The following is a 1,153,433-nucleotide window of genomic DNA, read 5'->3' on the forward strand; positions in this document are numbered from 1 at the left end:
TAGCCCAAGTAGTGAATCCCCCGCAAGACTGTTCGGACTATATTGACTTAGTCGTTCAAATTGACCACAGACTGCAGAACAGGAAGGCCGATCATTCCAAGTTTGATGCTTGAGTATTTTCCAAACCACCAACTCCTACCAAAGGAGTAGACTCCGGGGAACCCATGCAAATAGGGGGCCTGAAAGGACCACTAACACAAAAGGAGCGGGAAAGGAGAAAACAGCTGCAATTATGCCTCTATTGCGGAAACTCGGGGCACTTTCTTCGAGACTGTCCGGTGAAACCAGCCAAGAAGGCAGTAGGAGCTGCAGTTACCAGGGTCACAAACTCTGAGCAGGGAAACGACCTCGCCCGACAAGAATAGAGGTCCTCTTGCCGAGCGTTAAAACCAGTTCAGTGACCTCGCATTTCGTGATACCTATGGTCCTCATTAGCCCTGAACATCCGAATCGATTACATGCGATTGAAGCTTACATCGACAGCGGTGCCATCGGCAATTATGTGGATCATGAAATGGTTTTGAGGATGAATCTGACTCTTTGTCCAAAGGCTGTAAAGGACGTCATTACTACGGTGGATGGTACGGAGATAGTCTCCGGACCTGTAACGCATACCACCCAAGAAGTGACGCTAGTAAGTCAAGATGGACACCATGAGAAGATCGTGTTCGATGTGATCAAGGCCCCTCAGTTCCAGATTATTCTAGGAATTCCTTGGTTAGAGAAGCACAATCCTCAGATCGATTGGCGAGCAAGAACGGTTCAGTTTCCAGAATGTGTCTCTACTTGTCACCCTCGACCTGGTGTTGCACTGGCAGCAATTTCCTCGGAGGCTCCCCAGTTACCTCCTGAATACCTAGAATTCCAAGATGTTTTCCGGAAGGATCAGGCTAACTCTCTACCTCCTCATAGGTCTTATGACTGCCAGATAGACCTGATACCTGGATCTACTCCTCCTTGTAGTAGAATTTATGCCCTCACAGAGCCTGAGAATCTTCACCTCCGACAATACCTGGATCAATACCTAGCGAATGGGTTTATTCGTCCTGCCAAGTCCCCTGCTTCCTCAGCTTTGTTCTTCGTTCCAAAAAAAGAAGGGGACCTTAGAACTTGTATAGATTATCGCGCCCTGAACCAGATCACCGTTAAGAATAGATATCCGTTACCTTTGATCCCTGAACTCCTGGACCAAGTCAGAAAAGCATGCATATATACAAAGCTGGATCTTAGAGGAGCCTACCACTTGGTACGAGTAAAAGAGGGCGATGAATGGAACCCGGCCTTCCGCACCAAGTATGGGCTATTTGAATATCAGGTCATGCCCTTCGGACTTTGCAATGCCCCGGCCGCCTTTCAATATTTTATGAACGATGTCCTCAGAGAGCTCATAGATGTGTGTGTTGTTGTTTACATTGACGACATCCTCGTTTATTCTTCATCGGAAATTGAACATCGGAAACACGTGAAAATGGTCCTCGAGAGATTGCGTCAACACAAACTTTTCGCTAAGTTGGAAAAATGTGTTTTCAACGTGACTGAAGTTGAATTCTTGGGATTCATATTATCACCTAGCGGAGTGCGTATGGATTCAAAGAAGGTCGATGCAATTCTCAAATGGCCATCGCCATCCTCCGTAAAAGGTGTTCAAAGCATGTTAGGCTTCGCTAACTTTTACCGCAGGTTTATCTCCGAATTCTCTCGAATAGTCCAGCCCATCACCGCCTTGTTAAAGAAAAACAAACGTTTTGAATGGTCTACCGAGGCGGAACAAGCTTTCCAGAATTTGAAGACTAGATTTATCTCTGCACCGATCTTAAAACATCCTCGCCCAGAACTCCCCTACATCGTTGAAACTGATGCTTCGAGCCTTGCCATGGGGGCAGTTCTATCACAAAAGGACCCAGTAACCAATCAGTTGCATCCCGTGGCATTTTGGTCCCGCAAATTCTCGCCTCCTGAAATCAATTATACTATTACTGATAAGGAACTTCTAGCTATCAAGTCCGCCTTTAAGGCTTGGCGGCATTATCTTGTGGCGGCCCGACACACCGTTACTGTGATTACAGATCACCGAAACCTGCAATATTTGAAAACCGCAAAAGCTCAATCCTCTAGGCAACTCCGTTGGGCACTATTCTTTGCCGAGTTTGACTTCATAATTACCTATCGACCTGGTACAAAAAACGGTAAAGCTGATGCCCTTTCTCGGATGGGAGTGGAAGAACATTTGATCAATCCTAAACCTGTACCTATCATTCCCGAACAAAGAATTCTAGGTGTAATCGCCACACAATCCATAGAGGAAGTTAAGGATAAAGCCAGGCTACTGGTAACTCCAGCAGACATACAGAATTGGCATTTGCAGGGAAAGGACTTTACGGTGAAGGACAACCTATTATATTTCCAAGAACGGTTATACCTGCCCAGCACAGATTTACAGAAAAAGGTAATCTCTTGTTATCACGATTCTTTAATGGAAGGACATCCCGGTATGACCAAGACCTCGGAAAAGATCAAGCGCTACTTCTGGTGGCCGTCTTGGAAAAAAGATATCAGAGACTTTATAATGTCCTGTGGAGTATGCGCCCAAAACAAGAGTCAAAAGGAAAAACCAGCCGGCCTCTTACGCCCTATTGACATCCCGCCTCGCCCTTGGCATACGCTTTCTATGGACTTCATCACCGATCTACCTCCATGCTCCGGATACAATACGATCCTAGTAATCGTGGACCTATTCTCCAAGATGGCGCATTTCATTCCACTCAAAGGCTTACCAACAGCAGCAACTCTGGCCCGAGAATTTCTCAAAAACATCGTCCGACTGCACGGTTTTCCTTCAGTTCTAATTTCGGATCGAGGTAGTCAATTTATTTCTCATTTTTGGCGAAGTTGCTGTCGGTCTGCTCAAATTGATGTGAGACTTTCGACCAGCCACCACCCTCAAACCGACGGACAAACCGAGAGGACCAATCAAACTCTGGAACAGTATTTGCGCTGCATGCTACAACAAACTGAAAAAACTTGGAAAGATATCCTTTGGATAGCCGAATATGCCTACAATAACTCTGTCCAATCGGGAACTGGGAAGACCCCGTTTTTTCTTTTATACGGTAGTCACCCTCGAACCTCGGAGTTGGATCCACTCCAAGATCTTGGAACACCAGCAGTAGACCACCTGCATTCTACAATCACCCACGCCTTTAAGGAAGCCGTTTCTCACCTTCAAAGGGCTAAAGAACAATACAAGAAAGGAGCAGACCAACATCAGAAGGAAGCCCCCCAATATCAAGTAGGAGATCAAGTCTGGTTATCCACCAAAAATCTACCTCTAAAAGGACCACGCACATTCAACCCAAGATACCTTGGTCCCTATTCCATCACTACCATAGTAAATCCAGTAGCGGTCAAGTTGGACTTGCCCCCTCACATGCAGATACATCTGGTCTTCCACGTCTCTCTATTAAAACCCGTGCAACCTCAAACCCGACTAACTACATCTCCAAAACCTATTCTAGTTGATGGAGAACTCGAGTTTGAAGTCAAAAGCATCCTGGATTCCAAGATCTCCAAATCTAAACTATTTTACCTGATTGACTGGAAAGGCTACGGTCCCCAAGAAAGATCCTGGGAACCTGTAGAATATGTCCACGCGCCTCGTCTAATCAAAAGATTTCATCGAACATTTCCTAACAAGCCCAAACCCCCAGAGAAGCCCGGTTTGGGAGGGGCCTTGAGGGGGGGTGCTGTCATGATCTCTGCTTCCAAAAGATCAGGACTTGCCCGACTCCCTTGGAAGCAGACCCATAACCCCGGTTCCGAGTGCCAGCCAGTCCCAATTGGGACCTTTTGGACCCTGTCCTGGCGCCAGTGGCACCAGGCTCATAAAGATGCCCAGTCCCAGCGCTGGAAGCACCGGGCTCATAATGCTTGGGTGGACTTACCTGCAGCAGACCATGCTGCTTACTTACCTGCCAGTTGAACCCCTGATCCTCTTCTGTTTGGGACTACTTTTCCTGTTGGGTGGGGCAGGAGCCACTCCCTAGGTTCAGAACACTGGAACTCTTCTGGAAAGCAGGAACTCTTTTCTTACCTAGGCATGGCTGTGGAAGGAGACACCTAAGCACTACAGGAGGCTATTTAAACCACACCCGATGGATGAATCTTGCTTTGTGTTATTCTGCATTCTCTGCAGCAGAACGCTCATTGTGTCTTCTGCTTCTGATCCTGGGCCTAAGGGAACAAAGGCTTACCATCCTGGAATCCAGTCTTCAGCAGCACCTGTAAAGACAAAGAAAGAACAGGTTAGCACTACGGTCTTCAGTGGCAGCGCATCTCTTACCTGGTCCATCGGCTGTCACCAACGCCTCGCGCTGCATTCCGGCATCTGAAAGACAAAGGCTTACCTACTCTTCGCATGCTCCGGAGGTCTTCGCACTGCATTCCGGCATCTGAAAGACAAAAGCTTACCAGCTCTTCGCACGCTCCGGAGACCTTCAGCGCTGCATCCCGCATCTGAAAGACAAAAGAAGGTGCGTTTAAAGACATTGGGCAACTTTATTACTCACGTGCCATTACTCCTTCCCACGCCGAATCCAGTGGGTATTCCAGCACCCTTCAGCTTCTCTAAAGCTCCTAACTTGTACCTGCAAGATAAAAGGGACAGTTAGTGCGCATCGTGAAGCAGGCTACAAGCGCTTACTTACGTGCTTCCAGGCGCTTCTATTCCTCACGCGGGTTCGATCCTCAACTCTCATCAGCCCGCCATCCGCCATCGCCGGAACCCTGCAAAACAAGAGATATCATTACAAAAGACTTTTAAGACATTTGAAGTGCCCAGAACTTACCGTTCATGCAGTTAACGACAGACAGCAGTCCTCTGAGGTCAAGAGGCCTGCACCCTTATCCAGTGAAGAAACTGGTTACGGCACCCTGCCCCGATGCAGATGGAGAGCTCGGCGTTCACTTACCTAAGGTGAGGGCGTTAACCTTTGGGGTTCTACAGGAGAAGAGAAAGGGAAGAGGAGAGAGGCACCCAATAACCCCAGTTCATTAATCCCATATTTTCTATCTGCAGACATCTTACTCTTCGAGTCAGACATACAGTGCACAGAGGTCCAGCCCAAAGAGCCAACCGTGTGTTATACATCACCTTTGAAGATACGGCATTCACCCAGTCAAGATCGGCGCCTCTGCGGGAATCAGGTGACCGTTACAGAGCATGAGTGTCTTGAACGTGATCCAGTCTTTCACAGGGAGCCAGTGCGCGTCGCGCCTTGCTTGAGTGATACGATCCCTTTTAGGTAAGTTGAGAGCAGCTCTAAGAGCATTGTTCTGGATAACCTGCAGATGGTTTAGACTTATAGTATAGGTTCCTGCAAGGAGGACGGACGTTGCAGTAATCTAATTTCGCTCTGATAGTGGCTCTGGCGATAGCAAGGCAGTTTTGTTTGGACAGGTAGGATTTAACCTCATTGATGAGCTTCGTAGTGTGGGTGGAAGCTGAATCAATGATGCTGACCTGGCGTATCATGGACAGGTTAGAGACAAGGTAGACACCTAGTGTCTTGACATATGGTGAGACAGGGATGATTGAGTTGTCTATGGTGAAGTTACAATATTGTTGGTCAAGTTTCGCTAGGATGTTTTTGGGGCCTATTATGATGATCTCTGTTTTGTCACCGTTAAGGCACAGCCCATTTGTGGCCATGCATGCTTGGATGGTGCTGTAAATTAGGTGGAGTGCAGCCGCATCTTGGTCGTAAGATTTCGCGCCTTGAAACACTTGTGTATAGGCGCATTACAAATGCCCTTTCATATCGTATCATATCAGATAGGGGGAGGAGAACCTGAGTATCATCGGCATAGTTTGTATGGGCTATGCCGAGTGAGTCCAGTTTGTCGAAGAGCGGTTTAGTGAATACGTTTTAGATAGAGAGCGGGGGCTGTGCAGAATTCCTGTGGGACTCCGCAATGTATGGTTGTGGGAGCTGCGTTTGCCTGGTTGGAAAATACTTTCATGGCTCTTCCATTTAGAAAAGAGGTAATTCATGTAGAGGCCTCGTTGGAGAATTGGGATGTGTTGATGAGGTGAGAGGTGAGGGTCTTGTGGTCTATGCGATCGAGGGCAGCCGACAGATCTGCCGTTATCGATGATTGAGGTGATTTGGTTTTTGAAATCAAGGAGGGCAGTTTCTATGCCGTGTCCTTTGCGAAACCCAGATTGTCTTCTACCGAGGATATGATTGGACTCAAGAAATAGTTGGATGTGATTATGAGTTGATTTGTCCAGAATCTTTAAGAGGAAGGGGACAGTGGTGATAGGACTGTAGTTGTTTGGAGATAATGGGTCTAGTGAAGGTTTTTTTAGTAGGGGGCATACGCAGGCTTTTTTAAGGCTGGCTGGGATGGACATAGAGGTGAATGAGGCATTGATGAATTCTGTAAGGATGGGTGCTAGTTGCTTGGTGCAGTCTTTGACTAGGTTAGGGGGCAGAAGTCGCCTTTGCACATGGATGGTTTGAGTTGTTTAAGGAGATCTTGTTCTGTGACATCTTGAAAGGGGAAGAGCTGTTTGTGGGGCTCATTGAGCATTTGGGCATGTGGGGTGGTAGGGTTGATCTTGGGCAGGTCTTTTGACTGTGCAGTTCTATTTTCTTAAGCATGGCTGCTTGAATGCTGGAGCACCAAGCTGCGTCTTTGACAGTCTCATTGGGGCTACTGGCTGGAGTGATGAGTTCTCTAAAGATGGAGAATAGTTGCTTTGGTTGAGAATTGGCTTTTAAGATTTGTGCATTGAATGAGATAGATTTAGCATGAGTGATAGCCTTTTTATATTGTGAGGATATTTGTTTGAAATTTTCTTTAGTAGTGTTATCAGGGTTAGATTGCCACGAGGCCAGAGCTTCACGCTTGGTGGACCGTAAGATGGCTGGGTCATCCGTGAAGCATGTGTTAGAGTATATTGATTTGTTCTGTTTCTTATTTTCAGGTGGCGCAATTGTTTCAATGGCATTGGTCATCGTAAGGGCGTAAATGTTCGCAAGGGTGGCTGGGTCGTTGGAAAAGGGAGGCTTGCGTTCAGCGGTATGCAGGGAGGGAAGGAGGTTTCCCTTGGTTAGTTTTTTGGAGCTTCTTACTAGAGATGGTGGTGCATGTGTGAGAATTCTAACTGGTTGAGTTGCTGGGATGGAGAATTGAATGCAATTGTGGTCCGTCCAAGGGAGGGCAGAGATAAATGGAGGTATGGCAGTTGTGATCCGTCACACAGTCGAGGGTGCGGCCCTTGCAGTGCGTGGGGGTAGTGACATTCTGTTGGAATCCCACATTTGTGAGTTCTCTGTCTAATGCTGCTGCAGTTTTATCATTGGGATTATTGAAGCAAGGTTGAGGTCCCCTAGTAACAATGTTTGGAGGATGTTTTAAGGTTGTCTCCTAGTAGGTGCAAGAGCTGGGCTTGGAACTCAGGGGTGGGGGTGGGCGGCCGATAGATGGTATATTAGTGCAACTTAACCATAACGTCCCTTTAACAAAGTTTTTTTTTCAGTCAATTTTATAGGTTTTTATTGGTTCAATTAACCATAACGTCCACTTAACAAAAATGTTTCTGATGATTTCGTAGGTTTTTTCTAGTGCATGTTATTTTCCTACAACTTACTAATACCATACTTACCCCAATATAGCAACATATTTGTCCAATTTACAAAGTTTCACCTTAAAACTCTGCCACCTCTTGTATCATTTTTAACACTTTTATACACTTTTTGCAACTTTTTCCACTGTTTTTGCATCCATTGACATCCGCGGACATCTGATGTCATTGCAGACATTCCGGAGAGTGCCAAGTGACCATGCGCTCGTGCACGGCATGCTGATGTGTCCATGATCGTGTTTGCACTTCGCGTTTGGGTCCTTGCTTCGAGGACAGTTCAGAACTGCATGTTCTACTGATCTAGGAATGTTAAAGCTCAAAATGTACCCTTGCACAGATCCTACACCTATTCTCACTCATTATCCATTAACAATCTAGTACAAAGCACATACTTGGAAGAATAGTGGCAAAACTGCAATTTATCTTAAAAATGGCATCACCTACTGCCATCCCTCCTCCCCAAGAGCTGGGGGACCCACACAACAAAAAAGGTGCATTATTTCCAAAGACAATGAAGAGAACCAAGCAGATGCGGTAGAGGAAGTGCCTACATCTAGCACCCAGAGAGAATCATGGGTGTGGCCGTTCATTACCACTGTTGGGAATGTAACAAAGGCTAAAACTACACATGTGAAATTCACAGAGTGCACTGTTGTACTCATTCGCGGACTACCTGGTCAATACTCCTACAGGACCACCTCCATGCACCGCCACACCAAATCCAACCACCTCAATGCACTCAGAAAGATTGTTCTTTTCTTACCAAGTAGCAATTTGTCTTCCTCTACATCATCTTCCTCAAACAATATTGTAACCACACAGCCTATACATATATATAAAACAACAGTCCTCTGTATATACTGCAACACACCACTCTGCAGGGGGAGCAATTTTGAAATACGTTTGAAGCTGTAATCAAGGGGCATGAGAAACACTGCCCACTATCTTAGAAGTAAGACACACGCAACATCTTCCCCTGTCCACCTGCCCCTCCATATTAGTGCTTGATGCCTCTTCCCTCATTTCCCTCCCCGCCTTACGTACTAATTTCTCCTGCAAACACGTTTTTTTAATACAGCAAAAGAAACGTTCCTTTAGGGACCACCCTTCCCAGTTAAAAAATAGAACTAAAAAAAAATCTTATAGACTCCATCTACTTTACATTTCCTAGTAAACTACATAGACTCAATACGTTTTTCCAACATTTCCATTAGCATTTTGTGTTATGCTAATGGGAATAAAGTGTCATTCATCCCACGTTCCAGGGACTGAACCGGGGAATAATGGCACAGCAGCCCAAGTTATCAGCCGAAGTGAAGTGTGAAGTGTGCGTCTTAATGCCTGCAAGCATCGGCGCATGATAAATAAATAAATAAATAAATAAATAAATAAGTACTGAGGGTTCCGGACCATTATCCTCCATTCCATTCCAGGCCCTGCGATGGGGGATAAAGGCCATTAGCACCCCTGGTTCCCAAACCGGAACCTGGGGCACTAAACAATTGATATTTCCGGCATCCCGTTGTAGGAAGGAAAATCCTTTTCAAAGATGGCCACCATGAAAAGGTAAGGCAGGGCTCTGTATAGAGCCCCATTCCCTTTCCATGGCAGCCTGCAGAAGACGAAGACAGAACCCTATGACCATATTATCACAAGCACATTTCTTTTCCCTTTCAAACCTATCCCACTTTCGAATAACTTTACCACATAGCCGGTCCAATGTGGACATGTCAACTTTAACCCCATGTGTTGTCCCTTGCGGTCATAGACAGTAGCCAGATTGTCCAGGTCATGAGCTTATACCATCACCCGGAAAATCTGCCCACTGTCCATGGCCACAGGCTATACTTCAGTGACCAAATGTATATCACAATGTTTTGTATATACATTATGACACTTGTCAAAAAAAAAACATGGGCACATTTGCAAAACCATGCTTTAAGGTCCTTGCCAATGCTTCTTATACAAGTTTGCTTGAAATCAAACCACATTTATTTTTCCAAAAGTGTCAAAATACATGTACATACAATAGTCATATAACTTCACAAGATCCATTCAGGCATAGACATTCAAGGTTGGGTCTATAATCTTTCTGAAAACTTTTGTCCACATTCGTCAAAGTTAAAAGTCATCTAAAAATGTTGACACCCCCCTCTAATTTGGCCCCCTCATAAGAACATCCCACCAAACTTTACAAATATCTCAATTTAAAATCGTTTTGCAAACTTTTATGTAGATTCGTCAAATGGCACCATATTTATAAGCCGATATGATATGATATGGCATTTGTAACGCGCCTATACACAAGTGTTTCAAGGCGCGATGAGGCAGGGAGGGGGGAACAAGGGGAGACAGACAACGATCCTACTAGGCCAGGTGCCATTCAGATTGCGCAAGTGCATGGGTAAGGGGGACGGGAAAAGTGCAAGGGGGAAAGGGAGAGGGGAAAGTGCAGTACAGGGTTAGTAATGAACAAGATAAATAATAAGGGCCAGCTGGTGGCAAGTGCAAGATAAGTGCAGACAAGTGCTGGGAAGGGGGGCTGTAGGGATACAGAGACAGTCCCGCAGTGCAGGGGTTGCCAGGAAGGCAGTGCCCAGGAGAGTGGCTGGGCCAAGGACCTATATTGGTGAGTGGCCCAGTTGCTGATTCAGTACAGTTTCAGTGATTTAGCAGGGGAGACAGAGAGAGAAAGCAGAAGCAAAGAGGAAGGTTTTGAGGTGCTCCAGAACTGGAGATGGTTCTCCTCAAGTTTCAGGGAGGCAGGAAGGCTGTTCCAGAGGGAGGACCCTGCTGCGGAGAGAGATCTCCCCCCAACTCATTGCTTGGAGAAGCAGCTGACCCTGAGGGAGTTGGAGGCAGAAGAGCGAAGTGCTCGAGAAGGAAGATATTTAGGAAGGGAGAGTTGAAGGTAATTTGGCCCCAGTCCCCAGAAGGCCTTGTGGACAATGCAGAGGGTTTTGAACTTAATCCTCGCAGCCACAGGGAGCCAGTGTAGCGATTTCAGTCCTGGCGAGATACGGTCCCTGGGCTTGAGGCCAAGGACAAGTCTTGCAGTCCTGTTCTGGATGAGTTGCAGAGGGCGGAGAGTAGAGGCAGGCAGATTTAGATAGAGGCTGTTACAGTAGTCCAGCTTCAAGAGAACCAGGGATCTGGAGACAGTGAGCTTCTGGGGGAAGGAGAGGAAAGGAAGGATACCTCTGAGGAGGTGCAGCTGTGACCTCTTAGAAACATCAGAAATGTGAGGAGAGAAGGAGAGTGTGGAGTCGAAGATGACCCCAAGGTTTTTTGCCTTGCAGGTAGGAGCAAGAAGAGGGCCAACGGAGGCCAGCCAGAGAGCTGCAGGGAAGGAGGGAGTGGGTGTGCCGATGAGTAGAATCTTGGTCTTACTGGCATTAAGGCAGAAGTCGTTGGCGGCACACCATACCTGGATAGCAGAAAGACAGTCAGAGATGAGGGACGGAGAAGAGGAGGCCGAGGGTAGCCTGAAAATGAGCTGGGTATCATCCGCATAGTACTGAAAGTTGGGGCAGAGAGCAGCGATGCGGTGGGCGAGAAGTGCCAGATACTGGTTGAGCAGCCAGGGAGAGAGGTTAGAAACCTGGGGGACACCACAGGGAGAGAAGAAGATGTAAGACAGGAAAGACCCCAGTTGGACCTTGGAGGGTCGATTTGAGAGGAAAGAGGTCAGCCAAGCCAGAGCCTGACCAGTGATACCCAGGTTATCACGGAGACGGTTGAGCAGGATGGTATGGTTGACAGTATCAAAGGCAGAAGAGAGATCAAGCAAAATGAGAACACATGGAATGTTAGAGTCAAGGTTCGAGAGCAGGTCCTCACGGATGTTCAGGAGAGGGGTTTCCGTGCTTCTGGCAGCTCTGAAGCCAGACTGTTTTACAATAAAGAATCTCTCCAAAGCACATATTATTAACAAAACAATCAGGGCTTTTCGTGAATCTATCATCCTGAGACCCATTAATGCCCCTAAAGTAATAGTCCTCAGCCCACAATCTTACAATGGACCTTCTACCTTGATTCAATCAAAATACAGTGACATAAACTAGAACGAGAAGGGGTGGCATCATAGAGCCAACTCACGGTACCCCAAACAGTTCCAGCGTTTATAGCATTCCACCTGAAACCAAATATAGTTGAAGCTTTGACAACTGATACCACATTGAACAGAACACTCTATTATCCATTTCTTCCCATTGAATGTAACAAATCCATTCATAGAGGGGAAATGCATAATAATACATTTTGGAGGCTAGATAACTGGGTAACATGTGTTATTCCCCTTATTGCATTCTATTTGTTGGGCATCGAATTACATATGTTATCTGGCATATTTGATGATCTGGTACAATGCCAGATAATCAAGCTTTTACTGTATTCTCCTCTTCTGCTAAGCCATTACACCGTGCGCCCAGATGAATCTTTAAGTGTTTGATGATGCTAGCAGCAATAAGGCATTTATTTCAGTGACATTGAGGCACAATCTTGACACACAACTCAAAGCTAAACAGCCATATGCATGTAGGAAATACCTTTCTCATGTTTGGAGCTCCTTGCTATATTATTGTCTGTGTTTGGCAGAATCACATGCAGTACCTTTTGGGAACATTACATGCAATTAAGACTACAAGTGTCAGTACAAATTCACCTTTGGTACAAGCCTGTACTACACAGTAACGAGGTAGCGATGGCTGAGCAGCCAGACTTATTTCAACAGTTGAGTCAGCAGTAGAACAAGTTACACATAGGACCAACAAAAACAGTGTTTTGTTTGTTTGTTTATTTATTTGTTAGTGCGCTCCAAGCCCGTAGGCAGATGGGCGCAACAGTACAAGTAGACTCGAAACTTAGTTAGAGTGCCTGGCATAGGCTATTACAAAACAGTGGTAATTTACAACAAATGGTACAGGTGTTACAGTACTTATGGGAGCAAGATGGGTGAGCGCAGAAGAATATTGTCTTAACAAATGTATAACGTGATCAGCTAGATAAGGGTGAATGTCATTACATATCGTTGTTGTACAGCCATTTGAGAGCGTTAGATCTAAATCTAGTGTAGGGTAGAGGGCGTCTAAGGTCAGGTGGGAGTAAGTTCCAAGATTGTGCAGCTCTAACTGGGAAGCTAGATCCACCCACCGTGGTAAGTATAGGGACTTCAATTAAGAAGTTGTTTGCAGATCTCGTCAGTCGGTTAGAGGGTCTCCAGTTGATTCTTTCAGCTAGGTAGGGGGGTGCTAGATTGCTGAGGCATTTGGATGTAAGAGAAATGGTTTTGAGAAGGATTCTGTCCTTTATCTTTAGCCAGTGGGCCTCGGTCCGGTGTTTGGAGATATGCTCTCTGCGTGGGATGTTCAAAGCTGCTCTAAGAGCGTTATTTTGTAATATCTGGAGTTTGTCAATGACCGATTTATTGGCACCTGAGTATAAGGTGTTACAGTAGTCCAGTCTGGACATGACAAGGGCATTCGCCAAGGTGAGGCAGCTGGCACTGGACAGGAAGGGTCTGGCAGCACGGATGAGTTCACACACGTAGGTGGTTGTGGAGGCGAGGGAGTTCACTTGCTTTTTAAGGGTGAGAGCTGAGTCGAGGTAAAAACCTAGGGTTTTAACCTCTCGCATAACCTTAATAGTATTGTTATCGATGTTAAATGTGGCATAGTCCGGAGTTAGTTTAGATAGGTTATGGTCTGATCCGAGAAGCAAAATTTCAGTTTTATCGTCGTTCAGGCAGAGGCCATGGGTGGCCATCCATGCCTGAATGAGGATGTACATTTTATTCACCAATGCCAGGTCCACTCCATAGTTGCCCGAAAGGGGTATGAGGATCTGGGTGTCATCTGCGTAATTTGTGTAGGTGACGCCCAGTCTGTCCAACTTGTCGAACAATGGCTTTGTGAAAATGTTGTACATGGTGGGTGAGACACAGGAACCTTGTGGGACTCCACATGTAATTTGGATGGGATCGGCACAAGTGAAGGTGGAAAACACTCTCATGGTCCGGTTGGCTAGAAAGGATTGGAACCATGCTATAGCTTCTCCTGTGAAGTTGGCAGCAAGCTTGAGGTGGTTGCATAAAACTGCATGATCCACCAGATCAAAAGCTGCTGTCAAGTCCAGTAGGAGTAGCAGCGCTATTTTCCCACCATCCTTGAAATCCTCCATTTTAGTTTTAAGATCTATCAAGGCTGTTTCAGTGCTATGGAGCGGGCGGAAGCCCGATTGGCACGAGCCTAGTAGGTGGTTAGCTTCTAAGTAGTCTTGAATATGGAGATAGGCTACTCTATCGATAATATTTAGTAGGAAAGGTACAGAAGTGATAGGCCTATAATTGGTCGGAATGGATGGATCGAGGGTTTGTTTTTTAAGAAGGGGGAGGACCCAGGATTCTTTTAGGTTGGCTGGCACTGTGTTAGATTTGAAGGAGGAGTTAATGAGCTTCGAGATGAATGGGGCTAAATCTCTGGCTGTGTCCTTTATTATTTGAGCGGGGCAACTGTCGCCTTTGCAGTTGGACTGCTTCAGTGAGAGGATAACCTTTTCAGTGTCGATGATGGAGATGGGTTTGAAGCTAAAAGGGGGGATAGTATTGGGTTCAGTTACTAGCGGTGCTTGTTGATCAGTAGGAGAGTGGGCGTCCTTTTTATTAGTTATTTTAAGTTGGAGGGTGGAAATTTTATTCGATAGGGCATTCTGTATATTAGTGCACCATATCTTGTCCTTGGGGACCGTGTCAGTTGGTTGGATAGGAGATTCCATTTCGCGGAGGATGGCAAAAAGTTCCTTGGTATTAGATTTGGCATTTGTAATTCTGTCATTGAATATATTTTTTTGTATTGATAATTTCTGACTTGTAATATTTGATGAATTGGGTTAAATTAGCTTTGTTGTCATCGGTAGGCGAATTACGCCAGATAGTTTGGAGTTTTCGTTCCTGCTTTCTGAGGCCCTTAAGCTGGGGGGTGAACCAAGCATTAAGGTGGGCTTCTTGTTTAGCTTTGCGTAGTTTTGGAGGTGCAATAGTATCTAGTGCATGAGACATAGCTTTATTGAAGGTGTCTACTAGGGTGTCTGGGTGGGTATTGTCCTTCAGGCCATTGATGGTAGGCAGGAGGAGGGGGATGGGTTTTTCTGTAGTGATGTCTTTTTTTACTTCTGGTGGGGAGTGGTGGTATCATTTTGATAATTTTAGGGCTAAGGAGGTCAAGTGTGGCAGTGAAGTTTATTAGATAGTGGTCGGTCCATGTTTGAGGGGTGATGTCAGTAATGGCTATGTTGCAGTTAAGTTCAGATACCCAGTCAAGGGTTCTGCCTTTAACATGTGTGGGGGAGAGGACTTTTTGGGTAAGGCCATTCAGTGATTCAAACAAACACTTTACTCAAGGTTTCTTGGTAAAAGAATATACATTTATTTACACAGCTAGTTTGAAAACATTACACTAGCAAGAGCAGCTCAATATCACACACTAATAAACCACAAATACACAACCGATAAGTAAATGAACAAGTTTAGCTCCCCTGAAGTGGGAAGCAAAATGGCACTTCAGATACTTTAAAAAGGGGTAGAAAGACAAGTTTATAAGAATAGACAGCCCAAATACTTTCATAGGCAGGGCAAAGGGTTTCAGTAAACTACAACCAGTTCATAGGCCTGGGCCAAAGTCAATGGTTCAGAGTCTTTGTATAGGATAGCACAGTTCTGCTGGTAAACGGTAAAGTCTTTGCCACGGTTTTTAGAAGAATTTGGCTAGGCGAAAGGTTTGACGAATGTTAAGTACAAGCATTCGAAGTCGTGAAAGTTTCACACACTTTCTCCGTGGCCGAAAAGATTTCCAGACTGCGTTTGCACAGTACCTTGTAAATGAGCCCTTCTCGTGCCCCATCTTGCTGAGAGTGTGTAGCTGAGGCAGTTGTTCCTGGCAGTTTGAGCAGATCTCGCTGTTCCTGAGCTTCAGTCGTGGGACAAGAAGGAGGAGGTCGGGAAGTTCCTACACTTCCCAGGGATGAGGCCACAAGCTTGGCAAAACATTGTTTTAAGGTGTGAGTGCCTTAAAGTCCACAAGTTGGTTTCCTTCCCTCTGGCTATCCGGTTTTCAACAGCACCCTGAAGAATATTCGACCAGATGGGAACGGTGTCCAGTTGGCTTGTGAGTTGGTTGTTCCCACCAAACTCAAGGGAAGAAGTTATCCTTGAAGGGCTTCTCTGTCGATGGAGTTTCAGGCAATTCGGACCTGCAGCAGAGCTTCACCAGACATCCAGGAGTTGCAGCAGTCCTCTTCCTTCTGCTCGTCTTTGGTTCTTTCTTTCCAGTGGTCGACTCTACTTTCCAAGTCCCAGAGACCTGCTTTTAAACAGTTTTCATCCATTCATTCCTGCCTGGATGTCACTCACACAGCAGGGTGGCTTTCCGTGCCGGACAGCCAGCCGGCCAATCACGCCAGAGTGCATTCAGGTCTCCTAGGAGACCAAGTACAAGGAGTTTTGGGCACCTCCCTCACATCCTGTCCATCCCAGACACTCAGGCACCAGAGGAGGGCTTCAGCACGGAAGCCCGCCAAAGGCCACCGAACAAAGTGACCAAACCTGGTTTGGCGCGCAGAGACAAATACAAGAAGGATCTTTCCTAAAAGAAATGGCGAAAAAAGATGACTGGAGTCTCTTTTTACAGATAGGTCTTGGGCGCCATATGAAAAAGATGGCTGACCCGATTTTTAGCTACCATTGTTAGCGGTTGGGGAAAATCATGGTAGTTTGATCTAAACCATTGCCACCAGCCATTATAAGTAGGAAAGGGTAACTATTGATTGTTACATGAGTGTTTTGACTCAGAGGATGCTAGGCAACCGCTCCGGCACTCTATAGGAAGATAGTGTGTGATGGGTCCGCAAATTTAAAGAGACTAGTAAAGTCAATTTAACAGTAGACAGTAGTCAGTCCCAGAGAAGGTATTTATTCCTTGAGAAGTCTAAAAGACATCCCTGTGCCACTGCACTGAAGGTGCTTTGTGATGCACAGAACAAGATGATGCCTCTGGCGTTGTTTCAACTCCATAACCAAAGAACACAAAAGCAAAAGAGCTGGAGGGCTCTAAGGTAAAGGGAATTTAGCACTTGTGTGAGAAATCTCCCTAACAGTCTATGATTACTGAAATTGCTATCCTGGAAACAAACTCACATTTGATGTGAAAGTGTGTGCAGTTGTTGCGCTGTGAAGGTATGCTTGTGTTTATTTCAGAATTTGAGAGGTTCATGCAGAAGGGTGAGTTTCTAGTAGGGTTACATTGTGGCAGTACCTTTCCTACCCTCACTGTTCTGACGAATTGTGGCCCATATCCCTTCTGTTCCTGTACATTCTGGTGTGCAGCAATTACCATCCCCACGGGTTGTTCTCTGGGTCATGTGTTCCCTGTGCCCCACAGTCTGTCCGTGTCGGCTTTTGAAAAAGGATGGGCAAATTCACACCCTCCACCGCCTCCTATAAGGTGCATGACACAGAAGAAGAACACAAGATACCGTGATCGCCCATACTATTTCGGACTGATTCCCAGTGCTCCGGTGGTCGATCAGTATGTCGCGAGGTACCCACTCAGCCAGCCCTACAGAACAGGAGCAGTACAAACCTTGCCCAGAGTGCATGAAGAGCCTCAGGCTGCGACTAAAGAGACTTCTATTGACAGTATCGATTAAAGTGCAGAGAAAACATGTGCAGACATCATTAGAACTTTCTGTCTGACTAGGCCTGCATTCCTTTTGTGGAAGGTGTTGGGCCTTCCGAGAGTATGAGCCTACAAACTCCTAGTAGCTCTCCAACCTACTTGGGAGTTGGTCCCTGACAATATGGCACAAGTGGGTTAAATGCGAGATATTGCTTCCTAACACAGATGCCCTGAATTTGTGATATGACCGACTAACACAGATGGGCTCAATGCAAGATATGACTAACACAGATGGGCAAAATGCAAGATATGACTAACTAACACAGATGGGCTGAATGCGAGATATGACTTAATAACACAGATGGGCTAAATGCGAGATATGGCTAACACAAATGGGCTAAATGCGAGATATGACTAACACAGATGGGCTAAATGCAAGATATGACTGACTAACACATTTGGGCTTTGTTCTCGTGGGTAATAAGAGTGGTGGGGCTTTTAGTGGAGTACAGTAGTGGTGGAAATACACACCCAGTCCACACTTACCTTATCAGTCGCCTCTGGTTGACTGCGGCAGGCTTCCCAGCTAGCATGGGCAGACAAGGACTGGAGCTGCACATTAACACAATTACACAATGTACACATTAACACAATTTTTGTTTCAGAGCTCTGGTTCTGCTAAAACTGTCTTTTTTTTTGTTTTAGCTAAACAAAGACAATTTGAATACAAGTATATCTGGATAGATGGGATAAGGGAATCAGACATATTCGACGGAATTCATTCTGGTGGGTTTTTCTGATATCACGAACCTGCGGGTGCCCATTCTTGTTGGATCTCTCCTGATGTATCTGGTGACTATTGCAGCAAATCTTCTCGTCATGTTAGTTATTTACTGCGACTCTCATCTGCACACTCCCATGTACTTCTTCCTCACCAACCTGTCTTTTGCAGACATTTCTTGTACCTCTGTTATTTTCCCCAAAGTGATGGGCAGTTTTTTTATATGGAACCCACATGTTACTCTGCGAGAATGCCTGATTCAGATGTACTTTTTCACAGCCATGATTACAATAGAATTTATTATCCTGACCATCATGTCTTTTGATCGATATATGGCTATCTGCAATCCTTTACACTACACGAGGATCATGAATAAATATGTGTGTTACCGAATGGCCGCTGTTGCTTGGATTGCTGGCCTCATTGACCCCATTTTGCACATCACCCAAATATCTACCTTCTCTTTTTGCAACACCCTTGAAATTGACCACTTCTTCTGTGACATTGCCGCTCTGATTAAGCTTTCCTGCACCAGCACCGTCACCATTGAAAGAATGACCTTTATTCTGGGTGTGATAGTGGTATTTTCAACATGTGTTTTAATACTGTCATCATACGTCAAAATCATCTCAGCCATCCTGAAAATCCAGAAGAATACACATAGGAGCAAGGCCTTCTCCACCTGTGCCTCACACCTCACAGCGGTGATCCTTTTCTATGGAGTTTTCATCTTTGTTTATGTACGACCAGCCTCAATGTACTCAGTGAGTCAGAGCAAAGTATCCTCCTTAATCTTTATCGGGGTGATCCCGATGAGTAACCCCATCATTTACACTATAAAAAACAAAGAATTCAAGGATGCCTTTAAAAGAAGGATGGTGTAAAATGTTAGAACAAAGAACTAGACTCCAATCGAATAAATTATCAATTTGAAATGATCGCAATGAAATTTGTTTGATCGCAATGCCGTTGCTGAAAACCCAATCTGCTGTTGGTTCAAAAAAGAAGAACAGTGATGCCAAGCCCAAATATAGCATGAATGTTTGGGTACGGGAACACTTTCATGGCACTGGCAAGGGTGAGTTGTCTTGGGAAAGAGTTATGTTCTTTGGTCTCAATTAAAAAGGGTTGTAGTAGCTATGCCCTTTAATTGTGTACTGCACAGGGGTGATGGTCTGTGCCCTAAATTGATCATAACAACAAACATGTTACTTTAGGCTATGCTTAGCAAATGGCCAGTGGTATTTTGGCTATAGAATGATATCACTGCAGTCAAATATTCAAATATAGAGTGTGATTTCTTCGGCCACAGAGCAGCGTTTGAGAGAACAGAATAGAACAGTGCTGGAGGACTGGTTATATTATGCGTCGGGAATGCACAGTTTTTCTCGTCAAGGCATAAATGCTTTCAATAGATAGTTGTATGTTGGCCTGCAACAATCATATGTTCAAAGTAGCTGAACCTTTCTGCTGGACAGCAGTACATGCACAGAAATAATAGCATTACTTTGTTGCAGGAATTCATTGATGTGAGTGGTGTGAGCAGGTCATCTGCCTAACTTTGTGGACACATGGGCTAGGTGCCACTGAAAGCTGGAGGATCCAGGGCAAGTGTACCGCCCTCAATGAATCACTGCTCGCATGCAGGGGACACACAGCGTTAAGTCCCACCGATTCACGCAAGGTCAGCTGAAGAGAGCTAAAGTAGCAAAAAACCAGACCCAAAACTACCAGCAAATAAATAGATACATTTTCATTTAATGGAAATCATTTACAGAAATTCATAATTGGTAGAAAGAAAAGATGAGATTTCATGGTTAAGAAAGCTGTTTTCTTGTTTTTCAGTGCACACCCTGGGGAAGCAGGGGACTCCAGCTCAGTACAGACTGCATCAGAGATGGTTGCAGAGCGAGAATTGGAATCTAGAATGGTCAGAGTTGCTACAATAGTCTTTCTAGCACACATTACCCAGGTCACATTAACCAATTATTCTGAGCCCTGCCTACATTCACATAGGTGCAGATCCTCACCTAGAGTCCCAACCAGGTGGAGTGGGATTCTCTATAAAAGCCAAGAGGCTCAGGCTGACAGTGTATGCCATTTTCCTGACTTTTAAACACATGTTTTCTCTGATTATGTGTACATGTATGCCTCACTAGAGATGTAAATCCTGTACATGCCTCCTGTGAGGTCCTTTTGTTATCGGGGTGCAGTGTCTCCAAGGGACTGCATTTTCCTGCACTGTTATCCTTCCATGGTTGGTTAGGTAGATTCCACTGGTAGGGAGTGAAGGGATGTGCCGGCAGTAAGACTGGAATACAGTGAGTCTAAATATTTTACTTTGGGGTTCATTACACCTGCGCTGGTATCCCGCTGGAAATTCCAGCATGATACCAGCAAACAGTATAACCGCTCCCGCTGCCTGATATTCTGGTATTACCGGGATATTATAGGTGGAGGACAGGGTGGTAAATTGAATTCCATGGAGTCAAATAGGACTCCATGAAGGGGATTACCAGTATAACCGGCACTGGTAATACCAGTGTTAGAAATTACAGCTGTGTTTTGCCAGTGAGGGCCTGAATGACATCCAGCTGTTGGCTGGAGGTAAATCAGGCATCCCCACCAGCAAAATTGTACTCTGCCAGTGGGGAAAAGAGCCTGTGTATGGAAATACTGGCACTTTTTTCTGGACTAATGACCCCCTTTGTGTTCCATGAGAGGGAATGTGACACATATGTTGCCATATAAAATCATTGTATTTGCTGACTGCCCCAGAAAATTGGCTGTTTCTGAATATCTAGATGCTTTGAAGGAAAACACTTTTGCACAGAAAGTCTAGTATGGTTTGTATTTGGCAACCAACAATTAATTAGGTGGCCACCAAAATGTTAAATGGATGCAAGCCTGTGATTGAAGCTGAGATGATATTCCGCTCCCAAGATTCCCATGCAACCTAAGACTGCACACTTATACAGTGATGGACCAAAGTAGCCACCCGAAAGTAAAGACGCCAACCCAAGATGAACTGTGAGAAACCTCTGTCAAGCTCCAATGCTTCCAAGTCACCATTCTGAGATAACGCATGGCCTGTATCCATGTACAGCATCCTTGTTCCAATAAACAGATGTGGGGGGAGTCCTAATGTTTCATCCTCTTAACCCAGGAGGACCAGCACCATTTGCAACATCTCCAAAGCTTCTCACCTGGGAAATGTGGCTTTGATCATTGTATTTTGATAATGCATCGAGGCAAGAACAGACATCTTCTGTGAGCAATGACTGGTGTAGAATCAGTGACCTGTGACCATGGGAAGCATCATATGAGCAGATATTCTCATGTCTAAGCCAAGCTAGTTTCTGAAATGATTGAATATCTGCTGAAATGTAAATGTTCTCTTTTTGCAATTAAAACCAAGTGAGAGATTATCCAAGTGACACCATGACTGCAGGTGTACGCCTGGGCAGGTGTACAGGCCATGGTCTGCTAAAGTCTCAATGGAGTCCTATGAGAGATACACTGGATGAAACATGCCTGGCATACAGCTGAAAGTTTTTGATGCAAAAGCTTTTGGATGTACAGTTCCTTCCTTAAAAATAAAAATACCTGAGAGTGATAGAGTAGTGATGCAGTAGTTTGACATGAGGCTCAGAACTGTATGTATGTTTTCTTTACCCAAGGATTTCTTTTTGTGCACACAGGTCATGCAGAGCCATTGGAAAACATATGCGTAGATATTTATGAACATAACTTGTATTTTGCTTTTCCAACAATGACATTTGACCAGTCTTTCCATAAATTTAGGAAATATATGAAGAACTGGCTTATCACCAACGATGCACCCTACTAGTCCCGTCAGCCCGCCTTAACCTGAATCCTGTACAGTATACCCGATCAACTCACACCGACTGTAAATACCTATTGCACAACATGACTCGGTCCACCTTACGTGTACATAACCTTTGTTGCAAATAATATGAATTACTTTTTGTAAATGACTGTATTTTTCTTGTAGTGTTAACTGTAAATTCTGTGTGTAACTCAGAAACTGCATGCCCTTGTAATGTGCCAGACACCATAGTGTGTGGTGCGCACTATAAATAAATAAACAAACAAACAATACTTTACAAGTCATACTCATTTTAAGGAGTGCCACCTACTTTGCTTTCATTTCCATCCACCATCCCAACAAGCCTCCTGCGTTTCATGGGTATCTTGGAGATCCTGACAAAACACCATCTGTCTTTATCCCCTTTACATCATGTTATGTGTTTGGTTTCTTTAGTGCAAACACCTCAAGTTCTGCTACCAATGCTGAATGTTGTGCTTGAAAATGTCTAGAAGGAGGCATGCAAGTTATTAAATTAGAAAGAGTAAGGCCAAAACAAACCATCAATGATGGAGCAAATGCACAACAGGTGCAGAATGTTCACTAGTCCTTAGAAACTGATTGGGGGAGGACATCCAGTGCAGAATATGAACATTAGATAACTGAACAAGAGCCCGACACCGCCAGGCCTGCCCCCCATTTCCACATTCCTTGATTCAGAAGACCTATAATGAAATATGCATCAAGACGCAGCATGTGCACCTTGTAAGAGATTCGTGGAATCACAAGTATGGCACTGCCACAAGAGCTACACATTTCAAAACCTTTATTAAAGTCTTGGGGTTTGGAAAATCTCCTATTTTGCCCTCTTGCTATGATGGGAGTAGTCTAGCCCTAGTCAGGCTATCTCAAATCAAAATGGCCTATACTAACAAAACCTAATGCCTGCCCTATCTCTTATACCAACATTGTGTAGAATGGAATGTGTATGCAGCAAGCGTCAATGTGATAACATAAAAGATCAAGGTGGCTGAGTCAGCTCTATTCACTACATTGGACAGCATGGAGTAAGGCGACCCCCGTCTACAGGATGACACACTTTGGCTCAGCTTATCAAAAGAAAGGTAATTCAAAATGTGGGTCGAGGCCCGCTTGGCTTTCCACATTAAAACCACTTATTTCCAGTTCACCAAAAGTTCTTTCACAGTTCAACAAAAGTTTATGTAGGTCTACCTCTGTCGGGCTCAGACCTCTCCAGACATAAAGTACCTGATTCAACATAGATCTCCCTCCAGTCTCAGACCTCGCAATCACATCACTTGGAGGGGTTCCTTTCCCCAAGCTTCAACCACCTTTGTTAGGGCTTCCCTTCCCCTAACTTATTTCCTGTTCCTGGTCTCCCTCAGTTGGGATCGGACCTTTAACTGATGTCGAAGACTATCAAATGTGCAAGGCCTTTTACATAGACCTCTGCAGGTTCACTTCGACTTTCAATTCAGCTTTCCCTTATGTTGTTTGTCCCAGTGTCTCTTGGACTTGTTCCATAACACACTTGGAAAAGTTCAAAGAAATCGTTCTCTTAAACATATCACTTTTTAACTTCCCCTTTCGACAGAAATAATCTTGAACATTGCACATTTCATAGTTCATTCTCTTTGTCGCTTTACAAGAAGACAGCAAACATTTTTCAGAGACATTCGAGTGGGCTATTTCCTTTCACTGGACCACTCCACCACTCTGTATCACTGGCTTCACAGTTTTCAGTAAACTTTAAAGTTCACTATGTGTTTGCTTTCTTTTGTGTCTCATCAGCACGCACGCAACCTTCAATCAGAGATACACTGTTACAGCTTCTATCTTTCCTTGACCCAAACCATCCTTTCACGTTTTTCGCTAACTCACCAGTTGTGTGCATCCCTTTCTTGCCTTTGCGTCTTTGATTTACGAGTCAAGGTTGATATCACAGGCTTGCCTCGCCTCCCCAACTCTGCCATTCATCTTGGAGGGTTGCTAGTGTCCTTGAAACACAATGCAGGCTTCTTCTTGTCTGAGATTTGGCTTTCTCCGTGTACACTTCGCGGTTTCCCAGAGGCAACAACCTCCTGCAGGGATCTTCAGGTTTTCTCTATTCTTTGCCCTTGTCACTCGATCGGTCGTCTTGCTCCACTGGGTTCACCTTCATCCCGGAAAATGTGCTCCTTCTCGTGCCCCATCTTGCTGAGAGTGTGTTTTTATGTTTTCCGCCTTTTATCCAGGTTGGGGGAGCTAATGGTATCAGATGTATGTGATTAAGGTCAAGTGCCTGACTTTGCCTGAGCTTATTAACAGGATATATAATGTTGGCCTCTTAACTCTGGTTCCTCCTCTTCCTCTGCCCAGTGTTTAAGTAGAAAGGGGGGGAGTTGGAGAAACCTATAAAATAGGATGTGGTATGGGCACGGAAAAAGCGGGGAGATACTCTGTCTCGTCATCAGTTGTCTCAACCCCACTCCCCGAAGATCCTCCACCCAGGTGATCCTCCCACACTGTTCCACCCCCAGGGTCTGGGTCCAAAGGCGATGTCTGTGCCCTGGCCACCTGAGAGAGAGACCCCGGGGACTTGCGATTGGGACATCCTTTGGTTTTTCACAACCTCCAGAGGAGCTTTGGGCATCTTTTGAATGAGAATGTAGAAAAGGGCCAAAGGGAGTTGGCTTTACAGATCAAGAAGGAGGGTGAAACATTGGGCCACTGCTAGGGGTCACCTGTTTTGCTATTAATTTCAGTCTCTTGGAAGAATCAGAGCAGGAATAACTCATGTCGTCTGCCCCAGCCTTTCATGGACTCCACTCAGGCACCTATGCACCTGCAAAGTTCACTGCCGCTCGTCTGATCCACACCGTAGCTTGCAATCCATATAGGGAACACACCCATTCAGGGTGCCCTCTTGTCTCCAATTTACATTAATTATTCATTGCACCGCCTGTTGCTGCCCCTAATGGCAGACAACCCTTGATCCTGCCCAGTTCTTCCAAAGAAGAAGAGGACAGGTAGGCCGTTGCTCCACTACACACTGAGAAACTATTAATTCAGAGGAAACCAGGTCTTTATTTGCATCTGCAAACAGTCTCAGTGACATGCCCCAGGCTGTAGAAAAACACAAGAGGTGATGACTCGACGGTTTAGAATTAATCTCTGTGCGTGCAATTCACCAAATCAATTTGCTTGTGGCTATTATTTACAAATGAAATTGTAATAATAATTACATATGTATATATGTGTGTATCAGTAGTCGTGGTAAGTTGCATTTTGAAATATATACAGTAAAAGTTATAATGGGAGAAGAGTGTAGTAGCATGAATCGATTCTGAAGCGGTAGAGTGAGTGGTTAGTGGTCAAGAGGGTAACGGTAGAGGAGGTGTAGGTAGAGTTTATGGATGGAGAAAGACATCAAGGGGGTACAATGGTGGTACAAAGGATGTATGTCGTGTGAGTATGTGGGGTAGTCAGGGTTAGGCAAGAAGGGTTAGAATAAAGAGGGATATAGAATGGCGGGTGGTTGGAGTAGAGAGGGTAAGAGGAGGTTGGGTGGATGCAAAGAAGGTGGAATACAGTAGATGCACAGAGCTAGAGACACTAGCCATGGCCACAGTAATAAGTCATCATTTGCACTTTTTAGTCTGTAAAAAAAGGAAATATACTTAGAGAACATACTTTATGAAATACAATTACAGTTGCACACATACGTTGAATATTTTGACCCTCATAAGTAGTACATTGTATGCACTATCTTTCATACAACATTTGTGCCTAGTACACTCTTGCTGTCTTCACATATAATAATCATTGGTTTGTAATGAAAAAACCCATACAAGATAATGAGAGTTACATGTGAATGACCACCATTCCCCATTGAAGAGGCTTCCTGGAATGAAGACTTGTCCAGACTAGGTAGGGGTATAGAGGGTGTGAAAAAGTTATATCAATAAGGGAAAACACGGTAGGGGGTACAATGAGGGTAGAAAACGTGTCAGTAGGATGAGTGGGTGGGGGTACTCGGGGTTAGATAAACTGTGTATAGATAAACAGGGGGGAGTATGGTGGGTGCCTGCAGTGGAGAGGGTGGGATATGTTGAGAAAAGGTAGAGGTAGAGAAGGTGGGATGCAATACATGCACACAGGTAGAATCACTGCCCATGGCCACAGTACTATGTCCACAATGATCATGTCACAATTTGCACTGCTATGACTTGGCCCTGAACTGTTCCATCACATGGCTTGGGCACATGTGTCCTTATCAATCATCTACTACGTGTCCACTGCAATGATGATAATAATACATACAAGAAGACCATGAGGATGTATGGCCATCGTTCATTACATCGGAGAGTACCTGCACCTCCTCCATCACCACCTCCATCCACCATCACAACACCTCCAACCAACATCAAAGCCACATCTTCTCCCTGTGGTACCTCATATACATCTGCTGTCATTCTACCTGCACCCAATGTTTCAGTGATGAAAATTGTATGCACTACATGCCATGATTGCATCGTATCAGCCATGGCCACAGTAATAGGAAAATATAATTAGACAACATACTTTATGAAAAACTATTATTTACAGTTGTAGACATATCATAATTCCCCAAAGCTATGTTTGAACCTTTTTTAAAAGGTTCTAATTTTATATTGAAAAATAACCTGCACAGAAAAAGGAAAATGGTTGAATATGAATGCTGTTCTTTCAAAATTGTATTTTTTAGCACCATTTAATTGAAAGTTATTTAGCATGAGTCAATTATGAGCACCACCATTTGTACCTTTTTTACAAATAAGTATGAATCAATTACAAAATATTTCTAAAATACTGGTTAGTGGAACTTGGTGTGAGCAGGCATACTACCTTGGCACTACATGTAATCTGGTAGCAGTGCTTATAAAATAGGTTGCTTGATATTTAGGGAAATATGCTACATTTTAGGGATAGCTATTTAATAGCATTTCAGTAAAACACTGATGATGCATAGGTGTGGAGAGTGGTTCCCAAGAGATGGTCCCAAGAATGCCCCTCCTGACCACCAGATTCATGATACGACAAAGAACCAGAAACGCTTGCAGTCACCCATCCTATTTCAACGAATCCCGAGTGCACCAATGATTGACAAGTACAAAGAAAGGAATCCTCTCAGCCATCCCTACAGACCGAATCCAATACACGTCTTCACCGGTATAGGAGAAGAAACAGAGATCCTGGACAGAAACACATATATGGACAGTCTCGACTAAGCACCAAGAAGCCACAATGCTGATGTCACTAGTGAAACCACAACGAAGCAGCGTTAGGCATGAAGCATATTTGCAGTCCTACACCGCTTTTATTATGTTCTCATTAGTCAAATGCAGTAATGCAGAAGAGCAGGGCACAAGAGATCATGAACAAGCTTCCAGATGCTTAACGTGAACAACCCCATGGGATTACAGTGATATATATGGAACCTGACAGGACCATGTGTGACTAACGTATAGAGCAATTAGAATAACATGAACATGTAGAATGTATATTATACGTCTAAGAAGCGTCCAGAGCGGGTCCCGCAAGGGGGCCTCGTAATGAGACGGTACAGGGTTAACGGCACGGGCACCTTTACCAGCACCGTTAACCCCTTACTGCCTCACTTGTAATAAGGCCCATAGACTGTGACCTGGTAGGTATTTGGGACTTTTTTTTATTTTGGCTATGTGTTTTCAGGCTTTTGTATATGTGAGACACCTCTGAAAATGGCAGCAATGGCTCACTCCCCTTCTCAGTCACTGACTGTTGAAGAGGTGGTAGTTGCCCCTGCTGCTGAGTCCCTTAAGTCGAGAAACCCACTACCGCACAAAGAGGCTTACACGATTTTCGCAAAAAACTCAAAAAATCAAAATCATCCGTCTAAGGTAAACTCAAAAATCAAAAGCCCAAGAGAGTGGTCTTGAGTGGGCAAACAAGACAATTTTTTAAATCCCTGACAAAACCAGTGAGATGTTTAGTGGTAGCCTCAAATGCTACCTCAAAAAAATAGCACAAGAAAGACAAAGAATGGCAAAAAATGGAGTGAACGCCTCTCAAGTGGTTCTAGAGCACGCTCCTCTGGATGAGATGGTGCAAATTGCGGAGGAGCTTGAGAATGGTCCAAGGAATGTGCCGGAACAGATTCAAGTTGTATCAGCACCTGAGACTAACCAAATGAATGGAAATGATATACCCGAATTAACAGTTAACAGACAGGAACTCAAGAAAGCAGTGGATGAGTATATGAGTCAATTTCACTCACCTCCGACTTTGCTCCATCCGTTAACACAGCTGTCTACTGCTATGGTGAAATAGCCAGGATCAAAGCAGGAGGGAAATGTAAATGTTGAGAGACCTCAAACCAAACAAGTAGCAAAGCTTCTAAAGAATAAATCTCCTGAAATACCATTGACTCCTGATTCCCAGGTCAATCTGCAAAATAACATCTTAAGTACAATTAAAGATTGCCTAGTAGCTCTAACGTCAGAACAAAAGACTCTCAAATCGTCCATGAAATCAATTATTAGTGGTCAAGTTGACTCTGTAAATGCTCTTGATGGAAGAGTGAACTCCAAGAGTGTTTCGTTTAAATCCCCAGTGGAGGGAAAGAATTGTTGTGCGCACACAGAAATATCTAGTAAGCAAAAAGGCCCCTCTTCAAAAGTGACCTCTAAGAATACAAAGCCTCTGCAGCTGTACTAATTATTCCTTAGCTGTCGTGGTGAATCCTTTCCAACGTACACCATGAACAGAATGAGCATTATGCAAATATTTTCAAATATTCCAATTTTGGAAGATATTTCTACTGGTGATATTGTAAAAGTAGAGTTTCCTGATGACAATGATCCAACTGTTTCCTGTCTGTGGATAGGATCTCGTATTATTTTTAACATTATTTGGTCTGCAAGATCTGCTCTGTATGACTTGAGTTTCAATCTATTTCCAACCACAATAGAGAACTCGCCTGTTGAGGTTTTCTCATCAATCTGACAAACAAACCAATAATGGTGATCGCACCTTAGCCCAGGGATGCTGCTGTGGGAAAACTTAACTAGGAGTCGGTGAACCTTGTGTCCGGACTCACAAAGTAGTAATTGTGAGCTAGAATACTAGGGGTCACATGCACCTATTAAATAATTTCAATTGCTGCTTAAAAGATTGTGATCTAGTGCTTCTGCAGGAAACTTGGTTAACCGTCCCATTATCATGGGACAATCATTATGTCCATTTAATCCCGGCGATAAAGGGTCAAAAAGGTAGACCAATGCCTGGCCTGGCAACTATCTAATAATATCCTCACAACAAGCAATGTAACAGACGGGCCTAATCCGAATTCCTTTTTACAATGTTCCACAATAATGATCCAAAAACTAAAATACATAATTATTAATATATACTGGAACCCAATGGCGATCTTAACTTCCACCTTTATTAATGATCTCAATGCACTTATGGAAGGTATTATTACAACCTCGGATATTGCACATGTTATACTAACTGGTGATCTGAATATTCATCTACTAGCTCCGGCAAAAAAAGGAAACTCGGATCGGGTCTCTCTGTGGCTTGAGTTTGTTAAAACATGGGATCTAATTATGCTAAACGGAGCTGTGGAGACTGATAATCCTCCTTCCCATACTTGGACATGTGGAGCCCAAAAAGCTATTATTGACTATATGTATGTAATAGAAGATTATTTGCTAAAATTTCCGAGTTTAGGGTAATTCCAACTACATCAAGTGATCATTTGATGCTGAGGGTTGAGATCTTGATTCACTCTCAGGATAAACCTCAATCTCACCAACAGCAATTGAACAATTTGATCATAAATCCCCAACAGAACAGATTACAATGGTCAAGTGTTGCGTTGGAATCTTTTGCGTGTAGTTTAACAGGGGACAATCAATGTTTGATGAAAGGTCTTGACTCATCTGATTATCATGATAGAATGCACCTTTTTGCATCTTCCTCCACATCAGGTGCTAAGAAAGGCAATAAGCCCTGCACCCATGTATTTGACCAATGTGTCAGATTGAGGAAGACGCAATATCGGCAAGAAAAAAGGAAGATATTATCCTTACCGGTGCAATGTCGTGAACTATCTTTACGCAAATTGAAGACAAACTATAGAAACTGGACACGAGAGCATAGACCAACAATGTACCAAAATAATGGCGAAAGATGGTTACAGATAATTAAGACTAAAAACACTTCGCAGATCTGGAAGTTGACAAATGATGGCTCACCCTGTTCCCAATTAACATCTCAACTTAATGGTGTGACGGAAAATAGATGGGTTAGTTACTTCACTAACATCTATGACCTCACAAATAACACAATCTCTCATTCTGATTTGGATTTTGCTTATACTTCCTTTCATATCAAATTTGATCGAGAAGATGTGTTATTCTATATAAACAAGGCAAGCTCTTCAAGAGCTCCAGGGCCGGACGGTTTGTCAAATTTTGTTTTAAAACAGAATTCAGTGTTATGGGCATCTATTCTATATGCAGTCTTTCAAGCCATACAAATTAAACAAACAGTTCCGCCATCTTGGTGCAAGGCCATAACCGTGCCAATTTATAAGAAAGGTGATCGCACGGACCCTGCAAGTTACCGACCGATTTCCCTCCTTGATGCCCCTGGCAAGATCTTTAGTAGAATTGTCTTAAGAGATCTTAACATCTGGGCGTCAGAAGAAAATCTCTGTGATCCATTCCAAACTGGATTTGTTGCAGGTCTGGGCACTAGTGTTAATATAACGACACTTAATGCAATCAAAGAGTCCTACGCAATGAAGAACCAACACCTTTATTTAGCTTATGTTGATTTTCGAGTTGCATTTGACTCTGTAGATCGTCGTCTATTATTTGAAAAACTGATAAGATTTGGCTGTCCTCCCTCACTCGTGTCAATAATATACTTGCTTCATTCTAATACCTCAATGAAGGTTAAAATGAACTTGGAAGGGTTGCTATCTGAAGTAATCTACACCAAACGCGGCCTGAAACAAGGCTGCATACTTGCTTCCACTCTATTTAATCTGTTTATATTTGATTTGGGCATTGAATTTCTAGAAGTACTAAATGATGCGCCAAAACTTGGAAACCAGGCTATTGCATGGCTTCTGTATGCAGATGACCTGGTGCTTATTTTGCAGACGCCGAGTGGCCTGCAGAATATGCTTAATAAGTTGGATCAGTATGTTGCTAAGAATAATTTAACTTTAAACTTGGAGAAGACACAAGTAATGGAGATTGGGAGATCCAAAATAAGACAAAGAAAATATTATGAATTGTTTTTGAATAAGGGAAAGTTGAAACTAGTAAATGAATATAAATATCTGGGTGTCATATTTAGTAATTCCCCTACAAATATACCACAACAAAACAGTCTAAATGGCAAACTGACTACTTTAATATCACAGGCCGAGATTTTGCAATATAAGTATGGCAAATTTTCTTGTAAACATATTCTCATTTTTTACCAGCTAAAGGTAATCCCCATTATCACTTATGGGGCAGAAGCTTGGTTACCTTCAGAGGCCTGCTACTGGAATAAATTTGAAGCAAGGTTCTGGAAAAAAGTCTTGATTCTCCCAAACTCCACCCCGACTGTGCTTCTTCGCTTTGAGTTGGGAACGTTATCAATGCACGTTCAAGTATCGTGGAAGAGATGCTGTTTGTTTCCAAAATGTGTAATGGGTCTGGATAGTAATAATCTGCTCAAAGTTCTGGCAGACTATCTATTGCGATCTAACCATCCATTCCCATCAAAATGGAGAGCGGCTGTTCTTTCAGACATGTCTGAAGCAAACATCTCACTAGACCTTCTACTTAGCAATCCAACTAAAGCCAAAATCAAATTATACCAACTGGATTGGCACTTAACTCAACAGAACTGTCTGAAACTGAAAGATTTTGACAGAGCGCTCTTTGGGCATGAAAAATTTCGTCACGCTGCTGATTATCTACTAAAATGCCCCTCATACAATCTCAGAAATCAGATTATAAGGTTTCGCCTAAATCTATGGCCAACAAAACAAATCTTGTTGAGAAGAGGCCTTATCAAGGTTGAATCATCATATTGTCCATTTTGTAAAGATGGAAGAATCAACGAAACATTGAAACACTTATTAATTGAGTGTGCTGCCCTAAAAATGCAAAGAGAAGATATCATTAGCAAATTAACAAGGTCTCATTATATAAAACGCTCAAATGATGAATTATGGTATGAGCTATTCGCGACTCCTAAGATCGCAGTAAGAATAGCTACTATGCAATTTTTAAACAAAGTATTGTGCACAATGTGTCCTGGAAAATAACTTGACGTATTGTTGAATTGGATATTTGATCCTATGAAATCTCTTCCCTTTCTTTTTTTAAAAATATTTTTAAAAAGTTGAAATCTGTCGAAAAGCTTGTTCTGACTCCTAACGAATGAAATGATTAGTGAAAGAACCAGGACAATGCTACTAGACCACATTTTATTTAATTCTTTTACCTGCTGTTCCCTAAATTGTTTCCTTGACTACATATGTTGAGTTAAGTAAGAAATGATGTGTTGTTGTATTTTTGTTTTATTGTCTTATTATATAAAAAATTTGTTTTGAAAGGTTAATTAATTAACCAACCAAAATAATTAAAAAAAAAAATATGTGAGACGTAGGAGAAAAAGATAACATTTGGCAACAGCTAATAGATATTTGGAATGTAAAATAAATGCATGTGTGTTTCTATTGGCGCACAATTATTTATACAATGGGTGTGTGACTGTACAAGACTATGTTTGATGTTGAGTTAACAAACTAAAGCACTTAAAACAGCGGGCTGCCAAAATGCATCCCTCCCTTAGTCCTGAATATATACATATTTCTCAAGACAGGGTTTAATTAGAATTAAGCCTCATCTGCAGCTCTGTTTTGTGTGGAACTTTATCAAATCTTCAATAAACAAACTGGGATGCCCAAAAAGACCAGCCTTTCCCACAACAAGGCTCCGTTCATCCTATCAAATGTGGCAGTCTTTTCTACCAAAGCTCCATAAAGTGGCATGCCTCCCTATTTCAGAGTGTGAATTTGGTAAAGCAGCACACTGATCCATTCACAGAGGTGCTGATATTTTCATCCTGTTTGGAAAGGGCCACATATGCCTGCAGCAGTAGCCCAGGCCCTCGGGTCCTACTATACAAGAGTGCCATATAGCACTGCTGACATCTATCCAGGCGGAACGTCTTTAGTTATTTGGACATTCCCTGTCACAGTTCTTGTAAATTGGCACACAAAATCTTTTAGGCCATCAAATCGGAAAGAAAGCTGTCCCAAAAAAGAATTTTTTGTATACCGTGACATCAAGATGCTGGTTAATAAATGAGCATTGGACTTAAAAGTGTTGCTAGCAAGCCCTTCAAGGCCAGAAGATCTGGAACTGATCATTTACATGCTTTGAGATGCTCACATGTAAACATTCGCTGCCACATCTGAAATTGATCTAGTTCCTCAACAGAAATATCATCACCCACCTGATCGTATACGCTTTTGAAACGTTCTATCCATCTTCCTATAATTTCCATTTGAGATTTGTTGCAGCAGACAGAGTATACATTGTTTTGCAGACTTATGAATGTGCAAGGCAATGCAAGTCTCCTGCTTTGCACATGTCTTTCAGATGTACTTCACCATGTGGTCACATTCTGTATCAGCATTTGTCAACCTGTGAACGAATCGATTGCTCTGGCACGAAAGATCAGCTCACAATACAATCGGGCATAACATGCCAAAAATGCACTGCACCAACTGCCCGTGTGCCACATGTCGTCACTGCACAACCTGAAGATCGCACTTGGGAATACACTGGAAATCTACTTTGCATCTGTTTTTGCAGGCTTTCTGAGCATTGCAGTGCTATCAATGATTGCTGCAAAACTCATCGCACAGATCCAAAGGGGCCCTTTGGACCCTTTGTCATTTGCAACTGGGATGTAATCTCTGCTCTGCCATATGACCTTTTAGAAGAGGCCACAAAATTGGTCAGCTGTCGCAGGTGTTCTTTTGTGGGGTTCTCCGTATAATGTACCTGCTTGCAATACACCTTACCAACATGGTGAAGGCCTGTGCCTTGTCAAGCAATTGAGAAAGGCAAAGCCAGTAAGAACCCATGTTTAAACTTGTACAGTGATCCCTGGGTAGTTGGATTTAAAGTTATCATTGCTTCCTCTCTGGACCCACATTTCGGGAAAATTGGTGGGGTACTTCCAACAAACATCACAAGAAAGCAAAACTGTGCATATGTGAAAGGATGCTTTGCTGCAGTGCTTGCAACATCAAGTTGAGAAAGAAGCCAGCACCAGGAAAAACATCAACCAGCCTGCAGTTTGCCAACTACACCAGGACTGTCAAGCTCAAGGTTAACATCATCAATGGGCAGTAAATCACTGACACCTGTTGAAAGCTCTGTGAGTAGTGCATGTTTGGGTGGTCAGAAAGGGTCCCCATGATTACGAGGCTTCATGTTGAGCATGCCATATTAATGACTGGGGGTGGCGGCGAACTGTGCGCAGTGGTGAAATTTCATATTTATCAGGTATAGTTAATTTTGAATGGGATATGCTACTTTTAGCATTACTGTTGTTTAGAATTGATACACATTAGAATTGCACATGCATAGAAAGATATAAGGGCCTCATTCTGAGGCTGGCGCAAAGGGATACCGGGCACCGGTAAGGACACCGGTGCCGGTAATCCCTTTGCGCCCTATTCCGAGGTCCCTTTGCGGGTCCCGCTAAGGCCGCCTGGGTTTACCAGGCGGCCTTAGCGGGACCCGCAAAAGGTCCAGGCGAGCAAATAACGGTACCTCAAATTGCAGTACCGTTATTTGCACCTTCCCCATTGAGCCCTATTGGGGCTCAAATGGGAATGGGAATGGTATTTTACCGGTCCTGCAAAGGTCCGAATAGACCGGTAAGTCCCCATTGAATGAGGGCAGACTCGGTATTGTTATTGGAGGCAGCCATGGCACTATTTGCGCCATGGCTGCCTCCAATCTCGGAATGAGGCCCATAATGTTAAAACCGCAAATGTTACATGAAAACGATTTACACATGGGGTGCTCTGAGGTACACAGAATCTGGGAGATGGAGAGAGTTTCAATGCACATGAGCGGGTCCTTTCCTTGAAACCCCGCGAGAAAGAGGGAATAATATATAAAAAGAGGTTTAATAAGGAGCTTAAATAAATCTGCATGTAATGGGGTTTTGCAAGATTATTTGGACTTTGCAGTTAGCAGTTGCATGACAAATATTAGTCAGCTGGGACATTCTGGCTTTTGCAGGCCTGGGGGTTGATGGAGGAAGAATGAGTCATCAAGTAGAAGGTCAGCTTGCGAGCAGGACAAAGCTTTATGGTTTAACAGTTCTTCAAGGAACAGATGCAATCTTGCTCATTGCATTGAAGTCGTGTAGAGGGGTTGACCAGTTCTTTGGGCTGGCAATAAAGATGGGCCCAGAAGACCAGGGTGTCCGGTGTTCAATTGTTTTCATAGGGTGAAACCTGAGACTGTATGTGTTGGACTAGTGGCTGCATAAATTAGAATGTCTTAGAGGATCCAAGAGGCTGGGGCAGATGAGATCACAATCGGTAGTGCAAAGAGTACCTATTTACTCAGCCCTTCCTCATATTGCTAAAATATGAGTGGACCTTGTGCAATCACATTTAAGGTTGAAAGGCCCTAGGCAAGTTGTTATCAAGAAACACACTATGCTATATGTGAATGTTTCATTGTACCATTATTTCACAATCTACCACGGACCAATCACCAGCAAAGGCGTACTTCAAACACAATCCGAAGATGGTCATAAAGACTGTTGATGACCAATGAGAATGACTGAATTTGTAAAAGATGGAACTTCCTTGTAAATGCTTTGTCCAATCATGTTTGAGGGGTGGGTGGTAATAACATATCGGTGAGTGTTTTACCTGTTACAAAATGTATAAAAATGTAGTTTGTTGAGAATTGCGTAGATTTAGTCCTACGGTACTATCCAACTGCTCCCTGGATTCTTGTACAATAAACCTTGCTTTGCATATAAATCATGCACTTGTTCCTCAGGTGGTGGACCCTGTTTGGGCTGAGGTAATTAGGGGTCTGTCCCCACATGCCGGCACAGCCTACAGGTACAATAAACTATGTGACACATTCCTCAGGGCCTCGGGCCTCTCAAATGCAAATGGGTCATCGACAAGAAAATACATTTCTGAGGACCATTAGTTGCATGGATGCTTGAGGAATAGCTACTGAACAATGTACCTGTGTGAAGGGATGCTGACACTGCATAGTATTGGTAAAACAGTGAGCAGTCAGTCTGATCAGAAGAGCAAGTGTCAGTTTTGCTATTGAATTGCTGAGCTGCCCTCTGCAACAGTGCGGTCAGAGAGAAATGTTAGTGCAGGCAGGGCTATTGCCTGGACATGCATAAGAAGTCTCTAAGTGCTGCAGTTTCGTTCAACAATTACTATTCATAGAACTGAAAAATCAATTCATTGCAGATGACTGTGGATCTAAATGTACATATAGCCAACAAACCTGCTCAGATGATAATAACCTAATATTCAGTATGTGTCATTCACTGAAAAGTGGTGTCTGATTCCTTTGTGGTGTGCATGGGTGTGGGATGTATAGCTATAGTAGTGCATGAGTGCCGTGGACCAATTACTGCCTTGCAAATGCATTTTGCATTGTTCCAGTCCATTTTCTGAGTCTGACTATGTCACGCTTAAAAACACCACTTATCAACACTTCTCAGGGTCGCCCACAAAGCACTGACACCCCATACAGTTATTGCGGTCTCACATAGAGCAAAGTGATGCTTTAAATGCGTAGGTCTCTCCCACAGTGCAGCCACCCTTTAAAGTTCATGGGCTTGTCCACAAAGCACAGCCACGCCATAATGTTCAAACAGAGCTCTCACACTTTCATGTTTGGGAAGCCTCCCTTAGAGTACAATCCCTTTCCCATGACCCATCCTTACCCTCTAAACAGTGAATTAAACGAGGGAAGGGTGGTTCTACAACATATACCTGTAAAAGATATCCACAACTACTGTGGAGACCAGCTTCCCGCAACCCGGATGTGAGCCAGCAGGCAATGCAATAAATGTGTACCTGCATGCCTTCAACCGGTCCCATGAATTCTGCCCAAACTAAGGTGTTGCCAGTAACGTTTTAATGCTTGGCAGGAGTTAGAGGCGGGCATATAAACAATCACACAACAGAAAGTTGACTGTATGATACAATAGATAAATAAGGGGACTTACACCAAGATATTGACTGTATATTGTCATCCTCCCTGGCACTGGCAAGTGCAAGGAGAGGACCTTCCCTATGAGACTGCATTTCCTAAAGAAGAACAAGATGTACTCCTTGGTGAAAAGTTCCAGCTTTACCTTTCTCTATTTGGGGAAGCACAACAGAAACTAAAAGCAAGAGAGCCACCTAGCTGTGGACATTAAGATGGAGATTTCAGGACCACAACAGAAACTGCAAGCAAGAGAGGTACCTAGGTGTGAACAGTAAGAAGGAGACACTTTCAGGACAGGAAGACTGGTTTGAAATATCCCCAAACTTAGAATTGACATAGGCAAGGAGAAGGTTTCAGGCCATTCATTTACCCACAGAAAATAATAGATTGATCCCCCTTCAAAGAACAGAGCAAGGAAACTGAGAGTCTTGCTCAGAGAGCCCAACTCCAGAAAGTGTCTTTAGATGCTGAGACACCAGGACTTAAGTTGATTTACTTCCCTTTTCTTTATTGCAAGGGATCTATCTCATACACCATTCCAAAATAAAAACACCCTTAACTTGAGGTATTGGTCTTGGCCACTTCTTATCCCATTATCGGTGTATGACAATACTGAGAATTGTGACAGAAACCCCTTAAGTAAGTTAAGACTCATTAAAAATAATGACAAACTAGGGCAACAGCAAGAGGGGAGTCAAGACGACAACAACAAGAACCAGGCAGGGGGATTAGGAAACAGTAAACCAGAATTGTAGGTGTTTTGTGGGGTTTCTAGGGAAAGGATCAGGGAAGGGAATGTTTAATTTGACTTTTACTTTTTCATCACAGGAAACAGTTGAAAAATTATCCAAGAGTGACGTGCAAAGTTTTGAACATGGGTGAAACTAACACAACACTGAACAAACAAACAGCAGACAAATAGGCACAAAAATGAACAACAGAAATACACCTAAACATCAAAATAAACAAGAACTAAATCCAAATTCATCAAACTGTTTCTAAAATTCTCAAAAAATCTCCCACAACTGTCCAAAAGTACCAGAAAACCCTCTCTGTGGGAGCCTGCCCAGTCTAACACCTTAATCCCACAAAGGAACAAGAAGTTAGCTGGGCCTATTATGGAGCCACACAATTCCTCTAGCAGATTTGGGTGCCTTTATTTAGTTGAACAAACTCGATAAATCAGTTCTTTTGAAGGGACGTGGATCGTATTTAATTAAGTTTGTCATGACCTACTAAGACGATGAAAGACTACATCGCCTTGCCACAGCATTTAACCTGCTATGTGCTGGTTTGCCCTAAGTGAGAGGCGAATGCTTTACTCATGAGCTATCTGCCTATTAATGGAAAAGAGAAAATTGGACGGATATGGCACACCCTATTAATGTGGGTAATAGTGTATTGGATTATTGTCTAAGTAGGAAATTTAAGAAAAATAGAAAATAGATATGAGGTGCAGAGGAGAGATAGGCAACCTTGACCCCTAGGTTGCACAAAGTAATAAGAAACAAGATAAATTCCCAATTAAGGAACTCACATCCCCTGCACACTTTCCAATGTCTGGAAAACCAGAACAACAATTAGTTTGTATTCTAAACAGTGTTTCTAATAATATCTTTTGAAACCATTGCATTAAACCAAATTTAAGAAGGTCCATTATTAAAGAAATCAACATTCAGGCAAAGTAGGTCACAAGAACCAAAATTAATATTTATTCTTGATGTTGAAACTGTGGATGGCCCAACGCGTTTCGAGTGGTACAACACTCTTCATCAGGGGCAAATCAATAATTCTAAGGAAAGATATGTAAAACATTTACATTTGAGTGATATTTTCCATTAACAACAATTTTGCAAAAAAAGTTGTTTCTACAAATTTCAACTGGTATACAGGCTAATTGAATGAGCATAGTTAACAGTAGATATCCAAAGTTCTGGGTACATTGACGTAACAAAATAACATGTTTTAACTGGACAGCTGCAAATTAACAAGGGGGGTCCTGGGAGTCCCTCTGCCAGACATTAGTCCTGGTTACAAGAGACTTACCCAGAGTCTTTAGCTCACTATCTTTCACAAAGAAGAAATATCCGACACATATCAGTCTTTGTCCTGCCCTGGGGCAGTCCAGCACCGAAATGCTAGGCAATTCTCCTCTGAACAAGAGTACCAACAGAAATCCCAGACACGTGTTTCGGTCTGGTTGGACCTCATCAGTAGGGTGGATCTGTGCCTCTCTAAGAATAGTGAGCAAGGGGTCCACGTCTGGATTCCCCTAGTAACTTAGGGTGAGACCCAAAGTTACTTAAATATGCAAATTAACAAGGGGGGTCCTGGGAGTCCCTCTGCCAGACATTAGTCCTGGTTACAAGAGACTTACCCAGAGTCTTTAGCTCACTATCTTTCACAAAGAAGAAATATCCGACACATATCAGTCTTTGTCCTGCCCTGGGGCAGTCCAGCACCGAAATGCTAGGCAATTCTCCTCTGAACAAGAGTACCAACAGAAACCCCAGACACGTGTTTCGGTCTGGTTGGACCTCATCAGTAGGGTGGATCTGTGCCTCTCTAAGAATAGTGAGCAAGGGGTCCACGTCTGGATTCCCCTAGTAACTTAGGGTGAGACCCAAAGTTACTTAAATATGCAAATTAACAAGGGGGGTCCTGGGAGTCCCTCTGCCAGACATTAGTCCTGGTTACAAGAGACTTACCCAGAGTCTTTAGCTCACTATCTTTCACAAAGAAGAAATATCCGACACATATCAGTCTTTGTCCTGCCCTGGGGCAGTCCAGCACCGAAATGCTAGGCAATTCTCCTCTGAACAAGAGTACCAACAGAAACCCCAGACACGTGTTTCGGTCTGGTTGGACCTCATCAGTAGGGTGGATCTGTGCCTCTCTAAGAATAGTGAGCAAGGGGTCCACGTCTGGATTCCCCTAGTAACTTAGGGTGAGACCCAAAGTTACTTAAATATGCAAATTAACAAGGGGGGTCCTGGGAGTCCCTCTGCCAGACATTAGTCCTGGTTACAAGAGACTTACCCAGAGTCTTTAGCTCACTATCTTTCACAAAGAAGAAATATCCGACACATATCAGTCTTTGTCCTGCCCTGGGGCAGTCCAGCACCGAAATGCTAGGCAATTCTCCTCTGAACAAGAGTACCAACAGAAACCCCAGACACGTGTTTCGGTCTGGTTGGACCTCATCAGTAGGGTGGATCTGTGCCTCTCTAAGAATAGCGAGCAAGGGGTCCACGTCTGGATTCCCCTAGTAACTTAGGGTGAGACCCAAAGTTACTTAAATATGCAAATTAACAAGGGGGGTCCTTAACTGGACAGCTACCATAACATTTCTATTAGAATAAAAGCAGTAGATCTGTGTCATGGGATTACTTTATAGACTGTTCTGTGCACAAGGGTGACTATATGATCATGGAATAGATATAACCAGTGTGGACTAATGTGTAACAGCAGATAGAAGTAGCTCTAACCTTGTGAATTTAGTAAAATATCTTCAAGCGAAGAGGTAGTAGGTCCGGGGAGAGTATCCCAGGTAATCGATGAGACAGTACAAGATGAGTATTGTCAATGGACTCATATCTGTAAAAGAGGAGTGAGTATCAGAAGCCAGGAAGAGAAAACTACGGCTAAAAAAATAATAATCAATTTACAACTGATGGCAATCTATCTGGACACTTAATAATCGTTATAGCCATGGTATAGTTCCCATGGTTCTTAGTGGTCCAAGGAGATAGATTGAAAAACCCAGATTATAGCCAATATCTTTTTCAAATGTTCAGCAAGTATCCACTGTCACTAAAAGAAATAACATTGGGAAGAGTGGGAAAAATCTTAGCGGAAAAAAAAATGGGAAGAGTGTAACTAAAGAGGTGCAGGACTTAGTGGGAAGGAGGTACTGCACAGAGAGGGCTCCTGTGCATATCAAGAATACCTTTGGTAGGGAAGATCGCTTTAACAATAGCGCTGCCAACTGGAGACCGGAGCCCAGAAGGAAAGCCAACGCCATTTGCAACACTGTGCGTGTTTATATTGTGTTCTAAGGCGTGACGTCATCACGCGGATGCGTGTGACGCGGCTTGCTCAAATTGGAGTATAATTAGAAGATATGCCATAAGTATTATCTGGGGAAGACATCACAATAGTGGGTGGAACTATTGTCACTGTCACAAAGTGAGTAATTGTTGCGGAAAAGTGCGAGGCAGAGTAACGGAGGCCCGGGATGTTGATAACATGATGTCATCGCGTTAGCGCGTGCATGACGTAATGTGTAAACAAACCCGAGACTGCGAACTTGAGATCCCTACAAGGCACATGGGACCTCATAGAGTTGAGCATAAAGGCCCGTGAAAAAGATGCAGGAAAGCAAAGTACTTCTAGTTCAGCTGGAGACAAGGCCAATCTTGCTAATGGTGTGAACGGCGCCAAAGCATGACATCCGTGTCACGGAGAGTTAATGTAAACAGAGGAACATAAAAACACTATGTGAGCAACCTAGAAAAGGCCACCAAAGAAACAACCGAATAATAATTTCCGGGAGAGGGAGATCAAAATCGAGGTATGGTAAAAAACAGCTTGCTGTTATGTTAGCCAGCTAAAAAAAAGGCCCCTGTAGGGGGAAGAAGGTGGTACTTGTTGCTCAGAATGAATGTACCAGAGGATATCCAGCGCACAGACCACAAGAGTGTTCTCTTAGAATAGTAAGGACTTTGTAGTGTAGGACGCTGTAATTGGTCAATGAAGCGACCATTATGTAATTATTAGAGTAGTATATAGTGATTAGCACTGCATGCATTAGTGATGTGCCTGGAATGTATTAGAGTCCATATTGGATCTGGTGGCACATAAAAGAGGGGCAAAGGATCAAAGATATTAATCTAAAAACAACTCATATATCAAGAGTCACAAGGTCTATTATTTATGCCCCTTCAAGATATAGTTATCTCCATAATTATGATGAATAGGCCAGACAACTTCACTGCCCATAAATGGTTCAAAATTTGGTTATAAATCAAGTGTCATAGAACATATGATCAATGACATATAAATAACACTTGGCCGGTCATGCAGACAGACTATAATTTGTGTATAACCAAATTAAGAGGCGCTCATCTGCCCATCGTCATGGTGCACAATCTAAAGGTGGTCATACAGTCATTTAATCAGTTACATCTCTAGCCAGAACATATCAATTGTGACTACAGGATCAGGTAATCAGGACAGAAAAAAGAGTAGTATGTTAGTGAATTTTTTTGTAGTAGTCTTCGTTGGGGACCAGTAGAAAAGTAAAGGAAAGATGGACCAAGCATAAGTCACAGATCAGAAACAAAAATCTCACATCACCTGTCAGGCCTTGACCAATTCCATGCCTTGTGAAGCAAATATGCAAAAGTTAATTGTGAGTCCTCAAAATTTGTGTTCCATTGGTAAACCGCAATTATATTCTTTCAATATGAAATGTCGTGCAGCACCTTTTCCAACGTATGTTCTTAACAGATCTAGTATATTGGACATCTGTGCTGATATTGTGACTCTTAAAGATCTATCCACAACTGAAATTGAATTTATAGAGTTTGTCAATCAAGATGACTTGTCGGAAGCTAAGATACATGTACGTTCAGGTCTGGTGTTTAACATGTTGTGGCAGGCGCGAATGTCATTATTTGACCTCGGATTCGTTTTGTCTCAAAATATTAAACTAGCTATTGACAAAATGGAGAAAGTTCAAGTCCCGACGTACCAATCAAAACAGCTTGCCACATCGCAAAGTCTAATCCCCTATCATGCTTCCCTAGTCAGGGGACCCCAAGAGTATGTGAATCAATAACCCTCAAACAAGATGCTGTTAGCTTGCTGTGTTGGAACACCAGAGGTCACACTCACTTTATAAATTCAGCCACAAGTGACTTGCATCGATTTGATATTGTAGTTTTGCAGGAAACATGGCTCCAATCTGTGCTTCACATACAATTATTTCCTCATTTGTGGTCAAAAAATCCATGGGACGCCCCTTGGGTGGCTTGCTGCTAGCAGTTAAGCAGGATAGTGGCTTTAAAGTGGGCCAGTATCCCTCCTCATCCCCATACTTCCAAGCAGTTAAATTAACTCGGGGTATGGCGAGTCTAGCCATTGTTAACATATATTGGAGTAGGCAGAATATAACGGATGAAATGTTTTTCCTTGACCCTCCATTTGGATACAATAATAGCTGACGCTAGCATCATATGTTCTATTGTTCTAGGTGACCTAAACTTACATATTTTGCCAACGGTCAATAGCAGGTCCAGGCCCGCAGAACAAACGTGGAGCGTAATTATGAAAGAAAGGGGGTATGTTATGGTAAATAATACTGTGGCTGGTGATGTACCTGCCCGTGTAACTTGGTCATGCAGTGCACGGCAGGCAATTTTAGATTATATCTATATAAACAAGAAATGTTTACCCCAGGGGCAGTCTATGGAGGTGATTCCCTCATCAGCGAGTGATCACAATAAACTCGCCATGCACTTTGGTTTTCCAGTGGGGCAACATTCATCAAATCAAAATAGCTATCCATACCCTCTTAAAGTGAATAACAGCGGCACCCGCTTATGCTGGAATCCAATGACATTGAATCAGCTTAAATGGGACTTGATCGATTCCCATAGATTTCCATCTTCCAGAGATCCTCAGTGCTACGTCACCATGATGCAAAACCTCAGGCAAGTAAAAATGCCTGACGCTAGCATCAGACATAAGCACACGCATAGTTATGATGCTGAACTCCAGCAAAGAAAGGCGAAGCTAAGGCAAGCCATACGCACCCTAAAGGACGAGCCAGCCATTAGTAGGCCAACATTGAAAAGGTCTCTGAAAGCCAGTTATAGACAGTGGCTGAAAGGCCATAAGTGTTTGCGATATCAAGAAGATGGAGAGAATATGTTGAGGCAGGTGCTCACTAAATCCACCAGTGGCATCTGGAATTGCCTAAATATAGCCACTCACAGACTACAATCTGCCTTGCTTACTTCTGCACTCCCAAGTGAAAAATGGTCCGAACACTTTAACATCATATATCGCTCCCCATTTCAAGATTTTTCATGGGCGTTTCAGAATATAAAATCACCTCACATTTTCAGAATAGATCAGGCAGATATACTAAATTGTATTAAAAACCTTAGCCGATCCAGAGCGGTTGACCCTGACGGCCTCCATAATGGCATGCTCAAAGATCACCCTTCTGAATGGGCATCTATTCTCCATGAGATTTTTCAGCACATTTTTTATGTTGGCGAAATCCCTAAATCATGGAAGCGCTCTATCATTTTGCCAATCTTTAAAAAGGGCGACTGGGCCGATCCTACAGCCTATCGTCCCAGCGCCCTTCTTGATTGCCCGTGAAAAATCTTTGCCCGCTTAGTCTTAAGACAGTTCAATCTTTGGCTTGATTTGAGTAATTCTCGAGATCCATTTCAAACAGGGTTTTTACCTGGTTTAGGCACCGCCATCAATGTCATCACTATAAATTCCGTCATCCAACAGGCGCGTCAACGATGCCAAGTGTTGTACATGGCCTTCGTTGACTTCCGCATGGCGTTTGACGCAATTCCGCGTGAGCTAATGTGTAAAAAACGTATGGACAAAGGCTGTCCTTGGTTTATCCTGAAGTGGATTATCCAGTTGCATATGGGCACCTCTATAAAGGTTAGATTGAATGGTCAAGGTTTATTGTCGGAACCAATAGAGACTGCTCAAGGCCTCAAACAGGGCTGTATCTTGGCGTCAGCGATATTTAATTTCTTTATTTCTGATGTAAGACAGGTCTTTGCCTCACTCACCACAGATTCTCCAAAACTTAATGACATCCAAATTAGGCATTTGTTGTATGCCGATGATATGGTCTTACTTTCGAAGACTGCGAATGGCCTCTGTGTCCTATTGAATGCTTTGGATCGCTATACTGTGGAGAACCGTATAACTGTTAATATAGCGAAAACCAAGGTTATCCAATTCGGCACGAGAAAACAACGATGTGTTAATCATCAATGGCCCTTACAATGTACAACTTTGGAAACTGTACCTTCCTACATATATTTGGGCACATTTGTTACAAACAACATGATTCTTAATGCTCATGATTATTATGTAAAACAAAAGATTATAACAGCAGTATCCCAAGCCCGCCTGATCAAAGCCAAATATTGCAAGTTCTCTTTGGTTCCGACGGTTGTTTATTATAAGCAAAAGTGTGTTCCAGTAATAACTTATGGAGTTGAGGCTTCTTTGAAAAAAACCTATTCTTCCTGGACTGACATAGAGGGACGTTATTGGAAACGAGTCTTGCCTTTACCACCTTCCTATCCTATGTGTATCGTGAGACACGAATTAGGCCTGGTGTCTTTGTATGCCATTTGTAAATGGAAAATTTGCTCACTTTACAGGAAATGTGTCATGGCAGATAAGAAATCGGGTTTAATTAAAGTCATTGCAAAGTATCTCTTACATTCAATGGATGCATTTCCCCTCGGTTGGAGTCAAAAAGCACAGGAGATCATTAGTGAAACTGGGTTTACAACAACATTATTAATAGAGAATCCGAACCAAGCAAAAATAAGATTATGGGAGTATGATTCGATACAGACGCGAAGCGCGTGTACCCAATAACAGGTCTTTGTAGATACTCCATTTAATCTGAAACGCTATGGTACAGTCGAAAGTTACTTAGCCCTTTTTCCCAGCCCACGCCTGCAGGATGACTTTCCACGCTACCGATTGAATCTTTGGCCTACAAACAAATTACTTTATAAACACAAATTAATATCTGAGAACAAGCGTTTCTGTCGCTTTTGTAAGGTATCTTCAGAAACTTTGAAACATCTATGCTCAGTCTGTCCTGCGTTACTTATGCAAAGAATCAAGTATATAAACCTTTGTTGATGGATCACGTAATACTTACTAGTAACAGCTTATGGGACTTGTTGTTTCATACTAACAGCCAATCATTGAGATACGCTATATTGAATTTCTTGTATAGTCTAAAACTGACAGATAAAAGTTCGACCCAGAGCAAATTATGATCATATGCCCCTCTTATCTGTGATTACCCTCTGAACAAAGCTCAGGATATCTCATTGTTTATTGTTATTATTGTCTAAAAGTAGAGTTGCTGCTGCTTTATTCTGCTGGTTTGACTTGATCAAATTGAATTTTCAAAAATACCTCATTGTTCGTCATTTTAGGATTGTTTGAATCATCTCAATGAATTTTTAACAATGTTATGTAATTGTATTTGTTGAGAAAAATTCAAGTTTACTTGATTAAAACAACTTTCTCATACAAAAAGAAAATAATTTGGGTGTTTCGCAAGGTGACGTGAAATGCCACATGTGTGCGAGTCCTGATCAGTTTGAACTTCCCTTAAAGTGCTTCCTGCTTCAACCCCTTGCATTTTTTAAGATGTTTACCTATAATGCAGTGTGCTGTAAAACCTAAACAAAACATAACAAAGACAAGCAGTAACTAGTAGTGAAAGCAGCAAACGTCATATAGGAGGGATGGGGGGGCAGAACTAAATGTGTAGACCTCCAGAGCATGACCACATTAAGCTCAGCAATATATGAAATCAAAATGATAAATCACTACACAATCATTACTAGTAAAGCAAACATCATGAGTGTGACACATGCTGGACAATCCATGGCCTTCATTTGATTGTTGTCATCATATAAAAAGATATTGGGCCTCATTATGAGTCCGGCGGCAACCAGCCGGTTTTTCCGGCCCGGTTACCGCCGGACTCGTATTACCATTCCGCCTCCGTGACTCCCGGAATTACCAAGGCATTACGACCCTGGTGTCCCGGGAATTCTAGAGGTGGAATTCGGTAAATCCCCATTCCCATTGAGTCCCATAGGACTCAATTGGAATGGGGAAGTGGAAACACTTGTGTTGGTGCTGGTATTTCCACGTCTGCCTGCAGGCGGGCGTTGTTAAACCCGCCGCCCGACCCGTAATGAGGCCCATTGTGCTTCAAAACAGGTCACAATACATGTTAATTGTGATAAACAACCCTGCAATCAGGAAAGTTCTGCCGCTGCAAGTGTGGAATGATGATGTGAGCCTCTTCCAGCTCCAGGGACCATGTCTCTGAAGAGACGAGACAGATCAACTAGTCTATGTGCTGTCTCTATATAACTCCATTTGGGAGGAAGAGAGAGAGCGCTTAGAGCCGGTTCAGTGAAGAAGTAGACCACATGCTGAGACTCCTCCCACCTGCTGTCTTTCTGCTCCACAGACTTACTACATGTCATAGTTTCCCCTGCTTGTGAGACTTCATACATTCCCTACTTTCAGAGGCAGAAGGCACTCTTCTTTAGTGAAGGGAAGCAGCCGACCTGACCCTGGATGAGACTGTCCAGGGAGTAAGTATGTGTAATAACATATAGACTGAAAACAAATGTATGTTTTGTCTTTTTTCACTTCCGTGTTAAAATGACAATACACAAAACAGCCACGTCACATTTCATCGGTGTGGGAAAATATCCATGACTTGTTTTATTTAATGCAGTGTATGCTTTGTTGTTTTTCCCTCCAGGCTTGCTTATGAAAGGCAGTGTACCCTTGCTCATCTTCCCTAGTCATCCAACCATTGTATTTGAATTCATGCCTGTGATTCTAATTTCCACTATTGGCCACTATTGGCCACTGCTCCTTTGTCTCCCATGAAAGTTGAAAGGGAAACAGTATGTTGTACTTGTTCCTCCAACAAATGCTGCTGCGTTATCTATACTCCAAAAAACGACAGGAAGAAATAGTGTTTGATGGCTGGAGCAGTGTCATCTCGGAATGCTTTACACTGCTATAGTATAGTGGATGATAACTTAGACCCACAATCCATGTTTAAAGGTGTTAGGTGTTTTACTGAAGGCAAGTCTTCCTTAGCCATATTATGCCAAAGGTAAGTGGACCAGTTTCATAGTATGGCAGAGCAAGATCGCACAGGAGCTCACCTGCTTAACATGCCCTTGCAGACAAAGGTGTGCATTTTGGACGATTAAGTCTTCAATCTCTTCTATCTTTTACAAGTGAACTAAAACAATACTACGGAGTTGCAAGGTTGGAAGAACTTTTATTCATGCCAGGTTATGAAGTATCTGTCTTGATGCTGGAATACATGAGTAATGGTTGATATAATGGCCAATTGGTGTTTTTTTGTTTTCACATCTTATAATGATGGCAAGCAGGCATCTTTCATTCTTTGGTTTAAGGATGCTTCATGCTTGAGGAGAGGCAGCCCCCCAAAACGTCAGCTGAAACAGAAAATTAATCAACTAGGAGAAATGTCCCCTTTTTTCACACTGATTTCAGAATACAAACTTTCAACCAGCTCCATCTACACTAGTCTCAGGTGTGTGACATTTTACAAGAATGGCTTTCATTCTCCAATGAACTCCCACACCTGTCATGGGGTGCCTGCAAGATCTTATTATGTATAGCTTGCCCTTTAAACTCATACCTATGAGGGAATCACACTGTTACTTGAAATGTTTGGGACAAAGGTAAAGAATACACATCTAGAGCTATTTGCCCCACAAGTGTTGGGTCTTGTGCATAACACAGCGCCTCTGTGCGCTCTTCTATCCATCATGAGATATCTGATTATAAGATTAATTGGGACAACTGTAAGGTTTAACTGCTAAAGAAACTCACTACACCAACTTTGCTTGATTGTTTGAATCTCACCTGGAGACCTAATGACCTTAAATACTTGTAAATCCTATTCTCTTATTCCAGAACTGAAACTCTAGATAGGAATTCTGGCCAGATCCAAGACGCATTGCAGGCCAGATTGGAGGATGCTCTCCACCTTTTAGTTTTGGCACATTTGCTGGCCCTAGTGCCACCTATGTGCTGAAAATATTGTTACTAGAAAATAAAGAAGAGACATAACTTTGCAAAGCAGATATCTGGTTTGTTAACTTTGGTGCCCCTCTGCCATGTAAACATATGAGTGTGGATTTAAAAATTGTTCTGTCAATCAAAGGTTTTGTTTGAAACCATGTGTGCTTTAATGAGTTCTGGAGCCAGGCAGTGATCCTTCCTTTTACAGCTGCTCAGCCAGTCCATGTGCTGAGGTGCTTTTCTTTCCAGACCTCTTGCTCATATCCCCACCACCACTTCAGGAGCGTTCATTGAAATATCCTCTCCATGCTCCCTTCCCCACTCTCCCATTGCCGAGAAAATCCCACGAAAATCATCAGCTTCCTGAGGCCGTGAAGACAGCCATACTGGGTGCGCCCATGCAAGGGGCGTATATCCATGTGAATGTTTATGAATATGTTATTTTGTGGGAACATTGTGGCACAGTTTTAAGATCACATGAGGTCGGTATTGGGTCCATGCTCTTCCTTCCCTGCCTCCCTCTTCATGACCCTGGCTGTCTGTTAACGTGATTGTGGGAGAACTTTTGCTTTCATTAGAAAGTCACTCGCAGAATCGCAGTGTAGCGATACCTTTGCCCAGAATTGCTTATTATTAAACCACATCATTATCCCCTTGTTGCCCTTTTACTTTGGTTTGGTCTATATCAGCCATCTCCTATGCACAACCTCCTATGCACAACCTGGTAATTGATTTTCAGTGGAAGTTTAGTACAGCGTGATTCAGTGCCAGATCTATAGGAGGAGCGAGAGGGCAGCCTCCCACTTGGAAGAAACTCCATGCCCCGATGCTCTGCCCTACTGCCTTATTTGAACTGACGCTAAACCTAAACTGCAAGCAAGCACTGCACATTTTACAAATACGTGCAGAACATATATCTTTGAAAAGAGGTTCTGTGTCTATTGCAATTTTTGCAATTGACACAGATCTGCATTGCAATTTCTGCAAATTGCAATGCAGGCTCTGAACGTATATTTGCGTGCCGCGCCCTACCTCTGTATGCTTGGCCCAGCACTGTCCAGGGTGCATCACAGAGATTACTTATCAGGTTAACAATTTTTACAGCATATTGCCCAACGCTTTTTTTCAGGGCAGCAAAACAGCAAGAACGTATTATTGAATTCAGAATGAAGTCAAGCAAACGTCCTCCTGGCAATGTTGCAGAGTCGGTAGTAAGAAGCTGCTGGCAGGGCAAACCACGTCTTCCAACAGCTCAGCTACGAGCATGACTTTGATGCAACAGGCAAAATGAAAAAAATCATTTTCATTTACTGACAGTATGACCTATTGCAATTGAGCATCAGAGTGTATTGGGCACTAATCGGCCGGAGCTGATCACGCACAAAATAGAGACGAGTATGCTGTCTTCTTGGTCAGCTCCTGCAGTGGTCTGGTCAGTGTAGCTAGGTTAGGGATGAACCTCCCACAGAAGTTCACCATGCCCAGAAAGCTTGGGATTTCAGAGGGCGATGCCGGAGGGGCGGTGCCCTTGATATCTTTGACTTTCCTTGTGTCCGGTGATATCCCTCCGCCCTGATATACAAACCCAAAGAAATCCACCTTGGTTGCATGAATCAACATTTCTTTTTATTTAGCATCAGGCCGTGCTTAACAATCTTGACCTGCACAGCAGCCGCCTTGACAAGTGGACATATGACTCTCAGACAAGATGAGCACGTCGTCGCTGACATTTAACACATCTGGCAGCCCTGCTAGCACACCTTGGATGGTGTGCTGAAACACCTCGGCTGCTGATGACATGCCACAACTAAACCTCTTGTATCAGAATAGCCCCACATGCAATGAGAACATTGTAATCTCTCTCGAGTCTTTGTGCAGTGGAACTTGGTGGCAGCCTGCTTTCAGGTCCAGGATCGAAAATACCCTGGCCCTTGGAGATCTTCCAGGATATCATCAATTGTCGGCATGCAATGGTGCTCCCGGTGTATGGCCTTTGTTGGGTGCCACATGTCCACAAAAATGTGACTTTCTCTGGTGACTTTGGCTTGTTGGCCACTACAATTGAGGACACCAGCGGTGTGGGGCCATCCACATTATCGATGATACAGGCTCCTTCCAACTTGGTCAGCTCTTCACCTTTCTGCTGTAGGTGGAACCGTATCCATTGGTGCCTCAGCCTCACAGGTTGGACCTAGGGGACAATGTGTCGACATGCTTCCTGACCTTTGAGATATCCCACACCCTTCAAAAGGTGTTCAAACTTGTCCAGCAGGCGGGTGATGTCCCTTTCATACACCCGAAAAGCAAAGTGTGCCAGCCCCAAGTCTTCTTCCATTGCACAGCTTAATATTGTGTCAGTGGCCACTGGAGTGACGTAGAACACTGCCTCATTTGATGTCTGCTCATGCCAAACTGTGGTCCAGAATGCCCCATCTACTGGTAGTGGCGAGGATGTGCTGTATGTAAAAATACTGGTCCATAGCTGTGACAGTGTCAGCACTGGGCACAATTTTCTGAACTCTGCCGCCGGTGTGACGTTCACTGATGCTTCTGTGTCAATGAGGATAGGCAGCTCAGTCGACAGGATGGACGCAGGGCACTGTGGGTTGTGACGTTGTCTAGGCTCACAGAGGCAGATCGCTGAAATAAATAAGAGGACTTGAATTTTCGCTGCCCCTTCTTCTCCTGACAGAACCATCCTCTAGTGCCATCATTCACTATTTTTGGGGTCGAGGTAGTGTTGGCGGTGGGCTTGAGTAATGTGAAATTGGCCAGGGCGCTCTGCAGAGCCTGGCAAAATTGTTCACACCTTTTCTGCTGACCTTCTGGGTTTCTGGGGCCGCCTTGCATCACTTGCCTGTTGAACTTTCCTCAGAGTTTGACCGGGGCACTTGTTGCAACAACATGTACTGACTTTATTGGCTTTCAATGTCTCTTCCATCTGTGCCGCTTTTGCAGATGAGCGCTCCTCTGTTCGACCAAGCTCACTGATCCGGTGCAAAGAAATCTTTGGTTCCTTGAGAATTTGCCTACTCTGAGCTGCAGAGGTGCAATGCTGTAGTATTTGCACACTGTTCTCATCCGTCCCATCATTGAGGTGGCACGTCATTGCCAGATGGTATACATTCAGCAGATCAGAGGTTTCTTTACTTGCCTGACTAAGCCAGAAGGGTTTGTAGTCCCTTTTGACTCAGGATCGAAAGTATGCCTGTAGCTCTAGTTTCACTTCCTCCTATGAATTGTCCTTGGGTTGCAGGATCTTAAAGATTTGATGTACTTCGCTACCCGCATAGACTAGCAACATGGCCTTCATCGCCCAGTCATCTGTCTCCCTGGCCATTTCGAAGAACATTTTGATCCACTCAACCCACATGTCCCATCTGGGTTCATGCGTTGCTGGGGTGCCAGTCATATCAAATTCAGGAACTGGGCTTCCAGCGAAGCCCCTGTGCAGCCCTTGGCATTGGGAATGCTCCATTGCGCTGTTCCTGTGGGCTCTTGACAGCGGCAACCCGACCGTGGCGGAAGCAGTCTCATCGTCTTCAATGCTGAGATCCATGGTAGCCTTTTGCCTCCCTCTTGTTCAGGGGTCCTTCGAAGTGCCTTGAGCCCCTGTAATTGGCTCTGCTGGATCCAATGGTGTAGAAGCGCCACCTCCCCCATGGCATTCCTGGGAGGATTGTTGTGTGTGCCTTTCAGATAAATAGAATACCTTAGTAGGATCGTGGCATGTATCCTATGTCATCCTATTCTCCTTTTCTTAGTCTTGGTTCATATTACTTTTTTTTTAGTGCTCACCTCATGCACAATCAGCAGCACACTCCACCAGATGCTGCTGCAGGGCGGTACAAAGTGGCGGCTGTCTAGCGGTGAGCATGCACAGAGTTCTGCCCTCCTAGCAGGATCAGGTGTACTCCTCTACCCTGCCCTGATCGCGGAGGTCCAGCCATCACACATCCCTGCGAAGATCTCCTCAAGAGGAGCAAAGTGTGGACATCCGGGGTCCCCCCCAAACTCTCGTTGCCAGTTGTTTGATGGTGATAGGTCCATGACGATCATGCACAAAAAGGAGACAGACACCAGTATGCTAGCTCAGAAATCGCTGTGTGAGCCTGGCGGGGTCCCTCATTTATTGGCACAGTGACACGGCCATCACCTGACAGCGGTGATGCCGGACGTCACGTCAGAGTGAAGGGCCATCTGCAGTCAGGCACACTTTACTCCCTCCTATTCTGCCATTATGGGACTCAAGCTTCTTATAAAACAATTTAGTGCTTTTGAGGGTGTAGTTGGTTTTAGGCTTAACTTTAGTTGTCTCCAATCTGCAAACGGACCTAACATTTGACTGTTGATATTACTAGACGTTAGACTTTGCTTTATTGGCAATGATTTTTGCTGAGGTTCCCATTGGGTTTTCTTTGTAAGGAAAAAGAGTCAGTCTTTTGCTTCATCCTTTATCCCTGACATTGGGCATAGTGTTTGCCTTAATCCAAGGAAAGATCATCTCTCTTGGATGGTCAGGAATGCAGCTATGAAGGGGGTATGCTGACTTGAATGGCCAATTATTTTATTTATTTATGTATTTACATTTTTATAACGCGCTACATGCCCATGGGCTTCAGAGCGCGCATAAAGACGGACAGGACACATACAAACAGGGGAGGTCAAGAGCAGGGGGTGATGAAGAGCAGAGAGGAAGGAAAGCAGACTACATTCAACCTGGGTTGACTTTGAACAGGAGGGTATTTTTTCTATGTTTACTTTTCCATCTGTGTCTTTAGGATGTGATACGAAAGAACGAAAAAAAAAAGAAAAAAAAAAGATTGAAAGTGTGATTCAGAAGCTTCTTCTATTGAGATCCAGTAGTATAGTGGTGAGAAAAAGGGTGATTGTGTATATGTATTTGTTGTTTTTTCCACTGAGTATGGCAGCCCATCTTTCTTCTGTGTTCATTTGTTGAGATGAAAGATCAAAATAGGTGCCGAATTGCTTACTTTGGGATGCAAGTGACTGGCATTCCATGACCAGGTGGAATATGGTTTCTGGTGTTGTTTCAACTTTGCAGAACCGACAGTGGCTTTGTGTGCTAGTAATCTGCCTCGTTATCACAAGATGAGCATTTGTTGGTAAAATGTTCAGACGGATTTGTAGAAATGTTGTCCTGATGGTTTGGTCTGGGAACAATAAAAGATAGGGTGGTGGTTCATGAATTTTTCTGTTGTCTATGTTGCATTGAAGGGTCTGTTTGTAGACTTTTTTTCATTTGGATGGTTTTTATCCAATCGTTCTGAAAAAGTTTGGTTTTGGCGTGTTGTGGACGCATGGTTAGGAGTTCTTCCGATATCTCTTCATTTTCCATTTCCTTCGTGATAGACTGTTTCCATTTTTGTAGTACCGTGTTGTTAAAGGTATTTGCCTGGGTTTTCAAGATTTGGATTGCTGGGTTTTCTCTTCGAAGAGGATTTTTCGGTAGATATCTAGTCTTTTCCAAAGTACAATGGATGCAATTGATTGAGTTGCCATTTCGTGTGGTATTCTCGGCATTGGATACTACTGCGGGAGGTGGAGAATCTTACACCAAAAGATTGCCTCGAATTTCATGCAATTGACTTTTTTGGCGTTCATCATTGCTTCTGTTCCATAGGTTATTATAGGAATGTATGTTAGTCTGTAGTAAGCAATGATTGGTCTGAATGAACGTTTTCCATATTTCCTGTGAAGCAAGCATCCTTGACGTGCCAGTGTTTGTGACTTTTGTTCTAATTTCTCCAGCCATTGCTCTTCTGACTTAGATTGGTTAATTAGTATGCCGAGATATTTGAAGGTTGTCACGTTGGCTAGTCGAGTTCCACTTATGTTGAATGTTGGTTGGTATGGTTTTTTGGTTGTGGTTTGGTAAAGTAATTGTCTTGGTTTTTGAGATATTGATTGCTAGTTCGTTGTTGTTCATATACAACATATACTCAGCGATGTCAAGGCTACTTGTAGTCCAGAAGGGGTTTTATCAAGCAAGATGATATCATTAGCATATGCCATTACAGGGACTGGTGTTGAATTTATTTTCAGCGGATTAGTGTGATTGCTGGTCAGATGTTGTTCAATGTCTGCTGTGAACAGGTTGTATAGGGTTGCTGCTAAAAGGCACCCTTGCTTTAGACCATTTGATGTGCCGATCGGTTTGGTGGTGGTGCCTTGTTTGGTTAATCTCACTTTTATTGAGGTTTCTGAGTATAGTAAAATGATTGGCTCCAGCTCGTTCGATGGGCATTTCCATGTTTTGAGTTTTGCCCACAGCTTATGCCGTGATATGGCATCAAAGGCCATCTTCAGGTCGATAAATGCAGCATATATGGTGGTATGGGTGTTAATGGCTTCGTGTTTGATCAGATGAAGTAGTATCAGACATATATTAGTTCCGACATTGGCGGTAAAACCCGTTTGCCTTGTTGAGATCCGGCCATTGTCTGTTGCCCAAGCAGTTAGTTGCTTCAGTAGTGTTGTTGCAAAATGTTTTCTGAGCGGGTCCAGTAGGGTAATTGGGCAGAAATTCTGCGGTTGATCTCGGGGTCCTTATTTGTAGATGGGGACGATTGTGGCCAATCTCCAAGAATTTGGGATTTGATTGAGTGTATTTATGACCGTTATGATCTGGCACATGAAGTTCGCCCATGCTGGCGGGTCTTGCTTGATTACGGCATTGGAAAGTCCATCAGGGCCAGGTGCTCTTGATGTGTTTAGGTTTTTGATCATGCAAATCAGGTCATCATAGCCTACCTTTACTAACCATTTCTGTTTATTGCTGTTTGCTTCTTCTTTGGATTGAGACGGTCGGGCTGCATAGATGGTTGAAAAATGTGTGATCCACGTTTCTTGTGGTACGCTAGCCATCAACTTGTGCTGTTTTTGCGAGTTATCGTTGAGGAGATTGCAGAGCTCTCTTGTGTTTTCTGAATTGTATGTCTTCATTATGTTTTCTGGGTCTGCTTGCTGGAGGATTTTTTGTTGTGATTTTTCCCAGTTGTATGTTTGTTTCAGTCTTTTAATCTGTGTGATATTTTCTGGCGCTTTTGTTTTCTTCAATTGCCATATTGATTTTGCCAGGCATTTTTTCTTGTCAGCTATTTCCTGGTTGTATGTGTGCAGGTGGGTTTTTTGAAGTCAGTTTTTAACTGTTTGTTGGAATGGTAGCAGAATCCATTCGTAGTTCAGTTTTTCGGCGTCTGTCAGGTTGGAAGCGAGAAGTTTTGTTGGTTAGTAAGCTATCTCCGCTTCACGGTTTGTAAGATGTTTATCATGTCACTTATTTCTAATCTGGCAAATGTGAAGGTATGGCGTGTCTCGCCGTCAGTTTTATGATTTTTTTGGGTCTGGGGTATTACGTAGTGTCGTATTTGGTATCCATACCTCCTTGATTTTTTTGTGCGATTTCATGATTTTTTCATTGAAGGCAGAATGGACTTTGATCGTGTCTTTTGTGGTGTGTATAAATGGCACCTGAAGAGCATTAGGTTTTTCAAGAGATTTAACAATCTCAAACAGCTTCCTCAAGCTGTTTGAGGCTTTTTCTATTATTATTCTATTTCTTTTTCAATTTCATCATTATAAAAATGTCTTTTTATCTCAGTCACCCTATTTTTGTAATTCTTGTCTGCTTGTTTTCAGGGATCCTTAGTAGGCTCAGATTGGTTTTTGATCCAAATGGATTCAAGTCTGCGTTTCTCCTTTTTTAGCTCTTTCACTTAGTCACTAAACCATTTCTGGTGTGGTGGATTTTCACATACCCTTCTGCTTCTCAGAGGTGCCACACGGTTGACCAGCATTGTGAAGTGTTCTTGATATTTTCTGCAGAGATCTTCTGCTGAGTCATCATCTGAGGTCTCCCTCATGATGGCATTAAGGCAAGTTGTCGGCTCAGTAGAGTCACATGATTTATAGATCCTGCTATTGATGAGTTTGGCAGGATTCAGGAGTTTTTAAGTACAAGTGGTGGCTGTAGGGTCCATTCTATGGAATGGAGATCTGACCATATGCAGGGATCAGTCTAGATTTCTTGAAGGGTTAATTTGTTGATGCAAATCCAATGGAGGATATCGATTTTATCATTAGTGGGGACATTGTTTTTGACTAAAAATTGGATGTTATTAAGGTCCCTTTCAAGTTGGATAGCCTCTTTATTGAACTTATCACCTTTCCATCTGTTAAAATCGCCCAGGAGAAGTGTGGCCCTATTGGTGCCTTCCAGGGTATTTAGAGTTTGAATGAGTTCTTCATTAAAGTTGGGCATTGGGCTGGGAGGTCTATAGAGGAGCACAATGTTAATGCAGCTGTTGGGGTTTGGCCTCCATTTGGCGAGAAGAATCTCACATTCCTGGTAAGCAATTGGGGTGGAGAACTGACCCAAGTACTGTTCTTGCAATTATGGAAACCCCCCTCCCCCATTTCCAGATTCTCGATTCTTTCAGAGAATGGAATATCCAGATGGGACTGCCTTACTAATGGCAGGTCCGCTAGCATTATGTATCCAAGTTTCTGTAAGGCACAGTATGTCAGGCTCCTTATCAATAATCATGTCATGTATGCTGATTACATGGTTGTTTAAAGACATTGTGGGTCATTACGACCCTGGCACTAAGGGGTTAATGGTGCCGTAAAAGGCTGCAGTGCTGTTAACCCCTTAGCACCTAATTACGAGGTCCCTTTGCGGCTCCCAACCTTAACGGCTGGTCTGGACCAGCTATTAAAGTAGGGACCTGCAAAGGGACCTTGAAGGTAATTACGGTAGCGCAATTTGCGGTACCGTAATTACCGCCTTCCACATTCCCATTAAGCCCTATGGGGCAAAAATGGGAATGGGGAAGGGCCAATGGTGCAATGGGGAATTACCGCCCCGCCAACCTTGGAATGGGGTGGTAATTCCCCATTGCACCATGGCGGACTCGTTACAATACCGACAGCAACCATGGTGCTAATAGCGCCATTGGTTACCGCCGGTGTTGTAATGAGGGCCATTGTGTTAAGGAGTGCCAATTTTAGCGGGGAGATCGCCGCCATTTTGATCGAAGGCAGGTCGACAATGCTTTGAAGGTCAGGTTAGGATTTTACTTCTGGGATTTTTATTATAGCTGGTGCCACTTGGGAGCTGGAGTGATAAAGTGGATCTAATACTAGCTCGTCAATGGCAGTTTGGGGGTGTCTCTGTATTGCAGCGACTGATTGTTCAGTCATGACGCCCTGATCTATTTTGGAGTCTTTCAATCTATTAACATGCGTGATCCAGTTTGCTCGAGGGCAGCTAAGGATAGGGATTCTCGTTTTATGAAACCCATGTTGTAAAGAATATGTAAGGACAGACTTCTCTTCACAGTGCTTCTCTCTCGGCACCATGAAACACAATTTATTCTGTTTGAGAACAACTTCACAGTGCATTCAATTTCTATCTGGGTCACATTGTACCAGGTCCTCTACTTCTACTTCTGTCTGGCCCACTCCTTTACCAGACTCAACTCCTTCAAAGATACACCATGCAGTTTAATTTTCCTGCTTCACAGTGTTTTAAATCTTGTACTGCTTCTGAAGTTTTCGTTCCACTGACACTTCCAAAGTTTAACACTTCTTCGACTTTAAACAGCTTAAGACAACTCTTTACAACTTTACAGCAAAGACACAATGTATACCAATGCCCGTTTAACTCTGCTAGGCTAGCAATGTCTCTGGGCCTCTTTAAATGATTGCCAGTCCGGTAACTACGGTACCGGTAAGCATGCCGGTACCATAGTTCCCGGACCGGCAAACTACGAGTTCTGCTGGTGAGTGCCATTGCGGCCGCCAGGTCTGGCCTGGCAGCTGTACTGGCACCTGGGAGCAGAGCATGTCGGATGCACCGGCACCATTCAGAACGGCTTCCCCATTCCCATTGAGCCCTATGGGGCCCTATGGGGCTCAAATGGGAATGGGGAAGAATATTTTCTGGCACCCAAGTACTGAGTCCCTCTTTCTCTTCTTAACACCGACCTTCTTATAGGGCCACTTTTCAATCACTATTGTCTTTTGTCAAGACAACAAGCTAGTACTTTCCATTCAACCTCTCCTGACTTTAGCGATGTGAGTTTGTGACTAATTGCCTTCTTCTTACACCATAGTCACTCATATACAAGCTTTAACTGTAAGGATGTTCTATCAGCCCCCTTTCTTTTGATGGTAACTTGTTCACATCTTGGGTGAAGGTTCCACAGGATACAACGTTATAGTGGCTCTTATCAAGCTTTGTCTTTGTTTTAGAATCACTTTTAGGCACACACAACCATTTTTAAAGTTGTTACAGCTGTTTTTAAAGAGTTCAATATACAAATGTAACTTCTGCAGCGTATTCTTCATTATGCAAGTGCTACATTTGTTGCACTCCATGGTCTGAAACGCTCCCAGCTTCTGTCAATTTCACTACTTCGCGAGTGAAAAGCAACTGGTTACAGTTGCCCAGCTGACAAAACCGGAGGATTGAGAATGCTCAGAATTACTCCCTTGCTTCTCGTGACCCTTTCACAGGCTGCCAACATCAAACAAATTGATTTCTCCACCAGACCCACTTCTCTCAGCAAGCTGCCTTCGGTCCCACTTCACAAGCACGGAGTTCCACTCACCACGACCCCCTGGAGCACGCCAGCCTCCAGACACGGTCCTCTGCACGATTCTCGCTGCGCACTCTCTGCAATCAGGTCCACATGGGGGTACGCTTGTAAAACGTACCCTTTCTGATGTGCAACCTCTGCAATCCCAACTTTGGGGGGAAAAGGACCAACTCAGGACTGGTAAATGGAACCAGCTGATGGAAAATCCTGGTGTCCTTTCTCCTTCCCCAGCTGCTTCTGCTGCTGCTACAACTGCTAGTGCCCTTACAGCCACAACCACAACTAATGGCCTGCACCTGGGAGAGGTTTTTAAGCCTCCCAGGGTCCCTCAGGTGTGGGCTGCTAGCCTTAATTGCGTGACCTACAGGTCTGCACTGCTCCTCAGCCCTCTTCTTTGTCCCAGTACCTTTGGGATTATGGGAATTGGATACCCAAGTAGCAAAATTAGTCTTACATTGTAATGTGCTACTTTTAACGTCCAGATTATGTTGTTCCTAGCTTTTAAAATATATCTCACTATGTTTTATTGGAGAAGAGAAAGGCACTTCATTTATGACAAAATTTATAGGTTTCCTTTCAATGTAACTCATTCAGAAATCTACAGTTACAAGTCACAAACAGTGCACAGGATAATTTTCCACAGCATTTTTGTAATGCCCTTCCTCATTATATATGCCTCTACAAATAACATTTCATGCTGGCTGCACCAGTAAATGGCAGTATTCGCATTTAAGAACATTGTCATGTTTACATTGCACATAATGCTGGTAATGATCCTAAAAGAAAACATGTCCAAGCTGGCCATACCAATATTTATCAGTATCCACACATAAGAATGTACTGCATTCTCCCCACAACAGAATGTAGGTGTTTTATTGTGTTGTTGGTGTTCCTATGTGTAGTTTTGGTGGATGTATGGACTACGCACAATGGTGTGTTCCTCTAAGGTTACTTGGAGAGTCCCAGAGTAGTTTGTTGAGTGCAAGGATTAGGTTCGTTTCTGGTGTGTCTATGTGTAGTATGGCTATCTTCTATTCATGTATAGTGGCATTGGTTATGTTGGAGGAGCAGGAAGGAGGAATTGGTTAATACGTAGGTTAGTTTGACAGTGCCTCTTAGGTGTGTCTTTGGTTGCCCCTCGATGGTAGTTTCCCATGTTCTTGATTGCGGTCCGTTGGCCTGCCCTGTCTCCACTCCGAGCATGATATGATATCATATCATATTTTATTTGTATAGCGCCCATACGCAAGTGTTTCAGAGTGCGACAAGGCAAGGGAGGGGAACAATGGAGGACTAAACAATGATCTTACTAGGCCCAGTGACATTGAGAATGTGCACATGCAGGGGAGAGGGAAGGGGGAAAGTGAGTGCAGGGCAGAGGGAAGGAGGAAAGTGGGGGACAATGGGGGCTGACTTCCCTTAAGGGTTTGAGGGTAGGGTTGGTTGTACCCAGTGTGCTCCTAGTTCCACAGCAGGGATTATTCGGGGGGTGGGGAGTTGCTATCATTGATGTCCAGCAAAAGTATCATGCGATAGTAAACAATCGATATACTGGCTGCATCCGAATGCCAGTCTAGCCACGTAATACCACATATCATGCTTGCTTTATCATCAATGCCCAGAACAAATGACATAGTGTCCGAATGTGTACATTTGCTTTGCTGTCTTTTTCACCATGTCATTGTGATGTGTTTTATCATATGTTTTTGTGCCTTGAGATGTTTTTGTTCTGATCTTTTGTCTTTTGAAAAATAAACCATCATCTCCTTGCAGTATTTGTGTATGCACTCTGATTAATCTAGTGATGTCATCACTCCCTTCCCTGAGGTAGTCTCTCCCTATGTGGCCAGGGGATGGAAACCACTACCTGATCCTGACCCTGGGGGTATCTATATGAGGGAGGACCATCTGGGGGGAGGCAATGCTCGGAGAGAAGGGGGACGCCATTGAGCACAGTCACATACCACTGATCCCTCTCAGGGATAGTACTTCATTCCTCAGGCCTTAATGGCTCATTGCACCACTCCTACTCATTAATGTACAGAATGCAGTATCAATATTCCCCAACAAGATGACCAGAGGAACACATTAATTTCTGAGACAAGGAAGAGGCAGGGAGCAGCAATGATTACTCCTGAAAGAATCTCATACCAGCCTCCTCAACAACACATAAAGAATCACCCATCAACTACTGAGACAAAGATCAGTAAAGATCACTCAGACCGGGAAGCCTACTCTGTGGTCTAGTCTTTGGAAACCCTTTAATCAGACTGGGAGATTTAAAGGACACACAGCCGACAGCAATGCAAGAGAGCTGCAGACGCTGAGCTGCGTGGTTACCTGCTTGAGTATCGGCTGAAAGGTTGGTGGAGAAGATGCCACAGGAAACACTATTGCAGCTAATCTGCCCATCAGGAGAATGAACCAGAGTGCAGAGGATGTGCTGCCTATGAGGGAAAGGCAGCAGAAACCAAAGACCGGCATGGCAGAGGTGCAGAGAATGACACTTAGGGCACAGGGCAAGCTCAGGGAAGTGGAGAGAGTTACCGGGTTGCCTGAAAGTGTGCACTGCTTCAATGTAGCTATCAGTAAACTAAAATGTGGAAAGAAGCAAATAAATACTAAAGCTATACCACCGGTGAGCAAAGTCAAGTATGTGAAGAAGCTAAAACCCCCATAAGTTATTCTACAAACGGGCCGTTGAACCCGCATCTTAGGGACAGAAAGAAAAAACAGAGGAAAGGTGAATTGACTTGAAATAGGGACACAAGCACTATATATAAAGAAGAGAACCATTCAAGAAATGATACTCCAACATCTGGCTGGTATTGTTTCATGGGTAACAGAACATTGTAATAAAGTTATGAAATGAAAGTCCTGGCAGGAGTATACACCAGGTGAAGAGAATGGTAATAAAGTTGTGATACAAAAGTCCTGGCAGGAGAGTACACCAAGTGAAGATAATTTTAATTAAGTTATGATATGAAAGTCCTGGCAGGAGAGTACACCAGGTGAAGAAAAGTGTAATAAAGTTATGGTATGAAAGTCCTGGCAGGAGAGAAAACCAGGTAAAGATAAATGTGTAAACAACTGTAAAGATGTCCTGGCAGAAGAATAGTAGCAGGCCAAATCAAGTGTGTGTTAAATTACAGGAGAATCCTTAGGGAACTATTTGAAATGTGATTCTTTGTTTTAAACTTACCTGCAAAAGCAACCTTGACAAGGGACTGTTTCCCTGAGAACTGTGTGTGCACCAAGAGGGTGAAGCCATCCTCCTGGGCTACTAGAAACTTGCATATTGGTAACATGAACCCAGGGAAGGGACCCATTCCCTGGCACTGTGAACATTGTCCACTTGAAACCTTTGGTTGTAGTTATATCTTTTTGTTGATTTGGAACATTTGTGTACCTTGAGATACAGAGAGAATATCCTTTGACGACCGGGAAAAGGTTTTCAGACAGGATGTATTTTTACTTTGGACATATTGACAACAGACAGACCCCTTAGTTTTTGGTTGAGGTAGGGAAACTATGAGTCCTCTGTGTCTGTGTCTCATTCCTGTCTACTCACAGTACCTTTACACTATCTCCCATGGCCATATTTATTTTGCCATTGTTAAGGAATACTTTTAACTTAATGTGTATGTCCTGATTTTGAGTAAGAGCTATTTCTTTATGTGTTATGGAGATTGTGTGTTTGATGCATTTGAGCTCTCCTGTCCTCCTGAATGTTGACAGGATACCCTGGTATTGGTTTTAACAGAACAACATCATATGGATGCCCACAACATATGTCATGCCACATTAAGACATGGCTAGAGTGGGCACACCAAAATGCCAGTCTAGCCGCATAATCACACTTATCATGCTGGCTTTATCATAGAAGCCAAGTAAATAAGTGCCATGCCACAGTAAGAAATGTTTAGATCAGATGCACCAAAATCACAATCTAGCCACACAATAACACTTATCGTTCTTGCTTTATCATAGATGGCCAGTAACAAATGGCATGCCATAGTAAATAATTGGTAAGACAGACTGCAGGAGCATTCCAGTCTAGCTTCACAATAACACTTATCATACTTGCTTTATCAGAGCACCCAGTAAACAAGTCATACAAAATTAAGAAATGGCTATACTGGCTTCACCAAAATTCTAGTCTAGCCATGCAATAACACTTATCATGCTTGCTTTGTCATAGAGGTTCAGAATAAAAATCATGTCAGTGAGGAATGGCTGGAATGGCAGCACCAAAATGCCAGTTTAGACATGTAATAAAACCTATCATGCTTCCTGTATCTTAAATGCCCAGTAAAAAATCAAACCTAAATCAACGAGCCGGGTGACGCAAACACACACTCATTCACTAACTCATTCAAACAAACATTCACTCGCTCCTTAGCTCATTAAAACAGATATTTAGACAGCATTCACTTGCCTATTCCAAAACACATTCATATGGCATTCACTCACACATTCACATGTTTTTTATCTGTTTATTTATATAGTGCGCAAAACCCAGAGGTATCTATGAGCTATACTTAAGAGATTGGTTTCAGTGTGCTTCGGATTACAGAATAGGAAGCGTAAGAGGTGTATTATAACATTGTGGAACGTGCAAAGGTAATACAACATACGCAAAGTTAAAAAGAGAAGTACTTGTTAATCACATCCATTAAGCCTGACCCCATGTTGCAGGACGACAGCAACATACAGATGCAAAATCAAATCAGAGGGAAACTACATGGTACCTACCCCATGTTGCAGGGTGGCAGCAACACACAGATGCGAAAGTCCAACAATAGGCAAATACATGGTGCCTACCCCATGTTGCAGGGCGGCAGCAACACACAAATGCGAAAGTCAGGCAATAAGCAAACACATGGTGCCTACGCCATGTTGCAGGGCGGCAGCAGCACACAGATGCGAAGGTCCAGCAATGGGCATGTACAAGGTGCCTACCCCATGTTGCAGGGCGGCAACAGCACACAGATGCAAAATTCAAATCAGTGGGCAAATACATGGAGCCTACCCGAAGTTGCAGGGCGGCAGCAGCACACAGATGCGAAATTCAAATCAGTGGGCAAATGCAAGGTGCCTTCCCCATGTTGCAGGGTGGCAGCAGCACACAGATGCGAAAGTCAAATCAGTGGGCAAATACATGGAGCCTATCCCATGTTGCAGTGCGGCAGCAGCACACTGATGTGAAAGTCAAACAGTAGGCAAGTACATGGTGCCTACCCCATGTTGCATGGTGGCAGCAGCACACAGATGCGAAAGTCCAACAATGGGCAAATACATGGTGTCTGTCCCATGTTGCATGGTGGCAGCAGCAAACAGAAGCGAAAGTGAAATCAGTGGGCAAATACATAGTGCCTACCCCATGTTGCAGGGCGGCAGCAGCACAAAGATGCGAAAGTCAAACAATGGGCAAAGTACAAAGTGCCTACCCCATGTTGCAGGGCAGCAGCAGCATGCAAGTGCAAATTAATTAGGGGGCACTATTGGCTTGGATGAATGGGATGAGGGGAGGGGAGAAGGATATCAAGGGGAAGGTAGGGGCACACACAGCATCACAGGTGACCAAGGGGGGGTGGAGGGCACACACAGCATCACAGGCGACTATGGGGAGTGGGGGGGGCACACACAGCATCACAGGTGACCAAGGTGGGTGGGGGGGCACACACAGCATCACAGGTGACCCAGAGGGGGGTTTGTGTGGTGGGGGTCACATACAGCACCACTGGTGACCAGGGGGGGCACACACAGCATCACAGGTACCCATTGGGGAGTGGGGGGCACACACAGCATCAGAGACAGCCAGGTGACCAAGGCGGATGGGGGCACAGACAGCATCACAGGTGACCAAGGGAAGGGTGGGGGGCACACACAGCATCACAGGCGACCACATGGGGGTTTGGGGGCTACACACAGCATTACAGGTGACCAAGGGGGGGTGAGAGGCACACACAGCATCACAGGTGACCACAGTGGTGTGGGGGGCACACACAGCATCACAGGCAACCAAGAAGTGTGGGGGGCACACACAACATCACAGGCAACCACGGGGGGTGTGGGTGATACACACAGCATTACAGGTGAACACGGGTGGGGAGTTGGAAGCATACCTGAAGCGGATAGGGAGCAGACAGGGGCCCGGTGGGGGCTTTGGCTGGAGGGCTGGCCAAGCATGCCGGCTCTCCCATAGGCCAGTATACACCTATCCCGAGCAATTTACGGACAAATACCTAGAAACAACCGCCCAGGCTCTCCGGTGCATCTTGGAATGGCAATTCAGGACCAACAAACACTGAAGAAACACAACAGAGGACGGTATGTGCTAAAACAAGGCAATATCTCCCAAAGGCAGCTGAGATCCACTGCTGCAGCGCAGTAGTTAGTCAATTTCAGAATGTAGGTGCATTATCAATAAAAGCTGCACTCAAATGTGAAATTTCCTTTGTGTAAGCCACAGGGTTTACCTTGCTTCTGGGTGGTGTCCAGAGCAAATTTCTATCTCACAAAGGATGTGGGAGAGAGACAGGGGCCCCAGCGCCCTGCAGGTTCAGCATGTGAGAGGAAGTGTTCAGCTCATGGATGGTGGCAGGGGCCAGGAGTGGGCCTTGGAGGGAGGGCCAGCCAAGCCTGCTGGCTCTCCCATAGGCCAGTATACGCCTATCCCCAGCCAATCACGGACAAACGGGTAGAAACAACAGCCCAGGCCCTCTGGTGCATGCGGGCAGGCTATCTTGGAATGGCAAGGCAGGACCAACAAGCACTGAAGAAACACAACAGAGGACGGTATGTGCTAAAACAAGGCAATATTTCCTAAGGGCAGCAGAGATCTGCTGCTGCAGCGCAGTATTTAGTCAGTTTCAGAATTTAGGTGCATTATCAATAAAAGTCGCGCTCAAATGCAACATTTTCTTTGTGTAAGCCTCAGGGCTTACCTTGCTTCCGGGTGGTGTCTGGAGCAAAGTTCGGTCTCCTGATTGATGTGGGAGAGAGGCAGGGGCACCAGTGCCCTGCAGCTTCAGCTGGTGAGAGTAAGTGCACCCAAACACTCATAAATCATACACAAACACACACACACAACATATACAATGTCTAATCCCCCTCACTAGCGTGAGAAGGGGGTTTTGATTCTATTAAAGACAAGGAGGCGAGTATTATGCATTACAATCTTTACTCTGAAACCACAGCAGCAAAGAAAAAACTTTTACCAACAAAAAAGTTGTAAAAACAGAACTAAATAGAGTTTAATGTCAATGTAAGGGGGGACTCCCCAATCCATCATGGAGGACAGGTCATGCCCTGAAGGAGACCAATGAGCAGGGACCCTCCTCTATATAAGTCCTTTACTCCAATCCCAACTCCTCTTTCTTTGCTGCTGACACCACAGCTAAGTCACTCGTTTTGTTGTGTCTTGCATGTTAGTCTGTAGTGCTAGGCCTTATCAGTACAATAAGGCCGTAAATTGTGTAAAGTTAATATATATATTGGTTCTGTATCTGGGAGGCCGCATGCAGCTGTTGCTTTAATTAATGTGTTTGTGTCATTATGGAAGCAGCTGTTCGCATGGAGCTTCTAGGGTTTGTTTTTCTTTAAGGGTCTCTCTTTGATTTAGAGGTCGCCTGGCAGGGCTTGCCTTCCCTGTGATGGTTCCGTCACGGTCCTCTGTGTTTGTTTAATTTTAAACAAAAAATTAACAAGACCATCAGTACCCCTTCAAGACTCACTTCCATAAATCTTGACTAAAACAGACTTGTTGCCTGGTTCCCAGCGAGAATTGTGTGTGCTGCTAGACTCCACCATGACCAGTGCCATAGTCCTTCCTCTTACTTCCCAGCCTTGTGAAATGTTACCTTTCAATCCCTGTATAAAAGGGCAAAAGTGCTTGAAATGTAATAATTGTTTTCCAGGGTAGTGGAATCTATATCTCTATATCTCTAGTGGGCCACTGATTGAGTCTGAAGCGTAAGTATTTCTTCCTTATTATTGGAGATGGACATTTCAACAAATAGGAAGAGATGCAACGTAATTTTTTATGGCCAAAGGTGTGGGTCCCAAAATCCTTGTAATTTTTTTTTTTTATAATATATTTTTATTGGTTTTCTGAACAACAAAGAGCTCTGAAAAAAGATTACATTAGGGCACATGCCCCTATCAACTTCAAACAAAGACTGTAACTCTCCACTGTATTCACCCTCCCCCCCACCCCCTCCCCTCCAAATCCCCCGTCTTGGGGCACAGGCTCCACGTTTCCATGGATAAGTTCTTCGGGCGGTGCCGACCGGGCAAATAAATAGGCGCAATGAGTCAGCTTTCCTTAGAATCATAAAATAAGTTCAATCCTGAAACTGGTTTCGGGCCGGGTGGAGTGGCCGTATCACCTTTCTGGCTCTCAGTTTGTGCTGGCGAACACCTCCATGAATTGTAACCAGTCGGCCTCGAGTTGCGAGCTTGAGCCATGAAGTGCTGCTGTTAGTTTATCCATAAAATAAATATCCTTGGCCACTGTCACCCATTCTCTCCTCGAGGGGAGCGCTGCTCTCTTCCATGTCCTGGCCCGTGCAGCCCTAGCTGCTAGGAGTAAGGAGTGTGTCAAGTCCGGGAGCTTCTCCCAGTGCTCATCCTTTTGCTGTAGCCCAAATAATAGTGTGAGTGGCTCCAATGGATAGACCCCTTCTCCCGCATCCTTAAGCCAACTGAGCACCTCCGACCAATAAGCTTGGACCTTCTCGCAGGACCACCACATGTGCCAATAGTTGGCCCTCTCACCACAACCGTGCCAACACAATGGGACAACGTCTGGGAACATCCTGGAGAGGGTGATCGGGTCATATTGCCACCTATGGAGAAGTTTGATGGCGTGTGTCTTGTACTGGCAGGAAATAGATGTCTTGAATGCCCTGCTACATAATTTCCACCAGAGCCCATCCCCAATGTCCCGGCCCATGTCCCTTTCCCATTTCCCTCCAAGACTTTTAATCGATCCCTCACGGGGGATTAAGGGAGACCCATACAGGAGAGAGATAAGGCCTTTCATTTCCGTGTGGGAGTCTAGGATTTTCTCGACTGGGGTGAGCTTCCTTTGTATGCAGGGCTTTAGCTTTGGTTTCATGAGAATTCCCTTAAGGCGAAGGTATAAAAGTGGGGAGAGCCTGCCAATCCCCAGAGCCTCCTCGAGCTCCTGGATGCTTATGAAGGTGTCCTCCCTCACCAGTTGGCCGACCCTGCAGAGGCCTGCGTCAAACCATGACTGATAGTGTTCGTGGCCTGGGATCTCCTCTAGCACTGGAGTGGACCAGATGTGGCTCAGTGGCGAGGGCCATGTTGTGACTTTCTCTCTATTTCCCTTCCCCGCTAGCGCTTTCCACATTGTACCCAGTATCGGGTGATCCCTGATTCTTTTGGGGAGCTTTTTTAAGGGGACCCATAGCCATTCGCCTACAGTGACTGGGTGCAGGTAGTGATTTTCTATGTATACCCATAGTTTATTGGGGACCTCTCTAAGATGTGGGGCCAAGGCCCTGAGCTGGGCTGCCCTATGGTAGACTGTCAGGTCCGGCAAGGCGACCCCCCTCTTTCTTTGGAGAGGGTGAGGGTCTCATACCCAATTCTGTGTCTCCTGCCCTGCCATATAAACTTCATTATGCGCCTCTTGGCTTCTCTGAGGTATGTGTCTGGGGCTTCCAAGGGGAGCATCTGGAAGACATACAGCACCCTGGGGAGCAGGTTCATTTTTATAGCATTTATCCTTCCCATCCAGGAGATCTGTCCCTTCCCTCAACTCTCCATTTCTCTGAACAATTTATCAAATAGTGGGGGGTAGTTGGCCTGGTTCAGATCCTCCCCGGGGCGTACTATGTTAATCCCCAGGTATTTTATCCCTTCTGTACAGATCTGCAGGCGTAGCGGGATAAGCTCAGTAACATTTCTATCCATATCAGAGGCAAACAGGAAAATCATGGACTTGCTAATATTCACCTTAAAGCCTGAAAATCGACCATACCGTTCAATTTCCTGCAGGGCTGCCGGGACTGACCTTGTCGGTTCCCGGAGGTGGAGCAAAATATCATCTGCGTAAAGACCCAGTTTAAAGATACATTCCCCCACCTCAATACCCTGAACCTCTGGGGAGCCCCTGACATACTCTGCTAATACTTCCATTGACATGGCGAAGAGGAGTGGGGAAAGAGGGCAGCCCTGCCTCTTACCTCTTTGGAGGTGGAAGACTCGTGACAGACGCCCATTGACTGTGACTCTGGCGGTTGGTGACACATATAAGGCTTTGATCGCTCGTATGATCCCAGTTCCCAGCCCCAGTTTCTTGAGTACCCCCTGGAGGAATCCCCAGTCGACCCGGTCGAACGCCTTCTCTGCGTCGATAGAGACCAGGATCGGGTTTCCACCCCTTGTCGCTGCCTCCCTCATCAGATGTAGGGTCTTCTGCATTGTGTCCGCCCCCTGCCTACCCTGTATAAAACCCACCTGATCGGGATGAATTAGCCTCGGCATGTGACCGTCCAGCCTAGTAGCAATGATTCTGGTGAATAGCTTTGCATCCACATTCAAGAGGGAAATGGGTCTATAGGAGCGGCTGTCCGCCGGGTCCTTCCCCTCCTTCGGGATTACCGTAATTAGCGCTTGTGGGCGCTCTGCCTGTCTCCATTATGTGCGAGAAGAGACCTGCCAGGAACCCTGCCAGGAGGCCCGAGAAGGCCTTGTAAAAGCCTGCCGTAAACCCATCCTCTACTGGGGCCCTACCCCTCTTCAGGCCCGCTATGGCTCTTAGTATCTCCTCCTCCATTATCGGGGCATCGAGGATTGATGCTTCTAGAGGTTCAAGAGCTGGGAGGGTGACCCCCTTGAGATATTCATCCAAGGCTTCCTTCTCCCTCTCCCCCTCTCTCCCGTACAGAGCCTCATAGAAGACGCAAATTTCTCTGCAATCTCTTCCGGGTCGGATACGTCCCCTTCTTCCCCACTACTTAACCTCGCCACCCATCTATCCGCCCTCTGGCCTCGAAGTTTTGCTGCCAGCATGGCATCGCCTTGTCCCCTTTTTCATAGTATTTTTGGCGTAAATGTTGGAGTCCCGCTACAATTTTGCCCATCTCCATTTCCCGCAATTCTTGTCTCTTTTCCCTAGCGATGCCCAGGTCCCTCTCTCTCTCCGTCTCCATCTTCCCCTCCGACCTCTCTAACATAATTATCTCTGATCTCAATGTGTGCGTCAGGAGGGTCCTAACCCTTTTTTTGGAGGCCCCTTCACTGATTAGTCTACCTCTCCAGGTTGCCTTTGCCGCCTCCCAGACAATCTCCCTGTTGACTTCCCCCGTGTCATTTACCTCAAAAAATTCCCTGATCGCTGTTGCCATTTCTTCTTAAAGACCGTGTCTCTCAACAGGAAATCGTTGCATTTCCATAGTGATTCCCTGGATTTCAGGCCTGACCAGACCAAGTCGTGGTCTGACCAGCTAACGGGCCGAATCTCACAGGCCTCTATTCTGCTCATGTGCTGGTTTCCAATGAAAAGATAATCTATTCTAGTTCTGGTGCCGTGGCCGCAGAGTGGAAAGCGTATCCCTTGCGCCTCGGGTGCAGCTCCCGCCATATGTCTACCAGCCCCTGCTCCCACATTATTTCCCACAACGCCCTGTGAGGCATTCCCCCACTGCTGGTCAGAGGGCCTGCGTTTCCACTATGGTCCAGCTCTCGGTCTGCCCACATATTAAAGTCCCCCCCAGGAGAAAAGGGCCATCTGCTTTGGCCATCACCTCCCCCAGGGCCTCTTGGACGAATTCCCTCTGACCCGTATTGGGGCAATATATTGTTGCAAGGGTGACTCTGGTATTATGTAATTTACCGGACACTACCAGGGCCCTCCCATCCTCCCTCTCCCAAGTGGACACTTCCATTAATTTCTGATTCCTATGGAGCAGGATACCGACTCCTCCTTTCTTTATGTGGCCGGATGCCCAGAAGGTCTGACCCACGTGTGGACCAGGGATGGCCCTCTCCTCCCCCCTCACCGTCCTGGTTTCTTGTACAAACATAATATCCACTCTCCCGTTTCCCATTTCCCTTCCTAGGAGGGAGCGCTTCGTTGGGGAGTTAAGCCCCTTGACGTTGAGGGAGCCCATCCTAAGCGACTCGACCCGGCCCCTCTTTTCATTGTCTGCCATTGCTTCTCTCTGATGGATTATTTGTTTTCCCGGTCTTGTTATAGCCGCCCCGCTTCTTTACCACACTGGATATGTCCCGTGCCCCAAGGACTTTGTCACCCCTCCCCTCGCCTCCCCCCTCCCTTTTCTCTCCCTCTTGCATGACGCCCGCCAACGGGCAAGCCACCAGGGTGTGAACATGTTCCTGCACCGCAGTTCTCTTGATGAAACTTGCGTCCCCGGCCGGGGTTGCTAATAAAATGATCTTGGTCTCCACGTTGGTTTGTCTTACTCCACCTGGTCCCCTTCGGCCTCCGATGTCGGGGTATTTGGTTTCCTGAATTTCCTCCTGCTCTTCGTCTTCTTCTTCGTGGCCCAAGGGCCAACCGGTTCTCTCCTGGTGTCACCCGATGCTTGGGTGCCCACCTCGTCTTCCTCACCCAGGGCGACCCCCTGGATCACTTGCAGAACTTGCGAGGCCTCCTTGCCACTGGTCACTCTGTAGTCCACCCCAGCGCGTTCAAAGCACAGGGCGAAGGGGAAGGACCATCTGTATCTTATGTCTTGAGCAGTTAGCCACTGGGTGATCGGACGACATTCTCTTCTGCGGGTGATCGTGAGATACGATAAGTCCTGGTAAATCTTAATTGTGTCGCCTTCAAAAATAAAGCTCCCCAGCCTCTTTGCCTTCTCCAGGACCTCCATTTTTTCCCTATAGCGGAGGAACATCACCATGATGGACTTCGGGCCTCCACCAGCACCCCCTCCACCTCGATGCGCTCTCTCCAGCTGGACCTCTTTGCCCCCCTCTAAAGTGAAGAGCTGGTTTATCAGGCCCGGGACCTTCCTCCCCACATCCACCGCTGTCTCCCCTCTCTCCTGCGACACACCCATGATACGCAGGTTGTTCCGGCGCTCTCTGTTTTCCAAATCGTCCATCTTCAAGGTTATGTCCTCATCTCTTATCTCTAGGTCCATTAGCCTCGCCTCATATTTCATGTCCAGGCGGTCCGTCTGGAGGTGGTTGTTTTCCATCCCCTCCATTTTCTCCTCTAAGTTGTCCACCCTCCCCTTGAGATCCACTATGGACGCTTGTATATCTGTCCGGATTGCCTTGATCTCGTGGAGGATGTCCTTGAGATCCTCCCTCGTGAGAGGTGCAGGGGGGGGTTCGCCGCCTGAGGGCATGGTGTCTCTGTGGGCCTCCCTCGTGGCTGAGTGGGGCCGTCGGAAGCGCTGGAGAGACGAGATCGCCCCCAATGTCGGCGTGCTCTCCAGGGTCTGGGTGTCTTGACGCATCCAGGGGTGGTGCCTCCGTCTGGGGTCCTCTCGCGGAGGACTCTATGGTGTACAAGGCCCCTCCCATGCCTAAGGTCCTGCGTGGAGCTCCTTGTGTGGGGGGGCTGTGCTGTGTCAACAGGTGGGACCTTCGGGGAGTAGGGTGTCCGATCCCCGGCCCCTTCGGTGCCTCCGGCTTACTCCCCAACTAGGGAGGGGAGCCCGCTTTCACTGCATCCATTCTGTCTCTTCCCGCCCACGCTCTCCTCACCTCCTCACTTCCCAGTCACTGTGGGGGGTCCAGGGCTGACGGTTTGGCTCGGGCTGTGGTAGATCGGACTCTGGGTGGGCTATCTCCAGAGTGCTGACTGGCGCTGAACTGCTCCTCAACTGCGCCTCTCCGTAGCCAGTGGGGGCCCGGGCCACGTCCCCCAGGGACCGCGACACCCATCCAGTGCCCCGTGTCGGCAGGGAACACGTGTGGAGGGTCCTCGCCCCGTGTCTCCCTCAGCGGTGCTCTGGTCCAGTATCCTGGGTTGGCCGTTTCCTCCTGCGGGGGCGGCCGTCTGCGGGTCCTCGGGAGGGGCCCTGGGTCTCCCAGGGTCCAGGAAGCGCTTCTCCAGAGCCCGCGGCTCTCTATCTCTTCTGTCGCTGCGCCTCCTCCGGGACCCGACTGTCCGACACAGTGAGCGCAGGGTGGGAGCGAGCGGCTCCACTAATCCTCGTCGCGGTGCCGCGGGGTCGGCCGCCCACGGTGTCTTGGGCCTCTGGCGTCTCCGGTGCACACTAGCCTCCGGTGCTTGGAAGCGCTCTGTGGGCCTTTCTTGGGGCTCCGCTTCCCGGTCTCACCCCGGAAGGTCTTCACTGTGGGTCTCGGGGCAGGGCCCACTGCATTCAGAGGGGCTCCCCACTGGCTGGGCTCGGTAATCCAGGCCGGGGACTGGTAGTGTCCACTAGGCCCTGCGGTGCATTCAGGAGCGCATGACTTACACGTCCAGCATGTTCCGCGCCCCCTGGTGGTCTCCAAATCCTTGTAATTTAAACAGATTTATCTGTTTGTTATCAAGTCCCAGTGATAGAATTTACTCTTGGCATGAATTTGAAGCTTGATGGTAATGTCTGCCTCGGTTGACATATTTAAAAGCAAATTGCGCCATCTATTTGGAAAGTGAGACTTGGATACAGTTAATTGGCAGACTACCACACTCAACATATTATTAGTTTCAAGATTCATAAGGCATTTCCTAAAAAAGGTGCAGATGGGGCACTCCTCAGATCTATTTGTTTGCGAAGGTGATAAACACCAAGTGCCAGAGGTTCACCAGCAGGTTTACCCATCCGGGGAGCATGGAGGATGCATTCTCTTTCTCCTGGGATGGCCAGTTTCTGTATGCATTCCCTCTGTTGCTGTTGCTTCTTCGACTAGTCAATCAACTGCAGGATGATCCTCCTCGCATCGGCATGGCCGAGACAGATATGGTACCCGGACCTTCTGGACATGTCAGCGTCCTCTCCAGTCAAGCTCCCGGTAGACGCAGATCTTCTTGCCAGGGCAGGAGGAGCGATTATGCACCACGACCCAGGATCGCTGAACCTGAAGGCCTGGCTCCTGCAGCACTAGAGTTTTGGGGCTACGATCTCCCAACGGATTGCAAAGAGGTGCTTGCCAAGGCAAGAGCTTCATCTACACTCAAATGCTACAGGTACAAGTGGAAGAGTTTTGCCATTTGGTACTGTACTCAGAAGATCAACCCTCTACGAGTCACTGCTCCACAGGTGCTTCCGAATTTGTTGTCGTTAGCCAAGGCAGGATTGGCCCCTGCTTCTATCAAGGTTCATCTGGCAGCTATCTCCCGCTATACCAGATCTCCTGAACGATCATCCTTATGGTCGCATCGTTTGGTCAAGGAGTTTGTCAAAGGACTATTTCACTCGTTCCCGGTCGGTGAAGGCTCCGGCCCCAGCTTGGGAGCTCAATGTGGTGCTTAATAGGCTCATGGATCTACCGTTCGAGCCTATGCATTCGGCGCCACTGAAATTTTTGTTGTGGAAAAAAGCGTTTCTTGTGGCCATCACCTCCACATGACGAGTGGGAGAGATCCAGGCCCTCTCTTGTAAGCCACCTTACTCGACATTCCACGAGATGAGGGAAGTGCAGCGGAAGTACCCCTCCTTCATGCCCAAGGTGCCGTCGGACTTTCATCTAAGCAAGCCCTTGGTGTTACCTGTATTCTTCCCGACGCCTTCGTCGCCGGCTGACACACATTCGCTGGATGTGGCAGGAGCGTTGAAGTTCAATGTGGATCGCACAAAGAGTTTTCAGAAGACGTCGCAACTTTTGTGAACTTTGGCTCTGTGAACCATGGAAAGGCCCTCTTTCCAGGTACACAAGATGGGGAATGACCCAAGCGTGGTACAGCTAATGAGGGGGTCACCAATATTCACATAACAAGGATTTCAAAAGCCATAAAAACTAAATTTGAAAATGTATGAAGTGCTATTCAAATGGTATCCAACAGGATATCCTGATTATTCTAACTTAGAACAACCCAAGGTCACCATGAGAAGCATAGAACAATATCATTTTACACAAAGAAAAACATATTTTATTTCTGACTTATTTATTTCACAAAAAGTGAGTGTGTTTAACAAGTACATAAAATTCATTGTTTTAAACAAAGACATACAATTATAATTTAAACAAAATCTAAGTGCATTTTACAGAGGTCAGCCAGTTGATTTAGGCAAGATATAAATACATTTATATGCAATATGAAAGCATTTATACAGGTCTGCCAACGTACACTTCTCACATGGCATATGAAGAGAAAAGAAAAGAAAAGTTCTCAAAGAGAATGAATCTATAATCAATTGGGAACAAAAATGAGTTCCAACAGACAATGAGACCGTTAAGACGTTTCGGCGGGCCACCTGTAAGGCCACTGATGTTGGAAAACCGCCTTCCTCGGGGCAAAATGAGTAGTAAAATTCCCTACGGGGAAGCAGACAAAATACTCCATCACATAACGAAATATGTAGTTTGTACAGAAAATCATTTGTATTTCAACAAAAACATACTATCACATGCTGTATGCTTCTCAAAGGGAAATCCTGGGCTGACAAGTTTTAATTAAAAAAAACATTATTTCTTTAAGGCAGAGCAATAATTTAAGTAAAGACTACTAATTTGAACTGCCTAGAAGGAGAACCTTACCCTAAATGAATGAGGGGGAATACTTCAAAGGCAGGAGGTCAGGAAGTCAAGCAAGACCCCAGTACAGAGCATGAGCAGGAGTGGCTGGAGGAAGACACTGAAGTAAAGGAAACATTAAAAAACGAAGAAGAAGTTTATCCTTCAGTGAATCTGGAAAATACAGAATCTATGAAATGTAGTCATAGCAAGATGGAGAGTGAAAAAAGAGAGAGCACAAAAAGAAAAATTACCTGAGTCTTGAAAAGATATAAAGTGCTCTTCTCCAAATATCGCATACGGATCTTTAATTAATAGAACCATGGCCATGGACATTCTTCAGAGTGGAAGAGTTGATACCCTTTGGTGAAACAATGTTCGTATCAAATGGGTGTTGCGGTAACAAATACCTGCCGGAGGAAAGAAAAGAAGAGAATAAGAGAAGAGAAAGAGGAGGAGAAGAAACAGAAGGGTGAAAAGGGGACAAGGGCAGGGGACAAAGACAGGACTGATCCAATGATAATCCGTTTTAAAAAAACGGAAAACAGAAAAAAGTTAAAGGTTAAACTGCACATGTGCATGAAGGTCACTGGATTGCACAGATATTGAACCAGAGTGTTGTACAAGATGTAAAGCAGTAAATAAGGCTTCCTAGAGGGGTAAGAAATGAAACAAGAGTATGCTTACCAATAGGCTGGGAATGAATCAGGCGTAACTCACAGTGTCAGCGAGGATCTGACAACAGAGAGAGAGATAGACTAGGGACTGAGTAAATAGCCGGCAGCGTGATGACGTGCGATCCGGCTACCAAATAGAAATCCTCGATCGGCTATTACGTCTACGTGCTGCATCCTCCGCCTCTGGGGGGATACGCGTGACGTATCCTATCTCCTCTTTGATAGGGAAAGCGCGGAGGGGAGGTGAACTGACACACCTTCCCCGTGATTGGGGCATAAGACGTATCCAATCACAGCGCGGCCCCTGGACACACACCCTAAGAGGGGAGGTGTATGAGGGCCGTTGACCGCGCCATACAAAGCCGCGTTCGAGCGGAGCCGCGTTTAATCACTAAGCAACGGCGAGACACGTAGCCACGTTCATGATGGATAGCTGCAACCTGCAACCATTTATAAGGCAGGTTCAGCTCCCACCAGTCGCGTGAGAACGGTGACTCAGTGAAGTGAAAATACAGATAGTAGCCCCATTGTGGCTAGACCCAGATGCTCAGCCTCTAAAAAGAAAAAGGCAGTCCACGTGTGACTCTATGTGAAGACTTGTACACTGGCATTATAGGAGAGATTAAAGTAGTAGAATGAATTTCTCATTTAATCCACAGGTGTGCGTGCCTAATCGGAAGATCCACCGGGCCTCTCTGTCTAACAAACATTTCTGTATGATGGTGGAGTTTTGAACTGTTTCCAAGACCCACCATAGTATGTTGTTAGGTGAGTGTTTCAAAGTAAGATAATGATTAACTAAGGGTGCTCTGACGATTTTACATCTTATGCGTGATCGATGTTCAGCAATTCTGACATGTACTGCTCTGCTGGTTTGTCCAACGTATCTTAGTCCGCAAGGACATTCAATGCAATATACAACGTTCTTGGTTTTGCAATTGGTGAGGTTGGACAAAGTCCAGATTCGTTCATTTATTCTGAAATCTTTCATTTTTTTAGTGAAACTGCAGACACTACAGGAGCCACAAGGGTAATGACCCTTGACTGAGCGTAGATCCCATAGACCAGTTTTGGGAGTGGTGTTGCGAAAACGAGAATGGATCAGTTTGTCACGAATATTGGGAGCCCTTTTAAATGCAAAACGCGGTGGGGGCTCCTCGGGAAGGTCCAGTCTCACAATATCCCAATGTTTTAGGATAATTTTCTTGATTTCAAAGGCTTTGATTCCATGTGTAAGAACACAAGTCATGTTTTCAGTCTCTTATTGTAGGGTTTTATTGGTAAGTAGAAGAGCACGATCTGTGAAACGTGCGCGTTTACGAGATCTTTTAATGAGAGATTTGGGATAGCCTCTGTCCCGGAGTCTGATGTCTAACTCATCTGCTTGTTGGTTAAAGTCATAAAGGTCAGTGCAGTTTCTTCTAATTCGTAGATACTGCCCATAGGGGAGATTATCCTTGAGATGCCGAGGGTGGTCACTCGTGTAGTGTAGCAGAGTGTTCCTTGCACTAGATTTCCTATGTAGGCAACATTTAAGCTCACCGTCTTGATGTTTGATGATGAGGTCAAGAAAAATAACTTGGTTCTTGGAATATTCAAGTGTAAATTGAATGTTTGTATCAATCTGGTTCAGCCACGAAAAGAACTCAAGGAGTTCATTTTCAGGTCCTTCCCAGATGAAAATGATGTCATCTATGTATCGCTTCCAATTGGAAATCGATTTTTGGAAAGGATTAGATTCACAAAGAATGTGTTGATTTTCAAAGTTAGACATGAAAAGAATTGCCAAACTCGGTGCAAAAGCAGCACCCACTGCGGTGCCTTTTATTTGTAAGTAGAAATTGCCATTAAACTCAAAGTAGTTTTTACATATGCCAATTCCATTAACTCCATGACAAAGTTAATTGGCACCCTCTGTTGTGTATTAGACTCTGTCAATAGCTCCAACATGCATTTGAGAGCTTGTGGTTGGGGGATGCTAGTGTATAGCGAAGTTATGTCCATTGTTACAAGAATATGTTTACTGGGATCAAATGTTAAATGTTCAAAGATCTGGATGGTATTCATAGTGTCTCGCAGATAGGTTCTTGTGTTTGTACTCAGGGGTTTGAGAAATGTATCAATAAATTTACAAAGCGGTTCAAGTATGGTACCACAACCGGAGACTATTGGCCGTCCAGGTGGATTTAATGTGTTTTTGTGCACGTTGGGTAACGCGTAAAGGGTCTGAATACGCCCTTGACTGGTTGTTAAAAATTCATATTCATTCTCCGTGACCCAATTCCGATCGTATGCATATTTCACTACTTGGTCAATCTCTGTTTTGATTTCTTTTGTTGGGTCCTTTTTAAGTTTTTGATAGCTTGCGGAATCAGTCAATAAATTGTTGACCATCTCTAAATATTGGGTGTTGGTCATCACGACTATTCCCCCTCCCTTATCTGCGGGTTTGATCTCAATTGTCTCGTTCGATGCCAGTTGTGAGAGAGCTTTACTTTCTTCTACGTTCAGATTGTGTTTTAAGTGTAGTTTAGTATTTCTATTCTGTAGATTGTGTAAATCTTTAAGAACACTCTTCTCAAAAGTTAAAATTTCCTTAGACTTTTGATTGTCTTGAGGAGTAAATGTCAATGGACAACGGAGTCCGGAGTCCTGTTCCTGTATTCTCTCTTGGACATTCTGAAAAAAAGATTTCAGTCTTATAGTTCGCAAAAATCTACGAACTTGCATCTCAGTAGAGAACCAATCGATTCCTCTCGTGGGGACGAAAGACAGTCCTCTAGATAGAACAGAAATTTGTGGTGGAGTGAGGCTCAGATTGGCTAAATTGAAAATGGGAATTAGAGGTTCTGCCTGATTCAACGGGCGCGACGGCGCCTGCCCCAGGGTCTCTGCATTGGTATATATGGTTGAAACCATGGGGGGCCCCATTGGGGTATGCCAAATCCTCCTCTGCCTAAAAAAGGGGTATTTGGTTGGAAGTTGCTAAAAGGTTGTTGTGGGTTGTTTGATGACTGGTTATCAGACCCACTGCTGCTAGAGCTAGAAAAGGAGACACCTCTATTTTTATTACCTGGTCCTCTTTTCGATGTAGATTGTTTGCTAGCTGCTTCAGCGTAGGCTTCTGTAGTGTAGGGAAAAACCTTTTCTATTTTGAACTCGCGGATGTCCTTTGCAAGTTTCTTAGTTTTTTTGCCAATTGTAGTGGCTCTAAATTCGGAAAATAGTTTGTTGACCGCGTCTAATTGGTCTTTTGCATCAGAAAAAACTCTGCTTGATAAAAATTTAGCTTCTTCTTGTTCTAAGATTTTTTGAGTTGCCAAGCCAATTCGTTGTGCTGTGGTAATTGTTAAAACCATAAAGTCGCGGCTACATTTAATGGCAATTTGACTAAAAGTAGTCGTATATTGTTTGTCCGACAGAAAGAGACAGGGTTTGTTTCTTACGATTAAGCCAGAAGGGATAGTGTTAGATTTTAAATATTCACGCAGGAAGTGACCATGTAATTCAGTCCTAAAATGTTTCTTTTTTAGTTTAAGTAATTCATCACTGTCAGTGGAATGAGCTAAATTAGGATTCGTTCCTGCCGTGTCAAAAATGGATGGACCACTGATTATCTCTGAGATCTGTTCCTCAGTAAAACTAAATGTTTGACTTTCAGCCATACTATAAGTAAAAAAAAAAAATTAGAGAAGAAAGTATTAGTCTATGAGGTGCCACAGTCAACTGGCCATACACTGAACCCGTGGTCAAAGGATGGCGTCGAGAGGTAGTCAAAAGTGAAAAGATAAACAAGATGAAAAAGGAATAGTTTGGATTAAATCTATCCGAATTTCGTAATTTTACCACTCCCTCGGCAACAAGGTTGCCAAAAACAACAGGTACACAAGATGGGGAATGACCCAAGCGTGGTACAGCTAATGAGGGGGTCACCAATATTCACATAACAAGGATTTCAAAAGCCGTAAAAACTAAATTTGAAAATGTATGAAGTGCTATTCAAATGGTATCCAACAGGATATTCTGATTATTCTAACTTAGAACAACCCAAGGTCACCATGAGAAGCATAGAACAATATCATTTTACACAAAGAAAAACATATTTTATTTCTGACTTATTTATTTCACAAAATCATCTTACCCTAAATGAATGAGGGGGAATACTTCAAAGGCAGGAGGTCAGGACGTCAAGCAAGACCCCGGTACAGAGCATGAGCAGGAGTGGCTGGAGGAAGACACTGAAGTAAAGGAAACATTAAAAAACGAGGAAAAAGTTTATCCTTCAGTGAATCTGGAAAATACAGAATCTATGAAATGTAGTCATAGCAAGATGGAAAGTGAAAAAAGAGAGAGCACAAAAAGAAAAATTACCTGAGTCTTGAAAAGATATAAAGTGCTCTTCTCCAAATATCGCATACGGATCTTTAATTTATAGAACCCGATGGCCATGGACATTCTTCAGAGTGGAAGAGTTGATACCCTTTGGTGAAACAATGTTGGTATCAAATGGGTGTTGCGGTAACAAATACCTGCCAGCGGAAAGAAAAGAAGAGAATAAGAGAAGAGAAAGAGGAGGAGAAGAAACAGAAGGGTGAAAAGGGGACAAGGGCAGGGGACAAAGACAGGACTGATCCAATGATAATCCGTTTTAAAAAACGGAAAACAGAAAAAAGTTAAAAGTTAAACTGCACATGTGCATGAAGGTCACTGGATTGCACAGATATTGAACCAGAGTGTTGTACAAGATGTAAAGCAGTAAATAAGGCTTCCTAGCGGGGTAAGAAGTGAAACAAGAGTATGCTTACCAATAGGCTGGGAATGAATCAGGCGTAACTCACAGTGTCAGCGAGGATCTGACAACAGAGAGAGAGATAGACTAGGGACTGAGTAAATAGCCGGCAGCATGATGACGTGTGATCCGGCTACCAAATAGAAATCCTCGATCGGCTATTACGTCTAGGTGCTGCATCCTCTGCCTTTGGGGGGATATGCGTGACATATCCTATCTCCTCTTTGATAGGGAAAGTGCGGAGGGGAGGTGAACTGACACATCTTCCCCGTGATTGGGGCATAAGACGTATCCAATCACAGCGTGGCCCCTGGACACACACCCTAAGAGGGGAGGTGTATGAGGGCCGTTGAATGCGCCATACAAAGCCGCGTTCGAGCGGAGCCGCGTTTAGTCACTAAGCAACGGCGAGACACGGAGCCACGTTCATGATGTATAGCTGCAACCTGCAACCATTTATAAGGCAGGTTCAGCTCCCACCAGTCGCGTGAGGACGGTGACTCAGTGAAGTGAAAATACGGATAGTAGCCCCATTGTGGCTAGACCCAGATGCTCAGCCTCTAAAAAGAAAAAGGCAGTCCACTAGTGACTCTATGTGAAGACTTGTACACTGGCATTATAGGAGAGATTAAAGTGGTGGAATGAATTTCTCATTTAATCCACAGGTGTGCGTGCCTAATCGGAAGATCCACCGGGCCTCTCTGTCTAACAAACATTTCTGTATGTTGGTGGAGTTTTGAACTGTTTCCAAGACCCACCATAGTATGTTGTTAGGTGAGTGTTTCAAAGTAAGATAATGATTAACTAAGGGTGCCGTGATAATTTTACATCTTATGCGTGATCGATGTTCAGCAATTCTGACATGTACTGCTCTGCTGGTTTGTCCAACGTATCTTAGTCCGCAAGGACATTCAATGCAATATACAACGTTCTTGGTTTTGCAATTGGTGAGGTTGGACAAAGTCTAGATTCGTTCATTTATTCTGAAATCTTTCATTTTTTTAGTGAAACTGCAGACACTACAGGAGCCACAAGGGTAATGACCCTTGACTGAGCGTAGATCCCATAGACCAGTTTTGGGAGTGGTGTTGCGAAAACGAGAATGGATCAGTTTGTCACGAATATTGGGAGCCCTTTTAAATGCAAAACGCGGTGGGGGCTCCTCGGGAAGGTCCAGTCTCACAATAACCCAATGTTTTAGGATAATTTTCTTGATTTCAAAGGCTTTGATTCCATGTGTAAGAACACAAGTCATGTTTTCAGTCTCTGATTGTAGGGTTTTATTGGTAAGTAGAAGAGCACGATCTGTGAAACATGCGTGTTTACGAGATCTTTTAATGAGAGATTTAGGACAGCCTCTGTCCCGGAGTCTGATGTCTAACTCATCTGCTTGTTGGTTAAAGTCATAAAGGTCAGTGCAGTTTCTTCTAATTCGTAGATACTGCCCATAGGGGAGATTATCCTTGAGATGCTGAGGGTGGTCACTCGTGTAGTGTAGCAGAGTGTTCCTTGCACTAGATTTCCTATGTAGGCAACATTTAAGCTCACCGTCTTGATGTTTGATGATGAGGTCAAGCATAATAACTTGATTCTTGGAATATTCAATTTCCAGGTGGCTCTCCGGCTGCATCACAAATTGTCACTGGTTGGCAAACCAACCGTTGCCTTGCCATCCGAGAGCCCACTCGACCAGAGCGATGTCTTCTGGATAGCTCTAATTGACATTTGTTCCACTAGCTGTCATGCATGTGTGTTTCACCTATTCTAGGTTGGTTTCAATTACAGTTCAGTATCTCTGTGACCATTGTACCACCCTCTGGGTCCATATCAAAGAGGAACAAACACACAGACTCATCATCTTTTTACACTCCCCCCATAGCATTTACTCACTATTGGTTGTTGATCATTTGTGTGTTATGCAAGGCATCGTGGAATGCCACATCCACGTGAGTCAAGATCAGTGTGATTCTGCACTGATGTCCCTCCCGCCGCATAGCCCCTTTGCACTTTGAATTGTTTCGCTCGTAAAGAAGTATGTTGCAAAATCCCCCAAAAAATAAGAAAGACACGGAAGATCCTAGTCCAGAGAAGGAACTAGTAGTAAAGGCAACATAATACATAGATGGAGATCTGGACTAACTGATGGGGACCAGGTAAACTTAAGTGCAATAACATATATAATCAAGATCACAATTTAGTACACAAGTATCACCTTTACAGTCATTATCAATGACACATGCCAGAGAACTGATGGCCCTCATTTGATTGTTGAAATGTGTTTGCCTCAACATACAACTCATAAAGTAAATGTGCTTGAAAACAGGAACTTTCCAATGAACTGTTAGATTTTAAATATTCACGCAGGAAGTGACCATTCAAGGGCGTAGAAGATATAACAGAGCAGGATAATGAGGGTCCTTAGGATGCGAGTCTGGCGCAGATGAGTGGGGTGAGGAGGAGTGGGTTATTTGAAGAGCATGATTTTTAGGGATTCCTAGAAAGGTGTGTGCAAATTCTCTGCCCTAAGGGTGTTTGGTAGGCCATTCCATAGTTTAGGCTCAATGTGAAGGAAGCTAGTGCCACCTGCTTTGATCCTTTTTATTGTGGGGATGTATAGCTTATAGGTAGATGGGGGGTGAGCACCAGGTACTTGTGAGTTATGGCTAATGTCTTCAAGGTGGTCCGTTCTTTTATAGGGAGCCAATGAGCAGCACGCCTGGCATGTGAGATGTGATCTATTTTGGGGATGTTTAATGCGGCTATGAGCGTATTGTTTTGAATGACTTGTAGACTTGTACAGAAATTTGTGGTGGAGTGAGGCTCAGATTGGCTAAATTGAAAATGGGAATTAGAGGTTCTGCCTGATTCAACGGGCGCGACGGCGCCTGCCCCAGGGTCTCTGCATTGGTATATATGGTTGAAACCATGGGGGGCCCCATTGGGGTATGCCAAATCCTCCTCTGCCTAAAAAAGGGGTATTTGGTTGGAAGTTGCTAAAAGGTTGTTGTGGGTTGTTTGATGACTGGTTATCAGACCCACTGCTGCTAGAGCTAGAAAAGGAGACACCTCTATTTTTATTACCTGGTCCTCTTTTCGATGTAGATTGTTTGCTAGCTGCTTCAGCGTAGGCTTCTGTAGTGTAGGGAAAAACCTTTTCTATTTTGAACTCGCGGATGTCCTTTGCAAGTTTCTTAGTTTTTTTGCCAATTGTAGTGGCTCTAAATTCGGAAAATAGTTTGTTGACCGCGTCTAATTGGTCTTTTGCATCAGAAAAAACTCTGCTTGATAAAAATTTAGCTTCTTCTTGTTCTAAGATTTTTTGAGTTGCCAAGCCAATTCGTTGTGCTGTGGTAATTGTTAAAACCATAAAGTCGCGGCTACATTTAATGGCAATTTGACTAAAAGTAGTCGTATATTGTTTGTCCGACAGAAAGAGACAGGGTTTGTTTCTTACGATTAAGCCAGAAGGGATAGTGTTAGATTTTAAATATTCACGCAGGAAGTGACCATGTAATTCAGTCCTAAAATGTTTCTTTTTTAGTTTAAGTAATTCATCACTGTCAGTGGAATGAGCTAAATTAGGATTCGTTCCTGCCGTGTCAAAAATGGATGGACCACTGATTATCTCTGAGATCTGTTCCTCAGTAAAACTAAATGTTTGACTTTCAGCCATACTATAAGTAAAAAAAAAAAATTAGAGAAGAAAGTATTAGTCTATGAGGTGCCACAGTCAACTGGCCATACACTGAACCCGTGGTCAAAGGATGGCGTCGAGAGGTAGTCAAAAGTGAAAAGATAAACAAGATGAAAAAGGAATAGTTTGGATTAAATCTATCCGAATTTCGTAATTTTACCACTCCCTCGGCAACAAGGTTGCCAAAAACAACAGGTACACAAGATGGGGAATGACCCAAGCGTGGTACAGCTAATGAGGGGGTCACCAATATTCACATAACAAGGATTTCAAAAGCCGTAAAAACTAAATTTGAAAATGTATGAAGTGCTATTCAAATGGTATCCAACAGGATATTCTGATTATTCTAACTTAGAACAACCCAAGGTCACCATGAGAAGCATAGAACAATATCATTTTACACAAAGAAAAACATATTTTATTTCTGACTTATTTATTTCACAAAATCATCTTACCCTAAATGAATGAGGGGGAATACTTCAAAGGCAGGAGGTCAGGACGTCAAGCAAGACCCCGGTACAGAGCATGAGCAGGAGTGGCTGGAGGAAGACACTGAAGTAAAGGAAACATTAAAAAACGAGGAAGAAGTTTATCCTTCAGTGAATCTGGAAAATACAGAATCTATGAAATGTAGTCATAGCAAGATGGAGAGTGAAAAAAGAGAGAGCACAAAAAGAAAAATTACCTGAGTCTTGAAAAGATATAAAGTGCTCTTCTCCAAATATCGCATACGGATCTTTAATTTATAGAACCCGATGGCCATGGACATTCTTCAGAGTGGAAGAGTTGATACCCTTTGGTGAAACAATGTTGGTATCAAATGGGTGTTGCGGTAACAAATACCTGCCAGCGGAAAGAAAAGAAGAGAATAAGAGAAGAGAAAGAGGAGGAGAAGAAACAGAAGGGTGAAAAGGGGACAAGGGCAGGGGACAAAGACAGGACTGATCCAATGATAATCCGTTTTAAAAAACGGAAAACAGAAAAAAGTTAAAAGTTAAACTGCACATGTGCATGAAGGTCACTGGATTGCACAGATATTGAACCAGAGTGTTGTACAAGATGTAAAGCAGTAAATAAGGCTTCCTAGCGGGGTAAGAAGTGAAACAAGAGTATGCTTACCAATAGGCTGGGAATGAATCAGGCGTAACTCACAGTGTCAGCGAGGATCTGACAACAGAGAGAGAGATAGACTAGGGACTGAGTAAATAGCCGGCAGCATGATGACGTGTGATCCGGCTACCAAATAGAAATCCTCGATCGGCTATTACGTCTAGGTGCTGCATCCTCTGCCTTTGGGGGGATATGCGTGACATATCCTATCTCCTCTTTGATAGGGAAAGTGCGGAGGGGAGGTGAACTGACACATCTTCCCCGTGATTGGGGCATAAGACGTATCCAATCACAGCGTGGCCCCTGGACACACACCCTAAGAGGGGAGGTGTATGAGGGCCGTTGAATGCGCCATACAAAGCCGCGTTCGAGCGGAGCCGCGTTTAGTCACTAAGCAACGGCGAGACACGGAGCCACGTTCATGATGTATAGCTGCAACCTGCAACCATTTATAAGGCAGGTTCAGCTCCCACCAGTCGCGTGAGGACGGTGACTCAGTGAAGTGAAAATACGGATAGTAGCCCCATTGTGGCTAGACCCAGATGCTCAGCCTCTAAAAAGAAAAAGGCAGTCCACTAGTGACTCTATGTGAAGACTTGTACACTGGCATTATAGGAGAGATTAAAGTGGTGGAATGAATTTCTCATTTAATCCACAGGTGTGCGTGCCTAATCGGAAGATCCACCGGGCCTCTCTGTCTAACAAACATTTCTGTATGTTGGTGGAGTTTTGAACTGTTTCCAAGACCCACCATAGTATGTTGTTAGGTGAGTGTTTCAAAGTAAGATAATGATTAACTAAGGGTGCCGTGATAATTTTACATCTTATGCGTGATCGATGTTCAGCAATTCTGACATGTACTGCTCTGCTGGTTTGTCCAACGTATCTTAGTCCGCAAGGACATTCAATGCAATATACAACGTTCTTGGTTTTGCAATTGGTGAGGTTGGACAAAGTCTAGATTCGTTCATTTATTCTGAAATCTTTCATTTTTTTAGTGAAACTGCAGACACTACAGGAGCCACAAGGGTAATGACCCTTGACTGAGCGTAGATCCCATAGACCAGTTTTGGGAGTGGTGTTGCGAAAACGAGAATGGATCAGTTTGTCACGAATATTGGGAGCCCTTTTAAATGCAAAACGCGGTGGGGGCTCCTCGGGAAGGTCCAGTCTCACAATAACCCAATGTTTTAGGATAATTTTCTTGATTTCAAAGGCTTTGATTCCATGTGTAAGAACACAAGTCATGTTTTCAGTCTCTGATTGTAGGGTTTTATTGGTAAGTAGAAGAGCACGATCTGTGAAACGTGCGTGTTTACGAGATCTTTTAATGAGAGATTTAGGACAGCCTCTGTCCCGGAGTCTGATGTCTAACTCATCTGCTTGTTGGTTAAAGTCATAAAGGTCAGTGCAGTTTCTTCTAATTCGTAGATACTGCCCATAGGGGAGATTATCCTTGAGATGCTGAGGGTGGTCACTCGTGTAGTGTAGCAGAGTGTTCCTTGCACTAGATTTCCTATGTAGGCAACATTTAAGCTCACCGTCTTGATGTTTGATGATGAGGTCAAGAATAATAACTTGATTCTTGGAATATTCAATTTCCAGGTGGCTCTCCGGCTGCATCACAAATTGTCACTGGTTGGCAAACCAACCGTTGCCTTGCCATCCGAGAGCCCACTCGACCAGAGCGATGTCTTCTGGATAGCTCTAATTGACATTTGTTCCACTAGCTGTCATGCATGTGTGTTTCACCTATTCTAGGTTGGTTTCAATTACAGTTCAGTATCTCTGTGACCATTGTACCACCCTCTGGGTCCATATCAAAGAGGAACAAACACACAGACTCATCATCTTTTTACACTCCCCCCATAGCATTTACTCACTATTGGTTGTTGATCATTTGTGTGTTATGCAAGGCATCGTGGAATGCCACATCCACGTGAGTCAAGATCAGTGTGATTCTGCACTGATGTCCCTCCCGCCGCATAGCCCCTTTGCACTTTGAATTGTTTCGCTCGTAAAGAAGTATGTTGCAAAATCCCCCAAAAAATAAGAAAGACACGGAAGATCCTAGTCCAGAGAAGGAACTAGTAGTAAAGGCAACATAATACATAGATGGAGATCTGGACTAACTGATGGGGACCAGGTAAACTTAAGTGCAATAACATATATAATCAAGATCACAATTTAGTACACAAGTATCACCTTTACAGTCATTATCAATGACACATGCCAGAGAACTGATGGCCCTCATTTGATTGTTGAAATGTGTTTGCCTCAACATACAACTCATAAAGTAAATGTGCTTGAAAACAGGAACTTTCCAATGAACTGTTAGATTTTAAATATTCACGCAGGAAGTGACCATTCAAGGGCGTAGAAGATATAACAGAGCAGGATAATGAGGGTCCTTAGGATGCGAGTCTGGCGCAGATGAGTGGGGTGAGGAGGAGTGGGTTATTTGAAGAGCATGATTTTTAGGGATTCCTAGAAAGGTGTGTGCAAATTCTCTGCCCTAAGGGTGTTTGGTAGGCCATTCCATAGTTTAGGCTCAATGTGAAGGAAGCTAGTGCCACCTGCTTTGATCCTTTTTATTGTGGGGATGTATAGCTTATAGGTAGATGGGGGGTGAGCACCAGGTACTTGTGAGTTATGGCTAATGTCTTCAAGGTGGTCCGTTCTTTTATAGGGAGCCAATGAGCAGCACGCCTGGCATGTGAGATGTGATCTATTTTGGGGATGTTTAATGCGGCTATGAGCGTATTGTTTTGAATGACTTGTAGTCTATTCAAGCTTTTTTCTGAAGTGCCAGCTATAAGAACATTACAATAGTCTAGTTTGTCCCCAATGGTGGCTTTGGCTATTGAGAGGCAATTCTGCTTGGACAGGTAAGGTTGAAATGCATTTATTATTTTCGTTGTAAATGAGGCAGAGGAAGCGATAGAGCTAACCTGACGTGACATAGAGAACGTGGAATACAGGTGTACCCCCAAGGGCTTTACTGAGGGTGAGACATTGATAGTTGTGTTATCAACGGTGAAGGTGCTGTATTGTTTGCCAAGTTTGCTGAGAGATTCTTAAGGGCCAACTAAGAGCATCTCAGTTTTATCTCGATTGAGACAGAGCCCATTAGCTGCCATCCAGGCTTGAATGGTGGCGTACATTTTGTGAAGAGAATTGGTGTCTTGTTCGTAAGAGCCAGAGAGAGGTATGAGGACCTTAGTGTCATCGGCACAGTTTGAGTATGTAATACCAAGGGTGTCATGCTCGTTGAAGAGAGGTTTAGTGAATAGGTTGTACAGGGTAGGTGTCGTGCATGGGGCCCAACAAATGGATGGTAGTTGAAGCTGCGCAAGCCTGGTTGGAGAAGACCTTCATGGTTCTCCCTTCCAGGAATGAGGTGATCCATGTAGTGGCATCTGGGGAGAATTGAGCTGCATTGGAGAGATGTCTACTGAGAGTCTTGTGGTCCACAAGATCAAACGCAGCAGATAAATCGAGGAGGAGGAGAAGCGCTGGTTTGCCTTCGTCCATGATTTCTGTTATTTGGTTTTTAAAGTCGGGTAGTGCAGATTCCGTACTGTGGCCTTGTCGGAAGCCTGATTGCCTCTTACCAAGGATGCAATTGGATTCAAGGGACTGCTGGATTTGATAGTAGGCTGCCTTATCAAGGTTTTTTAGGAGAAACAGGACCGTGGTAATGGGGTGGTAGTTGTTGGGGGAAGTAGGGTCTAGAGAGGGTTTTTTTAAGAGAGGGTGTACCCATGCTTCTTTGAGGCATGGAGGGACAAGGCTGGATGTGAATGAGGCATTAATGAAGGCTGTCAGGAAAGGTGCAAGGAAGTCAGAACATTCCTTGATAATATTGGTCAGGCAGATGTCACCTTTGCAGATGGAAGGTTTTTAGTGTTTTAGGATGGCTAGGACTTCTTTTTCCATGACATCTCTGAAGGAGAAAAGGCTATCGTCTTGGGGAGTGGGACAATGTTGGGGAGTGGAGGAGTGTCATTTAGATGTGGACTCCATATTAAAGATGTTCCCCAATGAATACCCACTACAAACATTAAGAAAACAAACAATATAACTGAAAACCTCATTCCAGAATCAAAGTTATATCTTCTCGTGAAACTAATCTTGTTCTTCTTCTATCTACATTTGCATTTTGATGCAATGGTGTCAGTTCCATTATTGTGGTACCTGCAGAGAGGGGGAGAACGGGATGCCCCGCAGTGTTCTCAGAGTCATCCCAGTGCTGAATTCTTGTCAGGTGGTACATTGGACAACCATTTGGGTCAGTTACTCCTGTAAATTTGGAATGAACCAATCTTCCTGGAGATCGGCAGCTATCTGTTGCTTTGAACTGTGTGCTGGGAAATGTATTTGTCCAATGCAATGTATAGAAACTACACAGGCATGACAACCTTTACGGTAATGTGTTGCTTCCATAGTAGATCAGTTGGTGATTGGGCAAATTCAGGTAATGAAGTGGGTTGCGAAATCCTAACACAAATAAGAAAGACAGGGTAGAAGTGTGATCTTTAATCCAGAGAAGGAACTAGTAGTAAAGGCAACATAATACATAGATTGAGATTCAAACTACCTGATCGGATCGGGTCACTTTAAGCACAATAATAATTGAAATGACAGCTTGGTACACAACTATTACCTTTACAGTCATTACCAGTAACACATGCCAGACAATTGATGGGCCCCATTTCAGTGTTGAGATGGTATTTTGAGGTGGGTTAACCTCAGCATAAAACTCATAAAGAAATTGTGCTTCTAAACAGGGATGTTTCAATTAATAGGACAAAACATGTCAATTGAGATAAGTAAGCAGCACGTTAATCAGAAAAGTTCCAGAGTTGCAGGTGAGGATCTTGGATGTGAGCCACTTCCAGCTCCAGAGACCATGTCTCAGAAGAGCTGGGCCAGATGGAGTCCATCTGCTGTCTCTATATAACCATGTCCATGAGGAAAGGAGAGAGCGCTTAGAGCCGGCCGGGAGAAGAAGCAGACCCCATGTTGGGATTCATCCAGACCAATATCTTTCCAATGCACATACTTACTACATGTCATCATTTCCCATCACTTGCATGATTATATCAATATCCTACATTTAGAGGCAGATCACACTCTCTCTTTCTGAAGTGGAACAGCCAACCTCTCCATGGATGTGACTGTACTGTTTGTTGTTTGTAAGAACAATTTCGAGCCTGAAAAGAAAATTCTGTTTTGTCTTTTTTCACTTGCGTGTTAATATTACAATGCACAAAACATCCATGCCACTTTACACTGGTGTTTGAAAGTTTAAATAGTTTTTGGTGTGCTGTGGCTCTGTGTGTGCTTTTTTTTGCCACAGTCTTGCTTATGAAATGTAGTGCATCTTTGAACATCCTTCTCCTACCTCTAAACCCACTGTATTTAAGGCATGTGCTTCTCATAGCTCAGGAAGGGGTGTTGCACCCCCCCAGCAAAAAAGACTACATGAACGTTGTGTGTTCAATGGCAAAAACACTGCCATTGCCATGTAACAGCAGCTGATCCCTAAAAGCAGATGGTCATGGAGAAGGACTTGGATGCAGTCGAGGGTGACTGAATACATGTCGAGTAATTACACTATTAACAGAATGAAGGTGCAAGATTTTAATATATCTCACCAGGTTACCTGGCTGTTGCAGAGAATGCTTGAAATCCATCCTAGTGAAAAGGCATTGCTGGCTTTCATCTTTTAAAAGTAACAAATAAATGCCAGAGGATTGGAATTAGAATACGTTAGAGTCAGGAGACACCTCTGATTGTGGAGCATTCGTCTCAATGCTACAGCAAATGACCGCTAGTTAAGATATTGGCCAATCCATGGTGTCGTCACATCTAATAATAATGACAAGAAGCTGCCGTTCAACCTAGACACCAGGGGCTGGATTTGCAAAAATAAGAGCCTATTAAAAAAGAGAAGAGGAGGTGCTGTTTCCATTGGTGCTCACTGCAGAAAGGCACAGATCACCTTATTTTAAACAGTGACCAGTGCATTTTAGGAGGGGATGGACAGTGTCACACATGTGGGCTGTCCAGTTCCATTGCATAAATTAGTGTCTGAAGCGTGCTCTTAACACTAAAGTATGACCATGTGGCGGCTGGGAGCTAATTTCACAGAGACAGGCCATGAAAGGGTCAATCTCATTGAAATACTTGAGAAAAAAAGCATTTCAATCCATGTTTGGGGCATGGAAATGCAAGTGTGACAGCCGTGGTGTAAAGCATGGCTATCACGCTTAAAAAAGAAATCATGGCAGGGTAGAAAATAACCGTGTCATGATTTGCACCACCGCCGGCACCTGTTTGAAATGTGCACAGGGATGACTCACCTTTCTGGCCATTTTCAAACACATCCCATTTGTGAATTCAGCATGATCTTTTTAAATGCCCAGAAATGCCCCCTGACATGTGCAAATGCGCAAAGGGGTGAAAACGGGCATCTGCATGAGTGCATCTAGAATGCGTTCATTCAGACACCCTCACACAATACGCCTGCCCCTGGTGATGGCACATCTCATAATTTGTGCCAAAACATGTTTTGAGAATCTAGCCCCAGGAATCTGACTTCCCCACTCGTTGATTTTGGGAGGTCTCATCCGTGATGGGAAGCACACCTGCAAAACGTCAGCTAAGAAAGAGAAGGAGATCCCTGTGTGAACCTTTCCAATTGTTTTACCCTGAATTGAGACCACACATCTCCAACCAGATCCCTCCAGCCTAGTAACCAGTGTTTAGGTCAGTATGGATTACCAATTTCTATAATGGCTTGCATTTGACACATTATAAAACACAACCTTGCCCGCAGTGGCACTTTTTTTAAAAACCTGCATTAGTGCAATTTTGCAATGATTACTCCAACCTGCCATGGTGTACCTGCAAAGCGTACCCTATGTTCCCAATGTTCCATATTTTGGCTTCTTATCCGTTACTTATGAGAGAATAAGGTTTCTTCACATAAATAAGTCACATCTGCAACTGTCTGCATGCACAGACGATGGTTCTTGTGCATATCACTGCGCCTCACCGCTCCCTCCCATCCATAATGACACTGAACAAGTATTATTATCCTGTGCTATCTAGTCATAAGATTACTTGCGGTAAAAATAATGTTGTACTGCTTATCAACCCCACTATGTAAACTTTGATTAGTGAATCTCACTTGGCAACCTAATGGCCTTGAATACTTGTAAGTCTGATCTCTTCCCATCAATGAAACTGTAAACATAAATTCAGGACAGATCCTAGGCTTGATCAGATGGTCTCCCCTGTTTCACTCTCGATTCGTTCAGGATAGTTTGGGCTCTTAGGATCCCTCATACACTGTCCATTCCTTTAGTTCAGATGCCCTTGCTATTCTTTGCATGATTATTTTAAACGGCTGTCCGATGTTCTATCGATGGAGTAATTAAATTACGATGAAACTGGTGACTCCACAAAGTGAAGTAGTGCTAGGTGGCCTTCACTACCCAGCATTCCAGGATTATCAGTCGATCTTCCACTTAAGGCAACCCAGGCACTGGCATGTTGAAGATCTTCTCCCTTACCAATCCAAGCACTGGCATGTTGAGGATCTTCTCCCTTACCAATCCAAGCACTGGCATGTTGAGGATCTTCTCCCTTACCAATCCAAGCACTGGCATGTTGAGGATCTTCTCCCTTACCAATCCAAGCACTGGCATGTTGAGGATCTTCTCCCTTACCAATCCAAGCACTGGCATGTTGAGGATCTTCTCCCTTACCAACCCAGGCACTAGCATGTTGAAGATAATCACTCTAACCACTCCATGGCGACCAATGGCTGCATTTCAAGGGAGACTTATACAACTTGCTTGCCTTATTTCCCTTTTCATTATACCCTATGCACTTTTAAATATTCTCTTCCAGGTTATGCAACTCTGCATGCAGGCCTTTGTGTACTATGTGCTAACATGAGTTGCTCCCCCTGGGGAAAAATAGATGCCTCCTCATGGTTTTCTAGCATTATTGCCTTAAAAAAGGCATTTCATGCTGGCCAAGTATCGCATATTCACAATATTATGTCATTGAACATTCTCACGTGAGATTTAATATACCAAGCCTTTCCACAGCTTAGACCTGCAATCACTCCAGCATTGCTCAGTGTGTCCTACTCCACTTTCTATTGTATGATGTCTTTGCTGTGGAGTTTCAAAGCCTATAAAACATGCACAATCTTAAGAGAAATGCAGCTCTCTACACAATGGAACGTGGTGCTTTATTGAGGAATAGTGGTCTGCCATCTTTGTTGCTAAGAAGCAGTGTGAAATCTGGAGCAGGTGTCAGTCATCTACCAGGGCAGTGGCACTCACATCATCTGTGTACTGGCTGGGGTCCACTCCATGCCTGTTTAAAGCTAAACTGGCAGCCAATGAGCTGTGTTGGTTCTGTATTTTTACCACATTCTGGGTTGCATTCTGTAAGATTCTCTGACAGATCCAAAACTGGTCACTGACTCTCTTTATAATCACTGCAGGTGTATCTGCAACTAACACTACGTCATCTGCCTGGATCCCAGAATGTCATATCAGATAAACCAGATCAATTCAGCACTATTGCCTGATCATATTTTGCAGCACTTCCCGGCTTTCTGCTGTTCAAACCAATTCTCCTTATTGTCGTACCTCCAATCTCTGCACCTTTCTTCCTGCTGCTCTCCCATCCATTTCTCTCAACCTTTTTTAGAACTAGATGAAGGTGGACATTGATAAAAAACCAAAGAAACAAAACAGCAAGTAGAATTTCTGGAATACTATCAGTGGAATTCTAGGAAGAGAAAAGAAAAACTCCAAAACCCATTGAGCAGCGATAATGCTGTAATTGGGTCTGATTACTCAGGTTGGGACCAGTCGTGCTGGTGTTTACCTCCAGCTGAGTTTCGGCCTGGATTACCTTTAAAGTTGCAACAAGGAAATTGTGTGGAGTTTAATGTAACCTCCATTTCTATGTCCATGCAACTGCATATCTTGTTTCTGAGTTCATGCACTCAGAATATCGATGACAATAAATAAATAAATAACATTAGCCATCTGTGATTGAAAACGACATGTGGATGCTGCTGTGGAGTGGCCTGTTATAGCAAGCTTGGGCTCAGGTTATTGGATGTTCCTCTGACTTTCAAAGCAACATAATGGCCTCTTTGAGATAAGGATCCAGGAGGAGGGCATTTTACATATCCATCCCCACATTTTTCTGCTACAATAGCTCCCAACAACCGACAGCACACGTAACAAATATATTCAAGAAAATCAAGAATCTCCCCAAACCACATAATATTTCAAATAAAATCAGAACGTTTCCAGAATTTGTCAGTCTAAGGTATTTTTGTTTGCACTGCTAAGCCTCCTTTATCTGGTGCTTCAAGACATTTTCAATAAAATGCGAATGACTTCCAAACCACTACGGTTTTCATGGCCGCCAGTCCCAGCTCCATCCTAATTACTTGCATGGGTGTACTTTTTGGCATCTGTAAAACTCTTTTCCAAAATAATCCCACAATGAGGGTCCAATTTTCAGCACGAAAAGAGAATATGCATTCCACCCCATAGGTTAATATTGGTAGTGCTTTAATTCTCTAGAACGCGATGAGGGGTTCAAGCAAGTAACCACTATATCTCTTTAAAAGGATTCTCCCCTGACTTGCCAGATGTATTGCTTTTGATTTCAAAAGAGTCAATGTGGGGGTATCTGCTCTGCTTGTATTGAGACACAACCCTAAGTATGTAAATGCAGTGACTTGTGGAATTTTCTCTCCTTTTAACTGCCAACAGTTCGTTCTTTTGCATTTACCGCCTACTTGTTCACCAAAGGCCATAATCCTTGATTTTACCGAGTTGATCTTTAGACCATTCTGGTCGACGTAACTCTGTAAAGCATCCAATTGTCGCTGAAGTACTACTGGAGTTTGGTCCAGCAGGACCACGTCGTCAGCATAGAGGAGACGGTTTATTTTTTTACCTCTGATGTTTGATGGACACATTCTGATGTTGGTAAATGCATTGGCCACATCTGCAATGAACAGATTAAATATGTCTGGTGCTAGTGGGCAACCTTCTTTTATTCCCTTGTTTTTCTTGATTGCCTTCGAAAGTGAGCCCGATCTGTCAAGCCATATTCGTATGGAATAGTCCGCGTAAAGATCTTGAATAATTTCTCAGATGGCAGGTGGGCAACCCCATTTTCGACCACAGTCGAGATATATTCACTGTATCAAAAGCTTCAGACAGATTGATGAATGTGTTACGCTCACCTTAGCTCTGCAGGAGCGCCTTGAACCTCCGTGTAGGGTCGCCCTCTGGACTGCCTCTTCAGGGTTGGCAGAAATAACTGTGTCTGGGATGGGAATAAAGAATGGGGCCATCAATACTTGAGAAGTGGGTAGTATGTACACCTCTTCCCCCACTCCCTGTGAACCACCCGTCTGTAAATGGGCTCACCTTATGTATATAGTAAGTGGGCTCTCCGTCCTGCTCTCATTCCTCAGCAGGGGTGCAATAGTCCATAATCATCAGTTACTTCACTGATGTTAACTTTATGCCCAAGAATGCTGTGCCGTTGGATAATTCCTCGTTGCGCTGGTTTCGCATGTTATTAGTTCGAAATGTACAGGACTTCCCTTCCTGCTTCTTCTTTATCAAGCTCTTTGGCTTTACTTTTCTGTATGCCTTCTAATTGCCTGCTGCACTTTTTTGCGCATTTGGTTAGGCATTGCGGAAGCTGGAAACAGGTGAGGGAAGCCACGGAAGGAAACTGGATGGGCTTGGCAGAGCTGCAATGACTCGCGTGTGGCCCGGGGGCAGTGAGGCTGCTACAAACATGCAGTTGAATGATCTGGAGCACGGTGAGCGTTCAGCTGCTGTGAGGCAGACTAACGAGAAGCGTGGAGTCATCCCTGGGTGTGGCTTATATAGCCAGCCACACCTAGAGACTAGACTGCTATCCACCATTAGTTCTAGGCTTATTACTCTCCATGTTGAATGACTAACACAATACTAAACAATGGACTAACTCAATGCCAAACAATGCAGCTATTGCCAGGAGCATCATGCCTGGGTCCTACTGGGTCCCCTCCAGATTCCTCATGCTGTGTTATGGAGATGTGGTGGTACCTTGTGAATCCCACAGAGAAGTCTTGGAGTATCTATGTGTGAATGAGTTACCAGGTTAGTGTGGAGAAGTGCTTGAGGGCTAGAGGTTGTGCCAGTATGCTATATACATTCTTGTTCCTTTTGTGTGCTCCACCTGAGCCTTAAAGATGTTTATAATGAAGATATTTAAGGGGGTTCCTACCCCCTTAATGAAACCACTTTGCCATTCATCAAAATGGTTAGTTTCAGAGCTCCACTTGTTTAATGCTTTCAAGGTAAAAGAGGCAAACTTCTTGCCCATAACGTCCATCAGGGCTGTTGCGCCGTAATTACTTGGGTTCAATCTCAGCCCCTTTTTAAAGATTGGAATAATCACTGCTAATATTCCATGATTGTGGGATCATCTGTTTGTTAATTACATAGAGGCCGCCTGGATACCGCTGCAAGTACGGGAGCTATGGAATCACGTCATAGGAGTCACCAAATGAAGGAAAGTCGTTTTGTACGCACACTCCAGTGTAAAGACTACCTGCTAGGGAAATAGGGCAGGAGATAGCAGTTTAAGGATAACAAGGTTTAATTATACAGAATACAAATATCAGCAAAAGACTCTGCTGCTTGAGAGTGCTCTGGCTATTACAGTAACGAACATGGGCTTAAGAACCCCAAACACACATAGGGTACACAATGGGTGCCACTGTTTGGAGACACCCTACACAAGGGCCTGCTCCATAGCGGATGCCAGACTGTAATTGGTTGGTTCTTCCCTGTCAGCCTGAATCTACATGGTTCAGCTGGGCTCATCCTTGCGGTGAAGATCGAGTTGCATATTAAAACATTGTTTCTATCTAAGCTAAACATACTAAGCTGAAAAATTAACTAATTGTGGCAGGCACCTGGGCAGCATGGTAAATGGTTTAATTGATACCGCAGTTCCTGCATTCAAGGTCTCCACCCTTGGGTTTGATATTTCATTTATCCCTCCCAGTACCTCGTGTTACAGGGGATATGTGTTGTTGCTTTGAAAGAAATATGGTTGTGCCGGCTTTGATCTGTGGAGGGAACTTGATGGGGGATGGGATCTAGGGGGTCACATCCTTATCAGAGAATGCAAAGGTGTGGGGCTGCATTCCTTTAGAAGATACTAAATAATCACAACACTGGCAGGAAGATGGGAACTGGACTTCCATGAGAACAGGGCTCATGTGGCAAAAGTGCAAAATTGAGCTCTGTGCAGGTACACTAGCATCGTGAGCCAGCAGCTTGCCTTTTCTGGGCCTAATCCAAAATGGAGTTGAGGGTTGTTGGCTTTTCTAGTGCCATACATCTACTTCTAAGCGCTGCAGGGCCTTTACATGCGACCTTATACTGCAAATTGCTCCTCTCCTGTATGTTATATCACCTCATAAGGTATACACCTTATTTGGAAGCTTCTAGGGGGTGGGATAGGATCATTTCCATCCCAACAATGCACACTACAGTACACACATGAACCACAACTGACCACTAAAACGTATATGTAGAATATTTCTGAGCTCCTTGTTATATTATTTTCTGTGATTATAGCAATGTGTCTCCTGAAAACAAACTCTTATCCTATGTGTCCAAGGTGAATGTTCACACATAAAAACAATTTATGTTTCAGAGCCCTGGATCTGTTCACAGTTCAAGAGTTCTCTATTTCCTTTATTTTAGCTAATGAAACACAGTAAAAATACTTCAGGATTTCAGGACAGATGGGAGAAGGAAATCAGACATCGTGGACAGAATTTATTCTTGTGGGATTCTCTGATATTCCGAACCTACGGATACCCATTCTTGTTGGATCTCTCCTGGTTTATCTGGTAACTATTGCAGCAAATCTTCTCGTCATGACTGTTATTTACTGTGACTCTCATCTGCACACTCCCATGTACTTCTTCCTCACCAACCTGTCTTTTGCAGACATTTGTTACATGTCTGTTATTTTCCCCAAAATACTGGACAGCTTTTTTTTACTGAGCCCGCGTGTCACGCTCTTGGAATGCCTGGTCCAAATGTACTTTTTTGGAGCCATGCTTACAATAGAATTTATTATCCTGACCATCATGTCCTTTGATCGCTATATGGCCATCTGCAATCCCTTACGCTACACGATGATCATGAATAAAACTGCGTGTTTCCGAATGGCTGCAGTAGCTTGGTTTGTTGACCTCCTGGAGCCAATTTTCCACATGGTCGAAATATCTAGCTTCTCTTTTTGAAAAACACTTGAAATTGACCACTTCTTCTGTGATCTTACAGCTCTGCTGAAGCTCTCCTGCACCATCACCGTCACTGTTGACAGAGTGACCTTTCTTATTGGAGTGATAGTCATATTTAACTCATGTCTTTTAATCCTCTTATCCTATGTCAAAATCATTTCAGCCATCCTGAAAATCCGGAACAATACTCAGAGAAGCAAGGCCTTCTCCACCTGCGCCTCAAACCTCATAGTGGTGGTCCTTTTCTATGGAGCTGTCATCTTTGTTTACGTTCGGCCATCCTCAACGTACTCCGTGAATCAGAGCAAAATATTCTCCTTAATCTATACCGGGGGAATTCCAATGTGTAACCCTGTAATTTATACAGTAAAAAACAAAGATTTTAAAGATGCCTTGAAAAGAATAAGAGTTAGAAAATGTCAGAATGAAGAACTGTGAAGTCAAGCTCACATATGCCATGCAGGTGTGGGAAAAGGAACTCTATCTATCTATCTATCTATCTATCTATCTATCTATCTATCTATCTATCTATCTATCTATCTATCTATCTATCTATCTATCTATCTTTGTGTGTTTATTAAGCACCCGCAGCCCTGAGACATCTAAGCACTAGTACTAGGAGTGCAAGCAGGGTAGAGGAGGGATTTTTAGAACAGATTTGTTAAGTTCACCTCGGAATTCTATGCGTTGTTCCGTACAGGTCTTTAGGGAGGGGGTTCCTTAGCTTGGTTGCTTGTACTTGGCACGAAAATCCCATTGCAGTTGTCCATTTGTAGCGAATTTAAAAGATTATGGGATGGGCAGTAGTATTAGTATTTGTGCTGTAGATACCTAGGTCCAATTATGTGAAGGGTCTTAAATACCAGAATATGTTCCTAAACTGAATGCTTGTAGTGACAGGCAATCAGTGCAGCTTCTTGAGTAGTGGTGAAATGTTGCTATCTGCGTGGTACCTGTCTTATTTTTAACTTTCTGAACCTGTTTTAGAACATGTTGTGAGGCTCCTTATAATAATGCATATCACTAGTAAATCCTGGAGCGTATAATAGCTTGGGCTATAGATACTGCATGGCTTTCAGAAATAAATGCTCTGATTTGCTTAAGTGCCATCACATAATAATTTGATGAACTGAATATTTTGTTAATATATCCGGTCATTTTCAGTTGATCGTATCTCCTGACGCAAATGGGGCCTTTTGCAAGGGGGTATAAACAGGCACCGGGCATGCACAAGGTGAGTGACAGGATAGGAGGAGTAGAGAAAAGAATAATCACAGCCACAACAAAGGATTTATAATAAAAAGCTATTCATTGAAGTGTAAGGGTTTTACTGTATTGTGACTTACAGGTTCCCCACCAGGGGCCTATATGTTATGTTTTATGTTAATGTGTATTGAATTTATATAGCGCTTTAAGCCAAAGCGCTTTACAATATAACAACAGGTACACAAGTGAGAGAAGGATATTTACAAACATGAAACAAGTCGTTAGAACAATATGTAGAAAAATGTACAAAGAGGAGGGGGAGAGTGGGGGAAGGGGATGGGGTAACAGTGTCTGTTTTGAGGTCAGGGAGTGGGAGGAAGAGAGGAGGGGAGGGAAGGGAAGGGGAGTGATCTTGTGTCCTCAATGCTCTTAAGTGGTATCAGTGGTGAATTTAAGGTCAATAGAGAGGGGGAAGGATGGAGGGAAAGGAGGGGGAAGGAATAGAAGGGGAGAGGGGTAGGGAAGGAGAGTCAGGGGGGATTGAAGAAGAAGGGCTTTCAGGGAGGAGCGGAAGGATTTGTATGTGGGGGTGGAGCGGGTGGGGAGTGGGAGGGAGTTCCAGTGTAGGAGGGCCAAGAGTTAGAAGGAGCGGAAGCGTGTGGAGGCACATGGGGCTGGGGGTACAGTGAGGTTAGAGGATAGAGGTCTGCTGAGCAGAGAGAGCGGGCGGGGGAGTAAAAAGAGAGGAGGGAAGAAAGGTAGAAGGGCAGGTCATGGAGAGATTTGTAGACAAGACAGAGGAATTGAAATTTCAGTTGTGAGAGGAAGGGAAGCCAATTAAGTTGCGCGAGAGAGGAAGAAATGGAGTCTCGATGGCCGAGGAGACATAGAGTACGAATAGAGAAGTGGTAGATGAATTTTGGGGGGGGGTTAGGTGAGAGACAGGGAGTCCAAAGAGGAGAGAGGAGCAGTAGAAGGGGCGGGAGAAAATAAAGGAGTAGATTAGGAGTTTGGAAGCATGGAATGTAAGAGAGGAGTGGATCTTGCGGATGTTGAAGAGGTGGTGGTGACAGGTTTGAGAGGTTAGAGAGATGTGGTTGTAGAAGGAGGGAGAGGAGTCGAGATGGAGGCCAAAATTGCAGGCATGGGTAGATATGGAGAGGTTGGAAGGTGGAAAGTGGATGAATGGAGGGGGGAAGGGGAGAGAGTGTTGGGAGGGAAGAAACACACCTAAGTCTTGTCAGTGTTGAGGGAAAGAAAGTATAATGACAACCAGTTTTTATGGCTGTGAGTGAAGGAAGAGAAGTAAAGAAAGCGTTGGGTGTCATCAGTGTACAAGTGGTGGGAAATGACGAAAGAGGAGATTACTGGGGAGAGAAAGGAGGTACAGAGAGAGAAAAGAAAGGGTCACAGCACAGATCCCTGAGGGACACTATAGTTCAGGGGGAGGAAGGAGGAGGTATGGCCGCCCCAGGAGACAATGAAGGATCGATTGGAGAGGTAAGAGGAGAGCCAGGAGAGAACAGAGTCTTTGAAGCTGAAGGAGGACAGAGAGCGAAGAAGTAAGGGGTGATCAAAAGCTGCTGAAAGATCAAGGAGGATGAGAATCGACGATTGCTTAGCATAGCGAGTAGTGAGTAGAGCGTTGAGGACATAGGTGAGGGCAGTTTTTTTTGTGGAGTGTTTAGGGCAGAAACCAGATTGAGAGGTGGTGAGGAGGGAATGGGATGAAATAAACACAGAAAGTTGAGAGTGGGCTAGGTGCTCAAGGAGCTTTGAGATAAAGGGGAGAAGGGATATTGGTCTGAAGTTAGAGGCAAGAAGCGGGCTAGAAGAAGGTTTCTTCAGGATATGGATTATGGTGGCATGTTTGAAAGCTGAAGGAAAGGTGGAGGAGGAGAGATAGGTGTTAAAGAAGGTGGTTAGGTATGGAATAAGGAGAGGCTACATTTTGGGGATGAGGGAAGTGGGGATGGGATCAGAGGGGGCAGCAGTAGGGTGAGTTTTGGACAGGAGATGGGAAACACGGGCAGGGGTGACAGGAGTGAAGGTGGAAAAGTTGACAGAGCTGGAAGAGAGGGAGGGGGAAGGGAGAGAGAAGGAAGGAGAGGCAGATAAGGTGCATGACAGGAAGGGGAAAGGAGTAAGTGCTGGTGGGTTTTGGAGAGGTGAGAGCAGAAGGGCCTAGAATAAGGGTTGCATCAGGAAGCGATCAAGGGCAGTTGGAGAGATCAGCAGGGCAGCCGAGCGTACAGGGGAGAGAGGTGAGTAGCAATAGCCAGGAGGAGGCACAAGGGGCAAGGGCCAAGAACAACAACCGCAGGGGCCTAGGATAGGGGTTGCAGCAAGATGCAATCAAGGGCAGTTGGGGAGATCAGCAGAGCAGCAAAGTGTCCAGGGCAGAGGGCAGCAGAGCGCTCAGGGCAGAGAGGTGAGTACTAAAGGCCAGGAGGAGGTGCAAGGGCAGGGGCCTGGAACAACAACAGCAGGGGCCTAGGATAGGGGTTGCGGCAGGATGTGATGAAGGGCAGATCCTCAGAGCAGCAGAGCGTCCACGGCAGAGGGCAGCAGAGGGCAGCAGAGTACCCAGGGCAGAGAGGTGAGTAGTAAAGTCCAGGAGGAGACGCAAGGGGCAGGGGCCTGGAACAACAACAGCAGGGGCCTAGGATAGGGGTTGCGGCAGGATGTGAGAAAGGGCAGATGGGGAGATCAGCAGGGCAGCAGTATATATTATATACCATCTTTAGATGGATAGATTGGTATATGGAACCCTGGGGCTGATGGAACTGGACAGGACACTACTGATAGTAACCATGGACATAGCTGGACAGACTAGAGTTTGTAAGAAAAGACAGTTAGAAAGATGCTTGTAAAGGAGAGAAAGAAGAAGAAGACAGCATAAGAGAAACAGGGTAAGAAAGAGATAAACAAAAAAAGAAGATAAAAGTTGAATAGAGCTTCCTAGGGAGGCTGTGCCTTGAGCGGCCCCCCAAAGGTTGGTGATATTACTGGCTGACCTGTGTATGCCAGCTGTGCCTCGCGTACATCAAAAGGCCGAGGCTGGTTGAAAAAGCATTAGTGGGGCAACCCCAGGTGAGCAGCAAGATCTGAGTGGGAACGGCCTGCCTGGGTGAAAGTCCAATAGGCCCAGAAGGAAACAAGCCCCAGGCTGTGTGAGGAGGTGGTCCAGTTGACGAGGCCTCCAGTCCAGGGCTGCGTGACCAGCATCCCAAACTGGGGCACGATCTGAGGGAGAATGGTCCGTCTGGCAGCAGACCACATGAACCAGAGTAGATCCGAGCTACATGGCATGTGGCAGCCCAGGTGAAGATGACACAGTGTGCAGAGAAATCCACCCACCCTGGGCCAGACAGGATGGGTGGTAAAGATTGGGATACCTGATGGCTCCAGCAGTGTGAGTGGGACCACCACCATCGTTGAGGGCCAGTGAGGTCTGTTCTGTGGTGACCCTGGAAAGGCTCTGTGGTGTGGGACTTGCCTGGGCCCCCCAACACTGCGCCCTATGTGGTTGGGCTCAGTGGATGAGTGTGGTGAGTTGTTGCAGGTTCCACCCAGGTGGGCAGGTCCAGGGCATAGAAGATCAAAACAAATGGAAAAAATTATCAGGACCTCGCTGTGGAAAAGAGGTCAGATTTTTTATAGTTACTTTTCTATGAAGGATTCAGGCTGTCATTCAACCTTGTTGGCGAGTTAGCTGACAGATGGCCTATTTAAACGGTATGCGGTGATGTTATTGAAAAGAACACATAGAATGCATGTGTGAACAAACCCAAAACATTTATAAAGAAATTACACATTTTAGAAAATTATATATGTGTGGTTGTTATTGGAAATAGTAGTTTTAGGGGTGGGGAAAAGTATTTAAAAAAGAGGGGGTTTTGGGGTGCCCACAAAAACATGACTACCTTATTTTTTTAAAGATGTTTTTTCTTCATTCAAAATTCATTCTTTGTTTTATCATTCAATAAAATCACATGTAACCATTTAAACTCTAAGGCCTAAATGTATATCACCTACAATTAATAATTGCCCCGGGGCAGATTAGCAGTAATAGGACCTCAAGTAATGTTGATGGGATATCTGGTTTTAAGCCTGGGGGTGCGGGGGGAGGTAATGAAACAATGTAGAAATGTTAATTTTGTTAAAAAAATGTTTCATACACAAGACTTCACAGCCTTGGATGGGTTGACTTTGCACAGTTTGCACACTTGATGGAGATTTATATATGATGGCATTGTTCCTCAGTACACTAGGAAACAAATGGTTATAATATCACTGTAATATGATATACATTTCATACAAGAAAATGGGAGAAGCGTTACATTTAGGTTACCTTGTGTTATTTTATGTAGAGGTGATACATTTGTAGAATTGCATGCGCGCAGAAACATAACAATGAAACATTGTCACACGAGTGCCCCTTCACAGTCTACTAAAGCAGGCGATTAATATGTGTACATGGAGTTTAACTGTATGAATGGAAGTCATGAGAGGAACATCATAATAGGTATAACATGCACACATAATGGGGCACCTGCATGGGAAGTGTTTTTCTAAAGTAGTAAAAGATATGAAATATATGAGGTGGGATTGCTCTGTGTATCATGGGTCTCTGCATTCTGGATTAATCAGAAGGGTGATTTCGTCATCATGATAAAGGTTTGAAAGGACCGTCAGAAGTCAGGGAACAGGTTTCGTAAACTGGTCAACAGGGTGGTTGTGGTCAGTTTGCAGATGGCTCAAGTGCTGGAGGGTGAAGGGAAGATATGATCTCTGGTGAACTGGCGAGCTCATTGTTGTAAGAGATGGGCATCTTGTGAAATCATGGGGTTGTTTGAATCAGGTGGCAGAATGATTGTATTGTCAGAGGTTTGGCAGAACACATGTGAATAGGTAAAGGTCAGCCACACAAGAGTCATACAAATCGGATAACGACGGGTCTAAGCAATGCGATTAGCAAACACAAGTAGGTCAACGGGAATCTACGTTTCTTTCTCTCGTCTTCATGTGCTTAGGTATTTTTGGGGTAGGTCTGTGTGCGTCATCAATAGGAATTCTGTTATTTTGTAACTAAGAGGCAAGGCTGCCACCAACTATGAGAGGCTTTTGGGAAGGGGTGTGTTGGAAATGTAAACCTTGTATTTATACGGTTTAGAGGATTATGTGATAATGTCTGTGTCCAATGAACTCTGTGGGTTTTAGATTTCTGTGTACAGGAAAGGACAACCAGTCAGGTTAGGGAGGGATGATTTTGTAACGCTATCTGGGGGAGTGTATTAACTGTTGCAAACTGTAAATAACATGTGCTCTTTGTGTGATTCAGAGAGACCAGGATTAGTTTGACTCTTATATGTCATGTAAGCCCCTCTCCCGGCCATTGTACAATAAACGTGTTTTATGGACAAAAGGCGCACTTCCTATTTTTACAGGTGGACCTAATTTGGGTTAAGGGGCGGAGCTAAGTGTCCACACCTACAATTGTTCTAGGAAGTTAATGTTTACCACTTATACAAGATAACATTAATTGGTTTCTATATGTTCTTAAGCTAGAACTACGACAATGCAATGGTAAATCTATCAGGTGTTCAGGGAAAGTGGTTTCTAGTGCACTAAGCAGCACTGAAATTCTCCTAACTTCAGAGCCTGGGATCAGGTACAGCATTATTCTGTCACTAAATTTACCAGCACAATAGGCTGCCATTTTTACCACCTTTGGGGTAGAGGTGAGACTCTGGCAAAGGGGGGTATGATAATATCATGCAATATGTGAAGGCCAGAAGGGTTGGGATTTAGCGCTGTTTGTGGCAGCATGCCTGATACAATTGTGCATGTCAATGGCCCAGAAAATACACCAAAACACCTCATAACGACCTCTGGAGGGTGTTGGGGAATTATTGGTCAGTGGCATGCTCAGTAGGAGCAGGTTTCATGTAAAGTACAAAGAAGGGAGAGTGGCTGCTAAAACTCACATCTCTGTGTCCCTCACTATATTATTTTCATTATTGCTTTCCGCGGGTGGGGGTAAAAAAGGTGCTCCTCTAATCTAGATGACATCCCACGTGCCTGTCAAGGAAGCATTACATTGATTTCCCTAGCTTTGACTCATCTTAAATGCAGGTGGAAATTCATAGGAATGTACGCTTCTCCCCTGCAAGAGGAGACACTGTAATATTTCTTGCTCACAGGAGAGGGAGGAGGCAGATCAGGTTGTATGCTCTGTGTATCACATATGATTCTGATGGACCTGCATGTACTGTCTCATGGTCCACTGTTTTTCTGGCATTATTTTGTGTTGCCTGCATTCTCATTTAGATTTCGTTTGTGTTCTATGCCTTGTTGAATGTGTTGATTTTGTGTTTGCACTCTACGGTTCTTGATATTGTGTTGGTATCCACGGTTTGTGGCATCACATTGCAATAGCCTCCATTCTTCACTTCTAGGTTCCCTGTTGACCGCTGTGTTTTGCTTTTGGTCATGTATTGCATCTGCATTCTTGACTTCTAGGTTCCCTGATGGGCGTTGTGCTTTGCCTTGGGTCTGTACTACATGTGCATTCTCTACTTCTAGGTTCCCTCTTGTGCTCTTTTCTCTGCTGATGGTTCTGTGCTGCATCTGATTTGTAGGTCCATTGTTCTTGTTCTTTTTTGTGCCCCCCTCCCTGTCTGCCCCACACCTGTGTAAACTCCCCTCAACGCTCCCTTGCCTTGGCTCCCCTCTCCCCACCCCCCCACCCCATGGTGCTCTCTGTCTCATCTATCTTTTCTAACTCCTTTTCTATTGACTATCCTATCCCTCTCACTAAGTATGGAAGCAATAAACTCAGAATGGACATCCTGGTCTCCAACCCAGGCCTCCCTATCGCTGATACCTATACCAGAGCTTCCTCCAGATAGACCCTTACTGACATACTCTTTGTCATTCCCTCTCCAGGCTTATGGACCCCCATATAATCTCTGTTCTCTCTCCTATTTCCTCTTCTCCATTAATGGTGGCACCCATTGGGAGGACGGCCTGGCACCCTGTCAAAGGGTATCAGGCAAATAGTTGGGGTAAGCTGGGTGGAGGCGTGGCAGGCCTGGCATAGGCACACAAAGAACCCATAGCACATCCATCCTTTACTTCCTTCCTAGTGTTTGTAGTAACTTCCTGGTTACCACTTCCTGTTGCCAAACAGGAAGTGCATGACAATCCATGAGCTCTCTAGTGTTTGGGTGTGGCTGGCTATATAAGCCACAACCAAGAATCTTCCAGTGCTTCGTGCTGCTTACTGTGAGCTGCATCAGCAACACACTTGCCGTGCTCTGGATCATCCTGCTTCAGCTTACCTGCTCTGGATCATCCTACTTCTGTTTACCTGCTTCGGATCTGATTACCTGCTCCGGATCATCCTGCTTCAGCTTACCTGCTCCGGAACATCCTACTTCTGTTTACCTGCTTCAGATCCTTCTGCTTCAGCTTACAGGTACCCCGTGTTTTCTCTACGCCGCGGCTATCTCCGGTCAAGAGGGGACTTCAACACCGGCACCTTTAAGAAGTAAGAAGAACAGCGTTAGCACGCGCACTGCAATAACGCTGCACCTAGTCACCGACTCTTCCCGCGACGCTGGTATCCAGGTCAGTTATGCAAGCGCAAAAACCCCTGCAAAAGAATGAAGAGACATTAGTCATTGCTCTCGTCCTAATACTGCAGTATATACTTACCAATATCTCTGAGCAAAATTACCAGACCACCAAGTCTTCGGAGGCACTGAACCCGGACTCGAGGCGCTGATATCACGTAATCCACTCCTGCAAGGGAAGAAAATATTAATTTAAGGCGCTGAGCTTACCTACCAGCAGCTGACTTCAGCACGCAGCGCTACTCAGCCACAAAATATCTTGGCAAACAAAGACAATACGAACAATTCAGGACACTAAACAGTCTCCGTGCAACGTTCACTTGGAAAGGACTTTCTAGCCAGTGAAGAAACTGGTGCCTTGAACACTCAGCCTCGCTGTGAAGGCATATAACAGCGTGTGGCATCTGAACTCAGCCAACAGACATTGGCATCATCCATATGAATGCAGGATGGAGTGCACACCTTACTAAAGATCAAGGTAAGCCCTTAGGGGACATCACAGCACACCTTAAAGTAAAGGGAAGGGCCCAGGGGAATCAGGTGAATTCAGGTCTGAGTGTTTACATTGTATTTGACAGGAATCCCTCCGGGTGAAAACAGGGGAAGTGAGAACTCAGGGGTCAAGGGAGGCTCATCCATCGCTCCTGCAGAGACACAGGTGAGTGTGACACCCCCTTTCACTCCTCTGAGACCATCATTAATGTCTATTGAAATGGCACCGTCTTGGTCCAGGGCCCTCAAGCCAATCTCAGCCTCTTTGATAGACGTTTCCCCTGCCTTACCAACTTCCTTTCCTCTCCTTCTATCCCTTTTTAACCCCTCTCTGGCTCCTCTGCTACCTCCTTCCTCTGCCACCTCACCGGCCCCCCCTGCTGCATCTATGGGCACCCTGTTGCCTCCCTCCTCCGCCACCCCTCTGGCACTATCTTCTCCCTCTCTGACTACCTTGCCTTCTATTCCTTCCTCCTCTGCCCAACCTCAGGCACCTACAACACTTCCGCAGGATGTACCTCTGGCCTGTGCCTTGCCCCGGAAGTCCTTCACATGTGGCAACCTGCTCACACTGCTACACATCACTACTCTCAACTCTCGTTCAGCTGTCAAAAACTCCTCTAACATCTGCGGTCTCCTGGAAGAGCTTGATTTGGATGTAATTAGTCTCACCGAAACTTGATTCACGGCCAGCTCTGTCACAAGTTTCAACACTCTCCTTCCCGATGGCTACAAAATCCTCCCCAATCCCAGAACCAAGCATCCCGGTGGGGGTGTAGCCTTGATTTTCCTGGAGTGGATCCCTTCTTCTATCATTTCAATGCAGCACTACTCCTCCTTTGAATGCCTGGTCTGCAGGCTCACTATCTCTCCAGGCCTCTCTCACTGAGGCCACTATCTACAGGTTGCCCCTCTCTGAGTGGGCTCACCCCTCCTCCTCACTCCTTGCCTCTACCTCTCCACTTCTCCTCCTCTGAGACTTGAAGATCCACCTGGATGGTACCAGCCCTTCTTCAGGACTCTTTCGCAACCTCTGTGATTCTCTCTCGCTCTCTATTCTTCCCTCTGGCCCAACTCACTGTGCAGGGCGCACCCTGGATGTTCTGATCTGTTCAGACCTCCCCTTCTCTAACTATCTCACCACTCTTCTCTCTTGGAGTGATCACTTTCTGCATTCTTCCAACCTCCCTCTCTCTTCCCTGCAGGTCAAGCTGACTTTAGCACTGGCACCAACCTTCTCGGTCATCCGACCCATGAAGTGTGTGTCAGTTGAGGCTTTCGCCAATTATTTCTCTCCTCCTCCTGCACCTTTGGCTGACTCACATCCTGACACAGCCCTCTCTAACCTTCATCTCTGTATCTATAACACTCTGGATGTCTTTGCCCCTGTCATGAGGATCTGCGTGAAGCCCAAATCCAAGAGAAACTTTTGGTACGATGCCGACCTTGCCACCATTAAACGCAAGTGTAGAATGGCGGCGAGGAAGTCAAGGGCATTGGACGCACCCCCGACAAACTGGCCTACATCCAAGCCTGCATCTCTGCAGCATCTAACAACTCTTCTGAGCTTTTAAAAATCTGCAAGAAGCTGGCCAATCCTCCTGCAGTCTCTACATCTCCTGTTCCCTCCCAGGCCCTCTGCAAGGCCATGGCCTCTCATTACACTACTAAAACTCAGGACATCCTGTTCACCCTCTCTTCCACTACCTCCTCTTCCTCTCCTCTACACTTCTGGCCCGTCTGAGGCTGTCTCTCCTCCTCTTTTCACCTCCATTCACATGTTCACCCCTGACAATGTTTCGATCTATGAAAGTCTCATCAAAGCAGGTTCTCCCCTGCTCATCCAGAACCATCAAGGACCAAATTGACACTCTTACTCCAGCCTTGGCCGACTTCTGGAATCACTCCTTTGCCACTGGAACTTTCCCATCTACGTTTAAGCCTCTTGTGACCCCCCTTCTAAAGAAGTCCTAGGCTGATCCTTCCTCTGTGGTTAAATATCACCCGATCTCCATCACTCCTTTCCTGGGCAAACTCTTGGAAAAGCTGGCCATCTCCCATCTTAATCTACATACTGAAACTGTTGGTTGCCTCCATGACCACCAGTACTGATACTGCTCCCCGAACATCCATAAAGCATTGCTCTCCAATCTTGACTCTAATCTCCCTTATGTCCCCATTCTCCTCGATCTATCGACTGCTTTTGACACAGTCAACCGTCCCATCCTGCTAAATCGCCTCTGTTACAACCTATTACGTATACTGATCAGGCCTTCCTTTCTCACCGACCAAACCTCTAAAGTCCAACTGGGGTCTTTCCTCTCTTATATATCTCTCTCTCTATTTGTGGTGTTCCCCAGGGGTCTAACGTCGCTCCCTGACTCTTCAACTACTACTTGGCACCTCTTGCCCACCGCATTGCGTCTTTCTGCTCCAATTTTCAATGCTATGCGGATGACACTGGGCGCAATTCAGGAATAGTGTGCCAGCAAGAATGTCTGTCTTAATGCCGGTAAGACTGAGATCCTCCTTTCCCATCTCTCTCTCTCTCTCTCTCTGGCCGCCCACTCTGGGCCCTCTTCCTGCTCCTTCCTGTGAGGCTAAGAACCATGGTGTCATCTTTGAATACAAGCTTTCCTTCTCTCCTCACATCTGTGATGTCTCAAAGAAGTCAAACTAGTAGCTGCAGCTCCTGAGAGGTATTCTTCCTTTTCTCACTTTCCGCCAGAAGCTCACTGTCTCCAGAGCTCTGGTCCTCTCTAGGCTGGACTACTACAAAAGCCTCTTTCTAAATCTTCCTGCCTCTACTCTTCAACATTTACACATTATCCAGAACAGGACTGCAAGACTTGCCTTGGCCTCAAGTCCATGGATCGTATCTCTCCAGCTCTGAAATCCCTTCACTGGCTCCCTGTGGCTGCAAGAATCATGTTAAGACCCTCTGCATTGTCCAAAAGGCTTTCTGGGGCCTGGGACCACTCTCCCTCCAACTTTCTCTTCCTTCCAAAACATCTTCCGTTCTGAGCTCTCCTGTCATCCACCTCCAACTCTCTGAGTGTCAGGTGCTTCTCCAAGCAGAGAGTTTGGGGCAGATCTACTACCTCAGCTGGGCCCCTCCGGGGGGACAGCCTCCCTGCCTCTCTCAAATTTGAGCAGAACACCACTCTGGTTCCGGAAGCAGCATCAAGACCATCCTTTCCGCTTTCTCTCTTCCTCTCCTCTCCTCTCCTCTGCTGAAGCACCTGGCTGCTCCGCACACAGGACTTCCCCTTGCACTTCTCCCCTTCCCTCTTCCCTGCACTTTCACCATCTGAATGACACAAGGCCTATTAAGATTGTTATTTTTTCCTCCCTTTGTTTTCCCCTCCTTGTAACGCGCCTAGAAACATTTGTGTATGGGCGCGTTATAAATGCCACATCATATCATATCATTATCGTGCAGAGTGCCACAATGATTTTGCATCCTACAGGGGTGCACAGAGTAATATGCCACATGAGTGTTGAAGGGGGCGGGGGGCGCGTGATTCAAGCACTCAGAATGTGTGCTCCACTATGCCTTTAATGGCTATGTGTGCTGAGTTATAGATCACCTCAACTGAGGTGCCTGGATTCCTGATGGGTGTCATCAGGAATGGTGACAGCAGGTAGGCACCGCCCCCTGCAAAGGAGAAAATGGTCATGTGACTGCTTGTGTGTGTGCGTGATAGTAGGTAGCAGGCCTATGAGACACACACGTATATATTTAATTGAATTGGACAAAAAGAGTTCTGTAAGGAAATGTTGTGTCTTCCACAAAGTACACCCATTATTCAACTTTTTTTTAAAGTTGATATACCACCAATCCAACAGGAGGCCTGTTTTAAGCCTGTTATATTTTTGCTTCACATCAAAACAAATGAGGAATTCAAGTTCCACAAAAGGGTCATTTGAGAGCTTAGTAATCAAACTGAGGGTTTGCAGTGGAAGTGACTTGTATTTGTTAAATCTTTTTTATCTGACCTCATTTTATTGTGTTTGCGGAATGAGAATTTGGCTTGTCGTATTGCAAAGCGCCTCTACATCAGGCAGATTTTGATGAATGGCCTCGGACCGATTTTATGTCCGGCCCTCTTTTGGGTCCCCAATCTCAAGATCACTCATGTTTTAAAGAGAATTGTGGATGTGCGCCTTCTCTAGGGTTTGTTGTGTGTAATATATGCAAGATTCTGGCTAAACATTCTAGCTCTTGCAAGCTCGGTGGTCAACTGGCATCTGTTGAGTTGTCATTTTTGAACAATCTGTACCTCAATGATAGAAACAACTGCTCACTCCGTATTCTTCTGTCCCCTATATAGCAAATGTAGGACAATGTTTATTTTGCCCTATAAACTAATGAACAGGATTGAATGCTCCTTGGACACTGCAGTATGTTTTAAAGAAGCAAGTGCCCAACATGTTTGGATCATGCTTGGTGTATATCAAAGAAGTACACAGACTGATTTTAAAGTCTGGTTTTAACTTGTATGTCGTTTTCTATATTGTGGAATATATTGTATTGTTTATTTATTTGTATTGTATTGTTCATTTATATAGCGCCTATACACAGGCAAGTGTTTCATCGCGCTCAAGGAGTGTGGGAACACGGGAAAAAACAACAGTCGCTCAGAGGCCGTGAAACTCTGAGACGATAATAGTCTGCATAGGCAGGGTAAGTGCATAAAATACATTTATGATTATGGGATATAGCAAATAGGCCTGACTGCGATTCTGCAATTTTACCAGTACAATTAGGGGTGGAGACAGGGGAGACAGACGATGTTCAGGCGTGGTGTGTACGGATCGAGCAAGTGCACAGAGGGTTACAGGGAGGTGAGGGTCAAGGGCACCTGGTCGGTTGAGACTGTGGTAAGTGCAGAGAGAGCCACACTCTTGGGTTAATTTCTCAGTGCATTGAGTGTGGGTGGGGTGTAGAGTCCTGCGTCAAGTGTGAGAGAGGACTGGCGGGGGTGCCAGGGACCAGTAAGGCTCTGAGGTACACCAGGCGGCTAGTCAGCATGCTGTAAGGAATAGGAGGGAGAGAGGGAAAGGACAGAGAACTAGGTTAGCAGGGTAGAGGGAGAGAGAAGGAAGAGAAAGGTATTGAAGAGTTTCTGGAATTTCAGCCGATTCGGCTGAAGCTGTAGGGTGGCAGGAGGGCTATTCCAGAGGGAGGCACCTGTTGAGGATAAGGATCTCCCACCAAATCTCTGCTTGGAGAACTGGCTCACTTGCAGAAGGTTGGAGGTAGATGAGCGGAGGGCTCATGAGGGAAAGTATTTAGGTAGGCAGTGTTGAAGGTAGTTGGGTCCCAGGCCCCAGAAAGTCTTGTGAACAATGCAGAGGGTCTTGAATTTGATCCTTGCAGCTACAGCGAGCCAGTGGAGAGATTTCAGCGCTGGAGACATACAGTCCCTGGGCTTGAGGTCAAGAATAAGTCATGCGGTTCTGTTCTGGATGAGTTGCAGAGGGCGCAAGAAAGGAGGTTGAGGCTGTTGCAATAGCCCAGCCTGGAGAGAACCAAGGCACTTTTTGGAAGGCTTCAGTCGGATCCTCATGACAGGTGCAAGAGTGCCAAGGGTGTTGGAGATAGAAAGATTGAGGTTAGCAATGGCTGTGTCAGGGTGGGAGTAAACCGAGGAAGTAGGTGGACGAGAGTAGGAGGAGGCAAAAGCAGTCACTGTCACCTTTTTCCTGGGTCAGGTAACTTTGACGCCCAGTGGCTGTGCCAGATGTATTGCTGCAAGAGGAGAGGAGAGTTTCAGGTGTGTTGAAAGAAGAGAGTGGTCAGTCCAAGAAAGGGAGATTGTGAGAGGGATAGAGAGAGGGATGTCAGAAGAGATGAGAGCATACAAGCGTTGGGCCACAGTGTGCGTGGGGCCAGAGGGATGGATAGAAAGGGAGAGAGAGTTGCACAGGTTGCGGAAGGGCCCTGAGGAGTCAGGAAAGTCCAGATGGATGTCCAGATCACCCATCAGGGGGAGTTGAGAGGATGAGGAGAGTAGGGAGGAGACCAGGTCAGCCCATTCCGAGAGGAAGAGAATGGACTGCCCTGGTGGCTGATAGAAGGTGGCCATACAGAGAGAAGATTTTGGGGATAGTAAGAGTCTGCAAACTAGGCACTCGAAGGAGGAGTAGGCCTGAGTAGGGATGATGGACACAGGTATCCATTCTGGGAAGATGAAGTACCACTCCCCAACCTGCCTTCTTAGGCCCACGTGCAGAGAGTATTTTGTAGCCTTCAGGGAGGAGTGTGTCAAAGCTCGCAACAGAACTCTCCTTGAACCAAGTCTCAGTGATGGCGAGCACATCGAGATCCATAAGTTCGAGGAGGTTGCGGATGTCAGTCCAGTGTTTGACGGCAGAGTGGTGAGAGTGCCAATGTGGCAGCTTGCCATCTTTGAGTGTCCTCCTCGGTGGTCGCCCCAGAGGGTGGCAAGAGGTCCAGGGGGATAGTGGAGGATGGCGAAGGAGCCAAGGCCGACAAGGGATCTGAGACAGTACTGCAAGGCAGGGGCGCCTGTTCGGAGGAAAAGGAAGGCATAGACGGCAAGGGATCCTTTGCAGAGGAGGAAGAAGGCACAGAAAGAAAGGGAGCCTGTGCAGAGGAGGAGGAAGGCACAGAGGCAAGGGAGCCCGGTGGGAGGCAGAGGTGAGATTAGAGAGGCAAGGGAGGAACCTGTCGGAGAGAAGAAGGTTGAGCTGAAGACCCAGAACCATAATGGTTCCATTGAGATACACATTAATGATGACCCTGGAAATGGCGAAGAGGTAAAGGAGGACCTCTCAGCAGGTGCCACCATTAAGGGGAGAAGAGGCAAAAGACGAGAGAAAGCCGACCAGGTAGTGAGTCCATAGTTCAGGTGGGTTAACCAAGAAGAGGATGCCAATGGTAGTCTCTCTATAGAGAACCTGCTACCTTTTTTGTATTTTTGCTACGAACTTGTGGTTGGTCACCCTAAGTTACCTGGGGGAACCCAGATGTGGACCCCTTGCTCACTGTGCTCAGAGAGGGACAGCTAAACCTCACTGATGAGGTCCAGCAAGGCTGAAACACATGTCTGGGGTTGCTGTTAGTAATCTTGTTCAAAGGAGGTTTGCCTGGCATTTTGGTGCTGCATTGCCCTTGTGGGCGAGACAAAGACTGAAATGCAAATGGCTATTCCTCCTTTGTGAAAAGTACAGTAAGCAAAAAGCAGTGGCTGTGGACTCTCAAAGTGGGAAGAAAGCACAGAGCAGGTTATCATACCATGTTCTCTCTAGAGTAGGGCGCCTGCTCCCTTTTGTAGTATTTTTGCAAGGAACTTGGGGTTGGTCACCCTAAATTACCTAGGGAACCCAGACTCGGACCCCTTGCTCACTGTGCTCAGAGAGGCACAGCTAAACCTCAGTGATATGCAAATTGATATTCCTCCACTCTAAAACTTGAGGAGAACCATCTCCGGTTCTGGAAGCACCTCAAGACCTTCCTCTTTTCTTCTGCTTTCGCTCACCCTCTCCCCTGCTGATCTGTTCTCTCTTGATATAGATATTTATTAAGGTGTTGTTTTACATTTCATGTGCTTAAATAATTATTTCTGGCAAAGCCTTGGATGCAAACCACATTACATAATAAGCTAGCCTTTCAAAGTAAACTACATGTACACTATATACATTTTCATAGAAATATGTTGAGGAATTAGAGTATGGCTTTAGTTTTATTTTCCCCATCCTGAATGCAAAGTCACAATAGCATCATGCAGATTAACATGAGTCTAACAAATCCCCCTTGCATGCAACATTATGCAACCTTATCACTTCTGATCTCTCCTTCCCATACACATTTCTAGAGGGACAAAAGTCCCTGCTAATAGTTGCCCCCTCACTCCCATCAGTGCCTAATGGCTTGCAGTGTAATGCTATGTTGACACAGAGCAACGTGAGGACCCTCTGATTCCCGGAGCTCCATGCAACATTGTCCTGGCAGCAGGAAACCCTACCGTTCAGAAAGGGTAAGGTGTCCTGTTGCCAGGACAGTAAGTGTGCTGAGCAAGAATTGCTTGGCACACATTGTCATACCAGTGGGACACCTATTCCTTTGGGCACCCACTTTGAGGTTCCGAATGGGTGTGGTGTTCCACTGACAAATGTCCGGGTCTGTATGCTACTGCTTGGGCTTATTTGAACACAAGAAAACATACCTTCATTTTAATGAGTCAGAATCTTACAAATAATTAATGAAATCAGAAAAAGCAACCTAATGAGCTGTTTTAAAACCTTGCAGGCATCCATTTGTATAATGTCTATATGCTTGCTTGAATTAGTGCCCTGGTGGCAATAATCAAACACCAGCTTGCAGGCCCTCTTTAGGTAGAGGGGGCACAGGCTTTTAAACTCTTGTCAATGCATTGAATTCTAATGACCAACTGTAGCGTTATATGTTTCAGAAGATTGGAGTGTCTTTAGAATTGAATTTTAAAGATACTCTGCCTGTCTTATGAAAGTTATAACATAGCTCCGGCAATGGACTGTTGTGGTGTAGTAGTTTAGTGTTATGCTCCAGAGCCACCGTCCGCCCGTCCTCCAACCTGCCCCTTTCTTTCAGTTGTCATGCCCCCCCAATATTTTCAGCAAAGTTACTCTACTGTATGAAGAAGAGGCTCAGCCCCTGAAACGTGTCAATCAAAAATACTGGACTTGCGGTTTGTTTTGCCAAAAAACTTTCTTCAATTAAAATTGTGTATTTTATCTACAAAATGTGTTCAAACACGTCTTGTTGGATTTATTTACTGAACTTGCATATGAACAATTTCTGAATTGATTTTTTCACTGTCATGTGTTTCCTAAATTGTGCAGGGGACGGGAGGATTCTACCTTTGGATCCTCTTCCTTTCCTGTATTGAGTGATGGTTCTGTGACAGGACCACCGTTCCTCCCCTGCACCTTAAACCTCCCTTAATCGTGGGATTTAGCACCAATAACTTCTGTCCCTTAGAAATTAGTCAGGAAGAAGCCCACAAAGGGAGCTGGAAAATTAAGTCTGGCTAAACAAAGTGTCAACAGATAATCAGCAGGCCTATCGTAGACACAACAGTTCAGGTATTTTAAAAAACGAAGTGTACAGAAGGCCTGTGTTTACATGTTCAAAACAATAAAGTATAAACCAACAGGGATCAAATAAAGTGCTGACATGAGACACTGGAATGGGCGAGGTGTCTTGTGAAAGAGTTTCTACTCGTTGGTCTCAAGAAAGAAGTACCACATCTACACCCTATAACTGTGTAGTGCACAGCAGTGATGGATGTTGTGCATATCAACAGATTAGGCTGCGCTAAGAACATGATCAGTGTCTGTTGGCTTTACACCAAAATTAATGCAGTCAATTTTTGCCATTTTCCTGATTTATACCTCTACATTTCCCCTGTTGTGTCCACATATAGTGCCCATAACGATCCTTCATGTGTCCCTTGAGAGATGTATAGCTTATCAGGGAGCCATTTCCCCAAATTATTGTGCTCCCTGCATATGTCTACAGGCATGGCAGCTTGGCTGGATTCTATTTTTAGGAGGTCACTGGGGTGTCCCGGAGGGAACATGGTCTAATATCCAGTACTGAGTCCAATAACTTTACTTTGTGTTCTAGGGGCACAACTGGAACACAGATGTTGCCATATATAGGCAAGCATTTGTCTGGCTGACACAAAAGAGTGAAGGATTCCAAACATTTGAAGTCTTTGATTGAATGCACTTCTGTGTGAAAGCCCCAGACAAAGACTATGAATATTTGCATTTGGAAGCCAGCAACTGATTAGGTGCCCATCAACTTGGGATAGATGCAGGCCTATGATTGCAGCTGAGTGGGTGTTTGGCTCCCACTATTCCTATATAGACTCAGGCTGCGCAGTCGTATAGTACTGGACCAAAATAGCAAAACCTGGGAGTTGCTTTCCAAAGGCAAAAACACTAACTCAATATGAACTGTGGGGAATCTCTGCCAGGCTGCAAGCCCTGTACATCACTATTCTGAGATAAGGTTCTGCCAGAATGTGTACACACCAGCCTTTCTCCAATGATCAGGAGGAGGGGAGGGGGTTCCTGGCTGTGATCCGGTGCTGATAATAACCCATTGAGACACAAAAACAAGCATTTTAAGAGCAATGACAAGTGGAAGGATCAGTTAGTTACCTGTGGCTTTGACAAGCATCTTTTGAGGAGCTGATACTATCTTCTGTAACTGAACCTTCCTTGTGAGATATAGACTTTCTGATAAAGTGTGAATTGTCCTTTTATCAGTGAAAATCAAGGCAGTGATATTCCAAGAGACACAATCACTGCAGGTGAACGGCTCCACACAGTATTATCCAGGGTACATATTGGTTACATTACAAGCTGTCAATGAAGTCCAATAGGTTATTGAAAATCAAACGACCCAACGGTCATGGAGAATTTTTCATAGCAGTTACATACTTTATGTATGTTTATTATTACCTGGGACTATTTTCAAGCAGAGGTCATGTACAGTAATTGAAAAACATTAACCCAATTGTTTTTTTACTTTTTCACCTAGCTCCACACTCATTTTCTAGGTTGTCTCCTAATCTGGTTTCTTTTCCACCATCCTAACATATCTTGTGACTTTCAGGGTTAGCCCTGCAATCTTATCCCCAAACCATGTGCTTCATCCTCATCTCTTTCTCTCTACACTGTGCCGACAGTGATTCAGTGCCATAACATGTATGTTTGGTATATTGCCAACAGTTCACCTTCTTTTAATAATGCTGGATTCTGCACTGGAAAATGTCTTGAAGATGACCCTGCTACACTGTAGCGCGGGAAAGACCAAAACAACCGGGACACTAACCAATAATGGAGCAAAGGCACACAAGGTGGAATACGTTCAGTACACCTCATACATTTAATATGAGAACACTTCTAACGCAGGAAAAGGATCATTTGGGAAGTGTAAATTAGTCCAGCACCTGCATGTCTGACCCATCCCCATACTCCTCGATGCAGAGGATGTGCAATTAAATATTCATCCAGAAGAAGCATTGTTCCCCCCCTTACCTGTATTGCTAATCACTGTAATGTGAAGGAAGCACACAAGCAGGAACATGCTGGGGCATGGGGTCTGTCTCAGCCTTCCATGCCTCCTACCCAGGCATTATACACCCTCAATGATCACTGCCTGCTCACCTGATCCAACATATAGCTTGAAATGCATTCAGGGCCCCCACACAAGCCCATCCCTGGGAGGGAACAGGAGATGTAGAGACTGCAGCAGGATTGGCCAGCTTCTTGCAGATTTTTAAAAGTTCAGAAGAGTTGTTAGATGCTGCAGAGATGCAGGCTTGGATGTAGGCCAGTTTGTCAGGGGTGCGTCCAATGCCCTTGACTTCCTCGCCGCCATCCTACACTTGCGTTTAATGGTGGCAAGGTCGGAATCGTACCAAGAGTTTCTCATGGATTTGGGCTTCACGCAGATCCTCATTACAGGGGCAAAGACATCCAGAGTGTTATAGATACAGAGATGAAGGTTAGAGAGGGCTGTGTCAGGATGTGAGTCAGACAAAGGAGCAGGAGGAGGAGAGAAAGTAATTGGTGAACCCAGTAGCAGCAAAGCAAAAACCAAATGGTGCAATTACTCTTGAGTGCATCACCCATGACAGCTTCCAACCCTGATACCACTCCCCTCTGAACAAGTCATGAGCAAACCAGTTATTCTGGTTTATGTGTGTATCCTCTGACATGATAGTATACTCCATGGACCTTGCCCCATTCTCCAAGGAGGAAGAGCACAGGTGGCCCATTCCTCTACTACACGTTGAGAACTATTGCTTCAGAGGATGAGCTGGTCTTTGTTAGCAACTGCAAACGGTCTCCCAGTGACATGGTTTGCATGTTGTTTGAAGGTTTGGTTAGTGTTGAGCAGTACTAGCAATGGTTTAACAGAGTTGACTTCAATAGTTCATACCAAACAGGTATGACTGCCTCTCAATCTGAGGATCAGTATGTGTCCTTGGTCCACATATAGCTCATAGTTCATCAAAGCTAGCACTGCAGAATAAGATACACATATCATGTCCAGCTCTGCCTGAAACACATGGCGTAAGTCTTCAATGTACTCCTGCTACACAACTTCTACAGCACAATATTATACCCCTTAAACCATTCTATGGTAGTGTCAAAATGCAAGGTATTTAAATTATCTGGGTAGTTATTAGTTTCAAAATAAATGTGGAGTCAATATATCTGTGAAAAGTATCATATTAAATGTTAACATGCTTCACCCGCTGTGTGTGTGCATGTATCCCTTGGGATGGGTTTATGGCAAATCAAAAAAGGAGCAGTCACTTCACATTAGATGTGACATTCAAAATCATAAAAATAATCTAAAGATACAGAAGTGTGGAAGAGCCCCAGTTAGGGCCCCCACAACCGTGCTACATTCTTCTTTATGCGATTTGGAGCTGCCCTTCTAAGTCCCATGTGGAGCAATTGATGTTCATTGAAACAAACCAATATCCTATCCTGGCATAAGATAGCAACACACTTTAGTTCCTGTACAATCAAGGAAATGGACAGGTAGGGGATGATGGAATGTTGACCATCAAAAACAAGTCAAATACAACAGGATTGGGTAGGGAAATAGATTATTTTAGTGAATCTCACATTTTTGTCTCTGGTGCAGCTGCTGGTGGTGATGGAGCTTGAGGGTACTCCATCATTGATGACATTTAAAGCCTGTATTATTCTCTTGAAGAACCACAAGCACACACATCATAGCACCCAGCACATAAGTTGTCATATCCCTGGCACAATCAGGGCTACTCTGCACATTTTTAAGCACTTCCGTGGAGCCGAGCCATTGCCTCAATTTTTCAGAAAAGCCACAGCCTTCCTTTTTGCGGCACCACTACATAGTCAATCCCTCATTGACTATGAACTGCCATATATTTTATTTAAGCTGCTTTGTACTCTTTATAAGCTAAATCAAGCTTTGAAATTGAAAAGATCTTTTGATTTTAGAATCTGTTTATTTGACACAGGCTCCACCAGACACAAACTGATGATTTTGACAGTGTCATTTGAACTTCACTGGCTCCCATTGCATGCACAAATCACCTTCAAGTCTTGCTGCAATACCTATAAGGCAGTCGCCCTCAATTCACCCAGCTACCTCACAAAGAAACTCAGCATCTCCGGCAGACAGCACACCACCAGAAGTCACGACACATTCAGACTTGAAATCCGCCACTGCAAAAAGAAAAGGTCCAGAAAACAAGCCTTCTCTGCCTATGCCCAAAGACTATGAAACCCCCTCCCCGTCAGCGTCAGACTTGCCCCCAAGCTCTTACCATTCAGAAAATAATTCAAGACCCACCTCTTAAAGGAGTCTCTCCTCCTCAACACCTAGGCCATCAGGTCTTCATGTACCACCTGACGCGACAGACAGCCCACCTCTCTGCTCACCACCACCCCATACAGCTGTATGGCCGTATGCCCCCCATGTGCCCCCATGTTTCATATCCCCTGCTGTGTATCTGTTCTATCATGAACCCTGAAAAGTACTCCATTATGTATCTGTACTGCTGTACTGCTGTACAGCTCTGTAAAGCGCTCCGTTGCTTCTCAAAGCAAATTCAGCACTCAATAAATACTGTAATATTAATGGTTGTACCATTACAACTTATACCGTGAGCAGCTCACTGCTTTGTGCCAGCAGAAATGTTCACTTACTGGCTCCTCATCTGCACTTCTCATCATTGATGCTGGGTTTGTCTGTGATTTTCTCTGGCCTGGCCTGTTTTTTTGGAGGAGACAGGATTGCAGTTTTGGAGTGGTGATTCAGAATACAGACCATGATTGGCTTTTTCATTGTTAATTCTTGAAGTCAATGGAAAGACAATTGGACAGAGCACGCCCTGAAACTTCAAAACTAGAGATTAAGGCACTGACACCCTCAGCTCAGACTTGGCTGGAAAGTGAAAAGCTAGTTCAGACGATTCTGGCTCAGTTTAAAGACTATAAAGCAAGCTACGGGCCAGAAATAGAACACAGATCAGATGTCCACACTTTTCTAGTGAAATGGCACAATGTGGGCAGATATAGCTGTCTAGCAGGTCTGGGCCAACGTGCAGGACAGGACTCATCACTGGCTTCGATTATAAGAAAAATATTTTAAAGCATTTACCAGAGCAGAGGAAAATGTTTTTTGGGCCTGAAATTGGCATCTTGTATTTTCTTTCCAATTCTACTTTTTCTCCTGGTTCTATATTTTAGGGGGCTGAGTTATGCTTCTGTACTCATTTGTTCACCTACGTAGCTTTACATTGTCTTAGATAGACAATAGAGATCATGCTATATTTATGTAAAGTTAGGTTACAGCTACTCTCTTGAGCCTAGAAAAGCCCTGTGTTCAGGCTTATCAAACTGTCTATAAAAGACCCAGCTCTGACTTTCAGTTACCCTGCCCAGGATGACTGAACCCCCATATACAGTTGTAGAAGTAAAGTAGAAGTCGGAAATGCTGGTTGGACCTGCATTTTCTATCCTTGGCTTAAGATTGATTTTAGGTAACTGACCTTAGAAGCCATAGGCTTTCCCATTTAGCTTGTTTACAGTGGTTGAGATAACTTCACCTATCCACAGGCTCAGCAGTCCTGACGGCACCACCGTGAGTCTTATTGTATGTTTTACAGAGTCATATTATAGTTGCCTATACAGATTGTTCATTGCTTGTAGAATTTAGATGTCTAGAAGTACATCATAGTAGAGTAGAAGGCTAAGAGGCTAAGAGTGAATTTAACTGGATTATGGCTAATAAGTGTGCTCGCGTATTATTTGACTGTATTATTGCCCATATACATAAATGCTAATCAAGAAAGTCAGAGCATTCTCTGTGTGTTTCTGTGTATGAGTACTAAGATGGGCAATATTGCAACTGTAAATGAGTATTGATTCAGTAATAAAACTGTTTTGGAAATTATTCATATTTACTTGTATTTTTGTTTACTTTTAGAACAGGTATGCCCATTTTAAACAGAAGAGACGTACAACAGCTCATTTTTTGAAAACTGAGGCATTCCCTGGAAGGGTGGCTGGCACAATAACACAAAGATGAGAACAAGTGGTGAGACAGTTTATGAGAACATGATCAAAGGGGAACGTAGGCCAGGGACAAAACAGAACAATCAAAACAAATATTAGAAACATTAACCTGAGCTGCAAACTATGCAAATACGCAAATTTACATTATGACTTGAAAGGTGATGAGACCAGGTAGGGAGGATGGGGGAGAGGCCAAGAGGAGTAATCTCTTTGAAAAGTACATTATATTTCAGCCTCACTTTTTAGAGATTCAGTCAGGCTGGCTTTGCGTGTGCTAGGCAGCGGGTTCCAATGGGGCAAGGTTATTAGGGAGAAAGAGCGCAAGTGATAGGAGTCACAGGGGTGCATGGGACTGTGAGGGTGAGTGCAGAGAAGGATAAAGGTGGTGTGCAGTCCGAGATACAGTCAGACAGGCAGGGGGGTGGACTGGCCCATTGGGAACTCTGGAGATTTCCCGGTGGGCCTCTGCACCCTGGGCCTCTTTTCTGTGGTATTTCCAAATTTTCTCACAGGAAAAGGATTGGGCTTGCTGAAAAGGTGTCATACAGGGCCACTTTGAACTTTATTTCCAGGGCCTCTTTTGGTCCCCAGTAATTATTTCCAGGGCCTCTTTTAGTTCCCAGTCCAGCCCTGCAGACAGGTACTGAGAAGCAAGACCATTAGCAGGTTCGTAGACAGGCAATCTTTGGAAGGAAGCTGTGATGCATTGAGAGGAAACATGCATGGTGTCAGAGGTCTGCGATTATCTGGGTGAGGTAGTGAAGTTAAGGGTTTTGCTAAGAGGGAGGAAGTAGTAGAGAGAATGGCCAATAAGGAGGTACAAGCAGTTGTCAAGTTTTCTGAGCATGAGGGTGGAGATTAGAGATTTTGTAGGTACCACTAAGAAATTGACACATTTTCTGAATGTTGAAAAGGTTAATACGAAGCAGAAGATGCAGTGGTGTGAAGGACTGTTGCTGTTGAAAGTTGCTGCTAAAGAGATACCCAAGGTTGTGAGCCACAGGGGATGGAGTAAGAAGGTTACCCAGAAAGTAGCTAGGAGAGGGGAGAGTAGGGTATGGATGGCTTTGGAAGACAAATTAAAGATTACTTTACCTTTTGAAGAGTTCAGTTTGAAGCAGCGGAGAGCCATCCAGGGATGGATTGTGGTGAGACAGCTGGTAATCTATTCCGAGACAGCTGGTTTGAAAGAGGGAAAGGAGAAGAAATGTGATTGCCATCAGCATTGAGCCAATAGTGAAAGTCAAAGGACAAGATACATGTTCCTTGGGAGGGGTCGAGAGGATGACGAGCAGAGATCCAAGGGGGGCGCCAACAGGGAGAGGGCAACGGTCTTAGGTTTGCGAGTTTTAGGAGATATTAAAGGCCCAGCCTTCCATATACAAATGCAATACAGTCGGAATCAGATTTGCAAAACACAAGGCCCTGGAGTATAAGTGGTTTACAGCATCAAAAGCAACAAGGACGACCAACATGTTCAAAAGGAGGAGAACAGAACAGAGTTTGGAGAGGTATGCATGAGAGAGAATGTTTGAGACATAACCGAGTGCAGTCTCTGTGGAGTGTTTTCTACAGATGCCAAACTGATTTGGGTCTCCAAAGCCATTATCCTCAAGGCACTTAGTGATCAAGTTGAAGAGCACACATTCAAGGGCCTTTGACTTTGAGGAAGGAGCGACACTTGGTGATAGTTTGCCAGAGGGCTTGTTCATGAAGGGTAGGACAACTGCAGATTTGAAAGAGGAATGGAAGGGTCCAGCAGAAAGAGAAAGAGAGAAAGAGAGGTTAATATGCACAGAAATATTAGGGTAAGTGAATGAGGCTCAGTCTTCGACCGATGATGGCAATATGGGTTAGCAATACAGAGGATGGTCACTAATTTAATTAAACAGAGGGAGAGGTGAAATAGTTGATAGTAGAAGGGCTAGAGGGTGGTAGTAGGCTATGAGAGTGTCTTCAAGTTTACAGGTTTTAAAGGAAATGTAGTGAAAAGAGTCTTAGCAGAGAGGGAGGTTGTAATGGATATTGGCTTGGGAGGTATAACCAAAGCTTGGAGGGTATGAGAACATTTGCAGAGGTGATTGCAAAAGGAGGAGATTACGTTTATGAATTAGGAGATCTTAGATGTAGGATGTAGGTCTGTGATTGGCACCAGTGCCATAGGTAATACCACATGTATGTTTTGAGAGTCTGGATCTCAGAGGTGATCCAGGGCTGAGGATGGGCATATGATGGTGGTAGTGTGTGTGCAGGATAGTGTTGGTCAAAGGGAATCCTGAATGCATAGTCAAAATCAGAAGACACAGTATCAATGGAAGATGCATACATAGCGGGGTGACAGGAAAGGGGTCCTCACATCATCAGATTAAGGGGAATAGTCATGCTTGAATTTCCCCTCGGTAATTGAAGAAGGGAGTGTGGGAATAGAGAGATGCAATGCTAGAGTGAACAATGGACAGATCCGAGGGAGGCAGGGTGCGGGAGGAGGGGAGCAACGTTGAGCCAAAGAAATGGAAAGGATATACAATCAGGCATGTAGGAATGAAAACATGTATTCTGGATTATGATTATACAGGTGTCCAGTGGACAAAACACAACCCTTGCTTGTGACTCAATTAATAATACATAGGAAGTCATGATTTCAGCTCCTCAATTATCTAATATGACATACCGGTGGGTGAGTAGCATATTATTGATGGGACAAAATATAGTATGCCTCTCGCTCTCTCAATGTGGTGAAAACAAGAGTGGAAGGTGTCTCTCTGATAACGCACATGATTCTCTGGTTGAAAACTGATAGGACTTTCAAGAAACCCCCTGGTATTGATACAGTATGAGGGACTTAGGAAAGATAATGATTTTAAAGGTTCATACCTAATATATTTATCTGAATATCAGGACTGTCATTAATAGAATGTGTTTGATGTGTCATTTGCAGAGGTTTTGATACTGTAGAACGATGCAGAGAAAACAAAACCAGTTTTAGGAAACTAAATACAAACAGAAATCATTATCCCTTAAGAAAGTGCTGACCTGAAGCAGAATCACTGAAATAAGGTGTGTTTAACATGTGAGACATTTGCAAAATTGGAAAATATTGTTGGGACAACTATAGAGTTCAGAATGTACACACAATCCATAAATTGCTGTTATACACGTCATGCTCATCTGCTCCCAGACACATGGCCTGAGAGTCCTATATTTTAAACCGCTACTAAGACTAGCTGGAATACCTACTACCTCTGATGCTTTGGAGATATGTAGATGCACGGATAACAAAGAATCTGTATCCGGAGTGGCCAAATCTATTCAACATGCGTGGTTAGTCAGGCAACGAAAAGCGTAACTCACTATATAATTGCTTAATGGCATGTACTTGGTTGTTAAATCTCTTCTTTTGAGTGTTAATATTGTTCAATAGAAGAATCTTCTAAACTGCAGGGACTGCGAGTGTTAGAACCTCAGTTCAGCTTGTGGTTTGTCTGAGGGTATGGCTTCTTTGGTATCTAGTCTTTCCATCGAAATGATTTTCCTCGAATTACTATCCAGCACATTTTATTCAATGAAAACCCTTTCCATCAAAATGCATTTTCATTTAATACATTTTGTTGGATTTTGATGGATTTTAGTTTTTAACACTATGGTTAGAGTTACGGTTAGGAGTATGGTTGGGTTAGGGTTAGCGTTAGGGGAGTGCCCTTGGAGTTTTGGGGTTGGGTAGGGGACCCCCCCAATAAACAATAAACACTAAAACGTTACATGAAGCTGGCCAGTGCCAAAATAATTTAAAGATTTCAGCACTGGACAGCTCCACGTAACGTTTTAATGTTAAGCATGTTTCATCGAATTTCATGCAAAAAATGTAAAGTGTTTATACAACGAAACACTAAAGTGTTTCGATGCATGAACACCTTGCATTATATGTATGGTAATTCGATGGAACAGTTTTCGTTGAATAGGTTTCGATGCTGCAAAGACCATAAACCACCTTCTTTGTGGTAGTGTTTGATAACTTGTTTCTTAAGTACGTTTATGGCCGTTTGTGAAAGTGTGTTTGTATGTTTGGGGTTGGCTCCGGCCCCATAACAGTTGGTGGGCTGAAATGTTGACCGATGTTGGCATACCAGTCTGGGGTGTACTGGCGATAGTGATATTTGACCAATCCCACCCATTCGCCCTACACAGCAGTGGAGTGGGGTCCGGGCCTGTTCTATCAGTATAGGTGATTTCGGGAGATTGCCAATTTTGTGATTTTTCAAAAATAGGAAATTATGACACAATACAACATACACAAGGCTATAGCAGACCCCCACATGCATGTCACTTACAGACCCGGGTGAAACCGCTATTTGTATATATTTATTCTTCGGTTGTATTGTCTTAAATGTACATTTTATGGAATTGCCTTTGTATGTGTGTATACTTTTTATGTCTTTATGCCAAACAAAAGTTACTTTGATGATGATGATATTAATGATGACTGAAATAGAAGTGAAGGTGTGTATTGATGTAGTGAAGGGATGTATTGATGTATTGATGTATTGATGTATTGAAGGGATGTATTGATGTAGTGAAGGGATGTATTGATGTAGTAAAGGGATGTATTGATGTATTGAAGGGATGTATTTATGTAGTGAAGGGATGTATTGATGTAGAGAAGGAATGTATTGATGTCGTGAAGGGATACATTGATGTAGAGAAGGAATGTATTGATGCATTAAAGGGATGCATTGATGTAGTGAAGGAATGTATTGATGTAGTGAAGGGATGTATTGATTTAGTGAAGGGTTGTCTTGATGTAGAGAATGGATGTATTGATGTAGTGAAGGGATGCATTGATGTACTGAAGAGATGTATTGATGTAGTGAAGGGATGTCTTGATGTAGTGATGGAATGTATGGATGTATTGAAGGGATCTATTGATGTAGTGAAGGGATGCATTGATGTACTGAAGAGATGTATTGATGTAGTGAAGGGATGTATTGATGTATTGAAGGGATGTATTGATGTATTGGTGCAGTGATGGAACGTATTGATGTATTAAAGGGATGCATTGATGTAGTGAAGGGATGTATTGATGTAGTGAAGGGATGTATTGATGTATTGGTGTAGTTTTGGAATGTATTGATGTATTGATGTATTAAAGGGATGCATTGATGTAGTGAAGGGATGTATTGATGTATTGAAGGGATGTATAGATATAGTGAAGGGATGCATTAATGTGGTGTAGGGATGTATTGATGTAGTGAAGGGATGTATTGATGTAGTGAATGGATGTATTGATGTAGTAAAGGGGTGTATCAATGTAGTGAAGGGATGTATTGATGTAGACAAGGGTTGTATTGATGTAGTAAAGGGATGTATTGATGTAGTAAAGGGATGTATTGATGTAGTGAAGGGATGCATTGATGTAGTGAAGGATTGTATTGATGTATTGAAGGGATGTATTGATGTATCGAAGGGATGTATTGATGTTGAAGAGCAAAGTAAGAAGGGTTTGTAGTGATAATGTGTTTCTGCATAAAAAGCACATTGTGATTGTTGTTTTAAGAAATTGATTGACATGATATGAAGTCATATATTTCTGGATTGGCAGGAATGTCATGTGAAAAATGTATGGAAAATTCGAAACATATCAATATGTCTGCCATCACAGAGGATTCCATAAGTAGAACCACAGTAGAGCGTGCCAACATAAAAGCTGAGAAGTGACTTTGAGATTTAGAGGTTTCTCCAATAATTCTAAACCAACAGATTACCCACATTTTAAATAAAAGGTAGACACCTACCCCAATTGGAAATCTATGTGAATTCATACTTACCATGAAATCTCAAATGTGCAATTTTTTCCAGACTATTTCTCATGTCTAAGCACATTTTATTTTTATTGAGATCAGTTTTAATGTGTGCCTATTTGTATAGCCGATGCATTTCAGAGTGTTTGTAGCAGTGCTGGAAACTGGCACTAATCTTTACCATAAAGGGGACAGACTCATGACTCCTGAATACACTGTTATGAAGCATGACGTCCGCTGCCTGAGGGAGTGACTCAGGGGGGGAATTGTTTTGCTGAGCCAATGGAGGATACGCCCTGGGTGAGGGGGGGTGTATGTGTTTTGGAGAATCGCCTGGTCATTCTCCTTTGGTCCCCGTCACCGGGCATGGGACAGACACAGTGGATCAGTGCTTGAAAGTCCCAGTTGCCTTGACCCGCCCTAGCACCAGGGTACGTTAGTAAGGGTGCTCAAAGTGATCCTGCCCCTACCTCTAGGAATTCAGTCAAATAGAGCTAGAGAGACATGGCCCACAGCCAGTTCTCCAGCAATAAAAGCAATAAAGGCAGCCAGAGAGATCGTCACCCTCCCCGATGAACCCGAATTGAGCTTCCCCAACTGAGAAGACCTGAAGCCCTTTCAAGGCAGACCCACTGATGCAAAATGATGATCGTACAGTAAAGAACTGATGGAATCCAGACTGTTCAAGGCTTAATTAGCTACTGCATTTGGATATACTAAAGGGTGTAATTGCTGGCCATTCATTTTGCAAATATTGGGGAAGTGTGATAATACCAAGTGATCCGGTCCATAACATCATTGGAATCACAGAAGCTATTAGACCTTAATGTATTTTACATTCTTAAAGCGTTGTCTGCGCTTAATTCTTGCACTTGTCACTTGCTGTCCGCACTACCTTTTGTTGTTGTTTTTGACCATTTGTTCTGCACTTTCCAATCCTGCCCTGCCCCTTGCACTTTCCCCCTTCCCTCTCCCCTGCACTTGCGCGTTCTCAATGTCACTGGGACTAATACGATCATTGTTCTGTCCTTCCTTCTAGCCCTCCCTTGCCTCATCGCGCTCTCAAACACTTGTGTATGGGTGCAATATAAATAAACTATCATATCATATCATAAACTAATATCACAACAAAAAGCAGCATATACCTCATATCATCTAATAAGTACCGAAAGTTCATGTCTAATTTAAGGAAACAAGTAGTTGGGTTAAGTATTGCTCATCCATTGTGTGTGTCCGTGTCCGCGTGGGTGTGTGTGTATCCGTGCGTGTGTGTGTGTGGTTGTGTGTGTGTGTGTGTTGTGCCATTTTAATGTTTGTAATGTTGCTCCCTTTATAGAGAAACCAAAAACAGGGACTGCCTGGAATTGCTTCACTTCCGGGGTATTGGGGACATGATATAAATACTGGATTGCTCCTTTTGTGAGCAAGGTCCAGATTGATTTGAAAAAAGTAGACCCCACGTTTATTTTCATAGATGAACTAAAACAAAATGGAGTGTGATGCTGTCAAGAGGACTTTGAAGTAGTTCAAAATGTTGGTTCAAGGACAGTTCGTGCTTAGCACTGATCTTTTGCATGTGTTTATTTACTTATAAAGCACACAAAACCCATGGGAATCAAGGCGCTGGTTACAGGACCAAGCCAACAGAGATGGGTCGGGGGGTAGGTACAAAGGGGAACACAGGGAGGTAGAAGGAGAGTCAATTGAACAGTCTAGTTTTAAGTTGTTTCCTGAATGGCCAGGAGGAAGTTTAAGTGTGCAGATGTGGTGGCAGGCATTCCAGAGGTGGGCAGCGGTGACTGGGAAGCTGGAGCCTCTGGCTCTTGTGCGCTTATAGCGTGGTGAGGATTTCTGTCTTATCATCATTAAGGCAGAGCTGGTGGGAGGCCACCCATGCCTTGATGGTGTCATATATTTTACTGATGGTGCTTGTTTCATGGTTGCCAGAGAGGCATAGAAGGATTTGGCTATCATCTGTGTTATTACAAGGCCATGATAGTGGCCATGTATTTATGGTTAAGTTGCTCTTTTTGGGCAGCTTATACCTCTGCTCCCACTGGACGAATCCTCATTAAACTTTGTGAAAAAAGTATATGGTCCACTCTGAATTTTTTTTCAAAGTTTGGTGAGGTTTGGTCCAGGGGGGGGGGGGGAAACTTATAGGGGGGTTCCAAAACGTCTTTTTTCCCATAAAGTGAATGGGGGAAAAACTTTGCGCATGGCTACAGGCCAAACCACTGGACGGATTTTCACCAAATTTGCGGCAGGGGCCGGGGCTTGGTCCTGAAAGCGTGTTTTCGTAAATTTGGTGACAATCCGTCCAGTAGTTTCCTTTAAAACGACCAAAGAATATGTCTCAAACAAATTGTGATATCTATGTCCGCTCCGCGGTCGCACTTTCCTGTTCGCTCCACGGACAAGATACCGATTGGCCAGGGGTGGGGGTAGCGTCATGACCGCGGACAAGCAACGTCTTCACCGATTAGCTACAGCGGGCCATGATGTGTGTCTGAATGTGTGGATGCGCCCGACATCTTGGATCCGAAGACAGCGCGGTCGCCACCAGAGGCGAAATGCTGTTTTGGAAAGTGTTTTGCTCTGCTACAGTGAGTGGGGAGGATTACAGAGTAAGAGATGGGTTAAATACTGTACTTGTTTGGACGGTAGGTGTTAATGATGTATTGGCCATGTGAAATGGTGTTTAGGAAAATATTGTGATTGGGGAGGCTTAGAGAGCAAGAGATGGACAAAATACTGTGCTTATTTGGGTGGCAACTGGTAGTGATGTATTCTCCATTGCTGTCTTGTTCATAATATTTGTACGTCCAGAAAATGAGGGGTGTAATAATCGTAGTATTACGTACTGTGTGCAGGCACCTTAAAAATGATCGAAGGACACGCGTGGTGTTAGTGACCATTGACATTGCGTTCCTGTCTTTATTACATTACATTTTCCTATGGGTCTCTTATTGATTAGTACAGCACCATGGTTGTGACACACGGCCACGGTAGTGGCCGTGCAGTTATGGTTAAGTTGCTGTTTCCATAGGAAGAGCACTTTTTGGGCGGCTTATAACTCCGCTCCCCCTGGACGAATCCTCACCCAACTTTGCAAACAAACTATATGGTCCACTCTGATTTTATTTGCATAGTTTGGTGAGGTTTGGACTAGGGGGGGGAAATTATAGGGGGTGTCCAAAAACGTCTTTTTTTCCCATAGAGTGAATGGGGGAAAAACTTTGCACACGGTTACAGGTGTTAGTGACCACTGACATTGCGTTCATGTCGTTATTACATTACATTTTCCTATGGGTCTCTTATTGATTAGTATGGTACCATGGTTGTGTCATGCTGCGGTGGTTGTGGGCAGGGCCTAGAGTCTTGGATGCCTGGCCGTAGGCCGTAGGCTGAAGGCCATACTTCCAAAATTGTAGGCCCTGGCCACAACCACTGCAGCATGTCACAACCATAGATACACCTGTAGTAGTGATTATGGATTATATGGTTGTGAGGAGTGTGTGCTGCGTTGGGTGCTTGGCTGAAGGCCATGCTCCCAAAAACAAAGTTATAAGGGCTGGAGGTATAAGCCAGTGCACACCAAAACATTCCAATATCTATGGACATACATCTAGGCATGCAGTCTGTGGCGAGATGAGGTGAAGCATACCACTACTATCAATACACCCCTACCACTGTACATCACTGATGTGGTTGTGGGCAGGATGTAGAGTTTTGGCTGAATGGCTGCAGGCTGTAGAGGATATACAATACTTCTAAAACCCAAGGCCCTGTCCAGAACCACCACATCATATTACAGCATTGCATATACCCGTAGGATAGGCTAGCATGTTAGCTGGTTCTGGGGAGGGTGTACAGTGTTGGATGCATGGCCGAAGACCAAAACCCAAAAACAACCTTATCAGCAGTGCAGTTATAAGGCAATGTACACGTATACATTCAAATGTTTGTGAGCACATATCCAAATGTGTAGGTCCAGCCCAAAACCACTGCAGCATATTAGACAAGCAGTTTAGTGGCTGTGTTGTTATGGTGCCGTTGCTGTTTCCATAGGAAGAACACTTTTTGGCAGCCTTAAACCTGTGGTACCCTTGGACGGTTCGTTACAAAAGTTTCCAAAAAAAAAATAAATCTAACACTGACTTTCGTTGGAACATTTGTTGATGTTTCGTGCATGGGGGACGAAGGTTATAAGGGCCAGGGGTTCTCAAAATGTCTTTCTTCACCTTAAAGTGATTGGGGGAAAAGGTTTGTGACCGCAAACATGTGGCTCTTTCTCTGATTGCTTGTAGAACAGCATGAAATACGTCAGCTTTCTTCTGTGGCCTCCCTATCTTTTATTCATGTTTTAGTGAAGGCGCATATCGCCAGAAACTCATGTAAAAGAAGACAGCATTGGACTTGTCACATTGATGTAATAGTATTTCAGGAGGACACGTTTGAAGGGGCCACAATGGGATGTGGAAGCACAAACTTAAAAAGTGGAAATTTGTTGTCACCAAAGTGATACCTTTAAATGCAAGCTTCTGCTCACTGTACCACGACCAATTACGGCGTCTGAGTTACAATGTTTTTGAAATTAAATTGCGGTCAGACTGGCGTAGTTAGTTTACAAAACTAAGGCCATCATCTGCAGTGTTTACAGGAAACAGTGCTTCTTGAGGTGTATGGGAGTCGCAGTTCTCATAATTGATTGCAATATGTTGCTTCAAAGAAAGAATGTATTTGGTTTCTCAGTGAAGGCCAGATGAGTTGCTTTTTAGGTTGACCGCTCACTACGCCCGCGCATCCGAGATAATGTATAAGGGACAATTGTTTTTTGACCTTGACTGAAAGGGAAAGTTACTAGCAATTCACGGAATGAAAGGGACAAAAAAAAATAGCAATTGATAAGGTTATGTTTTAAAATGTTTGTAGGGGTCTTGCAATATCACTATTCGAAGCCTCTTTGCTGCGAACACATTGGCGTGTAACTTGCACAAACAGAATGGAGTCAGTAAATATTATGTAAGTGTATTTTTGCACACTGTACAGCAAACCGCGCTTTATTGAACCAATACTGCACATCTAATTGTGCTAATGTACCTGCCGTATTACCTTTATGCACGGTTACATTTTTCCTGTAACATTGCACAGTGGCCTGGTTGCACGTTTGTAGCTTATGAGTGCACTCATCCATTTTTAGCATTATTATTTTTTATTTGAAACAGGAACTTTGTCCAAATTGCTTTGGGTGTGACTTTGCAAATTCTTTTGGTATTTTTTTTAAATCAGGAGACGTCCTTTTTTTTTAACTGTCCTTTATATTTAATTTCATAAACCATTTATCCTCTTCCTATGTACTTGGTATTTTTTTTTACTCTTACGGCAAAGGTGGCCAACTGTCCTGGATTTCGGGGGATTGTCCCACAAATAGGTGCTCAGTCTTGCGCTTTGCAGAGTGGCTGTGCGGGACGCAGGTTGTGCCGACTTGCACTGGACCAACCTGCCTCCAGCACAGCCACTCTGCAAACTGAAGGGGCCATGTACACAGCACAGTGCTGCCGCCTGCTGCTTTTTTTGCCCACCGGCTTTGCAGCCTTGGCTCCTTTTGAGCCTACAGTTGGAACTGCAACGCTCTGAAACCTGGCTTCATTGAAATGGTAATGATTTGTTCCTGGGGTCGTGATGGACATGTTTGCAGTTACAAAACGTGATCATTACCTCCCAAGGACAAACCATTTGCATTTCAATTAAGCCAGGAATTAAGAGCCATTACAAAAAATTGCATTTTAAAAGGGGCGGGACAAATGAATGACATGACGTCATTACCGCCTTGTGGGCAAGTGTCCCGTGACAGACTGTCAAAGAGTTGGTGACTCTACTTACGGCGCATGCAAAATGTGGCCGTTTGTAGCCTGCTACTATAGGTTGTCCTGGAAATTAGTAACATTTTACTAACATATAATATTTGAACACGTAAGTTTGTGTTGTACGTACATTTTTCTGTGTCTTTTTAAAAAAAATGTTGGTATAGGTTGGTTATTGACACTTTCTTTACCTTTTCCCCCACAGGTATATCATGCCATACTGTGCCTGCCATGGTTTTCAAATGCTGAGTGAGAGCTTCTTCGGATGGCAAATGCAACTGCTGCTGCGCTGTTGCCTGTCCATAATAATTATGTGGAATGAGTCTGTAAACCCGATTTGTCTGTATGCTGAACTCGCTATTCGGAGCAACGTCACTTCATTTATGGTGGTGTAAACTCCAGGTCATGACGACTTCTGGGAAATAACTGTGGAAACAAACCGACTGCTTCAACGAAGAGTTAAATAATGTTGTATGCCAGAAAAACAACGTGTTCCTCTTCTTCACCATTTCCTATGGCGCCCTTACAAGCAGTGTTGTGAACGTACTGAAAATGGGCTTACTCCGATGGACTCTGCTAGTTTGTTGTTAAATAAACCTCCTTTGCAAATTCTATAATGTTCACGTTTTCTTTTACCTCCCACTGTATTATTTCAAAATGTAAGTTATTAGGTTGAACATCGCTGTATGTTTATTTACAAGTGTTGCGTCACGTCACGTACTTGTGCTTTGTGCACCCTACCATGGAAAGGGACGAGTGCTATGTATGCAATAACCGCCTTACTTTTCTATGGCGGACATATTGAAAGAGGATTTTGTTTTTTAATCTAAACTGCCGAAGCCACCCCGGATTACAACAAGAAAGCATACTTTTTAGTAGCACATGCTACTGGTTTGCTAATTTAGACTATTACTGGCAAAGATTATTTATCCTATGTACTTTACTGAGAGATATGCAGTACTTGGAGTGTATGCAAAATTTTTCTTACAATGTGAAAGGCCGTTATTAACGCATTATTTCCTTACTTTACGGGCACCTTTCTTTTTTGGCATGGCAGGTAATAAGGGAATTTGCGAACGGCAATGAGCAAAAAGGCAACAAACGGTAATATGGGTTGGTGGATGTACGGCAACAAATTTTATCTGTTTGTTATGTGCAAGGTAGTGTCACTGTTTCTTATGCTTTCACATCACAGCACTGCTGCTGTTTCTTAGGGAAGAAGGACGCCTTCAGCTGATGTGTTCTTCAGATAAGTACAACTTTTGCTACCGATATATAATGTGTAGTGCATTGCTAATCGCTGCATACCAATACATGTTGGCGTTGTGTAGGCAAATGTTGGAGGTGGACATTCCTACATGATTATAAAATGTATTTCCACACTGCCCACGAGGTATAGATCATACAGTTAAGTGTGTACTGATTCTGGGACATGTCACGGTGCAGTATGCCAGCATAACTTCAAGTGGCATTTTTCGCAAGGTGTATACTGTTTACTAAAAAAACCCTTGGTAAAGGGACATTATGGTTACGCTTGTCTCCTGAAAACCTGTGACATTCAGTATACAATTCTTTTCTTAACAAGACCTTATATTTACATTGTCCTACTAAAAACCTGTACAAGTCACTAAAAAATAACTTTGTTAAGGGGACATTATGTTTAAGTTGCGCTATTTCTTTTTTATTTTTTTTATTGAATATAGTTGAAGTTACATCAACTTTTTCAATTTATAAGAAATAGAAAAATTCATAAACATCAAATAACACAAATATTCATAAAAGGTTACAAAATGCTACATCATCATACACATTTTTTTTTCAAAAAGGGATAAGCAAAGAACTCTTAATTTCATTCCATATTCAAGGCTTTTAAAAAATTGATGGTTGCAATTCTTATACTCATACATTCAGTGGCTGCCATGGCGATCCATCTATTTCTAGGATCAATTTGTACAAAATACGCAAAGTGGTTAACAAAGTGCAATTTTCTTAAAGTAGATAGCGCAGGACAGTTCAGTAATAAATGTTGTAAAGTTTCAACAATCGTTATATTTTTGCAAAACCTACACCAGTTAAGGTCATTTGCTTTCTTTTTGTTTTAACCTCACGGGTGGGCCAGATGTTAAACCGCAACCGAAGAATGGCCGTTTTTATAGCAGCAGATGGTGCCAAACGTAAATAAGCAGCTATGTCTTTATAACGCTTGGGACCAAAAATTGCAGAATCAAAGTCTTTGTAGGTTAAGCACTGAGTTCTTGTATCAATCCAGTCTATCATGTACACCTTCTTCTTGGCTTGCTCTGGATGAAGTACAAGAAACTCAAGTGATATGTCAGCGTTCACCATAATTGATAAGATTTTTGAAGACCAATGTCTCGGGAATTTTTCTGCGGAGCTAAGCAAATAGCTAGAAATGGAAGATAGTGTGGAGTTATCACATGGTGCTAACAAACATTTGCGAAATAGGGCACATAGACGCCAGTTATATATGGCAGTTAGAGAGGTTAATCCCAATTCATAGCGTATCAGCACACCAGGGAAACACTGTGGAAGATGTAAAGTTGCACGCCAAAACTTGCCTTCTAGTAAATTGAGAAAACCTGAGGGAACAATTAACGTTTCTAAACCATAAAGGATAGTTGCTACAACATTCTGATTCCAATATGTGATGGCAGCTTTGATAGAGAATTTGCCATATGTAGAAACAATTACTCGAGTTTGACAGATTGCCGTGACTAGCTTATGTTTAATTTTATTCAAATGTGAGTCTAGCGTTGGACAACCATCAAAAATTAGGCCCAAGTACACGTAATTTGGTACCATCATTATGGGTATTCCCTCAATTTGCCATTCTAACAAATGTTTACGTAACCCTTTCGGGACATACGTGACAATTTGTGTTTTTCCAGTGTTTACTACTAGTTCATTTTCTTTAAAATATGAGCATAGTGCTGACAAAAGATTACGTAAACCACTGGGAGTTTTAGACACTAAAACAAGATCATCCGCATACCACAAGGCACAAATTTTTACACCGTTCAGTTTAGGAGCATCATTTGTTATTTTGCTAAAGATCCAGCGTACGTCGTTAATAAAAAAATTAAACAGGGCGGATGCTAAAATGCACCCCTGTTTCAATCCTCTAGATGTTGGAACTGGGGATGAGAGCAGACCCTCAGAATTCAATCTCACATATACCTTAGTGTATGAATGGAGGGCAAAGATAATATCAATAAGAGTTGGAGGACACTCCGCTTTGAGTAACTTATCTATGAGTTTTGGTCTTGAGACCGAGTCAAAAGCGGAGTGGAGATCTATAAACGAAAAATATCTGGCTTGTCTCTTATTAACTGCTTGTTGTCTTATAGCATTTAAAGTAATTAAATTAATGCCAGTACCTAGTCCTGCAACAAAACCAGTTTGTGCTGGGTCACGTTGATTTGCTTTATTTGACCAAGCATTAAAATCTCTTAATACCAACCTAGAGAATATTTTGCCTGGAACATCCAGTAACGTTATTGGACGATAGCTTTTCGGGTCCATTCGATCACCTTTTTTATAGATCGGAATGATCACAGAAGAGAGCCATGAATCAGGAATATTTTTGGTTTGTATGATGTGGTGGAAAGCATTGTTCAAAATTAGTGCCCATTCTGTTATATTTTGTTTGAGCATTAAATTAGTAAGACCATCCAGGCCTGCTGCTCTAGATGAAGAAGATGATTTGATAAAATCTTGAATAATAGATCTTGTACAGTACAGAGCCCACCCATTTATAGAGCTACTGTTGTACCTATAGCCAGTCATCTTGGAGTCATCATATAGAGTAGCAAAATGTGTGACCCACACTGATTCAGATACTCCATTGAGTTGTATATGACCTTGGGGTGATGTATTACATTTGTTCAACAAATCCCAAACCAATGCAGAGTTTTTGCTACGACAAGCTACCAAAAAGTGTTCGCTGTCTATTTGATCGCCTCATGCGAACCCAATTTCTATATCTCGATGCAGCAACCTTAACTGCCTTAATTTGATCAATCATGGGGAGTTTACGATAATTTCTGATCTCTCTTCTGTAAGCCTTTTTTCTTTCACAGAGAGCTAGATCAAACCCATGCACATGTCTTTTAGGTAATTTACTATGAGTGGGATAAAGATTCGCAAAAGTGCTTAACACGTCTATATACGAACTAGTCTTATGTAGCCGTTGGTTGTCTAGAATAGCACCATTCAGGGCTAGTAATTTATTAACCGACCTTTTGAAGCGGTTTTTACCTCTATTAACAGATACAGATTGATTATAGTAAGATGCAGTTTTTGAATGATTTTCGATTTCGGCCGCCCAAAATAGTGCTAAAAGATGGTGATCACTAGATGACTGTTTTACTATGATAAATTTGGTGGTATTCGTAAAAATGCTATTGGACATACAGATGTAATCAATTGTAGATTTTGAGTTGCCTCTCTCCCAGGTGTTCATTAGGGGAATGTCACCTATAATTGCACCATTTGCCATCTTTAAATCGTGATCTTCCATATAGGAGATCCATTTTGCACCCTCACGATTCAACTTTCTAGTGTGCAAATCAAAACAAGAAAGGTTCAGATCATCCATAAGTAGGATTCCAGAGATATTTTTTTGTGCAGAAATCTACTCGAAGAAAAGAGAAAGCGTATCATAAAAACAGTCATCATTGATTCCTGACGGATTTCTGTAAAGATTAATAAGTATATGTGTGAATTAAAGGATATTTTAACCAATTGCATAAATTTATTTGGTGCTTTCCAGGGAGATATCTTTAGACCCCTACTCACTTTCACTGCAACCAACAGTCCAGCTGTAGGTCTACCTTTATCAGCTTGAACTGCTGGTAGCAGAATAATCTCATGGTTATCCCATATAGGGGGATTTACTAACCACGTTTCTTGCAATGCCACTATATCATAAGTATTCAATTCATTGTTTATAGTCCACTGCAGGTGAGAATAGCCTCTGGTATTCCAGCTAGCAAGTGAAAGATCAGTAGTGGGCATAACTGCTCGTGGTTATGAGCGAGAATTACAAGATGCTCTGGGGTCTGATGAAGAGTCTTTAGTGCAAAAATTGCAGGCACAAGATGGTGCAAGGGTGGTACCTACGACAGATTTGTTACCATCAATCTCCTTAGATTGCTGACGTGCCTGATCTTGGGCTAGTAAAAAGCCAAGATTGAATAGATCCATTCTGGCGTTCCACAAAGTATTACGAACAATTCCAGACTTTATCCAGAGTCTAACGATGGAAAGATTTTTGTCACACAGAAACTCAACTTGATCCACATCAGTGGAAGAGATGGCATCTAACCCCTCAATATCTCCAAATATATTTAGAACACTAGCACGACATAAGTCGTATTTTGGAAAGGACCCATCGCGACACTTCAAAATTAAAGTGTGGAATTGATTAAGTTTCTTTGAAAATGCAATGTTATCATCATTTATGTAAGGTTTGGTGCCATCATTACGTAAATCAGAATATCTCTTATTGTTTTGTTTTGAAAAATCTTGAGGACGATTCCTATTACAATGAGAAGGTTTAGAATTCATACAAATATCTGATCTGCTTGAGAGAAGTGAAGATTCATTTTGGGTATTTTGAGAGGGGTTGTATGTTTGAAGGGGTTGATCAATGGTATGTGAAGCTTCGGGCAACACCTCAGAAATTCTTTTAGTAGATAGGAGTCTACAGCAGCTCTTAAGGAGCTTAAACAGTCTTCAACTCCCACTTTAGAAGCAACAGAGGGAGGTAACTTACTAGCAACTGTGTTAATGACATCACATTGAGTAGGTAATGATGTTTGTACAACAGGAAGGGATTGTTTTATTTGTATATTATCAGGCTTAAATGTTAACAGATTTACCAACTCATTCAAGGGATCATACATAGGAGGCGACCTTGAGACTTCCTTTAAAGCAGATTGAGAAGATGGAAAGTTGACTGGCATAGCTTTAACAACAGGAGAATTTTCGGCTATAGCGGCTAATTCGCTATTCGTGACCACATCACGACTATCTATAGGGGCAGTAGCACTGTGAACAGCAATTTCCATCACCGCCAAAGTTTTTTTATTTCTTTGTGTAGCTTTGGATGAGACAGATTTTGTCTTTTTGTTGTTCACTAGTGAAGACCCAATGTTTCGTAGGTTTTGGTTGACGCCCCCCTTTTGTTTACTGGCGGCAGATTGAACATCACTCTTCACAGGAGAAGCCACACTGATCCAGGACTCATTATTTTTTGAGGTCACAATTTCCTCCACACATTCAATCGGACGGATAATTTTAGAAAATGTTGGCAATACTGGGGTAATAGTCAAAGGGTTTTGAGTTAAATTTTCTAGATGTGAGAGACGTTGTGTAATGGGTACCCCAGAGTATTCATTTGAACCCTGATGGGATAATATATGGGATTCTAGATGAATTACTCTTTGTTCCAGGTTTCCTAATGAAAGACTTTTAGCACATTTAAGTGAGGTGTCCTTCATCCAATCACTTATATGGTCTAGTTTAACAGTTTGAACAGCTATCTTCTGATCTAAAGAGTTGAAAAGCTTAAATAGAGTGGACATTGTAGTGTTAATGGCCCCCAAAGTAATTTCTAATAAGGCAGGATTAGCCGAGGTAGCAAAAGATTTTTGTTTCCTGTCAGTAGTTTGACAGCGGCGGGGGGTCGGATGCAAGAAAGACACCTCCTCGTCGAGTCTTATTGAGTCCATGGAGCATGGTTGTGCACAGTCGTGTCATTATAGAAGCTCTTGAGCTTTCTAAGTCCCTGCAATCAGGAGAATTTTGACAGGGAGAAGATGTGGATTTATTTGGACTGGCATATCCCACGTCTTCAATAATTACTGAGGCCAGCGAGACATTCTTGGTCAAAATATCACGTGCTACATTATGGCTTTCGATTGTCGTGTCTTCAATATGAAGAGTCGACTCTTCTAAAACAGTAGCAAAGGTTTGAATGGATCTGATAGGTTTAATAGGAAAATGGGGTACAGTTAATAAAGTTTGATCCGAAATAGTAGAACTCAAAGGGCAAGTAGAAGCCTCGTTGTTAATGGTGGGATATTGATTTGGAGGTTCACTACCTGGACAACAATTAAGAAGCTGTGGATTCGAAGCAATCTTAACCAGAGATGCCAAGTTAAGCGGATCAGACATTGCTATCCCACCTGACTTTGTCTCATAGAACTTACGAATGTCAGGTTGAGTGGGAGTTTTATTAATAGGGGTTAAAATAATATTTTTCTTAGAAATACGAGTTCGACTTTTGGACTTTTCCTGTGATTTTGGGATATTTTGGTTGACAGGTGTCTTTGAAAGCAAGGCTAGATCCGATGAACTAGGCATAGAACTTGGAGAAGTAACCATAGGGTCTCTGGTGATCTCCGATGGCATGCCTGTTTTCAGGGTAAACATGGAATGATTTATTACAAAAGCGTTAAAAGGCGATGTAATTTTCTCCTTTGATAAAAATGCAGGGCACCAACTCAAATAGCAATGAATGCTGATAAGATTTCAACCACACATCAATTCGGAATGTAAGCGATTAATGTTAGTAGGTGCAGCGGCAATAAACAGTACCTGAGGCAGGGTGGTATAATGCCACTATCCGCCAAACAGCCGCTCAACAGCCAGTGGACTTGACGCCACAGGGCTTATCGCCGCAAGGGTGGTAGCCCCGCTCTTTGTATGCGCCCAAGATCACGTGATGGAGTCACGTGTCCTGTGTTGCGGTGAAGCCCCGCCTCCTCCAGGAAGCGCGGCGGGTTAATCGTTGCCGGCAAGAGCATTAGAGGGCTCGCAGTGCCGGTTCTGTGGAGTGAAGTAAGGTACTCTCCCTCTTCGGGTCAAGGCAAATTCGCTACTGAGTAGCACACACGGGGCGGGCGGCAGCCTCCGCTCTTTGTATGCGCCCGAGATCACGTGATGGAGTCACGTGTCGTGTGTTGCGGTGAAGCCCCGCCTCCTCCAGGAAGCGCGGCGGGTTAATCGTTGCCGGCAAGAGCGTTAGAGGGCTCGCAGTGCCGGTTCTGTGGAGTGAAGTAAGGTAATCTCCCTCTTCGGGTCAAGGCAAATTTGCTACTGAGTAGCACACACGGGGCGGGCGGCAGCCTCCGCTCTTTGTATGCGCCCGAGATCACGTGATGGAGTCACGTGTCGTGTGTTGCGGTGAAGCCCCGCCTCCTCCAGGAAGCGCGGCGGGTTAATCGTTGCCGGCAAGAGCGTTAGAGGGCTCGCAGTGCCGGTTCTGTGGAGTGAAGTAAGGTACTCTCCCTCTTCGGGTCAAGGCAAATTCGCTACTGAGTAGCACACACGGGGCGGGCGGCAGCCTCCGCTCTTTGTATGCGCCCGAGATCACGTGATGGAGTCACGTGTCGTGTGTTGCGGTGAAGCCCCACCTCCTCCAGGAAGCGCGGCGGGTTAATCGTTGCCGGCAAGAGCGTTAGAGGGCTCGCAGTGCCGGTTCTGTGGAGTGAAGTAAGGTACTCTCCCTCTTCGGGTCAAGGCAAATTTGCTACTGAGTAGCACACACGGGGCGGGCGGCAGCCTCCGCTCTTTGTATGCGCCCGAGATCACGTGATGGAGTCACGTGTCGTGTGTTGCGGTGAAGCTCGCCTCCTCCAGGAAGCGCGGTGGGTTAATCGTTGCCGGCAAGAGCGTTAGAGGGCTCGCAGTGCCGGTTCTGTGGAGTGAAGTAAGGTACTCTCCCTCTTCGGGTCAAGGCAAATTCGCTACTGAGTTGCGCTACTACAAACCTGTGAAATTCACTAAAAAGTTTTTATAAACGTGTCATAATACAAACGTCACATTATACTTCCAAGTAAAACCGAAAACCCCCTGAAATTCTCCAGTTATGGTAGCTTAGGCAACCATAACTGCCTGCACCACTGTGCACTGCTAACACTAACACCCAGGACATCACTGATGACATCCCATGTGTAGCCCCTTTGTTTCTCTTCACTGCCATATTTAGGCAAGGTGGTTTTATTTACTGACAGTCAGACACTTAACTTTCAAAAGGTATTTCATTTATAGATATTGCTATTCTCACATGTTCTTACAATACTTTCCTTACATTTCAATCCCATTTTATGATGTACATATATAGGGGAAGAAGCAGGCCTGCAACACAGCTATCATTTTTGTGCGTGCATACAATCATGAAGTTCATGTAGACTATGCACAGTTCCTAATGACACTGACTCCTGTTTGCTTACTTTTCTCTCCACATATAAACCTCATATTTGCATGCATTGTACTCCATTTATGTTTTGTGGGTATTACTAGAAATATGTAGTATGTGACCGAATTATTAACAACGTAGTACATTTTACAGACCACAAAAGTCTCATACTGAAGCCTTCACCGTTTTATTATACAACTTTGGAAAATACAAACATAGCACCTTTGGGGTGTATGCTGCAGTCTATACCTACATTTCTGTATGAGTAGGTTCCTGTAGTAGAAAGAACACTGTAATGGAATTTTGTTTAGAACACTGTATTGCATGATGAAGTATACAGTTTATTACACATGTCCCGATAACTCCTGATACTTTTTTTACAAACTTTCATTCACAATCCCTTGTCTGTAAGGTAAACACACAGATGATGTCATCAGTGATGTCATCAATGACATATGTGATGTCATCGTTGATGTCCTGGGTTTTAGTGTTAGCAGTGCACAGTGGTGCAGGCAGTTATGGTTGCCTAGGCTACCATAACTGGCGAATTTCAGGGGTTTTTAGGTTTTACTTGGAAGTATGATGGGACATTTGTATTATGTCACGTTTATACATTTCTTTAGTGAATTTCACAGGTTTTTAGTAGCATAGCATCCCCTTAACAAAGTTTTTTTCTTTTGTGAATATTGATATACCTGTTCTTCCAAGTGCCTCTTGAGTGCATTCATATGCACAGTAATCAAAACTGGCCACCTTGTGTTTGAAGCAAGGGGTGGGGAATGTCAGCTACAGTTATCCCACATCATCCTTAGCTTTAGTGAAGTGTATAGACACATGCAGTACTCAGGAGCATTGCCCTTGCCAGCTGTGATCCCTGTGACCCACTAGACAAGTCATGTTCCTGCACTGACCAGATCCAGGCCACCGTCAGGAAAGTGCTGAGGGACAAAGTGTTCATGCTAACACGTTGGATGGCCTTCTTAAATGGATGTGCCCGGGAACGTACATTGCTTAGCAGCTAGCACTGAGTTGGCCTAAGACCTGCTCCTTCCAATGTCCAGGGGTAACTGGTATGGTAGTCAGTTGCGTTGTTGCTCTGCTCATGCAGATGTGGCATTTACACTGTGGAATCCCACCAAATTGGCACTGCTGTGAATGACTGAAATTGGAGCAGATTGTTTGTGACTCATGAGTGGTGGCATTAGAAGACTGGTAATGGTTGAGGAATGAGTAGCCACAGGCTGGAGTTCATGGGCCAGCATAGGCATGAATGATCTTGCCTACAATCATTGCAGCAGCAATGTTGGACATGTTGTCATTTTCTTCAAAGTCCACTTCTATCGTGTAGGGAGTAAAGCCATTGATGCACCATGTCTACACACTTCTCTCAGAAGTCAGCTCTGCAGTAGGATTTGCCATCAAACTACTTCATCCATAGAGCAGCCTAATTGGCTGACATTTGGTAAGGGTGTTCCTTTTCCAGGATCTGAGGCCTCTGACGCAGCGTGCTAGTGTACTGTGATGATGCTAATACGTGTGTGTTGTAATATGCAGTAGCGGATTAGAGATTTTGTCATATTTATGTTCTGTAACAATATTATTTTGTCTTAGTGATGTTGAGTTAAGTTTCAACCTGTTTGAGCTTATCCACGTTTCAGTTCCTTTGCAGTAAACTAGCTTTCTCCACTAAAGAAATGCATGGTGCTTAACCCCCCAGACCATCGTTCTTCACCTGCCAAACCATTACAAAAGGGGAAAAACCGTATGCAAATCAAGCTTGATCCTACCCCCAAAGGGGCAATGTGACACTATCTGCTAGGTCACATCCCTTCTGCATGAGACCGCAAGCATCCCCAGACATGTTTCAACCTCATTGGGCCTCATCAATGAGAGGTACCTTGGGACTCTACGCCCAGCAGGCTCGGGACCCACATAGGGCATACTTGTGCCACTTCCGGGTTACTGCTCCCATAGATAAGAGCGACTCCGCCAATTTATCAGGCACCCTTAGAGAGCGGTGTCATATCCTGCCCTGGATGGCATGGAGAATATGGAGGGTTAAGGTATGTTTGTGGAGGCATCCGCAATGCGTGTTGCGTTTCCTGGGACATGCTACCAAGCATCTCATTGCTTCCAAGTGGAGGGTGTTGTGGAGGCAATTTTCAGTTGTGTGGTCAATAGCAGCAGGTGCTGAGTGAATCTTATGTTCTTAATTTTAAGTGTTGGGTCTGTGCCCCTCTCTGTGTAATTTTGATAATGCAGATCACCATGCACACACATGGCAGATGACATTACAATGAACTTTTCGCTTCTGTTAAATACAAGCAGAAATCATAGTTGCTAAGCCTCTGCTTTTGCATCAACATATATCTCACTATGACACCGGTGAATATGGCTGTTTGGGTGTTTTCCCTTGTACTCAACACGTGAACCTCTGCTCCATCTTACTTGCTTCTTGGAGGCTGTGCACAGCACGGTGCACTCCTTTCCCAGCTAAATCTGCCCTTCCAAGCAGATCTAAATACTGACACACTCCAGATGATATGGTTGTTGGTAGGATTAACGGGGACTTCTCCTGGCTCTTCAGAATTTTGTCAGGGAATCCTGTGCCTGTTTGCTCCTTCCCACCTGGGAATTAGGACCCTAATCCATGGCTCTCCTAACTGCAAGGGGTGCTAAATCTCTCACGAGGGCCCGATATTTCCAAAGAAGAACTCTTTGCTGAGAAGTTCCAGCTATACTTCTCGCTCCTTGGGAGAGTGACCTATCTGTGGGCATTAAGCAGAAGACACCATTGGGACTCTCACAAGGGCTTGGAAAATACCCAAACTCAAGACTGACGTTAGACCGTTTCAGGGCATAGATTAACCCAGCGTTAGAAAGTGGCTGTAACCCACTCAAAAAAACATATATGTATTTATTTTTTTATTTATGCATGTAGTATTTATTTATTTATTTATTTGATTTAATTGTACAAAACAATGTTTACAAAATGAAAATGACGCTCTTCTGCAAAGAGATTATGTAGAGAGGAAGGAGAAACAACGAGGGACCCAAGTCGGGAAGAAACCTAAGATGGTGAAGATGATGAAGTTAGAAGAAAGTAGAGTAGAGTAGAATAGAGAGGGGGGAAAGAGGACGTGGTGAAGGGGATGTAATTTTGTGGGAGAAAATGAAAAAGTCCATCCAATCGTCCTTCCACTATTCTCCGGGCTCAATCTCAGAAGTCCAAGATGTTCCTGTTGATTTTCCATAACACTCCACCACTTTCCCTCATTTCTTTTCCAAAACCGTTGGTTAAAAAAAAAAAACACGTGGATCACCCAACTGGTTTTTTCCCCACTCATTAGGCGCGCCCACCAGTCATCCTCACTATAAACATGAAGGTCTCTGAAGAAGTGGCCTATGCAAGTGTATATAATCTTCTCCAAGCACCAACATTCAAGGAGAAGGTGTCTTCTCAACTCCACCTGGATAGATGGCTGACAAAATCTGCATTTGTTTGATGTTACATTTCCTCTGATTGGTGAGATTTCATTTGTATTAATTAAGTTCAGTCTATATTTATTTATTTTAATACAGGGAGGAACACAAAAGAACATACAATAGATTTTAAGCTGTGGAGGGGAGTAAATGGATCAGTCATTGTGGACAATACATGGGTGAGCATTGTCCACAATGACTGATCCATTTACTCCCGTCCACAACTTGGTCAGAATATTACTCAAACATTGTAAGAAGATCACTGCTTTCTGTAAAATCTAATGTATGTTCTTTTGTGTTCCTGGTCTAACATATTCTTGAGTTTTTTCAACCATTCGTCTTTGGAAGGCGTTTCCGGGCTCTTCCATTTCTGGGCCAGGGCCACTGCCAGCTCTCAACATAGTTTCCACCATCCTTGGGTACCGGTACAGTTCTGCCTCCTCCGGAGGGAGGCCCAGCAGCATGGTCAGCGGGTTGAGAGGAAGAGAGTCCTCGTTACCTCCGCTATCCAATCCTTCACGGATTCCCAGTAGGACTGCACTTTCGGGCATAGCCACCACATGTGGCCTCTGGTCCCTGCCTGGCCACAGCCCCTCGGGCAGTCTGGTGACACTCCTGTGAACATTTTCGAGAGTTTTGTCGGGTCTCTGTGCCACCCCTGCAGGATTTTAAAGTTATGTTCCATGTCCGAGGTGAACAGATTGCCATGAAACGATATCCTAAAAATGCAAGCCCAGGAATCCTCAGATATCTCCTCCCCCGCCGGATCATTCCAAAACCCCCGGAAACCTCTCCTAACCTGAAGGTTATGGGTGTTAAGGACTGTGTACATGCAGGAAACCGCACCCTTTCTGGAAGTTGCCGAGTCGAGGAGCTTCTCGAATGGAGTCAATTGTCTCCGCAGGTTTGGGCCCATGCGGGGTTGCTGAGGATACCCTTAACACGCAGGTATTCGAATATGGAGAGGGTCCCACCTCCTAGCCCATCCCTGAGGTCCTCATAACTCAGGAACTTGCCCTCCCTGAATAGTTGGCCCGCTCATTCCAAGCCCTCGTCGGACCAGCGCTGGGATTGACTAAACCCTCTGCTGCCCAATTTCAGAAGGGGGGCCCCAAGGAGGTCATAGGGGACGGCCAAGATGAAAGATGAACTGTTCGAGGGCACTCCCTCCAGATCTCCCAAAGAACCCCCAGGGTCGGGTGGGACAGTACTTGTTTTGGAATCAGCCTACGAGGGGACCATAAGAGGTCTCGGACCTTGAGGGGGTGAACGTCCATGTCCTCCAAATACGACCAATATGTCAACAGGCCTTCCTTCATGTGTTCTAGGAGGACCCATAGTTGTGCTGCGTGATAGTATAACTGGAAGTCTGGGAGACCGAAACCCCCCTCCTCCCTTGGAAGCGTCAGGGTGGCCCTGCCGACCCTCGGGGTTCTCCCCTGCCAAATGAAGTCTCGGACCCCTTTATGCAAGTATATAAAGGTTTGGGCGGGTACCCGGGTAGGGCGGGCCGTGAAGAGATACAAGAGCCGGGGTAGTATATTCATTTTGACTGCCGTCATCCGGCCATAACAGGAGAGAATCCATATTCCATATTCCATTGCATTTTCGTTTTGAATAATCTGCTTGTAGACACACTTTCGCAGTTTTGGCTTTTGACTTGAATTTTTGCTATGAGAAACTTCAATATGCTATTCTGAATTTTGACACATTTGCAGCTGTGCATTTGAATTTTTAGGTTGCCACTGAAATGCTTGCATTGTTTAGGGTTTTTTGCATTATGAAATGAAATGATTTTTCCCTTTGCAATTTTGCTTGGTTTTAGCATGCCACATTGAGACATGTTTTGACAAATCGTTACTAATGATTATATAATGATAAGAGGAGAGATTGTGAAACCTGATAGTATGGAGAAGCCTGGTTTGTTATCATTACAGAATCATTACCCATTGTTAGAGATTCATTACCCATTTAGGGATTAGTTATCCATCATTGCATCCTGTTTAGTTATCCATCATACATTCTTATTAGTACTGATTATTAGTTACCTGAAGTAGTGACATCATTAGACTATCCACATTATTCTGCCACATATATGTAGCCATTTGTATTTGCAATAGAATGAGGCCTGTTATATTTGAAGTGCCATTTAGAGACACATGTAGAGATATGTTGGTATGTATTATGTATGCATTGTAGAGAGACACGCATTGAGAGTGCACTTAGAATATGCATTGAGCTTTGAGTATAGTGCTTGGTATGAATGAATGTGTTAGGCACTACATTCGAGAATAGAGTAAGCATGAAGCCATTCCACTGAATGAGACACACAGTAGCGCCGCGGAGTGCGGAGAGATGTTATGAGTTACAGTGTACGAAGTATGCGTAAACAAGTTGCTTGGCAGAGAGATAACATGACCTTTGTCCGAGAGGAGAGGGATGCTGGCCTTATCAGCATGGCTGTGCTTCGCAGACAGAGGAAGGTGGGGGCAGCGCCATGGAGAGGGAGAGCTTTTGCAGGCAGAGACATGAAGGAGGATAGAGAGAGTGAATGGAGAAATATGAGAAGATGGTGTACTGCAGGCAGACAGAAGATAGATATGGTATAGACATGTAGAAAATGTCACATTGACCAGAACACGCAGTGATTAAAAAAGTACAAGTACATGCGTCACAGACATTTAGGCACTGCTCAGATTTAGAAACGCTGACAGACAGAAAGAGAGGTATTTTAGCTTAGACAGACGAGTGTAACCATAGAGATATTTATACGTCATTGAACAGTATAATGAGAGGTGAGGCTTTTGGGGAGTTCTAGTTGTTGGAGCTGGAGTTTTGGATGGATCTGCTCTCTGAGAGATTGAGCTGAGATCAAGGAAGCTTGGGGAAGCATTCTGATGAGAGCAGCAGCTTGGCAGATGCATTGAGGCAGTTTGAATGACCAGGCTGGTTGCAGAGTTAGCGGGAGAGGAGAGACAGAGCAAAACAAGAGAAAAAGGGGAGTATTGTTGAATAATAAGACACATGCATGGGGAATTAGAACAGACACTCACACAGAGCTATGGATGGGGTAATCAGACAGGGTCTGTCTTAGAGAGAGAGTGTGAAGTATGGTGTGGAATGGAGAGGAATGGTGCGCTTATTAGATCGCTTGCATTAGTAGCCTGTAAGGCTTATAGTCATTGCATTCCTGGTAGATTTGCACCAAAAGCATAAAAGGTGCAAATTCCAGATTTGCATTATAGTAGTGTTTGCATCATGCATTGCTATGTATGAATAAAAGTGTTTCTATTGTTAAATTGATGTTGTGTTTTCTTTGTGTCTTATGTTAATGTGTCCATTGGGGTAGGATAGGAGTAACCTAGGAGTAACACAGTGCACAAAGGCCGTGAGATATAAGAGCAGGGGGGGCATAGTGATCCACACCCCCCTAGGAGATTTCTAAGACTGATGCATGGTCGCCCACTAGGGGTAGGCCCAAGGTAGATTTGTTGCACTTTTCCACACAGGTTGCAAGACAACTTTAATACACGCAAATAAGAACATAATCATGCTGGTTTCAAAATCCATTATTTTGAGGTTTCTAGTACAATTCATATTTCTATATTTAAGGGAAAACAAAATAATATGCCTTACTTTCGTTAATTAATCTCCAACATGGTAAAGAGTACTGTAGTGATTGCATCTTCATCTTCTTCATGTACAACCAGTTCAGAACTATCCAATGAATCAATCAGGTTTTTGTCACTGTGGCTATGCAGTGCATCTGTCAGGTTTCTATCACTGTCGCTATGCAGTGGATCATTCAGGTTTCTGTCACTATGGCTATGCAGTGGATCAGTCAGGTTTCTGTCACTGTGGCTATGCAGTGGATCAGCCAGGTTTCTATCACTGTGGATATGCAGTGGATCAGTCAGGTTTCTGTCACTGTGGCTATGCAGTGGATCAGTCAGGTCTCTGTCACTGTGGCTATGCAGTGGATCAGTCAGGTTTCTATCACTGTGGCTATGCAGTGGATCAGTCAGGTTTCTGTCACTGTGGCTATGCAGTGGATCAGTCAGGTTTCTGTCACTGTGGTTATGCAGTGGACATGTCAAGTTTCTATCACTGTGGCTATGCAGTGGATCAGTCAGGTTTCTGTCACTGTGGCTATGCAGTGGATCAGTCAGGTTTCTGTCACTGTGGCTATGCAGTGGATCAGTCAGGTTTCTATCACTGTGTCTATGCAGTGGATCATTCTGGTTTCTGTCACTGCGGCTATGTAGTGGATCAGTCAGGTTTCTATCACTGTGGCTATGCAGTGGATCATTCAGGTTTCTATCACTAAGGCTATGCAGTGGATCAGTCAGGTTTCTGTCACAAGGGCTATGCAGTGGGTCATTCAGGTTTCTGTCACTGTGGCTATGCAGTGGATCAGCCATGTTTTTGTCACTGTGCCTATGCAGTGGATCAATCAGGGTTCTGTCACTGTGGCTATGCAGTGGATCAGTTGTGTTTCTGTCACTGTGGCTATGCAATGGATCAGTCAGGTTTATGTCACTATGGCTATGCAGTGGATCAGCCAGGTTTATGTCACTATGGCTTTGCAGTAAATCAGTCAGGTTTCTGTCACTGTGGCTATGCAGTGTTTCATTGCGCCTCCTTCGGCAGCAATACCAACAACAGAAAAACATAGCAGCAGCAATTGGCGGCTTTTTGTGATCTAGACAACAATCTTACACTGGGCACCCTAGGTAAGATGTTTCGCACTTACATGACATGGCAAGTAGGATGTAGTGGTATGAGACACGATGGCACTGTTTATATTATGAAGAACTGCCTTAATAAAAAACGTATTGATCACAGTAGAGAACAGTATTTAATTCATCTGCTCTGTGGTAAAAACAACACCTCATTCTGTGACTACATTGAAAAGCGAGACACTATGCTGTTATATGTAAAGGCCTTTCCTAACAGTGCAATTGCAAAGCAATATGTAAGGCTTAAATTTAACATAAGCGCAGCCTTATTGACGCAGGGTGCTCAGTGGCAGATTCCGCGTAATATACGCTATTGTCGGTTGTGTGGTATTGACACTGTTGAGAGCTTCGAACATGTATTACTAGAATGTGAAGGTCTGCAGGAGCTGCGCTGGAAATATCTTAAGGCATATAACAATAGTATACATATGGAAGGCCTCTCAATGATATGACCAGCATTCCTTAATGGATGTGATATTAAACCTGATTTTTTATATTGTAAAACTTTATTGGAAATGTGATGAAATTATACAGATACTGATTTGATGTGTTTTTAATAGAAGTTATTGTTTTTAACAGTAGTATGTCATTTAATGTGTGGTATGATGAATGTGTGGGATAATAGCAAAAGATGCAATACATTTGTAAAATTTTAGTAATTGTTGACAAATAACAACAATGTGTGTTGTTTTTATCTGTGAATTGTTTTAAATGTTGTATATAGAAGGCCTTTTTTGCCATATGTGTATTAAATAAATACATTAATAAATAGCAGCAGTAATTACAATAATGATTTTACAAACCACCCACATGTATTGATGTGTCTGGGCAATGGCTTGGCTGAAAAAACTGAAAATGGGATTTATTACACGTTTGGCAGTGCGGGAAAAAAGTCTGTTACCATCACTTTTTTTGCCAGTAACAGAATTATCACTTTTTTTCCGGCACCACCAAATTTCAGGTTTTGACAGATTTAACACCAGCAGAATTACTGTGTGGTAAATCCGCCAATTTTTGGAGGAAACATGTCTGATTCACCTCCTGCTTCTTCCTGGAGGTAAATCTTCCACTTTTCAGCCAACGATACCCATGGACTCCAGAAATGGGGTATTACAATGTCCTACCACCACTTGTAATCCTGTGGTAAACCCATGGGAACAAGTGGCAGTAACGACGACTGATTTTGGTGGTAATTCTCAGATGTATCACAAAATTACTGGCAAACATGGAATTAGGCCCAGTATCTTCTAGAGTTTTGGCCACAATGCCAGACGGCTCACCACCTCCTTACCTTCGGTATCAAAACTGAGGAGCAGACACAATATTTGATTCAAATGTTTATTAAGATTAATGTTAGAAAACATACAGTGTCAGGATGTATGCCAGATGTAATTAATGGTGTCACGATAATGGTGTCAAAAGAAAAGTACTGTATACTGTTCCCAAAGTGTCCACCATGAATGCGATAGTATGGTAAATGGGGTACCTACTAAAGAATGCATGAATAGGGATCCCCCCTCTTTCTCCAAAGGTAATCCTTTTACCAAATGTTCTCAAAACACAACAAAGTCTCATAATCCTTGGAAATGTAACACCCCAAAAGTACAACTTCTCCAGTGTCCACACAAAAATAACGTACACATGTGATTTCCTCATGGCTGACGTCTCGTCTCCTCCTGACATATCTGGAAGAAGGATGCTTTGGCTCTTTGATTCTCTCCTAGACCAATGAATAGTCCTCTGCCACAGTCCTACGGCTCTCTGGCAGATTGGTGTTTGGACAGAACATGGGAGTTCTACCTCCTTGTTTGTTTGTAAATAATTCTCACAGGAGCACACAACTGGAGTTTCTTGCCAGCTTGATTCTCATGGCATCTGCTGTCTGGGAGGTGTTGCTGTCTCTGGTGGAATTCACTGGAGAAGTGAGGTCTTATTTCAAATCGGTCACCTTTTAGGTCTGTTCTGTCATTCCTGTCCCCTTGCCATACGTCAATATGGTGAACGTCCTTCCATGGTTCTCCTCTTCCCTTGATTGTCATGGTCCCTAGTAACCTCCCGTCTCTTTTGCTATTTCTTTTCTTCTCTTCTTCACCTCCCGCTCCCAGATGGCCCAGATGGTTATTGTTTTTATCACTTCACTCGAAATCTATCTATTGTTCTGTCTTCTCATTCACCCAACTCTTCTTGAATTGATGGTCTCTCTTTAGCAACCTGTTTAATAATCTATGTTTCTTCTATCCCTTCCTTTACACTCACTCTATTTTCCTCTTAATGTTCTCTCACTCAATTACTGTCTCTCCCTTTCTCTGTTAAGTTGATATGCCCTCTTTCAGTCGCCAAGTCAGGACCCTTCTCTCCCTTTTCCCACTGATAGTCTATCTGTGTTGTGTCTTCTCACTCCTGGATTGGTTACTTTACTTTGTTTTTACCCTGGTGGTACCATGCACTTCTTTCTTCAAGCTGGCACCATTCGCAGTCCTTTTCCAGACAATTTGTATATATCTCTCTGAATACTTGAACATTCTCTTTTTTTAAATTTTCTCTTCTACTTCCCAGATGGAACTCTGATCTCACTCTCCAAGTGGGTATCCTTCTTCTCTAATGTTTTTGATTCAATCTCTCTGTATATTCCCACATTTCTCCCAATGTAACTCTCACCAGGGCTCTACTCCTTCAGCCCTATGTCTTGATGCTTCCTTCTAACTGAGGACCCATATAGGTCCAGCTCTCCCAGGATCTGCTACTACCCTTTAGGAAGCTCTCCCCAGGACAGGTAGTTTTCCAAGCCACCTGGAAGCAGCCATCTCTCGCCATGCCCTTCCGAGGACTTATAGCCTCTTGTTGATCTGGTCAGTTTATAAAGGGATGTTGTTCCTCCCTTTGGCTGGGTTTCTGTGGAACTGTTTTGCACCTGAGTGCTTAGCGCTGTGCTGTTCCCCGATTGGCAAAGATATCTTTTACCTCATGACCCTGGAAGATTTTATTTGTCTCTGTTCGCCAAAGAAACGTTTTACTTAGAGGGTAAAGGCATTCAATTTAGCTTGTAAATTGTTAAAGCTTATTATCATTGTTGTTTTCATGTCACTTTATGCATCAAATATGATACTGTTTGATTGGGTTTAAACACTTGTACACACCATTTATTATGTATCATTGTTAATTTCAAATCAAAGTGTATACTACCACTATCAATGATTTACAATTGATGTATTCACAGACTCTCATTTACGTTGTTCTTTTCTTTAATGCTTTTAATGCTTTTACACTCTGAAAAAGTGCATACATTTTTAGGATTAAAGAACAAAATAAACTGTTTCAGATACACTGGGCCTCATTACGACCCTGGCGGTACCCGTGCCGCCAGTAATGATTTTTACCAGAGCCCAGAAAAGGGCAATAACCGGGTCATGCCGACCTTGGCGGACCCGGTAATTGCCCTTTTCTGGGCTCAGGTAAATATTCATCCCCATTCCCATTTGAGCCCCATAGGGCTCAATGGGAATGCGAAGGATGCTAACAATGGGCCCGTTGTTAGTGACGGTTGCTAATGACGGGCCCGTTGTTAGCATCCTGTTCTGCTAGCGGGTCCTGCTAAGGACTCCTGCTCTGGCAAGGCGTCCTGAGCGGGACCCACAGCAGACCTCGTAATGAGTTGGCACGGAATGAATGGTGCCGGACCCTTACCAGCACTGTTCATTCCGCGGCCACCAGGGTCCTAATGAGACCCACTGAGTAAAGGATCATTATTGATTTAGAGCGGCTCCTTTCCTCTCTCTTGTACCTTTAATGTTCATTCACTATATGTATGGAGGGTGGCCTTTCTCAGATCTATTGTCTATGGATCACCAAAAAATAAGGAGACTGGAAAATACAAAACTAGGATAGACTCAAACATTAGTCTCTATTGTTTAAACTTAGTATCTTCCTTTGTGATATAGGCAGAGGTACACATATTTGTTAACTGGTCCCTGATAGGCTCATGTGTTCTTGGTCAGGTGATCATCCAGGGGATTGACCAAAATGAATGTATGGTCCAGCCATACTTTTGGATTTTGAACTGGGCTGGGTGGTGTGCTGGTTCATCCCACTCCCTTGATGCTGTATGTTTTCCTTGGTGTCTCCCTGGAAACCCAGCATGTGTTTTATTTGTGTGCATATACTCTCCAGTAGGTTTGGGGAAGGTGTATGCACTTGAACGTTGTGTGTCAAATGTTTATGATGAAAAATCTGCAACACTGTTTTCTCTACGACTTCTGCCTGAGTGGGAGAGCAATGCTGCTAAATTAATTTAAAGGATTCCATCAACACCCCTGCAGCTACTACCATCCACAGAGTAAAAGGTAGACAAGAAGAAGTTGTAATATTGCCCCCAAGAAGTGCTCTATTTAGGCAGTTGATATCTGTTAATGGGAAGAAAAGTATACCAGATCAAGCTAACTCAGTGCACATCACTTCCCATCCCAAACCAGTCCAAGACATGAAGAAATGTCTAGGGTGGTGTAACTACTACAGAGCATGGATTTTAGATTACACAGCATACCGCAGACTCCTGCTGTAGGTCCTTAAAGATGCTCAAAAGAATGACCGCAATATTGCATGGACAGTGGACATGCTCACCAGCTCAAATGCCCAGAAAGAAGTGATCTCTACTGCTCCAGTGCTAGCTTCCCCTGATAACCCATACGAGTTTTATCTATTTTTCCATTCAAATGCCCAGTCAATGACTGCAGTATTGAGACAGAAGAGCACAATGGGCCACAAGCCATTGGCTTACTACAGAGGACTGCTAGATTATGTGATGCAGGGCCAGTTCCCATGCAAACAAGTGGTTGCTGCAGCTGCATTTGCAATAGAGAAAATCTCCACAATTGTCATGGGGTGTTTACGCCATCTTTGATCATTCTAAATCAACTGTGACCACTTAGCGGCTGCCCGTGTAAGAGGTAATCCTGTCCAGCCTGAACATTCACATTCTGAGGATTAAAACTGTACATCCTGCCACCTTTTTGACAGAGCGATGTAGAGAGGAAGACTTGGCAATGCATGATTGTGTGACATTTGAGAGGGAGGAGGACAACATCCCAAAAGCAAGGGACAGCGCACTGGAGGGGCGATGTGCTTTTTGTTGATGAGTCAGCAACTATCGACCAAGGCACAGGTTTGAGGCATACTGGGGGAGAAGTGGTCCACCTAGTAGATGGAGTCTATGAGACATTGGTGCAAAAGAGGTTACCCATGCACTATTTGGCCCAAGCATCAGAACTTATAACGATCATGGAGGCACTTCTATCGTCCCAAACGTCTTGCATCACTATCTATTCTTATTCGGCTTATGTCACCACCACAGTGCACGCAGGGCTGGCACAGTGGAAAAGGAGGGGATTTAGAAAGGCTGAAGGGTCTCCGGTGCAGCTAGGTCGACCACCACAAGAAGAAGAATAGGATTTGTGGGCTAAGAGCAGCTACAAACAGTCCCCTCCAGATTTAACATGGTGGCAGGAAATATCTGGCAAAGCAATTATGCCGCGCAAGTGGCTACTGTTCAAGTTCAACCAATAACACCATATTGCTGCAGATAAAATGTACAAGAGGAATTGACTACTATGGTTATTCAGTGCACCACAGGTCAGACATACAGTACTGGACATACTCAAAGAACTATTAGAGGTACCCTCCCCTTCCCTTAATTACACATTGATTAGGTGCACATGGGCGAGAGGTAAAATGGGTCACGGAAAATTAGTGGTATGTCTCTTCTCACGGTGGGTACAGGATGTCCCTTGTGCCCACCTTGATGCAAAATGTCCTGCCAAGTTTTTGGTCAGAGAGTTAACTCCTCGATGGGGCATTTGCAATGTAATATGGTCTGAAAACAGCACACAATTTGTCAACAAACTCTTCAGAGAGATTACAGCAGTATTGGGCATCAAGCATTGGATGTGCACAATTTAACACCAACAGAGTTGTGGAGAGGATGACTGGACTCCTCCAAAGTAAATCGTCAAAGCTTTGCACACTGTTAAAGAAGAACTGGGCACTCTGCCTACCCCTTTCTCTATTTAGCATGCTCACGCAGCCCTGTAAGGAACAACATTATTCGCCCCATGTGGTGATAACGGGACGGAGCATGCATACACCCCTTTCCAAAATAAGAAGAGCTTCTGATACTCACAGGGCTGCATCCATTCTAGGGGAGGAATTCAGAAATTATTTGCATGCCTTAACGAAAGCCATAAAATGTATCCCTCAACAGATTGAACTGCCACGGACTGAAGAAATGACCAGCGCTGCATCTGATTCTCCACCTACATCAGACCCTCTTCAGCTTTTTCCTGGTGATCCTGCCTTAGTGAAAAAGTGTGTCCGCGGTGAAATGAGCCTAGATAAAATGGCCCCTCTGAGGTCATCTATGCTATTCCTTTTGCAGTAAAAAGCTGTGAGCTACAGTTTTTGGTGCATCTATTTGATGTTCGCAAAGCACCTGAGGCCACCCCCCGCCCAAGCTCAGTAAAGTACTAACAGCGCACGTTGAGTACTGCACTTAAACACTCTCCTCCGAGTATTGTTACTAAAGGAAGACGAGTAGCTGCAGATGCATGGTTCTTTCACCTTTTGTGTGTTTCTCATTTTCTTTTTTGTCGACCCCAAAATGAAACTACCTCAGTGACACCTTAAACACTGCTACGCATTGTATGCACACATATAGCTCTATCTTTTTCTCTCTCTCTCTCTCTCTCTCTCTCCCTCTCTCTCTCTCTCTCTTCCTCCTATTTGCAATGGAAGTAAACAGGTCTAACAACTCCTCTTTAATAAGCGTCATTCCCGTTGTCATGAATACTCTCCTTTAACCTTGTTTTCTTCCACGTATCTGTGTGTTATGCACTGTGTAGCTGGTATTTTTGCTATTCCTATGTTGAGATTAGGCTTTTATTTAGAAGGAACTTTTATTTGATATGATATGATTTGATATGATAGGATATGATATGATATGGCATTTATAATGCACCTATACACAAGTGTTTTGAGGCACGATGAGGCAAGGCAGGGGGACAGAGGGAAGACAGACAACAATCTTACTAGGCCAGCTGTCATTCAGATTGCGCAAGTGCATGGGAAGTGGAGGGAGGAGATGTGCATGGGGGAAGGGTGAGAGGACAGTGCAGTACAATGGATAAGAAATAAATAACAATAAGTAAAAGTATGGCCAGCCAGTGCAGACATCAGGTGTCAAGTGCTGGTAGTGGGACTGTAGGTATACAGACACAGTCCCCAAGTGCTGGGGTTGCCAGGAAGGCAGTGCAGGAGTGCGACTGTAGAGTGGGGACCTGGGCCCGAGATCAGGGGGTGGCCAGGTATCCAGTGCAATTTCAATGTCAGCCAGGAAATCAGCAAGGGAGAGGAGGAGAAAAATCAGAGGCAAAAAAAAAGGTTTTGAGGTGCTTCTGGAACCAAAGATGAATCTCCACAACTCTCAAGGGGGCAGGTAGGCTGTTCCAGAGGGAAGCCCGAGCCGAAGAAAGAGATCTACCACTTACTCGTTGCTTGGAGAAGCGACTGACCCTGAGGGAGTTTGAGGCAGATGTGTGAAGAGCTCGAGAAGGAAGGTATTTAAGAAGAAAGAGTTGAAGGCATTGAGGCCCCAGGCCTAAAAAGGCCTTGTGGATGATGCAGAGGGTTTTGAACTTAATCCTCGCAGCCACTGGTTGCCAGTACAGAGATTTCAGTCCTGGAGAGATACGATCCCTGTGCTTGAGGCCAAGGACAAGTCTTGCAGTCCTGTTCTGGATAAGTTGCAGGCGGCGGAGGGTAGAAGCAGGCAGATTTAGAAAGAGGCTATTGCAGTAGTACAGCCTAGAGAGAACCAGAGCTCTGGAGACAGTGAGCTTCTGGGGGAAGGAGTGGAAAGGAAGAATACCTCTGAGGACGTGCAGCTGGTAGCGTGACTTCTTAAAGACATCAGAGATGTAAGGAGAGAAGGAGAGTGTAGAGTTGAAGATGACCCTGAGGTTATTAGCCTTGCAGGTGGGAACGGGAAGAGGGGAAATGGAGGCCGTCCAGAGAGCTGCAGGAAAGGAGGGAGCGGGAGAGAGGTTAGACCCCTGGGGGACACCACCGGTAGAGAAAAAGATAGCCGAGAGGAAGGGCCCAAGTTGGACCTGGGAGGGACGGTCAGAGAGGAAAGAAGTCAGCCACGCCAGAGCCTGACCAGTGATACCCAGGTTATCACTGAGACGGTTGAGCAGGATGGCATGGTTGACAGTGTCAAAGACAGAGGTAGATCAAGCAGGATGAGGATGCAAGGGGTGTTAGAGTCAAGGTTGGAGAGCAGGTCTTCACAGATGTTCAGGAGAGCAGTTTCTGTGCTTCTGGCAGCTCTGAAGCCAGACTGATGATCATGCAGACAACCAACAGATTCAGTGTGGAGATTGAGCTATGAGATGGGCAGTTTCTCCAGGAGCTTGCCCAGGAAGGGAGTAATGGAGATTGGGCGATAGTTGGCCGGGTAGGAGGGGTCAGCAGTGGGTTTCTTAAGAAGAGGGTACACAAGGGGGTGCTTCAGGGGGGATGGGAAGACTCCAGTGACAAAGGAATGATTGCAGAAATCAGCCAGGGCAGGAGCCAGGGAGTCGATGTGGTCCTTGATGGTTTTGGAGGAACAGGGGTGAACCTGTTTCGATGAGACTTTCATAGATTGGACTTGTCTAGAAACCTTGTCTGTGGAGAACAGGGGAAAGACAGAGAAGGAGGGAGGAGAGACGGCTGCAGAGAAGCCAGAGGAAGAGCAGAGAGTGGTGGGAGGGACTAGATAGGAGGAGAGAGACTACAGGATGTCCTGAGTTTTAGAGATGAAGTGAGATGCCAGTGCTGTACAGAGGGCTTGGGAGGGGACAGGAGAGGTAGAGACTGCAGACGGATTGGCACGTTCCTTGCAGATTTTAAATAGTTCAGCCGAGTTGTTAGATGCTGCTGAGACGCAGGCTTGGATATACGCTCTCTTCTTGGTTAGGACAGAGAGCCAGGATTGCCTTTGCATCAGGTGGCAGGCCAGTTTGTCAGAGGATGTACAGGAAGCATGCCATTTCCTCTCAGCTACCCTACACTTGCGTTTTAGGGTGATGAGGTCTGAGTTGTACCAGGAGTTGCACTTGGCTTTGGGCTTCAGGCGGATTTTCATGACAGGGGCAAGGATATCAACAGTATCAGAAATAGCAAAGTGGAGTACAGAGAGAGCTGTGTCAGGATGAGAGTCAGCCAAAGGAGGAGGAGGGGCAAGAACGTGGCAGCGAAAGCTGCAGCTGACACCCGCTTCATGGGTAGGATGACCGAGAAGGTGGGTGGCAGTGATGCAGGTGGCTTGGCCTGAGGGGTAGGGAGGGTGAGGTGGGAGGAGAGGAGAACGTGATCACTCCAGGAGAGGGGATTGGTGAGAGGGACAGAGAGCGGAAGGTCTGAGGAGATCAGAACATCAAGAGTGTGCCCTGCAGAGTGAGTCGGTCCAGAGGGTAGAATAGGGACTGAGAGAGAGTCGCAGGGGTTGTGAAAGAGTCTAGAGGGAGGACAGGAGGCATCCAGGTAGATGTTGAAGTCTCCAAGCAGGAGGAGTTGAGTAGGAGAGGCCAGGATTGAGGAGGAAAGGTCTGCCCACTCAGAGAAGAAGGATGAAATCTGATCAGGTGGCCAATAGATAGGTGCCACAGTAAGTGGATGGCTAAGGGAGAGAGAGAGCCTGCAGACGAGGCATTCAAAAGAGGAGTAGGCCTGCTTAGGAGTGACAGGGCCAGGAATCTACTCAAGAAAGATCAGGGCTACACCCCCACCAGAGCGGTTGGCCCTTGGCACAGAGAGGATCTTGTAGTCATCAGGTAGGAGAAATCAAAGTCCGTGACAGAACTGGTCGTGAACCCTGTCTCGGGGAGACCAAGGACATCAAGGTCAAATTCTTCCAGAAGGCGGCAGATATCAGAGGAGTGTTGGACAGCAGAGTGGCAATATGGAGAAGGTTAGAGACAGGTAGGAGGGCACAGCTAAGTATGAGAATCCTATAAAGCGGAGAAAAGGCCAGGTTTTTCACAATGCAAATTATTTAAATACTGATACAGTGCCTATTATAACAACTCAGGGAGAAACACATGTGTTTTAGAATCCTAGAAAGGGGAGAAAAGACCAGGTTTTTCACAATGCAAATTATTTAAATATTGATACAGTGCCTATTATAACAACTCAGGTAGAAAACACCTAGGTTTGAGAATCCTAGAAAGGGGAGAAAAGGCCCTTGGGGATGTCATATAAAAGAGGGGGTTAAGAGAAGCAAACATCACAAATTCCTTGTTAATGAAGGCAAGTCCCTGTTACACATACTCCAGAATGAATGCAACCCTCTAGGGACAGAAGCCAGGAACTAGGTTGCAAGGATAACACAGTTTAATTGTACAGAATACAAAATATCAGCAAAAGACTCCGCTGTTGGTGAACGTTGACTACAGACTGAAATTTGATAAATTTTAAGGGGCCACAGCATGACAGCTTACATCACATATAGGGTCTAAACCCGCACAGCTTATTTGTAAAAGCATATGCATGGTCCTGCTCCATAGGGGATGCCAGGCTACAATTAGTTAGCTTCTCTCTGCCATCTGTCAGGCTACACGTGGGTCAGCTGGGCTCATCTCGCCGAGGAGTGAAGGTCAGGAGTCTCAATAGTAACAATGTCTAAGTTATTATGCTGCTTCTAAGCCTACTACTACATCACTGTGGCATGCATCTGGGAGGCTCGGGGATTGGTGCCAGGGGGAAGGGAGGAAGAAATACAGTCATAGTGACCCACACATTCTGGACTTTGTTGATACCGCACCTCTCACACTCAAGGTTTCCACCCTTGTTTTGATCTATGATATATCCCTCCCTGTAGGATGTATTGTGTACTGATTGGTGAAACAGTTGCACACGCTTAGGTCTTTTATGGTCACTTGGTTTATGTTAGGGGCTGGGGGTCATTTGTTATCATGGAATGCAGGGGTATTGGGGTTGCATCAGTGGTGTGGTCTCTGGGTTGGCTGGGTGAGGGTTAGAGGCCTGCTGGCAGTTTGGTTATGATGAATGGTCACTGCATGGAGCCCGCTGTTGTCTCACAGCCTTGCAGGGTACATTCCTTCCAGTCTTTGTAACAATGAAGAGACAAGGGGGAAGTGTGCTTCCGTGAGAACTGGTGGTGCAGGCTCCTTCTGTCTTAATGATTTGGGCCTAGCCAAATTCTTCTATGGAGCTCGACTGGTGCAGTGCTGCCAGGCAAGCCTGTGGCTCTTTCCTCATTACAATATGGTGTTTCTTTCTAATGGACTTCTAAGGTTATGCATCTGCTGTTCGCGCTTTATTATATCTGCAGCGAGTTTCAAAGTGCAGTTCTCTCCCCCTGCACACTAGACTATTTCATAGGGGATTCGCCTCACCTTAAATTTCCTAGGGGGGTGGGATATGCTCATTTCCATCCCAATATTAACACATAGGGCCTCATTATGACCCAGGCGCCGTTAACCTATTAGCGCCTAACTACGAGGTCCCTTTGCGGGACCCGACCTTAACGGCTGGTGTAGACCAGCCGTTAAAGTAGGGACCCGCAAAGGGTCCTCGGTGCTAATTACGGTGCTGCAATTTGCGGCACCGTACTTAGCGCCTTCCCCATTCCCATTGAGCCCTATGGGGAAAAAATGGGAATGGGGAAGGGCCATGGAGGAAGGGGGAATTACCGCCCCGCCAACCTTGTAATGGGGTGGTAATTCCCCCTTTCTCCATGGCGGAGTCGGTAACTTACCGGCATGGACCATGGTGCTAATAGCACCATGGTTTTCCGCCAGGGTCCTAATGAGGCCCATAGTCTATTTGGTTCTTCGACACATTACACTGCTCTAAATGTATCTGTATTAAATGAAACAAGTGAAGTGAATTATACTGAGGCCGTGGTCCATGATATACAGCTAAATGCATCTGTTAATGATTAAAGTCACCCACCAGCACATGAGGAAGCTAACAAACGTATTCAGGTTGCCATTTCTTCCTGTGCTTTCTGACATACTTGCAAACAATAGTTGTCCTCCTAGTGTTTTAGAAGTTAGTGTTCCCAAACGCTTTAAAAGACAAATTAGAAGGGTAAAGCACGATCAGTACTGAAGACTCAGGTTAGACACAAAAGAGGATGTGCTCCACCCAGAGTTAAGTAATAGCTGGTATGCAGACATGCGCTTATTGGGGAAAAATAAAGTTATTGTTAGCTGTTATGTTTGGTCCCTGATACCACATTTGTCGTGACCCCCCAAGGTATTAATGTCACAGGAAACTCTGATTTTAGAGGCTCATTGTTTACTCCATCTGGCATTGTGCAGGCTGCAAAGCACTTTCCAGCCACAGAGTGTGTGTGTGCAGTCCTTGCAAAGACAGTGGGCCTCATTACGACCCAAGCGGTAAGTTACCGCCTGGGTCGTACCCTTACCACCATGGTGTAAACTACGTTTACCCCATGGTGGATGGCGGATTTACCGCCCCATTCCAAGGTGAGTGGGGCGGTAAATCCCCATTTCCCATTTTACCCTTCCCCATTCCCATTTTTGCCCCATAGGGTATAATGGGAGTGGGGAAGGCGCTAATTACGCCACCCTAAATTACGGTGGCGTAATTAGCACCATGGTCCCTTAGCGCCATGGATTTTAATGCCTGCAAAAAGCAGGCGTTAAACTCACCATGGCGCAAAGGGACCTCGGAATGAGGCGTTAAGGGTCGGCGTCGTTTACGGCGCCGTTAACCCCTTAACGCCTGATTCATAATGAGGCCCAGTATCTGAAGTTGGAAGGTGTTAAGTTTGTGGCAAACAGATGGCAAGAACCTACAATGAGTTGTATGGCAATAGGACTAGTAGGATTTGGAGAGGAGGTGATCCAAAAGGTGAATGGTGTATGCAGCGAGTACTGGAATGGGGAAGTGGCAAAACTCACATAGATCGAGGCAATGGAGAAACCAATGAAGGTGCAAAAACAGGAAGAATATGAACTGTTTTTTTAGGAATAAGGGAGCGTCTTCGTGGGGGAAAAGAGTTGCTGCAACAAGACATTATACATTCCAGTCAACAGGCATTTCTGCACCTCCCACCATCATGGAGGGGCACGTGCTCGCTGGCTTCATTGCACTCTGCACTCTCAGTGGTCCCTGAAGAACACTTGATAGCGGGACCAGGTGGTTTGTTGGCTCTAACACCAACATCATCTTACCAGAGAATGAGAAAAAAGAGAAGTTGCTAAGAAGGAGAAGGCCCAATTGTGTCTTAAGATTCTGCACGGCTTCTGAAAGAAATACCAGATGAATATTAATTATTTTTGCATTGTTACTGTTAACAGGAAAGCAAACTGCTGCAAATGCCAAATGGCTTCAAATAGTGCACTGGGAAATGATCCAGCTGGCGAATGATGCAGAACAATGCCTCAACGCGATCAAGATGGAAATGTGTGCAATCAGCCTGATGACGACGCAGAATAGATACATGTTAGACTACCTCACGGCCATGGAAGGAGAGGTCTGTAACAAGATTGTTGATTCAAGTTGCACCTACGCAAATCCTAATTACACCGAAAATGGGTCCCTTACCAACATAATAGGGGCCTGCACGTTCTCAGCACTCATATGCAAACAGAAGCTGCCATACAAGAGACTGATTTGTTTGATTACCTTCTTTCTTGGGCCCCATCCTCAATGTGTGCAATCGTGAAGAGGTTGGTTCCTATGATCGTGTTTGTGTTGGTAATATTCTGCACATGTCAAATGGGGCTTTGGTGATGCATTAAAGCAGTGCCTAGCAGCGTAATTATGATGGTCTCAATTGGGGACAGGAGGAACCTTGTGATACAAAAAACAGCACAGTACAAACTGATGACCCAGACCACCACGCATGGTTGGGATAGAGCAATGCCTTCATCCCCCGGCACAACCACAGTTCTCCGACCAGACCTCGAGAATTACATAGAACACTGGGTAGATTTAGCAAGGGATGGAGGGTGTATATACATGACATGCACTCCTGAGAAATATGCCCAGGTTGTCCGTATGCAGAGCATGGGTATCAATGGATGGGTCACCACCATACTTGAAAGCTGAAAGATTGGAAAGGGAAAGAAGGATAAAGGAGGACGAGCAGTTTACATAGGGGTTTGTTAATACAGTAAAGGGGGAATGTTGGGAATGGGGGATGTTTGTCTCAGACCCTCAAGTGCTTTCAAATACAACAGAGGCCTTGAGTTTGCAGTAGGGGGTCGGGGAGGTTACAAGGGGAGGGTGTGTCACCAGGGGATGTAGTGCAGGCAGGGTGCAGGGGCAGGGTTGTCTCGGGAGTATAGCTCAAGCGCAACTTGCTCGCCTTGGAAGCAAGATGCCACCGAGCACCACAGGTTCAATCCCCGGGTCCATGCTTAGAAACCTCTTGGTATTAAGTGCGTTATAAATAACCATAACATATGAGCACAAAGGGTGGTATATGCTTTAAGTTTAGATGTTGTTTTAGATATTAGCAACCATTTTGGAATTGAGCCCTAGATTCAAACTACTGTCATGAACTACAGAACATGTCCCTTTTGGACTTCCTGGTCCTTGTCACAATGGGGCGTGCACTCCATAATACTCCCAACATGGTCGTCCAGCGTGAAACCCCTTTCTCGCACCTCGCGCTGGACGTAACGTATTCTATTAATAGACCACGCCTTCCGCGGCTCCGCGTGTCTCAATGCTATTGCAAAGTAGCGATCCGACGTGTGTCCCGTAACTCAAAGTATTGTTTCCTTGTACCTGTCTATCTACCCGTTCCTTGCCCCTTCCTTTCCTCCTATTTCCTGGACTCGTGTGCTAGTTGCACCTTTCCTAGTTCCCTGGATTCCTGGATCCGTGTCCCGGAATGGACCTGTTCAAAACCAGGTCCATCCGCAAGAAGGCAGCAACCAAGGACTCCAACAAAGAACGGACCCAGGTGAGAAGGGGGAACTCCTTGACAGTTTGAGACGCCACCCGACCAAACTCGATAGCGACATGGAAGCCGCCGTTCATGACATGATGCATTGCATGCAAGAACTATCAACCAAGGTCCAAAATCTAAAGGCGGAAAACGGCGCACTCAAACACTTGGTCGTATCCCGGGATTCGGCCACAAAAGAAAGCGTCTTGTTGGGCGGCATTGTTGACAAATACGATGGGTCGGCAAAAACCCTTTGTGGATTCCTGGATTCATGTTTGGTCCACTTTACATTTAAGCCTTATTACTTTTCGACTCCCAGGGCTAAGGTGGGTTTCATAATTTCCCACATTTCCGGGAATGCCTTAACCTGGGCTACACCCCTCGTTAACTCCGGCGATGCCCTCCTAGATGACTATGATGGGTTCATACAGGCCCTTAAAAACATGTTTGATCGCCCTGAGCAGGGTTCCCAGAATATGCTCACTTATGTGACCCGATTCAAACAATTGGCCAAGGAAGCTGATTGGTCCTCTGAGGCGAGTTTCACCCTGTTCAGGTGAGGACTGAATGATAAGATTAAGGATGAGTTGGCCAGAGTGGCTCGACCAAACTCATTCCAGGCACTAATGGACCTTGCCATGCAAATAGACTTCCGTATCCAGGAAAGAAAGGCTGAAAAGAAGAAATCCAGGGGAAATCCTTCCAAGGTGTCCTTTGAGAGCACCGTCAGAACGGACACAAACCCAGGCTCAGTCACAGAACCAGAACCCATGCAGATAGGAGCCTTCCGTGGACCCATATCCCCGCAAGAAAGGATGAGAAGGGCTTGTGTATGTATTGTGCTTCGGAAAAACATTTGGTTAGGGAATGTCCTCTAGCCCCCCTTGGCGTTCGGGAAACGCCAGCTCCCAATCCTAGATGGAGCAGAAATTCAGGAGAGAGATGTTTGCTCCACATCAATTCCATCCTTGAACTCTCCTGGACAAAACAAATTGGTCATACCACAGGCATTTCTATCACCCTCCAAGAGCAAGACCTATCCCATTTTGTCCTTGGTAGACTGCGGAGCTATGTGGATCTTCATTGATCATGATTGGGTTGCTAGTCACCAGATTCCGTACGAGACACGAAGTACCTTGCAGCCTGTGGAAGCCATCGACGGAAGAACCCTCACTTCAGGGCCCATAATCCTGCAGACCAAGGAGATCCAGCTCTCAATAAATCACCATCAAGAGCTGATTAGGTTCGACATCATTAAGTCAGCCCACTACCCCATGGTATTGGGTATGCCTAGTTACAAAAACACAATCCTTATATCAACTGGACAGCAGGATCACTATTCCTAGGCTCAGAGTTTTGTATGTCTCACTGTCTATTCCTGGAACCTTCATTAACACCCCCTAAGGAACCGCATAAAGACCAAGAAACACCACTCATGGTTTCCAATATCATACAAGTCCCTGAGGCCTACAAAGGTTACGCTGATGTGTTTTCGACTGCCATAGTCCAGGCCTTACCCCCACACAGGCCTGAAGACTGTGCAATAGAAACGGAACCCTCAGCAGTGATTCCCTTCGGCAGGATGTTCATCCTTTCTGAACCCATGAAAAAGGCCCTCAAAGAATACCTGGATACCAACTTAGAAAATGGCACCATAAAACCTTCAAAATCTCCAGCAGGTGCTTCGTTATTCTTTGTTCCCAAAAAGGATACCCAGGAACTCAGACCCTGCCTCGATTATCGTGGCCTAAATCAATGCACCCTCAAAGACCGATACCCACAACCCTTGATTTTGGATATCATGGAAGCCGTAAGAGGCACGGTAATATTCACTAAGTTGGATCTCCGTGGTGCCTATCATTTGATCCGTATCCGGGAAGGAGACGAGTGGAAAACCGCCTTTAGAACACCCTTTGGCCATTACGAATACCTGGTCATGCCCTTTGGACTAGCTAATGCTCCGGCAGTCTTCCAACGTTTTATGGATAGGGTGTTCTCTGACATGTTGTTCCTCTTCGTCATTGTATATCTGGATGACATATTGATCTTTTCCAAGGACCCTCAAAATATGAAGAACACGTAAACGCAGTACTAAGAAGACTCCATGAATGCCAACTCTTAGCCAAACCCGATAAATGATTGTTTCACGTTACCTCTGTTCACTACCTAGGATTTATCCTTAGCCCAGAGGGAATTGGTATGGACCCTTCAAATGTAAAGGCTATTCTGGCATGGCATGCTCCTACGTCTGTGAAACAAGTTCAATCCTTCCTGGGACTTGCCAATTTCAACGAAAGTTCATATCCACCTTTTCCGAGATTGTTCAACCGATCGTTGCTCTCTTAAAGAAGGACACCCCTTTTATCTGGTCCACACAGCAAGACACAGTGTTCCGGCGTTTGAAGACAGAGTTTACAAAAGCTCCTATCTTAGCCCAACCCGACGTAAACCGACCATTTCTAGTGGAAACGGATGCCTCTAATTACGCCATAGGAGCAGTGTTGAAACAGAAATTAGAAGATAAGCTGGAACACCCCATTGCTTATGTTTCACAAACCCTGACTCCGAGTGAAACACACTTCTCCGTCCTGGAAAAAAGGAATTGTTAGCCATCCGCCAAGCCTTCACTGAAAGGCGGCATCTACTTCTGGGAGCTAGACATCCAGTCCAAGTCCGTACGGACCATCGGAATCTTCAGATTCTACAGTCATTGGAATGTAGAAATAGTCATCAGGCGCATTGGGCCTACTTTTTTGCCCAGTACCAGTCCACATCACTCATGTTCCCGGATCGCATAACCTGATTGCTGACGCCTTGTCTCGATGTCCTGACTACGTAACCACTGAAGATAAGGCATATCCTAAGATGTTTTCCCCCACGATCTTCGTAGCTCAAGCAGTCAACCTCCTGGAAGAAATCCCAGCGCAAACCCAATCCTCTGAGTTATGGAAGGATATGTCAAGGGAAAACCAATGGAATCTAAGAGCCAAGGAAGGATATTTATTCAAGGACAATGCACTGCTCATTCCAACACAGAAATTACAACAGAAAATAATAAACCTCTGTCATGACACACTTCACTCTGGGCATCATGGCATCACCAATACCCTCCGTCTTATACAGAGACAGTTCTGGTGGCCTAAAATGAAGACTGACGTACAGCAGTACATCCAAGCTTGCGTTGTCTGTGCTCAAAATAAGCATGATAACAAGAGACCGGCGGGTCTTCTACTGCAACCAACACTGCCAACTAGGCCATGGGAATTCATCGCTACAGACTTCATTGTAACTACCACCATCTCGAGTATACACTACTATCATGGTTACCATAGACTTGTTCACTCATATGGCTCATTTAACGCCCCTCAGTAAACTACCATCCTCCTCCGAGCTAGCTGGAATCTTTCTGGAACACATATTCCGCCTGCATGGACTTCCTTCCAAGATCATATCTGATAGAGGACCTCAATACATCTCACAATTCTGGAAACATCTCTGTCGAGTTCTCGGAATTCAACGTGCCCTCTCTTCAGGGTATCACCCCCAAACCAACGGAGCCACAGAACGTGCAAATCAGACCCTGGAACAGTATCTTCGATGTTTCGCCACCAAGGTCCAGGATGACTGGTCACTCCTGATACCTGTTGCTGAATTCGCCTACAAATACTCCGAACATTCAGCGCTCAAAACCAGTCCTTTTTATTGTAGTCAAGGGTTCCATCCATCAGTTTTACCCTTTGTTCTTCCTCATTCTGCACCGGTACCTACTGTTGACTCCTGGATTAAAACCCTCGTCAACATACACCAGGAGGCCAAGGAATGCTTAGAGAAGGCCAGAACGCAGACCAAGAGATATGCGGATTCCAAAAGAAGACAAGGCCCCTCTTATGCAGTCGTGACCAAGCATGGTTGTCATCAAAATTACTACCCCGACATCTACGACCAAACAAATTGGCCCCCCGGTACTATGGTCCATTTCCCAACAAGGAAATGATTAACCCTGTCTCATACCGGATCAAACTACCAGACTCTTGGAAGAAAATTAATCGAGTTTTTCATACCTCCTTATTGAAACCCTACATTCCATCCTCCCAGGAATCCTGTAGACCTCCTCCTCTGCTGGTCGATAACCAGCTGGAATATGAGGTATCCCGGATTTGCGATTCCAGGTATAAACGGGGCCAGCCTCAATACTTGGTTGAATGGAAAGGATACCCTCCTAGTGAAAGAACCTGGGAACCTATTTCTAATAGCAATGCCCCTCAGTTGCTCAGAAGATTTCACCTCATACACCCGGGCAAACCCGGAGGAAAGGGTCTTCGGAGGAGGCATGCTGTCATGAACTACAGAACACGTTCCTTTTGGACTTCCTGGTCCTTGTCACAACGAGACGTGCACTCCATAATACTCCCAACATGGTCGTCCAGCGTGAAACCCCTTTCTCGCTACACGCGCTGGACGTAACGTATTCTATTAATAGACCACGCCTTCCGTGGCTCCGCGCGTCTCAATGCTATTGCAAAGTAGCGATCCAACGTGTGTCCCGTAGCTCACGGTATTGTTTCCTTGTACCTGTCCATCTACCCGTTCCTTGCCCCTTCCTTTCCTCCTATTTCCTGGACTCGTGTGCTAGTTGCACCTTTTCTAGTTCCCCGGATTCCTGGATCCGCGTCCCGGAAACTGAATGCACAGTCTGAAGACACTCGGGCAGCCTTGTTCAAAACCATGTCCGTCCGCAAGAAAGCAGCGACCAAGGACTGCAGCAAAGAACGGACCCATGTGAGAAGGGGGGAACTCCTTGACAACTACAGCCAGAATCGCAGCCTAAGCCACACATAGAAATAAGAGTATACATGCAGTCATAGGGAATAGGGTGTAGCATGGCCATCGGTGAGAAAGGCCAGAGCTGTAGAGATTCATAGACCTTTCAATTTCTCATGTTGCCACCATTCGTATCTCAGAAGGAATAAGCCCAGCAAGGCCACAAGGGGGATAAGAGCTCTATGCAAAAAGCCATCCCAAGAGAAGAGGGCCCAAGCCTCCAACCTTCCCTGCTCAAGCTGTAAGTAACAGCACCCATATTCCCCTATCCCAAGACCTCTAACATTCCAAGGTACCAGTAAGTCCCAGACCCCCAACCATAAAACTGTTAAATCCCAAATCGATCAGAAAACATCAGAAAGCAGGGAACCGTTACCTTCACCATAAGTCACGTGATTTGTGCTGCGAGGTGCCAGGAGGGGTAAAACAACATAGCTAAAATGAGGGTGAGGAGCTTTGGATGGGCACGATGTGTCTGGAATCAAGCAAGTGTGTGCAAAGAAATTACCTCGAAGTATCCTCTTAGCCCTTGTCTGCAGTACCAAGTGCACATTAGGTTTCACGATGCCTGCCCCCAGACATCAGGAGCGGACCAGTCTGCCCAGAGTATTAGCACCCATGGGGACCTGTAAGGCCCCAAGGGATTGTTTAAGGGCTTCTTGGACACAGTCCTGGCGCCGTTGGCGCCATGTTCATATTGCCTCATTCAGGCAAACCAGGTCATCCTGTGGAGAAAACATGTACAGGCCACCTTGAGGCCATTTTGAAGGGATTACTTTATTAAAGGGACTATTTCTTTGGGTGTGGTACTGGGACTACTTTACCTGGGGACTACTTCTGAGTGGCTATTTAAACCATGCCCGGAGAAGAGAACACACTTCGTGTCATTCTGCACTCCTGCAGCGTAACGCTCACTGTGCCTGCAGCTCCAGTATCCAGATCTCAGCCACGCCCGTCTTGTTCTTCGCGATCCGAACCTGCAAAGGGGAAAAAAAAAGCAGATTAGAACTGGAGCCTTGAAAAAGGCCGACGAGTGGAAGACCGCTTTCCATACCAAATACAGATTATTTGAGTACCAGGTGATGCCTTTTGGGCTTTGTAACGCCCCGGCAGCGTTTCAGTATTTTATGAACAATGTCCTTCGTGAACTAACTGATGTCTGTGTCATCGTATATATTGACAATATCCTGGTATACTCGTCCTCTGAACAAGACCATGTGAAACATGTTCGTGCAGTACTAGAAAAATTACGCCAACTTAAATTGTACACGAAATTAGAGAAGTGCTTCTTTCACACTACCGAGGTCGAATTTCTTGGGTTTGTCCTGACCCCAAATGGAGTTCGAATAGATTCACGGAAGGTAGATGCCATACTCAAATGGCCCGCCCCTACTTCAATAAAAGGGGTACAGTGCATGCTTGGATTTGCGAATTTCTACCGCAGGTTCATTCCTGATTTTTCACATTTGGTGCACCCCATCACATCAATTTTGCGGAAGAATAAACGCTTCCAGTGGTCAGAAGAAGCAGAAAAGGCCTTCCAAGATCTATAGCAGAAAGGTACCTGTTTTGAAGCATCCACACCCAGAACTCCCATATGTGGTGGAAACTGATGCATCCAGTCTGGCTATGGGGGCGGTTCTTTCCCAAAAAGATCCAGAAACAGGACAACTTCATCCACTGACGTTTTGGTCATGGAAGTTTTCAGCACCCGAGCTAAACGATGCTGTATCCGACAAAGAACTTCTAGCCATCAAGTCAGCTTTCAAGGCTTGGCGGCACTATCTTCTCGGAGCCCAACACACCATCACAGTAATTACGGATCATAGAAACTTAGAATATTTGAAGACAGCCAAGGCTCAATCATCGCGTCAACTTAGATGGGCCTTATTTTTTGCGGAATACGTTTTCATGATTAGATGCTCTATCCCGCATAGGAATGGAAGAAGCATATACAAACCCAGACCATGTGCCGATAATCCCAGATAGAAGAACCCTAGGAATAACTACTTTGCTAACTCTAAACGACATCCATGAGCAGATTCGGCAACTGCTCGATTCTACAGCCTTACAAGATTGGTCAAACAAAGGCAAAAACCATTCAGTCATTGACCATTTACTGTATTACCAAGGACGTCTTTATCTACCGAGTAAGGAATTGCAGAAACAGGTTATTTCCAATTATCATGAGTCCTTGGTAGAAGGCCACACTGGAATCGCAAAAACCGAAGCCAAAATCAAGAGACATTTCTGGTGGCCTACTTGGCGAAAAGACATTAAGTTATTTGTGTTATCTTGTGGCATTTGTGCTCAAAAATAAGACCCAGAAGAAGAAGCCAGCGGGTTTATTACAATCCTTAGACATTCCACCTACACCCTGGCATACATTATCTCTTGATTTTATTATGGACCTCCCTCCATGTAATGGGTTCAACACTATTTTAGTGATAGTGGACCTATTTTCCAAAATGGCCCACTTCATCCCGTTAAAAGGCTTACCTTCGGCTTTGACCCTGGCCAAGGAATTTCTCGAACACATCGTTCGATTACACAGATTTCCTTCAGTCCTAGTTTCGGATCGGGGCAGTCAATTTATTTCACAATTTTGGAAAAAAAGTTGCCAGTTAGCTCAAATTGATGTCAGACTTTCAACCAGCCACCATTCACAAACAGATGGTCAAACCGAGAGAACCAACCAAACGTTAGAGCAATAACTACGGTGCATGTTACACCAAACGGAAAGCAACTGGAAAGATATTTTATGCATAACCGAATATGCCTACAATAATTCTGTACACTCCAGCACTGGACAAAGTCCTTTTTACACCATATATGGAAGACATCCTCAAACCTCGATCCACCTCAGCACTTGGAGATGCCCGCCGTAAGCAATTTACACGCTACTATAACACAAGCTTTCAAAAAGGCGAATGAACATTTAAAACAAGCAAAAGAAAGGTACAAGAAAACCGCTCATCAACATCGGAGTGAAGCTCCAAAATATCAGATTGGAGACCAGGTCTGGATAGCTTCAAGACACATACCGTTAAAAGGGACCCACACTTTTAATCCCAGATATTTGGGGCCTTACAACATCAAGGCCATTATCAATCCAGTGGCAGTGAAATTGGAGTTACCCCCGAATATGCGAGTCCATCCGGTATTTCATGTTTCACTTTTGAAACCAGTGCAACCAGGAACAAGAACATCAAAACCACCAAGCCCCATCCTGGTAGATGGCGAACCAGAGTTCGAAGTAAGAAACATTTTGGACTCAAAGTTGGTCAAATCAAAACTCTTTTATCTTAGGCTATGGTCCACAGGAAAGATCAAGGGAACCAAGTGACTATGTTCATGCACCACGACTGGTAAAATGCTTCCACCAGAACTTCCCGGACAAGCCTGGACCAGTGAGAAGAACCACCTTGGGAGGGGCCTTGGGGGGAGTGCTGTCATGATGCCTGCCCCCAGACATCAGGAGCGGACCAGTCTGCCCAGAGTATTAGCACCCATGGGGACCTGTAAGGCCCCAAGGGATTGTTTAAGGGCTTCTTGGAAACAGTCCTGGCGCCGTTGGCGCCAGGCTCATATTGCCTCATTCAGGCAAACCAGGTCATCTTGTGGAGAAAACATGTACATGCCACCTTGAGGCCTTTTGAAGGGATTACTTTATTCAAGCGACTATTTCTTTGGGTGTGGTACTGGGACTACTTTACCTGGGGACTACTTCTGAGTGGCTATTTAAACCTTGCCCGGAGAACAGAACACGCTTCGCGTTATTCTGCACTCCTGCAGCGTAACGCTCACCGTGCCTGCAGCTCCAGTATCCAGTCCTCAGCCACGCCCGTCTTGTTCTTCGCAATCCGAACCTGCAAAGGGGAAAAAGAAAGCAGATTAGAACAGGAGCCTTCCATTTCTCATCGCAATCATCCGGGAGTCGCCGCACCTGCAAGAAAAGGAATACCAGTTACCGCGCTGTACAGCCAGCATCAGCGCCACGGGATACTCACTGATGCTCCATTCATCCATGCGATCAAACGAGGCACTCTGACGGGATCGCCGTCCGGAACATCCGCATCTGCAAAAGATAAGAAAAGTTAACAGGTGAGCTGTGCCTTGCTAAAAGACATTTAGACCTTGCATCACCAGATACTTACCGAGGTAATACTCACTTGAGGTCCGGCGAGTTTCCACCATACGTTCTTCGCTCCAAGGGAATGCCGCACCTGCAGAATAAAGAGAGGACAAATGATTAATCACATTAATGAACAACATTGCATACTAAGACTGTTTGCTTATTGCACATACCGAATCTTACCTTGGCGCTACCACGTTTCTTTCGAAGAAGAGCCACCTGTCCTGGGCAATCTACAAGAAGAAGAAACATAAAGAAAAGGCACAAGAGTGAACTATAAGACAACTTGAACGATAAAGCATTACATGCTACCTTGGAGTAGCATAAGACTAGCATAAGACTAGCCTTTGAGTCGTTGTTGTCCGGAACTCTGCCATAAGATTACGGGATCAGTGAAGTTAATTGGATCTCCAAGTTCAGCGCACCCCTGCATTCCGACGCAGGATGGAGAGCCCATCCTTCTTCACTATAAGGTGAGGCATATAAGGGGGAACACCAGGTGGTTACGGAAGCAGAAGTCAAAACCTCCTTCTAGCGGTCAACTAATTTGACATTTTTACCACTCTAGGAAAATCCTCCTACGTGCCAGACAGACAAAACTCAGTGGGCAAGTGCAATCACTCATCACTACACTACGAGTTGCATTGGTGGAGACCAATGTTCCCTGCGCACCTTTTGATTGTGAGCCGCGCATAGTGCTTTTTTTCCGCGCACTTCTGCTCCAATCGTTTCATGAAAAAAAAAATTGTGAAGAGAGATCGCACAGCCGCGTGCCACCTAGCCTAAGGTAGGTACAAATAGTTATATGGGTGGGTGGCAGGGCGGGCAGCCTAAGTTTGGATTTGGAAGTCCATTTAAGATGAGACTTCAACTATCTGTCGGATTTCATCAGCAAGGGACCGTCTCTTATCGCCACCATGACAGCAGGCCCAACCTGCCTGTACCCCCGTGGACTCGGCGCTCACGCCGGCATTCTACACCTTATCGCCCCTGCCTTCCATCAGACCACACCTAAGGAATGCTCTGTTTTATTGGATTTTAAGTATCGGGAGAGGATCCCAGGACAGCTTTTAAAACACGCTGCTCAGTCGTGGGCTTAAAAGGCGGTGGCAGCACTGGCAGGCCGCGCTGAGGACTGAAGAGCCTTCTTGATAATGTCCAGGTGTATGAGTGGCCTGTACCCGAACATTGCACCCTCCGAATTCAGGAGGATCAAGACAACTCAGCGTTTTAAAAGTAATGTCTTTTTGCACAGCCCGTCATGTTGGAATTCTCCAGGTTCTAGGACCTGTAACCTGGAGAATTCCAACATGACGGGCTCTGCAAAAAGACATTACTTTTAAAATGCTGATAGTGGGAGACGCTAGCAAGCAATGTAAGGACTGTTGTAATGATGACTGGTTTACTTTCTGTTGTTTGAACTTGAGTCCCGAGTTTCAGTCTCAGCACCTCCGTTTCAGCATGTAGTGTGTGTCATTGTTGGAAAGTCACTATCCCCCAGTAAATGACTAGAACTCAGGTGCGGACTATAGGGAACTCCGTAGATTTCCTGGCAGGCCTCTGCGCCATGGTCGTCTTTTGTGTGGTAAGGTAACTGGTATTTTATTTCCACAGTTTCTCATAGGAAAGGGGTTGGGCTTGGGCTTGCTGAAAATGTGTAATTTGGGGAAATGGGGCCACTTATAACGTTTTCCAGAGCCTCTTTTTTTTCCCGGTCCACCAGTGCTAGAACCAGCTTTCTACTGGCACAGTGGCAAGCGTTCGATTCCATATAAGTGAAATAGATGGTGAAACCTCAAGCCCACTCCGTTCCTTCGCGCATCCATCCAGAATGGGACCCTAGGGCTTCCACTTATAGGTGGCTATTGGGCTGCATTCGAAAGTTAGGGCACCCGCTGCATTTTAGGGTGCTGCTGCATTCACTAATGTGCCACACTTGACCTTGAAATATGCTGATACTGATTTTTTTCTGTTTTAAAATACTTGTTGTCAGACTACCACTCTCATTTTAAATGCAGAGTGAAAATAAACAATATAAATGCAAGACATACGGCCTCATTACAAGTCTGGTGGTAACCATGTCGGATTTGGGAATTTTACTGGCGGCTAGCTTGCCGGAAACACCAGTGCATTATAGCCCCTGCAGTTCCGGGAAGTCAGGCACCAGTAAATGGTAAATCCCCATTTCCCATTTTGGGAATGGGGACTATGATATGATATGATATGATATGATATATGATATTTTATTTATATCGCTCTCATACACAAGTGTTTCAGAGCACGCCGACAAGGCAAGGGAAGGGGAACAGGGAAGAACAAAACAACGATTTACTAGGCCCAGTGACATTGAGAACGTGCAAGTGCATGGAAAAGGGGGACAGGGAAAAGTGCATAGAATGGGGGAGAAAAGGAGAGTGTGTGGAGCAAGGCGAGACTGATAAATAATAATAAATAATAAAGGCAACAAACAATGGTAGTGCAGCCAGCAAGTGGCAAGTGCTGGGTTTAAGGCAGCAGATTGGGTAGGTCTGAGAAGTGCAGGAAGAAAAAAGGGGGTACAGATACAGACCTCAGTGCAAGGGGTGGCCCGGAGGCAGTGCAGGAGGGTGGCAGGGTGACCGGTACCTGGGCCGGAGGATAGAGGGTGTCCAGGAGCACAGTGCCGAGGGAGGACAGAAATGAGCAGGGAAGGAGGAGGGCGAAAGCAGGAGCAAAGAGGAAGGTCTTGAAGGGCTTCCGGAACTGGAGATGGTTCTCATCAAGTTTTAGAGTGGCAGGGAGGCTGTTCCAGAGGGAGACTCCCAGTCGAAGACAGAGATCTGCCCTGAGGGAGTTAGAGGTAGAGGAGCTGAGAGCTTGAGAGGGGAGGTATTTGCAGAGGGATGGCTGAATGTATGTTGGACACAGGCCCCAGAAAGCCTTGTGGACAATGCAGAGGGTTTGGAATTTAATCCTTGCATCCACAGGGAGTCAATGGAGAGATTTCAGAGCTGGGGAGTGGAGACCATGGAAGCACTGGCAACGTTAAGAACGGTGCCGGTGCTTCTGTGAAACTCTGCAGGCGGGTGTCGTTCCACCCGCCAGGTTGGCAGTACAGCAGTGGTGTGTGGTGGACTGGTGGTGGTCTGGAAGGACAACCAAAGTTAGACATTTTCAAGTGCAACAGGCAGTGGTACTGCAGTTCAAGCCAGCCTTGGAACACATACCACAGTGCTTCCCTAGACCAGCTTGTTATGGGCAGTAAGTCGAGTCCAACTCAGAAGTGTAAGCTGCTCATTTAGTAATCAAGTGTTCTGTAGCTCATATTAGATACTCATTTTGCAACTTGTACTTGTTGTGTGGCTGCCTGTGAGTAAACAATTCAAGATGCAAGCTAATAGCCAGGCATAAAAGGCATTTGCCCTTGGCCTGGGGTGTGATGATAGTTCTCCACTTGCACATAGACAGCAGAAGCACAGCACTTTGTTTCCATGCAAATAAATGCTATTTCTTTTTTAACCAGATAGTGGATGAGCTCTTCAACTTCAGAAGATCCGAGTCTTCTTCATCAAAGGAAGGGCAAGGGAGTGCTGCAGCAGCTGCTGCGCCACCTAAGAAGAAATGTTGCGCTGCTTTCAAAGAAGATTGGTTAAAGGAAATAGTCGAAACAGAGTCCCAGAAATCACAAGATAAGGTGCATGTGCGACTTGGAGAGATTTTTCACTACAATGCTGATGTGGGCCTGATTTGCCAAGTATGTGCGGAAGCTAAAGTTACTGGAGAATTTTCTACAGGAAAGAAATGGGCCGATGGGTGGAAATTGGACTACATGAAACGCCATTTAGTTGGAAAAGTTCATGCCTCTGCTGTACAGGCTCTCACGCAAAAGAATTCAGCAGAGAAACCGGGGTTTGGATTGCGTAGTATGCTGGCACAAACGTCAACTGAGAGAGGTAATAGATTGGCCATGGTTGAGCGACAACGGTCCAAGCCTAAAGAGGTGAAAGTTCTACTGCACAATGTTTTGCTAGCTGTAAAATTAAACACTTCCATGCTATCGGTGCAAGAAATCCACAATCAGATAGCGCAGTACACCAAAATACCCGATAGCTGGAGAAGTAAAAATTATGCGTTTGAATTCCTGGGTTCCATCAGCAGCGTAATAAGATCAGAAATCTTGGCAGAAGTTTGCAATGCTCCATTTCACACTCTGATTGTTGACGAAAGCACTGACATTTCAGTCAGCAAAATGCTAGTTATTTACTTTAAAATCAGATTTCTTGCACCAACAACACCACATTCAATATACAAAACTGTGTTCGGTGGGATTGTCAAGTTAACGTCTTGCAATGCGGAAGCCGTCACTTCAGCAATTACTGAATTTTACTCTGCCAATGGTCTGAATCTGCAGAACATGGTGATGTTCACATCAGATGGTGCATCCGTTATGCTTGGCAAAAACAACTGTGTTGCTACAAGGCTTAAACAATCTGTTCCACATTAAATTGAGCAACACTGTGTAGCTCACCGTGAAGAATTGGGCATCGGGGATACTTGGAAGAAGGTGCCAATGATTAGGGAAGTAGAAACCTTGCTAAGAACTGTTTATTCTGTGTTTTGCAGATCTCCATTGAGAAAATCTAAATTTGAAGAAATGGCATCCGTCATTGAATGTGATGCTTTGTCATTTCGACCCCTCAATGAAGTGAGGTGGTTATCAAGGCATTTTGCAGTGAATGCATTAATGCACAATTATAAGGTGTTGCTAAAATACTTTAATCAGGAAATGAAGGAGGAAAATGATCCTATAGCTAAATACTGTCTCAAGAAACTGTCTGACCCCACTTATCACATTTCTTTGGCAGTGTTAAATGATATTCTTCAGACTTGTCTAAGTTACTCCAAAAAAGCAGTCTTACCCCAATTGAAGCCATGCAGTTTGCATGCGGCAAGATCAACCAGATCAGGGGACAGTACCTTGGTCAGGAAATGTTCTGGAGCAGCACAGTTAGAGATCTGATCTCAACATACTCTGACAATGAGAAGGACTTCAGTACTGCATCTATTCTGAGTTTTATTGGCTTAGTGCGTGAGCATATGGAGAAAAGGTTTCCAGAAAACAAACTGAAGGGCTGGGCCAGTTTTGATTTTGATTCACTAGCCACTGCACAATGACGCTTTGACTTTGGAATAGAAAATGTTAAGCATCTTGTTGAAAAATACAAAGACATTTTAGATTGTAAGGAGTTGGACTGTTTAGAATCAGACCCTACCATGCTTGCGGTGGATTCCATTGTTGCGCAGTATAATTCCTTAAAGTACGTTGTACTAGAAAGGAACAAGTGTGGTTCTTTAAAATGTTTTCAAGACATGGTGAATTTCACACTTCAACATGCCATGGAGTACAATGTAGTGGCACAGCTCCTGGACATTTGTGCCACATTTCAAGCCTCAAGTGCAGAGTGTGAGTGAGGGTTCAGTCTCATGAATAGCATTAAGACCAAATCAAGGAATCGACTGGAAGAAAGTCACCTTGACATGCTCATGCGAACGAAGGTGCATCTATTACACAATGAAGTCAATCTTGGTGATGTGTATCAGCACTGGAAGGGGGGCAAAGACAGGCGAGAGAAGCATGTGACTCAGGGGGAGTCTGACAGGAGCTCAAAAGACTCAAGTTTCAGTAGTGCTCCGGCGGGCAGTGCACTGCCATTGGCGAGTGGTATCACCACTGACGTGTAGAAAACCACAGACAGACACCGTCAACTTCGCATCAATGCCATTGCTGACACTTTGTTTGGCCTGACTTCTCACTTTGTGGCTTTTAGAGCTTATTGATGCTTTGCTCACCAGAGAGAACTTTGAGTTTTAAAAACAAAAGCATATTAGAAAGAAGCTTTCAATGGAAACTTGTTTATGCTGTTGAAATGTTCCAACTTTAACGACCAGCAATTGGTATGTATGCCATTCACATGTCCCTTCATTTAAATGAAAATGTTTAGACTTGAATTTATTCTTGTATTAACATGTCATCAGCTTACAATATATGGCAAAACTGGTGGTGCTCTCTGCCCTGTTGTGTGATGAGAAATGTTTGTTTTCTGTATTATTTATATAATAGTTTAATTTATTTTCTTAATTGAATGTAAAAAATGTAGTTTGTTATGTGCTACCTGGCTGCTAGTGAACTGTACCAGTCTCAGAGTCCCCCATGAATCCGATCCCCCAGTTCCTTCATCTTTATATGTTTTGTTCGTGTTGAATAAAATATTAAACATAATATACTAAACCCTTCCTTGTTAGAGTGTTGCCTCTTGGTGGACCTCTTATTTGGTTGCAGTCCTCTTATGATGTTGTACTAGTAATTGTATAGTCACCCTTTTCTTTGCAGACTTTCTGAGACTGTCCGGTTAACTAGCTCCAGGACAATCATCTGAGATTACATGATTACATGATTCAGTGCTTTTTATTTAACTATCAGAGTCCAATGTCCATTCATCCCCTCCCTTCTAGTCATCTTTGTCATTAATCATGTTCATGTACTGTTTATTTGATTAAACCAATAGAAAACATTTCCAAATTTATTCCATAAATTTAGTAAACTGAGAATGGAGAAGCTAATGCTGTGCTAATATTAATTTGTGAGGCAGAATCTGTGTTCCACTACACGAACCCCTCTGTTCTTGTACCAACCCATCATAAAACGAATTATATTGCTAATGTTTAGAGATGTAAAAGGACACAATTTCAGATGAGCTAAAGTCTTGGGAGGAGAATAGAGCACCCAAATGTCCCTTGAAGGCGCAAATTCGCATTCCTCACTTGCATACTGTGGAATCTGATCGCTAAGCCGTGCTCACCACCGCCGCGCCGCCGCCGACCACCCCTGGTCTGGCAGCGTATCACTCAGTTGCGCACATGACTGAAAAACAGCCCGCACACAACTATTCTTTGGCGCACACAGCCCAAAAAAATTAGAGGGAACATTTGTGGAGACCGTTGCAGTCCAGCTTCGCTTGGCGCACCTGTGGAACCCAGGTGAGCGTAACATTAGGTTAGAGATAGAGCATGTATTGTTTTCTTTGCATAATTGCCAATTACTTATATCCTTGTGCCTGATGACGCACAAGGAGCCCACGTGAAAGAAGCTGGACAGACATGCCTTGGACCAATGGCCTGGCATCCTTTATGAAGCAGGTAGACTATGTAAAGGGTCGCACCAACCAGTAATTTGGATTTCTAAATTATGTAACTTACATCACTGATGACGCAGTGTGCCTTTTGAAAGTATTGCTCGTACCAATGTTGGCACAACGTTCTGTGGCAGCAGAGTGCTTTGCTGGCGCATTTCTACTTTTGTGGAAATAAAGCTTTGTTCTCCTTGCAAGAGGTGCGGTGCAATGGGTCTTTTTCCCTGGTGGATTGCAGTTTTTCGGGGTGTGAGCATTGAGGGGTTTCTCTGCAGCATGGCCAGTGTAAGTGAATACGTTGGGGTGTGTTGATGTTCTTTTTGAGCCTTTGTTCTTTCTCCAATTGATGGTGGAAACACTGCAGCAGAGCATCCTTATACATTTGTCTTGTCTCCTCCTTGTGCTGCTGGCAACATTTCCTACACATGAAAAAATGAGACATGAAAACTGGCACTTTATTTTGAAATGTGAGTGCACAAAGGAAGCCATCTGGTACTCAGTGTTACCTTCAAATTCAGCTACCTTTGGATGAACCCACCATTTTAAAGCAGGTCCCTCGGCAGCTATATCACATCCCCATCACATGCAAGAGCATGGGCCATCGCCATGCAGGTCAGTTTGAGTTCAAGGGGTTACACAAGAGGGAGAACCTCACAGAGGAATGCATTGTGATGGCTAACCCACTCGGTGGCCTCATCAAAAGGCTGCAGCACAGATCAGACATTAGACAGCAGCTGCCTCTGACACAGTGCTAAACATGCTGCTTTAAGGACGCTGCAAAGAGTGTTGCAGGAATCTGTGGCAACATTGCACTGCTCACATACCATGTCCAGCATGCGCAAAGAATATGTCCAATTGGTGACCACTGAGGTCTTGAGGCTGCGCAGTGGCAAACTGTGGCAGAGTTTCAGTTGCAAATGCACATTTTTGTTATGGTAATCCGTGGTGAAACAGGATCTCATTGTCTGGGCCACAGCCAACATTTCTTTCACAGGCTCACAAATGCCAAAAAAGCATGGGACCACAAGTTAAACAACATGCACATCAGAGAGAATGTGCATGACGTGTATCGTCTTTCCATTTTAAAAGGCAGCAAGGACATTTGAATCATTGTCTGCTGCAACAAAGCACAAATGCAAACTAGGAAACCGTACCTACACTACTTCCACCTCTTTACCTTTCTCCCAGATGTCAAATTCTGTGTGGCTTCTGCCCGGAAACACTTGCATACGCAACATTATCTCATGACAAATTGCACATACCTGCTTGCCCTTGAATAACCCCTTCTTGGCTGTTGAAGGATGAAAAGTGTGCTGTGACAGCCATTTAGTTGGTGGCATGACCACTGGTCTATATGCCCATGCTGTGGTCCTGAGTGTCAGAAGTGTAGCAGAGAGGAGGGGATGACAGTGACAAAATATAAGAGTACCTGTACACCCAACAATCCTTCAGGTAAACAATATATGTCACACTTTACCCCCGGTCTTACCTGGTTGTACTTTGTCATCATCTTCTTTGAAGGTTTCTCTGTCTTCCGGGATGTCTGTGGCTTGTACGGGTAAGGCCGGTGGTCCTCCGTATCCAGCGTGGAACAAGAGCAGACTCGGAGGAAGACAAGAGTTCAGGATTCCAGGAAGGTAAGAGCAGTAAATGTCCAAGATTAAGCGCGGAACCAGGGAAGGGAAGCACTATTCGCAAAGTACTGGGATAAGTTGTGAGCACGGAAGCATGGAAGTGGGCCCAGGAAGGAATGAACGGACGGCCTCAGAGAAGGCAACAGGCCGCTTCTAATACTCCAGGAATGAAAAAAGGAATATGGAAGGTATCGGACAAGGGTACGAGGAAAAGGAAGGAAACAATGAACACACTAGCTGTGAACTCAAAAAGGAACGTTTAGACGCACAGCGTCGCGGGGGCATGCCCGTTTTCTAGGAAACCAGGGCTCCTGCTTAAACGCTAGACTGCAGCGTTGTGGATGCGCCGGCCATGTTGAGAGGAGAATGGCTCCAGCGGTATGGTGCACCATGGACCAGGAAGTCAGAATGGGCGTAATTGGTGAGTCATGACAACATGCCCCCTCCTAAAACCCGATCCACCGGGTTTGCCCGGGTGAGCTAGATGGAATTTCCGCACTAATCGAGGGTCATTCATGTTGGAGAGTGGTTCCCATTTTCGTTCGCTGGGAGGATATCCTTTCCATTCCACTAAGTACTGTAGCCGACCTCTTCTATATCTCAAATCCTGGAAACCTCAAATTCAATCTGATCATTGACAAGCACTGGGTTAGGTCAGTGAGCTGATCTGGTGGATGCAATATAAGGTTTGAGCATTGAAGTGTGAAAAACAGAATAAATCCTGTTCCAGGAGTCTGGTAACTGATAACTGAAGTCGATATGCAACTTGGTTGATGACCTCTTTGATACGAAAAGGCCCATATAATTTGGGGGCCAGTTTATTAGGATGCAGATGTCGAGGCATGAGTTTAGAAGACAACCAGACCTTGTCACCAATTCCATAGACAGGAGCAGGTCTTTTGACATCCATTCTGGCCTTTTCTAAATGTTCTTTAGCATCCCTATGTGTCGTGATCAGTCTTTCAATCCAGGAATCGACCGATGGAACCGGGGTGGAATGAGGTAGGATTGTTGGCATGACTGATGGATGGAAACCTTGACTACAGAAGAATGATCAGAATTGTTATAGTCGAATTCAGCTACTGGAATTAAGATCGACCAATCATCCTGGACCTTGGCTGAAAAACACCACAAGTATTGTTCTAGGGTCTGATTTACTCGCTCTGTTATCCCATTGGTCTGGGGGTGATATCCAGAAGACAAGGCACGTTGGATGCCCAGCATGTATTTGTATTTTTGTATTTGTTTATTTATAACGCGCAAACCAACAGGCCCAAGGGCATCAGGGCGCAGTTTGTACAAGGTTGCAAGAAAAGAACATACAGGGATATAAATTACAAAAAAAGTGTGTCAAAACAGCAAAAAAACAAACTTAATAATTACAAATATTACACAGGGTACAGTAACCCTAGGCTCAGCAGAGGAAGTATCCCTGAGGTAGTTGGGAGGGTAGCAGCCTGGAAATCATGTAAGGGAACAGGCGGGCTGGGTAAGTAGGACAAATGTCTGACACAACTATTGCTGGTCAAAGAGCCAGGATTTGGTTTTATTCTTGAAGGTGTTGAAGGAGTCTTCAGCTCTGATGGCAGCGGGGAGGGTATTCCAAAGTTTGGATGCTAGGACAGGGAAGCTGGTGCCTCTGGCTTTTTGGAGCTTAAACCTGGGGATAGTAAGGCAGTTAGTCTGGGCAGTTCTTAGTGGACGGGCAGTGGAGTGGCGCGAAAGCCGACTGCAGAGATAGATCGGAGCCTTGTTGGCTAGGCATTTGTGCGTGAGGGCAAGCGTTTTTAGGGAAATTCTCTGCTTCACGGGTAACCACTTAAGGCTAGTTCTGGCTTCTGAGATGTGGTGGTTACGAGGGATGTTCAGGGCCGCTCGAATTGCATTGTTCTGGGTGGTTTGGAGTTTAGATAGGTTTTCTTGGCTAGTGCCTAAATATAGAGCACTGCAGTAATCTATTTTTGCCATGATAAGTGTTCTCGCTAGTGTGACGCTATTGTGGGTGGTGAGGAAAGGTCTACAGGCTGAAATGAGTTTGCACGTGTAGGCGGAGGTGGACCTGACTGCATTGGTTTGTCTTGACAAGGATAAGGTGGAATCTAGGTAAAAGCCTAGTGTTTTAGTGTCTTTCGAGACTTGTATGGAGTTGCCGTCTATGATGAATGACTGATAGGATGGCTCAAGTTTGCTAAGGCGTTGTGAAGTACCCAGGATAAGTAGCTCCGTCTTATCGTCGTTCAGACATAGCTGGTGCTGGGCCATCCAGGCTTGGATGACCAAGTAGACGTCATTGAGGGCCTTGGTGTCAGCAAGATAATCACCAGAAATGGGAATGAGTATCTGGGTGTCGTCCGCATAGTTGGTGTAGGAGACACCCAGATAATCAAGCACATCAAAGAGTGGTTTCGTGAAGATATTGTAAAGAGTAGGTGACACGCAAGAACCCTGAGGAACACCGCAATGAATAGGGGAGGGAGCTGCGGCAGCGGAAGGTGCAAAGACCCTCATAGATCTGTTACTCAGGAAGGATTTGATCCAGGCCGCTGCGGAGGGAGAGAAGTTGGCGGCAGAGTGGAGGTGCCTGCAAAGGATCTGGTGGTTAACCAAATCAAATGCGGCGGAGAGGTCGAGGAGTAATAGCATTGCTAATTTGCCCTTGTCCTTCAGGACTTCGATCTGGGTTTTTAGGTCTAGTAAAGCCGTTTCGGTCCCGTGTCTGGGCCGAAATCCGGATTGTCGTAGACCTAACAGATTGTTAGATTCAAGGTAGTTTTGGATCTGCAGATAAGCTGCCCGGTCCAGTATCTTCAGCAGAAATGGTACTGTGGTGATGGGTCGGAAGTTCGTGGGTATGCTTGGGTCAAGGGACGTTTTTTTTAGTAGCGGGATCACCCAGGCATCTTTAAGGTTGTCCGGGACAATACCTGTTTCAAAGGATGAGTTAATGAAGGTTGTAATGAATGGGGCTAGGTCATGGGCGGAGTCCTTAATGATGGGAGCTGGGCACGGGTCACCTTGGCAGTTAGAAGGTTTCATCCTGAGGATGATGTTTTCTACTTCGGTGACAGTGAGCGGTGCGAAGGTGAAAGGTTTGATGTTGGCAGAGTTGGAAAAGGTGGGCCTAGTGGGGGAGAATGAGTGGTTGTCCCGCCTCAGGCAGTCCTGTTTTTCATTTATTTTAGATTGGAGCGTAGAGATTTTGTTTAGAAGGGCTGCTTGAATGTTAGCACACCATTTGCTGTCTTTCGTGCAAGTGTCTGGCGGGGAGACTGGGGTTTCGAGCTCTTTTAGGACTCTAAAGAGTTCCTTGGAATTAGAGTCGGCTTGCATGATACGATTATTAAATGATTCTTTTTTAGCAGTGATGATGGCGTCTTTATAAGTGAGGGAGGCGAGAAGGAAGCCGTCTTTATGCTCATCAGAAGGGTGGCTTTTCCAACGGTTTTCCGCGCAGCGTTTGGCTTTGCGGAGGATTCTTAGCTGTGGGGTGAACCATGAGTTGAGATGTGCTCGTGGTTTAGCCTTCCAGGTTTTAATTGGTGCTATGGTGTCAATGGCCGTGAGCATTGTTTGGTTGTAGATGTCTGCTAGGGAGGTGGGATCAGAACAGGCGTTGGTCGCCGCATTAAGAGAGGGGAGTAGCAGTGGGAGGAGTTGTTCTCTTGTTATGTTTTTTTTATTACGGGTGGGGAGGGCTGGGGCTATGGGTGTTAGGGCTCGCGGGGTAGCTTCAATGTTAAATGTTATGATGTGATGGTCAGACCATAAGCAAGGGGAGTTATTGAGGACCTGGATGTTGCAGTTGGAACCGGCTAACCAATCGATGGTCCTGCCTTTTATGTGGGTCGGTTCTTGTATGTGGCATAGGTGTTTCCAGAATTGTGAAATGTTTTGAGGACCACGTTCTGAAATGATTTTGGAAGGAAGGCCATGCAGTCTAAAGATGTGCTTCAGAAATATTCCTTACATTTCTTGTGCTGAAGGCAATTTGTACAACGGGGTGAAGTGAGCCATGTGGGTGAATAGATCGATGGTAACCATAATGGTAGTAAACCCTTTAGAAGGGGGCAGTTCCAAGATGAAATCAATGACGATTTCTTCCCAAGGACGTTCTGGCAATGTGGGTTGATGGAGAAGAACTGCAGGTTTCCTATTATCTGACTTATTCTGACTGAAGATAGGGCAGGCTAGGACATATACCCTTACTCCGTCAATCATGTCAGGCCACCAGAATTGTCTCCGAATGTAGCGAAGAGTAGCAGTAACGCCTCAATGTTGTTACGCTCACCTGATTCCCACGGGGGCGTCGATCTGGACTGGCCCGCTGTTGCTTCCACCAGAGCAACACATAGAGCCGAGATGACAGACTGGACAGACCCACTTAGCTTCGTTTGTTGGGCTCGTACGAATATCTTTCTGCAATGGATAAAGGGAATTAACCTCCCGTAATCTGAGCGTTAACCCGCCTTCCCACTCCCCTTGTCTGCCCACAGAACACTCCTGAAGTTCCCTCTTAATCTCACCTGAAGATTTGGAAAGATGAGCTCTCCATCCTGCGTCGAGCGCAGGGGCGCGTAGACAACCAGTTACTTCACTGGCGTGGAGGAATTGGTGAGTTCCAGTATTGACTCTAAGTCCAATTGTTCATAAGAGTTCAAAAGTCTGATCTTCACTCTGCCAGATTCCTTGCAGGTTGCGGATTTAAACCACCAGAAGAGTTCCAAGTGGCAATTGGTAAGATCCTGGTAAGTCTATTGTGGTTCTCCCCTTTGGGGCCGGGGTACAGCGATGATGCAGAATTAACTGCGCCAACCCAAAATGAGGTGAGTACCCCCCTGTGGTAAATCAGGTAAGTCTTTGGGGTTAGGTTGTATTGTCCTTGTTTTTTCCCCTTAGGGGCCGGGGTGCGGCGGTGATGCAGAATTGACTGCGCCGACCCGAGATGAGGTGAGTACCCCCCTGTGGTAATCAGGTAATCAGGTAAGTCTTTGTATTGTCCTTGTTTTTTCCACTTAGGGGCCGGGGTGCGGCAGTGATGCAGAATTGACTGCGCCGACCCGAGATGAGATGAGTACCCCCCTGTGGTAAATCAGGTAAGTCTTTGGGGGTGGTTTGTATTGCCCTTGCTCACCTATTTGTTCTTGTCTCCCCCAGGTGTTGAAGAATGGCCTGGAGATGCTGGGTTCGCGATGGAGTAAAGGAATGCAGCCCCGGTTGGTGAGTTCAGCGCGGCGCTGCGAGGTGCATGGCAATGCACCTGAGAAGGCTTCTCTCTTCCAGATCGACGATGTGCTGGATCAAGGATTCAGGTAAGGGTTTTGTTCTGACCTCCTCTCCTTCTCCTTTTCTTGTTCCAGGTGTTCCAGGGCTGAAGCGGGCGTGGCTGAAGACTGGAGCTGCTGAAGACACGGTGAGCGTTACGCTGCAGCAAGCAGAATAACGCGAAGCACGTGTGGCTGTCCGGGGTGTGGCTTAAATAGCCTTGGAAGAAGTCCCAGGTAAGTATTCTTCCACAGACCCACCCGAGAGGAAAGGAGTCCCTGAGGTAAAGTAGTCCCTCTAAGCCTCATTTGACTTGTGGCTTCGTGCAGCATGGTCTGCATCAGGTAGGTATGCAGCATGGTCTGCAACAGGTAAGTTTTCTGTAATGAGCCTGGTGCCCATGGCGCCAGGACTGACTTTATTCTTATGAGCCTGGCGCCAAAGGCGCCAGGACTGTAGCCAAAGAGCCCCTAACTGGGGTTTTTGGGCATGCTTCAAATGGCATGATGCCTGATTCCGGGGTTGCTGGGCCTGGTCTGGCTTTCCGGGGGCAGGCATCGTGACAGCACTCCCCCTCAAGGCCCCTCCTAAAGCTGTTCTCCCTCTCGGCCTTGGTTTGTCTGGAAATTCTTGGTGGAACCTTTTCACTAATTGAGGTGCATGCACATGGTCACTAGGCTCCCAAGATCTTTCTTGTGGACCATAACCTTTCCAATCAATGAGATAGAAGAGTTTTGATCTCACCCTTTTAGAGTCCAAAATATTCTTGACTTCGAATTCGGGTTCCCCGTCTATGAGGATAGGTTCAGGTGGGGTGGTTAGTCTAGTTCCTGGTTGCACAGGCTTCAAAAGAGACACGTGAAAAACAGGATGAACACGCATATGACCAGGCAGGTCCAACTTGATGGCCACTGGGTTAATTATAGCCTTAATAGAATAAGGTCCCAAGTACCTGGGGTTAAATGTCTGTGTTCCCTTGAGTGGTAAGTACTTGGTGGCTAACCATACTTGGTCCCCTACTTGGTATTGCGGTGCTTCACTCCTGTGTTGATCAGCATCCTTCTTGTATTTATCCTTAGCCTTTTGTAAATGTGCAGTCGCCTCTTTAAAGGCTTGTGTGATAACAGCGTGGAGATGGTCCACCACAGGCATCTCTAAATGCTGGGGAGAATCTAAGTCTGAGGTTCGAGGATGGTGACCATATATGGTAAAAAAGGGCTTTGTTTAGTTCCTGAGTGTACAGAATTATTGTATGCATACTCGGCGATCCAAAGAATGTCTTTCCAATCCTCCTCAGATTGATGTAGCATACAACGTAGGTATTGCTCAAGATTCTGGTTGGTTCTCCCTGTTTGACCGTCGGTCTGGGGATGGTGGCTGGTTGAATGCCTAATATCAATCTGTGCCAGCTGGAAGCACTTCCTCCAAAAATGTGAAATAAATTGACTTCCCCGGTCCGAAATTAACACGGAAGGAAAGCCATGTAGGCGGACAACATTTTCAAGGAACTCCTTGGCCAGGATTGAAGCTGAAGGTATTCCTTTTAAAGGAATGAAATGGGCCATTTTAGAAAAAAGATCTACAATAACTAGAATGGTGTTATAACCATTGCACGGGGGTAAATCCGTGATAAAGTCTAATGAGAAGGTATGCCAAGGAGTAGGTGGTTGTAATAATCCAGCGGGTTTTTTCTTTTCCCCTTTATTTTGAGCGCAAATGCCACAAGACATGACAAACAACTTGACATCTTTTCGCCAGGTGGGCCACCAAAACTGTTTCTTGATTTTGGCTTCAGTTTTTGCAATGCCAGGATTTCCTTCCATCAAGGTGTCGTGGTAATGAGAAATGACAAGTTTCTGTAGTTCCTCTAGTGGCAGAAATAGCCGGCCTGGGTAATAAGGTAGATTGATGGTGACAGAATACTCTGGGCCTTTCCTTGCCCAGCCCTGTAAGGCATCGGAATCAAAGAGTTGATGGACCTTTTCTTGAATGTCCTCCAGAGAGTGTATGGATGTCAGACCAAGGATCCTCTGTTCAGGAATTATGGGTACAGGTTCTAAAGCTTTTTCTGTTTCTCCCATTCCTATTCGAGACAGGGCATCAGCTTTTCCATTTTTACAACCTGGTCGATAGGTTATTACAAAATCAAACTCGGCGAAGAACAATGCCCAACAGAGTTGGCGTGAAGATTGGGCCTTGGCTAACTTTAGGTATTGTAAGTTGCGGTGATCAGTGATGACCGTAATGGTATGCCTGGCGCCCAGCAGATAGTGCCGCCAAGCCTTGAAGGCGGACTTGATGGCCAACAGTTCCTTGTCGGTTATAGCATAATTTAATTCGGGAGCCGAAAACTTTCTTGACCAAAACGCCACTGGGTGCAGCTGGTTAGTTTCGGGATCCTTTTGGGAGAGCACTGCTCCCATAGCTGAACTGGATGCATCTGTTTCCACTATTTAGGGAAGCTCTGGGCGCGGGTGTCGTAATACAGGAGCGGACGTTAATTTCTTTTTTAACTCTTGGAAGGCGTTCTCGGCTTCTTCTGTCCATGTAAAGCGTTTATTCTTTCGCAATAGTGTTGTAATGGGATGTACAATGTGTGAGAAGTCCGGGATAAACCTGTGGTAGAAATTGGCAAAGCCAAGCATGCTTTGAACTCCTTTGACTGAGCTTGGCGAAGGCCAATTAAGAATTGCGTCCACCTTACGTGTATCCATCCGGATTCCTTTCGGGGTCAGAATAAATCCAAGAAACTCTACTTCCGTAGTGTGAAAGATGCACTTTTCCAGTTTAGCGTATAACTTATACTGGCGTAACTTTTCTAGGACTGCTCGGACGTGCTTTACATGATCGGATTCTGATAGGGAGTATACTAAGATATCGTCGATGTAAATTACTACGCAAACATCGATGAGCTCTCGGAAGACATTGTTCATGAAGAACTGGAAGGCTGCTGGTGCGTTACACAGTCCGAAAGGCATCACCTGGTACTCAAATAATCCGTACTTGGTGCGAAAAGCAGTCTTCCATTCGTCACCCTCTTTGAAGCGTACCAGATGATATGCCCCCCGAAGGTCTAGCTTTGTGTATATACAAGCGTTCTTTACCTGGTCTAGTAGTTCAGGGATCAAAGGCAATGGGTACCGATTCTTGATAGTTATCTGATTCAGCGCGCGGTAGTCAATGCATGTTCTAAGGTTGCCTTCCTTTTTTGGCACGAAGAACAAAGTGGAAGATGCAGGGGACTTGGACGGGCGGATGAAGCCATTAGCAAGATACTGGTCTAGGTACTGGCGCAAGTGGAGATTTTCAGGTTCCGTGAGGGCATAGATTCTGCTGCAAGATGGTTGTGCTCCTGGTATGAGATCTATTTGACAATCATACGATCTGTGCGGTGGTAAGGTGTTTGCCTGCTCCTTTTGGAAGACATCCTGAAAGTCTTGGTATTCAGCAGGTAATTGTATGGCAGCTGGGATTATTGGGGCCAGTACTGAATTTAGAGTTCTCTTTGGGTAACAGGTGTTAGCACATTCTGGGAAGGTTAGTCTCTTCTCTCGCCAATCAATACAGGGATTGTGTTTTTCCAACCAAGGGATTCCCAGTATCAGTTGAAACTGTGGAGCCTTGATTAAATCAAACACCATAACCTCTCGGTGTCCATCCTGACTCAGCAAAGTCATCTCTGCAGTGGAATGAGTTACGGGCCCAGAGGCAATTTCAGTTCCATCAACAGTGGTGACGACATCGGCAGTGGTCTTTCGGGTGAGAGGTAGATTCATCCTGGAAGCCAATCCGTAGTCCAAATAGTTTCCTATGGCTCCACTATCTACGTACGCCTTTACCGCATGCATGCGTGATGGCTGCTCTGGATCTATAAGGACCATGGATATGGTGAAATGCTAGGTCAGAGTGTCCTTCTTTAAGCTCGGCAAGCTGACCTCTACGCTTGCCGGGCGTGATCGTTTCCCGAGTCAGGTTTCAAGTGGTTTTTGTCTGCTGCTCCTATAGTTTTCTTGGGTGGTTTTACAGGGCAGTTCCGAAGGAAATGACCAGTAGCTCCGCAATATAGACATAATTACTGTTGCCGTCTTCTTTCCCTTTCCTTCTGGGTTAAGGGTCCTCTAACCCCCCCGATTTGCATGGGTTCTGAGGCATCTACCCCCTTCGAGGGTACGTAGGTTTTAACCAAGACCTTGTTTTCAAACTTGGTTCGATCAGCCTTCCTGGTTTGAAGTCTGTGATCTAACTGGACCACAAAATCTATATATTCAGCACAGTCTAAAGGCGGGTTCACGACTTGGGCTAAAACATCCTTGAGTTCTCCCCGAAGCCCTCGATGGAATAATGTAATTCGCTTGGCTTCAGGCCATTCGGTTTCCACAACTAATCTATTGAAAGTTGCAATGTAAGATAAAAGATCCTGATTACCTTGCCGTAAGGATAAAAGTTTGTTATCCAAAGCCTGTCCTTGGGAATGTCGGGCAAACAGTCTTTCCATGCTAGTTCGAAAACCTTGGAAATCTCGAAGAATCGGGTCATCCTGATTTACTAGCGGAATGGACCAGTCCACTGCACTGCCGCTGAGATATGACAGTACAAAAGCTACCTTGGCTTGATTGTTTGGGAAAGCTCCAGGTCTACATAAAAAGTGTAAGCGACATTGATTCATGAATATAGCAAACCTTTTAGGGTCTCCGGCAAAGCGTTCAGGCGGAGCCAAGGGAACGGCTCCAGGAAGGTTTATCTGCACCGGGTTACTCGGTGGCACCCGAGCTGGGCTGGCCCTGAGTCCAGGTAGAGGTGTTTGTCCAGCCTGGCTTTGTAATAGCTGTCTGGCCAAATCATCAGTTCGTTCTTTTGATACTATCAATTCCCTCCTGAGGGCATTGGTTTCTTGGCGGGCGGAATGCATTTCGGCCCTTAGTTCCCCTAATAATTGGGCCAACTGATCGGTTTCCGAGGTCTCCATGACTCCCGGGTGGGTATTTGTGGGTAGTCTTCGCGTTCTGTTACGCTCACCTGATTCCCACGGGGGCGTCGATCTGGTCTGGCCCGCTGTTGCTTCCACCAGAGTAACACGTAGAGCCGAGATGACAGACTGGACAGACCCACTTAGCTTTGTTTGTTGGGCTCGTACGAATATCTTTCTGCAATGGAGAAAGGGAATTAACCTCCCGTAATCTGAGCGTTAACTAGCCTTCCCAATCCCCTTGTCTGCCCAATGAACACTCCTGAATGTTCCCTCTTAATCTCACCTTAAGATTTGGAAAGATGAGCTCTCCATCCTGCGTCGAGCGCAGGGGCGCGTAGACAACCAGTTACTTCACTGGTGCGGAGGAATTGGTGAGTTCCAGTATTGACTCTAAGTCCAATTGTTCGTAAGAGTTCAAAAATCTGATCTTCACTCTGCCAGATTCCTTGCAGGTTGCGGATTTAAACCACCAGAAGAGTTCCAAGTGGCAATTGGTAAGATCCTGGTAAGTCTATTGTGGTTCTGCCCTTTGGGGCCGGGGTACAGCGATGATGCAGAATTAACTGTGCCGACCCGAAATGAGGTGAGTACCCCCCTGTGGTAAATCAGGTAAGACTTTGGGGTTAGGTTGTATTGTCCTTGTCTTTTCCCCTTAGGGGCCGGGGTGCGGCGGTGATGCAGAATTGACTGCGCCGACCCGAGATGAGGTGAGTACCCCCCTGTGGTAATCAGGTAAGTCTTTGGGGTTGATTTGTATTGTCCTTGTTTTTTCCCCTTAGGGGCCGGGGTGCGGCAGTGATGCAGAATTGACTGCGCCGACCCGAGATGAGGTGAGTACCCCCCTGTGGTAAATCAGGTAAGTCTTTGGGGGTGGTTTGTATTGCCCTTGCTCACCTATTTGTTCTTGTCTCCCCCAGGTGTTGAAGAATGGCCTGGAGATGCTGGGTTCGCGATGGAGTAAAGGAATGCAGCCCCAGTTGGTGAGTTCAGCGCGGCGCTGCGAGGTGCGTGGCAATGCACCTGAGAAGGCTTCTCTCTTCCAGATCGACGATGTGCTGGATCAAGGATTCAGGTAAGGGTTTTGTTCTGACCTCCTCTCCTTCTCCTTTTCTTGTTCCAGGTGTTCCAGGGCTGAAGCGGGCGTGGCTGAAGACTGGAGCTGCTGAAGACACGGTGAGCGTTACGCTGCAGCAAGCAGAATAACGCAAAGCACGTGTGGCTGTGCGGGTGTGGCTTAAATAGCCTTGGAAGAAGTCCCAGGTAAGTATTCTTCCACAGCCCCACCCGAGAAGAAAGGAGTCCCTGAGGTAAAGTAGTCCCTCTAAGCCTTTGGCTTGTGGCTTCGTGCAGCATGGTCTGCATCAGGTAGGTATGCAGCATGGTCTGCAACAGGTAAGTTTTCTGTAATGAGCCTGGCGCCCATGGCGCCAGGACTGACTTTATTCTTATGAGCATGGCGCCATAGGCGCCAGGACTGTAGCCAAAGAGCCCCTAACTGGGGTTTTTGGGCATGCTTCAAATGGCATGATGCCTGCTTCCGGGGTTGCTGGGCCTGGTCTGGCTTTCCGGGGGCAGGCATCGTGACAGATGCCCAGCATGGAAGGTATCCTGACAGAAGTTTATGATCTTGGTTCTCAACTTGTTCGTGGGTACTGCCAGTCTCTTATCTTTGAAGAGGTAACCATCTTTCGTGACTAAGGACCATTGGTTTTCCCTGATGTAATCCTTCCAGAGATCAGAAGATGGTGTTTCAGTACGGACCTTTTCCAATAAGGAGTTGGCTTGAGCCACGAACACTGTGTCAGGGAACATCTTCGGAAAGGTGCAGTCCTCCACTGGCTCGTAATCAGGACGCCTGGATAATGCATCGGTGATTACGTTGTTAGTTCCTGGGACATGATGTATGCGAAACTGATACTGGGCAACAAAATAGGCCCAACGAGCTTGGCAACTGTTTCTGCATTCCAGGGATTGTAGGATCTGTAGGTTTCTATGATCGGTTCACACTTGAACATGAAATTTGGCACCCAGGAGTAAATGGCGCCACTCAGTAAAGGCTTGCCGAATGGCGAGCAATTCTTTCTCCAGAACTGAATAGTGGGTCTCGCTGGGAGTTAAAGTCCGGGATAGATAAGCGATGGGATGTTCCGCTTTATCCTCAGATTCTTGTTTTAGCACAGCACCTACTGCATGATCTGAGGCATCTGATTCTACCAGTAAGGGTTTATTGATATCCGGTTGAGTCAGGATAGGACCTTGAGTGAATCTCCATTTTAGCGCCTGAAATGCTGCCTCTTGAGCTTTGGACCAAATGAAGAGAATGTCCTTCTTCATCAAAGCGACTTTCGGCTGTACAATGTCAGAGTAGGTGGGAATGAATTTCCCGTAAAAGTTGGCAAGTCCCAGGAAGGATTGAATTTGTTTTACTGTTGTAGGCGCTGGCCAAGAAAGGATAGACTCAACCTTGGAGGGGTCCGTTTCATTTCCCTTTCCACTCAGAACAAACCCGAGGTAATGAACTGTTTGGATGTGAAATATGCAGTTTTCTGGTTTAACCAGGAGTTTGTTCTCTCGTAGGCATTGTAAGACAGATGTCATATGTTATTGATGTAACTGGAAATCATTAGAATAGATCAGTATGTCATCCAAGTACACTATGACAAACAACATATCGAAAAGACTCTGTCCATGAATCGCTGAAAAACCGCAGGGGCGTTTGCAAGGCCAAATGGCATTACCAGGTATTCAAAATGTCCAAAGTGGGTCCTGAAAGCGCTCTTCCACTCATCGCCTTCCCTTATCTGGATGAGATGGTATGCAACTCGTAGGTCGAGTTTAGTAAAGATTATAGCTCCCCGAACGGCTTCCAATATGTTGGAAATGAGCGGTAGAAGGTAACGATCCTTAAGGGTGCATTGGTTAAGTCCCCGATAATCCAGGCAGGGTCGAAGTTCCTTAGTGTCCTTCTTGGGCATGAAAAACAAAGAGGCACCGGCTGGAGATTTGGAAGGTTGAATGGTTCCATTGGCAAGATTGGTGCCCAGGTATTCCCGTAATGCCCTTTTTTCAGGTTCAGAAAGAATAAACATTCTTCCAAATAGTATCACTGCAGAATCTTCTGTGTCGATTGCACAATCTTCTGGTCGTTTGGGTGGTAGTGATGGAACAATTGCTGTTGAAAACACATCTGAGTATTGTTGGTAAATCTCAGGCACTTGGGAAATATTGAAGACACAGATGGATGGTCGTTCAAGGATCTGGGGTTCCATAGATATGTTCTGTACCATGTTTTGGGATAAACAATGGGACAAGCAGAATTCGGAGCCTAAAAATAAGGATCCGGCCGCCCAATTGATGTATGGATTGTGTTTTTGTAGCCAGGGCATTCCCAGGACTATGGGTAGTGTGCCGCCTTGATGATGTCAAAACAAAGCATCTCCTGATGATTGTTGATTGAGAGCAACAGCTCCGTGGTTCACTGGGATATGGGTCCCGAAGACCGTGGTTTCCCATCCATTCCTTCGAGAGATTGGATTGTTCCTTTAGTTTCTCGGGGAATGTTATTTTTCAAGGCCCATTCATGGTTCAAGAAGATTCCCATGGCACCACAGTCCACGGGGGCCAGCATGGAATGAGTCTCCTTATTGGTGGTAGATAAGGATGTTTGCAGGACCACCAAGAAATTTAATTGGGGGCAATTTAAGGAAGGAGCAGAAGCAGAGCAAGTATCTATCTCCTGAAGCTTTGCTCCGCTCAAGATCAGGAGCTGGCGTTTCCCGAACGCCTAGGTGGAGCTATAGGACAATTCTGTACTAGATGTTTATCAGAGGCACAATACATACAGAGCCCAGTGTTGATCCTATGCATCTTTTCTTGTGCAGATATTGGACCCCGTACGGAGCCCTATTGCATAGGCTCGGGATCAGGAGAGTGTGATGTGGTCATTTCTTTAGGACTAGAAATATACATGGCAACATTTGGAGAAGCTGTTTTGGATTTTTTCTTTTCTGCCTTTCTTTCCTGGATTCGAAAGTCTATTTGGAGGGACAAGTCTATCAGAGGCTGGAAGGAACTTGGACGGGCTACTCTGGCAAGTTCGTCCTTAATTGTGTCATTTAAGCCTTTACGAAACACGGTAAAACTTGCCTCCTGGGACCAATCGGCCTCTTTAAGCAACTACTTAAAGTGGGTTACATAAGAAAGCATGTCTTGACTCCCTTGTTGGAATTCCAGGAGCCTTTCCTGAATGCTGTAAACCTGGATAAGGTGATCGAACATGGTTTTGAAGGCTTCCAGAAATCCATCATTATTGTCCAGGAGTGGATCTGCAGCATTGACCAAGGACGTTGCCCAGGCTAAGGCATTGCCCAAGAGTTGTGCAATTATAACCCCACCTTGGCTCGGGGCGTGGAAAAATAGTAGGGTTTGAATGTGAAATGCACCAAACAGGAATCAAGGAAGGATCGCAGTGTTTTGGAGGAACCATCATACTTGTCAACTATGCCACCTACTAGAGCACTTTCCTGTAATGCCGAATCCCGGGAAAGCACAAGTTGTTTTAACACTGCATTTTCAGCTTTGAGTTTTTGAACCTCTGTTGTTAGTTCTTGCATTCCTCTCAATAGGTCCTGGACTGCAGTCTCCATATTGAGCTCAGTATCAAGTCCTTGGCGTCTCAAACTGTCACACTTTACCCCTGGTCTTACCTGTTTGTCCTTTGTCGTCTTCTTCTTTGAAGGTTTCTCTGTCTTCCGGGATGTCCGGGATTTGTACAGGTAAGGCCGGTGGTCCTCCGTATCCAGCGTTGAATGAGATCAGACTCGGAGGAAGACAAGAGTTCAGGATTCCAGGAAGGTAAGAGCAGTAAATGTCCAGGATTAAGCGTGGAACCAGGGAAGGGAAGCACTACTCGCAAAGTACTCGGATAAGTTGCTAGCACGGAAGCATGGAAGCATGGAAGTGGGCCCAGGAAGGAATGAACGGACGGCCTCGGAGATGGCAACAGGCCGTTTCTAATACTCCAGGAATGAAAAAAGGAATATGGAAGGTATTCAACAAGGGTACGAGGAAAAGGAAGGAAACAATGAACACACTAGCTGCGAACTCGAAAAGGAGCGTTGAGACGCACAGCGCCTCAGGGGCATGCTCGTTTTCTAGGAAGCCAGTGCTTGTAACGCTCACCTGATTCTCGCAGAGGCGCCGGTCTTGATTGGGCGACTACCGTATCTTCAAAGGTGATGTGTAGCACCCGGTTGGCTCTTTGGGCTGGACCTCTGTGCACTGTATGCCTGACGTGTAGAGTAAGATGTCTGCAGATAGAAAATATGGGGTTAATGAACTGGGGTTATTGGGGTGTCCCTATCTCTTTCCTCTTCTCCTCTCCTGTAGACCCCCAAAGGTTAACTCTCTCACCTTAGGTAAGTGAATGCCGAGCTCTCCATCTGCCTCGGGGCAGGGTGCTGTAACCAGTTTCTTCACTGGATAGGTAGCGCAGGCCTCTTGACTTCAGAGGACTGCTGTCCGTCGTTTACTGCACGAACAGTAAGTTTCGAGTCATTCAAATGTCTTTAAAGTCTTTAGTAATGATGTCTCTTGTTTTGCAGGGTTCCGGCGATGGCGGATGACGGGCTGAAGTGAGTTGAAGATGGAGCCCGTGTGATGAATAGAAGCGCCTGGAAGCACGTAAGTAAGCGCTTGTTGCCTGCTTCACTATGCGCTCTAACTGTCTTTTTATTTTGCAGGTACGAGTTCGGAGCGGCTGCAGGGTGCCGGAATACCCACTGGATTAGATGTGGAAAGGAGTAATGGCACGTGAGTATTAAAGTTCCCCAATGTCTTTAAACGCACCTTGTTTTGTCTTTCAGATGCGGGATGCAGCGCCGAAGGCCTCCGGAGCGTGCGAAGAGTTGGTAAACTTTTGTCTTTCAGATGCCAGAATGCTAACCTGTTCTTTCTTGTCTTTATAGGTGTTGCTGAAGACTGGATTCAGGATGGTAAGCCTTTGCCTTTCAGATGCCAGAATGCTAACCTGTTCTTTCTTGTCTTTATAGGTGTTGCTGAAGACTGGATTCAGGATGGTAAGCCTTTTTCCTTAGGCCCAGGACCGGATGCAGAAGACACGATGAGCGTTCTGCTGCAGAGGTTGCAGAATAACGCAAAGCAAGATTCATCCACCGGGTGTGGTTTAAATAGCCTCCTGTAGTGCTTAGGTGTCTCCTTCCACAGCCACGCCTAAGTAAGAAAAGAGTACCTGGTAAGAAAATGTTCCTGCCTTCCAGAAGAGTTCCAGTGTTCTGAATCTAGGGAGTGGCTCCAGCCCCACCCAACAGGAAAAGTAGTTCCAAACAGAAGAGGCTCAGAGGCTCAACTGGCAGGCAAGTAAGCAGCATGGTCTGCTGAAGGTAAGTCCACCCAAGCATTATGAGCCCGGCGCTTCCAGCGCTGGGACTGGGCATATTTATGAGCCTGGTGCCACTGGCGCCAGGACTGGGTCCAAAAGGTCCCAATTGGGACTGGTTGGCACTCGGAACCTGGGTTATGGATCTGCTTCCAAGGGAGTTGGGAAAACCCTGACCTTTTGGAAGCAGAGATCATGACAGTACCCCCCCTCAAGGCCCCTCCCAAACCGGGCTTCTCCGGGGGTTTTGGCTTGTCAGGAAATGTTCGGTGAAATCTTTTGATTAGGCGAGGAGCGTGGACATATTCAGCAGGTTCCCAGGATCTCTCTTGGGGGCCGTAGCCTTTCCAGTCAATTAGGTAGAATAGTTTAGATTTGGAGATCTTGGAGTCTAGAATGCTTTTGACTTCAAACTCGAGTTCTCCATCCACTAGGATAGGTTTTGGAGATTTGGTTAGTCGGGTTTGAGGTTGCACGGGTTTTAATAGAGAGACGTGGAAGACCGGATGTATCTTCATGTGCGGGGGCAAGTCCAACTTGACCGCTACTGGGTTTACTATGGTAGTGATGGAATAGGGACCAAGGTATCTTGGGTTGAATGTGCGTGGCCCTTTTAGAGATAGATATTTGGTGGATAACCAGACTTGATCCCCTACTTGATAGTGAGGGGCTTCCTTCCGATGTTGATCTGCTCCTTTCTTGTATTGTTCTTTAGCCCTTTGAAGGTGAGAAACAGCTTCCTTAAAGGCTTGGGTGATTGTAGAATGCAGGTAGTCTACTGCTGGTGTTTCAAGATCTTGGAGGGGATCCAACTCCGAGGTTCGAGGGTGACTGCCGTACAAAAGAAAAAACGGGGTTTTCCCAGTTCCCGAATGGACAGAGTTATTGTAGGCATACTCGGCTATCCAAAGGATATCTTTCCAAGTTTTTTCAGTTTGTTGCAGCATGCAGCGTAAATACTGTTCCAGAGTTTGATTGGTCCTCTCGGTTTGTCCGTCGGTCTGAGGGTGGTGACTGGTCGATAGTCTCACATCAATTTGAGCAGACCGACAGCAACTTCGCCGAAAATGAGAAATAAATTGACTACCTCGATCCGAAATTAGAACCGAAGGAAAACCCTGCAGTCGGACGATGTTTTCGAGAAATTCTCGGGCCAGAGTTGCTGCTGTTGGCAAGCCTTTGAGCGGAATGAAATGCGCCATCTTGGAAAATAAGTCCACGATTACTAGAATCGTATTGTATCCGGAGCATGGAGGTAGATCGGTGATGAAGTCCATAGAAAGCGTATGCCAAGGGCGAGGTGGGATGTCAATAGGTCGTAAGAGGCCTGCTGGTCTTTCCTTTTGACTCTTGTTTTGGGCGCATACTCCACAGGACATTATAAAGTCTCTGATATCTTTTTTCCAAGACGGCCACCAGAAGTAGCGCTTGATCTTTTCTGAGGTCTTGGCTATACCGGGATGACCTTCCATTAAAGAGTCGTGATAACAAGAGATTACTTTTTTCTGTAAATCTGTGCTGGGTAGGTATAATCGTTCTTGGAAATACAATAAGTTGTCCTTTACTGCAAAGTCCTTTCCCTGCAGATGCCAATTCTGTATGTCTGCTGGAGTTACAAGTTGCCTGGCTTTATCCTTAACTTCCTCTATGGATTCTGTGGCGATTACACCCAGAATTCTTTGTTCGGGAATGATTGGTACAGGTTTAGGGTTGACCAAGTGTTCTTCCACTCCCATCCGAGAAAGGGCATCGGCTTTACCATTCTTTGTACCAGGTCGATAGGTAATTATGAAGTCAAACTCGGCAAAGAATAATGCCCAACGGAGTTGTCTAGAGGATTGGGCTTTTGCGGTCTTCAAATATTGCAGGTTTCGGTGATCCGTAATCACAGTAACAGTGTGTCGGGCCCCCAGCAGATAATGCCGCCAAGCCTTAAAGGCAGACTTGATAGCCAGAAGTTCCTTGTCAGTAATCGTGTAATTGATTTCAGGAGGCGAGAATTTGCGGGACCAAAATGCCATGGGATGCAACTGATTGGTTACCGGGTCCTTTTGTGATAGAACTGCCCCCATGGCAAGGCTTGAAAGATCAGTTTCCACGATGTAGGGGAGTTCGGGGCGAGGGTGTTTTAAGATTGGTGCAGAGATAAATTTAGTCTTCAAATCCTGGAAAGCTTGTTCCGCCTCGGTAGACCATTCAAAACGTTTGTTTTTCTTTAACAAGGCAGCGATGGGCTGGACTATTCGAGAGAATTTGGGGATAAACCTGCGGTAAAAGTTAGCGAAGCCTAACATGCTTTGCACACCTTTTACGGAGGATGGTGATGGCCATTTGAGAACTGCATCGACCTTCTTTGAATCCATACGCACTCCGCCAGGTGATAATATGAATCCCAAGAATTCAACTTCAGTCACGTTGAAAACACATTTTTCCAACTTAGCGAAAAGTTTGTGTTGACGCAATCTTTCGAGGACCATTTTCACGTGTTTCCGATGTTCAGATTCCGATGAAGAATAAACGAGGATGTCGTCAATGTAAACAACAACACATACATCTATGAGCTCTCTGAGGACATCGTTCATAAAATATTGAAAGGCGGCCGGGGCATTGCAAAGTCCGAAGGGCATGACCTGATATTCAAATAGCCCATATTTGGTGCGGAAGGCCGTCTTCCATTCATCGCCCTCTTTTGCTCGTACCAAGTGGTAAGCTCCTCTAAGATCCAGCTTTGTATATATGCATGCTTTTCTGACTTGGTCCAGGAGTTCAGGGATCAAAGGTAACGGATATCTATTCTTAACGGTGATCTGGTTCAGGGAGCGATAATCGATACAAGTTCTAAGGTCTCCTTCCTTTTTTGGAACGAAGAACAAAGCTGAAGAAGCAGGGGACTTGGAAGGACGAATAAACCCATTTGCCAGGTATTGATCCAGGTATTGTCGAAGGTGAAGGTTCTCAGGCTCGGTGAGGGCATAAATTCTACTACAAGGAGGAGTAGATCAAGGTATCAGGTCTATCTGGCAGTCATAAGACCTATGAGGAGGTAGAGAGTTAGCCTGATCCTTCCGGAAAACATCTTGGTATTCTAGGTATTCGGGAGGTAACTGGGGAGTCTCTGAAAAAATTGCGGCCAGTGCAACACCAGGTGGAGGGCGACAAGTAGAGACACATTCTGGAAACTGGACCGTTCTTGCTCGCCAATCGATCAGAGGATTGTGTTTCTCTAACCAAGGTATTCCTAGAATAATCTGAAACTGAGGGGCCTTGATCACATCGAACACGATCTTCTCATGGTGTCCATCTTGACTTACTAGCGTCACCTCTTGAGTGGTATGCGTTACTGGCCCGGAGGCTATCTCCGTACCATCCACCGTAGTAATGACGTCCTTTACAGCCTTGGGACAAAGAGTTAGATTCATCCTCAAAACCATTTCATGATCCACATAATTGCCGATGGCACCGCTGTCGACGTAAGCTTCAATTGCATGTAATCGATCCGGATTATCAGGGCTAATGAGGACCATAGGTATCACGAAATGCGAGGTCACGGAACTGGTTTTCACGCTCGGCAAGAGGACCTCTATTCTTGTCGGGCGAGGTCGTTTCCCTGCTCAGAGTTTGTAACTTTGGTAACTGCAGCTCCTACTGCCTTCTTGGCAGGTTTCACCGGACAGTCTCGAAGAAAGTGACCTGAGTTTCCGCAATATAGGCATAATTGCAACTGTTTCCTCCTTTCCCGCTCCCTTTGTGTTAGAGGACCTTTCAGACCCCCTATTTGCATGGGTTCCCCGGAGTCTACTCCTTTGGAAGGAGTTGGCGGTTTGGAAAATACTCAAGCATCAAACTTGGAACGATCGGCCTTCCTGTTCTGCAGCCTGTGATCTATTTGAACGACCAAGTCTATATAATCCGAACAGTCTTGTGGGGGATTCACTACTTGGGCTTAAACGTCTTTGAGCTCTCCACGTAGACCTCTATAAAACAGCGTAATCCTTTTGTCCTCAGGCCATTGAGTTTCCACTATTAGTCTATTGAAAGATGCAATATAAGCCAAAAGGTCTTGATTACCCTGTTGCAACGAAAGGAGCTCATTGTCCAAGGCCTGCCCCTGTGAATGTCTTGCGAACAGTTTTTCCATACTAAGCTGAAAGGCTTGAAAATCATGGAGAACCGGATCATCTTGATTAACTAGAGGGATCGACCAGTCTGCCGCATTGCCACTAAGGTACGAAAGTACAAAAGCTACTTTTGCTTGATCAGTTGGAAAGGCTGCTGGCCGGCATAAGAAGTGCAACCGGCACTGATTGATAAATACTGCAAACCTCTTTGGGTCACCAGAAAATCGTTCGGGCGGAGCCAGAGGTACATTCCCAGGTAGGTTGATCTGCACTGGATTCATAGAGGATGTTGAAGGAAGATTTGCCCCTGATGCGGGTAACGGGGTCTGTCCGGCTTGTGACTGTAGCACTTGTCTAGCAAGATTGTCTGTTCTCTCCTTGGAAATAATTAGTTCCCTTCTTAGAGCATTCGTTTCCTGACGAGCTGCATGCACTTCTGCCCTTAGTTCCCCAAGTAACCGGGCTAGGGGGTCAGTATCCGAGGTTTCCATAGCGCCTGGGCGAGAGTTTTGCGGTAGGCTTTGCATTCTGTAACGCTCACCTGATTCTCGCAGAGGCGCCGGTCTTGACTGGGCGACTACCGTATCTTCAAAGGTGATGTGTAGCACCCGGTTGGCTCTTTGGGCTGGACCTCTGTGCACTGTATGCCTGACGTGTAGAGTAAGATGTCTGCAGATAGAAAATATGGGGTTAATGAACTGGGGTTATTGGGGTGTCCCTATCTCTTTCCTCTTCTCCTCTCCTGTAGACCCCCAAAGGTTAACGCTCTCACCTTAGGTAAGTGAATGCCGAGCTCTCCATCTGCCTCGGGGCAGGGTGCTGTAACCAGTTTCTTCACTGGATAGGTAGCGCAGGCCTCTTGACTTCAGAGGACTGCTGTCCGTCGTTTACTGCACGAACGGTAAGTTTCCAGTCATTCAAATGTCTTTAAAGTCTTTAGTAATGATGTCTCTTGTTTTGCAGGGTTCCGGCGATGGCGGCTGACGGGCTGAAGTGAGTTGAAGATGGAGCCCGTGTGATGAATAGAAGCGCCTGGAAGCACGTAAGTAAGCGCTTGTTGCCTGCTTCACTATGCGCTCTAACTGTCTTTTTATTTTGCAGGTACGAGTTCGGAGCGGCTGCAGGGTGCCGGAATACCCACTGGATTAGATGTGGAAAGAAGTAATGGCACGTGAGTATTAAAGTTCCCCAATGTCTTTAAACGCACCTTGTTTTGTCTTTCAGATGCGGGATGCAGCGCCGAAGGCCTCCGGAGCGTGCGAAGAGTTGGTAAACTTTTGTCTTTCAGATGCCGGAATGCTAACCTGTTCTTTCTTGTCTTTATAGGTGTTGCTGAAGACTGGATTCAGGATGGTAAGCCTTTGCCTTTCAGATGCCAGAATGCTAACCTGTTCTTTCTTGTCTTTATAGGTGTTGCTGAAGACTGGATTCAGGATGGTAAGCCTTTTTCCTTAGGCCCAGGACCGGATGCCGAAGACACGATGAGCGTTCTGCTGCAGAGGTTGCAGAATAACGCAAAGCAAGATTCATCCACCGGGTGTGGTTTAAATAGCCTCCTGTAGTGCTTAGGTGTCTCCTTCCACAGCCACGCCTAAGTAAGAAAAGAGTTCCTGGTAAGAAAAGAGTTCCTGCCTTCCAGAAGAGTTCCAGTGTTCTGAATCTAGGGAGTGGCTCCAGCCCCACCCAACAGGAAAAGTAGTTCCAAACAGAAGAGGATCAGAGGCTCAACTGGCAGGCAAGTAAGCAGCATGGTCTGCTGCAGGTAAATCCACCCAAGCATTATGAGCCCGGCGCTTCCAGCGCTGGGACTGGGCATATTTATGAGCCTGGTGCCACTGGCGCCAGGACTGGGTCCAAAAGGTCCCAATTGGGACTGGTTGGCACTCGGAACCTGGGTTATGGATCTGCTTCCAAGGGAGTTGGGAAAACCCTGACCTTTTGGAAGCAGAGATCATGACAGTGCTCGTGCGTAAACGCTAGACCGCAGCGTGGCTGATGCGCCAGCCATGTTGAGAGGAGAACGGCTCCAGCGGTACGGTGCACCATGGACCAGGAAGTCCAGAAGGGGCGTAAACCAGAAGGGGCGTAAATGGCGAATCATGACAATATAAGCATATTCAAAAACATGGATCTTGAGCAGTAAGGTTGGATTAAACACTCTTACAACAAATTCTCACAACTTATATCACAAAATACAGCTAAAAAATCATGGAAACTGTACAAAGGATCAATCCTATCTCCAACACCTTCCATTTACTACCTTTCATACCCAATTGTACCATCATACATACAATCTTACATCAATGTTACTGATGCACAAGAGAAAACAATGCCCAATAAAGTCTCTCTTGTCACCCTATGTCATATGATATGTTTTTACTTTAGCCCCCTTTTTCTTTCGGGGTGTGCCTCTAAGGCCAATACAGTTCTCTTGTGGACTCTGTCTACATATGCTTTGGTCGATTTAGGGCAACCAAATATCACCCACAATCTTCTCGACATTCCTCACGTGGGATGTCTTAACCCACTTATGCTCTATCCTGCGGCATCACTGTGTCCTGGCGATGCCAGAATCATCAAAATGGCCGTGAAACCCCTATGTGTGCCAAAACCTACGGAATTGCACTCTACAAAGCACAAAAAGATGGCCACCAAATCTACTATGCATGTTGTCAGGGGTGGAACAGAGAGCACACTTCTGAAACATGTCATTGGGCTGCCCAAATAGTGAAAATGGAGCCTGCATGAAAGCAGTGCTTACTGAAAAACATCAGAAATCTTGCATTTTAAATCTTTTCTTGGTTGCTGAAAATACAGAATGCTGGTCTAAAAAACCCACAAACACCCAATCATTTTGCTGGGTGTCACATTTTACTGAATTCAAGAAATCATTCTGAAATTGCAATACCATAGAGAGCTGTATTTGTCATCAAAACACCCTCAGCACCAGAGCGCATGCCTGTGGGATCTGTCAAAATTTGAGCACAGTACCAATTTGAGCACAGTACCAGTGGCTGCCTGAAGGACGATTTCAAAAGCCTGCATTAAAACTGTAAACTTGTACCATTAAGATCTAATGTCTAAAATCTAAGTGGCCTGCTATCAAGAGTAACCTAGGTTGTAACTATTTAAACTACATGGTTTAGAGTCTGGAATCAGTGTTCTAGATGTTTGTTTTAAAATTGCAAGTTTATTTTAAACAAAGAAAAATGTAACAGAATTACATTTAAAGTAAGCCTGACTCCAAAGCCAAAACTACAAACCACTTCCCCCTCAGGGCAAGGCACCTCCCTTCTGCTCTCTAGACCAGGAACTCACATTCATGTGTTGATTAAGAGGGGAGGAGAACCTGGGCTGCTCTGGGAAGGACACAATGGACTTCCTCTCAGGCAAGGAGATGCTAATTAGGAAGGATTGTAAAGGGCCTCTGCCAGAAGGGAGGGGGCGGAGATTGCTCCTGAGCTGCAAGCAGGAAAAGGAAGCGGGGACAGGCAACATTTGTTGATTCACAATGGACCAAAATCATATTTCTAAAAAGACTGATAATTTACTGTGGACTATTGTAAAAAATATGGAAACGCTGAACTTCTGAATCGAAAATTTTGCTGCATATTTTAAGAGGAGCCAGAACTCTGTGCTATAGAAATTAGATGTAGAAATTGTGGTTTTATAGCAAATGTATTTATGTCCAAAGTATGAAAATTATGCCCATATGCAATGCGCACAGTTGTAGAAATTTTTGGACAAACAAGATATTGTGTTATGGCCCAAAAGGGCAGAATTCTGTCAAAAGCCAACACAAGATTCTACAATGATGGGGCTTAGAAGAGCACTTGCTCCACAAAATATGTGATCTAGATATGTTATTGTTGTAAAGTCTGCAAAATTGTAAATATGTGTTATACGAAAAGTAGATTTTTTTGTCCAAAAGCCAAGGGGAGGATTCTCTGACTCATAAACCCATATCATCATGGTGACACCCTGTTTTCTCCTCCAATCAAGGGAGAGGGAAGATTGTAACCTATAGCCAACCTAGGGGGTGCACTTAGGATAATCCAGCATACACACCCCTTTACCAAATGCAGAAAGAGACAGCTGAGGACTTAGACACACAGATTCCCCCACCAACTAATTGCTGGCGGAGCACTTTGCAAGAGAACTTGACATCTTCCCTGTTGCAGACTCCAGAAACTTTGCAAGCAGAAATGCCCACTTCCATAGCTAAACCATTCTCAAGTAGGCATTAAAATTCCAAAAAACAGAATTTACCCCAGACATCTAAGGGGAACCAAAGAACAGCCTGGCCGTCCTGTATCTGCTTTCCTGCTAAGAATTATCAGCAGAATCCAAAGAACCAACTCAGTGGTGCCGTGCTGTGACCAGATAGCTGCGAACCAGAGCCATTGCCAACTAGTCCAGTCTGGTGTGCCCAGCAACCTGTACCAGTCTGGTGTGCCCAGCAGAATTTCTAACCAGAATTCCTGATGGTTCTGTTCAAACCTATATAGTGAGTATCCTTAGTATAGGACTGTCACTAGCCTATGCACTGTCCATAGCAATCCCTATCGAAACCCATCCTCTGTTATACTCAAAACTAGATTGTTAGAATATTTTTGAACTGCCTGAACTCTCAATCTCATCCCTACTATTTTCCTTCTGTCATAATATTGTTATACCGATCTTTGCACTGATATATTTCAACTGGAGAAGGCAAGCATCCTATAGTTCTCCCGTGATCGCGATTACCGCGCGCGGAAAAGTTTGCTGCAAATTTTCGTTTTGGCAAAATCCATAAAATTGCTTTTAATTGCACCCAACCTCAAAATTAAGTTTTCACATTGCTTTTTGCTCTCAAATCATTGCTAGTGTTTGTCTGCAACCAGATAAAGTGGCTCCCATTAGAATGTCAACACTTTCAGTCATTTAAACCATTTCTAGTGTTTTTACCCATTCCATTCAAAGCCAATTTTAACAGCATTTTGACAATTTGCTAATCAATTCTGTTTCTCTCTTGTGTTTGCTGGGGGAAATTGGATTGACATTGGGCCTCATTACACGGTAGGCGGTAGCCATGGCGCTGCTAGCGCCATGGCTACCCCCTTACCGCATTCCGGGTCCGTGTTCCCGGAATAGAGACTTACCGGGTCATTCCGACCTTGGAGGACCCGGTAAGTCCCATTCCGGGAACCATTCCTCATTCCCATTCGAACCCCCGTAGGGCTCAATGGGAATGGGGATGGAGCTAATAATGGTACCACAATTTGCGGTACCGTTATTAGCTCTGAAGTCCCTTAACGGGTCCCTTCCCTAACGCCTGGTAAAACCAGGCATTAGGGAAGGGGCTTGCTAAGGGACCTCGTAGTAGGGCGGTAAGGGATTACCGGCACCAGTGCACTTACCTGTGCCGGTAATCCCTTACCGCCTACCGTGTAATGAGGCCCATTGTATTTGAATTCTGCATTCCTGAAACTTTTTCTCTCTTTTCTACATTGCATATTGGGGGGTTGAGGGGTGTGCAGGGGAAAAGAGTAAGCACATTGCTATTTGATTTGAACACCCACCCACAAAAGTATAATTTCTGTGCTGCATTGTTTTTGCTCATTATTACTCCAAGTGATTTAAGAGATTGCTTAGTGTGACATCACCCCATTGGTGATCATTGTATACCCAGTAAAATTAGTCAGATTATATTGTGAAATATATAAATACATATTTTAACTTTGCAAACCAGCCTGATTCCTGGTTCAGTGTGACCGAGGGGGGGGTTCCAAGAGAGGGGCGTGATATAAGTGGTACATCGTTCAGAATAAAAGAACTTTTAGACATACATTAATAAATAAGGGTTTCAGTTGTGCATTACACGCTAGGCGTTGACATAGGTGAAGTGCCGTATTGAAATCACTTACACTCAGGACAAAAAAAAAGAGCAACCAAATTCTCACTCTCACCAAAATATTGGTGGAAGATGTCTTCGACAAGTTTACAGTTCAATTTTACCTAAAGCAAACATGTATACACATATTAATAATCCAAGATCGTTTCTTGATAACAGCATATCAAATTATGCATCACAGCCAAAACACATTGTTGTGGAGACTCGCACTGACCTCCAATTTATCAATGATGGGGGTCGTGCAAGTACTGGGGACCAGTCCCAAATGTTCGAAAGAGTAGAATTCCAAAGCTCAAACACGCTATTTATTTCCAGGAGCAGACCAAGGAAAAAACTGAAAAGCTAAAGCCCGGAATCAACTTACATATCCACACGCATGGACAACCTGTCAAAACGTAACTCTACCGTAGACAGTACAACTTACTTCATCCTGTGTGTATCTGTTTCTCATTCACTTTTATGTCACTATTCAGGGTAACATTGCATAATTCTATACACTGCTACCGGTATAATATCCATCTGCAAGATCATATGACATACATCAGTCTAAGCATAAGGGCCATTCCAGAATGCCTCAATGAGTGATAGTGACCACATCCCAAATGAGTTTTAAAGACAGTGTATTATAATCATAAAACACTCACCCTCAGCAGTATTTCCAATGGGTAAACAATCCGTGAGTGTTGACAATGTAAATGGTAATTCTCTCTTGAAACCATGTGAGTACATCTGACTCAGCACTGCATCTATGTTATAAATACAATCGATACAATGTCAACATTTTACACAGAACAGGCTGCTGTTTATCACCCGCTCCATACTTTCAATTCCTATTCCCTAGTGTGCATATATTGTAAGAGGATTCAATTCAACACTACAGCTAAGTCAATGCCTAGTCTGGGATACTGAATGGAAACCCTTATTGATATATCTTTATGTCCAGTTCATGCGTTCTGGATGACTACCCCTATATAACACCCCTCCCTTGGAATCCCCCTGACCCCACTGAGCCAAGAAGTAGTTCTGTTTTGCAAGTTTAAAGGTTTATTTGATAACTTAAACAATATATATTATATCACGCTTTATAATAAATTAATAATTGGATATCACACTTAATCTGATATGATAAAGATTAACAACGGAGAATCTGGCACTAGCACACTTGTGAATAGGAACAGAAGAATAAGGTGGTAGAGAATACTTAATCTAAGTTCAGATGGATGTAATGTTGAATGAAATGCAATACAGAAAACACTCAATATAATTTCAACAAAGCAATGTAATCACTTTTCTCTGGCAATCCCCTCCCCCCTTTGATGCAATGCAAGGAAATGGAAGGGAAGCACACAGTTCTCAGAAATGCAATCAAATGTAATTCAGTTCACCCCAGCAAGCTTAGATTACAGATCGGAATTTTAAACACAGGCACAAAATGCTTTTATATGTGCTGGCAATGAAGTGAAAAATATACTAAAATGCTTTTAATTCCCTCTAGGAGGTTCAGGGTGAGTGAAATATACTTGGGATGAGTTCAGGCTCACTTTAGCAAGGATCTAGGATGATTAGCAGGTTAAACAAACTTTTCTTTAACGGAAGGCAAGCAGCAGCAGATTTTTACACGTGGAGAAACTTGCAAATCGCGGTAAAATGTCAAATCGCAGCAGAACTACAAGGACTATCACTATCATTTTGGGGTCCTAGGAAAGCCTAGGATCTCAGCTTCCAGATGAAAGTTACTGCAAGTGTCTAGGACACACGGTCACGGAGATATGAGCGATTAAATAAAGGTCGTTTTTCAGATTTGAAATTTTAAAGTTCAAAAAGACAAGTGCAGCTTGCAACCAGAAAATGACAGGTGACAGCTTTACAAATGACAGGTGACAGTTAGCAGGCATTTCTACTTAGATTAAAATAGATTGAATTATATTATTTTAACTAAAAGATTGGTTCTGCACAGTTTGCTAGGTACTCACACTATATTCTTGAATTAAATGGGCCTCGCCACGGATCTGGTCAGGTTTTAGACTGGACTCTGGTCTCTGCACTTCACAGTGATCTGGGTCAGCTCTCTCTGGTTCTGCTAACAGTGGTCTGGTCTGGGTCTCTGAAGGTGGATAGATGGAAGTCTCTATGTTAGCTCTCTGGAGGTTGATGGAGGTAAAGTATGGATTTTCCGGCAGAGCTTCCAGCTGCAAATGGATTTGAAGGTCCCTATCTGTCCTGTCTGTCTGCTTTTATCTGTTTTTAAAATGGGTGTGTGTGCAGCATCACTAGGCTCTACCCCTCTCCACTTGTCATTGGCCAAGCTTTCATTTCTCCCCTGATTGGGGGAATGAAATGAAGTGTCATCATGATGAGGTCTGTTTATGGTACAGAGAACCCACCCCTGTCAACTTTACACACAATCTATATTTGCTCAAAAAACATATTTGCACAGGTACACATTTGTTTAAAATTACATGCACCCTTCACATATCACAGGAGGTATACCCTGTCCAAATCTGCTCTTCCTGGGGGCTTGGGTTAAAAAATGGCACATATTTCACTTTTTAACTGGTTTCGCAATATCGGACATTAACCCAAATTTACACACATGTGCGCAAGGAGTATGGACATTAGTTGATGAAGTGTCAGATTTTTCACATGCACACATTTTGAGTAATATCCTCTTTTCCGCTAAAACCCCCCTGAACATACCACCGGGTCCTAACACGTCTTAAAATGTGGGCAGAAAAATCACAAGAATTATGGTATCATTTAAATAATTTTCACAAGTCCGTACTATGAGTTATTCATCTTTTTAGAGTTATGTTCTGGCCCCAAAGGGGTGTGGTTTCCCCCCAGCACAAGGTTGAATTTCTGGTTTTTCCAGTTCTGCCAAGCCAGCTTGCTCTCACAGGCAGTGCCCCTCCCCTGTCCTTCCAGGAGGAAGCTCCATTTTACGACATCTGCAATAAACCATCTGCCTGGGTGAAGGGGGTTGCATTGTTCAGAGCTCCTGTATTCTGTGGGGGCTCCCCTTAATTCAATTATCAGAGAGATGGCATATCCTTAGTGTGGCCAGCAAAAGGCAGATAGGCCTGGGAACACAGCTGTGACTCAAGTTTCACTCCTGATGGGGGGTAGTTGCCAGGCAAAATTGGAATCTCTTTAAGCCAGTTTTTAGCTACATGTCATTTCTGTTCCCCAGTTTAAGTCAAGACATTTTTTTACATATGCAGCTAGGATGCTGATTCTAAGTTTAAAACTATGACATTTAAACAATTGCAACCTATGTGACACTCAAAAGTAGGTCACTCATTTCTTTTAAACATTTAGATTTTTTAGTGTCTTTCAGTCCAAATTTACTTAAACTGCTGAAATCCACAGCTCAGCCAGTCTTGTTATAAACCTTCAAGTCACTTCAGAATATAACTTTACATTGGATCCACCTCTCAGTAAGTCTTTCTTTGGCCTGCTTTGGGTTCATTTATTCAGTTTTACACAAAAAAGTAAAATCTGGTGTTGTTTTAAAACGCCGGCTTTTTGATAGTGCTGAGTACTGGTACTGCACCCCTTTTTGGGATTTAAGAAAATGAATTCCCAACAGTTATGGGTTTGCTTTTGGCAATCAGCATTGCCATTCCCAATGGTTTCAGACTACTGTGTGGGTAGTCCAATGGTGGTTTTAGGCAGTGTCCTTCTGTGCCCATAACATCGGCAAAAATGAGTGGCAGCCTATTCTTCATGCATTTCCCTGTGCATTTTCTGGGAAGCTCTGGCCATCATGATGTTTTCCATGTCAATACTGCACAGTTTTGAGGTAGGGCTCGGATGCGTGGATAAAAACATCCCACAAGCCCCCCTCTTGCGATGGCCATTCTGTTTCACTGATGGGACTCGCAAGACCTGGGATGTTTCCTCATCTTCTTCCAATAGATGGCACAGTTCAGCATCTTTTCCTCCATCCGGTCGGATCGATCGGTTCTCCTCGCCGGTCCTGATGGGAAGATTGGGCGGTACCCCGGGCCCGTTGCGTCTCTGCTCCCGGTCTCCGGATCGTCCTCCTTGTCCCGTCTCCAGGTTTTCTTTCTCCTAGGACGACAAAGGAAGAGCGGCAATACCTATTCATAAACATTTTTCCACCACTGTCGAGATAGTGGGGCAGCATATGCATTTCATCATAACGAAACATTACATTCTTATTTTGAAAAAAAAACAGTATAACTAAGAGACAGTTTCATGCAAATCACAATATTTTAGAGACTAGATGTGGTATGTTTTATGGTTGGAACTTAATTAGTCTGAGACAGTACCCGCTAGGATTCCAGAGGATTCCTCCAGTTGTTGCAGAGTGTGCCTGGGATGGCAACATTTCAACTGGTTTATGTGGACCCACTTGTCTTCCCCCTCTGCCAAGCCGCCTTTGGGGATGTGGATTTTGTAGGCCACAGGGGAGATCTTGTCGATGATCTCAAAGGGTCCCTTCCATGTAGGCAAGAATTTCCGCTGTTTTGCCTGGTTCCTTTGGAAGTTGTATAGATAGACCCGGTCCCCCACCTGATATTCCTTCCTGGAAGTCTTCAGGTCATAATGGGTCTTCATGCTATCAGCTGATCTTTCTAGATTCCGCTGAGCGTAAGCAAAAGCATGTTGGAGGTGTTTCCTTAAATTCTCCACATACTCATGAGTAGTGGAGGCATTTATCAGTGTCTGCTCTTGGGTCCTGTAGAGCAAATGCTGAGGAAGCACCATCTTGCGCCCAGTCATCAACTCAAATGGTGACATTTTGGTTGCAGATGAAGGGGTAGATCTGATGGCCATTAGGACCAGAGGTAATCGGATATCCCAACTTGGCCCAGAATCTGCCACAAACTTCTTTAATATGCTCACAATGGTTCGGTTATATCTCTCTACTGCCCCAGAAGAAGCTGGCCGGTAAGCAATATGCAACTTCCTTTTGACCCCCAGTATCTCCCACATCTTTGTCATTACTTCACTGGTGAAGTGGCTACCCCTGTCTGACTCAATCCTTTGAGGTAGACCAAAACGGGAAAAGATGTGGTTAATCATCAGGGCAGCTGCTGTTTCTGCCTTGCAGTTAGGGGCTGGGAGACATTCCACCCACTTGGTAAACAAGCATGTCACAGTCAACATGTACTTATTCCCCCTAGCAGAGCGAATCACGGGGCCTACAAAGTCGATTTGTAAATCTGACCATGGCAGAGTCATCCCCCTCTTTTGGAGAGGCGCACGGTGCATGAGGGATGATGGCTGAAATTGTGCACACACAAGACAACCCTTCAAGTATTGGTCGAGGTCCTGCCCCATGTGTGGCCAGTATGCAACCTCTCTTAAGATTTTCAGTGTTGTGTGAAACCCCCTATGACCGGCGGTGGCCGCATCATGTGCGTGACTTAACATCAGGCTTCGGAATGAGGTAGGAACCACCCACTGATCGTGGCCAACTTTGGATTTCCTCACCAACAAACCGTCTTGGATTCGGAACATTTTTGGACATTTCATCAACACTCTTAGGTCCTCTTTCCCAATATAATCGGTATCCGTCAAGGGAAAGTTCTCAGGGTCCTCAAGGTGTTGGTAAAACTTACCAATTATTGGATCCCCCTTCTGAGCGGTAATCAAATCAGCATCAGGGGTCTCCTTACTCCATTGTGCAATTGAAAGGTCGTTGTGAGCATTTGTCTGGGGCCTAGTGATAGCAGTGACCTGGATTTCCCCCAACAGGGACTCAATCTCAATTAGATCCCCTTGGATGGCCCCGATTTTGGCCAGCTGATCAGCTAAGTCATTTCCAGTTTTGTCTGGTCCCTCTACTTTGGAATGACCCTTGATCTTTTTCCAATAGATGGTCATCTCATTCGAGGTGACCAGATCATCAATGTTTTGGATCAACTTCCCATGTTGTAAGGGTTTGTTGTTAGCACATAACATGCCTCTGGTTTTCCAATTAACCAGGTGCTCCACGAACCCGTTCCGTACATAATCCGAATCTGTGATTATGACCAGTTCGTGGAGTTGATGCTGGACAGCAGTGAGGATGGCCTGATGCACAGCCATCAATTCTGCCACCTGACTACTTCGGGGACCAATTTTGTATCCAGCGGAGGGTTCTGGGAACTTATTCACCCATGCATTCCCTACGCCGGCCACCAGTTCTTTCTCCCCGTTGTTGTCAACATGGTAAGAGCATCCATCCACATAGACAGTGGGCATTCCCTCACACTTGTCCTCTTCAAAGACTTTGTGTGGGGAATTAAGGTATGCCTCCGTGTTGTCCTTGATTTTTAGACTTTCGTCCTCGAGACAGTTTTCTCTGGCACAATCATGCAAGTCAGCCAGACCTTGCGCGAGGGGACTCTTCTTGTTTTGGCCATATCTGACCTCCACAGGAAAGCCTTGCATTGACAGAATCCAGGAAGTAATTCGGGAATTACTCACATTTCCGGCCCGGATTCTATCACTTTGGAGATATTGCAGAGGCTGGTGTGGAGTCTCCACTATGATGTGTTCCCCCTGGATAAACGGGCGGTAATTCTACAATGCCCACACCGTTGCCAGGAGTGCGTTCTCACAATCGTTGAATTTTTCCTCCACAGAGGATAAAGTTTTGCTCGCATAGGAGATTACTTTATTGGCCTTGTCATGCTTTTGGTATAATACTGCCGTCAAGCACATATTAGAGAACCCCGTCTCCAGGAAGAACTCCTTGTTTCTGACAGGGTAAGCTAGGCAAGGCGCTTGTGAGAGGCTTCTTTTGAGTTGTTTTACTGCCTCGGCTTGTTCTGGACCCCATTCCCACTTGACCCCCCCTTCAGGAGATGAATCAGGGGTCTGGTGACCTCTGCGTAGCCCTCAATGAACTTTCTGCTGTAATTAGTCAGTCCAAGGAGGCTCCTTAGTTCCCGCAGAGTTGTGGGGTCTTTCAGTTTCTGAAGTGCTTCCACTTTCTTTTCCTGGGGACAGAGACCCTGAGGAGTAATCTCATGCCCCAAGAAATTAACACGGGTTCTACACCACTGTGCTTTCTGAAAGGAAAGTTTTGCTCCGGCGCCCCTCAACTGGGTCAGAACATAACGGATCTCCGCTATGTGTTCCTCCACAGATGAACTTTTGATGAGGACATCATCTACATAAGCCAGGTTACCCCTCGCACCCAGGTCGGGCATGGCCTTATGTAGGAAAATGTTGAATTCATTGCCGGAGTTAAGGTATCCGAAGGGAGTCCGGGTCCATGTATACTGCTTGCCCCCAAAGGTAAAAGCCAGCTTGTATTGGTCCTCCCTACTGACAGGCACGGTCCAGAATCCATTGGTCAGGTCTATTGCAGTGAATACCTGTGACCCCTGAATCTGGGCCAGCCCTTGGTCAATGTAGGGCAGAGGCCATCGGGAAGTATGGACCCGTTTGTTGAGCTCCCTGAGGTCGGCGCTAAGTCTCCACTGGCCGTTTGGCTTTAATATTTCCAGCACCGGATTATTGAAGGTGCTGTGGATGGGACGGATTATTCCCCTGGACTCAAGGTTCTTAATTATTTCAGTAAGGGACTCCATTGATGCGAGAGGCAAGCGATATTGCTTCACAAACACTGGAGTCATGCCAGGGTCCGTGGGGATTGTTGTTGTGTGGATGTCGGTGCGACCACAGTCATAGGAGTCTACCGCAAAGAGATCTTGGAAATCCAAGAAAACTTGTTTCAACTTTTGCTTTTGTTCCAGAGTCACACAGGCATCAGCTAGATTGACTCTCTCTTCCACCATCTGCCTGAAGCCTGGAAAGACTTCTGGTTTGGCTATCTCCGCGGCCTCCTCCAGCTGGGTGGAGAAGTCCCTGGTCAGAGTGCTGATTTGGACTGGAGGCTTCAGGTGGGAAAGGCAGCCCTCATTGACCTGGAAAATCACCTCATCCCTCCTGAAGTCACAAGTCACATCTTCCTTACCATAGGGGCAAGAAGTGTACACCAGGAAGTTCCCCCCATGCCGGGTAAAAATCCTGTCTGGTGTTTTATTGTCATCACTGTCACTGTCAAAGCAGTCCTTGGGGATTGGCCCTAACAGTTCATTACCTAAATCGAAAGAAAAATGTCGGTCATCAACCGCCATTCCAATAATGGTGCCTGCGGCTAGAGTAATACTCTTTAAGTCGCTGTTATCCACCTCTATTGGAATGGTGTCATGTTCTATGTTGACTAATGGTGTTGGGTTTACACCTAACCCTTGCTGTTGGAGAGAAGCATTTAGATGTATTTAAGCATCAGGGTTTTTCAAATGTTGTCCTCTTTTAGCTTTCACTTCCAGGGAGAATTGTCGGGTCCTTTCTGGGATGGTGACTTCCTCTTTGATCTGAATTTCAACTGCATAAGGTAGCAATTGAGCTGACCTAAATGCTTTTTCTGGATCATCAAAGCCCATGGGATTATCCGCTAATCGGGACCAAGCTTTGAAGTTTATTAGGTCCAAACTAATGGCAAAGCGATTGAGAATGTCACTGCCTAAGTAAAAGGCGGCAGTGACGTCTCGCACGACCCAACAATTATGGACTATGCTCTTGTTGCCAATGGAGATTTTGAGCATACACCTGCTTGGCAGGAGATGTTTGGAACTAGGTGCTTCCAGGTCCATTTCCCATTTGTCTATCAGTTTGAAGGTGGGAATGGCTGGATCTTTTGGGAGTTGGCGGAACATGGCTTCGCTGATGAAGCTCTTACCGTTGTTCACACACACTCGAGCGAGAACAGAGTCCTTCCCATCATTTACTTGGACAGGGATGAACAACTGCTCTCCAATTTGCTGAATATCAGCCAGGCTCTGAGCTGATTTCACATCTTTCTGGACCATAGGATTGGGAGTTTCTGATTGTGGATTAGTATAGAATCTCAGAGTGTTTCCTTCCAGCGTGGAGTACCACTTTAGACTGGAAGGAAGGTTGATTTTCAGAAATAGAGAGGACCCCCCATCACCAGTCTGTTGTCCTACTGCTATTACTGTCACATCTGGAATTTGGCTATTCTGGAAGTGAAATTCTACTTGGTCAGGTTTTTGTTCAACCATGTGGCAGGTGCCGTTTAAACTAACATGGTTGACACTCTGTTTTAATTTTATTGGTCGGCTAGTCTGGGTCCAGAGGACCTTGTTTACACAATCTATTAGGGGTGACAACCTTCTCAGGAGGTCATTCCCCAGTAAACAAGGGGTGCCCTCTGGAGTCACTACTATGACCGGGTGTTTCACCTTGTGTCGCCCGATCTTAATGTCCAAGTCTGCAGTCCCCTCAACGGGAATTTCCTTCCCATCAAAGTTCTGCAGTTGTCCAGGAAGAGAGGTGAGAGGAATTTGGTAATTCTCTCCCCTTCCTGCATTCAGTTCATCAAAGGCCCTTCTGGACAGAAGGGTAGCTTGAGATCCCGTGTCCACCAGCGCTGAAATCGTACCCTGCCCCTGTACTTGTACCGGGGCATAGTATCTTCCCTCCTTCTCCTCAAGGGGGCACAGATAATGTACATTTTTGGACAACTGGTGGGCTAATTTTCTGGTTTTGGACATTGCAAAAGAAGAAATTTGGGCAGAATTCTGTGGAGAGCCTTGGGAATCTGAAAGAAAAATTTTGCAACTGGAGATCAGAGCCATTGTGGGTTCCCCTGGCTCCGGTTCCGGGCCGCCCCCCCTTTTTGGAGGCAGTCACCAGGATGGGTTTGAACCAGGGGATTTTCTTGCTGTTGGTTCTGGGATGAGATGGTGGGCGGCGGTAGCTCAGTCTCCACATCTCCCCAGTCTGGATTTGCATCCCTAGGGACCCATTTTTCTTTGGGAGGAGTTCCCCCCTCTCTGAAGGAGAAGATCCTTTTCCCAGGATCCTCTGAGGATCCCTCTCCCTCAAATTGGAAGATCTGTACCTCCTCCTCAAACTGAGTCTGTTTGGGTCTTTTGTTTCTCCTACCCCCCTCTGCTCCTTAGGAGGCAGAATTTCAGGGGCAAGAGATTTTGTTTCCGGTTCCTGGGTTTCCAGGGGCTGTTTACAAGTGAGGAAGGAAGCTTCCTCTAAGGCTTTACACCCCCCTTCCCCTTGTGCCTCCTCCCTGGGAACCGGTGAGTTATCGGGGTGCTGCCCCCATCATTGTTCTGGGGCACCAGGTCCAGAGTTGGGTGCGTTCTGCGCCGGCATGCCGATCTGAGGGTTCTGCTGCGCCCTCAGTATTTGACCCAGATCCCGTGCCATATTTTGGACCTGGCGCTCTAACTGGGAAACCCGCTCAGGCTGATACAGGGCCCTGTTTTCTCCCCTGGGCTGATCCCGGGAAGGGTAGCTATCCCTTCTTTGGTAGTACCCCTGGTTGGGAAGATTTGGATACCCCTCCACCCTTGGCCTCCCCTCTCCCGGATTAGGTTGTCTGGGCTCAGGGAATTGGGGAAAGAAGGGTGGAGGATTTTGGGGCTGGAAATTGGGTGGATACCTGGGGAAAAAGTTCTGCCCAGGATTTGGAGAATTTCTGCCCTCCGGTGGGAAGTTAGGAGGGAAGTTCCCTGGGTTAGGTGCTTGGCTGGATCCCCCCGCTTGGGCTGGAGGAGTCCACACCTAACCCAGGATGGGTCGATTTCCCTTGTAACGGGGACTTACATAGTCAGGAGAGCGAGGGACGCCATTTGAGGGATTACCTCCTTGACTCCCTGTTTGTGACTGGCCCGAGGACCTTCTGGGCCTAGCATTATTAGGTGCAGGTAGGTTTTTAGGCCCCCCCATCTCCAAATCCAAAACGGGGGTGACCTTTACCTCTGCCACCTTGGCAGCAGCAGGGGTGCTGTTGGTTTTGGGATTTTTCTGGGTATTGCTTTTATTTTCTATGGGCTTCTGCACCTCATAGATCCGGGTCGCCTGTTCAATGACCCAGTCTAAAGATCTTTTCTCGTGAAAATCCCTCACGAGCTGGGTCATTATGTATTTGGGCAAGGCATGGAAAAACGTATTAATAAATTCTCTGCTATCCGTGCGCACCCTTCTTGTGGTCTGTGCAAAAGCACGCTTTAACTCCTGCACAAACTCTTGTGGGGCCTGATCCTCCCCACATTGTAAATTGTAGGCTGCCTTGCGAGCCTCTTGAGGATTTCTATGAGTAGAAAAATGTTTCAGGATGGCCGCCTTATAGGTGGACCACCTGGAATGATTTTGGTCCTCCAGCCCTGCAAAGAAACTGGAGTATTCTGGGGAGAATGTCCACTTTACATATTGGATACAGCTTTGGCTGTCCTTCAAATGGAAAGTCTCCATCATTTGCTCAAACAACTCTAAGTGCTCCCAAACAGAATACTTTGCATTCTTATGATACGGCGTGATAACACTCCTTATTGCCTTTATTTGCTTCAATGGGTCCTTAAGCAAGGCCCTTTTTGCCTTATTGGCCCTTTTGGTCAGGGTAACCCTGGTCCATTCATCTTCTGACTCAGAGGCACTGCTCCCAGAGGTTCCCGTCTGTTCTTCCAGGTTTTCCCGGATTCTGCGAGCCTGGGAATGGCTGGCAGAATGTGGGGACCTGGTCTCCTGTGTCCTGTACCGCTCAGAGGAGTCTTCAGATCCCTCCTTGCTGCCAGGATTTGATGGGTACCCCCCCCTGACCTAACTGGGCAGAGGTTTTCAGGATGCCCTTAATGGGCCTACTCTCCTGGGGTTCCCCATCAAATTGCACTGTGCTTGGGTGCCCATACCCGGATGCCCGCCCCTCCATTCCTGGGTGGTACTGGCCTATGAGCCCCATGCTTCTGGCTGGATAGTAATCTGCCATCCCTGTGGCCCTGTGCTCATGTGCACCAGGGGACATGGGGGTGGCAGAGTCCAGAGACTGAGAGAGATAAAGGCCTCTGGTACTAGGGCTCCTGAGGTTATGCTCAGGAGTTTCCCTTTCCCAGCGAACTTGGTCTCTATCCGCCCCTGCTCCCTGTTGCAATGCAAGAGCCTGCGCCTTCAGTTCCTCAGTTAAGGCCTTACTAGACTCTATCAGTCTCTCCTGCATCGCTACCTGTTGTTGGAGCCTATCATTGTGCTGGCAGAGAGCCTCATTCTCTATCTGTGTTTCCTGATTGGTCCTGGAGCACTGGGCCAGTCTTTGCTGCAGGAGGGTAACCTCCTGAGCTGTGTCCCTATTGGCCTGCTCCTGTCTTGCCAGAGCCTCCTCCACCCTCCTGGTGTGTTCTAACAAGTTCTGGCGTTCTTTTTGGAGGTCACCCAGCCCCTGGAGGGCCAAGTGATTTTCTTCTGTTTTTCTTTTTAAATGGCTAAGAGCCTGCATTTGTGCCGCCAGGTCATCCCTCTGCCTTTGAAAGGCACCAGCTTTCTGGTGTTCTTCATCAAACTCTGCCTGGGTATCCAGGTCTTTCAAAATCAGCTTGTTGCTCTCTGCCTTCACTCTATCTAGATGACTTTGCAGGGTGGCTACCTGCTCCGTGCATGCCCTGTTAAAGTCTAATTGTTGCTCCAGCTTTTTCTGGCTCTGCAGTAGGGAGTCCAAACCTTCTTGGCACTCCTTCTGCAAGGCCAGAAATCTGGTATCCTGGTCAGCCTTTTCCTGTTGCAGGATGTCCATATCCCTCTTTATTTTAATGATGTGCTGTCTACTCTCATTTTCTGACTCCTGGCTCCCCTGCAGCCTCTGCTCAGAAGAGACCAGGTCAGATTGGACCTTCTCTAACGCCATCTGTCGCTTATTCGCCAGATCTTGGCTTTCAGTACATTTATCCTGCATGTCTCCCATATATAGGTACAGGTATGCCGCTATCCTAACCATCTTGTCTTGTTCATCCTTAGCTTTAGGAGCCATGTATAGTTCACTCAGGGCCACATGTAGGGGACCCTGATCTCCCCATATATCTGACCCTGTTTCAGTGACCTGTTGCGTGATGGCCTGCAACCAGACCATGCGGTCCTGGTGAGTCCACTCACCTCTCACAAATAACTTATGTAAGAAGTGCTCTCTGGCTATTTTTATGTCTACTAAGGTCGTCATTCTAGAGATTGGTCTCTGTCCTGACTTACAGAAATTAGTATTTTATTTTTTGCAAAACAGACCTTTTTCTTAGAGCGTTCCTTTGAGGAGTGCTTTACAGCGTAACACAGCGTGTGATCCGACCGGATATGTGTATCTGGTCAGCTGGCACGCTGTATTAATCTGCACAAGTGATAGATCTAATCCAAACATCCCGGACGAGCCCCCAATTTGTAAGAGGATTCAATTCAACACTACAGCTAAGTCAATGCCTAGTCTGGGATACTGAATGGAAACCCTTATTGATATATCTTTATGTCCAGTTCATGCGTTCTGGATGACTACCCCTATATAACACCCCTCCCTTGGAATCCCCCTGACCCCACTGAGCCAAGAAGTAGTTCTGTTTTGCAAGTTTAAAGGTTTATTTGATAACTTAAACAATATATATTATATCACGCTTTATAATAAATTAATAATTGGATATCACACTTAATCTGATATGATAAAGATTAACAACGGAGAATCTGGCACTAGCACACTTGTGAATAGGAACAGAAGAATAAGGTGGTAGAGAATACTTAATCTAAGTTCAGATGGATGTTATGTTGAATGAAATGCAATACAGAAAACACTCAATATAATTTCAACAAAGCAATGTAATCACTTTTCTCTGGCAATCCCCTCCCCCCTTTGATGCAATGCAAGGAAATGGAAGGGAAGCACACAGTTCTCAGAAATGCAATCAAATGTAATTCAGTTCACCCCAGCAAGCTTAGATTACAGATCGGAATTTTAAACACAGGCACAAAATGCTTTTATATGTGCTGGCAATGAAGTGAAAAATATACTAAAATGCTTTTAATTCCCTCTAGGAGGTTCAGGGTGAGTGAAATATATTTGGGATGAGTTCAGGCTCACTTTAGCAAGGATCTAGGATGATTAGCAGGTTAAACAAACTTTTCTTTAACGGAAGGCAAGCAGCAGCAGATTTTTACACGTGGAGAAACTTGCAAATCGCGGTAAAATGTCAAATCGCGGCAGAACTACAAGGACTATCACTATCGTTTTGGGGTCCTAGGAAAGCCTAGGATCTCAGCTTCCAGATGAAAGTTACTGCAAGTGTCTAGGACACACGGTCACGGAGATATGAGCGATTAAATAAAGGTCGTTTTTCAGATTTGAAATTTTAAAGTTCAAAAAGACAAGTGCAGCTTGCAACCAGAAAATGACAGGTGACAGCTTTACAAATGACAGGTGACAGTTAGCAGGCATTTCTACTTAGATTAAAATAGATTGAATTATATTATTTTAACTAAAAGATTGGTTCTGCACAGTTTGCTAGGTACTCACACTATATTCTTGAATTAAATGGGCCTCGCCACGGATCTGGTCAGGTTTTAGACTGGACTCTGGTCTCTGCACTTCACAGTGATCTGGGTCAGCTCTCTCTGGTTCTGCTAACAGTGGTCTGGTCTGGGTCTCTGAAGGTGGATAGATGGAAGTCTCTATGTTAGCTCTCTGGAGGTTGATGGAGGTAAAGTATGGATTTTCCGGCAGAGCTTCCAGCTGCAAATGGATTTGAAGGTCCCTATCTGTCCTGTCTGTCTGCTTTTATCTGTTTTTAAAATGGGTGTGTGTGCAGCATCACTAGGCTCTACCCCTCTCCACTTGTCATTGGCCAAGCTTTCATTTCTCCCCTGATTGGGGGAATGAAATGAAGTGTCATCATGATGAGGTCTGTTTATGGTACAGAGAACCCACCCCTGTCAACTTTACACACAATCTATATTTGCTCAAAAAACATATTTGCACAGGTACACATTTGTTTAAAATTACATGCACCCTTCACATATCACAGGAGGTATACCCTGTCCAAATCTGCTCTTCCTGGGGGCTTGGGTTAAAAAATGGCACATATTTCACTTTTTAACTGGTTTCGCAATATCGGACATTAACCCAAATTTACACACATGTGCGCAAGGAGTATGGACATTAGTTGATGAAGTGTCAGATTTTTCACATGCACACATTTTGAGTAATATCCTCTTTTCCGCTAAAACCCCCCTGAACATACCACCGGGTCCTAACACGTCTTAAAATGTGGGCAGAAAAATCACAAGAATTATGGTATCATTTAAATAATTTTCACAAGTCCGTACTATGAGTTATTCATCTTTTTAGAGTTATGTTCTGGCCCCAAAGGGGTGTGGTTTCCCCCCAGCACAAGGTTGAATTTCTGGTTTTTCCAGTTCTGCCAAGCCAGCTTGCTCTCACAGGCAGTGCCCCTCCCCTGTCCTTCCAGGAGGAAGCTCCATTTTACAACATCTGCAATAAACCATCTGCCTGGGTGAAGGGGGTTGCATTGTTCAGAGCTCCTGTATTCTGTGGGGGCCCCCCTTAATTCAATTATCAGAGAGATGGCATATCCTTAGTGTGGCCAGCAAAAGGCAGATAGGCCTGGGAACACAGCTGTGACTCAAGTTTCACTCCTGATGGGGGGTAGTTGCCAGGCAAAATTGGAATCTCTTTAAGCCAGTTTTTAGCTACATGTCATTTCTGTTCCCCAGTTTAAGTCAAGACATTTTTTTACATATGCAGCTAGGATGCTGATTCTAAGTTTAAAACTATGACATTTAAACAATTGCAACCTATGTGACACTCAAAAGTAGGTCACTCATTTCTTTTAAACATTTAGATTTTTTAGTGTCTTTCAGTCCAAATTTACTTAAACTGCTGAAATCCACAGCTCAGCCAGTCTTGTTATAAACCTTCAAGTCACTTCAGAATATAACTTTACATTGGATCCACCTCTCAGTAAGTCTTTCTTTGGCCTGCTTTGGGTTCATTTATTCAGTTTTACACAAAAAAGTAAAATCTGGTGTTGTTTTAAAACGCCGGCTTTTTGATAGTGCTGAGTACTGGTACTGCACCCCTTTTTGGGATTTAAGAAAATGAATTCCCAACAGTTATGGGTTTGCTTTTGGCAATCAGCATTGCCATTCCCAATGGTTTCAGACTACTGTGTGGGTAGTCCAATGGTGGTTTTAGGCAGTGTCCTTCTGTGCCCATAACATCGGCAAAAATGAGTGGCAGCCTATTCTTCATGCATTTCCCTGTGCATTTTCTGGGAAGCTCTGGCCATCATGATGTTTTCCATGTCAATACTGCACAGTTTTGAGGTAGGGCTCGGATGCGTGGATAAAAACATCCCACAATATTCATGAACTCAGGCATTACCGCGAGGGAGCTACGGAATACCAGCAAAACTGATCAGTCCCAAGTGTCCTGGTCACGGGACTCAGGCTGCACCCAATGTCGCAGCAGGAAATATGCACGCATGCTTACTCGTAGCAGCCCGTACCTATTGTACATGTCCTTCAACATTCCCCGATGTGCCCATACTTCGCACATTGGTCATATTACATATATGCTGTTTAAAAATGCGTCCGGCAGATTACTTCCAAACCGAATGCCACCACGTGCATCCTATTTACGTATCCCCGTCTAGAATACTCGACATAGAAAAGGACTCTTTCCTGTGATCGAATATAACGCTGCATAGCAGCATTTTTAAACCCAACATGGGTTCCAAACTCGATTGTGTCTACTGCCATGCTTAGCCCATCTAGTCACACTCAGTTCACAGTCAATCTTTAGACACTGATATTTCTATTCAATAGTGCAGATTGTAATTCCCATTTTGAAAAAACAGTTTAAAAATATTTTGAAAATATTTATGTACTGCTAAAAAATGACAACAAGTCATGAAACGCGATGTACACATTACAAAATTGCAGCCATCAATTCCAGACATTGCACAGTCCACCGACCGAAACCATAACCACGGGTTGATCTTATCGCATATACTGTATGTCTACAGCAACCCTTAGCTCACTGGCATACACAATCCCATCAGTTCAGTCTGTTCCACTCAACTGCGATATTCATGCTGTTTTTCACAGAATCAAGGGAGTAAATCCACCATTTTTCCACCTTATGTAGCATCAAACTTATGTCTCCTCCACGTGATGGAGTCCTGATAGTCTGCAAAACAAACCATCTTATGTTGTTTTCTGTGTGTTTAGCACTCATAAAGTGTCCCACTAATGGCTTGCCCTTCACCTTGTTCCTCACACAGGCTCTGTGTTCTGAGAACCTCATGAGCATCTGCCTTGTGCTTTTCCCTGCATCTATATATGAGCATGGGCATAGGATAATATATACCACATTTTTAGTAGGGCAATGTGTATGGCCCGTTAGGGTCCATTTAATATTCCCATGTTCAAATGTGTGTCTTGTCTCGGTGTAAGGACAAGCAGCACAGTGGCCACACTTATTGCGGCCCGTAATGGGTGGAAAACCCCACTGATTTATGACTGTCCGTCTGCTTTGTTTTTCCACATACGTATGTACCAGTTTTTGCCTTACATTGTAGTTTCTTTTAAAAGCAAACATTGGGTTTTTCTCCAAACTCCATGGTTATTTCACAAGGTGCCAGTTTTTCGTCATGCTTTTTTTAATAGCATTACTGATGGCTGAAAACGTTGAAAACACATATCAGACGATTCTTCTCAGTCTTTTCCCTTTTCGAGAGGCATATATCGCAGCGTGTGTTCAACGCCTGCTTCATATTCTGTTTCACCAACCTCTTCGGGTAACCGTGATCGATAAGTCTGTCCTTAAAATCAGTGGCGTGCTGTATATAATCTGCTTTTATTTGTGCACTTTCTCTGTATCCTGAGAAATTGCCCATAAGGCACATTTTGTTTGAGGCCCACTGGATGAAAACTTTGGTAATGCAACAATGAGTTTTTATCCGTTGGTTTCCTAAAAAGTGTGGTTTCTATTCTTTCACCTGACTTCACAATCAGTGGATCAAGGAAACTCACCTTTTCATTGTTCCACTCCTTGGTGAACCTGATGTTGGGGTCACAGTTATTTACCCATTCAAGGAACTGCATCAGTGATCTGTCACACTCAGTTCACAGTCAATGTCTCCCCTCCAAATCAGGAAGACCTTGTCTATATATCGCTTCCAGATTATCAATCACTGTACAAACTGTTGTTTCAATGTGCTGTTGGCACCCACAATATATAGGTCTTCGAAATTGGCCATGTACAGGTTGGCCACATCAGTGAAAGTTGCACCTGTTGCTGACCCCTTTCAATTGTTTATAAATCTGTTTTTTAAACAAAAAGAAGTCGTCACACATTGCCAGGTGCAGGCATTAATGCACAAAACCCGTGGACGATATCCGTGGCTCAGGTCTTTGATCCAAGTACATGCATAGAACAGCTAGGCACTCTAGTTGGGGGATTGATGTGTACAGCGATTCTACATCCATAGTTACTAGGATGTCCCCTCTCTCGATGGCAATTGGTTCAAATATTTTGATCATCTCCGTTGTATTCTTAACATAGGTCGGCATAGCCTGTACAAAAGGTTTCTAGTAAAATTCACTGTAAATCGACTGCGGCTCAAGGAGTGAATCAATTGCAGAAACAATTGGCCGCCCAGGTGGTGCCTCGAGATTTGTATGAACCCTCTGCAGTATGTAAAATGCCCCCAGTGTCGTATGATCTTTTGAAAGGAATATACTTTCTTCTCTGCTCAACCAATTGCCTTCTACTGCATCTTTCATGAGATTCACAGTCTCTTCCCGCAGTCTAGGGGTAAGGTCGCTGCTGTGAAATGCTGCAGGGATTGAACCCAATTATTCATGAACACCAGACTATTGGCAATATGGGAACATGCACTCAAAGCTTGTACAAATAAGGAGTGACTAGGCTCTGATTTGAAAAAGGCTGTCTTACATAGCCGAAACACGTGTCATCAACAAAGGCAACTTCAATATAATAATAAAAACCCTTTGTTTTTAAGGAACTGGACTTGGCGCTGTCTTATATCTGAGTGTTTTGGAAGCAACTAGTCTTTTATAAGCCTCTATATCTGACAACAGTCTCAGACATTCGTCTTCATATTTTACAGTGTCCATAACTACAATGCTGCCTTTATTGTAATATCCACATTCTCACGTGCACTTTTCAAGCTGTCTCTTTCTGTTTTATTTCTATTATCCTTCTGGAAATTCCTGTGTTTCAATGCTTCATGCATCTGTTTGATGACTATTCTCTCAAAATCTTGAATTTCTGGAGGACACGTATGCGGTGGTGGATAGAAGTGTGATTTATTCTTTAAGCCTGTCAGATTAGCTGTTTCCTCTGTATCTTTGCTGGGCACTGTACTTGTTTTTTGTGTCGGTGGATATATCTCAAAGAAATGTTTGAGTCTGATGTTTCTAAAAACATTTTGCAGCTCCATTTCGCATTGAAAAGCATTAGCCCTTGTGACTGGTACGAACGACAGACCACTAGCTAGAACATTTAGTTCCAGTTCTGTGAGGAGATATTTGGACAGGTGAAAAATTAGTATATTCCCATATTTTACTGGTTCGAGTAACATTGGCTTGTTCGCATTCTGGCCCCGTACTGTTGTTGTTGTCTCAGACGTCTGCGTTGTCCCCCTTTGGGAAAAATTGCATTTGCTGTTGTTGGCACTGGCCTCTCTTGTTCCCTTGTTGTACCCGGACTGATCAGAATCACTCGAGGAACCAGAGGAGTTAGAAAAATTCACGTATCTATTAGGTCTACGGTTTTGAGGACTACTTGTCACTTCGGTATAAAATATGGGTATGTACGTTCTTCTTTATAATTACTAAGATCTTTTTGTAATTTATTGCTTGACAGTGAGACAGAGAATAGGAACCTGAGTTGCCTTAGAAAGAAAGGACACAGATTGGGAGACTTATGGGACAGTAAGTGACTAAACAACATGACCCACAATGTAGAACAGGCAAGGCTTAGAGGACATGGTAGTAGAGAGCCCATTGGGATCCTTAGCCCAAAAGCACATGTGTCTCTGGTCAGATTCTACGGAACCAGGAGAATTTCCCACCAACACCCACAGTGTTAGCAGCATTTTGATTTGCCTCCAGACAAGACTTTCCAGACAGATACATGCACTGTACTGTGCTCTGCCAGAAAGAGGGAGATTAAGTGGCCCAGAGATCTAAGGGTTAAGTACTGGTCAGAGGTGGAACATTATTAACAGGTGGGCACCTGTACTCTGCCTGATAAGTACATGCATAAAACCCGCAATGCCCCCTCCCTCTCTTTTTAGCTAGATATATTACAGTGCCTCCACCCACAACTGATTTTGATACAGCAGAGAAGCTTACATTCCTACGTATTTCTACCTGAATTCAACATGAAGAGAAGCCAGGAAAGGCAATATATTGCTGACATGTCATGCACATAAGAGTTGATAGGAATTGGAGGGCAACTCTTTTAGCCCCAACCCCAGAAAACAATAATCAACAATACACAGAGAGGGACACATACATGGGTGTTTTAGCAGCCACTCTCCTTCCTTTGTGCTTTACATGAAACCTTCTAGCCTTGAACATGCTGCAGGATATGTATCATACCCCAACTGCCAGAGTCTAACCTCCAGCCCAAACGTGGTCACTATACCATCCTGGGTCTGTGGTAGATTTAGTGACATAATAATGCTGGATCTGATCCTAGGCTCTGGAGACAGTAGAATCTCTATGTTTAGTGCACTTGAAACCACTTTCCCTGAACACTCTATAGGTTGACCATTGAATTGTCGTCGGTCTATCCTAAGAACATAAAGTAACCAATTCATATTACTCTTGTATAAGTGGTTAACATTAACTTCCTACAACACCCAGGGTCCTCCATGCATTCTGCCTGGAAGACTAGAAGCCATCGCAAGCGCTCGGGTTGGCTACCAGAGGTTTGGTATTGAGTCTATCATGAGTGTCCAGACCAGGGGTCTACAGCTAAATTCCAAATGTGCAGAGGACCACTCCCTGTTTGTCTCTCTCCGAAACGCAATGGACCTATGGCCAGAGTCCCTGCTCATGCCAGGACATTACTGTGCTTGTGTTTTGGCTGACTCCTATGCCTTCAAATAGGGATCCTTCAACTCAAGGACTCTCAATTCACTATGGGACTACTGTTAGCATAAAGGACCAAGGAACATCCCTGTGTCTTGTCATACTTTTAGCTGCAGCCACATTCCCGCCTCACTCATAACTAACACCTACTCCTTTTCAGCCACCTTTTTCCATGTGCTTACCCTCTACCCTCTCCTTCTTGGGCTTCACCATTTCCGTTGTTGTCTTTACTTGTCTTTACTTGTGTACTTCTTCTACCCTCTGTCATGCACCTTGCAGTTCCTCTATTCGTCCTTGTACTCACACTTCTCCTCCCCTTCTCTCGTAGGTTTTAGATGCAACTTGGTCAAACTAGTACCTAATTTCACCCTCGCCTTCCTCTTTCCCTGCCTCCACACCCCTCAAGCTGCTCACTCCTGTCATCCTAGGATCTTGAACCTCATCTATCCCACCCAAATACTGCACAGCACCTGATCTTCTCCCCCAAGTCAACTCACTTTTCCTTTGGCCTCTGGAATGCACAATCCACTTACCACTGAACTTTTATCACCATTATGTTTGCCAACTTGCTATCAAAGACCTGGATCTCACTTCATGACTCTGCTACAGTAGTACCATCTCTCCACACTGACTGATATTCTCTTCCACTATCAACAACCTTTTGTAAAAAAAATAAAAAAAGGTTGGGGAGCGGGTTCCTTATCAAGAAGGCCCTCACAACTTCCCCTGACAACTTTGATATTGTTTCTTCCCCTTTTCAATATGCCACTATACTATTCCTCCCTTCTACTTCTCTCACTGTTAGAGCTTTCTGTCTACCCTATGGGCCTTTCAACTCCTTTGTTTCTGACCTTTACTTTCTCCTTCAGGTGCTTCCCACCAGCATCCCTGTTGTCATTCTAGAGGGTCTCAACCTTCCCCAATACCTCCACAGCCACACACCCTGAACCTGTATGAGCACCCCCTCTTGTCAAGCATCCACAGGGCAATATGTATATGTTGGAGAACACACTGTACTTTAGCACAACTCAGAAGATAACAGAAGCAGGGTACATACCATGCTGATTTTTGTGGAGACAGGTAGTCACAGGAACTGTAGGGAAAGGATATGGCTGAAATCAAAGTGACACAGAGAGAACGAGAATGCAGGCAAATATACTAGGCAACATGAATTGATCAGAATAAAGTGCACACTGGAATAAGATAAGGGTCTGCAGGTAGATTATGTAAACCCATTGGGGTTGGTACAAGCAGATTACTCTTAACAATAAGCATGCAGCAACATCATGTGTAGGAAGTGATGATTAGATGGTTGTACTCAGTGTAAGGGTAAAGCTGGAGAACACATTCTGGGACAGGTGACACTACAATAAACCTTACAGAGACCAAACCAGAGGTCACACTTTATACAGATACTGAGATGAGACACAACAGTGGACCAATTTGTAATCAAGACAGAAAAGCAGAGCAGCTAGAAATAACCAAGGACAGAAAAAAACTAAGAACAGGCACTGTAGACACAAGCTAGACAGGCACTATTTAGAAGGCACACGTGAATGCTGACCTAGAGGAAATCGTGGGCCAAGTATTAGAAAAGGTATCATGGACTTAGCCAAGGAAAGCTGCCACACATAAACTTGGAAACCTGGTGTGTCATGAAACATAAAACATTAGTCATATGAAATGCAGCTGATCACTGCCAGCTCAGTGAATACATGGCCCGTTGGCAAGACAAGAAGTCGTTGTAAATTCAGCTACAATAAAGTGCAGGTACTTAAACTATTGGCACAAGTTTTAGCAATTAAAGAATGAAATTTGGATTGCAGAGCGGCATGGGGGAACAGCTTTGCCAGTAAAAAGGTGAGTCTGTGAGCTGGGGGAGGGGGTGAGTGCTTACAGCAAAACAAGGTCTTGAAGAAAATCAGAATGACAACACAAATGGCTTCAGAATAAGGATTATTTTTAACAGCAAACAAGATGGAAGATGGAAAGCAGCAACAGCAATTAGGATTTAGTAGTCAAATGCAAGATAGCTTGGAAAGATTAGAAACCTGCATAACACAGGAACTCCAGGTAGAGGCAGTTGATAGAGCACTTGCTAACACTCAGAGTGAGCTTATGAAGCTCTCCCAGCTCACAGCCCAACAGGATGAACATGATTCTGTAGCTTCCAGCAGTGGATTGTATTAAGGCCTCTCCCTCTCTTGGTAGCTTAGCCTACAGGAGCTTGTAACAGGTAAATATAATCAGGCTCTACACAGATTATTGCAAGTGAATGTATGTTGTATGTCTCCCCAAGCCCGTTGCCTCTTGGACAACATACTTCTACCAGAATGCATGAGCTGGTTTAACCCAAAACCCAGAATGGATCATGAAAGTAGTTTGGTCCAAACTTGCAGCACATGGGTTTTAACATGGTATTTAAGCTATGAACAAAGTCTATGAATGGATGCATACAGTGGTGCTAGGTAGCAGGCCGGTGCGTAGATTCCTAACAAACACCTCTGCTCTCTCCCAAACCAGCCTACCCAATCTAGTGGGAGCTCTCCCGGCCTTGTCTTTGTCTCTGCTTTGTTTGCCTCCTCCCCCACACTCCCTCCCCCCCTGCTCTGTCCATTGTTTACTCTAAAATCTCATCCCCCTACTCCTCCTCTCCCTTCGCAAATTATTATGGGAAATTCAAGCAGGACTATTTGCCTCATAATCTGATGAGGTGAGAACCCCTATCCTGTCGCTCCACTATTTATGCATCTTCTATTGATAATGAGTGTTCGGACATTGAACATGCATTCAGGATTCAATTTGACCAACACTATCCTGCATACACATTCACACCATCCTATTCCCATCCTCAGCCTTGGATCACCACTGAGATGAAGACCCTCAAAACAAACAGGTGGCATTACCTATGGCACTGGTGCCAATCAGGCACCCACATCCTACATCAAAAATATCCTACTTCATGGTCAACCTATAGAGTGTTCAGGGAAAGTGGTTTCAAGTGCACTAAACATAGAGATTCTACTGTCTCCAGAGCCTAGGATCAGATCCAGCATTATTATGTCACTAAATCTACCACAGACCCAGGATGGTATAGTGACCACGTTTGGGCTGGAGGTTAGACTCTGGCAGGTGGGGTATGATACATATCATGCAGCATGTTCAAGGCTAGAAGGTTTCATGTAAAGCACAAAGGAAGGAGAGTGGCTGCTAAAACACCCATGTATGTGTCCCTCTCTGTGTATTGTTGATTATTGTTTTCTGGGGTTGGGGCTAAAAGAGTTGCCCTCCAATTCCTATCAACTCTTATGTGCATGACATGTCAGCAATATATTGCCTTTCCTGGCTTCTCTTCATGTTGAATTCAGGTAGAAATACGTAGGAATGTAAGCTTCTCTGCTGTATCAAAATCAGTTGTGGGTGGAGGCACTGTAATATATCTAGCTAAAAAGAGAGGGAGGGGCATTGCGGGTTTTATGCATGTACTTATCAGGCAGAGTACAGGTGCCCACCTGTTAATAATGTTCCACCTCTGACCAGTACTTAACCCTTAGATCTCTGGGCCACTTAATCTCCCTCTTTCTGGCAGAGCACAGTACAGTGCATGTATCTGTCTGGAAAGTCTTGTCTGGAGGCAAATCAAAATGCTGCTAACACTGTGGGTGTTGGTGGGAAATTCTCCTGGTTCCGTAGAATCTGACCAGAGACACATGTGCTTTTGGGCTAAGGATCCCAATGGGCTCTCTACTACCATGTCCTCTAAGCCTTGCCTGTTCTACATTGTGGGTCATGTTGTTTAGTCACTTACTGTCCCATAAGTCTCCCAATCTGTGTCCTTTCTTTCTAAGGCAACTCAGGTTCCTATTCTCTGTCTCACTGTCAAGCAATAAATTACAAAAAGATCTTAGTAATTATAAAGAAGAACGTACATACCCATATTTTATACCGAAGTGACAAGTAGTCCTCAAAACCATAGACCTAATAGATACGTGAATTTTTCTAACTCCTCTGGTTCCTCGAGTGATTCTGATCACCACGATCCATCACTGGATGACTCTCTGCTGCTTCAAACTGAACTCTTCAAAAATTAAAGACATCTTTCATTTGGATTCCAAAGCCATCCCTACCATACTCTCTAATCTCCTAGCTCCTTTCTGGGTAACCGTCTTACTCCATTGCCTATGACACACAACCTTGGGTACCTCTTTAGCAGTACATTCCAACTGCAACAGTCCTTCACACTAACAAATCTGTTGCTGATTTGTATTAACCTTTTCAATATTAGGACAATGTGGCAATTTCTTATGCACCGCTCTACCACTCTACAACCTCTGTAATCTCTACCCTCATGCTCAGCAAACTTGACAACTGCTTGTGCCTCCTCATTGGCCTATCCATCAAATAGGTCCTCCCTCTTAACTATGCCCTTAACTTTACTACCCTACCCAGATCAAACGTGTATTTCCTCTCAATACACCACTGCCTTCTTTCCAAATGTTCTTCCAGTCTACAAAGATGCTAATGGTCTTGCGTCTCAGTACCTGTCTGACTATACTAGTCTGCACAGTACCTTTATCCTTCTCTGCACTCACACTCACAGTCCCATGCACGCCTGTGCCGCATATCACTTCTGCTCTTTCTCCCTAATCACCATGACACATTGGAACCCGCTGCCCAACACAACCAAACCCAGCCGGACAGTGCAGCTCTAAAAAGCTTTTCTCAAAATGTATTTGCTTGTTAAAGAGATAACTTCTCTTGCCTTCTCCCCCATCCTCCCCAACTGGACTCATCACCTCCCCAGTATCAAGTTGTAATGTAATTGTGGATATTTGCACAGTACTTCAGTATAGTTTGCACCCCAGGTTAATATTACCTGTATAAGTCACCTGATTCTAATATTTGATTTTATTCTTATGTTTTGTCCCTGGCCTATGTTCCACTTTAATCACTTTCTCATAAACTGGCTCACCACTTGTTCTCATCTTTGTGTTATTGTTCCAGCCACCCTTCAAGGGAATGCCACTGTTTTATGTAAATGTGTTGGTGTAAGTCACTTCTGTTTGAAATGGACATCCTTGTTCTAAAAGTAAATACACGTACAAGTAAATGCAAATAATTCCAACACAGTTTTATTACTAAAACAACACACATTTACACTTGCAATATCGTGCATCTTAGTACTCGTACACAGGAACACACAGACAATGCTCTGACTTTCTGGGAATTAAAATAGTATAGTCAAGAATACGTGGTCACCAATATTAGCAGGAATGAGGTTAAATACACTCTGAGATGTCAACTCTGCTACTATGTACTTCTAAATATCTAAAGCCTACAAGCAATCAATAATGTGTATAGCCATCTACAACATGACACTGTAAAGTCACAGTGCTGCTGTCAGGACTGCTGAGCCTGTAGATAGGTGAAGTTATTCCATCCACTGTAAACATGTTAAATGAAAAAGGCTCCAATGTCTATTAGAAGCCCATGGCTTCGTAGGGCAGTTACCTAAAAACAATCTTAAGCCATGGATAGAAAATGCAGGTTAAACCAGCATAGGACCTACTGTTGGGCTTCTACTTTACATCCACATCTGCATATGTGGGTTCACTCATCCTGGCCAGGGTAACTGCAAGTCAGAGCTGGGTCCTTTTTAGACAATTTGATCAGAGAGAGAGAGTATCTGTAACCTAACTCCATAGTCTCTTTAGTCTACCTAAGAAGATGGAAAGATACTTATATGGAGAAATAAATGAGCAAGCATAAGTCCTCCCCCTAAAATATAGAACCCGGCAAAACAAGTGGAATTAGGAAAAGTGGACAAAGTGCAAATTTTAGGCCCAAAGAACACTATTTGCTCTGCTCGGGTAAATGCTTTAAAATATTTTTCTTATAATCAAAGCCAGTGATGAGTCCTGTCCAGGCAGCAATATGGCCCAGACCTGCTAGCCAGTTATACCTCACAACATTGTACCGTCTCACTAGAACATTGTGGAAATCTGGGTTCTATCTCTGGCCGGAGCTTGCTTTATCGGCTGAGCCAGAATCATCTAAACTAGCTTTTTACTTTCCTGCCAATTCTGAGTTGAGGGTGTGAGTACCTTAATCTCTAGTTTTGATCTCTGAAAGTTTCAGGGAGTGCTCTTTTCAATTGTCTTCCCATTGATTTCAAGAATCAATAATGAAGACACCAATCATGTTCAGTATTCTGAATCCCCCCAAAAAAACTGCCATCTTGCCTCCTCCCAAAAAAGGAACAAGGACAGAACAAATCGGCAGACATCCCAGCATCAACAATATGAAAATGCAGATGAGGAGCCAGGGTGTGCTTTACAGAGGTATACAGCAGTACAGATGCATGACAGTGATTTTCAGGGTCACGACAGACCTGATTGACAGCGAGGGGTAGGAAACCACGGGGCACAGAGAGAGAATACAGCTGTATGTGGTGGTGGGGAGGAGAGGAGTGGACGGCGTCTGTTGAGTCAGGTGGAACGGGGGCCACGTGATGGCCTAGGTGCTGAGAAGCAGAGACTCCTTTAGGAGGTGTGTCTTGAGTTCTTCTATGAATTGTAGGTGTGTACGGGGCAAGTCAGATGCTCACAGGGAGGAGGTTACATAGTCTTGGGGTTAGGCAGAGAAGACTCTTGTTCTGGTCCTTTTGTTTTTGCAGTGGCAGATTTCAAGTCTGCATGTGTCATTAATATCTACCCAGATAATTTAAATAATTTGCATTCTGACACTAGCCTAGAATGGTTTGAGTCAGTGTGGTGTTAACTAAGGGGGATACTATTCTGATGTAGAAGTTATGTAGCAGGAGTGCATCTAAGACTTAAGCCATGTGTTTTGGGCAGAGCTGGATATGATTTTGTCTTGCCAGACTAAGAGGGGATAGGCACTGATGAGGATAGCTGTAATAGAGGGACAGAGATTAAGAGGCAGTGATACCGGCTTAGTATGAACCATTGAAGTTAACTTTTTAAAACATTGCTAGTACTGCTCAACACTAACCAAACCTTCAAGCAGAATGCAGACCATGTCACTGGAAAACTGTTTGCAGTTGGTAACAAAGACCAGTTCATCCTCTGAAACAAAAGTTCTCAACTTTTAGTCGAGGAATGACCCACCTGTGTTCTTCTTCCTTGGAGAATGGTGCAAGGTCCATGGAGTATTCTACCACGGTCACTTTGCTCCACTTTCTGCTTCATTTCACAACCTTTTTCCACTTTGATATTATGCCTGCTTAATGCTAACTTCAATCAACTGATAAGTGTATTCATTTCATGCGATTGAAATTTGCCATTACAGAAACGTGGCTGAAAGACCATTCTATACCTGCCATCTCTGCAGCTCTCCCTGATGGGCTTTCTCTCCTAAATATGAATAGAAAGCTAGGTAGAGGAGCGGGAGCTGCCATAAAAAATACATGTTTATCAATTGTACAAACTGTCTCAAGTCAACCCATCCAAGGCTGTGAAGTCCTGTGTACTAAACATCTTTTAACAAAATTAACTTTTGAACATTGTTTGATTGTCGTGCCCCCAGACTTAAAACCAGATATTCCAACAAAATTACATGAGGTCCCATTATTGCTAATGTGCCCCTTGGGGCAATTATTAATTGTAGGTTATATGAATTTAGGCCTCAAGGACCCACGGCACACAACTATGGAATATGCTGCAGACTTGGCATTTAAATAGGCCATATTTCAGCTAACTCACCAAAATGATTGAATACTAGACTGGATACTTTATAGAAACATCACTATCGCCTGTGCTCTGAACCCAGCTAGCTGGTTTGTGCCTGCAAAAACTTACCACACTTCTCCACTGAACCCACCCACAAAGAGTGCAGTGTCGATGGGGCCAGGTAAGTACCACACCATATTGCCCTACCTAGGGAGAAACAGACCTCACAGGCCCCCTGGTGGTGCAGATGTTCCACCCATACTGCTGGAGCAATCTGGTATCCAACTCTTTACCACCCATCCTGGCTGGCGTGGGTGTTGGATATCTCTGCATGTTGTGCCATCTTTACTTGGGCTGCCACGTGCCATGTTTGACCCAGCCTGGCTCCCAGGCAAACTGTTCTACTACAGGCCGTGCCCTGTTTCAGGATGCCTGTCATGAAGCTTCAGCCTGCGGATCTCTTCAACTGGGTCACCACCTCACTCAGCCTGGTGCTTGTTTCCATCTGGGTCTATCTGGACTGGCACCCTGGTAGGCCGTTTCCTCTCAGATTATGCCACTCTCCTGCAGCAATCCTGTTTACACTTTTCGACCGGGCTGAGTCTTTTGATCTACGCCAGGCACATCTTTCATACACAGCTCAGCCAGCCATATCTCCAGCCTCCCCAAGGATCACTATTCTACTTTTCTGTTCTTTTTTGTTTATCTCTTCCCTACCCTGTATCTCTACTTCTTGTTCTCCTTTAACTGCCTCTTTCTAACCTACTTTGCTTTGCAAACTGTATTCTATCCAGATAAGTCCATGGTTGCTATACGTAGAGCCCTGTCATGTTCCATCAGCCCCAAGTTTCCAATTGTCACCCCGGTGAGGAAGTCACAACACGATAACACATTTACATTTCAATAAATAGCCTTTTTTATAAATCCTTTGTTGTGGCTGTGATTATTCTTGTCTTTACTCCTCCTATCTTATCCCTCACCTTATACCTGCCTGGTACCGGTTTATACCCCCTTACAAAAGGCCCCATTTTGGTCATATTAAAATGACCCAACATCTAAACAAAATATTCAGTTTATCAAACTATTATGTGATGACATGAAAGCAAATCAGACCATTTATTTCTGAAAGCCATGCAGTATCTATAGCCTGAGCTATTATCAGCTCTAGGATTCACTAGTGACATGCATTATTATTAGGAGCCCTCAAGATGCTCTAGAACAGGCTCATAAAGTACAAATTAAGACAGGTAGTATTGTAACAGGTACTGCACATATGTCAACATTCATCACTTCTCAAGAAGCTGCACTGGATGCCTGACACTACACACATTAGGTTTAGGCATGTATTCTGGTATTTAAGTCCCTTCACGTACCTGGACCCTGGACCTAATTATCTCCAGCACAAATTCCAGTACTACTGCCCATCCCATAATCTTCGCAATTTGATACAAATGGACAATAGCGATGGGATGTTCATGCCAAGTACAAGCAAGCGAGCTAAGGATCACCCTGCCTTAAAATCTTTGTTGTACGGAACTACTCATGGAATTCAGGCATGAGCTTAACACGCATCTGTTCTAAAAAAAACCCTTCTCTACCTAGTTGGCACTCCTAGTACTAGTGCTTAGATGTCTCATAGCCGCAGGTGCTTAATAAACCCACAAAGGCAGATAGACAGACAGAGAGACAGATAGATAGATAGATAGATAGATAGATAGATAGATAGATAGATAGATAGATAGATAGATAGATAGATAGATAGATAGATAGAGTTCCATTTCCCACACCTGCATGCTTATGTGGGCTTGACTTCACACTTCGTCATTCTGAGACTTTCTACCTCTCCTTCTTTTCAAGGCATCTTTAAAATCTTTGTTTTTTACAGTATAAATTATAGGGTTAAACATTGGAATCCCCCCAGTATAGATTAAGGAGAATATTTTGCTCTGCTTCATGGAGTACGTTGAGGCTGGTCGTATGTAAACAAAGATGACAGCTCCATAGAAAAGGACCACCACTATGAGATGCGAGGCGCAGGTGGAGAAGGCTTTGCTCCTCTGTGAATTGGTCTGGATTTGCAGGATGACTGAGATGATTTTGACGTAGGATAAGAGGATTAAAAGACATGAGGAAAATATCACTATCACACCCACAAGGAAGGTCACTCTGTCAATGGTGACGGTGCTGGTGCAGGACAGCTTCAGCAGAGCTGCAACATCACAGAAGAAGTGGTCAATTTCCCGGGTCTTGCAAAAATCAAGGGTAGATATTAGGATTGTGTGGAAAATTGGCAGCATGAGGCCAGAAATCCAAGCTCCAGCGGCCATTCGGAAACACACAATTTTATTCATGATCCTCGTGTAGTGTAAGGGATTGAAGATAGCCACATAGCGATCAAAGGACATGATGGTCAGGATAATAAATTCTGTTGCAAGCATAGCTCCAAAAAAGTACACATGGATCAGGCATTCCTGGAGAGTGACATGTGAGTTCACTAAAAGAAAGCTGCCCATCAGTTTTGGGAAAATCACAGACGTGTACCAAATGTCTGCAAAAGACAGGTTGGTGAGGAAGAAGTACATGGGAGTGTGCAGGTGAGAGTCACAGTAAATAACTGACATAACAAGAAGATTTGCTGCAATAGCCCCCAGATAAACCAGGAGAGACGCAACAAGAATGGGCATCCGCAGGTTCGGAATGTCAGAGAATCCCACTAAAATAAATACTGTCCACAAAGTCTGATTTCCTTCTCCCATCTGTCCAGAGTTACTTATATTTGTGTTGTGTCTCATTAGCTAAAAGAAAGGAAATAGAGAACTCTTGAACTGTTAACAGATCCATGGCTCTGAAACATAAATTGTGTTTATGTGTCTACATTCACTTGGTCACATTGCATGCAAGTTTGTTTTCAACGGACAAATTGGGATCTATGTGGTTTTAATGAAATTAAAATAACGAAAACATGTACAGTGAAACAAGTTGGTCAAAAAAATACCCAATTTCTTTGGAGGTGGCCATCCCCTAAAACCCCCTGTTTCCTTTTATTAATAACCCCTCCGCACTCCCCTTCCCACCTGTTTTAACCCCTTACCCCACCCCCATTACAGGTCCTGCGGTAGCAGCCCTATAGTTATGGTTAACTTGCTCAACCCATAAGAAAAGCCCTTAGTGGGCGGCATATAACCTCGCCCCCCCCTGAAGAAACCTTACGAAAGTTTGCAAAATCTGTATATGGCCCAGTCAGATTAACTCTGCAAAATTTGGTGAGGTTTCGTGAAGGGGAGGAAGTTATATGGGGGTCCGAAAATGTGTGGTTTTTCTGATAGACGCACTGAAGAAAAGAAATTATGCACGCCTACATCCCAAACCGTCAGATTGGTTTTCACCAATTTGTGGCAGGAGCAGCGGCTTGTTCCTGAAAGCATGCTTTTGTGACTTTGGTGTAAATCTATTAAGTAGTTTTTTATTTTTTAAGGCTAGAAAGTAGGTCAAAACATATTAGTGATATCTGGGGATGTCGGCAGACTCATTTCCCTGTTCGGTCCATGGATTATTTCAAAATTGGGATAGGTTTGAAGGGGGACAAGAATTTAGCTTGTCGGTACAGGTTGCAATGCTGGATGGGAATGCAGCAAATATGCACAGGAAGGGCCAGCAAGAACTTCGAAGCATGGTTTTGCAAATATGTCCTATATTTCTTTTGTTTAAAGTGTGAACATGTAAGTGCACAAAACAGGGAAATAACATTGTTTTCTGGGCAATGGGCCTGGCCGCCAGCAAGGAGAAATGTGTACTATAATTTGCTTATTGGGGCATGCAGCATGGGCGAAGCGAAAGGCTTGAATGGGAAAAAATAGACTGCTTGCGGTTACGGCCTGCGTGATAGACTAGATTGCAATAAAACTTGCCCGACAAGCGTTAGCCAGGAACTAAAAGCATTTTATTTTTCCAAAGTGGAAGAATGGAAGTAGAACATTTAGTGATACACATTTGGTGTCTGGATAGTGGGCCTGGCCCTCGGCAAACGCAAATGTGTACTCTGATTTGCTTAATGGGGATTTGTAGACTGCCCATGGCTGCAAGCCATGAGCACAGGCCATTGGTTACATTATTAGGGTATAGTGGACACTGATCTAGGATGCAGGGTAGGTGCAGTGAATAATAGGGGTGGTTTGGTTGGGCTGGAGTTATGGTGGAGCCTTATGCCGTGGGCAACTGAACAATGATTTCCATCCCCAGGATGCGCTGCTGATAACAACAGACCTAATTATGAGTTGTAAAAAATGTGTTTTTTAAAGAAGGTTTATAGTTCTTTAGTATATATGAACATAGGTATTATTCATAATTTGTATACAGAGATGTTACACCATGAAAAATGTTCATTTTTAAAATCTGATTAAATTTATAGAATAAACGTTGTTAAAGGGATGTTAAAGGGATGTTACAGTTAAGATGCATCCCATCTTTGGGGGATATCACATGATAATAATGCTTGTTCAGGGTCATGATGGGTGGGAGGGAGCGGCGAGGCAGCGTGATGCCCAAGCAGCATCATCTGTGCATGCAGTCCCAAAGCTAAGAAAATAAACATTGGGAACATAGGTGCGCCTTGCAGGTACACCATCGCAGGTTGGGGAATTCATTGCAAAATTGCACTCATGCAGGCTTTACAAAATATGCCACTGCGGGCAATGTTGTGTTTTATAATTTGTCACATGCCAGTCATTACAGAAATTGGTCAGAATCTGGTTTGGAATTTGCAGTCTAAATTCAGGGTGAAAAAATTGAACATGTTCACACAGGGATCTCCTTCTCTGTCTTAGCTGAAGTTTTGCAAGGTTGCTTCCCATCAAGGATGAGACATCCCAATATCAAGGAGGGAGGCAGTCAGATTCATGGGGCTATATTCTCCAAACATGGGTTGTTTCAAGTTATGAGATGCGCAGTCATCTCATCATTTATGCCAAACATAGGAGCAGGCGTATTCTCAAAGGGCGTCTGAATGAGTGCATTCTAGATGCACCTATTCAGATGCCTGTTTTCAGCCCTTTGCCCATTCGTGCATGTCATGGGGCATTTTTGGCCATTTAAAAAGTGCATGCTGAATTCACAAATGGGATGTGTTTTTAAATGAGCATTTGTAACAGGTTCTTGTGGTGGTGCAAATCATGACCACGGCTGTCACACTTGCATGTCCATGCCCCAAAAAAGGGATAGAAATGCTTTTCACCACGATTGCCCTTACATTGCCTGTCTCTGTGAAATTGACTCCCAGAAACCTCGTGGTCATACTTCAGCGTCGGAGCACGCTCCAGGCACTGATCTATGCAAGGAGCTGGAGAGCCCGCATGGGTGACACCCTCCATCCCCTCACACAATGTGCGGGTCACAGTTGAGAATAAGGTGATCTGTGCCTTTCAGCAGTGAGCACAAATTGAAAAAGCACCTCCTCTACGCTCCTTTTTGCCAATCTCGCCCCTGGTGTCTAGGGTGAAAGGCAGCTTCTTGTCATTATTATAAGCTATGACGACACCATGAATTGGCCATTATCTTAACCAGCGGCCATTTGCTGTAGCATTGAGATGACTGCTCCGCAATCAGATGTTTCTCCTGACTCTTAACATATTCTAATTCCAGTACTCTGGCATTGATTTGTTTTACTTTTAAAATATGTGAGCAGTGCCTTAATTTAACAGGATGGATTTCAAGCATTCCCTGAAACAGCCATCTGACCTGGTGAGGTATTTTATAATCTTGCTTTTGCATTATTGGAAACCACCTTGATTCTGTTAATAGCGTAATTACTGGACATGTATTCAGTCACCCTCTAGTGCTTGCAACTCCTTCTCCATGGCCATCTGTTTTTAGGGATCAGCTGCTCTTTCATGGCAATGAGCACTGGGCAATGGCACTGTTCTAGCCATTAAATACACACTGTTCATGTCGTCTTTTTTGCAGTGTGGGGGTGCAATACAAAATCATTTGTTGTTAGAAATTCAACATATTGTGTCTTTCCTTCCTGGACTATGAGAGACACATGCTTTAAACACTATGCGTTTGGTGGCAGGAGAAGGATGTTAAGAGGTGCAGTACATTTCATAAGCAAGCCCATGGCAAACACACTCAGTCACAGCACACCAAAAATACATGTACACTTTCAAACACCAGTGTAAAGTGTCATGGATCTGTTGTGCATTGTATTATTAAAACCTAAGTGAAAAAAGACACAATTTTGTTTTCAGTCTTGAAGGTGTACTTACAGTCAGATCCAGGGAGAGGTTAACTGTTCCACTTCAGAAAGAGAAAGTGTGATCTGCCATTGAAAGTAGGATATTGCTATAGTCGTGCAAGAGATGGGAAATGATGACATGCACTAAGTATGTGAATTGGAAAGACATTACTTGGGATGGATCTCAGCATTGGGTCTACTTCTTCTCCCGGCCGGCTCTGAGCGCTCTCTCCCTCCCTGACGGTCATGGTTATATAGAGAGAGCAGATCAACTCCACCTGTCTCAGCTCTTCTGAGACATGATCCCTGGGGCTGGAAGTGGCTCACATTCTAATTGCACGCCTGCAACTGTGGAACCTTTCTGATTAAAGTGTTGCTTACTTATCTCAATTAACATGTTTTGTCCTACTCATTGTAATGTCCCTGTTTGATGCACAATTACTTTATGCATTTTAAAAATCACAACTCAACAATGAAATGAGGGCTGTCAATTACTGGCATGTGTCATTGATAAACCCTGTAAAGGTGTACTAAATTGTCATTTTGATTATATATATATATATATATATATATATATATATATATATATATATATATATATATATATATATATATTATTGCGCTTAACATGACCTGGTCCCCATCAGTTAGTTCTGATCTCCATGTATTATTCTGGCTTTACTACTAGTTCCTTCTCCGGACTATGATCAACCTTCAACCGTGTCTTTCTTGTTTGTGTTAGGATTTCGCAATACACTAAATTAGGAGAAAACCAGTTCAAAGTGCAAGGGGGGTATGAAACAGGAGGGACATCAGCAGAGCATTATTTATTTATCAGGTATTAATAATGTGCCTTTACATCAAATGGTGTTTCAAGGCACCTCAAGACAAAAGGAAGGGGGACACAGACAAAAAACAAAAACGGTCCTACTAGGTCTTGAGTTATTTGGATCGTGCAAGTGACAAAAAGTACAGGGGAAAGGGGGAGGAGGTTACATTGAGTGCAAAGTGAACATGTACAAGACAGCACAACGTTGATAAAAGAAGAAAAACATTGGAGTTGGTGCACACATTGGAAAGCCTCACATCATGGTGCAGGGGGATACATCAAGTATGCAGGTACAGGTAGGTAAAATGCAACATTGGAGTGCATGCACACATTGGGAAAGTCTCATCTCATGGAACAGAGGGCTACATCAAGTATGCAGGTGCAAGCAGGAAATGTCAATGCAGTGGTTGCAGGCAGGTTAAATGCAAAACAGTGCAGGGCTGAGAAATGTCAAACCAGTGGTTACAGGTAGGATAAATGCGTACACAGCACTGGGCTGCGAAATGTCAATTCAATGGTTACAGGAAAGTAAAGAGTGAACAAAAAGGTAGAGAGCAGATACAGTGCAGGGCAGGGCAATGACAAGTCAAATGGAGGTAGGTGCATGATATTGTAGAGCTGCGCCTCGGGGCGTTAGCAGTTGTACAAGTGAGTAAACAGGCAAATTGATCAGGATTGAGAGGCAGAGCGGAGGAGTCTGGCGGTGTATCGCTCAGATGAGGAAAGTCTATCACCCAGTGATACACAGGGCTATGGCGGTTAAACCAAACAATCACGGGCAGATGAAAAAAGGTAAGGAGCATAAGGGGAGGTTGTGACTCGAATGCTGAACATATGTCCACACGAGGAGCACCAAGCTGACCCTAGGTAGTCGCAGGTGGTGTAGGAAAGAATGAGGACTATGAAGGCCATGGCTAAGGGCAGGATTATAGCATTTGCAGTCTCAGGGCAGAAGGGAATAGACATAAGGCTTGGAAGTGCAGGCCAGCAATGGTGTGGAAGAAATCCTCATGGACTCACTGAACTGTAATCCAAACCAACCTAGTGATAAATCAATACCAGCTTGGTGCATCACCTCACACACCCATCTTGCTATCGTGGCTGTCGCTAATGCATGGAAAGGTTTCCTACGTGCAATTAAAAGCTGTGGGGCCCCTCTTGGTCTAAGCTGTCATAGCTGTCTCACTGGGCCTCATTACATGTATGGGGGTATCATGCGCTTTTATACCACATTTATATTTTTGAATGGGGAAATACTGGGCCATTCCGACCTTGGAGGGCCTGGTATTTCCCCATTCAAGGAACCCGGACCCGGTACATCCCCCATTCCCACTTGAGCCCCCATAGAGCTCAATGGGAATGGGGAAGATGCTAACAACGGGCACGTGAATGCCGGCCTGGTTTTACCATGCGCCCTTAGCGGGTCCCGCGAGCAGACCTCGTAATGAGGCGGTAGAGAGTTAACGAGGCCGGCAGCTCTACCGGTGCCGTTAACCCTCAACCGCATTCCTCGTAATGAGGCCCATAGTCTTTAATGCATTGGGCTACGCAAAACTTGCTATTATTAGGAAAATATGGGTAAGAGATAACTTTAGAGTCTGACTTTGTTCTATTGGCTACATTGACAACCCCTTTGGGGTAAAAAACCTTCCTGTCCAGTTCTAAAGCCTTTACCTCTGATACTCTCCTGCAAGCTATGAGGCACAGTAGCATAGCCAGTTTTCCTGACAACTGGGACCTGGAAAGATGTATATTCTCCAGCCAGGCTAGAAATAGTCAAAAAAACGCTTGGACGTCCCAGAGAGAGGAATAGTTGGGCTCTGGTGGCTTCCTCATCTTGATACCTCTCAGTAACTGCAAAATAGCCGGATGTTCCCCCACTGGTTTATCCTCTATCCTCTTGTGACCTGCTGAGATAGCGGACCTATATACCCCTATTGTCCTGTATGTGGCTCCTTCTGCAAATCATTGAGCTAGGAAGTTCAGAATCTGCACTATAGGGGCTGAATCGGGATCAACACTAACTCCTGAGCAGTATGTGCTCCAGTGTTTCCCTGTGGCACCATAGTTCCTGATGGTAGGGTGCCCAGGAGTCCCTAATACACTCAGCAGCGAACTGCGAAATTCCTGGCAGCTGCCATCTTTGCACGAAATGCTGCATGCCATCAGCCGCAGGGTTCCTGCTACTACTAGCGGGTGAAGCTGTCAGTTCGGGCCCTTAAGCATGTCGACTGTGAGAGGAATCCCTCACGGGAAATCCGTAGAAAGTTCCATTGCTACTGGAAACCATGGCTATGACTTTCATATCGGAACCATCAGAACTAACTCTGCATGCTCCCTGCAAACTTTGGCTAGCATCCTCATCAACATTGCGAACGGGGGAAATGCGTAGTGGACTGCTCCTCTCCATGCTTGTAGAAACGCATCCGTTCCCGCTGCCGCCGGGTCTGTCCTCCAGCTGAAAACGTGGGGATATGTGTGTTGAGTCTGGAGGCGAACAGGTCGGTGTCCAGGGAACCCCATAACTGTGTCCAGGGAACCCCATAACTCCTGAAACCTCTTGAAGACTCTAGAGGGGAGTTTCCAGTCACTGGAGTCTACCAAATATCGCAAATTCTAAACCACTATCGTATTTTGAACACCTGGCAAGTATTCTGCTGACACTGTTATCTGCTGGCACAGACAGTGGTGCCAAAAATCTTTCACCAGCTCGGCTATAATCTTGTAGGAGGTCCCCCCTAACTTGTTGATATAATCGACTGCCGAGATATTTGCCATTTTGAGCAGCACACAGCATTTGGCTCTGCCCTTGGTAAAGGCCTGTAATGCGAAAGAGCCTGCCAGCACTTCTAAGCAATTGATTTGAAGAGACAGCTCCTGCATTGTGCCCCCCAACTGTCTCTGCTCGCGTCTGAATCTATCACGATGTCTGGGATGGCTTCGAAAATGGCTCTGCCATTCCATGCCTCCACATTCTGCAGCCAGCAGTGAAGTTTGGTGAAAGCCTCTTGATCTAATGTCACTAACTGATGATACCGTAGCCCTCCTTTGAGGTGTCTTATCTTCAGCCTCTGAACGGCCCTGTAATGGAGCGGGCCAGGAAATATGGCTTGTATGGACGCTGCTAGTAGCCCCACTGCCCGTGCTAGACTGAGAAGCGACACTACTCTCTTCACTACTATCGCTCTCAGTTCCTTTTGTGTGGCCTTTATCTTTGCTCCTGGTGTCTACAACAAATCCCAGAAACTCCATCCTCTGAGAAGGATTGAGATTGGATTTTTCTGTATTCACGACGAAGCCGAGGGAAGAAACAAGCTTGCATACCCAAACAGCTTGTTCCCTTAGGCATGCAGCGCTTTGACCTCGGATGAGGATATCGTTTAGATACAAGATAATCCTTATTCCCCTCTCTCAAATTGTTGCCGCTACTGGGCGCATGATCTTGGTAAACGCCTACGGTGCAGATGCTAGCCCAAAGGGGAGACATGTGAACCTCCAGATCTCTGGACCCAATCGGAATCGCAAGTTTCTACGATGTTGAACTGCTATCAGGATGGTCAGATAAGCGTCTTTGAGATCCAACCTGACCAGCCAGTCCCCTGTCCTGAGCAGGTCTCGTAGTATCACTTCCATCGTGAAGTGTCGGTATACTACCCACTCGTTCAGGCTCTTCAAGTTGATCACCAGTCTGACCTTTTCTTCCCTATGTACTAAGAACATGTTGCTGAGGAAACATTCGCTCTCCTGCTCCTCTCTTTCTATGGCTCCTGTGTCCACTAGACTGTGCAGCTCTTTGTGTAGCAGTTGCTGCTCGTCTAGGGGCATGTGTATCGCTGCTGGTTCTTCCGTTTGCGTGGGGTAGCCTACACATTCTAATTGCATGCCCGAAACTGCTTGCAATACCCATGCATCGCTGGACAATTCTTGACATGCATTCAAAAACCAACGCATTCTGCCTCCCACTTTCACTGTCACAAATCTCTGTGTACTCACCACTTAATGTATTCGGCTGCCTGTAGGCGCCTCTTCCTCTGCGAGCCAAGGGGAAGTGGGTTGTGGTCGGGAAGAAATTGTCCAGTTGGCGATTCTCCCAGTATTGGGCTCTGTGTCCTGGAGGCCTCCTGAATTGGCTAAAGCGACCGGACGCCCGACCTCTATGCCGTCCAGTCCATGCAAAAACCCGACCCGGGAATATTCACCAGATGGAACTTTGGGCTTTCTCAAGCGCTGAATATGTCCCCACAAACTGGGACATCTCTTTGGCAAAAGTATTACCAAACAATAAGCCCTTCGCTTCTCCCCCTGCCTCGGAAGAGGCTAGATCGCTTAATTTGCTATCTATTTTTAGCAGCACTCCCCTTCTTCTTTCAGCTGAGAGGGTGCAGTTAGCATTGCCTAACAGGCACACCGCCTGTTAGGCCCAACTTCCTAGTGCCACCCCATGTACTTGTTTTCCTGTATCCATGGCCTTTTCAGCCAAGTCCATTATTGTAGCGAGCGGGCCTGCTAGGTCCAGTACTCTGTCCTGGCACCCTCGCCACGCTCTATCAACTCCGTTCCTGATATCCTTAGCTGCCTTTGTGACGAATGTCACCATCTTGGGGTCCAACTCAGGGGTATCTGTAACTTTCCCCGGCAGCAGAGGTCTGGGGCATTCTGCTCTCATCTTCGCTCTCACTCCCCTGTCAAGCGGCTTTCATAAGTGTTGTGCCATGTACTGCGCCACTCTGGGCGATGGCAACCATTCTGAGGACTTCAGATGCGCAATAGCGTCAGGGTCAAACATGTCCAGCAGGTTTTCTTCCTCCTCTTCATGAGGCTTCCCTGACTCCTGGGCTGAGACATATCAATGTCCTCCTCGCCTTCATCATCTGGTGAGTAGCCAGCATCCACCTCCCCCTCATTATTCACCCCAGGGGCTGGGGGTCGAGAGCCCGGCACTGCCGCCCTCATCAAAAAGGATTTCTTTTGCCTGCTTACTGCGTCAGCTGGCTCTTGGCCCATCAATTCTACCCCTTCTGCCATGATCGGCGGCGTCAAAGAGCAAGACCTCTTCCGAGCCTTCTAACAGCCCTGTTCAACCCCACTGTCAGGGTGTTTGCCAAGTTCCCTCTCCTGGGCTCAGCGCCCTCTTTTTTCTCAACTTCTCACCTTCTGCCTTCTGCTTCTGAAGCATGGCCTCCAAGGAGTCTAGCCGTTGGGCTGGGGGCATCATACTCTCCAAAACCACCTGGGACAGGGAGTCTCCTAACACCCTCTTAAAGCTGAGGGAGAGATCCTCCTCCTCTGCATCTGGCTGCTCCTGCCATTCCTCAGCACTCCACTCAGGAGAAGTGCTCTGGGACACTGTGAGCTCTTTATAGTGTGCAATTACTGGATACAGCTGCCACTGGCTGCTTTTAGGGAACTCAGCCAAGAGCCAAACAATGCCAGTTTTTCTTCTCTTTTATTATTATTATTTTTTTTCAATATTTGCTATCTTTCGTTTTGCTGCGCTATCAGGAAAGCTCTTCGTGTACCAGCACGTACGAAATCTCTTGACGGGAGATTTGTAATACGCGGTGCATGTCGGGAAGGGATTTCCCACTCGCCGACGTCCACGGGGTCCTAAACACCTCCGTGCGCTGTGTTCCTTCGCGCTAAATCTGAGGGAAAGCAAAGGAAGGCAGTGTCGGTTGCCAAATGCGGATACGTTCTCCCGCGGCTCCGTCCCCGTCCTCCACTCTGTGCTGATTTCTGAAAACCTGAGAAAGGAAAAACAAACTGCAATTCCCCTCAACCTACGCGCCCAGCCCACGTATGTGCATGGCGCTCCGAACACTAGGTAACAATTTAAGTCTTGACACTGACACTCTTCAGTCATGCACATTTAATTAGCTATAAGAAACACACGTACAAAACTGTAACAGTGCCCTATGCATAAATAACCTTATACGCATTCTTAGTCCTACACACATGACAACTAAGTAAGCACCTATCTTCTGCCTGCAGAAACAAAGAAATAGGAGTTGTGGTGAAAGAGAGGATCACATATATCAGGGGACGGATCCTGATTGGTCATTTGAAAGGGAGTTTGGAACTACAAGTCAGCAGGGGGTTATGGGACTTTGTAGTACATTACGAAACATTTTAAGGAGAAGAAACTTACAACCCTTTTTGTCGGTCAGTTTGAAGAGTTAAAATGTTTCATTTGAAATTGCTGTCATGCAGGAATAAAGAAAGATAAGCATAATGCTTGCTTTCTGTCTCGCCATATAATTAAAATCACATAGATACCAATTTACCTGCTAAAAACAAACTCTCATGCAATGTGACCAAGGTGAATGTACACACATAAATACAATTTATGTTTCAGAGCCCTGGATCTGTTCACAGTTGAAGAGTTCTCTATTTCCTTTCTTTCAGCTAATGAAACACAGTAAAAATACAAGCATTTCTGGACAGATGGGAGAAGGAAATCAGACAACATGGACATAATTTATCCTGGTGGGTTTCTCTGATATTCCGAATCTGCGGATGCCCATTCTTGTTGGATCACTCCTGGTTTATCTGGTGACTATTGCAGCAAATATTCTCATCATGTCGGTTATTTACTGTGACTCCCATCTGCACATGCCCATGTACTTCTTCCTCACTAACCTCTTTTGCAGAAATTTGTTACACATCTGTTATTTTCCCCAAAATACTGGACAGCTTTTTTTTACTGAACCCGCATGTTACTCTCTTGGAATGCCTGATCCAGATTTACTTTTTTGCAGTCATGATTGCAACAGAATTTATTCTCCTCACCATCATGTCCTTTAATCGGTATATGGCTATCTGCAATCCTTTACACTACACAATGATCATGAATAAAACTGTGTTTTTCCAAATGGCTGCCGTAGCTTGGATTGTTGGCCTCATAGAGCCAATTTTCCACTTTACCCAAATATCTACCCTTGATTTTTGCAAGACCCGGGAAATTGACCACTTCTTCTGTGATGTTGCAGCTCTGCTGAAGCTCTCCTGCACCAGCACCGTCACCATTGACAGAGTGACCTTTCTGCTGGGAGATGTTGGGTATTTTGTGTAGATTTGGAGCCTAGCGGTATTTTCTTGCCACCAAAAACAAAAATAGTTTAGTGATAACCACTCCTTGTATTTAGGTTAGGTTTGGTATTATAGTGGTATTGTAGCTATGCATTATTTCAGTACACAAATACATTCAGTTGGTATACATTTCCTTGTGGTATAGTGATGAGCATAATTTCTCTGTTTTATTTGTGGCCCCAACATACAAAACCCCTTTCTTTTGTTTAGACTGTTCTTGTGATCTCTAGAGGCCTCAGGATTCTACATTATTCAATAACACCACATTTTCATATGAAGTGCCACTTATGGCTGTTGTCACTGATTTATCTACACCAGCGAGCTATGCTTCCATAAAGTATTCACAATAACATGTGGTATTATCACTCATTTATTTACATTAGTGAGATTATGTTTCCATGGAGTATTCACAATAACATGTGGTATTATCACTAATTTATTTACATTAGTGAAACTATTTCCAGAGGCCTCTCTCTCTGCTGATTCATGTACGCCCAGCAGACTATCGGATTGTGTTCCACTCAGAAGCCACACACACATATACACTGAGTGGAACCACGCACACAGCTATTTATAATAACATACATTTTTCCACATAGGATGCTTGACATATATTACCTAATAACCTCCCCTTTTATCATGTGATATGGGCTAACTGCACCAGAGAAAACAGAAGCAAAAAGAAGCCTTTACACAGGTTGTGATTTACATCAGTTTCATTTAAAAAATCATACATTACCAGCTTTGCGAGGCAGTCTTTTCTAAAATAAACATGAGAGAAGCAATTGCAACATACATGGCATTTCATTAGATTCTTTGCAACAATAAAGAAAACAATGCATCAGTGGACTTGCATTTAGATGGCAACTTTACAGTGTAGCATTTAAATACAGTGCTTTTTCAATGGAAGCTATCGATATGCTGCCTGCCTGAAATAGATTTCATTCACACACCGCACTCTCACTTTGTATCAGATAATTACCAGCAACTTGTAGTTGTTCAGCACGCAAAATCTCTGGGCTGGTCGCTTTCTTTAGATGGCTCAGGGCTTCCTTTTAGAGCACCCCAGCGAGAACATGCAGAAGAACATGCAGTTCCAATCTGCAATCTTCTATTCTCAAGCCGGTGCTCATCGACTAGAATCCCCAGCCTGTAAAGGTCAACAGTGCACTGGAACGACGCCTCTCAGCCAGGTAACCCCACGGCCACTTCAGCCAAGTCCTCACCGAAGCTATGCAAAATGGACACTGCCTTTCTTCCTCCCAGAGGTGCACCAAGAAACCTCTGTTACAGCCCCTAGCGTGACGCCTGTCCAATAAAAATCCATCATGTCATACCCTCCTTCTTCAAACAATAGCTCACTTTTACAGTAAGCAACTGTAACAAAATTGATTTCCTGCTTATTCGAGTTTTGTTTCCTGAGCAAGGACCGTGAAAAGCACAGAGAAAAAGAGAGAAAAAATAAATCTGAATGCATGTTTAAAGTGAGCCTCAGCCTGCCACATTTTGCACATGGAGAACACATTACAATATTAAGAAGTTAAAATTGTGTTAGTACTTGTTAATTATATTAGTTCATTAATTATCTAATGTGTCTCCTGCAATAGAGGCATTTCAGGTGAGAAAAGAAAAAAAAATGATGTGCTTTTAAATGAGAAAATGGTTTGTTTCTGACCTGTGTAGCCTGTCTTCATTTACATGTCCATATGTTACACCATTAAAAATGATGTGCTTTTACAATGTGTAACCTGTCTTCATTTGCATGTCCATATGTTACACTGGCAAGACATGGCTTGCTGTACCGCATTATAGCAATACATTGATCCCATGCAGTGGCGCTGCACTCCAAAAACAAGCTATGCATTGATCCCGTGCAGTGGCGCTGCACTCCAAAAACACACCAAATAATTCTACATATCGATGGTGATATTTTCCTCATGTCTTTTAATCCTCTCATCGTAGGTCAGAATCATCTTAGCCATCCGGAAAATCCAGACCAATACACAGAGGATCAAAGCCTTCTCAACTTGTGCCTCACACCTTACAGTAGTGATCCTTTTCTATGGAGCTCTTATCTTTATTTACATACGGCCATCCTCAATGTGCTCCGTGAATCAGAGCAAAATATTCTCCTTAATCTACATCGGGGGGATTCGATTGTGTAACCCTGTAATTTATACTGTAAAAAACAAAGATTTCAAAGATGCCTTGAAAAGAAGGAGGGGTAGAAAATGTCAGAACGAAGAACTTTGAAGTCATGCACATGAATGCCATAAAGTTGTGGGAAAGGGTGCTCTATCTATCTATCTATCTATCTATCTATCTATCTATCTATCTATCTATCTATCTATCTATCTATCTATCTATCTATCTATCTATCTATCTATCTCTCTATCATTGTGGGTTTATTAGGCACCTGCAGCAATGAGACATATAAGCACTTATACTTGGAGTAAAGAAGTGATTTTTTAGAACAAATGTGTGTTAAGCTCACCTCTGAATTCCATGAGTTGTTCCGTACAAGTCTGTAGAGAGAGGGTTCCTTAGCTTGGTTGCTTGTACTTGGCACAAACATCCCATTGCTGTTATCCATTGGTAGCTAATTTCAAAGATTACGGGATGGGCAGTAGTATTGAAATTTGTGCTGGAGATAATTAGGTCCAGTTATGTAAATGGTCTTAAATACCAGACTACGTGCCTAAACTTAATGTGTGTAGTGACAGGCAACCAATGCAGCTTCTTGAGGAGTGATGAATGTTGCTATCTGTGGGGTACCAGGTAACAAATCTACCTGTCTTATTTTGAACTTTATGAGCCTGTTCTAGAACATGTTGAAGCCTCCTAATAATAATGCATGTCAATATTCAATCCTAGAGCTGATAATAGGCTGTGTTATAGATAATGCATGGCTTTCAGAAATACATGGTCTGATTTGCTTAAGTATCATCACATAATAGTTTGATGGACTGAATATTTTGTTTACATGTTGGGTCATTTTAAGCTAAGTTTAACCCCTGACCCAAATGGGGTATTTTGGAAGGGGCTATAAACAGGCACTGGGCATGCATAAGGTGAGGGATGGGATAGGAGGAGTAACGAAAAGAATCATCACAGCCACAACTAAGGATTTATATAAAAAGCTATTTATTGAAGTGTAAGTGTTTTACTGTATTATGACTTACAAGTTCCCTACCAGGGGCGTATATGAAACCGTGCGGCTGATGGAACTGGACAGGACACTACTGATAGCAACCATGGACATAGCTGGACAGAATAGAGTTTGATAAGAAAAGACAGTTAGAACGAGGCATGTAAAGGAGAAAACGAAGATGAAGATAGCATAAGAGAAACACGGTAGGAAAGAGATAAACAAAAAAGAAGATACAAGTCGAATAGCGCTTCCTGGGGAGGCTGTGCCTCGAGCGGCTCCCCCAAGGTTGTTGATATTACTGGCTGAGTTGTATATGCCAGCTGTGCCTCGCGTACATCAAAAGACCCAGTCTGGTTGAAAAAGGGTTAGTGGGGCGACCCCAGGTGACCAGCAAGATCTGAGTGGCAATGGCCTGCCCTGGTGCTAGTCCGGATAGGCCCGGAAGGAAACAAGCCCCAGGCTGCGTGAGGAGGTGGCCCAGGTGATGAGCCCTCCAGTCCAGGGCTGCGTGACAGCCATCCCGTACTGGGGCATGACCTGAGGGAGAACGGTCCACCTGGTAGCAGACCAGATGAACCAGAGTAGGTCCGAGCTACATAGCACCTGGCAGCCTAGGTGAAGATGGCACAGTGTGCAGTGAAACCCACCCACCCTGGGCCAGACAAGATGGGTGGTGAAGATTGGGATACCTGATAGCTCCAGCAGTGTGAGTGGAACCACCACCACTGCTGGGGGGCCTGTGCGGTCTGTTCTGTGGTGACCCCGGTGAAGGCTCTGTGGTGTGGGATTTGCCTGGGCCCCCAGACACTGAACCCTATGTGGGTGGGCTCAGTGGACGAGTGTGGTGAGTTGTTGCAGGCTCCACCCAGGTGGGCGGGTCCAGGGCATAGAAGATCAAAACAAATGAAAAGAATTATCAGGACATTGCTGTGGAAAAGAAGGATGATTTGTTATAGATATGTTTCTATGAAGGATTCTTGTTGGCATTCAATGTTTTTTTGGAGAGTTAGCTGACAGATGGCCTATTTAAACGGTATTCAGTGATGTTATCAAATAGAAAGCTAAGTATACAATTGGAAACCCAAAACACCTATAAAGAAATTACACATTTTATACATTTACACATATGTGGTTGTGAATGGGAATAGTAGTTTTAGGCAATGGGGGAAAAGTATTTTAAAAAAAGAGGGGGTTTGGGCCCGCCCCACAAAAACATGTTTTTAAGATGTTTGTTCTTCATTCAAAATTCATTCTTTGTTTTATCTTATGATAAAATCACATGTAACCATTTAAACGCCAATGCTGGCAGCATATGCCATAGCTTTGTGTCATGGATCCTTGAGGCATAAATTGATATCACCTACAATTAATAATTGCACCAATGGCACATTAGCAGTAATAGGACCTCAAGTAATGTTGTTGGGATATCTAGTTTTAAGTCTGGGGGAGTAGGGCGGTAATCAAACAATGTAGAATAGTTTTACTACACAGTACTTCACAGCCTTGGATGGGTTGACTTCACACTGTTTGCACAATTGAAGGAGGTTTATATATGATGGCAATTCCCCCTCCTCCATCCCCATTCATATTCATATTTATGAGAGAAACCCCTCAGGGATAGCTGCAGAGATCGCAGGTACAGAATGGTCTTGCAACCATGTTTCTGTAATGGAAGATATGTCCAGTTAATGTTCATTAATCAGATCAGCAATTTCAATCGCAGGGAATGAAAACTCTTAACAGTTGATTGAGCATTAAGCAAGTGTCAGATCAAAGAGGAAAAAGAAAGTGGAACGAATCAGAAAGCAACCACAAAGGGGAACTGGAAAATGAAGTCTGGCTAAACAGAGGAGTCTGGTCCTAATTTAATCACTTGTGTACATGCGCGTTATAAATGCTATATCATATCATATCAAACCAGAAAATAATATGATGCATTCTCTACTTATAGGTTCCCTCTTGTGCTCTTTTCTCTGCTGATGGTTCTGTACTGCATCTGATTTGTAGGTCCATTGTTCTTGTTCTTTTTTGTACCCCCCTCCCTGTCTGCCCCACACCTGTGTAAACTCCCCTCACCGCTCACTTGCCTTGGCTCCCCGCTCCCTACCCCCCCATTCTGCTCTCTGTCTCATCTATCTTTTCTAACTCCTTTTCTATTGACTATCCCATCCACTAAGTATGGAAGCAAGAAGCTCAAAAGGGACATCCTGGTCTCCAACCCAGGCCTCCCTATCACTGATACCTATACCAGAGCTTCCTCCAGATAGGACCTTATTGACATACTCTTTGTCATTCCCTCTCCAGGCACATGGACCCCATATGGTCTCTGTTCTCTCTCCTATTACCTCTTCTCCATTAATGGTGGCACCCATTGGGAGGCCCGCCTGGCACCCTGTCAAAGGGTATCAGGCAAATAGTTGGGTCAAGCTGGGTGGAGGCGTGGCAGGCCTGGCATAGGCACACATAGAACCCATAGCAGATCCATCCTTTACTTCCTTCCTAGCGTTTGTAGTAACTTCCTGGTTACCACTTTCTGTTGCCAAACAGGAAGTGCATGACAATCCATGAGCTCTCTAGTGTTTGGGTGTGGCTGGCTATATAAGCCACAACCAAGATTCTTCCAGTGCTTTGTGTTGCTTACTGTGAGCTGCATCAGCAACACACTTGCCGTGCTCTGGATCATCCTGCTTCAGCTTACCTGCTCTGGATCATCCTGCTTCAGTTTACCTGCTCCGGATCATCCTTCTTCCGCTTACCTGCTCCGGAAACATCCTACTTCTGTTTACCTGCTTCGGATCTGATTACCTGCTCCGGATCATCCTGTTTCAGCTTACCTGCTCCGGAACATCCTACTTCTGTTTACCTGCTTCAAATCCTTCTGCTTCAGGTTACAGGTACTCCGTGTTTGTTCCACGCCGCAGCTATCTCCGGTAAAGAGGGGACTTCAACACTGGCACCTTTAAGAAGTAAGAAGAACAGCGTTAGCACGCGCACTGCAATAACGCTGTACCTACTCACCAAATATTCCCGCGACGCTGGTATCCAGGTCAGTTGTGCAAGCGCAAAAACCCCTGCAAAAGAATGAAGAGACATTAGTCATTGCGCTCGTCCTAATACCGGAGTATATACTTACCAATATCTCCGAGCAAACTTACCAGACCACCAAGTCTTCGGTAGCGCTGAACCCGGACTCGAGGCGCTGATATCACGTAATCCACTCATGCAAGGGAAGAAAAAATTAATTTAAGGCGCTGAGCTTACCTACCAGCAGCTTACTTCAGCACGCAGCGCTACTCACCCACAAAATACCTTGGCAAACAAAGACAATACGAACAATTCAGGACACTAAACAGTCTCCGTGCAACGTTCACTTGGAAAGGACTTTCTAGCCAGTGAAGAAGCTGGCGCCTTGAACACTCAGCCTCGCTGTGAAGGCATATAACAGCGTGTGGCATCTGAACTCAGCCAACAGACATTGGCATCATCCATATTAGCGAATCGCGCCCCTGTGAATGCAGGATGGAGTGCACACCTTACTAAAGATCAAGGTAAGCCCTTAGGGGACATCACAGCACACCTTAAAGTAAAGGGATGAGCCCAGGGGAATCAGGTGAATTCAGGTCTGCGTGTTTACCTTGTATTTGACAGGAATCACTCCGGGTGAAAACAGGGGAAGTGAGAACTCAGGGGTCAAGGGAGGCTCATCCATCGCTCCTGCAGAGACACAGGTGAGTGTGACACCCCCTTCCACTCCTTTGAGACCATCATTAATGTCAATTTAAATGGCACTGTCTTGGTCCAGGGCCCTCAAGCCAATCTCCTCCTCTTTGGTAGACGTTTCCCGTGCCTTATTAACTTCCTTTCCTCTCCTGCTATCCCTTTTTACCCCTCTCTGGCTCCACTGCTGCCTCCCTCCTCTGCCACACCTCTTGCACTATCTTCTCCCTCTCTGACTACCTTGCCTTCTATTCCTTCCTCCTCTGCCCAACCTCAGGCACCTAAAACACTTCCGCAGGGTGTACCTCTGGCCTGTGCCTTGCCCCGGAAGTCCTTCACATGTAGCAACCTGCTACACACTGCTACACATCACTACTCTCAACTCTCATTCAGCTGGCAAAAACTCCTCTGACATCTGCAGTCTCCTGGAAGAGCTTGATTTGGATGTAATTAGTCTCACCGAAACTTGGTTCACGGCCAGCTCTGTCACGAGTTTCAACACTCTCCTTCCCGATGGCTACACAATCCTCTCCAATCCCAGAACCAACCATCCCGGTGGGGGTGTAGCCTTGATTTTCCTGGAGTGGATCCCTTCTTCTATCATTCCAATGCAGCACTACTCCTCCTTTGAATGCCTGGTCTGCAGGCTCACTAGCTCTCCAGGCCTCTCTCACTGAGGCCACTATCTACAGGCTGCCTGGCCAGGTTGCCCTCTTCCTCTCTGAGTGGGCTGGCCTCTCCTCCTCACTCCTTGCCTCTACCTCTCCACTTCTCCTCCTCTGAGACTTGAAGATCCACCTGGATGCTACCAGCCCTTCTTCAGGACTCTTTTGCAACCTCTGTGATTCTCTCTCACTCTCTATTCTTCCCTCTGGCCCAACTCACTGTGCAGGGCATGCCCTGGATGTTCTGATCTGCTCAGACCTCCCCTTCTCTAACCATCTCACCACTCTTCTCTCTCGGAGTGATCACTTTCTGCTTTCTTCCAACCTCCCTCTCTCTTCCCTGCAGGTCAAGCTGACTCTAGCACTGCCACCTACCTTCTCGGTCATCCGACCCATGAAGTGTGTGTCAGTTGAGGCTTTCGCCAATACTTTCTCTCCTCCTCCTGCACCGTTGGCTGACTCACATCCTGACACAGCAGCCCTCTCTAACCTTCATCTCTGTAGCTATAACACTCTGGATGTCTTTGCCCCTGTCATGAGGATCTGCGTGAAGCCCAAATCCAAGAGCAACTCTTGGTATGATTTCGACCTTGCCACCATTAAATGCAAGTGAAGGACGGCGGAGAGGAAGTCAAGGGCGTTGGACGCACCCCCTGACAAACAGGCCTACATCCAAGCCTGCATCTCTGCAGCATCTAACAACTCTTCTGAACTTTTAAAAATCTACAAGAAGCTGGCCAATCCTGCTGCAGTCTCTACATCTCCTGTTCCCTCCCAAGCCCTCTGCAAGGCCATGGCCTCTCATTTCACTACTAAAACTCAGAACATCCTGTTCACCCTCTCTTCCTCTACCTCCTCTTCCTCCTCCTCTACACTCCTGGGCCGTCTGAGGTGTCTCTCCTCCTCCTTTCTCCTCCATTCACCTGTACCCCCCTGACAATGTTTCGATCTATGAAAGTCTCATCAAAGCAGGTTCTCCCCTGCTCATCCAGAACCATCAAGGACCAGATTGACACTCTTACTCCAGCCTTGGCCGACTTCTGGAATCACTCCTTTGCCACTGGAACTTTCCCATCTACGTTTAAACCTCTTTTGAACCCCCTTCTAAAGAAGTCCTAGGTTGATCCTTCCTCTCTGGTTAACTATCACCCAATCTCCATCACTCCTTTCCTGGGCAAAGTCTTGGAAAAGCTGGCCATCTCCCATCTTAATCTACATACTGAAACTGTTGGTTGCCTCCATGACCACCATTCTGGCTTTAGAGCTGCCAGAGGCACTGATACTACTCCCTGAACATCCATGAAGCATTGCTCTCCAATCTTGACTCTAATCTCCCTTCTGTCCTCATTCTCCTCGATCTATCTTCTGCTTTTGACACAGTCAACCATCCCATCCTGCTTAATCGCCTCTGTTACAACCTTGGTATTACTGATCAGGCTTTGGCCTGGTTGACTTCCTTTCTCACCGACCAAACCTCTAAAGTCCAACTGGGGTCTTTCCTCTCTTATATCTCTCTCTGTATTTGTGGTGTTCCCCAGGGGTCTAACGTCTCTCCCTGGCTCTTCAACTACTACCTGGCACCTCTTGCCCACCGCATTGCTTCTTTCTGCTCCAATTTTCAATGCTATGCGGATGACACTCAGCTCTCTTTCAGGCTCCCCTTAGCCACCTCTGCTTCTTCTCTCATGCCGGACTGTCTGGGTGCAATTCAGGAATGGTGTGCCACCAAGAATGTCTGTCTTAATGCCAGTAAGACTGCGATCCTCCTTTCCTCTCTCTCTCTCTCTCTCTCTGGCCGCCCACTCTGGGACCTCTTCCTGCTCCTTCCTGTGAGGCTAAGAACCATGGCGTCATCTTTCAATACAAGCTTTCCTTCTCTCCTCACATCTCTGATGTCTCAAAGAAGTCAAACTAGTAGCTGCAGCTCCTGAGAGGTATTCTTCCTTTTCTCACTTTCCACCAGAAGCTTACTGTCTCCAGAGCTCTGGTCCTCTCTGGGCTGGACTACTGCAAAAGCCTCTTTCTAAATCTTCCTGCCTCTACTCTTCAACCTTTACAAATTATCCAGAACAGGACTGCCAGACTTGTCCTTGGCCTCAAGTTCATGGATCATATCTCTCCAGCTCTGAAATCTCATCACTGGCTCCCCGTGGCTGCAAGAATCATGTTAAGATCCTCTGCATTGTCCAAAAGGCATTCTGGGGCCTGGGACCACTCTCCCTCCAACTTTCTCTTCCTTCCAAAACATCTTCCTTTCTGACCTCTCCTCTCATCCACCTCCAACTCTCTGAGTGTCAGGTGCTTCTCCAAGCAGAGAGTTTGGGGCAGATCTACCTCCTCAGCTGGGCCCCCTTTCGGGGACAGCCTCCCTGCCTCTCTCAAATTTGAGCAGAACCCTGCTCGGTTCCAGAAGCAGCTCAAGACCATCCTTTCCGCTTTCTCTCTTCCTCGCCTCTCCTCTGCTGATCCACCTGGCTGCTCCACACACTGGTCACCTGGTCACCCTCTGCACTTGGGTACATTTCCAGTTCCCCAGCACGTAAGGGTCTGTATCTACAACCCTACAGTCCCTTCTCTCTGCACTTATGAACCACATGCTGGCTGCATCTGTGAGTTAACTGGACTTCCCCTTGCCCCCCTTGCAAGTCTCCCCTTCCCTCTTCCCTGCACTTTCACCATCTGAATGACACAAGGCCTATTAAGATTGTTATTTTTTCCTCCCTTTGTTTTCCCCTCCTTGTAACGCGCCTAGAAACATTTGTGTACGGACGCGTTATAAATGCCACATCATATCATATCATTATCAGGCACAATGATTTTGCATCCTACAGGGGTGCACAGAGTAATATGCCACATGAGTGTTGAAGGGGGGGGTGTGTGATTCAAGCACTCAGAATGTGTGCTCCACTATGCCCTTAGTGGCTATGTGTGCTGAGTTGTAGATCACCTCAAATGAGGTGCCTGGATTCCTGATGGGTGTCATCAGGAATGGTGACAGCAGGTAGGCACTGTAAGAGTATTTAGCATTATTTTTATGCAGCACCACTGCATGGGTTTGGTGCATTGCTGTAATGCGGTACAGCAAGGCATGTGTTGCCAGTGTGACATGGACATGTAAATGAAAACAGGCTATTCAGTCAAAAACGATTTCTACATCTAAAATGCAAATAATCTTTTTTTCACAGTTAAAAGCATATGGACGTTGAGTCTTGTGGTCTGGAGTGCCTGGAGGAAACACTGTGCTGAAAGGACCCCGTCCTCTTTTTGTCTCTACAACACCTTACTAAACCTCCCAACGGCCACGAAGCGGGCCGCGGAGTCAGGACATTGGCCCTCATTACGACCATGGCGGAAATCGAAAAACGATGGCGGAAATGCAACACCGCCATCGAATAGCGCTCGGTGCGACTATGACCCGTCACCGCAAAGTACGATGCCATTAGCAACACCGTAGTGAACGCCAACGCTAACTGCACCAAGTACGCGCGCGCACGCCATGCCAAACCGTAAATACCACCATGGCGCAAGGGTATGCGAATTCCGACCCTAGCGGACATGTACCTAACGCCATCAAGCACGGCGGAAAGTACCATTCCGCCATGGTGAGAAGTACGGCATCGCGAATCAACCGTAAACGGCCCCACTGAGCGCCTGTACACCGCTCCCTGCCCACATAGTACAACTCCCCGTAGGTGCAATGAAGTCACAATGCAACCAGTGAAATGTACAAGTCACCCATGCATGCCAACGAACAAAAGAATCACAAGAGGGGCCAATGGGAGCTGCAGGGCACAGATGGCACGAATACAGAAGCCATTCCAATGGACATGACCACAGTCCCCCACCAAGAAACGAACGCAAACACAGGCACCTGTGACCAGCAATATTCCGAAAATCACATCATTCCACCAGTCCACCTGGCTGACCGGCATCTGTTACACAAAACCTAATCCCCCGCCCCTGAGCATGACATCATTCAAACAGTCATATTGGCAGCCCTCATCCCTGACCTCACTGGGCTTCGTAGGCAAACGCGCCCAGCACAGTACCACGCAACTATACTCCGAAGCTGGAACCCAATGCAGATCACCTCACAATACATCGCTCCCCAAATAGGAATATGCCACATCACTTGCAAAGAAGAACGCTACACGGCCCATATCAGAATAGAAATTTAATGCACAACAAAATCACCAAGCCCATACAGCCATTAGGCCATGAACTCCAAAACACATTCCACCATTGTGGGCTGCATCCGCAAGAAATGACCAGCTACTACTTGTGTGACGCCCTGTTCCATCATGGTACACAGAGCCACATTCACGTACGAAAAGGCAACATGGAAGCGCACAGAACCGAAGGGCCGTCCCAATGGGGAGGCACTAGTCCAGCTGAAAGGCCGAAATGTTGCTCCGAGCCACTAGTACTGCGTAAGGGCATGTGGCCCATTGGCGATCGTCCCATAAGATCGTAATGCTGCTCCACTGATTAACACGAAGCAGCAGGTGTCGGGAGTAAAAGCCATCTGCAGGAGTGGCATACAGATGGCAGTGGCAAAAGGGGAGGAGATACCTGTCAACCAAAAGAAAAGAAAAAGAACAGAATGGCCATCAGAACTACATTCGAACAACTCACTTCAATGATCACACTAAATCCACAGCCATATGCATGCTAGCCCACTCCAAAGGATCATCACCACCCCAAAACCACTTGCGACTCATAACTATCTATATCGAGGTGTAAACACCATCACAAACGAGTGTACCTGTGCATGCGACTGTGAAAACAGAATCCATCTGATGGGAATGTTAACGTGCATGGACACAAGTGTCTGAAGGCGCGTCGAGACAGGGAGGGCTCAACAAGGCCAGATAGACGATGGTCCCACTATGGCAGCCCTGCATCACATAGCGCAGGGGAGGCGGACAGATTCCAAGAAGCCCTGTACTTGGCAAACTCTGTATCAAATCATCTGCCCATGCATCCATTCATCATTCCCTCATCCCGATATAAAAACGCCTGAATATTTACTCACATAACATTAGAAATATCCATTGAGTCTGTGCGTTATGCAGCCTGCAAAATCCACAGTGCCCCAGCCCGTAATTCCAGTGTTGTGAAGTAACATGTATTTGGGAACGTCCGGCCTCATCGCCCACGTCGCTATTGCGCATCCCAAACTATTCATATCAATCATTGCATCCTCGCCATGGCCCCTGTCTCAAGGACATTGAACAATAGAACGTTATATTTGCAGTCAGACCTGTGGGCATCTCCTCGCCGCTAGCTGATAACCGAAAGCGCCGCCCTTCGAATTCCTCATTTGCAACATCACGTCGAAAAGGCATCTGTGGCCGCTTGAAATCACAAATTAATCCATCTAGTGCGGCTGTGTGTGAAAATGGCAACTGCCTTCACTCACAAATGGGACGCCCTGCCCGTCGGTGCAACTCGGTACAGTGATGCATGAGGGCCCACCGTTACTCGAGTACTACGTTCCACTGACCCTTCACAAGTCTGTTCGCGACTGCAAAGATTGTATGTGAAACAATGGGACCATAGCCGAATGAACATATCAACCAATGTTACACGGCCATCGGGTACAAATACATGATTGCAATAGCAAGATGCCATTCCTCGAATTGCAGCGTTGTGTGCGGGACGTGCTCGGCCAAAGGGGAGAGCAGCTTGCACAGGTGGAATGAATCACCACAGGTGGAGGCCATACAGCCTGAAAACACATAAATTGCACACCCAGTCTCCTCCCACAACCACACCCACTCCGAAATGCTACCGGCAGGACTAGCCATGTTGGCCCTGGGGGACCTGATAGCACTGCAAGTACTCCAACTCCAAGAAGAAGACGAACACCAACTACAACCGGCCGCACGGAGGAGACGCAGGAGGAGGAGGAGGGCAAGGCAGGGCCAGCAAGGGCCGCCAGCACAGCCACTACCACCACGCAGGCAGCCCGCAATCCCACGCCTCCGAGCACATCCGTTCAACCTCACTGATGAGCAGATCCACACCCTCTACCGTTTGGACCGTGACACCATAGCCGCCATTGTGGACATGACACAGGCTGACCTTGTCAGCATGATAGATAGCCCAACCGCCAACCCACCCCTACTGAAGGTGGTGTCTGTACTCCACTTCCTGGCCACAGGCACCTACCAGCACACAGTCGGACAGTTGCATGGCATTTCTCAGCCACTGTTCTCACGGACACTATTGCAAGTGCTCGATGCCCTCCTGCAGCACGCAGACGACTACATCTCTCTACCACGCTCGGAGCAGGAAATTACCAACACAAAAGTGGGATTCCATGCACTTGCCGGCATACCGGGTTGCCTTGGTGCCATCGACTGCACCCATGTGGAATTGGTCGTCCCACATGCCATGGAGGCCCAGTACCGCAACCGAAAACAATTTCATTCTCTGAATGTACAAATGGTGTGTGACTCCAACAGGATCATTACACATTGTTGTGCCCGATTCCCTGGATCAACCCATGATTCTATGGTCTTGAGGAACTCTACAATACCACGCTACATGGAGCGACACGCAGGGAACAGATCCTGGCTACTCGGTGAGTCTCATTTCATACATGATGATGTGGGGTATGTCATTCGGCAATGACCTGGCAGGAAGGGGGGGGGTGTGTGCGTACGTAGCAATGGCATTCCACATTATACGTTTATCGTCCACATACAGGTGATGCTTGATATCCACTGAAGAGATGGCTCCTCACACCAGTCCGGAACCCACGGGACCAGCATGAGGAGGACTACAACCATGCCCACTCACGTACCCGTGTAATCATTGAACAGGCATTCGGCCTACTGAAGACTCGTTTCCGCTGCCTCAGCAGGTCTGGCGGGGCACTCCTGTACCGCCATGAGAAGGTTGCAAAGATGGTCATGGCATGTGTCATGCTCCACAACATGTGCGTACGTAGGAATGTGCCCATGCCCCCTGACGCAGAACTGCAAGCACCTGAAGATGGTCATGATGAGGGTGGGGATGTGGCAGCACCTCAAGGAGTCTGCGAGGCACAGGAGGGCCGTGACATTCATCAGCATCTCATTGATGCATGCTTCTAGCACTCACGCCTGGTGGCTGATACATGGACACGGTACTCGTGGCACTGTGTGTGTCTGGTACATGCACAATATGGACTGTACGCCTATGATGGCCTAGTACACAAAGATCATTGTCCACACATCTCATTGGTTGATCGTGCATTGTTTATGGCATATGTGATATCATGTTAAACACCCTATCGACCTGCCACCCAAGTGAGCCCAACACACCCCCTCCACCCTCCTACCTCCCCCCCGAACACCAGTGTCCAAAGATGCTCATTGTCAGTGGGCAGTCGCTATTGCAAGCCCCCTCTGCGGGTATCAGGGGCACCCCTGCCTGTGGAGCGCAGGTTCCTCCCAGATCTACGTTGGGGGCTGCCCTGGACGGAACTTGCAACGGATGATGTCTCTGCCTGCTCACGTCCATGCATGTCCCTAAGGGTTTGTGAGAGCTCAGTGAGCACACGGCGCACTGCGGCAAGTTCGGCACATAGGTCTTTGGACGTCGCATGCAGTTCCCCCCTCAGGCTCTCGGTGCTTCTCTCCATTTGGACCCTCAGGCTCTCGGTGCTACTCTCCATTTGGACTCTCAGGCACTCGGTGCTACTCTCCATTTGTGCCCTTAGTGTCTCTGTACTTCTCTCCATTTCTGCCCTAAGTGTCTCAGTTGCTGTTTCTATGTCTGCCTTAGTGCCCCCACATTCATCGGCATGGTCCTTGAGGAGCGTGGCCAGTTGCTGCTGTTGCACGATTAACTGGTCGAGGGACTGTTGCCTCTGCTGGGCCATGGCCATTTGCGGTGGTGTCACAGAGTGGCTGTTCGCCTCATGTTGCCCTGCCACAGGGCTAGTGGGGGATGGCCAGTCGTCGTCTTGTGGGTGCCCCTGCGTGGTATCCTCATGTTGTACGGGATGGGACAGACAGGGGGATTGGGACAGGTCATGGATGGATCTGACTTCGACATCCCCGTCTTCTGTGTCGGAGCATGCTGCCATCAATGGGGTGTCACCTATGGTGCTGCTGCCACCAGAGGCAGTGCCTTCTGTGGCATCCATTGGGGGGACCTGTGGTGCTGCTGTTGTGGGCATGCTGGCTGCTGGGGTGCCTGTTGATGTTCCCTCCTCTGTGCTGCCACATGATTTGTGCTGCTGCCGTGTCTTGATGCGTGCAGCTGAGGTGGAGGGTCTTTGGCCGTTGGTCTTGGGCCTCTTTGCAGGTGTGCTGGTAGGGGTGTCCTGAAGCTCGTCGTTTGGATCGGACCCTGTGGTGGAGTAAAGGAGGGCGAGGGTTATTGATGGGTCTGTGGGAATTGGAATGGCATTGTATCACATGCATTGGGGTGGTACCTGAGGGTGATTTGGGTCGGGGCCTTGGAGGTGCTTTCATTTGTGTGTGGAGTGAGGGTGCAGTTGTTTGGCAGCCTGCAGTTAGGGTGTGCCTGCTGCACGTGTAGTGGGTGTTTTTGGGGTTTTTAATTATTTATGTATTTATGGTGAGTTTTAAAGTGCGCTATCGGGCCAATGTGTGTGGACGTTCTCCTGGACATGTGTTTCTGTTGCACTATGTGGACACATGGTACTTCACATGATTGGACATTGTGGATTTAGCATTGTTTCATTTGGGCCACCTACCTGATTCTCCGGATGTCTGCACTCCTTTCTCCATCCCTCCGACTCCCTCTATGCTCTCCATTCCAATGGTGGAGGCACAGATTTCTTCCCAGGGGGTCAACTTGATGGGTGATTCCGATCCTCCCCCGGTGGCTGTGGCAATGTTGCGGTTGGCAGAAAGTATGCTACGGACGCGTATCCGCAGGTCGTCCCATCGCTTTCTGCATTGCTGTGGGTTGCGGGGTGCGGTCCCCACCGCACTTACCCGCTGTGCCACCAGAGCCCATATGGCCTTCTTGTTCGCAAGTGCCGTCCTGGTCATTTGCGTGGAGAAGACGGCGGCGGCATTCTCCTGGAGGGTCTCTGTTAGCACGGTGAGTTCCTCACGGGAGAAGTGGACCTGCCGCTTGCGGTCGCACGCTTTCTTCGCTACTTTTCCCATTTTTCTTGGTTTCGCTAGGGTGGATGACGGGTTGGGGTGTGTCTCAGGGTAGTGTTTTTAGTGGTTGTGTGGATTTTGTGGTTTTATAGGTATTCGGCGGGATGTTTCCCGTTCCGGGCCCATGTTTTTACTTCCGTTTCCGTATATTTACGGTCACCGTACTTTCCGGTTGGCGCTCACTGCGGTGTCCGCTAAGATGGGTGGCGGTATTGCACCTAGGGCGCCGTACGGCGGCGGTGTGGGCCGTTTTGGGGTCATTTCCGCCATCGCGGACTTTGCACTTCCGCCATGCCGTGGTGCTCGTGCCCGATGGGTCGGAATGGGCCGCACTTTGCTCCATCGTGCAATGGCGGAAACGCTATTTACGCTGTGGCGGTCCGGTCAGTCACTTTCCGCCAGGGTCGTAATGAGGGCCATTGAGTCCTGTGGTCTGGAGTGCCTGGAGGAAACACTGTGCTGAAAGGACCCCCTGTCCTCTTTTTGTCTCTACAACACCTTACTAAACCTCCCAACAGCCGCGGAGCGGGCCGTGGAGTCAGGACGTTGAGTCTTGCGGTCTTTGGGCTCTGAGGGCGACGAGGGCCCAGCTGCCCGGGTAGACGAATACGGACTCCATCAACAGAAAAGCTGGTAGGTGATTTGATCTACTATTCTTTATCACCCATTCATCTGCCTGATTAAATACCAACGAGCTACTGTCGCTAGTCCCTACAACTTTGGGAGACTGTAGGGGCTTCGCCTCTTTGATTCCACTCAACGTGATAAGACTCACCTTGCCACGACTCAATTTAACCCCCAAGAGCGCGCCAACTCTATCAGCCGTAGAGCGGGAGACTGCGGGGGCTCGCCCCTTTGATCCCGTTTCTCGCCTTTTTTTTTTTTTCCCGTAATTATTGTGACAAACATCAGCGTAACTGAACTTTACATCAAGAAAAATGACTTTGCAAGCAAATTCAAACATTTCTATCCCAGACCCAATAACTAATAGTAAACTGCACCCCAACACGAGACAACGTGTCAAACAAGATAAACAACCCGCTCCTACCAATGCAAATCAAACTCTCCAACCTTCCATTTTAGATGTCTTGCGCAAAAAAGAAACCCCAAAAAGAAGCTCGCAACAACTCCCTCCTAAAGTTCTGATGAGGGACTTGCAAGAAATAGACATAGAAGAAGCGAATTTATCTCAACACGAAGCTTGCGTAGATGAGGCTGAGACCATACAAGAACTTAGAAGTGCTCCTCAGGACATATCAAGTTGTATGTCGCCACAGGTAACTAATGAAGAACAACTTATGTCCACTTCAGACCCAGGAAATAACAACATTAACCAACCAATTCAAACCACTATTGATTTGGTTATTGATGACCCAAAGGCTAATCATAAAACTATTACATCCTCTCCCTTTGCCACTCTATCGAATCCACCTACACCTATGTCGCAGTCCTTGGGACCAAACTCGAGAGAGTGTGACATTGAGATGTCTAAAGGGCTTCAACAAGCAGAAAAAGCCATTGAGTCTTATTTGGCTCGATTATCAAAGACAATGACCACTCTGCCAATTAGACCCCCATAGATGCGGCAGCAACCCCTGATGAACTGAAAAGACCAGAAGTATCCAAAAGAGAACAAGCAAAACAAGCAGAATTAAGATGGTTGCAGTCCTACACAGCCCGGAGCCTTGCGAAACCCAAACAGAAAAAAGAAAAGTTTCAATCTAACCCAAGGACAGCCCGTCTTTCTTTAGACATCACCGAAATCGAGTCCCTGCTTGCAAACATTGAAAAAAGAAAAGAAGTATTTGGAGACCCTTATTAACAACGACCAATTAATCAGCCAACGACATCTACCCCGACTATGAATATAGCACACCACTTTGGTATTCCTTCACAGATGAATGAGCCCTCCCGGCAATCGGCAAACATCCCAAAGCATTTACGCGGAAAGAAAAACAAATGTGACTACGAGGATTCTGATCCCCCTATGTCAAAAAACGATGCCCTTTCTCTAAACGATGCATATGACCAAGAGCCCCCTAACAAATGCTTATGTCTCTCACCTGAGGCCCAAACAACCTCGCGGATACCGACAACGATGGTCGATTTACAGAATATCCTCACAACCATCATGACTCAAGCAATGATTCAATTCTGCAAACTCTATGAGGCGGCCAATGATACCATCAAAGATCAAGCTACCCTCCTAGCCCTAATTCATACCAAACAAATTAATCTTGAAGCATTTGTCAATAATATTGAAAAACGCTTAGATCGGGAAGCAGAGCGCTCGCACCAATGGCAAGCAAGATTGTTCGAGATGACAATAGCCGAAAAAGCTGAGAAAGCTACGCTTACCTCGACTCTGATTGCTCTGATGAAGGCCCAGTCTCTCCATAATCCTAATCCTGTTCAGGACCCTGAAACAACATTGCAGCTGCTGAAGAGGACACAGCCAATAATAACCCCATTGGTAAGTGTCGACATCACCCTCAACCTGCTGTCATTAAATCTCCCCCTCAACCAAGCATATGCAAACTAATAGATAATTTTGAAATCTTTTCGAATAATAAATCTGGAAATCAAACAGCATCCATCAAACAGGCTATCAAACCTAAAAATACACGAGCGAAGGGCAAAAAGCAAATAGGCTCTCGTGCCTTTCTAAGGAACTGTAAAACCCTAACTCAAAAAAGAGTACCATCAATGAGGAAAGAACTATTGAACAAATTGTGAATATTGATCCTGAACCTCCCGCTAATCCAATCCAAGAGCATTACAACACTCCAGAGGAGGAAATAGAGGAGTTAATGAATCTTACTACTCACCTGGATCATGAAGCGTCAGACAACAACAATGAACCAATATTGATAACATTGGACGAATACCACACTGCGCAATCTGATGACTCAGTGACGATCAATCTAGATCAATCTAGATTGCGAAACCGTCTCAGACGCAGAATCTTGTTATACAGGTGACATTACTGATATCTCGGATGCCCCCTCAAACTATTCAATCAACACATCAAGATCAACTGATGATTCGATCTACAGTGAAACATATATCTCTGAAATGGAAAGAGAGACTCATGAAGTACAACAAAAAGGATCAAAGAAAAATCACGCTACAGTTATCTATAACCTGCCACAATTTATTGATCCTTGGCAAAAAAAAGTGAAATACATCCTGCGAGTAGTTTGTATTGAAAACAGACGACCGCAAATTACAATCAATAGGACTAACCTATTAAGACTATTTCAGGTATTTCCAGAGTTAAAATCAATACAATCACATGAAATTAAGACAGTGGCCTTTGAATATGATGATGAGTTGGATAAAGTACGGATCGAATTTTACAACCCAGACATATGAATCGGATTTTAAAGATGGCTGTTCCACTACTGTCATTAGGATTTGCGTGTACATAGACACAATGTATGTAATAGAAAAGTCTCAGGATCATGCACGCTCACAGAACCAGACCAACGACTATACTGATGAACACGATGCTATCTATCCTTTTCGTCGAGTCTTTGAAGATACGATTCTGAACTCTACAAATAGTTCCGACGTTCGATCATAATCATTAACACAATCAACTCTACACACATGGACGCTATGTTCCTGGAACACAAGAGGATCATCTCATCTGTTTGAATCACTAGATCCTGTATTGGAATCCTCTCAAATTATATGTTTCCAAGAAACCTGGCTATCTCAGACACCTGTGTGTGATGGTTATATAACTGTTCTCAATCCAGCCATAAAAGGATCAAGAGGCCGACCATCGGCGGGACTACTAACGCTAATAAAAATATCCCCCTTGTGGAAAATTATTGAATCTGAAAACATCAACCCTTGGACTCAATTGATCATCATATCTATTGCAATAGAGGGTGACTCAAATCCGTCATCTTCAACTATAACTCAATCACTGAATATGACGGCAATTATTAATGTATACTGGAATCCAATAGCAATAAATGATGCTAATTTTCTGGATGGCGTCTTCATGACAATTGACAGAACTGCCGCAAAATTCCCCAAAATTAGTTTTATCATCTGTGGAGACCTCAATATACATTTATATACTGCAGAAGGCGAAAGGAGACAATTTCATCAATTATCAACAAGAGCACAACGGTGGACAAAAGAAATCGACATGAGGGACCTTGAACTAATAAATCAACCGCTGCTGCCAACTTGGTCATCTAGAAAAACGACTGCAATCATTGACTATATATATCTGTCTTCAGATATTAACAATAAGCTAGTAGGTTTCCAAGTATTCCCTACCTCCAAAAGTGACCACCTAATGCTCAAGATCTCAACGGCAGGAGGAAATGCAACACATGCGACCACCCCCCCTATCTTTCTGGAAATAACAGGAGCAACACCCAGATTAAAAATCAGCAATAACCAGCTGGCTGCAATTCCACAGATTTTTCAACAAACACAGATGTCAGACAAAACCAAAATAAACTATGACTGGATTCTAATTCCATATCATACGAAACAATGCATGATAGAGAAACCAGTCCATTGTCATTATTACAACCCAGAAATAGCAGCAAAAAAAAAATCTGCGGCAAAATATTCGGAAGTGGTCAAAGGATCCCACTGTAGAAAATCTCAAAAAGATCAAGAATTCCAAGCAAGCATATAGAAATTGGAACAAAACTAATGCGTCCAAGGTACAACAAGACGACGCAGAAGCCATGCTAGCTACTTTGCGCCATAAAAATCTGAGATCTCTCTGGAATTTGCTAAGTAGCAATCCAGGACAGCAGCATTTGATGGTAGCCAACGTCACAGAAAAGAACTTGATCGCACATTTTACGAATCTCTATAAATCTCGAAACCAAATTGAACACCTGGATCAACCCATCAGTACAAACACCTGGACTATTACTTGGGAAAAAGAGCAATTCATAGAGATGATCAACAACTTAAATGCATCAAGAGCACCCGGTCCCGATGGACTTTCCAATGCTGTCCTCAAATGAGATCCAGAGGCTTGGGTGAATCTTTTGGATCACATTCTAACCTTGGTCAACGCATTAAAGATATTACCCACCACTTGGTCCAAAGCGGTACTGATATTGATCTATAAACAGGGCAATAGATATGATCCCGCCAACTTCAGACCCATTGCCCTGTTAGACCCTTTGGGCAAACTATTCGCAAGATATCTCCTTAAAAACGTATCCGCTTGGGCCAAAGTGACCAACCGCTTCGATTCCAGACAAACAGGATTCACCCCAAAAGTTGGGACGAATGTGAACCTGTTTATTCTAAATGTTCTAAAACATGAAGCACTAACATCTAAAACCGTCCTCTATGCGGCTTTTATAGATCTGCATATGGCATTTGATGCCATAAACAGGAACATTCTGTGGAAAAAGTTGGCGAGTTGGAAATGCCCTCCAGAGATATTGGAACCCATTAAGCTACTCTACTCCAATACTACAATTTCGATTAGATTAACGAAAGAAGGAACCACTACTGATGAGATAACAACGTGGCACGGACTAAAACAGGGCTGTCCGTTGGCAGCAACGCTATACAATCTATACACAGCGGACTATTCTGCCAATATCAAAACATATCTTCTGAACCCACAGAAAATCAATTCAGTGCCGATTTCATATCTGATGTATGCAGATGACATAGTCCTTCTTGATAAGACACCTCAGGGCTACAGGAAAATCTAAGTATGACAGAAACATACATGAAAGAGAACGAACTACAGATCAATACCAAACAAACCAAAACTATGTAATTGACTACCTATCGAAATACGAAATTTGGAAAAAAGATATCAAACTTTACACTGGATAACAATTCACTGGCCAATGTATCTACTTTCAAATACCTGGGTGTTGTGCTGAACCAACATAAGGCAGAATTAGCCTGGGCAATCACTTTAGAGACTAAAATTCAATCGTTGGCTCGACAAGGGGTGATGCTTCATAAGCGTTTTGGCAAAATTTCGCTGAATCCAATTATAGCCTTCTATCGCCAGAAAGTCGTTCTGATAATTATCTATGGGAGTGAAGCTATGATTACATCTACCCTCATAAACTGGCAAAAGATCTTGCATCCCCCCAAGAACTTTCCTATGCCACAAAATTCGCTTTGAAGTAGCATTGCAATCCCTCGCCTCATTAGTTCTCTGGAAACAGCTAGATTTCCTACGAAAAATCATAAATGGAGAACAAACACCTGCTTTACAAATCTTACAGGAAATCCCTCAGGCGATAAATAATACAGTGCTGAAACAGTGGAAGTCACGACTACTCTTGGACATGACAAAAGAAGACATTACGGTTGAAATGCTTATCAAACAACCACAACGTGCAAAGGTTAAACTGCAACGTAATGATTGGCAGAAAACATCAGAAGACAAAACGGGGTATAACATGAATTTACTTTCATCATTTGATACATGAGCTCTGAATGAACTGCCACAGTATCTGACACTTTTCCCTGACCCTACTATCCAGACAATATTCATGAAACTTTGTTTCAACATTCTCCCGACGCGACAAAGACTAGCTCACATTCGCAAAATACCAAAAGATGAACAATTCTGCCGATACTGCAAGGACATAGATGCCATAGAATCCCTTAAACATCTAGTCATGGTATGTCCCGAATTATCTGCCAAGAGAGCCCTTTATGGGGGAGCATTTAGCATAGCCCAGCAACAAGAGGAAGGAGATAACAGATGGCTTAAGCTGCTTGAAGGCAAAAACAAAAAAATAATTTTCACAATTGTTCAATTCTTGAATGACATTTTAGAATATAATACAAAACTGAAGTGTTCTTCCTTTGTTTTTGTGTTGTTCTCTGCTCCTTCTCTAAACGTTGTAAATTAATGAAATGTATATGAGAATTTAAATGAAAAGTTTATATATAAACTGTATCATTTTAAAAATAAAAAAAATAAAAAAAATATATATATTTTTTCTCACCTGAAATTCCTCTGTTGCCGGAGACACATTTGAGGATTAATGAACTAACTTCATTAACAATACTAACGATTCTAACTCATTAATAATATAATGTGTTCTCCAGTGCAAAACGAGATGGAAAATGACAGGCTCTGAAAGTCATTTTAAACGCGCATCCAGATTTTTTTTCTTTGCTTCTATCTGCGCTCTGTCCACAGTATTTGCAGGAAGCAAAGACTCGAATAAGCAGGAAATCAGTTTGGTTACAGTTGCATCTGTATAAGCCAAGCCATTGTTAAAGAAAAGGAGGATGGGACATGATAGAATTTCATTGGTTGAACTTGTTTGGCAGGCTGTAATAGAGCTTTGCTAATGAATTTCGGGGAAGAAGAGAGAAGAAGACATTTTACACAGCTGGGAGAAAGACCTGGCTGGTGGCTCGGGATTTTCCTGTTTGAAAAAGCAGATCCCAGTGCACTGCTGCAGAGACTGGGAATTCCAGTCAATAAGCCCCGGTTAGAGTGACGGCAGATGCTCGTCCTTGCTGGGGTGATTTAAGAAGAATTCATTGAACCACTTCCAGAAGGCGACCAGCCGACAAATTTCACATGCTGGACAGGCCTGGTAATTATATCACAGAGTGTGGGGGCAGTGTGTATGCGTGCAAAACTATTCAGTCAGCGTGGAAGAGGGAACTCCAGTGTTTTATCAACATGTTTAATGTTGTGAATTGAATATGTTCTCGCCACTCTCTTCTCATTTTGTTACAGATAAGGTTGTTACTGTGCAATTTTCATTTATTTCTGTAAAAAGAGTAAGATCGTGTTGAAATGCAATGTTTATAATACACAAAAAATATCTGAAAGCAGACGGATAGTGTGTTTTATTTTTCTCTTTTATTTGTGCATCTACCATTACAGTACTGATAATATGGGGAGAGGTTTAGACAGTGCAATTGTCATTTTTAAGCTAGCTAAAAATAAGACTTAGCGGTAGCTGTGTGCATGATTCCATTCAGTATATAAGTGTATGTTTTCTGAACGGTACATCATAATAATATAATGAAATGGGCTGCTGCTGGAGCTACATGGGTCAGCAGAAAGAGAGGCCCTGGACATAGTTCACCGATGTAGATAAGTTGGTGATAAATACCACATGTTAGCTCGGTGTTGTAGATAAGTCAGTGAGGACAGCCCATGGTGGCACTCCAATTGAAAATGTGGTGTTCCTAAAATGTAAGCCTGAGGCCTCTCTAGTGATCACACGAACAAACTAAGCAAAAATAAGGGGTTCTGGATATTGGGGCCACATATAAAACAAAGGAATTATGCTCACCAGAAATACCACCAATAATGCATACCTGCATAATGTATACCACTAAATGTATCTCTGTGCTGAAATAATGTATGTATACTGTAGTACTATATACCAAATCTAATCTGAATGCAAAGAGTGATTATTCCTGAATTATTTTCATTTTGGCGGTAAGAAAATACTGCTAGGCCCCAAATCTATACAAAATACCCTACAGCACTGCCCCCTGCAAAGGAGAAAATGGTCATGTGACTGCTTGTATGTGTGCGTGATAGTAAGTAGCAGGCCTATGAGACACACACTTAATAATTTAATTGAATTCGGCAAAAAGAGTTCTGTAAGGAAATGTTGTGTCTTCCACAAAGTACACCCATTATTCAACTTTTTTTTAAAGTTGATATACCACCAATCCAACAGGAGGCCTGTTTGAAGCCTGTGTTATTATTGCTTCACATCAATACAAATGAGGAATTCAAGTTCCACAAAAGGGTCATTTGAGAGCTTAGTAATCAAACTGAGGGTTTGCAGTGGAAGCGACTTGTATTTGTTAAATCTTTTTTTTATCTGACCTCATTTTATTGTGTTTGCGGAATGAGAATTTGGTTTGTCCTATTGCAAAGCGCCTCAACATCAGGCAGATGTTGATGAATGGCCTCAGACCGATTTTATGTCGGCCCTCTTTTGGGTCCCCAATCTCAAGATCACTCATGTTTCAAAGAGAATTGTGGATGTGTGCCTTCTCTAGGGTTTGTTGTGTGTAATATATGCAAGATTCTGGCTAAACGTTCTAGCTCTTGCAAGCTCGGTGGTCAACTGTTGAGTTCTCATTTTTGAGCAATCTGTACCTCAATGATAGAAACAACTACTCACTCTGTATTCCTCTGTCCCCTATATAGCAAATGTAGGACAATTTTTATTTTGCCCTATAAACTAATGAACAAGATTGAATGCTCCTTGGACACTGCAGTATGTTTTAAAGAAGCAAGTGCCCAACATGTTTGGATTATGCTTGGTGTATGTGAACGAAGTACACAGACTGATTTTAAAGTCTGGTTTTAACTTGTATGTCGTTGTCTAAGATTGTGGAATATATAGTATTGTTTATTTATTTGTATTGTATTGTTCATTTATATAGCGCTTATACACAGGCAAGTGTTTCAAAGCGCTCAAGGAGTGTGGGAACATGGGAAAAAACAACATTCGCTCAGAGGCCGTGAAACTCTGAGACGATAATAGTCTGCATAGGCCGGGTAAGTGCATAAAATACATTTAAGATTATGGAATATAGCAAATAGGCATGACTGCGATTCTGCAATTTTACCAGTACAATTAGGGGTGGAGACAGGGGAGAAACAGACAGACGATGTTCAGGCGTGGTGCGTACGGATTGAGCAAGTGCACAGAGGGTTACAGGGAGGTGAGGGTCAAGCGCACCTGGTTGGTTGAGACTGTGGTAAGTGCAGAGAGAGCCACACTCGTGGGTTAATTTCTCAGTGCATTGAGTGTGGGTGGGGTGTAGAGTCCTGCGTCAAGTGTGAGAGAGGACTGGCGGGGTGCCAGGGACCAGTAAGACTCTGAGGTACACCGGGCGGCTAGTCAGCATGCTGTAAGGAATAGGAGGGAGAGAGGGAAAGGACAGAGAACTAGGTTAGCAGGGTAGAGGGAGAGAGAAGGAAGAGAAAGGTATTGAAGAGTTTCTGGAATTTCAGGAGATTCGGCTGAAGCTGTAGGGTGGCAGGAGGTCTATTCCAGAGGGAGGCACCTGCTGAGGATAAGGATCTCCCACCAAATCTCTGCTTGGAGAACCGGCTCACTCGCAGAAGGTTGGAGGTAGATGAGCGGAGGGCTCATGAGGGAAAGTATTTAGGTAGGCAGCGTTGAAGGTAGTTGGGTCCCAGGCCCAGAAAGTCTTATGAACAATGCAGAGGGTCTTGAATTTGATCCTTTCAGCTACAGCGAGCCAGTGGAGAGATTTCAGCGCTGGAGACATACAGTCCCTGGGCTTGAGGTCAAGAATAAGTCTTGCGGTTCTGTTCTGGATGAGTTGCAGAGGGCGCAAGAAAGGAGGTTGAGGCTGTTGCAATAGCCCAGCCTGGAGAGAACCAAGGCACTTTTTGGAAGGCTTCAGTCGGATCCTCATGACAGGTGCAAGAGTGCCAAGGGTGTTGGAGATAGAAAGATTGAGGTTAGCAATGGCTGTGTCAGGGTGGGAGTAAACCGAGGAAGTAGGTGGACGAGAGTAGGAGGAGGCAAAAGCAGTCACTGTCACCTTTTTCCTGGGTCAGGTAACTTTGACGCCCAGTGGCTGTGCCAGATGTATTGCTGCAAGAGGAGAGGAGAGTTTCAGGTATGTTGAAAGAAGAGAGTGGTCAGTCCAAGAAAGGGAGATTGTGAGAGGGATAGAGAGAGGGATGTCACTAGAGATGAGAGCATACAAGCGTTGGGCCACGGTGTGCGGGTCAGAGGGAAGGATAGAAAGAGAGAAAGAGTTGCACAGGTTGAGGAAGGGCCCTGAAGAGTCAGGAAAGTCCAGATGGATGTCCAGATCACCCATCAGGGGGAATTGAGAGGAGGACGAGAGTAGGAGGAGGCAAAAGCAACCACTGTCACCTTGTTCCTGGGTCTGGTAACTTTGACTCCCAGTGGCTGTGCTGGATGTATTGCTGCAAGAGGAGAGGAGAGTTTCAGGTGTGTTGAAAGAAGAGAGTGGTCAGTCCAAGAAAGGGAGATTGTGAGAGGGATAGAGAGAGGGATGTCAGTAGAGATGAGAGCATACAAGCGTTGGGCCACAGTGTGCGTGGGGCCAGAGGGATGGATAGAAAGGGAGAGAGAGTTGCACAGGTTGCGGAAGGGCCCTGAGGAGTCAGGAAAGTCCAGATGGATGTCCAGATCACCCATCAGGGGGAGTTGAGAGGATGAGGAGAGTAGGGAGGAGACCAGGTCAGCCCATTCCGAGAGGAAGAGAATGGACTGCCCTGGTGGCTGATAGAAGGTGGCCATACTGAGAGAAGATTTTGGGGATAGTAAGAGTCTGCAAACTAGGCACTCGAAGGAGGAGTAGGCCTGAGTAGGGATGATGGACACAGGTATCCATTCTGGGAAGATGAAGTACCACTCCCCAACCTGCCTTCTTAGGCCCGGGTGCAGAGAGTATTTTGTAGCCTTCAGGGAGGAGTGTGTCAAAGCTCGCAACGGAGCTCACCTTGAACCAAGTCTCAGTGATGGCGAGCACATCGAGATCCATAAGTTCGAGGAGGTTGCGGATGTCAGTCCAGTGTTTGACGGCAGAGTGGTGAGAGTGCCAATGTGGTCGCCCCAGAGGGTGGCAAGAGGTCCAGGGGGATAGTGGAGGATGGCGAAGGAGCCAAGGCCGACAAGGGATCTGAGACAGTACTGCAAGGCAGGGGCGCCTGTTCGGAGGAAAAGGAAGACATAGACGGCAAGGGATCCTTTGCAGAGGAGGAAGAAGGCACAGAAAGAAAGGGAGCCTGTGCAGAGGAGGAGGAAGGCACAGAGGCAAGGGAGCCCGGTGGGAGGCAGAGGTGAGATTAGAGAGGCAAGGGAGGAACCTGTCGGAGAGAAGAGGTTGAGCTGAAGACCCAGAACCATAATGGTTCCATTGAGATAAACATTAATGATGACCCTGGAAATGGCGAAGAGGTAAAGGAGGACCTCTCAGCAGGTGCCACCATTAAGGGGAGAAGAGGCAAAAGACGAGAGAAAGCCGACCATGTAGCGAGTCCATAGTTCAGGTGGGTTAACCAAGAAGAGGATGCCAGTGGTAGTCTCTCTCTAGAGAATCTGCTACCTTTTTTGTATTTTTGCTACGAACTTGTGGTTAGTCACCCTAAATTACCTGGGGGGGCTCAGATGTGGACCCCTTGCTCACTGTGCTCAGAGAGGCACAGCTAAACCTCACTGATGAGGCCCAACAAGGCTGAAACACATGTCTGGGCTTGCTGTTGGTACTCTAGTTCAAAGGAGGTTAGCCTGGCATTTTGGTGCTGGACTCCCCTTGTGGGCGAGACAGAGACTGATATGCACATGGATATTCCTCCTTTGTGAAAAGTACAGTGATCAAACAGTGATGGCTGCAGACTCTCAAGGTAGGAAAAAAAACACAGAACAGGTTATCATGCCATGTTCTTTCGAGAGAGGGGAGCCTGCTACCTTTTTTGCATAGGTCAGGTGAGTTAACCAAGAAGAGAATGTCAGTCTCTCTGGCAGAAGCCGTGACATAGGTGTCTGCAATAGGAAGGCCTGGGTTGGAGGCTAGAGTGTCTTTCTTAAGTTTCTTCTGGCCAGATTTCGTGATGGAGAAGGATAGGAGAGGATAGGAGATATAGATAGCAACATGGTTGGCTGCTGTGAATGGGGTCAGTGAAAGGGGGGAGACACTTATCAGTCAGAAGCAAATATGTTATTGGAGGTAGGGAGAGGTGTGGCTTTAAGAAGATAGAACTCAAACCACTAAATTACCATTTAGGTAAACCGATAAGAACAAAATAGGAGGCACAGTACTCAATAGTACCTTTCCTTGAAGCCAACACACAACTCTCATCTACTCCCTGCGGGTAACCAGTTCTTCATTCATCTTCATTATGTCAACATTAAACCAAGTTCACGGCGTGCTCCTACACCTAAAGGCAAGGGTTATCCCTTAGTCAATTGGGCGTGAGTGCCACATATATTTTAACAACCATGTTTATATTCAACCGCTAATGATACTTATAGTTGCCTATACTGATGATGTACCAGATTACTCATTAGCTCACGCTGTGCCACTTGCAGTACGCAATTCAAGTTGTTCAAAATCAGTGAAACTGTAAAGGGTAATTGTAACCTGTGAATATCCCTGGACCAATGTACTGGCAGTGTAAAAATATAACAAGTAATCAGTGCCTCACTTAATCTATTACAAGAGCGACACTCACCCCCCCACCTGGACTTCTTCCTGAAAGCTGGTAACACTGAAGATAACTAGCAGATAGATTGCAATAGGTGCGCTGGGAACTTGTGGCGTTGCGCGGTATATTGGCCAACAATTTGTTTATTCTAAAAAGGGTGTAAGAACGAAATGAAGTGAGTGATCCTGTTGTGAATGGAAGATCAACCCATTTGTAACTATGTTCGATCCCTCAGTCCATTCATTTAGCTTACCAGTACAAACTGTTGACCGCTGTTCTACGTTGAGGTTACGAGAATCCTGCCGTTGTTAACCACCAAAACAGCTACCACTGTTGACTAGTGGTGCACGCCATATTGTGAAAGTTTAAAGACAATCAGGTGCCAGTGTAGCGAGAACAGACTAAACGAAGTGCATCCAACCCCGTGTCCATCTTGGAGTGGGGTGACCCATTCAGGTGCACTACAGTGGATCGTGCATGGACCATGCAGTTCCCTGTTCCATCAAGCATACAGTGATGTAAAGTGATCATCAAAAGATGAATCCGTAGACCCAATCACCTCTTATAACCTAAGTATATCATGTCTTATCAATTTGCCGTAAATGCCATGGTTCAACATTCAATTGGCTCACATGTACCACAACATAATATCAACATTTCTTCCAATACGTAATGCTGATGGTCATCATTCTGACCTAATCAGTATGAGCCCATAATATTCTTATGGCGGAAATGTACAGTGAAGCATTAGTATTGTTCCCACGTGGGTTACAGTATATGTGAAAGAGATGTCCATAGTCTTGCATCAATGTGTCAGAGCTGCATTTATCACATCTGTTTCACCCATATCTATTCAATTTTGTTAGTCTATGCATCGAGACAACAACCCAGTAATGCCTCTAGCAATCAAGGTGAGACATCAGGTAGTGGGGGAGGGGTAACTGTTGAACCTCAGACAACAGCTGGATCAGTAGGCACGGGTACCTTTTTAGGCCTCAGAGAAAAACAAGGAGAGGGAAGAAAACCACAAAAAAGAAAGAACAAATAAGTCAGAAGCTTATTATCAACATCTCGAGCAAAAATCTCACAAGTGGACAATTGGACATCCTCAATCGGGACTCTCTTTTGTGCCCACTTGCAACACATCGCTCTTTGAAGCAAAAGTCTGTTTGCACAGGCCCCTCAGAAATGTACACAGAGTGGCACTATAGTGATGTAATATTTCAATAGATTGGGACACGTTCAGTTGACTCCATGAATATATGAAGTTACCAGAGTAATTGACTCTATGCATGTTTCAATATTTTTTCATTAGTTATAACAAACTGTATATTTACTTGACTGAATCTGTACTTGACTGATTGCGTCTTTCTGTATGATATTCTCTACGCAGTCCGTAAGGCTCATGAAGACATGGACGTAATTATAAGGGATGCAGGGGGGGACAAGTCCCCACATTTTTGGGGCATGCCTTTTTGTCCCCCATCTTTTGGTGGGAGGGACGGGGTACGCATTGTGGCCACTGCATTCTTTGTTCATGTAATAAGACAGCTCGAGCCTGGCTGAGATGCTCAGCCAGGCTTGCGCTGTCTCATTTCATAATGCCGAGCTGAGCTCACTTGCGTGTATGATTGTTGGTGGGCTGGGCTGCAGGCTGACCCTAGTGAGGGGGCACATTTGGACAATCACATTTGGGGTTAGGGGAGACTCCAGCATTGCAGAGAGAGGCGTGAGGTGAGCCACAAAATGCAGTTTGCGTAAACATTTCAATGTACACACCCAAACCGCCCACCCCAATCTTCTTTTTTGGTAGCATTAGTGACAGATGGCATTTTTACAGATAGAAAACTCCAGGATCATTGCAGATGCAGGAAAGTCATCTATTAGAGCTCTGTCCAGGCCCTCTGGGGTAAAATATATGGAAACCTCCTAATTTGCACATGGATTGCACCAACCCATGTGCAAATCCCTCTGCAAATACCTCCCCTCTCGAGCTCTTTGCTCCTCTACCTCCAACTCCCCCAGGGTCAGTCGTTTTTCAAAGAAACGGGCTGGGGGTAGATCTCTGTCTTCGGCTGGGGCCTCCCTCTGTAACAGCCTCCCTGCCACTCTAAAACTTGAGGAGAACCATCTCCGATTCCGGAAGCACCTCAAGACCTTCCTCTTTTCTTCTGCCTTCGCTCCCCCTCTCTCCTGCTGATCTGTTCTCTCTTGATATAGATATTTATTAAGGTGTTGTTTTACATTTCATGTGCTTAAATAATTATTTCTGGCAAAGCTTTGGAAGCAAACCACATTACATAATAAGCTAGCCTTTCAAAGTAAACTACATGTACACTATATACATTGTCATAGAAATATGTTGAGGAATTAGAGTATGGCTTTAGTTTTATTTTCCCCATCCTGAATGCAAAGTCACAATAGCATCATGCAGATTAACATGAGTCTAACAAATCCCCCTTGGTTTTAAAGCCATATTCATTATGTCATAAAGCATGCAACATTATGCAACCTTATCACTTCTGATCTCTCCTTCCCATACACATTTCTAAAGGGACAAAAGTCCCTGCTAATAGTTGCCCCCTCACTCCCATCAGTGCCTAATTGCTTGCAGTGTAATGCTATGTTGACACAGAGCAACGTGAGGACCCTCTGATTCCCGGAGCTCCATGCAACATTGTCCTGGCAGCAGGAAACCTCTACCGTTCGGAAAGGGTAAGGTGTCCTGTTGTCAGGACAGTAAGTGTGCTGAGCAAGAATTGCTTGGCACACATTGTCCTGACAGTGGGACACCTTTTCCTTTGGGCACCCACTTTGAGGTTCCGAATGGGTGTGGTGTCCCACTGACAAATGTCCCGGTCTGTACGCTACTGCTTGGGCTTATTTGAACACAAGAAAACATACCTTCATTTTAATGATTAATGAAATCAGAAAAAGCAACCTAATGAGTTGTTTTAAAAACTTGCAGGCATCCATTTTGTATAATGTCTATATGCTTGCTTGAGTTAGTGCCCTGGTGGCAATAATCAAACACCAGCTCCCTCAAGCCTGCTTGCAGGCCCTCTTTAGGTAGAGGGGGCACAGGCTTTTAAACTCTTGTCAATGCAGTGAATTCTAATGACCAACTGCAGTTTTATATGTTTCAGAAGATTGGAGTGTCTTTAGAATTGAATTTTAAAGATACTCTGCCTGTTTTATGAAAGTTATAACATAGCTCCGGCAATGGACTGTTGTGGTGTAGTAGTTTAATTTTATGCCCCAGAGCCACCGTCCGCCCGTCCTCCAACATGCCCCTTTCTTTCAGTTGTCATGCCCCCCAACATTTTCAGCAAAGTTACTCTACTGTATGAAGAAGAGGCTCAGCCCCTGAAACGTGTCAACCAAAGATACTGGACTTGCGGTTTGTTTTGCCAAAAAACTTTCTTCAATTAAAATTGTGTATTTTATCTACAAAATGTGTTCAAACACGTCTTGTTGGATTTATTTACTGAACTTGCATATGAACAATTTCTGAATTGATTTTTTCACTGTCATGTGTTTCCTAAATTGTGCAGGGGACGGGAGGATTCTACCTTTGGATCCTCTTCCTTTCCTGTATTGAGTGATGGTTCTGTGACAGGGCCACCGTTCCTCCCCTGCACCTTAAACCTCCCTTAATCGAGGGATTTAGCTATATAGAATGTCAACAGATAATCAGCAGGCCTATCGTAGACACAACAGTTCAGGTATTTTAAAAAACGAAGTGTACAGAAGGCCTCTGTTTACATGTTCAAAACAATAAAGTATAAACCAACAGGGATCAAATAAAGTGCTGACATGAGACACTGGAATGGGTGAGTTGTCTTGTGAAAGAGTTTCTACTCGTTGGTCTCAAGAAAGAAGTACCACACCTACACCCTATAACTGTGTAGTGCACAGCAGTGATGGGTAATATTTTTCAGCAACAATATGTTGTGCATATCGACAGATTAGGCTGCGCTAAGAACATGATCAGTGTCTGTTGGCTTTACACCAAAATTAATGCAGTCAATTTTTGCCATTTTCCTGACTTATAACCCTACATTTCCCCTGTTGTGTCCACATATAGTGCTCATAACGATCCTTCATGTGTCCCTTGAGAGATGTGTAGCTTATCAGGGTGCTGTTTTCCCAAATTACTGTGCTCCCTGCATGTGTCTACTGGCATGGTAGCTTGGCTGGATTCTATTTTTAGGGGGTAACAGTGGTGTCCCGGAGGGAACATGGTCTAATATCCAGTACTGAGTCCAATAACTTTACTTTGTGTTCTAGGGGCACAATGTTAACACAGATGTTGCCATATATAGGCAAGGCATTTGTCTGGCTGACACAAAAGAGTGAAGGATTCCAAATGTTTGAAGTCTTTGATTGAATACACATCTGTGTGTAAGCCCCAGACAAAGACTATGAATATTTGCATTTGGAAGCCAGCAACTGATTAGCTGCCCATCAACTTGGGATAGATGCAGGCCTATGATTGCAGCTGAGTGGGTGTTTGGCTCCCACTATTCCTATATAGACTCAGGCTGCGCAGTCGTATAGTACTGGACCAAAATAGCAAAACCTGGGAGTTGCTTTCCAAAGGCAAAAACACTAACTCAAGATGAATTGTGGGGAATCTCTGCCAGGCTGCAAGCCCTGTACATCACTATTCTGAGATAAGGTTCTGCCAGAATGTGTACACGCCAGCCTTTCTCTAATGATCAGGAGGTGGTGATGGGGTGCCTGGCTGTGATCCGGTGCTGATAATAACCCTTTGAGACACAAAAACAAGCATTTTAAGAGCAATGACAAGTGGAAGGATCAGTTAGTTACCTGTGGCTTTGACAAGCATCTTTTGAGGAGCTGATACTATCATCTGTAACTGAACCTTCCTTGTGAGATATAGAATTTCTGATAAAGTGTGAATTGTCCTTTTATCAGTGAAAATCAAGGCAGTGATATTCCAAGAGACACAATCACTGCAGGTGAACGGCTCCACACAGTATTATCCAGGGTACATACTGGTTACATTACAAGCTGTCAATGAAGTCCAATAGGTTATTGAAAATCAAACGACCCAAGGGTCATGGAGTATTTTGACATAACAGTTACATACTTTATGTATGTTTATTATTACCTGGGACTATTTTCAAGCAGAGGTCATGTAGAGTAATTGAAAAACATTAACCCAATTGTTTTTTTACTTTTTCACCTAGCTCCACACTCATTTTCTAGGGTGTCTCCTAATCTGGTTTCTTTTCCACCATCCTAACATATCTTGTGACTTTCAGGGTTAGCCCTGCAATCTTATCCCCAAACCATGTGCTTCATCCTTATCTCTTTCTCTCTACACTGTGCCGACAGTGATTCAGTGCCATAACATGTATGTTTGGTATATTGCCAACAGTTCACCTTCTTTTAATAATGCTGGATTCTGCACTGGAAAATGTCTTGAAGGTGACCCTGCTACACTGTAGCGCGGGAAAGACCAAAACAACCGGGACACTAACCAATAATGGAGCAAAGGCACACAAGGTGGAATACGTTCAGTACACCTCATACATTTAATATGAGAACACTTCTAACGCAGGAAAAGGATCATTTGGGAAGTGTAAATTAGTCCGGCACCTGCAGGTCTGACCCATCCCCATACTCCTCGATGCAGAGGATGTGCAATTAAATATTCATCCAGAAGAAGCATTGTTCCCCCCTCAGGAACACTGGTACCAATGAGGTGTTTACCTGTATTGCTAATCACTGTAATGTGAGGGAAGAACACAAGTAGGAACATGCTGAGGCATGGGGTCTGTCTCAACCGTCCATGCCTCCTACCCAGGCATCATACACCCTCAATGATCACTGCCTGCTACCCTGATCCAACATATAGCTTGAAATGCATTCAGGGCCCCCACACAAGCCCATCCTTTACCCAGCCTTCCCACAGAAAGTAATTGGTGAACCCAGTGGCAGCAAAGCAAAAACCACATGGTGCAATTACTCTTGAGTGCATCACCCATGACAGCTTCCAACCCTGATACCACTCCCCTCTGAACAAGTCATGAGCAAACCAGTTATTCTGGTTTATGTGTGTATCCTCTGACATGATAGTATACTCCATGGACCTTGCCCCATTCTCCAAGGAGGAAGAGCACAGGTGGGCCATTCCTCTACTACACGTTGTGAACTATTGCTTCAGAGGATGAGCTGGTCTTTGTTAGCAACTGCAAACGGTCTCCCAGTGACATGGTTTGCATTTTGTTTGAAGGTTTGGTTAGTGTTGAGCAGTGCTAGCAATGGTTTAACAGAGTTGACTTCAATAGTTCATACCAAACAGGTATGACTGCCTCTTAATCTGAGGATCAGTATGTGTCCTTGGTCCACATATAGCTCTTGGCTCATCTAAGCCAGCCCTGCAGAACAAGATACGCAAAAGTGCTTGAGAATGGAACGGCTGAATCTGTGCCCCTCCGTTACAGCTATCCTCATCATCGCCTATCCCCTCTAAATCTGGCATGTCCAGCTCTGCCTGAAACACATGGCTTCAATGCACCCCTGCCACATAGCTACTACAGCACAATATTATACCCCTTAAACCATTCTATGGTAGTGTCAAAATGCAAGGTATTTGAATTATCTGGGTAGCTATTAGTTTCAAAATGTATGTGGAGTCAATAAATCCAAGAAAAGCATTACATTAAAAGTTAAGACACTTCTCCCGCTGTGTGTGTGTGTGCATGAATCCCTGGGGTTGGGTTTATGGCAAATCAAAAAGGTACAGTCACTTCACATTAGATGTGACCTTCAAAATCATAAAAATAATCTAAAGATATGTGGAAGAGTCCCAGTCAGGGCCCCCACAACCGTGCTACATTCTTTCTTCATGGGATTTGGAGCTCCCCTTCAAAGTCCCATTTGGAGCATTTGACATGTACTGAAGCAAACCAACATCCTATCCTGGCATAACATGCCAACAAACTAGTTCCTGTACAATCAAGACAACAGAGAGGTAGGGGATGATGGAGTGCTGACCATCACAAGCAAGCCATTTGTCACTAGATTGGGGAGGACAATAGGTGATTTTAGTGAATCTCACACTTTTGCTTCTGCTGCAGCATCTGATAGTGATGGAACATGAGTGTACAAAATCATCACGGCATAGGTCCCAGCACATCAAATGTCATATCCTTGTCAACATCGGGGCTACTCTGTACATTTTTAAGCACATTGTGGAGCCTAGCCATTGCCTCAATTTTTCAGAGAAGCCACTGTCTTAAAATTTGAGGTACCACTACAAAGTAGAGCCAAATCTCTCGTTGACTTTGAACTGCCACAGATTGTATGTAAGAGGCTTTGTACTCTTTATAAGCTAAGTCAAGCTTTGCAATTGAAATGATCACCACGCACTGTGGCTAATAATAAGCAGCGCTCAGATACCTAAGGGTTCGTAGCGCTATATAAATGCTAAATTATTATTAAAAGATCTTTTGAGTTCAGAATCTGTTTAATTCACACAGGCTCCACCAGACACACGCTGATGATTTAGTCAGTGTCATTTAGACCTTCACTAGCTCACACTGCATGCACAAATCACATTCAAATCTTGCTGCAATACCTATAAGGCAGTCGCCCTCAATACACCCAGCGACCTCACAAAGAAACTCAGCATCTCCAGCAGAGAGCACACCACCAAAATTCACGACACATTCAGACTTGAAATCTGCTGCTGCAAAAATGCAAGGACCAGAAAACAAGTCTTCTCTGCCTAAGCCCCAAGACTATAGAACCTCCTCCCCATCAGCATCAAACGTGCCCCCGAGCTTTTACCATTCAGAAAAGAATTCAAGACCCACCTCTTAAAGGAGTCTCTCCTCCTCAGCACATAGGCCATCAGGTCATCGCGTGCCACCTGACACGACAGACAGACCACCTCTCTAGAAAACCACCCAATACAGCTGTATGGCTGTATACCCCTTCTGTGCCCCTCTGTTTCATACCCCCTGCTGTGTATCTGGTCTATCGTGAACCCTGAAAAGTACTCCATTATGCATCTGTACTGCTGTACAGCTCTGTAAAGCATTCCGTTGCTTCTCGAAGCTAATTCAGCGCTCAATAAGTACTGTAATATTAATGGTTGTGCCATTACAACTTATACCGTGAGCAGCTCACTGCTCTGTGCCAGAGGAAATGTTCACTCCCTGCTCCTCATCTGCATTTCTGAATTGTTGATCGTAGGTTTGTCTGTGATTTTCTCTGGCCTTACTCAGTTTTTTTTGGAGGAGACAGGATTGCAGTTTTGGTGTGGTGATTCAGAAAACAGACCATGATTGGTTTCTGCATTGTTAATTCTTGAAATCAATGGAAAGACAATTGGAAAGAGCAAACTAGAGATTAAGGAACTGATGCCCTCAGCTCAGACTTGGCTGGAAAGTAAAACACTTGTTTAGACGATTCTGGCTCAGTTTATAGACTAAAAAGCAAGCTCCGGGCCAGCGACAGAACACAGATCAGATGTCCACACAAAGTGCCATTGTGTAATTTTTTCCCAATTCTACTTGTTTTTCCTGGATCTATATTTTAGGGTGCTGAATTATGCTTCTGTACTCATTTGTTCACATATGTAGCTTTACATTGTATTAGATAGACAATAGAGATCATGCTATATTTTTGTAAAGTTAGGTTACAGCTACTCTCTTGAGCCTAGAAAAGCACTGTGTTAAGGCTGATCAAACTGTCTATAAAAGACCCAGCTCTGACTTTCAGTTACCCTGGCCAGGATGAGTGAATTCCCATATGCAGTTGTGGAAGTAAAGTAGAAGCCAGAAATGCTAGTTGAACCTGCATTTTCTATCCATGCCTTAAGATTGTTTTTAGGTAACTGGCCTTAAAAGCCATGGGCTTCTGATAGAAATTGTAGCCTTTCCCATTTAGCATGTTTACAGTGGTTGAGATAACTTCACCTATCCACAGGCTGATCAGTCCTGACAGCACCACAGTGAGACTAATTGTACGTTTTACAGAGTCATATTATAGTTGGCTATACAGATTGTTCATTGCTTGTAGGATTTAGATGTCTAGAAGTACATCATAGTAGAGTAGATGTTTAAGAGTGCATTTAACTGTATTACTGCTAATATTGGTGCTCATTCATTGTTTGACTGTACTATCGCCATTTACATAAATGTTAAACAAGAAAGTCAGAGCATTTGCTGTGTGTTTCTGTTTATGCGTACTAAGGTGCACAATATTGCAAGTGTAAATGAGTGTTATTTTAGTAATATATCTGTGTTGGAAATTATTTGTATTTACTTGTATTTATGTTTACTTTTAGAACAGGTATGTCCTTTTTAAACAGAAGACACGTACAATAACACATTTACAGAAAGCAGAGGCATTCTCTGGAAGGGTGGCTGGTACAATAACACAAAGATAAGAACAAGTGATGTGACAGTTTATGATAACGTGACCAAAGTGGAACGTAGGCCAGGCACAAAACAAAACAATCAAAACAAATATTAGAAACATTAACCTGGGATGCAATCTATAGAGAAGCACTGTGCAAATATCCCAAATAACATTATGACTTGACACTGGGGGAGTGATGAGGCCAGGTAGGGAGGACGTGGGAGAGGCCAAGAGGAGTTATCTTTTGACAAGTACATTATTTTTCAGCCACACATTTTAGAGATCCATTGTTGGGCTGGCTTTGATTGTGCGTGGCTTTGATTGTGTTGAGCAGCAGGTTCCAATGAGGCAAGGTGATTAGGGAGCAAGAGAGGAAGTGATAGGAGGCACATGGGGGCACAGGACTGTGTGGTTGAATGCAGAGTAGGATAAAGGTGCTGTGCATACTGTAAGAGATTTTGTCTTATTTGGGTAAATTCAGGATTTGGTGGTATTTTCTTGCCATAATATATTGGTGGTAAATTGGCCTTACATTTAGAGTCGGTTTGGTATTACTCTATTTTGGTGATTATATATTGTTAGCTTGAATAGGTGGTCATTTTAGTGGTATCTTACTTTGTGGTATTTTCAGAGTTATCTTATTCTTGTGGTATATTGGTGAGCATGTTTTTTTATTATACTACAACCCATTCATAAAACAAATCTTTCTGTTCTATCAGAATGTCATTTAGTCACATGTAGAGAGCCCCAGACTTATAAGAATTCAGATAACCCAAAGAGTTTATTCAGAGTGCCACCTATGGTTTGTGGCTGGTATTACTGGCTTATGTACATCCAGTGATCTATGCGTCTAATCTGATACTCCTTCTTTTTAGCATGCAAAGAAGGAATCACACACAACACTTCCACACACCTTTCTACTTTGCTTGCTATTTTAACTACAGTGGTAAATTGGTAAATGCACTACTGCTCTGATATAAACATCACCTCTGTGCTTTCCCTATATAAATGATTCACAGATGCATGAATGACACAAAAGCCTTATTTGTTTGATGCACTCTGTATTAAATGACAATTATAAACAAAAAGACATCTTACCACATACATTTTACATCATCACCTACAAGATATAAAATAGAAACAGAAACAAGTATGCATATTGCAAAAACGAATTTAGTTTTACAAACCTTGAACATAGAGAGAAAATAAACATACAGTATTATTTCTCTAAACTCCCTGTACTATTAGTAAATTGAATCAACACACATTCAACAAACAATTTCTTCCTCACTTGGCACTAATCTTACCAAGACCAGTGAGATCTGAAGTCCCCGCACAACCTTGCTGTCTTCGCAAACCCAGACCCAGTGCCAAAATCCTTCGTATGTGTGTGGAACAGCCAACTGATTAGATTCGTAGCCAGCGCTCAACCCACATGGAGTTCAACAGATATGGCACCGTCCGTCTCTTTTTCCCAGCACAAACTGCCACCTCCCTTCTCTTCATTCCTTAAGAAAACTGTAATTCAGCCCTCTATTGACCTGACTTATCCACCTACAATCCCTACCAATCGGAACAACAAGAATGTGCCCTGTGCCAGCCTTCGCTTTTCAAGACAATGAAGACTTCATTTGCAAAGCAACTGTTTCTCATTTTACATATTTCTGTTCTCCACAAGATGAAGCAAAAAAAACGCTAGTGTGCACCTCTTCATGGAACAATGAATTTCAAACTGTGCACATAACACATAAACTGCATTTCATTGTGCACAGAAAAGTGCATTATAATGTTAGAGAGATTGAAATGTCAGGGGAGAGGGACTCTTCCATCTTTGAAATACACATTTCTTGACCACTATGCAGCTTATATTAAGAAATTTAGCCATGCGTTTAATGTCGTCAGTTTTCCACACCCCAAACAAGACTCCCAGTGGGTCAGGATTGATTACAGTGCCAATGATCTCAGCGAGTGTCCCTAGGATTCTCTCCCAAAATTCCCCCAGTTTATGGCATGTCCAGAACATACCGAGAACAAAGTTATGGCAGAAAAAGTCACGAGTCCACAGCGCTTATACAGTGATTAAGAAATTAAACATCAAGGCTGCGGGTATCTGGGCGGTGTGGGTGTACTGCCAATACACATCCACAGGAATAGTTGAAGAAAAACAAAGATGTTCCCAGTCTCACTGCGCCAAGAAATTATAATTAGTTGTTTGTGCAAAGAAAAGCCTTTATTGTTTGTGCGAAGAGTAGCCTGACACATGTTTCAAGCTGTGTACAGCTTTTCATCAGAGGCTTAAATTGCATAGTACATCATTTCCATACAAATTGGGTAAAGTTAAAAATAAAACATACACATGATTGTTTTGTGCAAAGCATTGTTACATAAAGAACATAGGCACAAGTTGTGAGCAAGCAGTCCAGGGCGCGATACAACCACAACAAATATAACACATGTACATCACATGTAGGAAGAGTAAAAAAGTAGAAATTAAGTTACCACAAATTACCAATTTCATTCGTAGTAGTCCGTTGACAGACAAACAAAAAAAGAAGAAAAAGAAACATGATTTTAGAAACAAAAGTTGGCCATAGCAGCGCAATCAAGTTCCACTTAGTAAGCTAAGTCTTAAATCAAAGACTGTAATGTATTCCAAAAATAAGTACCTTAGGTTGCAGCAATAAGAACTCCACATTTAGAGTAGGACAATGCCAGATACAGTTCTGTAGGCATTTAGATGAAGTAATTACTGGAAAGCCAATTGCAGAAAGTTATTATGTAAGTTACCAAAACAAACCGTAATGCTGTCAATAAAATCAATAAAAACATACCTCAAAATGCCTCGCAGTTGCGGAAAGCTAATTTAGCCAATGAAACCAGGAAAAGAAAATAAATCTCAAATTAGTATTCAAAAAACCACCAATGTACCCTTTAGATTAACTCCAATTAACTCGTGATTCAAAAGGACTGTGGACAATTCCTGACTGGTTAACCAAAAAAGCCAATTAAAAGTTAAAACTACAACATGGGGAGAGCAAAATAAACAGACCTACCTCAATGACCGCTTGTTTCAGTCTACTCGTGTTACCATTGCACAATGCACGAAAGAAAGGTAGGACTAAATATACTGGAATGCAGTATAGCACAATGCATGGAGGGAGGAAGACTGGAGGGTCCTGCACTGCCCAGGGAAGAAACCAGCAGCAGAGCAAAGGGTTGAATAGAAGGCGTGCTCCTTAAAACCCAAACAGGTTCCGTTCCTCCTGGCTATCTGGTTCACTGCAGCGATGCACAGCAAATTCGACCAGGAGAGGGAGGCCAGCGTTTGGTGTTTGGCGAGCTGGTTGGTCCTACCAATCTCAAGGGAAGAAGATTCCTTGCAGATCTTCTCTGTCGTCAGAGTTTCGGGCGATTCAGACCTGCAGCAGGGCTTCACCAGGATGTCCAGTAGTTGCAGCAGTCGTCTTCGTTCAGTTCCTCATTGGTTCTCTCGTTCCAGTGGTGACTCTGCCTGGTAGGACAGCCACCCAGCCAATCAAACTAGAGTGCGACTTTAGTCTCCAAGGAGACCCTGTGCAGAAGCCCTTCAAAAGACAGCGAACAAAGGGCCAACCCTGGTTTGGCACGCAGAGTAAAACACGAGAAAGACCTTTACAAAACAAAATGGTGAATAAACCAGACCGGAACCAAAATAAAATAAAAGGGGTCCAGCGGGTTAGAGTTTGAGGCTACCACCAAAGCCTCTAACTTTACCAAGGCTATTTTCATAGCTCACAGTAATAAAAATGGTAGATACCACTGCCACCAGCCAAATCCTTGAGAAAGGGGAAGAAAATAATATTCCATTAGATTCAGACAGAAGGGATAACTATTAACCCTTCCAGTACTGTATTGGAAGATAGGTTGTACTGGGTCTGTAAATTTAAAAGGACTAGAAAAGTCAATGGCAACTTTACATGTTCTGGGAGACAGTAGTCAGTCCCAGAAAATGTAGTTTAATGTGGGAAGTCTAAAAAGACAACCCTGTGTCACTGCACTGAAAGTGCTGTGTAACACACAGTAAAAAGATGATGCCTAAGGAGTAGGTGCGACTCCATAGTCCATGAGCAAAACATTTACAACACACAGCAAAAACACATGTAAGAGTGGGAAAAAAAGGCTCGCACTCTTATCAGGTGAAAAAAATAAATTCTAGAAATCCAGCAAAGCTGCTGAAGGACTCAGTAGGTAAGGGAAATTAGCCATTCTGGAGAATTGTGCCTAACAGATTCAATGCTAGAGTGAACAATGGACAGATCTGGGGGAGACCGTGTGTGGGGAGGAGGAGAGCAAAGTAGAGCCAAAGACATGGAAAGTATATACAATCAGGCATGTAAGAATGAAAACATGTATTCTGAAATATGATTATACAGGTGCCCAGTGAACAAAGAACAGCCCATGCTCGTGACTTAATTAATAATACATAAGAAGTCATGATTTCAGTTCCTTGAGTATCTAATATGACATGCCTGTGGGTGAGTAGCACATTATTTATAGGACAAAAGATAGGATGCCTCTCGCTCTGCCAATGAGGTGAAAACAAGAGGGGAGGGTTTCCCTCTTATAACGCACCTGATTCTCTGTTTGAAAACTGATAGGACTTTCAAGAAACCCCCTGGTATTGATACAGTATGAGGGACTTAGGAAAGATAATGATTTTAAAGGTTAATAACTAATATATTTATGTGAATATCAGGACTGTCATTAATAGAGTGTGATTGATGTGTTATTTGCAGAGATTTTGATACTGTAGAAGGATAGGATGCAGAGCAAAAAAAAAATTTTTTTTGGGAGATTAAATACAAACAGAAATGAGACACAGATTAACAAAGGAATGTCATTGAGAATGACAAGTAAGCTAATTATAAATTATGTTATCTGAAGATGTTCCCTACTTATTTAAGGACCAAACAAACCTTTGGGTTTGAAAAATACCTCGATTATGTTGACCCACCTTTTGTTCGAGACGTGTTCATCACTTTTAGATTTGGTATGCTTAAGTTGGCAAAATGAACAAGGTTCTGGGGCAAGGGAAAGTTAGGTATATACCCCCCCTTTGCTTCATTTGTGAGGAGACTGCTATACACATCATGCTCCTCTGCCCTCAGACACATGACCTGAGAGTCCTCTATCTTAAACTCTTCCTAAAACTAGCAGGAATAAGTACCACCTCTGATGTTTTGGAGATATGTAGAAGCACAGATAATGAAGAATCTGTATCTGGAGTGGTCAAATCTATTCATCATGCGTGGTTTGTCAGGCAAAAATAAAGTGCAACTCACTATATCATTGCTTAATGTTATGAACTTGGTTTTTAAATATATTCTTTTGAGTGTTAATATTGTTTAATATAAGAATGTTCTAAGCTGCAGTGGCTGTGAGTATTCTCTCCTCCGTTCAGCTTGTGGGATGTCTGAGGGTATGAGTTTGTTGTAGTAGTGTTTGATAACTTGTGTCTAAATTACTTTTATGGCCATTTGTGAAAGTGTGTTTGTATGTTTGGGGTTGGCTCCAGCCCCATATCAGTTGGTGGGCTGAAATGTTGGCCTGAGGTTGGCATACCATTCTGGGGTGTACTGACGATAGTGATATATGACCCATTCGCCCTGCCAGGGGTGGAGAGCAGTCCGGCCCTGTGCTATTAGTATAGGCGATTTCAGGAGATTGCAATTTTAGGTTTTTCAAAAATAAGACGTTTTGACACAATACAACATACACAAGGCTATAGCAGTCCCCCACATGCATGTCACTTACAGACCCGTGTGATACCGCTAGTTGCATATATTTATTCTTAGGTTTTATTGTCTTAAATGTACATTTTATGGAATTGCCTTTGTATGTGTGTATACTTTATATGGCTTTATGCCAAATAAAAGTTACTTTGATGATAATGATGAATGAAATAGAAGTGAAGCGATGTATTGATGTAGTGATGTATTGATGTAGTTAAGGGATGTATAGATGTAGTGAAATGATGTATTGTTGTAGTGAAGGGATGCATTCATGTAGTGAAGGGTTGCATTGATGTAGTGAAGGAATGCATTGCTGTAGTGAAGGGATGCATTTATGTAGTGAAGGGATGTATTGATGCAGTGAAGGGATGCATTGTTGTAGTGAAGGGATGCATTGATGTAGTGAAGGGATGCATTGCTGTAGTGAAGGGATGCATTCATGTAGTGAAGGGATGCATTGGTGTAGTGAAGGGATGTATTGATGTAATGAATGGATGTATTTATGTAGATAAGGGATGTATTGATGTAGTGAAGGGATGTATTGATGTATTGAAGGGATGTATTGGTGTAGTAAAGGGATGTTTAGATGTAGTGAAGGGATGTATAGATGTAGTGAATGGATGCATTGATGTAGTGAAGGGATGTATTGATGTAGTGAAGGGATGTGTTGATGTAGTGAAGGGATGCATTGATGTAGTGAAGGGATGCATTGATGTAGTGAAGGGATGTATTGATGTAGTGAAGGAATGTATTGATGTAGTGAAGGGGTGCATTGATGTAGTGAAGGGATGTATTGATATAGTGAAGGGATGTGTTGATGTAGTATAGGGATGCATTGGTGTAGTGAAGGGGTGTATTGATGTAGTGAAGGGATGTATTGATATAGTGAAGGAATGTATTGATGTAGTAAGGGATGCATTGATGCAGTGAAGGGATATATTGATGTGGTGAAGGTAGGTGTTGATGTAGTGAAGGGATGCATTGATGTAGTGAAGGGATGTATTGATGTAGTGAAGGGATGCATTGATGTAGTGAAGGGATGTATTGATGTAGTGAAGGGATGTATTGATGTTGTGATGGATTGTATTGATGTAGTGAAGGGATGCATTCATGTAGTGAAGGGATGTGTTGATGTAGTGAAGGGATGTGTTGATGTAGTGAAGGGATGCATTGATGTTGTGAATGGATATATTGATGTATTGAAGGGATGCATTGATGTATTGAAGGGAGGTATTGATGCAGTGAAGGGATGCATTGATGTAGTGGAGGATGTATTGATGTAGTGATGGGATGTATTGATGTAGTAAAGCGATGTATTGTTGCTATAGTGAAGGGAGGTATTGATGTAGTGAAGGGATGCATTGATGTAGTGAAGGGATGTATTCATGTATTGAAGGGATCTATTGATGTATTGAAGGGATGCATTGATGTATTGAAGGGATGTATTGATGTATTGAAGGGATGTATTGAAGTAGTGAAGGCATGTATTGATGTATTGAAGGGATGTATTGATGTATTGAAGGGATGTGTTGATGTAATGAAGGATGCATTGATATAGTGGAGGGATGTATTGATGTATTGAAGGGATGCATTGATGTAGTGAAGGAATGTGTTGATGTAGTGAAGGGATGCATTGATGTAGTGAAGGGATGTATTGATGTATTAAAGGGATGTGTTGATGTAGTGAAGGGATGCATTGATGTAGTGGAGGGATGTATTGTTGCTGTAGTGAAGGGAGGTATTAATGTAGTGAAGGGATGCATTGATGTAATGAAGAGAAGTATTCATGTATTGAAGGGATCTATTGATTTATTGAAGGGATGCATTGATGTATTGAAGGGATGTACTGATGTATTGTAAGGATGTATTGATGTAGTGAAGGCAGAGACATCTTTATGGGAGGGCAAAAGGGGCACTTGCCCAGGGCCCCCACCTTGAAGGGGGCCCCCACATGGCTGCCTGATCTTAGTAAGATTCCATTGTTCACCAGACTTAACTAGCACATGCCAGGAGATTTTATGGCATGTTTCTGAGGTGCGAAACCCATTGCCTTTCTGTTTTGACAAGTACATTCTGCCTTGATCAATTCATCATGTAATGCTTTCTGTGTTCACTGTGGAATACATCGTTTGTTTGTACGGCAAACCCTCTGTAGCATTATTTCCTTCCTGTGGTAATTATGTTGATCATTGCAATAGCCAAAGTTCAAATCCATTTTGATAAATTGAGTGCCACAATGGTTCAGAGGTTAGCTCTGTGTGTTAAGCACTCATTGCAGAGATATGTGTTCATGTGAAAGATTAGAAGAACACATTCCAGCAATGCTGGCTCAACCTTTCCTATGTCTGAAGTTTATAAACCTACCTGCATATGTACTTTGTTTTGCAGCATAAGAGGTGCTATTATCAGCAATGTTCCTGCACCAGATAGGGGTTGCTGCAAAAACTAACATGTCATTCATATGGTGAAGGTCTAGAAACTGGTTTGTTCAGATGGGGCATTCTAAAACCTAGACAATCCCCTCCAAAGATGAGCATAAACTATTAGTCCAAGTGGTGAATAAGTATCAAAATTCAAGACTGTGGAACCAAAGTGTTCATGCTTGTATCCTGGCTTTGCCAGCAGACGATGCAGTGATCCTGGTCAAATCATATAATATCTCTTGCATTACTGTGCTGTCTTCTGTGACGTTTGGCTTCTTGCATGCTGGTGGCATCGTTTATCTCATTACTTGACATTTCTTCTTATATATACCTTTTGAGTGGAAGGGGTGGTAGACGGGAGAGAGCGGACCAGATGTTGTAGGCCTTGGGCAAGCATTTTTTAAGGTCTGCTCGTTTGACACAAAATACGTTTTGCTTTTTGTATAAAAGTCAAAGGATTTTCTGCACGTTTATGAATGACAATTTCACAAGCCATTGTTTGGAAGTATTTAAAGGTTAAAAGTACAAAAAACATACCTTGATTAAATCTGTTAAATCACATCGATTGGCATGCTGGTACTTATATACTTTCCTTGATGATGGAGAGAATGAAGCTAGAATCATTCCCATTTTGCGTAACACCCTTCTGTAATATTTTGGATTTAAAAATTGTCAGGTTTGGAAATGAGATTTGTGTACTTTGCAAATCAGTTTTATAAAATGAGATTGTTTTAGTACATGGTAAGCGCTGGAAAATAAAGTGTTAAAATGCAGAAATTGCAGAGTTGGCACAAATCCTAGCTTCACCCCTTAAGCAATGTGTGATCCTCGGTATCTCATTTAATCTTGTATTGCTTAACCTCGCAGAGTTGCCAATCCCTAATTCTGGGTTAAATGTACCTTTTACATACTGTCCTGCATCAATACTACAGGCTGCATACCTTCCTGGATGCTATTGATAAAAAGTATCCTGTTTCTATACTAGAAGAGAAGTAATCTCTTTGTAGATTGCTATTGTTGGCCTTCAAATGCTACTTGTTTATCATTCTGATTAGATCAAATATGGAGAGGGTAAGGGGACCTAAAGGGAGTAAGTATGCTTATTTGTAATGCTGCGGGGCAGCATATCAATCTATAGGACATGATCACAGTGGGGGTGGAGGGTGCCACCAGATATTCTTGATCACTTTATTCCTTTGGTTTGGTGGAGGGGGCCCCCAAAGATGTCCATGCCCAGGGCCCCAACAATGCTTAAGATGGCCCTGAGTGAAGGAATGCATTGTTGTAGTGAAGGGATGTATGGATTAAGTGAAGGGATGCATTGATGTAGTGAAGGGATGCATTGATGTAGTGACGGGATGCATTGATGTAGTGAACGGATGTAATGATGTTGAAGAGCATAGTAAGATGGGTTTGCATTGATAATGTATTTCTGCATATAAATCACATTTGTTTTAAGAAATTGATTGACATGATATGAAGTGATATATTTCTGAATTGACATGAATGTCAAGTGAAAAATGTATGGAAAATTGGAAAACATGATTTCTTAAAGAGTTAGACATTTTTGCCCAGAATAAAATGACAGAAGGATATCAGCATGTCTGTCATCACAGATGATTCCATCAGTACAACCACAGTAGAGCCTGCCAACATAAAAGATGAGAAGTTACTTTGAGATTTAGAGGTCTTTCCAATAATTCTAAACCAACGGATTACCCACATTTTAAATAAAAGGTAGAAACCTACCCGAATTGGAAATCTGTATGAATTGATACTTACCTTGACATCTCAAATGTGCAATTTATTCCAGACTAACTCTCATGTCTAAGCACATTTTATTTTTATTGAGATCAGTTTTAATGTGTGCCTATTTGTATAGCCGATGCATTTCAGAGTGTTTGTAGCAGTGCTGGAAACTGGCACTAATCTTTACCATAAAGGGGACAGACTCATGACTCCTGAATACACTGTTATGAAGCATGACGTCCGCTGCCTGAGGGAGTGACTCAGGGGGGGAATTGCTATGCTGAGCCAATGGAGGATACGCCCTGGGTGAGGGGGGTGTATGTGTTTTGGAGAATCGCCTGGTCATTCTCCTTTGGTCCCCGTCACCGGGCATGGGACAATCGCATCAAGATCAGTGCTGGAAAGTCCCGGTAGCCTTGACCCGCCCTAGCACCCAGGTACGTTAGTAAGGGTAGCTCGAGGTGTTCCTGCCCCTACCTCTAGGAATTCAGTCACATAGAGCCAGAGAGACATGGCCCACAGCCAGTTCTCCAGCAATAAAGGCAGCCAGAGAGATCGTCACCCTCCCCGATGCACCCGAATTGAGCCTCCCCAACTGAGAAGACCTGAAGCCCTTCCAAGGCAGACCCACTGATGCAAAATGATGATTGTACAGTAAAGAACTGATGGAATCCAGACTGTTCAAGGCTTAATTAGCTACTGGGTTTGAACATACTATAGGGTGTAATTGCTGGCCATTCATTTTACAAATATTGGGGAAGTGTGATAATACAAGTGATCCGGTCCATATCATCATTGGAATCACAGAAGCAATTAGACCTTAATGTACTTTACATTCTTAAAGCGTTGTCTGCGCTTAATTCTCACACTTGTCACCCGCTGTCCCCACTACCTTTAGTTGTTGTTTTTGCCCATTTATTCTGCAGTTTCCAATCCTGCCCTGCCCCTTGCACTTTCCCCCTCCCCTTTCCCCTGCACTTGCGGGTTCACAATGTCACTGGGACTAATTAGATCTTTGTTCTGTCCATCCTTGTACCCCTCCCTTGCCTCATTGCGCTCTCTAAAACACTTGTGTATGGGCGCGATATAAATAAACTATCATATCATATACTAATATCACAACAAAAAGCAGCATGTATCTCATATCATCTAATAAGTACCGAAAGTTCATGTCTAACTTAAGTAAACATGTGGTTGGGTTAAGTATTGCTCATCCATTGTGTGTGTCCGTGTGTGTGTGTGTCTGTTGTGTCATTTTAATGTTTGTAATCTTGCTCCCTGTATTGTGAAACCAAAATAAGGACTGCCTGCAATTGCTTCACGTCTGGGGTATTGGGGGCATGGCCTAAATACTGGATTACTCCTTTTGTGAGCAAGGTCCAGATTGATTTGAAAAAATTAGACCCCACGTTTATTTTCATAGAAGAACTAAAACAAAATGGAATGTGATGCTGTCAAGAGGACTTTGTAGTAGTTCAAAGTGTTGGTTCAAGGACAGTTCCTGCTTAGCACTGATCCTTTGCATGTATTTATTTATTTATGCAGCACAGAAAACCCATGGGAATCAAGGCGCTGGTTACAGGACCAAGCCAACAGAGATGGGCCGGGGGGTAGGTACAAAGGGGAACACAGGGAGGTAGAAGGAGAGTCAATTGAACAGTCTAGTTTTAAGTAGTTTCCTCAATGGCCAGGAGGAAGTTTAAGTGTGCAGGTGTGGTGGCAGGCATTCCAGAGGTGGGCAGCGGTGACTGGGAAGCTGGAGCCTCTGGCTCTTGTGCGCTTATAGCGTGGTGAGGATTTCTGTCTTATCATCATTAAGGCAGAGCTGGTGGGAGGCCACCGATGTCTTGATGGTGTCATATATATTATTGATGGTGCTTGTGTCATGGTTGCCAGAGAGGCATAGGAGGATTTGGCTATCATCTGTGTTATATTGATATACCTGTTCTTCCAAGTGCCTCTTGAGTGCATTCATACGCACAGTAATCAAAACTGGCCACCTTGTCGTTGAAGCAAGGGGCGGGGAATGTGAGCAACAGTTATCCCACATCATCCTTAGCTTTAGTGAAGTGTATGACCACATGCAGTACCTGAGAGCATTGCTAGCTGTGCTCCCTATGACCTACTAGACAAGTCATGTTCCTGCACTGACCAGATCCAGTTTGAGTAACTATGCCACCGTCAGGAAAGTGCTGAGGGACACAGTTTTCATGCTAACATGTTGGGTGACCTTATTATATGGCTGTGTCAGGGAATGGACATTGCTTCGCAGCTATCACTGAGCTGATCTAAGACATGCTCCTTCTAATGTTCATGGGTAACTGTTATGGAAGTCAGTTGCAGTGTTGCTCTGCTCATGCAGATGTGGCATTTACAGCGTGGAGTCCCACCAAATTGTCACTGCTGTGAGTACCTGAAATCTGAGCTGATTGTTTGTGACTCATGAATCGTGGCATTAGAAGGCTGGCAATGGTTGAGGAATGAGTAGCAACAGGCTGGAGTTCATGGGCAAGCATAGGCATGAATGATCTTGCCTATCATCATAGCAACAGCAATGTTGGACTTGTTGTCATTTTCTTCAAAGTCCACTTCTATCGAGCAGGGAGTAAAGCCATTGACGCACCATGTTTACACACTTCTCCCAGAAGTCAGCTCTGCGGTAGGATTTGCCATCAAACCCCTTTATCCATAGAGCGGCCTACTTGGCTGACATTTGGTAAGGGTGTTCCTTTTCCAGGATCTGAGGCCACTGACGCAGCGTGCTAGTGTACTGTGATGGCGTCAATAAGTGTGTGTGTTGAAATATGCAGTAGTGGATTAGAGATTTTGTCGTATTTATGTCCACAACAACATTACTTTGTTTTAGCGACGTTGAGTCAAGTTTCAACCTGTTTGAGCTTATCCACGTTTCAGTTCCTTTGCAGCAAACAAGCATTCTCTACTAAAGAAATGCATGGGTCTCAAGCCCCCAGACCATCATGCGAACTGCAAGGTCACATTGCTTCTGCTTGAGACCGCAAGCACTGACAGACATGTTTCAGCCTCATTTGGCCTCATCAGTGAGAAGTAGCTTGGATCTCTAGGCCCAGTTGGAATGGGACTCACGTCCGGGCATACTCGTGCCACTTCCGGGTTATCAGGTGCCCTTAGAGAGCCGTGTCATATCCTGCACTGGATGACATGTAGAATGTAGAGGGTTAATGTATGTTTGTGGATCCATCCGCAATGCGTGTTGCATGTCCTTCATCCTGGGACATGCTACCAAGCATCTCATTGCTACTGAGTGGAGGGTGTTGTGGAGGCAAGTTTCAGTTGTGTGGCCAATAACAGCAGGTGCCGAGTGAATCGTATGTCCCTAATTTTAAGTGTCTGGTCTGTGCCCCGCTCTTTGTAATTATCGTTATTTTGATAATGCAGATCACCATGTACGCGCATGGCAGCCAGCATTACAATGAGCCTTTCTCTTCTGTAAGATACAAGCAGAAATCATAGGAGCTAAGCCTCTGCTTTTGGATCAAAATGTATCTCATTATGACATAGGCAAATTTGTTTGGGGTGTTTCCCTTGTACTCAGAACATGAACCTCTGCTCCATCTTACTTGCTTCTTGGAGGCTGTGCACAGGACAGTGCACTCCTTTCCCAGCTAAATCTTCCCTTCCAAGCAGATCAAAATATGGACACACTCGAGATGGTGTGGTTGTTGGTATAATTAACGGGGAATTTTCCTGGCTCTTCAAACTTTGTCAGGGAATGAGGACCCTAATCCATGGCTCTCCTAACTGCAAGTGGTGCCAAATTTCTCAGTAGGGCTCGATATTCCCAAAGAAGAACTCTTTGCTGAGAAGTTCCATCTATACTTCTCGCTCCTTGGGAAAGTGACCTATCTGTGGGCATTAAGAAGGAGACACCATTAGGACTCTCACAAGGGCTTGGAAAATACCCAAACTCAAGACTGACAGTAAGGGAGTGCTTCAGGGGGGAGGCGAAGACTCCAGTAGCAAAGGAGTGGTTGCAGAAGTCAGCCAGACAGGAGCCAGGGTGTCAATGTGTTTCTTGATGGTTTTGGAGGAAGAGGGGTGAACTTGTTATGATGAGACTTTCATAGATCAGACTTCGCTAGAAACCTTGTCTGAGGAGAACAGGGGAAGCCTGAGAAGAAGGGAGGAGAGGTGGCCGAAGAAGGGCCAGAGGAAGAACATGGAGTAGAGGGAGGAGGGGAAATGGAAGAGAGAGAGGACAGGATGTGTAGGGTATAGCCTGTTTTCATTTACATGTCCATAGGTTGCACTGGCAACACATAGCTTGAAACAATTGCATCATAGCAATGCACCAAACCCATGCAGTGGTGCTGTATAAAAAAAACATGCTATACATTGATCCTGTGCAGTGGTGCTGTGCTCTGTGTTCCCAAAACCCGCTAATTAATCTTACATATAACCTCCTTTTTTTTAGAACTTGGCTATGATCCAAGCCAATTTAAAAAAAAAAAAACAACCTGCTTCTTTTCTTCTTTTCTAAATGTATGTGTATTAGGATATCTTTCTCTTCCTGACGTAGGTACTAAAATTAGCAACATTTTCATTTTTACTGATAGCACAATCAACCATCCACCCATGATTAGCACCAGGACAGCCAAACCCACTATAGAGCGTTCTCCCCAGGTTCCCCAATTAAATCTTTCCACTTCTATTATACCCAGGTTACTAACTGTAATATTGGTTTTTTTTTAGATTCATTCTCATTACATGTTTTTCTTTGTGATTCAATAAAAACTCCACATCCGGATCTATTGGAAATGTGTCCCTTTGAAAAAAATCGATATTTTCTACTTGGCTTTCCCAAATATCGTTTGGTACATGAAACAATGTTAACCCTCCAATTGACACAATTGTATCCTTCGGAACCTGCAAGTAAAAAAGATTATATTTCACCTGTTCAACCACAAATGTTCCATGATTCAAATGTACTATTGTCATGTTCTTTAAATAGGTGCTGACTAACCATTTACCTCTGACCGTCTTAGCCTGTGCCAATTCTTCACTCCCCATATTGCTAATGATCACTTCACATCCTTCTGATAAACTTGGGTCAGATTTCAAACCACAAATAGCGTCTGTGGCATCAGGAACAAACGGTTTACCCGGGCACATATAGTTTTGTTCTTTAAATTTGACACACGTTTCCAAGTTTGGTATCAAGTAAACTTCAGGTTCCCACGACTGAAGTGCCACCACTTCTGGAGTCTTAATCTTAATACATTTGTCATCTTGCCAAAATCCCACATTGTGTACCCACTTGGTCTGATAAATAAGTTCAGGAGCCACATTTGGGATGCATAGCAAAAACCCCATTTCCAACCTCTCCAAGTCCACATATAATGGCATTGCATTAACCATTTCAAATGCAATTTTTACTTGTATCACATCAATCTCCCTCCTGGTCAACCTTTCTATCATTTGATGAATAATATCCTGTGAAACAAAATACAATGGTATACGTCCTTGAATCAATTGTGAAATTGCAGTTTGAACTTCTATCATATAATTTGTCAATAGTCTATCCACAGGACTCATTATATTCGAAATCTCACTGAGTGTTTTGTCATGCTTAATAATTAACTTAGTTGCTTGTTGCATTACATCCGCTTGTTCATTCAATATGATCGCAGTTTCATTTATGAACCTTACTTGTTCATCCAATCCCCCTCTGATTCCATCTAATGTTTTTTGTATTATTTCTAGGTCAACACTCAGTTGTTGTGCTTTAGTGCTTAGTGTCCCTACTGAAATGGCATTGGCTGTTGATATCGTGGTACCTATTATGGCTCCAATTATAGACATTACCAATGAGATCGTCAGCATCACAGCTCCTCTCTTCCCTCTCCTCTTTATAATGTCTGCTGGATTCACAAATGTGTTCTCCAATTGCATCAATATATCTCTTATTGACTGCTCTTTAGTCTGTTCAATCTTAATTCCGGTATTGTTCAAATGTTTTTTCAATCAAAATCTCAGGATTCAATGGTATGTAGATATTTTGGAAAATCATCCTTCTATCACTCATGATGAATCCTGGTGCCTCTTCTACCGCGATACCAGATGCTGGTCCAGGTTCAATGACAACCTGTGCTTCTGAATTCTTGAAGATCCCTCCAAATATCATCATCATTAACCATATCATCGGTATCATCTTCAATGCTGATCGCTTTGCAGCCTTGGTCTTCGCCCCCCTTTGGGGCTTTTCCGGAATCCGGCCATCGTCTCCCGTGACCTCTGGTACAAATATGTTAATATTCTAAATCAAATAGAAAAGAAACAGATCAAGTATATAGCACAATACCGACTTCACCCTTTTGCCAAAAATAAAACATGTTTTGTAAAACATTTCGCCCTTTTTCTTTCACCTTCTGAAATTAAACACAGGTTATAGAGAACAAGCATACATAAAACAACATTCAATATTTAATGCATTTTCATTCTGCACACCGACTCCATAAACTTCAGCTTATTTTTTTATATTATATATATATTTACATATATTACAATGTTTGTGTACCATTTCAAACATCTTTTTTTAACTTCTCTGTCACTGCCTCCTGACTGTACCCATTTATTTTACCTTTTTGTGTTCAAGGGACTTAATCTGTTTCTACACGCTCCAGATTTTTTATCTCATGTCTTGGATGACATGGCTTGATTTGGTTTACATGGACAAACTGCTCTATTATTGTTTCACCTTCATTCTTCAAAATTTTATAAAGTACAGGAGAGACCTTATCTATAATTCGAAATGGCCCCTGCCAGGCTGCTAGAAATTTAGAATTGTTCTGTTTACTTTTTCCAAAATGAAACTTATACACCTGATCCCCTACACTGTATCCTCTCACTGATGTTCTTTTATCGTAGTATGACTTTGCACTGTCAGCAGCTCTTTCTAGATTTCTCTGCACAAAAGCAAATGCATGTTGCAAATGCTTCCTCAATTCATCAATGCACTCATGAACTGTGGATGCACTCACAAGTGTTTGCGCATGTGTTCTGTATAGCAGGTGTTATGGAAACACCATTGTCCTACCTGTCAAGACCTCATGGGGGCTAATACCTGTTGCTTTGGCAGGAGTTGATCTGATTGGCATTCAAACCAACGGTAAACGTAAATCCCAGCTGGAACCTGCTTCTGCCACAAATGTCTTTAATATGTCCACAACAGACCTATTGCACCGTTCAACTCCACCTGAAGACGCTGCCCGATATGCGATATGTAGTTTCCTTTTCACACCTAGTATTTGCCATACCTTACTCATTAGAGTACTTGTGAAATGACTTCCTCTGTCTGACTCAATTCTTTGTGGCAACCCAAACCTTGAGAACACATGGTTCACCAGCAATGTGGCTGCTGTTTGCGCACTACAATCTGGTGCAGGAATACATTCAATCCACTTCGACATAAAACATACCACACTCAAAATATAACGGTTTCCTCTGCTCGACCTTTTTAAAGGGCCTACATAGTCTATTTGCAAATCTGACCATGGAAGAGTTAGGCCTCTTTTCATCAATGGGGCTCTATGCATTGGTGAAGCAGGTTTAAATTGGGCGCATACTAGACATCCTCTAGTATATAATTCCACATCTTGGGACATATGTGGCCAGTAAGCATAATCTTTTAATATTGCCAATGTTTTTTCTGAACCTCTGTGGCCTGCAGTTATTGCATCATGTGCATGTTGTAGCATCAGCCCTCTGAATGAAAGGGGTACCACCCACTGAATCTGTCCTGTTATGGACTCTCTAATCATGAGTCCATCCTGTAGTTTAATTCGTTTTTTATTCTTTAACAGCACACTCAACTCTTCTTTTCCTATACAATCATTTTCTGTTAAAGGGTTTTGTTCAGGATCTATCAAATGATTATAATAGATTCCCAAAATTTGATCATTCTTTTGTGCCTCAATCAATCTTGGTCTGGTGTATTATGACCCCACTGTACCACTGGTTGATCTACCTCCTTTGGTGCTTTAGAACGTGTTACTGCATCAATTTGTATTTCACCCAGTAAATCATCTATAGGTAGCAATTCTCCCATCACAGCCCCAATTTTAGCCAGGTGGTCTGCCTTATCATTTCCCTCCTTATCCTCTCCGGGTGTTTTTAAATGCCCACAAATTTTTCTCCAGTAAATTGTCAAATCATTTTCTGACACCAATTTGTCTATGGCTTGATTCATTTTTCCATGTTTAAGTGGCTTTTTGTTGTATGTAACCATGCCTCTCGCTTTCCAGCCAGGTAAATACTCCACAAAGCTATTTCGTGCATAGTCAAAATCAGTCACCAGGACAATTTCACTAAATTTATTATCAACTGCAGTAGCAATTGCTTTATAAATGGTCGCCAATTCCGCCACTTGACTGCTTCTAGCTCCAATCCTCATCCCTACACTGGGGACGCCTTCACATTTCAACCAGATATTCCCTATTCCTGACACTAATTGTTTATTACTGTCATTTTCAATGTGAATAGCACAACCATCCACAGATACAGTTGGCAGATCCTTGCATGTTTTTTCATCAAAAGCTTTGTGCGGTGATTGTTCAAATTCCTGCAAACTAGTTTCTACTTCCATCTCATTTGGTATTTGTTCAGCTGCACAGTCATGTAAGTCAGCTAACCCTTGAGCAATTGGGCTCTTTTTATTTTGTCCATATCTCACTTCTACAGGAAAACCTTGTAATGCCAGCGTCCATGAAGTGATTCTGGACTGCGCTAGATTACCTGACCTAAGTCTTTTACTCTCTAAAAACTGCAAAGGTTGATGATTTGTCTCAATAATCACCTTTTCTCCCTGAACAATAGTGCGGAAATATTGTAGCGCCCACACAGTGGTTAATAGGGCCTTTTCACATTCATTGAATTTAATTTCAACTTGGGAAAATGCCTTACTTGCATAGGCAATGGTTTTGTGATTCAAATCGTGTTTTTGTGATAACACTGCTGACACACATTGTTCAGAGAAACCTATTTCTATAAAGGAATCCCTACCCTTTATGGGATATGCTAAACATGGTGCCTTTACAAGACATTCCTTCAATTTAGCCTCTGCCTCAGACTGCTCTTTTTCCCATATCCAGGGTGTATTCAGTTTAAGCAGTTTAGTCAATGGTTGAGTGATTTCAGCATAATTTACAATGAACTTTCTGTTATAGCCTGTCATCCCTAATAAACTTTTTACCCCTTTCACATTTTTAGGGTCCTTTAGTTTTTGTATGGCCTCTATTTTCTTCTTTTGTGGATTTAGCCCATGTTCAGTCACTTCATGGCCTAGAAAGTTTACTTTTTTCTTGCACCATTGTGCTTTTTGTAAAGATACTTTGGCACCTGCTTTCTGCAATTGGCCAAGCACATGTCTTATTTTACCAAAATGGCTTTTCAGGCTTTCATTTTTTATCAGGACATCATCCACATAAACTATGGTTCCTCTTTCCGCTGCATCTGGCATGGCCTTTCTCAAAAATATGCCAAATTCACTCCCACTATTGATGTACCAGAACAGAGTTCTAAGCCAGGTGTATTGAGTCTTATCAAACGAAAAGGAAAATAAATTCTGTATCTCCTCTGCCAATGGCACGCACCAATATCCAGAGGTGAGATCTAATGTGTTAAACACTTTTGAACCATGTACCTGAGCTAGGCCCTGATCAATGAATGGCAGTGGCCATCTGGACACTGGTACTCTTTGATTTAACTCCCTCAAGTCTGCACATAGCCGCCATTGACCATTTGGCTTTAACACACCTAAAATAGGTGTATTGGATGTGCTATGAATGGGCCTGATGATTACCCGAGCTTCCAAATTCTTTATAATCTCTGCTAATGATTCTAAACATGCCAGCGGTAGTCTATACTGGCATACAAATACTGGACTTCTGCTACACCCTTCCGGAAGTGTGGCCACATGTAAATCAGTTAAACCGCAATCATAAGCATCTTTTGAAAATACATCCTTAAACTCCATAAATATCTCCCTCAGATTGTTTCCATCCTCATCGATGTCACATGCATCCGCTGATAAAATCGGCTCTTCTACCAGTTTGAAAAATTCTGGAAAATCTTCTGGTTAGGGAATCTCGGCGCTTTCATCTAACTGTGTGGCTGTGTCTTTTTGTAAAGCTGCCACTTTTACATATTTTGGCATATCAGCTTCCACTTCAATGGGCTTATTTTCTGTTTCATTTTCATCTAAATTAAATGTTATGCAATCCTCTTGATGGCAGCACACTGTCTCATTTGAATCATAAGGGTACACAGAATGAATTTTAAATATTCCTTTGGGCTGAGAGTCCAGGTATTCTGGTAACTCACCCTTGGCATCTACATACTTTTCTGGGATATTTCCAATCACCATGTTATTTAGATCTGCAGTATAATGTGATTTTTGTATGGCCATTCCTAATGGGGAGTTTTCCTCTAAATGAATATCTTGACAACCCGTATTATTTAACATATTTTTTACAGACCCTTCACCAATATCTACCAATGGAATGCATTCATAATCCAGCCCTTGCTGTTTTATGGATTCATTCAGGCACACAAATGCATCAGAATCTTTAATCTGCTGTCCATTTTTGCACCTCAGTGTTATTGCAACCTGTTTGGTGAATGCAGGGACAATAGTATCCTTCTACATCTGTAATTCAACTGCATATGGGACCAGCTGTGCGCAATGATAAGCCCTTCTTTTGTCTTCAAATTCAGATGCAGGCCCACCTAGGCGCGACCATATTTTTTGATTAAGGAAATCTAACATCATACACATTCTATGCATGATGTCGTTGCCCATGTAAAAGTCATTTTGTGCTCCACTCACTATCCACACATTATGGTGAATTGTTTTTTGTCCAATGTTAATTTTCAGCATGCATCTGCCTGCAATTCGGTTCTCAAAGTCTGGACTGTCCAAACCAGAGACATATTGGTACTTAATTCTAAATTTCGGGATCTCCTCCCTCTCCATCATTTTTTGCAATAATTTCTCATTAATGAAACTCCTTTCTTGTTCAAGCGCTAAAGTGGCTTTTATTGTTTTAAAACAGTCATTTATACCAACATGAACCCATGGTTGCTCATCTTCCATGTGTATTTCAGCAAGAGTGGTAATGTGTTTTTCTGAATCTGTTTTAGGAGCAATATTCTGTTTGAATGTTTTCGCTTTTAAATAAAAACGTAATGTGTGCTCATCTATGGCAGTCTGACAATTTTTCCTTGGGTCCAAGTATATTTGTACAGGTAGTCTTTCATTGACGCTCTGCATTTTGTCTTGACACATTAATATAACAGTGACACTAGGTATGCAACTATTCTGGAGATATATCTCTACAGCATCATTTGTTTTGGCAACGGTGTGACATTCATTTATATTGCTGTTTTGCGATTTTAGTTTCTTAGGTCTCAATGGTTTTTTGGTTAAGGACCACAGCACTCCATTCACCCCATCTATGAGAGGAGACAATCTTTTCAGCCAATCTGTCCCCATCAGAAATGGAATTTCACAAATAGATGTGATCAATACCTCTTGTTTCATTCTGTGCTTTCCTATTTTTATGTCACCCTCAGTTACACCTATGATGGGCACCTCCTCCCAAATAAAGTTATGCACTGGACCGTGATTTTCCTTCACTGTGATCTGATTCTGTGGGGGTCTCCCTTCATTGATACTCTTTACCAGCTCCTTGGACATAATTGTGGCATGTGCGCCAGTGTCAATCATTGCGAATGTTTGGCATTTTTCTTCTACAGTGATGGGAGCATAATACCTGTCCTCAACTTCCTCTAATACACATAAGAAGTGTGAATTCTTAATGATTTCAGGACTCACCTTTCTCAGGCCTTTTTCACTTTTGGCTAAGCACATTGGTAAATGGAAAGACATTTTTCCCTCCTTTTTACCTGTTTCTGCGCGAGAGATTTCTCCATGTTGAGAGGTTTTTTGGAGTGTGGCCACTGTTCGCCCACCCATCTGGGTATCATCAGGGTCCACATTACAACCTTCCAACTGAACATGTGTAACAACATCATTTAGTAATTTGTCATTGTTTAATTCTGTGCATTTGTGATCATTTAGTGTGGCGCCAGCCCTTTCAGCCTCTTCAAAAATATGTGGCTCAAAGAATTCTTCAGGTGATTGATTTGTACCATCCTTTTGAGTATTTCCTTTTTCTGTCTGTGTTTGTTCACCGTTTTGACTGTCCAGGGAAGGAGCTATAGCATCCCCACTTACTCCCTGTTCACTGGTATTCCCCATGCATGAGTAATTTTTCTTAAATCTGTCCCTTTGTTCTTTTGGAATTTCAGGTGATTCTTTTTCATTTGCACAACCTTCAATGTTTGATTTAGCTCTAGGTTAAACCGTACCTCTTTTTTAGAATTATTTGCACTTTCTGTTACATGTTCATTCATTGGTGCTTTCACATTTACATCATTAGGCATCACAGAGTCATTATGCAAAATTACATTAGGGAAATCTGTCTTTTCGGCGCTGTACGTATCATGAGTACTTAGTCACTTTTCAGAAGAAGCCCCCCGGTCATTGCTATGGCCATCAGCCCCCTCTTTGGATGGTTGTTTTTGTGCTGTATAGAGCTTCCCTATTTGCTCAGCTAACATTTTCACTTGGGCCTCGAGGCACTGGAACCTTTCCATCTCTCTAGAATCCTCTTTCTGTGGCCTAGGTCGATATTGGTTGTTTTCCCTCTGATTGGATCTATTCTGATACCTCTCAGGTGAGTGATTTCTGTTGGGATGGTTCCTGAACTCTTGATTCATTTGTGGAGGGGAGCGGGGTGCACCCATCGTTTGGTTGTAGTCCCCTGGTGGGGAATCATTGTACTGACGTGGAGTGTAATTCATGTTCTGTCTCATGTCCTGTCTCTCATGTTGTGGGTACTGACCCCTATGTTGATTCCCATTATCAGCAAATCGATCCACATATCAGGGTCTATCCTGATTACCATATATCATGGTGTTGGGATCAAATCTGCTCTGTGTCCCCAATGTCTGGTAGGGACCATAATTTCTTTGATCTTGATTTTGTCTTTGGTTATTATTCATACCTGACATATCAGGCCGATATCCTGCCCGGGGTCTATCCCCTAGATACCCAGGGCTGATGTAGCTCTCCCTATTACTAGGATCATGTGATTGGAACGTTGGTGCAGAGTGTGATGGCCTTTGTTGATTAACCCTTTGTTCAGGTGCCGAATTATTTTTACCTGGACTTTGAGCAGACTCAAGGGACATTTTGGCTGACCTGATTTCCATCACTGTGGCTGAGGGTTCTTTAGATTTAGGTCTAGCATCTTTCATTTTATCACTTTCTCTATCCTGACAATAGAGTACCTCATATAGTTTTGTGCTTTGATGTACAATCCATTCAAGGGACTTGTCACGGTCAAATTCATGGACCAATTGTGATATGATGTCTTTCTGTAGCCCATAGAAGTATGCAGTTTTAAACTCATTGGAATTGGGGTCAAAAGATACATCAAAGCAAGAAAATGCCCTTTTTAAGTCCTGTAAAAATTGGCGAGGGGATGTGTTAGGCCCAGCAGTGATTGTGTAAGCGAATTTCTTTGCCTCTTGCAATGAATGAAAAGGAGAAAAATGACGCCTAATTTCTTTTTCAAACTCCACCCATGTCATATTCTGCTCTTCATTTAATCCCCTAATGATGCTGGCCGTCGGAGCATCTAAAGTTAAATGAAAATATTGTCCGTACTGTTCCTTAGGTATCTGGAATGCTTTAAAAATGTCATGAACCGCTTCTAAGTGATCCTCAATGCACACCTCATTCACCTCCCTTTTTAAATGGTTTGATCAGGGCTTTAATCGTTCCAGGTGTATGGGATTGGTGGTGGCCCCCACTGGGAGTATTAAATCCCTCAAGGGCGCTGCAACCAAGTTCAGTCACCGGCCCAGTCACTGGAGCACTAGCTCTTTGGGCAGAGCTAGAATTCACCTCCACTCCATTGAATGTGGTACCCTGCTGCCTCTCCTGGGACCTGGGAATGCACATTTGCTGTTCTAAATCTTTGCACTTTTTAAGGAGCCTGTGTGCTTCATTTTGCAGATAGTTGTTTTCATCACTCATTTTATTTATTACCTCCTGCATGTCGCACATTTGCATTTGGCATTCATTGAATTCTTTGTTTCTCTTGTCTCTTTCTTGAATCATTTTAACCATTTCTTGCTCTGCACCTTGGAGATCACTTTCTTTTTCAAAATGTTCTTTTTGTAAAATCTGCATTTCTGAAACAATCTCATTTTTATCCTGTCTAATGTGATCCACTAAGGCTTTTAAGTGTACCAATTCTTGCTCACTGTCTTCAAACTGTTTCTTGCTTTTGGACAACTGAATATCAAAATCTCTGCATTTTAATTTCATATCTTTCTGACATCCTTCTAATTCTGTTCTTAACATCTCCTCTTTTTTACTTGCCCCATCTAAGTCAGTCTTTGACCTGTTAATTAGCTGGGTATCATTTTCTTGCATTCGCAGGGGCCTATTCAAAATAAACCATATTTTGGCACATAGCCGTATTAAACAGTCTTTTTCTGCATGTTTGTCAGCTGCATTTAATAATCTCTGAAGGCAGACCTGAATTATGCTGCCTGCTGCAAAAATACTGTCTAGTTTTTCTTTCTGCACTTCACCTTGAATGCGGTCGTGCCATTCTGGGGCTTTGTTCGATGACCACGTCCCATGTGCAAACAACTTTGCCTCTAAATATTGCACTAGCTCTGGGAATGTGGCTTCCATTTGAGACATTCTGAAATTCGTTTTCAGTGGCACACTGCTATTATGAAATGGGTTCCCTCTAATGTACAGATGGCAGTGTGAGACACGGTTGCCACGCCCGGTACGTGCTCTATGATCACTTTCCCGGCCTGCAACGCACCATAAATATGTAGGGTATTTTGTATAGATTTGGGGCCTTGCGGTATTTTCTTACCGCCAAAATGAAAATAATTCAGTAATAATCACTCTTTGCATTCAGATTAGATTTGGTATATAGTACTACAGTATACATACATTATTACAGCACACTGATACATTTAGTGGTATACATTATGTCGGTATGCGTTATTGATGGTATTTCTGGTGAGCATAATTCCTTTGTTTTATGTGTGGCCCCAATATCCAGAACCCCTTATTTTTGCTTAGTTTGTTCGTGTGATCACTAGGGAGGCCTCAGGCTTACATTTTTTAGGAACACCACATTTTCAATTGGAGTGCCACCATGGGCTGTCCTCGCTGTCTTATCTACAGCAGCGAGCTAACATGCGGTATTTATCACCAACTTATCTACATCGGTGAACTATGTCCAGGGCCTCTCTTTCTGCTGACTCATGTACCTCCAGCAGGCAGTTATTTATAATTGCTCATACTGAATGAAATCGTGCACACAGCTGCAGCCAAGTCTTATTTTTAGCTACCTTAAAAATGACAATTGCACTGTCTAAACATCTCCCCACATCATCAGCACTGTAATGGTAAATGCACAAAGGAAAGAGAAAATAAAACACACTACCCGTCTGCTTTCCGATATTTTTGTGTATTATAAAAATTGCATTTAAACACGATCTTACTTTTTTTACAGAAATAAATAAAATAGCACAGTCAACATTATCTGTAACAAAATGAGAAGAGGGCGACGAGAACAGTCGCAACATTAAACCTGTTGATAAGACACTGGAATTCTTTCTTCTACACTGACTGAATAGTTTCGCATTCACGCACACTGCCCCCGTACTTTGCAATGTATAATTACCTAATCTGTTCAGCATGTGAAATTCTTTGGCTGGTCACCTTCTGGATGTGGCAATTCCCTCTTCAAGCACCCCCAGTGAGAACAGGCATCAGTCGTTACTCAAACCAGGGATTCTTTTCTGGGATCCCCAGTCTCTGCAGCAGTGCAGCTGGGATCTGCTTTTTCAATCAGGAACTCCACAGCTACCGGTCAGGTCTTTCTCCGAGCTGTCTAAAAATGTATTCTGACTCTCTCCTTCCCCCAGATTCTACAAGAAAACTCGGTTACAGCCTCTAATATGATGCTTGTCCAATAAGAATCCCTCATGTTCTATCTTCCTCCTGCACACAATAGAAATCTTTTACAGTAAGCAACTGTAACAAAACTGATTTCCTGCTATTCGAGTCTTTGCTTCCCGCAAATACTGTGGACAGAGCAGCACAGAGCAGCAAAAAATTAAATAAATCTGGATGCACGTTTAAAATGACTTTCAGAGCCTGTCTTTTCCACCATTTTGCATTGGAGAACACATTATTTTATTAATGAGTTAGCGTGTTAGTTTTTTGTTAATGAGGTTAGTTCATTAATCCTCAAATGTGTCTCCTGCAACAGAGGAATTTCAGGTAAAAAAAATATATGCTTTTAACTGTGAAAAAAATGATTTGCATTTTATATGTAGAAATTGTTTTTGACTGCATAGCCTGTTTTCATTTACATGTCCATAGGTTGCACTGGCAACACATAGCTTGAAACAATTGCATCATAGCAATGCACCAAACCCATGCAGTGGTGCTGTATAAAAAAAACATGCTATACATTGATCCTGTGCAGTGGTGCTGTGCTCTGTGTTCCCAAAACCTGCTAATTAATCTTACAGATCTCCTGAGTTTTACAGAAGAAATGAGAAGCCAGGGCCGTGCAGAGGGGTTGGGAGGGGTCATGAGAGGTAGAGACTGCAGCAGGATTGGCCATATCTTTGCAGATTTTAAAGAATTTGGCCAAGTTGTTAGATGCCACGCAGATGCGAGCTTGCATGAGGGCTCTCTTCTTGGTGCGGCTGGAGAGCCGGTATTGCCTTTGGAGCAGGCGGCAGGCCAGTTTGTCAGAGGATGTACTGGAAGCACACCATTTCCTCTCAGCCACCCTGCACTTGTGTTTAAGGGTGACGAGGTCTGAGTCGCACCAAGAGTTGCACTTGGCCTTGGGCTTCAGGCAGATCCAGAACATCAATAATATCAGATATAGCAGAGTGGAGCAATGAAAGGGCTGTGTCAGGGTGTGAGTCAGCCAAGGAGGGAGGTGGGGGTGAGGAAGTGGCAGCGAAAGCCTCAACTGACATACGCTTCATGGGTCTGATAACCGAGAAGGTAGGTGGCAGTGCTGGAGTTGGCTTTGCCAGTGGGGTAGAGAGGTTGAGATGGGAGGAAAGGAGAAAGTGATCACTCCAGGAGAGAGGAATGGTGAGAGGGATCAGAAGGGGAAGGTCTGAAGAGATCAGAACATCCAGAGTGTGCCCTGCAGAGTGAGTCGGGCCAGAGCGTAGAATAGAGAGTGAGAGAGAGTCGCAGAGGTCACAAAAAAGTCCAGTGGAAGGATCGGAAGCATCCAGGTGGATGTTGAAGTTGTCATGCTCACCTGGGTCTCTGTGGGAGCAATGGATTCCTCTGGCCTCTTTCTCTCGTTACCCCTGGGCTGGGAAGCTGACCTGCAAAGAGAATGGGTGTTTAGAGGGCTTTCTGTAATAAGGTATTCCAACCCTCCCTCCGCCGTCCCGGTATCCCTAGTGCAGTGTATTCCCTTGCTTTGGGCGTGCCTCACCTTTTGGTTTAGTGTGGTGCGCTCTCCGTCCTGCATCTGCAGGAGCGCAGTAGTCTGAGGGTCTGGGACTAGTTCCTTCACTAGGTTCAGGTATATAATGTCCTTCTGATGAAACATGCACTCATTGGTATTTGCCCAGTTACAGCACTGGGAATTGTTTGTAAATTCTATTCACAGGCTTGATTCCGGGAGCCCACGAGGCAGAAGCTGCAGGCAAGTTCAACAGCGAGCGGAGGGTAAGTTCTACGCGTGCGTGTTGCACAGAAAAAGGTGAGTTGTTGATTGTAAATGTGCTGAGTGTTGATTAGAGTTCTTTGTTGTTGCAGATCTCAGAAACGGAGCTGTTAGCTGGATGCGGCTGCGGAGAGGAGTATTTCACTAGGCTTGCATACAGAGGTAAGTTAAATAGTGGTCGTGCGAGAGGCATTAATTGCATACGCGCATTTTCTAATTCTAAATTGTTTTCTCTTCTTTTGTAGATCGGGTCCGGAGCGCTGGAGTGAAGAGCAGAGAAGAATATTGCCTCGATCGCGAAGAACAAACAGGTGAGAGCTCCACTGGATGTCAGGCTGCGATGAAGCAGGAACAGGTAAGGATCCACTGGATGTCTGGGCTGCAATGCAGAGGAAACAGGTAAGGATCCACTGGATACCTGGGCTGCGGTGGAGCGGAAACAGGTAAGGATCCAATAGAGGTCCGGGCTGCTGTGAACATTTGCTCAAGGCTACAGAATGCACACGGGCCCGGGCTAGTTCTTGGCCGTGGCTTATATAGGCAGCCACGCCCAGACACTAGAGTGTGCTACACAGTTCCACACAGTTCCTGGATGTCACACAGGCATCCATGTTGGAATTTCAGGAAGTGACTAGATAATAAAGGCTATGCCAGAACAAGCTTATGTAAATGATGTACACTCTAAGGCTGCCTCAATGCATATTTTGCTTGCCAGGCCTTTACCCATTTTGGCCCTATTTGTGTTTTCAGCCTTTCCTCATGAGTTTGTCCTAATGAGGTGTGGGTCCCTATGCTAGTTCCCATGACCGAAGTCTCCAAGAAGGAAGAGCTGAGTGGTTGAGACCAGGGGGGAAGAGGAGAGGTGTGCCCACTCAGGATGAGATCTGAACAGGAGGCCGAAATATGTTAGCCACAGTAAGGGAATGACCAGGAGAGAGAGAGACCCTGTAGACAAGGCATTCGAAAGAGGAGTAGGCCTGTGTAGGAATGAAAGAGGCAGGAAACCACTCAGGGAAGATCAGGGCTACACCCCCTCCGGAGTGGTTGGATCAGTGCACAGAGAGGATCTGGGTGCCACCATTAATGGGAGAGGAAGAGGAGGAAGAGAGCACAGAGACCATATGTAGAGTCCATAGGTCTTGCGAAGGAACGACAAAGAGGATTTCGGTGAAAGTTTGCCTGAAGGAGGCACTGGTATCAGTGTCGCGATAGGGAGGCCTGGGTTGGAGACCAGGATGTCCTTTTTAAACTTCTTCCTACCAGATTTAGTGAGGAGAGTGGGATAGTCGATAGAGGAGCAGTTAGAAAATATAGGAGAGACAGAGTGCACCATACAGTAGGTAGGGAGAGGAGAGAAGAGGAATGGAGTGGGAAGGGGTTGGGAGAACACTGTGGAAGGACACAGGGCAGGGAGAAAGCAGAGGAGAAGAGATAGATGAGACAAGTTGACAATTGCACAAGACGACAGGCGCTTATATAGTGGTAGAAAGGTTCACTAGATGAGTGCTTTTCTAGGAGGCAAAGCCACAGAGTGGCAGTGCTTTAAAAAATGCAAGTTTTGAACAGGAGAAGAACACTCCTAAGTTTGAGAGTCCTGTATAGTGGGGAAAAAGGCCTAGGTTTCACAATTCAATTTCACAATGGAGCGGTAGAGTCAAACTGTGCTGGCCCCTGTATGGCATCTAAAGGAACATTGGAAGACTAAACAGTAAAAGTCGCTGATGTGGTGCTACATGCTAATCCAGTGTCACCTGACAGGTATAGACCGTGCTTTGGCGGTTTAGCAAGTGCAGCCCACGGGGTCCCATTGCTGACACATTGAGGACATTGTAATCCATGTGTAGTTTCAGAATTCCGTAAACTCTGCGCCTCATGGTGCATGTGGCGAATCACATACCTGCCGTAGTCAACATTTGACCAGGTCATTATTTTGGGATGGATTCTATGGCAAGTGGAGCTCTGTGGGTTGGCAACAGCCTTGTTCGTAGCACAGGGGAAATCATTTCGCTTGTGGATGGTGGTTGTCCACATGGGTATAACACATATCAAGGAACAGTGGGTACGTACCAAAGGCATTATTCCCACTCAGAATCATTAATACAGCTGTTCCTGATGTATGTCTGGCTCTGCTCACCTTGATAAGCACACTGCTTGATAACATTCACCAGGTGCAAAATCTACAGCCTGAATGGTACATGCAGCAAGAAGCAATTGCAGCTGTAGTGTAAATGTAGGCAGGTACAGATAACCGGGGAGCTCAGATTAAGGAGGTCGAAGCAGGCACAGATCAGAGATACTGGTGACAACTTCGGGAAGGCAATAGTAGCTGGGTAACAGGTGCAGTTTCAGGAGATTGACAGGCTACGGTTAGGTAGATGGAGGATACATCCATTTTGGTTGGAGGCAATGATGTCACTGACTTCCCCCAGCACTGCACAGGCACATCAGTAGACAGGTAAGGCGGTAGCAGGTACTCCCATCGCCAATGTTTTGGTTTGTCTTCTGAGAAGGAGGCCAGGAGCCTCGTATACAAATGCAATCTTTCTTATTGACTTAGCTACAGATGCAGAATAATACAGGCCCCACCAGTAGCACAAGACATATATCAGGAGGGCAACATCCGCAAGCACCCCCTCTCCATCCACCAACCTCTCTCCAACTGGAACACTCACCCACACACAAATCCTTCCATACTCAGAACATTCATGACATCACAGCCTGCAAGCAGAAAAGTTAGAGTAAGAAGAAAGCACATCGTAGGAGCATTTTTCAAACTATGCCTGGGTGCAAAGACTTACATACAGTACTGTGCCCATATAACAAACTATTCTCTCATAGAAGATGCACTTGTTTCGAGTAAGGGAATAGAGAGTAAAGAGAACTTGAAAGTGTCTTGGCCTTTTAATGGATGGTCCCCATTTAAAGCAATACACTTGACTTTCTACCTCTGGCGTTTAGTGTACAGTGTATAACTTCCTGACCTCAATGTAGAGCTTGTGATGCAAGCAGATTGCATCGAGGCAAGTCTCATTTTTAGAGATGAATTGCAGAAATGGTGGCACTTGGAATCGCGTTCTCACATTTGTAAGCACTAAAAGTCAATGATGCAACAGCAGAAATGTTATACAATCTCAAGTGTGGGTCTGAATGATCTCCCTAAAAAGAAGAGTGGTAGGGGAGAAATCTTTTAGTGAAGACAACAGGATATAGGAAAAGACTACTAAGCCTCCTCTCAACATCGCAGACACTTCAGAAGAACTGCCAGATAACCTCTCTGGAGCCACCAAACCAGCCACACCCCCTAGATCAGTCAACATCAGAAACAAACTCCTTGACCTACGCTCCCGCCATGCTCCTACCACTAGTATACCTATGAAGCCCATCAGAGCTACTAAGACCAGTGCCCCACATGTGACTGTCAAAACCACACCTTCAACCTCCCCGCCCAAAATCTCAACAGCCACCACCACCTACACCACCAAATCAAAATATGTAAACCTAAGGGACCTGCTTATTTACAATGTGCATTGATTAACGCCAGATCCCTCCCAGCTCATGCTGCAGAAATCTTTGACCTTATTACCAATCTCGACCTTCACATCCTAGCCTTCACTGAGACCTGGCTCCATGAAACCGCTGGACCTGCCCTCTCAATAGCACTCCCACAAGGACATTCAATCTATAGACAAGATGGACACCTGACTAAAGGAGGAGGAGTAGCCCTCATAGTAAAAGACTGTATGGCTGTCAGACAAACTGCTTCACATCTCGGGGAGAACACTGATTCCCGCGCGGTCAAGATCGCCATCTCCCCAAACATCACAATTACTGTCCACCTAGCCTACCGTCCACCAGGTCCTATAGCAGGCTTTCATGATAATCTCATCCATCTCCTTCGCGAAAACCTCAAAACCTCTAGCAAAACAGTCCTCCTAGGTGATTTCAACATGGGACTCAATGACCAAAAAGACAGACCGTCCAAAGCCTCAACTGCGAAGTAGATGTCAGCTCCAACACCCCCATATCCTGGTCTGACACCTCCACTTCAAAAAATCTCAACCCAATCCCATATGCACTAGCTAGAAGTGCGCAGAACCTCACTAAAGAGAGGATCCTCCCTTACCTAGACATACCCATGCTTAATCTTCCCACTTCAACAGACCCATCAGTACTGGCGGAAATTTAAAACGCACCATTGCGCCACTACAGAACAAGAAAGCAAAAATATTAAAACACATCAACACTTGGTTCTCTACCGAACTGAAAGAACCCTAAAACGTAATGCATAATGGGTAGGTTCCCCACATGAATCCACTCTATCTGCTTATAAAGCCATGCTGCTCGCTACAAGAAAGCCATAATTGTAGCCAAATCCTCCTTCTACAACAATAGAATTACCAATGCTACTTCTGAATTCAAAGAGCTCTTTGCCACCCCAAGCACCAAATCGCAAGATATCGTCAAACATAAAGCCTGGTGTACCAGCGTACAAACAGCCTTAATAAACAAAGTTGAGCTCCTATGAAAAAAAATCCTTGAATACCACACCTCTCTGAACACACTAAGCTTACCTCCATCTGACAACAAGATCACCACAGACAAAATGAAGCTATTCTCCTTCAGAGAAGTTACTGAGTCCTAAATAATAGAAATAGTCAACAAAATCAAACCATCTAATTGGTGATGCCCGCCTGGCTAAAATAGGCAAAGATTGTGCTGAAATTTCAGCCTTGTTTCTAAAAACCTTCATCAATGCCTGCTTCAACTCCAATACAGTCCCCAACAGCCTAAAAGAAGCTTGGGTCCATCCACTTCTGAAGAAACCATAATTAGACCCAGAGATAGCTAACAATTACAGGCCCATCACTACTGTACCTTTTCTGCTCAAAATTCTACATAAGGTTGCCTACACCCAAATACAGCAATTTCTGGAAGAAAACAAAATACTAGGTAAAAGGCAATCTGGATTCCGCCTGGGCCATGGGACAGAATCTGCTCTACTCGACTTAAAAATACAACTGGGCGACATTATAGACAAAGGCAAGGCAGTGCTTCTCCTCCTGCTAGACCTGTCGGCTGCCTTTGATCTCGTCAACCATGATATTCTAGGCAAACAACAACAAAAACCTGGCAACTTATCTCCACAAGCCATAGCCTGGATCGCATCCTTCCTCAATGGAAGACTCATGAGAGTCTTCTCCAACTCTGCATTATCTCTGCACACCACCCTACACTGTGGAGTCCCACAAGGATCCTGTACTGCTCCTACCCTTTACAACATCTTCACCATCCCCCTCTTCAATGACCTTGATCATCGTGACATAGCCTACACTAAGTATGCCGACGACACAAAAGTCTTACTCCCCCTTACTGGCATATATGAACAAGACTCTGCAGCCCTAAATAACATCTACACTGCTATCCAAACTTGGATAGCAGCCAATGGCCTCTGTCTCAATGGAGATAAAACAGAGATCCTTGTGGTTGGTACTAAAGAAACACTCAACAAACTTTCTCCTGAATACAGCGTCTTCATCATCGACAATACCACCATCACTGTCTCACCAGCAGTAAAAACACTAGGAGTGTATCTAGACTCCTCACTATCTATGACACGCCAGGTTAATGCCATAGCCTCCGCAGCTGCTTTCACCACAAATGTCATCAACGCGGTAAAACCATTACTATCAACAAAAAACTGTCTAGCAATTGCCAGCGCTACAGTCAGCACCAAGCTAGACTATTGTTATGCCCTTTTCCGGTGCACCTCTGCAAAAAACATTAACAAGCTACAAGTAACGCAAAACAATGCCGTTAGAGCTGCATTGAGTATTTCCAAAAGGGAACACATTTCCCATGCAAGGAAAGACGCGCACTGGTTGCCGGTCAAAGAGTGGATTCTTTTCAAAACTCTGGCCATTACACACAAATGCCTTTCACTCAACGCACCCCCCTACCTATCTGAAAGGATCACCCCCTGCTCATCTACTAGACCTACAAGTCCCCATCTCACCAACCAGATTCTTGTCCCCTGCTTCAAAAGAGCTAAAGCAGGAGGCACCCGCTTTCAACACCTAGCACCCAAGAACTGGAATTACTTCTCTACTGCACTCAGAAATAAAAAAATCCTATACAGTCTTCTGCAAAATGCTGAAAACCAAACTGTTCAACTAAATGACTATACCTTACAACATGCATATTTTTCCTGTGACTGCCACCCTGTTCCACTGTAACCAAGGAACATATACCGCTGTTGATTCTCTGTAATGCTGCCTAACTGTTGTATGACATAAGATTGTAAGAAACAAGTATTCTGTAACAAGCACCACAATGCCTTAGGGCCGCTGTGCGCTATATAAATTCAAATAAATAAATAAAAATATTTGGAGTTTTCTGGTGCTGGTGAATCACAGACTAGCTCATACTGGGTTTATGGGTCTCACACGATGGTTCATTGTCCAATCAGGAGCAGCAGGTCTTGGGATGAATAATGGGTTAATTGGTTGTGTTCCTTTAGCCAATCAGAGGCCATAAATCTTGCAAAAGATTCTTTTCTCTTCTATAAATTACCCAAATCAGGCCCCTGCAGTGACACCAATCAGAGTGGTAGGTGTGGCATGTCCTCATAAAGATGCCCCACAGAGATAGGTGAGGCAGGACCTCATGTGGATGTCCCCAGAGAGGGGGTGGAGGCTGAGTCTCATGTGGACCCACTCAGAGAGATACTGGAGGTGCAAGACAGCATGTTCGTCCTGTAGAAGGAGGGGATGGCCAAAGAAAGAACCTCTGAGGAGGTATTTGGGATGGCTCTTGTCTGAGTGGGATGCAGAAGAGTGGGGGAGGTTGTGCAGACCAGGGCAAAGGCCATCAGGTGATGTTTCATGGGAGGACCAGCCTATGGAGGTGTCACTACAGTTGGTGGTCCTATCTGAGTGGGTGGAGCAAGGGCAGGTAGATGGAGAGGTGGCCTTTTGGTACGGTTTGATATCTCAGTTGACTGGTGGATTGAGTAGCTTCCATCTGATTTCTTATTTAAAGGTTAGGGCTTGCAATCGACGGTTCTCTAGTGATCAACCAGCAAGGATGATGTTTGCGGGTTATAACGGGAGCTCTATCATAGATTACATGTTTATTTCTGGACCAAATGTGGCTTGAGTTGTTGGTTTTGGGGTGGCTGATAGGAGGGAAAGTGGCCATTTCCCTTTCACTGCCAGACTTCCTGGGAACATCACTCGACAATTTCTCAATCCCTCCTAATTTGAAACCTGTGGAGATATGTGGCCATGCACGAAATCAGTGAAGCGGTGCAATTTAATGAGACCTCCAGGTTATCTGCAATGAATTCACAGACGAGTAGCAAATCCTCAGTGAATATGTGCCTCTACCCACCAGTCTTACTCCCTTTATCTCGCTCCCAGTTAAGACCATAAAAAAGTAACCATAACGAGGCCAGGTTGTTATGTTCAGGATTGCCATATTGCCATAATCAAAATTATCGAATGTATAAAATTAACCTTGGTGGTCAAGAAGTGCGAACTCTATGGATTTTGTGCGGGATGTAAGAGTTTGCACCTCTAGCGTTTGTTAAGGGGAAATGGACCACCCATTTAAACTCCTTTCAGTCTGGGGATTATGTACTATTTTGGAAACTAGTGTCTGATAGAGACTTGAGTGGTGATCAAGCAATGACATGATGCAATGCTGCATTATTGAGGGTGATTGGTGGTCTCATTTTTCCAATCTTTACCACAACCCCTCTGTTCAGTCCATCCCGCATTACTCTCCCCCTATTTCTGTTGTTGGCACTCTGTCGGTGTCCATTGAGGAGGTGGCTGCAGCCGTGAACTCCCTTAAGAGTGGCAAGGCTGCAGGCCCGACCTTATTCTTATCTATTTCCTAAATGAAGTGTTGGTGATATGGGCACTGGTTCTTTGTAGGCTGTTTAATGTCTTGAGGTGCAATTCCATCATCTTGGCGTCGGCTGTGATTTTTCCCGTTTATAAGAAGGGTGGAACAGAACAACTGGGAAATTACCACTCAATTTCAATTTTGCTAACATAGGGAAAATATTTGGGAAAGTCATACCAAAACACCTACAAGGAGGGTATCATTCATGAATTACAGGGCAGCTTTAGGGCCAATCGGGGTACAGTTGATCAATGTTTTCTGTTTTCTATCTTAATACAAAAATATACAATTTTGAGAAAAATTCATTTATGATATGATACGTTATTTATAACGTGCTTAATATCCAGAGGTTTCTAAGCGCGGTCTCGGGATTCGATCCTGTGTTGCTCCGTGTCGTATTGCTTCCAAGGTGAGCACGTTGCCACTGAGCTATCCTGCCAGGATTTATATGTGGCTTTTTTAGATTTAAGGACTGCATTGGATTCGGTCTGCAGAAAACCCCTTTGACAAATTCTCTCTGCATGCAATGTTCCTTCCAATCTGATTTACATCATTTATCAGCTTTATACCTATAATAAGGTGAACGTACGGTATGGCTTAGAAGGAGACTTAACACATCCCTTTGATGTAGACAAGGGGGTCAGACAAGGATGTGCTCTGGCCCCCCTTTTGTTTAATATCTACATCCAGGAAATTATAGACAGGTAACTTAGAGATTGCCAATATTGTTCCAAATTGGCTGTAAAGAAATACACAGCCTTATTTTATGCAGACAATGACATCCTCATCTCCACAACACTCCAAGGTCTCAAAAAATCCCTCTGAATTTGTTTGAGTAAATGTGAGGAGTTGGGCCGTTAAATGCTGATAAATCAAAGGTCATGGTGTTTAAACCTCTCCATTCGACTCATAAACGATTGAGTTAAACATTATGACTCTCTAAGTCTGACATTTCAGGAGACAGGTGGCTGGGCAGCTCAAATCCAAAAATCCTCCATCAGAAGTTGGGTTGTGCTATATTGTCTTTGTATGTAAAACATGGAAGTGGAGGTATTTTCCAAGCCCTGCATCTTTTTCGAAAACAGGCCCTCCCTGCTGCACTATATGGTTCTGAGCTTTGGGGATATGGCTGTCAGTCTAAAAAAATGGATACCTCTCATATGTAACGGCAAATGTATTTTGATGGCCGTGGGCCAACCGTCTCATGCACGATATGACAGACATATAGGTTTCCGAGTTTGCCAATGAACGGCCATTTTGATGTAACAAGAATCGCCATTTTGTTTTCTAACCATTGCTCATTGCTTTCTGTTCTTATTGCTTCGCAGTACATTTTCTGCTTACACTGCTCGACTGTAAAAAATTGTTGTCTGCACGTAAAAGGACAAGGCCGCAGGGCCGCGAGGATAACAAGAGTTTGTTGAAACACAACGTAGGCAGCGCCAGGAAGAATGCCCGGCTCCCTCCCGAATGTAGCCTTGAAGCAGAGCTGCAGGGCATTTAATCATTTCGCAGCTGCCAGCCAGTCTCGTTATATGGTAGAATATGTTTAGAATAAAGCAGCTAAAAGCTTAAATTATGCTCTTCTTACGGCCCCCCTTTACTGAGCCCTGTTAGAGCGTGTCGGCTCCCAGGACACAAATAGCATCTCATAGATAGCAAGGTCTGGAAAGCGACTCTTCCCCCGTATGTAACTCGCTTCCAAGAACAGAAGCACTGTGTTCTGTTCAACAACTGAAAGAGTCCTCTGCACTTACAAATTGCATATTGTTACTAGAATAGATATTTGAAGGTGTCATAATTGTCGAAAGTGTCCATCATCACACCGAGTTCAAAGAAACCCAATAAAGGGGGGTGTTAAACATGTCATAGCTGATTGTTTGATATGCATTTTGTATATATGTAACTGATATACGTAATTCACTCTCTTGCGTCCCTCGAGGTCTAGAGATACACGTTGCGGGCCGTGAGACCGAGTTGGCCAACTGAGACTTTTTGCTTTAAAATAAACCCTAGCTTTGGGAATACAACCTCGTGTCTGGCGTATCTATCGTGTGTGGTGACTCGCCTTGTTTCCATAGACGTAAGGGACCCCTAGGGGCCCCTTTCAAGATGGTGCCAGAATAGGGACCCTCCCCCACTTGTTCCATCGCATATGTTGTAATTGAGTAAGGCGGAGAATGGCAAGGATGGGACGATCGAGCCAGGATCAAGATGTGTTTGGGGCACCCTGTAGAAGTGATGAGAGACTCCTTTGCAGATCTGCACACATCTGATCCCTGATCGACGTGCCTGGCTAGAGAACAAGGAGGCGAGGGTCCCGAAACAAGGCGGAAGACAAGAAACGCTTACACAACGTCATTGAGTGCGTCAGTATACAGACGACTTGTGTCTGAAAGGACAAATTGATTTATCAGGTGAGTCATTCCCCGATTCAAAGTAATCCTGATATTGGTTGAGTGTGGACTTTGCAAAATCAAACGCCCTAGGTAAGGTTGATTAACCAGGGAGAAGGTTGAAACATGCCTGGGGTATTGTCCACCCTTGCGGGGTATTTCAGCTGTGGTAGACAATCTTTGGAAGATGGCCAAATTGCACCACCTGGGGGAACGCCGGCGTATGAGATGTATGTGAAGTATGGAGTGGGTGCGATAATATTCTGTGAGACTTGGCATAGGCAAACCAGAAAGCAACAAGACCATCAGTGGCCGATTAATGGTAGTTTTGAGATAGCGAGAATAGATAACTTGGAAAGGGTGTTGATGAGAAAGAAAGCGTGTCCTGCAGCATTTGATATCGTTAAAGAATGGAGAAGGGAAGCAATGCTCCGATTTAGAAGTAGAGTGAAGCATGCGCGCAGGCATAAATTGAAAGGTGAAGTAGCAGAAGAGAAAGAAGAGGAGGAGTGGACTGAGAGTCTAAGGAGGTCAGGTAGACCAACCAGTTGAATATAGAAAAAATATACCCACAACGAGAGTTACACATAGCAGATGAATTGATAGAAAACATATTTACCCATACAAAACAAGGCCCAAGATCAGAAGTGAGACCAAACACGTCAGTAACTAGTGCCTAAACCCTGCCCGTAGCCCACAGACCGCGCACGTAATATTTCCTATTAGCCAACCAGGCCCACAACAGACACTCCCTGTTCCCATTGTCCCATCCGCACCTCCCGCCTTAGACACAGACTCGGTACCGTACGTTCCTCCCGGGGTTGAAGTTGAAACCACAGGGGCGAGAGGCGGGACTGAACAACGTGGATGCACCAGGGTAACTCGCAGTGCGATCAGCAAAGAAAGGAAAGTGGAATTGCAGCAACAGGCAGAGATGTATATAGACGGGAATGATGGGACGGCAGCATTGGCTTCGATGTATGACTTCCGAAGAAGCAACGAAAGACAGGTAGTGTTGGAATTCATGGGTGAATATTTGGAGGAGAAATGGAAACAGTTAATTGGGAAATGACCACCACAGCGATTGTTAGATTTCAATGCATTAGCACGCTGTAGGGAGAGGGATGAAGAAGTGAGAGAATATGTATATGGACTTTTTGAACTTAAAGATGAATTAGATAATGATTATGCCGAAATGTTTACTACACCTCGGTACAGGAGTAGGGATACCGGGAGACATCGGAAGGGAATGCAGGGGTCACATAATGAACGGCAGCAGTTAGCATCACCGGGGCAGAAGGAAATGGTGGATGAATTATCGTTGTTAAAACAGATGGGGGCAGACTTGAAAGCATGCCTACTGAAAACACAGGTACTACTGCAGCAAGTAGTAGGACACAATAGAGGGAGAGGGAACGCACAAGGAAGGAGTAATTTGAATATGCATGGGGAAACAGTGGGACCAAATCAGTGTGCGTATTGTAAGGAGGAAGGACACTGGCGAGCGCAATGTCTGCATCTGCAGAATAGAAATGTGTCTGGTCAGAGGAGACAACATAGAGGACACCAAGGAGCGAATGGACCAAATAGGAATAGTATGCAGCAGCACCACAATAATGGAGGTAATCAAAACCAAGCCCAAAACCAAAGTGCCCCTAACCAGAGTTAGGGACAGCAAAACCAACAGTATGAAAACCAGAGTGGTGGAAATAGAGGGAAGACTGGGAACGTTTTCGATACACAGCCAAACATGTATTACAGTAACAGTAATGATTACACATCCGACGTTGTGTTATTTCCCCAATAGGACAGCCCAGGACAGGGGTCGGAACCAGTGTCTATTCCCGTGAATCAGAGAGGACCCTACGTAGAAATGAGAGTCGGGAATGAGGAGCACCGCTTTCTTGTAGATACAGGAGCGCAAACGTGTTCAATAGACCATCACTTGGTTCCGGATATACCACTGTCAGGGCAAAAGAATGTTTCCGTAGGGTTCGCAGGTACACCAGTCATAAACCCAGTGTCCCAACCAGTCCCAGTTACTATAGGACCATTCACTGAACATTGTCCTTTCCTTTTAACAGAAAATTGTGGGGAGAACTTGTTGGGATTAAATTTGTTGAAAAAATTAGGTTCCGTTATACATTGCACGGCAGACGGGGTGTTCCTAACGATTTGGCCACAAGATGCCCCTGTGTCAGAATTCATGTCTGAAACTTTACCAGGAGAACTAAGTAAAGTGCCAACCTGTATATGGGCAATGCATGACAATGATGTAGGATGCTTGAAAATAGAGCAAGTAAAGATCATTTTGAAAGAGGGTGTTACCCTACCGCAAATTCCCCAATACAGAATTTCGGCTGAAGGTAAGAAAGGATTGAAGAGTATAGTTACAGATTTGGTGAAATTAGGGGTAAATGAAGAAATTTCAGGCAGTACATGCAACAGCCCGATTCTTCCAGTTTATAAAAAGGAGGCAATGAAGTACCATACCGTTTTATAATTGATTTGCGCGCGCTAAACAAAGTAGTAGATCCACAATTTCCTTTAGTTCCAGATGTCACTACAATATTGACAATGATACCTGTTTCAGCAGAATACTTTAGTGTAGTTGATCTAAAAAATGCGTTCTTTAGCATTCCGGTGGACAAGGACAGCAGATATTTGTTCGCGTTCACATTAGGAGGACGATCATTTACATTCACGCGGATTCCGCAAGGTTACACGGAAAGTCAGAGTATTTACAGTAGAGCATTGAAAGAACAGCTAGACATGCTAGACTTACCAGTGAGTTGCGTACTCTTGCAATACATAGATGATCTATTATTAGCTGCTGACACAGAGGAGATTTGTAAAGAAAGCACTTTATTACTACTGTTACACCTGGCGCACATGGCCATAAAGCTAGTTTGAAGACATTTCAATATAATCGAAAGGAGGTGGCCTATTTGGGCTACCTAATTTCGAAAGAAGGGAGAAGGCTAACGCCAGAACGCATAGAAAGTATTTCTTGTATGCCTATTCCAAAGACACAGAAAGGAGTCAGAGCCATAATAGGCATGGCTTCATATTGCCGACAATGGATTGGTAATTTTGCGTTAATTGTGAAACCGATGGTGAATTTGACTAGAAAGGATGCGGTTATGCCTTTACAGTGGGATGAGAATGTCAGAAAGCATTTGATCAATTGAAAACTGCATTATGTTCTGCTCCAGTTTTGGGCATGCTGAATTATGAGAAGGTTTTTAGACTGTTCGTGTGTGAAAGTGAAGGATGTGCATTGGTGGTTTTGACACAAGAACAAGGTGGAAGAAATAGGCCATGCGGCTATTTTTCTTCTGCGCTGGACCCTGTATCGCGCGCACTACCACAATGTTTGCGATCTGTCGCGGCGGCTGCTGCTTCTGTGAAACAAATGGAAGGGATAGTATTGGGGCATACTTTAATTCTGATGGTGCCACATGCCATAGACGTTCTATTAAATAGAACACAGACGCAACACCTCACCTCTGCTAGATTGACAAGATATGAGATTATCTTGTTCGCGCCCCATATCCAAATTATGAGGTGTAGCGCTTTGAATCCTGCAGAATTAATGCCACTACCCATAAAAGAAATTGGGGAGAATGAATCACCCCCCCCCCATGATTGCTTAATGGTCAGTGAGAAAGAAACCAAGGGGAGAGTTGATTTAAGTGATACCCCACAGAAAGAGCCAGATGGAGAGTTATTTTGTGACGGCTCATGTTTTAAATTACCTGACGGCACGACAACTGCCGCGTATGCTATTACTACCCTAGAGAGCATTGTAGAAAGCAAAAGAATCCCCTACAACTCGGCACAAGCCGCAGAGATAATAGCATTGACCAGAGCCTGCGAGATGTCTGAAAATTTGAATGTGAATATATATACTGATAGTCAGTATGCTTTTGGGGTGGTTCATAACTTTGGTCGACTCTGGGCTGAGAGAGGGTTTTTGACATCACATGGTGCCAGAATTCAACATGGCCCTTTGATTGCACGATTGCTGTCTGCACTCACGCTTCCAAAGCGCCTACCAATAGTGAAATGCGAGGCACACAAAAAGGTAACATGCAAAGTAGGAGAGGGAAACGCGTTTGCAGACAGAATTGCGAAACAAACTGCCACTGATTTAAATACCAAAATGATGACGGTTCAGACTGAGGAAGTACCCTGTATGATAGAAAATGGAGTTGCCACTGTCAAAGAAATGCAGGCCGAAGCTACGGCCGATGAAATACAAGGGTGGGCAGAGGTCTCTGCTGAGTTAGATCTGGAGGGTTGTTGGGTGGACAAGGGAACTAGAAACTGGATGTTGCCAAATGCATATGTGACTGCAATGGTCACAATGGCCCACAGCCCTACTCACATATGTGCGAAAAAGATAATACAGCACCTATCTACAGTATGGCAGAATGTGAACATAAAGAAGAATGCAGAGAGGTTGGTGCAGAACTGTATCACGTGTTTACAACACAATGTAGGAAAGGGAAAAGTGACTCCAATAGGCAGTTTTGGCCCGCCCTCTATGCCTTTTGAGGTGATCCATTTTGATTTCATAGAGATGGAGCGATGCCAAAATTTGAAATATGTCTTAGTGGTGATCTGTGCATTCAGTAAGTGGGTGGAGGCATATCCCTTAAAAGACTGCACAGCAATGAGCATGGCAAAATTAATGCTTAAAGAATATTTTTCCCGTTTTGGCTTGCCCCGTGTCTTATGGTCAGATAATGGCCCGCATTTTGTGGGTGCAGTGGTGTTACACATATGTGCGGGTCTTCGGATTGATAAGAGATTCCATAGTTCAAGGCATCCGAGTTCGGCTGGTCTTGTGGAGAGGCACAATGGGATTCTCAAGTCAAAAATCAGCAAAATATGTGCAGGAAGCAAGTTGAGTTGGGTGGATGCATTACCAATAGTACTATTATGCATGCGTACGTCTGTACAGGCTAAAACTGGGCTCTCCCCGTACAAAATCGTAATGGGGAGGCCGGCAAATGTTTGGTGCACACCTCAGCCAAAACGACTTAGAGAGGTAGAACATCCTGTGCTTAGTACTTCTTGTGATCTTTTAATGCAGAAATTGTGTTTGATTCATCAGCAGGTGCAGGAGGCATTACCAGTGAGATACACCGGTCCGGGGCACGCGCTGGAGCCAGGAGACTGGGTGCTGCTTAAAAATTTTGAAAGAAAGTCATTGTTAGCACCCAGGTGGCGTGGCCCCTATCAAGTACTCTTGGCAACGCAGACGGCGATACCTGTGGATGGACGGTCGTGGATCCATGCCACCCATGCCAAAAAGATTCCAACTTCACTGAATGACTTGCCTGACCCAGACGACCGGAAAGAGACAGCGGTCCCAGAAACGGAAGAAACTGTTGCCAGTAAGCCGCCACCAAATCTGCCCAAGCGAAAAGTAAAACTCGAAACAAAGCCTGAGACGATTACCAAAAAGGGGAAAGAGCAAAGAGTCCCCAACGTTGCCCAGCAGAATCGACATCACTGTTGGCCGACACAAAATCTGCCTTGCAAATACCAGCAGAAACTAAACGTGTACCCCTTTGGCGCCCACCAGCACTTGCCAGCACGCCAAAGACCGAATCTGCATCACTGGCGCGGCACACACCAGCACCTGCAGTAGCGCCACAGGCTGACTTTGAGCCTGAATCTGGAAGTGCACCGACACTGTTCACGGATCACACAATACCAGGAGTAAGGCAATGCAATTTGCGGCCTCGAAAGACAAAGTGATCCACAGTTCTTTGGTGTTTATGTCAACCTCTGGCTCTGCTCATGGACGGAGAAGGAACTAGAGGTGTAGAGGAGAGAAGCGTGAGAATTGTGCAAGTCGGACAATTCAAGACTCGCGGCTCCTCGGTGCGATCATAAAAAGTACATGTGTCCTGAACCAGAGTGGACAAGCTGGGCGCACATGGTACTAAGGCAATAAGATAACTGATCAAAAGTCCTCTGAGCAGTATGAGAAAGGAAAAGTGATCTTGCCTAAAAATAAATAAGCAAATCCAAACTATAAAGGACTGCCAGAACTGAACTGTGACAATTCCCTTGAACTTATTGACTTCAGAGCAAGTGCAACGAAGAGAGATAGCCACGACGAACTGTAATAAGGGAGAAGAAGGACGATGAGAAACATGTCGGGACCGGTTCCAGCCTCCTCCTGCACCACTGCTGAGAATGAGTCAATTGTGGAGACTGTAAGCTTAAGAAAAACGCATGGTAAAAAGAATTGTATGCTGGCACTGACAATAATTATGTGCTTTATGAGCGTGGTAGCACCAATAACGACAGCCCTAGTATTATGGTATGTGGAATCGATACATCCATTGGGAATGTTTTTACCAATAGTTAATATATCCACTACTGAAAGCCCGGTTCAGGTGATTACTTACACCCTGTCCCCAATGGAAGAAAGACACAGGGAAGTGTTTGGTAACAACACGTTGTTATTAATTATGAATATGACACATGCAATTCTGAAGAAAACAAATTGCTGGGTATGTGCCCATTTACCAGAGCATGCTGGGAAGGGAATAGGTTGGTATGTACAGCCATTACCAATAAGTTCTGCATGTAGTGCATCTTTAAGTGCAATGTTCTATGGGAAATAGAATGAGAGTAGTACGGGTCAATTAGACAGAACCAACATGAATGAGTTTGAGGAAATAATAATGAGGCCTGTGGGTTGTTCTATATTCCATAAAGCACAAGTAATGACCCCAGAGCCTACGAGGAAAGGTACGCGAAAGATAACCCGACAAAATAGACAAGATAGATTGTCCCCACCAGTTAAAACATCTGTGATGACGTTTCGTGTAAGAACAGATGGGGACAAATATGCAGTTCCCCCTTCTTACCCGGTGAATTATAACCCAAGAACTGTCCCTTTTTGTCTAAAAAAGAAAGGCTCCTTTTCAGTCAGAACATTTAATGGGTGCATGAGTACAGTGGTATTGAAATGGGAAATAGAACCAGTATATGTGGGAGATCCAGTTTATTTTATATGCGGAGAGAACGCATATCCTTGGTTGCCCAGAAACTGGGGAGGTACATGTTACCTAGGTCTACTGTTCCCAGGAGTGTTCCTCTTAGAAACAGCAGACATGGCCAGACTATCCAGATCTAGAGTCAAAAGGAGTAGCAATGGTATTTTGATAGCGACGACATAGCAAAATCATTCATTCCATTCTTGTCCCAGATAGTGAACTCCTATAATATAAGGCAGCTGTCCAGAATACTAAAAAAATACCATAAACACAACGACAGATATACTATTTAACATGACGTTGGAAGAAAACGGAATCAGGTTAATGACGCTGCAAAATAGAATGGCCCTCGATGTGATCCTGTTTGATCGTGGGGGAATTTGCAAAATAGTGGGATCAGCGTGTTGTGTATTTGTAGATCACTATTCCCCTACAATCTTTGAAGCAATAAAAAAAATGCATGTCCTAAATTCCAACCTCCCCACTGGAGAAGGAGGCTGGGAAAGAGAGTCCTGGTTTTGGGGAATACTGCGTTCTTGGGGATGGAAGTTGATTTCGATATTAGTAGTGGTGTTTGGAATATTTATAACGTGTTGTTGTTGCATACACTGCCTACCAATAGTTTGCGCTGAGGTAACTGAGGGATGTACTAAGGGATGTATGCATATGATGACAAAAAGAAAACAAACTCATGGTCGGGCTGACCAAGACACAAATGAGATGAAAACAGTCAAAGAATTGATGGCTATAGATATTAATGAAGATGAGGATGCTTACAATAGCATGCAAAATTCTGACATAAGTACTTCAGACTTATCGCCATTAGAGGAGGATACATTAAATGGATGAGACGTTTAGCATATGGCCAAAGGAGGGTTTGTCAGTCTAGAAAAATGGATACCTCTCATATGTAACGGCAAACGTATTTTGATGGCCGTGGGCCAACCGTCTCATGCACTATATGACAGACATATAGGTTTCCGAGTTTGCCAATGAACGGCCATTTTGATGTTACAAGAATCGCCATTTTGTTTTCTAACCATTGATCATTGCTTTCTGTTCTTATTGCTTCGCAGTACATATTCTGCTTACACTGATCGACTGTAAAACATTGCCTTCTGCACGTAAAAGGACAAGGCCGCAGGGCTGCGAGGATAACAAGAGTTTGTTGAAACACAACGTAGGCAGCGCCAGGAAGAATGCCCGGCTACCTCCCAAATGTAGCCTTGAAGCAGAGCTGCAGGGCATTTAATCATTTCGCAGCTGCCAGCCAGTTTCGTTATATGGTAGAATATGTTTAGAATAAAGCAGCTAAAGGCTTGAATTATGCTCTTGTTACGGCCCCCTTTACTGAGCCTTGTTAGAGCGTGCCGGCTCCCAGGACACAAATAGTACCTCATAGATAGCAAGGTCTGGAATGCGACTCTTCCCCCGTATGTAACTCGCTTCCAAGAACAGAAGCACTGTGTTCTGTTCAACAACTGAAAGATGCCTCTGCACTTACAAATTGCATTTTGTTACTAGAATAGATATTTGAAGGTGTCATAATTGTCGAAAGTGTCCATCATCACACCAAGTTCAAAGAAACCCAATAAAGGGGGGTATTAAACATGTCATAGCTGATTGTTTGATATGCATTTTGTATATATGTAACTGATGTACGTAATTCACTCTCGTGTGCCCCTCGAGGTCTAGAAATACACGTTGCGGGGCGTGAGACCGAGTTGGCCAACTTAGACTTTTTGCTTTGCAATAAACCCTAGCTTTGGGAATAAAACCTTGTGTCTGGAGTATCTATAGTGTGTGGTGACTCGCCTTGTTTCCATAGACGTAAGGGACCCCTAGGGGCCCCTTTCATGGTGACACATCTAAGATTAATGTTTATGAGCAGTATTGCTGTTGCCTGTTAGTGCGCCTACAGCACTGGTCTATTTGGAACTCAATATGGTCCCGCTGTGTCCATGATTCACACTCAGGCAGCTTTTTTGTGGGCCAGACTTGGGAAGCAACGCGGTTTGGAAACTCATCGGGCTGCATTGTTACATCTTTTAGATCTGGAGGGAGGTAAAAGTATTAAGTGGGTTTGGCATGTTAAGACTACTCTTCAAGACTTGGATGTTTTTGGTTTATGGGAAAACCCACTCCAACCCACAATCTTCCAGCTAGCTGTTATGAAATCTAACCTAAAACTAAGGAGTAGCGATGATCTTGTATATGATACTGCCAACCTGAAGTTGGGTTTAGAATATCTCGAGGTTAGGATGTTGACTGGCTTTAAACAATGCCTCGATATTGTCTCTTCCCCATTTGAAAGGTCATTTTATCTAAGATTTAGATTGGGCATACTACCTATTTATTCGTTTGCCCACTAATTCAAGTGCATGTCATGTATGTGGGGCACCAATCATTCAATTATTCATTTTTTGTTGATCTGCGCTGGATCTATTAACCTGAGGAAAGGGTATTGAAAACCGATCTTGAGGGATGCAGATGTCCGCCAAACAGCACTGGCTGTGAAATTCTTGAGTCAGTGCACTGATTTGCATGTAATCTTTGTGACCGCTCATTTTATACATAGAGCCCGGTTATTCAGCAGTAAGAGCGTGTAATGAACTGAGAATAGTGTTGCTGTTGGCCTGAAGGGGACGAAGCTGCAGAATTTCTCTCCTCGATCCACAATGATCATATTTTATATATTGTGCTGGGTGGTCCTTCTATAACCAAATTGTTGCTACACTTAGTTTGTTCCAATATGTTTAACTGCATTTTTGATGATTGAATCATTCTTCTTCTTTATGTAATTTTTATGATTCAATTGTTCTTATTATTTTGTATGTACTTTTATCGCTCTACAGGTGAAATAACATTTTAGAAGAAGAAGTAAGACGCGGTGGTGGTGGAAGATCCTCTTGCTGCTCCTGCCATGACAGAAACTAAAAGCCATCACCAGGTGTAGCCATAGGGAACGTAAATGTCAACAGCCCCTATACAGTCCACAGGGTCTGGGTGTGGCATGCTAGTTCCATACCACCATGGAGGAGACTGAGGTCTTCTGCACAGTGGAGGGCTGTGAGAAGAGAGTCGCGCATGGGATGAAGGCTAACACGAAGGCCCCGCCTTACGGACAACAGCTGCGAGGAAACACATGCACCAGTGGCACAGAAAGTTGTACCTTGTACATGTGTCTTCAGAGGCAGCTGCTTACAATGCAAGCAAAACTGCCCCATGCATGGTGGTGAGGAGAGGGCACTATTATGTACCGGGGCTGCATGGCAGAAACATCAAGCATGCTGTGCCAAACCAATGCACCTATCTGATTTGACTAATCTGTGCCAGTGTCATCGTCACATGTGGCAGTGTGAAGCTGCTGTTCCCTACCACCATGCTGACTAGTGATGCACCACTGCTAGCGCACATCTTTGGGCAAGACCCCCATGTCTACATCATGTAACATGGAGGGACGTACTGCCTTTAATGTGTGCACAAAGTTAGCCTTGGGTTGTTGGATCATCTATTGGTGGGGGTCAACCAGATGGTCCACACCCCTTCCCACCTATCAGGTCTTGTGCCAAACCAATGCACCTATCTGATTTGACTAATCTGTGCCAGTGTCATCGTCACATGTGGCAGTGTGAAGCCGCTGTTCCATACCACCATGCTGACTAGTGATGCACCACTGCTAGCGCACATCTTTGGGCAAGACCCCCAAGTCTACATCATGTAACATGGAGGGACCTACTGCCTTTAATGTGTGCACAAAGTTAGCCTTGGGTTGTTGGATCATCTATTGGTGGGGGTCAACCAGATGGTCCACACCCCTTCCCACCTATCAGGTCTTGTGCAGGGGTCAATGAATGAGGCAATATTGGAGAAGGAACTGGATGCACAGGATCATTGCCCTACCCAGAAGACTGTTAGTGGTCTACACTAGAGCTGGGGAACCTTCCAGAATGCTTGGTGGGAGAGCTTGAGAATTTCAGCAGGTGATTTGGCCCTGTGAAAGACTCTAAATCAATATGTGCATTAAGGCACACTTTGAATGATCCGGAGAGACTTAAATCTTAGGGTGTACCCTGCAGTCAAACCTGTGAACTTAGAGGGTAGCTGAGCCCTGTGATAAAGCATGAGAAACTTAATTGGTAACTGTGCTTCTGGGAGAACCTGTTAACCTTAAGGTGTGACTATGCCCTAAGAGACCTCCCCCACACAGATTTTCTCCAAGAATCATCAGTGCACCCAACCCACACCTCGCAGCTCAGTGACACGCCTGTGTTCACCATGGCCAGTGTTGGACTGGCCTACAGGGATCTCTGGAGATTTCCTCATGGGCCCCCAAACCATGGGCCAGCTTTTGTTGGGTACCCTCATTTCATGCTCTTTCTATCCTTTCTTACAGTCACCCCACCATTGTCCATCCATCTCTGCACAGTCCCCTTATCCTTTTGAAGGATGTTTAACTACTTAATTACATAGGAACAGATCTAATATAAAACTCTTTAAAGCTTTATGGACCCATTTTCAAATATTTTCTTGGTTGATGAACCTCCCAGTGATAATTAGAGGGGTTCGGCTTGCTCACTACATTTACTCGCACAGTGTAATATGGGCAACTTTGAAAAATGTTTCTAGGGCCACGTCTGGTTCCCAGTCCACCATTGGCCGATGGCATCTTCTGGCAATGTAAAGTCTGACGTGGTAGTGTTAATTTTTAAAGCTCTAGTGGGACAAACTGGCGCAAACACTCCTGCTGTTGATGCCTGTGTTGATGCCTGTGCCGATGCCTGTGTCACTGGAGCAAAACATAATATTATACACATTTGTGCAATCTTGTGTCACCATGGAAATGGGAAAGATGCTTTCACCTGCACTATGTATCAACAGTGGGCCTCATTATAATGTTGGCGGATACGGTATGAACAGTGCCGATAAGGCACCAGCACCGTTCATACCGTACCACCGAATTACGAGTTCTGCTCGCGGGTGCCTGCCATGCAACCATGCTCCCCACCCCATTCTGCCCTATGGTGCAGAATGGGCATCAGGATCCCGGAAATACCGCCACCCGCGAATGGGCAATTACCGGCCCATTCAACTCTTAATGGGCCGGTTATTGCCCAATCGTGGGTGCAGTGCCGGTAGCGAGTTTGGCGGTAGCTGTGCCTGTAAAACAGGCACGGCTACTGCCAAACTCGTAATGAGGCCCAGTGTTTCTCCATTTTTCCTTTATGTGTGTCTTGTTGTTTGTCCATTGTTTTATAGTAATTTGTTGCTTTACGAAATCACTGTCTACATCCTGGTGAAACCACAACATACTTGTACTTCTGCTACATTAGTCTCAGCAAGTGATTGACATTATTTATGTTACTGATGCAGCGTGTTTACATCTTGACCAGCTGAGATTTATTAGCTTTATTATTGTAAAATCATTGGGCCTCATTACAAGGCTGGCGGCCGCGCAATGAACGGTGCCGGTACAGGACCAGCACCATTCATTCCGGGCTACCAGATTACGAGGTCTGCAGCGGGTCCTGCTTTTCACGCCTGGTCAGGCCAGATGTGAAAAGCGGGACCCGCTAGAAGGCCAGGATGCTAACAACGGGCTCGTCATTAACGGGCCCGTTGTTAGCATCCTCCCCATTCCCATTGATCCCTATGGGGGCTCAAATGGGAAAGGGATGTACTGGGTCCAGGTCCCGCGAAAGGGATTTACCGGGCCTTCCAAGGTCGGAATGCCCCGGTAAGACGCTTTTGCGTGACCCGGACCCGGTTTGGAGGCAGCCATGCCCTTACTAAGGGCATGGCTGCCTCCAAACTCGTAATGAGGTCCATTGTGTGCTATGCATTTTCACCACATATGGCTCCAGGCTTGTTAGTTTAACAAACCATGTATTACCATTGTTACATAATATAATACGTTTCACTAAACCATGTTTTAACTTTACATGTTAAGCTAATGCAAGTTTTATCTATACTTTATTGTCACATCCCTCCTTTTGGCCATCATCACCAATACATCTGTTATCTTCCAGGTCCACATGAAACTTACAATGCCCTGTCTTCAGGCTTCCAGGTTGGAAACTCAAGTACAGCCATGTAGAAATAGAAGCAGGACAATGTCAAGAACTAATGGAGCCTGGCAGTGACACTGTGGATACATTTACAGGACCGGGACCCAGTCGCATGCACAGTGTCTCCACTTGGTGTCAATGCCATCATTGTGAACCGATGCCCACATTATCTGAAAACACCTGTTTTCAGGATAATGCTACATGCAGGGCCAATCTCTTAAGTGCAATAGCTTTATCATATCAGATCGTGTGCCTGGCATGTGAAATGCAGACCAATCAAATAAACTAAAAAACAGTTTGACTGCACATCCGGTGTCCAGACACATTCCCCATATATACATCCTCAGCACCAGATATACATAAGGTTTGACTCAAACCTTCCATAATTACGAAGCATCTTCTGGGCACACACTGCTTGCTATGCCAGCAATTCCCCACGACTCCAAGCACAAAAGGTAAATGAGCAATTCTATACCTTATGTGCATGTTAAAGATGGTTCCATAGACTAAGATTCCTCCTCTGGGGGCCTTTTAAATAAATAGATAAAATACATTTTACTTTAAAGTGTGTTTTAACACGAGTTTACAAATTGTGAAATGTCTAATTTTATTTTTGTACTGACATTTCAGTACTTTTTTTATAGTATGTTATTCTCTTTGGTACAATTGAATTAGGTAGTTTAAAATCCCCTTTCTTCATTCCAGAACTAGATCTTGCTAAAAAATGCCACCTTGCCTCGTCATGAGATGTCCCAACACAACACATACAAATATGCACCGTATGGTACTACACCTTTCCCAAAAGGTATTCTGTGGATTTGTGAATGGCTGCCCCACTGTGGCATTCTAACACATGACATTTACAGATGAGCAATTCCTGTCTTGGGAGATGTACAAGGACCTTGATTCAGCACATGCAGTCAACAGTTCTGCACATACTTTGAGTTGACTGAATATACAAAGAAGGCCCACCCCAAAAGAACTAGGATATTTCTTCCAACAGTGAACCTATGATCTTTCCACATCAATACAGACCTGTGAGTATAATTTAGGTCAATGGCGTGAAGTCTTAAGAGTGTACTTTTCTTTCTCTCTATTCCCCCTTTGGGCCACTAGATTTCTTGACTTATGGATGTGACTTTGCCGAACCTTTCTGTTTTTGTTCCCTCCGACATGGTGCACACAAAGCATGTGTGGTGGTCCCAGTTGTGTTGCGCATTAGAGCAAGTAGTGCTAGTGAGTTTTAATTGCCAAAGGGCATTTTACTGTAGGCAGAGTGAAAGGTTTTGCCCCAGCATATTTGCTTGTGACATAACTCTGTCTTTTTCTTTTAGCCCATTTTATTTCTATGCCAAAGTAGGAGATCAGACATCCAGTGCTTTCACCGCACCATGCAACACAGGCAGGGCGTGCAGGTATGCCACTCTCTGTGCGTTAGGTTGACATTCTCTGGTCTTACTATCAATAACAGCAGTGTCACTATTATCTTTCTCTGTATTGTCCAGGCCATGAGCAATGAATTGCATTTGCTATTGTAAAAACAAGTGCTTTGCCACAGGGCTCAATTATTCCATGTCTGCAGGAAAAGAAGGATAAGGGGAGACCAGGATATCAAGTGCTTTCCCTGCACCCTCTGACACATCTAATGGGGTGCACGTATGCCACTTAGGGTGTGTGTCTGAGGGAGGTCTGTGTCTGGTGTTACAATTCAGAGCATTTCTTGTCCGTGAATGTATTGCCTCTTCCTGTTTCCTTGTGACATGGTAATGCTTTTGGCTCCTTTAATTTCTTGTCACCAGGTGGAGACCCTGAGGGCCAGTGTTTTCTCAGCACGATCTGAAACATTGCTGGACGCACAGGTTTGTCACTCAAGTTGTTTTATGCACTTGCTAAAATGTTCTCTTTGATGAAGCACGAACTGCGTATGTATTTGGAATTTGTAGTAGTTCTAGAAACTGTTTCGAACAAATGAGGAATCCGCATATACATACTATTTTGTTAGCCTGTACTGTGTATATACACACACAGAATATTTCAAATCATGTATTAGAGATATTTTTCTCATTTTGAATGATTCTCTTTTTATTCTTGTAGTCTGACAATGGCAGAAGTTCAATTGTGCAAAAATAGACAAGGGTCAGTACTGTTAGCGGTCGCCGTATGACTAACACCCCGTGAGCCCCCCCACTCCCCGAACACAGACACTGACACAGTGTTGGTAGTGCGGGCTCCCCGGTGGCTCTGTCGCCGCCGGGAATGCCCCGTTTATTTATACATGTACGCGACAGAGTGAGTCGTCACTCCGTCGCGTGCGCGCCCTTAAAGGGCCAACGCCACAAGTACCATAGTGATTGCAATGGAACTTTTTAAATCACTTCTTACAGAAATGGTGCTGTATTTAATGTCCTCATACTGTCAACATACTAGCTTATTATTTTTTGCAAAGTTTATTTACTATGTTTAAAAACAATTATTAATCAGAAATGTATCTTAAACGACTACCTGGCACCTCTGGCCCACTGCATCTCAACCTTCTGTTCTAACTTTCAGTGTTACTCGGATGACACTCAGCCTCTTATGGTCCTTCTCTCATACCTAACTGTCTGTCCACAATTCAGGAATGGTTTGCCTCCAGCTATCTCTGCCTTAATGTCAGTAAGACTGGGATCCTCCTCATTGGGACACCTGCTCCTGCCTTCCCTTTCTCATTCTGACCACCCACACGGGGCCCTCTACCTGCACCTTCCTGTGAGGCTAAGAACCTTGGTGTAATCTTCGACTGCAGCCTCTCCTTCTCTGCTAACATCTCTCAACACAACAAGTCACACTATCAGATGCACCTCCTCAGAGGTATTCTTCCTTTTCTCACTTTCCCCCAGAACCTTACTGGGCCTAATTACGAGGTTGGCGGCCGCAGAATGAACGGTGCCGGTAAGGGAACGGCACCGGTCATTCCGGGCCGCCACATTACGAGTTTGCTCGAGGGTGGTGGTATGCACGTCTGTGCCAGACCAGACATGCATACCGCCACCCGCGAGCAGACCAGGATGCTAACAACGGACCCGTCATTAACGGGTCCATTGTTATCATCCTCCCCATTCCCATTGAGCCCTATGGGGTCTAAAATGGGAATGGGGATGTACCGGGTCCGGGTCCCGAGAAAAGGGAATTACCGGGCCCGCAAAAGTCGGAATGGCCGGGTAATTCTTTTTTTTCGGGACCCGGACACGAGTTTGGAGACAGCCATGCCACTAAGAATGGCATGGCTACCTCCAAACTCCTAATGAGGCCGCAGAGTCCTGGTTCTCTCTTGGCTGGACTACTGCAACAGCCTCTTTCTAAATCTACCTTTCTCTACCCTTTGCCCTTTACAACTAATCTAGAACAGGAATGCAAGATTGACCTTGGCCTCAAGCCCTGAGATCGTATCTCTCCTGGCTCCCTGTGGCTGTGGATCAATTTCAAGACCCTCTGCATTGTCCACAAGGCATTCTGGGTCCGGGGATCACACTACAGCCAACGTTCTCTTCCTAAGCATCTTCCTTCTTGAGCCCTCTGCTCATCCACCTCAAACTCTCTGAGGGTCAGAGGCAGAGAGTGGGGGCTAGATATCTGTGCTTGGCTGGGGTCTCCCTCTGGAACAGACTCCCTGCCTCTTTGCCTCCCTGCCTCTCTCAAGCTTGAGCAGGACCACCTAAAGTTCCGGAAGCAACTCAAGACCCTCTCTCCCTTACCCTTGCTGATGCCCCTGTCTGCTGCGCAAACTGGTTTCCTGGCCACCCACTGAACTTACGGAGTCAGGCTCCTGCCCAACCAGTTACCCTTGCACTGCTTCCGGGCATCCCAATGACTTAGGGACTGTATCGGCAACCCTACAGTCCCCTGACTCCCTGTACTTATGAGCCACTCCCTGTCAGCACTTATGCGTTCCATTGCATTCTCCCCACCCCCTACCCCCTCTCTCACTCCCCCCGCAGTTGTGAGATCTGAATGACACAAGGGGCCTCATTACGACCCTGGCGGTACGGGGGTTAACGGCGCCGTAAAAGGTGCCGGCACCATTTACCCCGTACCGCCTCATTACGAGGTCCTCTTGGGGGACCCAGGAAGTAACACCTGGTCAAACCAGGCGTGCTTACCGGGTCCCGCGAGGGGAAGAGGGAGCAAACAACGGGCCAACTCGTAATGGCCCGTTGTTTGCTCCCTCTCCCATTCCCATTCAGCCCTATGGGGGCTGAAATGGGAATGGGGAAGGACCGGGTCCGGGTCCTTGGAGGGAGGAATTACCGAACTCGGAATGGCCCGGTAATTCCTCATTCTGTGGACCCGGACGTGATTTCGGCGGCAGCCATGCCGCCATGCCGCCAATAGCGGCATGGCTACCGCCGAGGTCGTAATGAGGCCCAAGGTCTAGTAAGATTGTTGTTTTGTCCTCCTTCTGTCTTCCCTGCCTTGTCTTGTCGTGCCTAGAAACACTTGTGTATAATGATTTATGATATCATTAACAAACCCTTCACAATTTTGAACTGTATTAATTTCAAATAGAGGTCTATGATGGAGGAAACGGGCGCCCACGGCCCGGGGGACGGCGGACGATACACAGCCATATAAGTAGTCAACGCTCAGGCTCTTTCTCGAGCTCCGGATATATAGAGCCTTCAACGCGTCTCCCCAAAAAAAGAAGGTTCAGCTGGGACTAAGTTTTTTGGGGGGAGGGTCCTTTTGGGGAGGGTGAGGGGGGGGGTTATTGGGCCAGTCATCTGTATAATTTTTTCTGAAAATGCTTTATTCCCGTTTGTTATACTATGAAAATGCTAATAAAACAAAGTTTAAAAAAAAACAAATAGAGGTCTATGGAAAAGAAGGACAGGAAAACACAGACCATATCAAGGCAGGCAATCAAACAATGGCGATTTGGGAAAAGTTGAAGTTGAAGTTGAAGCAATCCAAATAAACATACCATGTGCTTATGAGGTGATGAGGTGGAGCGCCGACCCTTCCAGTAACGGCCCACCACCCAAGTTACATAAAGTGGGCAGCGGAGCTGTTAACGGCAGGGTCGGCCCCCCACTGAGGTGTATATCCCCATTAGTAAACTGCGGCATCGGGCTGCGCATCAAGGTACATTTCTTTTTTTTTTTTAAACTATAATTTACACTCTTAGCACCAAAGTAGGAAACTACAAGTGGGTAAGAGGTGAATGAGGGTGGTGATGGGAAGGAGGAGCTGTGAAGGGGGTGCTGGCTAGCAGCATTCAGGCTGCTTGGTAACGTGGGCTTGTACCAGAAAATACACACTCTACATCTTAAAAGCCAGATTTGCATGTGACAGTGTTTTCCCAATAACACTGATCACATTACATGCACTAGTATTGTCACTATTTGAAGCAACAGAAGAGTTCCAAGACATTAAGGGTCACACAGTAATTGAGCCAGAATATACTATATCTAATGTAGAAGATACTAGGATGTTTGAGGCTGAAGAAAAAGCATTACCATCAAAGTGCTTGTGTTTGAGGGCAGTCTGCTGAATATTTGAAAGATGCTGAAAAGCACCACATTGTATACCGTTGTTCTATCAAAATAAATTGCTATGCTCTGTAATTTACTTTGACTTTGTGGGCAAGTAAATATATACGTGTGTGTGTGTGTGTGTGTTTCATAGGTGAGGGGATATAGGGAGGAAGGGGTGAGTGTATACATATATATATATATATATATATATATATATATATATATATATATAATGTGTTTTTATAAGTTAGAGGGCCTGGAGGAAAGGGAGCGGTGGCATTGGGGTTGGTGGGAGACTGTCAAAGGATATTGAGTGGGCCCCCATATAAAAAAAAGAAAGAAATTAAAGTAATTCTGTCGAACTAAATTACCACAGAGTAATTTACTTTGATAAAACAATGTAGAACCCACTACATTAACTCACAGTACTACTTCAGGAAAACCTTTCATTGGTTTTGGGAAAAATATCATTGCAACCCACTTGGTAATTCATGCTACCTCTGAAGTTAAAGACTACAGCCTGTCTTGCTCCACTCAACCACTCCTTGGAAAAACTGCAGCGCGCAGTCTGCTATGTTCATGTGCACTTTTGATGAGCGGATCAGCAATAAAAATATGTTGAATATTTGTAACGTCTTTGGACTATAGTACATGTGGGAGAACTCCTACTTCAGACACCAGAGAAAATAATTGTTCCCTGCAATGGATGACGCACGGCGACAAGAGCACACAGCTCTTGTCACCATGGACAATGCTCTGGCAGGAAAAAGTCATTGGTTGGCAGGTGATGGGCAGTGTGAAAGCCATGTTGTGAAGAACAAACAGTCAATAAGTAATCGTCTCCGGTGGCATTCTCAGAATTGAGAACAATCAGAAGACATACGAGTCAGAAAGTGCCAATCACTTCCACATTACACTGCCAACAAACAGTCATGGGAAGACAACACACAGTATCATACCTTTGCACTTCCGCCTCTGAGCGAGGAACAGGATAGGAGGCTGGAGACTGGGTTGCCGCCTCCTACAGCTGTTGTGATGATGGCTTGTGACAAGGGAATGACCAGAGATTTGAAGGTCCGCATAGACTTTTGCCAGACAGAGAATTTAGATGTGTTCCATGATATGTATCTCAAATACCATGCCAGAAGGCTGCATTCAGCATCACTGGCAGAGAGGCGAGGACACATTTACCAGTGTTAGCACGCAATGAAAATGTGGATAGGCAACAGGCAAGAGCTAGATGTGGTGCACACAGAAAGAAGGTATTGAAAAATGCAATTACGGATTGCCTTTCCCTGAATTAAAGAAAGAGTTGGTAGCCAAGTCAATTTTTGAACAAATGCAATTTGAATTTGTGTATTATATCAAGTTAACAGTGATGGCAATGGAGGGCCCTGGTCTTAAAACAGGATTTAGATAACGTTCAGGACTGGTCCACCGAAACATTGCATTGCAAGTAATGTTGTCCAAAGTCTGCCATTGTTGCTCATTCAAGTAGCTGATTTAAATGAGCTTCTGGTGTGGTCCTTGTTACATGTATGACTGCGCTGTGGTCTCAATTAAAGACCTAGCGCTGTGGTCTCCATTAAAGACCTATTTCATTATAAAATCCTCATGTGCGATACATGCATTATGCATCAAATAAAGTATGTGCGTTCACTAACATTAGCCAGTTTAATATTTACATATCATCGGCTGACATATTGTGCACATATAAGAATGCATGTTTTATGCATATCGATGAGGCGTGAATGCAAATATGCTGGAGCAAGGCTCTGTGGATGAAACACAATACTTTCAGAGGTGATCAATGTTCCTGTGCAAGACTATTTAGTGTCTCAAAAGGGTGGGTGATGAGCATATAGCAGTGGCCGAGTGAAACTCTATTGAAGTCTTTGTGTGAGGGAAACAGTTTTAAATGCACTGTGCACACACCTTGCAAGGGTTGATCATACCCATGCCTGTTTTTCAAAGCAATGAGTGAAACACATTTGTGAACAAAACATAACTCATGTTACGGTTAGTGCTCATGCTATCAGCTTTCATACTGCAGCAGGGCTGTTTTGACAAGTGCATTTTCATTTGATCAATTTAGCCCATATTGTGTTCTGTGTTCTATGTAGTAATGGCATCTCTCTAGACAATTCACTTGTTTAACCTGAGAACAAGTTCAACACGCATGAGCAGAAATGTGCAGAAATGAGAACTGTGTGATAATGCTGTGTGTTATATGCTTCCAAGGAATGGGGTTTGATTTTTCAAATCACTAATCACTGTGAACTGATCAGTCACTGACACATGCAATGTATTGTCCGATTGGAAATCATTTCCAGGGGCCCTTTAGTTCCCTGTCCACCATTTCCAGGCGCCCTTTAGTTCCCTGTCCACCATTTCCAGGCACCCTTTAGTTCCCTGTCCACCATTTCCAGGCACCGTTAATTCCCTGTCCACCATTTCCAGGCACCCTTTAGTTCCCTGTCCACCATTTCCATGCACCCTTTAGTTCCCTGTCCACCATTTCCAGGCACCCGTTAGTTCCCTGTCCACCACTGCCAGGGACATATACAGCACGATTTATAAAATAAAATAACATAAGAGTATTGAAGGTGCAGAACCCTCTTACTGCATTGAATTATATACAAAATGCCATTCAGTCCTAGTACAAAGCATACACCTTTATTTTGTTTATTTTGAAATAGCTTCAAAATAAACATAATTGAAAACGTACAACCTGTCCTTTGACTCTCTCATTGTTGAATCAGATGTTGGCGTTCAGGGTTGGAAGAAAGATGTGACAACTATTAAGAAACAAAATTCCCTTTTTTCTGCACAAGGGCATGAGAAAGAGAAACACTTTGTTTTCAATTCATACAACAAAGTCTTGAACTCGATGAGAGTGGTGTCAGTACAGAAAGTTTTGCATCACATGTCAATTTTTAACATGGTCAGAGGACTATATAAAAAAGGGATGCAATTTGAAAACCAAGACTGCCTTGTGGTTGACGCTGGAACATGTATGCAGCGAGTACATAGTGTCCAGGGACGTTTGTGATGTTTTTGATGGGTGTCCGGCAAAGAGTAGCAACATGGGCTAAGTGTTTCCATGTTCTATTCTTCATCAGATACATCTTGCAGACTTGCATGTGCCATGGGCTGATTTGATCACCAAACTGGTTGTTCCATACCCATTGGGCAATATTCCTCCCAAAATGGCAAACGCTTTTAGTTTTGACAATGTACACAGGAATGGCAATTTTCCCCCAAATAGAAACCATTGTTTACAGCCACACAACACTGTAGTGAAATGCAGATAGAGAATGTGCCATCATAGGAAGAAAAAACATTTGAAACACATTTCAGACGCTTGCATCAGAGTTGATGTTACAAAGAATGCAAATGGGTTCTCGTCCCTCAGTTTTACTAATTACAGAATTTAGATTTTGCTTTGAAATGCCACGAAGCATGCCACCATAAATGGGGGGGGTGGAATATTAAAGTACTTAAGCAGATTCAGAGACATTGCTACAAACACTCCAAGGCTTTTTTTCAACTTGAATTCCCCTTTCAGAGCAAAGTGTATATAAAGGATGATATACAAATGATGTCATAGTTTTATATTGTGCATAATAATCACTATCAAAATGCCTTTTTCATAACTGCATTTCTAGAGTGACATTGTAATACATATACTTGAATTACATTACTAAATTGTATTTCATTTGTTTTGTTTTATTTTGAATTTGTACTCAGCACAGTCAGTATCCAGAGGGTTTCGAAGTGCCTTACTAGGTTGAAAGGTTTAAAAGGTGTCAGGTGAAACAGAAGTTACTAGTTGTTGACAGGATACTATATGAAGATTAGGATAGGCAAGTGGTAGCAGGGGGGTGGAGGGGCAGGATACATGTTGGGATGTTTTATTTTACTTTGTTTACTGCTTTAATTATTTTAGAAATCATATTATTGAAAATAGATGTGGAAATGAATAGAGAAAGTCAATGTTGATACGACTTAGTAGTCAGAACGTCTTCGCATTTGCGCTGTGTCACACCTGTAAATAAGGACTGTTTCTGATACTTCTCGTTTGCAGTTCTGCAAATCAGTTCTGCTACTTTTCCCTTTAGAGTCGTGCAGTCCACTGTGCCTCTATCCATTAAAGGTGTTGTGGTCTTGTTGTTTAATACTGCTCATCACCTACTCAAAATACAAACAGTCCTGCGGCAATGTTCCCTTCTATGGGCTGGAATCATGCAGAACAGTTATGCTACAGTGTTCTTTTATGTGTTTCAGCCCACAGTGTTGTGGTGTGTGTGTTTGTGTGTGTGTTTGTGTGTGTGTGCCCCTGAGTATGCATTGTGGTTTCAATGAACACATCACTTTTTTTTTTTATTTTTTTTTATTTTTTTATTTTTTGTTTTAATTGTGTCACAATTTTTACAAAAAAAGAAGGAAGATCGAAAGTCCTTATGACCTTGAATTCATCCTGATTTGGTTCCTTTACTTGACTTGGTCTCAGTCCCGATTCTCAGATGAGGAAGAAAAGGGGACTTCGACGTAATGTGATTTTTGTATGTCTTTGGGTATTGGACTTCCCTTCGCTTGTTCGATCTGTTACAAGTTCAGAGCTTTGAAAAACAAGGTCACTCCGATGACACAGCGCCTGTTGTTACCACCGGACAGTATGGCCCACAGATCTTCCATGTCTAAGGTAGAGTAGTTCTTCAGTTGGTCTGCAAGGAATCGATGGCGTTCTGTCATCAAACCTGCGCATTCGAGAATCAAGTGTTTCGTGGTTTCTATTTTGTTCTCGGTTTTGCAGAAGCGACAGATATTCGTTTCAGCTTGCTTACGTATAGCCAGGATTTCATTTGTTTTCAGTTGGTTTAGTTTAAACCTCAGGAACAGGCGGCTTAACCTCTTATCAGGGAATTTCTGAAGATAGCCTCGTACCGCGTCTAACTTCATTGGAACACATGGGATATTTGCTGTCAGAGAATAAGTATTGGCGACTTCTTGAGTGTTAATCCAGTCCGCTTCGAGCATTTTTTTCGATACTTTATTGGGATTTTGGATCAGTATCTCCACGTTGAGGTCCAATTCCTTTAAGATGGCCAGATTTCGTTCTTCCCAGATGGAGAGCATACGATTGTCGCCGTTTTGGATTTCCTTTCTGATGAGGTCCAGAACTTTTGCTTCAGGCTCGTTGATTACTTTCCGGTACAACATAAGGCTTGCTCTCATTTTTATTACTAAGAGAGATGGTAAACACAGTTCTCTTCTTATTAAGGCAATAGGGGTACAATTCGCCAGACCCAGGACTGACCGCCAGAAGTAGCTTTCCAATTTCTCCCAGATAGAGTCCGGTGCCAATGGCATTGCGTCCATGCCATAAATCAAGGCCGGCACCACTTTGGCCTTGAAGAATCTCAGTGTTGGAACGATCGAGAAACGACTATATTTTCTATCCACCGCCTTGGCTTGCGAGGTTAGGCTCTTCAGTTTTGACCATAGTGCTTCTTGCATAGTTTTTTCCTCTTTGTCATTGCTTATCATAATTCCCAGGTATTTAAATGCTTTTACTGTTTCCAGGTTTTGCCCCTCACAGTGCCATGTGAATTTTTGTTTTTTCTTTGCAGACTGTCCAAGAATGAGGATTTTCGTTTTGTCTTTGTTTAGCCTTAAGTTGTTCTTTCCCATGAATACCACCAGGTTGTCTATTTGGCGCTGTAAGCCAATAGGCGTCAGATCCATCAAAATAATGTCATCGGCGTAGAGTAGTCGTTCTATCTTAGAGCCGCCTAATGATGGAGGAAAGTGTCGGATCGCTGCACTTGATTCACCGAAGTCTGCGATATAAGAATTGTACAACGTAGGCGCCAGAGGACAGCCTTGCTTTACGCCTCTTGAGGTCTCAATTTCTTCTGATAGGCGCCCCTCGGCGCTGAGACGAACTCGGATGGAAGTTCCTTGATGTAGTGCTTTTATTGGTTCAAGAATTGAATCCGGGCAGTCTTTGGCTTCGAGTTTTGTCCAGAGGCGTTGTCTATTGACCTGGTCAAAGGCTTGGACCAGGTCAATAAAGACAACGTAGATGGAAAAGCCACCTTGTAAGACTTTGGCTTTCAGAGCGCTCAGTAGCAAGATGTTAGTTGTGGTTCCTGAGTTCCTTATGAAGCCGTTCTGAAAAGGGTCCGCGAGATTGTTGACGCGAATCCAGATTTGTAGTAAGTCTAATACAAGGGATGCGTATACCTTCCCCATCACGTCTAGGAGGGCGATTGGTCTGTACTGGTTAGGGTCATCAGTAGCACCTCTCTTGAATATTGGAACGATGTTAGCTTTCTTCCAGGACGATGGAACTTGATTAGAAAGGTTGCAATTTGAGAAAATTTTACTCATTATGCTGGCCCACAACTCCGGGTGTTTTTTTAGTTCTAGATTGCTTATGCCATCTGGCCCTGGCGCTCTGGAATTGTTCAGTTTCCTTAATTTAATGAGGATTGATTCCTTGTCGTCTGGAATTTCCCAGGGGGTTTTGGCTTTGGGTATCGGCCTGTCTCCCACTTGATTTATATTCGATGGTGAAATTGGAGCGAACAATACGGAGAAGTGGTTTATCCAGCGGCTCTCTCCTACATTATTTTGTATATTGTCGTTGATCTTATTTCCGGCACCTTTGATTAAGTTCCAAAAGTCCTTCGGCTTATTTCCACAGATGGCAAGCAACATCAGTTCGGAGTCGTTCTGGTATAGTTTCTGCCGATGGTGTATGAGCCAGCTCTTATAGTTAATGACAGCATTTGTCCAGTTCGCCAAAGTTTCGTTGGAAGGAGACTTTTGATACATTTTTTTCAGTCTCCTATGGAGTCGTCTTTTTTCTACCAGTTCTTTGTTATATGAATGTGAATAGCCAATCTGTGGTTTGGTTTCTTTGGCTGATGACATCTGGAACTTGGTTAGTAGAGGAGTGTAGTCTAGGCCCTCCCTGTTCCTTTTAACAGATAGCGGGTTCTTGTGATCGATTCGAGTATAGCGTGCTTCGATCTCACGGAGGCCTTTTTCAGAGATTTTTACTCGTTTTCCCTTCTCCGACGTCTCTATTGGTAAGGAACAGTTTGAAGATTGATCAGTGGACACTAGACCTTCTGTGACTAGAAGGTTGTGGTCACTGAAAGCTGTTTGCACGATCTTAAAAGAATGAATTTCCGGAAGGAGATCTCTTGAGACGAATGTATGGTCGATAGTCCCTTGTTGCTCCCCTCTTTGCCAAGACGGAATCTCGAGATTAGTCTCTTTACGATACCAGTGAAGGTTATACATATCTCTGGCTTCCATTAACTCATCCAGGAGTTTTCCTCTTTTTCTCGCCAGGGAGTTCTGGTCTGTAGGTTTTTGAAAATTTCCGATCCCTTCACACTTCGCATTAAAATCGCCATTTATGATTGTGCTGTGATTCGGGTTTTTTCCATAAGCCTCTCCCATCACGTTCTCGAGGACTGAGGTGAATTCATCACTTGTTGTCGACTCGGGGTTCCAGTAAACGTTTATCAAGAGGATTGTGCCCACTTTTGAAGCAACGGAAAGTGTCTTACGTTTTAAGATTGTTGCTTGGATCCAGTATGGTGATGGGAGAGTTTCCACAACATCAACTCCGGAGGCCGCTCCGACCATGGTTAAGAGTCCTGCGTACGGGCGTCCTGCTTCCCCTTTCTTTCCAGCTGTAAAGATGATTTCATATCCATCCAGCTGCGGTTTGGAGGTCAGCCATGTTTCTTGGAGACACATAATGTCGAAATGCCCTAGGTTCACATCAGTTGCTTTAGTTAAATGCCAAAAGCCCCTCGTGTTCCAACAGCCGAGTTTTAGAAGCTTCTTTGGTGGTGTGTTACCATCAGTTAGTTCTTCCTGGATTGACGGATAGTAAGTCGCGTCAACCACTGATCGTGGCTACTGGTTACCTCGCAGGGTCCTCTTAGAGTTGGGCCAGACCCAAGGCGTTGATTGATTTGACCCTGTTACATCATACTTAGTTAGAGCTTGTCCATTCCTTGAGAAACCGGGATGTCTTTCGTTTAGTGTTTGGTGCTGTTCCGTCCGTCCTTCGCCTTCTGGGGCGTTATATTTTTTTCTTGAACCCTGGTTGGATTTTTGCGTTCTGTGCGTGTCCGTTTTTTGCTCCTTATAGACCGGACGGATATGTTCCATCCTGCTGATATAATGAACACACGTGTCTCTTTTCGGTGGTTTAGGAGTGCTGGGGTTGGGTATTGCCCTACCCACTTCTAGTGAAGAGTCCGTTTGTTTATTCAAACATTTTATTTCCACTAGTTCATAGCCCAACCGCAGGAGGGTTTCAGTTTCCTTCAATAATTGAGATTCGATGTTCTTGGATTTGAGATGTATATAGGAATAATCGGATCTTCCAGACGTGCTTGGCTCCACCATCCAGAGGTCCTGGTTTCGAATATGTCTTAAGCTTGGAATTTGCCTTAGGATTTTTAGGATGTTGGTTCTGTTCATGGGCACTCTGCCCGAATTTGGGTTTGTGCTTTTCAATCTTAGAATACAGTCGCTTACTATTTTCTTAGATTCCATTTTTGGGGGTTTCTCAGGTTCCGTTCTTCTAGTGCCTTTAGAATTCGATTCCACCCGAGGGGAGTGTTGCACATGTGCGGTTACGTTTCTGCGCCCCGTTTCCACCTTCCAGTTTGAGGTTTTTGTCGTCAACTCGTTTCGTCGGCGATGTGCTGGCTCAGGTGAGGGTCGGGCGTTTCTCCAAATGTTCGGACTTGTTCTATGCACTGGTTCCGTTCTTTTTGTGCACGCTGAGTTCAACCTTGGTTTCGATACCTCTCCCAGTCGCAGTTTTTGGTTTTTTTGAATTTTCTCTGAGTACTTCGGCGATAATGCCGGGTGGTCATGTATTTGGACTTTGATCGGAGGTTCCTTGTTAGGGGTATCTACTTCCACTTCCCCCACTTTTCTCTTCGGGGTTTTCCTGGTATTGTTTTCGTACCCAATCTCATCGATGGTTATCGAACTCCAGTCTGACTGGTCATCCACCGTGAGAACTGGGTGTGTTTTCTTTGCCTGGCTGCCAACTACTTCAGTGGCCCGGATCCCGCATGCAGAAATACCCTCCTTTGGTTCAGACATAGGGGTTACTCTTCTTGCAGCTGTCTTTGTTCGCCGCCGCGGAGCTTGTGGGCCAGACACCACAGCTGGTGTGTTCTTGTCTTTCTTGGAAGTAAGATGGACAATCGACTTTTGCTGAGAGAATATACCATAGGAAAAAACCTTAGGGTTATTCCGGAGGCCTTTGATAGGCCTACTCATTCCTTCACCTGACTTTGTATAGGAGAAGGGATTTGATGCGTGTTTGGTGAGTTCTTCTGTTACCTCGTTTGAGCGATCAGCCGTGGAGACTTCATCCTCTTCCTCTATTATTGCAATTATTTCATCTAGAGGATCCTTCTGTTGTACCGTTGCTGCTGCACTTTTTCTTGTTTTTTGTTGAGCAGCTGTTAAGTCTGTCTCAGAATTGGCAGTCGACGTTAGTGTCGGATTTCTTTCATTGCAGTCTGGCCCTCCCTTGGCGTTTTCTCTGACCGGTGTGAACAGCTCCAGAGGGTGCTGCATTATTTTGGGATCATTCCTGATGGGCGGTCCAACTGCCCTGGGTTTCGGGATGCCTCCTGTCCCGACAATGTACCCTTCCAGATAGTTTAATTTTGACTGCATAGAAGTCAGCATTGACATCTGATCGCAGAGGATGTCATTTAGGCTCTCGTATAGCTTACTGAAAGGTGCCATCGCGATTGTTACAGTAGACATAATGGTCATTATGCCAGCCTTTTGTTGAAAAGGGTCTTGTAACGATGGTTGTTGTGTTTCACTCAGTCTACGCATGCGTATGGGAGTGTATACCAGCGTTGGAGTTTTTGCTGACTTTGTAGCACTTGCCCGTTCACACTCATCGTGCTTAGGCTCAACTGATGGCTTTGTGTTTCCTGACCTCAGAGATGAGCATAGTGCAGTTTGGGAGTCCGATCTTTGTAAGCTTGTGCTTGTCTCGTTTCCTCGCTCAGAGGATGTCAGGTGCTGAATTGATGCACTATTCGCAGGACTTTGGAAAAGCTGGAGAATTGTTTGTCTTTCGACTGGGCTTGTACTTTTGGCTCCAAGTTTCGCAGGGGATGGGCAGTCCCTCGCCTCCCCGTTCAAACATTGTTCTTTTCTCACTGTTACAGTTTTGTTGGTATAGTGCCATCTCAGTGCCGGCAAGCTTTTTGTCAGCGTCTTTGTAGAAGCAGAGTCTGGAGATTTTAAAGGTGTAATCGCTTCTTTTGCGCACCTTTTTAATGATGTCATTTCTGTTTCTGTTTGCGAGCAACTTTCCAAGATTTCACTGTCCGACAACTCCTGCTGCCTATTCAGTCGAGTTTCTAATTTCTTTTTAAAGAAATCATTCATTGCTGCGACAGTAAAAGGCATGCCAGGTCCGTTCTTTGGGCCCATTTTTTTACTTAAAGGTGCTTTTGGTTTTAGGGTCATTCTTCTTCTCATCCTGTTAGGATTATGGCGATATATTTTGGTTGGTGCGGGAGTAAGTTGTTTAGACACACCATCCGTTTGAGGTCCTTGTTTGTCTTTTTTTTTCTTTACTTGAATTGCCTCCCCATCCTGCTTTTTTAGCATCGTTTGGTCGGCCACTGCATGTGAACCAGATACACTGGAAGTGCCTGGCCCATAGCCGTGGTCAACTCCGTCCTGCGGATTGCAAGAGACAGGAGCGTGCAAAGGATTGACATTCTTGAGGTCTTTCGACACTGGGATGATTCCAGTGAGTCTATTGGTGATGTCTATTGATTGGGCGTCCTCTGCAGTGATCTGGGCTTCAGTTGGACTCACCAGGACCTCGCTCGCTTGCACGTTGTGAACTATAGCAGTGCATAAAGTTTCAGTTGAAAAATGCGTAGCATTTGTCAGTCTGATTTTTTCACCTTTTTTGGGAGTTGTTGGAGTCGTAGTTTGCTGCGTGCGGTACTCCAGGTTGCTGGCCCCGCTCAGACTCATAGCAGTATAGGTTTCAGTTACTTTGTTGCTGGAGCTGTTGTTTTCCAGACTAGATGTTTCGTTTGGGGTTTGTCTCTCCGGAACTAATGGATTACTCGAAAGGTTCGACTCCTCCTCCACACGGGAGGTAGACAGGGCTTGCAAGTTTTGCTCAGCCTGGACTAAAGAAGCTGGTTTCGAGGACACGAGATCCGGCTGAATTTGATAAACCACTCGAGGTGGCTGTGAGCCGGGTGGCGCCTCAGATGGGTTGGCCAGAAGAGACTCATCACATCTCGACAAATTCATCCTCGGTGTCTTCGCGGTCTTCACCGAAAAGTCTGGCGAGGAGTCAGGCGGGTCTGACGAGATTGTCAGCTTCGGTACCCGCTTCGGTACCGAAGACTTCTCGCCCCTCCTTTTCAAGTTCGGTTTCAGAGCACTGGCCTCCTTCGGTGCTTCTTTCGGTGGCCGCAGGACGCGGCGGGTGACCTCCATTTCAGGAGCGGGTGGCCCGGTAAGACTAGGAGCCACAGGAGCCACAGGGGCTGGCGGGGAGGCCAGCACAGGAGACGAGGGACCAGACAAGGGGGAGGCAGAGAAGGATTCCAGGGGAGGGGAGGGTGCGGGGGGGGGCGTCATGCCTGCCCGATTCCTAGTACTGTATTTAGCTTGGTTTGCTAAGTCCTGGGCCCCTCGTCCCTAGACCTTGTAATAGAGGTTTATTCAGGAATGATCACCGCCCCGTCACGGTGGCCGAGGAAGGTCACAAATCTCACAGAAAAAGGACTCACCACACAGATTGACAGGCAGGCAGGCTCCTCCACTCCTCCACTCCCTGCCACGGTCTGCCAAAGTCTGCAGTCACTCAGCAGCTCACTCCGCGGCCGCTCCGCGGCAGAATGCTGTTTTTAAAGTCTTGGGTGAGCTGGGAAAAACGAAGGCCACTGTAGAGAGACTCTGGGTCTGCCAAAGTCTGCAGTCACTCAGCAGCTCACTCCGCGGCCGCTCCGCGGCAGAATGCTGTTTTTAAAGTCTTGGGTGAGCTGGGAAAAACGAAGGCCACTGTAGAGAGACTCTGGGTCTGCCAAAGTCTGCAGTCACTCAGCAGCTCACATCACTTTGAAGCAGTCAAACTATAAATATGCCACCTTCAATTCAGGTAATGACATGTGAATATAACAGCCCCTGTTTCCTTGGTATCCTCAACACAGGGCACACACATTTAGGATCTGCTAAAATTATTAAAATAGCAGCCCTGCAAATAACACAATTAACAGGCAGTGGTGCGTGTCATCTTCTTTCTTCTCAGCACAACTCACCCTTCCCATTTTTGTGAAGAAAGCATTCCTGCACCCACACTACCTGGCATAGGTTAGTTGGGCACCATTATTTTGCATCATTGCACAAACTATCGATTGCGTTTGCAGTCTGTGTATTGCGATTAACTAATACATGGACACATACATTTCACAATGCTAAGAAATTGTAGTGAAGTCTAACTCTGCAATCTAACATTTTTTCTACCTATTCATTTTGACAATGCATCATTAAACTCTTTGTTTACACGTCAAGATCACCCTGCTATAGTTCAATGGCTTTATCTGATTCACAATGCGACTGGGAATAACTAAACAAAGAAGAGAACTCCTTAAAAAAGGGACTACCACTGTGAAGTGAGGGGCAAAAGGGAAAAAAGGGCCCTGCTTCTCTGAGTAGTGGTCTTGATTTTCAGGACGGTTAATATGATTTTAATGTACAATGAGAGCATCAGAAGACCCAAGAAAGCATCATAGCTTCAAATAGAAGAAAGGTAAATGTTTCAATGGTGATAGCGCTTGCGCATGAAAGGGTCAGAAGGTCTGTAAAATCATTGAAGAAATGATTGATTTCAAGAGACCTACACAAAGAGAATTTGGATATTTGCAAAATGTGGAACACTGCCTCCAGGAGGCCAGCTATCCAAGCTGCAGTGGCCATTTGGAAAAACACAGATGTATTCATGAGCACCGTGGAGTGTAAGGGATTGCAGAAAACCAGATAGTGATCAAAAGACATGATGTTAAGGGAAATTCATTCTATCACAATCATGGCCACAAAATGTTACATGTGGGTTCTTAAAAGCAAAAGCTGCCCATCATTTTTGGGAAAATTATAGGAGTAACAAATGTTTGCAATAGACCTGTTGGTGAGGAAGTAGTACATGGGAGTTTGCAGATGTGAATCAGAGTAAGTAACTGACATGACGAGACGATTTGCAGCAAAATGATCACCAGATAAATCAGCACAAATCCAAGAAGAGTGGGCATCCGCAGGTTTGGAATATCCACGAAACCCACAAGAAAACATTGGACCTCATTATGACGCTGGCGGTCCCGTAATGAAGGGTGCAGGTACGGGACCGGCACCCTTCATTACGGGATGCCCTATTACGAGGTTCCCTTTGCGGGACCCGGTAAGGACACCTGGTAAAACCAGGCATCCTTAGCGGATCGCGTGAGGGGAACAGGGAGCTAATAACGTGCCGTTATTAACAGGCCCGTTATTAGCTCCCTCCCCATTCCCATTGAGCCCTATGGGGGCTCAAATGGGAATGGGGATGGGTTCCTTCAAGGAGGAATTACTGGGTCCTCTAAAGACGGAATGACACGGTTATTCCTCATTGAAGGGACCCGGTACTGGGACCCGGTTTGGAGGCAGTCATGCCCTTGTTAAGGGCATGTCTACCTCCATACTCGTAATGAGGCCCATTGTGTCCAAAATGTCCAATTTCCTTCTCCCATCTGTGCAGAGCTGACAGCAATTCTGTTGTGTATCATGAGCATAAAGGAAAGCAAAAGACAACACTTGAACCTCTTGTAAACGGCAGCAGGTCCAGAGTTGATTTGTTCTCATTTCCAAAGCAATCGGCTTGAGCACCCTCCATAAGAGTGCATTTTCAGAAGACCAATTCCAATCATTTTAGAAAAGAAATGTTTGCAGCATTTCAAGAGGGAGTGGTTTCCGTTGGTGTATATTGTGTGACAATGCCACTGAAATGCCTTTTACTTCAGGTCCAGGACACAAGTGGAATAGTGCTGTCATCAAGACACTTAAAAATGTCAACAAGTGTGGTTCAATCAATGGCTTAGGAGGCGGTGAGTACAATACAATCTTGTTTATGTGGCACCAATGGTAAACCAATCAGTCCGTACTATCAAATATGCCAAACTAGTGTGAAAGCCCATGTACACAGTGGGCCTCATTACACGGTAGGCGGTGAGCCATGGCGCTATTAGCGCCATGGCTCATGCCGGTAAAATACCGGCACCGCCTTGGCGGAAAGGGGATTTACCGCCCCATTCCAAGGTTGGAGGGGCGGTAAATCCCCTTTCCGCCATTGCCCTTCCCCATTCCCATTTCTGCCCCATAGGGCTCTAATGAAATGGGGAAGGCGCTAATTACGCCACCGCAATTTTGCGGTGCCGTAATTAGCTCCGAGGTCCCTTTGCGGGTTGGATTTTAACGCCTGCAAGAAGCAGGCGTTAAATCCTCCAACCCGCAAAGGGACCTCGTAGTACGGCGGTAAGGGTTAACGGTCACCGTTGCCATTAACGGTGACCGTTAACCCTTACCGCCGTCCGTGTAATGAGGCCCAGTGTGTAAAGAAATACATTTTCAGAGTGCTAATATATCATGTGGTATATTTTATTGTAATTGATTGTAATTCATGTTATTAGAAAAAACCTATCATTAACACAGTAGGACCACTATGTATCGTAAGGCAACAGCTCCCTCTAGAGGTGACAACAGGCACAGCAGGCAGTCAGTGGGATACAGGAGATGCAGTAGTTTTTCATTCACACAGTAGTACCACTATATACCCTAAGGCAGCAAGTCCCTCTAGCGGTGACAATAGGTGAAGTGGGCAGACTCAACTGTGCATGATTTTACTAGACAAACATAGACCTGGCCTTTTAATATATAGGATAACCAAAGTCAGTTACCCAGGTAGCAGAGAGAGTCAAAAATAAAGGAGAACGAGTGAAGAACACATCTTCCAGGCCATATGCTCTGCTTATCAGAACTCTCCCATCTGGAACCTTAACTTATCTCCCCTGTGATGTCTGCTAACTGCCCTGCTACCCCAAATACACTGATCCCAGTAATAGGATTAATGCCAGAAGCATAGTGTGGGCGAATATGACTGCTTCTGTAGCACTGCCTTTGCTTTCTCTATGTAGAAATGTGGGTCTGTCTTGGTTGGAGAGGCTCATTGTGGGTGCATAGGGGAGGGTGAAGAGTTATCTGGCTACCTTTATTGCTGGAGAACTGGTGGTGGTCTATGTCTCTGTGGCTCTGTTTCACTGAATTCCTAGGGGGAGGGTCAGGACCATTTTGAGCTACCCTTTATAACTTGCCTGGGTGCTAGGGCGAGTCAAGGTTACCAGAATGCCCAGCACTAACCTGCTGTGATTGTCTGGTGATGGGGACCAAGGGAGAATGACCAGGCTATCCTCCACAATGCATACTCCCCCTACCCCTTAACCATGGTCTTTACTCTTATGGCTCACGATAGCAATTTCCACCCCAGAGTCCCTCCCTCAGGCAGGAGACTTCATGCTTCATCACAGTGTATTCAGCAGTCATGGGTCTGTTCCCTTTATGTTAAGGTTGTGTGTCCGTTTCCAGCAAGGCTACAAACAGTCTAAAATGCATTGGGCCTCATTCCGAGTGCGGCGGTAAGGGGTTACCGGCGCCCTTGACTGTGTTGTTTCATCCCCTTAATGTTGGTGAGAGAGTTTCTCTTTAAATGAACATTTATTACTAATATTCCCGATGCTTTGTGGTTTCACACATGCCCCCAAGAGATGGAATAAGGCCGAGTTAATGATCATTAAATTCAGACGATGATATGTATTTTTCCAGTGCAAAACCACTATCCATTATTTAAAAATCTTCTCAGTCATTAGCATGATGGCATATGATGGTACTTCAATACCTGAGTAACAATCCCCTTGCAAGATGACACTAGCTAACCAGGGTCCAGCCACATGTTCATGTTTCTTTTCAAAATGCCCTCTCTCATCATGCTATGCCATTCTCTTCATGAACGCGAGGAATTGTAGCATCATGGAGACATCTTTAGCTGCTTATTCCGAAGGACCCTGTTTCAGGCAAAACATGGATTTATTCTTTTGTAGATGGATGGGGATTAAGTATGTCTTGTGATACAGTCACCTCTGAGATGCTCTTGGAAGGAGACTGTAGAACTATGAAGAAGCAAAGAGCTATGTGATGCACCCCTGCAGTTGGTGCATTGCAGATCTCCCAAATCTCCCTGAGTCTCCCTCAGTGCCCCATGCCATGCATCACAATCTTCCTCAAAGGGTTTTAAAAAATAGAAATGGAGTTCCATCGCACACAGTTCCGAAATCAGTCCCCACATCACATACTCCCTGGTGCCAGAAGGGAGTCAGGAAATACATTTAAAAAACATATTGGAGAAATTGCAGGCAGCCACTTCAAATTGTGAACACTGTTAATGTAGTTTATACAGCTGACACTGAGGGGTAGTGTGTGGGCTCAAAAGACAAAAACAATTCAAACCCAATTTACATCACAGTGCTGGGGATAGAGGTAGAGTGGCCTTGCAAACAAAAGTATTCCTTAACTTCCACAAGCATGATCAAAGGTCTCTGGCAGCCTTTCATTTATAGGAATCCCCAAGAAATGTTCATACCTTGTATATACAGGGTTCATACTGAAGTCTGTATTACTTTCATAATTAGCTGCAGAGTCTGTGTTTCCATTTCTTATCTCCTCTGAGCTAGAGAGAGGAAAAGAGAGAGAGAGAGAGAACGTCCTCTGAGACCACCAGCCTTTATCTATCTAATCACATGACTTGAAGGCATATCAAATGGTGCTTTCCTCAACAGGAAGTCCAGCCAGACTGTCAAAGATTGGAACACTCTGCACATTTACAAATCCAAGAAATAACCCTTACCTCTTCACAACTGAAGTCAGATTGAAATGAGGATATAAGCCAAACACTTTACCCCATGTGAACATCTTCTCTGGAACTGGTGAGAGCTGATATAATGATATAATGAGCAGGGCTAAGCTGATGGCAGAGAACATGTTTAAAGCAACCTATATTAAAAGTCATGGGTTTTGTTTTCTCTCACAAGAGTACATATAAATTATGAGAGCTTAACGGCAGGAAAGGTTGTCACAGCTGCTCTCTCCAACCCCTCTGCACCTACCTTAAACCTCCACTTGCTCAGCATTCCATGAACTCTGATAGGTTCTCACAAAGGTCAAATGGAGGATATGGTGTAGCAAAGGTCATTGCAATGGCGAAAACCTCACCAGGAGAGCTAAACTAGTTGCCCTCATGGCTACTAACAATACATAGGTGTACATATAATACATACTGCATCAATCATAAATCCATAACTCTTGCATTTCACATAACTAATAATAAATATAACATGAAAACAGTGTATTACACTTTTCAGTGCACTTTAAATGCATTTCATACCTTCAGCCCTAGTGAGCGGTGACACATGCTTTTTGATGTAGACCGGGAAGGGTTGTCCCAACAACCCGGCCTATGGTTAAAGGGAACCCCACACCCATCAGGGGGGTTACATTCACAACTTGCATGTTGTTCCCTCGGACATCTTAACGACTAGTTGAAAAAATGTAAGGACCTGTTCTCTAGAGCAGGGCGTGTCACATTTCTAGTCATCACCTGCAGTACTTGTAAGATTAGACATGTTTGTATGTGTTTATGACATGTGTTTATGACAATTATTGTATTAAACACATGTCATAATAATAAGTATTGGGCTTCATTTTCATTATGAAAAAGGTACTGCCGTAAAATAGTGGACAATACATAATTACTGCCACTTTTCCTGCAGCACTATATAATGAGTTTGGAGAGAAAGTGCACTTTAACCGAATTAACCCCATGGACACCATAATGGGGACTAACGCCAGCATGGATTTGGAGCATTGACCTCCAATTGTGAGGCAGTATTATCGTGGTGACAGTAAATGAGTTTCGCCCTAATTCTGCAGAAAATACTACCAAACTCATAATGAAGCCCATTGTCTGTTACATCAAAATGTCATGTAATTAAGCCTATAAAAAGAATTTTGGGGGTAATTTATCGAATACGATCAATGCTGCAGTTATCTCATGTCTTGGGAACAGTCACAGCCAATGTAGCACTGTGATATTAGCGATAAGGCTCTGATGCACCTGGTTAAAATTCACTTCTGAGTGAAAGTGAATCACCTCCATCTGGGACCAAAAACCAGTCAGATGCATCTATTTTGCCAAACCTGGAATATTCGGAACAAGTTCAGGTATTCTGGATTGTAATGCCTAAAAAATGATCTAGCATTGGCAAAGCCATTTGTTCCAGCTCTTTCACTGTGACAGTTTATTGTGTATTGGATATGCAGATTTGGTTTTGTTTGGCTTTGTATGATTGTGTAGGAAAGGGACATTCTTGCATGTTTGCATTTTCAATACAGTGGTTGGTCACTGCAACTGAACTTTTCGGAGAAGTTACAGTGCACTCTTGTGTTATGTGTAAAATGCTGCGAGCACTTTACTGCAAGACTACGATATTTATAGAACATTGGTAACACTCTTCAACAGTGTAAATCCGGAAGGTACAACACGTCATACAATGCCTACAGTATGTGATGAACCAGAGGCGATTATCATCATCATCAGGTTTATTTCGGATATGCATGAAAAACAATCCATAAAAACAGTGCAAAATACAAAAATACATACCAATTATAACACAGTAAAACATATGATCATAAAAACCTCGCCGAAATGGCAGCTAAAAAGAATCTCAAACACAGATCAATAAAAGGGTGTACATAAGCTAATTTCAAGGTGATATACTTTGCAATCTTTCTTCTACAGAGAAAAGTGCTATTTTCAGGTATGTGAGTAGGGACCAACCCACGTAAGGTGCTTCGCATCACCGGGCAAGATCGGTCTGCACCCGTTTCCCCCCCGGACCATGCCGCCACCACAGCCGTGCCCTAGATACGAGAACATTATCCGCTGGGAACTCTACCCATAGCAAGTAACGCTGGACGCCCAGGGACAAGATTGTCATTAACCCTCAGTTCTTTGGCTTCTATATTTCTGTGATTTCTCTATCCATTCTCACAGACTCATAGAGGCAGGCAGTCCATAGGTTTATCTCTACCGTGAGAGCATACTAGAGGGTGGGTACAGATGAGTGGTGTTGATCGCCATCAGCTGTTTCTTGATATGAGACAGCCATGGCACTCTTCCTCCCGAGCCTTGTCTTACCCCATATGCTGAGCCAGTGAAATACTGGCTGTAGGGAGGCTATATTCCCGATTGGTGTTCAGCCCAATTCCATATGTACTCCAAATGTTTGAGCCGAAGCTGCCAACCCCAGCATACTCTTGAGGAATTGATTCTCCAGAGTCTGGACCGCACTGACATTTGAATGGCCCCATACCAAATCTGGCAACCGGGGCTGCTTTACCCTTGTACAGCTGCAGCAATGGAGCAATTGGTTCAGCTCTAAACAAAGACAGGCTTGTTTGGTGACATGGGCCTTGGTGCCAACATTAGTGGAGAATCTGACCCCCAAGTAGTCAAATAAATCTACCCTGGAGATACCACTGTTCCTGCAGCGCATGGCTCTAAAACTATTCCTCCGTCTCCCCTTCCAACAAACCATCACTGAAGACTTTGCTGCATTTACCACCAGATCCAACCACTCCATAAAGTCAGCGTAGTTCGAGATGAGGGCCTGCAGAGCTCTTGGTGTACAGGCCATCAGAACAGAGTTGTCTGCATACACTAGGACTGGTAAAGGCCGGCCGCCAATCTTTGGTACATCTGGAGAGGATTTTGGGAGGTGCTTGTGGAGACCATTTATATAAAGGGCAAAAGGTAGAGGCGCATGAACACATCCCTGGCGTACCCCAGTTAGACTGGGAAGAAACCCGTTAGTACCACTCCTGACACATGCCTGTGTGGAGCTATGCAACCTGGGTGATATGATATGATATGATATGATATGGTATTTGTAACGCGCCTATACACAAGTGTTTCAAGGCGCGACGAGGCAGGGAGGGAGGGAAACAAGGGGAAAACAGACAAACGATCCTACTAGGCCAGGTGTCATTCAGATCGTGCAAGTGCAGAGGTAAGGGGAAAAGGAGGAAGTGCAGGGGGGAGGAGGTGGGGGGGGAAGTGCAGTACAAGGTAAGTAGCGTAAAAAAAAAAATAAAAAAAAAAAAATAAAATAAAATAAAATAAAATAATAATAAATAATAAATAGAAAGGGCCAGCTGGTGGCAAGAGCGAGGTAAGTGCAGAGCAAGTGCTGGGAAAGGGGCTGTAGGGATACAGTGACAGTCCCACAGTGCAGGGGGAGCCGGGGAGGCAGTGCAGGTGGAGAGTGGCTGGGCCCTGGACCGAGGTTGCTGAGAGTGGCCCAGATGCAGGTTTGAGCTGAGTTCAGTGGGGAGTTAAGCAGGATTAGCAGGGGAGAGGGAGAGAGAAGGCAGAAGCGAAGAGGAAGGTTTTGAGGTGCTTCCGGAACCGGAGATGGTTCTCCTCAAGTTTCAGGGAGGCAGGAAGGCTGTTCCAGAGGGAGGCCCCTGCTGCGGAGAGAGATCTACCCCCAGCTCGTTGCTTCGAGAAACGGCTGACCATGAGGGAGTTGGAGACGGATGAGCGAAGGGCTCGTGAAGGAAGATATTTAGGAAGAGAGAGTTGGAGGTATTTTGGTCCCAGGCCCCAGAAGGCCTTGTGGACAATGCAGAGGGTTTTGAACTTGATCCTCGCGGCCACTGGGAGCCAGTGAAGAGATTTCAGTCCTGGAGAGATACGGTCCCTGGGCTTGAGGCCAAGGACAAGTCTCGCAGTTCTGTTCTGGATAAGTTGCAGAGGGCGGAGAGTGGAGGCAGGCAGATTAAGATAGAGGCTGTTACAGTAGTCCAGCCTTGAGAGAACCAGGGCTCGAGAGACAGTGAGCATCTGGGGGAAGGAGAGGAAGGGAAGAATACCTCTGAGGAGGTGCAGCTGGTAGTGTGACTTCTAAGAAACGTCAGATATATGAGGAGAGAAGGAGAGTGTGGAGTCGAAGATGACCCCGAGGTTTTTAGCCTTGCAGGTAGGGGCAGGAAGGGGGCCAAGGGAGGCCGGCCAGAGAGCTGCAGGGAAGGAGGGAGTGGGTGTGCCGATGAGTAGAATCTCAGTCTTACTGGCGTTGAGGCAGAGGTCATTGGCGGCGCACCATTCATGGATAGTAGACAGACAGTCGGAGATGAGGGAAGGAGAGGAGGAGGCTGAGGGTAGCCTGAAGATGAGCTGGGTATCGTCTGCATAGCACTGGAAGTAGGGGCAGAGAGCGGCGATGCGGTGGGCAAGGAGTGCCAGATACTGGTTGAAGAGCCAGGGAGAGAGGTTGGATCCCTGGGGGACACCACAGGTGGAGAAAAAGATGTCAGAGAGGAAGGAGCCCATTTGGACCTGGGAGGGTCGATCGGAGAGGAAAGAAGTCAGCCAGGCCAGAGCCTGACCAGTGATACCCAGGTTATCACAGAGACAGTTGAGCAGGATGGCATGGTTGACAGTGTCAAAGGCAGAGGAGAGATCGAGCAGAATGAGAACACAGGGAGTGTTGGTATCGAGGTTCAGGAGCAGGTCCTCACGGATGTTCAGGAGAGCAGTTTCCGTGCTTCTGGCAGCTCTGAAGCCAGATTGATGGTCATGCAGATTACCAACAGAGTCAGCATGGAGGTTAAGCTGGGAGATGGCCAGTTTCTCCAGGAGCTTACCCAGGAAGGGAGTAATGGAGATTGGGCGATAATTGGCCGGGCAGGAGGGGTCGGCAGAGGGTTTCTTGAGGAGGGGGTGCACAAGGGAGTGCTTGAGGGGGGATGGGAAGACTCCAGAGGCGAATGAGTGGTTGCAGAAGTCAGCCAGGACAGGAGCCAGGGAGTCGATGTGGTCCTTGATGGTTTTGGAGGAACAGGGGTGAACCTGTTTAGACGAGGCTTTCATAGATCGGACTTGTCTGGAGACCTCATCAGCAGAAAAAGGTGGAAAAGCAGAGAAGGAGGGTGGAGGGGTGGCTGCAAGAGAGCAAGAGGGAGAGCTGGGAAGAGAGGGAGGGAGGAGAGAGGAGGAGAGCGAGGACAGGATGTCCTGAGTTTTTGAGATGAAGTGCGAGGCCAGTGCAGTGCAGAGGGCCTGGGAGGGGACAGGAGAGGTAGAGACTGCAGCAGGGTTGGCCAGCTCCTTGCAGATTTTAAAGAGTTCGGCCGAGTTGTTTGATGCCTCAGAGATGCGGGCTTGGATAAGGGCTCTCTTCTTGGTGAGAACGGAGAGCCGGTATTGCCTTTGGAGCAGGCGGCAGGCCAGTTTGTCAGAGGATGAACATGAAGCACGCCATTTCCTCTCTGCCACCCTACACTTGCGTTTTAGGGTGACGAGATCCGAGTCATACCAGGAGTTACATTTGGCTTTGGGCTTCAGGCGGATTCTCATGACAGGGGCAAGGATATCGAGAGTATCAGATATAGAGGAATAGAGCATGGAGAGGGCTGTGTCAGGGTGGGAGTCAGCCAAGGGGGGAGGAGGGGGCGAGAAGCTGGCAGCAAAAGCCTCAACTGACACGCGCTTCATGGGTCGGATGACCGAGAAGGTGGGTGGCAGTGAAGAGGGTGGCTTTGCCTGTGGGGTAGGGAGGGAGAGGTGGGAGGATAGGAGAAAGTGATCACTCCAAGAGAGAGGAGTGGAGAGAGGAGGGGAGAGGGGAAGGTCAGAAGAGATCAGAGCGTCAAGAGTTTGCCCTGCAGAGTGAGTAGGCCCAGACGGGAGAATAGAGAGTGAGAGAGAGTTACAGAGTTCGCGAAAGAGACCAGTGGGGGGACAGGAGGCATCGAGGTGGATGTTGAAGTCACCGAGAAAGAGGAGTTGGGTGGTTGAGGACAGGAGTGAGGAGGAGAGGTCAGCCCATTCAGAGAGGAAGGAGGAAATTTGACCAGGTGGCCGATAGATAGTAGCCACGGTAAGGGAATGGCTAGGAGAGAGAGAGAGTCGGCAGACAAGGCATTCAAAAGAGGAGTAGGTCTGCGTAGGAGTGACAGTGGCAGGAATCCACTCAGGGAAGATAAGGGCAACACCACCCCCTGAACGGTTGGGCCTGGGCACGGAGAGGATCTTGTAACCGTCAGGTAGGAGTGTGTCGAAGCTGGTGGCAGAGCTGGCTGTGAACCATGTCTCAGTGAGACCGAGGACGTCCAGGTCCAGTTCCTCAAGAAGGCGACAGATATCAGAGGAGTGCTTGATGGCAGAGCGAGCATTTAGAGTGGCAATGTGGAGAAGGTTGCCACCTTTGAAAAACTTCCGGGGAGGGGTGCAGATCAGAGGTATGTCCTGCGGAGGTGTTAGAGAGGGAGTTGAAGAGGGAGCAAGAGAAGGGGCAGGGAGGGAGGGGAGAGGCAAGGTAGCCGAGGACAGAGGAAGGGGGACAGTGGGAGAGGAGAGGAAGTTGATGAGGCGTGGGAGGCGTCTATCAAAGAGGTGAAGGTTGGCCTGAGGGCCTTGGACCAAGACGGTCCCGTTAGCATAGACATTAATGATGGCCTTAGAGGAGTGGAAAGGGGCCAGGAGGACATCCCAGCGGGTGCCACCATTGATGGGAGAGGAGGAGAAAGGCGAGAGCACAGAGAGCATGTGAAGGGTCCATAGGTCAGGTGAAGGCACGAAAAAGAGAATGTCAGTGAGAGTTTCCTTGGAGCAGGCGCTCGTGTAGGTGTCAGCAATAGGGAGGCCTGGGTTGGAGACCAGGATGTCCTTTTTAAACTTTTTCCTACCGGATTTAGTGAGGAGAGCAGGATAGTCAATAGAGAAGCAATTAGAGTAGATAGGCGAAATAGAGAGCACCATGGAGTAGGAGGGGAGGCGGACGACACGAGTATGTAGACAGGAATTGAGTGGAGGGCACTAGTTTAACACGATACAGAGCAAACAGTAATGCGTAGTAGGTCAGGGCCACCTAAGTTTGAGAATCCTGCGAGGGGAGAAAAAGCACCCTAGTTTAACACGATACAGAGCAAACAGTAATGCGTAGTAGGTCAGGGCCACCTAAGTTTGAGAATCCTGCGAGGGGAGAAAAAGCACCCTAGTATAACAGTAAATTGGAGAAAGGGGGGGGGGGCATCATGCAGATGCGGTGAGCAAGGTGAGGAGGGGTGTGCCGGAGAGCAGAGGAGCTGGCGCCTGGCGTCCCCTGCGGACACCTGCAGACACACAGGGAGCTGCAGCTGAGGAGTCGCCCTTGACCTAGGGCCCTTAGCCGCAGGGGGCTCCCGGGCAGAGGGCTGCCCAGGAGGGGGGAGGTTATAGGCAGAGGGAGAGGAAGGGGAGGGGGGGTGTGGGCGGGCAGGGAGGCGGGAGGAGAGGAGGACCAGGAAGTGGGAGGGAGGGCAGCAGGAGCAGGCACACAACGCGCTCGGAGCGCGAAATCAAATTTATAAAAACAAAAACAAAAATTCACTCACAGGGCCCAGGCAGGGCTACCTAGCCTGCTGTTCCTTCTGGGCTACCGGCGACCGCTCTCCCACGCACCGCAGAGCTAAGAAAGCGGGCGGGGGGGAACGGCCGTCGAGTAGGCCAGAAGGGGACAGTCAGGCAGCCAATCAGAGGGGGGGTGTGGGCGGGCAGGGAGGCGGGAGGAGAGGAGGACCAGGAAGTGGGAGGGAGGGCAGCAGGAGCAGGCACACAACGCGCTCGGAGCGCGAAATCAAATTTATAAAAACAAAAACAAAAATTCACTCACAGGGCCCAGGCAGGGCTACCTAGCCTGCTGTTCCTTCTGGGCTACCGGCGACTGCTCTCCCACGCACCGCAGAGCTAAGAAAGCGGGCGGGGGGGAACGGCCGTCGAGTAGGCCAGAAGGGGACAGTCAGGCAGCCAATCAGAGGGGGGGTGTGGGCGGGCAGGGAGGCGGGAGGAGAGGAGGACCAGGAAGTGGGAGGGAGGGCAGCAGGAGCAGGCACACAACGCGCTCGGAGCGCGAAATCAAATTTATAAAAACAAAAACAAAAATTCACTCACAGGGCCCAGGCAGGGCTACCTAGCCTGCTGTTCCCTCCGGGCTACCGGCGACCGCTCTCCCACGCACCGCAGAGCTAAGAAAGCGGGCGGGGGGGAACGGCCGTCGAGTAGGCCAGAAGGGGACAGTCAGGCAGCCAATCAGAGGGGGGGTGTGGGCGGGCAGGGAGGCGGGAGGAGAGGAGGACCAGGAAGTGGGAGGGAGGGCAGCAGGAGCAGGCACACAACGCGCTCGGAGCGCGAAATCAAATTTATAAAAACAAAAACAAAAATTCACTCACAGGGCCCAGGCAGGGCTACCTAGCCTGCTGTTCCTTCTGGGCTACCGGCGACCGCTCTCCCACGCACCGCAGAGCTAAGAAAGCGGGCGGGGGGGAACGGCCGTCGAGTAGGCCAGAAGGGGACAGTCAGGCAGCCAATCAGAGGGGGGGTGTGGGCGGGCAGGGAGGCGGGAGGAGAGGAGGACCAGGAAGTGGGAGGGAGGGCAGCAGGAGCAGGCACACAACGCGCTCGGAGCGCGAAATCAAATTTATAAAAACAAAAACAAAAATTCACTCACAGGGCCCAGGCAGGGCTACCTAGCCTGCTGTTCCTTCTGGGCTACCGGCGACCGCTCTCCCACGCACCGCAGAGCTAAGAAAGCGGGCGGGGGGGAACGGCCGTCGAGTAGGCCAGAAGGGGACAGTCAGGCAGCCAATCAGAGGGGGGGGGTGGGCGGGCAGGGAGGCGGGAGGAGAGGAGGACCAGGAAGTGGGAGGGAGGGCAGCAGGAGCAGGCACACAACGCGCTCGGAGCGCGAAATCAAATTTATAAAAACAAAAACAAAAATTCACTCACAGGGCCCAGGCAGGGCTACCTAGCCTGCTGTTCCTTCTGGGCTACCGGCGACCGCTCTCCCACGCACCGCAGAGCTAAGAAAAAGATTTGCCAGGGCCCAAGGGCAGTTCATGGACCTGAGCATATCCCACAGCTTTGCACGATTGACTTTATCAAATGCCATGCTCAGATACATGCATGCCAAATAGATTGGCTCCCCTTTGAAATAAAGTGAGTGTGCCATTACCAAGTAAAGGTTGAGTAGCTGCTCAGCTGTACCCAACCCTGGGCAACATCCTAACTGGAACAGAGAGAGGACCCCACTGCTCACAAACCAGTCCTCTAGTCAAGACAAAATGACATGACCAAATATTGTAAGCAGAGAATCCAAGAGTGATATGGCTCTGTAAGAAACAGGGTAATCCCGAGATCCCTTCTTGTAAATTGGCTGGATAACCTCCATTGGACCATGAGGGTGGAATGGCCCTGTCCGCACATATTGCATTGAACCCTTGTGTTAGGACTGGGGCACAGAGGTCCGGAGCCATAACAAATAAATCAGCCAGGACATTATCCGGACACAGAGCTTGGTTACAACCTATAGCCTTCTTCATTTTATCCACTGAGAAAACAATACTTGTGTCAGTGCCCATCCCTTTGTTACGTCCCGGGCTGCCCCTGGTCACTTGCCCATCTTCATCAGCCCCACTCCCCGCACTATATATGGTTGAAAAGTGGTCCATCCAAGCCTTGTCCATTATCAAAGTACCCTGGCCATGGACCCTTCTCATGTGGCCAGGGAAAGGTAGACACTTCCTGATCCTGACCATGGGGGTGGTGTTCTTTGGGAGGATTACATGAGAGGGGACTCAGTCAGGAGAATTGGGAAAATCCTCTAAATAACTTGCCTGGCAGCATGCCTCCCCCAGCCACAAGAAGTCTGAGTGGGCTTCTAATACCTTTGAGGGGGGCCCAACATAAGGCCGAGCACCGCAAGTCTACAGGCACCGGGAGCACCATTGCGGCAGGCTCCCCAGTGGCCAGGGTGGGCACAGCGTCTCCGGCACCTTCGAACACGAGCCAACGATCCTGATACGGACCCAGACACAGCGATGACGGGCACGGGCATGGACAACGACGGCGGGTTAGGAGACCTCCCGTCTCCGCCACCCAGATCCTCACCGCCCAACGAGATCGGCTCGTTCCATGCCATGATCTCTAGGGCTTCGGACCTGTTTCAGCTGACCCCCCCGAGGAAGAGAAGAAAGAGGGTTTCCTGTACCAGCGCCACGAGGCCAAGAGGAAGACTGTGCTGTTGATTCCTCTGTTGAACGTCATTAGGGATGAGGGACTGTCCCTGATGAAGAACCTGTCCTCAGCCCCGGTGAAGAAAGACCGGTAAGAAAAGAAGTACAGGGTTCGGACTCTGCACCCAAGTGTTTGAGGTCCCAGCCTTCCCCGGATTCAGTAGTCTCGGCGGCGACGAGGAATAAATCCTCCGGCTCAGTTGCCTTAGCGAGCTCCCCCCCCCCGGACAGCGAGGGGAAGAAATTGGACACCATCGGACGACGAGTTATCACATTAGCAGCGATGAGCATAAAGGCGGCCAACGCCCTCGCCTTCGTGGCACGCTAGAACAGGGAGCTCTGGTTCAAGATCGCTCCCCTCCTGGACTTCCTTCCCAATGACAAGACAGCGGAAGCGGTGGATATCCCGCAGGAGGGCGAGGTGGCATCGGACCATGCCAATACAGTTGCCACGGACATTGCTGACACAGGATTCCACCAAATGGGCAACAGTGTTTGCCTTCGTCTTCGGGGATGGTTGAAGGTCACCAACTTTCGCTAGGAGGTGTAGTCGAGGGAATTGAACATGCGCTACAACGGGTATAATTTGTTCGAAAAGACCGTGGACGAGTCCCTTCAGGCCATCAAGGCGGATACTGAGCCTTGGGTACGCTGCAACAGTGACGGCCATCCTTTAGGACCGCTGGAGGAAATTCCCAAGGTTCCTTCAAGGGCTTCAGTGGAAGCTCATCGTCTTACCGTCAACCGTCCCGCTCTTCTGCCCAGGAGGCCTACAGGCACCTACAGGGGTCGCAGCAAGTCCGGAGGAGTTCGCCGTCATTGCCAAGATCCCGAAGGTGGTGCCTCTGTGGCAAAGCAAGATTGAACCGGCCGTCTCATCGGGGCCATGCCCGCACACCCCGAAGGGAGGCCGGCTGGCAAATTTCTCCATCTCCACCGACGGTTGGGTGCTGGATGCTCTGGCCCACGGACACACCCTGGAATTCCAACGAAAGTGTCCTTGTGTACCACCCGTGACCAGGAAGGAAAACCACGTTTCTCAGCTCCGGCTGGAGGTGTGGGCCATGATGAAGAAGGGCGCAATAGAGCTCATTCCAAAGAGGCTCCGGGGCTCCGGAGTTTACTCTCGGTACTTCCTTGTCAAGAAGAAGCCGGGCGGCTGGAGCACATCAGATCCCAGAAGTTTCGGATGGTCACCCTTCAGCACATGCTAGGACAGCTGGAAGAAGGGGATTTCCTATTGTCGCTGGACTTGGAGGATGCCTACTTTTACATCTCCATCCACAATGAACACCGCAAGTTTCTGCGCTTGGTGGTTCAAGGGCAACATTAACAGTTCAAGGCCCTTACGTTCCGATTGAAGTCGGTGCCAAGGGTGTTCACCAAGTGCCTGGCGCCAGTGGCAGCACAGCTGTGTCTACGAGCCAGGCATCGGTCGGTTTACTAACCAGTGACAATGGGTGATGCAGCAGGAGAGCCACCTGGAAATGGAAGCCTTGGAGAGGGCCTTCCCTTGATTCACAGGGCCAAAGTTCACAAACAGTTGTGACATCTTCTGAAAACTCTTTGTGCGGTCCACGTAGAACTTCAGCACTCTAGCCACATCCAGCGAGTGCAAAGTCCTCTCAGCTGGTGACAAAGGCGTCGGAAAAAACACAGGCAACACCATGGGCTCGTTTAGATCAAAGTCTGACGTCAATTTGGGCATGAAGGAGGGGTGCGTCCGTAGCACCACCCTCGTCTTGTGGAATGTCAAGTAAGGTGGTTTACAAGAAAAGGCCTGGATCTCTCCCCCCCTCGTCGTGCAGAGTTGATGGCCACAAGAAACGCTGTTTTCCACGACAAAGATTTCAGAAGCGCAGAATGCATAGGCTGGAACAGAGGACCAATGAGCCTAGTCAGCACAACATTGAGCTCCCATGCCGGGGCCGGAGCCACCACCGGCAAGAAAGAACGGAAAAGTCCTTTGATGAACTCCTTGAACAGGTGTTGTGACCATAACGATGACCGTCCCGGAGTTCTGGTGTAGCGGGAGATAGCAACCAGATGAACCTTGAAGGAGGCATGAGCCAGCCCCCCTTTGGCCAACAATAGCAAATACGGCAGCACCTGTGGAGCCGTAATCCGTAGAGGTTCGATATTCTGTGCACGGCACCAGACAGCAAACCTCTTTCACTTATGTCCGTAGCATTTCAGTGTAGACGAAGCCCTGTCCTCGGCAAGCACCTCCTTGCAGTCCACCGGGATATTGCATCCTCCAAACTCTAGCGCTGCAGGAGCCAGGCCTTCAAGTTCAACGACCCTGGGTCGTGGTGCAGGAATGCGTCTCCTTCTCTGGTGAGAAGATCTGCGGCCGCCAGAAGCTTGAGAGAAGGGGATGCTGACAAGTGCAGAAGGTCCGGGTAGCATATCTGTCTCGGTCATACTGGTGCGGCGACGATCATCCTGCACCGGGACTGTCTGAGTTAATTGACTAGTCGAAGAAGTAACGGCAATGGAGGGAACACATACAGAAACAGGCGGTCCCAGGGGAAGCAGAATGCGTGCCCCATGCTCCCCGGCTGGGGAAACCTGCTGGCGGACCTCTGGCACTTGGGGTTTGTTGCTGTCGCAAACAGATCGGTCTGGGGATCGCTGCATCAATGGAACAGAAGATCCACTTGGTCCTGTCGAAGCTCCCACTCGTGGCAAGAGCGCAGCTCCCTGCTGAGGGAGTCAGCGATGGTGTTCTTCACTCCTGCCTGTTGCAACTGGACGAGGAACATCCCCTGGGCAACGGCCCAGTGCCATAGGTCCTGCGCCTCTCTGGAGAGCGCTGGGGATCTGGTGCCCCCATGCTTCCGGATGTAGAACATCTTGGTGGTGTTGTCCATGAAGACCCGTATCACCTTGCCCTTGAGGGACGGAAGGAAAGACCAGAGGGCCCAAAACACTGCCCATAGCTCCAGAACATTGATAGGCAACAACTTTTCCTCCGGTAGCCACAGTCGTCTTGAGTAGAGACTTCCGGTGTGCATGCCCCATCCTTCCAGGGAGGCATCCGTTATGATCGTCTCCTGATGAGGTGCGGTCTGGAAGTCTGCGCCCGCCGACAGATGTGCGCGGAGTCCCCACATCCGTATCGCTTGACAGGAAATCCTCTCTGAGAGAGTTCTTGTCCTCAAAGTATCCTGATACCTGGATCCAACGGGCGTCGAGGAATTCTTGCAGTGGCCGCATCCGCAGCCTGCACAGCCGAATGAGGTATATGCATGATGACATCATGCCAAGAAGGGACTTGATGGACCTCACCCTTGCAATCTTCAGTGCCAACAGCTGTTGTACCTTGCCCAGGATGGCCGCTATCCTCTCCTCTGTTGGAGACGCCTGTCATGGTCACTGGTCCAATGGGCCCAAGGACACTGACATCGTGCCATCAGGGACAGAGGACAAAGAGTCACAATCACAGGGGGCCTGGGTGGACACAGACCTAGCGCCTTTTGCGCCAGGCTCATGAAAGTCAGTAAACAGGAACACTTTATTTTGTGTAAAAATGTCTGGAGCTTCATTTTGCTGAAGCAGCTCCACATGCACATTGTTTGGGTGTGGCCTCCCTGAGTTACTGTGCATGTGCTAACTCAGGGAGTGGCAAGGTGTGGCAGGCAAGCCATGCCTAATGGACATGGCCTCACGAACTCAGCTATATAAGCCGCTCCTATCCAAAGGCCAGCGCTTCGCGTTAATCTGCATTTGCATGCAGCGTAATGCTCACCGCCGCCTGGGATAAAGCAAATTTACCCTGGGAATCCAGTCTCCACCCTACGCACTTGCATCCTGGAACCAGCATTCACCTGCATTCTTCACTCTTCATCCTCCAGAATGCAGGAATCCTGCAGCACGACGCAAGACAGTTCTTTATCGAGGATTCCCAGCCTGACGACGAGGAATATTCATGAGCATGTGAATCCATGCCAGACCCATGCTGGAGAATATTAATTGTCTGCACGCCCAATGCCCACAAGCCGCTGAACATTCAATACACTTCCTTCCAGATCAACCAGTGTGTGAATCTATGCCCAGATTTGAAAAAGGCACATGTTTTGAAATCTGGGCATAGATTGTTTAATAAACTATCGTCGGAGTACAAATAGCTCACTGATGTCGTGTTGACAGAAAGAGTCCCATCAGACTCGCAAGTGCTGCATGCACTCAAAATTCTGGTTTATGCTTCAAGCGTCAGCTCACAATCTATGCCCAGATTTGAAAAAGGCACATGTAGGGTGCCGAAACACGTGTCATCCTTATGGGCGATCAAATAAATAAATATATGATGAACTAAGAGAAATTGCTGTTGGTTGATATTGAACTCCCTGTGGCGCAGTAATAGATGAGTGCAGAAACCACCTTCTCACTTACTACAAACGGAGTAGGGGAACTCTGTGTCTTCATTCTCTGCAAGCATCAGTGCGACACTGTAATACTATTATGTTGTATCAGGTTGCGGAGGTCTAAGAGTGACTACAAAAAAGTTCCCCAAGTCATATTATACAAAATAATGCCTTGAGAGCAGCCCTTAATATCTCAAAACAAGAACACATCTCCAAAGCCAGAAGAGAAGCTCAGTAGCTGCCCATATAGGAGTGGACCACTTTTAAAACACTTTCCATTGCCCACAAGTGCCTCTCCAATACAGCGCCTCCTTACCTCACACACAGAATCACAAAAGCCCACTCATCTAGACCCACTAGGACCCCATATGTGGACAGACTACTCGTTCCTAAAGTGCGGATATGCAAAGCTGGAGGCTCCAGCTTTCCCTACCGCGCCGTCAAACTCTGGAATGACCTGCCCCCTTCCCTGAGGGCTGAAAAATCCTACTGGATCTTTCGTAAAGCCCTCAAAAATCAGCTCTTCTCCTAACCAACCCACCATCCCATCATGTCAGCAATTTATCCACACTATACCTCCCCACAGTGTGTACGGCATGACCAATATGTATGAGATTGTTATGTCTCAATGTAACTGTAATATTACCTATGCTCCTTGTCTTTGCTACAAATACTTTACTGTATGACTAAGTTTGTCTCCTTGACTTATACCTGCAACAACGCCTCAATGCCTCTGGGTTGTATATGCGCTTTACAAATGAAATGAATAAATAAATAAGTTGGGCTAGAGTGGGTTTGCTTAGGCCATAGACTGTGTTGCAGGTTGCAAGTGCACGGACATTCACACAGCAATGTTGTGTAGGATGTAAATGCAAAATTGAAAAGCTGAGTGCAGTGACAGCAAAATGTACACTTTCATTGTTCAGGCTGGTGTAAAATCAGGAAGGAGAAATTACATTTTGTTTCACATTCATAGGGGCTTGGTGGCATGTTTGGCAAGATTTCTGTGAGGGGGTCGTCGTAGAAAAGACCAGAAAAGGTGGTAGAATTACCGGGGGTGGTATCTAAAATGGGGTTGGTGATTGACCAGAGACATCACTGGTGGTATCTGAGAATAGGAGGTGAAACAGTAAAGAATGAATACTGAATTATAGGGAGAGGGTATGAGAACTAAAAAGTGCTTAAACGGTGAAGGTAGGAGATAAAAAGGGGTTGGAAAAAGAAAGAAAAGAGAGAGAAAGCAAAGAAAAAAATGAAAATGAAGGAAGTCGGATCAGTGTTGCTGGCCGGCTGGCTGAGGTATGACAGTACAGGCTGTTGGGAGACGAGAGCTGCATACGCGAGAGCTGGGCGCTGGGCTGAGGGCTTGCTGTGTCCCTGGAGGCAGCAGATCTTGTCAGCGAGAGACAGCAGCTGTGAAAAAAAAGGCATTCGCCAGTGCAGACAGAGGCTTCAGACGATAAAATCTTTGTGAGTATAGGTAATAAAAAAAAGGTAATTAACAATGGTACCTCCCATATTCTAATTAGTGAAACGTCAAACTGAACACAAAAGGGCATGTGTTCTTTAGGTACCGTAGGACAACTGGGTTTGCCTTGTAACTTGCTGAAAAAGGGGGGAGTTTTACTTTCTCATACATGAGTGCTAAAATGTACCAGTTATATTTCCAAGTTTGCCTATTAGGAATGCATATCTTCTTCCAAATTTGCTAATGAGTACTAGCTAGGTTTTCTCAAGGGAAGGAGAAATCACTGTTATGGGGTGGGGATTGTCAATGAGATTTAAAAGCATGCAGATAAAATGTGAACATAAATGTGAAGCCCGGCCGCGTTAAGGGCGACTGCTAAAGTTCACTGTTTGGCTGTGCTGCGCTACTAAGCTAGCCTGGACTCTTCCTCTGTGAGTTCCCCCCTCGCACCCCCCGCCCTGAGTGAGGTGAGAGGCTGGTTGCGAGTGCGAGCGAGAACCTCCGCGACGCGGGTTGAAGCCCCGCCCACTTTTTTTTTTTTTTTTTTTTTTTTTTTTTTTTTTTTTTTCCTTTGGCGCCACCCATTCCAGGCAACAAGGATTCAAAAGAGAATCCCGGCAACCCTTGCGGCGTGAAGCCCGGCCGCGTTAAGGGCGACTGCTAAAGTTCACTGTTTGGCTGTGCTGCGCTACTAAGCTAGCCTGGACTCTTCCTCTGTGAGTTCCCCCCTCGCACCCCCCGCCCTGAGTGAGGTGAGAGGCTGGTTGCGAGTGCGAGCGAGAACCTCCGCGACGCGGGTTGAAGCCCCGCCCACTTTTTTTTTTTTTTTTTTTTTTCCTTTGGCGCCACCCATTCCAGGCAACAAGGATTCAAAAGAGAATCCCGGCAACCCTTGCGGCGTGAAGCCCGGCCGCGTTAAGGGCGACTGCTAAAGTTCACTGTTTGGCTGTTTGCTGCTTTACTGCTGTTCTTGTTCAAGTGTCCGACAACAATGACCCTACGAGCAGAGGGCCCGCAAACAAGAAAGAAAACCACGCTACAACGCCGTCCGACTAATCCTTGGTCGATGATGAAGGGTACGGCTGGAATCAAGGTAAGCAAATCCACAGGACGAGCGCTACTGGTTGCAAACACCTCTCCAATACTAGCAAGTCCAATAATGACTGGGGGCCGCTACCTTACATGCTCTAATGAGCCATGTACACCTGAAGACCCACAAACTCTGTCTGAACAGTCTCTTACTCTACGAGGTGCCCCCCAAACTCCACAAATCAACTCAGTTCCGTTGTGCTCTCGTACTTCCAATTGTATCTACAGTCCACCTCCTATTGATGCTTCACATGCTCACGAGAATGTCAGCTCTCACGTTTCCTTTGCACCCAATACAACAAAAACCGATCAAGCACAACTAGATCATACTATATCCGTCATCTCAGTTTCTTCGTCAATCACAAGTCTCACATCTTCTTTTCATCCAATGTCACGGTCTCCAGCGAGCTCCTCTCTCAACCTGGGCAAACTAACGAAAAAGGATGACCTCTGGAATGACAAAGGTCTCCCCTTAAATCTGGTTTCTGATGAGGAATTGTTAAAAATGCCTAATACAGACTTGGATCACCCAATGGAAAAAATTTCGTCTCTTAACGATTTAGTGAGCAATAAGCCATCATATACACCCTTGAAGGCACAAACCTCAGAAGTACTTGTTACAACCCCTTGTCACCAGGAACATGTTTGCAGCAGTTTAAAAACCAACTTAACCTGCCCAAAATCTTCAGGTTTCATTTCCGAATCTCTAGATTATGCGAATAACAGTGGTTTAGCCTGTCAAGCTCCAGAGGCTGGGTTCTCTGCCACGTCAATTATCAGCGACCAACAACATGGTAATAACTTTGAAATCACTACTCAACCAACAGTATCGTCTCTTAACCCACTATTTAAACATCTGGAGCGGAGTGCAGCTGCGCGCGCTAGTCGCTTACAAAGAGTAGCTGAGCTTAAGAGAAAAAGCACTTACACCAAACTTCCTCTACCGGGTCATTCCACCCAGAATATAAGTACTCCCCATACCACGAACATTCACTCTGGTGAGGAAGTTCACTCCTCGATTCCTCCGGAAAAATACGGATTAACCAAACCACCTTATAATCCAGACATCTCAAATTGCTCGTCATCTTTTCATGAATACGAACCACAAGCCCTTGGAATCTCATCTGAAGCCCTTACTCAGATACATAATAATGTACTGGCTGCCTCGGCCATTGCCCTGGCTCCATTTACAAAAATCTTTGAATCACTTATTGGATCAATTGGCGACCAAAGCACCTTAATAACCAACCTAATGTCCAAAATTGACAAGTTAGAACACTTCTCGAGCTTTCTTCATGATCAAATGTTAATCAACGCCGAGACCGCCACGAGATGGCAGGACAGGCTGAGTGATCTTGCTGCAAGACATCATTGTCAAAATGACGCTCTCATGGAGGGCCTCTTAGACTCAGTGAAGTGGATGCGGAAGAACGCCCCCTCCCAAGCTTTCAATCATCCGGTGCATCGAGCCATTCCATCTGAACCCGCCGACTCTCTCCTAATTAAAGCCTCAGTGTCAACCTCTTGTGAATCTATACAATCTGGCTCTGCTTCGAGCATGCCCTCTTCAACCTGTGATGTTCAAAAAACAGCGTCGACTATTCCGGACATAGGCCTCCCCACGAGTAATCTCGAACTACATGCAATCTTAACAGGTAAAATGGACGCCCTCCCAATTGCCACGGAAGTAAATTCATTTAATATTTTTAAGGGCTCAACAAAATCCTTTCCTATTACGAGAACAAATAATCCGAAAAAGTCACGTAAAAAACAAGTACAAGCTCCTAGCTTACCAAGAAATATTTTGCCGAAACAACTACAACAAACGACGAATAAGTTTGTAAGAAATCTTACTACACCAAAGAAGCTAAGCTTATTCTCAAGATCTTCTCCCATCAATTCTGCCAAATATATTGATGGTAACAAGCAACAAACCTTACCGCATACAAATTCGAATCAACCTAAGTTAGCGGCCAAACGTAGGCGGATCGATACAAGCATGTCGCCCTCAGTACCTGGCTCTTCAGCTTCTGCAATCGACTTATGCAACTTATCAACCTACTCGGATGATCTTGGAAACTCCACTCCTACATTTTTAGGAGCTGACCCTGCCAAACCTCCCGATAATGCCGTAAGGAGAATCAAAGAGACAGATAAAGGCCCAAAGCCGCCCCGAGTAAACCCAGTTCTACACCATCTGAACTCTGTTCCAAATAAGGCACAGCAACAATTGCTAAGTGCAAGGCTAAATCCTAAACTAACATCAAATCAATCAAAACTACATGCTCCTCCAACCAAAAGAATGTCAGGTTTTGGAAACCCGGAAGCTAGAAAACATAAGTGGAAACTTCGTCTCCAAAATGTTCATTCAGATGGTAATGAAGTCAATCTAAACCGAAGAAATATCTTGAAATTGCTCGCATGTATTCCACCGTTACGAGCCATCTCATCTGATGACATTAAAATTGTTGAATACGTTTCCGAATCCGCTTCTGACCATGTTCTACTGCATATCGCCTCTGCATCCGTAAAAAATATGTTACTCCAAGCAAATGAAGATCTCTTGGTATATGGTTTCGATCTCACTCTGGAACCACCTACTTTGGGAATAACTTTGTCATCTGCCTCTGAGTTAGCTGACGAGGCAAATCGCAGATCTGCCGTGAGTGCAGCCCTACGTAAGTCCTTAATTTCTTCTCCAGATATCTTAGATGCTGCCACACACCAATCCTTTGAAAGAAGAGCCAACAATTTCAAAAGATATCCACAAGGTCCGCGCAAATAACAACGACAACAATCTACCAAGCAGGAGATAATATTATTGTCATGGAACACCAGAGGATTTAAACATTTATTCAATACATTCCAGGAACCCCTGGAAAAAGTCTTCATTATATGTCTTCAAGAAACGTGGCTACGCGAGCCACCAATCTGTGATGGATTTACTCTTCTAATTAATCCTGCCGGAAAAAACTCCAAAGGAAGACCATTCGCCGGCCTAATAACTTTAATAAAAATTGGGAATCAATGGACATTGGTTTACTCTGCCAACCCTAATCCATTTGTACAAAGTACTCTAATCAAATTTTCATCAAACACAATGGTCTCTAACACTCTGATCATAAATGGTTATTGGAACCCCGCCATGATCTCATCCACAGCCTTCATCCAATCTGTTATGACTGAAATTGATAATGCTTTTTTAAATCATGGAAATGTCTCAGTAATAATATGTGGGGACCTAAATTGTAGCTGGTTCAAATTTGATCCTTCTTCAAAATCAAATGTTCGGCGCTCAGACTCTGATGTCATCTTGAGGGGACAACTCTGGGCGAAAGATCTTCTAGATCGCAATTGCCATATGCTAAATGGAACAATCCGAGGTGACTCTCCCGCCAATCCCACTTGGCACAGCTTGACTCGGAAAAACACGTTGGATTATATCTGGGTCTCGTCTGATATGCTTGAAAGAGCAATCTCCTTAAACGTGTTGCCAACGACATCGAGCGACCACGACCTATTGCGACTAGTCTGGTGTGAGAACCTTGGTGTCTCTCCAGGAAATTACTCAGCTCCACTTCAATCAACTGCTGCAGGAAACAGACTGAGAGTAAGTGGCCCAAAGATCACCCACGCCAGCCGGAACTTGCATATACTTCAGACCGTAGAATACATTCCACTCTTGTCAGATTTCACTCAGACAAATCTCAATTTAAGAGTTGTTGGATCAACTCCGAAGCATCTATATAGTCCGGAAATAGCAGTGGCTAAAAAATTACTGAGAAGGGACATCAAGTTGATTAAAAGAACACTATGTGCTCAAAACCACAAGGTAATGGAGATAAAGAGGCGTAGGCAAGTATATCGTAACTGGTTAAGATCACATCTCATAATAATTGATCAAGGTCGAGCGGAAACCATGCTAAAACTATTAGCTCACAGAAACACCCGTGATATTTGGGCTATCTTAAACAAAGGTCGCTCGAAATCTAATCCATCGATCTTCAACGAAATATCAAGTAAAGAATGGCATGACCACTTCACTTCAATATATGCTGACTCGAAGTCTGATATTTCTATATCTCCCATCGCGTCAAGCTCTACTTGGAGTCCTACACCATCATGTGATGAGATCGAGCATGCAATTTCAAAACTTAACAGCTCCAGAGCTGCTGGCCCTGACCAAATTTCAAACTTGACGCTCAAAAAACATCGAGGAGTCTGGGCTGTATTCATACACGAACTATTTTCTCAGATTGTACTTCGCAAGATGATCCCATCAACATGGTCCAAAGCCATAGTGGTTCCGATCTATAAGAAGGGCTGTCGGGCTGATCCTGTGAACTATCGCCCGATCGCCCTTCTGGATACAATTAGTAAGATCTTCGGAACCTTCTTGCGTCAACAATTGGTAAACTGGGCCATCTCATCTGGTAAATTTGATTCTCGGCAAACAGGTTTCACGAAGCATGTGGGAACTGACGCAAATCTTACACTCTTATCGTTCCTGAAACTATCAGCAATGGAGGCGAAGAAAAAAATCTTTTTTGCTTTCATTGACCTTTGTCAAGCCTTTGATGTTATCAATCGGACCAAACTGTGGGCAAAATTACAGCTGTGGGAATGCCCGAATCATCTGCTCGAACCTATCATCGCCTTGCATTCAAATACTTCAATCCAAATTAGAATTAACGCACAAGGCGATCTTACAGAACCAATAAGAACGTGTAGAGGCGTTAAACAAGGATGCCCGCTTGCAGCAGACCTCTTTAAACTCTTCATTGCCGACCTACCCGATTGGCTAAAATCTATCCACTGCTTTCCCCCGAAACTAAATGGGCAGCACATCAACCATCTGGTATATGCCGACGACATAGTACTAGTAGACCACACACAAATCGGTCTTCAACACCTTCTCTCTCGTTTGAAAGAATATCTATCTGCAAACGAGCTGACCATTAACGCTGAGAAAACAAAGATTCTGTGTATCGGCCGATCTATGACAAAAAAAGACAAAGCATTTAGATGGCACATAGATGAAAAAGTACTTGAGGCAGTCCAGTCGATCCGTTATTTAGGCGTCATGATCAATGACTCTCTTTCTGAAACTGCCTGGATTAAAGATCTGACAGTCAAAACAAAGATCTTAAGCCTTCAAGCGGCCAAAATTTATTCCGAATACGGAAAATTTTCTATCTCTCCGGTCATTATGTTTTACCTACAAAAAGTTGTCCCGACAATTACTTTCGGGAGTGAAGCTGCACTGAATATCAACTATGATGTCTGGAGTCGACTAGAAGGAAAGTTTTGGAGACGGGTTCTGAATCTCCCAAACTACATCTCAATATCAGCATTAAGATATGAGCTTGCACTAAACTCAATTTATATGTCAGTAGTTTGGAAATCTCTTTCACTTCTGCGTAAGATACAGATCAGTTCCTCCACTTCTGCCTATCACATTCTCCAACCAAGCAAAATTGTGACGACAAATGCGCTGATTAATATATGGAGGAGCAAGCTAAACCGAATTATAGCCGAAGCAGGCATATCCGAAGAAGAATTAATCCACCGTCCCCAACACGCCAAAAAAAAACTAGCCTCTTGGGATTGGATCACAACATATAACAACCGCTTAGCTCTCAAATCAGGGCTACCGTCTTCGAGAAGCATGATCAAGCTGCATTACCCACCAAAATATCTTATACACTGTCCGTCACGGCATCACAGGGCACAATTTTTGAGGTTACGCTTAAACGCCTTAAACACCAACGAGATGCTTTGGATGCGTAGAAACAAAGACGCAACCGATAACAAATGCCGCTTTTGTGGAACATCAGCAATCGAGTCCCTAAAACATCTAGCAGCAGTATGTCCTGCGTTATCCAACCCACGTGAAACACACCTCAAGGACTCGAAATCTCTAACTAACGAGGAATATGATTGGTGGGATTATGCTGTGGCCGGACACAACATCAAGTTATCCTGCAGTCTAATCAATTTCTTTGACGAAATCCTAACCTTAGCGCCCACACATCTGTTGGCCTAGGCAATTGGTCAAATTCATGAACTTAATAGTGAAACTAGTAACCGGAACTCTGGTAAATGTCTAAATGAAAACTTGAATTGTGTGATCGAGATGAGGACCATATCCTACCCTCTGATTCATTGAAATGTAACAAAAACATGATATACCATATCAAGTTGTAGTTTTACAATAAAAAAAAAAAATAAAAAAAAAATAAATGTAATGATGAATCTTGAAAGCTGTGTTTCTGCAAAGCTGTGTTTATTTGTTTTTTATTTCCTTTTTCTGCTAAATGAGAAATGTTATTCTGAATATGTACCCATGTGTGATAAGTAGTTATGCACTGGCTGTTTTTGATTAAACATAATATAACAAACAAAAAAAAAAAGGAAATGAGTTTTGTGGTTATCATTGCCTCCACATTTATTTTGCTTTCTGAAAACAGGTGTGAAAATGTTTGTTTACTGTTTGGCATGATACCAAGATTTGCAGGTGTGCTGCTTTTCATGGTACCACATGTTTCTGATGTTTAGCCAAGGAGCCTGTGATAAAAGTATAGTGACAAAGTGGTGGTGATGAACAGTTCCTATAATACACACACAACTCCAGAGACTGAGTTCAGCCGATTGTGTGGTACCTTACCAAGCTCAGAAAGTGTTGGTCTCCTTCTAGTTCCCCAGAGCACCTAGGTTAAACTGAGGTCAAGAAGATAGGGCACACCTCTTAGAAGGTTTTATGGTAAATCAGGGGTACATTTGATCATGATACTAACTTCAGTGAGTAAAGGTCCACAAAAACGTAAGCAAAGATAGATTGTATTGGCATTGCACAGTGGCGTAACAGGGGCCCCGACCACATGTTCTGGAAGGGGCCCCACTTGGAGTAAAAACAAAATATGTTCTTTTTTTTCTATTACATTTTCTTTTTGGATTTACTCAGCATTTCTAAAGAAATGATTTCTGTAACAGAAATAATTTCTTTATGAAGACAGAGTGAATACAAAAAGTCTGGTGGCTACCCCCACCCCATGTCATGAAGACCCTAGGCTGGAGGACTCCATGTTATGGGGTGGAGGAAGCCCTGTGACTTCAAAAATAAATAGTTTATTTTTGAAGTCACTCTGCCTTCATAAAGAAATTATTTCCATTATGGTTCAGTCCTTAACGGAAATAATTTCTTTATGAAGTCAGAGTGATTTCAAAAAGAAACAATGAGCCTCATTACGAGCATGGCGGAAGCCGTGCCTGTATGGAAGGCACGGCTACTGCCATGCTCGCTACCGGCACCACCTCCCGCGATTGGGCAATAACTGGCCCATTACAAGATGAATGGGCCAGTAATTGCCCATTCGCGGGTGGCGGTATTGCCGGGCTCCCGATCCCCATTCTGCCCAATAGGGCAGAATGGGGGTGGGAAGCATGGTTGTGCCGGCACAGTTGATAACGGTGTCGGCGCAATTAAAAGTTATGCTCGCGGGTGATGCACAGCCCGCCAGGTAATACCTGGCGGGCTGTCAGAAACCCGTGAGCAGAACTCATATTGCGGCGGGACGGTATGAACGGTGCCGGTGCCTTACCGGCACCGTTCATACCATCACCGCCAGGGTCCTAATGAGGCCCAATGTATTTTTGAAGTATTATGGCTCCCCTCAACCCATCATGTGTGCGTGTGTGAGTGTATGGTGAAAGAGTGCACACAAATGTATGGGTGGCTGGGTATGCGTGTGTGCATGTACGGTGAAAGGATGCACACTGAAATGCATGGGTACCTGCCTGGGTGTGCCTGTATGGTGAAAGTGTACACACTTAAATGTATAGGTGACTTTCTGTGTAATGGTATGGTGAAAGGGTGCACACAAATGTATGGTTGGCTGGGTGTGCATGTACGGTGAAAGGATGCACACTGTGTGGGTGGCTGCCTGGGTGTGCCTGTATGGTGAAAGGGTGCACACTTAAATGTATGGATAGGTGCCTCGGTGTGTGTGCCTGTGTGGTGAAAGGTTGCACACTTAAATGTACAGATGGCTGCCTGGGTGTGCCTGTATGGTGAAAGGGTGCACACTTAAATATATGGATGGCTGGGTGTGCGTGTGTATATATGGTTAATGGTGTGTTTGCTAGTGTTCAGGGGCGCAACAAAACCTACATTTCAGGGGGGCTAACTTTTCAAATGTTGGGAGAGTGCTAACTTCACGTGTGGTGGGGAGGTGCAAACTTATTTGTGTGGGGGCATTTAACTTCTTTACGCATTTTAATGAGACTATTCTAGTGCAGCCTCAATGTTACAAGCAGTTAACTCTCTCCTTTAGGTCTGAAAGCACCCACTTATGGGCTGCTGTGAGAATGACTGGTCTCCTGTTTCCGCTCTACCCTTCCAATCACTCCCCTGGCATGCAAGTACTAAACCCACATCACAATTTGAATTGCTTAACAAATTTGGCATTTGAATGCAGGTAAAACAGTGAAATGAAGTACATTAGTAATTGATGGGCTGGGCCCTTCTTAATGGCAAAACCCAGGTGCCGTTTAACACCTGTCTTCTATTCTGTCGGCAACTGCTCTGAAGGTCAGCCAGGTCAAGTCAACAAAGCCCACAATTTCAGTGGGGGGGAGTGCTGAAGCCCAGTCAGCTCAATGGTGTTGTACCACTACTTGTGTTTAATGCCTTGATTAATTATTGGTAATCTTGTTTACACCTATCCCTATTATTCCTCATCCCAGTACTTGTGTATGAGGCAGTACTTGTGTATGAGGCACTATGCCTCATACACAACCACTGGGATAAGGTAGAGGTACATGAAGGTAATGCCTGACATAGCTACCTGTAATCTTCATTACTCCTAGTCCCACTCTTCCTCCAGTACTTACCAGTGAGGCAAGGAGCCTCATAAGTAAGCACTGGGACAAGAAAGAGGGACGTGGAGGTCATTCTGAGCCATTAAGCTGAGGTTAGAGTAGGGGATGGGAGGGAGAAGGGATGTGCGAGGGGGTGGGGCTGTGCAATAAATCATAATGGTCATCCATGTCCATGCTAAGCAGGCATGATATGTGGTATTAGTGGCTAGAGAGGCATTTTGGTGTAGCCAGTCTAGTCATTCATCAGTTTGGTATGACTTTTTTTAACTGGGCATTTCTGATAAAGCAGTACTGCTAAGTGTAATTACCTGGCTAGACTTGCATTTGGGTTCTGCCAGTCTAGCCGTTTCTTACTGCGGCACTGTATATTTTTCTGGGCATCTGTGATAAAATGATATGTTATGATATGATAAGTCAATATATAACGCACCTGTACACAAGTGTTTTTAGACACGACAAGACAAGAGAAGGAAAATTGAGGAGGAAAACTGAGGGAGGACAAGACAAATGATCTTACTAAGCCTTGTGTAATTCAGATCGTGCAAGTGCAAGAATGAGAAGTGCAAGGGGAAAGGGAGTGGCGAAGTGCAAGGGAGAGGGGAGGGGTAAACAGGACAGCAATGCTCTGAGTAAGTGCCGCCAGGGCAGCGCAGCTCTGGGTAGTGCAAGGAGAACAAGGGACTGTAGGGTTACAGTTACATCTCCTAAATGTGTGGTAGGCCTGGAGGCAGTGCAAGGGTGACTGATTAAGAAAGAGCCTGGACTCAGTGAGACAGAGTGTCATGATGCCTACCCCTGGGGAACCAGACCAGGTCCAGCAACCCCAGAAGCAGGCATCAAGTTACTTTGAGCAAGCCCAAAAACCCCTGCTAGGGGCTGTTTGGGTGCGGTCCTGGCGCCTATGGCTTGGAAGGGACTATTTTACCTACGGACTATTTTTTACTCGGGTGGGGCTGGGGAGGAATACTTACCTGGGACTACTTAGGAGGCTATTTAAACCACGCCCAAAGAGCAGCACACGATTCGCGTTATTCTGCATCCAGCAGCATAACGCTCACCGTGTCTGCAAGCCTGCATCCAGTCTTCTGCCACGCCCGCCTCGAGTCTGCAGCTCCTAGAAAAAGGGAGGAACAGAAGGAGAAGAGGTTAGAATAAGAGCAAAACCTTCGATCCTTACCTGAATTCCGGATCCACCACGCCTTCGAGCTGGAAGAAAGAAGCATTTTACGCGTGCCTCCTCGCCTGAGGCAGTGCCGCGCTGAACTCACCGGCCTTCGCAGCATCCTCACGATCCACCGCATCCTTCTGCACGTTTCTGCCACACTCTGGCACCTAAGGGGAACAAAAGAACAGCAAAGGTGAGCCGAGGGAATAAACAGAGGCAATAGTAACTACCCCCATAGACTTACCTGAGTACCGCCGGGGGTACGATTCCTCTTCACGGGTTGGCGCAGTATCCATTTCATCCTCGCCATACCCAGGCTCCTAAGGGGAACACAAGGACAACAAGGTGAGACAAAGGGACAAACAAGGGGAACTCTTCTCACCACAATAGACTTACCTAATTTTACCGCCGGAAAATTTTATTTTCTCTCCACACCTGAATAAGGGAGCAAGCCACAGGTTACATTCTGGCCTTATTTTATTGAACTGTGTAGGATAAGCCAAATCCTTACCTGAACTTCGTCAGCTACCACGAGGAACTCTTCGCTGGGGTCAAGCTGCAAACTGCAAGGAATCGGACAAGAGTGAAAGTCAGACATGTGAACTCTTACGAACTACATACTTTTCGGAGCCAATATTGTTCTGGAACTCACCAATTCCTTCGAGCCAGTGAAGCAACTGGTTATCAACGCGCCCCTGCGCTCAATGCAGGATGGAGAGCTCATCTTTTCAAACCATCAGGTGAGACTATAAGAGGGGACATCAAAGGTGATCTGTGGGGAGAACAGCGGGGGTGGGGGGATTTACGCTCAACCCCACGGGTGGTTAATTCCCTTTCTCCATTTACAGAAGAATATTCCTACGGGCCAAGCAAACGAAGCTAGGTAGGCCAGTCCAGTCTGTCATCTCGGCCCTACGTGTCACATTGGTGGAGACTGCAGCTGTCCAGTTCAGATCGACGCCTCTGTGGGAGCCAGGTGAGCGTAACAGAATGCGAAGCCTACCCACAAATTCCCACCCGGGCGTTATGGATACCTCAGAGACTGATCAATTGGCCCAATTACTAGGGGAACTGAAGGCTGAAATGCATTCCGCCCGTCAAGAAACCAATGCTCTTAGGAGAGAACTGATTTTGTCAAAGGGGCGAACTGATGACCTTGCTAGGCAACTATTGCAAAGCCAGGCTGGACAAGCACCCCTACCTGGTTCCGGGGGAAATCCAGCTCCTGTGTTATCGAGTAACCCTGTGCAAATAAACCTACCAGGAAATATCCTATTAGCCCCACCTGAACGCTTTGCCGGAGATCCCAAAATGTTTGCCGTGTTTATGAACCAATGCCGCTTGCACTTTTTATGCAGACCTGGAGCCTTCCCAAATGATCAAGCCAAGGTAGCCTTTGTATTGTCATATCTCAGCGGCAGTGCAGCTGATTGGTCAATTCCACTAGTTACTCAGGATGACCCAATTCTTTGGGATTTTCAGGGCTTTCAAACTAATATGGAAAGACTATTTGCCCGGCACTCCCAAGGACAGGCCCTGGATAACGAACTTTTGTCCCTACGACAGGGTAACCAGGACCTTCTATCCTACATCACAGCCTTTAATAGGTTAATAGTGGAAACTGGATGGCCTAAAACGAACCACGTTATTTCATCGAGGGCTTCGAGGAGAACTCAAGGATGTCTTGGCTCAAGTCATGAATCCACCTCAAGACTGCGCTGAATATATAGACTTAGTGGTCCAGTTGGATCACAGACTTCAGAACAGAAAGGCTGATCGAGCCAAGTTTGAGAATCAGGTGTTGGGCAACACCCACGCTAACCCCAAAGGAGCCGATGCTTCATAACCCATGCAAATCGGAGGGGTTAAAGGACCCTTAACCCAGAAGAGAAGAGACGGCAAATGCAATTGTATCTATATTGTGAAACTTCTGGACATTTTCTACAGGATTGCCCTGTAAAACCACCCAAGAAGGTGGTAGGAGCTGCTGATAAAAGCCATATGGAGTCAGACTCGTGAAACGACCACGCCCGACAAGCATAGAGGTCCGCTTGCCGAGCTTGAAGAAGGATACTCAGACCTCTCATTTCATCATACCAATGGTCCTCGTAGCTCCAGGGCCGCCATCGCGTATGCACGCAGTAAGGACATACATTGATAGCGGGGCCATTGGAAACTATGTGGACTAGGAATTGGCTTCCAGGATGAATCTACCTCTCTGCCGAAAAACCAGCTCAGATGTCATCACCACAGTCGATGGAACTGAAATTGCCTCTGGGCCTGGAAACTCATTCCACCGCAGAGATGACACTATTGGGTAAGGATGGGCATCGAGAGACTATTGTGTTTGATCTAATCAAAGCCCCACAGTTCCAAATAATACTGGGGATACCTTGGTTGGAAACACATAATCCTTGTATTGAATGGCGAGAGAAGAGAATAACCTTCCCGGATTGTGCACAAACCTGTTACCCAAAGAAAAATCAGAACGCAGGCCTGGCCACAGTAACCACAGAAGTCATGCAACTACCTCCAGAATACCAAGAATTCAAGGATGTCTTCCAAAAGGAACAGGCAAACACCTTACCTCCTCACAGATCGTACAATTGTTAAATCGATCTCAAACCCGGTGCACAACCACCTTGTAGCAGGATCTATGCCCTTACGGAACCTGAGAACCTTCACCTACGACAATACTGAGACCATTACCTTGCCAATGGCTTTATTCGCCCATCCAAGTCCCCTGCATCTTCAGCTTTGTTCTTCGTGCCCAAAAAAGAAGGTGACCTCAGAACGTGCATAGACTACTGAGCAAGTGAAGGACGCTTGTATATACACTAAATTAGATCTCCGGGGGGCATACCATCTGGTACGTGTAAAAGAGGGCGATGAATGGAAGACTGCTTTCCGCACTAAGTATGGGTTATTCGAACATCAGGTGATGCCTTTCGGGTTGTGCAATGCACCAGCAGCCTTCCAATACTTCATGAACAATGTCCTTCGTGAACTCATTGACGTTTGTGTTGTCGTGTATATCGATGATATTCTAGTATACTCCTCTTCAGAATCTGACCATGTGAAGCACGTCCGAGCAATCCTTGAGAAATTGCGCCAGCACAAACTAAATGCAACACTAGAAAAATGAGTTTTTCATGCCACAGAAGTTGAATTCCTTGGGTTTATCCTGACCCCAAAGGGAGTCCGAATGGACTCACGAAAGGTGGAAGCAATCCTTAAGTGGCCATCACCAAGTTCAGTTAAAGGAGTACAAAGCATGCTCGGCTTTGCCAATTTCTACCGCAGATTCATCCCAGATTTTTCACATGTCGTACATCCCATCACAGCACTCTTGTGAAAAATAAATGCTTTATGTGGACTGAAGAAGCTGAAAATGCCTTCCAAGAGCTGAAAGCGAAATTCACGTCTGCACCTGTGTTAAAGCACCCGCGCCCTGAACTTCCATACATAGTGGAAACTGATGCATCCAGTCTAGCCATGGGAGCAGTCCTGTCTCAAAAGGACCCTGAAACTGGCCAGCTTCACCCAGTAGCATTTTGTTCCAGAAAGTTCTCGGTACCCGAGTTAAACTATGCGGTTACCGACAAGGAGTTATTAGCCATTAAATCCGCCTTCAACGCTTGGCGGCACTATCTTCTCGGTGCCAGGCATACCATTACTGTGATCACCGATCACCGGAACTTACAGTATTTAAAAACAGCCAAGGCCCAATCGTCACGTCAACTCCGATGGGCATTGTTCTTTGCCGAGTTCGATTTCGTGATAACCTATCGACCAGGTTGTAAGAATGGTAAAGCAGACGCCTTATCCTGAATAGGGATGGGAGAGGCAGAAGTGAACCCAGAACCAGTACCTATATTTTCCGAACAAAGGATTCTTGGCATGACTACTCTACAGACACTAGAGGACATTCAAGTAAAGATCCAGCAACTCTTTGATCCTACAGCCCTGCAGGACTGGGTAAAGAAAGGCCCGGACTACTCTGTCACCAATGATCTACCTTATTACCAAGGGCGGCTATTTCTGCCAAACAAGGAACTACAAGAGCTAGTCATTTCCCGTTATCATGATACCCTAATGGAGGTGCACCCAGGGATTGCAAAAACTGAAGCTAAAATTAAAAGACAATTCTGTTGGCCCACCTGGCGAAAGGATATTATATCATTTGTGATGTCTTGTGGCATTTGCGCCCAAAAAAAAAGTCAAAAGAAAAACCCAGCTGGACACTTACAACCTTTAGACATTCCGCCTACACCATGGCACACCTTATCGTTAGACTTTATTACTGATCTACCTCCTTGTAATGGGTTTAACACCATTCTAGTTATTGTGGATCTTTTTTCAAGATGGCCCACTTTATTCCTTTAAAATGACTACCTTCAGCCTCAATCCTGGCCAAAGAATTCCTCTAAAACATTGTTCGCATACCTGGATTTTCGTCCGTGTTGGTCTCTGAACGGGGCAGTCAATTCATTTCACATTTTTGGAAGAAATGTTTTCAATTGGCGCAAATCGACGTGAGATTATCGACCAGTCACCACCCCCAGACCGATGGTCCAACGGAGAGGACCAACCAGACTCTTGAACAATACCTGCGTTGTATGTTACATCAGACTGAGAGTAATTGGAAGGACATTCTTTGGATCGCCGAATATGCATACAATAATTCAGTACATTCTGAAACTGGACAAAGCCCCTTTTATACCCTACATGGGCACCACCCTCTAACCTCAGACCTTGACTCACCCCAACACTTAGAAATGCCCGCAGTGGACCATCTACACGCTACGATTACACAAGCCTTTAAGGAGGCAACTGCACATTTAAAACTGGCAAAGGAGAAATATAAGAAAGATGCTGATCGGCATAGAAGTGATACTCCATGTTAGGGAGAATTCTCTGTAAAGGCTAATTTCCCAAACCTAGTGAGTCCCCCAGCAGCTTTGCTGGATTTTTGGGGTTTATTTTTTTCTCCTGCCAATAGTGAGACTCTTTTCCTCCCACTCTTAGACATGATTTGAGGTGTTCCTTTGACTTTGTATGTGTTCTATGGGCTATGGGGTCCTTTACCCCATAGGGCTTCATGTGTTTTTGGTATGTGGGTTACACAGTACCCTCCGTGCCGTAACCCAGGGGTGTCATAGCGACCCCCAAACATAGACTCCATACCCTGGGACTGACTACTGTCTCCCAGGGCATGTAAAGTCACCATTGGCTTTACTAGTCTCAAATTGTGAACAGAACAAGTACAAACCATCCTATTGTGGACGTACTGGTCGGGGCAATTCGATTGCCCCGGGGTCTGTTCTTCGAGGGGGCACTGTCCAGTCCCCCCGACCGAGTTTTGGCTGGTGGATACTACTTTTTATATTCAACCGCAAATATATTCCTATGGGATTTTCCCATTGTTCGAGGCTACCACTTTTTAATATAGCCTCGAACATACCGCCGTTTTATTAAATTAATATAAATTCACTGGTTGGTAATTTTTGCTGAAACTTGGTTCCAAAATGGCGTTTGTATTTGCTTCTGTGACTCCAACCCAAGTCGAGCCCTTTGTTCCACTTTTTGGCAGGCTTCTCCACAGAAGCCTCCAAAAGTGGTGCCACTCTGTCTGGGTACCCAGGGGGCGTGGGAGGGGGTTTAGGCACCCTGGACTGAGTTGCCTCGGCAACTCAATTCGCACTCTTGTGTGATTGGCCCAAGTGGTGAGCCGCCCGGCTCACCACTTAGCATGTGTGATTGACAGCTAGGCTGAATGAATGGGGGTTTTCTGCATAAAAGCAGGGCTTTGGGGACTGGAACTTCAGAAGTCGCCACAGGACCTAAAGAATCCGAGGAGGGAGAAGCCGGGCCGACCTGCAACAACGACACCACCGGTGGAGCCCTGCTGAACCGTCTCACCACTTTTCACGAAGACAGAGGAGATCTCCAGCCCGGAGAGTCTTCTTCTTTTGACTGGTGGGGATAACCAGTTTGCCCGTCTTTTCGCCTTCCTGGACCATCCTCCGGCCGCCTTGTCCGTGCCAAGCACCCCGGCAACCGGAATACCACGGTTTACCACTACCGCAAAGAAAAGGGTGGTACCTTGTAACCGGGAAACTCTGCGGCTGGTTTCTTCCCTGGCAGTGAAACGACCTTCAGCTTTCCTCCACGTCGAGACCTCCTCTTCCTCTGGACGAAACACCGACTTTCACCCGCTGCCAGGAACAACTGCCCCCGCTGGAGAGTTCTTCCCACTTTCAGGTACTGGGTCCCACCTGGCTTCCCTTGCAACAGATCGTTCGGGGTGACAGTAAATCCTCGACTTTCTAACCTGGGATAGCCTGGGACCTGTTAACTAACTTTTCCTGACTTGATCTCAATCTTTTGTGAACTTTCTACAAAGACTCTTTGGGCATAACCCCACTGTGTGATCCTGGACACATTTTGCTTGCTCTCTCTAAGAGTGGGTCTGGCGTTTGAACTTCCTTGCTCCCCAGTAGACTTTGCCTAACCTGCCTCACTGTGGTTCTTTGAAAAATATTGAAATTTGTGTGCTTTCATAACTCTCTCTTTTACCCTCCCTTTTTTAATAACTTATTAGAGTGGCATCTTATTTTAAGCGCTCACCTCTGTCTGAAAATAAGTGGTGTTTCTCACTAAGACTTGTCTAATAAGTAATCAGGGTTGTATATATATGATAGTGACTGTGTGTTGAATTTACACTTTTTGTGCTAGTGTAATTTACAAGTGTGTCTTTAAATAAATAATTATATACTTTTACACCAAAGCTCTGGTCAGTGTTTGCTTGTGCTACTGTATCTCTGTACCTATTGTGTATACTCTATTTACTGCCTAACACATCTTGAGAGATGTCTGACTGCTCAGCTACAGCTACCAGGTAAATCTGGGTGGTACAGACTGCTACCAATTGGGTTTACTTCCAACCACCTGTAGTCCTAAATCTTTTGCAGCGGTCTCTAAGCGATCTGCACAGGTTTCTGCCTAACACTCCACAGTACCAGATAGGGGACCAAGTATGGTTGGCCACAAAATACATACCTCTCAAGGGAATGCGGACCTTTAACCCTAGATATTTGGGACCTTACTCTATTAAGGCCATTATCAACCCGGTGGCCGTCAAGTTGGACTTACCTGCTAATATGCCAATTCACCCCGTCTTTCATGTGTCACTTTTGAAGCCAGTGCAACCTGGGACAAGACTAACCAAGCCACCAGACCCCATCCTTATAGACGGTGAACCCGAATTTGAAGTTAAGAAGATCCTGGATTCCAAGATGGTGAAGTCAAAACTTTTTTATTTAATCGACTGGAAGGGTTACGGACCACAGGAAAGGTCTTGGGAACCTAGTGAACACGTGCATGCACCTCGATTGGTGAAAAGATTCCACCGAAATTTCCCAGACAAACCAAAACCACGGGGAAGAACGAGATTCAGGAGGGGCTTTGGGGGGGGAGTGCTGTCATGATGCCTACCCCCGGGGAACCAGACCAGGTCCAGCAGGCCTCAAGTTACTTTGAGCAAGCCCAAAAACCCCTGCTAGGGGCTGTTTGGGTGCGGTCCTGGCACCTATGTCGCCAGGCTCATCTGAAGAGTCAGTCCTGGCGCCATAGGTACCAGGCTCATAGAGTAGAATTTACCTGATGCAGACCATGCTGCAAGCTTACCTGATGCAGACCATGCTGCAGAGCTCCAAGCCAAATGAGGCTTGGAAGGGACTATTTTACATAGGAACTATTTTTTACTTGGCTGGGGCTGGGGAGGAATACTTACCTGGGACTACTTTGGAGGCTATTTAAACCACGCCCGAAGAGCAGCACACACTTCGCGTTATTCTGCATCCAGCAGCGTAACGCTCACCGTGTCTGCAAGCCTGCATCCAGTCTTCTGCCACGCCCGCCTCGAGTCTGCAGCTCCCAGAAAAAGGGAGGAACAGAAGGAGAAGACGTCAGAATAAGAGCAAAATTCGATCCTTACCTGAATTACGGATCCACTGCGCCTTCGAGCTGGAAGAAAGAAGCATTTTACGCGTGCCACCTCGCCTGCTGCAGCGCTGCGCTGAACTCACCGGCCTTCGCAACATCCTCACGATTCACTGCATCCTTCTGCACGTTCCCGCCGCACTCTGGCACCTAAGGGGAACACAAGAACAGCAAAGGTGAGCCAAGGGAATAAACAGAGGCAATAGTAACTACCCCCATAGACTTACCTGATTACCGCCGGGGGTACTATTCCTCTTCACGGGTCGGCGCAGTCTCCATTGCATCCTCGCCGTACCCTGGCCCCTAAGGGGAACAAAAGGACAACAAGGTGAGACGAAGGTACAAACAAGGGGAACTCTTCTCACCACAATAGGCTTACCTAATTTTACCGTCGGAGGCATTATTCACCGAACTTCATATTTTCTCTCCACACCTGAATAAGGGAGCAAGCCACAGGTTACATTCTGGCCTTATTTTATTGAACTCTGTAGGATAAGCCACATCCTTACCTGAACTTCGCCAGCTACCACTAGGAACTCTTCGCTGGGGTAAAGCTGCAAACTGCAAGGAATCGGACAAGAGTGAAAGTCAGACATGTGATCTCTTACGAACTACATACTTTTCGGAGTCAATATTGTTCTGGAACTCACCAATTCCTTCGAGCCAGTGATGCAACTGGTTATCAACGCGCCCCTGCGCTCAATGCAGGATGGAGAGCTCATCTTTTCAAACCATCAGGTGAGACTATAAGAGGGGACATCAAAGGTGATCTGTGGGGAGAACAGCAGGGGTGGGGGGATTTAGGCTCAACCCCACGGGTGGTTAATTCCCTTTCTCCATTTACAGAAGAATATTCCTACGGGCCAAGCAAACGAAGCTAGGTGGGCCAGTCCAGTCTGTCATCTCGGCCCTAAGCATCACATTGGTGAAAACTGCAGCTGTCCAGTTCAGATCGACACCTCTGTGGGAGCCAGGTGAGCGTAACACAGAGGGTAGCCAAGCAACCAGTTGGTACAGCGGACAGGTAGGTCAGCAGGGAAGGGAGAGAGAGAAAGCAGAGGAGGAAAGTTTTGAGCTGCTTCTGGAACTTCAGGTGGTCCGGCTCAAGTTTGGGAGGGTCAGGGAGGCCATTTCAGAGGGAGGCGCCTGCAGGGGAGAAGGATCTACCTCCCTCCACTCTCTGCCTGGAGAAGTATCTAACCCCTAGGGCTTGAGAAGGAAGGTATTTTGGAAGATAGCTTTGGATGTAGTGCAGATACCAGACCCAGAAAGTCTTGTGGACAATGAAAAGGGTCTTGAACTTGATCCTTGCAGCCACAAAGAGCCAGTGAAGAGATTTCATGGCTGGAGAGATACAGTCCATGGGCTTGAGGCCAAGGATAATTCTCGCAGTCCTGTTCTGGATTATTTGCAGAGGGTGGAGAGTAGAGGAAGGCAGATTGAGCAAGTGGCTGTTGCAGTTGTCCAGCCTAGAGAGAACCATAGCTCTGGAGACAGTGAGCTTCTGGGGAAAAGTGAGAAATTGAAGAGTCCCTTTGAGGCAGTGCAGTTGGTAGTGGGATTTCTTGGCGACGTCCGAGATGTGACGAGAGAAAGAGAGAGTGGAGTTGAAGATCACACCAGGAATGAGCAAGAGAGGAGAGTAGGTTGAGGGGAGCCTGAAAGAAAGCTGAGTGTCATCCGCATAACACTGTAAGTTAGAGAAGGTAGAGATCAGGTGGGTCGAAGGAGCCAAGTAGAGGTTGAAAAACCAGGGTGAGAGGATAGAGCCATGGAGAATGCCACATGTAGAGAGAATTGGCGGAGTGAAAGGGACAAAGTTGGACCTGGGAGGGGCGGTCCAAGAAGAAGGAGGTCAGCCACTCCAGGGCCTGATCCATGAGGCCCAGGTTCTCACAGAGTCAATTGATCAGGATGGCGTGGTTGACCGTGTTGAAAGCAGAGGAAAGTTCCAGGATGATGAGGACAGAAGGAATGCTGGAATCAAGGTTAGAGATCAGATCTTCACAAGTGTTCAGGAGAGAAATTTCCGTGCCTCTGGCAGCTCTTAAACCAGACTGATGGTTATAGAGACAATCAACAGATTCAGTGTCGAGTGTAAGCTGGCAGTTGGCCAGCTTTTCCAAGAATTTGGGAGAGGGGAAAGTTCCAGTGGCAAAAGAATGATTACAAAAATCGGCCAAGGCTGGAACGTGTCAATGTGGTCCTCATTGGTTCATTCGACGACACTTCCATAGATGGGACTTTGTCAGGTGTTAGAGAGAAAGAGGAGAAAGGAGTAGGAGAAGGAGAGATGGTCAAAGGGGGCCGAGAGTGGAAGAGGGAGAGGAGATAGTGGACAGGATGTCCTGAGTTTTAGCGGAGAAGCGAGAGGCCAAAGCCGTACAGAGGGCCTGTTGAGGGAACAGGAGCGGTAGAAACCGCAACAGAATTGGCCAGTTCCTTGCAGATTTTAAAGAGTTTGGCTATGTTGTTAGAAGCCGTAGAGACGCAGGCTTGAATCTGTGCTCTCTTCTTGATGAGTCTTATTGCTTCAACTGGCATTTTGGTGCAACCAGTCTAAGTATGTCTTAATGTTACTGTAATGTTATTATGTGTCTACACTGGTCTACATTGTGCAGCCAGTTGGACATGCTTTTATTGTGACATGGCATTTTTAATAGCAAAGCATTAATGTTCATGTGCACTGTTGGTGACTTGCATGTTTTGGATTGCTGTTACCCTACACAACAATAGCAAACACTGTGGCTTTTTAGTCATTTTTTCTCAGAAAGTGTGCTGTATATTGTATTAAAACACATATTTATATCTTTCTCCTAGTGCAGTGTATGGCATAGCCCTTCAGCAACAAATTTGTGCGTATTGCGCAAGCGTGGTAATCTTGGGCGGCCCAGATTGAGGCGCGACATGTGATTTGTTGCCGAGTTGTGGGGGCCCCCCTCAGCATGGCTTGCAGGGGGGCCCCCAGAGCTTGTGTTACGCCACTGGCATTGCAGGTACCTACCTTGTAATAATATGTTTGTAGCACACAGGCACACTGCAAAGACAAGCAAAAGATATCCAGGAGTGAATACTATATGCAGTACAGAGAACATAGGGTTATCCACAAACACAAGTTTCACTGGAGAACCATTGTAAAACATGCAATCTGAAAATGAAATGCTACATTTTTTCCAGTCATCAATACACCTAAAAAATACTAACTACACCTGTTCACTATTTACCCATGTGCTAGGTTTATTCATACCCAATATGTCACATTATCTACAGTAATGCTCTGCAGTATAATTAAGGAAGGACTTGATGGCACACTCTTCAAAGAACATCTCACCAATCACTTCACTCAAACGTATGATTCGTCTCTAGATCTCTTACCTTGTGAGCGCCCCCTACCCATTACAGCTAACTCGTATACTGTAAACCCTGCATTCATCCCCTAGGCACATTGGTCCTTTTCTTTCCAGCTAGCTTTTCACTTTATAAATTCCCTCCATACATGCAGATATACGCAAGGTGCCTCCCTGATTTTAACTTACTGCTTATTGGAACCATAGTTGATTCCCAAGTGGGAGGATGGGTTCAGTCTACCTGCAGGTCTACCAGGAGATGGGTGAAAATCTAGGGTGGACAGTACCAGCTCATCATGCAAGGGTTTGGTAGTGCCTCCACCGGGAGTGAATGCGGCATACTCCTAGAATCCCCACCTGTGGAAGCAAACAAACACACAACCGCCCCCCTTCCCCCACTTATTGTGATGGCACTACATTCATAAAACAATTCACAATTGTTTGTAAAAGAGACAATTACTAGGGCAAACTTTATATATAATACGTAAATAGAAAACATGCATATATAAATGAATAGGTGTGTTTCAACAGTGGGTCATTAAATAGGCACTAGATAGGTAATAGGAAATGCAAAGTTTCAGAATAACACATACATCTTAACATTTCCTTAACTTTCAGCGAATGATAAATACTTGTGCAAAAGTTAATACAACTGCATCAGTCAGACACATCCCACACTCCTTCTACAATTTTCTTTAGCTCATGTTCTTATACCTTTCAGTGAATTCCCAACAGTACTCTGCAAGGTCTCTCTTTACCTTCCATAATATTGTCTCTCAATGTCTAACTCTGTCAGGAGTGCACATGGCAATAGATATATGTCAGAGTACACACTGTAGTTTTGGGGCTACTGGGAAGGAATCACTTGGCATATAAGAGAAACAGAGTAGACAAGGCTGATCTCTGTGGAGACAGGTAGTCACAGGAACTGTAGGGGTAGGAGCGGGCTGTAAGTAAAATGACACACAGAGAAAGAGAAGGCAGGCAAATATACTGGGTAACATGGATTGATCAGAATAAAGGATGTACTGTACAATAAAGGGTTTCCATGAGATTAGGGAAAGCCCTTGGGATTAGTACTAGCAGATACACAACAATCATGCAGCAGCGTCATGGGTAGGACAGGCTGATGAGATGTTTGCACTCAGTGTAGGGGTAAATCTGGAGACCATATACTGAGACACATGAGACTCCAATAAACTAGACTAAGTCAACAGAAGCCTTTCCCCTCATCTGATCTTAACAGAGACCAACACTTTATACGGATACAGAGCTGAGGCACAACAGTGGACCAATTTGTAATCAAGACGGATAAGTAGTGTGGATAGAAATAACCAAGGACAGAGAAAAGCAGAAAAGAGCAGACACTGTAGACAGATGCTAGACAAGCACTATTTAGAAGGCAAACATGAATGCTGGCATAAAGGAAATTGGGGCCCAAGAATTAGTACATGTATCATGTACTTAGACAAGGAAAGTTACCACACATACACTTGGAAACCTAGCGTTCATGAAACATAAAACCTTAGCCATAAGAAAGGCAGTCGGTCACTGCCAACTCAGTGAATACATGGATCAGGAAACTCAATGCCATAGGCAAGACAGGAAGTCACTGCAAACTCAGCTACAGTAAAGAGCAGGTACTTAAACTATGGACACAAGTCTTAGAAAGTAAAGCATGTTACTGTAACGCTCACCTGGTATCCACGGGGACGTCACTCAGCCTGTTCTGACCTCTTACGACCTCAAACACCTCCCTGGAGGCTATTCGACTGGAGACTGGGCCTGAAACACAGGATTGGTAGAGTTTAACTCCCTATTGTCTCTGTGTGCTTGAAACCCTTCTTCCCCGGGGTCTGTAAGGATATTTGGCGTGTTACAGCACAGAGTACAGCACTACTGCACAGGTAGCAATTTTTTTTTTGATGCAGCACCACCACATGGGTGTGGTGCATTGCTATATGTGTTGCCAGAGTGACATGGACATATAAGTAAAGACAGGCTATTCAGTCAAAAACGATTTTTACATATAAGATGCAAATCTATTTTTACAGTTAAAAGCACACGTGCACATTCAAAAATGCACACTATTTTTCACCTGAAATGCCTAAGGTGTAAGAGACACATTTGAAAATTAATAACTAACCTTATTAATAACTAACCTGACTAATAAAACTGCATTTAACATAACCCACTAATAAAAATGTGTCTCCACTGCAGAATTAGGCCTACTCTGAAAGTGAACTTTTAAACGCACATTCATTTTTTTTTTCTTTTTCTCTGCTGCTCTGTCCACATAACTACAGGAAGCAAAGGGCTCAAAGGAACAGGAAATCAGTTGGTTACAAATGGTTACTGTAGAAATGAGCCATTGTGTAGTGAGGGAGGAGATGGCATGATTGATTCTGATTGGAGCAGCGTCATAGCAAGTATCATGCTAGAGGCAGTGATTAGAGTTTTGCTGGGGAAGCTTGAGGAGAGGGGGAGGACAATCGAGATTTGGCAGAGCTGGGAGAAGGACCTGTTTTCTGGCTGAAGCATTCCTGCTGCAAAAGCTGAGAATTCCAGGCAATAACCCCGGTTTGAGAACGAAAGACGCTTGTTTTCACTGGGGTTAATCTTCAAGGGAGCCAAATTCAGAAAGAGAACAGCCGGAGAAAACTCATGCTGAACAGATAAGGTAATTACAGAAGTGTGGGGGCTGAGTGTGTACGAGAATATTCAGTCAGTGTAGGAAAGGAGATTCCTGTGCTTTACTCACGTGTTTAATGTTGCAAATTGAGTTCTTGTCTCCGCCCATCTCTTTTCAGTGTATCACAGATAATGCTGTTACTGTGCTATTTTATTTATTTCTGTAAAGAGTGAGATCGTGTTTAAATGCAACTTTTATAATACACAAAAATATTTGAAAGTAGACGGGTGGTGTGTTTTATATTTACCAATACAGTGCTGATGATGTGGGGAGATGTTTAGACAGTGCAATTGTCATTTTCAAGGTAGCTAAACATCAAATTTGGCTGCAGCCGTGTGCACAATGTAATTCAGTATGAGCAATTATAACTAACTGTGTGTGTTGTAGTTTGTCGGAGGTCTATGAGTCGGCAAAAAGGGAGGCCCGGGACATAGTTCACTACCGTATATAAGATAGTGAAAATACCACATGATAGCTCGCTGCCGTAGATAAGACAGAGAGAAATTGCCCATGGTGGCACACTAAAAATGAAAATGCGGTGTTCCTGAAATGCAAGCCTGAGGTCTCTCTAGTGATTACACGAAAAAACTAAACAAAAATAAGGGGTTCTGGATATTGGGGCCACAAATAAAACAAGGGAATTATGCTCACCAAAATACTACCAACCACGCATACCAACCACGCATACCAAATACGCATGTCTGTGTGCTGAAACAATGCATGTCCACTGTATTATTGTTGTACATGGCCCAATCTGAATACAAGGAGTGATTGTTGCTAAGTTATTTTTCGGTGGTAAGAAAATACCGTCAGGCCCCAAACCTCCACAAAATACCCTACAGGTCCAACCCTTCCCTTTGATCCACAGCTCACCTTGTTTTCTTGGATAGTGTGCTCTTCGTCCTGCTTTCAGCGCAGGGGCGCATTGATGATGCAGGCTTGTTGCTGCCTAGTTACTTCACTAGCAAGAGTCCAACAGGTAAGTATAATGAGTCTTTTGAACAGTTCTCTATCTTCGTTCCTTTCCTTCCTTAGATGATGGCTGGCGTCCGGGGATGGCGGCGTGCTGCTGAGATGAGTAGCGCTGAATATGAGTGAGAGCGCGATGCGCGATTCACCCCTTTTGTATTTGCATTGAACTGAGTTCTTTTTCTGTGTCTTTTAGGTGCCGCAACGTTTTCAGCGTGGATGCCGGTTATGAAGAACAAATGCGGTGGGTAAGCGTGGTATGCGGCGCCTCTAGATGTTTCCACACTAACCTGGAGTGTCTTTTCTCTCTTGCAGATGGATGAGAAGTTCCGGAGACAGAGTTCCCCCAGAGCGGCTGGGATTCAGGTAAGCGTTTGAAGCTCATACCGTATTTAAAAATAAGCAATGATTTGCAGAATGCTTACTAATGCCTTTTTTCTGTTCTTTTCCCTTTTCCTTAGGAAGCGGCGTGCCGGGATGGGAATGACACCGCCGAAGATGCCCGCAGAACAGAAGGAGCGATGAATGATGGGCAGAAGCGCCGCATGGTAAGGCTGTTCCTAACGGTGTTCTTGTTCTTGCAGGAGCTGAGCGCAAAAGAAAGATGCAGGCCTACTGGAGACCAATCCGAACACGGTGAGTGTCACACTGCAGGTGCAGAAAACGCAAAGCATGTTTCTCAGCCTGGGTGTGGCTTAAATAGTCTCTGTGTCTCCCAGGTGTCTCTGGGCTGAACCACACCCAAAAGACTAGACCGCACATGCAGTTCTGGGAACCGAAATATGTGGGGTCATCCATCTTGTCCCCATCAATGCACTACAAGTCCAATCCCCAATGTTATCCTATGGGAGTGGGTGAGTCTGGTGCCACAAGCGCCAAGTCTGACTCCAAGTGGGTCTTTGGAGGGATGGAGCGGCCCTTGAGGGCCATGTAGGTGATTGTGGCCTGGCTTCAGCCTGACATCTTGGAGGACTGGGGACATGAGGGACAGGAATCATGACAGTTACCCAAAGTTTGTATGCAGTACCCTCTGGGACCACTACACACAACTCTGACTACAGATATAGGACGTTTGGTATAAGCTTGTACTACACAGTTTTGGTAGCATGTTGAGCAGCCAGGCTTATCTCAAGAGGGGTCAATGTGAGCTGTAGTGGAGTACCACAGAGATTTACAGTTACAAGTATTCAAATAAACTCTTACATTCATGGTTTCTTGCATAAACAATTATTAATGTATCAGTCAGTTAGAATAAGCCTTCTTCAGAAGGGAGCAATATAATAGTAACACACAAATACACGTCAATACTATACACTCTTAGTTTCTAAATCAGTAAAAACCCTTTTGGGATGGCCCACAGACACAACCTACACCCACAGGTGACTTCAATATTAGGGTGCTGGGGACATTAATATCTTACTGTTGGCATTTAGAATACTCTTAGAAGTTGGTAAAAGGCAAAGGTTTTTAGAACAACAAGAGACCACAAATATTCTTAAGCAGGCAAATACTTTTGGATCCCTCAAAAAGAGTCATACAATTCAATAGGATAAGCCAAAGTCAATGGGCAAAAGTCTTGTATAGGATGAAGCACTTCTGGTAAGTAAATGGAAAAGTCTTTGCACAAGTTCTTAGGAGTCTTTGATGAAAAGAGGAATCAAATCTATGGCCACAAGCTGATTAGACTTGTGCGTTGTAGAAGTTGCAAGCACTCTCAGACTTTTTACAGTACCTTAGACATGAAGAAAAAGATGCAGCTGATGACCTCTGTACCTGTGCAGCTCTGCAGGTCTCACTGTTCCTGTGCCTCAGTTGTGGGGACATGGGGGAGGACATTAGGGGACAATGCACTGGGACGGTCACAACTCGCAACCAGCAAACTTCACTTTCAGTGGCTGTTCAGTGTTTCAGCTCCTCGCGTCTACCACAAATAGCAACACCACGGTTCCTGGATGTCGAGATGGACTTTTCTTGCTTCTGGGGTCCCGCACTCTGTTGATGGGGATCAGGCTTGGTCAGTCCTGCTTCCTGGGAGTCCAGAGGATCTTTGTGAGGCTCAAGGCTATCTTAAAAGCAACGCACACAATCTGGTGTTCCACTCCCTGGCTATACGGTTTCCAGCAGCAACTCTGTGGAAATTCAATCAGCTCCGAGATGGATGTCCAGGTGGCTTACTTTGGAGTTGATTGTTCCCACCAACTCAAGGTGAGAAATCGTCCGTGCAGGGGCTTCTCTGTCAATGAGAACTTAGTGTTTCGGCACTGCAGCAGGGCTTCACCAGGGAAACCAATGGTCCAGGAGTTGCAGCAGGCGTCCTCTTGATGTTCTTCTTCGGTTCCTTCGTCCAGTGGTCAACTCTGCCTTCCAAGCCAAAAGACTTGCCTTTTCTTCAGTTCGCTCCCATTCATTCCAGCCTAGCTGTCAGTCACCCAGCAGGGTGGACGTCCTTGCCGGACAGTCAGGTGGCCAATGACTACAGAGTGCATTTGGGTCTCCTATGAGACTAGGCACAGTGAGTTTCAGGCACCTCCCTCACTTCCTGCCTATGCCAGACACACTGGAGCCAGAGGTGGGCTTCATTTGTGATATTTATGCTATGAACAAAGTCTATAAATGGATGATTACAGTGGTGCTGGCTATCAGACAGGTGAGTATATTCCTAATATACACCTATGCTCTCTCCCAAACAAGCCTACCCACTCTAGTGGGAGCTCTCCTGGCCATTTCTTTGTCTCTGATTTGCTCTCCTCATCCCACAAATCCCAGACATCCGCCTCACCCCCTCATCTGTCCATTGTTCCCTCTAACATAGCATCCCTCTACTCCTCCTATGCCTTCTTCAATTACCAAGGGGACATTCAAGCAGGACTATTTGACCCATAAACTGATGTGAGGGCCCTCTATGTTGTCCCCCCACTATTTATGCATCCTCCATTGTTCTGATTTTGACTATGCATTTGGGGTTCCCTTTGACCAACACTATCCTGCACAAACATTTACACCATCCTATAATTTTATATAATTGTTCATTTATAACATGCTGAATGCCAACACGTGGTTTCTAAGTGCGGGATCATGATTCAAACCTGTTTTGCGCTGCGTTGTCTTGCTTCAAAGACAAACATGTTGCCCATGAACTATCCTCCTATCCCCATCATCAGCCCTGGAACACCTCTGAGATCCAGAACCTCAAAGGAAACATGTGCCATTACCTAGGTTTATTTATTTATTTATTTATTTATTGTGTGATATAGCTTTAAATAAACGTTTCACACTGTCAATTACAATACAAAAGAAATACATGTATAAAAAGCGCAAATACATGTATAAGAAAAATAAAATTACAAGTAACGTCACAGGAAAGGATAAACAACACAGGTTAAACAAGCTTTTCACACAACCTTCAGCAATCAGCAATTCATGTATAAAAAAACATAGATCTCAAATAACGCTCCTCTGTAGTATTAGACCCGCATGATAAAGCAAGTTAGTCAGGGTCGGAATGGGGCATAAAACTTACTTGGAAAACAGTGAAAAAGTGACCCACATTTTCAAATGGCAATGCAGTCATATTGTTGTAGACTGATTGGGTAGTACCCAGGGGGGAGTGTTTTGATCAAATGTCATGCAAATTGTCCATTTTAAAGAATATTCTTGAGTAGCACTGGTCAAAACTACTAGCTGCATGATGAAGCAACTTATCAAACTGGCACACACTCGGCCAAAAAAGTATCCCACTATGACCAAAATAACTGGCCCACACTAGCATTTTGCGTTGTTGGTTCGGGTACTGCCCTGTAGTCCAGTCCAAGCCTGAAGTTAGTCTAAAACAGCAAACACATTTCCTGTAGAAATAACCAATTTATAGATCTCATAGCAGAAAGAAACAACGAGGTACTAGGTTAACATAGCAATCAATGCCAAAACGTAACTATAAATATCTCATCAGCAGGAGGCCCAAATTTGTCAAATGCCTGTTTGCGAAGGTGCACCAATCTGTCACTTTTGGTGAACAAGTGTTCCAAAGTCTCTACCACCTTAATACAGAGACGGCATCATCTTTCATTTTTCAGAATGGTGAACGTTGCACCAATCACATCATTTCTCTCAAACAAATGAAATGCCAATCTTAACATCACATTCTGGCATTGTATAGAGGGATGCTTTGTTAAAAAACACATTGGACCATATTAAAAGCTTTTATATATAAAATAAACGGGTTGCATGCAGAAAACAAATCTCTTTTTAACACCCAATTGAGGTAAAACAACTTGCTCTTGGCATAAAGTGGTATACTTGTCAAAGAGATCTTACCCACTTTCCCATTGCCTCTTCCTGTCCTAATCACACATCCCAGTGTCACATAACGTAATTTGGGATATTTGCACAGTACTCATCTATCCCTATAAGGGAGTGAAACTGACAATGCTTGGGTGATTCTATCGACCAAGGGCTTCGCCTGCCAGTGGGAGGAGAATGATGCTGTCTCTGCCTCTACCTAGCCAATCCCTGCCTTTTGCCAGTATTGGTAACAACACCCCCTCCCATTGTATACATTGTGCAAGGGCGTTGCTGTCAGATTACATTTGTTTAAATCCTCCCTTTGGGCTGCATGTCGCATCACAGAAAAGCCATCTGCAGAAAGGACAGTCTTCGAAGGGGAGCTTGGTGAAGTCCTTTCAATTGTGTTCTGCTCACACAGTATTATTTACTTGTTCTAAGCACTGAAAGCTTCATACATAAATTAATTAATCTTATTTTTATTAATAAAATTGTGGAACAAACGTGCTCCTTTGCAAGTTCATTTTTCATCCACCCCTGCCTTGTTCATGGACTTGGCCTGCTCCATTTCAACTTTCATTTCGGGGCTCCCTGCCCCACCCTTTTGCAGCAAATATGCTGGAAAAGGTCATTTCAATTGACAGTTTGCGTGCATCTCTGCTTGCAAAACCTGCAGGCAGCCGCACACTTGAGCGAGCCTTCAGCATTTGCTGTGAGGGGCCTGGCTCTTATGCCAATAGCAGCTCTGGAGCTGCTGTGAGGGGCCTAGCTCGTGTGCAGCAGGACCTCAGGATCTGCTGTGAGGGGCATGGCTCGTGTGCAGCAGGACCTCAGGATCTGCTGTGAGGGACATGGATTATGAATGAACCCTCCTGGCCTCCTTCGAGGTGAGAACTTCTCCCCTTCTAGCTTCAGAGGTCTGTTTGTGTTTGTGTGTGTCCCCTGTGCCATACAGATTATAGATTAATACAGGCCTTTACTTGCCCTGTGCCGTACTCATTATAGATTAATACAGGCCTTTACTTGCCCTGTGCCATACCCATTATAGATTAATACAGGCATTTAATTGAATTGGTTATTCTGGGTCATGTGTGTGCTAACGTGCATTGTGTGAATGAGCTAGCAGATACGTGTGCACTTAACATACATGTCCACTCTTAGTAAATGTTATTTTGTGTGTGATTTGCATGGTTTCGCTAATGGCGAGGGCGTTATGCAGTCTATGCTCTCGCCCGTATTTTGGGTACATTTAGGCCGCTGCGAGAAACGGTGCCACATGACAGGCTTCAGGCCTGCTGTAATCTGCTGCAATCACAGGTCTGCAGTGTTTTCTGATGATGTGTGTCATACAAAACGGGGGCATATCTTTGGGTACACGAAGCATACTGTCTTCTTGGCTGGACACCCAATCGAGTATATCTGTATCGAGTATATACGGACATAATCAGGGAAATATTTATAAACTCCTGGATAATATTAAGCTTTTTTTCAATGTCTGTTATGTTTTTATTTTAACCTGCGTTAGAAGTCTATAAATGTTTATGCTTCTTGATGTCATGGCCGGGTGGTCGGGTAACTCATTGTATAACGCACCTGTGGTTAACTCTGTGTGTCCTTACCCGTGGAAGGTTAATGTTAATGAAATGAGTACCAGTGCTTCGGTGGGGCGGATGGGCAAATGACAGCTACCTGGACACCTGTACTCATTCTCAGCGTCCTAGTAGCCTCAGCAAAACTCTCCATGTACCTACGCCTCACTTTCGGTCCCAGCTGTTCTGTTCCTACCTTTGTAAAGCGTGCATGCGCCCCAGACGAGGTTTTGTGTGCAACACTTGTTAGGCAGAATTGCATGCAGTACTGGGACCACCACATACAATTAGGACTACAGTTGTAAGCAAAACCAACCTTTGGTATAAGTCTATACTACACAGTTTGTGGTAGCCAGGCTTATCTCAAGAGGAAATGTGAGCAGTAAAAGAGGTTACACGGAGGTCTTACAATCACAGTGGTTCAAGTAGACACTTATGCTCAAGCTGTCTTGGTAAAACACACATTAATGTATTACACAATCATTTAGAAAACATTCACTACAAGGAGGCAACTTAATATTATACACAAATAAACTTCAACACCAAATCATTATGTTATGAGTAAATTAGGCTCACCTGAAATAGGAGCAAAATGGCATTTCAGCCACTTTAAAAAGGAGGGTAAAGGCACAAGTTAATAGAAAAGATCACAAATACTTTCTTAGGCAGTGCAAATAGTTTCAGTTCACAAGAGGACTCGATTCAGTTCAATAGGCCTAGGCCAAAGTCATTGGACAAGTGTCTTGGATAGGAAAGAGCAGTTCTTTTAGTATACGGTCTTTGCCAATGTTCTCAGAAGTAGTTTGGAAGAAAAAGAATCATATGTTGGGTCACAAGCTGATTAGGCCAGCAAGTTGGGAAAGTTTCACAAACTTTCACCTTGAGAGATACGTTCTCTCAATTGGGTTAGCAGAGTACCTTAGTATGAAGCAAAATATGCAGCTGAAGACGTTGGTTCCTGGCAGTTCCTGCAGATCTCACTGTTCCTGAGCCTCAGTCGTGGGGACAAGAGGGAGGATGTTGGGGGACTCCTGCACTGCACAGGATGGTCAGATAACGCTGACAAAATATTCACTGAATAAAATAATAACGTTGCACTTGTTTAGTGCTACACACCCTCAGGCATCTGAGCGCTGCTTACTATTACCCACAATGTGTGGTGCTCATTTATCGACCTCGGAAGGATGAAAGGCTGAGGTTGGCCCTGCCGGGATTCGAACCTGTGTCAGCAGGCTCTGCACAGATGTCAAAGCAAGCGCTTTACTCGCTGTGCTATCAGACCGGCTTGAGATTGAGTAGCTGTAGTCAAGCACACAAGTTGGTGTCCTTCTCCCTGGTTAATCCTAACCAGCTCCGAGAATGGTATCCAGATGGTTTACAAGTTGATTGGTCCCACCAACTCAAAGGAAGAAGTCGTCCTTGAAGGTCTTCTCTGTCGAGGTGAACTTGGCAATTTGTACCTGCAGCAGGGCTTCACCGAGTAAACCAACTGTCCAGAAGTTGTAGCAGACGTCCTCTTCCAGCTTGTCTTCGGTTCTTTCATTCCAGTGGTGGACTCTGCTTTCCAGTCCAAGAGCCTTGCCTTTTAAACAGTTTTCTCCCTTTCATTCCAGCCTCGCTGCCACTCACCTAGCAGGGTAGCTGTCCTTGCCGGACAGTCAGCTGGCCAATTACGCAGAGTGCATTTGGGTCTCCTAGGAGACTAAGCACAGGGAGTTTCGGGTACCTCCCTCACTTCCTGCCCACCCAGACACTCAGACGCCAGAGGCGATCTTCAGTCCTGAAGGCCGTCAAAGGCATAGAAACAAAGGGACCAAACCTAGTTTGGCGCACAGAGACAAACACTAGAAGGACCTTTCCAAAATGATATGGCAAAAAAAGAAGACCTGGCCCTGTTTAAACACAGGGGCTTAAGGCGCCATCTTGAAAAACCTGGCTCCTGCGATTTTTAGCTACCGGTGTTCGCGGTTGGGAAAAATCATGGTAGTTTGTTGTAAAACCACTGCCACCAGCCATTTTGATAAAAAAAAGGGTAGCATTTGACTGCTAAATGCGTTTCTAGACACAGGGGAGACTATGTAACCCCTCCAGCACTCTATAGGAAGATAGTGTGTGCTGGTTCTAGGAATTAAAAAAGACTAGTAAAGCCAATTTAACCTTACATACTCTGGGAAATAGTAGTTGATCCCAGATAAGGTATTTAAACCTTTGGGAAGTCTAAAAACACATCCCTGTGTCACTGCACTGAGGGTGCTGTGTAACACACATGAAAAGATGACTATGGAGTTTTCTTAAAACTCCATAATCAAAGAACACAAGAGTAAAACACACATCAAAATACACGAAAGAGTGGGAAAAAAGGCTCACACTCTTTCCAGGTAAAAAAATCCTCAGAATCCAGAAAAGTTGCTGGGGGTCTCTAAGGTGAAGGGAATTAGCAAATTATTTGAGAATGCACACATCAAGTCCTCAAAATCCAGAAAAGTTGCTGGAGGTCTCTAAGGTGAAGGGAATTAGCACATTTTTTGAGAATGCTCCATAACAACACACCAGTGCAAATGCTGTGGTGGAAGTATTGTTTAAATGGGCACGCATTTTACATAGCCCTTGGAAACCAAATGTCGTCATGCAAGCTAGTATGTCACAGTCAATTGTGCAGTCACAGAAGTATCCACTATTACAATCGCAGTTAGGGGGTGAGCCATGAAAAAACTGTGCTACTTTCCCCCCAAAATACAATGCGTGCAATTCCATACGTTGTCATTTGCACCCGCCCAATCAACCTTTTTGGGTAACATATACACATTACAAAACAAAAACCCCCAAAAACTGCAGGACAGTTACTGATGCAGGAAACTCATCTATTAGAGCTCTGTTGGGCAATATATATGCAAACCTCCTAATATGCATGTGGATTGCACTAACACAAGTAACTTCGCAGAAAAGGCCATTGCAAGGAGCATCATCAGTCTGTGATACCTGGACGCACCATGAACATGACTTCAGAAAAAGTTGCCATAGTTACGCCAAGTGGCAAATTACTGTGTTGCAAAATACCTATATTGCACTATTATTGTGTATGAAACAACTCTATAGTCATTAGGGTTTTTTATGATGGCATGATATATTAACATAAGCTATGAAGTGAATTGCTTACAGAGCTGCAGATAAGACACACTGCGGTCAAATGATTTGCCCAGGATCACACACTTTGATTAAATGGTGAAACCGAGATGTGGGCAATTTAAGCAACTGAGCACATCTTCTCAGGTTTAGTTGATATAGATAATTATTAAGGTTATGCTTTGTATTGTTGTTAGGTTAATCACGGCAGGATACACGGAAGTTAACTGAATAGTTTTATTAAGATTAATACGTATCAAAGACCTCCAGCAGTATAAACATTGCATCAACTCGGACTGCAGAGGAACAACTGACAAACATAGAACTCTGATAAAAGTTATCGCCATTCGAATACTCTCCATGATCTGTTCATTTTTTCCACACATCCATTTGTTTCAGGATGATATAAAGCTGTCTTCTTGTGCTTGATCCCACATTCCTTAACATTTTTGAGAAAATACCCACTAGTAAATTGGGGACCATTGTCTGTCAGAATACTTTCTGGAATACCTTCCCTCACAAATACTTGTTGCAACTCCTTCACCATAACCTCACCGGAAACCTCCCTTACAATGCTAAACTCACACCAGCGCGAGAATAAATCAACAATCACAACCACATATTTTCCTCTTCCATACCCTAGATCGACTTGACCTAGAATATCCATCACCAAATCTCTCCAGACCCCTCCATGTACATCGACTTCATGCTTCTCCTTTCTTCTTTATTACTCCCTTCTTTATCCTCACCAGGTCTCCATATTCGATCCTCAATGTCTTCTTGCCTCTCCTTATATTTTCACGTGCCACCAATTCCTCTTTCTTTATCTTCAAATCTCTCCTCACCCCATCCACCACATAGTCACTCTCTCTACTAGGAATCCTCGACGCCAATGTTAGGTTAATCACGGCAGGATACACAGAAGTTAACTGAATAGTTTTATTAAGATAAATACGTATGAAAGACCTCCAGCAGTATAAACATTGCATCAACTCGGACAGCAGGGGAACAACTGACAAACATAGAACTCTGATAAAAGTAAACATCTACATCACACATATGTAGAATGCTGATGTCATCTGATGACATAGCTGCACTCCAGCATTATTGGACATCCTAGTACATACACTAAAGCTAAAACCATAAAATTGTATTGTACTTGTCATTTATATAGCACAATTTTATCAAAAGTATAGCTCCAAAGCATTTCAGGTGCTTGAGGGCCCTTAATACCTTCAACTCTCTCTTCCTAAATATCTTCCCTCTCCAGCTCTTCGCTCATCCACCTCCAACTCCCTCAGGGTCAGTCGCTTCTCCAAGCAACAAGTTGGTGGTAAATCTCTGGAACAGCCTCCCTGCCTCTCTGAAAATTGAGGAGAACTATCTCCAGTTCCGGAAGCACCTCCAGACCTTCCTCTTTGCCTCTGCTTTCTCTCCCAATCTCCCCTGCTGCACTCTTGGGCGATACTGAAACTGCACTGGTCACCTAGCCACCCTTTGTTGTTGGGCCCAGGTCCCCTCCCTACCAGTCGCATGCACATCTGCACTGCCAATTGGCAACCCTTGCACTCTGGGGCTGTTCTGCATCCCACTGCCCCCTACCAGCTATTGACACCTGATGTCTGCACTTAGCCTTGCACCTGCCACCAGCTGGCAGCACTTCTTATTTATTATTCCTATGTATTATTCTATTTATTACGGTTATTCTATGTACTGCACTGCCCCCTCCCCTTTCCCCCCGCACTTCTCCCATTCCCCTGCACTTGCGCAATATCATTGTCACCAGGCTTAGTAAGATCATTGTCTATCTTTCCTCTGTTCCCCTCCCTTGCCTCGTCGTGCCCCTAGGGCTCCATGGGAATGGGGAGAGTGCTAACAACGGGCCCGTTAATAAAGGGCCCGTTGTTAGCACCCTGGTCTGCTTGCGGGACCCGCTAAGGACGCTTGGTTCGTCCTTAGTGGGTCCCGTGAGCAGAACTCGTAATGGGGCGGTTAGGGGTTGACGGCTCCGGCACCTTTACGGGCACCGTTAACCCCTTACCGCCAGGGTCGGATTGAGCCCCTATGACTTTAAAACCCAAGGGGGATTTGTTAGGCTCACATCAATGCCATTATTTATGCATCCTTCTCGCTTCTGATCACCCCCATTCACATTTCTTAAGAGACATTTCCCTCTCATCAGTGCCTAATGGCTCCCATTGTGATGCTCTGTTGACTCACAGCAGCATATCATGTCCTCGGGAGAGCCTCTCTGCTGCCCTCAGCTCTGTGGGACATTATCCTGGCAGTGGGACACCTCTCACGTTCGTCACCCTTATTTACAACAAATGTGTTGAACGGGAATGATGTCCTGCTGCCAGGACAATGAGGGCGCTGAGCAGGAATGCCTCCAGCTTGGCACCCTTATTGTCCTGCCAGTGGGACTTGTTTCCCATTTGGCACTCTCATTGTTAAAGAGGGTACCAAAGGGAAAAGGTATCCCGCTCCCAAATCCCCCAGTCTGGCTAGTGAAAGAGCCACTGGCAGGGCATGCTGCCCCCTGCTTGGTACGCCACTGATGTGGGTACAAGAGGTGGTTTGTTTGTTGTCAATGGAAGTGACAGCCGGACAGGCGCTCCAGCAAACACATCTTGTAAGACGAGTGCTGCAAAGTGCACACTGTAAGCCCCAGAACGTAAATAATGTCTATAGTATTATATTGTTGTATTGTTAGACTACTGATTGGAAATATGGGGGCAGCTGCTAAGTCCCCTTCTGATGCCCCCCTGTCAACTGCCCCTTCCCCCTCTTTTCTCCCTCCATATCATCTGCCCCTTCTGCCAGGTGTAAGCCTTCCTTGCACCCATGTGACTAGCCCCTTCTGCCCCTGAAACATGTCAATTCTTTTCTGTTTTCCTGTCACCTCTTTTCACTTTGCCATGCCTCAGTGTCCCCCCACCCATGTTACCTATTCCTTCTCCCCCATGTGTCCAGTCCCTTCTCTCTTGCACCACCTGCCACTTCCCACATGTGCCAACAGCTTTTTACTCACCTATGCATCAGCCCTCCAATGTCATGTGCCCATTCCCCATGTCAGCAGTCCCTTCTCCCCTATACTCCTGCTCCTTCATCCTGCCACCTGCCCCTTCTCACCAATGTCACCTGCACCTTCTCCATAATATAACCTGGCCCCCCGTGCTATCTGCTCCATCTCACCCCATGTAACCAGCCATTCATTGGGGCTTCGGGGGGAGGCATTCAAGGGTTTCACCCATTCCTCTAAGTCACTGACCTTTGTGCTTCTCTCCCCTGCAGTGAACGAGGCTTCAGCGTATCACAGTCCAAAGCTGAGGAGTGGAGCACCCTGGGCAGGAACCACTTTGAGCACCTCCTCGTCAGCCTCGAGAAGTCCCCTATGGACCAAGAGCCCAAGTACAACCAGGTAAGAGAGCACCCCTACCAGCGTTCCATGGTGTGTTGGGTGGAAGGTGCAAAAGAGAGCAGTGGGCCAAGGAGGCAGAAGAAGGCTGCAGTTGGTGGGGGGAATTCACCAGGTAGGCAAGGTAGATGCATTTCTAGGACTGGGAGTGTGGGAGTATTGTGCTTTTGAATGACATTCCCCTATCCACCTTCACCCAGGTGTGTCCTTGAGCAGGTGACCTGTGTTTGTGCATGTGTTTCACCCACTCTAAGCCACTGACTTTTGTCCTGCCTCTTCCCCCGCATTTCCACTGGCATTTACTACTTTCCGTAATGTTAATTTGGCCACTGACGCACCCTCTGAGGAGAATGGTTCCAACTATTTGGGTAAAGTATTTGTACTTATTGTGCATTTGCAAGACACATATGCATCAAGAAATTGTGTTTCACAGCACCCACAGGTCAAAGGGGGTGGGGAGAAAGGGGAATGAAAGGCAAATACAATAACAATGAGGAACAAAGACCGAGGCGTTCCTACTAGGCCTTGTGAACATTCAGAATGTGCAAGTGCAGAGAGAGAGAAGGGACAAGGGAGGGGGGTAAGTGCTGGAGGCACCACAGAGGTGGAAGTGCCAGAGAATCAGTTGCAAGGCAACAGGGAAGTGCCTGGCAGAGACCACTTGGTAAAGGGTGGTCACCTTCCAATACAATAACTGCAGGCCTGTGGGACAGCACAGGCCAATGGGTGCCCAAAGGCAATTGCAGGGGGAGGGCAGAGACTGTAGGCGATTGACATGCAGAGAGTTGGTTCCAGAAGATTGTAGAGATCTGGAGGGAGAGCATTTGGTGAGAGCAAGCTGGAGATAGCATGGTCCCCGGCCCCAGATAGCCTTATGGATGATGCTTAGGGATTTGAATTTGATCCTTGCAGCAACTGTGATCCAGTGGAGAGATTATAGGCCTGGAGTGATACGGTCCCTGTGCTTGAGGACAAGACAAAGTCGTGCAGCCCTATTCTTCATTAGCTGGCCCGGTGGCAGATAGGAAGAGAGTACATTAAGGTAGAGGCTGTTGCAGTAGTCTTTCCTAGAAAGTATCAGAGCTCTAGAGACATTGAGCTTCTGGTAGTAGGTGCCCTGATGCAAGTGGCTGGGCCCACTGTATGGTCGAAGGCGTTAGTGGTGACTGATGTGGCTAGTGATATTTTACTCTTGGCGAGAACAAAATTGGTGTGCTGTGTGGATGTGTACAACTGAGGTGGCAAATTACTTTTTAGCTAGCAGCTAGCAAACTGAATTTTTGCAACCTGATAATAGATGAATTGGGGGATCGGAGAAACCTCTGGGAGTACACGTGCTTAATTTGATCACGACATGGCATACTAAGAATTGTGAGACACAGAGGGGACCAGAGAGTTCTATTTTTGCTGCATATCTAAGGAGGGGGGATTTGGCCAGGTCCTGAAATACCTTACGATGGTCCTCGCTTTCTAAACTGTATCAAGGCTACTCTTCTCACTCCATCTGTACCCACTCTCATTACTGGGTTGGTCTTAAATATTACTGTGAATATCTTATAGGTTAGAGTTGTTTTGATGTCTGAGTTATGCGAGTGACACTTTGCAATATGCTTGTGCCTCCACCATCTATCTTTCCCCAAGTCAGGTCGGCCAAGTTTAATCGTGTACTGGAAGGTATACAATTACCAAGTGATTGGTGGCCTCTAGCTGTGTAAAGTGTAAGGCAATTGGAGATTTGAAGGTGGGTCAATTGGTTGGGGAGATGTGAGGGTTTGGGAATAGTGAGGACTCCTTGTTAGTGTATGGTGTATGGTGTATATGTAATTGGTTGAACCGTTAGCCTGCTGAGACATGGAGACTGGAGAACAGAAATCAGCTGAAGTGGGTGGGAGGAGGGATTGTGCCTCTTTTGTAAGACTGACTTTTATTCTCTCTATGTTTTTGGAATTACTTCACTGAGAACGTTGGCTGTGGATATCAAGGCACACTACAAGATCAATTTGCAGGCAAGAGTTGAAGATCATAAAAATCAACTCCCAGGTAAGTCGGTGACTAGATGGGTATACCTACGTTGTGGGCACCATGTGGTGACTTTCGATGCAGCATGGTATACTTACTGGGAATCTGAGTTTATTACCTGCACTCTTCTTGCTCTATGAATGTGATTCATTTTCTCCAGGTTTGTCTGCTCCTTGTAAAATGATCATTTATATGAGGGCTTGCCACTAGAGTAGGACCATGCAGTTTGCATCTATCCATCCAGCCCATCGGAGCGCCTGATGGCACAGTGACTTCTCCCCACTTCTGTTCCCCTTGGGCAGCTGGTTGATGGCAAAATCTCTGCAGCCGTCTTTTCTCTTGCAGGTGAACCCGGACCTCATCTGTTCTACATTCAACACCACAGACCAGGGATTGCCACTAGACCAGGCCTCAGCAGTATTTTAATTAATGCATTTCTAAATATATCAGTAAACTACTGGTTGCTCGCAGTATTCTTAGTTTGATTTTCAGCATCTATGTTTCAATTTTTAATTTCGTAAAATAGTTTTGGGGTTTGAGGGAGGTGGGAGGGCATGGGTGTGGTGAGGTGGGATGGGTGTGGGGATTTGAGGGGGGTGGGAGTGAATGGGTGTGGGGGATTGATTGGCATGTGAGTGATAATTACTCTGTTTCTCACTTTTTTTTTACCATACACAGTTACTTAAAGTGTGCATACTCCTCTACAGACTAGAACAACGCATGCAGTCACCCACTGGTCTTCAATGTGCTGTGGTTAAGGTTTGCAAAAGGATGTTTCCCTACTTTCACACCCATTTGCAGAGTGTGATGGAAAGGTGGGGTGGTCTTCTGTAGAGAGAGTGTGTTGTTATTTCATATAAGCTGAGGTTATTGGGTATGGTGTGTAGAACATGTTCTTGGTTACCAAGCAGTCAATAGAGCACTATGAATTTGTGTGCAACACTTTGTGCACCTTAGAAGGTTGTTTATATGTGACGTAAAAAGTATGCCTCTTTTCAAGGCTGGATGTATCACCTTGTCCAAGTTGACCCACATTTCCATTGGTAATGTGGTGGGTCAGAAGGACAGAGACTGAAATCTTCCATTATCAAGTATTTTATCGATCAAATGAAAAGGTGTAAACACCTAACTCCCATAATACAAGAGGGTAAAGTGAATGTACAAAGAACAAAGCATTCTCCCAGCCTGAAGACTGCTCCCCCACCCCACCTTCTTACTCCCATGATCCCCAGTGCTAAGGTCATTGTTTCTTCCCCTACACACCCTCTTATCCCACTCAGTTTATTCTTTTAGCTGCAGCACAAATTACAACGCCACTCCAGCCTCCATCCTGGACCGCCGTGGAAATGGAAGAGGAACTGGGCATGGAGCACCACCTTCCATTTCCACGGCCACCATCTTAAGTCAGTATTTGGTTTGAATGAATGGGTGGGTGCAAGGCGTCCCATGTATTCCTACAAATAGCACCCTGGGTTTCCTGATTGGAAAACTGAGATGCTACTGGCAATAACACCAGATCCGGCAGGTCAAATCCTGTGGTAATGTCACCTTGGACAATCGTTGAGGCCCTCACTGCGCTTCGGGCTATAACTTGGGCTCAGGGCCGTTGCCAACAATCCTGACCACCGGATCAGTGTCATCTGTGTAATGTATCACTGGTCAGTTGTTTTAAACCAAAAAAAACACCTATGGGTAAGTGATAATGAGGTCAAAGGTCATATACCCAACATAGCTGTACCCTTAATAGAAAATGATGTGCCATGGCCTTGAGCTGACACCACACATGTCTGTATCGAGTCTACAGTTTCAAAACAATGGCTGAAAACCCATCAAGAATGGTTGTTCTAAGGTGAAAGGTCAACAATGATTGCCCCTTGACTAGGTCAAATTAAGAGGCCACTCTGACTATCCAGAACATTGTTATATTATGTTAACGCGCCAAAGCTTGAAGGTATCCATGCGCCCATTGATCAGAAAGGAAATACTATAACCTTTACAGTGATACCACACTCATCCAAATCAATGGTTGCTGAAAATTTACAAAAAATGGTTTGCAAATGGTTATTTTAAGGACAAAGGTCAAATGTCCTACCCCTCCCTGCCCTACTTGATGCATAGAAGACAACGTACATGACACGGCCATGCCAACAACAACACCCTTGTGTAAATGTTAAACATGGTATAAGAATAAAACAAAAACAATCATTTAGGTGAATGATTTAGTTGTCAAAGCCCAAAGCATCTCAACTGACCTGTAGCTTTTATATGAAGGAATGTACAATGGGTTTAAGGTGACACCACATTTGTGTATATCGAACCCACAGTTACAAAGCAATTGAGAAGGATTGCTGGAAAGGTCAACTAAAATGGCCACTTGATTTATGTATCCAATACATGTGATAATACATGGCAATCCATTTGTGTTGGCTTTACACTTTCCTAAAACTGTTCAAGAGTTGTCATAATATAACAAAAAAATCATATTTAGAATTATTTTTCTGAGGTCAAAGGTCAGAAGAAAAGGCCACTTTGACTATGCCCCATTGATGAGTAGTACATCCCATGATCATTATGGTGATACCCCACACATCTACATCAAACAAATGGTTGCTGAGAAATTACAAAAACACCTTTTAAATGTTTATTCTAAGGTCAAATGTCATACCCCCTACACCCTACTTGAAGCCTAGAAGACCAAGCACCCAACATGACTGTTGCGCTAAATGGTAGAGGAGCAACAACAAAAAATACTTTTGGGTGGGAGATTCTAAGGTCAAATGACAAAACCCCAGACCTTATCTGATCCATACATTAAAAAACACAAATCAAGTATTTCGAGGATACACCTCACTTGTCAACATCGGTACCACGGTTGTACAACAATTAACAGAAACACACTTTGCGCTTTATTATTGTGAGGTCAGAGGTCAAATGTCATAACCTCTCAACCTATTAGACTAATTGATTACGGAGAGCACGTCATTAACTTTCAAAAGGCACCACAATCAGGACAAACAGATCTAGCGTTACAAAGATATGGCGCCAAAAACATTTAATCTAGTGCATTTTAAGGTCAAAGGTCAGATACAATGACCATGTGACCATTGGCTCACATACAGAGATAGAACGTCTGAAAATTGTCTGATGACTAAAAGTGCATAGCAGAAGAAACCATCTAATAGCCGTTATTGAAGTCCAGTTCTGCAATTGAGATTCTTGCATGAAAAACAGCAAAGGAAATAAACAATGTCAGCCATTTTGAAATGTATGTAAGACAAACCAGAACCACTGAGAATATTTATTTTCGCTTTGCATCATATTGCCACTAAGTAAAACATGCTTTCTCTAATGATGCTTCTAAATTATTGATATTTTCCTTTTACTTTTTTTAAATAATATTTGTGGATTGGAAAAAAGTTTACATATGACACTCATGGAAAGAACTTACTATTTGCCCCAAAAAAATAAAAAAGTAAAATTAAAACATGGACATTCTGATTTTTGTCTGAGCAGCAAACATAATATGCATGAGATCTGGCCATCTACCTACTGAAAAATTATATTTTCTGAAAGTGCTACCTTTGTGGTCAGTGAGATATACACTTTAAAGTTATATGTGTCCACCATATTGAATTATGTCATGAGACCTCAGGGTGTGACACAAAGGTGTACTTGTTGACTCATTCTAAACATGTACTGAAACAAAAAATGTATGGTTTTCCTATACTATTATTGATTTCTAGATGATACAGCTTCAAATCGGAGAAAATAGCATGGCATTGAGTGTTTTTCCAATGGGCACTAATAGGGGGCTAACTGTCTCACCACAAACCATCACTGGACGGCTCTGCACTGCTTCAAACTAATCTCTTCCAAAATGAAAGTAATCTTTCATTTGGCATCCAACACCATCCCTACCCTCCTCTACCCCTGCCTATCTCCTTTCTGGGTAACTTTCTTACTCCATCCCCTATGGTTCACAACCTTGTGCATCTCTTTAGCAGCACCTTCCAAAGCTGCTGCTTTGTATCAACATGTTCAACATTAAGAAAATGTGTCAATTGTTAATGCACCACTCTACAAAATCTCTAATCTCCACCCTCATGCTCAGCAAACTTGACAACTGACTGTGCCACGTCATTGGCCTTCCTCTCTACTAATGTCTCCCTCTTAGCAAAACCTTTAACCCGCACTACCCTACCCAGATCATCCCAGACTTCTACATACTGGCACCATGCCTGTTTCCTCTCAATGCATTACAGCTTCCTTCCAAAGATTGCCTGTCTACAAAGCTGCTAATGGTATTGCTTCTCAGTACCTGTCTGACTGTATCTCGGTCTGCACACCACCTTTATCCTCCTCTGCACTCACCCTCACAGTCCCATTTCCCCCTGTGCCTCCTATCACTTCTGCTCTTTCTCCCTAATCACCTGGCTCAATTGGAACCCGCTGCCTAGCACATGCAAAGCCAGACTGACAGTGAATCTCTAAAAAGCGTGGCTTAAAATGTTGTACTTGTCAAAGAGATCTTACTCACTCTGCCATTCTCCCTACCTGTCCTAATCAGAACATCCCAGTGTCACATCATCATGTAATTTGGGATATTTGCACAGTACTCATCTATAGTTTGCACCTCAGGATAATGTTACCTTTATAAGTCACCTGTTTCTGATATTTGTTTTGATTGTTTTGTTTTTTCCCTGGCCTACGTTCCACTTTGATCACGTTCTAATGAACTGTCTTACCACTTGTTCTCATCTTTGTGTTATTGTAGCAGCCACCCTCCAAGGGAATGCCTGTGCTTTCTGTAAATGTGTTATTATAAGTCACTTCTGTTTAAAATGGACATGCCTGTTCTAAAAGTAAATACAAATACCAGTAAATGAAAATAATTCCCAACACAGTTTTATTACTAAAACAACAGACATTTACACTTGCAATAATCTGCATTGTGGTACTCATAAACAGAACCATTTATCTGTGCAGGCATTAAAATAGTATATTCAAATAATAAGCAGGCACCAATATTAGCACAAATGTGGTTAAATACACTCTTCTACGTACTTCTAGACATCTAAAACCTACAAGCAATCAATAATGTGTATAGCAATCTAAAATATGGCACTGTAAAATATAAAATTAGAGTCTCAGTGGTGTGGTCATGACTGCTGAGCCTGTAGATTGATGAAGTAATCCAAACCACTGTGAACATGTTAAATGGAAATGGCTACAATTTCAATCAGAAACCCATTGCTTCTGAGGCCAGTTACCTGGAAACAATCTTGTTCCATGGATAAAAAATGCAGGTTAAAACAGCATAGTTCCAACTGCTGGTATTCTACTTTACATCCACAAATGAAATTGTGGGTTCACTCATCCTGGCCAGAGTAACTGCAAGTCAGAGCTGGGTCTTTTATAGACAGTTTGATCAGCCTTAGCACAGGGATTTTCTGGGCCCAAGAGAGTAGCTGTAACTTAACTTTACAAATGTATAGGATCATCTCTACTGTCTATCTAAGATGATGGAAACATGCATATGTGAGCAAATGAGGAAAGAAGCACATTTCAGCCACCTTAAATATAAAACTAGGCAAAACAAGCAGAATTGGGAACAATTGACAAAGTGCCAATTTTAGGCCAAAGAACACATTTGTTCTGCTCTGGTAAAAGCTTTAAAAAAAATCGTATAATCAATGCCAGTGATTAGTCCTATCCAGAACTGTGACCCAGACATTCTAGCCAGCTATACCTCCCCACATTGTGCCTTCTCACTAGAAAAGTGTTGAAATCTGGGTTATAAATATGGCCCAGAGCTTGCTTTATAGGCTATAAACTGAGCCAGAATCGTCTAAACAATATTTTACTTTCCAGCCAAGTCTGAGCTGAGGGTGTCAGTGCCTTAATCTCTAGTTTTGACGTTTCAGGGCGTGCTCTGTCCAATTTTCTTTCGGTTGATTTCAGGAATAAACAATGCAGAAGCCAATCATGCTCTGTATTCTGAATCGCCCCCCAAAACTGCAATCCTGAGCAAGGTCAGAGCAAATCTGGAAACAAACCCACCATCAACAATATGAAAATGCATATGAGGAGCCAGTGATGGAACATTTCTGCTGGCGCAGAGTAGTGAACTGCTCATGTTATAAGTTGAAAGGGCACAACCATTATTTTTATGGAATTTATTGAGAAGCAATGGTGCACTTTACAGAGGTATACAGCAGTACAGATGTATAACGGAGCACTTTGCAACAGACTGGATACATAGCGGGGGGTAGGAAACATATGGCACAGAGGGGGAAACAGCTGAATGAGGTGGCAGGAAGGAGAATGGGGTGGCGTCTGTAGAGTCAGGTGGCAACATGATGATCTAGGTGCCGAGGAGGAGCGACTCCTTGAAGAGGTTGGTCTTGAGTTATTTTCTGTATAGTAAAGAAAGAATGTTGTGGGAGAGGTGGAGACGATTATAGCGCGATACTGTTAAGATGGTTTGCTAAATTTAAGAGATCTGGTTGGTTGAGCCTGACACAGCGCGTGTGGGTATGAGAGTTAACACATTATTACTCTCGTGTTGAGTCAATATTGAAATGATGCCACCACGCTGTCTGCACCAGTTTATATGTATAGGTTTATTTACTGGTTCATTATGGTATCATCATAAAAAAGTGTCTAGTATGCTGGTAAAGTCAGGAAAAGTGTCCAGTATGTGACACGCGATTCGGCCGGTGGCTTTCTTCAACACTAGACAATAAATGAACATTCAGTATCATACTAAGGAGTAAGTAAATTAAACACACATCGTGAAAGTATATATGAATATGCCTCCCAAGAGGCAACCGACTGTTGCAGTCCTTTCTCAATTGCAGAACAATGCAAGTCTTCTCCCCGTTAGCAGCTGTTGACCCAATGCCTATTGCCTCTGGTGTGCCACAGAGCTCCCGTGTCTCTCCTACTTTGTATAACATTTTCACAAAGCCCCTTTTCGATGACTATATTGGTCTGGGTATCACCTACACAAACTACGCTGATGATGCTCAGATCCTCATCCCTCTGACGGGGGATTATGACAAGGATTTAGCCTTTGTAAATAGAGTGTACCTCATCATCCAGGCATGGATGGCCTCACACGGTCTATGCCTGAATGATGACAAAATCGAACTCCTCATCCTAGGCACCACATCCAATCTCAACAAACTAGGCCACAACTCTTCTTCATTCAAAATCGATAATAACATCATTGCCATCGCTAAGGAGGTTAAAACGCTTGGCTTCCATCTAGACTGTACACTAACTTTCAAAAAACAAGTTAACGCTATGGCCTCCGCTAGCTCCTACACCTGCAAATTTATCCGAGCAGCCAAACCTTTCCTCTCTTCCAACAACTCTATTACCTTAGCAGGGTCAGACAAGGACAAGAAATAGGCCAGGTCACCCAAAAAAAAGTGGCCCAACCCTTGCCGCAAAAAAGTGATCCACCCCTTGCCTCACGACCCTTGCCCTCTGATGACATCACCAGAAGTGATGTCATTTGACCCCACCCCAAAATAACATACCGGGAAGCAATGAAACACAACCTTTCACCCCTTGATAAAACAGGAAGTGGCATCAAATAGCATTGTCCCTAAGTACACTAAATTACTGTGATTCCAAGCAGACGTCCAAGGCCACATGATAATGTTATTGTATAGCACTTAAGCTTAAGTACTTTTTTATAGAACAAATATGCATACAATATCACCCAACCTGTGTTGGTACTCATTTATCGACCTAAGAAGGATGAAAGGCTTTTTGAAAAAAAAGAAATTAAAAAATATAAATATATATATTTTTTTTCTATTTTATTTTCTTCCAAACTGCCCAGGCACGGCCAGAAACTGGCCCCACTCCCCAGGTCACAGGCCGAAATGTCGAGGGTCCCATCTGACCCTGAAACCTTAGCTAGAGCCTTGATCCTGTCCAAATTGGACTATTGTAATGCTCTCTACGTAGGTAGTAACAAATACTTTACGAATAAGATTCAAATCTTGCAAAATAGTGCCTTAAGACCAGCCTTAAGTCTCCCAAAGAAAGCGCACATATCAGATACCAGAAGATCCTTAAATCTGTCTCCCTGACTCACAAATGTCTCCACCATTCTGCCCCTCAATACCTTATAACGAGATTCACCAGACAAGCACCCTGCCGCCCCTCCAGAAAGGTTAACTCCAACCTTCTACTGGTACCAAGATTTAAACGTACTATGACTGGGGGGAGCAGCTTTCCTGTTAAAGCAGCACAACATTGGAAATCTTTACCGCCCTCCCTAAGAGAAGACCTTCCTTACTTGCAATTTAGATCCAATCGTATCTCCTGGATTAAAGACATGACAATTAATGTATTTATCACTGATTCTCTTTGCTTAGCTATAATATAAAACCTGTAAATCGTGTATATTTTATGTAAATATGACTTACTGTATTCTGCTTTTAATATTGTGATGTGTCCAGTACTGTAACCTTAGCTGGACCCCATCCACAGTGCCTTATGTGACCTCTTGTTGCTCCTGCGCCCGGCTACCTCCGGGTTAGGTGCCCATTACCAATAATAAAACAAACAAACAAAGAAATGCTGGAATTGTGACCTAGAGACAGAGATTGAGGGGGTGGGGTTAGGGTAGGATAAGTTAGGTAATTAACTGAGAAAATCACAGAAAGAAAAATGAAAAATCATGAGTAGATATAATGACACTCAAACATTGTGAGAATATGATCATAAAACAATTATTGCCTTTAGATTATTTTGTTTTTGCATATGACCACAGTAACACAGAATATGTATTAATATTAGCCACCCATGTACGTATTACTCCTGAAGTAACCAGTAATTCCATATTCAGCATAATAGCTGGTTTGGTAATGCATTCAGTGGCGCTTTATAAACATACTGACTCTCGTGCATGAATGGTAAAGCTTACCAATCTGAATTTTAGTGGTTACATCTTGTTATGGATGCCATGATTGTATTCCCGGTGTAGAATCACCATACCTATCAGTGTTACTAATAGAGAAAGAAACTACTTATAGTTTTGCTGGGTGCATGTACGGTTCTAACTATTTCTTTATGAGTATTTCTGTGTGGTAACAAACACTGTGGATGCTGGCTCTCCCACTATGTTACATAGAACTGGAAGGGTATACTCAAGTATTGCGCTTTCATGATACACATATTTGGTCCTACTTGTGTTTTAGTGAGTAAGGGATCTTTTGGTAAATCTATTCTTGACATTGTTACTTAAAGAGCGCTGATTTATACCGTCAGTCCCATATCACTGCAACTGCTCGCCTATTACTGGTCAGTTAAATGGATTTTGCGTATGCAAATATACAAAGCATTAGCTGTAACGGGAAGGTAAAAGCGCTTTGTTTTAAATTCTGGTGTTCTATCGTGAGGCCAGAGTTGTTGTCCTCTATTTGTTTGAGAGTGCTCAGATATTCGAAATAAGTATACCGAGCCCATTGTACCTTCGGTCTTGTAGCGCCGCAGCGATCCCTCCTAATAAAATTGTGCTAATAAGCTCTTGGGACGCAAGTGCATAAGCATTATTTTGATTAGATCTGAAGTCAAGGCACAAGTTAAGTGTGGCTCTTGTCATGATGTTGCCTCGCATATCAATTTTCTTATTGTTCCCTGCGCATGCTTTCGTTAGAAATTAGAGTTTTAGTATTGAATTAGTATAACTAACCTTGTCCACAGAGCTCTGTTTGATGGCGTTCTAGGAAATGCCAAACGCAGCGGCTGACCCGAATAGTTAAGTAAGGTTGCACCTACTTTTTAATTGGTTGCTTTGGCTGGCACTTTCAGGCCAATCAGTGACCTGGTTCAGACACACCTCCGTTGCTAGGGGAAATGGAGTGACAGCTTAATTATTCTTTTCTTTACTCCTCCTATCCTGTCACTCACCTTATGCATGCCCAGTGCGTGATTATACCCCCTTCCAAAAGGCCCCATTTGGGTCAGGGATTACACCCAGCTTAAAATGACCCAACATATTAACAAAATATTCATTTAATCAAACTATTATGTGATGATACATAAGCAAAACAGACAATTTATTTCTGGAAGCCATGCAGTATCTATAGTCTGAGCTATTATCAGCTCTCGGATTGACTAGTGAAATGCATTATTATTAGGAGCCCTCAACATATTCTAGAACAGGTTCAGAACGTTCAAAATGTCACCACTTCCCAAGAAGCTGCACTGATTGCCTGTCACTACACGCATTCAATTTGGGCACGTATTCTGGTATTTAAGACCCTTCAAGTAATTGGACCTAAGTATCTCCAGCACAAATTTGGACCTAAGTATCTCCAGCACAAATTCCAGTACAATAGCCCATCCCGTAATCTTCGCTGTTCACTACAAATGGACAACATCGATGGGTTGTTCGTGCCAAGTACAAGCAACCAATCTAAGGAACGCCATGTACAGAAAAACTCATAGAATTTAGACGTGAACCTACCCTGCTTGCTCTCCTAGTCTTAGTGCTTAGATGTCTCATGGCTGCAGGTGCTTAATAAACCCACACAAATAGATATTTGGGTAGATATATAGACAGACAGACAGACAGACAGACAGATAGATAGATAGATAGATAGATAGATAGATAGATAGATAGATAGATAGATAGATACACATGCATGGCACACGTGGGATTGACTTCACACTTCTTCATTCTGAGATGTTCTACCTCTCCTTCTTTTCAAGGCATCTTTGAAATCTTTGTTTTTCACAGTATAAATTATGGGGTTACACATTGGAATCCCCTCGGTATAGACTAAGGAGAATATTTTGCTCTGATTCATGGCGTACGTTGAGGATGGCCGTACGTAAACAAAGATGACAGCTCCATAGAAAAGGACCACCACTATGAGGTGCGAGGCACAGGTGGAGAAGGCCTTGCTCCTCTGTGTATTGGTCTGGATTTTCAGGATGGCTGAGATGATTTTGACGTATGATGAGAGGATTAAAAGACATGAGGAAAATATCACTATAACTCCCAGAAGGAAGGTCACTCTGTCAATGGTGATGGTGCTGGTGCAGGAGAGCTTCAGCAGAGCTGTAAAATCACAGAAGAAGTGGTCAATTTCACGTGTTTTGCAAAAAGAGAAAGTAGATAATTGGGTAACGTGGAAAATTGGCTCCATGAGTCCAGTAATCCAAGCTACTGCAGCCATTCGGACACATAGAGTTTTATTCATGATCATTGTGTAGTGTAAAGGATTGCAGATGGCCGTATAACGATCAAAGGACATGATGGTCAGGATCATAAATTCTGTTGCAATCATGGCTGCAAAAAAGTAGATCTGGATCAGGCATTCCCAGAGAGTGACATGCGGGTTCAGTAAAAAAAAGTTGTCCAGTATTTTGGGCAAAATAGCAGACGTATAACAAATGTCTGCAAAAGACAGGTTGGTGAGGAAGAAGTACATGGGAGTGTGCAGATGAGAGTCACAGTAAATAACCGACATGACGAGAATATTTGCTGCAATAGTCACCAGGTAAACTAGGAGAGATCCAACAAGAATAGGCATCCGCAGGTTCGGAATATCAGAGAATCCCACTAGAATAAATTCTGTCCACAATGTCTGATTTCCTTCTCCCATCTGTCCTGAAATACTTCTATTTTTAATGTGTTTTATTAGCTAAAAGAAAAGAGAGTAGAACATTCTTAAACTGTGAACAGATCCAGGGCTCTGAAACATAAATTGTGTTTATGTGTGTACATTCACCTTGGTCACATTGCGTGAGAGTTTGTTTTCAGGAGACAGACTGCAATAATTACAGAAAATAATATAACAAGGAGCACAGAAATGTTCTACACACACTTTATAGTGTTCAGTTGTTCTTCATGTGTGAACTGTAGTGTGCATCAATGGCAGAGAAATTACTTATTGACTACAGGTTTCCAAGGGAAAAGTGGAAAAGGCATGTTGTCATAAAGGCATTGAAAAAAGACATCTTGAAGCATGTTCTAATGGCATAGCAGAAGAGGTGTGTATATTAAAAGTTCGATTATCTGGCATCAATTACAAATAAATTGTGCCAGGTAACCAAATATGTCAGATAAATTATTGTTGGTAATTTGGGTCACAGACATCCCAGATCAGTGCAAAATGTGAAGAACAAATATTACCATTCAGCATTGCCCTTAGCAAACGGTACATTTAGCGCCAAGTAGAACGGTGTGTTAATACGAGTGTTCCATTTAATGTGGTGTCACATGTCAAAGCTTCTACTATATTAGGGTTCTTGTGGAATTACTGAGATATGGATTCTGAAAAATCCAACGATCCGTCCCATGAGTTGGCATTGTAAGCCTCCTTCTCGTTCCAGTGAATTCAGGTAGAATCTTGATTTAAGATGGGCCTTAGTCTGGTAGATCCTGGAGCTGATTTTATTTTTAATAATATGTGGCTTGGGGAGATTCTTGGTATTGTGGAATTTATTTGATACGTGTGCTGCTGGTGTTTGGAGCTATTGAAGCAGAACACATGTGGGAGGCACATGTAAAACACCATCGCCCTGGATCTTTCTCACTAAGTTTCCATCATGTGTCATGCAAAGTCAGAGGGACCACCAATGGCATGAGCCCAAGCTCTGCTATAATAGCCCACTACACAGCAGTGTCCAAATGTAATTTTCAATCACTGAAGGCCAATGTTATTTATTTATTGTCATTAACATTCTGAGAGCATAAACTAGGAACAAGATATGCAGTTGCATGGATATAGGAATTGATGCCACATTAAACTCCACACAATAGTCCTTGTTATAACTTTATAGGTACATCCATGCCGGAACTCAGCCTTAGGAAAATACCAGCACCACTGGTCCTTATCTGAATAGTCAGACACAATTACAGAATTATCGCTGCACAGTGGTTATTGGAGTTTTTCTTTTCTCTTCCTGGAATTCCACTGATGGTTTTCCAGAAAATCTACGTGCTGTTTTGTACCTTTGTCTTTCTATCTATTTCCACCTTCATCTAGTTCTTAAAAAGGCTGAGAGAAATGGATGGGAGAGCAGCAGGAAGAAAGGAGAAGATTGGGGGTACGACAAGGAGGAGAATTGGGTAAACAGCAGTCAGCAGGGAAGTACTTCAAAACAGTGGTGAATTGATGTGGTTTATCTGATATGACATTCCGGGATCCAGGCAGATGATGTGGTGTTAGTTGCAGATACACCTGCCATGATTATAAAGAGAGTCAGTGACCAGTTTATATTCTGGATATGTCATAAAATCTCACAGAATGCGACCCAGAATGTGATACATGTACAGAACCAACACAGCGTATTGTATTGGCTGTCAGTTCTGCCATGGAGTCGACCCGTGCCAGTACACAGACTATGTGAGTGCTGCTGCCCTGGTAGATGACTGACGCCTGCTCCAGATATCACAGCGCTACTTAGAAATGAGGATGACAGACCACTATTCCACCAATCAAACACCACATTCCGTTGTGAATGGAGCTGCAGTTCTCTTAAGATTTTGCATGTTTGATAGCCTTTGAAACTCCACAGCAAAGACATCATAAAACAGAAAGTTGAGTGGGACCCCCTGAGGAGTGCTGGAGTGATTGCAGGGCTAGGCTGGGGAAAGGCTAGGTGTATTAAATCCCATGCGAGGGAGTCCAATGATTTAATATTGTCATTATGAGCTACTTGGCGAGGATGGAATTCTTAAGGCACCAATGCTAGAAAAGTGATCTGTTTAAATTAAACTAGGTGGAGACATCTATTGTGCCCCCTGGGGAGTGACTTGTTTTAGCACTTTGAAGGCCTGCATGGAGAGGGGCATAACCTGGATGGGAATATTTAAATATGCATAGGGTATAATGAAAAGGGAAAATAAAGCTATTGAGTTGCATAAGCTCCCTTGAAATGCAGCCTGGAGGGTCAGTGGGTGTGTAGAGTGAAGACCCTCAACATGCCAGTGCGTGCTTGCTTTAAGTGGAAGATGGACGGATAATCCTGGAATGCTGGGTAGTGAAGGCCACCTAGCAGTACTTCACTTTGTGGAGTCGCCACTTCGATCGTAATTTAATCAATCCATCGTTAGAACATGGACAGGCTTAATAAATTCATGCACAGAATAGCAAGGGCATCTGAAGTAAAGGACTGTATAGTGTATGAAGGTTTCTAGGACCACAAACCATCCAGAACGAGTCAAGGCTTCCCGATCAAGTGTGAAACGGGGAGACCATCCCCCAACATAGGTGCTGATCAAGCCTTTGCTCTGTCCTGCCTTTATGTTTACAGTTTCAGTGATGGGAAGAGAAACAGACTTACAAGTATTCAAGGTCATTAAGTTGCCAAGTGAGATTCACTAAATTAATCAAAGTTTACATAGTGGGGTTGTCAAGCAGTAAAACGTTACATGTGTCTCAATTCATCTTATAAATATAATAATAGTTCAGCAGCATGATGGGTGGGAGGGAGCAGCGAGGCAGCGTGATGCACACAAGCACCACCCACTGCTTGCAGACAGTTGCAGAAGGGACTTATTTACTCGAAAAAACCTGATTCTCTCATAAGTAGCGCTTCAAAAGCCAAAATAATGAACATTGGGAACATAGGGTCTCATCATTTGAGCCATCATCAGGAGCAGGCGTATTCTCAAAGGGTGTCTGAATGAACGCATTCAGATGCCTGTTTTCACCCCTTTGCAACATTTTGCATGTCAGGGGACATCGCTCTGCATTTAAAAAGCTGATGCTGAATTCACAAATGGCCAAAAGGTGAGTCAACCCTGTGTGCATTTGCAACCAGTTCAGGCGGCGGTACAAATCATGACAGGGTCATTTTATACCCTGTCATGATTTCTTTTTCAACTGTGACACTTGCATTTCCATGCCCCAAACATGAATAGAAATGCTTTTCTCCTCCGATTGGCATTTGATGGCCTGTCTCTGTAAAATGGTACAATCAGCTCCCAGCAACCACGTGGTCACACATTAGTGTCAGGAGGGTTATCCAGACACTGATCTATGCAAGGGAGCTGGACAGCCCACATGTGTGCCGCTGGTCATCTCCTCCTAAAAACCGCTGGGCATCGTTGAGAATAAGGTGATCCGTGCATTTCAGCAATGAGCACCAATGGAAAAAACACCTGCTCTGCATTTTTTTAATGCACGCTCCTTTTTACCAATCTAGCCCCGGGTGTCTAGGTTGAAAGGCAGCTTCTTGTAATTATTATAAAATGTGACAACACCATGAATTGGCCATTATCTTAACCAGCAGTCATTTGCCGTAGCACAATCAGATGTGTGTCCTGACTCCAACATATTCTAATTCCAGTCCTCTGGCATTCATTTGTTTTACTTTTAAAAGATGAAAGTGAGCGATGCCTTAATTTAGCAGGATGGATTTCAAGCATTCACAAAACAGCCATCTAACCTGATGAGGTATTTTATAATCCTTGCATTATTGGAAAAACTTGTTAATAATGTAATTACTGGACATGCATTCAGTCCCCCTCCACTGCTTGCAACTCCTTCTCCATGGCCATCTGCTTTTAGGGATCAGTTGCTATTACATGGCAACCCATTAAATACAGAATATTCAGCTAGTTTATTTTTGCTGGGGGGTATACAATACAAAATCATTTGTTGGTAGAAATTCAACGCATTATTTCTTTACTTCCTGGGCAAAGAAAACCACATGCTTTAAATGCAATGGGTTTGGTGGCAGGAGAAGTATTTCATAAGCAAGACCATGGCAAAAAAAAACACACGCAGTCACACACAACAAAAATACATGTACTCTTTCAAGAAGCAGTGTAAAGTGACATGGATGTGTTGTGAATTGTAATATTAACAAATAAGTGAAAAAAGACAAACAGAATTGTGTTTTCAGTCTTAAAGGTGTACTTACAACCTTTACAGTCACATCCAGGGAGAGGTTGGCTGTTGCACTTCAGAAAGAGAGAGTGTGATCTGCCTCTGGAAGAAGGATATTGATATAGTCTTGCAGGAGATGGGGAATGGTGACATGCAGGTAGTATAGGTCTTGGAAAGACATTGCTTTGGATGAATCCCAGCATGGGGTCTGCTACTTCTCTGGGCCGGCTCTAAGCGCTCTCTCCCTTCCTCCCGGACACGGTTATATAGAGAGAGCAGATAGACTCCATCTGTATCAGCTCCTCTGAGACATGGTCCCTGGAGCTGGACGGGGCTCACATCCAAATTCCACACCTGCAACTGAGGAACCTTTCTGATTAAAGTGCTGCTTACTTATCTCAATTAATATGTTTTGTCCTAATCATTGGAATGTCCCTGTTTAGAAGCACAATTACTATGAGTTTTATGTTGAGGTGAACTCAGGACAAAATAACATCTCAACACTCAAATGGGGCTCATCAACTGTCTGGCATATGTCATTGGTAATCACTGTGAAGGTAATAATTGTGTACTAAATTGTAATTTTGATTATATATATTATTTGTTTGAAGTGACCAGATCCCCATCAGGTAGTTCTGATCTCCATCTATGTATTATGCTGCCTTTACTACTAGTTCCTTCTCTGGACTAGGATCTTCCCTGTCTTTCTTAAACTACACTACGACCGAACCAATTCAAAGTGCAAGGTGGCTACAAAGTGGGAGGGACATCATCACAGAATGACACTGATCATGACTCATGTGGATGTGCCATTTCACAATGGCTAGCATAACACACAAATTAAGAACAACCACAACCAGTTAATAGTGATTGCTAAGAGGAGAGTGTAAAAAAAATGGCGCTTCTGTGTTTTTTTGTCCCTCTCTGATATGGACTGCAATGGTCAAGTTGCAATGGTCAAGGACATTTGAAACACACACATGCATGTCAGCTGGTGGAACAAAGGTCAATTAGAGCCACGCAGAACACATCTTGGGATAATAATAGGGTTTTCACCAAATCTCGGAACATAGAGCATTTAATTATAATCATTATCAACCAACCAAAGTTGGAACTCATGTATCCACCTCAGAACAATGAAAGGCAAGGTTGCCTCGCTAGGATTCAAACCTGCAGCCTCCAGACCACTCACAGATCTCAGGAAGTAGCTCTCAACCCATGGAGGGAGTTATATTACTGTCTGATAATATAAGATATCTCAGCAAGTTCATTGATCACTGCGGAAATCTGTGTGGGATCTGCAAGTCACAGGTTTGATTCCATCTCAGACTTTCATCTTTCCGAGGTCAATAAATGAGTACCAACTATGGTTGGGGGATACATTTTGCAGTATATGTGGGCACTTAGTGTCAAACAGGATAAAACTACACTCCTCTCCAGCTTGTCTAATCGTGCCAGTGGCTCCAGTAACTGCAGCCAGCAGGAGACTTTTGTTGTCTTCTCCACCTCTTTTTTTAACAGAAGTGTGGCCCTATGGTGGGAGGACCGATGGGCGAACAAGTAATTCTGTAACTGGAGGTGTTCTGCCACTTTGGAATTCAACATACATCAGTCCTGCATGTTCTTAAGTTTATTGGTGGGAGGTGCTTAAATCCCTCCCAACCTTCAAGTATCAATAGTCTGGATATTTCTATTTTTGTAATAATTGTTTTTCTTGGGCGTTTTGAATTAGCCCTGTTTATTTTTTTCACAACATTTCCAAAGCATTACCACAATCATTTCTCTGGGTGCTATGTTTTCAGAAAAAAAACAATGGTTTAAACATGTAAACGGGGTGAATAAAATGACATACACATTGATTTAGAAAGGTGGAAAGATTATTGCACAACAATATACCTTGCTCGTATTCATAATGCATTTACAATACATCTGTAGTCAGAATAATGCATAGACCCATTAGCGATTTCAAGTTACTGTTAGGGCCTTCTATTTCTGGGTTTTAACAACTCTGAGCTCAAATGCAAAATTCAAAAATCAGAAATCAAAAAAGAGAAAAATAAGGAAAACAGTGTTGAAACAAATTAAACAGTGTTTATCCTGTGGTGCCTTGGATTAGTCACATAGGCACCTGCATTTGTTTTCCTTGTTGTAGCAATGTCTGTGACACTATAGCAACCTAAATGTCCTGTTGCATAGATATTAGCTGGTCAACATTTAGCATTTCTTTTACTGTGTTTCACTATATTATACAAACAATAACCAATCCTGGGTTGGTCGACGTCTCAAGTCATTAGCTGCAATTATGCTTAGGCGCTAAAAATGGTGTATCTTGTCTCATCCAGTGATGTTTCGGCAGGGTGTGTTGTTGCCTTCATCTGGGCCACAGATTGTGTGTCTCTGTGTTGAAAGAGAAGATGGATTGATACGTAAGACCTGCATATGGCCTTATTGGTCAGCCTATTTTTTAGTATAAACAAACTCTGGGCTAAAAAAAAAACAGACTGGCTGGCTATTGAAGGTTAAAATGTTATGGGGCTTTAAAGTGTACCATATTGCACACTGACTTTGGTGGCCTTCCCTTTCTTAGAGCAGGTTGGAGTTCAGAAGTGTAGACTGCTGTTTTAGGACAGCTTGAGTGCACCAATCAATGGTTCAGTGTGGCACGAAGCTGGGGAGTCAGGAAAGGTGGAGGGCGGCCTCCCTTAGACGTAGAAAACGTGTTGTGGTGATGCACTATTGATCTGTGATCATGAGACTTGTCACTAGGCTCCTGTGTGTTTACCTATATGTAACATGCGTTGTCCTGTCACTCACTAGTGGGCGGTTGAGATCTGCTTGTTCTTTTGGTATAGCCTCAGTCGTTCTGTTGGAAAAAGGGAATGGGATCTGTACTGGGGCCTGTGTAATGTAATGGATGCGAGCGAATCATGAGTATTTGAAACAGAGGGGGGGGCTGGTTTTCTTATCGGCATGTCAGATGTGTTCTCCTGTGTCAGAGAATCGGTCCGTGCATCCCTTGTGGATTAGTGGTTGCTAGGCAGCTAGATTAATATTGTGACTAGGCGCAGGCGTCGTGGCTCTCGATGTGTGAATAGCATAAACAAGCATTCACTTGGGACCTACAACTGCCGTTGTGGTCCATAATGTGATCACCCCACCCTGTACACTGTTGTAGTGGATACAAGGTTGTGGCTATCTAACTTCCAGCGTTCTGTTAGGAACCCAATGTATTGGGAGCGCGCATAGATGTAGTCCGTTCATTCTGTCGCCATGGTGATTGACGCGTGTGTGGATTAAACACATACACAGGTTGTTGGGAGGGAAGTTCTATTGTCTGCATGTTGTGCAGGCCTAATAACGCTAGTAGGGTAAACTCTGGGCTCATATGTGGTCATGGAGGATCTTAGGCACTTTTGGGAAGGCTATGTCCTGGCAGGGGCATAAAGGTCACATCCTCCTGTGGTAGCTCGCAGAAGAGATGGGTATGCACAGAGGTTGAATGGATTAAAGGCTGGTTCTGCATGATTTCCCACACATGACAGTGGGAGAGATTTGTGGGAGTGCATGTGAAAATTATGGAGTGGCTTAGCCTGTTGGCGAGCCCATGAAATTCAAGGGGTGGCTGTACTCTGTTGGAGAGCCAATGAAATTTAAGAGGTGGATGTGCTGTGTGGGAGAGACATATGCATTTTTAATGGGTGACTGCACATTGTAGTAAACCCCAATAAATGTATGGGGTGGCAGCACTATTTGGGAGGGCCTGAGAATTTTTGAAAATGCTATAATAGGGCTCAGAAACTTCACTGCCACAAAATGCAATGCCATATTGCTCATCATGCAGTTCCGGAAAATAGCCCTGACTACTAAAATCTCTCTCTGAATGCAGACTTGCAAGGTGGCAGCTTAGCAGTTGAATGGCAACTCATACAAGTGGCACAGGTCAGACTGAAATCTTGCTGTACCAATATTGTGCTGGATCAGCAGGTAAGGAATATAGTAGATAGTCACAAAGCATGTGAGCAGATACTGGTCCACAGAAGTGTCTTTTCTAACTGATCTTGTGTGAGTCCCTGAGGGGTGTGTACCCTATAATCCTCTACCTGAGGGTTGCACCCACACTTCTCACAGAGCTGTTAACAGGTGTAAGTTAAGGGTTGCCCTTGACAGTACCATTGTGTAGTTGGAAGAATGTCGATTAGTTTATGGTCTTCTTGCTGCATTCGTTCTTCCTCCACTTGCAGCTGTAAGAGCTTCAGCAAAGCATCCTTTCACATTTGCACAGTGCTCATCCTTGTGATATTTGCTGCGAGTCCTCCAATTTCCTTGAAATGTGTTTACCGGCAGGAGGTAAGGAGGCACACAATGATACCTTTAAATCTAACTACCCATAGATCACTATGTAAAGATGAAAACAGGTGCCTCAACTGCATTGCCTGGCAAGGCTTCTCGCCTCAACATGTTAGACAGGTATAGCTCAAGCAGTTACACCAGAGGGAGAACTTCACCAATGAGTACATTGTGAGATCATAGATCGGTGCAGAGATTGCATAGCTGCTGCCACTGACACAGTGTTAATAAAGACCATTTGAAGCTGTGCCATGAATTATTCAGCAATCATTACCAGCATTGCACCACTAAGGTAGTTTGTAAAACATGTGCAAGGGAGAGTTCCGATGTGCTACTACTGAGATTGTCAAGTTGTGCTGAGGAGATACACGTTGTAAATGCAATTAGTGCAGTGCATGTTTGGCCCGGGAACCCTGGATATTGTGTGAGTTGAACTTCTAGGTCAGAGCAACTAATCTTTTCACACGCAGACAATTTCTGAAAGCACGAGACAGGCAATGTCCTGCCAATTGAAAAGGCAGCAGAATCAATGTAACCATTGTCTGCAGAAACCAACCCCAAATGAAAATTATGAGGCCTTAGTCAATGCACCTCCCCTTCCAAAATCACTGGATCGCAACTCCCCTGTGGCTTCATTCCAAAAACCCTGTCATTCACAACCATGTCTGATGCTGAGCTGTGCACACGACTTCCCCATTGGTGCGGAAGTGGCAACAGACAGGGCGTCACAGGCAGCTACTTCAGGTTTCTTCACTATGGACTAAATTGCTGCCTTTTGTGGAGCAGGTACTTTAATTCAAATCAGCTATATAAAACCACTTAAGGCGCAGAGCGCCAGTGAAGAGGTAGTGACAGAAGTGGCAGTCACAGGCTACTACTGCGAGTTTCTTCACTATGGACTAAATTGCTGCTTTTTGTGGAGCGGGTACTTTGATTCAAATCAGTTATGTAAATCCACTGCAGGCACTGAGCACCGGCGCAGAATTAGCATCACAAGTGGCAGTCACAGGCAGCTACTGTGAGTTTCTTCATGTTGGAGTAAATTGCTGTCTTTTGTGGAGGGGGCTCTTTAATTCAAAGCAGATATAAAAATCCACTACAGGCACGGAGCACCAGCACAGAAGTGGGGACAGAAGTGGCAGTCACAGGCAGTAAAAGGCAGACAAAGCTGCCAGCGTGATTTTCTTGGTACATTTCTCTCTGCCTTCACTTTATTATTTCCATTTGGCTGTCTCCACTGATGTCCAGTGAGACTGCTTTGGAGCTCTGTGATAGCGGTATGGCTTTCACCAGCACAAGGAGTGAATCAGGCTTGCCGGCTGCAGCGGGCAATTCTGTTGTTGTGGAAATGCGCGCTGTGCCTATTCCATTACTTGTTATAGAAACTGATACCCATTGTATGGCGACCAATGTATGGCTTCAGAACAGGTGCCTGTCACACATGTGCAGACAAGTGAACAGCTGTCTACGGCCTCTATGAGAGCCATTTCTATGGCGGCATACAAAAAAAGACATTTGCCCAACTACATCTACACCATGAATAACTATGTTTTTTCCGGTAATAACTTTATCACAAGCTCCATTGTCTACTCCTCAGGAGATGGAAGATGAGGTTATATCTGACTCAGCATTGGTTCGGGGAGCAATGGAAGCAGAATCAATGTAACATGCCATTTCTAAAACATCTGCTTTATTGGAGTGTCAAGTAGCAGACTCCTTGGAAAAGATAGCAGCGATGGTGGATACACCTTTAAATGCCATGACTTATGCAGCATTAAAGATAGCCAGGCGGGCACCCCTACTCTCTAAACGACTTTCAGCAATAATTAGGGTGTGTGATGAGAAGTCACTGACAATTCAAACTGACAATCCTGACTCCCGCGTTATCGCAGTCAATGGAACTATACGGGAACTCCTCACCCAGCATTGAGGGCCCCTTTTAATCATTGTCAGGAAATCCATCTTGTCCTGAGCAATCAATGCTACAGGGAGATTACATGTTGCCTAATGTTCCACAGTCCTCGTTCCCTTCTTTGAATGTTGCTTTTATTACTCTAGTAAATCTATCTGAGGCACTTAACGCCACACTGTCTGATCAGGCGGCTACAATGTCTATACTTTTAACACAGTTTGTTTTTAAATAGAAGGTTTTATTACACCTACTTGTCAAGGCAATATGGCTTTTCTAAAAAAAAATAGGTGCCAGAAGGAGTACTCTGCTCTACTTTGGGTCGGGAGACAGGTACTGTGACACAATCAAATGATGGGCAAGGAGTTTGTTACCTCTACTGGAACAAACTGAAATACAGGCGGTATCAGAATCTAATTCTGTATCGTCCCCAGTATTCAGTCTAGAAAAATCTGTGGAAGACCCTTTTTCAGCATTTTTCTATACTCATGCATAGGAGAAATGTATGTAGCTGAGCGGCTAGATAGGGGAAAAAAACAAAACATTTAAAAATAATGCTCCAAGATCAACTTCCACAGGCTCAAGGAACATTTTAAAATGGCTGTTCATGCCACCAGTAGTCCTTCTAATCTGGGAGGCAAGAAAGGCCATAGGAAGAGACAAGTATTCATAATGGCCGAATCTTCGGCAGTGATTGAACATGATGAGAATATGGATATTTTGTTGAATCTTCCCTGTAACGCAAATGATACTATTTTAAGAAGTATGAGTGCTTCCCTTATAAGAGTAATGACATCTACCCAAGTGTCTCATTCATTAGAGCCGCCGATTATTTACCTCTGCCGGCTTTTCCTCCTATTTTTGTAGGTTTGCCGGGTAAGTTTAACTTGGTTTACACCTAATTTAGTTCCAGAAGTAACACATGGTATACTACCTAATAGTGGCCCAGCATTTACAAGGCACAGATTAGGGCCAGAGGCGGAATATTACACTCTGGATCCAAATAAACAACAGCTAAAAGTGGGGGCTTGAAAATCTCAAGGTGCAGTTCCTCGTAACAAAGAGGTCTTTGGTGAATCTGTGTGCTCTTAGACCCAATGATTCTGACTGGTGCTAATGTTTTAAAACTAGTATGGGCTATCCCTGCCCTTCGCATTATACTATGTGGCGATATTGAGCAGGTAGAGTTCATATGGAAAGACAGACTGGATGTTGTCCTGTTACACATTGGATCTAGAATGATGTCAAAGTTAATTTTCCAAATGGTTTCTTTATTTCTCCCTTCGGGTTAAGCGGTTAAAATGGCAATTTCAGATGACATGCTGAACTTCTAATCCGAAGGCTCTTACTCTTGATATTACGCAATCAAGAGGTTATCCCTCTTTCATAATTACAGAATCGTTCATTGAGGGAGGGCCCTGGAGGGTAGTGCTTCAAGCCCCTAATGCTTGGTCATGGTTGCAGGAATTCTCTCAAACACACATTTGCAGAATTAGGTGGTGGAGGGATCAAAAACTGCCGATCTCTATATTGGTATGCAATACTGGAGTGTTTTCTCACCTGTTGCAATCTGATTTGGATCAAGTTAGGAAACATGCTATCATTTTGTTACAGGAAACATGGCACATTACGTACCCAGTTATGGACGGTTTTACAGTTTGTCCGAACCCGGTAATAAAAGCACTGTCCTTTAATCACAAACATATTTATGATGTGGACATTTTCTCAAGAAAAAGATTCATGAGAAAGGAGATACACAACCTTTGTTGTCAGAGAGCAAAGATCAAACTGAATTACTCCCAATGGCTGAGGGGACATACGGGCCATGATTCCATAGCATGATGCAGAAGCAATTCTAAGAGCCATGGAAACTCCTCAAATATCTCTCCAAATTAACCCGATCCCACCAGTAATATGGTCATTGCATTTTGCAAACTTGTATGATGATCAGTCTTATGCAGTTGAATCAGAGAACTGGGCCCCAAAGTCACCTTGATCGATGCAAACATATAAAGATGTTTTTGTAAGTGACTTCAATCCAGCACTCCAACTAAGTCAATGCTTAGGATGGGATGCCCAATGGAAGCCCTTATTTATATATTTTTATGTCAAAGTTTTTTAAATCTGGATGATGAACCCTTATATAACGCCCCTCTCTTTGAATCCCCCTGAACTCACTGAGCCAAGAAGTAGGTTTCTTTTGCAAATTAAAAGGTTTATTTGAAGAATTAAACATAAGGTAGCAATTGAGCTGACCTAAATGCTTTCTCTGGATCATCAAAGCCCATGGGATTATCCGCTAATCGGGACCAAGCTTTGAAGTTTATTAGGTCCAAACTAATGGCAAAGCGATTGAGAATGTCACTGCCTAAGTAAAAGCCGGCAGTGACGTCTTGCACGACCCAACAATTATGGACTATGCTCTTGTTGCCTATGGAGATTTTGAGCACACACCTGCTTGGCAGGATGTCTGCTTTCACTGCTTCATCACAGTCATTTTAGGCGTTCCCTTTTCCTCTGACATAACTGTGTTTAGTAGGGTGTCCGTGTGGCACTAAGAAATACGAGATTCAGATTAGACTGTATTTTTCAAGATGCCACCGCCATGCTTCCCGTTCTGGCGATGATGCTATTTCCACTGGTGGGAATTACGCCAGTGGAATTGAAAGCGAACCCCAATTTACAGGGGCACCCCTTAAATACAGGGGACCCATAATCACCATAAACCAGAGTAAATGCACCCCTCAAAAATCTAAAACTTTGCCTAGTCTCAGCTGTTCTTTGGACATCCGAGAGATGCACCCAACATCTAACTCCTTCGTATGGACGGCGAGAGGAGTACAGAACACCACCTTAAATGGACCTTTAAACCTGGGGCTGATCAGTTGTAATATGAGCAGTGCTGTATATGGAACTATGGTCTTGCTTTCTACAGGGGTGGTCACTATTTCTCCCCCCCTTTACCGCATGCTACTACCGGCCCTGTGTGCTTCCGTCCCGTCCCCATGTCAATTATTTATGACCCATCAACCTATAAGGGGCCTGATTCACAGAACAATGTTCTATGGGATTGTGCCATTATAAATCACTTCCATGAATCAGGCCCAATATGTCTCCTTCCGTCAATGCATGAGCCGTTCATCAGAGTGGGAAAATAAATAAAACTCCTGTATACAATCCGGAGTTGCTAAAACAGGGGCCATGCAAATAGCTTAAGTCCTCAAATTTTCTAGTCATTTTGTCAGTCCATTCAAATGTACTTTTAAGTCCTCTGTCCTTCCCTGAGACTTTGTAAGAGTGGCCTTTTGTAGACTGGGCAGTCTAGGATCCATGCCATACAATAATTGCATAAGCCCAAAAAACTGCTACATTTCCTTCACAGTACTGACCCTAGGGGCGGTGCGTACTGCCGCCGCCCTATCTGCTAATTTAAAAAAAAAATAATATTTTACCATTGCAAAAATGAGCTGTCCCAAGTATAGTCCCTCTTGTTGGTAGTATTGTAGCTTCTTTTTACCCGCCTTGTACCCTTTGTGAGCCAGCAATTACAATAATGCAACAGAATCCCTCCTGCACTGATGTTCATTTTCACTGCATCCCAACCGATCATCCACATACTGGATGATTTGTGCTAAGCACCTTACTTCAATGTAATCTGTAGAGGGGTCACAGTAACCCAACATCGTGTGGATTTCTGAACCGGGCGAGGCATCCCTCATGGCTTTCTGCAAGGCCTTGAAAACTGTGCTCTTTACATAATGTGTACAACAATCATCATCAGCCCAGCCTGACTTACCCCTAATGTATTTCTTAGTCTGTACTCCCATCAAGAGACTTTGACTTTGCACACTATTGTATGAATGTACAAACTTGTAAATGCATTTCCCAGCTGCACCCCCCTGTAACTAAGCTCCCCAAAGCAACAGCGCCTCGATGCCCTTGGGCTGTGTGCGCACTATACAAATTTAATACATAAAATAAAATTAACAGTCCATAATTGTGTTGGCACATCGCATGTCCTCCTCAAAAAATAAAAACATCTGAGTTACCACTGCCATCAGGGGGCACTGTACCTCCCTATACCGCACCATGATATCACAGGGAATGCAGATTCCCAAAATAATCTCCCCATTTTGCTGACTGTTTTCAAATAACGCCTTATCTGTCATTTCCTTTAATCACACTGTTGGGTCTATACATAATATTGTGCGCCACTCGCACCCGTCCTGGTCTGTTCCAGTCAGGACAACTTGTTTTCTGACATTACTAGTCCTTGCAAATCTAAGGACAATATTGTCCCAGCCACCATCTCGGGTGGCACCATGGGTTGGAAAATACAATCCGTAGGTACTTGTCAACATTTTGTCACATTTTGAGGCACTACATTTACTAGTACCTTAATACCATAACAAAAAATATATATTTTGGACCACAGGAACCCCATGTACTACTGACTCCCTTACTATTGCATTGATTATTACCATTGCTTGAGTTACACACATCCCTGGAGTGGTACACACTACCCCTTGATCTGTGACTGATACATTTTTCTTTAGTTTACTGAGCAGATCCCTACCCAACAAGTTCACAGGGGAACTCTCTGAATATAACAAGCGGGCTTGTACTACCTCCCCTCCCACTTTATATCCAGTTCCTTAGTATATGTAACTGTAGAAATAGTCCCAGAGAATCCCTGCATGTAAAGAGTTTTACCTGATAATGGAAAGTCCCCCTCCATGATACATGATTTGGTTGCACCTGAATCTACCATAAATATGAATTGTCTGTTTCCTATTTCCTCCTCCACCAAGGGCTCCTCTTCAGGGTGTGCAGTTATCAAGAGGATTGGACATGCAAGTGCTTTCTGTGAGGTGTCCTAATCTGAATATGTATTTGTCCTGGGGAATGAAAAAGGGCCGCCCTATCATTATAACTCCTTGGAATGGGCCACCTGTTCACCCTGCCATTCTGTTAAACTGTGTTCCCTCACCCTACTGTAGCTGTTGCCCATGCTGCCCTTGCCTGCCAGCCCCATAAGGGAACTGAATTTTGCCCCCCTCGCCAAATTGCTGTTGTCTCCTTCCTTGAGGCCCTTCGAAACCCTGCCCTGAAGGTGATGGCCCATAATTAAATCTCATCCCAGGCCTGTTCCTGCATTCCCCTGCGAAATTCACCCATTTCCTGCAACACCAGAACTGTGATGTTCCCAATCCTCCTCCCTGAGGCCCTATCCTCCCAAAGCCTCCTGCTCTTGTTCCTCGAAATCCTCCTTTTCTCCTTGGTGCTCCTTCATATTGCAACTGTGGGTTTGGGGTACTGTCCCACCGCCCCATTGTCCCTGACCCCTTCACCCCATAGTCCCGCAGTATGGCATTCCCAATTTGTTGAGTATCTCCTGTCCTTTCCCCCTGAGCCAGTGCCTTTAATGGTGTTTGAACGACAACCTTATTTAGTTTCTTTTCCACTAGTTTTGCCTTGTCAATTTCCCGCTTCTGAGCTGTCTCCCTGTCCCGCTCCTTGATTCTCTTACAATTGTGGACTATTATACTTTGTATTGCTGCACACCCTTTGGCTTCAATTCCCACAATTTTATCTAGTGCCTTCCTCTTTTGGGAGTCCCCTCTTTACAATAAAATAGAAACATTGTACTGTCTCAACTCTCCATATTTCCTGTAATTTAAGAATAAACCTAACTGGGTCCTCATCATCACCCATTGTGCACTGCATTAAATAATGTAAGTCAGGGGTATCTGGGTACATCCTTCGTAGGGCAGCCCATACCCTTGCCCTTACCTCATCAAAGGCTGCTCCATCATGTCCATTATCTGCAAGACTTACCCCAGCCCTTGCCCATATGTCCCTAGCCTGGTCCCCAACTATGGTGACCAGTAAACCCTTAAAGTCTCCTAGTGCTAAGGCTACCCTGCTGTTTGTTTTTCAGATTCATAGATCCATTTACTAGCTCCGTGTATAAGTTGGGGGAGAGCTTTAGTCAAATAATTTTTGTTCTTTTGAGGCCATAGCACATACAGCATTATCCCTACTTCTTTATCGATTATAGGCATCTGCATATCTATTTTGTTTTCTACCCCTTTAGTATTCTTCTGATCTTGTACTACCATGATTAAATCTGGTCTATTTCTTGGTCTGTCCCTCCCCACTGCCTCTTATGGCAAGGACGGGTTTCTCACTGCCTCCTATCCTTGATCTCTTTCTTGCCTTGCCTCTTCATTATTTCTACCACCTTGATCTTCCACTTCATTATCCCTTGCTTGTTCTTCTTCTTGTCCCAGGACCACCCATACCCTCTGCCCATCATCTTTTTCAAAACAAACATTTCTTATTGCCCCAGGGTTAAACCTAAACAAAAAATCTCCTGAATTCCAATCCCCTGTTTTCTGCACCAGTACCCTTATTTCTGGTGATACTTCTTCAGGTTCTTGTAACCTGACCAACCTTTCCTGCAATGCTCTTAGCTCATTGTCAATGTCTACTTGGGACCCTCTGGGTACACTAATGCTACAGGCATAAGAGGTTGGAGATGGGTTATATGGCGGTGCAAAAGCTCTTGAGTCCCCTATCCTAGTTGCTAATCCAGCTAATCCTGTTGACACTCTCTCTACATCTGGAGGTTTATAGACTGGGTGTTTATACCATACAGGTTTAGGTGTTCCGGGGTATATCCCCTTACATTGGATCTCTTTTTCACCTTCCTGATCTCCCATATCCTCAACTAATTTACAGAGATCTAGAATCTCTTCTCTTTTTTGGGACTCGTTCCCTTCATATTTTGCTGCTACAAAGATGGACATTTTTTCTAGCATGTTTCTGTTATGGGAGCGCTGCTCTGGCCAGGAGCAGGACATCACCCCTTCCTTTTTTTCTACTATCAATTGTTTATTTATTCTGTCACAATACAGTGGCACAACCCTATGCACATGTTTTATTGACGTTTCGTCCTCCATAATGTTGGGCTCGTCCCTAATGCTTCCGTTAAACCCTACTGCTATGCTGCACATGCTTCAAAAATATAGATAAACCCACTTTCTCCCCACCCCTTTTCACTTTCTTAACTTTGATTTCACCCACACACACACCGCGACTCATCCACCTTTCTTCCTTTTTTACCACAAAAGACATCAAGAGAAAATATAAAGAATGGACTAAGATCCAGGCTCATTCCTTATACCGAGCCACGACGTAATACCACTTATTGCTTTTATCATCATAAGAAGAATAATGTGTAGTACTAGTACTACCTTCTCAACCTGTTTATAGCGGCTGAGGATCCCTTCCATCCCAGTCCTTAGAAACTGGGGATCCCTTTCCTTCCCTTTCCATTATAAAATATAAAAAAACTGAAATACGTGAACATTTCAATACATGACCCACTTTTTATCCAATCTTATTTCTTATCACCAAAAGTCCTATTTTATACTTCATCACCAATACTACATTACCAAAAGTCCTATGCCGTTATACATCACCAAGTCCTTATTCCTCGTACAATATCTTTCACATCACCATAATATCTTTCACATCACCATAATACCGTTCACATCACCAAAATACTGTTCACATCACCATAATACCATACATACATGTTCCCATTTTGTTATCACTTGTAAGAGTATATATTCACATGGGCGTTGTTCACTCGAGTTTCCTCTGTTACAAAGTCCCATGCTGGCCTGTCTTTCTGGAGTCACACCCTGCTTCAGTGAGCGGAGAGGATTTCTTTTAAAATGGCTTCTACTAAAACCACTCAGGAAACATGTGTTTTTTTATTTAGGGGACCGGTCACTATAGTTGGCGTGGCTGACTTGGCCTGGGGCTTCGCAAAGTATGGGGGAAGACTGAAATCATGTCGGGGTCACCACTGAAAGCGAACCCCAAGTTACAGGGGTGCTCCCTAAGAACAGGGACCCATAATCACCATAAACAAGAGTAAATGCACCCCTGTAGGGAATTAAAAGCCATGAGTCTATCTTGCAAGCTATACCAAAACTTTAATCTTTACAGATCATGAGGATTGGGGAAATGGCTGAGAACTCTGCCATTTCTGACCAGCATTCTGTCATCCTTAGCTGGCTTCCAGGTCCTGAAGACTGGTGCTGGGCGTGGAGCTTAAATACTCTTGTCTTGGTCACTGGATACTAGCAGAGCTCCTTCAAAACTGTTCTTCTTGCCATACAAGGGACGCTGCAGAGTCTGCAGTGTTTTTTGGGCAGTTTCCATTTTGGGACAAGCTACATAACATTATGCTGCATATGCAGGAATACTTTGTTGCTTTTGTTTAGGATAATTTACTATGTTATAAACATTCATACATAAACACATCTTCCCGCCATTCTCTCAACACTTATGCAACGTAATTATATTTGATGTGGTCCAGTAATTCCTACAAAAACCCCTTGTTTTCCTAGTACTGAATGTCGTGCTGAATCTTTTTTAGTCTCCATTGGCTTTTGTTTGACAGGAACGGCTGCTGAGTTACCTCGTGCTCTCTACCAGCCTGCCAGTAGTCTATATTAAGCACAGCCTGAAACCACTGTGTGCTTTCAGCAAAGCTAGCTACAATTTAACAGTTTTACAAATGTATGCATCTACATAGTTGTTTGCACTTATATTTCAATCCTAACAATTTTTATTTAGTGACTGGCCACGCCTTTGTGTGATTATTTTTGCATGAAAAAAGCTTTCTCAGTGCTATAGTGCTCAGAAATCTTGTCTAGTTGTAAAGCGCTTGAGGGTGCAGGTAGGCGCTAGACAAAGGCGCTACCTCCTCCCCAACATAATTAACACTGAATGTACAGCGGTAATGGTAATTCTGCTGATTCCGGGTCGAAATACCATTGGATACTCATTCACAGCGGTAATTCTGCCTATCAGTTGTGTATGTGCGCTCCTGTCAAGTTTTGATATGGTAGTAATTCCACCTTACAACACAACGGTAATGGTAAGTCTGCTAATTCCCTCTGTATTTCCACCCAACTCATGATGAGGGCCAAAGTATTTGTCCACCCTCTTCAGGTACTCGTCGAGTGACTCTCTGTCTGCACCAATCTCATCTAGACTGGTAGACATCCTCCCCCTCATGTCGTGCCTCCTTATGTTCATCCACCGTCTCCTCATTAACGAGTTTGGCGGTCTGGCAAAAACGATGCTGGTACGGTAATACCGGCATCGTTTACGGGACCAGCGTATTACAACTCGCAATGCCGGCGTTACCGGCATCGCCAAGGACCCGCTATGACCGGGCACCACCTTACCGGAATATGTGCGGACACGCGTCGGCCGTGCCTGTAACACCGGCATGCTGCATTGTAGGGCACATTACGAGTTGCACGAACATGCACTTACCAGATGCCGGTATGAAGGGTCTCAATAATGCCGCTAACACCTGCATCGCGGGGCAGCAGTTATTAGCAATCTGCTGTGAGCAGACCTGCCACAGGTACACATAATCAGCACGGCTGAAGGTAGTGTCAGTGCTCCACTTCCTGGCCACAGGCCCCTACCAGCACACAGTGGGGCAGCTGCATGGCATCTCACAACCATGTTTCTCCTGTGTGCTAAACCAGGTGCTGGATGCACTCCTGAAGCACGCAAGGGCCCACAAATCCCTACCACGGACTGCGGAGGAGGTGAATGCTACCAAAATTGCATTCTATGCATTGGCAGGCATGCCAAACGTCATTGATGTCCTCGACTGCACCTATGTGGAGCTGGTAGTCTGGCATGCCATGGAGGTGGTGTACCGCAACCGGAAGCTATATCACTCCCTCAATGTCCAGATGGTGTGTGATGCAAGCAAGATAATTATGCATTGCTGTACTAGATTCCCTGGATCCACGCATGATGCAATGGTGATGCAGAACTTCCCACTTTCCTGCTACATGGAATGACATGCCGCACAACGTGCCTGGCTGCTGGGTAAGTCTGACCACAGGGCCACGGGGGGTGTTGTTGGGGCGGGGGGACCAGAGGCATATGCAACCTGTCTGCTGTCTGGGCCATGGGGGGTATCGTTGGGGGTTTGTACTCCGTCCTGGGTGCCAAGAACTGTTACCCAAATGATTTCCACAGAATGCACGAGGCTAACAATGGATGCAGACGTGCCATGACTGCACAGCAATGCATAAATGGTAACAACAAACACAGCGCCCACCCCTGCACATGCACATGGTACATCATCAGACCGGAGCCACAGGTACCACAGTGCACCATCCTGCCGTCACAAAGCAGAATTCACATGAACGCCGCAAAGCACATCACAGGCCATGCAGCCATGACTGTGCCGAAAGTAAAAGCCTCTCAGGGAATCCCCTCACTGCCCCTGCCCGACAGGAACACCATAGACCACCATGCCATTCTGTGCAGCTGAAGGGACACTTAAAAATCCGAAGTCACATGGATGTAGAAAATAGATTTCATCAAGTAGTCTACATCAAAGGAACGTATCCCTACACAGGCAGACAATACCACCAATTCAATTGTGCCATGGTCACGTGGGTGAAGTTGATGGACATGGGCATGGCATCATCAAGTAGTCGAAAGCATGATGGCCAAACCTACATGTATCATGTCGGACATCAGGCAAATGCATCATACAGTGCTGTACATGCAATCTGATTCATCCTCTGCCACACACCCATCACATGTGACTACATCATGGACCTTCTGACCTCATCTGTGTGAGTGCTGTATCGGATGCCAAGGTCCCTAAGCTGTGAACTTTACCCATGCTTAGCCACCATGGATTAACACCAAGTACACCGATCTGAATTTTTACTCTGATGAAATGGCAATAACTGGCAGTGAAAATCTCTTGCATTTGGCCATGAACAATGTACAGCTCGTGCACTCAAGGAATGCCAAAAATACTCACAATCAAAATGTCTTTTGCTCCCTTGCATGTGATGCTGGGTATCCCATGAAGCCGTGGCTCCTCGCCGCTGTCAGGCATCCACTCAACAGGCATGAAGAGGACTACAATCATGCACGTGCACGCACTCGGGCTGTTGAAGGCATGGTTTTGCTGCCTCAGCAGGTCGGGTGGGGCACTCATGTACGGGCCTGAGAAGGTGGGCAAGATTGTATTGGTATGTGCCATGCTGCACATCTGCACCCGGCGCAACGTACCCCGCCCCCTGACATTGACCAAATTCCACCGGATGATGAGGAGAATGATGGAGAAGATGCTGCACATCGGCCACGTCACAATGTGCATGAAGGATGTGCTGTGCGCCAATCTTTGCACACAATTTTTGATGGACTGGGTCACACAAGGCACTGGGAATGGGGGGCACTGTGCACTGGGAATGGGGGACACTGGGCACTGGGAATGGGGGACACTGGACAGTGGGCACTGATGAAAAATAAATTGACACACACTCAAAAAGCAAGGTCCAGTCACGTGTTTTTCATAATCTCATCAGGTGTATTAATGCAATGACAACTATGTACTTTAATCAACATTGACCTCTACCCTTGACATACTACAAACTACCACCCCACCCACATGGCCCAACACCCCCACACACCCATGCCCCTGATCCCCACCCCCCATGACCCAACACCCCCACGCCCACCACTCCCACCCCCAAAATCCCCTAACACCCCCACAAATCCACCCCACCCCAACCCCCATGGCCCAACGGCCCCACACACCCATGTCCCACACCCCAGATAGCCCAACACCCCACACACCCACGCCCCCCACACCCCATGTCCCAACACCCCTACACACCCATGCCCCCAGCACCCAAATCGAGTTCTACTGTACTCCCTCCTGACATGTCCAGGTGTCTCAGCCAACTAACGCCCCCTTTTAGATGGAGGCGGTTGTTCCACCAACTGCGCAACTGCACATGGACCTGCGCACAGGGCTTGTCTGTGTCGAGCTGGCCGGGTTTGTGCTTGCCAATGGTGGGGGTTGTGGGTCAGATGAGGCAGGATGAGATTGGGCCATGGTGGCAGCCAACTGGTTGACAGCCTGCGTCATGGCTGCTATGCCCTCACGCACCTGCTTGGCCACACAGTATACGGCACGGTAAACTGCCTGGGTGTTCTCTTGATTGGCCCAGCGTGTGGCTTCCTTTTCGGCAAGGTATTGTTTCACCATGTCGTACATGGCCAGCTGCCGCCCCTCCATGCGGCTCAGCCGCCCCTCATGGTCCTGTAAGGATTTTGCAGATGGTGGTTGTTAGGGAGAATTCTCTGTTTAGGCTGAATTTCCCTACCTAGTGAGTCCCCCAGCAGCTTTGCTGGATTTCTGGGGTTTCTTTTTTTCTCCTGCCAAGAGTGAGACTCTTTTACCCTCACTCTTGGACATGTTGAAGTGTGTTTTCTTGGTTAAACCTTGTGTTGAATGGGCTATGGGGTCTTTTACCCCATAGGGCCTCATGTATTTTTGTGATGTGGGTTACACAGCACCCTCTGTGCCGTGACCCAGGGGTGTCCTAGGGACTCCCCAACATAGACTCCATACCCTGGGACTGACTACTGTCTCCCAGGGCATGTAAAGTCACCAAAAGACTTTGCTAGTCTTGGATCCTGAACAGAACCAGTACAAACCATCATATTGTGGACGTACTGGCTGGGGCAATTCGATTGCCCCAGGGTCTGTTAGTCGAGGGGGCACGTCTCCGTCCCCCCTGATCGAGTTTTGGCTGGTGGCAGTGGAAACTACGTTTTATATTCGACCGCGAATATTTTCCTATGGGATTTCCCATTGTTTTAGGCTAACACATTTAATTATTTATTTACGGTAGCCTTAAACATACCGCCGGTTTATATATTTATTTTTATAACTCCGGTTGGGACTTTTTGCCAAAACTTGATGCTAAAATGGCGTTGGTGTTCGCCTCTGTAACTCTGACCCAAAGTGGAGCCCTTTGTCCCACTTTTGGCGGGCTTCCCCACAGAAGCCCTCCAAAGTGGTGCCACTCTGTCTGGGGTACTTAGGAGGGGTGGAGGGGGATTTAGGCACCCTGGACTGAGTTACCTTGGTAACTCAAGTCGCACTCCGTCCTGATTGGCCCAAGTGGTGAGCCGGTCGGCTCACCACTTAGCATGTTTGAGTGACAGCTAGGCTGGGTGAATGGGGGTTTGCTGCATAAAAGCAGGGCTTTGGGGACTGGAACTTCAGAAGTCGCCACAGGACCAAGAATCCGACGAGGGAAGAGCTGAGCCGACCTGCTTCGACGACACCACCCGGTGGAGCCCTGCTGAACCGTCTCACCACTTTTCCCGACGACCGAGGAGAACTCTTAACGGAGTGGCTCCTTCCCTTGACTGGTGGGGACAACCAGTTTTCGCCTTCTTTTCGCTTCTCGAGGTATCTCGTGGCCGCCTTGCCAGTGCCAAGCACCCCGGCAACCGGAACCCCACCACTTTTACCCCAACCACGAAAGTCGGTACAACCCTTTGACCGGAGGACTCCGCGGCTGGTTTCTTCCCGGGCAGTGCAACGACCTTCTTCTTCTGCTCTTCTGCGAGAACTTCTTCTCCCTTGACCGACGTCGAGCCTTGCTGCCACTGCCTGGAACAACTGCCACCGCTGGAGGATCCTTTCCGCTTAAGGTACCGTGTTCCGCCTGGCTTCCCTTGCTACCGACTGTACGGGGTAGATTTAGCCCCCGGCTTTCGAACCTGGGAGTGCCTGGGACACCCTGGCTAAACTTTTTAAGCCACTCTAAACTCTTTCTAACTCTTTGCAAGACTTTGAATCCTTAACAACAGTGTGATCTTGGGCACATTTTCGCTCCGGCTACTCTAAGAGTGGGCCCTGCCTAGTGACTTTTGCTCACCTGGGACTTTGTGCTTCTTTGAGTCTATTGCAAGTGTTCTGGACCTCAGAGTGGTGTGTTTAACCCATTCCTGTTTCTTTTTACCCCTTTCTTGAACCTACTAGCGTGTCATCTAACGTTAAGCGCTCACCTCTGTTTTAATTATGTGGTGTTAACTTAGAGTTGTCTAGATAGGAGTAAGGGTTGGAACTGCTTTCATTATAACTGTGTTTGAAGTGTTTTTACTATATTTTGCTAGAGTGATTTCAACTTATGTGTGTTTTATAAATAAATAACTATATACTTTTGAAACCAAGCTCTGGTCAGTGTTTGCTTGTACTATTGTGTCTGGGTACATATTGTGTATACTTTGCATACTGCCTAACTCTTCTTGAGGGAAGTCTGACTGCTCAGCCACAGCTACCAGGTAAATCTGGGTGGTGCAGACTGCTACCAAGTGGGTTTACTGCTATACCTGTAGTCTTAAATCTTTTGCAGTGTTCCCCAAGGGAACTGCACAGGTTTCTGCCTAACACTGGTGTACAGCGGTGGGATTTGTATTGAGTATACATTTTATTGTGCTTTAGATACCTTAGTGCAACTAACCACAAAGCTTAGCACTGTAAAAAGTAATCCTCTAACATGTCAGTTATAGAAAGCTATAGTCAAGAGTCCCTTGCAGCCAAAACTGCTGATTGTTTAAGAGTGCTCTGTAAACATAAGGATCTCCTGACTAAGGGCAAGAAAATGGAGCTGATTGAAAGATTGTTGGCTAACCAAAGTCTGGGTGATGGTTCAGAGGAACCTACCACTCCAGCAACTGTAGATGACAGTATTGAAGTTAACATGGAGCAAAATGTTGATGATTCTGAGGAAGAGTCAGAAGAGGAGGGTGAGGCTGTTGTAACTGTCCCCCCTAGGCCTCTGCCTGCTCTACCTGCTGTACCTACTGGACCTTTACCAGGTCCCACATTTAGTCCTCAGTACTTTGAACTGGAGAAAATGAAGCTAGAATTGGAGTATAAGAAACTTAATGCTCAAACTGACAAAGAACTAAGGCTAAGGGAAATGGAGCTCAAGTATGACTTAGAAATGAAGAAATTATCTGTTGAGAATGCTTCTCTCTCTGGCTCCTCTAGAAGTTCCAGTCCTAAAAGACCCCGGATGCCTAAAGAATTGGTTGGTATGTATGAGCCTAAGTTGGATGTGTTGGATTGGTTGTCTCTGTTTGAATATAATCATGGGCTCCAGAACATCACAGGAAATGACTTGCTCACCTGGTTGTTCTCTAGGCTTCCCCCTGTTGCAACTGATGTGGTAATGGAGATGGGGGAGGAGGATAGGAAGGACTATGAATGTGTGAAACTAGCTTTGATAGCTAGGTTTGGGAAAACCCCTTCCCAGTATCTTAAGAGGTTTAGGAGCCTCAAAAAGCATGATGGTACCCCTTGGGCTACCTGGGTGAATGAATGTTTGAAAAACTTAGAGGGATGGATTAAGGGTTACAAGGTGAACACTTATGAAGGTATGAAGAATTTGTTTATGTTGGAGACTATTTATGATGCCTGCTCTCCTGAGCTCAGACAACACTTGGCTGATTCCAGGGAATTGGATTCCCGGAAACTAGCTAAGGCTGCTGACTTGTGGGTTGCCAACAGGGCCACTCACAGGGATTCTGGGGTAACTCAGAAGAAGGATGGGGAGAAACAGTCTAAAAAGGACTCCAAAGAGAATTCTAATACTACAAATTCCAAAGAGGGCCCCAAACAAAACTATAAGGGTAAGCCACAGGGGAAACCAAATCAGGCTAGTGTACCTCCTGGTCCCAGACCAGAAGGAGGTCAGAACAAGCCTCCATTCCAGCGAGCCTTTGGCTCATGCTTTGTTTGTAAGGCTACTGACCATGTGAAAGGAGATCCCAGATGTAAGGGTAAACCTTCAGGGGTCCAGCTTGCCTCCTTAGCCTTCGCTCCAGAAGAGGAAGTACATATGGCAAGTGGAAACTTTCTATTACTAGCTGATGAACCCACTGGAGTCTCAGCTAGTGTTTCTTTAGTCTCTCTGGGGTTGTGGGAACAACAGAATTTAGATGTCTATAACTCTATCCCAGATAATACTAAAGAGTATTATAAGGACAGTGTCCAGGTGAATGGTCAGGAGACTCCTGCCATTAGGGACACTGGAGCCAGCATAACTGTGGTGGATGAATCATTTTTCAAGGCAGAGGATGTTGCTAAGGCACCCAAATGCCTCACCAAGTTAGCTGGTGGGCCTGTGCAGATGTGTCCCCAGTTACCAGTTCTCATCCAATGTAATGATATGGCTGTAAAAATACCTGTCAGTGTACAATGTGAAGTGCCAGGTAGGGTTCTGTTGGGTAATGACCTCAAAGCTCTTGGAGTTGTATCTCATACCCCCAGACCTCCTAGCAAAAGGTTCCAGGAACTCACAAAACCTGCAAGAGAGAAAACCCTGAGAGGGTTATCTCAGGAGATGATGACAGAAATCACTCCTCTCCCACTGGAGCAACTTACTGCAGTAACTACCAGATCAGGAGCAAAGGGGCAACCCAAGACTCCTAGGAAAAAGCCAGCAGCAAGCACTCCAGTGCTTCCAACAAGGACTTCCCCTAGGTTGTCCAAAGTTACACCTGTAACTCCACCTCCAGCTGAGGCTGAGAGGGAGGTACAACCCTGTGTGGTTGAGCTAGACTCTGAGGAAGAGCTAGAAGGAGGCCCCAACCTTATTGGAGATTTGGACCCTGAGGACCATCCTGAGCTGCAGTCTTTACTGGCAGAAGGTGGGCCTAGCAGGGCAGCTTTTCGTAAGGGGCAAAGAGAATGTCCAACTCTGGAAGGTCTCCGCCACCAGGCAGCTTCTCAAGCTGATGGGCAAGAGCCTGGGAAGTATAGGTTGCACTGGGAAGATGGCCTCTTCTACAGTGAACCCACTGAGTCTGAACCTGGAGACTACAAACGCCTTGTAGTCCCACAAGAGAACAGACAACAGTTCTTACAACTAGCCCATGAGATACCTTTGGCTGGTCACTTGAGTTTCAAGAAGACCAAGGAAAGGCTCTCACTCTACTTTTATTGGCCAAAGATGGGGGCTGAAGTAGATAGATATTGTAAGAGCTGCCATACCTGCCAGACTTCTGGTAAGGTTGGTTCCAAGAATGTGGCACCTTTAGTGCCTCTCCCAGTTGTGGGAGTCCCATTTGAGAGGGTAGGGATTGACATTGTTGGTCCCCTTGATCCTCCAACCTCCTCAGGCAACAGGTTTATACTTGTTGTAGTAGACCATGCTACTAGGTACCCTGAGGCAATTCCTATGAGGACTGTTACAGCTCCGGCTGTGGCTAAGGCCCTCCTTGGTATTTTTACCAGGGTTGGGTTTCCTAAGGAGGTAATCTCTGACAGGGGGTCAAACTTTATGTCCCACTACATGAAAGCCATGTGGAAAACCTGTGGAGTTACCTACAAGTTCTCAACCGCATACCACCCTCAGACAAACGGGTTGGTTGAAAGGTTTAACAGAACCATGAAGAGCATGATAGGTGCTTTAGAAGAACCCCTTAAGAAAAAGTGGGACCTTCTACTGCCATGCCTTCTCTTTGCTTATAGAGAAGTCCCTCAGGAGGGAGTAGGTTATTCTCCCTTTGAGCTTCTCTATGGCCATCCCGTCAGAGGTCCATTGGCCCTGATTAAGGAGGGATTGGAAGGTGCTCCTCCCCTCAAGCCAGTCAGAGTGACTGACTATGTGATAGGTCTCCGGAGGAGAATGTCACACATGATGGCAGAAGCAAGTGACAACTTGAAAGCTGGTCAAGCCCTGGTCAAACATTGGCACGACCAGAAGGCTAACATGGTTGAGTTTACTCAAGGCCAGCTAGTTCTAGTTATGCTCCCAACAAGGCAGAGGGCCTTGCAAGACAAATGGATGGGACCCTTCAAGGTTGTGGGAAAACTTGGAGAGGTCAACTATCTGGTGGATCTGGGCAGACCCAGGGAAGCTCCTAGAGTCTTCCACACCAACCGACTAAAAGCATACATCTCCAGACCTGATGTAGGAGCCTTGCTTCTAGCTTCAGCTGCAGAGGAGGAAGAGAGTGAATCTCTCCCTGATCTCCTCAGAGGTGTGCCTTTAGATGAAAAAGTTGAAGGAGTCAATCTCTCTTCAGACCTGACACCTGAGCAACAAGAGGAGTGCAAATCTATGTTAAATCAGTTTGCCTCCCTGTTCTCACTGTCACCAGGCTTGACCCCTTGGGGCCAGCATGAGATACTCACTGGTGACTGTCTGCCAGTCAAAAGCAGAGGATACAGAATGTCAGAACATATCAGAGCCCACATCAAAGGAGAGGTCAAGAAGATGCTTGATCTCGGGGTAATAGAGCCCTCTACTAGTCCCTGGTCTAGCCCAGTTGTGTTAGTACCAAAGGCAGGATCCAAAGACTTGAGATTCTGTGTGGACTATAGAGCTCTAAATGCAGTCACCAAGACTGATGCCCACCCTTTGCCCAGGACAGATGAGTTGGTGGATAAACTTGGTGCAGCCAAGTACCTCAGCACATTTGACCTGACGTCAGGCTATTGGCAAATAGCCCTGACAGACCATGCCAAGGAGAAAACTGCATTTTCAACCCCAGTTGGCTTGTACCAGTTTAAGGTCATGCCTTTTGGACTAAAAAATGCACCTGCCACATTCCAAAGGATGGTGAACCAAGTTCTGGCTGGGATGGAAGATTTCTGCATGGCATACTTGGATGACATTGCAGTCTTCAGCCACTCCTGGGAAGAACATGTGAACCACCTAGGACATGTGTTGCAGGCTCTGGAACAGGCCCATTTGACAATCAAAGCCAGTAAGTGCCAGATTGGTCAAAGTAAAGTGGTCTACCTTGGACATGAGGTAGGAGGTGGAGAAATAAGGCCTTTGCCCAGCAAGATTGAAGCTGTGCAAAATTGGACAACACCAACTACTCAAACCCAAGTGAGAGCTTTTCTAGGCCTCACTGGATATTACAGGAATTTCATTGAGAACTATGGGACCATAGCTTCTCCACTGAATGTAATCTCCTCTCCCAAATTCCCTAAAAAGGTAAAATGGAATGAGGAGTGCAATCAGGCCTTTGAAAAACTGAAGAGAGCTCTTTGCCAAGCTCCAGTATTGAGAGCTCCTGACTACCACCAACCTTTCATTGTACAAACTGATGCTTCCAATGTAGGTATAGGTGCAGTTCTAAGCCAACTGGATGAGAAGGGTAGGGAGCACCCCATTTGCTTCATCAGTAGGAAACTGAAGGATCCTGAGACAAGGTGGGCAACTATCGAAAGAGAATGCTTTGCTATTGTGTGGGCACTGAAGAAGTTTAGGCCATACTTGTATGGTTCTACTTTTGTTATCCAGACTGACCACCAACCCTTGAGATGGTTAATGCAAATGAAAGGGGAAAATCCAAAACTATTGAGATGGTCAATCTGCCTGCAAGGGTTTGATTTCACCATTGAGCACAGGTCAGGGTGTCACCATCAAAATGCTGATGGACTCTCTAGGATGTATATCATCGACTAGAGGTATGAGGTTCATCCAGGAGTGGATTAAATCCTCCTGTCCCTTAGTCTGGGGGGGGGCGAGTGTTAGGGAGAATTCTCTGTTTAGGCTGAATTTCCCTACCTAGTGAGTCCCCCAGCAGCTTTGCTGGATTTCTGGGGTTTCTTTTTTTCTCCTGCCAAGAGTGAGACTCTTTTACCCTCACTCTTGGACATGTTGAAGTGTGTTTTCTTGGTTAAACCTTGTGTTGAATGGGCTATGGGGTCTTTTACCCCATAGGGCCTCATGTATTTTTGTGATGTGGGTTACACAGCACCCTCTGTGCCGAGACCCAGGGGTGTCCTAGGGACTCCCCAACATAGACTCCATACCCTGGGACTGACTACTGTCTCCCAGGGCATGTAAAGTCACCAAAAGACTTTGCTAGTCTTGGATCCTGAACAGAACCAGTACAAACCATCATATTGTGGACGTACTGGCTGGGGCAATTCGATTGCCCCAGGGTCTGTTAGTCGAGGGGGCACGTCTCCGTCCCCCCTGATCGAGTTTTGGCTGGTGGCAGTGGAAACTACGTTTTATATTCGACCGCGAATATTTTCCTATGGGATTTCCCATTGTTTTAGGCTAACACATTTAATTATTTATTTACGGTAGCCTTAAACATACCGCCGGTTTATATATTTATTTTTATAACTCCGGTTGGGACTTTTTGCCAAAACTTGATGCTAAAATGGCGTTGGTGTTCGCCTCTGTAACTCTGACCCAAAGTGGAGCCCTTTGTCCCACTTTTGGCGGGCTTCCCCACAGAAGCCCTCCAAAGTGGTGCCACTCTGTCTGGGGTACTTAGGAGGGGTGGAGGGGGATTTAGGCACCCTGGACTGAGTTACCTTGGTAACTCAAGTCGCACTCCGTCCTGATTGGCCCAAGTGGTGAGCCGGTCGGCTCACCACTTAGCATGTTTGAGTGACAGCTAGGCTGGGTGAATGGGGGTTTGCTGCATAAAAGCAGGGCTTTGGGGACTGGAACTTCAGAAGTCGCCACAGGACCAAGAATCCGACGAGGGAAGAGCTGAGCCGACCTGCTTCGACGACACCACCCGGTGGAGCCCTGCTGAACCGTCTCACCACTTTTCCCGACGACCGAGGAGAACTCTTAACGGAGTGGCTCCTTCCCTTGACTGGTGGGGACAACCAGTTTTCGCCTTCTTTTCGCTTCTCGAGGTATCTCGTGGCCGCCTTGCCAGTGCCAAGCACCCCGGCAACCGGAACCCCACCACTTTTACCCCAACCACGAAAGTCGGTACAACCCTTTGACCGGAGGACTCCGCGGCTGGTTTCTTCCCGGGCAGTGCAACGACCTTCTTCTTCTGCTCTTCTGCGAGAACTTCTTCTCCCTTGACCGACGTCGAGCCTTGCTGCCACTGCCTGGAACAACTGCCACCGCTGGAGGATCCTTTCCGCTTAAGGTACCGTGTTCCGCCTGGCTTCCCTTGCTACCGACTGTACGGGGTAGATTTAGCCCCCGGCTTTCGAACCTGGGAGTGCCTGGGACACCCTGGCTAAACTTTTTAAGCCACTCTAAACTCTTTCTAACTCTTTGCAAGACTTTGAATCCTTAACAACAGTGTGATCTTGGGCACATTTTCGCTCCGGCTACTCTAAGAGTGGGCCCTGCCTAGTGACTTTTGCTCACCTGGGACTTTGTGCTTCTTTGAGTCTATTGCAAGTGTTCTGGACCTCAGAGTGGTGTGTTTAACCCATTCCTGTTTCTTTTTACCCCTTTCTTGAACCTACTAGAGTGTCATCTAACGTTAAGCGCTCACCTCTGTTTTAATTATGTGGTGTTAACTTAGAGTTGTCTAGATAGGAGTAAGGGTTGGAACTGCTTTCATTATAACTGTGTTTGAAGTGTTTTTACTATATTTTGCTAGAGTGATTTCAACTTATGTGTGTTTTATAAATAAATAACTATATACTTTTGAAACCAAGCTCTGGTCAGTGTTTGCTTGTACTATTGTGTCTGGGTACATATTGTGTATACTTTGCATACTGCCTAACTCTTCTTGAGGGAAGTCTGACTGCTCAGCCACAGCTACCAGGTAAATCTGGGTGGTGCAGACTGCTACCAAGTGGGTTTACTGCTATACCTGTAGTCTTAAATCTTTTGCAGTGTTCCCCAAGGGAACTGCACAGGTTTCTGCCTAACAGTGGTTGCACGGGAGGTGGTGAGATACTTCTTACAGGGCTGAACTCATGTTCGGTCATCTCCTCCCCAGTACTCTGTCCACCACATCCATGTCCTATGGAGCACTGTGGGGTGTCCTGCATGGGCGGTGTGTGTTGCATGTCCTCGGACATGCAATGGCCTGCTGTGTCTGCATCTTCCTCTTCTTCCTGCACGCTATGCTGTGTGTATGGTGTATATGGTGCCGCCTCACCTATGCCACTCGTGGCCATTGACTGCGGCCCTTCGACATCACTGGCCTCTGGTGATGCATCCTCCTGCACATGAGGTGTCTGCTGGGGGGCCAGAGTTTTCTTGGGTGTGACCTGTGGGGCCGGTGTCTTTTGGCATGCGTGCCTTGCTGGCACCAACCTGGCACCAACCTGTCCGGCCTGGGGCTCCTGACTCTGTGTCGTAGCTGGCTGCTCCTCTTGTTCTCCAGCCTGTTTGCCATGTTGGCTGGTGGGCTGTGGCTCCAGAGCAGTGGTTTTCCTCGGGCCGGCCCTTGAGGTTGACGGCCTGGTGGCGTCAAAGTCCCCTCTGCCCATGCATGCAGCTGTTTTTTTCTGGTAGTTGCGGTCTGTTCCGCATCGCTGTCTGATTCCGAGCCTGTGGGGGATGGAGAGGCAGGGCCTCAGTCATGGTTGAATGTACATCCTACATACATCAATGTTGGTAGATTTTTTGTCAAGTGCATGTTGGAGGGGCAGGCATGGTGCTTGCAGAGGTTGGGTGTATTGTTCTGGCATCCTTGTGGTGCAGCCATGATGTCCATGCTGTCTGTTGGGTGGCCAACAGGTGTGACGTGGCTTGTGTGCTGTAGCCATGGCTCACGGGCTGTGTGCCATGTGCTGTTTGGTTGTGTCTCAAGTGTGCAATCGTTAGTGTAGTAGTGTGCACCATGCATTGAAATGGCACAGTAATGATGACAGCATCTGGACGGTGATGTATATGTGTGTGTGTGCATGCATATGTTGCTTGTGTTTGCAATTGTGGTCTCATGTGGCTTGTGTCTTGGGGTATGTTGTGTTTTTGCGTGGCCCGGATGTAGCGTTTGTGTTTGGGCTGACTTTAGGTCGGAGGTGATGGGCCATGTATTTGCTCTCATCTACTTGCTATTTGGACTTTAACTTTGGACTTGGGTATTAGGTGTGTGTGGGGACTTTCATATTACGCTAAGGCTCACCCACCGTCATTGGCTGATGATGGGACGCCCATCTCTGAGTGCCTGATTCCCTCTATGGATTCCATGTCGATCACAGAGCTACAGGTCTCCTCCCACCGTGCCAGCTTGATGGGTGATGAGGAACCACCACCTGTTGCCTGGGCCTGGTTGCGGTTGGCGGACACGATGTTGCATACACGTTACCGCAGATCGTCCCACCTTTGACACTGCGTGGGGTTGTCCCCACTGCAAAGACCTTCTGGGCCACCTGCTCCCAGATATTTTTCTTGTTTAATTGTGCAGCACGGCGCAGGTCTTGGCAAAAAAACGACATCCGCATGCACAACTAGGCTGTCGACAAGCATATTCAGCTCCTCGTCAGAAATATGGGCTTACACAGACGAGGGGTGCCTTTTCGTGTGGCCTTGGACATGTTCTTGCTGGCAGGGTACACAGTTCTGGAATCCGAGTCCTGTAAGAAGAGGATTGCGATAGATTGTGTTTTTCTATATGGCTGCCGCCTCGATTACGTTATTTCCGGTGCAGTTGTTAGCGGTGCCGTTATTAGCGGGTTCTGCGATGCCGGTGTCTGCGGATTTGATGAAGCCGCTATCAGGGGATTGAAGGCCTTACCGGAATCAACTGTTGATTCCGGCAGCAGTGCAGCATGGACACGGTAGCAGCGGCATGCCGGTAATGGCGATTTCTAACCGCCAAACTTGTAATGAGGCCCAATGTCTCCCATACTCAGCTACTGTCAAATACTTCTCAATGCATGACTCACCCACCTCAAGCTCTGTGTCAGCCTCCGTCTGGCCCCACAGACTCTCTCCCTCTGAACTTGACGTTGACTTTTTCAGATGAGCACGCCCTCCAAATAAAAGGACATGTTTTCTAAGGCCACAATGAGCACAAAACACATGCACCCAAGCTACCTATTGTCTAACTTGTAAAAGAACAAGACACACAAATGGTACCAAAGAGATTCGCACAAGACTCACATAATGGGAAGGATTTTCAAAACATAAACAGTACAGCAAAGGGTGACATGTTGTGCTCACATGCAATGTTTTCTCTAAAAACACAGGTAAGCAAAACTGTTAAGAAAATGTTTCTTTTTTTAAAGTTTGGGGTGGCAAAAATAGAATAGGGAAAAGGAAAGAAGGAACATTTAAAAAAAACCTTTTGTTAAAAGTGAGAAAGAGTTGCAAGGGAGGATTAGAAATGAAGTCCTATCTCACCAAAAACACACCTGAACTGCTTAATTGTGAGCTTTCGCTGTCTACCCCTAGTTCAACTGTGAAAAAAAATGCACAAAGGAAGCCTGAAGCAAGAGTCCTGCTGCGGGTTCTACCCTGGATAAATCTCATGGGAATCCCATGGCACTGCGTGAACTATCCAAAAAGATCTTCCCAAAAAGCACTATTTGTGAAGTTCGAGCACCCGTACCTGCAGCACAAGATCATTTTAGCTGCTTCATTTTGAATTAATAGCATCTGGTGGAAAAGGCTTTCAGTGATGCCCACATAGAGAATATTACAGTATTTTAGCCTTGAAAGGACCAAGGTCCACCTGATGTCTACTTTGTGTGTATATCAAGGATCATTGCATGGCCGTGGTTATGTTCTGTAACGTTCATTTATAATTCTTGTATGCTCAGATGCTTGGACAGTTATATATTCTGACAATGGCCTCCATCCATTTAACTACTCCACGGACTCTCTTTGTGCATTCCTCTTTTCTACCCCACACATCTGAAAACAAGACAAAGTCCTATTTTTTGAAAGCTGTTCTTCAATCTAAATATTTCTTATAATGACAATTTGTCTTTCTCAGAGTTTTATAATGATTTGTGAATTGTCCTGACGATAGATATTGACTGGTTTTCTGCTGCAAAAGAGGTTACAATTAGGCAATGATCCCACAGTTGGGGGCCATTACCTAAAGTTAAAGACACAGGGCCAAGTTACAGACCCAATTGAAAGGAGGGCTTAACACATCCCCTTTGCTATCACCTAGCAATATGGTTGCCCCACGATGGGGATTTTTAGCCATTATCACCCTAGCATGCTGTCTGAGGAGCCAGTAGTTTTCTTTTGAAAAGATGTGATGCAGTGTGATGCCCGTTGCGTAAGTTTAAAACAACTGAAAACTGAGATGGCAGCAATGGAAAGAGGTAGAAGGGAACTAAACTGAGATAATGTTCCCTTTCCAAGGTGACCCTCATGGAGGAGAGGGTGCAGAGGTGTGGGAGTGATGGGAATAGGGTAGCAGAGGATGCAGGGGTACATGTCTGTGTGTGTAATAAACTTTATTCCGCCTTAGGACCATCAAAGTACATCCTAACTCAAACATATATTACAATCTACTAATAATTTACAAAACTACATGCCTGTGAGAACTATTCAGTTCCAGCATAAGGAATAATCCCCATTTACAGTTAAGGTGCATTACACGGCTCCAAACACCGAAAACCACATTGATTTCCCATTAGTCTAGTCCCCGGGGCTGTAAGGTTCACGCCAGATAGAACATCATTAAATGGGGTACTTCCAGGTAAATCCCCTGGACCTTGATGCGAGGATGAGCTAATTACAAGGCTACCATTAGCAGTCCAGCAATCAATCCCATGTTTCCCCAATGCGCTTATAGCCATTCGCTGGTCCCAAAAGACTAGTTTTACAGAGTCATGGGGATACTACCCTCACCAGACATTCTATGGCAATCCACTTTATCTTCCTTGGAGACAAAAGCCCATCCCCCAACAGTGCAGAGCCAGTGTATACATTTATTGAGGAGGGTGTCATATGTTTCTCTCTTGAACCTGATGAAGGAAAACCATGATGTTCTCATTGCACATGGCTCGCAAGCCTCAGGGGCAGTTGGTATTGGGTATGTGGTGGGAGCTTTACTGGGCTTGTTCTGCCGCAGGTATCGACTGTCCTTCTCTATAAGGGGCATGAATCCACTTGCTGCAGGCTTTGTTGTGGGTTTCCGAGGGTGTGACAGGGTTCCCTAAACATTGGTAGAGGGTAAGGGAACATGCAAACAAACCCCCACCCCTTCCCTGGGCCTCTATCAAGACTAATACACGTTTTTTTTAATTTGTATTTCTGCCAGTTCAGAAAGCACCTGTGCACAGTTACATCCCTGAGTGATAGAAGCCTCCTTGGGCAAATGGTCAGGGGTTAGCCGAGTTCTGTGGTTAACTGACTTGGACGCCCTAAGTGGAGTGAGGCGTAGAAAGGAACTAGACCCTGAGCCCATAGACAGTGCATTCTCAATCCAGGTGCTGCTGGTAAGGCTATATGGGTGCATGTTCTGGGTTTCATCTTCTGTTTCCATGACCGCCTGTTCTGATGGACACGATGCAAGAGTGGGCAGAGAATGATCTCGGGTAGTGTAGGATGGGGAGGGTATGACATCATCCGACCCTGCTTTGGGTGGTTTCTCTCGTCCCATAATTATCCCGTCAAATGGACAATGTAGAGTAGACACCAATGGGCCTGGCAGAGAATCGAGGGGAACATTATCCAAGATAGTTGCAATTGGAATTAGGGATCAGAGGGCATCCATGGATGGCTGGCTCTTCCACGTTTGTGGCTTTAGGTCATCCTTCTTAGCGAGGGACAGACAAGTCGGCCTGATTACTGGGTATCCCCCCAAGGCAATGGACCACAGCAGTCAGTGCCTCTCCTAGGGCATCTTGGCATGGTCCCCGGAGAAGGGCTCTTTTTGCAGGGGGTGGACCCCCCTGTAGATTTGGAAATCCTCCTGGAATTACTGCTGGGTATTCTCCCAGAGTCAAAATCCTTGCTTTGGCTCAATGGTCAGGTCCCCCTACCTCTTCTCACGGTCAATATCTTGCATTTGGCATTGGCGCCTTGATCATCCAGCCGATTTAGTTGGGCGATGGGCTGCTTGCAGAAGAGTAGTGTGGGTAGGGCGAAATGGGCGAAAGCTCAACCACCTCCATTAGGCCACACAACAAATTCTGGGCAGTCAAACATTCAAGCAGAATTTCCCTAGGTCAGCTCCAACTCACTCACTTCTTGAAGCTCTCCTCACCTTCTGCACTTTTCGTCTAACGGCCAGTGTCCAAAGGAACTTCCAATCTGGGGGTCCCCTTTTGCACTCCGATGTTATAGCGGACCCAAGGCAGTCGCAGGACACCTGCAGCACCAAACACTGTGCCCTTACCCCGCCGCGGGCTTCACCGCTGCAAGGTGCTGCTGAGAGTTTTGTTCCAGGGGGGCATGGCCAATGCGGGGATCAGCGAGAGCACATCCATAGAGTCCCAAGGGGTGTGCCGAACACCGCCCCCTTACCACGCCATGGGGGAAGGAGAGAGAGTGCACATATAGAGATTTGGGCACAAGGTGGGGGAGCACAGAAGTTAAATGGCATCTTCGATGTCAAGCAGTTCAGGGATCTCAACTAGTGGACAATACCATGCAGTAAGGCTCACCCTGTAACACTCATGATTAGCAGAGACAGTAAATGACAACAGAGGCTGGGTGATAATTTAGCATAAACTATCTGCCTGGTTTACTAGAGAACCCCTTTAATTTAAATGATATTTTACAACTCTGGAAACCAAGGGTGGTTCCTCCATAATGGGCAACAGGGGAGCCAACCGGCCTGTACCATCACCCATCACAGAGGAGATGCTTTAAACTATCAAAGTGAATCACAGTTTCTCTTTGACCATTCCGTTCCCCAGCATGAACATGCACTGAACCATGCAGGTCTGGGGGCATCATGCTTACCCAGAGGCCCATTGGATACGCAGGCTGTTGAAGTGCACCTCCGAGTATGTTAGGGGTAACTCTTGCAACTCCCCACACATTCAGGGATATTGGCTTTGCGTGGTTTAGGCTCCTGTATGCAAGTGCAGAAACCAGAAAGCACTGTGTGTACCATGGTTCCTGTTCTTGTGCATGGGAGCCGGAGGGCCCTCATCAAGTGAGGCAGCATCTGAGTGAGGAGCAGCTTCAGTGCCACGGATGATAGTGAAGGCACGCCCATAAACGCTCACACCAGAGAGAATACAACCCACTAGGGAAGAAAGGCCCAAGTTAATCTTGTAAGGATAACAAGTTTTAATCTCACACGCAGATGAGAGCAACAGCAAAGACCTCTGATGCTAAGAACGTTCTGCCAAAGAGAGGTACAAGCAGAAACTTCTAAAGGTACACAGCATCATAATGATGCAACAACATACAGTAAATCCTGCGTAGCTGATTGAATGGACCCTATACATGTTCGATCTTTATAAATAAGGGATGCCACACTCTATTGGTCCCAGCCCAGTCCATCCATCTTCCATCATGTGGGTGCTGCGGGGCTCATCTTCTTCTCATGTCGAAGGTCAGAAAACAAATTAAATATACTCCTACAACACAACTTGTTTCATCACTTATGCTGTGCACTTGGCAAGCCTTAAAACGGACACAAAGAAGGTTTTGGGGCACTCTAACCTGCATACACACATTTCACTCACTCCCCTCCACGTCATCTAGCTCCAAGTTCTCCACCCTCGTTTTCAACTATAATGTATCCCTCTCAGCACCTCACAATACAAATCACATGATTGTAATTTCGATGATGCGCCCTGTCCGTCCTCTTTGGACATCTCAGGACGTGTTACCTTGAGTTGGTGGTCAAAGGGCACCTGGTGCCATGGAATTTAGAGGTCATAAGTTTTAGTCAGTTACATGGGCTATAACTTGTGGTCACCTGGGGATGGGCTTGGTCATGCTTTGGCAGTGTGAGATAACATACACACCAGGCTCCGGTCTGTGATCGCGGCCTTTTAGGGCACATTCCTCTCGAACATCTTTGCAACACTGTTAGAACAATGACTAGGCGTTATGGTGGTTAGGGGGTGTGGGCTTAGCCACATTTACCATGCAGGCCTTCCCTATGGTTACTAATATCTATGCAAACATAGCAATGCTTTTCATGCCTTATGCCGCACTATATAGATAGACTATATTTGATTATATTGGAGTAGGGTCCTGTTAAACTGGGAGGTAGTTCCCTCACTGTCCCTCTTTCCCCCTGGCCCATCTTCCTGGTAACTAATGGAAGATAACATTAAGGAAATGTCCTACACAATTCTAACAGCATACATACGCAACAACCTGCATGTGCGAGAAAAAAAGAAAAGAGAACATGCACGTGTCTACACAGTGTGGTGTAATTTTTCACATAGTTTTACAATATTTTTTATTCAGGTAGTGCGGGGCTTGGTGGGGCAGTGTTTGTTTTAGTCTGTGATCTTGTGACCATGGGGTGGGCAATGGGTAATTGTTCAGTGTTGTCTTTAAGGGGCTTGGTGACTGGGTGTTGCTGCTGTCGTTGGTTACTGTTGCTGCTGCGTTGGCCCTGTCGATTGTTGCTCCCTCGTTGCCAGGGTGGCCACCGCTTTGTAGGGCTTGACGCCTTACACATCTAACAAAGTCTGTCAGGAGGGCAAAATGTCCCACTATAGTCCCTATCCATTGTAATTTTTAGTTCTTCGTTGTCTTCAGGCCTGCCCTGGGTCCTTTGTATCTGGCGAGAAATGAAAAAGAAGCGCTTGAGACCTGAGAATTTACATATTCTTCAATTTCTTGACCTAACCTCTATGCACTACTCTTGCACTATTGAGTGTCCTAGTGGGAGGAGCCAATGGTACATTTATGCACCATCCTGTCACCACCTGGTGGCGTTCAATGACGGTCTGACCGTAACTTGTTGCACTATTCGAAATGTACCCGGAAAATGGGTAGGCACTTAATTTAGGTGAAGATACTCATGACACACTTTGATCATATACACGTAATTTAGGTGGTGGTGTGCAATTGGGCCTTTGACTCTTGTATTTACTGTACTTTACTTTAAGCTATTTATATTGAGCGCTTTTGTCCCGGGGCATTAGGCGCTGACAAGCTAAACAGGGAAGCATCTGGGTGGTAAATCTGTCATATAGGGTGGCTGTGTGTCTAAGTTAAGGGGATCATGTTACTTAGTTAACATCATCGCAGGGTTTTTAAATCATTTTTTTCTATGGCTCCTCTCACAACTTCTCAGGTCGTGTCTCGCCTTGAACTGCATGCACGTTAAGCTGCTCCTAATGAAATTCGCTACTAATTATTTGCTACCTGTCCCTCCCCCCTCTTTGTATTTATGTATTTATTTATTTACTTCCTCTTTTCTTTCAAACCCAACCTTCACAATTTACTCCCATGCTCTCTATCCCACCCCATGTCCACTTGTTAAACCCTACCTACTCTGTTAATTACTCATTTAGTCTAGTATTTTATTACTCCACTACTTTAATTACTGTAACATTTAAACAAAATATTTCTCCCCCCCCCATTATCTGCTCTCAAATTTTAATACAACCATTATTCTCCAGTTCGTGCAGCAATGACCTCTTTCCCTATATGTGTTGGCTAATGCATTTGTGCCAGTGCTGTTTTCAAAAGCGCTAGTGGCATCACTACTTGCACTGTGTTATTTTGTCGCCAAATTGGGTCTGTTGGGAACATGGATCATCCACCCTTTACCCCTATTTCTCTCCTCCCATAGTGAACAGTCAATAAGATGCACTCCTCCCCCCTCAAGTGCACCTTCCTCCACCTTGGGTGTCTCATTTAATTGCTCTGTGTTATTCGTGTATGCATGAGCCCAGTCTCCTCGCTGAAAGATGTGTGCTCATAATGTAGCTAAATGTACTCTCTCGTTATGCGCTATCTCCATGCATCCCCCTCTATACCGTGCACCCCCACTATTCTTAAACAATCTTCCTTACTTTCAACATGTGTATGCCTGGTGTTTAACAAGTTGTGGCTTTCTCTGTTAATAAGATGGTCATATCCACATCGCTCATGATGTCACAAATCTCTCTTCCCTAATGCATGGCCTAGTCGCCCCACTGACACCCAGAAAAGAAAATGTTTTGATACCTATCACCACCCCTATGCAATTGTCCTCTGCATTATTGAGTGTGCGTGAGTGTGTGTGTCGGCGTGCATCTCGCCCGCTCTGTCGGGGAGGTGGAGCATGAGTGTGTGTGGCAGAGTGAGTCAAATCAAGTTTGTCTTGGGCTGTCCTATTAGGGGTATAATTTCAATCTATGTCCTTTGAAAGGTTTGTTCCCCATCAGGAAGACCCCTCCCAGTCATGTAACCAGTACCGTTGCTATTGTGTCAGTGTTCTGTATGGGTGCTTACTGCTGTGCAGTGCCCCTGGGTTATAATTCTTGTCAGTCCTGGGGTAGTGGTGCTGTCATTTGTTGTGTCTGTACATGTAGTGGTGACAGTGCCTGCGTTTGTGCTTGTGGTGTTTGTTGAAGTGATCCCTGTATCTGTCCGCGCTGCTGCTGACCCTGGTCATAATTATTTACCTGTGCCCCTGCATACTATTGTTGATGGCTAGTTTTAACTGCCCCTTCCATTACATACTTTATTAATTTATTTTGTGCCTACTTGTCCTCATCTTCCTTTCTCTGCCTCTGCCGTGTGTTTAACCATCTTCTCTTGCCACAATCTACAATGCACACAGCCAATTTCTATCACGCTATATTTCCTGCCTCCCTTCCATAACCCCATTATGCATTATTGCAAGTGGCATTGGGAAGTGGCTGTTAGGCTGGACGGACGCTGCCTAGCTTTTCTCCTGCTTCCGATACTTCCGAGAAAACGCCTCTGTTGCCGTTGGCGAGAGGAAGCCCTTCAGAGTGTTCTTTTTTCCGTAACACTCCAAGTACCACAACACAAGTAATGGACTAACTCATGGACTGCTTTCCTTTTTGTTGTTGTGTTTACCTTGTGTTTACCTTGTGCATTTGTGCATTCACCGCTGACTGCGGTGAGAGTCTTTCCAACTCGGTTCTGACGATAGTCCTTTCTTTTCTTTTTCTGCAGCGCGCACCTTGGCCACGCCCCCATAACTCTCTCCCTGCGTTTGGCCTAGGATATCTACTGGTGATCCTGCGCATTGCGCGCACATTGCAAGTGGCATTGCAAGTGGCATTGGGAAGTGGCTGTTAGGCTGTTTGGATGTGTGGCTGTGCAGCATCCCTAAGGTATAACTCAGTGACTGTAAGGTAATAGCTATTTCTCTTTGTGGCGGTTACGGGTTAAAGTTTTGGAAAGAGTCCAGGATTTGGTCTAACGTAAAATTTAGGTAGGAGCTCTATTTGACCACTTTGTGGATTAAATCACTAATTGACAGGATAGAGTGAAGTACTTCTATCCTCTGTGCAAGTGTAATAGAACTAAGATGGTGAAAAAATTACGTAACGGTAAAAGGTGTTTCAATAGATCCCTCGGGGCTGCTAATGAGGGTAGCCTCTCAGAAGAAGAAGATATTGATGTTCAGGTGAATCAGGCAAAAAAAAAAGTTGTAATATGGGTAGTACGATTGCTAGTAGCGACTTAAATGCCCTTGAGTGCTCTCCAGCAGCTTACAATTCAGCTAACCACACACATGTGGCCAGCATTGTAAAGACCATTGACTTAGAGAAGGACAGTTCCACGGAACTTTCTGATGGTTTTATATATCCAAAAAATGTGATTACTAATGTACCTATTAATGACAACTCAATGTTGGGTGTTGTTGGAGACGAGGACTCCTTGCCGCCATTAGATACCTCCCTAGTCGCTCCGGTGGTGCTGGCGGAAATACACAGTCGAACAAGACTGTCAAATGGGCCTTCTACGCCAGCCGCGAGTTCTCATCAATGTAGAGAACAAGTTCATTTTCATGCTGCCATTGAAGCAAATTTGAAACAGCTTAAAAAGGACATGAATATTAATGACACATCTAATGCTAACACCATGAGGAAGGTCAGCTCGCCTGCACATGAGTTACCCCAAATGTATAATGAATCAAGTAATTCACAATCTCCTGTCTTGGGCATAGGCCGAACCCAACTAAAAGAGAGAAATGAAAGTCCACGTTTACCAAACTCGTCTTTTCCTCTCTACCCACTTGAGGATACCTTAATTGACCTGAACAATCAAGAACTCCAAAATTTTCCTGTGTTAGCAAGAATTATGAACTTGCTTGATAAAGGTCATGAGTATACACATGGAGCGCTGCATGCATTAAGTAACTCCAACGCAGAAATCATGAACACCCTAAGTAGAATTGAAGGATTTTTGATGTCACAAGAAAAATGTAATAACTTCTGGGCTTCACAACTGGACATTGTGAGGCATTTGGAACACCCTTTAGTTAGGCTTCCAATTTGTGATCAGGCTTCTCAAACTGAGGGGATTTACGTAGTAAAAAGAGAGGCATGTAACGCTCACCTGATTCCCGTAGAGGCGCCGGTTTTGACTGGGCGTATACCGTATCTTCAAAGGTGATGTGTAACACACGGCTGGCTCTTTGGGCTGGACCTCTATGCACTGTATGTCTGACTCGAAGGGTAAGATGTCTGCAGATAGAAAATATGGGATTAATGAACTGGGTTATTGAATGTCTCTCTCTTCTTCCCTTTCTCTTCTCCTGTAGAACCCCAAAGGTTAACGCTCTCACCGTAGGTAAGTGAACGCCGTGCTCTCCATCTGCCTCGGGGCAGGGTGCTGTAACCAGTTTCTTCACTGGATAAGGGGAGCAGGCCTCTTGACTTCAGAGGACTGCTGTCCGTTGTTTACTGCACGAACGGTAAGTTTCGAGTAATTCTAATGTCTTTAAAAGTCTTTAGTAATGATGTCTCTTGTTTTTGCAGGGTTCCGGCGATGGCGGATGACGGGCTAAAGTGATTTGAAGATGGAGCCCTTGTGATGAATGGAAGCGCCTGGAAGCACGTAAGTAAGCGCTTGTTGCCTGCTTCACGATACGCTCTAACTGTCTTTTTATTTTGCAGGTACAAGTTCGGAGCGGTTGCAGGGTGCCGGAATACCCACTGGGTTAGATGTGGAAAGGAGTAATGGCACGTGAGTATTAAAGTTCTCCAATGTCTTTAAACGCACCTTGTTTTGTCTTTCAGATGCGGGATGCAGCGCCGAAGGCCTCCGGAGCGTGCGAAGAGCTGGTAAGCTTTTGTCTTTCAGATGCCGGAATGCAGTGCGAAGACCTCCGGAGCGCACGAAGAGTAGGTAAGCCCTTGTCTTTCAGATGCCGGAATGCAGCGCGAGGCGTTGGTGACAGCCGATGGACCAGGTAAGTGAAGCGCTGTCACTGAAGACCGTAATGCTAACCTGTTCTTTCTTGTCTTCATAGGTGTTGCTGAAGACTGGATTCAGGATGGTAAGCCTTCTTCCTTAGGCCCAGGATCAGATGCAGAAGACACGATGAGCGTTCTGCTGCAGAGGATGCAGAATAACGCAAAGCAAGATTCATCCATCGGGTGTGGTTTAAATAGCCTCCTGTAGTGCTTAGGTGTCTCCTTCCACAGCCACGCCTAGGTAAGAAAAGAGTTCCTGCTTTCCAGAAGAGTTCCAGTGTTCTGAACCTAGGGAGTGGCTCATGCCCCACCCAACAGGAAAAGTAGTTCCAAACAGAAGAGGATCAGAGGCTCAACTGGCAGGCAAGTAAGCAGCATGGTCTGCTGCAGGTAAGTCCACCCAAGCATTATGAGCCCGGCGCTTCCAGCGCTGGGACTGGGCATATTTATGAGCCTGGTGCCACTGGCGCCAGGACTGGGTCCAAAAGGTCCCAATTGGGACTGGTTGGCACTCGGAACCTGGGTTATGGATCTGCTTCCAAGGGAGTTGGGAAAACCCTGACCTTTTGGAAGCAGAGATCATGACAGTACCCCCCTCAAGGCCCCTCCCAAACCGGGCTTCTCCGGGGGTTTTGGCTTGTCAGGAAATGTTCGGTGAAATCTTTTGATTAGGCGAGGAGCGTGGACATATTCAGCAGGTTCCCAGGATCTCTCTTGGGGGCCGTAGCCTTTCCAGTCAATTAGGTAAAATAGTTTAGATTTGGAGATCTTGGAGTCCAGAATGCTTTTGACTTCAAACTCAAGTTCTCCATCAACTAGGATGGGTTTTGGAGATTTAGTTAGTCGGGTTTGATGTTGCACGGGTTTTAATAGAGAGACGTGGAAGACCGGATGTATCTTATTGTGCGGGGGCAAGTCCAACTTGACCGCTACTGGGTTTACTATGGTAGTGATGGAATAGGGACCAAGGTATCTTGGGTTGAATGTGCGTGGCCCTTTTAGAGGTAGATATTTGGTGGATAACCAGACTTGATCCCCTACTTGACATTGAGGGGCTTCCTTCCGATGTTGATCTGCTCCTTTCTTGTATTGTTCTTTAGCCCTTTGAAGGTGAGAAATAGCTTCCTTAAAGGCATGGGTGATTGTAGAATGCAGGTAGTCTACTGCTGGTGTTTCAAGATCTTGGAGGGGATCCAACTCCGAGGTTCGAGGGTGACTGCTGTATAAAAGAAAAAACAGGGTTTTCCCAGTTCCCGAATGGACAGAGTTATTGTAGGCATATTCGGCTATCCAAAGGATGTCTTTCCAAGTTTTTTCAGTTTGTTGCAGCATGCAGCGTAAATACTGCTCCAGAGTTTGATTGGTCCTCTCGGTTTGTCCGTCGGTCTGAGGGTGGTGACTGGTCGATAGTCTCACATCAATTTGAGCCGACCGACAGCAACTTCGCCAAAAATGAGAAATAAATTGACTACCTCGATCCGAAATTAGAACCGAAGGAAAACCGTGCAGTCGGACGATGTTTTCGAGAAATTCTCGGGCCAGAGTTGCTGCTGTTGGCAAGCCTTTGAGCGGAATGAAATGCGCCATCTTGGAGAATAAGTCCACCATTACTAGAATCGTATTATATCCGGAGCATGGAGGTAGATCGGTGATGAAGTCCATAGAAAGCGTATGCCAAGGGCGAGGTGGGATGTCAATAGGGCGTAAGAGGCCTGCTGGTCTTTCCTTTTGACTCTTGTTTTGGGCGCATACTCCACAGGACATTATAAAGTCTCTGATATCTTTTTTCCAAGACGGCCACCAGAAGTAGCGCTTGATCTTTTCTGAGGTCTTGGCCATACCGGGATGTCCTTCCATTAAAGAATCGTGATAACAAGAGATTACTTTTTTCTGTAAATCTGTGCTGGGCAGGTATAATCGTTCTTAGAAATACAATAAGTTGTCCTTTACTGCAAAGTCCTTTCCCTGCAGATGCCAATTCTGTATGTCTGCTGGAGTTACAAGTTGCCTGGCTTCATCCTTAACTTCCTCTATGGATTGTGTGGCGATTACACCCAGAATTCTTTGTTCGGGAATGATTGGTACAGGTTTAGGGTTGATCAAGTATTCTTCCACTCCCATCCGAGAAAGGGCATCAGCTTTACCGTTTTTTGTACCAGGTCGATAGGTAATTATGAAGTCAAACTCGGCAAAGAATAATGCCCAACGGAGTTGTCTAGAGGATTGGGCTTTTGCGGTTTTCAAATATTGCAGGTTTCGGTGATCCGTAATCACAGTAACGGTGTGTCGGGCCCCCAGCAGATAATGCCGCCAAGCCTTAAAGGCAGACTTGATAGCCAGAAGTTCCTTGTCAGTAATCGTGTAATTGATTTCAGGAGGCGAGAATTTGCGGGACCAAAATGCCACGGGATGCAACTGATTGGTTACCGGGTCCTTTTGTGATAGAACTGCCCCCATGGCAAGGCTTGAAGCATCAGTTTCCACGATGTAGGGGAGTTTGGGGAGAGGGTGTTTTAAGATTGGTGCAGAGATAAATTTAGTCTTCAAATCCTGGAAAGCTTGTTCCGCCTTGGTAGACCATTCAAAACGTTTGTTTTTCTTTAACAAGGCAGTGATGGGCTGGACTATTTGAGAAAATTCGGGGATAAACCTGCGGTAAAAGTTAGCTAAGCCTAACATGCTTTGCACACCTTTTACGGAGGATGGTGATGGCCATTTGAGAACTGCATCGACCTTCTTTGAATCCATACGCACTCCGCCAGGTGATAATATGAATCCCAAGAATTCAACTTCAGTCACGTTGAAAACACATTTTTCCAACTTAGCGAAAAGTTTGTGTTGACGCAATCTTTCGAGGACCATTTTCACGTGTTTCCGATGTTCAGATTCCGATGAAGAATAAACGAGGATGTCGTCAATGTAAACAACAACACACACATCTATGAGCTCTCTGAGGACATCGTTCATAAAATATTGAAAGGCGTCCGGGGCATTGCAAAGTCCGAAGGGCATGACCTGATATTCAAATAGCCCATATTTGGTGCGGAAGGCCGTCTTCCATTCATCGCCCTCTTTTACTCGTACCAAGTGGTAGGCTCCTCTAAGATCCAGCTTTGTATATATGCATGCTTTTCTGACTTGGTCCAGGAGTTCAGGGATCAAAGGTAACGGATATCTATTCTTGACGGTGATCTGGTTCAGGGAGCGACAATCTATACAAGTTCTAAGGTCTCCTTCCTTTTTTGGAACGAAGAACAAAGCTGAAGAAGCAGGGGACTTGGAAGGACGAATAAACCCATTTGCCAGGTATTGATCCAGGTATTGTCGAAGGTGAAGGTTCTCAGGCTCAATGAGGGCATAAATTCTACTACAAGGAGGAGTAGATCCAGGTATCAGGTCTATCTGGCAGTCATAAGACCTATGAGGAGGTAGAGAGTTAGCCTGGTCCTTCCGGAAAACGTCTTGGAATTCTAGGTATTCGGGAGGTAACTGGGGAGTCTCTGAAGAAATTGCTGCCAGTGCAACACCAGGTGGAGGGTGACAAGTAGAGACACATTCCGGAAACTGGACCGTTCTTGCTCGCCAATCGATCAGAGGATTGTGTTTCTCTAACCAAGGTATTCCTAGAATAATCTGAAACTGAGGAGCCTTGATCACATCGAACACGATCTTCTCATGGTGTCCATCTTGACTTACTAGCGTCACTTCTTGAGTGGTATGCATTACTGGTCCGGAGGCTATCTCCGTTCCATCCACCGTAGTAATGACGTCCTTTACAGCCTTGGGACAAAGAGTTAGATTCATCCTCAAAACCATTTCATGATCCACATAATTTCCGATGGCACCGCTGTCGACGTAAGCTTCAATTGCATGTAATCGATCCGGATTATCAGGGCTAATGAGGACCATAGGTATCACGAAATGCGAGGTCACGGAACTGGTTTTCACGCTCGGCAAGAGGACCTCTATTCTTGTCGGGCGAGGTCGTTTCCCTGCTCAGAGTTTGTAACTTTGGTAACTGCAGCTCCTACTGCCTTCTTGGCAGGTTTCACCGGACAGTCTCGAAGAAAGTGCCCTGAGTTTCCGCAATAGAGGCATAATTGCAACTGTTTTCTCCTTTCCCGCTCCTTTTGTGTTAGAGGACCTTTCAGGCCCCCTATTTGCATGGGTTCCCCAGAGTCTACTCCTTTGGAAGGAGTTGGCGGTTTGGAAAATACTCGAGCATCAAACTTGGAACGATCGGCCTTCCTGTTCTGCAGTCTGTGATCTGTTTGAACGACTAAGTCTATATAGTCCGAACAATCTTGTGGGGGATTCACTACTTGGGCTAACACATCTTTGAGCTCTCCACGTAGACCTCTATAAAACAGCGTAATCCTTTTGTCCTCAGGCCATTGAGTTTCCACTATCAGTCTGTTGAAAGACGCAATATAAGCCAAAAGGTCTTGATTATCTTGTCGCAACGAAAGAAGCTCATTGTCCAAGGCCTGTCCCTGTGAATGTCTTGCAAACAGTTTTTCCATACTGAGCTGAAAAGCTTGAAAATCATGGAGGACCGGATCATCTTGATTTACTAGAGGGATCGACCAGTCTGCCGCATTGCCACTAAGGTACGAAAGCACGAAAGCTACTTTAGCTTGATCAGTTGGAAAGGCTGCTGGCCGGCATAAGAAATGCAACCGGCACTGATTGATAAATACTGCAAACCTCTTTGGGTCACCAGAAAATCGTTCGGGCGGAGCCAGAGGTACATTCCCAGGTAGGTTGATCTGCACTGGATTCATAGAGGATGTAGAAGGAAGATTTCCCCCAGATGCGGGTAACGGGGTCTGCCCAGCTTGTGACTGTAGCAATTGTCTAGCGAGATCATCTGTTCGCTCCTTGGAAATAATCAGTTCCCTTCTTAGAGCGTTCGTTTCCTGACGGGCTGCATGCACTTCTGCCCTTAGTTCCCCAAGTAACTGGGCTAGCTGGTCGGTATCCGAGGTTTCCATAGCGCCTGGACGGGAGTTTTGCGGTAGGCTTTGCGTTCTGTAACGCTCACCTGATTCCCGTAGAGGCGCCGGTCTTGACTGGGGGTATACCGTATCTTCAAAGGTGATGTGTAACACACGGCTGGCTCTTTGGGCTGGACCTCTATGCACTGTATGTCTGACTCGAAGGGTAAGATGTCTGCAGATAGAAAATATGGGATTAATGAACTGGGTTATTGAATGTCTCTCTCTTCTTCCCTTTCTCTTCTCCTGTAGAACCCCAAAGGTTAACGCTCTCACCGTAGGTAAGTGAATGCCGTGCTCTCCATCTGCCTCGGGGCAGGGTGCTGTAACCAGTTTCTTCACTGGATAAGGGGAGCAGGTCTCTTGACTTCAGAGGACTGCTGTCCGTCGTTTACTGCACGAACGGTATGTTTCGAGTAATTCTAATGTCTTTAAAAGTCTTTAGTAATGATGTCTCTTGTTTTTGCAGGATTCCGGCGATGGCGGATGACGGGCTGAAGTGATTTGAAGATGGAGCCCGTGTGATGAATGGAAGCGCCTGGAAGCACGTAAGTAAGCGCTTGTTGCCTGCTTCACGATACGCTCTAACTGTCTTTTTATTTTGCAGGTACAAGTTCGGAGCGGTTGCAGGGTGCCGGAATACCCACTGGGTTAGATGTGGAAAGGAGTAATGGCACGTGAGTATTAAAGTTCTCCAATGTCTTTAAACGCACCTTGTTTTGTCTTTCAGATGCGGGATGCAGAGCCGAAGGCCTCCGGAGCGTGCGAAGAGCTGGTAAGCTTTTGTCTTTCAGATGCCGGAATGCAGTGCGAAGACCTCCGGAGCGCACGAAGAGTAGGTAAGCCCTTGTCTTTCAGATGCCGGAATGCAGCGCGAGGCGTTGGTGACAGCCGATGGACCAGGTAAGTGAAGCGCTGTCACTGAAGACCGTAATGCTAACCTGTTCTTTCTTGTCTTCATAGGTGTTGCTGAAGACTGGATTCAGGATGGTAAGCCTTCTTCCTTAGGCCCAGGATCAGATGCAGAAGACACGATGAGCGTTCTGCTGCAGAGGATGCAGAATAACGCAAAGCAAGATTCATCCATCGGGTGTGGTTTAAATAGCCTCCTGTAGTGCTTAGGTGTCTCCTTCCACAGCCACGCCTAGGTAAGAAAAGAGTTCCTGCTTTCCAGAAGAGTTCCAGTGTTCTGAACCTAGGGAGTGGCTCCTGCCCCACCCAACAGGAAAAGTAGTTCCAAACAGAAGAGGATCAGAGGCTCAACTGGCAGGCAAGTAAGCAGCATGGTCTGCTGCAGGTAAGTCCACCCAAGCATTATGAGCCCGGCGCTTCCAGCGCTGGGACTGGGCATATTTATGAGCCTGGTGCCACTGGCGCCAGGACTGGGTCCAAAAGGTCCCAATTGGGACTGGTTGGCACTCAGAACCTGGGTTATGGATCTGCTTCCAAGGGAGTTGGGAAAACCCTGACCTTTTGGAAGCAGAGATCATGACAAGGCATCTGAGGCACAATCGCAGCCTGTAACTAAGGACAAGTCTATACCTGTCTCTGAATATCTCGAGATTGCAAAATTACAACATGACAGGATACTGGTCCTTGAAAACATCGTAGTAGCAGCGAACTTAGTACCCCCAGAGTTCATGGAAAAAAATGGTGGTAATCTCCTGATAGCAGCGAACATGGTCCTGGAAAAACCAGATAGTCCTTCAGCTATCACGGATCTGATTGACCTAAACATGGCCAATCTTTCAGTGACAGAAATTCCCTCAGTGAATGAGGCAGAGGAAACTGAGCCACCGGAATCTATGTTTTTTATGTCAAGAAAGGCAAAAAAACAATATGCGAAAGCTCAAAAAAGAAAGGGACGAGTTACAGTCTCCTCACTGCCCCTAGTTATTACGAAAAAAAAAAAAAAAAAAAACTAATACAATAGCCACCCCCTTTTCCTCCAAAATGGGTGTTGCGCAAAGGCAATTGGACGATATGGGTATTGATATTATACAACTGAATAAGGAGAGTCAGGTGCTTTTGGAGGAGAGCAAACCGCTGGCTTAGACCAAGTTGCCTCCCGCAAGTACCTCCTCTGAAAAGACATCCGAGAACTCTCCTATGCTAATACAAACTCAATTACAGAGGTTTTTTGAGAAGATTGATAAAAAAATTACGTCCATGTCGGTACATGTGATAAATGACTCTCCAGAATGCGTGGGGAATGATGTGGAGGAACAAGCAGGAAACTAAATTGTTATCCAAAAAAGTAATGTATCAAGTGGGCATCAGCCCACCCTGACGCCAGTCTCTGCAAATGTGAAGGGGTCTTTAGATCCAGTCTTGTCCTACACAGAGAATGTAGAGAAAGTGGGTAGGGTTGACCAAAGGGAAGAAATACCATTAGAAATGAAACCTATAATAGGATGGTGGGCCGACTATAACTTGATCGATAAACCCAGTCTAAATCGAGCAGCGATAATGAAAATCTTCCACCAGATACCAGCATTACGTAATTTGGTCTCAAACGACATTGACTGGGTCTACTTACCATTCACATACAATCACCAAATGATTTGCAAACTACAATCTCCCATAATTGCATCTTTAATTTGGGCTCACTATAGAGACCTAGAGTTTTTGTGTTATAAGATATTTGCCTTCCACTCAATGGAGGATGCGTCTGCCTTTATAGACTATCAAGATGTAGAGGAAAAATTAAATCACAAAAATGAGCCAAGGGATACTCAACTGTCTATATTACATGAAAAAGTAAGCTCACAGGTTGAAGCTGTTGATCAAATAATAAAAAGCCTTGCATGGTTAGAGCCCCTAATGAAATCGATGATTAAAGAGAATCCTGTGGTTGATAACTCATAAAAAAATGTATTTATTATAACATCTTGCAACTGTTGTGGTTATAAGAACTTAATGACTTGGTCGAGGACAAATATATGTCTAAACAGGCCTGCAATTATTATTCTGCAGGAAACTATGGCCATTGCTGATATCCCCGTTGAAGGTTTTTCTTGCTTCTTTAGCCACGCACAAAAGGGACTCCTAGGGCGGCCAAGAGGGGGCCTTGCAATTCTAGTTTCATTGGTTTTTGATGTGGTTATAAAGAAATTGTATGTTTCTGAAGAAATCTTGGCCATTGTCATATTGTCTAATAACACCCAGAATACTCCGCTAGTAGTCTTATCTCTGTACTGGAACCCGATGAGGTCTACAGTTGATGGAATATTAGAAAAACTGAATGCTCTGTTAGAGGTGATTATGAATGAAATGCCGAACGCTGAAATTATTCTGGGCGGGGATTTTAATTCTTCTTTGCTGTACTGCCATGTTGAGTATGAACACCCAAATAATCAACTTGCTTTATCGTCTCATGAAAGAGGTCAATTGTGGGGTAACTTCTTCGATGACTGGAATATGCAAGTTATTCGTTTGCAACAGATGGTCCTCAAACGACCTGGAAAAGAGGGCGTTATAAATCTTCTATTGATTACATCGTTGTATCGACCTCTTTAGTCACGTCTCTTGTGCAGTGCACAATTGAAGAATCATCTCTCAGTGATCACTCTTGCTTGAGCTGTACCTTAGCGTGTACTTTAGATGAACACAAATTGTATGGTCCGTTAAAATTTCCTGTAATTGACAGAAATATGTTATCCATAAAATGGAATTTAAACACGTGTCGCAAGTTGAACAGTCTTGTGAATCGTGATCTGCTTACATTTGATCCGAAAATGCTGTCAATGGCAGAATGTAGGTGGTTGGATTTATGGAATGTGAAAACGATTTGTAAACACCTGAATGATATATCCTCCACTTACAAGCATGTGCAGGTTGTGGAAGGAGGTGGTATATTTGACTTGGCGATAGCAAAGAGAAAAACACAAAAAAATCAAGAAATGAGGGTCTTGAAAAGGGCATATAATCTCTCGCCTGCTCAGGTAAACGACAGAAAAAAGGAAATTATGGCAAAATACAAAAATGATATTAGATCCTTAAAATTCAATATACATATGAAAAAGAATCAACAATTGATTCACATGATGCTTAGTCGAAAAACCAGAGAGATTTGGGGAATACTAAGAGACCCATTGAATAGAAGCCAGGTTCAGAAATCCTCTACAGTAAGTGTGGAAGATTGGGTTGTATTCTTCCGGAAAAAATATGAGATGCCTGAAAAATATAAGTCGATTAAATATGAGCTATGCTTAGCAGATCTACCTAGCAGTTGTCCATGGGAGGTGGAGGCAATTGAGTTGGTAATAACGAATCTTAACCAGTCAAAAGCAGCTGGCCCAGATGGAATTCCACCGTGTGTATTGAAAGATGATCCAACATTCTGGGCCTCTTATTTACATCGCTGTTTTGAGCTTATTTTTAAAACAAAAAAATTACCCCCCTCTTGGACATCTGCCTTAGTTATCCCCTTACATAAAAAAGGAGACACAGCTGATCCTACCAACTTTAGACCTATCGCTCTGATCGATATCTCGGCAAAAGTGTTTGCTGCATTAATCCTAAAAGAACAAAATTCCTTTATATCTGTTTCTCAGACCTTTTCTCGTTATCAAGTTGGTTTCAGAAAAGGGCTAGGGACACAATTAAATGCAACTATTTTTTCACACTTATTAAAGAGCGTAAGGCAGGATCAAAAAGGTCCTATATATGGCATTTGTCGATTTATCATCTGCATTCGACTGCGTCATTAGAGAAATCTTATGGGTGAAGATGAAATTGTTTCAGATTCCGGATCACATAATAGCAATGATTGTTATGCTTCACTCTAACACCAGCTATAGGGTGAGAATCGATTGTTTTGGTCGTTTGACTGAACCTATACGAACCTACATTGGGGTCAAACAAGGATGTAATTTAGCGGCAACCATCTTTAATTTATACCTTGCTGACATAGATGAGCTCTGGAGTCAGATGGTTTCCTTTCCAGCGAAATTGGGTGATCTATGCATAAATTGGATGGCATTTGCCGATGATATAATTCTTCTAGATCGCACCCCCTTTGGTTTACAACATAAACTACAGCGGTTTTTCAACTTCTGTGAAATCCAGAATTTGTCAGTAAATCCAAGCAAATCAAAGATACTTATCGTTAGTAACAAAAGAAATGCGGTATCATTTAAATGGTCCATAAACAGTAACGAGATTCCTCGGGTTCCAGGACTCATTTATCTGGGATATAATCTGTCAAACGCTGACTCAATATCTAAATGGCAGGCGGCAATCTCAATAAAAGCGATGCCATTGATTGGTCAGATGAAGATTATTCACAGTAAATTATGCGAATTTTCGCTTATTCCACTTATTGAGTTTTATCTACTTAAAGTTGAATCAATCATCTTATATGGATTAGACCTATGCTTACTTTCAATTGGGCCGATACTAAATGCGCTGCAGGGATTGATCTGGAAGAAGGTCTTACATTTGCCCCTTTCTATACCTAATTCGATCATCATTCATGAGCTAGGACTCAATTCTCTGGTATCTAAACTCTTGTGGCGGAGACTTGCTAATTTTGGAAAAAAGTTAGATCCTGTTAAAAACTCACTATATGAAGATCTAGAATCCATGGTGATGAAAGGTATTCCTATATCCTTGCAGAAGGCAAATTCCGAATTAATTAATGCCCTGTCTATGATTGCACAGAACCTATCAGATTTGGTCCGATATCCTCAGATTGTAAAAAAAAAAACTTTACATGTGTGATTGGGCTAACACCGCTGATAAGATTGGACAATACAGCAATCATAAGGAATATGCGAAATTCCGCCATAAACAGCAACCTCTTCTTTTATATCTTACACAAGTACCCAGCAAATGGGTGAGAATTTCTTTTATGCGATTTAGATTTAACCTTGTATTGACAAAAGATTGCATGAAAAATTGGAAGAAAAACATTGAACAAATAGACATGAATTGCAGATTATGCATGACAGGTGCTCAGGAAACCCTGAAACATCTTGTATTATACTGTACAGCCTTGGAATTAGAGAGGGTGAAACTTCTTGGCAAATATATATTTTCAGCTACTGGCGTTGCCTATGAATCCTTGTGGGTTCAATGTATGTGGGGATTTAGGGTGCCGGTTGTACTTGCCTTGGTACGTCTGCTTCAAATTATAGAAAAAAGATTAGGCATGGTAAATGCTGACTGAAAAAGAAGAAATGAAAATATGGTTGTAAAGATATTTAGTTATAGCCTCAAGTCTGAAAAGTGAATAAAATGTTCCTGTTCATCACTATCGTAATTTTTAATATCAAATGCGTGATAACAATTTATTTGGAAGCCGAAACTCGAATTGTGAAAAGTGAACTTTTTTTATATTGGACATGGCTGTCTGATTCTTTTATTGATTTTGATATCACATATGTGTTGTATTAGTATTGTATCGGTTGAAAAAGATGTTTTGTAAAGCTTGAAGTGTTTTGATTTACTGAATTGTTTAAATTATATGTTGTAAAGATGATCCATCCATCAAACACAACAATAATACAAAAAATAAAAAAATAACCCCTTGCATGCTGCACCACCCCTTACTAAGCCTCTATCATGTTTGGCTGTGCTGTCTTTTTCAGCCCTTCTCTCCTCCTCCCATCTCTTCCTTTCCCATTCCAGTGCAACCCACTCACTTACCACTTTTATTGTTCGTTCATCCTCCTTTTGTACCCATTCCCTTGCCAACTATCCCTTCTCCACGCTCTTTTCCCATAAGCTCCCTCTCATCCTTCCTCCTCCATTCCCTTTCTTCCCCTCCATTTCCCCTGCTCTCTTCCTCTCTCTCTCCTCACACTGCACTTTCTTTTCACGGTCCCTCTCCCGTCTCTCTTCTCCCTCCATTTGCACTGCCCAGTCAATCTTTTGTGCTCCTTCTCCCCACTCTCTTTTGCTATTGTTACTCCTTGCACCTCCCCCATTATCTTCCTTTTAAATTTAATTCCTCTGCACCTGTGCCTTCAAATCTGCTTTCATGCACTGCAACCCTCCCTCTCTCGCTCCGGTGCTGCTAGTATGTTGTTCTGCACCTTCCTGTTTGTTCTCTTCAGTGTATTGTGATTGTGTGTGTGCAATGTTTAAATGTCCTTCTGCTGTTTTCAGTTCTCTCATGCAATTAATTCCTTGCTTACCATCTGTGTCATCAAATATTACACTCCCGGAGGTGCAGAAGGGTGAGTCCCCCTTCCCTCTGCTCGTGCTGGTTCAGCGTCTGCTGACGCCTCGCCACTTCCCTTCCCTTCGTGCACACCGTTCAACTGTAGCCAGGTGCTTTTTCCCCAGCTTCTTTCCTGTGTAAGTGCTATGCATGTGTGTCATTAGCGATTGCTGCACGCTTCTGGAGAAGCTGCCTATGGGCAGCCATGGTCTCATTTATTTACCTTCAGTACTTTTGAATCTTTGCACACTATGTTTTACTAACTTATGTTGGCATGGAAGCTGTGTGCTACACAACAGGTGAAGGGGAGTCATTTCTCTATTGTGTGATACATTTTACCTCACCTCAGTTTGAAAATTTCGATAGTCCGCTATTCAGGGAGCAAAAGTTAGAAGATAATTGAACATATTTTCAATTTCTGTGAGCCTTCTTGGCTCAGCACCTTAGCCAGTGCACTCCACGTGCAGCCCATCTTCACCAAACCATTGCCTTCTCCGGCACACCCCCATAATCTTGCGGATGTGTCTTCCACACACCGCCTCTGGGTCACTTCTTCTTCTTTTCCAAAACCACACCACCATCTCCTCACCATCAAAATCAGTATCCTATGTATCAATCTAAAGGTGACGTCACCAAGCTAAAAAAAACAATACAAATGAACATACAAATGTGCATACACAGAACAATAACCCATTGCTTCCAACCCCACAAATATCCAAAATAAAACCCCACAATCCCCACAGCTGTCTTCCTGTTTTAACTGGAACAAGGTAAACCACAATAAAACTCTTATAATTGGACTGCGCACGCTGCGTCGCCTCACGTGTGACAAGCCCCTCACCAGGGGAGCTTAACCAGTCAATTATCTTCCGCACTCGGGAACAATCTAGCTACCTCCTGCGGGGAAACATCATCCACTCACTGAACTAAAACGCTCAATTAGCAGGGAACCTCATCTACTCATTGATCTATAACGCCAATTCATAGGAAATCCAGACCCCCGTACATGTAATCGCCATCCAGACCGACCAGCGCGCCACTCCGTCTTAAACGTGGGGAGTGACCACCCCACCCAATATCCTCATAAACACAAGAAGGGACAACTGCCACCGCTCCAGTCCCAACAATTCACGTGCCGATCACCACCAATGCGCCGAATTTTGCGACAATGTGCAATCACCCACCACCCAATTTACAATGCTTCCCCCCAGTTTCTACCCAAACAAAAGAACTTAACATTTCTGCAACATACTGATCAACAATACATTATAATACTTGAAACATTTCCCCCTCTCAAAGCCCATGTTGCTGGTTAACTTACATTTCCTATGCTGCACTGGCACTTGCTCTGCTACTGGACACCCCCTCAAGGTGCTTCACCGGACCCCTTCTTCTGCAGGGCTCTCACCTGCCCTCAAGCGGGGTATTTCCAAGTGGCCCCGAAGCCTTTAGCCGGTTACACATTTTCCGGTGGTCTTCAGGTGCAGGCGAGGGTCCCACATCTTCCTTGAGTCGGCGGCAGGGAGTGCAGTTCAATGCAGGGCTTCCACAGGCAGTGCTCATTTGCCCATTTTACAATGAGCAATGATCCTCACAGAGGGCACCAACTTGTTGGGGAGAAGCTGGACCCCCACCAGGGCTTTGGGGCCCAGCAGCCACTATGGAGGGCCCCAACATCTTCCATATGGCCCACAGAAATGCAACAGAGACCCCAGCAGGCAGCCACATGTTCCAAACTGCGTTTATTTCTGGGCAGCAAAAGAAAAAAAAACCATGCAGAGCCTCGTGCACATCGAGAGTCCCAACTCTGTCTCCCCCGGGGCTGGCCAGCTTTGTAACACACTGCAGGCTGACATCACAGAATTGAAACAACTCCCAGAAACCTATCTCATCCTGCTATTGGCTGCTAAGTAATAGATTACCTATGTGTCCCTTATAGAGAGCCTGACAATTGGATGTTAGCCTTTTGCGTCAGTGGGTTGGTTTAGCTGTGCCAGCCCCCATTACCTAATTCTAACTTGTTGCATTATGACTTTGTTCCCATAACTTTTTAGCTGAAACAAGCAGTTCGCACCTGGGCTCTGAACGCTCATTGGCCAGGGCTGAGCCATTCTTGCGAAAATGTTTTTGTTCCCAGAAGGAAAAGGAAAAAACACTGGGTTGTTGTGGCTTACTCGCATTTGTGGAGAATTAAAACATGTTTGTCTGCAGGAAGCAATTTTATCTTGACTGCGCGACCTTGGCTGTTGGTGAGTTTTGCGATGAGCTTTGCTGAAGGCGTCTGCAGCTAATGTTCAGTGAGAGAAATTAATTTGGCTGTAATTTTCCTGAAACATGGCTTTACACTGTGCAATTAGACCATGTTAATTTACACTGTGCAGTTAGATCATGTTAATTTTATAGGCATTTTCAAGCCGTTAAACAGGGCTTCTTGTGTTTGTAAATTCTGATATTGCTGCATTGTTCCTAATGTAGCATGAAAGTTGCACTGTTGGTGAAGTGGGTGTCTTTCAGCATACTTGTCACCCATGGGTGAGCTGGATTCTGGTGCAAATGATAAGTGCACTCCTTATTCTTCCTGCTGTTCTGTTTCTTCATCTGCCTGGGGTGAGGGGGCAGGAGTTTGATCTTGATTCTCCCTCTTCAAAGATCTGGGAAGGTCTTGTTCCCTTGGCATCAGCAAGAACAGGGAGTGCTTGTTCTGCCCAGCATCGTCATCACTATGCCAAATAGGCAGTGAGGGACCAAGGCAAAGAGGTCTGCAGAAGAGCGACCAACATATTATTTTCTTCTAATACTAGTTTTGTAGGCACTGGGTGTGAGTAGCAGGATAGGCTTTGGACACAGGACAGTGGACTTTATTTTGGGACGTCCTGACCACCACTGCTGCATTAATTAGTGTTGTTGAGGCAGGGAAATCTCTCCTAGAGTTGGGGATCGTGAGGCCTTTTATCCAACCTTATTATTATTTAAATAAAGTAATTGTGAACCACCTAAGATTGTGTCGGTCTCCTTAAAGCGTGTGCCTCACACAATACAAACCTTCACTTCTATATCATTCATGATTCATGCATTGAGTGTGAATCCTAAACTCTATAGTTGCCCCAACGATATTTTCCAAATGCCTCCTATTTTAAACACTCCTTATTTTAGTGACTCTCTTTCTTAAGGAATAATGATTTCTGTTTGTATTTTTTGCATCAAGGACATCCATAGGCTCACAATCTGCCTTTCACTGATCCAGTATTGGATGTCCAGTGCATACTTGAAGCTCAACCACTCCAAGATAGAATTCATACTCCTCACCAACAACACCGAACACCCATATACAGGACCTGGCTATCAAAGATGAACTCTGAGGGTTACACACCCTATCTAACCTCGGGTTCCACATCGACAAACAACTCTCCTCCAAGACACACATAGCTAAGAAAACACAGACACCTTGGTATCAGCTCTCCCTCCTGCAGAAAGTCAAGACCTTCCTTCCCCTGGTCAGCGTAAGATTCACTGTTCAAGCGCTGGTCCTATCCCACCTGGATGGGGGCAATGCACTCCTCGAAGGCTTCCTGTTGTCCTCCTTGTGCCCCTGATAAGTGAACACACCTCATCAATGGTCTAAGCATATACAAACACTTCACCCCAGCCCTCATCGAACATCACTGGCTCTCACTGCACACACAAATCACCTTCAAGTCTTGTTGCATCATCTATAAGGCAGTTGCTCCCAAGTCACTCAGCTACCGCATGGAGAAACTCAACATCTCTGGCGGACAGAGCACCACAAGAATCAAGGACTGGTGCAGACTTGAAATCTACCGTACTAAGCCTGTAGAAAAACAAAAGGTGAGGGAGAGGGGTGCAGAAAGGGAGGAGAGGAACAAAACAAGCGACTATCATACTAGGCCTGACGACATTTCAGATAGTGCTGGATGGGGGGACAAGTAAGGGGAGGGGGAGGAGACAGACGAGGTTGGTATCATACTATGTTAAGGGACAATTCTGATGTAGTAAGCGCACAGAAGAAAGTAAGGGGAGTAGATAGGAAAAGGGTTAAAAAGGGAGAGCAGGAGAGAACAGAGAGTTAGCAGTTAAAAAGAGTGGAGAAGCAAGAGGGGAGAGTGAATACAATTGCAGAAGTCAGTAGTTAAACATAATGTTGCAAGCCAGGATACAAGATGCAGATGGGAACAGCATGATTCAGGGCCACCATGAGTATAAAACGCAAAGTAAGTCCAGCATGAGAGTTGAGAAAGGGCGACGCACCATGAATCAATGAAGTCCATAAAAGTAAAATCCAGCATTGGCCACAAGACGGTGATGGTGAAACCAGGATGTAACAGAACAGACTCCTGCAGAAGTAGGCTGAAGGGGGGAGGGGGAGACGCCGAGCAGGGTAGAATATGTTTTGTCCCATGAATAATATGCTACTCACCAACAGGTATGTCATATTAGATACTTGAGGAAATGAAATCATGACTTATTATGTATTATTAATTAATTCTTGAACAATGGTTGTCCTTTGTTCTTTGTTCACTGAGAACTTGTATATATAAATAATCTAGAATACATGTTTTCATTCCTATTTGTAAAGTTATGCCTGATTTTACATCCTTGTGATTCTCCTTAATGTTGATGAGCGTGTTTCTCTTTAAATCCACAATGATTACTAATATTCCTGATGCTTTGTGGTTTCACACACGCCCCGAAGAGATGAAATAAGGCAGAGTAAATGATCATGAAATTCGGACGATGACTGTGTCCTGGTTATCAAAAGTATCTCCAACCACTCAGTTCCTTACCTCTTATGCGCTTGGATCTCAAGTTCTGTATTTTTCTTGTGCAAAACCGTTATCCATTTTTACTATAGAGGAGAGGATGATGGGAGAGCGAAACTTCCCTTTAATAAGCTTCTCTCTTGTTTCTAGAGAGAACATGGTTTCTTAGGAACCTGAATTCTGCTCCCAAACAGGGCCACAGAATGCACGTTAGCCATGTAAATGTGAAGCGTCGTCACTGTTGGCTGCCTATTTATATGCCTTTTAAACATTTATAGCCCTGCAAGATTCTGGGATATGTGTGTAGTATGTGTTTTCTTTCCTGTGAGAATACACTTTGGAAAACACAACCCCAAATGCTCTATGTCAAGCCTTAACGTGCTTTCAGAGGCCCTGTTTGGGAGCAGAATTTTGGTTTATAAGAACCCATATTCTCTCCAGAAACAACAGATAACCTTATTAAAACTTGTGCTCTCCCATCCCCCTCTCCTCTACAGTCAACACATTCATGAATCCTGGGTTAGGTAAGTGGAGGATGATATAAAAGCCGTACACATTACGCTGTGCCTGGTCCAGCCCATGCTCTACCTTGACACATGTGAACCTGAAAGATGCTATGTTTCAGTCTTTTGTGATACACATTGCATGGTTTCACCAAGTTAGGAGGCATCCTTCAAACATCAATACATCCCACATTTATTCATTTCCCACTTTAATATCTAAATCCATAGGGGAGCAGTGCAGGAGCTCCTTCCAGGTAATTATGTGTATTGATTCTGTATCATTGATGCACATTTATAAATGTATAAACACACATTAGTGGACTGAACCGAGTAAATAACGAAAGAGATGCTGCTTCATTATGTATTTGGGGCCTCTGTCAGTGAATGTGTGCATTGTGGGAGGCAGAAGTGGTGGGTGTTAATTATTCTGCATGTCTGTGATTTAGAGACACACCTCTCTACTGAGGAGGTTAAGCTGGATATGTAGGTCTCTAAGAAAGTGAACCTGGTTGATGGCGTTGACCAGTCTGTGCTACAGATAGTGGGGGGTTGGCCCATGACATTGTCTAGCAAATCAAGCTAGTGTCTTACCTCTGGTGGGCCAGATAGAGAGCATGGCAGAGGAGTCAAGGATGGCTATAGACAGATTGTTGCTAGGGTGCTGTGCAATGGCTGCAGGGACCATCAATGAAATCAAGGGTGAGACGGCCGACTGGGTGTGAGGCACAGATGTGGGTTGATCAGGAGAATAGGTGGAAGGCTGAACAGCAGCAGGGGTTCAGAGTGCAAAGAGGCAGGATCAGGGGAGGGGGAGCATCAGGAGAACGAGCAAAGAGAGAGATGCTGAGCAGCAGGTAGCCCCGAAGACCACATCCATCGTGATGTAAGAAGAGACTCAACATTTGCCTGCTATTGGGAAAGAAGCAGGACAGGCACATGTGTCTCTGGTCAGACTCTATGGAACTAGAAGTTCCCACCAACACCCACATTTCCTGAGTGTTAGAAGCATTTTGATTGGCCTGCAGACAAGATTTTCCAGAAAGATACATGCACTGTACTGTGCTCTGTCAGAAAGAGGGAAGTTAAGAGGGGCAGAGATCTAAGGGTTGGGTACTGGGCAGAGGCAGAACATTATTAACAGGTGGACACCTGCACTCTGCCTGATAAGTACATGCAGGTCCATCAGAATCATATGTGCTACACAGAGCATTAAACCTGCTCTGCCTCCTCCCTCTCCTGTTAGCAAGATATATTACAGTGTCTCCTCTTGCAGGGGAGAAGCGTACATTCCTATGAATTTCTACCTCCATTTAACATGAAGAGAAGGGTGTCCAGTCAAAGTTTTGAAACAATCATTTCGACTGCCAAAAGTTCTGACACAAAAGTGCAGAAAAAAAGTTTAATTTTTTATATTAAAGTGTTTTTTTTATTTCGTATTGTAAAAGAATTGTTTTTTTTTTTTAAAACGGACCCCTCGCAAAAAAAAATAATCGAAACTTTTTTTTCGGCACTTTTGTGTCATAACTTTTGCCATTCGAAACTTTAACTGTTGAAACTATACCTAGGAACCGAAGAGAAGCAAGAGGAAGCAATATAATGCTGACTTGTCGTGCAAATAAGAAGTGATCAGCATTTGAGGAGCAACTTTTGTAGCCCCCCCGCCCCAGAAAACAATAATCAGAAATACAAAGAGAGGGACAGAGACATGGGAGTTTTAGCAGCCACTCTCCGTCCTTTGTACTTTACAGGAAGCCTTCTAGCCTTGACATACTGCATGATTTCTATCATACCCCACTTGCCAGAGTCTCACCCCCAGACCAAACGTGGTCACAGTGCCAACCTGGTGCTGTGGTAGATTTAGTGTCAGAATAATGCTGTACCTGATCCTAGGCTCTGGAGACAGTAGAAACCCAGTGCTGCTTAGTGCACTAGAAACCACTTTCCCTGAACACTCTATAGGTTGACAATTGGATTGTCGTGGGTTTATCCTAAGAACATCTAGGAAACAATTCATATTATCTTGTATAAGTGGTTAACATTAACGTCCTACAACACGCAGGGCCCTCTATGCATTCTGCCTGGGGGTTGTTATTGAGTCTACCATGAGTGTCCACCCAGGGGTCTACAGCTAAGTGCTACATGTGCAGAGGACCACTCCCTGTTTGTCTCTCTTAGGACCACAATGGGCCTATGGCCAGAGTCCCTTCTCATGCCAAGACATTACTGTGCTTGCTCTTTTACCTGACTCCTATGCCTTCAAATAGGGATCCTTCAACTCATTGAACATGGGACAACTGCTAGCGTACAGGTCCAAGGAACATCCCTGTTTCCTGTCATTCTTTTAGCATCAGTCACAGTCTCAGAACTAACACCTGTTCCTTTTCAGCCAACATTTTGCCATTTGCTTCATGCTCAACAACCTACCCTTTCCTTATTGGGCTGCACCATTCCCTCATTGTCTTTACGTGTGTACTTCTTCTAAGCTACAATATGCACCTTGCAGTTCCTCCATTCCTCCTTGTACTCACACTTCTCCCCCTCTTCTCTCATAGACTTTAGATGCAACTTGGTCAAACTAGTACCTCACTTTCACCATCTCCATCCTCTTCTCCTGCATCCAAACCCCCTCAAACTGCTCACTCCTGTTATCCTAGGATCTCCAACCTCATCTATCCCCCTCAAATACTGCACAGCACCTGCTCCGCTCCCGCAAGTCAAATCACGTTTCCATTTGGCCATTAGGTTTACTTTCTTGCTATCAAAGACCTGGATCTCACTTCATGACTCTGCTATAGGAATACAATCCATGCTACCTTCTCCCACTCCCAACAACCTTTTGTTAATGGTTTGGGAGAGGGGTTGTTTATCAAGAAGGACTTCACTACTTCCCCTTACCACTTTAATATTTCTTCCTCTATGCAATATGCCACTATTATATTCCTCCCTTCTACTTCTCTCACTGTTAGAGCTTTCTATCTACCCCATGGTCCTTTCAACTCCTTCATTTCTGACCTGCACCTTCTCCTTCAGTTGCTTCCCACCAGCATCCCTGTTGTCATTCTAGAGGGTCTCAACCTTCCCAAAAACCTCCACAGCCACACACCCTGAACGTATATGAGCACCCTCTCTTGTCAAGCACCCACAGGGCAATATTTTTATGTTGGAGAACACACTGTACTTTGGCACAACTCTGGAGGTAACAGCAACATTGTACATACCATGCTCATCGTTGTGGAGACAGGTAGTCACAGGAACTGTAGGGGAAGGAGATGACTAAAATCAAAGTGACACAGAGAGAAAGAGAAGGCAAGCAAATTTACTGGGTAACATGGATTGATCCGAATAACGGTCATATTGCAATATGATAAGGGGTCTGTAGTTAGGTTATGTAAAACCCTTTGGGTCAGTACAAACAGATTACTCTTAACAACTAACATGCAGCAGTGTCATGTGTAGGATTTTATGATGAGATGGTTGTACTCAGTGTAAGGGTAAAGCTGGAGACCACATTCTGAGACAGGTGAGACTCCAATGAAACAGACTAAGGCAACAGAAGTATTTAGCATATCTGATTCTTACAGAGACCAAACCAGGAGTCACACTGTATACAGATACAGAGCTGAGACACAACAGTGGACCAATTTGTAATCAAGACAAAAAAGCAGAGCCAGAAATAACCAGGGACAGAGAAAAGAAGCAAAGAACAGAAACTGGAGATAAAAGCTAGACAAGCACTACTTAGAAGGCACACGCGAATGCTGGCATAGAGGAAATTGTGGGCCAAGAATTAGAAAATATATCATGGACTTAGGCAGGGAAGGTTGCCACACATAAACTTGGAAACCTGGTGTAGCATGGAAAACACAGCATTAGTCATAGGAAATGCAGCCGTTCACTGCCAACTCAGTGAATACATGGCTCATAGGCAAGACAAGAAGTTGTTTCAAACTCAGCTACACTAAACCACAGGTACTTAAACTATGGGCACAAGTATTAGCAAGTAAAGAATTGAATTTGGATTGCAGAGCAAAATGGGGGTAACAGTTTTGCCAGAAGAAAGGCGAGTCTGTGAGCTGGGGGAGGGGTTGAGCGCTCACAGCAAAACAAGGTCTTGAAGAAAGTGAGAAAGGCAACACAAATGCATTCAGAATAAGGAATAGCCTTAATAGCAAACAGGACGGTAGCTGGAAAGCAGCAACAGTAAGTAGGATTTAGTAGTCAAAAGCAAGATAGCTCAGAAAAGTTAGAAACCTGCATAACACAGGAGCTCCAGGTACAGGCAGTTGATAGAACACTTGCTAACACTCAGAGTGAGTTTTTGAAGCTCTCCCAGCTCACAGCCCAACATTTCAGCCTGAGACAGCTGTGTCCAATTAAGCCCAGTCCAGGCTTCTGTAGTTTGCAGCAGTGGATTGTATTAAGGCCTCTCCCTCTCTTAGGAGCGTAGCCTGCAGGAGCTTGTAACAGGTGAATGCAATCAGGCTCTACACAGATTATTGAAAGTGAATGTATTTTGTATGTCTCCCCAAGCCCTTTGTCTCTTGGACAACATACATCTACCAGAATGCATGTGCTGGTTTAACCCCAAACCCAGAATGGAACATGAAAGTAGTTTGGTCCAACACTGCAGAAGTAAAACTGGTAAATTAATGTCATGGCCGTTTGTGTTTTAACATGGTATTTATGGTATGAACAAAGTTTATGGATGGGTGCATACAGTGGTGCAAGCAGGCGGGTATATTCCTAGCACTCACCTCTGCTCCTCACCAAACCAGCCTATCCACTCTAGTGGGAGCTCTCCTGGCCATGTCTTTGTCTCTGCTTTGCTCTCCTCCTCCCCCACATTCTCCTCTCCCTCTTATCTGTCCATTGTTCACTCTAACACCGCATCCACCTACTCCTCCGCTCCCTTCTTCGATTATTATGGGAAATTCAAGAAGGACTATTTGCCTCTTAATCTGATGAGGTGAGAACCCCTATCCTGTCTCTCCACTATTTATGCATCTTCTATTGCTACTGAGTGTTCGGACATTGAACATGCATTCAGGATTAACTTTGAACAACACTATCCTGCACACACCTTCACACCATCCTATGCTCATCCTCAGCACTGGGTCACCACTGAGATACAGACCCTCAAAATAAACATGTGGCATTACCTATGGCAGTGGTGCCAATCACACACCCACATCCGATATCTAAGATATCCCATTTCATAAACTTAATCTCCTCCTTTCATAAGCACCTCTGCAAACTTTGCTCTACCCTCCAAGCTTTGCTCATACCTGCCAAGCCAATATCCATAACAACCTCACTCTCTGCTCCAGCTACACTTACTACTTTTCCTCTAAAATCTGTAAACTTTAGGACAGTCTCATAGCCGACCACCACCCTCTACCCCTTTTACTCTCAACTACTTCTCCTCTTCCTCGCTGTAATGACATTAGCACCCATCCTCCATGTTGCTAACCCATCTTGCACTCCTCGGTCAAAGACTGAACCTCAGTCACTTACCCTAATATCTCTGTGCATATTAACCTGTCTCTCTCTCTTTCTCTTTCTGCTGGACTCTTCCAGGCCTCTTTCAAATCGCCAATTGTCCTCCCCTTTTTGAAGAAGCCATCTGTTGAACCAAATGTTCTGGCAAACTATCACCAAGTTTCCCTCCTTCCTCAAAGGCCCTTGAATGTGCGCTCTTCAACTGGATCATTAAGTGCCTCTAGGATAATGGCCTTAGAGACTCAAATCAGTGAAGCATCTGTAGCAAACACTCCACCGAGACTGCACTCATAAGTTCTCTCTGATGCTAGCCACTCCACACTCTCTTCTATACTCATCCATTTGGACAAGTTGATCCTCTTTTGACGCTGTGAACTACTCACTCTCCAGGAGCTTGTGTTTTGCAAATCTGCTTTTGACTGGATTGCCTTTGTATTTGGAAGGCGGGGCCTTTAATATCTCCTGAAACTCGCAAACCTCTGACCGTAGCCCTGTTGCCATTGGCATCCCCCATGGATCTCTCCTCTTCATCCTCTTTTGCTGGGTAAACTTCTTATGCTCTCGCCTAAGGCTCACAACCTTGCATATCTCTTTAGCAGTAACTTCCAACTGCAACAGTCCTTCACACCACCACATCTGTTGCTGATTCGTATTAACATTTGGAAAATGTGGCAATTTCTTATGCAACGCTCTACCACTCTGCAAACCTTCTAATCTCCACCCTCATGCTCAGCAAACTTGACAACTTTGTGTGCCTCCTTATTTGCCTATCTCTCAACTAGGTCCTCCCTCTAAGCAAAGCCCTTAACTTCACTACCTTACCCAGATCGCACCAGACTTCTACATACTGACACATGCATGTTTCTTCTCAATGAACCACTGCTTCCTTTCCAAGATGTCTTCTTTGTCTACAAGGCTGCTAATTAGCTTGCTTCTCAGTACCTGTCTGACTGTATCTCGGTCTGCACAGCACCTTTATCCTTCTATGCACTCACCATCACAGTCCCATGCCCCCTGTGCCTCTTATCACTTCCGCTCGTTCGGCCTAATCATCTTGCTCCATTGGACAGTAGATCTCTAAAAAGCTTGGCTTAAAATGAATTTGCTTATCAAAGAGATAACTCTTCTTGCCCTCTCCCCCATCCTCCCTACCAGGCCTCATCACGCCCCCCAGTATTAAGTCATAATGTGGATATTTGCACAGTACTTCTGTATAGTTTGCACCCCAGGTTAATGTCACCTGTATAAGTCACCTGATTCTAATATTTGTTTTTGTTTTGTCCCTGGCCTGCGTTCCACTTTCATCACGTTCTCATAAATTGTCTCACCACTTGTTCTCATCTTTGTGTTATTGTACCAGCCACTCTTCCAGGGAATGCCTCAGTTTTCTGTAAATATGTTCTTGTAAGTCCTTTCTGTTTAAAATTGACATCCATGTTCTAAAAGTAAATACAAATGCAAGTGAATGCAAATATTTCCCAACACCGTTTTATTACTAAAACGACACACATTTACACTTGCAATATTGTGCATCTTAGTACTCATAAACAAAAACACACAGCGAATGCTCTGACTTCCTTGTTTAGCATGTATGTGTATGGGCATTAAAATAGTATCGCCAAGAATACGTGGGCACCAATATTAGCAGGAATTCAGTTAAATACACTCTGAGACTTCTATTCTGCTACTATATACTTCTAGACATCTAAAGCCCACACGCAACCAATCATGTGTATAGCCATCTACAACATGACATTGTAAAGTGACAGTGGCCTGTAGATAGGTGAAGTTATTCCATCCACTATAAACATGCTCAATGGAAAAGGCTCCAATTTCTATCAGAAGCCCATGGCTTCTTAGGGCAGTTAGCTAAAAACAATCTTAAGCCATGGATCGAAAAAGCAGGTTAAACCAGCGTAGCTCCTTCTGCTGGGCTTCTACTTTACATCCACAGCTGCATATGTGGGTTCACTCATCCTGGCCAGGGGAACTGCAAGTCAGAGCTGGGTCTTTCATAGATAATTCGATCAGAGAGAGAGAGTAGCTGTAACCTAACTTTACGAAAATATTCCATGGGCTCTATAGTCTACCTAAGAAGATGGAAAGATAAATATGTGGACAAATGAGCGAGGAAGCTTAATTCCGCCCCCTAAAATATAGAACCGGGTAAAACAAGTGGAATTGGGAAAAACCGACAAAGTGCCAATTTTAGGCCCAAAGAACACATTTGATCTGTTCTGGTAAATGCTTTAAAACATTGTTCTTATAATCAAAGGCAGTGATGAGTCCTGTCCAGCACTGTGGCCCAGACCTGCTAGCCAGTGATACCTCCCAACATTGTTCCTTCTCACTAGAAAAGTGTGGAAATATGGGTTCTATCTCTGGCCCGGAGCTTGCTATATAGGCTATAAGCTGAGCCAGAACCGTATGAACTAGCTTTTTACTTTCCAGCCAATTCTGAGCTGAGGGCGTCAGTGCCTTAATCTCGAGTATTGATCTTTTAAAGTATCAGAGCGTGCTCTTTTCAATTGACTTTCCATTGATTTCAAGAATCAATAATGCAGACGCCAATTATTATCATTATTCTGAATCTCCACCCCAAATATGCAATCTTGACTCCTCACAAATAAACAGAACAAAATAACAGTGCTACTCAACACTCAGAGAATAGTAGCCAGGAAGGGCAAAGTTCGCCTATTTAAATATAAGGCAGGGGGAGCAAACTTGATGAAAGGCTGTCAGCCTTGTCAGAAGATCTTCAAAAGGAGAATTGCTCACCTTCAGGCTTTATTAAATTTATTTGGCAAACTTGTCCCCCGAATTTTAACGGGTGTGGGCTCAAACAAATCCACCGGCATGTTTATGACGAGGAAACATTGGCAAAAAAAAGATCTTAATAGGAGGTTAAGACTCATAAAAAGAGATTCCTTTATCTCCAAAATAGAACAAGATGCAAAAATAAGAATGCTAAAAAACTTGCATAAACATTGGTCAGTGGCGCAGAATATAAAAAGATTCCAACAGGATGGGGAGCACATCCTAGATGCACTGGGCAAGAGGGATGCAAAGGGGTTTTGGGACACAATGCATGAGATGGAGGGGGAAAAAACAACTCAGCTATGCAACTTGGTATCTGAGGGTGATTGGATTAAGTAGCTAAACACAGTCTTTGGAAAACTGGAAACAACAGTCTGTTATTATAATACAAATTATTGACTTCAATGCCTCAGATATCGAAGATCTTATCCTGAAGGGCTACTCCTCGAAAGCGGCAGGTCCTAACGGTTTGACCTATCAGGTATTGAAGCGTAGTCCGGCTCTATGGGCCAAATTGCTCAACTGGCACTTCAGGGAAATCCTGACGATGAAACAACTGCCGACTTCATGGCGTACCGCTACAATTATATAATTATCCCAATTTTCAAGGGGGCGATAGGGAGGCGGCGAAAAACTATCGCCCCATCACCTTGTTGGATATTGACAGCAAGATTTTTATGAAAATCTTGCTGGGGGAATTGGAAGCATGGGAAAAAATAGTTGGAGTGCTGTCTAAGTGCCAAACAGGGTTCAGGAGGGGGCTCTCAACCGCAGTGAATGGTATGGTGTTAAACCTCTTGAGTGAAAAAACACAAGCAAAAGGGGGAGAACAACTGTATGGGGCCTGGGTTGATTTCTCAAGGGCCTTCAACCAAGTGGACAGGGGAAGGCTCTGGTTGAAGTTAAGAGAAAAAGGTATTACAGAGGGGCTCTTGCGATGCTCATTGAATTTCACAAAGAAAACGACATTAGAGTGAGACAAGATGCAGAGGGCCACATGTCAGAACCAGTGAGAGTATATTGGGTGGTCAGGCAAGGTTGTGTAGGGGACCCTCTATTCTTTAATCTGTATATAGCTGACATGGGGGATTTCTTACCACCATTTGCGTTGGCCAGTCTGGCCTTAAATGGAAAGAAAATACACTGGCTGGCCAACGCTGATGACGTAGTGGTCTTGGATAAAACGGCCATCGGCCTGCAACGTCTGCTTAACGGCGTACATAAATATGCAGATGAAAATGGGCTCTCCCTAAATTAAAACAAATCAAGGGTCCTGGTCTTCAGGCAAAAGAACAAAAAAATGGTATTCCCCAGGTGGTCAAAGGGGGGGGGGCGATTACAAGGGTGGAGGATTTGGTATACCTGGGGTATAAGATCTATGCCATGCCAACAATCTGCAAGGCAGAGTCGGATCTCGATGTAAAAATAAAACCGTTAGCAGCCCAGATGAAAAGAATCCTTTGGAAATTTGGTAAATTTTTGATCATACCAGTTCTTAAATTTTACCAGGCTAAAGTCATTCCTGTTCTGCTTTATGGTCTTGAAGCTAAACCACAGCTATGGAACAAGTCCTGGCAAAAATGGGAAGGTCTTTTGTGGAAGTATGTCTTGGGTCTTCATATGAGCTTATCCATGGACAACCTGAGGTTTGAACTGGGCCTCAGATCATTAAAATGTCAAGCAGGATGTAAATTGATGGTACTGTAACATCGCATCATTAGAACTCAAGATCACTCATTATATGCAGACATGAGAAAACATCTGAAGGCGGGCAGCTCTCAATATTTGTGTAGGCTAGACTTGCTGGTGAAGGAACAGCTTTGGAGTGCGGACATAGATACAAAGCTGATGGAGGAAAATCCAACAAAGGCCAAAAAATAATGGGAGGAAATGGACTGGATCCAGACCCTTGAAAATATAAGATGACGAATCCGAATCCTCTACAAATGTCGGAAAGAAAGGTGGGTTTCCTCAGTAAATACTTAATTAAATTCCCAGATTGGAGATTGAGGAACACATTCCTGAGACTAAGACTAAATATCTTACATACTGGGGACATTCTTGGTGGTTGGGGGCCCGAGCAGTGAATTTGTGTCAGACCTGTGCTAAACCAGAAAACCAATCCATCAAACATCTGATGATGGAGTGCGATGGCACGAGAAGCACCAGCCAACAGTTCTTCAGCAGCTTTTTCTCTGAGTCAACGTACCGGGTTCACGGTCACTTTTGGGAAAGTTTGTTTGATGGCCAATCCCAACAAAAGACGATAGAGGTAGTTAAGATGCTGGAGGACTGTAAATTAGATCTGTGAAATCTTGGCAAGTGCATCCTCGGGGGTCTGGCGCGCATTATGTTTCCGTTTAGGATAGCAAAGCTGTGGACAATTGATTCTTTTTTTTTGTGGAATCTCTCGTTACTTTCTCCTCTGTTTTGCCCTCTTTCCTCTTTCTCCTCTTCTCTTTCCTTCTCCTTCTTCTTCCTTTTTTGTTGAAGGTTGAAGAAAATTGGTTTATCTGTAATGGATTTATTTTTAAGCTTTTGCTTTCTATTCATAGTTTTAAAAAGTTGTATGTTTGTGAAAGGTTATTTTTGTAACCATATACAATAAAAAACAAAAAACAAAAAAAAACAGAACAAGGCCAGAGCAAATCCTCAGACAACCCAGCATAAACAATATGAAAATGCAGATGAGGAGCCAGTGAGTGAACATTTCTGCTGGCACAGAGCAATAAGCTGCACAAGTTATAAATTGTAATGGCACAACCATTAATATTATGGTATTTATTGAGTGGGGACCTAGCTTTGAAAAGCAAGGGGTGCTTTACAGAGGTATACATCAGTACAGATGCATAACGGAGTACTTGTCAGGGGTCACGACAGACCAGATACACAGCGGGGGTAGGAAACCGGGGAGCACAGAGAGAGATTACAGCTGTATGGGGTGGTGGGGGGGAGAGGGGTGGACGGCGTCTGTCGATTCACGTGGAATTGGGCAACGTGATGGCCTAGGTGCTGAGCAGGAGAGACTCCTTTAAGAGGTGGGTCTTGAGTTCTTTTCTGAATTGAAGGTGAGTGGGGGTGAGTCTGATGCTCACAGGGAGGAGGTTCCATAGTCCTGGCTCTGTTTCTGGTCCTTTCATTTTTACAGTGGCAGATTTCAAGTCTGCATGTGTCATTAATATCTAGCCAGATAATTTAAATACTCTGCATTTTGACACATGCATAGAATGGTTTGAGTCAGTGTGGTGTTAATCAAGGGGTATAATATTGTGCTGTAGAAGTTATGTAGCAGGAGTGCATCGAAGACTTAAGCCATGTGTTTTGGGCAGAGCTGGATATGATATTGTCTTGCCAGACTAAGAGGGGATATGCACTGATGAAGATAGATGTAACAGAGGGACAGAGTTTAAGAGGCAGCGATACCTGTTTAGTATGAGCCATTGAAGTTAACTTTTATAAACCATTGCTAGTACTGCTCAACACTAACCAAACCTTTGAACAGAATGCAGACCGGGCCTCATTACACGGTAGGCGGTAGGGACATACCGTTACCGGTAAGGGATTACCGGTATCGGTAAATCCCCTCCCCAATCACGAACCGGACATACCGCCATTAGCGGCACCGCAAAGTACGGTGGCACTATTAGCGGCAAGTCCGTGAGCGCGCGGCCCCTCAGACCGGAAATAGCGGCATAGCGCTAATATCACGGCATCACGAGCCATGCGTACATGGCAATACCGGCATATAGTAGACCCAAAGAACCCTTACCGGCAAGGCGCTAATACCGGCATCGCAAACCACACGTTAAAAGAGCACAGCAGAGTTCCCACCTGCCACAGGTGGACAAAATCAGCACAGGTGGAGGCAATGGAGACTGGCAGCACAAATGAGCACACCACACCCCTCCCCACACCCATTCCCACACCAAGATGGATGCAATACTAGCAGCATTACATGGGCTAGAGGACATGATTGCTGTGCAGCAGCTACAACAACAGACAGCACAGAGGAGACGCAGGAGGAGGAGGAGGAGGGCAAGACAGGCGCAGCAAGCACCACCAGTGCACCTAGTGATACCACAGAGGCAGCCACCAATACCCAGGATCAGAGCCAGTCCAGTCAACCTAACCCCTGAGCAGATACACACCCTGTACCGTCTGGACTGGGATACCATCACCACCATAGTAGACATGATATACAACGACATTGTGAGTCTCATTGACATCCGTACTGCCATCCCCCCTCTACTGAAGGTAGTAACAGTGCTCCACTTCTTGGCCACAGGCACCTACCAGCATACGGTAGGTCAGATGCATGGCATATCACAACCAGTATTCTCACGCACACTGAACCAGGTGCTCGATGCCCTCCTGCAGCACACAAGTCAACACATATACATGCCACGGACTGCCCAGGAGATCTCCAACACCAAAATTGGCTTCCATTCACTGGCAGGCATCCCAAGTTGCATCGGGGCCATCGACTGTACCCATGTAGAACTGCTGGTCCCACATGCCAATGAGGTAGTGTACCGTAACAGAAAGCAATACCACTCCATCAACGTCCAAATGGTATGTGACTCCAATAAGATCATCACACATTGCTGTGCCCGATATCCCGGTTCAACCCATGATGCAATGGTCCTGCGGAACTCGACAATACCACGATACATGGAGCGACATGCTGGACAACGTTCGTGGCTACTTGGTGAGTAGCAGGCCGACCACATGTCAGTGTGATGTGGATTGTGAGTGGGGGGGGGTGATGCATACTCCAACTGTGCGTGAATGGGGGGGGGAGATGCATACTCCAACTGGCCGTGAATGGGGGGGGGAGATGCATACTCCAACTGGGCATGAACTTGTGTCATGAGAAGAATGGACATACATATTTGCATCACTGTACAGTGAGGCAGCCCACAATGGACCAGAGACAAGACCACATGCCGGAAGTGAGTGCCATGGCAAACATATCAATCCATTACGCCAAACAGGCCATTCCAAACAACATGCACACCGCACAACACACCATTCCCCCATTACACAAATCGGCAACATGCATATCAAAATCACAACTGAAATGTACGCTGAACAACATCAGAAATGGTCCGTGCACATGAGTGCATACAAATGGATCCCTTGTAGCCATTGTGGTGAGGCACACCCGTACCCCACCACAGAATTGCCATCAAACAGCATGGGGACATCAACTAAGGAATGGCAGTGTACTAGCAGTGTGGCACTAACGTTGCCAGGGCCAGGAAACACAAATCACTTAAACTCTGGCGGGACATGGCAATCCCTGCTGTATGCATGCATGGTGCATGTCCACTTGCAAGGACCACCTCACCTTCCCACATTGCAGTTACCCTGATTGCCATGCGTGCTTGGATCAGTGGATGTCGTTGAATATGCAATGTTTGTTTGTGTGATATGTGCACGCTCCACATTATGTAGACACTTACACATACCCATTGTTGCACCCATGCAGGTGATGCAGGTTATCCCCTGAAGAGGTGGCTCCTTACCCCTGTGCGGAACCCACAGAACAGGCACGAAGAGGACTACAATCATGCACACACCCGTACCCGCGTGGTGATCGAGCAGACATTCGGCCTATTGAAGGAACGCTTCCGGTGCCTCAGCAGGTCGGGCGGGGCACTCCTGTACGGGCATGAGAAGGTGGCCAAGATCACCATGGCATGTGTCATGCTTCACAATATGTGTATCAGACGGAATGTGCCAATGCCCCCTGACATAGAACTGCGACCACCGTCTGAGGATGATGACGGGGATGAGGATGGAGGAGAGGGGGCTGCAGGTCATGCAGGTGGCGATGCCCATGAGGGACGTGCTGTGCGGCAGCACCTGATAGACCATTGTTTCTGATGCACATGGATTAGGAGGGTGCAATTGGTGTTCAGCTCAGGGCACGGGGTGTATGGAGGACATAATCACAGTGCACCCTTCAACAATAAAGCACACATACACAATTATCAATGTCCAGTCATGTGATTATCCATGCCATTACGTGTGTATTGAGCATTATGACATTCAAACTTGCATGTACCCTCCACCCCAACAACCCTCACCCCCCTCCCCCCACAACTCCCCCAAACACCCTCACCCCCCTCCCCCCACAACTCCGCCGAACACCCTCACCCCCCTCCCCCCACAACTCCGCCGAACACCCTCACCCCCCTCCCCCCACAACTCCACCGAACACCCTCACCCCCCTCCCCCCACAACTCCACCGAACATGGTGTGCACATCAGTGCTGCATTAGTTCCCAAGTGTCAACAGGGACAGGCTGGCCCTACTTCCCTCCTCCACTACCACCATTGGGGGGTTGTGTGTCTGACCGCCGCAAGGACCGGCTGGACCTGCGCAGGATGGTTGTCTGGTCGGAGCTAGTAGACGAGGGCGTGGCTGGTTGATCTGCTCCCTGTGAGTGACGCATGCTCTCCATCGCCTCAGCAATGCGCGTTAGGACCTGCCTCACAGCGGCCATCTCGTCACATAGGCGCGTCGTGTTGCTGTCCATGGCAGCTTTCATGTCCCTTGACAACACCCGGATCTCCTCCCTGGTCGAGGCAGCCTCGCTCACTTGCCGGGCAACCAGGGCATTGAGCTCCTCCTGGCGCTGGCGTATCAGGCTCATGGTGTCGTCTGCGGCCCTGCCCCTGTTACTCCTCGGCGCAGCTTGCTGCATGTGGCCGACATCAGGTGAGCTCGCCACGGGACTGAATGACCCATCCATTGTATCTCCGGCATGCACCTCATGGATGCTGCCATTGGATGTGTTGCATGGGCTGTGGAGTGGGGACAGCTGGGGGCTGGGTGTACGCTGCCCTTCCGGTGTCGGACATGGGTCGTCCACATCACTCATAGGTGCCGTGGATGCTGCTTCCCCAACGGAGCTATTGGCTGCGGACGGCGTGCCTTCTGGCACTGGCTCCTGAGTGGTGGGGGTGGGTGGTGGGGGTGCTGCCACAGTGTCGGATGGCATTTCGACCCTTGGTGTGGTTGTTGCGTGGGTGGCTTTTGAACGCTGGCCCACTCCAGATATCCCAGTGCCCCTCGATGTACTGGGCCTGGTGCCTGCATCCTTTCCCTTGGCCTGCTTTTTGGGTGGTGGGGCCTGCGTTGCAGAGTCCAGCTCCTCACTGTCAGATTGTGACCCTGTGGGGGAGCAAGACAGGGATAACATCAGTGATGGGTCAACGTGCATCATGCATATGTTGTTGTTGCTGCAGTTCTTTGGATTTGGACATCTACTTTGGGCCTGCAGGTTGTTGGCCAGATGGGTGGGTCATCCGGACATGTGTCAGGGTGACACGTGTGTGAGGTGCTGCATGCATGTGGTTGTGTGGGGATGTGCAGGGCATATATGCAGGGTTGTGTACATGTGTGTGTGATGACCCCATCCATTAGCTGATTCCCAATTCACATTTGGGGGAGGGACTCATGCTTGGCATTGCTGTGTCTTGCGTGGTCACTCACCTCCGTCTGACGTTGTTGCCACACCACACTCCATTCGGCCCACTCCCTCGATGGATTCTATGCCAATGGTGCTGGCACATGTCTCCTCCCACTCCTGCATCTTCATCGGGGATCCACCTCCGCCTCCTGTGCCCATGGCCAGATTCCTGTTGGCCGATAAAATGCTGCGTACACGGAGGCGCAGATCATCCCACCGCTTGCGCACGTCCTTTACGGTGCGGGGGGTGGAGCCCACCGCACTGACTTTCTGCGCCACCTCAGCCCAGATTTCCTTTTTTCTCAGGAGTGCCGGGCGCCGCATTTCGCTAGCGAACACTACGTCTGCATTTGCAGCCAGGGTGTCTGCCAGCATTTTCAATTCCTCGTTTGAGAAGCGTTCTTTGCGCTGGCGCGCATCGGCTTTCTTTAGGGCCTTGGGCATTGTTTGTTCTTCTGGGATGTGGTTTTGCCAGTCGTGGTGTTGCTGCAGGTCCTGAGTGCAGGGGATGGCAATGGATTGTGTTTTTAAGGATGGCCGCCGGGCTCTTTCCCGTTCCGGTGCGATGACGCTATTTCCGGTTCCGGTGTTTTACGGTGACCGCTAATAGCAGTGACCGCTAACAGCGGTGACCGCTAATAGCGTGCAGCATGAGGGCGGAGGTGCTATCAGCACTTTGGTCAGAGCCGGTAAGGTGCTTTTCCGCCATGGCGGTAGGGTCATTTACCGGCATGGCCCTATGCGCGTGTCCGCTAACTCGTAATGGGATGCTATTAGCGGTCTCATGCGATGGCGGACACGCTAATAGCGCCATGACGGTAAATCACATTTTTTAGCGCCTACCGTGTAATGAGGCCCCATGTCATTGGGAGACTGTTTGCAGTTGCTAACAAAGTCCAGCTCATCCTCCTCTGAAGCAATATTTCTCACTGTGTAGTCGAGAAATGACTCACCCGTGCTCTTCTCCATTGGAGAATGGTGCAAGGTCCATGGAGTATTCTATCACAGTCACTTTGCTCCACTTTCTGCTTCGTTTCGCTTTCTTTTTCCTCTTTGATATTTCGCCTGCATAATTCTAACTTCAATCAACTGTTATATGTTTTCATTTCATGCGGTTGAAATTGCTGATCTGATTAATGAACATTAACTTGACCTATTTGCCATTACAGAAACATTCAGACTGGCGGTCTCTCCAACTGGGCCACCTCCTCACAAAGCCTGGGGCTTGTTACCTTCTGAGCCTTTCCGGACTGGTACCATTGCGGCCTGTTTCCTATCAGATAATTCTTCTCGCCTGCAGTCGCCCCGTTTCCACTTCATCGACCGGGCTGGGGATTTTGATCTACGCCAGACACAGCTTTCATATCTCCAACACCCTGGTGGAACTGCTTGAGGTGCAGCCTCCCAAGGGAGCACTATTTTACTTGTCTGTCCTTTTTTTGTATCTCTTTCCTACCCTATTTCTCTTTTGCTGTCTTCTTCTTGTTCTCCTTTAACTGCCTCATCCTATCTGTCTTTTCTTTTCAAACTCTATTCTGTCCAGATAGGTCTGTGGTTGCTATAAGTAGAGCCCCGAAAGGTTCCATCAGCCCCAAGGTTCCATATATCACCCCTGGGGAGGAACCTGTAAGTCAAAATACGGTATCACATTTACACTTCAATAAATAGAGTTTTTTATAAATCCTTTGTTGTGGCTGTGATTATTCTTGTCTTTACTCCTCCTATCCTATCATTCACCTTATGCCTGCCCGGAGCCTGTTTATACCCCCTTCCAAAAGGCCCCATTTTGGTCAGGGGTTTCACTCAACTTAAAATGCCCCAACATGTAAACAAAATATTCAATTCATCAAACTATTATGTGATGATACTTAAGCAACTCAGACCATGTATTTTTGAAAACAATGCAGTATCTATAACCCAAGCTATTATCAGCTCTAGGATTGACTAGTAACATGCATTATTATTAGGAGCCCTCAACATGTTCTAGAACAGGTTCAGAACTTTCATAATAAGATAGGTAGTAGTGTAACAGGTACCGCGCAGATAGAAACATTTCACCACTTCTCAAGAAGCTGCACTAGTAGCCTGTCACTACACGCATTCAATGTGGGCACTTATTCTGGTATTTAAGACCTTTCAAGTAATTGGACCTAAGTATCTCCAGCACAAATTCCAGTATGACTGCCCATCCCATAATCTTCACCATTCACTACAAATGGACAACAGCGATGGGTTGTTCATGCCAAGTACAAGCAACCAAGATAAGGAATGCCCACCTTAAAGACCTTTGTTGTACTAAAGAACTCATAGAATTCAGAAATGAGATAGATAGATAGACAGACAGACAGACAGACAGACAGACAGACAGACAGACAGATAGATAGATAGATAGATAGATAGATAGATAGATAGATAGATAGATAGATAGATAGATAGAGTTCCTTCTCCCCCACCATGTCATTCTTGAGCTTGACTTCACAATTCTTCATTCTGACATTTTCTACCTCTCCTTCTTTTCAAGGCATCTTTGAAATCTTTGTTTTTTACAGTATAAATGATGGGGTTACACATTGGAATCCCCCTGATATAGATTAAGGAAAATATTTTGCTGTGATTCACGGAGTACCTTGAGGCTGGTCGCATGTAAACAAAGATGACAGCTCCATAGAAAAGGACCACCACTATGTGGTGAGAGGCGCAGGTGGAGAAGGCTTTGCCCCTCTGTGTATTGGTCTGGATTTTCAGGATGGCTGAGATGATTTTGACGTAGGATGAGAGGATTAAAAGACATGATGAAAATATCACCATCACTCCCAGAAGGAAGGTCACTCTGTCAATGGCGATGGTGCTGGTGCAGGAGAGCTTCAGCAGAGCTGCAACATCACAGAAGAAGTGGTCAATTTCTAAGGTCTTGCAAAAAGAGAAGGTAGATATTTGGGTAACGTGGAAAATTGGCTCCATGAGGCCAGCAATCCAAGCTACTGCAGCCATTCGGAAACACACAGTTTTATTCATGATCATCATGTATTGTAAGGGATTGCAGATAGCCGAATAGCGATCAAAGGACATTATGGTCAAGACAACAAATTCTGATGTAATCATGGCTCCAAAAAAGTACATCTGGTTCAGGCATTCCCAGAGAGCGACATGCAGGTTCAGTATAAAAAAGCTGTCCAGTATTTTGGGTAAAATTGCAGAGGTGTAACAAATGTCTGCAAAAGACAGGTTAGTGAGGAAGAAGTACATGGGAGTGTGCAGATGGGAGTCACAGTAAATAACCGTCATGACGAGAAGATTTTATGCAATAGTCATCAGATAAACCAGGAGAGATCCAACAAGAATGGGCATCCGCAGGTTCGGAATATCGGAAAATCCCACTAGAATAAATTCTATCCACAATGTCTGATTTCCTTCTCCCATCTGTCCTGAAATACTTGTATTTTTACTTTGTTTTATTTGCTAAAAGAAAGGAAATAGAAAACTCTTGAACTGTGAACAGATCCAGGGCTCTGAAACATAAATTGTGTCTATGTGTGTACATTGACCTTGGTTACATTGCATGAGAGTTTGTTTTCAGTCGACAAATTGAAATAATCACAGAAAATAATATATCGTTGAACTACATACACTTTGTAGTGTTCAGTTCTGGTTCATGTGTGAACTGTAGTGTGCATCAAGGACATTGAAATTACGTTTTGACTACAGGTGTCCAAGGAGAAAGGGGAAAAGGCATGTTGTCATAAAGGCTTTGAAACACGAAATCTTGACGCAGGTTCTTATGGCATAGTAGAAGAGGTAAGTATATTAAAATCTCAATTATCTGGCATGAGTTGGAAATACATTGTTGGTAATTCGGGTGACAGACAGCCCAAATCAGTGCAAAAATGTGAAAAACAAATGTTACCATTCAGCATTCCCCTTAGCAAACGGTACATTTAGCGCCAAGTAGAACGGTTTGTTAATAAGATTGTTCCATTGAATGTGGTGTCACATGTCAAAGCTTCTACTATATTAGGGTTCTTGTGGAATTGTAGAACGATGCAACAGGTTGCGGTATGGATTCTGCAAAATCCAGCAATCTGTCCCGTGACTTGGCATTGTAAGCCCCCTTCTCGTTTCAGTGAATTCAGGTAGAAGCTTGATTTAAGATGGCCTTAGGCTGGTAGATTCTGGTGATGCACTGATTTTATAAAAATAACATGTATATAATATGTGTTTTGGGGAAAGTCTTGGTTTTTTGGAATGTATTTGATATGTTTGCTGCTGGTGCTGGGAGCTATTGTAGCAGAACACGTGTGGGAGGGACATGTAAAATGCCCTTGTCCTGGATCATTCTCATAGATTCTCTATCATGTGGCATGTAAAGTCAGAGGAACGACCAATGACCTGAGCCCAAGCTCTGCTATAACAGGCCACTGCACAGCAGCATCCAAATGTTGTTTTCAATTACAGATGGCTAATGTTATTTATTTATTTTTATCAATATTCTGAGAGCATAAACTAGGAACAATATATACAGTTGCATGGACATAGGAATGGATGCCACATTAAACTCCACACAATAATCCTTGTCACAACATAGAGGTACTCCATGCCGGAACTCAGCCAGAGGAAAATACCTGCACCACTGGTCCTTACCGGGGTAGTCAGAACCAATTACATCATTATCACTGCTCGGTGGTTATTCTAGTTCTTTTCTCTTCCTGGAATTCCACTGTTGTTATTTCAGAAAATCTACTTGCTGTTTTGTACCTTTGTTTTCTATCCATTTCGACCTTCATCTAGTTCTTAAAAAGAGTGAGAGAAATGGATGGGTGAGCAACAGGAGGAAATGAGCAGAGATTGGGGGTACAACAAGAAGGAGAATTGGGGTAAACAGCAGAAAGCAGGGAAGTACTGCAACATATGATCAGGCAATAGTGGTGAATTGATGTGGTTTGTCTGACAAGACTTTCTGGGATCCAGTCAGATTATGTGGTTTAGTTGCAGATACACCTGCCATGATTATAAAGAGAGTCAGTGACCAGTTTATGTTCTGGATCTGTCATAGAATCTTACAGAATGCGACCCAGAATGTGATACATGTACAGAACCAACACATCTTATTGTATGTGCTGTCAGTTCTGCCATGGAGTCGACCCGTGCCAGTACACAGACTATGTGAGTGCTGCTGCCCTGGTAGATGACTGACGCCTGCTCCAGATATCACAGCGCTACTTAGAAATGAGGATGGCAGACCACTATTCCACCAATCAAACACCAGATTCCGTTGTGAATGGAGCTGCAGTTCTCTTAAGATTTTGCATGTTTGATAGCCTTTGAAACTCCACAGCAAAGACATCATACAACAGAAAGTGGAGTGGGACCCACTGAGAAGTGCTGGAGTGATTGCAGGTCTAGGCTGGGGAAAGGCTAGGTGTATTAAATCCCATGCGAGGGTGTCCAATGATTTAATATTGTCATTATGAGCTTCTTGCCATAGTTATAAAGAGAGTCAGTGGGAGTTTCTGGGTCTGGCAAAGAATCTTACAGAATGCGACCCAGAATGTGATACATGTACACAACCAACACAGCTTATTGTCTGCCAGTTCTGCAATGGAGTCGACCCCTGTCAGTACACACACTATACAAGTGCCACTGCCCTGTCAGATGACTGACACCGGCTCCTGATATCACACAGCTACTTAGCAACGAGGATGGCAGACCACTATTCCACCAATCAAACATCACATTCCATTATGTATAAAGCTGTTGTTCTCTTAAGATTTTGCACATTTCATAGCCTTTGAAACTCCACAGCACAGACAAGTACGGAAAGTGGAGTGGGACCCACTGAGGTGTGCGGTATAATTGCAGGTCTGTGCTGTGGAAAGGCTAGGTATATTAAATGCCATGTGAGGATGTTCAATGATATAATATTTTCAGTATGAGACACTTGGCGATCAGGGGATGCCTTTCTTAAGGCAACAATGCTGGAAAAGTGATCTCCTGTTTACCTTAAACCAGGTAGAGGTATATATTGTGCCCCCTGGGGAGTGACTCGTGTTAGCACATAGTACATTGAAGGCCTGCAGGGAGAGGTGCATAACCTGGATGGGAATATATAAATGTGCATAGGGTATAATGAAAAGCGAAAATAAGGTGAGCGAGTTGCAAGTCCCCTTTGAAATGTAGACATGGGGGCCCTGGATTGGTAACGGAGAAAATCCTCAACATGCCAGTGCCCGGATTGCTAAGGGAGAAGATGTTCAACATGCCAGTGCCTGGATTGGTAAGGGAGAAGATCCTCAACATGCCAGTGCCAGATTTGGTAAGGGAGAAGATCCTCAACATGCCAGTGCTTGGATTGGTAAGGGAGAGGATCTTCAACATGCCAGTCCCTGGATTGGTAAGGGAGAAGATCTTCAACATGCCAGTGCCTGGATTGGTAAGGGAGAAGATCTTCAACATGCCAGTGCCTGGATTGGTAAGGGCGAGATCCTCAACATGCCAGTGCCTGGATTGGTAAGGGAGAAGATCTTCAACATGCAAGTCGCTGGATTGGTAAGGGAGAAGATCCTCAACATGCCAGTGCTTGGATTGGTAAGGGAGAAGATCCTCAACATGCCAGTGTCAGGATTGGTAAGGGAGAAGATCTTCAACATGCCAGTCCCTGGATTGGTAAGGGAGAAGATCTTCAACATGCCAGTGCCTGGATTGGTAAGGGAGAAGATCCTCAACATGCCAGTGCCTGGATTGGTAAGGGAGAGATCCTCAACATGCCAGTCCCTGGATTGGTAAGGGAGAAGATCTTCAACATGCCAGTGCTTGGATTGGTAAGGGAGAAGATCTTCAACATGCCAGTGCTTGGATTGGTAAGGGAGAGATCCTCAACATGCCAGTGCTTGGATTGGTAAGGGAGAAGATCTTCAACATGCCAGTCCCTGGATTGGTAAGGGAGAAGATCCTCAACATGCCAGTGCTTGGATTGGTAAGGGAGAAGATCCTCAACATGCCAGTGCCTGGATTGGGAAGGGGCGAAGATCCTCAACATGCCAGTGCCTGGATTGGTAAGGGAGAAGATCCTCAACATGCCAGTGCCTGGATTGGTAAGGGAGAAGATCTTCAACATGCCGGTGCCTGGGCTGCCTTAAGTAAAAGATTGACTGATAATCCCGGAAAGCTGGGTAGTAAAGGCCACCCAGCACTACTTCACTTTGAGTCGCCACTTCGATCGTTATTTAATCACTCCATCGTTAGAACATGGACAGGCTTAAAATAATCATGCAAAGAATAGCAAGGGCATCTGAAGTAAAGCACTGGTTTCTATGACCCGAACTATCCTGAACGATTCCAGGGTTCCCCATCAAGTGTGAAACAGAGGAGACCATCCTCCAACATAGGTGCTGATGAAACCCGGGATCTGGCCTGCGTTTATGTTTACAGTGTCAGTGATGGGAAGAGAAACAGACTCACAAGTATTCAAGGTCATTAGGTTGCCAAGTGAGATTCACTAAATTAATCAAAGTTTAAATAGTGGGGTTGTAAAGCAGTAAAACATGACATGTGTCTCAATTAATTTTATAAATAGATATCACATGATTATAATAATTGTTCAGTGTCATGATGGGTGGGAGGGAGCTGCGAGGCACAGTGATATGCACAGGAACCATGATCAGCTGTAGATGGGACTAATTTACTTGAGGAAACCTGATTCTCTCATAATGTTATGTTACTTAGCATTTTAAGTAGTAAGTAAGTAGCGGTTCTAAAGCCAAAATAATGAACATTGTGAACATAGGGTCCCATCAATTGTGCCAAAAATAGGAGCAGGCGTATTCTCAAAGGGTGTCATTCAGATGCCCGATTTCACCCCTTTGTGCATTTGTTCATGTCAGGGGGCATTGCTGGGCATTTAAAAATATCATGCTGAATTCACAAATGGGATGTGTTTTAAACCAGCCAGAAAGGTGAGTCATCCCTGTGCCCATTTGCCACCGGTGCAGACGGCGGTGCAATTCATGGCAGGGTCATTTTTGTCTTACCCTGTCTTGATTTCTTTTTAAGTGTGATAGCCACGCTTTAAACCACGGCTGTCACACTTGCATTTCCATGCACCAAACAGGGATAGAAATGCTTTTCTTCTCAGATTGGCATTTCATTGCTTGTCTCTGTGAAATCGGCTCCCAGCCACCACGTGATCACACTTAAGTGTCAGGAGCACGCTCCAGGCACTGATATATGCAAGGGAGCTGGACAGCCCACATCCGTGCCACTGGCCATCCCCTCCTAAAATACGCTGGTCACTTTTGAGAATAAGGTGATCTGTGTATTTCAGCAGGGAGCACAAATGGAAAAAACACCTCCTCTGCATTTTTTTAATGTGTGTTCCTTTTTGCCAAACTAGCCCTGGTGTCTAGGTTGAAAGGCAGGTTCTTGTCATTATTATAAGATATGACGACACCATGAATTCGGCCATTATCTTAACCAGCGGCCATTTGCGGTAGCATTGAGATGACTGCTCCACAATCAAATGTGTCTCCTGACTCTGACATATTCCAATTCCAATCCTCTAGCATTGTATTGTTTTACTTTTATAAGATGAAAGCGATTGATGCCTTAATTCAGCGGGATGGATTTCAAGCATTCTCTTTAACAGCCATGTAACCTGGTGAGGCATTTTATAATCTTGCTCTTGCATTATTGGAAACCACTTTCATTCTGTTAATAGTGCCATTACTGGACATGTATTCAGTCGCCCTCTACTGCTTGCAACTCCTTCTCCATGACCATCTGTTTTTAGGGATCAGCTGCTGTTGCATGGCAATGAGCACTGAACAATGGCACTGTTCTAGCCATTAAATACACCAGGTTCATGTAGTCTTTTTTTGCGCGGCGAGGGGTGCAATACAAAATCATTTGTTGGTAGAAATTCAACACAGTGTTTCTTTCCTTCCTGGGCTATGAGAAGCACATGCTTTTAATACAATGGGTTCAGTGGTTGGAGAAGGATGATCAGGGGTACACTACATTTCATAAGCTTATGTTTAAAAAAAACACACAGCCAAAGCACACCAAAATAAATCTACACTTTCAAACACCAGTGTAAAGTGACATGGATGTGTTGTGCAGTGTAATATTAACACATACGTGATAAAAGACAAAAAGAATTGTGTTTTCATTATAAAGTTATACTTACAACCCATCCAGGGAGAGGTTGACTGTTCCACTTCAGAAGGAGAGAGTGTGATCTGCCTCTGAAAGTAGGACATTGACATCATCTTGCAAGTGACAGGGAATTGTGACATGCAGTGCGTATGTGAGTTGGAAAGACATTGCTTAGGATGAATCCCAGGATGGGGTCTGCCACTTCCCCGGGCCGGCTCTAAGCGCTCTCTCCCTCCCTCCGGACATGGTTATATAGAGAGAGCAGATAGACTCCATCTGTCTCAGCTCTTCTGAGACCTGGTCCCTGGAGCTGGAAGTGGCTCACATCCCAATTCCACACCTGCAACTGAGGTACCTTTCTGATTAAAGTGCTGCTTACTTATCTCAATTAACATGTTTTGTCCTATTAATTGAAACATCCCTGTTTAGAAGCACAATTTCTTTATGAGTTTTATGCTGACGTTACCCACCTCAAAATACCATCTCAACACTGAAATGGGGCCCATCAATTGTCTGGCATGTGTAACTGGTATTGACTGTAAAGGTAATAGTTGTGTACCAAGTTGTCATTTCGATTATTATTGTGCTTAAATTGACCCGATCCCGATCAGGTAGTTCGAATCTCAATCTATGTATTATGTTGCCTTTACTACTAGTTCCTTCTCTGGATTAAAGATCACACTTCTACCCTGTCTTTCTTATTTGTGTTAGGATTTTGCAACCCACTTCGTTACCTGAATGTGCCAAATCACCAACTGATCTGCTATGGAGGCAACACATTACCGTAAAGGTTGTCATGTCTGTGTAGTTTCTATACATTGCATTGGAACAACTACATTTCCCAGCACACAGTTCAAAGCAACAGATAGCTGCCGATCTCCAGGAAGATTAGTTCATTCCGAATTTACAGGAGTAACTGACCCAAATGGTGGTCCAATGTACCACCTGACAAGATTCCAGCACTGGGTTGACTCTGAGAACACTGCAGGGCATCCCGTTCTCCCCCTCTCTGCAGGTACCACAATAATGGAACTGACATCATTGAATCAAAATGCACTGGATCCACACAAGGAAATTCACTAGCTGGATCTGAACAAACTGCTGAACTAATTTCAAAAATATCTGAGCTGGTGGGAGCCTCCTCGAATATTTCATGGTTAGCTCCCTTAATGTCCTCTATTCTTGATTTCTCTACCAAGCAAAATAAACAATAGACAAATAATGTCATAGTTCAAAATGTACAGAATCTTAAATTACTATCCTGGAATTGTTGTGAGAAAAGGAATTTAGGGAACTGGTCCACCCACCATGCATCAATGGTTTCTCACTCAATTATATTCCTACATGAAACTATGTGTATGAATGATTTGAATATTGATGGTTTTTCAAACTTGTGTGTACCAGCCGTGAAAGGTGTAACTGGTCGTCCGCTTGGAAGCATTGGTATACTTATCAATAATGCCCTGAATCATAAATCAAAGGTTATGTATGCGAAACATGGATTGTTGGCAGTAGAGTCCATCTTTTCAGGTGTATTGTCCTGTGTATTGCTACTTGTATGTGTGTATCATAATCCTGCTAATTTATCGATTGAGGCCGCACTGGATAATATGGATGTGTTACTTGAGGAGGCTAAGGTTAGAAACCCCAATTACACGATTGTTATTGGGGGTGATTTTAACGCAGTATGTCTATCTCCATCATCTAAGCTACTGCACAAATGTAAGCCCTCTTCTGGTGTCTCAGAAAGTATGGGGAAGTGTTGGGTCTCCTATTTTAAAGATTGGAATATTCAAGTGTTGGAGTACCAGACTGGCGACCATAAAGGAACTTGGAAGAGGGGGATGCACTACTCATATATTGATTATTTTTTTGTTTCATCGATATGTACACCTTTGGTAAACAACATACTAATCCATAATTTAACAACGAGTGACCACTTTCCAATAAGCACAAGTATAAGATGTGATTTGACATCTTTAAATAAAGATGCAGCGTTGGGATTGGTGACCCTCCATCGCACACAGAATTCTGTTGGATGGTCTCCCAAAATGTGTAGAGAGCTTACCTATTTAGTTCATAGAGATGTGATTCGCGTGGATAATAATGTCAATTTGCTTCTTAAGGCACGAAGAAGAGAAGAATGGAATTCTCTTATAATTAAAAAACATATTGAATACCTAATCCAAAAAACTAAATCTTTTAATTCAACTAAAGAAAATGGATATAATCTGGAAATAGTAGTGGCTAAGAGGGACAAAAATCGATCTCTTCGTGCTTTAAAGCAAATCCACCTGCAATTCGCTTCTTATTATCTCGCAAAAAAAAGGATCACAAATGACTATAGGCAACAAAAAAAAATCAATAAAGTTTCATGTGAAGCTATCAGCTAATCAGAAAATGATTAAGTACCTTATCACTCATGATGCCAGGAACATTTGGTTAATACTAAACAATAAAAAAGGGGCACAGCTACATGACTTTGCCTCTCCAATTGCCTCAAGTACTTGGATTGACTTTTTTAAAAGTAAATACAGTTTGCCCGCGCAATTTAACTAGTACAACTCTGGAATACTTGAGTATAACTGCAAGGATTATCTTTTTTTCTCCTTGAATGAAATTGTGGATGCCATTAATGTGCTCAATTATTCCAAAGCTGCTGGGCCTGATGGTCTGCCTGCATGTATTTTAAAGGATGATCCATATTTTTGGGGTGCTATTCTTTACACTAAATTTGCATCTATTCTATCTACTAACAGTATTCTGAAATCCTGGCTTAATGCCATAATCATTCCTTTATATAAGAAAGGTAATCCCAAACTACCTTCAAACTTTAGGCCAATTGCATTAATGGATGCCTCTGAAAAGGTCTTTTCAATTATTCTACTTAAACGTCTCCAAAACTTTATTGATACCAAGAATATTTTTTCAAAGTTTCAAACGGGGTTTCGCAAGTATATGGGGACCTCGCTAAATGCTCTCATGATCTCACACATCTTTGCTCAAACCAAAGCATCAGATTCTGGTGCCGTCTATATGGCAGCACTTGACATGAGTTGCGCGTTTGATTCAGTAATAAGAGAGGTATTATGGTCTAAACTCCTAAAACTTGGCTTCCCCAAAAGAATGATTCAATTGGTTGCAATGCTACATAATCACACGTCATATCAAATAAGGGTAAACAGAGATGGCTTTCTTACAGCTCCCATTTTGACAATGACAGGAGTTAAGCAGGGATGCAATATGGCCGCCACACTGTTTAACCTATATCTTTGTGATATGGACATGTTATGGAATGAATCTGGCATGTTTCCTGTAAAATTAGGGGAACTGAAAATCTCTTGGTTATGTTTCGCAGACGATATCTTACTATTTGATTGCACTCCTAGTGGACTACAACTAAAACTGGATCGATTTGCTAAATATGCAGCATCCCACAATTTATCACCAAACGCTTCTAAATCTCAAATTGTGGTATTCCGAAATTTTAGAAGAATTAAATCGTATAAGTGGCAATTAAATGGAATTTTTATAGAATGTGAAAATTAATTTCGTTATCTGGGGTATCCCCTAAATGTCCAATACTCTCTTAAATTTTGGCAAACATATTTAAAAATGAAGGTCCGTCCTCTAGTCTCGATGATGAAGATCATGCTAAGAACACTCTGCGAATTTTCATTGCAACCATTGATTGAATTCTACTTGCTGAAAGTGGAACCAATCCTTTTATACGGGTTGGATATGTGTCTTCTTGATGTAGGGGTTATATTAAATCAAATCCAAGGCAATGTTTGGAAAAGTGTATTGGGGCTATCAATATCTGTTCCAAATTCTATAATTAGACACAAACTGGGTCTAGTTTCCCCAGCAGCCAGATGGGTTTGGAGAAAACTATCTCGTTATGCTGATATTATGGCCCCTTACAAGAATTCATTGTATGAGGACTTACATGGGCTTGCTGTATCGTCTAAATTAAAATCTATGTGTGTATTTGTTAATCAAATGAATCACACTCTGGACGATTGTGACTGCACGATTTTAGACTTAACTTTGAAGCTTCCCAAAGTCAAAAGGAATCTTTTTGATCGGGATTGGTCAACCACTCTAGATTGTAATAATTCCAATCATCTATATGTGGAATATGCAAGAAGGCCACATAGAAGGGAAATAAGATCTTCATATCTGGTGTTATGTCCATCAAGTAAAATACGTAGAGCATATCTAAGGTTCAAGCTAAATCAATATGACACCCTCGAAAGGATTTACCAGTGGCGTATTTTCAAAGGCGTTTATTCTAATCAAGAATGTAGGTTTTGTGATTATGACACCATTGAAACTCTGAAACATCTTGTAGTTGATTGTATATATTTTGAACAAGACAGAAAAAATTACTTGGGGAAACTTGCTCCTAAAGATACCGATATTTCAAAAAATTCTCTATGGGACAGTTGTATGTATGGTGGGAGTATGGCACTTGTCATCTCGTTAACTCATTTGTTGAGTAAAATCGAAAAGGTCTTGGAAAGTGTAAATGTTATTCCTACAACTTCAAGCTAAATCTATGGCTCTTAAGGTAATTTCTATTGAATTTTCATGGTATGTTTGGGACAGGCCGATTATGTTGTTGGTGATGAAAAAGCATGTTCAAAGGAACAAATTATAAGGAAATTATGAAATGTTTTCTCCCTTTTTCACTAGCATTGCAAAATTTCATGTTGTATAAGGGAATGGTTGATGAATTGAACTGAAATCAAAATTCTAATCTTCAAATTTCTTTTTCTCTGTTAAGTGGAAATTTTAAAGAACAATGTTCGAATTTGCGAAGTAAGGTTTTTTATAAATCATGTTTGTAAAAGTTTTCCTTTTTGTAAAACTATATATAAAATGATATTCTTTTAAATAAAAAAAAAAAAAAGAATCAAAATGCAAATGTAGATAGAATAAGAATAAGATTAGTTTCACGAGAAGATATAACTTTGATTCTGGAACGAGGTTTTCAGTTATATTGTTTGTTTTCTTAATGTTTGTAGTGGGTATTCATTGGGGAACATCTTTACTATGGAGCCCACATCTAAAATACACTCCTCCACTCCCCAACATTGTCCCACTCCCCAAGACGATAGCATTTTCTCCTTCAGAGATGTCATGGAAACAGAAGTCCTAGCCGTCCTAAAACACTAAAAACCTTCGATCTGCAAAGGTGACATCTGCCCGGCCAATATTATCAAGGAATGTGCTGACTTCCTTGCACCTTTCCTGACAGCCTTCATTAATGCCTCATTCACATCCAGCCTTGTCCCTCCATGCCTCAAAGAAGCAGGGGTACGCCCTCTCTTAAAAAACCCCTCTCTAGACCCTACTTCCCCCAACAACTACCACCCCATTACCACGGTCCTGTTTCTCCTAAAAAACCTTGATAAGGCAGCCTACTATCAAATCCAGCAGTCCCTTGAATCCAATTGCATCCTTGGTAAGAGGCAATCAGGCTTCCGACAAGGCCACAGTACGGAATCTGCACTACCCGACTTTAAAAACCAAATAACAGAAATCATGGATGAAGGCAAACCAGCACTTTTCCTCCTCCTCGATTTATCTGCTGCGTTTGATCTTGTGGACCACAAGACTTTCAGTAGACATCTCTCCAATGCAGCTCAATTCTCCCCAGAAGCCACTACATGGATCACCTCATTCCTGGAAGGGAGAACCATGAAGGTCTTCTCCAACCAAGCTTGCGCAGCATCAACTACCATCCATTTGTTGGGCCCCATGCACCTACCGTGTACAACCTATTCACTAAACCCCTCTTCAACAAGCATGACACCCTTGGCATTACATACTCGAAATGTGCCGATGGCACTAAGGTCCTCATACCTCTCTCTGGCTCACTCGAACAAGACACCACGTCTCTTCACAAAATGTACGCCACCATTCAAGCCTGGATGGCAGCTAATGGGCTCTGTCTCAATCGAGATAAAACTGAGATTCTCTTAGTTGGCCCTTAAGAAACCCTCAGCAAACTTGGCAAACAATACAGCACCTTCACCGTTGATAACACAACTATCAATGTCTCACCCTCAGTAAAGCCCTTGGGGGTACACCTGGATTCCACGTTCTCTATGTCACGTCAGGTTAGCTCTATTGCTTCCTCTGCCTCATTTACAACTAAAATAATAAATAATTTCAACCTTACCTGTCCAAGCAGAATTGCCTCTCAATAGCCAGAGCCACCATTCGGGCCAAACTAGACTATTGTAATGTTCTTATAGTTGGCACTTCATCAAAAAGCTTGAATAGAATACAAGTCAATCAAAACAATGCGCTCAGAGCCGCATTAAACATCCCCAAAATAGATCACATCTCACATGCCAGGCGTGCTGCTCATTGGCTTCTTATAAAAGAATGGATCACCTTCAAGACATTATCCATAACTCACAAGTACCTGGCGCTCACCCTCCCCATCTACCTCTCTGAGAAAATGATCAGAGCCACCTCCACCAGACCATAGAGATCCCATCACACCTACAAGCTATACATCCCCACAATAAAAAGGAACAAAGGAGGCAGCACTAGCTTCCTTCACATTGAGCCTAAACTATGGACTGGCCTACCAAACACCCTTAGGGCAGAGACTGTGTACACACCTTTCCAGGAATCCCTAAAAATCATGCTCTTCAACTAACCCACTCCCCCTCACGCCACTCATCTGCGCCAGACTCGCATCCTAAGGACCCTCATTATCCTGCTCTGTTGTATCTTCTATGCACTTGAGTCCCCTAGCCCCCCTCCCCTGTACACACTTGTCAGTAAAGGTGTACCTCACTGTTTATTCAGGTGCACACGAACCACAGTCAGGCTGTCTCTCTGGTTCTCCCCTGTTCCTTTCCCCCGTTTCTCATCTAATTAAGTAAGCCTGCGTGTAGAGCACCACAATGCCTCTGGGCTGCTTTTTGTGATATATAAATTAAATAAAAAAATAAAAAAGGAGGGGTTGAGGGGGGAAACAGGAATGGGCCGGCCAAAATTGGACCTGGAACAGTACTATATTCCCAAGCCTCACTAAACTACATAAAAATACAACAAAAATGGCCTCAGCCATTCACATATACAGTAAAAATGTAACTAACGAGTCACCAGATGCCCCGAATGCTACTTCTATACCTCCTACAGTATCCAATGTACACCCATCTACCTCAGTATTTAAGATGTTACTTACTCCAGCCCCTAACATGGTTATAGTTTCCTCCTACTCCCCAACTCCAAATGAAAGCATGAATGAAAATAATAATGTTTCAGTAACAAGTATCGAACAGTCTGTATGAGGGAAAGCCAGGCAATGCCGATTACCACAAATACTAACTGTAGCAGCTCCCAAACCACACTGTGCAATAGTGTAATGTTTCAACTATTAACACCATGTGTACAAAGGTTGCTATGTAACAGAAGTAGATCACATGGAACAATGTAAGAAAGTAGTACATTTCCCTTCCGCAGTGACGGAAGGAAACTGCAAACACACCAAAACAAATATGATGCATATCATGGCCTAGGATTAGATAAGGTGGATGACCTTCATCATCCTGGCCACTCAAACAGTTGGTACTCTGGCATGATGGCAATGGGAAGATGAACGACTAATGGGAGTTGCTGCGTTTGTTCCTTAATACTGACCCAAGGTTTTAGTGCCGCAAGAAGCGCCTTTAGAAGAAACACAATGTCTCATCCACCATGCACTATGTAGGATAAAGGGCACCTTTCTGGCACACAGAGTCAAGCTATAACTTCTTCATCCGGACATTCGCAAATGCAAGGGGGGCTCAAAAGATCCAAAGTGCTTCAGGGAACCCTTCCTGGCCATACAAGGAACACGTTTCACAGAAAACAAGTGGCAGGAAGCAACTTTCATGCGTACAGCATGTGTAAAGCAGAAGGGCTCTGGGGGTATTCTGAAGAAATATTAGCCTTTGCAGACAAAACCTGTGTGCAAATATGGACAAAACTGATATGGGTTACTGCAATTGAGAAGCCAATGAAAGTACAAGAAGAAGAAAACTATGAACTTTGTTTTTATGGTGAAGGAACTGTTTCTGTGGGGTCCAACAAACACTGCAGCAGAACATTGCTCATTCCGAATCTCCAAAAAGAAAGGAACTGCAGCGCTGAAGGACAACTATTGGGTCTGTGGCAAAAAGGCATACTTACACCTCCCATCATCATGGAGGGGCTACTGTTCGCATGCAAACCTGCACTCAGCACTGTTGGTAGTACCTGAGGAAAACCTAAAGGGGGATCATTGCCTGACGATGGACAAGCAATATCTGAGACAACAGAAGTAATGCCTACTGTGTCACCCCCAGGCTTCTGTGTCCTTCCAAACAAAGAAAGCCATGATCAGCTGATCAGGAAAACACAATCCTCCAGTTACCTTTCCCAAGATTCCGCTAACCTGCTTGAAAAAATACCTGACGAATATACGCTTTTCAGCTCAGCAGAGACATTTTTCTCATCCCTTGTGCCCACTGTCCAAAGCAGAGCAAACGCCAAGTGGCTAAAAATTGTCCGCTGGGAGCTGATCCAGTTGGGAAATTACACTGATGCAGGGTTCAACGCCATTAAGGTAGAAATAAGAGCACTCGGGTTACTGATGATGCAGAATTGGTACATCCTCGACCTCCTTACGGCTACGGAGGGCAGGGTCTGTAAAAGATCGGGAGTTCATGTTGCACATTCGTTCCTTCAGCAGATGCTGAAAATGGGACACTATCGCATGTGATAGCAGCAGCGCATGAACTCAGTGTAAAAATGAAAAAGGAAGCCGGAATACAAGACAACTGGGTAAACATGGCATTCAGCTGGGTACAATCATGGCCTGAAACTGCTTTAAAGATGCTGATCCCTATCATCATGTTCATCTTGGTGATTTTTTGCATGTGGCAGTTAGATCTCTGGTGTTGTGCCAAAGCAGTATCTAATAGTGCAATGATGATGGTGACAGTTGGTTGGGAACAGTAATAATAAACAGGTACCTCATGATACAAAGGAAGTAGAAATACAGACAGAGCAAAATAATGACCCTAAATATTGTATGGTTGCAATATATCATGGTCATGTGGATGAAGTGGGCACACTATATCATATGACTATTGCACCTCTGCCAGACCCCGAGAATTACAAAGAAGTGGGGGTAGATTTAGCAGGGGATGGGGACGCCTATACATGACCTCTGCACCTGAACAATATGCGCAGTGCCGGCACATTTTGAGACGCATATACAGAGTGTGAATGCCCATAAAGGGTACCCCAGCATGGAAAGAAGCAGAAAGATGCGTAAATGAATGAAGGAATGGAGGGGGTGAATTTGTTACTGTAGAAGTAACGAAAGGGAGGAATGTTGGGATGTAATTGAGCCTATCCCACCCCCCTATGTACTTCCAAGTTAGGCAGACCCCATATGAGGCAATATAACCTATAAGGGGGAATATCCCTCACCCATTGGGCACCTATAAAAGGCCTTTAGTGCATAGAAGTAGGCAAATAGCGCTAACCATGCTCCTGCTCTGCGACTCCATTTTGTATTAGGCCAAGACAAGACATGCTGATGTACTGCAAGGCGCGCGTCCGAGTTCACTCAGAGATTCCAAGCCTGACATCGGCACACCGAGCACGCTCCACATGAGCCCTGTTCCCACGGAAGTCCATTTCCCTCATGTCCTTTCAGTGTTGCAAATATCTAGTATCACTTCCAAGAAGGCATCCTGTGAAGAGCGTGAGACAGTACCAGGCAGCAGTGCAGTGTCCATTCATCTCCACTAAACTGCCATTGGGCCACCGACCCTCACCCAGCCAGGCCGGAGTCGGCCACACTTCATCGACCCGACACCATACCTTTTAACATAGCGATAAGTATCCTCCCTAAGGTGCCCACCACCGATCTAAAGCCTGCGCGACTGCATATCTCTCCAATAGCAACACATGTCATTTCATATCAAGAAGGGGGAAGGTAAATCATAGATCAAACCCAGGGGGGAGAACTTGGGTGCTGGAACTGCGTTATTAACGAAGACCTGAATGTGGGGGGTCAGCCAGACTGTCTTTTATTTCTCTCCTCGTCTTGGCTTCCCTTTCCTTTGTTGCCCAGGAGCCCGTCATAATGAATTAATCACCGGTTATTTAGTTTAGAATAGATATATTGTATATATTGTACCTTATGCATGCCGTGACCTTCACCGCAAAGATGAGCCCAGCTGACCCACTTGGAGCCAGATCGATGAGGAAGAAACAGCCAATTAGCGCCTGGCATCCCCTATGAATCAGGCCCGTGTTTATGCTTGCACCAAGCAGCTATGTGGATTTCTACTGTATATAATGATGTCACTGATGACGCCTTTGGCCTTCTTAATGTGCTGCCCATGTAATTATTGGCAGAGCGCTCTCGGGCAGCACAGTTCTTTGCTGACACTTATATTTTATATGAGTAAAACCTTGTTATCCTTGCAAGACTATCTCTTGACTTTATTCCCTAGTGGGTTGTATTTACTCGGGAGTGTGTGTAACCTGGTATATGCCCTCAACCCCAATAACTGTATGGGATGGCAGCACTATTTGGGCAAGCCTGAGAACTTTTGAAAATGCTATAGTAGGGCTCAGAAACTTCCCTGCCACACAATGCAATGCCATGTTCTCATCATGCAGTTCCAGAAAATAGCCCTGACTGTACTAACATCTCTCTCTGAATGCAGACTTGCAGGGTGGCAGCTTAGCAGTTGAATGGCAACTCATACAAGTGGCACTGAAATCTGCTGTACCAATATTGTGCTGGATCAGCATGTAAGGAGTTTAGTAGATAGTCAGAAAGCATATGTTCATCTACTGGTCCACATAAATGTTGTTTCTTATTGATATCGTCTGAGTCCCTGAGGGGTGTATACCCCAGAATCTTTGACATGAGGGCTGCACCCGCACTTCTCACAGAGCTTTTAACAGGTGCAAGTTATTTGCTGGCCATTGATGCTGTCAGTCTTGAGCTTGACAGTACTGCTGTAGTTGGCTTAATTTAGGCTAGTTTATGGTCTTCCTGCTGCCTGCTTTCTTCTCCACTTGCAGCTGCAAGAGCTTCAGCAAAGCATCCTTTCACATTTTTACAGTGGTCATCCTTGTGATGTTTACTGCGAGTCCTCCAATTTCCTTGAAAGGAGGCGCACAATTATACCTTTAAATCTAACTACCCATGGACCACAATACAAAGTTGATAGCAGGTGCCTCAACATGTTAGACAGGGTTTAGCTCAAGCAGTTACAGGAGAATTGTCACTTCATTTCAGATAAAAAGAAACAATCTATACTTTTAGTCTATGAAGACGAAGTTTTCTTTCAACTGATTGTAGATAGTGTACATGCTGTTTCGTGTGTGGTATCGTGCTGTTGTAACTGTTGGTAAGAGAAGAGAAAGAAAGAAAGAGAAAAGCTATTATTGCTACTGTCTCTACGAGAACATTATCTCTGGAGTAACCAGGGATTAGTATTACCTCGTCCAGTCTGTGGAGTTAGATTAGAAGCTGACTTGAATCAAGCAAGAAGGGGCTTCATGTGGTGAAGGTTCCCAATTGTGGGATTCACACCCTGCAAACAAATATTGCAGTCAATTTAAAACATCCTGAGAGATTGCTAATAGTAGCCCAGAGTAGCAAGACTATTATGGTGACATAAACACATCAAGGTCTTTTTAGAACCATTTAAAATGGTACGCTTAAAAAGGTAAAGAGGGTAGTTAGGATAAAGTTTTCTGACCTATAGTTACCTGCAGAGTTAGACTTGCTAGATGTTAGGCTGATAAATCCTTGAAGGTATTGATTCAGATGGCTCACTCGATAGCTAATGTTAGCTTGGATCTATAGTAGATACTGTAAGGAAAACGAGAAATAATGTTTCCTAATATATCTTTATTTATCTCTAGGCGCTCTCATTGCCTATAAGAAATCTAAAGAACCATAGGTCCTAGCATTAGAAGCCTCTAAGGGGACCCGTTCCCACTGATATTTAATGAATCGGATGTGGTATCCGGACCTCCTTTCAATGGAACAGCTTAGTTGTTCCTGGGGAGGTAAACAAAAGGGAAAAGTTTCCTTAATGCTTATGGGAAGCATTATTCTTTAAATACGCGCGGTCCGCGATACAATTATGATCACAATATAATGCGGGATTCTCTTATAGAGATCCACACGAGTCTTCTTACCTTGATAGAGGTGCCCAGGTCTACACAATCCCCATGGGGTCCTCGCCCAGTCTAACAACGTTGTCTCGCGAAATTTCGGGAGAGAGCGCCAGCCATCTTGTGGTGGACATTTTTATACTCTCCTTTGTCCTTTTTTAGTGTTAGTGGTGCCTTATTGCCAGAGCAGCAACCTCAGACTGCGGGAGTTCCAAAAGAGTAATTCTGTATCGTCCCCAGTATTCTGTCTAGGGGAATCTGTCGAAGACCCTTTTTCAGCATTTTCCTAAACTCAATGTATGCAGCTGAGTGGCTAGACAGAGAAAAAAAAATGTAAAAAGAATCACCCAAGATCAACTTCCACAGGCTCAGGTTACTTCTTAAGATCGTTGTTCATGCCACCAGTAGTGATTCTAATCTGGGAGGCAAGAAGGGCAATAGGAAGAGACAAGTATCCATAATGGCGAATCTTCGGCAGTGATTGAACATGATGAGAATACGGATATTTTGATGAATCTTTGCTGTAACCCAATTGATACAACATTTTTTTAAAAAAGTTTTATTGGTTTATTTATTATTTCAATCATAGTTAAAACCAACAGATAGAAAATCATAAAACAGCGCAAAATGTATCATGTTTTAGTCGCAAGAGCTCAAATCCAAATCAAAGGTTTCCATTAACTCACCTGACCTCAAAACCATTTAGGGTTTATCCCAATCAATGAGTCTATGAATTTAAGCAATGCCGAAATTGTCCCTATTTTTGGTCCCATTAATAGCCAATTCCAATGGTCCTCTAGAGACAAACATCCCTCCAGATAGCTTCCTATAAACTGTGCTCTTTCCAGCTGGAGTGCCTCACATTCCATGGCAATGTGGAACAAAGATTCTGCCTGATCAACCTTCTCACATTCATGACCCCACCCTGGTGCCATTTGCACTGGACTTCACACGTAGGCATGCATGATATTCAAGGGGCAAGGCAGAAGGAGGTCCCTGAAGAATGCAGAGGGAAATTTGCAAAGATAGGAAGGTGGATCATTCAGACCCTTTTTTCCATCCACCATCTAAACGTTTGGGGGGTGATAGGTCTGGCTTCACAGGTGTGGATCCAGTCTGCCCTTTCCAAAAAAGACTTTACCTTTAGAGGGTTTTCCCTCAAACGATCAATGTCCACTTCACAGTTAAGCAGTGTCTCATTTACCTCAAACCACTGGTACAAAGATCCTTCATTTGGCCTATTGACAGGTTTCAGAATGGCAAAAGGAGGGGGTACTTTCTCCATAATACATTTCCGTTAGAAATAAATTTCCTTCCATAGAAATATTGAGGCCATTGAGGGTAATCGTAACGTATGCCCAATTCTGGATAAAGGCAGCAATTTAGGAAACCTTAATACCCTGCGCCAAAAATGGGCTTCCATCAGGGGCCATGTTATTTTACTTAGATTGGGCAGGGTTTCCACTCCATAAGTGAGGACCTGTATCACCTTTTGCCGATAAAAGGTGATAATACGTATCATAGAAAAAGCCCCATAGCGTCTATGAATGGCTATTCCTTGGTTAGTCAGATTTTGCAATTTTATTTTCCACCAAACCAATTGTGCATTTTCATTTATGTTCTTGTTGATTATAATGGTTTCTACTACCTTCAGCCGTAGCTCCTCAACCCTCCACAAGAAGAACATCCTTGCTTTCTTCCCAGCATTACAAGAAGAATTTGGGAATTTTTCACTCATTCTCATGCCATTTTCTTTTAAATAGATATTAAATGCTGAAACTCTGCATTGAAGGCCTTTGGGCATTTGATCAAGGAAGACAAAGACAATATCGTCTGCATACAGCAGCCATGGGAGAGCACCTCCATTCAGTTTAGGTGAAAATGCACGATCGCCTAATTGCGAAATTCCCAGGTCAGACAAATACAGACTGAATAAAATGGGAGCAAGCGTGCATTCTGTATGGTGCAGCTTAATATGGTAATATATAAATAATGTTCATAATGGGTTCAAGGTAGCTTTATAAGAAGTGGTGTAGTTCTTGGTCTGAATTTAGACCTGAATGGCATGAATCTATAATACATATCCATTTTGCTTCATGTTTACGTAAGGTTTGTTCGGTATTGCCTCCTCTTGGTAGTGGTTTAACTTTTTCAAGACCATAGAATCTTAGATCGTATAAATCCTCATCATGATAATGATCCATGAAGTGCATAGCCAATGGTGATTGAGTGTCCTTATTTTTAATTGATCTTATGTGTTCTCTGATCATTGGTTTTAATTGTAGTGTTTTGCTTCCAATATAGATTGTGTTACTTGTGCACTTTATTCAAACTGCCAGTCTGATCTGTATGGATGTTTCTGTATAGAGAGCCTGGATTGCCTCTAAGATTTCTACTGGGCATTTCCAGGCTTTCAGTTTAATCCACAGACGGGTCCTGTCAACTCTTTCAAATGCCTGATGTAAATCTAGAAGGCCATATACACTGTTGTGTTATTATCAATCGCTCTTTGTGTTAACCTATTGAGGGCAAAAAGATATATAGAGGTCCCCACCCCTTGACGAATCCCCTTTGCCAGGGATCAAGTAACCCATTTTCAGTAGCCCATGTACTAAGGTCACAAAGAACCACTGATGCAAAAAGTTTGCCTAGTGAATCCAAGAGGGCGATAGGGCGATAATTCTTAGGATCTGCCCTATCACCCTTCTTGAACACTGGCACAACCCAGGCTTCCCGCCATGATCCTCACACACATCTATTTCTCATCACCTGTTTAAATAGGTACACATCAAATTTCGCCCAGGCATCAGGATTCGTCTTCATTGTGGAATTTGAGACACCGTCAGGTCCTGCTGCTCTAGATGAACAGCTTCATTATCATAGACCTGGCTTCAGCCTCATGAAATGCAAAAGACCAGCCTCTTGGGTCATATTCCGGATGAGAATGGGCATAGCAGGGGTCTCCCTCAAAGATTTAAGAGTAGTAACCCATCCTTCTTCCGTGACCCCATCCATCAATTGATTGTTTCTACTACCTCCCCCATTGTTGATAAGTTCCCACAAATTGCAGGAGTGTTTCCCACAAACTGCGAGCAACAATTTATTGGCGTCCTTTTGGATGAATATTCATTTATGTGTTTTCACCCAATTTTTATAGGCTTGCTTGTGTTTTTTGAGTAGCACTTCGAGGGAGCTGTATTTTGGTGTATTCGTTTACTCCTCTGCGCCCTGTATATACGTCTGGCTTTTACTAGCTCAATATTATAGGTGTGTTTGGGTACAAGATTGGTATTGCTGCCTTTTCCCACCTTTTGCATATAGCCTCTCAAAACCCAATCATAATTCACCAATTTATCATCCCTCGCAAAGCCTTGGTCTAGCCAGGGGGTCAGGAGGGGAATTTTCCCTGCTGAGATTTGTACGCAATTCAAACTTTTGTGTATCTCAACGGGGGGCATACGTTTATGTTTATAGTGGGCTGCATGAATATCAATAGTAAGGGATAACAGGTCATGGTCACTCTGGGGTAGGTGCACTACCTCAAAGCTAGAGATCCTAGATGACACAAAGCAAAAATCTATGCATGCAACCTAGGTCCCATTGCTCCAGGTAGGAGCACCCGCGCAGTCGCCCGTCATTTGTCCATTCAATAATCTCAATTGCCGCATGTTTGCCTCCTCCATCCATCTCCGTGCGAAACCCTCAATTTTCTCCCACTGTAGAGGCCACAACTCTTTAGACAGTAGGTGAAAATTAAAGTCTCCACAGATGAGAATCTCCAGGTCACCCCCCTCTATTAATGATTGATCCACTTTCTCCATAATTATTCCCAACCATATTTTTGCTTGATGACCCTTATGTATTTGGATACATGGATAAGGCGAGAGGTGATGACAGATCTTAAAGCCACAATCCACTTTGATAAGGGTAAGCAAGCAAGAGAAGGGTCTAACCTGTATCCCCTTCAGAGACGGGTTTAACTAGGTATCATAGCCTTCACATGACGGCTGATCCCTTAACCATGTCTCTTGGAGGCATATAATGTCATAACCCCCAAGAATCATCCCCTCATCTGTAAATAGAAATTAAAATCTACGTGTGTTCGAGGATCCCACTCTTAGCTGAAAGTCTTCTTGTATCTACTGCGAACTGATACCCTTGGGTCTGGCGCTCGTTACAAATAATTAAACAAACAAACAAACACAGAGAGCCTCCATTCTTGTCTGCTGGAATCTATTTATCCGTTGACTTTGCCAGGGTACCCGCAAGCCAGCTCCAATCCGTCTTCCCCGATGCTTCACACCTCGATGGAATGGCGCTACGTTTCCCAACATTTCTACAACCTTCATTTCTGATGGTGAAATTTCCACGGAGGTTCAGGTCTTTCTTTTGCAATGTTTGTGTAGGCCTTGTTGGATTTACATCAGCTTTTCTTGTTTGTTGTTTTGTAGATTTAAGAGGGAATGGTAGGCAAATATGTTTCTTAGGTTGATACCAGTGAGGAGGCTGCTTCTTAGGTTGATTATGGGGAGGCCTCCACATATAATCACTAAGGCCATGTCCGAAGAAGAGCAGCCTTTCACTCTGTACCATCAGCACTTCTTTTATGAGGAGTGAGTCTAAATGAAGAATTACGCCATCTCCTCGCTCTTCCGACGGAAATTCCACTACTCCTATATCTTCTGTGGATATAAATCTTAACACTGGAACACATTGCAGCAGCTTCATCACATTACCCCTGTTTAATAGTAGGATCTTTTGTCCACTATAATTCTGTCAAGAGTAATTTTGGCGACTCCTTTGAATTTTGAAGTGAGTTTCGGTGCTCATTCTGATGGTGATTTCCTCTAGGGCTGTTGGTAATGCCAACTGAAGTAGGAGAATGGGATAACACCCTGCCCCCAATCTCATCCAGACCATGGCCTAGGGGATCACGACCCAGACACCCCCCACGAGAGGAGTTCATTTACCTACCAGATGACAAAAAACCCTGGTTCAGAAACCTAAACATAAGAGGAGTGTGTCCACCAGTGCGACAGGCTCAAGCCGACGCCTGCAACATGGACCAGCTCGACTAGAACAACAGCCATAAGTATCCACATCATTAGAGATGCCATGACGACATAGCAAACAGACATGAACACACGTGCCACCATGCACACTGGTCACTCACACACCAAACTACACGAAGAACATACTCTATGACGTAGGGGACTGATACACCCACTGACGTGCATCGTTGTTATTTTTACATAGGCCTCCTACAGCTACGCAGAAACGCAAGACGCATGAAGAGCTTGTGTACATGCTTGCTGATGCTTTTCCCCGTCACCCATTCCTATGACGACACCACCATGTATATCTAGTGCTGCTTGTGGCACACTGTCGCCACGCGACCTCCATAGCATGGATTATGTACCACCACCCATGAACTAGGCCTTAGCAAGCAAGAGTTTCAGACAGGAGCCTCGCCATGAAAATCCTCTCAGCGACAAGAGTACAAGTGCTGACCATGCAGAACGAGCCTCCAACGAGCGCTCACAGGCAAGGCCACAGTGTTGCAACTCGCATGCCGTGGGCCCAGCGCCAAGGTTACATCTGTAAGTGCCAAGCCCTCAGAGGCGAAATAGAAAAACTAATGCTCATAATTCTGCTCCAGCTACGGTCTCTCCACACGTGACCAGGCCGAACTGACAAGGTGCCAAGCTCACGAGACAGACAGTCGCCAGGGTCCCACGTTTGGGACACAGGTTGCAACAACGAAGCGGCAAGATGGACGCCTACAGCGATGGGAAAGACCCGCTCACAAGCCCATGAGCAGACCTGTCCGTTGTCCGCTCAAACACATAGTTGCACATTGTTGCTAATGACAGGTACACCACGAGCTGGGAACGACAATGGTCCTAGGCTTGGGGGCCCGCGGGAGAACCAATCAGAATACAGGGGGGCTTATTACTGAAGCCAGTACTCTTAGCCAATCACCAAGGGTCCACCTGTAACAATTCTAAAGTAACAACTGTTAGGGACAGCCCAAGTGTACCACCTGACCCGTCCTTATCCACTAACATTTCTTCCCATAGGGGACATATACTAATATACTAACCCCACCACTCGGGGACCCAATCCAGAGTGGCGGTAGGTTTTGTGATGACTTTTCCCAGGTGACGCGAGTAGCACGTCATGCTGCTGTAAAAAGGGCCTGCGAGCCCCACTAACAAAGAGAGTCTCATCGGATGCATATGAGCCGAGACCCATCCCTGCCATTATTATAATAAACAACAGTACTCACCTTGCTTCTTGTGTGTGTCTCATACTCCTTTTAGGGACACGTGAGGAGATGGGGCCTCCCCAGCCCGGAGGTCCACGGACGGCTCTGCCGGCCCCGGGAGAACCACCCCGACAAGTTGGAGGCGCTGCTGACATCGTTTGATGTCAGTTGGCTTGGTAGTACAAGTCCAAGGCCCCTTGCAGCGAGGCGACCCGGCAGCGCGGCCCCCCTCTGCCGTTGCCCCCTTTTGAGGACTACAGGACTATCACAGAACTGTGAGAAGACCGGACAGCGCAATCCGGATATTGGCCCTCGGGAGCCGATTGGGAAGTATCCCGCCCACGGTTGGCGAGTGTCCAGACGTGGTCCCAACAAGGGGAGTTGGCGAGCCGCTTTGGAGGGGTACACGCAGTCGAGCGGCCCCGCCTCATGAGGACTTGGTGAGTAGGGCACACCCAACAAGCAATGTAATGTTGTGCGGGTGGGGGGAGGAATTGTAGTAAGGGTGGCGGGAGGTGTTTTACAGTGTGTTGCAAAAGATTTGATTAATAAGTGTCGACAGACGAGTGAGCGGTAGCGGGACAGGCACGAGGGCCATCTTCTATCGTGTCACAGAGCAAGGCGGGTGGAGCTAAAAGGTACCACGTGTGGTTGTTCAAAGGCACTGATTTGTTCAGGTCGTGGGCACCTGTAAAGGGGATGTGTGGCTTTCCTATGAATTGACGTTTTTGATCAATGAATAGACGAGGATCCCTACCAATTGAGTGTTGAAGCTCGGTAGGTAGATGACGTTTTTTCCCGCAGGAGGTAGCTAGTTGTGGTCGCAAGTGCGGAAGACAATTGGCTGGTTAAGTTCCTCTGGAGAAGGGGCGTATCACACGCGAGGCGACGCAGCGTGCGCAGTCCGATTGTAATGAGTTATTTAATTGTTGCATTCTCCACTATTGGTATTGTGGGAAGACAGCTGTGGGGTTAAAGAAAATAAGAGGGGGTTAAGCATATTGCGCATGTTCGGATCTCATGAAAAATTCTCTCACTGGTATTGGTCTGCAGAAGTTGGTGACGGAACTCGTAGGGCTTGTATAGGACACCGTGACCATCTCGGGTTGATCTAGGAGTGGCCGGGGGATAGGACAAGGGAAGGGTGGGATAGAAAAGGTGAGAGGGCCGCGCACGGAGAACGCCGGTCACACTCAACAAGGGGGTTGGAAAAGGGGAGGGAGAGGTTTGAAGAAGGAAAGGTGGGGCGGCTGTAAAAGCATGACACACAGGGCACGCAGCCGCAGGGGGCTCCGTGCGCCTCGGCCATAGGGGGCCATATTGGTAACATCAAGGGGGACAAACAATAAAGGAAGAGAACTGTATATTTTGCGATTGTATTACCTTTCAGCAGACGGTCGGAAGTCCCCAGTTTTACGGGGCCAGGTAAAGAAGGTTGATATTGTGGAAACAAAGCTGTAACATGGCCACATATTACGTGTCGGGGTCTGGGGTGAGGGGAAACGCTCTAACTACACCCCTCCAACACATTTGTACGTCACTATCACCATACAAGGAGAACATTATAAAGTACAGTATAGACTGGACATAAGGAACAGACAACAAAATACTGACACCATGGCAGCCTAACTTTAGTTTTGACTCATACACACAAAACTCGCTATTGACATATATACACAACACGTACAAGGGAAAGAAATTAGCTCACCATATAGAAGTGTTCAATTTATGGAAGATGTTCCAAGGAGCTAGGCCAGGGGCAATGGGAATGTTCACTATGGAAGGGGCAACAGAGGAGAAAAAGAGCGAGGAAATGAAAGAAGTGAAGGAAGAAAAAGACAACTAAGAGAGCATGGGCACGGCGAGCAGCAATGCACTATGCGCAGACGAGAGGAAGAAGGAGAAAGAAGGATTGGGTAAGTTATCAGAAGAGAAGGTGAAGACGGAAGGGACAGACGATACGCCTCTGGCAAAGGTAGTGAAGAAGGAAGAAGGGGGTTGCACCCAGTAACGGAATTAAGAGAAGCCGATAGACAACAACCGACGGCTGCCGAGGGATACTCCAACCCCGCATACAGCCCTCCACCATATGCCTCTATGGATAGCTACCAAAGGGGGGAGGAGGTGACCAGCACGACAAACTTAAATTACACACAGTTCAGAACGAAGAGGGAGAAGGAAGGTGGGGAACACATTGCAACCATAGGACCAGACGAATGGGTAGCAGCACAGGTGCTCCTGAAACTCCGAGGGACACTTACAGGGGAAGAAGAGGGCATAGTGAGAAGGACGGCAAAGGATGGATTGGGTGACACACAGACAGGGACAGAGGTGATTTGGGCAAGAGAAGGTCAACTGGCACAGGCAGAGGAAAAAATGTTGGAGGAGAGGTTGGCTGAATTAAGAGACGCACAAAGTGCACTGATGAGACAGTTCGAGCAAGAAAAACGAGGAAGGAAGAAGGAGAGAAAGGAGAATAGGGACGAGCAGGAGAGGATGAAGGAACGAATGGAAGAAAGGAAGAAGGAAGCAGAGCGGATGAAGGCAATAGCAGAAAGAGTGTCACGAGCAGAGCAACGAGACATGAAAAGGAGGGAAGAAGAGAAAGAAAGGGAAATGGAACTGTGGAAAAAGAAAATACTATCTGAAAGCGCCAGGAAATATGAAGAAGGTAAAGTAATAGAGAGCATATTAAAAAGGGAACGAGCAAAATGGGAAAGGAGAGAAGAAGAAGAGAGGATATTAGCGAAGGTAAGTGCAAAGGTGTTGGAAGAACTAAAAAGGAAAAGATAGGTGGTGAAATAATAGGGAAAAAGGATGAGGAGAATGGAGATAGACGGGTGGAGCACGGTGTAAGAACATACACACGCCAGGATTTGGAGGTGGCCACAACGTCAACACAAGGGTCAGCTATTAAAGGAAAAGAGCACAAGGAAACAGACTTAATAGATCTAAAAACGGTGACAGTGTGTGGAAAACGCACGAACTGGGGATTATCTTTTCCTGATGGATTTTGTAGCGAGGAGGAAGAATGTTTAGGGAAAAGCGGAGTAGATGGCAATGGGGAAAGTTTAGAGAAACTGTACATCACACGCACCAACCACCAGTCACCATGGTCGTGCGAAAGAAGGGAGGAAGATACGAAAGGTAAGGAGAAGGTAAAGGAAGTAGCAAGTAGAGCATCACAACTAGTACCACCGACAGCGGTACAGACGCCACACACTCTAACAACACAACCTCTAGCACCACACCCACTGACACACATACCTGCACACACCCCATATGTCGACAGACTTAGGGACCTCCCAGGATGCAGGCAGAAAGAACGGGCGAGCACGCCCATGGCAAGAGAAGAGGGTAACAGGAGAGGGTGGAAGGATGGAGGGGATGAAAAAACAGACCACTGTACTATTGATATGATTGAAGAATTACCTGACACAGAGGAGGAGGACTACACCAACATTACCCCACGGGCACAGGGGGAAATGAGGGGGTACAATCTAATGCCACTTCTGGAAAGGGGAGGGGCCAGACCACAATATGTCCCCTGGAAGCATGCAGATAAAGAGAATATTAAATGCAGACTCCCATCGCTAAGTGGAGGAGCAGGGAAGTGGATATATGAGATGGAAAAACACACGGCGGGACAAAAACTAGCGGTGGGGGACGTGAAGGGGCTCTTAATATCAATACTGGGGGATGCTGCAGATGACATCTGGAAAAGGGCGGGCTTCCCAGGGGTCACAGTAACAGACATGTCACATGATGGAGCGCCATTTGCAAATCGCAGACATGCGCTGTGGCAGGCTTTAATAGTTCAGTACCCAGACACGTCAGACATAGGAGCAATAACGTCACACAAGATGCGTGAGAATGAGGATCCTCTTGATTACATCCAGGAGATTCAGGAGAAGTGGCGCTTGGAAACGCAGGAACCGTGGGATAAAACACTAGCAATTTTCTACCATATACTAATACAAGGGCTCCCGGAGCAAGTACAAAGGCAGCTGAAGAAAATAGTGGGTATGGAAGTTAAAGCCTGGCTGGAAATACAACTGACTATAGTACACCACTGCAGGCTGTGGCAGGAAAAGATGAAACAAAAGGAGGAAGATAGGAAGGCCGAAGAGGCAAGACTGGTACAAAAGAAGTTATTCAAAGATGCCATGGAAGGAGCACTAATAACAACCCCCCCCCACACAGGTCACGGGTGCACAAGACACAACACAACAGGTAGCAAAACTACAACAGCCAACACAAGTAATAAAACAGCCGATGCCCCTGCCCCCACCATACACGGCATACACAGGAGGAGGATACATGTAAATGGGAAATGTATACTCTAACAACTACAGGGGGAGGGGTGGTATGATGAGAGGGAGGGGCTCTGGTCAACAGGCACAACAACAAGTAGGGTTCAGGGGCTACTACCAAAACGGACAGCAAGGATACCAAGACAGCCCTATGGGGTTTCCCATGGCAGGCCAGAGAACCACCAATATGTTGGATTTGTGGGATGGTGGGACACATGTCACGCACATGTAGAATGAGACCCACCCCACCAGCTTGGGGGGAACCAGGGCAACAAGGGCATATGGCGGAGCAACAAGTTCACCAACAACAGCAAGGCACACAACCGTGCACCCCGCACCAACAAGCGTCCATGCAACAACCACAGCAACAGGTACAACAAACACACCACAACAGCAACAGACATTAGCAACACTACACCATCAAGTGCAACCGGTACACTAGCTCACACAAGTACAAGACAATGCAGTATCAACAACTAATGAACAAGTATAGCATACACAGCTGGGGAAGGTGACGATATTGGGCCACAACCCTTACACAGGAGCGGTCAGTCACTATACCCACAATAGGACAGCCCATAGATGTCTTTGATGTGTCCCATCCTATCGGTTACACCTAACACCGCGGAGGAACCATGCATACAGGTGGCGATAGGTGACAAAATGTTTTCCTTTTTAGTTGACACCGGGGCCACTAGGTCTTGCATAAGGGAAGGGAAGTTTAAAATTTCAGGCGAAGCCATGCACACTCAAGGATTCTCTGGGGCTCGAGGGTTGGTTCCCTTTACTTATAACATCTCCTTATCTATAGGAGATCATGACATGTCTCTTCCACTTCTATATTCAAAGCAGTCACCAGTAAACATACTTGGGAGGGACATAATGAGCAGATTAAATATGACAATCTTCTTCACGGAGAAGGCATAATTTGTTCCACACCAGGAATAAACATGCTCACAGCACGACAAATACTGCAAGTTTACTGTGGCCAAACAATAGCTCGGGCTGAGCCTGTAGATGGAGAGATGTTCCAATATGGAACAGACATGGCATTTGCATGGATGCCTGGAATTGAGGGCAAGATTTGGAGAAGGCCAGCAGCATACTTGTTCAGACCAGTGACCCCAGCAAGTGAACGAGAGGGGAAGGTAATTTCAGTGAACATTGAGAGCATCATGGCAACTGCAGATTACATCGCAGTACATGCCCAAGGCAGGGAGGGGAGGGCCTGGAGAGCAGTAATAGCACTGGCTGAGGGAAGCAGGCTTACACAGGTGTCTGACAAGGAGCTCTTCTCAGAAAATAAAGGAGAAGGAGAGATGGTGTTTATGATGAGTGTTGACATCTGGCTGAGAGTGACATACAAGCAAGTGGCACTAAAAATGGCAATGGCACTAGTGCCACCTGCCTCTACACCAGTCCATTTTATGAGGAAGACTTGGCAGCAGTACCAGCATCCCTGTGGACCACCAGTCCATATGACGTTGGCTGCATAAGGAGCATTAGAGGAGTGAAAATAAAACTGAAAAAGGGAGCAATATTACCCAAGGTGAAACAGTACCCACTATCAAAAGAGGCAGATAAGGGCATATATGAAACAATAACAACCCTGATAAACAATGGCATATTAGTACTAGAATCACCATGCCACATGGCTGTGTACCCAGTGCGCAAAGCGAAAGGAGGGTCTTGGCGTTTCATCCAGGACCTTAGGCCCTTGAATTACATTGTAGAGGCAGAGTACCCCATAGCAGCAAATCCAGCCACCATACTATGTGGAATACCAGCAGAGGGATCACGGTTTACCGTGATTGACCTCAAAAACGCATTTTTCTCGATACCTCTGCACCCAGAGTCACAAGACTTGACAAGCTTCACATATAGGAACACAAAATGGAAACATACAAGGTTGCCTCAAGGGTACTGTGAGTCACCATCCATCTTCAACAGAGTAATACAGATGGATTTGGGAAACATTGAGAAGGAGAGCACGGTGCTGCAATACGTTGATGACATCATCATTTGCAGCACCACTGAAGAAAGATGTAGAAAGGACTCAGTAAAGATGCTCACAGAGTTAGCTGAGAAGGGGTACAAGGTGGACAAAGAAAAGTTACAGTACTGTCAGGAACAGGTACTCTACATTGGCCAACTTATCTCTCAGCATGGAAGGAACATTGCACCACAAGGAGCACAAGCCATAACCAACACACCACAACCACAGACAGTGAGAGAGCTACAGCAATTTCTGGGCCTATGCAACTACTGCAGAGCATGGGTTTTTGACTACAGTTCATACATAGGACCCCTGCTCGAAGCCCTCAGAGAAGCAAAAAAAGGGGACAAAAAGTTAGGGTGGACAAGAGAAATGAAAGAGGCGTTCGATTAATTGAAACATGCCATATCTACAGCACCTGTGCTAGCCACTCCAAACTATGAACAACAATTCTTCATTTTTTCACATTGCGACTGAGCAGTAATGAAGGCAGTGCTGACACAGAAAACAAGCATGGGGCACAAGCCCGTGGCTTTCTACAGCGGACACTTGGACCCTGTAATGTTAGGTCACTTCCCTTGCGAACAAAGCCTGGCTGCCGCAGCTTTTGCGGTTGAAAAATCTTCATCGATAACAATGGGGTGCCCCACCACACTATTCGTGGAACATGCCCTCTTTGCATCTTGAACAAGCCTAAATCTACACTGACCACCCAGAGAGCATCATGTTATGAAATGATTCTCTCCAGGCCAGATTTGACAATTGTAAGGTGCAGCAATGTAAACCCAGGAAGGTTTATAGCTGAGGTAGTTGAGGATGGTGACTATGCTCATGACTGCACACAAGCCATTGAACTTTACTCCAGCACAAGAAAAGTTGAGGAAAATGCGCTAGCAGGGGGAGCCATAATGTACATTGATGGGTCTTCAAAGATCAACCAAAGAGATGGTGTTGGAAGGACAGGAGCAGCAGTGGTTAGGTTGACAGAAGACTGGATGTATGTGCCAGTAATGTGTGTTTAACTACCTCAACATTACTCGGCCCAAGCCGCATAGCTGGTGGCCCTAATTTTGGCACTGAAAGAGAGTTTTCATAAAAGAGTCACGATATATTCCGACAGTGCATGCTTTCATGATGCCTACCCCCAGACATCTGGACCAAGCCCATCAGCCTCGGGAGCAGGCATCAAGACATTATTTAAAACCTCAGCAGACCCAGCTAGGGGCTATCTGGGTTCAGTCCTGGTGCCTTACGCGCCAGGCTCATAGTAGAAATCAGTCCTGATTCCAATCCCACGTGAAGCCTGGAAGGGACTATTTTACTACAGGGACTATTTTTTACTCGGTGTGGTTCTAGGGACTTCTTACCTGGGACTACTTTTGAAGCTATTTAAACCACGCCCGACCAGCAACACACACTTTGCGTTGTTCTGCATCCAGCAGGGTAACGCTCACCGTGCCTGCAAGTCAGCATCCAGACCTCTGCCACGCCCGTCCTGAATCCGGAGCTCCTAGAGAAGAAGGAAAGCAGAAGGCAAGGTTATAAAACAAACTATATTCCAGTTTCTCACCTGATTCCGGAACCATCACGTCTCAGCACCTGGAAAGGACATTCTTTCTACATGCGTCACATCGACAGCTGCAGCGCCACGCCATACTCACCAGTCCTCACAGCACCTTACGATCCGGCGTTGCCTCCATCATTTCTTCGCCGGGCTCCGGCATCTGGGGACAAAAGAAATAACCAGGTGAGCCGAGAGAGCCAACAAATACAATCTCTCTCACCACCATAGACTTACCTGATTTACCACCGGAGGCATTATTCTTTAACTCTCCACTTCTTCAAACGCCGCATCTGAAACGGAGAGAAAACAACACGTTAAATACATGCATTATTTACCGGACAGCATCGGGTAATACAGACTCTTACCTGAATGCCATCAATCGCCACAAGACCATCTTTTCTTGAACTCCACTGCAAGATAAGAAAGGAATGGGACAAGAGTAAACATCGGACATATTGAACTCTATGAACTCTATACTTACGGGTCTTCGCCAAGAACCTCAAAGTCAACTCTCGTCCGGAACTCCCCCAACGCCTTCTAACCAGTGAAGCAACTGGTATCTACGAGCCCCTGCAATCCACGCAGGATGGAGAGCTCATCTTTCAAGAATATAAGGTGAGAGTACTGGAAGGGGATTTTGGAGGTGATTAGTGGGGAGAGCAGGGAGGTGCCATCACTAGAATCCACGGGTGGCTAAATTCCTCTCTCCACTTGCAGGAGAATCCTTCTACAGGTCAAGCAGACGAGATTAGGAGGTCCAGTCCAGTCTGTCATCCCTGCACTACGCATCACGTTGGTGGAGACCGCAGCAGTCCGGGTCCGACCGACACCCCTGTGGGAGCCAGGTGAGCGTAACACATACGTCACATCAACAGTCCACTCAGGATTAATAAAATGGCAAAGGAGATGGTTCAGAAGAGCAGATGGTACGCCAGTACAACATGCCCTACTACTTGCAGAACGAATTGAAGTAATTGATGACCCGAAAGAGATAGCCCTGGTAAAGTGTCAGGCCCACACCAACGGGGATGACCCTATCTCATAGGTAACGAAACAGCAGATGCACATGCTAAGCATACTGCATATTTTGGAGAAATTTGGACCCCCCCCAGAAAAAGGAAAAGATAGGGGGAGGGTGGGAGCGAGATAAATGTTGATGAAGGATGGGTACACACACATCCCTGAGACGCAGATACTGCAATTACAGGCAGCAGCACCTATGGCAGAAAAAGAGCTATGGGTAAAAAGGGGATGCACAATGTTTCCCACTGATGCATTGTGGCATCAGAGTAATACAGGAAAGGTAGTGATGCCCCTGGCGCTGTTGAAAACAGCCCTAGCTCAGCTACACCATCCAGCACACAAAGGGAAGGAAGTGATTGCAGCACGAATAAAGGAGGCCTGGTTCTGTCCTGAGCTAAATTCACATGTTGCAACATTTATCAGCAATTGCCTAACGTGCCAACAGTGTATAGCCCGTCACACGCTGCAAGTGATAAAAGGTACTATACCCCAGCCAGATGGACCCTTCCTGCACTTACACATTGACTACGTTGACATGGTCAACGGATGTCAAGGACAAAGATACATGATCGTAGTGGTGTGCCCATTTTCAAGGTGGATTGAGGCTGGAACCTGCTCTCATGCGGACACATTCAGAGCAGCTAGATTATTGATGAGGGAGGTCTTCCCATGGTGGGGAGTTTGCGAAGTGCTGAGGTCAGACAATGACCCACACTTTGCTAATGAAATGTTCGAGCACATAACTTCAATGCTTGCCATAAAACACAAGTTTGCATGTGCATACCACCCACAGGCTAATGGTATTTGTGAACACCTGAACGGCCTGCTAAAAGAAGAGATTGCCAAAATACGGCAGACAACTAAGAAAAGCTGGTTGTACTGCCTCCCCTTGGCTCGGTTTGAGCTAAGAAATAGGCCAGGATCTGATCACCACTTCACTCCCCACGAGGTGGTGACTGGATGTCAGATGTGCCTTCCATTAACGCCAGCATCAAGGGCCTTCACTGATTATGAAAGTTCTGCAAATGTTTTTGGTGATTAAATGTACGACTACGTGTCTTCCTTGACTACTAGTGTTGCCTTTATCTCTCAACAGCTCGAGCGCACGCGGGGCGGGTCGAAGATCACCCAACCAGAAGAAACAAAGGAGGAACAAGAGCAGCAAAAACAGTGGACTATTTCCGAAGGAGACAATGTTCTGCTCTGCAATTTCAACAGAAAGTGGAACAGCCCCAGGTTCACAGGGCCCCACTTGGTGGAAGCAGTGGGTCCCAGAGCCGTTAAACTAGCCAACAAGAGAGTCTGGAACCACCTCCACGACATCAAGCCCTACAAAGGCCAGACCCACCCTCGTGTTGACGACAGGGCCACCACAACAACAACAGCATCAGCAATACCAACGGCAGACAAAGACACAGCAACAGCAACAAAGGACAATTGTGACACTGTCCATGACCGCTCCACAGACACAGCCATAGACTTTGGACAATCGCCCATTGCCCACCCCATGGTCACGAGATCTCAAAGCAAATAAACCTCTGCCCCGCCCAGCCCATCCATGCCATCACCAAATAAAGGACATTGTCTAACTTGAATGCTGCACACACATATAAACACATGTATGCTCTCTTTTTTGTCTCGCACATGCAGGTATCGCATATTACTGTGTTGTACAAAAAGTGAATTAACTAAAGTTGTGTTGTGCCCAGGAGTAAATGCTACCCACAGATGATAACACCCCTGAGGCCTTGTCATACCAATTTGTATACCATATAAAGAGACCAAAGTATCTAAAAAAGAGAAGGACACGTGCGTACTACAACACATTAATTTTGGCCATAGAACAATCATTCCCCCATCTCCACGAGCACTTACCAGCTCTGAGAGATAGGTCAATTAGATTAGCGTGGGAGCAGCTTTTCGCCTGGGCACTGAATGACTATCTGATAGGCAAGCTTGACTAACAGACAACTAACCAAATAACGCATATTTTCAGAATTTTCAAGCAGGCTTCTTTAACATCACAAGAATAAGCTGCAGGATAGCAGCAAAGGTAAGAGCAAAAATGCCAGTGAGATTAGCTATTGTAATAAAGTTCATAGGTGTGTTGGTTGTCACTGGTCTATTGGCTGCCTCGGTCTGGCAGAAACACTATGCTTATGATATGATGTCTGTACCCAAAACTAACTTACCCCTTCCCACGGCTGCAACAGGTACGGTGTCAGGTGGTACAAGCAACCCCAGAAGTAAAGAACACAGGGTTAAATGCAGCACATATGGAGATGATAAAGGAATTGACACATACCTCACAGATTCAGCACACGTCTCGAACAACATGTGGTATCAGCACATGACCAAAATTGGTAAGCAGACAACTGAGGACAACCGCTATGTGTGCTTGTTGATCCCATACGCTATGAGCGCATCAAGAACATTTGTAGCTACTGAAGTACCAGCAAAAACAGTGGAATATCTGATATATTTGGCACTATTCCAAACAAAAGGACGATTTCAAGGTACAGTGGTAACACTTCAATGGAAGACGAGGGACGCATATCAATACGAAAATAATTTCCTCAAAACATATCTGATGTACCATAAAAGGAGCCTAAATACTGAAGGTTTCAGATATATGACGGATGGTCCCGAAAAAGGAGAAACGAAGAAAGTAACGTTACAATACCTGCCCTGTGATTGGTATGCCAGCGAAATTGCTGGTGAACAAGGGTGTTGGGGAAGACCTCTAATAACAATAACTGGGAAGATATATACGAATGACGGATGGGAAATAGGAGTGGCTGGGAGCAATATGATAACACAAGAAAATATTACCTTTATAAAAAAGCACAACGACAGATGTTTTACGATGTGGGTTAAATATGTACCAATGCTGACGTGGCTGGAGAAGGACGAAGATTCAATAAGTATACTTTCGCTGGGAGCTGATGATGACAATAAATTCAACTGTCAAAGGATTCAACGCGATAGAAGAAGAACTGAGAGCAGTTAGAATGGTAACACTACAAAACAGGTGTGTGCTAGACCTTCTCACGGCGATGGAAAGAGGAGTTTTGCAAAAATAGGACAATCATGTTGCATATTCAGCTCTGCTAATGACGCAGACAATGGAGTACTTACTGAAGCAGTATCACAACTCGCCCTGATGCACTCCAAAATGGTGGAAGAAAGTAAAGGAGTAGGGAAAGATGGCAGCTGGTTTTCATTTCTATTGTCATGGATGCCTTCATGGCTGTCAGATGGGCTGAAGCTACTAGTAGGATGCATAATACTGGCGACAGCTGTGTTGATCGTAATAAAGTTCTGGAAAGCTAGAAAAGCACGTACAACGAATGAAATGATGGAGATGGTCGGCATGCACACCATACTACCAGCTGAAGATGACAAGCACACAGACATGATTATACAAGAACGTGAGAGACTATGCAAACACATATTGGACACTCACATAGATCCACCATCTGTGAAAGTGGAGAACCCAAGGAACCCGAGGAGCTATATTTGGAAGATGGGTTTATTGCAAACCGGGCGGCGGCAGTGTTTATATGTATTGGTCATTTGAAGATCATGTCAACCACTATGGAAACCTGGTCGGAATAACGAAAGTATGGAGAGTAAAAGGAGATAAAGGAAAGGATGATTTTGTGGTCAGCAAGTTGACCAGAGGGTTAGGAGAATGGGATATCACCCTCCCCCCAATCTTCTCCAGACCATGGCCTAGGGGATCACGACCCAGACACCCCCCACAAGAGGAGTTAATTTACCTACCAGATGACAAAATACCCTTGTTCAGAAATCTAAACATAAGAGGAGTGTGTCCACCAGCGCGACAGGCTCAAGCCGACGCCTGTAACATGGACCAGCTCGACTAGAACAACAGCCATAAGTATCCACATCATTAGAGATGCCATGACGACATAGCCAACAGACAAGAACACACGTGCCACCATGCACACTGGTCACTTACACACCAACCTACACGAAGAACATACTCAGTGCTATGACGTAGGGGACTGATACACCCACTGACATGCATCGTTGTTATTTTTACATAGGCCTTCTACAGCTACGCAGAAACACAAGATGCATGAAGAGCTCGTGTACATGCTTGCTGATGCTTTTCCCCGTCATGTATATCTAGTGCTGCTTGTGACACACTGTCGCCCTGCGACCTCCATACTATGGATTATGTACCGCCACCCATGAACTAGGCCTTAGTAGGCCGCAAGCAAGAGTCCCAGAGAGGAGCCTTGTCATGAAAACCCTCTCAGCAACAAGAGTACAAGTGCTGACCATGCAGAAGGAGCCTCCAACGAGAGCTCACAGCCAAGGCCAGAATGTTGCAACTCGCATGCCGCAAGCCCAGCGCCAAGGTTACACCTGTAAGTGCCAAGCCCTCAGAGGCGAAATGCAAAAACTAATGCTCATAATTCTGCTCCAGCTACGGTCTCTCCACACGTGACCAGGCCGAACTGACAAGGTGCCAAGCTCACGAGACAGACAGTCACCAGGGTCCCACATTTGGACGCCTACAGCGATGGGAAAGACCCGCTCACAAGCCCATGAGCAGACCTGTCCGTTGTCCTCACAAACACATGGTTGCACATTGTTGCTAATGACAGGTACACCGCACGCTGGGAACAACAATGGTCCCAGGCTTGGGGGCTCGCGGGAGAACCAATCAGAATACAGGGGGGCTTATTACTGACGCCAGTACTCTTAGGCAATCACCAAGGGTCCACCTGTAACAATTCTAAAGTAACAACTGTTAGGGACAGCCCAAGTGTACCACCTGACCCGTCCTTATCCACTAACATTTCTTCCCATAGGGGACATATACTAACCCCACCACTCAGGGACCCAATCCAGAGTGGCGATAGGTTTTGTGACGACTTTTCCCAGGTGACGCGAGTAGTGCGTCATACTGCTGTAAAAGGGCCTGCGAGCCGCACTAACAACGAGAGTCTCATCGGATGCATACGAGCCGAGACCCATCCCTGCCGTTATTATAATAAACAGCAGTACTCACCTTGCTTCTTGTGTGTGTCTCATACTCCTTTTGGGGACACGATAGGAGTTGGGGCCTCCCCAGCCCAGAGTTCCGCGATTGGCTCTGCCGGCCCCGGGAGAACCACCCCGACACAACTGATTGTTTACCTTCTGTTATTTTGGCTCTAGGTCTTTCGGTTTCTGTCGAGACAGATATCTCATCCCCCTTTGTTTTTTTCCTCGATGAAATCAAACCACCTTTTTGAGCCGCAATTTTGCTTTTTTCCTCTATTGTTTGGAAAACAGGGTCTGCGGAAGAAAGCTTGGAGCTGTTTGCTCTATTTTTATTACTCCCTTTATGCAACATTAAACCTTCTTGCTTCTCAATTTCCCTACAATCAGACTCGCTCAGGTTATTCCATTTGTCATCTTCTTCATTCTCCATTATTTCCAAGAGATTGCTTAGGCATGTGTCTGATAGGGGCGTGGTTTCCTCTAAATTAGAGGAATTAATCTGATTGAGGTCCAATGTAGCGGCAGGCTCTTTGGGAGCCCCAGATTTATGCAGACTCAGTTCCTTACGTGGTGTTTTGATGTTATCAAATGACTATACAAAAAGGAATTTATATGTCCCGGAGGAAAGCTCTAGATCCATTCAAATGTTTTTAGGGACCGATTTACGATTTTTGGATTTCCTTTCTTGTAGAACATTGCTTATCATTTTCTGCCCACAAGCACCTTAATTTGTGGCTACAGATAGGACAGATGATAGATGAAGAGGCTGGTTTAAAGATCGAGAATGCATTTTTCTTATGGGACTCTGGAGTAGGTAATTTAGTCAGATCGATCGTGGGCTTTCCTTGCTTGTTAGGTGCAGATAAGCCTGTATCCAACCCTGCCCTAGAGTTGACACAAGGGGCTGGATGTACCTTTGCAGTGTCTCGTTCGTAAGCCTTCCAACGGTCCTTCAACCATTTCCCATCTTCAATGTTGGCTTCCATTAGCACAGCCTTATCCGCAGTTTCACTCCTGGCCAAATCACACAACCTTCTCTGCCATTGATCTGAGGTCTCTGCCTGAGTATCCAGTCGTTGTTCCAGTTTTCTTGCAAAGATGTCCAGATTCATCAGTTTCTGCTGCCAAGTGTGCATTAAATTTATTTGCTCATGAATCGCCAAGTGTATAAACTCATAGAGATTACAAAAAGGGGATAAAGAGATGGTCAAGGAGGCCATCACAGTGTTTTGTATGCTAGCCATCTCCTCCTTGGAAATGCTACCCCTATGGCGACGATCGTCTCTTGATTCACTGTAATTATGTAGCGAGATAGAGTCCGCTGATGATGAAGTGCTTTTATCACCCTGAATTTCCTGGAAGCAATCATCCTCTCCAAAAATATTGTCTGTGAGAGGAGTTGCCTCAAAGTTTTGATGACTTTAAGGTCCCATGCTGGGGTTTGTCAATGGAATTTCGGAAGTGAAGAGTTTTCCCCTACAGCTGGTAAATCCAAGCTGCGCCTTCAAGGACTAGGAGTTTTCCCCATCCGTCGGTTTTTCTGCTCTGTCGAAATTGCCTTTTTCGGAGGGCCAGAATCCTAAATTAGGACATTGAGTCTCTCTTTAATGAGTGAGATGCTCAAGCGTTCAATTTCGCTGCAAGATCTGAATTTTTGAAAGACTGAGCGGCTGTGTTAGGTTAACGTTTTCCTCAACATTTATCGGGTTATCTTGCTTGCTGTATGTAGTCTCTGTTCTCTATTTCACTAGTATCATCTGGTTCATACCAGGAGACCCCGTCCAGTCATGGGCCATGCTGGCTATTCACCCTACTCAGAGTGGCACCAGGCATGACTGTGGTTTCATGGCCTAATTGGCTTTTTAATGTTCTCTGTTGGGATTGAGCACTCTGTGGTGTTGTGCTATTGAAAGAGGGGCAGGACACCCCTTGGTCCATCTGGGAGGAGCAGAGTTTGATCTGAAGTCGTGTCCTGGCACCCGCATGGCTATTTGGCTCAATAGTAACTTCCACACCCCAACAGAGAGCAACTGACCAGGCCCCTATGAGCTTTCTAATCAAAATACAGACAGATAGTAGCAAGGCAGCCGCAGTAAAACACAGCACCCACTCTGTTTTCCCTTATTTATTTGTTAACTTTCCTTGTCTGCCGCCTCCGGGGAGAAGCAAAACGTCAATGCCTACTGTTCAGCCAAAAATAGAGTGTTTATTCTTTCACAATGACAGCAGGGGAAAAAAGAAGCAGAGAATGCAAAGTCACAAAGCGTGCACCAGAGTGTGCACCACTGAAGCACAGCTCCTAAACCACAGTACTAAGATTCACACAGCACTAAGTCTTACCAGTCTGCTTGCTGGTCAGTGCACCAGAATCCCCCGAGCAGCTCCACAGCTGGGATTACTCAATCCGCCACTCAGCCGTCCTTGAGACACTCTGTTCCTATCTGCGGCCACAAGTACGAGTCAATCCCGATTCCGGGAGGCTCCGAGCTCCGGCTCCTTGTGCACGTTCGTGGTCTGTAGACACTGCTATCGGCCAACACACAGTCAGGCAGAGCAGAACCTGTAGAGGAAAAGACCTGGAGCCAAGAAAGCGTGACATTACACAGTTTGCACTTATATTGCCTATGCATGATCTAATAAGCATTAAAAACTTCGGAAGATTATCAAAGTATCCCCGAGTGCTGGACATGGCAGCCTGGCAACTGGTCTTTGCAGGCACATGAAATACAGGAGGTATCAGAATCTAATTCTGTATCATCCCCAGTATTCTGTCTAGAGGATTCTGCGGAAGACCCTTTTCAGCATTTTCCTAGACTCTCCCATAGTAGAAATGTATGCTGCTGAGCAGCTAGACAGAGGAAAAAAACTAAAAATGTAAATGAATCCTCCAAGATCAACTTCCACAGGCTCAAGGAACTTTTTAAGATCTTTGTTCATACCCCCAGTAGTGCTTCTAGTCTGGGAGGCAAGAAGGGCCATAGGAAGAGACAAGTATCCATAATGGCCGAATATTCGGCAGTGATTGAACATAATGAGAATATGGATATTTTGTTGAATCTTCCCTGTAACCCAACTGATACTACTTTAAAAAGTATAAGTGCTTCCCTTATAAGAGTAATGACATCTACTCACGTGTCTCCTACATTACAGCCACCTATTATTTCATAATTACCAGTAGCCCAGCCTCTGCTAGCTGTTCCTCCTATTTTTGTTTCAGCTGGTTTGCGGGGTAAGTTTAACTTAGTTTACACCTGATTTAGATCCAGAAGTAACACATGGTATACTATACGATAGCGCCCCAGATTTACAAGGCACAGATTAGGGCCAGAAGCAGAATATTGCACTCTGGAACAAAAAAGATTGGGACTCAACCAACAACTAAAGTCGGGGGCTTGAAAATCTCATGGTGCAATTCCTGGTAACCCAGAGGTCTTTGGTGATTTTGTGTGCTTTTAGAACGTTTACCATTATACTTAGACGAAATGATTGTGAATCGTGCTCATGTTTTAAAACGAATACGGGCTATCCCTGCCCTTTGCAGTATACAATCTGGTGATATTGAGCAACTAGAGTTCATAGGGAACGATAGACTGGATGTTGTCCTGTTACACATTGGATCTAGAATGAGGTCAAAGTTCATTTTGGAAATGGCTTCTTTGCTTCTCCCTTTGGGTTATTTGGGTAAAATGGCAAATCCAAATGATATGCTGAACTTTTTTATTTTTTTATTTTATTTTATTCGCTTTATACAAACCTTTAAAATCTTTTACAGACACATTGACAAACAACATGTAACATACATCATTTTACATCATTCCACATATTCCTACAGTCCTCCTGATCCCTCCAACGTCCGTTTGCCCCAGCGCTCCTTTTAGTCGTTGCTTGCTTACTAGACAAAGCAACCAGGCTTAGCCGCACTTCAATTGATTTTAAGAAGTGCGTCAGAGAAATTAACAATTTCGAATCGGTTCCGTTAAACATGTGGCCCCACCAATCATCCACGCACAAGGAAGGATGGCTTGCACTCCACTGACCCAAGTGCAAGGTTCTTTCATTGCGGAAGTTATTGCAAAAAAGAACCAGGTGCTTCAGTGTTTCTGGTTCCCTTGTGCAGAATCTACACTTAAGGTTTATGTTTTTGTTGCCTTTCCACATTTGTATTTGCTCTTTGGTTTTAAATAAATTCATGCGAAATAACATGAAGCGTCTACGTGCATTGGGGTCTGGGAAAAGACTGATGTATCATTGTGCCGTGTTAAAGGCACAGGCTTCAGCTGGTACGTCCGAAATCAATTTCGCTACGGCTCTTTGGGCACAGGTTCTCTCCCAATCTATGCGCCAGATTTTTATTTTTGCAGCGTTCGGATTTTCATGTAACATGTTGATCTTGATATCATATTCAACTAATAAGCTTTCACATCTTTGCATCCACATTGCCGCTAGGTTCTGACCTTTGTCTGTTGCACTATGGAGAAATTCAAACTGGAGGATGTTTTCTCACGCACCGGTCTTTCGAAACAAGGATAACAGGTTCCAAGTGATTCAAGCCTGTAGTGAAATAAGGGATAGCTCGTATCTAATACATGATGACATCGTTCCTCTTGGAAGGCCCAGTACTTTCGTCCAGAATTGATTCTCTAACGAGGACCATATTTCATGAGTACAGCCAAGAGTGTTTTCGGCCCCATAGATCAGTTTTGGAGTGACCTTCTGTTGGTAAAACAACCTTAATGGTTCAAGAGAGAACTTCCCGAATTTCTTTTTCATAATTAAAGCTTGGCTGGATAGCTGAACACATTTCCTTTTAGTGTCAGCTATCCAGGGACCATCGTTGATGCAGGAGCTTAGCATTATTCCCAGATATTTCACACTTTGTGATGTCCTCAATAGTGTTCCACCCAGGGTCCATCTAAACTTTTTTGCTGTTTTCGAGGACCCTCCTTTCAAGTTCTTGAATGTTAAGATTTCGCTTTTACTTGGATTAATCAACACCCGATTCTTGCTTAGGTATCTCTGAATGGCATCGAGTTTTCTTTGTAAGCCGATGGGTGTTACGTCCATCACGACGAGATCATCGGTATTAAAAGCCAGTTTATGTGTGATTTATTTATTTTCGGCGGGAATGAGTTTACTGTATGTATCGAGATGCCAATGTCCAATATGAACAAGCTAAATATGGCAGCAGCAAGCGGGCACCCTTGCTTTACACCCTTGCCTGTTACTACTGCCGCTGACAACGTTCCAGCTTGATCCAAGCGAATCTTGATAGATTTTTCCGTATGGAGCTCCTGGATAGCAGATACGAGGTTTTCTGGGCAACCCAACCACCGCAATTTTGCCCACAGAAGGTCACGGTCGACAGTGTCAAAGGCGCTCGAAAAATCAATGAACCCAAGTATACTGCGGTGTTAGTCTTTATAGCCTCCATTTTTGCCAAATTAAGTAGTAGTAAATTTAGGGAACAACCAACTTGTTTGACAAAACCAGCCTTTCTGTCGTCAACTTGTCCCGTGTTTACAGCCCACTGAACCAACTTTTGTTGAACGGTGGTGGCATAAATCTTGCCCAGAACATCTAACAGTGTCACTGGTTTTTTGGGTTTGACCTATCCCCTTTTTTGAAAATGGGTACAATGATCGCTGTTTTCCATGATTTAGGAGATTTGCCTGAGTTGTTTATTCTTTGAATAGTGCTATGCATATCTCAGCCCAAATCTCGGAATGTTGTTTTATGGTGTAGTTCGTTAGGCCGTCCGGCCCAGGAGCTCTATTGGCCCTCGTTATTATGGCCACAATATCATCTTTGCAGTATGTGAGGATACGAGGTGAAAATGTTAACTTGGTCTCATCACTCACAATTTCGTTACCCCTGTATAAATCCTCGAAATGAGAGGTCCATTCTGTTTCTGTCACCAATACACGTTTGCAGCGACTTTTGCGGGGCCTGCATATTATTTGTGATCCTCAAAAACTCTGTTGTGTTTTTGTTCTTTAATATGGATAGCATTATCTCAGCATTGTTATGAAGAGTCAGGTGTACATGGACCTTCAGCCAATTCTTGTATGACTGTTTGGCTACTCTAGTTTGCGTCTTTCTAGCATTCAAGTCTAATGAACAGGCCTGTCGGATGGCCTGTCGCATCTGTTGTTTGTGTTTCTGTATTTCGGGATCAAACCAGTGTTTTCCAACCAAATTTAAATTTTTCAACCCCACGTTCTTGGCCTTGAATTGAAAAAGTAGCTGGTCGTATTCTAATTGGGTACTGTCCTGACAGTAAGCTGTTGATAGATGGGCGACCTCTTGTTCTTCTAGACGCAGTCTCACCCTATTTGCTACGACCAAGACGGTGTGTTGCCACTTCAGAGGGCCTTCCTCTGGTGATGTTATGAGGTTTGTTATTAACATGTTGTGATCATTGTTTGTTTGCTTCTTGATCTCAAAGGATTTTATTCGGGCGTGCAAGTCAGTTGATACAAAGACATAGTCGATTATTGATGCTGAATCGGCACGCTGCCACGTTGAGGCAGGTGGCATGTCCCCAATTGTGTTCCCGTTCAGCATTTGCAGTTGCCTTATTTCCATTTCTTTGAGCCAGTCATTAGCACGTGCCTTTTTGTCTTCTGTTGCAAGTTTAAAGAGATCGATGTTCAGGTCCCCACATATCAAGATATTCACCCTTGCCTTCCCCTCGTGCAGGGCGTCCAGAAGTTCCGCGATTTTCTCTATAAATTCCAATCTGCCTGCTTTCTGATGATTCTAATAAACACTTAGAAGTGTTATTTCATCATCGTCCTCAAGACCCAATTTCAGCCTTGTGATTCTCGTTTCCTGAATGAACGGAGAGTGGTTACAGGACTTTAAGATCCTAAAGCCCGAGGCCCTGTTTACCAATGTTATCAAACCAGCCATCGGTCGCCATTTCACCAATTTGATTGCTGGATTCAAGGCCACTTCAAAATTACTCACAAGTGGCATTTCAGTTAGCCATGTTTCCTGCAAACATACGACTGATGGGACCTCCAACCAATTGCTGTTAAAAAGATGTATAAAACCTTGCGTGTTCCAGGAGGCCATTAAGCACTCATTTGAGGTTGACTCTTCTTGGCGTTATTGTCGATAGCTAGCCAGCCCCAATCGCCATTTTCCTCACCTGTGCAAGTACAACTGTGTAATTTGGCTACTGGCAGTTGTGTACCTTTACTTCTACTTATGGTGATTCTGATCTCCGTTTTGGGAGCCTCATATACACTCGTGACATTATTCTTCTTAGTGTTAGGTTTTGGTTCCTCTGTCTGAGTGCCATCACGTGTCAGACTCAAAGGTTGGCCACCGGCCATAGGCCTTACTTCAGTATTTTTGGTTCGTAAGGACTCCTTTTTGTTCAGAGAGCGCAGCACAGTGCTCTGGTGCAGGCAGTTTAGCATGTCTTCTTTGTCTCGTGAGACTGGTACGTAATGGTTCAGACTAAGTGATTCCAACATGTAAACTTCAAATCCCAATGAAAATAGCGCAACATTTGCCTCAGTGATTGTGTTAGCTATCAAAGAAGAAGTTACAAGAAGAATTACTTTATCGTTTCAATTTTTATTAGGAAATTCAACAATCTTTAGATCTTTAGAAGTGATAGCACGTAGACTAGGAATCAAGTCAAATAACCTAACGATGTTTGCACAATTTAAGATCAGCTTGTCCTTCGAATCAAGCATCTCGATCATCACCATAAAGACCAGTTCCAAGTCGTTCTCTCTTTTGGTCTTGCCTCTCTCTCTTCCTTGGGAGTCCACTCGTGGATCAAGTTGAGTGTTTGGTGTAATTTCATTCGTTTTTTTATTTGAGATTCTGTCAGCCAAAGCCACAGTTCCGTGAATGTCCTCAATGTTTGGTTTCTCTTTACTGAGCATGCTGATTTGGAGGTCCTCTCTTTCTCTCATTTGTACGTCTCTTAATCTGTTGCATAATTTTACCCTTTTTTCGTGCATAGTCAGGAACGGTGGACTTCCCAAGATTTTACGGTCCGCCTCCAGAATTACGGGTTCGTTAACAAGGTGACAAGTTCTAGAAATCTTGGCTCTTGCCATCTGTGGTGAGGCTGCCAGGTCTAGGTTCCGTGCCCTCAAGCCTAGAACTATAGAGGAGTCTCCCTCTATTTTAACTGGGCGATCGTTGGATACGCCCTCTTGTATGTTTGCAGAGGTTTTTTGAGAGCACTGTTTGGATCCTCGTGAGACCTCCACTTCCTCCACGTCATCATATGTAGACATATTCAGGAGTTCTTTGGAGATGTCAAGAGATGGTTTTTCAGCCTCCTTCACAGGTTGGAGAGGGACAACCTCCTTTGACGGCTCCGGTCTTTGTGTGTTTTCTTTCAATTTGGGTTTGTTTAAGTCTTTCGTCACTATTTGAACGAAGTTTAAGTTCCTCAAAAATGTTCTTGCTCCTGTGTTTTTATTGTTTCTCTTGATCAGTAGGTTCTTTGATTTTTTAGCCGTCTTTGTGGATTTGGGTTTAATTTCCACTGGATTCTTACAGTTTACCAGAGTACCTTCGAAAATTGAGAATACGTTTAGCATTTCTGCGCCCTTACTAGTGATTAGCGCATTTTCTTCCTTGTTGGATTGAGGGGCCGTGTTAGACGTTGACGGCCTTTGGTCGACAAAACCCAACTGCCTCTTGCAGGCTCTCACCTGTTCAAAGGCCGTATTAAATGAGACATCGACAATATTTTCACACTCGGGTGAGGTACTTACTTCTCGTCCTCCTGGACATATCACAGCACCAGCTGTGTTCAAGTGAACTTGACTAACTTGGACCAAATCTTTACTGTTGGTAAGATCAATCACATGGACCTGAACAGTTGACGCAGACTCCTCCGACACGTAAGGTGGCTTCTCTGTTACATTTGAAGTTGAGTCCCTACTGCCTCCGGCGTTCAATAGTCTTGGCTCAGGGCACTCAGTTAGAGGTAAGGTTGAACTTCTTCGTAATGTATTGCCACTATTTAGATCATTATTATGTTGGGGTCCTATACGAGTTAGGCCTTCGTATTTAAGTAAGGCTAGTGCTTCCCGGGCAACTTCAGCCAATAGTTTTTTATCCATGGAGTCATTTCTCTTTTGCTCACACAGAGATTTAAGTGAAGCATCCAAGCCTTTTAAGCCTTCGTTAACGTTGCAGGAAGATTGATTGCATAGTTGTTCCAAATGAGCAACTTTAGTGTTCAGTAATGCCATCAGTGTTGTGGAGTCCTTCCTGGATTCATTCAAATTTTCATGTAGCTTCATGAAAGGGGCCATGGAAATAGCAAGTGAAGATAATATTGCGGCTTGTAGGTCTATTGTTAGACCAAACTCGTTAGCCTCCACATTCTTGGCCTTAGTAGTACGCTTCTTTACTTTCTTTTGCTTGGGAAGTCTGCCCCTCCTTATTTTCGGAAAGGGGCGTTCAATAAAGAACGAGTCAGATGGATCACAATTGGCTGAAGAACTCGTACTACTAGACTGTGAATTTTGCATATTCAGAAGCATTGATTCTGGTTCAGGCCGTTTGACGTTGACAGCTCTCTTTTGTGAGTTCATTTGGTTAAATGACGAGTCCTGCAAAGAGGACTCACTTATCCTCTCATTAGGGGCACAGGTAGACTGCTTTGTACGTTTATAGTGTACATTTGCCCATATAGCCTCATTTGGCTCAGTTAATTGTGTATTCTGCCGTTTTAGGGCTACTTTTTGCATTTGTGGTATTTCATTGTGCAAAATATTACCCTTTTTTAGATTGCTACTGCATATTTTATTCATGGCAATCATGGTATGCAGTATGTTATTCACAACCTCTATCGAGTCTCGGCGCTCATCTTGCCTGAGACCCACCGGCTCTTCTGTTGCTAGTGTTCTTACCTGCCATTCCAGTACTCTCGGATCCTTTGTCAGGCCAGTCGAGGGGCAGAATACATCGTCATTGAGTTCCTCCGGGATGTTCTCAACGGAACGCACCTCAGATCTTGACTCTGATTGAGATGCCGATAAACCTGAGGTCGGACCCTCGCCCAGGACCGGCACCCCCCTCCCCGCTACCAACAGAGCAACTCCAGCCGACTCGACAGCTCCAGCCGCGTCTTTGCCTGACACGGGAGGAGGAGCCCGCCCACCCGAACAGAGCGTGCCGCTGTACGCGTGGACAGAACAATCCGAACACTCCTCAGCAAGCGCACCACGCACGCACCACCGTCATCCATGGGCGACGCCGTGCACCCTCCACTGCTGGCTCCATCGCCGCCAGCAGCCGCAGCTGGGAGCACAGGTGGGTGCAGCCAGTGGATGCCTCCATACGTCCCCAACACAGTCCCCTCAATGCTCGACAGTGTACACGGACCAGCCTGGACCGGAGACACCCGGGTAAGTGATCACAGTGTGAGCTCGAGTTCATCTGAGTGTGTAGAGCTCTGGCGGGGGCCTGACCCATCAGCAATGCTACTATCCATGAGGGGAGAGGCTTTTTCCTGAGTCTGATCATGACAAACATTACAGTTCAACGTCAGGCCCGTTTCCAATCCAGCATCCTCCCCGCAACTTTGTGGAAGTTGATTATGCAGAGCACATAAGCGGTCCCCATTGACAGTTTTGTTAGGATTGTTAGTGTTAGTGTTATTAACAACTGCACATAGCTCTTCATTATGCTCTTCACTCGTTGAGGTGCATGAATAAAAATTACTTACTTTTCTTGCGCAAGTCAAGTTTACAATACTGTAGACTCCGTTTTCGCCCTTGCAACCAGGTCGGTCATGTTTCTTCTGTGCCCGTGTTCTAGGCACTGGAGTGGCCATTAGTTTGCGGCGCCAGTGCCACTCGCCAAACAGCCTAACAGCAGTTAAGTCCAGCCCTTTCACCACAGGGCTTATGCCACAAGGGCGCTAGAGGCGGCCTTTTAAGATCAGCTGGTCAGCAGGTCTTGGTCCCTTAAAGGCACACGCACGTCTCCACTGAATGGTAGCCGATGATTGAGATACAGGAGCACTCAACTCCACTCGCCACAGGCTAACAGCAGTTAAGTCCAGCCCTTTCACCACAGGGCTTACGCCACAAGGGTGCTAGAGGCAGCCTTTTAAGGTCAGCTGGTCAGCAGGTCTTGGTCCCTTAAAGGCACACACACATCTCCAGTGAACGGTGACAGTTGATTGAGATACAGGAGCACTCCACTCCACTTGCCACAGCCTAACAGCAGTTAAGTCCAGCCCTTTCACCACATATGCTGAACTTCTAATCCAAAGGTTCCTACTCTTGATTTCGCCCAATCAAGAGGTTATCCCCCTTGAAAATGACTAAATCTTTAACTGAGGGAGGACTTTGGAGGGTAGTGGAGTGAAATGCTCATCCTACATTGCTGCAAGCACCTATTGCTTGGTCATGGTTGCAGGAATTCTCTCAAACACACACTTGGAGAATAAGCTGGTAGAGGATCAAGCACTGGCGATCTCTATGTTGGTATGGAACACTGGAGGTTTTTATCACCTTTTGCAATCTGATCCAGATCAACGTAGGATACATGATCTCATTTTGTTACAGGAAACATGGCTTATTACGCCCCTAGTTATGGACGGATTTACAGTTTGTCTGAACCCGTTGATAAAAGGACCGTCATTTAATCACAATATTTATGATATGTCCATTGGGCCTCATTACAAGTGCAGCAGTAAGGGTTAACGGCGCCGGTAAGGATGCTGGTGCCATTAACCCCTTACCGCCGCATTCCGGGGTCCTTTAGCGGGTCCCGCTAAGGACGGCTGGTAAAAGGAAAGGCATTTAAATAAAAACAAAACTATATTTGGATTTTATTGTTTTTAAATGAGCATTTGATAGAGTCCCGAGGGGTGCTCTGTGGAGGAAGTTAGGGGCCTGGTCTTGACCAGAAACTTTGCTTGAGTTGATTCAGGCTATAAATATAGATATGTCAGTTAATATTCGATTTAGCCAACAGGGCAACCTCTCTTCCCCGATCTCAACCTTTATGGTGTTCAAACAGGGCTGCCCTTTGGCCCCAGTACTTTTTAATTTGTTTTTATTAGATCTTAACTTGCATGTGGAAGCTGCTGGAGCGTTTCTACCAAACGTTGGTCTTAGTGAGGGTCAATGGCTTTTATAAATCGATGACTTGCTGATCGCACCCCTATCGGGTTACAGAGGCAGTTATATTCCTTATCAATATATGCTGTGATTAATGGTTTAACCATTAACATCTCCAAGTCAAATGTGATTTAATTTCAACCCACAAAGAAGGGAAACTTGAAAGGTTCAACCTGGTCCCTAAGCAGTAAACCCCTTTTAATAGTTCATGTTTATCGATACATGTGGAACTGTTATAATAATAAGAAGGGTGAACTGCCACGGGTGGAAAAGCTGGTCTCCCAAATGGCAACATTAGCTGCTCATGCTTCCATTGCTAATAGAAAATATGGTTTGTATTTGTTAGGCCCTTTACTTAAGGTTATAAGAAAAAAGTAGTGCTGATAATTACCCATGGTGCGGAAACCTAAACAAACTTAGATAGAGTGTAATGACAATATCTTGAAACTATCTTTTGGAAATGTCTCTTATCACTCCCTAGGATAACACCAATTGTAATTATTCGATACGAATTGGTACTTTGTTTGCTACAGGGCTTAATTGCATGGCAGCGTCTTTCACTGTTTAGAGAATGTTGGCTGCTTACTCCCGGCTCCTGCTTTGATAACATGTAACTTCTAATGGATCTTGCAGAGGAGGGAGTGCTTGAAACCTGGAGAAAGGTGTGCAGGTCACTTATGGAAGAAGCTGATATCTCATTGGAGACTCTGCTGACCAACCCTAATTAAGCTAAAGAGTAAATCTGGGAAGCGGCCAGGCTCTCCACCCGAGCAGCATGTCAAAGTTACAACACATTTCACAATGTTCTGGTTGAGCCCAGAGCATTTCATGCATCGCCTAAGTACTTGGGAACATTTCTGAGTGCGCATTTTTTAAATATATTTTTAAGAATTAGATTCAATTTCATTTGAACCTGAGACCTGCTGGCGACTCAATCACATGACCCTTTGTTTGATATAAACTGTAGTTTGTGTCAGTCGGAGTGAGAGACTATGATTCACCGCCTGGAACACTGTATAGCTTTGAAGGTCCACAGGCAGGCAGCTTTTTATAAATTCAAATGGAGTACAGACTGTTGCCACGTGAACAATGATAGGACACTTTATTGATAGGTCCTTACACCCGTGAGAGAGAAAAGTGGTGTGAATTTCAATGAGGCCAAGAATTTCATTGACAACTCAGACTCCTGTAGAAAGTAGATGTCAGTGCGCAATTACTGTTGGTGTATACTTCAGCATGGGCATCTACGTTAGCAATGATGTGAGACAATGATGGGAATTCATTCAACCAAAGAAGGGGTAGCTTGAATTGGTTACATAGCATCACACAGCATAGCATAGGCATAGTGTGGATTTAGTATAGGGACTAACACATTAACACCAACCCCTAACATACTAATCATTAACATCTAACCCGTAAATTACATAGACACAGGGAGTTAAGATGGATTTCTGAACTCTGTCCTGGAGGGGCAGAGGCTCAGAAGGCCAGCCTAGTTTCTTGGAACAGGGTAACCTCTCCATCCCCATTCCCATTGAGCGCTATGGGGGCTCCAATGGGAATGGGGAATGGTTCTCGGAATGGGGATTTACCGGGTCCTCCAAGGTTGGAATGACCCAGTGGGCCTCATTCCGAGTAGGGCGGTAAGGGTTAACGGTCACCGGTAACGAGACCGGTGCCGTTAAACCCTTACCGCCCTACTACGCGTTCCCTATGCGGGTCCTTCAGGCGTTAAGGCGTTAAGGACGGGACCCGCAAAGGGACTCCGGGGTCAATAACGGTACCGTAATTTACGGTACCGTTATTGCCGCCTTCCCCCTTCCCATTGAGCCCTATGGGGGCTCAAATGGGAATGGGGAATGCCCCTGGTGAATGGGGAATTACCGGTCCCTCCGACCTCGGAATGGACCGGTAATTACTCCATTCACCAGGCCGGAGTTTGGACAAGTTCGGAGGCAGCCATGCCGCAAATAGTGGCGTGGTTACCTCCGAACTCGGAATGAGGCCGGACCCGGAATGGGGTAAGGGGGTAGCCATGGTGCTAATAGCACCATGGCTACCGCCTACCTCGTAATGAGGCCCATTGTGTTTATTTCTCTGTGCTTTTATTCTGATCTGCAATCTATAAAGTGTTTTATAAAATAAGAAAGACTACGCATTGATGGATTTGTTTGTGTCATGTTTATTTTGTAATGTGTAAAGGGCAGTATTTTGGTACAATTATAACTTCAAAAACAGGATAGAATAAAGTGCCCTGCATAATACCAAGCCCTGTGATGTCCTTAGTCAGTGCCCTGAATAAAAAGGATACATTTTGCAGTGAGCTGATCTCCACGCTAGGAATCAGTGAAACACATAGACGGCGTATGAGATTGTAGAAGCCTGGAGATAAAATATCCAACACACCTCAGTTACAATAGCAGTAGTGAAATACGTTTAATCTTTGAATTTGAATTGAAGTAATAACTGTAGTTTTTTATCTGATGAATTGTGATTTTATTGACAGCTAGTGAGGTTTTTGTTTTTTTTGTTTTGCCAACATGAATTGGGTTTTATCTAATGATGATGTGTTTTTTTTTAAAGATTAACCTTTGATAGAATTGCATTGAAATACATTGTTAATTGTGTTGTATTTCTTTTGTTTGGTCAAAAGTTCTAAATTGAACAGTAAACATATAAAAATAAAATAAAAGTCTCCTCGACTCAACTACAGTCAAATACAATGCATGACTCACCCACCTCAAGCTCTGTGTCAGCCTCTATTTGCCCCCACAGGCTCTCGCCCTCTGAAGCTGACGTTGAAGAGTGCACCTGTTCCTCACTTTTTCAGATGAGCAAGCCCTCCAAATAAAAGGACATGTTTTCTAAGGCCCCAATGAGCACAAAACACATGCACCCAAGCTACCTAATTGTCTAACTTGTCAAAGAACAAGACACACAATGGTACCAAAGAAAACAAGGATTTGCACAAGAATCACATAATGGGAAAGGATTTTCAAAACACAAACAGTCAAGGAGTTGACTGAGTACAGCAAAGGGTGACTTTTTGCGCTCACACGCAACTTTTTCTCTAAAAACACAGGTAAGGAAAATTGTTAAGACAATGTTTCTTTTTTAATAAAGTTTTGGGTGCAACAAATAGAAGCGGGGAAAGGACGAAGGAACTTAAAAAAACAACCTTTTGTTAAAAGGGAGAAAGAGTTACAAGGGAGGATTAGCAATGAAGGCCTATCTCACCAAAAACACTCCAAAATGCACCAGAACTACTTAATCGTAAGCATTCGATGTCTGCCACTATTTCAACTGCGAAAGAAAATGCACAAAGGAAGCCTGAAGCAAGAGTCCTGCTGCGGGTTCTACTCTTGATATATCTCACGGGAATCCCAGGGCACTGTGTGGACTATCCAAACAATCCTGACTTTCCCAAAAAGCACTATTTGTGAAGTTCGAGCATCCCCGCTTGCAGCACAAGATCATTTTAGCTGCTTCATTTTGAATAAGTGCATCTGGTTGAAAAGGCTTTCAGTGAAGCCCAAATAGAGAATTTTACAGGATTTTAGCCTTGAACGGACCAGGGTCCACCTGATGTGTACTGTGTGTGCATATCAAGGCTCACTGCCTGGCCGTTGTTATGTTCAGTAATGTTCATTTATAATTTGTGTATACTCAGATGCTTGGACAGTAACATAGTCTGACAATGGCCTCCATCCATTTAACTACTTGGGATGTTCCACTCATGTACTCTCTTGTTGCACTCCTCTTGTCTACCCCACCAGGGGTGTTGCTAGGTTTGTAAAAGATCCAGGGCTACACTAATGTCATGACTGTCGGCACTCGGGGCTAGCTAGCCTTTTGGTTGTAACCCCTGAGCTTCTATCTGGGGCTACAACCAAAAGACCCAGGGCTATAGCCCCCTGATTCCCCACCCCCTAGCAATGCCTCTGTACCACACACACCTGAAAACAAGACAAAGTCCTATGTTCTTTAAGCTGTTCTTCAATCTGAATATTTCTTACCATGACAATATGTCTTTCTCAGCGTTTTATAATGATTTGTGAATTGTTCTGAAGATAGGATATGACTGGACTACTGCTGCAAAAGAGGTTACAAATATGAAATAATACCAGAGGTGAGGCCATTAACTACAGTTAAAGGCACAGGCCCAAGTTACAGAACCAATTGAAAGGAGTGCTTAACACATCCCCTTTGCCATTACCTAGCAATATGGTTGTCCCACGATGGGGATTTTTAGCCTTTATGACGTAGCATGTTGTCTGAGTAGCCAGTAGTTTTCTTTTTAAAAGATGTGGCGCAGTGTGATACCCGTTGCGCAAGTTTAAAACAACTGAAAACTGAGATGGCAGCACTGGAAAGGGGTAGATCGGAACTAAACTGAGTTTCTTTTCCGTTTCCAAGGTGAGCATCATGAAAGGACCAGGAGGATACAGTGCAGAGGTGTCGGAGTGATGGGAATAGGGTAGCAGAGGGTGAAGTGGTACAGCTCTGTGTGTGTAACAAAATTATTCAACTGTAGGACCAACAAAGTACTACCTAACACAAACAATTGACTCATAATTTACAAAACTGCATGCCGTGAGAACTCATCAGTTCCAGCATAAGGAATAATCCCCATTTACCGTCAAGGTGCATTACACAGCTCCAACCACGAAAAACCAAATTGATTTTCCATTAGTCTAGACCCCAGGGCTGTAAGGGTTGCGCCAGATAGAACATAATTAAATGGGGTAAATCCCCTGGACCTTGATGGGAGGATGAGCTAATTACAATGCTACTATTAGCAGTCCGGCCAGCACTCCCAAGTTTCCCCAATATGCATATAGCCATTCTCTGGTTCCAAAAGACTATGTTTACAGAGTCAAGGGGGTTATCACCCTCACCAAACATTCTATGGCAATCCACTGTATCTTCCCTGGAGACAAAAGCCCATCCCCCAACAGTGCCGAGCTAGTGTATACATCTATTGAGGAGGGTGTGCGTTGGTTCTCGCTAGCTAGGAAACCTTAGTTTCTTCTTGACCCCCCATGATCGAGATACCTGACCTACTCCCCCTATGGCAGTGTCTACAAGGTTATATTGTGGTCTTGTTGCACCTGGCTCACAAGCCTCAGGGGCAGTTGGTATTGGGTATGTGGTGGGAGCTTTACTGGGCTTGTTCTGCTGCATTCTCTCACGCTGAGACTGCACCTTACAGCTAATAGCATTAAGCTCCCAGGGGGTGTTGACGGGGGATATTGACTGTTGTCCTTCTCTATAAGGGGCATGAATCCACTTGTTGCAGGCTTGGTTGTGGGTTGCGAGGGTAGGAGACAGGGTTCCCTAAACATTGGTAGAGCGCAATGGAACTTCCCATGTGGACCCTCTCCCCTTCCCTGGGCCTCTAGCAAGCTTTTTTTTATTTCTGCCAGTTCAGAAAGCACCTGTGCACAGTTACATCCCTGAATGATGGAAGCCTCCTTGGGCAAAGGTTCGGGGGTTAGCCGAGTGCTTTGGTTAACTGGCTTGGACGCCCTAAGTAGAGTGAGATGGAGAAAGGAACTAGACCCTGAGCCCATAGACACTGCACTAGCATTAGCTAGATGGCTGCATGTTCTGGGTTTCATCTTCAGTTTCCATGACCGCCTGTTCTGAGGGACACGATGCAAGAGTGGGCAGAGATTGATCTTGGGTAGCTTTGGGTGGGGAGGGTATCCTTCTGAGCGAGGGACAGACAAGTCGTCCTGATTACTGGGTACCCCCACTCCCAAGGCAATGGACCACAGCAGTTAGTGCTTCTCCCAGGGTATTTTGGCAGGGATACCAGAGAACTAATGGCTCTTTTTGCAGGGGGTGGACCCCCCATACAGTTGGAAGTGCTGTTGGAATTACTGCTGGGTATTCCCCCAGATCCAAAATCAGTTGCTGTAGCATGTTCCTTGCTATGGCTCAATCGGCAGGCCCCCCTAACTCTTCTCTAGTTCAATATCTTACATTTGGCCTTGGCACCCTGATCATCCAGGTAATTTATTTGTGGGGTGGGCTGCTTGCAGAAGAAGAGTGGGGGTGGGGCGAAATGGACGAAAGCTCCACCACCTCCATAAGGCCGCATAACAAATTCTGGGCAGTCCAACAATCAAGCAGCAATCCCTTGGGTCAGCCCCAACTCACTCACTCGTTAAAACTCTCCTCACATTCTGCACTTCTCGTCTTGCGGCCAGTGTCCAAAGGAATTTCCAATCTGTAGGCTCCCTTTTGCACTCCGATGTTATAGAAGACTCAAGGAGGTTGCCAAACACCTGCAGCACCAAACACTGCACCCTTACCCTGCCGGGAGTCTTCCAGATTTCCCCAAGTTTTAAATACCTTCTCTGGGATAAACTACTGTTTCCCAGAGCAGTAAATTGAAATTGACTTTACTTACGCTTATAACTTTCTAGACCCCGGACACACTATCTGAAACTCCAAATTCATATCGACAGAGAAGACCATGCAAGGACAACTACTCCCCTTGATTTGTTGGGACCAATCTACTCCAAAGTAAGCCACCTGGACATTCGCTCTGAGCTGGTTGACTTTCCACACAGTTGCTGCTGGAAACCGAAATTCCAAGGAGAGCAACACCAGATTGTGTGCGTTGCTTTTAAGCTGGCCCAGAGCTCCAAGAAGATCCTCCGGACTGCCAGGAAGCAGGACTGACTGAGCCTGAGCCCCCTCAACAGAGTGCAGGACCACAGAAGTAAGGAAAGCCCATCTCGACAGCCAGGAACCGCAGTGTTGCTATTGGCGGTAGACGCGAGGAGCTGAAACACCGAACAGCCACTGGTTTGAAGATTTCCAATTGCGAGCGATGAACATCCCATTGCAGTGCAGGAGTCCCCAGAAGTCCTCACTCTTGTCCCCATGACTGAGGCCCAGGAACAGTGAGATCTGCAGAGCTGTTCAGGAACAGAAGTCATCTGATGCACTTTTTTCTTCAATACAAAGGTACAGTAAAAACCTGAGAAAACGTATCTCTTGCTGTAGAGTTGCTTGCTTCTCCAGCATGGGGTCTGGCATGGATTCACATGCTCATGAATATTCCCCGTTGTCAGGCTGGGAATCCGCGGTAAAGAAAAAATCAGTTGCAGCTTCACGTCTGAACTGTCTTTCTCCTAACAACCAATCACTGGTCTTTGGGTCATACTGCCCCCAGCCAATGACTGCCCTCCACCTAATACCCTCTTCTGTCAGCCATCTTCAGATTTTTACCGCACCTTTGAGTGGGGGTAGTCCTTGGGATTAGCTCTCAGGCTTTTTACTGCGGTTTGCGCTTTTCTTAGAGTTTATTCTATTTTTTAGGTTAATCGAGCCTCAAGCTCCATCGATCCATCATCCGATTAACGGGGACCGGTTTTTCAGATTTTACAGCGCCCCTCAAGGGGGGAATTTCATTGAGTGAAGATTCCAGATGATTCTTTGAGGCCTACTCTGTGTGGACATGGCAGAGGAGAAGGAAGACTTAACGCCTCTGTTCGGGGTTTGCCCAGGATGTGGCCTACGGAACATCTACTTGGACGATGGGCATTCCCTGTGCCTCTATTGCCTGCATTTTGACCAAAAGATGTGGAGGATGACTGTGCGTTTTGCAAGGAGATGGTCCCCCGCACCATGAAGGATCGACACAGGCGTCTCACTGAGTGGCTCCAGGCCAAGGCCCCTGCTACGGGTGAGTCCCGGCAGCATGCCTCCCCCAGCCACAAGAAGAAAACTGAGCAGTCTTCTAAGACCTTTGAGGGGGCCCAACATAAGGCTAAGCACCACAAGTCCACGGGCACCGGTAGTGCCGTTGCGATGGGCTCCCCGATGGCTAGGGAGAGCTCAGTGCCTCCAGCACCTTCAACCACGAGCCAACATTCGGGTTCGGCGACAAAGAGGAAGTCGGACCACCCGGGCAAGCTTCTGCAGAAGCCCCGGATGGACCATTCGGAGAAGGCCAAGGGCAAGCAGGGACGTCACCCTCCCCCCAAGAAGGCAGACAAGGTAGTGAAGGCCCAAATTCACCTGGTGAAGCCTTTCATTGAAGGAGTGGTGGTTTTCCTCTCCAAGGCTGCGCATGCAGGTTCACAGGGCACAACCCTCAAGGCGAGAGTTTCCCTGCCTGCTAGGAGCGAATGGTCTTTTCAGCCCATAGAAAAGACACCGGAGAAGGTGATGCCTGTCATCTCTCCAAAGCTGTCTCCCCTGGTTACAGGAAAGGGGGGGCCCGGTAGTCTTGCAGGGCATGGACATCTCCTCGGAGGAGGACATTTCTACCCTCCAGACCATTTTGGAAGAGAAGTTTGCCGAGGCCAGGCCCTTCGGGAGGGACCCTGACGAGGGAGACATCAAGAGTGGTGACGAGACTGATGAGGAGGAGCAGGGCGTAGGGGCTTTGCAGGACCCTACACATCTGCCACCGTCGTTCCCACATCTGCCACCTCAGCAACCACATCAGCAACCGCTGCCATCCCCGGTGGACATTTAGGTTGACATTGTCAAAGCTCTACAAACTTTGTGCTTGGAGATCCAGACGAGGATGCCCCTTATGCCGGCGGGAGACCCCACGGCACCTGGGCCATCAGGCGAACCCCCAATCAAGAAGAGGAGAGTGCACCCTCCACTGCCTTTTCACCCTTCGCCTCCCTCCCCTCCGCCGAGGGATGAGACGGACCCGGAGACAGCGACGACGGGCATGGGCAGTGAGGACAACAGCGGGTTAGGAGACCTCCCATGTACGTCGCCTAGGGCCTCACCGCCGGACGAGATAGGCTTGTTCCACGCCATTATGATCACCAGAGCATCGGAACTGTTTCAACTAATCCCTGAGGAGAAGAAGAAAGAAGGTTTCCTGTACCAATGCCGGCGAAGAGGGACAGATACGAATAAAAAGTACAGGGTGCCGGACTCTGCACCTAAGTGCTTGAGATCCCAAACTTCACCAGATTCAGTGGTCTCTGTGGCAGGGAGGAAGACGTTTTCTGGCTCTTCCTCATCGATAACCTCCTCCCCCAGGCGAAGTAGTTGGACGCCATGGGACACCGAGTTATCACCTTGGCAGCGACGACCATCAAGGCTGTCAACGTCCTCGCCATTGCTGCGCGTTACGATGGGGAGCTCTGGTTCAAGATCGCTCCCCTCCTAGACTTCCTTCCCAACAACATGAATGGGGGAAAACTGCATAAAAAGCAGGTCTCTGAGACTGGAAAGGCAGAGTCGCCACTGGAACGAAAGAACCAATGAGGAACTGGAAAAAGAGGACCCCTACCACTACTGAACCTCCCGGTGAAGCCCTGCTGCAGGTCCGACTCTCCGAATCCGACGAGAGATAAGATCCTCCATGAAACTTCTTCCCTTGAGCTGGTGTGACCAACCAGTTCACCCAAAATACAAGCTAGGACCCCTCCTCTGGTCGAATTCACTGTACAGAGCTACAGTGGGCCGGGGAGCCAGGAAGGTCGGACCCTGCTTGGGTTTTAAGGAGCGCACCTTTTATTTGTTGCTTTGCTCTGCTGCTGGTTTCTTCCCTGGGCAGTACAGGACCCTCCAGTCTTCCTACTTCATATCAGTCCGACAGTCGCTTCAGGAACCGTGAGACTGCAGGAACTGCCAGGATAGTCCGCCTCAGCTGCAGCTTCTTCTCCATTTAAAGGTACAGTTTAAATATGTTTGTTTCATTCAGCCGCGGTCAAGTGTGTGAAATCTTTTTCCAATCCGAGGGCTTGTCCTTCTCTACTCTTTAAACTAACTTCTCTGCCAACCAACTTCGTCCGGAACTCTTGGCAAAGACTTAACCGTGAACTACCCTGCACTGTGTGAACTTGAGCAAAAGACTTTTGTCCTATTGACTTTGGCCCTAAGCCTTTTTGATTTGATTCCATCACTGTAGTTCCTCTTTCTAGATTGCTCTGCTTACTTACCTGTTGGTGCTGTTCAATTTCTGCCTAGCTTTGTCTTTCCCTCCCTTTTAAATTTCTGTAGTGCCATTTTGCACCCACTTCATTTGTGAGCTTAACTTGTCTGGAACCTATTGGGAGTGGTGTGGTGTATTAAAAGTGTGATTTTTAAACTGCTTTACTTTATTGAAATGTTATACAAATGATGTGTACATGAATGTATATTCTTTTACTCAGAAACCTTGAGTCAGTGTTTGTTTGAATCATAGTAATTGCTGTTCTTTGTGTAATTATTGATACTGCTCACTTGATCTTGAGATAAGTCTGGCTGCTCAGCAATCGCTACCACTTTTACTGTGTAGTACATGCTTGTACCAAAGGTGAATTTGTACTGTCACTTGAAGTCTTAATTGTGTTTTGTGTTCCCAAAGGGTACTGCATATAATTCTGCCTAACAGCACCTCCACAGCGAAGCAAGATTGAACTAGCTATGACGTCGGGCCCGCACCCATGCACCCCGGTGGGAGGCCGCATGACAAACTTCGTCATCGTGTGGAAGACCATCTCCACCGACCGTTGGGTGCTGGATGCTCTCGCCCACGGACACACTCTGGAGTTCCAACGAAAGTGTACTCGTATATCACCAGTGGAAAACCATGTCCCTCAGCTTCTGCTGGAGGGTCGGGCCATGCTGAAGAAGGGTGCGATAGAGCTTGTCCCAAAGAGGCTCCTGGGCTCCGGAGTGTACTCTCGTTACTTTCACGCCAAGAAGAAGACGGGCGGTTGGAGGCCCATCCTAGACCTCCAAACAAGTACATCAAATCTCAGAAGTTTCGGATGGTCACCCTCCAGCACGTACTAGGACAACTGGAAGAACAGGATTTTCTGTCATCGCTGGACTTGGAGGATGCCTATTTTCAAATCCCCATTCACAACGGACACCGCAAGTTTCTGTGCTTCTTGGTTCAAGGGCAACATTACCAGTTCAAGGCCCTTCCCTTCAGTTTGAAGTCAGCACCAAGGGTCTTCACCAAGTGTCTGCCGGTGGCGGTGGCGTGCTGTGTTTACGAGGGATCCACACATACCCGTACCTGGACAACTGGCTCATCCGATGAAATCGATGGACCCCTAGTCGAACACACAGCGAAAACTGTCCAGCTACTGACGGAGCTGGGGTTCTCAGTGAACTATGCAAAGTCCTGCTTGGTGCAATCGCAAGATGCGCGGTTTCTGGGGTCCTGACTCAACACGGTGTCGTGCGTGGCGTGTCCATCGGAGGAGAGGATAGTGGCCATCCTGGGTAAGGTACAACAGCTGTTGACCCTGAAGATCGCAACTGTGAGGTCCATCAAGTCCCTTCTTGGCATGATGTCATCATGCATATACCTCATTTGGCTGTGCAGGCTGCGGATGCGTCCACTGCAAGAGTTCCTTGATGCCCGTTGGATTCAGGTATCGGGAAGCTTCAAGGACAAGATCACTCTCGACGAGAGTTTCCACCGAGCAATACGGTGGTGAGGAGTCCACGTGCATCTGTCTGCGGGCGCGGATTTCCAGACCCCACCTCATCAGGAGACGGTCATGATGGACACCTCCCTGGAAGTATGGGGAGCACACACTGGAAGTCTCCATGCAAGAGGCCTGTGGCTCCCGGAGAATAAGTTGTTGCACATCAACATACTGGAGCTGCGGACAGAGTTTTGGGCCCTCAAGCCTTTCCTTCCAACTCTCGAGGGCAAGGTGGAACGGATCTTCAGGGACAACACCACCACAATGTTCTACATCCGGAAGCAGGGGGGCACCAGATCCCTGATGCTCTCCAGGGAGGCGCAGGACCTATGGCACTGGGCCGTTGCCCATCCCGTTACATCTGGCAGGAGTGATGAACACCATTGCCGACTCTCTCAGGAGGGAGCTACGCTCTTGCCACGAGTGGGAGCTTCGGCAGGATCAAGTGGATCTTTTGTTTCGACGATGGGGCAATCCCCAAAATGATCTGTTTGCGACAGCAATGAACACCAAGTGCTGGAGGTTCGCCAGCAGGTTTCCCCAGCCCAGGAGCATGGGGGACGCATTCTCTTTCTCCTGGGACAGCCTGTTTCTGTATGCGTTCCCTCCATTGCCGTTGCTTCTTCGACTAGTCAATCAACTCAGACGGTCCCGGTACTGGATGATCCTAGTTGCACCGGCGTGGCTGAGACAGATATGATACCCGGACCTAATGGACCTGTCAGTGTCCCCTCCAGTCAAGCTTCCGGGGGGCGCAGATCTACTCGCCAGAGAAGGAGACGCAATTCTGCACCACGACCCAGGGTTGCTGGACTTGAAGGCCTGTGTCCTGCAGCACTAGAGTTTGGTGGATACAATCTCCCGGCCGACTGCAAGGAGGTGCTCGCCAAAGCCAGGGCTTCGTCTACACTGAAATGCTACGGACATAAGTGGAAGAGGTTCGCTGTCTGGTGCCGTGCACAGAAGATTGACCCTTTACGAGTTACGGCTTCACAGGTGCTTCCGTATTTGCTGTCGCTGGCCAAAGCGGGACTAGCTCATACTTCCATCAAAGTTCATCTGGCGGTGATATCCTGCTACACCAGAGCTCCGGGGCAGTTATCGTTATGGTCGCACTGTCTAGTCAAGGAGTTTGTCAAAGGACTATTTCGGTTGTTCCCGCTGGTGAAGGCTCTGGCTCCGGAGTGGGAACTAAATGTGGTTCTGACTAGGCTCATGGGTCCTCCATTTGAGCCTATCCATTCTGCACCGCTGAAGTTAGTTTTTATCGTGGAAAACAGCATTCCTCGTGGCCATCGCCTCTGCACGACGAGTGGGAGCGATCCAGGCCCTATCCTGTAAGCCACATTACTTGATTTTTCACACCACAAGGGTGGTGCTGAGGAAGCACCCCTCCTGCATGCCCAAGGTACCGTCAAACTTCCATCTCAATGAGTCCTTGGTGTTACCTGTGTTTTTTCCGAAGCCTTTGTCGTTGGCTGAAAGGACTTTGCACTCGCTGGATGTGGCTAGAGCACTGAAGTTCTATGTGGACCGCACAAAATGTTTCCAGAAGATGTTGCAGCTTTTTGTGAACATTGGACCTGTGAATCATCGGAAGGCCCTCTCCAAGGCTTCCATTTCCAGGTGGCTCTCCGGCTGCATCACCCATTGTCATCGGTTGGCAAACCGACCGTTGCCTGGCTGTTCGAGTGCCCATTCGACCTGAGCGATCTCTGCTACTACGGCGTTCCTGTCTGGTGTGCCCCGGCTGGACATCTGCAGGGCTGCTACGTGGAGGTCAACACACACCTTCACAAGATTCTACTGTGTCAACAAGGATTCAATGGAGGAGTGCAAGCAGTGCTGCGAAACCTGTTCACTTGAAAGTGAGCCTGGTGAGGAGGTAAGAGATGCTTAATGTTGAGATGTTTAATGTTCAGCCTTGCAACCTCCCGTGGTTGTGCATATGTGTACTGCTATGTATTCTTTATTCATGAGCCTGTAAATCCTTTCCAGACCACATGCTGGAGAAGGAACAAGTTACTTAACTGTAACTGTTGTTCTCCAACATGGGTCTGGCATGGAATCACATGCGAACCCTCCCACCTACCCCTCTGCGGCTATTCACTTGGTCCTACTGCCACTTTACATGCTACCAAATCTGAAGATGGCTGACCGAGGAGGGGCTTAGATGGAGGACAGTCATTGGCTGGGGGCAGTATGACCCAGAGACCAGTGATTGGTTGTTAGGAGAAAGACAGTTCAGAAGTGAAACTGAAACTGATTTTTTCTTTACCGAGGATTCCCAGCCTGACGACAGGGAATATTCATGAGCATGTGAATCCATGCCAGACCCATGCTGGAGACCAACAGTTACAGGTAAGTAACTTGTTCCATCTTCTTCTACTCACAAGTCTAACAGCTTGTGGCCCTACATTGATTCTTCTTTTTCTTCAAAGACTTGGAAAACATTTTGCAAAGACTTTTCTTACTTACCTGCAAAGAAGTGCTTCAACTCATATAGACTTTTGCCCATTGACTTTGGCTTAGCCTGTTCCACTGAGTAACTCTTTTTGGGGGATCTGAAAGTAATTGCCTGCTTAAAGAATATTTGTGATCTCCTGTATGTTCCAATAACCTTTTCCTTTAATTTAGTCCTAAATGATCCTAAATACAACAGTGATATATTAATGTCCCCAGCACCCAGCTATTGAAGTAACCTGAGGGTGTAGGTTGTGTCTGAGGGCCATCCCAAAAGGGTACTCCCTGATATAGAGATATTAAGAGTGTGCATTTTGTAAAGTATATTTGAGTGTTACTGTTATATTTCTCCCTTCTGAAGAAGGCTTATCCTAACTGACTGATAAACAAATTAATAATTGTTTATTCAATAAACCTTGTGTGTAAGTGTTTACTTGAATACTTGTCACTGTGAATCTCTGTGTAACTCCCCTACAGGTCACATTGACCCCTCTTGAGATAAGTCTTGCTGCTCAACACGCTACCAACCTGTGCAGTACAGGCTTATACCAAAGGTTGGGTTCCTATTGACAGGAGGTCAGGGTTGTTGTAGTGCACCCAAAAGGTACTGCATACAATCTTGCCTAACACCTCTTCCGCTGATAACCAAGCTTAGGAAGGACGTTGGTCTCGGCGGTACCAACCTTGACACCAAGGGTAAAGAAAGTCAAGCAGTTCATCACAGCCGGTTAGTCGAGGGGAGAATTGTTATGAAACCAATCTGAGTTGAATGAAAAGTAGCCAACCGCTAATTGAACTTAGAGAAGCTAAAGAAAGGGAAAACCAGTAACAGAGGAGGCCGGCACCACGTGCGTGCTTAGGCAGGAAACTCTGGGTGATTACCCAATGGTAGAAAGACTACCGTAACCAGAAGGCCTTGGGAAGAAGTGAAGAAATATCCAAGTGGTCATACTTGTAAAAACCTCTGTACCGTCGAAAGTCTTTGACCAACAGATGATTGAGAAAGTTAAGGGTAGTGAATCCCTCATGGTGAAGATTAATATGTGAACTGTATTTCATAAAGATTAGTAAGAGTGAACCCAGCAAGGGATGCTAATGAGAAGGGGCAACGTCTAAAGTCCTGTGATGAATTGTCTATAACCATCAGTGAGAGTGAACCCGGCAGAGGGAAGTCGACAACCAAAGGTCAGTGAGAGTAAACCCGGCAGAGGGAAATCGACAACCAAAGCCCAAAAACCTTTTTAAACAGACATTCAGATTTGTGAGAGCAAAATGTATTGCAAGACAAGGGGAAGGTAAGTGTCCCCCTTGTTATTTGGGATCTGAGCCCGGTCGAGGGAGATCCAGGGGTGGAAAGCTGTCATCCAACGTTCACTCAGAAGAGAACTGTCTTATGAATTTGTTGAATACGATTACTGAGGGGCTTGCGTCCAAAAGCCATCACCCACAGTATGCGTGATGCAGAACTTTGTGTTTGTTTGTTGTGGAATGCATCAGGCCCTCGAGGGCAAGAGACTTTTATTGAGACGTTACCATCGAAGAAACTGATAGCTGGAATGGAATTTTTCATTTGATGGTCAACACTCCCATCTTAGATTTAGGTTTAGTTTAGGCGTTTTTCCACCCTGCACTTATAGATCAATAAACACCCTTGAACTGTGATCATGTTACCACCATGTGTTCCTTACAGTACATGTATTTCTGATGGAAGAAGCCCATTAGAAGTACTGGGACGAGGAGGACCTGTATGGAGGAAAGAAGAACAAACGGCCCGGAACAGTAAAAAAAAAGGTTGAAAAAAAGAGAAAAGGGATGACATCAGACGGCTGAGGTTGGTAGTTGGGTTGGCTGAAGCTGTGGTGGTGGTAGTGGTAGTCATAGCTGGAGGCGAATGGGGAGAATGGGTAGCGGATGCTACCAGAATGGTTGTGGCAGGAGTTGAGACATCAGAGGCAGGGAAGCGTCAGAAGGAAAGTTGCAGTCAGAGTAGAGGAGAGATGAGCAACCAGGGGGAACATCACATGGAGGTTGATCCATAGGTGGGAGGTAGCCACCACTGATTCTCGGGACGTGGAGAGGACCCTGGCTCTGAGCGGACAAGCCCGCAGAGACATGACTCACTGGTGGAATCCTCTTGGACGTCAGGTCGGGCTTGGAGGGAAGCTGGCTGGCTGTTTGGGGTGACAGCGACCCCCACGTCACAGAAAGCGAAGACAGAACTGGGCTGCCTTTGCAAAGACCTCACAAGTGTTGGGCTAGTCCCTGTTGCTTTCTGAGCAGAACGCAGACACTGATGGTCCTAAGAAGACATGGGTAAACAGCAAAAGGAATACAAACACTGGTAAGTTTACAAAGAACACCAGGGGTAACCTGTGGTACTTACCTATGACATCGGGGATGGTGGCAGGAACAAAACATTGGGAATTGGGAGGAAAGAGAAAAGGTGATGAAGGCAAGAAAGGGGGTAGAAACAAACCCATTATAATTAACAATGAGACAAAGAGGAAGTAGGCTACACCCCACCCTGACCGACATAAGCACATAAACATAAGAAGGAGAAGAACCAAAGTTGCTGAGAAGATTAAAAGGAACCAATTTAGGAAACCATAAAAAGAAACCTGAGGGAGAGTCCCATTGTTACTAGTACCCAAAGTTGGGTGGGGGGAAATTGATATTGACTCAAGTGGAAGAAGGACATGTTTTGTTCCCCTGGCACCTCTAAGACCAGGGAAGGTCGTGTTCCTCTGGCATTCTTAAGACCAGGGCTTGTTCACCTGGCATCCTTACGACCAGCAAAGGTTTTGTTCCCCAGGCACCTAACACCAGAGAAGATCTTGTTCCCCTGGAACCACTAAGACCATGGAAGCTCTTGTTGCCCTAGCATTACCATGATATGGGAAGGTCTTGTTCCCTTGGCATTAGCAGGACCAGGGAGGGCTTGTTATCCCCAGCACAGTCATTCCTATGCCAAATAGGCAGTGAGGGACCAAGGCAAAGAGGGCTACAGAAGAGCGCCCAACATATTATTTTCTTCTAATACTAGTTTTGTAGGGACTGAGTGTGAGTGGCAGGTTAGGTTTTGGACACAGGACAGTGAACTTTATTTTGTGACATCCTGACCACGACTGCTGCATTAGTTAGTGTTGTTAAGGTAGGGCAAGCTCTCCTAGGGTTAGGGATAGTGAGGTCTTCCACCCAAACGTATTATTATTTAAATACATAATTGTGAACCACTTAAGGCTGTGTCCATCTCCTTAAAGCGAGTGCCTCACACAATACATACCTTCACTTGTATATTATTCACGATTCAGGTATTGTGTGCAAATCCTAAACTCTATAGTTTTTCCAACAACATTTTCCAAATGTCCACTATTTTAAACACTCCTTATTTTAATGACTCTCATTCAAGTCAGGGCTTACTTAAGGGATAATAATTTCTGTTTGCATTTTATGCATCAAGGACATCCATAGGCTCAAAACCTGCCTCTCAGCCCCTTTAAAACCGAATTCATACTCCTCACCAAAAACACCAAACACTCATACATACAGACCTGTCTACCAAACATGAACTCTGAGGGGTACACACCTGACCTCACCTCCTGCGCAAAGTCCCTCAGGTTCCACATCGACAAACACCTCTCCTTCAAGACACACATAGCTAAGAAAACCCAGACAGCTTGATATCAGCTCTCCCTCCTGTGGAAAATTAAGCACTTTCTCCCCCTGGTCAGCTTTCGATCCACCCTTCAAGCACTGGTCCTATCACACTTGGATAGGGGGAATGCACTCCCTTGTGCCCCCGAGAAGTGTCCAACACATGGAAATGGGCGTCATCAAGGGTCTGTGAATATACATCCACATCACCCCAGCCCTCATCGAACATCACTGGCTCTGACTACATGCACAAATCACCTTCTAGTCTTCCTGCATTATCTATAAGGCAGTGGCCCTGAAGTCAGCCAGCTACCTTGCAGAGAAACTCAGCATCTCTGGTGGACAGTGCACTACCAGAAGCCAGGACACGTGCAGACTTGAAATCCACTGCAGCAAAAAAGAAAGGACCAGAAAACAAGTCTTCTATGCCTAAGCCCCAAGACTATGGGCCTCATTACACGAATGGCGCTAAGGGATTACCGGCACCGGTAAGGGTACCGGTGCCGGTAATCCCTTAGCGCCATACTTCGAGGTCCCTCAGCGGGTCCTGTCCTTAACGTGTGGCCAGACCACACGTTAAGGAAGGGACCCGCTGAGGGACTTCGGGGCAAATAGCGGTACCGCTAATAGTGGTACCGTTATTTGCTCCTTCCCCATTCCCATTGAGACCTATGGGGGCTCAAATGGGAATGGGGAAGGGCGTTGGTGAATGGGGAATTACCGCCCGCCAACCTTGGAATGGGGCGGTAATTCCCCCATTCACCAAGGTGGACTCGGTAAAATACCGGCAGCAACCATGGCGCTAATAGCGCCATGGTTACTGCCGTCCGTGTAATGAGGCCCTATGAAACCTCCTCCCCATCAGCACCTGATTTGCCCCCATGCTTCTACAATTCAGAAAAGAAATCAAGACCCACCTCTTCAAGGAAGCTCTCCTCCTCAACACCCAGACCCTCGCATTGCTCCTCGTGCCACCTGCCTCATTAGACGCCGCCCGCCACCTGGTACAGCTGTACCCATCCGCTATGCCCCTCTGTATTCTACCCCTGCTGTATGTCTGTTCTGGTGCTACCTCTGAAAACCGCCCCATTATGCATTTGTACTGTTGTAAACCTCTGTAAAGCGCTCTGTTATGTATCTGTATTGTTGGACACCCCTGTTAAGCCCTTTGTTGCTTCTCGAAGCTAGGTCCACACTGAATAAATACCATAATTATAATTATAATAATAATACAATCTCTTCCAAATTATTGTTGTTTTCTCTGCATCTTTCCGAAGTATCAAAACCTCTGCAAATGACACATAAAACACAATCTATTAATGACAGTCCTGATGTTCATATGAATATATTACAGTTGTAAACCTATCGTTCAGGCTTATTGGATTTTTTTAAACCTTTATCTTGCCCAAGTCCCAAGTACTGTATCAGTACGTGGGGGCTTCTTGACAGTCCTATCAGTTTTCAACAAAACAATCATGCGCATTATATGTATCCAGTTATGCCTGATTTTACATCCTTTTAAGATACAATAGTGATGCATGACAGCTAACTTTCCTTATCAGTGCAGTGTTTCTGCATCTCCTTAATGTTGGTCAGAGAGTTTCTCCTTAAATCAGCATTGATTGCTAATATTCCTGATGTTATGTGAATTCACAACAGTTAATGATCATGAAATAAGGATGATGACAGTGCCTGGGTTATCAAAGTATCTCCACACACTCAGTTCCTTACCTCTTATGCGCTTTGATCTGAAGTCCTGTATGTTTCCAGTGCAAAACCGCTATCCATTATTTAATAATCTGCTCTGTCATTACCATGGGGGCGTATAATGGCACTTCAATATCTGAGTAATAATCACCTTGCAGGAAGACACTAGCTAACCAGGGGACAGCCACTTTTTCATGTTTTTTTTTAAATGCCCGCTCTCATCATGCTATGTCATTCTCTTCATGAACGCAGAGTATCGTCCATTATGGTAACATCTTTAGCTGCTTATTCCGAAGGAACCTGTTTCAGGCAAAACATGGATTTATTCTTCTTTTGTAGATGTATGGGGATTAAGTTTGTCTTGTGATGCACTCACAACTGAGATGCTCATGGAAGGAGACTGTAGAACTATGAAGAAGCAAAGAGCTATATGATGCCCTCCTGCAGTTGGTGCATTGCAGATCTTCCGAATTTCCCTGAGTCTCCCCTCGGGTGCCCCATGCCATGCATCACAATCTTCCTCAAAGGGTGCGAGTGGAAGCTCCAGCCAGAACAACATACACCTCATGATTAATTACAGTGGTTATGCCATGTTGCTTTGCTGTTGGGGAGGTGACTTGAGGGGGGTGAAACCCAAAGAGGATCAAAGAATGTGTTAGTGGTAGCCACTATGAGGGAAATCTGATGCGAGTGCCGGGCCACAAATATGGGTCAACGTACAAAGTAGGAATCCCTGACAAACACAGTAAGGTGGGCAAGACCTGGCATGGACCCACAAATGGAGCCTGATGAAAAATATAAAGCAACAGGGAAATAAAAGCAAAACAAGTTTACAGATCCATGCATGGAGGCTGTTGGCGGTAGCGTAGTTCACTGCAACATTTCCAGCAACTACACTGGATTGGCCGGCCACCACGGCACTGCTGACTGATCCCAAAATGGTCGACCAGGTTTTTAATGCCTCAGACGACAGGGCCCATGTAATGGATGGAAATAAATGAGTAAATCAAGCACTACAGATGATTAGAAATGGAAATGAAGGTCATATTCCTGGGGAGGAGCCTGACCCATTAGGTTAAAAAAAAGCCACAAACCCTGAGTTTATTGGCAAAACAGAACCACCAAATAAAAAACACTTTAGAACATCATTAAAGCAAAACTGAATCCTCCTCACGTTGAGGGTGTTAGGACAGTGTTCCCGATTGTCAGAGTGTAGCAGAGAGGAGAAGATGACAGTGAGACCGAGAATCGGAACCTGAATTGCCTGACTAAAATAAGACATTGATTGGGAAAATTAAAGGTCAGTAAGTGACTAAACAACATGACCAACAACATAGAACAGGCAATGCTTAGGGTAGTAGAGAGCCCTTTGGGAGCCTTCGCCCAAAGGCTAGCAGGAATCAGGAGTTAAGGGGAGCCAGCTATGGGCTCTAGCCCATATACAGTGACATCTGCAAAACCACCACCATCAACTAAATATGTTTGCATCTTTGGAGAAATCATTGACTGGTAGGCTATTCAGAATTACGACATCATAAAAACCACCTCAGCAGAGCGGAAGGAAATCTGACAGATAAACATTGAGGGCAAGAGGCATAGCTACAGGTCTTGCCTAAGCAAAGCATCAGAACCCCGGGGCAAGAGGTGAAACTACATGGCCTAACTTGGTAATGAAGCAAAGACATCCTTATGGTAAGAGGGGGTGATAGGGAAGGTCTTGCCCCAGTAGCACATCAGAAAAGAAACCTATTCCCAAAAGGCTATTCAACATGGGATCACCTGACAAGAACAAAACAAAGAAGTGTGTGGAGTACTTAAAACATTGATCAGGCACTGAGTGATTTTAAAGACTCTATTGTGGGTGTGAACAGTCCAGGAACTTTTGAAATTATAAAGTGACTGACAATGGACTTCCAACACTGGTTCTTTAAGTTTACTTACCCTTTTCATTGATGTTGATTTACTCCTCTACCCCAACATTGTTTTTCAAAACCTATCTATTTTTAGGTTGCCTCACCATCCTTTAGGCATTAATCCAACCCAACACTTGACCTGGTGACCCGAGGTAAACGAAAACCACTTGGACAATCATAACGTCTTCTCAGGGTAATGAAAGGAAATGAGACAAGGGAAACCTCGGACCTCCCTCCACTCTCCTGCCCTAGTTTGCAAAATCTAGTATTTGCTGTTCAACTCAGAGAAGCTTGGTTTCTATGTAAATAAAACTGAAGTTGCGTGTTCCTACATTGTTCTGTCTCGCTGTGACAATGCCACATCCTTATTCATGCAGTACAATTAGAATATATGTCTATCTCTCTCTCTCATCAGTCTTTGAGCCCCCTTAGCATAGACTCTTAGCAGGATGCAACAATGATAATACAATAAGATATGGCCGTGCTTCTCTTAAAAGATCATTCTAAAAGTATGTGGTATACCCAGTGTATCCCCTGAATATAATCGCCGGCACCAAACAATCCTAAGACTTTTTCTTCACTACTTTTATTTTCTGTCTTCAGAAATCTTCACCACTAATATTTACTCTCATCCCTAGCAACATGTTGGCACCCCTCTCCCAAACAATTATACAACTTTTTCTTCACAACTTATTTGTCTCATAATAAACCTACACAGCTTGGAGTTTCCGTTAGCCATCGCAAAAAGTAGAACCAATTAAAGTATTCTCCTTCCGCCAAACAATGTCATGACTTTTACTATGCTAACAATATTTGGTCTCATCACAAAAGCAGGCACACTGATTTACAGCCTCTGAATGAAATCTGGCTCTGAGCACTTCTAAGACTATCTCTTTGCAACTAGTGTTTTCACTTATTACAAAAAGAAAGTACAACAAGAAAAACTACTGAACATACGCATACACAGAGCGCAATGACGTCATCACATAGAGAAGCACTCGTGGATAGAAAGCCACCAAAACAAAGCCAAAATCACGTCGTGGAACGGCGGTGAGAGGGACACGCGGATCACCTCCATTAAGGTAAGAAAATGGCCTCCCCTGCTTAAAGCTTTGTTGTGGAGGATAGTCTATAGCGTGATAAAAGAAGATGGCTTTCTCAGTATTTTGCCACTTTGAAGGAAATAGTGTATACTTGCTAAAAACAGCAGTATATCTTTGTAAACAGAACATGGTTTATAAGGTAGGATGCCTCTTCATAAGGAAGAGTTTATATATTCTATTGAGCATTATTAGACCATAGAAATGTTTGGTAACAGCATCTCTAACCAGCTCTTGAATATAAAGAGTGGTATTAAGGGTTATAGTAAACGCAAGAGACAGTGACAAATTTAAATAGGTGAGCTAAAAGGTGAATTAATACTTACCTTAAGAGACTGATCTTTTTTTTTTACCTGCAAAAAATCAACACATTCATTGATTATGTTAAGGTTTGTTTGTTTGTTTGTTTGTTTGTTTGTTTGTTTATTATTTGTAATGCGCCGGAATACCCTAGGGTAACAGGGCGCAGCAGATACAGGAATTTGCGAAGCTTAGTTGCAGACAATAGAATATATACATGGCATATCCACAGTAATAATGAAGGAAAGCAAGGAGTATATACATATATACAGTTAACAATTGTGTGTCTGGTATGTCCCAGTAACAAGAGGGAGAAGCAGATCCTGGCTCAGTATGTTTAGACAGCGGCTGTCTTCAGCCAAGACATCATCTTGGAACGGAAATTTTGGTAGGGTAAATCCATTCTAATAGTGGGTGGTAGGGAGTTCCACAGTTTAGCCGCTTTCACTGGGAAGCTATTACCTCCAATGGCCTTTAACCAGCTGTGCAAATTAACAGCAATGGATAAAGACACTTTAACAGCAGATAACGAATCAATCCACATAAAAAGACGTACTGAATTAAGAATAGGGTGAGTAACCATAATTCATCTACGGTATAGCATTGTAGTAAAAATGAATTATATAAATGGGGGAACAAACAAGAGAAATGCAAATATTTGGTTGATGTATGATGTTGTTTATAGATTCTTTCCTGAAGATCCATTTTAAATATATGGTGAAACACGTGTAGAGAGAAACAATGTAGTGATAAGTGTGAAAAAACAAGGCTAAGAAACATATCCTAAATTTTGGAAAACCAGAAAGAAAATATAAGAAATAAATTAATAATGATGAGAAATGGACATAGTGATTTTGTCAAAAATTGAAGTAGCCACCCTATAGTAATTGGTGCACAGGAAAATATATAATTTAAGAGAACACATGAGCAAGACATGTAGGCCTCCCACACCTCACCAGCAATGGAACACATGCTTCACACATCACCCACATGCATACTTGTCAACTGTATGCTCCACCTATATGGAAAGTGAGAGTCAGGTGTTTTCCCTGCCCATGCTTCACTAAGACAGATTGGCATGAGGCAGTATGCAGGGGCGTATCTACATTGAGTGGAGGGATTCCCTCTGATTCTACTAGGGCCGTTTTACAGAACTGATCTAATGCTTTGGCCCTGAGAAACAAGCTAGTAAAGTAGAAGGCATAATAGCTATTGTAAATCGCTATATAAGATGTGTTATATTAAAACATGTTTATTGTATTGGATTTTAGGTAGATTGTATTCTTGTTATTTTGAGTTATTTTATGCTTGTATTCTTGTTATTTTGAGTTATTTTATGATTGTTATTTATTTAAGTGCATGTCTATAATTTTGTTTCATTTCTTTAATCTATATATATATATTTTTTTTATTTATAAACGTGTTCGTTTGAAAACAAACTTTTACATTATGGTTCATGTACTCAGAAGCGTCTCAACATTTGTTTCTTTGTATGATTTAGATGTCGTTGCATTTATACAGAGTCAAATTATTTCTTGTCCATGATGAATGTCCAGAATTGAACTATCATAGTGATCAACTTGATATGTTTGCCAGATATTATCGAGAGCCACATTTTCTCATCTCCAGAACCTGTGCTTGGATGTTTCATCGTACTGGCAAATAAAATCCTGCGCTCGGTTAGCGTGGGGCATTCCATGAAGATGTGGTAAATTGTCTCTTCTTGGTTTCTTTGTTCACAAAATCTGCAGATATTTTCTTCCGTGGGTATTTGCTTGGCAGTTGTAAGATATTCTATGGTGTGCAGGACTTTGAGTCGGAATCATAAGTATGTGTCACGGATTGATTTGGAGGGACATTGTTCTAAGTAAGGAAGTAATTTGTTCACAGCTTTTGTTTCGAGTTCAGGGATTATGTTCATTTTGTACATTGCTTTTTCTTCAATGGTTTGGATCCAGTCAGTCACCTATATCCCCTTTTTAGCTTTTGTAGGTCTATTAATCAGAGCCTCAAGCGGAATGTAATATTGAATAAGCAGAGCTTGACAGGCTTCTTTTCAAGCTCTCAGAGTGGAGAGATTAGGGTCTCTTTGATCTTGTGGTATAAGTCAAGCTGTTTCCAATTGTGGAGACTGAAGTGCCAGTTTGTACCGTATCCTTGATACAGGGAATGAGGGAGCCAACAAAAGAACTTTATGCCAGAATATGCCTTCAACCAGTGGCCAAATTTTACGGGAGATGTTAATTAGACTTTTACTTCCGTATAGTAGGATGGCAGTCACCCTTTGTCTGTAGAAGGGTATCACTGGTTTCATCGAATATGCACCATATTTTCTATGGATAGTCAGGGCCAGCCTGGCCAGAGTGAGTGCTCGTTTTGTAGATGGAGGAACCATCTCTGTTCCACCTGGGACTGGTTGATCCCTATGCCGAGGTATTTCATTTCCTTAACTTCATCAAGTTTTTTCCTGTCTAGGTACACCTTGAGAGATGTGCATTATTTTTTAGTGCAGTGCCCCAATGACATGACTTGCATTTTACTTGGATTGATTTTCATATCATTTCTTGTGATGTAGTTATTGAAGACGTCCAATGTTTTTTGAAGACCAACTTTAGTCCTTTCCATGAGCACAATATTGTCTGCTTATGATATATATGGGACAGGAGTCGCGTTCAGTCTCGGAGGACTGGACATTTCTGGTTATGTCAAGCAGGTAGAAGTTGAAGAGGATGGCAGCTAGCGGGCATCCTCGTTTCAATACATTGAAAGTTTTATAGCTACGGACAGGGCGCCATCTTTAGTCAGACAGATTCGGATTGTGGTGTCGCTATAAAGAGCTTTAATGGGAGCTAGCAACTCACAGGGGCATTCTTCTTGTTCAAGTTTTTTCCACAGTATGCTTCTATTAATACTGTCGCCATTTGCAGGTCGATGATGGTGTGAACGTTGGTCTTGGTCCTAAACGATTCTGGCTTAAGTATGTTAAGTATAAGCAGATTTATGATGGTGCCCACATTGTTCGAGAATCCTGTCCGGCGAGGATCTTGTTTATTTTTTATTTTTGTCCACGCGTTGAATCTTTTGACGAGGATCGCAGCAAATATCTTGCCTATCGGGTCCAGCATTGCCAGCGAGCGGTATTTAGCAGGCAGTTTTCTGTCGCCTTTCTTAAATACTGAAACTATGATTACCGTTTTCCAAGTAGTAGGTATATGCAGATTTTGAGAGATTAGGCTGAAGATTTTGCAGGCAGAGTTTTGCCCAGGCTTCCGGGTGCCTTCTAATGATGTTGTTACTAAGGCCGTCCGGCCCGGTTGCTTGTGAAGTGTTACATTTTCTGATTAGAATTTCCTCATAGTCCCATTGTCTGTACCAAGTTTGATTCTCAAGATAGCAGTTTTGATTTTCAGTGACTTGGTTGGTGGTGTGGTTGTAGAGTAAGCTAAAATGCTTGATCCACTCTTTCTCTGTCACGTCTATGATCATTCAGTTTTGCAGTGCATGATTTTGGTTTAGCAAGGCCCACAGGTCCCTGGTGTTTCTCTTACTCATGGCCTGTAAAATAGATTCTGTGTCATTTTGTGCAATCGTAGCTCTCATAGTTTTGAGTTGGTTTCTATATTTTAGGTTGATTCTTTTGATAGTGTCTGTGTGGTCGATATGTTTCATTTTCTTGGCTGGTCTGATTGATTTTCTTAGTTCTTTTTTGGTGAGCGCTATTTCCTTGGAGTAGTCGTGGTTATGATTGGTTCTGCTGTCAACGCATTTGTGAATGAGGGACAGGCAGCCAGGAGTGGAACTTAAGTAAAACCTTTATTCAGGATACAGGAATTCAAAAAGGAACAAAAAGTTCAAGAATGCTTCTTCTTTTTCTTGGAATATGGATGTGGCTTCTCGACCTTGCAGCTAGTCCTCGTAAGCCCACAGCGTCTCAGGCACAGCTCTCTCTCTCTCGAAGTCCTAGAAGAGGACGGCCAAGAGACACCCAGTCCATCATTTGTTTTTACCTTATATAGGGGTTGGGGTCCAGGTAGCCAATCAGCACGGACTTGGCTTGGTTCTCTATAAATATCCCCATAAACCCTGCCCCCTTTCCCTTGGTTTGAAGGAGGGTTGCCTGCCTGGCCCGCCAAGTCCGGGTCCCCGCGAGAAACCCCCGTCTTGAAGAGGTCTGGCACCCTCGAGGTCTCTGTGACGCTTTCTGAAGGTGAGTGTTGCCGGTGAACTCGGAAGTGGGTCTCTGCCTTCCACGTCACTGGGTATGGCCTCAACCGTGTTGTGAAAGGAACCGCGTGGGAAGCCGGCGTCTGCCTGTGAAGGCATTCGGCTTGCCATGGTCCATGCTGTACTCGGAGCTTAACCCCGCCCGGTAAGCCAGCGGTTGTCTGGGAAGGACAGCCCAATTGCCTCCGTTCCGGTTTTTCCGTTCGCTGGAACAAACTCTTCCCGCGTATCCTATACTCATGTAAGCGGTGTCAGCCGTAGTCCTTTCGTCCACGTCTCTCTTAATGCTGTCTTCCGGGGTCCCAAGACTATTAATTATCTGGACTGTGCTCTCCCGACCTCGCAGCTTGGTCAGTTGGTACCCCCTCTCAGGTGGTCTTCCTTCGATCGGGTGCTCTCTCTCGTGTGGTCCCTCCTCTCGCCTCTTCCCTTTCATGCCGTCCATATCCATCCGATCAAAGCGTTGTTTGAATTTTTGGAAAAATGGAGCGAGAAGCAATTCGTAATTGTGTCACGCCACTTTTGGGGAGACCGAGGTCCGTTGCGATCGCTCTCCCTTCTCCCTCCTGGCGGATATACCCGGGCTTTCGCGCCTGGGGAGCCGCCAGGAGGAGAGATTCTGGAACTGCTGCTGGAGGGTTGCGGCGCATGCGCCGTAGATTGGGCCTGCGCTTTGGGAAGGGCTTGCCTTCCAAGCCTCGTTTTGGGTTCGCCGGCACCCGGAGACGAAACGGCTTGCGTTTCAGGCCTCGCGGGTGCCGGCGGCCCATAAAAGGGAACCGCAAGCAGAAGCTAACCGCGTCTCAACGCGGAAGCTTCGTCCGTGTTGCTCGCTCCTGGTTTCCTGTGGTTCCTGCTTCCTCCCTGCCTTGCCCCCAGCCTGCCTGGGTGCCCTGCTCAACCCTGGGTCCTCTTGGGCCTTTTTGCCTTGCCTTGCCTCCAGCCTGCCTGGGTGCCCTGCTCAACCCTGGGTCCTCTTGGGCCCCTTTTGCCTTGCCTTGCCTCCAGCCTGCCTGGGTGCCCTGCTCAACCCTGGGTCCTTTTTGTCCTGCTTGCCTTCTGCCTGCCTGGGTGCCCAGTTTTGCCCAAGGGTCTCTTTGGTCCCACTTGCCCAACTTGACCTCCAGTCGCCTGGGTTCCTTGTTCTCGCCCTGGGTTCCCTTGGCTCCAGTTTCCCCTCTGACTCTCCTGGGACCAATTGGGCCTTTGTCTGTTTCCCTATTCCTTGGGCTCTCCCTTGTTGGTTTCCCTTCCCTATCTGGTTCCCCTTTTCCTGTCTGGTCCTGCCTGGTGCCTCGTCCTTTTTGGATCTACAGACCATCGGGCTAGTCAGCCATCTCCAAACCAGCTACCTGAAGTTCGCCTGAAAGTGTCTTCCTGCGGATTGGTGCCCCGACTTAGTCTTTGTTTGGTGTGATCCCGCGTTCACCTTGGACTTTACCTTGTTCCGAATCTTCAACCTGACTGCTGCCTCTCCTGTCTGTGCTTGCACAGTCCCACCGTCACGTTAATCAGGAGAGTGCCTTCCGTGACGCTGGAAGTCTGTCCATCCTCCACCCTGTACCATTTGGGTGGTGGAGAGGCGGGTTCCCCGAGTCACACACTCGTCATTCAGCTGGCTACAGCCTGGCGGCCCCAACAAGATCCACATCAAAGAAAACAGGTACGCAGTCTTCACGTACATCCCAGCTTGACAGATTGAGACGCCAGGAGGGAGAAGGGAGAATTTGCAAGAAGTGCGGAATGAGTTACAAGCACTCAGGGCGGAGATGATCGCCTTACGCCAGGAAAATCAAACTCTACGCCAAATGATAACCCAAGGGGTTCCGAGTACCTCACCGGCGGAAGGAACCTTGGCACACACAACGCCCATCAAGTTTGATGGAGATCCGCGACGAGTAGCGGAATTCTGTAATAATTGTCGAATCCATTTTCTTTTCAGGTCGACTCATTTCAACAATGATAAGGCCAAGATTGGTTATATCTTGGGGAATTTGACTGGCAATGCTCTGGCCTGGGCAACTCCGTTTGTGGTTACCAATAGCCCAATTTTGAATGACTTTGCAGCTTTTGAAAAAGCATTCCTTGAGGTTTTCCAGACGCCCAACCTGGCCTCTGCTGCGCAGAACCAGTTGATGGATTTGAAACAGGGGAACGCCGACATAATAACATACATTAGTCGCTTCCGTCTACTGGCAACCGATTCCCCATGGGAAACTATACGCTTTAACACGGGATGAGAAACAAGTGCTTCAGGATTACTTGTCGGATTGTTTACAGAAAGGATACATAGTTCCGTCTAAGTCTCCCGCAGGGTTTCCCTTGTTCTTTGTGAAGAAAAAGGAGGGCACCTTGAGACCTTGTGTTGACTATCGAGAACTAAATGTCATAACAGCTAAAGACCGATATCCACTTCCATTGATTCGCAATATCCTGGAAACCCTACATACTGCCCGGATCTTCAACAAACTGGATTTACGTGGAGCGTATCACCTGGTACGCATCAAGAACGGGGATGAATGGAAAACGGCTTTCAAGACATCATTTGGGCATTTTGAGTATAGAGTCATGCCATTCGGTCTGTGCAACGCCCCAGCCATCTTTCAACAGTTTATGGACAACATCTTTAGTGATCTCATTGGTTTGTCAGTCTGGATATATTTGGACGATATCTTGGTTTTTTCCAGATCCATCGAAGAACATGTGAGACATGTACGTGAGGTCCTTCAACGTTTGTCTTTCAACCACCTATTCGCAAAGGCTGAGAAATGCAGTTTTCACCTATCCAGTATTGAATTCTTGGGATTTGTGATCAATCAGGATGGGATAGAGATGGACCCCAAGAAGGTACAAGCCATTCAGGAGTGGAAACAACCCCATGATGTAAAATCTCTACAATGCTTTTTGGGATTCGCAAACTTTTACAGGCGCTTTATCCCACTGTTCTCTCAAATCTCAGCGCCCCTTACCAGGCTGACCAGCAGTAAGATCACTTTCAGGTGGGATTCTCTCGCTTCTCAGGCGTTTGACACCTTGAAGTCGGCCTGCATGGCCGCCCCGATTCTGCGCCACCCTCAGGATGATCTACCTTATGTCATGATCACAGGAAAAGGTTCCCTAATTGACTCTAAAAGGAAGTGGTCTTCCATGTATAATTCTTGGGCCACAAAAAAACTACTCGGAGCACGGAAGGGGAATTAATGTCACTTCCGGTCCTTTACACATGGCCGTCTAGCTTATCCTGGGAGGTGAGCAGTGTTTGTCTAGTGGTTGTCATCCTGCTCCTATTTAAGCCCCTCCCCTCGAGAGTTCCCTGCTTCGCGTCATCATTGCCTTCGATTGACGCTTACCGAAGTTCCAGTCAGCTGTCCTGTCAACTTTAGCTTTTCGCTTCATTGGTTCAACGGTCCCATTTTCTAATTCCCTTTCGTATTTTCCGTCACCTACCCGACCTGTCCTTTAGCACCAATTCCCTTCAGTCATTTGGTTTCATTTTCCGCACGGCTGCATTCTAATATGCACTCGTTCCTGTCAGCGGCATAATTATTTATTGTTCCTGTCAGCGCTACACATTGCAAGTATCTGTTTTCTTTTTCTTTGTGAGCGGCTTGCTCTTGTGTTTATTGACTTGATTTATTGCAGTGCTCTTGTGAAGAGCTTTCAGTCAGCATTCGGTAAAACGAGTTCCCGCTCTCAGCTGACGTACTATCTCCAGTGACAGACATTGCCATGTTAGTGTAAGGTGCATTTGGCAGGCATTGCTACTGAGCGCGTGTCCCGTTCCTCGCTAGCTTTATGCTTCTGAGGGAAAGACATTGCGCCGTTTATTTTGGAGTGCGTTAGGCTTGTAATTACACGTTGGATTTTGTGCCAGTTCAGTTCATCCAGTTATACACACATACTTAGGAAGAAAAAGCTTTGGGGTGTGAAACACATTTCTTCTGAGTGGGTTGTAACCTATTTTGTCACTACATGCCCAGTGGGGCTCCACTAGCATAGTAGGAATTTTCCCTTCTGTCACTTTTGCTCCCTTTCCACCCCACTGTCTTCATCTGGATGTCCCTCTGCAGAACTAGAGCCCCTGCACAGATGCAGGATGGATAGCTCGCCTCAAAAATAACCTAGGTAAGAATCTTAAGGAGAATTCTCTTAGAATCCAAGATTTTAATCACCTTACATACACTAAGGAACCTTTGGTGTTTTATGCAGGGACCCCTTGCTAGCAAGGTAGAGGGGAAGAATTGAGCCCAGCAGTTTCCACTCCAGTGTCCCAGACTTGTGCCCAGCAGTTCCCCACCACGGTGTCCCCGCAGAGTTCAGGTAAGCGTTACACCTTATACCGTAGAAGCAGACGCATCGAACTTTGCTGTTGGTGCAGTTCTTCTGCAGAAAGATCCAGAAACTTCCGTTGAACATCCGGTGGCCTACTTCTCACGCAAGCTGAGTCCCAGTGAAAGAAATTATGCGGTTATCGAGCGGGAACTGTTGGCTATAAAAACAGCGTTTGAGGAATGGAGGCATCATCTACTTGGAGCCCGCTTTTCGGTGGAGGTTCGTACTGATCATCGCAACCTGCAGTATCTACGCTCCTTGCAATGCCGAACGCCCCGACAGGCTAGGTGGGCCTTCTTTTTCTCCCCATTTGTGTTTCACGTTACATACATTCAAGGAACTGCTAACTTGAAAGCGGACGCTCTCTCTCGATCCCTGGAAAAAGAGGAAGAAACGCCCAGCTTGGATCAGCCACTGATTTCCCCTCAACATTTCTTATTGACCTTGTCATCTCATCTACAGTCTATCGCTGACGCCACCTGGACGGATCCTGAAAGATCGGCCCTTCTTCGGCGTGAGTCCGTATCGGAACATGATGGACTCCTGTTTTTCCGGAAGAGGCTTTACATTCCCGAGGGTACGATTCGAGAGGGCATATTGCATGGGTTTCATGATTCACCCATTGGAGGGCATCGAGGGATGAGAGCTACACGTGAACTGATATCCCGACAATTTTGGTGGCCTAGGTGGGCTACCGACGTTCAGAGATACATCGAGAGTTGTCCCGTCTGTGCCCAATGTAAGGTCCCAAGGAGACGGCCTCTGGGATTGCTGGTACCAACTGAATTAGCACCATACCCATGGCATACTATCGTCACTGATTTTGTGGTTATTCTACCTCCCTCTGACGGGTATACTTGCATCATGGTTGTGGTCGACAGCTTCACCAAATATGCTCATTTCATCCCATTCCACAAGATCCCTACGGCTGCTCAGATGGCTTCAGTCTTTCTTCACGAAATCTATCGATTACATGGTCTCCCAGAAAAGATAATCTCGGATCGTGGTTCTCAATATCTTTCGGCTTTTTGGAACAAGGTGTGTAGTCATCTGGGTATACGTAGAGCATTGAGTTCTGGTTATCACCCGCAGACCAACGGGCTTACTGAAAGGACTAATCAGACCCTGGAGGAGTACCTCCGTTGTTTTGCCAACGCCACTCAGTCCAACTGGAAGGCATGCTTAGATCTCGCAGAAGTATCCTACAACAACACTGTTCATGCTTCCATTGGAATCAGCCCATTCTTCTGCTCTACTGGTCAACATCCCAAATTGGTGCCGTTTCATCCTGTGCCCACCAGTACTGTTCCGTCTGCTGATGTCCTGGTCTCAACCATTCAACGACAACAAGAATTGGCACGTGAGATCCTGGAGAGAGCAAAGGAACGGATGAAGGCCCAGGCTGACAGGAAAAGGAGTTTGGAACCAGATTTTCAAGTGGGGAATAAGGTGTGGCTGTCCTCCAAAAACCTGCCACTTCGCAATTTACCGGTTAAACTGGCTCCCCGGTATTTTGGTCCGTTCACGATAACCGAACGGTTATCCTCCGTAGCCCTCCGTCTCCAGTTGCCTCCCTCTTGGCATGTACACCCTGTTTTCCATGTCTCCCTTTTGAAGCCCTATGTGGCCGATCCCTATGGTCGGTCCTGCCCTCGCCCTGCCTCTGTCCTTGTCCAAGGGGTCCCAGAATTCGAGGTTCAGGAGATTTGCGATGCCCGCTATCGCAGGGGGGTGCTTCATTTCTTGGTGGATTGGAAAGGGTACCCGGCTTGTGATCGTACTTGGGAACCTCATCAGCATGTGCACGCTCCCCGCCTGGTGCGAGAGTTCTATGATCGGTTTCCTTGGAAACCCGGGGCCCCGGGTCTTCCTGGGAGGGGGCATAGTGTCACGCCACTTTTGGGGAGACCGAGGTCCATTGCGATCGCTCTCCCTTCTCCCTCCTGGTGGATCTACCCGCGCTTTCGCGCCTGGGGAGCCGCCAGGAGGAGAGCTTCTGGAACCGCTGCTGGAGGGTTGCGGCGCATGCGCGGGAAACCGCTGTCTCGGTTCCGCGCATGCGCCGTAGATTGGGCCTGCGCTTTGGGAAGGGCTTGCCTTCCAAGCCTCGTTTCGGGTTCGCCGGCACCCGGAGACGAAACGGCTTGCGTTTCAGGCCTCGCGGGTGCCGGCGGCCCATAAAAGGGAACCGCAAGCAGAAGCTAACCGCATCTCAACGCGGAAGCTTCGTTCGTGTTGCTCGCTCCTGGTTTCCTGTGGTTCCTGCTTCCTCCCTGCCTTGCCCCCAGCCTGCCTGGGTGCCCTGCTCAACCCTGGGTCCTCTTGGGCCTTTTTGCCTTGCCTTGCCTCCAGCCTGCCTGGGTGCCCTGCTCAACCCTGGGTCCTCTTGGGTCCCTTTTGCCTTGCCTTGCCTCCAGCCTGCCTGGGTGCCCTGCTCAACCCTGGGTCCTTTTTGTCCTGCTTGCCTTCTGCCTGCCTGGGTGCCCAGTTTTGCCCAAGGGTCTCTTTGGTCCCACTTGCCCAACTTGACCTCCAGTCGCCTGGGTTCCTTGTTCTCGCCCTGGGTTCCCTTGGCTCCAGTTTCCCCTCTGACTCTCCTGGGACCAATTGGGCCTTTGTCTTTTTCCCTATTCCTTGGGCTCTCCCTTGTTGGTTTCCCTTCCCTATCTGGTTCCCCTTTTCCTGTCTGGTCCTGCCTGGTGCCTCGTCCTTTTTGGATCTACAGACCATCGGGCTAGTCAGCCATCTCCAAACCAGCTACCTGAAGTTCGCCTGAAAGTGTCTTCCTGCGGATTGGTGCCCCGACTTAGTCTTTGTTTGGTGTGATCCCGCGTTCACCTTGGACTTCACCTTGTTCCGAATCTTCAACCTGACTGCTGCCTCTCCTGTCTGTGCTTGCACAGTCCCACCGTCACGTTAATCAGGAGAGTGCCTTCCGTGACGCTGGGAGTCTGTCCATCCTCCACCCTGTACCATTTGGGTGGTGGAGAGGTGGGTTCCCCGAGTCACACACTCGTCATTCAGCTGGCTACAGCCTGGCGGCCCCAACAAGATCCACATCAAAGAAAACAGGTACGCAGTCTTCACGTACATCCCAGCTTGACAAATTGATTTTTTCCTTCTCTTCCTTATTAGAAGTTCTAAAGGTCTCTTCCAATCTTTTCATTTTGTCGTCCGATATACAGAGTCTATTAAGCCCCTTTGTGATTTCCATCTGGGGCTTTCCATTTTGTCCATGAATTGATGAGGTGCAGATTGGCATGATCACTGTGCGAATTCATCAGAATTTCAAATTTGATGATGTTGTTGAGCAGGTTGGCTGAGGTGTATATATTATCAAGTTATCTGCTGGAGTCACCTCTGTGCCATGTAGGCCTGGCTGGTTTGTCACCTGGGATATTACCATTGAGAAGGGTAACATTATGTCGCTGAATCGCCATTATCCAGAGGTTTGCTTTGACACTTTGGAGTTCGGGATTTGAGTGCCATCCTTTTGGAACAGGTGGAGGTTAAGATCGACAAAAATGAAAAGATGTAGATGTTTACATTTTGCATAGACAGTATCGAGGGAGGTTACTATCTCATCTACAAATCTGTCATTATTGGGGATAGATGGACTCCAATAGATGTTGAATAAGGCAATCAGTAACGTTCCTTCATTTCAAGTTTTCCAGAGTTATCCATGTGGTTCTGTTCGAATATGGTTATATGAAACCAGTTGTTAATGGACAATGTTTCTATTTGATCCAGGTGCGCTTCAACTTTCCATAATGTTAAAAGGCCAGAACTAGGGCGGCCTTTGTATTAGTTATGGCAGGAGTCATGTGGACCATGTATCCATCACAGAGGGGGAGTTAAGAAAGCCAGGTCTCTTGGAGACAAATGATTTCGGAGCTGGACAGATCGTTGTTTCTTGCTTGAACAGGTGAGTGGTTCCTCGGGTGTAACGTAGCCGTAAACATTGGTGGTGTCTTAACTGTGAGTGTTTCAGATACGTCGTCGTAACCTTTTTATTTTGTCCTTCCATGTCTTTATTTTTGTATGGAATCGAGGAGTAAACTCTTTGTATATTTGAGAGCGTTCTAGGTGTGGAGAGGAGTCGTTGGTCTTCCCGGGTCATCTTCTGTGGGTCTTTGTGCAGGTTGCTATCTTGGGAGGAAGCAACTCTTCTGTTAGAAATTTCAGATGTGATTGTTGGTGCATATTTTCTATTCCTGCTACTTGAAGGGGTCAAGATGGTTGAAGAGATGGAGCATTTGAAACCGAATATTTCGATTTGTTTTGTTTGCTCCATTATTGTTTGAATCGAATTGTTCAAATTGAATTGGACACGCATCGAGTCTGTCGAATCAGCATTATAAAATTCTACAACTTTGATGTCTTGCGATAGAACTATTTTTAGCAAAGGAATAGCATGGAATAGTCTAAACAGATTGGTCCTGTTAAGGACTAGTCCATCTTCTAGGGGTTTTGTTCGTTTGATCTCAATCTTGTTCTTATTTTTCGGAATTCTCGAGTCAACAAAAGTAGGCAGTTTCAGGGCAATCTCTTTATTGCCTATGTTGAGAGATCGAGGCAATTGATTTCGCTTTCTATTTGGATTCTCTTTTTCTTTGATGGCTTCCCGGTAGCAATTTTCAGTGTAGAATCGAGTATCAGGCTGCTCAGAGTCTGTTGGATTGGTGCCATGGCCGATGTTCCGTTCGAGTATGGACCATATTCCTTCTGTATCTGAGATTTCTTCACAGGAGAGTGAGCCATCATTACTATGTTCAATGTTCCCCTCCAAGCATTCATCGACAATAAGAAGTGACGAAGTGTCGCAAGAGGCATCTGTTGGTTGATGGATCGTTCTCTCTGCAGTGATGCTTGCATCATTTGTAACTTTAGGTTCTCGTTGTGGATCCTCATAGGTGGATAGTTTGATGAGTAATTCCTCAATTTCTTTTTCAGTCAGTTTTTTTTTCTTTTGGTCTTGCATTTTATTTTGTTTGATTAGACAGTTTTGCAGAGGAGTGTTTGGTTTTTTGATCCAAGGGTTTAATCTAATTTTTTGTCACATCCTTTTTTGTGGTTGGAGGAAGGGTGAAATTTCTCAAAAAAGCACGGGATCAAAATCAGTAAACAAACAAACAAACAAACTCAGAAACCTTGAGTCAGTGTTTGTTTGAATCATAGTAATTGTTGTCCTTTGTGTAACTATTGATACTGCTCACATGCTCTTGAGATAAGTATGGCTGCTCAGCCATCGCTACCACTTTTACTGTGTAGTACAGTCTTGTACCAAAAGTGAATTTGAACAGTCATTTGTAGTCTAAATTGTGTGTGTTGTTCCCAAAGGGTACTGCATATAATTCTGCCTAACAGGAAGGATCTTTACATAAACAATGGGTGCATGAACAACATGAAGCCATTTGTATGACATGGTCCATCCAGTGAATAACTTATTGGACTTCATTGACAGCTTGTAACTTCAACAGCCTGTACCTTGGAAAAAACTGTATAGAGACATATGCCTGCAGCAATGGTGTCTCTTGGAATATCACTGCCTTGTATTTAATCAATAAAAGGACAATTCTCACCTCATCAGATATTCTATATCTCAGAAGATAGCTACAGTTACAGATGATAGTATCAGCTCCTCAAAAGATGCTTGTCAAAGCCACAGGTAACAGATCCTTCCACTTGTCAACGCCCTTAATATGCTTGCTCTTGTGCCTCAATGGGCAATTATCAGCACCGGATCACAGCCAGGCTTCCCATGCCAGAGGCTTTGGAGAACTTTCTGGGCCAAGAGAATAAGGCACCATAATTTCTCCCCTGCCCCTCCTGATCATTGGAAAAAGGCTGGTGTGCACACATCCTCGCATAACCTAATCTCAGAATAGTGATGTACAAGGCTGTCAGCCAGTCAGAGATTCCTCACAGTTTATCAGGGGTTAGAATTTTTGCCTTTAGATCACAATGCTCAGGTGTTGCTATTTTGGTCCAGTAGTATGTGACTATGGAGCCTTAGAATATAGGAATATTGGGAGCCAAATACAAACTCAGCTGCAATCACAGGCTTGTGTCTATCCCAAGTGTTACTGGCCACCTAATCAGTTTCTGGCTTCCAAACAAAAACATTCCTAGACTTTGTCTGGGGCTTCCACACAGATGTGTATTCCATCAAAGACTCCACATCGCCACTCGTATGTGTCAGCCAGCAAATGCCTTGACCGTATATGGTAACATCTGTGTTCCATTCACTCTCCTAGTACACAAAGTGAAGTTATTGCACTCAGTATAGTCGTCAGTATCTTCACTCTGATTCCTGTTAGTTTCCGGCATCTAATCCTAGAACATGTTGTAAAATTTGGACTATCATGAAGATTAGTTTATTTTCATGTCCATTCAATAGTAATGACCAACGCGTGTCCTTGTCCATCTGTTGGGTTGATATATTAAAGAATTTTCTGAAAATCAGTCTCTTAGCCATTCATTCTGGACAGATCATTAATAGATGAAGAATTGTTTCCGGAACTTCTCTGTCTTTGCAGAAACAGCAATGTCTATCAACTTTCGGGATTTGCCGTATCATTGCAAGTTTGTCTCTTGTGGGAAAATTATTCAGACGGATCCCCATATAAACTGTACGGACCTTCTCATCAGGAAATAGTTCCATGTACTTCGGGATTTCATTTAGCGCTCGGATATCTGATTGGCTTTGAAGTTTTCTGGAATATAGAGTTTTGGCATAACAGGTTCTAACCCAATCGCTGTTTGCCAATTTGAGTTTTGCATGTTGAGGTCTGTTCATGAGGGTTTCAATCGATATTTCTTTGTCTTTTAATTGTTGAAGTAGTTGTTCTTTCCATTTCCGTAGAAATGTGTTGTGGAAAGCGGTTGGGTTGTTTTTCAGAATTGCTATGGCTGGTATTTCGTCCTTTGTCAAAGGTTTTCTTAGGAGGTCAAGTTGCTTCCATATCACTATCGAGGATAGTGATTGAGTGGCAACTTCATAGCAAATTCTGGCCATTGGATATGAATCTGATAGTCTTAAAATGTTCCTCCAGACATTGCTTAAAATTTCGTCCAATTTTTAGGTTGTGAGTGGATCATTGTGTCGCTACCATATGTAATTACCGGAATTACTTTCTGTCTATAAAAAGTTATGATAGGTTTGAATGAGAATGTACCGTATTTCCGGTGTAGGACACATCCTTGTCTGGCTAATGATTGAGTTTTCATTTCCACAGTGTTGAGCCATTGCTTTTCTATTTTGGACCGGTTTAGCATAATGTCAAGGTATTTGAAGGTTGATACTTCTTCCAAGTAGATGTTATCAATAGAAAGTTTCAATGATGCTTGCTTCTTAAATGGGAGTTTTGCTAAAGCCATGACTTTGGTCTTTGTAGTATTGATCCGTAAATCGTTGGTCTTCATGTAAATTCCCATGAGATGTAAGCTCTGTTGTAAGCCTGAAATAGTTGTATCTAGTAGGATAATATCATCGGCGTAGAACAATGCTGGAATTGGGTCAGTTTTGGAGGATTGAGTTCAGTTTCGGAGGATTTAGAGCCAAGTAGTTTAGATGTTCTTCACAATCTGCTGTATATACGTTGTATAAAGTGGCTGCAAGGGGTCAGGCTTGCTTTATTCATTTTGTTGTGTTTATCAAGGTTGTAGTTGTGCCATTCTTTGAGAGTCTCACAGCAATTGTGGTGTTGGAATATAGTAGCTTTATCGCTTCCAAAATCTCTGTTAGGCAATTCCACCCAGATAATTTTTCCCATAGTCATGTTCTTGATATAGAGTCGAATGCCATATGTAGATCCAAAAAAGCAGCGTAGATCTGTGCTTTCTTTTCTATGGCTTCGTTCTTGGTCAGGTTCATTATAAGGAGACTTACGTTTGTTCCAAAATTAGGAGTAAATCCCGTCTGTCTCGCTGCAAATCACTTTGTGTTCGTGGCCCATTCCTTATGTTTTTTCAGAAGCAATGCAGCAAATATCTTACCTAGTGGATTCAGTAATGCGCTTGGTCTAAAGTTCTGAGGATTATCTCGAGCACCGTATTTGTATATATGGACGATAGTCGCTGTTCTCCATGATGGGGGAATTTTGTTCTGTTTGTTGATGGTTTCTTTGAGTTGTATCATGAAAAGAATCCATAGGACCGCATTTTGCTTTAGGATTGCATTTGAAAGACCATCAGGTCCCGGGGCACGTAAGGTGTTCAGTTTGCCGGAAATCTGGGTCAAATCTTCCTTGTCATAGCACATTTTCCATAATTTGTTCGGGGTCTGTGTGGTGGGAAGCGTGGCAATAGCAGAGTCATTATATATGTTTTAAAAGTGATCTATCCACTTTTACTTAGTCACATTTGCTATCCAAAGTTGTTGGTTAGTGTCGTTGTTATTCAACAAATTCCACAATTGTCTTGGATTGTGGTTCTTGTATGGCTTCATCATGGTTTCTGCGTCATTTTGTAACAATGTTGCCTGGTATGATTTCCTCCAATTTGTATACACTTGCTTTATTTTTTTTATTTTTTATTCCCTTGCGAATGTCCTTGCACATCTCTTTTTTTTTCTGGGCAACTATAGTGCTATAGTGATGGTTATGTAGTTTCATTTGATTCCTCCTTGGCTTTAAGAAAGGAATCAAGAAGGGGTCATAATTAGGTTTGTCAATATCTGGCATTGATGTTAGTTGATCTCTTATTTGCTCGTGGGTCAGTCGCAGTCTATGGTTATTGACAGTGACTTCTGTTTGTGTGCGGAAATCAATCTTTTTTGGTTGTGCGAGGCCGGAGCCTTTGACTATTAGTTGATGATGGTCGCTTCTTGTCGGTGTGTTGATTAGAATCTCTGTGATGGATTCCAGTAAGTCTATTGACAAGTATACGTAGTCTATTATAGCTGTTGCCTTGCCACTATCCCATGTAGGTAAGGTTATGCCCATATGGTTTTTTGGGTTGCTCAACTTGTTTGAGGTTCCGAATGGAAGTTTCTTTCTGCCATTTTTTGGCACACATTGACAGCTCAACATACTCCATTTGTTGGCCAAGTTTATTATATAGGTGTATGTTTAGATCACCACATATAATAAATTCCACATGCTGGTGTTCTACAAGTGTTTCATTGATGGTTAAAAGCACCGTCTAGAAATGCGCTGTCGTTCAAAGTTGCTGGATTCCAACATAAATTCATAATGGATATTAGTCGATTGCGGTTGTTAGAGCCCGGTACTTGTATTCGGATGATGGTATTCTGTATCCATGGATTGATGTTGTTACTAGTTATGATTGTCCAGTGTGGTAAGATTTTGATTAATGTCAAGAGGCCTGATGCTGGTCTACCATGAGTGCCTTTTATTGCAGGATTCAGGAGAGTGATAAAGCCGTTGCAGCCAAGTTTCTTGTAGGCAAACTATAATTGTTATTTCAAGTTCTGCTGCGGGCTGATTAAATACATTAGTATTACCCCTTGTGTTCCAGCTACATAATGACCATTGGAAGTCATTTGTTGTTGGTGGTTATGATACAGATGATATGTCTTGAGTAGTGTCATAATCTTTAGGAAGTTAATTGGATTTTGTATGTATGATTGTGTATGTTATGTGTGTGTGTTTGATTTATGGGTGGTTTGGTGCACATGTGAATGAACAAGTGAATGCTATGTGAATGTGTATGGGAATAAGCAAGTGAATGCTGTCTAATCTAAATATCTGTTTAAATGAGAGAATGTTTGTTGTTTGTTTGAATGATTTAGTGAATGTGTGTGTGCCTGTGTCACCCGGGGCATTGAATTAGGTATGTGATGGGGATAAGGTTTGATTTTTTCACTTGGCATCTATAATACAGGAAGCATGACAAGTATTTGTATTTGTATTTTATTTATTTCTATAGCGCACCAGGCCCAGGGGCAACCGGGCGCTTAACTTAGTTACAACAAGATGAAAGCATGACAAGGCAATGTGACAGAGTATTACAGGAGAATTTACAGAATATACATTCAAGCGAATATCGATAAGGCAGTGATTTACAGGGTAGTTAATAAGGGATGCAGAGTAGGTCAAAGTGCAAGTAGGGCAGTAAACTAGTGTTAGCTGTCTTGGGCGGATAGCCAGGCTTTGGTAAGGTGTTTGAATTTCAGGAAGGAAGGTTCTGCTATAAGGTCATTGGGGAGTGAGTTCCAAAGTTTGGCTGCCAGGATGGGGAAGCTGGTTCCACCTGATCTTTGGAGATTAAAACGCGGGATGACAAGGCAGTTGGCTTGGGCCGCTCTGCGAGGTCTGGTGGAATTGTGGAAAGAGAATCTGTTTGCCAGGTAGCGAGGGGCTTGGTTGTGGAGGCATTTGTGTGTGAGAGCCAGGGACTTCAAGGAGATGCGATGTGGGATAGAGAGCCAGTGCAGGTTGCGCCTGGTGTCAGATATATGCTGGCGCCTAGGAATGTTAAGGGCCGCTCTGATCGCATTGTTTTGGACAATTTGTAGCTTGTTTAGATTGCGGAGATTAGTACCTAGATAGAGGGCATTACAGTAGTCGACCTTGGATAGTACGAGGGTCCTGGCCAAGGTTACGCAGTTGGCTGTGGTTAGGAACGGGCGACAGGCGGTGATGAGCTTGCAAGTATACGCTGCTGCAGATGAGACTGCGTTGGACTGTCTAGTCAAGGATAGGGTTGAGTCAATGTAAATCCCTAGGGTTTTCGTGTCCTTAGCAATAGGGATGGTGTTCCCATCAATGGTGAAAGACTTGAAAGCAGGGTCAAGTTTAGTGAGTTTTTGTGGTGAACCAAGAATGAGGAGCTCTGTCTTTTCATCATTTAGGCAGAGGCCGTGTTGGGCCATCCACGCTTGGATGACCTGGTAGATGGCGTTGATGGCGAGGGAGTCAGTTGTGTAGTCTCCTGTGATGGGGATTAGTATCTGGGTGTCGTCAGCATAATTAGTATACGTGATGCCCAAATGGTCCAGAATATCAAAAAGGGGTTTGGTAAACACGTTATATAACGTGGGCGAGACACAAGACCCTTGAGGCACACCGCAAGAAACCGGAGCGGGTGGTGCGGCCGCAAGTGGGGAAAACACGCGCATTGATCTATTATCAAGGAAGGATCTGATCCAAGTAGAGGCATTTTCTGAGAAATGTACGGCTGATTTGAGGTGATGGCAGAGAATTTTGTGATTGACAAGATCAAAAGCAGCAGAGAGGTCCAGGAGAAGTAATAACGCCAGTTTGCCTTTGTCTTTGAGATCTTCGATCTGCGTTTTTAAATCGATAAGGGCGGTCTCAGTGCCATGGCGAGGCCGGAACCCTGATTGCCTGAGTCCCAGAAGTTTATTTGATTCAAGGTATTCCTGAATTTGTAGGTAGGCCGCGCGGTCAAGGATTTTTAGTAAAAAAGGTACAGTGGTAATTGGTCTGTAGTTTGTAGGTATGCTGGGATCCAGGGTAGGTTTTTTCAGAAGCGGGATGACCCACGCATCCTTAAGATTGTCCGGTACAATCCCAGAGCTAAAGGAGGAGTTGATGAGCGTAGTGATGAATGGTGCTAGGTCGTGAGCTGCTTCCTTAATAATAGGTGCAGGACAAAGGTCACCCTGACAATTGGACGGTTTAAGGCTAGTGATGATCTTTTCCACTTCGAGAATGGAGAGTGGAGAGAAGCTAAAAGGAGTCAGAGAGTCTGTGATAGAGAGGTTTATGGTAGGTATAGGGATCTGTAGAGGGTTAGATTGAAGGCTAGATTGTTTGTTGTTGATTTTAATTTGGAGAGTGGCAATCTTACCTAGGAGAGCTTCTTGGATTTTGGAGCACCAGGTGCTATCTTTGGTACAGGTATCAGGTGGAGTAACAGGAGTTTCAAGTTCTTTTAGGATTTTAAACAATTCTTTGGTGTTAGATTTGGCTTGTTCGATGCGTTTGTTGTATGTGTCTTTTTTTTGCCTGGAATATAGCTTCCTTGTAGTTAAGGGTGGCCAGGAGTACGCATGATTTGTTAGCTAGAGAGTGATTGCTTCTCCAGTGGGATTCTGCAATTCGTTTTTCTTTGCGTAGAGCTCTGAGATGGGGTGTAAACCAAGTGTTATTAGATGGCTAGACTGCCATTTTGGTGCATCCAGTCACACCATTAATTATTGTGACATGGCATGTTTTACTTGACTTCTTTGATAAAGCAAGCACGCTAAGTGTGATTATGTGGCTATACTGACATTTTTGGTTCAGACAGTCTAGCCATTCCTTACTGTGGCATTACTTTTTTCTGAACATTTATGATAAAGCAAGCATGATAAGTGTTATTGTTATTGTTATTGTTATTTTGCATTTATATAGCGCCTTATATACCATATATGGTATGGTCTGAAGGCGCTGGTAGGTTGAACGCCCTTGGGAACTGAAGTTCATATCAGTAGAGAGAGTAGAGAGAGTCAAAAGGTGCGTGTGAGCACCAGGTATGTGTACAGCTCGTGCAGTATCAGTGTAATAGCTGCTTTCTAGCGGTAGGTGTGGTGGTTGAGAGGTCAGGAGTATGTGTTCGTTCTGGCAGGATTAATCCAGATCGGATGTGGCTGCGTTAGGCCTGAGGAGAACGCCTTGCTGGGGGGGTGTAGCCAGCAGTGATTATTTAGAATGATGTGGAGTGAGCAGCGAATGTTGATATGAGAACAGTTATACCGAATGGTGTCATAGTATCTCTGTGTTCTAGTTGAGTGGTGATGTAAGGAGAGAGTAAGCGTGTTGGTGAGATATGATGGGTTTCATGCACTTTCAGAGACTTCTAATTCACAGGGAGGCTATTGAGGACACTTCTAAAATCAACTTTTACGGAGAGGCTATTGGGCACATTTCTAAATTTGACTTTTCACAGAGAGGCTATTGAGCACAATTCTGAATGCAACATTTCACAGCTATTGGGTGCACTTCTGAATTCAACTTACTAAATGTACTTCTAAATTCAACTTTTCACAGAGAAGCTATTGGCTACACTTCTAAATGCAACTTTCTAAATGTACTTCTAAATTCTACTTTTCACAGAGAGGCTATTGGGCACTCTTCTAAATTCTACTTTTCACAGAGAGGCTATTGGGTACACTTCTGAATTCCACTTTTCACAGAGAGGCTATTGGGCACACTTCTGAATTCAACTTTTCCCAGAGAGGCTATTGGGTACACTTCTATATTCTACATTCCACAGAGAGGCTATTGGGCACACTTCTAAATTCAACTTTTCACAGAGAGGCTATTGAGCACAATTCTAAGTGCAACATTTCACAGCTATTGGGTGCACTTCTGAATTCAACTTTCTAAATGTACTTCTAAATTCTACTTTCCACAGAGAGGCTATTGGGCACACTTCTATATTCTACTTTTCACAGAGAGGCTATTGGGCACACTTCTAAATTCAACTTTCCATAGAGAAGCTATTGGGTACATTTCTAAATGCAACTTTCTAAATGTACTTCTAAATTCCACTTTTCACAGAGAGGCTATTGGGCACACTTCTGAATTCTAAATTATTACATGACTAGACTGGACTTTTGGTGCCACCAGTCGAACCATGTCTAATTGTGGTATGACATGTTTTTACTGGGTGCTATGATAAAGCAAGCATGATAAGTGTTATTGTGAAGCTAGACTGAAATGTTGGTGCAGCCAATCTGACCAATTATTTACTGAGGCATGACACTTGTAACTGGGCATCTATGATAAAGCAAGAATGAGAAGTGTTATGGTTTGGCTAGATTGTGATTTTGGTGCAGCCTGTCTAACCATTTCTTACTGTGGTATTACATGTGTTCTGTTAAAACCAACACCAGGGTTTCCTGTCAACGTTAAGGAGAGCAGGAGAGCTCATATTTAACACATAAAGAAATAGCTGGGAATGACAGAATCAGGACATACACATTAAATGAAAAGCATGTCTTAGCAATGGCAACATAAATATGCCCATGGGACAAGAAAAACTCCCTTCATAGAGCTGAACATACAGACAGTGTAAAAGTACATGGTCAAGTATACCACCCTTTCACAGCGTCTGACCTCTTTCAGCTTTTGAATAATAAATTGCTTCCAGTGATATCATTTCAAATTTGTATTTTATTAGTTTGCCCTTTGTGACACGTTTTTCAACCTTCTGGTACTCTTCAAAACAATGCTATATGCTTTACATTGATCAAACAATAAACATTTACCACCATAGTTAATTACCATCATCACGTAGTCATGTGTCGTGTCCAATATAAACAAATCATAATTAAACAAATCCATGAACCATAGTCAATAAATTATCCAGTCACTACATTCAAATAAAAAACAATATTTAAATCCATTCTACTTGGTTATTTATAATGTGCATAATACCCAGAGGTTTCTAACAGCGGACCCGGAGATCGAACTTGTGTTTCTCTATGTCGTCTTGGTTCCAAGGTGAGCGTGTGGCCATAAGAGAAAATGTAGGTTGGAGTAAGGGAGGATTGGTAGGGAGGAGAGACAAAGAGTATGCCTATTACCATCTATATTGTATCACTGATTGTTGGTCTAATCAACATGTCTCTGATGGTTCATTATGAATCTACCAATTATCCCTTCACCTCGTGCTGTTCTATATCACCACTCTGAAAGCCCCCATATTAGTTTTTTAATTGCTTCCTGTGCCTGATTCTAAGATCCAGTTTCACCTGGGCATATTTGCAACCAAATCATCTGCATGCAATTGGTATTCTTTCCCCCTGTTTTAGCAATTATACTCCATTGGTGTCTTCTGTGGCTGGCACTCTGGTAAGTGCACTTTTGATTGGCAGTTCAACATTTTTAAAAATATTGAATATTTGTAACTTCTTTGTACTACAGTTCATGTAAAAGAACTCCTACTTCAGATACCAGAGAAAATATTCTTCCCTGCAATAGATGAGGCATGGAGACAAGAGCACACAGCTCTTGTCACCATGGACAGTGTTCTTGCAGGAAAAGGCATTGGTTGGCAGCTGATGGTCAGTGTGACCTTCCCAGATTTTGTGCAAAATATTGCACCTATCATTTCCAGGATGTGTGCTAAAAATATGTTAAGTTCCATGATGGTCCAGGTTACAGAATGTACTTCCTCTTTCGTTATGGAGACGTATGATCCAAAATCGATGAACATCTTCTATCTATAGGTCTAGAAGTCAAACTGATGGCCACGGACAGACAGATAGATCCAGCAAGTCTGTGGGCAAGAAAAGCAATGCTGCAGGGGAAGCCATGTTGTGAAGAACAAACAGCCAATAAGTAATCACCTCTGGTGGGATTCTCAGAATTGAGAACAATCAGAAGACATACGGGTCAGAAAGTGCCAATCACTTCCACATTACACTGCAAACAAACAGTCATGGGAAGCCAACACACAGTATCATACCTCTGCAGACCCACCTCTGAGCAAGGAACAGCATAGGAGGAACATATGGCTGGAGACGGAGTCACCTCCTCATACAGCTCTTGTGATGATTGCATGTGACAAGGGACTGAACAGAGATTTGAAGGGCCACACAGACTTTTGCCAGGCAGGGAATTTTGATGTGTTCCATGGTATGTGTCTCAAATACCATCCGAAACGGCAGCATTTTACTATCATTGGCATAGAGGTGAGGGCACACCGACCAGCGTTGGCGCACAATGAAAATGAGGATAGGCAACAGACAAGAACTAGCGGTGGTGCAAACAGAAAGAAGGTAGTGAAAACTGTCATTACGGATAGCCTTTCACCAAATTAAAGAAAGAGTGGTAGACAAGTTAAACTTTGAACAAATGCCATTTGAATTTGTGTATGATATTATGTTAACAGTGAAGGCAATGGAGAGACATGGCCTTAAAACAGGATTTAGATGATGTGCAGGACGGATCCACAGAAGCATTGCATACAAACATGTTCTCCAAGGTCTGCCATTGTCGTTCATTTAGTAGCTTATTCAAATGAGCTTCTGGTGTGGTATTTGTTATGTTTGTGACTGCCCTGTCGTCTCCATTAAAGACTTATTTCATTATAAACTCATCATATGCGAGACATGTATAATGTATAACATACAGTATGTGCGTTCAATAACATTAGCCATTGCAATATTTTTACATATCATTGGCTGACATATTGTGCGCATATAAGAATGCATATTTTTGCATATCAATGATGCATGAATGCAAATATGATTTCAGAGGTGATCGGTGTTGCCGATTGTAAAGCATTTGCAGGCACCCTTTAGTTGTCTGTCCACCACTGCCAGCGACATATAAAGCAAGATTTAGAAAATAAAATAACATAAGAGTATTGAAGGTGCTGAACCCTCTTACTGCATTGGATTATATATAAATGCCATTCAGTCCTAGTACAACGCATACAACTTGATTTGGTTTTAAAACAGCTTCAAAATTATAATAATTCACATGTAGAACGTGTCCTTTGACTCTCATGCTGAATCAGATGTTGGCAGTCAGGGCTGGAAGAAAGATGTGACAACTAGTAAGAAACACAATGCACTTTTTTCTGCACAAGGGGATGAGAAAGAGTAAAATATTGCTTTCAATTCATGAAACAAAGTCTTAAACTCGATGAGAGTGGTGTCAGTACAGAAAGGTTTGCTTCACGTCTGCATTTTTAGCAGAGTCAGAGGACTATTTAAAAAAGGTTGCAATGGGAAAACCAAGACTGCCTTTTGGTTGACGCTGGAACATGTATGCAGCGAGTACATAGTGACCAGAGGGGCTTGTGTGATGTTTTAATGGGTGTGGGGCAAAGAGTAGCAACATGGGCTAAATGTCTCCATGTTGTTTTCTTCATCGGATACAGCTTGCAGACCTGCTTGTGCCATGCTCTTACTTGATCGCCAAACTGGTTCTTCCATAACCATTGGGTGATATTCCTTCCAAAATGGCAAAGATTTTAGTTTTGACAATGTACCCAGGAATGGCAATTTCCCCCCAAATAGTAACCATTATTTACAGCCACACATCATCGGCTGTGACATGCAGATGGAGAATTTGCCATCGTAGGAAGAAAAAACAGTAGAAACAAATTTCAGACTCTTGTGTCTAAGTTGATGTTACAAAGAATGAAAATGTGTTCTCTTCCCTCTCTTCCATTTGCTGATTACAGAATTGTGATTTTTCTTTGAAATGCCACGAAGCATGCCACCATAAATGGGGGGTGGAATATTAAAGGACTTTAACAGATTCAGAGACATTGCTACACACACACCAACACATTTGTTCAACTTGAATTCCCTTTTTAGAGCTAAGTGTATATATAAAGGATGATATACAAATGATGTCATATTTTTATATTGTGCATGTGGTGTATTTCTAGAGTGACATTTTAATACATACAATTACATTACATGACTACATTTTATTTCATTTATGTTGTTTTATTTGAATTATTATTCAGCGCAGCCACTACCAAGATGGTTTCGAAGTACCTTACTAGGTTGAAAGGTTTAAAAGGTGTGAGGTGAAACAAAAGTAAAAAAGTGTTGCCAGGATAGTATAGGAAGATTAGGATAGAGAGGTGGTAGCAGGGGAGGTGGAGGGGATGTAGTACATGTTTATTTTACTTTGTTTACTGCTTTATTTTAGAAATCATATTATTGATAAAAGATGTTGAAATGACTTAGTAGTTAGAACGTGTTCCGCATTTGCTTTGTGACTCGTGATTGTGAAAATATGCTTAGAGTACATTATTCTCCGGTGGCCACAGACTTCGGCAGCAGGGCATTTGTTCTGGCTTGTGCCATCAGAGCAGACAATGTTAGCGTGCCGATGTGTAACTGTCCATTTCCACAAGTTGGCAATCGTAAACAAGGGCGGGTCGCAGTGAAAAGTGCATCAAAATGTAAGTGATACCCTATAGAAAACCATGTATAATATGAGGTGTTCAGTGGGCCTCCTGCTGATTCAGGGGTATGGCCATTTGTGCATCTATTTTGCACTATGGCAATTTTTGCCCTAGTGTTTATACCATGCCAAACTGCAGTTGTCATGGCGAAATAGTTTTCTAATATGTCCCAGTGTTTTTTAAAAATAGGGAAAACGTTGCCAGTGCAAACTTTTTGTAATCTAGCCCATGATGTTCAGGGCATTTCATTCTATCACAATCATGGCTGCAAAAAGTTATATGTGGGTTCTTAAAAGCAAAAGCTGCCCATCATTTTGGGGAAAATAACAGAGGTGTAACAAATGTCTGCAATAGATCTGTTGTTGAGGAAAAAGTACATGGGAATGTGCAGATGTGAATCAGAGTAAGTAACTGACATGACGAGATGATTTGCTGCAATAGTCACCAGATAAACCAGGAGAGATGCAACAAGAATGGGCATCCGCAGGTTCGGAATATCCGCGAAACCCACAAGAATACATTGGATCCAAAATGTCTAATTTCCTTCTCCCATCTGTGCAGAGCTGACTGCAATTCTGTTGTGTATCATCAGCTAAAAGGAAAAAAAAAGACAACAATTGAAAATAGTGTAAATGGCAGCAGGTCCAGAGTTCTGAAACTTCAATTGTGCTTTACATGTTCTCATTTCCGAAGCAATTGAATTGCGCGCCCTGCAAAAGGGTGCATTTCAAGAAGTCCAATTGCAATAATCATAGAAAAGAAATGTTTGAAACATTTCAAGAGTATTCTGTGCATGTACTACATTCTGCAGGGAGGGGGTGTGGTTTACTTTGATACATATTGTGTGAAAATGCCACTGAAATGCCTTTTATTTCAGGTTCAGGACAAAAGTGAAATAGTGCTGTCATCAAGACACTTGAAATAAGTCGACAAGTGAGGTTTAATTAATGCCTTCGGAGGAGGTGAGTACAATACAACCTTGCTTATATGGCACCAATGCTAAACCAACCAGTCCATACTGTTAAAGATGCCAATTATGCCACATACCAAAGTTAGTTATTCAGGTAACAGAGATAGTCCAAAAGAAAGGAGAACCCATGAAGAACAAAGCTTCCAGGCCATATGCTCTGCTAATCAGAACTCTCCCATCTGGAACCTTAATTTATCTCCCCTTGGCGATAAATACCCTGATGTGCCTAGAGGAGTACCACATCCACTGACACAAGTGTTTCATTAACTGCCCTGCTACCCCAAATACACTGATTCCAGTAACACGATTAATGTCACAAGCATGTTGTGGGCGAGACTGACTGCTTCTGAAGCACTGCCTTTTCTTTATCTATGTGAAAATGTAGGTATGCCTTGAAAGGGTTTCATGCCATCTTAGTTGGGGAGGCTCAATTTGGGTTCATTGGGGAGGGTGAGGCTTTCTTTGGCTGCCTTTATTGTGGACAAACTGGTGGTGGTCCAAGTCTCTGTGGCTTTTTTTTACTGCATTCCTAGCGGGAGGATCAGGACCACTTTGACCTACCCTTACTTAGCTGGGTGCTAGGATGGGTCAAGGTTACCAGGATTTTTGCCATGACCTGCGAGGTAAGTGTCATTTCACACAGATTTTAACTTGGGGTGGGTTTCTAATTTTTATTAAAAATTGGGTAATCCATCGGTTTAGAATTTGTGGAGAGACCTCTAAATCTCAAAGTCACTTCTCATCTATTATGTTGACACGCTCTATTTATCTAATTCTCTTCAACATCAATAGATCCCTTCACCACATCAATTGTGATGACTCGTAGCATCTCATCCATGTTAGGTACCATCAAAATACACCTCCTATCCTGAAATCAAGAGAACTTTTAGAAATCTCAGCTAAAAGTTCAGAATCCTTCTCAGAGATTCCTTATGCATAAATGTGCTTTTGAGGTACGAATCCCATCAGAAGTACTGGGACGATGAGGACCTGTATGGAGGAAAGAAGTACAAATGGCCGGGAAAAGAAGATCAGTCCTGTTTCTATCTCCAGTAAAAAAGGGATGAAAATAGAGGAAAGGTATGACATCAGACGGCTGAGGTTGGTAGTCGGGAGGGTTGAAGATAGGGTGGTGGTAGTGGTAGTAGTAGCTGGAGGCATAAGGGAAGAATACCCTCGGGACTAGGCAATCAGGGTTCCGCAAAGGTCACGGCGTGGAAACAGCCCTGTGGTCCTCAAAAACCACATCACCCAAATCATGGACAGAGGGAAGCCAGCCCTCCTACTTCTCCTTGACCTCTCAGCAGCTTTTGATATGATTGATCATAAAACACTCACCTCTCCCCTCACCCAATAAGTTAAGTTCTCCAATGAAGCAGCTCTCTGGACCACCTCCTTCCTGGAAGGCAGGGCAATGAAAGTATGTTCCAACATAGCCAACGCTTCCCCCACCACTATCCACTGCGGAGTCCCACAATGCTCCTGCACAGCACCCGCATTATACAACCTGTTTACGAAGGCCCTCTTTGACAAGCTTGACGCCTTAGGTATCACGTATACCAATTACGCTGGCGATACTCAGGTACTTATACCTCTCACCGGCTACTACAACAGGGACACCCAAGCTCTTCACCCTATATACACCACCATTCAAGCATGGATGGCAGCCAATGGCCTCTGCCTCAATGGGGAGAAGACCAAAATCATCATACTAGGTCAAAAAACGACACTAGCCAAACTAGATAAACTGTACTCCAACTTCACCATTGACAATATAACCATCCCTGTCTCCTCATCTGTAAAGACTCTAGGTGTCTGCATAGATTCCACTCTATCTATGACTAGACAGGTCAGCGCATCACCTCTGCCTCAGACCACAACATTAAACTCATCAACGCAATTAAATCATACCTATCCAAGCCAAGCTGTCGATCAATAGCTAGAGACCATTGGTGCCAAACTAGACTATTGCAATGCCCTCCTAGCAGGTACATCCACAAAAAACCTTCACCGACTCCAAGTCACACAAAACAATGCCTTAAGAGCTGCATTGAGCCTTCCCAAAAAGGGAATACATTTCCTGTGTCAGACAGGAAGCTCACTGGCTCCCAGTTCAAGAGTGTATCACATTTAAAATCCTCACTTTCACCTACAAATGTCTCAACCTCACAGCACCATCATACCTTGCAGAGACTATAACCAAATCCAACTCAACACGACCCACTAGGACTTACTACGCTAACCAACTACACATCCGATGCATCAACAGAACCAAAGCTGAAGAACTGGGCTTCCCCTAAATAGCCGCCAAGCTATGGAATGCTCTATTCCCATGAATTCGAGCAGAAAACTCTCTCTTTGCCTTCCGGAAAAAAATCAAAACTTCCCTTTTCATCTAACACTCTATCCGTTTTTTTACCCTTGTAAAAGAATGTATGCAAAACTGTATGTATGTAACTGTTCTGTTTGGCCGCTGTTCCTTTGCCTGTAACTAAGCATTCAGTCTGTAACAAGCGCCACAATGCCTCCGGGCTGCTACACACTCTACAAATTTCAATAAATAAATACCGGAATGGTTGTGGCAGGAATTTTAAGAGCAGAGAGGTGGGAGAGTCCGAAGGAAAGTTGGAGTCAAGGAGAGATGAGCAACGAGGGGGCCTGCTTAGCAAGATGGTGCAGAGGAGCCCTGCTCCGAGCAGACAAGCCTGCTGAGACGTAAGGCACAGGGGTAAGCCTTTTGGATGTCACGTCGGGTGGCCATAATTTCCATTGCTGGAGAGAAGCTGGACTGCTCTTCGGGTGACAGCGACATCTTTGGGATGTATTGACCCACTCCGCTATCTTATGTGCCATCACTCTGATAGTTATGGTGCAAGAAACAGCAACAATGGCGGCAAAACTCTTGTGTGTGCCAAAAACCTCCAAAACCGTGTGTTTAAATGCACAAAAAGATGGATGCACAATCTGCCACCCATGGTGCATATGTGGTGGGATAGAGCACACACTGCAGAAAATGTGCCAGTGGGCTCCTTGACCAGCAAACAGAGTGCAGAGAGAGAAGCAGCATTTTGCAAATGAAACTCCAAAATGTGCCTATAAATGACATTTGCTTTGTTGCTAAAAACTCCAAAATGCCTATACACAACACTTCTCAACAGTCAAACTCTTGATTGGCGCTAAAATTCATGTAATCTAATGAAGCATTGTGAATATACAAAGTCCTAAATGTGAAGAGCTAAACAATTCCTCAGAAAAACTGGATTGCCTATGACTGACAGTTCCTGTCAAAACCTGTGTGCAGTACCCTGGGCTACCTGTGGATGACAGCTCCTCATGAAACTTCAAAGTATTTAAACTAAAAGTCTGCCGGATTAGCAAAAATAAAAGGAGTGTTGCTAAAAGGAATACAGATCTCAGTTGTGTTTTTGATCCCACAGATTTAAAGCTAAGAAAGTAATGTATTTATGTTTGATGCAACAAGTTTGTTTTTTGCTGGATTTAAGAAGTTAAGAATAAATTAGTTTGGCTGAGCTGCAAGAAGTGGAAAAACACATTTCTCCCAAAGGGGAGGGAAATCATCTCAGCAGAAACTCACTGATAGATGATTATTGTGGGTTAGGCCAGAATTTTATCTGCAAAAAAACTACTTCTGGAAGGAATTCCCCAAAGGAGGGGGTTGTTCCTGGACTCCAGGGAGAGACAAAGGGGCGGACCATTTGCTGTTAAGAATGAACAATCAACAATTTTTAGAGACTCATAACTTGTGATTCAAAATGGTGAAAAATATACAAAGGACAGATTTGTTAGTCTAATTTGTGGCTGCACATCTTAAGAGGCGGTAGAACTGTGTAACATATTCTGGACAGGAATGGCAATATATGTGGTTTCATGTGAACTCTATTAATACTAGAATGTGAAAATGTATACACACATCCCTAAGTTAAACTCACACATTTGTGAACATTTGCAGAACGTTTGGAAATTGTGTTCATGGTGAAAAGGACAACATTTTGTAGAAAGGTGAAACAACATCCCACAGCTGTGAGATCTTGATGAACAGATGCTACATAAGATATGGAATCTTTGTGTGTGGTTTGTGTAGAGGTGACCAATGTAGAAATATGTATTTAGGATAAAATCCAATTTTGACACTAGTGGCTGAGGGGAGGTTTCTAAGGACTGTAAAGCTAAACCATAAATGTGACATCATCCGACCTTGATCCAATCACTCAGATGCAAGACGGAGATGAGGTTCTGATCCAATCCCAGCTCACAGGGGCAGGCTTAGTTAAGCCGGCCCATACACCCATTTTGTGATGTCATTTAAAAGGATAAATAGAGACAGCTGACAACACATAGGGACTGACTGACTGACTGATTCACTCACATTCCTGATTCCGGTGAAGCATTTTATTCCTGCATTCTACATCCAGCTTTAACATCCTTCCAGATGCAGATGCCAAGACTCTTGCCAAGCAGTAGAGAACTACTGACTTTCAGCAAGGCCTAAATCCTCAAACTTACTCTCACAACCCAGTGAAGCACTGTGGTGTGGGAAAGCCTTCTGAACTAATATCCTGAAACTCTCTGGCTTGCTACCACAAGGCTTGCCTGAGGAACTCGCAATCCCGCTGATTTGAAACACTCAGAAACAAAAAGGGCAGATCCTGTGCAAATCCGGTGACCAGTCTAGCTGATCCAGTGCCGCGTCTGATGTGCTGTCCTTCCTTGACAGACCAAATCCATGACCAGAACTAACTGTCTAATGTAATAACATATCCTGTAAGTATTAATAGGAAGAACAGTGACCCATAGTATATCTGTATTGTATGATCCCAACCTCAAACCCATCCCATCTTTAACTCAGAACCATAGTATTGCTAGAACTATCCTTGTGCTGACCTTTCTCTCATCTGTGTTACTAACTTCTTATTGATTTGATCAAAAAAAGTAATTCCCAAACCAAACGGAAACTAGCGCATCACACATGAATAGTTATGAGCGGCTGTGAATAACAGCTTCCTGTGTGGCATTCTTTTTTTTGTAGTCTTCAACATAGTATAAGAAAACCTATCTTTAGTTTTAAACCAGAAATTCTGTTATCGATTCTCACGACTATTTTGCATAGTAGTGAGATTTCAACTCCTACTTGTACCTAACATCCTTAGCTATCCATAGAACCCTAAACCAGTGTGAAACAGTGCGATTGACCCGGTATAGCAAAAATCACACAAGGAAAAGTTTTCCGCGGTTTGACATTCTGAAAGGTTTTACACGGGTGAATTACCTTTAAATTATTTCCCACTTGGACTTTGAGATTTCAAATGTTTTCTTCTGATTAAATTATTGCTTGTGATTGTTTGCATCGGTTCAAAGCGGCTCCCATAGGAATTTATAATAATGTAAGTATTGTTGAGCACATTGGTCACAGTTGAAAAGTCAATTCCGTTTTTCTCTTGTGTTTGAAGGGGGAAGGTGGGGGTGATATTCTGTTTGATTTGTGTTATTCCTGAGTAACTGCTCTCTCTTCACATATATGTAATTGCCTATTGGTGGGTTGAGGGGTGTTACAGGGGGAACCCTTAACCATAAGTGCTATCTGTTCTAAACCAGTCCAAAAGTATTCTTTTCTTTGCTGCATTGTTTTTGGTGCTCATTACTTGATTCATAGTGCATTAAAGATATTATTCAGTGTTCTGTCACCCCATTGTTCAGTATTCTGTCACCCCATTGGTGATTGTTGTTACCTATTAAAATATATTGGGCCTCATTACACGGTAGGCGGTAAACCATGGTGCTATTAGCACCATGGTTGCCGGCGGTACCATACCGGTACCACCATGTAGGAAAGGGGAATTACCACCCCATTCCAAGGTTGGCGGGCGGTAATTCTCCCTTCCTCCATGGCTCTTCCCCATTCCCATTTTTGCCCCATCGGGCATAATGGGAATGGGGAAGGAGCTAATTACGGTACCGCAAATTGCGGTACCGTAATTAGCACCAAGGTCCCTTTGCGGGTCCCAACTTTAACGGCTGGTTAAGGTCGGGTCCCGCAAAGGGACCTCGTAGTAAGGTGGTAAGGGTTTAACCGGTACCGGTGCCCTTACCGGTACCAGTAAACCCTTACCACCTACTGTGTAATGAGGCCCATTGTGATTTAAATTCTAAATACATAAATAAATATTTACCTTTGCAAACTAGCCTGATTCCTGGTTCAGTGTGACCGGGGGGGTCTCAGGAGAAGGGTATGATATGATTGTTATATCGTTCGGAATATTGAACTTATAGATACAAATAAATAAGGGTTTCATTTGCGCACTACATGCTGGGTGGGACTTGGGTGTGTGCCAGATTGAAATCACTTACAACCCCATGCCACAGAATGGGAAGCCAGAATCGGGATACCTTCACAAAGTCCTCACAAGTGTTGGGCTAGTCCCCGCTGTTCTCTGAGTAGAACGCAGACACTGATGGTCCCAAGAAGATGTAACTGGGAAATGCATACAAAGGCCCTCATTACAACCTTGGCGGAGGACCATGCCGCTAAGGTTACGATTCCGCCATGGTGGATGGCGGAATTACCGCTCCATTCCAAGGTGAGTGGGGCGGTAATTCCCCATTCACCATTTGCCCTTCCCCATTCCCATTTTTGCCCCCATAGGACATAATGGGAATGGGGAAGGCGCTAATTACGGCACCGTAAATTACAGTGCCGTAATTAGGTCCAAAGTCCCTTTGCGGGTTGGATTTTTAACGCCTGCTAAAAGCAGGCGTTAAACACCAAACCGCAAAGGGACATTTGTAATCAGGCATTAAGGGTTAACGGCGCCGGCGGCGCCGTTAAACCCTTAACGCCTGAGTTGTAATGAGGGCCAAACACTGCCAAGTTTACCAAGCACAAAGAGGGAAACCGGTCGCACTTACCTATGACATTGGGGATGAGGCACAAAACATTGGGAATTGGGAGGAAAGAGAAAAAGGTGATGAAAGTGCAAAAGGTGGTAGAAACAAACCCCTTATAATTAACACTGAGACAAATAGGTAGAAGGCTACACACCACCGAAGCAAAGTTGCTAAGGAGATAAAAACAAACTAACTTAGGACACCATAAAAAGAAACCGAAGTGAGAGTCATTTAGTTCCTTGTACCCAAAAGTGGGGGGGTCGATATCTGGCAAGGGAAAAGGAACCAAGTATGTCACTGAAGACAGATACATTTGGCGGGAGACCAAATACCAGATGTACCTAGAGGAGTACCAAAGTCACTGACACAAGTGGAAGAAGGCAAGGTTTTGTTCCCGTGGCACCTCTAAGACCACGGAAGGTCTTGTTCCCCTGACATGCTTAAGACCAGGGAAGGTTGTGTTCCCCTGGCACCACTAAGACCAGGGAAGGTCTTGTTTGCCATGCACCACTAGGACCAGGGAAGCTCTTGTTTCCCTGGCACCACTAAGACCAGGGAAGGTCATGTTCCCCTGGCACCACTAAGACCAGGGAAGCTCTTGTTCCCCTGGCATTACCAAGATCTGGGAAGGTCTTGTCCCTTGACATCAGCAAGAACAGGGAGTGCTTGTTATGCCCAGCATGGTCATCACTATTCCAAATAGGCAGTAAGGGACCAAGGCAAAGAGGGCTGCAGAAGAGCGCACAACATATTATTTTCTTCTAATACTAGTTTTGTAGGGACTGGATGTCAGTGGCAGGATAGGCTTTGGACACAGCACAGTGAACTTTATTGTGGGACATCCTGACCACAACAGCTGCATTAGTTAGTGTTTTTAAGGCAGGTAAATCCCTCCTAGAGTTAGGGATAATAAGGCCTTTTACCTAACCTTATTATTATTTAAATAAAGTAACTGTGAACTACTTAAGACTGCCTGTCTCCTTAAAGTGGGTGCCTCACACAATACTTACCTTCACTTCTATATCATTCATGATTCATGTATTGTGTGTACATCCTAAACCCTATAGTAGTCCCAACAATATTTTCCAAATGTCTCATATTTTAAACACTCCTTATTTTAGTGACTCTCTTTCAAGTCAGAACTTTCTTAAGGGATAATGATTTCTGTTTGTATTTTATGCATCAAGGACGTCCATAGGCTCAAACCCTGCCTCTCGCTGATCCAGTATTGGATGTCCAGTGCATTCTTGAAGTCAACCCCTCCAAGATAGAATTCATACTCCTCACCAACAACACTGAACACCCATACATACAGACTGGCTACCAAACATGAACTATAAGGGCTACACACCCCATCTCACTTCCTGTGCCAAGTCCCTCAGGTTCCACATCGACAAACAACTCTCCTTCAAGACACACATAGCTAAGAAAACTTGGTATCAGCTCTCCCTCCTGCAGAAAGTCAAGCCCTCCCTTCACCAGTCAGTTTTAGATCCACTGTTCAAGCACTGGTCCTATCCCAACTGGATGGGGGCAATGCACTTCTCAAAGGCTTCCAGTTGTCCTCCCTTGTGCCCCTGAGACGTGTCCTACATGCGGAAACATGCCTCATTAAGGGTCTAAGCATATACAAACACATCCCCCCAGCCCTAATCGAACATCACTAGCTCCCACTGCACGCACAAAACTCGTTCATGTCTTGCTGCATCATTTATAAGGCAGTTGATCCCAATTCACCCAGCTACCTCACAGAGAAACTCAGAATTTCTGGCGGACAGCGCACTACCAGAAGCCAGAACACGAGCAGAATTGAAATCTGCTGCTGTAAAAAAGAAAGGACCAGAAAACAAGCCTTCTTTGCCTACACCCCAAGAATATGGAGCATCCTCCCCGTCACCATCGGACATGCCCCATGCTTCTAAAATGCATTAAAAAACTCAAGACACACCTCTTCAAGGAAGCTCTCCTCTTCGATACCTAGGCCATCACATGGCTCCTCGCACCACCTGCCTCACTAGATGCCGCCCATCACTGTTGGGTATTTTGTGGATATTTGGGGCTTTGCGGTATTTTCTTACCGCCAAAATACCTTTAGCAATAATCACTCTCTGTATTCATATTGGGTCCCACATGACAATAATACATTGCATTATTTCAGAATTCAGACCTATTTAGACGATGTGCGCGGTAGTTTGCGTGGTTGGTTGGTATAGTGGTTGGTTTATTTGTGGCCCCAATATCCAACATCCCTTGTTTTTTATCTAGATTGTTCTTGATCACTAGAGAGACCTCAGGCCTACATTTTAGGGATACCACATTTTCAGTGTTAGTGTTGTGTGCCACCATGGGCTATTGTGGTATTTTTGTGGTAATTTCCACTACCTTATATACGGTAGGGAACTATGTCCAGAGAGTCTCTCTTCCCGTTGACTCATGTACCTCCAACAGGCTATGCTACAAACAGTCACTCACAACTGTCCATACTGAATAGAATCATGCACACATCTGTTTTAAAATGACAATTGCACTGTTTAAAAATCTACCCACGTTTAAACCTTTCCCCGTGCAAAATGAAAGAGAGAAATAATACACACTAGCTATCTGTTTTCAAATATTTTTGTATTATAGAAATTTCTTTTAAACACAGTTTAACTTTTTTTACAGAAATAAATGAAATGGTACAACATTATTTGTGATAAAATGAACAGAGAGCTGCAAGAATATATTCAATTGGTAACATTAAATATGCTGATAAGAGACTGAGACTCCCTTTAATACACTGACTGAACAGTTTCACACACTTTCGCACAGCTCCCACTCGCTTCTATAATTACCTTTTCTGTTCAGCATGATTTTTCTCCGGCTACTCTCTTTCTGAATTTGGCTCCCTTGAAAATCAACCCCAGTGAGAACAAGCGTCTGCCGTTCTCAAACCGGGGTTATTGCCTGGAACTCTCAGCTTTTGCAGCAGGAATGCCCCAGCCAGGAAACAGATCCTTCTCCCAGCTCTGCAAGATCTTGATTGTTCTCCCCCTCCCCTCAACCTTCTCCAGCCAAGTTCTAATCACAGCCTCTAGCATGATACTTGCTATGACGCTGCTCCAATCAGAATCAATCATGTCATCTCCTCCCTCACTACACAATGGCTCACTTCTACAGTGGCAATTGTAACAAACTGATTTCCTGTTCCTTCAAGCTCTTTGCTTCCTGTAGTTACGTGGACAGAGCAGCAGAGAAAAAAAAATGAATGTGCGTTTAAAAGTTCACTTTCAGAGTAGGCCTAATTCTGCAGTGGAGACACATTTATATTAGTGGGTTATGTTAAATGAAGTTTTATTAGTCAGGTTAGTTATTAATAAGGTTAGTTATTGATTTTCAAATATGTCTCTTGCAACATAGGCATTTTAGGTGAAAAATAGTGTGCATTTTGAATGTGCACATGTGTGCTTTTAACTGTAAAAATAGATTTGCATCTTATATGTAAAAATCGTTTTTGACTGAATAGCCTGTCTTTACTTATATGTCCATGTTACTCTGGCAACACATATAGCAATGCACCACACCCATGTGGTGGTGCTGCATCAAAAAAAAATGCTACCTGTGCAGAAGTGCTGTACTCTGTGCTGTTACATGCCAAATATCCTTAAATACCCTCCTTTTGTTTTTAGAACTTGGCTACGATCCAAGCCAATTCCTAAATTCCTAAAAACAACTTGTTCTTTTTTTTCTTTTAAAATGCATGTGTATTGGGATATCTTTCTCTTCCTGACGTAGCTACTAAAATCAGTAACATTTTCATTTTTACTGATAGCACAATCAACCATCCACCCATGATTAGCACCAGGACAGCAAAACCCACTATTGAGCGTTCCCCCCAGGTTCCCCAATTAAATTTTTCCACTTCTATTATCCCCAGATTACTAATTGTAATATTGTTTTTTCTCAAATTCATTTTTATAACATGTCTTTCTTTGTGATTCAATAAATATTCCACATCCGGATCTATTGGAAAACTATCCCTTTGAAAAAAATCGATATTTTCCACTTGGCTTTCCCAAACATCATTTGTTACATGAAACAATGTTAACCCCCCAATTGACACAATTGTATCCTTTGGAACCTGTAAATAAAAAACATTATATTTCACCTGTTTAACCACGTATGTTCCATGGTTTAAATGTACTACCGTCATGTTCTTTAAACAGGTGCTGACCAACCATTTACCTCTGACCATCTTAGCCTGTGCCAGTTCTTCACTCCCCATATTGCTAATAATCACTTCACATCCTTCTGATATACTTGGGTCAGATTTCAAACCACAAATAGCATCTGTGGCATCAGGAACAAACGGTTTACCTGGACACATATAATTTTGTTCTTTAAATTGGACACATGTTTCCAGGTTTGGTATTAAATAAACTTCAGGTTCCCATGACTGAAATGCCACCACTTCTGGAGTCTTAATCTTAATAAATTTGTCCTCTTGCCAAAATCCCACGTTGTGTACCCTCTTCGTTTGATAAATAAGTTCAGGAGCTACATATGGGATGCATAACAAAAATCCGATCTCTAGTCTTTCCAAGTCCACGTATAACGGCATTGCATTACCCATTTCAAATGCAATTTTTACCTGTATTATATCAATTTCCCTCCTGGTTAATCTTTCTATCATTTGACGAATAATATCCTGCGAAACAAAATACAAGGGGATATGTCCTTGAATCAATTGTGAAACTGCAGTTTGAACTTCTCTCATATAATTCGTTAATAGTCTATCAACAGGACTCATTATGTTCAATATTTCATTTAAAGTTCTGTCATGCTTAAGTATTATTTTAGTCACCCGTTGCATCACATCTGCTTGTTCATTTAGAATGATTGCAGTTTCATTTATGAATCTTACTTGTTCATCCAGTCCCCCTCTAATCCCATCTAATGTTTTTTGTATTATTTCTAGGTCAATACTCAGTTGTTGCGCTTTAGTACTCAGTGTTCCTACCGAAATAGAATTGGCTGTTGATATTGTGGTACCTATTATGGCTCCAACTATAGACATTACCAATGATATCAAGAGCATCACCACACCTCTCTTTCCTCTCCTCTTCTTAATGTCTGCTGAATTCACAAATGTTTTCTCCAACTGCATTAATATATCTCTTATTGACTGCTTAGTGTCCTCTTTCCTTATTTCCAGCCACTCTTTAGTCTGTTCAATCTTAATTCCGGTATTGTTCAAATGTGTTTCAATCAAAATCTCAGGATTCAATGGTATGTAGATATTTTGGAAAATCATCCTTCTATCACTCATGATGAATCCTGGTGCCTCTTCCACCGCGATACCAGATGCTGGTCCAGGTTCAATGACAACCTGTGCTTCTGAATTCTTGAAGATCCCTCCAAATATCATCATCATTAACCATATCATCGGTATCATCTTCAATGCTGATCGCTTTGCAGCCTTGGTCTTCACCCCTCTTTGGGGCTTTCCCGGAATCCGTCCACGTGGGCTCCAGGACTCCATTGTCTCCCGTGACCTCCGGCATAAATAGTTAATGTTCTAAACCAAAATAGAAAAGAAACAGATTAAGTATATTGCACAATACTAACTTCACCCTTTTTCCAAAAATAAAACATGCTTGGTAAAAACATTTCGTTTTTTTTTTTTTCCTGAAATTAAATACAAGTTAAAAAGAAAACAAGCATATATAAAACAGCATTCAATATTTAATACATTTTCTCTCTGCACACCAACCATGAGCTTCCATTATATATATTTATTTATTTATTTATTTATTTATTTACTTATTTTATATTATATAATTTTACATATATTACAGTGTTTGTGTGCCATTATAACAATCAACTTTTTAACTTCTCTGTCACTGCCTCCTGATTGTACCCATTTATTTTCTCTTTTTGTGTTCAAGGGACTTTATGTTGTATTGTGTGCATCAGTGGGTAGTAGCCCCAGGGCTTTCTGTTTCTACATGCTCAAGCCGCCTGATCTCGTGTCTGGGATGGCATGGTTTGATCGGATTTACATGGACAAACTGCTCTATCGCCGTTTCACCTTCATTTTTCAAAATGTTATAAACCACAGGAGAGACCTTATCTATAATTCGAAATGGCCCCTGCCAGGCTGCTAGAAATTTATAATTTTTCTGTTTACTTTTTCCAAAATGAAACTTGTACACCTGATCCCCTACACTGTATTCCTTTACTGATGTCTTTTTATCATAATAAGACTTTGCACTGTCAGCAGCTCTTTCCAGATTTCTCTGCACAAAAGCAAATGCATGTTGCAAATGCCTCCTCAGTTTATCAATATATTCATGAACTGTGGATGCACTCACAAGTGTTTGCTCATGTGTTCTGTATAGTAGGTGTTGTGGTGACACCATTTTCCTACCTGTCAAGACCTCATGGGGGCTAACACCTGTTGCTTTGGCAGGAGTTGATCTGATTGCCATCAAAACCAACGGTAAACGTAAATCCCAGCTGGAACCTGCTTCTGCCACGAATTTCTTTAAAATATCCACAACAGACCTATTGCTTCGTTCAACTCCACCTGAAGAGGCCGCCCGATATGCAATATGTAGTTTTCTTTTCACACCCAGTATTTGCCATACCTTACTCATTAGAATACTTGTGAAATGACTTCCTCTGTCTGACTCAATTCTTTGTGGCAACCCAAACCTTGAGAACACATGGTTCACCAGCAATGTGGCTGCTGTTTGTGCACTACAATCTGGTGCAGGAATGCATTCAATCCACTTTGACATCAAACATACCACATTTAAAATATAACGGTTTCCTCTGCTCGACCTTTTTAAAGGCCCTACATAGTCTATTTGCAAATCTGACCATGGAAGAGTTAGGCCTCTTTTCATTAATGGGGCTCTATGCATTGGTGAAGCAGGTTTAAATTGGGCGCATACTAGACATCCTCTAGTATATAATTCCACATCTTGGGGCATATGTGGCCAGTAAGCATAATCTTTTAGTATTTCAAATGTTTTTTGTGAACCTCTATGGCCTGCAGTTATGGCATCATGTGCATGGTGTAGCATTAGCCCTCTGAATGAAAGGGGTACCACTCACTGTATTTGTCCTGTTATGGACTCTCTAATCATGAGTCCATCCTGTAATCTAATTCGTGTTTTGTTCTTTAATAGCACCCTCAACTCTTCTTTTCCCATACAATAATTTTCTGTTAAAGGATTTTGTTCAGGATCTATCAAATGATTATAATAGATTCCCAAAATTCGATCATTCTTTTGTGCCTCAATCAAATCTTGGTCTGGCGTATCATGACTCCACTGTACCACTGGTTGATATACCTCCTTTGGTGCTTTAGAACGTGTTACTGCATCAACTTGTATTTCACCCATTAAATAATCAATAGGTAGCAATTCTCCCATCACAGCCCCAATCTTAGCCAGGTGGTCTACCATGTGGTGGTGCTGCATCAAAAAAAAAATGCTACCTGTGCAGTAGTGCTGTACTCTGTGCTGTAACACGCCAAATATCCTTACATCACCTTGTACAGCTGTCCCCCATCTCTTTGCCACTCTGTATTCTACGTCCGCTGTATATCTGTTTCGGTATTACTTCTGAAAAGTTCTCCATTATTCAGTTGTACTGTTGTATACCGCTTTAAAGCACTGCGTTATGTATCTGTATTGTTGTATACCATTGTAAAGTGCTCTGTTGCTTCTTGAAGCCAGGTCCACGCTCAGTAAATACAATAATAATAATAATAATAATACAATCTCCTCAAAATAATTGCTGTTTTCTCTGCATCTTTCTGCAGTATCAAAACCTCTTCAAATGACACATCAAACACACTCTATTAATGAAAGTCATGATGTGCAGATAAATATATAACAGTTATGAACCTTTAAAACCATTGGGCCTCATTACAAGTATGGAGTCAGCCATGCCGCTTTTAGCGGCATGGCTACCACTATACCGGGTACCGGGTCCAGGTTCCTTGAATGGGGAAATACCGGGCCATTCCGAACTTGGAGGGCCCGGTATTTCCCCATTCAAGGAATCCAGACCTGGTACATCCCCATTTCCATTTGTGCCCCCATAGGGCTCAATGGGAATGGGGAGGATGCTAACAATGGGCCTGTTAATGACGGGCCCGTTGTTAGTATCCTGGTCTGCTCGCGGGACCCACTAAGGATGCCTGGTAAAACCAGGCGTCCTTTGCGGGTCCCGCGAGAAGACCTCGTAATGAGGCGGTAGGGGGTTAATGGCACCGGCATCTCTACCAGCGCCTTTAACCCCATACCGCCTTCCTCGTAATGAGGCCCATTATCTTTCCCCAGTCCCACGTACTGTATCAATACCAGGGGGCTTCTTCAAAGTCCTATCCGTTTTCAACAAATAAATCATGGACGTTTTTCAGAGAGAAACTATCCCCTCTTGTTTTCGCCAGATATGTTTGTCCCTTAAATAATGTGCTACTCACCCACAGGTATGTCATATTAGATACTTGAGGAACTGAAATCATGACTTCTTATGTATTATTAATTAATTCTTGAACAATGGTTATTTTTGAACAATGGTTGTCCATTGTTCTTTGTTCACTGAGAACTTGTATATACATAATCCAGAATACATGTTTTCATTCCTATTTGTCCAATTATATCTGATTTTAAATCACATTTCTTCTCTTTTCCCTCTTCCAACCCAGCTGTCTCGGAATGGATTACCAGCTGTCTCACCACAATCCATCACTGGATTACTCTCGGCTGCTTCAAACTGAACTCTTCAAAAATGAAAGTCCTCTTTCATTTGGATTCCAATGCCATCCCTACCATACTCTCTCCCAGGGGTGTTGCTAGGGGGGGGCTAAGAGGGCTATAGCCCCTGATCTTTTGGTTGTAGACTCGGATAGAATCTCAAGAGCTAAAGCCAAAAGACTAGCTAGCCCCCAGTCCCAACAGTTCCGAAATCAGCGTAGCCCCCAGGTATTTTCCAGACCTAGCAACTCCCCTGCTCTCTCCTCTCCTATCTCCTTTCTGGGTAACCTTCTTACTCCATCGCCTATGGCTCACAACCTTGGGCATCTCTTTAGCAGTAACTTCCAACTGTAACAGTCCTTCACACTAACAAATCTGTTGCTGATTTGTATTAACCTTTTCAACATTTGGAAAATGTGGTAATTTCTTATGCATCACTCTACCAACTCTCTAATCTCCACCCTCATGCTCAGCAACTGCTTGTGCCTCCTCATTGGCCTTCCTCTCAACTAGGTCCTCACTCTTAGCAAAGCCCTTAACTTCACTACCCTACCCAGATCATCCCAGACTTCTACCTACTGACACCATGCATGTTTCCTATCAATGCACCACTGCCATCTTCCCAAGTGTTCTTCCTAGTCTACAAAGCTGCTAATGGTCTCGCATCTCAGTATTTGTCTGACTGTATCTCGTTATGCACACCACCTTTATTCTTCTCTGCACTCACCCTCGCAGTCCCATGCAACCCTGTGCTTCCTATCACTTCCGCTCTTTATCCCTAATCAACTTGCCCCATCACCACCCGCTGCCCAACACAATCAAAGCCAGCACCTACAAGGCAACCAATAACTGGGTGACAAGACAGCAAGAAATTCTGACCGAAATAGCATGCTCAGAAGAAGATCTGAAAAACAACCCAGAAAGAGTGAAACGGAAAATGGAACTCATGGATTGGATCATGACTATTGATAAAGCTATCGCAAACAAACTATTGACTCATCTCCCACCGACTTTTAATAAAGTCAAAACGCCTCAGAATTACTATATGAAATTTCCAAACAAATGAATGCGAGGTATGTTCCTGAAAGCCAGACTCAACTTGCTGATGACACATGAAATCCTGGCGATTCGATCCCCGTCGACAGACAACAGTTGCCGTCTATGCAAAAACAGAGACAGAGTGGAAACACTGAAACATTTAGTGTTGCTGTGCCCAAAGACACAACAAAACAGAGACATATAACTTCAATCCCGCTTACAAGGGGCAGTAATGCTAGACGAAGATGCAGTGTGGAACAGGTTATTTCGGGAGAGATAACGAGATGGACAATGACAATGGTGAAGCTAATAGAATTAGCCTTTAAATGATTAACCAGCTAACGACAGAGGTGATTGCAATACCAGGTGCCCAGGAGGGGGAAGGCTCTCATACCTAGAGGGCCATCCTAGGTCCGACAAACTCTGACCAACACACGCCAGTTGAAGAGCGAGATGAGAGAACACAAAGAATTGCAATGAGATAACTTACATTGAGACACTCTTAGATTCGTAGATCCTCAGATCCGAAGAGTCTTGTAAAAATCCAAAAAATCTTTTTGGTTAAAATTCAAGTAATACATTTTTTTTTTAAAAGCCAGCCCGTCAGTGGATCTCTAAAAAGCTTGGCTTAAAATTAATTTGCTTGTCAAAGAGATAACTCCTCTTACCTTCTCCCCATCCTCCCTACCTGGCCTCATCACACACTCCAGTATCAAGTCATAATGTCATTGTGGATATTTGCATAGTACTTCTGTATAGTTTGCTCCCCAGGTTAATTTAACTTTTATATGTCACCTGATTCTAATAATTGTTTTGATTGTTTTGTTTTGTTTTGTCCCTGGCCAACGTTCCACTTCATTCACATTCTCATAAATTGTCTCACCACTTGTTCTTTGTGTTATTGTACCAGCCACCAGGGAATGCCTCGGTTTTCTGTAAATGTGTTCTTGTAAGTCACTTCTATTTAACATGGGCATCCCTGTTCTAAAAGTAAATACAAATACAAGTAAATGCAAATAATTCCCAACACAGTTTTATTACTAAGAAAACACACATTCACACTTGCAGTTTTGTGCATCTTAGTACTCGTACACAGGAACACACAGACAATGCTCTGACTTTCTTGTTTTGCATGTATGCATATGGCCATTAAAATAGTATAGTCAAGAATACATGGACACCAATATTAGTAGGGATGCAGTTAAATACACTCTAAGACTTCTACTCTGCTACTATATACTTCTAGACATCTAAAGCCCACACGCAACCAATCATGTGTATAGCCATCTACAACATGACACTGTAAAGTCACAGTGCTGCTGTCAGGACTGCTGAGCCTGTAGATAGGTGAAGTTATTCCATCCAATGTAAACATGGTAAATGGAAAAGGCTCCAATTCCTATCAGAAGCCTACGGCTTCTTAGGGCAGTTACCTGAAAACAATCTTAAGCCATGTATTGAAAATGCAGGTTAAACGAGCGTAGCTCCTACTGCTGGGCTTCTACTTTACATCCACAGCTCCATATATGGGTTCACTCATCCTGGCCAGGGGAACTGCAAGTCAGAGCTGGGTCTTTCATAGACAATTTGATCAGTGAGAGAGTGGCTGTAACCTAACTCCATGGTCTCTATATTCTACCTAAGAAGAAGGAAAGATACATATGTGGACAAATGAGTGAGGAAGCTTAATTCCGCCCCTTAAAATATAGAACTGGGCAAAACAAGTGGAATTGGGAAAAGTGGACAAAGTGCCAATTTTAGGCCCAAAGGACACATTTGCTCTGCTCTGGTAAATGATTTAAAACATGTTCTTATAATCAAAGCCAGTGATGAATCCTGCCCAGCACTGTGGCCCAAACCTGCTAGCCAGTTATACCTCCCAAGAGTGTGCCTTCTCACTAGAAAAGTGTGGACATCTGGGTTCTATCTCTGGCCCAGAGCTTGCTTTATACCCTATAAACTGAGCCAGAATCGTCTAAACTAGCTTTTTACTTTCCAGCCAATTCTGAGTTGAGGGCGTCAGTGCCTTAATCTCGTGTTTTGATCTTTGAAAGTTTCAGGGCGTGCTCTTTTCAATTGTCTTTCCATTGATTTCAAGAATCAATAAAGCAGATTTCCAATCAAGGTCATTATTCTGAATCTCCACCCCAAAACTGCCATCTTGCCTCCTCCCAAAAAATTGGAACAGAGCAAATCCTCAGACATCCCAGCATCAACAATATGAATATGCAGATGAGGAGCCAGTGAGTGAACGTTTCTGCTGGCGCAGAGCACTGAGCCGCGTACGTTATACATTGTAATGGCACAACCATTATTATTATGGTATTTATTGAGTGGGGACCTGGCTTCCAAAAGCAAGGGGGCACTTTACAGAGGTATACAGCAGTACAGATGCATGACAGAGTACTTTTCAGGGTCACGACAGACCAGATACACAGCGGGGGTAGGAAACCGTGGAGCACAGAGAGAGAATACAGCTGTATGTGGTGGTGGGGAGGAGGAGAGGGGTGGACGGGTTCTTTTCTGAATTGAAGGTGAGTGGGGGTGAGGCTGATGCTCACAGGGAGGAGGTTCCAGAGTCCTGGGGCGTAGACAGAGAAGGCTCTTTTTCTGGTCCTTTCATTTTTACAGCGGCAGATTTCAAGTCTACATGTGTCATTAATATCTACCCAGATAATTTAAATATTTTGCATTTTGACACTTGCATAGAATGGTTTGAATCAGTGTGGTGTTAATTAAGGGGTACAATATTGTGTTGTAGACGTTATGTAGCAGGAGTGCATCGGATACTTAAGCCATGTGTTTTGGGCAAAGCTGGATATGATATTGTCTGCCAGACTAAGAGGGGATAGGCACTGATGAGGATAGATGTAACAGAGGGACAGAGATTAAGAGGCAGTGATACCTGTTTAGTGTGAGCCATTGAAGTAAACTTTTAAAAATAAATTCTAGTACTGTTCAACACTAACCAGACCTTCAAACAGAATGCAGACCAAGTAACTGGAAAACAAAAGACCAGCTCATCCTCAGAAGCAATAGTTCTCAACTTGTAGTCGAGGAATGACCCACCTGTGCTCTTCTTCCTTGGAGAATGGTGCAAGGTCCATGGAGTATTCTACCATGGCCACTTTCCTCCACTTTCTGCTTCATTTCACTTCCTTTTTCCCCTTTGATATTAGCCCTGCTTAATGCCAACTTCCATCAACTGTTAAATGTTTTCATTTCATGTGATTAAAATTATCCATTACAGAAACATGGCTGAAAGACCATTCTATGACGGCCATCTCTGCAGCTATCCTTGATGGGCTTTCTCTCCTAAATATTAATAGAAATCGGCGTAGTGGAGGGGGAGCTGCCATAACATATACATTTTCATCAATTGTTCAGTGTCAAATCAACCCGTCCAAGGCCTTGAAGTTCTGTGTAGTAAACATCTTTTAACAAAATTAACTTTTGAACATTGTTTGATTATTGAGCCCCCATACTTAAAACCAGATATCCCAACGACATTACTTGAGGGCCTATGACTGCTAATGTGCCCCTCGGGACAATTATTAATTGTAGGTGATATACATTTAGGCCTCAAGGCCCCACAGCACACAGCTATGGAATATGCTGCCAGCCTTGGAGATTAAATGCGCCATCTGACAGCTAACTCACCAAAAAGGTTGAATACTAGACTGGATACTTTATAGAAAAGGGGGTCTGGGAATCTCTCTGCCAGCACGAAGTCAGCCCAATGACCTGTTCTTGGGTGAATAACCCCTAGGAGAGACTCTACCAAGTCTTTAGCTCACTGTCCCTTTCACAGAGAAGAAATGTCCCCGCATATCAGCCTTTGTCCTGTCCAGAGGCAGTCCAGCGCCAAAATGCTAGGCAATTCTCATCTGAACAAGAGTACCATCAGTAACACCATACACGTGTTTCAGCCTTGTTGGGCATCATCAGTGAGGTGAAACTGTTGCCTCTCTAAGAACAGTGAGCAAGGGGTCCACGTCTGGATCGCCCTGTTAACTTAAGGTAAAACCCAAAGATACTTTATGCAAAGGAAAGGGGGGTCTGGGAATCTCTCTACCAGCACGAACACAGCCCAATGACCTGTTCTTGGGTGAATAACCCCTGGGAGAGACTCTACAAAGTCTTTAGCTCACTGTCCCTTTCACAGAGAAGAAATCTCCCTGCATATCAGCCTTTGTCCTGCCCAGAGGCAGTCCAGCGCCGAAATGCTAGGCAATTCTCCTCTGAACAAGAGTACCATCAGTAACCCCATACACGTGTTTCAGCCTTGTTGGGCATCATCAGTGAGGTGAAACTGTTGCCTCCCTAAGAACAGTGAGCAAGGGGTCCACGTCTGGATCGCCCTGTTAATTTAGGGTGAAACCCAAAGTTAATTTATGCAAAACAACGGGGGTCTGGGAATCTCTCCACCAGCACGAACACAGCCCAATGACCTGTTCTTGGGTGAATAACCCCTGGGAGAGACTCTACCAGAAACATAACTATCACAAATCTTAATTCTTTTCAACAGCAATGCTTTGGTCATTTTTTAAATTTGCTTTGATCTCCTCTGCCCTGGACCCGCCCACCTGGGAGGATCCTGCAGCAACTCGCCACACTTCTCCACTGAATCCAGCCACATAGGGCGCAGTGTCCGTGGGCGGAGGTAAGTCTCACACAATATTGCCCTACTCATGTGGACCCTGGGAGGAAACAGACCTCACAGGCCTCCCCGGCAGTGTGGTTGACCCCACCCATACTGCTGGAGCCATTGGGTATCCCAATCTTTACCACCCATCCTGTCTGGCCCAGGGTGCTGGATTTCTCTGCATGCTGTGCCATCTTCACCTGGGCTACCACGTGCCATGTAGCTCAGACCTTCTCTGTTTCACCCGGTCTGGCTCCCAGACAGACTGTGCTACCTCAGGCCATGCCCTGTTTCAGGATGCTTGTCATGCAACTCCGGACTAAGGGTCTCTTCAACTGGGCCACCTCATCACATGGCTTGGGGCATGTTTCCTTCAGGACCTATCTGGACTGGCATCCTGGCAGGCCATTTCATCTCAGATCATGCCGCTCACCGGCGGCCTCCCTGCTTACACTTCTTCAACAGGGCTGGAGCTTTTGATCTACGCCAGGCACAGCTTTCATACACAGCTCAGCCAGCCATATCTCCAACACCCTCGGGGAACTGCTCGAGGTGCAGCCTCCCCAGCGAGCAATATTCTACTTTTCTCTTCTTTTTTGTTTATCTCTTCCTACTCTATTTCTCTTTTGCTGTCTTCTTCTTGTTCTCCTTTAACTGCCTTTTTCTAACTGTCTTTTCTTTTCAAAATCTATGTTGCCCGGATAGGTCCATGGTTGCTATAAGCAGAGCCCCTGAAGGTTCCATCAGCCCAAGGTTCCATATATCACCCCTGGGGAGGAACCTGTAAGTCACAATATAGTCAAACATTTACACTTCAATAAATAGCCTTTTTTTTTATAAATCCTTTGTTGTAGCTGTGATTATTCTTTTCTTTACTCCTCCTATCCTAGCCTATCCCACGCCTTATGCATTCCCGGTGCCTGTTTATGCCCCCTTCCAAAAGACCCCATTTGGGTCAGGGGTTACACTCAGCTTAAAATGACCCAACATATTAACAAAATATTCAGTCCATCAAACTATTATGTGATGATACTTAAGCAAATCAGACCATTTATTTCTGAAAGCCATGCAGTATCTATAGCCTGAGCTATTATCAGCTCTAGGATTCACTAGTGACATGCATTATTATTAGGAGCCCTCAATATGCTCTAGAACAGGCTCATAAAGTACAAAATAAGACAGGAAGTATTATAACAGGTACCGCACAGATAGCAACATTTCACCACTTCTCAAGAAGCTGCATTGGTTGCCTGACCCTTCACACATTAAGTTTAGGCACGTATTCTGGTATTTAAGACCCTTCACATAATTGGACGTAATTAGCACAAATTCCAGTACTACTGCCAATCACGTAATCTTTGCAATTTGCTGCAAATGGACAATAGCGATGGTATGTTCATGCTAAGTACAAGCAACCAAGCTCAGGAACACTATGCCTTAAGGTCTTTGTTGTACAGAACTACTCATGGAATTCTGACGTACGTTTAACACACATCTGTTCTAAACAAAACCCTTCTCTACCCTGGTTGCACTCCTAGGATTAGTGCTTAGATGTCTCACAGCTGCAGGTGCTTAATAAACACAGACAGATAGATAGATAGATAGATAGATAGATAGATAGATAGATAGATAGATAGATAGATAGATAGATAAATAGATAGAGAGTGTTCCTTTTCCCACACCTGCATGCCATATGTGGGCTTGACTTCACACTTCTACATTCTGACATTTTCTACCTCTCCTTCTTTTCAAGGCATCTTTGAAATCATTGTTTTTTACAGTATAAATTACAGGGTTACACATTGGAATTCCCCCGGTATAGATCAAGGAGAATATTTTGTTCTGCTTCAATGAGTACGTTGAGGCTGGTCGTACGTAAACAAAGATGACAGCTCCATAGAAAAGGACCACCACTATGAGGTGCGAGGCACAGGTGGAGAAGGCTTTGCTCCTCTGTGTATTGGTCTGGATTTTCAGGATGGCTAGGATGATTTTGACATAGGATGAAAGTATTAAAAGACATGATGAAAATACCACTGTCACACCCAGAAGGAAGGTCACTCTTTCAATATTGATGGTGCTGGTGCAGGAGAGCTTAATCAGAGCAGTAATATCACAAAAGAAATGGTCCATTTCCAGGGTCTTGCAAAAAGAGAAGGTAGATATTTGGACGATGTGGAAAATTGGATCCATGAGGCCAGCAATCCAAGCTCCAGTGGCCATTCGGAAACACACAGTCTTATTCATGATCCTCGTGTAGTGTAATGGATTGCAGATAGCCACATAGCGATCAAAGGACATGATGGTCAGGATAATAAATTCTGTTGTAATCATGGCTCCAAAAAAGTACACCTGGATCAGACATTCCTGGAGAGTAACAGGCGGGTTCAGTAAAACAAAGCTTTCCATCATTTTTGGGAAAATCACAGACGTGTAACAAATGTCTGCAAAAGACAGGTTGGTGAGGAAGAAGTACATGGGAGTGTGCAGATGAGAGTCACAGTAAATAACCAACATAACAAGAAGATTTGCTGCAATAGTCACCAGATAAACCAGGAGAGAGCCAACAAGAATGGGCATCCGCAGGTTCGGAATATCAGCAAAACCCACAAAAATAAATTCTGTCCTCGATGTCTGATTTCCTTCTCCCATCTGTCCTGAAATGCTTGTATTATGAAATATCATTAGCTAAAAGAAAAGAAATAGAGAACTCTTGAACTGTGAACTGATCCAGGGCTCTGAAACATACATTGTGTTTATGTGTGTACATTCACTTGGTCACATCGCATGAGAGTTTGTTTTCAGCAGACAAATTGGGATCTATGTGATTTTAATTAAATGAAAATAACGAAATCAATTACAGTGAAGCAAGTTGCTCGAAAAAATACCCAATTTCTTTAGGGGGTCCACCCCCAAACCCCTTGTTTCCTTATATTAATAAGCCCTCAGCAATCCCCTCCCCACCCGGTTTAACCCCTTACCCCATTACAGTGCCTTAACCTGTAGTTATGTTTAAGTTGCTCAACCCATAGGAAGAGCACTATTTTGGTGGCTTATAACTTCGCCCCCTTGATGAATCCTCACAAATCTTTGCAAAACATGTATATGGCCCCGTCAGATTGACTCTGTAAAGTTTGGTTAGGAAGTTATAGGGGGGGCCCAAAATGTGTGGTTTTTCCCATAGACAGAATAAAGAAAAGAAATTGTGCACTCCCACAGCCCAAACCGCCAGACGGATTTTCACCAAATTTGAGGCAGGAATGGCAGGTTGGTCCTGAAAGCGTGCTTTTGGGACTTTGGTGTACAGTGGTTAAGTATTTTTTTTAAACGGCTAGACTGTAGGTCAAAACTTATTAGTGATATCTGGGTTCGGTCCGTGGACTAACCTCCCTGTTCGGTCCGCGGACTGGCTCAGAGAGCGGCATGATGACCGCAGACATTGGACGTGCCTGCTGGTTGGTCAATACAAAACATGATGTGGGTTAGATTTTTCAAAGTTGGGATAGATTTGAATGGGGGAAGAAAATTCTGCTTGTGGGTACAGGTTGCAATTCTGGATGAGATTTTAGCAAATAGTAGGGCCAGCAAGAACTTCAAAGCATGGTTTTGCAACTATGTACTAAATTAGATTTTTTTGAAAGTGTGAAAATGTAAGTACACAAAGCAGTGAAATAACATTGGTGTCTGGGCAATCGGCCTGGCCGTCAGCAAGGAGAAATGTGTACTGTAATTTGCTTATTGGGGCATGCGGCATGGGCAAAGCGGGAGGTTTGAATAGGAAAAAATAGTCTGCTAGCGGTTACAGCCTGGAGTGGTTGACTAGATTACAACAAACCTGCCTGATGAGCATTAACAAGGACCTAAACCATGTTTTTGGAAATGTGTCTTGTGTTTTTTATTTTTCTAAAGTGTAAGAATGTAAGCAGAAAAACTTGTGATATACATTTGGTTTCTGGGTAGTCGGCCTGACCCTCGGCAAACGCAAATGTGCTTAATGGGGACTGCAGCATGGCCAAAGCCCAAGCCCCATGGATTTGGTGACTGGCACTAGCCATTGGTTACATTATTAGGGTATAGTGGACACTGAGCTAGGATTCAGGGTAGGTGCAGTGAATAATAGGGGTGGTTTGGTTGGGCTGGGGTTGTGGTTGAGCCTTATGCCGTAGGCAACTGAATGATGACTTGCATCCCCAAGATGCACTGCTGATAACGACAGACCTAAATATGTGTTTCTTAAAGGAGGTGTATAGTTCTTTAGTATACCTGAACATAGGAATTATTAATAACTTATTTACTGAGATGTTACACCATGAAAAATGTTCACTTATAAAATCCGATTAAATTGATAGAATAAACATTGATAAAGGGATGTTATGGTTAAGAATCATCCCATCTTTGGGACTCCTCTGCTCCAGTAGTTAGCCAGTGTCGTCCTACCTTGGAATCCCTTGGCATTTCCCTCCTGGGTTCTCATGAGCACTTGCCCATCTGTACTTCCCCTTCTTTTTATGCACTTCTCTCACTGCACAATGCATATGTGCATTTATAGGAGTATTGTGTTCATGTTTGTGTGTAAGTAAAGCAAATGCAGATGCGAAAGATTTGCGGAAGATTACTTAAGTAGCAGTTGGTGTTTGTAAGCTTAATATGGTTATAGGATTATATGTAGAGTTGTTGGAAGTGATTGGTGGATGATGTGTGACTGTTTAAAAAGCAGGCATTGAGGGAGTGTTGCAAATATAATATTAAAAAGGGTAGGAGGGCTGCCCAGTGCGATGGTGGGCACGCGCCATCCATGTCCTTTAATGATCCATGGCCTGGAAAGTGGACTGTGGAGACCACAGATAGTTGTAAAGGTCCATCGATTGTGGTCCTTATTGTATAGTCGAGAAAAGTATTTGGGACAGAAAATTGTTTCTATCCTTTTATATTTTTCTCTAGTATACAATTGCCGAAAATTCCCATTAGCATAATACAACATGCTAATGGAAATGTCGGAGAATCTTATTGAGTCTAACTACTTTACTAAGAAATGTAAAATAGATCGAGTCTATCAGATAACGTTTTTGAGCTATATTTTTCAACTCTGAAAGGTGGTTCCTAAAGGAACCTTTTTTTGGTGTTTATTTATTTGTTTGTATTTTAATGTTTTTGCAGGAGATGTCAGGAAGTAAGGTGGGGAGGGAAATGAGGGACGAGGCACCAACCACAAATATGTAGGGGCAGGTGGACAGAGGAAGATGTTGCACGTTATCATGCTCATTGATTACTGCTTCAAAAGCACTTTGTAATTGCTCCTCCCTGCAGAGTGGTGTGTTGCAGTATATACAAAGTACTGTTGTCTTTGAAATATATGTATCAACAGCCTCTTGTATAGCTTGCAAGGTACCTGGTTCGATTTTGTGTCCCACAGAAGTAGCTTGGGTGGTACAGTATTGGTTGAGGAAGATGAGGTGGAGGAAGACAGCCTACTACTTCCTATGAAAGGAACAACCTTTCTGAGAGCATAGCAGTGGTTGGATTTGGTTTGGCGGTGCATGGAGGTGGTCCCGTTGGAGTACTGTCCAGGTAGTCTGCGACTGAGTACAATGAGAACTCAGTGCATTTCACTTTGGTAGCTTTAGCCTTTGCTACATTCCCAACAGTGGTAAGGACTGGCACACCCATGATTCTCTCTGGGTGCTAGAGGTAGGCACTTCCACTACCTCATCTTCTTGGTCCTCTCCATTGTTTTTTTAAGTACTGTGCTACTTTATTGTGCAGGTCCTCCAGCTAGTTGTGGTGTTGGTGGCTCTTGGGTAGGAGGGATGGTAATAGCTGATGCCATGTTAAAGATAAATAGCAGTTTAGCAACTACTTTTCAAGTATGTGCTGTGTGCTAGATTGTTAATGTATAATGAGGAAGACTAGGTGTAGGAGCTGTGCAAGGGTACATTTTGAGCTTGAAAGTTCCTAGATTAGCAGAAAATGTAGTTCTAAACTGTTTGCAATGTCATGTTTCATGTCCTGGGTGTTAGTCCTGGCAATGCACGGTGGTGGTTCAAGTCATGGTTACTTATTTTAGCATAACTGTCGAATTCCCGAGGTTTTTTGGTTTTACGTGTAACCATAACGTCCCTTTAACAAACATTTTTCTTTGAATTTCATTGGTTTTTATTAAGGCAACTTAACCATAACATCCCTTTAACAAAGATTTTTCAGTGAATATATATTTAAATATTGTGGGTATTTTTTTCAACCAAATAATTTCTTTGTAATAGTTTTTCGTTATGTTATATTAGTTAAAATCCCTGGATACCGACAAATTGCAATAATCACAGTAATGAATACAACAACAAGCTCAGAAATGTTCCACATACACTATGTAGTGTTCAGTTGTGGTTCCTGTAAGAACTGTGGTGTGCATCAAGGCCACTGATATGACATATGACTACAAGTTTCCAGGAGAAAGGGTGAAAGGTATGTTGCCATAAAGGCATTGAAAAAAGAAATCTTCAAGAATGTTCTAATGGCGTATCAGAAGAGGTGAGTATGTTAAAAGCTTGATTATCTGGCATTAGAAGTGGTGTTTATGGGACGCTGATTGGTCAATCTGCGGGCTAAACGCACTGATATAGCCCGCAAATCGGGTGTTCGCAGGTATTCTGCAATATTGAAGCTGCTTGCTTTGGTGTACATGAAAGTGTTCATATACACGCGCAGTGCATATGAACACTTTCATACACAACAAAGTAAGCAGCTTCAACGTTTATATTGCTCTATTTTGTCGAATTCAGATAGAGGCTTGAATTAAAGAATGGGAGGTAAGGACCATTAGTCTGGGAGGGAAGTAACGGGCCTTAGGCTGATAGATTTTGGAAAAGCCCTGATTTTATTTTAAATATTGTGTGGCTTGGGGAGATTCTTGATTTTCTGGAATTTATTTGATACATGTACGGCTGGTGTTTGGAGCTATTGCAGCAGAACACGTGCCCTCCTCCCTGATCCTTCTCATAGATTCTCTATCATGTGGCATGTAAAGTCAGAGGAACAACCAATGACCTGAGCCCAAGCTCTGCTATAACAGGCCACTGCACAGCAGCATCCAAATGTCGTTTTCAATCACAAAAGTCCAATGTTATTTATTTATTGTCATCAATATTCTGAGAGCATTAACTGGGAACAATATATACAGTTGCACGGACATAGTAATGGATGCCACATTAAAATCCACACAATTAACTTTAGAGGTAATCCATGCCGAATCTCAGCCGGAGGTAAATGCCAGCACAACTGGTCCTTTCCTGAGTAGTCAGACCCAATTACAGCATTATCACTGCTCAGTGGTTATTGGAGTTTATTTTTCTTTTTTCTTCCTGGAATTCCAGAAAATCTGCTTGCTGGTTTGTAGTCCTATTTATCTATCCATTTTCACCTTCATCTAGTTCTTAAAAAGGGTGAGAGAAATGAATGGGAGAGCAGCAGGAAGAAAGGAGCAGAGATTGGGGGTACGACAAGACGGAAAATTGGGGTAAACAGTAGGGAAGTACCACAAAATATGATCAGGCAATAGTGGTGAATTGATCTGGTTTATCTGATATGACATTCTGGGATCCAGGCAGATGACGTAGTGTTAGTTGCAGATACACCTGCGGTGATTATAAAGAGAGTCAGTGGAAGTTTATGTTCTGGGTCTGGCAGATAATCGTACAGAATGTGACCCAGAATGCGATACATGTACAGAACCAATGTAGCTCATTGGCTGTGAGGTTAGCTTTAAAAAGGCATGAAGTGGACCACAGTCAATACACAGAATATGTGAGTGCGGCTGCCCTGGTAGATGACTGACGCCTGCTCCAGATATCACACAGCTATCTTTGCAACGAGGATGGCAGACCCTTATTCCCCAATAAAACACCTCATTCCATTGTGTATAAAGTTCCGGTTCTCTTAAGATTTTACATGTTTGATAGGCTTTGCAATTAAACAGCAGAGACATGATACTATGGAAAGTGGAGTGGGACCCACTGAGGAGTGCTGGAGTGATTGCAGATATAAGCTGTGGAAAAGTTAGGTTTATGAAATCCCATGTGAGGATGTTCAATGATATAATATTGTGATCATGAGCTCTTCGGTGACCATGGAATGCCTTTCTTAAGGCACCAATGCTGGAAAAGTGATCTCCTGTTTACCTTAAACCAGGTAGAGGTATATATTGTGCCCCCTGGGGAGCGACTCTTGTTAGCACATAGTACATTGAAGGCCTGCATGGAGAGGTGCATAACCCGGATGGCAATATTTAAATGTGCATAGGGTATAGTGAAAATAAGGTGAGTGAGTTGCATAGGTCCCCCTTGAAATAAAGCCGTGGGGGCCATGAATTAGTTAAAGTGATGATCCTCAACATGCCAGTGCCTGGCCTGCCTTAAGTGGAAGATCGACTGATTTTCTAAGAACGCTGGGTAGTGAACGCCACCTATCACTACTCTGCTTAGTAGAGTCGCCAGTTTCATCGTAATTGAATCACTCCATCATTAGAACATGAACAGTTGTTTAAATAATCATGCAAAGACATCTAGAGTAAAGGACTGGACAGTCTATGCAGGATTCTAGGAGCCCAAACCATCCTGAACGATTGCAGGCTTCCCCATAGAGTGTGAAACATGGGAGACCATCCCCCAACATAGGTGCTGATCAAGCATTTCATCTGTCCTGCGTTTATGTTTACAGTTTCAGAGATGGGAAGAGAAACAGACTTACAAGTATTCAAGGCCATTAGGTTGCCCAGTGAGATTCACTAAATTAATCAAAGTTTGCATAGTGGGTTTGTTAAGCAGTAAAACATTACATTTGTCCAAATTAATCTAAATAGACTAGCAGGTGTACTACTTCAGCCCTAGTTTGAAGTTTATTTAATGAAGTAAACCAATGCCTATGTGTAGACAATATCTCTAATCTTTCCCGTAGGAGGGAGTGTGAACAAAGTATCTTTGTTTCTGAATCTGAAGCAAGCCACATAAAACCGACCATGTGAAAAGCATGAATCCCGTAAATCAGTTCCAGCTACTTTGAGTTGGAGCATTGAGATTGCGCAGCAACATTATTGATGTCCCGCCGAGGCAGCAGCGATCTCAACATAAGTGCCATACGTGGAGGGCTGAAGCGCGTAAGCTTGAAGTGGCGTACCCGTATTTGTACGGCTGAAGCATGTAAGCTTCGTACTGTTGAGATGGCATACATTCATCAACTTCCTATTGAAGAGTCCTGCACCGTTTCCTGTCACGCGCATTACTACAAAAGCACTGTATTTGTCACCCGCATGACTTCAAAAGTGAGTGCCTCTATTGTCAGCTAGAACGCTGATAGTGTTGAAAGTTTAGGAACAATGCACTGCTGAAGTTTTCATGAACTTCTGAACTTTAGGAAGAATGAACATAGAGCTATGGCAGAACTACTGCGCGAAGAGCCATAGGGCAGGGGTAAGCATTGCAGACCGCTTAAAATAAAATTTTGAAAAAAGGTGTATTGTCTACACCATGGAGCCTACCCACATGCTAAATTTCAGGTGTATAGTATTTTGAGAAGTATGATGAACATTTCAAACAGACACACACACATAGCCCCACCGTTCACTTTTATATATAGAGCGGGTTCTATGTGAAAATGTGAAATGTTGCAGGGCGCACACCAACATGACTGATTTCTTTTGACCGTTTTGTTGCGGCCCGCAATATTCAACATATTTCAATGTTGGAGGGGTTCCAACACTCACATACATACCTCAACATACACACAGACACCCAAAAACATAAACACTTCCCATTTCATCCTGTGGGGGTCATTACGAGTGAGCCGGTAAGGGGTTAACGGTGCCGGTAAAGGTGCCGGAGCAGTCAACCCCTTACCGCCCCATTACGAGTCTGCTCGTGGGAACCCGCTAAGGACGCCTGCTTTTACCAGTTGCCCTTAGCAGGTCCAGCGAGCAGTCCAGGGTGCTAACAACAGGCTCCTTATTAACGGGCCCGTTGTTAGCACCCTCCCAATCCCATTGAGCCCTATGGGGGCTGGAATGGGAATGGGGATGTTGAGGGTCTGGGTTCCATGAATGGGGAATTACCGCGCCCTCCAAGATGGGAATGGCCCGGTAATTCTTCATTAACGGAACCCAGACCCGGTACCCGGTAAGGGGGTAGCCATGCCGCTAATAGCGGCATGGTTACACCCTACCTCATAATGACCCCCTGTGTCTTCTGTCTTCCAGCCTGGCTCAACCTGCCAGCCCGTGTACGCACTCGTGTGCAGCAAGGGCGTGACCGTTCGATTTAGAATGACTGCTCTCAGCATCTCAGAGTGGTCTTTCTAAATAGACTTTTTTTTCGTCAGAAAAGTTAAAGAGATCTTTTCAATTAATACCATTTAGAGATAGCACATGATAATAATGCTTGTTCAAGGTCATGATGGGTGGGAGGGATCAGCGAGGCACACTGATATACACAAGTATCATCCTACGTCCAAGCGGTTCAAAAGCAAACAAAAAACAGATTGGGAACATAGTTACGCCTTGCAGGTACACCATCGGAGGGTGGGGAATTCATTGCAAAATTGCACTCATGCAGGCTTTACAAAATGTGCCACTGCGGGCAAGTAACACTGGTTACTAGGCTGGAGGGATCTGGTTGGAAATTTGCAGTGTCAATTCAGGGTAAAACAATTGGAAATGTTCACACAGGGATCTCCTTCTCTGTCTTAGCTGAAGTTTTGCAAGGTTGCTTCCCATCACGGATGAGACCTCCCAAAGTCAACGAGGTGGGCAGTCAGATTCCTGGGGCTAGATTCTCAAAACATGTTTTGACACAAGTGATGAGATGCGCAGTCATCTCATAATTTGTGCCAAAAATAGGAGCAGGCGGATTCTCAAAGGGCGTCTGAATGAGTGCATTCTAGATGCACTCATTCAGATGCCTGTTTTCACCCCGGTGGTGCAAATCATGACCACGGCTGTCACACTTGCATTTCCATGCCCCAAACAGGGATAGAAATGCTTTTCACCACGATTGCCCTTACATTGCCTGTCTCTGTGAAATCGGCTCCCAGCAACCACGTGGTCATACTTCAGTGTCAGGAGCACGCTCCAGGCACTGATCTATGCAAGGAGCTGGAGAGCCCATATGTCTGACTATCTCCATCCCCTCATAAAATGCTCTGGACACCATTGGGAATATGGTAATCTGTGCATTTCAGCAGTGAGCAGGAATGGAAAAAGCGCCTCCTGTGCTCTTTTTTGCCAATCTAGCCCCTGGTGTCAAGGTTGAAAGGCAGCTTCTTGTCATAAATATAAGATGTGACGGAACCATGAATCGGCCCGCTTAACCAGCGGCCATTTGCCATAGCATTGAGATGGCTGCTCCTGACTCTAACACATTCTAATTCCAATCCTCTAGCATTGTATTATTTTACTTTTAAGAGAAGGAAAGTGAGCGATGCCTTAATTCAGTGGGATGGATTTCAAGCATTCCCTGAAACAGCCATCTAAACTAGTGAGGTATATTATAATCTTGCTCTCGCATTATTGGAAACCACCTTGATTCTGTTAATAGTGCAATTACTGGACATGCATTCAGTCCCCCTCTACTGCTTGCAACTCCTTCTCCATGCCCATCTGCTTTTAGTTATCAGCTGCTGTTACATGGCAATGACCTTTGAGCAATGGCACTGTGCTAGCTATTAGATACCCCATGTTCACGTCATCTTTTTTGCAGGGTGGGGGCGGTTTGCAATACAAAATCATTTGTTGTTAGAAATGTAACATATTGTGTCTTTCCTTTCTGGGGAAAGCAAACCACATGATTTAAATGCAATGGGTTTGATGGCAGGAGAAGGATGGTCAGGGGTGCACCACATTTTTGTAAGCAAGACTATGGCAAAAAATAAAACACAGACACAGCACAACAACAACAAATGTACACTTTCAAACACCAGTGTAAAGTGTCATGGATGTGTTGTGCATTGTATTATTAAAACATAAGTGAAAAAAGACACACACAATTTTGTTTTCAGTCTTGAAGATGTACTTACAGTCACATCCAGGGAGAGGCTGGCTGTTCCACTTCAGAAAGAGAGAGTGGGATCTTCCTCTGAAAGTAGGATATTGATATAGTCGTGCAAGTGATGGGAAATGGTGACAAGCACTAAGTATGTGAATTGGAAAGACATTGCTTGGGATGGATCCCAGCATTTGGTCTACTTCTTCTCCCGGCCGGATCTGAGCGCTCTCTCCCTCCCTGCCGGTCATGGTTATATAGAGAGAGAGAGAGCAGATAGACTCCATCTGTCTCAGCTCTTCTGAGACATGGTCCCTGGAGCTGGTAGTGGCTCACATCCTAATTGCATGCCTGTAACTGTGGAACCTTTCTGATTAAAGTGCTGCTTACTTATCTCAATTAACATGTTTTGTCCTTCTCATTGTAATGTCCCTGTTTTGAAGCACAATTACTTTATGCATTTTATGTTGAGGTGAACTCAGCACAAAATCACATCTCAACAATGAAATGAGGGCTGCCAATTGTCTTTGATAATCCCTGTAAAGGTGATCTTGTGTAGTAAGTTGTCATTTTGATTATGATTATTATTGTGCATGAAGTGACCAGATCCCCATCAGGTAGTTCTGATCTCCATCTATGTATTATGCTGCCTTCACTACTAGTTCCTTCTCTGGACTATGATCAAACTTCTACCCTGTCTTTCTTATTTGTGTTAAGATTTTGCAACACACTTCATTACGAGCAAACCAGTTCAAAGTGCAAGGGGGTATGAAACGGGAGGGACAACAGCGGAGCATTATTTATTCATTGGGTATTAATAATGTGCCTTTACATCAAATGGTGTTTCAAGGCGCCTCAAGAAAAAGGGGGGGGTGTAAGGGACAAAAAACAAAAACGGTCCTACTAGGTCTTGAGTCATTTGGATCGTGCAAGTGACAAAACGTATAGGGGAACGGGGAAGGAGGTTACAGAAGATGTACAACACAGCACAACGTTGACAAAAGAAGAAAAACATTGGAGTGGATGCACACATTTGAAAGCCTCACCTCATGGAACAGGGGCCTACATCAAGTATGCAGGTATAGGTGGATAAAATGCAACATTGGAGCGGGTTCACAGATTGGGAAAGCCTCACCTCATGGAACAGGGGGCTACATCGAGTATGCAGGTACAGGTAGATAAAGTGCAACATTGGAGCGGGTTCACAGATTGGGAAAGCCTCACCTCATGAAGCAGGGGGCTACATCAAGTATGCAGGTACAGGTAGCTCAGGGGGGCCATAGCAGTTGTGGTGCACCTGGTTTCATTTGACTTGTCATTATGCAGCCCTTCACTGTACCTGCTCTCTACCATTTGTTTGCTGTTTACTTACCTGTAACTACTGGATTGACATTGCACAGCCCTGCAGTGTGTTTCACATTTAACCTACCTGTAACCACAGGATTGACATTTCACAGCCCTGTGCTGTTTATGCATTTAACCTGCCTGCAACCACTGGATTGACATTTCCTGCTTACACCTGCATACTTGATGTAGCCCCATGCACCATGAGGTGAGGCTTTCCCAATCTGTGAACCCACTGCAATGTTTCATTTTACCTGCCTGCACCTGCATACTTGATGTAGCCCCCTGCACCATGAGGTATTTCCCAATCTGTGAACCCACTCAATGTTCCATTTTACCTACCTGTACCTGCATGCTTGATGTAGCCCCCTGCACCATGAGATGAAGATGTCCCAATGTGGGCATCCACTGCAATGTTGCATTTTATTTATTTATTTAGATGTATAAAGCGCCCAGCGGCCCAGAGGCATTGTGGCACTGTTACAGCATATTTACTTGAAAACAGGTTATGGCATGTTACAGAAGCAGTGATAATAGAATAGTCATTGACAGCAGTGTGCAACCATAATGGGTGTTCCGAGGTTACATAGGAACAGTGTTAGAGACAGAGCAGCAAGTATATGGTGACGTTCTAAATGAATAGCTTGGGTTTTAGTACTTTTCGGAATACATAGTGGGAACATCCATCCTTTACTGACTCCAATATATATATGTGAATGTACATGTTGGCGCATGCCACAATCTATTCACTATAAAGCTAGCCTTTAAGAATACTTCATCCACTTGCGTTTCATTGCATGTATACATGTGTGAAGTAACTTGATATCTTCATTACTTCTATAGCATAAGTTTCTTCATCTTGATCCCAATATGTCATGTATCTCAATACTTTCTTGATGGCTTATAGAATTGTCTGCATTCTCTCATCTCTGCATCTCTTCTCTATACGTCAGCTTGGCTCTGCATGACGGTGGTGGTGATGACATCACCATTCATCTTTGTCATCCAACCGTCCTTTTTCTTCCGGGATTTCATTCAGACGACCATCGTATTTCTCGTATGCAAGCATGGTTTCCTCAATGGGAACCTTGCCTCCCAGATTCTCCTAGGTATTGGTATTTTCAATGGTACCGCACGTGTCTCACACTCTGGCATCCAACATACAGGTGCTGTGGGTGAGAAGGTTGAGGTGCGGGTACTTAGCTCCTTCTCTACAATACCTTTAAATCTAATTACTCATGAATCACTATACAATGTTGAAAGCAGGTATCTCAACTGCATTGTCTGGCAAGGCATTGCCCCTCAACATGTTAGACAGGTTTAGCTCAAGCAGTTACACCACAGGCAGAACTTCACCAAGGGATACATTGTGAGAGAAGACCTGTTTGGTGGCCTCCTCAAAAGGTCATAGCGCTGTGCAGAGATTACATAGCTGCTGCCACTGACACAGTCTTAATAAAAAAGCTGATCTATGAGATTATCAGCAATCATTCCCAGCATTGCACCACTAAGGTAGTTTGTAAACCATGTGCAAAGGAGAGTTCCAATGTGCTACTACTGAGATCTTCAAGTTGTGCTGAGGAAATATATGTTGCACATGCAATTGGTGCAGTGAGGTGTGTGTGTGTGTTTCTGGGATAGTGTGTGTCTGTTATGTGATTGGGGTTTGGGATGACGTGCTTTGAGGGGAGCGGGCGGTGGAGCAAACCCTCTATTTTACGGAGAGAAGGTGGGGGAATGGAAAAAGGGAGTTGGGGGTTGAACCCCCCTCAAAAAGTGAAATATGTAGAATATTGCTGCCGCACCAAAACGGTCAAAAGAAATCAGTCTTTTTGGTGTGCGCCCTGCAATATTCGACATTTTCACATAGAACCCTCTCTATGTATACAAGGGAATTGTGTGGATATGTGTGCGTGTCTGTTTGAAATGCTCAGCATACTTCCCAACATGCTACAATCCTGACATTTAGCATATGGGTAGGCTCCATGGTAAACACAATGAAAACAGTATGATATATATACCGTTTCATTTTTTTTCTTTTTTAAACCAGTCTGCAATGCTTGGATATGTGTGTGTGTCTGTTTGAAATGCTCAGCATACTTCACAACATGCTACACACCTGAAATTTTTCAAGAGGGTAGGTTCCATGGTGTATAAAATATACCTTTTTCTGAATTTTATTTTAAGCGCTCTGCAATGCTTAGCCCTGCCCTATGGCCCTTCGCCCAGTAGTTCTGCAATGGCTCTACGTTCATTCATCCTAAATTTCAGCAGTTCATGAAAACTTCAGCAGTTCATTGCTCCTAAACTTTCCACACTATCAGCGTTCTAGCTGACAATAGCGGCACTCACTTTTGAAGTCATGCATGTGACACAATACAGTGCTTTTGTAGTAGTGTGCGTGACAGGAAACAGTGCCTGTCTCTTCAATAGGAATTTGATGAATGTATGTCATCTCAACAGTACAAAGCTTCCATGCTTCAGCCGTACATGTACGGGTATGGCACTTCAAGTTTACATGCTTCAGCCCTACGCGTATGGTACTTATGTTGAGATCGCGGCTGCCTTGGCGGGAAACCAATAATGTTGCTGCTCAATCTCAACGCTCCAACTAAAAAAACAATTTACGAGATTCATGCTTTTCTCATGGTCGGCTTTATGTGGCTTGCTCCAGATTCAGAAACAAAGATACTTTGTTTACACTAGCTCCTACAGGAAACACTAGAGATAATGTCTACACAGAAGCATTGGTTTAGTTCATTAAATAAAATGCAAACTAGGGCTGAAGTACTACACCTGCTAGTCTATTTAGATTAATTTGGACCAATGTAATGTTTTTTTGCTTTACAAACCCACTATGTAAACTTTGATTAATTTAGTGAATCTCACTTGGCAACCTAATGGCCTTGAATACTTGTAAGTATGTTTCTCTTCCCATCACTGAAACTGTAAACATAAACACAGGACAGAACACAGGCTTGATCAGCACCTATGTTGGGGGATGGTCTCCCCTGTTTCACACTTGATGGGGAACCCTGGAATAGTTCAGGATGGTTTGGGCTCCTAGAATCCCTCATACACTGTCCAGTCCTTTACTTTAGATGTCTTTGCTATTCTTTGCATGATTATTTAAACAGATGTTCATGTTCTAACAATGGGGTGATCCAATTACATTCAAACTGGCAACTCTACAAAATGAAGTAGTGATAGGTGGCCTTCACTACCCAGGGTTCTCGGAAAATCAGTCGATCTTCCACTTAATGCAGGCCAGGCACTGGCATGTTGAGGATCTTCACTTTAACTAATTCATGGCCCCCACGGCTTTATTTCAAGGAGCACCTATGCAACTCACTCACCTTATTTTCACTATACCCTATGCGCATTTAAATATTCCCATCCGGGTTATGCACCTCTCCATGCAGGCCTTCAATGTACTATGTGCTAACAAGAGTTGCTCCCCAGGGGGCACAATATATACCTCTACCTGGTTTAAGGTAAACAGGAGATCACTTTTCCAGCATTGGTGCCTTAAGAAAGTTATTACATGCTAGCCACGTAGCTCATAATCACAATATTATATCACTGAACATCCTAACATGGGATTTAATAAACCTAACTTTTCCACAGTCTAGATCTGCAATCACTCCAGCACTCCTCAGTGGGTCCCACTCCACCTTCTGTTGTATCAAGTCTTTGCTGTGGAGTTTCAAAGGCTATCAAACGTGCACAATCTTACGAGAACTGCAGCGTTATACACAATGGAATGTGGCGTTTCATTGGGGAAAAGTGGTCTGCCATCCTCGCTGCTAAGTAGCGGTGTGATATCTGGAGCAGGCGTCAGTCATCTACCAGGGCAGGGGCACTCGCATAGTCTGTGTACTGAGTGAGATCCACTTCAAGGCTTTTTAAAGCTAACCTCACAGCCAATGAGCTTTGTTGGTTCTGTACATGTATCGCATTCTGGGTCACATTCTGTACAATTCTCTGCCAGATCCAGAACATAAACTGGCCACTGACTCTCTTTATAATCAGTGGCGATGTATCTGCAACTAACACCACATCATCTGCCCGGATCCCAGAATGTCTTATCAGATAAACCACATAAATTCACAACTATTGCCTGATCATATTTTGCAGTATTCCCCTGCTTTCTGCTGTTTACCCCAATTCTCCTTCTTGTCGTACCCCCAATCTCTGCTCCTTTCCTCCTGCTGCTCTCCCATTAATTTCTATCACCCTTGTAAAGAACTAGATGAAGGTGGAAATGATAGAAAAACAGAGCTACGAAACAACAAGTAGATTTTCTGGAATACCATTAATGGATTTCCACAAAGAAAAAAGAAAAAGAAAACTCCAATAACCACTGAGCATTGATAATGCTGTAATTGGATCTCACTACTCAGGTAAGGACCTGTGGTGCTAGTATTTTCCTCCAGCTGAGTTTCGGCCTGGATTATCTCTAAAGTTGCACACAAACAATTGGGTGGAGTTTAATGTGGCATCCATTCCTATGTCCATGCAACTGTATATCTTGTTCCTAGTTTATGCTCTCAGAATATTGATGACAGACATGTGATTGAAAACGACATTTGGATGCTGCTGTGCAGTGGCCTGTTATAGCAGAGCTTGGGCTCAGGTCATTGGTCGTTCCTTTGACTTTCCATGCCACATAATGGAATCGTTGTGAGAAGGATCCGGGAGGAGGGTGTTGTACATGTCCCTCCCATACATGTTCTGCTGCAATAGCTCCCAACACCAGCAGCACACGTATCAAATACATTCCAGAAAACCAAGACTCTCCCCAAAACACATATTATTTAAAATAAATTCAGGGCTTTTCCAGAATCTATCAGCCTAAGGCCCATTAATTCCCTCCCGGAATAATAGTCTTTACCTCCCATTCTTTAATTCAAGCTTCTATCTGAATTCGCCAAACTAGAGCAATATACACTAGAACGAGAAGGGGGGTTAGAATGCCAACTCATGGGACTCATTGCTGGATTTTCAGAATCCATATCTAAACCAGTTCCATCATTTTAAAATTCCACAAGAAATAGTAGAAGCTCTGACATGTGACAGCACATTGAATGCAACACTCTTATTAACAAACTGTTCTAATTCAGCAATAAGCATGAGGTAATGCCCCAGACACATAGTCCCTCCCAGCAAGGGGCTTATTTCTATTCGTACCCCGCCTATGCATCCCCCGGCCTGTTGGACCAGGGTGCTAAAAGTAAATTTCTTCAGTTGGATGACGCTCCAGCACTTCGCAACTGAATTAAATAAAACAAAAATGGCCGCCATGGAAAGGAAAACGAAGTCCATTTGCCCTTTCCATGGTGGCCATTGAAAAGAGCAAAGAAAAGTGAACAAATAAGATGGTCGCCATGGAAAGGGAAAAGGTACTAAATGTAGTCCCTTCTCCCTTTGCATGGTGGCCATAAAGAAAATAGAAAAACAAAGTAAACAAATAAAATGGCTGCCTTTGGAAGGGGAGAAGGGACTCCACATAGGCCTTTCTCCCGTTCCATGGTGGCTGAAAAAGATATGGCGGTTGTAGTAACAGGAAAGGAAGTGCCATGATCCAACGCGAAAACCCCCTGAGGTGAGGGATTCATGGGCCAGCATTCCAGCCAATCACGGGTGCTTTAACAAAAAGACAACCGCTATCTGGGTACTTATTGTCGGTAAATGTACCGCTCTGTAAGGGAAATGGGTAAGTTGCATTAATAAAAACCTATGAAATTCAATGAAAAAATGTTGCTAAAGGGACATTATAGTTACAAGCAAAACCGAAAAACCTTGTAAATTCGCCAGTTATGGTAAGCTAAGATAGCATAACTCGCACCACCACCGTGCATTGTTTGGACTAACACCCAGGAAATGAAATATGACATCACAAACAGTTTGGAACTGCATTTTCTGCTTATCTAGGAACTTTCAAGCTCAACATTTACCTTTGCACAGCTCCTACACCTTTTCTTACTCATTATACATCATTAATCTAGTACACAGCACATACTTGGAAGAATATTAGCTAAACTACTATTACCATACCACACCACCTCCCCAAGAGCCATCACCACAACCAGAGGAGGACCTGCCCAACAAAAGAAGCACAGTATTTCAAAAAACAATGAAGAGGACCAAGAAGATTAGGTAGTGGAAGTGCTTGCCTCTAGCACCCAGAGAGAATCAGGGGTGGGGCAGTTCTTTACCACTGTTGGGAATGTAGCAAAGGCTAAAGCTACCAAAGTGAAATGCACTGAGTACTCAGTACTATGTCGCAGTCTACCTGGACAGCACTCCTACGGGACCAGCTACATGCACCGCCAAATCAAATCCAACCACCGCTATGCTCTCAGAAAGGTTGTTCCTTTCACAGGAAGAAGTAGGCTGTTTCCCTTCACCTCATCTTCCTCAATCAATACTGTAACAACCCAACCTACTTCTGTGGGACACAAAATCGAACCAGGTACCTTGCAAGCGATAAGTGTTAGGGAGAATTCTCAAGAATGGCTAATTTCCCTTACCTACTGAGTCCCTCAGCATCTTTGCTGGATTTCTAGGATTACATTTTTTCACCTGGTAAGAGTGTGACCCTTTCTTCCCACTCTTGCATGTGTTTTGCTGTGTGTGTTTAACATTTTTGTGTTCATAGACTGTGGAGCCTCACCTACTCCACAGGCATCATCTTGTTACTGTGTGTTACACAACACCTCCAGTGCAGTGATAAAGGGTTGTCTTTTAGACTTCCCAACTCAGACTCCATTTTCTGGGACTGACTACTGTCTCCCAGAACATGTAAAGTTGCCATTGACTTTATTAGTCTCTTTTAAATCCACAGACCCAGTACAAACCATCTTACATGGAGTACTGGAAAGGGTTAATCCTTATCCCTTTTTGTCTGTTTCTCTTGGAGCATTTTTTTGCTCCCTTTCCCTTAAGACTTGGCTGGTGGCAGTGGTAACTACCGTATTTTCCTACCGCGGTTATCTTAAATAACTCTGGTATTGTTTTAGGCTATCTTGGTAGCCCCGAACTTAAACCCACTTGACCATATTGTTTTTAATATTGTTCCGGCTGGGTTCAGTCACCATATCTTTTTGGAAAAGTCTTTCTCGTGTTCGTCTCTATGCGCCAAACCAGGTTTGGATCCTTTGTTCACCATCTTATCGCTGGCTTCTATGTAGAAGCCCTCCTTAGGTGCCTGAAAGTCTGGGTAGGCAGGATTTGAGGAATGGGTTTTCGGACACGTGCCATGGGTAGCCATGGTAACCCAAGTCGCGCTCCTGTTTGATTGGCTAGGTGACTGTCTGGCGGGGCAGCCACCCTGCTGTGTGATTGAAAGCCAGGCTGTGTGAATGGGGGAAAACTGCATAAAAAGCAGGTCTCTGGGTCTGGAAAGGCAGAGTCGCCACTGGAACGAGAGAACCGAAGAGGAGCTGACAGAAGAGGACCCCTACAACGACCGAACCGCCCAGTGAAGCCCTGCTGCAGGTCTGAATCTTCAGACTCCAACGACAGGGAAGATCATCAAGGAACCGTCTTCCCCTGAGCTGGTGGGACCAACAAGTTCACCCAAACTCCAAGCCAGGTCTCCCTCCTCTGGTCGAATTGGCTGTACAGAGCTACAGCGAACCGGATAGCCAGGAAGGTCGGAACCTGCTTTCCTTTTAAGGAGCGCACCTTTTATTTGTCGCTTTGCTCTGCTGCTGGTTTCTTCCCTGGGCAGTGCAGGACCCTCCAGTTTTCCTACTTTGTGTCAGTCCGACAGTCGCTTCAGGAACCATGAGCCTGCAAGATCTGCCAGCTACAGCTTCTTCTCCATTTGAGGTACTGTTCAACATCCGGTTGTTAGTTTTGTCCAACCGCGGTGAAGGTGTGTGAAACCTTTCGCCAATCCGAGGGCTTGTCCTTCGCCATTCTTTAAACTAACTTTTCTGCCGAACAACTTCGTTCTGAACTCTTGGCAAAGACTTAACCGCAAACTACCCTGAACTGTGTGATCTTGAGCTAAAGAAATTTGTCCTATTGACTTTGGCTCTAACCCTTTTTAATCTGACTTCCTCACTGTAGTTCCCTTTTCTAGATTGCCCTGCTTACTTACTTGTTGGTGTTACTCAATTTCTGCATTACTTTGTCTTTCCCTCTCTTTTTAATTATTGGAGTGCCATTTTGCTCTTACTTCATTTGTTGAGCTTAACTTGTCCAAAACCTATTGGGAGTGGTGTGGTGCATTAAGAGTGTGATTTTTCAACTGCTTTACTTTAGTGAACTGTTTTGTAACGGATGTGTAAATAAATATATATTCTTTTACTCAGAAACCTTGAGTCAGTGTTTGCCTGAATCATAGTAATTTCAGTCCTTTGTGTAACTATTGATACTGCTCACTTGCTCTTGAGATAAGTCTGGCTGCTCACCCATTGCTACCACTTTTACTGTGTAGTACAGGCTTGTACCAAAGGTGAATTTGTGCTGCCACTTGTAGTCCTAATTGTGTGTAGTGTTCCCAAAGGGTACTGCATATAATTCTGCCTAACATAGCGGCTCTTGATCCATATCTTTCAGAGACAAGAGTACTTTGTATATATTGCAACACACCAATCTGGGGGAGAAATGTCAAAGTGCTTTTGAAGCAATAATCAATAAGCATGAAAAACACTGCCCACTACCATAGATGTAACACACACGCACCATCTTCCCCTGTCCACCTGCCCCTCCATATTTGTGGTTGGTGCCTCTACCCTCATTTCCCTCCCCACCAGACTTTCGGACCTCGCCTGCAAAAAAATCAAAATACAAAAAAATCAAAAACACCCAAAAAAGGTTCATTTTCAGAGTTGAAAAATAGAGCTAAAAAACGTTACTTTATAGAATGTTAGGGAGTATTCTCCAGAATGGCTGATTTAGCTTACCTACTTAATTCCTCAGCAGCTTTGCTGAATTTCTAGGATTTATTTATTTTACGTGGTAAGAGTGTGAATTTTTTTCCCACTCTTACATATGTTTTGCTGTGTGTTTAAAATGTTTGTGTTCATAGACTGTGGAGCTTCACCTACTCCATAGGCATCATCTTTTTACTGTGTGTCACACAGCACCTTTTAGTGCAGTGACACAGGGCATACTTGGATGACATTGCAGTGTTATATAACCTTGGGATTCAAGACATTACAGGGAATCAGTTGCTTCCCTGGCTTTTCTCTAGGCTACCCACTAATGCATCTGATGTTGTGATGGAATTGGGAGAGGTGAATAGGATGGATTATGAGTGTGTGAAGCTAGCTTTAACTGCTAGATTTGGGAAGCACCTTCCCAGTACCTTGTGTGATGTTTTTACCCATGCATTCGAGCCCTACCACAAAAACTGTGCAGTACTGGCATTGAAAACATCATGATGGCCAGAGCTTCCCAGAAAATGCCCAGGGAAATGCATGAAGAATAGGCTGCCACCCATTTTTGCCGATGTTATGGGCACAGAAGGGCACTGCCTAAAACCACCATTGGACTACCCACACAGTAGCCTGAAACCATTGGGAATGGCAATGCTGATTGCCAAAAGCAACCTAGAACTGTGGGGAATTCATTTTCTTAAATCCCAAAAATGGTTGCATTACCAGTACTCACCACTATCAGAAAGCCGGCGTTTTAAAACAACACCAGACATTTGTGTAAAACTGAATGAATGAACCCAAAGCAGGCCAAAGAAAGACTTACTAAGAGGTGGATACAATGTAAAGTTATATTCTGAAGTGACTTGAAGGTTTATAACAAGACTGGCTGAGCTCTGCAGGTCTGCAGCGGCTTAAACTGAAACTGGATTTAAAATTACCAAAAATCGAAAATGTTTAAATTAACTGAGTGACCTACTTTTGAGTGTCACATAGTTTGTCACTGTTGAAATGTCATAGTTTTGAACTTAGAATCAGCATTCTAGCTGCATATGTAAAAATTGTCTTGACTTAAACTGGGGAACAAAAAGTGACATTTTATCTGAAACCTGGCTTAATGAAACTGAATCCTGCCCACCAGCTACCCCCGACAGGAGTTGAGACTTGCACAACAGCTGTGTTCCCAGGCCTAGCTGCCTTTTGCTGTTCCCACCAAAAGGGATATGACACTTCTCTGATTGAATTACCTGGGCTCTGCAGGAAATTGAACAAAGCCCTGTCCTGACTCAGGCAAATGTTTTATTATGGGGGTCGTAAAAGTGGCTTCCTCCTGGAAGGAAAGGGGAGGAGCACTGCCTGTGAGAGCAAGCTGGCTTGGCAGAACTGGAAAAACCAGAAATTCAACCTTGTGCTGGGGGAAACAACACCCCTTTGGGGACAGAACATAAATCTAAAAAGATGGATCATTCATAGAGCGGACTTGTGAAAATTTTATAAGTGATATCATTATTCTTGTGATTTTTCTGTGCACATTTGAAGACGTGGTAGGACCCGGTGGTATGTTCAGGGGGGTTTTAGCGGAAAAGAGGATATTACTCTAAATGTATGTATGTTAAAAATCTGACACTCCACCACCTAATGCCCACACACCATGGGCACATCTGTGTAAATGCGGGGAAAAATCCAATATTGGTAACCCGACCAAAAAGTGAAATATGTTGCCATTTTTTAACCCAAGCTCCTAGAAACGACAGAATTGGAAAGAGGCTACCATCAGTAAATGCATGATGTGTGTATGCAATGCCAAACAACTGTCTATCGGGGAAATATGTCTTTAGGTCAAATATAGATTGTGTGTAAAGTTGACAGGGGTGGGTTCTCTGTATCATAAACAGACCTCATCATGATGACACTTCATTTCATTCCCCCAATCAAGGGGAAGAGGAGGAAGTGGCCAATGACAAGTGGAGAGGGGTAGGGCCTAGAAAGCTAGCCTCTCCACCCACTTTCAAAACACATAAAAGCAGACAGTCAGGACAGATAGAGACATTCAATTCCATTTGCTGCGGAGCATGCTGCCGGACCATACCACATCCAGAGATCCAGACTTCAAATCTATCAATCTCCAGAACCTGTAGCAGTAGCTAGAAAGCAGAGCAGTATCCAGAATCCAGAGAGGCTAGACCAGCAGAGCAGAGCTGACCCAGACCGCTGTTAGCAGAACCAGAGAGCTGACCCAGATCACTGTGAAGTGCCGAGACCAGACCGGAGTCCAGTCCGAAAACCTGACCAGATCCGTGGCGAGGCCTATTTCTAAATATACCTAGCAGAACTGTGCAGAACCCAATCTCTTAGTTAAAATAATCTAATGCAAGCTATTTTAATCTAACAAGAACTGCCTCCTAGAAGTTGTCACCTGTCATTTCTAAAAGCTGTCACCTGTCATTTTCTAGCTGCAAGCTGTAACCTGTCGCTTTGAACTTTTAAAATTTCAAATCCGAAAAACAACCTTCACAAAATCGTTCAGAACTCTAAAACCGTTTGTGCTAGGAACTTGGTTTAACTTTCCTCTGAAAGCTTAGAATGTTACCTTTCCAACAAGCCTAGAACCGACTTCCTACTCCTGATACTTTCTCCGTAATCACGATTCTCGCACTCGCGAATTTTACCGCGATTTGCGATTTGGTTAAAAATCCAGCCACGTGTGAAAACAGCAGCTTCCTTGCTTTCCTTTGCCAAAAATTCGTTTAACCTGCTAGTTACTCCTAGATCCTTGCTAAAGTGAGCCTGAACTCATCCCAAGTATATTTCACTCACCCTGAACCTCCTAAAGGGAATTAAAACCATTTTCAGCATATTCCTCACTTCATTGCCAGCACATATAAAAGCATTTTGGGCCTGTGTTTCAAACTTCTGTAGTCTAAGCTTGCTGGGGTGAACTGAATTACATTTGATTGCATTTCTGAGAACTGTGTGCTTTCCTTCCATTTCCTTGCATTGCATAAAGGGTGGGAGTGGATTGCCAGAGAAAAGTGATTACATTGTTTTGTTGAAATCATATTGAGTATTTTCTGTATTGCATTTCATTCAACATTGCATCCATCTGAACTTATATAAAGCATTCTCTACCACCTTATTCTTCTGTTCCTATTCACAAGTGTGCTAGTGCCGGACTATCCATTATTGATTACTGCTCAGATTAAGTGTGATATTCAATTATTAATTTATTATAAAGTGTGATATATATATATATATATTGTTTAAATTATCAAATAAACCTTTTAAACTTGCAAAACAGAACTACTTCTTGGCTCAGTGGGGTCAGGGGGATTCCAAGAGAGGGGTGTTATATAGGGGTAGTCATCCCGAACGCATGAACTGGACGTAAAGATATATCAATAAGGGTTTCCATTCAGTATCCCAGACTAGGCATTGACTTAGCTGTAGTGTTGAATTGAATCCTCTTACAAATTGGGGGCTCGTGCCGGACGTTTGGGTTAGATCTATCACTTGTGCAGATTAATACAGCGTGCCAGCTGACCAGATACACATATCCGGTCGGATCACGACGCTGTGTTACGCTGTAAAGCACTCCTCAAAGGAACGCTCTAAGGAAAAGGTCTGTTTTGCAAAAATAAAATACAAACTTCTGTAAGTCAGGACAGAGACCAATCTCTAGAATGACGACCTTGGTAGATATGAAAATAGCCAGAGAACACTTCTTACATAAGCTATTTGTGAGAGGTGAGTGGACTCATCAGGACCAAACGGTCTGGTTGCATGCAATCGCGCAACAGGTCACTGAAACAGGGTCAGATATATGGGGAGATCAGGGTCCCCTACATGTGGCCCTGAGCGAACTATACATGGCCCCGAAGGCCAAGGATGAGCACCACAAGATTGCCAGGGTAGCGGCATATTTATATTTACATATGGGAGCCATGCAGGACAAATGTGCTGAAGGCCAAGATCTGGCGAGTAGGCAACTGCTGGCATTACAGAAGGCCAAATCTGATCTGGACTCTTCTGAGCAGAGGCTGCTCAGGAGCCAGGAGTCAGAAAATGACAGCAGACGGTACATCACTAAAATAAAGGAGGATATGGATGTGCTGCAACAGGAAAAGGCGGACCAGGATACCAGATTTCTGGCCTTGCAGAAGGAGTACCAAGAAGGTTTGGACTCCCTACTGCAGAGCCAGAAAAAGCTGGAGCAACAGTTAGACTTCAATAGGGCATGTGCTGAGCAGGTAGTCACCCTGCAAAGCCACCTAGATAGGGAGAAGGCAGAGAGCAATAAACTGATTTTGAAAGACCTGGATACCCAGGCAGAGTTTGACCAGGAGCGCCAGAAAACTGGTGCCTTCCAAAGGCAAAGGGACGACCTGGCGGCACAGATGCAGGCTCTTAGTCAGGAAAGGGATACCTTAGGCCAGGAAGTCTGCCACTTAAAAAGGAAAATGGAAGAAAATCACCTGGCCCTCCAGGGACTGGGTGACCTCCAAAAAGAACACCATAACTTGTTAGAGCACACCAGGAAGGTGGAGGATGCTCTGGCAAGAAAGGAGCAGGCCAATAGGGACACAGCTCAGGAGGTAACCCTCCTGCAGCAAAGACTGGCCCAGTGCTCCAGGACCAATCAGGAAACGCAGAGAGAGAATGAGGCTCTCTGCCAGCACAATGATAGGCTCCAACAACAGGTAGCGATGCAGGAGAGACTGAAAGAGTCTAGTAAGGCCTTAACTGAGGAACTGAAGGCGCAGGCTCTTGCATTGCAACAGGGAGCAGGGGCGGATAGAGACCAGGTTCGCTGGGAAAGGGAAACTCCTGAGCTTAACCTCAGGAGCCCTAGTACCAGAGGCCTTTATCTCTCTCAATCCCTGGACTCTGCCACCCCCCTGTCTCCTGGCGCACATGAGCACCGGGCCACAGGGATGGCAGATTACTACCCAGCCGGAAGCATGGGGCTCATAGGCCAGTACCTCCCAGGAATGGATGGGCGGGCATCCGGGTATGGGCACCCAAGCACAGTGCAATTTAGTGGGGAACCCCAGGAGAATAGGCCCATTAAGGGCATCCTGAAAACTTCTGCCCAGTTAGGTCAGTGGGGGGGTACCCATCAAATCCTGGCAGCAAAGAGGAATCTGAAGACTCCTCTGAACGGTACAGGACACAGGAGACCAGGTCCCCACATTCTGCTAGCCATTCCCAGGCTCGCAGAATCCGGGAAAACCTGGAAGATCAGACAGGAACCTCTGGGAGCAGTGCCTCTGAGTCAGAGGATGAATGGACCAGGGTTACCCGAACCAAAAAGGCCAATAAGGCAAAAAGGGCCTTGCTTAAGGACCCATTGAAGCAAATAAAGGCAATAAGGAGTGTTATCATGCCTTATCATAAGAACGCCAAGTATTCCGTATGGGAACACTTGGAGCTCTATGAGCAAATGATGGAGACTTTTCATTTGAAGGACAGCCAAAGCTGTATCCAATATGTAAAGTGGACCTTCTCACCAGAATACTCCAGTTTCTTTGCGGGGCTGGAGGACCAAAATCATTTAAGATGGTCCACCTATAAGGCGGCCATCTTGAAACATTTTTCTGTTCACAGAAATCCTCAAGAGGCTCGCAAGGCAGCCTACAATTTGCAATGTGGGGAGGATCAGGCCCCACAAGAATTTGTGCAAGAACTGAAACGTGCCTTTGCGCAGACCACCAGAAGGGTGCGCACAGACAGCAGAGAATTTGTTAATACTTTTTTCCATGCCTTGCCCAAATACATAATGACCCAGCTCGTGAGAGATTTTCATTAGAAAAGATCTTTAGAATGGGTCATTCAACAAGCCACCCGCATCTACGAGGTGCAGAAACCGGTGGAAAACAAAAACCAGCCCAAAAACCCCAAAACCAACAGTACCCCTGCTGCTGCCAAGGTGGCAGAGGTAAAGGTTGCCCCCGTTTTGGATTTGGAGATGGGGGGGCTTAAAAACCTACCTGCAGCTAATAATGCTAGGCCCAGAAGGTCCTTGGGCCAGTCACAGACAGGGAGCCAAGGAGGCAGCCCCACAAATGGGGTCCCTCGCTCTCCTGATTATGTAAGTCCCCGTTACAAGGGAAATCGACCCATCCTGGGTTATGTGTGGACTCCTCCAGCCCAAGGGGGGGGATCCAGCCAAGCACCTAACCCAGGCAACTTCCCTCCTAACTTCCCCCAGGAGGGCATAAATTCTCCAAATCCTGGGCAGAACTTTTCCCCCAGGTATCCACCCAATTTCCAGCCCCAAAATCATCCATCCTTCTTTCCCCAATTCCCTGAGCCCAGACAACCTAATCCGGGAGAGGGGAGGCCAAGGGTGGAGGGGTACCAAAATCTTCCCAACCAGGGGTACTACCAGAGAAGGGATAGCTACCCTTCCCGGGATCAGCCCAGGGGAGAAAATAGAGCCCTGTATCAGCCTGAGCGGGTTTCCCAGTTAGAGTGCCAGGTCCAAAATATGGCACGGGTTCTGGGTCACATACTGAGGGCTCAACAGAACCCTCAGATGAGCATGCCACCGCAGAATGCCCCAAACTCTGGACCTGGTGCTCCAGAACAATGACGGGGGCAGCACCCCGATAACACACCGGTTCCCAGGGAGGAGGCACAAGGGGAAGGGGGGTGTAAAGCCTTGGAGGAAGCTTCCTTCCCAACTTGTAAACAGCCCCTGGAATACCAGGAACCGGAAACAAAATCTCCTGCCCCTGAAAGCCCGCCTCCCAAGGAGCAGAGGGGGGGTAGGAGAAACAAAGGACCCAAACAGACCCACTTTGTGGAGGAGGTACAGGTCTTCCAATTTGAGGGAGAGGGATCCTCAGAGGATCCTGGGGAAAGGACCTTCTCCTTCAGAGATGGGGGAACTCCTCCCAAGGAAAAATGGGTCCCAAGGGATGCCAATTCAGACTGGGGAGATATGGAGACTGAGCTACCGCCGCCCATCATCTCATCCCAGAACCCACAATACCAAAATCCCCTGGTTCAAACCCATCCTGATGACTCCATCCAAAAAGGGGGGGCGGCCCAGAACCGGAACCAGGGGAACCCACAATGGCTCTGATCTCCAGTTGCCAACTTTTTCTTTCAGATTCCCAAGGCTCTCCACAGAATTCTGCCCAAATTTCTTCTCTTGCAATGTCCAAAACCAGAAAGTTAGCCCACCAGTTGTCCAAAAATGTGCATTATCTGTGCCCCCTTGAGGAGAAGGAGGGAAGATATTATGCCCCGGTACAAGTACAGGGGCAGGGTACGATTTCAGCGCTGGTGGACACGGGATCTCAAGCTACCCTTCTTTCCAGAAGGGCCTTTGATGAACTGAATGCAGGAAGGGGAGGGAATTACCAAATTCCTCTCACCTCACTTCCTGGACAACTCCAGAACTTTGACGGGAAGGAAATTCCCGTCGAGGGGACGGCAGATTTGGACATTAAAATTGGGCGACACAAGTTGAAACACCCGGTCATAGTTGTGACTCCAGAGGGCACCCCTTGTTTACTAGGGAATGACCTCCTGAGAAGGTTGTCACCCCTAATAGATTGCGTAAACAAGGTCCTCTGGACCCAGAATAGCCGACCCATAAAATTAAAACAGAGTGTCAACCATGTTAGTTTAAACGGCACATGCCACATGGTTGAACAAAAATCTGACCAAGTAGAATTTCACTTCCAGAACAACCAAACTCCTGACGTGACAGTAATAGCAGTAGGACAACAGACTGGTGATGGGGGGTCCTCTCTATTTCTGAAAATCAACCTCCCTTCCAGTTTAAGGTGGTATTCCACACTGGAAGGAAACACCCTGAAATTCTTTACTAATCCACAATCAGAAACTCCCACTCCTATAGTCCAGAAAGATGTGAAATCAGCTCAGAGCCTGGCTGATATTCAGCAAATTGGAGAGCAGTTGTTCATCCCTGTTCAGTTAAATGATGGGAAGGACTCTGTTCTCGCTCGAGTGTGTGTGAACAACGGTAAGAGCTTCATCAGCGAAGCCATGTTCCGCCAACTCCCAAAAGATCCAGCCATTCCCACATTCAAACTGATAGACAAATGGGAAATGGACCTGGAAGCACCCAATTCCAAACATCTCCTGCCAAGCAGGTGTATGCTCAAAATCTCCATTGGCAACAAGAGCATAGTCCACAATTGTTGGGTCGTGCGAGACGTCACTGCCGCCTTTTACTTAGGCAGTGACATTCTCAATCGCAAAACGCATTTAGGTCAGCTCAATTGCTACCTTATGCAGTTGAAATTCAGATCAAAGAGGAAGTCACCATCCCAGAAAGGACCCGACAATTCTCCCTGGAAGTGAAAGTTAAAAGAGGACAACATTTGAAAAACCCTGATGCTTACATACATCTAAACGCTTCTCTCCAACAGCAAGGGTTGGGGGTAAACCCAACTCCATTAGTCAACATAGAACATGACACCATTCTAATAGAGGTGGATAACAGCGACTTAAAGAGTATTACTCTAGCCGCAGGCACCATTATTGGAATGGCGGTTGATGACCGACATTTTTCCATCGATTTAGGAAATGAACTGTTAGGACCAATCCCCAAGGACTGTTTTGACAGTGACAGTGAGGACAATACAACACCAGACAGGATTTTTACCCGCCATGGGGGGAACTTCCTGGTGTACACTTCTTGCCCTTATGGTAAGGAAGATGTGACTTGTGACTTCAGGAGGGATGAGGTGATTTTCCAGGTCCATGAGTGCTGCCTTTCCCACCTGAAGCCTCCAGTCCAAATCAGCACTCTGACCAGGGACTTCTCCACCCAGCTGGAGGAGGCCGCTGAGATAGCCAAACCAGAAGTCTTTCCAGGCTTCAGGCAGATGGTGGAAGAGAGAGTGAACCTAGCTGATGCCTGTGTGACTCTGGAACAAAAGCAAAAGTTGAAACAAGTTTTATTGGATTTCCAAGATCTCTTTGCGGTAGACTCATATGACTGTGGTCGCACTGACATCCACACAACAACAATCCCCACGGACCCTGGCATGACTCCAGTGTTTGTGAAGCAATATCGCTTGCCTCTCGCATCAATGGAGTCCCTTACTGAAATAATTAAGAACCTTGAGTCCCGGGGAATAATCCGTCCAATACACAGCACCTTCAATAATCCGGTGCTGGGAATATTGAAGCCAAACGGCCAGTGGAGACTCTGTGCCGAACTCAGGGAGCTCAACAAACGGGTCCATACTTCCCGATGGCCTCTACCCTACATTGACCAAGGGCTGGCCCAGATCCAGGGGTCACAGGTATTCACTGCAATAGACCTGACCAATGGATACTGGACCGTGCCGGTCAGTAGGGAGGACCAATACAAGCTGGCTTTTACCTTTGGGGGCCAGCAGTATACATGAACCCGGACTCCCTTCGGATACCTCAACTCCGGAAATGAATTCAACATTTTCCTACATAAGGCCATGCCCGACCTGGGTGCGAGGGGTAACCTGGCTTATGTAGATGATGTCCTCATCAAAAGTTCATCTGTGGAGGAACACATAGCAGAGATCCGTTATGTTCTGACCCAGTTGAGGGCCGCCGGAGCAAAACTTTCCTTTCAGAAAGCACAGTGGTGTAGAACCCGTGTTAATTTCTTGGGGCATGAGATTACTCCTCAGGGTCACTGTCCCCAGGAAAAGAAGGTGGAAGCACTCCAAAAACTGAAAGACCCCACAACTCTGCGGGAACTAAGGTGCCTCCTTGGACTGACTAATTACAGCAGAAAGTTCATTGAGGGCTACGCAGAGATCACCAGACCCCTGATTCATCTCCTGAAGGGGGGGGTCAAGTGGGAATGGGGTCCAGAACAAGCCGAGGCAGTAAGACAACTCAAAAGAAGCCTCTCACAAGCGCCTTGCCTAGCTTACCCTGTCAGAAACAAGGAGTTCTTCCTGGAGACGGGGTTCTCTAATACGTGCTTGACGGTAGTATTATACCAAAAGCATGACAAGGTCAATAAAGTAATCTCCTATGCAAGCAAAACGTTATCCTCTGTGGAGGAAAAATTCAACGATTGTGAGAAGACACTCCTGGCAACGGTGTGGGCATTGAAGAATTACCGCCCGTTTATCCAGGGGGATCACATCATAGTGGAGACTCCACACCAGCCTCTGCAATATCTCCAAAGTGACAGAATCCGGGCCGGAAATGTAAGTAATTCCCGAATTACTTCCTGGATTCTGTCAATGCAAGGCTTTCCTGTGGAGGTAAGATATGGCCAAAACAAGAAGAGTCCCCTCGTGCAAGGTCTGGCTGACTTGCATGGTTGTGCCAGAGAAAACTGTCTCAAGGACGAAAGTCTAAAAATCAAGGACAACACGGAGGCATACCTTAATTCCCCACACAAAGTCTTTGGAGAGGACAAGTGTGAGGGAATGCCCACTGTCTATGTGGATGGATGCTCGTACCATGTTGACAACGACGGGGAGAAAGAACTGGTGGCTGGCGTAGGGAATGCATGGGTGAAGGAGTTCCCAGAACCCTCCGCTGGATACAAAATTGGTCCCCGAAGTAGTCAGGTGGCAGAATTGATGGCTGTGCATCAGGCCATCCTCACTGCTGTCCAGCATCAACTCCACAAACTGGTCATAATCACAGATTCGGATTATGTACGGAACAGGTTCGTGGAGCACCTGGTTAATTGGAAAACCAGAGGCATGTTATGTGCTAATAACAAACCCTTGAAACATGGGAAGTTGATCCAAAACATTGATGATCTGGTCACCTCGAATGAGATGACCATCTATTGGAAAAAGATCAAGGGTCATTCCAAAGTAGAGGGACCAGACAAAACTGGAAATGACTTAGCTGATCAGCTGGCCAAAACCGGGGCCATCCAAGGGGATCTAATAGAAATAGAGTCCCTGTTGGGGGAAATCCAGGTCACTGCTATCACTAGGTCCCAGACAAATGCTCACAATGAACTGTCAACTGCCCAATGGAGCAAGGAGACCCCTGATGCTGATTTGATTACCGCTCAGAAGGGGGATCCAATTATTGGTAAGTTTTACCAACACCTTGAGGACCCTGAGAACTTTCCCCTGACGGATACCGATTACATTGGGAAAGAGGACCTAAGAGTGTTGATGAAATGTCCAAAAATGTTCCGGATCCAAGACGGTTTGTTGGTAAGGAAATCTAAAGCTGGCCACGATCAGTGGGTGGTTCCTACCTCATTCCGAAGCCTGATGTTAAGTCACGCCCATGATGCGGCCACCGCCGGTCATAGGGGGTTTCACACAACACTGGAAATCTTAAGAGAGGTTGCATACTGGCCACACATGGGGCAGGACCTTGACCAATACTTGAAGGGGTGTCTTGTGTGTGCACAATTTCAGCCATCATCCCTCACGCACCGTGCACCCCTCCAAAAGAGGGGGATGACACTGCCATGGTCAGATTTGTAAATCGGCTTTGTAGGCCCCGTGATTCGCTCTGCTAGGGGGAATAAGTACATGTTGACTGTGACATGCTTGTTTACCAAGCGAGTGGAATGTCTCCCAGCCCCAAACTGCAAGGCAGAAACTGCAGCTGCCTTGATGATTAACCACATCTTTTCCCGTTTTGGTCTACCTCAAAGGATTGAGTCAGACAGAGGTAGCCACTTCACCAGTGAAAAAATGACAAAGATGTGGGAGATACTGGGGGTCAAAAGGAAGTTGCATATTGCTTACCGGCCAGCTTCTTCTGGGGCAGTAGAGAGATATAACCGAACCATTGTGAGCATATTAAAGAAGTTTGTGGCAGATTCTGGGCCAAGTTGGGATATCCGATTACCTCTGGTCCTAATGGCCATCAGATCTACCCCTTCATCTGCAACCAAAATGTCACCATTCGAGTTGATGACTGGGCGCAAGATGGTGCTTCCTCAGCATTTGCTCTACAGAACCCAAGAGCAGACACTCATAAATGCCTCCACAACTCATGAGTATTTGGAGAATTTAAGGAAACACCTTCAACATGCTTTTGCCTATGCTCAGCGGAATCTAGAAAGATCAGCTGAGAGTATGAAGACCCACTATGACCTGAAAACTTCCAGGAAGGAATATCAGGTGAGGGACCGGGTCTATTTATACAATTTCCAAAGGAACCAGGCCAAACAGAGGACATTTTTGCCTACATGGAAGGGACCCTTTGAGATTATAGACAAGATCTCCCCTGTGGCCTACAAGATCCGCATCCCCAAAGGCGGTTTGGCAGAGGGGGAAGACAAGTGGGTCCACATTAACCAGTTGAAGTGTTGCCATCCCAGGCACACTCTGCAACAACTGGAGGAATCCTCTGGAATCCTAGAGGGTACTGTCTCAGATTAATTCAGTTCTAACTTAAAATATCCTATATATCGCCTATCAAATTCTGAGTTTCTCAATGTGGGTGTTTTCGTTTTTGAACGCAAAAAGAAATGTGCATGTTCATATGTTTTGACTATAAATTTATATGGCACCCCACTATATCAATGGTGGGGGAAAAATGTCTATGAATAGGTATTGCCGCTCTTCCTTTGTCGTCCTAGGAGAAAGAAAACCTTGAGACTAGCCAGGGAGGACGATCCGGAGACCGGGAGCAGAGACGCAAGGGGCCCAGGGTACCGCCCAATCTTCCCATCAGGACCGGCGAGGAGAACCGATCGATCCGACCGGATGGAGAAAAAGATGCTGAACTGTGCCATCAACCGGAAGAAGATGAGGGAAACATCCCAGATCTTGCGAGTTCCATCAGTGAAACAGAATGGCCATCGCAAGAGGGGGGCTTGTGGGATGTTTTTACCCATGCATCCGAGCCCTACCACAAAAACTGTGCAGTACTGGCATTGAAAACATCATGATGGCCAGAGCTTCCCAGAAAATGCCCAGGGAAATGCATGAAGAATAGGCTGCCACCCATTTTTGCCGATGTTATGGGCACAGAAGAGCACTGCCTAAAACCACCATTGGACTACCCACACAGTAGCCTGAAACCATTGGGAATGGCAATGCTGATTGCCAAAAGCAACCTAGAACTGTGGGGAATTCATTTTCTTAAATCCCAAAAATGGTTGCATTACCAGTACTCACCACTATCAGAAAGCCGGCGTTTTAAAACAACACCAGACATTTGTGTAAAACTGAATAAATGAACCCAAAGCAGGCCAAAGAAAGACTTACTAAGAGGTGGATACAATGTAAAGTTATATTCTGAAGTGACTTGAAGGTTTATAACAAGACTGGCTGAGCTCTGCAGGTCTGCAGCGGCTTAAACTGAAACTGGATTTAAAATTACCAAAAATCGAAAATGTTTAAATTAACTGAGTGACCTACTTTTGAGTGTCACATAGTTTGTCACTGTTGAAATGTCATCGTTTTGAACTTAGAATCAGCATTCTAGCTGCATATGTAAAAATTGTCTTGACTTAAACTGGGGAACAAAAAGTGACATTTTATCTGAAACCTGGCTTAATGAAACTGAATTCTGCCCACCAGCTACCCCCGACAGGAGTTGAGACTTGCACAACAGCTGTGTTCCCAGGCCTAGCTGCCTTTTGCTGTTCCCACCAAAAGGGATATGACACTTCTCTGATTGAATTACCTGGGCTCTGCAGGAAATTGAACAAAGCCCTGTCCTGACTCAGGCAAATGTTTTATTATGCGGGTCGTAAAAGTGGCTTCCTCCTGGAAGGAAAGGGGAGGAGCACTGCCTGTGAGAGCAAGCTGGCTTGGCAGAACTGGAAAAACCAGAAATTCAACCTTGTGCTGGGGGAAACCACCCCCCTTTGGGGCCAGAACATAAATCTAAAAAGATGGATCATTCATAGAGCGGACTTGTGAAAATTTTATAAGTGATATCATTATTCTTTTGATTTTTCTGTGCACATTTGAAGACGTGGTAGGACCCGGTGGTATGTTCAGGGGGGTTTTAGCAGAAAAGAGGATATTACTCTAAATGTATGTATGTTAAAAATCTGACACTCCACCACCTAATGCCCACACACCATGGGCACATCTGTGTAAATGCGGGGAAAAATCCAATATTGGTAACCAGACCAAAAAGTGAAATATGTTGCCATTTTTTAACCCAAGCTCCTAGAAACGACAGAATTGGAACAGGGGCTACCATCAGTAAATGCATGATGTGTGTATGCAATGCCAAACAACTGTCTATCGGGGAAATATGTCTTTAGGTCAAATATAGATTGTGTGTAAAGTTGACAGGGGTGGGTTCTCTGTATCATAAACAGACCTCATCATGATGACACTTCATTTCATTCCCCCAATCAAGGGGAAGAGGAGGAAGTGGCCAATGACAAGTGGAGAGGGGTAGGGCCTAGAAAGCTAGCCTCTCCACCCACTTTCAAAACACATAAAAGCATACATTCAGGACAGATAGAGACATTCAATTCCATTTGCTGCGGAGCATGCTGCCGGACCATACCACATCCAGAGATCCAGACTTCAAATCTATCAATCTCCAGAACCTGTAGCAGTAGCTAGAAAGCAGAGCAGTATCCAGAATCCAGAGAGGCTAGACCAGCAGAGCAGAGCTGACCCAGACCGCTGTTAGCAGAACCAGAGAGCTGACCCAGATCACTGTGAAGTGCCGAGACCAGACCGGAGTCCAGTCCGAAAACCTGACCAGATCTGTGGCGAGGCCTATTTCTAAATATATTGTGAGTACCTAGCAGAACTGTGCAGAACCCAATCTCTTAGTTAAAATAATCTAATGCAAGATATTTTAATCTAACAAGAACTGCCTCCCAGAAGTTGTCACCTGTCATTTCTAAAAGCTGTCACCTGTCATTTTCTAGCTGCAAGCTGTAACCTGTCGCTTTGAACTTTTAAAATTTCAAATCCGAAAAACAACCTTCACAAAATCGTTCAGAACTCTGGAACCGTTTGTGCTAGGAACTTGGTTTAACTTTCCTGTGAAAGCTTAGAATCCTACCTTTACAACAAGCCTAGAACCGACTTCCTACTCCTACTCCTACTCACGATTCTCGCACTCGCGAATTTTACCGCGATTTGCGATTTGGTTAAAAATCCAGCCACGTGTGAAAACAGCAGCTTCCTTGCTTTCCTTTGCCAAAAATGCGTTTAACCTGCTAGTTACTCCTAGATCCTTGCTAAAGTGAGCCTGAACTCATCCCAAGTATATTTCACTCACCCTGAACCTCCTAAAGGGAATTAAAACCATTTTCAGCATATTCCTCACTTCATTGCCAGCACATATAAAAGCATTTTAGGCCTGTGTTTCAAACTTCTGTAGTCTAAGCTTGCTGGGGTGAACTGAATTACATTTGATTGCATTTCTGAGAACTGTGTGCTTTCCTTCCATTTCCTTGCATTGCATATAGGGGGGGGAGTGGATTGCCAGAAAAAAGTGATTACATTGTTTTGTTGAAATCATATTGAGTATTTTCTGTATTGCATTTCATTCAACATTGCATCCATCTGAACTTATATAAAGCATTCTCTACCACCTTATTCTTCTGTTCCTATTCACAAGTGTGCTAGTGCCGGACTATCCATTATTGATTACTGCTCAGATTAAGTGTGATATTCAATTATTAATTTATTATAAAGTGTGATATATATATATATATATTGTTTAAATTATCAAATAAACCTTTTAAACTTGCAAAACAGAACTACTTCTTGGCTCAGTGGGGCCAGGGGGATTCCAAGAGAGGGGTGTTATATAGGGGTAGTCATCCAGAACGCATGAACTGGACGTAAAGATATATCAATAAGGGTTTCCATTCAGTATCCCAGACTAGGCATTGACTTAGCTGTAGTGTTGAATTGAATCCTCTTACAACCTTAAGAGGTTTAGGACCCTCAAAAAGCATGATGGTACCCCTTGGGCTACCTGGGTATGTGAATGTTTGAAAAACTTAGATGGTAGGGTTAAGAGTTACAGAGTAAACAATTATGAAGGTATGAGAAATCTTGTTATGTTGGAGTCAATTTATGATGCCTGCTCCCCTGAGCTCAGACAGCACTTGTCTGATTCTAAGGAAATAGATCCAAAGAAGCTAGCTAAGGCTGCTGACTTGTGGGTTGCCAACAGGGTTACTCACAAGGATTCTGGGGCAACTCAGAAGAATGATGAGGGAAAGTAGCCAAAGAAAGATAACAAGGAGAATTCGAATACCTCCAATTCAAAAGAGGGCCCCAAACAAAACAATAAGGGTAAGCCACAAGGAAAACTGAATCAGGCTAGTGTACCATCTGGACCCAAACCAGATGGAGGTCAGAAAAAAAACCCAGTCATCAAGACATTTGGGAAATGTTATGATTGTGGGTCAACTGACCATGTGAAAGAGGATCCCGGATGTGAGGGTAAACCTTCAGGGGTCCACACTGTCTCCTTAGCCTTCTCCCCAGAGGAAGAAGTACCTATGGCAAGTGGAAACTTTCACCTACTGGCTGAGGAACCGATGAGAGTCTCAACTAGTGTTTCTTTAGTGTCCCTGGGTTTGTGGAAACAACATAATTTAGATGTCTATAATTCCATCCCAGATAATACTAAAGAGTATTATAAAGATAGTGTTCTTGTGAATGGCCAAGAGACCCCTGCCATCAGAGACACTGGAGCAAGCATAACTGTGGTTGATTAATCCTTTTTCAAGGTGGAGGATGTTTCTAAAACACCCAAACGCCTCACCAAGTTAGCTGGAGGCCCTCTGCAAATGCTTCCCCAGTTACCAGCTCTCATCCAGTGTAATGCTATGACTGTCAAAATACCTGTTAGTGTGCAGAGTGAAGTACTTGTGAGAGTCCTGTTGGGTAATGATCTAAACACTCTTGGAGTTGTGTCAAGTACCCCCAGGCCTCCTAGTAAAAGGAGACAGGAACCCACTAGGCCTGCAAGGGAGAGGACCTTGAGAGGCTCTCCAGAGGAGTTTATAGAGGAAACTATCATTCCCACTCCACAGGAGTTGCTCACTGCTATTTCTGGAAAGAAAGAGGCAAAAGCGAAACCCAAGACCTCAAGTAAAAAGTCAGACAGCACCCCTGTGCTACCAATAAGGACATCCCCAAGATTGTCCAAGATCACACCTGTGATCCCTCCACCTGCTGAGGCAGCGAGTGAGGTACAACCTTGTGTGGTTGAGCCAGTTTCTGAAGAGTCAGATCTGGAGGAAGACACTGTTTTGGTTGGTGATCTTGACCCTGGTGACCATCCTAAGCTGCAGTCTTTACTGGCAGAAGGTGGACCCAACAGGGCAGACTTCAGCAGAGGACAAAGAGAGTGTCCTACTCTCAAAGGTCTTCAACAACAGGCTGCTAACCAATTTGATGGGGAAGAAGTTGGAAAGCATAGGTTAAGCTGGGAAGGTGACCTCTTCTACAGTGAACCGACTAAGTCTATTCCCCGGTATTGCAAAAGAATTGTAGTGCCCCTTGCTAACAGACTCCAGTTCCTACAGTTGGCCCATGATATACCTTAGGCTGGTCATTTGAGTTTCAAAAAGACCAAGGAAAGGCTCTCCCTCTACTTCTACTGGCCTAAAATGGGTTCAGAAGTTGACAAATTCTGTAGGAGCTGTCACACTTGCCAACCCTCTGGTAAGAGTGGAACCAAGAATGTGGCACCCCTGGTGCCTCTCCCAGTGGTGGGAGTTCCTTTTGAGAGGGTGGGCATTGACATTGTTGGTCCCCTTGACCCTCCAACATCTTTAGGGAACAGGTTTATCCTGGTTGTAGTAGACCATGCTACAAGATACTCAGAAGCAATACCTATGAGGACTTTTATGGCTCAGGCTTTGGCTAAGGCTCTGCTTGGTATTTTTACCAGAGTAGGGTTTCCTAAGGAAGTGATATCCGACAGGGGACATTGTGCTTACACTTGTAGTCTTAATTGTGTGTGGTGTTCCCAAAGGGTACTGCATATGATTCTGCCTAACATAGTAGAGTAGATATACTCAAAAAGATTCTCCAATATTCCCATTAGCATTTTGTGTTATGCTAACGGGAATAATCGACAATTGTATACTATAGAAAAAAATAAAAGGACAGAAACAATTCTTTGTCCCAAATACTTTTCTCTAGCATACAATAAGGACCATAACCAATGGACCTTTACAACTATCTGCGGTCTCCACATCCTCCTTCCATGCCATGGATCATTAAAGGACATGGATGGCACGTGCACACCATCGCACTGGGCAGCCTTCTACCCTTTTTAATTTTATATTTGTAACACTTCCTCAATGCCTGCTTTTAAACAGTCGCACATCCATCCATCAATCACTTCCAAAAACTGTACATATTACCCTATGACCATATTAAGATTCCACACACCAACTGCTACCTAACAATCTTCCACACATCCTTTGCTTCTGCATTTCTCTTACTTATAAAAATGTACACAGTACTCCTATACATGCACATATGCATTGTGTAGTGAGAGAAGTGCATAAATAGAAGGGGAAGTACGGATGGGCAAGTGCTTATGAGAACCCAGTAGGGAAATGCCAATGGATGCCAAGGTGGGATGCCACTGGGTAACTACTGGAGCAGAGGAGTCCCAAAGATGGGATGCATCTGTGGGAAAAAACCACAGAACAGGTTATCATGCCATGTTCTTTCTAGCATTTTGGTGCTGGACTGCCCATGTGGGTGGGCAAAGACTGATATGCAAATGGATATTTTCCATTGGTGAAAGGTACAGTGAGCAAAAAGCGATGGCTGCAACCTCTCATCTCAAAGTCAGAAAAACCACAGAACAGGTTATCATGCCATGTTCTTTCTGGAGAGGAGCACCTGCTAGCTTTTTTAAAATATTTGCAAGGAACTTGAGGTTGGTCACCCTGAGTTACCTGGGGGAAACCGGACGTGGACTCCCTGCTCACTGTGCTCAGAGAGGCACAGCTCCACCTCAATGATGAGGCCCAACAAGGCTGAAACATGTGTATGGGGTTGCTGTTGGTACTCTTGTTCAGAAGGGAATTGCCATAGCATTTCAGTGCTAGACTGCCCATGTAGGTGGGACAAAGATTGATATGCAAATGGATATTTCCCATCTGTGAAAGGTACAGTGAGCAAAAAGCGATGGCTGCAAACTCTCATCTCAGAACAGGTTATCATGCCATGTTCTTTCTGGAGAGGAGCGCCTGATACCTTTTTTGAAACAAACAAACAAACATAACACCAGCCCAAACAAACCACCCCTATTATTCACTGCACCTACCCTGCCTCCTAGCTCAGTGTCTATCCATCCATCAATCACTTCCAAAAACTGTACATATTACCCTATGACCATATTAAGATTCCACACACCAACTGCTACCTAACAATCTTCCACACATCCTTTGCTTCTGCATTTCTCTTACTTATAAAAATGTACACAGTACTCCTATACATGCACATATGCATTGTGTAGTGAGAGAAGTGCATAAATAGAAGGGGAAGTACGGATGGGCAAGTGCTTATGAGAACCCAGTAGGGAAATGCCAATGGATGCCAAGGTGGGATGCCACTGGGTAACTACTGGAGCAGAGGAGTCCCAAAGATGGGATGCATCTGTGGGAAAAAACCACAGAACAGGTTATCATGCCATGTTCTTTCTAGCATTTTGGTGCTGGACTGCCCATGTGGGTGGGCAAAGACTGATATGCAAATGGATATTTTCCATTGGTGAAAGGTACAGTGAGCAAAAAGCGATGGCTGCAACCTCTCATCTCAAAGTCAGAAAAACCACAGAACAGGTTATCATGCCATGTTCTTTCTGGAGAGGAGCACCTGCTAGCTTTTTTAAAATATTTGCAAGGAACTTGAGGTTGGTCACCCTGAGTTACCTGGGGGAAACCGGACGTGGACTCCCTGCTCACTGTGCTCAGAGAGGCACAGCTCCACCTCAATGATGAGGCCCAACAAGGCTGAAACATGTGTATGGGGTTGCTGTTGGTACTTTTGTTCAGAAGGGAATTGCCATAGCATTTCAGTGCTAGACTGCCCATGTAGGTGGGACAAAGATTGATATGCAAATGGATATTTCCCATCTGTGAAAGGTACAGTGAGCAAAAAGCGATGGCTGCAAACTCTCATCTCAGAACAGGTTATCATGCCATGTTCTTTCTGGAGAGGAGCGCCTGATACCTTTTTTGAAACAAACAAACAAACATAACACCAGCCCAAACAAACCACCCCTATTATTCACTGCACCTACCCTGCCTCCTAGCTCAGTGTCCACTATACCCTAATAATGTAACCAATGGCTAGTGCTCATTGCTTGCATCCATGGCCAGTCTCTAAATCTATGCGGCATGGGATTTGTCATGCTGCATTCCCCATTAAGCAAATCTTAGTTCACATTTGCGTTTGCCGAGGGCCAGGCCCACTACCAGACACCAAATGTATATCACTAGTTTTTCTACTTACCTTCTTACACTTTGGAAAAATTAAAACCCAATACATATTTCCAAAAACATGTTTTAGGTCCTTGCTAATGCTCATAAGGCAGGTTTCTCGTAATCTAGTCAACCACTGCTGGCTGTAAATGCAAGCAGACTATTTTTTCCTATTCAAACCTCCCGCTTTGCCCATGCTGCATGCCCCAATAAGCAAATTACAGCACACATTTCTCCTTGCTGACGTCCAGGCCCATTGACCAAACACCAATGATATTTCACTGCTTTGTGTACTTACATTTTCACACTTTCAAAAAAATCAAATATAGTACATATTTGCTAAACCATGCTTTGAAGTTCTTTCTGGCCCTACTTGTGCATATTTGCTGCAATCCCATCCAGCATTGCAACCTGTACCCACAAGCAGAATGTGTTTTCCCCATTCAAACCTAGTCCAATTTTAAAAATCTAACACACCCCACGTTTTGTATTGACCAATCAGCAGGCACGTCCAATGTCCGCGGTCATCATGCCGCCCTCTTGGCCAGTCAGAGGCCCATACGTGGACCGAACAGGTAAGTGAGTCCATGGACAGAACCCAGATATCACTAATATGTTTTGACCTACTTTCTAGCCTTTTTTAAAAAACGATTTAACGGATGTACACCAAATTCACAAAAGCACGCTTTCAAGACCAAGCCACCGCTCCTGCTGCAAATTTGGTGAAAATCCGTCTGGCAGTTTGGGCTGTACGCGTTCAAAATGTATTTTCTTCATTGCATCTATGGGAAAAACCACACATTTTGGGACCCCACCTTCTATAACGTCCTCACCATACTTTGCAGAGTCATTCTGTTGGGCCATATACATATTTTGAAAAGTTTTGTGAGGATTCATCAAGGGGAGCGAAGTTATAAGCCGCCCAAAAAGTGCTCTTCCTATGGGTTGAGCAACCTATCCATAACTACAGGTTAAGGCACTGGAATGGGGGTGGGGTAATGGGGGTGAGGTAAGGGGATAAATCGGTTGAGGAGGGGATTGCTGAGGGGTTATTAATATAAGGAAACAGGGGGCTTTGTGGGTGCGCTCCCCCACCAAAGAAATTGGGTATTTTTTCATCAACCAACTTGCTTCACTGTGATTGATTTCGTTATTTTTATTTAAATAAAATCACATGGATCCCAATTTTTCTGCTGAAAACAACCTCTCATCCGATGACCAAGGTGAATGTATATTCATAAACACAATTTATGTTTCAGAGCTCTGGATATGTTCTCAGTTCAATACTTCTTTATTTCCTTTCTTTTAGCTAATGAAACACAGTAATGATAAACGTATTTCAGGACAGATGGGAGAAGGAAATCAGACATTGTGGACATAATTTATTCTAGTGGAATTCTCTAATATTCCGAACATGTGGATGTCCATTCTTGTTGGCTCTCTCCTGGTTTATCTGGTGACTATTGCAGCAAATCTTATTGTTTTGTCAGTTATTTAATGTGACTGGCATCTGCACACTCCCATGTACTTCTTTCTCACCAACCTGACTTTTGCAGACATTTGTGACACGTCTTTGATTTTCCCAAAATTGATTGGCAGGTTTCTTTTACCGAACCCACATGTCACTCTACTGGAATGTCTGCTCCAGCTGTACTTTTTTGCAGCCATGCTTGCAACAGAATGTATTATCCTGACTATCAGGTCCTTTGATCGCTATGTGGCTATCTGCAATCCTTTACACTACACGAGGATCATGAATAAAACTGTGTTTCAGAATGGCCACTGGAGCTTGAATTGCTGGCCTCATGGATCCAGTTTTCCACACCGTCCAAATATCTACCTTCTCTTTTTGCAACACCCTTGAAATGTACTATTTCTTCTGTGATATCACCGCTCTGATTAAGCTTTCCTGCACCAGCACCATCCATTTTGAAAGAATGACCTTTATTCTGGGTGTGATAGTGGTATTTTCATCATGTATTTTTATCCTCTCATCCTACGTTAAAATCATCTCAGCCATCCTGAAAATCCAGACCAATACACAGAGAAGCAAAGCCTTCTCAACCTGCGCCTCTCACCTCATAGTGGTGGTCCTTTTCTACGGAGCTGTCATCTTTGTTTACGTACGACCAGCCTCAACGTACTATGTGAAACAGAGCAAAATGTTCTCCTTAATTTATACCGTGAGGATTCCAATGTGTAAACATGTCATGTATACTGTAAAAAACAAAGATTTCAAAGATGCCTTGAAAAGACGGAGGGGTAGAAAATGTCAGAACAAAGAAGTGTGAAGCCCACATATGGCATGCAGGTGTGGGAAAAGGAACACTCTCTATCTATCAATCTATATATCTGTCTGTCCGACTGTCTATCTTTCTTTGTCTGTTTATTAAGCACCTGCAGCCGTGAGACATTTAAGCACTAATCCTAGGAGTGCAAGCAGGTTAGAGACGGGATTTCATTAGAAGAGATGTGTGTTAAGCTTAGGTCTGCGTTCCATACAGGCCATTAGGGAGGGTCTTCCCTGGCTTGGTTGCTTGAACTTGGCATGAACATCCCATCGCTGTTGTCCATTTGTAGCAAATTGGGAAGATTACGGGATGGGCAGTAGTACTGGAATTTGTGCTGGAGATAATTAGGTCCAATTACGTGAAGGGTCTTAAATACCAGAATACATGCCTAAACTTAATGTGTGTAGTGTCAGGCAACCAATGCAGCTTCTCGAGAAGGGATGAATGTTGCTATCTGTGCGGTACCTGTTATAATGCTTCCTGTCTTATTTTGAACTTTATGAGCCTGTTCTAGAACATGTTGAGGGCTTCTAATAATAATGCATTTCACTAGTGAATCCGAGAGCTGATACTAGCTCGGGCTATAGATACTCCATTGTTTTCAGAAATAAATAGTCTGATTTGCTTTCGTATCATTGCTTAATAGTTTAATGAACTGAATATTGGGTTTATATGTTGGGTCATTTTAAGCTGAGTGTAACCCCTGACCAAATGGGACCTTTTGGAAGGGGGGTATAAACAGTCACCGGACATCCATAAGGTGAGGGATAGGATAGGAGGAGTAAAGAAAAGAATAATCACAGCCACAACAAGGGATTTATAAAAAAAAGGCTATTTATTGAAGTGTAAATGTGATACCGTATTGTGAGATACAGGTTCCTCCCCAGGGGTGATATATGGAACCTTGGGGCTGACGAAACCTAACAGGGATCTACTTATAGCAACCATGGACTTATCTGGACAGAAAAGAGTTTGAAAAGAAAAGCAGTTAGGAAGAGGCAGTTAAAGAAGAACAAGAAGAAGAAGACAGGAAAAGAGAAATAGGCTAGGGAAGAGATAAACAAAAAATAAGAGAAAAGTAGAATATCGCTCGCTGGGGAGGCTGCACCTCGAGCAGTTACCCCAGGTTGTTGGAGATATGGCTGGCTGAGCTGTGTATGAAAACTGTCCCTGGCGTAGATCAGATGCCCCCGCCCGGTCGAAGAAGTGCAAGCGGGGCAGCCTCAGGCGAGCAGCATAATCTGAGAGGAAACGGCCTGCCAGGGTGCCAGACGGATAGACCCAGAAGGAAACAAGCTCCAGGCTGTGTGAGGAGGTGGCCCAGTTGAATAGACCACCAGTCTGGAGCTGCATGACAAGCTTCCTGAAACATGGCACGCCCTGAGGAAGAACAGTCTGTCTGGGAGCCAGACCTGGTTAAACAGAGAAGATCCAAGCTACATGGCAAGTGGCAGCCCAGGTGAAGATGCACAGCATGCAGAGAAATCCACACACCCTGGGCCAGACAGGATGCGTGGTAAATTTTGAGATACCCGATGGATCCAGCAGTATGGGTGGGATCAACCGCAACGCCCGGGGTGGGGGGGCTCTGATGTCTGTTTCCTCCCTGGGGCCACATGGGTAGAGCAATATTGTGTGAGACTTACCTCGGCCCCCTGACACTGCGCCCTACGTGGCTGGGTTCGGTGGAGAAGTGTGGCGAGTTGCTGCAGGATCCACCCAGGTGGGCGGGTCCAGGGCAGAGGAGATCAATGCAAATGAAAAAAATGATCAAGAAATTGCTGTGGAAAAGAAGTAAGATTTGTGATAGTTATGTTTCTATGAAGTATCCAGTCTAGTATTCAACCTTTTTGTTGAATTAGCTGCCAAATGGCCTAATGGCCTACTTAATCTCCAAGGCTGGCAGCATATGCCATAGCTGTGTGCTCTGGGTCCTTGAGGCCTAAATGTATATCACCTACAATTAATAATTGCCCTGAAGCAATAATGGGACCTCATGTAATATTGTTGGGATATCTGGTTTTAAGTCTGGGAGCGCAATAATCAAACAATGTTCAAAAGTAAATTTTGTTAAAAGATGTTTACTACACAGGACTTAACAGCCTTGGATGGGTTGACTTGACACTGTTTGCACAATTGATAAAAATGTATGTATTATGGCATTTCCCCCTCCTCTACCCTGATTTCAATTCATATTTAGAAAAGAAAGCCCATCAGTGATAGCTGCAGCCATGTTTCTGTAATGTTTATTAATCAGATCAGCAATTTCAATTGCATGAAATGAAAACACTTAACAGTTGATTGAAGGTAGCATTAACCAGGCGTAATATCAAAGAGGAAAAAGAAAGTGAAATGAAGCAGAAAGTGGAGCAAAGTGACCGTGGTAGAATACTCCATGAACTCCATGGACATTGCACCATTTCCAAGGAAGATTAGCACAGGTGGGTTATTCCTCGACTACAAGTTGAGAACTATTGCTTCAGAGGATGAGCTGGTCTTTGTTAGCAACTGCAAACAGTCTACCAGTGACACGGTCTGCAATCTGTTTTAAGGTTTGGTTAGTGTTGAGCAGTACTAGCCATTTAAAAAAAAAGTTAAATGGTTCATACTAAATCGGTATCACTGCCTCTTAATCTCTGTCCCTCTGTTACATCTATCCTGCCTATCCCCTCTTAGTCTGGCAAGACAATATCATCTCCAGATCTGCCCAAAACACATGGCTTTAGTCTTTGATGCACTCCTGCTACATAACTTCTACAGCAAATATTATACCCCTTCTCCAGCATGGGGTCTGGCATGGATTCACATGCTCATGAATTTTCCCTGTCGTCAGGCTGGGAATCCTCAGTAAAGCGCAAATAAGTTTTGTTTCTGAACTGTCTTTATCCTAACCACCAATCACTGGTCTCTGGGTCATACTGCCCCAGCCAATAAATGTCCTCTACCTAAGCCCCTCCTCTGGCAGTCAGCCTCAGATTTATACAGCACGTTCAAGTGTTGGGAGTCCTCGTGCTACAGCTCTTGAGCTTTTACTGAGTTTGCGATTTTTCTAAGAGTTTGCTCTTATTTTTTCGGTCAATTGAGCCTCAAGCTCCATCGATCCATCATCCGACTAACAGGGACCCATTTTTCAGAACTTTCTACGCCCCTCAAGGGCAATTTTTCATCGAGTTACCTTCTTGGAGCATTCCAGAAGATTCTTGGAGGCCTAGGACATGGCTGAAGATAAAGGAGACTCAACGCCTCTGTTCAGGATTTGCCCTGGATGCGGCCTACGGAAACATTTTCCTGGAAGATGGGAACTCCCTGTGCCTCTTTTGCCTGCACACTGGCCAGACGCACGTGGAGGAGGCCTGTGCATTCTGCAAGGACATGGTTCCCCGCACCATGAAGGACCATCACGAGCAGTTTACCAAGTGGCTCCAGTCGGATGAGTCCCGGTCACCCGCTGCAAGAAGAAATCTGAGCAGTGTTCTAAGACCTTTGAGGGTGCCCTGACGGTGGGGCCCAACAGAAGGCAAAGCAATGCCAGTCCGCGGGCACTGGGAGCGCTGTTGGTGCAGGCTCTTCGGCAGCCAGGACGGGCGCAGCATCTCAGGTACCTTCAACCACGAGCCAACGGTCCGGCTCTGTGAAGAAAAGGAAGTCGGAGCACCCGGGTAAACTTCTGGAGAAATCCCAGTCGTCTCCAACGGAGAAGACCAAAGGGGAGCGTAGCACTGACCCTCCCCCCACAGTGAATGCTCCAAGCACGAGCAAGGTCGTTAAGGCCCAGATTCATCCAGCAAAAAGCTCCATTGAAGGAGTCCCTGGCGAAGACTGTTGATACAGGTTCACAGGACGCGGGCCCCAAAGCGAGAGTTTCCCTGCCGGGCAGGAGGGAATCATCTTTTCAGACTGTGGAGAAGACACCGGTGAAGACGATGCTGGTCATCTCCCCAAAACCGTCTCCTCTGATCGAGAAGAAGGGGGGGCACGGTAGTCCTACAGGGCACGGACATCTTCTCCGATAAGAGGTTGCTGTTCTCAAGATCGCCTGGGACCAAAGATTCGTCGAGGTCAGGTTCTACGAGAGGGACCCCGACGAGGTAGATGTGGAGAGCGACGGAGACACTGACGAAGAGGAGCAGGGCGTCCAGGAGGCGGATGACACTTCGCCTCTGCCGCCGTCCCTGCCACTGCAGCAGCCACCGCTGCCTCCGGTGGACATCTCTGTGGACATCCTCCAGGCGCTACACACTCTGTGCTCAGAGATTCAGACAAGGATGCCCCTGTAACTGACGGGAGACCCCACAGCACCTGGGCAGTCGGGGGAACCCCCTCACGAGAAGAAGAGAGTTCATCCTCCACCTCCTAACCATCCATTGCCTCCTTCCCCCCACCGAGGGACGAGACGGAACCGGAGATGGCGATGACGGGCATGGGTACGGACGACGACAGTGGAATGTATCACCCATCACCGCTGCTTAGAGCCTCGCCACCCGATGAGATTGGCTTGTTTCACACCATGATATCATGGGCCTCGGAGTTGTTCCAACTGACTCAATAGGAAAAGAAGAAGGAGGGCTTCCTGTACCAGCACTGGGAGGCTAAGAAGAAGACTGTGCTGTCGATTCCACTGTTGGACGGCATTTGGGACGAGGGACTGTCCCTCATGAAGAACCCATCCTCAGTCCAGAAGAGGGACCGGTATGAGAAAAAGTACAGGGTGCCGGACTTTGAACCCACGTGCTTGAGATCACAGCCTCCCCAGATTTGCTGGTCTCGGCGGCGGCTAGGAAGAAGTCTGCAGGTTCGTCTGCGTCGACATCCTCCTCCCCCCGGACAGAGAGGGAAAGAAGCAGGATGCCATGGGACGACGAGTCGGCAGCGACAACCATCAAGGCGGCCAACGCCCTCACCATTGTGGCTCTTTACGACAGGGATCTCTGTTTCAAGATTGCTCCCCTCCTGGACTTTCTGCCCGCTGACAAGAGAGCGTAAGTGCTGGAGATTCTGCAGGAAGGCGAGGTGGCGTCGGACCATGCCATCAGGGTAGCCACAGACATTGCCGACTCAGGGTTCCATTAGATGGGCAACAGCGTTTGCCTTCATCGACAGGGCTGGTTGAAGACCACTTACTTCAGCCAGGATGTGCAATCCAAGGTGTTGTACATGCCCTTCGACGGGGATAACTTGTTTGGCAGGACTGTGGATGAGTCTCTCCAGGCCATCAAGGCAGATTTGGGCATGCTTCAGCAGTGACGGCCGTCCTTTTGGACCACCGGAGGAAAGTCCCAAGGTTCCTCCAAAGGCTTTGGTGGCTTGGGTCATCCTACCGTCAACCACCCCGCTCTTTGACCCAGGAGGCCTACAGCAAGGAGGTCGCCACGTTAAAGCAGGACTGAACCGGATGGAACGTCAGGCCCCCACCCACGTACCCCGGTGGGTGGCAAGCTGGTGAACTTTGTTGGTGTGTGGAAGACAATCTCCACTGACCATTGGGAGCTGGACGTGTAGGCCCACAGAAACACTCTGAAATTCCTACAGAAGTGTCTGCGTATACCACCCATGGCCAGGTAGGAAAACTACATCCCCCAGCTTCTGCTGGAGGTGCAGGCCATGCTGAAAAAGGGAGCGATAGAACTCGTTCCAAAGATGCTTCGGGGCTCCAGAGTGTACTCTCGGTACTTCCTCATCAAGAAGAAGGCCGGCGGTTGGCGGCCCATCCTGGACATTCGCCGCTTGAATAAGTACATCAGGTCCCAGAAGTTTTGAATGGTCACCCTTCAGCACGTGCTGGGACAACTGGAAGAAGGGGACTTCCTGTCGATGCTGGGCTTGGAAGATGCTTACTTTCACATCCCCACCCACAAGAGGCACCGCAAGTTCCTGTGCTTTGCAGTTCAAGGGCAGCAGTATCAGTTCAAGGCCTTTCCCCAAGTGTTCTGACCCATGCAATGACTGTCCTCTTTCTACTTCTATGATTCAACCAATGCATCTACCTTAAGCCACGCCCCGAGAATTCAAGTCACTTCACTTGTCTTTAGAACTCCAGGGAGGACGTTTCATACTGCTCATGGACGGCGGCGGGATAAACTGAAAGTAAGTTAGCATGTACCAATTTCCAGTTTCCCCCTTATGTGCCCATGTCACTCCTACAAACCAAACACATGTTTTGTTAGCCAGGAATATGGACATCCTACACTGTTGGCACTGTGTGGATAATTTACGAGCCTGCAGCAATATGGCTATCTATCCACAATAATGCCTGAATGACCAGCATTTATTTCCTTGCAACGATGCCCCCAGCAACTGGTAAGTTTTCTTTCTTAAGCGTGCCTGTCTCCCAATTAAAACAGTGTCATAAATGATGTTACAACACGCCATGAGTGCATATTAAAAGTCGGTACTTTTACTGGTTTGTTCACTCTGTTCCAGACTGTTTTACACACCTGTGTGGTGCCTCCGGCTGACTTGCGTCAAGAGTCTGTTTCCATTAACGTTATATCAGCAGAATGCCCACCTACTAGGCATTCATAGCAACGCATTAGGTAAGATCCTTGTAAGTGGATCGTAGCTCAACTTTCTCTTGATTGTTCCCTGTCTGTCTTCCTCCCCTTACTTTTTCACAAATATATTCTTAATAATGCACAGAGAAGCACCAAAAAAGGTTTCTCTAACATTTTATTAACACCACAAATTCGATACTTCTTTGCACCAGCTGTTTACTATTTTGTGTTACACTCACACTTGGGCAAATGGATTTAGGGTGGATGTTTACGGGGCACCTATCCAAATAAAGGGAAAACACCCGGTCTTCTATACCATATGTTGCTTTTTAATCACCTCTCATGCTCTTGCTTGACAGCTAGTCACTTATGATCTTACTTAGTGACAAGTCCATTTTTGGTTGTCCTACAGGGGCTGAATCAAGGATTAATATCCCTGACGAAGGTGGTTTTCATTTGATAATATACCACCGAAACAATTCTGCCACTGCCTTAGCATGGGGGTTGTGCTTACACCCGAGACTATTGGACGTGGTTACCCACGCGTACCATCACCCTGGACAGCGGAAGGCGTAGTACATTATTTAGCCTTATGTACATTTTTCCAGCTTCTTGTTTAACTAGAATAAGTCTAAAACTTTATTGTCATCTGCTATGTAATTCAAATTTATCTAGCCTTTTTCTACCCTTGGTGTGACTTTGCCACATAAAAAGGCCAAAGATACTAGCCCTAATTAGGCTAGGGACAGTTAGCTAGAGTCTGTTTCATGATCCATCTTGCACATTTAGCCCTGTAGACAGACCTAGGCTGCTATCACATTGAGCGTTATCTGTCCAATTCAGTTTATTTTATTTTCAAACCTATATGTATTTGTGTATTATCAAGATATTACAAGTTCTGTTAATATATGTCACGGTGTTTGTGAAATTTTCCTGTAAAAATGTTTTCTATTATTCTCTTTAAGAAGCAATGTTGTAATCAAAAACAGTTTACACAGGCTCCAATATTTGCTTATTCCTTGCTTATAAACAATGATATATTTTTGTTTGAACCACTATGTCTTTGTTGTTTTCGTGTCAATAACAATATACACTGTACAAGCATAGGATGTCATGCATATACCTTGTTCGACTGTGCAGGCTGCAGATGTGTCCACTGCAAGAGTACCTTGACGCATGGTGGATCTAGGTATCGGGAAGCTTCAAGGACAAGATCCCTCTCAATGAGACGTTCCATCGACCGATATGGTGGTGGGCTGTCCAAGTGCTTCTGGTGGCGGGCACAGACTTCCAGACCCCTCGCCATCAGGAAGGATGGGGCGCTCACATCAGAGATCTCCATGAAAGAGGCCTGTGGCTGCCGGAGGAGACGTTGTTGCATATCAACATTCTGGAGCTACGGGCAGTGTTTTGGGCCCTCAAGTCGTTCCTTCCATCCCTCAAAGGCAAAGCGGTACGGGTCTTCACGGACAACACCACCAAAATGTTCTACATCCGGAAACAGGGGGGCATCAGATCCCCAGCACTTTCCAGGGAGAGGCAGGACCTATGGCACTGGCCGTGGCCCAGGGGATATTCCTTGTACCGTTTTATCTAGCGGGAGTGAAGAACATCATTGTCGACTCCATCAGCAGGGAGCTACGCTTGTGCCACGAGTGGGAGCTTCGGCAGGATCAAGTGGATGTTCTGTTCCGACAATGATATGATATGATATGTTATTTATAACGCGCTTAATACCAAGAGGTTTCTTCGCGGTCTTGCTTCCAAGGCGAGCACATTGCCGCTGAGCTATCCCACATCGATCTGCTTCTGCGACTCGTCAATCAACCCAGAAGGTCTTGGTGCAGGATGATTCTTGTCACACCGGCATGGCCGAGACAGATATGGTACCCGGACCTTCTGGACATGTCAGCGCCCCCTCCAGTCAAGATTCCGGCGGCTGCAGATCTTCTCGCCAGAGAAGCAGGCCCGATTCTGCATCACAACCCAGGGTTGCTGAACTTGCAGGCCTGGCTCCTGCAGCACTAGCGTTCGGAGGATATGAGATCCTGGTGGCCAGGGCTTCGTCTACACTGAAGTGCTCCGGACATAAGTGGAAGAGGTTCACCGTCTGGTGCCGTGCACAGAAGATAAACCCTATATGAGTTACGGTCCCTCAGGTACTGCCATACTTGCTGTTGCTGGCCAAAGCAGGACTAGCACATGCTTCCATCAAGATTCATCTGGCCGCTATCTCCCACTACACCAGAACTCTGGGGTGTGGTCATCGCTGTGGTTGCACCACCTGGTCAAGGAGTTAATGAAAGGACTTTTCCGCTTGTGCCCGCCGGTGAGGGCTCCGCCCCTGGCGTGGGAGCTCAACGTGGTGCTGACTAGGCTCATGGGTCCTCCGTTCGAGCCTATGCATTCAGCGCCACTGAAATTCTTATTGTGGAAGTCAGCGTTTCTTGTGGGCATCACCTCTGCACGATGAGTGGGAGACATCCAGGCCCTCTCCTGTAAACCTGCGTACTAGACATTTCACAAAACGAGGGTGGGGTGGTGCTGCGGACGCATCCCTTTTTCATGCCCAAGGTGCCGTCAGACTTTCATCTAAACAAGCCCTTGGTGTTACCTGTTTTCTTCCTTCCGGGCTGAGAGGACTCTGCACTCGCTTGATGTGGCTAGAGCGCTGAAGTTCTATGTGGACCGCACAAAGAGTTTTCGGAAGACATCACAGTTGTTTGTGAACTTTGGTCCTGTGAACCAAGGGAAGGTCCTCTCCAAGGCTTCCATTTCCAGGTGGCTCTCCGGCTGCATCACCCATTTTCACCGGTTGGCAAACTGACCGTTGCCCTGCCGTCCGAGAACCCATTCGACCACAGTGATCGCTGCTACTGCGGCATTCCTGTCTGGTGTGCCCCTGCTGGAGATCTGCAGGGCTGCTACGTGGAGGTTGACACACACCTTCACAAGATTCTACTGCATCGACCGGGATTCCAAAGAGGAGTCCAGAGTCTGCCAAGCAGTGCTGCACAACCTGTTCACTTGAAGGTGAGCCTGGTGAGGAGGTAAGGGAGGCTTAATGTTGAGTTGTTGAGATGCTTATTGTTGAGCCTTGCCACCTCCTGTGGTTGTGCATGTGTCTACTGCTATGTATTCTTTATTCATGAGCATGTGAATCCATGCCAGACCCCATGCTGGAGAAGGAACAAGTTACTTACCAGTAACTGTTGTTCTCCAGCATGGGTCTGTCATGGATTCACATGGGAACCCTCCTGCCTACCCCTCTGTGGCTCTTCTCTTGTTCCACCTGACTCGACAGACGCCGTCCACCCCTCTCCTCCCACAACCCCATACAGCTGTATTCTCTCTCTGTGCCCCTCGGTTTCCTACCCCCCGCTGTGTATCTGGTCTGTCGTGACCGCTGGAAATCACTCTGTCATGCATCTGTACTGCTGTATACCTCTGTAGAGCGCCCCCTTGCTTTTGGAAGCCAGGTTCGCACTCAATAAATACCATAATAATAATGGTTGTGCCATTACAATGTATAACGTACGCAGCTCAGTCCTCTGTGCCAGCAGAAAGGTTCACTTACTGGCTCCTCATCTGCATTTTCATATTCTTGATGCTTGGGTTGTCTGCCAATTTGCTCTGTTCCAATTTTTTGGGAGCAGGCAAGATTGCAGTTTTGGGGGGGGAGATTCAGAATAATGACCTTGATTGGCATCTGCATTATTGATTCTTGATATCAATGGGAAGACAATTGAAAAGAGCACACCCTGAAACTTTAAAAGATAAATACTCGGGATTAAGGCACTGACACCCTCAACTCAGAATTGGATGGAAAGTAAAAAGCTAGTTTAGACAATTCTGGCTCAGTTTACAGACTATAAAGCAGGCTCCGGGCCAGAGATAGAACCCAGATGTCCACACTTTTCTAGTGAGAAGGCACAATGTTGGCAGGTATAACTGGCTAGCAGGTCTGGGCCACATTGCTGGCTGGACAGGACTCATCACTGGCTTTGATTATAAGAACAATGTTTTAAAGCATTTAGCAGAGCAGAGAAAATGTGTACTTTGGGACTAAAATTGGCACTTTGTCAGTTTTTCTCAATTCCACTTGTTTTCCCTGGTTCTATATTTTAGGGGGCGGAATTAAGCTTGCTCACTCATTTGTCCACATATGTATCTTTCCATCTTCTTAGGTAGACTATAGAGAACATGGAGTTAGGTTACAGCCACTCTCTCTCTGATCAAATTGTCTATAAAAGACCCAGCTCTGACTTGCAGTTCCCCTGGCCAGGATGAGTGAACCCACATATGCAGCTGTGGATGTAAAGTAGAAGGCCAACAGCAGGAGCTACGCTGGTTTAACCTGCATTTTCTATACATGGCTTAAGATTGTTTTTAGGTAACTGACCTTAGAAGCCACGGGCTTCAGATGGAAATGGAAGCCTTTTCCATTTAACATGTTTACAGTGGATGGAATAACTTCACCTATCTACAGGCTCAGCAGTCCTGACAGCAAACTGTGGGCCTGATTCAAGGAACGTTTTCCTATGTGATTGTGCCATTATAAAACACTTCCATGAATCAGGCCCTGTGACTTTACAGTGTCATACTGTAGATGGCTATACACATTATGGATTGCTTGTAGTATTTAGATATCTTGAAGTACATAGTAGCAGAGTAAAAGCCTCAGAGTGTATTTAACTGCATTCCTGCTAATATTGGTGCCCACATATTCTTGACTACACTATTTTAATTCCTGTATACATACATGCTAATCAAGAAAGTCAGAAAATTATCTGTGTGTTTCTGTTTATGACTACTAAGATGCACAATATTGCTAGTGTAAATGTGTGTTGTTTTAGTAATGAAACTGTGTTGAGAATTATTTGCATTTACTTGTATTTGTAATTACATTTAGAACAGGGATGTCCATTTTAAACAGAAGTGACTTACACAAACACATTTACAGAAAACAGAGGCATTCTCTGGAAGGCTTGCTGGTACAATAACACAAAGATGAGAACAAGTGGTGAAACAGTTTATGAGAATGTGATAAAAGTGGAACATAGGCCAGGGACAAAACAGAACAATCAAAACAAATATTAGAATCAGGTGACTTATACAAGTAATGTTAACCTTGGGTGCAAACTATACAGCAGCACTGTGCAAATATCCACAATTACATTACAACTTGATACGGGTGGGGGAGGGGTGATGAGGCCTCATAGGGAGGATTGGGGGAAGGCAAGAGGAGTTATCTCTTTGACAAGCAAATACATTTTAAGCCAAGCTTTTTAGAGCTCCACTGTCGGGCTGGCTTTGATTGCGTTGGGCAGCGGGTTCCATTGGGACAATGTGATTAGGGAGAAAGAGTGGAAGTGATAGGAGGCACAGGGGGGCATGGGACTGTGAGGGTGAGTGCAGAGAACGATAAAGGTGCTGTGCAGACTGAGATAGACAGACAGGTACTGAGACGCAAGACCATTAGCAGCTTTGTAGACTAGGAAGAACACTTGGAAGAAGGCAGTGGTGCATTGAGAGGAAATGTAGAGTGGTAGAGTGGTGCATAAGAAATTGCCACATTGCCCTAATGTTGAAAAGGTTCATACGAATCAGCAACAGATGTGGTGGTGTGAAGGACTTTTGCAGTTGGAAGTTACTGCTAAAGAGATACCCAAAGTTGTGAGCCATAGGAGATGGAGTAAGAAGGTTACCCAGAAAGGAGATGGGAGAGGAGAGAGTATGGTAGGGATGGCTTTGGAATCCAAATGAAAGATGACTTTAATTTTTGAAGAGTTCAGTTTGAAGCAGCAGAGAGTCGTCCAGTGATGGATTGTTGTGAGACAGCTGGTAATCCATTCCAAGACAGCTCGGTGGGAAGAGGGAAAAGAGAAGAAATGTGATTGCCATCAGCATTGAAGCAATAGTTAAAGCCAAAGGACAAGATACATCTTCCTTGGGAGAGGTATAGAGGATGAAGAGCAGAGATCCAATAGGTACACCAACAGGGATAGGGCTACAGTCAGAGGTTTGCAAGTGTCATGAGATATTGAAAGCCCAGCCTTCCACATACAAAGGCAGTCCAGTCATGAGGAGATTTGCAAAACACAAGGTCTTGGAGAGTGAGTGGTTTACAGCATCAAAAGAGGACCAACGTGTCCAAATGGATGAGTATAGCATAGAGTTTGGAGTGGCAAGCATCAGAGAGAATGTATGAGACATACCTGAGTGCTGTCTTGGTGGAGTGTTTGCTACAGATTCTACACAGAGATGGGTCTCCAAGGCCATAATCCTCAAGGCACTTAGTGATCCAGTTGAAGAGCACACATTCAAGGGCCTTTGAATTTGAGGAATGCCGAACACTTGGTGATAGTTTGCCAGAACATTTGCTTTAACAGAGGGCTTCTTCAAAAAAGGGTAGGGCAGTTGTCGATCTGGAAGGGGTAGAGTCCAGCAGAAAGAGAAAGAGAGAAAGAGAGGTTAATATGTACAGAAATATTAGGGTCAGTGATTGAGGCTCAGTCTTTGACCAAGGAGTGCAAGATGGGTTAGCAATATGGAGGATGGGTGCTAATATCATTAAAGAGAGGAAGAGGAGAATTAGTTGTGAGTAAAAGGGGTAGAGGGTGGTGGTCGGCTATGAGAGTGTCCTTAAGCTTATATATTTTAGAGAAAAAGTAGTGAGTGTAGACTTAAGCAGAGAGGGAGGTTCTAACGGACATTGGCTTGGCAGGCATGAGCAAAGCTTGGAGGGTAGACGAAGGTTTGCACAGGTGATTGCAAAAGGAGGAGATTTAGTTTATGGAGTAGGGTATCTTAGATGTAGGATGAGAGTCTGTGATTGACACCAGTGCCATAGGTAATGCCACATGTTTGTTTTGAGGGTCTGGATCTCAGAGGTGATCCAAGGCTGAGGATGGGGATAGGATGGTGTGAATGTGTGTGCAGGATAGTGTTGGTCAAAGGGAATCCTGAATGCATGTTCAATGTCCGAACACTCATTATCAATAGAAGATGCATAAATAGTGGAGAGACAGGATAGGGGTTCTCACATCATCAGGTTAAGAGGAAAATTGTCCTGCTTGAATTTCCCATAATAAGTTAAGGCGGTAGAGGAGTAGGGGTATGAGATGTTAGAGTGAACAATGGACAGACCAGAGGGAAAGGGGGGCATGGGGGAGGAGGAGAGCAAAACAGAGAACAAGACAATGCCTGGAGAGCTCCCACTAGTGTGGGTAGGCTGGTTTGGGAGAGAGCAGAGGTGTGTGTTAGGAATCTACCCACCTGCCTACTACCTAGCACCACTGCATGCATAAATCCCACTAACGGCCACTCCATTAATTTACCTGTTTTACTGCTGCAGTTCTGGACCCAACTACTTTTATGTTCTATTCTGGGGTTGGGGTTAAACCAGCTCATGCATTATTGTAGATGTATGTTGTCCAAGAGGCAAAGGGCTTGGGAAGACATACAAAATACATTGACTTGCAATAGTCTGTGTAGAGCCTGATTGCATTAACCTGTTACAAGCTCCTGCAGGCTACGCTTCTAAGAGAGGGAGAGGCTTTAATACAATCATCTGCTGCAAGCTACAGAAGCCTGGTCTGGGCTTAATTGGACGCAGCTCTCCGCCCTATGGGGCTGTGAGCTGGAAGGGCTTCATAAGTTCACTCTGAGTGTTAGCAAGTGTTCTTTCTACTGCCTTTACCTGGAGTTCCTGCTTTATGCAGGTTTCTAACCTTTCCACGCTATCTTGCTTTTGACTACTAAATCCTTCTTGCTGTAGCTGCTTTCCATGTTCCGTTCTGTTTGCTGTTAAAATAATCCTTATTCTGAAGTGTTAGGGAGAATTCTCCTAAATGGTTGATTTCCATTACCTAAAGAGTCCTCCAGCAGCTTTGCTGGATTTCTAAGATTTATTATTTTCACCTGGCAAGAGTGTGAGCCTTTTTTTCCCACTCTTACATGTGTTTTGCTATGTGTGTTTCTACTTTCTGTGTGATCTTGGGCACTGGAGCCTCACCTACTCCATGTGCAACACTCAGTGCAGTGACACAGGTTTGTCTTTGAGACTTCCCGCTGACTACTGTCCCCCAGAAACAGGTAAAGTTGCCATTAACTTTATATAGTCACTTTAAACCACAGACCCAATACACCCTATCTTACATGGAGTATTGAAAAGGGTTAACTCTTACCCCTTTTTGTCTGTCCCTCTTGGAGCCTTGTTTCGCTCCCTTAGCATTAAGACTTGGCTGGTGGCAGTGGTATCTACCCTAACTTTTCTACTGCGGTTATCTTACATATCTTACATAACGTGGTCATGTTTTAGGCTAATATTATAGCCTCGAACATAAAACCTGCTTGACCATATATGTTTTATTTTGGTTCCAGCTGGTTTTAGTCGCCATTTCTTATTGTGAAAGTCTTTCTCGTGTTTTTCTATGCACGCCAAACCGGGGATGACTCCTTTGTTCGCTGTCTTTTCGCAGGCTTCTGCACAGAAGCCCTCCTTAAGGTGCCTGATAATCTAGGTAGGCAGGATGTGAGGGAGGGATCTTCGGACCCCTGCCATGAGTTCCCTTGGTAACCCAAGTCACACTCTTTTCTGATTGGCTAAGGGGACTGGCCTTGCAAGGCCAGCCACCCTGCAGTGTGATTGACAGCCAGGCTGTATGAATGGGGAAAAATGCATAAAAAGCAGGTCTCTGGGACTGGAAGAGCAGAGTCACCACTGGAACGAAAGAAACAATGAGGAACTGGAAGAAGAGGACCCCTACAATGGCTGAACTGCCCGGTGAAGCCCTGCTGCAGGTCTGAATCTCCAAATCCGACGACAGAAAAGATCCTACAGGAAACGTCTTCCCTTGAGCTGGTGGGACCAACCAGTTCACCCAAACTACAAGCCTGGACCTCTCCTCTGGTCGAATTCGCTGTACAGAGCTACAGTGAGCCGGATAGCCAGGAAGGTCAGACCCTGCTCGGGTTTTAAGGAGCGCACATTTTATTCATTGTTCGGCGCTGCTGCTGGTTTCTTCCCTGGGTAGTGCAGGGCCCTCCAGTCTTCCTACTTCTGATCAGTCCAACAGTCACTTCAGGAACCGTGAGCCTGCAGGAACTACCAGGAACGTCTGCCTCAGCTACAGCCCCCTCTCTGTTTTAAGGTACTGTGAAAATCTGGTTGTGCGTTTCACTCACCCGCGGTGAAAGTGTTTGAAATCTTTCTCCAATCCGTGGGCTTGTCCTTCTATTCTCTTTGAACTATCTTTTCTACCAACCAACCTCGTCCGGAATCTGTGCCACAAACTTTACTGCAAACTACCCTGAACTGTGTGATCTTGAGCAAAATACTTTTGACCTATTGACCTTTGCCCTAAGCCTTTTCTACCTGATCTCCTCACTGTAGTCTCTCTTGTTCTACTGCTCAGAATACTTACCTGTTGGTTTTGACTAATTGCTGATAACTTTGTCTTTCCCTGCCTTTTAAATTATTGGAGTGCCATTTTGCTCCCACTTCATGTTGTGAGCTTAACATGTCTGGAATTTAAGGGAAGCGGTGTGCACCTTGCTTAGAATAGTAAAATGTTATACAACTGTGGAGTAAATAAATATATATTCTTTTACTTAGAAACCTTGAGTCAGTGTTTGCCTGAATCATAGTAATTGCTATCCTTTGTGTAACTATTTGTACTGCTCACTTACTCTTGAGATATGTCTGGCTGCTCCGCTACTGCTACAACTATAACTGTGTAGTACAGGCTGTACCAAAGGTGTACTGTCACTTGTAGTCTTAATTGTGTGTAGTGTTCCCAAAGGGTACTGCATATAATTCTGCCTAACATGAAGACATTTGTGTCTTTATTCAGTACCTTGCTTTGCTGTGAGCACTCATCCCCTGTTCCCCCATGTCGCTCTGCAATCCTAATTTTATTCTTTACTTGCTAACACTGGTGCCCATAGTTTAAGTACCTGCACAGTAGTGTAGCTGAGTTTGCAGTGACTTCTTGTCTATGAGCCATGTACCCACTAAGTTGGAAGTGGCCTTCTGCATTTTCTATGACTAATGTTTTATGTTTCATGATACACCAGTTTATGTGTGGCACCTTTTCTTGCCTAAGTCTATGATACCTTTTCTAATACTTGGTGATTTCCTCTATGCCAGCATTCACGTGTGCATTTGAAATATTGCATGTCTAGCTTCTGTCCACAGTTGCTGCTCTTTGGTTCTTTTTTCTGTCCTTGGTTATTTCTATCCGCTCTGCTTTTCTTTCTTGATTACAAATTGGTCCACTGTTGTGTCTCAGCTCAGTATCCGTATACAGTGTGACTCCTGGTTTGGTCTCTGTAAGGATCAGATAAGCAAAATACTTCTATTGCCTTAGTATGGTTCATTGGAGTCTCACCTGTCTCAGTATTTGGTCTCCAGCTTCACCCTGACACTGAGTACAACCATCTCATCATCACATCCTACACATGACGTTGATGCATGTGTTGTTAAGAGTAATCTGCTTGTAAAGACTCCAAGGGGTTTACATAATCTTCCTGCAGACCCCTTATATTATTCCAGTATGCACTTTAGTCTGATCAATCCATGTTACCCAGTATATGTTCCTACCTTCTCTTTCTCACTGTAGGCTACCGGGACCGTAGTTCCCAGACCGCCATATTACGAGTTGTGCTCGCGGGTGCCATATTGCCCGCCAGGTCGGACCTGCTGGGCAATGCAGCACCCGCGAACACAACTCGTCGGATGCTCCGGCACCGTTATCAACGGTGCAGAGCAGCCGAGCTCCCCATTCCCATTGAGGGAATGGGAATGGGGAGTTCCACATTACCATCACCCGCAAAAGGGCAATTACCGGGTCCGCCAAGGTCGGCATGACCTGGTAATTGCCCATTTCAGGGTGCCGGTAAAATCACGGGTTTGAAGGCAGCCATGCCTGTGTTACAGGCATGGCTAACGCCAAACTCGTAATGAGGCCCATTATGTGTAGGAGTTATATAAATAAACTATCATATCATATCATATCATGTGGCGTATTGCTCTTTGCACCCTCTGTAGCATGCAAAATCATTGTGGCAAGTTATGTCCTGCATAACATTGCCACACGTCATGGCATCAAAGTAGAGCTGCAGGAGGGCTTCTGTCCTCATCCACAGGCAGCACCCGTTCCCTTAGCAAGCCAGAGGGCACAGGGACAGGACACACAAAGCCGGCAAGTACAAACCCACTTCAAATCCATAACAACCCCATTGGAACACAGCCAGTAAAGTCACCTCCCTGATGGCCTTCAATGATGCAATCAGGCTTATCCAGCTTGCCACTAGCAACACCCTGAGAATATCTCTAACACAGCAACTTTATTAATATCGTTGACATAAAGTGCCCACACCACAGCCACACTCACGTCAAGTTGGACGTGAACTGTCCATGTCACATGCCCAAAACATATGACATTGCAAAGCCAGCCAATGGTGTGATAGCTCCATCACATTTGTTCCCCTAAGTCCCTTACATAAAGTTGAAAATACATGTCTCTCTTGACTGCCATCTTGAAGCTGGAACCCTTTGCACCATTGCAGCTGGTCCTGCTCACCACTACTCACCACTGCCTTGGACATGCTGCTGCAATGGGGAAAATCAACAGTTGCCCACCCAACCCCTCCCAGTGCTTTTCCCCCCTCAGCATGTCCCTTGTCCCATCATGAAGATGCACACCAAATCTCCCAGGAAGCTATCCAGCCACTCACAGGATACACACATATTAATAAAATGATGCAAGGTTGTGCACCCCTCACTATCAGCAGTCCCTGATCAAATCAATGGAAACACAGCTGCAACATTACACATGACACATGAGGAAGACATTTTGTCCTCCCACACCCACACATAAACACCAATGGAGTGTGCTTAACACATCACCCACGTGCATACGTGTTAACTGGATCGTCCACCTATATGGAAAGTGAGAGTCAGGTGTTTTGCATGCCCATGCATCGCTAAGACAGATTGGCATGAGGCAGTATGCAGGGGCGTGTCTAAATTGAGGGGAGGGTTTCCCTCTGATTCTACTAGGACTGTTTTCCGGTACTGATCTCAAGCTTTGGCCCTGAGAAACAAGCTGCTAAAGTAGAAGACACCCAATCTATTGCAAATCGCTATAGAAGATGTGCTATCTTAAAAGGTGTTCATTGTATTGGATTTTATGTAGATTGTATTCTTGTTATTTTTAGTTATTTTATTTTTGTTATTTATGTAAGTGTTCATTTATAATTTTGTTTCTATTTTTATCTATATTGGGATGTATTGCATAATGTATAAATTGCATACATCCGTGCATTGATGTAAGTATAAATTGCATACATCCATGTATTACATAATGTATAAATTGCATACATCCATGCATTGCATAATGTATAAATTGCATACATCCATGTATTGTTATCTAACACTTTTATAGCATCTTTTTTTGCTGTAATAAAGTGATAAAGTGAAAGGTGAATTAACAATTCCCAACATGCCCTGCTCATTCAATATAGGATTTTAAGGGCCAGGCACAGGATGACGAGCTTCCACTTAGCAGACAGTACAATGCAGGACGACAGTGCCGTATACAGGCATGACGTAGACATGGTTTGATAGTGTCTTCATGGTTTCACGAGCAGCAATCTAAGTTCATATTAAGCCATTGAAAAAAGAAAAAGTGCATTCATGTTTGTGTTTGGCCTGCAGAATCTTCATCCTTACCCTTACATGGTCTCACACATTAATTTACATTGAACAAATTAAAAGGAGCCATTGTGATAGATACTCAGTGCTAACACAATGAGACCATGGCTGCTTGCCCAGATTAAAGATAGGTCAGCAAGGTTGCTGCTGGTGTGCTTCTTAACCTCTAGATTAACTCATTGCAATCTCCCTTGTAAAACACAACCACAAATGCACTATGTCCAGGCTACCAGAAGGCCGTTTACTTTCATACACAGACGTTACTCGAATCATCATGCGAACACATTAAGCCTTTCAGGCACTCATTAATGGCACTCCCTTAATATAGGAAGAGATTTGATATTTAATGGGACAAACATAGCAATAAGCATTGTTATGTATTATTTTATCCCAGGGTTTCCTTAAAGAGAAAGTAGATATCTTGAACTATCTTTGCTTCTGCATTAAAAAATCTCAAAGGAAAAAAAAAGACACATCAGAACACATACTACACTAATACCCCAGAATTCTAGAGGGCTATAAATGCTTAAAAGGCAGTTAAAGAGGCAGCCCACAGTGACGATGGGTGCTAGTTACCTGGCATTCTGTGGCCCTGTTTGGGAGCAGAATGTTGGTTCACAAGAACCCCTCTTCTCTCTAGAAACAGGAGAGAAGCTTATTAAAGGGAAGTTGTGCTCTCCCATCCCCCTCTCCTCTACAGTCAACACATTCATGAATCCTGGGTTAGGTAAGTGGAGGATGATATAAAAGCCGTACACATTACGCTGTGCCTGGTCCAGCCCATGCTCTACCTTGACACATGTGAACCTGAAAGATGCTATGTTTCAGTCTTTAGAGATACACATTGCATGGTTTCACCAAGTTAGGAGGCATCCTTCAAACATCAATGCATCCCACATTTATTAATTTCCCACTTTAATATCTAAATCCATAGGGGAGCAGTGCAGGAGCTCCTTCCAGGTAATTATGTGTATTGATTCTGCATCATTGATGCACATTTATAAATGTATAAATACACATTAGTGGACTGAACTGAGTAAATAACGAAAGAGATGCTGCTTCATTATGTACTTGGGGCCTCTGTCAGTGAATGTGTGCATTGTGGGAGGCAGAAGTGGTGGGTGTTAATTATTCTGCATGTCTGTGACATAGAGACACACCTCTCTACTGAGGAGGTTAAACTGGAGATATCGGTCTCTATGCAAGTGAACCTGGTTGGTGGAGGTGACCAGCCGGTGCTACAGATAGTGGGGGGTTGGCCCATGGCATTGTCTCGCAAATAAAGCTAGTGTCTTAGCCTCTGGTGGGCCAGATAGAGAGCATGGCAGAGGAGTCAAGGATGGCCATAGACAGATTGTTGCTAGGGTGCTGTGCAATGGCTTCAGGGACCATCAATGAAATCAAGGGTGAGGCAGCTGACTGAGTTTAAGGCCCAGATAGAGGGTGAATCAGGAGAATATAAGGAAGGCTGAACAGCAGCAGGGGTTCAGAGTGCACAGAGGCAGGATCAGGGGAGGTGGCGCATCAGGAGAACGAGCAAAGAGGGAGATGACGAGCAGCAGGTAGCCACGAAGACCACATCCGTCATGATCTAAGAAGAGAGATTGTATTATTATTATTATTATTATTATTATTATTATTATTATTATTATTATTATTATTATTATTATTATTACTATTGTTATTATTGAGCGCAGACCTAGCTTCGAGAAGCAGCAGAGCGCTAGACATTACAACAATAGAGATACATAAAAGAGCACTTTACAGAGGTATACAACAGTACAAATGCATAATGGAGAGCTTTTCCGAGGTAACACCAGAACAGATATACAGCAGGGGTAGAATACAGAGGGGCACAGAGGAGGGGGTACAGCTGAACCATTTGACGGGTGGCGTCTAGTGAGGCAGGTGGAACGAGAAGTGACGTGATGGCATAGGTGTTTAAGATTAGAGCTTGAGTTTTCTGAATTTTAGACACATGGGGGCGAGACATATGCTGATAGGGAGGAGGTTCCATAGTCTTGGGGCGTAGACAGAGAAGGCTTATTTTCTGGTCCTTTCCTTTTTGCAGCAGCGGATTTCAAGTCTGCACATATTTTGTCTTCTGGTGGTGTGCTGTCTGCCAGAGATGCTGGGTTTCTCTGCAAGGTAGCTGGGTGACTTGAGGGCCACTGCCTTATAGATGATGCAGGAAGACTTGAAAGTGAATCGTTCATGCAGTGGGAGCCAGTGATGTTCGATGCCGGCTGGGGTGAAGTTTTTGTTTATGCGTAGACCCTTGATGAGGCGTGTCGCCGCGTGTAGCACACTTCTCAGAGGCACAAGGGAGGACAATGGGAAGCCTTCGAGGAGTGCACTGCCCCCATCCAGGTGGGATAGGACCAGTGCTTGAATGGTCGATCTCAAGCTGACCGGGGGAAAGAAGGGCTTCACTTTCCGCAGGAGAGAGCGCTGACACCAAGCTGTCTGAGTTTTCTTAGCTATGTGTGTTTTGTTTCTTGATGTGGAACCTGAGGGACTTGGCGCAAGAGGTGAGATAGGGTGTGAAGCCCTCAGAGTTCATGTCTAGTAGACAGGTCTGCATGTGTGAGTGTTCGGAGTTGTTGTTGAGGAGTATGAATTCGATCTTGGAGGGGTTGAGCTTTATTTATGCACTGTACATCCAATACTGGATCAGCGAGAGGCAGGTTTTGAGCCTATAGACATCCTTGATGGATTAAATACAAACAGAAATCATTATCCCTTAAGAAAGTTCTGACTTGAAAGAGAGTCACTAAAATAAGGAGTGTTTAAAATAGACACATATTTTTAAGACTACTATAGAGTTTAGGATGTTTGTTTGTTTGTTTGTTTGTTTTATTCATTTATAAGACCCGAGGGTAAGAGGGCGCAGCAGTAAGGATATACGAGGCATGGGTTACATAGTTGCATAGTTATACATGATGCTAGCAATATAAGTACATTGTAGCAGTAATCCAATAGGTTATATACAACAACAAAGTATGATACAAAATGAGTTACATATTTACATAGTTACATAAGATCGTGGCATTGATGCAGAAGATTATTTACATGAAGTTGTACAGTTTGCAGATTTTATATCAGCAAAGGAGGGAGGTATTGGCTAGTTGATCGATTGCTTCAAATGGTTGATATGCTTGGACCTGAATTTAAGGTAGGATTTCTCCTCACGTAGAGTGTGGGGCATTGAATTCCATGTTTGGGCCGCTGGGACAGGGAAGCTGGCGCCTCCAACCTTGGTCAGTTTGAATCTAGGGATGTTAAGTGTGTTGGCATTGGAGATTCCGGAAGGTCTGGAGGATCTTCTCTCTGTGAATCTATCTGTTAGATAGGGGGGAGCCATGTTGTTCAGGGCTTGTGTGTGAGGGAGGCAACTTTCAGCAGTATTTTGTCATGGGTCGACAACCAATTGTTATTAGGTCTTATCATCGTAAAATGTGATCGTCTGGGGATGCCAAGGGCTGCTCTCAAGGCATTGTTTTGTAGCATTTGTAGTCTGTGTAGGATATATTTGTTGGCTCCAATATATAAGGCATTACCATAGTCGAGTCTAGATAGAACGAGAGCTCTAGCTAGAATCATGCAGTTGTCATTAGAGATAAAGTGTTTACCCACTCTGATGAGCTTACATGTGTAAGCTGTAGCTGAGGCCAGTGAGTTCACCTGTTTAATGAAGGAGAAAGTGGCATCTAGGTGGAAGCCTAGCGTCTTCACTTCCTTGTCCACCTTAATAGAGTTCCCATCGATTTCAAAGGCAGAGTAATTCTGGCCCAGTTTTTTTAGGTTAGAATGTGTACCTAGAATGATTAGCTCAGTTTTGTCATCTTTCAGGCATAGAGCGTGAGTGGCCATCCATGCCTGAATGATGGGATACACCCTATTCACCAAGGCAAAAATCCTTGTTGTAAACCCCCGAAAGCGGGAGGAGAATCTGGGTATCATCTGCGTAATTGGTGTAGGTGATACCAAGAAGGTCCAGATCATCAAAAAGGGGCTTAGTGAATATGTTGTATAGTGTTGGAGAAATGCAGGAGCCCTGAGGAACACCACATGAAATGGGGATCGGGTCAGCTGACTTTGAGGGGGAGAAGACCCTCATGGTCCTTTCGCTGAGGAAGGATTCAACCCATTTTATGGCTTCTTTGGAAAAGTGTGCAGCGGAGTTAAGGTGATTACAGAGGATTTTGTGATCTACAAGGTTGAACGTGGCAGAGAGAGCTGTTTGACCTTTGTCTCTTAACTCATCAATTTCAGCTTTCAAGTCGATGAGGGCAGTCTCGGTCCCATGTTGTGGACGGAAGCCAGACTGCCTTGCTCCCAGAAGTTTGTGTTTTTCAAGGAATTTTTGGATTTGGATATAAGTAATTTTATCCAGGATTTTTAACAGGAAGGGGACTGTCGTGATGGGGCGGTAGTTATTGGGAATGAGGGGGTCTAGGGATTGTTTTTTTAGCAATGGCAGTACCCAAGATTGCTTCAGGTTGGATGGTACGGTGCCTGAGGTGAATGATGCATTTACTAGTTTAGCTGTGAAGGGGAAGAGTTCTCTGCGGCATCTTTTATAAGTTGTGCAGGGCACAGGTCGCCTTGGCAGTTGGGTGGTTTAAGAGAAAGGATGACGTTCTCTACCTCGCGGATAGATGTTTTTGAGAATCTAAATTGGGTAGTAGTATTTTGCATCATAGAAGGTGGGTTGGAGTTAGCTACAGTGAGCTGATTAAGTGCTATTTTCTTAGCCGTTATTTTATTTTGGAGCATGGTAACTTTGTTGGCCAGAGCATGTTGTATCTCTGTGCACCAAGCTTTATCTTTAGTGCAGATGTCTGGGATGGGAGTAGGCGACTCTAGTTCCTTCAAGATAGTAAATAGCTCCCTCATACTAGAGTTAGCTGAAGAGATGCGTTTATCATATGAGTTGCGTTTGATTAAGATGATTTCCTTTTTGTGTTGTGAAGATATTTCTATTAGTTTATTTTTGTGGTCTTCTGAAGGGGAGAGTCTCCAAGTGGATTTGCAGCTTCTTTTAAGCTGACGAAGATCTTTTAGTTCAGGGGTGAACCATTTATTCAGATGGTTAGGTTTGCTAGGTCTCACCTTTACGGGGGGCGATATTGTCGAGCGTGGTACGTATGATTTTGTTATACTCATCCACGAATATCTCTGGATCTAGATTTTCATCGAGTTGGTTTAGGGTTGGTAGAATGGCGGGAATTACTTTGTCCTTTGTGATACTTTTTTTGTTCCTGGTAGGGCATGAGGATGCCATATTGGCTACCGGAGGGAGCGGTTTAGTAGTAGATAAGTCAAAAGTTATCAGGTAATGGTCTGTCCAAGGTAGAAGGGAGATGGAGGTAATGGAGGTGGAGCAATTATATTCCGCTAACCAGTCGAGTGTTCTCCCTCTGTTATGAGTGGGTTTTGTGATTTTTTGTGTAAATCCTAATTCATTGAGGGTGTTGGCCACATTGTCGGCATGTTTATCTAGTGGGTCATTATAACCTAGGTTAAAGTCTCCAAGAATGAGTAGTTGTGTGGAGATTTTGAGGTTGGTGGATAGTAGGCAACAAATGTCCTCGTTCGAATGTACCCACCGGGCCAGGGGGCCTGTAGATGAGGTAGATGGTGAGGGTCTGGGAATTGTGCAATGGGAGCTTTATAGCACATACTTCACAGAATGTAAGGTCTGTAATGGAAGTGGTTCTCATGTTTAGGCTAATTTTGGCAACGATGGCAATGCCTCCGCCTCGCATGTTGTTTCTGTCTTGTCTCAGAATGTTGTAGCCATCTGGGATTGCTAGAGGTAATAGGGGACCCGCTGCCTCGTGCAGCCAGGTCTCTGAGATGGCAAGGATGTCCAGCTTATTAGACAATATATGTTTGCAGATGTCAGTGGCATGCGCTGTTAGGGATCTGGCATTTATTAATCCACCTTTAAGCGGGGGGGGGGCAGCTATGTTGATTTTAGCTTGTTTGGTTTTGATGGATGAGGTTGGCGGTGACTTAGTGATGCGATTCACAATGCTAGTTTGTAGAGTGGTGGATCTTTTGTTGGTTGCAGGGAGGGATCTGGTCAGGGGTTCATACAGTCTTGTGAGTCTTGCTCTGAGTCTGGAGTTTCTGGTGGGTGGGTTGCAAGGTGTGCTTAGGGGTGCGCTGGTGGGTCTAGTCCGGGGACCAGTGGTGAGGTTAGCTTGCTCCATAATAGTACAGGGGGGAGCGGTTATATGTGTTAGGTTGTCATGGAGGGCCTTAGTGGTGAAGTGGAGGCTGGTATCGGCCACTATACAGGTTAGGAGCTGCAGGTAGTTAGCAAGCCAGAGCGTTGAGATTCTCATGGTGTAACGCAGTTAGGTGGTGTGTACTTATTCTTGTGTAGCGCAGATGCGTATAAATGGGGGGAGTGTCCTGAATACTAGTCTAAGTACAACAGGCTAGATATGGCTAAGCGCCACAATCAAGTAACAGGCGCGTTTAGGCTAAAAGGCAAGCGACAAATGGCAGGCGCATGTGGGCTAGAACCATTACTTTGCAGGCACATATGGGCTAAAACCATTAATTTGCAGGCACATATGGGCTAAAACCATTAATTTGCAGGCACATATGGGCTGAGTTGGGACTCAGTTGGTAGATAGTAACGGGTGTGCCGCCTTCAAATACAGACAACTGAAAGTCGGATGCGCGTCGGTTGTATCACTGTGCGCAATGAGCTGGGATCAGGCCGAACGTGTCGGCGTCCATGATGTAGTCTCTAGTGTCATTGCTAGTGCAATGTGGAGAAAGAGGGCACAGGATATGGGAAAGGTGGTAGCTTACAGGTCACTGGAAGTAGAGGGCCATCTAGTCTGGTAGAAAAGACAGCCGTAGAGATGGAAAGACCTTGCTTTATAAGCTCAATATTGGCTTGGGTGAGAGGGTGAATAAAGAATGCATGTTGAATAATGGTGGCAAGTAGCTAAGTAGCTAAGATACCTTGGTTGCGCGGGCTCTCCGCGGCGAACAGGTGGCAAACAGGAAGGTGGCCTTGTTCCTGGGCCGCCTTCCGCGTGGTCGGCTTCCGCCTTACGGCGACAATGGGAACAAGATAAGCAACGCTGTTGCTTAGGAACCGAGGTGAGCCTCGGTTTCGCCCCGCGTCGCGCCGGCCATCTCGAGGTCAGGCGCTGCACTCTTTGTGCTGGGGCATACAAATATGATGCAGAGTGAACGATTCAGGCAGGCATCCGTGTCCCACACGCTTCGTGCTGGAGCTTACAAATAAGATGCAGAGTAGATTAATTCAGGCAGGCATCCGTGTCCCATGCAGGATGTACACACAATACATGAATCATGAATGATATAGAAGTGAAGGTATGCATTGTGTGAGGCACCCGCTTTAAGGAGACAGACACAGTCTTAAGTGGTTCACAATTACTTTATTTAAATAATAATATGGTTGGGTAAAAGGCCTCACTATCCCTAACTTTAGGAGAGATTTCCTTGCCTTAACAACACTAACTAATGCAGCAGTCGTGGTCAGGAGGTCCCAAAATAAAGTTCACTGTCCTGTGTCCAAAGTCTATCCTGCCACCCACACTCAGTCCCTACAAAACTAGTATTAGAAGAAAATAATCTGTTGGTCGCTCTTGATATGATATGATATGATATGATATGGCATTCATAATGTGCCTATACACAAGTATTTCAAGGCGCAAACTCTTGTGCAAGCCTCTGCAACCCTCTTGCCTATTTCAAGGCATGAACTCTTCTGCAACCCTCTTGCTTTGGAGAACAAGCACTCCTTCTTCTTGCTGATGCCAAGGTAACACGACCTTCCCAGATCTTGGTAATGCCAGGGGAACAAGAGCTTCCCTGGTCTTAGTGGTGCCTGGGGAACAAGACCTTCCCTGGTCTTAGTGGTGTCAGGGGAGCAAGACCTTCCCGGTCTTAGTGGTGCCAGGGAAAAAATACCTTCCCTGGTCTTAGCAGAACCTAGGTAACAAAACCTTCCCCAGTCTTAGAGGTGCCAGGGGAACACAACCTTCCCTGGTCTTAAGAATGCCAGGGGAACAAGACCTTCCCTGATCTTAGAGGTGCCAGGTGAAAAAAACCTTTCCTTCTTCCACTTGTGTCAGTGACTTTGGTACTCCTCTAGGTACATCTGGTATATGGTCTCCGGCCAAATGTATCTGTCTTCAGTGACACACTTGGTTCCTTTCCCCCCCATTTTGGGTATGACGAACTATGGGACTCTCACTCTGGTTTCTTTTTATGATGTTCTAAGTTGGTTACTTTTCATCTCCTCAGCAACTTTGGTTCTTCCCCTTCTTCTGTTCATTTGCTTACGTCAGTCTAGGTGGAATGTAGCCTACTACCTCTGTGTGTCAGTATTTATTATATGGGGTTTGTTTCTACCCCCTTTCTCGCCTTCATCACCTTTTTCTCTTTCCTCCAAATTTCCAATGTTTTATGCCTCCCACCATCCCCAATGGTATGGGTAAGTGTGACTGATTCCTCCTGTTGTTCCTGGTAAACTTACCAGTGTTTGTATGCCTTTTCCCAGTTATTCACGTCTTCTTGCAACCATCAGTGTCTGCGTTCTACTCGGAGAGCAGTAAGGACTAGCTCAACACTTGTAAGGACTTTGTGAAGGTATCCCTGATTGTGGCTTCCCTTTCTCGGGCATGGGTGTTGCTGTCGGCACGAACATCCAGACAGCTTCTCTTCAAAGTCGGACGTTGTTACCCCACCGGATATGATGTCCGAGAGGCTTCCACCTGTGCCTCACGTCTCCGCTGGCTTGTATGCTCGGAGCCAGGCTCCTCTCCACGGTCCCGGTATGTGGTGGTGCCTACATCCACCGACGTTCCCCCTCGTTGCTCATCTCTCCTCCACTCCAACTTTCCTTCTGACTCTCCCAATTCTCTGATGTCAAAATTCCTGCCACAACCATTCCGGTAGTCTCTGCTACCCATTCTCTCCTTTCACCTCCAGCTACTACTACCACTACCACCTCCCCAGCATCTGCCCTCCCGACTACCAACCTCACCTGCCTGATGTCATCACTTTTCTCTTTTTTCAGCCATTTTTTACTGGAGATAGAAATAGGACTGGTCTTCTGTTCAGGGCCGTTTGTTCTTCTTTCCTCCTCTCCATACAGGTCCTCCTCGTCACAGTACTTCTGATGGGTTTCATCCCTCAGAAGTACATGTATACATAAGGAATCTCTGAGAAGGATTCTGACCTTTTGGTGGGAATTTCTAAAGGTTCTCTTGGTTCCAAGATAGAAGGTGTATTTTTATGGTACCTAACAGGGATGAGACACTCCGAGCCATCACACTTAATGTAGTGTATTGATGTTAAACAGCATTAGAGAAATAGAGCGTGTCAACATAAAATATAAGAAGTGACTTTGAGATGTAGAAGTCTCTCCACCAATTCTAAACCAATGGATTATCCCATTTTTTATAAAAAATTAGAAACCCAAGTTGAAATCTGCATGAATTGACGCATACCTTGGCATCTCAAATATGCATTGTATTCCAGACTTCTTCTAATGTCTAAGTACATTTCATTTTTATCGAAAATCAGTTTCAATTTGTGTCTATTTGTACAGACAATGCATTTCAGAGTGTTTGCAGCAGTGCTGAAAACTAACACAAAATCTTATCATAAAGGGAACAGACCCATGACTCCTGAATACACTATGTTGATGCATGATGTCCCCCGCCTGAGGGAGTGACTCAAGGGGGGAAATTGCTACCCTGAGCCAATGGAGGATATGCCCTGGATAGGGAGGGGTGTTTGCATTGTGGAGGATTGCCATCTCATTCTCCCTTGGTCCTCGTCACCGGGCATGGGGCAATCACAGCGTGTCACTGCTGGAAAGTCCTGGTAACCTTGACCCACCCCAGCACCCAGGTAAGTAAGTAAGGGTAGGTTGAAGTGGTCCTCATCCTCCCCCTGGAATTCAGTAAAATAGAGCCACAGAGACATGGACCACCACCTACAGCAATAAAAGCTTCACCCTCCCCTATGCACCCAAATTGAGCCTCCCCAACTGAGATGGCCTGAAACCCTATCAAGGCAGACCCACATGTTAACATAGATAAAGCAAAGGCAGCGCTTCAGAAGCACTCAGTCTCACCCACACTATGCATGTGTCATTAATCCTGTTACTGGCACTAGTGTATTTGGGGTAGCAGGGCAGTTAGTGCACATCCCAGGGGTGATACATTAAGGTTCCAGGTGGGAGAGTTCTGATTAGCAGAGCATATGGCCTGTAGCTGTGTTCTTCACGTGTTCTCCTTTATTATGGACTCTCTCTGTTGCCTGGATAACTAACCCTGCAATTTGGCATATTTGACTGTATGGACTGATTGGTTTACCATTGGTGCCACATAAACAAGATTGTATTGTACTCATTGCCTCCTTAGCCATTACTTAAATCACACTTGTCACATTTTTTCAAGTGTCTTGATGACAGCGCTATTCCACTTTTATCCTAGATACGTGAAGTAAAAGGCATTTCAGTGGCATTTTTACACAATATGTACTTAAGTAAACCACACCCCCTCCCTGCAGAATCAAGAACATGCACGGAATACTCTTGAAATGCTCCCAACCTTTCTTTTTCGAAAATGCTTGCAATTGGTCTTCTGAAAATGCGCTCTTATGCAGGGTGTGGAAGTCTATTGCTTTGGAAATGAGAACATATAAACCACACTTTAAGTTTCAAAACTCTGCACCTGCTGCCATTTACACTATGTTCAAGTGCTGTCTTTGTCTTTCCTTTTAGCTCGTGATACACAGCAGAATTGCTGTCAGCTTTGCACAGATGCGAGAAGGAAATTGGACATTTTGGACACAATGTATTCTTGTGGGTATCATAGATATTCCGAACCTGCGGATGCCCACTCTTGTTGGATTTCTGCGGATTCATCTGGTGACTATTGGAGCAAATCTTCTCATCATGTCAGTTACTTACTCTGATTCACATCTGCAAACTCCCATGTACTTCTTCTTCACCAACCTGTCTATTGCAGACTTGTGTTACACCATGATGGACAGCTTTTGCTTTTAAGAACCCACCTGTAACTTTTTGCAGCCATGACTGTGATAGAATGAATTGCCCTGAACATCAAGTCCTTTGATCTCTATCTGGGTGGCTGCAATCCCTTACACTACACAAAGCTGATGAATACGTCTGTGTGTTCCCGAATGGCCCCTGCAGCTTGGATAGCTGGCCTCCTCGAGGCAGTGTTCCACATTTTGCAAATATCCACATTCTCTTTGTGTAGGAATAGAGATCAATCAATTCTACAGACCTGCTGAAGCTTTATGCACCTGCACTATAACCATTGAAACACTTACCTTTCATCTAAGCTATAATACCTTCTTGGGTCTTTTGATCCTCTCATTGTACATTAAAATCATGTTGACCGTCCTGAAAATCAAGACCACTACTCAGAGAAGCAAGGCCCTTTCCCCATGTGCCCCTCACCTCACAGCGGTAGTCCCTTTCTAAGGAGTTCTCTTCTTTGTTTAGTTATTCCCAGTCGCATTGTGAATCAGATAAAGCCATTGAACTGTAGCAGGGTGATCTTGAAGTGTAAACCCCTAATTCACACTCTGAAAAACAAAGAGTTTTATGCCGTATTGTAAAAAGAAGAGGTGGTCAAAATGTTAGATTGAAGTGTTAGACTTCACTACAATTATTAAGCAATGTGAAATGTATGTGTCCATCTATTTGTTAGTGGCAATACACACACTGCAAACACAATTGATATTTGGGGCAATGATGCAAAATAATGGTGCCCAGCTCACCTATGCCATGCAGTTGTCGGTGCAGGAACACTTTCACAAAAAGTGAGTTGTCCTGGGAAGAGTACTATTGTTTGGTCCCAAGAAAGGAGACAACACGTACCACTGCCCTGTGTGTTGTTTGCAGGGCTGCTTTTTAAATAATTTTAGCAGACCCTAAATCTGTGTTCTCTGTATTGAGGATACTGATATAAATGTAACACTTTAGACTCTCCTTAAAAAGGAAACAGGAGCTGTTATATTCACACGTCATTACCTGAAGTCAAGATGACATATTTATAGTGTGAGCGCTTCAAAATGATGTGTTCATTGAAACCAGAATGCAAACTCAGGCGCACACAAAAACACACACACAATCAAACACATGTACACATGCGCACACCCACACAGCCACAAAAACACACACATACCACGAACAGTCTGGGCTAAAACACATTCAATAGAACCATAGCATAACTGTTCTGCGTGATTCCAGCCAATAGAACTGAACATTGCCGCAGGAATGTTTGTACTTTGAGTAGGTGATGAGCAGTTTTACACAACAAGACAACAACACCTTTAATGGCTATATGCATGGTGGAATGCACCACTCTAAATGGAAAAGTAGCAGAACTTATTTGCAAAACTGTAATACTTGTGAAGTATCAGACACAGTTCTTAGTTACAGGAATCTCACGGTGTGGTCAGGGATGTCATTTCACCAAAATGCCAGGGGTAGTGGAAGTGACATCGCACAACCCTTGACCTCTGATGACATTACAGGAAGTCATGTCATTTGACCCCATCCGAAGTGACATCACAGGAAGCAATGGAACCCAACCTTTGACCGCTTGAAAAAACAGGAAGTGGCATCACATAACATTGGTTCTAAGTACACTACGAAAAATATGATTACAATATCACTTTAAAGTGATATACATTGATACAAGAGTAGTTCACCATATGTATCGTTAATATCAGCGCGTGAAGGCCCATTTACCAAATTACTGTGAATGCAATCCGACGTCGAAGGCCAAACGATAATGATGTGTTATTATAGAGCACTTACTCTTAAGCGCTTCATATAGAACTAATATACATAGAATACCAGCCAACCTGTGTTGATACTCATTTATTAACCACAGCAGGATGAAAATCTGAGTTGACCTTGCCTGGAGCCGAACTTGTTAATCACACACACATTACAGCAGTGAGTGCTCAACCCACTGAGCTATCTTGACAGCTATAGCTATCAGAAAACCAGCCACTCCAAAAACAAAGAGCCACCTGCTGCTGGCCCAAAGAGCCACATGCTGCTGGCCACAGCCCAGGAGCCTACATTTTAAAAAAAGAAAAAAAGAAAAAAAGAAAAAAGGATTTGTTTTTGTTTTTTTCGGGTAGCAAGGGAGATCACAGGGGTAGCAAGGGAGACCTCAGGGGTTGCAGTCGCGACCCCTGGTGACCCCTAAATGACATACCGTGTGGTGAATGGGTTGGTGAAAACAATGCCCTGCAGAGATGTGGGTTGTCCACCCTTTTTGAAAGCACACTTCCACGACTGGAAATAGGCAAGCACACATATCGGAGTGATAGAGTTAGCTAGGAGTGCATGGAGGAATTGCCCTGCTACAATTAAATCAATAAGCTATAAAAAATAATGTTTGTTTTAAATACATGAATTTGCACAGAAGTTATGAATTTTAAGGAAAAGAAAACACATACATTTGTGTTATATTTGCTTTTTTTAAAGGAATGGCCGCACCCCTGAATGAGCAGGAGGCCCACTGAACACCTCATATTATAAATGTGTTTAATTTGGGGCATCACTTACATTTTGATGCACTTATCACTGCGACCCACAAGTTCTCACCACTGCCAACTTGTGTAAACAGGCAGTTCCACATGGGCACGCTAACATTGTCTGCTCTGGTGGCACAAACCGGAGCAAATGCCCTGCTGCTGACGTCTGTGGCCGCCGGAGAAGAATGCACTCTAAGCATATTTTCACAATTTGCGTCGCCACGTGAATGCGGAAGACGTTCTGACTATGATGTCATTTCAACATCTTCTTTCAATAATATGATTTCTAAAATAAAGCAGCAAACAAAGTAAAACAAACATGTACTACATCCCCTCCAGCTCCCCTGCTACCACCTGTCTATCCTAATCTTCCTATACTATCCTGGCAACACTCTGTAACTTCTGTTTCACTTCACACCTGTTAAACCTTTCAACCTAGTAAGGCACTTCGAAACCATCTGGGTAGTGATTGCAAATAATACAAAATAATTGAAATAAAATGAATAAAATGTAGTAATGTAATTTAAGTATATGTATTAACATGTCACTCTAGAAATGCACCAAAGTTATGAGAAAAGGCATTTTGATAGTGATCATTATGCACAATATGAAACTATGACATCATTTGTATATTATCCTTTATATACACTTTGCTGTAGAAAGGGAATACAAGTTGAGCACATGCTTTGGTGTGTGTGTAGCAATGTCTCTGAATATGTTTAAGTCCTTTGATATTCCACACCCTATGTATGGTGATATGCTTCGTGGCATTTCAAAGCATCCTGTGCAAGACTTTGTCTTGTTTTCAGATGTGTGGGGTCGACACAAGGAGTGCACAAAGAGAGTCCATGAGTGGAACATCCCAAGTAGTTAAATGGATGGAGGCCATTGTCAGACTATGTTACTGTCCAAGCATCTGAACATCCAAAAATTATAAATGAACATTACAGAACATAACCACGGCCAGGCAGTGACCCTTGATATGCACACACAGTACACATCAGGTGGACTTTTGTCCCTTCAAGGTTAAAATACTGTAATATTCTCTATTTGGGCTTCACTGAAAGCCTTTTTCCACCAGATACAACTAATTCAAAATGAAGCAGCTAAAATGATCTTGTGCTGCAAGCGGGGATGCTCGAACTTCACAAATAATGCTTTGTGGGAAAGTCAGGATTGTTTGGATAGTCCACACAGTGCCCTGGGATTCCCATGAGATATACCAAGAGTAGAACCCACAGAAGGATGCTTGCTTCAGACTTCCTTTGTGCATTTTCTTTCTTAGTTGAACTAGTAGTAGACATCGAATGCATACTATTAAGTAGTTCTGGTGCGTTTTGGAGTATTTTGGTGAGATAGGCCTTCATTTCTGATCCTCCAATGTAACTCTTTCGCCCTTTGAACAACGTTTTTTTTTTTAAATGTTCCTTCTTTCATTTTCCCCTCTTCTATTTGTGCCAACCAAAACTTTGAAAAAAGAAACATTTTCTTAACAATTTTCCTTACCTGTGTTTTTAGAGAAAATGTTGCGTGTGAGCACAAAAAGTCACCCTTCGCTGTACTCAGTCAACTCCCTGACTTTGTGTTTTAAAAATCCTTTCTCATTATGTGAGTCTTGTGCAAATCCTTTTTTTCTTTAGTACTATTTGTGTGTCTTGTTCCTTGGCAAGTTAGACAATTAGGTAGCTTGGGTGCACGTGTTTTGTGCTCATTGGGGCCTTAGAAAACATGTCCTTTTATTTGGAGGGCTTGCTCGTATGAAAAAGTGAGGAACAGGCACACTCCTCACCGTCAGGTTCAGAGGCTGACATAGTAATCCAGGAGGGAGAGTGTCTGTGGGGGAAGACGGAGGCTGACACAGAGCGTGAGGTGGGTGAGTCATTTATTGAGAAGTATTTGACAGTAGTTGAGTTGAGTTGAGGTTACAGGGATTTAGAGAGGAGATGGTGGATGAAAATAAGGAGGCACAACATGAGGGGCGGGATGTCTACCAGTCTAGATGAGATTGGTGCAGACACAGAGTCACTCGAGTAGTACCTGAAGAAGGTGGACAAATTCTTTGGCACTCATCTGAGTTGCGTGGTAATACAGAGGTAATTAGCCGACTTACTATTTCCATTGTGCTGTTAGGTAGAATTACTACCATATCAAAACTTGGCAGGAGCGCACATACAGAATTACCGCTGTAAATGAGTAGCCAATGGTATTTTGACCCAGAGTCAGCAGAATTACCATTACCACTGTACATCCAGTGTTAATTCCACTGCCGTAATTACCACCTGTGGAAATAGCTTCACAGCCAGAACGGAAAGCACAGCAGCGGCCATCTTGAAAAGTACAATCTAGTCAGAATCTCGCATTTCCTATTGTCATGCAGATACCATACCAGACACAGTTATGTCAGAGGAAAAGGGAACGCTTAAGAAGACTGTGATGAGGCCACAAATGCAGAATGTTCACAGAGGCAGAACACCAGTTGTTGGTAGACAAGGTCGTCTCCCATGCTGAGGAGCTATATGGCAATAGGCAGTGCAGAACCTCTGGCCAGAGGAAGGCTGCCATCTGGGCCATGATCAGGGACAATATGGCAGCAGTGGGCATCATCCAACGGGACACTGAAGACTGTAGAAAGCAAGGAACAAGTTACTTACCTGTAACTGTTGTTCTCCAGCATGGGTCTGGCATGGATTCACATGCTCATGAATATTCCCTGTCGTTAGGCTGGGAATCCTTGGTAAAGAAAAAATCAGTTTCAGTTTCATTTCTGAACTGTCTTTCTCCTAACAACCAATCACTGGTCTCTGGGTCATACTGCCCCCAGCGAATGACTGCCCTCTACGAAAGCCCCTCCTCTGGCAGCCATCTTCAGATTTGGTAGCACGTAAAGTGGCAGTAGGACCAAGAGAAGAGCCACAGAGGGGTAGGCGGGAGGGTTTGCATGTGAATCCAGGCCAGACCCATGCTGGAGAACAACAGTTACAGGTAAGTAATTTGTTCCTTCTCCAGCATGGGGTCTGGCATGGATTCACATGCTCATGAATAAAGAATACATAGCAGTACACAGATGCACAACCACAGGAGGTGGCATGGCTCAACATTAAGCATCTCAACAACTCAACATGAAGTATCTCTTACCTCCTCACCAGGCTCACCTTCATGTAAATAGGTTGCACAGCACTCCTAGACTGACTCTGGACTCCTCTCTGGAATCCCGGTCGACGCAGTAGAATCTCATGAAGGTGTGCATTGACCTCCACGTAGAATCCCTGCAGATGTCCAACAGGGGCACACCAGACAGGAACGCCGTAGTTGCAGCAATCACTCCAGTCGAATGGGCTCTCGGACGGCCAGGCAACTGTCGGTTTTTCAACCAGTGACAATTGGTGATGCAGTCGGAGAGCCACCTGGAAATGGAAGCCTTGGAGAGGGCCTTCCCTTGGTTTACAGGACCAAAGTTCACAAACAGATGTGATGTCTTCTGAAAACTGTGCGGTAGCCGTAGAACTTCAGTGCTCTAGCCGCATCAAGCAAGTGCAAAGTCCTCTCAGCCAGTGACAAAGGTGTCGGGAAGTAAACAGGCAACACCAAGGGCTTGTTTAGATGAAAGGCCGACAGCACCTTGGGCATGAAGGAGCTGTCCGTCTGCAGCACTACCCTCGTTTCGTGAAATGTTAAGTACAGAGGTTTACAGGAGAGGTCCTGCATCTCTCCCAATAGTCGTGCGGAGGTGATGGCCACAAGAAACACTGTCTTTCATGATAAGAATTTAAGTAGCGCCAAATGCATAGGCTTGAACGGGGGATACATGAGCCTAGTCAGCACCATGACGAACTCCCACGCCGGGGCCAGAGCCTTCATCGGAATGAAGAAGTGGAAAAGTCCTTTCATGAACTCCTTGACCAGACAGTGCCACCACAGCGACGACCACCCCAGAGTTCTGGTGTAGATAGCCGCCAGATGAATCTTGATGGAAGCATGCGCCAGTCCTGCATTGGCCAGCGACAGCAAGTATGGCAGCACCTGAGGGGCCATAATCTGTAGAGGGCTTATCTTCTGTGCACGCCACCAGACAGTGACCCTCTTCCACTTATGTCCGCAGCCTTCAGTGTAGACGATTCCCTGGCCTTGGCAAGTACCTCCTTGCAGTCCGTCTGGATCTCGTATCCTCCAAACTCTAGTGCTGCAGGAGCCAGGCCTGCAAGTTCAGTGACCCTGGGTCATGATGCAGGAACACTCCTCCTTCTCTGTTGAGAAGGTCTGTGACCACCGGAAGCTTGACTGAAGGGGACGCTGACAAGACAGAAGGTCCGAGTACCATATCTGTCTCAGCCTTGCGGTGCAATGAGTACTATCCTGCACTGGGACCGTCTGAGTTGATTGATGAGTCGCAGAAGCAATGGCAATGGTGGGAACGCATAGAGAAACAGGCTGTCCTAGGGGAAAGAGAACGCATACCCCATGCACCCCGGCTGGGGAAACCTGCTGGCGAACCTCCGGCACTTGGTGTTCGCGGCCGCGGCAAACAGATTGATGTAGAGATTGCCCCATCGTCGGAACAGAAGATCCACTGGATCCTGCTGAAGCTCCCACTCGTGACACGAACAGAGCTCCCTGATGAGGGAGTCAGCGATGATGTCTTCACTCCCGCCAGATGAAATGGGATGAGGAAAATCCCCTGGGCCACGGCCCAGTGCCATAGGTCCTGTGTCTCCCTGGAGAGCACTGGGTATCTGGTGCCCCCCTGCTTCTGGATGTAGAACATCGTGGTGGTGTTTTCTGTGAAGACCCTTACCACTTTGCCGTTGAGGGACAGAAGGAAAGACTTGAGGGCCCAAAACACTGCCCATAGTTCCAGAATGTTGATATGCAACTCATTTTCCTCCGGCAACCACAGGCCTCTTGCGTGGCAACCTCTGATGTGTGTGCCCCATCCTTCCAGGGAAGCATCCGTCGTGACCGTCTCATGATGAAGTGGAGTCTGGAAGTCCATGCCCGCCGACAGATGTGCGCGGACACCCCACCACTGTATCGCTTGCCGTAATGTCTTGTCGAGGGAGATCCTGTCCTCGAAGCTTCCCCATACCTGGATCCAACTGCCGTTTTGGTACTCTTGCTTTGGCCGCATCCGCAGCCTGCACAGTCGAACAAGATATACGCATGACAACATCATGCCGAGAAGGGATTTGATGGACATCACCCTTGCGATCTTCTAGGTAAACAGCCGTTGCCCCTTGCACAGGATGGCCGCTATCCTCTCCTCTGACGGAGACGCCAGACGCGACACTGTGTTGAGCAAAGACCCCAGAAACAGTGTGTCTTGCGACGGCACCAAGCAAGACTTTGCATAATTCACCAAGAACCCCAGCTCCATCAGCAGCTGGACGGTTTAGACTTTATGAGTGACGGCGATCTCCCTCGATTTTGCTCGGATGAGCCAGTCATCCAGGTAGGGGTAAACGTGGATCCCTCGTAAATGCAGCTGCGCCGCCACTGGCACTTGCTGAAAACCCTTGTCGCCGACTTTGATCCAAAGGGAAGGACCTTGAACTGATATTGCTGCCGTTGATCCATAAAGCGCAGAAAGTTACGGTGTCCCTTGTGGATGGGGATGTGAAAGTAAGTGTCCTCTAAATCCAGCGACGACAGGAAATCCTCTTCTTCCAGCTGTCCTAGCACATGCTGAAGGGTGACCATCCGAAACTTCTGGGATCTGATGTACTTGTTCAGGCAGCGGAGGTCCGCCAACCGCCCGTCTTCTTCTTGATGAGGAAGTACTGAGAGTACACTCCGGAGCCCCGGAGCCTCTTTGGGACGAGCTCCATCAGCCCTTCTTCAGCATGGCCTGCACCTCCAGCAGAAGCTGGGGGAAGCGGTTTTCTTGTCTGGCCATGTGTGGTATACGTGGACACTTCCGTTGGAATTCCAGAGTGTGTCCATGGGCCAGGAGGAGCGGGACGGTTGGCGATAGGATGAAGAGCCACCACTAAAACCTTTGGAGGACCCCTGGGACTTTCCTCCAGAGGTCCGAAAAGAAGGCCTTCGCTGCTGACAAGATGACCCATCGCCCCATGGCATCCAGCTTCTTTCCCTCGCCCTCTGGGGGGGGGAGAGGAAATCAACGCAGAAGATCCGGAAGACTTCTTCCTCGACGCTGCTGAGACCACCAAGTCCGGGGATGGCTGGGATCTGAGACATGTGGGTGCATAGTCCGGCACTCTGTACTTCTTCTCATACCGGTCCCTCTTCGCCAGGGCAGAGGATGCTTTCTTCATAAGGGACAGCCACTCGTTCCAGCCCCTCGTTCCAAATGTTGTCCAATAGTGGGATCAAAAATACAGTCTTCCTCTTGGACTCCCGGCGCTGGTACAGGAAGCCTTCCTTCTCCTTTTCCTCTGGAGCCAATTGGAACATTTCTGAGGCCCTGGAGATCATGACATGGAAAGAGCCAATCTCATAGGGCGGCGATTCTCTGGGCACTGGAGACGGGAGGTCCACTCCATCGTCGTCATCCGTACCCGTTGTCAGCGCATATGGTTCAGTATCATCCCTCGGAGGAGGGGGTGGTGGCGAAGGATGGCAAGTGGGGGTGGGTGAACTCTCTTTCTATTGACAGGGGGTTCCTCCGACGGTCCAGGCACCACAGGATCTCCCGCGAGCGACAGGGTCATCCTCGTCCGGATCTCCGAGCACAAGGTGTGCAGTGCCTGTAGGATGTCCGCCGACTGCGGTGGAGGCAATTGCTGCAGGGGTTGCGATGGGAGTGACAACAGTGGCGTGATGTCTCTGGCTCCTCTCCACCCTGCTGCTCTTCGTCGGTTTCCTCGCTGCTCACCATGTCCAACCCGCCTGAGTTCTTCCCGTAGGACCTGGTCTCGACAAAGTTCTTATCCAGTACGGCCTTCAAACCAGAAAGCTCCTCCTCAGAGGAGATGTCTGAGCCCTGCGAGACTACCGGACCCCCCACCCTTTCTGCTCTATCAGCAGGGAGGGTCTAGGGGAGATGATCGGCATCGTCTTCAATGGTGTCTTCTCAATGGGTAGAAAAGACTATTCCCTCTGTGCAGGCAGGGAAACTCTTGTCTTCGCTAGGGACGCCACCACTCCTTCAAGGGAAGATTTTGCCTGGTAAACCTGGGCCTTCACGACCTTGGACGCGCTTGAGGCCTTCACCGTGGGGGGAGGGTCAGTGCCCCGCTGCCCCTTGTCTTTCTCCGTCAGAGTCGACCGGGACTTCTCCAGAAGTTTACCCGGATGGTCTGACTTTGTCTTCTATGCTGTTCTGACCTGGCCGCCGAGGAGCCTGTCCTATTGGAGCCCCCGGTGCCCAGGGGCCTGCAGGCTTGCTGTGCTTTGTCTTATGTTGGGTCCCCATAGCCAGAGCACCCTCAAAGGTCTTAGAAGACTGCTCAGATGTCCTCTTGCTGGGTGATGCTCGAGGCTCACCCCCAGCCGAGATCTTTGTCTGGAGCCACTCGGAGAGTCGCTTGGGATGGTCCTTCATGGTGCAGAACGCACAGGTCTCCTCCAGGTGCATTTGGTCGGAATGTAGACAGTAAAGGCACAGAGTGGCCATCGTCCAGGAAAAAGCTCTGTAGTCCACATCCAGGGCAGATCCTGAACAGAGGCGTCGAGTCTCCCTTATCTTCAGCCATGTCCACGCGGAGTAGGCCTCAAAGAATCTTCTGGAATCCTCCAAGAAGGGAACTCGAAGAAAAAATCGCCCTTGAGGGGCATAGAAAGTTCAGAAAAACGGGTCCCCGTTAGTCGGATGATGGATCCATAGAGCTTGAGGCTCGATTGACCGGAACAATAGAGTAAACTCTAATAAAAAGCGCAAAATGCAGAAAAAAGCCCAAGAGCTAATCACGAGGACTCCCACCACTCTAACGTGAGGTAAAAATCTGAAGATGGCTGCCAAAGGACGGGCTTAGTGTTACGTAGCAGCTGTAATATGTGAATCAGCCACTGTAATATGTAAGTTATACTAGACTTACAAATGCCATCGTAAGGATCTGTGGAATGTGTAGAATGTGAGAGCCTATGATGTGTCCTGGTTCTAAGAGAAGAATGTTTAGATTTGAGAAGAGGGACGTTTGCTTGGGGATAACTGAGCAGGAGGGCAGGGGGTCTTACGTATGCTACGCAGAATCTGTAATAAAGCTTCCTGTGTGAATCCATACATGTCGGCGTGCATCTTTACACTTAGGTAGAGGGCAGTCATTGGCTTAGGGCAGTATGACCCAGAGACCAGTGATTGGTTGTTAGGAGAAAGACAGTTCAGAAGTGAAACTGAAACTGATTTCTTTCTTTACTGAGGATTGCCAGCCTGACGACGGGGAATATTCATGAGCATGTGAATCCATGCCAGACCCCATGCTGGAGAAAGAGAGGGACTGCCTAAATCGTTGTATTTAGGATTATGTATAATGGCAAATTTCAGTACTGAATTAATTTGCCTTTTAGCATTGTTTAGTAATAACAGAATGGGACTTGACACCCAAAGTTCTATGTGTTTTTTCAAGCAAATTACTTTTTTAAGGTGTCGTTTTTTCAATTTCTGGGACCAGAGGGTATGTTGAAGGCTATCCTTTTTGGTGTTGTACACAGGTGAATAATGTAATCACCTTGGCATTTTCACATAGCAACGTTTTAGTCAATACTATGGTCTGAATCTTTGAGGTCCTTATTTAAACTAATCTTTGGATGACAATTGTATTAGATCAAGGATGTAACTAAATTTTCCTGACCGGTTGGATATGGCAATACAGCAATATCCCAACAAGTGAGTATTGGACATTTGAAATTGGTCCTGAGGAAGACAAGACTTGACGTTCATTGTCAAAACTAGTACACCTATCAGTGATTTACTGGTTCTAGCTGCAGAAAAATGGGCAGCCATTGTTATGTGTGTTGTCTGAAAAATCAGGCACGTGAAGGGCTACTAGTTGGCCATCCATGTCATGTTAGTTGGTATTGATGTTACTGACTACATATGTTTAAGTGGCTTGCCACAATTTGTGAATTGTTGATCATGTACTGTCTATCAATGATTGTATGGTTTATACGTAGTGTCTGTTTTGTGTTTGCATAAACAAATCAGCACTTTGTACTTGGCATTTGCATACTTTTTAATAATTTTGTATCTACATGAGATTGAGTAATTCTTATTGTATTTTTTAATTGGGGTGCTTTTTTCTAATATGTAATTATCAAACATGCGGTTGCTATGTGGTATGAAACTATGTAACAGAATGCTCTTTGTATTGAAGACTTTGTACTGGATATATTGTGATCATGCTTTTTGATATGAATTGTAAACATTATTTTGTTTTTTGCTGCTATTTTTCTAGTATATTTGCCAGTTTTCTTTGCAACATACATTCATGTTTATAGAAATGTATATATTGCAACAACGTGTTTGTATATTTAATGCGTGTATTGGTTGAAGAATAACTTTACACAGCATCTAATGTAATCTGAATAAATGTTCTGCTGACTGAATGGCTTTGATTCTGTGGGTGAGAGTTGTACAGTGGGGAGAGGCCAGCAAAGTTTAATAGGTTCATCCTGGCCACAACGGCAGTGTGATTTAGTTTATTTTAATGTCAAGAGTCCTGAGTGAGAGAGTGAGTTGGTCCAGAGGAAAGGGGAAAAGAGATGGGGAAAGTGGCCTCTCTTTGGAGAATTTGAGGAATGTGATGTCTTTTCCAGAGAAGCTTAATATCAAACAGTGCAGTTCAATAAATTGATGAGAAGAGGAATATGGTGATGGGCTCCAAGATTTCAAACGAGGAGGGGAAAATGAATACAAAGAATAGAAAGGTGCCATAAGCAAAAAGTTATAAGGAACGTTGAAATAATAAAATTAGTTTACCCGTGGTGGAAGCATTGAAATAGAAAACTAGTAGGCCCAGGATCGATGATTTTGAGGAAGACACGGAAAGGGCTGGGGGAGTCATTTTTAGAGTTTCAGAAGGCACAGATGGAGCTGATTTAGAGATCTGAGTTCCCTCGGTAGTATACACTGTCTTTGAAGCCTATGAAGAAGATGTGAAGGAGGTAGGGATGAGGCACACTGCCAGAAACAGCAGGGCGGGTGAGCATAATGAGGATGAAGGAAATGGGTACGTGGTGAGCAGTGGTAAGAATGCTGAGAACAGTTCCTTTTGCAGTGGGTGCTGAAAAACCCAGATTGAAGGGGTAGACATAGCATGTTTACCTCAACATACTTGACAATGCGGTTGAAAATACTATAGCTATTTTCAAGTGGTGCCGCAGTAGGGAAAGCAGATGGTCATGGAGAAGGACTTGGAAGCAGTAGAGTGCGGCTGACTACATGTCCAATAATTACACTATTAGCAGAATCAAGGTGGTTTCCAATAATGCGAGAGCAAGATTATAATATACCTCACCAGGTTAAATGGCTGTTTCAGGGAATGCTTGAAATCCATTCTGATGAATTAAGGCATCACTCGCTTTTCATCTTTTAAAAGTAAAACAAATCAATGAACTGGAACTAGAATAAGTTAGAGTCAGGAGAAACATGTGATTGTGGAGCAGTTGTCTCAATGCATCAGCAAATGGCTGCAGGTTAAGGTGATGGCCAATTCAAGGTGTTATCACACATTATAATAATGACAAGAAGCTGCCTTCCAACCTAGACACCAGGGGCTAGATTTGCAAAAATGAGTGCACATTAAAAAGGTGCAGAGGAGGCGCATTTTCCATTGTGCTCTTTGCTGAAATGCACAGATCACCTTGTTTTCAACAGTGACCATTAGGGAATGGACAGTGGCTAATTTCACAGAGTCAGGCCAACAATGGGCCAATCAGAAGCCAACAGGGCCGTATTTCAAAGGGGACCACATTGCAGTCAAAGTCATCACAGAGAGTTTGCGGTAATGGGAGTGAAAGTGGTTGGTAAGGAACAATGTTCATTACAGGGGAGTTGAGCAAGTGTGTGGAGAGGGAGGGCAGGGATACTCTTGGACAGATAAGTAGGGTAGTGACAGAGAGAAGGTGGAGATGAATCGCTGTGGGATGGTTAGAATAGCTTTCCTGATGCCCCCACGGGGAAGTTAAGAGAAGACTGTATAGGGAAGGAATGGTCGAGGGCTGGAAAACCAGGCGTTCCGCACGGCTAGTAGGAGGATAACACCTGGGTCAGATGGCAAAGACCTGAAAGCACAAGTTCCAAGATACAGAATTCAAAGATCCAAAGTTCCAGAGAGATTGATCAGAAGCAATCCAGGGAATAGGCAAAAATCAGGTCCATGGAGGTCGTAAGGGGCAGAAGTTCCGAATTCCGAGAAGTAGACAAAGATCGAGTCCGTAAGGCAATCCGAGGTCGTACAGGAAACAGTTCCAAAATCCAAGGAGAAGGCAAATATCAGGTCCTTTGAACAGTCCGAGGTCGTAGTAAACGTGATTTGAATGGAAAAACAAGAAATGCCAAATATCCTCAGGAGATCAGCTGTGAAGCACTGCTTCCGTGTTTTCGGATGCTTTTGAACTTGTTTGAGGCAGTCACGTGATGTGGATCACGGAAGCGTGCAGCGTGAGGATTGTCACGTGATCTTGATCACGTGATGCAGGATGATCGAGGTTGCTGTGGAAGTCTCTCTATGTGTCGAAAGGATGATCGTGAAGCCCGGGGACGTTGCCAGTTGTGTGAAAGTCTCCATGGCAACTGCCAACGAAATGAAGGAAGGAAAACACCCGGATTGCATGCTGGTGTTCTCACTCGTTGGGTAGGATGCTGCCGCCTTGATGTGTGTGCCGTGACTGCCTTTGCAGGTAAGTGTGAGGAGGGAGGAGCAGATGTAATGGAGGACGTGACACTCTCTCCTCGGCCGTTCTATTCAGGATCCGTTGACAGTCTGTGCAACTCGAGACACCAGCCGTCCGGTTGCCTTGGCGACGTAGTGTATCTGAGTCCTTTATCAAGTACGGCAGCTCGTGGTGGATAATGAGAGCCATCTTGGAATGGAATATGCTATAGAGAAGTTGGCAGTTGTGCCTACTACCTCTTTGGCATATATAGTAAAGCGAAAGGAATACATTATGAATATACTGGGGGAAATCAATAGTGAATACATTCCTGGCCCGTCATGACAGCAACAAATGAAATAATATGCAATGACAAGCTGGACATTTTGCGAAGTCAAGGAGAGGCTGTATCCATAAGCCAACATGGCAGCCTAACTAGAAACGGATAAGAGTATCATCCTCTGGATAAAGCTCGGTGAGACAAATCCTAGGGACTACATAACGTTGAGGGACCTTGACCAACCAAGGGCTCAATAAATGTGTGATTTTATGTCATTTGATCGATTCATTGAGTCCATTGACATCACTTCTCATCATAAATATCATTTCTTGCTCTTTTTTTAGAAATCTATTTTCCAGTGTGGATGCATTTCCTCCCTTCAGGACTTGGTGGATCGTCCACGTAAAGTCTTTGTGGCCAGGGTTCTTCATAGTAAAATGTTTAAACATAGGTACTTTCTCTGTCTTGTTTCTCAGCCAACTCTTATGTTCGATTATCCAGGTTTTGACTTTTCTATTGGTCTTGCCCACATAAGGCAGCCCGCAGGGACATCTGATGAGATAGATCACATTGTCGGTATTGCAGTTGGACATGCTCTTCTATTGCCATAGTCTATTGGTACCGATGTCAATTTCTTTGCTTTTCTTCGTGAGTTTGCATATTCCGCAACTTCCACATGAGTAGTGTCCAGTGGTGTGTTCCATACCCCACATGGTAGTGATACTTTGAGTGGATACTTGGGTTGACCTTAACTTACTGCTACTAACCCTATTTCCTATGGACATACTTTTTCTGTAGGCAAAAATAGGAGAGGGAATCAGATTTTTGGTGGTGCTAAAGATTTTCCAATGTTTTAGGATTATGTTTTATATTCTCAGACTTTGGTTGGTGAATGTGTTGACACAAACTATTCGGTCATCCACAGGTTTCTCTGGTCTGGTTTCGAGTAATGCTTCCTTATTGTTGTTAAAGGCACGTTTGGCAGCCTTTTTCACAATTATTTTGGGGTATCCTCTTTGTCCTTGTTTCGACTGCCCCTTCTGTTGCCACTTCCCCACTAATGGGGAAGTAGTGTGCGCAGCTCAGCATCGGGCATGGTTGTGAATGACAGGGTTTTTGGAAAGAAGACACAGGGACGTTGACATCCAGAAGATTTTGGAGGGAGAGGCACATTGACTAAGCCCTCATAATTTGCATTTGGGCTTGGTTGATGCAGACACTGGATGCATTGATTGTGCTGCCTTTTCAATTTGCAATACAAGGCCTGTCTCGTGCTTTCAGAGATTGTCTGCATGTGAAAACATGAGTTGCTCCGACATATGAGGTCAGCTCACACAATATGCAGGCTTTCCGGGCCGAACATGCACTGCACCAATTGCATTTGCAACATATGTCTCAGTAATAGCGGAATGGAACTATCCCTCGCACATGTTTTACAAACTACATTAGTGGTGCAATGCTAGCAATGAATAATTAATGGTACAGCTTTAAATGGGCTTTTTTCAACACTGTGTCAGTGGCAGAAGCTATGCAATCCCTGCACTGCACTACGCTATGACCTTTTCAGGAGGCCACCAAACAGGTCTGCTCTCATAATGTACTCCTTGGTGACGTTCTCCCTATGGTCTAAATGCTTGAGCTATACCTGTCTAACATGTTGAGGGGATATGCCTTGCCAGGCAATGCAGTTGAAGTACCTGCTTTCAACTTACTATAGTGATCCATGGGTAGTTAGATTTAAAGGTATCATTGTGTGCCTCCTTACCTCCTGCCTGGAAACACATTTCAAGGAAATAGGAGGACTTGCAGCAAACATCACAAGGTGAAGCGCTGTGCAAATGTGAAAGGATGGTTTGCTGAAGCTCTTGCAGCTGCAAGTGAAGGAAGAAAGGTGCCAGCAAGAAGACCATAAACTAACCGAAATGTTGCCAACTACACCGGTACTGTCAAGCTCAAGACTCCAGCATCAATGGCCAGCACATAACTTGCACCTGTTATCAGCTCTGTGAGCAGCATGGGTGCAGCCCGCAGGTAGGAGATTCTGGGGTACACACTCCACGGGGACTGATTCATCATCAATTAGGAAAGACACTTCTGTGGACCAGTAGCTGCTCATATGCTTTGTGACTATCTACTAAACTCCTTACCTGCTGATCCAGCACAATATTGCTACAGCAAGATTTCAGTCTGACCAGCGTCACTTGTATGAGTTGCCATTCAACTGCTAAGCTGCCACCCTGTAAGTGTGCATTCAGAGAGAGATTTGAGTACAATCAGGGCTATGCATTTTGTGGCAGTGAAGTTTCTGAGCCCTATTATAGCATTTTCGAAAATTCTCAGGCCCTCCCAAATAGTGCTGCCACCCCGTTATTGGGGTATATCATAATACATTGGGTTGGTTACAGTCAGAACGCTGGCAACCAATTTTTTTCTAGATAGCCACAACCTTGTATCCACTACAACAGGGTACGGGATGGGGTAATCACATTAGGGACCACAGCGTTAGTTATAGGTTCCATGTGCTTGCGCGTTTATGCTAGCCACGAGTCGTGAGCCACAACGCCTGTGCCAATATTAATTTAGTTGCCCAGCAACCACCAAACCACAAGGGATCCAAGGAGCGATTCTCTGACACAGGAGAACACGTCCAACACGCTGATAAGAAAACCAACCGCCCCCCCCCCGTTTCAAATACTCACGATTCGCTCCCATCCATTACGTTACACAGGCCCCAGCACTGATCCCATTCCCTTTTAACAACAGAACGACTGAGGCTATTCCACAAGAACAAGCAGATCTTAACCACCTACAAGTGAGTGACAGGACAACGCATGTTACATAGAGGTAAACACACAGGAGCCTAGTGACAAGTCTCATGATCACAGATCAATAGTGCATCACCACAACACGTTTTCTACGCCCTCCACCTTTCCTGTCTCCCCAGCTTCGTGCCACACTGAACCATTAATCGGTGCACTCAAGCTGTCCTAAAACAGCAGTCTACACTTCTGAACTCCAACCTGCTCTAAGAAAGGGAAGGCCACCAAAGTCAGTGTGCAATAGTGGACACTTTAAAGCCCCACAACATTTTAATCTTCAATATCCAGCCAGCCTGTTTTTTTTAAGCCCACAGTTCGTTTATCCGGTCAAGTGGCACAGCGAGTAGAGTGCTTGCTTTGACATCCGTGCAGAGTTCAAAACCCGGCGAGGCCAAACTCAGCCTTTCATCCTTCCGAGCTCGATAAATGAGCACCACACACTGTGGGCAATAATAAGCAGCGCTCAGATACCTAAGGGGTCGTAGTGCTATATAAATGCCAAATTATTATTATTATTTATACTATGAATAGGCTGCGCACTAAGGCCATATGCAAGTCTTACATATCAAGCCATCCTCTCTTTCACCACAGAGGCACATATTCCAGGCTCAGATGAAGGCAACAACACACCCTGCCGAAACATCACTGGATATTGACAAGATACACCATTTCTAGCGCCTAACCATAATTGTAGCTAATGACTAGAGACGTCGACCAACCCAGGATTGGTTATTTTTGTATAATATAGTAAAACACAAGAAAACAAATGCTAAATGATTGACAAGCTAATATCTATGCGACAGGACATTTAGGTTTCTATAGTCTCATTGCTACAACAAGGAAAAATAATGCTGGTGCCTATTGAACTAAACCAAGGCACTAGAGTATAAACACTGTTTAATTTGTTTAAACACTGTTCTACTTGTTTTTCTGTTTTTTTTATTTCTGATTTTTGACTTTTGCATTTGAGGTCAGAGTTGTTAAAAACCCAGAAATAGAAGGCCCTAACAGTAACTTGAAATCGCAAATGGGTCTATGCATTATTCTGACTAAAGATGTATTTGTAAATGCATTATGAATACGAGCAAGGTATATTGTTGTGCAATAACCTTTCCACCTTTCTAAATCCATGTATATGTCATTTTATTCACCACGTTTACATGTTTAAACCATTGTTTTTGTCTGAAAACATAGCACCCAGAGAAATGATCATGGTAATGCTTTAGAAATGTTGTAAAAGATATGAACAGGGCTAATTCAAAACGCCCAAGAAAAACAATAAGTCCAAATGTATAATGTAATAATAGACATATCCAGATAATTGGTACTTGAAGGTTAGGCGGGATTTAAACACCTCACACCAATAAACATAATAACATGTAGCTGATGTATGTTGAACTCCAAAGTGGCTGGACACCTCCAGTTACAGAATTACTTGTTCGCCCATCGTCCACCCACCATAGGGCCACCCTTCTGTTAAAAAAAGAGGTGGAGAAGAGAACAAAAATCTCCTGCTGGCCACAGTTACTAGAGCCACTGGCACAATTAGACAGTCTGGGCAGGAGTGTAGTTGTATCCTGCTTGTACATATTATCACCCAACCAAAGTTGGTACTCATTTATTGACCTCGGAAGGATGACAGTTTGAGATGGCCTTGCCTGGAATAAAACCTGTGACTTGGGGACCTCACACAGAATTCAGCAGTGATCAATTAACTTGCTGAGATATCTTATCAGACAGTAATATAGCTCCCTCCATGGGTTGAGAGCGACTTGCTGAGATCTGTGTGTGATCTGGAATCCTAGCGAGGCGACCTTGCCTTTCATCCTTCTGAGGTGGATAAATGAGTTCCAACATTGGTTGGTTGATAATGATTATAATTAAATGTTCTATGTTCAGAGATTTGGTGAATACCCTATCAGTATGCCAAGACGTGCTCTGGGTGGCTCTAATTGACCTATGTTCCACCAGCTGTCATGCATGTGTGTTTCAAATGTCCTTGACCATTGCAGTCCATATCAGAGAGGGACAGAAATGCAGACGTGCCATCTTTTTACACTCTCCTCTTAGCAATTACTCACTATAAACTGGTTGTTGTTAATTTGAGTGTTAGGAACACCATAGTGAAATGGCACATCCAAGTGAGTCATGATCAATGTGATTTCCTGCCTATGTCCCTCCCGCACCATTCCCCCCTTGCACTTTGAATTGGTTTGCTCATAGTGTAGTGTGTTGCAAAATCCAAACAAAAATAAGAAAGACAGGGAAGATCCTAGTCCAGAGAAGGAACTAGCAGTAAAGGCAACATAATACATAGATGGAGATCAGGACTAACTGATGGGGATCTGGTCATTTCAAACACAATAATATATATAATCAAAATGATAATTTAGTACACAATTATCACCTTTACAGTGATTATCAATGACAGATGCCAGGCAATTGATGAGCCCCATTTGAATGTTGAGATGTTATTTTGTCCTGAGTTCACCTCAACATAAAATGTATAGTAATTGTCCTTCTAAACAGGGACTTTCCAATGAATAGGACAAAACATGTTAATTGAGATAAGTAAGCAGCACTTTAATTAGAAAGGTCCCTCAGTTGCAGGTGTGGAATTGGGATGTGAGCCACTTCCAGCTCCAGGGACCAGGTCTCAGAAGAGCTGAGACAGATGGAGTCTATCTGCTTTCTCTATATAACCGTGTCCGGGAGGGAGGGAGAGAGCGCTTAGAGCCGGCCGGGAGAAGTAGTAGACCCCATGCTGGGATTCATCCTAAGCAATGTCTTTCCAACTCACATACGCACTGCATGTCACAATTCCCTGTCACTTGCAAGATGATGTCAATGTCCTACTTTCAGAGGCACATCACACTCTCTCCTTATGAAGTGGAACAGCCAACCTCTCCCTGGATGGGTTGTAAGTATACCTTCTATAATGAAAACACAATGCTGTTTGTCTTTTATCACGTATGTGTTAATATTACAATGCACAACACATCCATGTCACTTTACACTGGTGTTTGAAACTTTACATGTATCTTTGGTGTGCTGTGACTGCGATGTGTTTTTTCCACCATGGCCTTGCTTATGAAATGTGGTGCACCCCTGAACATCCTTCTCCAACCACCAAACCCATTGTATTTAAAGCATGTGGTTCTCATAGCCGAGGAAGGAAGGACAATATTTGTTGAATTTCTACCAACACATGATTTTCTATTGCAAATCGCCCACCCACCCCCAGCAAAAAAGACTACATGAACATTGTGTATTTAATGGCTAGCACAGTGCCATTGCTCAATGCTCATTGCCATATAACAGCAGCTGATCCCTAAAAGCAGACGGTCATGGAGAAGGAGTTGCAAGCAGTAGAGGGTGACTGAATGCATGTCCAGTAATTACACTATTAGAATCAAGAATCAAGGTGGTTTCCAATAATGCGTGTGCAAGATTATAATATACCTCAGCAGGTTAGATGGGTGTTTCACGGAATGCTTAAAATCCATCCTCGTGAATTAAGGCAACACTCACTTTCATCTTTTAAAAGTAAAACAAATCAATGCTAAAGGATTGGAATTAGAATATTTCAGAGTCAGGAGACAAATCTGATTATGGAGCAGCCATCTCAATGCTCCAGCAAATGGCCGCTGGTTAAGATAATGGCCAATTCATGGTGTTGTCACATCTTATAATAAAGACAAGAAGATGCCTTCAACCTAGACACCAGGACACAGAGGAGGTGCTTTTTCCATTGGTGCTCTTTGCTGAAATGCACAGATCACCTTATTCTCACCGGTGACCACGAGGACATGGACAGTGTCACACATATGGGCTGTCCAGCTCCCTTGCATATATTAGTGCCTGGAGCATGCTACCGACACTAAAGTATGACCACGTTTCACAGAGACAGGCAATGTAAGGGCAATCGTGGTGAAATACGTGTTGTGGGCATGGAAATGCAAGTGTGTCAGCCGTGGTGTAAAGCGTGGCTATCACACCTGGAAAAGAAATCATGACAGGGTAAAACATGACCCTGCCATGATTTGCACAGCCACCTGCACTGGTTGCAAATGCGCAGAGGGATGACTCCCCTTTCCGGTCATTTTAAAACACATCCCATTTGTGAATTCGGCATGATCTATTTTTAAATGCGCAGAAATGCCCCCTGACATGTGCATATGTGTACAGGCGTGACAACGGGCAACTGAATACACTCATTCAGACACCCTTTGAGATTATGCCTGCTCCTATTTTTTGGCACAAACGATGAGACCCTATGTTCCAAATGTTCATTATTTTGGCTTTTGAAGCGCTACTTATGAGAGAATCAGGTTTACTCAAGTAAATAAGTCCCTTCTGCAACTGTCTGCATGCAGAGGGTGGTGCTTGTGTGCATCACGCTGCCTCGCTGCTCCCTCCCACCCATCATGACAATGATCAAGCATTGTTATCATGTGATATCTATTTATGAGATTAATTGGGACAAATGTAATGTTTTACTGCTTTACAACCCTGCTATGTTTTAGTGAACCTCACTTGGCAACTTAATGACCTTGAATACTTGTAAGTCTGTTTCTCTTCCCATCACTGAAACTGTAAACATAAAGGCAGGACAGAGCAAAGGCTTGATCAGCACCTATATTGGGGGATGGTCTCCCCGTTTCACACTTGATGGGTAACCCTGGAATCGTTCAGGATGGGTTGGGCTCCTAGAATCCCTCATACACTGTCCAGTCCTTTACTTTAGATGCCCTTGCTATTCTATGCATGATTATTTAAACAGCTGATCATGTTCTAACGATGGAGTGATTAAATTACGATCAAACTGGGGACTCTCTAAAGTTAAGTAGTGATAGGTGGCCTTCACTACCCAGCGTTCTTAGAAAATCAGTCGATCTTCCACTTAATGCAGCCCAGGCACTGCCATGTTGAGGATCTTCACCCTTTCCACACCTTGGCTCTCAAGGCTGCATTTCAAGGTGGACTTATGCAACTTGCTCGCCTTAATTTCGATTTTCAATATACCCTATGCACATTTAAATATTCCCATCCAGGTTATACACCTCTCCATGCAGGCCTTCAATGTACTATGTGCTAACATGAGTCGCTCCCCAGGGGGCACAGTAAATGCCTCCACCTGGTTTAAGGTAAGCAGGAGATCACTTTTCTAGCATTGCTGCCTTAAGAAAGGCATTTCATGGTCACCAAGTCGCTCATAATGACAATATTATATCATTAAACCCCCTCACATGAGATTTCATAAACCTAACTTTTCCACAGCCTAGATCTGCAATCACTCCAACCCTCCTCAGTGGGTCCCACTCCACCTTCTGTTGTATCATGTCTTTGCTGTGGAGTTTCAAAGGCTACCAAACGTGCACAATCTTAAGAGAACTGCAGCTCCACACACTATGGAATGTGGTGTTTGATTGGTGGAATAGTGGTCTGCCATCTGGCGGTGTGATATCTGGAGCAGCCATCAGTCATCTACCAGTGTAGCGGCACTCGCATAGTCTGAGTACTCGCACGGGTCCACGTCATGGCTGTTTAAAGCTAAACTGGCATCCAATGAGCTGTGTTGGTTCTGTATATGTATCACATTCTAGGTCACATTCTGTACAATTCTCTGCCAGATCCAGAAAATAAACTGGTCACTGACTCTCTCTATAATCATGTCAGGTGTATCTGCAACTAACACCACATCATCTGCCTGTATCCCGGAATGTCATATCAGATAAACCACATCAATTCACCACTGTTTTGAAGTACTTCCCTGCTGACTGCTGTTTACCCAATTCTCCTTCTTCTTGTACCCCCCAATCTCTGCTCCTTTCTTCCTTCTGCTCTCCCATCCATTTCTCTTAGCCTTTTTAAAAACTAGTGGGGGTGGAAATGGATAGAAAAACAAAGTTACAAAACAGCAAGTGGATTTTCTGGAATACCATCAGTGGAATTCCAGGACGAGAAAAGAAAAACTCCAATAACCACTGTGCAGCGATAATGCTGTAATTGTGTCTGACTACTCAGGTAAGGACCAGTGGTTTTGGTATTTTCCTCTGGCTGAGTTCCGGCATGGTGTACCTCTAAAGTTGTAACAAGTCCTATTGTGTGGAGTTTACTATGGTATCCATTCCTATGTCCATGCAACTGCATATCTTGATTCTAGTTTATGCTCTCAGAATGTTGATGACAATAAATGAATAACATTGGCCTTCAGTGATTGAAAATTACATTTGGACACTGCTGTGTAGTGGGCTGTTATAGCAGAGCTTGGGCTCATGCCATTGGTGGTCCCTCTGACTTTGCATGACACATGATGGAAACTTTGTGAGAAGGATCCAGGGCTATGGCGTTTTACATGTGCCTTCCACACGTGTTCTGCTACAATAGCTCCCAACACCAGCAGCACATGTATCAAATACATTGCACAAAACCAAAAATCTCCCCAAGCCACATATTATTTAAAATAAAATCTGGGCGTCTCCAGAATCTACCAGCCTAAAGCCCTTCTTAAATCAAGCTTCTACCTGAATTCACTGCAACCAGAACCAGGCTTACAATGCCAACTCACGGGACGGATCGCTGGAATTTTCAGAATCTGTATCTCAACCAGTTCCATCATTCTATAATTCCACAAGAACCGTAATATAGTAGAAGCTTTGACATGTGACACCACATTGAATGGAACACTCATATTAACAAACCGTTCTACTTGGCGCTAAATGTACCGTTTGCTAAGGGGAATGCTGAATGGTAATATTTGTTCTTCACAGTTTTGCACTTATCTGGGCTGGCTGTCACCCGAATTATCAACAATAAGTTATCTGGCATGTTTGGTTATCTAGCACAATGTATTTCCAATTGGTGGCAGATAATCGAGTTTTTAATATACTCACCTCTTTTGCTATGCCATTAGAACATGCTTCAAGATGTCTTTTTTCAATGCCTTTATGACAACATGCCTTTTCCGCTTTCCCCTTGGAAACCTGTAGTCAATAAGTCATTTCACTGTCAATGATGCACACCACAGTTCACACATGAAGAACAACTGAACACTACAAAGTGTGTGTAGAACATTTCTGTGCTCCTCGTTATATTATTTTCTGTGATTATTGCAATTTGTCTCCTGGAAACAATCTCTTATGCGATTTGACCAAGGTGAATGTACACACACAGACACAATTTATGTTTCATATCCCTAGATCTGTTCACAGTTCAAGAGTTCTCTATTTATTTTCTTTTAGTTAATGAAACACAGTAAACATTGAAGTATTTTAGCACAGATGGGAGAAGGAAATCAGACATTGTGGATAGAATTTATTCTGGTGGGATTCTCTGATATTCCGAACCTGCGGATGCCTATTCTTGTTGGATCTCTCCTGGTTTATCTGGTGACTATTGCAGCAAATATTCTCGTCATGTCGGTTATTTACTGTGACTCTCATCTGCATACTCCCATGTACTTCTTCCTCACCAACCTGTCTTTTGCAGACATTTGTTACACCTCTGCTATTTTGCCCAAAATACTGGACAGCTTTTTTTTACTGAACCCGCATGTCACTCTCTGGGAATGCCTGATCCAGATGTACTTTTTTGCAGCCATGATTGCAACAGAATTTATTATCCTGACCATCATGTCCTTTGATCGCTATACGGCTATCTGCAATCCTTTACACTACACGATGATCATGAATAAAACTGTGTGTTTCCGAATGGCTGCAGTAGCTTGGATTGCTGGTCTCATGGAGCCGATTTTCCACGTTACCCAAATATCTACATTTTCGTTTTGCAAAACACGTGAAATTGACCACTTCTTCTGTGATTTTACAGCTCTATTGAAGCTCTCCTGCACCAGCACCATCCCTATTGACAGCATGTCCTTTTTTCTGGGAGTGATAGTGATATTTTCCTCATGTCTTTTAATCCTCTCATCCTACGTCAAAATCATTGCAGCCATCCTGAAAATCCAGACCAATACACAGAGGGCCAAAGCCTTCTCCACCTGTGCCTCGCACCTCATAGTGGTGGTCCTTTTCTATGGAGCTGTCATCTTTGTTTACGTACGACCAGCCTCAACGTACTCCGTGAATCAGAGCAAAATATTCTCCTTAATCTATACCGGGGGGATCCCAATGTGTAACCCCATAATTTATACTGTAAAGAACAAAGATTTCAAAGATGCCTTGAAAAGAAGGAGAGGTAGAAAATGTCAGAATGAAGAATTGTGAAGTCAAGCTCACGTATGCCATGCAGGTGTGTGAAAAGGAGCACTTTATATCTATCGATAAGACATCTAAGAACTATTAATAGGAGTGCAAGCAGGGTAGGCTCACATCTGAATTATATGAGTTGTTTCGTACAACAAAGGATTTTAGGGAGGGCGTTCCTTACCTTTGGTTGCTTGTACTTAGCATGAACATCCCATCGCTATTGTCCATTCGTATCAAATTGTGAAGATTACAGGATGGGCAGTCAAACTGGAATTTGTGCTGGAGATACTTAGGTTCAATACTTCAAGGGTCTTAAATACATGGCCAAATTTAATGCATGTAGTGACAGGCAACCAGTGCAGCTTCTTGAGAAGTCATGAAATGTTGCTATCTGTGGGGTACCGGTTACAAGTTTAGCTGTCTTATTTTGAACTTAATGAGCCTGTTCTAAAACATGTTGATGGCTCTTAATAATAATGCATTTCACTAGTCAATCCCAAAAAGAAACACCACTACTCTACATCACGAAGTACTCCCGCCAAGGTTCCAAGTGGGGAGATCAATTAAGAAACACTGGGGACTACTCCAAAACGACCCATGTCTTGCAAAATTATTCCCAAAGTCTCCTATGATGGCCTTCAAGAGAGGCCGAAACCTGAGAGACAAATTGGTGAGAGCTGAGAAACCGCCTAAAGATAAACAGCAACTTTTGCAAACTAGAAAGAAAGGTACATTTCCATGCTTGGGATGCTCCCATTGCAATAATGTAATCCAGGTTGAAAATGTAACGCATCCCCAATCTGGCAAGAAGGGCAAATTACGTGATTACGCCACCTGCATGTCAACAGTGGCCATTTATGCAATTAAATGCCCATGCGGTAAATTATATGTGGGCCAGACTACAAGAGCAATGAAAGAAAGACTAACTGAACATAAATCGAACATCCGATGCAAAAACACAAAATCCCCGCTGGCAAGACACTTCACTCAACATCAACATACAATAGCCCAGTTTAAATTCATTTTGGAGATCGTCAAGAAACCATACAGAGGAGGAGACTATCAATCTATCCTCTCCCGTAGGAAAAAGTTTTGGATACACCTACTTGATACATTAAATCCACATGGTCTGAATGAGGAGTTCTCTCTGAGGTGCTTTATCTAATCCCTGAACAGCTGTCACATATTTACTTATCAGATATACTTTTTTTTTACCTCATCCTTAGTGGGGGTAATCTTACTCTAAAAAGTAGAACTATGGACCTACAAGGTACAAAGTGGAATTAACACAAGTATCTTGACAGTGGAACAATTGTTAAATTATCTACAGTCCGGGATCTGTTAACCGGCCCACTGCCGTTAAATGTATACCTATGATGATTTTGCATTTCCATTCGATGTAATTCTTTTTGTGTTCATACAATACAGATGTTACCCTGTTGTTGGAGTACCCACTGTGGCCAATGATGCATTGCTCATGTGCGTGCTATCAAATATTTCAATATCGAATCGCATAGTCCAATCGTTTACCAGTCTTTAGTGAATGTTTTTCATTCTACTATACAGCCCTTCTGTATAATTATCTCACGTTATTTTTACATAGTCCATTATGCTTGGTGACAACTCTATACACCTCTGTAGTTAGATGCTGTATCAACAAACAGCATCACGTACACTCTAAGATGGCGCTCATGTATCCGCCACTTAGCTTTACCATTTACATTGCAGGACCTGGAATAGTCCGCTTACTATGTTTACCAACGTGTAACAAGCCATAGAGGGTCTGCCTAATCGCGGAGTGGGTTGCTAGGGAGAGGTGTAAACCCACTGCTGGGCGGACGAAGAAATGCTCTTTTCTGTTCACGAGCCGCGCAGCGTAGATATTCACACTTTGAAGTAACATGCTCCTTTTCACTCGTTAATGTGGATCGTGCGATTCACATCGCTGAGGTAAGCAGGAGCACGTAATTGCCTTTGAGTTGAATGTTAGCATTAATTCAGAGTTACCACTAACTACAGAACACACTTGCTAGCCACTTATCTGACCCGGTATTTTTTATTCTGTTTTTTTTTACAAAAAAACTTATCTTTTTTCTAACTGTGCCTGACACTCCACGCGATTCGTTTAGGATATAGGTTTTAACACTTTCAGACCTCCAGATCTTCTGACCTGGGCGGTAAGCTATTATTTCTTGTAATTTTCGAGTCATCGCTAATCTAAGTAAATTTTGACCTTGCGTTGTGCCTCTTGTACGGTGTCATGGATACATTTTGACTAAAAACTCTATGCAGATTCTCATGATTAGCATTTAGATTTATAAAGTCACTTTTTATATGATGTCAATATATATCCTATTGCAGGTACTTTGATCATGCGGGTCATTGCAATACCTCTTATTTTGTATTATAGGCGCTACACATTCAGGATAGGAGCCTCGATATAAATTGGTTACATCCTCCATTGCCGGGGACGACACAGTTCTCACCTACTTCACACTTAAGGTATTTTTAGCAGGCAATATGGTTGTATTTTGGTTTGGAAGCACACTTTGAATTGTAATTTTCCACTCTTGGGACGTGTAATGAGCATGTTGTTGCGCACTGGCCACTTTGGCGGCTCCTCTAATCAGGGTACACTGGACTAGCAGCCTTTAAGTTCCTTCAGACTTGGCAGTACAACTATTGATTGACCTTTGCTTATTCTTCTATTTATGTTCTATTTATGTACGTGACTTCAAAGTGATTATAGTTGAAAGGACTGAAACACTCTCTATTCATGTATTTTTTACAGTTTAAACCTGCTTGGCTCAAGAAGAAGGGATATTGTTCCCGGAACGCGTCAGCCATTACTCAATTGTATACATGGACTACCATTACTTATCACTTTGTTGACAGTTATTTTAGCTCTTTTTCGGTTCAGAATCTAAGTGTGAACTGATTGTTAATTGCAAATTAAAAACCTGTTTGGTTTCTTTTTACAAAAATTTACAAGTGATTTTTCTCATTATTTATGTAACTCTAAATACAATGGAATGATTAAGTTGAATTTATTTGACATTGATGAACTATCAATTGATGGATTTTGAAAAGAGTGCAGGGGACGGGAGGGCTCCTACCTTCAGATCCTCGTTTTCTTTCCTCACTTACACGTTATAGTGATTCTGTGCCAGGATCACTTTTCCTCCCCCGCACCTGGAAACAATATCTACATTGTTACACATTTAGAAAGTTTACTTTATAATTGAAACACTTGCAGGGTAATTCATAGAATTTCGCAGAAAAGTGTCGCAAGCGGCTGGCGCAGAGTGTCCGCGTGCGATTGTCTGCGCCAGGCACGTGCGCTAAAACCGATTTCCGCGCACAGCGTATTCATGGATTTTAGGCTCCCAAACCAGCCGTGGCGCAGAGTATCGCAGCGACCCTGCAGCAGCGCCAGTAACGCCCCCAAGAACGCCCTCGCGCAAGGAAAAGCCATCAAAATCGCTAAATCATCGCAAAGGGCTGCGCTAACCCTGGACCAGTTTACAGGGCTGCCAAACAAGGAACGCAAAGCGGGTAACGTTCATATCAGGGGTACGCGGGAAGTTGTACACGCGATTAGCCAGGGTACGTGTATTACAGAGGTACGCGGGAAGTTTAACACGCGATTGGCCAGGGTACGTGTATCAGAGGGGTACGCGTTAAGTTTTACACGCGATTAGCCAGGGCACGTGTATTACAGGGGTACGCGGGAAGTTTAACACGCGATTGGCCAGGGTACGTGTATTAGAGGGGTACGCGTGAAGTTTTACACGCGATTAGCCAGGGCACGTGTATTACAGGGGTACGCGGGAATAATCACACGCGATTTGGCTGGATAGGTGTATTACAGGGGTACACGGGAAGTTTTACACGCGATTTGGCTGGGTACGTGTATTACAGGGGTGCGCGGGAATTATCACACGCGATTTGGCTGGGTACGTGTATTACAGGGGTGCGTGGGAAGTTACACACGCGATTAGGCTGGGTGGGTCCTCACAGGTGTTCCCTGTACACCCTCCACGGCCCCTGCAGGCAGCCCACAAAACAGGGGACTACCCTGCACACCTGCTCATGTCCCCCTGCACCTCCACCCCCCAGCCACCAGGGGCAGCCTCCACCAGGCCCCCACCCATGTCTACCACCACCCCCACCCCCCAGCCACCAGGGGCAGCCTCCACCAGGCCCCCACTCATGTCTCCCACCACCCCACCCCCCAGCACTGTGGGGCACCTGCCAGCAGGCCCCCACCCATGTCCAACTCATGTCTCCCACCACCCCCACCCCCCAGCCACCAGGGGCACCCTCCACCAGGCCCCCACTCATGTCTCCCACCACCCCCACCCCCCAGCCACCAGGGGCACCCTCCACCAGGCCCCCACTCATGTCCCCTATCACCCCCACCCCCCAGCCACCAGGGGCAGCCTCCACCAGGCCCCCACTCATGTCTCCCACCACCCCACCCCCCAGCAGTGCAGGGGCACCCTCCACCAGGCCCCCACTCATGTCCCCTATCACCCCCACCCCCCAGCCACCAGGGGAAGCCTCCACCAGGCCCCCACTCATGTCTCCCAGCGTGCTACGTGTATTTCAGGGGTGCGCGGGAAGTCCCACTCGCGAATAGCCTGGGCGCGTGTATTTCAGGGGTGCGCGGGAAGTTCCACACGCGAATAGCCTGGGGGCATGCATTTCAGGGGTGCGCGGGAAGTTTTACACGCGACTTCAGCAGGGTACGTGTATTTCAGGTATGCGCGGGAATTCTCATACGCGATTTGGCTTGGTACGTGTATTACAGGGGTGCGTGGAAAGTTACACACGCGATTAGGCTGGGTGGGTCCTCACAGGTGTACCCTGTACACCCTCCACGGCCCCTGCAGGCAGCCCACAAAACAGGGGACTACCCTGCACACCTGCTCATGTCCCCCTGCACCTCCACCCCCCAGCCACCAGGGGCAGCCTCCACCAGGCCCCCACCCATGTCTACCACCACCCCCACCCCCCAGCCACCAGGGGCAGCCTCCACCAGGCCCCCACTCATGTCTCCCACCACCCCACCCCCCAGCCACCAGGGGCAGCCTCCACCAGGCCCCCACTCATGTCTCCCACCACCCCCAAACCCCAGCAGTGCAGGGTCACCCTCCACCAGGCCCCCACTCATGTCTCCCACCACCCCCACCCCCCAGCCACCAGGGTGAAGCCTCCACCAGGCCCCCACCCATGTCTACCACCACCCCTGCCCCCCAGCCACCAGGGGCAGCCTCCACCAGGCCCCCACCCATGTCTACCACCCCACCCCCACCCCCCAGCCACCAGGGGAAGCCTCCACCAGGCCCCCACCCATGTCTACCACCACCCCCGCCCCCCAGCCACCAGGGGCAGCCTCCACCAGGCCCCCACTCATGTCACCCACCACCCCCACACCCCAGCACTGTGGGGCACCTGCCAGCAGGCCCCCACCCATGTCCAACTCATGTCTCCCACCACCCCCACCCCCCAGCCACCAGGGGCACCCTCCACCAGGCCCCCACTCATGTCCCCCTGCACCCCCACCCCCCAGCCACCAGGGGCAGCCTCCACCAGGCCCCCACTCATGTCTCCCTGCACCCCCGCCCCCCAGCCACCAGAGGCAGCCTCCACCAGGCCCCCACTCATGTCTACCACCCCACCCCCACCCCCCAGCAGTGCAGGGGCACCCTCCACCAGGCCCCCACTCATGTCTCCTATCACCCCCACCCCCCAGCCACCAGGGGCAGCCTCCACCAGGCCCCCACTCATGTCTCCCACCACCCCACCCCCCAGCAGTGCAGGGGCACCCTCCACCAGGCCCCCACTCATGTCCCCTATCACCCCCACCCCCCAGCCACCAGGGGAAGCCTCCACCAGGCCCCCACTCATGTCTCCCAGCGTGCTACGTGTATTTCAGGGGTGCGCGGGAAGTCCCACTCGCGAATAGCCTGGGCGCGTGTATTTCAGGGGTGCGCGGGAAGTTCCACACGCGAATAGCCTGGGCGCATGCATTTCAGGGGTGCGCGGGAAGTTTTACACGCGACTTCAGCAGGGTACGTGTATTTCAGGTATGCGCGGGAATTCTCACACGCGATTTGGCTTGGTACGTGTATTACAGGGGTGCGTGGGAAGTTACACACGCGATTAGGCTGGGTGGGTCCTCACAGGTGTTCCCTGTACACCCTCCACGGCCCCTGCAGGCAGCCCACAAAACAGGGGACTACCCTGCACACCTGCTCATGTCCCCCTGCACCCCACCCCCCAGCCACCAGGGGCATCCTCCACCAGGCCCCCACCCATGTCTACCACCCCACCCCCACCCCCCAGCAGTGCAGGGGCACCCTCCACCAGGCCCCCACTCATGTCCCCCTGCACCCCCACCCCCCAGCCACCAGGGGCAGCCTCCACCAGGCCCCCACTCATGTCTACCACCCCACCCCCACCCCCCAGCCACCAGGGGAAGCCTCCACCAGGCCCCCACCCATGTCTACCACCACCCCCGCCCCCCAGCCACCAGGGGCAGCCTCCACCAGGCGCCCACCCATGTCCCCCTGCACCCCCACCCCCCAGCCACCAGGGGAAGCCTCCACCAGGCCCCCACTCATGTCCCCTATCACCCCCAACCCCCAGCCACCAGGGGCAGCCTCCACCAGGCCCCCACTCATGTCCCCTATCACCCCCACCCCCCAGCAGTGCAGGGGCAGCAGGCAGTCAGGCAGCAGCAGGTGGGAGCGTGCTCGGGCTCTGGGGGGCAGTAGTTCGGCCTTCCGGGCAGGAGCGTGGTATTCCGTGTGCGTACGCGTGGCCAGCTTGGTACGGAGTGATTTTGCACGTGAAAATCCTGCACGTCAGCGTGAAAACTGAGGAAAGGCCCTCAGCGCGTAAGCGCGTCTGTGACGTGACCCGCACAGGTGTTTCCCACACAGCACGTGATGACAGAGCACACGTGGAAAGACTGCACGTCAGAGTGTTATCGCGTGTGATTGGTGGAAATGGCCCTACACGCAGAAGTGACAAAGCGTGTGATTGGTGGAAATGGCCCTACACGCAGAAGTGACAAAGCGTGTGATTGGTGGAAATGGCCCTACACGCAGAAGTGACAAAGCGTGTAATTGGTGTAAATGGCCCTACACGCAGAAGTGACAAAGCATGCAATAGGTGGAAATGACCCTAGCGCGTACACGCCGCGTAAGTGACGCTGGACGTGTGGGCCTGTATAAAAGGTACGTGTAGAACACGTTTTCCTTGTACGTGCTTTTCGTGGAGAGCGAGTGGGTGAATTCTGTACTTCTTGTCGTTTCACACGCGATTTACTTCACGGCGTTTCTAGTTCGTATTCCCTGTTACCTCTGACAGCTTTTTCTCTTTTCTCTCTTTTACTGGTTTACCTGGGCCTGTTCCCTCAAACAGTGTTCCCTTCTACTGTTGTCCTGTCTCCTCAGACAGCGTACAAATCTTCTTTTGGCGGGGGTGTTGCCAACCAAACGTGCTCCTTTTACACGCTCGTTTACCTGGCAGACGGTGAGTCACGCACGTATCTAACATCTGTGCTAGGCCCGTGTGTAGCCTACCCCTTCAGAGGTCATTCTAGGCTGCGTGTGACACGCATACGTTCATTCTTGTGTTTCTGGGTGCCACAGCGTAGTGCAGGTTTTTCTTTCTGCACACGTGGTCTAGGAGGGGTTGCGTGCACGTCATCTCCCTTTTTTGGGCCTCCTGTGCGTTGTGTGACCCGTCATCTTTCCCCAGGGGTTACATTCAGCCTTGCTAGAGCACTAGGGTACAATTACCATCTGGTACCCAACCCCTTTGACCCCCAATTGCCCAGGACAATAGTCTACATCCACTCCCATACGCACATTAACATCAGTGCCATGGCTGGGAGGCGAGGATTCCGTAAGGGTGGCAAAGGTGGAAGAGCCACAAGTGGTGGCCGTGGTGGATACGGTAGGGGACGTGGTCGTAACTTGCAGGGTGAGCCTGTCCCCCCATGTGTGGAGGACCAGTCTTGGGCACCCATAATCCCCCCCCCCTCCCATTGAGGCTGATGTGGCTGACACCATCCATGCTCAGCCCTTGTTGGACCAGCCCATTGTGGCACCAGACCTGGCTGACTCCATGGCTGACTTCCAGGTCAGCAGGGCTACGACACGTGCGCTGGTGCACGTTGATGCCATCATGCCACGTGGATCTGGGGCAGCAAGGTCATCTGCTGCACCAAGGAGGCAGGGCGGAGAGGCTGCAGGGGCAGCTGCGGCTCCATCCACCCCAGCCCTCACACACCCAGCCAGGACAGTGTCGGTCCTAGTCCATGCTGCTGACATTCCCCCTGACACCATCACACTAGAGCTAATGCCTGCACCAACTCCCATGCTGAGTGTGCAATCCCACACTCCTGATACAGAGTCCACCAGGGCTCCTGCCCCTAGTGTCCAGAGCGGCGCAGGACACTCAGGATCACCACCACCTTCCAAGCGGAAGAGGAAGAGTGCTCGTCCGGCACAGGCTGATGCCCCAGACACGGCTACACAGTCCGGCCCGTCCAGGAAGCCCAGCTTCACGAATGACGAACTGAATGCACTTGTCGAGTATGTGTCCGGACATGACAACGAGATGGTCATTGTTGCAGGATCCAAGACCACACCTGCACAACGCCAGGCACACTGGCAGACCGTTGCGGACATCGTAAGTGCCCTTGGAATTGTGAGGCGCACAGCCAATGATTGCTATAAGCGCTGGAATGACCTAAAGCGCAGGGCAAAGAGTAAGCTGGCCTCAAGTCATGCCGCAACTCTAGTGACTGGAGGTGGGTCTCCAGTAGTAGACATGGAACTCACTCCACATGAGTCAGTCGCTGGGACCTACGTCACGGAGGAACAGATCCAAGGCGTGGGAGATCTGGCTGATTACGAGGCATTGTCCGGTGAGTGCACATGCATGTGTGTGTCATCCATGTGCATGGTGTGTGTGTGAGGGCTTCTGTTCGGGTGCCAGGTGAGAGTGTGTGCGCCTGAGTTGTATGGGTCAGCCATGTGCTTCATGCAATCCTTCCTGCGCAGCTGCATTTGGCCATAGCAGTATCCCTTCTGCCAACAGTAGACATCTAGCCCAACTGCACGCCAGTTGCCCTTGAAGTGTCACCTTGCCACAACATATTTGCTTCTTTTTCACTGTTCATTCAGTCAGTTTGTTTGCATTCCACCACTTTCACTAGGCATGTCGCTGTCCACTAGTCACATGTCTGACATGGGTATGGTAAAGTGGAGTGACTTTGTTACCTGGATATCATTTGTACACACATGTCCCTGTGCAATTGGACCATTTCAGACTGGCAGTTCCAGGTGAAAAATCTGACCTGTTAGAATTAGAAAAGCAATTACATGCGGGAACTGGACTGAATGAATAGGTGCTGCCCTCCTCTCCATCTTCACTCAATAGCAATGGTACATGCCATCTGTGTGATGGCATGTGTGTTTCACCTGCCAATCACAGGCCAATGTGTGATGCCACTGCCAGGCAGCATGCAGAAAATGTGTTCATCTTCCATCTTGGTGTCATCAGTGTGTGCCATTTGCCTGCACTTCATACGCAGTGAGGGTGCATGCATGGGAGGGTTTTAGTCATGTGGGACATGTGTCAATCAAGTACTGGTTCTCTTGCTTCTCAGCCCTCAATGTGTGCCATGGTGCTAATGCCTGTTTCCATTTCTTTGTTTTCATGTCTTTGCAGGGGAAGACGCACCTGATACTGCTGGGGTTGTGGAGATGGTGCAGACCCAGGAGGGGTCCGAGGGCCGACCAACCACCAGTGAGGGACGTGGTGTGGTGGTGGGGGAGAACCCACAAGTGCTGCAGGTCGTGCTCTCAAGGGGTGTCTCTGGCTGCACCTCCCCCGAGCTGTACTCAGGTGTTGATTCGGATGAGACCTACGTGCCGTCGCAGGTGAGTGTTCCAGGGAGGGATTCTGTTCTGTCTCACCCACCTGCACCAGGGTCAGAACCCTCCATGGGGATGTCAGTGTTGGCAGCTACGCCTTCGGTGGTTACGGATGCAGGGTCACACTCCGCGACATCTGATCCTGTTCCTGGGCCAGCAGATCAGAGGGGGAATGCAGTCCTGCAGCCTCAGGCAGTGCCGGCACAGCAAGGCGCAGTTCGCCTTGCCCCAGACAGGTGTGGTGCCCGCCGACGTGGTGGCCGTACGCCACCCGGCAATACCGCATGGGAGCAATCCATTTACGGTATGGCAACCCAACAGGCTGCATCATCCGAGATGATGGCTCAGGCCATGGATAGGGTGGCCACTTCCATTGTTCCCCCAGAAAGGCTGATGGAGCGACTAGAGCAGGCAACCGACTCCATCTGCCAGTCACACAGGGAGGACATGTTGGGGTCCAACAGGGACAGGCGGGCGGCACTGGCGACTCTGCAGGAGGCCATCTCCATTGAGTCCCAGGGCCACAGGGAAGCCCTGAGGCAGGAGCTCCTTCACCTCAGGACGACTCTTGTTGAGCTTGAGGCTTCAACACACCAAAGGACAGAACAGCAGCTGGAGCGTCTCACCCGTACGCTCTCAGCTGAGATGCAGGCAACGAGGGCGGAGGTCCGGGCATCCCGTGAGTTGTTGCATGGGGACCTCCGCACACTCATCCTCCAGAACCAGACCTACCACACCCGCATGCTTGCAGCCATGGAGGAGCAGACTAGGGCCTTGCGTGGGCTGCCTCCCATTGTGCAACCACCTCCGGATGCAGCTGCACAGGGTGATAATAGCGACAGCAGTGATACTCCCACAATAGGGTAGCCGTGTGGGCCATGAGCCCATGGAGGTGTTTTATCTTCCCAGGATCCACGCAGGTGGGTTCTGGTGTGCATCCTGTCCTCGGACCTCCTGGGTGGCCTCCCCAACCCCCCCGGGCCCATCAATGGCAATTTTTGATTGTTTCTTATTTTTATTTTTATTTTTATTTCTTTTATTCCCAATTTTTTTGGGACGATCTGTTGGCTTCCGTGGTTCCTGTGGGCATACGCTGCATTGTGGCTGGGCACATGCAGGCTTGTAATGTATTTGGTTCAGATGCTTGGGTTTGAGTCACACACACCCCTCCTGCTTCCCGTTTCCATGGGCTTGTAAAGGGTGTGCCCAAGTGACAGTGAATTACACAGTGACGTTGGACTCCCATGAGCTGTGTGGGCAGTCTGTAGTCAATACTGTGTATACATTCCTAGTGCATATTGCTGTTGTGTTGTACACTGCATGTTGCATTGATGTGTAACTCTTCTTCTGTGTCTACCTCCCAATTTGCAGGTCCCTTCCTCATGTCCACACAAGGACCTCTAGTCTGGAGATGGGGTCCATGTTGGCAGCAGTGCACCTACAACTCTACATGGCGACAACACTGCACAGTTGGTAGTGGTGGGAGTGCAGGCATTTCCAGGTGGTGAGACTACTAATATGTAACATTTGTGATGTCATGTTAATGGTACTACGTGCTCAAGTATGTTGTTGGTCCGGCATTGCTGTGAGCATTTCAGGTGTTGCAGGTTTCTAATAGTGCCACTGTACATAGTGAGACTGATGTCATCTTGTGGGGATTACTTTGTTTACCTGCAATTAGCATGACATGGCACGGTGTGTCGTGTGGCGGTGCTGGGGTTGGGTTGGCTGACATGGCACTGTCCTCTTGTTGCATTTTGCAAGTGGGTATTCATTTTAGCTGCTTCAATGTGTAACTTCACAAAACTGCATTGGTGGTGTCTGTGTGGGTAGGGATGCACACATTGTGACACTTCCAGGTGAACAATCTCAGGCTGACATGGTATTCCCGGTTCATTCTCCAGACATTCAGGATCAGTGTCAGGTTGAGTCATCATTGATTGTCAGATGGAATGTGCCAGGGCAGTGTGCACTCCACAGGGGTGTGATTTCTATGTGAAGTAATTAGCCACTAGCTGTGTACGTGCTGCCTCCCTCCGTGCCCTTTCCCCTCCCATGCGCAGCGGCTGTGCATGTGGTTGGGGATGTGGGGCCACCACCATGTCCACGGCCAGGCCCCGGCGTGTTGCAACGTTGTGCAGGACACATGCTGCCACTATGATCCTGCACACTACTGGGGGAGCGTATAACAGCTGCCCGCCAGAACGGTCAAGGGAGCGAAAGCGTGACTTTAGCACTCCGAATGTGCCCTCCACTATGCCCCTGGTTGTAATGTGGGCTGTGTTATATCTTACCTGGGGTGGCGTGGTGGGGTTCCGAATTGGCGTCATCATGTGGGGGCTGAGAGGGTAGGCACTGTCCCCTGTGGAGGTGGTGATTGGTATCATTGGTGGGGTTGTGACCTTGCTCAGTATCCAACATGCATGCATGTGCAGTGGCATACATACTCACCAAGCAGCCATGTATCGCCATGCCGCCCAGCTTCTAGGTCCCGGCTTAGGGTGGACATTTGGTAAATGAAGCTGTCGTGGGTGGAGCCGGGATAGTTGGCATATACTGAGGTGATGATTCCCTTGGCATTACATGCTACCTGCACGTTGATGGAATGCCAGTGCTTGCGGTTCCTATAGATGTGCTCAGATGCCCTGGGGGGACGTAGAGCCACATGGGTGCAGTCGATGGCACCTAGTACTTTGGGGAATCGTGCCACAGCGTAAAAATCCAGGGCGGCAGCATGCCTTTCTGCAGGGGTTCTGGGCAGGTATATGTGCCTGCGGACTGATGGCCGTGCAGTGATGATGTTCAAGACCTGGTGTAGGCAGCGTGACTGGGTGGCCTGTGACACCCCACCCACTATGGCACTTGACCGCTGAAATGATCCAGTGGCTAAGAAGTGCAGTACATTGAGGACCTTCTCCAGGGGGCTGAGTGCTTGGGAGCACAGGGTGGGTGATGTGAGGTCATCCTCCCACTCACTCACCAGGTCCAGTATAATGTGTGGTGGAAACCTGTACCTCCCATACACCTGGTCATCAGGCATCCCGAAAAGGCTGGTTCTGGGTGTGAATATTCTGGCCCTGACTATCCTCCTCCTCCTCCTTTGGTAGCCCACTGCCACTGCTGCTAGGAACGGTATGTTCATCCTGGCGTCTGAGCTTGTTATTGTTAAAGTCCGCAAAATTATGCTTTGCGCGTGTTCTAGGCGAGCGTGTGACCCGCGCACCCCTGGAATCCAGTTCCCAGTCCAATAGCGTGTGGAAATTCACACGCACCACGGGATACAGCGCGTGACCCGCGCACCCCTGGAATCCAGTTCCCAGTCCAATAGCGTGTGGAAATTCACACGCACCACGGGATACAGCGTGTGACCCGCGCACCCCTGGAATCCAGTTCCCAGTCCAATAGCGTGTGGAAATTCACACGCACCACGGGATACATCGTGTGACCCGCGCACCCCTGGAATCCAGTTCCCAGTCCAATAGCGTGTGGAAATTCACACGCACCACGGGATACAGCGTGTGACCCGCGCACCCCTGGAATCCAGTTCCCAGTCCAATAGCGTGTGGAAATTCACACGCACCACGGGATACAGCGTGTGACCCGCGCACCCCTGGAATCCAGTTCCCAGTCCAATAGCGTGTGGAAATTCACACGCACCACGGGATACAGGTTCGCTGACGTACTTGCGTGTGTAAGTGCCCGCGCACCCATTAAATACACGTACATGGGCCAATCGCGTGTACGCGCACTTTTGTCCAATTACACGCGATGACACTCTGACGTGCAGTATCTCCACGTGTGCCCCGTCATCACGTGCTGAGTGGGGAACACCCGTGCGGGTCACGTCACAGACGCGCTTACGCGCTGAGGGACTCTGGTCCAATAGAATCGCGTATGCGTGCTGACGCGCTTACGCGCTAAGGGCCTTTCCTCGGATTTCACACTGACGTGCAGGATTTTCACGTGCCAAATCACTCCGTATCAAGCTGGCCACGCGAAAACACACGGAAGACCACGCTCCTGCCCAGAAGGCCGAGTTACTGCCCCCCAGTGCCCCGAGCAGCCTCCCACGTGCCATCTGCTGCTGCCTGCCTGCCTGCCTGTCTGCTGCCACCGTGCCCTGCCATTTGGTGCCTGCACATCAGCCATCTGCAGGGGTCCAGTTGCTGTGTCCACCCCTGCTGGAACTGAAGACTCCCGACTGGGATTACATCGCTCCACAGCCCAGCCCCAGGACCCAGTTGCCCACCCACACCTGCCTCTGGGGTTGCCATGTCGGGCACTTCCACATCTGGCACCAGTGGCAACCCCAGGCCAGAGGGGCAGAGGGGCACCAGCTTCACTGTCACCGAAGTTGGTGTCCTGGTGGAGCATGTCCTGGGGCAGTATGATGCCCTCTTTGGATCGTCCCGCGCCAGCAAGGAAGGACGGCAGAGGATCTGGGCCGACTGTGTGGTTGCCATCAACGCGGAGGGGGTGGCAACCCGCGACGTCCTGAAGATCAAGAAGCGCTGGGAGGACTTGAGGTCCAGGACCCTTGTGAAGGCCCGGCGCCTCGTGGAGGGGGGCCGGGGCCGCATGAGTTCCATCCAGATGAGGGTCCTGGAACGCGTACGCCCAGCGCTCCACGCCCAGATCCTTGAGAGGGAGGCCCGTCTGGAGTTGAGCGGTAAGTGTCCATGCATTACTGTGTGAGACAGGGCATGTTGCGGTGTGCTGGTTCTATGATACTTGCCTGTATGTGTGCCATAGGCCATGTATGCATGTATGTGTGCAGGGACATCATGGTAATGCATGTGCGACCAGTGATGTGTGATGCACATGGTTGTTGCATGTGTTGAAATGCCGCATGGGGAGCCCTATGCAGATTTAGAACATGAGAGCATGCCAGTCTCTGTACCTGGACATGGGTGGGGGTGAGGGATGGGTGCTGATGCCAGGTACATATATGGTAGCCATGTCTGTGTGCCTGACCTGCGTGTCTGTGACTTGTGCATGCCATGGATGCATGACACATGTGTGTGACAATGCACAGATTCAGTAAAGCAGCCAAATTACCCTTGTATCCGCTGTGTTTGGTGTGTTTGGGGCCAGATGGATGTGACTGAGGTGAAGTGTGTGCATGTGATAGGCATGAGCCATGATGCATGTGAGTTACATATCATTGAATGTTTCAAGAGTCCATTGGACATGCATGGAAATGTCCATGGTATGCACCATGCCTGTTACTGTGTGTGTTTTGCCTGGACTGACCCATGTGTTGTGGAGGGACATGATGGAAGTGTACTTTGACAGTGGTGCTCATCTGCTATTGCTTCCTGTCCAGGGGACCATTGTACAGTGCCCTGATGCTTGTGTTCTTTGTCTCCCTCTACGCAGCGGCTAGTGAAGAGGAGGGCGGAGACGGCGCTGTGGAGCAAGGCGGCGGGGATGCCCCCACGGCTGCAGCGGAAGGGGTGGGTGAGCCCCCACAGGGGCCTGCTACGGTGGGAGACGGTGAGGAGCCATCCAGGTTGGTGGTTTGCACAGAGGAGGAGGAGGCCGCCACTGGGGCACACATGGGGCCTGGTGGGGGCATCCCTGCTGGTGCAAGTGGTGCAGTCCAGGGCCAGGGGCAGGAGGCAGCACAGGTCACCGTGGAGGGGCCTGTGCATGTCGCTGTCCCTGACCCTGTGAGTGCACCACCATGCACCAGCAGGGATGCCCCGTCCCAGGCCTGTCCGCAGGTAGAGGGGATGTCCATGTCACCTGACTCCCCTCCACCTGCGGACGTGGGAACCCCTGGCCGTGCGGAGAAGGTCCTGATTGGGGTCGCGATGCGCACGGCTGTGATTCGTGATGCCGTGCGTGCTTCCCGGGAGGAGCACGCACGTCATCACGAAGTGCACCGTGCCGACGTGGCCCAATTGGGATCGGCCATGTTCGGGGGTTTCCTGCATGTGTTGGCCAATGTGGCGGCCCTCTCCTCCTCTGTGCATGCTATCCACCAGTCATTCTCCTTGCCGTCTTCCAGCCCAGATGCCACCAGGGCCCCCTGTGGACCTTCCCCGACCAATGCAGCCAGCTCGGTGGGGATCCCATCCCTGCCACAGTCGGGAGTCAGAGATCCAGCAGGGGTGGACACCACAGCAACTGGACCCCAGCAGATGGAGGATGTGACGGCATCATCGGGCAGGGCACGTGCACGACGGCGTCGGTGGTTTCCATCAGCCTGGATGCCGTCGTGCTGGCACAGGCAGTTGCGTCGGAGGCAGCAGCAGGCTCAACGTGGGAGGCATCATGGCTCGGGGCCATCAACATCAGGGGTGCAGGCATCGGCCGGAGGGCAGGAGAACCCTCGAATGGGAGTGGCTTCCGTGTGGGAGCGGTTGTGCCAGCGGATAGGTGCGGAGCGGCAGCGGGCAGAGGAGGAACGGCTCACGATGGTCAGGGCGGAGGACTCCATGCGGAGGGCGCTGAGGTGGGCTGAGTGCCTCGAGGGTCTTCGCAGGGAGTTTGAGCTTGACACTGCGTTATCCCTGCGGGACCTCGGGGCCAGGGAACATGCCCGCCTCCAAGCCATTGACCAGGAGTTCGATGATGCCCTGGCCCATGACAACAACCAGTGAGCCGTCCGCATAGCCCGCTGCCTTTGTATATAGTTGTATAGTTAGGTTTAGGTTTCCTTTGTTTTTTTGATTTTTTTTGGGTAGCGATTGGACAATGCACCACTTTTTTGTATATAGTTCAGTTTTTAGTTAGTAGTCATAGTTAGGTTTAATTTGGTTGGGCTCATGGACCCAGGATGATCTTCTTCATGGTTCTTCATTGGCTTATTTTAATTTTTCAGATTATTTTCTTGGACATTCATCTTGTTTTGTTTGATTTGCTTTGTGTTTTTTCTTATTTCATTTCCATTCTACTTGCTGTTCAATACATTATTTTTTTTATTCTTCAATGTGTCGTATCATCTCATTGCTTTCAGGCATGTCATGTTGGGTGTTTTGTCATTCACTTGCAGCCATTGTGTGTGACAGACATGTGTTCAATTGCATTATTTAAATTGGGGGTGTAACATGTAATTGCCTTTGATATGTGGGTGGGTGTGATAGTTGTTTGGGCCTTTTGGCAGGGGAGGATGGGCATTACGGACATGATTGGGGAATGTTGGGACCCAGGTGCAGGGGGGCATGGATTGGACATGGGTGGGGGCCTGCTGGCAGGTGCCCCACAGTGCTGGGGGGGTGGGGGTGGTGGGAGACATGGGTGGGGGCCTGGTGGAGGGTGCCCCTGGTGGCTGGGGGGTGGGGGTGGTGGGAGACATGGGTGGGGGCCTGGTGGAGGGTGCCCCTGGTGGCTGGGGGGTGGGGGTGGTGGGAGACTTGAGTGGGGGCCTGGTGGAGGGTGCCCCTGGTGGCTGGGGGGTGGGGGTGGTGGGAGACATGAGTGGGGGCCTGGTGGAGGGTGCCCCTGGTGGCTGGGGTGTGGGGGTGGTGGGAGACATGAGTGGGGGCCTGGTGGAGGGTGCCCCTGGTGGCTGGGGGGTGGGGGTGGTGGGAGACATGAGTGGGGGCCTGGTGGAGGGTGCCCCTGGTGGCTGGGGGGTGGGGGTGGTGGGAGACATGAGTTGGACATGGGTGGGGGCCTGCTGGCAGGTGCCCCACAGTGCTGGGGGGTGGGGGTGGTGGGTGACATGAGTGGGGGCCTGGTGGAGGGTGACCCTGCACTGCTGGGGTTTGGGGGTGGTGGGAGACATGAGTGGGGGCCTGGTGGAGGGTGCCCCTGGTGGCTGGGGGGTGGGGGTGGTGGGAGACATGAGTTGGACATGGGTGGGGGCCTGCTGGCAGGTGCCCCACAGTGCTGGGGGGTGGGGGTGGTGGGAGACATGAGTGGGGGCCTGGTGGAGGGTGCCCCTGGTGGCTGGGGTGTGGGGGTGGTGGGAGACATGAGTGGGGGCCTGGTGGAGGGTGCCCCTGGTGGCTGGGGTGTGGGGGTGGTGGGAGACATGAGTGGGGGCCTGGTGGAGGGTGCCCCTGGTGGCTGGGGGGTGGGGGTGGTGGGAGACATGAGTTGGACATGGGTGGGGGCCTGCTGGCAGGTGCCCCACAGTGCTGGGGGGTGGGGGTGGTGGGAGACATGAGTGGGGGCCTGGTGGAGGGTGCCCCTGGTGGCTGGGGTGTGGGGGTGGTGGGAGACATGAGTGGGGGCCTGGTGGAGGGTGCCCCTGGTGGCTGGGGTGTGGGGGTGGTGGGAGACATGAGTGGGGGCCTGGTGGAGGGTGCCCCACAGTGCTGGGGGGTGGGGGTGGTGGGAGACATGAGTGGGGGCCTGGTGGAGGGTGCCCCTGGTGGCTGGGGGGTGGGGGTGGTGGGAGACATGAGTTGGACATGGGTGGGGGCCTGCTGGCAGGTGCCCCACAGTGCTGGGGGGTGGGGGTGGTGGGAGACATGAGTGGGGGCCTGGTGGAGGCTGCCCCTGCACTGCTGGGGGGTGGGGGTGCAAGGGGACATGAGTTGGTGTTCATTAGTTCAAGGAGACATGTGCCTTTGCTGGGGGGCATGCCCATGGTGGGTGGGCTGCCTGCGGGACATGACCAGGGATGCAGGGTAGTCCCCTGTGGTGTGGGCTGCCTGCAGGGGCCGTGGAGGGTGTACAGGGTACACCTGGGAGGACCCACACTGTCAAATCACATGTGGAACTTCCCGCGCACCCCTGAAATACACGCGCCCAGGCTATTCGCGTGTGGAACTTCCCGCGCACCCCTGAAATACACGCGCCCAGGCTATTCGCGTGTGGAACTTCCCGCGCACCCCTGAAATACACGCGCCCCCAGGCTATTCGCGTGTGGAACTTCCCGCGCACCCCTGAAATACACGCGCCCAGGCTATTCGCGTGTGGAACTTCCCGCGCACCCCTGAAATACACGCGCCCAGGCTATTCGCGTGTGGAACTTCACGCGCACCCCTGAAATACACGCGCCCAGGCTATTCGCGTGTGGAACTTCACTCGCACCCCTGGAATACACGCGCCCCCAGGCTATTCGCGTGTGGAACTTCACTCGCACCCCTGGAATACACGCGCCCCCAGGCTATTCGCGTGTGGAACTTCCCGCGCACCCCTGAAATACACGCGCCCAGGCTATTCGCGTGTGGAACTTCACGCGCACCCCTGGAATACACGTAGCCCGCTCCCCCAGGCCCGATCGCGTGAGGAACTTCACGCGAACCCCTGTAATACACGTAGCCCGCTCCCCCAGACCCGATCGCGTGTGAAACTTCACGCGAACCCCTGAAATACACGTAGCCCGCTCCCCCAGGCCCGATCGCGTGAATAACTTCACGCGAACCCCTGTGATGCACGTACCCTGCTGAAATCGCGTGTTAGACTTCCCGCGCACCCCGGTATACACGCACACGTATTCTTTTGTCAGCGGGTGTCCGTGTTTGTGGGTACCCCTTTGCACGTCATTTTTCCTGGAGGGCCACAGTATGGGACATTCATCATGGCAGTATATAGGTGCTATTTGTTGGCGCACCTTTTGGCGCACATTTCTTACAGCCGCAGAGACGTTACCGCCTGCTTTCTTGTGGCGGTCGTGTTTGTGCCTGTGCGCTGGTTTGAGCGTGCGCTTTTTTGCCCTATTCTATTCCATGAATACGTGTTGTAGGCGAGCGTGTGGGCGTTCCGCGCACTTGTGCCCTGTACTTCCCCCGTGACGCCCACGTTTTGGCAAGTTGTTCCCCATTCCGAGTGTTACGCCCGTGTTCCGCCTACTTTTGTTGCGTGCGCCGCGCTATGTGCGAATTTCGCTGTGGCCTGTGCGATTTTCGCTGTGACCTGGCGCACGCTGTTAGATGGCCTGTGCGCCAACGTGCGCCGCGCACTTTTTTATCGCACATCCGCTGGTTTTCTCGCGCACGGCCTTCCATGAATCGACGTGCGCTGCTTTTCGTGCGATTTTCGCAATTGCACTGCGATTTTCGCTATTCCACTGCGATTCGCACGTTTTTGCCCACTTGCGCCGCGCTAATTATTCCATGAATCGGCCTGTTGGTGTGCACCTACTTATCCCCTTATTCCTACTTGACTGGGCTCAGTGGAGGAGTGTGGCAAGCTGTTAGAGGTTCCAGCCCGGTGGGCAGCTCCCATGCATAGGAGATCAAAACAAATTAAAAAAGTGATCAGGCCATTATTTTGGAAAAGAAGTAAGACTTGTTATAGCTATGTTTCTATGATGGATCTAGACTAGTATTCAACCTTTGTGGTGAGTTATTTAAAAGATGGGCAGGCTGGGAACATATGCCATAACTGTGTGCCGTGGATCCTTGAGGCCGAAATGTATATCACCTACAATTAATAATTGACGCACGTGGCACATTAGCAGCAATAGGACACCAAGTAATGTTGTTGGGATATGTAGTTTTAAGTCTGGGATGGATTAATCAAAAAATATAGAAAAGTTAATTTTGTTAAAAAACATTTAATATACAGGACGTCACAGCCTTGGATGGGTTGACTTGACACGCTTTGCACAATTGATGGAGATTTGTATAGGATGGCAATTTCCCCTCCTCTACCTACATTTTTATTAATATTTAGGAGAGAAACCCCTCATGGTTAGCTGCTAGATGGTATTGTAGTCATGTTTCTGTAATGGCGAATATGTCAAGTTAATGTTCATTAATCAGATCAGCAATTTGAATCACTTCAAATGAAAACACTTAACAGTTGATTGAAGTTAGCATTAAGCAAGCGTAAGATCAAAGAGGAAAAAGAAATTGAAACAAAGAAGAAAGCGGAGCAGAGTAACCGCTGCGTACTCACTCTAACACATTCAAACACGCTCTAACAGGTTTTTGAGCTGTGCAGTCCCTTTGAATTTACTCAGGAAGAAGCCAACAAAGGGGAGCCGGAAAATGAAGTCTGGCTAAACAAAGGAGTCTGGTCCTTATTTAACCTGAAAATCATATGAATGCAAACCCTAAGAAGTTTCAACAGATAATTAGGAAGCCTATCATATTGAGAACAGTTTGGGTATTCAAAATAACAAATTATATAAGAGGCCTATGCTATGAAAAACAGTTTTCATGTTTCAAACAGTAAAGTATACAAAACAGGGATACACTAAAGTGATGACATGCGACACTGCGAAGGGTGAATTGTCTTGTGAAAGAGTTCTACCCTTTGGTATGAAAAAAGAAGTACTGTACATACGCCCTTTAACTGTGCAGTGCTCAGTGGTGATGGTTAATAATGATCAGCAAAACTATGTTGTGCCCTATGTTGATCATAACAACATACACGCAACAGTTTAGGCTGTGCTTAGAACATGATCAGTGCCGGTTGGCTTTACAGTACAATGGGCCTCATTACGACCCAGGCGGTAAGTTACCGCCTAGGTCGTACCTTTACCACCATGGCGTAAACTACGTTTACGCCATGGTGGTTGGCGGACTTACCGCCCCATTCCGAGGTTGGCGGGGCGGTAAGTCCCCATTAACCCATTTACCCTTCCCCATTCCCATTTTTGCCCCATAGGGCATAATGGGAGTGGGGAAGGCGTTAATTATGCCACCGTAAATTACGGTGGCGTAATTAACAACAAGGTCCCTTAGCGCCATGGATTTTAACACCTGCTAAACGCAGGTGTTAAATCCTCCATGGCGCTAAGGGACCTCGGAATCAGGCGGTAAGGGTCGGCGCTGTTTACGCCGCCGTAAACCCCTTACCGCCTGGGTCCTAATGAGGCCCAATTAATGCAGTCCATTTGTGTCATTGTCCTGGCTTATAGACCCAACTTTCCCCTGATGTGTCCACATATAAGGCCCCATTAGGATCCTGTATGTGTCCCCTGAGAGTTTCATAACTTAGCAAGGTGCTGTTTCCCAAGAGCACTGTCTTCCCTGCATGTGTCAACTGGCATGGTAGCTTGGCTGGTATCCACTGGTAGTTGGTCACTGGGTGTCCCGGCAGGAACATCATCTAATATCCAGTATTGAGTCCCATAACTTTACTTTGTGTTCTATGAAAGTGGAGTAGCATAGATGTTGCCATATATTGTCGAGGCATTTGCTGGCTGTCACACAAGAGTGAACGTTTCAGAATATGTGAAGTCTTTGATGGAATACACATCTGTGTGGAAGCCCCAGACAAAGCCTATGAATGGTTGCATTTGGAAGCCAGCAACTGATTAGGTGGCCAGTAAAACCTGGGATAGATGTAAACCTGTGATTGCAGCTGAGTTGGTGTTTGGCGCCCAATATTCCTATATAGTCTAAGGTTCCACAGTGGCATAGTCCTGGACCAAAAGAGCAAAACCTGGGGGTTGCCATCGAAAGGCAAACCCAAGAGGAATTATGATGAATCTCCGCGAGGCTGCAAGCCTTGTACATGACTATTCTGAGATTAGGTTTTGTCAGCATGTGTGCACGCCAGGCTTTTTCCAATGATCAGGAAGGGGGGGGGCATACTTTTGCCTTATTCTCTTGCCCACCATCATGTTCTACAAAACCTCTGGAATGGGAAGCCTGGCTGTTGTGATCCGGTGCTGATAATTGCCCATTGAGGCACAACAGCAAGCATATTAAGGGCGTTGACAAGTGGAAGGATCTGTTACCTGTGGCTTTGACAAGCATCTTTTGAGAAGCTGATACTATCATCTGTAACTGAAGCTAGCATCTGAGATATAGAACATCCGATAAAGTGTGAATTGTCCTTTAATCAGTGAAAATCAATGCTGACAGGGCCCCTGAAAAAATTCATCCTTTACCCACCCAGCCCAGGGAAAGTCCTTGATGAACCCAGTGGCAGCAAGGCAAAATCCCCATGGTGAAATTACTCTTGAGAGCAGCAGCCTTGACAGCTTCCAACCCTGATACCACTGCCCTCTGAACAAGTCATGAACAAACCAGTTGTTCTGGTTCATCCGTGTTTCCTGTGCCATGGTAGAATACTCTATGGACTTTGCCCCATTCTCCAAGGAGGAAGAGCACAGGTTGGTCATTCCTGGACTACACAATGAGAACTATTACTTCAGACGATGAACTTGTCTTTGTTAGCAACTGCAAGCAGTCTCCCAGTGATATGGCCTTCATTCTGTTCAAAGGTTTGGTTAGTGTTGAGCAGTACTAGGAATGGTTTAAACAAGTTAACTTCCATGGCTCATACCAAGCAGGTATCACTGACTCTTAATCTGAGGATTATTATATCTCCTTGGTCCACACATGGCTTCTGTCTTAAATGAACCTCTTCCGCACAACATCGACAGAACAATACTATACCCCTTAATTAACAGCATACTGATTGACACCATTCTATGGTAATGTCAAAATGCAAAGTTTTAAAATTATCTGGGTAGTTATTAATTGCTAAATTCATGTGGAGTTCATAAATCCTAGAAAAAGCATTACTTTTACACTACACAGGAAATTGATATTTCTCCAACATGGGATCTGGCATGGATTCACATGCTCATGAATATGCCCTGTCATCAGGCTGGGAATCCTCGGTAAAGAAAAAATCAGTTTCAGTTTCACTTCTGAACTGTCTTTCTACTTGTTAGGCAGAAACCTGTGCAGTTCCCTCTGGGACCACTGCAAAAGATTTAAGACTACAGGTGTTTGGCAGTAAACCCACTTGGTAGCAGTCTGTACCACACAGATTCACTTGGTAGCTGTGGCTGAGCAGTCAAACTTCCCTCAAGAAGAGTTAGGCAGTATACAGAGTATTCACAATAGGTCAAAAGAACACAGTAGAACAAGCAAACACTGACCAGAGCTTGGTGTAAAAGAGATATAAGTATTTATTTAAAACCACATCTAATAAAACACACAAGCACTAATATTAAGCAGTTCAAAAACACGGTCTCTAAAAGATATACACTCCCTTCAACCATTAGTTAGACAAGTCTTAAGTAAAGCAACACTTATTTTCAGACAGCGGTAAGCGCTTAACGAAGATGGCAGTCTAATCAATTGGTTTAACAGGGAGAGAAAGGCAGAGCAAAGATAGAAACAGATCCCAACACTTTCAGAAGAACACAGTAGGAGAAGAAGGCAGGTTAAAACCGTAAAGTCAAAGTTAACAAGGCCGGACCCACTGTGAGAGGCTCCGGTCGAAATGTGTCCAAGGTCACACGGTTCAAAGTGCCCAAAAGTCTCGAAATCAGTTGAGAAAGAGTTGGACCAAAAGAAAGGGACCAGTTAGATGGTCAAGGCGGCCAGCCCAGTCCAGAAGGTTAAGGGATTATTATTACCTTGTAGCAATCTTTAGAAAGGGAGGCCTGGCGGACACGGTATCTTAAATTGTTGAGAATACTCCAGCAGGGGCAGTTGTTCCTGGCAGCGGATGCTTCATCCGGGGGAAGAGAGGATCTCGTCGGGGAGGAAGACAGGAGTCTGTTGCACTGACAGGGAAGAAACCAGCCGCGGAGTTCTCAGTTAAAAGGAGCGGTCCTTTTATTCGCGGTCCAGTGGTAAGTGGCTATCCGGTTGCCGGGGTGCTTGGCACGGGCAATTAAACCACAAGACATCCTGGGATGTGATGAAAAGAAGGTAAACTGGTTGTGCCCACCAGTCAGGGGAAGAAGACTCTCCAGCCGGGAGATCTTCTCTGTCGTCGGGAAGTGGTGAGTCGGTTCCGCAGGGCTCCACCGGTGGTGTCGTCGTAGCAGGTCGGCTCAGCTTCTCCCTCGTCGGATTCTCAGGTCCTGTGGCGACTTCTGAAGTTACAGTCCCAAAAGCCCTGCTTTTATGCAGCACACCCCCATTCACTCAGCCTAGCTGTCAATCAAACATGCTAAGTGGTGAGCCGGCCGGGTCACCACTTGGGCCAATCACACAAGAGTGCGACTTGAGTTACCAAGGTAACTCAGTCCAGGGTGCCTAAACCCCCTCCCACACCCCCTGTGGTACCCAGACAGAGTGGCACCACTTTTGGAGGCTTCTTTGGAGAAGCCCGCCAAAAAGTGGAACAAAGGGCTCGACTTGGGTTGGAGAACACAAACGCCATTTTAGAATCGAGTTCTGGCAAAAAAATACCAACCGGCGAATTAATATTAAATAAATAAACTGGCAGTATGTTCGAGGCTACCGTAAATAATTAAATAAAGATAGTAGCCTAAAGCAATGGGAAATCCCTTAGGAAAATATTCGCGGTTGAATATAAAAAGTAGTATCCACTGCCACCAGCCAAAACTCGATCAGGGGGGACGGAGACGTGCCCCCTCGACTAACAGACCCCGGGGCAATTGAATTGCCCCAGCCAGTACGTCCACAATATGATGGTTTGTACTGGTTCTGTTCAGAATTTAATAGTAGTTAAGTCAATGGTGACTACAAATACATTATCATATCATGTCATATCAAGTTAACTTGGGTTGGCGTCCAAAAAATCGCCTGAAGGAGGAAGTGAACACAAACAAGATAAATGGACTCCATCCCTCACGGCACAGAAGGGCAAACTTAACTCATTGGACAACACTGAGGCTTTAGAAGCTCTAAATCTTGGAAATAGCATTCTCCCACATGAAGAGTATTCATCAAAAATCTCATAGAAAATAACCTTCAAGATAAGAGCACACTGAAAAAAAAACCTGCCCACTCCAGACATAAGTAATTAGCTCTGGTGTCATAGCCCAGGTCAACGTGCACTATAATTCAGTTTCAAGATACAGATAATATCTATGGGGTGTTGTGACTCAGCCACTTTGTTAAGAAATATTCTGTCCTGAAGAATGCCCGATAATAGCTGTCACTAGACGTTAGGTATAACGCCAAACAGACCAAAGGGGCCGAAATATATGTCGACCATCCATGAGGCCACAGTCAAGAGCCTTATTTTCCTCTTAGGTCACAGTTAAGGGCTTTTGTTAATTCTTGTGTGATGACTCTCACATGATTATGTCTTCTTGTGTCACTATCTGCAAATAGGAAGTGTTTCAGAAAAAAACAAGGCATTGGTTGCTTTCCTTTTCTTCTGTTTTGATCAATCCAAGAACACGTTACATGCTGAACAAGAACCATAGTCACTTGTTGTACTAACCCCACTATAGAACCTCTTTGATGCATAGTCACAATTCAGATGTGAATAAGAATTGTGTCTGCATCTTATGTTTGAAACAATTGTTTCTTATTTGCTTTTTTATGTTTTAACTGAGAATTGAATACAATATTTTGGATGAGATAGGTGCATAGTTGTATACAGTGTTAAAAATAATACACAGTATTAAGATGTTGGCCCATACCAATAGTGTGTAATTAAGGGAGGGGAAATCAGTTCACTCTCATGTTCTATATGCCTTCAAAATCTTCCTGCAATTGAACTGGTCCCCTGAGATTAAAAAAACAGGGAAGTACCAATCATAGACTTCTGGTGGTGATCGTACAGTTGTGGTCAGCAATCCAGTCTAGAATATGTCCTTTAGAATGTGGGGGAGAGGTAATGCATTGACAAAATCTTAGGGTGTTGAGGGCGTCAGATAGCGAGGATGCCAGTGGGTCGTTTGGGTCATGGAGGCCCTGGTTAAGGTCTCCTAGTAGGATAATTATAGAGGGGGCATTTAGGTTGTCCTGTAGAATATGAATTGTTAGCAGTTAGTAATGCTAAAATTGTTATCCCTAACACCCTACACTGCACTACGCAGCACATCTGTTATTGCACATCTGCTAATTTTCCCTACAGTATACAATGCCTAAAGTCATTATTACTGAATAGCTGTTGTTCTTTTTTGGATGAACGTTTGCACACACTCTGGCTATGTTGCACTTGTTTAGTGTGCTTCATGAAGATATTTTTGGAATAATGACCACATGTTTTGCTTTATGTGTCACTGCTTTGCTAGTTCTTTACTTCTATTTGTTTCAGCATCTTTGAACATTTGGGCCAAAAGTAACGTTGTGTGTAAGAGCTTGATGGCTGGTGTTGCTACTGTGCACCTGGCATGGCTAAGCTCCTTCCATATAGCGACATTTTTTATTGATTGGCTGGTACTGGTATATCAAAGCTGTTGATTAATCTTAAATTACGGGTCACATTTTATTCCTTTTTATTCCTCTGCTCTCTGATGAGAAGTATCAGTACTGCAGTACAGCAATGATATGTAGCAGCCATTTCTGGTAATGTGTCATTCACAGTATAGACAAATTGTCAATGTTTCATTTAAATTGCATACACTGTGCTGAGAAATGATCCACTTTCCCAATATGCACAACTGGAGATTGTAGACACTATGCCATAACTACTTGTGAGGGGTCAGAAATGTGAGGCGGACAACATGGTGAAGGATTTTCACAATTACCCATTTTATTAACTCATATGGGTGTAATAAATGCCTTACTATCCCTAACCTAAATAGGATTGCCCTACCTATCCACATAGAACTAAATGAAAACACTCTAACAAAAAGGAATCTGTTCCTCACACGTATATACACATTACATTCATAAAGCTAGAATATTGCATGTAAGGTTTAACAAAATAACAGTTTTACTCACCATAAACCCGGGAATGATGTATCTTTGTAACCTGGGTCAAATCCCCTTCCCCAGGTTCAAAACAGGATCTCCATGAAAGTTCAAAGTAAGAAAAGTTATTTTTGTAACCAAGTTCTGGTCATAAAGTTCTCCTTGTTCCAAAAGTCTTTCACTCGGCAGTTGACAATGTTTCTACAAAACGCAAAGTCTATTCTTCCAAATGATATTAAACATCTCAACATCACTTCTATTTCTCTGAAAAAACACTTCCACTATTCTTCTTGATTCTCAACAAGGTTCTTGTGGGGATGTGGGGATGTTGTTTTAACATAGTGCATCAAACACCCTACTGGCTTTGCCACTATCTTTCCTTTACAACCACTACCACAATGCAATACTTCAATGTCTTCTTCCTGGTTCACTAACCTGCCAGGACTACCACTAACATCCCTTTCCCAGTATACTCACCTGCCAGAATTAAAGCTTCTAACACTACTACAAGTACTCTGTGCTGAGGCTTGCTTCACACTTTTAGATAAGTCCTTGACTGTCAATAACATTGATATTCACAACTTCATCTTTGAGGATGCAAGACACATTGGTGCTGTTCCCCTGTTTTATTTCCACATGCAATGCAGGTTATATTCTTCTCCTCCTTGATATCTCTTAAAAGGAAGGTTTCTCTCCTGCCACTCTTGATATCTCAATTTCACATCACACAACTGCGGCTTATGGGCCTCATTATGAGAATGAAGGTAGTGAAAAAAGGAAGGCGGAATGGCAATACCGGCATCGTTAATGGGTCTGGGGCATTACGACCCGACAACCCGCCAATACCGCCACCGCCCGTACCGTGCCCCCTCATACCAGCATGGGCGCGTACACGCGCCCCTTCGAGGAGTAAATACCGGGATGCCGGTAATAGGAGGACATCACAACCCACGCAGGCATGCAATAACCGGAATCCCAAAGGCGGTATTTAGGGCCTGCACGATGGCGGCCATACAGGCATCGCGGACCACCCGTAAACAGCAATCTGCAATCAAGCAAACTGCCACAGGTGCACAGTATCACCACAGGTGGAGTCAATGGAGCCTGTTCCAGCATTAAAGGAGTACACCCACACACCACACACCTTCCTACACCAAAATGATACCACTAGCTGTTGCAATCATGGGGCTGGAGGACATGCCTATACTGCTACAACTACAGCAACAACAGCAACTACAGCAACAACTACAGTAGCAACAACAGGCAGCACAGACGAGACGCAGGAGCTGACGGAGGGTGAGACAGGTCAAGCAATTACCACCAGCGCAGGTAGGTAGTCCACTGTGCTCATTTACCAGTGCATCTTAGTCCATTGTGTTTATTTGCTAGTGCATTTTAGCCTAATTATGCTATCCCATACCTAGATGTTACCTCTTGCACTTCAACCTAACTGTGTTACTCTGATCCCAGGCGCTACCTTATGCTCATTTGCTAGTGCCCAACCCATAGCAGCTCTTACCTCTCATAGCTCAACAGCCCACTCCACATCGCAGTCACAATAATGCCCGCCAGGTTCATCCTCATCAAGTTCCCTTTTGTGGTCATGCACAACAATACGCCCTGCAGTAGAAACAGCTACATACCGATTAGCAATGGACTTGCCAAACTCTGCTGCCCGAGACACCACCCCATCCCCTGTCCCACAGCTTTCCTGCCTACCCTGCCACCTTTCCCCCACAGTGTCCATTCATACCACACCGCCAAAGTCAGCGCCACACTAGACAACCCCCCATCTAACTCTCCTAACACCACGAAATATGTCCATACCAATACCAATCCAAACCCTCTCAAGCTTCCAGAATATTGGCTCACAGCTAGCCCCAACTTAATAATCCATAACAATAGACTAGGCTCTAGACTTCACACCTCACCTAGTAAATCACCTGCAACACTTAGAACTAAGGCTGTCAACAAGATCACCACCAATGTCACCAACATCGCCTTGTTAAAAGGTGCTCTACTTAATGTCAGATCCCTTGTGGCTCATCCCACTGAAATCACTTACATCATTCTCTCAACAGATCTCGACTTCCTTGCCACTACAGAAACCTGGCTACATGATGCAGCAGGTCCCTATCTAACCCTCGGGGTTTCCGACAAATACACTATCCTCAGGGCCGACAGACCTAATGCTCGCAGAGGAGGTGTAGCTATTATATTTAAATCCTCACTCGACATTAGATCTGTTAACTCCCTTCCACTAAAATCATGCGAGCACCTCACCATTAAAATACAAACTACCCCGAAGAGTACTATCACTTTGAAACTAATATATAGACCCCCAGGTCTCACAGGTACCTTCGTGGAAGACATCACCTCTCTCATAGCCGAGAACTCCAAGCCTCACTCACAAAACATCATCCTAGGGGACTTCAACCTGGGGTACAACAGCCCCAATGACACTCATGCATCCTCCATTGCTAATGCCCTTTCTGAATACGATTTCACTGAACTCATTACTTTACCCACCCATCAGAAAGGCAGATCCATCGACTAGCTTGCTGCCCACAATTGCAACATCACCTGCAAAGCCCACCAACCTCTCCTATGGACTGATCATCTCCTCATATCATTTGACATTAGCATTAACAACCAGAACCCCAAACAGTGCCCCCTCACACCAGCATGTCTGACCAGAAACAAGCTCAACATTACAGCAGAAACCGTTACACCACTGGTTCTCCCCATCCTAAATATGCTCCCTGCTACCCCTGCCCTCAACCTACTAGTCAGTTCCTATGATGACGCCATGACTAAAGCCATTGACACCGTTCCCCACTAAAGCTATGCAAAGGCAAACCTAGAGCTCATCTGAACTCTTGGGACACACCTGAACTCAAATTACTTAGAAAGAAAAAAGCCAAGATGGAATCCTTATGGAACATAACTTCATCAGCTGAAAATAAATCCAATCTCATGACCATTTTCCTCCCTTTACAAAAAGGAGATAATCCGCACAAAGAAGGAAGCCTACAACGTCAGAATAAACAATGCTGCCTCCTGTACTAATGAGCTCTTCGCTATCCTAAAGGAATTAGAAAATGCTAAACCTCCAACGGATATGTCTGTGAAAGACAAACCTTGGTGCACAAGCATCCAAAATGCACTTGCCAACAAAATTACTGGCCTCCAAACAAAAATTGAAGCCAAGAGACTCCAACTTTCTAACAGTAACCCCTCCACCCCGAGCATACCCACCACCTCTAATACCCCCATTGGTTTCACTTTCAAAAAGGTAACCCTACCAGAAGTCCAGAAAATTATAACATCCATCAAACCATCAAATTGCAAAGGAGACAGCTGCCCCGCCCAGATCATCAAAGATGCAGCAAGAGACCTATCCCCCTTCATCGCCAAGCTAATCCACCTATCCTTCTCCACCAACTCTGTACCCAATAACTTGAAACAATCATGGGTTATCCCCTTTCTAAAACAACAATCTCTAGACCCAGCCATTCCCACTAATTACAGGCCCATCACTACAGTTCCATTCTTGCTAAAAATCCTTGATAGAGTTGCCTACCTGCAAATACAGGACTACTTCGAGACCAACCAACTGCCTGGATTGCGTCAATCTGGCTTTCGACCTCAACATGGAACAGAAACCGCCCTTGTTGACCTCAGAAGTCAGATTGATGACATAAAAGACAAAGGCAAGGCTGCCATTCTACTCCTCCTAGACCTCTCAGCAGCCTTCGACCTGGTCGACCATAAAATACTCTGCAACCACCTCTCTTCTGCTGCCCATTTCTCCCCCTCTGCTGTCACGTGGATACAGTCTTTCTTGGCCAACAGAACCATGAGGGTTTTTTCATCCGTGGCAGCAGGAGACCCCATCCCAATCACCTTCGGAGTCCCACAAGGATCCTGCGTCTCCCCTACCCTTTACAACATCTTTACAAAGCCTCTCTTTGATAAACTGACCATCCGGGTGTCACCTACACCACTATGCAGATGACACCCAGATACTCCTCACCATCTCTGGTAACTACAGTGTTGATGTCACTAGGATCAACGAAATCTTCTCCATTATTCAGGCATGGATGGCCACTCATGGCCTCTGCTTGAATGATGAGAAGACCGAACTTCTCCTTGTCGGATCACTTAATAATTTACAGAAACTTAGCCTGGACTACACTAACACCATTATCGATGGCAACACTATCCCCATCGCTAAAAATGTGAAAACCCTTGGTTTTTATCTTGACGCCAATACCAACCTCACGAAAAAAATAAACACCACCGCTTCAGCCACCGCCTACACCGGGAAACTAATTAGAGCTTGCAGACCTTTTTTATCCACCAGTAGCTGCCTCACGCTGGCCAAGGCTCTCATACAATCCAAGTTAGACTATTGCAACAGCCTTTACCTAGGTGCCAACCAATCTATCATCAACAAACTACAGGTTCTCCAAAATAATGCGCTACATGCAGCACTAAACATCTCTAGGCGTGAGCACATCTCTGCCACTAGAATTTCATGCAAATGGCTCTCCATTCAACAAAACATTGACTTAAAAACCCTGTGCCTTACCTACAAAGCCTTAAACCACCTAGCCCCCCCCTACCTCACGAGTAAATTCACCATGAAGCCAGCCACCAGAATTACCAGATCCTCCAACACTCTATGTCTCACAGTTACCCAGATTCACCTCTAAAAGAGCCGGCGGCTCGAGTTTCACGGTCCTCGCCTCTCAACTCTGGAACACTCTGCCTCTGAACATCAAACTGACCAAATCCTTCCAACTATTTAGGAAACTTGCCATTGGATGGTTACTGAATAAAAAACAACCTTAGCCCATCACAAACTGTATATTTTTCTCATGCATAAATGCTGCAACTGTATGTCTAATTACCTCTGACTGTATATACTGTACATTACTTTACAAATGTATCATTGTCATTTTTATTTACTGTGCCTTGTAACCTATCCTTAAGCGCCCTTTTACTCCTGGGTCTGGAGCGCTTTATAAATAAAATAAACAAACAAACAAACAAACAAAACAATCCCTTGCATCAGACCCAGTCCATTCAATCTAACCCCTGAGGAGATCCACACCATGTACCGGTTGGACCGGCACACCATCACCACCATAGTGGAGATGATACACAACGACATCACCAGCCTCATAGAAATACGCACTGCCTCCCCCCCTACTAAAGGTGGTGTCTGTGCTCCACTTCCTGGCCACAGGCCCCTACCAGCACACAGTGGGCCATCTGCATGGCATTTCACAACCACTATTTTCACGCATGCTGAACCAAGTGCTGGATGACCTCCTGAAGCACGTTAGCACCCACATATCCCTACCACTGACTGACCAGGAGATAGCCGACACCAAAGTAGGCTTCCATGCACTGGCAGGCATGCCCAATTGTGTTGGTGCCCTCGACTGCACCCATGTAGAATTGGTAGTGCCTCATGCCGTTGAGGCGGTGTACCGCAATCGCAAGCAATACCACTCCATCAATGTGCAGATGGTATGTGACTTCAGCCAGATCATCACACATTGCTGCGCCCGATATCCAGGATCGACACATGATGCCATGGTGCTGCGTAACTCCACGCTACCCCGTCACATGGAGCGACATGCTTGACGACGTGCCTGGCTGCTTGGTGAGTTGCCTGACTGGCCCATGGCAGTGCATCGGGGTAGTGATGTGTTGGGATGCATACTCCACCTGGGTGGGAATGGGGGCGGGAGAAGCATACTCCATGTGGGTGGGAATAGGGGGGATGCATACTGCACATGTGTGGGAATGGGGGGGTGCATACTCCACATGGGTGGGAATGGGGGGGGTGCATACTCCACCTGGGTGGGAATTCACGGTGAGTGGAGAATGCACGCAGAGCTAAACACTCCTGACCTGAACCTCCCAACCCCAACATAACACATCACTGGCACACATTGGACCAATTACGTATATCAAACCATGAAGAGGAGTACAATCGGGTACATACCCGTACCTGTGTTTTAATTGAGCAGACCTTTAGCCTGTTGAAGGTGCGGTTCCTCTGCCTAAGCAGGTCTGGTGGAGCACTCCTTTATAGACCTGAGAGGGTGGCAAAGATCACCATGGCCTGTGTCATGCTGCACAACATGTGCATCCAGAGAAATGTACCACTGCCACCTGACATTGACATGCATGCACCGATGATGAGGATGGAGATGGAGGAGAAGCAGCACCCCTGCCAGTACGTGATGCACAGATTGACGAATACTTCTGAACCACAGGGATGTTCATAGATATGCGTCAGTGACACATTGTACACTAGGTCCATGTGGACATGCACACAGGGAATGTGGGGAGTTGGGCACTGTGCACCTTCATACATTAAATGGCTACACATGAAATGAACAATGTCCAGGCATTGAATGATTTTTCACACAACGGGTGTATTGATACCAACTGCAGAAATTTGAAACCCTCCCAACCCCCTAGTGAACTCCCCAAACCCCCCAGTGAACTCCCAAATCCCCCCAGTGAACTCCCAAAACCCCCATATGAACTCGCCCTAATACACCCATTCACCGCAAACACCATCTGACTCGCACTCCGTCTTGTTAGACGCACAGGGCGGAGGGTGCAGAGGAAGCGAGTGTGGTGGATGGGGTGGAAGCCGTGGTAATTTGCACGGCTGGTGCGGGTTGTGGTTGCTGCATGTGCAGCAGGATGGAGGTGAGGACCTGCGTGATGGCCCCCAGACTGTCTCTCATCAACAATGACAAGGCATTGACGGCAGCTGTGTTCGCTGCTATCGCGGCTGTTGCTGCTGTGTCCTGGGCTATCTCACGGCTCGTGTCCTCCCAATCCACGACATATTGTCGGAGCAGGTCCAACATAGAGTTCTGTCCATCCTTGCTAGCCTTGCCTCAAGGTTGTTGATGGGAGCAGCAGTGGTCGAGGGTGCTGTGACCGGGCCTGAATTGGCAGTGCTGACCTCTGGGATGCTGCTGAGGTCAGAATCGTGCAGCAAGGGTTCCGCACTGCTGCAGGTGGGTGAGGGCTGAGTGTGGGTTTGGGGGGTGGACACGGGGCTTGGGGAGTGTAGACATGCCACATGGGTCAGTCCATCCTGGTCCACATACTCCTCCACTGCAGTATCAGTGTTGCTCAGTGGGTCAACGTCCTCGCCTTCCACTGGTAGCCAGATCACTGTCCATAGTGTCAGGCGCCCTGGGTGTTTGTGTGGGCTGCGAGGCTGCCCCGGAGGTGGTGTTGTCAGTAGCCATTGTCTTTGGCTGGGACGTGGATGCCCTTGTGGTTGGATCCTCACTGGCATCTTCTCCATCGGTGCCTGGGGGGGTAGAAGAGATGCAGGGCATCAGTGATGGTGTTACATGCTAGATGCATTATATGGTGCTGTGGAGTATTTCATTTATCATGCATTCATATCTTACAGGTGTGTCACACAGGGTAGTATGAAGGGGGCATTTTGGTGTTTGCTGCATGGCAGGTGGCATGCCGTTGTATTGGGGTTTGTGGATGTATTACATGGGCACGGTCCGTGTGTGTTGGTAATGGGATTGCCACTCAGCATGCATTTCAGTGTGGCAGGGTTTGGCCCTCCATCTGGACAAGGATATGTTCATGTGTGTGTTGGGACATGCATTTCCTTGCCTAGACTCTCTTCCACATCACTTGTGCTACGTCATGGTTTACCCTATAGGGATCTGCAGGGTCACTCACCTCCATCTGCAGATGTTGCGGTATCCGTCTCCATCTCCCCAAATTCTTTGATGGACTCCATCTGAATTAACGCGCTTGCCGTCTCCTCCCAGGGTGACAGTTTGGCAGGTGAGTGGTGACCCCCGCCTGTAGCCATAGCCTCCCTCCTGTTGCTGGCCAGGATATTCCGAACTCTCAGGCGGAGGTCATCCCACCTCTTTTTGCAGTCCTTCACTGTCCGTGGGGTGGTGCCGACTGCTAAGATCTTGCGGGCTACCTCCTCCCAGATCTCCTTTTTGCGCTGCTGCACCTCCCTCTTCACGTTCTGCAGGTTGATCTCGTCTGCATGTGCGGCAAGGGTGTCTGCCAGCATGTTCAGTTCTTCATCTGAAAAATGCTTTTTGCGCAGGCGGGGGTTTGTTTTCCGGGTAGCCTTTGACATGGTGAAGGGATTGGCACTAGTCTCTCCTGAACACAACTGGTGTTTGGGAGGATTGCAATGGATTGTGTTTTTAAAGATGACGGCCGGCGCATTTCCCGTTCCGACGCGATGACGTTACTTCCGGGTCCGGTATTACGAGCCCGGTATTAGCATGCTGTTATTACCCGGTCGTGTATTAAGGGGTGCCTCCTGGGCGGAGGCGGTATCGGCGGGTCCTGTGATGGTGCTATGGGGGGGTTGGAGGGCATTTAGCGGCATGGCGGTATGGCCATTACCAGCATGGGGGTTCGCGCGTGCTCCAACACTCGTAATCACCCGCTATTAGTGGTGTCATACGAGCACGGACCCGCTAGTTCCTCCGTGTCGGTAATGAACCCGTTTTTACCGCGCTTCTCGTAATGAGGCCCTATGTCTCTTTATAACACGTGCCTTTTTTGGCTTAGGCAATGCATGTTGTGTGATTATTGCCTCCTTCCCTTTCTTGGAATACTGGTTACAATTTGTCTGTAGCGTTCTCTTATTACTTTGCCAATGTGAGTTATAAGCTTTCTGAAGGTTTGCCCGCACTTTACTTTGGCAATGGTGGATATTGTTCCTCTTCAGTATTGCTGACTCTTTACTTTGGCCATGCAGGTCCGTATATGGCTTCAATATTACTCCCTCTTTGTCTTGGCAATAATAATGGGTTGGTGGTCAGCGTTCGACTGCAGAGAGTTCCGGGGTTACCTAAGACGGGACAACTCACTCTACATGCCTCCGCTCAAACTGCTGCTTCTGCTTCTTCTGATGCCCTTATAATGCTCTTTAAATGTCTGACAGCTTTGGTCATGTTCCCACGGGCCACGCCGCTAACTAAAGGTACCTGCCTTGCTCCTCCTGAACTCCAGGGCTCGCCAGCCACAGGGACCAGGCACGAAATAAGGAGAGCTCCTCTCTCCAAAGGGACAGCCTGTCAAAACATTGCTTTCTGCTGCTTGAAATCTGCACTTCAGGTTAAAGACCCTTGCAGCACTGACATCTGCTTCAACAGCAGTGGCTGCTCTGGCATCTTTGTTTCCCTGCTTCAGCAACTACAAGTGTGGCTCACAACTCCTACTACTGCTCTACCTTCTTGTTCTAATGGTCTACACCTGAGGGGGCCTTAAATAACTAAAAGTCTGATTCAGTTGTGGGTTGTTAGGATCACTTAACTGCATAATGCAGTTCTGTGCCACTGAGGCCCTCATCCTGGCCCCAATACTTGAGTCACTCTGGGACTTGAAGTCCCCAAAGTTCTGATTACTTTTTATATCACAGGTGTCCATTTTACAGTATGCCATCAAAACTGTAGAGTCTGTAGGAAGTTATTTAGAGGATCCTCCCAATTCTCCTGACATGAATCCCCTCTCATGTGATCCTCCCACAGAACACCACCCCCAGAGTCAGGATCAGAAAGACTGTCCCTGCCACATGAGAAGGTTCCATGGCCAGGGTTCTTTGATAATGGACAAGGTTTCGATGGACCACTTTTCAACCCTATATAGTGCAGGGAGTGGGGCTGATGAAGATGGGCAAGCAACCAGGGGCAGCCCGGGATGTAATGAAGGGACAGGCAATGAGGCAAGTATTCTTTTCTCAGTGGATGAAATAAAGAAGGCTATATGTTACCAGTGTTGTAGCCGAGCTCCGGATCTGGATGATGTCCCAGCTGATTTATTTGCTATGGCTACGGACCTCTGGGCCCCAATACTAACACAAGGGTTCAATGCAAAATGTGCTGGTGGGGTCGTCCCACCCTAATGGTCCATGGCGGTTATCCAGCCAATTTACAAGAAGGGATCGTAGGCTTCTCCTGCTTCTTACAGACCCATATCACTCTTGGATTCTCTGTTTAAAATATTAGGTTGTGTCATTTTGGCTTGACTAGAGGACTGGGCTGTCAGCAGTGCTTTCCTCACTCTGGTCAAGTTAGGATTTCAGCCAGGGTTGGGTACAACTGAGCAGGTACTCAACCTTTACTTGGTAATGGCACGCTCACTTTATTTGAAAGGGGAGCCCATCTATTTGGCATTCATGGATCTGAGCACGGCATTTGATAAAGTCAATCATGCCAAACTGTGGGATATGCTCAGGTCCATGTGTCAAGAGTGGTGCTAATGAACACTGCGCAGGTTTCTTCCCAGTTGAACTAGGGGTACGCCAGGGATGTGTTCTTGTGCCCCTACTTTTTGGCCTTTATATAAATGGTCTCCACAAGCACTTCCTAAAATCTTCTCCAGACGTACAAACGGATGGCTGGCCTTTACCAGTCCTAGGGCCTCATTACGAATTTGGAGGTAGCCATGCCCTTAACAAGGGCAATGATGCCTCCAAACCCTGGTCCGGCTCCGGGTTCCCTGAATGGGAAAATACCAGGCCATTCCGACCTTGGAGGGCCCGGTATTTACCCATCCAGGGAACCCGGACCCGGTACATCCCCATTCCCATTCGAGCCCCCATAGGGGAGCATGCTAACAATGGGCCCGTTAATAACTGGCCCGTTGTTAGCATGCTGGGCCGCTCGCAGGACCGGCTAAGGACATCTGGTGAAACCAGGTGTCCTTAGCGGGTTCCTGCGAGCAGACTCGTAATGCAGCAGTAAGGGGTTAACGGCACCAGTAAAGGTGCCAGAGCCGTCAACCCCTTACCGCCACACTCGTAATGACCCCCATAGTCTCCCTACAGCCAGTATTGCACTGACGCAGCAAATGGGGTAAGACAAGGACTCGGGAGGAAGGGTCTCTTGTCTGTCCCATATCAATATCAAGAAGCAGCTCATGGCGATTAACACCATGCACCTGTCCCCACCCTCTAGTATGATCTCTGAGAGGGATAAACCAATGGCCTCTATGAGTCTGTGAGAATGGGTTAATGACAATCATGTCCGCAAACGTCCAGCGTTACCTGCTAAGGAGTTACCCGCGGATCATGTTCTCGTATCTAGGGCAAGGTTTAACTGTAACCTCCTAAGGATTGTGGTGGCAGCGTGGTCTTTGGGGTGGGGGAGGTGCAGAACAATCTTGCCCGGTGTTCGAAGCAATTTACGAGGTCCTGGCCCATTTGGTTTTCTTTCGTCCCGCGTATGCATAAGCCAGAGGACAGCTTATACAGCCCATATTGCAGGAATTGGGCTTTGCACAATATCGGCCTGCCCTAATATATCTGCTGTGGGTGGATTCACCACGTGTGGGATGGTCCCCACGCACATAACTGAAAATAGCACTTTATCTTTGTAAATGATTTGAGTTTATGTACACACTTTTACTGATCTGTGCTTGAGATTCTTTTTAGCTGCCATTTTGGCGAGGTTTTTATGATCAAATGTTTTACTGTGTTGGAATTGGTATGTATTTTTGTATTTTGCACTGTTTTTATGGATTGTTTTTCATGCATATCCGATATAAACCTGATGATGAAGATGATGATAATAATCACCTCCGGTTCATCACATATTCGAGTCATTATATGAAGTGTTGTACCTTCCAGATTACACTGTTGAAGAGAGTTATCAATGTTCTATTAATTTAGGAGTCTTGCAGTAAGGTGCTCGTAGCATTTTACACATAATGCAAGAGTGCATTGTAACTTCTCCGAAAAGTTCAGTTGCCGTGACCAACCACTCTATTGAAAATGCAAACATGCAGGAGTATCCCTTTCCTACACAATCATACAAAACCAAACAAAACCAAATCCTCACATCCAACAGAAAATAAACGGTCAAAGTGAAAGAGCTGGAAGAAATGGTTTTACCAATGCTAGATAATTTTTTAGGCATTACAATCCAGAATACCTGAACTTCGTCCGAATATTCCAGGTTTGGGAAAATAGATGCCATCTGACTCGTTTTTGGGTCCCGGATGCAGGTGATTCACTTTCACTCGCAAGTGAATTTTAACCAGGTGCATCAGAGCCTTATCGCTAAAATCAAAGTGCTACATTGGCTGTGACTGTGACTGTTCCCAAAACATGAGATACCTGCAGCTTTGATCTTATTCAATAAATTACCCACAAAATCAAATTTATAGGCTTAATTACATGACCGTTTGATGAAACAGATGAAATAGACAATGGGCCTCACTATGAGCTTCATAGTTTTTTTCTGAAGAATTATGGCCACACTCATTTACTGTCCCCACAGTAATACTGCCTCACAAATGGAGGTCAATGATCCAAATCCAAGGTGGTGTTACTCCTCATGATGGTGTCCCTGGGGTTAATGTGATCAGTATTTGGTGGTTAAAGTGCACTTTCTCTCCAAACTCATGATGCGGTGGTGCAGGACAAGTGGCAGTAATGCTGTAACCTCCACTATTTCACGGCAGTGTCTTAGTCCAATGCTTGCTAATTGTCATAAACACATAAGAACATTTATAATTGGCGATGGCTAGAAATGTGACATATGGAGCTCTAGAGAAAAGACCTTTACATTTTTTTCAACTAGTTGTAGAGATTTTCGAGGAGACACAATGCAAGTTGTGAATGTAACCCCCCTGATGGGTGTGGGGTTCCCTTTAGCCATAGGCTGGGTTGTGGGGACACACCTTCCTAGTGTACACATGTGTCACAGCTCACTAGGGCTGAAGGTATAAAATGCAGTTAAAGTGCACTGACAAGTGTAATACACTGTTTTCATGTTATATTTATTATTAGTTATGTGAATTGTATGTGAAATGTGAAATGTAAGTGTTATGGATTTGTATTGTTATCAGGAATAGAGGCATCCGTTTTAGCTCTCCTGGTGAGGTCTGGGCCATTACAACGACCTTTGCTGCAAACTATCCTCCATTTGACCTTTGTGAAAAAACCTATCAGAGTTCACGGAATGCTGAGCAAGTGGAGGTTTACGGCAGTTGCAGAGGGGTTAGAGAGCAGCTGGAACAGCCTGTCCTGTAGTTAAGCTCTCGTCATTTAAATATACTCTCTGATAGAAAACAAAACCATTGACTTTTAATATAGGTTGCTTAGCCCTACTCCTTATATCATTATAACAGCACTCACCAGTTCCAGAGAAGATTTTTACATAGGGTAAAGTGTTTGCCTTATATCTTCATTTCAATCAGACTTCAGTTGGGAAGAGGTCAGGGTTATTTTTTAGATTTGTAAATGTGCATAGTGTTCCAATCTCTGACAGCCTGACTGGACTTCCTGGTGAGGAAAGCACCATTTGATTTGCCTTCAAGTCATGTGATTAGAGAGAGAAAGGCTGGTCTCTCTCTCTCACTCTCTCGCTCTCTTCCTCTCTCTGGCCCAGGTGAGATAAGAAATGTAAACACAGAATCTGCAGCCACGTTATTTATGAAAGGAATACAGACTTCAGTACAAACCCTGTGTATACAAGGTATTAAAATTTCTTAGGGATTCCTTTAAATGAAAGGCTGCCTGAGACTTTTGATTATGCTTGTGGAAGTTAAGGAATATTTTTGTTTGCAAGGCCACTGTACCTCTATCCCCAGAACTGCAATGTCAATTGGGTTTTTATTGTCTCTGTCTTTTGAGCCGACACACCACCCCTCAGTGCCAGCTGTATAAACTACATTAACAGTGTTCATATTTTCATGGGGCTGCATGCACTGTCTCCAATATTGTTAGTCCAGAAAAAGTAGACACCCCTCAATGATGGAGGCAATGTACTTTGTTGGCCGAAGACCAATCGCCTCATATGTTTAGTATTAGAAATACATAGCTATAAGCTTGACTAAAGTGCGCCCATTTTGAAGTGATTGAAATCACAATTTTTGTTCTCTAACGTTTGCCTCTTGCTTTCTGTTAAAACTGCTTTGCTGAAAACGTATTACTAGTACATTATTGTTCATGCATAGAGCAAGGCCGTGAGAGACTTGTTGAAACATAACGCAGCAACCCAGACAGAAATGGCCGGTGCTCCCTCACAAGTCCTTGGAAGTAAGCAGCAAGGCATTTAATCAGTACACAGGTGCCTGCTGGTCTCGCTAATGCAGTAGAAATGTTAGAAGCGAACATTAAATGGCTTGAATTATGCTCTTCTTTGCGGCCCCCCTTTTCTGACCCCTGTAGAGCCCTGGAGAGCGACTTGACCCCCAGTACACGAATAGTAACTAGGAGATAGCAATGCCTGGAATGTGTGTCTCCCCTGCACGCAGCTTGCCTGCAGAGAACAGAAGCAGTGTGTTCTTATAAAAAATAATTGTGTCTGCAGGCTCATGAAATTGCGAACGGTTGCTAAATAAATGTCTGAAGGTGTCATACTTGTCACAATTGTCAATCATCGAACCCAATTCAAAGGAAATACATTATAGGCGGTATTGAATGTGTCATCACTGATTGTAAAATGCCTGCTTTGTATATATGTAACTGTTGTACGATTCTCACTTTCTTGTGTCCCCTGGGGCCCAGAAACACACGTTGCAAGGCGTGGGACCCAGTTGGCCAACTGTGACTATTTGCTTTGCAATAAACCCTAGCTTTTGGGAATACAACCTTGTGTCTGTCGTATCAGTTCATGTGTGGTGATTGTGCCTTGTTTCCATACGTGAGGGTCCCCTAGTGGCCCCTTCAAGATGGCGTCCGAATAGGGACCCTCCCCCACTTGTTCCATTGTGTACGTTGTGAAATAAGGTAAGCGGAGAGAACGGCGAGGACGGACGATCGAGCCGGGATCAAGAGGTGCTCAGGGCGCCCCTGTAAAAGTGATGAGAGACTCCTTTGCAAATCTGCACACAATTGATCCCTGATCGACGTTCCCGGCCAGAGAACAAGGAGGCGAGGGTCCCGAAACGAGGCAGAGTGATCCAAGATACGCAGACACGACGATTATGGGTTGCATCAGTATATGGACGAATCGCGTCTTGAAAGACGACTTGATTGATCAGGTGAGTCGTGCCCCGATTCAAAGTAACCCTGATATTGGTTGAGAGTTGATTTTGCAAAATCAAACACCCAGTGTAAGGTTGATTAGCCGAGGTTAAGGTTAAAACATGCCTGGGGTATTGTCCACCTTACCGGGATTTTTCCGCTGCGGTAGACAATCTTTGGACACTGGCCAGGTCGCGCCACCCGAGGGGTCGCCGGCGTAGATGTATGTGAAGTAAAGTGTAGGGGCGATAATGTTTTGTGAGATTTGGCATAGGCAAACCAGAAAAGAGGAAGATTTGCAGTGGCCAAATCATGGGAGTTTCGAAATCTTGAGGATAGATTACTTGGAGAAAACACGTCCTCTGGCATTTGACATCCTTAGAGACTGGAGAAAGGAAGCTATCCTTCATTGGAAAAGTAGAGAGAAGTGTGCGCGCAGGCATAAGTCGAAAGCAGAGAGAGTGAGAGAAAAGCAGGAGGAGGAGTGGGATGATAGTTTGAGAAAATCAAATAGACGTGGTCAGTTGAGTACAGATAAAATATACCCACAAGAGTTGCATTCATAAGATGAATTGATAAACAAAATATTAACTGATACAAAGCGAGGCCCAAGGAGAGAGACTAAAAAGACTGCGCCAATGACTATTACTCAGCCCCCTCCAGTTGCTCAGCCCCTCCCTACTGATCAAACCCCAGTGCAGCCACAGATCCTACAATCAGCACCTCCCATTAGCCAGCCAGCACCTCAACAGTCACTTCCCATTCCCGTTGTCCCATCTGCACACCCCTCCCAAGAGATTGTTTCTTTCCCATCCGCCCCTCCAATAATTGAACTTGAACTCATTGAAATGAGAGAGGGGGCCGGACAAAGTGAATGCGCTAGAGTGACCCGTAGTGCGATCAGCAAGGAGAGAAAACGAGATTTGCAAGAACAGGCAGAGATGTATATAAACGGGAATGATGAAATGTCAACACTAGCTCCGATGTATGATTTCAGGAGGAGCAATGAAAGACAGGTAATGTTGGAATGCATGGGGGAACATTTAACAGCGGAGATCGAAACTGATAATTTGGAAGCTACGGCCGCAACAGTTGTTGTATTTGAATGCATTAGCCTGTTGTAGCGAGAGAGATGAAGAAATAAGGGAGCATGTAGACAGACTTTTTGATTTTAAGAATGAACTTGATGATGAATATTCTGAAATGTTTGCCACACCGGGCAAGAGGAATAAAGATATTAGGAGAGATAGGAGGGAAGCAGCGATACCATATGTACAGCGGCGATGTCTGCCGTCACCAAGAGAAAAACAGGTGATAAACTAAAAGTATGTATACAAGAGGCGTTAAGATGGATTTTAAGATGCTAGTATTCCCACAATGGAAATACATGAAATATTTGATGAATACCCCTTGCCAATGAAAAGAGAAGCACTACGAACAATAGTTGAGGTGCTATTTCAGCAAGTGGCGGGACACAATAGAGGGAGAGGAAACACACACGGCAGAAGTAATTTGAACATGCATGGAGGGCCTCTGGGACTAAATCAGAGTGTGTACTGCAGAGAGGAAGGTCACTGCCGAGCGCAATGTCCACATTTACAAAATAGAAATGGGTATGGCCAGTGAAGACAGCATAGGGGGCATCCGGGAACAAATGGGCAGAATAGAAGCCACATGCAGCAGCACCAAAATAGTCAAGGAAATGTTACCCAGAATCAGAACCAAGCTCAAAATCAGACTGCTTTTAGCCAAAATCAGAGCCAACAGAACACGCAAAATGGAAATAGAGGAAGGGGCGGAACATTTTTGATACCCAATCAAATACATACTATAGTAATAGTAGTGATTACACATCGTATGATGTGTTATTTCCTCAATAGGACAGCCCAAGACAGGGGTCGGAAACCAGTGTCTATTCCCGTGAATCAAAAAGGACCCTACATAGAAATGAAAGTCGGGAATAGAGAACATAGTTTTCTCGTAGATACAGGAGCGCAAAAGTGCTCGATAGACCATCACTTGGTTCCAGAAATACCACTGTCAGGGCAAAGGAATATTTCAGTAGGGTTTGCAGGTACCCAGTGATCAATCCAGTGTCCCAACCAGTAGCAGTGACATTTGGTCCATTCACTGAATATTGTCCATTTCTCTTAACATAAAATTGTGGGGAAAACCTTTTGGGTTTAAATTTATTGAAAAAACTGAGTGCAGTGCAGTTATCCATTGCACTCCTGATGGAGTGTTCTTGACAATTTTGCCACAGAATGTACCAGTATCTGAATTTTTGTCCAAACCCTTGCCAGGAGAATTGAGTAAAGTGCCAACTTGCATACGGGTGATGAATGACAATGATGTGGGATGCTTGAAAATAGAACCTGTAAAGATTGTTTTAAAAGAAGGAGTAACGTTACCCCGTATTCCACAGTACACAATTTCAGCAGAAGGAGAGAAAGGATTGAAAAGTATTGTTTCAGATTTGGTAAAATTGGGGGTGATTGAAGAGATTACAGGCAGTACATGTAACAGCCCCATTCTTCTAGTGTATAAGAAAGGAGGTAAAGAGGTACCATATCGTTTCATAATTGATCTGCGTGCATTAAACAAAGTAGTAGATCCTCAATTCCCACTGGTTCCAGACGTCACCACAATTTTGACAATGATTCCCGCTTTGGCAGAATACTTTAGTGTTATTGACTTGAAGAATGCCTTCTTCAGTATTCCAGTACACAAGGAAAGTAGATATCTGTTTGCCTTCACATTAGGAGGACGATCATTCCAATATTGTCGAAAGGAGGTGGCTTATTTGGGCTACCTACTTTCGAGAGAGGGCAGAAGGCTGACCCTGGAAAGGATAGAGAGTATTTCTGGTATGCCTTTTCCAACGACACAGAAAGGAGTCAGAGCTATAATAGGCATGGCTTCCTATTGCCGGCAGTGGATTGTGAACTTTGCATTAATTGTGAAGCCAATGGTGGCATTGATGAAAAAGGATGCTGTGATGCCCTTGCAGTGGAATGAAGAATGTCAGAGAGCATTTGATCTGCTCAAAACTGCATTGTGTTCTGCTCCAGTTTTGGGCACACCAAATTATGAGAACATTTTTAAATTGTTTGTACATGAAAGTGAGGCCTGCGCTTTGGGTGTTTTGACACAGGAACAAGGTGGAAGAAATAGGCCATGTGGCTATTTTTATTCTGCGCTGGACCCTGTAGCGTGCGCACTACCACCTTGTTTGCGAGCTGTTCCAGCAGCTGCTGCGTCAGTGAAACAAACTGAAGGAATGGTGTTGGTGCACACCTTGATTTTGATGGTGCCACATGCCATAGATGTTCTATTAAATAGAAAGCAGGTGCAACACCTCACCTCTGCTACATTGACTAGATACAAAATTGTCCTCTTTGCACCACACATCCAAATTATGAGGTGTAGCGCTTTGAATCCTGCAGAATTAATGCCACTGCCCATGGAAGAAATAGGTGAGAATGAATCACCTCCCCACGATTGTTTAATGGTTACTGAGGAAGAAACAAAAGTAAGTATTGTTTTAAAAGATACCCCACAAAAAGAGCCAGATGGAGAACTGTTTTGTGACGGCTCCTATTTTAAATTACCTGATGGCTCATCAACCGCTGCCTATGCTATCACCATGTTGGAGAGTATTGTAGAGAGTAAAGGAATCCCCTACAACTCTGCACAAGCCGCAGAGATAATAGCTTTAACCAGATCCTGTGAGATATCTGAAAATTTGAGTGTAAACATACATACTGACAGCCAATACGCCTTTGGCGTGGTTCATAACTTTGGCCGACTCTGGGCTGAGAGGGGTTTCTTGACATCACATCGGGCCAGAATTCAACATGGCCTTTTGATAGTACGATTACTGTCTACACTTACGTGTCCAAAGCACCTAGCAATAGTGAAATGCAAGGCGCATAAAAAAGTAACATGTAAAGTGGGAGAGGGAAACGCATTTGCAGACAGGATTGCGAAGCAAACTGCCACTGATTTGAATACCAAAATGTTGACAGTACAGTATGAGGAAGTGCCTTGCATGATAGAAGATGGAATTTCTACTGTCAAAGAGATGCGGGCGGAGGCCACTGCTGACGAGATACGAGGGTGGGCTGAGGGCTCTGCTGAATTAGATCTAAAAGGTTGCTGGGTAGACAAGAAAAGTAAAAATGGGATGCTACCCAACTCCTATGTAAGTGCAATGGTCACGATAGCCCACAGCCCTACACACATTTGTACAAAAAAGATAGTTCAGCATCTAGCTACAGTATGGGAAAACACACACATAAAGAAAAATGCCGAGAGGCTGGTCCAAAATTGTATCATGTACCTACAACACAATGTGGGGAAGGGAACAATGACTCCAACAGGCAGTTTCGGCCCTCCCTCAATGCCATTTGAGGTCATCCATTTTGATTTCATAGAGATGGAGAGGTCCCAAAACTTGAAGTATGTTCTAGTGGTTATATGTGCATTCAGTAAGTGGGTGGAAGCATATCCATTAAAAGACTGCACTGCAATGAGCACTGCAAAAGCAATGTTAAAGGAGTATTTTTCCCGGTTTGGTCTGCCCCATGTCATATGGTCAGATAATGGCCCACATTTTGTGGGCGCAGTGATACTGCAGATTTGCACAGGTCTTCAGATTGACAAGAGATTCCATTGTTCTAGGCACCCATGAGTGCCGGTCTTATTGAACGTCACAACGGCATTTTAAAGGCCAAAAGAAGTAAAATTTGTGCAGGGAACAAGTTGAGCTGAGTAGACGCATTACCACTAGCATTACTGTGCGTGCGCACATCTGTGCAGGCAAGAACTGGGCTCTCCCCATACGAGATAGTGATGGGGAGGCCGGCGAATGTTTCGTGTGCACCACAGCCAAAACAGCTAAAGGAGATTGAATATCCTGTGCTCAGCATTTACTGTAATATGTTAATTCAAAAATTGCATTTGATTTATCAGCAGGTGTAGGAGGCTCTACCCATCAGATACACTGGTCTGGGGCATTTACTGGAACCCGGAGAATGGGTTCTGGTCAAGAATTTTGAGAGAAAAACATCACTTGCACCCAGATGGCGTGGACCCTACCAGATACTTTTAGCAACACAAACTGCAATATGCGTGGACGGAAGGAAAGCATGGATACATGCAACGCATGCCAAGAAGGCCCTGTCGCCGTCTGAAAAGCTGACTGATCGAGACGACCAGAAAGAGACAGCGGTCCCAGAAATGAAAGAAACTGTTGCCAGTTCTTTGCCACAAAATCTGTCTGATCCTGAAATAAAGCCTGGAACGAAGCCTGAAAAGATTGCTATAAAAGAGGAAGGGCAAAGAGTGCCCCAACGTTGTCCAGCAGAACCTACATCATTGCAGGCTGACACCAAACGCGTACCACTTTGGCGCCTACCATCTTGCATTGCGCCGCAGCCTGAATCGAAACCTGCATCACCACTTTGACGGCCACCACCATCTGCCATTGTGCCACAGGCTGACACCGAGTTCGAGTCTGGAAGTGCGTCCGCACTATTCATTGATCAAACGATACCAGGAGCAAGGCGGTATAATTTACGGAACTGGAAGAAGGAGTGATCAAATCATTATTTTATTTTTTTGGTCTTTGTTGCCTCTGTTTCCTATCACGGATGAAGTAGGAACCGGATGCCTAGAAGAGAGCGGCATGAGGGTTGTGCAAATCGGACAGCCCAAGAGCGAGGCTCCTCTGTGCTAAAAAAAAAAAATCCATGTGCAGATCACCCCTTACGGACAAGAGGGGCTCACATAGTACGAAGGCAATTGATAACTGCTCTGGAGTTCTTTGAGCAATGTGCAGATACACAGAGATCTTGCCCAACGTATAGCAATCCAGGCTGCTGAGAACTGGCAGGACAAACTGTTGACATTTAATGAACTTATTGACATTTGCACAAGTGCAACGATAAGAGACATTCACGACGAACATTGGTGGAGGAGAAGAAAAGCGAGAGAAAAATGCCGGAACCAGCTTTTGCCCCCTCCTGCACCACTGCTGATAATGAGTTAATTATAGAGACTGGAAGGTTACACAAAAGAAATTGCCGAAAAAATCGTATGCTGATCTTAATGATAGTCATGTGTGTAATGAGCATATTAGCCCCAATAATGACAGTACTGGTATTATGGCACTTAGAAGAAATACACCCCTTGGGAGTACTCTTGCCTGTTGGAAACATCTCCATTACTGAAAGCCCGGTCCATGTGATTACTTACGCTCTGTCCCTAATGGAAGAGAGACACAGGGAAGGTTATGGGAATAACACATTACTGCTAATAATGAATATGACTCACTCGATATTGAGAAAGAATAATTGCTGGGTATGTGCCCACTTCCCGTAGCATGGTGGTAAGGGATGTGGTTGGTATATGCAGCCCTTGACATTGAGTTCTGCATGTTACACATCCTTGAGTGCATTATATTATGGGAAATGGAACGAAAGTGAAACTGGTCAATTAGATATAACAAATATGAATGAATTTGAAGAAATTATTATGAAACCTGTAGGTTGTTTTATATTTCACAAAGCACGACTGGTCACACCAGTAGTGATGCCACAAGACAGATTATTTATGCATTATAAATCATCTGTAATCATGTTTCATATGAACCCAAAAGGAAATAAAGATACAGTGCCCCCCTCCTATACAGTAAATTACAGTCCACGCTCTGTCCCCTTTTGCCTGAGAAAAAAGGGTTCCTATTTGATAGGGACATTCACTAGATGCATGAATATAGCATTCCTTGATAAAGAGGTAGAGCCAGTTTATGTTGATGATCCTGTTTATTTTATATGTGGAGAAAAAGCGCATCCCTGGTTACCTCGAAACTGGGGAGGTACTTTCTACTTGGGATTTTTGTTCCCAGGGGTATTCCTTTCAAGAACAGCAGATATAGCCAAAGTGGCCAGGTCAAGACCACAGCGAAATGAGGAAGGAGGTTTGATCGCGGAAGACATAGCAAAATCATTCATACCATTTTGGGGCCAAGCAATAAACTCCTATAATATAAGACAGCTGTCCAGAATATTAGAGAAAACAATAAATGGAACAACAGATATATTATACAATATGACATTGGAGGAAAAAGGAATTAGATTAATGACACTCCAAAATAGGATGGCTCTTGATGTAATCTTGGTTGATTGTGGGGGAGTTTGTAAAATCGTGGGATCAGCGTGTTGCATATTTGTAAGCGACTCCTCCCCTACGATTTTCGAAGCGATAAGAAAGTTGCACGTTTTAAGCTCTGATTCTCACCCCCCTGAAGGAAGTTGGGAATTGAACATAAGCTCCTGGTTCTGGGAGGTATTACGCTCATGGGGATGGAAATTATTTGTGATCCTAGTTGCAGTGCTAGGAATATTCATGTCATGTTGTTGTTGTATACACTGCTTACCTATAGTGTGTACTGAAATAATCGAGGAGTGTGTACAGATGGTAGAAAAAAAGAGCACTACTAAATCAGGTACGCATGGAAATGATGAATTGAAGACAGTAAAAGAATTCATGTCAATCAATATTGATGACAATGAGGAGTAGACCAGTAGTATGCAAGATTCAGAATCAGATACTTGGTCGGAAGAGGGTGCAATGTACGGATGAGGCGTTTGGCATACGGCCAAAAGGAGGGTTTGTCAGTCCAGAAAAGGTAGACACCCCTCAATGATGAAGGCAATCTACTTTGTTGGCCGAAGACCAATCGCCTCATGTGTTTAGTATTAGAAATACATAGCCATAAGCTTGACTAAAGTGCGCCCATTTTGAAGTGATTGAAATCACAATTTTTGTTCTCAAACGTTTGCCTCTTGCTTTTTGTTAAAACTGCTTTGCTGAAAACGTACTCTGCTCCACTAGAACATTATTGTGCATGCATAGAGTAAGGCCGCGAGAGACTTGTTGAAATACAACGCAGCAACCCAGACAGAAATGCCCAGTCTCCTCCCTCACAAGTCCTTGGAAGTAAGCAGCCAGGCATTTAATCAGTACACAGTTGCCAGCTAGTCTTGCTAATGCAGTAGAAATGTTAGACGCGAACATTAAATGGCTTGAATTATGCTCTTCTTTGCGGCCCCCCTTTTCTGAGCCCAGTAGAGCCCTGGAGAGCGAGTTGACCCCGAGTACACGAATAGAAACTAGAATAGGAGATAGCAAGGCCTAGAATGTGTCTCTCCCCTGCATGCAGCTTGCTTGCAGAGAAAAGAAGCAGTGTGATCTTATAACAAAGAATTGTGTCTGCAGGCTTATGAAATTGTGAACTATTGCTAAATAAATGTCTGAAGGTGTCATACTCATCACAATTGTCAATCATCGAACCCAATTCAAAGGAAATACATTATGGGCGGTATTGAATGTGTCACCACTGATTGTAAGATGCCTGCTTTGTATATGTAACTGTTGTACGATTCTCACTCTCTTGCGTCCCCTGGGGTCTAGAAACACACGTCGCGGGGCGTGGGACACAGTTGGCCAACTGTGACTATTTGCTTTGCAATAAACCCTAGCTCTTGGGAATGCAACCTTGTGTCTGTCATATCAGTTTGTGTGTGGTGATTGTGCCTTGTTTCCATACACGAGGGTCCCCTAGGGGCCCCTTCATTATGTTTTTAAATGGATTTCCTGACTCCCTTCTGGCACCAAGGAGTAGGTGATATGGTGACTGATTTCTGAACTGTGCGCGATAGAACTGCAACATCCTGAGGAACAAACACTTTTATAGGGAGTAATACACTGCAAAGTAACACATTGCTCTGGTGATTCCTGAATCTAAAAGAGACTGGTATTTAAATGCTGAATGTTTCTTCATATCTAAAGTCCTGCAGCACAAGTGGCAAGAATCCCATCTGAGATCAGTGAAGCTGCTCCGTGAACTTCAATCTGTGCCTAACCCAGGAGAGTGGGCAGTGAGATATGTCATGCTTCGTTTTCAGCAACTAACTTTAAGGCATATGATTTCTCACTCAGAACTGTTTATATCACATGAACTGGGGCATTATTACTTGTTTTTGTCTACTTGGACTTTTTTTCCATTTCAATATATGGGCCCAGTTTTGTTCTGTTACTGATAATTCAGATGTGAATATATTTTAGTCAGATTGTTGTTTCCATGATTCATATTTTTGTTTTTTCTCAGAGAATCATCCCTCTAAGGAGGGGACAGAGTATTAAATAAAAGCAACAATGTTATACCTGTGTATGCACAATTTATTCGGAGTCATCCATGTGCAACAGTGTGATCGCTACATATTACCCTTAATGTGGAGGGGTGATTATTTTTATTGATTGGCTTTTCCACAGCGTGTCCATGCAGAGGTTTGGTAGTGTGTCAGAGTCTATTAATAGAATTCAGTCCTGGTACCTAGTTGAAAGAATGGTTACATGAAGAAAACTTGGAAATTATGATAAGACAGCTTAATAATTTTGAAGAAACATTTGTATAGTTGTTTGGAGTCACAAGAGTACATTTAGTCATTCTACTGAGTCTGCCAATGTTTTTCAACATGTGAAAGAAAATATTAGTTGTGAAGATTTGGGATGAGATATATAGAATACTAGAAGAAGAGAAAACGTTTTAGAATTGTTCAGATGCAGGAGCGTATGTTCAGTAGTCTTACTTCTTGCACCTTGTTTTTGCAATAAGTGAACATACTAGTTGTAAAGAAAGTCTTAGAATTGCTTGGAGCCTGTAGGGGATTACATTCAGTGGCTGTAAATCAGTGTGCCTTTTTTTGTGATGAGACCAAATATCAGTAGCAGAGTCAAAGTCATGAAATTGTTTGGTGGAAGGAGAATACATTCACTGTGTGCCAGTATTCTCATAAACAAAGAGATAGAATCACAAAAATAAATGACAAAAATGTAGGTATCAAACTGGGAACAAAAACACCTCTCTCAATGATGTACCGGTACTTATATCTTTGAAAAAATAGATAAAGTACAACCCAAATATCCAAAAATATATAATTTATTATAAACAGCACATGAACAAGACCCTAAGCTGACACAATACTTGACCATAGAAAATACAATGGCATGACTCGATTTTCATAAAAAATCACAATTTTTAGACAAATACATAGACACAAGTATAGCAGCATATCACAGCATCATAAAACGAATGTGTCACAACCAACATATTTATTCCCAAAACATTTTATGATGGCTAAGGGAAAATCACAGCTATTGTTAGGCAGAATCATATGCAGTACCCTTTGGGAACACCACACACAATTAAGACTACAAGTGACAATACAAATTCACCTTTGGTACAAGCCTGTACTACACGGTAAAGTGGTAGCGATGGCTGAGCAGCCAGACTTATCTCAAGAGGTGAGCAGTATCAGAAGTTACTCAAAGGACAGCAATTGCTATGGTTCAAACAAACACTGACTCAAGGTTTCTGAGTAAAGGAATATACATTTATTTACACATAATTTGTAAAACAGATCATTAAAGTAAAGCAGCAGAAAATCACAATCTTAATATACTACACCACACCAAATGAATTCTGGACAAGTTAACCTCAAAATAAAGTGTGAGCAAAATGGCACCCTGGCAATTTAAAAAGGGAGGAAAAGACAATGTTATTCACAATCAAGCAGCACCAACAAGTAAGTAGGCAGGGCAAACTAGAAAAGGCTTACTACAATGAGGATTCAAATCAATAGGCATGGGCCAATGTCTATGGCTCAGAGTCTTTGCAGAGGATCACACAGGTCAGAGTAGTTTGCGGTTAAGTCTTTTCCAAGAGTTCGAAACGAAGTTGGTCGGAAGAAAAGTTACTTAAAAGAGTAGAGAAGGACAAGCCCTCGGATTGGCAAAAGATTTAAAACACTTTCACTGTGGTCGGACGGAACTAACAGTACCTTAATAGAAGAAGAAGGCTGTAGCTGAGGCAGATGTTCCTGACAGATCCTGCAGGCTCACGGTTCCTGAAGCGACTGTCGGACTGACACAAAGGAGGAAGACTGGAGTGTCCTGCAATGCCCAGGGAAGAAACCAGCAGCAGAGCAAAGCGACAAAAAAAAAGGTGCGCTCCTTAAAACCCAAGCAGGGTCCGGTTCTCCTGGCTATCCGGTTCACTGCAGCTGTGCACAGCATATTCGACCAGCGGAGGGAGGCCTGGCTTGGGGTCTGGCGAACTGGTTGGTCCCACCAGCTCAAGGGAAGAAGATTCCTTGCAGATCTTCTCTGTCGTCGGAGTTTGGAGATTCAGACTAGCAGCAGGGTTTAACTGGGAGGTTCAGTCATGGTAGTCGTCCTCTTCCTTCAGCTTCTCTTTGGTTCTCTCAATCCAGTGGCGACTCTGCCTTCCAAGTCCCAGAGACCTGCTTTTTATGGAGGGGCAGTCACCAAGCCAATCAAACAGGAGTGCGACTTGGGTCTCTGCGACTCTGTGCAGGGGGCGTAAAACCCCTCCCTCACATTCAGCCCACCCAGACTCTCAGGCACCTAAGGAGGGCTTCTGAGCAGTAAAACACGAGAAAGACCTTTACAAAAAGAAATGACGAATAAACCCAGCCGGAACCAAATAAAAGTAAATGGGGTCCAGCGGATAAAAGTTTGAGGCTACTAACTTATCCTAAAAAAGTACCAAGTCTATTTAAATAGACTGCAGTAGGGAAAAAATGGTAGATATCATTGCCACCAGCCAAAGAAAGGGGAACAAAATAATGTTCCATGAGAAACAAACCCAAAGGGATAACTATGAACCCTTTCCAGTACTCTATGGAAGATATTGTGTACTGGGTCTGTGAATTTGAAAAGACTAATAAAGTCAATGGCAACTGTACATGTTCTGGGAGACAGTAGTCAGTCCCAAAAATGGAGTTTAGAGTGGGAAGTCTGAAACAGACAACCCTGTGTCACTGCACTAAAGGTGCTGTGTGACACAAAGTAAAAAGAATATGCCTATGGAGTAGGTGAGACTCCATAGTCTATGAACACACACAATGTAAAACACACAGCAAAACACATGTAAGAGTGGGAAAAAAAAGGCTCACACTCTTACCAGGTGAAAAAAAAAAACCTAGAAATCCAGCAAAGCTGCTAAGGTACTCAGTAGGTAAGGGAAAATAGCCATTCTGGAGAATCCTTTGTCTGTCTGAGGGCCTGAATAGAACCAGCTCCCACTGGGGGTATGGCTGTCCTGATTGGGCAGCCACCCACCCTTTCTGTAAACTGCTGAGAGAGATTACAGAGTGTTGAAACTGTATATAAGTTAAGGTTCTTGGGGTAAAAGGCAAGTCGACAACTGGAAACTGAAGTAACCCAAGAAGAAGAAGATGAGAAATGCCTGCAGACCCGTTGCAACACCGTGGAGCGACAACTGCTGCCCTGACCCCTGTTTTTCTGTGCAACAGAGGAACTCCGAAGAGGATGACTCCTTCCCTTTGACTGGTGGGAACAACCGGTCCCAAATCAAACTTTAATCAGAGCCATATCCCAAGGTCCTGTGTGCGTCCAGAGCTGCAGAACCCCAATACCACCCAACCACTGACTCAGTTGAAGTGCATCATCTTGAAAATGCCAAATTTGTCCAAGTCTTTGCTGAGCTCCAAGTGAACCTCCAGAGACACAATCTAACACATCCAGGTCCCCTCAGCAGAGGGCTGGACTGCAGGAATCTAAGAAGATTGACTGGGAGAATTGCTTCCTTTGTTGGTGCTGCAGAAAAGGTGCCAAAACACACAGTGACCAGAGAAGTTGCTGAAATCCGTGCCAGAGATCCTCCCTTGAGGCTGCTGCTCAGAGATCCCATTCATTGTCCTGCCTTTCATTAACAGGCCAAGGAATCCGGATGTCGGGGCCAGCGCTGCCACATCGAGGAGAATCCAGCCACAAACATTTCTTCAAACTAAAGGTACGGTGGCGAAAAGGGTATTGCTTACCTTAATTTGAAAATCACTCCAGATCCTTGGAGAGCCCAAAGAGGTGTCCAGGGCAACCCCCTCTAACCTCCTACCCAAACTGCTGCTTGTGTCCCCTTAGCAAGTCCTTTAACAGGGTCTCCAACGTTGGTTGTATCCTCTTGCATCTTGGAGACTAGAGGCTAGAAAATATTCACAGTATTTTTTGTTGTTCGGCTGCTTGTCAAAACTACATTTAGCTACTGTTGCATTTTGGACTTTTTTTTAAGTGTTTTGGTTTATTGTACTAGATATTTAAAAGTGCCACTTGTGTAAATATAATACATCTGTATTTTAATATAAATGTATGTGTAAGTGTTTCTTTGATGTGCAACACTAATTAGGATTTGTGTACTTGCCTACAGCTCCCATCTTCCTCTTATGATAAGCCTGGCTGCTCTGCCACTCTACCAAGGTTCCATGAGTAACACAGACTTATACTAAGAGTTGGGACCTACAAACCATTGGGATCATTTTGTGAAGTCTACCTATAAAGTGGACTTTTGCAAAACTCCCCTAACACGGCTCACTCGTAATGAGACCAAATGTCTGCTGGAACAATGCCCACATGCAAACTGTGAGTCCTTAACCCCTTTAATTCCACCTCCTCCATCTTCTCCCAGACCTCAACACCCCTGTGGCTTTTGACCTGAAACCTTTATATGCCCAAGGAGTCTTTGTGTCAAATTGCATATACCTGCTGCCCTCCTGAGGTTCTTAATGATCCCCCTTGGCTATTGGAGGAAGACAAGGTGTCCTGGTGTGCTCTGACAGCCATGTAGCCATTGCTATGACCACTGGTCCACAGGCCGATGGTGAAGTGGACTTTTTGCCGGACTGACTACTTTAGTTACTGCCCACTGCAGCCATAACACAATTGTCAATTTACGATAATGCCTTCAAGACGGAAAACATCAGCTGGGAACTTCCCAGTGCTCATACATTTCTTCCATAAGTAGCCAGTATCCAGGCATTTCCACAAATGAGTAGGGCAGTAGATATGCTTCCAACATGACAGTCAGGTTAGCATCTGTCTGTCATACGTTTTGGATCCCGCATTATTCCCTGCCTTTCCTCAGCAACCATTTTCTGGCAGAGTGTACAAGCTGACTGATTCAGTTGCTGTTCATTCTCTGCAAATGGCTGCGGTCTAGCAGCACACAGGATGAGTTCATGTGGGCATGATGGTGATGGTGGTGGTGTTGGTGGTGTTGTGGATGCCACGTGATGTGATGTGCTTTCTGGTGGACGCTTCTCTTACTGCTGGAGCCTCTAAGTCTGTGGTGTCATTCTCCTCTCCCTCCTCAGTATTGCTGTGTTCCAGCAGTGATGCATGTTCCTGTCTGGATTCTGATGGAGCATGATATTTGTCGTGATCATCACCCTTCTCATTGTATTCATCATGAATGTCTGACCCTGTGGGTGGGGGGTGATAGAGACCTGGGATTTGCAATCTCCTACCTCTAATCAAGTTTTCCGTCTGTTGATCGTTTATGAGGTTCACTGGATAGGGTCTGCACACCTTCCCCTGAGGAAGTGGATGGAACTGAAAGTGCAACCTCCTCTGTCAGTCTTGTTGGATGTCCATTGTTGTGAAGCAACGCCCGTGCATTTTATTGTACTGGTGCATCTACCCCAGAGTGACATGTGACAAGGGGTGCACAAAAGTAGTTGGATGATATCTTCAGTTGACCACATGCAATTCTTACCTCCTTGGGTGCACGCATGAATTTCTAGTTCAGTAGTGAGAAGTATAGCACCAACCTCCCAGGATTCAGTGTGCCCTCTCCAGCAAAATCATGCAGGCAAGAGCCTCCCCCAAGCCACCCTCAGGGATGCTCAGCTGTTACCTCTCCTCCGACCAGGTGTCAACCTGTGACACGTGCCTCATCCACTCACTTCAACAGATGGGCACTGACTGCTCTTTTACCCGCCTCCCCAAATTTCTGGCGATGGCACTTGTTGCTCATGTAGTCCAAATCAATGTAAGTGTCTTACAGCACCAGGTAATCAACATCGACTGAAAATCTCACCCTACCAACCGTGTACTCCCTTATATTAGGCCTTCCCTAAATATCCTAACATCCTAAGCGTCGATCTCCTGCCTCACTGAAAGATGCCTGTGACTGAGCAAGAGCTGTCATCCTTTAAGCCATGTAGTCGAACCTCAGACAAACCTTTTGCAAAGCTCGCCCAAAGTCGTCCTTGACGAATCACCCAAAATTGGGATATTTTGGGTTCATAGCGGGAACGTTCGCACAGGCAATATTAGCATTTCTTCAAAAAATACTTGACAAAACCACAGGTCGCACATGCTTCTGTCTGTGATCTTTCTCAGAAATCTTTTGTCCTTGCCTTCTTGGATCATTATCAAGACAGTGGCCATGTTCACGAACCGCAGGGTAGCCATTTTGGAGAGCTTGCAAACCAGGTGATCACGCTGGCCAAGGCTACAGGGCATTAAGATGCTTCTTCTCTGTCATTGGAAATAGGCTAGTGTGCACTCACACTAGCAGAGTTTTGTCTAAGAAAGGTGACCTAAAAGGCTTGCAGTCTAAAAGAGCGTCTTCACAAAGTGTCAATTTGTCTCTGCTGTATTTATTTAAATATTTAAACATAATAAAACCTTTAATCAGCAACACATATCGATAACAACATTCAAGGAACAAATATATTACACTTTGTGTATCAATAAAAACAGTTAAAACCATCACACAATGTTTATATTCCACAATCTTAGAAAACAACGTACAAGTTAAAATCAGAATTTACAATCAAGTCTGTGTACCTCTTACATATACACAAGGCAGAAACCAAACATGTTGGGCACTTGTTTCTTTAAAACATACTAAAGCGTCCAAGGGGTATTCAATCTGGTTCCTTAGTTTATAGGGCAAAATAAACAGTAGTTGGGTCTATCAATGAGGTACAGATTGGCCAAAAATGAGAACTCGACAGATGCAAGTTGACCACCAAGTTTGCAAGAGCTAGACTGTTTAGCCAGAATCTTACATATATTACCCACATCCCACCCTAGATAAGGTGCACATCCACAAGTATCTTTGAAACATGGGTAATCTGGAGATTGGGGTCCCAAAAGAAGGACTGACATGACATCAGTCAGAGGCCACACATCAACAGCTGCCTGATTTCGAGGCGCTTTGCAATAGGACAAAACCACATTCTCATTCTGCAAACACAATAAAATGAGTTCAGGTATATAGGATTTACAAATACAAGTCACTTCCACTGCAAACCCTCAGTGTAATTACTAAGCTCTCAAATGACCCTGTTGTGGAACTTCCATTCCTCCTTTGTATTGATGCGAAGCTTCAACCAGGTCTCCTGTTGGATTGGTGGTAAACCAACTTGTAAATAAAAGCCAGATAGTGGGAGCACTTTGTTTGGAAGACACAACGTGTTTTGCCCAATTCAATGAAATTATTTACTGTGTGTCGCATAGGTCTACTGCTTATAGAGCTGAAGGGAGGGCTTGGGCTCTAAGAACTTCAAGTGCTATGGTGAGGCTCGCTGCCTCATCACGCAACCACTCCACCCAACCTGGCTGTGCCAGGTGTCAGTAGCTGACGATTTGACTAAATATCAAATTGGTGTAGTTCAACATCCTTAAATTTAAAGGGAAACCCCACTTTTTTCAAATTGTGACACACAATGGCCACCATCTTAGTCAAGTTAACTTCCATTGCCCCGCAATGACAAAGCTTTTCCAAGGCTGCCTTTATTTATTTATGTCCTTATTCATTTATTGTTGATTCAGACAGTGCCATCTGCAATACAAACTGTCTTTGCGGCGCCCCAAGAAGGTGGGGGAGGTGGTGAGAACAAGACATGGGGGCATAATAGGTTGATCATTCACAGGTCATGATACATTCAGATCAGAGTACGGGCCAGAGGGATGGGGAGCAAGGGCAATTGCCATCAGCAGCATTCGAGTAAGCAAGAGCTGGAGTGGTTAAGAGCATTCACGGATGGCTTCTCTTCATGTGGACCTCATCTGCATGTTTTCTGGCTCAGCAAGGTGTGGGTACACAGACATTGGGTACAAAGCATCACCTCAGCTGTCAATCACATGGTTGTGTCCTTTCAAAGTTTAGCTGGCCACCTAGCCATTGTGTGGTTGCCACATCCAAACATATCCAGCCTCACTCTGAGGCGTCCACTCAGACCTCTGTTCAGATCTGGCCATCGCTTTGCAACCCTCACTCTTCTAAAATGCCATGACCATGTATGAGAATGCCCATGTGCCGATCAGTTTCATTGAATACAAATACAAAGCAAAGTGTTGGACCCGGGGCGGGATTCTACTGCTCTGTGTCATAATGTCCCAGGAATTTCAACCGGAGGAACATTTAAGTGGTAAAAATGAAGAGGTGAGAATTACTAAATTCACAATGAAAGTAATGCATGCAGTAAAAATTAAGACATTTTACTTTAAAGGAATGATCACTCCTACCACACAGATTTCATCAGTGCACCCATACCACACCTCACAACATTTTACAAGTGTGTTTTCTCTGGATGAGCACGCACATTTTGATGTATGTTTCACTGCGACCCACCTGTTTTGACCACGGCCAGTGTTGGACTGGCCTACAGGGATCTCTGGAGGTTTCCTCATGGGCTGCCTTTTTCTGTGTGGGTACCCTAATGTCATGCTCTTGTTCCCTTTCTTACAGTCATCGCACCATCTTCCACCCATCTCTGCAGAGTCCCCATATCCTTTTGAAGGATGGCTAACTACTTAATCCTATAGGGACAAATTCAATGTAAAACTCTTTAAAGCTTTATGTACCCATTTTCAAATATTTTCATGGTCGAAGAACCTGCCAGTCCTAATTAGAGGGGTTCTCAAGGTCGGATTGGCCCCTCGGCCTCTCGGCCCGTGTTGGTTTGAAATCGTCCCTGTGGAGTGGGGGCCTGCAACGCCATAATAAGAAAGCTAACACATGTTGCAGTAATAGCATATTTTTATTTTTTCTGCTGTTGTCTCTGTTACGATCATCTCCAGAGATTCCATCCAGGTGTCCTCGGTCACTTGACAAAATCCTTGTGCCTAAACGCTTGTGTACAGTGAAGAAATGTTTGACCATAGCACATAAAGTAGCCCTTGATTTCACTGTGCCACAATGAATGCCTTGCAGTAATGTGTCCATCTTTCCCATCTCCGCAGCATGCTGTTCAGGATGTTTGTTTGCATGTATGAGGTAACGAGTGCTCAGAGTAAGGGAGGTCCTGTGAGTGTGCTGCTTTCCCTATTAGAAATCCAGCAAGGCCATCTCAGCCTTTCATCCTTCTTAGGTTGATAAATGAGTACCAACACAGGTTGGGTGATATTGTATGCAGATGTGTTCTATAAAAAAAAGAGCTTAAGGGAAAGTGCTATACAATAACATTATCCTTTGGCCTTGGATGTCTGCTTGCATTCACAGTAATTTGACAATATGGCTCTATAAACACAGATATTAATGATACATATGGTGATCCATTCTTGTATGAAATGTATATCACATTAGTGAAATCATAACCATATTTATCGTAGTGTACTTAGGAACAAATCTATTTGATGACACTTCCTGTTTTGTCAAGGGGTGAAAGGTTGTGTTTCATCACTTCTCGGGATGTCACTTTGGGGTGTGGTCAAATGACATCACTTCTGAGGTCAAGGGTCGTGAGGCGAGCGGTGGACCACTTTGATTTGGGTGTCTGGGCCTATTTCTTGTCCCAGTCCGACATGCTCACTACATTTACTTGCACAGTGTAATTTGGGGCAACTTTGAAAAACGTGTCTAGGGCCACTTTTGGTTCCCAGTCCACCACTGGCAGCTGCCATCTTCTGGTAAAGTAAAGTCTGATGTGGTTGTGTTAATTTTTAAAGCTCTAGCGAGACAAACTGGAGCAAACACCCCTGCTGCTGATGCCTGGGCCACAGGATCAAAACATAATATGATACGCATTTATGCAATCTCGTGTCACCAAGGAAATGGGGAAGATGCTTTCGCCTGCACTACGCATCAACACAGTGTTTATCCCTTTTTCCTTTATGTGTGTCTCGTTGTTTGTTCATTGTTTAATAGTAATGTGTTGCTTTACCAAATCACTTTCTTCATCCTGTTGAAACCACGACATACTTGGACTTCTTCTACATTAGTCTCAGCAAGTGACTAACAGTATTTATGTTACCGATGCAGCATGTTTACATCTTGATAAGATGAGGTTTAGTAGCTTTACTATTGTGAAATCATTGTGTGTTACGCATTTTCTCCACATCTGCCTCCAGGCTTGTTAGTTTAACAAACCATTCATGACATTTGTGACTGTGATGGAGTGTCCTATTTCATGAAATGACATATTTGCGTTCAATAACATTAACCAAGTGTAATATACTTACAAATCATTGTCTAGGATGTTGTGCACATATAACAATGCATATTTTATGCATACCAATGATGCGTGAATGCTAATATGTTGGAGCAAGGCTCTGTGGGTGAACTACTTTCAGAGGTGATCAGGCTTCTTGTGCAAGGCTGCTATTTTGTCTTCATATAGTCTGAAAAGGGTGAGTCATGAGCATATAGCAGTGGCCTAGTGAAACTCTATTGAAGTCTTTGTGTGGGTGGAAAAGTTGTAAATGCACTGTGCACAAACCTTACAAAGAATGACCATATGCCTGCCTGTTTCAAAGCAGTGAGTGGCACATATTTTGTAAACAAAACACAACAGATGTCACAGTTAGTTACACAGGGGTGCTCATGCTGTCAGCTTTCATGCTGCAGCAGTGCTGTTCTGACAATTACATTTCACTTTGCTCTATTTAGCCCATACTGTGTTCTGTGTTCAGCTTAGTAATGCCATCTCTCTGAACAATACACGTTGTTAACATGAGGTTCAACACACATGAACAAACAATTGCAGAAATGAGAACCGTATGCTAATGCTGACTGCTATATGCTTTCAATGAGTGAGGTGTGATTATGCAAATCTCTAATTACTGTGAACTGATCATTCACTGGCACATGCAATACATTGGGCCTCATTCCGAAGTTGGAGGTAGTCATGGCGCTGTTAGTGCCATGACTACCTCCAATACCGGTACTGAGTCCGCCCTTGTTCAATGGGTACTTACCGGTCTATTCCGACCTTTGCGGGACCGGTAAGTCCTTATTGAAAAAGCCATTCCCCATTCCCATTTCAGCACCATAGGGCTCAATGGGAAGGGAGAAGGCGCTAATAACGGTACCGCAAATTGCGGTACCGTTATTATCTCTGAAGTCCCTTAACGGGCCCGTCCATAAAGCCTGGTAAAACCAGGCGTTAAGGAAGGGACCCGCTAAGGGACCTCGGAATAGGGAGCAAAGGGATTACCGGCACCGATGTCCTTAATGGTGCCCGGTATCCCTTTGCGCCCACCTCATAATGAGGCCCATTGCCTGTTTGTAAAATATTTCTGGGCACTCCTTTAGTTCACTGTCCACCACTGCCAGCAACATATAACACCGATTTAGAAATTAAAATATCATAACTATATTGAAAGTGGATAACCAGATACTTGATTGGATTGCAGTATAAAATGCCATTTGTTCCTAATTGAAAGCAGACACATTTATTTGTTTTGAAATACCTTGAAAAAAAAAAACGATCAGACGTACAAGGTGTCTTTGACTCCCTCGTTCATGAATAGCAGATGTTGGCATTCAGGGTTGGATGAAAGAGGTGACAACCTTTGGGATGCACGTCCAGCTCCCCGGTACCCCAAACGTTTCCGGTTGAGAAAAGTATATTAAGAATACAAAGAAGCGAAGATGCACAGCTGAGGGGGGCAGTGGGATACGATAGGCGACATAGGGATAGAGTGTGATGCAAAGGCGTAGTAGATTATGTATCATAAAAGGGCCCAGTGGTAGGGTGTGTATATGGGTGGTCATATAATATAGTAAGAAGGTGACAAGAACAACCCTGAAATTCAGATTGCGCCCTAGGGTGGCACTGGCCACTGTAAATTCAACAGCGCATCCTGAAACCCAGTCTTAAAGCACCCTCCCACCCCCATTCCCAGCACAGGCATTACACGAAAAGGCCTTTAGGCCGGCTAGATAAGACATCCATTGTCTCATGTTGCAGGCCTGCGAAATTAGAAATGAATGTGAATGGCTAAGTACGTTCAGGGCTGCACTTTTCTCTGAAAGATAATCTGTTCTGAGAGCCTGGGCAGAGGTCTTGAGCTGTGAAAATAGCCCAGCCCAGATTTAGGACGATGATGCCCCCTAGATAGTGGTCACTCGATTTGAACTGCCAGATGCCCCCCAACAACACACCTAAATCCCTCACTATGTGACTGATTAGTGTGGTCCTGGAGAGGCACAGATGAAGGCCCAGGGAAGGGGCAGCTGCCAAGAGGGGAGCACAGAGTAGGCTGTCGTGTGATTTGTACTACGAGGTACACAGGGTGATGCCAACACATCTAGGTCTGTGCTTGAGAAGCATGGTTGGCCGGCACCTGCTTGTCTGGGATCTGAAGAAGCGCCTCTCATTTCAGATGCCTAAGTTGACCTCGGGAGCATCCACTGAGCTCGTGTGAGTTGCCTGTTAAGAGGGAAACCTTCTGAAACCTGGCTGCCAATCATAGTCGCAGGACTGAAAGTGTCAAGGTCCTAGAACCATGTGGAAGGGAACTGGCAAAGAGTACCTAAAATCAATCGGCCAAGGGCCTATAGGGAATGGGTGGTATGTACATAGTGGATAGCCAATGGGTGTAGGGATGAGTACCATATACTCTATGCATCACAGGTGACAACATTACCTGTTATAACATGTTTGATTGCTTTGAACTAACCAGTACGCTGCAATGCAGTAGGGATCAACTGCCCCTCACTGACACATTTTTTCTTTCTGTCTAAAGAAATACAACTTTGTTATCCTTGCAAGAGGTGTACCAAGTCTTTTTCCTTAGAGGATTGTTTTTAATAGGCTGGTGGTTGATCCTACACAACTAGTAAGAAACAAAATGCACTACTTTATTTCTGCACAAGGGTAAGAGAAAGAGAAAAATGTTTATTTCAATTCATAAAACAAAGTCTTGAACTCGACACAAAGTTTTGCATCACATGTCAATTGGTAACATGATCAGAAGGCCATTTAAAAAAAAGGATGCAATGGAAAAAAGACTGCCTTGTGGCTGACACTGGAACACTTATACAGCTAGTATATAGTGAGCCGGCATGTTTGTGATGTTTTTAATGGGTGTGGGGCAAAGAGAAGTAACATGGGCTAAATATTTTCATGTTGTTTTCTTCATCAGATACAGCTTGCAGACTTGCTTCTGCTTACTTGATCACCGAACTGGTTGTTCCATAACCATTGTTAGATATTCTTTCCAGAATGGCAAAAGCTTTTGGTTTTGACAATGGACCCAGGAATGGCAATTTCCACCCACACAGATACTATTATTTATAGAGATACAAGACTAAATCTGCTGTGAAATGGAGATGGAGAATTTGCAATTATAAAAAGAAACGAACATTAGAAACACATTTGACACCCTTGCGTCAGAGTTGATATTACAAAGAATGAAAATGTGTTCTCTTCCCTCAGTTTTCCTGATAACATAATGTTGATCTTGCTTTGAAATGCCATGAAGCATATACCACCATAAATGGGGTGGAATATTAAACAGCTTCCGATACATTGCAACAAGCACACCAACGCCCTTTTTCAACTTGATTTCCCTTTTGACACCATTGTGTTTGCCGAATATAAAGGATAATATACAAATGATGTCAGATTTTTATATGGTGCATAATGGACACTATCAAAATGCCTCTTTCATAACTGTACTGTATTTCTACTATGACATTTTAATAAATACACTTACATTAAATTACAACAGTTTATTTCATTTATTTTGTTTTATTTGAATTTGTATTCAGCATGGGCACATCCCAGAGGGTCTTGAAGTGCCTTACAATGTTGAGAGGTGCAAAAGGTGTGAGGTGAAGCAGAAGTTGCAAAGTGTTGGCAGGACAGCAGATTGATATAGGAAATTAGTAACATGTGAGGGGGAGGGGCTGGATTACATATGGGGATGTTTTAGTTTACTTTGTTTACTGCTTTACCTATTTTAGAAATCACGTTATTGAAAATGAATAGAGAAAGTTAATGCTGATATGACTTAGTAGTCAGAACGTCTTCCGCATTTGCGTATTGACACGTGATTTTGAAAATATGTTTAGAGTGCTTCTTCTCCGGCAGACACAGACGTCAGCTGCCGCGGCGTTTGCTCCGTTTGCTCCGGTTTGTGCCGTCAGAGCAGACAATGTTAGGGTGCCCGTGTGTGACAAACAAAGACATGCCCACATACATTTTGCAATGCTAATAGATTGAAGTGAAGTCTAACTCTTCAATCTAACATTTTTTCTACCCCTTCTTTTTTACAATGTATCATGAAACTCTTTGTTTACAGGACAAGATCACCCTGCGACAATGTAATGGGAATATCTTCATATGATTCACAATGAGACTGGGCGAAATTAAACAAAGAAAGTAACTCCATAGAAATGTACTACCACTGTGAGGTGAGGGGCACATGGGCAAAGGGCCTTGCTTCTCTGAGTCGTGGTCTTGATTTTCAGGATGGTTGACATGATTTTAATGTACAAATGAGAGGATCAAAAGACCCAAGAAAGTACCATAGCTTCAAATAGAAGAAAGGTAAGTGTTTCAATGGTGATAGCACAGGTGCTTGAAAGCCTCAGCAGGTCTGTAAAATCATTGAAGAATTGATTGATCTCTAGTCCTACACAAAGAGAATTTGGATATTTGCAAAATGTGTAACACTGCCTCGAGGAGGCCAGCTATCCAAGCTGCAGGGGCCATTTGGAAACACACAGATGTATTCATCAGCATTGTGTAGTGTGTAGGGGAGGACTGGCCGCGAGGCCCTCCTCACCTACAGCTTTCTCCCCAGGTGAGGACCATGACTCGGTGGGCGCCCCCTCATGCCACCCGGGCCCAGGTGGAGGAGGATTCACCCGCCGACGACATTGCCCACACGCATCCTTTCCTTGCATTTACCAAAATTTAGTTAGGCCTAGACGCCATCTTGTCTAGCAAACATGGCGTGAGTTCAGCACACTGTAACGAGGCCCCCACCTTTGGAGGGCCTTTCATGCATCTCTGCCGCCTCGGCAGCCCTGGCAGATCCGCTGCGAGCGCGTTCCCATGAGAAAGTCGGAGATGAGCTAAACCCGAGATGCCAACACGGCAACATTCTATCAGTTACAATGTACTATTGCACCCCGTATGACCCAGACCGCGAGGCCGGGGTAACGGGGAGAAAAGCTGATGCATCACTATCTGAAGAAGGTAGAAAACAATTCAAGTATTGGTATTAATGAACTACCTCTGTTTAAAATGTGAATAAACTATAAAAATGTAACGTTATATGATATCCCTCCAGGTCTGGACTAGTGCTGCTATAACCACGGAGAAAGATGTTGACCAAACGTGTAACCTCTATCTGTAAAAGTGTTTTTTCAATAGTATGTAGAAACTTGAACTCATATATGTTTTCTGAATCACCCAAAGCGGCGAGCATCAATCTCTGTAGGCCATAACCTAGATATCCCTCGTATAACGTCTAATGTACATACAATACGCACACAATGTAGTGAATATAATGTTAGGTAATGAAAAGGTACTGGAACCGACTGTATTAAAGAAATGTGTAACGAAATTGAAATATATATGTGTGTCTAAATAACGTCAAAATAAGGCAGAACAGTATAAAACTTCTGCATTCACTGATCAGCAACGCACGAGGAAAATACCTTTGTGGATATGCAAGGCCATTCCCTCTCCCACCCTACCAAGCCTGCCAGATAAAAAAGCTAAGACTTGTGCCGCGCTCCCTCACCTCCCCCAACCAAGCTGGCGTTACTTCAGAGAGTCAGAGGCCCCGGCGCCGCAACCAAGGCCACAGCCCGCCACCTGTGTTATTTACAGCACGGTAATAAACCCACGTTTGAACCCACTGATCTACCAGCACCCTCTCATAAATCCCCCAAACCCCCCTAGACCCCCCAAGAATCCTGACCCCGTGCAAGGACGATCCCCATCATTGGGACAAGACACAGAGAACCATCCATATAATAACTTCTAACGCAGCAGACAGACATGTATCATTCGGCCCAGGCCCCAGAGCCCCGTCCTGCGACCTAAAATACCGGTCAATAGGACACAGGTAAATCTCACCCCAACCGACAACCACCAGACCTCTCACGAGGTGCATTCCTCATGTGTTGCGTTTATTTTATAAGATAAGCTGCTGAGCGATTTATTAATGAACGTAAATGTCGTTTTCTGAATAACTGCAGTGTGCATGGCCTAGGGCAAATGAGACAGGAAAGGTATTCGTCATTGTCACAGGCTGCCCCAGCATACCAACACCGCACGGATGACCTCAAGCCGGCCTGCCAGGCCCAACCCAACCCACGAGGCTGACCAGTGACGTCGTCATGCCAAGACCAACCACGCTGCAGCAACACCTATAGTTAGTCGACGCCACCCAATCCCAATTAACTTGTGCCCCCTATAGTGTTTAGGTGTTGATGACGTTTTTTGTATTAGAAATACGCCTGTCTTTGCTATTGTCAGACAGAGCGCTCTCGTAGGTTGCAGAGTTCTTTGCATGCCTTATTTTTGGATAAACTCCCACTTACGCTCACCCGCACTCTGTCTTGGCCTTATTCCCACTACGGGAGAGTCCCTTATTGTCTCTAATTGCGGGGAGGATCGTGCTGAAATTGGGGGCGCTTCCTTTCAGTGGTGACCCCGATAGCGTGATATCTCCAAACTATTTTTCCTAACTCCTTCTTAACGACCCCCTTGTGGCACGAGAATCTCCGGTCGAGAAGGGATACGCACGGTGAGCCGTCTCCGGGAGGCCGCCCGCCAACGGCGACCGGCACAATAAGAAGTGCGCACTCAATGAGAAAGGGTACGGGATCCCGATTGGAAAAAAATCCCCTTTGAGTGCCGCTCGCCGGAGCCAGGGGCTGACCGTTGAGTTACCGGTGACGCCGCCTGGACGGACCCAGTTTCGGAGAGTATCGGTTCAAGACGGGCACGTGAGTACCGAGTGCGAGTGATCGTCAAGGGGAAAAGAAGGGGAATTGGGAATAGAGGAACGGGGAAAGGTAGAGGAGGAGAATTGCGGGGGTCTACTAAAGACGGGTCTTGAAACTTTCTTTATTCTTTCTTTGCATATGGCCATTAGGAGTAAGAGATAAGTGACGTGGTAGAAGTGACGGAAACCTAGCTCCGAAAGGGGGTGGAAGGCGGCGCCGCATAGTGCTATCTAGACTAGTACTGGGAATATATGAAGAAGTCAGAAATAAGTTATTGGTGTCTAGCAAAAGGAGACACCGGGAATATTTTTTAGTGATTGTGCTCTCTCTCTATTTCTTTTTTTCCATTTCCACGGGGTAGGGGGTGAAAATGAGAAGGGTATAAAGTAGTTAGACTTGTAGAAAAAAAAAAAAAAAAAAAAAAAGAAGTAGAACATCTTAAAAAGTGGAGACTCAGTAGTGGCACGTACAGACGTGAACACAGTAACCTTAGCAGGAAAACAGGGACAGCTGGCTAGGGAGGAAAGGGAGGAAAAAGACAAAAGTGTGAGTGGAAAGCATTGTGAAGAGTGCGCGCACCGTACGAGTGTTGGAGACGAACGAGTGGCCGCGAGGTGGTGCCAGAGAGTGTGGCCATAACCAGTACTTGATCGATTGCAAGTGAGATCACATAAGAGTGCCTGGGAATGGGAAGGAGATGAGATATGGTGAGTGAGAAGAGATTTGCACAGTGAATAACAGTGGGTGATAATTTTGAGAGGTCCGCTCTTGTCTGTGCTATAAAGGTATACATACGCATATCTACACCTAATCAAAAGTAACGAAGGTGAACGCGGTAGTGCTAGCGATTTAGAGGATGGGGGCTGAAACTCCCTTGTCACACATTTGTAAGAGCTTGCCGGGATATACTGAACGCATAAATAAATATCATGATCAGTGGTTAACAGAATTGAAAGGGGAGGGGTTGCCCCAGATTTGGCCAGAAGGAGGGTCTTTTGACAAAAGCGTTCTTGATATGGTATGTACATGTATTCGCCTCAAGTATAAGGGGAAAAAATGGCAGAATAGGAAGGAGATATTAGATCTCTGGAGATTGTTTGAGGAAGTACCCCCACCCAAAGCTCCAGCACCGAATATTGATTTACCTTCCACCACAGATAATCCACTAATGATCCCGCGAGAGGAAAAGGAACAGCTAAGTACAGAACAACCTGCGGAGGTGATTATGTTGTACCCAATATTACCTAAACCAGCCCCTGCAGCAGGATATAGCGACCCGATTTATGTGCCTCCCCCGTCGACCAGCACACCACAGAGACCAACTGCACCCCCACCATACGAAAACACCAGAGAGCGCGCCCAGGGAGGCACACAGAGGGTGGATGTAGAGAAGTTAACAAGTGACTTAGAGTCGAGGCTTACAGTGGCGAGGGATGAACTCTCAAGAATAAAAGACATATGTGAACGCACAGCATGCGCCCCTACACAATCTGGACGCACGTCTAGAGCGTCGAGCGAAAATAGACAAATTGAGGAGGGATGGAAAAAGGGGGAAATACTGTTCAGAATTGAGGAAGAACCGACAAGAATAATAGAAGTGGGGACAGCAGAAGGAAGCATTGGTGATGTATCACGAGAAAGAGGGATCAGAGAGGATTTGTTATGTGATGTCAGAGGAGGGGTGGATGAGAGTGATAGATTGAGCATGGCAATAGGAGGAGAAGGCGAGGAGCTAGATGGTGCATGTTCACTGGAGACTATAGAAGATGAATGGATGGGACGACTAAGAAATAGGGTGGGGAAGATGGCGTCATTGGAGTCAGCAGTGACTAAGGAAAAGGAAGCTGCAACGGCAAAAGGGAAATTACAACTCCCATTACTCCACAGAGGGGGCAGGAGGCCAAACTATATACCGTGGGCTCAGATGGATAAGGCTAATTTAATGAAATTACTGCCTCAGCTGTCAGGAGGGGCAAGCAAGTGGATATATGCATTTGAGAAACATACCGCTGGTATACCGCTGGCAGTAGGCGATGTGAAGAGCCTACTAGTATCCGCAGTAGGGGATCAGGCAGACAGAGTTTGGGCTAAAGCGGGTTTTCCAGCTGTAACTTTAGAGTGTGATCGCCATGATGGGGCTTCTTTTAACACTGTGCGAGCAAGGGTGTGGGACGCACTGCGGGAAACCTTCCCGGATACCCCTGATTTGCAGTCAGTAATGCAATGTACCATGAATGACGGGGAGGACGCTATGGATTACATTCTCCGGGTGCAGGAGATGTGGAGAGCGGAAACGGGTACGCCCTGGCACCAATCCACATCTCTATTTTATTTCATCATTAAGAGAGGGCTCCCAAAGGAAGTGCAAAAGGCACTCGATAAAATAGCAGGCGTTGAGGCAAAAGGCTGGCCAGAGATCCAAAGCATAATAGTACACCATTGTAAACGGATCAAAGAAAGAGAGAGGGAAGTAGCACAGAAAAGGTTGGCGGACGAGGCAAAGTTGGTGCAATCAAAATTGGTGAAGGTCGCAGCAGCGGTAGCGGGGCTCCCACTCATGAGGGAGGGAGAGGAAGGAGAGGAGGGGCAAATAGCAATACAAGGAAGAATAGCAGCGAATTGGGCAGGACAAGGGCAACGACAGTGGACAGAGCAGGAGCAGAACGGAGGTCCAACGTGGCAAGAGTGGGCCCCAAGAGGGGGAAGAGGTGGGTACAGGGGTCGAAGGGGAGGACAAGGGTATGGAGGAATGGGAGGAAATGGGTGGCAGGGTCCCAGAGGTCCACAGGGGAGCTGTTGGAATTGTGGGAGATGGGGGCACTACTCAAGAGAATGCAGGAGCAGACAAAACAACGGTTTCCAAGAGACAGAACAGTACGGACACCCCCACCCAGGAAGCCCCTACGGCCTCCCCATGGGACAATACCAGCAACCAGACAATGTAGTACAAAGGAGTAACGCACAACTACACGGACATCAGTACCGAACACAAAACTTCCCACAGAATAATGACAATGTGCACTACACGCCTGGTAACACTTTCGCCACAGTAGCTAATGGGGCACCCGCCCCCGCACCTTACAGTGGAGTGTCAGTAGTTTCGGGGAACATTTTCGATCAGGGGGGGGCAATGAGACACCCCGCATAGGACAGCCCACAGAGAGCACTTGCGTGTCCAGTACTATCTACGACCCACAATGCATCAGAGGAACCATTGATAGGAGCGCAGATAGGAGACAAGCAATTCATATTCATGGTGGATTCGGGAGCGGAGAAATCATGCATTAGAGAGGGCCGGTTCCCGTTATCTAATAGAACGTTAGAGACGCAGGGGTTCTCTGGGGCTGTAATTGAAGTTCCTTACACAGAGGTATTGGATGTGACAGTAGGGGGTAAAACAGTGAAAGCACCCTTACTGTACTATGAAAACTCTCCCATCAACTTACTGGGGAGAGATCTCCTAAGCAAACTAAATATGACAATATCGTTCACAGGGAGCGGCATCGTGTGTTCGACGCCAGGCATATGCCCCCTCCGCATATTAGCAGTAATACACGGCCACACAATCATGAACGAGATCAGAGGGGTACCAAGGAATGAGGAGATGTTTGTTGAAGGTATGAGAACATTGGCTCTCATAGTACCAGAACTAAAAAGGGTGGAGTGGAGGATACCAGCAGAATTCCTTTTTCGTCCCATAGCAAGCCCTGACACTGCTCTTGGGTCAGTACTATCGTTGGATTTGCATGCAGTACATGTATCAACAAACAGAATATGTGTGATTGGTATTGACATGGAGGGATGTGAGTGGCGGACAGTATTGTGTACAAATGCAAACATCCCGCTGAGAGAGCTCTCGGACGAGGAGCTATTTTCTGACACTGAGGGAGATGGTGAAATAGTGATGGAACTAGCAATGCCCTGCGACATTGTAGTTACAGCCAGAAAAACTAAAGTTGAATTAATGGCGGTAGTAGGAGCACCGCACACATTTTTTGATGAGGACATGAGTTCAGTACCCACTAACTTATGGACAAATGGCCCCCACGATGTAGGGTTGCTGCATGAAGTTCAGCCTGTGGTGATAAAATTAAAACAGGGAGCAATACTACCCCGGGTGAAACAATATCCACTATCGCGAGAAGCAGAAGAAGGGATCAGAGAGACAATAGATGCACTGCTAGCACAGGGTATAATAGTGCCCTCAAACTCCCCATGCAACACATGCATTTACCCAATCAAAAAGGCGAAGGGGGGTTCATGGAGGATGATACAAGATTTACGCCCACTGAACGATGTGGTAATGAAGGAGTTCCCTTTAGTCCCGAACCCGGCGACAATACTGTGCAACATTCCAAAAGCAGCATCACACTTCACAGTAATAGACTTAAAAAATGCATTTTTCTCGATTCCCTTAGCAGAAGAGAGCAGGTACTTGACAGCATTTACATTAGGAGGAAGGAGGTTCGAACACTGCAGACTACCACAAGGATATTGCGAGAGCCCAAGCATATTTAATAGGGTACTACATGAAGATCTGGGGAATTTGTCTGTAGAAAGCACAGTGATTAAGTACGTTGATGATTTATTGGTTTGTGCACAGGCCGAGGAAGAGTGCAGAAAGGACTCGATAACACTCCTGACATTATTGGCCAATAAAGGGTACGAGGTGGACAAGGGGAAATTACAATACTGTCTGACAGAGGTCCTATACTTGGGTCAGCTGATATCAAAGGATGGCAAGCGAATTATACCAGACAGGGCACAGGCGATTAGAACAATTGGGGAGCCCAAAACAGTAAAAGAGATGCAGAAATTTCTGGGTATGTGTAACTATTGCCGAGCATGGATATTGGACTATGCGGCGTACACAAGGCCCTTGTTACAGGCACTGAAAGAAGCACAACAAGAACACAAACACATAGAATGGACAGAGGAGATGAACACAGCATTTAACTCACTAAAAGAGCTGATATCAAGCGCTCCAGTACTAGCAAATCCAGATTATGGGCGCGAATTTTTCTTATTTTCACACTGCAAAGGAACACTGATGACAGCAGTATTGACACAGAAAACATCTTTAGGGCACAAACCACTTGCTTACTATAGCGGCACCCTAGACGCAGTAATGCAAGGTCATTTCGCGTGCGAGCAATCCCTAGCTGCAGCCGCGTTCGCGATTGAAAAAAGTGCCACGATAGTGATGGGCTGCCCGGTGACACTGTTTGTGGAACACTCACTTTTTGCAATATTAGAGCGAACAAAGAGCACATTGACAACACAACGCGCCACAGCATATGAGATAATATTGTCCAGCGCTAACATCCATATAGTAAGATGTAAAACAGTGAACCCAGCCACATTCATCACAGAGGCATGCACCGTAGAGGACATGCAAAACCACAACTGCGCCACGTACACAGGTGACGAAAGTAAGGATCAAGTGATTTTTGAAAATGCCCTGACTGAGGGTGAGGTGTATTTTGTGGACGGGTCAGCATCAATAGACATGGAGACAGGAGAAAAGCATGTGGGTATGGCAGTGGTACGATTAGAGGAAGATGAATATGAGATACTAGTACAACACCGCCTCCCATCACACTATTCAGCGCAAGCAGCAGAACTAATAGCGCTAATAGAAGCATTGCATGCCGCCAAGGGGTGCGCAGTGACCATATATACAGACTCAGCATACATGACAACAACAGTTCACGGTGGGTTGGCCCGGTGGGGGCGGAGAGGGTTTCGGCGAGCAGACGGAACGCCAGTTCAGCATGCAGAATTATTGAAAGAACTGATTGAGGCCCTGCAAGACCCCACGGCAGTGGCCATCGTAAAATGTCAAGCTCATACCACAAATACAGATTTTATATCTTTGGGGAACGCGGCAGCAGACGCCGCTGCCAAAGCAGCTTCATATTTACAAAAAGGTGAAATTGGAGAGTACATGTTGCACCACACAGCAAGCCAAGAGGTCCCCACAGGATACAACATGATGTCCACACAGGAGATAATAGAGCTGCAAGAGGGAGCTAGTGCAGAGGAAAAATTGCTGTGGACTAAGAGAGGATGCAGCAAATCACCAACTGATTTATTGTGGCGACAAGAGAGTTCAGGAAAAGTGGTAATGCCAATTACGCTGTTAGAAATAGCATTTCAACAACTACACTTTCCCGCACACAACACAAAGAAACACATAATGGCAGAGATACAAGAAGATTGGTTTGCACCTTGCCTCCAGGAACACGTCACAAGGTTAGCTCTAGAATGCACGACATGTCAAATTTACAACTCAGGTATGACTTTGCGCACACTAAGGGGTACGATACCAAAACCAAGCGGCCCATTCAGAGAGCTCCACATTGATTATGTAGACATGGGAGAAAGGTGTAACGGGGCTCGATACATGATTGTGGTTGTATGTCCCTTTTCGAGGTGGGTGGAGGCAGGCCCATGTGCCCGCCCTGACGCGAAGGGCGCCGCGAAGTTCCTAGTGCGGGAAGTGTTTCCGCGCTGGGGAATTTGCGACGTTATTCGCTCAGATAACGGGACACATTTTGTTAATGAACTATTCAAAGAAGTGACTACATTATTGGGAATACAGCACAAATTATGCTCGATTTATCATCCTCAAAGCAATGGCGTCGTGGAAAAGATAAACGGGCTGTTAAAAAGCAGATTATCAAAACTTTGTTTTTCCCTTAAAAAGACTTGGATGTACTGCCTGCCTTTGGCCTTGTTTGAACTGCGAAACCAGCCAAGTAAGGACCACCATTTGTCCCCGCACGAGATCGTCACGGGAAGAAGAATGCACACAGCGCATTCGCCTCTCCGTGAGCGTTCTGATGCACACAGAAGCGCAGCTATATTGGGGGAGGAGTTCACGGAATACCTGCGAAAACTGACACGGGCAGCGCGCGTAATTGCAAAGCAACTAGCCCCCCCCTCTACAAGAGAGGAGGGGAACGCGACTGAACCAGACAAATTGCCTGAAAAACCACTACAGCTAATGCCTGGTGACCTTATATATGTCAGAAGTTTTGTGCGGAGGTGGAATGCACCACGTTTCCATGGCCCCTATGAAGTAGTGTTTTGCACGCCCACAGCAGTAAAGGTGAAGGGCCTGCGATATTGGGTGCACTTGACAGACGTACGTAAAGCTTACAGCGCTGCGGAGAGTGAGGTGCAGGACGAGGCACAGGCAACAGCGGACGATGAAGTTGTGCGGAATGAATGATTGGAATTTTGTGTGCATTATGAGATGAACAGTGAACACAATTGGCGCGCAACAAATGTCCTGGACTAAACATTTACATATGTATATGTAAATTTTCTTTTTTATTACAATTTTTGAAAGTTTTGCGTGGGGTTTTTATTTTCCTGTGTTCTTTAAGATGTTTTTTTTATTTATTGTTGTTGGTTTTAAACTGTCATTTCTCCTTAGTATTTATATATATATATATTAAGTAAAGTACGAATAATGATGATTGAAAGGCTACCTTGTCTGTCAACACACCCCCTCCCTCATCCAATTCTATATTTTATCAACGAAACGTTACAACGTGGAAAGGTTTACATGCTGTACTTAATGAACTCTTGTGTCTCAAACAGGATTTATCATGGCATCGAATGGGCAGCCTGCAACTAATAGATATGTTAGATTTAGAGAAATGTTAGTGGCTAGATTGACATATTCATTTGAATGTGGTTTATCAGTGTGTGCTATTGTGTTCTTCATCTCAATGTTTTGTCTAGTATTACACTGGGTTATAGCGTTCATCTCTACCGAGATGAACGAGGGGGGAGGGGGGAACAACACCACCCTTGCCCCTGGAACGAAAATAATTCCGACTGTAGGTATCAAAGAAGGTGATTTCTTGGTCTGGGATGGATCGCACTTTGTGTGGGGATACTATACTACACCACCCACTGCTGTCCTGTCACAATCGAGAACCAAAAATGTAAATAATGACACAATGTCCCAACCTGAAACATATAACAACCGCACGATCCTTCCCGCCCCAATTCCAAACAACGATCTCTTGTTTATTAAGGAGGATGGAAAAGTGATTATGATGACAGAACACAAGTCCTTATATGAAGAATTAGAAAAGGGGGGTGGGAAGGAGGAAGGGGGGCCTGGTTTTTCACCTACTATAACGAAAAAGTACAGAAGAAGGGAGAAAAGTAGGCGGAGAAGAGAGACTGGTGGACAGGGGTATGATGAGTATTATGGGCTAGGGTTAGACAAAATGGAAGACCCACGACACCCTCACCAAGCAAATAAATGGTATGCAGATATGAGCACAACAGCCAAACAGACAACCAATGAAAGCTGCTATGTCTGCTCGCTTATCCCCCATGCATCAGGCACACCTAAAGTGTTGTTGCCACGAGAATTGCCCATTGTGGATGCCCAATGTCTCCTTCATCTCACGCTGTGTAGAATAAAGAACACTTTTCAAGCACACGATGTCTCTTTCAGAATGCTACAGAACAACAAAACGTGCTATTCACAAGCGTCTGGAGTGATCTGTCTTAAAGAACCTTTCTTTGCAATACAAGGGACACTGTTTTCCGAAAACAAATGGAAAGACGAAGAAGTACTGTGTAAGGCAGAAGCACTAAAAGGTGTCCAACCGGACAAGTTGCGGTGGATGGAAAAAACGTGCTTGTCAATATGGAAAGAACACATCCCTAAACTAACATGGATAACAGCGATGGAGAAACCCTTCAAGCTACAAAGTGAAATACAGAACGAACTATGTTTCAAGGGAGAAGGAAAAATGGCAATGGGAACGAATAAGAACTGTAACAAAACTCTCACCATCCCAGATATGAAAAAAGGAACGGCAGCACTAATGGACACATACTGGGTATGCGGAAACAAGGCGTACTTACACCTTCCCCAATCATGGAGTGGTAGCTGCTCAATGGCCACTTTGCATTCAACACTAATGGTGATTACAGAAAGCCACATTGATGTCCTGTCCTCCGGAGGGAAAGGAGAAGAGCTCTCACGGAACAAGCGAGCCTCGAACTACATATCGCAAGCATCATCTGATTTATTGGCACAGATCCCAGACAGGTATCGCCTGTTCAGCTCCGTGGAAACATTCTTTGCCTCGTTAGTATCAAGTGTCCAAGCAAGAGCAAATGCAAAATGGCTCCAGATCACACGGTGGGAACTGATCCAGTTGGCCAATGACACTGAAGAAGGGTTCAACATAATAAAGGTGGAACTACGAGCTTTGCGACTAATGACCATGCAGAACAGGTATGTTCTAGACCTGTTAACAGCGATCGATGGAGGTGTTTGCCGAAAAATAGGAAGTGCGTGCTGCACGTTCGTACCTTCTGAAGACGCAGAAAACGGGTCCCTGTCCCACGTTATTGAAGCAGTACATAACCTGGGCGAGAAGATGAAAATGGAAGGTGGAGCTGAGGATAGCTCGTGGTTCGACAATATCTTCTCTTGGGTTCCCTCATGGCTTGGAGTGACAATGAAGTTCCTGATACCAATTGTGGTGATCGTCCTTGTGATGTTCTGCCTGTGCCAGGTGGGCCTCCGATGTTGTGCTAACGCAGTTCCTAACGGTGCAATGATGATGGTGACAATGGGCAACTCTGGTGGTACAATTAAGGCAACACAAGAAGTACATGTGCAGACAGGAACAGATAACACCCCCAGGTACCAGTTAGTGCCTATGTGCCGTGATAAGTTCATAGTAGATAAACTATGGCACACCACTATCAAAGAACCACGAGACGTAGAACTGGAATGGTATGAGGAGGTCTGGGTAGATCTGGAAGAAACTGGCGACTGTATATATTTAACATGTACACCAGACGAGTATGCTAGGAGAGGTGAGAGTTTAAGGGGGGTGTGCAGAGCATGGATGCCTATAAAAGGAACCCCTGCATGGGATGACGCAGTCATAGAGGAACAAGAATGTAGAAGATTGGAAGAGCTAAATAATTCGTTACTTTAGTAACGAAAGGGGGGAAATGTAGGGGAGGACTGGCCGCGAGGCCCTCCTCACCTACAGCTTTCTCCCCAGGTGAGGACCATGACTCGGTGGGCGCCCCCTCATGCCACCCGGGCCCAGGTGGAGGAGGATTCACCCGCCGACGACATTGCCCACACGCATCCTTTCCTTGCATTTACCAAAATTTAGTTAGGCCTAGACGCCATCTTGTCTAGCAAACATGGCGTGAGTTCAGCACACTGTAACGAGGCCCCCACCTTTGGAGGGCCTTTCATGCATCTCTGCCGCCTCGGCAGCCCTGGCAGATCCGCTGCGAGCGCGTTCCCATGAGAAAGTCGGAGATGAGCTAAACCCGAGATGCCAACACGGCAACATTCTATCAGTTACAATGTACTATTGCACCCCGTATGACCCAGACCGCGAGGCCGGGGTAACGGGGAGAAAAGCTGATGCATCACTATCTGAAGAAGGTAGAAAACAATTCAAGTATTGGTATTAATGAACTACCTCTGTTTAAAATGTGAATAAACTATAAAAATGTAACGTTATATGATATCCCTCCAGGTCTGGACTAGTGCTGCTATAACCACGGAGAAAGATGTTGACCAAACGTGTAACCTCTATCTGTAAAAGTGTTTTTTCAATAGTATGTAGAAACTTGAACTCATATATGTTTTCTGAATCACCCAAAGCGGCGAGCATCAATCTCTGTAGGCCATAACCTAGATATCCCTCGTATAACGTCTAATGTACATACAATACGCACACAATGTAGTGAATATAATGTTAGGTAATGAAAAGGTACTGGAACCGACTGTATTAAAGAAATGTGTAACGAAATTGAAATATATATGTGTGTCTAAATAACGTCAAAATAAGGCAGAACAGTATAAAACTTCTGCATTCACTGATCAGCAACGCACGAGGAAAATACCTTTGTGGATATGCAAGGCCATTCCCTCTCCCACCCTACCAAGCCTGCCAGATAAAAAAGCTAAGACTTGTGCCGCGCTCCCTCACCTCCCCCAACCAAGCTGGCGTTACTTTAGAGAGTCAGAGGCCCCGGCGCCGCAACCAAGGCCACAGCCCGCCACCTGTGTTATTTACAGCACGGTAATAAACCCACGTTTGAACCCACTGATCTACCAGCACCCTCTCATAAATCCCCCAAACCCCCCTAGACCCCCCAAGAATCCTGACCCCGTGCAAGGACGATCCCCATCATTGGGACAAGACACAGAGAACCATCCATATAATAACTTCTAACGCAGCAGACAGACATGTATCATTCGGCCCAGGCCCCAGAGCCCCGTCCTGCGACCTAAAATACCGGTCAATAGGACACAGGTAAATCTCACCCCAACCGACAACCACCAGACCTCTCACGAGGTGCATTCCTCATGTGTTGCGTTTATTTTATAAGATAAGCTGCTGAGCGATTTATTAATGAACGTAAATGTCGTTTTCTGAATAACTGCAGTGTGCATGGCCTAGGGCAAATGAGACAGGAAAGGTATTCGTCATTGTCACAGGCTGCCCCAGCATACCAACACCGCACGGATGACCTCAAGCCGGCCTGCCAGGCCCAACCCAACCCACGAGGCTGACCAGTGACGTCGTCATGCCAAGACCAACCACGCTGCAGCAACACCTATAGTTAGTCGACGCCACCCAATCCCAATTAACTTGTGCCCCCTATAGTGTTTAGGTGTTGATGACGTTTTTTGTATTAGAAATACGCCTGTCTTTGCTATTGTCAGACAGAGCGCTCTCGTAGGTTGCAGAGTTCTTTGCATGCCTTATTTTTGGATAAACTCCCACTTACGCTCACCCGCACTCTGTCTTGGCCTTATTCCCACTACGGGAGAGTCCCTTATTGTCTCTAATTGCGGGGAGGATCGTGCTGAAATTGGGGGCGCTTCCTTTCAAGTGTAAGGGATTGCAGCCACCCAGATAGAGATCAAAGGACTTGATGTTCAGGCCAAGTCATTCTATCACAATCATGGCTGCATAAAGTTACATGTGGGTTCTTAAAAACAAGAGTCGTGCATCATTTTGGGGAAAATGACAGAGGCGTAATATATGTCTGTAATAGACATGTTGGTGAGGAAGAAGTACATGGGAGTTTGCAGATGTGAATCAGAGTAAATAACTGAGATGACAAGAATAGTTGCTGCAATAGTCACCCGATGAATCCGCAGAAATCCAAAAAGAATGGGTATCCGCAGGTTCGGATCATCCGCGAAACCCACAAGAATACATTTGTGTCCAAAATGTCCAATTTCCTTCTGCCATCTGTGCAGAGCTGACAGCAATTCTGTTGTGTATCATGAGCTAAAAGGAAAGACAAAGACAGCACTTGAACATAGTGTAAATGGCAGCAGGTGCAGAGTTTTTAAACTTTAATTGTTAATTGTGCTTTATATGTTCTCATTTCCAAAATAATCGACTTGCGCACCCTGCATAAGAGTGCATTTTCAGAAGACCAATTGCAATAATCATAGAAATGAAATGTTTGGAGCATTTCAAGAGTATTCTGTGCATGTGTTTGATTCTGCAGTGAGGGGGGATGGTTTACTTTGGTACATATTGTGTGGCAATACCACTGACATGCCTTTCACTACAGGTATCCAGGACAAAAGGTGGAATAGTGCTGTCATCAAGACAATTCAAAAGGTCGACAAGTGTGGTTTAATTAATGACTTAGGAGGCGGTGAGTAAAATACAACCTTGTTTATGTGGCACCAATGGTAAACCAATCAGTCCATACTGTCACATATGCCAAATACCAAAGTCATGTATCCAGGTAGCAGAGAGAGTCCAAAATAAAGGAGAAAAGGTGAAGAACTAAGCTCAAGGGCCATATCTGCTAATCAGAACTCTCCCATCTGGAACCTTAAATTATCAAGCCTGGGATGTGCACTAACTGCCCTTCTACCACAAATACACTGATGCCAGTAACAGGATTAATGCCAGAAGCAGAGTGTGGGTGAGACTGGCTGCTTCTGAAGCGCTGCCTTTGCTTTATCTATGTTAACATGTGGGTCTGCCTTGATAGGGTTTCAGGCCATCTCAGCTGGGGAGGGTAAATCTGGGTGCATAGGGGAGGCTGAAGCTTTCTTTGGCTGCCTTTATTGCTGTAGAACTGGTGGTGGTCCATGTCTCTGTGGCTCTATTTTACTGAATTCCCAGGGGGAGGGTCATGACATTTTCGACCTACCCTGGCTTACTTACCTAGGTGCTAAGGCGTGTCAAGGTTACCAGGACATTCCAGCAGTGACCCGCTATGAATGTCCCATGCCCAGTGATGAGGACCAAGGGAGAATGACCAGGCATCCTCCACAATGCATGTTAAGCAGAATCACCTGCAGTACACTTTGGGAACACTACAGGCAATTAGGGCTGCAAGTGTAAGCACAATTCCACCTTTGGTACAAGCCTGTACTACACAGTAAAGTGGTAGTGATGGCTGAGCAGCCAGACTTATCTCAAGAGTTTAAGTGAGCAGTAGAGCAAGTTACACAAAGGACCAACACATACAGTGATTCAAGTAAACACTTACTCAAGGTTTCTTGGTGAAAGAATATACATTTATCTACTCAGTCAGTTATAAAACATTAGACTGGCATAAGCAGCTCAATATCACACAATACCCCACAAAATCCAACCAGTAAGTAACTAAACAAGTTTAGCTCAAAAATGAAGTGTGAGCAACATGGCACTTTAGATACTTAGAAAAGGGAGGAAAAGACAAGGTTATAAGAATAGACAGCCCAAATACAATCATAGGCATGGCAAAGGGTTTCAGTTAAATACAACCAGCAATTCTTCTCAACAGGCCTGGGCCAAAGTCAATGGATCAGAGTCTTTTGTATAGGATAGCACAGTTCTGGTATCTAACGGTTAAGTCTTTGCCACAGATTTTTAAAGGATTTAAAAGGATTTGGCTAGGTGAAAAGTTTGACGAATGTTTAGGGAAGGATAAGCCTTCGTAGTTGAGGAAAGTTTCATGCACTTTCTCGAAGGCCGAAAAGATTTCCGGACCGCGTTTGCACAGTACCTTTTTAAATGAAGAAAGTTGTAGCTGAGGCACTTGTTCCTGGCAGTTCGATCTGATCTTGCTGTTCCTGTGCTTCAGTCGTGGGGACAAGAAGGAGGACGTCGGGAGGTTGCTGTACTGCCGAGGGAAGAGGCCAAAAGCTGTAGCAAGACGTCGGTTTAAGGTGTGAGTGCCTTAAAGTCCCCCTGGTTTCCTTTCCTCTGGCTATCCGGTTTTCAACAGCACTCTGATGAAAATTCGACCAGAATAGGACGGTGCCCAGGTGGATTGAGAGTTGGTTGTTCCCACCAAACTCAAGGAAAGAAGTTAACCTTGAAGGGCTTCTCTGTCGTCAGAGTTTCAGGAAATTCGGACCTGCGGCAGGGCTTCACCGGTTGTCCAGGAGTTGCAGCAGTCCTCTTCCGTCTTCTCCTCTTGGGTTCTTTCGTTCCAGTGGTCGACTCTGCTTTCCAAGTCCCAGAGACCCGCTTTTAAACAGTTTTCCCCCATTCATTCAGCCTGGCTGTCATTCACCCAGCAGGGTGGCTGTCCTTGCGGACAGTCAGCCAGCCAATCATACCAGAGTGCATTCAGGTCTCCTAGGAGACTAAGCACAGACGGTTTCGGGCACCTACCTCACATCCTGTCTACCACATACACTCTGACACCAGAGGAGGACTTCAGCACAGAAGCCCGCCAAAGGGCACGAACAAAGGGACCAAACCATTCCTAAAATAAATGGTGAAAAAAGATGACCAGATAGGTCTGGGGCGCCATGTTGGAAAACATGGCTACCCAGGATTTTGAGCTACCCTTGTTAGCGGTCACAAAAAATCACGGTAGTTGATATAAACCACTGCCACCAGCCATTTAAAATAGCAAAAGGTAATATTTTACTGTTACATGAGTGTTTAGACTCAGGGGAAGCTAAGCAACCCCTCCAGCACTCTATAGTAAGAACAAGGTCCCCTCAATGCCACCATTGATTATAAATACACATCCAGGCAACTCTTGGGTAAGGTGAAAGCCTTCCAAGTACGCAAAACAACAGCCAGCGATCATAACCAGCTCACAATGTCATTGGTCAACCATTTTACACAGCCTGCACCGTACGTCCTGGCAGTGGAATCAAACCATCGTGGAAACAGATTGAATTTGACAGCGCGAGCAGTCACAACCCTGTGGGCCAAATATGTTTGTGACGGGAGCATCGAGAGAAAAGAAAACCTGGACTACGTTCCTTTAGTGGTACAATACCGGGCGAAACCTAAACAGTTGTCTTCTTTGTTCATTCAACCCAGACATTCCTATGATTCTACTCTTGTAGCTAAAAGACGAGAGCTCCGCAGGCTGAAGAGACAGCTGGGAAATCTTCCTCAAAACAAAGAAGAATTAAGGCTGGCAATAGTAACCTGGGTAAGACACCATCGCCAACAACTCTACCAGTATGATGCGCAATGCATGCTAAAGGCCATCTGTGGAAACAAAGCAAAGGAGTTTTGGTCACTGTTAAAATCATCGGCCCCACTTAACAACTCAACTATCAACTCCATGGCCGAGCAAAAATGGATTTCTCATTTCTCCTTAGTCTTCCAAGCTCCAGAAACAACTGCCCCTGAAACAGAGGCCTTACCAGGAAACAATCTGTTGGTGTCAGAATGGCTAAAACTAGACATTCAAGCCGAAATCGGAGACCACATTAAAAAAATGAAGATCTCTAGAGCAGCGGGCCCCGACGGCATCTCCAACATAGACTTGAAAGCAAACCCAGCAGAATGGGCATTGATGATTGCGTCGATTTTCACTAAATGCGCGGCGCAGACAGCCCTGCCACCATCGTGGACTAAATCCATCATCGTCCCGATCTACCAAAAGGGCGACATCACAGACCCCCTAAACTACCGCCCTATTGCACTCTTGGACTGTATTGGCAAAGTTTATGGGAGTCTGCTCCTGAAACAATTCCAAGCTTGGGCAGAGTCGGCCCCGTTCAATGACAAGTTCCAAACAGGCTTTAAAAAGAAGATGGGTACGGCGGCTAATATCCTAACCATCAGCACCCTAAAAAGTAAGGTCTGGGAAGGTAAACCTCGAATTTTCGTTGCTTTCATCGACCTCTCCCAGGCCTTCGATCTAGTGGACAGGAAAAGGCTATGGCAAAAACTAGAAGGGTGGAGCTGCCCTCAGGAGATTCTGCAACCAATTAAAGCCCTACACTCGGACACCACCCTCAGGGTTAGACTGTCACAAAGGGGGAACCTTTCAGGGGAAATTCTGACTGGGCGGGGGGTAAAACAAGGCTGCCCCTTGGCTCCAGCGCTGTTCCTGGCCTACATCGCCGACTACGGGGCATCAGAAGACCTGCCGCGCACTTTTCCACCACTAATTGCAAATGTCAAAATAAGCCACCTACTGAATGCCGACGACCTAATCTTACTGGATCAGCCACAGATCAGCCTCCAGAGGCAGCTTTCAAATCTCCTCACCTACATGGAGAAAAACAACTTAAGAATAAACAAAGAGAAAACTAAAATCTTGATACTCGCAGCTGGTCATAAAAAAATCAATGACAAATTCACATGGCGTCTTGAGGAAAACGAGATCGAGAGGGTTACCGAATATAAATATCTGGGTGTTTCGATTGACAGCTCAAAACTTGAGACCTCCATGCAGGCATCCCTCCAAAACAAAACCAAGAAGCTAGCCTCCCAAGGGAAAGCAATCGATACAAAATTTGGGAAATTCTCTTGCATTCCAGTGCTAGAATTTTACAGGAAAAAAGTTGTGCCGTCCATCATCTATGGTGCTGAAGCCATGCCATTGATCCCAGCTAAAACTTGGCAGAACCTAGAAAGCCTGTTTTGGAAGACGGTCTTTTGCCTTCCAAAATCTACATCTTTCGCTGCAATTCGTCGCGAGTTGAGCCTTCTGTCATTAAAGGCAACGGTAAATATCAATGCACTCAGGCTATACAGGAAATGTATAATGGACGACAGCGATCGTATTTATGGTCTCCTCAATAAAGTACTCTACTCCGGCAAGGTGAAGATGTTGACATCCTGGAAAGTCTTCCACAGGGCTCAACTTGAGTCTGTTGAGTGCTCGGAAATTGATCTCATCACTAACCCCACAAGAGCATACCAGAAACTGAAAGATCTAGACTGGATTCAAACTCAAGAATCAGCATCTAAGAACAAACTTCTCCTTCACCTCCCTCCATCGTTCAGCAAACTCAATGAGCCGATTAAATATTTGCAAAAATGTCCCAGTAGGGGGGCCCGAAATGCGCTCCTAAGGATCAGATTGAACCTGCTAGAGACTAATGAAATCCGGAAGATCAGAGGACTAGCGTATTCAAGCACTTGCTGCCTGTGCACAATTGAGACTGAATCAATTAGACACCTGCTGATGGCCTGTCCGAAAACCACAACCCTGAGAGCGGCTTACTTTAAACATCTAATCGGGGACGACAGAGGGTGGGACGAAGAAACATGGTGGCCAAGACTGATTGGTGGTGATCGTACATCGTGGCTCCTAGCAACCACAAAAATCTTGGAACATACCATGAAAATGTCAACATCTTGAGGATCCCACCCTGAGTAGTGGCAGTGACTTTGTTCTTCTTTTCTTTCTGCAACTTGTCTTTTGTAAAGTTCGTTTTTGAACATACACAAATAAAACAAAAAAAAACAAACAATAGTAAGATAGGGTGTGCTGAGTCAGTACATTTAAATAGACTAGTAAAGTCCTGAGAGACAGTAGTTATTCTCAGGGAAGGTAGTTAAACCTTTGGGGAGTCTAAAAAGACACCCCTGTGCCACTGCACTGAAGGTGCTGTGTGACACACATAAAAAGATGATGCCACTGGAGTTGTTTTAAAACTCCATAACCAAAGAACACTATAGTAAAACACGCACAAAATACATGGAAGAGTGGGAAAAAAAAGGCTCACACTCTCACCAGGTAAAACATGAAATTCTAGAAATCCAGCAACGTTGCTGGGGGTCTCAAAAGGTAAAGGAAATTAGCACATTTGGAGAATTCTCCCTAACAATGCATACACTAACGCCCCCCAACCCACAGCATATCCTACATTGGCGCGGGTAGTAATTTCCCCCCCTCAGGCAGGGAACTTCATGCATCAACACAGTGTATTCAGAGTCATGAGTCTGTTCCCTTTATGATAATCTTTTAGTGTCAGTTTCCAGCACTTCCAAACACTATGGAATGCATCGTTTATACAAATAGGCACACATTAAAAGTGATTTTCAATAACAATTAAATGTGCTTAGACATGAGGACAAGTCTGGAGAAAATTGCATTTTTGAGATGCCAACGTCAGTGCCAATTCATACAGAATTCAACCTGGGGTGGGTTTCTACCTTTTATAAAAAATGGGATAATCCATTGGTCTATAAACGGTGAGAGACCTCTAAATCTCAAAGTCACTTCTCATCTTTTTTGTTGACACAGTCTATTGTGGTTATACTGATGGGATCTTCTGTGATGGCAGACATGCTGATATCTTTCTGTGATTTTACTCTGGCTGGGAAAAAATATCACTCTTTAATAAATCATGCTTTCCAATTGTCCATACATTTTTCACATTGCATTACTGCCAACCCAGAAATATATTACTTCATATCATGTCAATCAATTTCTTAAAACAACAATCACATTGTGATTTGTATGCAGAAATACATTATCACTACAAACCCATCTTACTATGCTCTTCAACATCAATGCATCCCTTCACTAGATCAATACATCCCTTCAATATATCAATACATCCCATCACCACATCAAAGCATACCTTGACTATATCAATACATGCCTTCTCTACATCAATACATCCCTTCACTACATCAATACATTCCTTCACTACATCAATGCATCCCTTCACTACAACAATACATCCCTTCAGCACATCAATGCATCCCTATACTACATCAATACATCCCTTCACTACAACAATACATCAATTCACTACATCAATGCATCCCTTCACTACATCAATACATCACTTCACTACATGAATGCATTCCTTCACTACATCAATGCATCCCTTCACTACAACAATACATCCCTTCAGCACATCAATGCATCCCTATACTAGATCAATACATCCCTTCACTACAACAATACATCGATTCACTACATCAATGCATCCCTTCACTACATCAATACATCACTTCACTACATCAATGCGTTCCTTCACTACATCAATACATCCCTTCACTAGAATACCTCCCTTCACTACATCAATACCTCCTTTCACTAGAATACCTCCCTTCACTACATCAATACCTCCCTTCACTACAAAAACAGGCAGGGGCACCAGCTTCACCTTCATCGCTCCCACCCTCTGGAATAAGCTTAACATTCCTTCCTGAAACTCTGAAAAAAAGTTTTAAAAAAGTTCAACAAATTTGCCTAACCATTTATAGCCGATACTGCTTAAAATGAAAACTGGCTGTTTCTTGTCCTCATCTACCGCTCCACTACTCACTGTTACAATGCTTGTAGCTATAACTACTGAGACTGAATGTAACCTCGCTGCCTCTATGTTTGTAACAAATTGTCTCTTGACTGTGACCACACTGTAACCCTTGAGTCGCAATGCATTTACTATTATGTAACCACCCTAATGCTGTGATACCGCTGGGTCTGGGCATTATCAAAAAATAAAATAAATAAATAAACCTCAATATATCCCTTCACTACATCAATAAATCCCTTCTCTACATCAATACATACCTTCTCTACACTACATAAATGCATCCCTTTACTACATCAATACATCCCTTCACTACAACAATGCATCCTTTCCCTACATCAATGCATCCCTTCACCACCAAAGTCGACCACAGTATTTTAACGCATGTCCGCTCCAGACAAATACCCAAATATGGCCCTATGCCCAGAACTCTGTGCTGTTGCTGCACATCCAGGTTGGTCAGAAACTGGGAACTGGAATGACACAGACTCACGCCCGATCATGACAGCCCAGGCACCAGTACAGGCTTGGGAGAAGAATCCTCTGCCGAATGGGACAGTTATGCATTACACTGGAGCAAGTGTACTCGATGGAAACTCTTTTTGCATCCTGGTGCTCAAATATATCATGAATAGGCAAGCCCACAGGTATATCTGATGTCTCTAATTCTATTGGTTACTATAAATCCGGAAGAAGACCCCCGGATAGGTGTAAACGTAGTTAAATGGACATTCTATGTCATGGTCGACACAGGATCCACGAAATCCTCAATTAAATAAGGTGGATTTCCCCTAACAGGCAAAGCATTGACACACATGAATTTTCTGGGGCTGTTTTATCGGTTCCATACACTGAAGATTTGCGTATCAAGGTAGGTAATCAAACATTATCTGCTCCCTTGTTATGCTGCAAAGATACTCCGGCAAACCTTTTGGGAATGGACCTCCTGAGCAAGCTTAATATGTCGATCACGTTTTCAGAGGATGGCATAATGTGCTCAGCTCCGGAATTGTACACATTAAGAGAAACAGAGTTTTTCCCCATGTATTGCAGTGACAGCACGATTAAGGGGTGCCAGTACATTCTGCATTATTATTGTATGGGGTAATGATAGTGCTAAGTTGGGTATCTGGAATTAGAGATCGGATATGGTGGATACCCCTAGAATTTTTTTTCCGGGCTGCCGAGTCACAGGAGATAACACCAGGGTCTATTGTAACCATTCTTCTAGAAGCTGTGGTTGTGAAGAAGAACATGGTGGTTCTTTCAGGCACCAATGAGGAAGCAGGCAAATGGCACATTATGTTGTGTATTGATCCGACATCATTGTTAAGAGATGTGTCCAATGAGCAATTGTTCGAGGATCCGGAAGACGCAGGTGAAATGGTTATTGAGATTGGGGTACCTTGCAAGGTAATGGTGGAGAAAAGGGAGGTACAACAGACTATACTCATTGTGATAAAAACAACGCCATACTGAAAGGAGGATTTGGAGAAAGTGCTGGACCACTTACGGACCAGTAATCCCCATGAAGTGGGGTTATTGAAAAGTTTAGGGGCAGTGCAAATAAAATTAAACAAGGATCAATTTTACCAAGGGTTATGCAATACCCCATGTGTAAGGAGGCAGACAAAGGGATTTTTGAGACCATTATGGCATTGTTGGAGCAAGGCATTATACAACCTTCTGTGTCCCCATGTAACACAGCCATTTACCCTGTGAAGAATGCAAAGGGGTCTAGTTGGAGGATGGTTCAGGATTTGCAGCCTCTGAACAACATTGTTGAATTAGAATTTCCAGTGGTACCAAATCCTGCTACCATTCTCTGTAACAGCCCTACTGGATTGACCAACTTCACAGTTATTGATTTGAAAAATGCATTTTTCTCAGTTCCTTTGCACCCCGATTCCCAGTACCTCACAACATTTACGTATTGTGGATAGAGATTTGAACACCCAAGGTTACCCCAGGGGTACTATGAATCTCCAAATGTTTTTAACAGAGTTATTCAGATGGATTTGGGGAATTTACAAATATCTAGCACTGTAATTCAGTACGTGGAGGATGTACTTGTTTGTAGCGCTTCAGAGGAACAGTGTAGAGAAGACTCAGTCAGGCTCCTCACCCTGCTCGCGGAGAAGGGGTACAAAGTGAACAAAGAAAAACTGCAATATTGTCAAACAGAAGTATTGTATTTGGGACAGGTATTATCATATGCTGGGAGAAAGGTAATGCCTGAGAAAGCCACCACAGTTCAGAACACGATTCAACTAACTACGGTAAAACAGATGAAACAGCTTTGGGGGCTCTGTAACTATTGTAGGTCTTAGAATTTTGACTACTCTAGTTAAACAAGGCCACTGCTGCAAGCACGCAAGGAAGCACAGAAGGAGACGATTCAGATTGAGTGGTTAGATGAAATGAGAACTTGTTTTCAGGAGCCCGCGACTGTGATCAGTAATGCTCCAGTTTTGGCAACACCAGATGACTAAAATCATTTTTTTCTTTTTTCACAAACAAATGGGAATGTAATGAAAGTGGTCCTAACACAGAAAACATCATTAGGTCACAGACCCTTGGCCTATCACAGTATGTTGTTAGACTCAGTTATACAGGGTACACTTCTGTGTGAGCAATCTCTTGCAGCAGCAGCCTTTACAATACAAAAGTTCTCAGCCATTACTGTGGGCTACCCAGTGACACTGTACGTGGAGCATGCCGTTTTCTTTTTATTTTGGAGAAATTGATCACCTTTGACTACTCAGAGGGTTTCTGGCTATGAGGTTATTTTGTCAAATGCTTCCATACGACCAGTGAGGTGTCAAGTAGTAAACCCAGTGACTTTTTTGGCTGACCCAGTGCATTCCGTTGATGATGTTCATGATTGTGTAACGTATGATGGAGTTTAGGGAAAAAGTACAAGTGTTAAGGATGGATCATCAATAATTGATCAGGACACTGGTAAGAGACATACAGGAGCAGCAGTTGTAAGTCTTGTGGCTGGTGAGTACTGGGTGGAGGCGGAGAAGCGATTGCCATCACACTACTCTGCGGCGCAAGCAGCCGAGTTGGTGGCGCTTATTAAGGTGTTGAAAAAGAGTAAGGGGAAGGCAGTCACTATCTACTCCTACTCTGCATATGTTACAACAGCAATACATTTGGTGGCAGAGATGAGGGTTAAGAAGATCTGATGGGACCCCTGTCCAGCATGCTGCGCTGCTTTCATGATTAATTGATGCGTTAACATTGCCTGTGGAGGTAGGGGTTGTTAAATGCGCTGCGCATATTAGCAAAACTGATTTTGTAGAACTTGGTAATGATGCCGCAGACCGATCGGCAAAGGCTGCAGCTAATTTGCCCCTCCCAGATATCCCAAAAATTGAAATGATGTCCCAACAGGCACAGTTGCCGGTCCTGTATACTGCAGTCCTATTGTTACAAATTGTTGAACTGCAGGGAAAAGCACCACCGGAGGAAAAGGATCTTTGGGTGAAGAGGTGGTGTACGCTCTTGCCCACATCTTTGTTGTGGAGGCAGGGCCTGACACAGAAGGTGGTGATGTCCGTAGAGTTGCTTCTTGTGGCTCTGGAGCAACTGCATTTCCTGGCACATACTCCTCTGTGACAAATTACAGCAGAATTTCAGAAGGATTGGTTTGTCCACAACCTCTCTGAGCAGGTGAGTAGGTTTATTAGTAATTACACACTCTGTAAGGAATTGAATTCAGAAATTAGTATGAGGGCGGCAAAAGGGGTTATACCTGAACCTTCAGGTCCTTTTAATGAATTACATGTTGATTTAATTGATATGGTACAAAGGTGCAGCACTTATTGTTATTTAATTGTGGGCGTGTGTCAATTTTCCCGATGGCTTGAGGCTGGACCCTTCACACACCCTCATGCCAAATCAGAGGCCAGATTCTTGGTGAGGGAGGTATTTCCATGGTGGCGTATTTGTGAAGTGTTAAGGTCCGATAATGGGACTCACTTCTTTAATGCTTTGCTCAAGGAAACTATTTCACTTTTGGGGATACAGCACAGGGTGTGTTTGGTTTAGCACCCTCAGGCCAATGAGATTGTGGAGTTTCAATGGCTTTTTGAAAACTCAATTGTCAAAAATGTGTTTAGATTTGCATAAGTGATGGTTACATTGCCTTCCATTGGCATTGTTTAATTATGGAATAATCCTGGAAAAGATCACCACCTGAGTCCCCCTGATGTGGTGACGGGCCGTAGAAAGTATTCCACATCTCTGACCTGCACTCATAGGTACAGATGCACATAAGTCAGCAGACATTCTGGGAAATGAATTTGGGGACTATCTTAAGGCTTTAACCAAGAGTGTCAGAATTGTATCCTCACAGGTTACTGCAGCTCATCAGCAAAACAAGCTCTAAGGTGGCGTGGGACCAAACAAGCATCAGCATCCATTCTCACTCCCCGGGTAGAGGGTCTTAGTTCACTCTTTCATCTGTCACTGCAATGACTGTCGATTCCATGAACCCCATAAGGTCATCTTCTCTACTCCTACGGCTGTGAGAGTGGATGGCCACCACTGATGCCCGAGGAACATGAGTCGACTAATAATTAAGTTAAGTGGAATCTAAGGAAACACACTTCGTTCCAGCTAACAGTGGGGAGGAGAGTGTAGGAAACCTGAGAATTGTTTTAAAAGATTCTCTTAAAATGTAGAATTGCTTTAGTTAGAATTGGTTGTAGAAGGACAATGTGTTCTGCAAAATATAGAGTATTTTTCTTTTTTCTTTTCGGGTCATATGTGTTGGACAAGACATGTGTACAGGGGGAGGAAACATTGGGATATTTGGGTACAATGGATGCACACAGTTTCAAAATTGATTTTGCATCTGATGATTCTGATGGGATTTTAGAAATTGTAAATGATACACACAGTTTTACAGCTGATAATATATGGTACCAGCACATGAAGAGAGTGGGGAGGGAGAGAGTAACTGAGTCATGTTACATTTGCTCCCTCATTCCTCAGACCTCTGATGTCCCTACATTATTTATTGCTGATGAGGTAGAAGTGGCAGATGTTGTCTGGTTCAACTAGTAGCAGCTTCTGTCCTTCCGATCAACGAAGAATGTTCAATTTCAACTGTGGAAGATTGCAAAGATGTTCATTGTACCCAAAGTGTGCAGCTTAACCACCTTGATGGTCTGATAATCGTGAACAACAAATGGGAGAAAGGGGTAATGAGTTGCAAGGTGGATGGGATGGTCGGACTCTCTGAAGAAGGCATGACACAAACTAATTCAGCATGTGAACATGTTTGGAAAGAATATGTGAACTTCTTGACATGGCTCAAGGAGTCTGAGAAACCTGTAAAGATGCAGTTACTTACACGTTTAGCCGTACTGAAACTTAGTTCTCCTCTCTTCTCTATTGGCCCCAGGCGTACAATCCTCTGTCAATGCAAAATGGCTTCAGATAACCCATTATGAGTTGCTATTATTTGTCAGTTCCTCTGTGTTAGCGTTCAGAGCCATCAAAGAAGAACCTAGGGCTTTGTATCTTGTAGCCCTGCAGAATCTCTATATCTTGGACCTGGTAGCAGCTTTGGAGGGTGGGGTTTGCAATAAATTGGGCAAAACTTGCTGCACATATGGGCCTCCTAATGACTCGAATAACAGCACTTTGGCTCAAACAATTACTGAACTGCAAACTCTGAAGGGGCAATGGAGAAGGAGGCAGGAATTACAGACAATACTTTTTGGACTCTCTTTTCTCTTGGATGCCGTCGTGGATGAGCATAATCTTAACAGTAATTTCACCTGTTTTTATTTATTCTCTGGTACTTTTTTGTTCTTGTCAGTTATGTCTTTGATGTTACTCGCCATGTTTCTTGTAACCCAGTCTGAGGCTAGGTATAGGACCAATTCTCTTCACATAGGCACTCAAACTGATTATGGAATGATTGAAGGGAGGGGGTTATGTCCTTCCCCTGGTTGGAGTGAATGTGTAGAACAATGGGTAAATTGCGGAACTAATGATCAGTCAAATTGAGGTTGTCTAGCAGAGGATTATGGGAAAAACGCTTGTGAAGATTTGTTCCATAAAAATAGTGAGATTGATGATTTGGAAATTGGTTTGTTAGGTAATGGATTAACTAAAGGGGGGATTGTTGGGAAATTGGAAAAGTCTGTACTTTGCCGACCTTACCACTGACTTGGGGGTGGACACATCATCATTGTCATTTCTGTCACTTTTACCAATTGCTACAAATATTGCAATAATTATGGCAAATGGGATAAGTGTTACATTTAGGTTACTTTGTGTTATTTTGTGTAGTTGCAATACATTTGTAGATTTGGGGCGCGCAGAAACATAACGATGAAACGTTATCACCCTGAGGGCCCCGCCATGCTCAGGTGAAGCAGGCAATCAATATGTGCACATGGAGTTTAGCTGTATGAATGGCGGTAATGAGAGGAGATCATAATCGTTAGAAAATGCACACATAATGGTATACATGCATGGGAAGTATTTTTCAAATTTAGTAAAAGATATTAAATATATGAGGTGTGGTTGCTCTATGTATCGAGCGGTGTTTTTGCAAATCATGAAAAAAGTCCTGTCAGTCAGGGAACAGGTTGTGTAAGCTGGTCAATGGGGTGGTTGCGGTCAGTTAACAGATGGCTCAAGTGCTGGAGGGTGAATGGAAGATATGATCTCTGGTAAACAAGAGAGCTCATTGTTTCAAGGGATGGGCAATTGTGAAACCTGTGGTATTGTTTGAACAGATGGCTTCACTCAGGACACTTACGGAGATCAGTAGTAATACATTTCAGGATCGTGATTGTGTTGTCAGAGAGTGGGCAGAACTCATCTGAACAGGAATGGTCATTAATCATAAAAATCAGACACCGGACAGGTTTGGGCAATGTGGTTAGCAAACACAAATAGGTCAAAGGGAATCTATGTGTCTTTCTCTCATATTCATGTGCTTTGGTATTTTTAATAGAGTTCTGTAATTTTGTAACTAAGAGGCAAGGCTGCAATCAAATATGGAGAGGTTTTTGTGATGGGGTGTGTTGAAAATGTAAACCTTGTAATTATACGTTTTAGGGGATTGTGTTATAATGTTTGTATCCAATGAACTGTGTGGGTATCAGATTTCTCTGTACAGGGCAACCAATCATGTTTGGGAGGATGCCTTTGTAACGGTATCTGTGGGAGTGTATTAACTATTGCAAACTGTATATAATATGTGTTCTTTGTGTGGTTCAGGGAGACCAGGGTTAGTTAGACTGTTAGATGTCATCTAAGCCCCTCCCGGCTGTTGTACAATAATCTCGCTTTATGGACAAAAGGCGTACTTACTCATTTTAGATGTGGGCCTAATTTGGGTAAAGGGGCAGAGCTAAAGGTCCACACCTACAAGACCACCCCGGGGGTCACACTGTTTATGGATACAGAGCTGAGATACAACAGTTGACCAATTTGTAATCAAGACAGAAAAGCTGATTGGATAGAAGTAACCAAGGACAGAGAAAAGAAGCAAAGAGCAGAAACTGTAGACAGAAGCTAGACAAGCACTACCTAGAAGGCACATTTGAATGCTGGCACAAAGGAAATAGTGAACCAAGGATTATGACAAGTATTATGGACTTAGGCAAGGAAAGTTGACACACTTAAACTTGGAAACCTAGCCTTCTAGGAGTATCACGAAACATAAAACATGAGTCATGGGAAAAGTAGCCAGTCACTGGCAACTCAGTGAGTACATGGCTCAGAAAACCCACCATAGACAAGACAAGACATCACTGCAAACTCATCTGCACTGAAAGAGAAGGTACTTAAACTATGGACACAAGTCTCAGCAAGTAAAGCAAGAAACTTTGATTGCAGAGCGACATAGGGGAAAAAGCTGTGAGCTGGCACAAAAAAACACTTTCTTGAAGAAACTCAGAAAGGCAGCACAAATCCTCTCAGTAAAAGGGTTTGCTTAAGCAGCAAACAGGACAGAAGCTGGAAAGCAGCTACAGCAAGTAAGATATAGTAGCCAAAAGCAAGATAGGATGGACAGGTTAGAAAACTGCATAAAGCAGGAGTACCCGGTAAATGCAGTTGATAGAACACTTGTTAATACTCAGCGTAAGCTTATGAAGCCCTCCCATCCCACAGCCCAACAGGGTACAGCTTATTGCAGCCTGATGCAGCTGTGTCCAATTAAGCCCTTTCCAGGCTTCTATTTTTTGCAGCAGTGGGTTGTATTAAGGCTTCTCCCTCTCTTGGTAGCTTAGCCTGCAGGAGCTTGTAACAAGTGAATTCAAACAGGCTCTTTCCAGCTTGTTGCAAGTGTTTGTATTTCATGTGCCTTTCCCAGCCCTTGGCCTCATAGACAACATACATCTACCAGAATGCATTAGCTGGTTTAACCCAAAATCCAGAATGGAACATGAAGGTAGTTTGGTCCAAAACTGCTACAGTAACACAGGTAAATGAATGCCATGGCCATTTGTGGCTTTTAACATGACATTTATATGTATCCCAAACCAGCCTCCCCATTCTAGTGAGAGCTCTCTTGGCCATGTCTGTGTCTCTTCTTTGCTCTCCTCCTCCACCAACCCAATCTCCTTCTGATGTGTCCATTGTTCACTCTAACATTTAATCTCTCTGCTCCTCCACTCCCTTTTTCAATTACCAAGGGGAAAATCAAGCAGGACTATGTCCCCCTTAATCTGATCATGTGAGGACCCCTATCCTGGCTCTATACTATTTATGAATCTGCCAGTGAAAATGCGTCTTCTGATTTCCTTTGACGAACACTATCCTGCACACACATTTACACCATCCTATCTCCATCCTCAGCCCTTGATCACCTCTGAGATTCAGACCCTCAAAACAAACATGTTTCATTACCTGTGGCACTGGTGACATTCACAGACCCACATCCTACATCTGAGATCTCCTACTTCATAAACTTAATCTCCTCGTTTCGCAATCACCTCTGCAAACTTTCTTCTACCCTCCAATCTTTGCTCATACCTCCCAAGCCAATATCCATTACAGCCTCCCTCTCTGCTTGTGACTATGCTCACTACTTTTCCTCTACAATCTGTAATCTTGAAGACACTATCATCGCCCCACACCACCCTCTACCCTTTCTACTCTCAAATACTTCTCCTCTCCCTCTCCTTAATGAAATTAGCAACCATCCTCTGTATTGCTAACCCATTTTGCGATCCTCGGTCGAAGCGCTTCAAGGTCTTGTGTTTCACAAATCTTCTTTTGACTGGATTGCCTTTATATCTGGAAGGCTGGGCCTTTAATATCTTCTGAAACTTTCAAACCTCTGACCTTTGCCCTCTCCCTGTTGGCGTCCCCCTTGGAGCTCTGCTCGTCATCCCTCCCAAGGAAGATTTATCTTGTCCTTTGGCTTTCAGTATTGGCTAAATGCTGATGACAATCACATTTCTTCTCCTTTCCCTTTTCAACATTCAGAAAATGTGTCAATTTCTTCAGCATCTCTCTAATACATCGCAAATCTCCACCCGAATGCTCTGCAAACTTGACAACTGCTTGTGCCTCTGCATTGGCCGTCCTATCTACTTCTTCATCCCTCTTAGAAAAGCCCTTAACTTCACTGCCCTAACCAGATAATCTCAGACGTCTACCTACTGACACCATGCTTGTTTCCTTTCAATGCACCACTGCTTCCTTTCCAATGGTCTTGCTTCTCAGTACCTGTCTGACCCTTTCTCGGTCTGCACACCACCCTAATCCCTCTCTGCACTCACCCTCACGGTCCCGTGCCCCCCTGTGCCTTCTATCACTTCTGCTCATTCTCTCTAATCACCTTGCCCCAATGGAGCCTGCTGCCCAACACAATGAAAGCCACAGACAATCAAAGCCGGCCCAACAATGGATCTCTAAAAAGCGTGGTTGAAAATGTATTTACTTGTCAAAGAGATAACTCCTCTTGGCCTCTCCCCCATCTTCCCTTCCTGGCCTCATCAACCCCCCTCCCCAGTGTCAAGTCATAATGTAATTTGGGATAATTGCACAGTGCTCCTCTACAGTTCTCACCCGGGTTAATGTTTCTAATATTTGTATTGATTGTTTTGTTTTGTCCCTGGCCTACGTTCCACTTTGGTCACGTCCTCATAAACTGCCTCACCACTTGCTCTCATCTTTGTGTTATTGTACCCATCCAGGGAGTACCTCCGCGTTCTGCAAATGTGTTATTATAAGTCACCTCTGTTTTGGACATTCCTGTTCTAAAAGTAAATACAAATACAAGTAAATAAACATAATTTCCAAATAACATATATTTACACTTGCAATATTGTGCATCTTTCTACTCATAAACAGACACACACAGAGAATGCTCTTATTTTCTTGTTTAGCATTTATGTATATGGACATTAAAATAGTACATTCAAGCAATAAGCGGGCACCAATATTAGGAGGAATGCAGTTAAATACACCCTTAGCCTTCCACACTACTACTATGTACTTCTAGAGATCTAAAGCCTACAAGCAATCAGTAATGTGTATAGCCATCTACAACATGACACTGTCAAGTCACAGTGCTGCTGTCAGCACTGCTGAGCCTGTAGCTAGGTGAAGTTATTCCATCCACTGTAAACATGTTACATGAAAAAGGCTCCAAGTTCTATCAGAAGCCTATGGCTTCTAAGGGCAGTTATCTAAAAACAATCTACTTTACATCCACAGCTGCATATGTGGGTTCACTCATCCTGGCCAGGGGAACTGCAAGTCACAGCTGGGTCTTTTATAGACAGTATGATCAGCCTTCGCACATGAGTTTCTAGGCTCTCGAGAGTAGCTGTAACCTAACTTTACAAAGGTATATCATGATCTCTACTGTCTAAGACAATGTAAAGTCACATATGTGAACACATGAGTACAGAAGCATAATTCCGCCCCCTACAATATAGAACCAGGAAAAACAAGTAGAATTGGGAAACATTGACAAAGTGGCAATTTTAGGCCCAAGGAACACATGTGCTCTGCTCTGGTAAATGCTTTACATTCATTTTTGTATAATGAAAGCCAGCGATGAGTCTTGTCCAGCAAGTTGGCCCAGACCTGCTAGCCAGCTATACTTTCCCACATTGTGCCTTCTCACTTGAAAAGTGTGGAAATCTGTGTATTAGCTCTGGCCCAGGGTTTGCTTTATAGGCTATAAGCTGAGCCAGAATCATCAGAACCACCGTTTTCTTTCCAGCCAATTCTGAGATGAGGGTGTCAGTTCCTTAATCTATAGTTTTGATCTTTTAAAGTTTCAGGGTGTGCTCTTTTCAATTGTCTTTCCATTGATTTCAAGAATTAACAATGCAAAAGTGAATCATGGTCTGTATTCTGAATCACCACTCCCAAAACTGCAATCCTGCCTCCTCCTAAAAATACTGAGCAAGGCCAGAGAAAATCACAGACAAACCCATCATTAACAATACAGAAATGCAGATGAGGAGCCAGTGAGTGAACATTTCTCCTGGCACAGAGCAGTGAGCTGCTCACGGTATAAGTTGTATTATCAAGGTATTTAATGAGTGCAAATCCATCTTCGAGAAGCAAATGGAACGCTTTACGGCAGTATACAGCAGTACAGATGCATAATGGAGTGCACGACAGACCATATAGACAGCGGGGGTAGGGAACCAAGAGTCACAAAGGGGGGAAACAGCTGTATGGGGTGGCGGGGAGGAGAAGGGTTAGTGGCATCTGTCAAGTCAGGTGGCACGGGGATGACGTGATGGCCTAGTTGATGAGGAGGAGAAATTATTTTCTGAATTGTAAGAGTATGGGGGCACGTCTGATGCTGATAGGGAGGAGGTCTATAGTCTTGGGGCGTAGGCAGAGAAGGCTTGTTTTCTGGTCATTTGCTTTTTGCAGTGGCAGATTTAAAGTCTGAATGTGTCCTGGCTTCTGGTGGTGCGCTGTCTGCCAGAGATGCTGAGTTTCTTTGCAAGGTAGCTGGGTGACTTGAGGGCGACTGCCTTATAGTTGTTGCAGCAAGACTTGAAGGTGATTTGAACGTGTGGTGGGCACCAGTGAAGGTTAACTGACACTTGGCATCATTACAAGTCTGGCGGTCTGGAAATAAGGATGCCAGCAGTAACGTACCAGTACCCTTTCTGGACCGCTAGACTATGAGAATGCCTGACCCCTGCAGGTATGGTTTATTTAATTTGGTCATTAATTATGTGCTTGATCACGTGTCTCAAGGCACAGCAAGGCAGAGGGGGGGTGATCCTACTAGGCCTTGTACATTTGGATCTTGCAGGTGTAGGTTATTTTAAACACGTTTAATCCTGAAATTGGTTTCAAGCACAGATCCAGAATTCGAGCATGCATCGCTCAGCGTGGTCTTGCTTCCATGACTTGTGCGTTGCCACAGAGCTACCTTCCCTTAGCAACGGTACTAGTGTTTCCGTGTCCCCTTTCCACAGGAATGGGGACATACAGTCTCTGCCGCCTGACATCCCGGGCCGCAGGGACTTGTAATATCCCATTGGCACTGGCATATCAGGCGAAATAACGGTATTACAAGGTCAGCGCAACCCACCCGTAGCACCGGCGGGTTACCGCCGACCTCATAATGAGACTCACTCTCTAAATCATCAGTGTGTGTCTGCAGGAGCCTGTGTCAAATAAACCGATCTTTTTAATTGCAAAGCTTGATTTAGCTTATAATGTGTACAAAGCTGCTTGCATAACATATATGGCAGTTTATAGTCAATGAGAGATTTCACTCTACTCTGTAGTGTTGCCACCACCAGCAGCACCAGAGACAAAAGTGTGAGATTCACTAAATCACCTATTGTCCTCACTAATCCAGTTATATTTGTCTTGCTTTTGCTGATCAACACTCCATCCTCCCAAACCTCTCCATTGTCTTGATTGTAGAGGAACTACAGTTTGTTCCCATCTTATGCCAGGATAGGATGTTGGTTTGTTTTAGTAAATGTCAATTGTTACACATGGGGCTTTTAAGGGCATCTCTGAAACCCATGAACAAAGAATGTATCAGGGTTGTGGGGGCATTGACTGGGACTCTTCCACACTTCTGTATCTTTAGATGTTGTTTATGATTTTGAAGGTCACATCTAATGTGAAGTGACTGTTCCTTGTTTGATTTGCCATAAACCCAACCCCAGGGATTCAAGCGCACACACAGAGGGAGAAACATTTTAATGTTTAATTTAATGCTTTTCTAGGATTTATTGACTCCACATAAATTTAGCAATTAATAACTACCCAGATAATTTAAATACCTTGCATTTTGACACTACCATAAAATGGTTTAAGGGGTATAATATTGTGCTGTAGTAGTTATGTAGCAGGGGTGCATTGAAGACTGAAGCCACGTGTTTCAGGCAGAGCTGGACATGATATAGTCTTGCCAGACTAAGGGCCTCATTCCGAGTTGCGCAGTAAGGGATACTGGGCACCGGTAAGGAGACCGGTGCCGGTAATCCCTTACCACCCAATTCCGAGGTCCCTTAGCGGGAAACGTAAGGAACATGTGGTCTGACCACACGTCCCTTACGGGTCCCGCTAAGGGACCAGGGCACTAATAACGGGCTTGCTAGTCACGAGCCCGTTATTAGCGACCTCTCCATTGAGCCCTATGGGGGCTGAAATGGGAATGGGGAATGGTTTGTTCAATGGGGACATACCGGTCCCTCCAGGGTCAGAATGGACCGGTAAGTCCCCATTGAACAACACCGGACTCGGACACGGTATGGGAGGCAGCCATGGTGCTTATAGCACCATGGCTACCGGCCATCTCGTTATGACCCACTATGATTGGATAGTCACTGATGAGGATAGCTGTAACAGAAGGGCACAGATTCAGCCTTTCCATTCTCAAGCACTTTTGTGTATCTTATTCTGCAGTGCTAGCTTTGATGAACTATGAGCTATGTGTGGACCAAAGACGTATAATGATCCTCAGATTACGAGGCAGAATGAGTCATTGATGTAAAGTTGTTTTAAACCATTGCTAGTACTGCTCAACACTAACCAAACCTTTGAACAGAATGCAGACCATGCCACTAGGAGACTGTCTGCAGTCGCTAACAAAGACTAGCTCAACCTCTGAAGCAATAGTTCTCAACAAGTAGTTGAGGAATGAGCCACCTGTGCTCTTCTTCCATGGAGAATGGGGCGACATCCGTGGACTATTCTTTCATGGCCGAGGGTACAAGGATGAACCTGAATAACTGGTTTTCTCACGACCTGTTCAAAGGGGCGTGATGTGAGGGTTGGAAGCTGTCATGGGTGATGCTCTCAAGAGTAAATGTACCATGGGGTTTTTGCCTTGCTGCCACTGGGTTCACCAGTTACTTTCTGTGGGCAGGCTGGGTAAAGGATGGGTTTGTGTTGTGGGCCTGAATGCATTACAATCTAAAGGTTGGTAGTGCCTGGGTAGGAGGCATCAAAGGCTGAGGCCGAAGCCATGAGTTGTTCATGCCTGTGTTCTTCCATGACTTTACAGGGAATAGCAAAAAAGCTAACCCCTACCAGTGCCCCCAATGTTTTGCCCTACTTCTTGATCTCTGCAGCCTGCTGCTCATTCGCACCATTGTTCCTGAGGAGGTACACATTATTTTTCTGGATGCATATTTAATTGCAAATCCTCTACATCGAGGAGTATGGGAATGGGGTCAGACCTGCAGGTGCCAGGGCCTTTTAAACTTCCCTAAACTATCCTTTTCTGCATTGTAAGTGTTCTCTTATTACATTTATGATGCATACTGAACTTCTTCCACCTTGTGGACCTTTGTTCCATCATTGGTTAGTGTCCCGGTTGTTTTGGTCTTTCTCCCACTCACAGTGTAGCAGTGCCACCTTTAAGACATTTTAAAGCATTAGTAAGAGGAGGTGAGGTGTTGGCAATAAAAAACAAAACAAACATGTTATGGCACAGTTTTACTGTTGGCACAGTGTACAGAGTAAGAGAAGAGGATGAAGCAAATGGTTTAGGGATAGGATTTCACGGCTAACCCTGAAAGTCACAAGGTTTATTGGGATGATAAATGAAACCAGATTAGGAGACACCCTAGAAAATGAGTGCCTGTTGCGGCATTACTTCAATTAAACGTATTTTATCTACCGCAGTGTCCTGCTTTACTTAACACTGGTGACGAGGACTGCCTGCGCTCCTCCCTCTGATCTTTGCTTACTTGTGGGAGACATGCCGCGCTCGTCCGCGGAGGCCCTGCAGCCAGAAGCTAGCATTGCGCTAACCTGCCGCTTCTTCGAAGCGCCGCTCCTCCCTGCCGTGGGAGTTGGCAGCGGCGCACCTTCCACCCATCCAGCCCTGCTGCCGCCCGCCCCCGGGCAGCAGACGCTTCACTTCTACTTCGCTTTCCAGGTCAGAGTGGGGTGGGTCTGTGATTGGGTGAACAGCTGCTCCTCACCGAGCATGCGCACACGCGCACTTGTTGCCTTGCTCGCATAACATAGAGACACGTATTTTGGAGACCCTGCTCTTCCCTGTGATTGCGCAACTTGGGGGCGGGCCGTGCCTGTTGCTTGTTGTTTACCTTTGGACTGCCTCCTGGTTACATAGCAACCACCTGCCTACCCTGCTTCCACGTAGTTAAAAAGGGCAATTGTGACGTCATAGTGGAAACGCCACTGAACATTCCATAGCTTACCAAAGGCAAACATTCATCTGCTCCACAGCTCCATTGTTAAATCAGAGCATCTGGTCATTGTGACGTCAGCATTATCACAACGGTTTGAACACTGTTTGGATTTTCTTACCTTTGTCTTCTGAATATGAATACATAGAGCCACTTGAGCACATTCTCTCCATCACCATACCATTTGTTTTGCACTCTGTATACCCAGGATTCTTTGTTGGAAAGTGACAGCAGAGTAGCGGCAATCCCACCACCTGCACCATTTTTTTCTGAACCCTGCCGCCCCCCTAGAGATGGGACAGATGGATCAAAACATTTCAGAATTACACAGTGGCCATCGGAGGTGACAGATATAGTTCCGCAAGGAAAAAGGCACTGCTCTTTCACAATCTAGGAACTGAAGGGCGCATGGTGTACGATGGCATCACACGTGGTACTGAGGAAGGTGCTGGTCATGTGGATGAGTACCTAGTAGCGGTTAAGAAAATTGAGGAACATTTTGAGCCAAAAAAAAATGTAACCTTTGATTTATCTGCGGCCTATCATCAGGTCCCTTTGTCGGACGGCTGCCAACATGTTACTGCATGTATAACACCTGAGGGCACCTTCAAGTACTTGCGAATGCCTTTTGGATTGGAATCTGCCGCCTCAGTCTTCCTAAGAGTAATGGAAGAAGTATTGAAAGGGCTCAAGAATGTTGCAGTATTCCAGGACGATATTTTAGTATATGTTGGGTCTGAAAGTGAACACGATTGTGTGTTGAGAGGTGTTTTACAAAGACTGAAAGTTGTTGGTCTCACGGTACAGAGAAAGAAGTGCCGTATTGCTCTCAGAGAGGTTGAATATTTAGGCCATAAAGTGTCGGGTCAAGGTGTGTCTCCAAAAGACAAGTTAGTAGAGAATATTTGTCGAGTTCCTGCCCCTACCGATAAGGATCCACTTAGGTCCTTTATGGGTATGGCAGAGTACTACCACAAGTTTGTGGAGAGATTTGCAACTATCTCCTCACCTCTGAGGAATCTGTTAAAAAAGGGGGTACATTTCAGATGGTCAACTGAGTGTCAGGAAGCATTTACTGCTATAAAGGAGAGCATATCAAAGGCCCCCTCACTAGGGTGTTTCATGAATGATAGGAAGACAGTCCTCATGGTTGATGCAGCTTGCCTGGGTTAGGATCTTCACTGTGCCAAGTAGACTCAGGAAAGGAAGTCCACACTATTGCTTTTGCTTCCAGGCCTTTAAGAGGAGCTCAGTGCAATTATTCTGTAATTGAAAGGGAAGCTTTGTCTGTATACTGGGCTATTTTGCATTTTACATATGTTCTGTGGGGGCAGGAGTTTCTGATAAAATCAGATCATAAACCCCTGGTACAACTATTAGGTAGTTTTGATTGGGCAAAGGGTTCTCCAAGGATCGTGAGATGGATGGTTGGGCTGCAAGGCTACAATTTTACACTACATTACATACCAGGCAAAGACAATGTAGTTGCTGATTATCTATCCAGGCTTCCCTCGGAATAAGTTGAATATGTTCCTAATATAATGAATGAAGAAGACATGAGTATTTCGGATGTAGCAGCTTGTGCTGTGGGAAAGAAAGAGTGGAGTGAGGCTGACGCAAGGGACTCATGTCTTGCTAGGGTGAAGGAATGGACAAGGTGTGGATGGCCTAGCAGGCAGACCTTAGATAGAAACTTTGATTGTTTCTATGAGGTCAGGTTGGATTTGAATTTGTCTGAAAATGGTGAGACCCTGAGGAGAGGTTCCAAAATAGTTCCCCCTGAAAGTGTTGGATCCCGTTTAGTTGACCTGGCCCATCAAGGTCATTTGGGGATAAATGGCACAAAGACGTTTCTGAGACAGTCATATTGGTGGCCAGGGATGGACAGTATGGTAGAGAAGAAAGTGAGGGCTTTCTTGGAATGTGAAAGTGCAGGTAAAGGTAAAATTGTTAGGGAAGTTCCCCTGAATCCTGTCCAAGTCCCCAGTCAACCCTGGAAGAAGCTTGCAGTAGATATTATCGGTCCTGTCCAAGGTTTGGGTGATGGCTTCAAATTTATGGTGGTGTTGGTAGACTACCACACCAAGTGGTTAGAATATAAGGCATTAAGAGAAGCCACCACTATTGAATTAATCACATTTTTTGAGGAAGTCTTTTACAGGGAAGGATTCCCCGCAGAGATCATCACCGATAATGGAGTGGAATTCTGTTCTCAAAAGATGAAGGAATTCTTAGTGTGTTATGAGATTAAACATTCAAGAACCGCTCTTTACCATCCTAGGGCTAATGGCCTGGTTGAGAGGGCCAATAGATTTATTAAGGGTGGCATTCAATTGTCTCTTAATTCTGGCATTGAGTGGTCAAAATTGTTAAGGGAAATGGTTTGGAATTATTGTATCAAGCCACATTCCACTAACAAAATCTCACCATTTGTCTCATTGAAAGGGAGACAACCTGCCTCCAGATTATGCCCTGGATGGTTAGAATTGGCTGGGTGTGTAGAGGTGGATAGACATAAGATTATGGGCTTAATAGCCATGGCTCAGAACGATTATAGACAGAGGTTTAATGCCACCTTCTTTGTCAAAGATGTGGAGTTGTATGAAGGAGACTTTGTTCTAATTAAGAATCAACAATTTGGGGTAAAATATACAGAAAGCAAATTTCTTGGTCCCAAAAGAGTCACAGTTATTCGAGGCAGTGTAGCCATACTCGAAGGTGGGAAATGCTGGTCAAAATCTAGACTGGTCAAGAGCACTATGAACTGCTCTGATGAAAGCAGGTTAGAGAGCGACAAAGATGAAGGAACGAGTGTTGACCAGAGAATGAGCGAATCACAAGTGACATTGCAATCTGACGAAAATGATCCAGAAATGTCATTGCATTCAGACAAAGGTCATTCGGATAATTCAGAACCTGGCATAGAGGGACAAAACAAAAGAGTGATAAGAATGCCAGTCAAGTTCAAAGACTTTTGTCTTGAGTAGTTTTAATTGGGTTTCATGGTGTATATGTAAGAGTGAAGGTGTGTTATGTCTGAGTTTATGTTTAATGTGTTCAGGACCTGTTTCATTCTCTGTTTTAAATGAGGTGTTCACATTCTGAAACACATAGTTCAGAATGTGAACACCTGAGAATGTTGGTATTCGATTTGAGGCAGTTGAGCCTCTTATTCTGTTGTGTGTAGCTGCGCCTGTTGCCTGTTGCGGCATTACTTCAATGAAACATATTTTATCTACCGCGGTATCCTGCTTTACTTAACACAGACATTCCTCAAAATCCATCTTGGGTTAGTGTTTTTGCATTTGTATAGCAACTCCCAGGTTTTGCTATTTTGGTAGAGTACTATATGACTGTGTAGCCTAGGACTGTATAGGAATATTGGGGGACAAACACCAACTCGGTTGCAATCACAGGCTTGCATCTATCCCAGGTTTTACTGGCCACCTAATCAGTTGCTGGCTTCCAAATGCAAACATTCCTAGGCTTTGTCTGGGGCTTCCACACAGATGTGTATTCCATTAAAAAACCTCAAATATTCGGAAACTGCAACTGTTTTATGTCAGCCAGCAAATGCCTTGAGTATATATGACAACATCTGTGTTCCATTCACTTCTAGAACACAGAGTAAAGTTATTGGGCTCAATACTGGATATCAGATAGTGTTCCTGCCGGGACACCCCTGTGGCCACCTACCAGTGGAATCCACCCACCCTACCGTGTCAGTAGGCACATGCAGGGAACACAGTGTTTTTGTGAGACAGCATCCTGATGAGCCATGAAACTCTCAGGGGACACATACAGGATCCTAATGGGGCCTTGTATGTGGACACATTAGGGGAAAGATGGGTTTAAAAGTTACGTAAAATGGCAAACATTGACTGCATTAATTGCGTTGTAAAGCCAACAGACACTGATCATGTTCTAAGCACAGCCTAAACTGTCACGTGTGTTGTTATGATCAACATAGGGAACAACATATGTCTGCTGACAATTATTAACCGTCACCACTGTGCACTGCACAGTTTAAAGGGTGCAGGTACAGTACTTCTTTCTTGCGACCAAAGAGTAGAACTCTTTCTCAAGACAACTCACCAGTTCCTGTGTCGCATATCAGCACTTTATTGTATCCCTCGGATTTTTATACTGTATTGTTTTAAACATTTAAACATGTAAACTGTTTTTTATAACATAGGCCACTTGTATACTTTGTTTTTTTTAAATACCTAAACTGTTCTCTTTATGATAGGCCTCCGGATTATCTTTTGAAACTTGTTAGTGTTTGCATTCATATGATTTTCAGGTTTACATTCAGTACAGAGTACTTTGTTTATCCAGACTTCATTTTCCGGCTCCCCTTTGTTGGCTTCTTCCTGAGCAATTTCAAAGGGACTGCACAGCTCAAAAACCTGTTAGAGCATGTTCAAGCATGTTAGACCGTGTACGCAGAGGTCACTCTGCTCTGCTTTCTGCTTCGTTTCACTCTCATTTTCCTCTTTGATCTTACGCCTGCTTAATGCTAACTTATATCAACTGTTAAGTGTTTTCATTTCATGCGATTGAAATTGCTGATCTGATTAATGGACATTAACTTGGCATATTTGCCATTACAGAAACATGGCTGCAAGAGAATTCTGTACCTGCCATCTCTGCAGCTAGCCCTCTCCTTACTATGAATAGAAATGGGGGTAGAGGAGGGGAATTGCCATCATATATACATTTTCATCACTTGTGCAAACAGTGTCAAGTCAACCCATGTAAGACTGTGAAGTCCTGTGTAGTAAACTTGTTTCAACAAAAGTACATTTTCTACAGTGTTTGATTATCTCCCCCAGCCTTAAAATTAGATATCCCAATACCATTACTTGTGGTCCTGTTACTGCTAATGTGTCCCTCGGGGCAATTATTAATTGTAGGTGCTATAAATGTAGGCCTCAAGTACCCACGGCACACAGCGATGGCATATGCTGCCAGCCCTTTAGTTTAAATGGGCCATCTTTCAGATAACTCAAAAGAAAGGTTGAATTAAAGTCTGGATCCTTCATAGAAACATAACTATAACAGATCTTATTTCTTTTCCACAGCAATGGCCTGATCATTGTTTCATTTGTTTTGATCTCCTATACCCTGGACCCGCCCACCTGGGTGTAGCCTGCAATAACTTGCTGCACTCCTTCACTGAGCCTGGCCATATAGGGTGCTATGTCAGGAGGCCCAGGTATGTCCCTCACCACATTGCCATCCTCGTGTGGCCCCGGGGAGGGAGCAGAACTCACAGGCCCACCAGCTGTGCTGGTGGTCCCACTCACACTGATGGAGCAATCAGGTATCCCAATCTTTATCACCCATCCTTCCTGGCCCAGGGTGGGTGGATTTCTATGCACGTTGTGCTATCTCCACCCGGGCTGCCACGTGCCATGTAGCTTGGATCTACTCTGGTTCACCTGATCTACTGCCAGGCAGACTGTGTTCCCTCAGGCTGTGCCCCGATTGGGGATGTCAGTCACGCAGCCAGTAACTGGGGTCTCTTCCCCTGGGCCACCTCCTCATGCAGTCTGGGGCCGTTTCCTTCTGGCCCTATCTGGATTGACCCCTGGGTGGGCCAGTTTCTTCTCAGATCATGCCGCTCACCTGGGGTCACCCTGATAACGCTTTTTCGACCCGGCGTGGGCTTTTGATCTAAGCCAGTCACAGCTGTAATACAAAGCTCCGTCATCCATATCTCTGACACGCCGGGGGAGCCGCTCGAGGCGCAGCCTCCCCAGGGAGCCTATTCTACTTTTCTACCTGCATGGCATATGTGAGATTGACTTCACAGTTTTTCATTCTGACATTTTATACCTCTCCTTCTTTTCAAGGAATCTTTGAAATCTTTGTTTTTACAGTATAAATTACAGGGTTAGACATTGGAATCCCCCCAATATAGATTATGGAGAATATTTTGCTTTGATTCACTGAGTACATTGAGGCTGGCCGTACGTAAACAAATATGACAGCTCCATAGAAAAGGATCACAACTGTAAGGTGTGAGGCACATGTGGAAAAGGCCTTGCTCCTCTGTGAATTGGTCTGGATTTTCAGGATGGCTGAGATGATTTTGACGTACGATGAGAGGTTTAAAAGACATGAAGAAAATATGACTATCACGCCCAGAAGAAAGGTCACTCTTTCAATGGTGACGGTGCTGGTACAGGAAAGCTTCATCAGAGCTGTAAAATCACAGAAGAAGTGGTCAATTTCAAGCGATTTGCAAAAAGAGAAGCTAGATATTTCGAAAATGTGGAAAATTGGCTCTATGTGGCCAGCAATCCAAGCGACTGCAGCCATTCGGAAACACTCATGTTTATTCATGATCATCATGTAGTGTAAGGGATTGCAGATAGCTGTATAGCCATCAAAGGACATGATGGCCAGAATAATAAATTCTGTTGTAATCATGGCTGGCAAAAAATACACCTGGATCAGACATTCCCGGAGAGTGACATGCGGGTTCAGTAAAGAAAAGCTGTCCAGCATTTTGGGGAAAATAACAGATGTGTAACAAATGTCTGCAAAAGAAAGGTTGGCGAGAAAGAAGTACATGGGAGTGTGCAGATGAGAGTCACAGTAAATAACCAACATGACGAGAAGATTTGCTGCAATAGTCACAAGATAAACCAGGAGAGACGCAACAAGAATGGGCATCCTCAGGTTCGGAATATCAGAGAAACCCACCAAAATAAATTCTGTCCATGATGTCTGATTCGCTTCTCCCATCTGCCCAGATATATATTTGTGTTTTTACTGCTTCATTAGCTAGAAGTAAGGAAACAGAGAACATTTCAACTGTGAACAGATCCAGGGCTCTGAAACATAAATTGTGTTTATGTGTGTACATTCACCTTGGTCACATCGCATGAGAGTTTGTTTAAAGCAGACACATTGAAATAATCACAGAAAATAATATAACGAAGAGCTAAGAAATGTTCTACATAACCTTTATAGTGTTCAGTTGTGGTTCATGTGTGAACTGTAGTGTGCATCAAGGACAGTATAATGGCTTATGACTACAGGTTTCAAGTAGGAGTGGGGAAAGGCATGCTGCCATAAAGGCATTGAAAAAAAAATCTTGAAGCATGTGCTAATGGTGTAGCACATGGGTGCACAACTCATGGCCCGCTGTTGCGGTCCGCCATGCTGTTTTGTCCAGTCCGCTTGCAACAAAGACTTTCCTAATGGAGGCCACCCTCCATTAGGAAAAGTATTTGTTGGTCTTCCGGGCCGCACAAAACACTGGCCCTCATTGGCTCAGGGCACACGCACCACGTAGCTCCTACCAGTCACGTAGTGCATGTGTGCTGCACCAATGGAAAGCCAGCACTACGGCTGGTGTGGTCAGTAAGGCTTGATGCCGGAAGGCATTTCAGCCTTGCCACGCCAGCCGTAGTACCAGAGCTTGCCAGCGTTCCAGCTAGCCTGCCTTCCAGCACGTCCGGTAAGTACATATTTTGGGGGTCAGGGGGCTGTTTGTTTGGGTGTATGTGTCGGGTCTTTGTCCTGCCTGTATGTTTGTATGTCGGGTCTGTCCTGCATGTATGTTTGTGTGTTGCGTCTGTCCTGCCTGTATGTTGTGATGCGTGGGGGGTTGTCAGGTCTGTCTGAATGTTTGTGTGTGAAAGTACAGTGTCTGTTTTGATGCAGGGGTGTGGGGGAGTGTTGGGTCTGCCTGAGTGTTTATTTTTGTGTGAAAGTGAAGTGTATGTTGAGATGCGGGGGTGGGATGAGTGTCAGCCCTACCAGAGTGTTTTTTTTGTGTGAAAGTGCAGAGTATGTTGAGATGTGGTGGTGGGGGGAGTGTCGGGTCTGCCTGAGTGTTTGTTTTTGTGTGAAAGTGCAGTGTATGTTGAGATGCGGGGTTGGGGGAGTGTCGGCTCTGCATGAGTGTTTGTTTTTGTGTGAAAGTGCAGTGTGAAAGTGTAGTGTATGTTTGGGGGTGGGGGGGTCAGGTCTGTATGGGTACATAGTGCATTGGTGTATACTTGTGAGTTTGTATGCAGAGTTGGGGTGTGGGGGGCTCAGGTTTGTATGGGTGCATGGTGTATGCTTGTGAGCTTCTATGCTGAGTTGGGGGTGGGGGGTTGGGGTCTGTATTGGTATGTATGCATGGTGCATGCATGGTGGCATGGGGCATAGTGTTTGGTTGGGGGTAGGGGCCATGGGGCATAGTCTTTGATTGAGGGGTGGGAGCCATGGGGCAGAGTGATTGGTTGGGGGGTGGGAGCCATGGGGCATAGTGTTTGGTTGAGGGGTGGGAGCCATGGGGCATAGTGTTTGGTTGCGGGTTGGGAACCATGGGGCATAGTGTTTGGTTGGAGAGTGGGGGCCATGTGGCATAGTGTTTGGTTGAGGGGAGGGAGCCATGGGGCATAGTGTTTGGTTGAGGGGTGGGAGCCATGGAGAATAGTGTTTGGTTGGGGGTTGGAGGCCATGGGGTATAGTGTCACACTCCAAAATTGAACCCAATAATAAAGCTAAAACAGGCACAGTTAGGAGATGTACATCCTTTGCTTTTCGTGGAAACCTGACTCAACGAAGTCCATACTCCTCTTGGGCAACCTAAGCAGCAAAGTATAGCAGTCCAAAATAACGGAATGTCCAATCAAGGGTCAATAAAATATATATAATTTAATTAAACAGACAATATGCAATACATAAATAGAAATAAATGATTGCAATGTGTAGTACAAATTGTAAGTTTGAAATACAAATACAAATCATTACACCTGAAAAACATACTCTTTTTCCATGTGTTTAATAAAAAATGGGTGTTGAAAAAGCCGCCTTGCACGCCCGTCGCGCCTACCGCCCCACCCACATTTACTTTTCGGCCCACTATAGCCATCATGTAAGGTACTTTCGGTCCTCTGTCAAAATGTGGAAATACGTTATGCCAGATAACCAAATATGCCAGATAACATATTGTTGCTAATTCGGGGGCCAGGCAGCCAAAATCAGTACAAACATGCGAAGAACAAATGTTACCATTCAGCATTTCCCTAACAGAAGAATACATTTATCGCAAATTACAACGGTCTGTTAATAAGTGTTCCATTCAATGTGGTGTCACATGTCAAAGCTTCTACTATATCAGGCTCCTTGTGGAATTATAGAATGATGGAACATAATATGTGGCTTGGGGAGATTCTTGGTTTTGTGGAATGTATTTGATACGTGTGCTGCTGGAGTTGGGAGCTATTGTAGCAGAACATGTGTGGGAGGGACATGTAAAATGCCCTCCTCCCGAATCTTTCTCACAAAGTTTCCATCATGTGGCATGCAAAGTCAGAGGAAAGACCTATGACCTGATATTACAGGCCACTGCACAGCAGCATCCAAATGTTGTTTTCAATCACAGATGTCCAATGTTCTTTATTTATTGTCATCAATATTCTAACAGCATAAACTAGGAAACAGATATACAGTTGCATGGACTTAGGAATGGAGGCCACATTAAACTCCACAGCCCTGGTAGATGACTGACACCTGTTCCAGATAGCACACGGCTACTTAGCAAAGAGGGTGGCAGACCACTATTCCACCAATCAAACACCACATCCCATTGTGTATGGAGCTGCAGTTCCCATTCAGCTTTTGCACGTTTGATAGCCTTTGAAACTCCACAGCAAAGACATGATACAACAGAAGGTGGAGTGGGAACCACCGAGGAGTGCTAGAGTGATTGCAGATCTAGGCTGTAGAAATGTTAGGTTCATTAGATACCATGCAAGGATGTTCAATGATTCAATATTGTCATTATGAGACACTTGGCGAGCAAGGAATGACTTTCTTAAGGCAACAATGCTAGAAAAGTGATCTCCTGTTTACCTTAAACCATGAGGCGGCATCTATTGTGCCCCCTGGTGAGCGACTCTTGTTAGAACATACTACATTGAAGGCCTACATGGAGAGTTGCATAACCTGGATGGGAATATTTAAATGATTATAGGGTATTGTGAATAGGGAAAATAATGCCAGCGAGTTTCATAAATCCCCCTTGAAATGCAGCCTTGGTGTGGTAAGGGTGAAGATCCTCAACATGCCAGTGTCTGGTTCCCTTAAGTGAAAGATCGACTGATAATCCTGGGTAATGAGGGCCACATAGCACTACTTCACTTTATAGAGTCACCACTTTGATCGTAATTGAATCATTCCATCGTTAGAACATGGACGGCCATTTAAATAATCATTTAAAGAATAGCAAGGACATCTAAAGTAAGGGTATTTAAAGTAAAGGACTTGACAGTATATGGAGGTTTCTAGGAGCCCAAACTATCCTGAACGATTTCAGGGTTCCCCATCAAGAGAGAGAAGGGGGCGACCATCCCCCAACATAAGCGCTGATAATCCTAGGAAGTGTCCTGCATTTATGTTTAAAGTTTCAGTGATGGGAAGAGAAACAGACTTACAAATACGTAAGGCCATTAGGTTGCCAAATTAATCAAAGTTTACATAGTGGTTATACAGAGACAGCAGAAAGACGCCATCTTCTGATACCTGTTCCTTATAGCTGGAAGTGGCTCACATCCTAAATCCACACCTGCAACTGAGGAACTTTTCTGATTAAAGTTCTTCTTACTTATCTCAATTAAAATGTTTTGTCCTATTCATTCAGAAGTCCCTGTTGTGAAGCACAGTTACTTTATGTGTTTTATGATGAGGCAAACTCAGCACAAAATAACATCTCAACAATCAAATGAGTGCCACCAATTCTCTTGCATGTGTCACTGGTAATCACTGTAAAGGTGATACTTGTGTAATTTTGATTGTATTAAACACAGACACAGTAGTGGGTGTGTAGTTATGGTTACATTGCTAATCCCATAGGAAGAGCACTTTTTGGGCGGCTCATAACTTTTCTCCCCCTGGATGAATCCTTACCAAACTTTGTAAAAAAAAAATTATGTCCAACTCTGAATTTTTTTGCAGAGATTGGTGAGGTTTGGTCCAGGAGGGACAAAGTTATAGGGGGTCTCAAAATGTATTTTTTCCCATAGACTGAATGGGGAAAAAACTTTGCGTACGCCTACAGTCCAAACCGCTGGAAGGATTCTCACCTAATGTGCGGTAGGAGCAGCGGATTGGTCCCAAATGCGTGCTTTTGTAAATTTGGTGAAAATCTGTCCAGTAGTTTTTTTTTAAAAACGACCAAAAAGTAGGTCACAAAAAATGTGTGATATCTATGTCCGCTCAGCGGATACACTTCCCTGTTCGCTCCGCGGACAGGACACCGATTGGCTAAACGACTTGCGTCATGTCCGCAGACATGTGATGTGTCCGCTGATTGGCTGGGATGAAGCGTGAGGTGCGTTGGATTGTTTCGATGCACCAGCCAGCTTGGATCCGCGTCTGGTGTCCGCGGACATCGCAGTAAAAACATATTAAAAAACACAACATTGCACTTGTCAAACTTATCAAATAATCTCTGGGGAGGTGAGGGGTGATGAGGATGGGATGGGATATGGCTGCAAGAAGCAACAAACTAGTGTTTTTTTGTCGCGAACGTCCGAACAGTTAGGATGTTCGTGAACAGTCCTGTACAGGAACATAAGTAGAAGTGGTTGATTCCCTCTTCGCCTCCACACAAAGCACTTGCGAAGATTGTGTTTGATAAAACTCTATAAAGACATCTGACGGGACTCACCGCATTCTGTCACACAGTAGATTTGGAGGTGTTCCACAATATGTGCCTAAAGTACAGGCCAAAGAGATTGCATTTTGGCATTCAAGGGATGGAGGTGTATAATAATGGAATTGCGTGCGATTGTGTTCCGAGTACACATACCTTGTTAGAAAACATTGCCAACCTGCACTGTCCACCTAAAACAGAGCTCGTGGAACAGTTCAAATCCAGGAACAAATGATTATCATCTGTTTTTTTGATCAACAATGTTTTTAAGAAGTCTCCAAATAAAGAATCCAATTTATCTGTTAAAATGTATCCTCTTTGTTAATTTTTTTTTCAACTACTGCAGTTCTTACAATTGCCTCACAATCTCACAAAAGGGATGAGACCTAGGCTACATAAGTGAAGTAGTCTGTGACCTAAGCATAGGTGGGGCTATTGCTAGAAACACTTTGACTCCTTTTTGTGTACCCTCTACTCCAATGTTGGAGTAGGGCTCATTCTGTCATTGCAAAGTTTCCCTACCCCTCAGCAGCGCCACGATCATCGAGCAAGGACAGCCCCCACATTTTTCCTCCTTTGCCCGTGCATCACAATTACAGGTCTCATGGATGCGGTGAGCCAAGATGTTTCAATGTAACGTAAGAATGTATGTTCATTCTAAGTGAAGGTCACCAGCTTTGAATTTTTGCTTGTGAGCTAAGGAAGCCCACGCATCGGACACACAGTATAAGGTTCAATTGTTTTTTGACCTTGAGAGAAAGGGACCATTCCGAAAGGAATTGAATGAAAGGAGGGGTGTAATAATGTAAGATATGATAAGGTTATCCATTCCAAAACTGGACTAAGGAGCATGTCAATTCAGTTTATGAAAAATCGTTGGTGCGAACAGAGTCTGCGTTACGGTCTGAGTTACGCCAAGAGAATGGATATGCCGAATATAATGTAAGTTTGACTTTCGACAATTTTATACCCGAACCAGCATCAACTTATCATTAGCTGACACGTATTTCTGGGTTTCATTCTACTCGTTTGTTCTGTGTGGCACATTGCAATGAAACGCAAGTATAACCTTTGTGTGTAATGTTCTTTCTACCATCCAAATGGGTAGTCCACCATTGAGATGCATGTAGACCACTACTCGGTTCTCCCAGGTTCAACGCTAATATTTCATTAAAATGCCATCTATGTGCACCTCGAATTGTAGCGCCAGCTTCCGTATTCCGTTTAGAGTTGAACATACTACATAGTAATGTTCTTGGAAGCAAATTGTGTAGTTCTTTCCACGTTGTTTTCTCTCTGTTGACATTGTTTCATGTCTGTGCTAATTGTTAGTTTGGTTGGACTTATTCTCTTATTTGGAACATTGACTTTCTAGAAACTGTGATCTTCTTCAGTCCTCAGCGGAATCAACCTCAATACTGGAACTGCAATACATACGATTAGATGTACCCTTGTGCGGTTTGCGACAGGCTTCTTTAATCTCCTTGGGTCCTGGGTCATCTCCTTTGGTATGCTAGTCTTCTCTTGCATTAGGTAGGTGGCATTTCACAGTATCTCCATAATAGTTTTGCTATTAAGGTATCTGGATTGTCGAGTGGATCTTAATGCCTGTTGCTTTCCTTTTAGCTATCGAGGGCCCGAAGCTGCAGTTTCCTGTTCCACCTATGATTCCAATGACTAGTAAGAGAGTCCTTATTACATCTCTCTGCTAGGTACTTGGGAACACAGAGATAAGTTCACCTGGCAATTTGAATCACAACAGACTGAGAAGCCACCCTAGTGCAGGCCATTACCATGCTTAGAGCAGACATGACATAGCTTCTCACCCTCCTTGTTCTTCCACTCGCTTCTGTTCTTTCTGTCTTCTTGATCCACTTGCATGAAATACTCCTCCCCAATATCCAATAAACAGTCCACATATGTTTATTCAAAACCAAATTAAAAGCCTACCTTCTCACTGCCGAGTTACCATCGTAACAAAACTCTCATCTACCTAATTGATAACATCTTTCCCTTGCTTTTGACCTACCTCTGTACCTCACTTCGTTTGCCTCCATTCTAGGATGTCATCCATCATGGTCACATCGCAAGCACAGCTGGCTATAGTGCCTACCTTCACTTAAAAATATCCAATGTTGATTGTCCTTAATTATGTATGTCCACTTATGTATTGTCTCTGGTGATTGTTTCCATTTACTCCATCCACAACCTGTTCATTATGTCTCTGAAACTCAACCTATTATAAGAAGCTCACTGCTTCCTGTCAAATCAGATTTCTGGATTGTAGAATGGATCTTAATGCCTGTTGCTTTCCTTTTAGCTACTGAGGGCCCGGAGCTGCAGTTTCCTGTTCCACCTATGATTCCAATGACTAGTTAGAGAGTCCATATTATATCTCACTGCTAGGTACTTGGGACCACATGTATACATTCACATGGTAATTTGAATCACGATAGACTGAGGAACCACCCTAGTTCAGGCCATAACCATGCTTAGAGCAGACATGTCCACTGATAATACAACAATCCACCAACAATTAGATTGTATACAGAGTGAGTGCCATCCTTTGCCTCCAGCTGAGGAATTTGGTGATGCTGTGGTATCATGATTGACAGCTTTGAGTACTGGGTGTTCCCATTGCAAGGTAGGACTTGTAATTGGGTTGTTTATCCCTGTAAGGATGGGCCTACAAGATCCAGCTCGCAAAGTTAAAGGCAAGGACTGCCTTAAGGTGTCATACATGACAGGGTCAATTGACAGCAATGTGTGTCTTCTTTGACTAGTTCTTACCAACAGTCCCTGGAGTTGTAGGTAGTAACCATCTATTCTATGTTCTTCCAATACCTCCCCTTATTAATTCCCTACAGTTAATTTCAGAGTTTAAAGATAGAGCTAGTTTGAAGATTTTCAAACCTGACCTACATTCTTCATCACATCATCCTCTTTCCATAGCCAGACCTGATTCTATTATTATCCTCATCAGCACAACATCCAGATGAGATAACCAGGTCTTGGTAGTTAGAATCCCCAATCCGAAAATGCATGCTTTTCATCATGTTGAATAGTCCAGTGTCAATGCAAACATGAGACCAACACTGTCTTTTGTTGGGGGTCAAACGCCTATTTTAAATTTCATGAAAGACTGAAAACACAAATTGTCAACATACTTCTGAAGATACTTCATGTCTATCCACTCCTGACTTTCAGTTCAAAAGGTCACTTAGAGACCTTGGGTATAAATGAATAGTCAACCTCTTGCCATGCTTCTGAAATACTTTAGATCTTTAAGCTCCCAACCTTATGTTCAGTAGTTCTCTCCCAGGCCTTGGGTTTCTCTGCATTCCAGATTTTTCACTTTGCTTCTGTATGCACTTCAGGTCTTTTTCCCCTACCTTGGGGTTCAGGTGGTCCCTCCAGACGTTTGGTTTCATCAACTTTTACGACAAGTTTAACATCAGAGCTTGGCTTCATCAATCCACACAACATACCTTCTCTATATCTTGGGTTCCTTAATTTTAACAACAGATCTCTACCAGACCTTCAGTTTTATCAACGCGCTTAACAAGTCCCTCAAGACTTTGGCTTTCAGCTTTCATAATATATTGATCACAGAACATGGTTGACATGAATGAAAGGGTATTCATCCCCCTTCCATGAGGCTGATACACTTTAGGTCCCTTGGCTTCAGTATGTCTCTTCCAGACCTTGGAATTCACTCAGTTCTCATCTTATTACCATTCTTCTGATATATTTTGATTTATAAAGACCCAGTATAAATAGCTTGCCCTCATTTCGGTGAGATGTTTAACCTTTATCTCTCTGCTGGTCTCTTTCAAATCTGCAACTCTGTTACCCCTGTTAAAGAAAGTCCTACAGCAGGTGCTCTTCGACTGGGTCACTAAGTACCTTGATCATAATGGATTTTGAGATCCACTTTAATCTGGCTTCCATAGCAAACCCTCCACCACGACTGCACTAATGAATGTCTCCAATGTTCTCTCTAATGCTCACCGCTGCAAACTCATCTCTATACTCCTTTTGGATATGTCTGCCACGTTTGACAATGTCAACCAATTCTCTCTCCTCCTCACTCTCTAGGATCCTGGATTTCACAGGTTTGCCCGGATCACCTCCTAGCTGGAAGGTTGGTCCTTTAAAATCTCTTGGAACTTTCAAACCTCTAACCCTGCCCTCTCCCTGTCGGTGTCCCCACAGGATCAGTCCTTGAATCTATGCTCCTACCTCAGCCCTAGGAAGACTGTAATTCAACACTGCATGCTTTCCTCTGGCACATGCCAAAGTCTTCAAAACCAAAGTCATCTTTCTCAAGGCTTCCAATTCCATCCCTACCCTCCCCTCTTCTATCTCCTTCCAACCTGGCCTTCTTACTCCCTCACCTAGGGTCATAATTGTGGGGTCCTCTCTAATAGTGACCTCTAACTGCAACTATTCATCACTACCAGTTCTACTGCTCCTTGTTTTAGCCTCGTCAACATTCAGAACATGTGTCTTTTTCACTCTCATGCTCAGAAAATGTGACTACTGCTCAACCCTACACCCTACACCTTGGCATTTCTATCTACTCCCTCCGCTCTCTAGAAAAACTCACCTTAGATACCCACACATTTCTATAACCTACCCAGATCTCCCGCACTACTACTCACCCACAGAATGCTTGTTGGCTCTCCATGCACAATAACTCTCTTTTCAAGTTCTGTCTCCTAGTCTACAAAGCTATCAATGGTCTTGCTTCTCAGTACCTGACTGTTTGTAAATCAGTTTACTCGCCACTGAGTTCCCTCTGATCCTCCGCTACACCTACCTTCACTATCCCATACCCTCACTTTGCTTCCTCTCACTTCCACTTCTTCTTCATACTCATTTGCTCCACTGGAACCCATACCAATCAAAGCCATCCCATCAGGGGATCTCTTCAAAGCATGGCCTAAACTTCACTTAACTGCTAAAGGGAGAGTGTCCTCTGCCCTCTCCTGCATCCAACCAGACCCCTCCACTGCTTCCAGTGATGCTTCATGATGTAGTTTTGTATATTATATAATATTCCTCTTTAGTTTGAAGCACTTGCCGCCTTAGGTTAACAGTAACTTTATAAGGTACGTGTTTTCTTATATATAAATATTTGTTTCTGTTTGTTTTGTCTCTAGTATTGTTATGCTCACCTGGTCTCTGCTGAGGCATTGGGGCACGGTTGCAGCCCTCCCTGAACTTGACTCGCCCCCATTTCAGGCCTCTCCCTCGGTAGAAAAGCGGTGAGCGTTCGTATGTGGTGATACTGCTCCTGTGTATTATGGAAGGTAAGCTCTCCATCCTGCTACTTCTGGCAGGGACGCATTGACTGGGATATAGTTCCTTCACTGATCCCTGATAAGGATTAGACCAGTCCAGCTGCGACTATGCTTCTCCTTATGATTGGTAAGTGTCTCTTGAGCGCTTGTGATTATGTTTGTTCTGTTTAAAGTCTTTATATGTTGCTCCTTATGCCCGCAATAATGTCTCTCTTCTGTTGTCTTCCCTTAGATGGAAATGCGGCCTCAATGAAGCTGTGAGACGCGACCGGATGGAAGATTGATGCTACCGCAACGTTCGACAGCGGGTAAGTGATGGTTTAAGGAAAAGCGCAAAGTATGACGAAGCGTGACCTTAAACTGACTTTCGATGTCTAACCTTATCTTCTGTTTTTTCCTTGCAGGCGCTGCTGTCGATGATGGAGCGTGTCGTGCTGTAGTGTCAAGATGAAGATTTCGGCGTTCCGGAAAGTGTAAAGATGAATGCTCGGTTTGCTGAAGAGATGTACAAGTAAGAACAGCTTCCCCCAGTTGGTAAGTATGCTGGCAGGAAGCAGGATGTCCAGGAAGCAGGGTCTTCAAATGTAAGCAGGTCTGACCTCAGGCGACGGTGAGCGTTACGCTGCTGGTAAGTGCAGAATAACGCGAAGCGTCTGTCTTCAGGATCAGGGCAGCTTATATAGCTGTGAATCCATTAGCAGTCACACCCAAGAATACACTTGGGGCTGCTTAATGGATGGAATGTTCACGGTTAATGCACCTGAAGTGTGTAATGGATGGAATGTTCAAGGTTAATGCATCTGAAGTGCTTAATGGATGGAATGTTCAAGGTTAATGCATCTGGAGTGCTATGTCCATAATAAAAGCTTTTTGGTGTTAAATGGATGTTCTTGTTTACTTTTGTTCATGAGCCTGGCGCCAAAGGCGCCAGTACAGTGTCAACCCAGGTCTCCTGTGCAAGCGACCCCTGCCTGGCTGTGCCCCTGACTTCATGACCGTGACAAGTATATGTTTAACTTTTTTTACACCAACGCAAAATATGTGATGTCTGGAAGGTTTAGAATTAATCTTAACCAATGGCATTGCTCTGCACAACCCTCCAGACTATCGTTCTTCACCTGCTAAGCCATTACAAAAGGCGAAAGACCATATGTGAATCAGGCTTGGTCCCATCCCAAAAGGGGCAGTCCAGCCCAAACAACTTGGTCACATCCCTTCTGCACAAGACTGCAAGCATCCCCAAACATGTTTTGGCTCGTGGGGCTTAGGTCTCTAGGCCCAGCAGGCACGGGACCCATGTCTGAGCATACCCGGCTAACTCAGGGTGACTACAGTAAAGCAAAAGATGTGATGGCTGGAAGGTTTAGAATTAATCTTAACCTCTGGCATTGCTCTCATTAGTATGTCTCCGACTGTTAGCGAGAATTCTCAAAAAGTGCTAATTTCCCTTTCCTTTTGAGACCCCCATCAACTTTGCTGGATTTATAGGATTTGATGTTTCTACCTGGGAAGAGTGAGAGCCTTTTTTTCCCACTTTTCCATGTATTTTGATGTGTGTCTTTCTTTTATGTTCTTTGGTTGTGGAGTTTTAGAGCTCCATAGGCATCATCTTTTTCTGTGTGTCTCACAGCACCTTCATTACAGTGGCAAAGGGATGTTTTTCAGACTTCCCAAGGTTTAAATACCTTCTCTGGGACTGACTACCGTCTCCCAGAGCATGTAAAGCTAAATTGACTTTACTAGTCTCCTTAAATTTACTGACCCAGCACACACTATCTTCCTATAGAGTGCTTGAGGGGTTGCCTGGCTTCCCCTGAGACAAAACAGGAAAATGTTACCCTTTCCTACTTAAAATGGCTGGTGGCAGTGGTTTAGATCAAACTACCATGATTTTTCCCGACTGCTAACAACGGTAGCTAAAAATCGGGTCAGCCATGTTTTTCAATATGACGGCCAAAACCTATCTGTAAAAACAGATTCCGGTCACCTTTTTTCGCCATTTCTTTTAGGAAAGGTCCTCCTTGTGTTTGTCTCTGCGCGCCAAACCAGGTTTGGTCCCTTTGATCATTGGCCTTTGGCGGGCTTCAGTGCTGAAGCCCTCCTCTGGCGCCAGGGTGTCTGGGGTGGACAGGATGTGAGGGAGGTGCCCGAAACTCCCTGTGCTTAGTCTCCTAGGAGACACGAATGCACTCTGGCATGATTGGCCGGCTGGCTGTCTGGCAAGGACAGTCACCCTGCTGTGTGAGTGACAGCCGGGCTGGAATGAATGGGGGAAAACTGTTTAAAAGCAGGTCTCTGGGACTTGGAAAGCAGAGTCGACCACTGGAACGAAAGAAACGAATACGAGCTGAAGGAAGAGGACTGCTGCAACTCCTGGATGACTGGTGAAGCCCTGCTGCAGGTCCGAATTGCCTGAAACTCCATCGAAAGAGAAGCCCTTCAATGTTAACTTCTTCCCTTAAGTTTGGTGGGAACAACCAACTCGCAAGCCACCTGGACACCGACCCCATCTGGTCGAATTTTCATCAGAATGCTGTTGAAAACCGGATAGCCAGAGGGAAGGAAACCAGCTCGTGGACTTTAAGGCACTCACACCTTAAACCAACATCTTGCTAAAGCTTTTGGCCTCATGCCTGGGCAGTGCAGGATCCTCCCGACATCCTCCTTCTTGTCCCCACGACTGAAGCACAGGAACACCGAGATCTGCTTGAACTGCCAGGAACAACTGCCTCAGCTGCAGCTCTTCATTGACAAGGTACTGTGCAAATGCAGTCTGGAAATCTTTTCAGCCATCGAGAAAGTGCATGAAACTTTCCTCAACTACGAAGGCTTGTCCTTCCCTTAACATTCGTCAAACTTTTCGCCTAGCCAAATCCTTGCAAACTCTGTGGAAAAGATTTAACCGTTATATACCAGAACTGTGCTATTCTATACAAAAGACTCTGAACCATTGACTTTGGCCCAGCCCTATTGAGAAGAATTGCTGGTTGTATTTAACTGAAACCCTTTGCCCTGCCTATGAATATATTCGTAAAAACAAAAGAGGGTGAGGCGAGCACTCCAAATCCTGGCCAATATACTACCTGAAGCAAGAAAAAGGATAACTGGGTTAAATCCCAAAATGTCCAATTCACTGGGTTAGATCGCATTTGTTGCTAAATGTTCACAGAGTTGGATCCCTTCTGCTGCATTTGTACTGCTGTTCTCCTCCTCCTAGCACTTCCATGTCCCAACACTCTTCAGGGAGGCTGCATTGCCTTGCTTTTCAGGTGAATCCAATTAAATTGCTAATGCAGTCTCTAAGGATTATGGGAGCTGTAGTGAAATCAATTGTTCAATTCAGGTGACCAAGGAAAGACACCCCTCCAGGAGCACAAATCTTACCCTTAGCAGGTGGAGGGGGAAAACCATAACTATGGTTCTCCACTGTAGGGCAAAATATCCCCGGTGCTGCAGCCTCTGGAGTCAGGATCTCCACAGATTACATGTAAAAACAAAAGAGGGGTGAGATCACCTGAATTGTTGGCAACGTGTTTCGGTGAGTGGACACAGGGAAATGTCTCTGAAATTGGCTGGATCTCCCCTTTCCAACGATACCCACCTCGATCTCCGGCTTGAAACACAGCCGGAGATCGAGGCGGAGCAAGAAGGTCTCTTATCTTCTCGCTTCCACGTAGCAGCCGAAAATGGCTGCTGTGGGGAATTTACTTTCAGTTTCACGCCGACGTGCTTTACACACGCCGACTTGAAACTGAAGGTAATTCAGCGCTCTGGCAGTAAGGGGGGACCTCCCTCTCACATAGCCTGGGGGTTGGATTACAGTTTTGCTCGATCCCTGCGTTGCAGGGATCGAGCAAAACAGAATGCCTAAACCGACAAGCCGGCTCGTCGTGGCAACCTGGAGTGCTTGCCACCGACGAGCCAGCTCGTCGTTGGCACTTAAGGGGTTAAATATCTGTGGAGGTGAGTGGAGTCACACTACAAGCACAGAACCATATTTTAATGAAGAAGCATACAAACAAAAGCAAACAAATAAAATTGCCATACATAGCAGTGGATGAGGTTATGAAAAAGTTAATAATACCATAATGGAACAAGAAATACTGCTTACAAAAATATCCCCAGAAAACTTAGAATTACCTCTCTATTCAACTGAATCAGAACGTCTAGTATACAAATGGCCATGTACGTCAATGTGTAACATTCCCAAAAAATCTTTCAAGTCTTTACGGCAAATCCTCAATCAGTATGTGAAAGGCAAAGACAAAATCAAAATTAAACTACTGCAAAATATGTCCATTGCGCAAGTACACAGGACTACAAGGACATTCATTGGCCTGCATTTCAGGACCTACTTGCAAAACCACCTTCCATCATATCAAAATTATATCAACACATCATTGAACTATAAGAAATCTAGTCTATAAACTGTACTATGCTAAAAGTCCTGCTTTAGCATTAGCCAATTTAAATAACATTCTTCTACATGGTACAGCAAAAGACCTACTTGAAGAAATCGACTATATCGAGAAAAAAACATTTTGGAAGTGAAGGCCACTTACAGAATGAAATAGCTTTAAAACACATTAGCAACAATTCTATGCATGACATCCTTCTACTACACACATACAAAAAAGAAATACTGAAATTTAAAAGTACATCTGCTGAAGTACCAAACCATGTGTGTGTATGTTGCCGCAGAACTTTTTATAAAAGTAACACAAAAACTGTAGACCTAACATACAAAATTGAAGACAATGAATATTCTAAATGGTTTGAATTAGCTCTCTACCTTATAGCAGAAAACAAATACGAAATAACTGACCCCTTAATACTTTGCAGTTGCTGCACTACAAAACTTGACAACCAAACCCCTTCACGTGCTATCACAAATAATTTGGAATTATTTCCACTACCAAAACCCCTACAACAACTCAATTTATATGAGAGCATCATAATTCAAACAGTGCACCCATTTCAAGCAATAATACGCCTTTAACCGATAACAGCAAAATTACCTCCCTCTGAATTGGTCAAAGGCATTCATGGAAAAGTAGTGTATTTACCATTAGATCTAAAAAAAAATGTGCACACTCTGGGAGTGCAAGGTCCAATGGAGCAATCTTTAATTATCTTAGTAAATGGTGTAACTACAAAAGACAAAAAAAAATTGGCAACAACTGGTAGATTTACATAAAGTTACAAAAGCCTTGCAATATCTAAAAGACAATAATGAATACTACAAAGAAATTAATATTGAAGAAAACTTGAAGGAAACCACTGAAATAATTCAAGAGTCACCAGAAGCTGGTCAATTTGAGCTTCTAGATCCTGCTACAGTATCCAATAATTTAGACCATTATATAATTCACCCATTGCACTCTAATGACACCGTAGAAGATGCACTAGAAACGTTCCAAATGCGACAATCAAAAGTATCACCAATCAGCATATGGGAAAAAAGTATAGAAGCACATGCTTTTCCTCTACTCTTTCCTACTGGCAAAGGAGGAAGGTACGATGATAGACCTATTCAAATAACAGCATCAGAATACCGCTCGTTACGGATGTATTCTGAAGAGCCCAGATTTAGACAAAATGTGGAATACCTACTCTTTGAAAGTGAACTAGCAACTCTATGTTATGGAGTTGCACACACATTAAAATCAGGAACCCAATTTCAAAATATGTCAGCTACACAATTATTACAAAAAGTGCAACAAAAAGATGAGGTTTTACAATCAAGTATTACAAATCTATTAGCAAACATGTGTGGTACTAAAGAGTACTGGTTCCAATGTCATGGAGATGTACGTTGTATGATAAGAAACCTTGGCCCACCCACTTGGTTTGTTACATTAAGTTGTGCAGAACATGCATGGGAAGATTTACATGATTTCCTACGCATATCAAACAAAAACAAAACAAACATAGATATACTAACACCAGGAGAACTTTGTTCTCTAGATCCTGTTAATGTTTCAAGATATTTTCACCATCGCTTCATTGCTATGCTACACTTTATTTGTGTCAGCAATCGTTCTGGGATCAACAGGAGTCGAACTACGCTGGCTCCCTCCCCATCGCCTCAGATACAACAGGAACACTCTACATGGTGTCAGCGCTCACGATCCTTTCGGATCCTTCGTAAAAGAGGGTTACTTCAAGGCCACAAGAACTTGGTAAAACCTCGTCCCTCCGTGTTGTTGCGTTGGCGGTTGCCATGGAGATTAGGGCAGGGACGTCGACCCGCACCACGTCAGCTGCACCTTTAGGTCATGTGACCGCAGCTAGATAAACTCTAGCCTGCAGCAAACTCGTTGCTTCTGATTTTGAATTTAGAGTCTGCTACGTATCCTGTGATATTCCTTGTTTTGCTCTACCCAGTTCTCTAGGAGAGTTCTTAAGGTCAGATCGACCGTACACCCACAAATCACCTGATGCGGGAGCAATACTGGAGTAGGAACCGGTTTAGATGCATCGGTTCCTGGAATACCTGATAGGGCATCTGCCTTGGAGTTACAAGAACCAGGCCGATATGTGATCGTGAAATTGAAAGCGGAAAAGAACTCATTCCACCAAGCTAGTCTGGCAGTGGTACATTTTACGGAGCGAATGGCAACCAGATTGCGGTGATCAGTGTAAACCTGGACAGGAAGAGTGGAACCAAGCAAATGATGCCTCCAGACGGTGAATGCGTCCTTCACGGCCAAAAGATTGCGCTCAGTGATATAAATCTGTTCATGAATAGAGAGTTTCCTGGAATAGTAGGCTACAGGATGCAGAGCCGTAGAGTCATGACAAGTGTGTGATAGAACGGCTTCTAATGCTGTATCAGAAGCATCCGCTTCAACCACATATTGTTGAAGTGGGTTGGGATGTTGGAGTACTGGGGCCATAGTGAAAGCTAATTTGAGGGTTTGAGAATGAACGTACAAAACGCCTGTAAAAATTGGCAAAGCCCAAGAATGACTGCAAAGTTTTTAGATCCTTAGGAACAGGCCAATCCAGAACTGCCTTTACTTTGGTCTTGCTCATTTGTATTCCCTGGTCTGTTATATCATACCCAAGAAACTCCACAGATTTCACGTGAAAGATACATTTTTCTCGTTTAGCATACAAGGAATGTTCCCTTAATCGTTGTAAAACTTGGCAAACATGTTGTACATGATTGTCATAGGAATCGGAATAAATGAGGATATCATCAAGATAAATGACCAGAAAACGATCAGTCATGTCTCTGAAAATGTCGTTAACGAAATGTTGAAATGTAGCCGGGGCGTTGCACAGCCCAAAGGGCATTACACAACACTCAAAAAGACCATTCCTCGAAGTTACGGCCTCCGTGATTGGAATCTCCATTGATCTCCCTCCTCCTATCTGTGCTATTCCCCTTACCTGTTGCCTTCCTGCTCCTTTCATCCTTCCAGTTTACACACAGAACTATTCCCGTTCCGCTCCGATGCTCCTTGCAAACCGGACCGCACCCAGGAACTGCCATTTGCCTCACGCTTTTGATCATCAATACCTCCCATTGCCGAATCGGAATTCCTCCTGGATTGCTTTGCCTCACGTTTAGTCCTGTGAAATTCCTTCAGCTACCAACCTGGACTGCCTTATGGATTGCTATTGCCTCTCGTTTGATCAACGTTGTTTATAACTCATCACCGTGGACTGCATAGGATTACCTCCTGTTTCTTGGGATCCACGTGACCATTGCTCCTCAACCAGACTGCCAGTACACTACTCCTCTCCTCTTCCCCGGTACGGACTAGAGACTGCCGTGGTACCATCAGGGGCTGAGGTCAGAGCGTCCGCGTTTTGTCGGGTATTGTACTTCTGACCCTTAGGCGTACGCGTGCCAGCGGAATAGCCCTACCCCCTGTACCTGGGAGTCTTACTGGAGCATTGGTTGTCTATGGAATACTTGTTATCAATCCCATGGTAAGAGTGTCTGTCCTTATTTATGTTTCTGCTTTTCGTTTCACGTTGTGTGAGTATTAAGGATTCTTGTTTCTTGTGTATTGTAACAGCTGTTTTCTGGTCCTTGTGAAGTCGGCATAAAAAGCATTCATTGTGTCAACTGGAATACTGTCGCACATGAGGGAGTCTACTGACACGCGTTTTTGGGTCAATTCTTCCAAACAATTGATCCCTGGTGCTGGTTTACTTGTATCCAGACACAGGATTACATTGTAGGGTAGAATTCTACTTCTACACTATGGGCGCAAATTAAGAAGGCAATCTCAACAATTTGTAATAAAACTTTTTCTCCCCTCGGAGAAGTGCAACACTTCTTTTGGAGAAAAGAATACCAAACCAGAGGAGCACCACATATCCACATGCTTTTATGGATTAAAGATGCTCCTAAATTTGATCAAGACAATGATGCCACTGTGTTACAGTTTATCGAAAAATATGTCACTTGTGAAATTCCGTCGGAAGCAACAATTACTGATCTTCATGCACACATTTTACAATTTCAAAGACACAAATGCGGCAAATATTGTCGTCGCAAATCCAAAAACAAAGGGAAATACTACACCAAATGCTGCTTTGGTTTCCCTAGACCAGTTACAAAAACAGGTCAAGTAAACAACTTCATGTCTTCAGTTAGACATAGTGTTAAAGGTAAATCACCTTAAAATACATATTACATAAAAAGAACAGAAGAAGAAAAATATATCAATGATTACAATGCAATCATTGCCCACTTATGGAATGTAAACATAGATGTGCAGCACATTGCAGACAATTAGACTGCAGTTTCACGATATGTTACAGCATACTTAACCAAAGTAGAAAAAACAGAGCTCCAAGACCTCTGGAATGACCTGTCATCAGACAAAACACTGTCTCAGAAATTATAGAGAGTGGGCATAAAAATGCTCTCCCATAGAGAATGTGGCTCCTATGAAGCAGCAGATTGTTTAACCGGTACTGCATTGTATAGAAAATCTGAAAATATAGTATGGCTAAGTCTTAGTCCTGCTAAATCTAGAAAAAGAGTTCTGAAATCATACAATGATATAGAAACAATAGCAAAACATGATCCCAACAGCCAAGAAATTTTAAAAAACAATTTGCTGGACACATACAACCCAAACAGAAGTACCACTTTGGAAACCATGTGTCTATACCACATAGCCAAAACTTCACATGCAAAAATAATATAAAACCTGATGAAAAAAAAGGTAGATACAGAGTGTCAAATTGTGAAGGCAGCTTAGTAAAACTCACCAAACCAAATTTAATTAATCATATCAAATTGTCATTAAGGACTCCTCAACATAAAGAAGTATATTACATGTCCCTGCTACAACTCTTCAAACCATGGAGAAAAGAAGAACAATTACTAGATAACTATGACTCATATGAGGATGCTTTCAAAGCAAATGAAAGCACTATAACTGATGTAAACTTTACACACTACAAAACAATGTTGCACAATGAACAGCAACACAAAGAAGAACTCCATGCCCAACTAGATAAGGACACTCCGGACAGTAGTCAACCTTCTGTCACAGGAAGCCGAGAACCACTGGGACAGCCACTAATAACAAATGAGGCAGAATTATCTATGATGGAAGTAGAAAACACCATGTGTCAGTATGAAGATAAAGAAGACTTAACTATACTACAATCAAAACTAAACAATGAGCAACATAGCATTTTTCAAGAAGTAACAAAAGAAATTGCACATGGTGTAAAACATGAAAACAAAGAATGCACCTGCCAAAATTACAAAGCTATACTACTGTACGTCAGTGGTGAAGCTAGTTCTGGCAAAACATTCTTAATCAAAATCATCAGCAAATTTCTTCAACAATTGACAAACAACAAACTGTTAGCTGTTGTCACTGCCCCACAGGTTTAGCTGCCTACAACATAGGTGGTACCACTTTACACTGATTACTACTCCTGCCAGTAGAACACCAAAACAAATTAGACTATTACAAACTTTCTACTAAAACTGCAATGGAACTACGCAGAGTATTAAAACACATGAAAATGCTACTAATAGATGAAGTGAGCATGGTCTCCAACCTAATGTTGGTTTTGATTCAGATTACAAGAAGTACTCAAATCAAACTACGAAGAGCTCTTTGGTGGAAAACACACTATGGTTTTCAGAGATCTTCTTCAATTGACACCAGTGAAAGGTGAGCCTATTTTTAAAACCTTAGGACACAAACTCTGCCGTAAAACTTGTGGCAGCATAGGAAATGTCAACCTTTGGCAACATTTCCAATACAGAGAATTAACAGAAAACATGCGGAAATCTGCAGATCTCACTTATGCCAACATCTTAAAAAGTATTAGAGTTGGTAGCCTATCTCAAGAAGCACAAGCAATATTGAAAACCCGGCACATTCATGCATTTTATGGCAATAATGCATGTGCTACAGATGTTATGGAACAATTAGCCCACAAAAATGTCAACTGTGTATGGCCTTAATGCCAACTCTTGCAAGCTGTTTCAAATTCAATGAAACAAAGTTAAAAAAAGAAATGCAACCAATAATTGAAATTAGCACCACAGACAAACTAGACATACATGGTATGACACTACCCATGTGTGAACATGCCACAACAAGACTAAATAGTTTAAAAAATGTAATCTCCAACACAGCTGGATTGGAAAAATATTAAAACTATCCTTAAATTGCAGAGTAATGCTTAAACGTAACCTTGACGTGGATAAAGGACTAATTAATGGTGCACTGGGTACAGTTGTTGGATTTTAAACATACCCATGTGACAACAACATTCCATTTGTCAATATTCTTTTTTACAAACTTTCAGAAGTGAAAAGGATAGGATGCTCAACAGCTCGATTCCTTCTCTTCAAAGACATGTGTGTACGCAGAGAATAATTTTCTCTAACTCTTGCATACGTAGTCACCATTCATAAATCACAAGGTCTTACCCTAGACAAAGCACTGATATACATTGGTAACACAGTCTTTAAAGAAGGCATGAGCTACGTAGCACTATCACGCTTACATACACTTGACGGTCTATTTCTAATCAACTTTGATGCAGGTAAAGTAAATGCTGATATTCCTTGGATTTTAGAATTCAATAGACTTCGTTCACTATACACCCCCCATCTAAAAACATATCCTGTTCCACAAAACGTAAAATTTTGTAAAAGAAAACTTAATCAACAGAAATGCAACAGGATGTCACTGCAAATCCTCCAAAGAGAGTAAAAAAAAAAAACGAATACTTCATCAAGTACCATAAACAAAAAAGAAACTATTAGGGAAAGTAAACCAGGTACTTCTTCAAAAAAGGAAGACAAACTCAAACTACCTGGTCCATTTAAACTTTCAAATGTAATTGCTGTAAGTTGCTACGCAAATGTAGCAATGAATATTCTATTTCAATTACCACCAATTGTTGACAACATTTACTTACACAGTACAGACCAATTGTGTTTGCAAATGTTAGTACTTCGTAGAAACGCAACAAACAATCCTGACAACACGTATAGTGTTTATGGAATAAGACAACAATTGGACTACTGTGCTGGAATGGTGAATTTCAATATAAACACACAGGAAGATCCACAAGAATTTCATTTCTAATGTACTTACTACAAATACTGGAAAACACAAACATACCTATAAATGAAATCTTCCAGAAACATACATGCACTCTCTGCAACAATGTGACACAAGAACAAATCCCCAATGAGCGCTTCGTGTATGTATCAATACCTAATTGTGAATCCGTTCCATTTCAGCAACTTGTACAAAATGCAAACCATGGTAGATTATGTACTAACTGCAATTCGGATAATCGCTCCACCTTACTAATATAAGCACATAGTAAATACGTAATACTCACAACAATAGGTATAATCTACCACACAGTAGCCACAACCAATGCAGGTCACTATACTGCATATATAAACCAAAAATGTGGATGGTTCGAATGTAATGATAGTACCATTACCCTAAAACAGAGATTACCAGCAAATCTTACAAACGCTTATTTAATCTTCTTAAAGCCAAAATGTATTAACTAAACTGTACTTAAACATTAACAAAACTTCTATTAAAAAAACTATAAACTGTTAGAATATGCCAACAGCTATCTAACTGCCCCAAGATTCTACAACAACTAAACAGATACATGAATACCACTAAATTATATCATAAAATAGACAGTTAGAATACGCCAACTGGTATCTAACTGCCCCAAGATTTTAAAATAACCAAACAGATAAATCAATACCACTTCATTATAACAAAAAATAGACAGTTAGAATATGCCAACAGGTATCTAACTGCCCCAAGATTCTACAACTAAACAGATAAATGAATAGCACTAAATTATATAAAACAAATAAACAGTTAGAATACGCCAACTGTTATCGAACTGCCTCAAGATTTTCAATAACCGAACAGATAAATCAATACCACTACATTATAACAAAAAATAGACAGTTATAATACACCAACTGGTATCTAACTGCCCCAAGATTTTACAATAGCCAAACAGATAAACCAACACCACTTCATTATAACAAAAAAATAGACAGTTACAATATGTCAACAGATATCTAACTGCTCCAAAAATCTGTAACAAGCCAACCTATAGAACATTACCCAGAAACAACAAGTGAACACTGAAAACAAACAAACAAATAGACTGTAGCATAACACAAAAAGGTTTTTTTTAATCCACAGACCCAATGATTTTAGCAACAAACACAGAAACTGAGCAAATTGCCAGTACACTGGTTTGTAATCCACTAAATATGAGGGTGACATTTCTTTTTTTGGATTATTCCATGTTATAAGTCGTTACAAAATACCAATACTAACATGATCGTTTCTTTTATCACAGAAATTAACAAGGAATACATATACTCCAGTTACTAAACCAAACAGTAAGTATATTATAATAAGTATAACCATCACAGCAAATCACACCCATGGTGACTTATAACTTCAGTGTTTATAAATTTGGTCTTGACCATGCACCCAAGACTCTAGGCCCTGGCCACAACCACCGCAGCATACCACACCCATAATAGCTTATAACTTTGGTGCTTATAAATTTGGTCTTGTCCATGCCCCCAAGACTGGATAAGCTACTATGGGTGTGATATGCTGCGGTGTTTGTGGCCAGGGCATAGAGTCTTGGGAGCATGGCCGTATGTCTCTATGCCCTGGCCACAAACACCGCAGCATATCACACCCATAGAGTAAAACATTTTAACTATGCCATATGGGAACTTTTAATGTCCGCGAACATGATGAGTGTTCTTAGAACAGTTTCAACTTGCCCACGAACACTACGGACAGGTATAGCATCCTCAGGACACCCCCATTTCATTTACTTATGAACATTTCAGAACACTGCAAGTGTTCTTAGAACAGTTTCAACGTGCCTGCGAACAGTACGGACAGGCATAACGTCCTCAGGACACACCTATTTTTTTTTTATTTACGAACATCCCAGGACACATAATGTGTTCTTAGAACAATTTCAACTTGCCTACTGACAATACGGACAGCGTCCTCAGAACAACACCATTTTGTTTATTTACGAACATTTCAGGACATCGTCTCTATTCTTAGAACAGTTTCAACTTGCCTGCGAACAATACGGACAGTCATAGCATCCTCAGGACACACCCATTTCGCTTATTTACGAACGTTTCAGGACACCGCGTGTGTTCTTAGGACAGTTTCAGCTAGCTTGCGAACAATTCGGACAGGTCTAGCATCCTAAGAACACCCCCATTTTGTTTATTTATGAACATCCCAGGACACTTGATGTGTTCCTATAACAGTTTCAACTTGCCTACGAACCATACGGACAGGATTAGTGTCCAGAGGACACACCATTTTGTTTATCTACAAACATTTCAGGACACCTGTATTGTCCGCGGTCAGAACGAACACAACAGGGGTGCCTGCCACCTAAATAAATACAACATTTAACCCATCTCTTACTCCCCCACCCTCCCCAAACAGTCTTACACACCAAAACACTTTACTAAATAGTATTTTTCCACCAAGTTTCACCATGCTTTCCGTGGACGTCTGCAAATCCAAAAATCTGACGTACTTCACGCTCTTCATTGTCCAATCATCAAACACGTTGCATGTCCGCGGACATGATGCAAGCCGATTGGCCAATCAGGACACTGTCCGCGGAGCAAACAGGGAAGTGTGTCCGCGGACTGAACATAGATATCACACATTTTTGTGACCTACTTTTTGGTCTTTTTTAAAAAAACTACTGGACGGACTTTCACCAAATTTGCAAAAGCACGCTTTCGGGACCACACTGCTGCTCCTGGTCCAAATTTGGTGAAAATCCGTCCCGCTCATGCCCCGTGTGTGTCTCCCCCTCCCGCCCACCCCCGCTCATGTCCGTGTGTCTCTCCCCACCCGCCGCCCACCACCCACTCATGTCCCGTTTGTCTCTCTCCCTCCCCCCCACCCCCGCTCATGCCCCGTGTGTCTCTCCCCGTCCCGCCCACCCCCTGCTCATGCCCCATGTGTCTCTCTCTCCTTCCCCCCACCCCCCACTCATGCCCTGTGTGTCTCTCTCCCTCTCCCCACCCATGCCCCGTGTGTCTCTCCCCCTCCCGCCCACCCCCCGCTCATGCCCCGTGTGTCTCTACCCCTCCCGCCCACCCCCCGCTCATGCCCCGCGTGTCTCTCCCCTTCCCTCACCCCCCGCTCTTGCCTCGTGTGTCTGTCTCCCTACCCCCACCCCCGCTCTTGCCCCGTGTGTCTTTCCCCCTCCCGCCCACCCCCGCTCTTACCCCGTGTGTCTTTCAAACCTCCCACCCACCCCTGCTCTTGCCCTGTGTGTCTTTCCCCCTCCCGCCCGCCCACCCCCGCTCTTGCCCCGTGTGTCTTTCCCCCTCCCGCCCACCCCCGCTCTTGCCCTGTGTCTCTTTCCCCCTCCCGCCCACCCCCGCTCTTGCCCCGTGTTTCTTTCCCCCTCCCGCCCACCCCCGCTCTTGCCCCGTCCCGCCCACCCCTGCTCCTGGCCCGTGTCTCTTTCCCCCTCCTGCCCACCCCCGCTCTTGGACCGTGTCTCTTTCCCCCTCCCGCCCAACCCCGCTCTTGCCCCGTGTCTCTTTCCCCCTCCCGCCCACCCCGCTCTTGCCCCGTGTCTCTTTCCCCCTCCCGCCCACCCCTGCTCTTCCCCCTCCCACCCACCCCTGCTCTTGCCCTGTGTCTCTTTACCCCTCCTGCCCACCCCCGCTCTTGCCCCGTGTCTCTTTCCCCCTCCTGCCCACCCCCGCTCTTGCCCCCTCTTGCCCCGTGTCTCTTTCCCCCTCTCGCCCACCCCCGCTCTTGCCCCATGCCTCTTTCCCCCTCCCGCCCACCCCTGCTCTTGCCCCGTGTCTCTTTCCCCCTCCCGCCCACCCCTGCTCTTGCCCCGTGTCTCTTTCCCCCTCCCGCCCACCCCCGCTCTTGCCCCGTGTCTTTCGAACCTCCCGCCCACCCCCGCTCTTGCCCCGTGTCTTTCTCCCTCCCGCCCATCCCCGCTCTTGCCCTGTGTCTTTCTCCCTCCCTCCCGCCCCCGCTCTTGCCCTGTGTCTTTCACCCTCCCGCCCACCCCCGCTCTTGCCCCGTGTCTTTCACCCTCCCGCCCACCCCCGTGTCTCTTTCCCCCTCCCGCCCATCCCTGCTCTTGCCCCGTGTCTCTTTCCCCCTCCAGCCCACCCCCGCTCTTGCCCCGTGTCGCTTTCCCCCTCCCGCCCACCCCCGCTCTTGCCCCGTGTCTCTTTCCCCCTCCCGCCCTACCCCGCCCACCCCCGCTCTTGCCCTGTGTGTCTTTCAGCCTCCCGCCCACCCCCGCTCTTGCCCCGTGTGTCTTTCACCCTCCCGCCCACCCCCGCTCTTGCCCCGTGTGTCTATCACCCTCCCGCCCACCCCCGCTCTTGCCCCGCGTGTCTTTTGCCCTCCCGCCCACCCCCGCTCTTGCCCCGCGTGTCTTTCACCCTCCTGCCCACCCCCGCTCTTGCCCCGCGTGTCTTTCACCCTCCTGCCCACCCCCGCTCTTGCCCCATGTGTCTATCACCCTCCCGCCCACCCCCGCTCTTGCCCCGCGTGTCTTTCACCCTCCTGCCCACCCCCGCTCCTGCCCCGCGTGTCTATCACCCTCCCGCCCACCCCCGCTCTTGCCCCGCGTGTCTATCACCCCCCCGCTCTTGCCCCGCGTGTCTATCACCCTCCCGCCCACACCCCGCTCTTGCCCCGCACCCCCGCTCTTGCCCTGTGTCTTTCCCCCTCCCGCCCACCCCCGCTCTTGCCCCGTGTCTTTCCCCCTGCCGCTCACCCGAGCCCTTGCCCCGTGTCTTTCTCCCTCCCACCCACCCCTGCTCTTGCCCCATGTCTTTCAGCCTCCCGCCCACCCCCGCTCTTGCCCTGTGTGTCTTTCACCCTCCCGGCCACCCCCGCTCTTGCCGCGCGTGTCTTTCACCGTCGCGCCCACCCCCGCTCTTGCCCCATCGTGTCTATCACCCTCGCGCCCACCCACGCTCTTACCTCACGTGTCTTTCACCCTCCCGGCCACCCCCGCTCTTGCCCCGCGTGTCTTTCACCCTCCTGCCCACCCCCGCTCTTGCCCCGCGTGTCTTTCAATCTCCCACCCACCCCCGCTCTTGCCCCGCGTGTCTATCACCCCCCCGCTCTTGCCCTGCGTGTCTATCACCCTCCCGCCCACACCCGCTCTTGCCCCGCACCTCCGCTCTTGCCCTGTGTCTTTCCCCCTGCCGCCCACCCCCGCTCTTGCCCCGTGTCTTTCTCCCTCCCACCCACCCCCGCTATTGCCCCGTGTCTTTCTCCCTCCCGCCCACCCCCGCTCTTGCCCGGTGTCTTTCAGCCTCCCGCCGACCCCCGCTCATGCCCCGTGTCTTTCACCCTCCCGCCCACCCCCGCTCATGCCCCTTGTGTCTCTCCCCCTCCTGCCCCGTGTGTCTCTCTCCCTCCCGCCCACCCCCGCTCATGTCCCGTGTGTCTCTCTCCCTCCCGCCCACCCCCCGCTCATGCCCCGTGTGTCTCTCTCCCTCCCGCCCACCCCCGGCTCATGCCCTGTGTGTCTCTCTCCCTCCCGCCCACCCCCCGCACTTGCCCCGTGTGTCTCTCTCCCTCCGCCCACCCCCCGCTCATGCCCCGTGTGTCTCTCTCCCTCCCACCCAACCCCGCTCATGCCCCGTGTGTCTCTCTCCCCTTCCCCCACCCCCCGCTCATTCCCCATGTCTGTCTCCTGTTCCCCCGCTCATGCCCCGTGTCTGTCTCCTGTTCTCTCCACACCCCGCTCATGCCCCATGTCTGTGTCCTGTTACTCCACCCCCCGCTCATGCCCCGTGTCTATCTCCTGTTGCCCCCCTCCCGCTCATGCCCCGTGTCTGTCTCCTGTTCCCCCCACCCGCTCATGCCCCGTGTCTGTCTCCTGTTCCCCCCACATGCTCATGCCCTGTGTCTCTCTCTTGTTGCCCCCCAAACACCCCCGCTCATGCCCCGTGTTTGTCTCCTGTTCTCCCCGCCCCTGCTCATGCCCCATGTCTTTTTCCTGTTCCTCCCACCCCCCGCTCATGCCCCGTGTCTGTTCTCCCCACCCCCATCTCATGCCCGTGTCTGTTGTTCCCCCCACCCCCCGCTCATTCCCCGTGTCTGTCTCCTGTTCCCCCACCCCTCACTCATGCCCGGTGTCTGTCTCCTGTTCCCCCCACCCCCCGCTCATGCCCTGTGTCTGTCTCCTGTTGCCCCTCACCCCCTGCTCATGCCCCGTGTCTGTCTCCTGTTGGCCCCCACCCCCCGCTCATGCCCCGTGTCTGTCTCCTGTTCCTCCCACCCCCTGCTCATGCCCCGTGTCTCTCTCCTGTTGCCCCCCACTCCCCGCTCATGCCCCATGTCTGTCTCCTGTACCCCCCACCGCCCGCTCATGCCCCGTGTCTGTCTCCTGTTGCCCCCCCGCTCATGCCCCGTGTCTGTCTCCGGTTCCCCCACCCGCTCATGTCCCGTGTCTCTCTCCTGTTGCCCCCCACCCCCCGCTCATGCCCGGTGTCTGTCTCCTGTTGCCCCCACCCCCTCTCATGCCCCGTGTCTGTCTCCTGTTCTCCCCACCCCCCGCTCATGCTCCGTGTCTGTCTCCTGTTCCCCCCCACCCCCTGCTCATGCCCCGTGTCTGTCTCCTGTTGCCCTCACCCCCCGCTCATGCCCCGTGTCTGTCTCCTGTTGCCCCCCCGCCCCCCGCTCCTGCCCTGTGTCTCTCTCCTGTTGCCCCCCACCCCCCGTTCATGCCCCGTGTCTGTCTCTTTTGTTCCCACCACCCCCCGCTCATGCCCTGTGTATGTCTCCTGTTCCCCCCCGCTGCTCATGCCCCGTGTCTCTCTCCTGTTGCCCCCCACCCCCTGCTCATGCCCCGTGTCTGTCTCCTGTACCCCCCCACCTCCCGCTCATGCTCGTGTCTGTCTCCTGTACCCCCCCACCCGCCGCTCATGCCCCATGTCTGTCTCCTGTTGCCCCCCGCTCATGCCCCGTGTCTGTCTCCTGTTCCCCCCACCCGCTCATGTCCCGTGTATCTCTCCTGTTGCCCCCCACCCCCCGCTCATGCCCCGTGTCTGTCCTGTACCCCCCCACCCCCCCGCTCATGCCCTGTGTCTCTCTCCTGTTGCCCCCCACCCCCTGCTCATGCCCCGTGTCTGTCTCCTGTACCCCCCCACCCCCGCTCATACCCCATGTCTCTCTCCTGTTGCCCCCCACTACCCCGCTCATGCCCCGTGTCTGTCTTCTGTACCCCCCACCCCCTGCTCATGCCCCGTGTCTGTCTCCTGTTCCCCCCACCCCCCGCTCATGCCCCATGTCTGTCTCCTCTTGCTCCCACCCATGCCCCGTGTCTATCTCCTGTACCCCCCACTCCGCGCTCATGCCCATGTCTCTCTCCTGTTGCCCCCCACACACCCGCTCATGCCCCGTGTCTGTCTCCTGTTGCCCCCCACCCCCTCGCTCATGCCCCGTGTCTGTCTGTGTTCTCCCCACCCCCGCTCATGCCCCGTGTCTGTCTCCTGTTCCTCCCACCCCCGCTCATGCTCCGTGTCTGTCTCCTGTTCCCCTCCACCCCCTGCTCATGCCCCGTGTCTGTCTCCTGTTGCCCCCCACCCCCCGCTGATGCCCAGTGTCTGTCTCCTGTTGCCCCCCACCCCCCGCTCATGCCCCGTGTCTGTCTCCTGTTGCCCTCCGCACATGCCCCGTGTCTATCTCCTGTTGCCCCCCACCCCCTGCTCATGCCCCGTGTCTGTCTCGGTTGTTCCCCCACCCCCGCTCATGCCCCGTGTATGTCTCCTGTTCCCCCCACCCCCCGCTCATGCCCCATGTCTCTCTCCTATTGCCCCCCACCCCCGCTCATGCCCCGTGTCTGTCTCCTGTACCCCCCCACCCCCGCTCATGCCCTGTGTCTGTCTCCTGTACCCCCCACCCCCCGCTCATGCCCCGTGTCTGTCTCCTGTTGCCCCCCACTCATGCCCCGTGTCTGTCTCCTGTTCCCCCCACCCACTCATGTCCCGTGTCTCTCTCCTGTTGCCCCCCACCCCCCGCTCATGCCCCGTGTCTGTCTCCTGTACCCCCCCACCCCACGCTCATGCCCCGTGTCTGTCTTCTGTTCCCCCCACCCCCCGCTCATGCCCCATGTCTGTCTCCTGTTCCCCCCATTCCCCGCTCATGCCTCGTGTCTGTCTCCTGTTGCCCCCACCCATGCCCTGTGCCCGTGTCTGTCTCCTGCATTCCCCCACTCCACGCTCATGCCCCGTGTCTCTCTCCTGTTGCCCCCCACACCCCCCACTCATGCCCCGTGTCTGTCTCCTGTTGCCCCCCACCCCCCGCTCATTCCCCGTGTCTGTCTCCTGTTCTCCCCACCGCCGCTCATGCCCCGTATCTGTCTCCTGTTCCCCCCATCCCCCGCTCATGCCCCGTGTCTGTCTCTTGTTCTCCCCACCCCCCGCTCATGCCCCGTGTCTGTCTCCTGTTCTCCCCACCCCCCGCTCATGCCCCATGTCTGTCTCCTGTTGACCCCTGCTCATGCCCCGTGTCTGTCTCCTGTTGCCCCCCACCCCCCGCTCATGCCCCGTGTCTCTCTCGTGTTCCCCCACCCCCCGCTCATGCCCCGTGTTTCCCTCGTGTTACCCCCTGCCCCCACTCATGCTCCGTGCCTCCCTCGTGTTCCCCCACCCCTTGCTCATGCCCCTTGTCTCTCTCCTTTCCTCCCCACCCCCGCTCATGTCCCGTATGTGCCCTGTACCCCCCCGCTCATGCCCTGTGTCTCCCTCGTGTTCCTCCCCACCCCCTGCTCATACCCCGTGTCTCCCTCATGTTCCTCCCCACCCGCTGCTCATGCCCCGTGTCTCTCTAGTGTTCCCCCCACCACCGCTCATGTCCTGTGTTTCCTTCCTTTTCCCCCCCACCCCCTGCTCATGCCCCGTTTGTACCCTGTTCCCTCTCACCCCCTGCTCATGCACCGTTGTGTTCTTTATACACCCCGCCTTCCCTTTCCATGGTGGCCATCTTGGTAAAAGATTTTCCTTCCTACACCGAGACACCGCAGGCGTCCCGGCATAGGAAGGAACATCTTTTTGTTTTTTTTACCGCCCGACATTCCCACTTTGAGGACATAAGATGTTAGTGGTCTTCATCTATTGAAAAGGATGTTATGGTCACGTTGTACTAATAAAAACCTTTAAAATTTAGTAAAATAAAAATGTTACAGGGACGTTATGGTTAAGTTGCACTAATAAAAACCTATGAAATTCAATGAAAAAACTTTGTTAAAGGGACGTTATGGTAAAGTTGCGCTACTAAAAACCTATGAAATTCAGTGAAAAAACGTTGTCAAAGGAACGTTATGGTTCCAAGTAAAACCGAAAAACCCTTGAAATTCGCCAGTTATGGTAAGCTAAGCAACCATAACTCGCGCCACCACCGTGCACTGCTAAGACTAACACCCAGGACATCAAAGATGACATCACAAATGTCATTGATGACATCATGACGCGAAGCACGTGTTTTCCATCGGGCGTGGTTTAAATAGCAGAGAAGTGCTTCCAGTGTGTGTTCTTCCACCGGTTCCACCCAGGTAAGAAAAGAGTTCCTGAATGGAGGGAATAGTTCCTCCCAGCCCTGATGGCTGGGGACTTCAACCAGACTGGATTGTTCTGGGTAAATATGCAGCATGGTCTGCCTCAGGTAAGTCCACCCAAGTATTATTACACTGTTTATCAATATGAGCCCGGCGCCGACTGAAACCCTTCATGAGCCTGGCGCCAAAGGCCAAAGGCGCCAGGACACAGTCCAAAGGGCCCCTGTAGGGGTCTGCTGGGTCTGGAGTAGTGGAAGACGGGTCTGCTTCCGAGGGCGCTGGGCCAGTCCTGGCCCCTCGGGAGTAGCGCCCATGACAGACACGGGGCATGAGCGAGGGGGTGGGGGGCAACAGGAGACAGACACGGGGCATGAGCGGGGGTGTGGGGGGCAACAGGAGAGAAACACGGGCATGAGCGCGGAGTGGGGGGGTACAGGAGAAAGACATGGGGCATGGGTGGGAGCAAGAGGAGACAGACATGGGGCATGAGCGGGGGGTGGGGGGAACAGGAGACAGACACGGGGCATGAGCGGGGTAGTGGGGGGTACAGAAGACAGACACGGGGCATGAGCGGGGTAGTGGGGGGCAACAGGAGAGAGACATGGGGCATGAGCGGGGGGTGGGGGGTGCAGGAGACAGACACGGGTTATGAGCAGGGGGTGGGGGGCAACAGGAGAGAGACACAGGGCATGAGCAGGGGGGTGTGGGGTACAGGAGACAGACACGGGGCATGAGCGGGGGGTGGGGGGCAACAGAAGAGAGACACGGGACATGAGCAGGTGGGGTGAACAGGAGACAGACACAGGGCATGAGCAGGGGGGGCAACAGGAGACAGACATGGGGCATGAGCGGGGGGTGGGGGGGTACAGGAGACAGACACGAGCATGAGCAGGGGTGGGGGGAACAGGAGACAGACACAGGGCATGAGCGGGGGGTAGGGGGAACAAAAGAGACAGACACGGGGCATGAGCGAGGGGTGGGGGGCAACAGGAGAGAGACACAGGGCAGGAGCGGGGGGTGGGGGCAACAGTAGACAGACACGGGGCCTGAGCGGGGGGTGAGGGCAACAGGAGACAGACACAGGGTATGAGAAGGGGGTGGGGGGAACAGGAGACAGACACGGAGCAGGAGCGGGGGTGGGGAGAACAGGAGACAAACACGGGGCATGAGAGGGGTGTGGGGGGCAACAGGAGACAGACACGGGGCATGAGCAGGGGGTGGGGGGCAACAGGAGAGAGACATGGGACATGAGCGGGTGGGGGGAACCAGAGACAGACACAGGGCATGAGCGGGGGGGCAACAGGAGACAGACACGGGGCATGAGCGGGCGGTGGGGGGTACAGGAGACAGACATGGGGCATGAGCGGGGGGAACAGGAAACAGACACGGGGCATGAGCAGGGGGTGGGGGAACAACAGAGACAGACACGGGGCAGGAGCGGGGGGTGGGGGGCAACAGGAGACAGACACGGGGCATGAGCGGGGGTCGAGGGGCAACAGGAGACAGACACGGGGCATGAGCGGGGAGTGTGGGGCAACAGGAGACAGACACGGGGCATGAGCGGGGGGTGGGGGGCAACAGGAGAGACACGGGGCATGAGCGGGGGGTGAAGGGCAACAGGAGACAGACACGGGGCATGAGCGGGGGGTGGGGGGCAACAGGAGACAGACACGGGGCAGGAGCGGGGGGTGGGGGCAACAGGAGACAGACACGGGGCATGAGCGGGGGTCGAGGGGCAACAGGAGACAGACACAGGGCATGAGCGGGGGTGGGGGGCAACAGGAGGCAGACACGGGGCATGAGCGGGGAGTGTGGGGCAACAGGAGACATACACGGGGCATGAGCGGGGGGTGGGGGGCAACAGGAGAGACACGGGGCATGAGCGGGGGGTGAAGGGCAACAGGAGACAGACACGGGGCATGAGCGGGGGGTGGGGGGAACAGGAGACAGACACGGGGCATGAGCGAGGGGTGGGGGGAACAGGAGACAGACACGGGGCATGAGCGGGGGGTGGGGGGAACAACAGACACGGGGATGAGCGGGGGTGGGGCGAACAGACACGGGGCATGAGCGGGGCGGTGGGGGGCAACATGAGACAGACACAGGGCATGAGCGGGGGGTGGGAGGAACAGGAAAAAGACACGGGGCATGAGCAGGGGGTGGGGAGAACAGGAGACAAACACGGGGCATGAGCGGGGGGTGGGGGCAACAAGAGAGAGACACAGGGCATGAGCGTGTGGGGGTAACAGGAGACAGACACGGGGCATGAGCGGGTGGGGGAACAGGAGACAGACACGGGGCATGAGCGGGAGGGGTGGGGGGCAAAAGGAGATAGACACGGGGCATGAGCGGGGGGTGGGGGTAACAGGACACAGACATGGGGCATGAGCGGGGTGTGGAGAGAACAGGAGACAGACACGGGGCATGAGCGGGGGGAACAGAAGACAGACATGGGGCATGAGCGGGGGGGTGGGGAGATAGACACACGGGGCATGAGCGGGGGTGGGGGGAGGTAGAGAGACACACGGGGGTGGGCGGGGTCGGTGGGAGGGGGATTTGGGCGTGAGGGAGAAAGACACGGGGCAAGAGCGTGGGTGGGTGGCAGGAGGAAAGACACGAGGCAAGAGCGGGGGTGGGAGGGAGGGGGAAAGACACGGGGCAAGAGCGGGGGTGGGAGGGAGGGGGGAAGACACGGGGCAAGAGCGGGGGTGGGCGGGAGGGGGAAAGACACGGGGCAAGAGCGGGGGTGCGGGGCAAGAGCGGGGGTGGGCAGGAGGGTGATAGACACTCTGGGCAAGAGCGGGGGTGGGTGGGAGGGTGAAAGACACGCGGGGCAAGAGCGGGGGTGGACGGGAGGGTGAAAGACATGCAGGGCAAGAGTGGGGGTGGGCGGGAGTTTGAAAGACACGGGGCACGAGCGAGGGCGGGCGGGAGGGTGAAAGACACGGGGCAAGAGCGGGGGTGGGCGGGAGGGTGAAAGACATGGGGCAAGAGCGGGGGTGGGCGGGAGGGGGAAAGAGACACGGGGCAAGAGCAGGGGTGGCCGGGAGGGTGAAAGACACGGGGCAAGAGCAGGGGTGGGCGGGAGGGTGAAAGACACAGGACACGAGCGGGGGTGGGCGTGAGGGAGAAAGACACGGGGCAAGAGCGGGGGTGGGTGGGATTTAGAAAGACACGGGGCAAGAGCAGGGGTGGGAGGGAGGGGGAAAGACACGGGGCAAGAGTGGGGGTGGGCGGGAGGGGGAAAGACACGGGGCAAGAGCGGGGGTGGGCGGGAGGGGGAAAGAGACACGGGGCAAGAGCAGGGGTGGGCGGGAGGGGGAAAGAGACACGGGGCAAGAGCGGGGGTGGGCGGGAGGGGAAAGAGACACGGGGCAAGAGCGGGGGTGGGCGGGAGGGGGAAAGAGACATGGGGCAAGAGCGGGGGTGGGCAGGAGGGGGCAAGAGCGGGGGTGGGCGGGAGGGGGAAAGAGACACGGGGCAAGAGCGGGGGTGGGGGGGAGGGGCAAAGAAACACGGGCCAAGATCGGGGTGGGCGGGAGGGGGAAAGAGACACGGGGCAAGAGCGGGGGTGGGCGGGAGGGGGAAAGAGACACGGGGCAAGAGCGGGGGTGGGCGGGAGGGGGAAAGAGACACGGGGCAAGAGCGGGGGTGGGCAGGAGGGGGAAAGAGCCACGGGCCAAGATCGGGGGTGGGCGGGAGGGGGAAAGAGACACGGGGCAAGAGCGGGGGTGGGCGGGAGCGGGAAAGAGACACGGGGCAAGAGCAGGGGTGGGTGGGAGGGGGAAAGAGACACGGGGCAAGAGCGGGAGTGGGCAGGAGGGGGAAAGAGACACAGGCCAAGATCGGGGTGGGTGGGAGGGGGAAAGAGCCACGGGCCAAGAGCGGGGATGGGTGGGAGGGGGAAAGAGACACGGGGCAAGAGCGGGGGTGGGCGGGAGGGGGAAAGAGACACGGGGCAAGAGCGGGGGTGGGCGGGAGGGGGAAAGAGACACGGGGCAAGAGCGGGGGTGGGCGGGAGGGGGAAAGAGACACGGGGCAAGAGCCGGGGTGGGGGGTAGGGAGACAGACACACGAGGCATGAGCGGGGGTTGGGGGAAGGGGAGAGACATGCGGGGCATGAGCGGGGGTGGGCGGGAGGGGGAGAGACACGCGGGGCATGAGTGGGGGGTGGGCGGGAGGGGGAGAGACACATGGGGCATGAGCGGGGGGTGGGCGGGAGGGGGAGAGACACACGTGACATGGGTGGGGGGGACAGGACACAGACATGGGGCATGAGCGGGGTGTGGAGAGAACAGGCGACAGACACGGGGCATGAGCGGGGGGAACAGAAGACAGACATGGGGCATGAGCGGGGGTGGGGGAAGGGGAGAGAGACACACGGGACATGAGCGGGGGTGGGGGGAGGGAGAGAGACACACGGGGTCGGCGGGGTCGGTGGGAGGGAGAGAGACACACGGGGCATGAGCGGGGGGTGGGCGGGAGGGAGAGAGACACACGGGGCATGAGCGGGGGGTGGGCGGGAGCGAGAGAGACCCACTGGGCATGTGCGGGGGGGTGGGCGGGAGGGAGAGAGACACACGGGGCATGAGCGGGGGATGGGTGGGAGGGAGAAAGACACGGGGCAAGAGCGGGGGTGGGCGGGAGGGAGAAAGACACGGGGCAAGAGGGTGGGTGGGTGGCAGGGGGTTAACACACGAGGCAAGAGCGTGGGTGTGAGGGAGGCGGAAAGACACGGGGCAAGAGCGTGGGTGGGAGGGAGGGGGAAAGACACGGGGCAAGAGCGGGGGTGGACGGGAGGGGGAAAGACACAGGGCAAGAGCGGGGGTGCGGGGCAAGAGCGGGGGTGGGCGGGAGGGTGATAGACACGTTGGGCAAGAGCAGGGGTGGGCGGGAGGGTGAAAGACACGCGGGGCAAGAGCGGGGGTGGGCCGGAGGGTGAAAGACACGGGGCAAGAGCGGGGGTGGGCGGGAGGGTGAAAGACACGGGGCAAAAGCGGGGGTGGGCGGGAGGGAGAAAGACACAGGGCAAGAGCGGGGGTGGGCGGGAGGCAGAAAGACACGGGGCAAGAGCGGGGGTGGGTGGGAGGGTGAAAGACACGGGGCACGAGCGGGGGTGGGCGGGAGGGGGAAAGAGACACGGGGCAAGAGCGGGGGTGGGCGGGAGGGGGAAAGAGACACGGGGCAAGAGCGGGGGTGGGCGGGAGGGGAAAGAGACACGGGGCAAGAGCGGGGGTGGGCGGGGAGGGTGAAAGACACGGGGCAAGAGTGGAGGTGGCCCGGAGGGTGAAAGACACGGGGCAAGAGCGGGGGTGGGCGGGAGGGTGAAAGACACGGGGCAAAAGCGGGGGTGGGCGGGAGGGAGAAAGACACAGGGCAAGAGCGGGGGTGGGCGGGAGGCAGAAAGACACGGGGCAAGAGCGGGGGTGGGAGTGAGGGGGAAAGACACGGGGCAAGAGTGGGTGTGGGCGGGAGGGGGAAAGACACGGGGCAAGAGCGGGGGTGGGCAGGAGGGGGAAAGAGACACGGGGCAAGAGCGGGGGTGGGCGGGAGGGGGAAAGAGACACGGGGCAAGAGCGGGGCTGGGCAGGAGGGGGAAAGAGACACGGGGCAAGAGCGGGGGTGGGCGGGAGGGGGAAAGAGACACGGGGCAAGAGCAGGGGTGGGCAGGATGGGGCAAGAGCGGGGGTGGGCGGGAGGGGGAAAGAGACACGGGGCAAGAGCGGGGGTGGGCGGGAGGGGGAAAGAGACACAGGCCAAGATCGGGGGTGGGCGGGAGGGGGAAAGAGACACGGGGCAAGAGCGGGGGTCGGCGGGAGGGGGAAAGAGACACGGGGCAAGAGCAGGGGTGGGCGGGAGGGGGAAAGAGACACGGGCCAAGATCGGGGGTGGGTGGGAGGGGGAAAGAGACACGGGGCAAGAGCGGGGGTGGGCGGGAGGGGGAAAGAGACACGGGGCAAGAGTGGGGGTGGGCGGGAGGGGGAAAGAGACACGGGGCAAGAGCGGGGGTGGGCGGGAGGGGGAAAGAGACACAGGGCAAGAGCAGGGGTGGGCGGGAGGGAGAAAGAGACACGGGGCAAGAGCGGGGGTGGGCGGGAGGGGGAAAGACACACGGGGCAAGAACGGGGGTTGGGGGTAGGGAGACAGACACACGAGGCATGAGCGGGGGGTGGGGGAAGGGGAGAGACATGCGGGGCATGAGCGGGGGGTGGGCGGGAGGTGGAGAGACACACGTGGCATGGGTGGGGGGGAGGGAGAGAGACACACGGGGCATGAGTGGGGGTGGGGGGAAGGAGAGAGAGACACATGGGGCATGAGCGGGGGGTGGGCGGGAGGGGGAGAGACACACGTGGCATGAGCAGGGGTGGGGGAGGGAGAGAGACACACGGGACATGAGTGGGGGTGGGCGGCGGGTGGGGAGAGACACACGGACATGAGCGGGGGTGGGCGGGAGGGGGAGACACACACGGGGCATGAGCGGGGGATGGGCGGCGGGTGGGGGAGAGACACACGGACATGAGCGGGGTCTGGGGAGAGACACACGGACATGAGCGGGGGGTAGGCGGCAGGTGGTGAGAGACATACGGACATGACCGGGGGGTGGGCGGCGGGTGGGGAGAGACACACGGACATGAGCGGGCGGCGGGTGGGGAGAAACACAGACATGAGCAGCGAGTGGTAGAGACACACAGGGGTGGGAGGGACACACGGGGCAAGAGCGGGGGGTGGGCGGTTGGGAGAGACGAGCGGGGCACGAGCAGGTCATGAGCGGTGGGTGGGTGGCATATCGAAAGACACACGGACATGAGCGGGGGTTGGCGGGAGGGAGAAAGACACACGGACATGAGCCGGCGGTGGGCGGGAGGGAGAAAGACACACGGACATGAGCGGGGGGTGGGAGGAACAGGAGACAGACACGGGCTTACTGGGGGACTGGGAGTGGGGGACTTACTGTGCAGGCGGGATACAAAGCCTCTCATGCGAGGAACAAAGATGGCGGGCATCTCTGAAGCCAGACGCACTGCACGCTTTCACGCATCCAATGAGAGAGCACGTCAGATGTCCGTGGACATCACGCAAGCTGCTTGGCCAATCACCGTTTTGTCCGCGGAGGGAACAGGGAAGTGTGTCCGCGAAGCGAACACAGATATCACTAATTTTTTTCACTTACATTTTTGTCATTTTTTTTAAAAACTACTGGACGGATTTACACCAAATATAGTCCAGCGGTTTGGGCTGTAGGCGTGAGCAAAGTTTTTTCCCATTATGTCTATGGGAAAAAATAGTTTTGGGACCCCCCTATAACTTTGCCCCCCCTGGTCGAATCCTCACCAAAAATTCAGAGTGACCCAAATACTTTTTTTGCAAAGTTTGGTGAGGATCCGTCCAGGGAGAGCGAAGTTATAAGCCACCCAAAAAGTGCTCTTCCTATGGAAACAGCAACTTAACCATAACTACATGGCCACTACCGTGGCCATGTAATATATATATATATATATATCACATGGGCGCGGTAGAGTCCATGTAGTTATGGTTAAGTTGGTGTTTCCATAGGAAGAGCATTTTTTGGGTGGCTTATAACTTCGCCCCTCCTCACCAAACTTTGCAAGAAAAGTATATGGCCCACTCTGAATTTGTTTGCAAAGTTTGGAGAGGTTTGGTACAGGGGGGGCAAAGTTATAGGGGGGGTCCCAAAACTTTTGTTTTTTCCCATAGACATAATGGGAAAAAAATTTGTGCACGCCTACAGCCCAAACCGCTGGACGGATTTACACCAAATTTGTGGCAGGAGCGGGGGCTTGGTCCCGAAAACGTGCTTTTGCAAATTTGGTGTAAATCCGTCCAGTAGTTTTTTTTTTAAATGACCAAAATGTAAGGCAAAAAAATTAGTGATATCTCTGTTCGCTCTGCGGACGGACTTCCTGGTTCGCTCCGTGGACAGTGCCCTGATTGGCCGAGCGGCTTGCGCGATGTCCGCGGACATCCGACGTGTTCGCTGATTGGACGGCGTGGGGCTTGGAGCGCGTCAGATTTTTGGTGGCGCCCGCCATCTTGCATTCGCGGACGGCCGTGGACAGCGAGGTGAAACTTGGTTTAAAAATTGTATTTAGTGGAGTGTGTTGGTGTGTAAGAGTGTTTGTGGAGGGTGGGGGAGTATGAGATAGGTGCAATGTTGTATTTATTTTATGTGCTAGACGCTTTTGTTGTGTTCGATTTGTCTGCGGACAACACAGCTGTTCTGAAATGTTCGTAAATAAACAGAATGGAATCGGTGTCAAGTTGAAAGTGTTCTAAGAAGACGCGTGGGGTCCTGGAATGTTCACAGGGGGTGTCCTGAAGACGTTGTCTGTATTGTTCATTGTCAATCTGAAAGTGTTCTAAGAACACTTGCGGTGTCCTGAAATTTTAGTACATAAAGAAAATGGGGGTGTCCTGATGCCGCTGTCCGTATCGTCCTCTGGCAAGTTGAATGTGTTCTAGGAACTTCCTTGTGTCCGCGGACATTAAAATGGTTCAAATGCTTGAATCTATGGGTGTGATATGCTGCGGTGGTTGTGGCCAGGGTATAGAATGTTGGGTGCATGGCCGTTTGGCCATGCACCCAAGACTCTATGCCCTGGCCACAACCACCGCAGCATATCACACTCATATGCCATGCACCTAAGAGTATATGCCCTGGCCACAAGCACCGCAGCATATCACACTCATAGTGGCTTATAACTTTGGGTCAAAAACAAATTTATAAGGAACAATGTTATAAACCAGTTTGGGTGTGATATGCTGCAATGGTTGTATTTATCATGTTATACTTACTATTTGGTTTAGTAACGGGAGTCCATGTTTTTCTTGTTCATTTCTGTGATAAAAGAAAATAGCATGTTACTATTAGTATTTTATAAAGACTTATTACATTGTACAATCACATTTTTTCTTTTTTTTGACCCTCATATTTAGTAGATGACAAACCAGAGTACTGTGCAATTTGCTCAGTTTCTGTGTTTGTTGCTAAAATCATTGGGTCTGTGGGAGAAGAAAAATCCATATTGGATTAAAAAAACCTTGTTCTGTTATGCTACAGTTTATTTGTTTGTTTGTTTTCAGTGTTTACTTGTTGTTTCTGGCTAATGCTTTATACAATGGATTGTTCCAGTTTTTGGGAGCAGTAAGATATTAGGTATTTGTTTGGATATTGTAAAATTTTGCAGCAGTTAGATACCAGTAGGCGTATTCTAACTGTTTATTTTTTTATATAATTTTGTGGTATTGCTTTATCTATTTGGATATTTCTAAATTTTGGGACAGTTAGATACCAATTGGCGTATCCTAACTGTCTATTTTTTGCTCTTATTTGGATATTTCTAAAAGTTAGATACCAATTGGCGTATTCTAACTGTCTATTTTTTCTCTATTTGAGTGGTATTAATTTATCTGATTAGTTGTTGTAGCATCTTTGGGCAGTTAGATAGCTTTTGGAATATTGTGACAGTTTATATTTTTTTACTACAAGTGTACTTAAGGTTTAAGTACAGTTTAGTTATCAAATTTTGGTTTTAAGAACATTAAATAAGCGTTTGTAAGATTTGCTGGTAATCTCTGCTTTAGAGTAATGGTACTATCATTACATTCAAACCATCCACATTTCTTTTTTATATATGCAGTGTAGTGCCCTGAGTTGGTTGTGGCTCCTGCGTGGTAGATTATACCTATTGTTGTGAGGGTTTTCCTACCAAGTGATATTTGACCATGTGTGAATCCAGTCAGCTTGCAGTTCTTTTTGGTACCATCTGCATTGTAACGTAGAAGCATTAGTATTACGTATTTACTATGTGTTTGTATTACTAACGTGGAGCGATTATCTGAATTTCAGCTCGAACATGATCTACTGTGGTTTGCATTTTGTACAAGTTGCTGAAATGGAACGGATTCACAATTAGGTATTGATATATACACAAAGCGCTCATTGGGGATTTGTTCTTGTGTCACATTGTTGCAGAGAGTGCATGTATGTTTCCACATGTATGAAATCTGGAAAATTTCATTTATAGGTATGTTTTTGTTTTCCAGTACTGATAGTAAGTACATTAGAAATTCTTGTGGATCTTCCTGTGAGTTTATAGTGAATTTCACCATTCCAGCACAGTAGTCCAATTGTTGTCTTATTCCATAAACACTATACGTGTTGTCAGGATTGTTTGCTGCATTTCTGTGAAGTACTAAGATTTGCAAACACAATGGGTCTGTACTGTGTAAGTAAATGTTCTCAACAATTGGTGGTAATTGAAATAGAATATTCATTGCTACATTTGCGTAGCAACTTACACCAACTATATTTGAGAGTTTAAATGGACCAGGTAGTTCTGTATCTGACAGCTTTTTTTGGAGTGTGTCTTCCTTCTTTGAAAAAGTACCTGGTTTACTTTCCCTAATGGATTCTTTTTTGCTTGTGGCACTTGATGAAGTATTACTTTCTTTTACTCTCTTTGGAGGATTTGCAGTGACATTCTGTTGCTTTTCTGTTTGATTTATTTTTCTTTTATAATGTTTCACTTTTTGTGGAACAGAATATGTGTTTAGATAGGGAGTGTATAGTGAACAAAGTCTATTGTATTCTAAAATGCAAGGAATATCAGCGTTTATTTTACTTGCATCAAAGTTAATTAGAAATAGACCCTGAAGTGTACGTAAGCGTGATAGTGCTACATAGCTCATGCCTTCTTTAAAGACTGTGTTACCAATGTCTATCATTGCTTTGTCTAGGGTAAGGCCTTGTGATTTATGAATGGTGACTGCGTATGCACGAGTTAGAGAAAATTGTTCTCTGCGTACATACATGGCTTTGAAGAGAAGGAATCGAGCTGTTGAGCGTCCTATTCTTTTTACTTCTGAAAGTTTGTCAAAGAGAATATTGACAAACTGAATTTTGTTGTCACATGGGTATGTTTGAAAGCCAACAACTGTACCCAGTGCTCCAATAACTAGCCCTTGGTCCACGTCAGGTTACGTTTCAGCATTACTCTGCAATTTAAGGATAATTTTAACATCTTTTCCAAGCCTGCTGTGTTTGAGATTGATTTTTATTTATTTAGTCTTGTTGTGGCTTGGTCACACATGGGTAGTGTCATTCCATGTACATCTAGTTTGTCTGTGGCGCTAATTTCCATTATTTGTTGCATTTCTTTACTTAACATTATTTCACTGAATTTGAAACAGCTTGCAAGAGTTGGCATTAAGGCCATACAATTGACATTTTTGTGGGCTAATTGTTCCATAACATCTGTAGCACATGCATTATCACCATAAAGTGCATGAATGTGCCGGGTTTTCAATATTGTTTCTGCTTCTTTAGAAAGTATACCAACCCTGATACTTTTTAAGATGTTGGCATAAGTGAGATCTGCAGATTGGCGCATGTTTTCTGATAATTCTCTGTATTGGAAATGTTGCCAAAGGTTGACATGTCCAATGCTGCCAACAGTTTTACGGCAGAGTTTGTGTCCTAATGTTTTAAAAATAGGCTCACCTTTTACTGGTGTCAATTGAAGATCTCCGAAACAATAATGTGTTTTCCTGCAAAGAGCTCTTCATAGTTTGTTTTGAGTACTTCTTGTAATCTGAGGTGAATCAAAGCCAACATTAGGTTGGACACCATGCTCACTTCATCTATTAGTAGCATTTTCATTTGTTTCAATACTGTGCGTAGTTCCATTACAGCTTCTGCAGAAAGTTTGTAATAATCTAATTTGTTTTGGTGTTCTACTGGCAGGAGTAGTAATCGGTGTAAAGTGACACCACCTATGTTGTAGGCAGCTAAACCTGTGGGGGCAGTGGCAACAGCTGACAGTTTGTTGTTTGTCAATTGTTGAAGGAACTTACTGATGATTTTGATTAGCAATGTTTTGCCAGAACCAGCTTCACCACTGACATACAATAGTATAGGTTTGTAATTTTGACAGGTGCATTCTTTGTTTTCATGTTTTACACCATGTGCAATTTCTTTAGTTACTTCTTGAAAAATGCTATGTTGCTCATTGTTTAGTTTTGATTGTAGTATAGTTAAGTCTTCTTTATCTTCATAGTGACACATGGTGTTTTCTACTTCCATCATAGATAATTCTGCCTCATTTGTTATTAGTGGTTCTCCCAGTGGTTCTTGGCTTCCTGTGACAGGTTGACTACTGCCAGGAGTGTCCTTATCTAGTTGGGCCTGGAGTTCATCTTCGTGTTGCTGTTCATTGTGCAACATTGTTTTGTACTGTGCAAAGTTTACATCAGTTATACTGCTTTCATTGGCTTTGAAAGCGTTTTCATATGATTCATAGGTATCTAGTATTTCTTCTTCTTTTCTCCATGGTTTGAAGATTTGTAGCAGTGACATGTAATATATTTCTTTATGTTGAGGAGTCTTTAATGACAATTTGATATGATTAATTAAATTTGGTTTGGTGAGTTTTACTAAGCTGCCATCACAGTTTGTCAATTTGTATTTACGGTTTTGCTCATCAGGTTTTATATTATTTTTGTATGTTTAGTTTTGGGCTATGTGGTATAGACACATGGTTTACAAAGTGGTACTCCTGTTTGGGTAGTACGTGTCCAATAAATTGTTTTTTAAAATGTCTTGGCTGTTGGGACCATATTTGGCTATTGTTTCTATAGCTTCGTATGATTTTAGAACTCTTTTTCTAGATTTAGCTGGACCAAGACTTAGCCATACTATATTTTAAGATTTACCATACAATGCAGTACCAGTTAATCGATCAGCTGCTTCATAGGATCCACATTCTCTATAGGACAACATTTTTATGCCCAAGCTGTATAATTTCTGAGACACTGTTTTATCTGATGACAGGTCATTCCAGAGGTCTTGGAGCTCTGTCTTTTCTGATTTGGTTAAGTATGCTGCGACATATCGTGCAACTGCAGTAGAATTGTCTGCAATGTACTGCACATCTATGTTTGCATTCCACAAGTGGGTATGTATTTTTAGGTGACTTACCTTTAACACTATGTCTAACTGAAGACATGAGGTTGTTCACTTGACCTGTATTTGTAACTGGTCTAGGGAAACCAAATCGGCATTTGGTGTAGTATTTCCCTTTGTTTTTTGTATTTGCGACGACAATATTTGCCACATTTGTGTCTTTGGAATTGTAAGATTTTTGCATGAAGGTCACTATTTGTGAATTCTGACGGAATTTCTCAAGTGACATATTTTTCAATAAACTGTAAAACAGTGGCATCACTGTCTTGACCAAATTTAGGAGCATCTTTAATCCATAAAAGCATGTGGACATGTGGCGCTCCTCTGGCTTGGTATTCTTTTCTCCAAAAGAAGTGTTGCACTTCTCCAAGGGGAGGAACAGTTTTATTACAAATAAAATGTGGCATAGCAATGAAGCGATGGTGAAAATATCTAGAAACATTAACAGGATCCTGAGAACAAAGTTCTCCAGGTGTTAGAATATCTATGTTTGTTTTGTTTTCGTTTGATATGCGTAGGAAAGCATGTAAATCTTCCCATGCATATTCTGCGCAACTTAATGTAACAAACCAAGTGGGTGGGCCAAGATTTCTGATCATACAACGTACATCTCCATGGCGTCGAAACCAGTACTCGCATATTTGCTAATAGATTTGTAAGATTTGCCTGTAAAACCTCATCTTTTTGTTGAACTTTTTGTAATGATTGTGTGGCTGTCATATTTTGAAAGTGTGATCCTGATTTTAATATGTGTGCAACTCCGTAACATAAAGTTGCTAGTTCACTTTCAAAGAGTAGGTGGAATATGTATTCCACATTTTGTCGAAATCTGGGATCTTCAGAATACATTCGTAATGAGCGATATTCTGATGCTGATATTTGAACAGGTCTATCATCGTATCTTCCTCCTTTGCCAGTAGGAAAGAGTAGAGGAAAAGCACGTGCTTCTATACTTTTTTCCCATATGCTGATTGGTGATCCTTTTGTTTGACGCCTTTGGTACGTTTCCAGTGCATCTTCTATGGTGTCATTAGAGTGCAATGGGTGAATTGTATAATGCTCTAAAGTGTTTGCTATTGTAGCAGGATCTAGGAGCTCAAATTGACCAGTTTCTTGTGTCTCTTGAATTATTTCACTTGTATCTTTCAAGTTTTCTTCGATATTAATTTCTTTGTAATAATCATTATTCTCTTTGAGATATCGCAGGGCTTCTCTAACTTTACATAAATCTACCAGTTGTTGCCAAATTTTTTTGTCTTTTGTAGGTACACCATTTACCAAGATAATTAAAGATTGGTGCATTGGACGTTGCACTCCTAGAGTGTGCACATTTTCTTTTAGATCTAATGGTAAATACACTACTTTTCCACGAATACCTTTCACTAATTCAGAGGGAGGTAATTTTGCAGTTTTTGGTTGAAGGCGTATTATTGCTTGAAATGGATGAACTGTTTGAATTATGATGCTCTCATATAAATTAAGTTGTTGAAGGGGTTTTGGTAGTGGATGTAATTCCAAGTTATTTCTGATAGCACGTGAAGGAGTTTGGTTGTTGTCAAGTTTGGTAGTGCAGTAACTGCAAAGTATTATGGGGTCAGTTATTTCGTATTTGTTTTCTGCTATAAGGTAGAGAGCTAATGCAAACCATTTAGAATCTTCATTGTCTTCTATTTTGTATGAAAGGTCTATAGTTTTTGTGTTACTTTTATAATACGTTCTGCGGCAACATACACACACGTGGTTTGGTACTTCAGCTGAAGTGCTTTGAAATTTTAGTATTTCTTTTTTATATGTGTCTAGTGAAAGGTTGTCATGTGCAGATTTGTTACGAAGTTGGTTGACAGCTAATTCATCTTGTAAGTGGCTTTCATTTCCAAAATATTTTTTCTGTATATACTCGATTTCTTCTAGTAGGTCTTTTGCTGTACCATGTAGAAGAATGTTATTTAAATTGGCTAGTGCTAAAGCAGGACTTTTTGCATAATACAGTTTATAAACTAGATTTCTTATACTTGCATGATGTGTTGATATCCTTTTGATATCATGGAAGGTTGTTTTGCAAGTAGGTCCTGTAATGCAGGCCAATGAATGTCCTTGTAGTCCTGTGTACTTGCGTACTAGACAAGCATCCATATTTTGCAGTATTTTAATTTTGATTTTGTCTTTGCTTTTCACATATTGATTGAGGAATAGGCGTAAAGATTTGAACATTTTTTTGGGACACATTGACGTGCATGGCCATGTGTAAATTAGATGTTCTGATTCAGTGGAATGGAGGGGTAAATCTAAGTTTTCAGGGCATATTTTTGTAAGGAGTACTTCTTGTTGCATTATGGTATTATTTTTCATAACCTCGATCACTGCTTTGTATGGCAATTGTATTTGTTTGCTTTTGTTTGTACGCTTCTTCATTAAAGTATGGTTCTGTGCTTGTTGTGTGACTCCATTCACCTCCACAGATATTTAAGAAGTTATTTCTGTTCACATTTCCTTTATTGAGAAGTCTTTTTTGAAATGTAGTTATTAGTTTTGTTAGTGGTTTCATTCTGTTTAACACAACAATAAATAAGTGTCTTTTGAGAAGAATTGCTGTCTATCAACGCTTCTAAGATTACATTCCTACGATAGGTTTGAAGTGTTGAACCTGGTTTCTCTCGTGTTTTTATCAGATTTTGAAGGACTTTGTGACAGAAAATTTTGGCTAATATACTTATCTTGGTATGCTTACTTTGTACTATATCAAGATTTTTAGAAGACGTTTTATTTGTAGGGATAGTTGATTTTCTGTTAATAGTTTTTTGGGTCGTTTTACTTTGTGATAGAGGAGGCAACGTTTTTGTACTAGAAACTTCTTCTGTTTCACTAAATGACTTTATTAGCTGTTGTGTTTCAAATTTTATTTACAAATTCTGCTGTAGATGGATGTTTATGTTGGAGACTTTTCTTTTCATTTGCTCTACTTCTGCGTTCCTTTCTACAGAGTTGCTTTTTGGTAGGCATGCTTTAGGGTCTGTTGAAAAAAATACAGAAGGTATGGGTTGGGGTGTTCTGCAATGCATGTGTGTAGTGTGCATGAGTGTTTGAGTGAGATGATAAAGGTGTATGTAATGGTGTGTGATTGTGCATTGGGAAGCACAACTACTAGGGATGGGTATTCTTGAATTAATGTGTTAATAAACTGGGGTTCAGATGACAGAAAAAAGTAAGCCAGTGGTGTGGAGAAGTATAAATAGTATATCTAAAGCTATACAATTAAAACAGTTGTTTCTTCTACAACATCTAAATTCTAGTGGCTGAGTTGGGTAATTTGTGTGGCGAAAAATAGGAATTTGTGGGCCATTCTGCCAGTAAATCACTGTTTAAGACGGGAGGATTTTTGTCAGAATGGTGCAGAATCTCTATTTTTAGGCACAGAAGTAGCATGAATTAACATTAGAGTGTGTTTGAGTAATAATTCAAATATTATGGTAACAATCTACTTACCTCTTTTCTAAAATGAGCAGTTTGCTTCTTAGTTGTTCTTGGTAATTCAAATTCGGCTGCTTATTTTCAGGAGAATGGTCTTCACTGCAATTGTAAAAGAAAGAAATTAGTAATTCAGTTTGTATATAGCACTGTTTTTAATTTAGACGTAGATTTTTTAAATTGAAATGCTCAGCGCCTTCTTCAAAACCATTAAAACTATCTTGTGACTAACTGTAGGAAATAAAATATCTTTACTATGGCTTGTCAAAATCACAATGTACCACTGTATACCACTATTCCTGTAACTAAGCTTTTCCACGTAATAGTGAGTCCATGTGATAGCCTTCTTTTCCACGTAAGAGGGAGTCAATGTCATAGCCTGCTTGTCCTATATAAATGTAAGTAATTATATAAGCTAAAAAAATTAAAACCAAGTATGTGTTTGTACAAATATTATTCTTTGAGATTTGATGATAGAGTGTGTATGTAATTTTGTTTGATCATATGTAGTCTATATATTTTATTTCAAAAATCTTAGTTTAACATTATTTGCGTGTGTGTGTGTGTACGAAGAAATTAAACGGTATAAAGGTTTGTAAGTCACAGTTCATTTTAGGAGAATGAAAAAATGATCGTAGATTCATTTTACAGATTATACAAGGTAAATGTCGGTTAGAAAATGTGTTCATGTAATGTATAGAAAATATGCATACCTGTAGTTTGTCTTCATGCATATGGATATGGACGAAGCTGCAAGTAGAAATCTTGGAGACTTGTCTAGTATTTCTCGTAGATCGTGCTTGCCAATGGTATGAGACTTGTAGTCCGAGAGATTCACCGTACATTTGCAGTGCTGATCTATGATGATGCAGTTACATGTAGAGGTCTTGGATTTGATTGGTGGATGGTCATGTGATTTCTTAGCTACATCCAATGAGGGAATGGCACAGAGAGTGAAGTGGAAATGGTAGAAGGGCTGTCCATGTTACGATATGTTCGCGGACATAGCGGTAGTTCTAGGACACCGCGTATTACATCCGGGGAATTTGGGGTGGGGAGGCATGCAAATGAGATTGAATGTAGCAAGGGATTGGTCAGTAAAGTTTAGTGAGTGTGTTGTGCTAGGAGAGGTTTTCTCAGATATTCTTTTTGCCGAGAGAAGAACAGATAGCTATGGCTGAGTGTTTTAAAACACAGATTGTGTGGATTTTCGGAGACTCGTGGATACATTGGTTGAAGGTGCATGCAGAAAGCTGTGGAGTATCTATAGATCTTGGATTCCCACATGTGGAAGTGCACTGGCATGGAGTCCGTTGAATGAAGTGGCTGGACTTGCTACCTCTCTGTGCAACTTTGAAGATAGAGGAATATCCAGACATAATTGTAATTCATTGTGGAGGGAACAGTTTAGGACATGTGTCTGGTATTTCTTTGCAATTTGCAATGAAAAAAGGACTTCAGAAGATCCTGGACATGTTTCCAAACTCCAAAGTAATTTTTTCACGGATTGCGCAGAGAAAATGTGGCTTCGTTCTTTCTCATGTGGTCCACAAATGGAGAAAGCAAGGGGTAATGTCAATAAGGCTGTTTGTGCCTTCCTAAGAGATTTTGGCATGCCCTCTTTTCACAAAGAAAATATTATGTTTCGTAGTACATACATTTTTCGCAGAGATGGTGTCCATCTTACCTATTCTGGCAATCAGATTTTTCTGAGAAATGTACAAATTGCATTGCGACCTTTTTTAGAAATGCAGCATGCACATTTTTTTTATGTTCGCAAACTGTCCGCAGACTTTCAAGAAATAGAAAGGGCCCTGCGTTATTTATTTTTACTTCTGTATTTTAACTGTGAAAGGCGCGTCTGAAAAAAGCCTTATTTTTTTTTTTTATTTTTGTTATTTTGTATTTTTTTACACACGACACACTAAGAGAGGAGGGGAAAGGAGGGTAAAGGGGGGGACACCAACCACAGGGATAAGAAAGGGCGACCTGATAGAGGAAGTTGTAGAGTGGGTTTTATTTGGGTAGTGAGCAGGTCTTCTCGTGCTCTGAGACGATAGTCTCAAAAGCACTGTGAAGTCGCTCCCCCCTGCAGAGTACTGTGTCACAGCACATACATACAACTGTGACCCTCGAAAGGTAAGGGTCATCAGAATTCTGTATGGCCTGTGAGGCAGCTTGAGGAAGACGCTGTCCCAGAGAGGTGTTCCTTGTGGGTGGTGAAAGGATCAGAAACGGAGGATGAAGTAGAGGCAATCACCTACTACGCTCTTCGCAAGGTACAACCTTGCGAATGGCCCCAGTGTGGAATGAGTTTAGGTGTCGCTTCATGGTCGTAGTCCCAAAGCTATACAAACCATGCCTCCCGCGACTGAGTACCATTTTGCACTCATTGCAGGTGACACGGTTCGCATGAGCCTTTGGACCATTCCCACGAATGGTAAACAACTGCCACACCCAAGAATCACGCCAAGGGCGGGTAGTAGGGTTTTCCTCTACCTCATTATCGTCATCCTCTTCTTCCTCCTCTGTATCCTCACTACTTTTCCCCTCTTCAGGGCCTTGGGAAGGTGGTGGTGGTGGAGGGGGTGGGGGTGGTGCTGAGGCAGATACAGCACCAGGTGGCAGCAGTGGAGCCACAGAAGCCATCAGGTTGAAGATGGAAATCTGCAGGTTGCAGCAAAAATCTCTGTGCTCTGTAGAATAGCCAGAAACACAATGAGAATGAGCTCTAGGGTGTGGTCTTTTATAGGGGTGCTTGTGCGCGGTTCGCGGACATGTGCGCCGTCCGCAAGACAGATCGAACACCAAAAAAGGTTCAAAAAGTCACAATAACTATGTGGAAATTTAGGATTAGTATGTGGGATTTGTGGTATGTTGAGCTTTTAATGAGAAATATTGTGGATTACTTGGAAATGTACTTTTAAAGTGTTCGGGGACACGAACAGTGTCCGCATTCAGAACACGCCATCAGCGTGGGCGCGGTCACATGATTGTTTCATGAGCATGTTCTCTAAGGTAGCAGCCGTCCGCAGGACACCCAATGTACGGACATTGTTTTGCGCATGCGTGTTGATGTTCTACGGACAGTGTTCGGGTCCTGAACTAATTAAAAGTGCGTCACACGTAAAACGAACAGTTAGGGACAGCCGTTTTTTCTTAGCACAGTTTAATTTACTTGTGCACAATACGGACAGACATAAAGGCCGATTCATGGAATAATTAGCGTGGCGCAAGTGGGCAAAAACGTGCGAATCGCAGTGGAATAGCGAAAATCGCAGTGCAAGTGCAAAAATCGCACGAAAAGCAGCGCACGTCGATTCATGGAAGTCCGTGCGCGAGAAAACCAGTGGATGTGCGATAAAAAAGTGCACGGCGCACGTTGGCGCACAGGCCATCTAACAGCGTGCGCCAGGTAACAGCGAAAATCGCACAGGCCACAGCGAAATTCGCACATAGCGCGGCGCACGCAATAAAAGTAGGCGGAACACTGGCGTAACACTCGGAATGGGGAACAACTTGCCAAAACGTGGGCATCACGGGGGAAGTACAGGGCACAAGTGCGCGGAACGCCCACACGCTCGCCTACAACACGTATTCATGGAATAGAATAGGGCAAAAAAGCGCATGCTCAAACCAGCGCACAGGCACAAACACGACCGCCACAAGAAAGCAGGCGGTATCGTCTCTGCGGCTGTAAGAAATGTGCGCCAAAAGGTGCGGCAACAAATAGCACCTACATACTGCCATGATGAATGTCCTATACTGTGGCCCTCCAGGACAAATGACGTGCAAAGGGGTACCCACAAACACGGACACCCGCTGACAAAAAATACGTGTGCGTGTATACCGGGGTGCGCGGGAAGTCTCACACGCGATTTGGCCGGGTACGTGGATTTCAGGGGTGCGCGGGAAGTTCCACACGCGATTTCAGCAGGGTACGTGTATTTCAGGGGTGCGCGGGAAGTTCCACACGCGATTGGGCCAGTGCGAGCAGGGTACGTGTATTTCAGGGGTGCGCAGGAATTTCCACACGCGATTTCAGCAGGGTATGTGTATTTCAGGGGTGCGTGGGAAGTTCCACACGCGATTTCAGCAGGGTACGTGTATTTCCGGGGTGCGCGAGAAGTCCCACACGCGATTTCAGCAGGGTACGTGTATTTCAGGGGTGCGCGGGAAGCTCCACATGCGATTGGCCCAGTGCGAGCAGGGTACGTGTATTTCAGGGATGCGCGGGAATTTCCACACGCGATTTCACCAGGGTACGTGTATTTCAGGGGTGCGCGGGAAGTTCCACACGCGATTTCATCAGGGTACGTGTATTTCAGGGGTGCGCGGGAAGTTCCACACGCGATTGGCCCAGTGCGAGCAGGGTACGTGTATTTCAGGGGTGTGCGGGAATTTCCACACGCGATTTCAGCAGGGTACGTGTATTTCAGGGGTGCGCGGGAAGTTCCATACGCGATTTCATCAGGGTACGTGTATTTCAGGGGTGCACGGGAAGTTCCACACGCGATTTCATCAGGGTACGTGTATTTCAGGGGTGCGCGGGAAGTTCCACACGCGATTGGGCCAGTGCGAGCAGGGTACGTGTATTTCAGGGGTGCGCGGGAATTTCCACACGCGATTTCAGCAGGGTACGTGTATTTCAGGGGTGCGCGGGAAGTTCCACACGCGATTTCATCAGGGTACGTGTATTTCAGGGGTGCGCGGGAAGTTCCACACGCGATTTCAGCAGGGTACGTGTATTTCAGGGGTGCGCGGGAAGTTCCACACGCGATTTCATCAGGGTACGTGTATTTCAGGGGTTCTGGGGAGTACCACACGTGAATTGGCCGTGTGGGCCCTCCCAGGTGTACGCTCCACAACCTCCACGGACCCTGCAGGCAGCCCACACCACGGGGGACTACCCTGCACCCATGCTCATGTCCCGCAGGCAGCCCATCCACCATGGGCATGCCCCCCAGCCAACCCACATGTCACCTTGCACTACTGATCAACAATGCATGTCTCCCACCACCCCCACCCCCCTGCCACCATGGGCAGCCTCCCCCAGGCCCCCACTCATGTCTCCCACCACCCCCACCCCCCAGCAGTGCAGTGGCAGCCTCCACCAGGCCCCCACTCATGTCTACCATCACCCCCACCCCCCAGCATCCAGGGTCACCCTCCACCAGGCCCCCACTCATGTCTCCCACCACCCCCACCCCCCTGCCACCATGGGCAGCCTCCACCAGGCCCCCACTCATGTCTCCCACCACCCCCACCCCCCAGCCACCAGGGGCACCCTCCACCAGGCCCCCACCCATGTCTCCCACCACCCCCACCCCCCAGCAGTGCAGGGGCAGCCTCCACCAGGCCCCCACTCATGTCCCCTATCACCCCCACCCCCCGCCACCAGGGGCACCCTCCACCAGGCCCCCACCCATGTCTCCCACCACCCCCACCCCCCAGCCACCATGGGCACCCTCCAGCAGGCCCCCACCCATGTCTCCCACCACCCCCACCCCCCAGCAGTGCAGGGGCAGCCTCCACCAGGCCCACACTCATGTCCCCTATCACCCCCACCCCCCGCCACCAGGGGCAGCCTCCACCAGGCCCCCACCCATGTCTCCCACCACCCCCAGCCACCAGGGGCACCCTCCACCAGGCCCCCACCCATGTCTCCCACCACCCCCACCCCCCAGCCACCAGGGGCACCCTCCACCAGGCCCCCACCCATGTCTCCCACCACCCCCACCCCCCAGCCACCAGGGGCAGCCTCCACCAGACCCCCACTCATGTCTCCCACCACCCCCACCCCCCAGCAGTGCAGGGGCAGCCTCCACCAGGCCCCCACTCATGTCTACCACCACCCCACCCCCCAGCAGTGCAGGGGCACCCTCCACCAGGCTCCCACTCATGTCTCCCACCACCCCCACCCCCCAGCCACCAGGGGCATCCTCCACCAGGCCCCCACCCATGTCTCCCACCACCCCCACCCCCCAGCAGTGCAGGGGCAGCCTCCACCAGGCCCCCACTCATGTCCCCTATCACTCCCACGCCCCCGCCACCAGGGGAACCCTCCACCAGCCCCCACCCATGTCTCCCACCACCCCCCAGCCACCATGGGCACCCTCCACCAGGCCCCCACCCATGTCTCCCACCACCCCCACCCCCCAGCAGTGCAGGGGCAGCCTCCACCAGGCCCACACTCATGTCCCCTATCACCCCCACCCCCCCGCCACCATGGGCAGCCTCCACCAGGCCCCCACTCATGTCTCCCACCACCCACAGCCACCAGGGGCACCCTCCACCAGGCCCCCACCCATGTCTCCCACCACCCCCACCCCCCAGCCACCAGGGGCACCCTCCACCAGGCCCCCACCCATGTCTCCCACCACCCCCACCCCCCAGCCACCAGGGGCACCCTCCACCAGGCCCCCACTCATGTCTCCCACCACCCCCACCCCCCAGCAGTGCAGTGGCAGCCTCCACCAGGCCCCCACTCATGTCTACCACCACCCCCACCCCCCAGCAGTGCAGGGGCACCCTCCACCAGGCCCCCACTCATGTCTCCCACCACCCCCACCCCCTGCCACCATGGGCAGCCTCCACCAGGCCCCCACTCATGTCTCCCACCACCCCCACCCCCCAGCCACCAGGGGCACCCTCCACCAGGCCCCCACCCATGTCTCCCACCACCCCCACCCCCCAGCAGTGCAGGGGCAGCCTCCACCAGGCCCCCACTCATGTCCCCTATCACCCCCACCCCCCCGCCACCAGGGGCACCCTCCACCAGGCCCCCACCCATGTCTCCCACCACCCCCACCCCCCAGCCACCATGGGCACCCTCCACCAGGCCCCCACCCATGTCTCCCACCTCCCCCACCCCCCAGCAGTGCAGGGGCAGCCTCCACCAGGCCCACACTCATGTCCCCTATCACCCCCACCCCCCCGCCACCAGGGGCACCCTCCACCAGGCCCCCACCCATGTCTCCCACCACCCCCACCCCCCAGCCACCACGGGCAGCCTCCACCAGGCCCCCACTCATGTCTACCACCACCCCCACCCCCCAGCCACCATGGGCAGCCCCCACCAGGTCCTCACAATCCCCAATCATGTGCGTAATGGACAGCCTCCACAGCCAAAAAGCCCTACCAAGTAACCCATTCACCCACATGGAAATGGAAATCACCCCCAATGTTAATTAAGCTAATGAACCCATGTCCGTCACACACAATGGTTGCAATTGAATGGGAAAACACACAACATGACATGCATGAAACCAATGAGATGATACCACACAGTGAAGTATGGAAACAAAATTGTATAAAAAAATAAAGAATGCTAAAGAAAGAAAACAAACTACAATGTGAATGTGAAAAAAAAGGCTGCATGTCCGTATAAAAACACAAAACTGCAACTCAGAATCCAAAAAATATTTGGCCAAAGTCAAAAGTTAAAAAATCTTCATGCAATAAAGAACTATGTAAAAAAACTACCAAGGGTCCATGAGCCCAACTGAACAAAGGAAACCTACTAAAAAACCTATCTAAAAATCAACTATATACAAAAAGTGGAGCAGTGTCCGTCGACTCCAAATCATAATAAGAAAGAAAGGAAACCTAAAACTAAAGAACTATATACAAAGGCGGTGGGCAAGTCCAGCGGCTCACTCCGTGGTGTCCCGGGCCAGGGCATCATCGAACACCTGTTCGATGTCCCGGAGGCGGTCCAGTTCCATGGCCCCGAGGGTCCGCAGGGACGACGCCGTGTCCTCCTCAAACCCCCTGCGGATAGCCTCGAGGCACTCGGCCCGCCTCAGGGCCCTCCGCATGGAGTTCTCCGCCCTGACCATTGTGAGCCGCGCCTCTTCCGCCCGCCACCGCTCCGCACCTAAGGCGTGGCCCAACCGCTGCCACACGGAAGACACTCTCTGTCCTGGGTCCCCCTGCCCTCCGGCCGATGCCTGCCCCTCCGATGTCGAAAGCCCCGAGCCTTCATGTCTCCCACAATGTTGCTGCTGCTGCTGCTCTGCCTCTGCCCGTGCACTGCCTCGTGCTGCCTGCACATTCTCTGCCGGCTGGGGTGCAGTTGTTGATGTGGCCACCCCTGCTGGACCTCCGACTCCCGACTGTGGCAGGGATGCCTCCTCCACCAGCCTGGCCGCACCGTCAGAGGCAGCTCCACAGGGCACCCAGGTGACTGATGGGTGGGAAGATGGCACAGAGGACGACTGGCGCGTAGGGGGTCCAGTTGAGGAGGGGGTCGGAGCAAGCCCCATCAGATGGAGGAATCCGGCCTGGGTGACCTGTCCCAGCAGGCTGACGTGGTCAACGAGCCATTCGAGATGACGTGCAGTCTCTCCATGAAAAGACTGCAGGTCACCTCGCATGGCCCGTTGACGCAACGCCACACCAGCCAGGACAGGCTCAACCCGGACCTGGATGGCCACGTCCGCAGGCAGAGGAAGGCCAGTTGAGGTCAGCTCATCCCCTGCCTGAAAACGGGTCTGGACGTAGGCATCCCTGCTGGTGCAAGATGATGCAGGGACAGGATCGGGGACAGGATTGCACACAGGCACCTCCGCGGCCGCCTGTGCTGCCTCCTGTCCCTGGTCCTGCACTGCACCACTAGCACCAGTGGGATCCCCACCTCCAGACCCCGTCTCTGGTGCTTGCACGGCCCCCTCCTCCACCAAACCCCCCACCAACCTGGATGACTCCGTGCCATCTTCCCCTGTTGGGCCCTGTGGGGTCCCAGCTGCCCCTTCTGCTGCCGAGGAGTCCAACTGCAACCTCCGCCTCTTGGACCTCCTCCCGGCAGCTGCGGCCTGGGACGCGGCACCGGACTCCTCACTCCCCGACGAGATGACAACACGGGAGGGGAGCCGGGCCTTGCGTCTCCGGCTGGCGGTCGGATCCCCGGCGCTGTGCTCCACAGCACCTTCTCCGCCCTCTTTATCAGTTGACGCTGCATACAGGGAGAAACAAAACACAGGCATCAGGGCACTGTACAATGGACACATACACGCATGACAGTTGCACATGAGTGGCATTGGCAAACCTCAGACATGTCGTCACAATCCCCAACACACATGTCATTGCAACTCACACACATGAGCCATACCACAGCCATATCGCAACTGCCACCACCATCCCTGCACATACAACAGCATCAGCAGCCTAAGGGGAGCCAGACATCACATGCAACACAGGAAGTGCACCACACATGTACACACAGCACCACACTTGCATGCATGTCTACACCTCTGCCAAGTGTTGCACTGTTCAGACGGGCATCCATGTCACATCTGCCAATCAGGCTTCCACATACCGCTGTCACATGCATCCATGTTGCATCACTGTTGCACCCTTGACAAATACACACACATGCACATGTACACAGTGCTCATACATGCAGCCGAAAACAACATACATGCTTGACATCACTGACATGTCTACTTACATACACATTCATCCAAACATGTGTGCACGCACAACTGCATTTGCTATGCAAGCCCACACACACAAGCACCATCCATGTCTCACACATTACAGCCCTCGCATGTGTCAGACCCACGGCCCTGTACACCCCCACCCATACTCGACCCCATACAAACAGATGTGCAACCGGCACAATGCCGAATAATCACCACACGCACTGCTCACAATCAGGATGCATGTACACTCACCGCTCGACTCCAGACGGGTCTGCTTCTCTAGGACCTGGACGTGGAGCGCTGGGGATATGCGTTCCAGGACCCCCATCTGTTCTTCCGACAAGTGGCCCCGGCGCCCCTTGGCATCCGCTGCCTTCAAGAGGCGCCGGGCCTTGTTCAGGGTCCTGGACCTGAAGTCCTCCCAGCGCTTCCTGACATGTTGTAAGTCCCGGACTGCCACCCCCTCCGCGTTGATGGCAGTCACGATGTCAGTCCAGATCCGAGTCCGTCCTTCCTTGTCGCCGCGGGAACTTCAGAAGAAGGCATCATACTGCCCCACGACTTGCTCCACCAGGACACCAACTTCGGTGGCACTGAAGCTGGTGCCCCTCTGCCTCTCTGGCCGGGGGTTGTCAGTGGTCACAGATGGTGTTTGCCCCGACATGACAACCCCAGAGGCAGGAGTGGGTGGGCAACTGGGTCCTGGGGCTGGGCTGTGGAGCGATGGAATTCCAGTCGGGAGTCTTCGGTTCCAGCAGGGGTGGTCACAGCAACAGCACCCCTGGCTGATGTGCAGGCAGCAAATGGCAATGCACGTGGGCAGCAGGCAGTCAGGCAGCAGCAGATGGCAGGTGGGAGCGTGCTCGGGGCTCTGGGGGGCAGTAGTCCGGCCTTCTGGGCAGGACTCTGACGTGCAGTCTTTCCACGTGTGCTCTGTCATCACGTGCTGTGTAGGAAACACCCGTGCGGGTCACGTCACAGACGCGCTTACGCGCTGAGGGCCTTTGGTCCAATAGAATTGCGTATGCGTGCTGACGTGCTTACGCGCTAAGGGCCTTTCCTCGGTTTTCACGCTGACGTGCAGGATTTTCACGTGCCAAATCACTCCGTACCAAGCTGGCCACGCGTAAGCACACGGAATACCACGTTCCTGCCCGGAGGGCCGAACTACTGCCCCCCAGAGCCCCGAGCACGCTCCCACCTGCCATCTGCTGCTGCCTGACTGCCTGCTGCCCCTGCACTGCTGGGGGGTGGGGGTGGTGGTAGACATGAGTGGGGGCCTGGTGGAGGGTGCCCCTGCACTGCTGGGGGGTGGGGGTGGTGGTAGACATGAGTGGGGGCCTGGTGGAGGCTGCCCCTGCACTGCTGGGGGGTGGGGGTGGTGGGAGACATGAGTGGGGGCCTGGTGGAGGGTGCCCCTGGTGGCTGGGGGGTGGTGGGAGACATGGGTGGGGGCCTGGTGGAGGGTGCCCCTGGTGGCTGGGGGGTGGGGGTGGTGGGAGACATGGGTGGGGGCCTGGTGGAGGGTGCCCCTGGTGGCTGGGAGGTGGGGGTGGTGGGAGACATGGGTGGGGGCCTGGTGGAGGCTGCCCCTGGTGGCGGGGGGGTGGGGGTGATAGGGGACATGAGTGGGGGCCTGGTGGAGGCTGCCCCTGCACTGCTGGGGGGTGGGGGTGGTGTGAGACATGGGTGGGGGCCTGGTGGAGGGTGGCCATGGTGGCTGGGGGGTGGGGGTGGTGGGAGACATGGGTGGGAGCCTGGTGGAGGGTGCCCATGGTGGCTGGGGGGTGGGGGTGGTGAGAGACATGAATGGGGGCCTGGTGGAGGGTGTCCCTGGTGGCTGGGGGGTGGGGGTGGTGGGAGACATGGGTGGGGGCCTGGTGGAGGGTGCCCCTGGTGGCTGGGGGGTGGGGGTGGTGGGAGACATGGGTGGGGGCCTGGTGGAGGGTGCCCCTGGTGGCTGGGGGGTGGGGGTGGTGGGAGACATGGGTGGGGGCCTGGTGGAGGCTACCCCTGGTGGCGGGGGGTGGGGGTGATAGGGGACATGAGTGGGGGCCTGGTGGAGGCTGCCCCTGCACTGCTGGGGGGTGGGGGTGGTGGGAGACATGGGTGGGGGCCTGGTGGAGGGTGCCCATGGTGGCTGGGGGGTGGGGGTGGTTGGAGACATGGGTGGGGGCCTGGTGGAGGGTGCCCATGGTGGCTGGGGGGTGGTGGTGGTGGGAGACATGGGTGGGGGCCTGGTGGAGGCTGCCCCTGGTGGCTGGGGGGTGGGGGTGGTGGGAGACATGGGTGGGGGCCTGGTGGAGGGTGCCTCTGGTGGCTGGGGGTGGGGGTGGTAGGAGACATGGGTGGGGGCCTGGTGGAGGCTGCCCCTGGTGGCGGGGGGTGGGGGTGATAGGGGACATGAGTGGGGGCCTGGTGGAGGCTGCCCCTGCACTGCTGGGGTGTGGGGGTGGTGGGAGACATGGGTGGGGGCCTGGTGGAGGGTGCCCATGGTGGCTGGGGGGTGGGGGTGGTGGGAGACATTGGTGGGGGCCTGGTGGAGGGTACCCATGGTGGCTGGGGGGTGGAGGTGGTAGGAGACATGGGTGGGGGCCTGGTGGAGGGTGCCCCTGGTGGCTGGGGGGTGGGGGTGGTGTTAGACATGAGTGGGGGCTTGGTGGAGGCTGCCTCTGCACTGCTGGGGGGTGGGGGTGGTGGGAGACATGAGTGGGGGCCTGGTGGAGGGTGCCCCTGCACTGCTGGGGGGTGGGGGTGGTGGGAGACATGAGTGGGGGCCTGGTGGAGAGTGCCCCTGGATGCTGGGGGGTGGGGGTGGTGGGAGACATGAGTGGGGGCCTGGTGGAGGGTGCCCCTGCACTGCTGGGGGGTGGGGGTGGTGGGAGACATGGGTGGGGGCCTGGTGGAGGCTGCCCCTGCACTGCTGGGGGGTGGGGGTGCAGGGGGACATGAGCAGGTGTGCAGGGTAGTCCCCTGTTTTGTGGGCTGCCTGCAGGGGCCGTCGAGGGTGTACAGGGAACACCTGTGAGGACCCACCCAGCCTAATCGCGTGTGGAACTTCCCGCGCACCCCTGTAATACACGTACCAAGCCAAATCGCGTGTGATAATTCCCGCGCACCCCTGTAATACACGTACCCAGCCGAATCGCGTGTAAAACTTCCCGTGTACCCCTGTAATACACGTACCCAGCCAAATTGCGTGTGATAATTCCCGCGCACCCCTGAAATACACGTGCCCAGGCTATTCGCGTGTGGAACTTCCCGCGCACCCCTGAAATACACGCGCCCAGGCTATTCGCGTGTGGAACTTCCCGCGCACCCCTGAAATACACGCGCCCAGGCTATTCGCGTGTGGAACTTCCCGCGCACCCCTGAAATACACGCGCCCAGGCTATTCGCGTATGGAACTTCCCGCGCACCCCTGAAATACACGCACCCAGGCTATTCGCGTGTGGAACTTCCCGCGCACCCCTGAAATACATGTACCCTGCTGAAATCGCATGTAAAAGTTCCCGCGCACCCCTGTAATACACGTACCCTGGCTAATCGCGTGTATAACTTCACGCGTACCCCTGATATGCACGTTACCCGCTTTGTGTTCCTTGTTTGGCAGCCCTGTAAACTGGTCCAGGGTTAGCGCAGCCCTTTGCGATGATTTAGCGATTTTGATGGCTTTTCCTTGCGCGAGGGCGTTCTTGGGGGCGTTACTGGCACTGCTGCAGGGTCGCTGCGATACTCTGCGCCACGGCTGGTTTGGGAGCCTAAAATCCATGAATACGCTGTGCGCGGAAATCGGTTTTAGCGCACGTGCCTGGCGCAGACAATCGCACGCGGACACTCTGCGCCAGCCGCTTGCGACACTTTTCTGCGAAATTCTATGAATTACCCTGATAGTGTCTCAAGCACACCTCCATTTCCCGTTTATTTACAAACAATTCAGGACACCACGAGTGTCCTTAGAACAGTTTCAACTTGCTAGCGAACATTACGAACAGGCATAGTGTTCTTAAGGACACCTCCATTTTCGTTTATTTACGAACATTTCAGGACACTCTGAGTGTTCTTAGAACATTTTCAACTTGCATTAGAACATTACGGACAGGTATAGTGTCCTCAGGACACTTACATTATCGTTTATTTACGAACATTTCTGAACAACCGCGCTGTCCATGGACACCTAAATTGGTTTTACCACAAAGAACTGAAGGTAATTACAACACAATATAAAAAAGTAACTTTATTTAACATATATAAACAATTTATGACTGAGAAGGTGGGGCAGAAACGGAAACAAAAACAGGAGAATTAGGGTTTTCAATATAAGTGTGATCAGGTGAAGAAGGGATGGAAATCTCATCAAAACGTTGTGGTCCATGGAGAGAGTTTGGGGTTAAATGAATGGGATAAGGTGAGGGGGGACAAGTACAGGTGGGACAATGGTATGTTGTTGGTGGTTTTAGGTGATCTTCCACAAAGTTCTTTAAATCCATAAAATGTGCCTGCCATAAGTTGGTCCATTTTGTGCGTAATGTGTTCAAGAGTGTTATCCACCACTTCTTTTTCTTTGGAAGTTGCAATTTTTGTAGGGTCTGTTAAAAAAAGAATGTATATGTTGAATGTATACAAAATAATATTTATTAATTGGTTTATATAGTAAAGAGTGTACCATTAGGTGGACTATCTTCTAACATTTCGTCTCGTGGGAAATGGTCCTCTAGCCAGTCCAGAGAACTACACATTTCTGTGAGAAAACAAAGAAGTAATATGTTTTTTTTTATAATATAGATAGTTTATAAATATATGAGTAAATGAAGTGCACGTACTACTTCTGGTAAGATATGTAATAAGTAGTCTATACGTCTGGTCTTGCTGTTAGTTGTGGAGTGTCTGTGAGGTAATTATGTTGGAAGCTACTTTATCTTCTTTTGGTATATTCCATTTTAGAACATATTGTATTTAAATGAATGGTTAGTGTGTTACATATATGGGTTACATTTCTTAAGTATTACTACATATACTTTGTATGTGTGCTGCTTTGTGAATTTGTTAAATGTTCCTATGTTATGATATAACAATTACACATACCCCCACCCAGAGTTTTTAGGTGCTGGTACTGTTGTCCGAACATGTCCGCGGACCGTCAAATTCAGTAGAAAGGGTTCAGTATGTTCCATATTACATGTACATAAAGTCAAAGTTATTATTGTTAAGTTGTGCTACTAAAAAACTATGAAATTCAGTAAACAAACTTTGTTAAAGGGACGTTATGGTTAAGTTGCGCTACTAAAAACCTATGAATTTCAGTGAACAAATGTTGTTAAAAGGGACGTTATGCTTAAGTTGCGCTACTAAAAACGTATCAAATTCTGTAAAAAACACTTTGTTAAAAGGGACGTTATGGTTCAAAGTAAAACCGAAAAACCCCTGAAATTCGGTAGTTATGGTAAGATAAGCAACCATAACTCGTGCCACTGTGCACTGCTAACACTAACACCCAGGACATCAAAGATGACATCACAAATGTCATTGATGACATCACTGATGACATCACATGGCTACTCTCCCTTTTTTCCTTTACTGACATATCTAAGCCACTTAGTTTTCTTCAGTAACAGTCAGGAAGTAAAAATTGAAAAGGTACTATATTTGTAGACTTAGGGTCAAGTCATATCATATGAAACATATATATAGCGGAAGACACATGCTTGAAAGAGAGCAATACTTTCTGTGCATGAAGATAATCATTAGGGTTATCAGCACTTTCTCATAGTTTTATTTGTATTACTCTACCTTCCCTGTATATGCTCATATTTGTATACATTGTACTCACACTCCTTTCCTTAGGGTTCACTGACATCATTTGATACACATACATACAGAAAGTAGCACCTTTGAAACAGAGAAATCATTTCTCTGCATAAAGATAATCAGTTAGGTTATGAAGTCTTTCTGCTACTACTTCTGCTTTTTTGCTTACTTCTCTGTCCCTGTATATACTCATATTTGTATGTGTTGTTGTCTCTTTGTGTTTTGTCTGTATTAAGTGTAATTATGTATTAAGTGGGTCTTATTAGCTACTTATTACATGTTAGATTATGAATATTGCACCTTCATCATGTATACTGCACACACTGCCTAAGTTTCTGCATGAGTTTCTTAGTATACTGGATAGAACTTCATAATAGAATGCTATTTATATCAATGCATTGCTTAATGCACTAATTAGCTCATGATATTTATTCAAATGATTCTTCACACTTTTTGGTCAACATTATAAGAATCCCTCCTACAGAGTTTTCATGAAAAATAAATGCACATGTGATGTCATCAGTGACGTCATCAATGACATTTGTGATGTCATCGTTGATGTCCTGGGTGTTAGTGTTAGAAGTGCACGGTGGCGCGAGTTATGGTTGCTTATCTTACCATAACTGCCGAATTTCAGGGGTTTTTCGGTTTTACTTTGCACCATAACGTCCCTTTAAGAAAGTTTTTTTACTGAATTTGATACGTTTTTAATAGCGCAACTTAACTATAAAGTAATTTTTAACAACGTTTTTTCACTGAATTTCATAGGTTTTTAGTAGCGCAACTTAACCATAACGTCCCTTTTAACAATGTTTTTTCACTGAATATATACATATATATATATATATATATATATATATATATATATATATATATATATATACACAGCCCGCAGTAGCGGCCGTGTAGTTATGGTTAAGTTGCTCAACCCATAGGAGGACCACTTTTTGGACGGGTTATAACTTTGCTCCCCTTGGACGAATCTGCATCGCCCCTTTGGGTAATTTGTAATAACCATACGTTGCTGCATCTTACACAGTTACAACTCTGCATCTCCCTGAGGGTAGTCACCTTTACAGAATGGTTGTGAAGAAGATTTTACACTTGGTAGAGCATGAGAAGTGAGCTGTCATGCGCACACTTCCATATGGTGTAGGTTATAGCACTTGTTCCACATTTGGGAGCAAAATGCCACCACTTGCATTTTTCATGGTTAGCCCCTGAAGACACGCTTTGTTTAGGAAGTGCCGTAAGCTATTGCGACATGAAAGGAATTATTCAGCATCACACAATTAAAATATGGAGAATGTACACGGCCACCCACATATAGTTGCAGTTACGTAGAACTTACTTTTACGTACATGGAGACATGCTCCTACCGTGCACATGATGCAATGAATGTACAGCTGCCACAATATATAAATGTACATTTACGGGCCCTATCTTTATATGTGCAGTGTCTTACAAATCAACGGTGTATGTTGGCAGACTGTCTGTGCGATGGCTGCGCATATGTGGGTGGCATGGCCATCTTACGCACTTTAGTGCCTTTTGGCAAGGAGATTGTTGTCCCTCTCATTCATGAAAGGAATCAAATTACTTTACAACTCATTTAAAGATTATACGTGCTTTCCAATGTATGCAGTACAGTGACCTGAAGTGGTTGTGTCACCTGTGTGGTAGATTATGGCCATTGGTGATAGCTGTCAGTGTGTGAAGGTTGTAAGTTTGCACTTATTTTTGTTTCCATCTGCATTGTATGTTGAAATCATTCATATTACGTATTGCCTATGTGATTGTATATGTAAGGTGGAATGATTCTCGGAATTGCAAGGCCAACACAATATGCTATGCTTTGAATTTTATACCACTTGCTAAAATGGAATGGAATCACAGTTAGGTATAGGTACATAGAGAAAGCGTTTGTTAAGGACTTGTTCCTGAATGACATGATTGCAGAGAGTGAATGTATGTTTCCACATGTAGGAAGTCTGAAAGATTTCATTTGTGGGTGTGTTTTTGCTTTCCAATACTTGTACTAACTACATTCCAACTTCCTGTTGATCTCCTTGTCTGTTTTATGTGCATTTACCATTATAGCACAGAAGTGCAATTCCTGTCTTATTCCTGACACTCTGTAACTGTTTCTAGGATTGTTTGCAGAATTTGTGTGCAGGAATATCATTTGAAAACACAACTGGTCTGAGCCGTTTACATACATGTTTTCAACAATTGGTGGCATTTGTTTTGTAATACAATTTGTAAATGAGATTTTTTACACTACAATGGTGTGGTGCTAACATTTTCATATGGTGGAAGCTACTTTTGCAAGCAGGTCCAGAAATGCAGGTTAACAAACGTCTTGTGTATTTGCGCACTGGACAGGAGTTCATAGTTTGTAGTATTTCACTTTTTCCGTTCTGTTTGCATTTCACATTGTGGTCGAGGAACTGCTGGAACGACTTGATAGAGGTGTGGCGACCGTTACACGTTGATGTGCAAGGCCATTTGTAGATGGGCCATATTGGTCCGGTACCATTGACAGTGGCATGTAAATGCGATAGGGATATTTGTGAGAGCAGTGTTTTTTATCTCCTTTTTCATACCCTTGTACAGTGCTATGTATGGCAATTTGGTTCCTTTGCTCTTGTTTCTATGATTTTTCATTGAAGTATGGCTGTGTGCTGGTTGTGTGAGTCTACTCTCCTGTACTGCTGTTTCCAAATCAATCTATGCTGATATTGCGTCTCTTTTGAAGTAGTGTTTGTAGTTTACAAATCAATTTTGGCAGTAGTTTCATTTCAATTTGTTTACAATTAATAGGCAGATTTTTCGTTTCTAGAGCATTGCACTGTCTACACGAGCTTCCATGATTACTGTTCTGTGGTAAGGCTTATGGGCTGGGCGTCATTTCTCCCCTCTACTTATAAGGGTAAAGGACAATGTGGAGGAACATTTCTTGTAAAATTACGTTTTTTAAATGCTTCATTGTGGTGACATTAGTTTGTGTACATGCTCTATTACCAGTAGTGACAGTTGCACTCTGTTTACTACCTGTCTTTTATGTCTACATTTTGAGAGAGGAATTACATTCCCCTTACTGGTAGGTGCTTTAGTTCTTGTTAGTGACTGCATTAGCTGTCCCTTTCAACTTTCAGTACAAAATCTGCTAGAGGTGGATGGCTACTTTCTATGCATTTAGGTACAGCTGGTCTATATCTGTGTTGTTTTCTATGGAATTCCTTTTTGCTAGGCATTCTGTAGCAGCTGTTGCAGAAAAAAGGAAAGTGTGGGTGTGCACATTTTGTGATGTATATGTGTGCAGCTTTGCATGAATGGATGATTGTGAGGGTAGGAATATAGATAGAGGTGTGTGATTGTGTAATGGTGTGTTAGTGTAAGGTGGGAACGCTATATTGCTATGTGGGAGTTAATGTAATGTCAGCGACATGCTCACAGAAAGTGTGGAACTGTTGAGGTGCAATGAGTAACAATTACGCAAACACCAGTGGGTTGATGCAATGGTGTACCTACAAATACAAGAACAGAGCACTGTCTCAGTAAGAGGAGAAACTCTATGACGGCATTGCACCTTTGTTAGCTGTCGAGAGTAGGCTTACTCTGAGATGCATTTTCAAGTTGACACACCACTGGCTTTCAGGACAGAGGTGCTTACTGCAAATGTGAAAGAAGATAATAAGAAAATATGTTTGTTAATGGCATACTGAGTACATTTGGAGAATACATTACTTAAAAGGGTAGGGGATGTGTTAGCAGGAAGACTTAGTGTGTGTAATTGGATGGTTGTGTATATGAATGGGGACTTGGGAGCATCAGCATGGTTGGTAAGGGGGTAAGTGGCTCACTTGTAAGCGTGCCGTACGACATGCGGTTTAGCAAGTGTGTGCATTGGTGTAGGAGTAGTCACTTTGGCAATGGATTAGTCCTCGTTGTAGAAGGGTGAGAAAAAGGTTCGGAAAGGTGTACAACTTGGAAAGTTAAATGTTTTTGTGTGTGAAATTCCATTACCTTTTCTGCACATATATGCTTCCTACATGAGTAGACTAATTATTTCAGTTATTGGTTTTATTCATCTACATTTACGATTGGTACTGTTGCCAATGCACCTATACATTTCTGTTGCTTTTCTAAGTAATGTTACATTCTGTGAAGTGTGCAAGGTAAGTGGCAGGCACTCTGTTCTCATGCATGCAATGTATGTACTTGGTTTAGGTTATTAGGATGCATTTGGTGCTCCTTTGCACCAATATTTTTACAATTTTTATAGGAGATGAGTTAGTGTGGAAAAAAGGCATACAATTGTCAGAAGCAAAGAAGAGAGTAATTGTTTGGATGTTGCAATGGCTGATATGGGTAAATGAAAACGTTCAATGCCCATACCATTTCAAGTGGCATTTGATGGTAGGTGATGGGAGAAAGGACTGTATGCATCTTGAGTATGTTATGGAGGTTTAGTGGCAGGTACACTGCACAGAGACACATAACAAAGTTGCAAAAGTACTGGATAAAATATATTGATACCTGTACTTTATGGTGATGGATGCCGATGTGGATTAATCTGGGTGCAGAAATCTTGCATAGTTTCACAGAACTTTCTACTGGAGGTGATTTACAATCACACAAGAGTTGTACTCTGAATTGGTTAACGGTACTTATGGAGTGTTGCACAGAAATTATATTTTTAGATGGAGAGGTCTTGAATCTCATTGGTGGATGCTGATGTGGATGAATCTGGGTGCAGACATTGTGCATTAGTTTCACAGAACGTTCTACTGGAGGTGCTTTACAATCACACGAGAGTTGTACTCTGAATTGGTTAACGGTACATATGGGGTGTTGCACAGAAATTATATTGTTAGATGCAGAGGTCTTGGAACTCATTGGTGGATGCGTGTGTGACGATTTAACAGTACCTAATGAGGAAGTGCTGGAAAAAGAGTAGTAGAAAGGGAAGAAGCACTGCCTCTGCTTTACTAGGGCGTGTTCCTCGCAGTAGTTGGGGAAGCGCACGTGCCACAGACTGTACTTGTGAGCATGCTGGGCATAAAAATGGGACTGTGGGGAGTTCCAATCAGGTGTTGAGGGTGTGCTTCACAGGAAGGGGTGGTCATACTTTTTTCATTGCTCTGTGTAGTGAGGCTGGCAGAGATGGAGAGACGCACAGTGTTGATCATGGCCAATGCCTTTGTGCAAGATCTGCACAGGTATGCCCTGCAACGAGGAATTGCTTAAGTTTGGAAGGAGTGGAGGCTTTGTGGTGCAGTGTGTGTGAGTGCAGTTTCGGATCTGTGATTGCACTTTGCAGAAATGTGGCCACTGTTGCTACTGTTCAAGTTGTTGTGGTGTATTATGGTACCCTGCATTTGGGTTGCATGCCTTATGCACATTTTCTGTGTCAACTGAAGAAGTTGCTGAAAGCAGTGAAGCAGATTTTTCACACTGCCAAGGTGCTTTTCTCATGCATACCACCAAGACAAGAACGGGACTATCCAGATTTAATTTATTTAATTTGTCCACAGCCAGTGCTCGGAAGGGGTCTTATAAAAAGAAGCATGTCTGCTTTGTTTGTGCTGGGATGTTAAGCTGTGACAATGAAATCCTTAATTCTAGAAATGTTTCCTTTTTCCATTCAAATGGCATGTCTTTGACCACCATTGGAAATGTTATATTGTTTTACAATCTCCAGGATTCTTTGAAGAGGTTCCTCTAAGAATGTAAGGAGGAGAAAAAAAGAAAACCCCACGCAAAAAAAAAAGTGTTTGTTTGCAAGTACCTACAAAAAAAGGTTCTTTTTAGAGCCACCCTAAAGACAAAATCCGCTAGCCTGGTTGAAATCTGTTCCTCTACACAGTACAATAAATCCATGGACACTGCAGTATTTCCAGGATCGCCCGTGCCACATCCAGGGCTTTTGAGGATGGCAGGCAAGGAAATGGGACTGTGGAGGCTAACTGATTAGCCAATAATGTTTCTGGGTGTGGTGTGTAAGCAGACAGTCTGAGACTGTGGCAGAAGGTCTGTTTGTAGAGAGGAATGCTGAAGCCTATGCTTATGGTTGTGTGGGTCAGGACGCAGAGTGTATGGATTTTGGGGGACTCCTAGATACATTTGTTGAAAGTGCATGCAAACCACTGTGGAGTGGCTGCACATGTTGGATTCTATCATGTGGATGTCCACTGGTATGCAGTACGTGCAATGAAGTGGATGATTTGTTTTACCAGAATTTCTCTGCAGTTTGCGATAAAGGAGGCACTTGGCTAGCTGACGGGTATGTTTACGAACTCCTGAATATTGTTTGTATCGCATTGGGCAGACACAGATGTGGCTGCGTTCTTCTTGATTTGGTTTCCAAATGGAGAAAGTGAGGTGCAATGTCAAGAACCCTATTTGTGCCTTTTGAGAGATGTTAGCATGTCCTACTTCCACAATGCAAACATTATGTTTTGTAGCACAAGCACTTTTCCAACAGATAGAGTTAATCTTAATAATGCTGATGTTTGTGAAATATGAAAAATGTATTGTTGCCCTTTTTGCAAGTACAACAAGCATTTTTCTAGTAGGTGTTGCTCATTTCTACCCTTCTAAACACAATGAAACACCACAAAATGCCTCTTTTTAGCCCCAAAACTTTCTCCCGGAAACAACTGCAATGTTTTTGACTGAGCTACCTCTCCCTTTATTCATTGCGCAATCTGCGGAGCTTATCGGCTGCACGTCGGCCTGCATCCTTTAAATGGCAATGCTACTTTTGAACTGTGAAAGGTGGCTCTGGAAAGAGCCTTTTTAAACTTATTTTCTTTTTTGGTTGTTTTGTATCTTTCCTCGTCTTGTAACACACAACACAGAAGAAAGGAAGGAAAGGGAGGATAGGGAAGGGGCACCAACCACCAGGATAAAATAGGGCACGTGCAGAGAGAGGAAGATGTTCGGAGGCCCTCACTTAGGTAGGGGGCACTCATTCTCATGCTCCCCGACCGACTACTCGAAAACACTTCAAAGTGCTCGCCCCTGCAGAGTAGCACATCACAGTACATGCATAATACAATGACCTTTGAAAGGTAAGGGTCTGATGTGGTGCATGTGGCCTGCAAGGCTGCTTTAGGGATCTGTTGCCCCACAGGAGTGTCCCTGATGGTGGCAGGAACAGATGCAGAGGATGCTGTAGAAGAAAGTAACCTACTGCCTTGTTCGAAGGCTGTCCGAAATGCTGCCTTCTGGTTTGCTTTGAGATGTTGTCGCATTGAGATGGTGCCGTAACTGTACAAGGCAGGTTTTCTGCAACTATGTGAATGCATCTCACCAGGTTAGCACGACATTTCGGCACGCTCTTACGCTGGTAAACAGTTTCGACACTCAGCACTTGCGCTGCCTGCAGGCATTGTGTATTTGCTCTACTTCATTCTCGTTCTCCTGTTGATCAATATGTACATCACCACACCTGTGGCCTTGTCCAGGCACCTCAGAAGGATGTGGTGCTGGTGAGGGTCAGGGTGTGGGTGCTGCTGAGTCACAGGCAGTACCAGCAGTCATGGTTGCCATTAGTTGCAAAGGTAATGTAGCACAGCAGAATTGATGAGAAAGCAATTCCAGCACGAAGCAATGTGGCCCCCTACTCTGCTCTGCAAAGCCACAGACTGCGGAGCAGCTCTGGTGTGTGGCTTTTTTGTAGGGCTACTGTGTAGCACTTGGAACCGGAATGCGGGCCTAAATCGTTCAAAAAATAGTTGTATGCACAGTGGCACAGTGTGGGACGTTTGTAAGGGTGTATTTTCACAATAACACTCCTTACATTGCAGAAAACATTACTTTTCTGATCTCTGGGGGCCCCAATTGTGTCTGGCAAATAAGGGTCCAAGCGCAGCGTGGATGCAGTCACATAGTGATGTCGCAAATGTTCCGCACTGGGACGGCTGTTCGCAGGATCCATATTGGGTGGAATACTTTGCGCGCATGTTCACAGGTGTCCTACAAACAGGGTTCCCAGACTCGTTAAAAGTGTGACACATGTCCGGCGACCATTTTCGCACAAGCTGGTTGTTTGTATGCTACAGCAAGTGCATTGTTCGTGTGCACAGCTTTCCGTAGGACATGGGTGGATGCCTCGAAATACTGAAAGTACGTCACACATTTTTCTTAGCATGCTGGACAGGGGCAGTGTTACCAGGACACAGGGGAAGACATACGCATGCGCATAGCTGTGGGATGGACAGACCTGCACTCCCATAACTGATTAAAGGTACATCACAAAATGCGGAAACCTGCATTGTGATTGCATATACTCCAGGCAGGTATGGTGTCCGTAGGAAACCTATGTTTTGCTTAACTACAGCCATCCCAGACACTACTGTGTGCCACAGACTCATAATGAATTTTAAAATAAAAGGAAAATCCCCTCACACACGCATCAACACTTTAAATGTACACCTTTAATTTCTGATACACATAGACACTATTAGGAAAAGGAAGGGGTACCAGAAATGGATATATACATAGGGGAATTGGGTATTTCTACAAGGTCGTCATGAGGGGAGGCAAGGATTGAGGTCTCATTATAACGTCTCTGCTCACAGGGATTTTGTTGGGGATGGTTGGCTGGGAAATGGGGACGGGGTACACGTGCAGATGGGGCAGTGGTATTTCATTTTCCCATATTATGTACTTGCACAACATCTTTTAAGGCGACTAAATTGTTTAGCAATTGTTCAATTTTGGCATCCAGCCTGTCAAGACTTATTTACAGAGTTTCCTTCCTTTCCTGTTTCCATATGCTGTTGTGGAAGAGGTGCCGCTTGCGGTGCATTCATTTCATTTCCAATATGTCTGTTAAAGATAAAAAATATCTGTTAGGTGTATATTAAGCTATACATATTAACTGTCTTAATTTTCAGACTGTGCTGCGCACCATTGGGGTGACTATTGTTACTCACTTCGTTATGAGGGAAATTCTTTACAGCCATTTCAAGGTGCTTGGTATTGCTGCGTACAAGAATAAACTAATGGTTTTCCACTAGTGTACACTGCACAGGCTGTGTAATTATAGAAGAAATGTCAGTGTACTTACCTCGTTTTATTGACACTCTGCTCTCAATACTTTGTAGTCCTTACTCTGCCATTGCCTTTTTCATTCTTATATAAAGCAGCAGTGGCGTAATATTGTTTGACGCTGGCGTGATTTCCCTTATTGGTGCACTCCATTATGGTGCCTTTGCTCTTTTTGTTTCACAAGTACAAACTTTGCAGATTTACTCTATGTTTCCTTGCAATGCACGCAAATGGTGATCTTTGTATGTGTTCCTTGTCTTTGCTGAATGGTACCACTATGTAAGAGAACCCCTGCCTTTTCCAGCAGTTTGATTGCTAGCCGTGATCGGAGGCACAGTCCGCGGTTACTGTGCCCATCTGCATTCCAACATCCATTTCGTATGCTGTATGGTCCATCTATAAAAACTAAGGGTATCCTAGTAAAAACCTATGAAATTCAGTGGAAAACCATTGTTAAAGGAACGTTATGGTTAAGTTGTGCTACTAAAAACCTAGAAAATTCTGTGAAAAAACATTGTGCACGGCACGTTATGGTTCGGTTGACCTAAGAACACCCTAGCACATTCAGTGCAAACACTTTGTCAAAGGGACGTTATACTTACTTTGCACTACCATCTACTTATCCATATTATGGGTACACGAAAAAACCCAAAAAACCCAGAAATCTGCCAGTTATGGTAAGTTATGGTGAGCTAAGCAACCATAACTTGTGCCACCTCTGTGCTCTGCTAAGACTAACACCCATGACATCAAAGATGACATCAGAAATGGGCATGCAGAAAGGCTGGGAACTGGCCGCTACATCTGCGCCCTTAATCACAGCGGGCGTCAGGCCCTGTGGGTAGAAGCTGGGAACTAAATGAGGAGGGGCGTGTCCTCCCCTCGGCAGCTACTGTGGACCTCCTGGGCATGCAGATAGACTGGGACTGGCTGCACCACCCACGTCCTTAATCCCCAAGGCATTTCCCCCTTTCCTTTCCCCTTCTCATTCTCGTACTTGCACAATCTGAAGGACACAAGGCCTTGTAAGATTGTTTGTCTTGTTCTCCTTCTGTCTTCCCTCCCTTGCCTTGTCTCACCTAGAAACACTTGTGTACAAGCATGATATAAATAACTTATCATATCAAATTATATCTTATCAATTGTTATCAATATCTGTTCTTGAGCTACGCAACATCAGGTTTATTAAGTAGTTCATGTTTTTTTTTGTCCACCAGATAGAATGGGATTATTAATGGCATACTGTGATGAGAATGAGCAAGATGGGGTTAGAGGGGACTGTGATGAGGAAGACTAAAGTTGTGTATTTGGGTACTGTGCAAAGAAGAGTGAGGTGGATAATTAGAAACTGTGACAAGGAAGCGTCAGGTGGGGTGGTTAGGGACTGTGATGAAGAAATCAAGGCACAATTAGAGGAAGACTTTCACTAGGAAGACTGAGTTGTTACACAAATCTACTTTGCACTTTATAAACACATAGCTCCTTTTAAGGCCTACCTATAAATATGAACTTTTGTTTTTCAAAAATAATTCTCAGATTGAGAACTACACAAGTACTTCAACGAAGAAGAGCGACATGCTGATATCAGATATAGATCCATAAACAGTATCAATAATTAACAAAAAAGGAAATATATGAAGACATGTATCAAGATGTCATAATGTTATGAATTAATCAGACGAGAATGAGATTGAGAACCTTGCATACAACCAATAAAATAAAAGCTGCATCTTAATCTTCCAATAACTTTATTTTATGTGAAGGGAGAATATAAACACAACAAAAAACATTGATAATTACATTCTCTTTGCAAAAAGTAAAATGAATACAGAGAAATCTTTCTGATTCGCGATTCATGGGTACAAATCTTCTACACATGTCTTGGCGTAAGGGCACGTGACTGGCATGAAATTCGAGAGAAGGTTGGGTCATAGACACAGAGATTGCGAATCACATATATATATACTGCTGACATTCTTACATTTCCTCATGGCTTTTGAAGACAAATTCATATAGACACAGTGAATAATTTGTCTACCAAATTTCATTGGCACTATTTCCTATCTAAACCTTTTTCCTTTTTATTTTTCCTTTGTTGGACCTTATTTTCTGTTTGTTAGTTTTATATCTGTTTCTCGTTTAAAGTTTTTTTATTCATTTCCTTTAATTTTTGTTTTTTCTTATGCATTGTTTTCTGTAGCTGGTGACACAACGTCCTGAGGTACTTTCCAGCGATGACGATATTGACCTTGTCACTGTCCCAGAAGACCTGGAAGATGTTGAGTGCGTAGAGCAGCCAGCTCCCCCCAAGAACTACCACCACAGAAGATTCACACCTTCTGTGTGCTGGATGTACTTAAAGTTGCCTGAAGACACTCCACTATCAGATGTCCAGAAGCGACAGTGTACATTTTTCAGCGATGTCAGAAGGTGAGAATTTTCCACGGTTCCTGTACAAAGCCTGGGCACAACAGCCTTTGTCAACCACCTACTATGTTACCACTGCAACACACCGCTGGACCTGCAACACCACAAGAGGAACCAGTACCATCATCAACAGTTGTGTCATCTGCTGGACCTCTCCCAATGATTTCAACTGGCACCAATGATGGGTCTGCCGCCCCAGACCCTCCATTCAAACATAGGTCTCCAGTAGGTGGTGTTTTCACCTGTAGGATGTGCTATATGCCAATACCACTACATGCAACAACTTGTGAAGCAATTGATGAGGCGTGGGTGGAGCATTTTGTTTTTTGAGAGTTGGATTTCTCCATTCTTAAGTTTTGTTTTTACCTGACAGTTACTTAATAAAAACAAAATGAAAAACACAATATATAACAGAAAGATGTCTATTTTCCACCTATCTTTCATACATCCATCCCTCCACCATGAAAGTTCAAAGAAAGATCTAAGCTGGGGTCAAAGGGGGTTTAATATTAAGCACCATTGCAACAGGCTAAAACTACTGGTAACCTCCCACCGCCCAAGGTAAAGGCCAAAATGAAAAAAAGGGTCCAGCAGTCTCAGCCCAATGCCAAAGATTATATCACAAGGTCACATTTATTTCCCAATTAAACACCCTTAGAATCATCCAGGTGCGAAGGGTGTTTCATTGGAGACAAAAACGTAATTACCTAGTGGCAAACTTCAGCGCCACACCATACTCCCTCATATCCATTTTCTCTGTTTATGACCGTGTCATCATCAACAGGAAAACAGACTTCGGAAAGTATAGCATGGCACAACTCCACACCGCAAGGTCATATATATATTTTTAAAGCACCCTTTGTACCATGCAGAAAATACAGCCTATGGCACAAGCATCCTGATTGGCTAGCGCCTCCTCCATGAACGTAATGAAGCATAGTGGCTACACCTCTGCCCAATCCTTCTCAACTATCTTTCATATAAATATAAACATAATACATTTAACTCCAAACCATCAACTTCTAATATACAAATATACAATAGGAATTGAGAATCCCACTTCTAAAACTAACCTTTTACTTTCAGAAAATAAACATCACCTTTTTCACATTGTATGCTTTTAGTTAGTCACGTCTTACGAATCGAGAAGTGATGATATGATATCATATGATATGATATGGCATTTATAACATGCCTATACACAAGTGTTTCAAGGCGCGACGAGGCAGGTGAGGGGAACAAAGGGAGGACGAACAACGATCCTACTAGGCCAGGTGTCATTCAGATCGCGCAATGCAAAACCATGCAAATGTATCTATGTGCCCACTGCCTCTTTCGCCAATCAAGTAACACTACTCCACCTCCTTTATACCCCTGACATCCACCCTTCAAACAAATCAAACATTAAAAAATCCTAAAAGCAACTTTTCAAACTTCTGTACCAATCATGACTTTGAGAATTAAGCCAGAGAGGACACTGGATCGAGAAACACCTTTCTAAAAATATATACTCTTCGTTAGTTACGTCTAATGAATCGAGAAATCATGCAAAATAGTCTATGTGCCCACAGCCTCTTTCATAAAACTGCCAGCACTAATCTACCTCCTATATACCCCACAACCTAAATTCTAACAAGCAAACATTTAACAATCCTAAAGTCAACCTTTACAACTTCGACTTCGAAAACCATTCTGAAGAGAACACTGGATCGAGAAACACCTTATTCACATTGTATATTCTTAGTTAGGTCTAAACAAACAAGAAATCATGCAAAATAGTGCTGATTTATTTTGCTTCCCACACCCTCTTTCCCAAAACTAACAAGACTAATCTACAGCCTATTACCCTTCACATACTCCTTTCTAAAAAAGCAATTGTTAAACTAACTTAAAATCAAATTTACAACTTCTGTACAAATCCCGACTTCAAGAACCACTCTGCAGAGAACACTTAATCGAGAAGCATTGCTTCACATCACGTGAAACCCTCAATCAACCCAAACAAAACACAATGCAACCACTGACCCACCATGAACGCGTCTCAGTGGCACACTTTATATTCACACAACAAAGTTAAATAAAACAGTTATTTATCTGAATGTACAAACGTGAAAAGTCAAATCCCCTAATATGATTTGGGAAGATCCTTTCTAGTCTGTGCAGTGAAATCCTGGAATATTCTCCGGCTTCAACTCAAACCGCAAGAGACTACAAGAGCTTCTGTAGGGCATTAAAAACCCATCTGTTTAAGAAAAAAGACCTCTGAATCAGTTATTTGGTCACTTTAGGATCCTGAACTGTCCTGTTTGTATATGTTTGGCATGTTAGAAACACATAAATAAAATAATAAAAGAACCCACTACACAATTGTTATTAATTCAGAAAAAATGTGTAATATATATTTAAAATAAATGTCCTAAATTAACTTGAAATACTTATCTTCCCCTAACTAGCAACCACACTGATTATCACATCTGAATGTATCATAGTTTTCGAGCCAGTGCTCAATGTCAGCAAAAAAGCTAGAAAACAAATCCTACGCCATCCCCAAGCCACAAACTCTCACCAATCATCCTTCCTCACCTTGCCCACATGCTCCCTGGCTTCAAAAACGCCCCGTCTACAACCTTTATATCATTTTATGGCACTTTTCAAAGTCGATCCAGAACGTGATTCTCGAATCGCATTATGGCCACATTTCAGACCTGAACAAGCTTGGCAGCAGCACCAATGCATCATTGGAGATATAACTAATTTTGTGGCTCCAGGGGCACCCCGCTATGCACCAAATAAAAAGAAAACACTGGCAGATTTGCGCCAAAACATGAAAGGATTTTGTTTGAGCACTTTGTGACTGACTTGTTTCTTATTTGGCGCAAATCTGTCTAGCGATGTGGGCTGTGTGCGTGAGTGAGCTAAACTTGGACAATTTCCTCATGGGAAAATGAATGGAGAAGTGAAAAAAAAACACTTTTGTGTAGCTTTTATATATTTTAAACCGTAACACATATTTGCATGAAATGTTCCATTCCTGGGGGGTCTGGAGCCTCATATAACATTTTAAACACTCTGCTAACACGTGCTACTGCTCAAAAGTCATTAACCATAGAAACTTCGCTTTTCCTATGTATGATAGGTTTCACCTTAACTATAGAGTGGCTACCACCGTTCTATATTATATATATATATATATATGTTAAAGTACCTTTGACTGTAAGTTGTAAGGATATTGAAAGTCACTGAGAAGTTCTGTAATCAAATTGAGACCAAAAAAGACCATGGAACTATGCGATGATGTGGATTGTCATGTTTGCTCTATTGTAGCGTATATATTATTCTTTATAATACATGGCCATACACCATAATCCCATTCTAAGAGTTCTTCCAGTTGCTGATAGAAATAATCAATGTAGAAGATATTGGGATAACAAAAAATGATAATAGAGTGCAACTTGTAGAGTTTTGCAGAAACATAATGTAAGCAGTTTAATAATAATAAAACATGTTCGCTTTTTAATAATGATAAGCAGTAACATGCTTTGTCTCATGTGTTAAATTAAAGCTCTGCACACAATAAACACACTACAATAAATAGTTTCTTATCAGTTAAAGGCTGTAAAGTGTCATATACATTAATTTTGGAAGAACAGAATGTGTACAATTAGACAATGCTCTGATTAAGTGCTGCAGTTGCAGCTGGAATTAGCCTTGCAGATTAGACATTACAGTTACAGAAGAGATGTCGTTTCAATATTACAAGTCAGTAGTGATGTCACAACTAGTCTGTAATAAGAACATAATTGCCATGCTTTTATATTGGTACTGCATGCTGCCACGGTTTGGAAGTTTTAATATCTACCCAGTGACTGAATCAATGATGTAAATACGATTTAAAAGAAAACAAAACATACTTTTTGAGAACCTCTCCATGGGTGGGGCAGAAGTGCAGTGGCTATTAAAGAGCTGATGACACAGAGGATGGCTAGGCTGTTAACATTATGTGTGATTTTTGAGCACCACCACATTTCAGGAGCCTAAGGATTTGATATGCATTCCCAGCATCCGGCTATACCATACAGTCTTTGCTTTAATAAATGGACTGGAGTGGATGTAGGATGGAGAGCACTCTTGTCTCTCTACCTGAACAACACCTTAATCTTAAATTGTTCAACTACATGAAATGAATACAATGACATCAACCAGCCAACAGAGGGAAAGCAGCAATAGTGTACACTATCAGGGTCACTGGAGTGGCATGGGAGTTTTGTGGCTTGGGATGTGATAAATATACAGTTATCAGATTGAAATACACTGTACAGATCTTTCTGCAGAGGGCTAAGTGTGCAGATCATTTGCTGTTCTAATTGGGTGGATGTTGTCAAACTATCCTCTGATCTAAGACTGTTTTTTAGCATGACTTCTAGGCACTTTCTATAACACTTCCAGGCTATGTATCCCAGTAAGATCACCTAGAGATCTGATTGGATCAGGAGGAGAAAAGGCTAACTAACCCTTCATTTCACTCAGTTGCTAGTGCCATTGAAGATATTGAAGTAGATGTTCAAACATTTCCCAATGCATGTATGGAATTCAATTGATATGGCAATTGATATGGCCAATTGATATGGCCTTAAGAATACAATGAGGCTTGTATTGCATAGTGTGAAGAAAATATGAGGAACATGCACTCATTGAAAACCAAAGAATTAAGCATACGAGCTTGATGACAGTAACTATATAATGCGGGGCATTTGAAACCACAAGACATTAAATACAAAACATGGTTATTTACAGGAGCATCTTGGCCCTGTGAGTGCAATTATTGCACAATCCCAACTACAGTGTTTCATTCAGACCTGTGGGTTACAATGCTGTCTACAACATTCTCAGGATATCACTCTATGCTCACCCTTAAGTTCAGAGGCAAAAACCCAAAGAAACCAGCACCAATATGGACTTTATCAGAAGATATTTCCTCTGTCATGTTGTGGCCATCACTACTTCTTCTTTACTCTCTTGCAAATCTCTCTATCATTTGCATTTGCTAACACAATCCCTTTCTCACTTCCTGTTAAAAGACTTTGATCTCCAACTATGTAACTTTGTGTTTGTTCGCATGTGCAAAGAGAATAACTCAGTTTCAGTAGTTGAGATTATTTGATATGCATTATGTTTTGGCATCAATGCTTTGTTTATATTATTCTGTAAGGTTTGACGGGAATATGTGCCCACTGTGTAGAAAATGGATTAGTACAGTCTGCCATACAGGAATCTGTCACAAAGCTGAGTGGGATCAACAGACACAGGCACCAGCATAGGTTATGTATGTATGCCGATATGCAGGATGGTTGTTAATACTCTTTACAGAAAGGGCAAATATTTTCCTCCCTCTTCTTAATTGTCCCTAACCTGCTGTACTATCATTCATGTGTTAAACAGTGAAAAGAATGCTCAATTACCTCTCTTTTAGTCTACCTTATAAGGTGGTCAGATAGAAACTTAACAAAAGGATAAAATTATTTACCCGTGTATCATATGTATTGACAAAAGTTTTTGTCATGCCAGAGAAGTACACATAAAAATACATTTTAATCAACAATTAAACTCAGTACATAACGTGGTGTATGCTTTCCACAAGGCATTACCACTATTTCAGTTTGTAAAAAACAATTTTTTGACAAACAATTTAAAGAAACCCAATTCTCAATATTTCAGAATTTGTGCCAGTGGTGGCTGGGGTTAGTAAGTGACAATCGTATTTTCAATATACAAATAAGATATTGGTGCCAGAAATTTTGACAAGGGAGATAACTATCCGAGTACAGATGGTAGTTTAAGCAGATGTTATTTGTAGAAAGACAAGGTTGTTTAAGGTGTCTGTGGGAAGTCTACATATGTTTCGGCTAAACAGAGTCTAGTGAACACCTTCCCTGGTGTTCCGCTGTTGTTGTTAAAAGCCCTCTTCAGGACAGTACGTTGTTTGAATGAGATGACGATGCATTCAAAGGCTCCAGTCCCCGTTTTATCAAATGTCAATGGGAGACTATAAAACAAAAAATAAATTGAAAGATTTTTAATGAATTGTCTAAAATAATGTAATATTTTAAAAACAGAAAAGTGTTAAAAAGACTTTCTTAGGCAACGTTCATATGTCCTAGGATTCTTTTAGCTCCTATATACTAAAAGTTTCACTGACCTTTTGGTCTTATTGTTAGTTAGACTAAAGTCTGTCAATTTTGTTCAGGCGGTTGATTCCTGATTTCTTATTTATAAATTAGAGTAACTAATCCACTTGGTTGCTATTGAATCTGTTTCCTTTTCATTCCGAAAACATGCATGGGACCTGTAGTCACAGACACATGGGGAGAGCAAGCATTTAAGCAATATGTTTAAAACTTTGTTATTAGGTGGACTGCTTTTGTTTCAGAGATTCTAGTGTTAGCCTACCTCTTTACAGTCGCCTCTTGCACGTTTTTTTGTGTGTGCTGTTTCTTTAAGGGAACTGTTCTCTTGCTCTGCGTTCAGCAACTTTGATGCTGTACTGTCATCCACCTGTGGATGCAATCAGACACATAATCTTGTAGTTCTTCTATCCACAATGCATGATAGATTAATGGATGGTTTTCGTACATATTTGGCTGTTTTTCCTTATCGTGCCTATCAATGTTGTTATCTGCATGTGCATAGTTTCCCTCGTGTGGATTCTTTATCTAGATTTAAAAATCACGCATGCTCCGGTTTCGTTGATTTACCTGTTTTCTTCTTGCTTTCTTAATTGCTGTGGGCGGACGTTGTTGTGGTACCTATGCGCATCAATTTCCGAGTCTGAGTAATTTGTGGATGCCGCAAAACCACCGCGGTCGTGTTTTTAAACGATCATGTGATCGCGAAATTGCGTGATGACATGTTGTGGAAGCGGCGCGTTCGAAGACGTTGAATCTTGGAGCCTGCTTCCTTCGATATACCAGTTTTTGAATCTATCCCAATTCCGCCATCTTAGAGTGGTGTTGGTTGGCTTCTATGTCTGTCATTGATATACTGACAGTAGTGTAGGGATATGTTAGTTTCCGAATCTATCCCAATTCAGCCATCTTGGAGTGGTGTAAGTTGGCTTCTATGTCTGTCATTGTAATTCTGACAGTAATGCAGGGATGGTTGAATAATTTCGTATGTCACAGAGATTCTACAGAAACTTGTCAGAATATTAATTTTGTAAAGAAAGGTTCTAAATGCATTACGAATGTAGTGCTCTAGTAATTTATTCTTTGTTTTATGAAAAACGAAAACAGACTGTAATCGATACTATATAACCACGAGTTCAGGCACAGTGGAGCCATTTACTGTAATGATCATAGATGGATAGATTTCAGCAAGTCTATTGCATGTTTTATCAACACGTGTTGTTAGGGCCCTTTCAAGAAGTGTGTTAATTAAAAGAAAATTCCCCATTCAACTGCTGAATTTGAACCGTGTTTAACGGTATCTAAGTCAAAAATCCATTTTTGTTCACATTTGCGGAGAGCCAAATCTCTGTCTCCTCCTCTTTTTGATGCTTGGATAGTTTGAATTATGAACCAAAACATTTCGTTGGGTTTGTGTTTGCACTGCATATGATGAGCCACCAGAGGTTTGTTGGGGGTTTGATTTCTGATATTACATCTATGTTCTCCAATCCTGATCTTAATTTGTCTTTTAGTTTTGCCAATATAAAGTAATTGACATGGACACTGGATGGCATACACAACCCATTTAGAACAACAGTTTGTAAATGTTTTGAAGAGCCAAGGTTTGCCATTTAGTGTCATGTTTTTCAAATTTTTAGTAAGAGGGCAGACTGAACAATTGCCACATCTGAAGTGTCCGATTACAGCTGGTAAGTTATTCTGTCTTTTGAAGGCAAATCTAGGTGGTGCTGGTGAGAAATCCTGTTTTTATAATGTGCCACTTTTTTAGTACTGATTTTCGTAGCTGATGACTTATTGGACTGAAAGTTGTCACACAGGTCATTTTTTTCCATTGTTGTTCATTTGACAGGGTGTAGACAAATCTCTCGATTTTGATTTTTTGCCCTTTTGTACGGCACATTTATTTGTTTTTTGGGATATTCCCTTTGTTTGAGTCGTTGTTTCAATTGTTTCCTATGTGTTTCGTAATCTTCCAGACGGGTGCAATTTCTTCTGACTCTCAGGAATTGACCAATGGGTAGATTTGCTTTTAAACTAGCTGGATGAAAGCTTTGATATTCCAGCAAAGTATTTTTGTCAGTTTCCTTTCTAAAAAGATTGGTGATTAAGGTGCCATCATTTTGTGTTCTAACTTCTAAATCTAGAAAAGGGATCACTTCCCTACTGTGGACCATTGTAAAACTGATGTTGCAGTTGCATTGGTTTAGCCATTGGTGGAATTCTGCAAGGAGGGACACCGAGCCTCTCCATACCATGAAGCAGTCATCTATATATCTGTGCCAAGCTTTGAAGTTGATAGTGTAGGGATTGTTACTATGGTAGATAGAATTGTTTTCCACATAGTCCATATATAGGTTGGCTATATCTGGTGCAAATGTTGCACCCATACTTGTTCCATGTTTTTGGTTGTAAAAAATGTCCTCATATAGGAAATAATTTTCTGTGAGAGCTAGCCTTGCGCATTCAAGAATGAAGGCGGTGGGCACAGTCTTGTCGTTCATGTTTCTTTGATTGAGATATTGTTCTAGAATTTGAAGACATTCTGCTTGTGGAATACTGGTATACAGGGCTACTACATCAAGCGTGACCAAGATATCACCATTTTCGATTTGTATATTTTCCAAAGTATTGATCATGCTGGTAGTGTCTTTGATGTAGGATTTCATTTTTAGCACCCAAGGTCTTAGAAACCAATCCATGTATATGGACATGGGTTCAAGGATGGAGTCTATTGCAGACACAATTGGTCTTCCTGGCGGTTTTTCACTATTCTTGTGTAAGGTTTCAGCTTACGTTGATATATCTGTCTTATTTTCTGTTGCCACTGGGGACACTTTTGGGTTATGCCTCAAAGAGTCTTCTGGCTTACTGTTTTACTGAACCTGGCTACCATAGGAAGGTGGTTTATGCACTTCAGAAATGTTTATTAATCTTAGAGTATGTTGCTGGTGTTTCAGTAATTGCTATGTCATGCATATGTTTTTCCATTCTGATCCTCCCATTAGTTGCACAGATATCTATTTCTGTGGATTCAGCCTTTTGAGCTCTTCTGAGCCCTTAAGGTATGTGTTCATTCAGAGGAGTGCTGTGGCTTCCATTTTTAATAAGATTGCTGCTCCTAGAACACTCTTGCTTCTGTGATGGTGATCATGTTAATGTTCTTCATGTCTGTGGATTATATGTTAGTATTCTTCATATCTATGCATGTATTACCCATTGTACGTGTTCTTCATGTGGAGGGCACATTTTCTTTCTTGTCAAATGCATGCTCTGTTACTGTTACAAAGATAGTTTGAATGTGTTTGCCATCTTCAGCTCACATTGTTCCCAAAGCCTTCTGTACCCATGGGGATAAGGGCGGAACGGCTGTCTCAGTGAATATCATCTCTCGCCATTGCGGTATTGGTGCAGTGGAGGGGCAGACGTTATGGATGATGTATTAATCTAACTCTCAACAGTGTAGAAACGTTTCATAGAAAGGAATAGATATTGTATTTCCTAGCATTCCAATAAACTTTAAAAAGAAGGCCACAACACTCGCTGTACCCAATAATAGTTTAAGTTTCATGGCCAATAGAAAGAGTCCCATATTCTTCCAACCACAACAAAAGATCTTTTTATTGCAATTAGAAGACCTCCAGAAGGCTGTCCCATAGGTCCCTGCACAGTTTTTTGAGTATACATTTGGAATCCATTCATATGAATTTGGGTAAGAGCCACGTTTCTTGAAGTAATATAACATGCTGTTTCCTGAGTAAATTACAAAGTGCCTATGTTCTCTAAAGTTTCATGATATAACTTTGAGAGAGCTCTCTGTGTAAAAGATTAGTCCTATCAACACTGTTTGCATAGTAGATTCAATCAAAACTACAGAGAGTCTGAGCCATTCTCCATATTTCCTGAGCCATTATTCATTGCTTTTCTTGGAGACCCATTAAAACTATAGCCTGTGACTGGAGGACTAGTATTACATAAGACATACAATCCTAGAGGATGTGCAGGTATACTCTGTCTCTGTGGCTTTGACCTATGTAGCACTCACAGTGTTTATGTGTTCCCTAAAAGTTGAAAATGGCATACAACATCAGAATCTTTCCACTTCATAGAGTAACATGTCTCTATTTACTCTTGGTGGTTTTTGGAGTAATATCAGGCCCAAATGATCTTCCTCTAAGAAAACAACCGGACTGACATTCTGGGAGATGATTAGCCTTAGTTCGGGAATAGCATGAAATAATGCAAGAAATGTTATTGATACAGTAATGCAGTATTCAGTAATGCAGTATTTGTTTCCGATAATACACATGCAATGACCATTTTCAAATTAGTTTCTCACAAACAAAGTACAGAGAAATTGTTATCTAAAGGTACTGCCACCCTTACCTTACTTTGAGTGGCAAAGGAGGGCACATAAATTGCCTAAGTAACCTCTGAAACCACTTGAGAGTTAGTTTCAGCCAAGGACGATTGAAAAATCAATTCCATAGACATCTAATGCTGTTTCTTTTTATTGTATTTGCTTCATCTGTAGTTATATGGCCCCACACTTAGTCACTGGTAAGAGATTTTAGAAACTTTTGAGATTTATTTATTTTGCTCGTTAATACAATATTACCCTTTGATGGAGGTAATTGCTCAATAGGTGGTGAAATCAGTATCATTTTGCAAAGATAATATATGGGGCCTCATTACGAGTATGGAGGCAGCCATGCCCTTACAAAGGGCATGGCTGCCTCTATACCGGGTTCCAGGTCCGGGTCCTGTGAAAGGGGACTTACCGGGCCATTCCGACCGTGGACCCGGACCCAGTTCTTCCACATTCCCATTTCAGCCCCCATAGGGCTCAATGGGGAGGGTGCTAACAACGGACCTGTTGATAACAAGCCCGTTGTTAGCACCCTCTACTGCTAGCGGGTCCCGCTAAGGATGTTTGGTCTGACCAGACGTCATTAGTGGGTCCCACTGCAGACCTCGGAATAGGGCAGCCCGTAATGAACGGTGCCGGTCCCGTACCGGCACCGTTCATTTCGGGAACGCCAGGGTCCTAATGCGGCCCATAGTAGCTTGTGAATCTTTGACTATTACCACTAATTCTGTCCCATCAGGCTGTGCAGAATCTCTCTGCTCTGTAGAGTCATTTGAAATGATTACCTTTGGAAGGAAATCTCAACCTCCAACAGCCTGCAGGGATTGATAATGTGTGCAGAGAACCACAATTATTCACTAAAAAGGAGAGAGTCCACAATAGCCTGTATAGTAGACAGGGTTGAGGTTTTCTGCTTGACTTCATTTCTAACATTGTCAGACAGATTTATCATAGACGTTAGAACTAGATAGAGGGCTGGGATGGAAGTAGGACACATGTTCGGTATGTCTTCTGGAATTGCCTTCTCCATGCAGGTAAGCCTAAGCTCAGTTGGAGAGGGTGTTGACTAAATTTCTAAAAGAAAATACATTCCCCAAATGTTCTTTAAGAATTGCAGGGGTATTTTTAGGGAGAGAAATCCGATTGGACTGAATTTAAAAGGTTTCCCTCGTCACCATCAGTGTGATTCGAAGAGACTGGACTTAAATGCACAACTCCAGCCAAATCACGACTTGTATTTGTTCTCTCAGTGATAACATCTTATATTACCATCATCATCATCAACATCACCATCATCAGCTTTATTCAGTATACAACCATAAAAACACAACACAATACATCCAGTTAACAGCCAATAACAGCACAATAGATTAAAAACCAACAATTCTTTTTACAAACAACAATAGAAATAAAAAAGACTCCTATAAAACATGACCTAAAGAAATACATGAAGTATTTTAGATCCAAATAAAGTGTGGTTATTACACAGAGATGTGTTTCTTCATCAGGATCTCCTTATCCAAGCGCAGTGTATATATTTAGCTATACAATAAACAACATTCAAATCTCCAGTTGTGTTGCTATAAGTCAGTGCTTCCTTAGCACACCTAATACATGAAATTCTAAAGATAGGCAGCAAATATGTGCCTCTCATGCTTCATGACTTTACCGAAACAACATGAATTGCGTTAGTGCATCTTCTCCATTGCTGCAAGTTGAACAGGTTGATTAACTGAAACCGAGCCAACTTCTTATAATACAGGTCACCCACAACGTATTCATCCTATATTCAATTTAAAACAATCTTGCATAGGATGATGATATTATGTCAAGGTACTCCTCAAATACAAACTCTGGCCTGTTACTTAAATATCTATAATGCTATAAATATGAGTTTAGCTGAATACAGTCATTCTCCATTGTCGTTCTTGATTGCAGTATAGCTGCTTTTTATTTTAATCTCTTTGCTCTCAATGTTGATCTCTTCCAGGTCAATGCACAGATCTACTAAGTTTAAAGCAATTAGCTGCCTCTTAACATGGGCAATGCATGATAGGATTTGGCCTCCCTCTAGTGTTAAAACATGCAATATGGCTGCTCTGTACTTCAAAAGACCTGTGGTTCCCCAAATCCTGACCTAGTACATCAACGGCTTAATCATTGTAAGATCAAATATTTGCTTTAATTGGTTCTCCATATGTATCAGGGCATTAGGGGTACTCAGCAGAAGCAGTAACAATGTTTTTAAAAACTGGATGCTAGCGAATCCCCATAGCTCAGCTCCATTTAGGGCCGTAGAAATATCTTGCAGCTTATTCATTTCTAGGGCCGGTGTTATGCCCCCGCCCCTGCATGGCCAGCTGAGATCTTCCTAACATTATCACTGTTCTTTGTCCAACACAGCACATGCCTGTGTCACTTGGGCAGTACATTGGCCATATTCTTTGAGTCTAATGCCCAAATAATCAAAGAAAGGGACTTGCTCCAATGTATGCCCTGGTCTGAATACCATCATCTTGGTCTTTTCTCTGTTAATTTCCAACGTCAGTTGTTTATAATTACAAATAAACCTTAGCCCCATTGGTGAGGTGGCAAGAAATATGGCATCATATACAAAGAGCAATGCAGGTATTATTTCTTGGCCAAACCTAGGAAGGTTTATACAGAGAGAAACCATTGCCTCAATTACCTCATTAATATATAACCTGAATAATCACATGTCAAGAATACACCCTTGCTTTACATCTTTTTCAATGTTTATCAGGCCTGTTGCCTTACCACTAATCCCCAATGCACAACTGCCTTGTTATCTGAATACAAGATCTGAGTGCTTGCCAGTAAGTGGCCAGGTATTCTTCTGCCATTCAGGACCTGCCATGCAAGCTTTCTTGATACGCCGTCAAACGCAGTTTTTAAATCTAAAAAGTTCACATAGAAACTGCTTTTAATAAGGATTCAATATTTCTGCAGGATAAGGTATAGCCTGAAACTTTGATCTAAAGTTCTGATGCCCGGTTGAAAGCCTGCTTGTAGGTGGTTAATTATCTTCTCTGAATCTATCCAACCCTGGAGGTGGTTTAGAATTGCTTTAGCAGAAAATGTTGCCTGCGACACCTAAAAGCACGATCGGAAGGTAGTTTCCAGGGCTCTCCCTTCCCCCCTTTTAATAGATGGGAACTATCTCTGCCACGCACCATGATTCTGATGCAATGTTGGTCTTAATTACTGCATTAAACAAGTGGCACATTATAGGGCCTCAAATCAGGTTCTCATCTTTATAGACATCAATCGGAATTTTGTCAGGGCTGGGAGCCTTCCATCCTTTCGATGTTTCAATTGCTTCCGTGACCTCAGCTATTAAAAACCTGAAATTGCTCATACTACTATGCAAAGCGTCCTCAGTTCTCGTAGTTAAGACCAACTATTCAAATGTGGATATCATCGGATCCTTATATAAGCTTGAAAGTGATTACACCACATATCCAGGGTTATGATGCTGTATAGGAAAGTGTCAAAGCACAACTCTGTACCGGCTGCTGATATAAAAATTCTGCTGAATCTCCTCTCTTTACTGCTTCCAACAAATTCTCCCAGCTTTGTCTCGAATGGGATGCTTTATTTCTTTTAATCAAGCAATTATAGTTGACTCTTCATTTACACAATTGTATCTTGTCCACTGGTGAAATGTCCGCTACACAGTGCCTTATTCCATTCTTAGCAGCCCTGCATTCATCAAAGAGCCAGCTGTCTTTCCCAGTACCATTTTCCTAGTCTAAGCAATGGAGCTAGTTAACACCGGGTAGAGGTTTTTGACCAACTTAGCAGACTCTGTCAACACCTCCTGGGCAGTAGTTTCCCCTTCGCAAATGTTCTTAATATTCAAGTAAGCAAATCTATAGGGTCGGCATTCTATCAGATGGCAAGATCTTGGCCCAGTGGAACGAACAACGGGCATGTCCACTGAGGATTTTGGTGGTCCTCCTAGCTGTAGGGAGTCCCCTTTGTTTTCATTCCAGTAGGCGGATGATACTCGAGTGTGGTTTCTGATCACTTCCATAACAATCCAGGATTGCAATACTGGTGACCGAGTCACAGTAACTTGCAGAAATTGGTACATAGTATATTCTTGTTAACCATTGTGGCCTAAAAAACTTTTTTTGACCGGTTGATCTTGGCTAGTACAGCCATTTAGGGGCCTTAAATTAAGCCTGCACAAGATTTGGGCTGCCTCAACAGCCCAGTTGTGGTTCTTATTCGGGAGGTCCACCAATAATGGAAGTATTTCCCAAGCCTGGTCCTGCTCTTCCCACAAGTCATCCAGTCACATCAATTGTTCAAACTGGAGATTTAGATCACAGACAGCCAAGATATGATGGTCATCAGGATTTAGATTCTCCCACCTATCTACATACTGCTGCATTAGGCCTAGGGACATTAGTGGTGAGCCCACAATGGACCGATTATAAATGTTAAATAAAAGTAGGTGATAATTGGCTGACATATTTACAACCAGATGCTGGAGATCCAAAGATCCAGTCTCATAATTCTTAATATCCCAGTTCTTGCTGAGCTTCACCCAGGTCAGTAACCCTCCACTCTCTCTACTTCTAGGGCCCTTCATGGCAAATATATTCGGCACCACATAACCTGGGATCTCTATTACATGGAAAGGCAGATAAGATCAAATCCTCTTATAAAACCACACCAATCAGGATGGTCTAGGAACTTCTCTACCCTGGCAATTTTCCAAGACATCTATTACCACAACCTGCATCATAGCCGTAGGAGAAAGAGACAGATCATTTGAAGAGGAGGTGAGGGATGTTTGGAAATTAGGACCAAAATAGTTAATGATACTTTCCTGTAGAATGCTGCCATTTGAGCTGATGCCAATATGTCTAAAAGCAAGAATTTTATAATCTCTTCGAAGATTGTACACTGTATACTAGCTGATGCTATAGTATAGTCTCATCCGGAAAAACAATGCCTCTCCTGCCTCCTGCCTCCAACTGCACATGACTATTGTCACACCCACTGCTACACCACCTGTACAGACAACCCACCCCGCTGGCGTTCAAGATGGAAAACGGTGTCACAGACAAAACACTTCCTCTTACAACACAGAAAATGTGTCTGTGTCCTGTTCTGTGCTTTGGTTCTCGGCCTCAGAGATACTTGCTGGAAATTATCAGCCATCAGCTGCAAAAGCACACTCCACCTGGTGATATGCGCTTCACATTATACCAATAGAAAAGTGAGAACTCAGCAAAAGTATATATTTTTTAAATTAGAGGGGGTAATTCATAGAATTCGGCACACAAGTGGCGCACGCGGCTGGTGCACAGTGTACTCGTGCAGCAGTCTGCGCCAGCCGCGTCCGCCAAAACCCATTTCAGAGCACAGCGTATTCATGGATTTTAACATCCATAACCAGCCGTGGCGCAGAGTGGTGCAGCGACCCTGCATCAGCGCCAGTTACGCCCCCAACCCTGCCCCGTGCGCCATTAGCAGTGCACAAATCCAGTACATGGCGCAAAGGCCAGTGGACCAGCATACAGCCCCCCAACCACGAAAACGCATGCAAATCTCCCCACGCCCCCCTCAGAATACATGCATGCAACCCATCCACCCTCCCCATGCCCCACAGGCAGCCCATCCCCCCAGTGCATGCCCCACAGGCAGCCCATCACCCCAGTGCATGCCCCACAGGCAGCCCGCACCACAGGGGGGACAATTCCCACGCGATTTTGGTAGCACGAGAGGGATACGTGTATTCGGAGGGGTGTGCAGGGAGTTTTACACGTGATGGCCCTGTGCGAGCGGTGTACATGTATTTGTGGGTTTCGCGGGGAGTTTCACATGCGATAGCTCCTGTGCGAGAGGGGTACGTGTATTCTGAGGAGTGCGCGGGGAGTTTTACATGCGATAGGCCCTGTGCGAGCGGGGTACGTGTATTTGTGGGGTACGCGGGGAGTTGTACTTGAGATTTCGCTAGTGCGAGAGGGATATGTGTATACGGAGGGTTGCGTGCAGTTTTACATGCAATTTGCCATTGTGTGCCCTCCCGGGAGTGCGGTTTCCCCCCTCCCCATGCCCTGCAGGCAGCCTACACCACAGGGGACTACCCTACAACCATCACCATGCCCTGCAGCCAGCCCACATGGCACCATGCACTTGTGAGCACAAATGTGAGCCCAGACTCATGTCCCCCTCTGCACCCTCACCCACCCAGCATTGACGGGCACCTGCCAGCAGGCCCCGAATCATGTCCCCCCCAACACATCATCACAATCCACACACATGGCCCTTATGGCAACCCAAATCCCATCCCACGCCACCCCAGTCCAAACACCCAACCAAGTATACCATCCACCCCACATTGAAATCCATCATTACATGATACATCCCAAATGGCAAGTATGCACATCAATACATGTCCGTCACACACACACAATGGGTGCAAGTGAATGAGAAAACCCCAATCCAGTCTTCAACTATATACAATTTCCAAATCCAGGGTCCATGTGCCCAACAACCCAAATGAAAACTACAAAAAACCCTACCTAATAAATAACTATATACAAAAATGTGGGGCATAGCCCATGCGCCCCAAATGAAAGAAAAATATAAAGGAAACCTAACACTAATTAACTATATACAATGGCGGCAGACATGTCCTACGGCTCACTTGTTGATTTCCCGGGCCAGGCCATCATCGAACTCCCGTTCTACGTCCTGGAGGCGGGCCTGTTCCATGGCCCCGAGATTTCGCAGGGATAACACCATGTCCACCTCCAACTCCCTGCGAATTTCCTTGAGGCACTCAGCCCGCCTCAGCGCCCTGCGCATGATGTTCTCCGCCCTGACCACAGTAAAACATGCCTCTTCCGCCCGCCGCTGCTCCGCATCTATTTGCTGGCCCAACCGCTGCCACACGGAAGACACTCCCAATCCAGGGTCTTCCTGCCCTCCGGCCGATGCCTGCCCCTCTGATGTTGATGGCCCCGAGCCATCATCGCTCCCACCTTCACCCTGCTGCTGCCATGCATGTGCCTTGCCTCTTGATGCCTGCACGTCCTCCTCGTGCTGGGGTCCAGTTGTTGAGGTGGCTACCCCTGCTGGAACTCCGAATCCCAACTGAGGCAGGGATGTGTCCTACACCAGCCTGGCCACTGGGTCAGAGGCAGCTCCACAGGGTACCCAGGTGATATGACTGGTGCATAGGGGGTTCAGTTGAGGAGGGGGTTGGTACAAGGTACAGCAGAGGGAGGAATCCAGCACTTGTGACCCATCCTAGTAGGTCGTCACGGTCAAAGAGGCATCCCAGATAACGTGCAGAGTCTTCACGAAAACCCTGCAGGTCATCTCGGATGCCCCGTTGACGCAACGCCATCACAGCCAGGACAGGCTCAACACGGTCCCAGATTGCCACGTCCGCAGGGAGAGGAAGGCCAGTTGTTGTTCGTGCATCACCTCCCTGCGAGACGGGTCTGGACGAAGGCATCCCTGCTGGTGCGGGATGATGCAGGATCAGGGATAGGATTACACACAGGCACCTCCGCGGCGGCCTGTGCTGCCTCCTGTCCCTGCCCTCCAGACGCTGTGTGTATCCCTTCCACGGCCTCCTCCTCAACAAAACCCACCACCAACCTGGCTGAATCCGTGCCATCTTCCTCCATCGGACCCTGAGGGGTCTCAGCTGCCCCTTCTGCTACCGAGGAGTCCACCGCCGACCTCCGCATCTTGGACCTATCCTCGGTAGCTGCGGCCACGGACGCGGCACCAGACTCCTCACTCCCCGACGAGATGACAACCTGGGAGGGTAGCTGGGCCTTGCGTCTCCGGCTGGCGGTGCAATCCCTGCTGCTTTGCTCCACAGCACCGTCTCCACCCTCTTCATCATTTGACGCTGCAGACAGGGAGAGATATAACACAGGCATCAGGGCACTGTACAATGGTCGGATACACACAGGACAGTTGCACATGAGTGGCAGTGTCAAACTTCACACATGGCATCACACTCCCCAACACACATATCATTTCAAATCACACACATGCGCAAATCAACAGGAATGTTGCAGCAGGCAGCACCATCAATACACATACAACAGCATGAGCAGCCGAAGGTTAGCCTGATGTCACATGCAACACGGGGAGTGCAGAACACATGCACACACGCCACCAGACATACATGCATCTGTACATCTCCACCACCTGTCGCAGTGATATCATCGCCATCCATGTCACATCTTCCAATCAGCCTCCTACATGTCAGTGTCACATGCATCCATGGTGTATCACAGTTGCATACTTGTCAAATACACACACATGCACATGTACATAGTGCAGATACATGCAGGTGGAACCAGCATCCATGTGTGACACCACAACCATGCCACAGTACATACACAGAAATGTAAACATGTGTGCACCCACACCTACATTCGGCCAGCATGCATTTGAACACATACATCATTGATGTGTCTCACACATGACAGGACACACATGCAGCATGCTCATGTCCCTGTAAATACACATCCATACATGGGCCTACAAAGATATACGTCCAACCTGCAAACTCCTGGCACACCTCAACATGCACAGCATCCAATCAGTATGCATTTACACTTACCGCTCGACTCCGGACGGGTATGCCTCTCAAGGACCTGGAAGTGGAGTGCTGGGTGTATACTTTCCAGGACGCTCATCTGGTTGTTGGTAAGGCGGACCGGGCACACCTCAGCACCCACTGCCTTCAAGAGGCGCCGGGCCTTGTTGAGGGTCCTGGACCTGAAGTCCTCCCTGTGCTTCCGGACGTGTTGACTGGCACGGGCTGCCACCCCCTCTATGTTGATGGCAGCCACAATGTCCATCCAGATCCTCTTCCGTCCTTCATTGTCGGTGCGTGAAATTCCAAAGAGGGCATCATACTGTCCCAGGACTTGCTCCACCAGGATACCAACTTCATTGGCACTGAAGCTTGTAGCCCTCTGCCTCTCTGCTGGGGGTTTGCCACTGGTGCCAGATGGTGTTGTGTCCGACATGGCAATCCCCGAGGCAGGTGTGTGTGGGCAACTGGTTCCTGGGGCTGGGCTGTGGAGCGATGGAATCCCAGTCAGGAGTCTTCTGTTCCAGCAGGGGTGGTCACAGCAACTGGACCCCTGCAGATGGCTGACGTGCAGGCACCAAACAGCAGGGCACGTGGCCAGCAGGCAGGCAGGCAGCAGCAGATGGCAGGTGGGAGGCTTCTCTGGGCTCTGGGGGGGCAGGAAAATGGCCTTCTGGGCAGGAGCATGGTCTTCCGTGTGTTGTCGCATGGCTAGCTTGCTACAGAGTTATTTGGCACGTGAAAAAAGTGTACGTCAGCGTGTAATTCGAGGAAAGGCCCTTAGCGCATAAGCGCATCTGTGACGTGACACACAAGGGTGTTCCCCTGGCACGGGTTGAAGATCCCATGTGGGTTTCCATCGCCTTGTACGTGTTTTTCGTGGGAAGCGGTGCATGTGTTTTCTAGGCGTTGGGGTTCACATGCGATTTCTTCACAGTGTGTGGGTGTTGGCTACACGTTCTTCTTCTACACGCAAGGCAGACGGTGAGTCACACATGCTATTTTTCCCACTGCGGGTGTCCATGTTTGTCACGTACCCTTTTTTTTTACGGGCATACTAGCCTGCGTGTTGATCACGTATGTATTTTTTGTGTTCCTGGCTGCCACAGCGTACTGTGTGTGTTTTTTACACGCACGTGGGCAACAGGGGTCGCTTACCTCTTTTTCTTGCTTTTCTGGGATGCATGTGCATTGCGTGATATGTCATTTCTCCTAGGGGGCCACAGGATGGGACATTCATCGTAGCTGTATATACATGTTCTTTGTTAGCGCACACTTTTGTAATGGCAGGGACGCTTCCGCCTGCCTTCGTGTGGTGGATGTGTTTTGGCCTGTGCATGTCTTTGGCCGTGCGCGGGTTTTCCCTACTCGATTCCATGAATACGTGTGTTTCGCGTGCGTGTGGGCGTTCCGTGTGCTTCACAGCAGTACATCCCCAGATACGCCCTTATTTTCACAGGCTATTCCCCATTCCACGTATTACGCCCCGTGTTCCGCTCCCTTTTTGCTATGTGCGCTAACATTGTGCACTTTCACTGTGCGCCTTGTGCACAGTGTTCGGGATGTGGAAATGACGTGTGCGCCGGTGTGTGCCAGGCGCAGATTTGGCGCACAACCCGGAAATAACATGCGCAGTTCCTTCCATGAATCGCATTTCTGCGATTCACACACGTGTGCTGGCTTTTTCACGCTTGCGTCTGCTTGCGCCACTGATTTCGGTGCACATTATTCCATGAATTACCCCCAAAGTGTTTTATGATTAATTAAACCTTGTAACGCTACAATTGATAATGCAATGATAAAACATAACACACAATGGGCCTCATTACGACCCTGGCGGAGGACCATGGTGCAATTTGCACCATGGTCCATGGCGCAGAGCTGCCAACTCCGCCATGGGGGTTGGCGGACTCACCGCCCCATTCCGACCTTGGCGGGGCGGTTAGTCCCCAATCCCCATTTACCCTTCCCCATTCCCATTTTTGCCCCATAGGGTATAATGGGAGTGGGGAAGGCGTTAATTACGCCACCGTAGATTACGGTGGCGTAATTAACAAGAGGTCCCGTAGCGCCATGGATTTTTCCGCCCGGAAAATCCGGGCGTAAAAATCACCATGGCGCTACGGAAAGTCGTAATCTGGCGGAGAGGTACGCCATGCATTACGCTGGCGTAAACCCCTCTCCGCCAGGGTCGTAATGAGGGCCAATAACATTTCTCAGCACTATGTTCTGTATACAATCTTTTATTTTTAAACATTCAAAAAGAAAATGTACCAAGATTACAAAAAATACAAAGCATTTAATGAATTCACATCATAAGAACAGTAAAACCAATTTGAATTCATAAGCATTTTTGGGAGCCAATTTGAATGTTTTCTTGGATCTTCAATGTCAAATTAAACATTGTATTATTGCTGAATATTACAGGCCCCATATTTGTTGTGAATTAAAATCTTCAAGTTATATTTGCAAATTATGATAACCTTTCCTATATAAAGGCCCATAATGTTGGTGAATTTTTGTCTCTCTGTCTCAACTTCCGTTTTTTACAAATGCAACAAAGTCCTGCCTGGTAAGGAATCGCTTCCCATGCCCCCATTTTTGCCAATGTGGGAAGCAATTCTACTTTCAGTTGATTAAGTTGATTAACTAATCTTCTCACTACAGCATTAAGAAGATTCTTACGATAATGTGGTTCATCCACTGGAATGCTCTGCATTGCATATAGGTAGTATTTGTTATTTTGTGATAAAATAGAAACATTATTATTTCTGACCCATATCGTGGCCGATTTCTTTATATTTTTTTCCACTGGGGACATATTACTCTATGCCAGTCAAACCCAATTTCATCCAAAAATAAATAAATTACTTTTTTTTCCACTCTTCCAAAGCTTTAGGGCTCGGAATTTATGTGTGATAACATTTCAATGAAGCATTGTTTGTTTATCAGACTGCAGCAACATTTGCATAAAGAATATGCTAGTTAGTATTTTTTTCTGAGTATCCAGAGATGTGAGACCAAGCTCACATCTTAGCGCCTCTATGGGAACAGAGTTTTCCAGGGCAACAATATAAAATGCCAAAGTTTGCTTTCCATTTTTCTCACCCAATGTTTTTCGCAATTAGTAAACATGTCCAATCCATGCAACATGCTAGGAAACAAACATGTTTAATACAGTTCAAGGAAAAAAAAAACTACATTAAGATACGCCCTTATTTTCACGGGCTATTCCCCATTCCACGTATTACGCCCCGTGTTCCGCTCCCTTTTTGCTATGTGCGCTAACATTGTGCACTTTCACTGTGCGCCTTGTGCACAGTGTTCGGGATGTGGAAATGACGTGTGCGCCGGTGTGCGCCGGTGTGCGCCAGGCGCAGATTTGGCGCACAACCCGGAAATAACATGCGCAGTTCCTTCCATGAATCGCATTTCTGCGATTCACACACGTGTGCTGGCTTTTTCACGCTTGCGTCTGCTTGCGCCACTGATTTCGGTGCACATTATTCCATGAATTACCCCCAAAGTGTTTTATGATTAATTAAACCTTGTAACGCTACAATTGATAATGCAATGATAAAACATAACACACAATGGGCCTCATTACGACCCTGGCGGAGGAACATGGTGCAATTTGCACCATGGTCCATGGAGCAGAGCTGCCAACTCCGCCATGGGGGTTGGCGGACTCACCGCCCCATTCCGACCTTGGCGGGGCGGTTAGTCCCCAATCCCCAATTACCCTTCCCCATTCCCATTTTTGCCCCATAGGGTATAATGGGAGTGGGGAAGGCGTTAATTACGCCACCGTAGATTACGGTGGCGTAATTAACAAGAGGTCCCGTAGCGCCATGGATTTTTCCGCCCGGAAAATCCAGGCGTAAAAATCACCATGGCGCTACGGAAAGTCGTAATCTGGCGGAGAGGTACGCCATGCATTACGCTGGCGTAAACCCCTCTCCGCCAGGGTCGTAATGAGGGCCAATAACATTTCTCAGCACTATGTTCTGTATACAATCTTTTATTTTTAAACATTCAAAAAGAAAATGTACCAAGATTACAAAAAATACAAAGCATTTAATGAATTCACATCATAAGAACAGTAAAACCAATTTGAATTCATAAGCATTTTTGGGAGCCAATTTGAATGTTTTCTTGGATCTTCAATGTCAAATTAAACATTGTATTATTGCTGAATATTAAAGGCCCCATATTTGTTGTGAATTAAAATCTTCAAGTTATATTTGCAAATTATGATAACCTTTCCTATATAAAGGCCCATAATGTTGGTGAATTTTTGTCTCTCTGTCTCAACTTCCGTTTTTTACAAATGCAACAAAGTCCTGCCTGGTAAGGAATCGCTTCCCATGCCCCCATTTTTGCCAATGTGGGAAGCAATTCTACTTTCAGTTGATTAAGTTGATTAACTAATCTTCTCACTACAGCATTAAGAAGATTCTTACGATAATGTGGTTCATCCACTGGAATGCTCTGCATTGCATATAGGTGGTATTTGTTATTTTGTGATAAAATAGAAACATTATTATTTCTGACCCATATCGTGGCCGATTTCTTTATATCTTTTTCCACAGGGGACATATTACTCTATGCCAGTCAAACCCAATTTCATCCAAAAATAAATAAATTACTTTTTTTCCACTCTTCCAAAGCTTTAGGGCTCGGAATTTATGTGTGATAACATTTCAATGAAGCATTGTTTGTTTATCAGACTGCAGCAACATTTGCATAAAGAATATGCTAGTTAGTATTTTTTTCTGAGTATCCAGAGATGTGAGACCAAACTCACATGTTAGCGCCTCTATGGGAACAGAGTTTTCCAGGGCAACAATATAAAATGCCAAAGTTTGCTTTCCATTTTTCTCACCCAATGTTTTTCGCAATTAGTAAACATGTCCAATCCATGCAACATGCTAGGAAACAAACATGTTTTATACAGTTCAAGGAAAAAAAAAACTACCTTAAGATCCAATACAATTCCTAATTGCATGAAACTTCTTTACAGTTTTCAATTAAACCCATTTTTCTAATGCGCAAATTCTCAATGAGTTAGAAAATAAAAACCCATTTATAAGTATAACAATTATCTATCTGAATTGTTTCCTTTTTGATCTTCCATACATAGTTCAGACGTTCCTCTTTTCAGCACTGATTATTACAATTTTTGTTTGTTTGATCATTTATCATCAGGCCATTTTCTTTAGAATATTTGCTCAACACATGTAATCTCTCTTTTAAGCCAATTGCAGTTTTGTCTAATAAAAGGGTGTCATCTGCATAGACCGACCAAGAAATAGATTGCTGACCAATCCACAGAGGAAAATTGTGGCACCCCTCCAATGATGTTCCAAGTTCCATAACATATACGTTGTAAAGAATGGGACACCCTTCTTTAAGGCAGAATTTGGTTTCTATCTGTCTTGAGTTAGCCTTAAATGGACAGATCGGGTGATCTTGCTAGGTTAGTGGCCAGCAGACCATTTGCCATGTCATTAGAGTCAATCGTCTCAGGATTTTAGATTCTGTTGTTGTCCGAAACAAAGATTCAGAAGGGAATATTATCAATCGATTCTAGGTCAGATATTACTGTGGAGGGAAGAGGCACTGCCTAGGCATATGTTCGCCCACTATCGAAGATGCCAGTTCACGGCCAATTGCCAGGTTTCAAGACGTGGTTATCTTTTCTTGGCCTACCTCTGGCTGGCCGCTCTCGTCCCAACCTGCGTTAATTATTCCCACTGCAGTGCTCTTTGTCATAGCTTTGCCTTTCTTTAAAATAGAAGAAATGTTCTGTTTTGTGCCTGTCATTGCTTTTTGCACGCCGACCTGACCGCACTCCGAAAATCCTATTCCTAATAATCTACAAATTTGCCAAATGACTTAACTTTTAACAAATGGATCTCCCAAACACAACTCTGTTGATGGCTCCCATTATCACAATTTATCAGTAATAAGATAGAGCACTCACTGCAGCACATCGTCAAAATAATAACTGAATATTACGTCCACAGCAGTGTAGCATTGTTCAGCTTTCAGCTCCCTGATGCTCACTGACACTCATTGCCACTGCATCAGATGTGCGTGCTGACACGCTGTGGGTCGACTTTTATCTTGGGCACACCGGTTTGAGTTCAGGCAATTAAGTCTCTCCCACGAAGCAGTAGAGGTTCCACTGAGCTCTAGGAAGGCTTGAGTAGGTAACAACACACTCGCTGACACTCCCTCAGACGCTCCTAAGATTTCATAAATGACATTTCTGATGTCATCGCTGATGTCCTGGTTGTTAGTCTTAGCAGTGCACGTTGGTGGCACATTTACTGCGGGATTTTGTTTTTAATTGTAACCAAAACGTCCCTTTGACAAAGATTTTTCACTTGATTTCTTAGGTTTTTATTAGTGCAATTTAACCATAACGTCCCTTTAAAACCTTTTTTTCTGTGAATTTCATAGGTTTCTTTGAGTGAATTGTACATCACGATATATGTGTGTCAATATCAGCAGTTTATACTGGGGATGCACGTCATGGTTGAATTAGTTAGGGCATGAGGCTCAAGCATGACCCCAACCACACCAAAACACCCCTGTTAGCCACTGCACCTACCCTGCATTCTAGTTCAATGTCGATTATACCCTCATAATGTAACCAATGGTCAGTGCTCATGGCTTGCAGCCATGGCCAGTCTCCGCACTCCATGAGGCATGAGCTTCAGCCATGCTGCATTCCCCAATATGCAAACCAGAGTAGGCATTTGTCCTTGCAGAGGGCCAGGTCCACGGCCCAGGCGTCAAAGTTATATCACTATTTTTTGTGCTTACTTTTTGACACTTGCAAACGAGCCAAACACAGGACTGATTTGCAAAAGCATGCTTTCAGGTCCTTGCAGATGCTCCTCGTGCAGGTTTGATGCATTCCGGTCCAGCACTTTGGCCTTTAAACCTAGGGCTTCGGCCATGCTGCATGCCCCTATAAGTACATCAGAGTAGGCATTTAATCTTTCCGATGACCAGGCCCACCGTCAATGCACCAAAGTTACATCACTATATTTTGTACTTACATTTTGACACTTTGGAAAAATAAAACACAAGACCAATATGCATAAGCATGCGTGCAGGTCCCTGCTGATGCTCCACACGCAGGTTTGTTGCAATTCAGTAAAGCACTTCAGGCTGTAGCCGCAAGCAGAATATTTTTTCCCATTCACACCTAGGGCTTCGGCCATGGCGCATGCCCCAATAAGTAAATCAGAGTACACATTTGTCCTTGCTCAGGGCCAAGCCTATTGCCCAGGCAACAAAGTTATATTGCAATTTGATGTACTTATATAAAACACAGGACAGATTTGCAAATCCATACTTTCAGATGCCCCTCGCAAATGTTTGCTGCAATCCTGCCCAGCACTACGGGCTGTAGTCATGAGCAAAATTTCTTTTTCCATTCAACCCTATCCCGATTTAAAAAAACATTACCACATTTCCGGTCCCTGATGGTCATGACCACATAAACTAAACCCAATTGCCGGTCCCTCGTGGTCTTGGCCAGTAACCAGATTGCCCAAGTCAAGGCCTTTGGCCATGACCCAGATTATCTATCTATATTATGACACTTTTGTCCATTTTTTATTTCTTGAAAAGTGTCAAAATGTATGTACAAAAAATAGTCATATAACTTAAACTCCACTTGACAAAACCCATTCAGATGTTTCAAAACATTCAAGGTTGGGTCTATAATCTTCTGAAAACTTTTGTGCAGATTCATCCAATGGCAACAAAGTTATAAGCCATCTAAAAATGTTGAGACTCCCTCTAATTTTGCCACCTCTTGGCAAAATCCCACCAAACTTTGAATTGACATTCAAATCTGGGTCTAAAATCTTTTTGCAAACTTCTGTGCAGATCGTCAAACAACACCAAATGTATACATTTTTTAAATATTTTGGGACCTCCCTCTAATCAAGACCCCTCTTGGTGAAGCAGCATCACACATTGCATAACCATTAAGGGTCAGGTCTAAAATGATATTGCAAAGTTTCATTGAGTGGCACCAAAGTTATAAGCCATCCAAAAACTGCTTTTCATTGACCATATAATGTAGAAATATGCACAGATCCCCCCATCCACATCTGATATGTTTGCAAACATCACATGAATGGCCCCCAGCATCTTAGGGGAAGAAAACCAGCTGACTTTTGGCTTTTTATGGCCATATCCCATCCTTATCACCCCATATTATGGGACATTATAATAAGTTCTATTCCTTTCTATGTCCTCAATCTAATGGTCCCAATGTTCTGTGTGTCTCCTTCTTTGCAATGCATTTGGACAGTCTTTGTTTTCTAGTGTGTAAATAATGGAATTGCACACAGGAATCCTGCCCATGTAGAGGAAGGATAACAGATTTGTCTGTCTCACTCAATACATTGATGTTGGTTATGTGTGGGTGATGTGGGATGTGGGAGCCAGAAGTAGAGGAGGTCTTTTATCTTCCCGTCAAGGTCTGGATTTTCAATTCACAATGTTCCGATGTTTTTTGATTCTCCTTCTTTGCAAGGCATTTGCAAACTGTTCTCCCCATCGAAGTCTGGATTTTCAAGATGGCTGAGATAATTTGTATATATGAAATAAAGATTAAAAGACAAGAGAATATTAGCACCACAACACCAAGTATGTATGATATTCCATCCATGATGTGAGTACTTGTGCAGGAAAGCTGCATCAGGGCAGGGAAGTCACACAAAAAGTGATTGATTTCATTTGAATCGCAAAAGGAAAATTGTGATATTAGAACTGTGTGAAATGTTGGCGCTAGGAGTCCGATTATCCAAACTCCAGTGGCCATTTGAGAACAGACTGATTTACTCATGATTGTTGCATAATGTAAGGGTTTGCAGATAGCAAGGTAGCGATCATAAGACATCACGGTCAGGAGAAAATCATCTATCGTAGCTAAGGCCATGAACAGGTGCATTTGCAGCAGGCAGTTTTGAAGAGTGATACGGGTCTTCTCTAAAAATATGTTCACTGGCACATTTGGAACAGTGACGGACGTGTAGAAGATATCAGCAAAAGACAGGTTGGAGAGGAAGAAGTACATGGGCGTGTGCAGGCGAGTGTCCGAGTAAACAACAGACATGACCAGGAGGTTACCTGAGATGGCAAGCAAGTAAATGAAAAGAAACATAACAAAGAGAGGCATCTGCAGGTGTGGAAGATCAGAGAACCCCAAAAGAACAAATTCTGTCCAGGAGGTGGTATTTCCTTCACCCATGTGCCCAGAGCAGCTCCAAAAAGTGTAGAGGATTATCTAAAAACAAATTTAAAAGAACACAATTGAATCGTACTCGAATCTTATACAATACATATCGGGAACATTAATTCATTCAATTAAACTACTTTTGTGACCCCATAGATTGGCCTGAGCACTCTGAAAGCAAGTGAAAAACAAGATTACATAACATTTCAATTAATGCACAGGCATAGCCTATCTTGCTGTGTAACTGCTTTAGAACTGACAAGCAGCATAAATGTTCCAGATTTCGGGAAAGAGATATGTATTTTTCAGGTTCATGCCCCAATATCAACATTTTGAAATGTTACATGCACATCTGAAGTCTTTAAATACATGAGCTGTGTGCAGTGTGCCATCAATAGTACTGTCCAAACAAACACACAATAACGAATATCTGTGCTGAATAGATTCATACATTAAGTACATTCAGCATCTTACTGAACAGTGTTATGTCCAGGAATACAAAAAACGTTAAAGGGTTTAGAATATGAAAATGCATTTGAGTTATTTTTATTTGATACTTTAAAACTTTACAATTTCTATACAAAATCCCATTCCTCAACTCATAAGTGAACCTAGTATAGTCACAAAAAACTCATATAAAAAAACAACTGAATATGAGCAAGTATTACCATCATATATATCAGTAGATATGTGTAATAAACTATCTTTTACTTCTGAAGACTGGAAAAAGGCCAACATTCCACCATCCTAGAAGAAAGTGAGCACAACTTGTGTATAAATATTAAACTATCAATAATGCAATGCATTTCCATGTGCTTCTTTGAAAAGAAATGTGTGTTTTTATGACAGTGCTGCTTTAGGGGACAGCATGCATACTATAACAATAATAATAATAATAATTTGGCATTTATATAGCGCTACTTACCCACAGTGTGTGGTGCTCATTTATCGACCTCGGAAGGATGAAAGGCTGAGTTTGGCGCTGCCGGGATTCGAACCTGCATTCGCAGGCTCTGCACTGATGTCAAAGCGAGCGCTCTACTCGCTGTGCCACTTGACCGGCTAGTAGTGCAAAATAGTGCAAAATATTGACATGAGTGTGTCTAAATTGCACAAATTGGACACAATCAGAATAAATCAAAACAAACTTATTTCATATGCATGTCCTGCAAAGACGTCACAAAGCAAGACACAGACAACAGATTCAAAGTTCAAAATAAAACAATGTATTAATTCAAATGTCAGGATGGTTGAAAGCCTAACTTGCTCTATCTAAGGCGGGATTTCCCATACCTGAACAAAACTACGGAAAGTCTGAGTCCAAAAGTTCAACTTAAAAGTCTGTCTTTATCCAAATCCTGGCCTTGCCCTCACACATAAAGCTAAACAATGTGTAGGGATGTCAGTTATAAAAATAATAGTGATCCAACTAACATTCTGAGCTTCTTCCAGCTTATAGCTTCCTTTTCAGATCCCTTTGCCAAGTTTAAGAAGGTTACACAAACAAGTCTCTGGATTACAGTTCTTAAATTCATAACAGTTCCGCAAGGCAATGTAGTTTTACAGAAAAGGGTCTTGAGTATTCCGTCCTCAAGACAACATTAAAGTTCAACAAGCCTCAGGATTCCCTTCCCCAGGACTTCAACTTGCCAACCTCTGCTTGGCCTCTGTGTCTTAATGTTAAAAACAAAATCTCAAATTAACTGAACTACCCTTCCGGATAAGTTTAACAATTAATTCAGCTTACTCTTTCTTGGCGTGATTCAACAAGGTATTTGGCTTCCACAATTGAAGATTCCCTGGTCTAGTCGCAGTTGTCAGACCACACGGAACACCCATTTCAGGTTGCTCAACCAGGGACCTTAGGTTCTTTGACTAATGTAGCTTCTTCTGATTTTGCTCCTGTGTGGACGTTCCCACTCACTTGGCTTCTCCTTGTCCTCCTTTTAACTTTGCCACACTGTTTTACACAACTTGGGCCAATCTTTGAACTTGCTACATGTTATTCAGTTACAAACGTTCATTTAGTGGTTATTTCACTCCTTTTACCACCTTGGGGTCATGCACTCCCGCAATCCTCAGTTCTTGCTTTCTTGACGATTGCTGGGCTTTACAAAACAATGTTTGTAGTACATATGCATTTCTCACTTGCAGCTTTTGCTTTCACAAAACTATGTTTGCAGTTCACATGCATTTGTCGTTTGTTGTGAGTTTACTCATAAAGGTTTAATTCAGCACAGTATTCAATAAAGGATTCATTTAGTGCGGCATTCAAAAAGGTTTCATGCGTTAACATTTAATGTGCTATTAAGTTTCTACCAGTCTGTGGCCTTAGGTTCATTAGTTTCACACAGTTTCACTCGTTTGGCATTCAGTGTGATTTCAGTTCCCTACAGCCGGTCCCAGAAGCACTGCACTTTGAGTGACTATCTCCCTTCACTCACACGTCCTTGGCTTTCACTCTGTGTATCTGCGTGGCTCTGCTTTATCTGAGCTTTCTTACTTTCCATTGCTCCCAAGCTCTGCTCACTCTCATGCTGCTCTTCAGTCCTCATGGTCAGCTCTGCTCTGCGTCTGTGGATGTTGGCAGCTGCCTTTCTGCTTTTCCTTTGGTTGCAGCTCCGGCAGCATTTCTCAGACCACAGAGCCTCCAAAACTTGTTCTCTTCTTGTGGCCCACCTGTTCCTGAGCACCACAAGTCCCTTGGGTCGTCTGCCGGCATCCTGACTTCACTCCTGGACCCACCACGGGCGCCTCCTCACAAACTGGAGTTCCTGCTGGACCTCCCCACACAGAATGCCCTGTTGGTATCTGTTCTGCTGGTTTCCTGTGGTTTTATACACCTGCAACCACTTAACAGGTTGCAGGTGAGAGTTTTCAATTAGACCTGCCTGACTACAATTAGAGGGACATGCCTGACCTTCACAGTACTGTTCAGGCCTCTTCTTTGTCCCAGTAATAGGGTGGTGAAATAGGTTATTAGTGAGCACTTCTAGTCACCTTTTCCTCATCCCAGTATTGTCATAGGTAAAGTGTGGGAAAATGAGGGGAGATGTTTCACACTAGCCCATAAAGGCCAGAGGAGGCGTAGGTTGGTTTTCAGAAGGCAAAGGGGGATACCATGTCTCACCTGTGGATACCGTTCTCCCAATCCCCAAAGACCCTCCACCTAGGTGCTCCTCCTTAGCTTCTCCGCCCCAGGTCAGGATACAAAAGTGATGGCCTTTCCCTGGCCACTTAAGCAGAGGATGCAGGGGCAGTAGAAGTGAGGAAACCCTGAGGTTTCTCACAGTCCACATTTTGTTAATAGTGTTGACATTGTGCTGGAACATTGTACATAGGCAGATAAGAAATGTGTCTCATAGAGTTGGGGTCCTTTCCTGCAATTGCCCAATGGCCCTGAAAACTGCTTTGGATAGAAACCTATTGGCAGTAAAAGACAATACAGGCAGTGAACAGTATTGTGGTTTGATTCTAGACAAAGCAGGATGCAGGCAGGTGCATTCTGGATTGGCTAACAACCTGAATATGGTTGTGTTTGGGAGTTCTGAATATACCTTAATTCCATTGTGATGCATGGGTGACACAACAGTGTTCACCACCACCACATTGTTGACTCCCATTCCACCCCTGCGAGAGACCGAGAGCCCTTCTCACCCTGAATCAGCTCTCCAGGATCCCCTTTCTCCTGTGAGGCCCCTCTGCAGCACGAGGCGTGTGACCGCCTGGATTGAGGCCCTGTTCCAGTGGATCTGCCTCGGAACACTGCGGTGAGCCCCTGTGCAGCTTTGATCGGCTCCGAATTCCTGGCTACAGCTGATGCTGTGGCGCCGTGATCAGCTGTGATTTTTACCCGATAGCCACGCCTGGTACCAAAATGGTGGGCGCAACGCAGCCTGAAACCGAGGCTCACATTGGTTGCTGAGCAACCATCCACAACATCTATAACTTGTATCCGCCGGCAGGTGGAAGGAAGCCGACCATTTGGAACAAGGCCAGGGAAAAAGACCTTGTTTGCCATTGTTCGCCGGTGACAGCCGCTGGCTGCCCGGTCCTGCTACTAAGGTATCTGCCTGCTCATCTACACTTTAACTGTCCTGGACAACCTTTGCAATACTTTATTTTCGCCACTTATCAGCTTTCAAAAGTTTTATGCTGCTGTAAGTGCGAGCAGCCTTATTGCCCATATGCTGATACTCAGTAGACCCTGACCCTGCCCCAGAAACAGTCTGCAGTAGATGCCGGCTAGCATTAGTCATCCAAACCAGAAACAAGCCAGACACTATCTGATGAATCTCATACCTAACTTCTTGCCCACTAGGCTAGCCTTGGACACTCTACCTACTGTGCCTTTGTAGCATTGTACCTCCGAAGTAACCTACTGGTAATACTCTGGCTATTGCTGATATCTCAATTCTGTCTACTGTGTTCACCTCACCTTCTGTGTCAATCAGTGGTCTAACCCTACTGTGCTTGTCGTTCAGTTGCACGTTATCCATGTAACTCCCCAAGCAACTGCCATACAAATCACTGATACTATGTCCATAACTCCTATATGCCATGTGAATGTTAATCTATCTGAACTAACTTTTGTTAGGCTCTCATTTACTGCAGTCCTTCTTTGCTTACCACCGTCTCACTTGTATGTTTGGTTGCGATCTAGCCTATGTCACCAATCGAGATATGCTACATATTGCTCAATATCAACGTATGTTCACACAATTGCCAGTATACAATACTCAATATCTGACCTGCGCCCTCTTAGCCTCAGGTTGCCCCTGAGCCGATGACATGCCTGCTATTGAACTTATCGCATGCCCACTCCTTAGATTGTACCTCTATCTCGCATTATACCCTTTGAGGTGTGGCCCTATAATAACTAACATGTACACCACAAAGATTTATTCTACGTATACAATCCTCACCCTAATCTGGGCCATCATTATAATGACCTGCATTAACACTAAACCCTGCACTCTCCAGGAGAGAAATGCCCGACTTCGAGCAAGACTGCCACAAATCCATGATCCTAAGTTCAATGGAACCAGACCCCAGTTTATCAAGCACAACTCCCTACCCAGTGACCTAAACCCGTCTGTATTAGACCCTGATCCATTGCAAAAAACTCAGACTCACCGCATCACCTACTCTCTTCATAACTAAAAGAGAACCAAACACCCCAAAACTAGACCTTACCAAGAGCAGAATAAAAAAACAACTATTTCAGGAGCCCTTATCAATGCAAGATCTCTTGTTGCGCATGCCACCGAAATTGCTGATATACTCACCCATGACGACCTTGACTTAATGGCTGTCACTTAGTCCTGGCTTCATGATGCAGCAGGTCCCGCACTCATGATGGCTATACCAGAAAATTACCACATACTCAGAGTTGACAGGCCTAACACTAGATGAGGCAGCCTTGCTATCATAGCCAAAACTAAATTGGCACTAAGACTAACCACCCCCCTGAAATTAAATCCTGCGAATTACTAGCAGCCAATTTACCTATCTCCAATAATAGTACATTAACTATTCACCTAGTGTATAGACCACCTGGACCATTAGGCACCTTTGAGGAAGACCTCTCCAGTCTCCTCACTAACACAATAAAGGACTCCATACAGCTCCTACTAGTAGGTGACTTCAATTTAGGCTTTAATGATGCTGAGGACAAACAAGCCCAATCCATTAGAACTATTTTACCTGAGCATGGCCTGACCCAAAAAGTCCTCGCTCCAACCCACATAAAAGGGCGCACATTAGACTGGGTAGCCAACTTGAATGGTTCCATCACCATTAATAAAATAACCCCACAAGCTTGGACTGATCACCATCTTATTGGTTTTTCATCCAGTATAGAGTGTCAAAAGCCGATAAATCTCAAAACAGTACCACCACTCCCAACAAGAAGCAAAAAAGAAATGACTGTTGAAAAATTACTTCCCCTCCTCCTATTAGCCCTCTCCGCTAACACTAAGTATCTTGACCCAAACATTCTAGTTGAGACTTTTAATAACACCATGGCCAAGGCCTTGGATACCATCACCCCAGTTAAACTGTGCAAAAGCAAACAAAAGTCCCACCTCAATACATGATTCACACCCCACCTCAAAGAACTCCAGCTCCAAAAAAGGAAACTCCAAGCTATCTGGAGACACTGACCTACGGCTGAGAATAAAACCATACTATCTAACCTCGCAACAAATACAAAAACGAAATAATCCAAACCAAAAGAAACACATTCAATGATAGAATCATCAAGGCCAACTTCAATTCCAAGGAGCTCTTCACCATACTTCGGGAAATGGAAAATCTTATTGCACCTTTAGACAATATCCCGAAAAACAAACAATGGTGTACTAATATCCAAAATGCCTTATCAAACAAAGTAGTGACTCTGCAAATAGTGAACAGAAAAGCATCCCTGCACTCCACAGTCGCACACTTCCCCACCGGGTGATACATTGAGCACTGGTAAACCTTTCAGGTTTGCCAATATTTCCATACTGGAAACAGAAAAGGTCATATTATCTCTCAAACCGTCCAACTGCCAGGGAGACAGCTGCCCTGCACAAATAATTAAGGATGCAGCTAGAGATCTAGCACCTTTTATCTCCAAACTAATCAATGCCTCCTTCAACTCAAGTACTGTCCCTATGAACCTCAAAGAGTCTTGGGAGCTACCACTCCTCAAGAAACAGACTCTAGATCTGGCTATCCCCACCAACTACAGACCCATCACTACGGTCCCATTCCTCCTCAAAATTATTGATTGAGTAGCCTACGTCCAAATCCAAAACTATCTGGAGGCCAACTAACTACTAGGATCTCGCCAATTTGGTTTCAGACCACAACACAGCACTGAAAAAGCTTTAATTGACCTTAAGACACAAATTGACAAGTTGAAGGATAAAGGTAAAACAGCTATGCTACTCCTCCTTGACATATCGGCAGCCTTTGACCTGGTGGATCATGCAGTGTTATGCAAACTCCAAGCATCAGCTGCCCACTTCCCAAGTGAAGCTATAGGATGGGAGTGTTCTCCCCCTCAGCTTCAGCAGACCCAATTCTTATTACCTGTGGTGTCCTACAAGGTTCATGTGTCTCACCGACAATGTATAACATCTTTACTAAGCCACTCTTTGACAACGTGACAGGTTGGGTGTCACAAATACTAATTATGCTTATGACACTCAGCTCTTCATACCCCTTTCAGGCAACTTTGTTGAAGACACAGCTCTAGTAAATAAAATATACCTTCTCATTCAGGCATGGATGGCATCTCACGGCCTCTGCCTAAATGACAATAAAACTGAGATCTTGATTCTGGGTTCTGACTACAAACTCAAAAAACTCAGCCCCAGCTACGCTGCCTTTAACATATATGGCAACATTATCAAAGTAGTAACTGAGGTAAAAACACTAGGTGAATCTAGTGAATCCAAAGCTACATTTGGTATAGTATTTACCTTTATTTTTACATCGACATCATCTGTATTTGACACACTTATGTTTTTGGAAGTGTAAGATTTGTGTACATGCGTCACTATGTGTGGTTTCTGAAGGGATGTCACAGGAAATGTACTTTTTAATAAATTGTAAAACAGTGCCATCACTGTCATGGCCACATTTGGAAGCATCTTCTATCCACAAAAGTGTGTGAATGTGTGGTGCTCCTATGGATTGATATTCTTTTTTTTCCAAAAGAAGTGTTGCACTTCAAGTGCAGGGGTAGATCTACTGCAGATGAAGTGCAGCATGGCAATGAAGAGATGGTGAAAGTACCTTGATACAATGACAGGGTCAAGAGAACAGAGTTCTCGTGGTGTTTTTATAGGTCTTCTATCTTTGTTTTGGTTTGCAGTGCATAAGAAATCGTGCAAGTCATCCCATGCATACTCTGCACAACTTAAAGTAACAAACCATGTGGGCGGGCCTAGGTTCCTTAGTATACAACGTAAATCAGTGTGACGTTGCAACCAGTACAATGTAAAATGCATGTTTGCCAAGAGATTCATGATACTTGACTGATAAACTTCATCTTTGTTTTTTATCTTTTAATGCTGTTGGGTAGCGGACATGTTTAAATAAGTAGAGCCTGTTTTAATGTGTGTGCAACTCCATAACATAGAGTTGTTGGTCCACTTTCGGACCGGAGGTGGAAAATGTATTCCACATTTTTTCTGAATCTGGAGTATTCACATTAGATCCGTAAAGAGCAATGTTCTAAAGCACTAATTTATGTAGATCTTTCATCAAATCTTCCTCCTTTTCCTGTAGGAGAGATTAGAGGAAAAGAATGTGCTTCTACACTTTTTTCCATATGCTCATTGGGAATCCTTTAGATAGAGATGTTTGACATTTGATATGTTTCTAATGCATCTTCAATGGTGTCTTTGGAGTGTAGTGGGTGAGTTGTATACTGGTCTAAAATGTTGGCTGGAGTAACAGGATCTACACGTTCAAATTTGCCAGTTGCAGAGGAATCTTGAATTATTTGGATGGTTTCTCTTAAGGTTTCCTCTATGTTTATACCGTTGTAGTATTCATTGTTTTCTTTAAGATATTGTAGGGCTTGTCTAACTTGTCTGCATCTCCACAGCTTCCCCTAACTACAGACACGCAATTCATATTGCCAAAGCAGCGGCCTATAACGACAGGATATCAAAGGCATCTCCTGCCCCTGAACTATTCACCATCCTTCAAGAGCTCGAGAACCTGTCCACCCCCCCTGCCATTAATCTCACATAAATCCATCTAACTCCAACAGGACAGCGAAGCCATGTTAGCGGTGCTAAGTAATAAGAACTCAGCCGACTTTTGGTATCTGATTAACAACATGAACTGTCAACAAAGTGCAATTCAAACAAACATGGTCCCGCAAGCAGATTGGCTTACCCACTTTGATTCGGTTTACAGAAAAAGCAGCTAAACAATTGAACCTAAATTACCGAAGCTCACTGAGTGGGATTTAAAGTTTGACAAGGAGAGCATAGTACAGAGCATCCTACGAGCATTTACTTCAAGAGAACCGGGTCCCGATGGACTTACTAACCATCTAATAAAACAAAATCCAGAGGATTGGTATGGGTTCCTCATGCAATTGTTCAGAAAGATCGCGGAAGAAGCCAGCATACCATCTAGCTGGAAATCAGCAATCGTAATTCCCATTTTCAAGAATGGAAATAGAGCAGATCCCAAAAACTATAGGCCCATAGCATTATTAGATGTCCTTGGGAAAATCTTTGCAATTCAGTTAGAAAATCAACTGTTGAAATGGATTGAATCTACAAAACATCTGGACCTCCGACAAACTTGCTTTGTCTGAGGCGTTGGGTGTGGCCTAAATCTGCTACTGTTGAATATTTTGAAAATGGATGCCATAAGAGTAAATAAGAAAATCTACCTAGCATTTGTGGACTTATCCCAGGCATTTGATAGCATTGATAGGGAACTATTATGGAAGAAAATGGCGACCTGGAATTGCCCTCTCAGTCTACTTTTGGCCATCAAAGCACTTCACACTGATACAGAGATAAGGGTAAGACTGAATCAACAGGGTCTCCTCTCTGAGCCATTAAAAACCTATAGAGGAGTTAAACAGGGTTGCCCACTTGCTGCCATAATATTTAATGTGTTCATCTCAGACTTGGGGGAAGCATGCCTTCACTCCTAAAATAAATGGAAATGAAGTGAATTGGCTCTTGCATGCGGACGATCTAGTCCTACTAGATTTAACACCTATAGGACTGCAACGGAAATTGCATATCCTTGATCAATATGTCATGCAAAATGGACTAATTGTGAATTCCCAAAAATCTGTAATCTTAACTGTGCAAGATCTTCCAAAAAAAAAAAGAGAGCGGGCTCGAAAAAGTTTGAATGGAGAATTGGGAAGGAGTCTTTAAAAAGCATTGACCAAACCATGTACCTCGGCATGTGCATTAGCTCAAGTATCAACGAGTTTCCTTGGGTTGCGAAAACAAAGGAGAAATGTAAACAACTAACAGCACAGGCCTGTATACTCAACAGGAAGTTTGGCAAACATTTGTTAAAACCTGTCATAGATTTCTACAAAATGAAATTCATTCCGGCAATCACACATGGAGCCAATAGTGCCCTGGGATGTCCAGACACCTTATGGTCATCGCTTGAACAGCACTTTTGGTCCAAAGTCTTGCGTCTTCCAATGGGTGTACCAACTGCCTGTATAAGATAAGAGCTAAGTCTGCTGTCCATCAATGCATTAGTAATGTGGTCCACTCTGAATGAGTTTAGAAAGCTAACCATTGATCCAACAGCTCCACAATATCACATCTTAACCAATGCAGACACAGGCCCGACAGACTGCATTCTGTCTCAATCAATACGACGCTGTGATGACATTCTAAGCGACCTATGCACCAATAGAAAGTTACTCCATATGAATCCTGTCAAAGTAAAATCACTACTATGGCAACAAGACTGGATTGATACAGTTGACATACGAGGGACTCACAGAATTATGAGAACATGTCCAGCTGAAGCAAGAAAAATAAATGATCCTCAACCCTACTTGCTTAAGTTCCCAGATACTGCGCGTAGACTCCTTTTCATGAAATTTCGCTTAAATCTTTTTCCAACAAGAGAAACGCTGGCAATTCGACGAAAAGATGGAGCTCCATTGCTGACCTGTCGCCTATGTGGGGAGGAAAAGGAAACACTGAAACATCTCACATTGTTCTGCCCACAATTGCGACAGGAACGCTATATTCACTTGGGAAAATACATTGTGGCAAGACCAACTTTTTCCGCTGAGGATTGGTGTGACATGATACATCAGGACGTGGAACGCAGCCTAACACTCAAATTGACTTCCCTTCTAGAAAAGATGACCGAAAAACTGGAAAAACATGAAAATGACACCAAAGTCGTTTTAAGCATAGCTTGAACTTTGGAAACTCAAGAGTGATTGGGCCCCTAAGGTTTTAAACTTCGTCTTATGTCCCTCTTTCTCGCTTTCCTTTTGTCTTGCTGCCTACATTTCTTTTTATTTTTCCATTGGAGCTTCTTCTGTGGATTTTCTAACGCTGTTTTGAGATTTTTTTTTCAGAACTTTATGTACATAATTTTCTTTTCTTTTTTTAAAGGTTTGTAACAAAACAATAAAAAAAATTAAAAAAATTAAAAAAAATTATTCTCAAATTCCTGGTGCAACACAGTCCAAGACACCCTCACCAACAAAATCACACAACTGCAAATGAAGATCTCAACCAAATGGTCCAGCATTCAAGCAGTCACGCCTCCCACCCCACATCCAGAAGTACACAGAAACATGGGTACTTTCTGTGTGTACTTTAGCTAAGGGAGAATGGAGAGAAGCTGTAGGGAGTGATGAAATGTGATTTTTGTTACATCTTTCACTGGAGGGGGTTGGGATGAAAATGAGCCTTACGCACCCCCCTAGGTGCTTCCAAATTAAGCGGACCACATACAAGGTTATATGACCTACAAGGGGGAATAGCACTCACTTCCAGGGCACATATAAAAGCCTCATAGCGCATAGAAGTAGGCGAATAGCGCAAGCCATGCCCCTGCCCTGCGTCCCCTTTTTGTATTAGGCCAAAAACAAGACATGCTGATGGCCTGCAATGCGCGCATCCCAAGTTCACACAGAGGTGCCCAGCTCAATATTGCCACACCAAGCCTGCTCGGCACCAGCCCTGTTCCCACAGAAGTCCATTTCCCTCCTGTCCTTTCAGTGTTGCAAATATCTAGTAAGACATTACCCGGCTCCATCGCTGTGTCCATCCATCTCCACTAAACTGCCATTGGACCTCTGACCCCCACCCAGCCAGGCAGGAGCCGGTCACACTTCACTAACCTGACACCCGAGCCCTAACCTCCCTAAAGGTTCCCAACACAGATCTAAAGCCTGCACGACTGTATATCTCTCCAATAGCAACACATATCCTTTGTATCATGGGGTACCAGGAAGGGAAAATCATAGCTCAAACCCCTGGGGGAGACCTTGGGTGCGGGAACTGTGGTATCAACGAAGCCCTGAATGATTGGGTCAGTGTGACTGTATTTTATCCTCCCCTCTCCATGGCAACCCTTTCATGTGCCACCCAGGTGCCTGCCATAATGAATGAATAGTCTATCTTAGTTGTTTAGTTTAGCTAAGAACATTGTAGTTTATGCATGCCCTGACTTTCACCACGAAGATGAGCCCAGCTGATACACGTGGAGCCAGATCGAGGAAGATGAGCTAGCCAATTAGCGCCTGGCATCCCCTATGGAGCAGGCCCTTGTATAAAGTGCCTCCAATCGGGAGCACCAAAATGTCTCATATAGCTGTGATGTGTTTTCTGTTTATAACCTGATGTTTTCTTATGTAAGACCAGAGCATTCTCAGGCAGCAGAGTTCTTTGATGACTCTTGTATTTTGTACGAGTAAAACCTTGTTATCCTTGCAAAACTATTGCTTGGCTTTATTCTCTGATGGGTTTTATTTACTCTGGAGTGTGCCCACAGAGGTACATGTCTTCAAGAGTGAAAGTGAGGCCACCTTCAAATAATGATCCCATACTCGGATTCTTCTTGTGTGGCATGGGGCTATCCCTTTCTCATCAAGCTTATTCAAAACTGGTAACCAGCCCCTTAATGTGCGGCTGATTCTTATATCCTATAACTTCTCCTTGCACATGTCTGATGTCTCACATGCATCTACTTTAGACCTGCATTGAGACACTGGATCGTAGTCTTAGTCTCTCCTTCCAGAAACTGACTAATGATATCTAGAACACATACTTAGTTATATGATGTGCGTCATCTTCTGGGAACTAATGAAGGGTCTAGTCACTTCCTGTCTTCCGTAATCTTGTGTCATGCTACCACCTTTCTGGATACTCAGATGATATATTTTACCTATGCTTTTCATTATCTGATCTGCATCTGGCATGATATCATAGTACTGCATCGATATCTTTGGCATGGACTCAGGATAGCTCAGCGGCAACGCGTTCGCCTTGGAAGCAAGACGACACGGAGCAAAACAGGTTCGATCCCGGGTCCACGCTTAGAAAACTCTGTGTATTAAGTGTGTTATAAATAAACTATCATATCAAATCATGTGAACCTCTCTATCTTTCTTGCATTGGTCTGGTGTCACACCCACCTCTCTTTTCCTCCTCCTGAGTTTGGTTTACATGTATACTGTTCTTAATTAAATATCTCGCAATCAGACTCGAAACTCACCCATCCACCAGACTAGTGGGATATCACACTATGTAGGGCACACACTGTCATATTTATGTCCAGAACTTGTTCAAAGCCTAGCCATCCTCACAACCCCATCTGCACATGGGCTTGTAAGGATATTTGGCGTGTTACAGCACAGAGTACAGCACTACTGCACAGGTAGCAATTTTTTTTTTGATGCAGCACCACCACATGGGTGTGGTGCATTGCTATATGTGTTGCCAGAGTAACATGGACATATAAGTAAAGACAGGCTATTCAGTCAAAAACGATTTTTACATATAAGATGCAAATCTATTTTTACAGTTAAAAGCACACATGTGCACATTCAAAAATGCACACTATTTTTCACCTGAAATGCCTATGTTGCAAGAGACACATTTGAAAATTAATGACTAACCTTATTAATAGCTAACCTGACTAATAAAACTTCATTTAACATAATCCACTAATAAAAATGTGTCTCCACTGCAGAATTAGACCTACTCTGAAAGTGAACTTTTAAACGCACATTCATTTTTTTTCTCTGCTGCTCTGTCCACATAACTACAGGAAGCAAAGAGCTCGAAGGAACAGGAAATCAGTTTGTTACAATTTTTACTGTAGAAATGAGCCACTGTGTAGTGAGGGAGGAGATGACATGATTGATTCTGATTGGAGCAGCGTCATAGCAAGTATCATGCTAGAGGCTGTGATTAGAGTTTTGCTGGGGAAGCTTGAGGAGAGGGGGAGAAAATCGAGATCTTGCAGAGCTGGGAGAAGGACCTGTTTCCTGGCTGAAGCATTCCTGCTGCAAAAGCTGAGAATTCCAGGCAATAACCCCGGTTTGAGAACGGCAGACGCTTGTTTTCACTGGGGTTAATCTTCAAGGGAGCCAAATTCAGAAAGAGAATAGCCGGAGAAAACTCATGCTGAACAGATAAGGTAATTACAGAAGTGTGGGAGCTGTGCGAAAGTGTGCGAAACTGTTCAGTCAGTGTATTCGAGGGAGTCCCAGTGCCTTATCAGCATATTTAATGTTACCAATTGAATATATTCTCGCAGTTCTCTGTTCATTTTATCACAAATAATGTTGTACTATTTCATTTATTTCTGTAAAAAAAGGTTAAACTGTGTTTAAAGTAAATTTCTATAATACAAAAATATCTGAAAACAGATAGCTAGTGTGTATTATTTCTCTCTTTCATTTTGCATGGGAAAAGGTTTAAACGTGGGTAGATTTTTAAACAGTGCAATTGTCATTTTAAAACAGATGTGTGCATGATTCTATTCAGTATGGACAGTTGTGAGTGACTGTTTGTAGCATAGCTTGTTGGAGGTACATGAGCCAACGGGAAGAGAGACTCTCTGGACATAGTTCCATACCGTATATAAGGTAGTAGAAATTACCACAAAAATACCACAATAGCCCATGGTGGCACACAACACTAAAACTGAAAATGTGGTATCCCTAAAATGTAGGCCTGAGGTCTCTCTAGTGATCAAGAACAATCTAGATAAAAAACAAGGGATGTTGGATATTGGGGCCACAAATAAATCAACCACGCAAATTATCGCGCACATTATCTAAATAGGTCTGAATTCTGAAATAATGCAATGTATTATTGTTATGTGTGATCCAATATGAATACAGAGAGTGATTATTGCTAAAGGTATTTTGGCGGTAAGAAAATACTGCAAAGCCCCAAATATCCACAAAATACCCAACATATTCATGGTGCGTTGCAGGCCGGGAAAGTGATCATAGAGTACCTACTGGGCGTGGCAAGCGTGTCTCACACTGCCATTTGCACATTTAAGGGAACCCATTTTATAATAGCAGTGTGCCACTAAAAACGAATTTCAGAATGTCACAAAGGGAAACCACATTTTCAGACCTAGTGCAATATTTAGAGGCAAAGTTGTTTGCACATGGGACGTGGTCGTCAAACAGCACCTTAGAATGGCGTGACCGCATTCAGGGTGAGGTGCAGAAAGAAAAACTAGACAATATTTTTGCAGAAGGCAGCATAATTCAGGTCTGCCTTACAAGATTAGTGAATGCAGCCGATAAAAGTGCAGAGAAAGACTGTTTAATACGGCTATGCGGCAAAATATGGTTTATTTTGAATAAGTCCCTGCGAATGCAGGAGAATGATACTCAGCTAATTAACAGGTTAAAGACTGAATTAGATGGGGCAAGTAAAAATCAGGAAATGTTAAGAGCAGAATTGGATGTATGCCAAAAAGACATGCAATTAAAATGCAGAGACTTTGATGCTCAGTTATCCAAAAGCAAGAAACAATTTGAGGATAGTGAGCAAGAATTGGTACACTTAAAAGCCTTAGTGGACCACATTAGACAGGATAAAGATGAGGTTGTTTCAGAAATGCAGATTTTACAAAAAGAACATTGTGAAAAAGAATGTGATCTCCAGAGTGCAGAACAAGAAATGATTAAAATGATTCAAGAAAGAGACAAGAGAAATAAAGAGTTCAATGAATGCCAAATGCAAATGTGCGACATGCAGGAGGTGATTAATAAGATGAGTGATGAAAACAACTATTTGCAAAATGAAGCAAACAGACTCCTTAAAAAGTGTAAGGAAAGGACTTAGAACAGCAAATGTGCATTCCCAGGTCCCAGGAGAGGCGGCAGGGTACCACATTCAATGGAGTGGAGGTGAATTCTAGCTCTGCCCAAAGAGCTAGTGCTCCAGTGACTGGGCCGGTGACTGAACTTGGTTGCAGCGCCCTTGGGGGATTTGATACTCCCATTGGGGGCAGCCACCAATCTCATACACCTGAAAACAGGATTGAATCACAAAATAGTGCAATTCCATGCATTGCAACAAGTAGCCCCATAGAAATAATGAAATCCATTGAAGCCCTGATCAAACCATTTAAAAAGGGAGGTGAATGCTGCATTGAGGATCACTTAGAAGAGGTGCATGACATTTTTAAAGCACTCCAGATACCTAAGGAACAGTACAGACAATATTTTTATTTAACTTTAGATGCCCCGACGGCCAGCATCATAAGGGGATTAAATGAACAGCAGAATATGGCCTGGTTGGAGTTGGAAAAAGAAATTAGGCGTCATTTTTCTCCTTTTCAGTCATTGCAGGAGGCAAAGAAAGTCGCTTACACAATTACTGCTGGACCTAATACATCCCCTCGCCAATTTTTACAAGACTTAAAAAGAGCATTTTCTCGCTTTGATGTATCTTTTGAACCAAATTCCAATGAGTTTAAAACTGCATACTTCTATGGGCTACAGAAAGACATCATATCCCAATTGGTCCGTGAATTTGACCGTGACAAGTCCCTTGAATGGATTGTACATCAAAGCACAAAACTATATGAGGTACTCTATTGTCAGGGTAGAGAAAGTGATAAAATTAAAGATACTAGACCTAAATCTAAAGAACCCTCAGCCACAGTAATGGAAATCAGGTAAGCCAAAATGTCCCTTGAGTCTGCTCAAAGCCAAGGTAAAAATAATGTGACACCTGAACAAAGGGGTAATCAACAAAGATCGCCATTTCCTGTACCAATGTTCCAATCACATGATCCTAGTAATAGAGAGAGCTACATCAGCCCTAGGTATTTAGGGGACAGACCCCGGGTAGGATATCGGCCTGATATGGCAGGTATGAACAATAACCAGAGACAAAATCAAGATCAAAGAAATGATGGTCTCTACCAGTCATTGGGGACACAGAGCAGATTTGATCCCAACACCATGATATATGGTAATCAGGATAGACCCCGATATGTGGATCGATTTACTGATAATGGAAATCAACATAGGGGCCAGTACCCACAATCTGAGAGACAGGACATGAGGCAAAACGTGAACTACAGTCCACGTCAGTACAATGATTCCCCACCAGGGGACTATAATCAAAGGATGGGTGCAACCCGCTCCCCTCCACAAATGAATCAAGAGTTCAGAAACCATCCCAACCGACATCAATCACCTGAGAGGTATCAGAATAGATCCAATCAGGGGGAAAACAACCAATATCGACCTAGGCCACAGAAAGAGGATCCTAGAGAGATGGAAAGGTTCCAGTGCCTTGAGGCCCAAGTGAAAATGTTAGCTGAGCAAATAGGGAAGCTCTATACAGCGCAAAAACAACCTTCCAAAAAGGGGGCTGATGGCCATAGCAATTTCCTGGGGGGCTTCCAAAAAGTGACTAAGTACTCATGATAACTGCAGTGCCAAAATGACAGATTGCTCTGACATAATTTTGCATAACGACTCTGAGATGCCTAATGGATTAAAAATGAAAGTGCCAGTAAACGAACTTGTGACAGAAAGTGCAAATACTTCTAAATAAGAGGTACGGTTTAACCTAGAGCTAAATAAAACAGTAAAGATTTGCACAAATGAAAAAGAAACATTAGGAATTCCAAAAGAACAAAGGGACAGATTTAAGAAAAATTACTCATGCATGGGGAATACCAGTGAACAGGGAGTAAGTGGGGATGCTATAGCTCCTTCCCTGGGCAAGCAAAACAATGACCAAACACAGACAGAAAAAGGAAATACTCAAAAGGAGGGTACAAGTCAATCACCTGAAGAATTATTTGAGTCACATATTTTTGAAGAGGCTGAAAGGGCTGGTATCACACTAAATGATCACAAATGCACAGAATAAAAAAATGACAAATTGCTGAATGATGTTGTTACACATGTTCAGTTGGAAGGTTGTAATGTGGTCTCTGATGTTACCCAGATGGATGGGCGAACAGTGGCCACACTCCAAAAAACCTCTGATCATGGAGAAATGAATAAAAAATCTCGCGCAGAAATGGGTAAAAAGGAGGGAAAAATGTCTTTCCATTTACCAATGTGCTTAGCCAAAAGTGAAAAAGACCTGAGAAAGGTGAGCCCTGAAATCAGTAAGAATTCACACTTCTTATGTGTATTAGAGGAAGTTGAGGACAGATATTATGCACCCATCACTGTAGAAGAAAAATGCCACACCTTTGCTATGATTGACACTGGCGCACAGGCCACAATTATGTCCAAGGAGCTGGTAAAGAGTATCAATGAAGGGAGACCCCCACAGAGTCAGATCGCAGTGAAGAAAAATCAAGGTTCAGTGCATAACTTTAATGGGGAGGAGGTACCCATCATAGGTGTAACTGAGGTTGACATAAAAATAGGGAAGCACAGAATGAAACAAGAAGTATTAATCACATCTATTTGTGAAATTCCATTTCTGATGGGGACAGATTGCCTGAAAAGATTGTCTCCTCTCATAGATGGGGTGAATGGAGTGCTGTGGTCCTTAACCAAAAAACCATTGAGGCCTAAGAAACTAAAATCACAAAACAGCAATATAAATGAATGTCACACCGTTGCCAAAACAAATGATGCTGTGGAGGTATATCTCCAGAATAGCTGCATACCTAGTGTTACTGTTATATTAATGTGTCAAGACAAAATGCAGAGCGACAATGAAAAACTACCTGTACAAATATACTTGGACCCAAGGAAAAATTGGCAGACTGCCATAGATGAGTACACATTACGTTTTTATTTAAAAGAGAAAACATGCAAACAGAATATTGCTCCTAAAACAGATTCAGAAAAACACATTACCACTCTGGCAGAAATACACATGGAAGATGAGCAACCATGGGTTCATGTTGGTATAAATGACTATTTTAAAACAATAAAAGCCACTTTAGCGCTTGGACATGAAAGGAGTTTCATTAATGAGAAATTGTTGCAAAAAATAATGGAGAGGGAAGAAATCCCGAAATTTAGGATTAACAACCAATATGTTTCTGGGTTGGACAGTCCATACTTTGAAAACCGAATTGCAGGCAGATGCATGCTTAAAATTAGCATTGGGCAGAAAACAATTTACCATAATGTATGGATAGTGAGTGGAGCACAAAATGAATTTTACATGGGCAATGACATCATGCACAGAATGTGTATGTGTTAGATTTCCTTAATCAAAAAATATGGTCACGCCTAGGTGGTCCGGCACCTGAATTTGAAGACAAAAGAAGGGCTTATCATTGTGCACAACTGGTTCCTTATGCAATCGAATTACAAATGAGGAAAGATACTATTATGCAAAAATGGACAGCAGATGAAAGGCTCTGATGCATTTGTATGCCTGAATGAATCCATAAAACAGCAAGACCTGTATTATGAATACATTCCATTGGTAGACATTGGTGAAGGATCTGTAAAAATTATGGTAAATAATAAAGGTTGGCAGGATATTCATTTAGAGGAAAACTCCCCATTAGGAATGTCCATACAAAAAACACATTATACGGCAGATTTAAATAACATGGTGATTGGAAATATCCCTGAAAAGTATGTAGATGCCAAGGGTGAGTTGCCAGAACACCTGGACTCTCAGCCCAAAGGAATATTTAAAATTCATTCTGTGTATCCTTATGATTCAAATGAGACAGTGTGCTGCCATCAAGAGGATTGCATAATATTTAATTTAAATGAAAATGAAACAGAAAATCAGCCCATTGAAGTGGAAGCTGATATGCCAAAATATTTAAAAGTGGCAGCTTTACAAAAAGACACAGCCACACAGTTAGAGGAAAGTGCTGAGATTCCCTTACCAGAAGATTTTCCAGAATTTTCCAAAATGGTAGAAGAGCAGATCTCCTTAGCAGATGCGTGTGAAAGCAATGAGGATAGGGACAATCTGAGGGAGATATTTATGGAGTTTAAGGATGTATTTGCAAAAGATGCTTATGATTGTGGTTTAACTGATTTACATGTGGCCACACTACCAGAAGGGTGTAGCAGAAATCCAGTGTGTGTACGCCAGTATAGACTACCGCTGGCATGTTTAGAATCATTGGCAGAGATTATTAAAAATTTGGAATCGCGGGGAATCATCAGGCCCATTCATAGCACATCCAATACACCTATTTTAGGTGTGTTAAAGCCAAATGGTCAATGGCGGCTATGTGCAGACTTGAGAGAGTTAAATAAAAGAGTACCAGTATCTAGATGGCCACTGCCATTCATTGATCAGGGCCTAGCTCAGGTACATGGTTCAAATGTATTTACCACATTAGATCTCACCTCTGGATATTGGTGCGTGCCATTGGCAGAGGAGATACAACATTTATTTTCCTTTACATTTGACAGGACTCAATACGCCTGGCTTAGAGCTCCGTTGGGGTACATCAATAGTGGGAGTGAATTTGGCATATTTTTGAGAAAGGCCATGCCGGATGCAGCGGAAAGAGGAACAATAGTTTACGTGGACGATGTCCTGATAAAAAATGAAAGCCTGAAAAGCCATTTTGATGAAATAAGACATGTGCTTGGCCAATTGCAGAAAGCAGGCGCCAAAGTATCTTTGCAAAAAGCACAATGGTGCAAGAAAAAAGTGGACTTTCTAGGGCATGAAGTGACTGAACATGGGCTAAATCCACAAAAGATGAAAATAGAGGCCATACAAAGATTAAAAGATCCTAAAAATGTGAAAGGAGTAAAAAGTTTATTAGGGATGACAGGCTATAACAGAAAGTTCATTGAAAATTATGCAGAAATCACTCAACCATTGACTAAACTGCTTAAACTGAATACTCCCTGGAAATTGGAAAAAGAGCAGTCTGATGCAGTGGCTAAATTAAAGGAATGTCTTGTAAAGGCACCATGTTTAGCATACCCCATAAAGGACAGGGATTTCTTTATAGAAATAGGTTTTTCTGAACATTGTATGTCAGCAGTGTTATCACAAAAACACGATTTGAATCACAAAACCATTGCCTATGCAAGTAAGGCATTTTCCCAAGTTGAAATGAAATGTAATGAATGTGAAAAGGCCCTATTAACCACTGTGTGGGCGCTACAACATTTCCGCCCCATTGTTCAGGGAGAAAAGGTGATTATTGAAACAAATCATCAACCTTTACAATTTTTAGAGAGTAAAAGAATTAGATCAGGTAATCTAGCGCAGTCCAGAATCACTTCATGGGCGCTGGCATTACAAGGTTTTCCCGTAGAAGTGAGATATGGACAAAATAAAAAGAAACCAATTGCTCAGGGTTAGCTGACTCACATGACTGCGCAGCTGAACAAATACCAAATGAAATGGAAGTGGAAACTAGTTTGCAGGAATTTGAACAATCACCACACAAAGCTTTTGATGAAAAAACATGCAAGTATTTGCCAACTGTATATGTGGATGGTTGTGCTTTTCACATTGAAAATTACAGTAATAAACAATTAGTGGCAGGAATAGGAAATGTCTGGTTGAAATGTGAAGGCGTCCCCAGTATAGGGATGAGTATTAGAGCTAGGAGCAGTCAGGTGGCGGAATTGGCAGCCGTTTATAAAGCAATTGCTACTGCAGTTGATAAAAAGTTCAGTGAAATTGTCCTGGTGACTGATTCTGACTATGCACGGAATAGCTTTGTGGAGTATTTGCCTGGTTGGAAAGCAAGAGGCATGGTTACATACAACAAAAAGCCACTTAAACATGGAAAAATGATACAAGCCATAGACAAATTGGTGTCAGAGAATAATTTAACAATATACTGGAGAAGAATTTGTGGGCATTTAAAAACACCAGGAGAGCATAAGGAGGGAAATGATAAGGCAGACCACCTGGCTAAGATTGGGGCTGTGATGGGAGAATTGCTACCTATTGATTATTCAATGGGTGAAATACAAATTGATGCAGTAACACGTTCTAAAGCACCAAAGGAGGTAGATCAACCGGTGGTGCAGTGGAGTCATGACACGCCAGACCAAGATTTGATTGAGGCACAAAAGAATGATCGAATTTTGGGAATCTATTATAATCATTTAATAGATCCTGTACAAAATTCTTTAACAGAAAATGATTGTATGGGAAAAGAAGAGTTGAGGGTGCTATTAAAGAACAAAACACGAATTAGATTACAGGATGGACTCATGATTAGAGAGTCCATAACAGGACAAATACAGTGGGTAGTACCCCTTTCATTCAGAGGGGTAATGCTACACCATGCACATGATGCCATAACTGCAGGCCATAGAGGTTCACAAAAAACATTAGAAATACTAAAAGATTATGCTTACTGGCCACATATGTCCCAAGATGTGGAATTATATACTAGAGGATGTCTAGTACGCCCAATTTAAACCTGCTTCACCAATGCATAGAGCACCATTGATGAAAAGAGGCCTAACTCTCCCATGGTCAGATTTGCAAATAGACTATGTAGGTCCTTTAAAAATGTCGAGCAGGGGAAACCGTTATATTTTAAGTGTGGTATGTTTGATGTCGAAGTGGATTGAATGCATTCCTGCACCAGATTGTAGTGCGCAAACAGCAGCCACATTGCTGGTGAACCATGTGTTCTCAAGGTTTGGGTTGCCACAAAGAATTGAGTCAGACAGAGGAAGTCATTTCACAAGTACTCTAATGAGTAAGGTATGGCAAATACTAGGTGTGAAAAGGAAACTACATATCGCATATCGGGCAGCGTCTTCAGGTACAGTTGAAAGGAGCAATAGGTCTGTAGTGGATATTTTAAAGAAATTTGTGGCAGAAGCAGGTTCCAGCTGGGATTTACGTTTACCGTTGGTTTTGATGGCAATCAGATCAACTCCTGCCAAAGCAACAGGTGTTAGCCCCCATGAGGTCTTGACAGGTAGGAAAATGGTGTTACCACAACACCTACTATACAGAACACATGAGCAGACACTTGTGAGTGCATCCACAGTTCATGAGTACATTGATGAACTGAGGAAGCATTTGCAACATGCATTTGCTTTTGTGCAGAGACATCTGGAAAGGGCTGCTGACAGTGCTAAAACATACTATGATAAAAGAACATCAGTGAGAGAATACAGTGTTGGGGATCAGGTGTACAAGTTTCATTTTGGAAAAAGTAAACAGAAAAATTCTAAATTTCTAGCAGCCTGGCAGGGGCCATTTCGAATTATAGATAAGGGCCCTCATTACGACCCTGGCGGAGAGGGGTTTACGCCAGCGTAATGCATGGCGTACCTCTCCGCCAGACTACGACATTCCGTAGCGCCATGGAGATTTTTACGCCTGCTTTTTGCAGGCGGAAAAATCCATGGCGCTACGGGACTTGTTGTTAATTACGCCACCGTAATTTACGGTGGCGTAATTAACGCCTTCCCCACTCCCATTATACCTTATGGGGCAAAAATGGGAATGGGGAAGGGTAAATGGGGATTGGGGACTTACCGCCCCGCCAACCTCGGAATGGGGCGGTAAGTCCGCCAACCCCCATGGCGGTATTGGCAGCTCTGCGCCATGGTCCATGGTGCAAATTGCACCATGGACCTCCGCCAGGGTCGTAATGAGGGCCAAGGTCTCTCCTGTAGTTTATAAAATTTTGAAAAATTAAGGTGAAACGGCAATAGAGCAGTTCGTCCATGTAAATCAAATCAAACCATGCCATCCCAGACATGAGATCAGGCAGCTTGAGCATGTAGAAACAGATAAAGTCCCTTGAACACAAAAAGAGAAAATAAATGGGTACAATCAGGAGGCAGTGACAGAGAAGTTAAAAAGTTGATTGTTATAATGGCACATAAACACTGTAATATATGTAAAAATATATAATATAAAATAAGTAAATAAATAAATAAATGTATATATATATATAATGGAAGCTCATGGTTGGTGTGCAGAGAGAAAATGTATTAAATATTGAATGCTGTTTTATATGTGCTTGTTTTCTTTTTAAATTGTGTTTAATTTCAGGAAAAAAAAAAACGAAATGTTTTTACCAAGCATGTTTTATTTTTGGCAAAAGGGTGAAGTTAGTTTTGTGCTATGTACTTAATTTGTTTCTTTTCTATTTGATTTAGAAAATTAACATTATTTGGTCGAAAGTTCCGGGATCAGAGGCCACGGGAGACGATGGAGTCCTGGAGTCCCCTGGATGAAGACCAAAAGATGCCTGCCTCCAGGTGGAGGTGAAGACAAGATAACCAGAATGCCAGAAAAGATGACTCCTATGGATCCAAGATTGCCAAGATGAAAGTGTACTCGAATGAACCAAATGACATCGCTGGTCGAGACATATCAAAGGCGGACAAGAGTCCTGACATATGGAGTTCCACGTATTTATTATTTTAATTATTTATTTTAATTTGTTATATTAATTATTTGTTTTAGTTAGTTGTTTTATTTTATTGTTTGCAATTGACTTGTAAAATCGAAACTTAGAGTAATGCTACTTCCACTGAGAAGGCAAATGTAGAACATTTTGTAAACTAATGAACTCAGATGAATACTGTGTTGATTGCAACTTTTTCATTGATGCACATGAATATTCATTTTGTTGGATTGCTATATTGTGAAAAGAAGAAAAAGAACAAGTTGTTTTTAGGAATTGGCTTGGATCGTAGCCAAGTTCTAAAAACAAAAGGAGGGTATGTAAGGATATTTGGCGTGTTACAGCACAGAGTACAGCACTACTGCACAGGTAGCAATTTTTTTTTGATGCAGCACCACCACATGGGTGTGGTGCATTGCTATATGTGTTGCCAGAGTAACATGGACATATAAGTAAAGACAGGCTATTCAGTCAAAAACGATTTTTACATATAAGATGCAAATCTATTTTTACAGTTAAAAGCACATATGTGCACATTCAAAAATGCACACTATTTTTCACCTGAAATGCCTATGTTGCAAGAGACACATTTGAAAATTAATAACTAACCTTATTAATAGCTAACCTGACTAATAAAACTTCATTTAACATAACCCACTAATAAAAATGTGTCTCCACTGCAGAATTAGGCCTACTCTGAAAGTGAACTTTTAAACGCACATTCATTTTTTTTCTCTGCTGCTCTGTCCACATAACTACAGGAAGCAAAGAGCTCGAAGGAACAGGAAATCAGTTTGTTACAATTTTTACTGTAGAAATGAGCCATTGTGTAGTGAGGGAGGAGATGACATGATTGATTCTGATTGGAGCAGCGTCATAGCAAGTATCATGCTAGAGGCTGTGATTAGAGTTTTGCTGGGGAAGCTTGAGGAGAGGGGGAGAGAATCGAGATCTTGCAGAGCTGGGAGAAGGACCTGTTTCCTGGCTGAAGCATTCCTGCTGCAAAAGCTGAGAATTCCAGGCAATAACCCCAGTTTGAGAACGGCAGACGCTTGTTTTCACTGTGGTTAATCTTCAAGGGAGCCAAATTCAGAAAGAGAATAGCCGGAGAAAACTCATGCTGAACAGATAAGGTAATTACAGAAGTGTGGGAGCTGTGCGAAAGTGTGCGAAACTGTTCAGTCAGTGTATTCGAGGGAGTCCCAGTGCCTTATCAGCATATTTAATGTTACCAATTGAATATATTCTCGCAGTTCTCTGTTCATTTTATCACAAATAATGTTGTACTATTTCATTTATTTCTGTAAAAAAAGGTTAAACTGTGTTTAAAGGAAATTTCTATAATACAAAAATATCTGAAAACAGATAGCTAGTGTGTATTATTTCTCTCTTTCATTTTGCATGGGAAAAGGTTTAAACGTGGGTAGATTTATAAACAGTGCAATTGTCATTTTAAAACAGATGTGCGCATGATTCTATTCAGTATGGACAGTTGTGAGTGACTGTTTGTAGCATAGCTTGTTGGAGGTACATGAGCCAACGGGAAGAGAGACTCTCTGGACATAGTTCCATACCGTATATAAGGTAGTGGAAATTACCACAAAAATACCACAATAGCCCATGGTGGCACACAACACTAACACTGAAAATGTGGTATCCCTAAAATGTAGGCCTGAGGTCTCTCTAGTGATCAAGAACAATCTAGATAAAAAACAAGGGATGTTGGATATTGGGGCCACAAATAAACCAACCACGCAAATTATCGCTCACATTATCTAAATAGGTCTGAATTCTGAAATAATGCAATGTATTATTGTTATGTGTGATCCAATATGAATACAGAGAGCTCCATGTCCCAGTTGCTTTCTTTTTACAGTAATTTTTGGTGTCAGACATTTTTGCAGACTTAACTCTTTTATCATTATTCAATGGCCCCTGGGTATATTTCTGGCAACATAGGCATGTTGTCCTCTCTTTTAACCCCTGGTAATGTAGTTTCTTATACCTTTGATTAAAGGCTTTATAATTGTGGATCTTATCAATACACTTTCTTGGAAGATAAATCCATAACTGTTAATTTAAGTATTTTAGAAATCAATACTTAGCCACATTGATTAAGACATTGATGATATTGTTTTCCGGTAACTCTTCCTGCACCCTTTGTTATTCCTGTCACATGCAACCACAAAAGCCATCAAGCAATTGAAGGTGGAGATGATGATGCAGACAAATGACTTTCAAAAGATCTCCCATGAACCCCCTATCCAGCAACCAAACACCATGGGAAAGATGATTGCTTCTCAGTTTGGAGGCCTATATGGTAGTAAGCGTAATTGTTAAGCCACCCACCCATACGTGATTTGTATTCAAACCAACACGAGCAACACACTAAAAAGCAGTAAATAGATAAAGAATGTTCACTTCAGACAAAAGGAAGTTGAAAAGTGCAATAATGCGCCCTCAAAATAAAATGAAATTATGTATTATGAGTACAGCGAGTAGTTGGAATACAGCTTGTTTTTTTTCATCAATCATGCTCACTCTTGAGGAGTGTGGAACATATGTTATAACTATTCTATGCTTATTTGTTGACATGCCACATGACAAACATAGTTATTTCCCAGAAACCATACCTCTACCCAAAAGGTAGAGGAGACATTGTTTGTTGTCCCTTGCATGAGAACATGTAAGAACAGGGATAGTCTTGGTTCCCCCCCAAGGAGAGACAGAAGATTGAAGGGGAGTGACACATCTTCTGAAACAATGGCGTGCACCCGAGCTGTCCACTGGTGGCTTGGTAGATGAGCTTGTCATGGGCCCTGCTTTTAAAATAGTTTGGCATCTACCCGGGCTTTAATTGTGTGTTGTCCATTCCTGCTGTTTGTCACCTGGTAGATGCCTGGTTATTGCATCCCTTCAATGACACCTAGGAAATTATTTTCCCAAAATCAGCTTTTATTCCCCATAAACCCTGGCTATGTATGCAAGTAATGATTATGCAGAAACCTTATGTTTGAGCATCTTTAATATTAAAACTATCTGATATGACAACAGTTTATTTTAGTAAATTATGATGTTCCTGTAAGGTTATATTTGTTTGTACAATTATTAATTTGACATATGTTATGAGCAAAATAATGATTCCTTGGGTCTCACAATATTCATGCATTCTTGTATTCATCAGAGATTAAACAACTGAAGAAATAATAAAAAATGTGGCACACCATCAGTCAGGAATCAGCAGATGAAAAACAGATATACCAGCAACAAAGAGATTCACTACAGAAGGATTTAGAGAACATGACAGAAGCACTGGCTTCCAAGATTTGGACATTTGACACTAGTGAGACTACTTGGAGTGAATCTAGGTAACAGCTAGTGCAAAGTAAACTGAAAACCATAAATTAAATACATCATAATGATAGATTTCGGCAAGAAATGAAGCTGTCCAAGTGACTTTGGACAGACAGTCTAAATCTTGCACACAGATCAGCTTCATGGAGGAGGCAGGATTGTCCCCAAACCCTGACGCTACCTCATTGTGACCAAAAACATCAGAGAGTACTGCAAATGGTCTCTGCACACCTAACCATAATCAATATATAGGGCCCACAAAGCACCCTATATCCTCTTCTCGAAATCACCCAGATGCACAAGTAGGCCCAAAGGAAGACAAAACAATCCAGGGGCAGACACGAGAGGGTGTAAGAGCACACCCAAACAGAGAGTCAGTGAGTCAAGAAATTAAAATGAGTTAAGGCAGCAAGAAATACAACACATGATCCAACAGAGGGATCATTCAGCCAGCTTGGCTGACATTGAAAGACAGTAAATCCAAAGCAAAACTATGCAAATATGGAACGTGCAGTGCTTGTGATTCTGATGATGGAAACTGGTTACAAGTGAAAAGACACAGAAAAAGAAAACTGCATTCATATGTATTGAAAGATCCATTCACAGAGATTAAGGCAATACAAATCTTTATAAAAAGCTTTATGATCCATTTCCATAACAATGCTAAATGTTCTAGCAGATGATGTCATTATTTTGATTGAAGAATGGTCAGAATGACATTGCCCAGTTTGTTTGCTTGGTTGGAAGATCAAACCATTATAAATGGTACTCTTACAAGGTGGCCATTTTGAAATATGTTTTATCTTAAAGAAATCCACAAGAAGCCCAAGACCATCCTACACCTTAATGTGCACTGAAGACCAATCTCCTAGGAGGTTTGCTCAGGATCCTAAGTGCGCATTGCCCATATTTCTCTGCATGTCAATACCAAAAATCAAGAATACAAAACTACATTCTTCCATGCCCTTCACAATACATCGTTAGTGCCCGATTGTGAAGACTCAAGAACCCTTGAGAGGGTAATCACACAGGCCATGAGGATCTATGAAGTGCAGAACCTCAACGACACCTAAAATCAAGGAAAAGAACTCCAAGTAAAGACCTGGTCTAGCCATTATTAATGTATCTGAGGTGTAGAGTACTTCTCAGTTGGACATAGAGACTGGGGGGCAAAGATCTAGTCTTCTGATGTTAAGGAACCAAACATAAGTCCTTGATATTTAGGCTCACAAGCCATACAGGGCTATAAGTATGTTCTTCTCACAGATAGAAATAGAATCAGAATAATGCCAGGAAAGAAGCTAATCACCACCTTCCAGGAGCAATTACCCTCCACGTCCTCCTAGATCCCAGGATAACAGACCAGAGCACCAGGGTGACTGGCGATCCAACAACACATACAACAATAGTTCCAAGAACTACCCAACTGAATTCCCTAGAAGATAAAGGAAGGAGAGAAGGAGAGAATGGAGTCGAAGATGACCCAGAGGTTTTTAGCCTCACAGCTGGGAGAAAGAAGTGGGCCAAGAGAAGCCGGCCAGAGAGCGACAGGAAAGGAGGGAGCAGGTGTGCTGATGAGGAGAATCTCAGTCTTACTGATATGATCTGATATGGCATTTATAACGTGCCTATACACAAGTGTTGCAAGGCGTGACAAGGAAAGGGAGGGGGAACATAGGGAAGACAAAGACAATGATCTTACTATGCCAGGTGACATTGAGATCGCGCAAGTGCAGGGGAGGTGGGAAAAGGGAAAGTGTGGGGGGAAGGGGAATGGGAGGGTGCAATACATAGGATCAAAAGTAAAGAATAAATACAAGAAATAAAAACAATAGGTAAAAGTGCAGCCAGGTAGTGGCAAGTACAGGGGTAAGTGCAGACATCAAGTGTCAGGGGCTAGAGGGACTGTAGGGATACAGAAACAGCCCCCAAGTGCAGGGGTTGCCCAGGCAGCAGTGCAGGTGTGCAGCTTGCAGGGAGGGGACCTGGGCCCCGAGATCAGAGGGTAGAAGGTAGCCAGGTGACCAGTGCAGTTTCAGTCAGGACTTCAGCAGGGGACAGGAGGAGAGAAAGTAAAAGCAAAGAGGAAGGTCTTGAGATTCTTCCGGAACCAGAGATGGTTCTCCTCAAGTTTCAGGGAGGCTGCTCCAGAAGGAGGCCCGAGCCGAAGAAAGAGACCTACCACCAATGCGTTGCTTGGAGAAGCGACTGACCCTAGGGGAGTTGGAGTCGGATGAGTGAAGAGTTCAAGAGTAAAAATATTTAGGAAGAGAGAGTTGGATGTATTGAGGCCCCATGTCCCAGAAGGCCTTGATGACAATGCAGAGGGTTTTGAACTTAATCCTTGCAGCCATTGGGAGCCAGTGCAGTCATTTCAGTCCTGGAGAGATACAATCCCTGGGCTTGAGGCCAAGGACAAATCTCTCAGTCCTGTTCTGGATGAGTTGCAGATGGCGAAGTGTAGAAGCAGGCTGATTTAGAAAAAGGCTGTGCAGTAGTCCAGCCTAGAGAGAACTAGAGCTCTGGAGGCAATGAGCTTCTGGGGAAAGGAGAGGAAAGTAGAGGAAAGGAAGAATACATCTGAGGAAGTGCAGCTGGTAGTGTGACTTCCTTTACTGGCATTAATGCAGATATCATTGGTGGCACACCACTCCTGAATACAGGACAGACAGTCAGAGATGAGAGAGGGAGAAGAGGTGGCTGAAGGGAGGAGCTTTAAAATGAGCTGAGTGTATCCACATAGAACTGTAAGTTGGGGTAGAGAGCGGTGATGCGGTGGGCAAGAAGTGCCAGGTATTGGTTGAACAGCCACGGAGAGAGGTTGGACCCCTGGGGAACACCACAGGTAGAGATAGAGATAGAGGATCGTAAGGACCCAAGTTGGGCCTGGGAAGGCCGATCGAAGAGGAAAGAGGTCAGCCACCCCAGGGCCTGACCGGTGATACACAGGTTATCACAGTGACAGTTGAGCAGGGTGGCATGGTTGACCGAGAAATCAGGTTAGATGAGGACACAGGGGGTATTGGAGTGAAGGTTGGAGGGCAGATTTTCAGAGATGTTCAGGAGAGCAGTTTCCGTGCTTCTGGCAGCTGTGAAGCCATACTGATGGTCATAGAGACAATCAACCAATTCAGTGTGAAAACTAAGCTGGGTGATGGCCAGCTTTTCCAGGAGTTTGCCCAGGAAAGGAGTGATGGAGATTGGGCAGTAGTTAGCAGGGCAGGAGGGGTCGGCTAAGGGTTTCTTAAGAAGAGGGCGCTCGAGGGCGTGCTTCAGGGGGGAAGGGAATACTCCAGCGGCAAAGGAGTGGTTGCAGAAATTAGCCAAGCAGGAGCCAGGGTGTCAATGTGGTCCTTGATGGTTTCAGAGGCACAAACCTGTTTTCACAAGACTTTCATAGATCGGACTTGTCTAGAAACCTTGTCTGGTGAGAACAAGGGTAAGGCAGAGAAAGGGGGAGGAGAGGTGGTCACAGAAGGGCCAGAGGAAGAGAGCGGAGTAGAGGGAGGAGGAGGAGAGGAAGAGAGAGAGGACAGGATGTTCTGAGTTTTAGAGATGAAATGAAAAGCCAGGGCCGATCAGAGGGCCTGGGTGGGGATAGGAGAGACTGCCGCAGGACTGGCCAGCTCTTTGCAGATTCTAAAGAGTTTGGCTGAGTTGTTGGATGCCGCAGAGATGTAGGCTTGGATGAGGGCTCTCTTCTTGGTGCAGACAGAGAGCCGGTATTGCCTTTGGAGCAGGCGCCAGGGCAGTTTGTCAGAGGATGTACAGGAAGCACCCAATTTCCTTTCAGCCACCGTGCTCTTGCGTTTAAGGGTGACAAGGTTTGAGTCATACCAGGAGTTGCACTTAGCTATGGGCTTCAAGCGGATCCTCATGACAGGGGAAAGAGCATCAGGAGTATCATATATAGCAGAGTGGTGCATAGAAAGGGCTGTGTCAGGGTGTGAGTCAGCCGAAGGGGGAGGAAAGGGTGAGAAAGTAGCGACGAAAGCCTCAACTGACACACGCTTCATGGGAGGAGATCTGCCCAGGTGGCAGATCGATGGTAGCCACAGTGAGGGAATGGCTAGTAGAGAGAGAGAGCCTGCAGACAAGGCATTTGAAAGCGGAATAGGCCTGCATAGGAATGACAGAGGAAGGAATCCACTCAGGGAAGATCAGGGCTACACCCCCTCTGGAACGATTGGAGCTGGGTGCAGAGAGGATCATGTAGCCATCAGGGAGGAGCAGGTCAAAGCTATTGACAGAGCTGGCTGCGAACAATTTCTCAGTGAGATCAAGGACATCAAGGTTAAGTTCAGGCAGCAGATGTCAAATGAGTGTTTGACTGCTGAGTGAGAGTTGAGTTTGGCAATATGGAGAAGGTTTCCCTCCTTGAAAGACATCCGGGCAGGGGAACATTTCAGAGGAAGAAGCCCAAGGGTGGGCAGAAGAGGAAGGAGAGTGCAAGATAGCCTAGGAGGAGACAGCCATGGATGGAAGAGAGGGGTCAGCAGGAAAAGAAAGGAAATTGATGAGGCGCGGGAAGGCCTATCAAAGAGGAAAGGTTAGTCTGAGGCCATGGACCAAGACGGTACCATTCAGGTAAACATTAATGATGACCTTAGAAGCGCGGAAGGAGGCAAGGAGTGCCTCCCACCGGGTGCCACCATTAATGGGAGAAGAATAGAAAGGAAAGGCAGGTAAAAATGGCAGAATAAGTCAAAAGTATCTGCAGTGCTTGTACAGATTGTGACAATAAGCAAAGGGCAGCGGGTGTCTGGGGAGTGTGGGTCTACTGCCAGTGCACTACCACGTTACAGGAGGAGTGAACAGAGCTTCCCAGAACACACTGCGCCAAAAAATCCAAGGTTTGGAATACAATCTTGTATTTATTTCGGGTGGTCGTTCAGCCTGACACGTGTTTCGAGCCGTGACTGGCTCTAATCTAAGGCTGATAATACACAATAGAATGCCGGATATGCAATATTAACACATATTGAGTCCAAATGAAAGATAGAGAACAAATGTATCTGTGGAAGCTATGACATCATATTCGGTGGTAGAAGGAGCAGTGAGCCGAACACAAGGCAATTAGATAATACAATTGAGAGTAACATAATTCACATAACATAGGCAGTCATTAAGCATATTTATGGCTGTGTGTTAAGATAAATAAACAGTACATGAAAAATCACAAGAGAATACGAGAGAGAGAAAGAAGAACAAAACAAAACAAATAACAAGAAGGAAGAGAACAAAACATTAGTAATGGGAGTGAGAGTCCAGCGCGATCAGAGACAATCCTCATTACACGGTAGGCGGTGGACCAAGGTGCTATTAGCACCTTGGTCCATGCCGGTAAAATACCGGCACCACCTTGGTGGAACGGGGAATTACCGCCCTATTCCAAGGTTGGTGGGGCGGTAATTCCCCCTTCCCCCATTGCCCTTCCCCATTCACATTTTTGCCCCATAGGGCTCTATGGGAATGGGGAAGGTGCTAATTACGGTGCCGCAAATTGCGGTACTGTAATTAGCTCCCTGGACCCTTTGCGGGTTGGTTTTTAACGCCTGCAAAAAGCAGGCGTTAAATTCTCCAACCCGCAAAGGGACCTCGTAGTAAGGCGGTAAGTGTTTACCGGTACCGGTAAAATACTGGTACCAGTAAACCCTTACCGCCTACCGTGTAATGAGGCCCATTTTGTGCCAAGTAGCGGTAACATTTTAAAAGCCAGTTAGGAAAAATTGTACCTTGGTATTGAAGTAAAGATTTCAAGTGGTGAGGGCATAAATTGCCTTTAAGTACTTCAAAAAGAACAGATTGTAACCACGTGGTTAATTGTACCAATAAAAGATGGCAAACATCTAGTATATTGAGTAAATAATTTGTGTATAGAGACATACTTCTAATGCTTCGCAGATGCGGCAGAGGCTAGATTTTAGAGAGAAAAGGGAAAGAGTGCTATCAGCAATTAACCAATATAGGGATACACGAACAAAGCCTTTGGGATTTAAATAGGGATGAACGTAATGTAAATATGGATTGAATGTTGCGCTGAGGAAATTAAATTAAGTAATAATTATGCCGAAATGTTCACAGGGATGCTATAGTTATCTGAAACCATACGGGGACTGAAGTAGGGGTGAGAGAGATCTGCGTTATGCAGCCGCAGCATGCCGGTATCTAAAGTGGCAGCTGTCAAACGCAGCGCAACACTACGATGAGGGAGCGTGACCAATGCATCGTACCTGAGTTCTGAACGAAAAACCACAGGAATAGTCTCGAGCACGTAGTGCGAGCCGGGGAGTCATTTAAAAACAGGACCTCCAGGTGGAGGTAAACTAGACATTAGGAGGCACAAAGTAACTGGTGGCTAAAAAATGGGCGCCATCTTGGGTGAGGAAATTGGATACTAAATAAAAAGATAGGAAGCCAAAAAGAGCCTGCTTCATATGGATGCACAGCTCGTGTTAGATGATTAAATGGGCTAGTGCTAAGTAAGCATTAAGCAATCTTAATGCTTGATCAATGAAAATGAGGAATAAAAAGACCAAAATAATATATTTTTTATTTTTTTATTAAAGGAGAAAGCACAGAGACCATGTGGAGAGTCCATAAATCTGGCGAGGGAACGACAAAGAGGATGTAGGTGAGGGTTTGCCTGGAGGAATCACTGGTGTCGGTGTCAGCGAGGGAGGCCTGGATTGGAGACCAGGATGTCCTTTTTAAACTTCTTCCTACCAGATTTAGTGAGGAGAGCAGGATAGTCGATAGAGAAGCAGTTAGAAATGATAGGAGAAACAGAGAGCACCATAGTGTAGGGGGAGGAGAGAAGAGGAAGGAGGCTGGAAGGGGGTGGGGAGAACACTAGGAAAGGAGACAGTGAGGGGCGCAAGCAGATAAGAGAAAGAGAGACGAAACAATAGTAGACAATTGAACAGGACAAAAGGAGCTCAGACAATAGTAGAACAGTATGCTAGAGGAATGCTTTGCTAAGTCAAAACCAAGAACAACACAACTTTCACAATGTGGTTTCAATGCCGGAGACAACACACCTAGGTCTGAGAGTCCTGTAAGGTGGGAAAAAGGACTAGGTTTCACAATGCAGTTTAAGTACTTTCACACATGTCACAGCGCAATACCAGCGTGGCACAGGCTAAAAAAACACAGTATTATTAGAGTGTAGGTAAGGTTGCTGTGTGGCAGGGTTTCGGGGTGGGGTGATGGCTCTAGAACTCACCCCAGCCACTCCTACCTTACTAGGCACGGCTGGTTGACAGCTGGTCACTGGCGTCCCCTTCTAACAAGTGCAGACATGAAATGGAGCCCAGTCTGTAGGAGCCACCCTTTGCCTTAGGGCCCTTAGCCCCAAGGGCTCCTGTGCAGAAGGCTGCCCAGGGAAGGTCGGCTAAAAGTGGCAGACAATCTATCAGGGGGGGGAGGGGCGGCTGGGAGGTGGGATGAGGGACAGAAGGAGGAAGCTGAGACAGGAGAGAGTCGGGACGCAAGGTTGCAGGCACAGGCTGGGGTCCTCAATAGAATTTTAAAAGTGCAATTCACAAGGCCAAGGAGGGTCTAAAACAGCGCACTCAACTCGGAAACACCACAAGCAAAGTGGCAATCGCGGGCTGGAGCCAGCAACTAGGCCAAGCACCAGAGATACAGAACACCTATCAGGGGAGTGGGGCAGGCTAGGTGGTGGGAGGGAAGGAGGAAGCTGAGACAAGGAGAGGGTCAGGCCACAAGGATGCAAGCGCGGTTTGGGTGCCTCAATAGATTTTTAAAAGTGCAATACACAAGGTCCAGGAGTGTCTAAAACAGTGCACCCAGCTCGGAAATTACACGTGTAAAGTCTAGAGAAGAGCAGAGATGTCAACAAAGAAGGTCATGCAGTCAGGAAAGTGGAGAGAGATGCTTCCAATTGGAACTTAAGGTCAAGCAAATAAAAGAGAGCATTGGTCAATTAATAATATCCCAAGAGGGACATCCTCATTCTGATGCACATGAAAACCATGGCCAGAATGAATTGACATGTGAGGGTGGACAATGACAAGAGATCATTGTTCAAGTTTAAAATATACAAGGAGAAGACGGATGTGGAGAGGCATCAGATACAATATGCCTTTCACCTACTGTAAAAATACCCCTGAATTTGCAGAAAAACCGGCAAAGACCAAAACCAGAGAAGAAATTAAAAAGTTAAATTCAGTGAGGAGAAAAATATAACCATTGCCATTGGTGAAAAAAAGAGAACTCTCTGGAGATAACAGCCAGAGCTGCTTCTTTCTCAGATGTAATCCTTCCTCCAAAGGAAAAGATAATATGAGTAAAAGGAAGTCTGACAAAGAACCTGAAAGAAAACAAATTAACAAAGACTCCCCTAGACACAAGACCAAAGCTGAACGAGCCCAATAGGTTCGACAGAAAACGCAAAACAAATGGATATTCCTCACTGTTATGGTATTTCTAGGCCTTGTGATAAAAACAGTAGCAGTGACATGGAAGCTGCAGAAAAGGAGAAAGACCCCATTCTTTAGGTCATCTCAAAATGTTATGTTATTCATGACAAACCTTGACCATTAGGAAAATGCCCCCTGAGTGGAGTGGACAAGGTAAAATATATGAAATCCCAAACATACAACAAATGTGATCAGAATGATGTGCTAACTCACACTTTCTCTGCAAGTTGGAGATGAAAGATGAAAGGTTGTTTGCAACAGTCCAACTTCAGAGAAAGTGTGACTTACCGGCTCTCATTAATACAGGGGCCCAAGTGACCTTCATATTTAGGGAAGCACTTTTGACGATCAACCAAAGAAGAGGCGAAAGTCATCATATTTATCTTAACCCCCACCCCCTCAGAGAACTTTATAATTTTGATGGGAAACAGATCTCAGTAGATGGGACTACCAAAAACCAAATCAAAATAGGGTGACATCTACTCACCCATCCAGTGATAGTTGTGGCTCCCCAGAGCACACCTGTTTTACTAGTAAACAATTTACTTCAGAGTCCTATTAAACTTCAAAGAAGTGCCAACCAGGTCAGTTTGAATGTCACCGATCATTTGACTGATAAAAATCCCGATCAAGTCCAAGAAATCACTATAATATCTGTGAAAGAACAAGATGGAATTGAAGGCACTTCTATCAACGGCAAATCTCCAACATGGGTCGAGGTCAACTGGAGGATAACTCAGAAGACAGAATCATGAATTTCACTCTGCTCCAAAGAAAAAGAGACCTGGTATACTTCCCCAATCCACGGAATGAGGGTTAGAAAACAGTTCTCTCCAATGTTTGTTTACCTCACGAAAGAATCTTTATAAGCAAAATATTACTCAGAAAATTAGAAAAGAATGAGAAGATTTCCATATTTAATCTGATTGATAAATGGGAATCTGTGCCTGATGCGATAGATTCCAAATATATGTTACAAGAATGTATATGCCGGAAATCCAAATTCGACATAAAAAAGTAAACCATAATCATTAGTTCATTAGAGATGCCATCTCTGGTTTTATATTGTCAATTACATACGACATTGATTCACCATTGATTTAGATATGTTTAATAACAATGTCTGCTCCTGAATCGGGCAAAGGACATACCCTGTTTAATGAAGAAGCATTTAATAACTTAATACTCTTCAGCACCAAGGACTGTTACTGTATCCGACTCCATCAGTAGATCTAAAAAATGACACAATCAAAATGTTAGTGGATAATAATGGTCCGTGTGGCAGAAGGGTGGGTATTTGCTGCCGCAGGGTGTATCTGCACGACTTATCTTGTGCCTCCAGAAGCACCAGCACTACTATTTAAACTCCCCTTCATTCATTTTCACCTTGCATTGGGCAGTGGAGTTTAATAAGCCACAATCTTTTACAGGGATTTGAAGGGATTATTATTTTTTATTATTATTATTATTATTATTATTATTAATATTATTATTATTATTATTATTATTATTATTATTATTATTATTATTATTATTATTATTATTGTTATTGTTATTATTATTATTATAAGGCTTTAAGGAATATAGAGCTGCAGGCTGCAGCGTTGTTAGGCAGAATCATATGCAGTACCCTTTGGGAACACCACACACAATTAAGACTACAAGTGACAGTACAAAATCACCTTTGGTTCAAGCCTGTACTACACAGTAAAGTGGTAGCGATGGCTGAGCAGCCAGACCTATCTCAAGAGTAAAATGAGCAGTACCAATAGTTACACAAAGGACAGTAATTACTATGGTTCAAACAAACACTGACTCAGGGTTTCTGAGTAAAAGAATATACATTTATTTACACCATCAGTTATAAAAGATGTCACTATTATGAAGCAGTTGAAAAATCACAATCTTAATACACTACACCACACCCAATAGATTCTGGACAAGTTAAGCTCAAAATAAAGTGTGAGCAAAATAGCACTCCTGTAATTAAAAAGGGAGGGAAAGACAAAGTTAGACTAAAGTTAAGCAGCACCAACAAGTAAGTAAGCAGGGCAATCTAGAAAAAGTAACTACAGTGAGGAAATCAAATCGGTTCCATGTCATTTCATCGCAGGATTTTTTTGCAGGGTTTTTTACTGCAGATTTTTTTTTTTTCAAAAGTGTTCAGAACGAAGTTATTCGGCCGAAAAGTTATGTTAAAGAATGGAGAAGGACAAGCCCTCGGATTGGCAAAAGCTTTCAGGCACTTTTACAGACGAAACGGGCAACCGGATTTGAATAGTACCTTAAATATAGAAGAATGCTGTACCTGAGGCAAACGTTTCTGCCAGGTCCTGCAGGCTCACGGTTCCTTAAGTGACTGTCAGACTGACACGAAGAAGGAAGACTGGAGGGTCCTGTACTGCCCAAGGAAGAAACCAGCAGCAGAGCAAAGCAACAAATAAAAGGTGCGCTCCTTAAAACCCAAGCAGGGTCTGTTCCTACTGGCTATCCGGTTCACTGTAGCTGTGCACAGCAAATTCGACCAGAGGAGGGAGGCTTGGGTTGCAGTTTGGGTTAACTGGTTGGTCCCACCAGCTCAAGGGGAGAAGATACCTTGCAGATCTTACCTGTCGTCAAAGTTTGAAGATTCGGACCCGCAGCATGCCTTCACCAGGAGGTTCAGTCATGGCAGAGGTCCTTTTCTCTCAGCTTCTCTTCAGTTCTCTCAATCTAGTGGTGATTCTGTCTTCTCAGCCCCAGAAACCTGCTTCTTATCCAGTTTTCCCCCATTCACATAGCCTGGCTGTCAATCACATAGCAGGGTAGCTGTCCCGCCGGGACAGTCACCACAGCCAATCATACCAGAATGTGACATGGGTCTCCAAACAGACCCTGTGCAGGGAGTCTCAAACCCCTCCCTCATATCCTGTCCCCCTCAGACATTCAGGCGCCTAAGGAGGGCTTCTGTTCAGAAGCCCGCCAAAGGAAGGTGAACAACGGAACCAAACCTGGTTTGGCGTACACAGAGTAAAACACGAGAAAGACCTTTACAAAAAGAAATGGCGAATAAACCCAGCCGGAACCGTATACAAATCTATATGGTCAAGTGGGTTTAAGTTCGAGGCTACTAAGATAGCCTAAAACAATACCAAGGTTTTTTTTAAGATAACCACGGAAGGAAAAATAGGGTAGTTACCACTACCACCAGCCAAATCTTAATGAAAAGGGAATGAAACAATGTTCCATGAGAGACAGACAAAAAGGGATAACTATTAACCCTTTCCAGTACTCTATGTAAGATAGTTTGTACTGGGGCTGTGATTTAAAAAGACTAATGCAGTCAATGTCAACTTTACATGTTTATGTGAGACAGTAGTCAGTCCCAGAAAAATTGTGTTTCAGTGGGTCAGTCTGAAAAAGACAACCCTGTGTCACTGCACTATAGGTGCTGTGTAACACACACTAAAAAGATGATGCCTGTGGAGTGACTTCAGCACTGTTGGTTTTTGTTTGGGACAAGCACACCTTCCACTTGGGCTGCAATGCTTGTTTCACTATAATTGTGCCACTAATTTCACCGTCAATTCACCTCATGGGCCACGACTTTCACACACCATATTTTTATCTCGGACCTATGCCAATTCACGAATTGCCAAAGTCATCATGTCATTTATGGCATTAAATACCCTTTTAATTTCATGTTATATAGGAATAACAACCAGCAAAGTGGTCACGAGAATCAATGAGCATCGCTCTTGGATTCGAACAAAAACAGAGCCAGCACCACTAGTCTTACTCTATATGGAGGTTCACCATACTGCTGACGACATCACCTGGACCGTAATCGATCAAATACAAAATGACAATTGCAAATTTTTGATTGCCAATAGATTACAAAAATTGGAACAATGGTGGATACACCGTTTACAAACACACATTAATGGGCTAAATGAGGAGCTACAGTGGCTTCCGTTATTCAAATAGCCACCAGAATCACAGCAGGGATTTATTGAACTTAGTTTGCTGTTTCCATCCAACCAAGATGACCGCCACATCGGTCCAACCTTCATTCCGGTCGGCCACAGTCTAGTTGGAGATTGTGACACTTCAGTTTTGTCTAGTCCTGCAATAATCAATGGGCGACCGCAGAACCATGTTTTCACAATTTGACTGCCACCATGGTTCAGTGAGTGGCAACATAGTCGTGAATGTGGGCAATCCGTTTGGCAAATCGGCAGATCGCCAAGACCTTCCTTGGCACCTTTGTGTGAAATTATACAGGTAAATCCCCCCGCTCACTCTGCATTGCTACCAGCACGACCGCGCTTGATTAGGTTAGGCTTTTGGCATCTGTTGCAGAAACATGTGTTTTTCCAGCTCATTCCGCAGTTACCGGCTCCGGTAGACTGCTTCTATCTTTTGGCTGGACCACACGGTGAGGCCACACAGCAGTTAACAGACAGGTTTTATCCTGGTGCATACGGTTGCCCTACAGGTGGCTATAAATCAAGTAATTCTCTATGTATCCACTCTGGGTGATTCACTGACATCCTTTTCAGATTGCATGAACTAAAACATGCATTTATGCCAACTTTCCCTTGCAGTGAATTGAGGCCACCCGGTTTACGACCGTGACAAGCAACCCCTCGGTCAGAGTTCTAGTTGCAGGTGAATCTTACCTCTCTGGTCTGTCTTGGTGTATTACCTTGCATGGGTGTATTCCCCTGTGCCTCTCCCACTCGGTACTCAGACTATCAGGCTTTCTTCCTTCATTACCCATCACTGATTTAGGGACCTTGCACACACATTAATTTCTCTGAGTGCAAACTTGTTTTGCACGTACGCCTAAGAACGAGCCAGGCACTGACTTTGTTCAGACCGTACGAGCATGGTTTGTTGGTGACACGGTTCTGCAAGCTTTGGGTTTGACAACTAGCAATCCACACAAATAGGTTATTTGGTTTTGGTCCTGTGCTTGCAGCTTTTTCCATTCTTTTTGATTCAGTTCATTTTTACCTCCAGATTGGGTTCCACAGGTCGAGGTTCTGCACTGGCTACAGTGATGTTTGTTTTACTCATTAGGTAGCAATCCACGCATTTGGGGTTTTGTTCCCTTTTTTAAATGACCCTCCAGGATAATACTAGCCTGGCTACATGGTGCCTTGTGTTTACCACAGTTGACACCAGCACTCCCGCACCATCTTCAAACCACTTCATCCTCGTGAGGCTGATCCACTAATTTTCTTGAGGACACTATGTTCAAGCCGAACCTTGTCAACAATGACATTGGACACTTATACATTTGTGAACCAAGATGATTGTAATATAGGACTGATGGTGTCACGGTCTATTATACGGTTATAAGAACAGTGCAAATCTTTTTATTTGCATATACATTTCCTTTGTGTATCTCTCTGTTTTATTTTTTCATTTCAATTGTGTCTGTAGTTGTGCGTGTGTGTGGTATAAATGTGATTAGGAACATCAATGTATGGGGCATTTATATCGAGTAGGGTGTGGGAGTAGTGTTTTGGTGTTTTGGTATTTTTGGGATGTTAGGATACAACATCTTTTCTTTGTAACCAGGTTGGTCGTCTCAATTGGATGACTGATGTACTGTCTGTCTTGAAAAATTATGTAAACTAACAGTAAAGACAATTTCAACAACGAATCGAAGGTTGTTTGAATTAATTTGATGTGCGTTGCTATCTATGGGGACTTTTTTCTTGTGTCTGTGTGCCTGTGTTTTAGGTTTTTCATAGTGCCTTAGCCCCACATAAGCATTAGCTTCGCCTTCTTCTTTGTCCCTACTAATTTTACCAGTGGCAGTTAATTGAGTGCATGCTTCGCTGTTGGGGCAGGCTTTGCAGAACATCACACTGAACTCAATTTAGTAACAGTCTTGCCTATTCCAATCCAATAATTTGCTATGTTTAGCACGTTTGCAATTGTTTAAAGTTTTCTTTTTAAGTTTGTGTTCTTGACACCACTGGAATTGTTTACCCGCCCTCATCAGGAGAGCAGCTAATCGAGTGTGCCTTATACTCTGGTTAATTAAGGGCATTGTGACTGTATTTGTTTTTTGTCTGTCTTAGGTTGTTCAGCATGTGCATTTTAATATTAGACTCATGTTTTAGTATCTTATTTTATTGATAGTACATAAGCACATAGGACTTTATCATCAACTAATTATTTTAGTTATTTAGTATTTTAGCATTTAATATTCAATGAAAACTGGTCATTTATAAGGTCTCAGTCTCACTTGCATTGTCTTTTACTATGATAGCATTTTATATCATATGCTGATTTGAGGATTAATGTCTGGTATTGGCCGCTCTTCTTCTTTTTCTCTTTTTACCTCAGAAACTCAAAGTGTATTGTCATGTATATAAACTCTTGTTTAGGGCAACATCTTAGAAAAAGAAGCTGCTTCACAATTATTTGCCAGAATCGATCACCTCCACCTTCGAAATGACTATTAGTCGAGGGTTCCAGCCTAAGTGTAAAATCGAGACAGCCACCATCCAGGTGGTGCATGGTTCCCTCTAATTAATGGATAAGAGTGACTCATGCCGTCTCGTCCTCTTACACCTCTCAGCTGCATTCAAAACTGCATCCTTCTCTCCCTCCTTTACGACAGGATGGGATTCTCTGGCACTTTCCTGAATCAGTTTACCTCCTACCTCTCAGGCAAACACCAGGCTGTGCAGATGAACTCATTGCGTTATAACTGACTCCAGGTCTCCTGCGGCGTCCCCCAAGGATCCAACCTCTCACCAATCCTTCTAAGCTTTACATGGAGCATCTGGGCAGTCTCTGCAATAATCCAATATAGCCATCCACCAATATGCGGACCATACTAAGTGGTACATGAGAGTAAATAGTGTGCAGGATATACTTCATCTCAGAGATTACCCAGCCATCATCCAGACCTGGATGTCGACTGTTTACCTCAAATTAAACACATCCAAGACTGAATTTGTCCTCATTGGTATGCCACTAAAAAACAACGTGTCCAACAATGACTGAATGATATGCACCTAGAAGGAATTGATCCACAACTCGCACACTCAGCCAAATCCTTAGCCCTCACCATTGACAACAGTCTGTCCTTCCAGAAACACATAGCCAAGAAGGCCCAAATAGCCTGGATCAGAATCTCTACCTTTCAAAAAAAAAAGTTAAAACTTCATCCCACTGCAAAACCTCCAGACTGTAGTGCAGGGCCTGGTGGTCTTGAACATCCAGCTGTTCACTTTGCTCCCCTAAAACCCATCCACCACGCTGCAGCACATCTTATTACGGGAGCATGGAAATTCGACGGAATCACCCCCATGCTACTCAAACTAAATTGGCTTCCACATGAAGCCAGAAAGTTCAAGACTGCATGTATCATCTACAAAGCAGTCACAAGTAGCACACATCGTACATGGTAGCTAAGCTCCACATATTTGGTGGCATACGCTCTTCGTGCTGCAAATTGACCAACCGGCTTGAATCACAACTCGGCTGAAATGAGAGCACCTGCAAGCAATCCTTCTCTTGTCATGCACCCACCCTCTGGAACTCGATCCTGGTGCCGGCTCCGAATGCCCCCACAATTCTCCAATATCACAAATCTCTCAAAACATGGCTCATTCAATAACATCGGACTAAGGACTAATTCCAATGGATGAACATGCTGATGCACATCCTCGCAGCACTGCGCTACTGTTAAATGATGCCAGTCTAAATGCTGGCTACTCACACTCCGTACAGCGCTCAACTGCTCTCAAGCTAGGTCTGTGCTTTAAAAAATAAAATAAATAAATACATTTTCTATAAACTGTCCACATTTCAAATGAATCAGAGCTTGCATGGCCATGCAATGCTAACTTTCACGTTTAAACATTTTAGGTGAAAGTTCTGTTCATGCATAAATGCATTTGGATTTCTTTCATGTTTAATTGCAGAAGTTCTTCACAAGGTGGCAGGTGGCAGGAACACTACTCAGTCTACCTGATACTTCATCAAGTTTTCAATGTGTACCTGAAACAGGCGTTTTAGTCTCTTCTCAGTTACCTCTTCTCACGAATCCAAGGCAGCTGGCTGGTCACAGTGCATCTAAATGTCAGTAATACATTTTAGACATTCTTGAATGAGAACCGAGTTACCAATTTTCTTTACACCGAAGCCTCATGTTTACTGATGTAGATTTATGCAGCTCACCTACTTTCAACATCAGTGTTTCACCCAATGAATGAGCGTTTCAAAGTGATCTTTAAAGCCATGTTCTCAGACCATATAACACAACTATCTTCTGACGGGCTGCAACTGGATTGGAGGCCCTGAACACTTCAGGATATCCTACCACTGACAATTGAAACTCACATTTTCAATGTTGTTCTTTCATTTCAGACTCGCTATGTTAAAATAAAATGGCCCTCATTACGACCCTGGCGGAAATCGGAAAACGATGGTGGAAATCCAATACCGCCATCGAATACCGCTCGGTGCGATTATGACCCGTCACCGTAAAGTACGATGCCATTAGCGACACCGTAGTGAACGCCAACGCTAACTGCACCAAGTACGCGCGCGCGCGCCATGCCAAACCGTAAATACCACCATGGCGCAACGGTACGCGAATTCCGACCCTAGCGGACATGTACCTAACGCCATCAAGCACGGCGGAAAGTACCATTCCGCCATGGTGAGAAGTACGGCATCGCGAATCAACCGTAAACGGCCCTACTGAGTGCCTGTACACCGCTCCCTGGCCACATTGTACAACTCCCCGTAGGTGCAATGAAGTCACAATGCAACCAGTGAAAAGTACAAGTCACCCATGCATGCCAACGAACAAAAGAATCTCAAGAGGGGCCAATGGGAGCTGCAGGGCACAGATGGCACGAATACAGAAGCCATTCCAATGGACATGACCTCAGTCTCCCACCAAGAAACGCACGCAAACACAGGCACCTGTGACCAGCAATATTCCGAAAATCACATCATTCCACCAGTCCACCTGGCTGACCTGCATCTGTTACACAAAACCTAATCCCCCGCCCCTGAGCATGACATCATTCAAACAGTCATATTGGCAGCCCTCATCCCTGACCTCACTGGGCTTCGTAGGCAAACGCGCCCAGCACAGTACCACGCAACTATACTCCGAAGCTGGAACACAATGCAGATCTCCTCACAATACATCGCTCCCCAAATAGGAATATGCCACATCACTTGCAGAGAAGAACGCTACACGGCCCATATCAGAATAGAAATTTAATGCACAACAAATTCACCAAGCCCATACAGCCATTAGGCCATGAACTCCAAAACACATTTCACCATTGTGGGCTGCATCCGCAAGAAATGACCAGCTACTTCTTGTGTGACGCCCTGTTCCTTCATGGTACACAGGGCCACATTCTCGTACGAAAAGGCAACATGGAAGCGCACAGAACCGCAGGGCCGTCCCAATGGGGAGGCACTAGTCCAGCTGAAAGGCCGAAATGTTGCTCCGAGCCACTGGTACTGCGTAAGGGCATGTGGCCCATTGGCGATCGTCCCATAAGATCGTAATGCTGCTCCACTGATTAACACGAAGCAGCAGGTGTCGGGAGTAAAAGCCATCTGCAGGAGTGGCATACAGATGGCAGTGGCAAAAAGGGGAGGAGATACCTGTCAACCAAAAGAAAAGAAAAAGAATAGAATGGCCATCAGAACTACATTCGAACAACTCACTTCAATGATCACACTAAATCCACAGCCATATGCATGCTAGCCCACTCCAAAGGATCATCACCACCCAAAAACCACTTGCGACTCATAACTATCTATATCGAGGTGAAAACACCATCACAAACGAGTGTACCTGTGCATGCGTCTGTGAAAACAGAATCCATCAGATGGGATTGGTAACGTGCATGGACACAAGTGTCTGAAGGCGCGTCGAGACAGGGAGGGCTCAACAAGGCCAGATAGACGATGGTCCCACTATGGCAGCCCTGCATCACATAGCGCAGGGGAGGCGGACAGATTCCAAGAAGCCCTGTACATGGCAAACACTGTATCAAATCATCTGTCCATGCATCCATTCATCATTCCCTCATCCCGTAATGATAACGCCTGTTTCCATACTCACATAACATGTGAGAATTCCATTGAGTCTGTGCGTTATGCAGCCTGCAAAATCCACTGTGCCCCAGCCCGTAATTCCAGTGTTGTGAAGTAACATGTATTTGGGAAAGTCCGGCCTCATCGTCCACTTCGCTATTGCGCATCCCAAACTATTCATAGCAATAATTGCATCCTCGCCATGGCCCCTGTCCCAAGGACATTGAACAATAGAACGTTATATTTGCAGTCAGACCTGTGGGCATCTCCTCGCCGCTAGCTGATAACCGAAAGCGCCGCCCTTCGAATTCCTCATTTGCAACATCACGTCGAAAAGGCATCTGTGGCCGCTTGAAATCACAAATTAATCCATCGAGTGCGGCTGTGTGTGAAAATGGCAACTGCCTTCACTCACAAATGGGACGCCCCGCCCGTCGTTGCAACTCGGTACAGTGATGCATGAGGGTCCACCGTTACTCGAGTACTACGTTCCACTGACCCTTCACAAGTCTGTTCGCGACTGCTAAGATAGTATGTGAAACAATGGGACCATAGCCGAATGAACATATCAACCAATTTTACACGGCCATCGGGTACAAATACATGATTGTAATAGCAAGATGCCATTCCTCGAATTGCAGCGTTGTGTGCGGGACGTGCTCGGCCAAAGGGGAGAGCAGCTTGCACAGGTGGAATGAATCACCACAGGTGGAGGCCATACAGCCTGAAAACACATAAATTGCACACCCAGTCTCCTCCCACAACCACACCCACTCTGAAATGCTACCGGCAGGACTAGCTATTTTGGCCCTGGGGGACCTGATAGCACTGCAAGTACTCCAACTTCAAGAAGAAGACGAACACCAACTACAACCGGCCGCACGGAGGAGACGCAGGAGGAGGAGGAGGGCAAGGCAGGGCCAGCAAGGGCCACCAGCACAGCCACTACCACCACGCAGGCAGCCCGCAGTCCCACGCCTCCGAGCACATCCGTTCAACCTCACTGATGAGCAGATCCACACCCTCTACCGTTTGGACCGGGACACCATAGCCGCCATTGTGGACATGACACAGGCTGACCTTGTCAGCATGATAGATAGCCCAATCGCCATCCCACCCCTACTGACGGTGGTGTCTGTACTCCACTTCCTGGCCACAGGCACCTACCAGCACACAGTCGGACAGTTGCATGGCATTTCTCAGCCACTGTTCTCACGGACACTATTGCAAGTGCTCGATGCCCTCCTGCAGCACGCAGACGACTACATCTCTCTACCACGCTCGGAGCAGGAAATTACCAACACAAAAGTGGGATTGCATGCACTTGGCGGCATACCGGGTTGCCTTGGTGCCATCGACTGCACCCATGTGGAATTGGTCGTCCCACATGCCATGGAGGCCCAGTACCGCAACCGAAAACAATTTCATTCTCTGAATGTACAAATGGTGTGTGACTCCAACAGGATCATTACACATTGTTGTGCCCGATTCCCTGGATCAACCCATGATTCTATGGTCTTGAGGAACTCAACAATACCACGCTACATGGAGCGACACGCAGGGTACAGATCCTGGCTACTCGGTGAGTCTCATTTCATGCATGATGATGTGGGGTATGTGATGCGGCAATGACCTGGCAGGAAGGGGGGGGGGGTGCGTACGTAGCAATGGCATTCCACATAATTCGTTTATCGTCCACATACAGGTGATGCCGGATATCCACTGAAGAGATGGCTCCTCACACCAGTCCGGAACCCACGGGACCAGCATGAGGAGGACTACAACCATGCCCACTCACGTACCCGTGTAGTCATTGAACAGGCATTCGGCCTACTGAAGACTCGTTTCCGGTGCCTCAGCAGGTCTGGCGGGGCACTCCTGTACCGCCATGAGAAGGTTGCAAAGATGGTGATGGCATGTGTCATGCTACACAACATGTGCGTACGTAGAAATGTGCCCATGCCCCCTGACGCAGAACTGCAAGCACCTGAAGATGGTCATGATGAGGGTGGGGATGTGGCAGCACCTCAAGGAGTCCGCGAGGCACAGGAGGGCCGTGACATTCGTCAGCATCTCATTGATGCATGCTTCTAGCACTCACGCCTGGTGGCTGATACATGGACACGGGACTCGTGGCACTGTGTGTGTCTGGTACATGCACAATATGGACTGTACGCCTATGATGGCCTAGTACACAAAGATCATTGTCCACACATCTCATTGGTTGATCGTGCATTGTTTATGGCATATGTGATATCATGTTGAACACCCTATCGACCCGCCACCCAAGTGAGCCCAACACACCCCCTCCACCCTCCTACCTCCCCCCCGAACACCAGTGTCCAAAGATGCACATTGTCAGTGGGCAGTCGCTATTGCAAGCCCCCTCTGCGGGTATCAGGGGCACCCCTGCCTGTGGAGCGCAGGTTCCTCCCAGATCTACGTTGGGGGCTGCCCTGGACGGAACTTGCAACGGATGATGTCTCTGCCTGCTCACGTCCATGCATGTCCCTAAGGGTTTGTGAGAGCTCAGTAAGCACACGGCGCACTGCGGCAAGTTCGGCACATACGTCTTTGGACGTCGCATGCAGTTCCCCCCTCAGGCTCTCGGTGCTTCTCTCCATTTGGACTCTCAGGCTCTCGGTGCTACTCTCCATTTGGACTCTCAGGCTCTCGGTGCTACTCTCCATTTGTGCCCTTAGTGTCTCTGTACTTCTCTCCATTTCTGCCCTGAGTGTCTCAGTTGATGTTTCTATGTCTGCCTTAGTGCCCCCACATTCATCGGCATGGTCCTTGAGGAGCGTGGCCAGTTGCTGCTGTTGCACGATTAACTGGTCGAGGGACTGTTGCCTCTGCTGGGCCATGGCCATTTGCGGTGGTGTCACAGAGTGGCTGTTCGCCTCATGTTGCCCTGCCACAGGGCTTGTGGGGGATGGCCAGTCGTCGTCTTGTGGGTGCCCCTGCGTGGTATCCTCATGGTGTACGGGATGGAACAGACAGGGGGATTGGGACAGGTCATGGATGGATCTGACTTCGACATCCCCGTCTTCTGTGTCGGAGCATGCTGCCATTAATGGGGTGTCACCTATGGTGCTGCTGCCACCAGAGGCAGTGCCTTCTGTGGCATCCATTGGGGGGACCTGTGGTGCTGCTGTTGTGGGCATGCTGGCTGCTGGGGTGCATGTTGATGTTCCCTCCTCTGTGCTGCCACTTGATTTGTGCTGCTGCCGTGTCTTGATGCGTGCAGCTGAGGTGGAGGGTCTTTGGCCGTTGGTCTTGGCCCTCTTTGCAGGTGTGCTGGTAGGGGTGTCCTGAAGCTCGTCGTTTGGATCGGACCCTGTGGTGGAGTAAAGGAGGGCGAGCGTTATTAATGGGTCTGTGGGAATTGGAATGGCAATGTATCACATGCATTGGGGTGGTACCTGAGGGTGATTTGGGTCGGGGACTTGGAGGTGATTTCATTTGTGTGTGGAGTGAGGGTGCAGTTGTTTGGCAGCCTGCAGTTAGGGTGTACCTGCTGCACGTGTAGTGGGTGTTTTTGGGGTTTTTAATTATTTATGTATTTATTGTGAGTTTTAAAGTGCGCTATCAGGCCAATGTGTGTGGACGTTCTCCTGGCCATGTGTTACTGTTGCGCTATGTGGACACATGTGATTCACATGATTGGACATTCCCGATTTGGCATGGTTTTATTTGGCCCACCTACCGGATTCTCCGGATGTCTGCACTCCTTTCTCCATCCCTCCGACTCCCTCTATGCTCTCCATTCCTATGGTGGAGGCACAGATTTCTTCCCAGGGGGTCAACTTGATGGGTGATTCCGATCCTCCCCCGGTGGCTGTGGCAATGTTGCGGTTGGCAGAAAGTATGCTACGGACGCGTATCCGCAGGTCGTCCCATCGCTTTCTGCATTGCTGTGGGTTGCGGGGTGCGGTCCCCACCGCACTTACCCGCTGTGCCACCAGGGCCCATATGGCCTTCTTGTTCGCAAGTGCCGTCCTGGTCATTTGCGTGGAGAAGACGGCGGCGGCATTCTCCTGGAGGGTCTCTGTGAGTACGGTGAGTTCCTCACGGGAGAAGTGGACCTGCCGCTTGCGGTCGCACGCTTTCTTCGCTACTTTTCCCATTTTTCTTGGTTTCACTAGGGTGGATGACGGGTTGGGATGTGTCTCAGGGTAGTGTTTTTAGTGGTTGTGTGGATTTTGTGGTTTTATAGGTGTACGGCGTGTTGTTTCCCGTTCCGGGCCCATGTTTTTACTTCCGTTTCCGTATATTTACGGTCACCGTACTTTCCGGTTGGCGCTCACTGCGGTGTCCGCTACGATGGGTGGCGGTATTGCACCTAGGGCGCCGTACGGCGGCGGTGTGGGCCGTTTTGGGGTCATTTCCGCCATCGCGGTCTTTGCACTTCCGCCATGCCGTGGTGCTCGTGCCCGATGGGTCGGAATGGGCCGCACTTTGCTCCATCGTGCAATGGCGGAAACGCTATTTACGCTGTGGCGGTCCGGTCAGTCACTTTCTGCCAGGGTCGTAATGAGGGCCAATGTATGTAACTTTGATCAATGTAACTACACTGTAATAGGCCTTCCATATTCATATGATCTTGTGTTTTACTGAAATCAGGACAGTCACTGTAACAAATGCATTTTCCCTTCTAAAAGTTGTACTCCAAAAACATAATATCCTGCACTTGATATTTTGGGCACAGAAATTCACACTGGCATATGTCCTTTGCAAATATCGATCTGTGTACTTGGCAAACATATTAAAGATGAGCATTGAAGGAAATACATGTCTGATATTCTTTCTGCTCAATATTGTATTTCTTGGGAAATCAATGCACTCTCAAACAATGTGTCATTATTATTGTTAAACTCAGCTTCATCGTTTGAGTTTCTTGCAATGGCTGAATGGAAATATATGAATGTACATGTGTATTATGAAGCCTGGATTACTTAAACAAGACAGTTAGCAGAAGGCAAACATTTCCAACAAAGTCCATACATCTCGGTTGTCTTATTCTGCCAGAAAGGCCTTTCACACTTTATTTATTCACGGCCTTGTTTTTATTATAAAATCCATGTCTCCAAGAGAAAGGCAATTTTCTCCAGACCTTCTCCAACGAAAATATATTTTTAAATAAGACTCTGCATCTTCTCATCACTTTTGGGCTTGGGTGTTCTTCACAAAGGGTCACTTGGGCTGCCCCATTGTTTTCCTCTTTTGGAGCATACACTTGACACCTTGTCTTAGATTCCCCTTTCCACCTCCAGCGATCCAGGAAGCTGGAAATCAAGGAGTTATTCTGCTTGTACAGAGGAGTAGAATGGCTGGTTTATGATCCCATACAATCAAATGTGTCTCTTTATATACTGTTAGAATCGGCTAACGTTTGACCCACGTGTGAGGCAAACACTGAATGCCAGAGGCAGCAACCCCAGCAATCCTGTCGCTCTGGCCAGGCCCTGTTAGAGCTTTTCTTTCCAAAGAGGAATGGAAACCAAGTTGGGGGCTCCCCATGACTGGCACAGGACTTGGGCACAGTCCAACCATACGCGAGGCAGGCACCCAAAGCCAGAGGCAGCACCCCCAGCCATTCTGGAGCTCTGGCTTGGCCATGCTAGATCTTTTCCCTCGTGTTAGAGCTTTTCTTTCCAAAGAGGGATGGAAACCAGGCTGGGGCTCCCCATGACTGCCACAGGACTTGGGGACAGTCCAAGCATACGCGAGGCAGGCGCCCAAGGCCATAGGAAGCACCCCCAGCCGTACTGGAGCTCTGGCTTGGCCATGCTAGAGCTTTTTCCTCTGTGTTAGAGCTTTTCCCTCAAGGGAAGGACAGGGACCACACTGGGGCTCCCCAGGATGACCTGTGGATGGTCGAGCAACAATGGCGACAGGTGCCCAATGCCAGGAGCAGCACCCCCTGGCCACCCTGGAGCTGTGGCCAGGCCATGTTTGAGCTTTTCCCTCCAGGGAGGGATGGGGACCCCACCGGGGCTCCCCGCGACTTCTGTGGGGTTGGGGACAGTCGACCTACATGTGAGACAGGTACCCTAGGCTGGGATCAGGACCCGCAGCCGGCCTGGAGTGCTGGCAGGGCAGCATTAAGAGCTTTTCCCTACTGGCAAGCGGGAAACTAGAGGATCAAAGACAGAACCCATATACACATATTTCGAGGGAAGATTACTAAGCTTTCTTGTAATCTGTGTATCCTGTTTGGCATAGGGGGAGGCCTGGATAAAAGCTTCCAGTCTCCTTATAGAGCCACTGGAGAGAAATGTCAAATTGAAGCCCATCTGGACTTCCAGAGCAGCTCGGCCGTCTGGTAATGCAATGTATTCCAATGGTCGTGGCCAACACAGGCCCTTACCCCCCGCGGCAAACGCTCTGCTGGGCTTCGCGTGGTGAAAGAGGTGGGAGACATTGCACATAGGCCGGGGACAGCGACACTGCCACCATGGAACTCCTGGTCAGCCGCCTTTAGCGCATCTTCCCGCTGAGAGGAAAGGGGTCCAAACAGGGTACCCCTGGACCACCACTGCACGTTTAGAAGGTGGCAGAAGTGGGTGATATTAGCTTGAGGCCTGGGACATCGCTACAGCCGGCCCTGGATCCCCAGCCGGGCTGTAATAAGAGCCCCTACTGATTTGCATTCTTCTAAACAGTCAGTGCCTGATTCTACCATGTTCTCAACTAGAAAAGATGGGCTAAACCTGATCTCCTCTCATTAGCATCTCAGAACTGCTGCTGAATTGCATCACTCACTGAGATTATCTTTTGAGTGTGACCAAAATGTAGGTTTTGTCACAGGTAAGGTAATTGGAGCAGTTCACCATTCCATCTCGTACCCTCTCATTTAACAATCTTACGCTGGTCAGTTCACAGCTGTCTATTATCCCCAGTATAATCTGAGCTGTGATTACCATTCCATATGGTTTGACAATGTCCACACATACTCTGTGAGTTACACCAGGGTAGAAATGAGTTTTGAGTTTATGTAGCCTTTCATCTTTACATTATTGCTTCACTGAGCACTGCTGCCCACTCTAATTTAAAGTGATGGGTGTAATGATAGCTATCATGTCCTATTGGGTGGATATGCTGACCTTTCCTCTTCCTGTTCATCAAATCATCTTTTTTTTCCTCCAGCAATCTGGGCAGGACGACTGATGCACATCATCCTCCCTACTTCAAGCACCACTGCAGACCTCAGGGTACTGACACCATTCTGGGAAATCTCCAAGACCAGCTAGTTTGCTTCTACAGAGGTGACTAGCAAATTCAGAAAATCATTGCACACACTTTGTCATGTTTCAAGTTGTCCATGAAAAGCAAATCAAGCCAAACACACTTATGATATTCTAATATTATAATATTCTACATTTCTGCAGACAAAGGGATATGTGCACAACCAGGGAAATTCACGCATGCAAGGTTGTGTTTATTTTATCTCCATAGTACTACCTGTGATGACAAACTACTACGGATGCTTTAGGTGTTACATTGCTAGTACAGGAAATTGATGAATAAGTTAAAAATAAAATGTAAGTGATCATGTAACAGACGCACTATGATTCAATAGCTCACACTTTGTTAACAAGTCTCATCTGATTTTGCAGCCAATGTCCCATAGAGTTTCAGGGGGCAAAATAACCAAACAGTGAATTGAGGAAACACACATTTGCGGTACAGGCAGCTGTAATCAGCTGCCTGCACCCCTACAGCTATACAGCACTAGAAACCCAATCCATTTATGAATAATTAAAACCTGCACTGAGCTATTGGGAACCATTAAATGCTGTGTGGCTGCATTAGCAAAGTGAATATCTTAAGAGGTCACACTGTAACCATTCCATATCTTGTTGTTCCCAGCTCCATATCCCAATATACCATTGTAACCATTCTGTGAGCAGGAAAACACATAGGCCCTCATTACGACCTTGGCGGAGAACCATGGTGCTATGAGCACCAAGGTCCATGGCGCTAAGTTGCCAACTCCGCCATGGTGGTTGGCGGACTTACCGCCCCATTCCGACCTTGGCGGGGCGGTAAGTCTCCAATCCCCATTTAACCTTCCCCATTCCCATTTTTGCCCCATAGGGCATAATGGGAGTGGGGAAGGCGTTAATTACGCCACCGTAAATTACGGTGGCGTAATTAACATCAAGGTCCCTTAGCGCCATGGATTTTAACGCCTGCAAAAAGCAGGCGTTAAAATCACCATGGCGCTACGGGAACTCGTACTCAGGCGGTAAGGGTCGGCGAAGTTTACGCCGGCGTAAACCCCTTACCGCCTGGGTCGTAATGAGGGCCATAGTGTTTAACTCCTCCCAAACCTGATGACAGAGTTGTGGCTTCTGCCAGTCTGATGCCAATGAAAGGCGGGGTGAGTCCCCTCCTAATGGAAAATGACAATTTCATTTTTTTAAATAACTTTGAAATGTAATGTGTGAGCTTAATAAAATTACAATCATCAGATTCTGTATATCAGTGTGCAAAATCACAAGCATGAACGATCGCACTGTCATAAAATTTGGAGTCAATTATTTTTCTAGGTTTCATAGATAACATTTCTAGTTACAAAATGCAATTTATTTCATGTAACCCAAATGTCACAACACAGAGTTACGATTTCTTAAATGATTATATATTTGGGTTTTACATATCATCCATTATTAGCTTTAAATTGCCTAGCATTTTGGTGCTGGCCTGCCCCAGGGCAGGACAAAGACTGATATGTTTGGGATATTTCTCCTCTGTGAAAGATAGTGAGCTAAAGACTCTGGCTAAGGCTCTTGTAACCAGGACTCATGTCTGGCAGAGAGACTCCCAGGACCCCCCCTTGTTATTTGCATATTTCAAGTAACTTTGGGTTTTACCCTAACTTACTAGGGGAATCCAGACGTGGACGTGGACCCCATAGAGGTCAGGATTTTCTGTTCAAAATGTTGAATGTTTTTTGGTTCTCCTTCTTTGCAGGGCATTTGCAAACTCTTTGTTCTTTAGCGTGTACATAATGGGATTGCACATCGGGATCACACCGCTGTAGAGGAAGGATAATATTTTGCTCTGCCTCACTGAGTACATCGAGGATGGTCTTAGATAGGTAAATACAAGCACCCCATAGAATAGGATCACCACTGTTATATGAGAGGCACAAGTGGAGAAGGCCTTGTATCTCCCCGTTGAAGTATTGATTTTCAAGATGGCTGAGATAATTTTTATATATGATGTGATGATTAAAATACAAGAGCATAATAGCCCGACAACACCCAGTATGTATGTGATCCCATCAATAATGTGAGTACTTGTGCAAGAAAGCTGCATCAGTGCTGGGAAGTCACAAAAAAGTGGTTGATTTCATTTGAATCACAAAAGGAGAATTGAGATTTTAGAACTGTGTAAAATGTTGGCATTATGAGACCGATAATCCATGCTCCAGTGGCCAGTTGAAAACAGAGTGACTTATTCATGATTGTTGCATGGTGTAAGGGATGGCAGATAGCAACCTATCGACCATAAGCCATCATGGTCAATAGAACGTAATCTATCGTAGCTAAGGCCATAAACAGGTGCATTTGCAGCAGGGAGTTTTGGAGACTTACATGTGTCTTTTCTAAAAAGAAGTTGATCAGCATTTTCAGAACTGTGACAGATGAGTAAAAGATATCACCAAAAGACAGGTTGGAGAGGAAGAAGTACATGGGCGTGTGCAGGCGGGTGTCTGAGTAATTAACAGCCATGACCAAAAGGTTACCCGAGATGGCCAGCAGGTAAATGAGAAGAAATGCAACAAAAAGGGGAAACTGCAGGTGTGGAAGATCAGAGAACCCCACAAGAACAAATTCTGTCCAGGGTGTGCTATTTCCTTCACCCATGTGCCCAGAATGACTTTAAAGAGTATAGTTGATTATCTAAAAGATATGAAAAAACACAATGAATCATGAGCAAAGGAGCATTTAGATGAAATAAGCATGTAAACAAATGCATACACATGTACCTGTGTGCTTTGTAACTGCATTATAATAAAAAGAAACATATTTTGAAACATCTCCATATGTCATAAATGTTCTGGAGAAAAAGATAAGTGTATCTCTTTCAAGTTCCGGCCATCAATATTATGAAGTGTTACGTGCACACCTAAAGTTAAATTAATTGTTTGTAACCCCTGAACACAATGTTGAAAGAGTATACTGCATACATTCATACATTATGAATCTTCTTGAACAGTGCTAACTGATGCAATATTCAGATGGTGAAAATTATTAATAATTTAAAAAAGTCATTTTAATAAATGTGCATTTAAAACTTTGAAACATCCCAATTTCACAAAATGATCTCATTTATCAACACACAAGTGATACTAGTACAAACACAAATTTGCAAAAAAAAATATTTACTGTAATATGAGCATGTTGTGGTGTCATATCAATCAGAAGATACATGGAATACACCATCCCTTCTGAAGAATCAAAAAAAGTGCAGCCCAGAAGCACACTTAGAAGAAAGTGTGCACAACTTGTGCTAAACATTGTTTTTTCGTTGACATGTTAATTATCAAAAAGGATGCCCTTCCAACACAAGTATGTGTTTCCATGACATTGCTATATGAACACAGCGGTGCTGCTTCAAGGACAGCATAACTATATGACACTAGAGTGAAATACTGACATGAGTGCGTCAAAGTCAGACATACTGGTCACAAACAGAATACATCAAAAACAAACTTTTTGCATATGCATTCCAACATTTTGTAAATAGTGATGACATTGTGGTGAACACATGTACATGGATAAGAAATGTGCCTGTCATAAAGTTGGGGCCCTTTCCTGCAATGGACCCAATACACCAAACTGTTTTAGATAGAAAACTACTGGGAAGTGGAATACAATGCTGGCAGTGAAGGGCCTTTGTGATATGATTCTTATTCAGCTAACAACCAGAATATGGTGGTCTTTGGGAATTCTAAATACATCTCAATTCCATAGTCAAGTATGGCTGACACAAAGGTGTTGACCAGAGCCACATGATAGAGAAAAGTAATAGATTAAGAAAATATTTATATGTAGAATGATTTATCTTAAACCTTACACAAAAACATGCAATAATTTTCAACCGCTAAAAATCAAGACAGAAAAATATATAAAATGTCTAAATAACATTGGGCCTCATTACGAGTATGGCGGTAAGGCAACAACGGCGCCGGTATCGCTACCGGCACCGTTGCTACCATACTGCCATAATAGGAGTTCTGCTCGCGGGTGCCCTTGCAGCCACCAGGTTTTACCGGCACCCGCAAGCAGAACTTGATGGTAGGAACGGTACCGTTAATAATGGTACAATTGCTACCACCCTCCCCATTCCCATTGAGCCCTATGGGGCTCAATGGGAATGGGGAAATCATTTTTTCTGGCACCCAGAAAAGGGCAATTACCGGGTCCGGCAAGGTCATAATGACCCGGTAATTGCCCTTTTCTGGGCATCAGAAAATAAATCAATACCTGCAGCAACAGCCTCGTAATGAGGCCCATTGTTTATATCATCTAGATCAGGGGTCTGCAGCCTGCTCGTCTGCAGATGTTTTGGACTACGACTCCCCTGATCTCTCACCATTCGCTATTCTGCTTAGAGCCGATTGGTGTTGTAGTCCAAAACATCTGCAAAGCCAAATATAACAGTATTGACATTTTAAATAACTCTTTTGGTAATCCCCATTTTGCTCATTTAAACCACAATCTTTATTGACCAAATCAAAATCACAGATTATCTCTAACAGAGCTTCATAGAGCACTTTATTTGCTTTAGAGCTACTTTTTTCAACATTTTTCAAATAAAACCATATGCAACTGTCCCAATCCTACGTCAAAAACCTGTTTGATATAATGGTAGTACACTATTTATAGTAACACATTATTTACACCTGTCCATTTTTAAAGTTCCTCCCCAACATCCCTTATTGGTATTGTTTCCTTTTCCCTTCTTATGAATAGCAACTAAATAGTGGTTGAAAACTAGCTGAGCATCATAATATAATGTAATATATTAGTTATGAACAGATCTATCAGAGCCGCTAAAACCCACAGAGCTTCGTTCAGTACCAACTTAGTAAGGCCACCCGTGCCAGAGATGCAGGAACCATTTAGCTCGCTCATAACCTTTTCAATATCATTTGCATAGAAACCCCCTGATATGTATTATATTTACTCTGTGAAATTTGGAAAATGCTGTTCTTAGTATTAAGAAGTGTAACCATGTTATGCAGCCTTTCATAAAATATAATAAATCCAGTCTCTGAGACAATATTCAATTTACCATATTTTAAAGCTAACATTTAGATATATCACTAAGTGTCCTACTCTGCAACCTTTCTGTCCACCAGCTCGTCACTTTTGTCACTCAGTAGGACTATTGAATTTCTTGTCAGGTCTCATCTAAAATCACTTCCAATCTACATATTCACAAACCGAGGTTGCCAAATTGACAAAATGAAGGTGTAAAGAAATGACTCTGTCAGATCTTATAACTTTGCTTTATGTCTGCCACAAAGCATGAGTGAAAGCAGGCTCAGATCCTCTGCCTGTTTTTGCAACTGTGCATCACTGAGGGAATATTATGGCTGTCTCAGTCTTGATATGATATGATATGATATGGCATTTGTAACGCGCCTATACACAAGTGCTTCACTATTGCCTTTAACTAATGTAATGATAGACATTTCTTTTTTTTTGGTGATAAGATACATTTGATTCGGAACAAGCACCTAACTAAAACAGTCAATGCAGATTGTTCTCTCTTTCTCCCCGTTTAGTACCCACGTGGGCTTATTTCCATGTACCCTTGATTGAAGGCCTGAATCATAGTGTTTAAACACACAATTTATCTAGATGACCTAATTCATATAAAACTTTGGACACATCTGTCATTCCTATTTGCTTTTTAATTTTAATCTGGTCATCTTTGACCTGAGGAATCTTTCTGCCATATATGAAGATTCTTAGACGGATGGTTACTCCAATCTCAGACAGATCACCAGTCTCAACTTCTAGGGTAAAATCCATGAGAAGGTGTTTCTGAGACTGATGAACAACCATACAATTCAAAATAAGCTACTTTCCTCATAACAATATGGATTTCATCAATGTCAAAGTACCGAAACAGACACTCTTTTACAATTGGATGAAATACTGAGCCTAACCGTTTGCTGGTGATGCTTTCCTACTGGTCCTACTGGGGTTTTTGGAAGCAGTTGATAGCAATAAGAGTGAGGTACAGTTAAGGGTACATGTTACGAATGAACCTCTTCAGACACATGCTCCGTTATTGCCAGGTCATATTTGGCAAAGCAGGTGGACATGCCGGTATCTGGCCACCATAGGTATATCTTCGGATCATCGCCAAGCTCGCCATCGCTCAACATCACTTTGCAACACGGCTACTACAAAGACCATTTAAGATGCCCCACTCCCATTATGGACATTTGTCTCATTCCAAGATACCCGATGTACATGATCATATGATCTGATTACATACAATACAAAAGGAAATGAGATCTGAAACGCTGCATTTTGCAACTAGTTTCAAGGCTGCATTCAGAGACACTACCGATTCCTGATTAGGTAATTAGCGTTTTCTTGCCCCCTTTCTGCCACTCCTGCCCAACATCTACCTTTCCTTTCGTTTAATTTTATTATATTTTTGCAACCCCCTCTCACCAACTTCCACTCCTCTTTGTCATTATTTACTATTCCCGTACTGACCGCGCCCTTGTGCCTCTTTCCTTCCCTCCTCTCGCCCAACCGGCCTGTGATTGGTGGCCTCAACCAGGTAACGTGAACTCCTGGAAGTCACATTCCCCAGTTGGTTATTGCAACAGCTGTATGTCGAGCAAAGCAGATATTGCCCTCAGTGCCTAATGGGGGGGACCGATTTCCTGGGTTTTGGGAAATGCAAAATGTGTTGCACTGAGCTGTAATTCGGGGGTACGAAATGTGTTGCTCTTATTGAGTTTTGGAGGAATGGGAAATGCGTTGCACTTATCTGCACCTGGGGTTAGGAAATGTGTGACACTTAGATGGATTTTTGGGGGCAGGCTATGTGCAACCACTAGCTATATTTTGGGCTAGGAAATGTGTTGCACTTAGATGAACTTTTGGGGATAGGAAACGTGTTGCACTTGGCTATATTTTGGGGGTAGGACATCTGTTACAAAATACATCTGTTAGATGTATTTTGGAGTTAGGAAGAGTGTCACTTGGATGGATTTTTGGAGGTAGGAAATGTGTTACACTAACTGTACTAAAACTCAATATTCTGTATACTCACCGTCAAACTCTAAACACCACCTTACCTCTACCGAACCACAAATCACACACATTTTACAACACCCAACATGAAACAAAACACAAGTGCAAACAAAGCACCCATGCACAGTCATACCTCTACACCACATGCCGCTACCAACCAAAAATGCACCAACGCTCAGTGACCGTTTTTTTCCAAACTGAAACTGCCAACAGCACACCTCTTGCTCTTCTCCCTCTCAATCACACTAACAAACACCAATCCTCCTTCCATTGCAGAACCGCCAGAGCGCCAAGAGACCACACAAGTGGCAGCAGTGCGCCATACAAGACCACCTAACATAACATTGAATTTAAATACATTTTTATGCACATTTGATTAAACAATATTTTGAAATAACTTGTTACGTTTTCAAGGACCATTTCTTTATGTACGTTTTTGGTTTGATCCCACTCTTGGGCATCTGCAGTGTTAAATGATGTAGTGGGCTACCTCCTGTGCGTTATGGCTCACTTTGAAGTAGTTGGCCACCATCTTAGCATAGCCATTAAGCCACATCATTGAGCAGGAGATGGAGATAATGATGGAGATAATGATTTAATTTGCTTTTGGGAAGAGAAGGAAGCTCTGAAGTGCCTAACATGTGAGCATGTGGTTGGGGATAACTTATCTCTGTCTGGAAAGACACAAGCTATGCCAGGTGAGTGTTGTGTCTCTGCTGCCCAATTCCTGTAAGTGAACCATGTGGAAGTGTGCATCCCCCAGTCAATGAACATAAAATAAATAAATAATGTACCAAGCAAGATGATGGGAAACCAATGAAATGAGGTGGCAGGATCATGGTAAAAACTGGCTTTCTTCTCAGGGAACTGGCTAATCTGCAACTAACATCTTCCTCCCAACTGTACATAATGCCACTGTATCATCTTTAGCAATCACTGTATTTTGCCAATGCAACTGCCTATATGTTCCCTATTTTTTACTGTATATAATGATTCTGTATCATTCCTTTGTTTATGTACCTTGCCACTGTAATGTCACACTAATTTAACTGAAATAATGCACCCAGATGCCCAAGGGCTAGGTACGCAATACAAATAAATAAATACAAATACAAATGTCTCTAATCCTAATGTTTTATATTTTTCTTTGTGATTTTTTTGTGGACTTTGGTTAGGGCATTCCTCTACCCCTATTGGCTCCAGGTATTGCTAGATGCTACTGTCCGGACTGTGTACGTACACCCAAACTGCTGAGCACAGACTTTGGCAAGGTTGTTGAACTTGAGCCAATGGATCACGCTGGCCTGAATTAGCCCTGACAATAGACTTCTCATCAGCACTGGAAAGTACCATGGGGTAAAGGCCATAAGCATCTTGCCTGAGAAGTATGAAACCAGAAATACGTGTGAGTCATCAAGTAAACTACCATGTAAAATCTCACATAGACATTCAGGAAAGACCAGCCCCATAGGACAATGGACCATGGGGAGCTTTGTTTAGGTAGGAGGCAGCAATAACAATTTGACAGGCCTCGTAGGTGAACTTCGAAGTTTCGTGGTCAATTTTCTCCCAATGTATAAAAAGAGTTGGCCTGGAGGATGTGGCATTTTGGTTGGTGGGGAAGGGGATAATTACTCGGATGCTGTCTGTTTGCCTAGCAAGCATATTGTAAAAAACTCTTTTTCGCTTAATTCATAATGTGAAATTTAAGACAATTCTTTTCGATATTCTCTTCTCACAGGATGTCATTGTGTAGGGTGTCAACGCTGCCAAAAGATATAATATTATCAAGACCCTGATGCTATGAAGATCCACATGTTCAGAATATATATTCAAAATGTATCTTCTCTAACACTTTCTGAATATTCCACTGTGTACAACGATGAATTAAAGAAAAGAATATGGCAATGATATGTACTGTGTGATATTGTAAAAGGATTCTATTAATAATATTTGTTTAATGCCTAAAAATGATACATTTAACCTTAAAAATGTTATCATATACAATACATATAAATAAAAAGACATTTCACCAAATTCATTCCAATTACATTAAAATTCTGCATAACATAAAATCCTTCCACAGTACATAAACAGCAACTCTTAAAAAAAAACATCTCCTCACATACTGTTTGCAATTGACGGCTATAAGTCCAATGAATTAATACATCTCACAGTTGCAATTGCCAGAGAGGTAGGGTTACCCCTCAGGAAGCTTTGCCAAAATGTTCTCTTGTAAAAAAAGCAGTGGGCCTCATTACGAGGCTTGCGCTGACAGAATGAAGGGGGCCGGTACGGGACTGTCCCCCTTCATTCCATCAGGGCTGATTATGAGGTTCCCTTTGAGGGACTCGGATCAGACGTCTGATAAAACCAGACGTCTTTTCTGGGTCCCACGAGGGGAAGAGGGAGGTAACAACGGGACACTTGTAATGTGCCCATTGTTACCTCCCTCCCCATTCCCATTGAGCCCTATAGGGGCTCAAATGGGAATGGTGAATGGTTCCTGCAAGGAGGACTTACTGTGTCCTCCTATGTTGGAATGACCCGGTAAGTCCCCATTGCAGGAACCCGGTAAAGGAGCCTGGTTTGGAGGCAGCCATGGAGCTAATAGCTCCATGGCTGCCTCCAAACTTGAAATGAAGCCCAGTGTCTTTTCCTTGTATTTACAGAAAAACATCATGCGTTTAGTAGAGTGAAGGAAATTTCATGATAATGTGCTCCAAGGTCTCCATTGTTCCAATAGCTTTATAAAAACGACAATCAGACACAGATTGAACTATACATTTCAGCCTCACATGTATTGATTTCGTCTCATGCAAATTCCATTGAAATTCACGTCTCATTTTAGGGCATGGAAAGACTTCCCAATGTTGTTCAATTTCCCCTCTTCTCTTATGCTCATGTGACAAGCAAGTGATACTTTTATTGTGATGGCGCAGTTTTGTCATATACACCAATCAGATAAACGTAATGTCCTTTTTACCAAATTTGGATTATTAATTAAATCTATTGTAGTTAAACCCAACTCACAAAGAATCAATTATCCAGCTATTTTGCATTCATTCATCATCTTGTTCTTATGCTGGCAGAGTACTTTACCCAACTCATGATATCAAATTCCTACGTTGGCATTTAATAATTTACGTAGAAGTGTCAATTTATTATCTCTTATAGTCAAAGCTATTCCACTGAGACATAGATCAAATAAAATTGCTACTGTAGACACTACATTCAGGATAGCTAAAACCCTTCACTATATCACACTCACCAGTTTAGCCAAGAAATCCATGACCCAATCTGGATATATTCAATATCATATGTCAATTTAGGTATTACAGTGCCAACATGGGATGTGACCAGCGATATAATGGAAAAACGACATAACTAATTTTTATATATGCCATCTGAATTATCAGTGAGTTTGACTTACTTCTAAAGTACTTTTTCAATGCACCTTTATCAACTTGGTCCATTATGTAGAATCCCTTTATTTCATTTTGTTTATCTTCTCCATTGTTTCCCCTTGCAAATACCAACTACTTTTCACAAATGTACCACTTCTGGCAAAACTCAAGACCAGTACATTTATCTTCAAATAATTGTGTTCTACTTAATTACCAAATGCATTCAACAATATTTGCAATCCCACTTTTGTGCAATCTATTAATAAGAAATAACCGTGGCGTGGCCAGCTGATGACCCTCCAGCGACTCGCTCACATCAGACACATAAATATTAACTAAACTAGGTGCAAGGATGCATCCTTGCCATAGTCCACTATTTGTCAGGCTTGGTCTAGTCATAACTCAATTTTTGTTAATTCCTACTTGGATGATTGTTGAATTGTGTAATTGGATGATGAGTTTCAGAAAGCCATGCGGAATTCCCCATCTATTCATGTTTTTCCAGAGTGATTCTCAGTTAAACAAGTTAAACGTGTGGTTTAAATCAAACGTGGCCTGATGGTCATATATCGCTGATCCTGTACCAATTCCTGACAAGTTTTGAACACTAACCCATTGAATTAAGTGCTGTGTAGCCTTCTGAAACCTGTTTGCCACTGCCTCAGTCTTCCAATACTTTTTGCCCACTCCTCAACTTTTGTTAAGAGCAACAAAGCCCAAATGTTGCTATCAACATCCAGTACGGATTATGGGTGCTATTTATTTGGGTCAGCCCGAAGACATTTAATTGGTATTATATATGCAGGGTTCCAGACCTGACTCCCTTTAAAGAGTTTGTTGGGCACGTTATTTGGGCCAGGAGCTTTTGAATTGCTAGCATGTCTAATGATATCTAATATTTTCTGTGAGGAATAGTCAACATAACTCTGTACCTCATGGTCTGTGCTATTGACCAAGTAGTCCTCAATCCTTTATCTACAGGAAAGGGACTCAAAATGGTCAACCCAATCTTTTTCCAGCACTGCAGTAATCTTTACAGCATTTTTAAATAAAAAAAAACAAATTAATCAATGATCAAATGTGGCACATGTTCCTATGGCTAATACATTCTAACATAATTTGTGAGTCTAGACACTGCAGCCTAAGTCTTTGACATCTAATCTAATTTTTATAATTCAATGTGATTTTAGCAATTGTTATTTTTTCTCTGACTCCAAAATGGTAAAAGACTTCATAGACCTTACTAATCTTCTCTGTTCCAATTTTGTATGTGCAATCACTTCATCATATCTATGGGGATCAGTTTATCTTTTCCACAGTAGGCTGAAGATTGAGCTTGAGATAAGCCCAGATAAGTGTTAGTAGTTTCATTCAAGCCATCTACTGAGAACAATCCCATTTTAAATTGAAGTTCAGAATTATCCATAACATCACAGATTATAGCTCTGAACTGATGAACTGCTTTCCTGTTTCATGTCACCCTGTTCCCCTACTGTTTGACAACCAATCTCTCTACATATCTGACTACAACAGGTACAGTCATGTAATTCATGACACAACTTGATATACAATGCTCTCTCCATGCTCTGTCCATTACATATAGTTGATCACATGTCTCAAACATATTTTTTCCATAACAATATAACCAAGTGTTGATTGTGCGACTCCTCTGAACCATGTGTATTTTTCATCTTCATCACTCTTAATAGTTTAGTTTAGTTTAGTTTATTTATAGAGCGCACCGAACCCCCCGAGGTATCTGGCCGCATTTGCTTGAGCAGGTCTCAATGGGTACAGACATAAAGCTACAGTCCACGTGTGTTACAAATCAAGTAGGTCTGTCATACAGATACAAGGCTAAAAAAGTGCACTTGAGTTACAAATGAGGAGAAAAAGAACAGCAAAAGAGAACAACAACAGCCTAGTGTTGCAGATCCAGGTGTTGAACGACAACAGAGCATGTGACATGTGCTGAGAACGTTTTGGTGAGCTTAATTTTGCTTGGCTAGGAACCAGGTTTTTACTTTATTCCTGAAAGACCAGAAAGATGGTTCCGCTCTTAAAGGATAGTTCCGGGACTTTTTTTTTATTGTCCCTACGGTTCGGCCATGTGTTTTTAAGCATAACTCGGTAGATCGTAGAAAACTTTCCTATGGACCTTACCCGACTTTTCGTCCATTAACGCACTCGAAATCAGCTGCCATTTTCTGATAATCCTATCATTTCCCCCCATCGTCCTGGCTCACCTGCGTTTGCGGCACTAAATCAAATCCCCCGCCCCTGAAACAGACTTTATCAAAACATTCATATTCCCCGCCTCTATCCGTGACGTGACTGTGCTGCGTAGGCAAACGCGCCCAGGCGTCTTCTACGCGACTCCACACAGAACCCGGAAACCAACACAGATTAGCTCACAACACAGCGCGCCACAATTCGCAATATGAAACTGTACTTTTAAATCAAACCGCAAGATTGTAAATTTGGTAAAGTACATTTATTTGACATCAAATGTTTAGAGAATATTCAGCTATTTGCATTTTTATTTGCTCAGGTTCCAAAAAGTTCGTTTTGAGGCACGCGATGTTCCTTTGCTGTACACAGGGTCTTAGATCATCTCACAATACAGCGCCACAATTCGGAATATGAAACTGTGGTTTAAAAGCAAACTGCAAGATTGTACATTTGGCAAAGTACATTTATTGGACATCAAATGTTTAGAGAATATTCAGCGATTTTCATTTTTATTTGCTCTCGATCCAAAATAGTTCGTCTTGAGGCAAGCGATGTTCGTGTGCAGTAAACAGGGTGTTGGTTAACGGTAAAATAAGCTCTTCGGTCGCACTGATAATCGCATGGCTGTTCCAACAACGAGGCACTAGGCCACCACAACGGTCTGTATGTTGCATCTAGCCGTTAGTACCGCATAAGGGCATACTTGTACTTGGCGATCGTCCCATAAAATGTCAGGGTGGTAACGTTGTTCACGCGGAGAAGCAACTGGCGGTTAAAAAAGCCGTCCGCCGGTGTCTGGTACTCGTGACACATGCAGTAATGCATGATGTACCTGTTTGAAAAACATAAACAATGAAATTAGTCTCACCATCAGATCTTTATTAAAATTATTCATTTTATATATTCGGTCGGGAAATTATTTTATAGCTAGGGCAGTGCAACTGGGTTTTAAACGTCAAGGGGGGGCTGTAGGATACTGAGACAGTCCATCAGTGCAGGGGTTGACAGGGAGTGCAGGTGGAGAGTGGAAGGGCCCAGGACCGAGATCGCAGACAGTGGACCAGTTGTAGCAGTGGAGAGGGAGAGAGAAAGCAGAAGCAAAGGTTTTGAGGTGCTTCCGTAAAAGTAGACGGTTCTCCCCAAGATAGTGCGCGGTACAAAACAATATGCCACATAGAACGAACAAGTACAACTTAACCCGTCTTTAAAGCTACTGTATAGTAATTAAATTGCGGTATAAACTCATCTAAAGAGTTACTTACATTATATTTGCATTTTCCATTGTGTCTGTGCGTAGGGCAGCCCCGAAATACCACTCCTTCTATGCCGACGTTATTTCTTCTAATGAACGAACATGAAATGGCTTTCGTTTCTGAAATTATATTCATTATCGTTTCTTTCGTGGTCCCGGCCTGTCAAGGTCAAAATACAATAGAACCTTATACTGAGTCGTGGGCCATTCTGGCACCCGAGAAAAAATCAAAGCAGCTGACCTTCACTTTGAACGAGCACACATTCCTAGTTAGCTACATTCAGTGTAAGGCATTCTCACAGGACTTGAAATTTACACTCCATCTTTGCATTTTGTCTGCGTGCTTTGCAGCCCCACAGAACCATAAATACGGAGACATTCTATATTTTTTGAAAAATGATTTATATTACTGTTTGGTTTAATTTAATGCGCAAATGAACAAGGTTGGATAGATACACATATTCAATGGGCCTGCGACATGAGGAGACTCGAGAGAACAGACAATCAAATTACAATCATTTAAACCGTGATGTGTATTTCTCAATGAGTTCTTCTTTAGGTGGACATGGAACAGAGGCAATGTTGGGTGGCAATGCAGTTGTCCCCTGCACAGGTTCGTTCACAACTCCATTTATGTGCCTATCCAGGACGTCAACAATAAGTTTCTCAATAAACTCATATTGCATATCCTCAAACACTGGTTTGATCACCCATTGTTTACTTCTTTTAGTGAAGGCCTTATTGTAGCGAAGCGTCCCTAAAGTTCCGGTCGTCCTACTTTGTTGACGGCCAACATTATGGTTATGTGCCAAGACCGCTAAAAGAGTCCGATTTATCATGCCCTCCATGCCAAAATGCAATCGTTTTGGCCTGTACTTTAGGCACATATTGTGAAACACCTCCAAATCTCCTGTGTGGCAGAATTCCGTGAGTCCCCTCAAAGCTTTTGTTATAGTTTTATCAAATACAATCTTTTCAATGGCTTTGTGAGTGGGTGATGAAGGAATCAACCACTTCTTCTTCCGTGCCTCCTCTGTGGACAAATGGCCATGTTCACAATTGTGGAAATGTTGGTTCGTGTTCCATCGGTGAACGTTCGTACAGTGTGGTATTACTGACCGCCATTTTTCCAGTAGAATTTCCAACGACCCTCCACATGTTTTTGAGCTCCACCAAAGATGGTTGCTGATTGACTTGGACCACTGTGAAATACCTTGCAATTCTTTTTTTTTACCTGCAGCCGACAATTTTTTATTGATTGATTTTGCAAGATGTCAAACGTCAAATTGGTGATTTATATTTTTGTACTGTTCTCTCATTGTCTTGGCAATTGAAACGTGTCTGTCCGTGGCTATCAGGTCGATCACCATTCCCCGCGATTGTAGTTCTTGCAATGATGCTACAAAGCCAACTTTCTCCATGGCCACTGAGGATGTACTTTGTGACACCTGCACGACCACCGAACTCACAATTTTCTTACTTTCCATGTCCTGAAAGTGGTAGGTGCAGTACTTGGCTGAAAATCCTGGGCTGTCGCACTGTCCATCACCGGCTAGCCTGAACCCTTTGCCCGCGAATGTACTATCAATAGACATTTTTTCCATTCTCCAAGCTTCGCTAATGGCTGGAAATAGATAATCGGTTTGGTATTTGTAGAACTGAGTTTTCGCAATGAAATGGATTCCCACAAACTGAAAGAAAGACTCTAATTTTTTAAAACTTGAACCACTAAAAAGTGCAGCCGCTGCACAAAGTAGATTGCCTGCTGGCAGTTGTCCAAGCATAGGTTGTGCAGACCATGAGAAAGGATGATATTTTGTACAGGTGGCATGTATTTTAAGGTTAGTGCCTCGAATTGCACGAGTCACATTAATGAATGGCTCCCCACATACTTCCCCACCAACCGAATGCCCACATTTAATCCGAATAATAATATCAATCAAACAACTATCGAATACAATGAATTTGGCCTCTTTCCTTATACTGTCACTCTGCATCCCAGCTGGTTCGGCCTGTAACGTTGAGGACATGTCACTCACATGAAAGGTAGAATCTCTGATATCGTCTTCCGCTATGTTCAGTGATATTGATGGTGTTTCATTGTCGTCCACTTCATTCTCTTCCATTGCAACATCTGTTCCTTCTCCGGAGATGGGTGAATAAAACAATTTCTTCAACTTTCTCGCGGTCTTAGTTTTTGCGGGTGTGGATTCTGTGAATTGATCTCCGACTGCATCCGAACTACCAGGAGGACATTCACTATCAATGGCTGGTGGTGGTATAGCTCCGTTGTCAATCACTTCATATTCTTCCCATTGGCACGATGCATCTCCAGTCTCAAGTCCCTGCCAAAAGGTTTGACAAGCAACATCTCGTTCGCTTCACTGTCTGTGTAGATCTAGTTCGTACACCCACTCGCAACTAGAGGACAGATTGGAAAAGGGATGTTCAGTTTAAACACAACTTACAGTATTGAACTATTAACAGTGAAAAACAACATAATATAGTGACCAGGACACTAACCTTCTTTTGCTTTCTTTTCTTTGAAACTTTCTTGCCTCGAACTTCAACATCAGGACGCTGTTGCTCCGACTCGTGTGTGCATGTCTCCACTTCCTCTTGCGCTGCAACGACTATATTTTCATGATAAGCACATCCATCACGCACTGACGCTCCATCGACTCCCTGAAACATAGAACTTTCATTAGTATGTATAATAATATCGAAAACACAAAATGTACTTGGGGACCAATACCCACGTACATCTCAATAGCAAAACACGAATGAACGCTTTGTGTAGAACATTCAAACGACAATTATTCACGCATTGTTGATCTAGTTAGATGGAACTGTCAAGATCCATACCTCGGGCTCCTCATAGACTTCCGTTGATGATATTATTGAAGATGATGCTTCAGTGACTCCCTGAAACACAGTAATTGCATTAGTATGGTTTTCTATTTTGATAAAAAGAACAGAAACTTTGTGCAGGCGTGAACGGCTCATCTAAATAGACCTGCACAAATGATCAGTTGTCTAAAATAAATAATGGATATGTAAATATGATTCGATTTGCTCGATCGTTGGAAGTGTCACCACCCAGAGATCTGCATCAACTACTAGGGGTGATGTTCTTGTAGAAGAAGCTCCGTCATCTCCCTGAAACATAGTACTTGCGTTAATAAAGAAGGAAGTATAGCGGATGTAATCACGTCATATGATTTCGTTTGATCGAACTGTCAGTATCCATACCGCGAAATGCATAAGAACATCAAGGGACGATGTAACTGCGGTGCACACTTCTGCAAGCTGTTGCGCCGACCCGTAACTGCACGCTCCCCCTTCTTCTTGGACTAATGCTCCATCGACTCCCTGAAACATAGGACTTTCATTAGTAATGAACACAATATTGAAAAAAGAAGACACATAGGAGGGCGACGACAGAAGGACATATCAATGGCTAAAAACGAAAGAAACATTGTGTGTAACAATCACGCTACAAGAATGCAAGATCTGATGATCTCCATCGATGGAACTGTCCTGAAACGTACCTCGAGCATCTGAGTGACATCAACGGTAGTCGTCAATACGTTGGACTCCTCAGCATCTCCCTGAAAGACAGTACTTGCATTATTTTGGATAACAATAATTATAACTGAAAACAAAGACTAGAGGACGAGTACAAGGGTGTACCATTAGGTAAAATAATTACACGATAAATTAAAACTATTGATTTACATGCCTAAAACAAGTCAGTGGCAGAATAGCCAAGTAAGATTACCCGATAGGCGCTTGAAGTGGCTGATGACTGCAATAACGACACGGATGGAGAATCTTCCGCCTTCATATTGAGTGGATACATAAATGGGGAAATTATTGTTAGCTAATGCTACACACTACCGCAAGGCCGAGAGATAAATACGTAAACTTGACTCACCAGTGGAGGGATGTGGACGAATAGAGTGGGAATAGCGGTTGAGAGCAATTTTCGCCTCGCTCGCGGTGTGTTCTTCTTTATTAGCAATGATGTGGAGTACATGTCAGAGCTAAAGTGCCTGCTGCAGATGCGGTATCGATCACCCCTCTTGTCCGCAAAGACTTCTAGGACTCTACTTTCAAGCTCAGACGGTGGATATCCGCAATATCGGACCCATTCTCTTATCTGATCTATTGTCTTAGGGAAAACATGCATTATAGTACCTTCAGATTTATTATGGGTCTTCGAAGGGCAACCGCCAATGGAACAGGCAGGCATTGTGGAAAGTTCTGAAAAGTAAAGATCAACAATTCACTATGAATACCAATGTGTTAAAAAATTAAATGACACATAAAAGGCTCAATGCAAGGTTCGTTTTGGTTCTTGGAACTATACACGTTATTCACATGCAGATAAGTATTTGAATAACTTTAAAAAAAATAGAAAAATAATTTGACTAAACTCAGAACATGTGACTAGTTCCTTGCATGTACTGTCTTGAACGAAAAGAAATTGGACGCAAAATGATTATGGTACATGGCCTTACCTTGACGAACAAACAGTTAGATTCCGGGATCAGAGTAGTTTCTTGTCGTAGAACAGGGAGCAGTTCACAGGTTACAAACTGACGAGTTTCCTCGAAGTGGTCACGGAAGTTCACAGAGACGAAGAGCAGATAACCAGCACCTTCACGGGTTGACTAGCAAAGCGCAAAGAAGTTCTCATTAGAAATATGAAGTGGGTTATAAAGAATTCGAAACAGGGGTGTGTTTGTGAATGAATGACGTGTATATGTCGTGGCATTATGCGGTTTGCAGGGGGCCGTCCAGCGTGAGGGGGGATGCTTGGCAGGAGACACGGGGTCTGGAGGTAGACATGGGAACAACAACCCATGCTCTATAGACCACTTTGAAGTGTACATGGTCTTTGGCACCTCTTGGCCTTTATCGCTCCCTGACAGCTCCACTTGCCAGCACAAGTACCCCGGTGCGAACTGCCTTTGATAGGGCGGGGGGTGGTTTGGGGCGGTGGTCGTGCAGACAAGACACAGGAAGACTCGTGAATGGAGACACACTTATGTGGATTGCAGGGGGCCGTCCAGCGTGAGGGGGATGCTTGGCAGGAGACACGGGGTCTGGAGGTAGACATGGGAACAACAACCCATGCTCTATAGACCACTTTGAAGTGTACATGGTCTTTGGCACCTCTTGGCCTTTATCGCTCCCTGACAGCTCCACTTGCCAGGACAAGTACCCCGGTGCGAACTGCCTTTGATAGGGCGGGGGGTGGATTGGGGCGGTGGTCGTGCAGACAAGACACAGGAAGACTCGTGAATGGAGACACACTTATGTGGATTGCAGGGGGCCGTCCAGCGTGAGGGGGATGCTTGGCAGGAGACACGGGGTCTGGAGGTAGACATGGGAACAACAACCCATGCTCTATAGACCACTTTGAAGTGTACATGGTCTTTGGCACCTCTTGGCCTTTATCGCTCCCTGACAGCTCCACTTGCCAGCACAAGTACCCCAGTGCAAACTGCCTTTGATAGGGCGGGGGGTGGATTGGGGCGGTGGTCGTGCAGACAAGACTCGTTTGCCGCAGGGCCTCACCAAGGAGAGGCCATCTAACTGCATGTAAGAGGCAGGCTGCAGGATCTAGTGCATGGAAGGCAGGGGGGTGAGTTTATAAATACCTCACCCTCCCAGGAGAATATATGGGTGCAGTTCACCCTGGAGACCCTGGATGCCTAGGCAGTTAGTCAGCAGCAGGCAGGAAGACTATTCAATGGAGACACACTAGATTCATTTAAAAAATCAAAACAACCATTGTTAAAATATATGTTGGGTTTTATTTTAGATCTTAATTTCAATTGAACATAAATAATAAACATTACACATTGTAAAGTTGCGGTTGCAGCACATCCAGGGAAAATCCGCGGTATTGTCCACTGTCGCTGGGGAAATGTTGTCTAATGGCAAGTACCGCACAGGCAGGTATTACTCTCCGAACGCGGTGTCCGAGCCTCCCGTGAAGCCACCAAGTGAAGCAACGATAGGCCACCAGCCTGTACCACCTGTGAAAATGAAAGATGCAAACTGTATTAAAATGACAACTTTCTTATCACTGTCGATTCAGGTAAAAAATGTCATTCTGCTTTGAAAAAAATTCTATCTAGAAAATGCACAACATGGAACCAATTTACATGCATTCGAATGATGAGACGACCATGAAATAGTAGTGGCATCACTGACATCACAACCAGAGTATACTTACTCGTTACTCGGATTACGCGGACGAACAGTGCCGCAAAGTTCGTGCATAAGCACCATCATCATCCTCAACACGGTCCGTGAGAGGCAGGCTTCCCTGAACTCTGGCAGCTCGGTGATGCATTGCGGACTTGGCTCGCCTTCCGAAATGTAGGCCAGGCATCCCGACTTTTCTCGGCAGCAGCAGTTCTCCTCCTCAGTTGGCATTAGCTCGCACCGATTGCACGTGCACCAGGTGGAGACGCCGTCCATGCGACATGGTCCAGGCTCTTCATCCGTTGACTGGTCCTCCCAACTGCCGTCCGAATCCCCATCGTTTTCCCGTGCTTGCCTTTCCAGTATTTCTTCCTCGGTGTACTCGGGCTCGTACATATACGGCATTATTGTAGCCATTGTGTGGTAAAGAAAGTAAAATAATTTACAGAGATGGTACAGGTGTTCACAAGGCCGAGAAGCGGCGAAGGTAGCTGACCAGAGCACAGAAACGAGTCACAGAATACTCAAAGTAACACAGAGAGAGTAATGGAATCGAAAATCTGCTGCTGTGTGTTGTGAAACGGTGTGTTTATACTTATTGAGGAAAGAGGCGTCCTGCCATTTCCATGGCGACACGTCATTAGCTGAGGCGCAGCGATTGTTGACACGAAACGTGCTTTGGCGTTGGGAAATGGGCGGTACGCGTCTGCTGATGTCAGGCTCAGGGGCGGGGGATTTGATTTAGTGCCGCAAAAGCAGGTGAGCCAGGGCGATGGGGGGAAATGATAGGATTATCAGAAAATGGCGGCTGATTTCGAGTGCGTTAATGGACGAAAAGTCGGGTAAGGTCCATAGGAAAGTTTTCTACGATCTACCGAGTTATTCTTAAAAACACATGGCCGAACCGTAGGGACAATAAAAAAAAAGTCCCGTAACTATCCTTTAATGCTGTCAGCAGGGAGTTCCAGAGGTTAGCTGCTAACACAGGGAAACTAGTCCCAGCAGCTTTTTGAAGTCTGTATTTGCGAATATTTATGCAGTGTGTGTAGTTACACCAGGTAGTCCTGGTAGATTGTTTTCTGTTGCATTTGTCTACCATGTATTTTGGGGCTGAATTAGAAAGGCATTTATGCGTGATCACTAGAGTGTGTGTGATTCTGTCTCGCACTGGGAGCCAGTGAGTGTTACATCTTATTGATGAGATGTGGTTGGTTCGTGGTATGTTTAAGGCAGATCTGAGTGCGTTGTTTTGAAGCACTTGTAATTTATTCAGGTCACGCATAGTCAAACCTAAGTATAAGGTGTTACAATAGTCCAGCTTAGAAATTATAAGTGCTTTGGCCAGTGTAATGCAGCTGCCAATGGAAAGAAAAGATTTACAAGCATTGATCAGCTTAGAGGTGTAAACTGATCAATAGAACCATTCACTTTAAACAAGTCATGGACAGTCATAAAATTAAGCCATTTTTCTCAATGTTTTTGTTTCGTTTTTGCATTAAGATTAGTAAACATCTCTTTTCAAACGAGCAACAAGTACACTTTAAATCGGCCACTATAATTATATTATAGAAAGTTTAATTAATCCTTAACAGAGATTTTTTAAAGCCGTTTACGTTACAGAACATCCGTTATGTTCTAATATCAGTGAAGAATATACAATACGTGTTCTTCCTGATCCAAAGCTATTGTCAATTCATGGGGCGATTGCCAACTTCTGATTGAGGGATTTCCTGCATCTGGCTCAACGTTTCCATCACATAACTGATGCAGGAATCTCTAAAGTCAGCATAACTTAGAAGCTTCTACCTTTGTATAAAAGGATTTTACTTTACAATAATGTGCATAATGTCTACTACAAACGGGTGTCTTTCCTCTGGTTTACAATGTGCCAGCTGACACCAGTAAAATGGGCCCCACTACACTTTATATGAAGTATTTCTTTTTTTTTCTTATGGAAATCTACACTGCCAGGTATTTTATCATAAAGGTTTGACACTGAACAGTGCAGATTCCACACCAATGCAAATATTTGACAGCACAAAACTGCATGGCAGAATTGCATATTTGTTCTCAGGCAATGTTTGACATGTCAATGCACATATCATGTATGATTCTCTCACAGTGTTCTATAAATGTGTCCCAAACGGCCTGATGTTATTTTCTTCACCTGGGGTTATCCTTCATCGTAGCTGGGATTTTCCATGTGAGTTGTGTTGATCCTCATGGGTTCTCAAAAGAGAGCCAACAAGGGGCAGATTAATTCCTGCAACCTCTCTAGAGTGGAGCAGCTCATAACCGAGGAGCTGAGCATACGCTCATCCTCATTATGTACAAATAAAGTTACTGAGAATCTGTTCTCATAGATGGGGTATCACCATACAATAATATGCCAACCACCAAGAGTAATATTAAACTGCCCATCACATTTTGCATCAAAAAACACTGGCCTAACTTGGCAAGAGGATTTAGCAAAATCTCAAAACATCAAAACGTAGGTAACTCCACCGTCTGACTCTGTCCTTCTAAAGCCGGCCATCTTGGATGACCAGACTGCTCCTATGAGGCTTTAGGCACCCAGCCAGACACAGTATAGAGACTGCTCCTGTGAGGCTTTAGGCACCCAGCCAGACAAAGTATAGAGACTGCTCCTGTGAGGCTTTAGGCACCCGGCCAGACACAGTATAGAGACTGTTCCTGTGAGGCTTTAGGCACCCAGCCAGACACAGTATAGAGACTGCTCCTGTGAGGCTTTAGGCACCCAGCCAGACAAAGTATAGAGACTGCTCCTGTGAGGCTTTAGGCACCCGGCCAGACACAGTATAGAGACTGTTCCTGTGAGGCTTTAGGCACCCGGCCAGACAGAGTATAGAGACTGCTCCTGTGAGGCTTTAGGCACCCGGCCAGACACAGTATAGAGACTGCTCCTGTGAGGCTTTAGGCACCCGGCCAGACACAGTATAGAGACTGCTCCTGTGAGGCTTTAGGCACCCAGCCAGACAAAGTATAGAGACTGCTCCTGTGAGGCTTTAGGCACCCGGCCAGACACAGTATAGAGACTGTTCCTGTGAGGCTTTAGGCACCCAGCCAGACACAGTATAGAGACTGCTCCTGTGAGGCTTTAGGCACCCAGCCAGACAAAGTATAGAGACTGCTCCTGTGAGGCTTTAGGCACCCGGCCAGACACAGTATAGAGACTGTTCCTGTGAGGCTTTAGGCACCCGGCCAGACAGAGTATAGAGACTGCTCCTGTGAGGCTTTAGGCACCCGGCCAGACACAGTATAGAGACTGCTCCTGTGAGGCTTTAGGCACCCGGCCAGACACAGTATAGAGACTGCTCCTGTGAGGCTTTAGGCGCCCAGCCAGACACAGTATAGAGACTGCTCCTGTGAGGCTTTAGGCGCCCAGCCAGCCACAGTATAGAGACTGCTCTTGTGAGGCTTTAGGCACCCAGCCAGACACAGTATACAGACTGCTCCTGTGAGGCTTTAGGCACCCAGCCAGACACAGTATACAGACTGCTCCTGTGACGCTTTAGGCACCCAGCCAGACACAGTATACAGACTGCTCCTGTGAGGCTTTAGGCACCCGGCCAGACGCAGTATAGAGACTGCTCCTGTGAGGCTTTAGGCGCCCAGCCAGACACAGTATAGAGACTGCTCCTGTGAGGCTTTAGGCGCCCAGCCAGACAAAGTATAGAGACTGGCCCCAGGTCTTCACAAGTGCAATTCAGGGCATTCTGAATTACGGTATCCAGTTAATATGTCGAAATTAAAATGTCGAATGACAAAAAAGTCGAATAGAAAAATACTGAAATTATTATGTTTTTAAATTACATGGTTTTTTTGGGGGGTTTCACAAGTAAAAAAAGGGTTTAATAAAAAAAGGGGGGTTTGGGGGAAACCCCATTTCAAACAAAAAATAAAAAATAGACATTCTTCATTTTTTTTCGGTATAATTTTTGCATTTGAAATTATGAATTTCGAAATATTAACTATAAACCCTGTATTACATACACAAAGAATTATGATAAAGACTCTGTTTACTCCAACACAAACTCGTATCACTACATATTATCCCCACCAAAAATAGTGCTGTATATATGGTCGTTTGGAACGGCCATAGGCAATATTTTTGGGGGGGATAATTTTGGGGTTTTTTGGGAACGGGGGTTGCAGGGGTGTCCACAGCTCCTTTAAAAAGAATGCAGGGGTGTCCCCCGCAGGTTTCATGCCTTAATATCGCCGCAAAATATGGCAATATTTTTGTATGGCGATAGTTTTCCAGGGATATTAACACATGGAACCCTCCAACTCCTCCCACAGGACTAATTTCTCTCTCAGATCTTTTAGTGTAAGACTTCTATCCAACTCCTGATTCTAAATCATTGTGGAGGCTTTGCCCTTTCATTTAATGCTGGACACAGTCAGATATGTTCCTTTGTCACCTCAAGCCGACAATGTCCTCCCTCTTCTATCTATAAAAAAGGACTGCCACAAAACCAAATTGATTGTAAAAGAGTGCGTTAAGAAACATAATTGCTTAACATAAAGTGACACAAAATAAAATATAACCTACACTTTCCCTATACATGTTGCAAACAATTTCTTGTTTGCAAATGTTCATTTCTTTTGTTTTAAATATTTGTTTTAAGTCATGGGGCCTCATTACGAATCAGGCGTTAAGGGGTTAACGGCGCCGTAAATGGCGCCGACTCTTAACGCCTGATTCCGAGGTCCCTTAGCGCCATGGTGAGTTTAACGCCTGCTTTTTGCAGGCGTGAAAATCCATGGCGCTAAGGGACCATGGTGCTAATTACGCCACCGTAATTTACGGTGGCGTACTTAGCGCCTTCCCCACTCCCATTATGCCCTATGGGGCAAAAATGGGAATGGGGAAGGGTAAAATGGGAAATGGGGATTTACTGCCCCACTCACCTTGGAATGGGGCGGTAAATCCGCCATCCACCATGGTGTAAACATAGTTTACACCATGGTGGTAAGGGTACGACCCAGGCGGTAATTTACCGCCTGGGTCGTAATGAGGCCCATGGGCTGTTACTTCTGGACAAACATTCTGAGGATTTGTGTTTTACTAGTGACCCCTTCTACATTTCTTTCTTACAATTCTGTAATTGAGAACCTCCAATCCCCCAAGCTGCAAAATGATGAATAGTTTGATCATGTTAGAGCTGCCTCTCAAAGGGAATGGTTTGGGGAAGTGAGCCATAGCTATTTTATCAGCTATGTCATCTGTTTGTATTAGCAAAGCTTGACCTAGTGCTAATACAGAATGGCTTTAGCACTAGGGCAAACGTTGCCTTTGTGCAAATATGCAGCAATATGTTATCTTTGTTGCACTATGGCCATTTTTACCCGGGTGGTTATACCATGTCAAACTGCACTTGTCATGATGCAATAGTTTTCTAATATGTCTGTGTTTTTAATAATAGAGCAATTTGCCCTAGTGCTAATACCGTTAAACATTGCACCAGTCAAAAGCTTCTGTAATCTGACCCCAGGTATTTGTATTTGTATTTATTTATTTATAACGCGCAAACCAACAGGCCGGGAGGCATCAGGGCGCAATTTGTACAAGGTTACAGATATGCAGGCATAACAGAGAATCATTAAACATTTACACATGGGTGCAGGTATAACATAGAATCATTATATACATTTACAAGAGGATCTTATATACATATGTACAGTAGTTTCAGTGCCGATAGGTGATAATAGCAGTCGGCAAGTCAGGGTAGGTCAGGAAGAAGCGCGAAGCCGGCCTTAAAGCTGGTTGAAAAGCCAAGATCTAGTATTGGCTTTGAAGGTATTGAAAGAGTCTTCCGCTCTAATTGAAACAGGGAGGGAGTTCCATAACTTGGAAGCTAAGACGGGGAAACTTGAGCCCCCTGCTTTTTGCAATTTAAATCTGGGGATCGCTAGACAGTGGGATTGGGCTGTTCTTAGAGGTCGGGAGGTAGAGTGGCGCGACAGTCGACTACCAAGGTAGATCGGGGCTTTGTTGGCTAGGCATTTGTGCGTAAGGGCGAGTGTTTTGAGTGAAATTCTTTGTTTGATAGGTAGCCAATTTAACTTACTTCTGGTTTCTGTGATGTGGTGGTGTCGGGGAATGTTTAAAGCGGCACGAATGGCGTTGTTTTGTGTCGTTTGAAGTCTGTTCAGGTTCTCTTGGCTGGTGCCAAGATAGAGAGCACTGCAGTAATCAATTTTAGCCATAATAAGGGTTCTCGCTAGCGTAACGCTGTTAGACGTAGTGAGGAATGGTCTGCAAGCTGCGATAAGTTTGCATGTGTATGCAGACGCAGATCTGACAGCATTAGTTTGTCGGGTTAATGAGAGTGTGGCATCAAGGTAGAAACCTAACGTTTTGGTGTCTTTTGAGACACGAATGATATTACCATCTATGTTGAATGACTGATAGGATGGCTCTAGTCTGCTCAGGCGTTGTGCAGTGCCCAAGATCAGGAGCTCCGTCTTGTCATCATTCAAGCACAACTGATGTTGGGCCATCCAGGCTTGGATGACCAAGTAGACGTCGTTAAGGGCCTTGGTGTCACCTAGATAATCACCAGTGATGGGGATGAGTATCTGAGTGTCATCCGCATAGTTAGTATAGTAGACATCCAGATAGTCAAGCACATCAAAGAGTGGTTTCGTGAAAATGTTATAAAGTGTAGGTGACATACAAGATCCCTGAGGAACTAGCAGGGTGCTAAAACAAAGAGGGATCTGGAAGCGACGGCAACTCCAATAGACTAATTTTGGCAAAATCATGACCATGTAAAGCACCCAGCAAAGGGGCCACCCTTGCCAGAAACATACTGTTTGGGCAGGGCATTTCTTTTTTCTAAAGCAAAAATGGGGTTTGTTTGGCAAAGCAAAGTGCATATTCTGGGTGAAGTACATCATAGAGTTGAACGTGCCGATCTTTCCAGAAGTGAAGGCAGAAGTGGCTAACAGCAGCACAAGCAACAGATCAAAGACTACTGGCAGGAGTGAATTTGGGAGGGAAGCAGCTAGCATGTTAATGACTATATAATCATGACAGGGCAAACACAGCAATTAGCCCACACCAAAAAATGTGTGTTATTGCCGCCTTCCCCCTTCCCATTGAGCCCTATGGGGGCTCAAATGGGAATGGGGAATGGCTCTGGTGAATGGGGAATTACCGGTCCTGCCGACCTCGGAATGGACCGGTAATTGCTCCATCCACCAGACCGGAGTCGGAATGATTTTGGAGGCAGCCATGGCTACCTCCATTCTCGTTATGAGGCCCATAGTCTCCAGGCGCTCTGGTAGATCTGAAATGGAAGGAGGATGGGGGGGGACTTTGGAATGAAATAGATAGGGAAAGTGCTGGAGAGCTTTGAGGTGCTGTGTATAGCTTCAGTTCGAAAAAAAAAACAGTCAATGTGCACTGGGTTTTGTTTGTTTTTAGTTGGTGAAGGTTAGGTGGTGTTGGTTGTATGGGTTTGTGTAGGATGATTACTGTATAATTAGTTCAGTTTTCTGTAGTTTGCTGTGCTTAGATTGGTGTTGCTGAGTGTGTGCATTATGTGGTGGTTGTAGGCTTCTGCTGTGGTAGAGGGATGTGTGTGATTTGATTGGTGTTTGACGGTGAGTATGCAGGGTATTGGAATGTTTTTAGAAGGGTTAGTTAGTAATGGTAGTAGTCTTTGCCACTGTATGCAATGGTTATTTTGGTCTGGCAGAGTTCATGTTCTTGTATGGTGGTTTGTGTTAAAATGCTATATTTCATTGGGGCATTAAGGGTTCAGTTCATTAGGTTTTTGGTTGCTTTGGGTGTTTCTCTTGTGTTGTGTTGTGTTGGCTGTTTCCCTTCGACAGTGTTTTCTGTTTAGCTTGCTGAGTTAAAGAGTCATGTTTTTAGCAATGGTCAGAATTTGAGGTAGTCTTCAGTTGCTCTTATTTCCTTAGGCATAGAGTTCCAAAGTTTGGCCGAGATGCAGGAGAATGCTGATCCACCACATTTCTGCTCTGAATATTGTTTTGGTTTGAGGTGAAAGTTGTTACTGGATCTTAGTGTTCGGTTGGATTTGTTGATGGAGATATTTCCCTGTTTGAATTCTGTTCCTTGGACATGGGTTGTTCTGTGGGTTTTGCGGAGTATTTTGAAGACAATTATTTTCTGACTGGTAGCCAATGTAGGGTTCTCAGTGCTGGTGTGATGTGTTCTGTATTTGCAGTAGTGTTTTGGTAAGGTAATCTGGCATTCCGAGGTAGATGCTGTTGGTATAGTCTTTTCTTTACATGATGAGGCAGTTGCCGACTAGTGTTTTATTTGGGAAAGTGAAGAAAGATAATATCCATCTGGTTGTGTGTTGGTGGAATAAGCACTTTTTTACTAATGCGTTTACTAGTGGTTCGAGTGTTAAGTGTTGTCTATTACTATTCAGAGGTTTTGAACCACTTGGAAAGGTTCCGGTTGATTTCCCATTTTGTTAGTCTATGGAATGTGTTGTTGGTTCAATGGGTCATCAGGCTTGATATTGATTTCTGTTTTGTTCAGGTTGAGTTAAAGGCTGTTGGTACTCGTCTAATGGTGTATTTCAGTGAAGCGGTTGATAAGGGTTGCGTCTTGATCTCCAATAGTGTTGATTTTGTACATTATTTGTGCGTCTTCTGTATAGCTGTAGCATGAGAGACCATGCCTCTTGATGAAGTTGATGAGATGTGTCATGTAAATGTTGAAGTGTAGTGGTGAGAGTACGAACCTTGTAGAACTCTGCAGGTTGTTCTGCAAGCTGCTGAGTTGAGGGGGTTAAGCCACCTTGTTTCTGTTCTTTCCGCTAGAAAGGATTTTGACCATAGTAACGCTGTGTAGATGATTTCTATTTCTTCAAATCTTTTGATGAGTGTTTCGAGGTGGTCTGTGTCAAAGGTTTCTGATCTAGTAGTATTAGAAGTATTAGTGCTGATGTGACGTTGGAGTCAGCGTTGGGTTTTAGATCATCCCATATAGATAGTAATGCTGTTTCCGTTTCCATTACTCTTATGGTTCTGAAGCCAACTTGTGCCTGGTCTAGTATCTGATTGTTTTCTACATGTTCCAGGATTTGTTTGTAAACATAGATTTCTAGGAGTTTGGCCACGTATGGGATCTTTGAAATTGGTCAGTAGTTGGTTAGGTCTTCTGTGTTTCCTAATGGAGTGACTTGATGTATGCCATTTTGAAGGTTTGTGGCACATTTCCTCGTTCTAGTGCATGGTTGAAGAGGTTGCAAAAGTATTCTGCAGGTGCATCTTGGCTGAGGATGATCTTGGACATGTCTGGTGGGCAAGGATCTGCTGGCGACGCAGCTCTGTTGATTTTGTCCACTAGTCGGTGTGGTCATTATCTGCTGGACCACACCTTTATTCCCAATGGTTATCTGTTACTGGAACTGATTTTAATGCCTACTCCCTGCTCTGGTCTTATGTTCCACGTGTCGCCTTGTTGTATCACACTGCTTCACTCTCTCTCTATCAACCTAACCCATTATGAGTTCTGCTTGACTGCACTAAACTCATTACTCCCTGCTCTCTCACTTGTCATACTAGCCTTTCAACTATTATAATTCTTCTCAACCTCTCTGCTGCCTTTGATACGGTTCACCATTGTGATCTTCTCTCTACAATATATCTCCTTGTCATCAGAGATAAGGCCCCCACTTGGTTTGCTTCATACCTTGCCCCCAGATACTTTCAGGTGTCCTGGAACAGCCTTTCCTCCCCACTCACCCCCCTTACTGTTGGAGGTCCTCAAGACTCTGCCCGTGGTCCACTTTTCTTCACTCTCTATACTTCAGCTCATGGCGCCCTAATCTTCAGTTATGGCTTCTCCCATCAACTCTTCACTGACGGCACTCAAATCTTCTTCTCCTTTCACTCCTTATCCAACAAGCTGTTGTCAAATATTACAAACGTCACTCTGTCATTGAATATTGGATGGTGTCTCATTCACTCATGCACATCTCCACTGTGGGATGTATTTACCCATGCATCCGAGCCCTACCTCAAAACTGTGCAGTACTGACATGAAAACATCATGATGGCCAGAGCTTCCCAGAAAATGCCCAGGGAAGTGAATGAAGAATAGGCTGCCACTCATTTTTGCCGATGTTATGGGCACAGAAGGACACTGCCTAAAACCACCATTGGACTACCCACACAGTAGTCTGAAACCATTGGGAATGGCAATGCTGATTGCCAAAAGCAAACCCATAACTGTTGGGAATTCATTTTCTTAAATCCCAAAAAGGGGTGCAGTACCAGTACTCACCACTATCCAAAAGCCGGCGTTTTAAAACAACACCAGATTTTACTTTTTTGTATAAAACTGAATAAATGAACCCAAAGCAAGCCAAAGAAAGACTTACTGAGAGGTGGATCCAATGTAAAGTTATATTCTGAAGTGACTTGAAGTTTTATAACAAGACTAGCTGAGCTGTGGATTTCAGCAGTTTAAGTAAATTTGGACTGAAAGACACTAAAAATCTAAATGTTTAAAAGATATGAGTGACCTATTTCTGAGTGTCACATAGGTTGCAATTGTTTAAATGTCATAGTTTTAAACTTAGAATCAGCATTCTAGCTGCATATGTAGAAATGTTTAGTTTTATTTGGATGCAGAAAACTGGGGAACAAAAAGTGACATTTTATCTGAAACCTGGCTTGAGAAACTGAATTCTGCCTGACATCTACCCCCATCAGGAGTGAAACTTGAGTCACAGCTGTGTTCCCAGGTCTATCTGCCTTTTGCTGGCCACACTAAGGATATGCCATCTCTCTGATAATTGAATTAAGGGGAGCCCCCACAGAATACAGGAGCTCTGAACAAAGCCCTGTCCTGACTCAGGCAAATATTTTATTGGCGGCAGTTGTAAAAGTAGCTTCCTCCTGAAGCAAAGGGGAGGAGCACTGCCTGTGAGAGCAAGCTGGCTTGGCAGAACTGGAAAAAACAGAAATTCAACCTTGTGCTGGGGGAAAACAACACCCCTTTGGGGCCAGAACATAACTCTAAAAAGATGAATAACTCATAGAGCGGACATGTGAAAATTTTATAAATGATACCATAATTCTTGTGATTTTTCTGCCCACATTTTAAGAGGTTTTTAGAACCGGTGGTATGTTCAGGGGAGTTTTAGCGGAAAAAAGGATATTACTCAAAATGTGTGCATGTAAAAAATCTGACACTTCATCAACTAATGTCCATACTCCTTGCGCACATGTGTGTAAATTTGGGGTAATGTCCGGTATTGCAAACCAGTTAAAAAGTGCAAAATATTGCCATTTCTGAATGCAAGCTCCCAGGAAGAGCAGAGTTTGAACAGGGGATACCTCCTGTGATATGTGAGGGGTGCATATGATTTTAAAACAATATGTACCTCTGCAAATATGTATTTGGTTCAAATCTAGATTTGTGTGCAAGTTGACAGGGGGAGTGTCCTCTCTGCAAGCCATAAAATGACATCGCTCTGACTCACAGTTCCTTCCCCAATCAAGTGAGAAATGGAAATTTGACCAATGATAAGTGGAGAGGGGTAGGGTCTAGTGATGCTGCACACACACCCATAAAAAAAACACATAAAAGCAGACAGACAAGACAGATAGGGACCTCCATTTGCTGCGGGACGCTCTGCTGGAAAATCCATACTTTACCTCCATCAATCTCTAGAGAAAGCTGTGCAGAAAGATCCAGACTTTAAATCCCTCAATCTTCAGAATCCAGAGAGAGAGCAGACCCAGATCACTGTGAAGTGCAGAGACCAGAGTCCAGTCTAAAACCTGACCAGATCCGTGGCGAGGCCCATTCTAATTCAAGAATATAGTGTGAGTACCTAGCAAGACTGTGCAGAACCAATCTCTTAGTTAAGATAATATAATTCAAGCTATTTTAATCTAAGTAGAATTGCCTCCTAACTGTCAACTGTCATTTGTAAAGCTGTCACTTGTCATTTTCTAGTTGCAAGCTGCACTTGTCTTTGTGAACTTTAAAATTTCAATCTGAAAAACGACCTTTATTCAATCGCTCATATCTCTGCGACCGTTTGTGCTAGAGACTTGCAATAACTTTCCTCTGAAAGCGGAGAATCGTGGCTTTCCTACGAATCTAGAACCGCATTACTACCCCTCGTGAATTTACCGCGATTTGCAAATTTCTCCACGTGTGAAAACAGAAGATTCTTGCTTTCATTTGCCAAAAATTCGTTTGCAACCTGACAACCATTATAGATCCTTGCTAAAGTGAGCCTGGACTAATATTAACTTGATAATACTCACCCTGAACTCCTAGAGGGAATTAAAAGCATTTTAGCATATTTTTCATTTCATTGCCAGCACATATAAAAGCATTTTGGGCCTGTGTTTCCAACTTCTGTAGTCTAAGCTTGCTGGGGTTAACTGAATCACATTTAATTGCATTTCTGAGAACTGTGTGCCCTCCTTCCATTTCCTTGAATTGCATAAAAGGGGGGGGGGGGTGAATTGTCCAAGAAAGTGATTACATTGTCTTTGCTGAAATCCTATCAAGTTATTTTCTTTACTGCATTTCATTCCACATTGCATCCATTTGAAACCATAAAAGTATTGTTGCTATCTTATCCATTTCATGTCAAGTCCTTAGTGATTATCAAGAAGTGTGTTAGTGCCAGATTCTCCTTTGTTAATCTTTATCATCTCAGATTAAGTGTGATATTCAATTATTAATTTATTATAAAGCGTGATATATATATATATATTGTTTAAATTATCAATTAAACCTTTTAACTTGCAAAACAGAACTACTTCTTGGCTCAGTGGGGTCAGGAGGATTCCAAGAGAGGGGTGTTATGTAGGGGTAGTCATCCAGAACGCATGAACTGGACATAAAGTTATATCAATAAGGGTTTTCATTCAGTATTATAGACTAGGCGTTGACTTAGCTGTAGTGTTGAATTGAATCCTCTTACACCACTAATGCTGACGTGGTCTAGTCCCCTGGCCAAACAGGCTATATCTTCCTCTCCGCCTCTTCTTCTCTTCTCTCCTGACTACCTTCTTTACTCTGCTTCTGCTCAAAACCTTAGTGTCATCTTCGACCCATCACACAACTCACCCTTCATATCCAAATCTGACACTGAAGCCAGACTCAACCTCCTCAATATCAGAAAGTTCTGTCATCGTCTTCCTTTCAATACTTCTAAACAACTAATCTCCTCGTTAGTCCTTTCTAGATCTGACTCTTGTGCCAGTCTCCTCTATAGCCTTCCCAACTATGCTTTTTCACCCCATGTCAAAGTCCTCAAATTCACAGTCCTCACACTTTTCAATCTTTCTCGCTTTACCTATACTTCCACTGCCTGTCACCAGATTGGCTGGCTATCTATGAAACAAATGGCTAAGTATCCAGCCTGTTCATGACAGACCATTGAGAAGTCATGTTCATGGGTTTGATATAGCTCTTCATGAGAGAAAGAAAGCCCTTCGCAGAGAGATCAGAAAACTTCGAAAATTACCTTTACTTGAACAAACTAAGGCGGTCAGGTCTGTTAATACAAAATATCGAAATTGGGCACGGTCAAGGAAAGCTGTACTATACCAACTAGATAGTGAAAGGTTTTTACAAACATGCCGTAATAAAAACTCTGGTTTGATCTGGGAACTGCTAAACAAATGTGGCACGGCTCCACAAGCGTATTTCCAACTTAATGGTGTTCATGAAGATGTGTGGATTAAACACTTTAATACTTTATATGACGATCCTAAGATGAGTAGCTATATCTACAATGGCAGTACTGCAAGATGTTGGGAGCTGCAATGTACTGAAAATATCATCCAGTCCCTTATTAAAACAGCGTCTTCGTCAAGAGCAGCAGGCCTTGACGGTCTTACTAACTGGATGTTTAAACAGAACATAAATGAATGGGCTCTAATCCTCAACAATGCATTTCAGCACATCTTACACACCAAATGTTTACCAGACTCTTGGCGCTCGTCCGTGATTATCCCTATTTATAAGAAGGGTGATCGCATGGACGCTAAAAGCTATCGTCCGATAGCGTTATTGGACGCCCCGGGGAAGCTGTTTACCAAGTTAGTATTAAGAGATTTTGTTCTTTGGGCATCGGCAACCTGTCAACGTGATCCAGCACAAACTGGTTTTGTGGCTGGTCTGGGCACTAGTGTTAATTTACTAACTTTAAATGCTATCCGACAACAAGCCCAGTGTAAGAGACAGCCCAGATATTTTGCATTTGTGGACTTACATTCCGCTTTTGATTCGGTTTCAAGACCTAAACTTATCAACAAGTTAATCAAAGCGGAATGTCCCCCCACTCTTATAGACATCATTTTTGCATTACATTCAAAAACCAAGATCTTTGTAAGATTAAATGCTGAAGGTCTTTTGTCATCGCCTGTTTATACGTACAGAGGGTTAAAACAAGGATGCAGCTTAGCGTCAGCCTTGTTCAACTTTTTTATTAACGATGTTCGCTGGATCTTTACTAAAATAGCGGCTGACGCTCCAATACTGAATGGTGTTAAAATTAGTGCATTATGGTATGCAGATGACCTTGTTCTTGTGTCAAAAACACCCAGTGGCCTACGTAATCTTCTGTCAGTACTTTGCAGCTATTTCAAAGAAAATGAATTATTTGTAAATACTGCTAAAACTCAGATTGTTACGTTCATCCCTAAAGGTTTACGCAAGCATCTATTAGAGTGGCAAATTGAGACAACCCCCATAAAGATAGTTCCAAATTATGTCTATTTGGGTGTTATTTTTGATGGTTGTCCCATTGCAGACTCACAGCTGAATAAAATTAAACAGAAACTAATCATGGCAATTTGTCAGACCCAAATAATTGTATCTAAGTATGGCAAATTTACACTAAAAGCAGCTCTTCTGTTTTGGAATCAAAATGTTGTCCCAACTATTCTTTATGGCATGGAAACGCAAATTTTACCAACTGGATTTCTTAATCGCTTAGAATCCAAATTTTGGCGAGCCATCTTGCATTTACCGCAATGCATTCCTGGGGCAATGATGCGTTATGAATTGGGCTTAATCTCATTAAGTGCCCAACATAATTGGCGCCTATGCGCTTTATTGCGTAAATGTTTGCTTTCAACACAGGACAATTCTGCCTTGTCGGCCATCTCTAGTTACATACTAAACTCAGCAGAAAAGTTCCCGAAACAGTGGTCTTCAAATGTTCTCTCTATTATGGTAAAGGCCGATATTTCTTTGAGCCTTTTATTAGATCATCCAGAGAGAGCAAAGAAGAAAGTCCACATGATGGACTGGATTGAGACCCGAGTAAAGTGTTTAACCTATAGAGATTTTGATCCTGCAATATTTGGTCCTAAAGCTTATAAAGACATTGCCTCGTACTTGTGCCTGTCGCCTTCTTCTGCTATTAGATCTGAGATCCTGAGGCTGCGGTTTAACATCTGGCCCACTAGGGAAGTCAAAGTAAGAAGGAGACAAATCACATCAGACTTTAATTGGTGCAGGTTTTGTCGAAACACAACAATTGTTGAAACCTTGCAACATTTACTATTGGAGTGCACAGCCCCTAAACTTTTGAGTTTAAGAAATATGCACTTTGCTAAATATTTTGTGTATTTTTCACAAATAGACCCAAGTAATAGATGGGTCGCTCTGGCTGCAACTGAATGTATGGGTATAAGGATTGCTACTATCAATTTTTTAAAATCTCTAAACCTGGAATGATTGATATACACCATGTTAACCAACACTTTTAAATTGTGAAAACTTGATTTGGAAGATGGTTGTAATTGTAATTGTAAACGTTTGTTTTATTGATTTAATGTTTTTACTTAAGCAAGAATGGATTTTTGTAACATGTATAAAATTGAAAAAGTTGTTGTAATACAACTATATTCAATAAAAAAAAAAAAAATGGCTAAGTATAAACTTCTTCTCATCAACTTCAAAACGTTCCATGGACTCACCCCACTCTACCTATCTGCTCATCTCACTCCCTACTCTGCTTGCTCTTTACAATGATCCTCCTTGTCACCTCTCGAGCCCCCTGCACTCCCTCCTGTTTCCACTTACTCTCTCTCCTTGTTCCCCTACTCTGGAATGCTCTCCTTCTCCTTCTCTGTAGTACTCCAACCCTACCACTATTTAAATCCAACTCTAAAGCCCTCCTTCTTTTCGAAGAACCTGTTTGCTAGCACTCTTCTCTACTGCATCACCCAATTTTCCTATTTCGCTACCCTTCAACGATGAACCTACAGCCATTTTCCGTCGACCCTCCATCCTTAATTTAGCACTTTCTCCCTCATCCCGTATTGAGCACTGTCTCCCTCATCCCGTTCCACTGTCATTCTGTCCTGTCCTCATCCTGGGGTTATGTTTCCACCTTTCCCTGCAACGCCTGATCTTCAAGTCACATTATCAAACCCCATTCTTAAAGAACCTATGTCCTCTGCTCTGTTATCAGTGTTAAATTGTTTACGCGATGTTGTGCCATAAATGCATTGCTTTCCCAGCGATTTTCTAAATACAAAAAATAAAAGCAAAAATCTGCTCCCTCTCATCTATCAACATAGTTTCCTACCTCTACATATATGCAACGTTATGCATTCCATTCAGGATACCTTAGTCCTATCCTAGCTTTAACTTTGCATTCTGGTACTTGCAGTCTTGGATTTCCCCATTATAAATACAGGACTACAAATCTAGAAGGCAACGTTAAAACCAGGACTGGTGTAGTGTCTCACGAATGGAATGGATAATGTTGCCATATATGCCTGGGTAGTTTAGTTTGTCAAATCCTGTATTATTGCAAGTGGAAAAACAGGGATTTCCATTTGTAAGAATAGGACATCCCAGGTAAAGAATAAGACAAGAATATGATGGGATTCTTGCATTCTTATGGCGCAGTTTTGTTTGAATCCTACTGGCTATAGGGTGGGTGTCTGGTTAATTGGACAGTAACACTGTTCGAGGATGACCTGCAAAAAGAGGTACATCGTGAGAGTTATTTTCGACGCATCCCCAGAATACAGCACAACCACGTGAAACGTATGTTATCTAAGTACTGGGAAGAGATGCAAAGCCCATTACTGCTCTCAATTACTTTTCAAACAATGCGCTCGGGAGATGTGAATTCTCACATCATAAATCATTTTGTTTGTGCATTGTTTAATTATTAATTTCTAAATCATGTTCAATGGGGGTCTGTTCTGCTCATCGGACCATAATGTTCTGGGTGCTGTTTTGTGTTTCAAATACAATAAATTGGTCTGTGATGGTGTGAAGCAGGTTAAGAATGAGTGTGGTCAACAATTACTTTAATGAGTAGCTGCGCGTCTTCAAAACATATTTCCATGATCAGTTGTAGGTTAGAAAATCCATACCTTTTTTTTCCTAAACGTTTTTCTAGTCCCGTCCTACTGTACAGGACTTTGTATTGCTGTAAGAAAACAACAGCAGTCATTTTAGTCTATAACAAAGGAGATCAGGTCAGCCAGCTCTTTCAAGTAGTGCTCTGGTCTCTCCACCTGAAGAACACAGGTCCTACGCTCTGCAGGAGTAACACAGCCGTCATTCTTCCAAGGTTACTACTCATACTCAAAGTACCAATGAATTGGATAATTGAAACAAGCTATTCAAAGTATTATTGTCCGACAAGGGATTGCTGTATGTAAAACACGTCATTTCCGGTGTTACTACGCACCCAGTGTCATCTGAGAAATTAGCACGCAAGTACGTTATGGATTTTCCTACAAGCATCTCACTGGCTTCTCCCTGGGAAACATATACAGTGATGTTGTGCTCTCACACATTCTTCCTAATAATTGTGAAGCAGAGCTATTCTTCCTTCGCTGGTGGTCATATTTCACTCGCTGAAAAGTACTAACATGCATTTACAAATCAATTCTGACAACGTTCACACTGCTTGTGGTGACAATAAAACAATTAATGTGTGGAATGATATTAAATATCTGAAGACGTGTGAATGTAGTTAAATGTCATCACCCAACCCGTTGAAGGCCACAGCCAAAACAGAATGGTTTTTAGGCCAATTTTTTGTAGCCTTCAATGAGCAGGATTATTAGGATTTTGGGGAGTTTCACTCCCTAAAAAACTTGGGAGCATTTCTACACCCACCATCTCCCCTGTGTTCTCTGCTCCCTCTGTTCCTCATGAGAGACATTGAGCCCTCAACCACTGCAACCCCACCACAGGATAAGAAAGACACACACACACACACACACACACACACACACAAACCTTCTCACCATATCTGCAATCTTTTACTTCCAGGCCACACGTGTCAGCCAATGAACACAATCTTTGTGTAATGCTAAAGAACTTGGCTGGCTTCTGTATTCCGTCTTATTTACGCACAATCAATAAATTGCAGACAAAAGACCTTAAACTGTGGATATACATTGTTATTTAGAATCCAAAATAAGGATGGATCCTTGTTGATTCTTTGGAGAATGCTGAATAGGATGAAGCTTCAGGACATACCCACAGGGAGTGTCCTCACAATGCAATATCTTGGTGGGAACATTGTGTTTGTGAAGGTCGCTATGGATACTGATGATTTAGGAGTTGGCCAAAGATCTTGATAACGCGACCTGGATTTTTAGAATTCATTTTGCACAGGACATTTTAGAAATTATTTTATGCCTTGCGCTGTTTACACAGAATATAATGCTTTCTTAATGCTTGCTTTGTCTTTTTATGTTGGAGTGTGTTTGATGTAATAAATGCCTAATGATTGGTATTAAACCAAAATGCAATAAAAAAAAGAAGTGAGCAGGATTACAGGATGGATGGACCAGATTCATAGCTCATCAACGTTATATGAGGTTGGTGGTCAGTGTTTTGGACATTTAAGGAAAGTCATTTTTAAGTCTTGGGTTGTGCAAGGAGTGGGTTTCAGTGCTACTGGCTTGGGGCATTTAATACTTTCCTGTCTGAATGTTGTGCATGTCGTGTTTTGGAACATTGATCAAGGCAGTTCTAATGGCTTGCAAGGCAGAACGACCTTGTAATAGTTGAACTATGTATGGCTGTGCTGACCATACACAACATGCACATTGAGATCATTACTGAATTGATAAGGAGTGAAGGGTCTGTAATCACCAAGGTGATATGTTTACAATGTTACAGGTGGAAGATCAGTGCTGTTCTTGGACTCTTTGGTGCTTAGAGAGGGTTTATGGCTGTAGCTCTGTACATGCGGTTTAACAGTGATCAAGACATGGTATGATCAGGTCAAAGATTTTGGGTACTTTCTGAGTGAGTTGTAGCAAACAGAGCATCCAGCGAAGCTGTCAAAAGTGATGAAATGTGGTTTAACTGAGTGGGGTGAAAGTGATGCCCCTGTGAAATAGTTATCCCATTCTGGCTTTCTTTAGGTGTGCTATGGGGGCAAGCCCATGCTCATCCTACGTATTCAGAACTGGTGACTAGCCCCTTAATGTATGGCTAATTCTTATATCCCACATACTTCTCCTTTTTCCGCGTGGATATCCTGGATTGCTGTCCTGGATTGCTGTGTTTGTCTCTCCTCCCATACATGGACTAATTATATCTAGACACAGTACTTGGTTACATAATGTGCTTCATCTTCTAGGCACCCTTCTGTGGTAGTCAGATCATATACTTTACCTATGGTGACCTTACTTAGTTTTTCATTTGCTTATCTTAATCCGGTATGATAACTTTTTCCTGCATCAATATCTTTGGCATGTGACCCACTATAGCTTGCTTGCATTGGTCTGGTGTCCCACTTACCTCTCCTTTACTCTACCAGAGTCTAGTATACGCATATAATGTTCCTACGAAAATCTCTCCATATCAGACTGGATTGTATTTTATTTTGGGAACAAACGTATGTGCTGAAAGTTATTACTCCTGCTCTTAACTTACCCATCTAAGCTACCCATCTCCCAGACTACTGGGATGCCACTCTGTGTAGGGCAGGAAAGCACATATTTCTGTCCATAACCTGTTTGAAGCCTAGCCATATTTTCACCCCCATCTGCACCTAAGCTCCATGCCCCATCTGCATTCTTCTCACAGTACTTTCTGGTGTCAAACATTCCTGCAGACACTCACACCAGTATTCACTGGTCCCTGGGTATGTTTCTGGAAGCATAGGCAATATGTCATTACCTTGGTAATGTAGTTTCTTATACCTTTGAGGAAAGGCTTCAATATCATGTATGTACACTCTTGGAAGATGAATCCATAACTATACATTTTAGGATTTTAGAATGTCAGAAATCAATACTTAGCCACATTGATTCAAAAGTGTATTAGACTGGTTTTTCTGCAGCTCTTCCTGCTCCCTGTTGTATTCCTGTTGCATGGACTGCATCCAACAAAAGCCACCACGTAATTGAAGTCGAGGCTCAATATGTAGGCAAACGGCCTCTACCAGATCTCCCACAACTCCACAATCCAGCAACCTAACACCATGGGAAATTAATGTCTTCTCCATTTGGAGGTGCTTATGGCAGCAAGCTTAATGATTAAACCAACCGGAGGTGATTGATAATCTAAAGTACAAGAGCAACATACAAGAAACAGTAAAGTGATACACAGTGTACACTTCAGACAAAGGAAAAGATGAAAAATGCAATAATATGCAATAAAAATGACATGAAATGCTTTATCATGAGTACAGCATGAGTATGAGTACAACAGTTTTACGAACAACAGTTTTTTTTTAATCAATCATACTTACTCTTGTGGGGGGAGAAATGAAATATTATAATATTATGAAATATTATAACTATCATAGTTATTTCTAAAACCCCTCACCTCGACCCAAAAAGTAGAGGCAACATTATTTTGTGTTCCCTGCATGAGAACATGCTTTACCTTGAAAGTGAAGGGATGGGTGTCATTAGGAGTTTGCCGGCGGCATACCATCAAATGGACCTACCGTTACCGGGATATTTCAGTCGCCCGGCCACAGGGGTCATTACCCATTTCATGGAGTCCCATAGGACTCCATGGAGGCGATTGCCAGTATTACCAGCTGGTTTTACCGGTGTGGCTGATTTATTTCCAGTTCTTGGCTGGAGGTAAATCAGTGACGCCAACTGTCAAACTTTTAGTTTTGTTGTGCGGTAAAAGTGGTGGTAACTGAATTACCACCACTTTTCCTGCACCACAAAACTTCCAATGGCCACCATTGGCTTGGTTCTCCCTTGTACCGAAGAGCCAGAAGATTGAAGGGGAGTCACACATATTCTGCCACAATCTTGCATCGTAGCTGTCCTGTGGTGGCTTGCTAGATGGGCTTGACATGTGCACTGCCTTTAAAACAGTGTTTGGCCCGTACCCGGTATTTGATGGCGTGTCATCCATTCCTGTCCCATGTGTCACTGATGCATGGATGGGTATTGCATACCTTCATGTGTTTCTTCCCCTGAAAGACTGGCAAAGTATGCAGGTAACGAATATTCAGAAACCCTATACATGAGCATCCTTAATATAAAAATGATTTGATATGTCTACAGGTTATGCTAGTAAACTATGATGTTCCTGTAAGGTTGTAATTGTGTTCAAAGGGTTAATTTGACACATGTTTTGCACAACAAAATGATTCCCCGGGGCTCACAATAGTCCTGCATTTTCTATCATCAGAAAATGGAAGGCATTGTTAATAACACTGTATGTACATATATTATATTGTATCCTCTCTTATATCTAATGAATGTTTCGATAATGGCTGCCAGAATCATCTGGTTTACGGAATATATGCTTATATACAGAACGTGTCAAAGACATTTGGAATTCCAACTGATACACAATGTACCTTTCACTCTGATACGAAAACTCTACATCTCAGCAAACGTTCTCTGCACACATGTGTTTATTTCATTTCCCATCATTGATGTGCCTAAATGAAAACTAACTGCAACTCTAAAGTCTGCTAAGAAGTGGAGCTAGTCAATTACTGGACTGCCCATGAGCAAGTCCCCAGCATGGCACATTGTCTACTGTGCTGCAGTGAGGTAGTGTAGGGCAAATTGATCTTGTATAGTACACATTCTGCATGTTGGCATCCTCTTAGAAGATTTGTAGTGCCACCCCCAAGATAGAGCCTGGCACATAGTGTGATGTGTTTATGCCTATGCATACAATTCTATGTTCTTTGGTAGAGCATTGGTAGTATAGAGGTTTACCCTCCCACCACCCCACCCGACGTTGGATAATCTTTCGCCACAACACTCAATGTGCCAGTAATGTACAAGAGACGAGAAAGGCCAATGTCCAGGTATACAAATAAGGGCTTTATTTACAGATTATAACTCAAACTCCCTCAATACATTCTGGCTAAATCAACATAAGTTCCTAAAGCACTGTTAAGCCTATATTACTCAACATGGCAACATCACAACAACTAGAATGGATGTGAAATGGCTTCTTCTTTAGCAAAACCTCTTGGTATCGTCAGGACACAGTCTGAACGCTAACGCCCTTTCCATGATGAAAGATCTATCTCTTCTAAAATAAACCAAAAGTTTGGAAATCACTAACCCTCTACAGCAAATGCTTGGTTCCTCCGGAAAGAAGTGGGTTTTTGGCTATAAAAGAAGCACTGTTAGGTAGCCAGACACCAGCTCTCAATACACGGCAGAACACATGTACAGGCATCTTGGATGTCATCACCCAAAATGTAGACAAGCTACTGGAAAATCCATCCAGGGTAAATAACAAACTGTTGGATTGGGACTGGATCGTCACCCAGGACAGGCTCAGTTTATTCCCATCCATAACCTTGGGACGTGACGAATACTACAACAGAGGCACAGTGCTCCCATATCTCGACAAATTTCCGTCCTACTCAGAAAAGCAGCTCTTTTTGAGATTTCGTTTGAACAATTGCCTACAAGGGAGGTGCTGGGGAGAAGGTCCAAAAAAAGGGAAGATGGGACAACGATGTGTCGATGCTGTGGCTTGGAGGTAGAAACTCTACAGCATTTAGTAACGAGTTGTGTTCCACTCTCGTCCTCCAGAGAAAAATGGTTGGGAAAACATTTTGAGAACTTTGAATACAAACTTCTGCACGAGAGGTGGTCCATTTTAAGATGGGGAGGAAAAGTATCCTTGACTTTGGCATTGTTGAATTCTGTGAGAGACATTTTCCTAAATTTAGATATATAGTCTTTCTTGTTTTCAAATGTTCCTCCCTATTTGTGTAACTTTTAGTTTGGTTCTTCGTTTTTTTTTCTAATATTAATTACACCATATGCATTTAAAGTTTTCTTGAAAACTAATTGATGCTAAAATAAATAAAAAAATAAAAATAAAATAAACCAAAATACCTATTTCAATTAAAGAACTTGTGCATCTAGAATATTTGAAGCAACGCAAAACACAATGCCACAGGAACAGAATTGCACACGGTTCAGTGAATCAAACTCAACATTAACATGAAAATACATTGTAAAGCCCAGAACCCCCATCTGCACCCCTGGTATTGCATCGGCAGCAGCCTCATTATGTGGGGTAGGAGCCTATTTATATTTTTCCACACTTGAGCTTTCCCTCTTACCAAAATCTCCCATGTCAGAACAATGCCCCAGCTTATGGCTTCTGGAATCAAAGCACCTCCCACTCTCCTCTGGATAATGCTAAACAATATGGGTTAGTACCACTCCAACACTTTTGGCTTTTTTACCAGCAGAATCCCCAAGACGAATTATCAGTAGCGGCTCTGAGATGATGTAGCTTTCTGATATGCCCTGAATGTCTCTAGTCAAGGCCGGAACATCACGTGGCGCTTTCTCTTACCCCCAAATGAGATGCTGTGTAATTTTGCTGAATAGAAAATGGGTGGGTTTGGTTCCACTGCCTATTCATTATGGAGCTGGACTGCTCATTCCAGCCACACTACATGCGTAAGCATGCATACATGTATGTATGATATGGTCAAGCTGATTAGCGCCTTGCTATGTAAATGTTCAAATAAATGAATGAATGCAAACTCAAAAACACACTTCTTATTACTACTAAAACTCTGTTGCTATATAGAACTGCTTTTCACTGAAAACCTGATATCGGCCTCTAGGAGCCTCTTTGAGCATTAAAGCGTTTTGTGTGTACTGTTGCAGTACTAAGCAGTACAATTGCTGGTTTAAGTATGGTGGTCTGTACTGCCCTTAAGTAGGTATCACACTACTATCCTTGCTTACCTATACTATTGTTATTATAATTGGCTTTTTATAATGCGCTTAAGACCCGGAGGTTTCTAAGCGCTGACACAGGGATCGAACCTGTGTTGCTCTGCATCGTCTTGCTTCCAAGGCAAGCGCGTTGTCCCTGAGCAATCCTCTCAAGGCACTGAGATGACATTCTGAAAAGAGGTGGTGTCTTGCCTATTCCTCTTACCCCACAGGGTAGAATGGGCCAGGCCCCATGAGAGCAGTGGACTCAGATCCTGACAAGAGAAGCATATGCTTTTCTTAATATGGGGAACACCGCAAGCAGTCAGGGTGTCGCTTGGTGTGCACTTTGAGGCCAACGGGCGAGTAGCGCTTTATACAAACTATAAATAAATGGTGCATTAAGCACAAACACATCCACAATGATACCTATGCCCAATCTGCCTTTTTGTAAAGTTATGCAAAAGCTGAGACTAAATCATTTGTGGATCAGAAATCGAAAACAAAACTGTACATTTGACAGTGCAATGGAGGATAGGAAATGGCCACAGTGCTTATCCTTGCCTGACTGTGATAAATAACCTTTCCTCAGGTGCTTTCTGGGAGCCAATGTTTTCAATCAAAGCATATGTAGCGGAGTGGGACAATTTTGGATAACCACTACAAAAACATAGACGTGGCCCAGGTTGTCCAATCCTTATAAAGGCAGCCAATCCCAGCCGTGAAGGACAATGCCCATGGAGTGGAATCCAAATAATTGGAAATCGAGGGTCATCGTTCAGATTCGACAGTGAATCAGAGTGCTCTACCAGGACAGCAAGCAGAGTCAATTCCACCAACATGAGAATATCTGTCCATTTATCTGGTGATCTTTTTCAATCCCAAAGCAAGTAGGATCCGGTGGGGTTTGGCCAGCGGAGTGGCATGTTCACATGCATGTACAATGCCAGCCTAATCCCATGACATTATACTGATGCAGAGATTTGAAGGATCTTCGTTTAAACACCCATATCTGCTTCCAATAGTGTCATATGTATCTGCACTCGAATGTGTGATAGTATACCAATGACTTCAACAAAAAGCAAACATGTATCAGATTTACTAATTTCACCTTATGCATTTTCTCTGAAAACCTTATAACAATGCAACACACTATGGCAGGCTACAAGGGGGAAGCCAGAGACCAACCCTGCCGATCCGGAAACAACGGTGGCAGAAAACTCAGCCTCTGATAACTGCTTATATGCTAGAGAAAAATCCATCCAAGAGTACAGTCCTTACGTATATGTAGGTGAAGGGGAGCATCATATGCTGGTCCTTCAGAGGTATTTGATTCACTTTGACCATACCATGGAGTGCCCTGCCAAAATCGCCCTCCGTATTCCTCCAGATGGGAACATTCGTGAAATTCCATAATTGCACGACAAGATGTTTACAGAATCGTTTAAAGGACTGGAATGCAAATCCCATCGAAGTGGTGTGAGACCAAAGGATGCGTAAAGCAAAGTGGAGTGTGGGAGTGGTCTTTCCAAGTGAAGTCTTGGCTGGCGTGTCTATATTCCATCTGTGTCAGTGTGGCTTGCCACATTATTAATGCACAATGTTCATCTCTCCAGTGGCATAATCACACTGCCCCCATATTGCTATCATTGTGTATTGTGTACATTGTTATGTGAGGGAATGTGTTTACCACAGAAACATTGATAGCATGATATTTATAGGTCCACACATGTTCTGCAGCATAGGGATGTAAAGCATACTAACCATGTGAATAAGGTTTGGGGGCAAAACAATGTTAATGGTTTCAAATTAGTCCCACATTAACAAGGGGGGTCCTGGGAGTCCCTCTGCCTGACATTAGTCCTGGTTACGAGAGCCTTACCCAGAGTCTTTAGCTCACTATCTTTCACAGAGAAGAAATATCCCAAACATATCAGTCGTTGTCCTGCCCTGGGCAGTCCAGCACCGAAATGCTAGGCAGTTCTCCTCTGAACAAGAGTACCAACAGAAACCCCAGAAACGTGTTTCGGTCTGGTTGGACCTCATCAGTAGGAAGGAGTTGTGCCTCTCTAAGAATAGTGAGAAAGGGGTCCACGTCTGGATTCAAATTAGTCCCACCATGACAAATGCCCTTGCTCTGCATCCCGCCCTTGGTCGGCTGCACTACCACTTACCCTGAGGTTCTTCTCCTTGGCTCCGCTTAGCACTTCCCTCCCTAGTGCTTTACCAGCACTTGTCCACTCCACTGCCCCCCCTTTTCCCTCCCTATCTCCTGCACGTGCTCAGCCGAATGCCACAAGGCCCAGTATGACCATGACTGTATTTTACTGTTTTGCCATTGTTATTATTTCCCCTGTTCCCATCCCATTTAGCCCTGTGGCGCTTTGAAACACAATTCTGATGAATAAGGCGCCTACCAAATTCTCAACAAATAAAAAAAAGGAAAAAAAAAGAAAATGCACAAGGGACAATTGTTCCATATGATCGGTGATTGTGTCCGGAGTCTGAATTACATTGGTAATAACTGGTTGTACACAGAGGTTGACAACATTATTCTCAGATATATAAAACCATCTAGAGATAGCTTGAGCAATACCTGCTGTTAGGACCGGCCTTCTATACTCTGGCCTGGTGGATAGATGTATAGGAGGCCAACCAGGGATCTGCAGCCAAACCAGTTCAAGGTAGCAAGGAGAGTGGTCAAGGCTAAGTCTCAGGAAGGGTGAGCCTGGTAAGGGGTCCACAATGAGCCCAAAAGGTAAATAGACAAGAATAACCCTCAGAGAAGTAGTTATAAAAATAACATTTAGTATAATGACCAAACACACACAATGAGTAATGACTATAAGCAGGTAATACCTATAAACATGTGTGTACAGGAGCATTGTAAATGACTTATAGCATATCAATACTATCACACAAAACTAAAATAAAACACATATATACAAGCACATGGAGAGTGCACTAATTCCATTTGTACTATACAACTCCTGAAAGGGAAGGGAAGCAAATCATATAACACTGTCAGGACCCAGTTATCACAACACCCTAACTTTAAATGTCCATCCCTATGTTGAATGAGACCTTATGCCCAAAAGTTCATCAAAGTTTCAAGGAACATTTTCAAGCGGGACACAACTAAGGTACGGGTCCTGGGGACCTGGGGACCTGGGGATTGTTCCAAGAGTTAGAGGACACTCTGTTGCAGTCAACAAAGCTCTTCCCGACTTTTGGAATGCTTGCACAAGCAAACAATGGCAAAGCCAAACTGTTACAAAAGTTTCTAAAAGTTACCAAACTTTTAAAAGGAAGAGATAGGGGCAAAAGAAGTACCTATATGACTCACCGGCCAAACTCTGATTCTTCTTGGAACTTGGCAGGTCTTCAGAAGAGGGTCCAAAGTCTTGTTTGCCGCCATCAGCTCTGATCCTCGGTGCCCAGGGGTTGCAGGATCGAGCATTTCTGCGGTTGGTGACTTTTGCTAGTGCAAGGTATTCAGGATTAAGAAATAACTCGATGCAGGCCTCCTCTCAGCACAGGACTGGATGCAGAAACACTGTTTTGGATGACAACTATTGATGCATGGTGACACAGTGGGACACATTTATCGAGGTCAGACTTTGCCTCCTTATTTGGGTCCCCTTAATGCAGGAACCACAACATTTGGCAGAGACTACATCACAATATGACTGTAGACAGTGGCACAAGCGGTTGTTCCCCAAGGTTCCTGGCCTCAATGTGGAACGGTGACGTCTGCAGCACTGTAGTCCAAACTTAGAGCTGGCTAGCCAATGGGGGCTTCAGGGGAACTTTGAAGGCTCTTCTTCGCTGGCTTCCGAGCTGACATTAAGGGTGATTGTTCCCACCAGCCCAACGGTCAATGCTCAACTGCAGGTCTTCTGGAGATCACCGGCCGGGCAGGACTATACCAGGACAACACCAGACATTGGTCACCAGGCCTTCTGGAAAATCCAGGATCTCTCTGGAACATGGTGAAGGGCATCTCTTCTTATCCAAAAGGCAGGTACGAGTCAAAAATCCCACTGGCCAATCTAAGATCTGCTAAACACACACACCCTAAAAGCGGTCCAGTCATGACCACTGATGGTGACGCTAATGAATACAACTTCCACAATTGAAAGCAATTTGTGGATTGGGAACAGACAGTTCAAACCCACTTCTCACTGATGAGCCCCAACAAGGGCGAAACATGATTGTGGATGCTTGTGGTCTCGTGCAGAAGGGACGTGACCTAGCAGTTTGGGCTAGACTGCTCCTTTTGGGGTGGGGCTAAGCCTGATTTGCATATGGTCTTTCCCCTTCTTTCCCCTTCTGTAATGGCTTGGCAGGCGAGGAACAGTGGTCTAGAGGGTTGCCCAGAGCAACGCCAGTGGTTAAGTTTAATTCTAAACCTTCCAGGCATCACCTCTTTGTTTTTGCTTTGTCACTCCGAGTGGGATGGGTATGGTCCCCTGCCTGCTGGGCCTAGAGACCCAAGCTACTCCTCACTGATGAGCTTCCAGCCATCACCTCTTTGTTTTTGCACATGAGAAGGGTTACAGGGCATGGTTCTGGGGGCAATCAGTACTGATTCATCACAATCATCAGATAAATCCATAGCTTTTGTTTTTGCCAGTGTCCATGACAACCTCTATCCAGAAACACAGCTCAACCAGAACGCCTTGTTTGCAATATAATTCAAATTGTTTACATGGATGTTATAATACCTCAGATAAATGGGCCACATGACAATATATGATGTTAGAACATGTCATGTTTTTCCAATACCTTTTTGGCTGATGCCTTGAATTTGACATTGCAGTACAAACATTTACTGATCCTGGGTGATTTTAATTTATGGGCAGAAGAGGGAACAGTACAAGATAATAAGAGCTTTTTAAAATCAATGAAATTAGCACAACTAGAGCAACAAGTCAAGGGCTCTACACATATTAAGGCCACACTTTGGACCTAATATTTGTGCTATCAACACTGGTGGATGTCTCCCCAAGCTATTCCCTCACGTGGTCAGATCATCGCGCGATTCCTTTAAAGATACAGACAGTGGGAAGATCAAAACCAGCTGTGAACCCTAGCACTCCCATGTTAAAGCGAAATTGGGCAATAATTGACCCTGCTTCTATTTTCTCTAAAGTGGCCCATTACTACACCAAGGCCACTTAGACCTGGCTCCTTTACCATTGGATGAATTTAGATTAGTTAGTGTTATGGAGACTATAGCAGATGAGTTACCTCCTTATCAGAAGTTGAGAAAAACTGCCCCTCAAGCTGCACCTTGGTATAAACCTGCAGTATGCACATTACATTTAGAAACTCGGTAGGTCAGAACCTGAATGAAGTAAGAACTATGATTCTTCTATTCGGGACATCTTCAAATAACAACGATCATTATATCATAAAGCCTTGAAAGAGGCTAAATCGTTATATTTTGCACACAGTATTGAATCAACAATTAATGTTCCGAAGAAACTCTTTGAGGTCATAAAACATCTAACTAAACCCGAGGTCAATACGGAGAGGGTTAGTTCTCAGATCATGTCCGACACACTTTCTGGTTTCTTTTTTGATAAAATTTAAACCATTAGAAAGGAGATTATGGATAGCTTAAATAAGGATCAAGGCATTAGCATGAAGTTAGATAGCAAGGTCCCACCATCCCTTACTGTATCTGACATGGCTAATTGCTTTTCAGTTTTTAATCATACAACTAAAGAAGCAGTAAGTAAGATAGTAGCTCATCTTAAATCCACTTCGACGCTTGATGCAATTCCTTTGCATTTGTTAAAACAGTCGGCTCAAAAGATTAAATCATCTTTAACTTGGGGTCAAATACCAGGAAACTAAAAGAGGCAATAGTAATTCCTCTATTAAAAGTACCCTCTTTCGACATCTCCATTTTAGCAAACTACCGCCCCATATCGCTGCGTCCCTTCCTTATGAAGGTCTTGGAAGTGGTAGTCACCCCTCAATGGAGAGACCATCTGGAAGAACAAAAGATCCTAGACAGTTGCCAGATGGGATTCCGGCCTATGATGGGCACAGATTCGGTTCTTGTATCAGTGCTCGATGATCTTACCATGATCAGAGATGAGAGTGGTACGGCAGGCCTTCTTTTATTAAACCAGTCAGCCACCTTTAATACTATTAGCATGAGATTATGATATACAAAATGGAATGAGGGAAGCAGGGTCCTCTGGGGTGGTTTTAGACTGGTTTCAGGAGTTTCTGGTTTCTCGTTCTCAAATAGTATCACTTTCACCCTACCGTTCGTCCTCGGTGGCGGTTATTTGAGGGGTACCTCAGGGGTCAGCACTGTCTCCTTTGCTTTTTAACCTTTATATCCATCCTTTGTTGGCTCTCATCTGCCTATTTGGCTTCAGGATGTTCTCCTATGAGGATGACACCCATATTTTGTTCAGGTTGTAGCCTGACTAGCCAGAAATTGAGGAAAGCCTTAGAAATTGTTTGGAAGCTATCCAGGGATGGATGGAGGTAAACGGGCTTACATTAAATGGCGGGGAAACCAGGATATTGATTATTAGCCCTTTGGAGGTAGCTAGTGGTTCGACCGCAGCGTTCTGGCCAGATTCATTGGGTACACTCACTGAGTCAGTAAAAACAGTGTGAAACTTGGGCATCAAAACATCACAGTCCTTGCCTCTGGAGGTCGAAGTGAATGCCGTATGTGGCCAGGGCTTCACCAAACTCAAGCAATTAAAGAAAGTTCTTCCCCTTACACCTGAGAAGTTTCATGCTCAGATTGTGACAGCAAATATCAACGGTAGCAGTGATTATTGCAATGTGATTTAGCCATCTTATCTCTTCCACCGCTTGCAAGTGCTGCAAAATGCAGCAGTGCGCATGGGGAAATATGTCCCTTTTGAAAGATGAGTAACCAGGGTACGGAACTGATTGCCTATTGAACCAAGGGTAAAGTTCAAGTCATTGTGCATTATTCATCGTGCCCGAAATGGCAAAGGATCCTTTGCCATTCAAGAGAAATTTCATTGTTATAATCCTAGTGGAACTTTAAGATCCACACATACCTCTCTTTTGTGTGTGCCAAGGTACAAAAGGGAACGGCTGGGTGGAAGAGCCTTCTCAGTGGCTGGGCTCAAGCTATGACATTCTTTGTCCATACATTTAAGAAATAATGATGACTTTGCATCATTCAGGAAAGAGCTCAAGACCTTTCTATTTTCTATTTGCATAGGGGGTTCCCATCCTTCTGGTATCTCTGTTCTCTTTGTTCCCTCAGTCTAAGCACCATGATCCCTTTGGCAAAAGTGTGCTATAGAAGAATCAAATTGATTGATTGATTGATGTCAAGCAATTTCCATCTGGTCTATCGTATGACACATTCTACACATGCATTTTTCCTGGGGTACACCATCCCAGGGTCCCATATTCTCTAGGACTCTCAATTTATTTTATCTAATTAATATAAACTTCATTCTTAGGTGGGGTACGGGAGCAGAAGTATATATTGCTGGGGTCTTTTAAAAGGAACAAAAATCTAGAGATGTTTTTAATAATTTTAATCAGGCTGCACGCTCATAGTTTAGAACACAGTCCTATTTCTTTATGTATTGCTAAAAACTGAACGGAAAGACACCCACATTTTTTGACCAATTTGGACCTCAAGCAATAGAATCAATATAGCATTCATTGATTCCTTGGAATGTAGTCAAACCTTTTAGTTAGGGCAAAAATGAAACACTTTGGCACACATTAATATTATACAAAGACTGCGGAATTTGTCCTGATCAAACTAGCTACATATTTTAAACCTAGTTCTAGTCGAACATAGCATTAGATAGACCAAACTATTTACGACAAATTAAGCCTTCCACCTTGTCAGCCCATTCATAAGATAATATTTGAGGTTTCTAGGGCATACATTATAGCTGGTAATCATTTCTGAAAATATATTCTATTGAGGCCTATAAGCTTCTACCTTGCAGTTCTCTTCATAAAATGTCTTGTTGCCACTAATAAGGAAGCAGATTTTAACTTCCTCTTTGAGAAGAGAAAGCCTTCCTTTGAGTCAAGAGTGATATCATAGCCTAGATAACAGTACTGGTCAACCTTCTCCAATATTCCTTCCATGGTCCCAATACTTTTCCCAATATATATGTTGTTTTGCCAAAACGCATTTATTTGGAATTGGTAACATTTAGAGTTAAACCATTTCAACTGAGTATAGTATAAAATTGCCTAGGCAATTCGTGAGATCCCGACACAGGTGGTATAAAACTAGATTGTTGGCATTGGTGAGCCAGTGGACTTGCCATGCTCTCAGTTTAGGTTGAAAGTAGTTCACTGCTTCCAAAGATTTTCCAATATCCAACAGAAGCAAATTAAATAGGAGGGGTGCAAGCACCCAACTTGCTTTAACCCCGTCCTATCGGAGTAAAGGAGGAAAGCTCACCTAAGCCATTCAATCTGAATCGCCCACTGTATTATGATGTAATAATTGACACAGTATTAATAAATGCTATGGGACCAAGTTCCGTGAGATTCGACCACAATTTAGGTCATTCGATTGAATCAAACACTGCTGGAAAGTCGATACACAAGATGTAAAAGGGGGGGTTCTTCCGATCTCTAACTTGAGCAATCAAAGCGTTAAAAATCAAGATGTTATGAATTGTCGATAGACCTTTCCTGAATCATATTTAAAAAACAATTCAATACCTGATTCCTATTAGACCAGGGGATCAACTCATTCAGCACACAAGAAGCAAAGATTTTGATGACCCAATCCAAATGGGATAACAGTTTGTATTTCTCGGGACAATACCTTCTACCGTTTTTATGCACTGGGATAATATGCGATACTCGCCAAGAATAAGGGATCACGTTCTGCTCAATGATCTTACTAAACATGTAAAATAGAATATCTGCCCAAACTATGGGATTGGCTCTCAACACTACTTTTCACACCCCATCTTGACCCTGGTCCCTAGATGATTTCAATTTCATAATTGCCCCATATATATCCTCCCATTCAAAATTACTGGTAGCAACAACCCAGATATTCACTGATGTTTCTTTAGCTTTCGATTTGCTTGCAATAAATTCACTGCATTATGCATCAATAATTTCACTCATCACTGCGACAGCACCATCACCTTTATCAATATTATTAAATGTGGACCGCAGCTTTTTGGTATTTCCCTTATTGAGATTTTCATACATATTTTGATAGTTCAAACTGTATCCAGAGACATTATACAAGCACACCCAATTTCTATAATAGTTTTTAATTTGTATTTAACTTGTTTTCATATCCCTTAATTTAGTCAAGGGATTATTCACATTTTTGTTAATATTGGCGAATTGTCTCCTATTCCTTGCTACAAAATCTACAAATGTTGGTCAACGAAAGTCCTCTGATTTTACGTATTTCATTAGTGTAAAGGAGATTCAGTCTAGCTCTCATTATGATGTTTTTTGCTGGTCGGCTAGGAATCTTCTTGATACAGTTCTGTAGCAAGTTCAGTTTGTTCCATATCGGGGGTAGGTGAAATATGAGTTTACTGCTGCAGTTATAGTACAAATCCAATCCAGCTCTTTTATTTTTTTAGTTACCCTTGTGGGATTGAACTTTAGATCGTCTCCTGACCATTCTACACTTTTTAGTAGCGCTAAATTTTCGTCTCTCGATGATTTGAGCATTTTGCAATTTGATGCGTGAGTTTCTTTGATGACCAAGCCATGGAGGAAAGTATAGTTCAGAAGGACACATTTCCTGTACAGCATGTGTGTGTAACACTCAACAGTGCCCTGAAGGGAGAGTAAGCTTAGTTTGCGTAGAATCAGTGAGGCAGGAGTTGAGTTTGGCAGGCCAAAAACCGTTCTCCAAAAGTAAGCCTCCAGTTTAGACCAGATTGTTATGTGTAAGTAGGGCATGGCTTCAGAGCCGTAGGTCACAGTGGGAACAACCTTTGATTTGTAAAAGTTTAACATTGGGATGGTAGAAAATCATCCAAATTGTGTGTCTATGGCCTTTCCTTTTGTCGCCAAGCTTCTGATCTTCATTAGGAGAGCTTCTTTCATGCCAAGTTCTATTTTTGTTATCTAGAACCACAGCCAAGTATTTTAACTTTTTGACTTTGTCAATGGCAATCTTGTTCTGCGACCCGTTGAGATTTTCCAGCTTCTTGTTCGAGCGTTCCACAACCATTATTTTTGTCTTTACAATGTTTATTTCTAGGTTGTTTTCCATAGAGAATCTCTGTAAATTGGCGAGTTGGTGCTGTAAGCCTATGGGAGTCTGGTCAAGTAAGATGAGATTGTCTGCGTATAATAGTCTGCTGATGTTTGTTTGGGCTAATTTTGGTGGCAACAATCTGATGGTCTCCTCTGTGTATTGATAATCCCCCATATAGGCTAGGAAAAGGGCTGGGGCCAAAGGGCAACCCTGTTTGATGCCTCTTTTTGTCTCAACAGGGGCAGATAGCCATCTGTGCTGATTTAGATGCACTTTGATGTTGGTGTCTGTGTGTAAGGCTTTGATGGGTTTGAGGATGTCATTAGGACAGTCCCAGGCTTCCAGTTTTCCCCAGAGTCTAGCTCGGTCGACTCTGTCGAAAGCCTGGGCGAAGTCTATGAATGTGGTAAACAGTCTTGGGCCGCCCTCCATCACTTTGATTTTTAAAATGGACAGTAGAAAGATGTTTATCGCAGTGCCTAGGGTTTTTTTTAAAAAAAATCAGTTTTTTTGGAGGTTTTTTTAGCAGTAGTGATCCATAGACCCTATCAGGTCCAGGAGGGCGATTGGACGATAGTTTGTCAGGTCTTGTTTGTCTCCTTTTTTGTCTATCGGGACCACAATTGCAGATGACCACAATGGCGGGACAGATTGGGAATCCGCACATCTGATGAACATGGATCTTATAAATGTTGACCATTCCTCTGGGTAGGTTGTTGGTGATGCCATCAGGTCCTGGCACCCGTGATTTCTTCAGTTTTCGTAGGATGTCCTCTTGGTCATCAAATTTCATCCATCGTTGGGTTGGCTTAAGCCCACTAGGGTCATCCTTAGTCAGCTGATGAAAGGGGCTTGCAAATGGATTGGCTGTGGGAAGTTGAAAGAGCGATGTCCAAGTGGATTCACTTATGCTGTTTGAGATTGCCATTCCGTCAGTTGATGTTGTTGTATTCAGCAGCGACCAGAATTCCCTGGAGTTGTTGGAGAACATTTTTTGAGTATAGCTTCCGCGTCTTGTTGATGTAGCTTCCATTTGTATGATCTCACCCAGGATTTGTATCTTCTGGTGACCTCTTGAATAGCTGTTTTTACTTCCACCGACGGGAGGTTTGCTGCAGTTCTTTTTGCTTTTCTGAATACACTTTGTTTTTGGACCAGAAGTTTGTCGTAAGAATGGATGGTCGTTTGAGAACTGATGTTTTGTTTTATCCATGGTTTCCTGTACGCCATGAGTAGAGGGCCATAGTCAACAGGGTTTGGGCAGATTTTGTCTCCTGGTTTTCTGTATTGGTTTGTTAGATCTCTGATGCTGTTTACAGTGAGTCTCAGCCTGGTTCCCTGAGGGTTTTGTTCTAACCCGACCTTCAGCCTGCCATGGTTGAAATGAGTGGACGTCCAGGTAGTCAGCAGCAGATTGTGGTCACTAGATTCTGTTTGGGAGACCGGTTAGGTACAAGTAGCCCCAGTGTTCCAGGAGCCTACCCTTAGCTCATAGAGGGCAATGTTGTTTGCAGCAGTCGAGCCTGCAGTAGGGCTCCAGTTCTTGGACTACTATTTAGTACGCTGGGTTGTAGGCGCTTTTGGAAGCCATGACCAATAGCTGGGAATGGTCAGGTTGTTGGTTTCGGATGCTCTTGGTCCGTCTTTCTTAGATTGAAAATTTTGGGTGATCGTTCTTTTGGTTTCTTGACATTCTTTGCAGAGATTAACTTTTCCTTCGATGTCTGCTTTTTTTGAGTGGACGATTCCTGATTTAGGTAACGTTGGAGTCTCCTGTGACAAAGATTGGGTTTTGATCAAAAAAGTCGCTTTGGCACTGTGGCAGGCCTCTCCCGAAGATGATGGATAGGAGACTCGCTGGTTACGTTGGGTAATGTTTGATTTGCACTGTTTTTCTGGTTGTTGGTAGTTTGCGCTGACTTTCCTGTTTTCACCCGCCTTGGTTCATGGAGGTTTGTAGTTTTTAAAGTTGTCGTGCAGCGTGGACTTCCTCGGTAAGGACAGGTGGTATCGTAAGCTTAGGAAGTGTTTGTCCTGGTCGATCAACATGCTTTTGACTCTTCTTGATAGGATATGGAGGTGACATATCACCCTTCCATGGTAATGACTTGGTTCAACGATCCTCAAGTCGTCCGAGTTGATTTGGTGAAGCTTAGGTATGAGGTGAATCAAGTACAGGATTCCACCTCTGTTTAGTGTGAATTTGTCTCAGTTTTCCTTAATTTGTTCTAGTTTGAGGATCCATTTCCTAAGTGGTTTTTCAGACTTTGATGGTTGGCGATATACATCTGTCCTAGATCTGTAGTGTGGGGCAGCGGGGCCTGTGTTGTGTCTAGCTATGTCGGTAGTTTAACAGTGTGGTTTGACGTGGAGGTCTAATGGTGGAGACTGTTTCCAAAACGTTGGAACGATCTACTGGTTGTGACTGGCGTCTTTCAGTGCTAGGCTTGGGTTGTTTCGGCCCATCCTTGAAATTCTGTTTTGTGGAAGTAGCGTTGGTATTTTTAGACGCTGTTTTTGGTCTGTGTGGGACTAAGGCTTTGATTTTCTTCCTGTGCTCCTTTAAGGTCATGAAGGGGGATTGAGGCCTTTCTTCGCCTGGTTTGAATCATAACGATGGGTCATCGGTTAAGGGTCCCAATGTAGGGGATCTGATTGATTCTTCTGAGAACTGAACTGTCGTGCCAGAGGAGACTGTGACATCTGAGTGCTCAGTGAGCTTCATTAAGTCTTCACTTGACATAAAGTCCTCTATTGTTTTTGGTGAGTGGATGGAATGGAGAAACCCAATTTGTCAAAGCAGGAATCAATGTCTGGAAACGATTTGGACCTATCCCTGTTCTCCAGAGAAATTGAATTTGGGTGAGCATTTTTCTGATGTTGAACTTGCAGGTCATGCTCTGCTGAAGCTGGTCTCCTCTTTTCACTGTGAGGCACTGGTTCAGTCCTGGTTATGTGTGTTGGCTCAGGATGACTTGGTAGTGCAGGTGAGGTAGAGTTAAGTGAAATCACTCGGTGCCGACGAAGGAGGGTGAGCCATCGGACTCTGTAGTTTTTTCCCGATCTTTGGGCGGTAGAGATGGAAAATTTCTCGGTAGTAATGTTGGTGAGGCCAGAAGTTGGGCCTGACATGGATTTTGCCCAAGAACTGGCTCAGCAGTTTTCGAGATCTAGTTTACTGGGTCAGGTGCAGTTTGCGCCTCCTGGGCGTCAGTGGTCAGGGTCACGTTTCCTGGGTCAAGAGAGATGGATTTGGAGGGGGATAGGGTGATCGTTGGTATCGCATTAGTCCTTCTTTGCTTGTTTAGTGGTTGCAGGTCAAGAACAGCTTCAAGTAGTTCTGCGTCCGTGAGTTTGCTTAGCGTTCCAGTACGCCAGGATCCTTGGTTTTTAAAAAAAAAATTAGCCAAGGCAGACAAAGGAGGGGATACAGGCCAGAATTTCTTGGCATGCATACATCTTTCTTTATTAGCGGACTGCTTGGATTTTGCTAATTTGTTCTGTGAGCTGGAAGTGTGGGAAAGGTTTTGTTTGTCTGGATTGCGTCTTGTGCCATTTTTTCTCCTTTCTGGGATGTTATCCAATGCTGAATGAGGACGTTTCCTCGGGTTGAGCGTTTCTTTGTTGTTAAGGATTTGGTGAGGCAGAGTGCCTGAGGGGTGTGGCTCAGGGTCCATAGAAGGTAGGCACGATCTTTGCTCCGATGACGTACCGGTGTTAGGATCGTCCATGTCTGTGTTATGCAGACGAAGTGATGCCACAGAGATTTCAGGTTCCTGAGACGATGAATGAGACGATGCGGCCCCGACCTACGCATGGACTAGGTCTTGAAACGCATGAGTGTTTAAACCAGAGACAGAGTCGGTGGTCTCCAGCGTGCCTGGGGCCGCCTCTGCCCCAGGAGTTTGCTGCTCCTCAGCTGAACCTCGGCACTGCCTGGAGAGAGGCAGAGAGAGGGCGCTGGAGGCCTCACGATCCCGGCGACACTCCTCCTCCACACAGTGTTCTCCATGGGCCGTCCGGAGTCCCACCTCAAGCTCGGTGGAGCACACCTGCCGCACTGCAGACTCAGCCCCCCCTCCGGGGAAAGCCGGTAAGCAAGCGGGGGTGGCACCATCGAGCAGGGCCGTGGGACTCTGCTGTGCTTTGTAAGCATCAGTCTGTTGTTGAAAAGCCGGTTAAAGTACTGGTGATATGTTTGACAGTATGCGAGGAAGGCCGGCAGATGTCGGCAAAGTTCTTGGACCAGTATGTTGAACGTGTGGTTTAGGGTCCTTCTTTCCTGATTTTTTCATGTTGTTTTTTGAGGATTTTGCTTCTGTTAAAAGCATCTCGTTCGGATCCTGGGTTTCAGTTGATATGAGTTTGTCATGGTGTGGGCGGGGACGCGAGCTGCAAAGGCACCGAGTTTTAATCCTAGTGAGGAGATAAAGGGTTGGGGCAGTCATTGCAGTCACGAGCCATGACTGCACGACTGCCACTCTCCGCCACTCTGCATCCGCTCCGCAGGTTACTTGAAAGATGTAGGTGCTCCAGTGACTCCTCCTCCATCTAGGAATGGAGAGAATAGACAGACTCTGCAAGGTAGGATTCTCTGCACGACCGCCACACTCCACCACTCATTGTTGTTAATATACCGCAAACTTTGCCGAATTCTCCTCTTTTCTACCTGAATCCTCTAATTATATGGATGACTATGAGTTGTTTTATCTCTGGTATTACTTATAGAATTACTCTTGCACATAGGTAAAAAATGGGCTGTTATGCTAGGAATCCAGTCCATGATCTCATTAGGAGTAGAAAGACTGCTAAATTTGTCTGTAACTGTTGACATAAAGTTTGAGATCGTGTCAAGATTTCGGTCCGAACAAATCAACCTATTTTGTTCTCCTTTTATCCACAATTTACCAACCTTATCCATGGACTTAGAGCAGTTTACCTCAATTTCAAAGTAGAGAGAAAAAATAGCATGGTCGCTATAGTCGTTGAAGATTGCAAACTCCAGAGGCAAATATATAGTCAATGGTGGAGAACAAGGCACCCGTCTCCAATTTTTCTCACGGGGACCATCACCTTTCACTGCTCCATTCAACAGCTCTCGTTCCATATTATGATAACATTCCATCCAGAATTAAGCCAAAGTCGCCCCCTTTGTGCTTATTTTTCCCTCTGTGTTAATTAACATGACCCCACCACATCATCAATTCACCCAGAGTTAAAGTCCCCGCCCAAAACTATCCCACCCTTCGGGTTAACCATCAACCATGAGGTTGTCATCATCATGCTCATGGGTCATTCAACTGGCGGATGCAGTGCTGGGCTGTTGTAGTTGTATGCAAATTGGGAGGGGGGTTCTAACTCACCTTCTGCCTCCTGGCTGCCAGCACCCACCTCAGCTTCTCCAACACCCTGGATCCCCTCCATATCGATGACCATGCTTTGGGCTGACGTGGATAATCATGGGCTGCCTTGCCTCTTACCCTCTCCTAGACATTTCAGATACTCTTGTGGTGTGGATGGCTTCCAGGGGCTCTGATTTTTGATGGATTCTGGTTTTCAAAATGGCTGCTGCAATACTTCCTGTTCCGGCGGTGACGTATTTCCTGCTGGTACAATTAGCAATGTGTTTTTGGGCAGTAGCTAGCTTTCCCACCCTGTTTCCACCGGCTGCAATTAGCATTAATGCTGGGGCTGTGTACACATGCCCGCATACTCGTGATGCAGAGCTATTTGCACCATGAGCCCCAGCAGTTATACCTGCTTACCGCCCAACTCATGATTTGGCCCAATGTGTGTATTTGAGTGGTTTTATAAATAGTAGAGGAGGAAAGAGCTTCCAACAGCAGAGACTGTGTACACTGGTTTCTGGTAAAAGAAATGCCTCCAGCCAAGTGGGTGCTTCCAGCTGTCACTCCTTAATAATACACCCTGTCCGTCCTGCTTAAGAGGCACCTTAAAACAGTTCCAGAAGTTAAACCCGGTGTGCTTGCAGAATCAAGTGACAAACAAGGATTTATAAGAGGGGAACAACAAGAAAAATAGACCGTTTTAATGGAACACAGTGGAATGTCCACACCACTCTTCAGAGCTGCTTAGCCACATTATGATGTCCCCCCAGGGGCTACAGTGCCTCCGTCCAATATAAGATTCTCCTGTCTGTGCTTTGTACCTCCACATGCCCACATGCCACAAGCTTGCAAGACAGATCAAAATACTTAAATAAATCCCCAAAGCTTGTGAAAACAAGGGACAGGCATTATTTTAAACAGTGAAAGAAAGGAGAAGAAAAGGGGTGGAGTGAGCAACGAATGTAGTATAGTATGGATGAAGTCTGAGCGCCTCATATTTTCACAGTACCTTTTTCTTGCAGGGTCTTGCTTTGCTGCCAAGCAAGTGGATTGGGCTGCTGAGCAAGATTGCGACAGCTCATGGTGTTGTATGTCTGTCGTCAGTGAAATGCTGATTGGAACAAAGTCAAAAAGCGCAATACAGACAACTCTCCAGCTTGGCCCAGCTGCCCCCGCAGACCACTTTCTCCGTCTTCCACATGCTCCATGCCCGAATGGATTTTCAAAGGTAGGACACTCCTTTTCCTTGTAAGTCCGTGACATGGCGATTCCCTCATTATATTTAAGAGCCAGCAATGCAAAACTGGCTACTTCATTTAGAAAACACCAATCAGTTTCACACTGCCTTAAAGCCCTGAGAATTCTGAGAGAAACAAAATGTCAGCTCCACAGCCGCCGCAGACCGCTTTCACCCCCTTCACCCATAGACATCGCATATGGCTGTGTTGCAAGCTTCTGTAACTTGTCTTTCCCATGTGTGGCATAGTTCTTGTGTGGTTCTCAGCCTTGCTTTCAGGCCTGAAAAGCCAGTCTTTAAATTCAATCCAAAGAATCACTTTGGAAATATTCTTAAGCATTTGTGCATCTAGCTGCTTCTCACATGTTTTCAGAGGCATCCTTTTGTCATGCTAGCAAGTAAGAGACAACTAATTAAATAATATGTGACTGTTGGCTCTCTCACTCTTTCATGAAGGCCTTTCTCATTTCACTATATGTTTGGCCAATTTCCTTTGCTATATTTTCCCTTACGGTTCATAGCAGGCTTAATTGTGGAGCGGGTGTCATATCGTGCTCTACTGCGTCTCTGGTTAGAAAGGTCATATCAGGAAGTATTGCCTAAGAGTCTTGGTTAATTGGCTGAGTGCAGACATTCCTAATATTGTCCTCTTATGGTGAGAAGCAGAGGTCTTAAATCCCTTGTTAGGCGTGATTCTGCACCCTGGTATGGGGAGGGTCAAGCATACAGTATTCCAGTCAGTTGACCATCTACGAAGCATATTGGGTAGTGGCTGGATCAAACCAGACTCTAGCAGCTCATAATTTTCACATAACATGACAGGGAATGCCTGAAACTCATTGCAGCGTTTTCAGTAATTATGAATGACAGTGCAACAATTGGTATGGGGTCACCTGCCAGTTTGTTCGACTCATCAAAATAGGCTGGCCCATGGGGCCAGATACCCTCTGAGGAAGTGGACTTTGAGAGTGGATGTGATATGGAGAGGATTTCCTGTTCATCTTAAATTGTCACTCATCACAATTCAGGGTCAATCACAGTACTTCCATGTTGGGACTGAATTTCGATACTCTGGCCTGGTGGACAGATGTATAGAAGTCCAACCTTTAGTGTGACATGGACAACTCTGCGGAGCTGTAGCCACAGCAGTTCAAGGTAGCAGTGACACGACAAATAGTTCTTATTGATATGCCGATTCAGAGGTCAGCTTTCTTGCTTACTATGGCTTGACAGATTCAAATTACCAATGAGAAGTTCCTGTCTGGTTGCACTTTGGGTTGTGATTCCTCAGGCTTGGGTCTCCGTCTTCTGGGCTAAGAGCCCTCTCGAATATCAGCCTCCCTCCCGTCGGGTTTACTCTGGTTTACCCTCAAAATTGCCTTCTTGATTGCATTCAAATGCCATTTGGGGTTATGGCTTCTCACCTTGTGATCCCCCTTTTCTGGGCTCATAACCCTTTTGAACATTTGCCTCCTGCCTTCGAGTTCACTCTGGCTTTTGTAAAGATATTTTCTCCTTGCTATTCACAAATCTTAATGTCTTTTTAAACAGTGGACATCACTCTGCTGGGTTCACTATTGTCAACACACTGTTTCTTGGGACTTTAGACTTTGCCCCTCTTTATTGGCATCCCTCAGTCGAGTTCACTCTTGCTACTTCTCAATTCCTTTTTCTCTCTCTTGATGCAGGATTCAGTTCCCTTGCATTTTCAATGGTTTGCTGGTCAAAGACTTTCGACTGTAGAGGGATTTTACTCAACCCGTGTATGACCACTTTGACCTATCTTGGCGGCTCTTCTACGCCCTTCTGCTATCAGTAGTTTCAATCAACACAGGATCAACCAGAGTCTCTTGAGCGAGCACACATGAAGTGCCTATCCCCTCTACAGCTGGTCTTCCCTTAATAATTTACAGTTCTTTGAACTTTTCTCATTGTACCACTTTGTGACTTTCATTTGTTCAGTCTCTAATTGGTTCTCCCCTCGGCTCACCGGCTGTGATGAACCACTTAACTTTCCTTGTATCTGCAGTCAAGGCTGGTACCACGGTAGCAGGCATCTCGCTCGGTCCTGCTTATCAGCGTAAATACGCTCTGTGTACCATTGACATCTGCTGCAACACACTTGAGCTATCATTGTTCATGGTTTTACGATTCCTTACGCAAAGTTCTCACGGGCCTAGCTCTGAAAGTGCAAGGTCGCTTCTCTCCTTGTCACATTCTCGGTTTGCACCATCTTTAACTTCCTTAGTCTTTCTAATGCTTTACAGTGTTGTGTACGTGCTCTTGCCCATGGGTGTGGTATATATCCAGCCCCAAATACCTAAATGTCTCTTTTTCCCATGGTAATGACAGGGCTGGAAACTCTTCCTTGTGCCTAGAAGCATACTTATCTTGTGGGAATACACAGGATTTGCTCTCATTGATCGTGATTCCACACAGTGCGCTAAAGTTGTCCAATACCGCCAATATGTTCTGCAGATTCTCCACTGGGTCTTGTATATATAGCAGTGTATCATCCGCATACATAGATACTACGCGCATCACTCCATCTATCCTAATTCCCACAACCTGGTGTTCTCGCCTCAGGAATGCTGCTATTGGTTGCATTGATATAATGTGCATCATCGGGGCTAGCGGTCAGCCTTGTTTGGTTCCTTTGCTTAATTCCCATCTCTCTGAGAAAATACCCTGGCCATGGGCTTAATGAAAATCAATTGTATCCACTGCATATACTTTTACCCAAAGCCTATTTTCCCCATAGTCGCATGGTCAAACACTTTAGTTGCATCTAGCGAAGCTTCGGCACAGAATTCAAACCAATCTTTTGTACTGCTAATAACGTGATGCAATCTATTCACGTTCTAAGAGATGTTTCTTACTGGCACATATCCCATTTGATCAGGGTTTATTAATTATGTTATTACTCTTCTAAGTCTATTCATTAATAATGCTGTTAAAATCATACTATCCTGGTTCAACAGAGAGGGGCCTGTATGAGCTACAATCTATTTCATTTTTGTTAGGCATGGGGAGGGATATTATCACTGCTTCTCTCATGCTTTCTGGGAAAGTTCCTACTTCCAACGCTTCCATGTATACTTTGGGCAGGACCGGTGCAAGTTTGCCTCTATATGCCTTGTAGAATTCGCCGGGTAGCCCGCATGTGTCTGGTGCTTTACCCGAGTGTAGTGTTCTAATTATAGACAGTATCTCCTCCAACATTATAGGTTCTTCGAGCATCTGTACTTTCTCTGTTTCTAATTGTGGTAAGACCATTACATCTAATGCTTCCTATAACTCCTTGTGTCGCTCTGCATTGACAACCTTGTCCAAAGTGCTGTAATATTCATAGAATTTGCTGTTTACTCCTATTAGTGTGTTGTGTACAGTGCATTCTTATTTCTGGACAGAGTGTATTGGCGTTTTCTTCTTCTTGTTCTTATATAGCCACGCCCGTAGCCTACCTGTTTTTTCACCTTCTGTATGTGTTTGTTCTACCTGTTTCGCGTAGCTAAATTTGCCTATTCTTTCCCATTGTGATAGGCATTCTTGTCTTAATCTGATTACCTCATCCAAGTTCTCATCTCCCGTACTATGCTACCTCTCTGCCTTGACTAATTCTTGTTCCATTCTGTTTAGTTCTGACGTGATCGTTTTATGTACCCTTCCCGCTTGGGCTATCATCTTGTTGGGGAGAATGCTCCAGAATGCCTAATTTCCCTTACCTACTGAGTCCCTCAGCAGCTTTGCTGGATTTCTAGGATTAATTTTTTTCACCTGGTAAGAGTGTGAGCCTTTTTTTCCCACTCTTATTTGTATTTTGCTGTGTGTTTAACATGTTTTTGTTCATAGACTGTGGAGCCTCACCTACTCCACACAGCACCTTTAGTGCAGTGACACAGGGTTGTCTTTTTCAGACTTCCCACTTTAAACTCCATTTTCTGGGACTGAATACTGTCTCTCAGAACCTGTAAAGTTGGTGTTGACTTTATTAGTCTTTTTAAATTCACAGACCCAGTACAAACTCTTTATTTATTTATTTATTTATTTATTTATTTATTTATTTATTTATTTATTTATGTGTACATTTGTATAGCGCACAAGCAGCCCTTGGGCATTACGGCGCTGTTACTTGCAGGGAACTTAGTTACAGGGGGTACAGATGAAGGTAGGTAATGCATTTACATGTTATACATAATACAGTAGGGTGCATCTTATAAAACATTTTGCAGGTTACCAAGAGATGTGTTCCGCAAATATGGGTGACGAGTGAGGTGCCCATCAGGTGAAAAGTGCTGTTTTCATGGCTTTGCGGAAAGCCATGAGAGATATTTCACTTCGCAGAGTAGAAGGTAGGGCATTCCAGTGTGAAGGTGCAAGGTAGGGGAAGCTGGTGCCACCTGCTCTAGCTCTTTTTACCAGGGGCACGCTCAGCATGTTGGCGTAGGGTGTCCTGGTGACCCTTGTAGAGATGGAGGGATGGATCCTTTGCGATAGGTAGTCAGGTGCGGCGAGGTGGATGCACTTATGGGTCAGCGCTTTGAATATGATTATCTCTTTAATTGGGATCCGTGATGTGCTCTCTTTTGGAGATGCCTTGAGCTGCACGGAGCGCATTGTTCTGGATGACTTGCAGTCTTTCCAGGTTTTTGGTGGAAGTTCCCAGGAAGAGTACATTGTAATAGTCTAGCCTAGAGCCTGTGATGGCTCTGGCTATGTTAGTGCAGTTCTCCGTGGAGAGGAAAGGCCTAGCTGCGTTAATCAGTTTAGCATGGTACACAGCTGAAGAGGCGATTGCGTTGACTTGTCTATTCATGGAAAGGTTGGAATCCAGATAGACTCTGAGGGTTTTAACTCCGTCAGATACTGTAATTTTGATGGAGTCGATGGTGGCATGGCTAAACTGAGTGTAAAGGTTTTTGAGTGTGTCAGAGGATCCTACCAGGAGGAGTTATGTCTTGTCAGAGTTAAGGTATAGTCTGTTGGCTGCCATCCATGTCTGGATGGTGTTGTAGATGTTGTTGAGTGTTGTAGAGTCTGTGTTATAGTTCCCTGTGAGGGTGAGGAGGATTTGGGTATCGTCGTCGTAGTTGGTGTAGGAGATACCCAGTGCGTCGAGGATGAGGAAGAGAGGGTGTGTAAAGATGTTGTAAAGAGTAGGAGAGAGGCAAGATCCTTGCAGCACTCCACATAGCATGGTTGTGGGTGAGGCGGAGGCTGAGTCAGGAAGGAAGGTAATGCAGGCCGTGGCATCAGGGGAACATTTGGGCATGGAGGAGAGGTGGTGGCAGAGGACGTTGTGGTCAACGAGGTCAAATTCCGCAGAGAGGTCGAGAAATAGTAGTAGGACTGGTTTACCTAGGTCTCTGGCATCGTCCATCAGATTTGTAAGTCAAGTAGGGCGGTTTCTGTTCCATTCCTTGGCCGAAAGCCGGATTGGCATAGCCCTAGAAGCTTGTTTTCCTCAATTAAGTGTTGCACCTGCAGGTAGGCTGCTTTGTCCAGTCTCTTGAGTAGGAATCGGATGGTGGTGATCGGCCTGTAGTTGTTGGGAGAGGTTGGGTCAAGCGTTGTTTTTTTAGGAGTGGTCGGACCCAAGCTTCCTTGAGGCAGGAGGGGACTTTCCCTGTGGCAAAGGAGGCGTTGACGAAGGCTGTCAGGAATGGTGCAAGGGTATCGGCACAGTCCTTGATAATTGTGGCAGGGCAGGAGTCACCCTTACAGTTGGACGGCTTTATGGTTCTCATGATGTTGACCATGTCTTGCTCCTGTATGGCCTTAAATGAGAATAGTAGGGAGGCGTCAAGAGAGGGTGAGGGAGCGGGGATAGGAGGGTTGGAGAGCAATTGTTTAGTGGATTGGATTTCGGCTTGTAGTGAATCCAGCTTGGTGCTCATGACTGTTTGTTTTTCATCACACCACATTTTATGTTTGGTAAAGTTTTGGGGGGCAGGTGTGGGGGTCTCTAGCTCTCTGAAAATATAAAAAATGTATTTTGTCTTGGATTTAGCATCAGAGATTCTTGATGCAAAGATTTGGCTTTGACAAGAATGATAGCCTTCTTGTACTCTTTGGAGCGATCTTTGAAGTCAGTTTTGTATTTGTCAGAGTGGGAGGTTAGCCAGCGTGTTAAGGCGGCCCATTTTTCAGTGCAGAGTTTGAGGAGGTATGGGGTAAACCAAGCATTAGCAGTACTGGATGGTTTGGTTTTGCGAGGCTTGAGAGGGGTAATGGAGTTGACAGCTGGTTTGATTGCAGTGTCATAGGATAGGGCAAGGGCCTCAGAGTCGGTAGAGAAGGGTGGTCTGAAGGTTGGCCCCTGGAGGAAAGGGAGTATCCTTTCTTTGGTAAGTTGGCAGGAGCTTCATGCGAGGGCTGGATGTAGGGGGAGAGATGGGGGGTAGAGGTATTGGTGGTGGGGATCCTGAAAGAGATAATATGGTGGTCAGACCAGTGGGTGGGGGTGTTGCCTGTGATGATGAGAGGACAGTTGTGTTGGGCATTCCAGTCCAGGGTTCTGCCTAGAGTGTGGGTAGGGTCTGAGATAGTGGTCCTGAACCCTTGGTTCTCAAGGGCTGAATTAAGCGATTTGGCTGCTAGATCTTTATTGTCGTTAAGGCCTAAATTGACTGCACCGAGTAGGATGACTTTGGAGGGTTTCTTCAGGTTATATGTCAAGAGGTGTATGATGGAGACCTGAAAGTATCCTATGGGGTCTGGAGGACGGTAGACGAGGTGTATGGTGAGGGTAGAGTGATGAGAGAGCGTAGGTTTCAGTTGGAGGTAGTCGCTTTTGTTGTAACATCTTCAGATAAGATGAGCTCCGTGTCAGTACAGTTCTACAGGACCGTCTGAGACATTTTACCATGTAATATACATTCTTTTTCCTTGCCAAGAGGTGCAGTGATTATTTGACCTTTTTGGAGTGTTTTTGCAGGTGGTTTTTGGGTTGCTTTCTTTTGATATGAAAGGCAATGTGTGTCCTTAATCCTCTCATCCTAACCCTGCAGTATAATTAAAAATCCTTCTTGATTTAGATTTCACTGCCCAACTAATGACCTGAGAGTTGGTCTGATTAATATTCAGTTCAAGGGAGGCCATGAACCGTATGTATCTGTCAATCAATATTGTGAATGATTGCAGGGTTCTGGGAATCAGTTCCATGTCATCCTCACATGCTAAAATGTGTGTTTTTCTGTCACCAAAACCTGGAACATCCACTTGAACTTCTAAAAGAGTATTTTTATGGAGTGAAGATAAGATTGGAGCTAACACACATCCTCAGCGGAAGCCCCTATTAATGGAAAACCATTAATGACTGCACCACCATGCACCAGCAGGGAGGCCCCGTCCCAGTCCCGTCCGCAGGTAGGGGAGAGTGCCATGTCATCTGCCTCTCCACTACCTGCGGACGAGGGGTCCCATGAACGTATGGGCTCCGTCCTGATTGGCGTTACGTTGTGCATGTGTGACATTCGTGATGACATGCGTTCTTCCTGGGCAGAGAATGCACGCCATCACGAAGAGCAGCGTCACGATGTGGCACTGTTGGGAGGGGCCCTAGTTAGTGGGTTCCTACATGTGACGCGCACTCTGGTGGACCTCTCCTCTGTGGAGACTATGCACCAGTCGTTCTCCCTGCCGTCTTCCGGCCCAGATTCCACCAGGGCCCCCTGTGGACCTTGCCTGACCAACACAGCCAGCTTGGTGGAGATCCCATCCCTGCCACAGTCGGGAGTCGGCGGTCCAGCAGGGGTGGACACCACAACTGGAAACCAGCTGATGGAGGATGTGCAGGCATCATCGGACAGGGCACATGGACAGCAGCAGCAGCAGCAGCAGCAGCAGGTTCTAGGTGGGAGCAATGATGGCTCTGGGCCATCGACATCAGAGGGGCAGGCATCGGCCAGAGGGCAGGAGGACCCTGGAACGGATGTGTCTTCCATGTGGCTGCGGTTGGGCCAGCGCATAGATGCGGAGCGGCGGCGGGCGGAAGAGGCGCGGCTCACCATGGTCAGGGCGGAGTTCTCCATGCGTCGGGCGTTAAGGCGGCAGAGTACCTCGAGGGGACTCGCAGGGAGTTGGAACAGGCCATGAGTGCCTCCCTGCAAGACCTCGGGGCCAGGGCAGAGACCCGCCTCCGGGACATCAACATGGAGTTCGATGATGCCCTGGCCCGGGATACCACAGAGTGAGCTGCAGGACGTGCCCGCCGCCATTGTATATAGTTAGATAGTGTTAGGTTTCCTTTCCTTTTTTTTTTATTTTGGTTGCGCTTGGACAATGCACCACGTTTTTGTATATAGTTTTTTATTAGGTAGTATTTTTGGTAGGTTTCATTTAATCATTTGGGCTCATGGACCCTGAATTGTACATTTGTACATAGTTCACCATTGGATTATTCTCATTTTTTTTATTTTCACCATGGAGCAATGGATTTCACTTTCTTTTTTCCCTTGGATTTGCTTTGTTGGACTGTGACTTTGGACACCATTTCTTTTGGATTTCTTTGGATTATGATTTCTTATTTTTTATTCTTTTACGGACATGCAGCATTTCTTTTATTTTTCCCATTGCTGTGTGTTTTCTTTTAATTACATTCATGTTGTGTTTAATAATTTTTTTTCTTCATACTTCGATGTGTGGTATTATCTCATTTGTTTCATGCATGTCATGATATGGGTTTTCACATTCACTTGCACCCATTGTGTGTGTGTGACGGACATGTGTTCATTTACATACTTGCCTTTGGGTTTGTATCATGTAATTGGCTTTTCTATGTGGGTGGATGCAATACTTGGTTGGGTCTTTGGGCTGGGGAGGCTGGCCATAAGGGCCATGATTGAGGATTGTCATGATGTGGGGGCAGGGGGACATGAGTGGGGGCCTACTGACAGGTGCCCTGCACTGCTGGGGGGTGGGGGTGCAGGGGGACATGAGTGGGGGCCTGCTGGCAGGTGCCCTGCACTGCTGGGGGGTGGGGGTGCAGGGGGACATGAGTGGGGGCCTGCTGGCAGGTGCCCTGCACTGCTGGGGGGTAGGGGTGCAGGGGGACATGAGTGGGACATGAGTGGGGGCCTGCTGGCAGGTGCCCCACACTACTGGGGGGTGGGGGTGCAGGGGGACATGAGTGGGACATGAGTGGGGGCCTGCTGGCAGGTGCCCTGCACTGCTGGGGGGTGGGGGTGCACGGGGACATGGGTGGGGGCCTGCTGGCAGGTGTCCTGCACCTCTGGGGGGTGGGGGTGCAGGGGGACATGAGTGGGGGCCTGCTGGCAGGTGCCCTGCACTGCTGGGGGGTGGGGCAGCAGGGGGACAAGAGTGGAACATGAGTGGGGGCCTGCTGGCATGTGCCCCGCACTGCTGGGGGGTGGGGGTGCAGGGGGACTTGAGTGGGACATGAGTGGGGGCCTGCTGGCAGGTGCCCTGCACTGCTGGGGGGTGGGGGTGCAGGGGACATGAGTGGGACATGAGTGGGGGCCTGCTGGCAGGTGCCCTGCACTGCTGGCGGGTGGGGGTGCAGGGGGACATGAGTGGGGGCCTGCTGGCAGGTGCCCCGCACTGCTGGGGGGTGGGGGTGCAGGGGGACATGAGTGGGACATGAGTGGGGGCCTGCTGGCAGGTGCTCTGCACTGCTGGGGGGTGGGGGTGCAGGGGGACACTAGTGGGACATGAGTGGGGGCCTGCTGTCAAGTGCCCCGTACTGCTGGGGGTTGGGGGTGCTGGGGGACATGAGTTGGTGATCAGTAGTGCAAGCTGACATGTGGCTTGGCTGGGGGGCATGCCCATGGTGGATGGGCTGCCTGCGGGATATGACCAGGGGTGCAGGGTAGTCCCCTGTGGAGAGGGCTGCCTGCAGGAGCTATGGAGGGTGTGGAGGGAACACCTGGGAGGACCCACACTGCCAATTCACACGTAGGACTCCCCGCACACCCCCAAAATACACGTACCCTGCTCAAATCGCACGTGAGACTTCACGCGAACCCCAGTTATACATGTACCCCGCTGGCACAGGGCCAATTGCGTGTGAAACTTCCCACGCACCCCCGAAATACACGTACCCGGATCCAATCGCGTGTGAGACTTCACGCGAACCCCAGTTATACACGTACCCCGCTCGCACAGGGCCAATCATGTGTGAAACTTCCCGCGCACCCCCGAAATACACGTACCCGGATCCAATCGCGTGTGAGACTTCACGCGAACCCCAGTTATACACGTATCCCGCTTGCACAGGGCCAATCGCGTGTGAAACTTTCTGCGCACCCCTCAAAATACACGTACCCTTCTCAAATCGCGTGTGAGACTTCACGCGAACACCAGTAATACACGTACCCCACTTGCACAGGGCCAATCGCATGTGAAACTTCCGGCGAACCCCAGTAATACACGTACCACACTCGCACAGGCCCTTTCGCGTGTGGAACTTCCCGCGAACCCCAGTAATACACGTACCCCACTCGCACAGGGCCAATCGCATGTGAAACTTCCTGCGAACCCCAGTAATACACGTACCCCACTCGCACAGGGCCAATCGCGTGTGAAACTTCCCGCGAACCCCAGTAATACACATACCCCACTCGCACAGGGCCAATCGCGTGTTAAACTTCCCGCAAACCCCAGTAATACACGTACCCCACTCACACAGGGCCAATCGCGTGTGAAACTTCCCACGAACCCCAGTAATACACGTACCCCACTCGCACAGGGCCAATCGCATGTGAAACTTCCCGCGAACCCCAGTAATACACGTACCCCACACGCACAGGCCCTTTCGCGTGTGAAACTTCCTGCGAACCCCAGTAATACACGTACCGCACTCGCACAGGGCCAATCACGTGTGAAACGTCCCGCGAACCCCAGTAATACACGTACCCCACTCGCACAGGGCCAATCGCATGTGAAACTTCCTGCGAACCCCAGTAATACACGTACCCCACACGCATAGGGCCTATCGCGTGTGAAACTTCCCGCAAACACCAGTAATACACGTTCCCCACTTGCCGTGTGCTGTGTGGCGGCCATGTTTACTGATACAGTGTTAGAGCAGCCCTTTGCACTGGATTGGGGATTTTGATGGCTTTTCCCTGCGCGAGGGGCGTTCTTGGGGGCGTAACTGGCGCTGCTGCAGGGTCGCTGTGCCACTGTGCGCCACGGCTGGTTTTGGTAGCTAAAATCCATGAATACGCTGTGCGTGGAAATGGATTTTAGCGCACGCGGCTGGTGCAGAGATTCGCGCGCGCACACTGTGCGCCAGCCGCGTGCGCCACTTGTGCGCTCCATTCTATGAATTACCCCCTGAATCTAACATATCCTTGCGCTATGCTATAAATGTTACAAACAATTTCTTTTTCGCAATTGTTCTTTCTTCTTAAAGATTTGTTTTAAGTCATGGACTGTTGCTTCTGGACAACCTTTCTGGGGATATGCGTTTTACTAATGACACCTGCTACACGTTTTCCTTGCAATTCTGTCCGTCCAATCCCCCACCCAGCAACATGATGCATCGGTCAAGGTGTACGAATTGCTCAGCAGGGAAGAGCTGCATTTCCTAGGGAATGGTTGGGGGGAGTAGCCCCCTAGCTATTTTATCAGCTTGCATTAGCAGAACCTCAACCTGTCCCTTTTACCTTCACAATGGCCCTCATTACGACCCAGGCGCTAATAGTTTAACGGTGCCGTAAAAGGCGGCGGCGCCGTTAAACCATTAGCGCCGGATTACAAGGTCCCTTTGCGGGACCCGTACTTAACGGCTGGTGTAGACCAGCCGTTCAAATGGGTGCCTCAAAGAGACCTTGGCGATAATTATGGCAACCGCTATTAGCGGTGCAGTAATTATCGCCTTCCCCATTCCCATTATGCCCTATGGGGCAAAATGGGAATGGGGAAGGGCAAATGGTGAATGGGGAATTACCGCCCCCGCCAACCTTGTGATGGGGGCGGTAATTCCGCCATCCACCACGGCCGAGACCGGCATGGACCATGGTGCTAATAGCACCATGGTCCAACGCCAGGGTCGTAATGAGGGCCAATATGTGGAACAGAGAAGGTTTGGGTTCAGGAGAATCCACACCAGATGAAAACCTCAAGGAGAAACATGGATTCTGTAAATACTATAACTACTAAATATTGTCAGGCGTGGGTTGTCCCCATCTACCATACCCTGATAGTTTGCACTCTCTGGGTGGATAACTCACAAGTTAAGCACTTGCAAAGATGGCACAAGACTTTATGTCGCAAATTGGGATTCACGGGCAGTGCCAACTCAGCCCTTCATCCTTCGATATCAATGCGCTGAGTAATTGGGTAATAATAACAACGATCAATACTGTGCTTAGATGCAGCATTACTCCATGAAATGTGCTATATGAGGACACATTATTTTAATTATGTCCAGTGTCACCCAGATGGAGACTCACTGGCTGGCTATTCATAAATAGAGGAGAGAGCCTGCTTCTCAGTTATCATATGAATAACCTTAGGAGGTTGAAGAAGGCGCTAGAAATGTAAACGCGCCAGCCCAACGGGTGGGGCTCTTGAGGGTAAATCACCTTGTTGATAACATATTGCAACTGTGGTAGAATCCTAGCCTTCAAGAGACTTCCTTGCACCAGAAATCATGTTGGGGTCTGTGGACCTTTACCAAACAAGTCCCTGGAGAGTAGATGCAAAGAGGGGATCCAGAGGCGAAATAAAATGCAATCGACTACTTTTGGCAAATTCACTATTATGCAATACACCCATGAACAGGGCCAGAAAGCACCAGCACTGGGGCCACAAAGCACCTAGCACTGGGGCCACAAAACACCCATGAACGGGGCCACAAAGCACCCATCAACAGGGCCACAAAGCACCCATTAATGGGGCCAGAAAGCACCTAGCATTGGGGCCACCCCTGCCAGAAACATTCGGTTTGTGCTGGGCTTTTCTTTTTTCTATCACTTAAAACATGTTTTTATTCTTTTTGGAGAAGAGGAAATCATACTTGGGGTGAAGTACAGCACAGGGCGTACCTTGGACATCTTTCCCAGAAGAGAAGGCGGTAGTGGCTAAAAGCACCATAAATAACAGATCAAAGACAACTGACCGGGGTGAATTTGGGAGGGAAGCAGCTGGATTGATCCTGACTATCTTTCTGACCATTAGGGGGAAACCAAAAAACTAGACCACCCAAAACAAAAATGAGGTCCACTTAACTTTAAAACACTAAGGGCCTCATTACACGGTAGGCGGTGAGCCATGGCGCTATTAGCACCATCGCTCATGCCGGTAAAATACCGGCACTGCCTTGGCGGAAAGGGGATTTACCGCCCCATTCCAAGGTTGGAGGGGCGGTAAATCCCCCTTCCACCATTGCCCTTCCCCATTCCCATTTCTGCCCCATAGGGCTCTATGGGAATGGGGAAGGCGCTAATTACGGCACCACAAAATTGCGGTGCCTGTTAGGTAAGATTTCCACAGAGCTGGTAAATCTTCCTTTCCTGGTTCAACTCCATAACTTTTTGCTTTTCTAGTGAGAGATTTTTCATTAATACCTCAGTGAGTGGGAACCTTTTTCCACACTCACCTGTCTTTAACTCTTTTTACGGGTGTCATTTGTAAGACTCTCCATAGTGTCTTTTTAAAGTTATCATGTCTAACAACTTATTGGCAATAAGTGCCTGTTGTTGCTGGGTTGCCCTAGGGGCTCCCCCTTTAACTTTCTTGTGCTAACCTTGAGTGAACTACAGTTCCCAAGGGTAGAAAGGATCTTTGGATCCCTTTTACATATTATTCTGTGAAACCATCACACCCCACCTTATGTGGAGTGCTGGGGAGATACAATGTATCCCCTTTCACATTTAAACTGTGACAATTCTGTTACAGTGACAAGCTTACCTTTAATGGCTGGTGGCAGTGATACCTTTTACTAATTTGGTGCACCTTTACCGCGTGCTGTAATCACAGCTGCAGTAAAGGCACCTAAGGGTGCTCATTTTTACCAAAATGGCCCCTGTCTTCTTTTTCTGCCATTTTAGTGTTTCTTGTTGTTTCCTGTTCCTTCCCCTGACATCCAGGGTGGGAAAATCCTTTGTTTGAGTTTTGTCTTTGGCGGGAGTCCCCTGGACACCCCGCCCAGGCTCCACTCAGTCTGTAAGCACAGGAAGTGGGGGAGGGGTCCCAAACTTCCCCCTCCTTTGTCTTAGGCCTTCCTTCAACTGGGTCAGATCCCAGTGGGGGGTTGGCTGTCCTGATTGGACAGTCAAGTGCCCCTTTCTTGTAAAATGCGTGGAGAGAATGCAGAGGTTGTGTTGCAGTTCCTGATAAATACTGGAAACCTGGAAGCTGAAGTCATGTCGACCACTGGAACTGAAAACCGAAGAGGATGACAAAGGAAAAGTGCCGGGAATCATTTCCAGCGGCCGGAGAGCCTGCTTTGTAACCAGAGCCTGCTGCAGCCCTTCCTTCCGATCAACCTAGGGTCTCCAAAAACGACGACCCGAACCAAGAGCCTAGTGAGATCCACTAGACTCAAGACTACCTACATTTTGAGCCATCCCACGGGTTGCTGCGACCTTGCGTTCTTGCAATACCCCAATACCCTGGGACCTCCAGCCACTGTGCGGTGCATGGTCTTCCGAATTCCGAATCACGCTGAATCTTTGACGGCTTCCTGGTCTGTCTCCAGAGACACGAATCGAGTCCAAAAAGTTCCCTCACAAGAGTGCTGGACCTTTTAAACGACGAGAATTCAACCGCGATTTTCTGTCTTCTTTGTGCTCCTTGAAAAGGCGCCAAACCCGCAGAACCGCATTCAGCCATGAGAGAAATCTTGCCTAGAGCCTTCTTCATCGATCCCTGCTGCAAAGTCCATTCTGAGGTCTTGTGTTCAGTCTCCAGGACATGGAATCCAGTGACCGGGTATTTGGCTGCAGTCCCTGAAGTTCTCCTGCTGCAATCTCTTCTTCATTGCTGAGGTACTGTGTTGGCTTGGGTTTATACTTACCTTAAGCCTGTTGGGATTTCTGTGTAGTCCTGGGGTGTTTTCTGTGATTGGGAGGTCCCTCGTCTAGTACACCCAGTCCCACTGCTAGAATCCTGCTGGGGTGTCTTCTGTGAAGCCCTTGGACCCTCTTCTAACCCTAGAAGTAAAAGTACTCACTTGTTTGCTAGTTTTCCTCAGGAAACTCTGACTTTTGCTACTAAAGAACTTATTCTAACACTGCCTGTTGGTCACTAGTCCTAGTGACCCCCCTTCTGCCACTGAGAACACTCATGCTCTAAGGGAAAAAACTTTGAAGGGATTGGGACTTCTGCCTAGAAAAGAAATCAAGTGTTTTTACTTACTTGTAAAGAGTTGGTTGGTAACTGTAATTCTAAGAGTGAACAGTTAAAAAAGTTCTTACTGATCTTGGATGTGTGATGCACTATTCTTAAAAGTATGGTTAACATCTTGCCTTCCTTAGCCACTGTTTTGCCAGTCTAAAAGAAAGTAGATGTGTAGGTATTTTACTCTCCTGTGATTAGGTTGTGCCTCTTTACAAAAGTAATGTGTTGGTTTCACCAGATTATTCCTGAAGGTTAATTGTATGAGTGTCCTCCAACTGTTGGTATCACCAGGTTAGTCCTGTTAGGATAACTGTATGAGTGTCCCCCAACTGGGTCTTGCTTCCCCTGCCTTGCTGCTAGCCTGTCTTTAATAAGTCTACATTAGGTTGTTGCCTACCTAGAATATCTATTCAGTAAAGTGTGACATTGGGTTTTACTTTCCCCTTCATTGTGAAGTTAAAGTAAGTGGGTTTTACTTACCTTGTGTTAGCTGTGTGCCATCCAAAACAAGTTACAAGAGTTATTGCTTACCTCAATCTGGGGTTCCCTGATTTCCAAAGCATCTGTAATTGTACATTACATCCATAGGTATTACTCACCTGGTATAACTGTGTGTTATGACAAAAGAGTGGAGTCTTGTACTGCCTCAGTTGAATGGTTTTACTAGGCCCTAAACTGGATTCAGAAAAACTGTCCTAACAGTGCCCTAATTAGCTCCGAGGTCCCTTAGCGGGTTGGATTTTAACGCCTGCAAAAAGCAGGCGTTAATTCCCCCAACCCGCAAAGGGACCTCGTAGTAAGGCGGTAAGGATTTACAGGTACCAGTATTTTACCGATACCGGTAAATCCCTACCGCCATCCGTGTAATGAGGCCCTAAGTAAACCTGAAACCGATGTTTCATCCATCAATATGTCAGCACAGAATCCTATAAAGTAAAAACTCAACTTGTTTTCCAGTCTAAAAGGTATTATAAACTCTTGCGTCCTCAACAGCAATGCCCAGGAGTAGGCCAGAAAGAGGGAAGACGCTGAGCCCCTGGAAGTAGGGAGTGGCTGCAGTCTTACAGGTGATGAAGACTCCTGACTTGCAAAAGGTTTGTGAAGCCGAGAGGGAGCAGTTAGGATGATGTTCTGCAGGCAGACCCTGGCCTACATGACTTTCCTCGGCAAGCATTCTCCCTTCCTCCCATTGATGATTTATATAGAGAGAGCCGCGCACTACACATGCAGCCGGTCCCCAGAGACATGGTCCCTGGAGCTGGAAGAGCCTCACATCCTCATTTTTCAGAAGTCTTTCACCTGCAGATGTTTAATCACTAAGGGGTTGATTCATGGAAATAATGTGCGCCGAATATTCCCGCGCAGAGGTGCCAAAACGTGTGAATTGCAGTAAAAGTGCAAAAATCGCAGTGCAAGTGCGAAAATCGCAGGGAAACCAGCGCACATCGATTCATGGAAGTCCGTGCGCGAGAAAAACATTGGATGTGCGCTAAAAATGTGCGCCGCACACGCCGGCGCACAGGTCATCCAACAGCGTGCGCCACGGCGACTGCGAAATCGCACATAGCGCGGCGCACATCACAAAAGTAGGTGGAACACGGGGTGTAACACTCGGAATGGGGAACAACGCGTGAAAATATGGGCGTCACGGGGGAAGTACAGGAGGCAAGTGCGCGGAATTCCCACACGCTCGCCTACAACCTGTATTCATGGAATCGAATAGGGCAAACCAGCGAACGGTCAAAGACGCGCACAGGGCCAAACAAGTACGCCACAAGAAAGCAGGCGGTAGCGCCCCTGCGACTGAAAAAAATGTGCGCCAAAATGTGCGCTAACAAAAAGCACCCATATACAGCCATGATGAATGGGCCATACAGTGGCCCTCTAGGAAAAATGAGGTCGAAAGGGGCACCGACAAACACGGACACCCGCTGTGTAAAAAATAGCGTGTGTACGTGTTCCTGGGTGCACCGGATACTCCACACGCGATTGGCCTGGGTACGTGTACTTCGGGGTGCGTGGGAAGTTCCACACGTGATTAGCCTGGGTACGTGTACTACGGGGTGCGCGGGAAGTACCACATGCAATTGGCCTGGGTAGGTGTACTTCAGGGTGCGCGGGAAGTTCCACACGCTATTGGCCTGGGTACGTGTACTTCGGGGTGCGCGGGAAGTTCCACACGCGATTGGCCTGGGTACGTGTATTCCGAGGTGCGCGGGAAGATTCACACGCAATTTCAGCGGGTACGTGTATATCGGTGGTGCCGGGGAATGCTACAAGTGATTTGGCCATATGGGTCCCCCCAGGTGTTCCCTCTACACCCTCCACGGCCCCTGCAGGCAGCCCACACCACAGGGGACTACCCTGCACCCCTGCTCATGTCCCACAGGCAACCCATCCACCATGGCCATGCCCACCAGCCAACCCACATGTCACCTTGCACTACTGATCACCAACACATGTTCCCTATCACCCCCACCCCGCAGCCACCAGGGGCAGCCTCCACCAGGCCCCCACTCATGTCTCCCATCACCCCCACCCCCCAGCCACCAGGGGCAGCCTCCACCAGGCCCCCACTCATGTCTACCACCACCCCCACCCCCCTGCAGTGCAGGGGCAGCCTCCACCAGGCCCCCACCCATGTCTACCACCACCACCACCCCCAGCAGGGCAGGGGCAGCCTCCACCAGGCCCCCACTCATGTCCCCTATCACCCCACCCCCCAGCCACCAGGGGCAGCCTCCACCAGGCCCCCACTCATGTCTCCCATCACCCCCACCCCCCAGCCACCAGGGGCAGCCTCCACCAGGCCCCCACTCATGTCCAACTCATGTCTCCCTGCACCCCCACCCCCCAGCCACCAGGGGCAACCTCCACCAGGCCAAGACTCACGTCTACCACCACCCCCACCCCCCAGCCACCAGGGGCAGCCTCCACCAGACCCCCACTCATGTCTCCCACCACCCACATCCCCCAGCAGTGCAGGGGCAGCCTCCACCAGGCCCCCACTCATGTCCCCTACCACCCCCACCCCCCAGCAGCACAGGGGCAGCCTCCACCAGGCCCCCACTCATGTCTACCACCACCCCCACCCCCCAGCCACCAGGGGCAGCCTCCACCAGGCCCCCACTCACGTCTACCACTACCCACACCCCCCAGCCACCAGGAGCAGCCTCCACCAGGCCCCCACCCATGTCTACCACCACCCCCACCCCCCAGCAGTGCAGGGGCAGCCTCCACCAGGCCCCCACTCATGTCTACCACCACCCCCACCCCCCAGCAGTGCAGGGGCAGCCTCCACCAGGCCCCCACTCATGTCTCCCATCACCCCCACCCCCCAGCCACCAGGGGCAGCCTCCACCAGGCCCCCACACATGTCTCCCACCACCCCAACCCCCCAGCAGTGCAGGGGCAGCCTCCACCAGGCCCCCACTCATGTCCCCTATCACCCCCACCCCCCAGCAGTGCAGGGGCAGCCTCCACCAGGCCCCCACACATGTCCCCCTGCACCCCCACCCCCCAGCCACCAGGGGCAGCCTCCACCAGGCCCCCACTCATGTCTCCCATCACCCCCACCCCCCAGCCACCAGGGGCAGCCTCCACCAGGCCCCCACCCATGTCTACCACCACCACCACCCCCAGCAGGGCAGGGGCAGCCTCCACCAGGCCCCCACTCATGTCCCCTATCACCCCACCCCCCAGCCACCAGGGGCAGCCTCCACCAGGCCCCCACTCATGTCTCCCATCACCCCCACCCCCCAGCCACCAGGGGCAGCCTCCACCAGGCCCCCACTCATGTCCAACTCATGTCTCCCTGCACCCCCACCCCCCAGCCACCAGGGGCAACCTCCACCAGGCCAAGACTCACGTCTACCACCACCCCCACCCCCCAGCCACCAGGGGCAGCCTCCACCAGACCCCCACTCATGTCTCCCACCACCCACATCCCCCAGCAGTGCAGGGGCAGCCTCCACCAGGCCCCCACTCATGTCCCCTACCACCCCCACCCCCCAGCAGCACAGGGGCAGCCTCCACCAGTCCCCCACTCACGTCTACCACCTCCCCCACCCCCCAGCCACCAGGGGCAGCCTCCACCAGGCCCCCACTCACGTCTACCACTACCCACACCCCCCAGCCACCAGGAGCAGCCTCCACCAGGCCCCCACCCATGTCTACCACCACCCCCACCCCCCAGCAGTGCAGGGGCAGCCTCCACCAGGCCCCCACTCATGTCTACCACCACCCCCACCCCCCAGCAGTGCAGGGGCAGCCTCCACCAGGCCCCCACTCATGTCTCCCATCACCCCCACCCCCCAGCCACCAGGGGCAGCCTCCACCAGGCCCCCACACATGTCTCCCACCACCCCAACCCCCCAGCAGTGCAGGGGCAGCCTCCACCAGGCCCCCACTCATGTCCCCTATCACCCCCACCCCCCAGCAGTGCAGGGGCAGCCTCCACCAGGCCCCCACACATGTCCCCCTGCACCCCCACCCCCCAGCCACCAGGGGCAGCCTCCACCAGGCCCCCACTCATGTCTCCCATCACCCCCACCCCCCAGCAGTGCAGGGGCCGCCTCCACCAGGCCCCCACTCATGTCTACCACCACCCCCACACCCCAGCAGTGCAGGGGCAGCCTCCAAAAGGCCCCCACCCATGTCTACCACCACCCCCACCCCCCAGCAGTGCAGGGGCAGCCTCCACCAGGCCCCCACCCATGTCTACCACCACCCCCAGCCCCCAGCAGTGCAGGGGCAGCCTCCACCAGGCCCCCACTATAACCCCGACCCCCCAGCCACCAGGGGCAGCCACCAGGCCCCCTATAACCCCGACCCCCCAGCCACCAGGGGCAGCCTCCACCAGGCCCCCACTCATGTCCAACTCATGTCTCCCTGCACCCCCACCCCCCCAGCCACCAGGGGCAGCCTCCACCAGGCCCCCACTCATGTCCCCTATCACCCCCACCCCCCAGCAGTGCAGGGGCAGCCTCCACCAGGCCCCCACTCACGTCTACCACCACCCCCACCCCCCAGCCACCAAGGGCAGCCTCCACCAGGCCCCCACTCACATCTACCACCACCCCCACCCCCCAGCCACCAGGGGCAGCCTCCACCAGGCCCCCACCTAGGTCTACCACCACCCCCACCCACCAGCAGTGCAGGGGCAGCCTCCACCAGGCCCCCACTCATGTCCCCTATCACCCCCACCCCCTAGCAGTGCAGGGGCAGCATCCACCAGGCCCCCACACATGTCCCCCTGCACCCCCACCCCCCAGCCACGAGGGGCAGCCTCCACCAGGCCCCCACTCATGTCTCCCATCACCCCCACCCCCCCCGGCAGTGCAGGGGCAGCCTCCACCAGGCCCCCACTCATGTCTACCACCAACCCCAGCCCCCAGCAGTGCAGGGGCAGCCACCCACCCCCCAGCCACCAGGGGCAGCCTCCACCAGGCCCCCACTCATGTCTCCCATCACCCCCACCCCCCAGCCACTAGGGGCAGCCTCCACCAGGCCATCCCTCATGTCCAACTCATCTCTCCCTGCACCCCCACCCCCTAGCCACCAGAGGCAGCCTCCACCAGGCCCCCACTCATGTCTCCCATCACCCCCACCCCCCAGCCACCAGGGGCAGCCTCCACCAGGCCCCCACTCATGTCTCCCACCACCCCCACCCCCCAGCAGTGCAGGGGCAGCCTCCACCAGGCCCCCACTCATGTCCCCTATCACTCCACCCCCCAGCAGTGCAGGGGCAGCCTCCACCAGGCCCCACCACATGTCCCCCTGCACCCCCACCCCCCAGCCACCAGGGACAGCCTCCACCAGGCCCCCACTCATGTCCAACTCATGTCTCCCATCACCCCCACCCCCCAGCAGTGCGGGGGCAGCCTCCACCAGGCCCCCACTCATGTCTACCACCACCCCCACCGCCCAGCAGTGCAGGGGCAGCCTCCACCAGGCCCCCACCCATGTCTACCACCACCCCCACCCCCCCAGCAGTGCAGGGGCAGCCTCCACCAGGCCCCCACCCATGTCTACCACCACCCCACCCCCCAGCAGTGCAGGTGCAGCCTCCACCAGGCCCCCACTCATGTCCCCTATCACCCGCACCCCCCAGCAGTGCAGGGGCAGTCTCCACCAGGCCTCCACTCATGTCTCCCATCACCCCCACCCCCCAGCCACCAGGGGCAGCCTCCACCAGGCCCCCACTCATGTCCAACTCATGTCTCCCTGCACCCACACCCCCCAGCCACCAGGGGCAGCCTCCGCCAGGCCCCCACTCACGTCTACCACCACCCCCACCACCCAGCCACCAGGGGCAGCCTCCACCAGGCCCCCACCCATGTCTACCACCTCCCCCACCCCCCAGCAGTGCAGGGGCAGCCTCCACCAGGCCCCCACTCATGTCCCCTATCACCCCCACCCCCCAGCAGTGCAGGGGCAGCCTCCACCAGGCCCCCACTCCTGTCTACTACCACCCCCACCCCACAGCCACCAGGGGCAGCCTCCACCAGGCCCCCACTCACGTCTACCCCCACCCCCCAGCCACCAGGGGCAGCCTCCACCAGGCCCCACCCATGTCTACCACCACCCCCACCCCCCAGCAGGGCAGGGGCAGCCTCCACCAGGCCACCACTCATGTCTACCACCACCCCCACCGCCCAGCAGTGCAGGGGCAGCCTCCACCAGGCCCCCACCCATGTCTACCACCACCCCCACCCCCCCAGCAGTGCAGGGGCAGCCTCCACCAGGCCCCCACCCATGTCTACCACCACCCCACCCCCCAGCAGTGCAGGTGCAGCCTCCACCAGGCCCCAACCCATGTCTACCACCACCCCCATCCCCCAGCCGTGCAGGGGCAGACTCCACCAGGCCCCCACTCATGTCCCCTATCACCCCCACCCCCCAGCAGTGCAGGGGCAGCCTCCACCAGGCCCCCACTCCCGTCTACCACCACCCCCACCCCCCAGCCACCAGGGGCAGCCTCCACCAGGCCCCCACTCATGTCCAACTCATGTCTCCCTGCACCCACACCCCCCAGCCACCAGGGCAGCCTCCGCCAGGCCCCCACTCACGTCTACCACCACCCCCACCCCCCAGCCACCAGGGGCAGCCTCCACCAGGCCCCCACCCATGTCTACCACCTCCCCCACCCCCCAGCAGTGCAGGGGCAGCCTCCACCAGGCCCCCACTCATGTCCCCTATCACCCCCACCCCCCAGCAGTGCAGGGGCAGCCTCCACCAGGCCCCCACTCCCGTCTACCACCACCCCCACCCCACAGCCACCAGGGGTAGCCTCCACCAGGCCCCCACTCACGTCTACCACCACCCCACCAACCAGCCACCAGGGGCAGCCTCCACCAGGCCCCACCCATGTCTACCACCACCCCCACCCCCCAGCAGGGCAGGGGCAGCCTCCACCAGGCCCCCACTCATGTCTACCACCACCCCCACCGCCCTGCAGTGCAGGGGCAGCCTCCACCAGGCCCCCACCCATGTCTACCACCACCCCCACCCCCCCAGCAGTGCAGGGGCAGCCTCCACCAGGCCCCCCACCCATGTCTACCACCACCCCACCCCCCAGCAGTGCAGGTGCAGCCTCCACCAGGCCCCAACCCATGTCTACCACCACCCCCACCCCCCAGCCGTGCAGGGGCAGACTCCACCAGGCCCCCACTCATGTACCCTATCACCCCCACCCCCCAGCCACCAGGGGCAGCCTCCACCAGGCCCCCACTCATGTCTCCCATCACCCCCACCCCCCAGCCACCAGGGGCAGCTTCCACCAGGCCCCCACTCATGACCAACTCATGTCTCCCTGCACCCCCACCCCCCAGCCACCAGGGGCAGCCTCCACCAAGCCCCCACTCACATCTACCACCACCCCCACCCCCAGCCACCAGGGGCAGCCTCCACCAGGCCCCCACCCATGTCTACTACCACCCCAACCCCCCAGCAGTGCAGGGGCAGCCTCCACCAGGCCCCCACTCACGTCTCCCACCACCCCCACCCCCTAGCCACCAGGGGCAGCCTCCACCACGCCCCACCCATGTCTACTACGACCCCCACCCCCCAGCAGTGCAGGGGCAGCCTCCACCAGGCCCCCACTCACGTCTACCACCACCCCCACCCCCCAGCCACCAGGGGCAGCCTCCACCAGGCCCCCACTCATGTCTCCCATCACCCCCACCCCCCAGCCACCAGGGGCAGCCTCCACCAGGCCCCCACTCATGTCTCCCACCACCCCCACCCCCCAGCAGTGCAGGGGCAGCCTCCACCAGGCCCCCACTCATGTCCCCTATCACTCCACCCCCCAGCAGTGCAGGGGCAGCCTCCACCAGGCCCCCACACATGTCCCCCTGCACCCCCACCCCCCAGCCACCAGGGACAGCCTCCACCAGGCCCCCACTCATGTCTCCCATCACCCCCACCCCCCAGCAGTGCGGGGGCAGCCTCCACCAGGCCCCCACTCATGTCTACCACCACCCCCACCGCCCAGCAGTGCAGGGGCAGCCTCCACCAGGCCCCCACCCATGTCTACCACCACCCCCACCCCCCCAGCAGTGCAGGGGCATCCTCCACCAGGCCCCCACCCATGTCTACCACCACCCCACCCCCCAGCAGTGCAGGTGCAGCCTCCACCAGGCCCCCACTCATGTCCCCTATCACCCGCACCCCCCAGCAGTGCAGGGGCAGTCTCCACCAGGCCTCCACTCATGTCTCCCATCACCCCCACCCCCCAGCCACCAGGGGCAGCCTCCACCAGGCCCCCACTCATGTCCAACTCATGTCTCCCTGCACCCACACCCCCCAGCCACCAGGGGAAGCCTCCGCCAGGCCCCCACTCATGTCTACCACCACCCCCACCCCCCAGCCACCAGGGGCAGCCTCCACCAGGCCCCCACCCATGTCTACCACCTCCCCCACCCCCCAGCAGTGCAGGGGCAGCCTCCACCAGGCCCCCACTCATGTCCCCTATCACCCCCACCCCCCAGCAGTGCAGGGGCAGCCTCCACCAGGCCCCCACTCCCGTCTACTACCACCCCCACCCCACAGCCACCAGGGGCAGCCTCCACCAGGCCCCCACTCACGTCTACCACCACCCCCACCCCCCAGCCACCAGGGGCAGCCTCCACCAGGCCCCACCCATGTCTACCACCACCCCCACCCCCCAGCAGGGCAGGGGCAGCCTCCACCAGGCCCCCACTCATGTCTACCACCACCCCCACCGCCCAGCAGTGCAGGGGCAGCCTCCACCAGGCCCCCACCCATGTCTACCACCACCCCCACCCCCCCAGCAGTGCAGGGGCAGCCTCCACCAGGCCCCCACCCATGTCTACCACCACCCCACCCCCCAGCAGTGCAGGTGCAGCCTCCACCAGGCCCCAACCCATGTCTACCACCACCCCCACCCCCCAGCCGTGCAGGGGCAGACTCCACCAGGCCCCCACTCATGTCCCCTATCACCCCCACCCCCCAGCAGTGCAGGGGCAGCCTCCACCAGGCCCCCACTCCCGTCTACCACCACCCCCACCCCCCAGCCACCAGGGGCAGCCTCCACCAGGCCCCCACTCATGTCCAACTCATGTCTCCCTGCACCCACACCCCCCAGCCACCAGGGGCAGCCTCCGCCAGGCCCCCACTCACGTCTACCACCACCCCCACCCCCCAGCCACCAGGGGCAGCCTCCACCAGGCCCCCACCCATGTCTACCACCTCCCCCACCCCCCAGCAGTGCAGGGGCAGCCTCCACCAGGCCCCCACTCATGTCCCCTATCACCCCCACCCCCCAGCAGTGCAGGGGCAGCCTCCACTAGGCCCCCACTCCCGTCTACCACCACCCCCACCCCACAGCCACCAGGGGTAGCCTCCACCAGGCTCCCACTCACGTCTACCACCACCCCCACCAACCAGCCACCAGGGGCAGCCTCCACCAGGCCCCACCCATGTCTACCACCACCCCCACCCCCCAGCAGGGCAGGGGCAGCCTCCACCAGGCCCCCACTCATGTCTACCACCACCCCCACCGCCCAGCAGTGCAGGGGCAGCCTCCACCAGGCCCCCACCCATGTCTACCACCACCCCCACCCCCCCAGCAGTGCAGGGGCAGCCTCCACCAGGGCCCCACCCATGTCTACCACCACCCCACCCCCCAGCAGTGCAGGTGAAGCCTCCACCAGGCCCCAACCCATGTCTACCACCACCCCCACCCCCCAGCCGTGCAGGGGCAGACTCCACCAGGCCCCCACTCATGTACCCTATCACCCCCACCCCCCAGCCACCAGGGGCAGCCTCCACCAGGCCCCCACTCATGTCTCCCATCACCCCCACCCCCCAGCCACCAGGGGCAGCCTCCACCAGGCCCCCACTCATGTCTCCCATCACCCCCACCCCCCAGCCACCAGGGGCAGCCTCCACCAGGCCCCCACTCATGTCTCCCATCACCCCCACCCCCCAGCCACCAGGGGCAGCCTCCACCAAGCCCGCACTCACATCTACCCCCACCCCCACCCCCAGCCACCAGGGGCAGCCTCCACCAGGCCCCCACCCATGTCTACTACCACCCCAACCCCCCAGCAGTGCAGGGGCAGCCTCCACCAGGCCCCCACTCACGTCTCCCACCACCCCCACCCCCTAGCCACCAGGGGCAGCCTCCACCACGCCCCACCCATGTCTACTACGACCCCCACCCCCCAGCAGTGCAGGGGCAGCCTCCACCAGGCCCCCACTCACGTCTACCACCACCCCCACCCCCCAGCCACCAGGGGCAGCCTCCACCAGGCCCCCACTCATGTCTCCCACCACCCCCACCCCCCAGCAGTGCAGGGACAGCCTCCACCAGGCCCCCACTCATGTCCCCTATCACTCCACCCCCCAGCAGTGCAGGGGCAGCCTCCACCAGGCCCCCACACATGTCCCCCTGCACCCCCAGCCCCCAGCCACCAGGGACAGCCTCCACCAGGCCCCCACTCATGTCTCCCATCACCCCCACCCCCCAGCAGTGCGGGGGCAGCCTCCACCAGGCCCCCACTCATGTCTACCACCACCCCCACCGCCCAGCAGTGCAGGGGCAGCCTCCACCAGGCCCCCACCATGTCTACCACCACCCCACCCCCCAGCAGTGCAGGTGCAGCCTCCACCAGGCCCCCACTCATGTCCCCTATCACCCGCACCCCCCAGCAGTGCAGGGGCAGTCTCCACCAGGCCTCCACTCATGTCTCCCATCACCCCCACCCCCCAGCCACCAGGGGCAGCCTCCACCAGGCCCCCACTCATGTCCAACTCATGTCTCCCTGCACCCACACCCCCCAGCCACCAGGGGCAGCCTCCGCCAGGCCCCCACTCACGTCTACCACCACCCCCACCCCCCAGCCACCAGGGGCAGCCTCCACCAGGCCCCCACCCATGTCTACCACCTCCCCCACCCCCCAGCAGTGCAGGGGCAGCCTCCACCAGGCCCCCACTCATGTCCCCTATCACCCCCACCCCCCAGCAGTGCAGGGGCAGCCTCCACCAGGCCCCCACTCCCGTCTACTACCACCCCCACCCCACAGCCACCAGGGGCAGCCTCCACCAGGCCCCCACTCACGTCTACCACCACCCCCACCCCCCAGCCACCAGGGGCAGCCTCCACCAGGCCCCACCCATGTCTACCACCACCCCCACCCCCCAGCAGGGCAGGGGCAGCCTCCACCAGGCCCCCACTCATGTCTACCACCACCCCCACCGCCCAGCAGTGCAGGGGCAGCCTCCACCAGGCCCCCACCCATGTCTACCACCAACCCCACCCCCCCAACAGTGCAGGGGCAGCCTCCACCAGGCCCCCACCCATGTCTACCACCACCCCACCCCCCAGCAGTGCAGGTGCAGCCTCCACCAGGCCCCAACCCATGTCTACCACCACCCCCACCCCCCAGCCGTGCAGGGGCAGACTCCACCAGGCCCCCACTCATGTCCCCTATCACCCCCACCCCCCAGCAGTGCAGGGGCAGCCTCCACCAGGCCCCACTCCCGTCTACCACCACCCCCACCCCCCAGCCACCAGGGGCAGCCTCCACCAGGCCCCCACTCATGTCCAACTCATGTCTCCCTGCACCCACACCCCCAGCCACCAGGGGCAGCCTCCGCCAGGCCCCCACTCACGTCCACCAGGCCCCCACCCATGTCTACCACCTCCCCACCCCCCAGCAGTGCAGGGGCAGCCTCCACCAGGCCCCCACTCATGTCCCCTATCACCCCCACCCCCCAGCAGTGCAGGGGCAGCCTCCACCAGGCCCCCACTCCCGTCTACCACCACCCCCACCCCACAGCCACCAGGGGCAGCCTCCACCAGGCCCCCACTCACGTCTACCACCACCCCCACCCCCCAGCTACCAGGGGCAGCCTCCACCAGGCCCCACCCATGTCTACCACCACCCCCACCCCCCAGCAGGGCAGGGGCAGCCTCCACCAGGCCCCCACTCATGTCTACCACCACCCCCACCGCCCAGCAGTGCAGGGGCAGCCTCCACCAGGCCCCCACCCATGTCTACCACCACCCCCACCCCCCCAGCAGTGCAGGGGCAGCCTCCACCAGGCCCCCACCCAGGTCTACCACCACCCCACCCCCCAGCAGTGCAGGTGCAGCCTCCACCAGGCCCCAACCCATGTCTACCACCACCCCCACCCCCCAGCCGTGCAGGGGCAGACTCCACCAGGCCCCCACTCATGTACCCTATCACCCCCACCCCCCAGCCACCAGGGGCAGCCTCCACCAGGCCCCCACTCATGTCTCCCATCACCCCCACCCCCCAGCCACCAGGGGCAGCTTCCACCAGGCCCCCACTCATGACCAACTCATGTCTCCCTGCACCCCCACCCCCCAGCCACCAGGGGCAGCCTCCACCAGGCCCCCACTCACATCTACCACCACCCCCACCCCCAGCCACCAGGGGCAGCCTCCATCAGGCCCCCACCCATGTCTACTACCACCCCAACCCCCCAGCAGTGCAGGGGCAGCCTCCACCAGGCCCCCACTCACGTCTCCCACCACCCCCACCCCCTAGCCACCAGGGGCAGCCTCCACCAGGCCCCACCCATGTCTACTACGACCCCCACCCCCCAGCAGTGCAGGGGCAGCCTCCACCAGGCCCCCACTCACATCTACCACCACCCCCACCCCCCAGCCACAAGGGGCAGCCTCCACCAGGCCCCTACCCATGTCTACTACCACCCCCAACCCCCAGCAGTGCAGGGGCAGCCTCCACCAGGCCCCCACTCATGTCCCCTATCACCCCCACCCCCCCAGCAGTGCAGGGGCAGCCTCCACCAGGCCCCCACTCACGTCTACCACCACCCCCACCCCCCTGCCACCAGGGGCATCCTCCACCAGGCCCCCACTCACGTCTACCACCACCCCCACCCCCCAGCCACCAGGGGCAGCCTCCACCAGGCCCCACCCATGTCTACCACCACCCCCACCCCCAAGCAGTGCAGGGGCAGCCTCCACCAGGCCCCCACCCATGTCTACCACCACCCCACCCCCCGGCAGTGCAGGTGCAGCCTCCACCAGGCCCCAACCCATGTCTACCACCACCCCCACCCCCCAGCCGTGCAGGGGCAGACTCCACCAGGCCCCCACTCATGTACCCTATCACCCCCACCCCCCAGCCACCAGGGGCAGCCTCCACCAGGCCCCCACTCATGTCTCCCATCACCCCCACCCCCCAGCCACCAGGGGCAGCTTCCACACCAGGCCCCCACTCATGACCAACTCATGTCTCCCTGCACCCCCACCCCCCAGCCACCAGGGGCAGCCTCCACCAGGCCCCCACTCACATCTACCACCACCCCCACCCCCAGCCACCAGGGGCAGCCTCCACCAGGCCCCCACCCATGTCTACTACCACCCCAACCCCCCAGCAGTGCAGGGGCAGCCTCCACCAGGCCCCCACTCACGTCTCCCACCACCCCCACCCCCTAGCCACCAGGGGCAGCCTCCACCAGGCCCCACCCATGTCTACTACGACCCCCACCCCCCAGCAGTGCAGGGGCAGCCTCCACCAGGCCCCCACTCACATCTACCACCACCCCCACCCCCCAGCCACAAGGGGCAGCCTCCACCAGGCCCCTACCCATGTCTACTACCACCCCCAACCCCCAGCAGTGCAGGGGCAGCCTCCACCAGGCCCCCACTCATGTCCCCTATCACCCCCACCCCCCCAGCAGTGCAGGGGCAGCCTCCACCAGGCCCCCACTCACGTCTACCACCACCCCCACCCCCCAGCCACCAGGGGCAGCCTCCACCAGGCCCCCACTCACGTCTACCACCACCCCCACCCCCCAGCCACCAGGGGCAGCCTCCACCAGGCCCCACCCATGTCTACCACCACCCCCACCCCCAAGCAGTGCAGGGGCAGCCTCCACCAGGCCCCCACTCATGCTAACCACCACCTCCACCCCCCAGCAGTGCAGGGGCAGCCTCCACCAGGCCCCCACTCATGTCTCCCATCACCCCCAGCCACCAGGGGCAGCCTCCACCAGGCCCCCACTCATGTCTCCCACCACCCCCACGCCCAGCAGTGCAGGGGCAGCCTCCACCAGGCCCCACTCAGGTCCCCTATCACCCCAGCCCCCAGCAGTGCAGGGGCAGCCTCCACCAGGCCCCCACACATGTCCCCCTGCACCCCCACCCCTCAGCCACCAGGGGCAGCCTCCACCAGGCCCTACTTATGTCTCTCATCACCCCCACCCCCCACAGTGCAGGGGCAGCCTCCACCAGGCCCCCACTCATGTCCAACTCATGTCTCCCTGCACCCCCCACCCCCCAGCCACCAGGGGCAGCCTTCACCAGGCCCCCACTCACGTCTACCACCACCCCCACCCCCCAGCCACCAGGGGTAGCCTCCACCAGGCCCCACCCATGTCTATCACCACCCCCACCCCCCAGCAGTGCAGGGGCAGCCTCCACCAGGCCCTCAATCATGTCTAAAACCACCCCCACCCCCCAGCAGTGCAGGGGCAGCCTCCACCAGGCCCCCACTTATGTCCCCTATCACCCCCACCCCCCAGCCACCAGGGGCAGCCTCCACCAGGCCCCCACTCATGTCTCCCATCACCCCCACCCCCCAGCCACCAGGGGCAGCCTCCACCAGGCCCCCACTCATGTCCAACTCATGTCTCCCTGCACCCCCCACCCCCCAGCCACCAGGGGCAGCCTTCACCAGGCCCCCACTCACGTCTACCACCACCCCCACCCCCCAGCCACCAGGGGCAGCCTCCACCAGGCCCCCACCCATGTCTACCACCATCCCCACCCCCCAGCCACCAGGGGCAGCCTCCACCAGGCCCCCACTCACATCTACCACCACCCCCACCCCCCAGCCACCAGGGGCAGCCTCCATCAGGCCCCACCCATGTCTATCACCACCCCCACCCCCCAGCAGTGCAGGGGCAGCCTCCACCAGGCCCTCAATCATGTCTAAAACCACCCCCACCCCCCAGCAGTGCAGGGGCAGCCTCCACCAGGCCCCCACTCATGTCTCCCATCACCCCCACCCCCAGCCACCAGGGGCAGCCTCCACCAGGCCCCCACTCATGTCTCCCACCACCCCCACGCCCAGCAGTGCAGGGGCAGCCTCCACCAGGCCCCACTCAGGTCCCCTATCACCCCAGCCCCCAGCAGTGCAGGGGCAGCCTCCACCAGGCCCCCACACATGTCCCCCTGCACCCCCACCCCTCAGCCACCAGGGGCAGCCTCCACCAGGCCCTACTTATGTCTCTCATCACCCCCACCCCCCACAGTGCAGGGGCAGCCTCCACCAGGCCCCCACTCATGTCCAACTCATGTCTCCCTGCACCCCCCACCCCCCAGCCACCAGGGGCAGCCTTCACCAGGCCCCCACTCACGTCTACCACCACCCCCACCCCCCAGCCACCAGGGGCAGCCTCCACCAGGCCCCCACCCATGTCTACCACCACCCCCACCCCCCAGCCACCAGGGGCAGCCCCCACCAGGCCCCCACTCACATCTACCACCACCCCCACCCCCCAGCCACCAGGGGCAGCCTCCATCAGGCCCCACCCATGTCTATCACCACCCCCACCCCCCAGCAGTGCAGGGGCAGCCTCCACCAGGCCCTCAATCATGTCTAAAACCACCCCCACCCCCCAGCAGTGCAGGGGCAGCCTCCACCAGGCCCCCACTTATGTCCCCTATCACCCCCACCCCCCAGCCACCAGGGGCAGCCTCCACCAGGCCCCCACTCATGTCTCCCATCACCCCCACCCCCCAGCCACCAGGGGCAGCCTCCACCAGGCCCCCACTCATGTCCAACTCATGTCTCCCTGCACCCCCCACCCCCCAGCCACCAGGGGCAGCCTTCACCAGGCCCCCACTCACGTCTACCACCACCCCCACCCCCCAGCCACCAGGGGCAGCCTCCACCAGGCCCCCACCCATGTCTACCACCATCCCCACCCCCCAGCCACCAGGGGCAGCCTCCACCAGGCCCCCACTCACATCTACCACCACCCCCACCCCCCAGCCACCAGGGGCAGCCTCCATCAGGCCCCACCCATGTCTATCACCACCCCCACCCCCCAGCAGTGCAGGGGCAGCCTCCACCAGGCCCTCAATCATGTCTAAAACCACCCCCACCCCCCAGCAGTGCAGGGGCAGCCTCCACCAGGCCCCCACTCATGTCTCCCATCACCCCCACCCCCAGCCACCAGGGGCACCCTCCACCAGGCCCCACTCATGTCTCCCACCACCCCCACCCCCCAGCAGTGCAAGGGCAGCCTCCACCAGGCCCCCACCCATGTCCCCTATCACCCCCACCCCCCAGCAGTACAGGGGCAGCCTCCACCAGACCCCCACACATGTCCCCCTGCACTCCCACCCCCCAGCCACCAGGGGCAGCCTCCACCAGGCCCCCACCCATGTCTACCATCACCCCCACCCCCCAGCAGTGCAGGGGCAGCCTCCACCAGGCCCCCACTCATGTCTCCAATGACCCCCACCCCCCAGCCACCAGGGGCTCCCTCCACCAGGCCCCACTCATGTCTACCACCACCCCCACCCCCCAGCAGTGCAGGGGCAGCCTACACCAGGCCCCCACTCATGTCTCCCATCGCCCCCACCCCCCAGCCACCAGGGGCACCCTCCACCAGGCCCCACTCATGTCTCCCACCACCCCCACCTCCCAGCAGTGCAAGGGCAGCCTCCACCAGGCCCCCACTCATGTCCCCTATCACCCCCAGCCCCCAGCAGTGCAGGGGCAGCCTCCACCAGGCCCCCACTCATGTCTACCACCACCCCCACCCCCGGCAGTGCAGGGGCAGCCTCCACCAGGCCCCACCCATGTCTACCACCACCCCACCCCCCAGCAGTGCAGTGGCAGCCTCCAACAGGCCCCCACCCATGTCTACCACCACCCCCATTCCCCAGCAGTGCAGGGGCAGACTCCACCAGGCCCCCACTCATGTCCCCTATCACCCCCGCCCCACAGCCACCAGGGGCAGCCTCCACCAGGCCCCCACTCATGTCTCCCATCACCCCCACCCCCCAGCAACCAGGGGCAGCCTCCACCAGGCCCTCACTCATGACCAACTCATGTCTCCCTGCACCCCCACCCCCCAGCCACCAGGGGCTGCCTCCACCAGGCCCCCACTCATGTCTACCACCACCCCCACCCCCCAGCCACCAGGGGCAGCCTCCTCCACCAGGACCCCACCCATGTCTACTACCACCCCCACCCCCCAGCCACCAGGGGCAGCCTCCACCAGGCCCCCACTCACATCTACCACTACCCCCACCCCCCCAGCCACCAGGGGCAGCCTCCACCAGGCCCCCACCCATGTCTACCACCACCCTCACCGCCAAGCAGTGCAGGGGCAGCCTCCACCAGGCCCCCACTCATGTCTCCCATCACCCTCACCCCCCAGCCACCAGGGGCAGCCTCCACCAGGCCCCCACTCACGTCTACCACCACCCCCACCCCCCAGCCACCAGGGGCAGCCTCCACCAAGCCCCCACCATTGTCTACCACCACCCCACCCCCAAGCAGTGCAGGGGCAGCCTCCACCAGGCCCCCACTCATGTCTCCCATCACCCCCACCCCCCAGCAGTGCAGGGGCAGCCTCCACCAGGCTCCCACACATGTCCCCCTGCACCCCCACCCCCCAGCCACCAGGGGCAGCCTCCACCAGGCCCCCACTCATGTCTCCCATCACCCCCACCCCCCAGCCACCAGGGGCAGCCTCCACCAGGCCCCCACTCATGTCTCCCATCACCCCCACCCCTCAGCAGTGCAGGGGCAGCCTCCACCAGGCCCCCACCCATGTCTACCACCACCCCTACCCCCCAGCAGTGCAGTGGCAGCCTCCACCAGGCCCCCACCCATGTCTACCACCACCCCCACCCCCCAGCAGTGCAGGGGCAGACTCCACCAGGCCCCCACTCATGTCCCCTATCACCCCCACCCCCAGCCACCAGGGGCAGCCTCCACCAGGCCCCCACTCATGTCTCCCATCACCCCCACCCCCCAGCAACCAGGGGCAGCCTCCACCAGGCCCCCACTCATGACCAACTCATGTCTCCCTGCACCCCCACCCCCCAGCCACCAGGGGCAACCTCCACCAGGCCTCCACTCATGTCTACCACCACCGCCACCCCCCAGCCACCAGGGGCAGCCTCCACCAGGCCCCCACCCATGTCTACTACCACCCCCACCACCCCAGCAGTGCAGGGGCAGCCTCCACCAGGCCCCCACTCATGTCACCTATCATCCCCACCCCTCAACAGTGCAGGGGCAGCCTCCACCAGGCCCCACTCACGTCGACCACCACCCCCACCCCCCAGCCACCAGGTGCAGCCTCCACCAGGCCCCCACTCACATCTACCACTACCCCCACCCCCCAGGGGCAGCCTCCACCAGGCCCCCACCCATGTCTACCACCACCCTCACCACCCAGCAGTGCAGGGGCAGCCTCCACCAGGCCCCCACTCATGTCTCCCATCACCCCTACCCCCCAGCCACCAGGGGCAGCCTCCAGCAGGCCCCCACTCATGTCTACCACCACCCCCACCCCCCAGCCACCAGGGGCAGCCTCCACCAAGCCCCCACCCATGTCTACCACCACCCCCACCCCCCAGCAGTGCAGGGGCAGCCTCCACCAGGCCCCCACTCATGTCTCCCATCACCCCCACCCCCCAGCAGTGCAAGGGCAGCCTTCACCAGGCTCCCACACATGTCCCCCTGTACCCCCACCCCCCAGCCACCAGGGGCAGCCTCCACCAGGCCCCCACTCATGTCTCCCATCACCCCCACCCCCCAGCCACCAGGGGCAGCCTCCACCAGGCCCCCACTCATGTCTCCCATCACCCCTACCCCCCAGCCACCAGGGGCAGCCTCCACCAGGTCCCCACTCATGTCTACCACCTCCCCCACTCCCCAGCCACCAGGGGCAGCCTCCACCAGGCCCCCACCCATGTCTGCCACCACCCCCACTCCCCAGCAGTGCAGGGGCAGCCTCCACCAGGCCCCCACTCATGTCTCCAATCACCCCCACCCCCCAGCCACCAGGGGCAGCCTCCACCAGGCCCCCACCCATGTCTCCCATCACCCCCACCCCCCAGCCGTGCGATATGCCTGGGTACGTGTACTTCGGGGTGCGTGTGAACTTCCACACGCGATTGGCCTGGGTACGTGTACTACGGGGTGCGCGGGAGGTTCCACACGCGATTGGCCTGGGTACGTGTACTTCGGGGTGCGCGTGAACTTCCACACGCGATCGGCCTGGGTACGTGTACTACGGGGTGCGCGGGAAGTTCCACACGCGATTGGCCTGGGTACGTGTACTACGGGGTGCGTGGGAGGTTCCACACGTGATTGGCCTGGGTAGGTGTACTTCGGGGTGCTCGTGAACTTCCACACGCGATTGGCCTGGGTACATGTACTACGGGGTGCGCAGGAAGTTCCACACGCGATTGGCCTGGGTACGTGTACTACGGGGTGCGCGGGAGGTTCCACACGCGACTGGGCCTGGGAGAGCGTGCTACGTGTATTCCTGGGGTGGGCGGGAAGATTCACACATTCGCCTACGACGTGCCGAAAAATAAATGGTCCAATCCTGAAACACGTACGCCAGCATGAAGCAGGCGTACGTCAACCTGCACAGCATAAAAGTGCGCGCAAACAACAAACAAGCTCATACGCCAGGATGAATATACCGTTCCTAGCAGCAGTGGCCGTGGGTTACCAAAGGAGGAGGAGGAGGATAGTGAGGGCCCGAATTTTCACTCCCAGAACCAGCCTTTTTGGGATGCCTGATGACCAGGTGTATGGGAGGTACAGGTTTCCACCACACATAATACTGGACCTGGTCAGTGAGTGGGAGGATGACCTCACATCACCCACCCTGTGCTCCCAAGCACTCAGCCCCCTGGAGAAGGTCCTCAATGTACTGCACTTCTTGGCCACAGGATCATTTCAGCGGACAAGTGCCATAGTGGGTGGGGTGTCACAGGCAACGCAGTCACGCTGCCTACACCAGGTCTTGAACATCATCACTGCACGCCCATCAGTCCGTAGGCACATATACCTGCCCAGGACACCTGCAGAAAGGCAGGCTGCCACCCTCGATTTCTACGGTGTGTCACAATTCCCAAAAGTGCTAGGTGCCATTGACTGCACCCATGTGGCACTACGTTCCCCCAGGGCATCAGAGCACATCTATAGGAACCGCAAGCACTGGCATTCCATCAACGTGCAGGTAGTATGTAATGCTAAGGGAATCATCACCTCAGTATATGCCAACTATCCAGGGTCCACCCACGACAACTTCATTTACCGAATGTCTACCCTAAGCCGGGACCTAGAAGCTGGGCGGCATGGTGATACATGGATGCTTGGTGAGTATGAATGCCAATGCACATGCCTGCATGTCAGATGCAGAGTTATGTCACTACCCCACTAATGATACCCATCACCTCCTCACCAGGGGACAGTGCCTACCCTCTGAGCACCCACTTGATGACGCCAATTCGGAACCCCATCACGCCTCCAGAGGTAAGATACAACACAGCCCATAATGCAACTAGGGGCATAGTGGAGCGGAAATTTGGAGTGCTCAAGTCACGCTTTCGCTCCCTTGACCGTTCTGGCGGGCAGCTGTTATATGCGCCCCCAGTAGTGTGCAGGATCATAGTGGCAGCATGTGTCCTGCACAATGTTGCAACACGCCGGGGCCTGTGGTGCCCCCACATCCCCAACCACATGCACGCCCGCTACGCATGGGAGGGGAGAGGGCACGTGATGTGGCAGCCCGTACGCAGCTGGTGGCTAATTACTTCACATAGAAATCACACCCCAGTGGAGTGCACACAGGCCTGGCACATACCATCTGATAAGCAATGATGACCCGACCTGACAATTAAGACGAACAAAGGGACAGTCAACTGTCAGAACCATAGCAGCCTGAGATTGTTCATGTGGAAGTGTCACAATGTGTGCATCCCTACCTACACAAACACCACCAATGCATTGTCATCAAAAGACACTTCCATGCTGCAGAAATGAATACCCACTCGCAAAATACTACATGAAAACAGTGCCATGTCACCCAACCCCTCCCTGGCACGGCCACACAACACACCATGGCATGTCATGCAATGTGAGAGGAAAGAAATGAATCCCCACAACATGCCTCAAGTGTCACCAGCTACAGTGTCCCTAATGGAAACATGTCCACACATGAAATGCTCACAGTAATGCAGGACCTACAACCCACATTACCTTATACTTACCAAGAATACCAATCACCTACACAACCTACAACCTACCTTAAACATGACATTACAGACTTAAAAATTTGCTAGCCTCACTACCTGATGATGACAGCCCTCCGAAGACTTCCAAGTATACAGTGTTAGCGCCACGCAAGAGTGTAGGTGCACTGCTTACAACATGGACTCCAGTTCCAAGGTGGACCGCATTGTGAAGATATGAGGAATGGACCTGTAAATTAGGAGGATGAGATGGATGCAGAGGCACATATCAATACACCATGCAGTGTACAATACAACAACAATATGCACTATGAATGTATACACAGTATTGACTACAGACTGCCCACACAGCTCATGGGAGTCCAATGTCACCATGTACGTCAATGTCACTTGGGCACACCCTTTGCAAGCCCATGGAAACGGGAAGCAGGAGGGGTGTGTGTGACAAAAACCCAAGCATCTGAACCAAATCCATGACAAGCCTGCATGTGCCCAGCCACAATGCAGCGTATGCCCACGGGAGCCACACAAGGCAACACACTGTCCCAAAAAAAAAAAATAATAATATCAAAAATGCCCATTAATGGGCCCGGGGGGAGGCCACCCAGGAGGTCCGAGGACAGGGTGCACACCAAAACCCACCTGTGTGGGTCTTGCGGAAAAAAAAAACACCTCCATGGGTTCATGGCCTACACGGCTATCCTATTGTGGGAGTATCACTGCTGTCGCTCTCCTCACCCTCTGCAGCTGCATCAGGGGGTGGTGGCACTATGGGAGGCAGCCCACGCAAAGCCCTAGTCTGTTACTCCATGGCTGCAAGCATGCGGGTGTGGTAGGTCTCGTTCTGGAGGATAAGTTCTGGAGGTCCCCATGCAACAACTCACAGGATGCCCGGACCTCCGCCCTAGTTGCCTGCATCTCAGCCCGGAGCGTACGGGTGAGACGTTCCAGCTGCTGTTCTGTCCTTCTGTTTGTTGAAGCCTCAAGCTCAACAAGAGTCGTCCTGAGGTGAAGGAGTTCCACCCTCAGGGTTTCCCTGTGGCCCTGGGACTCTATGGAGATGGCTTCCTGCAGAGTCGCCAGTGCCGCCCGCCTGTCCCTGTCAGACGCCAACATGTCCTCCCTGTGTGACTGGCAGATGGAGTCGGTTGCCTGCTGTAGTCGCTCCATCAGCCTTTCGGGGGGGGCAATGGAAGTGGCCACCCTATGCATGGCCTGAGCCATCATCTCTGATGATGCTGCCTGTTGGGTTGCCATAACGTATATGGATTGCTCCCATGCGGTATTGCCAGGTGGCTGACGGCCACCACGTCGGCGGGCTCCACACCTGTCTGGGGCAAGGCGAACTTCGCCTTGCTGTGCCGGCACTGCCTGAGGCTGCAGGACTGCACTCCCCCTCTGATCTGCTGGCCCAGGAACAGGATCAGATGTCGCGGAGTGTGACCCTGCATCCGTAACCACCAAAGGCGTGCCTGCCAACACTGACATCCCCATTGAGGGTTCTAACCCTGGTGCAGGTGGGTCGGACAGAACAGAATCCCTCCCAGGAACACTCACCTGCGACGGCACATAGGTCTCATCATCCGAATCGATACCTGAATACAGCTCGGGGGAGGTGGAGCCAGAGACACCCCTTGAGAGCACGACCTGCAGCAGTTGTGGGTTCTTACCCACCACCACACTACGTCCCTCACTGGTGGTCGGTCGGCCCTCAGACCCCTCCTGGGTCTGCACCATCTCCACAACCCCAGCAGTATCAAGTGCGTCATCCCCTGCAAAGACATAAAAGAAAACAAATGGAAACAGGCATTAGCACTATGGCACACAATTAGGGCTGAGAGGCTACAGAAACAGTACTTGATTGACACATGTCCCACATGACTAAAACCCTCCCATGCATGCACCGTCACTGCGTGTGATGGGGAGGCAGATGGCACACATTGATGACACCAAGATGGAACATGAACACATTTGCTGCATGCTGCCCAGCAGTGGCATCACACATTGGCCAGTGATTGGCAGGTCAAATACACATGCCATCACACAGATGGCATGTACCCTAGCCATGAAGTGAAGAGGGAGAGGAGGTCACCAATTGTTCATTCAGTCCAGTTTGCTCATATAATTGATCTTTTCATTGAAATGGTTCAAATGTTTAACCTGCAGCTGCCAGTCCAAAATGGTCCTATAGCACAGGGACATGTCTAAACTAATCATGTCCAGGAAGCTAAGCCAGTCCACTGTACCATAGCCATGTCATACATGTGACAATAGGACTGAGAAATCCAGAGTAAAAGTGGTGGTATGCAAACAATCTGCCTGAATAAACAGAGGTAAATAAGCAACAATATTGTGGCAAGATGACACTCCAAGGGCAACTGGTGTGGTGTTGGGCTGGATGTCTAATGTTGGCAGAAGGGATGCTGCTATACCCAAATGCTGGTGCCAAGAATGTATAGAAAGAGGCACATGGGTGACCCAAACCACTCAGGCACACACACCCTCACCTGGCACCCAAACAGTAGCCCTCCCACACACACCATGCACATGGATGACACACACATGCATGTGCACTCACCGGACAATGCCTCGTAATCTGCCAGTTCTCCCACGCCTTGGATCTGTTCCTCCGTGACGTAGGTCCCAGCAACCTGCTCATGTGGAGTGAGTTCTATGTCGTCTGCTGGAGACCCACCTCCAGTCACTAGAGTTGCGGCATGACTTGAGGCCAGCTTATTCTTTGCCCTGCGCTTCAGGTCATTCCAGCGCTTGTAGCATTCATTAGCTGTGCGCCTCACGATTCCAAGGGCACTTAAGATGTCCGCATTGGTCTACCAGTGTGCCTGACGTTGTGCAGGTGTGGTCTTGGATCCTGCAACAATCACCATTTCGCGGTCATGTGCGGACACATACTCTACAAGTGCATTCAGTTCGGCCTCATTGAAGCTGGGCTTCCTTGACGGGCCGGACTGTGTAGCTGTGTCTGGGGCATCAGCCTCTACTGGACGAGCACTCTTCCTCTTCCGCTTGGAAGGTGGTGGGGATCCTGAGTGTCCTACACCGCTCTGGACACTAGGGGCAGGAGCGTGGGATTGCACACTCAGCATGGGAGTTGGTGCAGGCATTAGCTCAAGTGTGATGGTGTCAGGGGGAATGTCAGCATGATGGACTTGGACCGACACTGTCCTGGCTGGGTGTGTGAGAGGTGGGGTGGATGGAGCCGTAGCTGCCCCTGCAGCCTCCTCAGCCTGCCTACATGGGGCAGCAGATGACCTAGCTGCCCCTGATCCACGTGGCCTGATGACACCAACGTTCACCGGCGCACGTGGCCTAGACCTGCTGACCCGGAAGTCAGCCATGGAGTCACCCTGTGCCAGGTCAGGTTCCACAATGGGCTGGTACAACAAGGCCTGAGCATGGATGGTGTCAGCCACGTTAACCTCAACCAGGGAGTGGGGGGGCATGGGTGTCCGTGACTGCTCCTCCACATATGGGGGGCTAGGGGCACCCTGCAAGTCACGGCCACGTCCCCTACCAGATCCACCACGGCCACCACTTGGGGCTCGGCCACCTTTGCCACCCTTACGGCTTGGTCGCCTACCAGCCATGGCACTGATGTTATTGTGCGTATGGGAGTCGATGTGAACTATTGTCCTGGGCAATTGGGGGTCAAAGGGGTTTGGTACCAGATGGTAATCGTACCCTAGTGCTCTAGCAAGGCTGTATGCCACCCCTGGGGAAAGATGACGGGTCACGCAACAGACAGGCACCCCAAAAAAGGGAAGTAAGGTGCACGCAACCCCTCCTAGACCACGTGCGTGGAAAAATAAACCTGCACTACGCTGTGGCACCCAGAAACACAAGAATGAACGTATGCGTGTCACACGCAGCCTAGAATGACCTCTGAAGGGATACGCGACACACGGGGCAAGCACAGATGTAAAATACGTGCGCGACTCACCGTCTGCCAGGAACAAAAGAGTGAAAAATATGCGCATGTGCGCGTTGGCAACACCCCCGCCAAAGAAGAATTGTACGCTGTCTGTGGAGACAGGACAACAGTAGAAGGGAACGCTGTTTGAGGAAACAGGCCCAGGAAAAAGAGGAAAAGAGAAAAAGCTGTCAGAGGTAACAGGGAGTACGAACTGGAAACGCTGTGAAGTAAATCGCGTGTGAACCGACAAGAAGTACAGATTTCACCCACTCGCTCTCCACGAAAAGCACGTACAAGGAAATGGCGTTCTACATGTACCTTTTATACACACGTCACAGACGCGCATACGACGTGTATCTCTTCACTTTTTACACGCGCCATTCTCTACGGCCATGCGCGTGATGTCACAGCTGCGCATGGTGGCCTTTGGGCCAATGAAATCGCATATGCGAGCACATGTGGTAAAACTGCACGTCCGAGTTTCATCGCGTGTAATCGGAGGGAATTGAGCGTACACGCGATTGGCCTGGGTATGTGTATTTCTGGGGTGCGCAGGAAGTTTCACACGCGATTGGTGGAAATCCACGTGTGCTCTGTCATCACGTGTAATGAGGGAAACACCCGCGCGCGCTAAGGGCCTTTGGTCCAATGAAATCGCATATGCGTGCTGACGTGCATACGCGCTAAGGGCCTTTCCTCGATTTACACGCAGACGTGCAGGATTTTCACGTGCCAAATCACTCTGTATTAAGCTGGCCACACGTAAGCACACGGAAGACAAAGCTCCTGCCCAGAAGGCCGAATTACTGCCCCCCAGAGCCCCGAGCACACTCCCACCTGCCATCTGCTGCTGCCTGACTGCCTGTTGCCCACGTGCCCTGCCATTTGCTGCCTGCACATCAGCCAGGGGTGCTGTTGCTGTGACCACCCCTGCTGGAACCAAAGACTCCCGACTGGGATTCCATCGCTCCACAGCCCAGCCCCAGGACCCAGTTGCCCACCCACTCCTGCCTCTGGGGTTGTCATGTCGGGCCCTGCAACATCTGGCACCACTGACAACCCCCGGCCAGAGAGGCAGAGGGGCATCAGCTTCAGTGCCAGGGAAGTTGGTGTCCTGGTGGAGAAAGTCCTGGGGCAGTATGATGCCCTCTACGGAAGTGTGCGCGCCGACAAGGAAGGACGGACTCGGATCTGGACGGACATCGTGACTGCCATCAACGTGGAGGGGGTGGCAGTCCGCGACTTCCAACATGTCAAGAAGCGCTGGGAGGACTTCAGGTCCAGGACCCTGAACAAGGCCCAGTGCCTCTTGAAGGCAGCGGATGCTAAGGGGCACCGGGGCCACTTGTCGGAAGTTCAGATGAGGGTCCTGGAACGCATATCCCCAGCGCTCCACGTCCAGGTCCTTGAGAGGCAGACCCGTCTGGAGTCGAGCGGTAAGTGTACATGCATCATGATTGTAAGCTGTGCGTGTGGTGATGTGCCAGTAGTGTGCCGGTTGCACATCTGTTTGTAAGGGGCCGAGTATGGGTGGGGGTGTACAGGACCGTGAGGCTAACACATGCGAGGGCTGTCATGTGTGAGACATGGATGGTGCTTGTGTGTGTAGGCTTGCATGCCAAATGCAGTTGTGTGGGCACACATGTTTGGATGAATGTGTATGTAAGTGGGCATGTTTGTGATGTCACGCATGTATGTTGTTTTCAGCTGCATGTATCAGCACTGTGTATATGTGCATGTGTGTGTATTTGACAAGGGTGCAACAGTGAGGCAACATGGCTGCATGTGACAGCGGGATGTGGAAGCCTGATTGGCAGATGTGACATGGATGCCCATCGGAACACTGCAACAGTTGGCTGAGGTGTACACATGCATGCAAGTGTGGTGGTGTGCGTGCATGTGTAGTGCACTCCCTGTGTTGCATGTGATGTCTGGCTCACCTTTGCCTGCTCATGCTGTTGTATGTGTATGGATGGTGCGGGCAGTTGCGATGTGGCTGTGGTATGGCTCATGTGTGCAAGTTGAAATGACATGTGTGTTGCCGATTGTGATGCCATGTCTGAGGTTTGCCAATGCCACTCATGTGCAACTGTCATGTGTGTATGTGTCCATTGTACAGTGCCCTGATGCCTGTGTTTTATTTCTCCCTGTCTGCAGCGTCAACTGATGAAGAGGGCGGAGAAGGTGCTGTGGAGCACAGCGGCGGGGATCGCACCGCCAGCCGGAGACGCAAGGCCCGGCTCCCCTCCCAGGTTGTGATCTCGTCGGGGAGTGAGGAGTCCGGTGCCGTGTCCCAGGCCACAGCTGCCGGGAGGAGGTCCAAGAGGCGGAGGTCGGAGTTGGACTCCTCGGCAGCAGAAGGGGCAGCTGGGACCCCACAGGGCCCAACGGGGGAAGATGGCACAGAGTCATCCAGGTTGGTGGGGGGTTTGGTGGAGGCGAGGCCGTGTAAGCAACAGAGACGGGGTCTGGAGGTGGGGATTCCACTGGTGCTAGTGGTGCAGTGCAGGACCAGGGACAGGAGGCAGCACAGGTCGCCGCGGAGGTGCCTGTGTGCAATCCTGTCCCTGATCCTGTCACTGCATCATCTTGCACCAGCAGGGATGCCTACGTCCAGACCCGTTTTCAGGCAGGGGATGAGCTAACGACAACAGGCCTTCCTCTGCCTGCGGATGTGGCTATCCGGGTCCGGGTTGAGCCTGTCCTGACTGGTGTGGCGTTGCGTCAACGGGCTATGCGAGGTGACCTGCAGTCTTTTCATGAGGAGACTGCACGTCATCTCGAATGGCTCGTTGACCGCATCGGCCTACTGGGACAGGTCACCCAGGCCGGATTCCTCCGTTTGATGGGGCTTGCTCAGACCCCCTCCTCAACTGAACCCCCTATGCGCCAGTCGTCCTCCGTGCCATCTTCCCACCCATCAGTCACCTGGGTGCCCTGTGGAGCTGCCTCTGACGGTGCGGCCAGGCTGGTGGAGGAGTCATCCCTGCCACAGTCGGGAGTCGGACGTCAAGCAGGGGTGGCCACATCAACGACTGCACCCCAGACAGTGGAGGATGTGCAGGCAGCAGGAGGCAGTGCACGGGCAGAGGCGCAGCAGCAGCAGCAGCAACGTGGTGGGAGCCATGATGGCTCGGGGCCTTCGACATCGGAGGGGCAGGCATCGGCCGGAGGGCAGGAGGACCCAGGACGGGAAGTGTCTTCCGTGTGGCAGCGGTTGGGCCACGCCATAGATGCGGAGCGGCAGCGGGCGGAAGAGGAACGGCTCACGATGGTCAGGGCGGACAACTCCATGCAGAGGGCTCTGAGTCGTGCCGAGTGCCTCGAGGCAATCCGCAGGGAGTTTGGGGGGAACATGTGGACGGCCCTGTGGACCCTCTGGGCCATGGAGGAGGAGCGCCTCCGGGACATTTTGCAGGAGTTCGATGATGCCCTGGCCCTGAACATCCCGAAGTGAGCCGTCGGACTAGCCCGCTGCCCTTGTAAATAGTTATATAGTTAGTGTTAGGTTTCCTTTGGTTTAGCTTTTTTTTTGGACCTTTTGGACAATGGGCCACATTTTTGTATATAGTTATTTTTTTTAGGTAGTGTTATTAGATAGGTTTCATTTCTTCGGTTGGGATCATGGACGCTGGATAGTTTATCTGTACATAGTTGACTTTTGGATTTTCAATTTTTATTATGATTTCGCCATGGAGCAATGGTTTTCGATTTTAATGTTCCATTGGATTTACTTTTGTGGACTGTGACTTTGTATTAGGCAGAAACCTGTGCAGTTCCCTCTGGGACCAATGCAAAAGATTTAGGACTACAGGCGTTGGCGGTGAACCCACTTGGTAGCAGTCTGCACCACACAGATTCACGTGGTAGCTGTGGCTGAGCAGTCAGACTTCTCTCAAGAAAAGTTGAGCAGTATGTGGAGTATACAAAATAGGGCAATTCTTCACAGCAAGACAAGCAAACACGCAACGAGGCTTAGTGTAAAGATATTAAGGCATTTATTTATAACAGAACATCTATGAAAAACTCTAAGGCAAGTCACGGCAAACAAATCAAACACAATTACTCTACGGAGTCGGAAACGATCAATCCCCCTAGCAATATTTCGACAACTCTAGGTTCTACCGGTATCACTTATTTTCAGACAGAGGTGTATACCTCAACCCAGATGACACTCGAATATTAGTTAGGACGGGAGAGAAAAAGATAGGCAGGTCATGAAATCAACACAGTTCAATCCTACGCGGATACAATGCAAGGCAAGAAGGCAAGAATCACAATAGATCGTAAAGTTCAGAGGCCAGGCCCACTCGGAGAGGGGCAAGGTGCGATGTCCCAAAAAGTCTCTAGTGGAGATGCATTCAAGTCTGTATAGCAAATTGTTATCGGCAGGTTGAACCAGTTCAGAACAAAGGATGAGAAAAGCTTGGAGGCGACCCAACGGAACGGAGAGGATTAAGACACCTCACTCGAACCGATCGAAAGGGAAGCCAGGCGGACACAGTACCTTGTTGTGGAGGGCAGCTCCAGCGGGGGCAGTTGTTCATGGTGGTGGATGCACGACGGGTCTTTGCCAAGAGTAGAGATGATCTCGTCGTCGAAGAAAATGAAGTCCCGTGCACCACCAGGGAAGAGGCCAGCCGCGGAGTGCTCCGTCACAAGGCACCACCTTTTGGTCGCGGTTCAGGGGTAGTGGCTATCCGGTTGCCAGGGTGCTCTGCACGGGCAATTCGACCACTGCGTCCTGAGGCGAATAAAAAGCAAAGGGGACTGGTTGTTCCCACCAGCCAGGGGAAGAGACTCTCCGACAGGGAGATCTCCTCTGTCGTCGGGAAGTGGTGAGTCAGTTCCGCAGGGCTCCACCGGAGGTGTCGTCGTGCAGGTCGGCTCAGCGTTACCCTCGTCGGATTCTTAGGTCATGTGGCGACTTCTGAAGATCCAGTCCCAAAAGCCCTGCTTTTATGCAGAAAACCCCCATTCATTCAGCCTAGCTGCCAATCAACACATGCTAAGTGGTGAGCGGGAACGCTCACCACTGGGGCCAATCATTTCAGAGTGCGACCTGAGTTGGCAAGGCAACTCGGTCCAGGGTGCCTAAACCCCCTCCCACACCCCTGAGGTAACCCAGACAGAATGGCACCACTTTGGAAGGCCTCTGTACAGAGGCCCGCCAAAAGTGGAACAAAGGGCTCAACCTTTGGTTTAGGAGTCACAGAGACGAACACAGACGCCATTTTGCAAACCGAGTTCTGGAAGAAAATACCATCTGATAAACTTATTTACGATAAGTAGATTGGTGGTATGTTAGAGATTAACGAGAAAAAGTATCAATCTCCAACAATGGGACGAATCCCATAGGGTTATGCTCGGGGTCGAACATAACAAGTAGTTTCCACTGCCACCAGCCAAAACTCGACGAGGGGGGACGGGACAGTGCCCCCTCGAGTAACAGGTCTAGGAGTAATCGAATTACCCCTACTAGTACGTCCACAATAAGATGGTTTGTACTAGTCCTGTTAGTAAATTTAGGTATAGTAAAGCCAATGGTGACTTTACATGCCCGGGGAGACAGTAGTCAGTCCCCGGGTATGGAGTCTATGGTGGGGGTCCGCTAGGACGCCCCAGTGTTACGGCACGTAGGGTGCGGTGTAACACACATAGACAAACATATGAGACCCTATGGAGTAAAAGACCCCATAGCCCATCGAACACATTGACATTTTAAAGGAATTACCCACACATACATGTCCAAGAGTGGGAGAAAAGAGTCTCACTCTTGGCAGGATGGAAAAAACAAACTCCAGAAATCCAGCAAAGCTGCTGGGGGACTCACTAGGTTAGGAAATTCAGCCTAAACAGAGAATTCTCCCTAACACACGCCCCCCAGACTAAGGGACAGGAGGATTTAATCCACTCCTGGATGAATCTCATACCTCTAGTCGATGACATACATCCTAGAGAGACCATCAGCATTTTGGTGGTGACACATTGACCTGTGCTCAATGGTGAAGTCAAACCCTTGCAGGCAGATCGACCATCTCAATAGTTTTGGGTTTTCCTGTTTCATTTGCATTAACCATCTCAAGGGTTGGTGGTCAGTCTGAATGACGAAAGTAGAACCATACAAGTACGGCCTAAACTTCTTCAGAGCCCACACGATAGCAAAGCACTCTCTTTCGATTGTTGCCCACCTTGTTTCAGGATCCTTCAGCTTGCGGCTGATGAAGCAAACGGGGTGCTCCCTACCTTTCCCATCCAGTTGACTGAGTACGGCACCTATCCCTACATTGGAAGCATCTGTCTGCACAATGAAGTGTTGGCGGTAATCAGGAGCTCTGAGTACTGGGGCTTGGCAAAGAGCCTTTTTCAGGTTTTCAAAAGCCTGATTGCACTCCTCGTTCCATTTAACCTTTTTAGGGAATTTGGGCGAGGAGATGACATTCAGTGGAGAAGCTATGGTCCCATAATTCTCTATGAAATTCCTGTAATACCCGGTGAGGCCTAGGAAGGCTCTCACCTGGGTTTGAGTAGTCGGTGTTGTCCAATTTTGCACAGCTTCAGTCTTACTGAGCAAAGGCCTTATTTCTCCACCGCCTACCTCATGCCCAAGATAGACTACCTTACTCTGTCCAATTTGGCATTTACTCGGCTGTATGGTTAGATTGGCTCGTCCAAGAGCCTGCAAAACATCTCTCAGGTGGGTCACATGTTCTTCCCAGGAATTGCTGAACACTGCGATGTCATCCAAGTATGCCATGCAGAAGTCCTCCATCCCATTCAGAACCTGGTTTACCATCCGTTCAAACGTAGCAGGTGCATTTTTCAATCCGACTGGCATTACCTTAAACTGGTATAAGCCAACGGGGGTAGAAAATGCAGTTTTCTCCTTGGCATGGTCTGTCAGGGCTATTTGCCAATAGCCTGACGTCAAGTCAAATGTGCTGAGGAACTTGGCGGCGCCAAGTTTATCCACCAACTCATCTGTTCTTGGCAAATGGTGGGCATCAGTCTTGGTGACTGCATTAAGAGCTCTATAATCCACGCAGAATCTAAGTTCTTTAGATCCGGCCTTCAGTACTAACACAACTGGGCTAGACCATGGACTAGTAGAGGGCTCTATTACCCCGAGATCGAGCATCTTGCTGACCTCACCTTTGATGTGGGTTCGTACGTTCTCTGACATTCTGTATCCTCTGCTCTTGACAGGCAGACAGTCACCAGTGAGTATGTCGTGTTGGCCCCAAGGGGTCAAGCCTGGTGAAAGCGAGAACAGAGAGGCAAACTGATTCAACATAGATTTGCACTCTTCTTGTTGCTCGGGTGTCAGATTGGAGGAGAGATTTACTCCTTCAATTTTTTCATCTAAAGGTAAGCCTCTGAGGAGATCCGGAAGAGCTTCACTCTCTTCTTCTTCCTCGGATGATGCCAGAAGCAACGCTCCTACACCAGGTTGTGAGATATATGCTTTAAGTCGGTTGGTGTGAAAGACTCTCGGAGCCTCCTTGGGATTGCCCAAGTCCACCAGATAGTTAACCTCTCCGAGTTTACCCACTACTCGGAAGGGTCCCATCCACTTATCTTGCAAGGCCCTCTGCCTTGTTGGGATCATAACGAGAACGAGCTGGTCTTGAGCGAACTCAACCATGTTAGCCTTTTGATCGTGCCAGTGCTTGACCAATGCTTGTCCAGCTTTCAAATTATCGCTTGCTTCCGTCATCATGTGTGACATTCTCCTCCGGAGACCTATCACGTAGTCAGTCACTCTGACTGGCTTGGGGGAAGGAGCACTCTCCAACCCCTCCTTAATCAGGGCCAATGGACCTCTGACGGGATGACCATAGAGTAGTTCGAAGGGAGAGTAACCTTCTCCCTCCTGAGGGACTTCCCTATAAGCAAAGAGAAGGCATGGCAGTAGAAGGTCCCACTTACGCTTAAGGGGTTCCTCTAAAGCACCTATCATGCTCTTCACGGTTCGGTTGAACCATTCCACCAACCCATTGGTTTGTGGGTGGTAAGCTGTTGAGAACTTGTAAGTAACTCCACAGGTTTTCCACATGGCTTTCATGTAGTGGGACATAAAGTTTGACCCCCTGTCAGAGATTACTTCCTTAGGAAACCCGACCCTAGTAAAAATACCAAGGAGGGCCTTAGCCACAGCCGGGGCTGTAACAGTCCTCATAGGAATTGCCTCAGGATACCTAGTAGCATGATCTACTACAACAAGTATAAACCTGTTGCCTGAGGAGGTTGGAGGATCAAGGGGACCATCGATGTCAATCCCTACTCTCTCAAATGGGACTCCCACAACTGGGAGAGGCACTAATGGTGCCACATTCTTGGAGCCAACCTTACCAGAGGTCTGGCAGGTGTGGCAGCTCCTGCAGTGTTTTTCTACTTCGGCCCCCATCTTTGGCCAATAGAAGTAGAGACAGAGCCTTTCCTTAGTCTTCTTGAAACTCAAGTGACCAGCCAAAGGAATCTCGTGGGCTAACTGCAAGAACTGTGGTCTGTTCTCTTGGGGTACTACAAGTCGTTTGTAGTCTCCAGGTGCAGACTCGGTCGGTTCACTGTAGAAGAGGCCATCTTCCCAGTGCAACCTGTGTTTCCCAGGCTCTTGCCCTTCAGCCTGAGCTTCTGCCTGGTGGCGAAGACCTTCCAGAGTTGGACATTCTCTCTGTCCCTTACTGAAGTCCGCCCTGCTGGGTCCACCTTCTGCCAGTAACGACTGCAGCTCAGGATGGTCAACAGGATCCAGATCTCCAATGAGTTCCTGGCCTTCATTAGCTCTTCCTCAGAGTCGCACTGCCTCTGTGCAACCCAGCATTTAAGGAAACCCTACAGTACCTTCTCTCTGCAATTCTGAGCCATCCGCTGGCTTCACTTGTGAGTTAACTGCACTTCCCCCTTGAAATCCCCCCTGGAACTCTCCCCTTCCTCGCACTTGCGCGACCTGAATGACACAAGGCCTAGTAAGATCGTTATTTTGTCCTCCCTTGTTTCCTCCTACTTTTCTTGTCACGCCTAGAAACACTTGTGTACAGGTGGGTTATAAATGCCACATCATATCATATCACCCATTCGAACCCAAAATCACACCCCTGTTGCACTTGTCACTTGCATTTATATTGTGTGTTGAATTTGGCAACCACTTTTATTTTAATGTGTGTAAACACGTATTTTATTTGTTAGTGTGTGTACGTTTTGTTATACATATTTATTTATTTTGTTCCAAAAATGACCACCTTTACATTACAAAGCAGTATAGATATGCTTTGTTCGAAAATGTCCACGTATTTAGCTATATGTGTTGGTTTAGTGTTTTTTGGATGTGCAGTATTTTAGTGATATCACTATGCTTTCACCCCCCAAAAATCCACCCAAGCACATCACACCACCCACCTCCAAAAGTCCATCCAAATGCACCACATCCCCCACTCCTAAAAAAATCCATCCGAGTGCATCACATTTCCTACCCCTGAAACTCCAACCAAGTTCATTACATCTCCAACCCCCGAAAATCCATCTAAGTGCGTCACATTTCCTAACCCTGAAAATCCATCTAAGTGCATTATATCTCCCACCCCTGAAAATCCATCTAAGTGCATCACATTTCCTATCCCTGAAAATCTGTCTAAGTGCATTATATCTCCCACCTCAAAAATCCATCTAAGTGCATCACATTTCCTATCCCTGAAAATCTGTCTAAGTGCATTATATCTCCCACCTCAAAAATCCATCTCAGTGCATCATAGTGGCTCGGTGTGGGCCTTGGTTGCTATTTGGCCCTTAAGCCAATAGGAGCAACCAGAGGCGCCAGCCATCATCAACCAAGGCCCACAACGTGGCCCCTCCAGGATCTCCTCTTCGCTTTGCTTCACTTCTTCATCTCCCCGAGTGCAGCAATGATGTTTAGACATCATTGCAGGCTTGCCCTGGTATCTTGCTAACATCGTGGTACATGTGGGTAAGCTGCTGCTTATTCCAACTGCGCACTACGGCGCAACATTACTTTTGGTGGAAATGTTTTTGGAACATCTAAATTTAAGAGCAATGTTTGTACTGTCATGATGTCCCACCAGAGATACATATTTTGGGACATTCTTACTTGAATCCGTGTTTCTGCCACATAGCAGGCCCCCTGCATTGTGTTCTTTGGCCTTCCTAATATGGCCGCACTATTTTTCACCTTGCTACTGCTGAAGCCTGGCCCCGGCTCGGCCCCCCCCCCATTGGTTGCTATTTAGCCTTTAAGCCAATAGGAGCGACCGGAAGGTTGGAGCCGGCCATCACCAATTAAGGCCCACAACAAGGCCCCTCCAAGATCTCCTCTTTGTTTTCTTCACTTCTTCATCTCCCCAAGTGCAGCATCAATGTTTGGACATCATTGCAGGCTTGCCCTGGCATCCTGCAAACTTAGTGGTACACGTGGGTAAGCTGCTGCTTATTCCATACTGCCCACTACGGCGCAACATTACTATTGGTGGAAATGTTTTTGGAACATCTAAATTTATGAGCAATGTTTGTACTATCATGATGTCCTACTGGAGATGCTTATTTTGGGACATTCTTACTTGAATCCGTCTAGCAAGCCCCCTACATTGTGTTCTTTGGCCTTTCCAATATGGCCACACTATTTTTCACCTTGCTACTGCTGATGCCTGGGCCCGGCTCGGCTTCCCCTCCCCATTGATTGCTATTTAGCCCTTAAACCAATAGGAGCGACCGGGAGGAGGGAGCTGGCCATCACCAACCAAGGCCCACAATGAGGCCCTGTCTACCCCTGTCCTCCACGGTACGCTGCCAAGCCGACCCCCACCCCCCTTTGGTTGCCAGTGTGTGTGTATGCGCCCCCCAGACCCACCTTAGTTGCCAATGTGTGCGTATTCTCCCTCCACCCCCATTGCTTGCCAGTGTGTGCGTATTGTCCGTCACACCACCCTTGGTTGCCAGTGTTTACAGATGCTCCCCTCACCCCCATTGGACTGTCTGCGTGCTTGCTTGCCCCCCTCCCACACCCTGGATCGCCTGCATCTCCGTATGCTCCCTACTCACCCCCTGGCTGCATGGTTGTGTACGAACCCCCACCCCTCCAGTCGGTCTATTGGGCCTTAGTGTCTGTGCCCCCCAATACTTGACCCCATATGTATAAATTGCTGCCTTGCATCATCATATTGATCCTATACTATTGGCTGCTCTTCTGAACGATAGATTTGTATGCACACGGTATCCTGCAGCTTGAGATCATCCCTGCCTTAGCATTAAGTTGCCGATATGATGAAGTAGCTGGTGCATGTAGATATACTGTATCACTGATTATGACCTGCATCTGTGTGTAGTTTCCGTCACGCAACATGTGGCTGGCATCATGTATTAGCTCACTGACTATGACCCTGCATCTGTGTGTAGTTGCCGTCATGCAACATGTGTCTGGCACCATGTATTTGCTCAATGTCTATAACCCTGCTTCTCTGTGCAGTTGCTGCCATGCAACATGTGGCTGGCACCATGTATTTGCTCATTGACTATGAAGCTGCATCTGCGTATAGCTGCCGCCATGCAGCATGTGGCTGGCACCATGTATTTTCTCACTGTCTATGACCCTGCATCTCTGTGCAGTTGCTGTCATGCAACATGTGGCTGGCACCATGTATTTGCTCACTGACTACACCCCGGCATCTGTGTGTTGCTACCACCATGCAACATGTGGATGGCACCATGTATTTGCTCACTGACTATGACTATGCATCTGTGTGTAGTTGCCGTCATGCAACAAGTGGCTGGCACCATGTATTTGCTCACTGACTATGACCCTGCATCTGTGTATAGTTGCCATCATGCAACATGTGACTGGCACCATGTATTTGCTCACTGACTATGACCCTTCATCTGTGTATAGTTGCCATCATGCAACATGTGGCTGGCACCATGTATTTGCTCACTGTCTATGACCCTGCATCTCTGTGCAGTTGCTGCTATGCAACATGTGGCTGGCACCATGTATTTGCTCACTGACTATGACCCTGCATCTGTGTGTAGCTGCCACCATGCAACATGTGTCTTGCACCATGTATTTGCTCACTGACTATGGCCCTGCATCTGTGTGTATGCTGTCATGCAACATGTGACTGGCACCATGTATTTGCTCACTGACTATGGCCCTGCATCTGTGTGTATGCTGTCATGCAACATGTGACTGGCACCATGTATTTGCTCACTGACTATGACCCTGCATCTGTGTGTAGCTGCCGACATGCAACATGTGACTGGCTCCATGTATTTGCTCACTATGACCCTGCATCTGTGTGTAGCTGCCACCATGCAACATGTGGCTGGCACCATGTATTTGCTCACTATGACCCTGCATCTGTGTGTAGCTGCCACCATGCAACATGTGGCTGGCACCATGTATTTGCTCACTATGACCCTGCATCTGTGTGTAGCTGCCACCATGCAACATGTGACTGGCTCCATGTATTTGCTCACTATGACCCTGCATCTGTGTGTAGCTGCCACCATGCAAAATGTGGCTGGCACCATGTATTTGCTCACTATGACCCTGCATCTGTGTGTAGCTGCCACCATGCAACATGTGACTGGCACCATGTATTTGCTCACTAACTATGACCCAGCATCTTTGTGTAGCTGCCGCCATGCAGCCTGTGGCTGGCACCATGTATCTGCCTACTATTATATTTCCAAATTTGACCTGCATTTGCATGCTGCTTCCGGCTGCAACATGGGGCTGGGCATCTTGTCTGTGCCACCTTTACCTGACCTCTGCATTTATATGCTGCTGCCACCCGATAAGAAGGGTTAGGCAACATGTCTTTGCCACCAATTTTGACATTGCTTTTGCATACTGCTGGCACCCTGCAACATGGGGCCGGGCAAGTAAGCCTTCTTGTATAGTGCTGCGATGCCTGAGGGCAGTTGTGAGCTCTATAAATGCAAATAAATAAATAAATAAAATGTTTCCTAACCCAGAAAATCCATCAAAGTCCATCATATTTCTACCCCTGAAAATCTGTCTAAGTGCATCATACCTCACACCCCCAAAAATCCATCTAAGATCATCACATTTTCTATCCCCGAAAATCCATATAAGTGCATCACATTTCCGACCCCTGAAATCCATCTAAGTGCATTATATCTCCTACCCCTGAAAACCCATTTAAGTGCATCACATTTCCTATCCCTGAAAATCTGTCTAAGTGAATTATATCCACCACCCCCACAAACCCACCTAAGTGCATCAATTTTCCTACCCCTGAAAATATGTCTATGTCATATCTCCCACCCCTAAAAATCCAATTTGAGGATCACATTTTCTTCCCCTGAAAATCCATCTAAGTGCATTATATTTCCCACCCCTGAAAATCCATCTATGTGCATCACATTTCCTACCCCTGAAAATCCATCTAAGTGCATCCACTTATCAACTCCAGAAAATCCATCTAAGTGCATTATATCTCACCCCCCAACAATCCATCTAAGTGCATTATATCTCCCATCCCCAAAAATCCATCTTAGGTATGTGAAATTGGGTAAAAGGAGTGGCAGGGAAGTTAATGGGGTACAGTAATGGCTGTATCCCCTGTTGAGACCCTTACCTTGTCAGTCGCTGCTTCCTTGTGGTGTGCGACCTAAGTGGAGTTACAGGCCCAATCAGAGGGGCCTGGAAGCGGGTGTTTGGTGCGAACTGCATCAAAGTGGGAAGCGGGGCTCGGGAAGGCAGAGGCTGCTAAAATGCACACAATAAGTGCGGATTGGCTAACAAAATGAAAACAGAGCAAATAACTCAAATTAACAAAGATGCTGGGTTGTAGACCGACACACTCTACCTGAGCGTGCAGGGAGAGCTAATGCATGCTTCACCTAGGTGACGAGGGGAAGGGACCCTTGAGAATGAAATCATGGGCTGCAGGCCTAATCAGAGTTGCCTGGAAGCAGGTGTTGAGTGGGAACAGCGGCAAAGTCGGAAGCAGGGCTCAGGAAGGCAGAGGCTGCTAAAATGCACACAAGAAGTGCAGGTGGGCTAATAAAATGAACACAGAGCAAATAACTCAAATTAACAAATATGCAGGGTCACAGACCTGTACCTGAGCGAGCAGGAGGACCTAATGCATTCTTCGCCTAGGTGAGTTAATGTGTGAATGTGGTTGTGAATGTGGTTGTATATTGTTAGGCAGAATCACCTGCAGTATCCTTGGGGAACACTACAGGCAATTAAGACTACAAGTGTCAGTACAATTTCACCTTTGGAACAAGCCCCTACAACACAGTTATGTCAAGAGCTGAGCGAGCAGTAGCACAAGTTACACTAAAGACCAACTAATACAGTGATTGAAATATACACTTACTCAAGGTTTCTTGGTAAAAGAATGTACGTGTATTTACTCAGTCAGTTAGAAAACATTACACTAGCATAAGTAGTTCAGTATCACCAACTAATACACCACGAAAATCCAACCGGTAAGTAATTGAACAAGTATAGCTCCAAAATGAAGTGGGAGCAAAATGGCACTTCAGATACTTAATAAAGGAGGGAAAAGACAAGGTTATACAAATAGACAGCCCAAATACATTCATAGGCAGGGCAAAGGGTTTCAGTTAAATACAACCAGAAATTCTTCTCAATAGGCCTGGGCCAAAGTCAATGGTTCAGAGTCTTTTGTATAGGATAGAACAGTTCTGGTATATAACGGTTAAGTCTTTGCCACAGATTTTTAAAGGAATTGGTTGGGCGAAATGTTTTATGAATGTCAAGGGAAGGACAAGCCTTCGTAGTAGAGGAAAGTTTCACGCACTTTCTCGATGGCCGAAAAGATTTCCGTATTGCGTTTGCACAGTAACTTGTCAATGAAGAAGAGCTGTAGCTGAGGCAGTTGCTCCTGGTAGATACTGCAGACCTCGCTGTTCCTGAGCTTCAGTCGTGGGGACAAGAAGGAGGACGTCAGGAGTTTCCTGCATTGCCCAGGGAAGAGGCCAAAAGCTGTAGCAAGACGTTGGTCTAAGTTATGAGTGCCTTAAAGTCCACAAGCTGGTTTCCTTCCCTCTGGCTATACAGTTTTCAACAGCACTCTGATGAAAATTCGACCAGATGGGGACGGTGTCCAGGTGGGTTGCAAGTTTGTTGTTCCCACCAAACTCAGGGGGAGAAGTTAACCTTGAAGGGCTTCTCTGTTGTCGGAGTTTCAGGCTATTCGGACCTGCAGCAGGGCTTCACCGGTCAACCAGGAGTTGCAGCAGTCCTCTTCCTTCCTCTCCTCTTTGGTTCTTTTGTTCCAGTGGTCAACTCTGCTTTCCAAGTCCCAGAGACCTGCTTTTAAACAATTTTCCCCCATTCATTCCAGCATGGATGCCACTCACACAGCATGGTGGCTGTCCTTGCTGGACAGCCAGCCGGCCAATCACGCCAGAGTGCATTCAGGTCTCCTAGGAGACTAAGCAAAGGGAGTTTCTGGCACCTCCCTCACATCCTGTCCACCCCAGACACACTGGTGCCAGAGGAGGGCTTCAGCAATGAAGCCTGCCAAAGGCTAACAAACAAAGGGACCAAACCTGCTTTAGCGCACAGAGGCAAACACAAGAAGGACCTTTCCTAAAAGAAATGGCAAAAAAAGATGACCAGAGTCTGTTTTTACAAAAAGATCTTGAACACCATATTGATAAACATGGCTGACCCGATTTTTAGCTACCGTTGTTCGCGGTCGGGAAAAACCATGGTAGTTTGATCTAAACCACTTCCAACAGCCATTTAAAGTAGGACATGGTAACATTTTACTGTTACATGAGTATTTTGACTCGGGGGAAGATAGGCAAACCCTCCAGCACTCTATAGAAAGATAGTGTGTGATGGGTCTGTAAATTTAAGGAGACTAGTAAAGTCAATTTAACTTTACATGCTCGGGGAGACAGTAGTCCATCCCAGAGAAGGTATTTAAACCTTGGGAAGTCTTAAAGACATCCCTGTGCCACTGCACTGAAGGTGCTGTGTGACACATAGAAAAAGATGATGCCTATGGAGTTGTTTAAAACTCCATAACTAAAGAACACAAAAGTAGAGCACACATCAAAATACATGGAAGAGTGGGAAGAAAGGCTCTCACTCTTCCCAGGTAAAAACATCATATCCTAGAAATCGGGCGAAGTTGCTGATGATCTCAAAAGGTAAGGGAAATTAGCACATATTGAGAATTCTCCCTAACACTCGCCCCCCCCCCCCAGACTAAGGGACAGGAGGATTTATTCCACTCCTGGATGAATCTCCTTACTCCAGTCGGTCAAACATCCTGGGGAGATCATGAGCATTTTGGTGGTGACACCCAGACCTGTGTTCAATGGTAAAATCAAACCCTTGCAGGCTGATTGACCATCTCAGTAGTTCAGGGTTTTCCCCTTTCATCTGCATCAACCATCTCAAGGGATGGTGTTCAGTCTGAATCACAAAAGTAGATCCATACAAGTATGGTCTAAACTTCTTCACTGACCACACAATAGCAAAACATTATCTTTCAATGGTTGCCTACCTTGTCCAAGGTTCCTTCCACTTTCTGCTGATGAAGCAAATGGGGTGCTCCCTAACTTTTTCATCCAGCTGACTCAGAACTGCATCTATACCTGTATTTGAAGCATCTGTCTGCACAATGAAGGTGTGTTTATAGTCAGGAGGTGTTAGGACTTGAGCTTGACAAAGGGCTTTCTTTAGGCCTTCAAATGTTTGAGTGCACTTCTCATTCCACCTGAACTTTCTAGGGAATTTGGGAGAGGAGACCACATTCAAGGGAGAAGCTATGGTCCCATAGTTCTCTATGAAATTCCTGTAGTACCCAGTGAGACCCAGGAAAGCTCTCACATGGGTTTGAGTAGTATGGGTGGCCCAGGTTTGTACAGCCTGTACATTGCTAGGCAATGGCCTGATTTCACCTCCTCCTACCTCATGTCCAAAGTAGACCACTTTACTCTGACTAATGTGACATTTACTAGCCTTTATGGTCAGATGGGCCTGCTCAAGAGCCTGCAAAACATATCCTAAGTGGTCAATATGTTCTTTACAAGTAGGGGTGAAAACTGCAATGTCATCCAAGTATGCCATGCAGAAGTCCTCCATCCCATTCAGAGCTTGATTCACCATCCTTTGGGATGTAGCAGGTGCTTTCTTTAATCCAAAAGGCATAACCTTAAACTGGTAGAGGCCTGCTGGGTTTAAAATGCAGTTTTCTGCTTGGCATATAGCAATAGCCTGACGTCAGACCAAAATGTACTGAGGTACTTGGCTGCACCAAGTTAATCCACCAGTTCATCTGTCCTTGGTAAAGGGTGGGCATCAGTCTTAGTGACTGCATTTAGAGCTCTATAGTCCACAAAGAATCTCAACTCCTTGGAAGATGCCTTTGGTACTAGAACAACTGGACTAGACCATAGATTTGTAGATGTCTCTATAACCCTGAGATCAAGCATCTTGTTGACCTCTTACTTTATGCAGATTCTTACATGTTCTGACATTCTGTAACCTCTGCTTTTTACAGGTAAACAGTCACCAGTAAGAATTTCATGCTGGCCCCAAGGGGTCAAGCCTAGTGAAAGTTAAAACAGGAGGCAAAACTGATTTAACAGAAACGTGCACTCCTCCTGTTGTTCAGATGTCAGATTAGAAGAGAGATTAACTCCTTCGATGTTCTCATCCAAAGGTTGACCTCTGAGTAGGTCAGGTAGAGGTTCACTCTCCTCCTCCTCTTGAGCTGAAGCTAGAAGCAAAGCTCCCACTTCTGGTCTCAAGACATATGCCTTCAAACGGTTGGTGTGAAAGACTCTGGGAGCCTCCTTAGGTCCGCCTAAATACACCAGATAGTTCACCTCTCCAAGTTTACCCACAACCTTGAAGGGTCCTATCCATTTGTCCTGCAATGCTCTCTGCCTTGTTGGCACCATAACTAGTATTGTATTTGTATTTGTATTTTATTTTATTTATAAAGCGCCTTAAGTCAAAGCACTGAACATCAGAACAACATGATACAAAAAACATAACAGTGGAAGCAACATACAATAATTCATCAGTCCAACAAAACAGTGAGAATAGCAATTAAATTGGAGGGAAGAGGGGAGGCAAAGCAGTAGAGCTGAGATGTAGAGTGAGGGGGAGGAGGAGAAGAGGGAGGGAAGGGACGGTGAAAAGGATGGGAGTGGGGAGGAGTACAAGCTGGTCTTGAGTAAACTCAACCATGTTGGCCTTCTGGTCATGCCAATGTTTGACCAGAGCTTGACCTGCTTTCAAGTTATCATTAGCTTCTGCCATCATGTGTAACATTCTCCTCCGGAGACCTATCACATAGTCAGTCACTCTGACTGGCTTGGGGGAAGGAGCACTCTCCAACCCCACTTTAATCAGGGCCAACAGACTTCTGACTGATTGGCCATAAAGAAGTTCAAAGGGACTGTATACAACTCCCTTCTGAGGGACTTCTCTATGAGCAAAGAGAAGGCATGGCAGTAGAAAATCCCACTTTCTTTTGATGGGTTCCTCTAAAGCACCTATCATGCTCTTCACAGTATGATTAAACCTCTCTACAAGTCCATTTGTCTGTGGATCGTAGGCTGTAGAGAACGTGTAAGTGACACCACAGTTTTTCCACATTGCTTGATTGTAGTGAGACATTAAATTAGATATCCTTTCAGATATCACTTCCTTAGCAAATCCTACTCTGGTAAAAATACCAAGCCTGAGCCGTAACATTCCTCATAGGTATTGCTTCAGGATACCTAGTAGCATGGTCTACTAAAACCAGGATAAACCTGTTTCCTGAAGATGTGGGAGGGTCAAGGGGACCAAGAATATTGATGCCCACCCTCTCAAAAGGAACTCCCACCACTGGGAGAGGCACCAAGGGTGCCACATTCTTGGCTCCACTCTTACCAGAGGTTTGGCAAGTGTGAGAGCTCCTACAGAATTTGGCAACTTCTGAACCCATTTTAGGCCAGTAGAAGTATAAAGAGAGCCTTTCCTTGGTCTTTTTGAAACTCAAATGACCAGCCAAAGGTATCTTATGGGCCAACTGTAGGAACTGGAGTCTGTTTTCTAGGGCAGCTACAAGTCTTTTGCAGTCCCCAGCGATAAACTCAGTTGGTTCACTGTAGAAGAGGCTATCTTTCCAGTGCAACCTATGCTTCCCAGCTTCTTGCCCATCAATCTGAGAAGCTGCCTGTTGTCGAAGTCCGACCGCAGTGAAAGTGTTTGAAATCTTTCGCTAATCTGAGGGCTCGTCCTTCTCTACTCTTTTAAGTAATTTTTCCCTCGACCAACTTCTTTTCGAACTCTTGGCAAAGACTTAACCGCGAAAAAGGGATAACTATTAACATTTTCCAGTACCATATGGACTATAGTTTGTACTGGGTATGTGAATTGAAAAAGACTAATAAAGTCAATGGCAACTTTACATGTTCTGGGAGACAGTAGTCAGTCCCAAAAAATGGAGTTTAAAGTGGGAAGTCTGAAAAATACAACCCTGTGTCACTGCACTAAAGGTGCTGTTTGACACACCGTAAAAAGATGATGCCTATGGAGTAGGTGAGACTCTACAGTCTATGAACACAAAAATGTACAACACATAGCCAAAAACACAAGTAAGAGTGGGGAAAAAGGCTTACACTCTTACCAGGTGAAAAAAATAAATCCTAGAAATCCAACAAAGCTGCTGAGGGACTGAGTAGGTAGCGAAAATGAGCCATTCTGGAGAATTCTCCCTAACACCGAGGACAAACGTTGATGTGAGCTGATCAGGCTCCGTCTGAGACATAGGATCATGGAGGCCCTGGCAGTAAGCAGGCATCAAGTAGGATCCAATTTGGGTGCTATGTGCAGTCGAACAATGATGGTTCAAATGATGCTGGTCGGAACGGTCCCAAGAACACTTCACAGTTGGCCACGCAGAGTCGGGTTGTGGCTGCTACAAGAAGTCTGCGAGTGACACTCCAGCGTTTCAAGTTGCCATGCTACAGATGTGGAAGTAATGATCGAGGGTGTGTCGATGTGCAGTCAATGAGGGGGTAGTTCTTGGGCTAGTTGGGCATAGGCACATTTGTAACCCCTGGATCGAGTAGATGAGTGACCACCCAGAGATTCAGTTTGGGTTCTGGGGTTGAGCAGGCACCTCGGACCTAAAAAGGGACATGTTTCGCTAGGACATGATGCAGTGTCAAACTTGTTTAGATGCAGTGCAATAGTTCACCTGGTTGGAGGAATGCCGACACAGGCACCAGCACTACCTCTATTGTTCAGGATGCAGGGAAAACAGAGCGACCTGTTCAGTCCCATAGAACAGGGAGCTTTGGCTTGTAAGGCCCTCCGGTTGCAGTGAGGCCTTCCTTAAGTTCAGGATACTCCAGTTCCCTGTCTGCTCTTCAGACACAGGTATGTTGCAGAATATTTAGTCCTGGTCCACAGCACTGCTCAGCCCCAATGTTCCCTGGGAGTGGTTAGGGGACAGAACATCTTCTTCTCCACAGGTAGAGGGCTTTTGACAGTGCAATTGCCACAACGGAAGTCCAGGTGAGAATGTTCAGAAAGTGTCTTTGGCCTTAAAGGAATCGAGGCAATTCTGCATGAAACCCTTTCAATTAAGGAGACAAGTCCCCACGTGATTGGTCGAATGCTAGCATGCTTTAGGAGACCAATCCCTGCTCGTGGCTGCAGTGCACTTCACCCTTTTGATGCCCACGCCCAAAGTACTTTGCTCCAGTGTGAGTGGAGGACACAGAAAAGAGAGACAGCAAGACACAAGTTGGTGGAAGGCTTCTTCCAATGTCCAGAGCACTCCTGCCTATCCTATGCCTACCCCCTTACTTCCTACTGACAACAAAGACCTTTAGACATGCAGCACCCTGGTGTGAGGCTACTACTCCTGAATGGGTGTGCACCTTTCAAACCTGGGCCAGGACAGCTGCCTGCTCTTCGACAAAGCTCTGGAGCTGTGTTGTCACTATCTTCACCAGAATTTGTGTAGGCCAAAGTAGGCCAGAAATGGGATGATAATTGGATAGGATTTTGCAGTCTAAAGGTGATTTTCTTAAGAGTAGGGTAAGGTGCAAGTGTTTTCGCTCAGATGGGACACTTCCTTGACTCAATGAGGCGTTAACTAGAGAGTGAACAATCTCATTTAAGGCTGGGTTGTGCCATTTAGCCAGATATTCTGGAATGGGATCGTAAATAAGGTTTGTAGGTTTACGTTTTTCCATAAGTGAAATGACTGTTTGCAAGCACACAGGAGAAAAAGAGAAGGTAGCAGACAAGGGCTTTGCATCCAATTGAGTTTCCACACGTGTAGTCCTTTCCTGACTATATGGTGACTGAGAGTCGATATTCATACAAATTTGATTGATTGTATCAGAAAAAAAGACATTCAATTCATTGGTCATTTGAGGCGATGGGGAAGGCTCTGGGTAGCACAAGAGGGCGAGACAAGATTCCTGATAGTGGAGAACATGGATTGGGATTTATCTTCTGCTAGAGTGATTCCTTTCTGTATATAAACAGAATATCTTGCTTATAAGGTTTCAAGGCAGTTTTGGCAGTTAGCTGATCTGTAGGGTCTCTAGTTTTAAGCCATAATTGTTCTACTTTTTGATATGTTTTTGGGATATTTTGATTGAATCAGCATACCAGGGGTTATGTGTATTCATCCTTCCTTCTTTGGAGTGTTGAAGAGGGGCAATTTCGTCACAGTTGTTTTGTAAGCTCTCCATAATTGTTCGATAGAGTTCTGCACAGTTGGGATCAGGCTGTACATGGTTGACATTAGTCAATAGCTGTTCACTAGTAATGAGGTCCACTTTCTTCTTTTGGCACAATGGTTGTGGTTTAGTGACCGCGCTACTGCCAACAGATGTGGCAGAGAGTGCCAAGAAAAATAACTAGAAAATGATGTGACCATGACACTGGAGTGGGAGAGCTGTAGCCCAAAGAATAAGACTGGATCCAGCAATACCCTCCAGTATGGGTTGCATCTATGGATAGTACCTCCAAGTCATATGACTGTAATATACCATTAAGGCGTATAGAGTCAAGATTGTAAAGGCTGTTAGACCAAATGTTATCATCACCAAGAATAACAGGTTTTCTACGACATAATGTCTCTGTGCCCAGATAAGTATCCAAGTTGCTGTAAAAACTGCTTGGACACCCAGGTGTTCTATATCAAAGTATTATGTGACATGAGTAATTGGGGATGAAACGACATGCACAAGCAAGAATAATTGAATCTGAATCCCACTTCAAAGTGTAAAAGTTCAGTATGTCTAAATACGATTTAGCCGGAATAGAAACTCCACCCCCCTTATGTGTCTCTATTCACCCATTTGATTTGAAAATCATCCCAAACTAGCAGCTGAAACTATGATAACAAATTGTCTGTAAACCACATTTCTGTCACAATAAGAACATCCAGTTGAAAGATTTGAATCTGTTCTTTCAGTGCAACAGCATTTTTTACAGCAGACCTAGCATGTATGAGTGATGCACAAAGAGGATACTTGCTTTTAACTGCATTTTGGCCAGTTTTTGGCATATGTATACCCAGATCGTGAATCGTGTCCAATGCGCAAAGTGTAATGGACCCACATGTAATGGTTCTTAATCTTAACATTCCCTTAGCAGAGTATTGATTTGTCATCCTACTGTAAGATCAGCCCAGGAATTGCACAAAAAGCCTTTTCATTTCGGGGTCTCGCCGGGGGTCACACCATATGACGCGTGAAAGTAAACGGAGTGCTCCCGAACGCGACACTGACCGGCAGGTACCTCACGCACCAGCGCTCTCGTGCATGAAATGCAAATAAGTAGTCAGAAGGACTATGCGGCTGATGGGAAATGTAGTGATTCCCAAAATGAAAAGCCTACCGAACATGATCAACACAACATATAAAATAAAACAGGAACACAAATACTAGCAGACTGAGGTTGAATGTTCATAGTCTACTGTTTCAAGTGGACTATTAAGATTGTATTAAATTAATTGCATCAATTGTTTTTGTTGCAAACATGAATATGAACATGAGCATAAAAAACATCAAAAGCTATTAAATTCAAAACCCTCTGCATTGTCCACAAGGCTTTCTGGGGCCTGGGTCCAAAATACCTTCAGCTATCCCTGCGCAAACTACCTCAGGGTCAGTCGTTTTTCAAAAAAACAAGCTGGGGATAGATCACCATCTTTGGCTGGGGTCTCCCTCTGGAACAGCCTCCCTGCCACTCTAGAACTTGAGGAGAACCATCTCTGGTTCCGGAAGCTCCTCAAGACCTTCCTCTTTTCTTCTGCCTTCGCTCCCCCTCTCCCCTGCTGATCTGTTCTCTCTTGGCACTGTGCACCTGGCCACCCTCTGTCCTCCGGGGCCCAGGTACCTGCACATCCTGCCACCCTTCCGCACTACCTCCGGGCCACCCCTTGCACTGGAGTCTGTATTTATACCCAGACAGCCCCCCCTTTCTGCCTGCACTTATTAGACCTACCCTGTCTGCTGCCTTAAACCTAGCACTTGCAAAATGCTGGCTGCACTACCACTATTTGTTGCCTTTATTATTTATGTATTTATTATTATTTATCTATTTCTCCTTTGCTTCGCACTTTCCACTTCTCCCCCTTCCATGCACTTTTCCCCTCCCTCTCTCCCATGCACTTGCGCGTTCTCAATGTCACTGGGCCTAGTAAGATTGTTGTTTTGTTCTCCCCTGTTCCCCTCCTTTGCCTTGTCACGCTCTGAAACAATTGTGTACAAGCGCGATAGAAATAAAATATCAATATCAATATCAATATCGAAAACCCTTTTAGCAGCGGTGGACTCTTGTAACATTTCCTCAGTTAATGTAATAACAAGTTCACCAATGATTGATAACAATGAGTCGCTGCTTAATCATTATTTACATTTGAGGCGAAATTCACTTGCCCCTAATACCCCTGGTGATAATAACAACATTGGGGTGATTTTTTGTTGCTAGCCCTGATCTAGAAAAGTTGGTTTCACTGACAAACACATCATATTGCAGGAGGGGCATGCCCTGAGCTCATGTGGTGCAGTTGTGACTTCTCAGAGCTCCTGCTGTGATCCTGTCTACAGATCCTAAAAGCGACGACAAAAACATCTTCTGACGCTCTTAAAGTCATCTACGAATAAGGGAAACCAGTCCCGATGCAGACGACTTTCTCCTGGACAGATCTGTCCTAACTCGGCACATGATCGAGAGACGCCTGTGCTAGTGCCCGGAAACTTGTCTACATATCTCTGGGGTGGGCTGCTGTGCTGGCGACAGTGACCCGTGGTTACTGCGGCATGAGCGAACCTTGGAGACATTCCACTGGCAGTGCCTGGAGTGGTGGTGAGCAGTGCGGGAGAAAGGCTGGGGACGTCAGAGGTGGATTTCTGCCCGGAGCAGCTTGATCCTGCTTCCTTGCACACAGGCTACCTTGGACGACACAGAGGAGCCCTTTGGCATGATCACTGCCCTCGCAGACAGCCCACAGAGAATCGGGCAGCGATGGCCCCATGTCTGCTGTTGGTGCATTGTGCTGTGGGGAGGTGCTGAACTACTCCTAATAGTGCCGGACACATTGTCCCCATGAACTACTCAGGAAACATTACTTGCACTAGCATGAGGCCTGTCTGGACTACACTGACCACCTGTGTCATCCCGTGACTTTTGGGCTATGCCATCATACCCCTGGACTGTCAGATACAGCGCGGCTTCCAACTGAGGATCTGCTGCCACTTGTCCTATAAGGCCCGTACTACTTGTGCTGTGGCTCCCCCCGGTGAGCTGGATTGCTTCCCTGTGCACTATCACTTCACGGATGCTTAAGGTACTACAAACTGTGGCATCCTTCACAAACCAGGTTGATGGCTATTGTGCATTCCCCCAATGCCTACATTAAGTTTGGTGGGCGTATGGAGGGAAATGCACCCAGGCACCAGAGGATATTCCTTCTAGTCCTCCCCCCAAAAATTGCACACCAGGATAGACTACTATTTGTGGGAACTGAGCATCGGGTTGAGTTCCTCATTGCTGAATATATGAACTGCGCGGTATTCAATCATTCTCTTCTAATGATTGTATGGGACAACGCGGGCCACAAACCCTCTATCCCAACATGGCGTATGCCCACGGATGCCCTATGGGACAATCTGTTTCGAGAGAAGATACAGGGCGCCTTGGTGAATTATCTGTAGGATGACATCGGGAGTGTAGACAATTGGGTTACTGTCTGGGAATCTATGAAAGTAGTGATCATGGGAGAAATTATTGCTAGCGCAGGTGGTGTCTGCCCAAAATAGAGGCAGGGATTGGAGGCTATAGAAAATGATATTGGTTACTTGGAGTTTGGATGAATAAGCACTGTTAGATGCCTGATCCCAGTGCCTACTGGCATGAGAGAGACTGTCTAGGTTTGATTATGCTACACAAACAGCCCAAGCCCATACTGAGGGAGATAAGTCTGGGAGACTGTTGGTGTGGCTCTGCAAATGCGAACATCCTAGAAACTTGACCACACTGCTGCATGATGAATGCGGAGCTCCCTGGAGTGTCGATACAGCAATTAATGATACCTTCACTGCTTATTATGCAGAACTGTACCAACATGGCACCCAGAAACCCTTAGAAGATATAGCGCAGGCCCTCTCACTGCCTGTGCTACCATTCAGCTACCGAGGCTCTCTATGAAGCAAAAGCCTGCACTGGATCAATCTATCGCAGTTGATGAAATGCAGGAGGCAATTACTGCCCTCCCCTCTTGTAAAACACCAGGGAGCAATGGGCTCCCGCCCAAATTTTACAAAGTGTACTGCTCCAAATTGGCCCCAGGCACTAGTAAAGGTCTTCAAGGAGGCCTATGACAAGGGCATACTCCTGGCAAGTATGCGAGAAGCACTAGTGATTCCCATCTCTATACCCAGGAAACCAATGCAAAAGTGCAATTCATATCGCCCCCTGGGCATGCTAAACTATGATGTAAAAATACTCACGACTATTCTATCTATGCGCCTTCGAAAAGTAATTGCCTCCGTGATCCAACCATACCAAACTGAGTTTGTACCTGACCACAATACCACCCTGAACCTCTGCCAGTTGCAATATATCATTGAGCAAAACAATTTGACCACTGCGTGGTCGCATCTTTAGATGCTATCAAAGCCTTTGACTCAGTCTATTGGGAATGGTTGATTGTGACACCATGGGGTTTTGGTCAACTTTTGGAACTGTGGCATATACAATGGGCGACACAGCAGGGGTGCCCGCTTTCGCCCATGTCATATATATTAGCATTGGGACTTTTGGCCATATACCAAAGGCAAGAATATATGGAGGCAGGCATTACATTTGGAGGCACCAAACATCTTATATCACTATATGCAGATGATGTTCTGCTTTACTTGTGTAAGCCTCACCATAACCTTCCCATTGTCTTGGATGTGTTGGACAAATTTACTAGGTTATCTGGGATCTCTTTTAATAGACACAAATCCTGTCTTTTCCTCTTGGCAGGACTCTGTGGGAAGGATAAAACTACCCTACCTGACCTGGGACTAACTTGACAGACACATCCCTTCAACTATTTGGATATTTATATTACTCATATGCCTAAAGGCACGTACGCATGCAACACACTCAGGGCTGTAGACGGAATTAAGAGGTCTATGAACTTTTGGTCCAAGTTATCTCTCTCTCTCATAGGTAGGGTTGCCAGAGTCAAGATGATCATCTTACCTAGGTAGTTATACGCCTTTACGAATGTCTACTATCGCATAGAGCTTTCCTTTGTTTACTCCCTGGACACCCTTCTTGGGGGACTCTTGTGGGGCTCAAGACAACATGGACTTGCACTAGAGGTGTTGTGTTTGCCCTACAAGGATGGTGGGCACAACTACCCAAGCTTGCGCTTTACAACCTGGCTGCTTAATTAAGTTTTATCGTGAAATTGCCCCACGTCTGAATCAGAACTACTCCAACCATTGGTGAGACCTGCGTGGCTCAACAAGCTCCTATGGCTCCCGGATAGTTGCATCGATCCCCAACCTTTACTTGTGAAGCTGGGCAGGCAGATCTGGTCAAGGGTGTTAAAGCTGCTTCAGACATGGCACCCTTACTCCCCTAACTTTCCAATTGATGCAATTGTGTGTATGAATACCGAGGACTTAGGTGCTGTGCAAGGCTCTGGGAGGAATTCCGTATATCAACTTAAGGGCCCTTGTACAACAATGGGGCATTCAGAGAACTAGACATCCACAACAACAGAATGGTCTCTCTAAGGGACAATCCCTGAGGTATATGAAGGTGGTGCAAGTGGTGCGACGCAAATTGGCTGTGTGGTCGGAGGAGCAGGAGGTCGCTAGACTGCTTGCCCTGTAGACCGGTATCCAGACTGTATGAATACCTGCTAGTGAGAGTAGTGTTAGAAACTCTAAGCTGAAGGCACAGTGGGAGACTGATGAAAACATGGAGCTCACTGACCAGGAACTGGAACAAGCGCTAGGTTTCGTAAAGAATGTGTCACAAAATGCCAGGTTTAGACTGCTTCAAATTAACGCACTTCATTGTACGTACATGACCTGTAGCAGAGTGGCTAAGTTTAATGGCAACGCAAAAGTCCACTTGCCCCTGGTGTAACCAAGAGAACTCTCTCCTAATACATTTGTTTCTAAAATGTACAAAAACACAGGGTTTCTGCCCCAAATTGAACAAGCTTGCATGAGAGCTGGTATCACCTGATACCACTGGAATACACTTGAATCCTTGTTGGGCATGTATTCCAGATCAATCAAAAATAAACATGTCTCTAAATTCATGGACCTTGCCTGTATATCACCAAAAAGACGCTTATCCATGTCATGCAAGCTATAAAAGGCCCACAATTTCTAGAATGGTAAAAGGAGATTCAAATTTGGTGTGAGGCAGAAACGAGAACGTGGTTGGCGGCAATGCGAGGTCACAATGATACTACAGCCACCACTTTTGAGGCTTGGAAGACGCTCACCGTATCTATGTTCCACCCATCAGACGATAGACTAGCCTGAGAGTGCCCGATAACTGACTTGATTTGCATAGCAAATACACAAGACCCCGATGGTCCAGATCCCCTTGGAAAGTGGCCATGATAGAAATAACCCTCATGCCAGAATAGCTGTGCCCCATAGGCTACCGCCCCAAAATTTCTAGCAATGTACTTGTTCCTTGTTGCAAGACCAGTTTTTGTATTTGGTTGCAATGTTTGATACGTTTTAGTTTTAAATTGTGCTGTTTAATGTTAACTTCAACAAAGCGCTGAGTCTAAAAAGCTGTACTTTGAGTGCAAACCTGTGACCAACTACGTGGCGCTAAAGCGAGAATTGTTATTTCACAAATCTAAAAATAAATATTCACATTATATTGAAAATGAGGGCGAAGAAGAGGAATAAGCACAGGGAAACCCCATGCGCGGCCGGGGAGTGAATCAGCTAGCATTTTCTCTGCCCTGGATACTATTACTTCAAAATTGGATGCACTATTACTACTCTGCAAAAAAGTGGCAGAAGAAGGTGGTGAAACTAAATGTATCCTGGCGCTCATTGTGAACAATATAGTTGTTTCAGTTATGGATTCACAAGGAACACTTAATTCTGAATGCGAAGTGAATTCTGGGCCAAATTTAGACATATATGGCCCCCTGCTTGTGGAACGCTGGTGTTTCCAATACCCCTGATGCTGAATGGTCTTACAAACAGTCTAAACCACAATCCTCGGCTTCAAGATATGTGGTGCTACACAAGAATTCATTAAAAGTCACTGCACAATTGAGGAGCACGATATAGAAGCCATAAAAAATGGAAAAACTGATGTGACCATGACACTGGGGACAAAGAGACGGCGATTGGCTCCCTCCGTGCATTTTTTGCAGCAAAACAAAAGAGCACCCTCTAGTAAAATCTACTCTGGTGTGGCTAACAGAAAATTTACTATCACTAAAGGAAGACATTTTATTGCTGGCAAATCTATTGTTACTGATGACTATCCTGATGGTTCTGCAAGATGAGAGGTATTGCACCCTTGGACAATTGGATGCAGCATATTCGCCCTGATACTGAGTAGCTTTTTCATCTGAATCCTGCTGAGGAGGCAGTGAATAATGAACAGCTTGTTTCCCCCATTTCCTCTGATAATTGCCCACAATGTGTTGCTCGGCACCCTTGTGTGGTTTAGCAAACAATGACCTGGGACCAGGGTAGATCAAGCTATACGAAGTGTCAATATTTTGGCTTGTGCAAACGACAAGCGCCATGTTAACCATAGGTCCCCATTAAGTAAGGGAGATGAGGGATCTATTTCTAAGCACACGACCTGGCTCACTCATGCTGAAGCACTAAGTGTGAAGAAATTAGTTGAGAGACAATTGGCTAAGGATTTTTCAGGGGGCATACACATTTTAGAAAGTGAACATAGCAAAGCAAGTCCTTTTTTAAACCGCTCTTGGTTAGTCCATCTTGTCCATCTTATTGCAGATTTACGTGGTATTACTGATGAGGATATTGTGAGCTGAGAATTACCCAAATACCACAGTAACACCAATTGGGTGCTGGTATCACTGGTCTCTCCGCTGGTAGCTGAACGAATATGTGAAAACATTTATATGATTTAGGGTTTGTTAGTATTTTCTTTTTTTCCTTATGCTGCCCATCAGGTTTTCAACTCACACCAGGATGGCCCTTACAGTCTTAGTTCATCGGAAATGGTGCAGGCAGTTGGGCTCCGAACATGAAGCACACAGGTTGAATTGGGGTTTCACAGAACCATCTGTTTTCAGGGAACATGTATGGCTAGTGTTCTTCCCCTGTCAATCGGCTTGATTGTGAAGAACCCATGCCAAGGCAACATTTAGCTCAATGGCTGAACACCAAGCAGTTTACTTATAATGAAGGACAGGCATTTAACTGTACAAATGAGGCACAAAGGGTTTGCACACTGGTAGGGCAAACATTAGTTATTTTTAGTTAAAATATAGCTGGTGTTGGATCCACATTTAAGGGACCCGAGGCAGTGGCCTATTTGAAATGACATGATTTTGTGCTACTACAAGAAACATGGGCTACAGAGGAACTGTCACTGGGTGGGTTTGTGTCATTCCAGGTAAGGGCGTCCAAGCCAAACAGTGGCCACTGCTATGCGTGTTGGCTATAATGATTAGGTCTGCTCTGAAGTCCAGGATCAAGGAAATGGTAACTAAATCTTGGCTCCTGATAATGGTGATACGATTGTAATTGCAAATGTTTATAATAGTCCCCATGCTGGAGAGATGAACATGCTTGAGACACTAAAAAATGTAATAGAGGGTGTCATTTTGGAAAGTCTTGATCCCCATACAGTGTTGGTCCTCTGGCATGACTTTAATGTTATGTTGAGCCCCTGGGTGCCAGCAGATCTGCATGATATCTGGGAGGTCTATGCCTATGGCATCATTGACCCGCAGCTGGTAGATAATAGGTCATGCTCCAAGGGCCTGCAATTGGGTAGGTGGTTGTTGGATTGAGGTATGCAATCTTTGATTGGTCGCTTCAAGTCTGATATACCGCAAGCATTTACATTTAGATACTTGTGCTCATCATCAATTATTGAATATTTGTTCATGTATGTGATGCATTGGAAGTTGATTTTTAGACTTTAGAGAGGTATCAGAAAATTTGAGTGATCACTTTCCCCCTAAAGTGGGAATGTGGTGTCAGCTGAACATAATCTCCAAACCCCACATGAAGTTATGTTGAATAAATCATGACTGTAAACACAGGGTGAAGTTGGTGAAATATGACCCTGTAAACATGGGAGGTTGGTTATTAATTTACATCTTGTACTATCAATTCTTGAGCAAAATACGTCAACAGGCTGTACTCTTCAGTTGTTTGTGGACTTGATGCGGTCTCTGTCTGATATCTTTCAGCATGACGTTAAGCTCACAAACAACTGAAAAGGGACTATTTTGATGAGCTATACAGGAGGGCAAAAAGAAATCTTCTGAAGGTAGTAAAGGACACGGCCAGTCCCAAGGGAGATATTATTAGTGCAAGGGCTGATTTCAAGACAGCCGTACAATCTTGAAAAAGGCTTCTGGATAACCAGACCCGCGATTCATTTTTAAATACAGTTTCTTCTAGAAACTCAAAGCGGTTTGAGGAATAAGGGAAAATTATGTGGGGGCTAAAATATGTGTTGACCATTTTTCATCCTTGTACCAGGGTCCGGAAATTGAGGGCAAGAGTGGAAGAAGGGAATCCCCGATCCTCCTGTCAGTAGAAGAGGTGAAGGAGGCAATTCCACATAAGTCACCAAAACCGGGCATCAGGCCGGATGCAGTGCTGGCTGATCTCTATAGGGGAGAATGATTTATGAGCACCACTGATGACTATTTGCTTTAACATATTGTTCCATACAGGGATTTTTCCTCAATCTTGGAAAAGGGCAATTATATGTCTGATTTTTACGAAAGGTGACTTCAGGAGTCTATAGGCCAATATCTTTATTAGACACCTCCTTTAAGATCGTTGGACATATTATATTGAGGCATGCAGACGATCCTCACAGATATTCAATATTGTTTCAGGTCAGGTCTGGGGACGCTTGATCAGGCACTTAGCTTGTATTTGGTGGGGGCACACACTGTCTTCATTAAGAGGGAACCAATTTACTTGGCATTAATGGACTTTAATACCGCCTTTGATAAAGTTATCAGAAGGACATTATGGATACTGGAGTCCATGAGTTGTCCAATTGAGTCAGTGAGGATCCTATGGAAACTTCACGAGGGCAGTAGTGCATTTGTGTACTTTGGTGAACAGAGGCAGTGAACAAACTATTTTAAGGTGGCATCAGGAGTGCCCCAAGTGTGTATTTCGGCCCCTGTCCTATTTACAAACTCAGCCTCTGTCACCTGTTTATGTGTATTATATTGTATTGTAATGATATTTGTAAAGCACAAAACGGGCCGGATGGCATCTGGGCACTAATATATGCTAGATATTATCCATCAAACAGTACAATCATTGAATGTATGCAGGTGGTGGGGAGAATCTTGTCCTTCTCCTTTAGAGGTATTCTTGATTTACTTTGCTCTTATGGAAGCACCATATAATAGGGTGCCATGCTTGAGTGTACCTTCCTATTCTCCGAGATGAGAACATTTGTGAAATTACATACTTGCACTTTGAGATGTTTACAAATGGGAATCCTCCTTCCTCTCCAACCGCCCATCCCAGGTGGAACTCAGAGGCCTTCACTCAACTATCACTCTCTCAACCTATGGTGCCCCCCAGGGATATAACCTATCCCCCTGATTCTTCAACATCTATATGGCTGCCCTGGCATGGGTGATTGACATCTTTACCTCTAACTCCCAGTTCTACGTGGATGACACGCAACTTTCTTTCAAGCTATCCTCAGCCGCCTCCTCCTCCTCACTCATATCTGGCTGCATACCCGCTATTCAGTCATGATGTGCCGCAAGCGACCTCTGCTTCAACGCCGCTAAGACTGATATTGTTTGCATAGGGACCCCTGCTCCTACTTTCCCACTTTCACTCTGGCCAGCCTCCCTTGGCTCTGTGCCCGCACCCACATGTGAGGCAAGAAACTTTGGGTCATCTTTGACTCCACTCTCTTCTTCTCTTCTCACATCTCAGGCATCTCTAAAAAGTCTATCAGCTTCACCTCCTCAGAGGTACTCTACCTTTCCTCACTTTCCCCGAGAGGCTCACTGTCTCCAGAGCCCTAGTTCCCTCCAGGCTGGACTATTGCAACAGCCTCTTCCTCAACCTTCCCACTTCTGCCTTGCGCCCTCCGCATCTCATCCAGAACAGAACTGTGAGACTTATCCTTAGCCTTAAGCCCAGGGACTGTATCTCTCTGGCACTGACATCCCTTCACTGGCTCCCCGTGGCTGCAACGATCAAATTCAAGACCCTTTAAGACCATGCACTTGTAGACATTGGCAGCACAGTCTTCAAAGAAGGCATGAGTTGCATAGCACTTTCATATCTTCGTACACTCGCTGGTCTATTCTTATTAAACTTTGATGCAAAGAAAGAAAAAGCTGACATTCCTCGTGTCCATGAATAGAGCAGACTATGTGCACTGTACACTTCACATCTAGATATATATCCTGCACCTGAAAAAAGAAAAAAACCTTATAAAGTCAACCAGTACAAAAGGAAGCTGCGATAGATCTGCCTATAATTCTCATTAAAACTACTTGCCAAATTATCTGGTTCTTTTTATATTTAGGAATTTCAGCTGAACTTCAGCTGAACCCATCAACAACTGAGATAATTCTTTTTTGCCAATATATCACAATTTGTTCCCTGTCCAACATTGTTTGGGGCACCATCCAAATATACTGAGAAAGTGAAAAACTTGGGCTGCGTATGGCAGTCTAGTCTGAGCTGTAATTTGCATATCAATCAGATTGTAAGGATGTTCTTTTCAATACATTGTAAAACAGTGTCATCGTTGTCATGAGCAAATCTGCACACAAGCATGTGAATATGTGGTGCTCCTCTATATTTGTATTCTATATTTAGTCTTGGACATTTTAAATTTCAGATTAAGTTTAACTTGGCAATACAATGACCTGGGCCCCTTTCCAGCTAACCTAACGTGGATTGGGTACGGAGCAATAGTCCACCTATAGTGGACCCTATACATGTTAGTTTATTGGCTCTCCCATGTCAGGTGTCAGGCCTGGCCCGTCCCAATATTGCTATCACTAAACAATGTTGCAGTGTGAGGGTCTTACCATTGGTTTTTGGCCGTTTCTACCCACCCCTAGGATATTGATCTGTGGTTGGCTAGAGCTTAAATCCCCAGGCCTAGGATCCAAAATGATTCTCAGCTCGAGGTGTACCTTCTCAAGGTAATAAGAACAACTATGTATCTGCATTGTAAAGTGTGTGTACCACCATGGACTATGAGAGTGCCTGTTCACACCATGCAACACTTGTCTTCTTGTTGTAACGACTTTGTTGCAAGGTTCTGTCTGGTAGCGTGAGATCACTCCTCTTTCCCATCGCCAGTTTCGATTCATCATCCAAGCCTGCCGAGTCACGTGTTCAGAGTCCATGTTTGGGTTTCTCTTTAGCTCTGAATTACTCTGAATTATGAAGAGTAATTTGCGCTTACTGCAGCTGGTGTTACTGCCGTTCAGGGAATGGAATGTCAATTGTATCTGGTGGCCTTGGCAGCAGGTCTTGTTTCACACGTTTGCTCTTCTGTTCAGCCTTAATTCTCCTCTGCTCAGCACCTGCCAAGGGTCTGTGGCATGATGTAATTTTCCTAAACCACAACATGGCTTCTACATGTTCGTGCTATTCTATATTCTCCATATATTAGTTATACGTGGTTCTGTCAGGTCCCACAGGTGCTCCTGCAGCTCCATAGGGTTAATTGCATATAAGCATCTGCAACCTTTGTTCAGGATCTCTTGCTCACCCATCTGTCCCACGAGGACTGCTAAGGCTGCTCAAACTCAACTTGAAACTCGCTCACAGATGTGCGTGCTGATGTGCACATGAGAAGTTTTTATAGAAGGAGTGCTCAAACAAATGCCAATCCAGGCATAGCAATCAAAGCAGGCACACTGGATACTGTGGCAAAAACGCAGTGGAGACTGCAAAGACTGCTCACACTCAGCCTGAAACACATTCACAGACACTCACACTAGTGCGCACGTGGTCCGCTTTTATAGATAGAAGTAGAGTTCAAACACGAGCCGATCCAGGCGCAGCAGGCAAGGCAGGCAAACTGGATACTGTAGCAAAAACTCAGCAGAGACTGCAAAGACTGCTCACACTCAGCCTGAAACACATTCACAGACACTCACACTGGTGCGCACATGGGCCACTTTTATAGATACAAGTAGAGTTCAAACACGTGCCGATCCAGGCGCAGCAGGCAAGGCAGGCAAACTGGATACTGTAGCAAAAACTCAGCGGAAACTGCAAAGACTGCTCAAACTCAGCTCGAAACTCGCTCATAGTACTGCTTTAGAAAACATGTGTTTGTATGACATAGCAGAAAACATAGAAAGCGCAAATACACTACTAGCCAGGATTGTCCCACTTGGGGGACAATTGTTAGATGGAAATGCTTAGAACATGAATAACCTAGAAGACACTATTATTAATTATCTCATGCAGGTTAGATGCATAAACAAATCAGCGGGGAAATATCCTGCGGTGTTTGATGTTGAAATGCATAATGCCCAGAAATTGTACTGCAGAGCTATTTGTGGTATTAAAACCTCCACAACCCTAACTATAGAAGGGATAAGAACAAATTGATTTACATGTAGAACAAGCGACAAGCAGTGGTTGGGGGCACATAAAACCAAAAACACCAATTTCTAGGTTGATAAAAGCCCACAAAGCCACGTGGTTATGGCACATATACCGGACATATACAGGGATCAAAATTGAGATTGGATAAGCAGGAACTAAAAACAGCTACTGAATATCCATCCTTAACCAGTAACCATGACATATGATGGAAACATATCCTTTTGTCCATTGTTTAGGACCCCTCATGCTTTAAATGTCATATAGATGTCCCGGGAGGATAGCTCAGGGGCAACGTGCTCACCTTGGAAGCAAGACGACACGGGGCACCACAGGTTCGATGGCGGGTCTGTGCTTAGAAACATCTGGGTATTAAGTGCGATATAAATATCATATCATACCCCAATGATTATTTTGTAGATTGTCCCGAACACACAGAGTTACAAAGATACGGACGGTGGCAGAGAAAAAACTTAAACATGAAATGTAGGGGTTCGGTGGAAGCCCTACTCGAGGTGTACTGAAAGAGCATTATTCCATGTACCATTTAAGGCTTCGAAACATTGCCGGAAAAGCACACTGATTGGCTTATGGGCCTGGAAGGGAATCATTTCTGTTCCATGTTAGGTCTTTCCGAAATCAGTTCCGGTAGAGGCAATGCGCCTAGCGTTGGGGGTTGACTTCCCTTCATACGCTCTGGAAAATGGCATGCTGTAAGCTTTACATTAGATTCCTCTATGGGGAAGAGAACAGGGATACCCCAATGACTCTTATGGCGGAACATGGAAATAGCATACACAAAACATCTAATAGAAATTGAACTTGATATACCCAAAGAAAATGAATTTGGCAAATTTGCAAAAATGCATACAATTAAATCACTAAATTGGTATACAGTGCACTCACAAGTAAGAGACGATATACAGAATACAATATGCAGGGACATGAACCTGGAGTCCCGAGAAATTATTTAACTAAGCTGAATTGTTATAGGCTGCGTTGCTTTATCACAAATCTCTGCCTTAATATACTACAAGTATATGAATATACGGGAGCATGGAACTGTATTGAACGTGAAATGTGACTCTGCCGCCTTCGCAACCGAACAATGGAAACATCTAGACATATTCTGATGGAATGTTCTGAACTAAGAGGTCCATATTTGAAGGAATATGGTGATTTTCTCTATTAAGGAGACTCGTATTCATACAGATCAATTTTGGTCATAGATATACTGAGCAGACTCTAATGTAATCACTGCAGCAGCCTATCATATCTTGCTACTGGTTCTCTAAAAAAATAAAACAGTTAGGGGAAATAGATAGATGAGGACCTTAACATGATACACACACATATGATTTGTATGAGACACATGCATGCTAGCTGTGTTCTCCATTGTTATGTTTTATTTATTACTTACCTGCTTGTTTATTGTGAATTCTAAATCAGATTTTTTATTTTAATATTGAAATGTAAATGTATATTTACATAAGCAATTGTATAGAGATATTATGGACATGTTTCTCTTTTTAATATGGTGCATAAAGCTATTGCTATATGCAAACATAGAGATTGCTGAGGATTCTACGACAGAAAATGTTTTGCAAAATTGATTTTTTTGTGAATGTTTTATTGTGATTAGATTGAAATTAGAAGATATAATTCCGGCATGTGTTTTGTTTTTTGGGGGTTCATTTTCTGTTGAAATTGTTTTAGGATGTTCTTGATTGATTTTCTTTTTTTGATGCAGGAATAACAGTTTTGGTAGTGGTGACTGAGGTTGTACTTTACAAGAGCAGACTTACTTATTTTCTTGTTTGTATGTATTCTATACATCATTTTAGTGCAAGGTGGCTGCATGACTTCCCCTTGTTTTCACCTGCCCAATCTTTTCTTTGTTTTCTAACATGAGTCTCGGGAGGATAGCTCAGCGGCAACGTGCACGCCTTGGAAGCAAGACAACACGGAGCAACACATGTTTGATCCCCCGGTCAACACTTAGAAACCTCTGGGTCTTAAGCGTGTTATAAATAAACTATCATATCATATGGAGTTGAGTTTTAGTAGGCATGTTTGTATCTGTTGGAGAAACAAACGTGTGTATTTGAATGTTGTTATTGATTGTTGCTATCTAGGAAGAGATTAATATTGGGTAATAGGATGAGGATGAGGGGTGTGTTGGTAATGATACAGATTGATGTTGGATATTGGAATAAGGAGTAGGTATTTGGTGGCAATGATTAGTATTGGGTAGTGTGTTAAGGGAGAGGGATCTGGAGGTTGGGATATGAATTAATGGTGTACATTGTTATTGATAGCTGGTATCTAGGAAAAGATTATTGGGTGCTGGGAGAAGGGAGTGTGATGGCAGAGGGAAAAGTATGCATTATTATTGGATATTGGAATGAGGAATAGGCATCTTCATACAATGATATGAGTGACTATTGAGTAGTATGGTGAGTAACAGGGATGTGGAGGTAATGATGCTGAAAACTATTTGTGTAATGGGAAGAAGACGTGTAGTGTAGGGATCATTTTAAGAGTTAATATTGGCCTTTGGAATGAGGACGAGGGTTCTTGTGTAATGATATGGATCACTATTGGGTAGTACTGTGTGGAAGAAGTATTTATGGGATGGACTATGTTTTGGTTATGGGAAAAGGAAGATGGATACACTAGTAATGTAATCACTGTGATTGTATAATGGGATAAGCAAAAGGAATGTGGGGTAACAACATGAAAGATATTGGGTGCAGGGATGATGAAGAGGGGTGCTCTGGCAATGATATGGATCATGATTGGAAACTGGGATGAGGAAGAGGAATGAACAGGTAATGGGAGCTGTAGGCCAACACATTTGTAAAGTCACAGGTTACATACCGCTGGTGTATTGAGATAAGGAAGATAGCGTGTGGGGGTAATGCAAACGATTATGATTGAAGTATTGGTTTGAGGAAAGGGTAGATGTGGCAATGGGTACATTATGAATGGGTAGTTGTATAAGGCAAAAAAAGATCAGGGTAATAAACAGGATAATTAGTTTAGCAACACTGTAACAACATATATTACATCAATACACTGGCTTTTTAGAAATCAAGAAAGTTGCTTTTGCGGGCAGGCTTCTTGGGTAATATTCCGCTTTTATCGATATTAAAAAGACAGAATGTTGTTACATTTGTAAGATTTAAAGAGGTGTTCAATACAGTATTGTTTTTATATAGTCAGAATTGGTGCTGCTGGCAATCATGTTTTGTAGCACAGAAAAAATATGAATGTGACATCATAAGAAAGGTTGTATATTATATTGCAGTGTGAAGTTCTTTTGTAGCTTTCAGATAAAGCAAGACATTTGTAAAAATAAAATAAAAGGTATTATTTTGTGTGCCCTAAATTGGTAATTGAGTTGGTTTGAATTATGCAATTGTGCACTGTCATATGTTGTAGTGTATGTTGCGGTCACAATACAAGGAGGAGGAATGTTACAAGCAGTGCTGAAAAATTGGGATGGGTGCTGCAGGAAATCTTGTTTTGCAGCACAGACATTGCCATGTTAATTGCTGGAAATGACACACTGGTTGTATTTTATCTGGATTTTTTAAAAAAGTGTTGTTCTGCAGTTGGATTTTTAATGCTGTTTTTCAAGATTCATTGGGCAGAGAGTAAAAAGGTATACTTCTGCTATATTATGTATCTTATATCTATCTATAATATTGTGTTAGCATACTTGATTTAGTGTGATAATTAAAACATACCTGTAGGATGTCTTTTTAGATGTTAATGACTGTCCATCCTGGAAGCAGAAATCTGTACAGAATTGAAGAGGCATTTGTGATAGAGCAGGTTCTGAATCACAGCACAATTGCAGTCTCACAGTTGAACTATACATCTGAACTGTGGATCTGAGTGAGAAGGTTACATAGAGAGTAGGGGATGTGATTGGTGGATGGGTCTGTGATTGCTTGAATGCAGCCAATGAGAGTTTGTTACTGAAATAAGTTTAGAAAGAGGCGAAGGGATGCCCTGTGCTTCCTGTCCAAAGTATGCAGACGCATGTGGTTGTTCGGAGACAAATCAATGGCATTGTAAATGTGCCTTGATGACACGTGCCTTGCAAGCACTTTTACCATGTCCTGCAGGGAAAGAGAACTCCGGTGGCCATCGCTTATGCCCACGGATATCGGGATGCTCAACCAATCAGGCCTTCTGTTTGTTGTCAAAGAGTTGAACTGGAAAAGCAGTTCTTTTCTTGTATGCATTGCTGAAAGCATGGAGCTGAAGAAGAAGACTGGTTGGGTGATGGGAGACTCCTGTGTTCATTGAATGGAGATATATATGAAACAGCTGGGTAGCACAAATAATCTAGGCTTTGAGAAACTGGAGGTATTTTGTTATGGAGTGGGTATATTAGGTGGAATCAGGTGTGTCGGGACATTCTGCATTTGAAACATCCACAAATGATTATTATTTATTGTGCAGGTATTAGTTTGGATATGTAACTGGACTATGATTGCATTTTGGCATAAAAGATACATTTACAAGTCTGAGGTCTCTTTCCACAAACCATGTTTATTTTTTAATGATGTATGCAAAAACAAGTGTCGGACAGGTCACAACTGTTTCGGCCACAAATTGCGAAAAAGCCGGGCAGCAGGTGAATAAAGCATTTAATCAAGATTTTTTAATGACATGTTTTGAAAATGACAATATTCAATATGATGCAGTGAATATATTAAGGGAGGATGGCGTACATCTTGCAAATCTGGGCAAAGTTTGTTTTCTACGCATTCAGCAAATATTTTTTTGTGAAAAAATATGTTCGTGAAAACACAAGTATATAATGAGAAAATATGAGCCTACACATTACATGTGTAGATATTGACAACACACTCGTACAATAACAAAAAAGCTATTTTAATAGTTAACATGAAATATTTAAAATAAATGTTGTGTTGGTACAGACTCCATTCTGTGTTTTTTGATTGTTTAGTCTGCATATATTTCCGTTTGTCTGCAGACACCATGAAGGAATACACAGCAGTTTACACTATTTGTTTCATTCTACTTCGTGGTTCCCCAAGGAAACTATTGTATTTTTTAGTTATATTTTGTTGTATTTTTTGCAGGAAAAGGAGCTTATGCTGAAGACGTGGTTACAAGGACACAAATAGTATTACAGCAATTGTCGGATGGATATGTATAATGTATGAAAAATTACAAAATTAAAGTGTATGTAAATACATCTAAGACCATGAGCTTAATGAAATACAAAGTAAAAACAGCACTAAAATCTATATTGGAAGAAGTTGATACATTTCAGTATCTAGGTATTAATTTAATAAAAAAAATGGTCTGTGACAGTTACTCATCCAGACTATGGCAGCATGCATGCAACATTTGAATGCTGGGATAAAACTGGGAAAAATCATGCTGTCGATGACAGTCTCGCCCTGCACATCTACAAAGATAAAACATGTGGCGGTATGGTGCTGGTGTCTGGGTTCTAAAAAGACAGACTTTATGTTATGTTATTTGGTCTTGTACCGCTCACCGCTACCACGTGGTCTCATTTGATGCCCTGGTGGATCTGAAATCAACAGTAAAGATTGAACATGACTTTTTAAAAACCCTACAATGTGTCGGAAAGTGCACAGCAAACGACCTGCTATATTTGGAATTACAAATTACTCTGCTCGATATGACCTTTTAAGCAGTACCTACATATCTATGGCTATCTATAGGGTCCAATGAAAGACCCAAGTTGACACATGTCTTGAATGATGACATAATGAGGTTGTCTGATGCCAACAATATTTGTCAGGAATGTTGTTGTCTTCTGTTGGGATTATAATAAACAGCATACAATGAAGCATCAATTAAAAGACGATTGCTAAGCCATACACATGACCAAAGTTTGTCTCATATCTCAAGGCAATCAAATTCATAAGTACATTTTCTTTTAATCCATCGCCAGCCCACTTACCAATACTTAAGCATGACCAAAATTGTATTTTTATCTCCAACATTCATGGAGTAACTCAAAGATCAAAGCTACGTGTGTTATTATTCTGATTAATGTACAAACGATCGAGGATGAAATATATAGTACATTTAAATGTAAAACATTATAGATTGGAATATATATATTGTACATGGACATGCGTAATGTGTACACTATCTTTAGAATACATTTTTAGACTGCATTCATTTACGGTGGTTTTAATATTTATGGTACTCTTCCTTTTAACTTATACTTACATCTTTATCATTGTTATGTTGTTTGCAGTTCATTGAATTGCATCATTTATGATGATGACACTGAATTTCTACAAGAAATGGGTGGGTCCCCCCGAGGTGCTGTACGTGGTCACTTTTCCATGTCCATGGACTATGGAGGCCGTAAAAAGAAAGGGAAGGTTGTACAAACTATAGAAAACAGCAAAGAACACTAGTATCACTTGGGCAAAGGTAAAGTTACAACTTAAGAGTTGTTTGGGGCAGAGCAACATGTTTTTTATATGTCTGCAAAACACCGACATCAACCACAACCAGCCAAGTCGCCACATTGCTTGGGCTCTGTTACTTTATAACACCCAAAGCCACGTCATGATGTTCATGGACGACTCAACTGTGCTTCCAATTTGACAATCGCAAACGTATTGCATCCGAACGCTATAAACGACAGTAGCTGTCTGCGAAGGTCAGCGCACTCATAGTGACATTACCTGGACATATTGGTGCATACCTAGGAATACTGTGATGTTCAGTAAGTAATTAAAAGTGCAGCACAGTGTTGCATTTGTTGGTGCTTCTTTGAGAACACACCTGGGTCCAGCAAACATGTTAGTTGGCCGCAGACAGCGTATTAGAGTAGGGACGACCCACATTTGATTGTTTGAAAGCTGTGTCTCAGATACAGACCACAAGATTTTACTTTTTGATGACAGTACTAATAGTGAATTGAAATGAATGAATGTTCATATACTTCGGATTTATGTTTGTCATATGTTTTGTCTTCTGTCTTGGTATATAGTCTGCCAACACTAAATTGCGATTTATAAAAATATAAATATATCTACATACATTTACATCATATACAATTAGGATAGGGAAGGATAATCAGAATGAGAAATACAATTAGGTAAATTGGGAAGCTGTATATTTTTTTGATTGGGGAAGTGGGATATGTCATCTAATGTGCTTCTTAATAGATTGGGCTGACAGCTGGGGCAAGGATAACAGGAACAAGTTGTGCAATGATATCAGTATTTTCAAGCTCTACGCGAGCTTGGCCGGCGGTGGCCTGCCCGCGGCCCTACACTTTGGGGGCTGCCTTTCATTCCCCCCCCACTTGTGTCCTGTGGGGCCCCACGCGGCAGCGTGTCTATGGGAGAGGCGCCGCTGTCACAGTGGACTCCAGTCCATAGCCCTTGATCTCCTACACTCATCGCAGGCTGGTTGAGCCTGCATCCTACGCTGCAGCAGAGGATACCTCATTACTGACTCTCTTGCTCACGGGCCCAGCTCACTCCCGGTGCCGCTGACCTCTACCTCTACAATCACTGGCTCATACTGACAGTCATTCTCCTGCTGATTGCCACACCCTGATGAAACTGCTTGGGTCACGGACCCCCTGATCCCCTACGGCCACACGCGCCTGGAGAGCAAGCCCACGCCTGGACGGCTGCGCAATCCCAACTCATTGAACTCAACCCCAGATCGGGGCGCACTACTGTGCTCGTACCACCTAAACTTATTGCTATACTAGTCAGGGGCCCCGGAGCCCCCACTACCATCACTGGTGGACTCTCCGTCTGTTTCATCTTTCTAGATACGTCCTCCTCATGACCTCGGACTCAAAGCGCTTAACAGCGCCCGCACCTTAGGGGACTGGTGTGTCGCATCGGTGCCTCTGGCTGGCTGGAGTTCGCCTCGAGTGGGTCTTGGCTGGCCGAGTCTCACCACCATCCTTCTGACAGCCCCCCATCTAAACAACCATTAGCACAGAAATCTGTCGTGCTCTCTTGTTGGCACCCTACGGAATCCCTGTAGCCCTACTTCCACCGTCATCATGACCAAGGGTGCTGGCACTGGAAAGAAGCAGAGCTCGCTCAATATGTTCGCCAAGACACCGTCCAAGTCACCACCTGATCCCCCAGAAGAGGAGGCCTCCGCCTCTACACCTTCACCTTCCGATGACTCGCAGAGGATGCTAGAATACATGCGGGAGGGATTTACCGCACTACACTCCAAATTGGACGACATGAACAGTACGATCTCTTCTATAAAAGCCCAAATGGAGAGAACAGACAGCCGGGTCGCTGAGATTGAAACCAGAGTCGGCACGGCTGAAGACGACCTTGGTTCCCTGCGGGCCGCGGTTTCCACACTCACCAGTCGAATCTCAGCGGTAGAAAAGAAGAACGACGACCTCGAATCCCGCTCTAGACGGAATAACCTGCGCATTGTTGGCATCCCAAGGACAACATCAAAGAGCCCATGGAGGACTATGTTGAACGTATCCTTTTAACAATACTAGACACCCCGAATCTCTCCTCACACTTTGCGGTTGAAAGGGCACATCACTCTCTCACTGCTAAACCGAGGCCGGGTGCGCCTCTGTTAGGGAGAATTCTCTCTTTAGGCTGAATTT

The sequence above is a fragment of the Ambystoma mexicanum genome, chromosome 3p (genome assembly GCF_040938575.1).
Source record: "Ambystoma mexicanum isolate Mex_15411 chromosome 3p, UKY_AmexF1_1, whole genome shotgun sequence".
Taxonomy (NCBI): domain Eukaryota; kingdom Metazoa; phylum Chordata; class Amphibia; order Caudata; family Ambystomatidae; genus Ambystoma; species Ambystoma mexicanum.